General features: G+C 34.9%; 25 protein-coding genes across 31 annotated transcripts; 12 read left to right on the top strand and 13 right to left on the bottom strand.

Moving 5' to 3' along the window:
* Positions 1-32,526: 32,526 nt before the first annotated feature.
* On the bottom strand, positions 32,527-43,088 carry LOC149421633 (C-type mannose receptor 2-like). The gene is made up of 5 exons (XM_089634956.1): positions 42,981-43,088; positions 38,195-38,434; positions 36,310-36,498; positions 34,776-35,030; positions 32,527-32,997 (listed from the first exon to the last, which is right to left on the bottom strand). The coding sequence occupies exons 1-5, from the start codon at positions 43,042-43,044 to the stop codon at positions 32,840-32,842; spliced, it is 906 nt and encodes a 301-aa protein (XP_089491082.1). The 5' UTR covers positions 43,045-43,088; the 3' UTR covers positions 32,527-32,839.
* Positions 43,089-46,087: 2,999 nt separating this feature from the next.
* On the bottom strand, positions 46,088-61,428 carry LOC149421632 (macrophage mannose receptor 1-like). Its single transcript, XM_089634955.1, has 5 exons — positions 61,354-61,428; positions 58,698-58,937; positions 54,582-54,776; positions 53,728-53,988; positions 46,088-46,367 (listed from the first exon to the last, which is right to left on the bottom strand). The coding sequence occupies exons 1-5, from the start codon at positions 61,409-61,411 to the stop codon at positions 46,186-46,188; spliced, it is 936 nt and encodes a 311-aa protein (XP_089491081.1). The 5' UTR covers positions 61,412-61,428; the 3' UTR covers positions 46,088-46,185.
* A 3,724-nt stretch (positions 61,429-65,152) lies between these two features.
* On the bottom strand, positions 65,153-81,286 carry LOC149421631 (uncharacterized). Its single transcript, XM_089634304.1, has 6 exons — positions 81,159-81,286; positions 79,565-79,906; positions 78,009-78,131; positions 75,854-76,033; positions 72,396-72,579; positions 65,153-65,573 (listed from the first exon to the last, which is right to left on the bottom strand). The coding sequence occupies exons 1-6, from the start codon at positions 81,205-81,207 to the stop codon at positions 65,153-65,155; spliced, it is 1,299 nt and encodes a 432-aa protein (XP_089490430.1). The 5' UTR covers positions 81,208-81,286.
* Positions 81,287-91,298: 10,012 nt separating this feature from the next.
* On the bottom strand, positions 91,299-268,252 carry LOC149421630 (uncharacterized). Its single transcript, XM_089634952.1, has 8 exons — positions 267,914-268,252; positions 265,603-265,797; positions 262,479-263,067; positions 261,159-261,206; positions 180,848-180,990; positions 148,354-148,570; positions 127,232-127,337; positions 91,299-98,634 (listed from the first exon to the last, which is right to left on the bottom strand). Exons 1-8 carry the CDS (start codon positions 268,112-268,114, stop codon positions 98,556-98,558), a joined length of 1,578 nt encoding a protein of 525 aa, XP_089491078.1. The 5' UTR covers positions 268,115-268,252; the 3' UTR covers positions 91,299-98,555.
* A 281-nt stretch (positions 268,253-268,533) lies between these two features.
* Positions 268,534-269,315, top strand: LOC149421629 (SOSS complex subunit C homolog). The gene is made up of 3 exons (XM_089634465.1): positions 268,534-268,743; positions 268,878-269,041; positions 269,157-269,315. Exons 1-3 carry the CDS (start codon positions 268,713-268,715, stop codon positions 269,313-269,315), a joined length of 354 nt encoding a protein of 117 aa, XP_089490591.1. The 5' UTR covers positions 268,534-268,712.
* Positions 269,316-269,418: 103 nt separating this feature from the next.
* Mettl5 (Methyltransferase like 5) lies at positions 269,419-272,455 on the top strand. Its single transcript, XM_089634464.1, has 4 exons — positions 269,419-269,553; positions 270,321-270,535; positions 271,424-271,564; positions 272,236-272,455. The coding sequence occupies exons 1-4, from the start codon at positions 269,419-269,421 to the stop codon at positions 272,390-272,392; spliced, it is 648 nt and encodes a 215-aa protein (XP_089490590.1). The 3' UTR covers positions 272,393-272,455.
* Positions 272,413-280,718, bottom strand: Aldh7A1 (aldehyde dehydrogenase 7 family member A1). Its single transcript, XM_089634463.1, has 8 exons — positions 280,232-280,718; positions 279,943-280,159; positions 278,742-278,959; positions 278,454-278,669; positions 277,859-278,038; positions 275,251-275,433; positions 273,742-273,948; positions 272,413-272,683 (listed from the first exon to the last, which is right to left on the bottom strand). The coding sequence occupies exons 1-8, from the start codon at positions 280,418-280,420 to the stop codon at positions 272,471-272,473; spliced, it is 1,623 nt and encodes a 540-aa protein (XP_089490589.1). The 5' UTR covers positions 280,421-280,718; the 3' UTR covers positions 272,413-272,470.
* Positions 280,719-293,405: 12,687 nt separating this feature from the next.
* LOC149421626 (uncharacterized) lies at positions 293,406-309,403 on the top strand. 2 transcript variants are annotated; one of them, XM_089634951.1, is made up of 12 exons: positions 293,406-293,679; positions 294,891-295,070; positions 295,158-295,307; positions 298,210-298,431; positions 300,687-300,779; positions 301,229-301,298; positions 301,444-301,917; positions 301,994-302,496; positions 302,615-302,827; positions 304,277-304,527; positions 304,965-305,252; positions 308,509-309,403. In XM_089634951.1, exons 2-12 carry the CDS (start codon positions 294,946-294,948, stop codon positions 308,868-308,870), a joined length of 2,751 nt encoding a protein of 916 aa, XP_089491077.1. In that variant the 5' UTR covers positions 293,406-293,679; positions 294,891-294,945; the 3' UTR covers positions 308,871-309,403. The 2 variants fall into 2 exon arrangements, with proteins under 2 accessions (XP_089491077.1, XP_089491076.1); XM_089634950.1 differs by having other exon boundaries at positions 293,406-293,902.
* A 5,217-nt stretch (positions 309,404-314,620) lies between these two features.
* LOC149421625 (synaptic plasticity regulator PANTS) lies at positions 314,621-316,228 on the top strand. The gene is made up of 3 exons (XM_089634462.1): positions 314,621-314,768; positions 315,162-315,326; positions 315,878-316,228. The coding sequence occupies exons 1-3, from the start codon at positions 314,715-314,717 to the stop codon at positions 316,100-316,102; spliced, it is 444 nt and encodes a 147-aa protein (XP_089490588.1). The 5' UTR covers positions 314,621-314,714; the 3' UTR covers positions 316,103-316,228.
* A 3,132-nt stretch (positions 316,229-319,360) lies between these two features.
* On the top strand, positions 319,361-624,174 carry LOC149421624 (uncharacterized). Of its 3 annotated transcripts, none has more exons than XM_089634946.1 (15): positions 319,361-319,464; positions 319,865-320,322; positions 343,041-343,147; positions 383,571-383,773; positions 389,585-389,773; positions 390,924-391,055; positions 391,494-391,587; positions 474,756-474,920; positions 605,336-605,492; positions 607,378-607,760; positions 616,047-616,192; positions 618,019-618,288; positions 618,372-621,223; positions 621,818-621,965; positions 622,651-624,174. In XM_089634946.1, exons 2-15 carry the CDS (start codon positions 320,105-320,107, stop codon positions 622,972-622,974), a joined length of 5,388 nt encoding a protein of 1,795 aa, XP_089491072.1. In that variant the 5' UTR covers positions 319,361-319,464; positions 319,865-320,104; the 3' UTR covers positions 622,975-624,174. The 3 variants fall into 3 exon arrangements, with proteins under 3 accessions (XP_089491072.1, XP_089491073.1, XP_089491074.1); XM_089634947.1 differs by having other exon boundaries at positions 319,391-319,661; XM_089634948.1 differs by having other exon boundaries at positions 319,403-319,420.
* Positions 624,175-624,318: 144 nt separating this feature from the next.
* St4 (Sulfotransferase 4) lies at positions 624,319-648,788 on the bottom strand. Its single transcript, XM_089634949.1, has 9 exons — positions 648,619-648,788; positions 635,099-635,233; positions 634,776-634,875; positions 629,313-629,421; positions 627,978-628,067; positions 627,766-627,892; positions 627,059-627,153; positions 624,891-625,074; positions 624,319-624,631 (listed from the first exon to the last, which is right to left on the bottom strand). The coding sequence occupies exons 1-9, from the start codon at positions 648,719-648,721 to the stop codon at positions 624,522-624,524; spliced, it is 1,053 nt and encodes a 350-aa protein (XP_089491075.1). The 5' UTR covers positions 648,722-648,788; the 3' UTR covers positions 624,319-624,521.
* Positions 648,789-652,357: 3,569 nt separating this feature from the next.
* On the bottom strand, positions 652,358-667,294 carry LOC149421622 (E3 ubiquitin-protein ligase RNF10). The gene is made up of 10 exons (XM_089634945.1): positions 666,934-667,294; positions 666,677-666,854; positions 665,758-665,964; positions 664,171-664,261; positions 660,405-660,589; positions 658,370-658,586; positions 657,576-658,119; positions 656,972-657,223; positions 655,851-656,119; positions 652,358-655,322 (listed from the first exon to the last, which is right to left on the bottom strand). Exons 1-10 carry the CDS (start codon positions 667,007-667,009, stop codon positions 655,053-655,055), a joined length of 2,289 nt encoding a protein of 762 aa, XP_089491071.1. The 5' UTR covers positions 667,010-667,294; the 3' UTR covers positions 652,358-655,052.
* Positions 667,295-670,626: 3,332 nt separating this feature from the next.
* Positions 670,627-671,644, top strand: LOC149421621 (uncharacterized). The gene has a single exon (XM_089634461.1). The coding sequence runs from the start codon at positions 670,722-670,724 to the stop codon at positions 671,445-671,447; it is 726 nt and encodes a 241-aa protein (XP_089490587.1). The 5' UTR covers positions 670,627-670,721; the 3' UTR covers positions 671,448-671,644.
* Positions 671,645-681,817: 10,173 nt separating this feature from the next.
* LOC149421620 (uncharacterized) lies at positions 681,818-684,687 on the bottom strand. Its single transcript, XM_089634460.1, has 2 exons — positions 684,051-684,687; positions 681,818-681,940 (listed from the first exon to the last, which is right to left on the bottom strand). Exons 1-2 carry the CDS (start codon positions 684,425-684,427, stop codon positions 681,874-681,876), a joined length of 444 nt encoding a protein of 147 aa, XP_089490586.1. The 5' UTR covers positions 684,428-684,687; the 3' UTR covers positions 681,818-681,873.
* A 66,327-nt stretch (positions 684,688-751,014) lies between these two features.
* On the bottom strand, positions 751,015-777,454 carry LOC149421619 (uncharacterized). 2 transcript variants are annotated; one of them, XM_089634944.1, is made up of 7 exons: positions 777,192-777,454; positions 772,385-772,707; positions 771,704-771,909; positions 768,951-769,034; positions 764,436-764,622; positions 761,495-761,714; positions 751,015-751,117 (listed from the first exon to the last, which is right to left on the bottom strand). In XM_089634944.1, exons 1-6 carry the CDS (start codon positions 777,308-777,310, stop codon positions 761,512-761,514), a joined length of 1,122 nt encoding a protein of 373 aa, XP_089491070.1. In that variant the 5' UTR covers positions 777,311-777,454; the 3' UTR covers positions 751,015-751,117; positions 761,495-761,511. The 2 variants fall into 2 exon arrangements, with proteins under 2 accessions (XP_089491070.1, XP_089491069.1); XM_089634943.1 differs by lacking the exon at positions 751,015-751,117 and having other exon boundaries at positions 754,580-761,714.
* Positions 777,455-783,434: 5,980 nt separating this feature from the next.
* On the top strand, positions 783,435-807,070 carry LOC149421618 (ATP-dependent DNA/RNA helicase DHX36-like). The gene is made up of 11 exons (XM_089634942.1): positions 783,435-783,973; positions 785,837-786,211; positions 790,996-791,165; positions 792,130-792,292; positions 792,589-793,180; positions 798,243-798,411; positions 799,048-799,457; positions 800,161-800,685; positions 801,602-801,773; positions 804,476-805,113; positions 805,310-807,070. Exons 1-10 carry the CDS (start codon positions 783,716-783,718, stop codon positions 804,546-804,548), a joined length of 2,907 nt encoding a protein of 968 aa, XP_089491068.1. The 5' UTR covers positions 783,435-783,715; the 3' UTR covers positions 804,549-805,113; positions 805,310-807,070.
* Positions 807,071-807,696: 626 nt separating this feature from the next.
* Positions 807,697-817,511, bottom strand: LOC149421617 (glutathione S-transferase LANCL1-like). The gene is made up of 7 exons (XM_089634458.1): positions 817,248-817,511; positions 816,988-817,170; positions 816,771-816,910; positions 815,604-815,745; positions 811,121-811,435; positions 808,783-808,929; positions 807,697-808,159 (listed from the first exon to the last, which is right to left on the bottom strand). Exons 1-7 carry the CDS (start codon positions 817,455-817,457, stop codon positions 807,977-807,979), a joined length of 1,320 nt encoding a protein of 439 aa, XP_089490584.1. The 5' UTR covers positions 817,458-817,511; the 3' UTR covers positions 807,697-807,976.
* A 3,227-nt stretch (positions 817,512-820,738) lies between these two features.
* On the bottom strand, positions 820,739-824,942 carry LOC149421616 (putative ATP-dependent RNA helicase DDX43). The gene has a single exon (XM_089634457.1). The coding sequence runs from the start codon at positions 824,346-824,348 to the stop codon at positions 822,336-822,338; it is 2,013 nt and encodes a 670-aa protein (XP_089490583.1). The 5' UTR covers positions 824,349-824,942; the 3' UTR covers positions 820,739-822,335.
* A 658-nt stretch (positions 824,943-825,600) lies between these two features.
* Positions 825,601-828,839, top strand: LOC149421615 (leucine-rich repeats and immunoglobulin-like domains protein 3). Its single transcript, XM_089634937.1, has one exon. The coding sequence runs from the start codon at positions 826,029-826,031 to the stop codon at positions 828,837-828,839; it is 2,811 nt and encodes a 936-aa protein (XP_089491063.1). The 5' UTR covers positions 825,601-826,028.
* A 211-nt stretch (positions 828,840-829,050) lies between these two features.
* Positions 829,051-830,306, top strand: LOC149421614 (peflin-like). The gene is made up of 3 exons (XM_089634940.1): positions 829,051-829,215; positions 829,316-829,459; positions 830,075-830,306. The coding sequence occupies exons 1-3, from the start codon at positions 829,068-829,070 to the stop codon at positions 830,299-830,301; spliced, it is 519 nt and encodes a 172-aa protein (XP_089491066.1). The 5' UTR covers positions 829,051-829,067; the 3' UTR covers positions 830,302-830,306.
* A 2,956-nt stretch (positions 830,307-833,262) lies between these two features.
* Positions 833,263-835,062, bottom strand: LOC149421613 (bifunctional peptidase and arginyl-hydroxylase JMJD5-like). Of its 2 annotated transcripts, none has more exons than XM_089634939.1 (4): positions 835,021-835,062; positions 834,405-834,565; positions 833,620-834,274; positions 833,263-833,523 (listed from the first exon to the last, which is right to left on the bottom strand). In XM_089634939.1, the coding sequence occupies exons 1-4, from the start codon at positions 835,054-835,056 to the stop codon at positions 833,266-833,268; spliced, it is 1,110 nt and encodes a 369-aa protein (XP_089491065.1). In that variant the 5' UTR covers positions 835,057-835,062; the 3' UTR covers positions 833,263-833,265. The 2 variants fall into 2 exon arrangements, with proteins under 2 accessions (XP_089491065.1, XP_089491064.1); XM_089634938.1 differs by lacking the exon at positions 835,021-835,062 and adding an exon at positions 834,642-835,014.
* A 1,308-nt stretch (positions 835,063-836,370) lies between these two features.
* LOC149421612 (zinc finger CCHC domain-containing protein 8 homolog) lies at positions 836,371-863,600 on the top strand. Its single transcript, XM_089634456.1, has 7 exons — positions 836,371-837,139; positions 837,306-837,478; positions 845,023-845,227; positions 845,955-846,086; positions 852,324-852,519; positions 861,102-861,331; positions 862,578-863,600. Exons 1-7 carry the CDS (start codon positions 836,531-836,533, stop codon positions 863,094-863,096), a joined length of 2,064 nt encoding a protein of 687 aa, XP_089490582.1. The 5' UTR covers positions 836,371-836,530; the 3' UTR covers positions 863,097-863,600.
* A 5,498-nt stretch (positions 863,601-869,098) lies between these two features.
* Positions 869,099-885,706, bottom strand: LOC149421611 (small integral membrane protein 14). The gene is made up of 3 exons (XM_089634455.1): positions 885,533-885,706; positions 875,782-876,072; positions 869,099-871,723 (listed from the first exon to the last, which is right to left on the bottom strand). The coding sequence occupies exons 2-3, from the start codon at positions 876,046-876,048 to the stop codon at positions 871,676-871,678; spliced, it is 315 nt and encodes a 104-aa protein (XP_089490581.1). The 5' UTR covers positions 876,049-876,072; positions 885,533-885,706; the 3' UTR covers positions 869,099-871,675.
* Positions 885,707-896,251: 10,545 nt separating this feature from the next.
* DAT (Sodium-dependent dopamine transporter) lies at positions 896,252-947,613 on the top strand. 2 transcript variants are annotated; one of them, XM_089634935.1, is made up of 11 exons: positions 896,252-896,309; positions 903,785-903,965; positions 926,287-926,421; positions 938,076-938,230; positions 939,349-939,533; positions 940,200-940,473; positions 941,287-941,390; positions 941,655-941,892; positions 943,295-943,523; positions 944,887-945,155; positions 945,713-947,613. In XM_089634935.1, the coding sequence occupies exons 2-11, from the start codon at positions 903,818-903,820 to the stop codon at positions 945,890-945,892; spliced, it is 1,917 nt and encodes a 638-aa protein (XP_089491061.1). In that variant the 5' UTR covers positions 896,252-896,309; positions 903,785-903,817; the 3' UTR covers positions 945,893-947,613. The 2 variants fall into 2 exon arrangements, with proteins under 2 accessions (XP_089491061.1, XP_089491062.1); XM_089634936.1 differs by having other exon boundaries at positions 896,270-896,309; positions 903,750-903,965.
* A 3,700-nt stretch (positions 947,614-951,313) lies between these two features.
* On the top strand, positions 951,314-956,423 carry LOC149421609 (ankyrin repeat and MYND domain-containing protein 2). The gene is made up of 2 exons (XM_089634454.1): positions 951,314-951,515; positions 952,247-956,423. The coding sequence occupies exons 1-2, from the start codon at positions 951,336-951,338 to the stop codon at positions 953,252-953,254; spliced, it is 1,188 nt and encodes a 395-aa protein (XP_089490580.1). The 5' UTR covers positions 951,314-951,335; the 3' UTR covers positions 953,255-956,423.
* The last annotated feature ends 925 nt before the right edge of the window (positions 956,424-957,348 follow it).

Here is a 957,348-nt window from a genome sequence, read left to right as displayed (position 1 = left end):
ACTACATACTTTCGAACCATCTGCAGTAATCTCATTCTTCTTTTTGAACGTTTATAACGGAACCTTAAGGCGAAGCTTAATGCTAAATCACTATTTTGATTAATCTTTATAACGAATTGGTGTACATTATGAATACCAAAAAATATGTTTTAGATAATTTGAAGGTTATACTATCGCTTCGCTTGAGTAGAATACAAATAAATAACTCAATAAAAAATATAAATATAAACTACTAAAAAAACAATTTTTCAATAGCGATAGTATGAACGCGTAAAGGAAACAATTAAAAAAATACAGTATTATATTTCAGATTGTCTGTGACAGTTTCATTTGATTGACTTTTTTGCTTTCTTGTAAAATTATTTACAAAATAAATAAAAACCACTTTTTTGCTTCAAATCGAACGTTTCTAGACTACATTTGTCAAGCGATTTTAATGCCTATTACCTACAATATAAGGTAAACCACGAATATACATATTTTTGGCGTATAGCTTCCTCTTAAAGCGGTGAATGGTGTAATAAGTTTAGTGTCACATCGTCACATGACGTCACATATCGTCGATCTCCCTTTACGATAACGTCCCGCGCAGCTCCGATGACGTCATATCCCGTTCAGAGCGATAAGACAATAAGTTAACCATTAAATATGTTTAAAAGATTCTTTAATAAACTTATAAATAATCATAAGATACTTATATATGTACAATAAATCGTAATCGATGTTCGTTCGTTCATATTCGTAATGAAAAATTTGCGGTTTAATAGTAGTTTAAAATCACAACCATCAAATCTACACGAACCTCGGGCTGGAATGACAATAACTAAGTGATTTTGTGCTGATTCACACCCATTTTAAAAGTTTAAAAACATTAATCTTTCAATTCCCATACGAACGTACCAACCTTAATTTTTTTACAATAGTTGTAAAAGTTGTTGGTTTTTAAGTTAGAGCAGGTTCACATTAGGTCGGACCGATACATTTATCTGGCCGATAAATGTGTTGGACGTATATTAGCGTTTGCATTTAAAAAGCACCGTTCACATTAGTGGGATCCCATAAAACTGTCGGCGACGACACATTTACCGGACGCTTTGTCACGATTTATTGGGTCGGATAGTCGGGAGCCAACTCACAACTGGCATCGTGACAGCCGGCCAACAATAAAAGTATCGGCCCAATATAGTGAGAACTGCCGGAGCCGACAACCGACCAACGATAAAAGTGTCGGTCCGACCTAATGTGAACTAGTCGGTCCGACCTAATGTGAACTAGTCGGTGATCATTGTAAAAAAAATAATTAGAATTACTCGTCCCTTATTAGTAAACGAAATCTTTTTTCGGGTTAATCTATTTCGTGAGTACATATTTCTATTTTCAAACAAAGTGTAGGTATATTGAATTATTAGTTATTTTTTTTATTTATTTTTTTTAATTTAATATTTGTATGTTTTTTACAATAAATATTCAAAATTATTAATTATTATTAATATTCAAAATTACATTTTCAAAATTTAGACAAGCGAAAAGGTAGTAACTTTCTTATAATATCCAATATCAGTATCGAGTAGGTAGTTTTCGTTAACACCTGTCAAAATATCCCCCAATCTTTAGTTTAAATTTAAGTCATTTAAAGTGTAAAAAAAAAAACTTTAATAGTGAATAATCAAAGTTTAATGCATAAAAGAGTGAATTTCAAATAAACAATAATATAAACTCAAAAACTTTACTCAACAAACCTAACCTTTAAAACCTAATTTGTCAACACCATTGTTTCAGTTTAAAATAGTGCAAAAACAAAAAAACAAAAACAAAAAAAAACAACAGTAGAAATGAACTAAACAGTGTTTCCCTGATAAATTCAACATAAATAAAATAAAATAACAATTATAAAGTTTATCTAACTACCTAAAACTGATCAAGAACATTATCTAGTGTCAAATAGTGTTTCATATATTAAATAGACGCAAAAAGTGATTCTCAAGGCAAATCCATGTGATCTTAAATTATAATCTGATACATTCAACTACAATATAAAAAATCGACACTTAAAAAAAAAAAATCATAAATCATTCGTTATAATTTAAATAATTATTTATAATTTGTCGTACTACGCCATCTATCGACAAATGGACCAAGCGAAACCAGTCATCTACCGAGCAATATCTTTCAAAAACTAGAAGTAAACCAATAGATGTCACTACAGTGTTAATTTAATAAAAATATAATTATGGAGGAATTAATAGAAAACATAAGAATCGATATTAATAAAATAACAACTGTAAAAGACTCGAAATTAAAACAAAGTTTGGAAAACAATATTAAAAAGCTGGAAGAAGCAATAAAATGTGAACAATTAAAACTACAAAATAAAATAATTCAATTGCAAGACAAATTAATTGAACGTAACGATCTACTGGTAGAAAAAATCGAAAAAATTATAGATAAAAATACTAAAGAACCATCCTATGCCCAGATGACCAAAGAAAAAAAACATTGGACAAACGAACCTAATTATGCCATTCTTATATCGGCAGAAGACAAAAAAAACTTCGGAAGAAATTGAAAAATGCATTTCTGAATCCATATCAGCCTCAAAATTAGGGATTGGAATAAACAGCTTAAAAAAAACAACAAAAAATCGGATTTTTTTTTTTTTTTTTTTTATAGTGAATACCTCACAAGAGTCCCAACTGCTCCCGTCTGGAGCCAGTGAGACTATGGCATCCCCAATTGGGGGATGTTGTGAGGCTGAAGGTAAGTGGGGATGGGAAAGAGGAAGGTGGGGAAGTACCTGGCTATTCAGATCTAGTCACTAAACACGGCTAAAGCCATTTGGAGCAACGTTTCAATTCTGAATGGTGGTCTTACACCAGGGCGATACTGGTAGTATCTTCCACTCTGGAACGTGCCGCAAATATACTATATATTATTTTAATTAATTAATTGTGAAATAACACAAATTAATCAAATAAAATTTATTTGCGCACGCCGGGTTCGAACCCGCGACCTTCGGAATGGCAGTCCAATGCGTTACCACTGGACTATGCCGGCCGTCATAGTCCAGTGGTAATTTTGATTACTTGTCCGAAGAAAACGGACGCCGAAACATTAAGAGACGAAATTAATAAAACTGAATTTGGCATAATCGCCAAAAATATTGAAAAAAAGAAACCATGCATGATAATTAAAGGCGTGAGTGCTGAATACAACGAAGAATGCGAAGAAAATTTCATGAATGACATTATTAGTCAAAATCAAGATATCAAAAATTTGAATCAAATTAAGGTGATGAAATTTAAAAAAAACAAGAAGAGTGACAAACTGTGTAATGTTATTATCGAAACAAGTGCCCAAATTCGTAAAGAACTAATTGAGAAACAGCGAATAAATATAGGCTTCATAAGAGCCCATATCGAGGACTGCAACCCACTGATGCATTGTTACCATTGTCTTGGTTTTGGACACACCTCTATCAAATGCCTTAACAAAATAAATAAACCAAGATGCATGTATTGCAGCGAAGAACATACATTCAAGGATTGCGTGAAAAAGGACAAAACCCCAAAGTGTTTCAACTGTACCAAAACAAATACGATATACAAAACAAATGTAACTACGGACCATAAAGCAAATGATGTTAAATGTACCTACCGAAAAAGAATGATGAATATGGAAATTCAAAAAATTGAATACCAGTAATAAGAAAAAAAAAAAAATAACATCAATTAATACATTCGACAAAATGGATGACTTTATTAACATACAACTGGAAAACAACTTCAAAATCAGTGAATTCAAGAGTCATAGTGCAAAAGAGTGTAACGATATCATCACAGACAAATTCCTTGGTATAGAAATAATCCACCTTAATATACGTAGCCTTCAAAAAAACATTGAAGAATTTATTCTCAATATAAATAATCTTCAAGTAAAGCCGGGAGTCATTGTGTTAACGGAAACGTTCACAAATAGTGACTCACCACATTACAATCTACACGAATATACTTACATACAAACAAACACAAATATTAATAAAAATAGTGGAATAGTGGTATGGGTACATAACAAATTTAACATTGTAACATTTTTGGAACACAATATGGACTCAACAAACTGCATAGAAATTCAACTTAGCAACAACAAAACGAATTATTCTTTAATAGCAATATACAGAACCCATGAATCTAATGCTAACGTATTTATTGAACAAATACGGCATATAATATCAAAATTCAAAAATAAGAAATGCATAATAACGGGAGATTTCAATATCAACATTAACAAAAATAATGATAGTAAAATTAAACATGAATACTTAAATTGTATGACTGAAAATAATTTTAAATCGTGTACTAATGAAAACACGCGTGAAATTCAAGGTCAAAAACCATCCTGTCTAGATCATTTCTGGACAAATATTAACTTAAAGGATCTTCATAAAATTAAAACCATTGTATGGAAAAATAACATTACAGACCATCATACATGTATATTTTTGTACGAAGATGGAAAAGTAATTCACACAAAAAACATGTCAATAAAAAAATCATATACCAAATTAAACATAGAGAAATTAATTGAAAATTTGAAAACGGAAAATTGGAAACAAGTAATCGACTGTCAAGAGGTTGAATCATGCTCAAATAACTTTGAAAACATTTTAGCGACACATATAGAAAATTCTAAAACGGAAATTCCAAATCGAAATTTAGCTAAAAATAAATTCTTGAAACCGTGGATCACACAGGGATTATTAAATTCAATTAGAGAAAAAAGTAAACTTTACAAAAAAACAGTTAATTTCCCAAATGACAAAGAACTGGATTGCAAATACAAAAAATACAAAAATAAGCTGACACGCATAATTAAAATCAGTAAAGATGAGTATTATAAACATAAAATAATAAACTCCGAAAATAACCCAAAAATAATCTGGAAAACAATTAATTGTGCAATAGAAAATGATAAAAAAATAAACCAATCAATGAAATTGAAGATGAAAATAAAGTAAAAATAAACGCTAGTGTAAATCCAAAAAGATGGGCAAATGTATTCAACTCCTTCTTCGCAAAAGTTGGGCAAAACCTCGCCAAAAAAATTAACGTGACAAAAGGATCAACTACAAAACCAATTATTGAAGATATACAAAATATAAACTCATTGTCCCGATTTAAAATGATAAGTGAAGTAGATATTTTAAAAATAATTGAAAATATGAACGGAGGTTCGTCGCCAGGATATGATAATATAACGATCCAAATTCTAAAATCTATTAAAAACTATGTGATTAAACCATTAACTCACCTGATAAATCTGAGCCTTAAAAAAGGAATATTTCCATCAAATTATAAGAAAACAATTATCTCACCTATATTTAAAAGTGGAAACACCCTTAATGTTACCAACTATCGACCAATTTCTCTTATCTCTAATATTGGAAAAATATTCGAAAAAATTGTTAAATCTCAACTCATGGAATTTATTGAAAACAACAAAATACTTCACAATAACCAATATGGATTCCGAAAAGCGCGCAGCACACAAGATGCAATTGCAAACGTTACTTCACGCATATACGAAAACCTAGATAAGAGTAAAAAATGTTTAGGCATTTTCATAGACCTAAGAAAAGCATTTGACAGCATATCTCACTTAAAACTTATGAAAAAATTAGATAATCTGAACATTAAGGAGAATGTTGCAAATTGGATAAAAAGCTACTTAAAGAATCGACCACAGTACGTCAAAATAAACAATATATACAGCGATGAAGAGACATCTGAATATGGAATCCCACAAGGAACGGTACTGGGTCCATTACTATTTATCTTATATGTAAACGGGATATTCTCACAGTCAATTCTAGGTAGTATAACCTCATACGCGGACGATACAGTACTCATTGAAAGTGATAATACATGGGAAGGAGTAAAACAAAAAGCAACAGAAGACATAAATCTACTCAAATACTGGTTTGACATAAACCTACTATCCCTAAATAGCGAAAAAACCCATGTATTGCCATTCGCAATAAAATCAAACGATATTCCACAAAATTTTGACATAATTATACACGACAACTTTGAAGAACATAATACAAATCACTGTACAATAAATTGTGCCACACTAAAAATTACAAATAAAATTAAATACTTAGGAATAATAATGGACAAAAACCTTAACTGGAAAGATCAAATTAACCTTACCATTAACAAAATAAGGAAATTAATTTATATTTTTCTGAAACTGCGTAACTTTCTATCATTGGAAAATTTAACTTCAGTCTACTACGCATTAGTACAATCGAATCTCCAATACAGTGTAACCAGTTGGGGATCCGCATACAAAACTAATCTCCTACCTATTGAAATTATACAACGTCTGATTGTTAAAATAATATTGAAAAAACCGAGAGATTATCCAACTCAACTTTTATTTGAAGAATTTAAAGTACCAAAATTTAACGATCTTATCCGAAAAAACATAATAATTCAAATAATAAAAGAAAAACAAAATCACAATTTTTCAACTGAAAGATGTACTCGTCAAAAACATATATTTCCAATACATAAATGTAACACCTCATTTGCACAACATCATTACACATTTCTAGGCAAAAAATACTTTAATAACCTACCTGATAATATCAGAAAAATCGAAGACGACAAAACCCTACTCAAAGCGATCAAAGATCATTTCAATGTAAAAAATCAAAATAACGAAATTCGCCAATTAAATAATGTAACGTCATAAATCGTTAAATTGTACATTGTTGATATACACTTATAATTTTAATATTCTTAACTCCTTAAATTATTAATAAGGATACTTATATAAATAATGTTCATCTCGTTACTCAGCATCTCTTTTAAACACAAGCGTCTGCTTCCATAAAGGAGAAACATCAAAAAATTCAAAAAAAATTGTGAAAACTAATTTTTATATATCATTATTGTTAATATATATTACACTTACCTTTTTTATTAAATAAAAAAAAAAATATATACAATTTATACATATTATACAGTGTTATAAAGGTAAATAATAATTGCTTTTCCTCACCATAAAGAGACGAGGCTCTTGTGTTTGGTGAGTGAATCCCAGCTCAATTATATGGAATCATGTAAGTAAGTAAATAATATATTTGCAAAACCAAAGGGATAAGTAAGAAATAGGCAAGATTTATCAATAATACAGTTTCATGATTTGAAGGAAATAATAATAAGAGTAAGATATGAACTTTTATAGTAGTTTTAGGTAATTTTTTAATTTCATTTTAAATTCCTGAATATCTTCAATATTTTTTAGATATAATGGAAGGATGTTAAAATATGTTATACCTAGATAGAGATAGGTATTTTGTGTGTGCTTTGTATTGAGTTTTGGGATTTTGATAGTTTTTTGATATCTTGCTGATGAATTGAATTGTAAGTTATTTAACTGTATTTCTTTATAAATTTGTAGAATTGAATATTTTTTATATATATTGTCTATTGTGGGTACATTGAATATTGAAAAGAGAATCTCGGTAGAAAATTTGGATGGTTTTTTCAATATTACTTTAATTATCAATCTTTGAACTATTTTAAGTGGATTTAATATATTGTTATAAGTTCCTCCCCAGCCAATAATACCATATTGTAATATAGATTGTACAATTGCATAGTACACTCTTTTTAGGTTTTCTAGTCTAAGAATATTTCTAAGTCTTATAAATATATAAATACATTTTCTAATTCTTTTGACAAGTTCACAAATTTGTTTTTTCCATTTAAAATGTTGATCTATATATATACCAAGATATTTAATTTCAGAAGTTAGACTAAGTAGAACATTCTTGATTGCAATTAGTTCTGTTACATTTAAGTTGATGTATTATAATTTTTATTTCTGGTATTAATTTAAATTTGTTGATAGAGAATGGGATACATTTTGTTTTTTCAGTATTTAATGAGAGGAGGTTTTTATCGAACCAATTTTTCAGTATATTAATATCAGTATTTGCTAAGTTATTAACATTATTCCAATCAGTACCTTCAATTATTATGACAGTGTCATCAGCATAAGATATTATTTTTTCCATTTAATCTTTGATTGAATATGTCATTTACATAAATGATAAACAGTAACGGTCCCAGCACTGTGCCTTGAGGTATGCCGAAGTGACTTGTTTTTTGTTGACTAAGTACATCGTTGATTTTTACGACTTGAGGGCGTTTGAAAAGGTAGCTTTTTATCCATTCTATAGCTGTACCACTTAATCCAATATTTCTTAATTTACTTATAAGTTTGTCGTGTGATATGCTATCAAAAGCTTTTTTTAGATCTATGAAAATTCTAATGCATTTTAATGATTTATCTAATGAATTATGAACAAGACTAGTTAATTTTGCAATTGCATCCTGAGTGCTTCTACCTTCCATAAAACCGAACTGATTTTCATTAATTAATTTATTACATTTTACAAATTGGTTTATCCTTTTTTTAACTATCTTTTCAAAAATTTTTGCTATGTTCGAGATTACTGATATGGGTCGGTAATTGCTAACTTCTTCTGGGTTACCAGATTTAAATATTGGAGTAATATTATATTAATATTAATATTATTGTAGGTATTATTTATATCTCACTCCTTCTATCTAGGGAAGATTAACGGTACATCGCCGACCAGTTCTTTCTCGCAGAAGAACATCGCCTTGATGTCACATCCGATGTCGTTGAGTGTTCCATCTCGGAACATACTGCCGCAGTGCTCTTCCAATTGTCGGGCTGGTAAATGGACCAAGCGTCGTAACCCGCTTCTTCAAGAGTTTCTCCTGTAAAACAACAAACAATGAATACCTAAATTAAATAAAGCACTTAGTGCTAAAGAATACAATTCTAAAGTTAGTATGTAGAAATGCTATATGTGCCATCGCCAATACCCTAAATAAAAACTCGTATGGTTTATTGGTAGAACATTTTTTATTTATGTTTCCATAAGGCCTTACATTTATGAAATATGTTTGCTAACAATTAGTATTTGAATTTAATTAATCTCAGTTCAACATTTTTTTGCACATGGTGCATTATTTAATTCAGGTATTTAATTATTATATTAACTATCGTGAACCAAATAAAATCAACACTAGACTCCATGTTATATTTAATGTTGTTGCTTCTCGCACTAATTTAATGTACAATTATTGTTTTCAGAGCTTGTATTATGTGGAAATTAAACTAAAAACAAAGGTCTATCGACATATTTAATTTTAATAACATTACTTCCTTTAAAATCAAATATGCAATATTTAATTCTTTATTATTGATTGTTATAACTAATATATACTTATAATATGTATTTATCTGTGTAAGTAAAAACCTATTGGGCGATTAAATAAATAAATAAATTATTAAGGTGATCTAATTTAAGGCTTATTAAAGCGAATTATGGGCAGGGTTACACAACTCGAGCAACCAAAAAATAGAAAGTCTTCATATCGAATCATCACCCATATTCAGGCATATACACCGATGTGACATATATAGATGCAGCTCGGTTTACAAATTTTTATGTCGTGTTTTTTTATCATGTGTCGTATTAATTATTGTTCATTCGGTCCGCCAATCGGAAATCAGAGAACACCCGTCACAAAATTTGGAGATGAAACCTAACAACCCTAACTTCATGTATTGTACAAACCTGTTGCCTCACCGTACGCAAAGCCATCGTCGAACTTGTGACAAAACTATGAACAGAAGAATCTTTTTAACGAGATTCTTTCTCGTGTGTACTGATAAGGGGTACTGTGGGCAAAGAGCTACAATTAGAGGCGCTACTAATACTACTAATATCTCGTTGAAACTTGTTCACTATGAGAGCGCGATAACCGTGCGCTTAGTCCGGATTCGATAGTTTTAGTTGGAGCGTTGGGAGAGTTGGAGGTAAAAAAGCGGAACCCATTTTGCTGATTCATGTCTCATCTAAACGTAATACATCAAAGACTGTGGGTGGATATTCCAGTTTATTTCAAACGAATTTGAACTACCATCGGTATTCATAAATGCATTCAAACGCGCGCTCATTATTATCCTGTACTGTTGTAACGTGAATACATTCGCACGTCACAATTTCACATAAAGACGCCTTTTGTTTGCTAGAAGGAAATTTAAAAAATTGTTAATAATTGTTAGTTTTTTGGAAAAGCTTCTGAATCGAATCGTTGCATAGGTGTATATTAACAATTTTAAAAAAAAAATTAATTAAAATCAAATTTAATAACATAATTATTAAGTTCTGCAAGTATTTTTTGGTTTTTGTTATTGTTACAGCTGTTTCGGCTTTCAAGGTCATTTTTAAACTGTGGTTTAGCCACGTTTAGACGACTTATTAATATGATTCTATTTCACTCCCTCCCAAATTTAAAATGATTTTTTTAAGATGTGTTCTACTTGCAGTATTTAATTAAAGCATCTGTAGTATTTCTAAGCAATCAAATTTTCAAACCAAAAACATCTGATTTTGCATTACTTGGTATTGGATCGCCTTAAACCAATTTACTGATAAAAATAATTGTGACAGTAGATTTCATATTCTGTGGGGGTATTTTGAAGTCTGTTATCCCCGTAAACAGACTTCAAAATACCCCCACAGAATATGAAATCTATTGTCACAATTATTTTTATCAGTAAATTGGTTTAACCGGTAATAGATCATTTTAAATTTGGGAAGATATTGAAATTTAATAACATTTTTACTCATTTTTTTAAATTATCATTAATGGATTTGAACTCAGATAGCCAATAATCTGGCTTTTGAGCATTTGGTTACTAGCTCCGATAGCCATAATAGTGGTTTTCCCAAGCGGTAATTTTGATGCTCTGTTTTCCCCATTTGCCGATAACATTCTGCGAATTTTATTTCACAGTGGTGTACATGAAGGATTAAATATTCCTTAAAATGTATTAATAGTCAAAATACCGATTAGCTTATACATTGTTCTTTAGAATTTTTGTCATTTTTGACCTACTTTGTATTTTTCTGTGTGCCGTTTTATTTTGTCAGTCTGTATCGGTACATTGTTCGCGTCAGAGCTCCTCCTACTGTGGTGACCATTATTCTATGAACGTTTCAGAACTAAAATAACAATTGAATATTTTTTTTATATATAGCCATAGATTAATTTAATGAATATTTCGAAGAAAGTAATGAAGACGATGTGTTTAGTAATATTAACGAACAATGTGAAATAATAAATCAAAGTGTAAATAATATTGAATCTTCCTTGAATAATGCTTTTTAAAACATTGAAGACTTTTTACCTGAATGTGATGATTTTTGAGTGTTGTGTTGTCTGATTAAATATTTCATTTCATGTTTTCGTATTTATTATTTAAAATTAACTTCTCCTTTCTTATCTCGATATGTAGAATCTTTTACATCAAATTCGCGTCTGTGTGTGTCACCTTTCCTGTCATCTTTTCTATGTATTATCTGTCTATGCTCCGTTTTGTCTATGTGTTTTTATGTCAAAACATCAGGTTTGGGTTAAAATGTGCAAATCATTGTGATATTCTCATATCATTACCTTTTACAAAATTCGCTTTCATTCGAGATCTAAAAGCCTTTGAGTTAACATTCGACACATTAAAGCCTCTGAGCTAACAACTAGAATCATTGCAAATTCATCTGAATTAAAACGCAATAAATCAATAAGTTAAAACATAAGTGTTTTAATAACAACCATATCTCACATCATCCATCATCTATCTCTGTGCCTATCAACTGCGCAAAGAAAGGAAGGACTTCGTGAACCGACGGCAGAAGTCCTGGAGACTATCGCAGGAGCGTACAATGATGACCTTTTGATATTTGATAATGTTGACTCTATTGTGAATAATTTTATGCTAAGCTGTAACGACTAAGATAGTGGAAGTGATATAGAAGTGCGACCAAGTAAAAGAAGTCGAGCTGCTTTTTCTGAAAGTGAATTTGATACAAACGGTGGTAACTCGAAAATTTTAAGTAATATTTTTCAACCAAAAATTTACGATTTTTCCATTGGTAGCAGACGCACTGATCCTAAAATTCCATCAAATTGTAATGAGCCGATAGATTTTTTCAAATTGTTCTTTACTTGTGAACTAATAAAATCCATTAGTCAGTAATACTAATAATTACGCAAATAATATTATTTAAAAATCCAAAATTTAAGTAAAAAATTAAAATGCTAAAATTAAAAATATCCCAAATGCAGTCAGATTCCTTTTATAGTAATTAAGGTAAATCAGAAGGATTTATTTAAAAATATTTCATATAATCCTTGTCCAGTGATTCCGAATAATTACCAAATTCTCTTTGGCTTTCTTGGAGAGATTTGGATGAAGGAGAATTAAGAGTTTTCTTGAGAGTCATATTAAATATGGGAGTGAGACCACATCCCAATCTTCAAGATTTTTTCACGACTGCATTTGTCGCTTACTCCCCATTTTTCAGAAGTGTTTTTAAATATTTTGGATACTACATCTCCATTCCAATGAATCAGAAAACAACGAAACACTGGAAAATAGCAACATATAGATAAATGTAGAGAATATAATATGATACCCGGTACAGAAATAGTGGTAGACGAATCTGTAGTCAAATTTTGAAGGCAAAATTTGTTCGTACAAACCAAATAAATGGGATATCAGGATATACTCGTACATTTTGGCGGATTCTGGATCTGGTTATATTTATTAATTTGTTTTAATCAATTATTTTTTCACCTTAAATTTTTGTAAAATTTGTGACAATAAACCTTCGTGCGTTGGAGTGTGTTATAAAAAATCTCATATCTTAAAAATTTATAAGTGATTAATTTTTATTCATTAAGATAAGTTATTGTTAAGCTATGATTTTTTTTGTTTTTCAAATGTGCGTAAAACTGTTTATACTTCTTGTTTAATTGATAAAGTGATAATAACATTTCATTTTGGACGCATACAATCACAGTTCACAGTACCTACCTCGCATGTATCGGTGTAACGGTGCGCACAACACGATGCAAATATACTACCGCATCAAATAAATTACATTGTGTACTCAAGCAGGGCTGTCACACACAACAACATGAATATTAACGATAACGCCCTCATATCTATTAATGAGGCAAATGAACTCATTGATGGCATCCATAATGCCATTACGGATCCATCTCTCAAAATTACTAAAGACCAAATGGCTAAACTTTTGACAAAATTATCTACCCTTTCAAGCAAAATGATTGACATTGGTACCAAGGTTGGAATAATTGAGGGTAAATTAATGACATATGAAACAATAGTCTCCCAACCACCGCAACAATCAACGGCGAACGACAAAAAAACGTACGCTAGCGTCATTGAAAAAGGAAAACCAAACTTGCCAAAGGATGAGCTGCATACAATTAAGATAATTTCGAATAATAATGAAAACACTGACCAAATAAAAATAAACATACAAAAACAAATTAGAATCGGGAAATTGGGAGTTGAAGTTTCTGGAATAAAAAAACAATTAATAACAATGTTATCATCACTTGCCAGAAAAAAGAAGACGCTGATAAAATTATGAAAAAAAATAAACAAAAAAGAAAACAACAGCATATCTGCATCAGAAATAAAAAAAAAAAAAACGTAAACCAAACGTTATCATCAAAGGAATGCATAAAGACTACAACATTCAAGATTTTAACGAAGATTTTATAGAACAAAATGAAGACATTTATCAACTTACCAAAGAAGACAGCAAACACATGCCCAAAATAATGGCAAAAATAAAAAACAAAAGAAGCGATCAACTATCCAACTACATCCTAGAAACAACCGGTCAAAAGAGAAAACTATTAATCGAAAAAGGAAGAATAAACCTGGGATTTATGCGGGTTAACGTAGAGGACTCCAACCCGTTGTCCCAATGCTACCTCTGCCTGTGGTTCGAACATACTGCCAACAAGTGCCGAAAGAAAACAGAAAAACCCAAATGTCTCCACTGCGCAGAAGAACACATTCTAGCGAACTGCCCAAATAAAAATCAAACACCAAAATGCTACAATTGTCTAGCCTTTAATAAAAAAAGAAATGGGAAAATAAATTCTAACCATCGAGCGAATGACAGCAAGTGCCACTACGTCAAGAAAATGACAGAATCTGCTTACCAGAAAATTGACTATAATTAAAATGCTATATTCTTTAAAAATAACAAGTAAGAAATTAATATCTCAACTATACTTTGTTTACAGCATATCAATTTCGACACCCTGTTTAATAGCGCCTGTTCAAATTTGCAGTATCTACTTAAGTACTAACAACTCACAGTCGAGTTACATTATTATTTCTAAGTATATGATTATTATTGTTCCGCCCAATTATGACGTTATTAATAGAAACGAGTTCTTAATTACTAACAAAATATACTTCCGAACATATTTAATTGCACACTCATCCATTTTACATAAGACATTTTTTCGACAAGTAGGATATAATACCATTAGTACAAACGAACTAGATAACACTTATAATATAGGAAAAAAATGTATAATACAGCTAATCAATACAACCTTCTTCCCAAAAATATGTCAAACTCATTCATCTGTAACACAATACTTCATGATGATTTCAGATGATTTCATAAATAATGAATTAGAAAAAAATATTAAAATTCAAGAATATGAATGCATATCCACTGATTCATGTAACAAAATTATTTCTAAAAACAACAATGATATAATTATTATGCACCTAAACATTCGTAGTGTTCAAAAAAATCTGGAAGAGCTAATTCTAAAAATAAATAATTTAATAAAAAAACCGGACTTCATAGTATTATCCGAAACATTTACAAATACTGAGTCACCTTCTTATTGCTTACCCGAATACAATTATATTTGTACCAAAATAGATATCAATAAAAATAGTGGAATAATAATATTTGCAAGTAATAAATTTAGTATTATTTAAATAATTGAACACCCAATACATTTAGTAAACTGCATCGAAATACATTTCAAACTCGGCAAATCAATGTACCATCTAATAGCTATCTACAGAACGCACGGCTCGGATATAATTACGTTTATTAATGACCTTAAATACATATTATCGAAATTTAAAAATAAGCCTTGCTTCATTGTAGGTGATTTTAACTTAAACATTAATGAAAAAATTGAAAATGGTTGTAAAAATGAATACATTAACTGTATGACTGAACAAAACTTCATATCTTGCATAAATAAAAACACAAGAGAAATAAAAGAACATACTCCATCCTGCTTAGATCATATCTGGACAAACGTAAATATTAAAGATCTTCACAAATTAAAATCTATTGTTTGGAAAACTAACATAACTGATCATCATTCATGCTTACTTATATAAAATAACAATATTAAACAAAAAAAACATAATATAATAACTAAAAAATCCACCATTAATATGACCATTCTCACTGAAAATCTAAAAAAGAGGATTGGAACAATAATAATAATAATAATAACATGGAATTTATATAGCGCAGTTTAGTGTCATTTCACTTCAAGTGCGCTTAACTACTCGTATAACAAACTTTTAAAAAAAGGTAATTCAGTATTAATGGTTCTTAAAATTATTCCTACAGTGTGCCTTACCCAATACAGATCTAATATTATAACACTAAATACAAAACAATGTTTTAAACAGTGATGACACCGAAACATGTTCGACTAACTTTGAAAATACCCTGTCGCAACACATTAAAAATTCAACAACTGAAACTACAACATACATAAAATCAAAATTAAGATGTTTAAAACCTTGGATTACCCAAGGACTTTATTTATTTATTTTTTTTTATTTATTTATTGTTTGTTTGTAAATATTACATAATACAATTAATGAACTTAAAATGTCCAACTAGGCGATTGCCCGTTTTAGGACATTCCAGTATGATAAAGTTTTTACATGTAATATATGGTACATTATAGTGTTGACTATTCTGTTGTTAAAAAAAAAAATACATATGTATATTCATATTCTAGAATACTTCCAGTTATATCACGACATATTTTACTATTATTTAGCTGACATAATAACTGAATTAACATAACATAAGCTGAATTAATAGATAAAAACAAGAAAATGAATTTGAAAATGAAACTGAATTGAAGAAATTCTGTTGGTAAGGTAATACAAATGTATATTCATTTTTTTTTTTTACTATTGTTTAGCTGATATATTAAACTAAAGAAATATTAATATATAAAACAAGGAAATGAAAAATAACAAAAAATAAAAAATGAAAGTAAAGAAGGAACTTTTCCTTTAAGGAAAAATATCACGAAGAATTGAACAATTTTCGAACTTTCTTTATGTAAAAATACAATTCCTGTAATGCTAATATAATACCAATATAAGTTAAAATGTAAAGAAGAATGTAAAGAAAAACAAAATTTACAATTTAATTACTGTTTTTTAGCATATTCTCGCATTCAACTCTCCCCAAGACCAGAAGCCAATTGTTTACCTGCATACGCAGAATATTAGTACTCTTTGCCTTCCATGCATCAGGTATGAGATTGAGCAGTTTAGGGCCTAAGTATGAGAATTGTCTCTGTGTTAAAGAAGAGGAAGTGGTGGGCGGAACTGTTGGGTTTTTTTTTGCATGTCTTGTATTATGACAGTGGTTTACGGAAGCTAAGTAGTGCCTCTGTTTTTGAGTATGTAAAATGATTTTCCTCATGTATAATTGTCTTACATCAAGAACACGAAACTCTGCGAACAATGAATCGCTGGGGTACCTGAAAGGTTTTTTCAGTATGACTCTTATAAGCGATTTCTGGGATTTAGCTAAGGGATCGAGTATGGTTTTGGCACAACCTCCCCAACCTAAGGAAGCATAGTCTAGTATGGAATTGCACATTGCAAAGTAAATTCGTTTCAAATCATTTAGACATAGAATATTTCTTATTGCTATAAACAGATGTGTAAGTTTCCTGACCTTTGTGGAAGTAAAGGCTATGTGTTTGTCCCATCTCAGAAATTTATCAATGATAATTCCTAGGTATCTTATATTGTCCACACATTCTAAGGTATTGCATTTACATGTAATAGTGTCGTAACAATGGTGTATTCTAATGTTAATAATTTCTTGTGGTTGACCCGCTTGAGTTGAACTGAAGCAGATGAATTTCGTTTTATCCGAGTTTAGAGTGAGGAGATTACTATCTAGCCACTGTTTAACTTTGTTTATGCCAAATTCAGCTTTAATGCAAGACTCATTCCAGGTTTTGCCTTCGAATAAAAGTACTGTATCGTCAGCAAATGTAATAATGTGGTCTGCAAATGAAGTATTACATAAGTCATTTATATAAACATTAAACAATATGGGACCTAGTGTACTTCCTTGCGGTACGCCATATTTAATATTGGCTGGATCACTTAGAGTACCGTTAATATCCACTCTTTGGCTCCTGTTTTCTAGGTAACTAACAAACCACTTGAAAATTTGACCCTGTATCCCAATTCGCTGTAGTTTATTCAGCAGAATTTTGTGCGAGATAGTGTCGAACGCTTTAGCTAGATCTAAAAAAAGTGCAATGCATTTACTACCTTTATCTAGATTGTTAGAGATGATTTTTGTCAAATTAGCGATGGCGTTTTCAGTGCTTAAACCTTTGCGAAAGCCGAATTGTCTACTAGAAAGGATGTTGTTATTTTCGAGATAAAGGATGAGACGGTTCTTTACAATTTTCTCCATAATTTTAGAGACAGAGTTGAGCAAGGAAACAGGCCGGTAATTATGTATCAGTGATTTGTCCCCACTTTTATGTAGTAAAATGACGATTGACTGTTTTAAATGGTTAGGGAATTTCCCTGAATTAAAGCTTAGATTCGCAATGAACGCAATCGGTATGGCTATGTATACTTTAATGATTTTTAGAAGATTTGATGAAATCTTATCGGGACCACATGCTTTTGATGATTTAAGGTCGTCAATTATCTTCATGACTTCGTAAGTTGAAGTTGTGATTGAGTCTATTTTGTGACCGATCCTAGGGATAGTTAAATTGGCGAGAGCGGTTTCTGATTTCTTACACTTATCGAGAATTTTTTTCGCAAGTGTGTCACCCACAGATGAAAAGTAACTATTTGCAAAGTTTGCCATATCTTTGGGGACTTCAGAGTTTGATGTGTTAATGTATAGCGATTTTATTTCAGAAGATTTATTGATTTTGGATTTGGTTATGTTGCGAAAGGTATCCCAAAAACGTTTTGGATTGCAGTTGTTTTCGTAAATGAGTTTTTTATAATAATTTTCTTTCGCCGATGTAATTAATTTCTTACACAAATTCCTATATTTTTTATAATAACATTGTAATACCAAATTCTCAGGATATATTTTTGCCTTTTCATGAAGATGTTTTCTTCTGTGAATCGATTTAACTAGCCCCAGGGTGATCCATGGTGTGAATTTAATTTGTTTATTAGATACGGTTATATTACTTGTGTGTTTTGATATATACTCGTGTAGTTTGATAATAAATTCTTTCATTGCTAAGTCAGTATCTGATTTATCTAGAACATTTAGCCAGTTTTCTGCGCTCAAGTCCTCAATTAACTTGTTGAAATTAGTTTTAGCAACGTATTTAATTTTCGAAGAAGTGGGAGGCTTGTTATTAAGACAAAGAGATGTTGTATAGTGGTCTGAAATAGTTGAGTGTATAACAAAAGTGTCAATAAAGTTAATATTTTTTACATTGATGTGATCAAGACAGGATTTACTCGAGCCCTGTTCACGAGTAAAGCTGTTAATAGTCTGTGTGAAACCATTTTCCGCGAGTAGACATAGATAATCGATTGATTGACGGTGGTAGTCAGGGATAGTGTTAATGTTTAAATCTCCCATTATAATTTGCTGTTCAAATTTTTTCGCATTGTTTAAAATTTCTTGCAATGAAGAAAGGAAGGGGTCAATATTGATGAAGGAAGGAGATCTGTAAATGGCAAATATGCATATGTTATTATTCAATACTATTTTCATACAGTTTGATTGTGCTAAAGTAATTTCCTCTACATGAGCTTTAATTCCGTCCTTGATGTAGATAACAATTCCACTGGATTTGTTGAGGTTGGTTGTGGTGTGATATTCAGAGTAATTGTGGATTGATTTTACGGTGTAGTATTTATTTAACCAGCATTCGGTTAATATTATAACATCGAAAGATGAATTAAATTGATCAAGAAAAATTGTAAAGTCATCTAGATTTGAAATGCTTCTAATATTCTGGTGTATGATTTTTAGACTATATGAGTCCCAGTTATAGTTGTTTAAATTCTCCAGATCTCGAATTATATTCATATTAATGCTAATTACAGAATCATTGTAATTATCCGAAGGTAACTGAAACATAATTATGATTAAATTTACTATGATGTGTGGTGGTGAACCCGTAGTTCTTTTGCGAAAAGTCTGCAAACAAAAAGTTAAAAACGAAAGTGTAAATTACTGTGTTGTTAATCGGTGTTTTATTAATGTATTGTATAGTAGAATGTGAGTTCTGATTATTCGAGTATGATGCGTATTTTACTTCGAGATGAAAGTTGAATCCACTAATTATATTAGATGTAAAAGATGTTATAAAAGATGATGGTGTTGGTATGTTTCGTATAGAGCAATCTAAGCAGTTGATGATTATGTAGATATCTGTCATGAAGGCTGCAAATACAAAAAATATGAAAACAATAAAATCAATAAAATGGCCAAATGCAAAGTATGTGCTGATTCTGTAGAGGAGTTGATGCGAAAAAAAATGCCAAAAAACAATAATTAAATACCATAACATGCGAAAAATGCAAAGAAGAACCAATACTAGGACATATTTATGTAAATTAAGATTTTTTCCAGATTTACATAGATTTGTTGGGAACATAATCTTACAAAGACTCTCGCTGCTTGTGATACGTACATATGAGTTTGATTGAAGCACAGAGAGAGGTAATAGAGAGAGTGCATTATTATGAGATAATGAGAGAACATTATATAACATGAATGATAATGTTGATACATAGTATTCCCACTTAAAATATATTTTAACTGTAAAGTGCATACTATAGTGTATAATGCTTCTGATTGTAATTGTTAGGTGTGATAAAGGACAATAATTAAATTTAGTAACATGTGAAAAATGCAAAAGTATGATTAAAAATGTGCGAATAAAATATGTAAATAAAACAGTAGTAAAGGTTTTTGAGAAATACAAAAACATTATTTTGACAGAGCTCGAGCATTTGTAGTTAATGTAAATTCTGTAAATACAAGTGAATATAATAAAAGTTAGCCAAAATAAAAAGATTATTGAAGAAAATAAGAGCATCATATAGTGAGTAAATAAGATATTACTACTCTGATTCCTACGAGAACATGAAGGAAGAATAATATTTACCCAGTAAACAGATATTTTAAAGAATACTAAAACAGCGTGGTTTTTGTTGCTTAGAGGAAGAGTATGGTTAGAATTTTTAATTGTAAGATTCGCAATTTTTATAATAATTTTGATGTTACTAGGGAAAGCTACTAATGAAAGTAAGAAAGAATTATTTTGATAAAAATTAGGTATTATGCTTAGGGTGTGTGAAAAGTATATAGCGGTAATATTCAAATAAAAACTTGTAGTGAAAGTATTATTTATGGAGATATATAATTTTTTTTTAGAGAGAGCTAACGAAACGTGAGATACAGTCAAAGGAGGTAAAGTATAATAAAAATAGTGAATGCTGATATAAACAATTTTCACACTGATAATGTTGCTACATGAAAGAACTCCTAAAAAGAGTAGGAATGCATTATTTTCAATTAAAACATTATTATTTATAAAGACAAAGAAATAACTCATGAGAAAACTTGCGATGAATATGATATTATCCGGATTATTTTTGTTTAGCAGTGCAGTAAATGTTGAGGTACTTTTTATCATCTGTCATAGTTGTTGGCGTTTTTCTCGATCAAGATCAGTGATGTTTTTAATCGTAATAATTTTGGATGTAACTTATAATATCCATTAGAAACAAAGAAAAACTTTACAAGACAACTTTAAAAAATCTCCAAGATGAAAATGCATATATTGTATATAAAAAATATAAAAATAAATTAACAACCTTTATTAAAAAAAGTAAAGAAGATTTTTTTTTTTTTTAAATAAAATATTATCTTCAGAAAATAACCAAAACAAATGTGGAAAACAGTTAATTTGGCTATTGACAATACAAAAAAAAACACAAAACGTAAAATATATTGAGCATGATAACAATATTATAGATGCCAATATGCAACCTAAACAATGTGCAAACATATTTAACTCTTTTTTTGCTAGTGTCGGAAAAAATCTTGCGAAAAATATCCAAAAATCTTTTATCCCGGAAAATCATAATAATGAAAACTTACAGGAACGTAATATACTCTCAACGTTTGAAACAACAACAGAATGTGAAATCATAAAAATAATAGATAATATGAAAGGAGGTTCGTCTCCCGGTTTTGATTCTATTACGGCACATATGTTAAAATCTATGAAACCTTATTTAATAAAACCAATCACTCATTTAATAAACTTAAGTTTGACAAAAGGAATATTTCCAACGAACTACAAAAATACAATAATCTCACCTATTTACAAATCTGGAGACCCACATCAAGTAACAAATTATCGACCAATCCGTTTAATTTCAAATATTGGAAAAATCTTTGAAAAAATAGTAAAAAAACAATTGGTCAATTTCCTAGATAATAATAAAATACTACACAAAAACCAGTTTGGATTTATAAAATCTCTCAGCACACAAGATGCTATTGCTAACGAAACTTCATACATTTACGAATCTTTAGATAAAGGCAAAATGTGCAGGTATATTTATTGATCTCAGAAAAGCTTTTGATAGCATATCCCATAAGATTCTACTGAAAAAATTGAATAATATAGGTATAAAAGACACTGCGATTAAATGGATTTCAAGCTACCTAAAAAATCGACCACAAGTCGTAAAAATAAATAATGTTAATAGCGATAAAGAACATTCTGACTTTGGAATCCCGCAAGGTACAGTGCTTGGACCAATTCTTTTCACCATATATGTTAACGACATTTTCTTTCAACCACTACATGGCCAAATTACTTCGTATGCCGACGATACAGTTCTAATAATAAGCGAAAAAACTTGGGAAAACGTAATATTTAAAGCCACTGAAGACATAAATACTCTTAAGAATTTCTTCGACATTAATTTACTATCACTAAATAGCGATAAAACATATGTAATTCCATTTGAATTATGACAATTCCAAAATACATAATAAAAATTACTGTCTCCAAAACTGCACAATACTAAAAAACACAAACACAATCAAATATTTAGGAGTAATTATCGATAAAAATTCGAATTGGAAGGAACAAATATGTCAATTTGTAAAAAAATCAGAAAACTGATATATGTATTTTTAAGAATCAGAAATTTTTTGTCTTTAAAAAACCTATATTTAATATATTATGCCTTAGTCCAATCAACTCTACAATACGGTATCATTAGTTTGGGATCCACTTACAAAACTAACCTTACTCCAATAGAAGTGGTACAAAGGTTAATAATTAAAATAATATTAATAAAACCTTCCGATTACCCAACGGATCGATTATTTGAAGAATTTCAAGTGCCTTCATTTAAAGATCTTTATACTAAAAATTCATTAATTCAAATCATAAAAGAAAAAGACAAGTATCAATTTCTAACTGAAAATCGTACTCGACTTAAATATATTTTTCCATGCCCAAAATTAAACACTTCCTTTGCACAAAATTATTACACTTACCGGGCAAGAATTTTTTTCAATCGACTACCTGAAGAAATTAGAAACATTAGTGATAACATCCAAATAATAAACACTGTGAAAAAATATTTTAAAGACAAACTTACAAAAAATAAAAATGTTTCCAATTGAATTAATCTTAAGAATAACTCATCTCAATTAGTTTCCTTAATTAACATTCCATTCTTCAAATAAGTTTAAAATCATTTTATTTTTAATTACCTACATACTGTAATAAAACAATGTACACTCCATTTCCAGCCACAAGCTAATGCTTCTATGGAAGAGGGGTCTTGAAATATTTGATCATATATTGTAACAAATAAACAAAAATGTACTTATATAATAAAAATAAAATAAATTTAAAAAATAAAAATAAATTATATTTCAAATGTTTCGAACAACAAAAGACACTACTTTTACTTATTTTGTAAAAGTAGTGTCTTTTGTTTTTCGAAACATTTAATTATATTTCAAATGTTTCGAACAACAAAAGACTCTACTTTTACAAAAGAAGTACCTTCAAATCTTTAAGAAATATATTCCTCATAATTTAAATGGTTTCGTAATTATCTTGATTTTAAATAATAGTATTTAGTGACTTTCTTAGAGTAATGTGTAATCGCGCTGCAATGGTCACCACATAGAAAAAACAGGTTGTCCAAAAAGAATGAGTAAAATAATATATTTTTTTATCTTTTAAGGAAATTGTGTTTATTTTTTTCAACCCCAGAGTAGACTACTAGTCATTAGAGAATCCAATAGGAATCGCAAAGTTTTAATTTCTAAAGAAGCTCTGTTTAATTATTATTAGGCGTGACAGCTGTTACGCCCTCCGAAGGCATCATCACGCTATGAAACAGCTGACACGTGCAATAATGTGCAGAACTAATTGTTATTAATCCTCTTAAAATAAAAAAATAATAAATTTCAGTTGTGGAAAACTGATTTGTGAAGTAAGGTAGCTGTAACTATATTTTATAACTGACCGATTTGTGAATTAAGGTAGCTGTAACTATATTTTACATGAATTTCGTTTTTTTATATGAGTACATTTTTCATTTTTTAGATTTTATATTAAATGTGATTTTTAATTTTACCATTTTTTCTTATAAGTAGGTACCTAATCAAAAAATTACAGAACATATTGTTTATCTTTATTAATTTTAGATGTGTAGGAGCATCCAATGATAAAGTACGTAAGTATAACTTCATATTACATTGGTCTTCATTATAAAATATTTGTTCGTTATATTTTAGATTGAATTGTGTCAAATTTCACGAGAATATGAAACAAACAAAATCATTCCACCACACGTTGTGCTACTTCTGAATATTTTACTCTTATGATGACAAGAATGTTGACTTTATGATGTTTTACTTTTTGAATGTTGAAATCAAATACATTTTATATTAACAAAGTTTCATTGTTAATATTGTCCAAGTATTATTTTACAAACAAAAATAAGATTTTTTATATTTTATTCTTTACTCTTGTATCTCCGGATCTTGATTGTCATATGGTTCTCTTTTTAACACTTTTTATACACCACCATTTGGTAAACTTGTTTTACCGCTGCTTGCAAAGGCTCTTTTAAAAACACTTGATTTAAACCTCTCTCTCTAACGTAAACAACTATTTACGTCGAGGGATTTGGTAAACATGCACAAAATAGGTTTTGGGCTATATTTTGGGTTATTTAAATAATTTAAGCGTATTTCCAAACATTCAAACATAATTAGATCGAGAAAGATGGAACTCTAATGCATCATTTACCATCTTCCATAACATAAATAGTTATTTTTTGTTTAATAATTAAGTACTGCCTCAAAAAATGTACTTGATAAATTAGACAAAATTCAATCTAAATCTTTGCGAATTATAACTGGAGCGATGCAATCGTCACCCATCAATGCCCTTCAAGTAGAATGTTCTGATCCTCCTCTTTATTTAAGGCGTCAACTATTTGCTGACAAATTTGTTCTTAAATGTTTAAATTCTAAATTTCATCAGGTTATCCCCAGCGTCTCGTTGTTCATTGACTCAACCCATTTATCTACAATCAGAGCTTCAACTAAACCTCTTCCTGACATCTGTAAAAAATTTAAGTCTCTCTCAGAGCTTCACATCATCCAAAATGATCTACTTCCCTTATACAAATTAAAATATAGTCACGTCACCCTATCCCCAACAATAATAGAAGGGATCGGAATCCTTAAAAGTCATTCCGATCTCCCGGCCCGAACTGTCAATAATATGTTCAATGACATTATTTCATCTAAATGGCCCAACTTTTCTCTTTTATTTACTGATGGATCCAAATCTCCCGACTCTCCTAACTGTGGTATAGGTATTAACGTTTACCACAATAATTCTAATGACAGAATATTTCATTCAATTTCAAATCAATTTTCAATATTTTCAGCCGAGTGCATTGCAATAATAGAATCCCTCAAATATATAATCAAAAATAATTTTGAACATTCCCTCGTTCTCTCTGACTCTCTCAGTTCCCTCCAAAAACTTAAATCCAGTCCTCTTCTTCATCCTGATGATCACTTTGTATGCCTTATTCGAGAGATGATAGCCTCCATTCAAAGCTCTGGTAAAACTGTAACTCTGATTTGGATTCCTGGACATGTTGGTATCAAGGGTAATGATATTGCGGATGCCTTGGCAAAACAAGGAGCGTCCAACCCTGTTGTTACCCTCGCAAACCACATTCCCCTATCTGACATTTTTTCCATCATCAAAGATAGATCCCGCAATGTTTGGTCGGAGTATTGGCACATTGCTAGTCAATCCAAGGGAGCCTGCTATGCCTCAATACAAAGGACTATTCCATCAAAACCGTGGTTTCAGCAATTCCCTCATTTTTCCAAAAAAGAAATTTCTTCACTCATTCGAATGAGGATCGGACATTGTTCCGTTCCTTCCCATCTTTTTAAAATTCACGTTGTTGACTCCCCAGATTGTACATTCTGTGGTCTAGAAGTGGGAACTTTAGATCACATATTTTTTGGTTGTCCCTCTCTAAACAAATATCCTCTCTTCTATCAAGCCTTATCTAAAATTGCCTCCCCTCCATTCAACATCTCATCTCTTCTAAGTCTGAACTCGACTCCAATTTTCATTATAATTTTGAAATTTGCCTATTTAAATAAAATTAATATTTAAATTCACCTTTCATTTCTCAATAATTTTAAATGATGGCCAAGAACACTCTTGAAGGGTTAAAGCCAGAAATAACAAGAAAAAAAAAATTAATTGTAATTAAGTTGAAACCAAGTGCTATTTATATATTTTTGCGTATTAAGCGTACAGCAGAATTCGACTAGTTAATACATCATTTGATGCAAATAAACGATATTTTTCAAAACCAATGGTTTTGTCGTCAGGATAATTAATTAATACAAGAATTATCAAAAAAGTACATACAGACAAAATATTACACAATGGCCGGTGATTAATTAGTTATTCTTATAAAAAAATATTTGCATAAACTAATAAAAATGATTATAAAATAATGATTGTATTTATATAGCAATTCTTATGACACAATTATTGAAATTATGAAACTAGATTAGTCACCGAATGAATTGCATACTATGTTGTAGTAGTATATATCGAATTCTGATGTACGGTGCTTTGTAAAATGAAGTGAGCTAATTTTAGCTATTCATTTTATTTTATTTTATTAGATACGATGGTCGTTTTACGTTGAAAATAACCAAATCATTTGATCATCACGTAATATAACCTTATGTTGTGTGTCCGAAGGATGTGGGGAGATAAGGAGATTCAAAACTGATCACTAAACACGGCTAATTTAAAATCATACAGCGTTTATATTAGTCTTTCACCAGGGCAATAAGTACTGAGATTATTCACCAATCCAGGACGTGCTGCAAATAGACAAGATATTATTTTCCCTTTCAACGGAAGCAATCTTCCGAACATGCCTTCTATTGATATGCTTGTTGTAACTCTAAGTAACCAGTAGGCTCAGTCAGTATTAGTACATATTTGAGGAATAATATTACGGTTATAAACCTAAAGTGGGAGGATTTTCAATATTCTGAAATTATTTGTAACTTGTTTTTAAATAAATAAAAAAAAAATTTCTCTGGGTATTCTTTTACATTATTTTAAAGATTTTAGAATAAATATTATCACAACAAAAACAAAAAAATTCTACAGTTATACCTAATCACTTATTGAATGGTTCATTGTAGGCACTGCGATCTGGATTTCTGTGACTAACAAACACGAAAACATAAATAGTTACTAATAATTTTTTTGTTTCACATTTCTATAATCTTAGTCTCAAGGGAAACCGGGTGTTACAAATTCAAATAATAAATGATCACTTCATTTTTTGGACATAGTTCTAAATTGCACAAACCAAGTTAAAACACTTTTTAGTTCAACCTGCAGTTTTAATCTCCTTTTTATCTTTCGACCATAGACCACACGTAAAGTAAATCCGGTTAGTGGTCACCGTGAAAAATTTAAAATTTCTAAAAGGAATACGTTTTTACTATCAAAAAAATACTAATTTCAGTAATAAAAAATATATGTAAATCTGGTTCAATGAACTCTGGAACTTGGAATTGCTTTGTGTAAGTAAGTGTTATTTTCAAAATTAAAACTAATCGTGTGAAGAATTCAGGCAAGCGATAAAGTACTTACCTATCATATAATATTTAAACAAAAAATAATTATCATTTTCAAAATTGGAACTGATTTGTCAAGAATTCAAACTAACCCGTTATTTTTCACGTGTGCAAGTTTATAATATCCAGAATGGTTAAATTTCCCAAAAATGGTATTATTTAATAGATTTTTTCATACTAACCAGCTTCACCCGAGATATCTGTTTCAGATATCGTAAATATCGTCAACGATGTGGCATTTTGTCATATGCTTGGTAGTTTTTATTTTTTTTAATGAAAGACAAACAATTCCGTGTTAAGAATAAGCTGATGAAATTTGAAAATCTCCTACAACCACCTCAATAAGCTGAAAATGTTGGTTGTGTTGTGATGGAGGACTTAGCCAGCCGAGGAATTGAACACACATTGTGGGACCCAAGCGCGATGCCACAGCCACTGAACGGTCATAAGTTACCTTAATGGATATTTTTATTCTCCATATCTCCTAATGAAAAAACATCCTTTTTCAATTTCAATGAATAAAACTACTTTTTCACCTGAAAGAAAGCAAAGCAAGTGTACAACATTTCATCAATCTCGGTTTAAAACTGTAGATTTGTATAAAAAATAATATTTATACGAAAACAGGCATTCTTCTTACATAAATATAAGATAGATATCTCTTTTTATATTACCTAATATTTCCAGACCGTCTAGGTCTAAGGTCAGATAAAATAATTTCGCGGACAGCCGGTTTGTGACCACTTTCAATTATCATTCTATCATCTAGTCATTCCTTCTTGTGAACAGTTTCTTCACCGTCGACAAATTCACATGAAATAATTATTGTTCTATCATTTAGTCATCTGCCTACCTTCCTGTGAAAAGTTTCTTCATCGACAAGAAATTTACATTAAATAATTATTGTTCTATCATCTAGTCATACGTTCTGCCTACCTTCCTGTGAACATTTTCTTCACCGTCGAGAAATTTACATTAAATAATTATTGTTCTATCATCTAGTCATACGTTCTGCCTACCTTCCTGTGAACATTTTCTTCACCGTCGAGAAATTTACATTAAATAATTATTGTTCTATCATGTAGTTATTGGTTCTGCGTACCTTCCTATGAACAGTTTCTTCACAGTCGAGAAATTTACATCAAATAATTATTGTTCTATCATCTAGTAATTGGTTCTGCCTACCTTCCTATGAACAATTTCTTCACCGTCGATAAATTTTAACAATCTTTTATTATTTCCTGTAGTGTTTTCTGTGGGTCGCGGCATAGTGTAGGTTCCAAGAACGTCTACAAGTCTGGAGAAGGCCGTCTGTTGAACACTTCCGTTGCCAACCGGGGTATCCCAATTCTCTAATAATTCTTTCGTCGATGTATAATTTGAAATAAATTTCTTGTAGTTTAAGTTTTTTTTTATTCCTACAAAACTTATAAACTCACAATTTACCATTTAAACAAACTGAAGTATTATATTAAAATATAAAGATATTTTGAATATGGATATTCTTTGCCGGAAATAATACTCCTTGCTCGCTGGAACCATACCCAAAGGTAACGCGGTTGAATTATGCTCCATATCACTTGCGCATTAGTTTGCTTATTTGCCATCTCACTTGCGAGTGCTATTACGGAAACTACTTGAGTGGTTAAAGAGATTACGTGCCGCAGGCTGACAAAGAACAAAGGTTATATCAGGTGCCAAAGAACCGAGTAATGTAAGTCAATATAATTCTTGGAAGAAACGTAACCCATGCCGTCGCGGACGAACAATAATATTAACTATATATAATTACATAACGAAAACGCTTAAAATGTCAAAGCCATAAGAATAATTTTCAGTAAAATGAATGTATTAATGAAAAAAGTTTCATCAAAATTACAAAATGCGGGGGTCCTAGAGTCACCCCCATGGCACCCAAAGTTTTGTTTTGCATCTTGGAATGCGAAGGTTAATAGTCAACTTATTTGTGACATCACCATACAGACGAGGATACATATGGAGGACTGTAGACCCAATTGGACTGTAGACACTATTTTCTGAAATGCTTGCCATAAGGATTTAGGTAGGTGTATGATTTGAAGAGATGATTGACTATGATTGAAAATAAATAAAATAAAGTGCTGCCAATAATTCCTTTTGAATAACACAATCTGTCAGTGATCTGCCATTTAAAATTGATACGTACTGAACGTAAATTAATAAATAGTTTTTTTTTGTATTGGACATTCATAGTACATTTTACTGCGAGTTAAATGGTTCTAAATTAAATTATACATACCCAGTCAAAAGACCTATTACGTAAGTCCTTAAAATGTCTTGTTAATTTGTAGGTGTGAGTAGTGATAACAAAGAATACTAAATAGGAAGAAGAGGTGTGGAGAATTTTATTTATAAATCATTAAGTACACGAAGCTCACGAATTGTAATTGAATATTAATAAAAGTTTTTGAAAGTTAATTGCAAATAGTTTTTAAATGATTTAAAAAATTTAATATATCAGTTCTATACATTAGAAAAGAATCATGAAAAACATCCAGGTCTTGCAATTTTTCGTAGTGGGTATATGTTGTGAATAAATTAAATTAAATTAGAGCATTTAGGCAACAAAAAAAAAACTATTTTAAAATATTTTTTTATGGAAAAAAATAAAGCTAAACTAACTTAACCTAACCAAGCCTTTACTAACCTAACATAACCTATACTACCCTATAATAACCTAATCTAGCTAATATTTACCTAACCTAACCTAACCCAACCCTTAAAAACATGCTTATATACCTTTATTTTTTTCTACAGTTTTCCAGAAACGTAATTTGCATAGAGTAAAGGTAATAATGTCACTTCTAGCCACTCGTATAGTATTAGGAATACCAACAAGAGACAATGTCATCAACAGTTTATTTTAAATGGCTGTCATCATATGTATAGGTCTTATACAAACCTAGTATTCATTCAACTATTAGTAGATATTTCTTTTAATTATGTATTGTTTAACTGCACTTATATTAACAACTGTATCACTTGCAACAATATTTTTGTTTACACATTACTTGTTCTGTAATCACTCTATTGTAAAAGCCATGTCATGGCGTTTAAATATATAATTAAATAAATAACGAAAGCGAATGTTCATTTTACGTAATTTAAAATTAGAATGTTAAAAATTAAAAAATTTCCGAATACAGATAGGATACAATACAATACAATACAAATTTCCGAATACAATATAATCCTTTTATAGTAATTAAGGTGAATCAAAAGGTTTTTTTTAAAATCGTACTGTGCGGGACCATCGATGACGAATAATTATAGTTTTTTTTTAAATAAATAAATGTTCATCAGGACAACGGCATTCCTAATTTGACAGAAAGACTTCTGCGGTATAAAAATACATGTGGTTTTCCTCGTGTTTTCACCGCAAGAAGTATTTTTTGTACAGCGTTGATATTTTTAATATTCCTACTTCACCATACGATCATTGGTATATATGTTGAAGAATACGTTATTTACAGCTAAATTGAGCACTCTTATAGTCACAAGTGCATATTTTAGCAAATTAGTTTTTAAAAAAACATCAGGCTACTCTGATGAATTCCTCGATTACAATGTTAAAATCACAAAAAAATTGATGACTTTTAAAATAGGGATAGTTTGTGAAATTTTCGAATAAAAATTTCGCCTGATAATCACTAAAACAATTCAACATTCTTTTGCGAAACAAAAATATTACCATTCTTAATTACATGATATTTGCAAAAAGTCACTAAGTGCAGTTTAAATTATGTTTACCCATTAATGAGTCACTCCCCTGAGCAGGTCAAGATGTGTTCGCGCGTGTTTTATTATCATAAGTGGCTTTAAGTTGTGGCATCACTAAAGAACTAACTAAGTTTAAATTTTCATTTGAAAATCTTTAACACTTTCCGAAATAAAAAATATTTTTAGGTCCAAAAATCACTTTTGTGGACCACAATATATTGATTTTTTCTGAAAAATTTAAAGTTTTTCAAAGGAAACTTTAAACTTAGTTAGTTATTTAGTAATTCCACAACTGAAAGCCACTTACGATAGTAATATAGTAAATATTTAACATGCAAACACGCGCGAACACGTTCGGGAAAATGACCCTAATATGAATATCAACAAATAAGAAATTTCCAAATCAGTTGAAATTATGAATAAAAGTGCATTTGATCAGATGTACTTTGTTAATAATGTGACATTAGATACTCGTATAACTGATTAGGTAGCTGAAGCTTTAAAGTCAATTATCTCAGATCAACGTTTTGTCACTTAAGTTTACACTTTAAATGATTATTAATCTGCTCCTTCATAAACGGCACTAATTTAATTATTTTACTCATACCCGCCTCCCAAATTGAATAAGCATGTTTGTCTGTATACAAACTCAATTCTTTCAAGAAAGTCATACAAATACAGCATTGAATTGAATCACCGATAGTATATGGTATATATTTGCCTTCCATGAAAGAATTGAGTTTGTACACTGACAAAAATTTAACAAAAATATAGTGAGGGCGCAAACAAATAATTCATAGTTATATAACTTGAATGCATAATTTTCAAAATTTGTTTTTTCCTAAAATAATTAAATTAGCGCCAACTATGAAAGAACAGATTATGAATTATAAACCGACGATATCATGGTTGCACCCCGCTCCAGAGTGCTAAATGTAGGAAATATAAACTATAGAATATAGAAAACAGATTTTTTATATGTAGGGAAACGCCAATTGAAATGCTTTAGCTGTATTTAGTTTTCAGATCTGAAAAAATAGAAATAACTTCCTAACATTCCTCTTTACTGTCTTCACCCTTCATATTTTCGTCAGCCTTGCAGAGTTCTACTGATTCTTTGGCAGATGGGAGACATTGTGGTAATCAATTAAAGTAAGTATATTAAAAGACAAAAATTTTATGTTCATTGAGCGACAAAAGTCCAGTGATTCTTTGGAAGATGGGAGACATTGTGGTAATCAATTAAAATAAGCATATTAAATTAAAAAATATTTATGTTTATTGAGTGACAAAAAATGCGCGATCGGTATGTAGGTAGAAATAAAGGAGGGGCGTCGCTATTCGTAGATGCGATTTTCATTAGTGAGGGTAAACGATGTAGGCCCCATCCGCTATTCATATACATTTGTGCGTACGGTTTCATACTGATAATGGATAGAAGCTCATCGTCCTTGTTACTATCATCTATTTATGGGACGGATATAATTGGATCGAATATATGTCCCATCAGCCAATGATCTGTGGATAAGCAAGTCACTAGATTAAATATATGTTCTTCTTCTGTAGAATTCAGGCAGGTGTGATATCTTCCTTCTCGCAGAAGAACATGGCCTTCAGATCGCAGTTCACATCGTCCAGTCTACCGTTCCACAAAATGCTTCCGCAGTGGTCCTTGCCCAAACCGTCCGGTTGATTGGCTCCCCACTCGTTCCAACCGGCATTTTGACCTGAAAGAAGTAAAAAACCCAAATAATTTTTTTAGTATTGACTTTTTGACGATCATTCTACATAAGATTTTATAGTTTTTTCGCATGAACAACTGAACCTTCATTTTTAGATTTATTCTATTGTGTATTGTTAAATCATTTCGCTTGCATTGTGATGTAAACAAAAAAATCCTCTAGCCCGTAGCGTAAAAAACTAATATGAACTGGAATGACAACAGGGCAGGTTAAAAAAAATAAAGAATGTTAAACACCACTCAAACAATGGACACAATTTTAACAATAACTAAAAATCACACACTAAAATATTACTATTTTTCGGAAACAGTAAAAACCTTACGTTAGAGAGCCCTGGCGGATGAAATTAGAACTTTTTTACGGTCTGGAATTTTTAAAGCTCGCAACGTCATTGGATCAACCACAATAGAGATTAAAATGTTCATTTTACTATAAAAAATATTGAAAGTCTATTATTAAAATATTTTTTGTTGTGTTTTAGATCATAAATGGACAAATATATTTTGTTTTATTATCTTATTAAGTGTGTTATCTTACTAAGGACCCAAATTAAATTAACAATCAAATTTCGGAGCTTCTATTTTTGATAGTGGTATTGAATTCATTTTTTTTATTTTTTATTATTGATACATTATTTTACAGTATTTCATATTTTAATTCAGTAATGTTGGCCTCACTGGGTTGTTTACCCGTGCTGAGGCTTTTTTTTTTTTTTTTTGATTTTAAAATTTTAAAATTCATTTTCTTCATTGTTCGTTTTAAAATCCCTGCGGAGTGGCTGGCTACATTTGCAGCCCAGCGAAATTATGACTACCTTGAGGTGCACTGCGGTGTTACGTTAAGAGGAAGCTAAAAGCCAAAAATGTGTATATTCTTGGTACACCTTATATTGTAGGTAATAGGCATTAAAATCGCTTGACTAACGGAGTCAAGAAACGTTCGATTTCAAGCACAAAACTGTTTTTTATTTATTTTGTAAATAGTTTTATAAGAAAGCAAAAAAGTAAAGTGAAATTGTCACAGATAATCTTAGCTATAATACTGTATTTTTTAAAAGTTGATTCCTTTAGGCCTTCGCAAATTTCTATTGAAAAAACATTTTATTTAGTAGTTTACATTTATATTTTTAACTGAGTAATTTATTATTTTATTTGTATTCTACTCAAGGGAAGCGATAGGAAAACCTTTAATTTATCTAAAGCATATTTTTGGCATTCATAATGTACACCAATTCGTTATAAAGATTAATCAAAATAGTGATTTGGCATTAAGCTTCGCCTTAAGTTTTATGTTTTGTTCATTGTTCATTGTAAAACTGACGAAACACCCAATCAAAATTGCGTACAATCATGGATTATTACACTCCGTCAATAAATGACACTCTGTCAGTTGTCATCAAACAATTAAAAGACTGATTAAAAAATTATTGATTACGATCAGACAATGTTTGGATATCTCTTCGGCTCTTCTCTTGAGCGATTACTCACCTCTGTGGGTTTCGTGGAAACCTTCGACGACCAAATCGCTCAAGTCCACCAGGACATTGGGTGACTGAGTACGATTAATAAATACGATCAGACAATGTTTGGATATCTCTTCGGCTCTTCTCTTGAGCGATTACTCACCTCTGTGGGTTTCGTGGAAACCTTCGACGACCAAATCGCTCAAGTCCACCAGGACATTGGGTGACTGAGTACGATTAATAAATACGATCAGACAATGTTTGGATATCTCTTCGGCTCTTCTCTTGAGCGATTACTCACCTCTGTGGGTTTCGTGGAAACCTTCGACGACCAAATCGCTCAAGTCCACCAGGACATTGGGTGACTGAGTACGATTAATAAATTTCATCTTCTCTTGTTTTTTAAGGAGTTTTTCTAAATAGGCTGATTCGGTGTCAGAGTCGACGATGGCCAATATCGCTAATTCTTGTTTGCATATTTTGAAAGCGTCTGACCAATTTTGAGGCGTTTTGTGTAGCTTGTAGCAGTGTTTTGTAGCGGAACTGTATTCGTACTCTGAAATAAAAAAATTAAATGAAAATAACCAACATTCATGAACAACGTTATCTTTAACTTTTTTTAAGGCTATACCCATCAATATAATACATCATTGGAGAAGATGATAATACTAATAAATCTTTACGAAACCTGTAACGGAACAAGCCACATAAATTAAAAAAATAACGGTCACAAATAGGAATCGACCCCAGGATCGCTTGTCTTACAGGGACAGCCTCTTAATCGCTCGTCCATTGGGACCAAGTTATTCAAAAAATTAATAGGTATCCCATATAAATAAAAATCAGATGCCTAGTTGTGACCGTTATCTTTAATTTTATTTTCTGCGTCTTATTCTGTTTCATGTTTTGTATAGATTTATTAAAATAAGTAATTAATTAAGTTATGTTAAGTAATTTTGCAATTTTTTAAGAAAGTAAATAATACATTAGAAATAATATTTCCGATATTTACATTTTTATTTGTCTTACTCTGTTTCACGTTTCGTTTAGATATATTAGGTTGGGTTGTTTCACAGAATTAGAACAATTCATCAAATTTCAACGTTCATTTTCGGGTTCTGTGAAAGTCCTATTCAAGTTCTGTTATTATATCATTATAGGATAGATGCTTGGCAGTATAATAACAAAGCTGGAAAAAATCTTTCACAGAACTTGAAAATTAACTTTGAAATTTGAAGAATTGTTAAAATTTTCTTCTTCGATGTTTAAATATTTCCGATTTTATGTCCAGGTTAAATCTTCCCATAGGAAAAACTAAACCCTTCCACACACTTTTCCACAAATGCTCATCTAGTCAATCCACATTATGCAATTGCATTATATAAGCAAAATAAATTCAAAACAATACAAAAACAACACGTAATATATATATTTTAATATTCCAATAAAACGAATATTGTTTCGTATCTCAGAATTTCATCAAAAATAACCGTTTTTTTTCTAAAAGCATTTGACAAAATACAGACATAAAATTGAAAAAAATGATATAATTTCAGGTATGGAAATTCATATAGGTATATGTAAAACCAAACAATTAGTGGAAAATCGAAATGATCGACTCCAAGTTTGAAAAATATTTTCACAATTTCTACTTCGGAAGAGGTTTCACATTTTTTTCTGATGTTATAAAGTAAAATGTACTGTTCTACCAAAATAATAAAGAAGAAAGTTAAACCTCAGTTAAGTATGAAAATAATTCATTATAAATTACCACCATAAGAGACCATAGATTAGAGCTAAATGTTTAAGAAAATTAAGCAAGAAATTTCATTTACCTTTATCATAAGTTTGACATTGTGGATCTATAATTATCCCGTTATTTCGTTTTGAGCATATAAACTTGGTTTTCTTATTGCAATCTATGTCTCGGTAGAATCCATCCTTGCTCATTACAGCGCAAGAATTATCGTAGGGATTTGGTTCACCATCCTTCCAGTTAATGTAGAGGGAGTTGGATACAGAACCTAGAATGAAAATTAAATAATATATTACATAGCATGAATAAACTGCATAAATTCGATACACGTAGATCACCATATGAGTGGTTAAAAAGTTATTTGATCAACAAGAAGCTGCAAAATTATGGCATGTCATCATTCATTGCTAAGAGTGGTGAAAAAGCCTTTAAGAGGAGTGAATACGTATAAATAAATATCAACACCCCTTAATAGTTATAGCCAGACGGATGCCAAGAATTATTGTTTTTACAGTTACTTCCTGCGTAACAGATCATTGTGGAATGACTTCGGTTGACGGTTTTCTCCCTTTGAAATCGATTTATACAATTACAATACGAATTCCAAATTAAAACCTATGAAAGCTTCGATCTTAAGGATTTCGTTCATCACTTAGGTAGGTACTTTTATATACAGGTTTTCCAATAAGAGGTGTTATTTTGAATAGCCCGCTATTTCGGTAGATGTTACTTTTGAAGCTGTCATTTTTTGACACTTGACTAGTAAAAACTACGCCATTAATAAAAATGGAACGATACACGCTTCAACAACGCATTGAAATTATTAAAATTCACTTGAGTGAATCAAATGCAATTCATCTTGAGCGATGAGGCTCATTTCCACCTCTGTGGCTTCGTCAACAAGCAAAATTGTCGCATCTGGGGCTCGGAAAACCCAAGAGTTATTGTTGAATTTGTTAATTATAATACCCTTAGTTAGGTACTTTGATTTATTTTGTTTTTTTTTTTATAATACCCTTAGGTATGTACTTTTATATAATTTCTTAATTATAATACCCTTAAGTAGGTACTTTTATTTATTTTATTAATTATAATACCCTTAGGTAGGTACTTTTATATATTTTGTTAATTATAATACCCTTAGGTGGGTACTTTTATTCATTTTGTTTTTTATAATACCCTTAGGTATGTACTTTTATATATTTTGTTAATTATAATACCCTTAGGTAGGTACTTTTATATATTTTTTTTATTATAATACCCCCAGGTAGGTTTTTTTATATATTTTGTAAAATATAATACACTTAGGTGGATACTTTATTATATTTCGTTTAATATTATTCACTTCGGTAGGTTTTTATACATTTTATAAATATAAGCATTAATATTTCAACTAAAATTATATTTAAAAAAATTAAATACTAAAACAAGCTATAAAAAGCTAGTTTTGCACGATAAGGAAAATTTTATGAATTCATTAATATGAGCTATTTTTAAAGTGGGTTCTTTTTATAGAACAAGCTAATCTGTGCTTAATATATTTAAAAATATCAATTTAAGAACAACCGATAACTTCTTGCGACGGTATTAGACTTGTTTTATCTCGATTTAAATCAGCTCAGGAAGCATCAAATAATAAATATAAAATAATCAGGTTTTACGGAATTTACTATTTAACCATGAGTTATTTTTGGCAACCAATTTATAAAATTTTTTAGCCACCGAAAGAAAAAATTTTGGCCGTTTTGGTAATATAGTTATTGTTTTAACGTTGAACGGCTCAGAGGTTATAAGACTAAAATAAATTGAATGGTGAAGATCTACGTTGTTAATCTTTCTTTCGTGTTAAAAAAAAATGAATGCCAAAAATAAATAAATAAAAAAAACATAATGATGTGAAAAAAAAACTTTAAAAAATTGTAAATTTTTCAAAAAATAGTTGCCTTACGTCGTAGAATTCATACCATTAACAGTGTAGAATTCTCCAGCAGCAAATAAATCAGTCAGCCAAATCCATACTTCTTCAGTTTCCTGACTGAAGAGACCCTTCATCAGCACAGCTTCCTCCATGGTCCACGGCAGCGCCAGTTCGGCATTCTCCTGGGTACACGTTTCCTTAGCGTCATACCAGCTAACTTTTACTCGGTGTTCCTTATAGAAAGTATTTAAATTTGCATCATATTTGTAATCTTTCCTGAAAAATGCTGAAAAATTTCACAATAATTAATATTTGGTTCAATAATAGTTTTTTATGTGATTAATTCCAACTGCTCCCAATTCTACAGAGCCCTTCACTGGTGATTTGGACTATTTACACACCATACCCCAATTGGGGATGCCATAATCTTACAGGCTCCAGACGGTTGGGAGCAGTTGGGACTTTTGTGCGGTTTCACATAAAAGTACCTACGGAGTACGGCTATTTTAATAAATTTAAAATTAAAGTTGATCATGTTTGCACATTATTATTATAGTTTCAAGTAGGTTATAGTCTCAGTGTTTTTTCTAGGTTAATTGTTGTGCCTCCCCACTTTTCAACCCAACAAACCGCCACTGGTTTTGAAATATAAAAATGATGTATTTATAAATATTTTAATTTAATTAATAATTATAATACATGTGTATCATGATTCAACCGACTTTTAAAATACAATACCTATTATTTCTTGAACACACTCATACCATACACACCTCCCAAGAAATTAAAACAAAAAAGGTAATCGCAATTCATCGGACTAAATTTGATTAGTTGTTAAAAATGAAAAGGCACCTAAAAAGTGCAACGACTACCGTTGGTCGACTGATGACGAAGCGTTGACGAGCTGCTCGGCGCGTGGCACTACAGCTCTTCATTCATTCACCTACACATTACCGCAAGCGACTGAAATACGCGTCGCACTATTTCTAGCCTTATCGATAATTCGTTTTCCTTAAATATTTACCAATTAGATTTACCAATTTATCGTGAATTCTTGAACACTTTGGCGATACCAGTTCAAGGTTAAATTATGACGTAGGTAGCAAATATTCAAAAGCTGATTTTTAAGCATAATTATCCAAATTTTACGAGTCAATTTATGGTGATATTAAAAATAATGTCACTCCGTTTAGTATTTCTGAAATGGGTAATCATGATAAAATTTTGTTACTCACCACATATTTAAAGCCTTAGAAAGAGCAATAAATTAATACCGACCTGGCAACATAATGACATCTTTAACTTTCATATACCTACCTCAATTTATAATAATGCTTGTATTATGTAAAAACAAATATAAATGTAAATTTTAATGGAAAATAAATAAATAAAATATTTCTAGGAATAATATAACACACCAAAAGTTTGATCTTCGTCATAGAATTGGGAGTTAGTTATAATATAATATGAATTAAATCTACAACAACTTTACTTATGAACGTGGTGTAAATATTACGTGGCGCAGGTCAGACCAGTGAAATTCTTAACTTATTACCATGGGGTTTGTTTGGTTAAAACGGTGTTAAACATCGTCATAATAATCTAATCAGTAAAACGGTATGTGTTTACAGCACTATGACCCGGTATATCAGTCGATCCGATCGACACGCTCGCGGAAATTTTGTCCTGTTATACGGACCCTAAGACAACATTTGGTCATTTCTAGAAGATGAAAACAATATTGTGAATCAAGTCCAACAATTTTATTCAATCCTAAACACTTCAAAAGAACGTCATGTTCCAAAAGTTAATTTTATTGCATCCCTTTACCCTACATGGTTTTCAAAAGAATTAAAAGAATTGATTTATACTAAAAAACAAACTCACCGAATATACAAGCAATCTAGAAACGTCGATGATTATATAATGTTTACTAACATAAGAAAGCAGTGCAAAGAATTGTCTAAAAAATGTTATAATGATTATATTAGTTTAATAGAAATGGAGGTTCATGATAATGTTAAAAAATTGTGGAACTTTTCTAATGCTCAGCGTAAAAATGATGGTAGTTTACCAAATATTATGTATCTGAATAACAATTGTGCGGATAATACCGAAGGCATTGTCAATCTTTTTGCAGATTTATTCAAAAGTGTTTATGATGATAATATTACCGATAATGAAATCCCAAATGATATATCACTTGAAGAATCACTTAACCTAAACCATTGTTTTATTGAAATAAACGCTATAGAAAAGGCTATAAAAGCATTAGATACTAATAAATCCGCTGGACCGGATGGTTTCCCTCCAATATATTTAAAATCTTGTGTTCGCAGTTTGACTTATCCATTATTTTTACTATTTAATAAGTCTTTGTCGTCAGGGTGTTTTCCAAAACGGTGGAAAAAAAGCTATCTTACGCCTATTCATAAAAAGGGAGATAAAAGCGATGTATCGAACTACAGACCAATATGTATATTGTCCGCTATTCCCAAACTATTTGAATCGTTAGTCCTAGATGTAATATGTAAACAAATTAATAATATTATTGTACCCAACCAGCATGGCTTTATCACAGGTAAATCCACCCTAAGTAACTTGATCATATACGAAAATTACATAACTGATTCTCTTGCCTTGAAGCATCAAGTGGATTCAATATATACTGATTTTTCCAAAGCATTTGACAAAGTTAGGCGACATATCCTTGTACAAAAATTAAGTATGTTGGGTATCAAGGGTAATCTGTTAAGTTGGATTGAAAGTTATCTTAGTAAAAGAGAGCTATGTGTCAAAATAAAATCTGTGGAATCTTACATTTTCGAAGCCACAAGTGGGGTCCCTCAGGGGTCTCACCTGGGACCAATTCTTTTTTTGTTATTTATTAATGATATTGTTAGCATATTTAAAGATGTAGAAGTTCTTCTTTTCGCAGATGATTTGAAAATATATAAAACAATACGCAGTTTAGACGATTGTTATACTTTGCAACTTAATTTAAATAAACTATATCGTTGGTGCATCATCAACTCTCTGTTTCTTAATATTAAAAAATGTCAGGTCATTCGTTTTTGTAAAATACGAAATCATACAATTTATGAATATTCGCTTAATAATGTAAAATTGACAGCTGTCACTCAAATCAGGGACTTGGGTGTTATATTTGATGAACAGTTAACATTCAATCCGCATATAAATGAAATCACAAATAAAGCCCTAAAAATGCTTGGGTTTATATGTAGAACCGCATGTGACTTCAAGTCACTAGAATGTTTGAACACACTGTACACATCTTTAGTAAGAAGTCAAGTAGAGTATAATTCGCCTATTTGGTCCCCGTTTTATAAAGTACATTCCAACAATATTGAAAGGGTACAACACAAATTTTTAAGATTTATTAACTTTAAACTAAATATTCCAATCCAAAATATAAATTATATCCAACTCATGCATCAACTAAATTTGATTACGCTATCAGATAGGCGAACTATCTCCGACCTTGTTCTACTAAATAAAATTATTAATTATAGAATCGACAGCCCTGAAATTCTTGCCACAATAAAATTATTTGTACCTTCCAAAAATACGAGACAAAATTCCACCTTTTTCTGTAACAATTTCAAATCTAATTATCATGCGCACATATCGTTAAATCGAATACAAAATTTTGGTAATAAATTTGGTAATGTTGTTGATATATTTAGAGATTCCGTAGCAGTGCTCAAACGAAATCTACATAAACACTTTGCTGAAATGTATGACTTCTCCACTCCATAGTAAAAAACCCATTTTTTAGCTTCTGTTTTTTCACTCTTTTCTTTTATGACTTCTTTTATGACTTTTTAACTTTAATATATATGTTTTAACTTTACAAATTAATATTGTAATTTAAATAACAATTCGAATATGATTTTAAGTCCCTATAAATGCTGATTAATTTCAATCCATTTATTTTTCTAAGTAAGTAAAAAAAGAAAAAAAAAACTGTTCTCCATAATGGTATTCTGTATTATTTGTAAAACATTTATGTACTACAGATATAATAACTATTTTATTTATATATGTACGTAAACTTTTCAATGTCACATAGTTAATGTAATAACACTAATAACAATGTATGTAAAAGCCCAATGGGCGTTTAAATAAATAAATAAATAAATAAACATAGATATACTACTCACGTAGACAGTAGCTTGGTTTTACAAAGAAAAAAGAAACACGTTCCTCTATTAAAACGACCTACATAAGGACTATGCTCCGAGCGGCGAATGCTCCACATTCCAAGCAAGCCGAGCTTAAAATCAACTGATGTATCGGACCTATTCAAAACACAAAATTAACAAACATTTTATTATTATTCTAATTCAATATCCCGATTTGTAATGTCAGTTAGAATAAGATTATGATATTACAATATAGACGATGATTATCTTACAAAGTTGTGTGAATATGAAAGAAAGTACCGTGTAACAAGATAGAGTTGTGCGGCGGTACCTATATCTTTTCTTCCTACCCCTCTGGAGAAATTGATTCACGAACATAATTTACGCAATAAGTTTTTAAACTTTTTTTGTATTCAGATTTAAAAAACACACACACACACACGCAAACATTTATTAGAAAAATCAAGTATGGAATATTATTTAGCACAAACACCATACATTATTGTAAAATTGCGATCATGCATGTTACTAGCACAACTCACAGTTATACAGATCGTATACAAGTATACCATTTAAAATCAAGGACTTGAGCGAGGTTTTATATGAGGAAAACCATAAAAATCGTCGAAAAATGCTGTTTAAATATGTATAAATATGGTTAGATACCTAATTGTGCAGACACCGCGGCGGTACATATAAATAACACATTGATACTCAATTTCGGCAACATTTTTTAAATGATATTTCAAAAACGTGTTTATCGAGAAGAGGCTGTACTATTACTGACTTGAAGCTGCAAGTGTATGGAAAACACTCAGCCCAGGAAATGAAACTGGTTTTTATCATTCTTATTTCTGATCTTGGATTTTCCTTGTAATCTTTGAATCGGCACAACGTTCATTTTTTAAACTTTATTTTTTAAAATTTGAATTCAATGCGGTAAATATTGAATTTTTAATTATTTTTTTCGGGTTATGTGTTGATTTTTTTGGTGATGATTTTATACGGAATATAAAGCAATATTGGGGTGTTGATGAATATATACAGAATTAGAGGGTATCTAAAGCAATATTGGGGATAAATATATGGAATCAGTGGGAATGTAAAGCAATCTTGGGGAGTGGATGAATATAAGGAATCGGTTGGTATCTAAAACAGTGTTGGGGAGTGGATAAATATACGGAATCAATGGGTATCTTAAGAGGAAGCTACAAGCCAAAAATGTGTATATCTTTGTATATATTGTAGGTAATATGCATTAAAATCGCTTGACAAACGAGTCTAGAAACGTTCGATTTCAAGCACAAAACCCGTTTTTATTTATTTTGTAAATAATTTCATACGAAAGCAAATAAGTTAATCTAGTGAAACTGTGACAGATAATCTTAGCTATAATATTGTATTTTTTTAAAGTTGTTTCCTTTAAGCGTTCATACATTTCTATTGTTAAAATATATTTTTTAGTAGTTTACATTTATATTTTTTATTGAGTAATTTATATTTTTATTTGTATTCTACTCAAGCGGAACGATAGGAAAACCTTCAATTTATCTAAAACTTTGGTATTCATAGTGTACACCAATTCGTTATAAAGATTAATCAAAATAGTGATTTGGCATTAAGCTTCGCTTTAAGAAATATTGGGGAGTTGATGAATATATACAGAAACAGTGGGTACCTAAAAGTAATATCGGGGAAGTGGAAAAGAAAAAGGGCAAAGATAAGAAGTATAAAAGAGTGAGAGGTTGAGAGGTTTCGTTACTCAAAATTCAACATATAATTTTAATCGTTTAATGTATCTTTATTAATGTGATTTCCGCATAAAAGTCCCAACTGCTCCGTACTAACCGGAGCCAATGAAACTAATGTTTCACACAATGTTTTTTTTCTTCCTGTTTCCATACGGATCGTCTTTTCATCAGGATTCGTGATAAAAAATGGACGTTTTCCTTTATGTTGGTTCCGTTTTTCGCAAATTATTTATGTCGTCTGTCATTGTTTTACGTAACATTGTTTTTCGGACTCAATTTACTCGAAAGCTCAAATCAAAAAAGTTATACCGACTCCAAAACGTGATGCTGATTCAATATTTTTCCGGCTTGTGCGTTGCTATACCATGTATGTTCTCAAAAACTCAAAAATAAAATTAAAGCACTGGCCCAGCTTTAGGGCCCATGTAGTAAAATTGAATTGATCATAAAATGATTCTATGAAAAAATAACAAACCTACCTAACAGCCTTACTAATAAAAAATACTTCACAACCGTTAAACGGGGTTTTTCTCACGCATTGAATGCAGACTATAAAAGATTACATTCGAGTTGGTACTAATAAAAAAATCTCTAATTTTTTCTCACGCATTGAATGCAGACGGCCGGCATAGTCCAGTGGTAACGCATTGGACTGCCATTCCGAAGGTCGCGGGTTCGAACCCGACGTGCGCAAATAAATTTTATTTGATTAATTTGTGTTATTTCACAATTAATTAATTAAAATAATATATAGTATATTTGCGGCACGTTCCAGAGTGGAAGATACTACCAGTATCGCCCTGGTGTAAGACCACCATTCAGAATTGAAACGTTGCTCCAAATGGCTTTAGCCGTGTTTAGTGACTAGATCTGAATAGCCAGGTACTTCCCCACCTTCCTCTTTCCCTTCCCCACTTACCTTCAGCCTCACAACATCCCCCAATTGGGGATGCCATAGTCTCACTGGCTCCAGACGGGAGCAGTTGGGACTCTTGTGAGGTATTCACTATAAAAAAAAATTAAAAAAAGACTATAAAAGATTACATTCGAGTTGGTACTAATAAAAAATCTCTAATTTTTAAAATCCAACAATATCGTATTTTCCATTTAGCAATCATTTGTGATTATTTTACTGCCAGTGTCGAGGGTGACCGCTATTTATTTTTATTTGTGCAATATCTTCATAATCGTGTTTTTTATTCATAATAATGGTCAATTTACTAGTAAATTCGGATTTGTGTTATTTTTCGTCAGTTTTAGTCAAGTCGCAGATAATAGCAGATTGTAAAATGTACTTTCATTTTATTTCAAAAGGTGGGATTGAACGGTTATATCAATATTTAAATGGATTTTTTGGTCTATATTTCATAAAAACTAATGACTACTTACTCACAGTGATGTGTTTTTTATAAAATAAATGCCTAACACACGTGTTCGTAAACATGTACCGAAGAAAACGTTTTAAGATGTGTAAAAAAAGCTTCGTGTTTATCGCCCGTATTGCATGTTTTGCATTTCCAATTGGAGTATTTAATGGGGCTGGAGGGAGTGGGGAGAAGGAGATGAATAAGAGGAAGGTGATGAAGTTATTCAAATCTGGTCTCCAAGCACGGCCTAAATAGTTTCGATTCTGAAAGTATCCTTCACTTAATACGCTGAATGAAAAATAATGTGTTTTTAGAAACCATTAATCTGCCACCTATCCAAGCGGCGACTACTGCAATAATTTTGCAATTTTTATCAATGTTTATCGTGATTTTACGAACGTTCTTACTCGCTGTCGAGTTGTTAAGATGCACTCCGTGTTTTAATGATTTAACTGGAATAAATCAAAAACTAGTTGTTACTTGGTACATGATATTTCTTTATCAATTAAACCTTTAAATATATGTGTTTGAATGCTAATCAATTTGTAAAATCTTTAATAATCACATAACATTAAATATAATGCTTAAGTACGTCTAGAAATGATATCCTTCATAAAAACAACGTATTCTTCGAAATGTTTATTTATTTACTTATTGTCATAACGTAATTTTTTTACATTTATGGATCGAAGGTAATTATTAAAAATCGTAAACTCTGCCACAATTTGTTAATTTCTCTTGTGTTTCAATAACCTATGAGCCCATTTGATCAGGGGTCGTTAGACGGGCTAGCTTCTCACAGAAGAAAAGAGCGAGCGAGTCGCAGTTGGCCAGAGTGATGTTGCCATCTCGCTGCATGGCCACACAGTTCTCGTCTTTCTTGGCATCCTCGGGTTTGCCCTTCGTCCACTGGAAGAACTCCGGCAGGGGTGCTCCTGGAAGCAATAAACACATTTATCACAAAACTATTCTAAAACCATCACGCCGTGTGATAAAATAAAACATTGTACAAAACAGAACACATTGAAAAGGAGCGAAGAAAGCAATCTTTGTTTTATCCGATTTTTACCCCGCCACACAAGTGTGTCTTAGCACATATTCATAAATAGATAGTAGTAACCAGTGGAGGTATTGCAAGAAAACGTATCAACTGCCGCAGAGCTGATACCAAACTAGAATAGAAATAAAATAAAATAGAATACAGAAATAGAAACACCAAGGAGCTTACTTTTAAAACTAGGTTTGCTTCACATTTAGATTACTACTCTATGATATTATATTTGTCCAATGAAGGAAACCTAAATAAACAATAAATTATTCAAAACAAAGCTATTAGAGTATTATGCTCTGTGATGAACTTGCCCTGGGATAATTTTTTTTTATTATTGATTTATTATGGTGGGAAAGAAATTTTAAGTTGATCTCACGACATAGGGAATTACCAGATGTTGGACACCTGATTTTAAAACAAGTGCTTAGATTTATTATGGTACTAGAGAAAAAAAATAGGAACATGCACTGTATCATCAGAGACCTCCGGGGTGGTGCTAAAACTCTCAGATTTAGTCCAGTGCAGTAGTAATGGGTTTGCCAAGTGTAAGGGGCGGATAGAAAAAAAACCCTAACAAGATCAATAAGAAACAATTCAACTAGGTTGAGCAACGCTACTAAAGTGACTTATTAAGTAGGAAATACGCCGTTAAATATAGTTACGTAATTTTTCTAAGGATTTAGACGAATTATAATTATGAATAGCGAGGTAAATAACATTTTAACAGGACGAGTTTGGAATTTGCCTAAGTAAATTAAAATCTCGCAAGAAGATTTAAAAATAAAACTATTACATCATAATTATTTACTACATCCTAGAATTAGGTTGGTAATTTGAAAAGAGGCTAAAACCTGGTGGGCCGACACGCCACTGGACTGAGGGGAGTCGTGTTTCATTCTTTTGCAAAGAATTGGACAGTTTACTTGAGAAGTAACAATTTATTGGTTCTGAAACGATTTAAATTAATGTGACGGGTTCCAGAGCTTATAATCTATGTGTGGTTCTTTTAGTGCGTTTCTGTCCTTGAATACACGAAATTTCGAGAATTCAAAAAGACATAAATTAGATATCGCATATGGCGAAAGGCGGGGTTGGTTTGGGAAGGTAGTCTGGATTTGAAAGCGCGGGGAGACGGTCGGGAGAGTTTGCGTGAAAGGACGGGAGAAGGAAGTCGATAGCCAGCATCGGTCAGCGTTGTAGTATAGTCAAGTCGATTAAAAGCTAGGGGATGCGTCAACAAAGAATTTATGATTTATGACACGAACACGGCTAAAGTCATTTAGTGTAGAAAGAGTGGTTTTTCTAACAGCATGGGTGTTTTACTGCATGTGACTGTGTTTGGTTTTTTATAATTATTTGGATTGCACTGAGATGATTTGGTAAGTCCCATTATAATCTAATTATTAGCCCTCATTTCCTGTGGATTTCTTAGAGAAATAAATGCGTTCCAATGAATAAAATAATACAATCGTATTTTGAAGTAAGGGTATTTAACTTGAGTACTATAGGTAATTATGTTAAAATCTTGAACGGAAGAATTCGTCACAATAGTCCGGACCCGTTAGCAAAGGAGGCCATAAATCACCTATTGTGTTAGGGCCGCCTGGGCACTGGTTAGTTTTAACACTCTAGATTATCGAACAATGCGCATTATTTGGGTTATGAGTTAGACTAATTTTTGCAATTTAGAATGATTTAATAATTCTCCAGTAGTTATATTTAGCGTTAAAATTTATAAAATACAAACCATTGTATTTATGCGGTGTTTTTATAGTCCGGCGAACGGTTTTTAGTCGAAGCAATCAGATACCTATAGGCGGAGTGGTAACGAATGGAACGGTTAATTATATGCTTCAATGCCTGTTATTTGACAATGAGTTATCGTATCCTCCTTGGGAATTCAACTTATTCTTCACGGAATTCATAGAATATATTTAATTAAATATAATTTATTCAAACATCACTCTCACTTAGCCGTGTGCCGCGAGCGCACCATTATTTCCACTATTAGAGCCACGTGCGTATACCTACGTACCACTAATACCTACTTCCAAGTCCGTTTTACGAACTTTGTGAAGGCTACGGTGTATTCTTGTTATTACAGGGGTTTCTCTGTTAGCATATAATTTTCATTCATTTTTGAATCGGGATAACGCAGCGGATTGAAGCTAGCCGCCGAGAGAATGCATCTGTCTGGCATTCCTATTCTATCAAGTGAGATTTTCATTTTTCATAAGTTTGGCGGGGACGAAGTGTACGAATTTTCCGTAGGCTGTCCTATCTTATCAAAGCGACAAAAGCGAAGGGAATGAAATTTGTGATTGGCTTGCCTAATAAGGACTTTTGTGTTAGCAAAGTCGATAACCCTGGGTACCGAGATATCGTTTATTTCAGTAGAGCACCGCCGGCTTTTCCCCTGCTCAGGTGTGGTTGAGTTATTCCCGTAAAAGCATCGGTTTCTGTCGAAGGTGTTGGAGGACCAGCCTGAGATAGTTACCCTGAATAGACCCCTGTTTCGAGTATTTTCAGCTGGTGAGAGGACGCTTCCACGGAGTTCTAATCGAAGGGAACGAAGATTTCTAATGGGCTTTCCTACTTGAGTTAGCTTGGTAGACGAAGGAACAAAGCGGATAAGGGCTATGCTATTCTTGTCTGGCGTATGGGGAGGATTTTCTCGCTGACAGAACGAAGGGATCGTGACGAATATGAAGTTGTTTCGGCGATTTCTGACGTCTTTCCTGCCAAATTCAATAAATACTTACCCCACTATAGGAGGAGAAGTCATCCAGAATTAGGTTAGGAATTGACTCCGACTGAAAACGTTTGAGCTGACGGAGATCGGATGATTTCAGATTCACGACCTGATGATTCCAGTATCCCTGATCCTTAGCGCCGGAAGTCGAGGATATCATTTTCTACCATTCTTTGATATTTGAAGCGAACGGAGGGTAACAAACGATAGAGCGAATGACCATGACTTTGAAGTGGGGTAAAATCTCCCGTCTCGGAAACTTTCGTTATGTCGGATGGACGCCCTCATTCAAATTAAATATTGAAATGACTATTTTGAGTGTGAACGAAAGGCTTGAAGTATGTTCTGCATTGTACATATGATAAATATGTGTCATTACCTCTACTGGAACGAGAAGCTGTATAGACTGGAGCCATGAGCTATTTGGAGTAACGTGACTGCAGAAGCGAAGACGAACAAACTGAAGCTGAATTCATCATTATTCTTACGACCGTAAACCAGAGGGGTGTTCACGGGACTCCCGAACTCCTGACGTTGCTGATGCAAACCACTCCAGTATATGTTTATGTTTGAGGTTAGTAGAGTGGACTCCTAACTTTACGGCATACCGGCGAAGCTTAACTCATCATCGATTTGGGGGATGTTGACGCGACCTAAACCTCGCGCTACCCACGTGACCCAAATGGTTCCTGACACCAGGCTATCATGCCACCGGACCGGAGCAGCTCCTTATACCTAACGGTATAAGATGAATTTTCATCATTCATCATCATCACCAACATCATCAGTTACTATCAAGGACCCACATCCCACCTTCATCACCCTCTGGCAGGAGGCAAAACATGTCATTATTTCATCTGTCGCTGAGCGATATTCTATTAATTTCTGGAGGTGTTGGGATTGGACCATCAACTTGGCTGCTCTCGAGCTGGTCACGTTGATGGATGGGATTTGGACGGAGACCAATCGAAAGCAACACATGTTTTGTCTCTAGCTATTCCCGAAAATACCTACTCATAGAAATAACTCACAAAACTAACAATCCATAGTCAAATCATTAACTTAGAATTTTGTGCATCTTGAATTGAATTGTCTATAGCGAATTTCATGTACTTGTAATTAATTGTCTCATTATATTAGCACATTATCGACTGCAGCAACCGGAAACGTTTGGGCGAGCAAACAAGGTAGGAAAAGGTAGTTAAAATCAGGGTAGTCGGTCATTGTCTTATTTTCAAACCATACAGAATGTAACACGCCTCATCTAAAAAGAACCAAAGTTACCACAACCAATTAAAAGGATCCTTCAATGAATTAATCACTGTCGAAACAAAAAATGACACAACGTAACATATTAATTCGTTAAGATTGAAGGGTTAACGTACCGCGAGAAGTTGCAAATCAAACGTAACAAAATATTAATTCGTTAAGATCTTAGGGCAGACGTTAAAGACATTACAGCTCATATAGCAATACAATTAAAGGCGCTATTGCGTACAGACATCTTGTCGAAAAGAGTTCCACTATTAGAACGCAATGAGCGGCTCGGGTAGACGGGATTAGAGCGTCGAGAGCGTTGGAGGCATTGACTAATTACAAACAAACAAACAAAAAACGAACAAATAAAAAACATAAACAGAAAATAAATATGATAAACCAGAGACGATTGACTTAAAATATGTAGTGCCTTAGCCCGTTGTCCCACTGGGTCGGTATCGTTATATAATCGACATAAACCAAAGACACTACACAGAGTATAACTATAAATAAGTTCGCTACATGTAAGTTCTCAGCGTAACCACTGTGGGAATTTTCTGCTCAGTCTCCGGTTTATGTCGATTGCTAACCGATTGAATCGATATTGTCCCAGAGGGATGGCGGCTTTTGAGTAGGAAGATATCAGTTAAAGTGGTCGAAAGATTAAAATAATCAGTTGAGATGGTTTCATCATCCCGATAATTGTTTTAAAAATGATATTTAAATAATAGGAAAATATCTATTTTCATTAAGAATGTGAAAGAATTATTGTAATCAAAAATAGGTCAACTGCATTAATTTGGTTTATTAAATTAGCACATAATTTCAAAGCAAAAGTTCTATAGTAGTAAATTGTCACAGTCGAAATTAGTATTTTTAATTGTAAGAACACAGACTATCAAAAAATACTTATATATAATTTCTAAAATATTTTTAAACAAACTGTTATAACAATAAAATGACAATGACAGCTGTCGAATTTTTGTTTAGCTCTTGATTAATGTTTGTTTTTTTAACAAGTAAAGTCCCAAAAAAATTATAAAAATAAATAAATAGTGTTTTCAAACAAGTTTTAGTGCCAACATCATTAACTTTTATTTTTAACTTCCGTGTGCAGTGACTCTTACGTCTCGCCATAACCATTGATTCTTTTCAACCAGTATAGTGCCAAATTCTGCTGAATAACGCTTCCAAAATGAATACCAATGAAGCACTTTCTCTTTTAAATAAAGCCAAGTAAGAGATTACTGGCATCCATAGTTCCATTACCGATCCCTCTTTAAAAATCACTAAAGATCAAATGGCAAAAATACTGACCAAACTATCTAACCTCTCTGAAACCATGTAGGACCTAGGAGTAAATGTAGAAGTCTTGAGGGAAAAGTTACGACACTTGAAAGGATCATAGAAAAGAAAGTGTTACTCCAAGAAACAACGCCAATTTGTGACTTGCTTACCAAGAACGTAATTTTACTTAACGTCCCCGAGTATGGTTTCAACTCAATCATGGAGAATATCTTGGAAGAAAAAAAATCTTAGCTGTCGTTAGTGAAATAAATAGCGAGTTCAAACCTGAAGAAGCTAAAATTTACAGGTAGTAAAATTTAAAACAAGATCAGACCCATTAAAGTATAACTTGAAGAATTTTGGCAAAACTTAATCTTTTTAATAAAAATACTTTGCCAAATGGAATAAAAATGAAACCGGATAGGACCCTCTAACAAAGAGAACATTTAACTGACCTCTGGAAGGAAATGGAGGAGAGAAAATAAAATGGTGAAATTGATTTGCGAATCAAACATTTTCATGGTATTCCTAAAATTATCAAAAGCCATGCAAAAAACTGATTACCAAAAATAACATACGGATAAGATAAGACTCACTGGATATTATCGAAATGTTCGAGGAATCCGTACGAAATTGTAATAACTTAAAATTAATACACCTTCCTTCTCATATGACATTTTATTATTAATGGAAACAACATGGTTAAATGCGGATATTGGCTTGTCAGAATTAGGAATAAATCAATGTACTACCTATCGCCTTGATAGAAGTCCTAATTCAAGAAAAAGTCAAACGGAGGAGGTGTGATATTAAGTCTTGTGTCTAAAAATATCTCCTCCTGTAAATTACCGGTCAAGCACACAAGTGTTGAATACATTTTTGTAATGCTCAACATACCTTATGACAAAATCATTATCGGCTGTGTCTACATCCCACGTGCGTCGGATTTGCAAATATATAAAAACCACAAAAAGGAAATAGAAATGCTGAAATTTAAATATCCGAAAGCCAAATAAATAATTGCTGGTGATTATAATCTGCCGAACTGGACCAACCAAGATGACATCGGATCTGCCACAAACGAAATTGAATTACATTGCGCTAAATCCAGTGAAATTCTTGATATGTCCAATTGTCCATATTCCTGGGACCTACTCAATCAAACAATATTTTTAATTCTAACAATCGAATTTTAGATTTAGTGTTTTCAAGTGATTGTAGTTGAGGAATCTGATGAATTATGATTACCTCTCGGTAAACACCATCCACCATTAGATATTATCATAACAAATATGTCTGAAAGATCTCCAAATTAACGCCCCCTTCGTATAATTTCTCCAAAACTGAATACCATAATATTATAGAGTACCTTACCTCGGTAGATTGGTCATTTTTAGAAGAGGAAAATAGTTTAAACAATCAATCAGAACAGTTTTACTTAATTTTAAATACCTCGATAGAACGCTTTGTTCCCAGGGTCAACTGCACACCATCTAACTATCCCAAATGGTTTACAAGGGAATTAAAAAAATATATTAATCATAAAAAATGAATCTACAGAATATATAAACATACCAGAAATCCTAATGATTACATAACTTTTTCTAAATTACGAAAACAGTGTTAAGAATTATCAATAAGATGCTGTAGTGATTATTTTAGTTATTAGTGCTAGATATCATCGTAAAACCTATCAACAACATTATTGTTCCTACCCAACATGGCTTCATTAAAGGTCGCTCTACCTTAAGTAATTTAATGGTTTTATGAAAATTACCTATCTGAATCTCTGGGTACCCAAGCGGAAAGTATGTATAGTGATTTTAGTAAAGCTTTTAAGGAGGTTCGCCATCACATCCTGATATATTAACTCCGATTGTTGGGCATCAAAGGTAAATTATTGAGTTGGATTGTTAGCTATCTTAGTAATAGGGTTCTTTTATATTACCGTCTAAGGTCCTGTAGTCTCCAGGTTTGCTCGCGCGGTCGCTAAAAGCCAGCCAAAAGATGTCCTTGTTGAAATGGTTCTTCCTCAATGTGTTCTTGGGGATGATTTTCAAGTTGCCGGTGAGCAGATTGGTCACATCGGGGCTTCTGATGGCAACCAGCCTAGCCATTTCACTATTGCAAGTCCTCAAAGCGTTTGGCCAGGATCTGGGCTCTAAATGTAACTTGTAACAGTTCAGGGCTTCAGGTTGCAAGAAGTATTCTGAAAATAAATTATTGTGCTATAATCCGTCAAGGATTTCTTTAAAGTAATTGGTGGGCGCTGCGATTGCTTCAACATTTTTAATTGATGGAAATATCAAGACCGTCTGAAGGAGTATTAGTAGTATTCGGTAGTATTCGGCTGTCTCCGTAAACCGAACCAGCACAATCTATTGGAATGCACGAACATTCGAAGAAAATTTAAAACTTATTCGAATTTGGTTTTTTTTAAACACTTATCGAGAGTTTTTTGAAATCTACAAACAAATCAAAGAATCAAAATAAATTATTTTTTAAAACTTCAGTTTCCTTTTTTTAAATAAATACTTTAATAGAGTTAAGTTAAGTCGTTTTCCCAAATTTCCTCAAGTAAATCTGTCAGATTAAGAGATTAGAATAAAGGATGACTATGAAATTGCAAGCTAAATTATTTATTTTCGTTGAATTATTTATTTTTCCTTTAAATCTACATTCTTCAGTGGCAGAGCTTCCAGTTCGCGAGTTTTTAAAAACACACAGCCGAATTAAAATGTTTTGAGACATGTAAAAAAATTCTGTTACATAACGGTTTTCTTGAACAATTTTGCTACCCACCACTGTCGGTCGTAGCGCAGGCGGTTTCAGGTTTGACTTTGGCTAGCTCTTTGGTGCAGATAAACGTCAGCCGCTCATCGCACAACACATCGCTGTATGCCCCCATCTGGTCCATCTTTACGCAATCTGATTTTCCATCTTCATCATCGGGTTCACCTGCTTTCCAGTTTGTGTTTATATCGGTAGCCGGTACCCCTATGGAACAAAAATCGTATGTTTTTAAAATATTTAATAAAAATAAACTGAGAACTGTCCTTGTGATGGTTTGAACAATCACATAAATAAACGAAATGAATGTACTCCAAAAAATTTTTGTTTGGGCTAACAGATAAGATTTATTGACAGGCGGGCTTGAAGAAACACATTCCCACGGGAAGGGAGAGATCGGAGGGACAGTCTGTTCTTGAACGCGGATACGTCGACAGCTCCGAGAAATCAATACAAATCAGAAGTGTTGTGTGAAATTACAGTTGATTAGTGAATTCAAATGCTGTTAGAAAGCTTTGTTGTATATTGAATTAAAGTGAAATATTATTGAACCGGTGTTTGTGTAAAGTGAAAGTGGTTGGACTCAGTGAGAAAACAATTAATAATAATGACAATAATAACAATTGGATAATTTGTAGAGCGCCGTTTTGTGAAAAATCACCCCAGGGGCGCTAAGAGTTGGGCGATCGCGATTATAATATAAAATGTGTTAAATTAAACGTGATTTCGTAAATATGTAGTTCAAACTAAATTACTTGTCTTAAAAACATGAAAATAATAATAATAATGATTGCGTTTTAAAACAGAGTGAACGTATTTAAAGGCAGGAAGTTTTTTAATCGGGCTAGGGAGAAATTGATTTCGCGAGATGGCATTCTATCCACGGAGACCGAAAACCAGAGGATCAAACAAATCATAAACTCGGGTTCGAATCCTGACAGAGATTAGATTAGGGAGGTACAATTGTTTTTACAGAATTATTTAATTACCCTTTTATAGGCGTAGGGAGGGGACCAAACTTGAACAAGTTGCAAGGATTTCGCTAAAAGGAGGAAAGAAGCCGATAGGGAGGTGACCGAAAATTAAACTGATTTAGCTATGTAGTGTGTAACCAGGTAAGTTTCACACTAGGATTTGGAGGTGACTAACAGGGTGAGTTTTTTTATATTATTTATTAAATAACAGAAGTCCCTTTAAAGGACGGATACAGCATCCAAGTTTACAACCCCTGCAGCCCAAATAATGTTTCAGAAAGGGAATGTGTCAATCAGACTATCTATCAGCTGAAAAAGGGAGACGGGCCAATGACCCTTTCATATATAGGACAAGACGCAGGTACAGTCAGTCAAAGGGGAAGTTTTGCTAGCGTATGACCGCCCGAATAGAAAGCGATCGGATGCAACCAGACGGAACAAAATGAATACTTTTCTTCTGTTATTTGACTTTCTAATTTAATACCTTTCATCTATTGTTTGACTTTCTAAGTTACGAATTGGGATGCACAAAAACAAATCTAGAGTCAAAAGAGGGAGATGGTAATCTCCGAAATAAAACTACCAACCGAAGAACTTTTCTCAACAGGTACCTTTCGAGAGGTAGGCAGCCTCTTTAAATTAAATCCAAAAATCAAACCAACTATCCGTTTATACCTACCTGAGAGGATAGGTATTCAATAGAAGTTACCCATACCTAATACACGAGGATGCTAGTAACCTCATAAAATAATTACTAGAACCAAATATTAAAATACAGACAGTCCTCATCCTAAATTTGGCATTTCGAGTAGACCTTACATATATCTCACATGATAATTGGCTGAATGGGTAGGCACACAACCTATCGCTAAAAAGCAGGCTAAATGTCGACAAGATCGTCGTGTGTTATCTATGTTATTGACCTAGTAAGGGATGTAAATCCCCGACGACGAGGGAGTTACAACGTTTTCTAGAGGTGGCACGTAACTTAGGACCTTACGTGTCACATTTTCGCGACTAGATTCGTGACAAGGGATGTCATGGTTTTCCCCTTCTACACTCAGTAAAGTAGATTTTCCTGGAGGTGTATGAGGTTGGGGCAATTCTGAAATTGGTGATGAGACCTGGTTTTCTTTATTCTGGCGTGACGGTTGCCGATTTGGAACAAGGGGAGACCCGGCCGGTTGTGATATCCAGACACGCAGATATCGATCGCCTTGCTCAAATTATCATCCATCGGTTTTGTTTGGTAAAGAGGAGGAGCCAATCTTAACTTGAAAAAAATTCATTTCCTTTCCTCTCCTTCCCCTCCCAAAATATATACATGGATGGCGCCGACAACTAACACCATAAATTTATCGTATGTATATCACATATATAAAATCTAACACCTTATTATGTTCACATTACCCTACGATAGATAGAATCACGTAGCTAGTTGGGGGAGCAGGCGACTTAGAAGATAAGGTTTATGAAATGGCTTTAAAACACAGCGGTAATGGATTCAACTCACTCTATCTCAAAAGAACCGAGGGATACCACACATACATAGATAACTAGGTTTCTAAACCGAGAAACAAAAAACCAACACAACGTTCGGTGAAGCCTTTTTATACTGAACCGTCACGTGAAATGAGTACGTTCAAGGTCGTACGTCACGTAGACAAACTAGGATGTACACACTTGAAGGGGTGTGTAATAAGGAGAGGGACAAAGGCTTGAAAGACGGAAGGGAAGACATTCCTACCCCGGATATATACATAACCAAAGCCTTATGGAAAAGTTACCTATGGGACTTAAGGAAAATTTATCGTAGAAAGAAGAAAAGGAAAAGTTTGAAGTAGAAAGGGCATATCATTACATCCTTCAAGATACAATTTTTTTTTGAAAGTCAGTAGTTAGATAGTAACTTTTAAATGTGACGTTTACCAACCAATCGTAAATAAACAGTGTTTCGAATATGGGTTTCAATGGAAAACGCACATGTTTTTCTTAGATTTTCCGTTTTCCGATGTTGGTAAAACATAGTTTATAAGTTTCTCCGCAGATATGTCTCCCGGCCGCATTCACCAATCAAAGCAAACGACCACATAATCAAAATTGGCTAAAACACATCTGCGAAGTCACTGAACCATAATAATTGAAGTTCAGAGGTACATTTAAAGGTAAGCCATCTATTTCATGCATTTGCCTCCGACAATAATGGAACTCCGCTAATAATAAACAATTTTTTTTCATTTAAGCATTTCAGGAAGTAAAATTATAAAAAGTAATTAATATAACGGAGCCTTGGGTTGAGTGTTAAGATACACAAATACAGGGATTAGATGAAGTACCTACAAATAAGTCTTTAATTATGTCTATAAAGGCCCCATTTCACCACAAAAAGAGTGATAGAAAATGAAAATTTTACAACTTATCGATACTTGATATTTATCGAAGATTTTCTTCTCCTGTTAATTATTTTCTTCTTCATTGCTCATAGCAGTACTCACATTTTAAAACCTTTTAAAAAATATATATTTTGATACATTTTATATTTTTAGATATTTTAACATTTTATACTTGTAACTTTATACTTTTCTTTGAGTTGTTGTACTTTTACATTATATACTCGTTACTTTATACTTTTCTTCGAGTTGTTGTACTATTACATTTTATAGTTGTTACTTTATACTTTTCTTCGAGTTGTTGTACTATTACATTTTATTCTTTTCTTTCAGTTGTTGTAGTTTTTCATTTTATACTTGTTACTTTATACTTTTCTTTCAGTTGTTGTACTTTTACATTTTATACCTGTTACTTTATACTTTTCTTTGAGTTGTTGTACTTTTACTTTTATTTGAGTTGTTGTAATTTTACATTTTATACTTGTTACTTTATACCTTTCTTTGAGTTGTTGAACTTTTACATTTTATGCTTGTTACTTAATACTTTTGTTTGAGTTTTTGTACTTTCAATATTCTTACTTTTGTTGATGGTAACGTTATACCGTATAGATGGAAAAATAAAAAAAAAGATATCATTTACTGTTGTCACGCATCGTTGCTGATATTGCTACCATTTACGGGTATAAATTCCAATATTAAGTTCGGTGTCGCCACTGGTGTCTAGGCCAAATAGGGCCCTAAAATGCCCGACTATTAAAACTTACCATTTAAAGTGTAGAAGTCTCCCTCGATAAACTTGTCATGCAGACCCACCCAGATGGTCTCATAGGAACCCATCTTAGTCTTCAGGACCTCTGCCTGGGCCTCCGAGAGGGGCAGGGCTAGCTCGGACTGCTCCATTTTGCATGTCGCCACGGCATCTGACCATTTTAGGAGTACCCGGTGGATCTTGTAGAATATCTTGGTGTCTGCGTTAAACTCGTAATCTGACCTGAAGTTTACTCCTTGAGAAACATACAAAAAAATATATTACATTTTCAATGTCTTCCATATCATTTTTTTTATAATATACAATATAATTACTTAAATTTACATAATCAGAACATATTTCATGTTATAATTAAACATATTACCTTTACGAGAGTCTAACACTCGTGTAAAGGAAAAAAATTAAAATTTAAAACTTAACATACATATGTATATACAAGAAAAATAAATAAAAAATGTATAAAATGAGGAGATTTTTTAAAAATATATAAAGTGAAAAAATAATGACGAAGATGTGAAATATAAGAAAAATGTGAAAAAAAAATATTGAGGAAATAATGTCATTTTTTAAAACTTGTCATTTTTCGAGATTACATCACATCGGTAGCACGTCACATTACATCATTCGGCTCCACAATCATATAGCAGGATTCAATAGTAGATGTTGAATTCACGCATGATTTCTGTGCGACAGAACACCATGCAACCGAACGCATCTAGCGTTAAAATGCAGCAGGAATGGTAAGTAGATCGACCGTCATCTGCTCAACATCTGAGAGACAACTACCGAAGTGAAAGCCGCTGTAAAACGCTGTGAAAACTTCTAATCCTTGCAAGTGATGTCCACCGTATGTGAAATGATCAATTGTAATGTCATTTTTTTAAATGATTAATCAATCTATTTCCGTTGCCTAAAGACGTAAATATTGACGCCGCTGTGAAACGCTTCCAATACAACATATTGGAAAGTACCACGTACCTATAGATATTAATCCGCCAAGAGGTACCGCCGGTGAACATAATTATTTGCAGCAAGGAATCGCCGATTGTGTGTGCATTTAATTCATGTTATAAAGTGACTTGTCACTATCGAACATTATCAAGTAAGGGCTCGCCATTGTCATGAACATACCAGCATACAGCCGGATCATCAAACCACTAGTAAATGCATAAATCTTGCGTTGTATTGTAATCCGTTGGTTGGGATTTTTTTTTTTTTTTTTGGGGACCGCGATTTACAAGTTTCCCTTGAAAAGAGAGAGGATTGAACGCCTTTCTTTGTCCCAGTTACGGTGATGCCACCTTGAGCATCATAGCACAGAAGTGATAAGGAAATAAATTTTTTTTAGATTAAAATAAAAATGAATAGAAGCGTATTATATGTATTTGTGGGTGTATTTATACAATTATATGACAATATTCTGTTACGTTGTATCGGCTGGTTTATTGATTTTCAAGTACATCGTAATTGTGGAGCGTTTTCACAAAGTGAAATATCTACAATAGCTTTTTTCGTGAGACGGTTTAAAGTAAATAATCACTTGGGATCAATATTCTATAATAATCTTTAAATTCAAATTCGATTAACTGTTTGACATGATGAATAATAAGAAAACTCAATAATTTTTTGAAAGGTCATCTTTATTTAAAAAGAAGTCGAAAGTGCGAATTTTGACAAAAGAGAAACATAACATATTGAAAAAAAAAATCACGAAGTGAAATAAATACCCATGAATTTTAGTTCTACGATAAAATTATTGTTTTGATAAAAACCCACATTTATGTTTGTTTTATCTTTCAAAAAACCTAACCCGCCTAAATAATAATTTTAAATTATCTTAATTAAAAATATAATACGTTCCGTGGTGTCAATAATTAAAAAAAAATAATAAAAAACACCAATTTGAAAATACGAATCAATCCTACAATTACTATAAGTCAATATCAAGCAACATGTTTAATGAATTTAATTATTTCATGGCAATAGATTATACGATATTTCTTCAAATAATTATAAACTTCATAAACGACCTTGAGACGATCTGATTACCAGAAGTCGCAAATATATAAAAAAATCTATTCATCTTATTTTAAAAAGTGGTAGTGTAAATCCACAATAAATCGTTAAAAAAGTCAACCCGTGAACACAAGTTTTTTTTGTATTTTTATAAGATTTATAAATCTTATTTTTTTAAACTTTAATAATAAACATAAAATCGTTTGACTAAGGATTGAACCTTCCTATCCAGGAACTGGAGTCTACAACTTTACCAACCTCACCAAACGCCGATCGGGTAGGACCTATATTTATTTAATTTATTAACTGTTTTAATGTCATTCGATTTCAGAGAAACGTGTGCACGTGGTTGCTACAAATATGCCGAGTTTCAGTTCGATTAAATGTCGGGAAGGGGGTTAATTTCCGCTTCCAAGATGTACATTCATTAATAGAGAAAACAAAAGTGAAATTCAAATAGTTGTGTTTTAAAAGAACTCTCTTCAAGTAGGTATTTAATTATCGATGAAATATTTAATTCAGTTTGAACTATTTCTTTGAAGAAATACGGTTTTCACAGTTTCAATGTGTACACACTTGTTTGTATCCCTCGCACAGATGAGTTAAATATAAGCGCGTCATGTATATATAAATACCTGCTCCGGAGGATATCACCGCATAGGCACATAACACCGTCAACAATTTAAGAAACATGTCGACCACACTGGCAGGCAGCTAATGTCGTAATATCGTGATATTGCTGTTTTTTTAACGAGAAACTACCTGTTTTCAAACAGGTATGTAGGTAGGTACTGAAAGATTACTGATGTTGTATATTATTATTATATTATTTATAAACAGGTTTCTACCTTGAAGCAATCCTTTTTTCTAACAAGGTAATTGTCATAATCTACATATTTATAAAATAGTTATTTATTTTACATTAAATTTGGCTATCAATTAAAATGATCAATGAACACTTCGATTCAACGCGCTCCTTTGCTAAAGTAATATATACGACATTGAATATAGACACAACAGTATTATCATATTATACGCTTTGGAAAATCACACCATGAAAAGGGTTATTGCAGGTGGAAGTCTCTAGCGGACAAAACTCAATGGCATCTCCAATTGGTTATTGTTAAATAACTGTTATACTGTTATTTACAGACTTGGTGGGAACACAATAATAGAACGCGTGTTCCAATAATATAATTTATTAACAATTAAGTGCGGATTGTCTACGTCTTATCTCTGAGCTGTCGGTTTGGTAAAGAGAGCGAGCAGATGCATCCGTCATCTTTTATACCCCTATCAGTCATCTCGCTCTTACGCATTCAACAAGCAGGCGTACCACCAAAAACCTTTCTTACATCCTCCCCTACTAAAATTGAATGCCCCTATCTATATATATCATACCCTATTACTACATATTTCATTTACAATTTTATTTTATATATTTCATTTACTAAACAATTAACACAACATATTTTTTTTTATAAAATTAACTATCATATGCCGCGTTTCTTTCTGCTTCCCTTCTCTTGTCTCGTCGCCCGTCCACTCCTCCTCCTGGACTGCGAGGTCCTCATCTTGGCCGAAGTCTTCCCTGCCATGGGTTAGACCTGAAACATGGAGAAACAGTATTAGAGTCACTTCTATTACGTAACATACCTGAGAGATTAACTTCATCCGTCGACAGTTCCCTAGTGTCAGACGTACCGACTTCCGGCTTATCTCCCTCCTGCCATGAAACATGTAATTTCTTTATCTGGTCTAAATGTCTTTTCCACACCATATTAGACTTGTTAATTTTTATGATATATATTTTTCTACCTTTTTTTTCAACAATAACCCCAGGGACCCATAACCTATTACCCTGAGCTCTGAAATCTCTAGTCATCACTTTCTGACCTATATTCAAATCTGACTTATTTCTACCCTTATATTGTCTTTTCTGATTGACTTGACTCTGAATAACCTTTCTTATTACTTTTTGTTGACGAGTAGAACTTGAAGTATTCGTTGTTTCCTCAACCTTCCTAGGAATCAGAGAGTCAAATACTGTTCTAATTTTTCTTCCCATTAATAATACAGATGGTTCACACCCTGTTGTTGCATGAACGGTATTTCTATAGTCAGTTAAAAAGTTACCTAACTTTTCTTTATAATCTGAAGGAAATCTATTATTTTTACAAATTTTTTTAAGAAAATTTTTACAGGTTTTAACAGCATTCTCAGCTTGCCCATTGCTACTCGGGTGGTTAACTGGACTAGTAATATGTTTCATACCATTTTTCTTACGAAAATTTTCAAAATCCTCAGAACAAAAACACGTACCATTATCACTAACTAAAGTTGCTGGAAAACCAAATTGTGAAAATAATCTATGAAGTACTTCAACATTTTCTTTTGAAGACAGACTGTTCACTTCCAGACACTCGATCCACTTCGAAGAAGAGTCTATCACAATTAAAAAGTTTTTATTATGTAAGCTACCATGATCAATATGCACCCTGAACCATACTTCAGGTTCATAAGGCCATACTGCTAATGAACTCCTCAATTTATTTAAATCACTAGGCGCTGACGCGTTTAAAATGGCTTCTTTATTCCGCTGACACGGTTGAATTCCTTGCTCACTTATTTTATAACCTAAAAATTCAATAACTTTTAAATTGAATTCACACTTTTCACTATTCACCGTTAAATTACAACTTTTTAACCTATCTAAAACGAGACACACGTTTTTTTCTAAGTCGACTTCATCTTTTCCTATAACAATAATATCATCCAAGTAGAACGTCATGTTCCGTAATCCTGATAAACAATTTGCCATTGCTTTAGCAAAAACTGCTGGCGCTGGTGCTAACCCAAACACTAAACGTTTATATTGAAACAATCCCAAGTGGGTATTTATTGTTGTGAAACGTCTACACTCCTTTTTCAAAACAAACTGATTATATGCGGATTTTAAATCAATTTTAGCAAAAACCTTGCCTCCATTCACTTTGGTTAATAATTCCTCAATTCTAGGTAACGGATACTTGTCAATTAATAACTGATTATTCACTGTAGATTTATAATCACCACATAATCTAATGCTACCATCTTCCTTAATCACAGGTACGATTGGACTCGCGAAATCACTATACTGAACTTGTTCTATAATACCGTTAGAAAGTAAATTACTTAATTCTTTTTCAACTTTATCCTTCAAAGCAAACGGCATTATTCTGTGATTACGAAATATCGGTACAGCACAATCTTTTAAGGTTAAATTCACTTCGTACTTGTTAAACTTTCCTATTTTATCCGTAAAAACTTCTGGAAATTTTTTCACTAATCGCTCTTTTAATGTATTCTGTTTTACACAATTAACGATCCCCGTTATCCCCACGTTAAAGAGATTCATGAAATCACGTCCTAAAATCGAAAGTGACGAACTACGCACGACAATAATGTTTAGTCGGTGTTGTAGACCATTATACTCTAGTATCGGTGTGAAAGTACCTACCACACCAATGAGCGTATTGTCAAAACTCCGTAAGCTCACGTTTTCGTGCAATAACTCAATACTGCTGAATTTATTGAGATAACATTCTTCCGGAATTACGCTACAAGATGCTCCAGAATCTACCATGAATTTATTATTTATTCCGTCGAGTGAAACATCTATATAATATGGCTCAATACTTAGTACATCACCAACCATTCCATCCGATAACAAAATATTCACGTTTTTACGTGTTGTCACCTGTTTACACTGTTTTGCTAAATGACCTTTAGTACCACAAATTTTACATACATAATTTTTGAATCTACATTCTACCGCCGTGTGATTATTATAACCACAAACCGTACAATTACGCTTTGTAACATGATGAATCGGCGAACGAGCCCGATTACAGCTACTGCTTCGCTTGAAACTATATTCATCTCTCTTTTTCACATGCGTATTAGGTGAGACACGACCTCCGCCGACTGTTAAATTAGCTAAAACTCTGTTATCAGCTGATTGAGATTGGGTTGATGCTACAAGTTCAATACACTCTGCTACTTGCACACATTTTTCGAAAGTATATGATTCACTATCGAGAAATAATTTTTCTCTAATCTTACCGGGTTTACAACCTAATACAAAGAAATCTCTTAATTTCTCTGATAAACTATTCCCGAATTTGCAATTGCTAGAAAGAGATTTTAAACAAACAGCAAAATCGAGAACTGATTCGTCATTCCTTTGTTTAGCTGAATAGAACTGTGACCTTTCTTCAAAGAAACATTTTGTCGTACAACAATATTCATTGAGCTTAGATATTAAATCTTTTAAATCAACCTCTGTTACTTTTTTTGGAATACACAAATTTACCAGTAAAGAAAAACAATCATCTTGCAAAGCATTTAGGAAAATAGCTCTTCTTTTAACATCCGATGCGTACTTTTCATCATTCACAAGGAGGTACTGCTCGAGACGGACCTTGAAGTTCTCCCAGTTACCGTCACGCAAACTGAAGGACCCCAATCCTGACTCCATGCTTCCTCTACCCAGAAGGTACCCACAAGACAAGAAAAGAAAAACAGAAAAAAACTTCCCAAAGATTTCTCCGCTCTCCAATCTGCTCCTTGGACCCTCTCAGGAAACCGCTCCTTGACCCTTGTTGCTGGATGGCTCTTCCCAGACCGCTCTGAGACCTGGCAACACCGATCCTTGACCCTGGTGCTGCTGATGGCTGCCCCCAGACCACTCTTGTGGCCCGGACCCCTCCGATCCTTTGACCCTTGGAGATGCTGCCGCTTGACGCCCTGGACCCTTCCGTGCTTCCCCCTTCCGAGAAGCTGGCTGGCTCCAGTGGCTTCTTCTTCTTCTTCACTCCTTTCAGTGAAGAAAACAATATTTTCCCCGACCCAGACCCGAATAATATGTTGCAATCCGAACTTTTTCGATAATATCGCGTATTTCTTTGAGCGAAATCTCGCGCGTTGATTCTTTTAATCAATGTTTTACTGATTTCCGTAGGCTGCGCCACTGTTAAATAACTGTTATACTGTTATTTACAGACTTGGTGGGAACACAATAATAGAACGCGTGTTCCAATAATATAATTTATTAACAATTAAGTGCGGATTGTCTACGTCTTATCTCTGAGCTGTCGGTTTGGTAAAGAGAGCGAGCAGATGCATCCGTCATCTTTTATACCCCTATCAGTCATCTCGCTCTTACGCATTCAACAAGCAGGCGTACCACCAAAAACCTTTCTTACAGTTATGTTGTGAGGCTTAATTTATTGAGGAGGGGAAGGAGATGGTGTAAGAGGAATGAGTGGAGGTACCTGACTATTCAGATCTGGTCAGCAAACTCGAATGGTGGTCTTTCAGGACGCCGGATTCACGGATTCGAGACCCTTACCCTCGACCAAAATAGATTATAAATAATAAAGCAATGATAATAATGTGGATATTTTTAATGAATTTTGTCGAATGGAAATTTTAATTTTTTTTATTTATTTATTTTGTTTTTTTTTTATATTGCCTTGAATTTATATACCTGGGACTATACACTTAGGACGGGTTGTTTCGGTGAATTTGAACAATTCATAAAATTTCAACGTTCATTTTCGGGTTTTGTGAAAGACCTATTCAAGTTCTGACATTATATCATTATCACATCTAGTTGCTTGATAGAACTGAAATAACAACAGAACTTGAAAAAATCTTTCACAGAACTTGAAAATTAAATTTGAAGAATTGTTCAAATTCTCCGATAAAACCCGTACCTAATATTTTTTGCCACTGTGATCCTGCTGAGCAAATTCTTGAAATGGTTAAGCAGGTAGATTTATTTTTACAACGATGCTAATCAAACATTAAAAACGTTAAGACGGTACTGTAGAATCGTTTTTGTGACGCTTAAGTAAATTCACTACAAAGATTTAGACTGGCAGCGCCCATGTTGGAAATGAAAACACCCATGGCAATCAATTAAATACACGGCGATGGAAATTCTATCCACTGAACAATATATTTGGTACACCATATTATATTCCAAGTGTAAGATTAAAGGGCTTCGATTAACTAAAGTAATTATTTTACCTCCACACCCAAATTGAAATACATAAGACTCAGATTGTCGAAGATAGGTGCTTTTGTTCTTGCTACTTACTTGCTTAAAATTGCCATATGACCTTCTTTTCGCCATTCTACTTCCGACGACCTAGTTCATTTTTGCTTTAAGTAATTTTTTTCTCCTAGTCTCAAATTCGGCCAGCGTTTGTCAATCTAGAACTTTGTAGTCAACTTTAGAACTGAGAGCTCTTAGTCAAAAGCTGTCCCCGAATTCGGTCGTTTCAGTGATAAGCTTACCATTTGACTAACTTTAAAAATTATTATTCATTATTGTATTCCAAATTTAATTTTAATTTTATTTAGATACTTTTTTTGTGCGCCCGTGAAACTTTTACATTTTGCACATTGAACTTTTTTATAATTTCGTAAAGGTTATAAACATTACAAACAATGGTTGCAATAAATAGTTTCTAACATTGCAGTGGTTCACGATTGGATAAAATAACAACTGAAATAATATCTTGTCATGTAGAAGGAAGTGTGTCCTTCTGTTTTAGCTAATATCTCCAGCGCATACAGTATATCGTATAACTGAAAAGTATTAAAGGATTTCTTTCGATGGAAAGTTATTGATTTACATTTGTTAGTATTTCGAAATTGATGGTTAGTTACACACTAGCTAAACAATTTATTAAAATTTGATTGAACCTCTTGCAATCATTAAAATAGGTTATTTCTTTGTTAATGTTGAAATCATCATCAAAGAGTAAAAGTTGAACATTGTTGAAGCAGAATGTTATGTCGTAAATAAAGAGTAGGAAGAGTTCAGGACCTAAATGGCTACCTTGTGGTAGGCCGCTGGAGGTGCGAAATGCTTAACATTTTCTCGTTTACGCTTTCATAAATAGTTTTCTTTCACTTAGATGGTTAGCGAACCAAATTAGCCACTTGGCCTGGTTCCCTAAGGCCTTTAGTTTGCCAAGAAGTAGTTTCATATACACTTGATATTTTATTAATAAATGCACTGGACGTGTAATTTTGATGTAGGAGTACATTTTGTAGTTGTCGACCTACCTTTTACAAATCCATGTTGTTTTTCTTTTAAATATATAATACTAACTAAACTATAGCTTAGGTAAATCTGTCTGATTTGGTGAATACAGGACGATAGTTTGTAATATCGGTGTCATCACCTTCTTTTAAAACAGGAAGGTTTTATCCAATAAATGGTTTCCAGGGCGGCGGTAATGGTATCCTATCATCAGGCATATGTTCATTTTGAACATTTTTTAAAAATTCGTGAGCTAAAAGTTTTTTTTATTATTTAGTCCAACTGTGTAGCTACTAGGTTGCTAAGTAATATAATTTGAACGTAAATAGAATTTTTTTAATTTAAGAGCCAAAACAAGTTATTAGGGATTCGGAAAAATAAACTCCAAAGTTTCAAGCATAAGCGAATCTTTTTAAAAAATAATCATGCACTTTCTCATGGCATATATGTTTAAACGCATCTCGAAAAATTCCAGCTAGGTCGAAATTCCAATGCCAAAAGCGCATGATCGGTTTTTCGGCGGGATAAAAAACGGTTTTCCCATGGCATTTTTTTTAAATTAGTTTAAGAAGAAAACACAGACAGTTATTAACAAGAAAATATAAAATATTGAGTGGAAAATTCGCCTGCATCCTAAATATTTTTCACAGATTAACAAAAGAGCATGATTTTTTATTTCCAAAAAGGTAAATAGATCTTTAAAAACGAAAAATGTATATACCTTTTTGGAAGTACAACTCTCAACAGATTTATTTATTTATTCAAAAAACAGTTGCTGACATAAAATACATACTCTACACATCTCACTAAGGCATTCCTGTATCAAGATATGCAGCTTTACAATTACATCATTTAAAAAAAATAGCTAACATTAAATTTAAACCCAAAAAAGAAAAGTTAATGACACGGTTGTTTCGAGACCGGTAGACAAAAATAAACAAAATTTTAGTAACAAATGTACGAAAAATAAAACAAAAATGTCATCAAAATAAGCATTGGGCAGTAAGTTTATAGTAAGTTGGCAACAATAATATTCTTCTGTTAAATAAAGTACAAGGTACCTGTGCTGGCTTATCAGACACAAGCATAGGGTAACCATACTAACAATTACAACATGGATAGTATGAATAATAAATTATAAGAAAAAAATAAAATAACTAAATAAAAATGGGTAAATAATAACCGATAGGTAAGTAAATAATATTAATAATAAAAATAAATACTAAATAAGTAAATAAATTAGATAGATAAAAATTAAAGTAAATAATAATACTATAATGAAGTAGATAGTAATAAGTGCATAGTAATAATAATAAGTAGATATTGTTATTTCGGCTACTGGCATTATACCTAGCTCTCGCATTAAAAATTTAGGCGTATTACATCTATCAAAAAATGCATATATAAAAATGCAAGAATCAGTCATTTTAAATACATGAAGGATAACGAAAGTTTTTTTAAATATTTATGTTGAGGGATCAGTAGGATTTATAGGCCCTGTTAGGAGTTCTACCGAGCCGAACCCTCTGATATGAAAATATCTGGAGTCGGTGAATTATTTTCCCATTTGATCTCTCGTGAGTTGACGTGTTGTTCTTGTATTGTTTTGTATTTATTTTGGTTATATAATGCACTTGCATAATGTTGATTGACTAGACGATCATTTGTGGAAAAATGTGTGGAAGGGTTTAGTTTTTCCTATGGGGAAGTTTTAACACGGACATAAAATCGTAAATATAAAAAATATTAATAAGTATAATATATGTAATAATAAAAAGTAAATAATAATAACAACAACAATGGTGACCGGATAAACCATCAAAATGATAATTCATCACATCTTTAAAAAGTTATATAAAGTCATGGAAAGTGATGGAACAAAAACTTTTTTAACTGGGTTAAGTAGGTTAGGTTAGGTGAGGTTAAGTTAGCTTAAAAAAAAATTTCCATCGTTTTTAAAGACTTTATATCACTTTTTAAAAGTGTGTTGAATAGTCACTGTTTGAGTTAACATTGAACCAACTAACTAACTAACTAAGCATCACGCCGTTTCTGCGTGTTTCTGCTTTACTAACCATCATGTCTCCCTCGGGCGTCCCCGACTTCTGCTACCATTCGCATTTGCATCATATATCCTCCTTACACTCCTATCTTCGCTCATTCGCTCTACGTGCCCAAACCATCTAAGCGTTCCTTTCTTAATCTTACTCATTACGCTTACATCAGCCTTGCATTCTTCGCGGATCTCCACATTTCTTACACAATCATACACGGTTTTACTACACATACGCCTCAGGGATCTCATTTCTACTGCATTATGTGTACTTTCATCCTTCCTCTGCCAGTTCCATTCCTCACTGCCATACATCAGGGTAGGTACCAGCACTCCATTGTGTTCTGCTAGCTTCGCTTCTTTGGACCATTTTCCTTCCCATCACTCGTAAACATACTTCCCAAATATATAAATTCATCCACCTGCTCCAAGTATTCGTCATTTATAACTATATTTCACACTGTTTTCGTACTCTGTCTTTAAAACACTATGACTTTAGACTTACTTACATTCATCATTGAATCATTCTTCATACATACTTCGTTCATCCTAGACACGAGATACTGTAGATCTTTCTTATTGTTAGCAATCAGAACCAAAATGTAGCCTAATTAATTAAGTATACCACAGTATAGTATAATGAATTAGATATACCATGGTGTAGTCTAATGAATTAGATGTACCGCAGTGAAGTCTAATGAATTAAATTTACCACAGTGAAGTCTAATTTATGATCTAATTCATGTTTATTATATCTAATTATGTAATCTCATATATATCACAGTGCTGTCTAATGGATTAGATATATCATAGCGTAGTCTGATAAATTATTATATCATTTTACCTATCGAAAACATACATCGGTTGAAGCTGATACGATTATTTAACCTATCGAAAACATATATCGTTTGAAGCAGATACGATAAAAAAAACATTTGGAAAAATGCTCTATACTGTATACGGTAGTTTACCCCCAGGGTACAGTAATCTATAAATCAAATTATTCATTAAAAGTTATAGCATTATTAGCAGGTTAGTTAATTTTAGATATGACAGAAGGATGATTCATTTACATTTACACTATCGTCTGCGGTCACTAGTGCGGCTTTTATCGACGAAAAGGAATATTGAATTTATTTTTTTAATGAAATCACGATGACAATGACGATCACAACTTTGTTTGAGATATTTAAAATTACAATATATTCACATTAAAATAATAATTCCATTATTGATCATTTTATCATCATGTGTTTATTTGAATCTAATTTATTTAACATTTTTATTTTGTGTATTCTTTCAGAGATATCATGTAAATTATTTATTTATTTATTTTTGGAATAACGTAATGAGTAAAACCTCAAATTATAATATTTAATTATTGTAGACAATATTAGCGATACTTAAACGAAAATCAAAAAAATATACGGTCGCATCTAGGACTTCTTGAACCCTGCACAACCGCTCGTTGCCTATTTTAGCCTCAAACATATGTACGTAAAGTTGCACATCTGTCACAGGAATTGCCTGGTGATATGAGCGGCTAATGATTTTATTGTAATATACAGGGTTTTCCAATAAGACTTTTCGATATTCAATCGTATGAAATTCAATCGTAAAAGTTATGATATTCAATCGTAAAAGATCAATGGTTTCGTTGCTTGTGTGGCACGTAGCGCCGTCTTGTTGAAAGTAAACGTTGTCCAGATCAATACCATCCAATTCCGGCCATAAAAAATATTAATCATCTCTCGATAGCGATATCCATTCACCGTAACTGTTGCTCCAGCCTCATTTTCGAGAAAGTAATGTCCAATGACTCCGCCGGACCATAAACCGCACCAAACAGTCACACGTTGAGGATAGAGGCTTTTCAACAATAACACTTGGGTTTTCCGAGCCCCAGATGCAACAATTTTGCTTGTTGACGAAGCCACCGAGGTGGAAATGGACCTCATCACTCAAGATGATTTGCATTTGATTCACTCAAGTGAATTTTAATGCATTGTTGAAGCGTGTATCGTTCCATTTTTTATTAATGGCGTAGTTTTTACTTGTCAAATGTCAAAAAATGACAGCTCAAAAGTAACATCTACCGAAATAGCGGGCTATTCAAAATAACACCTCTTATTGGAAAACCGTGTACTATTGAAATAATGTTGTTACTGTAATATACCCTGAAACAGAAACATCAGAAAAAGATATGGTCATCGGTGTTGGTAGTTCTTATTCGAAGTATGATACAGTTAAATATAACCGAAGGAGATAGGGTCCCATTAGCTCAGTTGGTAGAGCGGTGTCCCGGCAAGGCAAGAGTCCTGAGTTCGAGTCCTAGATTTGACCGTATCTTTTTCTGATTTTTCTGTTTTAGATTTTCGTTTAGGAATCGCTAATATTGTCTTCAATAATTAAATATTACGATTTGAGGTTTTACTCCCTAATTTATTACAAAAAATATTTATTTTTTTATAAATAAATAATAGCAATTTCCCTACAAACCCAATAACGTCTCTATTGCAACTTACTATCGTTCGTCTACATTTAAGTTGAGGGCTTTCAAACTCTTTTCACAGAAAAACATGGCCATCGTTCCACAATTGTTGACCTCGAACCTTCCATCTCTGAGCAGACTACCGCATTGTCTATTTCCTGTACCTCCGCTAGGTCGTCGTGCCCACCTGATGTAATCCTCATCGATTAGTGCCTCACCTGTAAATGATAATAAGACAAGGTTAGCAATAATCTTTATACTATTGCCAACAGCACGAGTCAATTACAATTTACGCAATAACATAAAGTAAAGGCTCAGACAGTTTTACAAAACACCAGACATACAATTTATGCATGACTACATTTCTATATAGAAGCAAGTCCAAAGAGTGGAGATAGATATTCATATTCTAAAGTGTTTCATGAAATTTTGAAACATAATGATAGTCAAAAAAACAATTTGATAATCAAATAAATGACTTCACGGAAGAAGCCATTGCTTGTCCTTCTGGAATCAAGATCCAAGTGAAATGTTATAAATTATAAAAGAAAATTTTGACAAAATCTAGGTGACAGTATTGAAAACTGTTTTATATTTAAGTAAATAATTAACACATTAATACTATTAATAAGATGTCATTGACATAATTCTGCCTTGTACCTTAAACAGTCTCTAGAACTCTTGTGTGGTTGCTGAAACCGAGCAAAATATATCATTGTTATAAATCTACTATTTACCTTGAACGGTCTTTAGAACCCCCATGTGGTCGCTGAAACCGAGCAAAAGATGTCACTGTTATCATTTTGCCCCTTACCTTGAACAATCTCCAGAACCCCTATGTGGTCGCCAAACCTAAAAGATGTAAACTAACTAGACAACCATTAACCTTTTCCCGCAGGGGTAGCAGAGAGGACGGACCGCCAAAGAAATCGGTCTCGGCACACACTCCTTGCCTCATTCACATTCATACACACTCTCTTATTTTCTGACTCTTGACTTGGCCTGATTCACTTCATCGCTCCCCGACTTCTTCTACCTTTTACATTTGCGTCATTTATTCTCCTTACATTCCATTCTTCGTTCATTCTTTCCACATGCCCAAACTCTTACTCCTTAAGCTTACATCAGCCTTGCATTCTTTGCGGATCTCCACATTTCTCACACAATCATACACGGTTTTACAACACATACGCCAGCATTTCTACAGCAAGTCTAATTTCATCCTTCCTATACCAGTTCCATTCCTCACTGCCATACATCAGGGTAGGTACCAGCACTCCATTGTGTTTTGCTAGCTTCGCTTCTTCGAACGATTTTCCTTCCCATCACTCGTAAACATACTTCCCAAATACATGAATTCATCCACCTGCTCCAAGTATTCATCATTCATAACTATATTTCACACTGTTTTCGTACTCTGTCTTTCAAACACCATTACTTTAGACTTACTTACATTCATCATTAAATCAATCTTCATACATACTTCGTTCATCCTAGACACGAGATACTGTAGATCTTTCATATTGTTAGCAATCAGAACCGCACCATCAGCATACAACAGGCAACATACTTGCAGATTGCTCAAATTTGCGCTCAACCCCACCACTTTCAATTCTTGCATACAATTTTCCATGTATAGATTAACTAACCACGGTGACATTACGCTTAACACCTTTTGCTATCTCGAACCACCTTTCACCTAATACTGCAATACATTCAACGTTTCCTTCATACAGAGATGCAATTGCCTGTATGAGATTCGTTTTCACTCCATACTTGGACACCACCTTCCAAGCTCTGTTTTTTTGCCAGAAACTTCTCAGTGAGTATACGCAATGAGAAGATTTGTCCACGTACCCCCTTCCAGTTATAAAATCGCCTTGCAAATCCTAAATTTTATCCTTTGTTTCCATTCTTACTAATAATAATAATAATAATAATTGGATAATTTGTAGAGCGCCGTTTTTGTGAAAAATCACCTCAAGGGCGCTGTACAATTTATTTCCTAGGATCTACATTTGTTATTTAGAAATGATACCAAAACATACTTACCTGGCAAGTCACTTCCAACAAACACACTTATATTAAAAAGTTTATGCTTATAAAAGATAGAACTGCACGCAGAGGACACTATATCAAAAAACACTGGTCGTCGCATGATCTTAAGTCTGCTTTAGTTTTTATTTTAATTTAAATGTATTTTAACTGTCTTAAAAGCCTACAAATTGTTAGTTGTTATCATTTTTATTTATTTATTTTTAATTATTATTTTTATTTATTTTATTTTATTTTTAGTATTTTTTACATTTTGTTAATTTAAATTTAAATTGCCGTCAACTGTGAAAGTGAAGGTTTCTGAAATTATGGATACGACTGTCTGAAAAGGTGCGTTTTAAGTTTAGACCTAAATTCTGTCGAGTCTGCGATCATTCTCAAATCATGTGGCAGTCCATTCCAGGCTTTAGGTCCTGACACGGCAAAAGCACGCTCACCGAACTTAGTATCTGGTGTGCGCTTTGGTTCCTTCAACCTTCCGATAGCTGATGACGTTGCTGACCTAAGGGTTGACTGTCGGGAGTTGGAATCTTCTGGAATACACAATTCTTATAAATAAGCCGGAGCCATTCCGTTAAGTGACTTAAATACCATCCAGCATACCTTGAACTGGATTCTTTCAGGACATTTGAGCCAGTGCAGATTTTTGAGATGCTCTGAAATGTGGGAGTATTTAGATACTCCGGTGATAAGCCTTGCCGCGGCGTTGAGAACGGATTGTAATTTGTTGATTTGACATTTAGGGAGACTTGCATATATTCCGTTGCAATAATCTAGACGTGAAACAACATAGGAATTGACTAGCAATTTAGTCGCCTCTGTTGGCAGGTTTCTCCGCACTGCTTTAATTTGCCTTAATTGAAAGAACCCCGTGCTTACAGTTCTGTTCACCTGAGTTTTAAGGGAAAAATTAGCATCCAGATTGACACCCAGTAATTTGATGCACGTTTTTGGAGTGATGTCACTTCCGGAAATGGTTATTGGGGAGTTACCCTTTCAATCAAGATTCTACCATACAGCTTGCCAACAGAACTTAGCAAGCTAACAGCCCTATGATTCCCACATTCCATACGTGACCTTTACCTTTGTATGACAACATGATCACAGCTAAACCGATCCAAAATATGTCACTGTTACAATTATTTTCCTTACCTTGAATGGTATCCAGAACCCCTATGCGGTCGCTAAACTGAGTCAAACGATATCATTGTTATAATTATGCCCTCCACCTTGAACCGTGAGTCCCGAGCCAAAAGATCTCATTGTTATAATTCTACCCCTTACCTTAAACGGTATCCAGAACCCCTGTCGGGTCGAAAACAGAACCAAGAGATGTCCTCATTATAATTCTTCCCCTTACCGTGAGCGGTCTCCAGAATCCTTAAGTGGTCGCTAAACCGAACCAAAAGATCTCATTGTTATAATTCTTCCCCTTACCTTGAACGGTCTCTAGAACCCCTGTGTGGTCGCTGAAACCGAGCCAAAAGATGTCGTTATTATAATTCTGCCCGTTAATACTCCCAGGATAATATTCCATAGTTTCGACATACAGTTTCATCTCGTCGAGACTATCTACCATGGCCAGAGACGCTTTCTCTTCTATGCATGTTTTAGACGCTTCGGCCCAGTTTTTGTAACCAGTGTGTATTTTGAAACAACTTAGTGCTTTCGGTTTGAGAAAATATCCTGAAATTAATAACGTGTATTTAAAAACATGTTTTTAATTTTTTATCAGTATACCAACATAGAGAGTGTTAAAGGTGTACTTGACTTGAATGTTGTTGTTATTTCTGGGTCCGGTGAATTTTTTTATGTTTTTAACTTAAGGCCCCGTAGAAAGCGTTCAAGGTAAGATGGTGTGAAAGGGAGATATGCAGGGAGTGCGATAATATTAAAAAAAACGATAATAATTAAGCGAAAATGGTGAACATATTTAATAAAACTCGATACATTTGAAATAGAGTAAAAATCTCTCGAGAAATGATTTATTTGCTTTTAAAGGTACACTGTGCATTTGTTCATGTCTATAACATATTAAATAATTTTTCGGAGCTTACTTTGCGATTGTTTTATTATATCTAGGGAATTTCATATAATTAACGTTTCGTCATAACAAATATAAAGATTATCTTCAAAATTAAAAAATATTTTTTTTGTTACTTAAAAACTTAAAGAGTTAACGAGAAACTTGATATAAATCGGTAGAAATTAGGTATGCGGGGGCTTAGAATGGGCAGTTAGGGGCAGGGTGGAAATGATGGGTTGGGCGGTTTCTCGGTGGAGTGACCAGCGACAACATTTGGAATAATTTTTGGTCGATGTTTGGTTTTGGAAAAGAATGAATTAAAAAAACATCAAATAAGTGCCAGGATTCCCAAATTTTACTTACGTTTTTTTCTCGAAAATTTGGATAAAATTATTTAATAATGTCAGGAACCAATGGTTTTAAGTCTAGTACGTCCCTTAACATACTTTTTTGCTTAGATATTGTGTCTTAGTAAGTCTACTAATTTAAATGATTAAGTTGTATAAGTAGGTAAGTAGGTATTTATTAAAATTCGTTCCAAAGATGATCCTTATGTTCGTATATATCGAATATCCTTACTAGTACCTTTATAAATTAATAATTACAAATATGAGCTTGAGGGGAACGGCTGCGCGACCATCTTACAAAACTTAAATTTTGATTTGAGGCCAAAATACTTATCCAACAAAACTGGAACTTATTATTTTTTTGCAAAAATATCGCAAATATCCAGTACGGATTCGTGCAATTTTCTATAAACGTTTTAAATTATAACATACTTGTATAGGCCAATAAATAATAACGTTTTTTTTTATTTTTCGTTTACTCTAATAATATGATGAAATATAAAATAAAGTTGATTAGAAAAACATTTTGATGGGTGTAAATTTTAATTAAAAACCATTGATTAAATTGGAATACAAGTTTGTTGGATGTAAATTCAATTTTAAACCCAAAAAACCGTTTTTACAGTTTTGTTTTATTTACCATTACATTATCTCCCTCTTGAAAAAAGCTTACCTCTTTATAGAGGCAAGTTTTTTTTAATAATTACAAATAAAAAAAATTAAACAACTCTCACAAAATTCCAAAGTTGTCTCTAAAATCACCCAAAATTGAATTTTTTAATGGCTCACATTTCAATATGTAAAACACAAATAAATCCGTACTAAAAATTTGATAAAGCCGTTCCTCTTAAGGATAGAACTATTTTAACGATTTAATAAGACGAAGAGAAGATATGCAAAAATAGTATTTTAAGTAAGGATTGTATTAGTAACCAAGATTGCATTAGTAATTAAGATTGAATTTGTAACTAAGATTGTATTAGAAATTAGATTTATTAGTAATTAGAGTAATTAGATTTATTAGATGTATTAGTAATAAGATTTGACTAGTAATTGTATTAGAAATGTGTGCAAAAAATCGTTTTAAAGTAAATGTATAATAATTTAATAAAATTATAAAAGACTAAACGTTTTTTATTACTTAGGTAAGGTCCACAGTTTGGATTGTATTGAAAGGTTGAACGTCTTACTGAACAAATAAATTTTAATTTCATGTCACATGAAGAGTTTTCATAATATTTGTTTTTATTCATAGTTCCGCATTTCTTATCATTTCTTCCAAATTCAGGTGCTGATGTCTGGACCACTCTTATGAACAAATTACTTATGTTTGCTCGCGTTGCTGGAAAAAAGGAAAAATTTGCTTTTTTATTACTGATATGAAACAATTTAAATGAAAATAGCAATTTCAAGCAAAATTCCGAAAGTAGGACGAAAAGTAAATATTAGGCCAGTCAAAGCAGACTTTTACTTTACAAAACAAGTTCTATTTTCATGCAAATTATTGTGATATAAAGAGAATAAAATGACTTTTTATCACTCTAAAAATTGTTCTGATTTTTCATTGTTCTGATTTATCCGGTTACCAATTTTTTTTGTTTTACATGAGACCATAACACAGGCATGGGCAACCTTTCCTAGATCTGGAGCTAAATTATCATTCTGTCTCCGAGTGAAGGGCCGGATAAAATTATTTAACATAATACAGTAATAAATTAAATTAAATAAAATACGTTGCTACTTCTTATATTTTTTTATTTATTCAATGAACGACATAATATTAATATTATTTACTGATTACAAAATTTTGTGTGAAGATTGACCTTCTACTTGAATTAAAGAGAATATCAAAATTGGCGTTGGTATTGCTTAAGGATAATCGCATAGAATTTTCGAAATTTTCATCTGATATCCTCGTTCGAATTTTCGATTTAGTGTTTCGTCCTCTAAAAAAACTGTTCACACGTATATGTGCTGCCAAAAAGACAAATGATTTTTCTTGCAAAATGCGCGTAAATTTTCATATTTTTCTTCCACCAAATATAATTTATAAAAATCCGTCGAAGCAAAGTTGTTAAATTATGATTTTAGCACTAAATTCCCCTGAAGCTCAATAAGTTCCATCTGTTAGATAATTTGCTTACACATTAGTTACATCAAAATCCATCGGACGAGCAAATCTAGCGAATGTGAAGTATTTGTTTTGGAAGTATGGAACTATCAATTTATTTCTCTATTACTTCGCCGAAATGAATCAAGGCCGAACAAAATAGCTCAGCGGGGCGGATCCGGCCCGCGGGCCGGCGATTGCCCATATATGCCATAACATATACGTCAATGTCAGTGTCAGTGTGACAAACGGAAACTTCAATTATTATAAAAAATCAGAACTAAGATTGTACTCGTACAAGTACTGTAGCATACTGGCTCGGCATAGCATGCCAAGGTACGAAGCTACTAAATAATGTTTACATATTTACTGTTGACATATAACAGCAGCCTTGAAGGATTCAAGGGGCATGTAAAAGCCATACATTACCCATATTAATATGTATTTTATGTTTCTTCTGTTTTCATAACATGGAGTTTATGTTACAAGTGTATTGTAAATGGACACAGTCTGTTATGCATAAAAAAAAACTTTTTGATCTTTGGAATGAATTATTTCCTGATACTGTCGGCTTTGTTTAATAATTCCTTAAATGTGTATTAGGTGAAATGTGTATGTGATTAAGAACAAGTCATTAATAAATATTAAGAATATTGAGTTCTTACCGTCCAGAGCTTGCAAATTTCCATTGCCCACAGGATCATGCAAACCAAGCCAAATTTTATCTGTCGTTCGGGCGAACTGCGTTTTCAAGGCCTGAACCTCAATTCTGGACTTCGGCAGGGCGAGCTCTGCGCCCTCTGCCTGGCACTTGTCAACTGCGTCCAGCCATGTCGCTGCTACACTATGCTCCTTATAAAACATGGACGTACTCTCTAAATATTTGTAACCCTCCTTAAAAGACAGGGACTTTTCAGACTTCTCCATAAAACGCACGCTATTATCCTCATATACAATACTATCATTAAATACAATTGCATCGTCTTCGTGTGTTAAAAGTTGTTGATCTGAAAAAAGGAGTGGGCAAATACATCGTGACAAATAATTGCTTGTTGGAAAAGTACACGTATTTATGGCATCAATAGGTTCTACGGGTAAATTTTAGATTTTTTATTGTATTTTAAATGAATGCCAATGATTTGACTGATTGTTTAAACGCCACTTTATTAAAAGCAATCGAAAACTTATCTATACGTTATTTTTACAAACTATGGATAGGTACCGTCGAAAGTATGTGAAAGACTTAGGACGGGTTTTTTCAACGATTTGAACAATTCTTCAGATTTGAATATAATTTTTATGTTTTGTAAAAGATTTTTTCAATTTCTTTTATTATTTCAGTTCTGTCAAGTAACTAGCCTATAATGATTTAATAACAGAACTTAAATAGGACTTAACAGAACCCGAAAATGAACGTTGATTTTTTTTCAAATTCAGTGAAACAACCAATAAAGTATATTTTTATGACTTTGCTCACTTTATTAAAACGTTATTTTAATATTTTCGTTAATAAATTATCGATTTCAAAAACAATCTGAAATCGCACATTCCGAAATAGTTTGAACTGGCCAATAATTACAGCGCATCTAAATTCGCAATATTTTAAATTCGTTATAGACAATTTAATCAACATACAAATAAAATTAAAATGCCATCATTATCGTTATTTTTTTCTACAGTAAAAAGATTCAATGAAAATACCGTATCATCAAATATCAAAAACTCGATATGAATTAAGAAGGCGAGGTTATCACGATGCGTAAAAATTTTAGGTCAATTTATTGAAAATTCATCATAATGACAATTAAACACATCTTTAAAAAGTGATATACAGTCATTAAAAGTGATGAAACAAAAAGTAGGTTAAATAGTCACATATGTAACTTAGTTTTTGTTTTATCACTTTTCATGACTTTATATCATTTTTTGTTGGTACCCGGTCACCAGAACAAAGAACTGCTAGATTTATTTTGAGCACCTATATGTAATTTTGTAAACGTATATTGCTCTCTGAATTCCCGGGGCTGTGGAGCATATATTTATTTTACAGTTACTTATTTCATTAAATAGAAACACTTAAGTAGGAATCGGATATAATATAACATGGTGCACAATTAAAACTATATTATAGTCATTATTTTCAATATTGAGATAAAAGACAAAAAATATTAAAATAAATTCACAGTGCATTAGAAAATTTCCGAAGCAAAAATTATAGTAAAAATATTTCGTAAAATGATTGATAAAAATAATATGTACCCCCAAAAGAAAGTAACACTAAAAACCACACCCTTTGTAAAAAGGTCATAATTTCACACACGAGAACAAACTGAGTCTATAATATACGTATTATCTCTATAGGTTTTACCTGACAACTAATAAACTGGTTTCTCACTACGCGGCATTTTGAGGCCGAGTGGACTGCATAAATTATGTTTGAGTTTTATCTGTCATTTCGCTTCGGTTGGTAGGTGTCTCTACAGTAGGGAAAAAAATACTGTTTACAAAAAAAACATCGAGAGCGCGCAACCATTCATACCAAAATATGGGCTGCTTTTCCATGTGATATCTATTAGGCGTAGTGGTGGTCGTAGCTTAATAATCGTGTCGTAGCAGAATAAAACGCCCTCTGCACGTAATCTCGATGGGTAAACGTGCGCAATTTTTACATTAGGATTATTGTATTAAAAAGCTAAAAGTATTTCATTCCAGTTTTATATTTGCTAATTTGATTGATTGTTGAGGTATCTCAAACAAACACAAAAATCTTCGAAAGTAATACAAAAAATACGATTCATACGTCAAAAAGTTATATTAAAAAGTTAATATGCATGTCGTTTGCGTACATTGGACCCATAGGCTGGGTAAGCACACCCATACCTACCGTAGTGGAGGGGTTCGCACACTGCTTTCGAACTTCTCTTACGTGCACAATAACCTATCCGGATGCGTTCTTACCAGTGGAATATTTTATTGTAAGAATTTAACATAAGATGAGATAGACATATATTTAGTGGAAAGGGTACGCACCCACAAAACTGCGTACGCTTACCCCCGCACACTTACCCCATCACACTAAAATTAAATTAACTTTTAAAAAATATGAATTTGTCCTCACGAAACTAACATTATTTACTAAAAATTCTCACGGACCCCACCGTTCTCACAAATTTTTTTACAAAATAGAACCCATCGGTAACAGAGGCGAAAAAAATATTAAAACCATAGTAAAAAAGTAATATATCTACTTTTATTTTCTGTGTTCACATGATCGGATTCAAAGCGACCGCATCACAAAACTGAGGAATTAGCGCCGGTGGATCATGTACTAATTTTGCCGCATACACTTTCCCATCAAGTACGGTTACCCTAAATTACTTTATAGTGAATAAACCACAAGCCAGAAATAATGAATTCTGCTATATGAAGAAACGAAAATTATTATATACGGTATCCGGAAACTCGTAGTACAAGCGAAAACTATCACATTTGAAGTCGATGTATAATTACGAAGATTTAACAGTTTTACGCTTGCAGTTTTCGCTTTCACGAATTTCTGGACACCGTGTAGAGAAAACACATTTTTGTTTTATTATTGCTGCCTTAAATATCAATCTCGTCTCAGGTACATATCATTCAACCACTAAAAAAATGTAAAGGTACGTACACATTACACATTTCCTCCAAGGTACAAAACGTATTCCTCCGCGTTAAATAAGGATAAAATGTATCTTGTGGATAATATATATATAATTTACTTAATGCATTTTCGAGCCGTGTTTTAAAAAAAAAAAAAAAAAAATTTTTTTTATAGTGAATACCTCACAAGAGTCCCAACTGCTCCCGTCTGGAGCCAGTGAGACTATGGCATCTCCAATCGGGGGATGTTGCGAGGCTGAAGGTAAGTGGGGAAGGGAAAGAGGAAGGTGGGGAAGTACCTGGCTATTCAGATCTAGTCACTAAACACGGCTAAAGCCATTTGGAGCAACGTTTCAATTCTGAATGGTGGTCTTACACCAGGGCGATACTGGTAGTATCTTCCACTCTGGAACGTGCCGCAAATATACTATATATTATTTTAATTAATTATTTTAATTAATTAATTGTGAAATAACACAAATTAATCAAATAAAATTTATTTGCGCACGCCGGGTTCGAGCCCGCGACCTTCGGAATGGCAGTCCAATGCGTTACCACTGGACTAAGCCGGCTGTCTGTTTTATAGATGCCACAAATGTTTTATAGAAAATAATTTATCTGAAAAAATCACTTCGTAAATTAAAAGTTGTATTTATAATACAGATTTCAAGAAACTTGCAAATAAAGTTATTACATTTTCATTGTAGGTAATAGTCACGCCATTAGCACACCACACTTCTCATTTACACATACTCGTATATACAAAACCGCTGTACTTGGGTATAATATTGTTGTAATTTCCTTAACCTTGGTTAGTTTCATTGACACGGTTTCAAGTTGGATGTCTGTTAATAAACTCAAACTTAATTCGACGAAGACGGAATTTATTTGGATAGCTTCTCCTGGAAGACAAGCCCTCATCGACTCCAGTCCAATCCGTATTCAGAATACAAATATAATCCCTTCTACGGAAATAAAATTTCTAGGTTTCACTTTAGACAATTGTCTTTCTCTTGAATCGCACATTTCAAAAACTGTAAGTGCTGGCTTTTTCCATCTAAGGCTGATAAAATCAATTAGGAGATGCCTTCCCTCTGATGGAGCAAAATCACTCATAAATTCGTTCGTTGTCTCGCGTATGGACTATTGTAATAGTGCATATGCTGGCCTACCTAAAAAACAATTCAACAGAATCCAGTCCGTTTTCAATGCTGCGGCGAGAATGATTTTTGGTGAATCTAAGCATTGTCGTATAACCCCACTTCTAAGGGATCGTCTTCATTAGCTTCGATGCCCTGAAAGAATAGAGTTCAAGATCTGCTTAATGACCTTCAAAGCATTGCAGGGAATGGCGCCAGCCTATATATCGGAATTATGTGTCCGACAAAACCTAAGCGATAGACAGCTTACTCTGAGGTCAGCAGATCTAGATGTTACCAATCGTTCAATCGAACTTTCTCGGTCAAATCGAGCTGTTTACTATGATCGCTCTTTTCGTGTAGCTGGCCCACTCATTTGGAATAAACTTCCCCCAGCCCTTACCAATATACAAAATTTGGCTGAATTTAAACGGGTTTTAAAAACAAAATTATTCAAAAAATCATATCATTTATATTCTCATGAATCTAAGCTTCTTTTAAATATACTATAATAAGCCAGGTTTTGAAGTTTCCGGTAATTGTTTGGTTTCGGTTTCCTCCTTATAACCGTTTATTCTTTATTTCATATTATGTCAAGGCTGCCCAACCTTTTTAACAGTTGGGCCAAATTGACGATTTTGAATCACTGGCGGGCCACTGAATACCTGACGGTTCCTATTTCCATGGGGGGGGGGGGTTGTTAGAGAACTTCTATAAAACATAATTCCCCACAAAAAAAATTCAAAATGAGTGCTCCCCACAAAATATTTGAAATCCATGGAGGGGGGGGGTTGTTACGGAACTTCGCTGAGAAAAAAAATTGAATGTGATTCCCCAACAACAATTTTTCGAATTCCATGAGGGGGGGGGGTGGCTACAAGATTCCATTTCGGACGCAAAAAATATTATATCGAAACCCGGTGTATTTTTGTTTAAAAAGTAAGTTCAACAGGTTGGATTTTTTCGTCGCTGATTCTCGTTCTGAGTAGCCTAAATAGCGATAAATCGCCTTCGTTGGCAACACTGGTGACCGCGCGCAAGCTGCAATATTTGTTTTACCGCGGGCCCGCGACACTTTTTCAAATTGGCGGGTTTTTTGAAAATGGTTCACGCGGGCCACTTATAATTCGTTCGCGGGCCACATTATGGCCCGCGGGCCTGGGGTTGGGCAGCCTTGTATTATGTTATTAATTATTATTATTATTTTTTTTTTTTAAAGGATCACAATAGTAAATTTTATTTTTAAGTTTATTATAGTTAAGCGCACTTATAGTGAAACAAACTTGGCTTGCGTGCCAATACATAATCCTCTATTCGCGAACAAAGGCTGGGAAAATCAACTGGATGAAGAAGAGAATAGTGCTCCGAAATACGCGGTGAGTCCTTCCACTAACCGTTGCTACATATTTTCTCCTTGGTGCAGTATTCATACACAAACGTTCATAATTAACGGTCCTTCGATTACACATTAAGTAATAATGATACATTTTGGCAGAATATAAATCTTCCCACAGGGTTGTGCAGGTATTTTTTTTTTAAATATATATATTTTTTAATATTTTTATTCTAGATAAAAGAAAATTACACTTCTCACTTATTTGACTAGAAATAACATATATATTACACACCGATATTATTCACTTTCATTGTTTTGTTGATTGAGCATAAAACTGACAATTTTTTTTTTTTAAATGTACCTATACTTTTTTCATTTTTAATTTCGTCTGGGAGGCAATTATATATGTTGCTCCCCTCGTGACCAATGGATTGCTAGCCATAATGAGTATGTATGGTGTTTAAATGTTTTTTATCGTGTTGCCGTGTAAAGTGTGTGTGTACTTGGGACGTTTTAATGAGTTCTGTATTAGTATGTATGAGTTTATTATTTATTTTGTAAATAAGGAGACATGTATTATATTCATATAATTTTCTTAATTTTAATAGTTTTGTTTCCATATATAATTTTTTTGTTGATGTTCTAGGTTTGAAATGAAATAGCTTTTTGATTACTTTGTTTTGTGTTACCTGTAGTTCATTTATATATGTTTCACATGTATTTCCCAGATTTCAATCAAGTAGTTTAAATGTGAGTGTGCGAGGCTATAATATAGACCTTTTTTAATTTTATTTGGTAACAAATATGATATCCGACTGAATACGCTAATTAAGGGGGTGATTTTATCTTTAATATCTTGAATATGCTGTTTAAAAGTTAGGTGTTTATCAATGCACAGCCCAAGATATTTCTCCTGTATCAGGATTTGCAGGTTGTTATATTCAATTTTTAAGGGTATATGAGGAGGAATTATTTTACGAGTTTAGCTTAAAATCATGTATCCTGTTTTTTTAACATTCATTGTTAGGATATTTGATTGGAGCCAACTGTTAATTTTGTCTAAGTCACTCTGTGACTAAGATTATTATTATTGATCAAATGTAAGCATGGTTAAATATAACCAAACCTAAAAATATGTTTTAGGTACTACATCAAAAAAGTATTTTTAATTTAGTGATACATATTAAATGTAAGCGTTTCAATTTTTATTTATTTTTTATATATTCAATAATATTGTTAACATAAAACAATATGTAATTTAATAAAACATAATTTTTTTGGATATAAAAAAAAAAATTAAAAATTAAAATGGAGTTCTACAAATTAAACTTAATAAAAATAAATAAAGTAAACGTTTCAGTTCACTTTAAGGGGGTGACAGATTACGCTAAAAGTTCAAAGCGTTTTATAAAGCTCCCTATCGCTCGCCATACAATCCAATCAATGGAGTTACCTAAAAAGATGATGTGTTATGAGTGTGGACGTGGCGACGATATACGCCGTGATCTGCTAGCCAGGCGATATCTGAAAATAATGCGAAAGGAGAGGGGATCAGAACAATTTACGGAGCGCCGTAATTACGCGGCTGACGTATGTCAAAGTGACAGATCCCATACAAATAAATGATAGTTCCCCAATTGATCTGACCCCTCTCCTCAGGAAGATTATAGCGTAGTGTATCACCCAAGCATATAATACGATATACGCATATGCCACGCCCAAATTATGCGCGCGTTTAGTAGCGTAATGTATCTAAGGCTTTAACGTCAACTAACAAAAGTGCATTTTTCGTGTTAACTTAAAAACTAAATAAAAGAAAACAACCACCGTGACAGCCAACACCTCTGACATTATCCGAGAGTTTGATAATATTATAAAAGTTCTACCTTTGCGTTGTAATAAAGGCCTGTTTTTAAGAAATTTATACTATAACACTACCTATAGGCACACTACACTTTTTCATATTGAAGCTAACAATACTAATGCAGCAAACGACTTAGTAATTACTCGCGCAATCACAACTTACACCCACTACAAAAAATTACTACATTTAGACATCTTTCTTGACTCCTTTATAACATACAAAATTAAGTTATTAAATTTCTTAGCGTGACATATTTCAAAAATATTTTCACTTTATTTTTCAGAACTTCTATGTATTAACAGTCAATTACAACTCGTGCGCATATTATAATTCTTGATTTCAATTTATTTTTTTCTCTCCACACACTTCCTTCCTTTTATAACAATCTCAGGCGAAATTACGTAATGATATTTTATGGACATACGTAATAGGTACTACAACTATGTAATAACGAAAAATATCCTTAACTGTATCTGATTGTACTGTGTATGTCTTAATAAATAAATAAACACTGTATAAAGTCTATTGAATAATAATTATAAAATAACGAAAAACCCTTAAATACCTACAGGTTTCACGTGTTCCTTTGCATTCCAGTCTCTATTCATATTGAAGTTCTCATTTCTGAGCACAAACTGCCTCCTGTTTTATATTATGTTTTAGTTTTAATATTCTTCTTTTGTCCTGTCCGGCTGTTATTGTTATTCTAAGTTTTGTCATCACTTTGTATAAACAGTGTATTTAGTGTTATAATATTAGATCTGTATTGGGTAAGGCACACTGTAGGAATAGTTTTAAGAACCACTAATACTGAATTACCATTTTTTAAGTTTGTTATACGTGTCGTAAAGCGCACTTGAAGTGAAATGACACTAAACTGCGCTATATAAATGCCATGTTATTATTATTATTCACATTATTTAACAATTTTTTTATTGATTAATATATTGTACGGAAGTTTCATAACCCTACATGGTACGATTGTATCTACCTCCTCAGCAAGGAGAACTCCTGTCCCGGTACGCCGGGGAATGCGCTCTGTTTATCGGCGTTTAGGAACACTTTCACAAGAGGATGGGAAGAAGGATTTAGTTAAGCTGGCATATAGCACATACAGCCACCACGACCACGTAAATAAAGTAGTATAGTTGGATAAACAGGCATTAAAGGAGTAAGCGATGTGGTAAATGCCTTATTGGTAATTCCTACCAAACAATTATAAAAAGTGCGCTGATCCTATTTCGTCCTTTAATTCCACATCTTATTTATCAATCATCCTACCTGTAATTTCTCGTTCTCTTCCGATTCTTTGTTTTTCGTTTCGTTCCTAGTAGGTAGGTGCCTAGCTCTATCAATATCTCTAAATAGTATAAAATAAAGTCGCTATCCACGTCTGTCTGTTTGTGCGCTTAGTTCTTCTAAACTACGCAACGGATTTAGATACGGTTTTCTCTATAATTTGGAGAATTTTGTCCGGAAGGCTTATGTATATAATACATGCATTTTATATAAATAGACCGTAGAAAAAAGACGATTTTTTGTAATCAAGTCGAAAAATATTTTCGGGCGCTTACATTGCTAACTCTGTCTAAACTTTATAAGATACATCAAAATAATGTACTACGGAATTGTCAACTTCATGACAGTTTCTAAACTTTACCCCGAACAATTTATAAGTCCCCGAGCAACGCCGGGTTGAAGTCAACTAGTATTAGGTATATAGTTGTGATATGCTGTCTATTGCGTAGGTGCCTGCCTACTGACCAATGCTTTTTTTTTACGTAAATCTAGGTCTATCTTTTTGTGGATTCTCGAAAAATAGTTTCAACAGCTGAACCTATTACAGTTTGCTGTCATCTTTCGCTTTATCATGATTGTGTCCAAGTTATTAAGTTTTCAAAACATTTTCTAACTACTATCAGAACATGCTTTAAAAAATCCAATACACAATGTAGGTAATCTCGAAGTCGTTCCGTTTTCGAGTACCTACCTAATAAGTAAGCAGTGAAAAGGATCGCGAAAGGCAGAAGATTTAAATTTATTCATTGTTCGGGTTAAAATTACGGGGGTCATACGTCACGATTAAAATCGGTAGGAACTCACCGAGATGTATAATTTTGCTCGAAACAACCATAAGATAGATGGCGCTTTGTACTCGATGAAAGGTTCTTGTTGTGTTGGCATTCTTGATCTGGGAAACTGGGGATTTATTCATTTCATGTCAGCAGAAACGCTTTTTGTTATTTATGTTTTAATTAAATTAATTAATTATGCTTATAATAAGGAATTAAGATTATTCTGGTCATTTTGTAATAGAAGGCAATTAGGTACACGAAAATGTTTCTTACTGAAAATGTGTAAAACATCCCCTTCTAGTTTGCTGATCTTTCTGCTGACGTTCTCGGCTCTATTATTTGGATGTAATTTTTCATTAAAAATATTGTGGAAAAATTATTTTGTAAGTTGGGCCAACATGAATTGGTGTATACAGCATGCAATTATCTTGCCACAAATCCAAGTTTAGAGCGACGAGCAATCCTGTATTTTTTATGTTAAGCACAAGAGTCCCAACTGCTCTAAACCGTCTGGAGTCAGTGAGACTATAGCATCACCGATTGGGGTATGTTGTGAGACTGAATATTGTGGGGAGGGGAAGGGGATAGGGAAGAGGATGGTGGGTAAGTACCTGGCTATTCAGATCTGGTCACAAAACACGGCTAAATCCATTTCAAGCAACGTTTCAATTCTGAATGGTGGTCTCACACCAGGTCGATACTTACAGTATTTTCTACTCTGGAACGTACAAAAATATGAAAAGTACTTAGTGAAAAACATAGATACGTTTCGAGCCATTTGCGGTTGCTCCGTTCCTTTCCCATAAGTTTAGGTTCAGTTCGGCAGTTCGGTTAATGATCACTTGACAACTTGGTTAGAGGAATCCTGTAATTTCCGATAAAACCCAACTGTGTTTCTTCTACTTACATGGCTTACAGTTAGTTTACTAGCCACCCTATAGTAAGCAGTGAAAAGCTAATAGTTTGGCGATATAGCTAGCAGCAGCATTGTGGTTACAACTTCAACTCCGTTTATTAAAACCTAGAAAAATATTAACTATAAACAAAATATAACTTTTATACAAATCTTATTAAAAAGGACTTTTTTCAAATCTTTAGATTTTTATTTCAATTTGAGAGGCGGGTTTGTGTACCGCCGCCCGGGAGCCATTTATTGGAAAACCCACACCTCTGCCATTGGTCACTCTAAGGCTGGCCGCATACATACGTTTTCCGTATTCGATTTACGAATTCGTTTTCCGTATTCGGAATTCCGTGAGACTAGCGCAAACGTTCGTTTTTCTTCATTCGGAATGTATAAACGTCAGAACCAGTGTTGCCAACAAGGGCGATATGTCGCCATTTAGGCTACTCAGAGCGAGAATCGGTGCCGAAAAAATCCAAAAGGCGACTGGTCGCCAATTAAGCTACTTCAAAAACATCAATTTTAAACATGTCCCGAAATTGAATTTTTTTTATTTTCTGGGGACAAATTTTATTTTTTTGAAATTCTCTGGCCACCCCCCCCCCACGAAATTTTTTTTATTTTCACGTAAAAACATCAATTTTAAACATGTCCCACCTAACAGCAAATTCGGCTACTTTACGCTACCTTATGTATGAGAAACGGCGATATTAGGTCAAGATCCGTTGGCAACACTGAATTACGAATGGAAATTTCCGTACGTTTGCGTCGGCACAAACAAACTGTATGCAATAGCTGCGTTCCACATGACGTCATTAGGTTTTTTCCATTCGTTTTCTCCGAACGCGCCGGCTGGCATTCGGAACGTGCGTAAGGAATTTGTTCCGTTCGGAACTAAAACGAACGTGTGCGGCAGTTAATGTATTTTCTACTGATTCCGTGCATTCGGATGTCCGAATACGGAAAACGAATTCGGAAATCGAATACGAAAAACGTATGTATGCGGCCAGCCTAAATGGCAAGCTACGGCCGGTGATTTATTAAAAGTGCCCGAGTTAACCATCTGCGTGGCGTGCCAGATCAAGAAAGGCTGGTTAGGGGAGACCCTTTGACCTCTCCAACTAGTATGTCGACCCATCGCCTTGCGCCGCAGTGTGAGAGATATATTCATATGTCCGTCACTCGATTCCTACCCAACCCTCATACACTTTACCTTCGCCGAACTTCCTCACCTTCCTTTCCTTAAAAGAGATCCTTCACCCAAAGTTGAAAGACATTTACAGTGAGTATTGACATTACGATAATTTGAATCTTAAAATACTATGATCACTTTAAAATTAAAAAATAACACAATGAAATATAAAAAAGTCAAATATTTCCATACATAATTATTAAATGTGCTGTATTATATATCTAAATAAAATAAAGCAATTAAAAACAGAATAAATTTATTAATTAAAACCCAATACAATAAAACTTCGATACCGCTATAGATAGATTACAAAACTAGCACTCAAAACGATAACAATGCTTTTAAAATTAAAAAAATAATATGTAACATAGTAATATAACCTGGGGAAATGGGTACACAGGATCATTGCACATCATCCAAGCTGAATAAAACAAACAAAAAATGTAGGATCGTAAAATTTAAAACAACATAACATAATTATTTCTAATTTTGAAATCTTTAATTCATGGTGGAATTCCATTTTAATGTGACTTTTTTATGAATTATTCTTTAATCAATAGGATCCGCCTTTATAACTTTATTCAGTAGGAGAAATTTATAAAGGTGTTGTAATCCATAAAAACGTAATTTTAACATAGCATAATATAACCATTATTAAGTATCAATTTAATAATTTGAAACTTACAATGTAACAAAGTTCCAATGTTGCAATAAGGCAAGGGTTGAGGTGAAGAGATCTCCTAATAATATTACTTGCATTTGACGACCATAGGAAAAGCAAGAAAATCATATTATTTCAGGAGCAAATTCACAGTCAACGGGACTAGTTATTTTCCTCGCCCGTGCAGCCAACTTGTGGTTTCAATTTGCTTCACAAAACGGCACCATCGCGAGACGTTTCTGACAGAGCCGCGAAATCGGACAGAGCCACGATATCTGACAGTCACGATATCGGACAGAGCCACGAAATCAGACAGGGCCACGATATCTGACAGTCACGATATCAGACAGAGCCACGAAATCAGACAGGGCCACGATATCTGACAGTCACGATATCGGACAGAGCCACGAAATCAGACAGGGCCACGATATCTGACAGTCACGATATCGGACAGAGCCACGAAATCAGACAGGGCCACGATATCTGATGGAGTTACGATATATGATACTCTCTGAGAGTTGAGTGATATAAAGTTTATATAACTGGATGACATTATTATGGTAATAAATAACAATAATTATTAACATCATAAAAGAATGGTGACTAGCCCCTTCTGTTGGACTGTGAAAACACCCATCTCTGTAGGTTGAAGCAGCGAAGCAGACAAAATAATCATAACAAATTAATTAAAATATTATAATATAGGTCAACGTGTTCATAGGAAAATATTAACATCTTTTTAATTTAACAAAACCCTCAATAAATCACCATTTAAATGTTACCTCTCCGAAGTATTCTTCGATACACTAAATCCTAGTTTTTTTATTGATACATATAATATATATTTATAAATATACATTTGATTTTCAAAATCTAACTTATCTATCTAAAAACTTGAGTTCAAAAATGGATATTTTGACAGTCTTCTAACTCAAAAATTAAAGGAAATATGACATCCAAAATTCGATTCAATATTTTCACAGACAATCCCATGTCAGTCTAATATCACTCGATTAGCAAAATAGGCTAATTTATTTGGCACAAGAGATTTGAAGAAGTGAAGCCTCTAAAAAGCAAAGAACGTAAACTACTTACGTGAACGTGACTCACTATTGAAAATATCCTTAACAAACTATTGCACAAGTCAGCAGATAAAATACAAACTATTGCACAAGTCAGCAGATAAATTACTCAGGTGGCTTTTCATTTATCTAAATTCAGCAAAAGTAATATTGGCGAAATAAGCATATAAATTAATTAAGTATTGCTTAGAATTCTGCATTGCTCTATTTTTTTTGACACTTCATATTTTGATACGACTTACTTCATCAGAACACAAATCTTACCCAAATTATTACAGATGAAAAATTGTTATTGCCAATGTAATTCGTTACCATACTTTTTTTCGACAATATTCGAATACAGAATGTGTAATAAGTACATAATATTGGGATCTGAACAAGGGTCTGAAAATGAATAAATATATTATTAGTTGAACAAACGTTTTAAAAGATGTGTAACCTCCATTTGTATGGTAATCATGTTTATAATTACCTTCAAACCATAATAGTACGATGTATTTGGTTTAATACACCTTATTTAATTTTGACACTCGTTTATCTTAGACTAAGTAAAAGAATCCTTACTGTGAAGGGTAACAATACGATATGATTTTTAACACCAAAAGGTTTGGTTCTTCAAATGAAATCAAAAGCTAAAAGATACAAACAAAAACGGGTTCTTATTTGGACGGCCTTTATTCGTTGGCGATATTTTCAAAATAACAAGGTTTTAACTAAAAAAAGCATTGTTCGGAATAACAATAAATTATTATTGAAATATTTTTTATTCCGTTTGGATAACAAACAAATAATAATATATCTAATGAGCTGTTTGATAAAATAATCATTATTTCTAGAAGAAATACGAAAACAATCAAATCAAAAGGAAAATATTATGAATAATTAATATCAACAGCCATTATTAAAGGGGGAAGTTATACATAACCTTGAGATAAAGGTTGAAATTCTGACTAGAATCTATTATTTACTGCTTTCAATGGCCGTCTCGGAGCTTTAGGAACAATTATTAGGGGATGCTGAATACCAAAATACAATAAAACGTTTGGTACTCGTAGCCTTGACAAAAATTTCAAGGAATAATACCAAATGTTATTACAAAAGTCGTAGCACAAATCGATATAGACGAAACGTCTTTCTTGCATTTTTATCAGTTTTTTAAAAAGTTTGACAAATTATGGTATAACGATTATCTGTCATATACTTTACGCATTTAAATAAAAATTTGCAGTTTCTATTTCTTTGTGCGAAGGGGAAAAGGGGATGATTCAACAATTATTTCTCCTTACCGTGTTTTTCCACTTTGTCCTTTGTTTTAAAGAAAGCTCATATTATTTTATATCAACTCTTTTTATCATTTCTCATTTAATTAATCCAATCTTTATCGACCCATCCCCTTATTCTCTTCACACGAACACAAGTGTTAAATACATATACATATAATATTATAATTGGCACAATAACATCTTTTTTCGAGTATAAACTGGTTGATAATAATTATTAGTAAGTTATGCTGCAACAGTAAACGAAGTTTTTAAAACTTACAATTTAATAAAAAGTTCAGGTAACAATTAACATTATTAATGGACGTTGTACCTAGGGAAGACGGGGTAAATACGTGATATTCATGTAAACTAATTTAATTAATTAATAAAGTATTGCTTCCATTTCTTTTGAGTTAATCAAATATTAATAACAGACATTAAAATGCAAGATTTGGCACCATGCTCCTCACTTCTCACTCCCCACCTCTACACAGGTTCTGTCTCGTACGGTTAACAATTGAGTTATGGTTCTTACCCTGGTTGAGATTATTTTGGTCTGAAAAGAACTATTGCCTAGACCTAGACCAAAAACAGAACAGGTTATAGCAGATATAAAACTTTCATAGATCCTAAAAACTGCATTTTATAAACATGTGGCGGGTTGAGGATTTATTCCACCAATGATTAATTTAAGGACAAGTGCTCTATTTTATGTATTCGACTCTTTTATAAAATTAATAACGCCCCTAATATCAGTATTAATTGCTATTATTCATAATAATACAATAAATATAATATGTTTATGATTATTAAAATGGTAAATATAATATGCTAAATGTTTATTTCTTGACTAGTGTGGATTAGGCAAAAATATTACACATTTAACCAATGACAAATAAACGTTTTCGTAGTGTTACGAAAATCAGTCAACAAATAAATTAATATAATGGAAGACCCCAAGGCAAGAAGTTGTTAACTTACATTTTCGTAAAAAATGAGTTAGAATGCTCTCTAAACTAATTCGCATACGCTCTTTCCAATGAACACCATGCCAGAGCTTAAAAACGGCAAGAACATGCTTAAATCAATGTGATGAACATGTTAACTACGTGTTTCTGTGACATTAAGTTGATAAAATCAGGGCAAGAACTTGTTAACTACTAAGTTAGCAAGTTCTTGCCGTAATTCTGTAATTAACAACTTCTTCCCATCTACATTGGTTTAGATTTCTATGGTTAACATGTTATTCACTCACTTTAACGTTTACTTTGGTGGTTTTAAAAAGTTTTGCAGTGCATGTTTTTTATTTAAAAATCATCGAAAATGAGTTCCAGAGGTGAAAAAATGGTAAAGATGTGTCAAAAATTGATCAGGGAATCAGGTAAGCTGTATAAAACATTATTGTTCATCTTAATTTATCCTTAAAGTAGTTTGAAAATGGGTGAATCATTTTTGTTTTGGTGGTTTTCTGTTTCAGGAAGTGTTCAAGAGTCCACTAATTTAGTACAACCTGAGAAGCATTTAGAAATACCTCAAAATAATGTAATTTTAATGGATGGTAAATGCAAAAAAAATGTTTTACTCTGTGACTCTGAATATTCTTTTATGTTTTCTTATGTTTTAAATTCCTTCATTAATGCTTTACAATATTTCGTTTCAGAAAGTGTTCAAGACTCTTTGACTGGTGTTGAGTTTGGGATATTATTAGGAATATCTCAATATGATGTCATTTTAATGGTAGGTATACTTAAACATACTTTATTGTGACGGCCGGCATAGTCCAGTGGTAACGCATTGGACTGCCATTCCGAAGGTCGCGGGTTCGAACCCGGCGTGCGCAAATAAATTTTATTTGATTAATTTGTGTTATTTCACAATTAATTAATTAAAATAATATATAGTATATTTGCGGCACGTTCCAGAGTGGAAGATACTACCAGTATCGCCCTGGTGTAAGACCACCATTCAGAATTGAAACGTTGCTCCAAATGGCTTTAGCCGTGTTTAGTGACTAGATCTGAATAGCCAGGTACTTCCCCACCTTCCTCTTTCCATTCCCCACTTACCTTCAGCCTCACAACATCCCCCAATTGGGGATTCCATAGTCTCACTGGCTCCAAACGGGAGCAGTTGGGACTCTTGTGAGGTATTCACTATAAAGAACTAAATTGTTTTGAACATTGAACTAAAAATGATTATTTTATTGTACTTTGTATTTTCAGAAGATAATCAGAGTAGTCTAGAGTATATCGCTACTACCACTGGTACAGGAGATATAATTTTGGAATACGTACAACAAGATGAGATACTCAATACTTTAAATCAAACTGGTGAGTTTGATTTAAAGTATTGAGTAAATTGTACCTCGCATCCGATTTGTCAATCCCAAAACTGTATGAACTCTATAATATGTTTTGTGGAGAAAAAAAGTATGCCCCTGTTTCGTTGAATCGTTACACTAGAATCTTTACAGAGGATTTCAACTTGTCGTTTGGTGTGCCTAAGACAGACTTGTGGGACTTGCGTTAGCAAAAAATCTGACCAAATTCATGTAAATATGTACAAAGCTGCATTTGAAATGCAAAAACATGATAAGAAAAAGGCATCTGAATGCGATTAAACTTGTTTCATCACATTTGATTTGGAAAAGACGCTACCTCTCCCAAAGATATCCACAAAGTGGCTTTCTATTTAAAAAAAAACTGTGGCTCTATAATTTGGGAGTACATTGTGTGACAAAGGAGTTAAATAGGTCATATTTCCATGTTTGGAGTGAAAACGAAGGGGGCAGAAGGAGCGAGGAAATTGCCAGTTGTTTAATGGCCTTTGTCAACACCATGCAACTTCAGAGCAACAAGTCTCACCTTATTGCTTCTAGTGACACTTGTGCCGGTCAAATATAATTTATTATGTTCTGGCAATATTTAATTCTAGCAAAAAAATTCAAAATAACTGACCATAAATTTCCTGAGGTTGGTCACTCATATATGGACTCTGATAGAGATTTTGCATTGGTAGAAAAAAAATTAATAGATGCCAGTCCGTTCAATCAGTGGACCAATATGTAAATTTAATGATGTCGGCTAACACAAAAAATATACCCATCGTGACAATGATGGCTGATAAGTTTGTTAATATTAAAGAATTAGGGCAGCAATTGAACTTTATACACAATACAAAAAACACTATCGGAAAAAAGGTTAACTTTCAAAAAGGAATTCGCTGGATAAGAGTGGAGGAATTCGGGATTTATAAATATCGCGAATCACTCTCCGAAGAAGAGCCTTGGAAAGAAGTGGATCTTAAAAAAAAGGTGTGAAACATTATCTTTCCCGCCAATGCTGTCATCAAAAGTGAGAGATAGCAAAGAAATCGATGCGGCCAAATGGAATGATATCCAAAAATTGTTGCCATACCTGGATTAGGTTTTTCGTGGATTTTTAAGTCTCAAAAAAAAATTGACACATGCTCTGCTACCTTTTCTTTTCAATAATAATTATTATTTAGTTACTTTATATTTAAAAAATGTATAATTTGTTTGATTAAATAAAACAACAAGAATTTAACATGTTCTTGCCTTTCAATTCTGTATCTTCCTCACCTATCCCTGAAGATGGCATGAACATGTTAACTACATTTTTTTGTAGAAAACATGTTTATTTTAACTTTTAGACTGCAAAACTACTTAATATTACTAGATGTAATGTAAATTTGGTTTGTTTACTACACCATGAAGGGTCAGTACATTGTATATGACATTCAAATAAAAAATTATAAGGCAAAACGCAAAAGTCCAAATATCTCAGAATGCCTTCAATGTAAGTTAACAACTTCTTGCCTTGGGGTCTTCAATGAATTTTTATTCTTATCAGGATTCCAAAACCATATTATTTAAAAGTTAATAATAAATTATTTATCATTTCAGTGTCACCAAAACAAAGCGAATTAAAAAAATAAGCATCACCAAATAAAGCGAAAAGCTGAAAAGGAAGGAAGTGACTTATGTACATGTTATATTAAGTCACTTAAATTAAACAAAGGGATTTTCAATTAAGCAATTACTTTGAGATAAAAATAGAGTACCTACGCTTTAACTTTTTTCTCGGTGCTGAGATTTGTAGGTATCTCATGATACTTCAGTAGTTGTAATACGCTACTAAAATAGTATTATAACGGTAAAAAAATTAAGTCAATCGATGATATCAAACGAGGCCTGCGTAAGAGACCTGTATTGCACAGTTTCACATAAAATCGACGAGGACTACAAAAAAACTTATAAATGACAACACTACGGAAGGAATAAAGGTTATGTTTCGTCACAGCATTTTTGCGATATACCATCACAATATGTACCTATATTTCTTAATAAAATTAACTATATTTTTAAACTTTTAAATATTCTACATGTACGGTAGAGTGTGTATTGCTTTCGTTACTAGGGTGGCTAGCGGGTTAGGGCCGGCCCGGACCGCGAGGTCGTGTTCAGCGCGTCCGGGCCCTCCTTAGGGCCGGCCTGCCGCCCCCGCCGCCGCGCCGCTCGCCGCGCTGCTCCCCGCTCCGCTCTGCTGTCCCGCGCTGTCACTGAGGAAAAAATAATTCTTATCAGACACAAACAACAACAACAAAAAAACAAAACATAAACTAAACGTGTAGAAAAACCATTACGGGAGGTAATAGGTGACATCACAAACCATTACCTCCTTAATTAACTCACTAATTAATTAGTCATTAACAACAACTGACGTAATATGTACCTACATATTATATCATCCAACTTATCAATTACATAAATTCTCTCAATGTACAGCTCATTTCATTGAGTCAAATCTAATTTAATTAAAAAACATTGGGTTTGCAAATAATTATTTATTAAATTTGATTCTCCAAGTGGTGTGGTGCCTACATAATACACTTCAAAAGAACAAATTTATCAATTCATACGGTAAAAACCGATCGGCCTCAGTATAGCAACGATTCATGTGCATTTCGCCAATTAAAAAAAAAACACGAGCCTAAGTACTTCTCTATCACAATGTACCAAAAAAAGGACATCTATCTTAGACCAAAAATATATACCAAACTCTCCCCCGAGGTAAGAAACTGCGAATTATCATCCTCCGGCAAAAAAATACCAAATGGCTCATTGACCTGGAAAACTGTCCGAGAAACTACTAAAAAACATTACTTAAAAATACCAATTGGCTTAGTGACTTGGAAAACTGACCGAGAAACTACTAAAAAATATAACTTAAAAAAACCAAATGGTTTAGTGACTTGGAAAACTGTCCGAGAAACTACTAAAAAACATTACTTAAAAATACCAATTGGCTTAGGACTTGGAAAACTGTCCTAGAAACTACTAAAAAACATAACTTAATAATACTAAATGGCTTAGTGACTTGGAAAACTGACCGAGAAACTATTAAATAACATTACTTAAAAATACCAATTGGCTTAGTGACTTGGAAAACTGTCCTGGAAACTACTAAAAAACATAACTTAAAAATACCAAATGGCTTAGTGACTTGGAAAACTGTCCTAGAAACTTCTAAAAAACATAACTTAAAAATACCAAATGGCTTAGTGACTTGGAAAACTAACCGAGAAACTACTAAAAAATATAACTTAAAAAAACCAAATGGTTTAGTGACTTGGAAAACTGTCCGAGAAAATACTAAAAAACATTACTTAAAAATACCAATTGGCTTAGTGACTTGGAAAACTGTCCTAGAAACTACTAAAAAACATAACTTAATAATACTAAATGGCTTAGTGACTTGGAAAACTGACCGAGTAACTACTAAGTAACATTACTTAAAAATACCAATTGGCTTAGTGACTTGGAAAACTGTCCTGGAAACTACTAAAAAACATAACTTAAAAATACCAAATGGCTTAGTGACTTGGAAAACTGTCCTAGAAACTACTAAAAAACATAACTTAAAAAAAACAAATGGTTTAGTGACTTGGAAAACTGTCCGAGAAACTACTAAAAAATATAACTTAAAAAAACCAAATGGTTTAGAGACTTGGAAAACTGTCCGAGAAACTGCTAAAAAACATTACTTAAAAATACCAATTGGCTTAGTGACTTGGAAAACTGACCGAGAAACTACTAAAAAATATAACTTTAAAAAAAACCAAATAGTTTAGTGACTTGGAAAACTGTCCGAGAAACTACTAAAAAACATTACTTAAAAATACCAAATGACTTAGTGACTTGGAAAACTGACCGAGAAACTACCAAAAAACATAACTTAAAAATACCAAATGGCTTAGTGACTTGGAAAACTGTCCTAGAAACTACTAAAAAACATAACTTAATAATACTAAATGGCTTAGTGACTTGGAAAACTGACCGAGAAACTACTAAATAACATTACTTAAAAATACCAATTGGCTTAGTGACTTGGAAAACTGTCCTGGAAACTACTAAAAAACATAACTTAAAAATACCAAATGGCTTAGTGACTTGGAAAACTGTCCTAGAAACTACTAAAAAACATTACTTAAAAATACTAAATGGCTTAGTGACTTGGAAAACTGTCCTAGAAACTACTAAAAAACATAACTTAAAAATACTAAATGGCTTAGTGACTTGGAACTGTCCGAGAAACTACTAAACATCATAACTTAAAAATATCAAATGGCTTAGTGACTTGGAAAACTGTCTATTACACGTAAAGCAGAAATATAAATTGTTTTTTGTTAATTTGAATGTGGCAGTTCGTAGACATTTTCATAGAGAATAAGAAAGAAAAAAAAGGGTATTTGTGAAAATGCTCCTCAATTATGTCTTGTCACAGCTTTTACAAGCACAGTACCTAGCGTGACCTTACGTCCCGTTTATTGATACCCTGTCCCGTTGTCCCGAAGGAAGACTTCGAGACGCAAAAATATCTCGACATCAAATTGAGAAAAAGTTAGGGATAAGTACAACGCCCTTGCAGTCATCGTGTTTGTAAGAGTATAACAACATTGAATAACTGAAAATCGTAGGGTGAAATATAACGTGCGTAAAATACACCTAACTGATCGTTTATTAAAAATAATTTTATCATGTCGATAAGTAAAAAAAAAGTTACAGTTAAGTTTCAAGTCTAGCTTTATGAAGATTAGCAAAAACATAACGAATTGTTTAAACCCGTATAACTCTCGAATTAAGCCAGGCTGTTAGGGTTCATCAAGAACAAAGCCCAAGAGAGCCCGAATACATTTTGAACGCTGACAAAAATGCCATAAATAATAAGTCGAAGTGGAATCAAATCCTGTCTCTACACTACACCGTGAAGGATGTATGTGACGGGTCTCTCGTATCTGATGCGGTGCAATTTGACGATTTATTGCCGGGACCAATTCCCATCGGGATATGGCGTGAAGCGAGACTATAATACCGTATAATATGATATATGTTCCACGTGCATCGGCGAGGCACAGAGCCACTAGGGCACATATGATGTTGTCACACAGGCACACAGCATACAGGGATACGGGTACACATGCAAGGGAGAAATCCGCCAAGTCTCGCGTCCCAGCTCCGGTGATATTTGGCGGTGAACGAAAGGCGCAATGCACAACGGACAATTAGTCAATTTTCTTGATAAAATACTGAACAAATTCTTATCATCTAATCTCGGGGAACTTTGTAGGTAAAAATATTTCAAATAGATATTTTTAAGACGATATTACTCGCCGGTCTTAAAAATTATGACAAACTTACTCATTAACCTGTTATATTATATGCTCACAAATAATTAAATAAATGGAAAACCCGGAGAGGACGAACAGCTCTCAAATAGAAATCCCGTATTTTAATTTTACCGAAGAGCTTCAAATTATGCGTAAATATAACCCCGAAACCAAGACGAGCTCAAAAACGATCATCGGTTTACGATTTGCATTTGTGAACTGACAGAGAATATTCTCTGCTTTCACGCAAAACCTCATAATATTATAAGATTTTAGACAATAGTAAGCAGGAAATGGACACTTCTTGCATACAATCATACGGACATCGGTCAGAACCACACCTTCGGCATCCGGCTTTTCGGTTCATAGACACAGTAGCAGTGACCTTTGAATATGTGAAAAAAACCTAAATATTCAATAAAAAAAAACTTTTTTTTAACAAACGGCCTCCGTGATCGAAAGGTAAGGCTCTCGACTAGCGACTTGAGGTCGCGGGTTCAAATCCCGGCGTGCGCAAATAAATTTTATTTAATTACATAATTTGTGTTATTTCACCATTAATCCATAAAAAGTTATTTATTTATTTAGAATTGACGGCATAAGTGCCATTTATATACAAAGTTTTTATTTTATTTTTTTACATATACATAGTACAGTATTAAATTTTGATGAGAAAAATTAAAGAATTAAATTTAGTTAAAACATAACAAATAAAATTATTAACATTAGAATACACCATTGTTACGACACTATTACATGTAAATGCAATACCTTAGAATGTGTGGACAATATAAGATACCTAGGAATTATCATTGATAAATTTCTGAGATGGGACAAACACATAGCCTTTACTTCCACAAAGGTCAGGAAACTTACACATCTGTTTATAGCAATAAGAAATATTCTATGTCTAAATGATTTGAAACGAATTTACTTTGCAATGTGCAATTCCATACTAGACTATGCTTCCTTAGGTTGGGGAGGTTGTGCTAAAACCATACTCGATCCCTTAGCTAAATCCCAGAAATCGCTTATAAGAGTCATACTGAAAAAACCTTTCAGGTACCCCAGCGATTCATTGTTCGCAGAGTTTCGTGTTCTTGATGTAAGACAATTATATATGAGGAAAATCATATTACATACTCAAAAACAGAGGCACTACTTAGCTTCCGTAAACCACTGTCATAATACAAGACATGCAAAAAAAAACCCAACAGTTCCGCCCACCACTTCCTCATCTTTAGCACAGAGACAATTCTCATACTTAGGCCCTAAACTGCTCAATCTCATACCTGATGCATGGAAGGCAAAGAGTACTAATATTCTGCGTATGCAGGTAAACAATTGGCTTCTGGTCTTATGGAGAGCTGAATGCGAGAATATGCTAAAAAACAGTAATTAAATTGTAAATTTTGTTTTCTTTACATTCTTCTTTACATTTTAACTTATATTGGTATTATATTAGCATTACAGGAACTGTATTTTTACATAAAGAAAGTTCGAAAATTGTTCAATTCTTCGTGATATTTTTCCTTAAAGGAAAAGTTCCTTCTTTACTTTCATTTTTTATTTTTTGTTATTTTTCATTTCCTTGTTTTATCTTTTAATATTTCTTTAGTTTATTATATTATCAGCTAAACAATAGTAAAAAAAAATAAAAAAATGTCGTGGTATGACTGAAAGTATACTAACTAACTAACTAACTAACTAACCATCACGCCGTTTCCCCGCAGGGGTAGGCAGAGAGGACGGACCGCCAAACAACTCGGTCTTGGCACACACTCCTTGCCTCATTCACATTCATACATCGTCTCATACATACTCTTCTATTGTTCTGACTCTTGACATGGCCCGACTCAAGTATCTGATTCACTTGGTCGTGCCATGTCTTCCTCGGGCGTCCCCGACTTCTGCTACCATTCACATTTGCATCGTATATTCTCCTTACACTCCTTTCTTCGCTCATTCGCTCTACATGCTACACGCTCTACATACTAGATTATGAATATACATTTGTATTACTTTACCAACAGAATTTCTTCAATTCAGTTTCATTTTCAAATTCATTTTCTTGTTTTTATCAATTAATATTTCTTTAGTTTATTATGTCAGCTAAACAATAGTAAAATATATCGTGATATAACTGAAAGTATTCTAGAATATGAATATACATATGTATTTTTTTTAACAACAGAATAGTCAACACTATAATTTACTATAATTTTACATGTAAAAACATTATCATATTGGAATGTCCTAAAACGGGCAATCGCCTAGTTGGACATTTTAAGTTCATTAACTGTATTATGTAATATTTACAAACAAACAAACAATAAATAAAATAAATAAATAAAAAAATAAAATTAAATTAAAGAAAGAAGCAATAACATAAGCCTGTTATGTAGTGACCTCATTAAAATAAGTGGCGTTAAAATGTGTTATTAGTGCAGCTTTATACTTTACAAGGGGAATATTAAAAGTATCTGCGATTTTAGCATAAAAGTTCCCAAGTGTGTGCAATCTATTTATAACTGAGTTATATCCTGAGAATGTGGTATAATTGTCACAATAATACATACTAGAGGACCTTGATCTAATGGTAGGAACATAAAATTGAATCAATCATTTTGTATAAAAATATAACATCAATTTTTTTTCTTTTATCACTTAATTTAAGCAATTTCAATGAATGTAATAAGAAATCATAATCTATTATTTCTAAAGGAATTCCAAGCCTAAAATTAATACACCTCAAAAATTTGCATTGGACTCTTTCAATGGTATTAATGTGATTATTAAAGACATGTGACCAAATTGTAGAGTTATATTCTAGAATACTTCTAACGAGAGATGTGAACAGAATTTTTAATGTGTTGATATTTTTAAAATCCGTGGAAATTCTAACTATAAAACCTAACATATTCATAGCCCTGTTAGCGATAGAAGTTATGTGAGAAACAAAGCAGAGTTTCTGATCAAACATTATGCCTAGGTCAAGTATTTCGATTACAGTTTCGCCCTAGTGAAATCACCATTCAGAATTGTGCAGTCGGGACTCTTGTACGGCGTTCACATTTAAAAAAATGAGACTCAATCAGAAATTAGACATCAGATTAATAATATGCTGGCTGTGAAAATCGATATTTTCGTCTGAAGACAGCAGGTGTGCTGAAACACTAACCATTATAATCAGGCTTTGCAGTTTTTTAAAGGTTCTTTGCTGAATTTAGGCGAAGAATGGGAACGCGCACAGCAATTTGGATGATAAAAATTGGAAAAGATATCATATTCCATTTCTATCACAAGACAAAAATTTTTGCAAGTGAAAATGCCTCAAGGTTTCAAAGAAATTTATATAGCGTGACTAAAGTAAATAGGTATTAAAAACAACATTTAAAAAAAATTTAACGTAAATCAAATTTAATAATATTATTTACAATAAATAAATAAAGTTCTACGAAAAGAAGAGTTCTGCAAATTAAACACAAAAACAATAAATAAAACAACTATGTGTCAATTACCAAAACCAGGAAAAATCAAATGAAAATGGTTTTATGTTAAAACACGTTCAAACTCTTTGGGATGAGCCCAAACCTTGTGTAACACCTTATTTAATTTGACTTTATTTTTTCAATCGCACAGTGCAGAATTTCCAGTGGCAATTCTGCCACAATAATCCTGTTTTGTTGTTTATACGGTGCAATTTTATGAACACTGCCGCAGGCTAAGCGCATTTCACAGTGAAAAAGTATAAGCTTCATAAACGCTTATTAAGGTTAAACTCGACGCTCGTTATAATCTATGTGTTCATATGTGGGGTTAATTAATTAATTTTATTAAAATAACATTTTGTAAGATATTGCTGTACAATATTCAGACAAATTATTTGTTTGCGTCCGTACATACGCAAAATTAATATAAATAAATAATTTTGTCCGTAAAAAACACAATTCTTTCATGAAAGGCATGCAAATACAATATTGAATTAGCATGAATTTCTCGAAAGAATTGAGTTTTTAAACGAACACAACTATTTATTCATATTCAAGTTGTTTGTGTACGGGGGCAAATTGTATGGCAATACCTTGCAAAAAGCATATTTTAATAAAATTAATTAATTAACGCCATCATATGTGGAGTTAATTTAAGTATTTTATCAAAATACACTTTTAACAAGTTATATCTGCTACCCCTGTCTGTTTCCTTTTTCGTTTTTTGTACTGTTTTGTATGTGATATTTATATCTTTAATTATTTTTATATTTTTATACGATTTAAACTTATAATTTTGATATCAAAATACCAATGAAAGATTGTACCTATTAACCCCTACCTATGTATTGTAAGTCCCTTTCATCCTACTATGAGTTTTGTAACTCATGGGGGTTAGTTACTCTAGCAAGAAGTAAAAATATATTTTTTAAATGCTTTACAATATTAAGACAATTTTTTTTTGTTTGCGCCCGTACATACGCAGTATGAATATTAATCATAGACTAAATACAACTAGACAAGCCGTAACCATTGAAAAATAACCTCAACAAAATTTTGGTTTTGTTCACGTGCACATTTATGAAAAGGCGCACGCATTGTGTCGCAATGCGAAATGGGCACTGTGCATTGCGTTTTACCTTTTGTTGGTCTAGAGTTAAGCTATTTTGCTTGTCAGCTATGCTGGGCAAATTCATTTTTTCAATCACAAAAATAACCCAGTTCCAAATATTTCAGATTGTACCTATAGCGGACTTTATTTTAGAAAATGTAATCAGCTATCTGAATAAAAAAATATAAGTAGGTACCTTACCGATAGATTGAAGGCAACGCATTAACAAATATCAGAAATTAATAGAATATCACTAACGAAAAGTAAATTTTCTGACGTCATCTTCCAAACTAGTCACAATCATGACGTCATGCAGTGTGTTATACGCTTTTAACGAATACATATAAACAATCGTACATGGCACGAGCTTGCCACATGATAATTATTGATGTGTTGGTTAAAATCACGCGTTTTTACTTGATGCGCGCAAAAAACTTTAGAAGTATTGGTTATTTTTTAGTCTTGTCAGGGATTCAGAGTTGTATTAAGAGGAACGGCTGCGGTGCCTGTTTCATACAAAATTTTAATTTGGATTTACGGCTAAAATACTAGAGTAAACTGTTTTTTTTTTTTTAGTTAAAAGACATGGTATATATAAAGTACGCTTATGGATCAGATTTTCGATTTTTGCCTTAAATTATAGAATATAGGCCCCAGAAGATGACGATTTTACATGATTTTACGAGGCATCTTTGGCAATTTTTTGTGACCAAATGGAAGATATTTTTTGAAAAAATCTCACATATCCCGTCTCAGGCATATAATGAACTATACAATAAAATTTGAATATTCACTGAAAAAAGTTTTATTTGCTTCAAAAGCCGAATTTGGTGGCCACAAATTCAACGTATATTTAACTAGCTTTTTTGTTATTGTCTCATTCGCACTTTCTTGAGTCGGGCTGGCTAGAGTAGGTGAAGCACGGGCCGGGGGGCAGGGGCCCCGGAGAGATCGCCTGCCTAACAAATACATGCATACATACCTACGTCAATCGTCCTTCATTTTTTATTATTATTGCAGCCCGCGCGGACATATAATTGACGAATTTGTTACTTTGTTTACGAATAATATTATTTTTAAACCCCACAGTTTTTAACCGAAGCATCCCCAAATAATTTATTTCATTCAACATGGGTAATTAATCATTATTTGAGCATTTTTAACAATGATAATTAGGTTATGAATTAGGGTACTTACGTTATTGATTTTTATAAAATGTTATTTGTGTTTTAGGTCGAAAATGGATACGTGGTAAGCCACCCAGTATGCACCGGAAAAAGAGGAAGTGCAATGTCAAAAAGACAGAAAGAACTCGGAACAGGTGAAAATTAAATGCAATATTGAAATCAATATTTATTATAAGTATTTATTTTTTACGGTAAAAATGTAATGTTTTTTTGTTGTTTTCAGTTCCGTAAATGATGTTAAAGATTGTCAGGCTAAATTTGCCAACAAGGATTTTTTCGATGCTAACATCGATGTGAATTGTGGGATCTTGAGCAAACGGTAAGCAAATAATTTTATTTTCACAAGAACAAACTCTCGAGAATATACACAATAACATCAAGATACCATCTTTTGGTTAGTAGTGAGAGTTTCATTTTATTGCCGTTCAGCTTTTAGTTTTGATGACAGTGTTTTTACACATTGGTACAATTCAATATTACACCGACGATCTTTAATTAAAAGTGATTAAATTTAAGAATAAAAACCGTCCTCCATTTTTGCCTATAATTGCTTGTACTATTTTGTCGAATTTGTAAGTATAATCACTTCACATATTGATCATACCTTGACAGTATAATATTATGCGGTCTTTTGTTTTCACGGTTTGATGCCTGATTTTTTTTCTTTTAGTACCGATGTGATTGAACCCGAAATATCGTCGCAGAAAATGTCAGACGTATCACCCGACATTATATAACATATAAGTAATGCCTTTAGTTAGAAAATTTGGAAAATTTTGTGGTTGACTGACAAATTTTATGAAATTAAATTTTTAATTAAATTTTATTTATGTAATTATTTATTTGCTTATTTATATTGGAGTCTGTTCTTACTATACAACTACTACCTGTCCGACTTTTTTTATTTTTCACCTTGTGCACATGTATTGTGTAGATTATAAAATAGGATTTTTTTCAGTATAAAAAATCTGGGACTAACTACCATAAATGTATTCCTCACTGCCTAGAATGGACGGAAATAATTATACCGATTCATTGAACATTTTTAATAAAATATGCTTGTTGCTATTATTCTTGCTGTTATTGTGCTGCTATTTTTATGGTTATTTTTATTTATAGTTGTATTACTTAATTTTGTTGTTCACATAATATTCTTCTTACACAACACTTAAAAATAATCTCGACCAAAATCCCAGTGATAAAGTCAGTGCGTGTTCGGAATTATATACACAGCGACACGACTTTATAACTTTCTTCCAGATAAAATAAAATAAAAAAATGTGATTCACAAAAAAATTTCAAAGGTAATGTAAAAATTAAAAAATAAAAGATTATGTCAACAGTAACGGTAAGGCCTTTACCGGTGCACTTACACAAATTTTAAGTAAGTGTATATTTCTATTCTCTACAATTATATTACTTACTGTTCATATATTATTTACTGCTGTTAATTCTATGTACTTATCTAATTTATAAACTTATACACCTATTATTACTATTATTATAATTTCGTCTGTGGCCACATGTACAATGCACGTGTACAATTTCCGTATCTCCTACAATAATACACGTATCTGCTAATTTAAATGAACTAAACAAAAGGGTGATTCCCCGTTTTGATGCAAATATATGCACTGACCGGTCAGTGGTTGAGTGGGCATAGCGCTTGGGTCTCACCCGAGCGTCGCGTGTTCGATTCCTCGGCTGGCTAAGTCCTCCATCACAACACAAGCAACATTTTCGGCTTTCTGTGGTGGTAGTAGGAGATTTTCAAACATTGTTGGGTTATTCGTAACCCGGGAATGTTTGTCTTTCTTTTTAAAAAAAAAAATATATATTCACGCACAAAAGAAAAAAAAGCATTTCTCTTTTACTGGCCTTCAATACGTGATATCGTCAGTGCCTAACGTGTACATGCGCATATACCAATACTATTAACCCTCTTCTTGGCAATGTATCCTATAGTATACATAGTTTTCATAATTTTTTCCCACTTAAACTGGTACATGGGTAAAACAGATTTTAATGAAATCTGCTTTAACATGTTCTCAACTTGATAATTAGTGCCACTAGAGCCATATATTGTTTAATTAAGAAGAACAGTGACAGTTCAAACTCATACCGCTGCAAGATGGCTGCCAACAGAAGACGCACAGCTAATTTGTCTGTAAGTTATCTTTATTTATTACTTGCATTATTAGATATTTAGTTATTTTAGGAATGAATTCGTGTTTATAAGGGTTCAGTGAATAATAAAAAATATATACTGAGTAACATATGTGACAAATCTTGTTTATATTGCATTCCAAAATGGTGTGTATCCTATGATATACACCGCCAAGTCTGCAGTGAATTACATTTGATTGAATATGTATCCCCTGAGATACAATGCCAAGTTATTAAGAGTTTATATTATCTTATGTACAATGTCAAGTATTTATTGTTTATTGTATTATGTAGTAAACCCCTTTGAAATATATATATTATGATTTTTTCATTTCTCCATAGCCTCGCGAAATTGAAGAAATGCTGACTATAATACCAATATCGGGAGCAGATTCTGATATTGAAAGTGACGAAGATGATGAACTACAAGATGATTCATCTGCAGTGCGCTCATCAAACTTTGTAATTCTTCATGATGCATTGGAGGAAGATAATGAACCAATGGCTCATGTTGCTGATGTTTCCGCAAACACCTCAAGCGCTGAACTACGGACACGTCAACATGTTAATCGTAAGAAAAAAATGAACTTTGATTGGAAAGAGAAAGATTTTATGTCAAAAGTAGACATATGTGACAATCATTTTACAACTCCAGAGAAGATAAAATCGCCCTTAGAGTACTTCAAAATGTTTTTTTCAGAAGAAGCATTCAATATGATAGTTTGTAACACCAATTTGTATTCCACACAATCATCAAGCAAATGCATTGATACTTCCTACAGTGAGATATGTGACTTTCTGGCCATTGAAATTTTAATGGGCCTAATAAAACTACCAGCATACACTGATTATTGGTCTGAAAAAATGCGAATTGAGCAAGTGGCAAGTATCATGCCACTCAAAAGATACCAGTCCGTCAGAAGATATCTTCATTTTGATAACAATGAGGATGTTGTGGGGATGTTTATTTTAAAATAAGACCTCTTTTTGAACTGGTAAAGCAGAATTGTTTAACAATTGAAAAAGAGATAAAAAATTCTGTCGACGAAATGATGATACCATACAAAGGAAGAAGAGCAGGTTCATATGACTTCTTGATATACGGTGGAAAGGCAACATTTCGTGGTTGTGAATTTTCAAACTACGAAGAAAATCTTGGAATGGGGGCCAAAGTCGTTCTGACTCTCAGTAAGTCTATTCCCAATGCGGCATGCTCTGTTATATATTTTGACATTTTTTTTCCTCTTTTGAACTTCTGCATCATCTTCGTCATGAGTACGGAATTTTAGGTCTGAGCACCATGCGGCGAAATCGATTACGAGGATGTAAACTTAAACCTGATAAACAACTCAAGAGACTTGGAAGAGGAGCTTTTCATCAAATGACGGATGAGAAGAAAAAATTGGCTGCAGTCACTTGGTTTGACAATCGTGCTGTCATTATTGGAAGTTCATTTGTAGACTCACACCCATTATCTACAATTCAAAGATATAGCAAACAGGACAAAAAAAAAATTGACGTCACCTGCCCCGAAATAATAAAGCAGTACAATGCCCATATGGGTGGTGTCGACTTAGCCGATATGCTGATAGCTTTGTACCGATGCACTTTTCGCACACATCGTTGATATATGGCGATATTTTCTCAATTACTCGATATATCTATCAACAACGCATGGCTACTTTACCGGCGTGAAGTGGCCCTACAAAAAGAAGGAAGCAAAAAAACAATATGTTTGAAGGATTTTCGTCAAAAAATTGCAAATGGTCTGCTTTACAAAAACAAAATACGTGGCCGTCCTATCGGAAACATCACAACGCCACCAAACAAAATAAAGAATCCGGTAAAAGCCAGGCCGGATGATGAAGTCCTGCTTGATAACTTAGGACATTTTCCGGAACATAAAGAAAAAGGAAGATGCCGACTATGCAATTCTGGACAAACGTCTGTATTTTGCATAAAATGTGGCCTAAGGCTTTGTTTTACTGATAAGAGAAATTGCTTCCTATCATATCACATATATAAATTGCCAGGTTGTTACAAATAATAGTTTTTATTAGCTTTTAAGGCATAATTTTTCATTTTCCATAGTAATTTTTTTTAAATTTTGATTTGTAACAACCTGGCAATGTATCCTATAGGATACAACTCCAAATAAACTATATAAAAAACAATAAAAATATTTTTCATTTGTTTTTGTGAATCTGAAGCCTAACAGACTTCAAATATGTAAAAAAATATTTTTTGTGATGCTTAATTCTATCGGTGCCAAGAAGAGGGTTAAAGAATAGTTCGGAAGCCCTTGTATGCTGTGTCTGCTAATGGAATGAACTAAACGAAAGGGACATTTCACCGACATCGTGCAAATATTCAAGCATTGAACTTAATTTCTTTTTTATTTAATCTCATATTATCTAACTTTTTTTGATCGCTTGCAACGTCAGCCGTACTAAAAGCCAGGTACTCCCTCTCCGTTCCCCGCTGCACGCTCCGTTAGAGAGGGACACAGGACAATAATTATTTTTGCGGGAGTCGAAATTTCGTCTGCGAAAACAACGCTCTTAAGTCCACAATTATTTGCGTGTTGAATTATATGAAAATTTGAATTAATCGTCGAGTAACTTATTTTGTGTTTACTTTATTGTTTATTTTGTTTATTGTGGTATTTTAAGTAGGTACATAGTTATCTATGTCCTAATACAATCCTTATATACATATACATATAATTATAGTAACACATTTAAAATGAATCAATCACATATTTCCTTAATTTAATTTTAAATGTTTTTAAGTTTTCTTCTGATTTTATTTCTTCTGGTAGCTCTCCAAATATATTCAACGCTCCGTACATCAATGACTTTTGACTACGTGTTTTTTTCCTGAAGGGGAGTCTCAATTCATTTCTTTTCCTCGTCTCATGTGTGTGTTTTTTCTGTAGTTTATCATTTTTTCTTAGGAATTCACTAGACGTGTGGCCATTGATTATCTTGTAGATTAAAATATGGTATTAAAGTAAATAATTTGTTTAAATGACAAGATATTTAACTCATTCAACATGTTCCTAATTTTTGTGTATCTATTTTTCTTCAATATGGTTCTCATTGCTCTATTTTGTAGAATTGTCATTTGTTTCATTAAACCGTCGTTGGATAAGAATAGGATGCTACTACAGTAATTTATGTGTGGTACAATAATTGCGTTGTAAACATTTTTACTGGAAACTGTGTCAAGGAATCTTCTTATTCTTCCCAACAGTGAGATTTTTTTGGCAATCTTTTTAATAATTTGTTTTGCATTTTGAGCAAAAGTTAATTTGGAGTTAATTATTACCCCCAAATATTTCATTTCAAATACGTCTTTCAATACTTCACCATCTATCAATATGTCTTTTTTGTTTGCGTTACTCGTTTTCCAATGTTTATGAATTTTTTTTTGTTTAAATTCAATTTAAGTTTATTTTTCTTCAGCCATATTGATATATTATGTAGGTCTTTATTTATATGGTTCATTATGAGTTCATAATCTTCTCCTGTTATATATATCAGTGCGTCGTCTGCAAATAATCTTATTTTACAATGTTTCAATACTTTTACCATATCATTAATGTACATTATAAAAATAATAGGTCCGAGAACCGACCCTTGTGGTACTCCCAATGTAATCTTTACTGGTTCGGATATTGTCTCACCCACTTTTTACTTTTATTCGTATAAAAACTCAATTATTTCAAGAGAGGCAAACATATACAATATTGGATTAAATGATTGATACAATGTTGTATTTGTATGCCTTTCTTGAAGGAACTGAGTTTTTATAAGGACAAAACTATTTATTCATCTTCATATTGCGTATGGACGGGCGCCAACATAAAAAATATATATATGTTTATATTTTATATACAGGGTGTATCGGCACTAACCCGACAAACTTTAACCAGCTATTCCTTAGCACATTTGGAGTAAAAAATGTTATGTACACTTTGCTGTCCGGTAACATTTTTTTTCTTTTAAAAACAAAAAATAAATAAAATTTCCACACTCCGCTACTGCCCACAGTATAGGGGTAAAATAATTGGCAACGCCGCGCTACTGTCATCTCTTTCACACATATTCTGTCTCAAGTCCCGTGTGGTTCCCGCCACCCCGTCTCGTATCAGTGGTCAGTGCTGTTTTGGGAGTTCGCATGTCATCAAGTTTCTAGTTTCGTTTTTGTTTTGTTATCTAAGTTTTTACTGTTGAAATATGCCCCTCAATTATCCACCTGCCGAGCAAGCAGATATTGTTTTTGTTTATGGATTTTGCAATGGAAATTCACGAGCAGCCGTAAGGGAGTATCGCATGAGGTTTCCTGGAAGACGCGTCCCACACCATGCTACCTTTGTCCAGGTTTGTACCCTATCAATTGTTTATTGAAACTATTTACATTCATTGATAATGCCAAAAAGCGCTTTTGAAATTTAAACTGGGAACATTAAAAACATAACAAGGGGCCACCAACTTTAAAAATGTAAATTGTACTTTAGGTGATTTGTGTTCAGTGGTCACTAAACGGCGTTTTAAAAAGTTAATTAATTTTAATCTCTAATAAATGCATCATTCACTGCAATTGAATTCACTCCCTTTCTCACCATGGGATTATTTAAATTACTTGAATTCAATTTCACCCCTGTGAATCCAAGATATCAACCGTACCTAGTTAAGAAAATTATAATTTAAAACACTTTGTTATACATTTTACTATAAAAAAATGAAATAAATGAAGAGAAAACGTAAGTTTTCTGATATGTGCCTAAAATAAGTGTTCTTTAAAAATAAAATGAGTGAAAAAGCCCGCGATTGTTTATTTGACATTATTACTGAGCTGAATAATAAAAGCAGTTGTTATTTGTTGTTTTGTTTCAGATGTATCAACAATTGCGTGACTGTGGCATCGGACGGATTGAAGGCGCCGGCGGAGGACACAACATCGTTCCTGTGGCAGTTGAGGAGAGAATCCTGAACTTAATTACCGAAGACCCCACGCTGTCCGTGCGTCGGGTCGCTCTGATGATAGGACACAGGGAACACATGGCGGTATGGAGAGTTCTGAAGAAGCACGGGCTCAAACCTTTTCACTATAGGCGCTGCCAAGGCCTCATGGAGAATGACCACTTTTCCAGAGTCGTGTACTGCAGAAGAATGCTGCATAATGTCATAAGAGATGCAGACTTCATGAAAAACATATTGTTTACCGACGAAGCACAGTTCACTAAAACAGGAGTGCTAAATGTGCACAACTTGCACCATTGGGCTGAACAAAACCCCAAGCTTGTTCGGGAGTCGTCGAGCCAGGACAGATTTTCCATCAACATGTGGGCAGGAATCCTGGGAAATCAAATACTCGGTCCAATCGAGTTGCCTCCCAGACTAAATGGACCGATGTATTTGGAGTTCTTACAAGTGCAACTGGGCGAGATTCTGGAAGATGTGAACCTCGAATTACTACGGAGAATGTGGTTCCAGCACGATGGAGCCCCACCACACTATTCGATTGCCGTGCGGAACTACTTGGATGTCGAGTTTCCTGGTCGTTGGATAGGCCGTGGAAGTCCGGCCATTGCTTGGCCACCAAGATCACCCGACCTGACCCCCCTGGATTACTACCTGTGGGGGGCTCTCAAGGAAAAAGTGTATGCTAAGCCAATAGCCTCAAGAGAGCAACTGCTCGAACGAGTGATGGAAGCCGCTGCAGAAATTAAAGCAAATCCTGCAAACTTAAATAATCAAAATATAACAAGACTACACGCTTGCATCGAAAATAATGGTAGTCACTTCGAACAAATGCTCCAATAAAAAAATTAACATAAACTACATGTCCGCATTTTCATTTATTATTTATTGGTAAAATTCTCACAATGTCATTCATTTACACATCAATATTACCTACATATCAATATTTAATAAAATCTGTAGAAGAGTATGCCCGTCGGCATTCAACAAGTTTTTCGACAAGTGTGTCGAAAAGCGTCTTCTCTCTTTCCTACACACTAAATATTAATGGTTAAAAATGAGACGACTGATGCTTGTAAGCGCGCCAATACGTAAAAACAACGAAACTCGAATAAGAATTGCCAGGTGGGTTTTTTAATCGCTTTAATCTGACTTTAAACAATAATTAAACACGTAAAAATTATTTAATATAATATTACAGTACAGTACTTTGAACCTTCGCAATAAATTTATTTGATTTTAAGTTTAGTTTGTAGAACTCCATTTCAATTTAGAGATTTTTTTTATTTTAACAGTCTTATTAAAAAATTTATAAAAACAGTGTGTTTATAAACAAGTTCTGCTAGTTGTAATTATTATTACGCGTGACAGCTGTTTCACCTTCTGACGGCATTATCAAACTTTGGTAAAGCCACTTACAGACGACGTAAGTGATAACTTTCTTTTTTTATTATTCTGGCTTTATTGATTTCCGAGTAAATTGTCGTAAATTATTATTTGCTAATCCCAATATTATTTGCTAATGCTAATAATTAAGTGAAATTTTAAACAATGCAATAATAGGATTATTGCATTGTTAATTTCACTTAATGTCGTTGGTATTTCCAACTGATGACTCAGGGGTTTATTTCCCTGAATAATTAAGTATTTTGGGGTCTAATTATTATGCATTTCATTACATCCGATAATTTAAACAATTTTTATGTTGAATTGGGGTAAGTTTTATGGCTAAGGGAAGGAGTGGAAGGTGAGGAAGTACCTGGATATTCAGATCTGGTCACCAAATACGGCTAGTCATTTCAAGCAACGTTTAAATTCTAAACCTGGATATTCAGATCTGGTCACCAAATACGGCTAGTCATTTCAAGCAACGTTTAAATTCTGAACCTGGATATTCAGATCTGGTCACCAAATACGGCTAGTCATTTCAAGTAACGTTTAAATTCTAAACCTGGATATTCAGATCTGGTCACCAAATACGGCTAGTCATTTCAAGCAACGTTTAAATTCTGAACCTGGATATTCAGATCTGGTCACCAAATACGGCTAGTCATTTCAAGCAACGTTTAAATTCTAAACCTGGATATTCAGATCTGGTCACCAAATACGGCTAGTCATTTCAAGCAACGTTTAAATTCTGAACCTGGATATTCAGATCTGGTCACCAAATACGGCTAGTCATTTCAAGCAACGTTTAAATTCTAAACCTGGATATTCAGATCTGGTCACCAAATACGGCTAGTCATTTCAAGCAACGTTTAAATTCTGAACCTGGATATTCAGATCTGGTCACCAAATACGGCTAGTCATTTCAAGCAACGTTTAAATTCTGAATTAATTAATCAATTACGAAAAAGCGTGGGGTTAAGAATATTTTTTTTAAATTATAGTTGTAATTTATTGTCGATTTTTTAAAAAAATTGCGATATTTTAAATAAAATTTAATAATTATTGTTTAAATAAATTAGCAATCTGGCAGCATTCATTTGCAGGTGGTCAATCCAATGCAGTCATGACGTTTGTGTGAGTGCTTTCCTTTGTCTCAGTGTGTTGCGCAGCAGTTTTATATGAACCGTTTTTTGATTCATCGGGATTGTTTTTAAAACTATACATTCTTTGTACCTTCAAATTAGTGGAAATAAACTTAAGTGTGTCAAGCTGCTCGTTATATTCCGGTAATTCTGGAAGGCTTTTAACATAAGCAATAATATTCATAAATCACATTCCGCGAAGTTGTAAATAACTAAATTTATTAAAAAATATACGTTGTAGGATAGCCTAGCAAGTAACATTTTGACAGAGCACTTACGGTGATTTAAAAAACAACGGCGCTGTTCAAATAATCCAATTATTATTATTGATAAGTACCTAAGTGAGGAAAATTGTTTTTAAAAGTGCTCAGAATTATTGGACTTCGATTATAAATTCAGGAAATCTACTAATTAGTTTCTTAGTTTCAAAATTAGACTATTTAATACGTGAAACGCGTAAGAGGTGAAACCAAAGCATTCCAGAGGTGAAACAATTTAGATACAAAAATAAAACTGATGTGTACAATACAAGAAGACAATCAGTGATTCGCATACGAAAAATGTGAATAATCATTATTGTTAAATAAAATATTTCTTTTCTGGTACTGGATTATGTAATACGGGCTTCGTTCGCAGCAACACGCGAGAGTTGCGATGTTGCTTTCAAATTTTGACAAAGGATAAAACAGTGGTGACATGTGGTGAAAATATGTTTAATTAATTTTTTATTAAAAAAAAACGTTACCGGACAGCAAAGTGCACATAACATTTTTTACTCCAAATGTGCTAAGGAATAGCTGGTTAAAGTTTGTCGGGTTAGTGCCGATACACCCTGTATATTTAAAATATATATATTTATTTTATTTTTTTATTAAGTAAATATAACATTTATATAAATTTAGGATAGTCCCACAAAGCTGTCATATGGCAGCTTGTCTGTAGGTTCTACCAATTAAACATTCATAATAATATGATGTACTTGAAAGTTTTTGTAGATAAATACATTTATAGTTTTGAGTAAACATTAGAATAGATCACATAGTAATATTAGATAATTTAAATTACATCTATAAAATTTATAAAATATCTCAATATACCTGCCTAATAACAAGATATGTATTATTATTATACGTCTTAATATTGCAAAGGATAACTTGTAAAAAGCATATTTTAATAAAATAATCTAATTAACGGCATTTATGAACGCGTATATTATAAACAATATAAACGACCGTCGCGTTTAACTATAACAGTTTGTTAAAAGTTCACCTGTTTTACAAATAAAATATATAATACATAACAGCAGGACCTTCAAGATATAGCAGGTAAGATAAAACTAACACACACTAATGTGCATATAGTTTCAATGTTTTTTATAAACAAAAAAATAGGAACAAAATCTAGGATATTTGCGGAACACTAAAATTTTTTTTTATCATTAAAGGTAATATAATAATATTTGACAAGATATATATTTCACCATTAAATTAAGATATAATATATCTCGACTCAACCTAGTGATAAATTAAGTATTTAACAAAACATTTCCTAAAAACATAAAGTTTCGCAATAATTTTTAATGAATTATTTGGCGGTTAAAAATAAGCCGACGTAGCGCAGTGGTTTCGTGCACCTGGCCGACAATCAGATAGTTCGGGTTCAATTCCCGTCGGCGGCATTTATTTTTTCTCGAAAGTATTTTTCAATTTATATTCGTTTTCAGGCTAATAATTTGTTAAAATGGTTTTATCAGAGACTCTTGATGTGGAAAAGCGATGTATTTGATTCAACGTAACAAAAACACTAAACTGAAATTGTCAGACGGTATTTATTACTTTATTAACGCCCTTTTACATGTAAATAGTAAAAATTATATATATAAATACAGTACATATTTATTATACATAACTAAAATGTCTCAGTAACAATCTTTTGTATTGTTAAGTGATAAATTAAAGATGTCCACTGACTCGGTATAATTATTTCGCTTTAAGTAATTTGGCATGTTCGGTATCCTAAGAACTATCAAGCACAAAAGCAAAAATTCAAAATATTACTTAACAATAACTTCACCGTTAATTTATATTGCAACAGGTTTCACAAGAATCCGTTAATCATAAAAAATGTAAATTTATACTTTTTAGAAAAAAATTAATTTCATAAAAATCGTATTTTGTCGACTCTTATTCTCATTGGGGTATTTCACCATTCTCTTGATAGTTTATGATGGCTTGGCCTATTTCAGCATATCGCTCGCCATGCGATATGCTGAAATAGGCCAAGCCACGAAAATATAGGGCGCTTAAAGCGTAGTCTGTCACAGACAACCAACAAATAATCGTAATAGGTAGAAAATTCGGCTAATTTACTCGATGATAAACTCGGACTTAATGAATAAATAAAGAGTAAATCGAAAATATACGTTATCCTATGAATAAGATATCAAATCGATAGTGTATTTACTTTGGTTAAATTAATAATATGTTGTATGCACTTTAAGGGAAGTCTTCAAAACATCGATAAATTTATAAGTTTCGGTAATAGAACCCTCCCGGCAAAGTTTGGATGAAAATAAAACAATTGAAAATCCACAAAACGTCGCTGGAACTGGAAAGGGACGGATAACATCCATATAATTGGGAAAGTTTGCTGGATTAAAGAATCCGCAGGTTCAATAAATTGTTCCAGTATCGCCCCAACGATAAGAGATGTCCAAATATTTCCAAGAAAAAAATAATTATTCCTTGATTGGGTCGAGCTACTAAGAAGAAAATTAGTTTAAAGGGATTTATTTCTAGAGGACGGGGAAAAATATCTTTCAGAAGTTTTACGACACCAGGATTTCACAAGCGAGTCAGTCGATTTCTGACAGAATTGCATTCCCGTCTAGTTGCTGGCCAAAAGGGAAGGGAAAATAAATCTCATAAAGAATCTCAAGATGTGAATAATTATGTATTCCATTGAATTAAGCAGAACGAGAGTAGAGTCCGTTTTCAGTCGCAATGTTCTGCAATTCATACTAGGAAGTGGCATAATTTATGTGAAAAGGAAAGACGGAATTAGAATATTCAAATAATACGTTAAACTTGAAACAAAAACACCGTTGGCTGAACGCTTGTCATGAAAAGTTAAAAATAGAAAGAATATACTGGCTAGTATAATAATAGTTCATTTCCAGAACTAATACCCCTACGCCATCTGTACTAATAAATAGATTTTGTATAATATTAGATTAAGAGCAAATGTCACGTGCGCAAATATCAGAAGTGGTTAGGGGATGGAATGAGGAGAACGTTGCTGACTAAATCGCGTCATATTAATATCAGCTTGTTATCAGGATTATTTACCAGTTATTGAATGGTATATTATGCGAAATATTGGAAGACGTAATAACAACACTTCTCAACAGGTTTAATAAAAAAAGCAGGACTGAACCTAAAATATGCAGAGTATACGGCTGAGTATATGTTCACCCTATATGTTATAATGATATTTCGTAAAGTCAAATTTCAAGTTTTAAGTTTTAGATATTAACATTCCAATGTTAATTTCAAAACTAACAATATTCAGTAAATTAATGGAAAAATTATTTACAAATATCTAAGTCCAAAACTCAATCATATCATCAGAGGCGGCTCTAGGGATTCAGTCGTGGTAGGTCATTTGAAAAAAATGTGTGACTAATCTTTATTTGATATTGTGAAAAATGCCCATATATTATTAACTATATCAATTTGTTATACAGTTTTAGAGTCGCGGACTCTAAATAAATATTATGTTAATATAATAAATTGGAAATAAATACACAATCCATGTACTTACGGCAAATTATTTTTAAGATATTAAGTTTTAATGTAGTTGTCCACAACATTAAAATAAATAAAATCAGTGTTTGATTCTATTTGACAATGATTTTTTACGTTTTTTGTTTTGTTTCATTCTAAATCGATAACAACATAAATAATTATTCTAATCCTTTCCCGAACTATGCAATTGAAAAACAACCATTGTTCCACACACTACAAGCGTGTAAAATGAAAAAACGACATTTGTTTATGTCACCATCTCTGTAAAACATATAATATTCACCGTGTTGTCTCCCCCACGGTCATGACCTAAGCGTCCCTAAACTTTCTTCGGAAGCTAATTTTTACTTCGACGAAAAATATAGTGCCATCTCGTTTATTCTATGGCGCGCGTAGGGACAGAAGATGCCAAATTGGACATTCTTTAAATTGACCCAGCGAATCGTGTGGACTTGTGAATGAAAGCTTCTATTAGAGACAACAGATGTCACTGCTAGTCACTCGCCGCCGCCGCTGTTTCGCGTTACATTTTAAATGTTTTGATGCACATAATTGATTATTATATTTATTATTGTTGTCTTATAATTTTGGGGGGTCAAACACCAATTGACCTAAGGGAAGAACCGCCACTGCATATCATAACAACAAAGCAACATGGTTTTACAAAAGGCAGAAATGTGGAAAGTAATCTTGTTCTTCTTACTCAATTCATCGTCTATCACATGGACAACCGCACTCAAGTAGATATCATACATACAGACTTTGCCAAAGCATTTGATAAAATTAACCAAAAATTATTACTAACAAAACTTTGGTCATTAGGTATACGTGGTAATTTATTTCGTTGGGTTACATCTTATGTATATAAGATGTAACCCAACAGATCACAGGCAGTAGCAATAAAGGGCTTTGAATCAGATTTCAACAAAATTTCCTCTGGGATTTCAACAGGGTTCTCATCTCGGACCATTAATAATAAATAATTGTTTTTCATTTTATATATTAATGATTTGATCAATGTTGTAAAATACCTAAAATAGAATTATTTGCGGATAATGATAAGCTATTCAAGCCAATAAAAAGTCTAAACGATTGTGTCAATTTACAACATGATTTAAACAAAATATCCACCTATTGCCAACAAAATCAACTATATCTAAATGTTTCAAAATGCCATCACATTGTCTTTTCGAGAAATAAAATATTATTTAATTATTGTTTAAGAGGAAGCTACAATCCAAAAATGTGTATATTCTTGGTTTACCTTATACTGTATGTAATAGGCATTAAAATCGCTTGACAAAACGGAGTCTAGAAACGTTCGATTTCAAGCAGAAAACTGGTTTTTATTTATTTTGTAAATAATTTTATAAGAAAGCAAAAAAGTTAATCAAGTGAAACGGTCACAGATAATCTTAGCTATAATACTGTATTTTTTAAAGGTTGTTTCCTTTATGAGTTCATACATTTCTATTGAAAAAAATATTTTTTTTTAGTAGTTTGCATTTACATTTTTTATTGAGTAATTTATTTTTATATTTGTATTCTACTCAAGTGAAGCTATAGGAAAACCTTCAATTTATCTAAAGCTAAAAAAAAATTGGTATTCATACTGTACACCAATTCGTTATAAAGATTAATTAAAATAGTGATTTGGCATTAAATTTCGCCTTAAACAACAACAACATTGCAACAATCTCAGATATTCGTGATCTTGGAATAACCCTTGATATTAAACAACGATATAACCTTCATATACATCAAATCCCAAATAAAGCTACTAAAATGTTTTTTTTTGTATTAGGCAATTCACCCTAATATTAAAATGTTAGGCTTCATCATAAGAAACACAAAACTTTTTAATAGCATCGATATCATTGAGCAACTCTATTTTGCCTACGTACGAAGTCATCTGGAGTTTGTTTGATTCATCAGTTGTTTGGTCTCCATTTTACAAAATCGAAGCAGTTCAATTCCTAAAATATCTTTGTTACAAGCCATTTGTAAGATTTAATTATTATGCAGAGGCAGCTTCATACTTTAAAATTGATTCACTGAGTGTACGGAGGCATCATAAGGATGCACTATTCCTGTATAAAGTAGTTAACAATAATATTCAATGTCCAAAATGAACCTGCGCGATGAACACGCTCTTCTGTCTTGTTCAGGGTGGATCAATGAAAAACGAACTCTAAGGACGGGTTGTTTCGGAGAATCTGAACAATTCATCAAATTTCAACGTTCATTTTCAAGTTCTGTGAAAGACTTTTTCAAGTTTTGTTTTTATTTCAGTTTTGTCAAGCAACTAGCCTAAAATGATATAAAAACAGAACTTGAATAAGTCTTTCACAGAACCCGAAAATGAACGTTGAAATTTGATGAATTGTTCAAATTCTCCGAAACAACTCGTCCTAAGCAGAATTCTTGCCTGAACAGACTATGCAATAATTACAATAGGGTATTATCCGAGGTGGATATTTTCAGTTGCGAATTTAACAAATACAAGAGGTCCATAAAAGAATATTTCTCTGATGGTTTATGAATAATGTTATGTCTATATTGTTTATATTTCTATTATGATTTGATTTATATCTACAACCTCTCTCCATGGCTATAAATGTATTGATAAATGTTTTGTTTTGTAATTTTTCTTTTTATATAATCTTTTGTTTTGTATAAATTTTTGAATTCATATTCCTTTCTTACAAATTTAATTTACATATTCCTTATTATGCTGTCTCAGTAGAGGTAAAATCACAAGGGGAAATTTATAATTGGTTTTATTTTGGCTATATAATACTTATGTACTAGTACAAACTGAAATAAATGCAAACTGTCGATTTCCCGAAAATTAATAAATAATAAATAATGAAAAATATGTAAAACTTAAAATCATTATATACCTACGAATACGAAGTAAAAAACTATTTTATTAAATAATAGGAATTTAAGCACTCACGAGGCCTAATGGTCTCAAAGGATCCAAGTTTGAAATAAATTAAAGGAGCCGGTTCAGCTCCTCTCACCATGTTCAAAAGTTATCGTAACGTAATTCTGTATTACAGCAAAATTTTATAAATATTGCGAAGTTTGCAAAGGATAACTCTTCGAGTAAGCACAGCGCACTCAGCGCGAGGCCGCGTTTCTTGGAGTTGCCAAATGTATCAAAGAACTTTCCCGATCAACATATAGACACTCTCGTACTTACCGAAAAATTTACTCACAAAGAACAAAGCTAAATCAAAATTCTGGCAAGAGGATTCCATAATTTAAGGTTAAAAGAAAATGGCCCTACACATTATTTTGTAGTCTTCAAACTCAAACAATACTACAAATTATTTATCTGTAAATTCTATACGGGTAGGTCGGAAAATGACAAAAATCCTAAAAACTGTAATCTTTTAAATACTATCAAATGCATACCAAAATGACTGAAAATATATGTGGATTGAAAACCAGTAATTTTCAAACGTTTTACCTTAAATTCTAGTATGAATTGCATAAAGAACTAAAAAGCTTACAGTTTAAGAACTTTTTACATTGGAAACCTTATACATTGAACTATATGATGGATGGGGATGGTCCGATGCTCTGTAGGGAACCCGCTTGCACAGCGCGGGTGTAAACTGTGCACCCTAAAGTTTAAGTTTAGACTTACGGAATTCAATACTTCGTTTGTGTAAAAGCACTATGAAACAATATAACTTACCCGTATAGAATATACAAATAATACATTCGTAGTATTTCTTACGTTAACAGACTACAAAGTGTGTATTTTTTAATGCTGACTTTTGAAGGCACACACGGAGAAAAATTAGTATTGGTGATTTATTAAAATTCTCCTCAAACTATTGGTAATTCGGTTATAAACGGGACTGTAGGTAGCTTCCTGATAATCTTTTAGTAAATTCGTAATAATATCGGAACACGTGTTCATGCACCTGCATTTGTCTTAATAATATATAAAGACGAAATGTCAGGATTTTATGAACACTTGTTCCGACATCGTGACAAAACATTGCTATTTTACTAAAAGTTTAACAATACCCTCCTAATAACCTATCGATTCATTCGTCAATGGCCTGCAATCCCTTTTTCAACCGGATTACGAATAATTTTTAATATAAGAATAATTTAATAAAACGGAGAGGTTCTTAAAAAAATGCATTTTTTTATCGGTAAGTTATTTCCGTATAGGTATCGTAACTCGCAACCGGTTGAGTCGAACATGGTACTCACAAGGAGGCATTTCTTGCGTACATCATGTTTGAAACTTATTTTTCGACTTCCCAAAATAAAATTTATAAACGGTAATTTAGAAATAATAAAATGAACACACCGTAAAGCTTTTCGAATATTCAAATTCGTTAATTGTATGTTCGCGTTGACCCTTTTTTTGTTAATAACAATAGGTTGCTGACTGATTAAGCCAGATAAAAGGCTGTTTCTCAGTGGCGTTCCGTAAAAGAGATCGCTGTCAAAAGCATACACAGACACACCAATACACACAACCCTATAATAATATAATACGCTAGGCCTGTACGAATACAGCGAACGGTGGCTTTAGTTTAGTTGTTACATATAGCTGTCAAAAAAGCGAAAAAATTGACTCTACGGGTAGTAGTAGTTGTTTGTTCCCACAACCGGAAAAATTAACCTGAGGAGTTAATAAAATAAAAAGGGTCTGAAATAAATGTATGTGCTAATATTGTAAATTACGGTGAGCCACGAAGTTAAAGCTTTTTAAAAATACGTAAAAATCAATGCGTCCATAATAAAAAGAAAGAAAATACCCATAAATAGTCCCGACACGGTGACAAGATTTATTCCTAAGAGACCATACACAACACAGCAGTGTCAAAAGCAGAAAGCAGTGCCCAAATGATATTAAAATTTACCGGACATTTTTCAGGATTAGATAATATGTACGAACCTACTATAACACGTTTATTTATCTGCTTCGATTTGCCTAATGTCCCGCACTAACAAAGTTAAGAGTTAATTACATAATTGGACAATAAAATAATTAATTAAATTATTTATTCCAATTGGGATCATCAATTCATCCATTTACACGCAACAGTCGGGAAATTTTATTACAGGTATAAAATGTAGAATTTAACGTTCACTGCGCGTTCAGAATACACGAAATTCGGCAAAAGGAAATTAAAAACTCAATATACGAGTACTTGTAGCTTATCATGTATTGTAAAACTAAAGAATAAATATTTGATTACTTAACCGATCGTAATTAAATCCGGAACTTAAAATTGTTACGCTAAATCTCCAAATGAGAATTTTTCCTCCCAAATACAGCTGATTTATGAGAAAAGATAAAATCCGAAGGTTAGGTTGTTATGACCAATATCTTTTTACCCTTTTAAAGAAGTTTCCTCGCAATTCGCTTTTGCATGGGAAAGGAAAGTTAATTGTAAGACGAATTCCAAACAAAACTCATTTATCTACAGATCCACACACTCTTTTAACTTAAATTATTACCATATTGACATATTTAACTCGACTTTACGCGACATAAAACAAAAACTCAATAATCAACAAAACCCAAACTAGAAGTTCAATTCCTATATATTCCCGTCCTTTGCCTCTTAATCCTTATCCTATATTTCCCCTTCCTCCCCCCCACCCTCCTTTATTTTAATATTTTTAATATTTTCTAACTAAACAAGAAATTAATTTAAGAGAACATCTCTATGCCATTGTACACCATTGTAACACCATTAACTATTCATCAGTGGAAAGTTCATAATTGGCATAATTAATAATATTATTGTATCATTATATAATTAAAGATTTGCTGTCAACTTTTCCAAATAAATAAATAAGGAGAAACTCGAATAGAAGAATCATTCACTTTTCACAAAGTCCCAAATTTATATTACTAACAAAGAAGCTGCCATAAATGCAACGAGTAAGGTGACTACCGTGAAAGATCTTTACGTTAAAATACATTGGTTAAGTTGACTCACGCCATTGTTCCTTGACAACTTAACGAAACTTATTTTTACATAATACACTCCAACGATATAAGTAAACTCAACATTTTAATCCTTACCAAAGTTTTCAAATTATTATGCAAGCAGTTATGTCCTTTTCAAAAAAAATATTCATACTTTCAACTCTACTTTTAACAAATTCCTAGCATAAGAAAATAAATTACAGACGTGTAAAAAGGAAAGAGAACAATTTACCTGACATTCTTCATCCTAAGTGCAGTGCAGTTTTCCTTGCACTTGTAGGCAAGCACCTGCTTGATGCGGCTCACCTCCACCAGAGGAAAGCGTCGGCTCACGTACGCTGCAACAACAATAAAATTAAAATTGCATTTCAGTAACTGTAAGAAAAGGGAAAATCTTGTAAGCTGAACCCTTTGCAAATAGCTTTATTTTTACTTTTTGACATTTTGAATGTGGAACTGCTGCATTGTTAAAACTTCAATTAAATGTCAATAAGCAGATCGAGGACAAAAACTGTTTTGGAAATAAAACATAGTTTGGCTATCAAACTGCAAACCTAAAAAATATAATGTAATTCCTACTTATATCCATAAATTAGATTCTATTTTTTCTCACTGACGTGACACTTCAATTGAACAATCAGGTGAACCAAATACGAATCAAATTTAAATAATAATTCAACGAATGAGTTTATGCTTAATGGGAGATTTCCTTTCTATTAAGAAGGTAGTTAGTCTAAGTATAAAATATAGCAAATTTCCAATTAAATTAATTTATAATGTGTAAAGCCGTAGAAATACTTAAGAGGTTGGGGATAGTTAGCGGGGAAAAAATAATATATATTTTTTTTTAAATTACAGTAGTTTAATTTATTTTGTCAAACCAATACATAATACGAGGTCATTATACTATTATGATTACATTATGTTTTAGCCATATTTGTCAAAATTTTAAAAATATGTATTTATTGTAGACCAAGTTATCGCTATACTTGTTGGACTATGTTTTCAAAGTTTGTTGTCACTGTAATTCAAAACTACTCGACGAATTTGAATGAAATTTATACAGTTTATTGAAAGCATTGAAAATTACCACTGCTTTTTCTTGAAAATCCGAGATTAGAGATCAGAGGTCGCCATTTTGTTTATTTTCATAAAAAGCTTGGATCAGGCACTGATTAATTATTAAACTAATGATTTTTTTGTTTGATTGATTTTAGATTAGTTAATATAATGACTTTGCAGTGAACACGTACATTTCACAATTACATGTTCACTGCAAAGCCAACTTTTGGGACGCACAGTGGGCTGAAAATCGGCTTTCATAGACATAGAGACTTGAATTTTCAAGGGTATTTTTTTTGGCTAGAAATGGATTCTGCTGATCATTACTATGCTATAAAATGTCGTACGAAGCAATTGCGTGTACAAATGAAGGAGTTATAATTTTTTAAAGAAAAATTTGTATGGCGCTGACATTAAAAATGAGGCTATCTCTGGAATCATAAGGTTGGCCGTTCTATCCTTACATACAGATAATACTACTATTTATTTGTATTTTTTTGACATACTTCATATTGTGGCGCATGGTGCGATTTTTTTTTTTAAAATCCTCAAAGTTGAAAAAACCCTTTTTAATGTTGATGATTCATTTTAATGCTTAAATGCTTTTGGGCTTGCAGTGTAAATAAAATATTGTAAACTAGACAAAGCATACTCATATGTAAAGCATTTAAGCATTAAAATGAATCTTCAACATAAAAAAGTTTTTTTTTCAACTTTGAGGATTTAAAAAAAAAAAACAAAAGTTTCGCCACAATACGAAGTATGTCAAAAAAATACAAATAAATAGTAGTATATTTGTGTGTAAGGATATAATGGTCAACTTTATGATTCCAGAGATAGCCTCATTTTTAATGTCAGTTCCATACAAATTTTTCTTAAAAAAATGATGACTCCTTCATTTGTACACGCAATTGCTTCATACAAATTTTTATAGCATAGTAATGATCAGCAGAATCCATTTCTAGCCAAAAAAAATACACTTGAAAATTCAAGTCACTATGTCTATAAAAGGCGATTTTCAGCTCACTGTGCACAGTTTTTTGGCTTGGAGTGTAAATAAAATATTGTAAACTAGACAAAGCATACTCATATGTAAAGCATTTAAGCATTAAAATGAATCATCAACAAAAAAAAGATTTTTTTTCCACTTTAGGATTTTAAAAAAAAAAATCGCACCTTGCGCCACAATATGAAGTATGTCAAAAAAATACAAATAAATAGTAGTATTATCTGTGTGTAAGGATAGAACGGCCAACCTTATGATTCCAGAGATAGCCTCATTTTTAATGTCAGCGCCATACAAATTTTTCTTAAAAAAAATTATAACTCCTTCATTTGTACACGCAATTGCTTCGTACGACATTTTATAGCATAGTAATGATCAGCAGAATCCATTTCTAGCCAAAAAAATACCCTTGAAGATTCAAGTTTCTATGTCTATGAGAGCCGATTTTCAGCCCACCGTGGGACGGGGTTCAACAAATATGGCGATAACTTGGTCTACAACAAATACATATATATATAAAATTAATTTCCCATTTGTGATAGTCTGATTACACCTATATTTTCTTATGTTCTTAATGGTATATAAACAATAGCACGTGAATACGGTAGGCATCACATTACGCTATACGCATCATGTCTTGGCTTTTTTTTTTTGCTGATTTCAAATGGTAAATTTTATAATGAACGGTCAGATAAATATAAAACATCGAATGCTAAATACTATCCGACTATAAACAAACAAGATAAAAGTATTTTAGAACAATAGAGAAGGTAATGAACATAGTTTACATTTCCAATTTGTGTGCACCTTAGTTTCAGAAGTGGGCGATAGGCAGGTGGCCACGACGCGACGCCCCGCTAGCAATCGGGCGAATCGAATTTGATACGAACAGTGCTAACAGTGGGTTCCAACTTAATTCATTTGCACAGTGAAAAGTTCTGTAGTATTAATTTTAGGGATTATAATTTTACTGTTGATAAAATATATTCATTAATAATGTAGTATTTTACTATTTTACAAAAGTCTTACGATTCAATTGATATAAGATAGGTACTTCGTATATCTCACTAAATACAAAGCAAATTAGGAATTTAATTATATTCTTTGACAAGCAATAATAAACCTACTTACTATAAAATAACATGTAACGCCAACAGACTCTTAGGTGGGTACCTATTAACCACATAAAACAATATTCATTTTTCTTGCTAGAATCTGCTGGAAAGCCAACGAAAAATGTGAAAGCTTCATAAAGAATGGCTCTTCGTCAAATTTATTGAAACTGACACCTCTTTTATTTTGAAAACCACAAATAATGATGTTTTATACAGCGAGAGCATGCTTGAATTGACACGCTTGTTTTTCTTCGCTAAACAAACCCTCCACTATGTAAATAATATTGTCGAAAACTTATTACGAACAGTAATAAATCTTATTGTAGTTTTTTCCCGAAATGAATTTTCCGCGTTCATTAGAAAGTAATATTTTCATTTGAATGCGAAATTGTTTACACACAAAGTAGGAAAACATTTACATAATATAATTTAAATATTCACCAGAATACCACAATGTGTTTACCTGAGCAATATGCATACTAAATGTAATTCCAAATTAACATAACCAATCGAGTTACTGACATTATTGAAAATTTGATATTTATTCACGCCCAATTCGCATTTCACCTCAATGGTATATTTTTGAAATAATAAAACAAACATGGTTAGTAATAAACGTATCCGGTACGTCAAGTACCGTGATGAATAGTGAGAATCATCCCCACGCCTTATATTAAACCCCTTTGTGTGTTGAAAGGCATGAGTGAATTCGAATTACGAACTTGCATTACGAAAGGCCTGTTTTTTACAGCTTCGTTATAAAGGGGCATCGTTGTGAGAAGTTTCACACTGATGTGAACCTGGGAGAATTTAGTCCGTAACCTCGGGAACAAGATACAAGCATCAACAGTGGCGGCTTTTGGCTTTTATCTGCTTAGCTTGAGAGGTAATGTTGAAAATATCTAATATTTGTAATAGTGAGATAAAAGATACGGTTTTTTCAACGGTATTTTCAAGTAGGAAAAAAGCGAGTCATTCAACGTGTCTCATCAGACTTTGAAATTCTTAACAAAAAAAACTTGGCAAAAATAAATACAATAAAAATTTATAGTTTAAGGTGACACAATACCCTGATAACGGGGATTTGCCCCGACGCTCACATTTTAATTATTTGTGATGTAAGTATTAGTAAAATCTTAAATGTTTCTAGAGGGATTCCCAGGGATGCAAGTTATTTATATATAAGATTAATAAAAATAGGACCTTACCATTAAATATCTTATGTAAAACGGTTTGCCAATTTTATAAAACGTTTTTCAACTATAAGATGAGCGGGAAGCACCAGATTTTATTTTTGTAAACGATGAATTAGTAACTTCCCGAGGAATCTCTGTAGAAAAATTAGCGATTTTATTAATGTATTCATAAGAATGAATTAAAATATAACACTCGGAAATATCAAACTTCTGTCCCGATAAAGAAAACTCGCCGTACGTTACTCCAACACTCTGAGGCGCGCGTAACTGTATTCGTGTGCAGGTCCCCAAGCACTTACAGCGTTATTCTTTAGTAACGGCCACAGCTTAAGCCGGAAAGGTCGTCTGACTCCCGGACGGTATGTCCAGTAATTTCTATTACGTATTTTTTTATTTAATCAAACGATTACTTTTAAAGTTATTAGTGAAATTTTCTGTTTTTTATAATTTGACCTCTTCCACAAGTGAGTAAAGGTTTTTTGTATGTTTCACCAATAAAAAAGAAAACATTATATTTTAGACATAATTTGAAGTGATTTGAGTGCACGGTGGTTAAGTTTCAGAAAAAATTTGGACATAGTAAAAAAAATATGAAAACAGTTTATTTTGTAGATTTTTTTAAAATTCTTAAGTTTCTTAATTTTAATAGTTAAATATTATTTTCAATTAAAAATTCCGCTGTTATGTGTGATTGTTATTTGTAATTGGGGCGCCTAAAAATGATTATATAGTAGAACTTTTTTTTCATGTAAAAAGTATTTCAAATATAATAATTATAAATAATGTACAATTTTTCTTTTTACATATAAATTATATTTATTTGGCTTTCAGTCACGCCAATTTTTGGGCACAGAAAAATTGGAAATGAATGTGAAGAATTCAGACATGCCATAAATACCTTTCTATACAATATATAATATTTTAACATAAAATTGCTTTAGTTTAAATTGCAAACAGATTTTTCAAGAATTCACAGGGTCTGCCCTAGTATAAGATATTACAAAAAGTAGCTGGTATAAAATTTACAATAAAGTTTTTAATAAAGTACCTAAAGTCATTCGAATATTAAAAAGGGTTATTCATCTTTTAAATTGTACAATCATGTAGATTGTTAAATTATTTATTGTAGATAGAATTGTAGAATTATCTCCCAAGTTACTGCATTTACTTTCGTTAAAATGATATTAAAAATTGGAGAAATATTTTATCCACTACAAAAGAAAAACAAAGCATTGGACGGTGAAGGTTTTTTATATCAAAATACTTATATAAAATTTTACCCATTAAATCCCACCTATTTATTGTAAATTCCTCTCGTCCTACAATGAGTTATGTAACTCATCGGGATTGCTCTAGTACGAAATAAAAAATAATTAAATCTAAAATCTGAGATGTAAAAAAACTGTAATGTACAAACTATTTTCTATGTAAAAGTTTTATTAGTAAAAATATATATATTTTTTTTTGTACTGTTTCTTTTTGTACCTGTTTATTTTTGTACCTATTAACTCCCACCTATGTATTGTAAGTTCCTCCCGTCCTACAATGAGTTTTTTAACTCATCGGGATTGTTTTATCAAGAAAAAAAATAATAACCAAAAAAGGATTTGTGATTTATGATTATTTGGGATGCCTTACATACTGCAGATGATTATATACTGTACGTAGATACCATGATTTTCAAAACACCATGCAAATTAGGCAATTCATTAACTGTTACATACTGCAGATGATTATATACTGTACGTAGATACCATGATTTTCAAAACACCATGCAAATTAGGCAATTCATTAACTGATGCCAACAATAATGAAAATTATTATTATCATTTTAAATTTATAAAACTTGTCCGTGTGAAATCAAACCATGTCACACTGTGCGACATTTTGACCAAGCCGGGGCGTAAACGAAATGTTTTGGGCTATAGCCGCGCCCACTAGAAACGCCCATAACAGATATTATTTTGACGTCTTGTTTCGTCTTAACAACAAAAACCAGAAGCTTAGACCGGCGGTGGCTGAGTTGGCATCGCGTCTATGTCCCACCCAGGCGTAGTGTGTTCTATTCCTCGGCTGGATAAGTCCTCCATCACGACACAAGCAACATTCTCCGCTAACTGTGATGATAGTAGGAGATTTTCAAATATTGTCAGGTTATTCATAAGAATAAAATAACATAAACAAACAAAAAAATTTAAGAGATTTTTTTGTTGATAAAACAAAAAAATTTAATCTCTTAAATTTTTTTAAACAAATCATTTGTAATACAATATGTCAAATGGTGAAGGTTATATTATTGCTTTACTATTCTATATTTATAATCTTCACAATATTTTTTATATAAACTATGTAAAATGGCAGACCGATTCGACCGTCGATTTAACAGGCCACGACAACCTGTCAAACGCTTTATATTTTGTTAACAATACAGTTAATAATTATTTTGTTAACTTGTAGCAGTCTTGCTTGTTGAAGTACCTACCGTAGCGGCAGACAGCATTCTCAAGTTGCCGTCTTGGTTTGCGAACTAGTCTGAAGAGCGCTGTGCAGCGTGGAGAATTTTGTTCCGTCAGTTGAGGCTGGATTCTCGTGTGACAAGGAACGGTGAAGAAGACTTGCCGACCTTGGCGGACTTAGAATATACGTAAGAGGCCCTCTAAATTGAGATTGATATTTTATACTTTAGTTTCTTAGGGATTACTCTGATAATATATAAATTTGTTCAGAATTATCTAATTTTGAGCTGGCGCCCATTTAATTCTTTATAGCATCATTTATCCATTCGTAATTTCAACTGTCATGACTTGCATTTTTCAACTATCGAGAATATCTATCTCGACACGCCTTGAGATTTAAACCTTTTATAATGGGTCTCTTGCTTTATTTATTAACTTCCTAGAGCAATGTGTTTAGTAACCGCATTTTATATAATAAATGTTATATTTGTTAATAGAGTTTTTATTACTGGTGCACGCATTTATTCTACCCACATGTAACATCGAGTCCCGGGAAGTAATTAATAATATTGGTAAGATATCTGCTACAAACTTTCTAATTCAAAGGCCTCATACACTATGTGTCGTATGATATCATGTTACTGCTGCCACTACCTAGTATGTACATATAAACTTTACATTTCTTTTTAACTAACTTACGTTTGTATGCCTTAGGAGTAGGCATATTCATATTTTTGTACAACAGGTTTATACCTACAAATAATTATTGTATGCATTTACTATTTACTTGCTGTTATAATATGTCAAATGGATATAGTTATATGTATTTTTACTGTTACTATTGTGAACTTACAATCTTCAGAATATTATTTTTTATGAAATATGTATGTAAAAGCACAATGGGCGTATAAATAAATAACAGAGACCATGAGGGAAATTAATTTCGTTAAAGCCTCCTAATAAATAAATTTAAAACAAAATTACATTAAACATTTAAAACATTAAACAATGTTTATTATATTTTTAATTCGTTTAGTATTATTTTATATTATTATATTTCAATAATATGATTATTCAATTTACAAAATAAATAAAAATAAATATTTATAAAACTCTGAAGATGAAGGTTCAGACTGAACCGAAACCAATTGGTTAATATATTCAACAAAGTGGCATTGAAACAAAATAACTTTATTTAATTTACAATACCGAACCATAAAGTGATTGCTTTCTAGTAATGTTTAAAAATTATTTTTATAAAAATATAACCGACCTCCACTGTCGGCACAAAAAATGCGTTATCGTTTGAAAGCGGCCACCTGGTAATATTATTTTTTCATCGCTAGTAATATTTCTTTTCATTTCTCTTACCAGATATGTGGGGTAATTGTGTAGCAAAAACAACAGATGAGTCCATCTCACAAAGACCATCGATCTTGGCGGCCACGCAATGCCGGTGAAACCAGAGGCTTCCAAACTGGAAACAAAGTTGGCCGGAAAACTGACAGATGACATAGTACCGCGGGGCTGCGAGGGCAAGGAAAGTGTGTTTGCTTATCGATTTATGACCTGCCTCTTTAGAGTACAGAACTCCTCTGGATGCAAAACAACGTTACTGTATAAAAAATTAAAACAATAATAGAAGAGACAAAATATTCTCTTCGAAGATTTAGGCAAGCCCAATAAAGAACATTGAAGTTTCAGAAATGTGGCTCTATTCGTATTTTTTATTTGATATTATAGAAACAAACAGTACATGAGTTACAGTGATGAAACAATATACAGGAATTAAATATTTCATGTTGGGTACCTACGATTTGTTTCCTTGAAATGTCTGGTAAATGGTATGTTTATTCCTTAATTACCAGGTGACGTGTGTAGTTTATAGGTGTGTGTGTATGCATGTGTGAGTGTGTGTATGTATTTGTATGCGCATTGAACTGTTTGTATTATTGACAAGATGCCACGTTTGAATTTGGGCAGTGAATCCGAAAAAATGTCAATATTTGAGTTTACACAAATATCATTTAGAGTATGAAGAGCTCAGTTAATTGGCGAATTAGATGCTGCATTTGTTTTGTAATGAAGTATGTGGAATACCACTACATGTCGTGTACATCTCAAAGTTGTGTTTAAATTAATACGGGACGGAAGTTCGATTCAGTTGATGTTATTGTTTGAAATTCAATGTATAAATGTTAAATCAGCTACTACTAGCCTTTTTACTGTAAAGTTTTAAATGTACATTCAAAGTTATTGTTGAATTTGGAGGTAAAATATTTTATAAATTTCTGTATTCGTACAAGAGATTGCTTGGTGACGGCAGACAACAAACGTTGAAAACTCAACAAGAAGAAAAGACATTTTAAAAGTATAAATACAAGAAATACGGTATAGCTAGGGCGCATATATTGCTATAGAGCAGAGGTTCCCAAACTTTTTTGCCCCGTAGACCACTTGCCAAATTATTTTTTTTTCCGTAGACCCTCTGCCTGCCGAATATAGAATTTTCCTAAAACTATTAACGTCCCATGTGATAATCATTTATTTTTTTAGTAAAAATATTCCCTTCCCTTGCCTGTCTTTACATTGTGAAGACAGGGGCACCCTTGTGAGGTATTACACCAAATGAAAATGAAGCAGGATAAACAACGGGGATTTCTTTCTGTAGCTAGCCCTACAGAACTGCCGGTTAAGTTCTTTGTCAGTGCTTATTCCGGTCAGTTTTTCTTTTCACATGGTATCCGATTCTTCAACGTTGCATTTCCATAATCAAAATGTCCGCAAACTTAGTTTTGAAGTCTGTGTGAAGTGCATTTAATTGTTGAACGTCATTATTACCCTGGACGTTTTTCAAAAACCATTGGGAACTAGGAAAATTTGCGGCTTTCAATGTGCAATTTTTTGCTTGAATATATTAATTCTGACAAGAAAAGGAACATAGACTCTATTTATATACCTCAATTAACAACTTTACGAAATATAGAAATACAAATACCAAATAAGTAATTTCTCAGTCAATTATATTTGTGTTAGGTCTATTGTGTCATTTACGGAACTCCTAAATGTTGACTTGAGGTAAATGGGGGTCCGCTCGTATGTACCCCCATTTGAATCTCGTGGACCCCCAAATTTTTTTCTCGCTGACATAGACCCCCAGCATGCCCATATCGACCCCTGGGGGTCCATATAGACCACTTTGGGAACCTCTGCTATAGAGAAATAAGTGTATATTAGATAGACAAATGAGAAATTGAAAAGGAGCAGGGAAATATCGAAGGTTGGGCATGGAAGATTGTCGTGGCCGTAAAACAAATGTCAATAAATGAGCTCTCTCGGTTGATTTAAGAGAAAATCGGCAGGATGTTAACATGATACGAAGAGTCAGCGCCCCCAAAAAACAGAAGAACGTAATTAAATAAATTTGCGTTTATATTAATTACAGCAAAAAAGAAAATACTTAGTCAAACACTTGAGAATACGATGCGACGTGGACGTGGGTTAGGAGTAAAGTGAAGCCAGATTATGGGAAGTCGTAACATGGAAAAGCTTCATCGAAGTATACGAACAAAGAAGTCCGCTACCTGTTTATTTGCTAATTTGAGGGTAGAACAATTTCAAATTAATAACCTTTACAATGTTTGTTTTTAATCCCCCCAGTAATATTCATGCCCAAAGTGGTGTAAAGAAATGATTTTATAAACAAAAAATAAAAAACATTCAAGAGACGCGTTCTTTATAGTTTTCAACCGCTTCGTGTTGGAACTTGATTCACTTGAGACGACGTCATTTTTCACATTATTCTACAGAAAGGGTAATTTAACTAACCCGAAAGTTTTAAACGCTAAATGATCTACGAGGATAATCTCTAAATATAAATTAGCATAAGTCTATGACCTTTGGTCGGACTTGAGAAGCGACTTATAAACTTATGTAGGTACCTACCTAGATTGGTGAGATTTGCATTTTACCCTAATACGCAAAGATATTTAAAATAAATGTTTTGACGTCGATGTTACAGAATGACTGCCACGTGGCAACGGACAGTTAATTCGTCTGCTTAAATTTTGGATAAAATTGACACATTCAAAGATAATTTTATGCAATTAAGTATTGCCTGTTGGACGTGATAAAGGAAAACAAGTATATTTTTAAGTATCTACTTAAATACCAAACATGAGTAGGGGAGATGGAAGAATTATGCTGATGAACCGTCATTCAGCAGTTTAGCAGTTTTAGGAACGGCTGCGCGCCCTTTTTTATAAAAAAACTTAAAATTGGATTTGAGGCAAAAATACTTGACCAAACGGAAAAATGTTTTGAATCAAAGAATATCGCATATATCTACTACGCGGTTCCATGATAATACAGTGACAATTCAACACACTTTTAAAAATTGATATAAAGTCATTAGAAACGAAGAAAAATTTTTTTTTAACCTAACCTAATCTAACCTAACCAAGTTAATAATTTCATCACTTTCCATGACTTTATATAACTTTTAAAAAGATGTGATGAATTATCATTGTGATTTGTATTTTAAATTATCTAAAATAGGCCATTGTTTAAATTATAAAATATAGTGCAACTGATAAAATGCACTTGCAATATATCTCTTTATTTCCATAAAGAATTGTACAAAAGAAATATTTTTACGAAAACAAAATCAAAAACTTACATTGTGTGAAAAAATAAATATCTTGCATTTTGTTACTATTTATTATTGAACTTGATTTACTTGTAACATTTTTTTATCACGCATCATGAAAGTAGTAAATAAGTTATATTTACTAAGTTGAGTTACGTTAGCAGGTAAAATGGAGAAAAGCCGATAAAGCTTCTGGTCTTTCCCGTTTCGTTCGGTTCTCCTACTGTGAACAGCGCAGGGCTACTGACGCGTAAAAAACGCCTGTAGATAAACCGGGGGTATTTTCTCGCGTCAAGTTTCACGTTCAAGTTTAACTGCCCGCGGGTAATTGGACATTCGGAGGCGAGGAGCGGACGCTAAGTGCTTTGGAAAAGTTACGCACGAAGTTACCTACGCTGGGACACCGGGAGAGTGATGCGAGATTGACACTGGATGAGCAGAGAATAAACTTTCATTTTTAAAACTAGTCTCAAGTAGTCCTACCGTTTGGCAAAACCTAGACCTCTGAAGTACAGGACTCCTTCGTGGGAAGGACTTAGAACAAAGAAATTTCATCAAATTTATATAACACAAATAATAAAATTAAAATTAAGCAATTAGCCTACTAAATTTTAATTTCATAATGTAGATGTTTCCATAAAGCCTCATTCATTTATACCATATACGCAGATATTATTTTCTTCAAGTTGTTATGAAGGCAAATACCTACTTATGTTTGGTGTAAGCTGTAAGCAATAGAAGTACGAAGATGATAGGTACTAACGTAATCATTAAAAAAAACTTGGTCAATCTCAATATTTTGTGAAGATTTTTATAATAGCACAAATAAGGCGAAAAAAGAAAGTTCGCATTTCAGGGAGATTCAACTTTATCAAAAAAGCCCGACACTAAAAACTAGAAATAAGTTCAAAAATAATAAAAAGGGATTAATTACTTAAAATCGATGCCGCTTTTAATTACGTGTAAGCACTTTTATCGTACATTAACGGACAATTAGACAGCCTTGACCTGGTGAGCATGGTAATTATCGCGCACACAACAAATAAAACACCAGACTCCATGCTCCATTTAATGTAGTTGGTCCTCGCACTCATTTCGTGTACAATTCTCGTTCTCGGAGATTGAATCGTGTGGGTAATGAAAGTTGTTCTGCCGACCGCACTTTAAAAACATTGCTTCCTTTAAAAAGCAAATATACTTGCAGTTATGCAATAATCCTCAACTGTATCAGTTTGTTATTACGAATTTAAGATTACTACAAGCATTATGTACTTATGTTCTTTATAAAAAAAATTATCTATGTATGTTAAAGCCCAGCAGGCATTTAAGAAAATAAAAATTGTATGATGAATTTGCTTGGTACAGTACGTTGATATATTTTTCATAACGTTTACGGTCCGAACGTATTTTTAGTTAAAATCGACAGCCATAATATATTCATACTAGTTGAAATTCCGTCAATAATGACGGGGGAAATATAAAATTTATTCACGTAACAAAGCTTGGCAAGCTCAAAAGGGAAATTGATTTTAAAATTTTGATGAAAGTTTTTCAAATAGATCTCGTCGAAATACTTTAAATATTTAGATGCCCTTCAACATCTTCATTCAAATTTCTTCGTAATATCTAACTCCCAACCTTAGAAAGTAATTAATTTTTCGTGCATTTTAGTGTGTGTTGGTATAATAAACGAACCAGTAAGATCAGATTTTTCTTCAAATATGGCGACAAAGAATATTTTTCGTCATGCGAATATTTAATTTTTTTAAAGAATATGGTTTATTATTTAATCATTATTACGGCATTCAGAGGCCATGCCAATATTTTAACAAAGAAACAACTAAAAAACAATACAATTTTATGGCTAAGATTATCTGTGACAGTTTCCTTTGATTAACTTCTTCTTTCTTTTAAAATTATCCATAAAATAAATAAAAAACCACTTTTGCGCTAAAATCGATTGTTTCTAGACTCCGTTCGCCAAGCGATTTTTATGCCTATCACCTATTACATTCGTGGTGATATAAGTAACACTATGAATATACACATTTTTGGCTTGTGTATTCCACAATAAGCAGTTAAACCCACCACGCCTTTGGGTGATGTTTTCAGTTTCAGTGCCGGCAACCCGGGCGTTTATTTAAGGTTGGTTCTGTACAGATGTTTTTTTTTTCATTACCCTCCTCACTAGACAAAGTCTGTTCTGAGGCTGGTAATTAACATTTTATATATAAACCAAATGTTTAGTAAAAAATAGTAAAATAAAAATAATAAGAAAAATAGTAGTAAAAAAATGAGTACTATAAAAATAGAAAAATAAGTGTAGTACTATGTGTTGAAAAATTATGTATAAAAATATGAAATGAGTATTTCGTATTATAATTAATTGTAAAATTTTGTAATTTTGTTAGAATTTGTGTGCAGTATGGTTTGTAAAATGCATTAGATGTTTAGAATATTTCTAATATCTGTTCTTTCTTTTACCATCAACCAGTTTACAAATCTTTTGAATACCCAATTCAAAATATTTGGTAAGACGTAAGTTTTAGTTTGGGTTAGGAACATGTTGAATATGTGAGGAGCCAGGTAAGATTGTGTGTAATTGCTCTCGTGTTTTGCGAGTGAGTTATGTGATGTGGTAATTTTTTGTGCAGTTTGTGTAGATGATCTTCTTTATGAACAGTTTATTTATGTCTAATAAGTTATTTTCAATCATTAGCTGTTCTGTCGAATGTTGATAAGGCTTTCTAAACATAATTCTAATTATTGATTTATGGTTAATTTTAAGGGATTTGAGATGAGTGTCTGCTGCTACTCCCCATACTGAAATACCATACATTAGAATACTTTGACAAAGTGCAAAGTATATATTTTTTAGCTGATTTAATGACATAATATTTCGTATTGTTTTGAAGATGTATGATAGTTTCCGGATTTTTTTTGTTATTAGGTTAATTTGGAGATCCCATTTTAGATTAAGGTATGATTGTTGGTATGCATTATGCATCTGGTCAGTTCAATGCGTCGGAATCTTTAGTTTTTAAGTGGAATTTACATAATGACACAAAGGTTTATCAGAAGCCTCTATGTTTAAAAACAATTGTAAATACAAAAAAATATATATTTATAAATCAACGATTTACTTTTCTGTGAACAGTCACGCTCTTCCGTATATATCACCTATTAGTTTTATGCTGCAAAATAAATCAATACATAAAAAACGCTGCTTAACTATTAAATGTTAGGGGAACCACATTAAGGGTAGAGGTCACGTGGCCACAAACTGGTTGCATATCAACCCACGTTCATTACACTTGGAAACTTTACAAAATAGTATTCCTATCCTAACACTTAAAACATTACGATAATGTTGATAGTGGTGTTTCAGAGTCCAGTAAAACACAAACTTACGATATTCACAGTTTACGACATTTACTACATTGTATGAAGATGTGTTTTAAGATAGGAAGATTAGGAATGTTTGAATATTTAACCGGGGGAACAAAATAAGTGTTCACAGATATCTCCCGCGATCTAAACGTGGCGAAACTTAATAGTAGACATTTAACCAAATTTATTTCAAAATCGTGAAAGTGAAAACCCAGCGCATGTTCGCTGTTCGCCGTTCGCGTAGTGAACTTTTTCTGAAGAAAATAATTTGAAAGGGCTTTGTACCTTTAGAGAGGAAATATTTGGGAGGCCTAACATCTAGCTTAAAGGTTGAACAAAGGTATCAAGCGATTTGAGGACGTACTGCGACCAGTGGCAGCTAGTGACATTTGGGTGTACTAGACTAGCTGATATTAAAAAATGGCATTAATGATGTTGTAGCCGAAAACTTTTTTTTTTTTCGAAATATTTCGTATTATGATTTTCAATTTGGCAGCGCGCTTGCACCAATTCCTGAAAATCTTCATTCAAAAACAGATTTTTCGGAAAAAATTAAACGTATTCGGCTTCAACTACATCAATAATGTTATTTTTATAGTGGCACTCTAGCACACCCAACGGTCAGGATCCGCACACCGATTTCAAAAAAAAAGAATTGAATGATATACGGTGTCCGGGGGTAAAGTGCACTAACTTCGGGAGGTGATTCTACATGATGGTAGAAGTAAAAAAGATAAATATTTTTTTTCGAAATTCCAACTTTTTTTAAATATTTTTCCATAGAAGAATATTTATTTTCCCTTACAAACAATTCAACTTTTTTACCTAAAAACTACCTTAAAATGTTGGAATTTCGAAAAAAGTTATTTGTCTTTTCTACTTGTAAAATCGTGTAGAATCACCCCTTGAAGTTAATGAACTTTACTTTTTACATCTAACTATTAGGTATGTAAAAGCACTCTTCTTACGGAAAGAATAATTTCAGCAAAGCGGTTTAGTTATAAAAAATAAAACATTCTTTTGGTTTTGATAAATTAAGAAAATTATTATTTTTCGGAATATTTTTTATTGAGTAAAAATATCAATATTTAAATATTAAGAAAATTGTTAAAATTCATCACACACCTCTGAAACCTTTCTATTTTCAATTAAAAATATATTGGATGCCCCTTTATTAAAGAATTGAAAAAAAAACGTTTTCTGAAAGCCCTTTAACGGGAGCAATGTACCTTTAGGACTTGGGACCACGACAAGGGAATAGGATGCTTTATTCTTGGGTTGGTAGATAAAATTACTGCAATAAATTTTCTTCTCGTCTTGACCCAGATCGGTTACTAAATAATGTATTTTGGTAAATGAAGATCATTGGAAGTTCTTTTTAAAACCAATTTAATTATTTTATGAACGCAAATGAGTAAGTCAATTACAAAATCAATGAAAAAAATCGCACTAACTGGAGTGTTTACATTTAGCCAAGCTCAAACAATGATAGCTTTAAAATAAAGTTCGATGAAAAATGTGGGTTTTCAAGCCTGAAAACTTCACGTATTACTTCATGCACATTCAAAATCGGCTTAAGGCGATGCACTACGTCGTGTAATATTTTAAATTGAGCCGCTATCAATAATAACCCTTACGTAGATGGCGATAAGGTTTAAATTCCCGCTTAACACCATCCGCCTGTTTTTATTTATGCAAGAAACAAACATGGCTAAAAAGTGCCTTTTATTTTATTTTGTGGATTTTCAGGCATAAATATTTAATTTTTTTTCGATCATTTTATAAATAACTTAATTTGCCACATTATACAATAAAACCATAACCGCAAATGGGTTCGTAAGTAGGAGATTTCGAACTTTAAAGCAGTTTTCATAGGCCTTATACATTATTTTTTTCTGGGCTTATAAAAAGACTTTCTAAAAAATACTCGATTATTTTAAAGGCCAAGATGTATTCTACTCGCAGTATTTAATTAAAGATTCTGAAACATTTCTAGGCGACCAAATTTTCAAACCAAAAACACACGATGTTGCATTACTAGGTTTAGCATCGCCTTAATATAGATACTTTTATGTTATTCCGACTCTCAACTATTTGTTTTATGTTTCAAATATTTGTTTTATGTTTCAAATATTTGTTTGATGTTTCAACTATTTGTTTGATGTTTCAACATTAAATTGAATGAAAACGTTTATAAGATTAAGAATTAAAGTTATTTTTTTCTACCAAAAATGTGGGAAAACCATACAGTTCGCAAAACCCTATAAAAAATGTAACAAATTAGAAACCCATTGTCGGGATAATGACACAAAATAAAGACGTGGAAATCAAAATATTAATGAGCTTATCTTATTTGCGACAGAAACTGCGCAAGAGACTTGTTTACTTCTTGTCTCAAAAAACTTGACAAGAAATCGTTAAATAATATAGTGGCAAAAATATTTTTCCTGGTCGTGACCTAAAAAAGAAGGATTGGCGTTCTAGTTCTAGAAAACTAAGGAAATGTTGATAGTAATTGAAGTATTTTTTAAGGATTAAATTAAGTGTATCTTCAGTCTCCCCAACACTCGCTTTATTGGATTTATATAGCAGATTAACATCGCCCTATCGAGCCGCCCCAAACGCTAACTTAATTGTGTGTATTTTGATCGTAAATTCCCAAAGATCCTCGTTATTTCTAAGCCTCGTGTTATAAATTAAGAAGTCGATGGCTGTACAAATACATTGATACACAAGTAAGGACGAGGGTCTTGAAACTTTGAGGATCTAAAAAAAACATTTCTTAACGATGTCAGTGTTTAAATTTCGTATCAAGGCCGCCGGGGAAAACAGCTTAAAAGAAAACAGCTTTTGTATTTTAAAAATTTACGTGTAAAACGTAACTACTCTGACCTCGCTATAATATTTGCTTGTTGAGCTCCGTTTTGTTTTATCTTCATCGTTTTACAAACTTATTTATCCAAAGATAATTTTCACCAGCAGCGCTACCAGGAAAACTTTACCGATTGTTTCAATAATAATAACAATGATATAAAACGCGATGGAACAAAATTTTCAAGCTTTTTATTAAAATCATCAAAACATAAAATTTCTGTCGATTAGACATTTTTTCAGAACTGCCGTCTTATAGGATTGATCGGTTGTACAGTGAAGTGGAAAATAACAAAAATTCTACAAAAATTATCAGTCTCTGTTGCCCTGGAGCTACCACCGCCCTTTTCGGAATCAATGCCTATTTGTAAATACCTTTTGGGAGGCGGATTTGGGTGCCGCCGCCATAGGTCAAACCACGTGGTTCATTACGTTTGTTGAATTAGCAGGGGTACCCGGGTTCATCGGGTGCGGTGTGTACATGATGCGCCTGCCCACCAGCTGCGTGGGGTGCCGGATCGGGAGAAGCTGGTTTTGGCAAAACCCTTTGACCTCTCCAACTGGTCTCTCCTGACCCATCAGAAAGGTTATATCATTCGTTCGTCACTCCTGGACACACTGATCCCTAGATTTCAACCCACCCCTCACACTCTTTTCCTTCCTAGAACTTCCTCTCTTTTTTCCTTTAAAAGACCCTCCACACAGCATCCCCAAATATGACATAGGAAAATTATTTTCCTCAGGGCCTCCCGTGTGGAATGTAAAAAAACCTATAAACTTGCAACAAAAAGATCACCAGCACAAGAATTTTCTCCAGGCTTTCAAGCAAAAGTATAAATCGACACCATTTACATCAGTAATGGTAGAATTTAAATAATTTCAACATAAATATGATCGTAACAAAAACGGAAACCCATTCAAGAAATAAACATTCCCAAAAAGACATGGCACATGGTGTTAACGTATTCAATGGATTAAATAAAAAAGGATACAAATTGGTCGTAATAGAAATACGTTTTGTTATACATTTCAGGCACCGCTTACATTTAATTGGAAATAAAAGAAACTTCCCTATACATGATTGTATTTGTACTCTTATAACTTATAACACAAGCTGTCGACATAATATGACATCTCAACCACGTTATAACGAATTGGAATATTTGCGCTCAGACAAAACAGCGCGCATATTACATTTTCCGCAGAGCTTTGCTAAGCGAAAAATTAATATCAATCCTATTTCTTATTTCACGGTAGAATGATACCCGAAATCTCATTGTATAACGTCTTTCACTTACTCAGAAATTACGGTTTCATATCACGCTTCTATCCTATCATCTTGGGCGGTTTCTTCAGCCATTCGCTCTTATACAATACGGAAAATCAGTCTTCCTTAATAAGTTCACAGGCTATAGAGATACATGAACACCGGATTTCACAAATAATATTACAACACATTCTGACGTTTTTTTAAATTATCAAAATACTGCTGGCAGAAACCATTAATATAATATAATACGAAGTAGATAACCATTTTCAATTCAATATAATATGAAATAGATAACCATTTTCAATTATTGTTCAATCTAAATATTATTTATGAAATGTCTTATACTATTCTATATTTATTCCGTGTCGAGCGTGCCTACGTTGTCGAGGGGTAAGGCTCTCTACTAACAATCCGGAGGTCGTGAATTCAAATTCCGGCGTGCGCATTATATTTTAAATAATATAAGGTATATTCGCGGCACGTTTCAGACTGGAAGATACTGGTGTATGAATTGAAACATTCTTGGCTTTAGCCGTGTTTGGTGACTATATCTGAATAGCCAAGTCTTCCCCGCCTTCCTTCTCTCCGTCTCCTTCCCCTCCCTACTACCTTCAGCCTCACAACATACCCGAATTGGGAATTCAAAAGTCTCACTAACTCCAGACGGTTTGGTAGGAGTTGAATAAATTGATAATACCCCAAAAATAAATCACTTTTTACTCCACAAACGAGGCCCTCGGGGAAAATAATTATCTCATGTCATCTTTGGGGATACTGTGAGGAGGATTTAAACAAAACAAAAAACAACATTAAAATAAAGATAAATTTACATCAAAAATAAAGATTAGAAATCAAAATCCAATTCTCACACCAAAATAAAAACATTAGAAGAGAATGGAAATCGGCATTTACAATGATCTATGTGCTTGTGCGTGCCGCTTGCCTTATACATTTTTTGTGTTGCGTGTATATGTTTTATTCTCTTATGTTATAGAATTTTGGAAATATTGCATCAATTCTTTGCTAAAAACTGTATTTAGAAGCTCGACAGTTATCATGATCTTATCATCGCTAGTTTATCCAAACTTTTATACGCAATTTTAAAAACATAAGGTAATAATACACAAGTGATATCGTTAAGAGTTATATTTTAACCCACAAACCTCACTATTGTACGCAACCCTTGTTTTTCGGATATAGAATCTTCTATTCGGAAACTGAAAAATACACATTCACTTGACTTTAAGATTTAATGTTCCTATTCACTAGGGCGAATCATACCTAGTATTACCGGTATACAATAGACGCCCAAAGTTTAAAACATGTCTCGACCATGAAGGATCTTGGAATCATGTTTGATAGTGGGCTGACATTTCATGCTCACGTTGAGACGGCTTGTAGCACTTCCCTGAGAATGCTGGGTTTTGTTCTACGCACTACAAGGAATTTTATAGATTTTTTTTTTTTTAAAGAAAGACAAACATTCCCGGGTCACGAATAACCCAACAATGTTTGAAAATCTCCTACTACCACCACAGAAAGCCGAAAATGTTGCTTGTGTTGTGATGGAGGACTTAGCCAGCCGAGGAATCGAACACGCGACGCTGGGTGAGACCCAAGCGCCATGCCCACTCAACCACTGACCGGTCAAGATCAAGGGATCAAGACACCCGGAATCAAGATACTCGGGCTTATAGTTTTATTTGATTCCTTAGTAAGGAGTAGACTTGAGAAGGGGTCGATAATTTGGAGTCCACACCAGGTAAAGTATTCTCTCATGTTGGAGAGAGTTCATAAGAAATTCTTCAGTTTTCTCTACGTGAGGGTATGACTACTACCAGTGACTCTATCCAATCGACTGTCTTTTGGGTATGCTCGGAATGAACCAGCTACGGGTCAGGAGGGATGTGCGCATTGCTACACATTTCTTCAGACTGATTCGTGGATGGTTTAAAAACTCGGTCATCATGGAGAACATGCATTTATAAGTTCCCGATGGTTATCTCCGTCACCGACAACATAGACTATTCTATCTCCCGGCCTGCAGGACTAACTTGCCAATGCTCATGCCGGTGGGGAGAACTATATTGTTGTTGAACAGAATAAATGAAGCTGCCTTTAAAAGGCAAGGTCCGTTTTTACTAGTATAGTTGATGTACCCACCGTCTGTATTTATGAAAGAATTTTCATATAAATTAAATTAACATTTTTGTAATGTATTCAAAATTAATAAATAAATTGAAGTGAATTTAGGAAAACAAAATAAGTTTTCAAATGAGGTTGATTTACGACCAACTCTAAACTTCTAGAGACCAGAGCAAGGGACCGTCCAATACTTACATATGATGGCCTGCACCTTGTGGCGGTCCAGGGGCGGCTTGGTGGGCCTCTCCTCCAGCCCGGCGCGGCTCCAGCGCTGGCCGGTGACGGAGCACGTGGCCAGCTCGCCCGGGCTGAACAGCAGCGCGGCCAGGCTGCGCGTCAGCTTGCGGTAGTCGGCCCACTTCACGGCGCGCACTTGCTCCTCGAGTAGTTCTATGCCCTCGCCCAGTTTAATCTGTACAAATAAAATCAATTGTAGCAACAAACCAATCTATCATTTTTAAGGTAACTCAAGCAACAGATAATGATATATCATAGCATAAAAATCAACCCGTAAAAAACAATATTTATTTAAAAATATACTTTTTTGGTTTGACTGAGGATTGATACATTGACAACGGCCAAATTCTAATAGGATTTATTACGTATATTAACTGCTGCAATTTGTATTTATTAAATATAATTTCAACGATTTTCAGGAAAAAAAAACGTGTGTGCCGCCTGTGTCCATAAGTTCCACCCAAACGCATTGTCATTGACAACGAGTCTATCTGCAGAGTTTCAGTTCGATCGGAGGACGGAAAGCGGCTTAATTTCCATATCTACGATTTCACTTCATTAATTAATTTATTCAATCAAGAAAACAAAATCAAAATTAAAACAGACGTACTAAAAAAAACAATAAATTGTGTTTCGTGTTCCAAAAGTCTGACTAAATCTGCTTAAATTTTAAATACCATTTTTCAAAATCGTGTTTACGGTGATCATTATGGTGAAATAAAAATAGGATGGTGATATACTATGTCAGGTAAGTGTAAAAGAGAAGCAGCTCTTTCTGACATCGAATGGGCTAGAACCAAAAGGTATTGTCGGTGGCGACATTAGTTTCCATTCAAATCTAAATGGGAGGCATGATAATACCATCGTGATTCGGGCACATATACCATCCATGTAGCCGGGAATAAAATTATTATTATGTAAATTTTAATGTAATTAAGACTAGTTTGAAACTTCAGTAGGCGGTTGATTGTTCGGAACATCAATTCTTTCAAGAGAGGCATACGAAACAATGTCGCATTGAATCACCGATACAGTATTGTATGTACACGCCTTTCTTAAATTGAGTTTTTATAACAACAAAACTATTCATATTCATATTACGTATGTATACGCGCAAATAAACAATTCATATTAATATTTTAAAGCATAACTTGGAAAACGTGTTTTTTCCTAAAATAATTAAATAAGCGCCGCCTATGAACGCGTAGATTATACCATATATGTTCCGTCTACGTTACAGTTTAAATAAGCAAGGCTCGTGGTGTTAGTACACAAGGATTATTAGTTTTGTGATGATCCAGAGTTCACGGTGCGCGTGCGGTCGGATCCCCGTGTGCCTCAACCCTTAGTTTCTAGCCCCCAGCGGCTCCATCATGAGGTTTTAGAATAAACAGGAATCGAATACCATCCATGATGGATATGAAGCTATCATACTCGTACATGAACCATGAGAAGTCTTTCAAATAGAAGAAATGATAAATTAGAACAAAAGACTGAAACATTCCGTTCAATAAAATTTCCGATAATCAACAACAATTAAGTTTAAAAAAAACGCAAAAATAGACTGAAAAGTTGAATTTATATTTTGTTAATAAACTGCAACGCCCAAATTCTAAATGTTATATTTACGAGTTAATGTATTATATGTACTAGTCGAAATATGTAGTTTTTTCGGATAATCAACAATAATTAAGATTGAAAAAAAACATTCAAGAATATTTTTCATATACCTACTACAAATGAAATAAGTGATATTGGTAATACAATATTGAAACACTAGCGCAGACCCGTAAATAATTTGACCTGATAATAATTTGAAAATCTACTACAACCACAGCAAGCGGAAATGTTGCTTGTGTCGTGATGGAGGGCTTAACCAGCCGATGAATTGAACTCACCACGCCTGGGCAGGACCCCGACGCGATGCCAACTCAGCCACTGAGCGGTTATTATATATAATAATAAATTAAAAATATAAACTGTTAAAATATAATATCACAAGCAAGATTTATCGGTTATCTGAAATCTTGACAGAATCAGTTACAATTTTGAAAATAACTTTTAAATTCAAAACAAATCCGCGTTCAGAACCAGAGTTACAACTACAGACAGACTAGATGGAAAGTAAGTAACAGACTTACCCAGTCCAATCAATAAGTTATTCGTAGCTCATCACGCAAAGTGAAATTGAAAAATTACAACGCAAAGTAAAAAAAGTGAGTGGCTTACATCAGCTTTTTATTAAACATAATAAATATCTTCGAAGAGAGTGGAGAAAAACCTTCACATCGTCACTGCGTATCGCGTATATGCGTAGCCTTGCATATCGGAACGTAATCCGGGCTAATTTTATTTCGAAGTAATAATAATTAAGTAAAAGGTCTCAAATAACATTCTACCGCTATTACTTGGGACGGAAAGAAAAAATAATTTGACAAGGCGATTGTTTTAAAAACTAGAAACCTATGAAATGTGTGTATATATACACGGTGTCCGGAAACTCGTAGTACAAGCGGGAAACTGGAGAATCTACACCACATGGGGAATCCAAATAAACATAAAGTTTTTTGATTTGAGCATTTTCACAAAAAAATATATATATATTTTTCGGCTATTTTAGGGTTAATTTTTTTTCTGGTGTTTAGGGTTGAACAACAGATGTTTTAACCCTGCAGAGCAGAAATATTTTATGATTACACCGGATTAAATGAAGGGTGATTTCAAAATAATGCTTCAAATCCGAGTTTCTTCATTTGTTTTACTTTCAAATAGTTTTAATTAGTTGGGTAGGTACTTTGATCTTCAGTAATAATTTATAATAATTTGATTAAAAAAAAATCAACTTCTAACTCGATTTACTCGATAACGAAAGCTCAAATCAAAAAAATATATACTACAAAATCGACTCCAAATGTGATGTAGATTCACCAGTTGCCCGCTTGTACTACGAGTTTCCGGACACCCTGTATAGGGGCAACCAACCTCAAAACACACTGGAACACTTTGGGCAACCAATTTTAAAATTCTTCGTTGAGTGGCCAAAATGGATTAAAATTATCGTTCGAGATATTATTCAAATAAAAATCTTGAATCCTTGTATCATTACACGAAAAAAATTGTCGTTAATTTTATTTCGACTTAAATCATGAACACCTTCAAAATCATGTTTAAATATAACAATACCAGGACTGAGCATTTTAAACACTCACTTGTACCTAGGTTACATGAAATTAGTAATAGATACGCAGAGGGGGCGGATCTATTTAACTACACGGAATGTAGGAATAAAAAGCTATACTATCATACATTTTCAACCAATAGTAATTTAACTAAGTCTAAGTTTTGCATGTTATAATTATGATAATAAGCCTCAGTCGAAAGTCACTAGATATTTGTTTGAGATGTAAGCCACTATAAGTCAGTATAAGTCTTAATCGTAAGTTACTAGTTTTTATTATGAATCTTAGTGGTAAGCCAGTAATATAACTCTTACTTTCATATCCTTCTAGAGTTTCTGTCTATTTTATACTTTTTGAGGACTTAAATAAATAAAATCTTGCTCAGGCTTCAACTTTCGTGTTACATATTTACGCCATCATCGACAATAGCAGGCAAACAATTAAATAAAGAGAAGTGAAAATATCAAATTATAGGAAGCGACAGATAATACGAGATTACCCAACAAGTATTCATTTTGTCCCTAGTAAGAATGCAAATCCGCTGAATTGTTTTGGACTGCAGCTTGAAGGGCAAAGATTGACCTGGTGATAAATAAACTCCAACAAGAAAATTAAGAAAAAAAGTTGGCTCTTTATAAAGAAAATGGATTTGCCGGATCATCAATATCAGTGGTGGGTGAAAACTTAGTATCCACATTAACGCAGGCTCAATTCGTAATTAGATTATGGGTATCCTACAGCAACAGCCTTTAAGAATCAAAAGGTTAGGCCCGGCCGCATGGGAATTTCTCCCTACATTCCCGAGCTCGTCTAACGAACTCACGAAAATTAATAAAGCTTAATTAAAGGCATTACATCCGACTCTTTACTTCGACCCGAATTCTCGGAACAAACTATGCGAAGTGACCCTAAATAATAATAATCTAACATATAGTTTTAATTTAATATACATATAAAACTATCCCATGCTGGAAAAAAAGATTTTTCGGTGAACATGGATGATAATTTTCCAAATTGCTTTTGATGTTAGTATTTAATAAATTTCCAAATTTTATTAGACATCGTTTGACAAAATACGACTGTAAGCAATTCGCCTAAATCTCAATGAGCTGATTCAAAAGTAGACAGCCTGGGGGTGTTTTAAACGAGTTTCTGAAAAAAGTTATAATTATTCAAAACAGGTGGGGAGAACAGATCATTTTGCAAAAAAATAAATTAAGCGACTAATGAGAAAAAAAACTTCTGAGGGTGCAGAAACATAAGGCGGCATGACATCTTATTACTTCCACTTCAGACCGAGGACGAGGTCGCAAAACCGGAGATCGCGAAATCAACATGAAAAAATGTGGATAAAATTTATTTTTTAAATATAAATCTGTTTATTTGAAGCATAGACATATGAATATTAGTAGACCTGCCCTAAGTGATTAAAAGCGTATTATCCCCACTCCCCATACCGGTTCCATTGGAGCCGGCTGTGCTCGCGTATGGCTTCAAGTGAAATTTGAAAACGTGACGTCATCATTCTCGTGCGAACTATGGTCGAGGCATCATCGGTTCATTTTACGAAATAACACGGCAAAATGTTGACTTGTACTATGAAAACTTGTAAAAATAGATGTGAAAAAGAGAATAAACCCAATTGTCGTATTACATTCCATATATAAGCATTATTTTACTTTATTTTAAGCATATTCACATCGTATAATATGAATCAGTTGTTACTATCACATCGAGAAACGTCTGGACGCGAAACACAAAGCTGGTTGGTTGCTGGGAAGTAAATTATGAACATTTATAAAAGTGTCTTAACTAAATACTTAAACGAAATATTCGACTCTGAAAATGAACCGAATTTTTTTGCCGAATTTGGACTTCGCAAATTTGTTCATAACGTGGCGAGTAATTTGCGCTCCCATGTAAAAATGTCTATTCATTCCAAAGCAGATTTTACTTTTAAGAAGTAAATGGTGATATTAAAATGCGAGATGCCTATTTACTGTCAGATTGATTTATTGACGAATCACAGTCAGCTTCACTCCCTTCGTTCTTCAACAGTTGATTTTACCCCTCGCCATTATCTTCTCGTCTATTAATTACTATGTCTGTGATTTGAAGCAATAACACTCCCAAACGATGACATTTTTAAACATTTCGACAGATTTTTCTGCTCGGAATAATTGCAAGTTAAGCATAACATTTTTTAAGTCGAAATTTCGTTTCCACTACGAGATAGTGAGCTATGAAATAGTAATTGTAATTTTTTTGTTTAATTTCAAATCTCTGGAAAAGATCGGATTTTTTTCTCATTTTTTTTTCCATATAAATACAATATTTTAGATTTTATTTAACAATGGTAAGTAAAGGGAACCCACTAAGGCTCTGCCAGCGTGTGGGTAATATTACAAAAAATACTAATAAAATCAGTTAGATCACAACATTATGCTAAAATGCACAAGAATTATATTAAGTCTTGTGCATTTTATATATATACCTATATATAAAATATATGAATTTATATTATTGTTGTGCTAAGCTCCACATAGGAGGCCCTGAGGAAAATAAATTTCTTCATGGCCTATGTCGTCTTTGGGAATGCTGTGTGGAGGGTATTTTTAAGGATAAATAAAGGAGAGAAAATCTGGGAAGGAAACAGGTATGAGGGGTGGGTAGGAATCCGGGTATCAGTGTGTCCAGAAGTGAATGACGTATGAATCTATTCCTCCCACTGCGGTCCAAGTCATATAGTCTCCATCAACCTGTGTTTCCCGATCCGGCCTGTGGGTTTATTTTAGATTTTCGAACATACCATATTATATAGATATTTGATTTGAAAAAGATAAGATAGAAACGTAGAAAGTACGTATTTGTTTATGGGCAGAATAGGTTCGGAAGGAAAATGAATGAATGAAGGCTAAAACTTTTGCCTGAGAATCGAGTGTTAAAAGGTGAATTCTGTGAACTGTATCAAATTAAACAATCTCCAGTCAACATTTAAGGAAGAACAAAGGATCCGATGGACCTCTTTGATAATTAACGGAATAAAATGAAAAGGCTCCGCTCCCCGTCACGTCTAATTAACATTGGCGAATCTGGGCGAACTCAATCCGTGAAAATTAAAGAGAAAACATCAAAAAGTCTTGATCCTGTATATAACATCTTTATTTCTTAATTAGTTTTTTGAGTATTCACAGTTTTTTTTAATTTGCGGGGTACTGATACTGAACAAACATAATGCAGTTAAGCTTATATATATGCGTTTTAGAGAGAACTAAGGGTTTCGAAACCAGGTATGAAAAGAAGAAATTTTCAATGAGAAGTGACTAATACAAGATTACTAAATAGAAAGTCTAATAGAAGATGCAATATTTGTAATGATAATGATAATAGATAATATATTTTTTAAGTCACAATTAACTAAACACGTATTAAATAAAATAATCAGTGATAACCAATTCTGCTTCAGAGAAAAATTAGGCACACCAGATGTAATCGCGAAAATAACTTCGACAATACCTAATTCTCTTCACTCGGGAAATAAATGTTAAATTATATTAATCGAATTACGAAAAGCTTTTGACAGTATATGCCACAGGAAACCCGTAAAAAAAAAAAGAACATATTTGAATACAAGGAACGGTAAAAGAATGGTTCGTAAGTTATCTATCTAAACGACACCAGCATGTAAAAATTAATAATGTGAGCGAACCCACACATTCTGAATTTGGAATCCCTCAAGGAACAGTTCTAGGTCCAATAAAAATTCCTAAAATTGGAAAAAATAAAATCCTTCGCCGACGACACAGCCTTGATCATACAAAAAAAAACTGGGAAGAAGCGTATCGAAGCGTGAATGTAGAAATAAACATGTTGAAACAATGATTGGATGACAATTATCTATCCTTAAACTCATTTACACTAACGGACAATGTATATAATAATATATTTAGATATATTTTTTTTATATTTTTTAGACATTTCTATATATATATTGTCCGTTAGTGTAAATGAGTTTAAGGATACATAATTGTCATGTATATATATATATATATATTGTAAATATATATATATATATATATATTTACAATATATATATTGTAATTTTGCAATAATTGGGGTATAGGCATCTGTTATTTCGTACATGTATGTTCATAACTTCAATGTTTATATGTATGGTAGTATTCCAGAAATTATTCCATGTATAAGACTCAAGAAGATACTCCCTCCCTAAACACGAGTTATTCTCAATTAGCGAAGTATTAATTAACATCAAGAAACATATATTTTTAGCCTTAATTTAAAAAAATAATTCTAATTTTTTTCGACCGGTCAGTGGTTGAGTGGGCATAGCGCTTGGGTCTCACCCGAGCGTCAGGTGTTCGATTCCTCGGCTGGCTAAGTCCTCCATCACAACACAAGCAACATTTTCGGCTTTCTGTGGTGGTAGTAGGAGATTTTCAAACATTGTTGGGTTATTCGTAACCCGGGAATGTTTGTCTTTCTTTAAAAAAAAAAAAATGTGAAAACATTTGAACAATACAATTTATTATGCGCTCATTTTTATTTATTTAAAAAAAAGATCGATGTAAGACGCGGTAAAAGAAGACGACGCATATCATGACATCGAAACTTACTTGACTGGTACAAGTGCACTTCGACTGAGTTGTTCCAGGCTATGAACATTTCCCAAACTCCGGTAGGAGAAGGCGATGGATAAAAAGTAGTTTCAAAACGAAGGAGATGATGTACTTTCTCGGGTCATCGAAAAACACCAAAGATACCCACACGGGCGGTGAATGCACCTTTAACCTTAACATAAAGATTAAACTATCGTCAAATAACAGCGTTTTTAACTAAACCAGTGATGTGCAAAGTACGGCCCGCGGGCCAAGTCCGGCCCGCCAGGCTAGTCAATCCGGCCCGCGACATTGTTTTGAATAACCCTACCACAATTTACCAATTGAACAAAATGTATTTTCTACGTAGATAGAATAGAATACTTAACGGTTTCCTTCTCATTGTGTTTTAAGTACGGTATTATTGCATCTAATATTAGTTTGCACACAACCTCTCGCTTTGCAGATCGGTAGCATGGCGAATGCATGGCGATGTGAAGTGCAATGCGTGTGTTGCTCGGCTAAGTTCGGGACGAATCGGGCGCTACCATTGACTGACCACCATTTAGCTTCACTACTGCGAATCAGCTCATCCCAGTTTTTACCAGATTATGATAAACTTTTAGAAGCTCAGCCACAGTTTCTTCTGTCACATACGCCTTCATACTCTTCTAAAGAATAATCAATTTTTGTTACTTTTTTACCATTTTAGCATATAATGTACTCAATATTATGCATGATGTAAAAATTAAAAAATAAAGTACTTATATCACTTATAAAAAATTATTTTATTAAATTTTTTTTCCGGCCCGCCTAGATATTTTTTTTATTTTATCTGGCCCTTTCCTTAAAAAGTTTGCCCATCTCTGAACTAAACGATTAAAAATCGTCCCACAATCGTGAATAAATAAATAAAATCGAAGAGAATAGTTCAAAGTTTACCTTAACAAGTAATTTGGTATAGAAAAATAAGGAACCAGCACTCCAGTATATGTATGTATGTTTATACACATGTTGTATTGCGTAGTTTAAAGCACGCCTGCCGTTTATTGAATCAAAGGGATTTTAGTTCACAACTCCGCTTCTAGAACAGCGTGTTAAAAGTAACAACCGACGAAACGTCGTGCATGTGCGCCTAAATAAACAGCGACTAAACCTTTTAGGATATTTACGTTTGGTTAGAAAGGTTTTTCCTCACCTCGAGAAAATGGCTTCCAAGGATGAATGGGATTAAAGCACAGCGCGCTCTTTTATCCGCCGAGAGAAAATTTGTAATAAAAAAATACTTACGCATTTCAATATTTATATGAAATAAAAGAGCAAATAAAAGAAACAGTCGTCTTAAAGGAGAGAAATGCGGTCGCTTGAAGGCTCCATCGCATGTTTTATAAATGGGGTCGCAAACGCTGAACCCAATATAAATGTAAATGTACTTGAAATTCAGTCATTTTACCGAAATTCTACTAAGATCCTGCTGGGGGTATGTTTTCTGGATTCCTTATTGGGAATTCAGCCAAACTCAGCCAACTTGGTTTATTTTACACAAAAGATTTAGTTCTTAAAATAAATGTCAACCATTCAATCTTGATAAAACATACAAAGGTGAATATTTGTATTTTTGTGGTAGAAATAAAATATTTACAATGGATTTAATCCAATTCATCAATCATGGACAAGTGTTCGTGATATGCGTACTCGATAGATATTATACATTCGCAATACCAATGTGAATGAGCGGACCCTTTCATGGGCCGTTACGGACAGCTTTTCCGTAATAGGCAAGGCTGTATTTTTTAAAAATAAATCTATACTGCATGTTATTAGGGAAACGAAATTAAACCAGCATCACGTAAGTATTCAATTTTGAAAATGAAACTTGAAATGAAAATGAAACGACGATACTTTTGATACCCTGACATATGAAGACAATAATGTTTTGTCGAAAAATAGGCGGTTCCAAAAAAATACTTATGGCCCTGCTGCTGAGAGGCCGGTTGTAAGATCCTCGTTCTGTTAGAGCAACATAAAGATTTTTAGAAAAGGTAACTAACTAACTAACTAACTAACCATCACGCCGTTTCCCCGCAGGGGTAGGCAGAGAGGACGGACCGCCAAACAACTCGGTCTTGGCACACACTCCTTGCCTCATTCACATTCATACATCGTCTCATACATACTCTGCTATTATTCTGACTCTTGACATGGCCCGACTCAAGTATCTGATTCACTTGGTCGTGCCATGTCTTCCTCGGGCGTCCCCGACTTCTGCTACCATTCACATTTGCATCGTATATTCTCCTTACACTCCTTTCTTCGCTCATTCGCTCTACGTGCCCAAACCATCTAAGCGTCCCTTTCTTGATCTTACTCATTACGCTTACATCAGCCTTGCAATCTTTGCGGATATCCACATTCTTCACACGATCATACATGGTTTTACCACACATACGCCTCAGGGATCTCATTTCAACAGCATTCAATCTACTTTCATCCTTTATTTGCCAGTTCCATGCCTCACTTCCATACATCAGGGTAGGTACCAGCACTCCATTGTGGACTGCTAACTTCGCTTCTTTGGACAATTTTTTGTTAGCGCCAACTGCGTTCAGTCCTCCATTAATGGAGTTACCTGCATTTACTCTTCTTTCAATATCTCTGTCAGCCTTCCCATCTCTCGTAAACATGCTTCCTAAATACACAAATTCATCCACCTGCTCCAAGTATTCCCCATTCACAGCTATATTGCACACTGTTTTCGTACTTTCTCTTTCAAACACCATTACTTTAGACTTACTTATATTCATCATTAACTCATTCTTCACGCATACTTCGTTCATCCTAGACACGAGAGACTGCAGATCATCCATACTATTAGCAATCAGCACCGCATCATCAGCATACAACAGGCAACATACTTTCAGATTACTCAAATTCGCGCCCAATCCCACCTCTTTCAATTCTTGCATACAATTATCCATGTATAGATTGAATAACCACGGTGACATTACGCAGCCTTGTTTAACACCTTTTGTGATATCAAACCACCCCGAAAAAACCACCGTTCACCCTAACACATGCAACGCTTCCCTCATATAGAGACGCAATTGCCCGAGTCATATTCGCATTCACTCCATACTTGGACAACACCTTCCACCTTCCATAAAGAAAAGGTAAGATTAGGAACTAAACACAGGAAAATAAACAAAAGGATTTTAAAATCATCTCAACTAAATTATTCATTGCGCAGTATCATTTCTATTATAAAATTGATTGAATGGAATAAAATGCACCCACCACCCCCAAATGACCCGTTTAACTAGAGGCGTCCAACAATCCCGCCGTTCTTCGAGCGCCGCACGATTTAAACGCAAATTTAAACATGAAGTTGTCACTCACGTGTAACCAATAGATACTCGCTTGTACGGGGACATATTCGAAACACAAGAACACTTCCAGGGAGCATATGCAAAACGCTCACATTATTTGCTACGTTCCTCCAAGACACCGTTCACCCGCTGAAAGCTCCGAACTCTCTCATTCTGTTACACGCATCGTTTACGAGAATGCGGGAGAGGTTGCAACGGAACTACAACCCGAAGCCTCTATCGTATCTTGTACCTTCGGTGAAGATTCGTATGAAGAATCTTCATACGACACAGTAGACACTTAGGGAAATATACATATGAAGGGGATCAGGGAGATCAGACATGCGATACGTAATCTCTGCGACAAATAATAGAATCTACTCGAAAGTATTAATTTTTATACTTTCGTTTTCACGCATTTTAGAGATAAATTCAACGTAAGAATTGAACTGCAGGCAAACTGCATGCAACGTTTTTTTATATATCATGAGCTTAGAGCATATCACCCGTCAAAAAAAAGATTGTACACAATTTTTTTCGTCAGATATTTTCGCTTAATCCAAATCTCGGAAAGTCAGAAGTATTTGAAATGATAATAGTTTGCGCATAGATCACTGAAGAGATAAACCGATAGAAATGTTGTTTGAACGTGTCCGGTGTACCCGAAGTAAAGACAAATTTTTCATATATGGAATAAAAAGTGTTTCTTTTATATCTTTTTTTTTACAAAAAAACAATTTCAGTGGCACTTCAGGGGATTATCATGGAAATAGATTCAATAGTTCATGGGAATAGATTGAATGTAATTTCTGGCCTAACTAAAACTCCTTCGTATTTACCTTGACATTTCCTTGTACTGAAGTGTTCATGTTCTATGAATAGATCCCGCAGCCTGAGCGTATGTTGAATATTATTTAATGAAACAATCAAGATGTTCCCAAGACTCAAACTCGGATTATGCAAATATAATCAAACCTGCTTGTTACACACGACACGATTCGGGCGAACGCAAAAATTCAATAATGCAAACTTTTACAAATGTATATTTTTTTGATATCCTACATTTAAAAAAAAATTATACAAATTTTATTCCGTCGTCGTTATGGGGGGTGTTCAAAACCCAACCCGCCTTAAATAAGTACATACATTCATTTATTTACATACCCACATTACCTACACGGAGAAAACTTACCGATAAAAAATATTGCCAATTTATTAAGAATACCTTCAAATTATTCGTTATCCGGTTCAAAACGGGATTGTAGGCCCATAACGAATGAAATAACAGGTTTTTAGATAAAAAAAAATAGTTAAATATCAATGATTTCAAAAAATCGAAGAACTTTTGGAGATTTAAAATTTTTAACAAACGAACATTTACATTTTTATTTGTATAGAAAATTTGACACAAACAGATGCATGAACACGTGTTCCGATATTAATACGAATTAACTAAAAGTTTATCAGAAAGCGGCCTGCAGTCCCGATTTTAACCGAATTGCCAACAATTTAAAGAGATTTTTAATAAATTAGCAATTCTCACATTTCTCCATGCATATTTTAGGCCCGTATGCTGCCCGCTGCGCTTCGCTAAACTGAAAGAATCCTGGAAAACTAATCTTCATCCAAAATACAGAACCTTAGTTTTTGTTGGGAAGTAAGAGCTTCTTAGATGCACGCACAGAGGGCAGTGCATAGAGCTTGCGTGAAAGTCCGCAAGATGGAGCCAGTGGCCAGTAGTCGCCAGGGCCAGTGGGAAGGCTCCCAGAGAAACTTACTGTTTCAAATTCCAATTAGTCAGCTTCTAGTTAGGTCGACTATCGAGTCACCATTATAATACGCGGAGTATTTAATAAATCTTTGAATAATCTAAAAGAACCAATTATTTAGAAACTCCTTCCAAGACGAGTTGGAGAACTGTTTGTACGAACACAACAGTTTTTAATAAATGTATGTTTCTACGTAATGTATCATTTATATATTTCGTTAGTTTCTGACTGATATTCTATAGTTGGCTACTATGGCAAAAAATATTGGTCGACGTAGATGTACGATTCCACATCTATATATATATAAAAATATTATATAAAAAATCAAATATATATATACTCGTATATATATTTGCAAGCTTTAAAATAAATAAAGATTAAATTTTATTTATTCATTTCTAGATTTGATAAGTCATGCGGGAAAGAGGTTAATAATATTAACACAAGAGGCCCTACTTCCCGGAGTCAGTGTTATTATGACATTTCAGTATGGGGTATGTTGCGAAGCGTAAGGAGGGTTAAAGTGCGTGGTTACTAAACGCCACGTTAAGTGATTTTTATATTCAAACACTTTTTTTTACGGAGCAGTTAGGACCCCAAGGGTCCTAACTGCTCCCAACCGTCTGGATACAGTGAGAGTATGGAATCCCCAATCGGGGTATGCTGTGAGGCTGAAGGTAGCGGTGAGGGAAAGAAGATGGGGGAGAGGAAGGTGGGGAAGTACCGGGCTATTCAGGTCTGGCCACCGCCAACACAGCCAAAACAATATTCTCTCACTAGAGAGATACAGATATATAATGTAATATAATATAATTATAATATCTGTTGCCACAATACCACTCTGTAGTAAATACACAGATTTGCACAAAAACTTATTGCTCGTATAAAACACACACATACATAGAATAACCGGATTAAGGAGCTGAATAGGTTTATTCAAGAGATTAAATTCAATGTTTTAGAGAGGATATCAACCAAAAAACAACATTATATTTTAGAGTAAATCGTCTACTCTGATCAATTAGAGAGATAAATTCAACGTTTAAAGCGGACGTCAACTAGAAAATAAGATTATACTTTAGTGTAAATCGCCTACTTTCATTTCGATTCTATTTCTACTTTCGTTGAGGATGTCAACCAGAAAACAACATAATATTTTAGAGTCAATCGTCTACTCTGATCAATTAGAGAGATAAATTCAACGTTTAAAGCGGACGTCAACTAGAAAATAAGATTATACTTTAGTGTAAATCGCCTACTTTCATTTCGATTCTATTTCTACTTTCGTTGAGGATGTCAACCAGAAAACAACATAATATTTTAGAGTCAATCGTCTACTCTGATCAATTAGAGAGATAAATTCAACGTTTAAAGAGGACGTCAACTAGAAAATAAGATTATACTTTAGTGTAAATCGCCTACTTTCATTTCGATTCTATTTCTACTTTCGTTGAGGATGTCAACCAGAAAACAACATAATATTTTAGAGTCAATCGTCTACTCTGATCAATTAGATAGATAAATTCAACGTTTAACTCTTTGAAGTACTGTGGTTTCAAAATTCGGCCACCTTGAAAATAAATAATTATGCTAAAACGGCCATCTATTGACAAGTTTTTTAAATGTCATGTGAGACATTGGTTATGTGTTTGACAATTGCCAGCGAATTGTGGTTTTTTGTGATCTCCGACTTTAAAGTGAAATATAACGGTATGTATTTCGAATTTTTGTCCATTTCTTATGAATTCTAGTGCCCTTGTATTTCATTTGTTGAATTATCAATAAGAAATGTCTATAAATATAGTATTTTTTTGTAAAATCGAAATTTTTTGGTGGTTTTGCTTTTCGACCACCGTACTTGAGGTCATTTTTTTAGGCTTACAACATGGTTATTCTGATTTTATAATTTTACAGATACACCATGCCGAAGAAAGGTCTTCGCCAAGAAGAAATCGCAGGAATACTTTTAGAAGAGATACCTTCTGATGATGACAGTTGTTATGGGTGCTCAGACAATGAGGAAGAGGATCTGCAGGAGGAGCATCTAGCAAATGTCACAGTTAGCGCCTCTTCGGACGATGATGATGATGAACTGCCTCTATCTTGTGTGAGGAATCAAATCCCGGCGTCTTCTTCATCTACCACACTCGATCACCCTATAGCAGGCACATCCAGCCCTTCTGGTTCACAATCACCATCTACTTTTGATGTTCATCTTTCGCGTACGCGTAACCGACCAGTATCGTCTTCTCCATCTGCCCAGTATAGTCCTAATATCTCAATGTCCGTTTTGTCATCCACCGCTGCTGTTCCAGGCACAACTGCATCTACACCTGTCATACCTGCGATTATAGTCGTGCCTAAATGGAGCCGTACGTTCAATACCGCCCTCCCTGGTGAATTCCGTGAAGAAACAGGACTACATAATGACTTTCTTACGATGGAAAATCCCACACCTTTGGAAATTTTTCTGAAATTTTGGACTCCTAGTTTGATTGAAAATATCTGCTTCCAGACCAATCTATACGCACAACAAGTCGGGAAAAATCACCAACCCACAACCGTTCAGGAAATTAAAAAATTCATTGCACTAAATTTAGTAATGGGAATTAAAAAATCCCCCAGTTATAGAGACTATTGGTCATCGTCCCCTGATTTACACGACCCCTATATTTCAAGATTATGACAGTCCATAGGTTTGGCTGGCTGTTGTCAAACCTTCATCTCAACGACAATTCATTGATGCCTGCTAGAGGTCAACTTAATTTCGATAAATTATATAAAATAAGGCCTTTGTTGAACTGCTTGTCAGACACCTTTTATCGAAATTACAAGCCATCACCTACTTTGGCAATTGACGAGAGCATGGTCAAATTCAAAGGCCGCAGCACATTGAAGCAATACATGCCCAAAAAACCCATTAAAAGAGGCTATAAGATCTGGATGATGTGTGCAGAAAATGGATACAACTTAAAATTTGAAATATACACAGGAAAAAATGGTGACTACGCTGAGTCTAACTTAGGGCCAAGAGTTGTCTTAAATTTTTGTCAATCTATTCAAGGTCGTAACTACACAGTTTACTTTGATAATTATTTTAATTGCTACCCCCTACAAAAGCAGCTGAAAGATATGAATATTCGCTCATGTGGAACTGTCCAATCAACCAGAAAATATTTGCCTAAGATGAAGGATGATAAAAACCTAAAAAGAGGTGAATATGACTGGTACGTGAGTGATACAGGAATTTCCATGATAAAATGGAGAGATAGAAGAGCTGTACACCTCCTTTCAAACTTTCACAACCCAAAGGATGCCATGCATGTCAACCATTGGCCTAAGCATTCGTTCTTAAAAGAATGGGTCAATAAGGTAATTACACCACGGCTACCAAATTTTAAACCTAGTTGACAGTACAATAGTTTTCATTTCTTTTACCAAAACGTTAGGGGACTGAAAACTAAATGTTCTCTATTTTATTCTAACGTTTTGGTAAACAATTACGATGTAATAGGGCTCACTGAGACTTGGCTGAACTCCAGTGTGTGCAACCAGGAGTTATTCGATGACAGCTTTCAAGTGTACAGAAAAGACAGAGATAGTGGTAGTGGCCACAGACAAGGCGGAGGCTGCCTTTTGGCTGTCAAAACTAAGTTTAAGGCCGAACACATGCCTGATCTGGAAGCTGACATCGAAGACTTGTGGATAAAAATTACAATCGATTTGTTTGTTACTTTTATATGTGTAATATATTTTCCACCGGCATCAACGCTGGAAACATATCAACTATTCTTCGACAAGTTTCACGAAAACGTGGATCTTCTCGGAGGAAGGAATATTATTGTTTTGGGAGATTTCAACATCCATTCAGCGCGTAGCGGCAAGGATGTTGAAAATGACCTCAAATTTTTATGCGAAGTGTTTGGGCTCACCCAGAATAATGGTATTCCCAATTCTGAGTTGAGGATGTTGGATCTCGTTTTGTGTAACATTGAATTAAATGTCATACATAGCGATTCTCCCCTCGTATATGAGGACAAATATCACCCCGCATTAGAGTTCCGGTATTCTTGTAAAAAGCCTCCGAAGACTACCAAATTACCTAAAACTACAGACGGCACTTTGCGGGGATGGATTTTTGGTAGGGGTGATTTTGTCAAACTTTATCAGATGATGAGCCAATTGGATTGGCATGAACTTTCTAAATTCGATACCGTTAATGAGACGCTACACCATTTTTATTCATGTATATATAATGTATTTGACGCTTGCTTCCCTAGGAAACCTCCCAACAGAGGTGGACGTAGATATCCGAAGTGGTTCACTAGAGATACCATCAGGAGCATTGAGAAAAAACATGCTCACCATAAAAAATGGAAAGCTACTGGTGACCAAAATGAGTATGAAATGTTCAGTAATCTCAGAGCAGTTGTTAGAAGAAATGTTCATATAGCATTCCGAACGTATGTCGACTCAATAGAGAGTGATATCAAGCATGATCCCAAGGCATTTTGGGACTACGTAAAATCACTGCGCAAGGATGGTGGTATAACAGACATCATGATGCATGGTGATCGGGAAGTTAGAGGAGCGGATGTAGCCAATGCATTTGCAACCCATTTCCAATCAGTGTACAGTAATGAGCCTCCATTACTAAATCCCATTTCTGCTTCCAAGTTGAATGTGAAGGGAGCCCAAAACATTGATATAAGTCATATAGACGAATCAGATGTTAAATCTTCAATTAATAACATGAAACATACACATTCACTTGGGCCAGACTTTCTTCCAGTATTTTTTTTAAAAGGATGTGTTGAATTTTTAAAAATGCCACTAAGTTTTATATTCAACCTATCTTTAGATACTGGTATATTTCCTGATTCCTGGAAAGTCTCAAAAATTTGTCCCATTTTCAAAAGTGGATCCAAGACATCTGTCGAAAATTTCAGGCCAGTGGCAATACTTTCCGCCCCGGCTAAGTTATTCGAATCGATAATTCATAAACATGTGCTGTTTCAAGTAGAGCCTTTCTTAATATCGGAACAGCATGGGTTTAGAAAAGGTCGATCAACAGATACTAACCTACTGGTACTCACAGATTATGTTTCCAAATCTTTAGATAAGGGCTACCAAGTAGATTGCTCATATAATGATTTCTCGAAGGCATTTGATACCGTAAACCATGACATATTATTAAATAAATTGTCAACTATAGGTTTTTCTTTACGGTTTCTCATATTCTTTGCAAGCTATTTTACTGGAAGAAAGCAATTTGTATCTCATGGAATATTCATGTCAAAATTATTCCTTGTACTCTCAGGCGTTCCACAGGGCTCTAATTTAGGACCGCTCCTCTTTCTAATTTTTATTAACGATATTACAGAAAATATTCTGCATTCCAGGTCACTTCTTTTTGCTGATGACCTAAAACTATTCTTGGAAATTAAAACTTTAGAAGACTGCATTCGACTCCAATCGGACATTAATAGAATTGTTGACTGGAGTAAACGGAATCGGATCGAATTCAATATTTCTAAATGTTTCATTCTTTCTTTCACAAGGGCACGTCATACTTGGTTTTACCGGTATACCATGAATGCCCGAAGTTTAAAACGTGTCTCCACTATGAAAGATCTTGGCATCATGTTTGATAGTAGGCTGACATTTCATGCTCATATCGAAATGACGTGTAGTGCTTCACTGAAAATGCTGGGCTTCGTCCTACGCACTGCGATGAATTTTAGAGACACCCGGGTTCTCCAAGTGCTATACATTGCGTTGGTTAGGAGTAGGCTTGAGAGTGGGTCGGTGGTTTGGAGCCCACATCAGGTGAAGTATTCCCTCATGTTGGAGAGAGTGCAGAAGAAATTTCTGAGATTCCTCTACCTGAGGGAGTATGGCTACTACCCGTGGCTCTATCCTACTGACTTTCTCTTGGGCATGCTCGGTATGAACCATCTACGGGTCAGAAGAGATGTGCATATTGTATCACACTTCTTCAAACTGATTCGTGGATGGTTAGTAAATCCGACTATCATGGAGAGTATTAGTCTCTATGTTCCTGATGGTTATCTCCGTCACCGACAGCATAGACTGTTTTATCTCCCGGCCTGCAGGACTAACTTGCCAATGGTCATGCCGGTGGGGAGAGCAGTCTTGCTGTTGAACAGAATTAATTCGGATATCGACATATTTAGCATCGGTGAAACTGCCTTTAAAAGGCAAGCTCTATTGATGCTGGTATAGTTTATACACCGCTAACTATTATGTAATACAATTTTACAAATATACTTAAAAACGAAATAAAATGTAATTTTGTAATGTTTTTAAAGGAATAAACAAATTGAATTGAATTGAATTGAATTGAAATTGAATTGAAAAACTGGTGATATCACAAGGGTGCCATGTCCGTTGGCTCTAAATAATTATAACAACTGCATGAATTATGTGGACAAGTTTGATCAAAAGAAGGCGGTTTACTCGATAAACAGAAAGTCTAAAAAATGGTGGCATCGTTTATTTTTCCACTTTTTAGATGCAACAATTGTAAATTCTTACATTGTTTACACAGAGCTCTGCAAGTTGGGTAAGGCTGACAAAGACAATCCATTGAGGCTCAAAGATTTCAGGAGGCAAGTTTACAGAGGACTTTTGGCTGAAGAGGAGCTGAAATGCACCAAAAAGCGTGGGTCCACATCGGAGGTGGTGGAAATTAAGAGACATAAGCCCTTACGTGGACCCTGAAATACGTCTGAAAAATAGCGCCCACCGGCCAGAACATACTACTTCACGTCGTTGTGCGAATTGTAGTACAAAAGACAGGCCCATACGTTCCAACTGGATATGTTGTGTTTGCAAAGTACCCCTTTGTGTAAAAAAAGATAAAAACTGTTTTGAAAATTTCCACAATTAGTCATATAAAATGGCTTTTTTTTATTTCTAATAAACTTTTGATTTGAACCTAATATTTTTTTCCCATGTGTACTGTGGTATAAAATTTTGACCACCTCATTCCTGAAAAGCCTTCAGTCCAATTTTTTTTTAAATATTTTTTCCTCGTTATTATAAGTTACATCAATTGATTAAAAAAAAAAAGGTAAAAAATAAGAAAAAAAAGTTCGTACCTCAAGGAGTTAAAGCGGACGTCAACTAGAAAATAAGATTATACTTTAGTGTAAATCGCCTACTTTCATTTCGATTCTATTTCTACTTTCGTTGAGGATGTCAACAAGAAAACAACATTATATTTGAGAGTCAATCGTCGACTCTGATCAATTAGACAGATTAATTCAACATTTTAGAGAGGATATCAACCAGAAAATAACATTATATTTTAGAGTAAATCGTCCGATCAATATGAATATAATAATGGTTCTATGATAAATCAACACATCAAAAATTCAACACACTTTTAAAAAGTGATATAAAGTCATTAGAAAAGATGATAAAAAATAATTTAAATCTAACCTAACCTACTTAACCCAGTTAATAAAGTTTTGTTTCATCACTTTCCATGACTTTATATAACTTTTTAAACATGTGATGAATTATCATTTTGATGGTTTATCCGGTCACCGAATATAATATGTATATTCTGCAAGTTTTAATATTATTTTAAAAGAATTCCAGGATGTGACATATCGGTGAGGATTTGTAATTGCTTTTGTAGTAATAATAAACACAGTGCCTCGTCAGATAAAGACTTCGTTGGGTTAATTTTATGCAATTAAGAACATTCGTTAATTTAATTACCTTTAATTACTTTTTAGATTACAAAATACATTTATTTTATATTTAAATATGTGCTGAGATAAGAGGGAAAATAATTGTAAAAATATCAATCACTTTAATTTTCGAAAATAGAAAGATTCAAATAAATGATGATAGCAAAAATATATATTTTTAAGAAGAGTGCATAATGCATGATTCATTTTTATTGTTTGTCATCATAAACACTCGCTGGCACACAAAAAAAACTTTAAAAAAGTTATGAAAATTGTGTTATGTGTGACATTAGGCAAATTATGGAAAACAATTTTTTTTTTTTTTAAATATATACATTTTAGCATTCATATTTTTTTTCTGCCACAAAATCCAGTGCGGTGATATTTTGAATCCGAATAAATTTGTAGACGATATAATACAGTATGTTTGTATGTAGTTCTATCATACGATGTATTTAAGGTCACAGCGCCCTTGATGTGATTTTGCACAAAAACGACGGTAAACAAATCATCCAAATATTACTTTTATTTATTATTAAGGTATATTGAGGAATTATTTCAGATTTCAAAACATTATTATTATTTCACCATACGTGTGTATTTTTAACGAAGCTCGCGTAACGAAACTAGGAAAATAACAACACAACATTTTTCCTGATATATTTTCAACTTACACGAGTTATTCATCAAACAACGGAGTCTCAGAGTTGAAAGCGACAGGGTAGAAAAACAGACTTTAGCAAATGGAAGGAATATAATATGTTTATACCTGCCCTCATTCAGGCGGTCGAGACGGTCGGTACTAATAGTTGTGGGAAGGCGAGAGGGGATGGAAAGGGTTGCTTCCAGGACAAGGGCTGGGAGGAGGTGACACGGCAAAAACAACTTTTCTCGCCCTCTGGACAATCGCTTCCCCGCGCCCCGGGGCGAACATACTCGTAAGCGCGGATCGCTCAATTCCAACCGGATATCAATGCGAAAACAAAAAGAATTCATCACCACAGCACCATTAAGTTTTTCTCTGGGCGCTGTACAATTTATTATGAATTACTTGGATTAGCTGGAAGAAATAGGATGTAACCTATAAGTTATATCTTTTGTACTCTTTTTGTGCAATAAGTATTTTTTTGAAAAAAAAATCCTAGGCTCTATATAATTTTATTATTTACAACAGATACAAAAAAACATATTTAACTGGCAGAATAATTCACACAAACACTTTTATTAGAAATTTTACGCTTGGAGAATATACGACTTTGTAAGGAGAGATTAGATTTTTATTAGAAGATTAGAGGAAAAGTATAGTTGATGTTTATATTAAAATACTGGAGAATTTAGGACTCTTTAGGACTGGAGAATTTTTATGAAATGATCTAAATTAAATTGATTAAATTTCTCAGAGCCAAATTTAATATTGAAAATTTGATTTGAAATTATAAAAACGATTATACAAAACCAATTTTTTTCTTTGGAATTTTCATGGACAGTACCTAACGAAATGCGTTCAAAGCTTCTAAAACCTAGCTCAAAACGCTGCACACTGCAGTGCAACTCAAGTTAGTGCTAATTTCACTGGACTGCAAATCTAGCCAGCCGTACAATAGGGGTTAAAAAGGTTACATATTCTTAGTTGTGTACATTTTTAGACATGTAGTTATTTACAATGTCGCGTACTGTGAAGGTGAAAGGTCTCTGACTTTATGGATAAGACTGTCTGAAAAGGTGAGTTGTAAGTAAAGGTATATATTTTGATACTAAAGGAAGTGTGTGGGGGAATAAGAAGGAAAGATTGGGAAGTACCCAGCTATTCAGACCGGGTCACTAAGCATAGTTTATGACATTAGAAGTAACGTTTCAATTTTTAATGCTTTGTCAGGATGATACTAAGATATTTAAACTTTTTTTTTCTTCAGTGTTTTTTTTTAGTTATTACAATTATTGGGTATGTTAATACCACATATTAACCACCTAATAGACACATGTCCGTGTTGTTGTGGTTGATTATCTACACAGTACATTAAAATAATAAATCAAGTATGAAATATAGAAGAAATTTAAATAAATATATAATTTAAAAGAAAATAAGGACTATATAGTTTAAAATAATATATATAGTATTCAATTTAAAAAAAAAATCTATATATATACCTATATATATTTTCAGTTTACGAAATCAATGTACTAATAAGGAAAAAAAAATAACTGTTGATATTTTATATGTGCGAGTTAGTGTGTAATTGAAATACATTAAAATAATTTGAAAGAATATATCAAAAGATTGAAATTTAATAGAATTTAAAAAGAATAAAAACATCAAAATATAGCATATAGCATCAAAAAGTGAGTATGTATTACTTGGTAAGCAAATGTAAAAATATGGTAAACTGTTGATAAGTATGTGCGTGTTACAGTGATATATGTGGATACATTATTTTTCAGCATTTTAAGTAAAGATTCTTGTCTGAACTCCGGCTAGAATAATACTAGAGTGAAAAAAGTACTGTCACAATATTGTTCTTAACAAACACTGAAGCAATCCTAAAGTACATGAAACGTATCAGTGGTGTCAAACCATTTTTAATAATTAATGGAAAAAATAATAAATCTTTCTGCTAATATTATTGAAATTAAATACGAAAACTTTTTGTGGTGGTATAGATTAATACGTTCCTTAAAGAAAACATTTAGTGGTGTTATATACTACATTAAAAGTTATTTTAATTCTAACTGTTGAGAAACATTTTTATTTGCCTTTGCTGGGTTTTAAACCTGTGACCTTAAGGTTCAGAGCCAAGAAGTTAAGTTCTATTTTAAGTTTTGTCACGTCACTTAAGACGCATGAATATTTATGCTTTTAAGTTTTAACATAATTGTCTGGCATTTAACACTTTGGGTCATTGCGATGACTCCTTTGACATTACCCACCATCGAAACACATTCTGGCGAAACGTTACACTCAATATAATAATATTTTTGTATCCTATAATATAACATTAATATACATACATACATTTATATACAGGGAGTGCGCTAACTTTGGGAGGTGATTCTACATTATGGTAGAAGTAAAAAAATAAATACTTTTTTTGGAAATTCCATCTTTTTTTCCCATTTTAAAATATTTTTCCATACAAGAATATTTATTTTCCCATACAAACAATTCAATTTTTTAATCTAAAAAACTAAATTAAAACGTTGGAATTTCGAAAAAAGTTACTTATCTTTTTTACTTATAAAATCGTTTATCGTGTAATTTAATTTATTTTTGATTAAAACAGTAGTCAATGGAGTAATATAATTTAAGTTAATATAATTCTCATTGATTTCTAGACTCCCTTGAGATGCTTATAGAGAATACCTCAGAGAGGATCAAGTATACGGACTCCATTGAAGCAGCAGTTAATCTGTCTTCCAAAAAGCTGGGCCTTCTGAACAGGGTTCAGATTCAATAGTGAACAGCTTTTGACCTTGTACTGTACAGATCTCAAGTACAAATTTGATAGTCACCCCTAAAACACTTGAATAACTCACTGTATCTGTGCAGAGGTTAGTCTGATAAACAATCCGTACTTAAGATTTTATCGATTGCAATCTCTAGTGAGCGAAACATTAGTTGCTGAATATGTTTAACGTGTATTAATTAATCCCGAATTGACGGCCGGCATAGTCCAGTGGTAACGCATTGGACTGCCATTCCGAAGGTCGCGGGTTCGAACCCGGCGTGCGCAAATAAATTTTATTTGATTAATTTGTGTTAACACAATTAATTAATTAAAATAATATATAGTATATCGCCCTGGTGTAAGACCACCATTCAGAATTGAAACGTTGCTCCAAATGGCTTTAGCCGTGTTTAGTGACTAGATCTGAATAGCCAGGTACTTCCCCACCTTCCTCTTTCCCTTCCCCACTTACCTTCAGCCTCACAACATCCCCCAATTGGGGATGCCATAGTCTCACTGGCTCCAGACGGTAGCAGTTGGGACTCTTGTGAGGTATTCACTATAAAAAATAAAAAAAATAAAAAAAAATACATAAACCATTCATAAGTTCCCAAGCAACGCCGGGTACACGTTAGCTAGTTTTTAATAAAAATATTTATTTTAATATTTGCTTTATCTTTCAAAGTACCTACTTACACCGAAAAAATAATTATAATAAATCTTAACTTAGGATAGGTTGTTTCGCAGCATTTGAACAATTCATAAAATTTCAACGTTCATTTTCGGGTTCTGTGAAAGTCCTATTCAAGTTATGTTATTATATCACTAAAGGCTAGTTGTTTGACAGAACTGAAATAATAACAGAACTCACACAGACAACTTGAAAATAAACATTTAAATTTGAAGAATTGTTGAAATTCTCTGAAACAACCCGTTCTAAATGTTGATAAATAGCATATGTAACACATAGGCAAAATTTTTGATAAGCAATCAGAAATAAAAAACAAATACTATGGGCCTACTAAGATACATTTAAATAAGTTAATAATGGCTCTTTTACGTTATATACCTACCTAGATTACCTAGTTAATCTTAAAGCGGGTAAATATATTATTTTTTAATCTGAATTTGCCGCTTCGTAGACATCTTTCTGCGTTCTCTTTGTGAAAACGCTTCTCAATTTCAAAGATAGAAATAACAAATAATGAATTATATCGACAATACTTAATTATGGGCATGAATCGGGAGGTGACCGGATAAATCATCAAAATAATAATTCATCACATTTTTAAAAAGTTATATAAAGTCATGGAAAGTGATGAAACAAAAACTTTATTAACTGGGTTAAGTAGGTTAAATTAGGTTAAAAAAAAATTTCATCGTTTTTAATGACTTTATATCACTTTTTAAAAGTGTGTTGAATAGTCACTGTGTTGAGTTAGCATGAAATCGGAAATAGGAATATCTGTGAATTGAAAGAAGTCATCCATGTTTTCCAAGAAACAAACATGAAACCCTAATTTCGGAACTTCAAGATTTACGCTTAGAGACGCTTATTGATGCGATTGACTTCAGTATAGCGGTAAGCAATTGAGTAAAATTAATAAGTCTGCGCAGTTTACATTTGCAGCCCACGATTATAATTATTTTACAGAATGGGGAAATAAGCCCTGTGAGTGTTTGTGGAGGAGCCCAGTGGGTGCTAAGTCAAGGGGGCTGAAGTTTATTACAGAAATTATTAACGCGGCCAATGGGAGTACCAGCATCATACCTACAAGTAATCTTAAATTGAAATGTGGGCTCCTTTTGTTTAAATTTAATTCAATCAAATCTAAGTTTAATACTAAATTATTCTGTGGGGAATCATAATATGGAACTTAGACAAAGTTAGCGTTCATAATTAATAATTTTTGTTGACGAAATTAATTGGTAGGAAAATTAAGTGCAAATTTAATATATAAGGAATACCTTTAAAATATATTTTGTTTTCAGGGAATAAATTTTCAAATAGAATCCGAGTCGGTCGATTCAGAAAACTATGTAAGTTATAGATTAAAAACAAACGAATCAAAACGTCCCTGGCGTCTTCATCCCTGTTCGTAGCACCATCGCCACATCCCTTTTCCCTTCCAACTCCCTTCACCCTTACAACATATCGATTTGGGGATTCCACAGACCCAATGGCTCCAGACAGTTGGGAGCAATTAGAACTCTTGTGCGGTATGGACATTAAAAACGCTAGAAATGTAATTAACTAAACGAATTCATGAAATATTATTAAATTCTTTTTGTTAATGAACCCCTGGGGTCTTTTGAGATTTTGTCGTCAAGTTACTTTGAAAGATCTGTCAGATTCATGATTAATTTAGAAATATTCCCGTTGGACACTAATTTTCGAGTAGATTCGCTGTGTTGAACGGATCCCAAAATAAATAACTCTTTTTGGAAGCAGAAGAAAGATTCTTTCAGCTTATAATATTACAAACGAGCATACGCAATTATTAGATATTATTAATAAATATTAAAATTTCAAAAATAGGGTTTTTTAAGATTATTTTGTTGCTCACATGGTGTTTTTTCCTGTAAACTATACAAATATCATTTTTTTGCAAAACTTTAAAACATATTTAATTTCATAAACGTATTATTAAGGTATGGTCACTTATTTTTCTTAACAAATAAATAATTCATTAAAAGTTCTCAAACTTTGACAAATCTTTCGCAAGTATTAAAGCAATGGCGGTCGATGACTTTTTGGATTACATTATAATAATTTGAAAATATAAAGCGGGGTGTTGCTGTTCTTTTTGAGAAAACATAATAGATCTCACAGTAGTAAAAGGGGAGATGGAACGAATTTTATCAGCTTGTGCCGTAAAACACACAAGAATACTCTACTAATGTCGGTGTTCTGTGTAAAAAGTACACAAAAAGACTAAAGGGAAAACGTTTTATGCGTGGGAGCGCCCATAATTATATGTGTGTGTGTGATTCCGGAATGCTTTCGGAATTCGGAAGTCCGTATATAATACAAAAGTTATTTAAGTTACTGATTGATTCGTTTTGCGGGTGCCGCGCGTTAATAAAGCGAGCACTAACGAGGCACACAGATTATATTATTTAAAATAGACAACTCATCGCTTGAGTGATTTATCATATGGAATGACGGGCGACCAATCGTCCGATCACCAATCCATCTTCATTCGGTCCCAGTCTGTCAAGGGGGCTCATCATAAATTCGATAACTCGAATCCACACACATGGCCTGTATACGGAAGCTGGTATAATCACTTCAGCTTTGGTCTGTTTAGCACCCCGTCAAGATCAAATAAATTGTCATCATTTATTTTTGTCGTCAAAATTCATCGTTTCAAAAGTATGGTCTTAAAGGTTCCGTGATTACTCAACACAATGACAATTTAACACACCCTAAAAAGGGATTTATAGTCAATAAAAGCGATGAAAATAAACTAACCCGTAGTACCTAAGTAACGTATTAAACCTTATATTTATTTCATCACATCACATTCATCGATGCTACACTTTTTCAACAAAAACATATGAAAAACTTAAGAGAAGAATTGGAAAACCGGAAGTCAATGGCGAAAATGATATTACCATACAAATTTAAACATGTATTTATGTATGTATGCAAATTCCGCAAAAAACTAATGCAAACTCAAGATAGACCAGAACGTTCGAGGACTACGCACTAAACTGAATTAACTACAATTTACTATATATGTGTACTAGTACGATATATATGTGCTGACGGAAACTTGGCTCGACTTGGAAATAAAATCTACAAAACTCGGACTCAACAACTACAAAATTGTTCGCTGCGATAGAAACTTTTTGAACAAATTGATACCACTGTCGAAAAGATAATCTATCATAATAATTATAATTTGTACCTACCACAACTGTCTGATATCGTAAACTACCGAAGCCACAGCGAAGATGTTTAAAATCTACTCTACAGATACCCCAACTCTAAAAATATTATTCTTGGGGATTACAACCTCCCTAACCTAAAACGGAATAAATAATTAAAAATAAATGGTTTCACTCAGGATTGAACCTTTCTACCCAGGAGCTAGAGTCCACAACTCTACCAACCTAGCCAAATGCCGATCGGGTGTGAACGGGTGTTAATTGCAGCAATGTCATTATTTCAGATTAATGCATATATGTCCGCGTGTGTGCACGTGATTGCCACCAAAGTTGATAGAACGCATTGTCATCGATAACGTGCCTATCTGCCGAGTTTTAGCTCGATCGGATGTCGGAAAGTGGGTTAATTTCCGCTTCTAAAAGTTGCATTCTATCATTACCGAAAACAAAAGTGAAATTCAAATAGATGTATTAAAAATACTTACACAGTGTTCATACCTAAGATGTCGCGGAACACTGTCACCGCCACGGTGTTTGATAAAAGCCAACGAGACGCTGCGAAAGTTCGATGTGGGTATGTAGTCCAGTCAAGATGTACATCCGTGCTTGCAAAAGGTCCAGTCATTCTGAATTTTTTATATGTTGTAAGGACCTAAACCAGTATTAAAAAAAAAATTTGCAACTTCGAAAGTGCTATGCGAGCGGCGGTGGACCTAAAAAACCAGGAAATTTTCGGATTTTTTTCAGTTTTTGCTCAATATCTCAGTAAAGGAAGGGTCTGACTGGTGTAGTCATAATAAATACTTTTAAAGTAGACTAAATTTGCTATAATTTGAGACCAAAGCAAGCTATATAAAGCCATTGGTTTTCAAGATACAGTTCTTCAAAATTAGGCAATTTTTTCCAAAAAGTGAAATTTTTTCGAAATGTTCACTTATTTTGTAAAATAATTTCTAAAATACGCAGCTCACGTCAAATATTGTATGAAATAAAGTTGTTGTAAATTTAATAAGCTTTTATTTGAGACTAGATTGATATCTGTAGACTAAACGGTTCTCTCAAAAATGGTAGATAACCAAAAACAGTCATAAGTGGGTTTTGGGTGAAATGCAAATAAACTGTTCTCGCGTCTTTTTATGGTTTTATTGTGCTGTGAAATAAATCCATTAATCATCGTGGGTTTATCCTAGGGTTATAATATAATTACGACTATTTCAAATTTCAAGTACCCATTAGTACCTATACCCATGGGTACCCATATGAATGGGCACGCATATTCACGAGCTGTTCGAGCCCACATTTTGGCAAACCTCACACTGGCCAGCATTGTTTTTTATGAGGTTGACATAATTCCTGAGGAGCGAGACGAGACTGAAAAATTGCTGCGAGACACTGAAAGGTCTCTCACTATATCAGCAGAAGAAATTGATACCTACCAAATACTAAAGGCAAAATTTAAAAGTGCCTTGGAGAAAATTAAAGCGAATGGTCCAACATCACAGTTGTGGGTCCAATACTTTTGTATGACCACTTTGATAAAACTATTCATCCAGGTAGAGCGTGCTGGTGATTGGAACCTTCATTTGTACACTGTCCAAAAGATGCTCCCTTTTTTCCACGCAGCTGGACATTTTTTGTATGCTAAGAGCGTGCACCTCTATCTTCAGGATATGATGGCTCTATAAGATCGGATGGATAAAAGTGAATACGACATGTTCACAAAAGGATCCTTCACCATTTGCCGGTCTGACAAGTTTTGTTCTGGGTTGTGGTCAGACCTAACAATTGAGCAGAAGCTGATGCGATCCACGAAAACCTACGGTGGGTTGACCCAAGGAAGAGGAATCTCCGAAAGTGTTCTGGCAAGGTGGACAACAGGAATGGTGTTTATGTTGAACATTTGTGAAGAACTGGAAAGTTTTTGCAGCTTATCATGTCATACTGGCGATCAGCATGTAGACATGAGACCTTCTCGAACCATCCGAGATAATAGTGATGTGGAAAAACTGGTTTGCTCTCCACCCTCCATTTCCCAAAACTGACAGTTTAATTTCTGTCAGTAGTGGTTTACTGGCAGGTCCTGAAATTAATTGCCACACAGCCCAGAGAGTTGGAACGGAAGGAGTAATGAAAATTGTGGGAAAAATGAACGAGAAGGTAGTAATAAAACGGAAAAATAAAGTTACCACGCTGGCATCGATCACCTCAACCGTTAAACTGCCGGACAAAAACAGAAGAGTGGCTGTGGATCCGCTCACTTTTCAGCGAGTGTGTATTGCAAAGAAATCTGAACAGGATTTACAGGATGACTTCAAGTATGAGTTGGCCCCGTTCCCGATGTCTCTGTTCAATGAACAAGGGATGCGCAAGGGCACAAAATCTACTCTGTACTCTGCCTTCACTCCTCTTTCCAGCCACACGCCGATAGATGCCAGCACTCACGTCATTTTGGATGTTGGCTACCTCTTGCACAAGATCGTGTGGCAGCGTAAAAGCACAGTTCGAGCACTTTTGGCGCGTTATACCACCTACGTCCGAAACCACTTTGGGAAGAACGTCTCCATCGTTTTTGACGGCTACCCCGAAGATGCTACCAAAAAAAACACCAAACAGCGGAACGACTCCGGCGCTACGCAGCTCATTCCAGCTACGAATTGACTTTCGATGAATCCACAGTAATTCAAATTGCTCAAGAGCATGTTTTGGGCAATGAAAACAATAAGAGACGCCTTATAACTCTTCTCTGTGACGCCTTTCAGAAGGAGGGAGTAGAATTGGCTGTTGCCGAAGAAGATGCTAATCGAGAGATCGTCATGATGGCGTTATCAAAAAGAGCAGATGCCGATCGGGTCGTCATAGTGGGAGAAGATGTCGACCTGCTCATTCTTCTCAATGGTTTAGGCGCTGAAGAGACAAACGTCTATCTTCAGAAGAGCACGAAGGGTGAAGCTGGTTGCTGTCACTACTCTACGACCTCCTACAACAACCAGGACTCCCGACAATTACCAGGAACGGTACTATTTACCCACGCGTTTGCCGGGTGCGATACCACCTCAGCACCGTTTGGCCAAGGAAAGACCAAAATCAGCACACTTCTGAGCAAGAGTGAACCACTTGCTGAGCAAGTGGAGGTCTTCCTTCGGCCAGACTCTACCCCACAAGCCGTGAATGAAGCAGGCATCAAGTGCTTCGTGGCTCTATATGGGGGTGACATCGCGAGGGATACTTTGGATTTCCTGAGATATAAGACGTTTGTCACTTCAACAAACATAAACCTCGCCTGTTTGCCACCGACGGAAGATGCTGCAGGCCACCATGCAGCAAGGTGCTATCTCCAAGTGCGGAAGTGGCGGGGAGTCAACTTGAATCCCACTGAATGGGGGTGGAAGCTGTCTTCTCAAGGACTCACCCCCATCCCCACCACGATGGATCCCGCACCTCCTGCCCTTTTGTGAAAAATTTCGTGTAAATGCAATAAATGATGCTCTGGGAGCTGCTCGTGTAGAAAGGCTGGGCTCCACTGCTCAGTCCTCTGTCAGTCATGCGGTGGCAAATTTTGCATTAACGTCCCGGATGTGGAGCTGAAATGCTCGGACGATGAAGATGACCCGGCTACAGACTGGGCGCCTCTCCCAGCTAAGATAAAAAGAAAGACATGATTTGGCAACCAAGACACAATACCTACATGATTTATATTAGTTTTATTTTTTGTGTACGTGTAATTTGTCCTTATAGTAGGTACCATGATGTTTGTACAAGCATTTTGGTATGTAGGTATATAATACAATGTTTGAAGATGACGTTAATCCCGATAGATGTAATATCTTTTCTTTTTTTCATCAAAAATCTGTTAACTGTTTGATAAATAAAACAATAAAAAGACGTGAGAACAGTTTATTTGCATTTCACCCAAAATCCACTTATGACTGTTTTTGGTTATCTGCCTTTTTTGAGAGAACCGTTAAGTCTACAGATATAAATCTAGTTTCAAATGAAAGCTAATTAAATTTACAACAACTTTATTTCCCATAATATTTGACGTGGAATGCGTATTTTAGAAGTTATTTTACAAAATAAGTGACCATTTCGAAAAAATTTCACTTTTTGGAAAAAATTGCCTATTTTTGAAGAACTGTATCTTAAAAACTAATGGCTGTGTATGGCTTGCTTTAGTTTCAAATTATAGGAAATTTAATTTACTTTAAAAGTGTTTATACTGACTACACCGGTCAGACCCTTCCTTTACTGAGATATTGAGCAAAAACTGGAAAAAATCCGAAAATTTCCTGGTTTTTAGGTCCACCGAGGCTCGCACAGCACTTTCGAAGTTGCAAATTTTTTTTTTTAATACTGGTTTAGATCCTAACAACATATAAAAAAATCAGAATGACTGGACCTTTTGCAAGCACAACCCCCTTTTCATGTTTAACTTGACTGGACTAATGGTATTTGTTTGACTTACCAGTCTGGGCGGCCCGGGGTCGTGCTTGGCGAGTAGGCGGCGCTGTTGATGGTGCAGCGTCGAGGGCAGGTCGAGCCAGGAACGCCGGCCTCCGCCCAGACCTGCCCCCGCGACGCGTCCGCCCGCCGAGACGCACACTCCACCTGAGGAAAGAGATGAACTGTTAGTTAAAGGTACAAATCACAATCATAGACGGATGAAACAATCAATAAGAATTCAATAAATCTGCCAAGCGATCTAAACCGACCCTTTAAGGTGTAATAATCCAAGTAGAGTGAACAATCCACAATAGTTAAACAAATCTGCGAAACAATCAAGGTAGGGCCCAGCGGAGAGATAGGAACTGTTAGTTAAAGGTTTGATAATTTATTTATTTTTTCTTGGAAAACCAAAACTCATAATATTTTATAATGTATACTGAAATATATATAATTATTAAACCTACAAAAGATTTTCACTGATGTATCTTAATTTAGTGAATATAAAAGAGTTACACTAGGCCCATGGGGATGGGAAGGTAAGAGGGAGGGAAAGGGGGTGGATCTAGTCTGTGTTGAGTAATATATATTGTGTGAATATAATTTATTCATTTTAGGTTTGAAAATGTGTTGCTGTGTTAAATAAGTCGAAATCACTGTATGACGTGTTAAATGTTGGAAGCGCGGAGAATGAATGAGTTTTTGACGAAAAAGAAACGCGCGCTATAGTTTCTCAATCTGCACAGACAGACTGAGTCATAGCAAAGCGTGGTGGGGTATAGCTTGTGGAATAGTTACAGAAAAGAACCTTTACACAACATGAACGTACTCTTGATGAAATTTGAATAATGTTTAATTAAAACATAAATATTGAAAGGAATGAATAGTAATAAATCCCAGATGAAAACGGTGATCATGAATGAATTACCATTATTGTTTGAAAGTTTCAATTCGAGTTGTTTAAGGTTAAACGCAACGCTCGTTGTATTCTAGGTGTTCACAGATGGCGTTAATTAATTAATTTTGTTTAAATACGCTTTTGCAAGGTTTTTTATCGATGATTCAATCCAATATTGTATTTGTATGCCTTTCTCGATAGAATTGAGTTTTTATATGGACAAAACTATTTATTCATATTCATATTGCGTATATGAGGGCGCAAACAAATAATTTGTCTTAATACTGTAAAGCAATACCTTGCAAAAGCGTATTTAAACAAAATTAATTAATTAACGCCATCTGTGAACACGTAGAATACAACGAGCGTTGCGTTTAACCTTTAAGATTGAAAAAAGAATCACTGCGCTTTGCTTAGAAAAGTTCATCGCGTTTATCTTGGCCAATATTTCACATCTGATAGGTACGATAAATTGTGTAAACGATCCTTGAAACGACTAGGTAACATCTAACCGATGGAGAATTACAAAGAAACGAAAAACTATTTGAAAGATTTTCAGCGCTTTCCAATAAATAGGGATAGGGGAGAAAAAAGTGAGAAAAAGCACATGATTCATGTCAAAATGTCTCCCCACAAAACTATTGTGGTGAAGAAGTCGGCAGTAGTGGTAACCGGAACAAAAAGAATCCGATAAAAAGAGAATACGATAAAAACCGATGATAAAACAGAACAGGGATATAACAGGTCAGTGGAAAAACATAACCATGAAAAATGAAACATCAACTTTATAATACGTACGTAACGTACGATATACAAAACAAATACATATATATAAGAACACTGAATAAGAATAACTTACAAAACATATATATATATTGGGTTGTGTAAGTTATTCTTCTTCAGTGTTCTTTTTCTTTCCTGTTCTGTTGTATCACTGTTCTATTTTATCAGTCTTCTGTTTTTATCAGTGTTCTTTTTTAATAAATTATTTTGTTTTATCATGGAACCGGTAGTAACAGTTTAGCAGCACAAAGCAAAGAATTTGGGTAGATGAAGGATCATAAACCGTCATTATTAGATTTTTTATAGAGCGCTGACCAAAGATATTAGAAGAACGAGATGTGCTATGAGCAGTTCATACTGTGTGGAATTGTTTTGCCCAGTGTCGCCGGTTTTGTTCACCAATACTACTGCACACCTTCGCTTACGCTAAGGTATCCGCACTAATACAGAGAACAGATTTCTGTGCGTACACATCCCGATAGTATTCAAAGTACCCTAATTAGGTAGTACTCCGCCTACGGTCCGGCGGCCAACATAGCATATCTCGTTCTTCTAATATCTTTGGCGCTGACGCACGTCCAAATGCTCGTTATTTTTAGGTAGATGTGAAAACTTGATTCAAGTACATCCCTTAGGTTGGATTCAGACAACCTAGATAATTCCGGTATAAAAGTCGATTTTATGTTGACAAATCAGATGGGTCGGCGATAACTTCCACACAAATAAACTCCCGTACACGAGACCATAAACAGAGTGTAAAAAGTGAAAATATTAAACATTTTATGTCGCTATAAAAGTACGCCATTTTACTTGCACAATACAACAGAAAAGAATTGGTTCTGAAGTGAGGCTGTTGGAGTTTATACGTCTTGTATCATAGAGTAGAGAACTTTTTGCGCCACATTTTATTAGCAGGTTTTTCCCACTCCACTGGGGAGACTTTTTTGAGTTAATGAAGAAGATACAAATGACTTACAGGTGTTTTGTTCATTTTGCTGAGTGTTATTAAAACATTGAACGTGTTACATAAATTTTAAAACCCAATTAATATTTTAATCAGTATTAGATTACATAAAAAATATTACAGCCTGTTTTACCACCCGTTTAGGATGCTTGAAGTACAAGGGGTGTGTGATATAAAATAATCCAGGGGTATTAAACATCAACCGATTTAAAAAAAATATTTGTTTTTCGATGCAATCCCTTTAAACGTCAATGCGTTTCTGACTTCGCAAACCGGTCAAACAAAATATACACATTTTGCTGTAGAAATGGGCCTCGATAGCGGCCTTCATGTCACTTTCATTATTTTTTTTTTTCGCATGACATGTTTTTTTTAGAACTTGAAAATAAATAATAATCAGACAGCGCCAAATCTAGACTGAGCAATTTGTTTCATCCCTGTCTCCCTCAAAGCACGCATCGCATCTTGCGCCGTGTGCCCACTATGGTCAAGTGCAGTGTCCTGAAGTAATTTCACACCGCGCCTCAACTTCTTCCTTCTATTCTGCTTGGTTTTCGGCAGATGAGCAATGAGTTTCGCGTAGCAGATCTCAGTTATCAAGTTCATAGTTATCAGTTAGATATTTTATTACTGAGCAGTACCAAATTTAGGCAGTTCATCAGATCATATCCTGTTTTATCTCCCGGCATGCAGTACTAACTTGCCAATAGTCATGCCGGTGGAGAGGGCAATCTAGCTGTATCAGAATCAATTCTGATATCGATATATTTAGCATCAACGAGGCTGCTTTTAAACAATCATAGTAGGTACCTTTAGAAGGGTTACTTTATTTTATACTACTTGTATTTCTGTGTTATATAATTTATATTCATGTTGTACATGCTGTTATTTAAAACGGAAATTTTGTAATGTTTTTAAAACAATAATAAACAAATTGAATAGAAATGGTGGGGCGCTCACCAGAGTGGGTCGAAAAAGGTAAAGATTTTCGTTTTGAAATGCTATATTGCGAAAAATTTGACTCCTATAATGAGAAAAAATATATGTTTCAGTCGCGGATCGTACTCGAAGTTTATAGAAATTTACGATTTTTTTTTTTAAATATATTTTTATATTATTCTACGATAGTCACACTATAGTTTGTCATGCTTATATTATGGTTCAATAAAGTTTTATTGCGAATGTTTTCGATTTTCATTGGGCAGTTATTCGCCCGTTTTGCAAGAACAAAACGACCCAGTGCTCGGAGTGTGTTTGCCACGAGGAGGTGACTGCACGACGCACGAGTCCACCTACACCCAATCCAGGAAACTGACACCCACCAATCGAACTATTACCTGAAAAAAAATGTCTCTCCCAGATCTTCAAATTATCCAAAATAATGTCTTCCCATAGACAAATTAAAATATGGTCACATAACCCTATCCTCAATAATTTTAGAAGGGATCGACATCATTTAATGTCATTCCAGTCTCTCGTCGTGTGACATTATTTAATCTGATTTTTTATGTATTTATTTTTTATAATATTCATTACATTTTATGCAAGGAAACTTTTGACTGTCCAACTAGGAAAGTTTCCCGTTTTAAGAAAGATTTAAGAATACAGGATTTAAGAATAGAGAAAATGAGTAAAATTGAAGATACATAAAAAGATACATGAAAAATACAGGGTGTCCGGTGGTAAAGTGCAGTAACTTCGGGAGGTGATTCTACGTGATCGTAGGAGTAAAAAAGATAGATAACTTTTTCTGAAATTCCAACTTTTAGATGTACTTTTAAGCTAATAACGAAAAATTTCTCCGACGTGCCTAGACGGCATTATTTTTTTCGTCGTTGCCAAATCTACATCCCGCGCCCCTTCCTGCACCCCCCGCTATTGTAATTCAGTAAGCAAACGTCTGTGCTTTGGATGTAATGTGTCACATAATTTGACGCGCGGAGTAAACAACTTTGAAAATTTAATTTATCTAGTGTTAAAAGTCTCATTTAAATAAAAACTTGTTAATTTAGTGTCTTTATTTAGTGTTTAAGTCTTACTAAAAAGTACATCTTTATTCGGTGCGTGTTTTCCTTAAACATCGAGTTTTATTTAGTTTAAGAGTAACCTAACTGTTAAAAATGTGTTTCTTTTGTGCGTAATTTTAATATTGAATTATTGTGACAATGCCTCGCTTTACCAACGAAGAACGGGCAGATATTGGGTGCGATGAAGGATAAAGTTTACGCCAAAGAAGTAAATAACGTCGAAGATCTCCGGTTACGTATTCACGAAGCCGCAGATGAAATACGCCACAATGTACGAATTATTAATAATATTACTGTACGTTTACATACTTGCCTACAAGCAGAAGGTGGACATTTTGAAAATATTTTAAATTAGTAAAAAGCGATGAAATTAGTTAAGTGTTCAATGAGTTATTAATATTTTTTATAATAAAAAGTGTAACGTGATTTTAGTGCAGTTGTCTTTTTGAATTTGGTAAAATATCAAAACATACGGCGAACTCTGTGTTGTTATTGTTTACAATTCACATGCGGTTTCCATGGATACGCGCCACTCACAATATTCAACGTTGCCACGTTCACACTTGCGAATTTATCGGGTAAGTTTGCACCTACACTATGGCTTTTTAGCAGGTATGTCTTTTTGTATGAAAAAGATAAAATTGGAATTTCGGAAAAAGTTATTTATCTTTTTTACTCCTACGATCATGTAGAATCCCCCCACGAAGTTACTGCACTTTACCCCCGGACACCCTGTATACATAAAGATACATAAAAGGCATTCGTGATTAATAATTATCAGATTACATTTTGTAGTAATATTTCGGAATCAGTCCTGCCTAGATCTAATAACCATATTGTTATTTTTGGACCGAAGGATGACAATGACAATGAACACAAAGGTCCAACTATTCTATTTTATTTACCGATGGCTACAAATCTCCAGCTCTCCTACCTGCGGTATAGGTATTAACGTTTATCACAATAATTCTAACGACAGAATATGTCGTTGAATTTCAAATCAACTTAGTATTTTCAGCCGAGTGCACTGTAATAATTGAATCTCTCGAGTATATAATCGAAAAAAACTTTAAATATTCTCTTGTTCTCTCTGAATCTCTCCGTCCTCTCCAGTCCTCTTTATTTATTTTGATGATCTATGTATGTATGTTTTATTCGAGTCCTGAGATACCCATACAGAGCTCTAGAAAAACCGTAACACTATTTGATTAATAAAATTAGGTGGTCATAAAATACGTGTTTTTTTTCGTTATCAGTAATTTTAGTTTAGTGTTTGGACGCAAAAACGTAATATGAACCATATACAAAACTTTTGTTAATACTTTAAAAATGATGTGTTTATTTCTAATTTTCTTTCAAAAACAGTTTTAAGTTTCCGGATAAGTTCAGAAATATTCGGTTTATTGAGGAGCGGAAAACACACGAAATCTCCGACTTTCTGACAGCATCTTTAAGAGATATAACGGTCAATACGGCAGGGGCCTGAAGGGTTACATTTGTTTGCGCATGCCGCGCCGCTCGGCCACGAATCTCTTCAAAAGACGAGTTACGTAAATTTAAAAAGAACTTTTATAGACAAATTTAATATTTTCATCCGCATCAGATATTGCTAAAAATTCTTTAATATTTTTCGTGCAACCCCGAAACATATCTACTGGAGGCGAAAATTTCTCGCGGTTGTTCGTGCGCGGGAACTTTAAAAGGGTGCACGATTTATCTTTAAAACGTCGGAAAAATCCTGTTTGCACGGAGAGATAAATTTACGATATAAGCCGCACAAGTTTTTACACAATCGCTGCATTCATAGAGTTTCATACAGTATATACTGCGCTTGCTGAAGCAAAAGTGCTAAAGAAAAAAGTAGATAATTCCTAAAGAATTGTACAATTTTACATGTTGTCAAATTATATTTATGTGTTTGTTTTTTGTAAATGCGCATTAATGTTCCGTAGTAAGCTTTCAAAAAGAAAAGAAGTTGATTTGAAAGGGAGATAAGTAAATACGAATGTTACAGGGAGCGCGCTAATATTAAAAAAAAACTTACTAACTAACCATCACGCTGTTTTCCCGGGTAGGCAGAGACGACGGCCGCCAAACAACTCGACCTTATATTTGAATAGTAATATTTTGAGTTTGTGTCTTAAATAAATGAATGTGCTAGTGACTTAAGTATGATTTATATTTATTTTTATAAATAAATAACAAATATAAATTATAACTACTAACAAATTATTCAAAAATGTAGATTGTAGACCTAGGTTGTGACATGTAACTTAATAACTCTCTACAACTAAACAAATAATTTCGTATAAATTATAAACAAGTATAAACTTATATTACTTACAACATACTTCAAACTGGAATCTTGTAGATAGAGTTAAATTAATTGATCTCATTAAATACTGAAATGTAAACATTGAACCAAAGATATGATTAAACAACGCGGGATAAATTGATTTTTCTTCTTCAAAATACCTAAAATAATAATGATTAAATTTGGCGCTAATGCTGATTATTAATATTGTGCGTTCTAATGTATTTTATAATTAATAAATATAGAGACGTATTACCAGGATACTAAATGTTTACCAAGTTACGCGTAGTTAATCCCACTCCATGGGAACACAATGAGTCTCTTGTGTATCACGAGGAATCTTCAACTTGTGGTTATCAGAGCTATGCGAAATACAACTTCAAAATTAAACGGCGGTATCGAGAAATTTCAATCTCATCTTTACGCTTGACTGTGTTCATATAATAATCACGGTAAGAAGACCAGAGGGGATGTGTAGTGTTTAAGAGTTGAACTACGGGGTTAGGGGAGGCAATAGAACAACTGAGTAATTGCTCAAGGGTATCGGTGAAATTGAACCTTAAACTTTCCGCAAGTTCCGATATCACCAATACGGGTTGCTTATTCAATACGTTGCCTGCAGAGGCATAGACATGCGGTACCATCCTATATTGGTAAATTTAATATTGTTTATCTTCAATACATCAAAACAATATCTCAACCAAGTGATGTATCACTGTCGGTATTAATCAAGGCCTCCAGGGGGATAAATTTCGACTTTTGTGTCGGTTTTTCACTGCCGAGGATCGTGACCCAACTCCGTGTTAAACCAAAACCTCCTAGATTACAAGGCCTGAACACTCATTCAAAGCAGACTCCTAACTTATTGATGTATATTTTGTAAAATCCCATACGTTACAAAAAATTTCGTTTCATTTTTTTTTCAAATTATTCTTATTTATTAAAACATCTTAAAATGTTTTAGTTAATTTAAAGAAATAAATAAAAATACATTTTTTTGAGGTTCCCATACAAGTTAGGAGGCTGATTTGATTCAGTGTGCCGGCCTTGTGATCTAGGAGGTTTTAATTTAAAAAAGGCTCCAACACTCCTCGCGGTTCTGCGCTGCACCGAGAGCTGCGGATACCGACATATATACGAGTATATACTTATACAGTAGCGTGTGTCGCTCTCCATAGAGAGAAAAAAAGTGCCTTATTTCAAAACGAGTGCGGTCTCAAAAGTTGCGTATGATCTGAAGCTATTCTAAATCGTAAAAATAAATTAAATTAATTTTCATTTTATTTTTTTTCTCGCTAAAACGGCTTGAAGATTGACAAAATGAGAAAACGTGATTTGGGAAAAAAATAAATAACGGATGCGTTTTTTTTTGATAAAATCATGATATTATACAATAACGTACACCAGTATTTTTGAATAAAGTAGAACAAATGAAAATTATGTTTCACGAAATTTAATGTAGACGTAGTATAGACAGTTATTAAGTAAAATCTTATATACCTAAATATTATAAGATTTGACTTAATAACTGTATAAAGACAGTTATTAAGTAAAATCTTATAATTCAATTCAATTCAATTCAATTCAATTCAATTTGTTTATTAATTTCAAAAACATTACAAAGTTTTTCATTTCAAAGCGTTTTTAAAATAATTTTTATAATAAGAATTAAAAGATCAATATTTACAGTGTGTATATTAACTATATCAGTGATAATAGAGCTTGCCTTTTAAAGGAAGCTTCATTGATGGCAAACATGTCGATATCCGAATTTATTCTGTTCAACAGCAAGATTGCTCTCCCCACAGGCATGACCATTGGCAAGTTAGTTCTGCAGGCCGGGAGATAAAATAGTCTATGTTGTCGGTGACGTAGATAACCATCGGGAACATAGAAATGAATGCTCTCCATGATGACCGAGTTTTCAAACCATCCACGAATCAGTCTAAAGAAATGTGTAGCAATGCGCACATCTCTCCTGACCCGTAGATAGTTCATTCCGAGCATACCCAAAAGAAAGTCAGTGGGATAGAGCCACGGGTAGTAGCCATACTCCCTCATGTAGAGAAATCTCAAGAATTTCTTCTGAACTCTCTCCAACATGAGAGAATACTTAACCTGGTGTGGACTCCAAATCACCGACCCACTTTCAAGTCTACTCCTTACTAAGGAATTAAATAAAACTATAAGCACCCGGTTATCTCTGAATTTCCTTGCAGTGCGTAGAACAAAGCCCAGAATTCTAAGTGAAGTGCTACATGCCGCCTCAATATGAGCATGAAATGTCAGTCTACTATCAAACATGATTCCAAGATCCTTCATTGTCGAGACACGTTTTAAACTTCGGGCGTCCATTGAATACCGGTAATACCAGGTATGACTCGCCCTAGTGAATGACAAAATTAAACATTTAGAAACATTAAACTCAATCCGATTTATTTTACTCCATTCAACAATTCTATTAATGTCTGACTGGAGTTGATTGCAGTCTTCTAAATTTAGTATTTCTAAGAAAAGTTTTAAGTCATCAGCAAAGAGAAGAAACCTAGAATGCAGAATTACTTCTGAAATATCGTTTATAAATATGGAAAAGAGGAGTGGGCCTAAATTACTGCCTTGGGGTACCCCCGATCGTACAAAGAAATGGTTAGATTGGAATAGTCCATGAGACACAAACTGTTTCCTGTCTGCAAGATAGCTAGCAAAAAAAGTAAGTAGTCTTATGGAGAATCCTATTGTAGCCAGTTTATTGAGTAAAATGTCGTGATTTACAGTATCGAAGGCCTTTGAAAAATCATTGTATGAACAATCTACTTGATGGCCTTTGTCTAATGATTTAGATACGTAATCCGTAAACACCAATAGGTTGGTTTCTGTCGATCGACCTTTTCTAAATCCATGCTGTTCAGAAATTAGAAACGGTTCAACTTGTGGTAGTGTGAATTTATGAAAAATCGATTCGAACAATTTAGCCGGTGCAGATAGTATTGCTACCGGTCTGTAATTTTCCACAGAAATCTTTATGCCGCTTTTATAAATCGGACAAATTTTTGATATTTTCCACAAATCAGGAAATACACCAGTTTCTAGGGAAAGGTTAAATAAGAAGCTTAGTGGCAGTTTTAAAAACTCGGCACAACCTTTTAAGAAAAATACCGGAAGAAAATCTGGACCAAGTGAATGTGTATTTTTCAGTTTCCGAATGGAAGATTCTATATCCGATTCATCAATTTGACCAATATCGATATTTTGGGCTCCCTTTACATTCGACTTTGCAGCGGTATTAATATTTAGAAATGGAGACTCATTACTATACACGGATTGGAAGTGTGTTGCAAATGCGTTAGCTACATCCACTCCTCGAACTTCCCGATCACGATGCATCATGGTGTCTTGAATACCACCATCTTTACGTAGTGATTTGACGTAGTCCCAGAACATCTTTGGATCATGTTTGATATCGTGTTCAATGGAATTTATATATGATTGGAAAGCAGTGTGAATGTTGCGCCTGACCACGGCTCTAAGCGCACTGAACTGATCATAGTCACATCGACAGCCAGAAGCCTTCCACTTCTTATGGAGAGCATGTTTCACTTTAATGCTTGCGATGGTATCTCGACAGAACCATTTCGGATATCGACGACCACCTCTACTGGGTGGTTTTCTGGGAAAACAGGCATCAAAAATACTATAAATACTAGCATAAAAATGGTGTACAGCCTCATTTACAGTGCAATAATTATAAATTTCTTGCCAATCTAATTGGCTTATCATATTATATAACTTATCAACATCACCCTGTTCAAAATTCCATCCACAAAAAGCAAACTTGTCATTTTTAGGAATTGTTGTAGCCTTGATGTTGTTTTTACATGAAAAAATAAATTCTAATGCGGGATGATGTTGATCTTCGGTTAAAAGAGGAGAAGTGCTATGAATAACATGTATGGCTGTATTGCAATAAATTAAATCTAACACTCTTGAATTTATATTTAGAACGTTATTGAATTGGGAGAGACCGAAAACGGCGCATAAAAAATTCAGGTCGTTTTCAATATCCTTGCTACCTCTTGATGAGTGTAGGTTGAAATCTCCTAGCATAATTACATTTTTTTCACCAATAATATCTACATTTTGATGTATTTTGTTGAAAAACAACTGATATGTGTCAAAGTTTGACGCAGGTGGAAAGTACACAATACATACATAAGTTACACACGAATTAAACGTAATTTTAACCCATAAGTCCTCGTTGACAGTTTCTAGAGCAGGTAAGTGCTCTGCCTTAATAAGGCCATTCTCGCTCTTCGCGGCTAATAGACAGCCTCCTCCCTGCCTACGACCACTACCACAATCTCTGTCTTTTCTAAATACTACGAAACTGTCATCGAAGAGCTCTGGGTTGAACACACTTGAGTTTAGCCACGTCTCAGTGAGTCCAATTACGTCATAATTGTTTGCCAAAACATTAGAAAAAAATGAAGCGCATTTACTTTTCATTCCTCGAACGTTTTGGTAAAAAAAATGTAAATTATTTGTATGTCAACTGGGTTTGAAACCAGGAAGCCGCGGGGTATTCACTTTATTTTCCCATTCTTTCAAATACGAATATTTGGGCCAATTTTCCGGTTTGAGTACCTCACTTTTAATAGAAATAGGAATGCCTATCTTAAATGAGGAGTATTCTCCTTTAGATTTTATTTTATTCACTTTAAATGAGGCGGTACTCACAATAGATTTTAAATATGCAGATAAATCACTACTCGAAGTATCAGGATGTAACGGGTACAGGTGGAAGTACGAATGGGTACTTTCATCCTTTAGATTTCCTCTTATAGTAGCGGGCCGTTTCTTGCGACCAACAACAGTCCAGGGTTGGTCACAATTAGCCAGAGATTCCGTCGAGAATGATGGCCCTGCCGAGGTCTGCATGCTCGAGGGCTGCGTCTCCTTAGTTGGTTCGTGGCCATCAGAAGTTCCAACAGGTGTTCCAACAGATGTTCCTGCCAAAGATGTAACTGTTTCAGTTTGCTGGCTGTCCTTTTGGCTGGCAGGAATCCTTGTCCTTTTCTCCTTACCCTTTGTGCCAATATGGAGTTCGGCCGAATTCGATCCCTTAACTTGCGAGCGGGTAACTCTGCCAGACGGTTTATTTATGGCAGGTGCGGCGGGTACATTTACAACTCGTTGATCAACAATAGTGGTTAATAGTAGGTCTCGCATGCCGGACGGGTCTGGCGTGGGGGACACGAGAGGTGCGAGGGGCAGGAGAGGCGCGGGCAGCGGCAGCGTAACGCGTGCATTGCTAGGCGGGAGTTCGTTGTTGGGCCGAGGGGGGCGCGGGGTTTCGGCGGTGGACGCACCTTCGGGTGCGGTGGGCGGACCCTTTGCGCAATCGTTCAATTTCGGAACTTCCGAAGACGAATCACTGACACTTTGTGCACTGTCATTGCAAACTGAGTTTGAAACACTTTTTTCAAGACTAATTATACGCCGTAATACGTCTTTAATGAGGACTGTCTGCTCGGTGATGATATTCATCAAATCACGGAGCGTTAGATCTGCCATTCTAGAATACTCTTACGTCTAAAATAGCTGGCAAAAATATTTTTAAATTCGCACGGAAAAAAACACGTCCGTACAGATCCGAATATTGTGTATTGACAATATTGATAATGTTTAGGTACAGAATGTAGCTTGACGCAAATATAATGTTTCGGAGCATTATAGCCAGCTATACAAGAAGATGCCTCTGTAGTCAACTACTACGCACAGCTCATGTGTGGCAAGGAAATTTAGGTAACGAGGAGAAAATGACGTGACTAACCGAATAATAATAAAAAGTGGTGTTATCGACTGGCACCCATAATCCCTTAATTTGACCCCTCCCGATTTCTTCCTAAGGGGGGAACTTTAAGGAAAAAAGGTGTAGGTACACCAATAAACCAACGATAACCTCGATGCTTAGGGACAATATTAGAAACAAAATTGCTGAAACGCGAGAAGTCTGCAAAAACAAGACTTCGCCTTTACGCCACGGCCAGAGATATTCTATACATAATATTAAGACCATATAATCTATCAATAAAATATAAATTATTTTTTATTTTATTTGGTTTTACGCCCAGCCGGACTTTTACGTCGATTTGAAAAACAGAAAATACCAAGCTACAGAAAATAATAAAAAAAAATTTAAAGCAAACTGATAAACTGAATATAAAACAATATTAGTAAAACATGTAACAGTAACATAAAAAATATAGAAACTAGAACAATACTACATATATAAAATCGTATTTCATTTAAAAGATATTAAAAAAGCATCGACCTGAAAACACACCCTGTACAATCTGTACATTCCAACATTTAAAAGAAAAAATAAAGCAGCAAAACCCCTCTAGATTAAGTAATCCATTGTATGTAATGTAATTGATTAGAACTTGCACCCAAGTGAGGAACAGAATGGCGTATTTGAAAATAGAAAGAGAAGTTAGTATAAATGTAATTGGTTAGAACTTGCACCAAAGTGAGGAACAGAATGGCGTATTTGAAAATGGAAAGAGAAGTTAGTATAAATGTAATTGGTTAGAACTTGCACCAAAGTGAGGAACAGAATGACGTATTTGAAAACGGAAAGAGAAGTTAGTATAAATGTAATTGGTAAGAACTTGCACCAAAGTGAGGAACAGAATGACGTATTTGAAAACGGAAAGAGAAGTTAGTATAAATGTAATTGGTTAGAACTTGCACCAAAGTAAGGAACAGAATGACGTATTTGAAAACGGAAAGAGAAGTTAGTATAAATGTAATTGGTTAGAACTTCCACCAAAGTGAGGAACAGAATGACGTATTTGAAAACGGAAAGAGAAGTTAGTATAAATGTGTTAGGCACTAAAAATCACTGCCTCAAAAAGAAGAAGTACCGTCACACAATGGAGCTTTTGTTAAAAATTATGCAAATATACCAAGAGGAGAATTATTTATTTATTTAGATGGAATTACACAAAGCTTAAGGAATCCTTATTAAATGCCTCAAAACTTTAAAAATAAAAATTAATTAGTGGAGCTCCGTTTATTTATTTTTTTGTTAATTTAATCTAAATCGAATTTCATAATATTATTATTAAGTTACATTTTTTTGTTTTTATTACTGTGACAGCTGTTTCGGTGTTCAGGGCCATTTTCAAACAGTGGTTAGGTCATAGTCGTGTCATTTCAACGTCTCAACGCTTGAAAATGGCCTTGAATGCTGAAATAGCAGTTACAATAATAATAAAAATAAATAATTTAATACTTTAACTATACAAGTTAAATAATGTTAAATTTCCTACGGATTTATTTTCAGTCCATGCACACTGTACATAACAATCCGTTACTATTTAAAACATCAATATGGTTCTCAAGCCGTTGAGGCAAATATTCAAGCGAGGTAGATAATATGCATATTATCGACATTTGAATTTACGTACTCAGAGCAAACAGAAGAGGCACGAACATCGACCAAATAAGACACAAACCAGTTAGAAAAGATTTATTTTTTTCATTATCATTGAATGGGAAAGAAACATGTACCGTCTACCACGGGATACGCGTGTTAAAGACATTTATTCACATACAAATACTTCCATTAGTAATACTCAATAATACAACATCAAGATTTACATTTGCGACAAATTCAAAATAAAATAATTCGATTGATAAATTGACTAATAAGGTGTCACAGGTTTTTAAACACCTGTACCATAAACGTAATAACTTTAAAACTCATTTTAAGTATGAACTTCACTAATGAAGAAATAACGTTAAAGAGATTGAGGATCACGACTTTGCAACATGTTTATGTTTGCGGAAGATAGAAGCATTCGAAATGTGGAAAACGTCTATACACATTATCAAAATACCCTCGACAAGTAGAGGAAAACGATGCTCTACGATACATGGCTTCGTAACTTGTGCGACCGGAGAAGTAGTACGAAAGAAGTTCGGCTGAGTTGTTCAAGACTACACAGTATGCAGGCTGAATTTTGCCTTGACGATAGCAATCTTAGAATAAAATCGTTTATATCAAATACTTATCCATATTCTCAAGGTAAAATGAATAATATAAGGACAAATTCACATTATTTTTATTTTTTACAGGAAATTAAATAAACATCAGTTCGATGCGAGGGTTTATTATAAATACCAAGTTATTTCAAGTGACAACATCTTCAAAGGGAAATAAGAGAAAACTTATACATTTAAAAGTAAAAAAGGGTACGATTTAGGAGTCCTATAGCAGTAAAATAATTATTTTTTAATAGAAACACGCGCCAAAAGTCAACTTACCGAAAAGACAGTCTTCTTTCTCTTTAAAAATAGTTATCGACTAAAATAAAAATCACTCCGCCAGCAATACGCAAATATTGAATTAAATCTTGCGCGGTATGATGGGGCTTCTACCTTATTAATTAATCTAATGGTAACCCCATACGGGGAAGCGGGCGGGGGATGGGAGACGCAAGGGCGTGGGCTGTGACGCAAAGCATCGCACTGAGCGACGTCATCCATCAGCCCTAAACACATGCCCCGGGCGGAAAGAACTGGAAGTGCCATGATCAATTCATCGAACGCCTAATGTAATCACCCGAGATACCCATCCTCACATCACTGGCAACACTCGACACTGAAACACCGCCATCCGACTCCACTAAACAAAAAGGTCGACACCACCTGTTAAGCGACACGTAAAGAAGACAATATGCCGATTTACTCTGTACCCAAAAATAGGTACGAGTATATTCATTATTCCACAGTGTTTGGAAGGATTGCTGTATTTAGGCAAGCACTGTTGAACAATAATCTCATTACACACAACAGTAAGTACTTACTGCCGTTTATACGGATGAATACGAGATCAATTCACGTGAAATTCTTACAATAGGGTTGTATTGTAGCATACAAATTGCAATACAATTATTGGAGCATGATCATTTCTAAAGAGGAAAGGTCATATTTGGGTTAACGATTCTTTTAAATTGAGATGACATTAACAGAGAAATCTGACAGAGTTAACTCTTTCAAATCAGTGTCAACAAAAATCATTGGTATTGTATTTCCCCTAAGAACAATAACAGGTTGCAATGTTTTTCCTGCCAGAAGACGAAAATCAAGAAAAAACATTTTTATACAATGTCCCGTCTTGCCCGGGCATTACGCATAGTTTTTCAAAATCAGATACAGACAGTGACCTTTCTCTTGTTTTGAAGGTCAAGTGTAAAAAATTTCATTAATCTCTGAATAAAATTGTAGATTTGTATAAAAACAAAGGCACAACGCGCCGCCATAGTCGCCCATCTTTATATATTAATATTATTATTCTCGATACACTGGTTCGATAAAAAAATCCAGACGACAAGCTGTAATAGGATTAAGATCCTAAGGCCAGTCGCCACTCAACGGCCAAAATAAACACCTTTCATACATTTTAAACGAAACAAAGCGTAACCTACTTATAGTTTGTAAATTCTTTCAACGCTAAAAAGTTATAATTTATGCCGAGAATTAAAGTCTGATTCTGGTCACGTCCTTAAAAACGACACGTTGTGCGGTTAAGTAATGCGATATTTTGGGTAGAACCGCTGAGGGAAATTTCCAAGACTTTCAGACGTGAAAACCAAATCCTAAAATATGATCTGAAGGTTAATAAGGCGTAGTGCATGTAATGCATCAAACCAGAAAGATCACGTGTCGGCGGTATAATATTACTATAAGAAAGATTACAGTATAAAAATACAGGGAGAAAAACTTAAATTAAAAACAGGATTGCAAACCCTTAAAGAATGAACAGATTTCCTGAAAAACCTTAGTAGTAGTAAAATATGAACGTATTCATAAAAATCCTTTTTTTAAACGGATTACCAATAATTTGAAGAGATTCTTAATAAATTGGCAATACTCGTTTTTCTCCGTGTAGTATTGACTCTTCTTCGTGTGGTGAAGAAATGTTGGTGGAATACAAAGAGGAATACTGAGTTTAATCCGGCAGTCGACATCAGGAGTCTCTTGATTCAGCACGAATATTGATTAATGTGTAGAAATATTAGCTATGTTTTTTTTTATCTCAGAGTGATGGCAAGAATTTTTCTATCAATACTTACCACTAACCACATTTTAGAAAAATTGACAAAAAAGTAAAAAATATTTATTTACTAATCCCGCAATTATGTTTGAGAGGAGAGGTTTCATCCTACTACCTAATGTTATTTTTTTATTAACACGGGTTTGATCAATTCAGAAAGCAGCAAATATTTCATTCTCGTTTGTTTGTTTATGAGATTAAAGCTCGGATTGATAGATTTTTTTATTTCCTTTAATGAAAATAAAAGTTTTCTCTGTGCGAGGGAGTCGACGTGTTTGTCTCCTTGTGTTTGACAATATTCATTAAAAGCTGTCTTGCTAATAATTGTAAATCTACCTACTCCTTTTTATATTTATATGACCGTATGCGACCATTATCGTCATTCAAAATAATTTTGGTTAGGCTTCACCATAATTTAATAACGCATATATGAAGCATGCAGATGCAGATCTTAAAAATGTATTTCATTTAATAAAAAGAATTACAATTTTTTTATATTTTAATAATTTGTATATTTTGTATCGCTCTATATGTAGCATATAAGCATAAATAATGTTTTTTTTTAAATTTTGCCTCTGGTGTAATTTACGGCCTCCGTGATCCGAGGGGTAAGGGATTTCATTCCCTTCCCCACTAAATTCAGCCTCACAACATACCCCAATTGGGGATTCCATAGTATCACTGGCTCCAATTTTTTTACGTGTTGTATTTTAGAAAGCAGTCGCCCAAATGCATACGTGGTTTGTCAGGACACGTGTCACAGTACTCACTGGTTTCCCCGTCTGCCACCTTTTACTGCCCTTTTCGAGCAGACCACACAGTACTGCTTGGGACTTTTTCTTAAAATATGGAGTTTCCCATTGAGCCTGGTCTCTGATGGAGTGAAAATATTTATTGCCCAGTAAAAAATATTCAAATAAAATGAATGTTTAGTTATTTGTTATGTATGAAAAACAGAGCAAAAAGCACAACCTATCGTAAGTGGGTACTGTATTCAACTGAATAAAATCATCTTATTTAATCACCTGTAAGAGGACTCATTTATTTTTTAAACAATAAAATGTATCTACATTGTTTATGTCGCCGCTGCGGCGCCATCGGAGTTGTTAGAAAGAGGTAATCTGTAAAAGATTCAGTTTCACGTATTTGAATGAAAATAAGGGATGAATCTGGGCGATTACCGCTGCCTAGTGATGGACTATATTATTAAATAAGGGATGAATCAGAGCGATTTCCGCTGGGCAGTGATGGACTATATTATTAAATAAGGGATGAATCAGAGCGATTTCCGCTGGGCAGTGATGGACTATGTTATTAAATAAGGGGTGAATCAGAGCGATTTCCGCTGGGCAGTGATGGACTATATTATTAAATAAGGGATGAATCAGAGCGATTTCCGCTGGGCAGTGATGGACTATGTTATTAAATAAGGGGTGAATCAGAGCGATTTCCGCTGGGCAGTGATGGACTATATTATTAAATAAGGGGTGAATCTGGTCGATTTCCGCTGCTCGGTGGGGGAGTGTATTATTCAATAAAGTCCACAATTATTCGAACAAACTGGTTGGAACTGAATTTTTCAGGATCAATAAAATAATATGAAAACTCACAAAGGTGTAAATAGAGTATGACTTCACATCAAATTTATACTTGTTTACCCGCCATTTATTTTTTATTTATTTATTTATCTATCAATATAAAGGTTTTTACAATCGTACAATGAGTTACATTATTATTATATGGTTTATAAGTAGGTTGTATTGTTTTTTTTTCTGATTTTAGTTTACTTTTTAAAACTGCAGTAATTTATCGCAAAATCGAAAAATATGTTTAATCGAGAAAGCCTAAAATTATTTGGTATGTATGATCCGGTGATTGAATAGTAAAAAAATAACAGACGTAAATATTCAAGAAACCTTGGCACATTATCGAGTTTAATAGCGAATTTTATAAATGACATAATTCAACAACCACAATAATGAAACACACATACATGCTCACGCACATGTATGTACGCGTACGCGTACATGCATGCATACACATATACACACATTTATATCTCCACATACACGCATATATGTATCCATATACACACATACACTATATGGAATGTGTGGGACTGCACTAACCTCCCCACATACCGGAATAAAGACTTTATTATTATTATTATTATATATATCTCCACATACACGCAAACATATATCCATATACCTACACACACATATACATAAATACCTCTGCCAGAGTACGAGCAATAGGCTACTAACACTATCACATTTACTCGTCAGAAATGTGATGGTTGATTTATGTCCCCAGAAAAACAAGGCATTTTTTTCCGAAAATTTCCCGGAATACGAGTACAACCACAATTTTTACATGCGATGGGAATTTTTTTGTTGTCTCCCTTATTTACGCCAGCCACAAAAACTTGGTTAATGCATTAGCTTAGTGAACAATAATTAACCGTCCCCACGACTTTAACACCAATAGGTACACTTTAACCTTGAGCTCAAAATTTATATACGAAACCCTTCCAATAAATCCTGTTCTTAGCGACAAACAGTAACATGCATACTTCCTTCGATCCCAATAGAACTATGCATTTAATTGATGTAAATAAATAAAGTAAAAAGATAAAATAAATTTAAAACAAACAAACAAAAACTCTATTCGTCATCATCAGTCAACGCACAAGACATAATCTGGAAGCTCGGACAAGATATGTCTTAACTTAAAAGTCGTTACATAAAGCTCAATCTAAATCTAACTTCTCTTTTGCAACTTGCAACGTCAATCGTCTGTTTAGTCTAAATCTCATATCAATTATTAACATAACTATAAAATATATTCGCTTGCAACCATAAAACACAAATTCTGTCCCGTTGGCGTCATGTATCTTTTATCAGGAGATTTTTCAATGTGAATGAGTGTTTCAGGCTGATAATTATTGCTTGTAAAATAATTGTTACACAAATGTTGTGTCTAAGAACACACAATGGTGATCGAATACGACAAAAATAAAACCTTTCTCATCTACCACCGAATTTCCCAAGCTTCGTGACCAACATTCGTGGTCCACCTACCCAAATGGCCTATTTACTCCCATGACAAATATCCATGCATTAGCCAAATTAAAACTTAAGAGGTAGAAAAATAGACCAAACTCCAGGAGAGAATATTCTTGATTTATCCAAGTCAATTAAGTGAATTTATCCCGATTTACTAATTATCGTTGAGAAGGGCACTCCGAGGAACACGGGTCTGCCAGTTCCTTGATATAAATCCACTCAGGTAGGTACTAGGAATTACAAGTAGGGGAGTGGTGTAATTTACGAAAAAATTATCCCGCAATAAACTTGAGATTGCAATGTCATGTTCACTGGAAAACAGAAAATTTATATTTTTAAGAAAATATTATATCATGTTCACTTGAAAATAAAATCCAAGTCGACTCAATATATACGAACTTTGTAAGAGCATTTGACGAAGTCAACCATAAAATCCTTCTCAATGAACTTTGCGAATTCGATATTCAACCTATCGAACAACTTCGTGACTGCAAGCGGTGTATCTCTCAAGGGTCACACAGATCTAGACCCGAATTCGATATTCAACCTATCGAACAACTTCGTGACTGCAAGCGGTGTATCTCTCAAGGGTCACACAGATCTAGACCCGAATTCGATATTCAACCTATCGAACAACTTCGTGACTGCAAGCGGTGTATCTCTCAAGGGTCACACAGATCTAGACCCGAATTCGATATTCAACCTATCGAACAACTTCGTGACTGCAAGCGGTGTATCTCTCAAGGGTCACACAGATCTAGACCCGAATTCGATATTCAACCTATCGAACAACTTCGTGACTGCAAGCGGTGTATCTCTCAAGGGTCACACAGATCTAGACCCGAATTCGATATTCAACCTATCGAACAACTTCGTGACTGCAAGCGGTGTATCTCTCAAGGGTCACACAGATCTAGACCCGAATTCGATATTCAACCTATCGAACAACTTCGCGACTGCAAGCGGTGTATCTCTCAAGGGTCACACAGATCTAGACCCGATATTTTTTTTATTTTTTATAATATCGTTATTGTGTTTACATATTTATTCATTATACGCCCATATGCGATTTTACAAACATAATAATTCAGTGGAAATTATATAGAACCCATTATGTAGTAACCCGTGCGGTTTTAGGAAAAAAACATTTTGCAAGTTATAATGTAAAATATTTAGATGAATTGTTTGTGTATGATTTCAATCCATATAGATTGAATCACCGGTACTATGTAGCATTTGTATGCCTTCCTTGAAAGAGTTGAGTTTTTATACGAAAAAAAAACTGTTTATGCATATTAAGTAATGGCGCAAACAAACAATTCATCTTAATATTTGAAAAAGAAACTTGCAAAGTGTTTTTTCCTAAAATAATTATATTAGCGTCATCTATGAACGCGTAGATATAACGTGTATTCCGTTTACCCTTAAACACATGTCGCAAGGTTTGATTAATATTAATATTTGATTACAACGTTGTAACTTGGGTTGTTTATATTATCTGGACCACAAACAACTATGAGAGTTTAATTTGTAAGAACAGAAGTCCTTGAACAGAATATCTCAGATTATCACTTTAGACTAGCTAGATAAATTATCGTTCGCTTAGAGAGACACTCAACAAACTACGAAACCATATTTTCAGTGAAACTATTATTTTAGGGCATTTTGGTGGCATTCCAACAAATCACGAACATCTTGAGGGTTTCATTTTTACTTTACATTTAGGTTTCAGTTTACTGTAATTAGTGACTTCTTGGAAAAATAATTTGCATAAAAAAAAAGAACTTTCACAGCACGCCCACGATTCCAAAAAAATATCTTCATATAAGTATATAATTAATTTCTTAATTTGCAAAACCACAAAATCACATAATTCATTATTTTAAAAATACAATGGGGAAGAATAACGTGGGCATGCTATTTTATGCAAATACTTTCTGAAAGAATTAAAATTATTAAAGCTTTCAGTTAAAAGACTTGTTTCCGACTTGACTTTTAGGTTTAAAATTATGAATGGAATTATAGACAGCCCTGATTTATTGAGACTAATCACCTTCAACAAACCAACTAGAACTACTTGATTATTTTTAATTGGAATAATAATATCTTTAATAACAAGTCAATTTATAAGTCTTTAATAACATATCTCAACAAATAATTACAATTAAGGTTAGCATAATACTTTTCTTCTGCATGGATTCTAAATAATTTTACTTTTGTTTACTGTTCCACTGAATTATTATGTTCATGTTTGTAAAAGCCCACATGGGCGTATTATATCTATTAATAAAAAATAAATAAAATTTTCAAAATCTTAAATCTCCGAAAGTTCTTCGACGATTGCCTTGAAATTTTGACAACGTAGCATTCGAATAAGCGTGTGTTTTTATATACCTATATTATACAGATGTCACCAGTGACAGTTGAAAGCGTGTTTTTTATCACCTGTGACAGTAAAACATGTTTTTTGTCAAACAAACACGTAAAAACAAGCTTTTTTAAAAACAGCGCCATCTGTTGGACGTAAAAGCAACACTCGCTATTGTTTATCTATCTACACAGATAGTGTCTCTATCTAGTCTTAGCCACAGTAACGCGTTGCGGGGTACAGCTAGTATATAAATGAATACGATTCGTGAATCATTTCGATCAGAAAAGGGATCACCCATGTCGCTATAACTAAATATCGTGTAAAACACAAATGTGCCGAATATGTGATGGTTAAATCTAAATCCCTAATTAGAGTACGGATGAACGATCGTACATGAGTCGGTTTACCTATGCGTAGGTAGATACTTACATGAAATAGCTCCCAATAGATTCGCAGAAGGCTGTAGAACGATCACAAATCAATTAGTCCCTTAATCCATGAGGGAGCAGGTAAGATAAGTCATTTCAGGTATAAGAGACACGAGGACCTACTATAACGATGTAGTACTTATATAACGAATAAATTAATATTAACGGAATAACAGATTTGTTGAGTATAGTTGAAAATTAAAATTATAGTCATGTCTGATTAAATAACATAACTAAATCAAATCAGGTAACAAAAACGTTTCAGTTATATCGATAGTAAATAAGATATGACTAACAAAAGATGGGTTGTTTCGGAGAATTTTAAGTTCTTTGAAGGTTTTATCCAAGTTCTGTTATTATTTCAAAAAACATCTGGCCAATAATGATATAATAATAAAACTTAAATAGACCTTCACAGAACTCGATGATCAACTTTGAAATTTGAAGAATTGTTCGAATTTCAATTACAAAATTTTCGTTAGGGTCGATAATATTATTTTCAAGATTAAATATTACATTTTGAAGTTTTCCTCTGATGAAATCTATATATGTACCACTAAAATCATGCTTAAAAACATCAAACCATTATTGAGAGGATTTTCTATCATACATGAAACACCGATTTAATACACGAGGAATATAATGCTCTTCTGTTGAATGATAAATTTTTGACGTAAACAAAATTTTGTCCTATGAAATTGACCGAAAATTGATCAAAAGTCCCAGGTACTAAATCAAGGACAATAATTAATCAGGTAAATTGGGCTACCGACTGTTTCGCTTCAACCACCAGATTTGCTTCCCAGGGATCAAAATACAGATACTAAGTTCATGGTTCGCACTCAACGCACATCAACTATTATAAGGCGCAAATGCTTGGGATTAACTACCTGATGAACTAAGCTGAGTAAGATAAAAGACTCGACTGAATTCATAGCCAAAGTAAAAACTTATATATTCTGAAAGTCACGCCCGTAAATATATAATTAAGTTAATACGACTTTTCAGAGCTAGCCTGTAAGTACCGTAATTTAATATTCACTGTGTTTAGAATTTTTAAATCTTGACAGTTTATCCCATAAATCTGAATTTTTCACATGCCGCGTAAACTATATGTCAATATCGATTTTGGTTCATTTTACAAAATTTCGTTTGACCCAAGTACGGTAATAAAGCATTTTTAATGTAATTGAAACAGAGTTTTACAGCTTTGCAAAGGAGCTTTTGAAGTGATATTTCATTAAAATAATAATTATTCCATCTCTGAAAGTAAAATTTGTTCCGTCCGTTTTTCACGATGAACACCATCGTGAAAAGTCAATCGATTAGTTTCTTGACATACAATTAAAGTAAAGACTAAAGCTAGTAACTAATGAGGATTTACTAGCTACTAGCTTTAGTCTTTACTTTAATTATGTCAAGTTTTTCACGATGAACACCATCGTGAAAAGTCAATCGATTAGTTTCTTGACATACAATTAAAGTAAAGACTAAAGCTAGTAACTAATGAGGATTTACTAGCTACTAGCTTTAGTCTTTACTTTAATTATGTCAAGTTTTTCACGATGAACACCATCGTGAAAAGTCAATCGATTAGTTTCTTGACATACAATTAAAGTAAAGACTAAAGCTAGTGGCTAGTAAATCCTCGTTAGTTACTAGCTTTAGTCTTTACTTTAATTATGTCAAGAGTTCACGATGAACACCATCGTGAAAAGTCAATCGATTAGTTTCTTGACATACAATTAAAGTAAAGACTAAAGCTAGTAACTAAAGATGATTTCAATAATCTAAAAACCAGAAACATATTAAGAATAGCTACTTTTGTAAGTTAATAGGATTATATACGATTATTTGCAAATGATTGGTTTAATTAATTCCTTGGAGATAAAATAAAAATGATTAATATTATTGTTAAGGGTACAAAACGTATTATAGAATCAATTACCTAGCTCAAAATAAAATTCCTGGTAAAAGAATGTTTTCTTACATAAAATAACGTAAATCACCGGCGGGTTTATATTCTGAGGATAAAATAATAAGAGCGATTATTTATACCTATAATAACAATTATTAAGAAGTAAATTAAATATCAAGACCAGTTATTGGGCGAGGGGGGGGGGGCCCAGTGGTCGCGACCCAGAGGCAGGTCCAGGAAGAGGTGGGTTGAAAGCGGATTGGAACTAAAGCATGGGAAAACTTCGAAAATAATGTTTAGAGAAAAAGGAGAACATTTATTTGTGGAAGACGCCAAATCCTACCCGGACTAATCAAATAACTACTAATTCGGATTCGCAAAAATAATTTAAAAAAAAAAGTTTTTCGAAAAATTGAACAAACAATAACTATTTTTATGTGAAACCCGCACAAGAGTCCCAATTGTTCACAACCGTCCGGAGTCAGTGATACTACAGCATCCCCAATTGGGGAAGTACGTTGCTATTCAGGTCTGGTCACCAAACATGGCCAAAGCCATTTCAAGCAACATTTTAATTCTGAATGATGGTCTTACACCAGGGCGATACTGAGAGTATCTGCCACTCTGGAGCGTGCCGCAAATATACAATATATTATTTTAAATGAATTGTGAAATAAAACAAATAAATCAAATATAATGTACTTGCGCACGCCGCGATTTGATCCCGCGACCTCCAGTTCGCTAGTCGAAAATCTCACCTCTCTCTATCATGGATGCCGCCATGCTGTAATTTCCCTAAAAAGACCCTTACTATAATTTCAAAATAAATCCTAAAAAGCGTTTTACGTCCTGTTAAAGCGAAAAAAATCACTGTCAACGTTTAGCTATTCAATTATTACGCTTCAATTAACCACCTTTTAACATCCCCTGGACACGAAAAAATTATGAAAAAAAACATCAATCAAAATTTAAACGACGGATGGTTCGAAGGAGATACTGTAAAAAAACTATACAGATAGGACCTTTTACGTCACATAAAGGAGCATTTTCGGTCTAGGTAGGGGTCTTACGACGTACCTAAGTTGTTAGGGTATATTTTTATTAATGGTGTTTTATTAGCTGGATGGAAGCGTTAATGAGTCACGCATAAGCTTTGATACTAAAATTTATTAACGTACCTACTGATTAACGACTTCGACAAGGAAAATCATTATGTAATTTCCAAGGCTACACAAAATGATCCAGCGAATGGAGCGAACAAATGACAGAATCTAATCCCGTCTGAATTCAATATAGCCATTACCGATGTAGGTACATTGTAACAAGTTTCACAATAACCGAGTTGATCCGAATCCCGGGGAGGTTATTCCCGCCCAGTCCGATAATATGCAACTCCATTGTTCCGGCATTGCACGGTGTGTATTCTAAAGCCCCGGGCGGGTAATTTATTCACATCACGACAAAGGAGATGTCGCATAACTGCCGCTGATTGACATTGGAAGGGGAGAGCCTGATAATGTAATTTATCGCAAACATATAACAGTTTAAACAACACTCAAGTCCAAAGCAATAAAATCCCAACCAAACACACTGGAACTAAATTCAGAAGAACATTAAAAAGAATTTCACTCGTGATTTTGAGATTCGCCCTGAGATGGCAAAAACAAATTGTATTGCAACATAATTTTGTTATGATTTCAAAGGAAATTTTGGTTTTGATTTACAAGATAAAATTAGAAACATACTTTTATGGACGCCAAGTCACAGCTGCTAGTTTACTTTATAATTATCTAGCTGAAGTACCCGGCGTTGCACGAGGTTGTGAATGATTTGGAGTAAAGTTTTGAGGTTGTGAATTCTAGGATAAACATCGACTTTTCTCTACTTTATACAAATATAATACAGGGTGTATCGGCACTAACCCGACAAACTTTAACCAGCTATTCCTTAGCACATTTGGAGTAAAAAATGTTATGTACACTTTGCTGTCCGGTAACATTTTTTTTCTTTTAAAAACAAAAAATAAATAAAATTTCCACACTCCGCTACTGCCCACAGTATAGGGGTAAAATAATTGGCAACGCCGCGCTACTGTCATCTCTTTCACACATATTCTGTCTCAAGTCCCGTGTGGTTCCCGCCACCCCGTCTCGTATCAGTGGTCAGTGCTGTTTTGGGAGTTCGCATGTCATCAAGTTTCTAGTTTCGTTTTTGTTTTGTTATCTAAGTTTTTACTGTTGAAATATGCCCCTCAATTATCCACCTGCCGAGCAAGCAGATATTGTTTTTGTTTATGGATTTTGCAATGGAAATTCACGAGCAGCCGTAAGGGAGTATCGCATGAGGTTTCCTGGAAGACGCGTCCCACACCATGCTACCTTTGTCCAGGTTTGTACCCTATCAATTGTTTATTGAAACTATTTACATTCATTGATAATGCCAAAAAGCGCTTTTGAAATTTAAACTGGGAACATTAAAAACATAACAAGGGGCCACCAACTTTAAAAATGTAAATTGTACTTTAGGTGATTTGTGTTCAGTGGTCACTAAACGGCGTTTTAAAAAGTTAATTAATTTTAATCTCTAATAAATGCATCATTCACTGCAATTGAATTCACTCCCTTTCTCACCATGGGATTATTTAAATTACTTGAATTCAATTTCACCCCTGTGAATCCAAGATATCAACCGTACCTAGTTAAGAAAATTATAATTTAAAACACTTTGTTATACATTTTACTATAAAAAAATGAAATAAATGAAGAGAAAACGTAAGTTTTCTGATATGTGCCTAAAATAAGTGTTCTTTAAAAATAAAATGAGTGAAAAAGCCCGCGATTGTTTATTTGACATTATTACTGAGCTGAATAATAAAAGCAGTTGTTATTTGTTGTTTTGTTTCAGATGTATCAACAATTGCGTGACTGTGGCATCGGACGGATTGAAGGCGCCGGCGGAGGACACAACATCGTTCCTGTGGCAGTTGAGGAGAGAATCCTGAACTTAATTACCGAAGACCCCACGCTGTCCGTGCGTCGGGTCGCTCTGATGATAGGACACAGGGAACACATGGCGGTATGGAGAGTTCTGAAGAAGCACGGGCTCAAACCTTTTCACTATAGGCGCTGCCAAGGCCTCATGGAGAATGACCACTTTTCCAGAGTCGTGTACTGCAGAAGAATGCTGCATAATGTCATAAGAGATGCAGACTTCATGAAAAACATATTGTTTACCGACGAAGCACAGTTCACTAAAACAGGAGTGCTAAATGTGCACAACTTGCACCATTGGGCTGAACAAAACCCCAAGCTTGTTCGGGAGTCGTCGAGCCAGGACAGATTTTCCATCAACATGTGGGCAGGAATCCTGGGAAATCAAATACTCGGTCCAATCGAGTTGCCTCCCAGACTAAATGGACCGATGTATTTGGAGTTCTTACAAGTGCAACTGGGCGAGATTCTGGAAGATGTGAACCTCGAATTACTACGGAGAATGTGGTTCCAGCACGATGGAGCCCCACCACACTATTCGATTGCCGTGCGGAACTACTTGGATGTCGAGTTTCCTGGTCGTTGGATAGGCCGTGGAAGTCCGGCCATTGCTTGGCCACCAAGATCACCCGACCTGACCCCCCTGGATTACTACCTGTGGGGGGCTCTCAAGGAAAAAGTGTATGCTAAGCCAATAGCCTCAAGAGAGCAACTGCTCGAACGAGTGATGGAAGCCGCTGCAGAAATTAAAGCAAATCCTGCAAACTTAAATAATCAAAATATAACAAGACTACACGCTTGCATCGAAAATAATGGTAGTCACTTCGAACAAATGCTCCAATAAAAAAATTAACATAAACTACATGTCCGCATTTTCATTTATTATTTATTGGTAAAATTCTCACAATGTCATTCATTTACACATCAATATTACCTACATATCAATATTTAATAAAATCTGTAGAAGAGTATGCCCGTCGGCATTCAACAAGTTTTTCGACAAGTGTGTCGAAAAGCGTCTTCTCTCTTTCCTACACACTAAATATTAATGGTTAAAAATGAGACGACTGATGCTTGTAAGCGCGCCAATACGTAAAAACAACGAAACTCGAATAAGAATTGCCAGGTGGGTTTTTTAATCGCTTTAATCTGACTTTAAACAATAATTAAACACGTAAAAATTATTTAATATAATATTACAGTACAGTACTTTGAACCTTCGCAATAAATTTATTTGATTTTAAGTTTAGTTTGTAGAACTCCATTTCAATTTAGAGATTTTTTTTATTTTAACAGTCTTATTAAAAAATTTATAAAAACAGTGTGTTTATAAACAAGTTCTGCTAGTTGTAATTATTATTACGCGTGACAGCTGTTTCACCTTCTGACGGCATTATCAAACTTTGGTAAAGCCACTTACAGACGACGTAAGTGATAACTTTCTTTTTTTATTATTCTGGCTTTATTGATTTCCGAGTAAATTGTCGTAAATTATTATTTGCTAATCCCAATATTATTTGCTAATGCTAATAATTAAGTGAAATTTTAAACAATGCAATAATAGGATTATTGCATTGTTAATTTCACTTAATGTCGTTGGTATTTCCAACTGATGACTCAGGGGTTTATTTCCCTGAATAATTAAGTATTTTGGGGTCTAATTATTATGCATTTCATTACATCCGATAATTTAAACAATTTTTATGTTGAATTGGGGTAAGTTTTATGGCTAAGGGAAGGAGTGGAAGGTGAGGAAGTACCTGGATATTCAGATCTGGTCACCAAATACGGCTAGTCATTTCAAGCAACGTTTAAATTCTAAACCTGGATATTCAGATCTGGTCACCAAATACGGCTAGTCATTTCAAGCAACGTTTAAATTCTGAACCTGGATATTCAGATCTGGTCACCAAATACGGCTAGTCATTTCAAGTAACGTTTAAATTCTAAACCTGGATATTCAGATCTGGTCACCAAATACGGCTAGTCATTTCAAGCAACGTTTAAATTCTGAACCTGGATATTCAGATCTGGTCACCAAATACGGCTAGTCATTTCAAGCAACGTTTAAATTCTAAACCTGGATATTCAGATCTGGTCACCAAATACGGCTAGTCATTTCAAGCAACGTTTAAATTCTGAACCTGGATATTCAGATCTGGTCACCAAATACGGCTAGTCATTTCAAGCAACGTTTAAATTCTAAACCTGGATATTCAGATCTGGTCACCAAATACGGCTAGTCATTTCAAGCAACGTTTAAATTCTGAACCTGGATATTCAGATCTGGTCACCAAATACGGCTAGTCATTTCAAGCAACGTTTAAATTCTGAATTAATTAATCAATTACGAAAAAGCGTGGGGTTAAGAATATTTTTTTTAAATTATAGTTGTAATTTATTGTCGATTTTTTAAAAAAATTGCGATATTTTAAATAAAATTTAATAATTATTGTTTAAATAAATTAGCAATCTGGCAGCATTCATTTGCAGGTGGTCAATCCAATGCAGTCATGACGTTTGTGTGAGTGCTTTCCTTTGTCTCAGTGTGTTGCGCAGCAGTTTTATATGAACCGTTTTTTGATTCATCGGGATTGTTTTTAAAACTATACATTCTTTGTACCTTCAAATTAGTGGAAATAAACTTAAGTGTGTCAAGCTGCTCGTTATATTCCGGTAATTCTGGAAGGCTTTTAACATAAGCAATAATATTCATAAATCACATTCCGCGAAGTTGTAAATAACTAAATTTATTAAAAAATATACGTTGTAGGATAGCCTAGCAAGTAACATTTTGACAGAGCACTTACGGTGATTTAAAAAACAACGGCGCTGTTCAAATAATCCAATTATTATTATTGATAAGTACCTAAGTGAGGAAAATTGTTTTTAAAAGTGCTCAGAATTATTGGACTTCGATTATAAATTCAGGAAATCTACTAATTAGTTTCTTAGTTTCAAAATTAGACTATTTAATACGTGAAACGCGTAAGAGGTGAAACCAAAGCATTCCAGAGGTGAAACAATTTAGATACAAAAATAAAACTGATGTGTACAATACAAGAAGACAATCAGTGATTCGCATACGAAAAATGTGAATAATCATTATTGTTAAATAAAATATTTCTTTTCTGGTACTGGATTATGTAATACGGGCTTCGTTCGCAGCAACACGCGAGAGTTGCGATGTTGCTTTCAAATTTTGACAAAGGATAAAACAGTGGTGACATGTGGTGAAAATATGTTTAATTAATTTTTTATTAAAAAAAAACGTTACCGGACAGCAAAGTGCACATAACATTTTTTACTCCAAATGTGCTAAGGAATAGCTGGTTAAAGTTTGTCGGGTTAGTGCCGATACACCCTGTATAAACATGTTAAATGTATAAGCCTTCCGGAAGAAATTCTCAAAATGATAGTTAAAACCTATCAAAATCCGTTGCATAGCTTAGAAGAACTAAGCGCACAAAAGACAAACGCGAATAGCGACTTTATACTATTTAGATTATTATGGGAAAGTTTACTGCCCATAGCGAAATTAAATACATAAAAAATAATAATAACTTATAAAAATGTTACCATTATATTATATTAGTTATTTCTTTCTGTGAGTACATTGCTTTGTGCGCCAACTGTTTTTTTTACGTAATCGACTTCGGAAGCTCTGGAAAATAAATTCGGAATCGGATGATAAAATCATAATTATCAAAGTCTTCACACTTTGTTTCACTTATTTACTTGGGACCGGATCGATTCATCCTGCAACAAATGTTATTTAGTGTAGTATTTGTTACTTCATTTAAAATCTAAATTAATCAGTCGAGAGCAATTCAACTGCGGAAGGATAAATCATTTAGATTTTAATTTTCTCATGTAAAATTTTGTCCTAATTGAAAACGCAATTTAATTCCGTATTCAAAAGCTCTTTAGAAATTTTTGCAATAATTCAATTTTTAAGTAAAAGAATCCGTCGAGATTTCATACTGAATTTTAAAAGTTTTTTTAAGAAAATTAAAACCTGTTTTGTACGTTCATTTCATTTAATAACATTTTATTGTACGGCTTTCTGCAATGCGCGTGGGCTTATTAACACGTAGCAATTTCTTCCAAAAAATATTACCTTTATACCTACTCTTTTTTTTCGTAGGTACGTTTTTTTTATGTACATACATGTATATTTTTTTAATAAAAGAAAGACAAGCATTCCCGGATTACGAATAACCTGACAATATTAAAAAAAATCTTCTACTAACACCACAGGAAGCGAAAAATGATGCTTGATTTGTGATGGAGGACTTGGAACCCGAGGAATTGAACACACTACGCCTGGGTGGGACCCAAACGCGATTCGGTAACCTAAAACGAAAGTATCGAATAATATGATATTCAGTGATAAAAGACAGTGATATTAAACAGTCACATGAATCAGAAAAGTAGTAAACAGAACGACGCGTGTTGAGAGTAGGTATTGGTAGAAATTGATTCAGAACCACTTGACTTTGTTCCGCGAGATTGCTACATTCTGATGCTTTACATTCACCAAATAATTGGCAACACGTTTTTTCATATTCAGCAGAAAGTGGATCTGTAGACTGTGAAGTCGAGATGGGGCTCAATGGGATCAGGGTGTGATACAATACAAAGCCGAAGGTTTTCCCCCACTCGGGGTCCGAGAAATTTCCTGAACAAAGTATTAAAAAATAATATCGAGAATAGAGAACGAATGTTCGTATTCATGTTTGACATACCAATTCACTTGAATAAACACAGATATACGATGTGTGTTAATAAAGTAAAGAGACCGATTTTTTTTACTTTTATCCAATTGAAATTATTAAATATACTAGCACATTTTTAATTATTAAAATGACAAAGTGGATTTGCGATTATTGAATAATAAATTATTATTAGTTTGAGTAAATGCCCCGAGAAGCCACAATACCACACAATACTGTTGGAACTCGGATACTGGAATCGCCTTGAGCTGTTCGGTTGCGACCTTTTAAATGATGTCAAATGTCCCAATATCGCGTTCTTTGGGGTGAATTTTCTATCTCGGGACAAGGAAAAAGACACAAGGACTCAAATCTATTGAAGAGGAGGGCTAAGTTGAGGAGACACAGGCTGTTATTACTTGCCAAAAACTTGTTAATTGAAATCGTTGTGTGGCGAGGCGAAAGGTTTTTTGGAAACATTTTCGCAAAAATTTTCCTAATCACCAATGTATTGGTCAAAATCCGATGAACGGTTGTGAGTCAAGTTCATACTCTTCCCGGTCGTTCTGAACGTCAACCTAAGCGACGATCAGAACGCACATGAAACCGGATTCTTTGGAAAATTTCGTCAGTCATTGCAGTTGAAAGTCTTTTGCTGCGAGGTTCTTCTTCAATCGAGTCTCGGCCATCTAAGAATGCAATAAACCACCTGAATACTTGGGCCCTTGACAAAATCCGATCAACGGTTGTGAGTCAAGTTCATACTATTCCCGGTCGTTCTGAACGTCAACCTAAGCGACGATCAGAACGCACATGAAACCGGATTCTTTGGAAAATTTCGTCAGTCATTGCAGTTGAAAGTCTTTTGCTGCGAGGTTCTTTTCAATCGAGTCTCGGCCATCTAAGAATGCAATAAACCACCTGAATACTTGGGCCCTTGACAAAATCCGATCAACGGTTGTGAGTCAAGTTCATACTCTTCCCGGTCGTTCTGAACGTCAACCTAAGCGACGATCAGAACGCACATGAAACCGGATTCTTTGGAAAATTTCGTCAGTCATTGCAGTTGAAAGTCTTTTGCTGCGAGGTTCTTTTCAATCGAGTCTCGGCCATCTAAGAATGCAATAAACCACCTGAATACTTGGGCCCTTGACAAAATCCGATCAACGGTTGTGAGTCAAGTTCATACTCTTCCCGGTCGTTCTGAACGTCAACCTAAGCGACGATCAGAACGCACATGAAACCGGATTCTTTGGAAAATTTCGTCAGTCATTGCAGTTGAAAGCCTTTTGCTGCGAGGTTCTTCTTCAATCGAGTGACAGATTAATGGTGCGATATTAAGTTTAGTTTAAGGCGTAGGCGTAGTGCGACGGAAACTTTTGCTAAACTTCTAGAGGCCAACGGAGGCAGTGTTTTGTCAAGGGCCCAAGTATTCAGGTGGTTTATTGCATTCTTAGAAGACCGAGACTCTTATGCTGCCAGTCTCATTCATTACATTATTTACACACCTCGTATGCCCTTCGCAAACAAAACTAGATAAAAATAAGGTTATTAGAAAAGTAATAGATAATGATGGCCGCTGAAAACAGGGGGTAGGTATTCATAAATATGGAGAACGAATAGTTACAGCTACCACGCTACTTCGTTTAAGCTTACCCTTTTATGTTTTTTTTTTATTGAGCAATTGTAAAAACGAAGAAAAAAATAATACCTCCGACATTCGAGTCCTTATAGGAAAAAAGTTGCGTTGCAGAGAGAAACAGCTGTGCAAAGTTCACAACGTCAGAGCCCACCGTTATAATTGTTTATATGGACAAAATTTCAGCTGTGTTAGATACATTTTAGATAATTTGTAATAAAAAGAATTCGTTAAAGTATTTAAAGGAAGCAGTCGTCTAATCTTTCGAGAAAAAATAATATTGTTCAGTTCAAATCATCCTTGTTTTTAATATAAAGCCATTTGATCATTTCGATCATCCTCAGCCCGTACGATATGGGGAGATATAAAAAAAGTAAAATTGAAATTATAACGAATATCGACAAAAACAGGGAAGCGAAGTGGAACGAAAGAAATCATAATATCCGGGAAATCCAACGAGGTGAACAAGTCGCCATGGCGCTTTTTGGAAATATGGGAGAGGGTTAAACACTTTTAAAAATAATAGATTTGGGCTTCAGCAGCAAGTGGCCAACTGATGACCTTGCTTAAAAACTTTGTGGGATATTAATATACCGTAGCAGATTCCAAAACGTTTAAGCTACAGAATAATGAACAAAAATACACCAAATATCACAAACTAAATTCAAGTATATTAAAAAAGAAGGGACACAGAAAAAAACTGTAAAATATCTTTATCGCAGAATCTTTACATTTTTGTGGAACTCCAATTAAAACAATATAATTTTTCATAGTGTGTAAAAGTGTAACATTTTTAATATTGGAATTGATGTAAGTAGATATGTGTTTTAGAATATAGAATAGGAGGTATGTGTTAAGATAATTATAAAAATAATGTTAAGTGATTCCACAATTTATCTGTAATCTATTTAACAAGAAATTTATTTTTATTCTATTTTGAAGTGTGTAATATTTTTTGATCTGTAGAAACAAAATATCTCAGATGTCATCTTGGCAAGTTACATCCTATGATTTATCACGGTTATCAACTTGGTAGATATTAGTAATTTGTAATCCAAGCATCTTTAGTAAGATGTAAAAATAATAAGACAGATCATTTTTTTATTTTCCTTTTATTTCATATTTCAACATGTTGTGTTTTTCTATCTCGACGTTGAAATTTGTATCAATCAGATAAATAATCTTAATAATAATAATCATAATATTTTTTGGGTGATTTGTTTAGAGCCGTTTTTGTGAAAAATCATCTCAAGGGTGCTGTATAAATATATAATTCATTTCAACAATGATCTATGTTATTACTAACTATCTATGGTTATAATATGCAGTACCATACTTACACCTGGTAAGTAAATATAATATTATGTTCTAAAAAGAAAGTCACAAGAGAAAATACACAATAAAACAAGTTTTCATTATTGTATGTCAAATGTGCGTCAACGTTATGTATTTGTATTTACGTGGTATTGCTTCCCAGATGGATTACATAAAGTAAATAAATAAATAACAAAGACAAATGAATTCGCTGGATAAACGTCAACACACTTACAGAAACAAACTGACGAAAATAACTTTTTCATTTCCTGAAAGTAGAGGGATTTGTCAAATATTCCCGTGGAACGAGAGGTTAATTAACCTCCGCGATCGTATAAGCACGCCCCCAGCGGCTCCGAGGCTGATAAATTGGGGTGAGAGTAAACAAGTACGGTTTGAAGCCAAGGGTTGTGGGTACAAAGGCATCTCATTCCTCTTACAGCGGACATCGGGCTGGACGCTAGAAGGATATTAATAATGCCTAGAGACTAGTGTTATAGTATGTTGTGCATCCGGGAATATCCCCCGAAATAAAAAATCCCTAAGGATGGAAATTATATTTTTTTATTATGAAAGTTATTCGAGTGAGGTTGTTTTTTTGATGAAAATGTATTATATTTAAAAAAATAATAACGACAGAAAAATTAGTTTTTCGATATAACCAAAAAATTAATTATGAGCTTTCGAAGTGAACTTGGGTAAAACGTATACAATCGTGTCTCGTGACATCACACGAGGCAAAATTCAGTACAATTCATAATTTGAATGGCAATACGGCGCCATTAATTGTACGTTCCTTGACATCACATGCTTATCGGCCGTCATCAAATATCAATCTATGGTACTATTCGGTATTTTCTGAAAAATTTCTAAGTTTAATAATTGAAGGCAATATTAGCTATTCCTAAACAAAAAATAAATGTGAAACAGAAAAAGATAAGGTCACATCAAGGACTCGAACCCAGGACCCTTGCCTTTCTGGGGCACCGCTCTACCAACTGAGCTAATGGGACTGTAACGGACGTAGTTGGCCACATTATTTTATTTCATAACAATATGTTTTACATTCATAAAATGTGCCTACCCCACGCCACTGGCAAAATCACCACTCCCCGCCACTGGTTATTTTGTTCCAATTTTCGGCCCAGGCGGCCTGAAAACTTTGACCCCGAACGGCATTGATACCGCATCGCGCGTCTACCATTGCCGAGCGGATCGATGTTCCATTTTTTCTATGTAAAATTTACTAGGAAAAATCAATTTTTAAATGTTGCAAATGTCTGTATTTTACTTGTACATCCCCTCGGCGGTAGTTAAATAAACACTATTTGCTATGTATTACCGCTGAGGAGATACTAAAAAAGCTGTTTTTCACATATATGTATAACCATTTTTGAACAATATTTTTTACCTTTTTTGCGTGTACAAAAATCCAGGAACGTCGTAGCATAGTGAATCTTATCTCTTTCTGAGCGCTATGTTACGGGGGACCTGGGAAAAATGCTAACTTAACAATATTTTACAAATATGATCGCTTTAAGATCATTTTTACACATTTATTTACAAACATTTCTTATTTTTTATCGTATCTTGACAAACAAAAAATCTAGTTGTCAAGATACACATTCTTATAACTATTATGCATTTAAACTATGTAATTGTTATTCATGTAAGCCTTCAAAATCTTTTCTAACTCGCAAATTCAAGCGACTACCTTCGACCATGCTGCCGGCAAAATGAATATGCAACATTTTGCCGGGGCATATAAACACATTACTGGCGCGGATAGAATCCCCCACCACTTTTCTACTCACAGCCCAATGTCGGGTGCGAGTCATGCTTATTGCATATAAGCAGCCACATAATAAAATAAAATTAGTTCATCTTTACCACCGAAACCAAGCGTTTTATTATCTACAAGTGACTCCTGCCCAACATCTGCCTCACCTCGCCAAGTCTTCTGCTCCAAAACCTTCTGGTGTTACCTCCTCAAGACAGGCCGGCCCTCCTCTGGAAAACCGCCAACGCCAGAAGCGAGCAGAGACGACAGCACACCCAGTGCCCAACATTCACCAAGCCTGGGTGCGGGAGGCAGATTTCATCATAAATTTCTACTATCATCATCATCGGCCGTAAAGGAGCATTTTCATCGGTTGAAGACACGGTTTGTAACCGGCGCCTAAATCTACAGTCTTGTGCGGACTCCCGTCCAGTACAGGGACCCTATCCTCTTCGCTCATATTTAACTGTATCATACTTCGAATAAGAGCTACCAACATTGTCTTATTTTTCTCAAGCACATTTTTTTTGGCAACTATCTTTATGTATGATCGCAAGATTCAACCCGAACTAAATGCAATCTAGACAGTGTCTTTGGTTTAACATATTTTATCTTTATTTTAATGTGCGACATGTACGGTTGAAAATTGGAAAAATTGAAAAAATTTACCCCAAAAATAAATTGCCGGGAATTTAGCCAAAGTCGGCCCTTATGTGGAACGAGCTATTAGAAACTGTTATGCCTCCTTCGTATATTCCGGACCTCTTCAAAATCCGCATTAATAAATCCCTTCCTACAACCCCTCCCTTAACCCGTCCCTAAACGCTGCCCAACCGGTGGCAATACAGCTCCCCCGTCTTTACGCTTGTGAGGTGTCATATAATTTTTAAAACTTATCTGTTAAATTTAAAAATTCACAATAGTTTAAAAAAACTGTTTTTTTGTGCATAATTTAAATTTGATAAATTGAAGTTACATACCTATTCTACGAATTAAGCCGTCGATGTACGAGTTTTACAGTTAATTTTGGTAATCCTGTATAATTATTATATTTTATTATTATTTTTTTGTATTTTAGACAAATTTCACCGTGTTTACGTGCTCCGCCAAACTAATGCCTACCTAATACACATACATATATTAAATAGTAATAACGTCATATAAACATACTGTAGAAAGAAAGAAAATTTTAATTTTACGTAATTGTAATTTTAAATACACTATGTTCCATCACCCCGATTGCAAATAGACTTTGATAATAATTAAGGTGAATCAAAGAGTTTTATCAAATAAATGTTCGTATTTAGCGTGGCCAGCGATCCCGAAACATTACCCTTTTAAAACATTGTTTTTTAATCTTTTTGGTATGAGTATTGAACCTACCTCCCCAGTGAATGGAGTCAACCGCTCTAACAACTGAGCCAAATCTCGATTGGGTAGGACCGACATTTATTTCTGTGTCAGGGTGTGTATGCCTGATTGCCACCAAATGTGCGAACGTACTGTCATCGACTACGAGTCCATCTGCAGAGTTTCAGCTCGACCGGATATCGTGAAGTGGGTTAATTTCCGCTTCCAAGATTTTTATTCATTCATTACCGAAAACAAAAGTGAAATTCAAATAGATGTATTTTAAAATACATTTACAGATGGATCATAATAAAATGTAAAGTAAGTAGGTACCTGCTCAATTAGTGAACAAATTAACAAAATATTTTAATTGGGGTTTGTTTTACTGTACCGAAATAAGTGGCTAAAATAAAGATATTTTTTCATGAACACCAACAGCGTTGACATAATAATTGGCAATATATTTTTTACTAAACACTGAATATCGACGTATTCTTAGTACTAAGACGTAGGCGTCTTAGGTAACTACTTTAAAATCCCCATTTTTGTGAAATTTCGTGAAACTCCGAAATTTCATGATAATGTTACTAAGATCGTTATAATTTTAAGCGCCTAAAATAATTTCGTAAATTTCACATATAATTTTAAGAAATACATATTAATAACTAATATATTGCATAAAAAACATCTAATCTTAAAAACAAGCAATTCAACAACAACAACAAAAACTGCAACAATAACCGTATCGATTACACCGATCATCGTCCCATCCCTACACGGAGAAAAATGAGTATTTTTAATTTATTAAAAATCTTTTCAATTTATTGAAAATCCGACTAAAAACGGGATTGCAGGCCGTTTCCTGATAAACTTTTAGAAAATTCCTAATATATCTGAACACGTGTTCATGCACGTGCATTTGTCTTAATAATGTATAAAGAAGAAACGCTATATTAATATTAGGATTTTCATGAACACTTGTGCCGACATTGAGATAATATTTTCGTATTTTACTAAAAGTTTATCAGGAAACCTGTTAATTCATTGGTTAAGGCCTGCAGTCAAATTTTTAACCGGATTACCAATAATTTGAAGAGATTCTTAATAAATTAGTAATACACATTTTTCTCCGTCTACTCTGAATAAACAGTTGATAATAATAAACGGGTGATAGACTAGATATACTATTATGGCGTATATTAAAAAACATGTATGTTAATACAAATATATTTAATGCAAACAAAGAAGTTCTTAATGCAATATTTTTCCTTCTAAACGGAGTTATGTAATGACGTCTCTCTTGGAAGTTTTTTCAACTGGCTTTCTGTTCTGGTACGCGCTCACACTTATCACGTGCACAAAATAATTTTGAGCTGCATTAACCGTGAACCGGGTGGCTGGCGAATGGAATTTCGGCAAGTGAGAGTATGTTATGGGTTATATATGGTAGAATAATGTAATGAGCATAGTAATCTTTCAGAAACAACGCCAGACACGCCTAGTCGCCCACATCAGACTTCTAGCCTTTGATCTGTTCAAGTATAATACTATTCTATTCCTACAAGCTGGCTGGCTGGCTGGAGGACTAGACCGGAGAAGTGATAGATCATCATCATTATTAAAATTCATATGAAGGAATTCATTAAAATTTTGTATTGGGTAGTTAAATATTCTGTTTCGCTTGGGACACCGATGATGCTATATACATTACTAATAAGTCGATGTTGCCCCTAACAAATCACCACCAAAACATTTTCTAAATGGATTCATGTCCTTTCTTTTAGTTTTCTTTTATCAATATGTATTATTTTTATTATCACTGTGTAAAATGTTCCAAATAAACAAATATTACAAACATCTCAACATCTAAAATTAATTAATTCATTGTGGATGTTTCCTTCATTGCAATTTAACTACAAATTTGTTTTTTTTTTTTAAATTCCTTTAAGTGCGCGTCTTTTAAACGCACTTTCTATTTATTATCTAATAAAATTTTCATTGATACATAGTAAAATTTAAAAAAAAAACACACTTTTCCGTGCAATTCCGTACAATTTAGCTTAGAAAGCTATAATAACACGAATATTAAATAACTACTTTAGAACACGGCGTACTATCTTTTCGGAAAGTACTACCAATTTGTGTACCTTCACCAAATGAATTTTATTATTAATATCCTTTCGCTTCTGAACCATCTTGGTGAGCAACATAAACTATTTCAGGGTACTCTATTTTCCAAAATTTATTTATCAGACTGAATCTTGATACGTTTCCCAAGTATGTTTCAGAGCGAATAATTTAAAACATTATTCGATTATTAAAATGTTCCCAATATGTCATTTACAGCATTCAGTCCCACTTAACTCGGGAAAATAACAATTCCTGATATTCTTGCCCGGAATGATAATAAGAGGTACAATACTAATAATGTTATCATAAAGGTAAATTGATTTCCGTGACCAAAAATCTTGATTTTGGGACCAGAGCGGGGATTGCCACCGGACATATTTGTGACACGCTGACAAATTTCGAAATATATAAATACTTAAGATAAACAAAAATTTCACCTGATTGTAAATGAATGGAATTTCATATTTGCTTGCAACATTGAACCGGTATTAAGAAATAAATGAATATGCTAGCTAATCATTTGGTCGATGTAGCTAATAGATAAAATAGTAATATTAGCATTACCGAAAAGTAAACATTTGAAGATTTTTTTGAAACCTGTGCGGTATTGCGAAACTATTACAAAAATGACATTATATACTACAAAAGCGTCATTATATACTGGGTGCAAACAAGCCAATTCACTCGGTCAACTAACTAGCGACCTGAACTTATTTGGAATAACAGTAGATGTCAATTTGCTTTCTGGTGACATTAATTAAAACCTTAATTAATTTATTACTATCGATTATCACGACGGGTTTATTTAAGTATAAAAAATATGATATTTCTCACAGTAAATACCTCGAAGTTGTGTTGATCATTGTATTTAATAAACACAATGTAAAGCAGGAATGTCACAAAATATATTTATTTTTCGGAAGACACGCTTGTTATCAATATTCGATATGCCATTGAAATTTTATATTTTCTTCGGTGTTTGATATTTTATACAATGCACCGATAGTTTCCCATTATTTATTTCGAAGTAAACCAAATAATGATATATTGATACCATTGTCAGTAATAGGACGTTATTGTGGGTTCTCGTTATCAATAAATGCAGGTTCTTGTGAATGGCCCTGGCCCTGGCCCACAGTGACTAGTGAATTGATATCATTGCATCGAGTGTGCAGGGGTATCCAATGGCAATTTACATTTCCATGGCTTCGGCGACGTCTATTTCCTGAAACTGGCAAATTGAATTAATCATGGTTGGCATATTCACAACGGCAACTAATTGGAATCTTAAAATAAATACAGTCTGGCAGAAAGTGTAGAAAAAACGGAGGGTGCTGCGATCTTTTCAACGGTTTTAAATACCAACACTGAGATGGTTCAAATGCAAAGGTATGTAGCTTTACAAAAAACACAGATTTAAGTGTATATTTTTCACATAGCACGGTATTCGGAAATCAGTGGTTAGGCATTGTAAAATTCTCAGTCAAATGGTCTGTTACTATACGGGCTACCTACAGTTTGACAAATCCTTTAGAAGGCGACACAACTGTCTAGCGTTAAAGTAAATATACTAAGGAGAACTTTAAATATAGAATTATATTATTTTTGCAATTAAAATGGTGTTCTACTAGGCTATTGAGCCCTTGAAGAACTGTATGGCGGTTTATTGACGCCATCCTTAGATACATTACATAATATCCATTTTCAGTTTTCGCATCATATTGCAGTTAGTTCAGAATTAACAACATTATTAACGTTTAGCTCTTATAATATTATGCTAGAAAGTATATCCAGAAAGACATGAAATCTAGAATTAATTGAGACTACCACCTATCTGCTGTACAGCCCTTCACCATTGATGTATTTATTAGTCTTTACCCTCCACGAATCCCAGCACCTTAAAATCTCTCTGACGAGGTCTAAAAGGTCCTTATAAATTATGATTAGCCAAACTTGAATTTGCCAATCTAAGAGTACTTTTCCTTAATAAAACCCATAAATTGAGTGTGGAAAATTACAAGAGCATTTTTTTATTATGCAAAATTACAAAAATATATTACCAACGAATTCTCGAATTTAAAAATATTATGAAGTAATCGATAGACGTTTTTCCAAAACTATTAGATAATAATGTTAATAAAAATGAGAAATTCATCACTATTAAATTGAACAAATTAGTATCTACATATTATTATATTAACTACAATAAAAAATCTATATTCTGACAATCTTCATCAATGTCATCATAAGTTCTATTCGAGTTTTCAGATTATTTTCAGTTCGCAAATTCTTTTCACTGTGATCTTTGAAATGTTTATTGACAGACAACGAAATTTTTATTCCATACTTGTCAATCGTTAAAATAAAATACTTCGAGTAAAGTTAAACCTGTATATAAACCTGTAACTGTAATTAAATAGACTTACCATTTGTGAATCAGTTTATTTGTAACATAAGGTACTGATTTCCGTCAAAGCTTTATATCTTCGGTCAAAAGTGCTTTCCAGTAATGTACTCGTAAATTACACAATCAAACAAAACGTCAAAAAATTTCCAGCATTTTTTTATACAATATGTCCGTCATTCGTGATATATGGGTTATATAAATCAAAAATGTCCCATTTGTCATATAAACACGAACACAAAAATGTCCTATTTGTCGTTTAAACACGAACACAAAAAGTGAATGCGTTCACTGCTAAGTAGAAAATGCTGACTACAATCTGATTTGTTCTTGCGATGTAGCTAAAACAACACAAGCTAAATCAGTGATCGGAGAAGCAATTCACACACAGCTATCATAGTATATACCCTCAAATAGTCATAGCTCATAATATTAACCAAGGAAATGTCAAAAGTGAAAAAGCAAGGATACATGGAACCAATAACAATATGAATTATTTACCCCCAAAAGGAAAGTTGTTCATACATCCGGGTAAAACGATTTTTAGAAATAAACAACAAAAACTTTTTTAATAACCCGATTTTCTGTCGTTTTAGAAAATGTATTAGTGATAAATCTGCTCTGTGATAAAAGGCAGATATAACTTTTAAGAACTTTTGATTGGAAATCAATTCGTTGGAAATAATACCATTGATAGACATACTAATATCATAACAAAATTTTACAAATAAAATTTACAATCAGGTATAGGATACCAAATGTTAGCTAATAACTATTTTCTAAAAATTTGTGAAATGCTTTTTTATAAGTTTTTTCGGTCCCATTAAAAATATATGTAACTATATTTACTATCAATGTTTCCCGGATTTTAGAAATTTTTGACAATTATTATAATTGACATGACTCGGACATGACAGAAAAATCTTTTTTCCATTACAAAAAGAGGAGGAATGGATGTCAGTAGCACATATTGTATTAAATGAGATCGGGAAAAGAAAAAAAATGTTTATCTTATGAAACAAAAGTGACGATGTGCAAACAACTTGGAATCCACTTCTATCTGAAAGATGTTACAATGTAGTATGTATTTAGTACTCAGGTAGCTTTGTCAACTACTGCCGAATTCTACTTGTCATGGCAGAAGAGGGCCATCCGTCCTACTTTCGACGAATAAACGAATCGATACAATTAATTCTTCAGTTGGTTCGAGAAAAAAATTATTCAAGAAAGGAACAGTCTGATTGTTGCTAGGATCGGACTTGCCTACAACAATGCCCTACAAAACCTTGTGACCAACTATTAAGCCAAATTTTACATGTTTAAAGCTCTGAATGTTTCAATTGGGAACTTAGCATTAGAATCACGATTTGCGGAACCCTTTTCAAAATTATCTCGGGTAAACGCCTTACGCTCTTCCAATACATATGAAGTTAGTGCTAAATTTCCCAATTATGCAAAGGTAGAGTAAGTTATAACATCCAGAATCTAACTAACATTACGTAGTTAATCCACGATAGTGGCGAAAATGTGAAATTTGTAACTCAATTCAAAAGGTGTATTTCCGTAGTCGACAATAAAGGAACTACTCGTACCTACTAATGTGTTGTTTAATATATAAAATAATTAACAATTTGACGAGCGGATTGATAATTATTTGGTTGACGACAAAATTTTTATTTTTATTTTTTATTGTTGATACATTATTTTACAATATTTTAATTCAGTAATGTTGGCCTCACTGGGTTGTTTACCCGTGCTGAGGCCCCCATTTTATAATATAAGAATTTATACATTTAAAAAAAGAAAAACAACATTAAAATAAAGATAAATTTAAACTAAAAATAAAGATTAAAAATTAAAATATAATTATCACACTAAAAGAAAAATATTAAAAGAGAATGTAAATCGGCATTTATAATGATTTATGTGTTTGTGCGTGTTGCGTGTTTTATATTTTTTTTTTGTGTTGCGTGTATATGTTTTATTATTTTATGTCATAGAATTTTGGTAATATTGTCTTTTTGTTCTTCAATCCATTTTTTTATTTTGTGTTTGAATTTATTTTTATTTTCCTCAATTTTTGTTTCAAGTGGAAGACTGTTGAATGCTTTAATGGCGTGGTATTTATGGTGTCTTTGTCCAAAGGTAGTGTTTACCGTCGGAGTTTTTTATGTTTTCTTTGTACGCTTGTCTGACCGGTCTATTAGTGATATTTTGTGTTTGTTGGGGTTTGTTTTTTTGGTCGAAAATGTAGTTTAGTAGTGTTTTAACATATAATTGGGGTATATCAAGTACGTCACAGCTTTTAAATATTTGGTCTGTGTCGGTTAGTTTATGTTTTTTGAGTATTACCTTTAATATCGTTTTCTGTGCGATTTCTATTTGAGTGATAGCTGCGTTTGTTGCTCATCCCCAAGCATTCCATATTCTATTATTGATTGGCATAGTGCAAAATATATTGTTTTCAATTGTTTTATTTTATGTATGTTTCTTATATTTAGGAAAATGTGTATTGTTCTGAGGAGCCTATTTGTGATTTGTTTGATATGATGTGTGCATCTAAGATTATGGTCAATTACGATTCCTAGATACTTTATTTGTTCTGTTTTTTCTAGAGGGGGGCAATCGCAGATGCTGGTGTTTATGGATTCGTGTATTTTTATGGTGTTTGTATTATTTTTTGGCTGTCCTGTATTATAAATATAGTGGTACTGAAGCGAGGATCTGTTTATAATTTTTAATTTCATGTTCGCTAAAAAATATTGTCTTGAAATTTAAATCCATCCCTGACTAAAGCTAAAACGATTTTGTTTGGAAACGGAATTCATTCCAGCGAAGAGTGGAAAAGTGTTTATCCTAATGAAATAATGTGCCAACGTCATATCTTGAGGAAAAGCTCCATAAAAATGGGAATGGTCCAGGTATTCGAGAATCCCCTAGAATTATATTTGGAATACAAAGGGGTCTTTTGGTTGAATCCGCGAGCATTGTTTATCCTAACAAAGGAGATGTTATAAATACAGGCAATATAATTACGTTACAATCATAATTATTACTATCATAAGGAAATAGTAAACGGGGGAAGGCGTAATTGCTTTCTTGTTATTAATTCTATCTCATTAATAACGTTGCGAAAAACGCGAACTGGTAACCGAATGCTAGAAGCTAAGACATTTCAGATTTCGCTTTACCAACAAATTTAAATATTGACGTAATTTAATTGAAAGCTCGGCTGTCAAAAATTTCAGACATTTTTTTTGGTAATCTGTCGAGTTTAGTAACTCCAATAAGCGAAGGCGTGATTTGAACACTCTCCCGGACACGCAAATGACACCAATCTCTTACGGGTGTTACTCAACTTTCATCTCTCCTCCGAGTTCACCGGGTGAGGTGTGTTCAGGATGCGCCTGCCCACCAGCTGCCTGGCGGGCCGGATCGGGAGAGACTGGTTTGGGGAGACCCTTAAAACCTCTCCAACTGACCTCTCTTGACCCATCGCCTTGCGCTGCAGCGGGAGAGATAGATCATTCGTCCTTCACTCCTGGACACACTTATTCCTACCCACCCCTCATAACTTTTCCTTCCAAAAACGTCCTACTCTTCGTTTCTTTAAAAAAACCCTCCACACAGCATCCCCAAATATAAAATAGGCCCTGCAGGAAAATATTTTCCTCGGGGCCTCCTTTGGGGTAATTTGAGTATCTCTAAACAGTAAAACAAAGTCGCTATTCGCGTCTGTCTGTTTTGTGCTTAGTTCTTCTAAACTACGCAACGGATTTTGATAGGGTTTTCACAATCAATTAGAGAATTTCTTCGGGAAGGTATACACATCCATATTATATTTATAGAAAGTAGAGAAAAGTCGATGTTTTGTAAGCAAGTCATAAAAAAAATTCGGGCGCATACATTGCCAACGCTGGCTAAACTTTATGAGATACGAGTACGTCAAAATAATGTACTACGGAATTTTATATCTTAAAAAGGCCTACAGAAAAATCCGATGGTAAATGTCTATCACCTAAGGATAAACCCAGCAACGCTGGATCTAGTATTACATAAAATAATACCCGGTTCATTAGAGTCGTTAAATTCCTTCATTTCAAACACAAGTCAGGAAGGAATTCCTCCAATGAACGATGGAGATTGATGTCATTCGGTGTTGTTTGATGGATGATGTTTAGAAAAATGGAAAGCTCAGACCGCACCGCGTTTAAACTTACATTAAGGGAGGTTTTCAAACAAAAATTCAAATAACAAATTTTACTCTCTGCATTCCCGTTCAACACGGGACGTAAAATATGCGGTTTGGGGTATTCATTTATTACTTTATCGTTCGGTTTATTTATTATAAAATAATTTACTTTTAAACCAGTGGTAGAATAGCATACCGATAGAAGTAGAACGGATGACGCAAAAAAAATGTATAAAAAAGACGAATCTGTATTGTGGCGATTTTATTAAATGTGCATAAAAAATGAAAATCAAAAAACAGCATGGTTTTATAATCCACGAAGCCTAGACTATGAAAACGTACGATGAATTAACATTCTAACTGCCTCGAAAGGCTGTTACACGGCAATAAATATAAAATTCATGCGGAAAAGTGGTTTTCCGTTGTGAGAAATACAACATACAAAACACCCTAAAAAAACCGACAGCCACAAAACGAATGTGTTCAGTCTTCCCAAAATTGCCACATACAAAACTAATATAAATGAGATAGCTAATGACTTCCCTGAAATGAACAAAAGTTTACGATATGAAAGTAACATAAAAAAAGCTCAACTTATCGTACAAATAATGTATATCTCAGGCATGTAATAGGACGTAACAGGGAAAAAATTATTAAAGCAACCAATCAGAAAATTTGGAACGTACGAGGGATCTTTCAGAGCGTATAATTAAAATCATACCCGCCGCCAACAATACACGGTATTCAGTGGTCAGATGGCTTGATGGTTTACACATCTGACTCACACACAAATAAAATATTTAGCGAAACAATTATTGCGTTCAGTCCATAAGTCAACAAACCGAAAAAAATCGGCTATTAAAAATTTAAAAAAAAACCTTGTTCCATCGGCGGGCACGCACACTAAGCGGGTCCGTGGATTACGTTTTAATCGCCCCTAGCGTATTTCAAATTATTTATAGTTAAATAAATTCGACAAAATCGTGTGTATTATTTTTTTAAATGAAACTGGGGTATCTTTTATTTACAGGGGATCTTTGTTTGCGAAAGACTTACAGAAGTAAACAAACATACATTTGTAACCCCTCGACTCCGGCTACATACTAGGCATTGTGTATTGTTGAGACCGAAACAAAGGCGAGGTCACGAAGGGCGAGCGAAACCAGTAAGTAGAATAATGAATGTACCTAGTTGTGGGTCAATACACACACCAACTCCAAGTCAAAATGGGGGAGCTCTACAAGAGGGCGAGCTTTAGGAGTAGCGAACAGATTTGCAAATAAAATAAACCGATTTAATTCACATAAGTAAAAAGGCATAAAATAATGAACTTCGTTCCGAAAACGAAAATACTCGGGTAAGATAGATACCATCATTCAGAAATAAAAGGCTGCTTGAAGAACCCTATTTTGATTGGGCGTACGGTTGGGTAGATTAGGTTGAGTCAGATTAGATTGAGTCAAAGGTAAATCAGAACCGGGTGCAGATGTGTCCGACCGGGCAAAGGGCGTAGCGTTCACTTGGGTAAAAGATGGCTTAGCTAGCTCGATAACTCGATTGCAAACTTGGTCGTCCTGACTGTCAAGTCGAGTTGAACTACCTGAGTCGTCTGTGTCAAGCACTTCCCGAAATTCGCCAATTAATGCGCCATTAATGGTGGCATAAACAAGACAATGTTATTAGTGTCATTACAAAGACAAATTACATAAGTTAATCGTCAAAAGACATAATCACCAAGCTGATAAATTGAGAATTCCAAATCCATGAATTTTGATATCCTACCTAATATATTAACATTTTGAATTTGATTGTTACAAACAAAGTTCGCAACGAGCACTTCACTTAATGATCATCTATTTAAACGTTAAAACTTTAACAACTAAATAAATATAGTTACAAACACTTGAATAGTTTCATATCCATATTCATTATTTCATATCCATTTCATAACAGGCCTGACGCGTAAAGAATTCGCACAGGTGAGTGGGCTTGATTAATACATAGACAATGCGTGAGATATTTCTGACTACCGAAATGTATTTGAATGAACGTGACGGAAATTTGGAAGCTTTGGGATTGACATTTTGACACATTTGCAAAGCATGAGGTGAAAATCTAAATGTATTTCCATTCACAGCATTGAATCATATTTCACATATTAAAACAAACATTTCTACCACGAGAACTCATGAATATACGAATTTCCCTCGTTCCCCCTCCCTATAAATAAAACATGCAAGCCCTTGAAAACAAGGATTTCCCCCGATGGCAGTGTGCCGTGGCAATTCCCGCTGCAAATGCACATTCAGGCTTTCGGTGTTTTGTATGCATTTTAACTGTTCGGAAAACCCATAAAAAAAACATAATACTCCACCGTAAAAGGCGGGAAACACAATTACGGTCGGGAAAATTTATTTGAACGAATGAGGAAAACGATGCATTAGACTGTGAAAATAGATAGACCCGCGATTTCCACGGGATGACTCAAATGACGCGGAAACAAAACTAAAAGTATTTGTATTTATACAATTTTTTATGCTAATGCAAAACGCGGTAAGATTTTGTCGCGTTAAAATATTAAAAAAAAACTGATATAAAAATAAAATGATTGATGATTACAGAGCCAGTGATATATTGAAACCCTTTAACAGTAATATTTCAAGAAACACCAATTCCGTCGTCGACGTTATTATAGAAATAGCATTGCGATTACAAAACTTATAACTTTGTTCCACTTGTTTATTTTAGACCAGATATGGTGTTTAAATTCTATTAAATACAACATCTGAGCTAGGGATGAAAAGCCTCGACTCGAAGACTCTCGGAGCCTGTTATTTTAAAAACTGCAAATAAATGTTTTGCTTTGTAAATGGAATAAAGTCAAATAAAATAACAAAACACTGTCGGTAATTCGACAGGGTAGACCGGTTGGTAACCCCATACAAAGCTGGGGAAAGCAATTATAGATGGAACAAGGTTATTACGTTTTTAGCAAAGCTTACATTACAGGAATTTCATAACAACGAATTAAATTGCATAGTTTTTTTTAAATGCACTTAAACGTTATGTATCAATCGTGTTTCATATCGCCGTCGTTCAGAGCTGTCGACGAGCATCAATCTCGATATCAACCATAACTTTACAGGTTCGTGTCGAAACGTTTTAAAACTCTTAATCAATTACCGAATCAAAAGCCGCAAATTAACCGAGTAATTTGGCAAAGAAAACTTAGCTCGAGTAGTTGAAGTTTGAACACTCCGCGGTTAAATTCCACGAGTGGATAGGTCGATTACCGCCCAACTTGCCCAACTAATAAATACGCCGAGAGGCGCCAACGGCCGAGCTAAGAGAATATTGCCGAATTTCTTTGATTCGAGGCATTCGTAGAGATTAGTGAGCACTTCGTGTATAAACTTTAACACAATTTCTATTATTGTCTATTATTATCTAATTATAGGGTCCGTTTAAGGAACGGAAAATAATACAAAATGCTATGTAACTTAAGATCTGCTAGATATATTTACTATCACGATTAATACCTTTGATCACGATTTGATCCGATTGTCAATAATGCGACAGTTTGACTAAGATGCCTTAGAAAGGCGTAACTAGGTAGAAAATATCTGTGGTATTTGAACAATATTATAATAAAGCGCACAAAAAAATATTTCGTGGTAAGTCATAATGTAATGTGTAACTATGATCACTTTGTGTTATGTATTACAAATAATCAATCACACTAGTAAAACTTATTATTTTCGATTTTCGAGAATACGAAATTTGAACCAGTATTTCTAATGAATGTTATCTTTGCAGAATGATAGTTTAACCAGATAAAAATATCGAAGACTGTGGTTAATTGTAACATTTAGGGGAGACTGTGGATTAACACAAGGCAATTGTAACATCGCCTTTAAAACGAGAACTCCTAGCAATAGCGGTATGAAAGTGATGGCAATATTTCGCGTCTTGTTCGACGACCCTAGCGACTGCTTCATCAATCTGCCCGTTCGGCTTCTAGAGGTGGAAAGAGAAATTTTCACAGATCTGTCATTATTTTTGGTACGCCAATATGTCGAATAAAGGGTAAATGGTGTTTAATTTTTTTTTCTTGTTCCCTGAAGCAATGTATAATACATGTATAATACAAACAAAAAAATAATAATTAATATTTGACAAGTTCTAGTATTTCACCTAAAAATGTAGACAATTTGTCTCGATGCCATCTAGTGAGAGTTAGCACTTACAATGCCTTTCTCATATAAAATAAAGTTGGTTGTTTTCAGGTGAAAAAATCTAACAAACAGTAATTGTTGAATGAAACACTAGTATATATTGAATTATTTCGCGGATAAGAGATAAGCCGCCATAGCTCAGTGGTCAGAGCTGTCGACCGGAAATCGAAGGGACACGGGTTCGAGTCCCGTTGGCGTCATGTATCTTTTATCATGAGATTTTTCAATGTGGATGAGTCTTTCAGGCGAATAATTATTGCTTGTAAAATAAGTAAAATAAATATAATACATGTAGTGTTATTGGGATTCATCTTCAATTTGAATTAGATTATGAATTTGAGAGGAGTAAATTAGAGTATGTTGTTAATTGTACCACACAAAATGTGGTAAAATGAATTTACCAAGAATTTTACAAAACTTGATTATTAAATAAAACTGTTTTTCCTGTGCTTTTAACACGTAACTTATCTATTGTCTGCATTCATTTTGCAATGCCCACTTACGTAAAGTGCTTCATGATTTTCTCATTTATATATGTAATAAAGTAAACTCAAAATATGTTTGTACAAGTTTTTTTTATTGTTCGTCGTTTTTTACACATTATTATGTTTATTTCGTGATGCAAAAATTTTTAATCAATAGTTTTTATCACTTACGGTTTGTTTTATTATTATTTAACGGGTTTACAATCATCCACATATTGTGGTACAACTGACCAGGTTAGTGTGGTTAATCGCAACAAAGGAGGTTGCTACATTTTTTTTATTTTATAACCCAATCTAAGCAATGACAAAAATTAATAATCGGCGGTTTGCAAAACATGTCCGAATAGATAAATGTTTTGCTTTGGTGATTATAACATACAAAAACTGATTATAACTACAAAAACTTTTTTTAATGGTACAATTGACCACAGTCTCCCCTACCTAGTTACTATTCTTACAATTTAATATTTTTCTAATTCTGAGAGTTGAGAATTTGGTTAACACGCTTATTAAGTAGCAGCGTATAATGAGGAAGTAAGAATGACAATGTTAAAAGTTTTTTATAGCAGAAAATAGCTGTTAAAACGAGCTGAAATTCTTGTTCTGCCTACGTTTTAACAGATTGTGAGTGCCAAACTTTTAAAGATAAAACCTTTTTTATCTTTAACTATGTAAAATTTTAATTAAATTATTTGAGAACATTAGCAGAAACCGTGTCGGAAAGTTTTAATGCTTAATAAAATGGTAACCAATGAATGGCAGTTTCCATTTCTTTAATTATGTTTTTTTAAATGCTTTTAACATTTCAGTTTCCAACTTACCAAGATAATTCCATCTTTAACAAGATATGAGCATCTCGAGCAGACGAGCGTAGGATTTCCATTAAAATGTGTACGTTCTGTGCGACCCACAACGGTTTGAACCAATCAAGTTATAACGGTGATAAAGTAATTCGACTTCAAAGTCCTTTAATGAGAGAGAGAGAGTACCTACCCTCCCTTTACACTCGCCTTCTTCTCAACTCAACACCTGCTACCTAATGTACCGAATACTTATATTCAAGATTCAATTTAAACGTAGATTTATTCTGCAAGGCAGCAATACGTTTTTTTTATATTTATTTTTCATTAAAGTTATATGATTACAATGAAGGCCCGTCAAACCGGCAGACAGCAGTTTGTTAACGGGTTCTTATTTTAATTTTATTTTATGTGAATACCGCACCAGAGTCCCAACTGCTCCTAACCGTATGGAGAGCCAGTGAGAATATGCAATGCCCAATTGGGGCATGTTGTGAGAGTAGTGGGGAAGGGAAGGAGATGGGTTTTAACCTTACTGTGGTCTTACTCCCCCACCTTCCAAGAGGAACCAAAGTACCTGGCTATACAGATCTGGTCACCAAACACGGATAAAGCCATTTCAAGCAACGTTTCAATTCTGAATGGTGGTCTTACGCCAGGGCTATACTGAGAGTATATTCCACTCTGGAACGTGTCGCAAGTATACTAAGTATTTTTAATGAATAAATTGTGAAATAACACAAATTCATCAAATAAACTTTGCACGTCGTAATATAATCCCGCGACCTTCGGATTGCTAGTCGAGAGCCTTACCCCTCGACCACGAGGCCGTCGAAACAATCAAAATTTAGGATCTATGCATATACCTACCTATTATTACATAACATTAGTATTATTAAATCATAGACATGAGATAAATGTATATATCTTCATCTAAAAAACTGTTCACAATTTTTTATTGAGTTTGGTAACATGTTGTAAATTTTAGGGACACTGTAGGTATTCTAAGGTTCTTAACTAACTAACCATCACGCCGTTTCCCCTCAGGGGTAGGCAGAGAGGACGGACCGCCAAACAACTCGGTCTTGGCACACACTCCTTGCTCTTAGACCGTATTTATTTAGATATCTGGGAATAACAAGTCCATGTTTGTAGTTGGTCTTGTATTATGAGCATGTTCCATTATTTTGTTATATTCAGATTGAGATGTGTACCGACTATTTTAAGCTACAATATACTCAGCATACGTAGCACAAACAGATAATAAATTTACAGAGTTGTATAACAATGATTTAGGTAAATCATTTTGTTGTTCATATTCAGTTTTCTTTAAGAAAAAATTGACTGTGGAATATTGTACATTTTGAACTAAATTAAGATTTGGTTAAAGAGAGTTATTAATTACGTCCTTTACAATAAAAGATTATAGGAATTTATTTGATTATAAAGTTTAAAATTTCACAAGGAAAGCTAAGCATTTAATGTTCATGCTAATTATATAGAATTGTTCTGTGCCCGTCTCACTGGAAAATTCCTCACTGGGAAATTCCTGTGTCGGGACCTATATGTTCCAAACCTGTCTCTATAAGAACATACACGGGCCATTTATTTATTAAATAATTATTTACTAGTAGTACATTTTACTTACAATACATTTTTTTCCTACTTCTCTTGATTCTATATGTATATCTACAATAACATAATGTACACTCCTCTTCCAACCACAAGCGAATGCTTCTCTGGAAGAGTAGTATTAAATATTGTCATTGTAAATTGTAAACCTTATTACTTACATGTACTTTTTCCTTTAATAAATAAAAAATAAATAAATAAATAAAATAAAATAATTATAATTATAATTATTTTCATACTTAATATTCATGCTAAGAACGACCATGGCTCAGTACTACTGCTACGTATTTAGATGTGAAATGGTATATAATATAATTATAATATATACAATATATTATTGTCCAAAAACAAAACTAAGGTAACAGAAACCTTGAAATATGAACAATTCAAAAATTAAATTTAATTTAATAAATTAGAAACGTTTCTGTTTTCCGAAACTAGTCTTCCGATTTCCGACAGAGAAGTGGAAAAACCTGCATAATTAACATAATGTAATCGAAAAACACCTATAAAAAAATTGAGATTACTTTGGACACACGGACACGCCCACGACACACTTCTGTCGGATTATCTCTTCGGTGTTCTCAGGTCTCAGACCCGTCTCCGATATCTATATAGTTTTCAGCCAAATTAATTGGGGCTCAAGTTGTGAAGCTACTCTTCGCCTTCGTGGAAAGTGAGATCGGATTAGAGCTCCTTTGTACCGGCCAGATAAGCCTCTTGGCTTCAAGTAATAGTCAGACATAGCGCTGCGGAAAATCTCCCACTTCGATACGATAGTGTAGAACAGAGGCCATCAAACATTATACTGCCGCCAACCACCCAGTTGATCGATCATTGACAAGAGGGGGTTAAATAATTTGTACCGTAGGCGAATTTTTTGCTTACATTGTCAGATGTTCTCCGAATACATTTGTCCACATTCGACGCATTGAATCTGTTCAACATCGGTTCTTAAGAGGGATTGCTAGAAGGCTAGGATTAGAAAAAGGCAAATACTCATATGATGAAATTGAACTAACTCTAAACCTCTCTCCTTTGGAAGTCAGTCGGGAAAAAATGACCTCATTTGCTTCTTCAAAATTATAAATTGTATTATTGATTCACCTACTCTACTGCAACTCATTCCTTTCAATATCCCCTCGCACAGACTCAGAAATAATGAACTGCTCTTCCTCAACCATCATTCGACAACAATTATTTTATAAGCAATAATTATTAGCCTGAAACACTCATCCACATTGAAAAATCTCCTGATAAAAGATACATGACGCCAACGGGACTTGAACCCGTGTCCTTTCGATTTCCGGTCGACAGCTCTGACCACTGAGCTACGGCGGCTTATCTCCTATACAGGTCTTATCGGTGGATGCGCCTGCTCTCCTACTGCTTGGCGGGCCGGATCGGGAGAAACGGATTATGGGAGACTCTAAGTAAATCCGGAAAGTAAATCCAAAAATACTAATAAGTAAATCCAAATAAACACGCTGATTTCATATTTTTCAAAATAATCTTTAGTAAACCATTTAAACGACTACCATCTTGAACCGAAAATGCAACGTATAAACAAATTTACAGACAGATGAAATTTCAAACGGTCGAGATAAAACAGGACTCACTACCCTCATTTAATAAGACAATCGCAGACTGAGAATATTCTAGTTCAATACAATTGTGCAGAAAAGAGGCCGCCAAATTTTGTATTTCCGCGACCCACCCAGTTGATCACGATTAGATGATGTTAAATGTGTAATTAAAATCGTTGGCGAATTTGTTTGTATTGTTACATCCATTCCGAAAGATTATAATCACAATCGAACAACAACAAACAATAGTACTGAAAAGGACTCCCAAACTCTGTGCTACCGCGACCATTTTACCGCGGAACCCATTTTTCTTGGAGTTGTGTTTTTGGTTGCCACGCTACATACATTTACTCTACATTTATATATAATATCTTTTATTACAAAAACCTACAAAATATTTGTTTTATTTAAAGCTTGTTTACTGAATCAAAAAAATTTTTTTTTTAGAACCGCCAGTGACACTATGGCATCCCCAGTGGGCGTATGTTTTGAAGTTAAAGAAGTGGGGTACGGGAAGAAGAAGGTGGGGAAGTACCTGGCTATTTAGATCTCATCAAAATCAAAAGCCACTTTAAGCAACGTTTCGATGGTCTTTCGCCAGGGCAATTCTGAAAGTATCTACCACTCTGGAAAGTGCCACAAATATTACAACATATTTTTATCATTTTAAATTAATAAATTGAAAAATTACACAAATTAATGAAATAAAAATTACTTGCAAGTATTAATAAATACTGTAAAACTGCAATCCGTTTCTCCTATCGCCAATCAGTTATGTTCCAAAATATGTTAAGATTAAATTTATTTAACTTTAACGTCAGGTTTTTTTTCATTTTTTTTACATTTGATAACCAGAATTATTATTTAAAAAGCACTTATTTTCAAAGAGTCGAAAATTTTTGTGAAAATGGAAAAAAATCCTAGGAATTTAAATTTATTTCCTTCTCAGTTTTAAGAGCATCTTTTAGTCTAAATATCGAGAATTTCAAAACAATATAATGAAAATTTTCGCGACTTATTTAAAACCGATTGGGAATCTCTCGTGTAGAACATCAAAGAATAGCTATACCTAAACAGACAGAACCTTCTTAAAAACTAATGTTTGCAAGAATCGGCAATCGTTTTCTCTCAGGGACAGAGCATCACTCAGGGGTACATTTAACTCTTCGTGTAATGTGAAATTCGGTCGAACACAGAACCTATATAACTTCGGTTTATAGAGATACGACAGTATTCGAAACTAACTACATATACATTGTATCGTTATGTCCAGCTGGCGATATGTTCATATTACTCCGAAGGGATTTTCAAACGATCTTCAATTCGAGTGGTATTGTAGATGCATAATGGCCACTTGGATATTGTATTGATTAAATTTAGATGTTGATTACTGATTGAGATTAATTACTTAATTGAGAGCTGTTTAATTGTGGGCTTAAAATTATGCATTATGTATTTTTTTAAGTTTATTTAGCTGCAAAATTTCAAGGAAAACTTCATACAATAAAGTTGAGTGAACTTTCATTATTTGCACTTGCATTCGTATTAAAATCATGAAAACTCGGCTGCTGCTTTGAATTTTAGATACAGGGTTTTTCAATAAGAGGTGTTATTTTGATATTCGATCGTAAAAGCTCAATGGTTTCGTTGCTTGTGTGGCACGTAGGGCCGTCTTGTTGAAAGTAAACGTTGTCCAGATCAATACCATCCAATTCCGGCCATAAAAAATCATTAATCATCTCTCGATAGCGCAATACATTCACCGCAACTGTTGCTCCAGCCTCATTTTCGAAAAAGTAAGGTCCAATGACTCCGCCGGACCATAAACCGCACCAAACAGTCACACGTTGAGGATAGAGAGGCTTTTCAACAATAACACTTGGGTTTTCCGAGCCCCAGATGCGACAATTTCTCTTGTTGACGAAGCCACCGAGGTGGAAATGGGCCTCATCACTCAAGATGATTTGCATTTGATTAACTGAAGTGAATTTTAATAATTTCAATGCGTTGTTGAAGCGTGTATCCATTCCATTTTTATGAATGGCGTAGTTTCTACTTGTCAAATGTCAAAAAATGACAGCTTCAAAAGTAACATCTACCGAAATAGCGGGCTATTCAAAATAACACCTCTTATTGGAAAACCCTGTAGATGTGTAGATGCTAAACAGTCATTTCTAATGTAAATTAAAAACTTGCGAAATTACCTTAATTGAATAAATATTTTAGCCACGGTGCACAAATTCCCAATTAAGAGTATAATAGATTAAATTAAATCCTACCACGGATCAATTTAATCATGTACGAACAAAATCTTATAGTCTCCCCTAAAAAAGGGTAAAATTAAATTAATAAAGGAGATATCGCATCGCCTTACCGTTGAAAATTTTGTGAAAACAATTGTTCAGAAAATGAGTTAAATAAGGTTTATTTTAATAGAGGTAGAAAAAATAATGAAGATAAATTACGAAATCGGTCTTTAGTTCTCTAATTGAAATAGTGGGATATATCTCTCGTCTCTGGAAAATATTCGCATCTTTTTTCAAAACCCAAGAGAATTCCTCGAAAATACACTAAAGTATTAAAGCGAGAACTGATACCAATAAAACCAACGTCTAACATCAAATGTTTCTCCATTTGTCAAGAATAATGGTCTGGCGTCTCGAGGTATCATTATTTTACGAGGCAGCTCCTGTCGGAAAGAATATTGACAAAATAAAACACTGTCATAAAGTTTAAACTGACGGATGACATTTTTCGATGCTCGAATCTCGAAAAATACGTACGTACGTTTGATGAGGCTACGTCAAGAAAAAATATCTAAAACGAAACTATGAAATAAGATGTGTGTATTTTTTTTTTGTTATTTGTTTTTGGGGTGTTATGCCGTGTTGCGCTAACTCCTTCTTTAGCCAACGTTTCGGACAGCATTGCAGTGTCCATCATCAGGGCAGATGTGTTATTTGAGGTTGTGTAAAAATGTGAGCTTATGTATGAGGTTGTGATACCGTGTTGCCAGCTCCAACCCTCTGAGCTAACATTAACGAATTATTTTTTATTTTTTATTTATTTAAAGTGGTTTTCTTCGTTTAGCTCTGGTGTAGCCGTCAATTACCGGATACCAAGAACTATTGAGCATAGCTCCATCGTCTCTATTAATGTTTACGGGATTTTTATGTATTTCAATGGCCTCCGTAATCAGCCGTGCTCTATAAGTTTTGGGTCTCCCCAGGATTTCAGGAACAAATCCAAAGTAATGCCCGGTGTCAATCAAATGCTCGGCAATTGCCGATTTGTCAGGGTGGCCGAGTTTACAGGCTCTGAAGTGTTCTGAAATCCTTTTGGAGATAGTCCGCTCTGTCTGGCCTACATAGACCTTGTCACATCCGGAACAGCTGAGTTTATATACTCCATCTGTTTCCAGAGGAAACTTAGTCTTTGCAGACCTCAGTAAGTCCTGTATCTTTGTTGTTGTTCCGAAGACAGTCTTGATATTTTCTTTTCTCAATAGCCTGGCAATTCTGTCTGTCACATTGTGCACATAAGGCAGGAAGGCACAGCCTTTCGACTCTTGTTCAATTCTGTCTTCGTTTGGTGCAGATTTGGCTCTTATGATTTGCCTTGTCTGACTTGCTGGGTAGCCGTTACGCTCCAGTGCATCGGTCAGCTTCGTAAGTTCCGCTCCGATTTTATGTTCTTCACATATTCTGGTCGCTCGGGTCACCAATGTATGGATAAGTCCTCTCTTCTGCGCTGGGTGGTGGTGCGAATCAGCGTGTAAGTACCGATTCGTATGGGTTGGTTTCCTATATACAGTATGCCCTAGGCTACCATCGCTTTTTCGCATCACCTCCACATCTAGAAAAGGCAGGATTTTATCTTCGTTTTCCAGTTCCATTGTGAATTTAATTTTGCTGTGGAGAGAATTACGATGGTCCAGGAATTCGTTTAGTTTCTCTGTTCCATGAGGCCAAATGGCGAAGACATCGTCGACGTAGCGCCACCATACTTTAGGGACAGCCGAAGCTGTGTCGAGTGCCACTTCTTCAAACTTCTCCATAAAAAAGTTGGCTAGTACTGGCGATAACGGACTGCCCATCGCAACTCCCTCCAATTGCTCAAATAGTTCACCCTGAAACGCAAAGTATCCCGTTTTGAGGCAGTGTTCAAAAAGTTTGCAAATGTCTTCCTCATATATCTCCCTGAGCATTGTCATAGAGTCTTCTAGAGGCACATTTGTGAAAAGTGACACGACGTCAAAGCTGACCAGAATATCTCCTTCCTCAGTCTTAACTTTCTTAAGCTTACTGATCAGATCTGTTGAATCCTTAATCCACGATTCGGTTTTTCCAGTTTGCATCTGCAGTAATCTCGAGAGGTATTGGGAAAGTTTGTATGTAGGAGCACCAATAGCGCTGACAATCGGTCTCATTGGGATTTCCTTTTTATGTATTTTTGGGAGACCGTACAGGGCAGGAGTTCTAGAGGCTTTTACAAAAAGCTTAGACCAATCCTCTTTCCTGATGCTAGAAGCTTTCACTAGTTCCCTTGTCTTTATGTCAATCTTGTTGGTGGGGTTGTTTTTAATCTTCTTATAGGTGCCTGAATCGCACAAGAGGTCTTCCATTTGATTATATTTGTGTGTATTTTACTTATTATTTGCGACGTAAAAATCGAAAATCCAACTCTTACTGGGCCAATAGCGGGTTAAGGCGTTTTGATTTTATTTGATCAACTTGACACTTGAAAGCGTATTGACAAGCATGAACCTTCTTTCAACAAAGTTGATCAAGTTTTTAATAAAAGTTCGTCAACTAAAATTGAAAGGTCTGAACCCGCTATAAGGAGAGAAATCCTCAAGAGAATTCAAGCCTAATCCTGGTAGGTATTTTTTTCATTTTACCGTACAATCTCTGCTTATAGTCTAATAAAAATCAAAGCCTTATTAATTTTTACGGTATTATTGAACTACCTACATATCATTTTATTAAATGGTTGATGGAACTGAATAAGCCAAAATATATTGTAATATTTTTCTCTTTTTTGTACATATATATTTTACATTAACTCCACACGCGGAAAATAATTTCTTTAAGGGCCAATGGCATCTTTGGGGATACTGTGTGCAGTTGTGGAGGGTATCAATGACACTAGTTCCTCGGAGCATCTTCAATTTAATTACCGGTAGAACAAGGACAGCATCAAAGTAATTAATTACTAAGAATGGGCAATCTACCTAGCTAGGAACTAATATCGACCTACAATTCATAATAACACTTGTACTTATTTTTAATATACTTATACAGTTATTGAAATATTTATTAACATGTCATTTTGCTATATACATGTATCTAATGCAATGTAATAAATAAATAAATAAAAAAGTCTAAACAGGAAGGAAAATGCAGTGCCTATGTCACCTTTGGAGAAAGATAGAAATAAATTAGATAATCTGGGTCTTGAAGAGACCAATGTTGTAGGAGGAAGGAAGCATAAAGGCGGGCATAGCGAAGCATAATTCCGCAGCCGAGCTGTTCAAGAGCGCAATGAGGGGTTGAATAAACGATTTACATTATAATACTGAAATTGTCAAACGTATATAAATATTGGGTACGCGGTTTGCTTACCTCCCGGCTGCGTATTTCCTTTTCCGTGTACTACCTTGAAACACGCACGGGTTCGTTAAGCTAATTCTCTTTCTAAACTCTAGTACTGCCTCCTATTGAACACGGAAACGGAAATACGCCATCTCCCGGCTACCTAGAACCTACCATTTAACTAGTGGTGGAACAAACACAAAGCATTTCCATCTGGCGTCTGTTTTCTAAAGAGTACAATCCTTCCGTTAAAATAACTAATGATTATAATACATATTATTTATATTATATTATATCAAACGCGCGCCACCTTCAAAATAATAGAACAATCTAAATAGTACCTACACAATAGGAATTACAAGCTCTCAGCATTTTAATTTATAGAAATTTTGTAGGTGTAAAAATTATGTGTAAATCTGGATAGTGTACGCCATTTCCCCGTAGCCACAGACAGGGGAGGCAGTTAAACCATCCATAATACATTGTAACAACTCGAACTATGCTAATTCGGCAAGTCGTAAAAAGAAATTGGAATATCAATTGAAATTCATTCCACGTCACGGAAACTATCAGTAATCCGAATTATTCTAAAAAAGTTTCAAATGAAACAAACTGGCAGTGTTTTACTGATTCTATTCCATTCTGAAGATAACATAAAACAAACCATAAATATTCTACATTACATTTTTTTTTAATTTCAAATAAGGAATTATACAGGTATTTCCACTATTTTTCTTACTCTCCAAAAAAAATACGAAAATGAAGTTATTTTTATGATGACGAATAACTTTTCTGCAACAATTTAAAATTTGTTATTTTCGATTTGCCGCCAAAACGACATGTTCGTTTTTATTAGTAAATTCGGGGGCGTTGATGTCACGCCAGGCAACGTTATTGACAGTCGTCTTACTAGCCAGGGGCGGTTCCTATGTCATAATGACGTTGTAGCCAGTTGGAACCGTTTCGAAATGTGCGGTTTATCAAATCAATAATTATAAATGAAAATATTGAAATTACACATTTTTAGTACAATGATCAGAATCAGAAAAATAAATGAATGTAACAAAAAAATACAGACAGATAAAATGCCAAATGTTCGAGTTTTAACAGTCGACAATATGTTCTGAATATTCACTTTTATCAGTGTCTATTTCACGACACGACTCAAGTAAGTACGGAAAAAGTAGCAGCAGAAGGTAGCGCATCCAACAAGTTTATTTACAAACTTTGATAGGTTTTCAAAACCTCGGAAATTTATTAAAAGCTGTGACATTAGAGGAACTAGTGCGGGACCAATGACGTATTTAAAAACATTTAAAATTAAATAGCTTAATAAACACAACTTCATTTTTTTTACTTAATGCCGGCCAGGTTCAACCACAGCACAACTTCTTCAGGGTCGTATACTCGACTAATATCTAAAAATTAACTTTTTATATCAATTTTCATTTGTTCAAAGAACAAAAAAATTCATGTCCATACAGCAAATAGTGTCTAGATATTATTTCAAGGCGGTAAAATTCAATTATATGTTCAAACGATGACTCGGAACTTTAATTCAAATAAATGTATAGGGGAATGTGGCGAATAACTTATCACAAAAAACCTCTGATATTAAAACAAAATTGAATCCAAACTAGTTCAGGTACTTTTACGCAAATATCATGTTCAGAATTAAATCGATTAATCAAATTGAGTACTAGACTGCCACAAGATTGACTTCCATTGGTCATGGTTTCACTTTTAAATTGAAGAATATTATCGGTAATTATTATATTATCAACTTCTTAACTATTGCTGACAAACTAACTTATTAGTTTACCGGTTGTTTGTACCCCTAATGAAAACATTAAAAAAAAAACATGAAAAAAGGAGTACGCTGAGCCATAAAAAATATATTTTGAAATAATACTGTTAATAGATTTTTAAAATATTTATGTTGAGGGATCAGTAGGATTTATAGGCCCTGTTAGAAGTTCTACCGAGCCGAACCCTCTGATATGAAAATATCTGGAGTCGGTGAATTATTTTCCCATTTGATCTCTGGTGAGTTGACGTGTTGTTCTTGTATTGTTTTGTATTTATTTTGCTTATATAATGCACTTACATAATGTTAATTGACTAGATGATCATTTGTGGAAAAGTGTGTGGAAGGGTTTAGTTTTTCCTATGGGGAAGATTTAACCCGGATAATAAAATCGGAAGTTAAAAAAAAATTATTATTATTGTTTTAATCAACTTTACACTGGGTGTATTTGAAATAATACTGTTAATAGATTTTTAAAATATTTATGTTGAGGGATCAGTAGGATTTATAGGCCCTGTTAGAAGTTCTACCGAGCCGAACCCTCTGATATGAAAATATCTGGAGTCGGTGAATTATTTTCCCATTTGATCTCTGGTGAGTTGACGTGTTGTTCTTGTATTGTTTTGTATTTATTTTGCTTATATAATGCACTTACATAATGTTAATTGACTAGATGATCATTTGTGGAAAAGTGTGTGGAAGGGTTTAGTTTTTCCTATGGGGAAGATTTAACCCGGATAATAAAATCGGAAGTTAAAAAAAAAATTATTATTATTGTTTTAATCAACTTTACACTGGGTGTAAAGTGGCAATAATAAATAATAATAATCCGAGCATTCCGTGTTAAAATAATTCTTGAAACGTAGCCAATAGCTTAATCCACACTCTGAGAAGTGTGGGATGTATGCGCTAGACAATTGCGAGCAATCAAGTAATATTTGAACATTAAGAAGAGACTTTATTACCGGGGGTTTGCTCAACGCTCCCATTGGAATTATTTCTGATGAAAGTATTACTAAAATCTGAAATGTTTGATATTTTGGTAATACCTTCATCAGAAATAATTTAAATAAACCCTACGAAAGATCGATTTTTTAGACCTGCTAGGGCAAACTCGATCGTAGGTCCATCCATTACGCCGGGCCGCGCGCTGAATATTGTTTTTACACGACTCCATCACTTATGTCGTTAAGATTCCCACTTCCTTTTAGGGATTTGATAGGGCAAATTCAACCGCAGGTCTGTACAATACACAAGGGCCGCGCATCGCATATTTTTGTGCACGGCTGCTTCACTTGCGTCGTTAAGATTCGGGCTTTATTTTAGGGTGTTGTGTCGTCTGATAGAAATGTCTGAATATAATATTGTAGTCACAAATGATTTCATACACATTATTTCTCTCTTTTGATGACTTAATTGTTTATTTGCTAGTTGGGAGTGTGTTGTGCATAATACTATCTGGACGCAGCTAATGAAAAACTGCATTTGAAAAAATTTGGATGTCTATGATTTGAAATGTTATTGTCGGTGCATAAAAGCGACAAGTGAAATTTCAACTGTAATGATTTACGATAGCGTAAAATGACATAGAAATTTTTTAAAGCGAAGAACGTGCCAAATACAGTAAAATAACAGTTTTGAAGTCAGTGTGTGATAAGATTTAATAGATCTTCTTGTTTTGAAGATCAAGTGTGCAAAATTTCATACATCTCGGAATAGAACTTTTGATTTGCATAAGAAACAAAGCCACACCAGGCCACTCTTCTTCACATACGTATATAGACAGATACATAGATGAAGTCCCCAGCGTTGCCCGGGTTTTACGCAGAATTTTTAGAAATCAGATGCAGACCGAAATTTTTCTCTAATTTTGAACGTGAAATGTTAAAAAAAATCATCGAGTTGCATCAAAGGTCTGCTTTAGGGGGTGGAAAAGGGGGATGGGGGTGGTTTTTCGAAATATTATATAGACAGTAACCTACCTCTTGGTTTGAAGGTCGTGTGTGGATATTTTCACTAACCTCGGAATAAAACTACAGATTTGTATAAAAATCAAATCCCCGCCGCCCGCCACAAACGGATAATCAACTTTGTGCATTAAAAGAAGATTAGATTGATGGGTACAACTTTTAAAATAAATGTAGGTTATTCTTTTACCTTCGAAAGTTGTTAAAAAAATATTCCTATAAAATCAAATTAAAAAAGATTAATCAAAAATAATAAAATATGAGACTAAAGGAAAATTGAGGGTAAACATTATTATATACTTAAGGGAATAGAACCATAATTAAATCACTTGACAAAAATATGTTAGAAAATATTTCATTCCCAGTCGAATGTTTTTTCGGTTATTATCGGTGAGAACTGACCGCTATATAAAACCCGGGCAATTATTGTGTCGGACTTAATGGCAAGTTTGCAAAAGGGAACAGAAAATTTAATCACAAACCAACTTAATACAGGGTTTTCCAATAAGAGGTGTTATTTTGATATTCAATCGTAAAAGATCAATGGTTTCGTTGCTTGTGTGGCACGTAGCGCCGTCTTGTTGAAAGTAAACATTGCCCAGATCAATACCATCCAATTCCGGCCATAAAAAATCATTAATCATCTCTCGATAGCGCAATCCATTCACCGTATCTGTTGCTCCAGCCTCATTTTCGAAAAAGTAAGGTCCAATGACTCCGCCGGACTATAAACCGCACCAAACAGTCGCACGTCGAGGATAGAGAGGCTTTTCAACAATAACTCTTGGGTTTTCCGAGCCCAGATGCGACAATTCGTCAACAAGCAAACTTGTTGACGAAGCCACCGAGGTGGAAATGGGCCTCATCACTCAAGATGATTTGCATTTGATTCACTCAAGTGAATTTTAATAATTTCAATGCGTTGTTGAAGCGTGTATCGTTCCATTTTTATTAATGGCGTAGTTTCTACTTGTCAAATGTCAAAAAATGACAGCTTCAAAAGTAACATCTACCGAAATAGCGGGCTATTCAAAATTACACCTCGTATTTGAAAACCCTGTATTTCCCAAAAAAAAAATTTCAATATGTATATTGTATATTGAAGATAAAAATATTTTAAATCTATGGCAATCTATCGTCAATCGCCACAATACAAAATAAATCATTTCTTTTACATCACTGCCAAATTTAAGAATATGGTTTATTTATGTTTTATGTTTTATCGACCGGTCAGTGGTTGAGTGGGCATAGCGCTTGGGTCTCACCCGAGCGTCGCGTGTTCGATTCCTCGGCTGGCTAAGTCCTCCATCACAACACAAGCAACATTTTCGGCTTTCTGTGGTGGTAGTAGGAGATTTTCAAACATTGTTGGGTTATTCGTAACCTGGGAATGTTTGTCTTTCTTTGAAAAAAAAAAAAATAATAATAATAATAATTCAATAAAAACGGATATATTATAAATATTCCAAAAATTGTAATTGGTTTATTTTATAAACATTATTTATTTAACCTTTTGCCGAGTTAAAATAAGCAGAACTCCAAAAGATTGAACACAAAAGTCCAAGCTGACAGAAATGTTTTAGAAATAAGAAAACAATGTCATGTATTCGTGGAACTGATTTAGATGATATATTATTGACTGAGCGCCGCGACTCGACCGTTTTGCATTTCATCTGTCTGTAAATTTGTTTGTACGTTCCGTTTCCATTTCAATTCCGTACACTAAAGATTATATTTTTAAATGTGAAATCTTCGTGTTCATTTGGACTTTTTTATTTTCAATATTATGGTACATACCTGCCTGAAGAAAGTTGTCATTGAGATGGTGACACTTCTTTTTTTTTTATTTATTACTTAATAAATGTTTACATGTTACATTTTTTGACATTTTTTTAACTACCATACTAGGCTAATGCCCGTGTTGTGGTAGGTATACATGAAATAATAATAAAAGTAACATAAAAGAACTAAAAAATACTATTTTATAGAAAAATAAGTATGCAAGTATGAATCATATATGAAATAATAATAAAAATAACTTAAAAGAACTAAAAAATATTATTTTATAGAAACATAAGTATGCAAGTATGAATCACACATGAAATAATAATAAAAATAACTTAAAAGAGCTAAAAACAACTTTGGAACAATTGTATAATTCCCCATTTGATTTTTAATGTTTCATAAAATATATCATGGTTTATAATTAACAAGGTATGCATTTAAGTACCTACTTACAAATCATATGATTTCAGAGGAAATTTTGGTTTCGATGTATTAACTAAGAGAAAATTAGCATCCTTTTTTGGACGCGAATTCAACTGTTCATAGAACTACAAGTTGCATACTGCACGTATCAAAACGTTGGAATACTTAAATACCAGGTAAGGTAAAAAGTTCCCAGAATGCAGCGAAGTACCTGCTCCAATAACACAACATAGGTTTACATTGTACAAACTGTAAACCTTGTTGAAAGCAGTTCAAGTTTAACTCGGGTATATTATGAGAAGATTACACCAGAGCCGTGTCACGAATGACTGGAGTTTAAATACCGTAGCTTTGTTACTCAGAACTTCCTTTGAGTTCAAAGAGCGTAATTATTTCGGAAACCAGCACTTTGGATGCAACTACATCGTTATTATTATTGGGAGGACAGGACTTATATACTTGAATAAGCTCTTTGTAGCAAACCAGTTGAAGAGCATATGCTTCATTCTATACAAAAGGAAATAATTATTTTACATCATAAAGGACGCAATGACAACAGACAATTTATGCATAATCGTTCTTACTTATAAAGATTCCCTAATACGCCGCTGCAACGCTGGTATAGCTATACGGTGAGAAGGGCTGTATACTGCTCGGGTTAAAATATTTACACATAATAATATTCATGCAAGATTCTTTAAGACTGGCACCACTTTGTTCCAATCCTAAAAAATACGGTCACTTTTGCATTTCGCATTTAGTTGCTAACTTCACATTTCTTCAGATGACATTTGCGACGCCATTGACCCGGTCTGCTTTGAATTGCTTCGAAGTTTGGCCAATTTGATTATGCGTTCTGTATTTATTTTGGTAAATCGATTTAAAATATTCCCCTGATAGTGCTGCCAATGAGTATTACTGCTTTTTTAACACTTTCACTGCGCGATCGATCGATATTTATCAAATTAACCAGATTTTTAACAAAGTCCGCGATACCATAGTAATACGTCCCTGATCCTCGGGGTCGAGCAGTTTAAAAATCTTTCATCCACTAATACTGCGGTATTATCTCCGGTATACGCAATACGATTATGTATAAGGTTTTCTACTAGCCTGTTTTTATCCCTCCGTATCATCTATTATGAGTAAGACGGATGAAGTAGATATACTTTTTTTGCGTTTGACATTGACCCATGTTTTTGAGATAATTGACTTGTCAACTGACAAGTTCTTCGTAAGGTAACATGGTTTTCTTGCATGATTAGTTGCATTAAAAAGTAAATTTCAAAATAAAGCCGTCCGGTTAGCCATGAGAGGACGGAGACCATAGATGATTATGGTTCCCCATAGACATTCGAATTGAAAGACCTGTCAATCAGGGAAATGGGAGCAAACCGAGTTCGCGGAGCGCGGGAGGAAACGTGACCGTCTCCCTTTCTGTGATTTGTCAATAAATTAATTGACAATATACGGCAACTCGCATTACAGTATCACTATTCAGTCCTCGAAAATAAAATTTGCTTAAGAGTTACTAGTCCTTTTTACAATTGCGCTCAAATTGCTGGCTGCGCAAAATTAACTACATATCCCAAATCGTTAAAAAAAAAGTACGGGCTTGTTTCCAAAATTTAATATTTTGTTACACTATTTAGTTAGATACTTTTACAATTGTGTTAAAATTTACCCGCATTTTTAGCGTCGGTTCGCCAGGCGATTCGTTTGTTTAAAATGAACATATAGATCCTGTGTGTAAAAGTCCCACAATGTTTTGCGCTGCAAGCCGTTGCTTTACTTTGGCGAACTTTACTTTTCGGCGCAGGTTCTGGTTATTTCAATGTGTGCTATTCGGCGGTCAATACACGAATGATGACGTAGTTTATTCAAAGAATTCTCGAACCCTCCTAATCCCAAAAATATGGTCATGTGATTTGCCTCCGGCTCGTCGATATAATACTCGATTTGGCTGTCTATAGGGTTTCGTAATTATATCGAATTTCCTGACATAAAAATCTTCTATTACGAGAATCGGAATGGCTGACATTGAAAGAAGGGTAAGTGCAGTAAACAGGAAATGGAGGTTTAATGGGGGTAACCCAAAACCAGTCAACTGAACCCGGTTGAACCTGGATGGCCCTAACACAAAATTGTCCAAAGAAGCGAAGCTGGCAGTCCACAATGGTGTGCCGACACCTACCCTGATGTATGACAGTAAGGCATGGAACTGGCAGAGGATGGATGAAAGTAGACTTAATGCTGTAGAGATGGGATCTCTGAGGCGTATGTGTGGTGAAACCACGTATGATCGTGTGAGAAATTCGCAAATAATGCGAGGCTGATGTAAGCGTAATGAGTAAAATTACGAAAAATAGTTTGGGCATGTAGAACAAATTAACGAATAAATCAGTGTAAGGAGAATACATGACACGATTGGTAGAAGTAATCGGTTACGCCCGAGGAAGACATGGCACGATCGAATGAACCAAATACTTGAGTCGGGCAATGTCAAGAGTCAGGATAACAGAAGGGGATGTGTGAGACGATGTATGGATGTGAATAAAGCAAGGAGTGTGTGGTAAGACAGAGTTGTTTAGAGGGTCCGTCCTCACTGCCCACACCTGACACAAACGGAATGATGGTTAGTTAGGTAAATCTATAGTCACGCACAATAATTCTTCTATGCGAGCATCCCCCCCACCTATGAAAACGCGTTCACGTGTCCGAATCAATTATAAAAATCCCGCAATTTAGTGAGTATTTTTTTTAATAAAAACGAAATTAATTTCTAAAATCAACAATCAAAAATGGTTCAATATTTTGAAAGAGCAGATCAAAAAGGTGATTAGTTTGTGTGACACAGACTGGATTCTGAATTCAAAACACCGCATCTCCATAAACTTTCCTTTGGCCCATCATGTGGCGGCATTTTTCCTAATGGACGATTAACTGGTCGCTTATCACGAGCCTACTCGCCTATAATGGAGTCATTACTTCCATACTTCGCATAATGGCTTCGAATTAAATAACACCAATAATCGCGCGCGCCCCGTACTCCCGGAATGGGTGTTGTCAAGATGGTGCAAAAGCCCTCAGTCGATTTCCTGTTCCCTGGCAGTAACTTTGTTTGTGAATAATAAAAACAATGGTTGGCATAATTATTCCGCGTTCTTGAGGAGTATAGCGGTCCATACTTTTTCATCGTGTTGTTTTATTATCTTCCTTTTTGTGTAACAAATAGAGATAATGATATCCTCACTGGGATCTCCCGTGCTGAGGATTACATTTATATATTATTAAAATGAATAATACCAAGTAATTATAAATTTATTATCTACATAGTGTGTTTTTCTTAAATAATTGTAAATATATTACATGGTGTTTCTTAGTACAGTTGAATGGTTTCGGTTTCAGTCAGCATTTAGTGTCAGTATATTTTCTATTTCTAATCTCCTTATGTTTTGTATCAACTATTTTATTTGAGATATAAATGTTATAATACTGTCGGAGTTTTGAATGAGAGTGGGATTTAATTTGAGCTTTTTTGCCCAAATGTTGAATGTTGTAGTTGCTTGTTGGATATGCTTATGACCCTGAGATCTAGTGTTTCTAATATAATGAAGGCCATTACGACAACTAAGACCGGTAAATCTCCGGGACATGATAGTCTAAGTATTGAAAACATAAGGTACGCAAGTAGATACATACCTAAACTACTAAACATACTGATCAACGCAATCCTTAAACATAACCATATATCGGGTGCAATGACGAAAACAATTATAACTCAAATCCTGAAATCGGGGCCCGACATGACCAACTCCAGCAATTACCGGCAAGTATGCTTAGCAACTATAACTGCAAGATTATTTGAAAGGGTAATTCTAAATGAAATAAACGATAAATTAATGTCTAAAGATAACCAGCATGGGCTTTAAATGTATCGAATCCACTAATATGGCAGTATACACTGCAAAGCAAATAATAGAATTTCATAAGAAACGAAAAACTACCGTATACGGGTGCTTCTTAGACCTAAGTAAAGCCTTCGACAGGATGTCATTAAACATTATGGGATAAATTGAAAGCTAGGAATATACCTACCATATATATATAAACACACTATTCCGTTGGCACTCCTAGCAGAAAAATGTTGCACGGTGGGCTAGTACATACTCCCAGCAGATATACTTGCGGCCAGGAGTAAGGAAGGAGGGTGTATGTCCCCCATCCTGTTTAATGTATTCATGGACGAGTTGTCAAGTCGCCTGGACATCAGAGCGAGCTGTCGTATTAACAATGTATGCATAAACCACATAAGCTACGCGGACGAAATGATTCTTCTAGCTCCGTCGATCAAGGGATTGAGATTACTGCTAAATATTTGTGAATAATATGGAAAACAGTAAAATATGATGTTCAATCCGAAGACGACGGAATTGATTGCGTTCCACCACGGAAAAAATCCAGATACAATTAACTAATTAATTAATTATACAGATGCTCCCGGTACACCTTAATGAGGAAAGAATAAATACATGTGCAAATGTAAAATACTTGGGGGACATTATTAATCAAGACCTATCAGACGATGGCGATATCGAACGACAAAGGAGAAGTCTAAGCATAGTGTTTAATATGATTGCTCGCAGATTTTTCAAATGCAGCAATACTGTTAAAAAAAACACCGTTCAATGCATTCTGTACCGGCCTGTATACTTGTGAGACATGGTGTCACTACCGAACTTGCTCGATGGAACGACTCCAAATCCAATATAACGACGCCTGTAGAATCATATTTGGATACAGAAGATAGAGAAGCGCATCGACAATGTTCATGGAATTAGGACTAAATAGATTTGCCGGCCTGATGAGACACCGGGTCACTGGAGCCAGGATGCGGCTAAGGTTCTCCGCCAACATGGTGGTGACCGCAGCGTACCAGCACCAAGCGCCACTCCTGAGTGAGCGCTGGGCCCAAGCGCACTCAAGACTACGCCATACATAGTTTTCCTTAGTTGCTAATTTATTTTTCTTTATCTATTTTTACATTTTCACATATCTATTGTACAATAAATGTGTATAGATGGGACGTGTGGGATTACACTAACCTCCCCACATCCTAGAATAAAAATTATTTTTATTTTTATTATAATATATGTGTTAGTTTTCATTTCTGTTTTGTATTTATGAATAAACGGAGTATTGTTTTGGAATAGAGTTATTGATTTGACACAATGAGTGTGGCATGCCGATATGTATAGGCTGGGCCATAGAAAACGGTTCCATACTAACTCAACACAATGAAAATTCAACACACCTTTAAAAAGTAATATAGTTATTAAAAGGGATGAAAAAAAACTAACCTGTAAACCTAACCTATTTAACCTAGTTTTTGTTTCATCACTTTTCATGACTTTGGATCACGTTTTAAAGGTGTGTTCAATTGTCATTTGGATGAGTAATCCAGTCAGTTTTTTTTTGTACTGGTAACCCCGAAATCTCGGAAGGGACATCCGTAAAACACAGATAAATTTATACACCTGTATCTTTATTTTCTTAAATAGCCGTTTGGTGTTTGATTATGACAACATGGATAGACAGATTCATCCATGAAATTATACGTAATATTTTAATGTGACCCTAAAACAAAATTAAAAAGCTTTCGGTAAGAAGATTGCCCCTTTAACCAGAGGTAATGGAGTAAAAATTCTATTGACACCTGAAAAAAAGTAAATCCAAACCAATTATACAAAAGATTGTACCTTTATTTCATCTTAATCATTACAAGAATACATTACATCATAATTATATTTATAAGTTTGGTATTACGCAGCCATTTGAGTATTTATATTGGCAAATAACGACTATAAACTAGTAGGAAATGTAAACATAGTATTTATGCGTATGATATCGTATTTATGATTTTCTAAACCAGAAAGTTAGTACTTGCATCTAAATAAGTACATTCCATGACAAATTTAAATTTTATATTGAATACTTCGGCGGAAGTATTTATGAAAATAAAGTTTATTGCACCATGGTATAATGTCTATTTTAATGCTAAATGCGAATCGATATACTGCTCAGAATCAACTGTACAATCAGATTTATGAAATAAGACTTAGGACGGGTTGTTTCGGAGAATTTGAATAATTCATCAAATTTCAACGTTCATTTACGGGTTCTATGAAAGACTTATTCAAGTTCTGTTTTTATATCATTGTAGGTTAGTTGCTTGACAAAACTGAAATAAAAAAAGAACTTGAAAAAATCTTTCACAGAACTTGAAAATGAACGTTGAAATTTGATGAATTGTTCAGATTCTCCGAAACAACCCGTCCTTAATCTTTATCAATTTTCTTACAATTCCACCATTTTCTTCACAACATTCACAATAAATTAAATAAAATAGGTAAGTTTTTTTACACACAGTATATCGGCCCAAAATATAGAATACTGTAAAAAAAATATAAAGAGATAAAATAATTAATAACAAAATATTTTCACCTCTCGGGTCCAGATAATATATTATATCACGTATCACTGGCAGATTAGAGATTTATTTTTAAATATTCCTGCTAAGCATTCAATATAATTTTTTTAACTTATATGTGGTAAACTTTTAAATGCAAAGAGAATTGGTGTTCTCTCTTTCTAAAACCGATTATATCATAATATGTCTGACCATAATAGAAAAAAAATATGTACCTATGTCGGTGACACATACAGCACAATATGACTCAACAGCTTTTGATGTTGGATGACAAATACAGCACTTCGTGGAAGTTGAATAAGAAAAACATTTAATAATAAACAATGCTAGCGCAGTATTAAGAATTTTTTTCCTAATTTTAAATCATTTTGGTTAAGAATCATTTGACAAAAAAATGTCTTCTAAGGTAAACATGTTATACGGCACAGGCATTTCATTTGTGGAGATCAATCAGAAACTAAATGCTATAAAAAATAGACAAAGATGTGCAATACTCATTGTTTTCTTGCAACAGAAATGATAAGACGGGTATTTAGAATGTAGCGTTTCGTTGCGTCATCGTAATAATTAAGGCTTCAATCATAATTACTTAAAGTGGGCAAATTAACTAGTCGTAAAATGTTAATGTAACATACGGAACGGTCAATGACTGTAATTTACTCTTGAATAAATAAAGAGAGATAGGATCACTTTTTTTAATTGCTTATTATTTTAGCTTAATGCAGGTAATCTAACATGTAAACATAATATCTTATGATTCATATAAATATTCAGTGTAAAAAGCAAACAAAAATAATATCTAAATTTTGATAGCAATACTATTTACCATGTGCCAAAAGGGATTTTTAATTAAATGAAGACCAATAAATGTTAATTTATTATGGATTAAAATAATTAACACTTTAAACTTGCTGAGATTGATTTTAACATTTTCAAAGTTAATTAAATCAGATTTGACATCTTCAACATGGCTCGGTTCTCATTGGTCTTGAATGCTGTGTGGTAATCTGTTCATAAAGGAAGGTCTCCTGCGCACAAAATGTTTTAATTTTTCTAAACACATTGTGTTTTTTTCAATCTGTTGTGGAAAACAAAAACATTGTGGCCATACACCAATGTTTCAAGGTTTTGTGAAGGTTTCGAAAAACAAACAAAAAATTTGCGCAGGAGATCCGCCTAAAGAATCAAACATTTATGTGTCAGCCATGACTGTTAAGGTACGATTCCAAGGTTAGCAGCAGACTGTAAACCTCAGCGGCAGACCGCAGACTTCAATAGAAGACATGTTAATAGTTATTATTATTATAACATTTAGTATTGAGTCAGCGGTTTGCCGCTGCAGTTTGCTGTCTGCCACCGACTTCGGAATCATACCTTTGAGTTAAATACTAAAACTGCTTGAATATTTTATTCATGTTTATAAAGTGGTATAAAATGCATTTTGAAAATAAAACTAAACTAAAATTTTTGAATTGTGTTAATTACTATTATGTACTGCATTGAAAGTTACATCTTTATTAATAAGTTCTATGTAGGCATTTGTAGTGAGTTCAATTAACTGAGATATTTAAGTATGTATTGTCTTGGATTAATAAAATTTAAATATTTATCAGTGTAATAATGTATATATAAAAAGAATCTATTTCATGTGTATTATAAAATAAATCCGGCATTTGATAAACATCTTTTGTCATAATAAGTAAAGCTATGAGGACAATAATATAAATATGGCACTGTTATTAAAAATATTTCACAAATACACAGGCATTTCAGAGGTAATGTGGTAAATGAATATACAGTAACACCCCCACTTACGCAACATATAACATACGTTAACATATAACTTACGTAACGTACAACTTAGGTAACGTACAACTTACGCAATGTACAACTTACGTAACGTACAATTTACGTAATGTACAACTTAAGTACCATACAACTTACGTAACGTACAAATTTTCAGATAGGCAAAAGGGAAATTTCGAAAATTAGAATAAAAATCTGAGTAGAGCTACATAAAATTTTTCACCCAATTATCTATTTCAAACATCCAATACTCAAGCGCGCTTGCTTTTATCTATTTTGTAAATATTAAAACTTGGTATGCGTGAATAATATTAACTCGTCAACTGCTACAAACCTCGTTCGGGGTTATTCAACTTGCGTAAAATGCAAGTAACTTAAAGGTTTACGGAATGCATTACTTACGTAACTAGGGGTTTTACTGTATCGTTGCTGCATTAATGTTACAAATTATTTAAGACTACATTCAATCAAGCACCATGTGTAGTATAAGTTTATTGTTTAATTAAATTATTTGCAATTATTAGAGTTTAAACAAGCTTACATAATTATTAGGCACTATTACGTAAATAAATACATATATGTACATGTCTATTATTATTGTGCAAATTGCAGCAAAAATATACAGTGTGACTAGAAAATTGTGTACATAAATAAAAATAATAATTAGTAGGATTTAAAAAAAATGGTTCATTGAGGTTATTTATCACGCCGTTGTCTTTGTGTTATATATTTAATGTGTTGCATAGATAAATTATTCCTTGTTGATTATAGTATTATAATCCTTATATTAATGAAACTAGAAACGCAAGGTACGGTTAAATATAAAAGTTGTGAAATAAAAAAATACCTCAAAGATCAGTGTGGTTATTTTTTTATAATCAACTATATTTTCATGTGATAATATTGGGTATTTTATTTTTGACATCCAATTTACACCAACAATGATTATCAAAATTAGTTCCAACACAAGGCATTAACAATAATTATTGGTAATCTTATAATTTGGTGTTCTCCGTATACATACATATACTACTCTATACTAAATCTATTCATATCACAAATAATTGCTACAAAATATTGTACTTTAAATGTGTAAAACAAAGAACATGTTGGCTTTATGCTATGTTTAAATAAGCTTTAGTTAATTTACATAATACGTGCCTATTTTATTAACAACTTTCACAGGTTTCATTGACTTTTTTTCATTAATATATTTCATTTTGCAATTCAGTGGAATGTTAATGATTAGATATATTCATATCCACATAATGTGTGGATAATTACCGCTTTAATTTTATGTGGTATTCAAGTTTTTTTATATAACCCTAAATAATTAGCAGTATGTATTAGTTTTATTAGATATATATTTACATAGGTACCTACGCATATGTGAAAAAATATTTTTGCATAGATAATATTACGACATCTCTAAATAATTATAATATGTAGTTCATAGGCCATGATGCTATTTTACTCGAATTTTGAATGAATTCTGCCAATAAACAAAGATAAATAAAATATTAAAAATTGTTTTTTTTACTAACTTAACATGTTCTGAAATAATTTCTAAAACTAGAAAAAAAAAAATTGTGCAAAATTCCATGCATTTTTTTTTTTCAATAAATATTACGAATAAAACAAATACTTTGGAGGACACAGCTCTATAAGAATTCAAAGCAATGTCACTAATATCAGTAATTATTATTTTATTAGCTGGAAATATAAGAAAAATGAATTTATAAATAATTAGTAATATTGCAACAGAACTTATTATTTAGTTGTCCTTGAAAGAAATAAATCACTAACATTCTCACTGTTTCTCTTTGGCCGTGTTAACAGGTATGCAGTAAAAATAATGAATTTATTTGAATTTCTTTTGAATGTGAGAAGTTTAATCAAGGCATGAACTTTGTCCATTGTTTCAAAACACCACAAAATATCAGTCCAATATGTCGATTTAATAATCAGTCACAAAAATATTATGTACCATTTGTCTTCTACATTCTGCAATTAATATTGGGACATTTTCCAATAACGTTACAACATAATACTATCATTTTATGAGTATCATCGATAATTCTCCAACTGCTGTATTTTAAATGCATCGAGACTAGTTTCACCATGTACATGTCTTACAAACTAAGGCCTACAAACTGCAGTAGCTAAATTATACAGCTTTCTTCATTTCAAATGTCACTGAGTATAACTTCTTCCATCTTTAAATCTTCTTCCAATTTGATCATATCGCCTTCCATTCTAATCATGTCTTCTTCTGCTGAGTCGCAAGACAACATGTCCCCATTGGCGATGTTAAAGTTGCTGTTTTTGCCATTAATGCACTTGAGAACACTATTGTTTTCGGAGGTGGTCCCATCGAGAGTCATAACCGGTAAGCGACACATTTTCTTGAGCGGAGGCAGTCCCGGGATTGTGGGGTTAGGTCTGGGGGTGTCAGGATTTGGGTTAGGGTTTGATTGGGGATGGAATTGGGGCGTGAATGAAGGGTTGGGTTGGGTTCTAGGAGTGTGCTGACTGAGAGTGTGACGGCGCAGGTAGAGGGGGGTCTTGAAGCAGCGTGCGCACTGCGGACAGGCCACGGGCTGCGAGCGATGGATGAGGCGCACGTGCTGGCGCAGGTTGGACAGGTTGGAGTAGCGGCGCCCGCACTCGGGGCAGCTCACGCGCTCCCTCCCTCGCCCCGCTGCTCCACACACACACACAACATACATACGTGCAAATCTCAATGTTCTCCGGAGCTCCCCACATTCAATTCTGACTATCTCAAAATCGATACACCCCAATTAAAATGAAGTTACATGGCATTTTTTGATAAAATCTATCATGGCTGACAAACAGCACTTAATTACAACACTAGTTTACTTTTCTATAGATACCATTGATTAAAAAAACATAGAGCCACAGCACTTCACTAGATCTGAACGCAGCTTTAAAAAATAAGCTGATTAATTTCAAACATGTTTAATTGATAAGTTTGTCTATCATTGTACCTTGTATTAAAATTAAAATAAATCTCTCACAATGAGTTCCCAATGCGAAAACAGAAAAATCGTATCGAGAAACTCCCACTTTTCCCTGTTCGTACTGTCTCTACATAATTTAGAGGTGTAACGATAATGAGATATTCAAAACATTATTCCAGGAGATTTAGATTTTTGCCAATAAGACTCTGCTCTTTAGTAAATTATGATTAATGATAATTATTCATTACAGTATATATACTCCTGTTTCTGTGTCATCACTCTCTTTGAGATGGATTCCCTGGGAGCATTTAGTTAGATGTTGAAATAGTTGATTGGCAAAAACTAAATAAAACAATTGGATTGCACTAGTAATGTTGGTGCGGGACTACTGTTACCTCTGATATCTCTTTTAGGGTCCTCAATTCCAAAATTTTAATTCAATTTGACTTGTTCGGCGCTAAGTGAATTTGAACAGACCCAAACAAAAAATATGAAGAGATAATAGCACTCCGGCAGCCAACAGGGCAAAATGTATTCAAAATATAATCTCTAGTATACAACAAAAATAATATAAGAAGCATATAAAATATTTGTAATATGAAAAATACAAAGTCGGTGCAGGTGTGATCCCAAGTCACAAGAAAAGCCAAAATATACAAATAGGGGCTTTAGAAAAATCAATTGCAAAAGCTTTGCGAAACATATTATTTTTTAATACAAATGAAGGCTTTTTAGAAATAGGCGAATGTAGCCAGAAGGATTTACACGGAGGTTTATTACCTGCGGAAGAAATGTCTCTCTTGAATTTACACAATATTTATATCTACTGTGACACAACTAGATTGATTATAGGAATAACATATTTGCCCTGCTGCACTGAGCCGCTCTGCACCAACCTGCCGCCAGCCATCGGCTCATCCTCCCAAAGCAAACACCAATATTGAACGCAACACTGATAACCCATATCAAATCAAAACCACCAACAGCTTTATAACTTTAAAACGTGTGTGTTAACGCGTAATCGCAAATTATTTTTAAAAAAATGCAAAATAAACACCGAGCAATTTAATAAATAAAATATCATAGTTTATATTCGTAAATAATACTTTTTTATTAAAACGACAACAAAAAAGCAACTTGTATATTTACATGTATGTATAATAATGATTAGATTACATAAAACGTAAAGGAACGATATTTGCAAATAATAAAAAAGATACAATAAGACAATATTATGTATGTATATAGAATTCTTGGATGAATTCGGTGTCACTAAGACATAATATTCTTTACGAATGTTTAATTTACTGTGAAAATGGGATTCAAAAACTTACCATCAATTTCGCCTTTAATGTCTTGACTAGTGCCAGCCCCAGCGTCACCTGAAAAAATGACATTTGTGAAATGTTTGCAAGACAATAATAATATTAACACGTAGATCAATTTTAGGAGATATTTCTCCCAGATGTCAAACACTCCTAGTATCTTTTTGGGAAATATTTCTCCCAGCCTGACATGGACTCTGATTTTGTATTATGGTGAGATATATGATTTAAGATAACCGAGCAACTCAAGATAGTAGCAATTCAACACACTTTCGAAAAGTTATATAAAGTCATGAAAAGTGATGAAAAAACAAGGTTGAATAGGTTACGTTAGGTTATGTTTATAGACCAGGTTTTTTTTTCACTTTTAATGACTTTACATCACAAATTATTATAAGTAATAATTAGTCGCCTGAAATATCCATACAAATTGAAAATATCTCCCGAGTAAAAATAAATTAAATAAATAAATTTGTTATCCTTTGTGCTATGCATAAAAACCTTGTCTTAGTTTATTAACATTCGTTTATCAAAAAATAATAACTTTTCATCACGTTTCAAAAGTGTGTTGAGTTGCCATTGTACTAAGTTGTCATGGAACCGTGATAACAGTTTTGGTAAAAAGAGAGAACATCACACTATGTATTTGCATTTAAAAGTTTACCATAGACGTTTCTGAAAAATTTGAAATCATTCTATGGAACAAGACCATTTGAAGAATGTGTAAAATTTTTCAATAAATATTTTCACATAAAACGAAAAAAAAAAAGTGGCAATAACTTTTATAATACCTTTCTCTATTAAATGTTTTTTTTTTGTTTCGTGTAAAGTGGTAATCAGTCTATACAATAAAAACCATCAGTAATACTTAAAAAACTTTATCCATGTTTGCATTAACCAAAATGTAATATTTTTAATTGCATATGCATATTGTAATATGTACTAAAATCTGAAAGAGTCTTTCACCACTTTTAAAAACAGCGAATTTATCCGAAATCGAATGTAATCCAAAAATATTTCCCGTACATTCCGCATTTTGAAGAAATATACGAGCTCTAGGGGTTAACTAGCTTTTTGCAGAACAAAGCCAAGAAAGTAATAATAATTCCAGAGCAATATATTACATTTGATGATGGACCAACATTCTATTTCAAAACATTATTTGAGATGACTAGCTGAAAAGGAAATCTGAATACCCAGGTACTATTCCCATTCCCCACTTCCATTGGCCTCACAACATCCCCCAGATAGAAATGCCATCGTTCACTGGCTCTCGGCAGTTATGAATCTTATTGGTTAATATTTTGAAATTCATATTTCTGTAGTTACCTTGTAGACTTAAGAATGGGTTGGCTAGATGTGCATTCTCCAATCCAAACATCAGTTCCGGGTTGAACGGTCGATCCTGCCTGGTGTCATCTTCACTGGTATAGTCAGGGGCTTCGAGCTTGGGCTCTATCATCTCATGCGGGAACTCCGCATGGAGACTGTTGAAGTTCACATTTCCCACAGCAAATGGATTTATCTTTCCCGAACTGAGAATGTCACTTTCGTTGAGCAGTGCAGAGTTGCTCTCAGAAAGATTGTAGGAGTAGTTTTCGTCATTTTGGTTGTTGGCTAGGATGTTTTCTTTTAATCTAAGAGCGTCATCCTTTAATTCACAGTTATTATTGCTAGATCCAGGTAGAGCGGCAGAATAGAATCCTTTATCAGGGATACCATTGTGCGACTGATTGGTATTGGTTGCTTCACATTCAGCTCTGGCATTCCTCCGGCTTTGGCTAAAGTGTTTCACAGTCTTTAAGTAAATATCATTGGATCCAGCGTTTTGGCTTGAGTCTTTGGCAGGCGAAGTCTGTTGACGCAATCTCCCACACAGCAAGCTTCTTAGCTGGGATGGATTGGACTTGCTTGTATTCTGGAATAGACAAGAATAGATTAACCATGATTCTTTTTAAGACAATTTTCATCTTAGTTTAAAATCATATTCATTTGAAGATATATTAACTTCTCAAGTGCCAAAATACCAGTACCCATCGGATAGAAAAAAATATTATAACCGTTGAGGGCCGACGTCTCCTATTGGTAATCTGAAAACAGTACATTTTTACGCTCGGCACACTAAACAGGTATTAGTTGGCGGGAGCTCGGCATTTCAAACTTTAATGATTAACCAACGTTTTACTAAAAATAAAAGTGCTTAAGTCTTAGGCGAAGATACACTGTGATAATTCAGCAGATGGGAATCTGAAATATATGGAGAGATTGTAATAACATTGGCGTTGTTGTCGTCTAACAAAATTAACATTGCTATTTTGTATCAGTTTCAAAAATCTCGTAAACACATTCGAAATACATATGTATTTAATATTATGTAAGTTATGTTCAATTATTTATTTTCTATACTCTGTTCGCTAAGAATATATTACAGAATATTTAAAAAATAAGATAGTAAAAGGCTTTGCAATAAGGGAACATTCAGCCCATTTTCTGTGTGTATAAAAGAGCTAGATACATGCAATCAGATTCCACCATCAATCTATTTATATGGGTTTGAATGGGACATTTGTGTTACGTAATTAATAGAAACTCAAGCACATAGATATTCCTACTCTAAAAATACTGGGTAACAATGAAATCCATTTTACATATTATCACCTTGGTTTTACAATTGGTTGCAACTCGGCAGTTGCGCCATGCGAAAGGCGTATTTGTTATATTTTAGTTTGAATATTAAGGAGAAGGTCGCTAAAAATCCAGACCCAAAAATTTTTTTTTTTCTGAAATATCAAAACGGAGAACCAATCTGATTGACAAAGACGAACGAACAGTTCAAGGTCCACATTGGGCTGTTGCGTCATTGATTGCAATGATAATGTTAATAAAATTAAATGAAAGTAATTATCTTTGTTTAAACCACAATTTTAATAAAAATTATCTTCATGTTTCAGAACCAAAGGTATACTTTGTATCCTTATGAAGGAAAAATATTTTCATTTAATGAAATAGGATGGGATTTGATGGGATGGTCCGATGCTCTGTAGGGAACCCCCTTGTACAGCGAGGGTGTAAACTGTGCACCCTAAAGTTTAAGTTTAGACTTACGGAATTCAATACTTTGTTTGTGTGAAAGCATTATGAAACAATACAATACAATACATGATGAAAATGGTACCACATTGTGATTTTATAATAAATTATTGAAGAATGTTAACAATTTACTTAGTTATTTTGTCAAAAATTTGAATTATTAGGCTGTTTGAGCTTCCTCCTTGGTCCAACGTTTTGGCCATCAATTATCATTAAATGTACATCATCAGGGCAGACATGTATTTATTAGTATAACAATAATAATGTGTCGCAGAGTGTTAACCAGTTGTACCTTAACATTCATTGGATGTTTGTAAATTTCAATCACCTTTGTAATTAGACAAATCCAATAAATTTTCCACCTTCCCAAATAAATGGTCAGTATTTAAAAAACATTCAGCCTGGTAGGTAAGTTTTTAGATTCTCACGGCCAAAAGCATTTTTGTTGTTTGTTTTTGGGGTGTTATGACATCTTCGGATCTACCGGATCTGCCCTGATGATGGACACTGCAACGCTGTCCGAAACGTCGGCTAAAGAAGGCGTTAGCGCAACACGGCATAACACCCCAAAAACAAACAACAAAAAATTCAGCCTGGTAGTTCTATTAGGTTCTCTGTTGTAACCTATATTTTTGTTATTGTATCCCCATCATATACGAAAAGAGAGAAAGGATAACAATACTATGGGTGGTCTGCCTTATACCGGCCGGCATAGTCCAGTGGTAACGCATTGGACTGCCATTCCGAAGGTCGCGGGTTCGAACCTGGCGTGCGCAAATAAATTTTATTTGATTAATTTGTGTTATTTCACAATTAATTAATTAAAATAATATATAGTATATTTGCGGCACGTTCCAGAGTGGAAGATACTACCAGTATCGCCCTGGTGTAAGACCACCATTCAGAATTGAAACGTTGCTCCAAATGGCTTTAGCCGTGTTTAGTGACTAGATCTGAATAGCCAGGTACTTCCCCACCTTCCTCTTTCCCTTCCCCATTTACCTTCAGCCTCACAACATCCCCCAATTGGGGATGCCATAGTCTCACTGGCTCCAGACGGGAGCAGTTGGGACTCTTGTGAGGTATTCACTAAAAAAAAAAAAAAAAAAAATACCGCCGAATGGATGACGAAGTCTGCATGCTCGTACATGTTATGATACTCTTTTCAGCTTTTGGTTTCCACATTGCGAGACCATCCAAAGCATTGGCTCAAGTAGGGAGCGCAACACAACTAAATACTATCCCCTGACGGCTTACACAGATATCTTATGTCATTCATGAAGTATCACTAAATCACATACACTGTATAAAAACATGCCACATGATGGGATAGATTGCGTTAAAACAGGCTAAATCAATTTACCTTAGTTTCAGTTTTAGTTTTGTCCGAAGAATCGGTGAGTCCCCTGATCTGCAGGGCTTCAGCGGTGCGGAGGAAGGAGGTGAGCTGTGCCTGGGAGATGTTCACCTCCCCGGCGTACATGAACTCTAACAGGGCAGTGATGTGAATCAGTTCGCAGTCCCGCATAAAAATGATGGGGTGCGGGCAAGGGTTGCTCTGAAACACGATTTATATCTCATTAGTACGAAACACTTACTGTATAAAAATATTATTTTAGATTAGGTATATGTAGTAATAGTTCAATATATACGAATTTATGGAGGATATTTGATAATCCTCCTATCTCAAGAAAACCATCAAGGGAGACTCCATTATGGCAGCAAAGGCACTGAGTATAGTATTTTTAGATTAACACAGGCTACCTGTTTAGTGGCGGAGAAGTGCTCTAATATAGTATATATAGCTTAATATACAGCTTAAAAACAGAGCACGCAATGTGGGTATGTTGATTCCGTTCTACAGGTTTTTAATCGAGCCTGCTCTAAGGAGCTAGCAGCATTGATCCCTGGTGCACATGCGTAAAACTCAACGGACACGAGTGGAACACTCGTTCACAGTTGATGTAGGATTCATGGGAATGCGTTGTTTCTTTGACTGGTTTTTGTGTAAGTTGGCCCTTATGTGGACTAGCTACTGACATCTGTTTTCCTCCTTCATATAATCCAGGCCCCTTCAAGACCCGCATTAATAAATCCCTTCCTACAGCCATTTTTATGGCTTCCTTGGTCGAGGGGTACAGCTCTCGACTAGCAATCGGAAGGTTGTGGGTTCAAATCCGGTGTGCGAAAGTAAATTTTATTTGATGAATTTGTGTTATTTCAAAATTCCTTAATTTCAAATAATATATAGCATACTTGCAGCACGTGCCAGAGTGGAAGATACTCTCAGTATCGCCCTGGTATCAGACCACCATTCAGAATTGAAACATTGCTAGAAATGGCTTTAGCCGTGTTTAGTGACCAGATCTGAATAGCCAGGTACTCCCCCACCTTCCTCATCTCCTCCCCCTCCCCACTACCTTCAGCCTCACAACATACCCCAATCGGGGATTCCTTTCTCTCACTGGGTCCAAACCATTGGGAGCAGTTGGGACTCGGATATTTGTGTGGTATTCACATAAAAAAGCCCCTACCTTAACTTTCCTCACAACGCTGCCCAACCGGGTGGAAACATAGTTCCCCGTCTTAACACTGTATGGACAAGGGCACTCTTGTAAGGTGTCACATAAAAAATAAATACATAAAAATAACATTCTTTTAAACTGCTTCTTCGTGTATCTTTATTACCAGCGAGACAAACAAATATATGAGATGCACTGGCGATCCATTATTTTATTTTGTTGCTAGCTTAATGTATACTATTATAACAATTTAAAAATACAGTAAAATCAAATATGCATTTATACTACATCTTAGTAGTATATTCCGCCTAGTTTCCATTTAGATTGCATAGAAAAACTGCAGATTTCACCATTTGCGCATTCGGAACGTCAAACTCAATGCCAATGCGGAAAAGATCATTGACCCCAACGGAGTTGCTCAGCAAGGAAAGTTGATGTTTGATGAAACTTTGATCCGTCGTATCAAACGTATTACGCTAATTATGGATATTATAACTTGGAAAGTACCGACAAAACCATAAGCTGAATACAGTAAAGTAGTAAATAAGCATCCAAAGTTACAATTTTAAATTAATCATACACATGCGGGACAGTAATCAATCTTCGTACAATTGAGTGTTTTCAATATGTTAGTTTTTACTTCCGCTTGGAATCTCACTAGAAATCTTTGAAATGATATGCTGCTAACATGTCTAAAAGTTTGGCCGAAGGGGTTTCTGAATGTTAATTGATTAAAGTTCTACATAATAATAATATGGATGTGGTGGCCCTACTATCTGTCAAGCTATAAGCACACTTTCTCCAAAACCACATCATTGGAAACAGTCCAAAGTTAAGACTTCTGTCAATAGTTTTTTGACATCTAATAATACTTTGAAATTCAAATGTACAAGAATTAAAATTTCCGGGGGGTAAGATCATAAATTGCTCACATGTAAATACATTTTGTTAGAAACTAAATGTAGGATAGATATTTAAATGACTAACCATGTGTGGAACCTGATGGTGATATATTTTCTAACAAAAAACGCATTGGTCACATAAAAAAGCCACCAACCACGGGTTTCAGAATGAAAATACTATTTAAAGGTTAAGAGATTATTCCAATAATATGTGAGAGAAATATGGATAGGTACGTGAGGGTATATTAACCTTGAAAAGCTCCTTGAAATAGGGGCTGCATGCTGACAAGACGACTTTGTGCGCCTCCAGCCTGTGTCCTTCGCAGGCGAGTGTGACGTCCACAAAATCCTCATCATCGCGAAGTGCCTCGAATTGGGAAGTAATATTCGCCTGAAAATTGTTCCATCGCAAGCAAAATTGTTGCTCGCCACCCAATTCCGGCCCTTCCATTCCTTACTAACATGCCTTAAAAACGATTTTCATGAATATTAATAAATCACAGTTTTTACGTATAATATTCGACCTTTTCAATACTTTTTTTCTATCGTCTGGCCAAAAGTGTAGAAAGAAAACAATCAATAAAATGTTTTACCAATTTAACGAAAATAAAAACGTATGTTTATTTTGTCACTTTTCCAGAGTATTTACGAGCGGCTAAAAGCACAACCAAGTAATTTTTAATTGATACGCCAAAACTACCTTTAATTTACCTGTGTTCTAACGTTTATGCGGCTATATTCGTGTAGCAAGAATGTAACTTTTCCCCAAAAATTATGTTCACTCTATCTTTGATAGTGATGTGGCTGGTGCTCTGCTAAACCGATACTTTTTGACTTTCACATTTTTTCCCATAAACAATAGGTATAAAGTAATAATATATAACCTCAAAACGTCAACATCATTCAAATTTGACATTTCTTCACTTTTGGAGCCTTCCTTATTTTTGTTGTTTTGTAGTGTTCTGAATTACAATTTTTGCGCAAGAATTAGGATATCATAAGTCTTTCGTCTTTATGATTCCTTTTTAAAACGTATTTTCACCTCTCCGATGGCGTTTCCACAACCTAATGCTCAAAGAGGCAAGTAATACAGTAATAAATTGAAACAGAAACCTTGTACCGTACCATAATACAATACAAATGCCTAGTTATACATTTTTTCGTAAACCTTATTGCAATTTCAATTCTAACGTTATCAATTCTTCTCGTTTTAGAACTCGCGAACCGGAAAATACTGGAAGAACTGCAGCTTAAAAAACAAATTTTGTTGAAGCAGGGCTCCACACCTTCCATTACTAGTTCTTCTGTTTCTTTATCATCTACTCCAGCGACTACACAACTTCCCGTTTCATCTATTCCAGCAATATCGAGTAGTATGGTATGTGAATCATTCTCTTGTATAAAATACATGCATTGTAGAGAATGCTCATCCAAATTCCATTTGCTAGTTTCTCCTGAGTAGCGACTTACCCGCTTGTTTCTTATTTTTTTAGATATTACCGCAAATGGCTGATGGGCATCTTATAAACACATCACAGAGAGCTGCCTTAAACAACGCCAACACCACGTCTTGTGGTTTCTTTGTACCCCAGGATTCTTCTTTTGGAAACCAAATCCTCCCAGTTCTTCCCCGATTCGACTCCAAATCCTAACTGTTAAGTGTATGGCCGGACATTACTGAAGACTATAATTTTATGACTTTTTCTAATTAATTTTGAGACACTCTTCCTATTTTCTTTAAAATATTAACTCAAAATGAGTGCTTGTATGAAGTTAAGAGTTCTTGAAGAGTGGCTGCAGGGATTAGACGAGTTTGAAAATCCTAAAGTGATCTTGGAACAATATGCAACACCGCCACACATCGCTAGCTGCATGATGCATACCATGCAGGTAAAGTAATATTTTTTCAGTCTGCATGATTCATCAATTTACCTCAATGTTCACCCTTCATTCACACTTGTTCACCCTTCTGTCATGCCAACAGTTGTTTATTTAAAAAAAAATTTAAGCCATAAATTCACCTGCAAGCTGTAAACGTAATCGTTGTTAACCGTTACAGACACGGTAACCATGCCTTAGTATGCACGCTAGGGCTGTTATACAGCCATTGGTTATTCGCCACGAATCGCTCGTGAACCCCTTTTTTGTAACGGTACTTAACATGTTACGGTTACAGCTTGCAGATGAGTATGTGGTTTAACACATACATTTTTTAATAACTTCTTGTTACTGCTTACCTATTTATTTTTATTTTGATAAAAACACTGAATCTTCCTGGCCATGTTTGTCTTCATCTCTACGGCAAACGCACATCATACTATCCTAAATAATTTTTAAAAAGGTGAAATTCGATGACTTAGATTAATGGTTAGTAAAGACCGTTATTTACAGATATTCTGTTCTTAATATGCCTCATTCTGAAAAATAAGTAAATATAATAATAAATAAAAACAACATTCTTGAAGGAGATTTCGATTTCTCTCACACAGACATAAAGTGCTATAAAAATGTACAACGGCAGAGTTCGAGATCCACACTAACGACAAAGATACACAACCCGACTATTATCAAGATTCGAATTGAATCGGTTAAATAGGCACTTGTTGATTTAACTGAGATACATTCCGCTTATTTATTAACTTTATTTTTTTCTGTAGACTCTTTACGAAGACATTGAAGGCATGTCGGTGTGTGACCTGGGAGCTGGCTGCGGCATGCTGAGTGCCGGCGCGGCCCTGCTGCAGGCGGAGCTAGTCGTCGGGTTTGAGATCGACCCCGACGCCCTGGATATCTACTCCAAGAACATGGAGGAACTGGAACTCTCCAACGTGAACGCTGTGCTGGTTAATATTTTAAATGGAGGACAGGATAGGTAAGATTAAAATTTTGTATGCAATGCTTGACTTGGCTTTAGCCATGTTTGGTGACCATTTCTGAATAGCCAGGTACTTCCCAAACCTTCCTCTACCCATCTCCCTTCTCTTCTCCACTCTCCCTTCAACCTCACAACATACCCCCATTTTGGGATGCTGTAGTCTGACTGGCTCCGGACAGTGGGGAGTGTTTAGCATTCTTGTGAGGTTTCACATTAAAAAGTAATTTAAAAAAAGAGCTGAAATGTCAATCTACACTAAACATTCAAATCTGCACTAAATTTCTTGTACATGACAAACTCAGAGTGTCAAGAGACATATCTGACTTACTTTACCAGTGATTCCTGACATTATTTGGGGTAAAAAATTTTAATGAAATTTTGGTCTCCAGTGACATTGCATTGCAAAACAAACAAAAAATAATTTTTTAACTTTTCGTCACTGGCCACTCAGCCGAGTAACCCGCCAACACCCCACCCCGACCCTAACTGTCCAATACCTTCTGATTTTTTATGTTATAAGTTGAAAAAAAATGAGACCAAAATGTCATCCATATTATTTTTTACCCCACGTAACCTCAGGAATCACTGGTTAAAGTAAGTCAAGTGCATCTCCGAACACCCTGTACAATTACATAATACATGGCGGATAGGTTGAGTAGTCCTAAGCGTTAGGTTCCCACACAGGGTTCAATCCTCATTGGCATTTATACATGAATCTCTTTACAACTTCGATCTAGCCGCTTAGTACTTTATTGTAACCTCTTTTCCGATTACATTCATCGTTTATGATGAAGTGAGAGAGTTTATATCAAAGCTATCAGTAGTATACAACAGTATGATTTTTATTTCATATTAACTTTGAGGAACTTGTATTACCATTTCCAGGTTAGACAAGAAATTTGATACCGTTGTGATGAATCCACCATTTGGAACCAAGAACAATAGCGGTATGGATATGGAATTCCTAAAAGTGGCTTCACAACTATCATCATCCGCAGTTTACTCCTTGCATAAAACTTCCACTAGGTGAGCATACACATCTTTTTAACTTTTTCTCTATGGAAATACATCTTTAGTTAGTAGTTTAACTCTTTCATTTTTATTCAGAAAACTAGTAGTTACCAGTGAAAAATCACAGGATGCATCAAATGCACATTTCAAATATAGAATAAAAATAATTGTCTTCCAACATATTATATCTATATCTTAACAAATAAATAAATAAATAAAAACATATATTAGGTAGGCACTTTATCGCGCTTGTCTGGATTTAAAAGATTCTTACTATATTTTGATAATTTTCTTAACATATTCCAATTCTGAAAATGTCGCTCTCTTACGAAAGTATTATGTACGTATGGACAAGGAAATTATACATATCATCAAAATACTAATTTCGGTTGTCTGTACTGTGTGTTACTCCTACATGAAATCTGGTTTGAACTCAAATTTGCTTTGAATTAAAGTGTAATTTCCAAAATTGGTACTGATTGTGTGAAGAATTCAGACATGCGATAACGTAGGTACCTACCTATAATGTAATATTTGAATGTAAAAGTATTTTAATTGACATTTTCAAGATTGAAACTGAGAATTCGAAGAATTCTGAAATGAGAAGTCGAAAATTCAGACTATCCTCTGATTTTTCACAGGTCTGCGTCAGTTCTTTAATAATTAATGTCTGTTTTTGTTACTAGGAAATTCATCATGAAAAGCAGTAGGGAACTGGGTCTCGAACCGAAAGTCGTAGCTGAACTCAAATACAATCTTCCGTCATCTTATAAATTTCATAAAAAATCATCTGTTGACATAGCGGTTGACTTTTGGAGATTCAAGGTACTCGACAAGGCTTGACTTTCACGCAAACAACTCTCATATTTTGTCATTTTTATTAATAAAAATATATGCATTAGTAAATGAGTGTTTATTTTGTTATTCGAATTTGATGCCCTGAGCCAGCGGGAGTTCCTTTGAATGGTTGATGGTGATGGTGGTTCGTCTCATGTACTGCTTCCAAGAGTCACTGCCAGATTCCCTCCCTCCTCCTGTGTGCTTCTCGCCGCCGAAAGCTCCACCGATCTCGGCTCCAGAAGTCGGAATGTTGACATTGACAATTCCGCAGTCTGATCCTTTGGGGCCGATCCACTGAGGAAATAAAATGCATTTAAGATGCAGGAAGAAAGATGCGCAAATAAATTTTATTTATTTGACAAATTACTCATTTAAAATGTATATTTGCGGCACATTCAAGAGTGGAAGATACTCTCAGTATCACCCTGGTGTAAGACCTAGACACCAAGTAAGGTGACTGGCGCCATTCAGAATTGAAAAATTGCTTGAAATGGCTTTGGCCGTGTTTGGTGACGAGATCTGAATAGTCAGCTACTTCCCCGCCTTTCTCTTCCCCATCTTCTTTCCCTCCCCGCTACCTTCAGCCTCACAACATACCCCGATTGGGGATGCCGTAGTCTCACTGGGTCCAGATGGTTGGGAGCAGTTGGGACTCTTGTGCAGTTTCACTTTTTTTTTAAAGTACCTGATCTATTCCATTGAATATAAAATGAGTTGTGGAACTGCAAAAGCCGCTTTTGAAATGATGGAAATCTGGTGATGGTATCGAAAAACTGTTTGGAACACTTTGATTATTAAAAGAATTAACATTTTATGCAAAATATCTGAACAATAAAACATTATTATATTGATATTTAGCAGAAAACATTATATTTACTTTCAATGTATTTGAAACACTTTTTGGGAATGTATCAAAATGAGCAGGAATAGAAATCCAAAGTTGAATCGACTTCAACTTTCGTTCTATAAATTGTCTGTATTCTCAAAAAATAGATTGTTAAGAACGTGCCATTAGCCAAGAGCACTGAAAATGACTTTCTTAAATAGCAATTAAAAGTTGCACTTTTTTACTATATTAAAATATGACCAAAATTTCAACCTTCTTTTTCTTAATATTTGCTAAATGTTATGAAACAAACAGCAAAGCATCTTATCTATTCTAAAGCTCCTAAGAAAGTGGAAATGACTTTATGAACTAAAAATAGTTGCATTTATCTAGAAATTTCAGACAGAAAACCTGTGCAAATTTCATGACATTTGATGTTTTTGTGTAGACACAAAGTTTTTTTTTTTTGCTTTATCGTTAAAATATTATATGTGTATGAATAGTTATATAATAATTTAATACTTACATGGAAAATATTGCCCAAGCTTTGAGTGAAGAGACTGGACGATAAACCCTGATCCACTTCATTGTTCCATGCAATGGCCGTGTCTATATCGGGGACTTCCAGGCAGTACACAATGGGGGCGAAGCATTCACTCATTATAACCTCAGCATCGTGCTTAAGTCCGCTAATAATAGTTGGCTCAACAAAGAAACCAGGTCTGTCAATAACCTGGAACAAGAACAACGTTTACATTCACCAAATTTTCAGATCTTAATATTACGTAGTCTTAATACACTAACAAGTTCGACAAGAAAGTCTAGTAGTAGTAAATGGTTATATTTGTGATTCAAGCATAAACTCGCATTTGAATGTTCTCAAATATGTTGCAAAATAAAAGTGTTGCCATATTAATGAAAAAAAAATCCATTTTATCTAATAAGGAACTTCAGTGAAAAATATTATGGCTTAAAAATATGTATTCATATAGATCAACAATCGTTGATTCTGAAAATTTAAGTTTATTATATATTATTATCCATGGAATTTATAAATTGTCATTTAAAGACCAATAAAACACCAGCACATTAAAATACACTGTTTGGTTACCCTGCTGATTATCATAGCCAGTCTACATAAATAATATATCTATGGTCTACAATATCCGCATCAGGGTTGCCAACTCATGGAGAATTTCACAAACTACAGGGAATTTCTAACATTTTTCAAGAACAGGGTTTATTTGGTTGGAAGAACCTTTTTGTGGGGAAAATGCGGGGATTCTGGGAATTTCTTGATAATCCAACCAATAATTATGTACTATATTTAGTTTTCTTTTCAAGCAAGCTTTCAAAAAGTTTATTTTCAAAGCCTGAACGAACGAGAAAATCAGAAATTGACTGGATAATAAAAAATAAATGCTATTTTCAATAGAATTTTGTTTCATTTTGGAGGAAAAGGAATTTTCGGGGAATTTAAACATCTCTTCATATATTGTGGGTATTTTAGAACATATGCATTGGCAACCCTGGTACATATTCACATTAGACCCGATTAAAATGTTGAAATGCAGGTTTTTAATTACCGATAAATTGTTTATCAGGTGCGGTCATGGGTTATTATGACACTTTGGTTCAATATAATAACATTAGTGACGAGATGCTAACATTTCACCTTGCTTTCTTCAATGTTAAAAGCAGTTAATCATAAAAATAAAATAAAACCTTTCTACTGCCATGCAAAATACAGCACCCTTAAAAAAAAAACACAAGCTTTTTGTAACTGATAAAACCGGTCACGTCCATAGATTTGGTGCGTTTTCAGGAGACCCGGATATTAAAACTTTTAAAATTATTTTAACTATTAAAACCAACTACAGCAATAAAATATTTATAAATATATATGTTGTTATTTAAGTCAGATTGATAAAAAAAAAATAAAAAAATGGACTGGAGTTCTGTATTTCTAGGCTTTTTTTTACGAATTGTATGCATTAATCTATGAAGTAAGTATAATATTTTGTTGATGTCTTACATGTCCACCAAATTCAATCTTTCCCCCTGCTGCCACTGCTTTCTTAATCGTGTTGACATATTGGTCGATAGCATTTTGGGAATGCAACGGTGCATACAAAGTCTCGGCATCGAGTGGATCTCCAATACGTTTCACAACTTGTGCATAAGACTTCTTCAGACGGTCGACCACTTGCTTGTAAACCTGTTTCAGACAAATACAATGAGCTAACATACAAAAATATAAGTAATGCATGTGAACTACATATCTATATACTCATTTAGTAATGAATTACCAATGAATAATTTGGGCTTTGAACACCTACCCATTTAATTTTAAATGTGTAAAAGTTGTTATATGTACTGTTGTCATCTTCTAAAAATAATGTAAGTGAAGTAATTTATAGAAATTTTTGTGACTTATAAGTATTACAGTGATTTATTTTTGGGATATTATGCCGTGTTGCACTACCTCCTTCTAGCTAATGTTTCGGACAGCATTACAGTGTCTGAATTATAGTCATTACACATCTGCCCTGATGATGGACACTGTAATGCTGTCCAAAACGTTTGCTAAAGAAGGGGTCGCCTAACATGACATAAAACCCCAAAAATAAATCACTATATTTTTTTGACAATTTCACAGGACAGGATAAAAATATCAAGACATACTGACAGATATAAATGTATCCATTACATTTCACTAATATGTATTACACCCTTCGGGCTTTTACATAAACCAATTATAAATTAATTACATTACACAGTGCAGTGGCCACCAAATGGCGGACCGCGGTCTGGATCCGGACTGCCGACCTATTTTGTGCGGACCTTGTGTTAACAGGTCTGCACAAAATAGATTCACAGATTTTAAGAAAATTGAGAATGTCATCGAAATCCTCAGTAACATTTGCTCACTGCATCCCAGTGATGAATGGAGCAATGAAACTGCAAATATTTTCGGGAGTAATAAAGCTGCTCTCCAGATTGAAATGATCGATTTCCAAGAAAATGCAGTTTTAAAACACCATAAGTTTCTTGTCAAGAGTTTTGGATAAAATTTGTTTGTGGTAATAAATACCCAGAATTAAAAGAAATAGTCTTGAAACTTCTCACTTTGTTTGGGTCAACATATATTTGTGAAGCAGCATTTTCCAAGATGAAGTTCATAAAAATAAATTCTGGAGCAGACTTTCCGATGAACATCTCCAAGATTTAATGACAATAGCCTGCACAAACTTTAGTCCAAACTTCAGACGGATAGTCCAAAGCAAAAAATTTCATTTTTCTCATTAAACTTATTTTTATTTGTTCATTGATATTGTATCTACCCATATTTAAATAGTACACTTTATTAGGGAGAGGTCGTTAGGCTTTTTCCCTTCTGGACCGCGACAGTCATGAATTTAAAAAAAACGGACCCCTAATGAAAGTAATTGGTGACCCCTGACATAGTGCATTCAAATTAATATAATTATAAAAGAAATAATAATATTTTTATTACCGGCTGCATGAATGAGATTTGCAATTCAATTTATGCATATTGGTAGTCTAGCAACAATAGAATAAGGCAGGAACAAAATGAATCAAAGTCATACACATAAGTACAACAAAAGGAAGAAGAGAGAAAAAAGTTAGCAATACCTGCCTGGATTAAATAGCAAGAATCAACATTAAAAGAAAAAGTAAGGTAAATGGTAAATATTTACATAAAAAAAGTAAGTTACAGATTATCTATAATAATGTTAGCGAAACAAAATGTTAGAAATGTATGATTTAAATTTTAGTATCGGATAAATGGAAATATCAACAGAATATCCCATTTTTTCTACCTTACAACTCCTGTGGTGATCTGTCTTTTTATTACTACTATCTGGATTTTTTTTTTTTTTTATTAAAACACAAATAACATTGTTTACATCACTTTATGTTATTTGTGTTTTAATAAAAAATAAATAATGCCATCACAAAGTGAAAAGCAGTTAGAAGAAGTTTTCTTCGAAAAATTACTATCTGGCTGTTATTTACTTTACCGTTTTTGTTTTATATTAAGTGCTAAATTATGATACGAACTAAACTTGTCAATTTGATTGGCCTAAAACAGGATCCATTCCTAGTTGGCTAGTCAAAGTTTCCGCATTTTTTATTGTATGATTTTTATGAGAAATAAATTTATTATTATTATAACTGAAACGGATTTCAAAGCCTATGTAGCCTTTTGACTGGGGAATGGATAACAAAGTTCTTTTTAGATGAATAAATAAAGAACAACTCAGGAAGTCTTGTGTTACAGTTTGGTACTCTGAATATTAATAGATTAAAGTAAGGTGCATCCATTAAGCCATACTTATTTTTATAGAAGTACCATATAACTCATGGGTGTTCTGTAAGATAAGTCGGTTAAATATGTTCAACTATTCAAACAATTGTGATGCTAGCTGGTCCTTACACAGAGACGAGGTTAGTAAAGAATGACTTCTGCCATAAACCCAACAGGGCGAAGATGTTGAGATGCAATGGGTTAAAACTTATACTTACACCAACGAATAAAGAGTTATATTAGTTACTGAACATAGAATGAGAATCTTATTTATTCTATGGTACTGAGGGAATTAGAGTTTTTTGCCAACCTTTGTGTGCAGGATAAGTCTTCTAGTTGTGGTGCACCTCTGTCCAGCTGTGCCGATGCAGGCAAATACTGTGGCATTGGCCACCATATCCAAATCTGCGTCGTCATTCACAATAATGGCATTGTTACCTCCCAGCTCCAGGAGATGCTTGCCAAATCTCTTCTGAACCTCAATTCCTACCTAAAAAACATATTCATACAATCTTTTTTAGATCACCATAAGGCAATGGTTGTATATTTTTAATTTAATTTTAATATTTAAACATTTGATTTGGTGCCGATGTATATATTGTTAAGAGGGTAAGCCTTTATTTATCTGAACACTTTCCGTATTTACCATAGAACCTCTAGAAAAAAAGCCTGCAATGTGTTCTCATTTGGTATCACAATACAATGCCTTCCGTTTAAATAATAACCTTCATCATTTTGTCCACAAATTTGAACGACTTCTTTTAGATAAACACTAGCTGCTGATAATTTTAATGCTTTTGGTACTCCGATCATTTTGTCAGGTGTCATTTTGGCAATGTGGTCATCCTGTGGATTTACTATTATTGAAATTAGCAAAGACCATAATGTAAATATTAGATCCTTACCTGATGTCCAACAGCAGTGCTGCCGGTGAATGAAAGCAGCTTAATCCGAGTGTCTTGTGACATGAGCTTGCCAACATCTGCTCCCCCGACACAGAGTGAAGCCACGGATCCAGGGACATTGCACTCTTCCAACACCTTGGAGACAATCTTGGTGACGGCAACGGCGGTGAGAGGCGTGCTTGGAGCGGGCTTCCATACCAAAGTGTCACCACAAACCTTAAACAATTTAATACCATAATACAGACACAATCTATTACCTTTTATTTATTCTATTGAATTTAAGCTTACCATAGCAATTGCGCTGTTCCACCCGTACACAGCCACAGGAAAATTGAATGCAGAAATAACTCCAACTACCCCCAAAGGATTCCATTTTTCCAAAAGGATATGACCGGGCCTCTCTGATGGCAAGATGGAGCCGGGTAGGGACCTTGAAAGACCGACGGCGTAGTCACAAATATCAATATATTCTTGAACCTCACCAATGCCTTCTGCCAAAATTTTACCTGAAAAATTCAGTGAAAAGTATGTGGAATAAGATCCTATGCCACAACATATGAGGAAAATCTTGGACAGCAATGCTCATCAAGTAAACAGAAGTAGGTACTTACCCAACCATAAAAGTATTTTTTATCAACTGATTTATATCACAAGATAACAGTTTCTATACAAAATTAAGTTTTTTGTTTTGCAAAAAAATTTAGTTTTAGCTTTTTTGTTATCTAATCTTTATTTACACTACTTGAAACTGTTGTTGAATTAAATAGATTCTTGCACTGTAATATAATTATATTACGTGGATGGGATATTATGCTGCCCTCTTTATCAGCTAAACTTTTCAATAAATAACAATATTGCTGTTTTGAAAGTTGCTAGCTTTCAAATGGAACATATTATAAGCAGCATGTATTGAAACATGATTTACTTATGTATAATTTTAAACAAAGTGTGTAAAAATTGTTAAATTTCACTGTTGTTGAAAAATGATATATCATAAAGTTAATGATTATACCTAGGTTATGTTAGAACATTTTTAATTAGCATGATATGCGTCATTCTATTGACATGAAAACTCCAATCAGCTGTTGTCCAAAGTTGCATTTGATTTGATTTTTTTGGTTTGGGCTCTAGGTTAGTGTACATTAGTATTGAAAAATAACTTTTTGAAAATTTCAAGTTCAATGGACCCATACGAACCACAAAAAATCATAAACTTTTGCCCTCTTGCGGGAAACCTGAATGTTTTTCAACTGTACCATTTTTTTTAAATATATGCAGATCCATATAGAGAACCTTTCATTGACTTGAATTTTGAAATCCAAAAAAAAGGTTTTTTTTCGATACCCCGTACTGTACAATAATACATAATGTGATATACTTAGGGCAAGCTCAAAAAAAGTTGTTTTTTTGGAGGTATTTGTCAATGAAAAATGTATTTATTTTGTTGTATAAATTATCACGCTAAGAAATTTAAAAACTAGATATTTACCCATTTCCAAAGACACCAATTTTCCAAGAGGGTCCAACTTTTCTCTTAGGGCATTTCCAATTTGCCTAACGATTTCTCCCCTACGCGGAGCAGGCAGCTCCACCCATTGCTGCCAAGCCTCCTCTGCTGCCTTCACGCAAGTATCATAGTCTTTGGTAGTCCCTTCAACCACCTCAGCTATTATTTTTCCATTAGCGGGACTAATTGAAGTTATGGGCTGAAATTATTAGAATGATTACAAAATTACACATTTACTAAAATCATAATAAAATATTGTTCAACTACTCACGCTTCCAGAGGCAGTCCATTTCCCATTGTACACTCCTAAGTTGGACCTTTCGATTCCCAGGTCTTTTAAAAATCCATACTTGGGATCGTCAATTAGAAATGACTGATTAGAGAATGCCTTTGCACTTTGTGACATTTTGAAAAATCTAAACTTAGAGAAAACTAGCCTATTCACTGCAGAAATTATCATTTCCACTGTGGTGTGTTAAATAAATAAATGTGTTATCAGTTCGTTACAAAATAGAGGAATGAGGGGCAAAATCAACCAAACCACTTTGACTGTTGCTTATTGTAATCTTATTTTGTATGTTTTTAATGTTTGTTCTCTATTCATGGTGTTCAAATAAAAAAATATTAAATGTTTGGTTTAATTTTCCAATTCTCTTATTATGATGTATATATGGTAGCACCAGATCTATCTTGTCTCATATGAGAAGTTATAACGGAAAAGGCTTTTCGGACTTATTTTTTCGAGAACTGTCTCCTAGTAGAGGAACGATCATTGAAAAACGCAGATTTCAAAGTAATCAGTTGTATTTCCACCATATTGCCGCTTTAAAAATAAAATGAAAGATAATATTTTATGAGTTTATTTATTATACTTTTATACTTGGTGGAATTATATATTATTAAAATAGAAAATAAAACATTTTTTAACTTATTTCCACTTGTTTATTTTACCAGTTACCGGTTTCGTCCTATTATGGACATCTTCAGGCTGGCAATTGAAATTCTTTTGTTACAGAATTTATACAAAATTGACATTGTGTACCTAATTTTGTATAAATTCTGTAACAAAAGAATTTCAATTGCCAGCCTGAAGATGTCCATAATAGGACGAAACCGGTAACTGGTAAAATAAACAAGTGGAAATAAGTTAAAAAATGTTTTATTTTCTATTTTAATAATATTTTAGTTAAATATTATAAATTTTGAGAACACTTTTGTTATTATGTAGTCATTGATAGTTCTGTTCTTTGGCTAAAGCAAATGCTTCAAGAAAACAAGTTTTTTCAATGTAATAAAGTTTTATTCATAAACACACTTTACAGTATTGTGCATTGAATGTAAAACAAACACCATTTGCCTCGAACTTATGGAGATAACGAGGGGACAGGCTGATAACTTTAGTGACATTTAATGATAAGACTGAGATAAAGTTTACAATACAACTAAGGACAATAAAACAAGATGATTACTTTGAATCTCTAAAGAAAATGGCTAGTACTTACAATAAAATACTAATAAATCTATAGTATATTTGGTCGTTTGCATTAAACATTTCGGATGGAATATTAAATAATAAAATCATAACATTCAAAAATACATACATAATTCTATGTCCAGGCGCACAGGAGCAACTTTAGTTGCGGCGACAGTATTTCAATATCTATATAAATTTTAAAAGTCTCCCCAGTGTCAAGTCGCTACATGTGCGCACCTCCATATTATTTCGTATTTGATTTTGATGCAGCAATGCAACTATTGCCCGGAACTAAAGTTGCTTGTGTACGCCTGGACTTATATTTTCAATACTTTTTACAAATTTATGCCGCCGTTATTAAAATAGTTGGTGGTGTAATTATGAGCATAGTTACCTTCCAAGCAGTTGACCGGGGTTCGATTCTCGGATGTGGCAATTTTTTTTAAATTCATGTTTATTTTTAATTTTTAATTTCATGATTTGCATGGGTCTGCGCTATTGTACAATAACAGGTAAGCATCTTTACCTAGTGCAGTGGTAAAGAAACTTTAATGCAGTATTTGACGATACATAACATAGATAATTAATTGAATATTTAAGTCTAATATCTCCCTACAGAACACAGAATTTTTATAAATGCATCACTTTCCCAACTAGACCTTTGCTTTCGAGTGAAAGTTAGATTTTTTGAGTGAAAATAAAACAATATAGGCAACATTGCACCGTTAATCTTCTCACTGTGTCTCAATCATATATGCTCTATGCATTACATACCCTGTCAGGCTGAATCACAAGTGATCATCAAACTCACTAAAAATAAGCCATTATCTAAAATCACCGCATTTTGGGATGGTTGAAATGACAAAGTTCCGCGTTGAAATGGTAAAACCATTTAGGTTATTTTGCACAGCTACTATGCACATAGAACTATCTGCATAAATATTTAGGTGAGTAATTAGAGAGGTTAATTAGGACATTAAGTGTAGTATCCTGTAGATTCACCTTAAAGGGGACTTGGGTTCAGGATTGTTATAATACGTAAGGCTGGTTGAATATTTACCGAGATCGTTTATTGCTTGCTAACTGTGAGACTACAGAATACCGAATGGAAATACAGACTACCGCCGAAGTGCTCCCCGCACCTCGCGGCCCGTAGGTAGGTACCGAGTACCACATTCTCCCCCACTTAAGAGGAGAACTCCTACCAGGTTTACATCTTACCTGAGCCTGTTTACAACATATTTATAGAGTTATCATATATAGCAAAATTATAATAAAGGTTGTTACACATTAGTTTTTTCTATGCCGCAGCCTTCCAGTCCAAGGAGACTGCCCCGGTGGTTCCTGAAACAGAGGAGAAGACCCATTAGCCCCTTTCCGAAAATAATGGAAAAGGTCTAGGTCTGATACTCTCATATCAGAGCCTAGATCGTCACTATATACTTTTTTACGCTCTTTGGGATTCCACCTTACACTCATTGGTGTCAGTTGATCCTCATGTCTTTTCCAGATTTGCCCTGAGTCTTTTATGAAAATTAAGTAGGTATTAAATCCAATTCTTTTTTTAATGATACCTACCACCCAACCTTTTTTTCCTCTATAATCCTTAGTCATCACCTTTTTCCCCACCACAAATATATTCATATTTCTTTTCTTAGATTTATAACTCTTTTTCTGATTTTCTCTACTAACTAATATTTTACTCTTTACTTTATCCGACATACACCTCTCCCCCCTCCTTTCCGCAATCACTGGAGAAATGAAATCAAACACGGACCTTAATCGTCGTCCTAACATAGCCACCGCTGGTTCTACACCAGTCGTGATATTTGGGGTATTCCTATAATCAATTAGGAATTTTGTTAACCTATCATCGACGTCTCTCGGTAACCCCCCATTATGTAAAATCTTTTTTAAAAAATTTTTACACGTTTTAACTCCGTTTTCAGCTAACCCATTACTCTGCGGATGATTCACAGGAGAAGTGATGTGCTGGATTTTTCTATCTTTACAAAAACGCTTAAATTCTTCTGAACAGAAAACAGACCCGTTATCCGATACAATAGTTTCTACAGTACCAAATTGAGCAAACATCCTCTTTAATTCCCTTAAAGTATTATCCGTATTAGCTTGTTTTAAATTAATGCATTCTATCCACTTGGTACTTGCATCTACTATAATTAAAAAATTTGTATTAGCCATCGGACCAAAAAAATCAATATGAATTCTTGTCCACGGCTTTTCCTCAATCGGCCAATGTTGTAAAGGAGTTTTTGGTGGATTCGCCTGATTTTCCAGACACTCTTTACATGATCTAACTAAATTTTCTATATCTTTTCCCATTTTTGGCCACCAGAAATACCCTCTTGCTAACCCTTTAGTTTTAGCTATACCTAAATGTGAACGATGTAACATATTTAACAAATCCCCTCTCATAGAATTTGGAATGATGGCTTTATGTCCCCAAAAAATACAATCTTCTACTAAAGACAACTCATCTCTAATTTTCCAAAAAGCCCATAACTCACTATCTTTTGGAATTTTCCTTGGCCAACCCTGCCTTAAATATTGTTTTACCAATGATAATACGTCATCTTTAATAGTGGTTTCTTTTAAATTATCAACATTTAATGGAACCTGAGAGTTATCACTAACATAAAATAACAACTCTTTTTCAATATCCTGAAAATTAATGGAACTCAGCTTCTCAATATATAAATCCTCCGATTTATTTGTCTCTTCTATTGGTAATCTTGATAAAAAATCTGAACAATTTTTTTCTGATGCTACGTATTCAATTTCATAGTTAAACCCCGCCAAAATTAAACTGTAACGTTGCAATCTATTAGCACTCAATACAGGAATGCCCTTCTTTTCTGACAAAATTCGTACTAACGCTTGATTGTCGCATTCTAATTTGAATTTCCTACCGTATAAATATACAAAGAATTTTTTTAATGCAAACACTATCGCTGTTGCTTCTAAATCTAAAATACTATATTTACTCTCTGTGTCTGTCAATTTCCTTGATGCAAACGCTATAGGTCTACTACTACCATTTGAATAAGTATGTAAAATTGTCGCACCCAATCCCTCTAAGGATGCATCCGTTACTAATTTTACTGGTATACGTGAATCAAAATGTACTAATACGCAATCCGAAGAAATTTCTTTTTTAAGTTCCAAAACTGCATTTTCACAGTCCTTTGACCAAATCCACTCTGAATCTTTTTTTAATAATTTATATAGAGGTCCTAACAAACTAGATATATTCGGAATAAAATTTCTATAATAGTTAACTAAACCTAAGAAACTTCTTAACTGGTTAATATTACATGGACTACTAGACTCCAATATTGCTTTAACTTTACTTTCTAATGGTCTAAAACCTTCCTTCGAAATAAAATACCCCAAGTATTCAATACTTGTTTTGAAAAATTCACACTTTTCTTCATTTACCGTGAGACCACAAAGTTTCAATCTATTCAAAACTGCTACTAAATTTTTATTATGTTCCGCAACTGATTTGCCCGTAATCAAAATATCATCATAAAATATAATTGTTCCGTTTAAACCTTGCAATGAATTAAACATAACCCGCATAAATATACCTGGTGCTGCATTCAAACCATACACCAGTCGAGTATATCTATATAAACCTATATGCGTAGCTATGGTAGTTATATCTCTACTACCTTCACTTAACTGTAATTGTGAATATGCCATTTTTAAATCTAATTTAGAAAACATTACCGCTCCACTGATTTGTGTCAATAAATCCGTTATTACGGGTACTGGAAATTTATTTACAACCAAACCTGGATTAACTGTTAATTTATAATCTCCACAGATCCTAACTGATCCATCTTTCTTAATTATTGGAACAATGGGAGATGCATATCTACTCGTTTCTACTGATTGTAATATTCCCTCTGAAACTAGTCTATTAATTTCATGTTCGACTTTATCTTTAATAGCTAAAGGTATTTGCCTTGCATTGCACATTTTTGACTGAAATCCCTCTATTAACTCCAGCTCAACACTATATTTATTAAATTTCCCTAATTTATTCGTTAATACGTCACCAAATTGTGTTTTCAACTTATCGACATCTAAATTGATTTCTTCATTAGCACCAAAATTATTTACTACCGTGCAATTATTCAAAAAACTAATGCTAATCCCAAATAATTCCATAAAATCCCTACCTAAAATTAAATCCGATCCATTTTCAATAACCACAAATTCAAAATTTTGTTGATTATTATTACATGAAACCAATAAATTTATTTTACCGCTCGCTTTTAGCGGCTTGTTATCGTAACTCGCTAAGTGTAAATTAAATTGCATTAAATTAACATGTTTAAAATATAATTTATAGATACGTTCGGGTATGGCACTAATTCCCGCTCCTGAATCTATCATTGCCTCGAATGAAATATCATTTATTTTCAATTTAATTACATACGGTTCAATCCTCTTATTAATACTTGATACAAAAATCTTTTTTTTAATGCACGAAATATTTCTACAAAATTTAGCAATGTGACCTTTTTGACCGCATTTAAAACACTTCGAAAATTTATTATTCACAACCTTGCACTCTGATTTAAAGTGCCCGAATTTATTACAATTAAAACACTTTTTCTGTTCCGAATCTAGATGCTTCAATTTCGGTTTAAAATTATTACTATCGCGCGATGAACTTCTACTATGCCTCGAATTTAAATAAACACTTCGATGTTTCGATACTGATGGATTATTTTTCGGACTTTTTGATCTTGAACGTGAACTAGCTACTTGATAACACACTTTTTCATCTTTAAAATTTGCTTCAGAAGCCTCTAAACACGCTGCGATTGAAATTAATTTCTCAAACGAATTTTTTTCGCCCTCAATGAATAACCGTTCTCTAATTTTAGGGTTTCTTACTTTACAAATGAATAAATCTTTTAAATTATCTTCAAATCTAGTACCGAATTTACAATTTATGGATAAACTTTTTAACCGTGCCGCAAATTCTTTTACACATTCTCCTGATTCATTAACTACATTATAAAATTTTGATCTTTCTTCAAACAACGAAGTAACATTTTCACAATAATTACCCAAAAATTCACACAAAATTTCTACTGTGACATCATTTATTTTTTTAGGAGTAACCAACTCAATCAATAATTTAAAAGTTTCCTCCTCCAAAGCGTTCAAGAATATAGCTCGTTTCTTTTCGGCAGAAATTTTCTCATCATATAATATGAAGTAATTCTCCAATCTTGCTTTGAACACCCCGAAACAATCTGACTTGTGACTGAATGTCTCTAATGGTTTGATTTGAGCCATGATTTTACAACAAAATTACAACAATATTATTAAAAAAAAAATTATCAATAAAAAACTTAAACTAATGACTTAACTCAAGTCTAATGATGATTGTAGCTCTGGTTCTGGTCATCTACTCCCTCCAGTTGCAGATCTTCCTTCTTAACCTCTGGTTCTGGTCATCTACTCCCTCCTGTTGCAGATCTTCCTTCTTAACCTCGGCTGTACTCCAAGATTAGCTCTCGACCGATAGTTCCCAAGGATCCGCTCTCAGCTGCTCCTTGCTCCAATACAGCTCCCAGCTGTGTTGCTGTTGTTCAGCCCCCGGCTTCTTATGGTTTGAAATATATATATATACAGCTCCCCGCTGAATATTTATCCTCTTCACGATAACTCCGCTCCCGCGTGATTATCTGGAACTATTTTTTTTTTGATTCTGGTTTCGTAATTCAGCTCCCCGCTGAATTATTTTCAATCTTATCTTACAAAGATTCAACGATCCTGTTCTATTAATGTAGCGAGACTCCCCGTCCGTCACATTTAAAAAAGCACCGCCATTACGTGAATACTCTCCGAATTTCTTGAATTTTAACAACACGTTTGCCGCGTAAATTCTTTTAAACTTCGCCACTGTTTTGATAATGACTTAGTATCCTCGTCGCCACTGTAGTATCCTGTAGATTCACCTTAAAGGGGACTTGGGTTCAGGATTGTTATAATACGTAAGGCTGGTTGAATATTTACCGAGATCGTTTATTGCTTGCTAACTGTGAGACTACAGAATACCGAATGGAAATACAGACTACCGCCGAAGTGCTCCCCGCACCTCGCGGCCCGTAGGTAGGTACCGAGTACCACATTAAGGACGGGTTGTTTCGGAGAATTTGAACAATTCTTCAAATTTCAAAGTTAATTTTCAGGTTCTGTGAAAGATTTTTTCAAGTTCTGTTTTTATTTCAGTTCTGTCAAGCAACTACCCTATGCTGATATAATAACAGAACTTGAATAGGACTTTCACAGAACCCGGAAATCAACATTGAAATTTGATGAATTGTTCAAATCCTCCGAAACAACCCGTCCTTAGAGTTTTCACAGATTAGCTTTATGTATGATAGCAGTCCAATAACTTAAAATCGTTAGGGATGGTCACAAAACTGGAAAAAAGAGGGACTTTACTGACAGTTCATTCATGACGCACATAACAAGATAATAATTCCTGTGAGATTTTATAAATCAGACATGATGATATATTAATTCAAATCATTATAATTTTGTGTGACCAGGTAGATAACAAACATTTTGCACTAAGATGCTCGACAGGGCTGGCTCTATGCGGGTGCAATTGGAGCAGTCCGCTCCGGGCGCCAAATTGCCAAAGGGCTACTAATACCTCACACCTAACAGTCCTAACTCATCGTCCTTGAGATTATTTTTCATAAAAATGGCGCAACACCAAAAGTTAATATCATCCAAGTATTATTGATTACAGTGAACGTCCACGGGTTCTGACAAGGGGCGCCAAAATTTTTACTTGCGCCAGGCGCCGTTTGGTTCAGGGCCGGCCCTGATACCAGATATTACAAATAAACACAGCCATTCTTGGCAACTGGCACAGAGAAGTTAATAATCCCATCTAAGCTTACTAATAATATATTATGATACATAACTTTATTTTTAAATAACATCACCTAAGATTCCCACTGGCCTCAGAGAGAAGACGTACTGAGATCTCAAAGAAATCATGAAGAAAATTCATGAAAATTTCTGAAAGATATAATCTATACACGGTGTCCGGAAACTTGCAGTACAAGCGGGAAACTGGTGAATCTACATCGCATAGAGAATCAAATAAACTTTTATTTTTTGATCTGAACATTAATCCACTTTTTAAAACCTTTTTTTCGGTGACTAAAGGACTAAGAAACTTTTCAAGCCAAGTATATGCTTAGACACATTTTAAAAGACATAAAACAGCTGATATTAACTCACTAGCGACCATTTTTTTTTTCGTTTCTTTAAACTCCATTTATACGAAAACGAAAGCATAAATATTAAAAAAAAGTCATCCAAAAATTGACTCCAAATGTGATGTAAATTCACCCATTTTCCGCATTCTACGAGTTTCCGGACACCGTGAATAATATTAGCTCGGTTCCAGAGTGGAAAATACTCTTGATTTATTCTGGTTGAACACACCATTCATATTTGGAACATTGCTTGCTCTAAATTTCGTAATCAGATCTAGTAGTTGGTAGTTGGGTGGCCCCAGCATTCCTCTTCACATATTTCGCTGGCTTCATGCAGTTCTTCTCCTTCTTTCGCATGGTGGGGGGTCAGAGTAGGTAGGAGTCGGGGAATGAATGGAGCGGGCATTCATTGACCACATGTTCGGTGGTCTGTTATATATATGTATTCATATATCGCCCACTCTTTCTACTAGCTCTATGCAGTAGGACTCATATGGTTGTCAGATAAAACTCAATAAGGCTAAGGATGCTAAGAGCATCCATTCTATTACGTTAATTTAATTGTGCACATGAAATCAGGCAAGCCTTTCTTTGCACCAAAATGGGATTTCAACTCCAATCTCCAACTATAAATATTATTAATGATCTTCCCGCTGTGCTACAGAAATTGTTAATTAGTATATAAACATACGGAAAGTCTTACATATTCAATTGTGCTGTTCCAGAAGGTAAGGAAGGATACAATTTAACAAAATAAATGTAAGTAATACACTCGAATTTCAATTTTCTATCATAATTTAATTTTTGGTATGCGTAAATTAAATATGTAATGATAAAAAATCATAATTAATTAAAATATTGCATTATTGTTAGTAAATTACTAAATACAACTAAAACTTAAATCTAGTCTGATTAAAAATTGCAAATGATCAATATTTGGTTTGAGAATTACATATCTTAGGTATATATTAGTAAACCCTTTGCACAGCACCCCAACGATGAAACAGGTCCTCAGAGAAACCAAAGGGTTCTAAGTGAAGTTAATATAAAGATAAAAGCCTACACTAGGAAGATAGATTATAGTGAAACCAGCATATAAGGCTCTAGCATAAGAAGTTTTCTTTTTACGGTTCCTTGAAGACTGAAATTAAAAATGGTTTTATTCATAACATTAGAAGTTTTTTTTCCGAATCTGTCAGAAAATAATATAAGAGAGTTTCACTGTATACCTTCTACATATTCACTGTGTACCTAGTAAAAACTTAGTAGATAGTTTTAATAAAAACAATAATATTTTTACAGTATAATTCATTTGGCATTTTCACAAGCATTTGATTCCTTTGAACAAGCAATCTGCCTAGTTAAGAACTAATATCAATCTGACAATACATAATAACACTTTATATTGAAAAAAATTTGCTTTGGATTAAAAAATTAGAATGATTTATAATATGTAACTACTTTCGTATACAGCCTGACATTCATGAGGGCTGGACTACACTGTAACTAGAAAAACTTATGATATTGCATGAATCATGTATTTCATCAAAATCTTGCTCAGAAATCATAATACATATTACTGATGTATGTTTTTGTGCAATCTGTTATTGCTTTATTCAGGTATAGCTAATTTGTAGCTAGATACCTACCATTCTCTTCATTCGTGCCACTGTTTCTCGGTTTGTATTATATTTTTTGTACTGTGTAAGTCTAAAAACAAGTGAAATAAATATCAAAGTCCAATTATTATAAAGTATTGTCAACGTTTTAGTCGTAGTTTGTGATTCTGATGTAGGTATTTGCTTTTGACTTACGGTAACTTCAGCAATTTTGTTTTTTGCATTATAAAATTAGAATAACAATATAAAACAGTTTTGAAGTAGCTACAAAAAGTGTAATTATGAAATACTAGCCAAGTTTACACATAAAAATTGATATGGGTATCAATAATAACAGTAAGGACGGATTGTTTCACAAAATTTGAAAAATTTATCAATGTTAGTATTCAAGTTCTGTGAAAGTCCTCTTCAAATCCGTTACTGTCCAAGTATGTGAAACAACCGGCCCATGATATAGTTTTCATCAGTTTGCATCCATAAGAAACATATCGTCTATGTAAGTTCAATACTTTCAGTCAAACAGCACAAGCCGCATTGATTGGGGCTTCGAAATTTTGAAATTGACCAATGCTTGCACCCTGTTAAAGTCAATACCACAAATGAACCATCCCCAGTACATAAGAAAGCAAGAGCGCGTATATCCCTAGATAGTTTTTGTCCCTCCTAAATATTTTTACAGATATTTTTCCATGGTATTGGATTTACACTGACGATATTTCTAAAACTATTATAATATAAATTGACTTTTCGGTGTTGAACCGTGTTACGCTTCCTCTTCCGTCTAGAGTCAGCACTTCTCATAGATTATGAGTTTCTAGAATGATTAAATATGATCATATTAATTTGGTGTGGTAAATTGTTGAAAATAAACCAAATAGTATTCTTTTTTAGCTCTGCGATGTAAAAAAAATTCTTTCTAAATACGTAAAAATTTTCGTCTTTTTAATTTCAAGTCATGATTATGATTACAATGTCATCTGAACTATTACTACTTTTTTTATCCTTAATTCGGACATAAATTTTCACTAAATGTTATACTATTTCACAAAATTATGCTTGCCCCATAATATATTATTAAACTGATATTTTTTTCCAAATGTACACTCCTCTTCCATCACAAGCAAATTCTTTTAATAGAAGAGCAGTATAAATCGTATGATACAAAATAACCCATTGTGAAACCTAATTACGTGCAAAAGTTTTATTAGTAAAAAAATGTTTAATAGATAATACACATTACACTCTCCAATCGCACGTGATCAGGTAATAATAACCTGCCCTGCCGCTTGGTAAAAAACCAGCCCTACCTATAACGGGATTACTTATCTTCCGAACCGACTCGACAGAGAGGGCTCGTTTTTTCTCGCATTTATGACAGAAGTTGGCTTTCTAATATTCTAGAAATATTTAAATTGAGCGCAATAATTAATACATGGCAAAGTTGCAAAGATCTTCAGAATCACTTTCAGATTTACTGCCTTGGCCTAGAGTGATAATTTGATCCGTAGTTTTATCAATAATCATCTCATTTAACTTATATTCTTCCTCGGATCGCTGACAATTCCTACAAACTCTATTCCATTCTCGATGAGATATCTGGCAAATGCTTTCATCTACCAATTCTTTAACATTGTGCATATTTAAAACGAGATTACTGTTGGTGATATGCCCCTTTATGGCTGGCCAGAACTTGTTTATTGGGTTGAGGTCTGCGTGGTTTGGCGGAAGGTGTAGAACGGTGAGCCCACAAAAATTAAGCAAATGGTCAATCGCAAGGTCCTTATGACCGGTTTTGTTCTCCAAAACGATCTCGTATATTTTCGGTTTTAAAATTTTCTTAGAAACAGTTATGCCTTTCAACTCCAACCAATTTATCATGAAATTCTTTTTAGCGTATTTTGTTGGTTCACGAAATAAAACTCTATCATGGTTCGTAACTTTGTGTATAACTATAACTGACCTGCGTTTTACAATGGGAATTAATGAATCAGTTAACCATCTCTCATAATGGTGTCGGTGATATTCACCAGATGGTCGGTTGGCCTTGTAGACCATCAGCGTTCTCCTTATAAAGCCTTTGGCTCCTGCGGCTACGATGATATTAAGATTCTGCCCACTGCACCAACTTTGTGGGGAGTTGTTGGTGGAGTGTAGATATTTTTCATCAGTGAATATAATCCGTGTCCCTTCAGCTCGATAAAAAGCCATCTTACGTAGATATGAAATTCTTTGGAAACAATTGCTGTGCTTTTCAACTAAAATTCTGCGGTTATTTTTTAGTTTACACCAGCGAAAACCCAGATTTCTTATAATGCGCCGGAGTGACTGATCATTGCCTTTAAACTGAATGGTATCTTCTAATTTTTCACGAATCTTTCTCACATTCAAATTTTCAGTGCCTATTTTGTGAAAATCATAAACTATGCATTGGCGGATTGCAGTTTTGTCAAAGTCACTTAAAGGAATTTTTTTATTGTATATCCACTTCCTTTTCTTAGAATAAGGGGGCTTTCTTACAGATGTCTTCAACCAATCTTTATAATCAGTCATAACACGCTTAACAGATTGAACAGACAAACCGACAGCTATCGCCACCTCTTGGGGAAGATTTCGCAAATCATGGGGGTTATTGTCAATTTGCTTTTTCAGGTAATTAGACACATTCATAACTACAGATTTTGTTTGACCACTCAGTGATCTCCCACTTCCCCGCCTAATACATGTAAACATAATTTTCAAATAAATCTGTTAACAAGACTGCCTAAAAAGTCGGTTTTGATTTGTAGGAACGGGTAAACCATTCGTGTTTCCGGGAGAATTCAACAATTTCAGATTGGATGTTCAGGCCACCAGAGGCTAACTGCAAAACGGTTCTCTACCACTCGTTCACATTGTTTTTGGAAAAACTGGCAGTGTCATTTCTTGAAAAAAGATAATTAAACACCACCGATATGTACACGACCGAAATAAACATAATACGGATTACATTTCGTAACGAAATGCGGTTATTTTCATTTTGTTATGACAAATGCATGACCATTGTCAAATGTGTCAAATACGCTGTCATGCGTTGTCAAAAGTCAATAGTTTGTCCATAGATTAATTTTATTACATAGATTTGCACAATTTTGTTGTTTTTAGTTTTGAATATAGCCATCTTTATAATTCGTGCCTCTTGCCTCTCGTATTTTCTTTTTTATGTCAGTTTGACAGCGCTTCGCTCGGTGTTTTCGGTGTTTTTGTTATTATTATTGCTCAATGATTTACAATATTTGTGAAATTACAATTACCAATACCGCAACATCCGTTTTTTCAGGCGGAAAATAATAATATTTTCAGAGTGAGTTTTAATTAAGGTTTTAATTCAAATTGTAAATGGCTTCCCTAGACCTAGGTGCATCCTCCGGTCAAATTTTGGATCCATCATCGCTTACAGTTCCAATATCGCATACTGGTGCACGAAAAGAAGGCTTTGCTACTTCAAATCAATCAGAAAAGCCCAAAAGGAAACCAAAAGATGAAAAGTTTGATGTATGGAAGAGGCGACGAATAAAATATAATAAGTAATAAAAGTTTCATGATTATTATTTGTTTGGGTCCTTGTATATTTCGACTCCCTGTCGTGAGACAGCTGACTCAACGAGATTGATTATGCACAAAATACTTTCTTAGTTTGGGTTAATTAAGTGATTTATGAATATTTAAATTGAAACGAAACTTTCGAAAATAGCAGCAAAGGGATCGTTTTATAATGTAAATTTTTAACTTTCAATAAAAATGGAATTGTAATGCATCTTTTACCATCTATTCCAACGTGAATCGTTGTTTCTTGTAGTAATTAAGTTGAAACGAAGTGTCATTTCCATAATCTGTGCCCTATTAAAGTGCAGCGGTTAGGGAGGTATTTACCTCAACGAGATTGATTGCTCATTAATGACAGTTTATCCAATTGTCTTATTGTTGAGACAAATCTAATGATTGCAACTAACAAATAAAAGCCAGCAGCCGCGGATGTAAACCTCAGTGGTTCTTTTTGAAAATAAAACAGGACACCACTTCCATTCCCTAAAATCATAAAATGTACTGCCATTAATTATTCCGACTATACCAAGGAAGCTCTTCAATAAGCTTGCAGAATGCCTAATTTGTTTGGGTTACATCTACAGTTAGGTGGCTGGATGTTGTGAAGGCCTTTGGATTTAAAGATTGCTAATGTTAAAGAAGCGTTATCATTATGACTCAAAAATTGATTCCTGAAAATTTGGCTAGCTAGAGTTCATAACATAATGCAGAGTGTTTGAATTGTGAAAGGGTTATTGACCCTTTTGTAAAATGGGGCTGCATTTGGTAAGGGAGACAGAGCAGGTGGATAACAGTTTGCAGTCCCATTTTCATGGCAGGGACCGGGACATACAATTTTTTTTTTCTGAGCAAAAGATCTGAATGTTGCAAATAATAATAATTTTTGAATTGTATGAATTTAAGCATTATTAGTTTCATAGTTGTAGTATTAATTAGTTCGATGGTGATATATTTTTGTTTACGTTTCAGTCTTCCTCTCAATGAACTTCCATCAAGCGCTCAGTGTGGCCACTGTGAGAAAGAAATGCTGTGTGATAAACTGAAGCCTGGCGATATTACTAACTTTCAAAAGCGGTTTATCGAAAACTCTTCAAAAGTCAAACAAGATATATTTATCTTGAGACATTGTGCTGTTTCAGCACCCAAAAGGTAAATTAGTGATTTTCTATTATTATTCATTTATTTTTGGTAACTTTTATTTTAGTCACAACCTATCGTATTCTCTTCAAATTTTAGGTGTCGGTCTAAAGATGGGATCCAGAAAAAATCTATGGTTGTTCACTACAATGTATCAACGGTACTGGGAAACCTAGTTCCTGTTTGTAGGAAAACTTTCACAAGTTTACTAGGCATCAAAAGCAGCCGTGTGCAGGGTGTTCTCAACAGGTAAGTGCCTAAACAAGTCTAGATTGAAGTGATTTATCAAACAATTTAACAATGCCTTCAGAGGCAAAGTATTTATTATTAACCTCGTCGCAATTATGGCCGAAACGGTGCCGCGAAACGAACAAATGCTCAGAAGAGTATGACTGAAACGGTGCGACCGCAGCTAAAATTCAAATGCTCTCATATTTAAGCATATATTATAGGCACAATAGAATTCCCTCAAAACTCCTATAACTTTGAAGTGGTCAAAAAAAGAAAACTCCTATAACTTTGAAGTGGTTGAAAAAAGAAAACTCCTATAACTTTGAAGTGGTCGAAGAGTTTACCTACCTGGGCTCCATCATAACGCAGGACAACGAAGACCCAGTAGAAGTAAGAAAGCGCATCACAGCCGCTAACAACACTTACTTTGCGTTGCTGCCAGTGTTCAAATCCCGAAACGTCCATAGGAAAACCAAAATAACCCTGTATAAAACAATTATTAGAACGGTCTTGGCCTATGGATGTGAGGCGGGAACACTGACAGCAAAGTCTGCGGAACGGCTGGACACCTTCGAAAGAAAGGTACTTCGAAGAATCTTAGGAGCGGTGCGAGCGGGAGAGGCATGGAGAATCCGCCACAATAAGGAGCTATATGACATCTACCAAGCTCCCAGACTCTATACTCATTTACGGCTCCAAAGACTAAGATGGGCCGGACATGTGCACCGAATGCCAAGCACACGTGTACCAAAGAAGGTTCTAACAGGACACCCGGGAGGCAAACGAAAGGCGGGCAGACCTAGGCTGAGATGGGAGGACGATGTCAGGAAAGATGCCAGAGGACTACTCATGTTGCAGATTGGAAGACGACGGCCGAGGACAGAGGGCGGTGGAGGCTCATGTTAAAGGAGGCCAAGGCTCGAAATGGGCTGTAGCGCCATTGAAGAAGAAGAAGAAGAATTCCCTAACTATCATAATGTCTTTATTACTACATCACTAGATGGCTGTAGGAGTGCCTTTTTGAATTTACAAAATACAACATTAGACGTGTGTTACGAAGGTACACTGTCATGAACACATGGAAATATTAAAGTAAAACAACAAACCAATAAGAAAGTGTGGATGTTTATGGAACCTATTATTTTGGTAGAGTATTTAGTATGATCTTTTTTAAAAATGTTTTATCATTTGCTTGCCATTCTTAAATCACATTCAGCGGTTAGACCGGTCAGTGGTTGAGTGGGCATAGCGCTTGGGTCTCACCCGAGCGTCACGTGTTCGATTCCTCGGCTGGCTAAGTCCTCCATCACAACACAAGCAACATTTTCGGCTTTCTGTGGTGGTAGTAGGAGATTTTCAAACATTGTTGGGTTATTCGTAACCTGGGAATGTTTGTCTTTCTTTTTAAAAAAAAAAAAAAAACATTAGATTTGAACGGCTGGCATTAGGTTTTTTCAGTTTGTGATCACGAATCATCTATAATCACGAATTATGGAAAAGGAACGAAGCAACCATAAGCGGCGTTTTGCGCCGTTTGCGGTTACTTGTCTCCTTTCCCATAATTCGTAGTCGCGTGTCGGTTTTGCAAATGTTTACATCGGGAGATCATATATACCTACCAGCACAGGTTTGGGATTGCCTTCATTAAACACGGTGTCTGGAAACTCGTGGTTCAATCTGGTGAATCTTCCTCACAATTGGAGTCGATTTTGTAATGTTTTTGAAATTAACTTCAAATTTGATTTAATTTTAAAAAAATTGGGTCGAAGAGGAATCGACAAAAATCAAGTGCTGTAAAGACATGGGAAATATTGCGCATGTGATCTCTGCACACGGCAGATAAGCTATGTAGCTTGTGGTAGCTTGTAGCCCAGTAAACTGTTGGTATTTCTGTTTTCGAATTTACCGCCTTTCAACTGAACGTCATTATCTTATCATCGTCAAAAACCAAGTGCTGTAAAGACATGGGAAATATTGCGCATGTGATCTCTGCACACGGCAGATAAGCTATGTAGCTTGTAGCCCAGTAAACTGTTGGTATTTCTGTTTTCAAATTTACCGTCTTTCAACTGAACGTCATTATCTTATCATCGTCAAAAACCAAGTGCTGTAAAGACATGGGAAATATTGCGCATGTGATCTCTGCACACGGCAGATAAGCTATGTAGCTTGTGGTAGCTTGTAGCCCCGTAAACTGTTGGTATTTCTGTTTTCGAATTTACCGCCTTTAAACTGAACGTCATTATCTTATCATCGACAAATTGAATCATGGGTACTATTGTAACAGGTAATTCAATATATTAATATAAATTGTAATTTGGCAAGAAAACGGCCGAAAGGCGCGTAAACATGCAAACAGTAACAGACAATTGTCAATCAAGTCAGTCACATTATTATTTTTAAATCATTTTTAACTAAAATAAATATTAAAAGTAAAAATGATAATTAGTAGTTAGTTATGTGATTCTGGCGGTGTCATGATAAATATTGAGCTCCCACTTAAACTCGGTACCTCTAGCTGTATACTGGAAGTACATTGCGTCGTTCTCTCTCGCCCACCGACCAATTTGTACTGTTTGCAGGCCCCAATACAAATATATGGATCGGTGGGCTCTCAGTATACAGAAACTCGGTTTTTGTCGATTCTTTACCGACCCATGAGACGACTGCCTAAAACTCATTATCAGTCTATTTGCTGTCAATGACTTTTTTATTCAATATATAATATTATTATTAGTTAATCTATGATATGTAATATATTTTAAAAAAATAAGAAAAATGAACAATAAAAACTCACTCACTTCAGTTTGCCAAAAGTGAGTTTAAAAATAATAAATTTTAAATGGCATTACAAAATTTACTTTGAAACCATAAATACTTTTTTTTAAATTTGGTTACTATTGTGAGACATTGTTTCTAGATATATTCAATCGAAGAAGATTCCAACTGAAAACCGTGGTGGTGATAGACATTCCAAGAAATTCCAGAAGAAACTGCAGTCAGTCTGCAATTTCCTGACTAACCTCTCCGGCGCTGCGGACAACTGCGCCCGATGTGGGGCTACCAAGAAAATACTGTCTGCAGAAGAAGACATGAGAAAACTTCTCTATAGTTACAATGTTAATGTGCCATTTGATCTGAGGTTTGTTCAAAATATACATTATTATGTATATTAGTTTAACATTTATTTATTCTTATACAGGGTGGGGCAAAAGTAATCACCCAATGTTCTTTTGCTGTAATTTTTTTTTTATGATAAACTTTGGTACTGCTTGTGAAATTTGTTTATTTAATCCATTAGAATTTATTTCATCAAGTCGAGAAAATGATATCGGCAAAGTGGCCGCCGCCAGAGTTGATGACCATACGGGCCCGTTTTATGGCATTTTCCATCACTCTTGCCAGAACTTCGGGCGACGGGTCCTCTCATTCCTGGCGAAAATCCTCCTTAAGGGCTTCAAGCTACTTACAAAATATTTTTGTGAAGTTTTCAATAAGTTGAAACCGAAGAAAAGATTTGCGCAAACCTCTGGTACGAGCGTCAAGTGGCGAGTGGCGAGCGCAGTTCGTTTGTTTATCTTGTATAACGCAAACAAGTCAAAACACGCGAGCAGTGTTCGGGTTATCGCTGTACGATACACGTGCCGTCCGCGAACACCGCTCGTTCAAAAGCATTAAGTGGTTAAACAATATTGTACTACCAGCTTAAGAATACGCATTAGCAATATGTTTTATCATTTCATATTCATTTTTTGTCACTTCTGGACTCCTAGAGCCGCCTCTGTGTGTAACATATTTTAACTTTTGACTTTGCTGGAGATCAAAAATGTGTGGTGTTGTTTAGTGACTTTTGTCTGAACAGTGACAATGTAGGCTTTTTTATGTCTGCTATTAAAACATTCTTTTCGGGAAATGAGAAAACTCGTCATACGCCTTTTTACAGTAAGACGCGGGAGACGAGTGTACTCGTTTTGTTGCGCAAAGCGGTAAGGAGCAGGAAACTTGTAAACAAGTAATTCTAAATGGGTGCGGGGTCATGTGTTTTCTATTGTCGGCGGTACCCGATCTATCTACCTGTCAATACAATGAGTTTGAAACACAACAAAAAATAACAAGTGTAAAAATGAACAGTCAGAACATTGCAATTATTTTATTACCTGATATACCTGATAATTTTAACAAAGGATTTTGTTTTTGCATATTCGTTTGTCTCGCCAGTAACTGCTTTATACCGCTTACGTACAGACGTCTTATATTCGTGTTTCTGAGTTCATTTTGCTTTTATTACACATTTTTGGATATATTAAATTTTCGTATTAAAGAAGAACTATTTTGTGTTGGTGAAAAATCTCAAGTTTTTTTGATCTGCCTCTTGTTTCTTGAGTGATATTGTTTTTGATAAATATTATTTTTGAATGTTATAGATAATTTAACTTTCCTAAAGATTATAATTTTACTTTCCCCGAAAATGAATCAAGATACATACGAGAGTGATGATGAATTGTTTGCTGACAATTTATCTAATTGTTCCTGCCAAAGTGACATAGAAAGTTTATCCGATTACGATCCTTGTGAAGAAGATGTTATTCCTCTTCCATCAACGTTTACCCGAAGAAGAATAAGTTCATCATCTAGTTCTGATTTAGACCATGGTGAAGAATGGTCATCAAGAGATACTCCACCACTTTTGGAGGAGTTTCTAGGGCAGCCAGGAATAAATACCGAAGACGTTCCTGACAGCGTGGTAGATGCCGTAAATTTGTTTATCGACGACAATTTGTTTGCGTTCCTTGTGGAGGAATCAAACCGTTATTAACCGTTAGTCAGAACCGGCAAAAATGAAAACATTTTACGTCGTCGCGTATGTTCCGCTCACAAACTACGCAGTGAAATGCGGTACATGTGCAAGTTTTACAATGTGCCCCTGAATAAAGGAAAGTGTTTCGAACGCTATCACACATTAAAGCACTATTAGGTTATAGTTTTTTTTATATGTATTGAAAATTTCTAAAAAATCTTGTAATTTTGTATGAATAAAGTTATTTCGATTGTGAAATACTGTTTTTTCTATGATTCCCAAGAAAGTAGAATGTTTTTGTTCATAAAAAAAGTAATTACACATACATTGCTAAGTAAATAAATAGAGACATCTTTTTAAAGTAAAACACTGAAAGTTTCATCTAAAAATATCAAATAGATCATAAGGTATGAATATTTTATGGAAAGTCTAATTTTGGCGCTAAAATTTAACAAAACACCCGCGCTACGCCGTGATTTGGCGGGATAATGCCCGACCATTTAGTGTCAAGTTTGATGTGCTTAACAATAATAGCTTTAGGCTTTTGTAATGTTGTCCTGTTTACTTATTTTAGGTTTAAAGTTGTTATATTTTTCCAGGGTTGTGGAATCTTACTTCCGGACTATATTCACAAAGCATTTCAACATATCGTTTGGTGTTTGCAAGGACAAGGATAAGGAGCATTGTTATAGGTAAATATTTTTATAAATTATACTAGCTGTACCCCGCCACGCATTGCTGTGGCTCAATCTGCGCAGATAGAAGAACAATAGCGCATTTTGCCTTTACGTCCAACAGAATGGCGCTGTTTTTCAAACAAGCTTGTTTTTACCTGTCACAGATGAATCTATATAATATAGGTATATAACAACACACACGTATTCGATATAATGCTGTGTCAAAATTTGAAAAACTTTCGTAGATTTAACATTCTGAGCAAACAAACATTTACATTTTTATTTATATAGATTTCTAGTCTGAGCATTTCGAGGATCGTTAGTTTCTTACTAATTCAATTAAAATTGAATGGTTTTATTGATCAACATACATATTGACTGCTTGTGGTCGAAAAATTCCTCAATGCATGTAACTAATAATTTCATTGAATAAAGAAACTTTAAAAAAAAAAAATGTATTTCAGATGTCCAGTGAAAAAGAAAATCAAATCAAAAAAAAAAAATGATCCAGACAAAGATGATATGGAACTAAAGGTTGGTGTTTTTTTTTTAAAACCACATAAGAAATTCTAGGGCTTAAGGTCAAACAATAATTATTATTAATATGCCTTTATGTATAATAATTATGGTTGTGGTTAAAAAGTGTGTATTAAAATAAAATAAATGAATTGGTTTTTAGATTTTAGAAATGTCATTTCCTCCCGGAGAGCGTTTCCTATTTGCCCCGGTCCCAGCGACAAGGGAACCACTCGGGGAAATGGAGTGGAAGTCAGGAGATGAATTAGAATTTGAAATTGCCAATCAGAAAGTGTACTACAAAAAGACTGTAACACAGCAGCAACAAGGAGTTACAGAAAATGAGAATGTAGTAGAAGAGGAATCTCATCAAAATCAGCATAATCATCAAGGACAGCAAAATCATCGGGAACAGCAAAATCATGAGGAACAGCAAAATCATCAAGAACCACAAAATCATCAGGAACCACAAAATCATCAGGAACAAAATCACCAAGGACAACAAAATCATCACGGACATCAAAATCACCAAGGACAACAAAATCATCAAGGACAACAAAATCATCTAGAACGGCAGCAATCTCATCAGGAACACCAGTCTCATCAACATCATCATACTGAACAACCTTTAGGCCAGGTATATTTTATTGAAGTTTTTTAATAAAATCTTCAATGTTTAACATTTTGTTTTCTTATTAATGTTTTAATTTCAGATGCCGATATTACACAATTTACTGATACGCCCATCCACCGAATTAGAGTTCCACATTTTAGACGGAAACCACGGTCACAATAATTCTCAGCAGATGTCTTCTCACGAAAGCCAATTGCACCAATTAACCGCACCGCAACACGGCAATCTGATCAATATACACCATCTGCAGCAACAAAACATGGAGAATATTCAAATTCAAGGACAGAACCATTACATTATGCATCCCTCCCATCACAATCTGATCCATCATCCCAACCAACAGCACAATGTCGTCTACTCCTCTGGGAGTAATCATCTGATTCAAAATAACGGCCACAATGGCGGCCAAAGTAATCTAGCCATGAATATCAATACTAGTATGAGCAAGGACAATACTGTCATTCATCTGGGCAATCATTATGTGAACCTTCAACCAGTCCAGAATCTAAACAACCATCAAAATATGCATCAGACACTTATAAATAATCCTGGATGTGCAAAGCCAGATTACCACTTTGTCAGGTGAATTAAACCATTATAATATTTGCCATGAAATCTTTAAGATTTTCATACATCATTAGATTGAATGAATATTCTATGAAATGCGAAATCAATTTTGTAATAATTTTTTTGTTTGCAGTTTATCAAATCAGCATTCCCAGACTAGTAATCAACACGAACATCAGGTTTTACAGGAACAACAAGAAGCGATAATTCCATTAAAAAACATCCAATCAAGTAATGAAAACTCGACTCCTCCTAAAAAGCCTCTATTTAAATGTTTACCGTGTCGACTAACATTTATTTCCAAGGGAACATATCACTTGCATAAAAAACGCCACGCTGACAGCAAGTAAGTACTTTTGTTATATTGTATTTATCATCATGGTGCTACATCCCAGGGTGGGAATTGACTTACTCTGTTCTCCTCCAGTTTTTCTCCAGTCCTGAGGTGTTCCCATTCTGCTCCGATTTTATTTCACCTCTTCCTCGGTCTGTCACTTTCACTGGTGCCCTGTCATCCGGCATTCTTTACACGTGCTGTACATTTGCAGACTTTTATTACACATTAAGTATATTTAACTACCGTCATATGGGCATGCGCCTATTATCATAGTCGAAAGAATAAAATTGAATTGTCACGTAAAATTTATATTAAATACAAAAAAAATATTATTTTTAACTTCTTGATCGCCGAAGCAATATTGTTGTTGTTTGCCAGCCGATTCTATTCTCGTAATAACTTACTTGTATTTGTAAATTGTACTCTCTTATGATGTCTTTATATATCTATAAAATAGTATATACAGGGTGTATCGGCACGTACCCGACAAACTTTAACCAGCTTTTCCTTAGCACATTTGGAGTAAAAAATGTTATGGGCACTTTGCTGTCCGGTAACATTTTTTTTCAATTACAAACAAAAAATTATAAAAAAATCCGCACTCCGTCACTGTCATTGACATTGTTTCTCGTGTTCAACAGCTGTTATTAGCAAGTGTGTCAAAAAGCGTCTTCGCTCTTTCATACACACTAAATAATAATAGTTAAAAATGAGACGAATGGTGCCATGCCATTTCGTTGTGATTGTAAAAGCGCGCCAATGTAGGTACGTACGTATATTATTCAACGAAACTCGAATAAAATATTGCCAGATGGGTTTTCAAACTGTGACAAAGGATAAAACAGTGGTGACATGTGGTGAAAATGTAATATTATGAATGAACCATATGAATGGTAAATTTTTTATTAAAAAAAATGTTACCGGACAGCAAAGTGCCCATAACATTTTTTACTCCAAATGTGCTAAGGAATAGCTGGTTAAAGTTTGTCGGGTACGTGCCGATACACCCTGTATTTAATTACCATATGTAGTTTCCCCAGAACAGCTAGTTATATTCAGAGAATTTTTTTAATAGTTTCCTGAATATGCTGGCAAACAAGAGGCCATTAGTAGATGTGTTGTATTATGTAAACAACCTTTTTAAAAAACAATAAGAAAAAGGAAATAAATATGTATTTAGATAAAAAATAATTAAAATAACCAAAAATATTCAAATTTCACGTGTGCAAAATTTCATCAATATTGGAATGAAACGGATTTGTATAAAAAAACAAATCCACCCATAGACACTTTTCTTTATGTGTATAATATATATACATATATGAAGATCGATAAAATATTTCAGACGACTTCTTACTACGCTTGGTCAAAAAAACATTGTTTGGTTATACTTATTTTTATAATAATATATTTTATTTATCTCAAAATTACAATAATTATTATTCTGTTATTTTCTAGGGACCTGAAATGCGAACAGTGTGGTAGAAATTTTGTGCGTACTGATTCATTCCAACAACACGTCCGAACCCACTTTGACTTCAAACCATTTAAATGTGAAGAATGTGGCATCTCTTTTTCCCACCAGATAAACTTGGACATTCACATGTCAAGACACCAATCCACCATATCAGAAAGTCTGGAGAAAGTTGCCAAGTGTGAGATGTGCCTGAAGGGATTCTCAACTCAGGCTGAACTTGATGCTCATTCAGGTGATTATTTTCTATCTACTAGAGCTTTTATATTTTGCAATGTATTTTTCTTAAGTTTATTGTCAAAATGCGTACTGCGCAGGAAATATTTTTGCATTACATTCAATTTCAAATAAATTACTTGTTTCGAAAGCAGAGAACTGACGCAGGCTGGGAGAAATATCTCCCAAAATAGCTCTAGGGGTTAAACCCTTTGGGGACCTATCTGCCTCATTCCATTTTCCCAGTCTTCTTAGTTTACCTTCCATATATAAATATATATGTAATATACATTATACTATATTGTGTCTCGTTTTCCACTTGTATTATGAGTTTCTAGACACTGAGTAGGTATAGGTTTTTAATTACTTGTCTATATAAGGACCTATGCAGTTGATTTTTAAATAATTTGTTATTATTCGTATTCAATAATTCTCCATTATCTTCTTCCATTTCAGATTTGCATATCACAACAAGACAACTGAAGGAGATGCCGGTCGATGCTTCTAAACAGTGTCAAGTCTGTCATGGGAAATTTGCCTCAAGACAAACCTTAGAAACCCATATGAAATCTCACAAATGTAACAATTACTCAGAGTTATCAAAATGCTCTGCTGAGCATATTGAGGACACATCATACAAATGTGGGTCTTGTGGTATGTGCTGTGAGTCTGCAACAGATCTGCAGCGTCACAAGAAAACGCATGAAATTGCTGAATCAATAGATTATCTCTGCAAACTGTGTGGTATGTTCGCTGTCTTAAATTTTTCAATACATATTACTAATATGTACAGCTTTTCTTAAGATGGGTTGTTTCACAGAATTTGAACAATTCATCAAATTTAAAAGTTAAAATTCAAGTTCTCTGAAGGTTCTATTCAAGTTTTGTTATTAATTCTTCATGGGCCGGTTGTTTCACGGTACTTGTATAATACACAACAGAATATGAATAAGACTCTCACAGAACTTTGATATTTACTTTGAAATTTGATGAATTGTTCCATTTATTCTATGTATTGTTATATTGCCTAGTACATAATTATTTATCATATTATAATAGTGCACTCTTCACTTGTCTTATGGTTACCATTTGACCTTTACATACCTGAAGGTAAAATCACATATCACCCGAAGGGGTTCACTAGGGTCCCCCATATACCGCAGAGCGATCGTGTCTCTTAACCCATTTCCTCCGAGCCCCCAGAATTTAGGATTGCAATCTTAGAAAGTCTTTCTTCCCGGCCGCAATAATTTATGCCTCTCAACAAAATGTTCATCCTTACGTAAATAGTAGAATGCATCGCCGTCTTAAGATTTATTTATATGTATTTCCTTAACCTTCCAGCGGGCGCGCTGTCGTAAAATTTACGACAAACGCGCCTTATCGCTTCCCCCACTCTTGCGACTTAGTTGTAAGCATCGAGCTTCGAGCTATGCTAGAGTCAAATCAAATGTCAAACATTTACCGCAAGATATAAATGCTTTTCTCAAAGTGAATTACGGTAGGGCAGTTGAACCGATAACAGAAGAAGAAAACAGAAGCTTTCCAAAATGCGGTGTTTGTCGGTTATGTGCACTGGATAAGAAAAGATCCTCAGCATCAATGAAGTGTTGCCGTTGCCAGTCCTTTACATGCAAGAACCATTCTTCAGTTGAGGTGGTTTGTAAAAATTGTAAGGATGAGAATATTGATTCTGACTAAATAGGTGGATACAATATTTTGTTTTGAAATATTAACATGTTTAGAGTGTTGCTTCGTTTTTTTTAAGAAAGTCAAATATATTTTTTTTAAGTACTGCCTATTATGATTTTTCATATCCTTAAAGAAATTCCCTAACGTTTGTATAAAGAAAACACCACTTACATGGAGAAAACTTGATGACGTAAAATTTACGACAAGCGCCCGCTCAAGGGAAATTTCTCAACGCGCCCGCTGGAAGGTTAAATAAATACAAAAAGTTACACCATTTAAATAATTTCAAAACAAAAATTAATTCAGTTGCTGCGGTTAGTTTCAGTCAAAATAACTTTGGATGGGATGGATTAATACACTTTTTGCATTTTTCAGTTACTATTTTTTCATACCTTCCGTTTTAAATGGACATCACCCATCTTTGCCCAGCAGTTATTCACAATGATATATAACACCCATAGTGGACTAGATCGCCAACCTGGCGGCCATTGCCGTAGGAATTTGAAGCCATCTTGAAAGAGTCAGATTACGGCGAGAATTCAAAATACATGCATTCTATCGTACATTAAGAACATATTTTTATGTAGTATATTATCAGTTATAATATACTACATGAATATACATTAAATAATATTAAATTAATACCAGTATCACATATTCGTGACTTGGGTGTAATATTCGATGAAAACTTGTCATTCATTGAACACATCAACTATATATCTAATAAGACTTTAAAGATGCTTGGCTTCCTTTGCAGAACTTTAAGTAATATTAACTTAATTTTAAGTCCATAGATTGTATGAGAACCCTCTATATTTCATTAGTCAGAAGTCAATTGGAGTATAATTCACCTATTTGGTCCCCTTTATATAAAGTTCACTCCAATAATATAGAAAGAGTTCAGCACAAATTTCTTAAGTACGTTAATTTTAAGCTCGGAATTCCTATTGATTACATTAATTATGTCAGTTTGATGAATCAATTGCATCTAATAACACTGTCTGACAGGAGAATTATTTCAGACCTGGTTGTGTTACACAGAGTCATTAACAACTTAATTGATAGTCCTGCCATCCTTGCCACTATTAAACTACATGTGCCGACTAGGAATACAAGACAAAATATAACATTTTTCTGTAATACATACTCGACCAACTATCAGACACACTCACTGACCAATAGGATGCATGATCTGGGCAACAAGTATGGGGGCGCTATTGATTTATTTATTGACTCCATATATAGAATTAAGCATAATCTACACCAACACTTTGTTGAATCCTACAAATTAGAGTAGCGTTGGTAAATTAGTTTTAATGTTTTGTCTTATATGTAGTGTTGTTGTAATTTCTTTTTTACTTTATGTTACTCTTACGTTTTACTAATATTGTTTCATATTTTTTAATATTTTCTTATTATACTTGCAATCACAATTTTACAAGTGTGTATTTTGTACCTTCTTTAAAATGGATTATATCTATTTACTGTCAATATCTCCTGTATAATACAGATATTCTCCTATGTACACTGCATCATGTATCACTTCTATGTAAAAGCCTTTTTAGGCGTATATATATATAAATAAATAAATATTTGTTTAAACATCTTTTTATGAAATGTATACTATATTTCTGATTAAATTCTAATTTTCTCTTCTTGTCGCGTCTGTTGGTGCAACCCCATGCTGCACACGCCACAACCATGGTTCAAACAATCCAAAATGTTTAATTAAACTTGATAAACTTGCAATCAATTCTCCATTGTACACAAGCAGGCAAATCACGCTGGCTGACCTTTACAAGATGGCGGATCGGCTCTTCAAATCACTACGGGCACTGCTATACGGGAGGTAGGGTGATCGGCGATCTAGTCTACTATGGGTGTTATATATCTATGGTTATTCATTAGGTCATGCAAAAGGGTAAAAGAGATAGTACAAAATCGAGCTTAACTCAAATACATATTATAGCCCTTTCCAGTGAAATGCACTTTTTACGTTCGCACTTGCGGCTTGTTTACGGTAAGGATTTATTTTGAAGTAATGGTGATCTGGAGGGGGGGGGGGGTTAAAATCATCGTAATTAGGTAGATATGATTTAAAAAATTAGTAATTAGTAATTTTTTTTATAAGGTATGTTATTTAAAAACAACTTAGATATCGCACAAAACTCACGTTTGTGGGATGCTAAAAAATATATTCAACATTATGGGGAGGTGCTTACCCAAATTATGAAATTATCTAGCACCCATGTGTGCAGGTACCTACTTATAATTATTTAAAATGTAATTGTTTTTTTTACTTTTTCAGATGCCAAATTCAAATCAGCGCACTTGCTGAAGCGCCACTTATTCAGTCACTCTAACGGGCGACCATACAAGTGCAAATTTTGCCCCCGCGCTTTTACCAGAGAGTTTTGCCTCAACAGACACCTGATTCAACACTCGGTGGCCAATCCATTACAATGCGTAATCTGTGGAAGACTGTTGCGTGATCTCAAAAGTCTTGATGAGCATTCTAAAACTCACAATGTAGAAAAAAAAAAGGAATTTGAAGAAAATTCCGTTCCCATATCTGGTAATTTTATCCTGTCTCCACAAAAGGATGAACCACAGTCTAGTGATGGCAATACCGAGGAGAGTAAATTCGAACCTCAAGATGTCACAAACTAGCATCGTTTATATGAGTAACAAGTAATAAAGCACAGTTATTTCACAGAAATTCAAATGTAACATTGTCATCAAATGGCAATTCGGCACTATTTTGGTTTGTTTTTACAGTTGATAGGTTCCCGTTAAATACCGATTCTAAGTCCGTTTCAGCTTTTGAACATATTGTGATCAGAAGAAGAGGACAACTATTATGTTGTTAAGCTTGTCAGCTTATTACAATTTGATAGAAAGCTGAAACGCACTTGGAATCGGCGTTTAATTGTGACTTTACATATGTCTAAAAAGCAAAATGTCGCTGAATGACCATTTGATGACAATGTTACATTTGAATTTCTGCAAAACAACTGGGCCTAAGTCATGCACTTAGATGCAAGCTGTACAGGAAAAGGAAGATTATAAGCGAATTATTCCAATATAAGTACTTTTTTATTTTTTTTCAATGCTTTGTAATTGTAGATATTAAATTATTTTAGTTTAGGTTTAGTCGTTATTTATTATTCTTGTACTATTTATTGAATTGTATCATGTATTCATGAAACTTCATTTGAAAAATATAACATATAATAATTATGTTATAAAATATAAAAGAAAATAAAAAAACAAACATTAATTTGTTATAATTTCTGACCATCTTCAACGTAATTTATAATTTATTTTAAAAAGGAACTCCAGTGAAAAATATTATGGCTAAAAATATAATATTCACATTAATTAAATTCATTTAAAAAAAAAAGAAAGACAAACATTCTCCGGTTACGAATAACCTGACAATATTTGGAAATCTCCTACTACCACCACAGTAAACAGAAAATGTTGCTCGTGTATACAAATCAAACAATGCTGATTCTGAACATATACGTTTTATTATGTGTAGGATTTATAAATTGTCTTTTAAGGCGATGCACCACGTCGTGTAATATTTTAAATGGAGCCGCTATCAATAACAACCCTTACGTAGATGGCGATAAGGTTTAAATTCCCGCTTTACCGCCTTATCCGCCTGTTTTGATTTATGCAAGAAAAAAAACATGGCCAAAAAGTGCCTTTTATTTTATTTTGTGGATGTTCAGGCATAAATATTTTTTTTTTTCAATCATTTTATAAATAACTTAATTTGCCACAGTCTACAATAAAATCATAACCGAAAATGGGTTCGTAAGTAGGAGATTTTGAACTTTAAAGCGCTTTTCATAGGCCTATACATTATTTTTTTCTGGGTTTATAAAAAGATTTATCTAAAAATACTCGATTATTTTAAAGGTCAAGATGTATTCTACTCGCAGTATTTAATTAAAGCATTTGAAACATTTCTAGGCGACCAAATTTTCAAACCAAAAACACATGATTTTGCATTACTACGTATGGCATCGCCTTAAAAACGAACCATGAAATACCACAACATTAAAATGCACTATTCGATTGGTACAACTGAATCTGTTGATGCTGACTTCACAAGTCATGGAACCCAGTCCACAAGTCAACACTTCATTGTGGTTTTGTATTAATATTGAGCCAATGAAATTCAGGTTTTGTTTTATTTAAAAAATTTCACAGTGTTGACGGAATTGAAACTTAAATTGAGCAAAAATGACGGAAATCGGTTACATTCGAATAATGTTCCCGTAGTTGATATGGACTAAAAACTAACTAACCATCACGCCCTTTCCCCGCAGGGGTAGGCAGAGAGGACGGACCGCCAAACAACTCGGTCTTGGCACACACTCCTTGCCTCATTCACATTCATACATCATCTCATACATACTCTTCTATTATTCTGACTCTTGACATGGCCCGACTCAAGTATCTGATTCACTTGGTCGTGCCATGTCTTCCTCGGGCGTCCCCGACTATATATGATATGTGATATGGAGTGATAATTTTATTCTTGTATAATTCTGACTATGTAAGAGCAGAGTTTTGTGGAATAAACACTTCTAACTAAGAACATGTTATTGCTATAAAAAACACATTTTTAGTTATGTACAATAAGTTTCAGACTGTCTATTACGATCATGTCATATTTTACAATAATATGGATTGGTTTCAGCATCAAGGGATACATATTAATACAGTTGTCATGATCTTGAGTTTATTTTTCACAAAAACGGCGCTAGATTTATTTATTCATTTGTAAGAAACAAACAGCTTTTACATAATATACAATGATAGATATAAATATACAAGTTAACTGAAGTCAAGCCACAGAAGTTTCTTATGCTATAAAGTTCATTGGAAATGAAGTTTTAATATCTTAAAATTAATTTGGTGTTAAAGGAAGGGGAGAGGAAGATGCTCCTGATACATTCCATACTCTCATATTAATAATCGATCGTACGCATTACTTCATATCGATATTTCTTTAGGTTATTACCAAAAATGTCAATGCTGTAAAATTTTGTTTTATATTGTGCACATATACGAGGAATTGGGGAATTTTTTCGAATGTTTGTTCTACACGAGGGTAGATAAAATAAATCAGATTGTCGAGTTGATCTAGACGGAATATAAAGTTCTGGTGAGTCCAGACCATTATTTAGGATTTTAAACAATAAGATTTAAAGGGAGAGGGAGTTAAAATTATGAAATATAATGGATTCAGTATAATTTGAGAAGTGTAAGTTTAGTTTATAATTTATGTGTTTAAATTTTTTTTTTAATTCTTTCGATATGGGCTTGGTATAAAGGAGTCCAGATCGGTGTACAGTGTTCCAGGTGCGGGCGAATATATGAGGTGTAAGGGGAATATAGAGTGTTTATGTTGTGGAAGGGTTTTGCTATGCGAATTATAAATCCCAGCATTTTATTGGCTTTGTTAATGATGTCATCAGTGTATTGGATAAAGTTTAATTTAACATCCAGTGTTACTCCAAGGTCCCTGATATATTTTACTTCATTGATGTGTGTGCCGTTTAGTGTGTATACAAAGGATATATTATTTTTATTACATGTAAATGTTAATTTATTGCATTTTGCGATGTTAATAAATTAGCCAAATATTATTTTTATTATTATTAAGATCGGTGTATTATATAATAGTACTAGTGGGCCCGGGCAGATGTTGTCCTGCCACAGACCGTCTTCTATGTAGGGAAGTTAAAATTTGTGGTTGTATTTATTTTTAGATTGAGAAATCTGAAAAAATATATATATATTTTTCATTGAAAAAATTTAAAAACGAAAAATAGTCTCAACCACAGCGCCATCTATTGGGTCCAAAACAATCCTATATTTCAAGCTGAAACTAACCATACAAATTCACAAAATTTCATTGAAATTGATTAGACGGTTTGAGAAATTAGCGTGTACCAACACAGTGACACATGATTTTTATATATTAAGATTATAAATTATGTTGTTTAGACATAATGCGTTGCATTTTTTCATAGTAATGCAGATTTTTGAACACTGATAAATTGTTTCTCAGATGCGGTTAAGGATGTATTTTTGCCCTTTGGTGGGATACAATAACAATAGTAATAATATGCTGACATTTTACCTAGTCATACCTAGTGTTCTTCAGTATTAAAAGCAGTTAAACTTAAGAATAAAAAACGTCTTGACACCGCCATACAAAAAACAGTGCCTGTTGAAATAAAAGATACTCTTTTTGAGACTGGTAACATCACACAGCCAACCACAGATTTGGTGAGAATTCGGAAGACCCGAAAAATTAAATCTCTGATTACTATATAAATATACTGGTACCTATTAAATTTAGAATGCATTTTTCTATGCTGATGACATTTTAATTTCTAAATACATCTGCTCCTGTGTGAATCATAAGTGTCAGCTACACTACTCGCTTCGACGAAGTCCTCGACGAAGTTAGCCGAAGTTCGAAGTGCGTGCCCACACACTCGTGCAACTTCGCGAGTAACGCTTCGAGTCCTTTGACTCGGGCGCATTTACCGACAACAATCGGAAGTCGGGCGAAGCGAAGCGAAGTTGCCCGAAGCGAAGTGAAGTTCGTGCCCACACTATCGTATTCGGTCAACTTCGATCAACTTCGCGAGTAGTGTAGCTGGGCTTTTAAATGATCATAAAAAATAAACAACCAATCACGTGTCAATGTTGCTATTCCTGATACTACACGTGGGGCTAGAAGAAACGTTAGTACCATTTTATTCATCCATATTAGGAAGGCACTATTTTGGCAGAACACGGGAAATTAAATTAGGGTACTAAGGCAACTTTTTAAAAATATATTTGTATGTTTAAAAACCTAACCTTACCTCTCCTTACCTGATCTAACATCTTCTTCAATGGCGCTATAGCCCATTTCGAGCCTTGGCCTCCTTTAACATGAGCCTCCACCGCCCTATGTCCTCGGCCGTCGTCTTCCAATCTGCAACATGGAGTAGTCCTCTGGCATCTTTCCTGACATCGTCCTCCCATCTCAGCCTAGGTCTGCCCGCCTTTCGTTTGCCTCCCGGGTGTCCTGTTAGAACCTTCTTTGGTACACGTGTGCTTGGCATTCGGTGCACATGTCCGGCCCATCTTAGTCTTTGGAGCCGTAAATGAGTAGAGAGTCTGGGAGCTTGGTAGATGTCATATAGCTCCTTATTATGGCGGATTCTCCATGCCTCTCCCTCTCGCACCGCTCCTAAGATTCTTCTTCTACCTGATCTAACATATACTAACCTAACCTAATCAATATTAACCTAACCTTTTTTTAAATATTTAAATTTATAGAACATCCCTAAATACCTATATTTTATTTTCAGAGTTCGGCCAAAATAGTACCTACCTAATAAGCATAGAGTAAATGGTAATAACGTCTCTTCTAGCCACTCGTATGGTATCATACCAACATAAGAAAATGTCATCAACAGAAATTATTTTGGCTGTCATCCCTTTTTTGTCGAATTTTCGTTTTACGTAAAAAATTAAATTGCTAAAATTTCACAAATGCAGACAGTTTCCTTTTATGGTAATTAAGGTAAATCAAAAGGTTTTATTTAAAAAAAAATTGTATTGCCAGCGACCCCGAATAACCAAACTTTTTTTCAATCTTTTTGTTTCATTCTTGTCATTGCTGTAAAAATTAAGGATTAGTAGTTGTATTCGTACAACCTTCGTGTAAACCAAAAAGGAATTGAAAAATAAAATTTAAAAAAAAGCTAACGTTAAAACGAAACTTACGCAATTGTCACATTAGGTATAGAAAAAAATCCAAAATATGGATCGTTCTAAAAGGTTGATTTTGAACTTTGACTGAATAAATATGTAATTATAATCCATCTTCTTGCATCTATCCCGACGTAAATCATTGTTTCTTGTAGTAATTAAGTTGAAACGAAGTGTTGTTCCCATTTGCCTATTAAAAGTACGGCGGTTGGGGAAATATTGGGAAATATTAACCTTCCATTTAAATACATAAAAAAACATTACATAACTCAGAAGTAGAGATTGACATTGCATTATATCGATTCAGTTCCGGGCAGTACTGGGGTACTTGCCTACAGTCGCAAACTGCATGGACTAGATTTGTACATCTAGCCTTTCGTTCCAAGTAGTGCTGTTGCCGATAAAAAATGTTACCTTTTTTATCGAAATATTTTTTATACTTAGAATTACGGAACACAACGTCTAGAAAAAAATATTTATCTTTTACAATCATACCATTTTTAGAAATCAACAAGAACACAACGAAATCTTTCATGTATTTTCGAATATTCGAAATACCTAATTATTTCGATACTCCCATCACAACTGTTTTGCTTAGATAAATCTACTAGTGCTCTTCCGGCTGTCAGTCTGTCTGTCAGTTTGAAACTATTATTTTAGATTTTTTTCTTCAGATTATTGCTTTATTGGTTGTAAATCATTCTAATTGGCTTTGAAATGAGCCAGGATATCGTGAAACCACCCGACGACTTTGAAAAAGACGAATGGCTGGTTTGTTCATTTAGAATATATCTTATTTTTGACTTACATAATTTAATGTAACCTTAAAGTTTTATGTTAAAGGGAGGTCTCGGATATTAATGGGTAGTGAATCGTTTTTTCTTGTGATGTGTAAATTCTTTTCGTACATTATTGCCAAACTCTCAAAACTTTAATTTTGTTACTGTATATGTCCATAACTTATTAAACCATTGGCTCATTCTGTTTGCCTTAACTCAATCTCGGGCTATTTCTTTCTACCCCTTTGATATGTACAGAGTCCATCATCACAACACCTCTGCCCTGATGATGGACACTAATGCTGTCCGAAATGTTGGCTTAAGAAGTGAGCGCAACACGCCATAATACCCCAAAAATAAATTACTAAAATATAATCATTTATAGATCCGCCCCTGTGAAGTATACAGAGATGAATACAAAGATTGCAGAAGCCTAAAGGCCAGGTTCAATCAGTACTTCATATTTGGAGAGTATCTAGAGTGCTCGCAATGGAAAACTGATCACGAAAACTGTCTTCAATGGGATAAGACAAAGGATGAACAAGCCAAAGTATGTATTGCATTCAACAATTATAAAGCTTCATAAACTAATCACCACAAATCAGAAAGTTGTTGCACCTGGATTGAAGAAATATTTATGATTTTAAATATATTGAAGATTTATAAGCATTATTAACCCTTTCTATGTGGACGTCACAGCAGTTGGGTTGTGAGCAGTCCTGCACCGTACGCGGATGTCAACAGTTGTCTTGCGAATACGTATCAATGAAAAAGTGCCACATCGGGGGTCATCTAGCATTGTAATTTCGCATATTTAAAGAATTAATGTAATTCGGCAAGATATCTAAAAAGTATTTCGACGAAATTTCATCACTGTGACTCTACAAAGTTTATTTAGGGGCCAGTTGTTTGAACAATTCATTAAATTTCAAAGTTAATTTTCAAATTCTGTGAACGTTCTATTTAAGTTCTGTTATTATTTCAGTAATGTGAAACTACTCACTAATAGCTATATAATAACAGAACTTGAAAATTAACTATGAAATTTGATGAATTGTTAAAATTTTGTGAATTGACAATTATTAAATGTTTTGTTTACAGAAGGATCTCATACTTAGTGAATACGAGAAGCGTAAGGCACGACTGGAGCCCCACTACAAGAACGACATTTGGAAGAAAAGAAAAGAGCCCCCTCGCGACTGGTCTAAGCCTTTACCAGAATGGATGGTGGAAAGGGATAGGAATTCTTATTTAGATGTAAAAGCCAGGCAATTGAGAGGAGAGGATATTTCTTATGTTGAAAGAAGTTCATGCTCTATTATGTAACAAATAATTATACTTTAGTATGTAGCGAGTCTAAGATTATATTATTAATTATTTAATTTTCTGCATAAAAATTGTTACCTTTATAGTCTTTTTTATGATTTACCATAAAATAGAGTTAAATAGTAAGAAATAAAGTCGCTATCCGCGTCTGTCTGTTTGTGTGCTTAGTTCTTCTAAACTATGCAACGAATTTTGATAGGGTTTTCACTATCATTTAGAGCTGAGAGACGGCCGGCATAGTCCAGTGGTAACGCATTGGAATGCCATTCCGAAGGTCGCGGGTTCGAACCCGGCGTGCGCAAATAAATTTTAATAAAATAAAATACTTTTTTGTTTTAAAACCACGATATTTATTAATTTAAGAACCGACCGGTTTCGCTTTACTTAAGCATCATCAGGGTACAAATTAATACTAGTATTAATTTGTACCCTGATGATGCTTAAGTAAAGCGAAACCGGTCGGTTCTTAAATTAATAAATATCGTGGTTTTAAAACAAAAAAGTATTTTATTTTATTAAATATGTCAAACCACAAAGTGATTGCTTTCTACAATAATAAATAAATTTTATTTGATTGATTTGTGTTATTTCACAATTAATTAATTAAAATAATATATAGTATATTTGCGGCACGTTCCAGAGTGGAAGATACTACCAGTATCGCCCTGGTGTAAGACCACCATTCAGAATTGAAACGTTGCTCCAAATTGCTTTAGCCGTGTTTAGTGACTAGATCTGAATAGCCAGGTACTTCCCCACCTTCCTCTTTCCCTTCCCCACTTACCTTCAGCCTCACAACATCCCCCAATTGGGGATGCCATAGTCTCACTGGCTCCAGACGGGAGCAGTTGGGACTCTTGTGAGGTATTCACTATAAAAAAAAAAAAAAAAAAGAGAATTTCTTCCGAAAGGTTTACATATATGACACATGCATAATATATTTATAGAAATAGAGAAAAGTCGATGTTTTATAATCAATATTTAAAAATATATTTTCAGGCACTACATTGCTAACGCTGGCTAAACCCCATGAGAGATATCAAAATAATGTAGTATGTAATTATATATCTTAAAAAGGTCTACAGAAGAGTCCGTGGTGTAATAAGTCTATCTCCTAAGGATAACTCCCAGTCGGGTACACGTCAGCTAGCATAATATAATCTGGCCTTTTTGGTAGAATTGAAAGTCAGAAAATCAGCCAGCTCTTCTATGTATGGATTATTATTATTATCACAGAACGCAGGGGAATAGATACACTTTTTTGTAGGATGGCGCCATCGATATATAATATTAATAGATCATACCTAATTGCAATCTAAAAATAACATCACCTAAGAGTAATTTCATAATACAACTCCCCATCAAATTCCGATGCCTCGCTTCTAAAGCCTAGATATAAATAAATTTTCCTACAGTATAAAACGAAGCATAAATTTATCGCTCAAACCCCATGATATAATTTGTTCATTTATCGGCCAATAATAATAATGTTCAAGTTCTGTAAAACAACTGGCCCTAAATGAAGTATTTCATCACTAAACAATTTTCTTTATACCACACATAAAATATTATTGAAATTCAATAATTGAACAACACAAAAACAAAATGTAAATCTATAAAAATTGTAACAAATAGGAGATGTGCATTGGGATGGTTGATAGGGGGGAAACCTCAGCTATGGCAATCTCAAAAGGTGTTACTAATAATTATGTGCCCCCCTCCCACCTTATGTCAGTTTTGCATTACTGCCCCACAATAATTGAGGGGTATACATAGAAGGAAAACCGCCAAAATCCACTAATTGCAAAATGTTTGACATTAAAAAACACCATTTGCACATTTCCCTGTTTTGGTGATATTTTTTGCAAGCTTTTATGCTACCCATTTTCAAATCAATTATTTTTAGATTTGTTTCTGCTCTAAAAACATATGTATTTTGAACAGTGGAGGTCTTGCAGTTCAACTCAACTTATTGGATTTTAGAACCTGAACATTTGTTAGAGTGGCGGTTTTGCACTTCGACCAGCACGGCGGCCATCTTGGATTTGCAAAGTACTTTTATGGTTTGTGATTGGTACATTACGAGAGTGGTGCTTGGTGGTGCTTTTCAACCTCACCAAAAATGAAAGAGAGGCGGTTTTGGATCAGACCAACCTTTTGAAAGTCGATTTTGAATGGCTTAGAGGCGTTTTTGCTTTTGTTTGAAGATTGTAGTGTAGAGATATATATTACCAATCAATCATTAGGTCAAAGTGTGGATAGTGGCGGTTTTGCTTTTATAACCCCCAATTGGAGTATGTGGCGAGGGATCTCAAACATAAATCAACTATCTAATCTCAAAGACGCGGGAAAATTCCGCAGACAAAAATAAATTTATGGCATCCGCAATGGGGTATGTGGTGAGGTTGAACTGAGTGAAAAATGAATTTACATTAAAAAAGAACGAAAAACGTGCCACACGCAATTTTTTTCTAGGTCCGTAGGTAACCAATAAATGCTTTGGAATTTTATCATTTGGATAGTCAGTTTCCAAACAAGGTGCAAAATCATTTAGCATTTTTTTAAAGGGAAAATTAATCGTGGAATCTTTTAGTTAAGTGAAAAAATGCATCTGATTCTAATCCAGGCGTCACAAGTTTGATCCTTTGCTAGTTCCATGTCAAGTCCTCCATCATTGCACAATCAACAGTTTTCACCTATAAAGACTGACGTTGAAGGAACAAAAATTTAGATACTAATTCTAGCAAATCAATCCTTAAATTTAAAATACAAAACTGTGGTTCAATATCACCATGTCAGGCCAGTATAAGAAAAATAGAGCGCTTGCTTAATTGACTGGGACCAAAAGTCATTGACCTTTTGTCAGTGACGACATTGGTTTCAATTCGAATCTACATGGAAGGCATCTCTATTATGTACTGTTTATTTAGTGAATGCAGATGAAAAAAAAATCGCACTTAAAGTGTAAAAACAAAATATTAAAGAACATCTTTAAAAAAGCTGGTAATTTTGGGCGGCTGACTCAAAACATTGAATTCGATGCAATATAAGACTTCACATGGTTTATTTAAATTTTCAAAATGGAAAATGTATAAGCAAAATATAAAAGTATTAACTTTGTAAGCTCCGTAGTCGACGCAATGCAGTAATAAATATAAAAAAATCTTTCATCGCTTCACCCGCTCCGTTGGCATTCTGGTTGTCAAATTACCAAAATAAAGTTTTAGGTTGCCTAAAATGTTTACGATTATTGTATCCTCTTCATGTCGTTCATGTCTCACTTCACAGTTATCCCTATAGGAGTGGTGCTCGATGTTTGTCAGTTTGTTGACAATAATTTGATTTAATCTAAGTTTTATTTGGTAAATTGACATTAATTATTAAGCCTGTGCAATAATACAGTTTTCTCATCCAATTTATATAATTCATCTAACGTTTCATGCTGGGGCAAGTTTTATAAAAAATTCAAATGCAGTTTGCTGTCAGTGATTGAATACATCCAGGATAATAAAAAAAAACTAAGTGGCGGAGTTGTTTCTAAATCATTTTCATCAACCAGGTTTTTTGATAATTCAAATGGGTTTATAATTGAAAGTTTTGATGGTTTAATTTAACGTAATCGCTTTATAAACAAAGTGTTTTCAAATCATTCCGAATTACACTATCCCCCTTTTAACATCAACGATAATATTTATGTTACAACGAAATTGTTCAAATGCTTTTACAGATTAAAAGAATTTCCATTATTCTTTTTTGTTTCAGAAACACTTTTGTAATATAACCTCTTTGAACTCGCTTCTTGATAAAACAAATTAAATAAGTGTAACCGGTGTAAATCAGTATTATAAATTAATATTGCTGATTCCGTCTTAGATAACGAAGTGCTCGTGTAATTTAAAAAATATTTTTGAATCAAGTAGTCATAACAAATGTGTTTTTAGTATTGAAGTGATTGAAATAAATATTACCCAAGTATAAACGTCTAATTAAATACGAGTAACCATGGCAAGTATGCAGGACTCAAAGGAGGAGTTAAAAAAGTGTGATTCCGTTGAGAAGGAAGATTACCTCGTGGAATATAGAAAGTTCTTTGAAAAGTTTGCTGATGTTAGCGGCTCTGGTGACCAACTGCCGGTCAAGGTTATCGGATGCCTGTCCGTGACGGAGAGCGAGATTCCTGGAGAGATTCTGAGTTATACCCTGCAGTACCTGGACGCCATGTAAGTGTAAACAAACTTCACCCACAACATGTCAATATTTACATTATATTCTAAATATAATACTGACCCTCTGGAATAAGTTTTGAAGAAGTTTTTACAAACTAAAATTGGTGGTAGGGACATGGAAAAAGGACAGGAATACAGTAACCTGGATGACCTTGAAAAAGTTGACTCTTGTGATAATTATTATTTTATTTACCAAATTGCATTAACAATAATAATGATTTGTTTAATTTTTGGTGAATAATGTTAATTCATAAATCTCATTCAAAGTCAAATTACAATAACGTTTTGAGTAAATAATATTGCTTTCTGATTCTTATCGTAATCATATCAGTATTTTAGTTCGTTGTGATGAAAACAAAGTGCTTGTATAAGAATGGACACCTACCTGCATTATTCCAGTCAGGAACCGTTTTTGTACGAATATATTTACCGACAAATACCATAAATAGCCAACAGTTATATCAATGATCTATTGTAAGTACAGAAAATATAATAGTAAATCATATTTCAACACTGATTTGGTTTTTATTAATATGACAAAATTAATTTTTGCACATATGTTATTAAATTAGTATGGGTGATCTTACGTCATAATATATATAAATAAGAAGTCGGTTTTATTCAGTGTCCTGGCCTGAGTAGAGGTGGTTTTGATTACACCATCTGTCTTCCCTTGAAGGAATATCGGAATATATGTATATATATATACATTATATAAATTATATTATATTTAAATATATATATATATATATATATATATATATATATATATATATATTTCCTCTGAGAATCTTCCGTTCTTATAAAAATACAAAATTGATTGACTCGTCATCGAAACATTGAATACAATCAATAGATTTTCTAATACTTAATTAAATCGATTACGCTAGGTTAGAATCTTGTAGGCAGATACCTAGTGTTATAAAGGGGTACCCAAACCGAAACCTTATAAACCTTATTTATTACATGTATTTGCCAGACGGTAAATAAATATGGTAAAGTCGCGTGTTAGCAAGTAGGTAAGTACTAAATAAGTATATAAAATTTCGTTATTTTTCCTCAAAGTTAACATCCTAAGTACCTACCTAGATAATATAACACCAGGGCCGGCCCTATGCGGGCGCAATTGGAGCATTTCGTTCTGGGCGCGGAATTGCCAAGACCCTGATAATATCTAACACCTAAAACATCGCCCTTGGGATTATTTTTCATAAAAAATGGCACTGAACAAAAATTAAATTATCCATATATCATCGATTACAGTGATCACCTACCTAGGCGTCTACTGGTTTTGACAAGGGACGCCACAATTTCACTCACGCAAGGCGCCGTTTGGCTCACGGCCGGCCCTGAATTATACAGTGTGGTTTTCCCTTTGTAATCATTTCCTAATGACATGTTTCGTTTTCTGAACCGTTTTGTAATATATCACCTAATGAGTGCATTAGTTTGATGAATTTTTGGGGTTGATGTTCATTGTTCACCCTCGCCACCCTATATGACTTGTAAACTGATCCCTAATCCCTGCAATGTCACGAAAAATTCTGACACCCTATTACATATCAGTTAACTTTTCTTAATCACGTGATAGTATTATGCTGTATAGTCCGCCAACTAAGTCTGGAAATTTGATAAAATGGAATAAAATTTTTCATGACTATGGCAATACCGAAACGCCAAATTTAGAACAAATTATATTAAATTCAAGCGTGAGGTTATGTTTGACTTGCGAATCTGTCAGACGATGCATAACTCATGAGTAGTTTATTTATGCATAACTCATTTTATCAACCTTTTCTCAGTTCAAATATTAAATTTTCTTAGAATGTCATCATTGACGACTGAATGTGATTTAGAACATCCTCTTACAGTAATTACCACTATTTTCCAAACATCGTTTGATTTTGATGTAAAAACTTTTTACTTGAAACGTAGTACTTTTAAAAAAATACATTATTTTTCCTTTCAACCATCTTGGTGTTGTCATTCAAACGATCGCAGCGCCCTCCTGTCTTGTCAGTTTTTTCTTCTATTTCTACATATTCTTTACTATTGCTGTAGTATAGAGATGGGCGAAGCGGCTCAGTTTAGGGAGCCGGTTCACTAGTTCCCGTTCACTTGAAAGATCCGCTTCAGTGAGCCGGTTCAATTGAGCGGGTCACCGGCAGTGTTGCCAGCGGATCTTGGCCTAATGTCGCCGTTTTTCAGTTGCAGTAATTCTGCCCACATATTCCCCACAAATATTCTGCGTGAGCGTGATTCCTCCTTTCATTATTCGAAATCCATGGGGGGGGGGGGGGGTTGTTACAGAATTTCTGTGAAACTTAATTCTCCACAAAAAAATTTACAATACATACTCCCCGCAAAATATTTATATTTAAAATCCGTGGGAGGGTAAAGTAGCTACGGAATTCCATTTCAAAAATTTCCTCACAAAAATCGAGTGAACCGGCTCACCGTCCTCAAACGAGTGAACCGGCTCATCGTTCGCGAACAAGTGAACCGGCTCACCATTCGCGAACGAGTGAACCGACTCATCGTTGGCGAACGAGTGAACCGACTCACACGAACGAGTGAGTCACTACTGATCCGCGAACGAGTGAGCGGCTAATTTGGGAACCGGATCTTACGGATCCGCAAAAAGATCCGGTTCACTGAGCCGACTCGTTCGCGAACGACTCACTTCTACTGTAGTAATTTTTGTAAGGAAACAACATTTACAAACGCGACTAAAAGGAAATAACGAACACTTACTATGAATTCCCTCCATTAAGTTTTCAAAAGTTCGCTTTCGTTAAGTAAACTCAGTACAATAATAATTATTATTCTCCCGCCTGGAACCCACATTACAACATTCGTACAAGCTATTGAAAAAATCTCTAAATAGTATAAAATAAAGTCACTATCCGCGTCTGTCTGTTTGTGTGCTCAGTTCTTATAAAATACGCAAGGAATTTGGTAGGGTTTTCACTATCATTTAGACAAATTATTCCGGAAGGTTTATATATAAAATACATGCATGTTATATTTATAGAAAGTAGAGAAAACTCGATGCTTATCAAATAATTCAAAACTTTACCCCAAATCATTGACAACGCCGAGCCACGTCGCTAGTACAACATAAATTCTATGTTTATATGTGTATTTTATACAAAACAATTTAGCATTAGTTTCAATTTTATTTCCCGATTTAGAAGCTGTAAATCTCTCGACAGTAAGATATACGCGAACATAGCGATTTATATTTATCGGTTTTAGTAGTGGAGCGTCGGCGTCGCGTCGCGTGTCTCCTCCAGCTGATGAGTCGGTGTGGCCGTCACGTGATCCACCGGCGCCGTCTCGTGAGGAGCGACGCCCATTCATTCAGGAATTTGCAGTGAAATTTGCTCGCACAACTCAACACGACAGATTAGAGCGTCATTGAAAGGTGTTTACTTTCTTCGACAACAACAACATGTTTACTACCATTTTCCATTATGTTGTAAAAAAAATGCTGCTGATCAATTCTTAGGAAAATGTACCTACTATAGATTATCGATATCATTAGATTTGTAAATTATAAAATACTAACAATATGTATACATATATAAATTCTACACGCTCGATGAGAAGACATGGCACGATGAAGAGAACCAAATACTCAAGCCGAGCCGTTTTAGGAGTATATGCCGATATAAGGGTGTGTAGCGGTCCATATATTTTGACTTCTGTACCAAGAGCCAAGTATCTTACTGTTCAGCCCTGGAAATTGTAATGCTTCGTACATGGTAACCTGTGCAAATAGGCAGTGCAAACCTTTCAGAATATTACAGTAATTCCATGTTCTATGGCACATGAATGTGTATGTAAATAAAAAACAAAATGTAAATAAAAAAACAAAATACTAATAATATCACTTTTCCCAAAAAAAAATCCACTAAATTGGAATTTTGCCGAAAAAAAACGCGAATATTTCAGGTCCCTACAAATAGTATTAGAATTATCTATATCTATAAGTTAGGCAGTTACTTCGTGAATTGAACGGTGAACTTGGTTACGCAATTCATGCTAACAAATGTGGCACATATATGCAATTAGCAAAGTTACCCAGTCTATTTCATATTAGGATCGTCGAGTACCTACGCGGCTCAATTACAACTGTATATTATTATAATGGCTTTAATTATGATCGTTATTCAGCAGGGGATATAGACAGCTCGTCGCAAGGCGTGGTTCGAATTAAACGTTTAGAATTAAACGTTTAGAATTAAAATTTATTTTGTATTTCAAACAATATGACAATTTCCACAGAGAAAGCTTTCGACGCACTGTTAGACCTCTCTTATACTGTTTGTCTGACAAACATTTCAACGTTTGTTTCAACGATTGGTTTGTTAATGCAAACCTACGTGTTTTATACCTAATCTTAATTGTCCACGGAATTTTAAATAACTTAATATGTACATTCAAATATATAGTTTGCTTCATCGTTATAAAATTTAGTCTCTGATCCGTGTGTGTATAATTTATGTTTGTAAATTATTAGCACGCACGATGATGTAGGATTAATAACTAAATTAATCCCGCCATAATCAATGACAACCTGTAAATTAATACGACATTTGCTAACATATTTTTATAATTGTTAGCGACAACATGTAAATCTTAAATTGAGATTTATCCTTCAAAAACCAATGATACAGAAGGTCTACTATGCGCTAGCCCAATCAATTCTCCAATACGGAATAATAGGCTGGGGAGGAGCATATAAAACTAACTTAGCCCCGCAGGAAGTAGTCCAAAGAAAATAATTCCAAAAAACCGTCAGATTACTCGACTCGTGAATTGTTCCAAGAATTAAGGACGGGTTGTTTCGGAGAATTTGAACAATTCATCAAATTTCAACGTTCATTTTCAAGTTCTGTTTTTTATTTCAGTTTTGTCAAGCAACTAGCCTACAATGATATAATAACAGAACTTGAATACAACTTTCACAGAACCCGAAAACGAACGTTGAAATTTGATGAATTGTTCAAATTCTCCGAAACAACCCGTCCTTAAAGTTCTAAAATTAAACAGAATCTATCAAAATAATCATAACTTCAAATCCACAAAGATAAACTAACAATAGAGTCATTGATCACCAGACCGAGAACCACGTGACAAATAATTATCCCTAAACTCAATACAACAACGGCACAACACCATTTCACATACTCAGCCATTCAATGTTCAAACTCCCTAACTCCCTAAAGAAATACAAGCAGAAAAAAATAATATTAAGAATAAATATAAAATTCACTTTATTTAGACTAATTTGGTTGTTATATTATTGTATAAAAAAATCAATATTTCTATATAAAATATTATCTAAATCAAAATCTATAAATCTAAATAAATTATTATCTAAATCAAAATCTATAAATCTATATAAAATATTATTGTATAAAAATCAGTGTTAAAATATTTATATACTAGGGAATTTCATAAAAAAAAATTCTGTAACTTGTTTTATTTATTTGTGCAATATTTAGCGTATATACATCTATTATATGTTTATAATTTTAATGTTAATGTGTATGGTAGTATTTCAAAAATGAATTTATGTAAAAACTTAAAACGACATTTTCGTTTTATATTATTTTATTTCTTTTCATATAACCTAATCGTTGATAAATAATTACTTATGATAACTTCTAATAATGTTAATCTTTTTTTGCATGAAAATATAAGAATTATATTTCAATAAATGGAATTATTATTATTCTATCTTACTGGAAGACAACAAATTGTTAGAATAAAATCCTCCCTGTCGGAAAAAATTAATGCAACAAGTGGAGTTCCACAGGGTTCACACCTTGGCCCAATCTTATTTATCTTGTTTATAAATGATCCTACAATTTTTTTAATGATGATAATATTAATAATAATCGATGATGATAACTTTTTGCTGATGACCTCAAAATTTATAGAACTATTCAAAATATTTACCATTGCAACATTCTTCAAGACAATATCAACAAATTATTAATTTGGTGTAATGAAAATAGACTTTACTTAAATATCTCCAAATGTCAAGTAGTTAGATTTCTAGAATAAAAAATCCATTCATTTTTGTTTACAACATTGATAAAAATGCTCTTGAGACATTAACACAAATCAAAAACTTTTATTTATTTATTTTTTTTATTTAATATTTTTGAAAAAAATATTTTTTTTACATAGATAAATACAGGATATTAACAAGATATAAAACAATAGAAATAAAATTATTATTTATTATTTGGGCATCACTTTTCAGTCAAATCTTTCATTTGTTAACCACATAACAGAAATCTCTAATAAGGGCTTAAAAATGTTGGGATTTATAACTAGGCCAACCAGAAACTTTAACAATATAAATTGTATTCATTTGTTATATTTTGCCTATGTAAGAAGTCAACTTGAGTACAATTCTCCTGTCTGGAACCCACATTTATAATATACATGTACAAGCTGTTGAAAGAATACAAAACAAATTCTTGCGTTTTATAAATTTTAAAATGGGTATTCCAGCAATTATGTTGAACTACAACACTTATATGAATATGCTTAAATTGTCAGACAGAAGAATTTTCACTGACTTGGTATTTCTATATGAAATTCTAAATGATTAGTTGATAGTCCAGTATTGCTAGAATCGATAAGCTTCCGGATTCCACAACGTAATACTAGAAGTCAGGATTTATTTCAGTGCAGAAATTCTGGGACTAACTACCATATATATTCCTCTTTGCCCAGAATACTAATTGAGGGAAACAATTATACCAAGTCAGTGGACATCTTCAATTTATCTTTAAACAAATATAAAATGTTGTTAATGAAGCAATTCATATGTACAATAAATAAGGAAAATTTTTTTATATTCGCATGTAAAAGCCCCGAAAAATGGCGTTAATTAATTAATAAATAAACAATTTTTTTAAAATTATTATCACGATTTTTATACAACCTGTAAATACGATATTTTTGACAAATTTTCCGACCAACACATATTTATAGTCCGAATAAAATTATGTAGTTACTTTTATTCCATATTATTCTGATAACAGGGTAATATAATATTTTCAAGTGTAATAGGGAAAGGAAAATAAAAGATTAATTGAAGGTTTATCAGCTTAGCGCTAAAACTGATACAATAAGAAAATACCTCGTTAATTTATCCAAAGCACTCGTATTTCATATAGCAGCTTTGTTTTTTAAGTGTTCTTTCCGTGTTTCTTTATTTATTAAAAAAAAAACCATTGCGCGGTGCGGTTGTACCATTCGTGCCTAACTTGTGTAGAACTAACGCCTCTCTACAAGAATTTTAACAAACTGAATCGCCCCGGTCTCTCACGCGAACGATTAATAGTCTAACTACAAGTCTAATACGAAGCGGAACAAACCCGAACAAAGCGAATCTCACTATTAGAGCATACAACTTGTGTAGAACATTATTTACGTCATGTTCCAGAGTTCGTATTGTGTTAATGTCCTACGCACGAGATATATCAAACACTGATATTTGATTATATCAGTTATGATACTCGTTGAGCCCTCTAATAGAGAGCAATCGAATGAATTGGGACCCTCTAATCTGGGTTTCAGGAACCCAATCAGTTATATGGTCCCGCCGCTGAGAGCTACGTTGCGGCATCTCTTTTTATTGCGATGTTTGTGAGAGGGAGATGTTACAACGGAGCTATCAGCGGTGCCTCTGCATTTTAGGTTCCGTCATTTGTTTATTCTAGGTACACGGAATCTTCAGAATTCAGTTGGTTAATTCATTAGTTGGTAATTCCTTCCATCAGAATTAGATAGTACATAATTGAATTGTTTAAAATTCACTCGAATGAAATAGTAATGTTAATATTCAGCAGATGAAAGCGGGATATTTTTTAGCATTGATTGTTTCGAAGGATCTGTCCTTGCTGAGGTGGGGGCGATTTTGAACACATTTTGAAGGGTGGGGAGGATTTTTCAACGGTCGTTTTCGATATATATGTCCATATATTTTTATTTTTTATTTATAAGTACATGTTACATGATTAATGATGTTTATAGTATGAATATATTGTTATTAATAGACAATATTACAGTGTAATAATAAAAAATTCGGTTGTTGGTCTGTCTGTGATTATAACTCTGGTTCAATGAACTCAAGTTTGATATATTGACAATAAAAATATTTTCAATTTTTTAAAATTTAAGTGTCATTTTCACAGTTGGAACTGATTATTTGAAGATTTCAGACGAGCGATAAAGTACCTACCTATAATATAATATTTTTTACCAGAAATTATTTTAATTCTATGTTTGAAATGTTCGAAAAATTTCTTTTGTTTAAATTTCCTAGGGTTAATCTTGACAAGTAAAGTCAGATTTCGTGAATTTTCAGTGGTCTCGCTATTTAGCTAATTTGCAATATTTATCAATCCTACAATATGAATATACCAAATTTTTTCACCGTTCTGCACTAGAACATACTATTATTAGTTAATATAAATCACGTTCACGGTTGACGTTGGCTTCATGAGAACGGGTCGTTTTTACGACTCGTTTTTGTGTAAGTCGGCTCGTATGTGGAACGAGCTACCGGCATTTGTTTTTCCTCCCTCCTATAATGGGAGCCTCTTCAAGGCCCGCATTAACAAATCCCTTCCTACAGCCCCTACCTTATTCCGCCTCACAACGCCGCCCAACCGGGTGGTGACATAGTTCCCCTGTCTGTACACTGCACAGGCAAGGACACTCTTGTGAGGTGTCACATAAAAAAAAAAATTATCTTCTCTAAATCTCTATTATACTAAAACAAAGTCGCTATCCGCGTCTGTCTGTGCTCTTAGTTCTTCTAAATTACGCAGCGGATTTTGATAGGGTTTTCACTATCATCATATAATTTCTTCCGGGAAATTTATATATATAATACCCGCATATTATATTTATATAAAGTAGAGAAAAGTCGATGTTTTGTAATCAAGTCGGAAAAATATTTTTTCGGACGCTTTCGTTGCTAACGCTGACTAATCCTTATGAGATACATCAAAATAATGTACTACGGAATTGTATATCTTAAAAAGGCTCTCAAAAAAGTCCACCACGGTATATGTCTATCTACTAAGGATAACCCCCTGCTGAATGCTGGACTATGTACAACTCCTACTCTAGGCAACTCGAATCAGCAGAAATGCGAATGCTTAGATGGACGGCAGGAGTATCATTAAAAGATAAAATTAAAAGCTCACGCATTCGTGGTAGCCTGGGTGTCACTGACATAAACAGTAAGCTAGAGGAACGACAGTTAAGATGGTATGGGCACATAAGACGGAGACCACCAGACCACACTGTGAAGCAGGCAATGTCTATAGAGCTTCAAAGACAGTCATCCAGAGGTAGACCAAAGAACTCCTGGATGACCCAATGCTCCAAAATCCTACAAAGAAACGGCCTAGATGAAAGCGACACTCAGAACCGAAGAAGCTATAACCTGAGAACGAGAAGAGCCGACCCCAACAGCCTACCTAGGCAATGAGTTGGGATAGTGCTAGGAAGAAGAAGAAGAAGACTAAGGATAACCCCCAGCCACGCCGGGTACACGTCAGTCAGTTTTTCTATAAGATAGTAAATCCGGTATTCGCGCAAAATCGAATTGATTTAAATTCCTCGTTTCAACATCCTAACGACAAGTTGGTGCATATAAAACAATAGTGATTAGATTATTAGCGATGACCAATGTATAGATGGATTACCACTAACGTAATTTAGAATAGCTGATGTTCTAGCCCCAATCTTTCTCTCGGAAAGATATCACCTTGTTTTAAACATAAGTATCATTTTAGTTTCCACTGCGGACAGTTTTTGAAGAACAGTGCAAGCAGCTTGTCACCAGAGCAAATAGCTCGTCAACTGAGCAAATACCTTGTCAAAAGGTTCAAAATTCGTATGCATATTTTCATGTACATACAATATATACTTCTGTATGTATGTCTGTCTCTGTAAACAAGCCAGATCATTTTATTGTGTTGCCTGCACTATTTGTCAAACAATAATTCAGTTCAAATTCTAAAGGACTTATTTTGGTACAATGCGGGCATTCTGTGTGCTATACGGTGTTGTACATACACGAAACTAAATATTTATAGAATAATTATGATGAAACTTCAGTAAACAATAATTAATATTCACACAATGAAATACAATTTTATTGACCTATTAGAATGCGATTAAAAGTCGGAACATGATAACGGAGAAATTATATTAGGTACACGACAGCCTCCGTGGTTGAGAGGTAAGGTCCTTGACTAGGAATCCGGAGGTCGCGGTTTCGAATTCTGGCTTGCGCAAGTAAATTTTATTGGATTAAAATGTTTTTATTTCATTTTTAATTTATCTAAAATAATATCCCGTTCAATCGCGGCACGTTACAGAGTATAGATAGTCTATAGTCTCAGTATCGTCCTATTGAAAACCATCATTCGTAATCGAAACGGTTTTAGCAGTGTTTGGTGACCAGATCTGAACAGACAGGTACTTCCGCGTCTTCTTCTACCCCATCTCCTTCCACTCCGCGTAACCTTTAATTTTACAACACACCCATTGGGGATGCCATAGTATCACTGGCTCCGGTTAGTTGGGACTTTAGTGCGGTATTCACGTTAAAAAAACATGATAAAATTACACAGCAATAATAATTAAATACACACATTAAAACCATGTTTCAACAATTTTTTAGTTATCTTAATTAAAATTGAATTATATTTTGAAAAACTAATACCGTTACCGTCTCGCATTTTCCTCCAATTTTCAATATCACATGTAATACGCGATTGGTTAGTATTTATTTAACAACATAAAAAAGGTGTTTTCTTCCAAATTTATTATTATTATTAAATAATTTGCAATTATTGTTGCTATCTAATTTATGTTAGTGTAATTTAATCATTTAACCAATATCGACGCATCCATCGGAAATTACCCGCACTATGTGCAAATCTGTATATTTTATAAGCAAGCAATTTAGCTCATTTTATGAGCAAGTTTCGTGATTCTTATTACCCTCGTATTATTAGTGACAGTAATAATAATAATATTTTGATGATTTGTGTAGCACCGTTTTTCTGCAAAATCACCTCAAGATATATTTACACATATACATATTTACACATATACGGCACAACACGTGCCATTAACATAATTGACATACTTATAATAGTACAACAACATGAAGAATAACAGTATAAATGTTAGTAAAATTTAAGAAAATAGGTAAAAAGTTATGTTATGTTATGTTATATGTTATTACTAACTATGGTTAAGTTACAGTAATATACTTTCCTGGTAGGTCACTTAAGATTAACACTTAATTAACATTAACTAATTGTTTATTAAAGAAATTTAAATATAGGATTTAGGACATAATTGGAAAATTGGATATAATTGGACTTTCTGTCAGGAATGGTATATTTAATTTAAGAGTATGGCAGCTTGAAAAGGTAAGTTTTTAGTTTAGACCTGAATTCTGTTGGACTTGTTATGTTTGTTATATATCTTAGTTCTGGGGGGAGTTTACTCCAAGCCTTCGGCCCAGAAGCTCCGAAAGCGCGATCACCAAACTTAGTATTTGACTTGCCCTTAGGTTCCATCAGTCTGCCTAGAGCTGATGATGTTGCTGATCTAAGAGTTGACTGCCTTAGACCAATGTTTTCCGGGACGCATAATTCAGAGACGTAGGGTGGGTCCATTTTATTGATGGATTTAAACACCATCCAGGACAATTTGTAGGTACTGGATTCTTTCACGACACTTGAGCCAGTGAAGATTATGAAGGTGCGAATATTTAGAAACCCCGGTTATGAGCCGTGCTGCTGCATTAAACACTCATTAAAGTTTGTCAATTTGATATTTTGGAAGGCTAGATTATATTATTATCTTATATTGTTTTCATTTTCAGTACTTTAATTTATTTTTGTTAAATTATAAATATTCATTGTTCGATTAAGTAGTTATAGGTTGGCATCTAGAATACATGTTTTTCTATATAACGATTCACTTCACAATAGATTAAATGAATCACTTAAGCTTACGTATTACGTGTTCTCGGCATACAAACAAAGGTGTGCTAATAATGAAACTAATGAAGAACAGTTAGCCAACAGATATCAGTCACGTGTAAAATAATGCAATTCAAGCGGAACAAATAATGGAATTCAATAAGTACTGTACAAAGTCCATTACTCTTTGACCAAATCTAATAATCAATATTTAGTTTTTAATATTCTCCTGACGAAGGAAGGGTTCTTCCGAAACCGGTAGAGTGAAAATAAAACTATAGTGGTCAAAAACTAATTTATGTATTTTTATTGTAAATTGTGATGAGCCACAAAGTGAATGCTTTTTACAATTACGTCATATTTAAATTATTTATAGGGTTCTGAAAAATTTGCGTTATATTTTTAGGAAAATCGGTGGTATTTTGCAACAGAAGTGATCTTTTTCGTATTTTGCTGCAAAAAGTCGCAGAATGCGTTTTTTTTTAAAATTTTATTATTTATAAAATGTTTTTTTTAATACATATAATCTAAAATAAATAATGGTGCGTGGTATTTTCGATGTGAAGTTAGCGGCATTTCATTTTATGACTATTCAAAATTGTCAAAACCATATGCAAAAAATGTTTTGAATATATTAATAATATTACTTTCTTATATATTTTAAAGTAAGAGAAAATTCGCGTTATTTTCCCGTAAATTGCGAATTACGCGTTATTCTCGTGAAAATGCGCGTTATCGCAAGAGCGAATTTTCCGACCCTTCCTTATTATTATTAATTATAAAAAATAAGAGTTTCAACAAGTTTTTCTTATTAATCTATTGAAAAATATGGAACAATCAATTCAGAGTGCTTTATTTTATTTTAAATCTGTAGTTTTTAGCTCCATAGCTCACAATCAATATAATTTTCCTAGCTAAAAATGATTATGTTGACCTAGAACGTACAGAATGAAAAGTTTGTACAAATTTCATCAGCTATATTGAATCACTTGCAATAAATTTCTGAAAACACTAAAACTTACGTGTGACTCCACTTACTGAGAATATTCGTATCATAAAGAAGTGTCTACTTATAATTCAATTATAATACAATTGATATAAATAACTGTCGCCTGCGATTGGTCACAGTTTGATAATGCTTTCAAGGGCGTAACAGCTGTCAGGTTTTCTATCACGCATACGATGATTGAACTTAATGATAGATGTATTACTAAATTGTTCGTGTATTTTAATTTCGTTGTTGTTTTCGTGAATTAATGGAAAATAACCCACTTCCCGACATCCGATTGAGCTGAAACTCGGCTGATATACTCGTTGTCGATGACAATTTGTTGGCAATCACGTACACACGAGATCATAAACGCGTTTCTCTGAAGTGTAGCATTTAAGAGATTGGTTGAGTTTTCGTCTTCAGTTCCTGGGTATTAAGGTTCGATCCTCAGTCAAACCAAAAAAAATTATCCCTAGTTTATCAAAGACATATTAAATTTTATGTATTGTAGTAAAAAAAAACTTTGGGTTGATTTTTTTGAAAGCTAAAAGAAAATTATTTATTAAAATCTTCAAACATTTTTTTGCTTTGCAGTGTTGAGTTAACATGGAGTTCTACAAATGAAACATAAAAAAAACATAGATAAAAATCTAAAACTTTTCATTGTCGATTCTCCCTTTTGTTTATAGTGATTTATTTCGGTTCCCCGCCACATCCGTAGACAGTGTGTCTATAAGAGTAAAGCAGGCGGCGGAAATGAACGACTACTATTATTTGATAAGGACATTATCTAAACAAACGCGTACCCATGCTACATAGTAATTCTTACTACGAACATACGAGTCGGTGTAATTATAGATTTTCAGGAATGCGTTTTTATGCTTTTCTAGAGCAACGTCCTGGAAAGCAACGGAAGAATGCAACACATCTGTCTGTACTTCATAGAAATTCTCTATTTGGTACGTCGAGAGTCGCCTTATGACGCAACTATGTGCTCACTGGATTCTTTGAACACGAACAACGCATTCTATGTGTATATTGCGTATCTTTATAATCTATTTGTAGGCATTATGTCTGTACGACAGTAAACTATCAGGCAGGACTACTCCTGTCCCGGTACGACTGGCCCACCAGGGTGTGGATTCTGTTATTTGGCGAATGGAAACACCTGCTCTGAGGTTAGAAAGGAAGTTTTAATAGGTGTATACACAGCATCCTATGGCCAATATAGTGTTAGGTATTATGGGGAATAATTTAGGATGAATGTGCTTGCCTGCGTTCTATTCCTTATTTTTGATATCCCAATTTGTTACGTTAATCTTATGTAGGTATACACGGTGTCCGGAAACTCGTAGTACAAGCGGGAAACTGGAGAATCTACACCACATGGGGAACCCAAAAAAACATAAAGTTTTTTGATTTGAGCATTTTCAAAAAAAAAAAAAAACCAAAAAAAAATATTTTTCGGCTATTTTAGGGTTAAAGTTTTTTCTGGTGTTTAGGGTTGAATAACAGATGTTTTAACCCTGCAGAGCAGAAATATTTTATGATTACACCGGGTTAAATGAAGGGTGATTTCAAAATAATGCTTCAAATCCGAGTTTCTTCATTTGTTTTACTTTCAAATAGTTTTAATTAGTTGGGTACTTTGATCTTCAGTAATAATTTATAAGAATTTGATTAAAAAAAAAAAAAAATCAACTTCAAACTCGATTTACTCGATAACGAAAGCTCAAATAATAAAAATATATACTACAAAATCGACTCCAAATGTGATGTAGATTCACCAGTTTCCTGCTTGTACTACGAGTTTCCGGACACCCTGTATATTTTTTGTGATAATTCCCAAAGATTCTTATTTTACTATATTTCCTTTAATTCGTCTAAAGTTATTTTCACGTGAATTTAGGTCTACTTGTGTTACAGCTTAACCTATTGAAGTTTTTTTTTATTGAGTAACTTTGGAGACTTGTAATAATATTAATAGGTTAATTTATATAGCGCCAGGCGCTTGAACTTGCGCTTGTATATGAATATATTGTACCGTAAATGCATAAATTATATTATACGTGCCAGCAAAAGCCAGAATTTTCTCTACGTGCGTTAAAGCACTTTGCGTGTATCGCGGCGATATGATATTTAATCACTTCAAAATAGATTTCCAAAAACAACAAAAATTACGCATGACTTCACTTTACTAAGTATGCTCGTTCTACAAATAAAGGTGTATTTGTTATATTAAAATTGATATAAACGTGCAACAGCCCACTATATCGAGCAAATTGCCCAAATTGTTAACTCAAATGCACCCTATTTGACCGATAATTTTTGCCCATTATTACACATTAATGCCTTCTCCAAATTATCTAATATCAATTAGTGTGCTTTTTCAAATTCAGTTATCAATATTTCACCCGTTAATGATGCCATAACCCGGTAATTATTATTGGATTATCGTCATTCGAACATCTTCAGTCTTAAAGTTTCCATGTAGGTACAAGGAACGGCAGCGCTTGCACATTAATTATGACATGAAAGAAACCGATTCTTTTTAACACTTTTAATTGTACTTTTGAAAATCTCGTAGCGCGGATATTGTGTATTAGCGGCTTCACACTGGTGACCAAATTCTTGTAAAAGCGAAATCTATCAAAGATTTGTCACAAATAGCAAATATCGGAAATTCTGCTCTGCTGCAATCGGTAAATACAGTTTTCTTTCGATCTCCGATATTTTTAATAGATACTACTAACTTTCTAGAACCCTTATTAGTTCCGTGAACAGTTAGTCCAAAAAAAGTGTATTTCTAATTTTATCTTATTTTTAATTCAAAACCAAAACTTCCTCCGAAATCATAAGATACCAGGTACCATACCATTGATTATTCTGATTTGACAGCTCGTAGTAGTAACCATGATCTTGCAAACTCTGGCGGGATAAAATGTAGTATCTAACACGAATCGTAACCGGAACCGGAACGTAACAAACAAATTTAAAGACAGATAAAACGCCAAATGGCCAAATGATAGGTAATCTGTGTCGATTATGTTATCTTGAATTGTCAGCACATTAGTCATCGCTTTCTTGAGGTTTTAAATTTCAGCCAATGTTATTCAAAACAAAGAGGCAAATAGTATTTGTTTTATTTACTATCTTATTTGTAAAACTATACCTGTAAGTTTCAGTGAGTGTAATGTGAACGTTATTTTACGTGCTCAACTGATAAGAATTGGTTTTTGTGTAATCTATCGAATCTGATCAGTGGCGGCCAGCTAATATGTGCTCCCGAGCGCCGAACAACCAACAAGATTTCCGACATGGCTAATCACAATACGAAACTCGGTTCGGTTATAATATCTCATTCAAAAGGTACCTACTTATTAAGCGCGCTTAACTTGCAGACCGACTTTGACTTGTGACTATGTTCGTAGCAGTTCGTTTTCGATTGCGATCCAAAATTTAACTGCTTTGTCGCATATTCTGTGGAACAGTCGAAAGCGTGGGTCCATACCATTACATACTATTCTTTGCAAATAATACCATATCAAGAACGGCGTTCGGAGTTTTACCACCACATCAGAAGGAACGGTTTATTCAGTAGAAAGTTAAACTAAAACGCGTATGTTTGATATTATTGTCGATATCGTTGTTTCAATTTACCATCTGCTATTTTTCAGCGAATGTTACGCTTCTTCGATACAAGCATACAGGATAAAACTTGTCATTAAGAGATGAGTGATGGTCAGATTACTTATTATCAGTTCAGTCAGTACTCGCCGTTGCCAGGCATTGTCTCTTGAATTTAAAACTTTTCTTACTCTGAGAAAGTTTTGAAGTTTAATTGCAGGTTTTATCGATCTTGTATATCAATTATTAATAAGGCATATCAATTGCATGTTATACTAATTTATGATTACTTTTGTGTTTGTTCAACGTATAAATTAAGAATGAGTTTGAATGTGGAATACATTAAGAATAATAGGTCGAGTTTTGAAAACAAAGTGATAATAAAAAATGCCGGTCCACCTAAAACCTGAACTGATAGTAAAATAAGAGTGCAAATCTGGATCGAAGAAGTTTACTCGATCATTTAACAAAACAATGTATAACAAAGCTTGTAGCTCTGTGCATGTGATCAATTGAATAGTTTATTTTGTTTTACGTGTTTAATTTACGATGTTGATTCAGTTTGGACAATCAGCGGTGTTACTGATGTAACTCACCTTTCTGAAAAAATCAAAAAACATAATTCTTATCATTTACATTTACAAAAAGTTTTGAGCTCAAAGGTTTTACGAAAAGTTGACATCAGAATGCAATTGGATTCAGGCTACCGTGCCTAAGGTAAACACCATAATGAGCTAGTTAATAAAAATCGATACAGGTCAAATTTCCCAGAACATGATTTCAATGTGACGCTTAAAACGTATGACTTCCTAAATAAAGTTCAGTACCTAAAAGGTAAACTCTGTGCAATTTACGCCCGCGACGATTTTTCAAAAGCTAACGGCGCTTTATCAATTTTACAACTTTTTTATAGTACTTGTTTATTAGAAGACTTTCCCGAGACTGTGAAATTACTAAAACTTTTGTGCACCATTCGTGACCTTTGGAATGACCTCAGTTGAAAGCTAAAGATGTTTCTCAACGTTAAAAAGAATAAAATCTTTTAACACGTTGAGCCAGGACAGACTGAACGCACTATCAGTGTTAAGCATTGATAGAGGTCTTTGCTAAACAAAATGAACAGAGAATAGAACTTCTTTATAAATAGGTATGTACCTTTATTTAATTTATTTTATGACTTAATGTTGTAATCCGGTGAACCCCCACATATTTTGACCACCGGCCGCCACTGAATCTGATAATAATGCATTTCTAGCGCATTCGGTGCAGCAAATGTGGCGTGACTTGGTTAGCACCTGCAAAAATTCAAACACTATGTAATTAATGTTTTGTAAGTAATTATGATATATTCCTTCCTGGTGGATTTGAAAACCTTCCTTGATAATCAAAATTCTACACGAACATTCAATAAATTAATTACTAGGTACTCGATAAATTATTCTGCGGTTTCTCTTTATAATCATTTTTGCATAGTGTTGTTGGATTACTAAAAAATAACGTTTACTCCTTCAAGACCCCGTTTACTCCTTCCTTTCCTCAACATTACCATCCAGACGACATTCCCAGAGATGACAAGATGACATGAGGTAAATTATGATGTGATTCCACTCGAGATTACTAATATTTTGTGCACTTTGTACTACTGCTAACTACTATCAGCATCTCGATATTAATTTGCGAAAGAAGCTTCAATAATCTTATCTGCAACATGGTTATTCGGCTTATTTGATGATCCTGAAATTAAGGATTTGACGATGGACCCAGTATTAAAATACAGATATGAATTGAGTTCTGGGACGTTCTCGTCTTCAGAAGGTTACGCATTAATCTAATTCCCATTTCAAGGGAAGTTAACAATGCACACCAATGTGTCAGTTAAAATGAATGTTTACTAAAACCATTTTTTTTAAATTTCTGAAGTAATTCACATTTACCGGTGTTGCCAGCGCAATATTTTTAAATACAAAATAGACCCATATTTCCATTAGTACGGTTAAAATTAGTGATTCAAATCGACTGTTTCCGACCGCACTCAGACAATTCAGAGTGTATTATTTACACTAAACTTTATCGATGGCAGCCTATTCTCTTCGTTTTAGACTTTCCTCGCATTTCTTGACGTTCTCATTTCATATTCGAAATCAGGCCATTTTCCAGGTATATAACTTCGTAATTCATTGCAATATCTCACTGTTTGCTTTGTTATTTACATTATGTTCTTAACTAACTAACTAACTAACTAACTAACTAACTAACCATCACGCCGTTTCCCCGCAGGGGTAGGCAGAGAGGACGGACCGCCAAACAACTCGGTCTTGGCACACACTCCTTGCCTCATTCACATTCATACATCGTCTCATACATACTCTTCTATTATTCTGACTCTTGACATGGCCCGACTCGAGTATCTGATTCACTTGATCGTGCCATGTCTTCCTCGGGCGTCCCCGACTTCTGCTACCATTCACATTTGCATCATATATCCTCCTTACACTCCTATCTTCGCTCATTCGCTCTACATGCCCAAACCATCTAAGCGTCCCTTTCTTAATCTTACTCATTACGCTTACATCAGCCTTGCACTCTTTGCGGATCTCCACATTCCTCACACGATCAAACATGGTTTTACCACACATACGCCTCAGGGATCTCATTTCAACAGCATTTAATCTACTTTCATCCTTTCTTTGCCAGTTATGTTCAAACATTATGTTCTTAACTTTTATATTCTATTATTTTCTGTTTTACACGCTCCTAAGAGCTCTTTATTACTTACACAATTCTCATTTTTTAACTTGAAATATACTCTACTTATCATATACCTACCCATGAACATTTACTGTGTACCTTATCTTTATCTTAAGAGGAAGCTACAAGCCAAAAATGTGTAAATTCTTGGTATACCTTATATTGTTGATAATAGGCATTAAGATCGCTTGACAAACGGAGTCTAGAAACGTTCGATTTCAAGCACAAAGCTGGTTTTTATTTATTTTGTAAATAATTTTATAAGAGAGCAAAGAAGTTAATCAAGTGAAACTGTCACAGATAATGTTAACTATAATACTGTATTTTTTAAAGTTGTTTCCTTTATGCGTTCATACGTTTCTATTGAAAAATATTTCTTCTAGTAGTTTACATTTATATTTTTTATTGAGTAATTTATTTATTTATTTGTATTCTACTTAAACGAAACGATAGGAAAACCTTCAATTTTCCTAAAACATATTTTTTTGGTATTCATAATGTACACAAATTCGTCATAAAGATTAATCAAAATAGTGATTTGCCATTAAGCTTCGCCAGTTAGTTACATATATATTTTTTATGCATAAAGTGTATGCATATTTTTTGTCATTGTATTACTATAATATTATTTTTTTAACTTTAACTGATGCCTTGATGGAAATAATTTCACTCAGGACCTATGTCATCTTTGGGAATGCTGTGTGGAGGGTCGTTTTAAGTAGGGTATGTTCTGGGAGTGAAAAGGTTATGAGGGTTGGGTAGGAATCTAGGAATCATTGTGTACAGGAGTGACGGACGTATGAAAATATCCCTACCGCTGCCGCGCGAGGTGATCGGTCAAGATGACCAGTTGGAGAGGTCAAAAAGTCTCCCCAAACCAGCCTCTCCCGATCTGGCAAGCTACGCAGCTTGTGGGCTAGCGCATCCTGAATACACGTCACCCGATGTACCCAGGCTCCCCTGCTAAATCACCAAACGTAGCGAATCACTTGGGGTGACCTTAGACAGATGTGTTGGTTTAAATGGTTCCCGGAACGGCGGTACCCTAACCTGCCTCCCAAATTGATATTGATTGTATTACTTAAACGGGATCTCATTTTGCTTTGTTATTTATACATTATGTTCTTAACTTCTTCCTTTGCTGTTTTACACGCTCCTCTTTATTACTTACACTTTACACGATTCTAATTTCATCTTATACTATAAGTTATCATAGTAAAGCCAAAAGACGTTATTTAAAAATGATATGAATTATAATCAGCTTGAATTTTTACTATGTTTATTTAAATCACCATGTTTTTAGAATGACTAACTTTCACATGTTACGAATAACCGAACAATATTTTAAACCCTCCATGTTGTGTTACTCATCCAATGGTGGAAAGCTAGCAGACCATCGATCCCTCGACGCCTGATTGAAAACCAGACACTAGGCAAGCAACCGAATTAATTACCATAAGATTTTAAATGTGTTTGAAAGAGTTGAAAATAATTCTCCTCTCAAATTCCTCTAAAGTTGAAAATGAACAAATTCGTAATCGAATGTAGCCTAACGAGCTAGTGTTGTGGCTTTCCTATAATCTCGAGCGAAACACTCTTGAACATTGAACTCATTTCTGGCATCCTTTAATCTTCAATATATTATACCAAATTGACCAAGGCGATCCACCTGTCAAATGGACTTGAGATTCCAGGAGTTGCCCGATCACCCTCCTGGTCACGGCACCATCACGCTTGTGCTGTCGTTTTCCTTGAATCTCGAGCGAAGCACCCTTCAACGTTGAGCTCAATGCCGATATCCTTTAATCTTTAATATATTATGCCTAAAAGACCATGACGATCAACCTATAGAATGATCTTGAGATTCTAGGAGTTGCCCGAAGGAAGAGGAGCTACATCCCCCGAACCATTAACGCGTCCTTAGGTTTTGGCTTTCGGATGCTCAAGCTGAGCACGTGAGCTGTAAATCTACTAAGGAGATATTTTACCGTGGTGTATCACGGTCATATATCAAGAGGATTTATGAAGAAAAAACTGTTTGTATTCCCTTTAGTTTATCCCGGGACTTCTGGGCTAAAAGCCAAGTATCTTGCCGGTCATAAATATGAACAGATAACTTTTCAAATGCTTAAAAACTGTTTCGCCTACGACCAAGCGTCATATTTATGAACGTTTTCTCCCTCTGATGGACCAAAGATAGAAATATCTTCCGGTCGCGGAAATGCAATCTTCGAGGCTTTGTATTAATATGACTTCAGTTTAGACTATCGTGCAGTACCACCCAACCTTTCTCCCACATAAATGAAAAAAATCTTAGTTATGTTTTTCCCAATATTAATGCGGATTTTATCTGTGTACTACAAAAAGCTTTTTTTAATAACAAGCGATACCAATATCAAACAAACATGATAACAACAGGCCTCTAGCGATATTCTTTTTTATCTCTACACGTTTTTACAAACAAAGTCATCTGAAAAATGCCAATTTGACCTTATTTCAGCAATTTCATCATGACACTCGAAGCAGCAGTCAATCTACTGCAAACAATACCATAGTCAATCAATCCATCCTCATTCTACCAATCAACAGCCAATCAATCATTGGGTTGAAGGCTTAACAAAATTATATGTTGTAGGATTAAACTCGTATAAGTTTTCGCTTGATGTCGAATGGAGTTCTGTTGTAATTGGAGAGAAATCCTGTATGGTTTAATGGTCGTGTCATTTGATATTAAGTTGCACGGTTACGGATTCGATTAAATATTCTATTTATTATTTTTTATTTGGTTTTAGGCCCAGCTTGGCTTTTACATAATATAATGAAATAATACATTATACTTTATTCTTTGAACATATATATATATATATATATATATATATATATTTCTTATCATATTTTATAAAAAGAAAATCTGTTTATTTGAAACTGGAACTCTCACGATGTCTTCTGGCATCATGAAATTTTGACCATTTTTTATGGCTATATTTTAAGCACACAACGTTATCTCCATCATGAGCTATGCAACGTTTATTTTCGTATTTTACTCTCGAAACGATATGTTCAGTTTTTTTAATTTTATTTTACGATTTTTTCTTTAATTTGTTCGCCTATGGTATCCCCTATTCCGAGATTCAAAAATATATTTAATATTATACGATAGATCTTTGAGGTTTAATGAACCTTTGACTTAACAGTTACACATATAGAAAAAGTAACGTGAAATGTCAGTGTTTTCTCTAAAATAGGTTTACTTCAAAAGATTCATGATGATTTAAATATATAATTTATTTTCGCAGAGAATGTCCTGCTGGCCTGGTAACCCCCATCTGCCGAGATGTTCTGGAAGACACTAGGAAAACTCTGGAGACTGACCCCAATGCCTTCGGGAAGAATTCTGGAAGTGGTAAGTTCAATAACCAATATTATACCTACATTTTATATGTAGATAATTTAAGGAATTCCATGATAAAAATTATGCACAGAATATGATAAATAAGGAACACGGTTAAACCGAACATGATAAAACCCAACACGATAAAACAGAACACGATAAAACAGGACTATAATAAAACGGCCCGGTCTTTGCACACACTCCTTGTTTCATTCACTCTCATACGCTTCTGTTGATTTGACTCTTGACATGTTCTCAACTTAACCCAACCCATGACTTAACGCAATCTAACCCAACATTATAATAAATAATATGTTAAGTGGATACTTTTTTTCTGGAAAATTGATTATTTGACCATTACCTACTTATTTACGAAAGTCTATAACTTTCAAAAAATAAAACCATTTTTTAATGTTCTGTTTTTATCGTGTTCTATTTAGCCTTAATCTGTTTTATTTGGTTACCATGAGGAATAATGCTACAAAAATATCTGCTCGGTTACATAAAAAAAAATCGAATGTCTTGTTTACCAGTTCATAAATCACATTATTTGGATAGTTAAGTACCAGTGTGGTCTAAATTATTAATTTTGTTTTAATTAAAATGCACGCTCACTATGCCCACGCCTATTTTTAAAATATTTTTTTTTATTAGTGGACTTCGCTATTGCTAATGTCTTTCTCCGACTTATTCCACCATTCACCACTATATACGACAATGTGACTTTAATTCTACTTTGTATCTCATTCCAGTGCAGAGATATTGCGTTAAGTATTCTTCGGGCGTCCCCGATTTCTTTCAAACCACTCTCTAAACACTCCTAGCACTAATAAGAACAAACTTTTAACTTTTAAGCGATATCAATCGGCTACTTTTCGAGTTTTTCGTAAGCTGAATTTGTATATGTTAAGATTTAGTTAGTTTGCACAAGATGTAAGTATAAAGCATAAATTGATTTTTTAAGTTTCGCAGTCCTCCTCACCAGGGAGGACTGTGACCGATTTTATTCGTGAATTCATTGGAAACAGCCGTCTTACCAGACATTGGCGTTTTATGTCATAATGACGTTGTAGCCAGTTGGAACCATTGAATTGAATGTTGGAACCGTTTCGGGACGTGCGGTTTTAGATCGTTTTTGAAATCATTGATTACGAATGTACATATTCAAATTACATATTTTAGTACGATAATCATAATAATAAAAATAAACTTTACATGTTCTATACATTTTTAACGATTTTAATTTATGATTTTTGAAAATACCCTATTGCAGTTAAAACAATAAGGCCCAGTTGTTTCGTAAAAATTCAAATGTAACATTGTTATCAGATGGCCATAGCACAATTTTTTGACGCAGTTGAACGCCGATTCTAGGTGCATTTCAGCTTTTTATACTATTGTAATAAACTCAACAACAGCCTCAAAAGGTAAAACGGACTTAGAATTGGCATTTAACGGGAACCTTTCATTTGGCCATTTGATGACTTTATCACACGTGAATTTCTGTCCAAATCTACCTAAATACTTTCATAAAATCATCATGTCTGCTGAAATTTGAATTTATGCAAATATGGAATGAATTGTTTTGGGCACCTCCATAAATCACAGTTAGATAGTGCGCAATAGCATTATTTGCATCTAATGATAATGGTATCTGTCCAAATAGAGCCCCATTCGCCTACTCGCTTGTGGGACTGCCGTCGTACAAACTCTGTAGGTAGATAGGTAGACACGATCACAAGATACTATTTATTAGATATTATGAAGGCTGGAAAAGTGCATCGAAGTGTTGTGTCAACTTCGAATAAATAATCGTAATTTCGAAACCAGTTCTAAAAACTTTTCATGGACAGTGAAAAACTATAAGATTTAATTTTATTTTTCCTAAATAACCCCTTTATAGTCTCCCAGATTCAAAATCATGAGATAAAAGATGGAAAAAACACAATATTTAATAAAATAATTTCGAAACTGTGGAACCTCTAATGTAGAGATCGTCATGCTAATCGTTTTCTTCCGTTTTTTTGTTGTATTTATTTGTCGCGTCAGTTTGACAGTGTTAGGATTTTTATATCATCAACCAATAAAAAAACGTCATTCAACGTTTAAGACCAAAATAAAATTACATAACAACGTAATATAAAAAGTTCAGCATGTGATGTGCATAAGGTGAACGGTTGCGCGGCCTTTTTCATACAAAACTAAAATTTGAATTTGAGGCCAAAATACTGATATTTTCCAATAGATACTATCCTATATAATACAGTAATTTTCAATTCTGTCTGTTTTAACTTATCTAACTAGTAACTAAAATTCTATGTAACTACTCAACGTTTTGTTTGATATCCGTTTCGAAGAGCTAATAGTTAACAGTATAAAATAAAGGATTCTCGAAGTTCTTGAAAACATTCGATACAAGTGTATTTACTTCAATGCACTCGAAACTGCGAGCACAGCTATACATCGTTTTCCTTCCTTTTTACACAATAACCTCTATTTTTATTCTCGAACTATGTGTAGCGGCTCTTTTGGGCAGCGATGCGGAGCTGCTACGGCTCTATGGGCATTTCGCGAAAGTCATATTTCATATTCACTAAACAGTGATGCCTCGATAATTTAAAAAAAATCAAAATCAATAAGTTTTATAAAATCAATCATTTAAACTATATTTCAACATTTTCGAAACAATTAACATTGATTGAAACAATAATGTATCGCATTCATCCTTTGGACCAGGCCAAATGACGACTTCAAAATTTCGCTTCCTAATTAAAACAACAACATTATTATTCCCTGATCAATAATAAGAGGACGCCAGATATTCGAATTTCCACTTTGATAAATTATTTTAGGTTCAAATAATATTAATTTATCGATTATTACGAGATATTTCAATTACTGAAATAATAGATCATTTCGAGTAGACTTCTCGATTATGCCCGTCACTATTGTCAAGTGCGCAAAAATGCACAGATAACGTGGAGAATGTAAATATTTTGCGTAAGACTGAAGCACTTGTTTTTTAAGATAACGATTGAGACCTCTGAAAATACTGTTACGTGGAACAATCTCGAAATTTGGACATTTTTATTGAGTAAAATACGGAGTAAAAACAAAATGTATATTAGGGGATCTTGAAAATATAGTATTGCTATTCTTTGAACATAAAACTTGTCTAATTTACTAAATTGTGCATATTGCAAAAGTACCAGAGTAAAATTGCTTTTCAAAGTTATAGTTCCTTAGCGCCTTTTAAAATAATGTCCTTTTCTTTCCCATGATATATTTTGCGGAATCTGCTTCGTTGATAGAGGTCTTACTGTATTCAGTAGTATATTCACAGAGCGTCGTCCATCTGTCTGTGATACATATATATGGCCCACATTACTTTGTATGTGTGCTGCGGATTTCAATGTTGTACTACCACCAACAATTCATTTTGATTTCTCTCGCAATCAAAATATTCCAAACACACGGGAATAACATGAATTTTACCTATCGGATGTCTGATAGTAATTAAATGGTTTCATATCCCTTCTAGGATGGCTGTATCAATTACACCATTTTGTTGGTCTAGTCTATTTTGTTGGTGTTTACGTCAGTATTTCTCAATCTTTTATGTTAATGCCATTCCCCATTTTGATGCCGCAAAAATTTCCGTTCTCATTCAAAAAGTTCTCTTCAAAAATATTTTGTTTTACAAAAACAAAGTTTAAAAAGAAATTTTAAAAACGAAATAAAATCGAAACTAGATGAAAAAATGCAAGATGAAAAAATATAACACTAGGAAAATTACAATACATTAGATAAGTTGGTAAGGAAAAAAGAGCTACGTAATTTGTATATATCTATCTGAAATAAAAAAAAAAACTTTAAAATATATAAAACTCGGACGCCATCAAATTGAGCCGCAAGCGAAAATCTTCTAGATTTGAGGTCGAATCACAAAGTGTTAGGGTTGCCATCATTTTTTCGGAAAATCCGGGTTGCACTATAAAAAAATATAAGTTTTTTGACAAAATAATTTATGATTTGCCCAAAACAGGAAAATTGCTCCGCTGTGAAGCGTGCGCCCCACGTCTAGAAACACTTGCTTTATGATATTTCCTGATTTACGTACGATAAGCAAACAAAAATGTTATGCTGTTATCAAAAACGGAAGAAAACGATTAGCTTGTTGGCCAACATTTATAAAGTGTCAGAATTTCAAAGTTTTATTTATTTTGTACACAATATGATATTATTTTCTACCCCTACGTTCCACGTTTGTGAATCTGGGAAAACTGTAAAAGGATTGCTTAGGAGAAGATAACGAAATCTGATAGTTATTGTGTCCGTGGTATTTTCTAACAACAATGTATCGTACCGCAAATCCCATTAAAGACCCAAACAATATTTTCTCCGCTGGAGAACTTACGCGACAAAACAAAACACGTTTTTCCCCTTTGTTTTCTTTAGTTGCGTCCTTTATTTCATAACAAAACAAGTCGGGTGTGTAGTAAAACAGACCAACCAAGTAAAAAACAGTATTGTTTCAGTGTTAATTTTCTGGAGACAATGCGAAGGAATCAACCCCTTTATGCCACGCAGCGTATTTTGGTGGATGGTAAGAGGGGTGTTTTTTTCATTTGTGGAAGTTAGTATTGCGTGCACGTAGTACGCGGAGGGAAATTCGGGGGTGACGGACGCCGTAGTATTGTGTATACCTACTTTAACTTGGATCAATAACCAACTGCGTTCCCTTGGAGCCTTAGTAGGGATCTTTCATTGAAATAGAACCCTCTGGATGAGCCCATTGTAACACAATCAACGTAACGTAAATAAAGTCGGAGCGCAAAAATATAACATATTGATTTTGTTTTGTTTATTTGTCTCGTACGTGTATGGCGCACGTATGCAGCAGAATAATCTGGTTACTAGGTACTGTTTGTTATAATCAATAATCATGTACATATTATTATTGCACATCGAACATCGGCTGAAAACAATTGTAAGTAGCTTGTCAACAATTGCAAGTAGCTTGCCACGGATTTAACGTAATATCAACAAATAATGTCATGCTTTCACATGTGATTTGTGTAACCCGTTGTTACGGAAATACGCATGTCATCAGTGGTGACCGGATAAATCATCAAAATGATAAGTCATCACATCTTTAAAAAGTTATATAAAGTCATGGAAAGTGATGAAACAAAAACATTGTTAACTAGGTTAAATAGGTTAGGTTAATTTTTTTTTCATCGTTTTTAATGACTTTATATCACTTTTTAAAGGTGTGTTGAATAGTCACTGTGATGAGTTAGCATGAAACCGTCATCAGTATAATCACTGGACATAATTAGCCGCCATCTTTCATATTTTAAAATATTTAGGAATTGTAGAAGACGAGAAAGATGGCAGTCAGTATTTTTTTTTCTAAAATTGGTGCTCTAAAAGCCTCTCTTGTAATATAAATATTAAGACCTTCCATCTTTACAAATTCCCAAGATGAATCTGGAAGCTAAAGTTTAGGTACGATAATTTGTCAGGCTTTGAGATTATGTGAGAAGATTGCGAAAATCAGAATTCTCGTTTGGTTCGCTTTTTGCGTAAGCCGTTACGTATTCCGCCGAATGAATTTGTCGGGAAATTACGTATAAATTGGCCCAATTTGTTTGAGGGTCGTTTTCACCAAAATTCCACAAAAACAAGGCTTAGGCTTAGATAACAACGTGTTTGTGTTAACAACCTTGACCGTAGGTATGAGATATCTATGTACTTAACGGTATTAACGTTTTATCGCTTTGTTTCGTTTGGATAAGGTATTTAGGGTTCGGTTTGAAGCTGATTGGTTAATTAGTAAAGTTTTTGTTACTTTTTATGTGTAGCAGGATTGACCACTGGCCAGTACTGATTTCTATTTCAACTTTAATGTTGGGATTTGCTGTGGTGGCTGTTTTTAAATTTGCACTTTGTAAACCAAGATTTTTTTTTTTTTTTTTTTTTTATTGGTTTTCAAGTTACAATCCCGTTAAACTTCAATAAAGCAGTTTGTCAACAGGATGTTAATGATCAATTACATACATACACACATAATATTATTACTATAACCATACAATTAACACAACTAAATTAATATAAACTATCTCTATTTAGTAACCATTGTTTCAGCATATATCTCAATCTATTTGTGGAATCGCAATTTTTTATATTAATGGGTAACATGTTAAGCATTTTTGGCACGTTAAATTCTAGGGTTCGCCGTCCGTATTTATTATTATATTTTGGAACAAGCATTCCGTCATTCTTTGTAAACCTTGTATTATATTCATGTTGCACTTTCCTTTTATAATCAGACTCAGATATATGTTGGATCAATATTTTGTACCATAATAAGGCCTGCACCGGTAATATTGTTAAATTTCGATACAACAATGAAATGTTTCGTCTCTGTGAAAAAATATGTTTTTGAGCTAATAACTTCACCATAGAATTTTGTACTGATTGCAGGTGGTTTAAATTAGTTTTACAAGAGTGACCCCAAGTAGTTAAACCATACCGTAAAGTTGATTCTGCGAGTGATAGGTAAATAATTTTTAAAATATTCACCGGAACGAAACATTTTAGTTTGTATATCCTACCCACTATCGCTCTCAGCCGCTTGCAAGTTTTGTTTATTTGTGAATCCCACTTGAAATGACAATCAACAGTCACCCCCAAATAAACGTATTCATTTACCAGTTCAATACTTTCACACATACATGGCTGTAGAATGTTTTGATGAATACATATAAAGTTATGTGAAATTATTTTAGGCATGATCTGAAATGAAGCATGTGGAGACCGTATGTGCATCAATTTAGTTTTCTTGGTATTAATGATTAGACCTGCGTCATGTGACCATTTTATCAGGGACGTAAAGTCATGTTGCATATATTTAATCGCAATGGATAATTGTTCATCAGATATGACAAGAGCAGTGTCGTCAGCATATACAAAGTGTCTTACATATTTAAATAATTTTTTCATTATTGATACAAATATAATATAAAGGGTTGGACCCAAAATCGACCCCTGCGGGACTCCAGCACAGATTTTTTTTCTCCCACTCATTTTTTCTAATATTTTTACACATATATGTCTATTAGATAAATAATTTTTAAACAAATTAAGTAGGTTACCTCTAATTCCAATTGCTTCTAAGATTTTTAATAATTTTTGTGGGTCAATTGTATCAAACGCTTTGGAGTTATCTATAAATAGTACTAAAACATGTCTTTTATGGTTTAATTCATTATTAATATAATTTGAAAAATCCTGTAATAAATGCTCTGTGCTTTTTTTCTTTTGAAAGCCATATTGTTTTTGGTCTATAATGTCAAATTTTTCTAGGTATTTATTTAATTTTAAGGAAATATATTTTTCAAAAATTTTTTCAAGTGCAGGCATTATACTGATAGGTCGATAGTTTCCTATTTCTGAGTGCTTTCCTCCTTTGTATATAGGTCTAATAATAGCACATTTAAGATCATTTGGCAATTCAGCTTCTATAATAAGTCTATTAACTAAGTGCGTTATAATAGGTCCTAAAATATCTATATGTCTTTTTATGTCGTACATTCTTATGTTGTCCATTCCCAAGGATTTTGAATTTTTCATTTTCTTAACAATATTTTTTATCTCAGTGAGAGTTGCCTTTGGTAAATACATACTGTGAGGTAATTCTATTTGATTAACATTGGATGCCTTAAAATCACATCTGTGTAACATTTGGCTTATACTATCTGAGAAATAATTTACATATTGGTTTGTTACATTTTCCACCGTCTGTTCCTTTAACACATATCGTGAGATGACTTCATCACAATTACTTTTAGTTTTTCTTCCCAACAATTTATTTATTTCATCCCATGTTTGCTTAGTATTATTGAAACTACGTTTGAATTTATCTTTAAAATAACAATTTTTTCTTTTAGTAATTAATTTGTTGACATTATTTCGCATGTACCTGTATTCATTTTCATAAGTTTTATTACAAGGAGAATTTTTCCATCTTCGAAACAATAAATCCCTTTTTTTTATTAACTCTAAAATATCTGTAGTTATCCATTTTTTGATCGCATGTGGTCTTTTGGTTGGTTTTTCAAAAAATGACACAGTGCTTTTTTCATATAAATTAATGAAATTATTTTTAATTTGATGATACAAAAAGGTACTTTCTTGTTCATTGAGTAAAGAATTCCAATGTATTTCTCGGATGTGATTATCAATATGTTTTTGGGACAAAATTGTTATCTTTTTCATGTTTTTTAATGGTTCTTTTTGCACATCATATTTAATATTAACGGCTGTCATATAGTGATCTGCTATGGAAATCTCGCATACACACGCTGATAGCGAGTCCATTTGTTTAAGCCCGTTACTGTACCTAACGTATATATGATCTATGCATGATTGTGTTATGCGCCCGCTAACAATTGCTTCACGCGTCACACCGTCTATGCATTTGATCAAATAATTGCTTGCAAGAATATTTTCATATGAGTTTACTACAGGATCATTAAAATTCATCAAGTTTATATTAGTGTCCCCAAAGAACAAAACATTGTCTCGAAGGCCTATGAAATCCGTCAGAATAGATTCAATTTCCCTGATAAAAGATAGTTTGTTAAGATTCGGTGGTCGATATATCGCTAATATACTCAAACTTTGTTTATTTGGAAGAGTAATTACACCAAAAACATTTTCAAAATAATTTGATTCTAGTGGTGATTGTTTAAATACCATACTGTTTCTTATATATAGCGATATGCCCCCACCTGATTTATTATTACGACAATAGTTGTAATTTGAATAGCCCGGAATCTCATACATATTAATTTGGTCAGCTTGTATATTTGTTTCGCTAATCATTAAAATATCTATACGCTCCCAACAATTTCTTAAATAAACATGCAAAACATCCCAATTCTTACATAATGATCTGATATTTACATGAATACAAATTAATTCCCCTACATCACTTTTTTTAATATTTATCCACTGTTGTAGATCGTTAGTTCTTAAAAAATCTACTTCATTATCTTCTTCTAGATAATTACTTAAAGCAATGTTTTATAAAATAATTAGTTCAAATTCTGTGCTATTAATATGATAATTTATTACAACCTCTCTGGTTACTATACCTAAGTATTTATTTGAGTAATGATTGAAAGGTAGGTTTACATATGTCATTTTTATATTTATTTCAATTTGAATGCAGTTTGTAAGAAATATTGGGTAATCTAAAATATTAACAATAATGAATTTCTTCAGAATGAGTACTGCAACACCTCTATTATTATTTTTGTTTATTGTCGTCTGAATATATTTAAAATAAGAGTGCTGCCGCTGATAAGCAATCGGCAGTGACTCATGATTTGTAAATGGCTTGTTTAACACTATGCCGTCAGGCTGAATATTTAAATTATTGATTTTAATTAAAATAGTTAATTTATTCTGCATTGTAATCAATTTTTTGTTTGGCAACTTTTAACATATAATTTCTAAACTTACATGCTATACTATTTGGTAGGTGATCCGTAGGGAAATTTTTTTGTTTCTTTTGATTAGAATCCCAGCAGTTGGCACATTTGGGGGGGCAGTCCAGAGATTTGCATTCCCGGTATTGGTGAGCTCCGGCGCAGTGCATACATCTTGGATCCTTTATTTTATCTAGGCATTTATGTGCAGTATGGCCAAATCTTAGACAATGGTAGCATTGCGTTAAAGGGTAGCAGTCTTCAACATATATCCTCAAGAATCCTAAGTTGACACGTTTTTTTCTTATAAGGTAATCTCTCATGTTTCCATTTGTTTCGACAATTATATTGTGGGACTTATTTCTTTTGTTGTCGGTGATAGCTTTCACCTGAAATATATCAGGATTTTGATCTGTCATTATTTTAATGTCATCATTTTGGAGACTTAAGTCTGTTAAAAATTCTTCTTTTGTGTAATTTGTTTGTATTCCTTTGAATATTACACACGGTTTTTTTCTTTGTATTTCTTCTGCCGTAATGTCTTTTTTTGATATTTTGTTTATTTCATTTTTCAGTTTGGTTGCATCTTCTTTTTTAGGGCAAGTTATAATTAATCTGTTGTTAGTTATTTTTTTCATGCTGTTTACTCCGATGCCCAGAGCAGATATTTTAATTTTATTTTGTATTGTTTCCTTAAGTTGGTCTTGATTTTGGTTCGTATTTAATGATGTTATTATAATTGGAAAGTTTTTTTCTTCAATCTCTTCTTGGTGATAGTTGGTTTTTACTGCTGACGCGTACGTTACTCTTTCATTTTTCGTTTTTAGCATTTCCTTCAGCATTGTATTTTTTTCTTTCAGTTTTGCTAGGTCTATCGCCATATGCGAAATATTTTCCATAATAGAGCTAATTTTTTTCGAGATTTCTATTTTTGTTTCTTTTGTGATTCTTGATTCATCGAATAATGCGGTCATTTCAGCAATTTCTTTCTTAGCTTTGGATATGTAGTCATGCGGATCAACTTCTTCCTCCATCGCAACGTTTTATTTATCCTGTTTTGTATTCGGGTCTCAACGTGTTAGTGCGACTAACGTACAGTTACACGCGTCCGTTGCCTGCCAGGTTGCAGACTGTACTCTGAGATGGAATACGTTTTGAACTAACTTATAATAATAATAATAGTTTATTCCAGAATGTATGCAGGGGTAGTGCAATGCTATACATTCCATATTTTAAAATAGCGGACAAATATGTATACACAGATAGGCGATGCGGAATAAAAGTTAAAAATGTGTGCAGGTAGCCGTTTATTGAGGATATTAGAACATCTTCCGTCTCCGAAGGGCCATCAGGGGTGACTCCATCCAGGCAACCATGGCTGTGATGATAGTGTTATTTGATTGGCGTAGTCTGCGCCATAAGCATCCCATGCGGTGGCGGAGAAACACTCTGAAAGAGTGCACTCATCCCTCCAGGAACATTTCCGTAGCGCTGCAGTATCTCGGTAGGCGGAGTAGTTGGCGAAAGTCACTAAAAGTAGCTATAGTCATTTCAAGCAAACTTTCTATCCTAAATCCCTGAATGGTGATTCAAGTATGTTATTAAAAAACTAAAACTTTATCCTGAGTTTTGAATTTCTTACATGTGATTTCAGGGCCCAGATACGAGGATTTTATCAATCTGCCACGGATATAATTAACATTTCGAACACTATTTTGTGATAATTTATATAATATACAAATTATAATTATTTTGTAGAATCGATAATTGGCACTGAAGATTCGTTATCTCTACTTCTTGGATCATCAATTGTGAGAACAAGTCATCAATACAAAATACACATTTCCATTACGCCTGACATTCAGTTATTCAATTAATGTTTGACATTCAATTCAGCGCATTGAAATAAATCACGACTTATTACAAGAAAGTGCTTATTTGGTGACACAACTCAAAAGGATTCTGCGGTTTCGAAGCTACATAAAGTGTGGTTTTTTTATCGGCTAACGCTACTATGCACTACTGTCTTTAATTAAAATGACACGATTTTCTTGCAGTTGGTTAAATATGTTAAAGTATGCCTTTATCACAGTTTTGATGTAATTGATTTGTATTGATTGTAAACATCTTCATAAGCTCTGCTGTACACGGATAAAAATGAGTAAGGCGTTTTTTTTAATAAAAATACTGGTAAAAATGTGTGTGCTTGACCATTTCCTAATAAAAAAATTAGTCATACGGAATATATCTGAACACGTGGTCACGTAGGTGGCCTTGTCCAAATACGAGTAAATATAATGGACGAGATGCGAAAATATGATTCTTTTTCATAACAACATATTCGTGCTTTACTGATAGTTTGTTATGAAATTTGTGAATTCATCCGTTATAGGGCTGTAGTCCCGTTTATAACAGGAAAAAGAATAATTTGACCAGATTTTTAATAAATTAACAATATTTCAGTATCAGTAAGTTTTCTCTGTATATTTTTCCTACCTAATACATAATAATATAAAGCATATTGCTAAGCAACTGTTTTCTATTAAATGGAATTATCGTATACACATGCGTTGTTACGCATTACTTTGAGTGTACAAATTTATTATTTACTCGTTATTTTTAAAACCGTTCATTATTTTGCGCGCGCCATGTTTAGTTGTGTTATTTGAAATAATTCTCTTTTCTAGCTGATTAATTGTAATTGTAATTAAATTGATTTTCGGACTTGGCTTTTAAACTGAATTCTCAAAAGGAGTTTTTTTAAGCGATTCAATTCTCGCCAAGCTGATATTGTATGAAATGCGAATTCCTAGCTACGCGTTAATTTAATACATACAACAGTGTAACATAATTTGTATGTGATTATTTCACCCGTAATCACGTAGGGTAAATTAGCTAACTCAAAATGACCTTCTTCCTAATAACAACTAAAATATACATATATTTCCGTTTCGTAATCTGATGCATATGTTAACTTAGTGATCCCGTAGATACGGGAATACATATAATAATTTGTTTGCCACATTAGCTCGAAAGATAAATTGAATGATGAATTCAAAAACATACGAAGCAGACTACTTTGTAATGCTTTTTATTAACAACATATTGGGCGTTGCAGGTGGTTATGTTTTTATTTGTTTTCATTTTAATTATTGATGTCGTCATATTTTTGGTTGGAAGGAGGACTTGTCCACCGAGATAATGGCCCCGTTATATGCTTTAGTAATTATTTCGCACAGGCTCGAGCGGATGGATGAAGTACTTCGTTTAGTCAATACAGTTGGTGGCTTAATTAGTTTGCATTCTGCTACTCTAGCTGCAGTATTCTCCTAACCACACAAAACACTTTACACAATGAACTTTCCACTATAATGAGTGACTAATGTGATGAATTTCATTACGGTAAATAATAATCATTATTCTTCAATAATTGCAAATTCCCTTTGTGGCGTCATTTTAAATCTATAAAAATAACAAACTTTGTTTACAGTACTTTTTAATAAAAATTATCAACATGTTCCAAAATCAATGGTTTCTGCAACGCATACATCTCAATCCACTCATGTTTGAAATTAAGATTTATTACTTGTTTACACTTTTTACATTATAACCTCATTGCAGATAGGAAATTGCCTTTGACTGAAATATAATTTAATATTATTAACTCTTAAACCCTACCTGGGGTACTGGAGTACCCCCCTGGTGTTTAAAATATCAACAATTTTAACAATATTGCACTGTTACAAAAATCGCTCTAGCTAATCTACTCTCGATAATTGGCGCGTAAGTACGTCAGGAAGCCGTCACCGCCCGGCAAGTGCATTCGCGTACACAGGTGTTCCGGGGTACCCCAGTACCCCGTGGTAGGAATACTGTTAGTTATTCCTTCCAGTTATACTTGAATTACTGAAGGTATTTTTCGACATCTCTCTGGTAAGTTTACACATTATTTATTATTTACTTTACTTTGTGATAATGGTTATGGAGTACAGTGTTGATAGGGAGGGCCTGTGCCCAATAACGAGACATTCATGGACTAATAATGTGTTATGAATGTAATGACAGTGTATGCAGTGTAATGAGGTGTCTGTATTGTTTTCAAATATGGCATCCCAGACTTGAAGTCTTGGGGGGGAGGGTTAAATTGCAGCTGCTTTGTTGGTATCTGATGACGAAGAGCTCAACCTAGGAGAAGATTCAGAAGATGAGCCCGACGGTGTTATCGAGGATTTCCGGGACCATTCTGAAGTCGCACCTCGTGAAGACGGTGATCAAGATAGTGTGGAAGGAGATGAAGAGTATTTAGTGCCTGAAAATGACTGGGCTGGTATAAATGAAGACGGTAGGCGCTTGGTTGATTCTCCATTAGTTATGTATGGAAAAGGTCATAATAATCGACAAAAGTGGACTGGTGTTAAGCCTTCTCGCTCAAGAATGCCTCGCCGCAATATTTTGTTGCACCCACCTGGTAACGTCTTAACAGAAACCTGACATGTGACAATTGGTTCACGTCTATACCCACAGCCAAGAAGTTACTGGAAAAAGTTATAACATTAGTTGGAACTGTAAAGAAGAATAAACGAGAAATTCCTCCTGTTTTCTTGGACACTAAAAATCGAGAGCAAATGCACATCAATGTTTGCCTACGACGGACCTCTCACATTTTTGTCGTATTGTCCTCTGAAGTCAAGAAGAAACTTGTAATCATGTTGTCCACCATGCATGACAGCCCTGACAAGGATAATGAAGTGTACCTTCCAGAAATAATACATTTCTATAGTAAAACCAAATGCGGGGTGGATGTGTTCGACCAACTTTGTAAGAAATACTCGATGTCCAGGAACATCGAAAGGTGGCCCATGTGTCTCTTCTACGGGTTGCTAAATGCCGTTATTGTCAACTCTTGGGTCTCATTCAAGCTGTTAACTAACATTGATGAAGAGAAAATAACCAAGCGGCGTGAATTTCTTAAGAGTTTGTCAATGGCACTCATAAAGCCTCATATGAGAGCAAAATTACAATAGCAAAGTTTACCCCGGGATATCAGAGAAACTATTCGTGCAGTCTTGAATATTCATAGTGAAGATCATAGGCCGGTCCCTAATAATCTCAAACCTGGTCGCTGCTGTTTTTGTCCGCGCACAAAGGACAGAAAATCTCGATCTGTCTGTAACACTTGTCGCCGCTATATTTGTGTTGACCATCAATACAAAATCTGTCCTTCATGTAACGACAAAAATGTCTATTAGTTTTTATTAATAAATTTTATTGTCTTTTCTTATTACTTTGCCATAATAAAAATAATATTTTAAAAAATATCAAAGACTTTTATTTTATTCATTTTGTTTGCGCGGGGTACTGCAGTACCCCGTGGTAGGAATAATTACATTCCCAGAGTGGTAGGGTTTAAGAGTTAAGGTCTTACTAAATCTATATATATATATATACCCCTCACATTATCGATAAAGTATATATGTCGATGTTATGTTAATACATTTAATAAAACCTTTTGAACTATTTTTATATTATCATTTTTAGACATATCATTTAGTCAATCAGACCACCTAACGAGAATGACTAATCGAGCGAACTAATGTGATGCTTACTTCTTTAGAATTTATTCACAAAATGTGTGGTTGTTTTTCATGTATTAATCACTAGCTTTTACCCGCGGCTTCGATCGCGTGGTACTAGGAAGAAATTACTGTACAAAGAATTTTCTCACGGGAATGAAATGTTCTTCCTGGATGAAAAGTTGCCCAAGTCACTTCCTAGAGTTCCTAGTCCTCAAGTATCCCTGTGTTCAAACATCGTCGACCGGTCGCTCCGTTGCGGCGTGAAAGAACCCTAAACAAACAAACAAACAAACACACTTTCGCATTTATAATATTAGTTAGGATAATAACCAACGCATATTGCAATGGAAATCGTAAAAATATTAATATAAATAAGTATCAGACTTACTACTCTGTGCGTAAAGGCATAACGATGGTAAATCTGCGTCTTCTTTCTCATAAACGACCCATGTAACAGAAAGAAGATTTACAAAGGAACTCTCAGTGGCAGGACCATACAATCGTACAATGATAAAAATCTCCCTCCTCGGGGCATTGGTAAGGTAATATGAATTCATACGTCAACTCAAGTGGGAAAGTCATTTGGGAAACGTAGGGTCGTGTCATACTGCAACATATTGGGATTTCCAATGCGTGTTCACTTACACTTCAACCCTCCGCCCCTATTCTATTTAGATGCTCTCCGAATTGGTAGGGGATGAATTCTGGAGCATAGAACGAGCAGCGGTATCTTTCTGGAAAAGTGATTTTCAATATGGCAGTTTTATACATTGCGATTTCGGCATTGTATTTTATTTTATATATTTTTATGGCAACGTTTTGTTGACCGTATCAGTATTTTGAGATACGTAGGTTTACATGTTACATGGCATTATGGAATGGAAAAGCCAACAACCCTTGTAATCCTAGAAGCAAACCTATTATTATGTTACTGATATCTTTGTGTGTTTCGGGGGCTTTTACATTAGTATCCATTGAAATTATGTTTGTTCTTAGTTGTTTACTTCCTTCATTAAAACCTCATTCACAAGGTAGTGAAATGTTCGACGTCGAGAACTTTTGCCTAAACTGTTTTTTGGTGCAAGCTCGTTGTCTCTAATCGGCTTGACATTTGCCGACATTATAATCATTTGTTTAGCGAGTGTCAACAATCAAATTCCGTTTTTTTTTCATTTTGTAGCTAATTTACGCTATTTCAATATTTAATAGTCACCACTTGGAAAAAAAACTCTCAGACTTAGTATGGAGACAATTGTATAGCGCTAAAAGACTCATTTTGTTAATGAGGCTTTACGTGCTGTGGGTAACTACCGGAATAATAATTAGCAGATCTGATATAAAATACAGGCTTGTTTGTTTACCTCTGTTCCGACATGAGATCGTGTATATTTTTATAATATCATATTATTACATTGTACAGTATGACGCGACGTCAAGAGGTTAATGCCCATTCATTGAAGTTTTTATACACTAGTCGTAGATGGAGACCGGAGATGTTGTCTTTCTTATGAAAATAGAATTTCATTCTTGTCATATAATCGTTCTGCACGTAGCAATCAATGATTAAAAAAAGTTTCACTGGATGAATAATCTATTGATATAGTATAAGTTGGCCTCTCAGAAGCTGGGCGTACTGTACAGGGCCCGCAGATACGTTAATAATACACAACTGCTGACCCTGTACAAATCGCAAGTGCGCCCTACTGTCGAATTTGGCAGCCATCTCTGGTCCGGAGCCCCTAAATACCTGAAAAAAACCCCAGACTCTGTGCAAAAACGGGCGGTCCGTTTGATAGATTCCCCAATCTTAACAAACGGACTGCAATCTTTAGAGCACAGGCGTCAGGTAGGTATGCTGTCCTTGTTCTATCGGTATTACAATGGAAGATGCTCTGAGGAACTAGCGTCATTGATCCCTTCGGCACCGGTGCGTAGTCGGGATGCACGCCAAACGCGTGCCCAACATTTGTACACAGTTGACACTTGTCACATGAGAACGGGTCGCTTCTACGATTCGTTCTTAAGTTCGACAGCTCGGCTGTGGATCGAACTGCCGGCCTCTGTGTTTCCTCCCTCCTACAACATGGGACTCTTCAAGACCCATGTTCACTCATTCCTCTCCACAAAAAGACCCTCCACACAGCATCCCCAAAGATGACATAGGCTCTGAGGGAAATTATTTTCTTCAGGGCCTCCTGTGTGGAGTTAATATTAAAAAAAAATATATATATATATATAATTTAATATTTTTGATGGAAAAGGCGATGCACTACGTAGTAATGCAAAATCATGTGTTTTTTGTTTGAAAATTTGGTCGCCTAGAAATGTTTCAGATGCTTTAATTAAATACCGCGAGTATAATACATCTTGTCCTTTGAAATAATCGAGTATTATTTACAAAGTCTTATTATAAGCCCAGAAAAAAAAATTTTTAAGGCCTATGAAAACTGTTTTAAAGTTCAAAATTTCCTACTTACGAACCCATTTTCGGTTATGGTTTTATTGTATAATGTGGCAAATTAAGTTATTTATAAAATGATCGGAAAATATTTATGCCTGAACATCCACAAAATAAAATAAAAGGCACTTTTTGGCCATGTTTTTTTCTTGCATAAATCAAAACAGCTGGATGATGTTAAGCCGGAATTTAAGCCTTATCGCCATCTACGTAAGGAGTGTTATTGATGGCGGCTCGATTCAAAATATTACACGACGTAGTTCAGCTCCTTAAGAGAATATAATAGTATGACGTGTTCCAAGAAACAATGCATGATCAAGTAAACCACACTGCAAAGATTCACAGTAAAGTAACAAAATCTTTTTTTAAATATGTATAAGCCTGTTTATATTCTTGGAGGTTTTTGATTTAATTGAATTTTCCTCATTTTAAAATCTCTTCATCGTTTTGCTACATTAAAGGGCTACCATATGTTTATTTTCGGAACCACATGATTTTTTTTAGAAATTCATACTTAATCTCTTGAAACGCCAGAAACCGCAAGCTAGGACTTTCCAATAATAATCTACAATCCGTAATACCTACTTATTGGTCTTATTTATTATGAATATAGCAATTTTTGTTTAAATAACATTAAATGATTATTTACTTCTATTTGCTGTACAGTTCAGTGGCATGCACTGTTAGGTCATAATACGCTTCCGTCATGTTATTCCATATTTATTTATAGACACATCTAAATAGAATAATTATTACTTGCCAAAAAGTACTTTTCTTTCCATTCATCGTTTTGCTCGTACGGTCGATGTAAGCCAAAAGACGTGCAACGTTTTCCCGAATTTCACACTTAACTTGCAAGTCGTGATAAACTTTTAATTATGTTTATTTTTTCATCTTTTATTTTCAAATCAGCCGGTTTTAACAGTCAACCTAATATGAAATGTTTAATTATTGTAGACAATATTAGCGAGTCTCAAATTAAAATTTTAAATAGAAAAATCAGAAAAAAATCGGTCATCTAGGAATGGAACCTAGATGCGAGCGAATCTTTTTTGATAGTTCTTTTTTTAGTTTTTCTTTGAGAGTCGCTAAAATTGTCCTCAATGATTAAATATTACAATTTTAAGTATTCATTTTCATTACGTTATTTCAAAAATAATACATAATGTTTTTATTTTATTTATTAATTTGGTTTTTAAATGTTGCTTTGTAATTTCTGAAAATTTAGACTGTTAATTAACCACCAAATTCTTCGAATCTGTATCGGGAATAATTGTGAGACAAGTACGTAAATAATTCTCCGACATTTTAAATTATATTTATGCCATTTTAATCAGAAATTTTCTTGACAAATTACTTAGTTCAGCTTCACTCCTGTATTGCTCCATGCTCGAAGTTCAAACGTAAATCGACCTTTTAAAAATTGTAAAATTCGCGATATCCCATAATATCGCTAATATAATTGGGAATTAAACATAGAGAAAGTTTGCTCCGCTACTCGAAATCTGCGCTTTTAACGGGAAGATGAATTGCACGCAATTTGTTTAAAGTAAAGTTTTAATTAGCAATTTAAATGTGGAGGTGAGTAACGCAAATTTATTGTCAGGCTAATGTCACAGAATATAAAGCGGCTTGTGTTGTCACTGTGTCACTGGCCACTGGAACTACCACTAGCGAAAACCAGATTTTATTAAGATCTAAAGAACAACAGTTTATTTGTGTATTTAAATAAAAACTGCACATTAATAACAGCAGCCGTAATTCTAGAGTACAGTTTGATGATGAACTAGCAGAACTCCCCGGCGTTGCTCGGGCTTTACACAGAGTTTTTCAAAATCAGACTTGTTTTGAAGGTCAAGTGTGCAAATTTTCAACCTCGGAATAAAACTATATACTTGCATAAAAATGAAATCCACGCCGCCCGCCTGCCCGCACGCCACGAACACACAATCAACATCATAAATTAGATATATTAGACTATATTTTGTTTAAAAAACAAACCTTTTTATTTCCTGTGAATTTATATTTCTTGGAGAGATTTTGAAAATAAGCTATATCTCTGATACAAAATCTTGGTTATTTTGTCATAAGCAAGTCACATGTCACAATTTTATTGCATTCAAAGATACGGGTGTTGTTAATACCACGGAAGCTTTCTTTTATTTAGAAACTGTTTCGGTGCTTACCTCAAATACTCAAATCAGCCCGTGAATATATACAGGGTGTATCGGCACTAACCCGACAAACTTTAACCAGCTATTCCTTAGCACATTTGGAGTAAAAAATGTTATGTGCACTTTGCTGTCCGGTAACGTTTTTTTTTAATAAAAAATTAATTAAACATATTTTCACCACATGTCACCACTGTTTTATCCTTTGTCAAAATTTGAAAGCAACATCGCAACTCTCGCGTGTTGCTGCGAACGAAGCCCGTATTACATAATCCAGTACCAGAAAAGAAATATTTTATTTAACAATAATGATTATTCACATTTTTCGTATGCGAATCACTGATTGTCTTCTTGTATTGTACACATCAGTTTTATTTTTGTATCTAAATTGTTTCACCTCTGGAATGCTTTGGTTTCACCTCTTACGCGTTTCACGTATTAAATAGTCTAATTTTGAAACTAAGAAACTAATTAGTAGATTTCCTGAATTTATAATCGAAGTCCAATAATTCTGAGCACTTTTAAAAACAATTTTCCTCACTTAGGTACTTATCAATAATAATAATTGGATTATTTGAACAGCGCCGTTGTTTTTTAAATCACCGTAAGTGCTCTGTCAAAATGTTACTTGCTAGGCTATCCTACAACGTATATTTTTTAATAAATTTAGTTATTTACAACTTCGCGGAATGTGATTTATGAATATTATTGCTTATGTTAAAAGCCTTCCAGAATTACCGGAATATAACGAGCAGCTTGACACACTTAAGTTTATTTCCACTAATTTGAAGGTACAAAGAATGTATAGTTTTAAAAACAATCCCGATGAATCAAAAAACGGTTCATATAAAACTGCTGCGCAACACACTGAGACAAAGGAAAGCACTCACACAAACGTCATGACTGCATTGGATTGACCACCTGCAAATGAATGCTGCCAGATTGCTAATTTATTTAAACAATAATTATTAAATTTTATTTAAAATATCGCAATTTTTTTAAAAAATCGACAATAAATTACAACTATAATTTAAAAAAAATATTCTTAACCCCACGCTTTTTCGTAATTGATTAATTAATTCAGAATTTAAACGTTGCTTGAAATGACTAGCCGTATTTGGTGACCAGATCTGAATATCCAGGTTCAGAATTTAAACGTTGCTTGAAATGACTAGCCGTATTTGGTGACCAGATCTGAATATCCAGGTTTAGAATTTAAACGTTGCTTGAAATGACTAGCCGTATTTGGTGACCAGATCTGAATATCCAGGTTCAGAATTTAAACGTTGCTTGAAATGACTAGCCGTATTTGGTGACCAGATCTGAATATCCAGGTTTAGAATTTAAACGTTGCTTGAAATGACTAGCCGTATTTGGTGACCAGATCTGAATATCCAGGTTCAGAATTTAAACGTTGCTTGAAATGACTAGCCGTATTTGGTGACCAGATCTGAATATCCAGGTTTAGAATTTAAACGTTACTTGAAATGACTAGCCGTATTTGGTGACCAGATCTGAATATCCAGGTTCAGAATTTAAACGTTGCTTGAAATGACTAGCCGTATTTGGTGACCAGATCTGAATATCCAGGTTTAGAATTTAAACGTTGCTTGAAATGACTAGCCGTATTTGGTGACCAGATCTGAATATCCAGGTACTTCCTCACCTTCCACTCCTTCCCTTAGCCATAAAACTTACCCCAATTCAACATAAAAATTGTTTAAATTATCGGATGTAATGAAATGCATAATAATTAGACCCCAAAATACTTAATTATTCAGGGAAATAAACCCCTGAGTCATCAGTTGGAAATACCAACGACATTAAGTGAAATTAACAATGCAATAATCCTATTATTGCATTGTTTAAAATTTCACTTAATTATTAGCATTAGCAAATAATATTGGGATTAGCAAATAATAATTTACGACAATTTACTCGGAAATCAATAAAGCCAGAATAATAAAAAAAGAAAGTTATCACTTACGTCGTCTGTAAGTGGCTTTACCAAAGTTTGATAATGCCGTCAGAAGGTGAAACAGCTGTCACGCGTAATAATAATTACAACTAGCAGAACTTGTTTATAAACACACTGTTTTTATAAATTTTTTAATAAGACTGTTAAAATAAAAAAAATCTCTAAATTGAAATGGAGTTCTACAAACTAAACTTAAAATCAAATAAATTTATTGCGAAGGTTCAAAGTACTGTACTGTAATATTATATTAAATAATTTTTACGTGTTTAATTATTGTTTAAAGTCAGATTAAAGCGATTAAAAAACCCACCTGGCAATTCTTATTCGAGTTTCGTTGTTTTTACGTATTGGCGCGCTTACAAGCATCAGTCGTCTCATTTTTAACCATTAATATTTAGTGTGTAGGAAAGAGAGAAGACGCTTTTCGACACACTTGTCGAAAAACTTGTTGAATGCCGACGGGCATACTCTTCTACAGATTTTATTAAATATTGATATGTAGGTAATATTGATGTGTAAATGAATGACATTGTGAGAATTTTACCAATAAATAATAAATGAAAATGCGGACATGTAGTTTATGTTAATTTTTTTATTGGAGCATTTGTTCGAAGTGACTACCATTATTTTCGATGCAAGCGTGTAGTCTTGTTATATTTTGATTATTTAAGTTTGCAGGATTTGCTTTAATTTCTGCAGCGGCTTCCATCACTCGTTCGAGCAGTTGCTCTCTTGAGGCTATTGGCTTAGCATACACTTTTTCCTTGAGAGCCCCCCACAGGTAGTAATCCAGGGGGGTCAGGTCGGGTGATCTTGGTGGCCAAGCAATGGCCGGACTTCCACGGCCTATCCAACGACCAGGAAACTCGACATCCAAGTAGTTCCGCACGGCAATCGAATAGTGTGGTGGGGCTCCATCGTGCTGGAACCACATTCTCCGTAGTAATTCGAGGTTCACATCTTCCAGAATCTCGCCCAGTTGCACTTGTAAGAACTCCAAATACATCGGTCCATTTAGTCTGGGAGGCAACTCGATTGGACCGAGTATTTGATTTCCCAGGATTCCTGCCCACATGTTGATGGAAAATCTGTCCTGGCTCGACGACTCCCGAACAAGCTTGGGGTTTTGTTCAGCCCAATGGTGCAAGTTGTGCACATTTAGCACTCCTGTTTTAGTGAACTGTGCTTCGTCGGTAAACAATATGTTTTTCATGAAGTCTGCATCTCTTATGACATTATGCAGCATTCTTCTGCAGTACACGACTCTGGAAAAGTGGTCATTCTCCATGAGGCCTTGGCAGCGCCTATAGTGAAAAGGTTTGAGCCCGTGCTTCTTCAGAACTCTCCATACCGCCATGTGTTCCCTGTGTCCTATCATCAGAGCGACCCGACGCACGGACAGCGTGGGGTCTTCGGTAATTAAGTTCAGGATTCTCTCCTCAACTGCCACAGGAACGATGTTGTGTCCTCCGCCGGCGCCTTCAATCCGTCCGATGCCACAGTCACGCAATTGTTGATACATCTGAAACAAAACAACAAATAACAACTGCTTTTATTATTCAGCTCAGTAATAATGTCAAATAAACAATCGCGGGCTTTTTCACTCATTTTATTTTTAAAGAACACTTATTTTAGGCACATATCAGAAAACTTACGTTTTCTCTTCATTTATTTCATTTTTTTATAGTAAAATGTATAACAAAGTGTTTTAAATTATAATTTTCTTAACTAGGTACGGTTGATATCTTGGATTCACAGGGGTGAAATTGAATTCAAGTAATTTAAATAATCCCATGGTGAGAAAGGGAGTGAATTCAATTGCAGTGAATGATGCATTTATTAGAGATTAAAATTAATTAACTTTTTAAAACGCCGTTTAGTGACCACTGAACACAAATCACCTAAAGTACAATTTACATTTTTAAAGTTGGTGGCCCCTTGTTATGTTTTTAATGTTCCCAGTTTAAATTTCAAAAGCGCTTTTTGGCATTATCAATGAATGTAAATAGTTTCAATAAACAATTGATAGGGTACAAACCTGGACAAAGGTAGCATGGTGTGGGACGCGTCTTCCAGGAAACCTCATGCGATACTCCCTTACGGCTGCTCGTGAATTTCCATTGCAAAATCCATAAACAAAAACAATATCTGCTTGCTCGGCAGGTGGATAATTGAGGGGCATATTTCAACAGTAAAAACTTAGATAACAAAACAAAAACGAAACTAGAAACTTGATGACATGCGAACTCCCAAAACAGCACTGACCACTGATACGAGACGGGGTGGCGGGAACCACACGGGACTTGAGACAGAATATGTGTGAAAGAGATGACAGTAGCGCGGCGTTGCCAATTATTTTACCCCTATACTGTGGGCAGTAGCGGAGTGTGGAAATTTTATTTATTTTTTGTTTTTAAAAGAAAAAAAATGTTACCGGACAGCAAAGTGTACATAACATTTTTTACTCCAAATGTGCTAAGGAATAGCTGGTTAAAGTTTGTCGGGTTAGTGCCGATACACCCTGTATAATACATCTATTTTAAAATTTCTTTTAAAACTAAAAAAAAATAGTTTAACAGAGTATTGAACCTTCCCACCCAGAAACTGGAGACGACAACTCTACAAACTTCGCCAAATGCCGATCGTCATTCGATTTCAGAGTAATGGATATATGTCCGCGTGTGTGTACTTGATTGCCGCCAAAAGTTGATGGAATGCATTGTCATCGGCAACATCTGCAGAGTTTCAGCTCGATCGAATGACGGGAATCTGGTTTATTTCCGCTCTTATTTGTATATTATTATATGTTTGTCTTATATTTAGTATTATTCTAGTCTCTATAATATTTTATGTTACTGTTACGTGTTTTACTAATATTATTTTATATTCGTTAACTTAATTTTTTTTGGTATAATTTCCGAGAGCTTACTTGATATATTCTGTTTTAAAATGCATGTAAAAGTCCGGCTGGGCGTAAAACCTAATAAACGAAACTCATTCACGAAAACAAAATCGAAATTCAAATAGATCTATTTAAAAATGAAGTAATACCATGTCAGAGAATTTGTTTGACTTTTCAATAGGTTTTTTTTACTGCAGTCAGCTTTGTAGTAAAATTGCACATGTTGGCTTAAAAAACCTGATTATGCCAAAAAAATCAAATAAACAACAGTGAAATAAAACGGTATCTTCGTTTTCAGGCGAATAAAATTCATTGTTGCCAGGCGCTTGAAAGTAATTCGCTCGGCTTAATATAATGCCATTAAATTTTTTCTAGTACATTACTTTAAAGTTCATGGCTGGTACCTACCTACATGCATGCAGTTTTAAGGCCGAGTGACTTTACCTCTCCCACACTGAGTTTGCTCCATAACTTTGTCTCTCGATATCAATGTCAAATACACTTTGTCCAACCCTTCAATATCCAGTTCAATGGAAGTATCAATGAATTGCAGCGGTTAATTGAGCTGCGAGTGTGGTCTCCTTGTTTCTCTTACTGAGAGGGCTGTGGGTTTCAAAATATGATCAATCTTACTGTCAATTAGGGCAATCAATGTCAATGAAAGTGAATTGTGACTCTAGCAGTTATGGTTGATATTCCCCATCCATTTCTGGTTATTGAGGTTTATTTGTGAAGCTTACAAACTTTTAAATCGATGGCGTTAGATTCTTTAGCTGATAATTCTAGTAATAAGTGGGTTTACTGAGACAACACGAAGTCTAAAAATCTCTTTATTGGTATTAGAACCACAGTATGTAAGTTCAAAGTCACTTTATTTAGAATTGGAAAGGCTTTTGTGTAATATAATAATTGTGAACGGTGAATACTTGAAGCAAGTTTGTCAGCTCAGGAAATGTGTCCGTAAGAGACAGAAAAGCTAGACAGAGAGACAGGAAGGACAAATGCAGGCAGTACAATTAAGGGAAAACAGAATGCATGTCACTTGTTTTCAAAGGAAGAGAGGCAGTCCACAACTAAGTTCTGTTTTGGCGGTGAGGCGTTAAATTGTCGGAGAAAGGACTAGACTGAAAGCAGTAGATATAAGATCCCTGAGGCCTATGGTTGTGTGGTAAAACACTTTTGATCTAATTATTACGAATAACGAGTTTCAGGCATAATGCAGGGCGATGCAAGCGGAACGAATGAGAGATGTTCGTCCATAACGCTTACAATCGTTATTATATAACGCCCAGGTGAATGGAAAAAATAAATCGGTGACTTCCCAGGATTACTTGAATTGAAGAAGGCACAGTCAAATGAATCTGTCAAGAGTCGGAAAAACAGATCATGATGTTATATGAAAAGATGTATGCTAGATTAATTGTGTGGTGTCTTAAATAGCTTGCATAATATTTTTTGTAAAATATACAATTTTTACTTAAATTTTTACCAACAACAAACGAAAATAAAATTTAACATTTCTTGTAAAGAATCCGCATGTCCCATTCCGTTGCCATATTTATTTAGTTTTTAACGCCCTTTTTAGGGGATTTTAAATAGTTTAAAAAATTATTTATTTATATTAAACGGTTTTTTATTCTTTAAACATCACTGAAGTGCCCCAGCAACAATTTCTTGTGTTTATATAGTGATAAATTGGAGAAGTCCACTGAAGAATCCACTTTGTTACTCTCCATTAGTAGAGTACATATTATTGTATTTAATCGGAGAATTTCTGCTCTGAAAAAAATCCCGACTTTTAGTATATAAAAAACGTTAAATTAACGTAACGGAATGTATAAAAATGATGAAAACATTTACATGTTTTTGCGTAAATGCCCTATGCCAGGACAGTTTCATATTGTGAGTTAGTCATACACGATGTTAATATAGTCTTATTAACGATTGTCTATTGATAAAATAAATCGTTAAAAATCATAAAGCCCATATCCCAGTAATTAATAACATACAAACTGATTTCGTAATAGTACGTTAACATGTAAAATTATTTAATTTATTGTTGATGCGAATTAGGCAGTCGTACTTTCTATCAACGCCCCCAGATTTAAGCGTGCAATTCAGCCCAAGTGTGGCTCAGGTAATAAAATGAATAAATAAATTACCAGCGAATTTTTGGCACAGAAACTTTATTACCCGACGAAATGTACTATTATTATTCTGTATATATTTATATAGCAACGTTTTCTCTCACTTTAAATCCCTAATGACTTGAATTCAGTGCGAATAATTCTGTTTACAGTGGAATTTAAAATTAGCAAACAGCGTGCGGTACTTCAGTCAGTTTTATCTATTAGTGGCGATGGTGTCAAGCGTTTGGTTTTGCAGGATTTATACATTCGAAAATTCTTTTCCTTTGAAACTTGTCATTATACAATATCCATTAATACTGTGGAAACTTCTTGTTACTTTGTAACTTACGATTATACAATACTCTTTAAAACTATGGAAACATTTTGTTACTTTAAAACTTACGATTATGCAATATTCATTAATACTATGGACACTTTTTATTACTTTAAATCTTACGATTATGCAATATTCATTAATACTATGGACACTTTTTCTTACTTTAAAACTTACGATTATACAATATTCATTAAAACTTTTTGTTACTTGAAAAATTTACGCTTATACAATATTCATTAATACTATGGACACTTCTTGTTACTTTGAAACATGTGATTACAGAATTTATTAAGGACGGCTGGTTTTACAGAATTTTAACACTTTATCAAATTTCGAAGTTAATTTTCAAGTTCTGTGAAAGTTCTGTTATTATTTCCGTTATGTGAAGTGTTAATTCAAGGTAAAATTAAATATCGATGGGAGGAAAAATTCTTATTAAAGAGAACTTGGTGCATTTCTAGTATAATCATTGTTTACACCTGCTTCCTCTAATCTAACTATGCATATAGCATATAACTATACATAGAGTGTCTGTGACGGGTGGCGTGGATTTGATTTGTATACAAATCTACAGTTTTATTCTGAGACTGATGAAATTATGCACACTTTACCTTGAAAACAAGAGAAATAAAGCCCGTACACTGCCGTGGACTTCAGGTAGTCTCTTATATAATGCCTAATATTACAATGACTCCAAAAGAAAAGGAAGAATTTTATATTCATTTTAATTGAAAAAGTCAATTATTTCAATCATGTACGAGTATATACATTTAACCAGGGATAAATAAACACAACACGGTTGGCGCTAACAAAAAATCCCCAAAGAAGCGAAGCTAGCTGTCGACAATGGAGTGCTGGTACCTACCCTGATGTATAGCACCGAGGCATGGAACTAGTAGAGGAAGGGATGAAAGCAGATTGAATGCTGTAGAAATGAGATCCCCGAGGCGTATGCGGTAAAACCGTGGACATCCGCTGAGAATGCAAGGCTGATGTAAGCGTAATGAGAAAGTTTAAGATAGGGACGCTTATATGGTTTGGGCATCTAGAGCGAATGAACGAAGAAAGGAGTGTAAGGAGAATATATGACGCGAATGTGAATGGTAGGAGGAAGACATGGAACGATCAAGTGAACCAAATACTCGAGTCGGGACATGTCAAGAGTCAGAATAATAGAAGAGTATGTACGAGACGATGTATAAATGTGGCAGGGAGTGTGTTTCAAGACCGAGTTGTTTGGCGGTCCGTCCTCTCCCCCTACTCCTGCGGAAAACGGCGTGATGGTTAGTTAGTCATGAATTTCAGAATTTATTCCAGATTTTACATATTTTTTCAAATTTACCAAAAATATACTTAGCTACGGGATTCGTTTTTCTCAATTTTCTTCCTTTACGACGCCTTGGCGTGCTCGGTACACGTGTAAAGGGCCCGAGGTGTAGGGAGTAGGGCAGACGCGCCACTGAGGCGAATCATAACACGCCCTGCGCATGCCCGCTGCCCCCACCCTCCCCTGCTAGTACTACGGCCATTCATATCCCAGCGGTGCCGTAAAACTGTACAATTAACCTGAGATCAATTGTCCCCCTCTTCCTCGCTCAACCTACTCGGCCTACGGAGGCACGGCCCAGGGGTCGGCAATCCTAAATCCTTAAAACATTTAAGTAGGTTTTATTCACTCAATCTCGGCAAAAAAAAACTCGAAAGGGACGGAGCGGGAGTGTAGTAGACCAGCTTGCATAACCTCGCCGTTCCTTGCTTCACCTCGCCTATACTTGATCCCGAATCAGTTTATGTACCTCCCTGACTTCAACAAGATTTCTCTATGTGAGGATGTAGGTATGGGAAAGTGGAGCTCTCGGGCTCTTCGACTTCAACAAGATTTCTCTACTTGAGGATGTAGGTATGGGAAAGTAAAGCTCTCGGGCTCTTCAACTTCAACAAGATTTCTCTATTTGAGGATGTAGGTATGGGAAAGTAAAGCTCTCGGGCTCTTCAACTTCAACAAGATTTCTCTATTTGAGGATGTAGGTATGGGAAAGTAAAGCTCTCGGGCTCTTCAACTTCAACAAGATTTCTCTATTTGAGGATGTAGGTATGGGAAAGTAAAGCTCTCGGGCTCTTCGACTTCAACAAGATTTCTCTACATATATTATTTACTCTACTATTTCTCAAGAGGAAGTAGGCATAGGAATAATTTGAGTTATTCTTAATAAAGTACGTAGTACTACCCGTGGCTCTTCTCTTCTATCCTACCGACTATCTTTTGGGTATGCTCGGTATGAACCATCTTTACCATTACTAGGTTATTAAGAACGTCTTCAAATTATTCGTTATCCGCTTGAAAACCGGATCGCAGACCTTTAACGAATGTATTGATAGGTATATAAAGTAAAACATAAATGTGTTAATGCGATGTCGGAACACGTGTTCATATAAATTCTATTACTTTTCTAGTATTTCGTCATTGTATATTATCAGGACATACGCAGGCGTATGAACACGCATTCAGATATTATGGATTTACTAATAATTTATTAGGAAACGGCCTGCAATATCGTTATTAATAGGATTTTAATAAATCAGTAATACTCATTTTCCTCCGAGCACATTGCTACACATTTCTTTAGACTGATTCGTGGATGGTTTGAAAACTCGGTCATCATGGAGAACATTCATTTCTATGTTCCTGATGGTTATCTCCTCACCTCCGTCACCGACAACAACATAGACTTTTCTATCTCCCAGCATTTAGGACTAACTTGCCAATGGTCACGTCGCGTCGGTGGAAAGATAAATCTTGCTGTTGAACAGAATCAACTCTAGTATACCCACTATTATTCTCCTTTCAAACGCACAAAAATTAACAATTTTGTAATGATTTAAAAAAATAAACTGAATTGAATTGAATCGAAAACAAGATCCGTGAGATTCAGTGGCAATATGAACAGGTAATAAAAAATTACATTTTATATAAATTAATATTTCAATACATATTATAAAAATAAGTGTACAATGTGCGTGCCGCTAAAACTCAGAAACGAGTCCCGGTACGATCAAGGGAGTTATATGGTTTTGTAGCCTTCTATACCCCTCTATCCATGAAGAAGGTTCCCGTTTTTACGTGCTTTTAAGATATAAGGGTTGGATGTTTCGCCCTCTGAAAATTTCTAGAACAGTCCAGAACTTTCGAGGGCATTTCAGAATATTCGGGAATAGTCTGGAACATCCTGGAATATCCCAGATCATAATGAACTAAAAACGAGATTACAGACCGTTTCCTAATAAACTTTTAGTAAATTTGTAATCGTGACAATACATTAGGATCTCTAAATAGTATACAACAGTCACTATCCGCGGCTGTCAGTTTATGCGCTTAGTTCTATATTTATATATACTTCCTATACCTATTTTAATTTATTCTATATTTCATACTTGATTTATTATTTTAACGTACTTTTTTTTTTTAAAAGAAAGACAAAAATTCCCGGGTTACGAATAACCTGACAATATTTTAAAATCTCCTACTACCGTCACAGTAAGCTGAAAATGTTGCTTGTGTTGTGATGGAGGACTTAGCCAGCCGAGAAACTGAACACACTACGCCTGGGTGGGACACAAACGCGATGTCAACTCGGCCACCGACCGGTCTGTGCTGTATATATAATCAACCACCACAAAACGGGCATGTGCCTAGCTTGGTTTTTTAACATACCCAATAATTGTAATAGCCAAAAAAAACACTGAATAAAGAAAAAAATATTGAACGGAGTTTGATGGGGTTTTCAATATCATTTAGAGAATTTCTTCCGGAAGGTTCATATATACAGGGTGTATCGGCACTTAACCGACAAACTTTAACCAGCTATTCCTTAGCACATTCGGAGTAAAAAATGTTATGGGCACTTTCCTGTCCGGTAACATTTTTTTTCAATTGAAAACAAAAAAATATAAAAAAATCCACACTCCGTCACTGTCATTGACATTGTTTCTCGTGTTCAACAGCTGTTATTAGCAAGTGTGTCAAAAAACGTCCTCGCTCTTTCATACACACTAAATAATAATAGTTAAAAATGAGACGAATGGTGCCATCCCATTTCGTTGTGATTGTAAAAGCGCGCCAATGTAGGTACGTTCGTACATTATTCAACGAAACTCGAATAAAATATGGCCAGATGGGTTTTCAAACATTGACAAATGATAAAACATTGGTGACATGTGGTGAAAATATGAATGATAATTTTTATATTAAAAAAAAATATGTTACCGGACAGCAAAATGCCCATAACATTTTTTACTCCAAATGTGCTAAGGAATAGCTGGTTAAAGTTTGTCGGGTACGTGCCGATACACCCTGTATAATACATGGATATTATATTTATTGAAAGATGAGAAAAATCGAATAACGCCGGGTACACTGTAAGTTATAAGATATTCATATACCTACATTCGAGATTATTATAAAATTCTTATAGCTTTCTATAACACAATCTCAATATTCCGCATTGATGTGCCTAGATCCTGGCTAGAAAATAGACAGGTGCCATCCACATTCTGTGTTGTGGTTTTATGTCCATTTTATGAGACCCATTCACACCTTGATACAATAGTAATTCGTTAGTTTATGACCACTTACTCCACAAGTTCTTCTTTGTGAGGTTGACGCTTCGAATGAAATCTTTAGTGTGGTGTTCACTCGATGCTCTCGTGTATTTTGACGTTGGGCGTGGGTGGTATTGTGTAAAACCAAATATCAGATGTCTAGTCAAACTCAGATTTATTGATCAGATTTCAAGTAGGTATCATGTTTTCGGAGTTGTTGTGGAACCTAAATCAACCGATTTTCAACTTTAAATGACTTTAGCCGCATTTAATGACTATACAGGGTGTATCGGCACTAACCCGACAAACTTTAACCAGCTATTCCTTAGCACATTTGGAGTAAAAATGTTATGGGCACTTTGCTGTCCGGTAGCATTTTTTTTTCAATTAAAAACAAAAAAATTTAAAATTTCCACACTACATCACTGTCATTGGCTTTGCTTTTCGTGTTCAACAGCTGTTATAAGCAAGTATGTCGAAAAGCGTCTTCGCTCTTTCGCACACACTAAATAATAATAGTTAAAAATGAGACGAATGGTGCCGTGCCATTTCGTTGTGATTGTAAAAGTGCGCCAATATAGGTACACACGTGCATTATTCAACGGAATTCGAATAAAATATTGCCAGATGGGTTTTCAAACTTTGACAAAGGATAAAACAGTGGTGACATGTGGTGAAAATATGAATAGTAAATTTTTTATTAAAAAAAACGTTACCGGACAGCAAAGTGCACATAAGATTTTTTACTCCAAATATGCTAAGGAATGGCTGGTTAAAGTTTGTCGGGTACGTGCCGATACACCCTGTATATTAATAGCCAATTACTTCCGAACCTCTTTTCGCATCCTTCACCTACCCCAATTAGGAATGCCATAATCATGTCCCGCTAAATCCGGACAATTGAGATGCTTGTTTTTTAAATATGAAACTGCACAATAGTCCCAACCTTCTGGAACCAGTGAAATTATGGCATCCCCAATTGGGGTATGTTGTGTGGCTGAAGATAGTGGGGAGGTGAAGGATATAGGGAAGATGAAGGTGGAGAAGTACCTAGCTATTCAGATCTGGTGCCAAAACATGGCCAATGCCATTTCAAGCAACGTTTCAATTTTAAATTGTGGTCTTACACCAGGGCGATACTGAGAGTATCTTCCACTCTGGAACGTACTATATATTATTTTTAATAGGTAATTTGTGAAATAACACAAATTAAAACTATTAAAATTTACTTGCGCACGCCAGGATTCGAACCCGCGACCTCCAGCTTGCTATTCCTTCGACCACGGACGCCGTCAAACCTTAACCTTAGGGGATTTTATATTTTATAGATTCTAGTCTAGCCGTACTAATAAACGCGAATTTAAATTGTACACTACTAATAAACAACCCAAATAACACAAATTAAATTAAGTATGGTAAAATTACGGTAAATACTTATAAAAAACCATTTATGTATGGTAAAACTAAGGTAAATACTGATATACAACCATTTGTGTATGGTAAAATTAAGGTAAATACTGATAAACAACCATTTATGTATGGTAAAATTAAGGTAAATACTGATAAACAACCATTTATGTATGGTAAAATTAAGGCTGTTTATCAGTTGTGTGAAATTGAAAAAAGTTTATCAGTACGGCTGTAGACATAACATAAATAGATTTTTCTTTTTGCATAATCCCTGGAAAATGAATTTTATAATATCTACAAGTCCCAGTGTTATTTTTGAATAATGGTCGAATCAAAACGCTGCAGTCATAATCAGATTTAAATCTAGTGTTGATGACCACACAATTGACTCACGAACTATTATTTGACATTTATACTAAGAGCATTCGTCATTCTCGAATCTCGCCCTCGATCCGTCTATCTGCATTTTAATCTCCAATCGGCAGATAAGGAAAAATCATTATGATAAAATCCGCGATCAATCTATTTATCTTATATCTAAGCATGGGAAGTATTCCCAACGTTTTTGATTGTTCTATTTTGTTCCTAAATTTGTAATGTGGCTTACTTTCGCAGCTTATTTGAATAAAATCTTACACAACACATTTCAAGCGGCTGTGACGTTGGTGAAATCAGGGATTATTAATAAGTAATAAAAATATATAAATATATAATGTAGGTTTACATCTTCTGTTCGAGATTTCACCAGTGTGTTCATCTCACCCACGCTTCAAAATCACAATTAAATAGATTACAATTATTACACAGCCCTGGGAGCCCCTACGTGGATGAGGGTCTCCCAAATCCACCGTGACTCCGAAGTCCCCCTCCTTAAAGACCACATTATAAGTCTCGCGGAATATTTTTATTCGGGCATTCCCACCCATACAAACCCTTCCATTAATTGTCTCGCCCAGTACGATGCAAATGCCAAAACCCAGTATAAAAAAACCAAAACAAATCTTTCGTAAATTACCCTAATTGCAGCCATGTTTTATTGCAAATTTTTTTTCATAAAAAACTAAAAATTGTCTTCCTACAACCAATTTAAACTCATGATGTAGAAAGGGGTCTTTTTGGCCCGGAGCTCTGTATGCCATTATTTCAAAAAGTCAAAAAGTGTTCATCTCTCGGCGGTGGAAGTCAAGTCAAAATTGTGTTAACAAATAAAAACCTGCCAAGTACCACCAATTAAATTTAATTCCTAACTTTTGTTGACGTTTTTTTCCGCCGAAATTCATATTTGGCAAAATCATCCTTCAGTTCAGACGTTTTTTTTAAATGGAGCAAAACTAACCAATTGCTCTAGAAAAGCGGATTTATAAATTGTTTTCCTTAAGGTTATTGACTCCTGGTTTTTCTAATACCTCCCCCTACTCCCCCTCTCTGTCTCCAACAGAACATAAATATTATTATTGTGATTCATTTTAGTTTTCTACGTAAAATGTGTATTTTTCCATGTTCCTCCGAGGCCATTAGCAATTTTACTAGGCAGTGGTGAGTCACTACTTTACGACCCTGGCGGATTGTAAACACAGAAAGCCGAACGCGAGTCGTTATCTCGCGCAAAGTCAACTCGGATAGGATTTATTGATTTTTCTGCTTTTTCATTGAATAATGTCCAACGTTTTCAAACATTTGCTTTTCTTCCGCGTTTGTTTTCTTCGATAATCGGGGCTCTGTGGCAGAGCGGCATACTCCTCAGTTCTGGATCGTCTTTGATCCCAGTATTATACCGAGAAAACTTACTGATATGAAATATTATTGACATATAAAAAACCAGCTGATGTGTACCCGTTTTCTCTATTTTCAATAAATATAATATCCATGTATTATATACCTTCCGAAAGAAGTTCTCTAAATGGTAGTGAATACCCTATCAAACTCCGTTGCTTAGTTTAGAAGAACGAAGCGCACAAACAGACAGACGCAGATAGTGATTTTGTTTAATAATATTTAGTGATCTGGTCAAAAAAACGGAACTAGAGGCCTGTAACGAACGAATTCACAAATTTCATAACAAAATCTCAGTAAAGCACTTATATGTTATGAGGAAGTCAGAACACGTGTTCTGAAAAATAATAATATTTTCGCATCTCGTCTATTATATTTATTCGGACAAAGCCACCTGCGTGAACACGTATTCAGATATTATCTGAATTACTAATATTTTATTAGGAAATGGTCATGTCATAGTATCTCGATAAAAACTCTTTTTTTTTCTCCGTGTACAACAAGTACATGGCATTGGCAAATATATATGTATTTACAATTTATGAGCCATATGGCGTCCTGTTTTGGATGTAGGCATCCTTCAAATGGCTGTAGTTTTGTCGATTTTTGAAGCCTTGTGGCAGAAAAAAAAACAAATTTCTTTTAGAAGAGGGACAAACATTCCCGAATTGCGAATAACCTGACAATATTATTATAAAAACACCTACTACTAGGTATTTCTTGGAATTGGTGTCACATGAGAAAATATATTTCTTTTTCGTACATCAAAGAATAGCTAAATGAAGTCATATTTAGATTTCACCGATGATCCTTGGTTTTTCAAATCTGCCTAACTTTAACCTCGTTTCGTAAAAGATGTAATCATCATCCGTATCTGCAGCATGGAGTCACGATGCCGAAAATTACAGCATATTCCACATCATTCATAAAAATATTATTTCATACCACAAATTCTCAGGTACAACCCGAGAGTGAATAATGTTTTCTTTATCACCAGATGAAACACTTTTCTCAGAATAGATCTGAGACATTTATTCTGTTTATTTTTTACACGCCAGCTAATAATTCTCCTGTGATATCCTCAACTCGACTTTAAAAAAACAGTTGTTTGCGAGATGAAAATACTTTTGGCAACATGGTAAAAGTTTATTGATTTATTTATTAGTAGGTACTGCAACAAATCAGCATGCAGTTTGTTAAGCCAGTTTAGACCAGTGATTCCCAAAGTGGGTGGCATCGCCTTGATGTGCCCTGGAAAGTTACAGGGGAGGTGATGATTTCAGGGACTGCAAAGATGGTGTTGGGTAAATTCCCGCTAATTTATTTTGGGGAAATATTCCAGAAACGGGTAATATTGTGGAAATTTTCATCAAAATGGTGAAATCTCCAGACTTCTTCTTTCGTATATTAATACCACGCAAGAGTCCCAACTGGTACTTGCTAACCGGATCCAGTCAGATTGTGGCATCCCCAATCGGAATAAATTGTGAGGCTGAAGAGTATAGAAAGGACCTTCCTCTGTTTTTGGGGCTGAAGGTGGTGGGGAGGGGAAGGAGTTATGAAAGAGGAAGGTAGGGAAGTACCTGGATATTCAGGTCTGGTCACCAAACACGACTTAAGCCATTTAAAACAACGTTTCGATTTTGAATGGAGGTTTTTTACCAGGGCGATTCAGAGAGTATCTATTCAATCCACTTCATGCATTGATTCAAAAATCATATATTTGAAACGTTCATTTTTTTACCTGCCTTATTTCCCAGGGGAATCTACAAAATACATTTTTTTTTCAAACTTGCATTATTGAAAAAGCGATGGAGTTTTGGATGGAGAGAGCGGCGATGAACCAAATAAGTTTGGGAATCTCTGGGCTAGACTATATCTGAAACATAGACGATGTTCCTTCACCTACGGTGTTTGAGGACGAACTTAGAAAGTTTGACCATGTGCTAGCATTTTGCTGCAAAAAGCATCATTCAATAATTTCGGTCACGTTTGCCTTTATGAAAATAATGATGACGAATATGACATGTTTTTTAGAGCTCAATTTATTCCCGGACTTAATTGCCTCCAATTGAAATATTCATATCTCTAGTTCAGTTGGGGTTAGCCTTACTAAGAAAGCCCTCGATGATTAGAACCGGTCTTGCAGGCGCATTGTGAGGTGGGAGTGGGCCGGGCGGAACATTGCTGAGGCACCGTATTTTTTTGGAATTGAACCTATAACCTCTCAACTCAAAATCAAATACCTAGACATTAAAAGAAGCGGCGGCACAGCTAGTGCCTCAGTGCCTTGTTTACACCTAATTGCGTGATACTAGTATAACGCAGAAATACAGTATTAGTTACTTCATATAATTTATTAATGTTTGATTGATTAACCACTGAAGAGATAAACTGATATAAGTATGTTATGGGCTTGTCTGGTGTGCCCGAAGCGAGGGAAATTTTCCTTATTCCACGTGAAAATGTGACCAAACCTTTTTAAAAACATTTTTCGAAATTCTTTCTCGAAGACGATCTATTTCATTAGATGTCTGGGCTTTGCAATCGAAAGGTTATTTGCAAAGGTATTAACTGTTCTGTGGTATTATCCCATACTGATATAATACCTCATGGGTCAACATGGAAAATGGCGAAGTTTTTGTAAAATTTTTATATTTTTAAAGGCGCCTTCTCAAAAGTTCTGTTTAATTTCTGCTCAAGACGCCACTTGACTCAGGGCATCAGCACCGTGTTAACAATGGTTGTATTATATTCTCTCAAATGTAAATAAAATGAATATCACAGTATGCATAATTGTAATTGTTATCTATTTTTTCTCTTTGGTTAACTTATCGCAGTGCACATGTGTGGGTTATATCAACGATAACGTTATTTGTTGCCAACGCAAGTATATATAATGTATAAGTTTTTGTTGTTATATTGATACGTATATATTTTTGAACCGAAACGCGAACGGAGTCACGAATTACGGGAAAGGAACGAAGCAATCGTAAACGGCGCGAAACACCGCTTGCAGTTGCTTCGATCCTTTCACATATGTTGAGGTTCAGCTCGGAAGTTCGGCTCGCGTATGTATACGTAGCATTACACTTTTGCTCTTTCGTTCATGTATATAATAATAATAAATAAATAATTAATTAATTAAATATAATCCGCCAAATATAGTGACACGGGACAACGGCAAATATGCCATTTTTCCTAGCTTCATTGCGGCAATACAAAATTGGGTTGAGTCCAGGAGATGTTGTCATTTGTGTATTTACACTAAAACAATGGATGACTCGCACAAATTTAATGCTTACTACAATCAGGCGATATTTTTTTTATCTTTAGTGCTACATATTATGAATAACGAGCAAAATTTCTAGGAAATCGATTAGTGTCGTTTTAAGATAATTAAGATAATGCATAATATTTATCTTCTAGACTCAAGCAGTTGAATGAAGTTGAATTAGCAACCAAAGAAGGCGTGTCCCATTTTTCATGTTAGTGTAGGATTTTTTATTTAATTTTTTTGAATAATATCATAACCCCTCGTTCATCCTCATCCTTCTGCATCCCGGATATTTTTTAATTTTTTTTTTACTTGTTTGTCAATAGTTCTGTAGTTCTAGAGCTATTTTTGTAAGGTCTATCTAAGAATCTACGACCGCCCCCTAAATGGTCGGTAAGGAATCAGTATAAACCGGGTGCTGTAAGAATGCGTGATCGGAGCGAGTGCGCTCCGTTCCATACATTTCAATTGTCGCCCGTACACGGCTCGGTGCGGCGCGCGAGCGGTGCTGCGTACTTCCAGGATAGTCAAGTGATGAAGCGATCCATGGTTTCAGTGGCTCCTATATATTATCGCATCACCCTTTTCATAAACTTTTTTTATTAAAAAATTCTTACGAATTAAAATTAAATAAATGCTTAAAACGTAAATATGCGATACCTGAAGTTTACTGGATAGAAATATACCGACTCTGTCGGTACAGTTGTGTACATGTGTGTACTGCGTACACAGTACACGTGTGTGTGAGTTCACGAAGCTACAAGCCAAAAATGTGTGTATTCTTGGTATACCTTATATTGTAGGTAATAGGTATTAAAATCGCTTGACAAACGGAATCTAGAAACGTTCGATTTCAAGCACAAAACTAGTTTTTATTTATTTTGTAAATAATTTTATAAGAAAACAAAAAAGTTAATCAAGTGAAACTGTCGCAGATAATCTAAGCCAATACTGTATTTTTAAATGTGTTTCCTTTATGCGTTCATCCATTTCCATTGAAAAAATATTTTTTTTTGTAGTTTAGATTACATTTTTTATTGATATGAATATGAATTCATCATTTTATTTGTATTCTACTCAAGGTAAACGATAGGAAAACCTTCAATTTATCTAAAGTATATTTTTTGGTATTCATAATGTACACCAATTCCTTATAAAGATTAATCAAAATAGTGATTTAGCATTAAGCTTCGCCTTAACCGCATTTCAGCTGCGCGTAGGCATTGTTGATTTCGTACCGACCCGTGGGGAGCCACCTAAGATGTCAACCAACATCACAAAATCTGGTGACCGGATAACAGAAACTGTATTAAATTAGTTACGTAGGTTAGGTTTACGCGTAAGTTTTATTTCTTCGCTTTTAATGACTTTGTGTCACTTTTTAAAGGTGTGTTGAATTGTCAATGTGTTGAGTTATCATGGAACCACAAATCCAAACCCGGCAGTCCCGTATTATACGAAACATTGTTAAAAATTATTGTATTTTAAGTTAGCGGAGTTGTAAACCAATCCTTTTTTTAAATTTAAATTATCCATCTAGTTTCACACCCTATTAACAAATGTCGTCTTATAGTCTTACTTCATTACTGACTTGTTGAATCTTTTTTTTCGATTATTAACCTTTTTTAAACGCAATATTAACCGTTTAACATGGTTGCCCGCTTTGAGAATTTTTATATTATATAAATATGTTATACATAAATATATATATCTCATATAATTAATATAAAAGTAATTTATTGTGGTACCAGTATTTATGGCACATTCGGGAGTGGTAGATACTCTCAGTAGCACCCTGGTAAAACACCACCATTCTGAATCTAAACGTTGTTTGTAATGGCTTTAGCCATGTTTGGTGAACAAATCTGAATACTCAGGAACTCAGCCTCACAACATACCTCAATTCAAAATTAGTCCAAATTTTAGTACCTAGGTAATAGGATATTTATTATTATAGTACTTTTAGAATGAATATATATTTTATTTAGTTACACATTTTATATTAAGTGTATACTTAATATAAAATGTGTAACTAAATAAAATATACAACAAAAACATTATTGGGGATCCCATAGTACCACCAGCTTCAAGCAGCTGGAACTCTTGGAATGTAAATTGTGTTTGATATACTAAACTTGGTAATTGCATAAAACAGAATGTGATAAAATATTACGTTATGTTAAGTTAATTTATTTAGATTAGGTTAATTTATGTTAGGTCAGGTTAATATAGGTTAGGTTTGTTTGTTCCTTTCTTAACTTTTCTTGAATGTTCTGTTTTGTCATTGAACCGCTAATCTTACCCGACAATTTGTCTTTCTTCCAGCATCGAGCATGTCCTTGATGCGCTCAGCCGTGGCCAGCGTGCACTGTGCACTGCGCGCCGGGCTGGACAACGAACGCGCGTGTCGTCTACCAGCGCCGGCCCTAGCCCCCGTAGCCGCCACTGCCGCAAGCCGCAACGGCCGGCGCTGCATGGAGGATCGACACGTCACCATCGACGACTTCGACAGGCTGTTCGGCGTGCAGGTTAGTACAGACTATTCTGTAGACATTGGGGGGTTTTCCGATATAATGGAGCTCCAGACCAGAGGTTGCTGCCAAATTCAACAGTGGAGCACACTTGCGATTTGAACAGAGTCAACATGGTATACTGATACAATCAAGTTGTGTACTAACTTGGTTGAATCAAACTGTCACATTTCATGACCACCGAAACAACGATCAGTGCTGTCTATCTGGGTGTCTAGCGCGGTCAAATCGATAACTTAACAATATTGGATCGATAGGCTTGACTTAGAACGATTATACGAGGGGGTACCCAAAAGAAACCGAACTGATGTTGCGGGGGCTCGGTTTTTGTAGAACCGGGTTCTGCCGGTAGGACCATGTACAGCCACCTTTCCTCAGTCAGAATGCCAAGCACTTTGCTGTAGAAGTCATCCTTTCGGCTGGTATTACTTTTTTGGGGACAGGGTCAATCCGCACCAAATCATCCAGGCCATGTCACCCACCATCTCAGATTTTGATGAAACTTTAAATTTTTAATCCTTCCATATAGATAAGAAAATATACCAAATTTTACCTTCCTACCTCAACTCGTTTTTTTTTTATGGGCAGTTGAAGTTTGGGCAAAATAAGCGTTTTTACATATTCCGAGCACTCCGGAAGAGCTTGTACCTTCAATGAAAAAAAATTGTATCTTTGTCATTTATATTGCAAATGCAATGAAAATTTTCAATATTATCAAGAAAACTATGCTGATTGCAGAAAAAAATAAATAAACCCTTTACATTTATCTACTTGACTTTAAAAAATTACCAAAAGTAATTTTTTAAGTAATTTTTGGGACGGAAAAGGTACTTTACAAAAAAGCAATATCTCGGGAAGGTACAGTGTTAATGAAGTAATTTTTTTTTTATTCATATCTACAAATAGCATAGAATCACATACAAAAATAAAATTCATGGCATTTTACTTGCTTCAATAAATAAAATCCATTTTAAACTTTTTTCAAACTTTTTGTAATTTTTTTTTATTCTTATCTACAATAAACATAGTACAACCTAAAAAAATAAAACTCCTGGTATTTTGTGTGCTTCACAGTGTAGAAACGTTTTTAAAATAAGAAATCTTTATCATACAGAATTGTTCTAGGTTTTTTTAAATCTAGATACAAAAATAAATAAAATCCATTTTAAACTTTTTTCAAACTTTTTGTGATTTTTTTTATATCTATTTTTAGTTTGTAATTGGGCAAGTTATAGTTTAGGTATATAGCTAGTAATATAGGTTGAATGAATGGACTAATATCAAAGAAACAGTCCTAGAGACAAGTCACTACATGGAAATGATGTATCTGCAACAAGAACAAGACAGAACATGAAAATTACTATCTGCCTCATCACTAAGTTTGCAGGTGAACCAAGTGAATTTGAAAAAAAGCTTATTCAACAAAGAAGTTTTGTATCTACAGACTTGGTTTTGGCTTGCTGAGAAAAGAAAGCTTATTCACTTGCAGGCAACAATTACAGCAGCGTTTTTCACAAGCTAAAACAATACCAGGCACTCGAGGTTTCCACTGCTTTGTTCCTCTGTCTGAAAATGAAGTTGGCACAAAAAGGATAAGTTCAGATTCAGATTATGCTTTGATTTTTAACTTCAGTGGGGAACGAAATCGCTCTGAGCAACTAAGTATGGTACAAATTTGTACAAACTCTTATGTAGCTTGCGTATATGACAACCATTGGTTTTTTGGACTTGTGGTTTCCAAAGATTAAGACGAGTGTGATGTATCAATCAAGTTTATGCATCCTTTTGGCCCAGCTCCATCCTTTTACTGGCCACATCAAAAAGAAGATATTTGTTTTGTTCCACTACAAAATATTTTTAATATCGTTGACCCTCCCACAACAAAAGGTTCAGGAAGAGCTTACTACTTTCTTGAAAAAGACGTTCATCATGCTGATCAAAAGTTCAACCATCTTATGGGTCAGATCAAGAATAAAAGTAAAAAATGAACTTGAACATTTATTTGTAAACAATATTATTGTAATGTACTTTCATTTAACCTAATCCTACATTGCCTGTTTTATTTTTATTGTATTTGTTTTTTAAAGAGTTAACTTTGTATTGAAAAGAGTTAAAAAGTTGATCTTGTTATAAAATATTGCTATGGTGTATGCATTCAGGGTAAGGAACAAGGTACATTATTTTGTTGGTGCCTTAAGCTTACATTGCAAGCTTACCAGCATGTTGTAAAGGACCGAATAAGTTTGACTTTTTTTATTTGCAAATACAGTATCTAGATTTTAAAAAACTTGGAACAATTCTGTATGATTAAGATTTCTCATTTTAAAAACGTTTCTACACTGTGAAGCACACAAAATACCAGGAGTTTTATTTTTTTAGGTTGTACTATGTTTATTGTAGATAAGAATAAAAAAAAAATTACAAAAAGTTTGAAAAAAGTTTAAAATGGATTTTATTTATTGAAGCAAGTAAAATGCCATGAATTTTATTTTTGTATGTGATTCTATGCTATTTGTAGATATGAATAAAAAAAAAATTACTTCATTAACACTGTACCTTCCCGAGATATTGCTTTTTTGTAAAGTACCTTTTCCGTCCCAAAAATTACTTAAAAAATTACTTTTGGTAATTTTTTAAAGTCAAGTAGATAAATGTAAAGGGTTTATTTATTTTTTTCTGCAATCAGCATAGTTTTCTTGATAATATTGAAAATTTTCATTGCATTTGCACTATAAATGACAAAGATACAATTTTTTTTCATTGAAGGTACAAGCTCTTCCGGAGTGCTCGGAATATGTAAAAACGCTTATTTTGCCCAAACTTCAACTGCCCATAAAAAAAAACGAGTTGAGGTAGGAAGGTAAAATTTGGTATATTTTCTTATCTATATGGAAGGATTAAAAATTTAAAGTTTCATCAAAATCTGAGATGGTGGGTGACAAATCCAAAATTTTCTGGATGATTTGGTGCGGATTGACCCGACAGTCATTTTGTTTGCTCGTCGTTTTTGCGATGGCTGATTTTCAGGAACAGCGCACGTCGGTGAAGTTTTGAAAACTGGCACAGAAACTATTGAAGTGTTAAAAACGGCCTACAAGGATGATGCTATGGAGAAAACTCAAATTTGAGAACCACAAATGTGATCACATGGGATCAAACATCTTGATGTATGATTTCACTTGATGAGGTTTTTTGGGCGAGATTTGAAGTCTCCCATCAGATTGATTGTTGCTTTGTTTCAGGGTCTTATCCATAGCACCATGATTCGTCACCTGTTCATGAAAATCAGCCATGTTAAAAAAAAAACGACGAGCACAGATAATAAATGTCGCCAAATAATTCACACCAGCCGAAAGGACAACCTCTCCAGCGCCTGACATACTGACTGGGGAAATTGTCGATTTCCCGAGCACGGTTTCCCTCAATAGGCGTATTGTTAGACAACGAAATAAATAAAAAAAATCGCCCTCGTGATATTCGGAACTACTTTCTGACTTCTGTTTCTCCAAGCTCGGAGGATTTCAATCGATCGCGTAAACGACGGCTTTCAATTCTACGAACTTCGTTAGTAAGCCTCCGCTCATTAATAAGCTAGTAATTTTGCATTGCGAACTTTCAAAAAGTTGTGTTTATTGATAATTTACCGAAGCTTAGTGACAGCCAAGATGACGCGCTTAATTAAGCGGCTTTTGTCTACCGGCTCTCGGAATATTTTATATCAATTGCTGATCTTTCTCAGACAAACCTCCTAAGCCGTCTAATAACCATAGATGTTGGATATAGTCAATATCATATTGATCTAGGGTTTCAATCGATCGACCTTCCTAGCGCGCCTGGTGCATAGACACCACAATGAAATAAAAAAGTGGGTGTGTCAAGCCTACGCAAGACAGAAGTGAAACTTCTAGTTTCAGCTGATGCTTGGCGTGGCGCAGTTCGCTGGTGTCTGAGAGAGAGGAAAGAAGAGAAGAGAGAGAACGTTCGTGAGCGGCTCCCCCACCTCAACAAGGTTTCACTTCAAAAATGCCACAGCCGAGAATCGAACCTCGCTTAACTGATTGAAAGCCAACCACGCTGAGCACCAACTGTAAGCAAAGCCGCATAAATTGATTATATTATGTAGGTTCTGAAAATATGAGAGCTTGTTATGTTTTATAATGTTACCTACATCACACCCAAAATATAATATATTTTTAAAAATAATGTACAATGTACAGAAATAGAATCCCACACAAGATCGCGTAGTGCGCTCTAGCGAACGGATATTTTATCAGAGGGAGATAGTTTTAATTTTTTTTTCTGTAAATTATTACATATTATCAAAATAAATAAATTAATTAAATAAATGTAATACAATTATCATAATATACGGATTAGATAATAATTTTAATCCAACACAATAACGCAAAGCGCGCTCTAGCGGAGTAATGTTTTATCACAGTGAGATAAGTGTTTTTATTATTTTGCAATATTATTTTCTTTTAAAAAATGTTCTGACCTACTAAAAAATAAGATATTGAATGAAAAAGGCGTTAAAAACAAAAAAATAATTTGCGATGGCCGAGAATCGAACTCGGATCAACTGCTTGGAAGTCAACTATGCTGACCATTACACCACCAACGCCAGTTGTCGAGATGAGCTAAGAAGCATTTATATGTTACTTCAAAACTTTGACTAGATCAAATGAACTTTAATCGGTGGTGGGGGTACCCGCATTTTCGTTTCGGTCATGAGTCGGTTTTACTCCGGTCCTAGAAATTGCATGACGCGCGTAAAGAAGTTTCACTTCAAAAAAGTGTCAACATGAACCTTGATATTTCAATTAGAATTGTTATGACTGTTGTGCTATATTCCTGACACCATTAAATTTATGCATGACATTTAAAGACATTAAATAATATTAAATCATCATTAGCCTAGGGGTTATCTGTTATCTTCTTAATAGGATGATTTGAACCACGGTATTCGTTCTTGAATAAAATAATGCTTACATCACATACCTTTTTTTAGCTGTGATACAATAACTATAATGCTTGCATAAAGTATATCATAAAAGTCTGCAATTTAATGCTACGAATTAATTATTATACCCTACATTAAGGCGAATCTTAATGCCAAATCACTATTTTGATTAATCTTTATAACGAATTACCAGTACCATCTATAAACCTATTAATAGTATGAAACCGCATGCAGAAACATAATAATAATAATATTTGGATGACTTGTGACTCTCAGGCAAAATCACGTAATGATATTTTATGGATATACGTAATAGGTACCGTCCAACTATGTAATAAAGGAAAATATTCTTATGTATCTTATTGTACTGTGTATGTCTTAATAAATAAATAAATAGCGCTGTTTTTGTGCAAAATCACCTCAAGGCGCTGTGTCACAATCTTACTAATATGTAAGTACTATATAAAACCTGTGATTCTACCATGGATAATAGAAACAATGGAGTTGGGCCATGTTCTATTAATAGTATGAAAGAAATAAAATATTATTCTCCCATACTGTTAATCTCATTTACGCACAGCTGCACCCCGCTTTTGTTTCCTGCTGCACACCGAAAGCATAACATTTATTTATTTATTCACGCCTTAAAGGCTTTTACGTGTATACATTGTTATAAGTTCAGGAGTACAATAATAAGTGTATAAGTACATAAAATAATAAATTGAGTATGATCGATATAAGCGGGTGCACTACAAGTTATCATAGAGAGTTCTGTTGTACAAAGGAGTTCAATAATTATATATAATAACAAGAGCACAAAATAAGTACTTAAGGTATTTTTCCAGGACGATCAACTGACCAGTTTCTACGCAGTCTACGATGGTCACTGTGGCCCCCTGGCTGCCTCGTACTCAGCGGCACACCTCCACCTCAACTTCGTGAACAGCCCCCATTACAAGACCAACCCTCAGGCCGCCATGAGAGAGGCATTCATCAAAACAGACGCAAGCTTCGTATCAAAGGAACCTAGCGGGGTAATTTATACTTTTTTCACTACATTATTGCACTTCGGTAATAGCGTCCAACAACTTGGTTGTTTGCATTCAATAGTATTATATTATTGTCATTTGATATCAATAGATACCATTCTATTTTTACCAATTTAATCATCAATTTAATAAGCTTCGAAACTGGAGAGAGCTGGCGCGGGACCGAGATGAGTGGAGGAAGACTCTTGAGGAGGCCAAGACCCACCAGGGGTTGTAGAGCCAAAAGTGATGATGATGATGAATCATCATAAATTCTTTCTTGGTTTAATCTTACCAGATATTAGATTTAATTGGCAGCTTATTAGTATACATCAATGTTACTTAATAGCTTTAAAATAAATTTTGTTAGGATTTCAAACACAAGGGTATACTTGAAAGAATTCATAATTTGCTCTTTCGTGGATGGCACTAATTTAATTATTTTAGAAAAAACACATTTTGCAAGTTATGCCTTAAAATATTAAGAAGAATTATTTATTAGCGACTGTACGTATGCGATATGAATCATGAAGGCCTCAGCACGGGCAAGCCACCCAGTGAGGCCTACATTACTGGAAAACTTAAAATGTTAAAAATATTGTACCAAATAAAAAAAAATAAAAAATAAATAAATAAAATAAATACTTTCCTATACAAACTCAATTCTTTCAAGAAAGGCATACAAACACTTTATTGGATTGAATCACCGATACAATATTGTATTTGAATGCTTTTCTTTTAAAGAATTGTGTTTTGTGTATGGACAAAAATATTTATTCATATTGCATATGCATATATAATATAATTCTTCTTAAAACATTTTTAGCGGATATTGATTTTTGCTCCTTCACAGGTACTAAACCCGGTATCTCTCAAAACACAATTCAAATCCATAGACCATTACACTGTGGATATTCTATGGAGAACACTGTCCTATTTAACTTTTTTATTACTAAAACTTATCAGTTGTTTTTTGGTTTATTTGCGTGGATTTATATGGATGGAAATTTTTATTCAAAATATAAGCTTATTATTAGTTAATCTGTGACAATAAATTTAAAAAAAAATAAGAAAAGAACTCACTACCCAAAATTCACTAGCCGAGAGGTTATTTAGCTTCTATTTTCTTATGCTGATTTTAATTTATTTTTTCCAGGGAACCACAGCAGCTGTGTGCTACTTAAAAGACAATAACCTTCTTGTCGGATGGGCTGGAGACAGTCAAGCACTACTGGTTGGAGATGGATCCCTGATACAGCTGGTCAGACCTCACAAACCTTCCCGACAGGTAATTTACTTGGTTTATTTAAGCACAGCGAAATATTCAAATATGTCAATTTGAAGTTGTTTTTATGCACTCTGTAGTCCATCTAGTGGAATATGTTAGAACTACAGTAAGCGGAGACTCAAACCGAAAACATAATTAATAGCAACAGCAATTCTTAGATGGCGTTAATGGTAGCTTTTTCCGGAGAATTGTCGTTTCTATTAATTACAATTTCAAAGTTCTCTGTATTACTAAAGAAAGCTACGGTTTTATTCGTTATTGTTAGTGTTTTTAGGAAATTTACGCCGTTAGTTTAACCTTAAATGACGTTATTCGCATTATATGTTGTGCAAAAAATAGATTTTTCATCAAGTTTTTGGCCACCTGCTCCTTTTCTTAGTTCTAACTGCAAGTGGTGCGCACATAAAATAAATATAATTTGGAAAATGTTCTTGTTAGGATGAGAACAACCGCATAGTCCAGCTGGGAGGGCAGGTCACCTTCGATGGCATCTGGAGGGTGAATGGAGTGCTGGCGGTTTCCCGTGCTATCGGTAAGTCTTTGAAAGAATTCTATCTTAATCCTGCACCTGCAGACTGCAGCCCAGAACAGTTCTTCAGCACTGAACTCGAACTAATCACATAGATTAAGTCATGAATATATTGTTTAAACAAAAAAATGATTTTCAATTTCACCCAGCTTATTGAAGGCCTCAGGCAAATCTTCAACATTTTTTCATACTTTCCTAGTTGAGCCATGTGGCCAATACTATGAAATAATAAATGTACATTAGTACATTTGAATGAACACTCAATTTCTACTGAGTGTTCATCTGCTGATTAACCCTTTCAAAAATAATTATTTTTAGTGAACTCCCTGAGATATTACCACAATTGTATGAAATAAGTTTTATAACATTTGCATTTTAAACATCTTTTATAGATGTAAAAAATTTATTTAGATTTTTTTATGTCAACTGCGCTGTATACATAGGTATGGTGAATGCAAATTATTATTAGTGTTTGGCCACTTTCCAACTTTACAAAAACCAAAAGCAAAGTGGAAAATTGCAGTGATGCCATTATGTATAGTAGTAGGTCATTCTTACGCATTGGAACATCTGATTTAATTACTACCTGATGATGTAGAACTAACCATTGCCGATGTCAAATTGGAATTTAAGAATGATACAACCGATAATTAATGCACATTGAAATACACAAAATCTAACACAAAGTGTTACTCGGTGTTAGATATTATTTATCAAGTTACCCAACTAATAATAAAAAAATTATTCATAAAATTTATATACATTCGGTTCCAAAAGAAATTTTTTTGCAAATATTTATACTGAGTAAAACAAAAAGACATCAGCATTGGGTTTTTTCCCAGATTACACTGATTTTTTTTTTAAATATTATCACCCAACACTTTTTATTTCCATTATTGTGCAATGATTTCTTAATTTATTCTCTAAAGGTGTTTAAGTTTATTCTGGCAGCAATTATTATTATCCGCATCTGTTTGTACGTAACTTCATTCCGCAGGAGACAATATGTAGGAAAAAGTAAAATAAAAACCTGTTTACTTTTTATATTTCTTCTGGTACCTTCAAAGTATTGGTCATTTTTTAAAATAAAGCAGAGACAGTTTACAGATAATTCCTGTGAGCACTCAGGCCATGGGCCCGTTGTGCTATCTTTCATTTCACCTCATTCCTTTAACAGTAACCCGGTACCTTTGATAAAGTTCACCAGGGTTGTCATTGGATATTTGGCTGTCTCAATGTGTTTTCTCTGTTATCTGAGCCTTGTTCCCATCAGGGCGAGATATCAGCACCATATGTGAATTGATGTCTCTTCATCGTCTTCACACCTACTGCGGTGGTGATCCTGTTAGTGGTCCTGCCAGTTCCCTCGGTGAGTTTCTGTCCATATTGAGTGGTTGCCTGGCTCGTCTGGGATCTGGTCCCTTTATGAGTACTTTGGATTGTCTCATTCCGAGTGAAATCTCCCTATCTTTTCAGTGTTGGTATTTGACCCACCTTTCAATCTGTATATAGGTGCTTCTGCCCCTTCCTTGTTTGTCCGCCAGCCCGTTCGTTACCCTCCATACCTTTATGTCCCGGTATGCAGATCAGGGTTATTTTTATTAATGGTAGCAAGTTCTTTAATAGTCCTGCATTCCATCACCAGTCTGGAGTCGCATCGGTTTCTTTCCAACGCCATAAGGGCTGCTTGGCAACCTGAACATGTTCTTATTCCTGTACCCGATAGTACATTCTGGTAGTTAATTGTTAAGGCGATGCCACACGTAGTAATTTAAAATCATGTGTTTTTGGTTTGAAAATTTGGTCGCCTAGAAATGTTTCAGATGCTTTAATTAAATACTGCGAGTAGAATACATCTTGGCCTTTGAAATAATTGAGTATTTTTTAGATAAGTCTTTTTATAAGCCCAGAAAAAAATAATGTATAGGCCTCTGAAAACTGCTTTAAAATTCGAAATCTCCTACTTACGAACTCATTTTCGGTTATTGTTTTATTGTATAATGTGGCAAATTAAGTTATTTATAAAATGTTTTATTTTTTTTAATATTTGTGCGTGAACATCCACAAAATAAAATAAAAGGCACTTTTTGGCGATGTTTTTTTCTTGCATAAATCAAAACAGGTGGATGGTGTTAAGCGGGAATTTAAGCCGTATCGCCATCTACGTAAGGTGTGTTATTGATCGCGGCTCGATTCAAAATATTACACGAGGTAGTGCATCGCCTTAATAATTGTTATGTATTTTGGGGAGGTTGACGTTGTGTTCAGTTGGCAAAAAAAAAAAACTAGTGAAATCATAGATTACTTGTGACAAATTTTATTCCTTGAATGTAAACTAAGGCGGATCTACTGTGTCCAATGTCTTAAATTTATATACACTCGTCCTTATAATTTCTGTAAAAATCCAAATCGTTCTAGCCAGAGACACAACATATGCGTGTACACAGTGCCTCACTGCAAAACTAGGCTAGCCCAAAGACACATTAACTTTTAACATTAAACACGTTAAAGCCCAAAATTGTTTAATTCCTTGCCGAGTTCCATCAAGATGTGCCAAAACTTAAACTCATATAAAATAAATGTCAAAAGCTGGGTAAAAAAGTATCTGAAAGTGAGAGAATTTTTTCTATAAATTATACTACGATTATGATACCTATATGTAGGTATATGATAATATATTACCATCTAAATTTAAAAAAAAAAAAACTTAACTTAATTTAACTTCTTTTAAACTGTTTTTTTATTAAATACGCAAAAATAACTATATGTACTGTATATATGTTTTTTCTTTATTCATATTTCTTTTTTCATTTAACCCCTCCGAAAATCGCCATGTAAGCACTTTAACTGTCTTTAACGAAATGACATTTTACGAAAACTTTTTGTTATTACCGCTTCACAATTAAAGCTCTATAAATGAAACATTTCTGAACGTAGCCGAATAGTAAAAACTGTTTTAGAAAAGTTACAAAATAAGCTTTCAAATTATTATATTACAAATAAATATTAGCATTTTTAAATATTAAAATTTAGAACGCAAACATTAAAAATAGGTTAAAAATGACTCACGTCATGTTTTTAGGTGAAAATGGTACTAAAATCACAGATTATGTGAACAAAAATATTTATTCTATTGTATATATGTGTAATAAACACTTTTATCACCTCATTTTTTTATCATTTCATATAAAAATATTTTATAAAAATTTAATATGTGAAGCGCGCGGCGCTACCGGCAGACATTTTGCGCGGGTAAAAATGTTGTGTCAATTATGCGACTGTCAGCAGATTCCTGTTTTGTATTTCCATAGACAACTTGGTAGTGATGTGTAGCTTGATCTATAATCGACCTTTTAGTTTTTGTTTGAGGGATGTAACTAAAATAATAACGGAGTAAGAACGATTTCTATGGAGAGACACGCGTTGACGTGTAAACACGCTTATTGTACTTGACTTCTATCGTTATTTTATCGTGTATATCTGCTTACGTTGCTGACCGGTTAAATAGATAATGTAACCACCACTGTTTTGAATACATACCTTATATTGCCCACGCACAGGCTTCGCCTTTGTGGGATTTTTTTGTTACTGCCTTATATTTTGTATAATTATATATGTACCTGTATGTATTAAAAAAATTGCAATAAAAAAAAATATATATATAAAAAAAAATCAAAATGTTAGGTTGCAGGATTCAATTTTTCAAAACTGTACGCTCAACTGTAAGATGCAAAAATTTGTAATGACAGTTTGGTAAAATTTTACATTGGGGAACACATTCAGCTTAGGCATAAAATTTATATGGCGCTACAGAAAAATTGTCCAAAGAAGCGCAGTTAGCAGTCCAAAATGGATTGCAGATACCAACCCTGCTGTATGGTAGTGAGGTTTGGAACTGACAGAGGTAGGATGAAAGTAGACCGAATGCTGTAAAAATGAGATCACTGAGGCGTATATGGGTTAAAACCATGTGTGACTGTTGAATGTGTAGATCCAGAAAGAATGCAAGGCCTATGTAAGAATAATGGATAAAATTAATAAAGGGGCGCTTAGATGGTTTACACATGTGGAGCGGATAAACAAAGAAAGGAGTGCCAGGCGAATATATGACCCGAAAGTGAATGACAGAAGAAGTGAATCAAGACCAAGTAAATCAAATACTTGAGTCTGGTCATGTCATTCATACAGAAGAGTATGTTTATATTATGAGACGACACGTGAAAGTTAATGAAGCAAGGAGAGTAGGCTGAGACAGAGTTGTGTGACAGTTTACCCCCTCTGCCTACCCTTCCAGGAATGGCGTCTTGTTTAGTTGATTACTGGGGTTTGGTGAAAAACACATTCAAATTTATAGAACTTTTTTTTTTCGACGCCAATTACTTATTGAAACAATTGGACCTATTTTAAATCTCCCCTTTCGAATGGTTCTCCAGATTTTGGAATGGATTTAGAAGCTACTTGCTAGTCACTTCTAAAGCCATTCTCATAGAGTATTGGGTAGGGTGGGGCGATTGTGTGGAATGGGTAATATTTATTTTACCTTGATTGCTCGGGGATCGGGAGCGTTATCCATTGCTAATGGATATTTTAATTTCCCTCAAGGTGTGCACGGGGAACGCTCTATGTAGGTCGGGCAGAATAATTGAATATTTTTTTCAAATTGAGCTTGCACCACCAAACTATTTGTTGTGCATAGTAATTTTAATAATTATCATTTTTTTTAATATTTTCGAGCAGAAATTCTTTCAGAAGTTCTTGGGGTACCTACATAATAGGTATGAGTGGGTAATAATTTGTAATAAGTATGTTTTTTTAATTTTATTTATGTAAAAGTTCTCAACTTTATAGGATCGATAGATCCTATGAATATTCATAAAACCATTCTGTGACTCTTATTTTACTTACTGGCATATTGGAATTTCAATGCTCCACAGCTCATAAAAACTGGAAATTTACATCAGTTAGTTAGTCCGTTGTCCCACGGGTCGGTAAGCAATCGTCATAAACCAAATGCTGTAGGACCCTAAGCAAAAAGTTCCACACTGAACTGCACTGCAGAGGGTACCTTACTATAACAAACTTAATTTTCTGCGCAGGGTCTTACAGCGCTTGGTTTAAGTCGATTGCTTACGGACCCGTGGGATGACGTAATAATTTAATAAAGATTGTGTAGACGTGTAAAGGTAAATCATTTTAATGCAATATATTCCGCGTTTCTAAGTAATAATAACAATGGACAAAAAAACAATACACACCACAAAGAATAAAAACAGAAAAGAAGTGAAAAATATTAAATACAATAATTTATGCAAGTAGTCAAATAAATATATTCTTGCTAGTGTAGTTTTTTTTACTGGATAAATCATCAAAATGCACATTTTACTACACATAAATCATTTTAAAGAAACCCTTTATTTTACCATTTGTGTAATGGTGTACCTACTCGATTTTTTTTTTAATATAATAATCATTTTGTTTTGTTAGGAAGCTGAAGAATGATACAAAAAACATAAAAGAGAATATTTTCGAATTGAATCGCCAGTGTAAATTTAACTGCAATTGATAAACGTAGCTACGCACCGAGTAACTTTGGGTATTTGCGGGGTAAGAGGAGCTGCAGGCAAGTCCGAAAAACTTTTTTGAAACTTTTTATACTATCGGTGCATTTAAATGTGCACTCTTTAAAATGATTTGCCTGTATTCATGCATATTGCTTAGGATTCCCGTGCATTCAATTTATTTTTACAATTTTTACGATTATATTTCCTATACATACGTTATCTACAATTTTATTATTTTCTGTACCCCGCCACGCGCTGCTGTTGGTCAGTCTGTCGCAGATAGAGAATCAATGGCGCGGTTTGCTTTTACGTCCAACTGATGGCGCTGTTTTTCAAAAAAGCATGTTTTTATCTGTCACAGGTGACATCTATATAATATAGGTATATAAAAACACACGCGTATTCTAATGCAACATTGCGTCAAAATTTCAAAACATTAGGAAATTTAAGATTTTGGACAAACAAGCATTTACATTTTTATTTATATGGATTAGATCTTGAACATTTAATTATTTTTATCACCCTACTCTACTGCGTATTCCTAATAATGCTTAGATATACACCTATTAACGTTTTTGCACTCAAATTAATATAAATAGCCTGCCTTTAAGTTTGCATCTTAATTAAGTACCTACGTACTATGTATTTACCTCTATTCATTACATTAATTTAATGTATTATTTTACGGCTGTTAATTTCGGCATGATGAATGAATTCCGGCTTTTCTATTTTAATTCGTATTAATTAAATCCGCGCCTCGGATGGCCTTTTTCCCGTCGCGAAAATACAATCGAGCGCGCCTTGCACGGGCGTAATAATAATTTACAAGTTCCACCACAAACAAAATGCGGTAGGTACTACGTCTACAAGCATAAAAGTTCAGTCTAGACGGTGCATAGCTAAAATAGGCTCGTCAGAAGAAGGTACCTACTTACCGCGGTTCGTTTACCCCAGTTTCCCCATAATATTAAATAGGTACCTACCCAATCCGTTTCTTTTCCATTCTCGCGGTGCGATTTTATATTTCGAATATTTTTTGTGGAATTATTTCCGCGCCAGAAGAGGCGACACATTGCAAATGGCGCGTGCAATCTTCAACAGCTGACTGATGCTGTCAACGCTCGTAAATAATAATAAATTATTTTTCATCTCTTTACCAGATTTTTGGGCCGCACTAATAATATTTCTGTCACCGTTTGCGTAATGATGCGCACTTATTTGACTAATTTGAAGTGCCATTTGGGAAATCGATCATAAAAATGTAAAGACTGCAGCATTTTTATCTGTAAATAAACATTCTAATACTTTTTACATGAATATACGCAATACCTTTGTTATGAGTATGAGCTTTAAATAAATATTGATCATCTTTGAATACTATTTTAATATCTGTGGTCTCACCGCTGAGAGTTCCATTGTGACCTCTCTTTTGTTACATGCGTCATTTATATGAGAAAGGTTATAACGGAACTATCAGCGGTACGCCTGTTTTTAAACTTTTTTATTCATTGACATATCTTTTCAGTAATTTATTCAGTATTTATTCAAATGCAACGTAATGGTCTTTAAAATGTGCATTATAATAGCTAATAAATACATTAATCAGTTTGTTGTTTTTACTGTTTTGTCATTTGATAGAATGCATCATTTGTTCCGTCCTACCACCGTGAAGCGTGCGACGCATGACCTAGAAGAATGTTAGCAAGGATCAAGCAATAGCAATTTGACTGCATTTTTTTTGTTTGGTTGAACTGTTTCTAATTTTTCCCTTTGGCATTTATAAATGTGAAGTCTCGTGTCTCGTCAGCTAGCCTGATCTCTGTGGGAAATTATACACTATTACTGCTAGAGAGACTAGAGATGAATCACAATAAATTGCAAATGCCAAGTAATAATATTGTTCGCATGCTTTTCAAGTGCCTGCAGTCTGAAGGAACGTCTCTGTGATCGATGTTATTCAATTCAATTGTCCGCTTGGAAAGTTTAACGAATTTTCATTTATGACGAATGAATCTTCGATTATCATCTTTAAAAGGGCAGACAAATTGCACTGCATACAAAATAGGTAGATACTTTTTTTTGTCAAATTCTATAATATCATTTTAGTGAAATATCTTGGTACTTAAGAGTATCTACTTTCAGTACCTACTCACAGTACCTTCTTACAGTATCTACTTACAGTACCTACTTTCAGTACCTACTCACAATACCTCTTTACAGTATCTACTTACAGTACCTACTTACAGTACCTACTTACAGTACCTACTTACAGTACCTACTTACAGTACTTTCTTACAATGCCTACTTTCAGTACCTGCTTACAGTATATACTTTCAGTATCTACTTACACTACCTACCTTCAGTACCTACTTATAGTACCTACCTGAGTTTTCAAATTTTCAAGAACAACAAAAAAATTGTTTTGTTTTCTAATTCCAGTTTTTCATGGCGTCAAGCTATTTTTTCTTTTATGGATGCATTGAGAAATGGAAATAATAATGTTTTACTGAAAAATCCGAATATCGCGAAATGTTAATGCACGTCACTGTTGCGTATACTACTGTATAGAATATGTACCTGTAGACTAGAGGTACCTTCGTAGAAGATGGGCAGATGAATTATTACATACTAATTAAGTAGGTATGTATAACTTCGTAAGCTAATCGTAATTAGGCGCATGATATTTTACCAAAAGTATTTTTATATTTAACCCTTCTTTGTCTATACCTCTTTTTCAATTCTTACGAATATGCATGCCGAATTCAAATATGTGCGCCTGGATATAAAAGAATTTATTTTTTTATAATCTGTTATTCGTAGGTAGGCGTCAATAAGCTGGTGGGTAGAGAATGCTAGAGCTTGACGTGATTTTTACATAAACGGCGCTCTACAAATTATCTAATTATTATTATGTTACATAATATATTATTATAAAACCCAAATTATTTTGTGCATGTGATCGTGATCTGCTTTATATCGAGCGGGAGTCGTAAATCTGTCCAGTGAATAGCAAAACCTCCTAGATCACAAGGCCGGGAAACTCATTAAAAGCAGCCAACTTGTATTGATTTAAAAAAAAATCGTTCCAATTTTCTTATTTATTGAAAATCTAAAAATATTTTACTAATTAAAAAAAAAACATTTTTCGAGGATCCCATACAAATTAGAATGCTGATTTGATTCAGTGTCCCGGCCTTGTGATCTAGAAGGTTTTGATATTAGTGGAGGATCATCACAAGGCTGTAGGAGAGTCCGATGACTCTGTCACTATCATTATGATGGTGATGATAGCTCCTTTGTAACCGTTCCATCTTTCTCATAAACGACGTATGAAACTGAAAGAGAGGTTTCATCGGAACTCTAAGCGGCAGCAACATACATATCAATGTTTATGGCAAATGGGTATCATACTTCCACGAAAGTAAATAAACCAATATGTATTTTAGGTCGCGGCTATGTCTTTCAAGCTGGAATATTCATGGAATTATATCGGAAAACGAATATATGCCTACAGTTGTTTGTAATATCAATAGCTTTCTGTTTGTGTCATTCTCTTTCGAAAGCTGCCGTTATGAAATTTGCACAGCTTTTTCAGTCTGTAATTTCCCGTACATCCCAGATATTTTAAGCTTAGAGCAGTAATTTACCGAGCTTTGAAAAAATAATTATTAACTTCCGAAAAATGAAAAGATTCTAGTGAACTTAAAAAGATAATTTTTCACAATCGTAATCGAGCACGCTGACCAAAAACGCAAAGCTATAAAATATTCTATAAAGTACAACATATCCACGGGGGACACCAGTTTATGTTTAAGCAATAATTCACAATTTAAAGTTTCCAGATGTCCATATACTTTATACCTGCCTAATATGACTTGGTTTATTCAAAAGGACCCAAGGCGTGAATACTCTTTTATACCGAATACAATACCGGATTCTGCGCGCCACCTACGCGAACACGTTTGCACATTAAATTTGAATGTATTTATGCGAATTGCCCTTGAACCCCTGCCCAGCATTGGAGTTGTCCTGAAGGATTCCCTGCGTATTATCATGTTAACCACATTTGAATCTCACTACATATGAAGTCCACTGCAAATGCAGTTCACTTTTTTTTATGTGACACCTCACAAGAGCTTTCTGTACAGTGTAAAGATAGGAGAACTATATCGCCCCCCGGTGGGGCAGCGTTTGGAAGCGGGTTAAGGTAGGGGCTGTATTAATGCGGTTCTTGAAGAAGGCCGAATTACAATATAAAGGAGGAAAAACAGATGACGGTGGCTCGTTCCATATACGAGCCGTCTTACACAAAAACGAGACTTACACAACGTCGAGTCAAAAAAGAAATTACCCGTTTTCATAAGGCCAACATTATCTATCAATGGGTGTTTCGTGTTCCGCTCATGTCCGCCGAGTTTCGGGCACGTGCACCGGTGCACATGGATCAATGCTGCTAACTCCTTTGAGCAGGCTGCAGAAGAGACTCAACATGCCTAAACTGCACATGAAGTTCCCTACATATGAAGTTCACTACATATGAAGTTCACTACATATGAAGTTCACTTTAGGTAAATTAAGGTAAGTTTGAATGCTTTGAATACGCGCCGGGTACAGCGCCGTGTTGCTGGGTGTATTTTGGTAGATACAAAACCATCACAGCAGTTAGCAACAGGACGATCCTGTTGGAATATCGCGTTACCGACGTCTACTGAGATGCATAAAATATTTGAAGGGAAATGCAGTACGTTTATGTGAGTAGTTAATTATGGCGTTATAAATAAAAAAATCTGTTGTTGTAGGATTTGGTTTTTATTTCTTACAGAATACGGTGTCAATGACATTATGGGAGTAGCATTATTTGGTAGGTATTTACTTAGTAAAATAAGATATGAAACCTAAGATTTATAGTAGGTACAAACCTTTTAAATTAGCATAACTTGTTCTGAAAGGAGAGCAAGATGGTACCCGCTTTGCTGTATAGAACACTTATTCGGAACCATTTTGCAAAGCTAAGGTTAGGTTAGGTTTGTTAATCGTTTCCTTCTATAACAACGATTATCTCTAATTTGCCACGTTTCTGTAAGTCGTGTTTTGGTCGAATTCATTACCGTACTTAATTCTTACGTAATTCGTACATTTCTGGACTGCATAATCTCAACTATAATTGTATTGGTGTATATATATATTATACAATAGTTATTATTCTTTTTTTTAAGTTAAATAAACCCCTAACATTAGAATATTATTTATCAATATTATATTATAGAAACATAGGCCATGAGGGTGTACACTGTAGGTACATTAAAAAAATACAATCTCCTTTCTGGTAGCCTGAAAACAGAGAATAGTGAGAATAATCAAAATGTACGTACATATTTACGAATAAAATTTTACTTAGGTAGTGAATAAAAATATTAAGGAATTTGAGAGTGTGAAATATGTATATTTCCTTTAACTTAACAAAAACTAAAAAAAAAAAACATTTATGTTGGTGTTTCCGTCACATTTGATCATCTATCAAATTCAACTGAGTTTAAAAGATCCCAGCCTTAGTTTTTTCAAAATTATTCTTGATAATATATATTATATTATTTCACAACAATAAATTCGTGTTCAATTCTGTTATGCAGAGAATACATAGACTGGGCAATGAACTGATAGATGTCGCTGATATTTTCGATTTAAATTTTAACACATTCAAGGCCAAATTAGTTCAGCACTTTTTAGTAAATGTAAATAACGAGTAAGCATAATTTATCATAAGTATTCACAATATCTTTTAAAAATGCATTACTCGTGTGTAAATTTTAAGGGTTCTTTAAAGTTAGCATTTTAATAAACTTGCAAGTATATTGTATTTTATGCTTTATTTTTATACCTTTTTTAATTGTGTTGTACTGTTGTTTTCAATTTAATCCATAATCTTTCTGTAAAAGCCCAATAGGGCGTTAATAAATAAATAAAATAATCTGTGAGCATGTAGGGAGTATATTACTCCCAGATGAGTAACCTCTATCTTCTATAATAATGACACACTGACGTTTTTATTTTATACAAAATTCAGGAGTTAGGAGTCTTGTGTGCAGAGCTTAAGAGGAAACTACAAGCCAAAAATGTGTATATTCTTGTTATGCCTTATAACGTCACGAATATAGGTAATAGGCATTAAAATCGCTTGGCAAACGGAGTCAATAAACGCTCGATTTCAAGCGCAAAAGTGGTTTTTAATTATTTTGTAAACAATTTTATAAGAACGCAAAAAAGTCAAAGGAAACTGTCACAGATAATCTAAGACTTAATATTGTATTTTTTTAAAGTTTTTTCATTTATGCGTTCATACATGTATATTGAATAAATACATTTTTCAGTAGTTTTCATTTAAATTTTTTATTGAGTAATTAAAATATTTATTTGTATTCTACTCGACAGAGACGATAGGAAAAGCTTTAATTTACCTAAAGCATATTTTTTGGTATTCAAAATACAAATTCGTTTAATTAGATCAGAGTTTCCCAAAGTGGTCTATGCTAGCGAGAAAAAAATTTGGGGGTCCACGATATTCAAATGGGAGTACATACGAGCGGACCACCATTTACCTCAAGTCAACATTTAGGAGTTCCGTAAATGACACAATAGACCTAACACAAATATAATAGACTAAGAAATTACTTATTTGATATTTGTATTTTTATATTTCGTAAAGTTGTTAATTGAGGTATATAAATAGAGTCTACGTTCCTTTTCTCGTCAGAATTAATATATTCAAGCAAAACATTGCACATTGGAAGCCGCGAATTTTCCTAGTTCCCCAACTTGTTTTTGAAAAACGTCCAGGGTAATAATGACGTTCAACATTTAAATGCATTTCACACAGACTTCAAAACTAAGTTTGAGGACATTTTGACTATTGAAATGGAACGTTGAAGAATCGGATATCATGTGACAAGAAGAACTGACCGAAATAAGCACTGACAAAGAACATAAGGGGCAGTTCTGTAGGGCCAGCTACAGAAAGAAATTCCTGTTACTTATCCTGCTTCATTTTCATTTGATGTAATACCTCACAAGGGCGCCCCTGTCTGCACAATGTAAAGACAGAAGAACTATACCGCCACCCGGTTGTTGGACAGGCAAGGGAACGGAATCTTTTACGAAAAAAATAAATGATTATCACATGGGACGTTAATAGTTTTAGGAAAATTCAATATTCGGCAGGCAGGGGAGCTACGGAAAAAAAAATTTTTGGCAAGTGGTCTACGGGGCAAAAAAGTTTGGGAACCTCTGAATTAGATTAATCGAAAATCACTATTTAGCATTAAGCTTCGCCTTAATCCATAAGTACAACAATATAAAAGTAATATTATTACTATTAATCTACGTTTCTACCAAAATAAATGTCTTTTTTTTTTTTTTTTTTTTTACAGTATTACCGCACAAGAGTCCCAACTGCTCCCGTCTGGAGCCAGTGAGACTATGGCATCCCCAATTGGGGTATGTTGTGAGGCTGAGGGTATTGGGGAGGGGAGGGAGATGGGGAAGAGGAAGGTGGGGAAGTACCTGGCTATTCAGATCTGGTCACCAAACACGGCTAAAGCCATTTCAAGCAACGTTTCAATTCTGAATGGTGGTCTTACACCAGGGCGATACTGAGAGTATCTTCCACTCTACCGGCAACTAGCGAAATTTTAAGATTTTTGTGGTGTTTTTTAAAGTTACTGCGCACTTTCTTACTTAATATTTCCTAAATAACATTTTCCTTTATAGGTCAAATTTGGGATTAAACGTACTTAACGTTTATCCACCACGTACTAAACACGTTTAGCTTAACCAACCAACTCCGGTAACCCTCGGAAAGTTTAGCGTGTCTCGATGTGTCCTCTACCTGAGGGAGTATGGCTACTACCCGTGGCTCTATCCTACTGACTTTCTCTTGGGCATGCTCGGTATGAACCATCTACGGGTCAGAAGAGATGTGCATATTGTATCACACTTCTTCAAACTGATTCGTGGATGGTTAGTAAATCCGACTATCATGGAGAGTATTAGTCTCTATGTTCCTGATGGTTATCTCCGTCACCGACAGCATAGACTGTTTTATCTCCCGGCCTGCAGGACTAACTTGCCAATGGTCATGCCGGTGGGGAGAGCAGTCTTGCTGTTGAACAGAATTAATTCGGATATCAACATATTTAGCATCGGTGAAGCTGCCTTTAAAAGGCAAGCTCTATTGATGCTGGTATAGTTTATACACCACTTATTATGTAATACCATTTTACAAATGTACTTAAAAACGAAATAAAATGTAATTTTGTAATGTTTTTAAAGGAATAAACTAATTGAATTGAATTGATGTTAATCCACGCTTCGCATTAATTAGGTAGATACTCTCAAAATATACACGTATTTAATTATTAACACGCGATTGAATTTTATTTTTAGGCTTCATGGACAAAACACTAGGATAACTCAGTGGGCCGGAAGTATGTTGGAAGTACTGTAGTATGTAATGTCATGTAATCCATACTTCTGCATTCGATTCCTGTTACGATTACAGACATTTTTTTAGTTATTAGTTATTATATGACGGCCTCCGTAGTCTAGGGGAAAGACTCTCGACTAGCAATCCGGAGGTCGCGGTATCAAATCCCGTCGTGCGCAAGTTCATTTTATTTTATTGATTCGTGTTGTTTCACAATTTAATCATTACTACTCTCATTATCGCCCTGGTGGAAGATCAACATTCAGAATTGAAACGTTGCTTGAAATGGATTTAACCGTGTTTGGTGACCAGATCTAAATAGCCAGGAATTTCCTCACCTTCATCTTTCCCTCCCCACTACCTTCAGCCTCACAACATACCGCATCATTTAATTATCATTGTCATTTCCTTCAAAAGATTTTTAATAATTTCTGTTAAAAAAATAAGAAGAAATCATAATTGTTTGTTCCATATTTGTCAATAAGTAGAAATAATGTTGAAAGTTGGTGAAACCCGATAGTAGGTAACTACTAGTCTAAATAAATCAATGCTCTTATAGAGCGTGTTTCTCCAATGCCACGCTGTGTAGGAAATGGCGACATTAGCCACTAATGATAAAAGGGTAAAGAGAGAAAGTAGATTCCCGGAATGGCAAATGGATAAATTTATCTCAGTCTGTTGTACGTCTACTTCGAGATATTTGATTTGATTATTTGAATAATGTCAAACCATTTCCTTTCGATACCAAACAACATTCTCAGATCAGAGAATCAACTTCACATTTAAAATAAGAAAACAGCGAAAGGTTTTCTATTCAAACATTTCTAAAGAATGGGCTCAAAGGGAATATGAATATCATTGTAGATTCCAGTCCAAACAGAATTTACTGCACAAATTCCGAATTCACTGAGTAAATACTATTTTGTTCGACATTTCTATTTGGCTTTCGTCCAAAGTGAGTTAATACTGGATATACAGGAGCATCATACCTTAAAACTAAATCTGGAATTCCCGCAGCATCTGCAAAGCAAACTTCCACCAAGAACAAGTAAACTTCTCTGCTAATTGCAAACAAACATACCAACCATCTTATCCGCAGTTCGATTACTTGGAATATTGCAATTATTTACTCGCGACTCATGCTGTAGGAACTTACTGAAAATTGTTTATCCTCGGCTTATTTTGCTTTCTATGTTCAATCGATCAGAAAACCAACCTAATGGGCATTGATTGCTTCGATTTACAGGAATAACGTGCTGCAAAATCCAGACATATTTTAAGCTTAGAATCACGATAAAAATTCAAGTCCATCCAAGTTTCCCGCAAAAGCTCATACATAAAGGAATGCTAAGAAGATGTCGTAATACTCAACAAATATTTAAGCCCTCGGCTTATTTTGTTGACTTACCGTGAGATATACTGATATTTATCAGATTTTATTTTTAAATCGATTGAGTTGCTTTAAAATATGACTTTAACTCTTCAGGCCTCTGTCCTATTCTGCCAGAAGGTCGGAGCATTTCCACTTTGCAACAAAATCGAAATAATTGGAATATTTTTGAACGTATCAGAAAACTGTTTCTAAAAGGTGATGAAATACACTTTCAAATTAAATTATTAGAAATAAACATATATTTTTGGAAATAATCAAATTTTGAAGTCGGAACCTTTGGTTTCATAAAGGTGCATATTTTAATTCTAATGTGGTTAACTTCAGGTGTCAGAGAAATATATAAGACAAGCAAGTGGATGAAGTAAAGTTGGGAAAACTCCAGGAAGATATGACAAGGTCAAATGAATCAAATACTTTAGTCCGAACATAGATTAAATACATAATAGTAGATGTTGCGTGAAAACGGTAAATGAATAAGCTAGTAGTGCGTGCCAAAACAGAGTTGTGTGGCGTTCCATCCTACGGAGAAACGGCGTGATGAGTAGTTAGGTTAGCAGACTTCATTTCGGCCATATGGCACATCGAGATCGCGTCGGGTATTAGAACTCCCTGTCACCACACAATATAGTCAGTCACCTTCACCAGAAGTAGTTGTGATTGATGATTCATTCGCCATATATTGCGTCAATGTAATTTATAAGGTATTGTATCGGATGGGATAGACCAGGGGTCGGCGGACTTTCTAGTAAGAAGAGACTAATATTAAGTAACAGAATCTCAAAATTTTCGTAGAGCCGAAATATACATTTTCTCTGTGGCGCTAATAATATTCGTACTATTAATCTATCTATCTTCTATATATAAAGAAGGGTGTTTGTTGTGGGCGGCGTGGCTTTGTTTTTACTACAAATCTAAAGTTTTATACCGAGAATGATGAAATTTTGCACACTTCAGAATAAGAGGAAGATCACTGTCTACATGAAATTTAGAAAAACCACCACCATCGCCTTTTCCCACCTACATCTGTTTTTGAAAAACCCTGCGTAAAGCCCGGGCAACGTCAGGGACTTCATATGGTACCAAATTAATTTCGTGAATAGAGTTGTACGTTAACGGCATCGAGCTATTATTTCCAATGGATAGTTATATTTTGATACAGCAAGAAAATAGAAAATATGCATTGCGATCGTGCCGTTTGAGTTTGTTAGGCGGCCGTGTAAAATGTCCGGTCGGTAACTAAGTTGACATCGCGTTTGGGTCCCACCCAAACATAGTGCGTTCAATTCCTCTGCTGGCTAAACTCTCCATCACAACGCAACATTTTCCGCTAAGTGTGGTAGTAGTAGGAGATTTTCAAATATTGTAACCAGGGAATGTGTCTATATTTAATAAAAATGAGGCTGCGGAGTGGAGGTGAGGCTGGATTTTAAGAGCCACAAATGCCTAAGAAAAGAGTAGCCGCGGTCTGCCGACCCCTGAGATAGGAGTACCCACTTGTACTGGGGAAACTAGCATCAGGATAAAGTTATTCTCAGTTGTAGAACCTGGTAGTCGCTTCAGTCGTGTGGGCGGTCTAACCACTGGCTAGGCCGCAGTCTGCCTGCTATGGGCTAGGCAGTCTATAGCCAGGCCTAGTGACAGGTGCTTCATCTGATGTATGCAGCCAGCGATGCGTTTAATATCTGCTTTCTAAATTGGGTATGAATTTTAATGCATTTGAATAAATGCAATCTCGGATCGTTTGAAATGAATACATGCCTTTTTAGGTGATATCAAACAATTCTATTCCTTTTAAATTTATGATTGGGCTGAAATCCTTGTGGAGGATATCAGTTATTATTACACAATACATATTTTTTTTGTACCTCACTAGTTTTAAGTTTACGGTAGTATTTAGTTATGCGTAGAGTGCCTATGGGGCCGGCCCCAAATGGCGCCCGGCGCTAGTAAAAACCTCAAGGGCATTGTGTTAGGTGTTAAGTATCATCAGCGCCTTGCCTCCATGGCGCCTTGGCAGGTCGGCGCCAAGAATTAAAATTTCTAGGGTTTCACTCCATATTGAAATGTTTCTAACGACCTTGCAGTGTCCATCTTGGAAAATTTTACAAAATGCCCGGCATTTTCATTGCAAGTTTTAGGAAAAATGCTGCATGATTATCATATACAGCCCAAGAAATGTGAGGAAAATCAATATTCTACCTGAAAGTAAAGTATCCGTCTTTTATAGTTTTTTACAACGACGTAAAACGTGCGACCTTAACTTACACCCTAACCGGAGAACTGTTTTTGAAACGAAGCTCACATTAATATTTGTTTGGAGGATTATAAATGGTCATGACACTTATTTATTTATCCCTGAGGGTCCTCTAAGAAATACAACTTCCTTTTACTATGGATCAACATAAATTATTATTATTATGCATTGATAGTGAATCAATATTTGAAGCGTGACTTCCGTTTTATTTTGTTATTATCCTCCGGCGATCGTGCCGTTTTTTTCACCCATGATGCTATGATATGAGCATGGAATTTCAGATGGTCAGTTGTAGTTTAGTTTTTAGGTGAGTTTGGTTAGGTTGGTCAGGATAGTTCGTTAGGTTGTTTAGATTAGGTGAAGTTAGATTGGTTAGATCATTATGATTACGCTATGTTAAAAATAAAACTATGCCTGAGGCATGTGCGTATTTTGTGTTATTTCTTACTTTTGGTGGAAGCAAGATTTACAGCAGGTTTCGTCTTTCACCTACCTCCAAGACTTTTTACTTCGTGGACCAAAGCCTCTCGATTCTCTACGACATTGCACAGTCTCATGTAAAGCCGATATGGTGACTTCCTTCATCTGATCCATTCATCAGGTTGGAATTATTAACATTACTTCCAAATAATTCTTATAAATTAGCTACTAAACTCCTTCGTCTTTCCTGATAGCCTACACAAATTAAACGGTACGTCTTTGAAGAATATATTCCCTGAATGACAATCCACAATGTCCACATGTTCCTAGGTGTCTCTAGTTTCGATGCCCGTTCATCTGCCGTGGCCGTATTCCCCGCACCCCCAGCTAAGTGCATAATTTATAACCATTTGTCGAGTTCACCGTCGCGTCGCCGGTGTTCACCTGTTCGCTCGTATCTACATGTTCAATTGATGAATTCATAAATCACAAACGGGCAGACGAAAGGGGATCACGAGGGGAAAGAGCATGGATTAAGTGTGACATAGCCCCGCAGGAAATTCAAATTTAAAATGCTTTTGAATAACCAATTTATAGTAGATTTTAGTACCCCTTCAGACCTTTTTACGAAGTAAGTTGTTATTATCGAAATCGTCCGACTACTAGTCTTGCATCTCATCCAACCACCACCTCTATACTTATGTGTTTGATTCTAACAGTGTTAATATATTATTTTAGCCCTGTTTCATGAACAAGTTGCATTTTTTAAAGCATGCCGCTGATAGCTCCGTTGTAACCTCTCCTTTTTTAAAATAACCCACATCCCGACATTCGATCTAGCTGAAACTCTGCAGATAGACTCGTTGTCGATGACAATGCATTCTATCAAATTTTGGCGGTACTCATGTACAAACACACATTTTTTCTGAAATTGGATTACATTGTGTTTAATATTTACGGCAGTTAATATAACAGATAAATGTCGGTACTATGAGGATTTGCATTAGGTGTTAGCGGTGTTGACTCCAGTTTATGGGGATGAAGATTCAATCCTCGGTGAAACAAAAAAAAGTAATAAAACATTTAAAAATTTTACAGCAGTTTAAGAGCCAGTCCCTGGGGAGGAAGATTTAATCCTCGGTCAAACCAATATATTTCTATTTTTAATTGTATCGGTTACTAAGTCGGCCTAAGAGATAGCGCAATATATTAGTAAAAAAACCTTGTTTTTACCGGTTATTTTTTTCTCATATAATTCCTACAATGCATGTAACCGAACAAGGTTACAAAGGAGTTCTAAGTGACAGGACCATTAGCACTAACCTACAGCAGAATTCTACGTTTACCTTGAACTTTAGTTGCCTCTCTTTTGGGTTCCCGACGGTTATTCTTTTTGCAGTTTTGTTTACAGGTGCTTTTGTATTTATGATTCAGCGATATTATTCCATTAATAATATTATAAAACCCGCTTTACTTTTATATTCCAGAAGTTTTGTGTAATCCACCTTGTGTTATTTTTATAAACAATCACTAGCAAGCAACAACCGGTGACCGGGTAAGTCATCAAAATGACAATTCAACACACGTCCAAAAAGTGATTAATTGACAAAAAATAGGTTACATAGTAAACTATTAAACGTAGTTTTTGTTTCATCAATTTTAATGACTCTATATCACGTTTTAAAAGTGTGTTGAATTATCATTTTGATGAAATATGTTGGAAGCGTTTTTGGTTTGAAAATTTGATCGCTTAGTAATATTTAATATTTTAGATGCCTCATTTAAATACAACTTGGCCTTTGAAATAAATGAGCATTTTTTTAAATTCTAGAAAAAATAAAGTATTGTGCCTATAAAGATCAAAATCTCCTACTTACGAACCCATTTTCCGTTATGGTTTTATTGTATACTAAGCCAATTAAATTCATAGGAAAATTTTAATATTTGTGTCTGAACTTAAAATAAAATAAATGCATTTTTTTCCCATAAATCAAAACAGGCGGCTGGTGTTAGGTAGGAATTTAAACCTTATCGCCATCTACATAAGGAGTGTTATTTTTATCGGCTCGATTCCAAAAGTTACACCACGTGGTGCATCGCCTTAGTATAGATCACTGGCTAAATCGCGTAGGGAGGTAGTAAATTATGACAATCAATTCTAGTTATTTATAGGTTTCTAAGTTACTGAACAAAAATCAGGATTCTGTGATTTAAGTCAGGGAACCCTTGGGGTCTTAGACTGTCTGTTATGCTGCGTATACATTTGCGAATCGAAACGCGAGCCGTGCCACGAATTATGGGAAAGGAATAAACCTGCTGTTGCTTCGTTCCTTTTCCATAATTCAAGGCTCGGCTCGCGTTTCGGTTCGCAAATGAATACGTAGCATTACATGGCACGATTTGTTGATAATTCATCTAAGATTTGGTTACCTGCAGTTGTGTTGAGTTCGTCTCCCGTCTCCTACGATGTGTGCACTTTGACTAGTCTGCATGCATTACACCTCCCCCCGGCCCCCGCTCTGTGGGAACACGTCCAATCACCAGGCGATTGTCTCCGGATAAACAATAGGCAATTTACCGCCCCCGCCCTCGGCCCCAGCCCGCCGCCCCAGCCCGCCGCCCTCGCTCGCCGCGCCGGGCGACGCACAAATTGCATCCCGGTGCATTGTAATCGATTTTTGGAATTGATACTGTCGCCAGCGCCGCCATTTTGTTTCCGGTACGCCGACGCTTTTGGCGGGAAAGCGCCGGACTGCCGCTGCGTCGGCGTCGGCTTGATTGGCAAATTGGATGACGAAGTGATGAGAGCGAAAGAGGCTTTTAATTAAGGGAACTCAATGATGCGTGCAGTGGTGGATTTTTGTCATATGGGATGATCCGATGCTCTGTAGGGAACTCGCTTGCACAGCGAGGGTGTAAACTGTGCACCCTAAAATTTAAGTTTAGACTTACGGAATTCGATACTTCGTTTGTGTGAAAGCATTATGAAACTGGTACGTTGATTTTTTGTATATTTCTTCTAATTCAATGGTATATACGCCGTGTTTCAGGCTCATAACGGGAAACTTTGGGGGTGATTGTTAATGAAAAACTTACCAAAAAATTTATAGGTTTCATTAGTGCCCAAATAAAAAAAATGAATTTCATATTTGTTGTGATTTGCAAAGCGTTCGTATAAACACACCTTTATAATTATTGTTTCTTCCCACTCGGTCAGCTGAGCAGATATTTAAGATTTGAAATGTGAGGGTGGCCATTTCGTTATCCGAAGACTTTTTATTACAATTGCTTAAGACAATTTTTATCACATTGTTTTTCATTAGGATTGCTTTGTTTAAAAAGCATTGTTAAGATTTTTTTAGATTACAAAATTTCGCTGTACGAACGTTTAACACGGTGTATGCTCAAACAGAAATCAACCAAAAATCATATTACTCATCATTTGCATCTTTCCTTCTCTTTCATAATTATAGCAAAAATCCTAAAGGGTACTTCTGATTTTTACTGTAATTGGGGGATTGGGGAATTTTAACCCCTCACACTGCAGCGATCTAACCACTTCATAGTAACGCAAGATTTTTAAACTTCTATTATAATTTCTCGTGGTGTCCTTTCCCATCGGAACTACACTCGCGACCTTTCAACTTCAATGATAAATTTTGTGTTTTTTTTACACGTTCTATTCTTTGTTAAATCGGGTTAATTACGAAATCTTCGGCATGTTATCTGTAACATGCTTTATTCGATTTACAGTTTATTTCCGTATTCAAAATGGGTCTCGTGTCATTCCATATATGTGCATCTTTATTAATATCCCGGTGTCTTCCGCGAGATGCCTATCGCTGGAGAGATGGATCGCTCTGTTATGGAATAAAACCCATCTCGTATCCGGCAGCGCGCGCTCGTGGGAACCCGTCTTATCCCACGAACTCATATCCCAGTCACTTGTTCGATACCACCAAATAAAAAAACACCGAACATTTTATTTGCTTTTTAATTCTTTACGCGTCATTGTAATGATCCTTTGAGTCGGTGGCGTGACCAGGAACTTTATGCGTGTGATTTTATCAAAAGGGTGGGAATTGAACGATATTACCATAAATCTGACATGAACGTGTGTTGTGAGTCGTGACCTTGTTCTATGTTGTTTTTTGGCCCTTATTATGCGCGGAATTCACACACGGATCTGTCCGCCAAGCAATTCGCCGATGGCAACGCACACGCGGACATTCGAGCGACGAGCATCTCATAGTGCAGTGATAGTATGTCTAGGGAAATTTCCCTAGATATAGCGAAAAAGCGTTTTAAGGAAAAGGAATCTTGAAAATTTTTAAATATTCTGGAAATTCTGGAAACTTCACCTTATACAAACTCATTCTGAAGTCAAGGGAAAAAAGTTGGGCATACTATCACTGAATAAAGTCATGCTCATCGACTGCGGATGAGGTCCTGTTCGGCGAGCTGATCCGTTGACGGACAGACGGACAGCGAACCGATGCATCGAGCCGATCTGTCCGTCGTAGGAATACACGGTCGGGTCTGTCCGCCAAACAGTTCTGCGTGTGAATTTTGCGCATTAGACTACCATTGTTTGTTTTCTTTTAATGTTAATAACGTCATGTTGGTTTGCTTTATTTAACTGTATGTATTTGTTTCCGTTATTTTTGTATGTTTCTTTCTTAAAGTATTCTGCTAATCCGTGGTTGAAATAGGAAGAATAAAACGTTAAAGTGTCACGAAATTAAATTCGACTCATAGAACATAGTGCGTTGTTGGATGAAAGGTAGTAATTTATTTCGTTCGCAATAATATTAAATTTGCAAATGTATAATCAAAATCATCTCAACCCTTGGAGAGAGTCCTTGCCGTCTTTAGGAATGGCTTCCACATACTGGTCACTGCCGTCTTCTAGTTCGTTATACCCAAGGATACGGTGTTCGCCTTCATACTGACCAGCCACCTTGTGTATGTTTCCCAACCTGCAGGATTAACTAGAGCTTTGTCGGCTATCTTGCATGTCCCGCCCGGCGGGCCAACCTAAGCCAAGCCCTTCATCATCGCACATGCAAAGTCTTTCTCTTATAATGATGTTGTTAGATGATTTTAGAATATTGTCAGGTTATTCGTAACCTGGGAATGTTTGTCTTTCTTTAAAACGTGCAAGATACTTTCAGTCTAAGAACTAAAAAAGTACTAAATGTTCGGACCTAGGATCCAAAAATGTATTGTTATAATTTTCTAATTGATTTGTAAATAGGTATAAATACCTACCTACTTAATTAATTAATTACAGAAACTTATGCGTACCATCTTTAAGGTAAGCTGATCAAGAGTACAATAATTTGTGTACATTACATAATATAATAGGCCAAGTACGAACAATATAAGCAGATACAATACTAGTTATCTTTTTAGAGTTATTGTACATTCAAGTATTATTTGTTCAATAAATAATCATAACAGTACAAGATAGGTACTTAAGGTACTATAAAAGTAATAGCGCAATTATATTTAATAATATTGTTGGTGTTAGTAAAATAAATATAAAATGTTTCATTTTAAGCAAGTTTTTTTTTAAATTTTTTTTCATTATTTAATAAATGTTTACATGTTACATTTTTTGACATTTTTTTTAACTACCATACTAGGCTAATGCCCGTGTTGTGGTAGTTATACATGAAATAATAATAAAAATAACATAAAAGAACTATAAAATATTATTTTATAGAAACATAAGTATGCAAGGATGAATCATACATGAAATAATAATAAAAATAACATAAAAGAACTAAAAAATACTATTTTATAGAAATCTCACGTATTTAGTTAGAAAACCTTTATAATGCCAGATTAGGTATTATACAGAACATAGCTTAACATTAGTACATGAATAAACAAAAACGGTTTGTTGTAAAGCAAATTTCTAATCAACGTACATTTCTTACGCCCGATTGGGTGTTATATAGAACATAGAAAAAGTTATAAGATAAAATGTGCATGTAAGAAAAAAATAATTTTGTGGATCAGTTACAAATATTCTAATATATTGTTTTTTTAGTTTGGTCACTGATTGGTGGCGGTAAACACCGATTGACTATAATTATTACCTGGTCTGTGTAGCTTCTAAATGGGCGAATTTTAAAATAATTATTAGCAGACTTTGGAACATTAAATAGAGCAGTCTGTCTCGTCTTACGCGTGGGTACACACAAAGTAATAAGGTTCGTTTAATCCATGGCGTCTAATCTGCCATTCGCTATTTTGAAAAGACAAACTGAATCAGTCATTGTGCGCTTTGATAAGTCGGTCAAGTTTTGTAATTACATTAAAACAGTGTAATTAAGATCTTCGACTGGAATTTTTAATTTATAATTAATATATCTTAGAAATTTATGCTGCACTCTCTCGGTTTTTAGTTGTTCTTATACAATGGAGCCCAGATTGTCGAATTATACTCTAGATTGCTTCTCACCAACCCAGTGAATAGAAATTTAAATGAATTAGTTAATTTAAAATCTTTTACCGTTCTCAAAATAAACCCCAAACATTTCATGGCCTTGTTTGTTGTTTCATTTATATGAAGAACAAAAGTTAATTTACCATCCAAAATAATACCAACGTCCTTAATTTGCTCGACTCTTTTTAAAAATAATGTTATTGATGGTGTATTGATGCAAGATAGGATTTTTGATACGGGCAAAAGTTGATTAATTAATTAAGAAAAAATAATATTTACTGAACCATTAACCGTTATGTGGTGACGCAAAATTTTCGCCGAGCGCAAGCTGATAATATTTCCGTAATAAATTACTTCTCTGCAAAATTATGTTTTTGTAAATTGTTATATCTTACCAGATGTGTTTATATATTTTTTTATAAAAGTGGAAAAATAAATGATTTTATTTCTATAATGAAAACTAAATGATTTAAATGAAAAATGATTTTTTATTTGTAAAAGAACTAAAATCTTTTGTTAGAAATCTTGACAGAAACAATTTTACTTTTTCCATTTTGACAGGTGACATTAATATAAATATTAATGATAACAATATAAATGTAAATTTTCAAAATGAGTATCTAAATTGTTTATCAAGCTCTGGATATATGTCATATATTAGCTCACCAACAAGAGTAACCTTAAGTAACTCTGCACGTTTAGACCACATATTTGTCAAGTCGCACAAGGCGGCCAATATTATTTCTTCAATTCTCGAAACTAATATCACAGATCATTACCCGACCTTTTATGGACACCATTTCAAAAATACACCTTTAAACCGAAATTCCGTAACTCTAGAAAAAGTAGACATTGATTATAAAACTCTAAACTCTTTACTTCAGTCAGAAAACTGGGAAAATGTAATATCAATAGAAAATCCACATTTAGCATTAGAGAATTTCTATAATACTCTTAGAGATTATATTCTAAAAATGAAAGTAAAATAGTTGTCACTAACAGAAAATATAAAAAAATTAAACCTTGGATTACAGTTAGATTAATTATATCAATTAAACAAAGGGATAAATTGTATAGAGAAATGTTAAAATATCAAAAGGATTGCCAAAATAATAATCTCAGAACAATGCCTTATCTGAAAACAAAATATCTAATGTACCGAAACTTACTAAATAGACTGATACGAAACTGCAAAAAGAAATACTATTGTGAACAAATTGAAAATGCTAAAAATAATACTAAAAAAACTTGGAATATTATAAATGAAATTGCCAACAAAAAAATGATGTCTTCAAATATTGTAAATGAGGTTAAAATAAATAATGAAATAATAACTAACAAATCAACCATTGCAGAATGTTTTAATAACTTCTTTACAAATATAGTAGACGAGGTACTTGAATCTTCCGGCATTAATGTTAATGATGATTATATGGAGACATCTCCTCAATTAGATTCTAATAACAATTCAATAAACTCTATAGAATATTTTTCTCCTATTACATTTAATGAAATTGAAAAATATATTGATAGCCTAAAACCATCCAACTCTAAGGGAAATGATGGACTATCATGTGATACATTAAAAAAATAAAACAACACGTCTTAACTCCATTACAACATATTTTTAATATATGCCCAAAGATGGTCATTTTCCAGAACAATTTAAAATCTCCACTATAATACCTATTCATAAATCTGGGGATACGCATAAATTAGACAATTACAGACCAATATCCCTTGTTTCAAACCTATCAAAAATATTCGAAAAATGCATTAAATTTAGAGTCATTTAACACTTAGAAAAATATAAAATTCTATCGAAAAACCAATACGGCTTTCGTAAAGATCTAAGCACTGAGGATGCCATATATGAATTGACAAAAAATATTTACACATCTATCGATAAAAAAAAAGAAATGTCTTGCCATATTCTTAGATTTAAGAAAAGCTTTCGACACCGTTAATCATAATTTACTCATTAAAAAAATAACTCGACTGGGCTTCAAAAAAGACACACTAAAACTACTATCAAACTATCTTAAAGACAGAACACAAAAAACAAAAATTGGGAATAATTATAGTTCAGAGACACAGATAAAAAACGGAGTTCCGCAGGGAACTGGGCTTGGCCCGATTTTATTCTTAATTTATATAAATGATTTATGTAATTTTGTAATCCCTGGTAAAATTGTTTCTTACGCCGATGACACGGCAATAATAGTGGATGGTAATAATTGGACAGAAACTTTTTCGAAAGCAACTGTATGTATTTCACTTGTTTCAAAATGGTTAAAATACAACAAACTTGTCTTAAAATACAGCAAAACATTTTATTTACCTTTTTATAAAAACATTAAAAAAAAACCAAAAGACAACCTTAAAATTAGAATCCATAATACAACTTGCAATCAAGAAATGTGCTTCCTGTGCAACGAACTCGCTAATGTCAAAAATATAAAATATTTAGGAGTATCAATAGATATTAATCTTAATTGGAAATCACATATTAATCAAACCACTTCTAAACTAAGATATCTTACCTACATATTTTATAGACTCAAGGAAATTTTAAACGCTGAAAAATTGAAAATGATCTACTTCTCCCTGGTGCAATCTGCAATCACTTATGGCATAATAGGATGGGGTGGTGCACCTGATACATTTATTAAGCCCCTACAAATAATTCAAAAACACATAATTAAAGTGATATATAACAAAAATAAAACATTCTCGACCGACCATACAAAGAATCTAAATTATTTAACATTCGTAAATTATTTATATTACAAACTATGAAATGTTTATTTAAAAACAAAAATAATTTCAAAATAAATGAAAACAGAATGAGCAAAAGAACAAATAATATATTTTTCACCTCCCAAACAAATACTAAATTAATGCAGACACATAGCAGTTTCATTGGTCCTCGTACATTTAACCTTCTACCACTACAAACTCAAATGATAAATAAAACAATAGAATATGTTAAGGAGGTAAAATTATGGCTAAATGACGCAGATATTGAAACGCTTTTTATATAAATTTATTGACCCTTTCTACAACTCACTTGCTGAAACTTTATAAACTATTGTACATAATGTTTTCTCTTTACTTTTATAATAACTATAAACAAACAAAAAAAACTTTTTCTACTTATATATATTATACTTGTACTTGAAATATAGTTATGGTTTTATATTACCCACACTCAGGCAGTTCCTTAGTGGGTTTTCATTTCTTGTGTATTCAATTTGGTAATATATATTATGTTATTATTTACTGTCTATTAATATGTGTAATATATGTAAAGAAATGAAAATAAATAAAGTAAAAAAAAAAAATCTATCATAAATAATTTACCCAGAATCCGTTATACATATACAAACAAATTATTTTTTTGATCACGCCCATCGGCTACTCCGGCATACGTCAGATTAAAATGGCCACCATCTTTAACCGGAACCGAAACGTTACAAACAAATTTACAGAAAGATGAAATGCAAAACGCTCCAGTAGTCCTAGTAAAAACAGAAGTTCGCTACGCTCATTCAATTATTATTGATAACAGCAATGGAAAAGGAACCATCTCTTGTTACCCTTAAATCTTACTGCTTAATCACCCAGAGGCTTTGTTTGTCCTACTCCCGCTAGTTTTCGGAATAATTTTCCTCCCCATAAGAGGAGCATTTGAGGCCAGGGGTCGTGAATCATATCCGCCCCATCAGTTTTATTGGTTATTGCGCCATTTGGGGTGCTTCGCTGCTCCCGCCCGCACCGCCCTCCTCTATACAGCCTCCAGCAGGGGTGGTTTCACTTGTGAAATTACAAAGATCATTATCAGATAATAAATACATTAAAGCAAAGGGCAACCTCATGCCAAGCGATGTTTGACATCTCTATTCATGTTCGTTTTGTAATGATTATTGGTGAAGTGCTGTCGTTTGAAATATTTTTTGAACTAAATGATGATTGAATTACTGATTTTTTTGTTTAATTATTGTCCAAAAAACTGTCTCTATGAAATTGGGTAATTATTTACCTACGACTAGCGTTTTTAATACCCATTTAAAAAAGAAACAATCATTTGATTCAACTTAATGCCAATAAACAACAACTTTTTGAATTTACGATTTTGAAAAAATTTTTTATTTAGTATTATTTACGTAAATAATAATTTACGAGAAAATTTTCCATTTTACACACCATTTTGACAGAACACCGATATGAATATCGCGCATAATTCGCGTTTTTTTTGTGTAGTGGCAGTGTAGAAAACATGAAAGACATAATCGGCATTATAGACAATTATTCGAGATCGCTGGCCACGCACCTCTTAATTATTAGGTGACCAAATTTGGTCCCAAACATATGAATTTAGTTTCTTAATAGTATTTAGAGGTTTACTACGATTTTTTTTAAAATAAAATTTTTGATTTTAAGTTAAGTTACTATAGGTTATTACAGGTTATGTTAGGTTAGGTCGGATTATTAAATGTTAGATTAGGATAGGTTAGGTTAGGTTAGATTGGATTACTATAGTTTAGATTGTGATAAGTTAGGTTAGGTTAGATTAGGATAGGTTAGGTTAGGTTGGATTATTATAGTTTAGGTTAGGTTGGGTTAGGTTTTGTTAGGTTAGGTTGGATTATTATAGTTTAGATTAGGATAGGTTAGGTTAGATTAGGTTGGGTTATTATAGGATAGGTTAGGTTAGGTTGGATTTTTATAGTTTAGGATAGGTTAGGTTGGGTTATTACAGGTTAGGTTAGGTTGGATTATTATAGGTTAGGTTAGGTTGGATTATTATAGATTAAGTTAGGTTAAGTTGGATTATTATAGGTTAGATTGGGTTATTATAGGTTAGGTTATTTACATATAAAAAATTATAAAAAAACCTTCCTTTTATAATTAAATAGATAATAGTTCCTTTAATACGTTAAATTTAATATAAATAAATTTTTATTGTATAAATAAATTAACACATCATTTTAAAAGTATGTTGTTCATTGTCTATGATATATGTTTTTTATTGTTAGGTTGGCAGTGCCCTACACTACGTAAAAACAAACTCGAACTATGCGAGAACTATCGGTGTTCTGTCAAAATGGTGTGTTGTAAGGCAAATTTTCTCGTTTATTAATATTTCCGTAAATAATATTAAATATCAATATTTTTCAAAATCGTAAATACAAAAAGTTGTTGTTTATTGTCATTAAGTTGAATCAAATGATTGATTTTTTAAATGCGTATTAAAAACGGTAGTCGTAGGTAAATATTTACCAAAAAATATTTTGAAAGAGATACTTACAAAGTTGGGTCATGTAGATGTGGTACTGACAGAAGTGGAAAGTGTTGTATTGTGGTGAACGAATATTATAACACGTTTGTATTTGATATGTTGTTTATTAAACCAGCCCAGCTGGCGATCTGTTGACAAGTGGTGACAGCTAGGGTTTGTGTAGCACAGACAATATATTAGGAAATGGCCATAGATAACATTATACTAATAACACCAACATCCCTCTTTTCCTAATAAAGAAAAACAAGTCAAGACAAGATGAACATTACAAATATAAATTTTTCTTTTCAAATAAACACAATTCATGACATAGTAATAAACCGTAAGTGAAATACAATTACCAAATTTAATTATAATCAGATGGATTATATCTATCAGGTTTATTAACAATTCTGCCCGAACGAGTTCGAATGCTTGCCTCATTGTTTGTCAGCTCATCAGAAGTTGTAGGACCTGGATAAAACGGGATGGAATGAAAATCATTGTCAAAACGTACACCTTTCTTCGATGAACTGTTTCCATTGAGCGGTGATGATGATTCCTGACGTGATCTGTCTAAATTTAAGTGTTTCCTATTCCTGCGATATCTTGAACCATCGGGAGTTTCAACAATATATGACCTTGGGCATCCTTTAACAATTTCTACTACAGTAGCTGGTGACCATGAACTTGACACATCTTTTTTAAAAACTACTTTATCGCCTATCTTCAACTCAGACAAGTTCCGAACCTTTTTGTCAAAATATTTTTTCATTTTGTTTTGACGACCCTTAAATTTATCTTCATATTCTTTAAATCGCACGACTTTTGGTCGAAGTTGACTGGATGTTACGGGTAAATTACATCTAAGTTGACGTGACATTAAGAGGCTTGCAGGGGATGGAAAATTATTTTTTGGACTATTTCTGTAATGTAACATAGCAAGATACGGATCAGTTTTGGATTCAAGGCATTTTCTTAAAATATTCTTTACTATTTTTACTGAACTCTCAGCTTGACCATTTGACTGAGGATAGTTTGGACTAGTGGTGATATGTTCAATATCCCACTCATATAAAAAGTTTTTAAAAATGGCTGATTGAAATGGTGGTCCATTATCACTAGCAAGCGTTAACGGTATCCCATGACGTGAAAATATAGATTTTAAGTGTGTGACTACAGTTTCCGCGTTATAATTGTGTAACATTGAATTTTCGATGTATTTTGAATAATAATCAGTAACAATGAGATAATTTGAGTTGTTGAAATGCATTAAATCTACACCTACCTTTTCCCATGGAAAATTAGTGATACCATGGGGCAAAAGAGGCTGTGACGGGTTATTAGGTTTAAATTTAGTACAAATCTGACATTGATCGACAATGTTTTTAATATCAGAGTTAATATTCGGCCAAAAAATCATATTTCTGACTAGACTTTTTGCTTTTGACATACCTAAGTGACCTCTATGTACATCTTTTAAAATTTCAGGACGTAAAATTGACGGTATAATTAAACTAGGTCCCTTAAATACCAGATCATTGACAACATGAATTTCTGCTTGAAAATTCCAGTATGGTTTAACGCAGGGTTCAATTACATTTTTATTTGACGGCCGACCGGTTTTATAATATTTCATTAAAGTTAATAAAGACTGATCTTGTTTCGTCGCCTCAGTGATTAATTTCAGTTTTTCTTCTGAAACTGCCAGACTTGACATCAGTAAATTGATATGTATGTCAATTTCTTTTTCCGCATCTGTTATTTCTGTATCAGGTAACGGCGCTCTAGATAACGTATCGGCAATATACATAAATTTACCAGGTAAATATTTGACGTCTAAATGGTAGCATTGTAGAGACATCATCATTCGTTGTAACCTTGCGGGAACTTCAGAAAGTGATTTCTTAAAAAGTGTGACTAGTGGTTTATGATCTGTTTCAACATTTACCACGTGGCCATAAATATACTGATGGAATTTTTGACAACCGAATAAAATTGCATATAATTCCTTCTCTATTTGTGCATAATTTTGCTGACTGGACGTTAGTGTTTTTGACGCATAAGCAATCGGTCTACTTTCCTGCAAAATAACTGCGCCCACTGCGCTCTGCGAAGAATCTACTGATAATTTTAACGGTTTTTTAATGTCAAAATTAATAAGTACTGGAGATGAACTTATAATTTTCTTTAAATTGACAAAGGACTGATCGTGATTGGCATCCCATTGCCAGCTGACGTCTTTCTTTAGCAAAGTCCTTAAAAGTTCTGTTTCTTTTGACAAATCTTTGATAAAAGATCCCAAGTAATTAATCATACCTAAAAACCGTTGTAAGTCTTTCTTACAAGTGGGAGTAGGTAATTCTCGAATAGCTCTAATCTTTGACTCATCTGGCCTGATCCCTTGACTGCTAAAGATATGACCTAGAAAAGTAACTTCCTGTAAGCCAAAGTGACATTTATTTAGATTGAATTTTAAATTTACTTCTCTGGCTCTTTTAAAAACATTTTCTAATCTCCTTTCATGAGATTCAAGATTCTCTCCCCATACTAAAATATCGTCAACGAAAACTATCACCCCTTCTAGATCAGCAAATATTTCCGTCATTATTCTAGAGAAGAATTCGGGAGCTGAATTAATTCCATACGGAAGTCTTAAAAATTGATACCTGCCGAAAGGTGTTTGGAAAGTGCATAAATCAGAACTTTCACTATCTAAGCGTATCATCCAAAAACCTGAAAATGCGTCTAGATTTGAAAAAAACTTCGCTCCTTTAATTTTAAACCTAATTTCGTCCATTGAAGGTGTTGGATAATGCGTTCTGCAAATAGCCCTATTTAAATTTCGTGGATCTAGACAAATGCGTAACTGTGAATTTTTTTTTTCTACGACAACTATGGAACTCACCCACGGTGTTGGTTTTGTAACCTTGACAATGACCTTCATTTCCACCATTCTATCTAATTCTTCTTTTAATTTATCGTGCAGCTTGAATGGAATCTTTCTTGGTGCATCGATTTTAGGATGAACATCAGATCGAACTGTTAGATGACATTCGTGAGGTAAGCATCCGAGACCCTGAAAAACATCGTTAAATTTCTTTATTAAATTGTTCGAATTATACATTGACAAATCATTGTTGGGAATATTTTCAGAATTATTCGTGTTAGAATACACACGTTTTATTATTCCCATTGCATTGCAAGTAGCTAGCCCTAATATAGTTTGACATGATTTCAACTTAGTGATGACAAAGGGAATGGACATATTTTTATCATTATTATAAAAACAATTTAACTTACAAATTCCTTTTGTAGGAATGTTAGTACCACCGAATGAATTTATTTTAAATGCTGTTTCTGTGATAATTTTTTCTGACAAACCAAGTTTATTAAAATTTGTAAAAGACATAACATTTACATTGGCACCGGTATCTATAAGACATGAAATTATAACATTATTTATTCTTAAATTAATGTGCCATGAATTCAATGTTGAATTAATATTGTTACAATTTAATGTATCAATTGTATAGTCGTGGTTGGGTATTTTACTTTGTGACAATGTATTAACATTAATTTTCCTACCTTTCAATTTCCTATTAAAACAAAATTTCGAATAATGCCCAATCTTGAGACAATTAAAGCATTTAGCTAATGATGCCGGGCAGTTTGTGCGGTGAATTTGTCCACATTTGGTACAGACTCCGCCCTGACTTCCGGATTGACCTCTGGATAGACTGCTCGGACTTCCCGATGGACTTCTGGAATGATTGCTCGGACTTCCGGATTAACTTCTGGAATGGCTTCTGGCTGATAGTGAAGATGAAGAAGGGCTTCGTAGAACTTGTTGTATAATATTCCCCTCAAGACTTCTTGTGTTTTCCCTCGATACAACAATCGCTCTTGACAAATTAATCGCTTTTTCCAAGTTTAACGACGTTTCTTGTAAAAGTCTTTCTTTCAAGTAGTAAAGATTTCGATTTAGGTTACATATGAATATGTCCTTTATTAAGGATGTTTGTAGATTGCCGAAATCACAAGTTTGACTTAGATTTTGTAGCGAAGCAATAAAATCTTCGACTGTTTCACTGTCGCCTTGCTTCCTCGTGAAGAATTTAAATCGTTCCACTGTCACATTTATTGTGGGTATGGAGTGTTTATCGTAAAGGAGTAAAATACCGTCGAGCGTACTTTTCTCAATTGTGAGGCCAAATGAGTTAAAAATTTCTACCCCTTTCGGGCCAATCGTGTGTAGAAGCCTGGCCACTTTTTGAATTTCCTTTTCTTCATTAAAATTATTAGCCATCATATAAATAAGGAATGATTGCTTAAATTTCTTCCACTCACCCGCCATATTTGGAACAATCGCCATCGGCACAATATGACTCGACATTTTATTTCTTTTGACAATTTGTTTTGGATACAAATTATTGACTCTTGATGTGACTTGACTTGACTTCACTCACAATATATTTATTAAGACACACCTGACACCATGTTGTATTGTGGTGAACGAATATTATAACACGTTTGTATTTGATATGTTGTTTATTAAACCAGCCCAGCTGGCGATCTGTTGACAAGTGGTGACAGCTAGGGTTTGTGTAGCACAGACAATATATTAGGAAATGGCCATAGATAACATTATACTAATAACACCAACAGAAAGGAGTGAAGAAAATACTATAACTCGCAAATTGATGAAAGAAGAAGTCGTCAATACCCAGTGGCGGCTCTTCTATGAGGGTCATTTGGTTAAGACCTCGCAAAAATATTTTACAATCGTATTAATATTTAAAAAAAAAAATAACAGACTTTCCGATTATTAATTTAGTTTTAATATTCGTGCAGATTCGTACGTTTTTTCGATTCGTTCCAGTGCCATCTGGCGTCCAAATGGAAGCTATTGTATACATACAAGTTATAGATACGTATTTATTTACCTATGTATTATGCGTATCTACTGATGTACATAATATTTCTGCATTAAGTCGTCGATAAAAAAAATGTACATGTCTACCAACTAACTAAGTAAAATATGGCGCAAAAGTAATCACCCTATCGAACGAGAATATAATTTTTTAAATTGGCGAAAAAAAACCATTTTTGCAGAATAATTCGTTATGAGCCGGCAAGATCACCTGATTTGACCGCTCCAGACTTAATTTTGTTTGGTTTTTTGAAGTCACGTGTCAAGAATATCAACAAGCCCCAGACTCTTGAAGCCATCAAAGAGAATATCCTGTAACTTATCGCCGGAAGTTGAATAATAATATTTGAATCATTTTTCTGCGCCGTTTCTGTACAAAATCACATCAAATTCTGGCAAAAGTGATGGAAAATGCCAAAAATTAAAACATAATACACAAGCAGAACCGAAGCTTTTCATTTATAAAAAGGTTACTTTTGCGCCACCTTGTATAATAGGTTTTTTCATAAAAGTTAAAAGCACCCATTGACAAACTAATAAAAAGTAGATTTTTGGGACTCTTCTCTTTTGTTATATTGTTTTCTCTTATAATGTTAGGGTTTTTAATTTTTTAAATACATAAATTATAATAATACTGAAATGTGGTTGAATCAAGGAGCGTGTGCCGAAACAAATGGTTAGTTAGCTAATTTGACGGTTTTGGTGATATGTGTCAATATTATTCGGGTTGGTGTAGAAATAGAATTCATAATTTATTGCACAATTAATTGACTTCACAGGCTCAAACTCTGTGTTTTTAATTTATGCTTCTATTGTCTTTTGATTTTATAGCAGTATCAAAGGTTTATGTCCTATTTTGCAATTCTGCATCGCCATCCTTATTCGTACATCTCTGGATGCATACTTATAGAGCAGGGGTGGGGAACTTTTTTCCGTCAGGGGTCATTTGTAGTATCACCCGCGGGCCGTAATTAGATTTTGGTGGCGGGGGAGAGTGGTTAGAGTCCTCCATATTTTATTACAACTTCATTTTACCAAGTAACGATTTTATATCACATCTCGAATAAAAAGTTGCGTGATCAAATGTAATTTTTTATTTATTTATTTATTGGACAATTTGTATAGCGTGGCTTTTGTGAGATATCACCTCAGGGGCGCTTGTTCACAAATGATTCTAATGTTAGAAATGTACAACTGCACTCGGAAAGTGAGAATGGTTTCGTTTCCCATGGGTTGCGTTACACTCATAATTTCTTATTACATATTGGATTTCTTTTTACTAAAATAATAAGAAATTAAAAAGTGATGATGAATCGCCTTTTTATTTGTGAATAAATTGTTTTCTAGTAACGTACACATTACATCTTTCTCTGGTTTTTCTAATAATGCCTTAAAAATGTATCTGAAACGCAGTGAAAGAAAACCTTTTTTCTGAAAGTATATTTTTATTCTCTTTTGTGGTCGCACTGAATGTGCTCACGGGCCGTACCAAAATAAAATCGTGGGCCGCTGGTTCCCCACCCCTGTTATAGAGATTCGTACGCAGCATCGTTAACGATCTCGTCATGTCGTTTCCTTCATGCCATTCTGTCTGCAGCTAAAATATTTATGTTTCAATACAGCTTTCTGATGAGGAGCAGCATTAAACCTGAGCCAGGCCATACCTTATACGAAGAGCTTTGTTACTCTAATTAAATGCTCAATTAGATAGAAGTGTAGATATGTTTTATACATTTAAATTGGAGTATTATTCACACTTTAATTTGAAATACTAAAACAACCGCCATTAAAAAAAATCTATTTTTCATAGAAAGAAAAACACCTTCTGGTTTGACATTCATAATATTGTGTGGGAAAAAACATTTACTTATTCACTTTAAAATCCACAAATTATTTAAAACATTCGCTTCTGCCTAAGCTTCTTCGGGGTTGCTATCGTAGCCACTTTTAAATTGTCAATATTGACACGATTAAATTTTTTATCAACATTATTGGTGATTCGTCGACTTTCTCAAGCACGCCCGCAATTGGTAAAGCTGAAAGCCGAAAAATCGGCTCGGTTTGGCGTGGCCTACCGCTCCCTAGCTATATGTATTTTTGTATGATGTGTGTGTTTTAGTATGCAGATTATGCATATGATTTGCCACCTAAGCAGCTTATTTCTTTTGGTTCTAATTTTGAACTCAGGTTTTTGCTCTACACATGTGAACTCCTATTGCCATTTGTGCAGAATTAATTCAATTACTTAATTAATTATTTATTTATCTTTGTATTAAAAATATAACAATGGTTTTGCTCCGCCTGTCCCACCTCGAGAATTCCCGTGTTGAGGATTAGTTTGTCAGTGCCGTCACACGATCATTACAGTAGTTTTTTATTTTATTTATTTTTATTTTTTATTTATTAAATTTTTTTTTTATACATACATGGTTACATAAAATATTGAAAAATGTATAAAAAATATTGAAATAAATGTACATAATTAAAAAAAAATCCCACGAAGGCGAAGCCTGAGTGTGGGTATTATAAGTATTTTTATCTTATTTCTATGGTTTAAGTGAAGATACAATATTAAATATAAATTTAAGTTATTTTAAAAGAGTTACTGTAGAGATACAATACAAGAAACTAAATCATGTAACATGTAAAAGTTTTAAAATAACACAAAAAATAAGGTAAATACTAGTTTTTGAAGACATCTTAAAAAGTGAATTAGCAGACAAAGCATTACAAACAATAAAATATATCCGCTGTTTTGTATGTATGTGAAATAATAAAAAATAATGTATACATTGATATAAATGTTACAGATAGCTTTGCTAAAACTTATAAGAAAAAAATATCTAAAAAAAATCTAAAAAATCTAAAAAAAATATCTATTTATATTGTCAACAATCATTTCAAACCATAGAAAAAGAAGAAAACTAAACATGTCTTCCATACGAATTTGAATGGAAACAAATGTTCCATTTAGCTCAATAGCCCAGCGCTCCGTCTAAATTATACTCGCCTGGCTTCGTAGATCTCCGTCCCATTTGAATTTCATTAACACCGTTTTGTTTGGAATTTTGAGCCTCAAAATCAATTAGGCAAAATATTTGAATCACGCGTACAAGGCACTTCTTGTGTTTGCTTGTTCTATGTTTCAAACCCTCGGCGTACCTAATGAAAATATCTTCTTTTTGTCACCCAGATTGACTTATTATTGCCTGGACGACCTCTGCGCCGATTCGACCTCTGAATTAAAACGGTATAATTAATAATAGTCGGTCGTGTCTGGTGTCGAGCACCGCCCAGGGGTGGCGTGTCCAATTAATTAATTAAAAAGTGAAATGGGCACTTTGCGGTAGAGAGGGGCACGCCCAACTGTCTGCGAGCCACTGGACACGGAATAGTGGCACTGTTTTTCTGTTTTTGCCCAATTAGAGACAGGTTTCTGATTTATTTCGTTTTTATTCTTCAATGATAGTCGCCGGAGAAAACTGTCAAGCTGGCCGTTCTCATTGTATGGCCTAGTTTTCAATAAAAATATTTATTTTAACAATTAATAAAATCTTTTGTTTAATTTTAATTCACTCGCAAATAAAATTTTATCATGGATATGTGATATAAACTGACAATAAAACCGTTCCTGTTGACACTGCCGGATGATACCCGAGTGTTTTCAATTAACATTTGCTAAGCGCATCCAAAATCAAACCCTTTATCCATTTGTTATCTCCAGGTTTTGAAGCCATGAGATGTATGTTATGGTCGTAAGAACACTTTCCATCAATCTTCCTTTGTATCATAAGTTACACAATCTTGTATTTATCGCTCCAGGTTTTGAAGCCATGAGTTGGTATGGTCGTAGGTACGCTTTCCATCAAACCTCATTTGTTTCACAAGTTGTGCAATTTTCTATTTATCTTTCCACGTTTTGAAGCCATGAGATGGTATGGTCTTAGGAACGCTTTCCATCAAACCTCATTTGTTTCACAAGTTGTGCAATTTTCTATTTATCTTTCCAGGTTTTGAAGCCATGAGATGGTATGGTCTTAGGAACGCTTTCCATCAAACCTCATTTGTTTCATAAGTTGCGTAATTTTCTATTTATCGTTCCAGGTTTCGAAGCCATGAGATGCTAGATCGTTTTTTCAAGAAAGGCGTACAAATATAATATTGGATTGAATCACCAATACAATATTGTATTTATATGACTTTCTTGAAAGAATAGAGTTTTTATACGGACAAAACACGAGTATTTATTAATATTCACAATCAAATACTTTGTTTTAATATTTTAAAGCATAACTTGCAAAAGTGTATTTTCATAAAACGCATCTACGAACGAATAGATTATAACGTTCTTTACGATTAAATTCTGGCTTTCAATCCCGGGATTTTTTTTCAGAACCGGGATTACGGTACTAGCATTTCTACATCCCCAGGACAGGATCCCGGGATCCCGTGCTGGCACCGGGAATTTAAATATTTAAAATATTACAAAGAAAGGCGTGGAAACGATTTTTTTATATATTGTGCGTAGATTAGGTAACAAATATATTTTTAACCAAATTCCAATAGTATAAAAGTAGAACAAAATACAAAAAAATACATCGTCTTCCTGCCTAAACAACCCCGGTGTAGTGATGTAGCAAGACTAAACACCGATTTGTTTCAGGCTTCACTAAAATTTTCTTCACTTCTTAGAAACAACATTACAAATATAACGTACCCCAAAATCTTTATGACCTGTATCTCAACTTCTCGACAATATTGTGCAAAAAAAGGTATGCTACCACTAAAAAAAATATTCCCACGGTTGAAACCAGTCCGTAAAACCAACAAAAATCCCACTATCCCGGGATTAAGACAAGCGCAGCACCGGGAATACGGTGCCGAAAAAGGTCCGGGATTCCCGGGATCCCGGTTCTGTAGATCCCGGGATTGAAAGCTCTAGTTTGAATCTATTAAATGCAACTTCGTGGATAATTTATAAAATAGTTTCCCTATTTGTCCGTGCTATTTTGAGGATGCACTTAGTGTCGTAGGTAATGAATAATTTTTATAATTTATCCAATTATTTTGCTCTAATATGACTACAAAAACGTTCTCGCCAAAGGGTGCTGAACACCCTAAAATATTATTCTGTTGCATTGTATATTGCCTCCCAGCCGTTCGTATTACCTCTCTCTTTATCGCGTGAAAATATCGCTCAATAGTGACAGCCCCCAACACGGTGTCGTGCAAGTGTCTAAATGATTTGATCGTGGGGATTGGGCAGCGGGCAGCGCGCAGCGGGCAGCCAGCGGTGAGCGGGCTTGCCACACGAGGACGGTGTCGGGCAATGCACAGTACCCACTGCACTACACTACCCATACCCAGAACACAGTTTACACGGTACACGTGCCCGGCACGACTCTTCATAGTTGCACACTCGCCCTGATCAGCACGACGTGACCGCATGTTAAATCTGCTGAAAATAATTGTGTGGAAATAATTGAAATACTTATTTACTTTAAATGCGCCTTTATTCCAAAGCCTCTTATTTTGAGTCCTTACTCTGTTCACTGATAATAATTATAGGTGCGTAAAGCCATTAGGGACGTGCTGTGTACGCTGTTACGTTTGCGTTGAAGTGTAAGCTTGTCACACAGTAAATCATTAAGGTAGACTACACATTACGCTATACGCATCATACGCATCTATTTCAGCATGTCTATCGCCATACACTTGCAATGGAAATGTATGGCGAGCGATATGCTGAAATAGGGCAAGCCACGATAACAATATACCTCTAAAGCAAATAAAGCGTGTGTATAGCGTGAACTGTCACATTCTAAAAAAAAAAAAACGAATCATTTTGGATTGTCTTCTTCCCAACTTTTAATTTTAATTTTTTCTATGCTTTAGAGGTATATTGTTACCCATGTTCTAATACAATCCTCGCTCATATATAAAAAAAAATTGTATAAATTAATCACATATTTTCGTAAATTAAAAAAAAATGTTTATATTTTCTCCTAATTTAATTTACTGTGGTAATTCACAAAATATTTTCACTCCTCCGTACATCAACGACTTTTTTTCTTCAGAATTTAAATTTTTCTGATAATGTTCCTGTGAAGGTTGTTTGATTAATTGTCTAGTTAATAAACCGAAAAGTGTACTGTACACTTCAACTCTTTCTGTGTCTAGTTCTACTGGATCTAGTCTTCTTTCACAATTTATTTAATTTCTTAATCAAGTCTTCCGGCCAGAAAAACGCTTCGATGATTTGTGACACATTTTTTTCTTTTACACTATTATTATTGAGACGTTTTCACAATCGAACGGAAATGCCAACGATAGAGAAATGTTTTCGGCTATTTATAAATGTCTTTATTGTCTTATTGGAATTCCAATGATTGTGTCATTTCCAAAATGTATCCGCCACTTGCAGTTGTCATTACTTTCAAGGACAAAGAGTTTCAGATTTTGGTTCAAATAAATTATATTCTTACTTGCAAAGGTAGATCCATACCTATGAATCTACGTTACGTCCAGGTGAAATTCTGTGCTGGATTCGCCAACACCCTACACCGATAAATGACAACTTTCCGTGGCTGAAAAAACAGTAGGTAGCAGAACAGCCCTCCCATACTCATGTTTATCTATGGATATATTCTTACTTCAAATATAAATAAGCTTCTTGTTTACTTTATATCAATGGACACGTTTTAGACGTTTTTGAACGTGTCAAACGTATGGGAAAATTTTATGGGTTATGTTCCACAAGTTACGTTAGTTTCTATATTTGTAAAGTTTTCACATACACGGTCCTTTATCAATGAAATACCATTTTCACCGCGATTTTTAGTAAGCCGTAAATATTACATAGTGCTTTCACACAAACGAAGTATTGATTTCCTTAAGTCTAAACGTAAAATCAAAAAAAAATTGGTAGGTACCTACATATTTCTACAAATAACCAACTTCCAAAAATCATTGTCATCGAATCAGAAAATATCTTGTGTAAAGCGTGCCGATTTTTAAAAGACGATTATAAATAATGCATTACATTAAAATCTGTGAAGACTAATGATCAATCATATTTATAACGTCAATGTGTCCAAAAGCGCCTTTTTAAACAATTTAGCATCTGAATTATTTTGCTATAAATTGATAAGGCAACTTTGAAAAGAGGCCAGTTGAGGTACTCACAAGGTCATTTCAATAATTAAGAAATTTTCGGCATGCCACATTTTGTCACGTTATTTAAAAAAATTGTAGGGGTGGCACGGACATGTTTAAAGCCTTCCACGTTTCACGTAAATTATTATTACGATTTACGGTGCTAACAATCATTTTACTTGTCCGGCTTGATGGTAAAAGTTGGATTCTTGTGTCGTGATGCTTCCAATTAAAAGCAACTAATAAAACAAACCACCTCCCTGTTTTATCTCCGTCGTAAAATTCTTGCCACTTTTTCGCAGTCATAAAAACACACAAATGGTGTTCAGAAATCACGCTAGTTGGTACCTACACTATAATTTCACTTTTTCGGCTCACTCACTAAAACGCAATGCCAACTCGCGCTCTCATGTCTGTGATAGATACCTAGCTGGTTATCTCGTGTTATTATTTTTTTTTAATATTACGTTTTTAATAATATTGTTTAACACGGTGGTGCGGTTTTCTGGCACCCTCCGTCACGTGAGCGGTTAATCTAGAGTATCAGATTGGGGAAAATACAATATTATAAAATTGTTTATTTGAAGAGGGGAAGGTTGGGGAATGCTTAACTATTCACTCTTCAGATATGGTCGATAAACGAAGTTATATCCAGGTAAGTTTTTAGATTCTCACGGCCAAAAGCATTTTTGTTGTTTGTTTTTGGGGTGTTATGCCGTGTTGCGCTAACTCCTTCTCTAGCCGACGTTTCGGACAGCGTTGCAGTGTCCATCATCAGGGCAGATCCGGTAGATCCGAAGATGTGTCTAGATGGATCTACCGGATCTGCCCTGATGATGGACACTGCAACGCTGTCCGAAACGTCGGCTAAAGAAGGAGTTAGCGCAACACGGCATAACACCCCAAAAACAAACAATAAAAAAGAAGTTAAATCCATTTCATTTTGAATGGTGGTCTCTCACCGAGGCCATGGGTACTAAGATTTTCTACCCCTCTAGAATGAAGTACAAAAACACTTTATTTTCTGCCTAGGCTTTACCCAGAGTTTTTAGAGATCAGTTGTAGATAATAATTTTCTTCTTACTTCGAACATCAGTATCAAATTCTCCTGGGGTGGGAAAAGGGGAAGTGGTGTTTTTTTAATGTTGTGTAGATTCTTTCTCTTGCTTTAAAAGTCAAGTGTGCAAAAGTTCATCAATGCCCGAATAAAACTGGATTTGTATAAAAGTCACTCTTCTTTATATTAGAAAAAATAACTTTTTGAAATAACGCCGTATCTCTAACCCGCACACCATGGGTCCAGAGCCAAAAAGCTTATCACTCAACCACTGAGGCCATTAAATATAAAGATAAACAATATAAAACTAGCCCTCCGAACACTCACTAACTGGCTGTTCGATTATTTCAGAAAATGCTGCCTTTCCTACGACTATTTAATTATTTCAGACAAAGCTACCTCGGCTTAGTTACATTGCCTATGAATGCACTTATACCTGCTGCCGGTGCACTCCGGGCGCGCCCAGAGCCTCCTAGCCGCTCCCACCTTCACATTTTCCTTCTCCACAAAGCCGTAAATTAATGGATTTATTATTACATTTCCGCCCATGTTTCCTCGTCTCGATAAACTGTATGTTTTTAGTATCGAGCGATGCCCGGGCACAGCGAAAAACCTCGCCAATCTCGCGTAGCTGAGGTTTATTCCTCTATGGAAACTTCAATTTATCACCTCTGATCACTCGACGTGTAATAATACAGTATTATGTTTTACTACTTGTTTATCATCAAATTGAAATCACTTAAACATGGAAGATTATACCCTTCATCTTCTTTTGACGTTTATCGTGGAACTTCCGTTTTCCTTCCTTATTACCTATTAGGCCAGTGCAATTAGCGCCAAAAAGGGGGTCGCGATCGAAGTAATTCCGGTAGTCCCAATTTTTTTATATGTTATATAAACTGATCTCCTGATGTAAAATCTGAGTTTCCGACCTTGGCGCACCTGTGCTCGCGCCGCCATTTTGAAAAAACTGGCCGAAATCGGGCCAAAATCTAGTTTTTCCCAAATATCTCATTTCCAATGCAAATTTCGGCTAAAATATTTTAACAAGTATAATAGAACATAAAATGACCTACAAGTTTTGTTAAAACAAATTTCTTCTATCTCTAATAGGTACCGAGGTAGAAAGTCGTAAAGGTGCGTATATTTTTGAAAAAACAAGTTTTTTGCGCGACTAGGTTTGGTTTTTTATAAATACCTCGTTTCCAGTGGAATTTCATGAAAATTTTATTGATACCAATTATGTAGAAAATAAAATTTTAAAAAAGGCTGTGCAGTTTTTATGTTTATATAGTTTTTTTTACCGATATAAAGAATAAACAAATCTAGGTAGGTACGCACAGAAAATCAATCACGGTTTATTATCACGTTATTAGATTTTTGTTTGCATTTTTAAATACTCGTACATACATCTATAAATTTACTAGAGGGCACTTCGGTATGGGGGGCTACCCCCCACCCTTCTACTCCTCCCCTCCGGTTCCCTTCACAGACAGTTCCATCCTTCGTTGGACTGCTGGATTCGTTTATCTGCATAAAATTTGTGAGGGTATCGAGCCATTCTTTGGGATTGAATCAGAAACGTCAGAGCAACATGTAGAGATGAGGCCTACAAGAATTAGGAGGGATGATCGAGACGTTCAAACTCTCATTGATTGGTTTGCTTGCCATGAACCATTTCCTAAAACAAACGGGATTATGTCTATTAGCAGAGGCACAATCGGGGATAGCAAAGTCACTTGTCACATGACTGAAAAGATGGGGAAATTAGCTATGTCTAAAGTTATCAACCAGAACTTTGGAAACCTACACTTAAAACGTAATGATGCGATAGATTCTCTTGCGGCGGTGACCAGCAGTGTCAAAAATCAGGGTGTGACTATGGCAATAGATCCATTAATGCTATTCAATATGAACTCTCTCCTGTACCATTGTCTCTTTTCTCAGAGGAAGGCATGCGCAAAGGAACGAAGTCTATATTTTATTCATCATTCAACCCTCTACCAAATAATACAGAACTGGGAAGCAGTAAAATACACGTAATTGATGGAGGATATTTACTGCACAAAGTGGTATGGGGTCGTGCTCAACCTTTTTCAGTAATTTTCCAGCAATATGTCAGGTATGTACAAAATCATTATGGATCCAATGCAGTAGTGGAATTCGATGGATACCCAGATTCTATGGAAAAGAAAAGCACTAAAGGGGTGGAAAGAGCACGGCGTGCCAGAGTTACAACTTCTGCTGAAGTTTTGTTTTTTGAAAGCATGCACCCACAAGTGCCACAGGAAAAGTTTCTGGGAAATGAGAAGAACATGTCTCGTTTTGTTTCACTACTCAGAACCTCATTTGCACGATCCCACATAACGACAGTACAAGCTGAAGAGGATGCTGACGTTCTCATAGTGAACACAGCAAATTCATTGTCATTTCAACATGATGTACTCATAATCGTTGGTCAGGATATTGATCTGCTGGTACTCCTCACAGCTCTCTCACCTCCCAACGTATATTACCAAAAAGTTGGAAAAAATAAATCACCTAACGCGTTGTACTCGAACAAATGTTTTAAACACCTTGAAATAGTTGAAAACATTTTATTCTTTCATGCCATAAGTGGTTGCGATACAACTGGAGCTCCGTTCGGTCAAGGCAAACACAAATTTTGTAATATTCTTCTCAAGAACCACTCAGTGAATGAACTTGTTCGTGTATTTCAAGACCCAAAAGCAAAGACAGAAACAATCACTTTGGCTGCCGAACAACTATTTGCACTTTTGTATGGCGGCAACGAGAAATCAAATTTGGAAAATTTAAGGTACATCATTTTTGTCAAAGGAGTAAAAAAGAACAAATTCAATTTAACCAGGCTACCACCCACCAAAGATGCAGTCCAGCAAGACGCTTCAAGAACATACTTGCAAGTGCAGACTTGGCTTGGTCACGATAAAGATCCGACTGAATGGGGGTGGAAAAAGGAAGCTGTTGGGTTACTTACTCCAGTAACATTGTTGAAGGAAGCTGCACCTCAGGCCTTGCTGAACTTCATATCATGTCAATGCAAAAAAGGTTGCGCTGGAAAGTGCACCTGCAGAAAGTCGGGTTTGAAATGTTCCTTACTCTGCATTCATTGCAATGGCAACTCCTGCGAGAATGCTGTAGAAGCCTTTGTTGATGACGATGACGAGGAATATGACGACCCAGTCGCCACAAATTTGGGTGATAAGACAGATGAAGAAGCTATTCAGGGCCAGAAGTAAGAAACTATAGTCAAGTGCTTGTATTTCTGCCTAAACTGATCTACCATTAATTTTATTTTTTGTTATGCTGACAACTTAACTAATAAAGAAAAGAATGTCAATAAATGTTAATTTTACGAAAATACCAATTTTTTATCTTTTTTATGTACCTTATCATCTTAATTGTATTAATAATCTTAAATGTATGTTGTGATTACGTTGATAGGCATGTCAGACTAAGCTGCGAGCACAAATGTAGTGGCTTGGCCAATTTTAGTGGTCTTCCCATTGGGAATGTATGGCGACCGTTATGCTGAAATAGTCTATTTACTATATTTATATCTAGGTCTGACACAGGCATGACGATTGTTGTCAACGTATATGTAGAACAATAATTGTCAAAGAAAAATAAAATCAAGGGATGCAAAGTTTAAAACACCTAACCTCTGTTTCAATTTTTGGCCTGGTTTTGGTGGATTAGAGTTTGGATACGTAATAGAGATAAAAAATATAAATTATATACCTATTTCTTTAATTAAATTTTATTTTCTACAAAACAATTATTAATAAAATTTTCACAAAATTGTACTGGAAACGAGGTATTTATAAAAAACCAAACTAAGTCGCGCAAAAAACTTGTTTTTTCAAAAATATACGCACCTTTACGACTTTCTACCTCAGTACCTATTAGAGATAGAAGAAATTTTTTATTGACAAAAGTTGTAGATTATTTTATGTTCTATTATACTTGTTAAAATACTTTAGCCGAAATTTGCATTGGGAATGAGATATTTGGGAAAAACTAGATTTTGGCCCGATTTCGGACAGTTTTTTCAAAATGGCGGCGCGAGCACAGGTGTGCCAAGGTCGGAAATTCAGATTTTACATCAGGAGATCAGTTCATATAATATATAAAAAAATTGGGACTACCGGAATTACTTCGATCGCGAATCGCTAATTGCACTGGCCTATATTGCAAATTTAAACGAATGCTGCTTTCATCAAAACATTGGTCCATGAATAAAATTTTCAATAAAATCCGTTACCCATTGATCTAAATTTTTCTTCTACTCTACACTATTTTACGATCCTCTGGATAGGTTATCCATAGGATAACGTGTATTTTAGATTCCAACTTTATTATTAGATACTCGTACCTATGAATAGTGGATATAATATTTATTTGTTTATTTATTAATACACGTTATCAAGAGAATGTTGAAATTCCCCCTAATTATTTCTACAAACTTTCAGGTTTAACAGTGAGTTTTCACTAGTTTTGCCCAAAAATGTTTTTTTTTTATCACAGTAAATTTAACATTTTGGAAGCAATTTAAAAATGAAATGTTTCATGTTAAGCTCCGTTTCTCACGATGGAAATAACGTTGCGCACTGAATATATTTGTAAAAGAAAGCTCTGCTATTTTCACGACCTCAAAACTTACCGTAAAATAGTTTTTGCTGCTTTGGAATACAGATTTTTAAACCTTATTTGATTTTTTTTTTCATTAGGCCTTACAATTCGACAAATCGACAAAATTCCACACCATCCTATTTCCAAGAAAAACAATAACTTCTGGGAATCATTATCTGCACCGCACGCAGATAATCTTTATGGTTAGATACCCAGCTAAATGAGTCATGGGATCATCGACAAATAAACATACCTCTATATTAATTTCTACAAGATACCCGACGACCATATGGCTTCAACAACAACTCATCCATATGTACCGGTATTGCGTCTTTTAGTTACGGGTTAAAGGCACGTATAACCAGACAGGTAACTGAATAATGACGATTATGCTATGTGAGTGAATTGACTCATCGATAGATACCACTTTCTCCAAAATGGCCGTTTCCTATACCTACTCTATTGCGTTTGCAATTAAATTGATAGAAAAAAATTTAACGGCTCCTTTCCCCAATAAAAAATAGCGTTAAGGCATTTAAATTACCCTTTTAATTAGACTTGCCTAAGAGCTGAAATCGATTTCATAAATATTTAACGAATCCGTATTTTATTTTATTTTAAATAGTACAAAGTTTTAATTATCCAAGACCCTCTAAAACGCATCAAAACTATGGTATGTCGGGTGTAACATATTAGACAAAGTAGATCTATATTATAGTTATTTAAAAAAAATGATTCCTGATTGTTTTAATTCCTTGAGTGCGAGATACATCGCTCTGGTGCAATACCCACCACTAATCAGAATCGCTAATTGGCTCTAGGCGGCTTTAGCCGTGTTTAGTGTCTAGATCTAAAGAACTAGATACTTCCAATCTTATTACGGATGTCTTAGTTGAAATTTGTATTATTTTATAATGTTGTAAAGAACTGTAGTCTTCTCAAGAAGTTTAAGCACGATTATTTGACAAAAACATATATCCCCATCTCATAAATGTAACACCTGATTTGCGCAACATCAATATACATATCTCGTAAATGTAACACCTGATTTGCGCAACATCAATATACATGTCTCGTAAATGTAACACCTGATTTGCGCAACATCAATATACATATCTCGTAAATGTAACACCTGATTTGCGCAACATCAATATACATATCTCGTAAATGTAACACCTGATTTGCGCAACATCAATATACATATCTCGTAAATGTAACTCCTGATTTGCGCAACATCAATATACATATCTCGTAAATGTAACACCTGATTTGCGCAACATCAATATACATATCTCGGAAAAAGCTCTCTAACAGCTAACCGGAAAATATCAGACAATTAAAAAAATAATATTTTAATGTTAAACCGCACCAGAGTCCCAACTGCTCCCAACCGTCTGGAGCCAGTGAGACTATGGCATCCCCAATTAGAGTATGTTGTGAGGCGGAAGGTAGCGGGGAAGAGGAATGAGATGGGTAATTATCTGGCTATTCAGATCTGATCACCAAACACAGCCAAAGCATTTCAAGCAACGTTTCAATTCGGAATGGTGGTTCTTACGCTAGGGCGATACTGAGAGTATCTTCCACTCTGTAGTAAATTTTGAAATAACACAAATTAATTGCACTTGCGTGCGCGCAAGTAAATTTTATTTGATAATTAAATATCAAAGATAAATTCAATGTTTTAAAAAAACCCACCGGATGGTCTTGACAAATTAGTAACATTTTTAAAATGGCAATCAAAATAATTTATAGATGTGTATAAATTGCCTGTCAGAATTCTTTAAATCGTCGGGAATGAATCAAGGGTGGATGTCAGTACCAGGGTACAGAGGTGTGTGACCTTCCACTCTCCTCTACTCCTGTGGAAAAATTAATTACGTAGGTATATTATGTACATAAAACTTTTGGCATTTTATTGCAGTTTCTTTATATGTATATTATTCCCAGAGAGAGGACATACGTGACGTCATCGTTCCAGTATCTTCTGTCTTTTGCGTTTCGATAAAATGACGTGTGAGAAGAAAGAGGATGGTCGTTTCTCTCTGATACCACTATAGCTGCAAGTACTGCGAATCGTACCAGCGCTATGTTCCGCAAGCAAGCTGAGTTCAAATTTCAAATACCATTTAGAAGCGTGACTTAGATGAAAACAGCAAGGTGCGGTACCTACCTATTCATTGTTTTAAAGAGCGAAGTAATAATAATTCCTCTTCCAATGGACACCAATTCCCACTAGCCAGTGTAATGCTATCAGGTGTCTGCACTCTATACAGTCTGTACTCCATACAGTATGTTTACTGTCTGTGCCCCACGACTTAAGTTATTGTTGCACTGTTAATGTATCCGAGTATCTTTCGTATCTTCCTTCGTTTTATGTTGCAGGGCTTGGGTTAGGAAATCGTGAAAGGCTCCAAGTTCTTGCAGTGGTTGATACTAAACATTGCTTAGTAATAGATAGTTTGCTAAAAGTTTTTTTGACTGGGTGCTAGAAACTGAAATTCTTTCTACATCCCTATTTAAAACGTTCGTTGAAACTTTTATAGCTATATTAGACTTACGATCTGTTGGACTAACCTTCTATTAGTCATCACGGTTCGGCCTCTTCTGAGTAAACGAATGTCGAGATGTTTAATGCAAATGAGCAATGTTGATGCTCTGAGGAACTAGCGTCATTGATCCCTTCGGCACCGGTGCGTAGTCGGGATACACGCCAAACGCGCGCCCAACATTTGTACACAGTTGACACTTGTCACATGAGAACGGGTCGCTTCTACGATTCGTTCTTAAGTTCAACAGCTCGGCTGTGGAACGAACTGCCGGCCTCTGTGTTTCCTCCCTCCTACAACATGGGACTCTTCAAGACCCATGTTCACTCCTTCCTCTCCACAAAAAGACCCTCCACACAGCATCCCCAAAGATGACATAGGCCCTGAGGGAAATTATTTTCTTCAGGGCCTCCTGTGTGGTGTAAATATAAAAAAAAAAAAAAAAAAAATGTTGAATTGTTGTTCGTGAATTTCTGTAAAACATGTACGTATATAATTATATTTAAATAATGAAGATAATATTAGCGATTTTTAAACAAAATTTGAAACAGAATAATATACGGTCACATCTGGGACATGAAATCAGGTGCTTCGCTTTGCCGAGGCACAGCTCTACCAGGACGGTAGAGCTGTGCTAATGGGTCCCTATTTCCTTCGGACTTATTTAACCCTATCATACTTTGAATAAGAATAACCAACATTATCTTCATTTTTCTCACCGCACATTTTTGTTGGCTGCTATCTTTATGTATGATCGCAAGATTCAAATCGAACTAAATTCAATCTAGATGGTGTCTTGGATAAATATTTAATATTTTTATTTTATTTTACTGTGTTCATGTCTCGGTTGTGACTGTATCTTTTGCAGATTATTATGTTTCAAATTTTCGTTTAAAAATGGTTAATATTATGTTCATTTATAAATATTAAAAATTTGGGGTTTTTATGTTGAAGATTGTCATTTCGTATTGAAAAAAAATTGTAGATTCGTCTGGTAGTATGAAAATAAGTGTTTGTTTCTTTAATTATCCCTAGACCCTCCACACAGCATCCCAAAACATGACATAGGCCCTGAGGGAAATTATTCTCCTCAGTGTCTCCTGTGTGGAGTTAATGGAAAAAAAATATATTTACGTACTTTTAAGGGGCTTTTACGAATTAGGTATAAAATTGTATAATTTTATATCTAATAAGATAAGCTTATCGATAGTAAGAAATCTATTTTTTTATCTAGAATCTACATTTACCTAACATTCTTTAAAAGATAAAGAAATATGTTTATACCGGTAAATCATAAAACGCATTTTATGTCGATGGCCGCATGTATTGCCTTTCATGAGAATTAATCGGCCTCTTTGATAACTCCTTCAATAAAATGATTATAATCGATTCAGAGTTGGACAAATATAACCTTATTTTGTGATTTTTTTCTTAACCCCTCGGGTAAATTTTTTGTACTTAATGGCACAAACTGAGATGAACTCATAAAAGTAGTTCTATCTCCTTTTGTATTACGGTGAGATTAATGATTTAAACAGTGTTGTAGAGAGAGAGAACGCCACGCTTTGTATTTGCATTTAAAAATATACCATAGACCTTCCGAAAAATTTGGAAGAATTCTACTACGCATTTGAAAAATCGATATATTTAATAAATATTTTTATATAAAACGAAAAAAATCACGTGACAGGAACTTTTACAATATCTTTGTGTGTTTTTTTATATCATGTAAAGTGTTAGTAATTACATTTTCCACCATAAAAACCATAGGTAAACGACTTTAAAATGTTCATCTATGTTTGCGTTCAAAGTTTCAATATTTTTAAATGCATATCTCGATTTTTAATACTAAAATCTGAAATCTGCTTTCATCCGGAAATCACAAAATACCCGAGGGTTAATGTAATCAATGCACAATATTATTTTGCTTTTCACTTTGTGCGCATGTCTTGAGCTCCATACTTCATGTCTTCTGAGGATAATTATTTAATTTTAACTACTAATATCAGCCAGTTTACGACCCATGATCCACCTTTACGAGCAAATAACGGTGATATTATACAGATTACAGGTTTACGTGCCGCCTTGCACTTCGATCCATATTGCTTTCAATCTTGGATGAATTATTGTTTGTGATTTAATGGGAAATGCTGCAACAGCGGTACCCAATAAATATGGTATGTTTACTAATAGAGTCGTATGGCTGTGTGAATAATGCAACGCTGTGAATTGTGCATTGCTGTACGGTGCAATATAACCATTGCACTTTGTCCGTGATGTTTTATAAACAACTTAATCATATTGTAAGCCTACTACTTTGCAGGTCGAGTTTTGCTAAATCATTCTTCACGTTGCGCTTACTGAAAACTTTTTCGTGAAGAAACTTTTAAGGCGATGCCATACGTAGTACCTAATGCAAAATCATGTGTTTTTGGTTTGAAAATTTGGTCGCCTAGAAATTTTTCAGATGCTTTAATTAAGTACTGCAAGTAGAATACATCTTGGCCTTTGAAATAATAGAGTGTTTTTTAGATAAGTCTTTTTATAAGCCCAGAAAAAAATAATGTATAAAGCCTATGAAAACTGCTTTAAAGTTCAAAACCTCCTACTAACGAACCCATTTTCGATTATGATTTTATTGTATAATGTGGCAAATTAAGTTATTTATAAAACGATCGGGAAAAAAATAAATATTTATGCCTGAACATCCACAAAATAAAATAAAAGGCACTTTTTGGCCATATTTTTTTCTTGCATAAATCAAAACAGGCGCATGGTGTTAAGCGGGAATTTAAACCTTATCGCCATCTACGTAAGGGTTGTTATTGATAGCGGCTCAATTTAAAATATTACACGACGTATTGCATCGCCTTAAGGTGGTTTTAATGTAAATATCGTAAACAACCTAAAGTGTTGTACAATGGCTGGCTTCGTGGTCCCATTGGATATTTTAGCTGTCCAGAATTTTCAATAAATTATCTCCGTCTGGAGGCTGGTGACAGTTGTACAAACAGTTGAAAACACGAATTCTACTTACTTCACTAAATCAATTATTTATAATGGTTTGTAAATGTTATGAAGCGGAAGTATGACCGTCTGATGTAGGAAAAACTCTCTAACAGTGAGTTCCGGCGTTGTGCTGCAGTTTTTACTATGTGGATGTTTTAGGTAAATTAAACTATTTTCTGCTTCCAACGGTATTTCCCAGATAGGCTGTGGAGCTTTGAAATATTCATCTACCCGTCAATAAGATATGACTCCACATTGGTTACATTCTTATTGTTTTCTAAATTAAATGTGGGAAATATACAATACAGTCATTAAACGCACTGTAATTTACATACGCAATACCTTATTCATCTGTTATGATGACCATTAAGTTTTCGCTTTTGTAGCTGCATAAATTATTGTGAAACATCATTTTTACAAGTTGAATGAACAATAGAATAATTACTAATGAATGACAAGTAAAACTATTGAAAAGATTTACGCTACGGGTACAAGGAACACTGTATGTATTCAAGTAGTCGTTGGTAATATTGTCTAGGTTTATTATGTATTGTATCCTAGATAATGCCTGTCTTTTGTAGATTACTGCTATTATGACGGCATAAACAATATTTTCTGCATATCTGCTAATCTCCCCAATCTGCCACACCGTTTATCTTTTTCATTGCATTGTGATGCACTGTGCAAACATGGCACTATCAACAAGCACACAGCGCACTTGCATGGCTGACTAATAGAGGGAAATTTGCAAACGAAACAATGGAGTGTGACAGATGGCGACTGTTGGCAAACGTCGGGTCCTGTTCCCGTACTTCATTCCGTTCTGTTGTTTGCGGGGTAGAGCGGGGAGGGCGGGTAGGGCGGGGAGGGAAAACCTCTCTGACTCACTGGAGCCTCAATCACAAAAGCCTTTTCTATTCAGTCAGACTTATCAGTTTGTCACATACCATACCATACATGTATCATCCTACTAGTATATTCACTCTATTTTTTGTGGTAACCCCACACGAGTTCTAACTGTCTGAAGTGGAGCGGAACTTATGAGGCTGGAGTAAGTGGAAGCAGAAGGAGATGGGGCACGGGAAGGTTTAGATGTACCCTACTTTTCAGATCCAAGCACGGCTAAAGCCACTTCTAGCAATGAGTGATGGTCTTTCGGCACAACACTGACATATTTACCACGCTAGTATATCGGTGTCCCATTTTAAAAGGATATTGACTCTTTTATTACCTTTACTCAGATTTTATTCTTAGTTTAATTCAAGCTCAAAATCATATTTTCACACAAGTCGCGAAAATTTGTGTATGAATTCACCCGTTGTGATAATGGTCCTCTGAGTAAACGCTATTTAATCATATGCGAAAATTAAGCATAAAAATATATATTACCAGCATATAAATTCAAACATATATTCCAACATTGAATAGTCGTTTTATCATCTGCTTTATGTACCGTGTGATCCTCTTTCAGCTCATATTATAACATTCATTACTCGACCCTTCGAGTTGTGAAGTTAATTGATTTGACAGCAGACATTACTACCATTATCGTTCTGTAGTTCCAGTACATACCATACCCTTCGCCGCCCACCGCCCCCAGCTGATCGTCCGTCGTCCGTCTGCCAGATTCGAAGATACACTGGTCTCCAGGAAGGAAACAAGCCACTCATTAGAAAGAAATTATTTATTTCTTCAATTTGATTTCAGTTCACAAAGATTTTAAACTACTTTTTTTAGATGGTTGTCTATGACCTTTCTGTATGGTTTCTTTGGTGAATCGTGCTGGATAACGTGTTACCAGGCTAGTTCCTTTATATTTTACCGACGGTATTTCAAAACGTCCTCTTCATAGGGTCGTGGTTTCTTGACTTTGAGATATTTCAGTTTTTTATCTTATGTTAAAATAAACCAGATAGCCTGGTAATCGCCATCATTATTAATCGAGTTATGTTTCTTTAAAAGTTCCAATTACCTGTCGAAAAGAAGACCACACACTTTATTCGTTGATTTCCAATTGGGAAAAATGTTTCGAAAAGATTTATTTATTAAAATTAAATGCTGTTTCCTAAAACTGTTTTTTTTTGGAGCGTCTGAATGTTACGCAACACTATATTTACGATGTTGCCATCTCTCTCGTTTTATTGGTAAGTACACCATTTGTTAATTTATCTTAGCTCTTTGTTTGTAAAGTTTTTCACTCTTAAGTGCCTTTAAATTTCGTTTAATCTCTCTAATCGTATGTTCGTGTTTTATCCCCATAAATTTAACTGGATAAACTCTCGTTGGCAATGTCGGTTGTATCACTTCCACTTGCATTGTCGAAACTTTACTTATTTACGAACGTTTTAATATGTGTAACACACCATCATAAATCACGAAATGTTAACTGTTGTTTATTAATATTACTGTAGTACAAATGAACGCACAAATTGAATCGGAAGTGTTTATGGTTAAAACTTCTGAATCACACAATTCACAACTACCGCCTTTGAGATGATTTTTCATAAAAACGGCGCTATACAAACCATAAAATTACTATTAAAAATGTATATGTGTTTTTTTATCTAGTTGATGCATTCATGCTTTTTGTATTGTGTTCTTATTTATTTACTAATAATGTCTCTTTCACACAACATAACTATTAGTCCATCTATTTTACTTTGTTGAGTATTTGGGGAAAACCGAAAGTTTTTCACTCAAGACATGACTTTGTAATTATTCAATAAAATACTTCACTGTCGCAATTTGTATAAACCTTTGCGCATAAAAACATATCTATAATACGGACATCCGAAATTAAAATAATCGGCTAAGTGTTTTATATTTATTGTTATCAAGTTTTAATCGGATAAGGTTTCAAATTATATATATATATATATATATATATATATATATATATATATATATATATATATATATATATATATATATATATATATATATATATATATGTGGGAAGCATAGAATGAGGACAGTTTTTCGAGCGCGCCCATACTTCGGGGACATTTGTATAGTTTGGGGACAGGCCCAAAGTATCTGTCCCCAAACTAACACTTTGCATTATATACGCAACGCATAGATTGAAGCCAATTTTAAAATTATGCAGAAGGCATGCTTTGAGCCATACATTACTAAAATATCCATAGATGCCACTATCGTATCGTTCTCAGATTTTTGAAATTTTCTATTGTGAATTTTCGAATTAGCAAAGGCTCGGTACCTATTTACCTAATTTATGTTTGTATTCTTTTTCGCTTGCTTTTGTCGGAGAATGTCGCATTTTTAAACCCGGTGTCCGCAAATATTTTTTTTTATTTAATTGTTGGTATTATTTTTTCTCAATAGATAATAATAAAATTAACATGCTTATAATATATGCTCGTACATAATATTATGATGGTGTATTAAAAACTGATTTTAAAATAATCTAATACAAATAATTACACATATTACGTTTGTGCAAACATTAAAAAAATACTTCAATAATTTTTAATCATATTACAGATACATGTATTTTCAAAATAAATTTATTTTCATACTTTGACAATGTGGGCTTCACCACCCGTACTGAAATTTATACTTTTTATTTTTATGTTTTTTTTCTAGTTACCTATTCAAAAGTATAAATGTACGTAAAATAATAATGAGAGGTACATACTTCATACTCTCATGTTACGTGAATAATGCAATAATAATATAACTATAAAAAAAGAATTCAGAAATCGCGGGTTCAAATTACGCCGTGCAATTTGCATAATTTCACAATATTTGTTTGTTTAAATAATACGTTAGTACCTATATGGTATATTTTTGGCAAGTTCAAGAATGGTAGATAGGTACTGTCAGTATCGCCATGTTACGTGAAAAATGCAATATTTTAAATAACTACAAAAGAGTTGTTAATTTTTTCGCCGTTGAGATTGAGATTACGATCCTTGACTACGAATTTGGAGGTCGCGGGTTCAAATTAGGGCGTGCGCAAGTAAATTTTATTTGATAAATTTCTATAATTTCACAATATTTATTAGTTTTAAATAATTCGTTCGTACCTATATGGTATATTTGCGGCAAGTTCAAGAATGGTAGATAAGTACTTTCAGTATCGCCATGTTACGTGAATGATGCAATATTTTAAATAACTACAAAATAGTTGTTCATTGTGTCGCCGTTGAGATTGAAATTACGATCCTTGACTACGAATTTGGAGGTCGCGGGTTCAAATTAGGGCGTGCGCAAGTAAATTTTATTTGATAAATTTCTATAATTTCACAATATTTATTAGTTTTAAATAATACGTTAGTACCTATACGGTATATTTGCGGCAAGTTCAAGAATGGTAGATGGGTACTTTCAGTATCGCCATGTTACGTGAAAAATGCAATATTTAAAATAACTACAAAATAGTTGTTAATTTTTTCGCCGTTGAGATTGAGATTACGATCCTTGACTACGAATTTGGAGGTCGCGGGTTCAAATTAGGGCGTGCGCAAGTAAATTTTATTTGATAAATTTCTATAATTTCACAATATTTATTAGTTTTAAATAATTCGTTCGTACCTATATGGTATATTTGCGGCAAGTTCAAGAATGGTAGATAGGTACTTTCAGTATCGCCATGTTACGTGAATGATGCAATATTTTAAATAACTACAAAATAGTTGTTCATTGTGTCGCCGTTGAGATTGAAATTACGATCCTTGACTACGAATTTGGAGGTCGCGGGTTCAAATTAGGGCGTGCGCAAGTAAATTTTATTTGATAAATTTCTATAATTTCACAATATTTATTAGTTTTAAATAATACGTTAGTACCTATACGGTATATTTGCGGCAAGTTCAAGAATGGTAGATGGGTACTTTCAGTATCGCCATGTTACGTGAAAAATGCAATATTTAAAATAACTACAAAATAGTTGTTAATTTTTTCGCCGTTGAGATTGAGATTACGATCCTTGACTACGAATTTGGAGGTCGCGGGTTCAAATTAGGGCGTGCGAAAGTAAATTTTATTTGATAAATTTCTATAATTTCACAATATTTATTAGTTTTAAATAATTCGTTCGTACCTATATGGTATATTTGCGGCAAGTTCAAGAATGGTAGATAGGTACTTTCAGTATCGCCATGTTACGTGAATGATGCAATATTTTAAATAACTACAAAATAGTTGTTCATTGTGTCGCCGTTGAGATTGAAATTACGATCCTTGACTACGAATTTGGAGGTCGCGGGTTCAAATTAGGGCGTGCGCAAGTAAATTTTATTTGATAAATTTCTATAATTTCACAATATTTATTTTGTTTAAATAATACGTTGGTACCTAAATGATATTTTTGCGGCAAGTTCAAGAATGGTAGATAGGTACTTTCAGTATCGCCATGTTACGTGAATAATGCAATATTTTAAATAAATACAAAATAGTTGTTCATTGTGTCGCCGTTGAGATTGAGATTACGATCCTTGGCTACGAATTCGGAGGTCGCGGGTTCAAATTACGGCGTGCGCAAGTAAATTTTATTTGATAAATTTGTATAATTTCACAATATTTATTTGTTTAAATAATACGTTAGTAACTATATGGTATATTTGCGGCAAGTTCAAGAATGGTAGATAGGTACTTTCAGTATCGCCATGTTACGTGAATAATGCAATATTTTAAATAACTACAAAATAGTTGTTCATTGTTTCGCCGTTGAGATTGAGATTACGATCCTTGGCTACGAATTCGGAGGTCGCGGGTTCAAATAACGGCGTGCGCAAGTAAATTTTATCTGATAAATTTGTATAATTTCACAATATTTATTTGTTTAAATAATACGTTAGTACCTTTATGGTATATTTGCGGCAAGTTCAAGAATGGTAGATAGGTACTTTCAGTATCGCCATGTTACGTGAATAATGCAATATTTTAAATAACTACAAAATAGTTGTTCATTGTTTCGCCGTTGAGATTGAGATTACGATCCTTGGCTACGAATTCGGAGGTCGCGGGTTCAAATTACGGCGTGCGCAAGTAAATTTTATTTGATAAATTTGTATAATTTCACAATACTTATTAGTTTTAAATAATTCGTTCGTACCTATGTGGTATATTTGCGGCAAGTTCAAGAATGGTAGATAGGTACTTTCAGTATCGCCATGTTACGTGAATAATGCAATATTTTAAAAACTAAAAAATAGTTGTTAATAGTATAGTGTTTGAGGTTGAGATTACGCTCCTTGGCTACGCATTTTGAGGTCGCGGATTCGAATTCCGGCGTGCGCAAGTAAATTTGATTTGAGCCTGAATTGTTGATGACTTAATGCGTTCATATGTGTTCATTCCGTGTCATGGGGAAGTATGGGAAAAGGACACGAGGTTTCCATGTCTAATGGTGGGCTCTGGCATTTTAAAATTTGTATGACCATTTTGCAACTAGAGGCGCGCGATTCGTTTCAACAGATGTGTGTATTTCATATAGTTTAGAATCAGGGTAAGGAAGGCGAGAGAAGGAGGGGAATATCGGAGTGGGGTAGGGTACGAATTATGGGGAGGGGGGAAAGCGGGGAAGGTGGAAGGGTAACGCGAAAAGGAGTGACGCGGAAGGGGAACGGAGCGGGAACGGGGGTTTATGGGAAAGAACACAAAAGTTTCTATATTTCATGGTGAGATCTAGCGTTTGTATAAGCATTTTACAACAGTGTGTGTATTGCATAATGTTTAGAGGCACACATGGAAGGCGGGAGCGGGGAAGGCGGGGAAAGTGTAAAAGGAATAATTTATATGGCAGTCATTGTACAATAATTTTATTTAAAAAAAAATTGTTAGGTTCCAAATTTTATTAATTAAAAAATTTTGTTAGGCACGAGCTTAATGTAGATGTGTAAATAATAATGATAGATACCTATTTCTAATAATAATTATGTGACGAGAATATTGTCAAAATTGTGCCGCACAAATTATAAATCCATTTATTATTATAATTATGTCCTCTGCGTGCAAACTATATCTAAATTTTACTAAAACACAATAGCGTCATTCTCAACCGACCTTCCAGATTAGTATGGTCCTGTTTATTATCTGCCTGTATAGAATGTAAATAAATACATAATAATTGTACATTTTAACGCAATATCACGTTCGTTGGTCAAATGAATTGTACATACATATTGTCTTGTATTAGTGATCGATCAACCGGTGGATGCAATCTGCTAGCCATAAGTTGCTATAATGGTTTGCTTAATCTGTAGTTAGTAGTAAGATAGATTATAGAAATACATTAGTGATATATTAAATAACATATTATAAATTTGTACAGAGCCCTTAAGGTGATTATGATTTTTCACAAAAACGGCGCTATACAAACCATCATTAGTATTATTATTATCCAAAGGTTTTTTTACGCCAATACCGCACAAGATGACGTCTCCGTGGTCTAGAGGTATCGCTTTTGACTAGATATCCGGAGGTCGCGGGTTCAAATCCCGGTGTGCGCAAGTAAATTTTATTTCACTAATTTGTGTTATTTCACAAATCATTGATTTAAAATAACATTTAGTATATTTGCGGCACGTTCCAGACTTGAAGATACTCTCAGTATAGCCCTGGTGAAAGACCACCATTCAGAATAGAATCGTTGCTTGAAATGGCTTTAGCCGTGTTTAGTGACCAAATCTGAATAGCCAGGTACTTTCCCACCTTCCTCTTCCACATCGCCTTCCTCTTCCCACCACCTACAGCCTCACAATATACCCCATTTTTTTTCAGAAAAATAATATCTTCCGCACATTTTTAATTGTATTCATAGTTTGTGAAACTTTCCAAATGGATTATTAAATAAATCCAACATGAACTTGACCTCTTTAAAATCGAAAAACTTTTAATTTCATTAATTTTGTGTAAATAAATTGATTACATTTTTAGAAAACTTATTGTTCATAGATATAATAATAATAATATTTGGCTAATTTATATAGCGCCGTTTTCGTGAGAAATCACCTCAAGGGCGCTGTACAAATCTAAACAAGACTTATATCTAGTGACTTACGACTAAGGCCTATAACTACTATCTTAATGACATATATACGACTATGTAATAGGGCTATGTAACTAGGTACCTAGGTAACTGGGCTAAATATTGGTAGGTTACAAGATGAATTTTAATTTAATTGAAAAACTTCATAGGTAGGTGGTTAATAAGAAGTGTAAAAATTAATTCATAGCAAAGTCTCAAACGATTTGCTATGAATTCACTCCGCGAACACGTGAACATGTTAACACGTATTACTGACGTGCTCCTGCCACCGCGCAGAAAAGAGACAGCTACCCAACAGTTTGTTCCATAATTTGATTGAACCCTTTCCACATATTCTCGACCGGATATATTCCAGACAGCTATCGGATTACATCGAAAAAATATATTGCTTTTAGGAAAGGGTTGTCACAACCAATGATAATTAAAATACATTTTTAATATTATTTTTAGTTAGTGGCCATATAAGATTATCGGTATTATCATTCTGTGAACCATCATTTCTATTTGTTGTATTTTAGGGAAATCAACAGGAATAAACCAGTTTTAAAATGAAAAATGTTATCCTTATCGAAACCGTAATAATTACTAGTGTTTAATTTTTTATCAAATCTTGTATTATAAAATTCTGAACAATGGCCGAGACTCGCCAGAGCTTACCAATTTAATAAAAATTCCAATTCCATCAAGATCAACCCGACAATCCAATTTATTCCATTTGCCCACATGTAGAACAAACATTAGAAAAAAAATCCCAATTCCCGGAATATGTACGCATTATAACAAAAACATTCACAGCATAGACATTTAAAAAAAAAATCTTCAGAAATGTCGAATAGAAGAAACGCGTACGATAAATTAATACGAAAGTATGAAATGTATCGGGAGCATCTTATATCCTTATCATATATTCCTCTCCTTTTTCTCTAACCAAACATTAATTTTAAGATATAATAAAACTCCATCTCCAAACCAATATTAGCATTAGAAACTTTTTTGGCTTGACTGCAATTCACTTGTGTGAATACACAAGTGGATTGCAGTCGTATTGTAGGTATTTATCTTTGTATTTATTATGTAAACTGTAAGCTGTTTGTTTCTTACAAATAAATACATATCAATTAGTTAATTACTTATCTAACTTATTTAAATATCGAATAAAATAGTTAATATTTATTCAGTTGTTAGATTTGAAGAGGTTTTAATTAAGACGTTTACACAGTAATTAACTAGGTTTGAACAGTCAGGATTCGATTGTATTCTCTTTACACTCTTTTTTCCATTAATCCGTGCAATATGCCTAATCCATATAAAGCGTCCACTTCTTTATCGTGTTCATTATAATAACTTTAGTCTTGCTTGGTGACCAGATATAAATACCTAGTCAGGAACCTTTACCGCTCCATTCCCTTCTCCTCGTACCTACAGTACCTAGTACAAGTAAATGTTCGTTTCGGGACACCGACTGGATTCTGATTTGGTAAGTACCTAGATAAACAAAATACACCAGAGATTTTTCCGAAAGGCGAAATAGCGAACCTAATTGTATTGTAAGAACTGTGGTAGGTATGCGGTCTATCTTCTTTGATCTTACGAATTCGAATCAATTTACAGAATGCAACATAATTACATTCCTACCTACTTTTTACATATCTTTTCATAAATTATCATAAAGTCCAAGTAAGTAGCGACCTAGGTAGGTACCTGCCTACCAAAGTCTAAAACATCAAGATTTGATTTAACTATCGATATCAAGCAAGAAACTAAATTGTTTGTTTTGTGTATCCCTTGCCGGAAACCCTTTAGGTCTTGTGGCGTGATACATTTTAGCTCTTATTGGTTAACACTATCGCGTAGGGATATATAATAGTGCTATTCTATGGGAGTTCGATTTATATGCACCACTTAAAAATTTTCAACACTCCTGATGGAGAAAATTAATAATGTTTGTGGTAAGGTTTGGTCGAGGGGTAAGGCTCTCAACTAGCAATTCGGAGTTGCGAGTAAATTTTATTCAATTAATTTGTCATATTTCACAATCAATTCATTTGTCTTATTTCATAATCAATTCATTTAAATAATCTGTTGTGCACTTGCGGCGCATCGCATAGTGAAAGAGGCATTCTGAGTAAAACCACCGCTCACAATTGAAAAGTTGCTTTAAATAGTTTTAGCTATATTTAGTAACAAGATCTGAATAGCCAGTTATTTTTTTTAAGTTTTCTTAAGAAACTGTTTTTCACCTTCCGTACAAATTAAATTGGTGTGGCATGGAGTTATCAAAATATTGATCGATGAAAAACATGAAAAAAAAACATTTTCTTCCTAGTTATAATATAATAAAGCATTGTATTGGGTTTTGGACATTTTGAAGTCTGTTTCTACATTAAAAAATATATTATGTTGCCCTACGAAAAGTTGCGGTTTCGGAATTCGGTTTTCTTATCGAAATATACGAACATTCTTATCATATCTCACTGCAAATTTTTTATATATTTTTTTTAAGTGTAACATTTCGATATTTATGATATTGTGATATTTCTACGAACCATAAAAAGTGTTTTAAGGGGCGCCCACATACTTGTCTCGGCTTGGCAAGCGTCCGCAAGCTCCAACATGTTTGGCTTGGCTTGAATAGGCTTGCGATAGCTTGCCGCCGATCAGGCCGGGGTCCGGTTGGTATTCTGTCCACAAGGCCCGGCAAGCGTTGGTAACTTGCGCCTTGTATATGGCAATTAACCCTGAGAAGAGTACAACTCCGAGCTGTTTATAGTAAATATCGAAAAAATGAATAACTGGAAAAACGATAATCATTTTTTTTAAATTATATCAAGCAGGGTCCTATGTATGGATTTATTAATTTAAAAACATATTTAATTAATTCAAGTAAATTAGTTAATTTTTATATGAAAAGGAACAAGTCACAGAAAAATAAATAAAGTAACGGTTGAAACTGGGTCTCTCGTATATCCGGGACGAATGCATTATACCACTCTTTTTGTGTGTGAATACCGCACAAGAGTCTCAACAGCTCCAAGCCATCTGGAGCCAGTGAGACTATGGCATCCCCAATTTGGGTATGTTGTGATGCTGGAGGTAGTGGAGGAGGGGAAGATAAGTAAATGGGGAAGAGGAAGGTAGGGAAGTACCTAGCTATTTAGATCTGATCACTAAACACGGCTACAGCCATTTCAAGCAACTTTTCTGCTAGCGAGAGCACTTATTTTTAAGTTGTTTCTGACGATTTCAAATTTCAAAATTAACAATATTATCTTCAACTATTTTTTCCCATAGTTTTGGCAGCAATCTTTTTACATTATTTTCAAATTTCTTCTCAAATTATCAATAAAATTAATTTGTCTTTTTTTTGGGCAATTTCTTCGTTTAGCTTTTAAATAGAAATAGGAAAAATGACAGCTGTCACAGCTGATGTAGTTGCCTCAACGTCCGCCAAGAGCGTAGATGCCGACGTTTGGCTTGCCTACGCTTACCTAGGCTTGCGTTGCCACAAGTGTCAAGTGGCAAGTGTCTGGGCGTAGCATTCACTTTTCGTCGGGACAGTTTTTTTTCGAGCTTGTTGCCGTGAATTCAAGGTAAAATACTTTATTATTTGAGGTGATTTTTAAATTACTAAGAAAGCGGTGTAAGTGGTGTAAACAAAGTGATTTGTTTTTATTTAATTTGTTATTATTATTAGAAGTGAGTGCATATAATAAAGGCTTCGCATTTATCGTTCTCGATGGTAGTCAACGCGCATGGACTTGGCACGCGTGAACCGAATGTTACCTACAGGCTGTTTCAAAGTTCGTTCGTCGCTCAACAATATTAAAATATTTAGGTACTACTATTTCGGATTTTCGTCGCTCAACAATATTAAAATATTTATGTACTACTATTTCGGATTTCTTTCGGAAACTGCTTCCTTGAACCCATTATTAGAACCATTTAGCGCCCATCTTTCACAAAAACGGCGCTCTACAAATTATCCAATTATTATTATTATTTTTATTTGCCTGTGATTAATGAGGATCGTTAATTAAGCTAGTGTGTGTCGGAGTAATCGATAAATACTGAAAGCATGCCTTCCGTTCGATGTTTCCTGCTTTAATTAAGACAGTTACTATTGGCAAACTGCGTTAATTGTATCATTTTGTGGAACAATAAAAGAAATCAGTTTTAATCGAATACTAAATGTTGTTTTATTAATTTAAAACCAGGAATATTTCTGTGTCATTTATGAAAATGAGATGTAGTATATGCAGTTCTACTATAAAAGGTAAACAAAGTGTTTTTATTTTATTTAATGGTGTTACTAAGGTTAGGTAAAGAGATACAACTCGGTAAAAAAAACTTAAGTATTTAGAAAATAAAATTGGTATAAATAGGTATTCATCAAAATTAAAAAGTAATAATGGGAATAGAGGTAAAATCTTTTTTGTTATTTGTTTTTGGGGTGTTACGCCGTTTTGAGCTAACTCATTCTTTAGCCAACGTTTCGGACAGCATTGCAGTGTCCATCATCAGGGCAGAACCAAGAATCAAGGGCAATAAATAACACATCTGCCCTGATGATGGACACTGCAATGCTGTCCGAAACGTTTGCTAAAGAAGGAGTTAGCGCAACACGGCATAACACCCCAAAAGCAAATAACAAAAATACTTTTGGCCGTGAAAATCTTAAATCATATTTGAGGTATAATCTGATTACTATAACATGACGGCCACTTTTTCTAAATATTGACGTAAATAAACTAACGTGAAGTTGACAACACGCCGAAAATGTTAAATGCTAATGAGTATTGCCACGCTAAAAAAATCGTCACCAATATAATTCGTCAAATCTTCTTGTAAAAAATTTACAATCCGGCAGAATCAGTCCCCTCCCCAGAATATTTATGAGTAGGGCCGTAGATATATTTATTTTCAAATATATTGACTTAATATTTAATATACGTAATAAGTATGCAAGGACATTTTAAGAAATAAAGGAAGTGAGAAATTAACTTTATATCTCCTAATGGAGAATAGGGAATTCTCGTGCATTTTGTAAATAATTTATTTCAATAAAGATAATTATTTTATTATGTGCCTTTTTTTTCTTTTTTTTAAAATGCATTTTCAATTTTTTGTAGTTGTTTTAAAAATTGCGTGCTATTTCGGCTCTGAAAACGGTCATGCGCCATCTTGACCGCTACGTCACAAGTGCTACGTCACACCTTTGCCGCCGCTGCCGCCATCGGTTTGCAGGATCTACTCGGGCCGGTCAACAGTGACGTCATCGTTCGCCCTTGAACGCTTGATCAATCACCGGGCGTTTTTAGCTGCATTGAAATATTTCGTTCGCGCCTGTTTTTAAAGTCATTATAACTTTAATAAATGATTTTTGAAAATTATAAAAACTATGTATTCTTGTGTCTGAAGTGTTTCTACATATGAATAATTTATAATAAGTGATTTTTTGGTGTGAAGAGAATTCCCTATTGTGATAAAAAATATTCATCTAAATGTTACAGATTTAAAATTTAATGTGTTTTTGTTGCTGTAGGTAAATGCTTATTTTTTTTCTGAATGTTTAGTCGAATTACACATTTTTTGTCGAAATCATAAAAATATATATTTTCAATTCATAAACGTTTCCACTTCTTTAGTAAATCCTTTTTTGGTTTGCGAAGGATTACCACGCACAAGTTTCATCATGAAAAAGATTTACGGCAAAAAAATTACTTTGCGAACTCCATATATTATACTTTTGCATCAAATATGCACTCACTCATTCAAGGCTTCGGCCAATAGTGTTATACGAAAAAACTCACACAATCACACACCAAGTTTTACTCCCCACACGATGCAATCTCTGAGAACAGGAATTGCGTAGAAAATTAGTGCGAGAAGCAACTACATTAAATGGAGCATGGGGTCTAGTATTGTATTTATTGGGTACGTACTAGGTCAGGGCTGCCTGACCAGATCTGAATAGCCAGGTACTTTCCTCTTCCCCATATCCTTCCCCTCCCCACTACCTTCAGCCGCAGAACATAACCCAATTGTGAACGCCATAGCCTCACTAGCTCCGGATGGCTGGAAGTTGAGACTCTTGTGCGGCATTCAAATATCAACTGAAAACAATACAAATAACTCCTCGATTAATATATTTTTTATGTGAATACATCACAAGAGTCCCGAGTGCTCCCAACCGCCTGGAGCCAGTGAGACTATGGCATCCCAAATAATTGGGGTATGTTTTTATATACATATATGTGACACCTCACAAGAGCGTCCCTGCCTGTGCAGTGTACCGACAGGGGAACTATGTCACCACCCGGTTGGGCGGCGTTGTGAGGCGGATTAAGGTAGGGGCTGTAGGAAGGGATTTATTAATGCGGGCCTTGAGGAGGCTCGGATTATAGGAGGGAGGAAAAACAGATGCCGGTAGCTCGAAATTGCTCGTTGATAAGCTAAAAGTATTGGAGAGAGGAAGGAGATGTGGAAGAGAAAGGTGGGGAAGTACCTGGTCACCAAACACGGCTAAAGTCATTTCAATCAAATTTTCAATTCTGAATGATGGTATTACACCAGGGCAATACTGAGAGTACCCTCCAATCTGGAACGTATCGCAAATATACCTTACATTATTTTTAAAGATAAATTGTGAAATAATACAATGTCATATCTGCTTTGTTTCTATTATCTATGGGTAAAACCATGTAGGTGCCTACCTAACACAAAAGTTAAAATGTGTAACGGAATAAGGAAGATAGGCCATTAATCGTTGTTAGTTTGTGTGTAGTGTCGCCAACATCATATAACCTAACAATGCCCTGCATCTACACTCCTACATAGTCACCAAACGTACAACCCGTGCAGTATGGTCTAAGCTCGATGACAGTTGGCAAGCTTCCATGCCATATCTGCTTTGTTTCTATTATCTATGGGTAAAGCCATGTAGGCACCTACCTAACACATAAGTTAAAATGTGTAACGGAACAGGGAAGATAGGCCATTAATCGTTGATAGTTTGCGTGTAGTGTCGCCAAAATCATATAACCTAACAATGCCCTGCATCTACACTCCTACATAGTCACCAAACGTACAACCCGTGCAGTATGGTCTAAGCTCGATGACAGTTGGCAAGCTTCCATGCCATATCTGCTTTGTTTCTATTATCTATGGGTAAAGCCATGTAGGCACCTACCTAACACATAAGTTAAAATGTGTAACGGAACAGGGAAGATAGGCCATTAATCGTTGATAGTTTGTGTGTAGTGTCGCCAAAATCATAAAACCTAACAATGCCCTGCATCTACACTCCTACATAGTCACCAAACGTACAACCCGTGCAGTATGGTCTAAGCTCGATGACAGTTGGCAAGCTTCCATGCCATATCTGCTTTGTTTCTATTATCTATGGGTAAAGCCATGTAGGCACCTACCTAACACATAAGTTAAAATGTGTAACGGAACAGGGAAGATAGGCCATTAATCGTTGATAGTTTGTGTGTAGTGTCGCCAAAATCATAAAACCTAACAATGCCCTGCATCTACACTCCTACATAGTCACCAAACGTACAACCCGTGCAGTATGGTCTAAGCTCGATGACAGTTGGCAAGCTTCCATGCCATATCTGCTTTGTTTCTATTATCTATGGGTAAAGCCATGTAGGCACCTACCTAACACATAAGTTAAAATGTGTAACGGAACAGGGAAGATAGGCCATTAATCGTTGATAGTTTGTGTGTAGTGTCGCCAAAATCATATAACCTAACAATGCCCTGCATCTACACTCCTACATAGTCACCAAACGTACAACCCGTGCAGTATGGTCTAAGCTCGATGACAGTTGGCACGCTTCCATGCCATATCCGCTTTGTTTCTATTATCTATGGGTAAAAGTTTGTTGGTACCTATAAAAAAGCTAAAATTAACAATAAGTATTAAAAATGTTTTTTTTCGATATGGATGAAATTTTTCACTCTTACCTTTCGAAAAACTCGACAAGAAAAAGTTTCATAATGGATTTGACTTGAAGACGAAACATTACTTTATCATAATGTACCAAATTCACAGCGCGTAAATATCTACATATTTGATATTATTATTTGTGCCATCTGGCGTAAAAAATATTAATAATTACACATTATTCCAATGGAAGTTTCCTACTTACCATAGGTCCAAAGTATGCTTTATGTACACGAAACACCTCTCTGTGAAAAGCATTATTTGAGACCACGACGGGAAATTATATATAACGCATACATTGAGGACTGTCTTCAAACTATCGTCTGTACAGAATAAAAATATGTCTTCAAAGTATGCTCTAGATGTATGTATCGATATATATTTTAAACGGTACATCATAGACGTATATAGCTGTGAGGGGGTAGTTTTAAAGGGTTGATTAAACAAAATGGCATTAAAAAAAAAGTGTATATAATGTGGCTCAAAGTATGCTTTATACAAATATATATATATATATATATATATATATATATATATATATATATACCATTAAACCCACACAGGAGGCCCGGAGGAAAATAACTTCGCTCAGGACCTATGTCATCTTTGGGGATGCGGTGTAGGGGGTATTTTAAGGAAAGGAAGTTCTGGAAAGGAAAAGGTATATAAGAAGGAAGAGGGGTTAATAGGAATCTAGGGTTCAGTGTGTCCAGGAGTGACAGACGTATGAATCCATCCCTCCCGTTCCGGTGCAAGACGTTGGGTCGAGAGACACCAGCTGGAGAGATGAAAGGGTCTCTCCAAACCCGCCTCTCACAATCCGGCCTCTCACAATCCGGCGCATCCGCCGCTAAGATCTGAACACATCCCATCCGATGAACCCAGGCACCCCTGCTAGATCACCTAACGTTGCAAACCACTTGGGGTGACCTATGGTTGAGATGTTAGTTATCCAATAAATGGTTCCCCGGGCGGCAGCACCCACCCACACGCGCCTCTAAAGTGAATATAAATTATAAGAAGGAAATACGTGTAATAATATAATTTATTTAATGCTAAATAAAAGAGATATTGAATACATTATTTTTAAAGGAAATCTCGATTGTTTAAAGAATCAATAATTTAGCGGTGAATATCTCCTCATCCCCATCTCTAGCTACCGAATTACCCACTTTACCCACGCTAAATATAGGTATTACCTACTTATAGGTTTGGGAAGCTCTATGTTATCGTTATCATCTTGACACAATATTACTCATATTATTTTTCTATCCATCATTCAACGTCTGTTATTTTTTCGATAATATTATCTAATAATAAGGAAGATTTCAGCTTTGCGTCCTCGTCCCGCCTTCGCTCTGAGCATCAACGATCACACAAAAGACTTAATTTCCTTTTCTATTTTCTGGTTCGTTATGTTTTCCTCCCTTTTCCGAATATCCCGCCCTCTCCCGGCTCCCTCGCCGACCCTCATCTCATCACCTATAGGGGTACACGCACTTATGGGGTTACTTTTATCTTTTGATTTTAAGTATTTATGTGGAGTATGTAACATCCTTATTTCCTACTGTATATCCTTTTTAATCATCATCTTGTTTGATTAACAGACCGGACTTGGCGCCGCACCCTGCGGTACGCCCGTCGCAACGTAATTTGCCCATTATGTTAGCGGTCTGGTCGGGTCGTGGGCAGGTCTGGTTCCGGAACGTCCAGAGTCCGCCCCCGGGCACGCCAATCCCATTACCGATTATTTCACCATAACAGCATGATAAAAGCTCGCATGGGATGAAAGCTGCTCTTGATAAATGACGAAGCGGCGAATCCGACCAACGTGTTATTAATGACTATTTCGCGGTTAACTAATTCACTGGATTATTAAATCTATTATTCATCTTGTTGTATGAAGTGCTGGAGATCTTGATTTATAATTATTATTTGATGGCTTATCTTTCAGCAACAATCACTGTTACTCTGCGTCCTGGATCAATAGGTTTAGTTACCGCGGGAGATTACCAACTCCAGTTCATTTCATTATCTCGTATTACATATTTTATACGTAGACTTAACGAACTCTGAGCTATCTCAGCTGGCACTGGGTCCAGAGGTCGCGGGTTAACGTTTCAGCGTGGTCAATTATTTTGCATAACATTTAAAAAAACTCTGTTACAATATCACTAATAAAATAAGAATTCGAACAAATAAAAGTACATAATCACCCTCAAATAAGTTTGAGTATTCCGGAGGTGAAACAGTTGCGAATTTGCATTTTGCGCAAACAGCTCTAACTAACTACCGAACAAGTTCTCTCCAGCTTTCTGTGTACGCAGTTTGCATGAATGAATTACCTGCTCCGTACAATTATCTTTGCATTAAGATAATCCCACTCAATCCAACAGTCAGATGCATTTGGCGACCGGAGGTGTGAAATCCACTTTCGATTAGTACGGAGGCGTCCTAGGAAATGTACTTAGCGCAATAATAGTCGCAGGTCATAAATCCTCCAAGTTTGCACTTAATGAGATACCTAATGTTGGACTTAGGGAATCGGCGACACGCACCTCCCCGCTACCGTAATGGAAATTTATTCTTGTTTGATCGTATCGACTGTGTTGGACCCGCACTTTACAGTTGTGTGTGGTTAATTAGGACTAATTGGCTTGTGTTTGAGATGTGCGATCAGTCAATAGCCATCCAATATAGTTTTTTTTACTCCATCGTGAATGTTTATGTGCGTGAGAAAAATGACACATTATAATACTCAACCACCTGAAATATATCCATCGTTGTTAATGGAAATTGGCGTAAATTTCATTACAATATCCAATTGCATATCGATCGATCGGGGTATCGATTCTCCAATGCAGGCCGCTCGAAATCAAGTATAATTACGTAGGCCAAACGTCAAAAGTCATTCTACTCAAACACCGAGTGGGTCGAACTACTCGTTGTTCGAGTGGAATGACTTCGTCGAATCGAGGCCCTGGATCTTTGTACCGAGTATTTAACCTCTATAAAAACGTTTTCTTCGAATCTATCTTTTTGTCGCTTTCGATATATTTATCCAATTTCACGCCAAAATATCTGTACTAAAATACGTTTACCTCTATAAATTTTCCAGCGGTTACTAATTTCTCACGTACAATCTCACCGCGGCCAGACATCCAATTCGCTGCGACGGAATAAACCTTGAGTCGGGGATCTCCTTACTTTAACCTTGCAGAGATACCCGAATTAAAGTGCCCGCCACATGTAACCTTACATAATCTTATGTAATGTCGCGCAAGCTGGAATTTTCCTAAAAAAAGTCGCCCCAATTTTCCGTCTAGATGCTCAGGTAATCTTGTTTTCCCTGAATCATAAAATACAGGTGTGGTAAGCAATGTTGTTTTTGATTGTGTTATTATTATTATCTTTCCTTAGAGTTAATCCGAATAAAATTTGTTTTGTCTTCTCAGAAAAACTTAGGAATAAATTGTATGTTTTTCGTAATAGGATATCTTGCAATTACGGAGTCAGTCGGAGTTTGACAGGTTAATTCAGTGCCTTCATACAATAATGTATTCAGTTATCTAACTGTGGTTTCAGCTTTCCTATTGAGCTTTTCGATAGATTTGTCCCCCGCCCGATTTTGTGTTGTAAGATCATGAAGGTTGTGCCATGCTGATTGCGAGCCAATTAATTCCACCCAGTCCACTTGTGCAGTGAAACCCTTTTACACAACTTCGCTTATATGGACAACCGAGTGTTATAAAACCAACAGGAAAAAACTGCTTTCTCGATTTATTGAACAAAACTGTTTACCTGTATGGAAACGCAAATTTATACGCCTATCGAACTGGAAAACGTACAGAATTCAATTTCAGATAGCACGTTGTTTTACGATCACTTAAATACGATTAATGAAGCAGACAGCGATATTGTATTCATGTTTTTTATGAATTTATGATTCGAAAGGTTTCGGCGTTTTGCATTAAAATTATTTATTTCAAATTTGTAATGTATACAATATTGTTTCGTCGGATAAAATGACAGTTAGTTCTTCTCTTATTTCATAGGTATTGCTGAAATATAAAAAGAGAAGTTCACATCAATAAGTACGTTCATATTATTATTATGACAGTTATGCATCCTACCTATATATGTTCCGTAAATATGTAGTGGTTTTGTTAAAAGTGGTACAGCTATTTTTAATTATAGCTGAATATTTCGCTTAGCCACGTTGATAACACCGAGATTGTAGGTACAATTGAGCCAAATGCTTACTTAGTGGTGGATCAGTGCGATCAGTGAAATCTGTAATTGCTTCTGATTTTGGTGTTTCTGTCAACCTGAAAGAGTATTGAAGGGAACCGGTAAAGATGAAAAATTGTCCACAAATAATACTGTGTAATTTCACATATATTTCGATCATGCCTTAGACCTTCTATTAGGTGCCTATTTTTAATTTAAATAGATTTTTTTATTTTGATACCACGTGAAGATATTGTCCCAGAGATTGAAAAAATCTAAAGTTTTTTTTTTTACTTAATTAATTCTTTATAGTACCTAGCGTGATACATTTGTAAATAATCAAGAAACAATGAGTTAATAGCACCAGCAAAACGTACGGACATTGATTTGTGAATCAATGCTTACTGGTAAATATTTTAAGAATACCCTTGCTTTTGTATTGGTGTACTGGATGGTTAAAAATATTTTAATTTAATAATAATGATATTTTCGTTGGGAAGCTGAAAAATAAAACTTATACAAATAACTTTGTTGTCGAATTGAATAGGGAGTCTAAATTTAAACGGAATTGATAAGCATCGCTTCGCACCCAGTATCTTTGAGAATTTTTCGCGTTAACTAGTTATAACGAAAAACTTTATTAAAACTCTCGATACCTTCGGTGTTCCAACGTAATTATTCTCTATAAAATGGTTTCCCTCTACGAAAAACCGGGTTTTCCAATAAGAGGTGTTATTTTGATATTCAATCGTAAAAGATCAATGGTTTCGTTGCTTGTGTGGCACGTAACGCCGTCTTGTTGAAAGTAAACGTTGTCCAGATCAATACCATCCAATTCTGGCAATAAAAAATCATTAATCATCTCTCGATAGCGCAATCCATTCACCGTAATTGTTGCTCCAGCCTCTTTTTCGAAAAAGTAAGGTCCAATGACTCTGCCGGACCATAAACCGCACCAAACAGTCACACGTTGAGGATAGAGAGGCTTTTAAACAATAACTCTTGGGTTTTCCGAGCCCCAGATGCGACAATTTTGCTTGTTGACGAAGCCACCGAGGTGGAAATGGGCCTCATCACTCAAGATGATTTGCATTTGATTCACTCAAGTGAATTTCAATAATTTCAATGCGTTGTTGAAGCGTGTATCGTTCCTTTTTTATTAATGGCGTAGGTTCTACTTGTCAATTGTCAAAAAATGACAGCTTCAAAAGTAACATCTACCGAAATAGCGGGCTATTCAAAATAACACCTCTTATTGGAAAACCCTGTATTATTGTAAACCAAATAATTAACAAACAAAAAAAATTGTTAAAATATTTTGTATATTTAGTTGTAGTTTATTAAAATAAGCTGTCACACCAAACCTGCAACATAAATTTATGTTCATCTTCTCTCTTAGTTGAATATTCATGTCCTTTCTTTAATTATTTGGGAATGCGATACGAAATCATTTATGGTACATTATTAGTATCAGATATTTACCTTCCCTCGCTGTTGATTTATTTATGGTCGGTTTAACGAGATAGCAGTTACGCTATGGCGGCTTCCGGATTGTAGAACAAAACTTCTGCTTGCGGTATATTACTATGCAAATAAAAACAAGGTGATTTCATACAATTGACACTAATTGCCGTATTATTATTTTCTTACGAATATTTTGTTTTTCGAGGCACGCTTTAGAAAACATGGTGACTTTAATAAAATATTATGTTAAATCAACATTCATTTTTTTGTTGCTAATTATGATCACAAATTCAAAGTTTGCCCAATTTATGAGGTTAATATTTTAGAATGAATTCATTTTTTAGGAAAGAATAACATTCCCGGGTTACAAATAAGTTTACCATATTTGAAAATATCCTACTACCATCACAGTAAGCGGAAAATGTTGCTTATGTCGTGGTGGAGGATTTAGTCTGCCGAGGAATTGTACTCACTATGCCTGGGTGGGAACCACACGCGCCGCCAACTTGGACATTGCCCTACAAAATTGTTTTCTAAATTCAAACGGGATGGAGATGTACAATTTCAGGCGAGTGTAAGTGAGACGGAACGCCAGGCGGTTGGAAAATGGAACATTTGTTACCATTCAAATTTGTATGGAAGGCACTTCTAGCGTTATACTCTTTATTCTATGGTTTTGGGTGTATTATATTTAACTCTATCTCCCCTTTCACGCCCGACGCTAATTAAAAAACGTGCTCGCGTTGTTTGCTCTCCGCTGACATTTGGAGTGCAGATAAATGCCTACAAAGGTTATCGATAGATTGGCCCGTGTTAGCTGGCAGGGGTCCCCTCCCCCTCCCTATCCACCCACCCCTCGAATCACCGGGTACCCTATTTTATATTTTTCCACGGCATTTTCCTGGATACCAGACGTGTATGTTCCGATCTAATAATTTATATATGCAGTATCTACTTACTCAGATATCAAATACTCTGCGGTACCTAACCGTTTGGGTTCTATATTATTTATTTTCCTAGTTTGGGTAGGTACTGATGCCCTGTGTATACCAATCTAAATATTTAAAAATAGGGATGTCTACTCAAATATCGAATATTATGCAGTACTTACCCGTGCGTGTGTATGGTATATATTTATTGCCTACTCAGGGTAGTTTCTGATATTTCGAGGTGTTGTGCATGTACATAGTTACCCTATGTTACTATTGTTAATGGATACCGGACGCGTATGTCCTGTTCTTATAATTTATAAATTGCGGTACTTACGTACCCGTGTAGGGCCTCTGGGCCTATAATATCTATTTAGTACACATACTGAAATATTTAACACGCTTAAAATGTTTTTTTTTCTTTTTTTTCTTTATTCATAAAATATATTTGAATACAGTTTTTTACATGCTTTTCGACTACCACACTAGACACATGTCCGTATTATTGTAGTCGAAATTTGTGTATAATTATATAAATGTAATACATGATTCATTTGTTAATATATTATTTTGTGAAATGCAATGTATTTGTAAAATAGGTAATACTTTAACTGAAAATAAGAAAGAGATTAAAATAAAGATAAATTAATTAATTATTTTAAAAAGAAATTTTAAACAGAATTTAAATGAAAAAAAGAATAATAAAGCAAATGAACTTAATTTAATGATGTCAGGCATTCTTTAGAATTGTTCCTTCCCTTCATAAATAACCAATTCTGAATATATAATATTAGGTAGATTGAATCTTGTAAAAATAAAGATAAAAATAAGGTAGGATACAAATAAAAATAATAGATAATGTTAGGGATAGTAGAAATAAAAATAAGAATAATCGCATCAGCGTAATATACAATATATTTGCAATGTACTTCCTAGGATAAGAGTTTTTTTCATGGTAATTTGCCCTACCTGCTCACTCCATGTAAACATGGGTAGGTACTTTTAAAATAATATAATATGCGTTTGGAATGTTTATGGTCGGACTTTTACTCGAAAAGTAACTCTGACTTTGAGATGAGACTTTTTCTGCGGTACTATCATTTATTTCGTCATCAAGACACTCGCATTTACTTATTTACGGGTACCCAAGTGTACGTTTTTATTTGTTTCTTGGGTAGGTACCGGTACACGAATTTTGTAAACACCGAACAGCTTTATTATATTATGCGGCGCGTCGCTAAATTACGACAGCCCCGTCTCGATTAAATGAAAATGCCTGTTATTAAAGGTCCCGGAGTAAGCACAAATTGAATATGTGTAATATAAATGCTACTACTGTATGCTGGGGTAGCACTGTCGCGATGCTCTTATAAAGGATTTAGCCTACCCGGAGAAAAGTGAGTACTGCTAATTTATTAGGAACTATTGGTAATCAAATTAAAAATGGGATTATAGACCTTTAACGGGTGAATTAACAGGTTTCCTGCGTAATTTTACATTATTACACGGAACAAACTTACTTCTGTAAAATATTGCTAATTTATTAAAAAAAACCTGGTCAAATTATTCGTATTCCTGTTAAAAATGGGACTGCAGGCATTAAACGAATGAATTGACAGGTCTTCTAACAAACTCTCGATTAAACACGAGTATGTTATTAGGATGTCGGAACACGTGTTCATAAAATTTCGTCGCTATATTTATCAGGAAAAGGACATCTACACGTGTTTCTATATATTCTGAATGAACTAATATTTTATAATGAAATGGACTTCAATTGCATTTTGAACAGAATTTCAATAAATCAGCTATTGTCGTTTTTCTGTCTATGATTTGTGATAAAAGGTAAAAATTAAAAAAAAAAGTTTAACAGCAGTAACCCTACTATTTTTCGAAAAACATACGAAGAAATTACGATAGTGAAGGTATTAATTTTTTATTTTTCTATTACGATTTAAAATAGACCCTTCTCGATTTTTGGCCAAAACATTTTATTCATGAATATGGCGGCGTTGACGTCATGCCGGGCAACGTTGTTGACAGCCGTCTTACCAGCCAGAGGCTTTTCTACGTCACAATGATGTTGTAACCAGTTGGAATCAATAATTATTATGAATGAAAATGTTAACATTACACTTTTTTAGTCACACTCCACACGTTTTTAGCGGTATTCATAGTTTGTAAAAATTCCCCGTTATTATTTTGAATGCTTTTTTATAAAAATGTTTTACGGTTCTTGCTTTTCTTGTTAATTACTAAGGTTACTCGCATTATTTCTATTAGTACTATTTTCGCACAATATCTGGTTATCTAGCACGATCGATCGATAAAGTTTTTATCGATAATATCTGACTGCAGATCGCCAACGAACAAACAACAGTTGACAACATCTAAGTGTTCTTAATTTATTCGACGTGAACTGTTTGTACCTTAGCGATCTGATGACGAAACGATATCGGCATTATTGATAAATCCTATCGATACTGATATCGATATAACCTGCTAGATACCCCGAAAGTGGGTAGTATCAGTCTAGTAACAAACCATTATTTAAACGAACATTCTCTTAGGAAATATTTTTAGAAAAATTGATTTAGTGTATCTACAACTTAATTTTCTCTAGTTACTGGTACAGCTTTGCTTTGCCTCAACATTCGGACAAAATATTGACAACATTAATTTTAAATTATCTAGGTACTTGTAAACATTAATGAATTAGAATTACCATCATGTCTGCTTCTAAATACTGTGTTATACTCGTATATGTGGATTGAATGAAAGCTCGAAGTGAAGTTGTTACACCATTACAGACACATTACTGAACCGAGCAGTGCAAGTAAATTGGTTTAATTAGAAGTTAGTGCGATCTCTCTATCCTTGTTAAAGTCTTGTTAAGAATTACTGCAGCACTGGCTTTGTGCTCTTCTCGTATTGTTCTCGTTGATATTTTTAATATCCTGAACATTATGTTGCAATGTTTTACTGAAAATAGTAGCAATTATGCTACCATTGTATGTATTAATCCTAATTATTACACAATAATTGCTATGTATTAATCCTAATTATTACACAATCTCTTTTATATTTGCTATCCATTTGAACGTGACGAGTTTTTTAGTTTAAATTAAAGGCGAAACGATCATCACCATTATTATTCGCATCCCCCTATTCCTAGTCTATACGTGAACCCATTGCTTCGATGAGGCGCAACATGAAAAGTATTGAAACAAAAAGCCTACAAAAACCAGTAATAATAATAATTGGATGACTTGTATAGCGCCGTTTTTGTGCAAAATCACCTCAAGGGCGCTGTACAAATTTATAATACATTTCTACAGTGATCTATGTTATTACTAACTATTTATGGAGATAATATACAGTACAATACTTACCTGGTAGGTCACTTGAGATTAACACTTAATTAACATTATCTAATTGTTTATAAGCGAAATTTAGATACAGGATTTAGGACATAATTGGAATATTGAATATAACTGGACTTTCTCTTAGGAATGGTAATTAAAGTAATTTAAGGGTATGTCAGCTTAAAAATGTAAGTTTTTAGTTTAGACCTGAATTTTGTTGGACATGGATCTTAGTTCCGGAAGCAGTTTATTCCAAGTCTTCGGCCCAAATACTCCGAAAGCGCGATCACCAAACTTAGTATTTGGCTTGCGCTTAGGTTATATCAGTCTGCCTACAGCTGATGATGTTGCTGATCTAAGAGTTGACTGCCCCAGACCAATGTTTTCCGGGACGCATAGTTCAGAGATGTAGAGTGGGGCCATTTCATTGATGGATTTAAACACCATCAAGCACAGTTTGTACTGGATTCTTTCAGTGCACTTGAGCCAGTGAAGGTTACGAAGGTAACTTATCAGGTAACGAAGGTTATGTACATTTCAAAATCCTTAAAAATATAGTTAACATAAAAATATTTCACCAATAAATGAAGATATAATATGTCTCGACGCCATCTAGTGAGAAATTTAGCACTAACAAAGCCTTTCCTACAAAAATAAAGTTGGTTGCTTACAGGTGGAAAAATATAATAAGCAGTAATTGTTGATTGAGGTACTAGTACATATTAAATTAGTTAGCGGGTTGGAAATAAGCCGACATAGCTCAGTGGTTTCAGAGCACCTGACCGAACATCAGAAGGCACGGGTTCAATTCCCGTTGGCGGCATTTATTTTTACTCGGGAGATATTTTCAATTTGTATTGATATTTCAGGCGACTAATTAATGCTTACAATTATTTAAGATACTTCAGGTTTAATGTTGAAGGACACATGGAAAATGTCCACATTAGCTGTGTTGGCGGCCTCGCGTAATATTTTACGGGACATATAATCCTATTTTAGCTATTGATAAGAAATCGTTCCGAATCTCGGTAAAGCTATCAAAGCTTAGTATGATACAATAGTATTTGATATGTGCCCCGCTTTCTTTCAATTTTGCTTTTTTTATTGGCGTTGAGCATAATAAATATTATTGTAATAAAATAGGTAATCTTTCTTTAACAGTAATTTTTTGCACCCTGGCTCAGTTTTGATGGGACAAATAGGCCCAGTTAATTCGAATAAACTGACGATAATTTTATTTTCCTCCTAAATTAAGTCCTTATGCTAAACTGTACATTATTTATTAAATATACGAGTAAGTAGGTACTTGGCGTCATACATTTTTAAATGCAGCCCGACGCTCATGATCGTGTTATCGATTAGGCGAGAGTTCTCATTTTTCGTGAAATTGGATAAGAGTTTATTTACATATTTGATAAAACTCCTTATTGAAGATTCGAGAAAACAAAATCCTTGAAAAAAACTCAATTCAATCAACTTTTCACACAATCAAAAAATTCTGTTTCCTTTTTCATTGAAAATATTTGAGATTCCTTTTCCTTGAAATTTATTTTTCCTGGTATGTTCATATTTTGAACAATCCGTTTCACATTCAATTTTAAAACTTACTTTGTTACAAAGGATTTTTCGAATTTGTAGGTTTGTACCTACATATTTAATATTTTCCAAGAAGTATTAGTCCACAACAGCGTGTGACTCAATTTGGGAGACAGGCACGAGTACCGCCTCCACGGGAACTATTTATTAGATGACCAACGCCTCTGCCATAGGTCACTCCAAGTGCTTCGCTACGTTTGGAGACTTAGCAGAGGTTCCCGGGATCAGGTTTATCGGGGTCTTGGCGATGGATACGTCTGGCCACCAACTGCGTGGCAGGCCGGATCGGGAGAGACTGGTTGAGGGAGAACTTATGAACTCTCCAGCAGGACTCTCAGAACATAGCCCTGCACCGCAGTGGGAGGGATGTATTCATACATCCATCACTCCTGAACACGCTGACCCCCAGATTCCTAACCAACCCTCATTCCTTTTTTCCTCCCAGAACTTCCTCTCCTTCCTTTCCTAAAAATATCCCCTACACAGTATCCCCAAAGATGACATAGGCCTTGAGAGGAAATATTTTCCCCGGGGCCTCCTTTTTGGATCTAATGTTAAAAATAATCTTCGTGACTGTCGTTGAGCTATAAAAAGAGTTTTTCATAGCTCAAATTATTTTTTTGTGCTCCTGTTGGAACGCAAAAACTGAAATTCAATAACCTTTTATTCATTAAATATAGAAAAGTACTGCCAAATACGACGTGTCGGAAATTTAAGAACTCCTTATCGATTAACTTCATAATTATTATTGAAATTGTTGATTTTGCACCCACTTCACTGTCTCCATTTAAGCGTGTTTAGCCAATAATGTTTGTAATATCCTCTTATCGCGCGTATGTTTGAGTACATGCAACTAATAAAGCCACTTATCGCTTTACCAAAAGTTTATCCATCAAAACTTCTTCGATAATTAAATTCCACCTGAAAACCATTTCCCTCCCTGACTTCTAACATAAAGTAATGTAAACAAGTTTTGATTGAAGGTTAACTTATCTACACATCAAATTGAACATTCTCACGAACCAGAACGCCTGGCACGCGTGGAATTTCATCGGAATCCTCAACTGTTTCCAATCCAAATAATGATACGTACTTGGAAATATCTGAGGTTGGCTCTCGTGGGTGCTCTATTCGCACTCAAAATACCAACTAACCATAGCCGTATTTTGCGTTGCCCACCCTTACATAATATATGCTACCCTTGTGAGGCTTTGATTCAGCATTCAGGAACCCGTGCATATTCCGCTCTGTAACTTTTGAAACGCAAATTATTACGAGTCTACGGATTAATCCACTTGTAAATTCGAATGCTGGCGGCCTACCACCACATAGGTACTTGTATACGAATATTCAAATTTCTGTTTTTGAGGAAATGCTCAGCTCTTCAATTTAAACGAGTTTTTTGCAAGTCTGTGTTATTTTGAAAAGAATTCTTTTATTTAAATTTTTACCTTAGCAATTTCGGATGAATCGAATAAAATGAAGCTTTTAAAAATGCACGTTTCTTTAAATTCAAAAGTAAATTGTATTTTTATTACCATTATTACTCAAATCTGTCAGTTATGTCGTCAGAAAATGACGTACTTCGTACTTATACTCAGTTCAGTATAATATGCTACATTCGTTATTCGAGTGGCAGATGATCCAAAAAACTGCCATGACCTCTTGACTTTGGTTCACATGCCCAATGCGTGCCCAACATCCGTACGGTAGTCGTTTGTCATATGAGAACGGGTCATTTTCACGACTAGTTCTTAACCTCAACAATATGGCTGTGAAATTATTTGCTGCCTTTTGTGTTTCCTCCTCTACAACGTCGGTCTCTTTCGATACCCTGGTACACTTCTACCTTTTCATAAAAAATACTAAGCACACAGCATCTCCAAAGAAAAAATAAACAGATTTTATGGCCTCCTGTGTTGAGTTAATATTAAAAAAATAATCTACAATACTATCGCACAACACATGTATTTTCGATATCCCACTTTCACATTTGATTTCAATAAAAAAGAATCTCAATATGTTTTGCTTTTTTCCGAATGTTACAAAAAAATATTGAATCTTTTTCTCTTTTCCATTTACGAGTTTGTGAAAAGTTTTTCTCTTTTGTAAAATATTTTCTGAAGGAGAAAACTCATCTTCGCCCGCCTCGGCTGAACAATTCATCCCTTCTGTGGGGAGAGAAATCATTAACGCGACTTTTTTTGTTTTTCCTCTTCCCCCTGTCTCTTATTTACCAGTTGTTTGTGTTGTTCCACCCTTACTTAGGTTCTAACACGTTTTACAACTGTGGGTTTTTAATCGGGGGAAAATGTAATCATGAGGTTTACAACTGACGTGGTTACTGTTCGTTTCACACAAATATTCTTGTTAAATCACATGTTTTTTTGTCTTTTGTTAATTTTTTTTTCTCAACAGGAAACCTCAAAATGAAGCCTTACATCAGCAGCGAGCCAGAATTCGCCTCTGTCCAGCTCAGCGGATTTGAAGAGTTCATAGTTCTGGCCTGCGACGGTCTGTGGGATTTCGTGTCTGAAGATGAGGTGGCGCTGGAGGTCTACAAGGCCATTGAGAAGCATCCAGGTTAGTTACTGATCTTTTTTATTGTTTATGTCAACCGTTTTCATGATTATTACTATTGAAAAATGACATGATTCGTTTAAATTTAACCATCAAATTAGCGGGTGATGGTGGTTTTTATTGTTGTTCTTAAATTCAATGGTCTATTTTGAAATCATCTATCGATCAACGTCATCAATAAGTCGGATTCGAGAAATCAATCAGATTTCGGTCTGCGGAATTAGTTGTACAATTAGTCGGATATTATGCCGTGTTGCGCTACCTCCTTGTTTAGCAAACATTTTTACACATCTGCCCTGATGATGGACACGTAATGCTGTCCGAAATGTTGGCTGAAGAAGGAGGTAGTGCAACACGGCATAATATCCCAAAAATAAATCACTATAATACTTTTGACTGTGAAAACCTGAAATCATGTGTAGTTGTTGTCAGTTCACTTATTTATTTATTTATTATTATTAAGACGACATAAGACTGTAATAACGGAGGTTTGCTCGTCGTTTTATCTAAAACGGTTGAAAATTTTATAAAACGTTTTTCAACTATATTAATTATCAATTAGCACCAGATTTTATTTTTCTAGTCGATGAATTATTAACTTTTCGAGGGATCCCTCTAGAAACATTTGAGATTTTAGTATTACGTTCATCGGCAATGATCAAAATAAATCCCACGGAAAGTTTGATTTTCTAGGCCTGCTAGGGCAAAGTCGACCGTAGGTACGTCTATTACACCGGACCGCGCTCCGAAATTGTTTTTACACGACTTGATCACTTATGTCGTTAAGATTTTTACATTATTTTAGAGATTTGATAGAGCAAATTCTACCGCAAGTCTGTCCAATACACCACGACCGCGCGTCGCATATTTTTGTGCACAGCTACTTCACTTACGTCTCTCGTTTTAATGTTGACTCGATGAGAAGAAAGAAGCTCAATTAAAAATCATTAGCTTCTATTTGAATCATGAAGTAGGTGATAATTTACTCAGAAGTAATAGATATTAGCTATCTTTAAGATCTAAACGAAATTAGAGTTACTATATTTTCTTATTGTCATACGTTTTAAAGCGGGTCGACATTGCGAATATTGTTTTGATCACAATACCAGTGTCCTGATACTGTTCAGAAATATTTATTTTCGGGAATCGTTGATTTAACATTACTTCTCGTACAATAAATAAAGCAAGAAAGCTCCAGTCGACATTGTGGAAATCCGAATGTTGAATTGAATTCTTGTCGCCAGCAGCTATCAAGATGTCAACCGATCCAACCCTTCTCCTGGAATGGATTGGGCCCTTACAATACGGGGCATGGAAAATGTGTACCTGTCAGGGCGAGTCACTTTCCGCATTATAGCACATTTTATTAGATTTATTTTGCATACCCGCACTCACAGTACGCTTCAGCGGAAAGGTCTCCATTCCAAATATACTTGAATATATTATTTGAACGAAATGACTTTGAACACTCTTTTTCGGCTAGTCAAAATGATGATAAGATAACAAGAGGATTTCTTTACCCGTCATTTTGTGAAGCAAGGATGCAAACCCTTTTTGCTCTTTCCGCATCCATGCAAACCCATTTATTTCCGAATTTGTGTTTTCGTATCACAATAAAATGGTCATATTACATTTCCTGACAAAAAGCAATAGCTACTTCCTCCCACGCATTGGGTACCTACCAACCTTATGTTTTTCACGCTCCCCCTTGTACCTGAATACTGCCACGTGCAATGTAATGTGCTTGTCTGTGAATATAGGTACCTCTGTACGGTAGGTATGTTCATGTATGAACCGGGATCTCCGTGTGGACTATGGACATGCACATCGTGCGCATTACCGAACACCCACCACGTGCGATGTTGACAAACATCTCTCCCCCGCGAATTCGCCTGGATCTTCCAGTCGATCGCGCTCATCCTGCCCCATACACACCTACCGCTGAACTTTGCAATCTCTCTTTCTGCTTCATACTACGTTTTTGAGAAAGAGGGGGAGGTTGCAACGGGGCTATCAGCGGTACGCCTTTATGTGGGTACGGATACGTGCGGCCAAGTTCCTCTCCCGTCATTCGAGCCTCATCTCGCTGTGTTTCGCAATCCCTCCCGCCTGCATCTCCTCTCGCCGCCGCAATCCCCGACTGTTCCTGCTCAAACACCGCGGAGCGATTATATCGACTGCGGAATATGCTGCAGCCGCGTGCCACGTCCGTACTCTTAGAAAATATAACAGAAGGACCGGCGGAACGTTTCTACGGAAACTGTCATGTTTTGGGGTAAATTTTGTTATAAATCTGAGGCTTTGTAACTATCAGACACTTTGAACCAAGACTTGTGAAAACTGCAGGTAACCAGTTATTACTAGTGGTTAAACTGTTAGTTTATTATTAATGATACGTGTAACACTTATTTTAATATTAATTTATTCGAACATATTCCTTCCTTTCTTGAGGTATGCACAAATTTACAGCCTCTTCGTCAAACAATATTTAGGGAAAAAAAGTCAGCATGTGAATTTTAATAAAGTAATAACAATTCACATATATATTCACCTTCACTCTCTACATAATTTGAAATGATGACGATATATTTGAAGGGTGAAAGCCAGAAAAAAGTTGAAAAATATTTCATTAAATCGATGTGCGAAAACGTATTCAGAATAGGCTTGTTTCCGCATTGGAAAAACTACAAATTTAGTGCCGCTATCTTAGAATTATTGCCCTGCTTGTATGTTCTGCATCCTGTTACTACTTACAAACAGTTTTTTCATCTCCGTACGCCACGTCTGCTCCGTAGAGGCGGCCTTTGTGCCAATGCACCGGGAAGCAATTTTATTCTTGATATTCGCAGTTCTAGGCGGAATAACGCTCTGGGCTCGTTCCAGCATAGTGTGGGATAGCGATGTGTAGGTTCAGCCGGATTGAGTCCTTGAGCCCGAGTCCTTTGCGGGAAGCGGGTCCTACTCCCACTCCTTTTCGTAATCAACCACTCCCAGAGAACTCGGTCTGGGACTCGGACCCGAATGCCTCCAATCAACGACTCCCAGAGAACCCGGACCCGAGAATGCCTCTAAGGACTTGGACTCGGACCCGAATGCCTCTAATCAACAACTCCCAGAAAACTCGGACTCGGGGTCTCGAACCCGAATGCCTCCCTCCACCACCGGCCTCGCGAGTCCTGCAGTGAGTGGTAAGTTCTGGTGGTGAAGACATCTTCTGTTTACCTGCTTTACAGTAAGTGGATGTTTTGTTTATTGTTTAATATCTAGTACTTATTGGAGTTATTTGGGGTTATGAGTTGCTTTTCTAAACCGATGAGCTAATTAGTTAAATAATAATATCGACTGACATGTACTAATAAATCAATAATAGCAATAAATTATTTGAGTGATGTAAAAAAAAATAAGTTAAGTAATATTTAATTTAATTAGGTGTATAAAAATTAGGCTGTGACTGGGGTTTTCACTTTAAAAAAAATTGATTCTTACCCTCCTAGTATTGTCGATAGTTTTATCAATCAATTCTGTTTCAGCAATCAATTCTGCCATTCGATACAAGTAACAGCATTCCTCAAAATATTAGTATTGAAACAATAAGAAATGATTATTGCGGCTTATAGCCAATGAATTCACCTAGATTTTACCATTTTTCCAATATTTTTAGACTCACTAAGTACTCTAGGATGTACCTAGAGGTGCTACTAAGATATTGCAATACTTGCAAAAATTTGACGAAAAGCGCTCCAGTGGATGTTTTTATTTATCTTCTAAAAAACACAAGCCACTAAAAAGCATCTTGCCTATTATTTATAATATCCATAACACTTCATTGTAAATATTGTATTTTTTGTTGTCACTGTTAATAAAATAACTACAACGGAAAAGAATACAAAAGGAAAAATATACAAATCAAGTATATAATATACACAAATCCTACAATAATATATTGAACAAAGTGTGTATGTATTGTAAAAGTAAAAAAAAATGGACTGGAATAAATAGATATTAAAACATGTTGTTAATTGTTAAAATTTTAATAGTTCAATGCTGTACCTAACTACTTCCTGACTTTGTTTTTAAAACATCTCGCCTTTACTGAGTTTCATTTGATAGAAGCTTCGACCAAGTACCTTTATCTATATCGATGGACAGAGATTATGAAAACGACAAATTCTCAACGACAACCGAAATTTATGTTACTACATTTGATTTATTACTGCTTACGCGTGTGCTAAAATTATCATCTGGAACTTGGAACCTAATACTACATCCGTTACGGCCTCGCATTAGCCGTAGCCCAATCAGCTGGAACACGACAAGACACGAATGGATTTCGTTGAACTTCGCCAAAATGTAAACTGCACAACTCGCGACTCGGGTGCGATGGGTGACGGGATTGACTCCGTGTTCTCGTGTGGGTCCGAGTTCTTGTGCGGGTCCTTGTCCTGCTACGGGTCCGAGTTCTTTCGCGGGTTCTATCCGAGTCCGAGTGCCGAGTCCTTGGCCGGACCCGTGCGTCCCGGTAGTCGCCTAGTACCCAGTCCGCACCCAAGAACTCGGACCCGGGACCCACTCCAAGAACTCGAGTTCTTTTAAAAGGAAGCAGTCCTCGGATGCCTCCGGAAAAATGCAGAACTCACCCACCTCTAGTGTGGGACGCTCGCCTACGAGCGTGCTCGCTGCTCAGCCACCTCACTCGGGGGGTGGAATGGTTGTGGAAGGTACTTTCGGTATACCTGGAGAGAGAACGCTATTATATTAGTATATCATCCTATGACAGAAGATACTGTTAGTGTGGATCTGGTGAGATACTAACTTACTGAATTGAAACGTTGCTAAAATCACTAAATAGTACCTACCCGGACATAAACAGCCAAGTACCTGCCTACATACTTTCCAACCTTCTCCAACACCATTTTCCTTCCATCTCACAATATAAATTCCAAGAATTCTACTTGCAGCGTTACTTTAATTATAACCAACTAAAAATCACGGGATGTATTAGGTTGATAAAAGTAATTTATTTCATTTAAAAAAATCTACTGTTAACTAACTAACTAACTAACCCGAAGGGGTAGGCAGAGAGGACGGAACAACTCGGTCTTGGTACACACTCCTTGCCTCATTCACATTCGTACATCGTCTCATACATAATCTTCTATTATTCTGACTCTTGACATGGCCCGACTCGAGTATCTGATTCACTTGATCGTGCCGTGTCTTCCTCGGGCGTCCCGGACTTCTGCTACCATTCGCATTTGCATCATATATCCTCCTTACACTCCTTTCTTCCCTCATTCGCTCTACATGCCCAAACCATCTAAGCGTCCCTTTCTTAATCTTTCTCATTACGCTTATATCAGCCTTGCACACTTTGCGGACCTCCACATTCCTCACACGATCATACATGGTTTTACCACACATTCGCCTCAGGGATCTCAGTTCAACAGCATTTAATCTACTTTCATCTTTTCTTTGCCAGTTCTATGCCTCACTTCCATACATCAGGGTAGGTAACAGCACTCCATTGTGGACTTAAAAAAAAATCTACTGTTAACCTTAAATAAAATATGTATTACGGTATTTAACCGTATTGTATATATATATTTTTAATTAAAAAGAAAGACAACCATTCCCGGGTTACAATAAACCTAACAATATTTGAAAATCTTCTACTACCATCACAGTAAGCCGAAAATGTTGTTGGTCCCGTTAACTATAGAAGAATGGTCACTGTCGCTTTTGAATGCTCCGATGACTTGGATACGAACTCTGTAAGAGAATACCGGTTCCGAAAATATTCGTAATGTATCCATTCTGTCACCTGTGTTTTGCAATCATAATTTTATTTTCACTGTACCACAGGAAATTAATGATAAATAGAAATTTGATGTAATTTAGTTCAAATTGGCTTGAATTCATAATTTTAAAAGAATTAATGACTTTGTTTAGTGACAGAAGAAGGAATTTTATTTTTTAATCGAATCTATTCGAATATTGCCAATGTTTGCCAGGCTCGTCATGATTTTTTATTCTTATTGTATCGTGTTTTTCACATTGTTTTATTTCTCGTCTAATTTACATTTTGTTAATATCTTTATTATTTGAGAATTATTAAGCTTTTTAGATTGCTTAGATTTGATCTCATTTTATTAATGCAATTATTTTGATCGCTCGTATCGACAGAACTAACCCCGCCACGATGGTAAAAGTTCCCCTCAGTTTGACTCAAATGAAGATGTATGTAAAAGTGCTCTCTTTAAATATTTATTCCACCAAATGGAATGCCATTTTCTTTTTCGTTTCCCCCAAAGCGTTTACCAATAACTCACGTGTAATGTTTATGTTTAAACCATTCATATTTTATGTTATTTTGCTAATATAAAATATGTACGTATTTACATGATTAAAACTTTAGCAAGGTCTACCGTTAATTTAATTACCAATAATTGATATTTAAATCACTTATATTTCATGTCATTGTGGTACGATAAGATATATACGTATTTGTGATTTAAACTTTGCAAGGCCAACAGTTAGTCTAATTACCAGAAATTTGTGTGTAATGTTTACATTCAAATTACTTATATTTATTATAAAATAAGTTTAGGCTTAGACTTAGGAAATCAATACTAGATTTGTGTTAAAGCACTATGAAACAATACATTATTATATGATTTTAACTTTAGAAAAGCCTACACTTAGTTTAATACACCTTTAGAGGTCGTGGACTTAGTTTGATAAAACCTTTAGATAGTATGCCCAAGATAAGATAGTTGTTTTCTTAGCCATCAAAAGATACTTCCGATCATATAAAGAAAATAATGCTATTATTAATTCTATGCTGCGTAGCTTAGCACTGAACTCGTACCGTAACGGCCGTTGTTCCCAACTTCTCGAACGATCAAGCTCCGATCAGCCAAGTAATTTGTTCAGTGACGTTCGATTCGCCTGTTTCCAAACGTCTTAACCGTTGATTAACTTAAGTGGCCCCTCCCACTTTCACAAACAAAAAAATTACATCGAAGTAAAAACTTTCAATTTAAAATGAATATTGACGAATTAATTATTGTGTTTATTATGAATGCATATAATTTTCTTTAAATAATGTCCTACATAAACCAATATTGTATATTTTTTTAAACCGACGTATGTAATATGTTAAAAATAAAGTATTTGTTTATTTATTGTTTTTGTGTTTAATTCGTAGAACTCCATTTAATTTTTTTTTATAAATTTAATTTAGATTAAATTTGATAATATTATTATTAAGTTCTGCAAGTGTTTTAGTTTTTTTATTATTGTGACAGCTGTTTCGGCTTACAAGGCCATTTTCAAACTGTGGTTAGTCCACATTGAGACGACGTATTTATACTATTTCAAATGTAAATTTTGAAGGTGCATACATTGATTTATTACTGGTTAAACCGATGCCATGATCTAAACCAATGTTGGTGGTTAAACCAATCTATGTTTTCCCCTCAGTAAATGGTAATGAGTTCTTAATTATTTACTAATGACTTTATTGCTATGAATTATTTGGGTGCATTATACTGCTTGGGTTTTGTGAAAATACTGAGAAGTGGTGAGTAAATTATTTTCCGTACTTTATTAATTAGTGTTAAATTTGGGTCATTCGTTCGTTTATTGATTTCTAATAATGAAAGTATTTGCTTGACTTTAATGCCACTGTGTCTTAGCGTCGCGATTTTTTTTCAATCTGTCGAGACTTTTTTTGATAACTAGTCATTTTCTGAAGCAGACTTAATCCAGTAGTTTGTCTTCCTTAAATTGATTGATCGCTCAGTCATCACCTTTCCGTTGGAAATAGCGTAGTTGTGCGTTTGAGCTGTGTTGAGCCAAAATTTCAGCTCAACTCTTGATCATTAGGGTTGGGAACAACAGCCGTAAGGGAAAGTTGTTTCAATTCTTTAACTTTCACAGTTAATATTCATTTAAGTTCTGTGAGAATTCTATTAAAATTATGTTATCATGCCGACATAGGCCAGTTATTTGAATGAAATTAAATAACATCAGATCTTGTATAGAATTCTCATAGTACTTAAATATTAACTTGATGAATTGTTAAATACTTGTGCTTCCCATGCAAATACTAAATCAATTTAGCTCGGTATACACTCAGCCAATCTGTCGTCAAATTCAAAAATAGATGGCTTTTCATGTAATAATTGGTTTTATTTACGACGACCACCTTCTTTATTTAAACAATTACGGTAAAATAACAGTGTAACGTTACGCACGATTGACGGCCAGTCTCCCCATTTTTTCAGGTAATTACTTGATATTCTTATTTTATTTGACGAAAGTGTGTACAACTATATTTAACCGTTGAAGTTAATTCTTTACTTGTGATAAATTTATATTTTTTGGGTTTGTAATATTTTTTATTCGTCTCTTACCTAGATGGGCGTCAGTATGGGAATGTGTCCAGGCTGTGTCTATTTCCGTGATGTTGTGATTATTTCCGATTGGCCATATCCATTAGCTAAGAGGACTTGGTGTGCTACGTAATAACCCCCAGGGCTTGGATATTGAGCCAATGGAACTCTATTTTTATTCTGATGAAATCCACCTGTGCGTCACGTGCCGAGTAGCTGAAAAATCCACGTGAATATTATATTTTCATCTTAGGAAGATGTTTACTTGTGCATAATAGCACTAGCTTTTATGGCCGCTTTACCAAAAAAAACTGAGCCATCGCTGATATTAAACATTCGCTCAAACGCAGTCTCGGTGTCACCAACGCGGCTCAGCGCACTTTTCGGGATATTTTATAAAATACTTTTTAAGTTTCAAGTTATAATTTTATTTATTTAATAGAAGTGTGACAGATAAGTTGATATGTTTTGTAATCATTCCAGCATGTAAATAGATTTGATTATTTTCTTAATAATACTTCTTAATTGTAGATATTATTAATTTTTTGTTACAAGTTCAACTTTTTTACTTTGACTGTTGGTTATTTTGAATTATCTATATAAAAATTATCATTGATTTACTTCAATTCTATGAAGGTTCTATAAAAGTTCTGTTATTATATGATTATTGGCCTGTTGTATCACTAAACTGAAATAATGACAGAACTTGAATAGAACCTTCACAGAACTTGAAGATCGACTTTTAAATTTGATGAATTGTTCAAATTCTGTGAAACAACCCATCCTAAGTTTCCAATGACCCTCGTTTCACCATCAAATACCAAAATGTGCCATCAGGAGCAAGCGAACACTCTGTCAATCATCCCTCCCTTCAATTATTCTCTATGATCCTCCCTTTAATAATGTTAACCCAACGTTTTTGTCCGCCTTTTCGTCAAGTTTTCTTTACAATTTGTCGTCTTCTTTCATCCCCGGGAGTTTAATTAAGACACGGAGTACGGCCTCCCTAGTAAATATGTCCTGCAGTGTTCACTATATCTAGCTAGGATCTAGATAGTGCAGTCTGGGATTATTCTCCCCCGAAGCGAGGCTCTCCGCTTTCTCCGTTTATTGCGGAGGCTCTCAATCTTATTTGGATGGCCCTTTTCGAATTAATAAATAAGAGATATTTGTCTTCAGTGGCAGTATCTCCCTCCTCAGATGAAATGAACTGCCCGCTTCTAATGGGAAGAAGCCGCGGAGAAATTTGAGTAACCAAAGCTGGACGCTAGAAAAGCTCACGAAAATGAATAAAATACATGTTAAAACTTGGATTATCATTATTTATTATGATCATAAAAGTTTATAAGCCTGCCTTCCTGACGAAGAAAAAAAACTAAAGAGAGGTTAGACCGCCATACAACGCTTTCTCGGCACACACTCGTTGCTTCGTTCACTTTCATGTATAGCCTCTTCTGTTATTCTGACTCTTGACGTGACCGGTCTCAAGTATTTGTTTCGCTTGATCGTGCCATGTCTTCCTCGGATAATATTTTATTATAGGAATGCCATAGTGGTAAATACTCTCAGAATCGCACTGGTGAAAGATCTTTCAGAATCGACTCCGTGAAAGATCTTTCAGAATCGACGCCTTGTTTTAAATGGCTTTAGCCATGTTTAGTGTCTACATCTAAATATTATAAACCTTCTCCTTCCCTTCCCATTCAATTCAGCCTCACAACATACCCCAATTCGGGACGCCACGGTCACACTTGTTACTCGTGTTCGGTATTCAAATTAAAGTAGCATTTGTAACGTTGGAAAATAGAGCAAATGTTACTACGTTATGTGTTTATGTTGTATTTTTTACGATAGTTATACAGTTTTTATCTGTACAGACAAGTGTGAAATGTTTTTTTAATTGAAGAATGGAGTTTTTGGAGTTGTTTGGAGTTTTTTTAGAATGGAGTTTTTCTGCACGTTATTAATGCCTTGGCCGCCTGGGTTTTTCGAGCGTCCCCGGGGGTTGATTTCGCACACTTGAGAACCGTTGGCTTATTGGATCCAACGTGAACATGCCGGCGCCGGATAGTGGGGGTTAGGAGGGCGGGGGGGGGGGGGTTGCCCTGTGCAAAGTCTGGAGTGGAAATTCTCCTGCAAATGCATAAGGAGCATCCACTCATTTTTTCAAACGTTTTAATTTTATGCATACGGTTCGAGTAACACGTGTGTGTGTTTAATTCGTCATACTATAAGGCAGGTATTATATTGGATTTTTATTTATTATTGTTTTGGTATTTTATACACTGTTATGTTAATATATTGGAATATCTTCTCAAAGCTTCGCCTGCTTTTTTTAAACCATTTTGATTTTTTTACTGAACCAGTACGCAAACAAACTATAGGTTCGAGAAAGTATAATTGCAAACTAAAAAATGTTGTGTTGACTCCGAATTTCTTGACATATAAATTTCCTCCTGTTAGAGCTCACTTTTTTGCAGTATTGATTTATCAACGGCAATTCTGGACCATTCTCTAACATTGTTTGGCAACTTAATAAAAAGAGTGAGAGTTTATAACGTAGTTATCAGTAATAAGCTTTTATAGCATATTAAATGTTCAAATTTAAGCCAGGTATATCAGTAATGGTAAATAGGCTTATCTTGCCAGGGCATGATTTGACTAACACAAATATCTCTCAAGCCGAACTTGAAATGTAAATGATATAGCTACCCTCAATAAATCAGTCTATGTACGTATTATGTGAATCAACGAACCTTTCTCAAATTCTAAACCACACACATTAGTTAGCGGTTGATTTATTTCGGGTTTCACATATATTTCATCATTATAATCTCTCTCAACATACAAATTTCTCCCTGATATTGAAATATAATATAGAGTTATTTTATTTCTATAATATGTGATCCTTCAAATTGTTCCCCCCTGCCGGTCTGGGACAACCCGGGTCACCTTTCCGTAAATAATATGTCATTGTCTGACCGGGCCTCAGCACTAATGGACCCAGACTGGATGGAACTACAAACACGTCATTAGTATTCTGGGTAAAATTCAAATCGGCCCGGTTATTCTTTTATCAACGTAGTCAAATTTTATTGCCATACGTATTGGTGGAAATTCTTGTACAAGTATAGTGCGATAATTCGTTACCGTATATGCGGTTACGTTTACCGTAGAAATTTGCCTCTTCTCTATCGGATACATGATTTGGTTGGTATCATTCTTCTGTTGTCCCATTCTCTTCACTTTAGTTCACACTGATTCTGGTATATTCTTTACTCTGTGTTCTAATCATTGGCTTAAGTATCTTAGCTTATCATACGAAATAATCTACATTTTTTACTGTAGCGTCGGTAATGCATTTTTAGGGATCTATGCTATAATATTGTTTTATATTCTAGTTTATCTAACTAAATAATATTTAACATATTTAGTTTAACACTTTTGCGTGCTTAAAAACTTTTCTTTAATTTTCGATAGCTCTTTGTATATTCTGTTCCTATAATTTATGCAAAAGTCCAGCAGATGTAACAATAATAATTATATTCGGATGATTTTCATAGCGCCGTTTTTGTGCAAAATCACCTCAAGGGCGCTTTACAAATATAAAATACATTTCTACAAAAATCTATGTTATCACTAACTATATATGGAGATAATACAGTACCATACTAACCTGGTAGGTCACTTATGATTAACACTTAATTAACATTAACTAATTGTTTATTAGCAAAATTTAGATACAGGATTTAGGACAGAATTGGAAAATTGGATATAATTAGACTTTCTCTCAGGAATGGAATATTTAATTAAAGGGTACGACGGCTTAGTAAGTAAAACCAAATAAAATAAATTAAAAAATCGTTACAATTTTTTTCCGTAGGTATATAATTTTTAAAATATTGTTTTATGAATGTCATCAGCTTTTCAAACGTTCACAAAGTTTTAAAGTGCCTATATCAGGATGTGTTTTTCTCCCATTTGAATTTCCATCCCATCGTGCTCAAGATTCATATTTATAGCGACGAAAGCAGGCATAATTTGTATTCGCTCCATTGATAATGGCATCGCTACAATATTATAAATCTGTCGCAATTAATTCCCACCCCGTCTCAGTCGTAATGGCGAATGAGCTGCGGGGAAATGTAATCTGCGAAATAGCTCGTTACGATGGCGATGGTTGACACTGAGCAAACACAATGCTCACAAGTGCCGGGAAATATTATAATGGGACTCGTTACGGATAGGGTCGTATTTCCTATGGGGAATCCCGGAGACCGAGTGGCTTTGTTTCAATGTGAGGGAAACTACAGAATAGCCACCAAATTTCCTTGCGCCGGTGAAATTGGAGCACATCTTATTTTGTTTGTTTCCCTCGATACTCTACCTAATACCAATATTGTATATTGGTGTAGGATCTTATCTAATGTCCTTTGATTTGGAAAAGATGGAAGAGATATTAGATTATTATGTTGTCATGTTTCCTCGTTTTATACCGAAGACTTATCGATTTCTCCAACCCCTCACTGAGTTACGTTTAATCAGGAATTAATTGTAACAGTTATTTAATTCCCAAATTAATTCTGTATTTATTAGATATCATTATATAACTCACAAACTTTCTTTACTCCGCCCGATATTTCAACACGTTTTTTTTCTGATTGATCATTAAGTTAAAAATAGTTTCTTTGACTGTACTTGTAATTCCTGTTATTTCTTTCAATAATAATAATTCTCCGTTCCAAAGTTTTTTGACAATCAGATTTCTACTTTATAGTTTAGACGCAATAAAATTCTGAACATAAATTTTTTCTATTTGATATAAAAGCCAATTTGTCTGTATGAGTATACGCATTGTCTGCGTTTCACGGTGACCTTAGCATTTCTCTTTCCATCCTTCTACTGAGTGAGTTATTTATAATTATATATTTTACTATTTTGGGGAGTGCAATGAGACATTTCAAAATCTCTACACTAATAAATGTGCAAAATGTGCAAACGAATCTCGCCAATGAAATGAATCACTATTTAAAAAAATCATTCAATCAGTATCTATAAAACATTAGATTTACGACACTGTTTTGCTGTACATTGTTTTATGGTGTAATGTGAGATGAAGCGGTTCTTTTGCGTCACCCAACGGGTCAGAGAAAAGGACTTCATTCTCCTCTGTGCCTTAAAGTCCTGTGATCCCGATGCAAGTTTGCATGCCACTTATCAAAGAGGGTATCACACAGGGACACGCTCTAACCGCAGAAAGTATAATATAATGCACTTTAGCGGGACCCCACAATCGTATAGTTGACTTGCACTATAAAAACCGCTGGTAGGAGATCACACGCAGTGCATAACATAGATTATCACCCGGTTCACTTGAGATAACTATAACAGAACAACCTAGCAAAGTCGTTACAGAGCAAAAGATATTTTACAACTGACTGCGATGGCAACACCCCAAGTACGGATTCGAACATTTGTCAAATCATAGCTCTATTACTGGTGCATAACATTTCAAACCCATCGGGAACCAATGGAGTAGACCATCACGAAACATTGATTTACATTTATTTATTAATTATACTCCACTGTATTAGATTTTTTTTCTTAATATTATAAGTATATAATTGGACGTATGAAAATTTATTTCTGTTAACTTAAAAGTTGTAGCTACCCTAACTTATTTTATGTGCTTGTTAAGACAAAACTTTTAATTTATTGGGTCCACAATCTTGGCGCACTTGATGTAATGTTATCACTAAATGGCGCTACACAAGTTAACTATTGCGTAAATATTTTTTTAATGCTTTTTATTCACGTATGTATGTATGTATAATATTATAATTATCACATAATCGTATAAATTATGTGATGCTTTCACTGGTAAGAAAATTTTCCTGTGATTTTTATGTGCCTGCATAACTGCTTTCTTTAAAAAATATGTATTTCTGATAGGTGATTTTGCACACTTTAATTGCCGCATAGTGAAATCATTTCAGCACGTTGTGGGTAAATAACCCCGTGAAATTTATTCTTTATATTTCGTTTGCAGTTGAACACACGTGTTTAAAATGTTATATAAAATAAGAATTGTGTTGAATAACGGAATAGTTAGGTATGTTTGCCAAATTAAAACATCAAAAAAGCAAAGAATTTGATTGGGTAAACATGAACTAAAAAATCAATACGTGTATATAGATGAAGCTCTTAGACGCTGAACTCTTGCATTATGATATTTACACAGATTTTTCTGTCTGCAGGTTTTAAACTCCGCTATTTTTAGCTCCTAACCTCATAACCATCATGAGTTTTGTAGCTTTGATATATATCTAACTATGCTGTCTAAAAGTGAGACTTATTAGTGCTTTTTAAATGTTCAATGTGTGATGTGTGAATGTGATGCGGTGCAGACCGCCAAACATGTGGTCAACGAATGCCCGCTCCATTCATTCCCCGGCGGGATTGATGAGGTCCACATGGCGACGCCTGAGGCCCTAGACTGGCTCGCAGACCTAGATGTCCTCCTCTGACCCCCCCACCATACGAAAAAATAAGAAGAATGTTCAATGAGAAAAAATAGAATGAAAGGCGAATAAACTATTAATAACTATCATTTAACGCGATCAAGGTAGAATCAAATATTTTTGTAACAAGTAAATCTTTTTTATAAAATTTTCCCTAATTAGGTTATCTGTTGATTCGGCCCCGGTTCAAGGGTCCGACTATGACAAGGGCTGCACCCCTCGAATTGGAAGATGAATCTTATTTTATGAAGACAAATATTATATTATCAGGGGTGCAGCAGTCAAGTGATGTTACCGCGCGGGGAAGAGACACTATAATAATCGTCAGAGGCCGGCCCTAAAAACAGGGTGGGTTCGAAGGCGGGACCGTATGATGTAATGTACAGAATTATGTTTTAATCTTGTATTATTTATTGTTACATAACATTATGTTGTAACATTAAGTTTTATATGAGATGGAGGTAATTGTGTCATTTTTTGCGTATATTTCATTATAAACCTTGGCCGGTTCAAAGACTCTTAACCGAGTTGTTTCTTCCTAAAACCGAAGTTAAGACAAATTAATATTTAACCGAATATTATTATATACGAATATTTTAGCTCGTTAAAAATAATAATTTTGAACCAAGTATCGAATGGAGTTTCTAAAAAATCTGAGGCTTTTGTCTAATATTATTTTTACTTGTCTTTGACTTTAGGTTGAATCAATTAAGCCTAAGGCGGATCCCCTATGAGCCGGTAAAGAGTTGACATAACTCGAGTGCTGTAAGAAAGCCCCTGAACAGAAAATTAAATTTTGCTAAAGTAAGGTAACGGTTTTCACCGCAGTCCATCGTAGGACTTTTCTGCGCAGGGCTCCGTGGCACTCGGTTTATATCGATTCCTTGGCGGCCCATGATGGAGATGCCTAAGTGAAATTTGATATTTTACGGTTAACAGCGAATCAACCAGTGAAACATATGTTATGATGCAGATTTTATGAACATTAAGATTTCAAGAAAAATATTAATGCAAGGAAAAATACGTTTTAAATTAAAATCAATTAAATTCGACTATCTCTATGTTATGGACACCATGTAATTGAAATAGGTACGTAATGAAGTAGTGACTTTTATCTTATAAGCAAAAAAATAATACGCAAATATATTTAAGAATTTTGCGTTGTAAACACAAAGCTCTAAAACACACACATAAAGAAATACTACCATATTATTGTGCAGCTTTAATGGTGTTGAATGCAATAATATTACCTTACTTCCTACATTAAAACATATAATATATCATATATATTACGTTTTATCATTCGTCCATCAACTGTAGAATCTATTATTGATTACGCCAACTCTGAATATTCTAGTGCATTGAACTCGGGTCCACTTTTCCGACCACATGCTTGCTTGACTCGTAGGCACTAGTAGGTACCCACAATTGTATTTATTTCTCCTTTTTGCGTTCATTTCGCTTTGAAATAATTAATGTTTTCCCTCGGATCTCAGTGAAGCGTTATCAACATGCAAATTATTATTTTAACAGGAATTTATTTTTTTCGTTTTCATAATTTCGTTTATGATAAATATGTGAATTGCCGCGTTAAAATATTCATCAGTCGTATTTTAACAAAATATTTTCGTATTTGCATTGTTTTCACATTTAATAAATCATCTAATATTAATTTCAATAACACTCCCGTACGGCCAGTGTTCTCACTAACATCGCGTTAGATGTAATTTTGCCAAGATTGCTTCTGTCGACTTGTATGCCTATTATTTAAAAATGTATGTATTTAAATAAGCAATAAACACACAACAATCAATTACGCACCGAAACGGCATAATATAATATGGTTCTAACAACTTTCAATGTTGGTTAAACTACAATGATATGTCAGAAAAAGTTCGTGCTTTTGTACGTCACATTCGTTTTCGTCAACCATCGATGAAATAATACTTTGCTGAAGTTGCGAATATAATTTTTCAGAAGCATTTTTATCAATCAATGCAAATTTTCCTTTACAAATAATGAAATTAATCTACTAAATCATTTTTCAGATGTGTTATTTTTCTACGTGGTCTTCCGAATAAGACTAGTATCTTCATCTCGCAACCCCCGACTGCCACGTGTACCGTTTTGTCCCCGACTTCCCTTCGGTGTCGAGACGTTTCCCTCTCTGGCGCAAGGGTTGCACCCTCCCCTAACCGCCCCAACTCGCCCGGGCTGTTTCGGGGCCAGCTGAGTCAGTTATCTTCAGCAAATCGATATGTTAATTTTATTTCGACGGGACTGTGACGATCCTTGTCTGAAGTATCTATTTATGTGGGTTCCTCATTTCTCAATCAGCCGCGCCCCACAACGTTTGGTGGTCTTTCTTGCATTAGGGACGTATGTCGAGAAATAATATTGTCACCGAATCTACGCTCTTTTATGGTAAAAAAGTTTCGTAATATCAGAAACATAATGTTAAATAGCGCGGAATGATTTTAAAACAACAAGCCCCAACTTCCGTTTTCTAATATCGATTCGAAGATCTGGGTAATCGTATCATTTTACAGTCTGAATATCTCGCGGAGTTTTGCGTATAACAGTGTTTACATATTTTCCGACAAGTATTTACTTAACAATAGCCAACTTTGAATGACATTTTTTCATTCTCTATTAATTCAATAATTTGAATGGTGGTTTAATCAAATAATCTCATTTATGCTTAAACATTGAAATTAACATTTTTGCGTTATTTTGTAAAAATTAGGAGTGTTCAGTACATTGTAGTAGTTATTTATGAGTAATTAATAATATCGTAGGTGCATATATTTTGAGATGTAGTAGGTACATTGCAGTGAGATAATTAAAACTCATTATACTACATGTTTTTTAAAAATATATATAAATTTAGGTAGCTAAAACGTATCTGAAATAATGTAAATGGTAATAAAGACATTATAATATAATTATTATTATGTATATATTTGGAGAAGAATTTGTCACTTGGAAATGAATGAGATTTTGGTTAATAAATATTACGTGATTAAAATTAATAATAATAATATTTTTTTATTATTTTCCTTTTTGTAACAAGTAGAGATAATGATGTCCTCACTGGGATCTCCCGTGCTGAGGATATCATTTAGTAGGTAATTATAACTATATTTCGTAGTGTTTTTTTGTGAAATATTATGAATGTTGTTTTTAGAGCAGTTGAGTGGTTTCTTCTTTAATTTCTTCAATGTTGACTGTTTACAGTAAAAGGTAAAGATTACTTATGTTGATTTAATGAATTTGATAGGTGGTGTCCCAAATCAGTTTGATAGCAAACGCATATGGGGGAGCATGGAGCAAATGCAAACAGCTAAATGAACCGTTTAGTATTATTGAGTGAACTAATTAAATCGACCCATCCTTACGCCATTGTATAGTAGGACATAAAATGTAATACATGTGCATATATATATTTTTTTACTAAATTCACGAAAACTTTTACAGTGGATAATTTTTTTTGTTTTTTTTTCACCCATATTATCGTGACTTAGCTTGGTTCTTGTCTGCACTTTATAAATTAAATTTGCAATGATAACGGAAAAATAACGTCATATATTGTAAATCTGATCTTATCGACATGACACTCATGTGGGATTAAAGAACAGAGGTGATTTTTAGAAATTTCATGTGTTTCCTGTTGTTTTGAAAGTCAAGTGTGTAAAGTTTCATCAATCTCATTTGATAAAAATAAAATTTGCATAGTAATCAAATCCACACCGCTCGCCCAATACACTTTTTTATATAAATAAGATTGTATGCTGTCCATTAATTCCAAGTATATTTCATGAAAGTAAGTGTGTAGATTTATTAAGAACAATGTTTACGATACTTTTACTCTATCATTTAATTTTATTTGCAATAGTCTACTTCTCATCGTAGAAACATGATTTATTTTCCATCTTGGAAGATGCTTTGAATATTTTTTGCATACTATCTACTGCACATCTGTACCGATTTAAACTAGATCGTATTAATTATAGTTAAATGATTTATCTTGTTTGATAGAAAAAAAAGAGTTTTCTATTGTTAAATATTCAAAAATCATATATACGTATATTTATTTTTTGTGCAAGAATTTATAGAGCTATTTCGTGTTGTTAACGACACGTTTGTAGCTCGTATGATAATCTATTTTAATTCTAATTCAATCTCAATGATTATGTTAACACTTCTTAATAATCCCAACACTTTCTTATTTTTAATTAGCCAATTTAGATCGCGTAAAGATTATAATTTAGTTTGACAAATTTGTTTAACATTTTCCTTATTTTCCTAATATTACAAGGATGGTAACATCAATTTAATTAATAATAATTAAGGCGAAATCACTATTTTGATTAATCTTTATAACGAATTGGTGCACATTATGAATACTAAAAAATATGCATTAGATAAATTGAAGGTTTTCCTATCGTTTCGCTTGAGTAGAATACATATAAAAATAGAAAATGATTCAATAAAAAATATAAATGTACTCTACTAAAAAAAAATTTTTTCAATGGAAAATTTAAGAAAAAGAAAAAACTTTTTAAAATACAGTATTTATTATAGCTAAGATTATCTGTGACAGTTTCACTTAATTAACTTTTTTGCTTTCTTATAAAATTATTTACAAAATAAATAAAAACCCGTTTTGTGCTTGAAATTGAACGTTTCTAGACTCCGTTTGTCAAGCGATTTTAATGCCTATTACCTACAATATAAGGTATACCAAGAATATACACATTTTTGGCTTGTAGCTTCCTCTTAAGAAAAATCTCTTTTGTGATGTGTTAAGATAAAGCGCTATTGCTAAATAAATTTATAACAGACGTTAATAATACATTACAATAAATTTTGAATGTTAATATTAAAGAGGGGCGCATAATTAGTTATTTTTATTACTTCATTTTAAAACGCACTTTCTAGGCGTATGTTTCCTACTGATTGCATTCAGAATAATCAGTTTCATACAATAACCTTTATTGTCTTTAATTAAATTCTTCATTCGTATAAAAAAGTAAGGAATTATTTTATTTATAGTGAATATTACCGATTATTATTAGACCTATTCGATTCACTCGTACGCGTGTGGTTTGGGCACGAGTTCCAATTTCCAATGACTTCTGCTATTTAGCAAATCTTTTTTTTTCTTTTACCAGCGATAATAAATATTACCGCAGTATATAACGGTTTAGGTAGCTGGCTCAAAGATCTGTTATTTGCACGTGAACTGGAATTTAATTTTACCCTCTAAACATCTATGGAATAGAATCAACAATTGGTCCATAAAAAGTAAGCTTTATTCACAGAATCGGATTATAAGTACACCTACTTCTAGAATACTGGAATATTTTCTCACGTTGGTATATACCATAAATTAAGTCGTAAAAAATTGCTTATCAGAGTTTAACGTCTCTATTATTTATAAAAAAAGTATTTCTGAAGGAAAAAAAAACAAGTTAAGCCCGTGGAACATTTCTAAATGGAACCAATTGATTTTAAATCAATTAGTACAAAAAGTTCTAGCATTTTTTTTTATATGATAATAATGATTCCATGATAACTCAACACAATGACAATTCAACACACTTTTAAAAAGTGATATAATGTCATTAGAAACCATGAAATTTTTTTATTTGTAACCTAATCTAACCTACTAACCCAGTTAATAAAGTTTTTGTTTCATCACTTTCCATGACTTTATATAACTTTTTAAAGATTTGATGAATTATCATTGTGATGATTAAACCGGTCACGGACAATAATAATAATTGAATAATTTGTATAGCGCCGTTTTAGTGAATAGCACTTTAAGCGCGCATGTCTGAAATGTGACTCAATTCATACTTAAAGCCCTATTGTATAGAAAGTAAAGTTTTTTAATGCGTATTGTTTATTCACTTGTTCTCTTAATATTATGTATTTAGGAAATATGTTTACAAGAGGCTGTCAGAAATATTGAAAGAAGGAAAATGCAGTTAACGCGGTTGGCTCTAGCAAAAAATTCTCTGAAGAAGCGAAGCTAGCATTCTACAATGGAGTGTTGGTACCTACCCTGACGTATGGCGGTGAGGCATGAAACTGGCAGAGGGAGGATGAAAGTAGACTGAATGCTGTATAAATGAGATCCCTGAGGCGTATTTGTAGTAAAACCATGTATGATCGTGAGAGAAATGTGGAGATCCGCAAAGAATGTTAGGCTGATATAAGCGTATTGAGTAAGATTGAGAAAGGGACGCTTAGATGGTTTGGGCATGTAGAGCGAATAAACGAAGAAACGATTGTAGGAAGAATATATGACGAAAATGTGAATTGTAGCAGAAGTCGGGGACGCCCGAGGAAGACATGGCACGATTAAGTGAATCAGATACTCGAGTCGGGCCATGTCAATAGCAATAATTAAAGAGTATGTATGAATGTGGCACGGAGTGTGTGCCAAGACCGATTAGTTAGTTAATCTCTTAGTATTGAATTTCAGTATTTTTTACCGTCAAAAAAAATTACGATATTGATGGCGTTTTTACTGTGTGTTTTTGAATTGCCGCCCAAACGGCCTGTTGGCGTTATTGACATCACGACGACCAACATCGGCGACAGCCGTCTTACCAGTCAATCACGTTATTTATTTATTGGACAATTTGTATAGCGCCGCTTTCGTGAGATATCACTTCAGAGGCGCTTGCAACATCGTGATGACGTTGCATTCAGTTTGAACGGTGATCAGAATTAGAAAAATTAACTTTAAATCTTCCATATATTTTTAACGGTATCCATTTGTGAAAATACCCGATTGTTCACTTATTTTTAAGATCTATTCAAGTAATTAAGACATTGAAAGGTGTAGTGTTATTTTAATATGGTTTCTGCTTTCTGCCACTGTGCTGTAAAAGCTCTGTTTAAATTAGTATAGAAAAGCGTTTTAAGTTTTGCTTTGGCTGTAATTTAAATATAAGCTTAATTGAAAAGCTCGAGTCAGATAGTATAGTCAGTAGAAGTGAAACATTATAATTTTCACGGGAAGTGAAATGAGTTATAACTGGATGTATATCATTATTCATTATTGATTTCTACTGGCGCTTCGTGCCAAGATTGGCCGCCTTCGAGAGATACTCGTTCCTACTCGCTGAGGAGATAAACTGATGGCGGTGTGTTATGGGCGTGTCCGTGTGCCCGAACTAGTTGTTCCTTAATTTCGATGAAATTGATCAAACATTCACAAATGTATAAATTCTTCCATTTAAATGTATTCATTGATAATCAATTTCACTGCTCTGTCGAGGGCCCAGGAGTCGAAATGCCTTACATAAAATAAATAATAAATAGCTCCGGAAATATTCAACCTTTAAATCTTCAATCTTTTACCATACTTTCAAAATACAAATAATTCTGCAATTATTTCAATCATAAAACTTAAATATTTATTTTTCGGAATAACTTTATTGAGTAAAACCTCAAATTGTAATATTTAAATATTGAAGACTAAAGTTATTCCGAAAAATAAATATTCATTCTAGACTTGCAGAAAAGTCAACAGATGTCGCACATTAAAAATAAAAAATAAGATAGGTTTATCTAAAAAGACGCTGTCTGGATTGCATTTAGTTCGGGTTGAATCTTGCGATCATACATAAAGATAGTTGCCAATAAAAATGTGCGGTGAAAAAATGAAGACAATCTTAGTCGTTCTTATTCGAAGTATGATACAGTTTAAAGTGACCGAGGGGAATAGGGTCCCATTAGCTCAGTTGGTAGAGCACTGTCACGGAAAGACGAGGGTCCTGGGTTCGAGTCCCAGATGTGACCGTTTCCTTTTCTGATTTTTCTGTTTCAGATTTTCGTTTAGAAATCACTAATATTGTCTTCAATATTTAAATAAAACTCAAACTTTCTATATTTCAAACACTCTAACTACTTAAAAACCCTCCAGACATTTCTCACATTGGTGATCATTGGCTACTCACGCATAAGTCGGCCAAGTCTGATGCGTTGAACAGACTTGTTGAACCCTTTCGTGTGAATATTGCGAATTTTGGAAACATAAACTGTGAGCCTCTAGTTAAGTTTAGACTTTTGAAGTATTCTTTGTATAATTAATGATGATTTGTGTGCAAGCACATTAAATTTGACATATTTGATTGACTAGGCACGATGTCCCTTAAATGCCCAGACAAAAAAACTGTAGTCATAAACTGGTTTTGAAAACAAAAAATAATAATTTCAGAAAAGGCTTCATACAATATGATGTCCGTTCAGTTGCTGAGTAGGCATCGCTTTTGGGTCCCAGGCGTCGTACTTTCAATTCCTCGACTGGCTAAGTCCTCCATCACGACACAAGCATCGTTTTCCGCTTCTGGCGGTAGTAGAAAATTTAAAAATATTGCCAGGTTATTCGTAAACCGAGAATTTTTGTCTTCAAAAAATAATCATAAATACATTTATGAATTCTGGGTAGTTTTTGTTCAGTGCTCGTAGTGCTAGTTCTGCAACAGTTGCTTGCTCATCACGCTTATTTTTTGCTCCAATCAAAAAGATATGGGCATGAATTAGCATGTAAATGGCATGAGGCTTCGCGGCCTATATTTACGTTGTCTCTTCGCAGAATTACGAGCGTGATTTGTACGCAGGGCGGGTGACTGGACGTGCATTATTGTATTATCATGCCCACTGTAGACGGTGTATACTGTATGACCAATAAATAAACTACTCATATGAACGAACCGTGTAATACCGTTTTGATGGTGTTACAGTTAAAGCTTTCAGGACGTGCTTTGGTCCTTCATGCGATGGAGTGCTTTTATTTTTGACTCACCTTTGCAGAACTTCTTTTTAGTCTTCTCTTTAGTTCTCTTAGCGTTTAGTGCTTTTGTTTTATCTTCTCTTTTGGTTACTGTGATTTATTTAAGTCTTCTATTTTTCTTACAGTGATTTATTTTAGACTTACCTTTTCTAGCAGTGCTTATTTAATTTTCTTCTTCGCTTTTGCTTACAGTGCTTTATTTAAGTCTTATATTTTGCAAAATGTTTTTTGTTGTAAACCACTTTATTTTATTATATACGTCGACCGGTTTCGGCTGTTCCCAACCTTCTTCAGGACAATAAATATATAAAGTTAAAAAACTTTTCCATTTTGTATAATGTCAAGCCACAAAGTGTTTGCTTTCTTCGATAATCTTATATTTTTATTACAGTGCTTTATTTTAGACTTCCCTTTTCTAACAGTGCTTATTTAATTTTCTTCTTCGCTTTTGCTTACAGTGCTTTATTTAAGTCTTATATTTTGGTTACAGTGCATTGTTTTAGACTTCACTTATGCATACAGGTTGTTTATTTTTGTCTTCTTTTGATGACATTTTGTTTTAATTTGGTTAAATACTATGTGCGTACTTTCAACAAAAACTCAATATTTTTGGTTAGATTAAGCAGATATAATCTGTTTGTCTTAAGCAGCAAGAATTGTCAAACCGTGAGCTCTGATGTCGTGAAATTTACAGCGCTTTTCATGTTTGAAATTTTCGGCATGTGCAAATCATTTTCTGTTCGCATTGTCAGTTCCGTCATGTGCTGTGCAGCTTTGAAACACGGTTCGACTGTAAAAAAATGTATAACAAAATTGAATTTCTCGAATTTCTGGGCGAAACTTCTTCCAGCTCAATTCAAATTCATTTCAATCATAATCTATAAATTTTTGGTATTCAAAACTGTTCGAAAATTATGATAATACGACGGATTGTCTGTCCATGTGTATATGATTTTATTTCATGGATTTCTCTCAACGTTTAATAATATTTATCCCCTAATCGTGGGTGAGGCTTACACCTGCTCAAGTTATTCCCTAAAAGCAGTCATACGTATTTGGAATAATAGTCCGCATCGCTCCCGAAATGTGTTATAATATAGTTTATTCATCCCACCCCATTACTGATCCACTTTGCATTGTCCCAATAAAACCCGCTGAAAAGATGTGACCACATCTTCGGATCTACCGGATCTGCCCTGATGATGGACACTGCAACGCTGTCCGAAACGTCGGCTAAATAAGGAGTTAGCGCAACACGGCATAACACCCCAAAAACAAACAACAAAAATGCTTTTGGCCGTGAGAATCTAAAAACTTACCATACTTAAATGTTGTTGGGCCAGATCCACAGTTAATTGTTTGTTTTCAATTGTACTATGGTTGATCCTTTGGTACATTTCCAAACATCCTTTTGGCAACTCTTTCTGCCAAAGTTCGTTATTAAGTTCATTCAAATGCTCGAATATATCAGCTATGTATGCAAGTTTGGCTATCCAGTAATTATCATCGAGGTGCTGATATAGTTTGGGCATATTTTGATTTAAAAGAAACTCACACACCTCTTGACGAAGATCAAACAATCTAGCCAAAACTTTGCCTCGGGATAGCCAACGAATTTCAGTATAAAACAATAAGGATTTATATTCGGCTCCAATTTCTGGACAGAGTATTCCAAAGATTCGCGAGTTTAGGGCTCTTGATTTAGGGCGGCTTGCACCATAAGTTAAATTTGATTTAAATATAATTTTAAACACATTATTTGATTTAAGCCGACTTGGCGTCTTGCACCACAAAATTTAATTCGTTAAATGCGTTTAAAGAACTGTCAAAGTTAAATACCCAAAAGCGGCTGTTTAACTGAGTTAAACGTGTTTAGCCCTACTCGTAAAGCAGTACTGTCAAAAATATTTAGGTTATCTCTTCGATTTCTGATTGTGTTTAAAATCTATCTCATTTTAATTTGTATTCACAATGAACATTTGGGATATGTATTCTGACGATCATGAAGAAATTATGTTATTGAAATTATAAATAACTTAAATAAATTATAATATAGTCAGAAAAGTAAACAAGAGAACAAATTTATTTGAAACACTCAGTGCCAAGAAGTTTCAAAGAATATTTCGTCTCAGTAAAGAAATGACATCATTATTAGTGCAAGAAATTGAACCTTAGTTAAAATTCAACACCAATAAAACATCAGCGAGGTGCTCGTCACTTGGAGCTAACACTCCTTATCGAGGAGTACTTTGCAAGGTTGTAAACTTCTAATCATACCTACAGCATTCTTATAATACTTTAAAACAATATAATATGTAAAAGAAATAAAAAAAAAAACAAAATTACTCGGATAATTGTTTTATTTTTAATTCCAACAACAGAAGCTCTTTTTGTATTATTTCATCATTATGTCTATTTGCTTTAACTTTTTCTTCATAAAATAAATGAACACACTATTAAACCACACACACAATCACAAAATATTTTGACACTTCAAGTAAAATGAAACATCGTAGCTGTTTTATTTACGCGTAAATGGCGGTAAACACGCGGTAACTGTTTTACCGACGCGTTAAACGCGTTTAACTAAAATTGCCACCGAACTGTGTGGTGCAGGACGCAACTAAACGCATTTAAGTTAAATGTATTTAGGGTCTTAAATACGTTTAGTTAAATACAATTTAAGATAAAATTTGCGATAGTTGGTGCAAGTCGCCCTTAATTATGTTTACGATTTTAATGCATTCATTCATCGTGTTCAAAAGTTTCTCCGGTAAATTTTTGACCATCGATGCTTCTCGATGTATGCAGCAGTGTGTAAATTGTAACGTTGAATTTTTTTGTTTTACACAAGAGACAAAACCCTTTATACTACCCGTCATTGCCGCAGTGCCATCCGTGCAAACAGCAATGCAATTGCTCCATTTACTATTGTATATTTTGAAGAAATCACCGGTTACTTGAAAAAATTCTTCACCGGTAGTTCGCTCTGGAATCTCCTTACAAAATAAATAATGTTCTTTAATAAAGTCCTCGTCAACGAAAAGTACAATAGCTATCAACTATGCGTTATTTTTAATATCGGTTGTTTCGTTGATCTGAAGCGCAAATTTTTCAGCCAATAACAGTTTTCTAATCAGTGTTTCTAATATATTGTGAATACGTCTTTTAACAGTATTTGCAGACAATGAAAAATAGACAATATTATGAAAAAAATTTGGCATTGTGTATTAAATACATAATGAAATATTGTAAAATGTCAAATACATTGAATTTGACCGCGGCACACCTGTATCCGGCTCACGGCACACCAGTGTGCCACGGCACACCGGTTGCGGAGCACTGATGTAAAGCAGTTATTGGCAAAGGCTACCGGTGATAGCTCCATTGGAATCTTTCTTTCTAGTACAAGCGTCGTTAAGAGGTTGCAACAGATTATCACCGGTTTGCCTTTACATGATTGGCTTGGTTAACTTCTGTTAATGTTTCAGTTCTATCAAATTTGAAGAATTGTTCAAATTCTTCGAAACAACCCGTTCTTATAATGATAGTTCCGATAATTCCACTATTAGGACTACCGCCAATATAAGTTGTCGTATCGGTTTGGCAAGAGTTAAATTTATGTTTTTATACGGACTTTGTAATGTGATATTAAAATTTAAAATAAGACAATAACTTTGTTTTTATACTATTTCCACCACCGTGGCTTCGACCGGACAGTTTTTTAAATGTAAGTACCGCAAAAGAGTCCGAACTGCTCTTAACCATCTGGACACAGTGAGACTATGGCAACCTCTATTCGGGAGTGTTGTGAGGCTGAAGGTAGTAGGGAGGGGAAGGAGGATGGGAAGAGGAAGGTGGCTAGTAGTATTTTGCACCGATATCCCCAACATCTACTGAGAAGTTAAGCATGTCGAGCTCTATACTGCTCCTAGGAGAGCAGACGGTAAGACGAGGTATTCGAACCCAACAATGGAATCATTCATTTAATCGAGTGACATTCGGATCGACGCCCTCCGATCATTCCAGACCGGGGGACTTGGATTATAGAGATTAGGTAGGGAATAGGGATTCCGACCACACAATGCAGCCGTGGGATATTTTACTGTTTCTGAAGACAATTATTGTCTTTCAATTAAATCTGTACAAAATTCCAACGTCAATGACATATTTTAATGATATTAACCCTTAATTAAATATCGTGGCTTGTTCACTTTTCTTTATTTCCGTATCAGAATACTTACATTTTGGTATCTTCATACTACATTGTGTTGACCACTACTATCAGAACTGATTTTTAATAGAATTAGATTTAGGACGGGTTGTTTCACAGAATTTGAACAATTCGTCAAATTTCAAAGTTGCTTTTCAAGTTCTATCGTGGTTTCAGTTTTGTGAAGTAACTAACCAACAATGATATGATAATAGAACTTGAATAAAACCTTCACAGAACTTGCAAATCAACTTTGAAATTTGATGAATTGTTCAAATTCCATGAAACAATCCATCCCAAGTATATTAGAAATGTACAATTTTTTTCCTATGTAATATGCATAATCTCAAAATAATAGTATAAAGGATACATCATACATCATTATGTTTCTAATTTGATTTTAGATTCTCGATCTTCTTTTTTTATGTCGACGATGTTCAGCTCTCAGCGTCATTACAATACAATTTTTTTTACGCAAATATACACAAAATAACCGATGTTTTAATGGATTCGGACCATTTGTTGGTATATTAAAATATATAAATATATATATATATATATATTATTTTGTGGTACATTAACTAGATTACTTAATTTTAACAGTGCGTATTTGCAACCTCTTTCTTTATTTAATATTTTGCACAGATAAGTTGATGTGCCACACACAAAATGAAAAAAAAACATAGAAGGAACCTCACTTATAATATGCCAAAGTTGTTTGTTTCATATTTGTAAAACCCCCTCTTTGGCGAAACCTGGAAGTAAAGTTATTCTTATGGAAGTACACATACCCTTATAATATTGCGCACTCCCTCCGTTTAATTAATTACACTTCGCTACATGATTAACGAACTAAGCAGGTAAAAAATTGGATATAAATAACTTTACTGTATAAACGATATCCCGGCAACTACTACTGTTGCATTGCCCCACTTACACATTTACAATCTGCATATTTAACCTTATTTGAATAAATTCATTTCGCTTTGCGGTTCCCACGGATAATTATCTCGAAAATCAAAAATAACTCACGACGAATTATCGACTTGTTTTTGATTTTCCTTTCTTAAATTCCTCTCCGACAAGCTCTGAATTATTCTGTTTAATAAAACAATGCGACCATCCAGCTCGACAAGCCTAACTTTGCAATCGTCACTAGGTATTGCGGATACCAGTACAGTCTCTGAACTTAGACCTTATTCAGGCCAATTATTATATTACATTGAGTAAATTTATCAATTGCATACTATCTGAAAAATTTAAAAAAAGAATTAAAAAAAATTAACATTTCAAAAATACATTCTCAACATAAATTAAACGGCAACACGTCCTAATACTTTTTATTTTCCTATTTAATACGTCCATGGGGCTTATATATGTTGGGTACATGAAATGGTTACATTTTTTTATACAAGGGTTGGTAATAGACTATGGTATAATACAATAATGACTTACATTACACTTGATGGTTTACAATTTGAATTGAAAGCATTTTTTATAGGTTTTCAAAGTACCTACACAAATGCCAAAAACTTGTGAACAATCTATGGGTTCAAGCTTCAGGTGTCCCATTTGTATCGCTATGTATAAAAATAAACAGATTGGAGAAAGACAACAATTCAGGATCAAAACGTTGTTGCTCGAAATGGCTTTAGCCTTATTTGGTGACCAGATCTGAATGCCCAGGTACTTACCAACCCTCCTCGTCCCCATTCCCTTCAGTCTCACAACATTCGGGATGTCATAGACCCACTGGCTTCGGACAGTTAGGAGTAGTTGTCACTCTTGTGTGCTATTCACATTCGAAAATATTTAAATAAATAAAGATGTTATGAAAATCAAATAACAAAATAAACATGGCGTATTTCGAGCCTTTTTGGCCGCCTGCAAAGATAGATGTGTCAAGCAGTAAGAACTGAGCAACCCAGTTGGCCTCCAAAGCGCGACGCTCTGATGAAATTTTGGAATAAATCGTACCACCGTGCAATTATTCTACTGGGGCCTAATAATAAAATTCATGAGCTCATAAATAAATTTGAGAGACCGCATTATAATTTAATTCCCGTAATTAATTAATAGGTGGCCGGCCTTAATTCGCTGGTTTATTTCCGTTTTTGCGCTTCGACCTGGACTTCGGAAACTGTTTTTACTTGGACGGTTTTTCATTAGAAAGTCTACTTTCCACGCGGTTTGTAATAATTGAATTAAACCTAACTACCCGGATTTGCCCTAGCTTCGGATCCCATTTTCTTCTTTTTGATCAATTTATAAATATAGAACAAACTACACGATAAATATGACATCTGTTCTAATTTTTTGTTTGTTAAATAAATATTTCAAAGTTCATGATGTTGAAAATGTCTTTAGTAACTAAAAACATTTGCGTTGACTTCAGACAGAAAAAGCCCTGCAAAATTCATGATGCCACAGCTCACTGTGCAAGAGCTTTTGCTTGTCGAACACTCGTTTCTTCATCTTTATAGTTAAGCCTAGTTTTGCTATCAGCGCCCAAGGAATTATATTTCTCTTGGTAGATTTGAACGCGCTCATTGAAGAATTGAAAATATTGAACACACAATATAGTGGCGTTTTGTGTTGTTTTGCCACAGTTTAATAAGTATTTCAAAGTTTCATAACATACGGTAGAATTGACCTAGAAATTGTGGACAGGTAACAGTGTAATTTTCACAAATCTCAGTTTTTTCTGAGGACATACACACAGATTTTCTGATCGACGAGTACGATCTGCATTCAACGGCGTATTTTCATTTATTCAACTGTGTTAACAGTTACAAGTGCCTGCTCGTACTGCAACGAGGTGGCACGTAAATCCGAACCAAATGCTGCGCAAATTATTAATCGCTTTTACGTGATTGCATGTCTAAATATTGGTATTTTTTTTCTTAAAAAACCGCTGATGAATACGAATGCACCGTGCCACGCCTTGGAGTAACAGGGACCAGATATGTATGCATTCTCGGTGCAGAGAGAAGTTGACGTTTGCGTGATGTGCTTAATTGAGTAATTATCAGTTTACAGGGTCCCATCATAGATCTACGATTTTTACCTAATGTGTATAGTTTGTATTTGATCAATCACCAAATTAACAGTTCATCTTGTAGCAAATCCATGCTTGTTGCTAATCCATTTCTCAGAAAAAATGGTACCTGATCTAAAAATCTTTGTCGTCGAATCAAATTCTAGCAGCAAAATGTGAGCACCAGTTCTGACGTCAGTGGCTCCAATATAATTATTGTACGTAGTACCTACCTACCAGTGGCGGTCCGTAACTTTTCAGTAAGAAGATTTTCAGGATTCTTTCAGGAAAGCGCAAAAAATTTACGCTAAAAAAAATTCAGCTACTATAGCATTAATATCGTATTTTTCAATCTTACCACTCTAGCTCACTCAGTATAAGTAAATTTTAGTGTTTGTTCTTAAATGTCTTGTGAAATGGTGCCACTAAATAATTTTGCTATTATTGTAGAAAATAAATATTTAAGGCTCAGAATATGTTTATTCTTATTGAATAAAATAAATATTTAAGGCTCAGAATATGCTTATTCTTATTGAAGAAAATAAATATTTGGGGCTCAGAATATGTTTATTCTCATTGAAGGAAATAAATATTTGGGGCTCAGAATATTTATTATATTATTTAATAGAGCGATTAAGTGGCCGACGAATGAAATGATCGTGAACATTCTGCTTGAATGATCGTGAACATTGAGCCAAACATACCTGGGTGCTCATTTAATTTTTTTTTTAATTTTTTTTTTTTTTTAATAAATGTTTACATGTTACATTTTTTGACATTTTTTTAACTACCATACTAGGCTAATGCCCGTGTTGTGGTAGTTATACATGAAATAATAATAAAGATAACATAAAAGAACTAAAAAAATATTATTTTATAGAAATATAAGTATGCAAGTATGAACCATACATAATCATACAGTTCTACCTTAATTATTACATTATTACTATTTTCTCGAATTATAAGTTTATCACCTTTTTTATAAATAATGGAATGATCCTACTTAACGTCGTGTACGTTAAAATAAATACATTTGATTTAAACGTTTAACTTTTTTGCTATCGTTCGGTTGATTCGTTCACAAACGGCGCATATTAAATTATTAAAAGGAGAATTTAGATTATTTTCTCGCAATTATGTAGCAGACACCGGCGCACTCCGTCTGTAATAGTGTAATTTCATTGTGCAAAAAGTGCTTTCGTTGGTCGCCGTCAATAATAGTTCTCTCCGCTATTGTTGCAATGGCGGAATGCATTCCACTAAAAGAGAAATTCCCGCCTCGTCCGCTGGCTGCTTGTTATATTCAAATTAGGTGATTGTATCTCTGTTTCTGCATCGCATCGATTGGACACTTATTTAGTTAAATTTGCCTTGTATTTTTCAAACAACTCAATCACCCGATAATAAGCATGAAATCAAAGCACCGTCGCCCGTTTTTCTTTTCACGCTATGATTAAGTATTCCAATGGGCATTATATATATATATATTGAACAATATCATATTATTAAAAATAGCAATAATATTCTTTACTTCGCTTTAATAAATTTAGGGAGTATTTCACCATCCTCCTGATAGCTTATCTGTAGGATAACGTATATTTTTTATTTGACAAATCTAGAATGAATATTATTTTTTTTGTAGTTGAATAACTTATTGGGTTAATCCTCGAATTGTAACATTGTGATCATTGAAGATAGTATTTACAACTCTCAAACGAATATGTGATTTATTTAGAAAGTCCGAGCTTACTATTCGGTATTTCAACCTATGAATACTGGTTATACATTGGATAAGTTAGTCGAGTTTTCTACCTATTACGAATATTTATTTGTTAATTTATTAATGTAAGTTATCCTATGGATAGGCTGTCAAGAGGATAGTGAAACACCTAATTAACCTTCTTTATTTGTATCAAATGGAATAGTGGTGTAGTCCCTACAGCATAGATTAGTTAATTTGTGTTTCCCATATACATAATATTTATTTATTTCTAATTTCACGCTCGGCTGGGCTTTTACATGTTATTTTTTTTTATTTTTTACGAAGAACATCTAAATAAACACAACAAAATCAAAACAGCAAAATTAAAGCAAAATCAAAAAACAAAATCAAAAAGAAAATAAAACACAACCTCTAAAACAAAAACAATGTCAAAAACGAAATAAATTGGAAACTAGACACTCAACCATGAAAGATGGAACAATATAATACTAGGAAAATTACAAAATATTGGTAAGATAAACAGAGCTACGTAGTTTCTATAGTTAAATTACGTTAAATTTGATGAATATTGCATCATAAGTTGGATACAATTTTTTGTCTTTATATAGTTTTATTAAATTAATTATTTTTTTTTTAAATTATTATTTTTTTTTAAATTGTTTAACTGTGGATATGCAAAATAAAGTTGGTTGATATCTGATAAAAATTATAAAAGAATTGTCTTTTTTCTCTTTTATGTTTGTGAATATATTGTATAAAATACAAATATATTTGTAAAAGTCTGTTTAATGAAAGTAAAAATATAAAATTATAGACTTGTTGAGCTCTTTATTCAAATTCTACGATAATTTAACTACAAAGTGACAAGCATGGCAAGTATTTATTGTACGTACTGATATTTATTATATGTACTTATATTATGTTTTTGCATTATGTAAAATTTCGACTTATATTATGTCTGTGAAAGCCTGCGGGCGTTCAGTAATAAATAAATCATCAAGTAAGTAATAAATAATCTCACTACAGAACAATACCCTCGAAACACTTTTATAAAAGAAAAGGGTTAATAATATATTTTTATTATCCCATTAAATTATCAACTTTCGTTGAACAGAAGCTTTCATTTGGTTTTTCCGGGCACAGTCTGGGTTCAAAACGTAACACTTTTGTCTTTAATTTTATTTTCGTAAAGCAAAGCTTCAATAATGTAATTTCTAGTATTATAATAATTATATTCTAATTTCGGTTGACGGTGCATGCGTACGTGATGTGAAATATTCCTGCGTAATGCATAAAATTATTCAATTAGTTTAATGTGACTTTCGACCGGTTGGTGGCTGAATTGACATCGCGTTTGGGTCCCACCCAGGCGTAGTGTGTTCAATTCCTCGACTGGCTAAATCCTCCATCACAAAACAAGCAACATTTTCCGCTTACTGTGGTGGTAATAGGAGATTTTAAAATATTGTAGGTTATTCGTAACCCGGGAATGTTTGTCTTTCTTAAAACATATGTACTTTTAATTTTCAAAATTTGAACTCATAGTGGTTTAATCATATCAGACAAGCGAGAAAGTAGGTGTAAAATTATTTTATTTTAATAATTAATAATATCTAATAATTTTGTATTTAAAATAATATTTCTTTTGTTTTCTTTTTTAAGTTTACTAACGTTAAAGTGATTTATTTTTAGGGTATTGTGTCGTTTTGCGCTTCTTCCTTCTTTAGCCAACTTTCAGACAGCATTAGAGTGTCCATTATTAGGGCAAATGTCCATCAACAGGGCACATCTATAATGCTGTCCGAAACGTTGGCTAAAATAGGCGGAAGCGCAACTCGGCATAATACCCCAAAAATAAATAACTATAATACTTTTGGCTGTGAAAATCTCAATCATAGCTTTACTAACGTTTTGCTTTCCAAATGTAAATTTCTGTTCGCCTCTAATATTTTTTTTTGGTGGGCAATATCCCGAGGCAAATATTTTATAACCACTTTCAGCTTCACAAATCCTACAATCGTAATAATATCCCGTGATTTTTAACGGGTGTGCGCTAGTAAATTATATTCCCGTTGTGACAACGCCCATCATTACCATCGGCCCTACCTGCTCCGATACGTGCCAGGTGTGTCCCAACGCGTGGGACAAATTAGTTCCACGGGATTTATAATCATTATTTGTGGATTAATGTTTTTATCGTTTATTTTGTGTTTTTTTTAGATTTCGTTTTCTGTTACCAACCATTTAGAGGGGTTATTTCAACGTTTTAAAAAGGAGATGCATCATTGGTATCAAGGTGTTATGGGTTATGGTTATCAAAAACATATTGTGCTAATGAGCTTTTTGTTGTAAGATGTAGCGTAATTAATGTCAATGTATTTTATTATAGTTTCCCCACATTCAAACAGTGTTAATCGTACTTCTAAGTTAAAAAATAAATTGTTATTTGCAATCAGAGAAACGTATTCAAAAGCCTTTTTAAAATAACTATGAATGTGGTTTTCTATTTTTAAACTCGTGGTATTATTTGTTTTTTGCTTTTATCACAATGAATTATTTTCTTATGAATTGTCATTAGTCATTAGGGAACCATCAACGCAAATCGAAACATTTTTTTATATGATCAGATTCAATGAAATTTTAAAACTCGTGGTTACATCGAGGTTACGTTCAGTTTTGATCAATTATCTTTTGTGAGTTTTAGGTTTAAGTTGTAAAATACCACTGTTCTAATTAGTATAATTATGTCTATGTAATTTGGATAAATATATGCTGTAGGATCATCACGTTTCAAAAATAATAATGATATCATGTGCGTGCACAATTCGTTAGTCAAATGGTTTGTGTTAGTCATAGTTTCCCAACGGCGATCCCTCCCAGAGTGGCGAATGTAAACCAGACAGAGGGACCCGCCTCTCGCCAGTGACGCGCCAGCCCCTCCCTCGCCTCCGTGGGCCCGATACCCGGGGCGCAGAGCCGCGCGGAGTTCACGAATCATCCCACTCGAGATGTTACATTATTCCCGCCAACGTCCGTTCTCCGTGCTCCTAGTACCTAGTACCCGCTGGATGCGTTGGAGCACTCCTCCCTCCTGCCTACTCCCTCGTCCTCTGCTAGCCTGGTGCCCGCTGGCTGAGGACGGGCTGCGGCGAGGCGACCACGGCCGCCCGCGCCTCCCACACTCGCTTTACTCTACCCTCTGTCGCTCTACGCGTTGCATTTTATGCGCTCCTGGCAGCTCGACTCCGGCAGAAGTGATAGCTTGTCCTTCTTGAGTCATTAAGTTTGCGAGTCTTCGACGACGAATGTCACAATGAACAATGTCACTTGGCTTGGTTCACTTTATACAAAATACGTGATTCTTTTGGAGTCTTCAGTAATAGGTACAAAGAATTGTTAGAAATTTAGTAGGTACGTACGTATCTACTATACTAAATTTTTGCAGTTTTACTTTGTTTTATCTTAACCGTAAAACTGCAACCCGTTGTTAATAGAATCTTGATAGATTCGTTATGCAATCGAATGAAAATTAGATGAGAGTATTGAAAAAAATTGCATTCCTTACTAAAAACGTCATTGTAAATTACATATTACCATTACGTTGTTACTCTTCCGGGATCGGTGTATTAAACTCGCATTATTTCTTTAACCCTTAAATGCATGATTTATTAATTTTTCTGGAAAAAATATATTTTGTAGATATTTACATGCATATGCAAGGAAATATAAAGAATTAACTTTTTTTGTAATTTTTTAATGATATTTGATAAAAAAAATTGTTGCAGATTTACAACACCATGTATTCAATAAAAAATAATATGAACAATTTACGTATAAAAAAAATAAAAACCTAAAAAAAAATTCTCAAAACTAATAAGTTTACCGGAAAAATACGAGTTATTACATTTAAGTATTGTATTATTGTATCTACTTACCTAAGAAAATCAAAATAATAACAGCAAAACCAAACTGTAATTCTAACCTCCAACCAATTTTCGAGAATCTTTACTTTGTTAAAGAAAAAGTGACATTTGACATTCGCGAAAGAAACAAAAGGTGATGTCACTCGATAAAATATATTACCGTGAACTTGATAATTCTAAAACGGCATGCATTACGTATACACCAAAGAGTTAAAGGTGGTTTGAACGGTATGTTGCAGTTTTGCAACAGTATGCATTTAAGGGTTAAATTACATAATTTGGCAAGAATCTTGTTCTTTACTTTTTTCATTGCGAAGATTCTACAGCCCGGTCTACATGTGCAATTTCGCATAATATTTTTTTGTGTGTTGCCATTACGTTGTTATTATTCAGGGGTCCGCATTTTAACCTCTTATTATTTAACGTATTACTCTAAATGGCATAATCTGCAGCAATCTTCTGTTGTTTCTTTTTTCAATGCGAAGATTCCACAAGCCGCAGCCAGGTTTATATGTGCTATTTCGCATATCATTTACTTAGGAATAGTAGCACTGGTCGGGAGGCGTCTTTTTAATCAAGCATCCGGCCGTTACAGCTTCCAACATTGTTTAGCGTGAACGTATGTAAATTGTTTCCTCCCTCCCAGGGCTTACGGTCATTTACACCATCACCACTTTTTATAATAGTATTTCTGGTCTGTTCCTTTATTCGACATAAAAAAGGTACCCATCATTCTTCCGGAATTCATTCATTCAGAGCTTTCATATTAAGCAACTTTTATGTTATTTTTAATCCGAAATGCCGTTCATTCTGAATTAAAAATTTAGAAATGCATGTTACTCGGTTTGGTCAACAAATTATGGAAATATATAAAACAACAATATGATTTCTTTCTTACTTGTTGACAAATGATATTTCCAAGCCCCGTAGCTCATGGTGGAATTTATTTAGCGAGCTGAAAATAAGCTCCACGGAGAAAACGTACCGATATGAAATATTGTTTAGTTTTTGAAAATTTTCGTTTACCTGGTAAAAACAAGACTTGGGGCCTATAACGTAAAAAATGAAAAGTTTCATAAAGAATTATCAGTAAAGCACGAATACGTTATAAGGAATTCAGAACACGTGTTCTTAAAAATTGTAATATTTTCGCATCTCGTCCATTATATTTATTCGGACAAGGCCACCTGCGTGAGCTCGTGTTCAGATATATTCTGATTTAACAATATTTACTAGGAAATGGTCATGCAGTAACATTTTAAACTAAAAAGAGAATGTTGACTAAAAAAGCCTTACTCATTTTTCTCAGTATGCGTTGACACTCAGACTCCAGACAGAAAAAGCTGTGCAAATTTCATAACGCCAGACCTCTCATTTGAGGTTGGAGAGTTTTTTTTTAATTATTTCAGATCAAAAGTTAATCTTGTTGCGGTCGTTGATCTCCACAAAATCTTTAATTTCCTTACACCTTTGAACTTTTAACATGTTCCTCGTTATTTGTTGACGATTGTTGTTGGGTTATTATTATCGATACCGTCATGGCAGTTTTTTAGTAAACATTGAACGATTATTGCAAGAATTAGTACAAAAATATAATCACATAGAAATTTGAACTCCAGGTGTTAAATCAACGTGCACGCAAACTTTATATCGTGCACTGAATTTCCTTATCCTTCCCTCGAAATGTAAAAATTAAAGCTCCGTTTGATAGTATTTTCTCATTTTAAGTTATAATGACGTTGTAGCCAGTTGGAACCGTTTCGAAATGTGCGGTTGTAGACCGTTTTTAAAATCAATATGAATGAAAATATTAAAATACAATATAATGGTCAGAATCAGAAAAATAAACTTTAAATCTTCCACATATTTTTAACGGTTTTCATATTTTTTGAAAATATCTCATTGTACCACTTGAGTAAAGGGTTTATGAACAGAACTCTGTCTAAATTATCGAACTTCGAGATGATATCTCCCAATAAAAATACTTTCTTGCTGCATCGTGTGATTGCGAATCTCACGAACGGCCACCAAAACTTGTTGATTTGTGAAGACTATCTCTCTTAAAGATCTACATCAAATCAAATAATGCAATGTTGTTTCCATCGTATCTAGAACAGTGCCGGTGAGAACTGAGAACTAAGAACGTAACTATTCCGAGGCTTCGATAGCATCTCCCTGTTGCTTTTTCATTTCCATACAACAATGCTGGGTCTTGCGATACACTCTCTAGGGTAGAGGTTTCTCCATTGTGTTCTGGAGATAGAGATGCAAAATGAAGCGGGTCTGACGTCTTATGAGCGTTGCTTGTGTTCCTTGAGCCGCGCTGAGCCACTCGGCTGTGACTGCAGAGTGTAGAGGCGGACAATGAGAATACAGTCTGCCGTTCGTTCGCATGATTGATGTATTGACCAGATATTACTAGATGCAGCCCGTGGAATGAAATGCTGCAAGCGTCATCTCTTGTATTATGTTTGATACTTAGCACTATGCACCTCGCATCGTTACAATACACGATAAAGAAGTTTGGACATTTAGATCACGTGAAAAATAATTTTAGGAGAATGTTTGGGCGCGGTGGATAGAGAAAAAAAGTCCAAATACAATCGAGTCGGATTAATAGATTTAAATTAAGCAAGGGGTCCTTAACAATTTTAAAAAAAAATTACTTACGTACAAAATATAAAACAAAGGTAAGTAAAGGGAACCCACCAAGGCCCGGCCTGTGAGCGGGTAATATAAGAAAAAAAATACGAATGATATAAGAATTGAAATATAATTATTAAATTAAATCAAATACTATAATACAACATCAAGCAAGTTATTTTCAATATTTTAAAGTTATTGTAATATTGTTGTGAAGAAGTGAGAGTTTTTTTAAATACAATAACAAGTAAGCATATAATGTAAATTTCAAAATTCTGGTAATACCATAGACATATGAATATTAGTAGACCTGCCCTAAGTGATTAAAAGCGTATTATCCCCACTCCCCATACCGGTTCCATTGGAGCCGGCTGTGCTCGCGTATGGCCTCAAGTGAAATTTGAAAACGTGACGTCATCATTCTTGTGCGAACTATGGTCGAGGCATCATCGGTTCATTTTACGAAATAACACGGCAAAATGTTGACTTGTACTATGAAAACTTGTAAAAATAGATGTGAAAAAGAGAATAAACCCAATTGTCGTATTACATTCCATATATAAGCATTATTTTTCTTTATTTTAAGCATATTCACATCGTATAATATGAATCAGTTGTTACTATCACATCGAGAAACGTCTGGACGCGAAACACAAAGCTGGTTGGTTGCTGGGAAGTAAATTATGAACATTTATAAAAGTGTCTTAACTAAATACTTAAACGAAATATTTGACTCTGAAAATACAACCGAATTTTTTTGCCGAATTTGGACTTCGCAAATTTGTTCATAACGTGGCGAGTAATTTGCGCTCCCATGTAAAAATGTCTATTCATTCAAAAGCAGGTTTTACTTTTAAGAAGTAAATGGTGATATTATAATGCGAGATGCCTATTTACTGTCAGATTGATTTATTGACGAATCACAGTCAGCCTTACTCCCTTCGTTCTTCAACAGTTGATTTTACCCCTCGCCATTATCTTCTCGTCTATTAATTCCTATGTCTGTGGGTAATACTGTGTTGAAAATGATAAATGAAAGTTAGCAAAGTAAAATATGGGAATAGTGTTTCAACATCTGAATCATTTAGCCATAATTTTAATTCATTTAAATAGTACAATATTTTATTATTCATCTGTATTTGTTTTGATTGAAGATTAAATGTACAAGGTAACACTGCTATGTGTTTTTTTAAATAAAATTAATTCAAATTAGATTGCTCACAAGGAAAAAGTCAAGCAAAAAAGTCAAATCAAGCATCTCTGATGTATCGGGCAGATGGAAAATATGATGAATTTTAAAAAGGAATTAAGAAAGTACATCTAGATCAAATATTGATGTTTGGCTTTTGATATAATATATTTAAATTAAAAATATGTAAAGGCTGATACTTTTTTTCTAAATTAATTTTGTTTTTAAATATTAATGGTTTGCAGTATAAATAATTTACGAATATCAAATATTTTAGATTCTTTGTTTAATGAGTCTGTCCAGAATTTTATATTTCTCTAATATATAACTTTAGTAATATGCTTTTGAGTTATGTTTAAAGGTATTAAATGCATCAAACGCAAATGATTGAAGATTGGCCAAGACATTTTCATTTTGTTAATATTGGGTACTTCATTAAGTCTATAAATTATGTACGTAACATGTCTTAATTTAGAGATGGTTTTATTTATTTACCATTTCCAATCTAGATTTGTATCAATGGTATACCTAAATATGTAATATTTTCAACTTGAGTTCGTTGCGCGCGCATTGTACATGTTATTTGATTGCAGTTTATATGGCGTTCCATGCTCGTTGTTGTTAACTAAGTTAAAATAGGTCAATTATCAAAATGAAAACAGTGAAAATGAACTGGAAATACCTTTTTTGATTTAATGGTATTATTCCTAGAAAAGCATTAACTAGGTACGTAATTCGCTTATTCTTGGAATAAAAAGTGGAACTGCAGTATTTTTACTTATTTATTTTGTGGTCATTTAGATCTTTTCGCAAGAAATTGAAACACTCGGAACCCATTTGTAAAAATCATTTTGTGGCATTTTCACAAAGAGCTGCCGATACTTTTTTCGCCGAAATAGGTACTTGCGCTTTATATGTATTACGATTTGTATTTTTTGTCCGCAAAATTCTCGAATAATTCGTTGGCTAATCGATGGCGAACAATTCCAGTTGCGGCCAGTGACATCGTACCTCAAATTTATTTAACCAAGTTGGCAATGAAAATATTCATCCTGAGCCCAGTGGAGTGTGTCGGGCTCCCCTCCAGGCCGCCCGAGCCCGCCCTCGCCGGCCCCTTCTTGCCCGACCCCCGCGCACTCCGAGCCCGCTGCCCGCCGCCCGCCCCAGCGCCGCGAGAAAACTTCCCGCAGTGGAAAACAATCAAACGCGCCACCGTCAGTGTCTATCGTGTCTCGCACTAGTGAAGTTGCCGCTCGAACACGCGAATAAAAATATACACTTCTCTGCTGATTACATTTGTTTAATCGAAAATCATCCCCGAAATCATTGGGCCGGACCGACCCGTACCGTTCCGTCACGAGCGCTAGCTACCCCGACCGGCCGGCGAGCTAGAGTGGTGTTTGTTGTTACTGTTCTGACTGTTCAGAGGTGTGGGAAGTAACCAGTGGTGCTTCAGCGAGCTGCTCCAAGAGGTATTTGGTTAATCTGTGTGCAAGCGGCCGCGGCAGGACTCGCGTGCATCTCTTTAGGTGAGTCAGTTGGCACTTTAAGCTTGATGGTTGATTAGCCGGCGTTAGGTGTTTAGTGTATGCCGGCGGTGAAGAATGGCTTCCGAGTCACGTCAACTTTCTGACGCAGGACAATGAACTTCCCGATTGTGCTGTATTTTTTGTAGAAATTTGTTAAAAACTTTCACTGAAAATCATAAACTTTCAACTCAGATAAGAGCCCTTCAAAAACTAAATTATGAAATGAGGACGGTAGCGATAGTAAAAAGTCCATTTGCGCGAAGTTGACTAAATTTCTAAATAAACGGCGAATCCGGCTGAGTGAGCATGTGTTATAACTCTAATTGTTTTACTGAGCGTTTCCCGGGCATCTGCTGTTTCTGCTGCCCGCGTGGCGCTTCTTCCGATGGACTGTTTATTATTTCAAGTAATGGCTCCAGCGGCCGTGGGAAGTTTGTTTTAAAAACGTCCATCTTCATCCAGGATGTTATGCTTTGAAAACTTCGTTGGTTAAATTCGTTACATCCAAACCTTACTCATAGATTCCTTTTGGTCACCCTCGTCTGCCATTTTAGAATTAAAGATTTAGTGTTTATTTCGCACGAGTAGTTATATTATTTGATGCCCTCAGGCTTTAGCTGATAGCCATCACAAGTGCGTGTGTAGAATGAATAATTAGAACACGGTATTATTTTTCATACAAGTAAAGGGTTCACGATTCTTTGTGAATAATATTAACCGCTTATGTTTTCTCGATAGGGTAGACGTCAGTAGCGGGCTATTACTGATTTTTTTTTCCAAACATAGAAAAGTTTTTTTTTATGATTCATAAACCTGAAAAGTATTCTCCTTTACGTTCAAATTTGAATTCAAAAAATGGTATGAAAGTTATACCGTTTTGAGAATTACCAAAGTCGCCTGAAACCTGGCACTTAGGTTTTTTTGGTCAATATTCTCATGCGCCATGTTTCCCTTGCCGCTCCGCCGTCTTGGATACACGCTTCGGCAACTTCGCTTCTTTTTATTTCATTTTGGCGACGTCAACTTTTTTGGTTTCGGGCCGGGTCAGGGCCGGCTGATTCGCGCCTTCGCCTTCCGCCGATTGCCCCATTTTGTCGGTGAAAATCCCACTACAGACAGACAGAGAACATGTCTTGTTGTCGGCGCCTCTCCTCTGCTCTCGATCCACGACTCTGCCACGAGTGTCGTAATGATAATTAGCCAGGCGTCTCGGCGGGGAAACGGTAGTGTGCATAGAAAGCGGCCGTCGAACCGCCTGGCTGCACTGTACGCTGGGGAAGGGTCGCGAGCTGGACGCGACGTGGCCACTCGCCAACCATTCCACCACCACACTACACCCCACATGGCCACGATAGTCAGCTCTGTTCTGCACTGGCTCGCAATGCTCCCTGAAATACCCCAATTAACACTTCTTCCAATAACATGTAGTACTCCTTAGTTGACTGTTGAAATCATCGAATCCAGTCGCTGTTCTTTCACGTTCCATGTGTTTTTTACCAAATCTACATTATTTTTATATATATGGATCTTTTTTTCTCTAGCCGACAGATGCCCGATTAAATTTTTTGTGCTTTTTTCAAACACTTTATAAAACTTTAAATCTCTTAGCACGCTAGAGTTTATCTCCTGATCTCCCGGAGTTGGACGTTCCTGTGCGATACGTTGATTGATCTAATGAATGTTCAATTACTCCGCACAGTTTATCCGATGAACCGAGACGTTTTCTATTACACGATTGTTATTATCTCAAAGTGGTTATTTTGAACATTACTCGTTTCTTAACCTCGAAGTAATTATTGTTAATTTGTTTGTGTTCGTAGCTTGGAATTCTCGCCCATTGTTTGTTCTCTGGCTTATTGCCTTTAGTTACCCTATCCGAATTCCCTGCGTTATTTGATCGACTTTGGGAAATTACCACTTTGGGTGTAACTGTGGGCCAACTTGCCACGTGGCGTACAAATAGGAGAATAATATAATAATTTACCAACCCAGGATTTTCGACTTGAATGATAATGTTATTCAGACTGTACCAGAGGGGTGCGAGAAATCGATCATAATGATGTCAGTTTTCTTGCTGCGTTTGCTACATAAAAAGAGTCTTCTTGCTTCTTGGACATTAGTCTTACGATTGTTGCCGACCTTTTGACTGTTAATTGCTCACGTATCTCCGGTTCAGAGCATTCACTAAGCACAGTCGTGATAAACGAACAATTCCAATTTCACGCGCATGATTGTTGATTCCTCGAATAAAAATATTTTCAAAACATTTCTTCTCGTTTTCAAATAAACATTGTAGTTTGAGTTTAGTGGCCATACATTATTATGGCGACTATCGTTAAACCATTAGGAACTTTAATATTATAGGGAGGGTTGAATGTTATATGGGAGTCGGGTGACTCAGAGGTTCACTGGTGCATGAACTCGTCCGGCTTTTCCACCCTAACTTTTATTAAACTACCGAATTTTACCCCCAATATACTGCACCTAATATATCATTTCCTATCACTGAATTTTCTAACCAAACCACCCCACTCTTTTTAGTTTTACAGCGGGAATTTACATGTGTTCCCAAATAATGGGCTAGATTTTTGTTTGAATTATCTAAAACACCAACCGTGATTCATCGCAAAATTTCATTAGATAGACTTCTCAAATTGTTAATAAGTTGAGATGTGACAAGGAATTCGTTAATTTCTCATAATTTTTCGTTCCGAAAATACAATAAAATTTTCAGCATCGTCTATGCGTACTGTATTTACCACACTTACTGTATTATCAATAAAAATTGCATTGAAAGTGTCAAAAATGTATCCAAAGAATCTGTCTAAACCAAACATGTTTAGAGTTTATCATTCTCTGATATAGAAGTTAATCGTTTTCGTTTAATCTGCCATCTCCTCCCAAGAGGTTCTATTGCGCATATCATATAACGCAGCAACATGCGCATAATGTGGGCCTTACCTCTTCGCCGGTAGTCATATTTCATCACTTCATCACGTATTTCCTTTGGGATCTTGTTCCACTCGCCGGATATAATTTGCCAATCAAGGCATGCTGCTGGAAACAGCCGGCAAAAAAGTCCGCTGCGCAAATTCTTAATTCAATGGTTCCTTCCAATATTCTAAGAATAAATTGAGTGGATTTTTTAGTACTTTATACCTCTTGTTATTTGAGATATTCCAGCCAAATCTCATACCAATGATTTGTAAAAAATGAATTAATATTGCGTTGCAAAATTTTATAAACCATGTTTACCGAATCTAACTCAGACACCCTTCAATGATTCAGAGATGGCGCATAAAATTTGTGAATTTTTGTTATAAATCTCAGTAATTTTTGTTTTTGCCACTCTTTATTTCTGCGGGTTCAAATATGTTTTCTTTACATATAAAAAGGCGATCAATTTCTATTTTTGTATCTCGATTTTCATTCGATTTTAACTACACCATTAATGATATTTCATCGATCTATTAATGGCACATTTCTTCGTCAATGTTTATTTGGCTGCTAAGTTATAATATTTATAAGGCTTCTTAATACGCAAAATCATTTCCAACTATGGATTGAAATTTATAATATCTGGTCATTCGAATTGTGTTTCGATTAATGATCAAACTTCTGGAGATTATGGTTACATTATTACTATAATTTGAAATTTCTGAAATTCCATTCCTGAAATTATTAATAGCCGTAATTTCTTTTGTGCGATCTGCTCTCGTGTCACTTGGGTACATATATTTAATGCGCGGATGTTGAATTGATCGCCATGAATATCAATGATTTCCCATCCTTCATATATCATGGCACGACAAGTAAAACATCGGATAAATGAAATGCCATGTTGGTAAATGGATTTTCTGTTCTCCTGAGTCGGAGAAGACTCCGAATATCTCAATATCTGTGGAGCCGCTGCAACAAAACAATGCAGCTTCTTTCAATGCAGCCGCTTTCTCTCGCTCTGGAAACCCGGCTATCATAATACAAATTCAGCCCACGTTCAGAAAATCTGATTTCATTTCAGAATACAGCTATTTTTCACGAGATGAATCAGCAAAGATAAATCTTGAAAATCGTCGGCTTAAAATTGTGAACATTGCGATTTATTTATCGAGGTGAACGCAATAACTATTGTTTATATTCCGCGACATATTTCATATAGAGGCTTACCTTCCACCGTTCATCGTTTCTATAGAGAACAGTATTCTTCTTATAGTAAATATTCTACGCTTTGCAAATAAGTTTATATTTATAGTTTAAGTTTATATGTTTTAATTTTCCATAAAGACCCAATTACTTTCGACAAAATGTTTGGTTTTTACTAAGAATAATAATTGTAAAATACACATGAACCTATAACAAGTCATGTTTTCGCGGAATCTAACAACGCCTTTCAAGAAAGCCTTATCACTATTCATATTTGAAATGCAAATACTGACAGTTGCAATGTAGTTATGAACACCTTTTTTCAATAACGTATGTTCTCGTGCGATCAATGATCGATATAACTTCAGTGTATTCGAGAGCTTTGATTTTTTTAGATCTCTTCGTGCAGAGTATTTTAGTGAAATTTTGTTCGTTTAGCGTGTGTAATTTTTACCCGTGCGCTTAGCTATTTCGGGGTTTTTGTAAATATTTGGTGACGCCACTCGTGCTGAGTCAGCTACCGAGGCGTGCCTGCTGCTGCTTGCTTCTGAGTCGTGTCTTATTTTATTGAAGTTAAAATGTGTTCTGCATTGCGTCAGCACCGCAAACAGGCCTCACTTCTCATTTATCTCTTCTCTGTTTCTTTTTAGTTCCTTCAAAAATTGCAAGTGTACACATGTATCTTTCTATCACCATGAGTGTTCTAATTTGATTTAACCCGTAGTCTCTTTAGTCACTACGTATTTTATTCTACCACTACAAATGCGCATCCTTTTTTTAATTTGTATGTTTTCCTTGTAACTCGTTTGGTTTTCATCATTGTATTTTACACCATATTATTCTCAAAGTTTTTTTCCAAGAATAAACTTCCCAAATTCAAAGAATTGAACAGACGTCCAATGCCTGGTGTTAAACATGGTCATGCATCGAAAACTGGTTAAAGTACATAAGCGAGTTCACAAAACCACCATTGTTAACGATCAGACTGCTTCTGCTTTATTTTACAGGCCCGGTCCTCGTAAAGCGCATCATTTTGTGTAATGCATTTTTGACAATCCAAATTTGATATTATTTAAAGCCGAGATAATCTTTATGTAATTAACATGGTTCTTTTGAAGTTGTTGACGAAATCATGCCTTATAAGGCAGATAATAAATCACTGCAGATGTCACTTGAAAACTTATTATATAGATTTTTTTCCTTTATTGTTGGTATATGCTTCTTGTACGCCGTCTGCTCTGCAGTACCGTTTTGTCGTAAACCAACAATGTAATTGTTAAGCTGTGTGAGTCACATTTATAAAAGTGGGTCATTTGAACCTCTAGAATTTATTGGTTGTTTCAGAACATTAAATTTATGTCATTGACCGATCTGCGAAGCTTTTGTTTATTATTTGCATCAGTTGCTCGATTCTATCACTTCATTAAAATCTAACTCAAATATATCCAAAATTGGTTGATTCATCATTTTACCATTTCTCACTTTCTTTCTTTTTCCTACTTTCCATTAGACAAATTTTTAATCACCGCTGTTTTGTATGATTGTATTATTTTATACAAAACGCTTTGTTTCTGTTAACAGTGTACCTTTTAGCTTTAATTAATCGGTATTATTCTAGCTGCATTAAAACCCCTGAACGGCGTGACGATCAATTAGCGAAAGCCGGAGGAAATTTTACACTGTTGCTCCAGTTGGTCAATTATTCTCTCTTGTCACAACGATAGGAGCACGGACTCTGCTCGCCTCTGTCATCAATGGAGTATTGTTAGTATGTAGATTAAACAGCGCCCATTACCAATTATGATGCTAATTATCACGCCGCTCACACTGTTGTACTTTTATACGCTGGACGTGCTCTAAGCTCGAGAATTGTGTCCCATGTACAGATGACAATTAGCACGAATGCCATGCGTCAATGTGCCTTAGTCGGGTCAAACCGCTCCCTCAAATATAATTTGATCATTTGCCACACTCGCATGCAGCGTGAGTTATGGACTCAGCTTTTTTAATTTTTGTTTATTACGTCTTTGAAAAGTTGATGTCATTAAATTAGTCATGAAGGTGCATTACAGTTATTGTGCATAGTAGATAGGTCAACATGGATCTTTTTTTCACTCGTCAATTTCACATATCATAGAACATTTTATTGCTATAATTATGTCGACCAACATATTCTTATTGATTTGTGTGGTTTCTCGTGTTATTTATTTACTCATATCACTTATCATTCCTTTAAATTAGGTTTTAGAAAACACGACTCGTTACTGTTCAATTTAGACATTAAAAAATAAAATTGTTCTTAAATCTTATTTCTGATATTATGTCGTTTTGCCTCTTTGGTTTTGTCATTATGGCTTTTAGATTTGTAATCATTTATGTCTTCTAGGAGATCGTTATGCTTGTCTCCCATCCTTGAAATAATTCCGGAGCCCCTTTGGCTGATGAAGTCATTGAGCATTTTTCAATCCGACAGTGCATGAAAGCGCTCACTCCACTCTCGTCCAGGGCCAGAACTGTACCGTATCAAGTCCACCGTTATAATTTTAATATTTTCTCGTGTGCAATTTTATATTACCTTCCACTACTTTTAAGCGATCTTATCGCACGCACGGCTATTAATTTCACATGGAAATTGCTGTTTTTCGTTTTGCCGGTTGAATGAAGCTCGAAATAAAACAAGTTATTGGTAGAACTCATTTCGCACTTTGCTGAAAAAAGAAAAATGTGTTTTTTGTTCCCAAGTGGATGGTTAGGGCTATTACCAGTATTATAACAGTCAGTCACGTTTATCAGCCTTTATGAGCCTTCCCTCCATTATAATTGTTTAAAAATCAACCCGTTTCCAAGTTTTTTGTATGCTATAATACATACTTCTGTTTCTTTTAATAAAAACATTAAATATATATATATATATATATATATATATATATATATATATATATATATATATATATATATATATATATATATATATATATATATATATATATATATATATATATATATTATTTGACTGAGGATTGAACCTTCCTCCCCAGGGATTGGCTCTAACGGCTGCGAACTTGTGTGCTCTGAAATGTCTTTTTAAACTTTTGTTTTTGTTTGACTAAGGATTGAACATTCCTTACAGGGACTGGAGTCAACCTACGCTAGCAACTGATTCAAATCCCAATTGGGTAGTACCGACATTTATTTCGTATATTAATAACTGCTTTAGTTTCATTTCAGAGAAATGCGTATATGTCCGCGTGTGTATGCGTGATTGCCCACAGAATGCATTGTCATCTATCCCAAGATTCCACTTCATCCATACATTCATTCTAGAAACGAAAGTGATATTGAAACAGATGTATTTAAAAAAACTGTTACTATTCTGAACTCGCATAATTTACCATTCTGAAGCGACATCGTCATCAGCATATTTACTAGGGAATGTATTATGGTATAGCAACAGACTACTAGCAGGTAAATACCTATTTGTGAATTGTGAATGCTACTTTTCAGACCTTGAGGGGTAAATATTGGATGTGAATCACTCGCTCCTATTTGAAAAGTTAACCTTCATTTTCTGCAATTAACTTCTAACCACGATCAAAAATCCTTTGGCTTAGATGTGAATAACTTAATAACTTCAGAATTTATAGATTTCAACATAGTTAATATGTCGCACAGTAGGTACATTTTAGTCATTACATGATATCATCATAATAAATAAAGAATAAAATTAAGTGTTGCTGTTGACAGTGCGTTATTAATTTATTCTACCAACATCTTTTGCAGTTGCTATATAAACCCATGCGTCACCGAGGAGTGTTTTGGGATTCAAATCAAACAAACTATTTTTGCATATCTTCGCGCTCATTGCAGATGCGACACATCAAGTTAAAAATAAATCAAAGATCCTGTGTTATCCCCAAAGCTGTGAATCTGGTGGTATTTCTGGTCATTTGCTCATTGCATCCGGAATGTGTTCCTATGCTCACATACTTTTTTACAGATGCAATCCAGATTTGTATGACTTTCACACTCGATTTCAGTGCATCAACATGTTGTTTACATTATTAATCCTCTTAGGTACTGTATGGTTTTATTTAATTGTTTTCTTAGTCTGCTTTATGGAACGGATCACCTGATTAGAAATAATAATGTGACCCCATCTTTTAAAAATTCTTATTTTTTAATAAAAAAAATCATTAAGTTGTTTTAACACATTTTTTATGAATCCTTGCAAAATGCATTTATTTCCTCGATATCCATTACAATCCTTCTCCCTTTCTACCGGAACACAACCTCTCTTATTGTTCTTCAATGCTGCAGGTGTCAGAGAGTTTGCATCAAAAGCCACATTCGGAAATTCGATCAAAAAATTGGTGAAAATGTATCCCCGTCCGCTCCACTTTCCTTCACGTCCCATGAAGCACGGAATTGCTCGGCTACCAGCCAAACCCCTCGAGAACATTCAAGTGTGCGGTTTTCATCTCGTTTTAGAAATTCTTCAATATTTCCGCGGAGGCACTTTTATTTTTATGGCACACATTGTCTGGCCGAATTCCAAGCCGTTGTCAATACTTCAATGAAGGCCAATTATTCTCGTTGCGCGCCATTAACGGTGCAATTGTTTTTGTTTTTCCCCGCTGCTGAGTCACTTTAATATCTGCACGGTGTTGCGAGATCCATTGGGAGCCACTTCAATCTTCTTCCAGCTCCTTCGGACCATGGAGAATTCGTAATATCTTCCAGCTAAGTTTTACCATGATTGATTTTGCTGTCAAATCTCGAACCAAAATAATTATGCACGATAACGTGATGCAATGATTGCTATTCCGTTGCTTCGTAACCGCAGGATATTAGAACTTTTGGGGTTATCGTAATCGCCGATTATCTGTTCGATTAATGACGCAGTTAACAAATTCATAGTTCCAGTATTCCTATTTTGTATTCCCCACTGTCAGCATTTTAAAATAGGGCATCTAAGGTAGTTTTGCCGGTGAATCTCCTCGTAACATAAGCTCCGTTGCATTTATGGCCACTGCAAACTTTGGATCACTTTGTTTCTATCATTCCTTATTATATCATGTTAATACATGTGTTTTAAAATTATGGTAAGATAGTTTGTCCATTTCAAAGACTTCAAGTAACTAATCTCAATTTGTGCCACCACGACGACCACACCGACACATTTTGCATTCAAGCTTTAGATTTTAAATATCAACAGATACAAGAAGTATTCACAAAAAATCTAGTTCTGTGGAACTCGGTAGCTGCAACCTGCAACCGTAAAACAATGTACATTTTTTGCCGTCTTGTATTCGTGTCAATGCCGATCATAAAGTTGCCCTCACGTAATAATCGCTCATCGGCGCTATAAGAACTGAAGTGAAATAGCTATTTGAAAGGTGGTAATAATAGCAGTTTCCTGTCGGGCAGGGCGTGACATGATCTCACCTGACTATTATTATGCAGTGCGCGAGTCAGCGGTAAGCAGCAAGCAAGTCACTTGACTCAGACCGCTTCCTATGCCCGGGCTGGAGTTCTGCTGCCGGTACTTGTATGGCTTTGCTTTGCCCAAATGGACTCTGGACGATGCGCGATGTCCGGTGGTAGGCTTGGATCATTATCGCTATTCGTATCAACGATTAACAGCTGACGTTTATACAACCCGTACAAATAGATACAGTGTTGTTTTCGACCAATTTAATGCTCCTCTTCCGGAAGCCTGCGAAATCAACCAACCATATTTAATTTTACTAAAAGGGGTAAGTTTATCAGTTTTTTCGAGGTTTTTACTTTGGGTTATCATTTTAATAATCAATCATGAAACGAAACACGAATCGAGCCATGAAATAGGCTTATAGTGAATTTCTACAAGAAACCATTATTGTAATGATGTGTACGTGGACGCCCGCGCCGGTGCTGCAGCCCCAGATACACTTATTTCTACGATGGCATAATTTACGTCGTGTTCAGCCAGCTGAAAGTTGATGAAATATTATTTTTAATTGAATAATTAAAACTGTGTTCATTTTCGTTTTTAGGCGACCGTAATTAACAGCGAGATAACGGAAAATAGTCGGGAATCACAGTCTCACAGGTGATTTAGGAATTTTACCACACTAAAGTGATTAGTGATTATATTGTGAGCGGCTTTTCCCACCGAGAAACCGACCGTGTACCTACCTACTTACTTATCATTAGGAGGTGGTATTCTGAGCGCTTTTTATGCAATCTTCAGCACGCTAACTCTATAACAGACACGCAAATATATGCACATCTTCTAAAACTTTACGTTTTATGATATTGCACTTTGCAAATCAATGAAACACTATTTTATATAGAAATCCACCGAGACATTAATTGAAGATGGAGGTATTTTACGATGCGCAGAGCAGATTGATGTATTTTTTAAATCTAATATACTGAACTCAATGGAAAGCAATTGAACCTTGACATCGAATCGCCAGACATTGTTGTCTGACTCACTGAATTATAATTCTGTATTCCTGGCTGTTGGATGTTGCATTCTCTTCCTATAAGCGGTATGATTGTGTGATTACCATCTTGATTGTGTATCAAAGTAATTTATTTCTGTATTCTACGCGGTAAGTCGTTCATCATGACAATCAAGATGCTCAAGCCTTTTTTAAAATGCCGGCATGATGACAATTACAGTTGCCACTAATGTAATGAACTATTTGCTTCCCCGCGAGGTGAAGATTAGAAACGGTCGTGTTAAGCGAGCCACCAAGGGTGAGCACGAGTGAACAGAAGCCTGCAAATGCTTCTTACTAATTTTTCAAAATAGGGTTTAATCTCTCACGCATAAGACTCATTTTGGCGTGCGTCTAGCCTTCACAAAAGCTTCTTAGATTTGGACCAAGGCTTGGAATCTTTTCTTAAATTACTCGCGTGATTGATGTCCGTGAAATTTCGTAATTGATCTATAGGAAAGCTGTAACAAGTTATATGCAACGATGTCCTACAAAAGATAACCATCCAGATTAAATATGCCTTTGCCGCTGTACACGAAGATGCCGAGATGGTCACTGATCCAAACATTAATCCGGCGTCTGGCCTTTCCAATTACCTGTGTGTGTGTATCTATGTAGGTAGATGTAACGTATGTCTCGGCTGACTGACGCGAGCCACCTCGCATTTTCTCAAATTTCTTTCTTTAATAATCTAATCTACATGAATTTCAATTTCGGAAGCCATCCATTATCGTCCAATCATGTTCATTAGCATATTTGACTCAACTTTAATAGAGGGTGTTTAACTAATAGCTTTTCCAAGTGAGTAATCATAAATGTCTTTATTAGTATCACGAACTGTACTGCTTACAATTTACAATAATTGCATCTTCTTCTTATACAAAGGAGAGTCGGTTTCTGGCGATTGGGCGAAGTGGATTTGATTTGTATACAAATCTACAGTTTTATTCCGAGGTTGACGAAGTTTTGCACACTTGACCTTCAAAACAAGATGAAGGTCATCGTGAAACTCTGCGTGAAGCCCAGACAACGCCGGGGAATTCAGTCAGATGCATTATAATTTTGCAGTTTCCTCACAGGAAAAGGAATTGTTACCACAGGCCAAGTTACACCATTGTTTCGTACCTGAGTTATGCTATTAATAAATAATGTTAATATTTTTTACAAGTTAATTTTGTTTACCTCCAATCATTAATCAATGTTCATTTACACCCGAACCAAACTGATTGGTGGTTCCTTGTTTTTTTTGCTATTTTTTTCTTATTTGAGAAGTGATTAGCTTGTTCGCTATTTCGAGTCGTAAATCAAAATCACAAAGGAGCTGGATGTTAAAATTTCGCATTGTTTCAATTTATGTACGAAATTTCACCTTCCATAAGATTCATTAATTGCATCCACGGCAATCTCCACAAATCACCATTCTTCATTAATAATGGTTTCCCATCGAGAGTGGACTATTGTTAAGTTTTTTTCTATGTAATGAGGGAAGCCGTAAAATGCATTTTAAAATTTCGAAATTGGAACGCTGTCGCTGGCAGTTGCGCGCGCAGGTCGCGTGACCTCCCCTCCATACTCTCCCACCTCAAGTACCTACCAAGGTATGAAAGTATGACTCACCGTGAAAACTGCCTTTTGAAATCCTACGGTACCTACTGTTTACGGTACATGTACAGGTACAGAGTACTGTGCATAAAACAAACCGTTGTTGCGTAGATTACCTCCGCCAAAGTTGAATCAAAGGTGATTATTTCAATTAGTTTTTTTTTCTGCACGCTTGATTTTTGACCTTTAACATTACGATCCATATTATATTTATTCCTTATTTAACAGGTCAAATCACGTTAGTAAAGATATTTTTTTAAGCTGAATGGCATTCAATTGTAATATTATTCTTTAAAACTTTATATATATTTTTTATACTATTTTATTTTAAACTAAATTGATTTTATCTTTCACGTTGCCACTGGTGCTATCTTGAATGGTATGTTTGTTGTGTTAAGTTGAATAAAATTATGAAGATTTTTACTCCTCTTTTTATATGGAGAACTATTTTTGTAAATCATGCTAAATAGTGAAAATGGAGTTTAAAAATCAAGGAATCAGGGCATTATGTGTGTAAAAAGCAAGCACACGGAGAAAACAACAATGTGATTTCTTTCTTACTAGTTAACAAATTATATTGCCAAGCCCCGTAGCTCATGATAGGATTAATGTAGCGAGCTGAAAATAAGCTGCACGCAGAAAACGTACTGATACGAAATATTGATTAAAAATCTGATAAAAAATTTGATTTTTCTTTTTAAAACGGGACTTAAGTACCTATAACGTATGAATTGAAAAAATTCATAACGAATTATCAGTAAAGCACGAATATGTTCTAAGGAAGTTGGAACACGTGTTCTTAGAAATTGTAATATTTTCGCATCTCGTCCATTATATTTATTAGGACAAGGCCACCTGCTTGAACACGTGTTCATATATATTCTGAATGACTAATATTTTACTAGGTAATGGTCGTGCAATGACATTTTAACAGTATCTTGATAAAAAAGGCGTATTCATTAAGAATCTATATCTATAAGAACAAATTATTGAAAATGAATAAATGATTAATTTGAAAAACTACTTTAATTTACAAAAACAAATGTTTTCCCAAGTACCTACCATACTATTATATCAGTTTTCGACGTTTTGCTAATATTTAGGCATGCTGCTTTTTCTATTTCAACTCACATTAAATATAATTGCTCCCATTGAGCAAACTTCCCTCTTATTGTACAGTTTCCACCCTGCACGGTCAGATTATGCTGGTCCGTTGATTTCGTTTGTTTTACTCTTCTAAGTGAGGCCTGCCAGGAGATTGTATCAAGCAGCGTCCAATACTCGTACTGAGAGGGCCCGATGCCTACCGACGGGGTATCGGTTATACCCTGCAATCTGCACTCATACTGTAGTTGTAGTGTTGCAAACTTTTTAGTAGATATTTGGGTTTAAGGCCCCGTAGTAAGCGTTCAAAAATGGTTTGAAAGGGAGATATATAAATACGAATGTTAGAGGGAGCGCGCTAATATTAAAAACGATAACAATTAAGCGAAAATATTGAAAATGAACAAAAATCTCGACAAATGCTTTAGTTGCATTTAAAGATACACTGTGAATATTTTCATGCCTATAACATATTAAATAACAGAACAAAACGTGTTTTTAATAATTTTCGGAGTTTACTTTGCGATTTTTTCTATAAGGGAATTTCATAAAATTAACGTTTCGGCATTTCGGCAAATGTACATATATTAATTTAAAAAAAAACTTTTTTGCAACAAAAAATTTAAAGAGTTAAAGAGAAACTTGTTATAAGTCGGTAAAATATGGGAATGAAGGAGCTTAAAGTGTCGAATATGGATCCAAAGTCGACCAGTTTATCCAGCTACGAGTAGAATGTTTTCTTATTGTGTACGATTTGTCTGAAACATTTGATGGAATTAAACTGAAACACAGTTATTGATATTTCAAGTATTTTTTTAATATTTGACTTTGAATGGTGGTCGACTTCTTAACCAACATTTTGGCTTACGCCGAAAACTTTTTGACAAATACACAGAGAAAACTTACCGATGTAATAATATAACCAGTAAAGCCATGCAAATGTTAGGATTTGTCTTACGGATTTCAAAGGATTTTAAAAATTTAAAAACTGTCAAATTACTTTACACTTCACTTGTTAGAAGCCAACTAGAATTTAACACCACCATTTGGAGTCCTTACTACAGTGTACATGAGAATTCCCTTGAGCGCGTCCAACATAAATTTTTACGTTATATTAATTTTAAATTGGGAATACTCATCGAAAACATTAATTACCCCTCTCTGTTACATTTATTGGGACTCGATACATTAAAAGAAAGAAGAATTTGTTTTGACCTATTTTATTTATTTAAAATCGTTACCAACCTGTTGAACTCCCCTGAACTTCTTTCGCTAATATGTTTCCGTGTACCTAGTCGATCAGTTCGTTTCAAATTACCCTATCACTGCAACAATACAGGATCTAACGCTGAACTCAATTCCATAATGAATCGCCTACATGTACTTGGTAATAAATATGTTTTGGATGAATCTATAAACATTGCTAGTTTATCCTCATACAAACACCACTTAATTAAAACTGTATGTCAGCGCTTCTCTGATTGAATATAACCAAATACAGTTTTAAAGTATTAGTTTATCCGGGATTTATTGTAAATTAATTGTTTATATATTTATATATACACATTGTTGCATTGTATTTATAATAACCATTTCTATTGTTCTCTTTTATGTATTTTGTATTTATATTTTTTTTATCTATGTATATTCTGTATTTATAATAAGTAAAAAAATGTTATTCTTTTGTAAAAGCCGCTATAATCGGCGTTAATAAATAATAAATAAATAAATAAATAATTTATTTAGAATCTTTTCAAATTTTATGTAACCCGGTCAAAACGGGATTGCAGGCTTTTAATGAATCAATTGACATGTTTCCTTATAAACTTTCAGTAAAACACTATTACGATGTCGGAACACGTGTTCATAAATATTCTAATATTTTCGCATTTCGTCAATGTATATTATCAGGACAAACGCAGGTGCATGTGCTAAAGGTTTATTATGAAATGGCCTGCAATCCCGCTTTTAACAGGATTTTAATAAATGGACAGTAATATTTGTAAGTATGACTCAAAACTAATATTAGTTTTTAACAACTCTATATTTTAATCTTGACTAAGATACATTTATATGTATTTTCTGCAGTAGGTACGTATGAATATTAATGTATATATAGAGATGTGAAACAAGTTATTTATTTGTAATAAACTATGTAATTCCACAACGATTTAAGAGCTCCTAATATTTATTTATTTATTTATATATACGCCTAAAAAGGCTTTTACGTAGAAGTGATGCAGTGTACATAGGAGAATATGTATTATACAGGAGATATTGACAGTAAATATATGTAATCCATTTTAAATAAGGTACAAAATACACACTTGTAAAATTGTGATAATAAGTATAATGAGAAAATATTAAAAAAATATGAAGCAATAAAACGTAAGAGTAACATAAAGTAAAAAAGAAATTACAACAACACTACATACAAGACAAATCATTAAAACTAATTTACCAACGCTACTCTAATTTGTAGGATTCAACAAAGTGTTGGTGTAGATTATGCTTAATTCTATATATGGAGTCAATAAATAAATCAATAACACCCCCATACTTGTTGCCCAGATACATGCATCCTATTGGTCAGTGAGTGTGTCTGATAGATAGTAGTTGGTCGAGTATATATTACAGAAGAATGTTATATTTTGTCTTTTATTCCTAGTCGGCACATATAGTTTAATAGTGGCAAGGATGGCAGGACTATCAATTAAGTTGTTAATGACTCTGTGTAACACAACCAGGTCTGAAATAATTCTCCTGTCAGACAGTGTTATTAGATGCAATTGATTCATCAAACTGACATAATTAATGTCATCAATAGGAATTCCGAGCTTAAAATTTACGTACTTAAGAAATTTGTGCTGAACTCTTTCTATATTATTGGAGTGAACTTTATATAAAGGGGACCAAATAGGTGAATTATACTCCAATTGACTTCTGACTAATGAAATATAGAGGGTTCTCATACAATCTATGGACTTAAAATCAGTTAAAGTTCTGCAAAGGAAGCCAAGCATCTTTAAAGATTTATTAGTTATATAGTTGATGTGTTCAATGAATGACAAGTTTTCATCGAATATTACACCCAAGTCACGAATATGTGATACTGGTATTAATTTAATATTATTTAATGTATATTCATGTAATATATTATAACGAGTTTAACGTCCTATAAACGTGCTTTTTAGCGTTACACCATGTGAACTTACAGGGATTACTATATGAAATACTAGTGTATAGTTGCAGGTCACGTGTAGCTGTAGCCTGCAGTTCCAGTGTGCTCTCGGCCCGAAACAGTGCCCCCCGTAACAATACTCGGTTGTTGGTAAAGGTAATATCGTCCTGCCGGGAATGTCCCCTCATACATTATTCAGGGGAGCTTTGTTTTATCGCCAACTATCGAGGGCAGCCACGGAAACGCTTTTCAAAGGTGCACCAGCGGTGCACAACCCACAATTTAGCACGTCAACATTGGAAAGAATAAGGTCACAAGTTCATTTTGGCATACAGGCTTGGTACGCCATCCGATAGTTAATAATATTAAACTCTATTTTCTTGCTCAAATATATATTTTTAAAATTTATTATATGGTTACAATTGCTATTGGCGCAACAATGGAATGGAAATGACATTATTTGTAAAGATATTCACATTAAAGCCCGCATGTGAATATTATATAAGCCTATCTCCTGCGACACTGTTTGCAAAAACAATGGACCAAATATTTACGCAAGCATGCAAAATGGTAGCGTGGCTGTTTTTTAACACATTTTTGTATGCAGCGCAGTGTTTGTGCAAACGGTGTCGCAAGAGATACGGCTTCATGAAGCAATATTAACTCGAGCCTCAAACCCAGAGACTTTCGGGTATGAGCCGATGGTCATTGGCCCCAAATCCCGAGACTGTCTCGGGTCTTAAGTTAACGAGTATTACCTACACCTATGTTATTTGTTAATCTACACCTATATAGGCTAACAAATAATATTTGTACACCTAAATCAGTAGTTTGATGTTTGATTTAATCATGGGCTAATGGGTTAAACACTTGTACCATTTGCGGCCCTATCAGTTATACTGTTAAAAAGGTTGCGTTTCTCTTTACTATATAGTTTTTATTCATAACGTGAAGGCGCATAATGGACGCAGCATACGTATTTAGTGTTGTGTTTGGTGGTTTATTGCTTGGTTACGAATTCTTGATCCTGTTATAGGGTTCCTTACTCTTAATACGCGCACTTCTGCCGCTGAGAACTCCTTTGTAACCTCTCTTTCAGACACACGAGAAAGAGGGAGACTTTACAACGGAGCTATCATAGTGGCACAGCTTTTTATAAAATTTCCAAATCTGGAAAAAAACTGGACGCCATTAGGCTCGTGAAAAGAAAATGATTGAACTTTGTACTAAAGGCATACCGCTAGTAGGTCCGTGGGAAACTATTCCTTCATATTATTGGTATCACTCCGTTCTTCTTTGCTTGCTTGCGTATGATGAATTCAAAGTCTCTAGGAAGTCTTGCTTAGTATATTTTTTATTGATTATATCCAGTGATGAATATAGCGGGGAACAGCGTGATAATGTACAGTTGTATTCATTTATACGGTTTGAATCATCACTTAAAATTAAATTATAATCAATAAAATAAAATACCTTTTTGTTTTAAAACCACGATATTTATTAATTTAAGAACCGACCGGTTTCGCTTTACTTAAGCATCATCAGGGTACAAATTAATACTAAACAAGAAGTACATAATGTGTGTATATATATAACAAAATATAGAGGGAGACAACATGATACAAATATAAGCAACACAAAGACGGTCATAAAATACATTAACATAAGTGCACAAGTAATGGAAAAACCGCTAGATAATTATGTAGACTAATGGGTTATATCAATAAATCGGGAGAAACAAAGCATCAACTGGCATGGTGGTAAAGAGGTAAGGAGAACTGGGATTTTTTTATGGGTTTATTGGAAACAGACCTAATATTGGACTACTTGATATGTCTAATTGATTATTAAGTATCTGACTTTTGGTTTTTACAGCTTTTTTAATTTTTAGAGCCTCTAAGTTGTTTAGTCTGTTACCATGCCCGTTTTTATGTAAGATGTTAGCACCGGTGCTATGACAGAATGTATGATCTTTATCGATCAAATGATTTGCGAATTCGGAAAACCCGTTATTATTGAGGCAACGAAGATGCTCCTTTATCCTAATATTAACATTACGTGATGTCTTACCGATATAGAAAGTCTTTGTGTTGCTTATATTTGTATCATGTTGTCTCCCTCTATATTTTGTTATATATATACACACATTATGTACTTCTTGTTTAGTATTAATTTGTACCCTGATGATGCTTAAGTAAAGCGAAACCGGTCGGTTCTTAAATTAATAAATATCGTGGTTTTAAAACAATAAAGTATTTTATTTTATTAAATATGTCAAACCACAAAGTGATTGCTTTCTACAATAAATTATAATCATTGTTGGGAGTTTTGTATAAATCTGTTCGTGGATTTAGTAGTAATTATTATTTTTACTGTTACAATCAATTTTGTTACAGGCATACCTCTTTGAAGCCTCTATATCTTTCTTATAAACAAAGTATGTAACAGAATGAGAGATTACAACTTAATACCCCATAGTAAGCGTTCAAAGATGGTATGAAAGGGAGACATGTAAATACTAATTTTAAATATTAAAAAAAAACGATAATAATTAAGCGAAAATGGTGAAAATATTTTATAAAACACGATTCCTTTAAAATAGAGCAGAAACCCAGCGACAAATGCTTTAGATGCATTTAAAGATACACTGAGAATTTTTTCATGCCTACAACATATTATATATTAAAAAAATTATAATTTTCGGAGCTTACTTCGCGATTTTCATATAATTAACGTTTCGGCATAACAAATGTATAGATATATCTGCAAAAAAAACTTTTTTTGGAACTTAAAAACATAGAGATGTCGGGAAACTTGTTATAAATCTGTAGGAATTGGAAATGGGCGGGCTTAAAACGAATCCCCAGTGGCAGGACCATTATACTGATGTTTTGTTTGGGTCAAAGAAAGGTTGCCATATCCATGGCAACGAATACACCTTTTTATCAAAGCATAATATTTCGTATCAATTATCAATGAACGAACTAGGGGCAACTCCCCTGACGACACTTCGGATATATAAATGTTTAAGTCCGTGGTAAGGTATTCTAATACTTATGTGTATTACAAATGTGTGGGCGTCTTTTTGTAGGTATATGTGTTATTTATTTTACATCGGGATTTTTTTTTTAATCTTAAACAGTGAAATGGACTTAATTCTAAATCAAAATAGTTATTCGTTCTTTGAGCTATGCAAATTTTAATGCCAGAATACCATTGTACCTAAGTTTGTTCTTGTGATTCACGACTATTTCAGTAAAAATTGAAAACACGTACGTATTTTCTTTGTATTTGAAAAAAACAAACCTACAGGACGAAATGTAAATTATCAAAAGTAAAATTAACATTGCCAACAAGTAAGGCGTTTGGGGTTTAAGATTGGCGGTATTTGTGTAGTTGAACTGAGTTCCTATTCCTTGAGTCACCATTTCGAACAGTCTTACTGTTTCCATCGTGGGGGAAGATACCTCACAATGAAATGGAAGACTCGAAAAAATTGACACACGAAGAAATCCGAAAGATAATCCGACTCCACATCACATAAAATAACCTTCTATTTTTTTATTTAATATTTTTTTATGATTTGAGATGATTTTCACGGCCAAAAATATCTAATGATTTCATTTTTGGGTATTGTGCCGTTTTGAGCTACCTCCTTATTTGGCCAACGCACAAGCATTACAGTGTCCATTATCATCACACATCTGCCCTGATGCACTGTATTGCTGTCAGAAAGGTTGGCTAAAGAAGGAGATAACGCAACACGGCACAATACCCTCAAAATAAAGCACTTTAGACTGTTTTTTGTTTGTTTTTATTATATTAAATCCATAACCTTGACTATTTTTTTTTAAATAAATTTGTCAATTTTGTAATTTCGATATTCATTAAGTATATTCATACTTAATGTAACATAATAACAATTTTATAATTTCGATGAATATACTTAATGTAACTTAATAACAATTTTGAAATTTCGATGAATATACTTAATGTAACATAATAACAATTTTGTAATTTCGATGAATAACCTTCCATGGCATGACTGAAAAAATTTAAGGGCTCTATCCTGAGTCGATTGCGTGTGATTGCCGGATTGGAGTCAGTACAATAAACGCCGCTAACTCCGAATTTAATATTTTTACGGTGCTAAAGTCACATTTCACCTACTATAGCATTAACTTATTAAGATTAGATCCCAAAAGCGCGCCTATTAAATATATTCTCCGCTGTGTACTGCCTTCTTCGTGTGTAATATTCTCTAGTTCACACTCCTGGCCCCACTGGGAAATGTTTCTCGGTATAATTGCACGTATAAATATTAATCCCCCGACTCTGGATGGCTACGATGCGAAAGTAAACTGATCAGTAAATAGTTAGGGTTGGCCAGGACAATCGATATTCCCGGCCGCCGACATCTTTATTACACACAATACACTCGCCTTGCACACCCCTCGCAAAAGCTAACGAGTTATAAATTATCAGTGTGGCGTGCAGTGCTATTTCTTCCACGTTTTCACGATTTTCTAGAACATTGTATTTAATATCTCTTCGTTGCATAAAATATAGATATATTATATATTGCCCTAAACTGACAAAAAAGTGGTTAATAAATGAACAAAACGTTTATCTATCCTAAACATTATATTTGGTATTAATATTTAAACTTAAGCTAATGTGTATTATGTTATAACATCAAATGGTAGAACCTACAGACAAGCTGATTGTCACAGCTTTGTGGGACTACCCATATCTTATATTGTATTAAATGTAATTATATTAAATTTAATAAAAAAATAAAAATATCCTGAGCAAAACACATGCACAGTAAAACAAGGAAAAACATGATGATCAAAATTCTTATAGTAGGTGCATACATATGTGGGTGACCGGATAACTCATCAAAATGATAATTCATCACATTTTTAAAAAGTTTTATAAAGTCATGGAAAGTGATGAAACAAAAAAGTGGGTGTGTCAAGCCTACGCAAGACAGAAGTGAAACTTCTAGTTTCAGCTGATGCTTGGCGTGGCGCAGTTCGCTGGTGTCTGAGAGAGAGGAAAGAAGAGAAGAGAGAGAACGTTCGTGAGCGGCTCCCCCACCTCAACAAGGTTTCACTTCAAAAATGCCACAGCCGAGAATCGAACCTCGCTTAACTGATTGAAAGCCAACCACGCTGAGCACCAACTGTAAGCAAAGCCGCATAAATTGATTATATTATGTAGGTTCTGAAAATATGAGAGCTTGTTATGTTTTATAATGTTACCTACATCACACCCAAAATATAATATATTTTTAAAAATAATGTACAATGTACAGAAATAGAATCCCACACAAGATCGCGTAGTGCGCTCTAGCGAACGGATATTTTATCAGAGGGAGATAGTTTTAATTTTTTTTTCTGTAAATTATTACATATTATCAAAATAAATAAATTAATTAAATAAATGTAATACAATTATCATAATATACGGATTAGATAATAATTTTAATCCAACACAATAACGCAAAGCGCGCTCTAGCGGAGTAATGTTTTATCACAGTGAGATAAGTGTTTTTATTATTTTGCAATATTATTTTCTTTTAAAAAATGTTCTGACCTACTAAAAAATAAGATATTGAATGAAAAAGGCGTTAAAAACAAAAAAATAATGTGCGATGGCCGAGAATCGAACTCGGATCAACTGCTTGGAAGGCAACTATGCTGACCATTACACCACCAACGCCAGTTGTCGGGATGAGCTAAGAAGCATTTATATGTTACTTCAAAACTTTGACTAGATCAAATGAACTTTAATCGGTGGTGGGGGTACCCGCATTTTCGTTTCGGTCATGAGTCGGTTTTACTCCGGTCCTCGAAATTGCATGACGCGCGTAAAGAAGTTTCACTTCAAAAAAATTATTAGCTGGGTTAAGTAGGTTATGTTAGGTTAAAAAAAAATTATCGTTTCTAATGACTTAATATCTCTTTTTAAAAGTGTGTTGAATTGTCACTGTGTTGAGTTATCGTGGAACCATTTGTGGCATATACTCGTACATATTTCTCATTTAATCAGCTCTAAATAGTATAAAATAAAGACTATCCGCGTCTGTCTGTTTGTGCGCTTAGTTCTTCTAAACTGCGCAATGGATATCGATAGGGTTTTCACTATCATTTAGAGAATTTCTTTCGGAAGGTTTGTATATAATATATGCATATTAAATTTATAGAAAGTAGAGAAAAGTTTTGTAATCAAGTCGTAAAAAAACATTTTCGGGCGCTTACATTACTAACGCTGGCGATGAGATAAATCAAAATAATGTTCTACCGAAATGTGTATCTTAAAAAGGCCTACAGAAAAGTCTGCAATAGTTTATTTCTATCTCCTAAGGATAACCCTCAGCAAAGCCGGGTACACTTTAGCTAGTTGAAAATAATATTAGCAACTCTCAAGAAAAATCGAATAAGACACCGACAATAACTAGTAATTCTGCGAACTGTAAGACTTCGAGTAATGTTGATTACTTCGACTTGACGTTCCGAAGGCTCATGCTCTCTGGCGGAATATAAAGGAACACACACATAAATTTACAGACAGACGAAATACAAGTGGTCAGGTTGAAACAGAACTTCGCTACGCTCGGTCAATGTCGCAACTGGAACTCGAAAAGGTTATGATCTGAGCTCGAGAATATACTTACTATTATTGTCGTCTTTATTACTGTGCCATTATTCACATTTCCTATTACTGTTCTTATAAATCTGTTAAGAATAGGAATACACCCGGAATACACTTTGGAATAGTACGCATGTTTATAATCCTGTATTGTTTTTAATGATAAATAAATAAAGTATTAAATAAATAATATTAAAAAGTTATGACTGTTGTCATTTTTATTTTCGTTGTCTTAGTCTATTTACATATATTTTATCGGGAGTTTTTAATATTATTTTCAATTATTAAGCATTAGAATGAGGTAACTTTGATTTTTGTTTCTTTTTCACGAAATTAACTTCTATAAAACTTGATGCGTGTGGATGTGTTTAGGAAGTGATAAAATCATTTTTGCAAGATAATTTAGTTTGCGTCTTGGAAAGCTTTCTGTATATCTTGTTTTAAATTTTGAATGTTTTGGTGGACTTTATATTTGGAATTTCTGAGGTGGCCGTACGCAAGTCCGTACTATCATATACATATATAGTTTTAGAGAAGACAATGATTTTAAAATGAATAATGCTTAAACAAACAGTGTAGATGAATTTGTTTATTTAATTTACGACTTTAAACCCGGTCGGTAATGGAATAAATGCCGATAGTAACCATTTCCTTGGAGGCTGCAATAAGTGCAGTGGTTAATGCAGATGTCGCCCAAGTACCTACTAGGTACCTACCGTCATTCAATTCCTTCACGAGTGAGCGGGCTTCACGACCCGGTGGGTTCTTTTGTTACCTGCTCGCTTACAAGTTACAAGTTATGTGCCATGACCTTGGCTAGGAAGTTTGAGCTCATTGAATACAGTGTTCTCTGAATTGAAAATTCTCGTACACTACGTTATGACTTATTTCGTGTTGATATAATTTAGTTTGGGCTCTTTATCAAAACATTTTTTTATTTAAGTAGGTATTTGATTAGGTTTTATTGATTAACTCCAAGTATTATGAACATTAAATTTTCGAAGAAATTTTCTTCTGAAAGCTTATCACTTTGTGATGACATTATTTATTATATTGAAACACAAATAATTTTGTTTACATCACTTTACTACATATATAACCTCTACATGTTTCATGAACAATGTTCACCTCATCAGGAGTAAGTATATAAGTGAGTATAGGAGTAAGTACCTCCTGATGAGGTGAACTTTGTTCATGAAACATGTAGAGGTTATATACTTATATAGTTATATAGGAGATACATCTACACAGTTCAAACCAATTGAAAGCCTAGCTCGTGAATAATATTGTTTTATCAGTTGGTGTTTCATTAATTTCTTCTTCGGTTAATACGTCTAATCTGCGTATCGGTATTTTTTATTACGTCTGCCGAAATGGAATAAAGGCAACATACATCTCATTGATGCTTATAACATTAATAATAATTTAAACATAGATCATTTTCTATAATACGCCTGTAAGATGATTGTCTAATTAGAACATCGATATAGAATACACTAGAATCTATCAATAGAAGAAATTTTGCCCAAGGAACAAATTTATTTTAAAACGTTAAAGTTTTTCCATCGTTGTTACTTATTTAAATGTTGTTGCTGTTGCTGGTGACATCATTTAATTGTGGCGTTATTACACTAATTGTTACATCAGTTTAGTTTAGTATACAGAAGAGCAAATGTAAGATAAGTCATTAAAGAATCATCACTAAATTTCACTTTCATAACTTTATATAGATAATGTCATGTCATGTTTTAAATCACATTGCAACGGGTATCAAAATGGTTCCTTTACAAAATAGAACACTTGTTAGAAAATTGATATAAAGTGAAAAAAGTTCCTTAAAAATCTGGTTCACTTGGTTTTTTATGACTTATTATTATCACTTTTTTTAAATGTTCTAATTTTTCCGGTTACCGAAAAGCGTACGAATTACCTAAGATCCAAAACGATCCATCAATAATTTGTGTCATATCGCCAAAGAATTTTAATTTTTATTGGGGTAAGTACTAAGTATTTTATTTTTTTAAAACGCGGCTCATTTTTATTTTGTGTCCAGTCTTGTGAATTTTATCTCAGTGTACCAGATTGATGTTTACGTAGCTATAGTTGCCTCTTTGGCCTACCGACCATTGGCCACGGTTTTCCATCTAACACTTAACTTATTATGAACGCGCACCATCGCACACTTCATGCTCTTGTAATAATTCCTACGTGTGTAATTTTTCAAGACGCCTCGTATTATTTAATCGTGCGAATAGGCTTTTCTTGAAACAGTAATTAATTTGATTAATAATACGAAAAAACTACTTGGTCTGGTACTCTTACCTACATCATTTTTAAAAGGCTTTGTTACAATCTTGAGGTGGATGAAAAAATCGTAATTATTTGATTAAGTATTATTTATTGTAACATTGTTGAACATAATTTTATACTTTTAAGATTCAATGATCGAGCCAATGTAATTACGCAGTTAAAAACATTTCTTATTATTATTATATTAATTAGTTTTAAAAGTTTCTGATGTGAACAGATAAGTGTTTATAATATGTGCCCTGTCGATGGCATGGTTGTGCGAAACCGGTGTAAAGTGATCGAACCAATTCCCAAGTTAGAGTGTTGAATTTAATAAAAATAGCTTCTTTTGAATATAAAAGAGAGTATTAGAAAATTTACTTTTAGTAACTCTTCAAGTTTAAGTACCTATATTATAATACCCCTTGCCGTTTTTCCTCTCATGAAAACTTTATAACAATTGCTTTATTTCCTAACCGCAAAACTGTAAGATTAACTGAAGCTTTCGAATTCTTAACCGCGGAGTTAACCACCACCGCGGAGTAAACCACCGCCGCGGTTAAGCTATGATTTATGGTCTATGGGACTTCCAGTCAATGTTTGAAGCTGTCTTCCAGGCCTTTAACCCTTTCACACCCGCATTATTGTTTCCACACATATAAAATATGTAATGCTTGATAATACCTCAGAAAATTATTTGAAAATTTTTGGCATTTAATTTTTTTTTTTTTTTTAGAAATTTTTCTATGTTAATTTGGATTAACATTGGGCGTCAGAGGGTATTTTTTACATAGTAACGTAAAATAAACATAACACAAAAGTAATACAAATAACTGTTTCATATCAAAAATGCACATTGACAATGTAGTGATAATCACTAAGGTACAAATAAATAACATTCTAACTAAAATTCATTCATAAATAAAGAAATAATCTAGGATAATAAATCTTTAAAAATTCGCCATACTAGTCGAAAACATGTCTCTCACTACCAGTGTTAATTTGAATGAACATTGAGATTCATTTACAATATTCTGGGAAATGACTGTGATCAGTGAATTGAACTGATGTTATTATTATAGAACACACATTTATGAGTGAAAATATTTGTAATTCGAGTAGAAAATATTGATATCTCACCTTAAATTAAGTAATCAATGACGGCAGAAATTCGATGAAACTTACAATCAGCAGATGTCAAAATATTGATCGTTGTTGTGGCGGAAATAAGGATTTCAACGGAGCGGAAAAAATAGACGCCACAGAAAAGACTACAAACTATAAGAAAACGAAAACATTACTTTTCTAAATCGCTACAGTTACGGTAAAAAAATTCACAAAGTTCATGTTAATTTGAATTAACACTGGGGCTGAAAGGGTTAAGATAAAGTTTGGTGAATTGTTTGAGAGGCCTAACAATAGGAGCGCATTTTCTTGCAGACTTTCGTATTATTATTCTGAAACTCGTTAATTATTTATTATTACTAGGTCGCTTTACTTTCTCTAGCTTAGGCTTTGAGCGATCTAGATCTGGCCCAGCCAAATAATGCAAATACATTTATTTAAAATAGAACTTCAAAACTCGAGATAAATGATATAGATTCTTTAAAATTGTGGATTTCTGTCCTGTGCGTCCTGCGTGAAATCTGGTTCCATTAATTCAAATTTACTTATATATAATAATATATATTTTTTTAAATGGGAATTAAGTGGATACGTACCTCTTATATAATATTTTATCCGATTATTATTTTAATTTTAAAATTTGGAATTAAAATATTCCGTTATTTTTCACGGGTCAGCGATAGTATATAATATTGCAAATACGACATGATAATATTTTTTTTCTATCAAAATGTTATGTAACTTGGGCGAAGCCGGTTTGCATATATGATATATTGTAATCTCTCTTTCTCTTTTAAAAATAGTTTTTACCAAAAAAGTTACTGGGTACCCAACATTTTTTTTATTTTTTTAATCCTGAATTTAAAACGAAATGTCTGGCCGACATGTAATTTTTCACGTGATTTTGAGTTTCTGGTAAAATATTGCTAAATCAGAAAAATCCACTAAGCATGTTTTGCAAGCCATCGCATTAGCATGATGGATCTTGTATATTTGTTTCTTGCATCATTCCGAGATGATGTACGTGTTCGTGTACAGTATGGGCCAGCTCAGTCTTCTCACTAGAAAGAGTAAGTAGTCCGAAGTGTTGCCAGTCTGTTTCTCCGCAGTCCGCTGGAGTGGTCGTGCTCCGCTTCCCTTCTGGTGCCCGGGTACTGTATTACTGTGCAATACATTCTCGTTTTCATTACGGACATTCCTCCTCTATTCACACCGCTTTTCGAGTACAATGGGTTTTCGAATCTGACTTGTAATCCGCACAATACAATGCCCAATTCCATTTCCAATGTGACTAGACTATTTTGATTTGATCTTTTAAGAGGAACGGCCGCACGGCCTTTTTCATACTAAACTTAAATTTGGATTAGAGGCCAAAATACCCAAAACTGTAGTACTAAAAAATGTAATAAAGAATAAAAAAAAATGTAATATGTTGAATAATTATCCTAATGTTTTTATTTTTTCTTATATTTTTTTTCGGAAAGTCTAACATGCTCCTGTCAATCACATTAGTTCTGGTTAGCTTAGAACGTTTCCAAGCAAATGAAACTCCGTTGGATGTCATTCAGAAATGTCAGTATGTTGTCTGACACAATTGGCACTGAAACACAGTATAAAAATACCTAAAATTATAATTGGTCATGTTGTAAATAATATGACCACTTAGTAATTTAACCCTTTCACTTATTACGTAGGTATACAATTACAAAACGCCAATCAATCAACCAATTCAATCTTTCTCATCATATTTACTGAGAAAATGTTATGGAACTCAGAATGAAATTTCTCTTTTTTTTGTTTTGGCTGCGATATTTTTTTTATTTTATTTCTATTTTTTATTAAAGGTAAGATTATGTTTTTACAAAACAAGGTTTTTATGCAAACCCCAAAGGGTAAAAAAATATTATAAGCAATAATTATTAGCCTGTCACACAAATATAATATGAAAAATTAATGCTGCCGTCAGGAAATTGAGCCCGCACCTTCTGATTGCCAGTCAGGTGCACGAAACCAATCTGCTACGTCGGCTTATTTTTTACCGCAAATAATTCAATAAATTCTGATATTTCATTCAACAATTATTTCTATTTGTTTTTTTTCACCTGAAAACAACCAACTTTATGTTTGTGGGAAAGGTTTCGTTAAATACTTATTTTCTCACTAGGTGGCGTCGAGATATATTATATCTTCATTTAATGGTGAAATATTTTTTTTATTAAAGGTAATATTATGTTTTTATATTACAAGGTTTTTATGCAAGGCACAAAGTATTATAAGCAATAATCTTACCAGCAATCAGAAGGTGTGGGTTCAATTCCCGTCGGCAGCATTTATTTTTTTACTGAAGATTTTATCAATTTATATTTGTGTTTCAGGCTAATAATTATTGCTTATAATAATTTGTTTATTTTATTTATTAATTTTAACGCTCTGATGGGCTTTTACACGATATATATTTCACATGATTTACTGCATAATACAGTGACAACGGAAGGTTTTTTTTATTTTTAAAACAACGAAATAAATAACCAAAAACTTAAAAAAATATATGATTTGACTCGTAGTCATCGTTGTCTAATATCAAATAATTATTTATTTTTGTTATTTGTGTAGCTGAACAATGATTGCCATTTCCGTCCCAAATATTTGCTTCATGTTTTAGTAACCGTTTTTTGCACTTAACATTAATGATAATTTTATTTCTGTAATTATGTTCTCAGGTGTGAAAATATTGATTGAATTATGCGCAGTTGGTGTTGTGTTTTGGTGACTAAATGCAATGTAAAGATCGCGGTTAGCCCAGAAATGTAGAATTATTTCTCCACGAATAGTCTCCCGTCTTTGTCTCAAACTGATATATTTTTTGAGATAAAAAAAGATGACTTTAACAATTTGTTGAAGGTCACCAAACACAGCTATTGCAATTTCAAGCTACGCCAACGTTTCGAATATGAAGGGTGGTCTTTCACCGGGGAGAATATGAAAGTATTTACCACCATATATTATCTTTGGTATGCCTTAAAAGATTATCACAATAATCGATATCAATAGCAAATTAAATTAAACTTATGGTTAATACTTAATTCTGACTTCTTCAAGTTTAGATGTGGGTTAACTTGAGAAGGCTTCATCCGAAACGTGTTGATATATTGAAGTGAAACTTCTTTAGGCGCGTAATGGATTTTCGGGGACGGAGTAAAACCGAGTCAGGATCGACACGAAAATGCGGGTACCCCCACCACCGCTCACCGTTCACTGTCCCTCTCTCACCATATGCGCTTGTTGAGGTGGGGGAGCCGCTCACGAACGTTCTCTCTCTTCTCTTCTTTCCTCTCTCTCAGACACCAGCGAACTGCGCCACGCCAAGCATCAGCTGCTTGGTTAGTATACTGCGTCGTGAGTGTAATACGAGTGAAATACGTAATTGATTGTGGTTCATACGGTTTGGTACAGAATTTCAGTGTTAAAAATGAGTAGTGACGAGATAGAGGTGATGAACACATCAGTGGCACAAGAGGAAATATCCTATCAAATCCATGCTTCGTCGTTGAATTATTTAACCTCTAATTTTCAAACTAACCTAAGAGAGAAAATAGAGATGATGAAATGAAAATAGAGAGAGAGGAATACTAGAAGTTTCACTTCTGTCTTGCGTAGGCTTGACACACCCACTTTTTTTTCTATAAATTTAGTGGTTATTTCCATTAAATTGATAAAGATAATAAAATGACATTCCCAAAGTTACGCCCGCCAAGATAAATATACTAAGTAATGAAACATAAAAACATAACGTACTTATTTTATTTTTCATTCCAATGTCAAAGTCACCCCTCAAGGGCGAAGAAAATGATTAGTCACTTTTTTATGTTAAAAGCTCATAATTTAGGGCATTTAGGCTAAAAGTTGGCCGTTTTCCAACACCACCGCGAGAACTATTCGCCTCATAAAACATTTTATACGCTTCCAGTGTTGGCAACTAAAAATGCTCTTATTCGATTTGAAGCACAAAGCATTAGTGTAAAAGTAAAATTTTATATAATTTGTCTCACTAGTCTTACTACCCGGCTTCTACTGAGTTTCAACACTTATTTTTTAACAGTTAAAAATTGGAGAGCAAACAATGTGTATCGTCTGGTCTTATTTTTGGATAGTCGGTATTTTATTTTGTAAAGTTCCATAGCTCACGATATAAATTACTTCTAGATCTGTAATGTTGATGGGTTAACCTAAAAAATTACGGAAAGAATTGTGGACAACCAATTTCTCCACACCAGAGGTCACCGTTGCAGAGTTTTTGCTGTATCAGATATACACAACATTTACATGATATTTACGTAGAAAATCGATAGAAAACTTCCTTCTTTAGCCAACGTGTCGGACAGTATTAAAGTGTCCATCATCAGGGCAGATGTGTCATACATTAAAATAAATCACTGTAAATCAGAAATGTGTTTGACAAATGCTGCAATCAATGCTGTTCTGTTAGTGGCCAGTAATTTAATGGATCATCTCATGTGGAACGGGATTATTCCGTCAATTAGCTGACCTTTCGAAGCGATCATCTGACCAATCTTCACACACGTTTCACCGTACAGTTTGCTCAATCATTCTTAATTAGCCATATCACAACAAGTTGCCATTTAACACAAAACACCGTATCGCCATTGTGTCCGTCCGTCCATTTGTAATTTTTTGGTTAAAGCCTCGGTCACACTTCCTTCCCTTCCTCTTACATCACGGATTTCGTAATGCAATGATTCAATGCAGTTTATCAGACGATCTCTGTTTCACAAAAGCGCGATTTATTTTTTCTTGCTATGGTGGTATTACGTCGTTTTGCTTGTTTACTCACATTAATATTTTTGGCACACGAACAGCGTTACATGATTTTTGCTTTATTACCTCTTATTGGAGACTTATATTATTACTTGTGTCTCAACGTACGTGTTGCAATCTTCGCGTATGATCCGAAAAAAGCCTCCTTTAGTCCTCCACAACACGTGTTAACTCCTAACATAAAGGACATTTAAATCATGTGCTATTCTGTAAATTAACTTTTATGCATAAGATGAATAAATAAATAAAATATGACCTACTCTTAGGCCCTGAGGGACACCTCGGGTTCTTCTGTGGTTTGAGTTATGCATGTCGACATTCTATTGCGTTCTATTATCACCTCTCCCATTCAAACAACATGTTAAGTAATTATCACTTCATTGTCCATTGTCTTTTGCTGGGCTACTCGTCCAGTTCATGAATTGTTAATTTATATTCAAATGCCTTTTCCTTACAGTGATTTTTTAATCATTTTATTTGTTTACATTTTTACTAACGGTTTTAATATCCAGCAATCGTTTATTTCTTTGGATAAAGTTCTATTATATTATTACATTTCCTTGTTCTCGGTGAATGAAATGAATTGCAGTCCGTTATGTTTGAAAGCGACGTACTGAGAAAAAGAATTCTCTCACGGTTAGTTAGTGCGAGAAAATAGTTTAAAATGTCGAGAGATTGCCGAATGTGGTATTATTTTTGGCAAACTGCAAAGCGTTTCAAAGTCGTTGAATGGAAAATTACTTTGCAATTCTTTTGTTCATTGAGATTTTTGGAAAGTTGTTAGTCATTTTCGTCTTATTGTCGAATAATACTTTCTAGGCACAATTTGATGTTTTTTGTTCTCAAATTGACGAGACGTCTTAAAAAACCTTTATATTTACTACATTTAAAAATGTCAATTATTTAATATTTAAAAAAAATTGCCCTACTTTCGATCTTATTTCTAGTAAGTAATTGCTCGATTTATTTCTTTAATTTTTTTACTTCTAAAAAATGGACGGATTTTACCAGAAAAAATATTATTTGTTTATCAACTCACATTTTTTTACAAGTGCATTTAGATGGGCACAAGGCATGTAGGTTTTTTCATAATTAAGCCCCTGAGTTTTATTAGCTGCACAAACTATTGTGTAAACTAACGTCATGCCATTAAAACTGGTGTTTGATTTTGTCTGTACACAAATAAAAAGTTCTTCTGATGAAGGCTCAGACTTCTATATCAGTTCAGTTTTAGGTTTTATTTACTCCAGTTCTCAATGGTGTTGATATTATTGCTTTGGCCTTTATACCCATTTGTGTGAATCTAAATGACTCAACACCAGTTTAAAAAGAAGTTTACAAAGCCCCGGGCCAGCAAAAGAGTTCTCGTTTTATTTATTTACATTAAAACTATTCATAGCTGGGATCAGATACCGCGTATGTAGTTACACCATGGAGTGTATACATACATATCAATCACTCTATACATTAGCAGTCAGGTGAGCTGGAGGTAATTCGCCGTGAGTCACTATTCAGTATATATATATATTATTCACTATGGACCACGTGTGAATGAATCATTCCAGTCCGCTCTGTGGTCATTGTGTTAAAAAAAAGGGATATTTTAACGGTAATTGGCACCTGCCTCCGTGCTAGGTACAGATCGCTCTGCCTCACTGTAATTATTATAGCATTACGCAATAGACTGCACTTATAGACTGTTGGCTCTTTTGTTTTGGTTTTGAACTCGTCTTATTGCATTACTCTCGTTATTTTTTGTGGGTTGCTTAACAAATTGCGGAAACTCTTTCGCATTTCTTGAATTAGTTGACGTATGCACCTATGTTTCTTTCTAGCAGGAACCGTTGGTTTATTTGATACTTTTATTATTAAATTTATATTATTCATATTGAATTACAAGCAATGATTTGGCCGTGTTTCGATGACCACTATTAGGTCATAATAATGGCTGTAAATCCGCAATCATTCTATAAAGTATAAAACCCGCATGCTCCTGAGGACGTCATTAGTTCATGATGTATGTCGGGTTAAAGCCGTCCTTGCCATACGATTGTGTAAAATTGCTTCTCACAGTCAATAAACCCATAGTGTTGCAATTATTGCTTTCATTAATTCATATTTTGATAAACATTCTCTCTCATTTCACCCACTTTCTACATTTTATTTGATTGAGTGCAATGTACGCGGCCGTTCTATGGCTCTACGCTTTCGATTACTCTAATTATTTGACTTTTAAAATCATAATAATTCACAACCAAAAGCATTTATACAGTAATATTAGTAATGCAATTTTTTATCGTATATTAAAGTTTTATAATATATAGGTGTAGTTTCATTCAATTATGGATTATCATCGTTCGTATTTTTTAATATGACTAGTGTTGACTAACTTTCCAAATAAAGTGAAACTGTTGCACATTGAAAACCAATAAAATAATGAAATTTAATTCCTAGACTGGGAAATTTTGAAGGGGCGTATGATTTGAAGAACGGGCGCGTCGTTTTTACGGCGAAGCTTAGTGCTAAATCACTATTTTGATTAATCTTTATAACGAATTGGTGTACATTATGAATACAAAAAAATATGCTTTAGATAAATTTAAGGTTTTCCTATCGTTTACCTTAAGTAGAATATAAATAAAAAAATAAATTACTCAATAAAAAATATTAATGTAAACTACATTTTTTTTCAATAGAAATGTATGAACGCGTAAAAGAAAGCAACTTCTAAAAAATACAGTATCATTGCTAAGATTATCTGTGACAGTTTCCCTCGAGTAACTTTTTTGCTTTCCTATAAAATTATTTTCAAAATAAAGAAAAACCACTTTTGTGCTTGAAATCGAACTAGACTGTCAAGCGATTTTAATGCGTATTACCTACATTCATGACAATATAAGGCATACCGAGAATATACACATTTTTGGCTTGTAGCTTCCTCTTAATACGAATATGCTTTTGCAATTAGTTCAAAACTCCGCGTAAAAATATGGTTTATATTATGACTTCCATTTGCGGATTTTCTAAAGATCGACAATTTTTAAAATATGGCATAGCTCGAATATAACATTAACCAATTGTTAATTCCTTTTGAATCACTCTCTACTCACAATACCGTGTCTAATCAAATCAAAAAATGTGTTGTATTAAATTAACTAAAACATTTTAAGATGTTTTAATAAATAATAATATTTTTTTTTAAATCCCATTCAACTTAGGAGGCTGCTTTGAATGAGTGTCCCGGCCTTGTGATCTAGGAGGTTTTGATCTATCAGCCACGTGTCGACTACTCATAACACGGTGTCTATCAACCACGTATCGACTACTCACAACATGGTGTCTATCAGTCACGTGTCGCCTTTTGATTAGAATTTTACTGTACGAATGACATTATTTTCTTGTGTTCAATTCATTGCAATACATTTGTGTAAGGATCATCGAACCATCCTTAACTAACAAGATCCAATCAGAAACAGAAAATATTGGTTGAGAAAGTATCATTTGATTTTATCATCAATGTTGAAAATGATTTCATGAAGTTCGATTACTTAATTATTGCAATTTCGTCAGCGCGATTTAATGAAGTTAATCGATCTGCAATCTGGCCAATACTTAGAGAAAAATCATTATACCTATACTATGTCTGGAAATTAGTGGTACCTACATGGTAGTGAATCTACACCACACAAATAAACCAAAAAACTTATTTTTCGGCAACTAAAGGGTTAAAAAAAACTTTTGAAGCCGGACACCGAGAAAACTTCTTGATAAAAATATTGTTTATTTATTAAGAATCTCTTCAAATTATTCGTATTCCTGTTAAAAACGGGATTGTAGGCCATTAACGAATGAATTGATATCCTAATAAAGTTTAAGTAAAATACCAATGTCACAAAAGTATCAATGTCCGAACACGTGTTCATAAAAATCAAAACATTTTTGCATTCGTCATGATATAATATTAAGGACGGGTTGTTTCGGAGAATTTGAACAATTCATCAAATTTCAATGTTGATTTTCAAGTTCTGTGAAGGATTTTTTCAAGTTCTGTTTTTATTTCAGTTTTTTCAAGCAACTAGTCTATAATGATATAATATCAGAACTTGAATAGGACTTTCACAGATCCCGAAAATGAACGTTGAAATGTGATGAATTGTTCAAATTTTCCGAAACTACCCGTCCTAAGAAAAACCCAGATGGATGAACACGTGTTCCGATATTATGATGAATTTATTTTAACACTTTATTAGGAAGCGGCTTGCAGTCCCGCTTTTAATTTTTTTTATAGGAATAAAGAAAAAATATATATTTACTATTTATTTTCTTTTTTTATCATAAAAACCGTTGTCTCGATGGTCCTTGGAAAACCCTTAACTTTTGACGGATAGGTGAACAAAATGTAATATAATTTGCAAGTGCCATTACAGCGAATATCGGAGTCCAGTAGCATTGTAAATTCTTTGAAATGTATTTGAATTATGTGTAGCGATCGATGAAACAAAATGGCATCATTAAGGACGGAATTTGAACAATTCACCAAATTTCAATGTACTGTGAAGGTTCTATACCATTTCTGTTATTATATAATTATTATCCGGTTGTTTCACAAAACTGAAATAATAACAGAAATTGAAAATAAATTTTGAAATTTTATGTATTTTTCAAAATCTATTCCCAATTTTACCCCTACTTATTGTTTAGCTGAATGTAATTAATGAACTTTAAACTATCCAATAAAAAGTGGAGTGTCCACTAGTTTATTACCTGTGGATCAAAGCAATAATTTGGCATAATGTTATGCAGTTTGCCTATTACAAGGAGCCGCCCTGTAAATTGGGAAGTGTGTTTGTACAAAAGTTCAAAACAATATTGTTTTGTCAGTCCGTGTACAAAAATATAACAATCGATATCGACAACAATAATAAATGTTTGTTATTATCTCAATAATTTGACTTAGCTACCAATATCGTTTGTAGAATATGCAAAGTGTGACAATTACCATAAATACATAATGTTCCAGACAGTTTGTTGTTATCAGCCGTTCTGAAGGTCACCCGCTGCTAAATCGTTTAATTTTATTTTTTACGCTTTATCAATATCACGCTCATCGCTAATAATACCACTCATTTTCTTGGTGCATCTCTACGGCAGTTTTGACGCGGTTTTTATGATTTTCGCCAATCAAACCGAGTCACCGCTAAGCAAAAAAAATTAATCAGATCACATTTATGTTGTTACTAAATGCCTAGAAATGAATATCAGTTATAAACTACCGTCAATTGAATTGAGTAATCCTTCGATTAGTCTTCCACTAACGGTAAATATTTGTTTATCTTAGCATTTACTGGTGACACTTAAGGCTCCGTAATAAGCATTCAGTAAGAAGAAGAAGATGGTTTTCATACCTATAACGTGTTAAAAAAAAAAACATAACCAATTGTGTTTTTTATAATTTTCGGAGCATAGTTTGCGATTTTTTCTGTCAATGGAATTTCATTTAATTACTTTTTCAACTCGGCAAATGTACAGAGATTATTAATTATTATTAATTAAGAGAGATTAAAAATTAACATATATTTTTTTAGAGCATAAAAACTTAAATTATTTAATGGAAATATGTTACAAATCGGTAGAAATTCGGAACGCGGGATCTTTTCATTATCCATTAAAAAATATGAGTGGAATTCTACCGCTCATTGCTACATTCCTTCCTGACTGCCAGTTCCATTTCCCACAGCGAACTTCTCTTTCTTTCTCTCGCGAGAATCTGTAAGTAGACAATATGCCATGTCTTCTAGTGACTTCGGAAACCCATTAAGATTGGAAAGGTCATCCATTGTGTTCTGTTTTATGAGACATCTTAATTACTGTGGTATATTTTGTAAGAAAGATTGTCTGTATTAGCGTTAAATTTGTGTTATTTCTCCTGGACTGATACAAGACGTCTAAATTGAAACAATTTGCTAAAGCGGTGATAGCGAACATCACACGGGAGTTTGCACAATAGTTAATTGAATAAACATGTTCTGCAAGGGGCATTGCTAGAAGAGAGCCCGTACTGTCAATTATAGGCATAATGCTCGCTCAATTGTTAAACATTAGTACAGAGATCACAATGTCCATTCCTGACAACATGTCTTTGCGATTTGCTTTATTCTGTTCGCATCGCATTAGTTGATCCATTGCAGAGGTTCTCTACCAACTTCCCCGGTAGAATCTATTCATGGCCAGGTGATAATATGTCCTCAAAAGACATTTGGGATCTTAACTACTCTGATACGATTACCGATAATACCGATGGTACCCACTTAAACTAATTTGAGGAATAAGGACGTGCCTTCACCGTTATGCTACAACCGCTCCGTAGGTAGGAGCTGTGTAGCCCGGTGAATTGTCGACTTTAAATGAGATAATAAGGTGCTATGTGGTATTACGCAATTGATCATGGTGCATAATAAGGAAATGCAAATGTCCTTCCGGCCATTGTGGCGCCGGGTCTCCCGCTTTTCAACAACTTCCGTTCCTCTTTTTCTTGCGGGCATTCAACAACACTTCAATCAAATCAAAGTATATATTTTATTTATAGCGTTGAGGCCGTTTGTTTATATTTCTGCGACCTCAACGCCGTTGTGATTTCTTCGATAGTATTCGAAATTGATTATGGTTGATTGCGCTTGCTTTAAAAGATTTTTTTTTGATTGTGTGTAAATTACTTATGGATATATTTTCTGGGGATTTTTTTTTATGTATACCAAAAACTGATCTTTAATATTATTTCTGACACAGTGCCAAGGTTGGTTAAAAAACCAGAAATATTTTGAAAATTATTTTTTGTCACTTGCTTGCGATGTTTTGTTTAAAATAAAGTGTAGTTGTCAATTTTATTTTATTTTCTCCGATTTTTTTGATTTTTTCTTACAAAGTAAATTTATTAATACGATGTTTCTCTTTTTTTCAGGTAAGCATCATCCTCTATTTGTCACACTACATGGGTAAGTTAGCGACAGTTTCACACAGTATTATTATTACTTAGGTTTACGTCCACAAGTTCATGCTGCATCACTAACCCTTGGGCTGTCTACCATTTTCCCTTGACACTAATAAGTTCACCAGGATTCACCTCAACCTCAACAGGTGGGCAATGTCTAAGTAGTCTTCCCATAAAGACGGGACGTTTACGTTTTGTCTATGTCTTAAATCTTATTTGGTCGATGGAGTGTTCTAATGACAATTTTACTATCTTCCTCTGTGAGTTCATATTATATCCAAATTGTTAGGTCCGTCTATGACTAATTTGACTCATCTTTTCCGGATGCTTTCTCTTGTATCTTCCAGTCTTGAGATTTGACACATTTTTCAACATGATCTATCCTTCAACTTATTGTACTTTACAGTGATTACTGATTACTGTTTAGTTTATCGCCTCTAATAAGACGTTGCTTCTCTATTTTGAAATTTCGTAGAACGGTTCCGTCAACTGCCATTTACTAATGTTGTTGTCATAAGGTTTGACCGTTGAGTTAATATAATTCGAAATAAATTGCCGCTCCCGAGACAAATTATCTCGATGAATAATTCTATTGAGGGTGACGACATTTGTTTTCAAGACTAATTTTTTCAGAATATTTATTCAAGACTACGTTAGATTGGCAATATTTTACAACGGAAATACTTACCATTAATCACGCTTGTGCTATCGTCGAGACATGCGTTTATTCTGTATTGACATGCAATTCTTGAATGTACAGATAACTGCTTAGTAGGCTAGAATGTATTTCTATTTGACCATTGGATTCTTACGTTTTCTTTCGAATGCTTAATGGCTTTTTGTACTTAGGTTATTACTTGTTAAATTTACTACTTAATTAAAAACTCTAAATTATTCGTATTCCTGAAAACACGAATGTTTTATGGCGATGAAGGAACGAAGCAGCAGGAAATGCGGTTGCTTTGTTCCTTTCCCATAATTAGAGGCTCGGCTCGCGTTTTGGTTCGCAAATATCGCATTTCGTCATTGTGTACTATCAGGACAAACGAAGGTGCATGAATACGTTTTCCGATATTTTATGAATGTACTAAAAGTTTATTAGAAAATGGCATGCCATCCAGTTTTTAACAAGATTATGTTACTATTTTTACTAATTTTTTTCGTATGCCTTCTATTGACTATAAATGCACACTATCTTTTAGATTGTAGGTAGGTACTTATTATAAAGACAACCGAACCCGGACTCCATTTATATTTACCAGACCTATTTTTTATAGTGATAGACGTGAAGCTAACTATTTTTTTTTTGTGTGTAGGTACCTGGACATACGTACTACAAGGACATTTAACAATATTATATTATGTCCACTATTATCAGTGAGAGTGAATGTGTTGTCATTTTTTTCTGACAACTTGTCATTACATTTGAAGGTATCAGGAAAAAAGCTTGAGGTCTAGCCAAAACCGCAGATACCTACCTACAAGATAATATTGCTTCTTGTGGTTTGGTTCCAAGCGATAAAATTCGTAAAAAAACTTTGAAGTTGCTTCGTATAATATCCTACTTCGGTCTGAATACTGTCTTCAACTCCGATGATTTCATACTCAGTGAGTATTGAAGTACTTTGATTTGACAAGCTGTTTAAATAATTTGATTTCGTATGCGTAGATAGTTTAGGCTCAACCACGTCCTTAAGCCAAATGACGCCTCAGTCATTTTGATTTTTTTAAGTAATTTAAAAAGTCAAGGTATCTTCGCTATTTTCAATGTGAAACGGATTTTAAAATTTTATTTGTGGGCGCTTTTTGTGTATAATCGCGCGCTAAGGTAAAGCGAGCAAGATTATTCGTAGGCAAATGCCTTGACAAATATATCGCATACAGCAAAGCGGCCTGCTGCCTGCTCCAATAATTATTGCGTCTGTATAATAAACGAAGCCTGAGTACTGAGTAGGTGTACCAATTACCACGCTATGGGTAGTAATCTATTTCTAATTGAAGGTTGTATCTGTGAATGGATTCTTAATTTAGATCATATCTCTTATTTGCATCCGATCAATCTCAGTTTGAATCATAATCATGATTGCCTTATCATAAAATATACATCCTAAAAATAAATGTTATTTTACATTAAATAGAGCACCACTAGTCCCACACAACTAATCAAATATGTGTAGACTGACTCATTCTTGTTTACAAACATTGTATTGCATTTTGATTAATATATTCCTCAATTGATCAACTTTTAGATCACATCTGATGATAAACTCTTTATCAAATAGACGTAGGCAGGCGGTCATTATTAGAATGGGTTATTATTATTTATTAATTTAATAATTACTATCATGCTGTGAATTTAAGATTTTATTTTTTTGTGATAACTTGCCTGCTATTGGTGACTAATAAATTGGTTTCGTAAGAAAGTAAAAATAAATATATTTATATCTTAGAGACTTCGGGTATTATCCCTGGTTATATCCATGAGATTTTCTTTCTGGGTATTATTGGTATTGCGGTCACACCGATAGAAGGTATTATTGGGAGTGCGGTCTCACCGATAGCAGGTATTATTGGGATTGCGGTTCACCGATAGAAGGTATTATTGGTATTGCGGTCTCACCGACAGAAGGTATTATTGGTATTGCGGTCTCACCGATAGAAGGAATACTGCTTTGCTGATACCAGCACATAATCTTCTGAACTGCCATTTCTGTAGTCCTGAAATAATACAACAAAAAAGGAGTTTTATGCTCCCGACAATTTCACAAGATCGCTCAGGCACAGAGATTTTGTTGTTCCGAAATGTAGAACTAACCTACCATTTGTAATGTCACTCGGAAAAATGATTATACTATTAGATAATTTGTCCCCTGATGTAAAATTAAATGAAAATATTTGTGATAAAACTCAATATCAATAGAGTTTTATTAGCGAATTTCATAATTAAGTAAATCAATTGCCAGTTAGTGTTAGATTACATGGAATTTCACTTACCAAATAGAATCTATTCTCACTTGTTATTTATGTCCACACAGCTGGACAGAGTCTATGAAACTATAGTTCCCCCCACTGGGGAATGAATGGCGTCAAACGGTACAATTCGGGAGGGGAAAGGGATTGTAAGTTGGAAGTGCCTGAGATTTGGTCACTCAATGGCCTGGATCTGGATAAAAGAGAAGGAGAATGGTAAGAGGAAGGTTGGGAAGTTAGTTAATAATGATCAGTTATTGTTTAGAATTTCAGCTCTTAGTTATGGATATTTTACTGAAAAGCTCAGTCAAATTGCTTTAAAATTAAAAATTCCGAAGAACTTAACGATTCTTCGCTCCTATCTTTGCCTTTGCCCTTTTAAAATACCAAAGCAATCAATATCGAGACTCAAAACTTTTTTTCGAAGAAATCTAATCACCACTTAGTAACTCAGACGCCATTACGTCGGAAAACTCATCACGAAACTTATTTTTCATTTTGACGTTCTCATTTTGCGACGATAAATTATTGTTCTCGAATTATAATCAACTCGAGTTACTCCAGAGGCGTTTCGCCATTCCTCCTAGAGGGAAATCCGCTCAGTTAATATTTGATGCATTAAGGTTGGGTTGTTTCAAACTCTCGTCACCTTTGATGAACATCATACCGACCATTGACACCATTTTGATTTTTTTAACATTTTAACGGACCCCGTTAAACGCCGAACCAACTGTAATTAGCTGATAAACAACATGAAAGCTGATCACAATTGGTTAAATAAACCTAAAAGGCACCGATAATGTAAAACAAACCATAATAGCGGTAATCTACAATTTGATATTCATCAAATGTGACAAGAGTTTGAAATAACCCAACATGGTACTAGCGTACTTGTAGGAAAGTTAATATCGTGTCATTAGAAATGTGTTTGTGCAATTGCGCATTGCAAAACTATATTAACAACAATCCTGAGTTTATGGTATGCGGTATGCCAGTCATACATACCACAACAGAGTGGATAGTGGCTACTGTGGCTAGTGAATCATGAGTCATGAGCTGATGATGTAAGTCTAATGTCGGTACCACTTCATCACTTCCAGGGGTCAGGCACTGACCGGGCTCACGTGTAGCTCACCTCGTTGCAGCAATGTGATGTCTGGACTATTTTCCCTAGATCTGAGTGAAAAAAATACTAGAAACGTTTTTTTTAATAATCTTCGGGAATTTTTACCTTGGTTAGTTAGTGAGAGCGTCAAATACAATTTTAAAGAATTGATGGAAAATATAGAATAAAAATGCCATACTTTGTGTGTTTTCCAATTTTAATGCATTATTTGTTTAAAAAAAACTGTTTCGGTTCTTGATGGTCGCCCAGTAGTAGGTACTCATTGCTCATTGGATGAGCGGCGATCATCGTGGCAATTGCCTCTGTGTACCATCGCCTAGGGCTACCGCAAGAATAACGGGTTTTATCTTTATGTGAGGCTATTTACCAAAATAGTGATGGTGATCGCTTACCCGCCTTTTGCTTTTTTCTTCAAGTGTGTAATTTAATGACGGTAGAAATCTTAGCCTAACTAAATACTGTGCTGCCAAACTGCCAGATAATATGTCAGTTAGATCAAAACCTCCTAGTTAACAAGGCCGGGATACTGTATCAATTCAGCCTTCTTACTTGTATGGGAACCTCAAAAAAAATTTATATAACTAAAACATTTTTAAATATTTTAATAAATATGAATAAAAAAATTAAAACCAACATTTTTGCAGAATCTCATAAAAATTAGTTGGCTGCTTTGAATGAGTCTCCCGGCTTTGTGATCTAGGAGGTTTTAGTTAGATACCACTTTTCTTGGGAAATACAGATTTGCAGCATTTACTAGTATGGTCTGCAAGTCTTCAGTTACCTTAGTAAGCAGATTTTTATTGTCTGGCATAATGCTTGTAAACTTTCAAATATAAGGTAATTTTCCAAGTATGTATTAATCAGAGATGTGCAAAATGGGTACACAAAACCATTTGAAATGCAAAATGGAAATGGGTCAAAACTTTTCCATTTGAAAATGCAAAATGCAAAATGGTTTTTAGAAAAGCATTTCAAATGCAAAATGCAAAATACCTATTTTCAAAATGCATTAAAAATGCAAAATGGTTTCTCAGGTCAAACAATTAAAATAATTATAGAATTTTTTAACAATTTTGTCATTTAATAATGGACATCAATGTAGAACAAACATATTACATGATGGTAAATCCAAAAACACCACGACTACAGATTATGAAACCACAAAAAATTTGCACGGGACTAATGTGGCCAACGTAAAAACATAGAAACTGCTATCTAACATTTAATATTACAGCGTCGGCCATGTTCAGTATTTGAATCAGTATTTTTGTAATGGTATTACTCAATTGCCAGGGCTCCTACCAGGGAGCAACTTGACAAATGTAAATTATCTCTCATAGCGAGGTTGAGGACTGACTGATATTTGGGGCTTATGAAAAAAAGATGAGTGGAGAAAGTAGGAAGAATGTTGCAAAAAAGCATTTAAAATGGAAAATGCATTGAGAAAAGCATTTAAAATGCAAAATGCAAAATGGTTTTTAAAAAAGCATTTAAAATGCAAAATGGAAAATACCCATTTTGCATTTTGCATTTCCATTTGAAATGGATTTATTTGAAATAAAGCACATCTCTGGTATTAATAAAGAAAGTCTTGAAAAAAGCCTCTTGTTACTTCAATGTTGGTAACCCTTTGTATCCCTTTTTAGCTATTGGTGTTGCCTGTTGCCTACGAGTAAAAGCAATTACAAGAAACACGATGCCCGCCAATCTGTTGAGCTTCTTGATGCCATTTCATCTCGATGAGATATTTTGATTTGGTACGGATTCCACAGCAAAATTACCTCGAATCTCGATATAGACTAACCATTAATACGGCTATAAATTCAGTTGTTCATACCTGCAGGCGAAGACTGTTTTACTGCCTATTACTATCAAATATAAACACCAATATAAGTGCATACTCCACTTGCCTTCGTGTTGACTACATGAAAAGATTTATTGTATTCCAATTCAACTGTATGAAGGTAATGTAATATTTTATTATAGTATGACTTCCCGTCCTTTCATTATCCGGAAGTAAATACGATGCAAAGAAAAGCAGGCCATTCAGCGAATTCACAAAAGCTAACCTTGTATTGAATGGTGGATGAAGCCTTACATGACAGTGTCCAGTTTCAATTAATGTTTTGCTTATTTACAATCACAAACAACTGTTTTTATATCTGGTTACTTGATGGCTGATTTTTGACAGTCATAGGCGAGACACAGCCTTAAAAAAAGATAACCTAAAACGTTTTTCTTTATAGATTATCGTATTTTTTGCTTTTATATGCTTACTCGTCTATTTTTAACAGCGTCGCTCGGTTGTTTAAACATTCGATGTGACATAATTTATTCTAATTTTATGATTAAGATTGTATAATGTTGACTAAAAAAATATTCCCAAAAAAACTTATTTGGAAAACTGTTTAGTCCACACGGCGAGAAATGAGTGTTGCTAATTTATTCAGAATCTTCAAATTATTGGTAATCCGGTTAAAAACGGGATTGGAGGCCGTTTCCTGATAAACTTTTAGTAAAATACCAATGTATTGTCACGGTGTCGGAACACGTGTTCTTAAAAATTCTAACATTTTCGCATTTCGTCATAATATAAATTATCAAGACAAACGCAGGTGCATGAACACGTATTCCAATATTATTACGAATTTACTAAAAGTTTATCGGGAAACGGCCCGCAATCCCGTTTTTAACCGGATAACGAATAATTTGAAGAGATTCTTCATAAATTAGCACTATTTTTTATCGGTAATTTTTTTTCGTGCCGCCACCAAAGTTAGATTTTTTTATTATGTCTTTCATAAAAAAAGTACTGTTTCAGAGTGTCTAGCCATTATAGTCCTGGATAGTCCATAAATTCCAACTAACTGCTGCCTCTCTAGCGATGGTAGCTAATATACCTACAATTAGGATTTAATGGGTCTTCATAATGAAGCTATTAGCCTGACTAGGTGTTTTCTCTAGACAATGGTTCGTGAAGTATTTATGCTTGTAATTTTAAATGCTAGAAATTATCCTAATTTTTAAAATACCTTTAAAACTGAAACATCTACTTACTTTTATCGCTGATAATTGTTGATATTTTGGGTACGAAAGACTGAATTCAAACAATCACTTTATATTATAGGTGTTCCAAGTACCTTTACATTGGGAGTAAACAAAAACTCGTGGCGTTTTTTTTACTGCCGTTGGGGGCCTCATAGTAATTAGTACCACGAAGTTATCTATCTATCCGGCTTGATGGACCAATGTCCACACGTTACGTTAAAAGGAAGCTACAAGCCAAAAATGTGTAAATCTTGGTATACCTTATATTGTAGGTAATAGGCATTAAAATCGCTTGACAAACGGAGTCTAGAAACGTTCGATTTCAAGCCAAAAACTGGTTTTTATTTATTTTGTAAATAATTTTATAAGAAAGCAAAAAAGTTAATCAAGTGAAACTGTCAGAGATAATCTTAGCTATTATACTGTTTTTTTTTTTAATTGTTTCCTTTACGCGTTCATACATTTCTATTGAAAAAAAAAATTTTAGTAGTTTACATTTATATTTTTATTGAGTAATTTATTTAATTATTTGTATTCTACTCAAGCGAAGCGATAGTATAACCTTCAATTTATCTAAAGCTTATTTTTTGGTATTCATAATGTACACCAATTCGTTATAAAGATTAATCATAATAGTGGTTTAGCATTAAGCTTCACCTTAAGTTTATTTATGTTATGTTTATGTTGTATAATCATTTGTTTATTTATATTCTGTCATTTGCTGTATTTTTTATTTAAAAAAATGTTAACTGTGCATGGCCAAGATCACCCTTGACGGGTGAAAGCCAAAATAAATAATAATAAATTAAAAAGAGGCGTTGTTAGCTTTTTCACACATAAAAACAGAGCAAGTATGCTTTTGTTTTTAGATTTATTTCGATTTTTAGAATTAAGAATATTATTGTATTTTCCTCCAGACACTTTAGCGTCTAGCAAGTATCCAGAGTCTAGACTCAACCCCGTCTCAAAATAAACGCAGTATAATTTAATGTGTTATTATACTCGAAGCTTACACATTGCATACGTAATGTAAGTATGTTTTATTTATTATCGGGTCATCGAAGCATTCATTTCAATATAGAAATAAATGAGTCATGATCCAACATGGTATTGGTAAGTGAAATAATTTAAATCAGCTTATGTACCGGAAAACTGTCCATGAGTATCTCCCCTTTATTATAATGTTGCTTCGGTACAGAATACTAATCTGATATCGCCATCTGATCAAGATAAAACTAAGCACTTAACTTTCGACTGTTGCCGCTAGATGTCGAATGTATTATAAATTTATAACGTAACGGAACTCGTTTCATGAATTCAACAATCTTTTGTGGCTTTATAACATAAAATCATGAAGCTATTGTTTGAAACCACAAATTAATGTTATTGAAATACTTTTCCTCAACCGGTTTCTCTCATAACATAAACTTAGCGGATAACGCCCCAAAGAACCTTCGCGTGCTCTAGTTGCTAAAAGTAGAAAGATTGTTTGTTGTGGTTTTAAAGAAAATTGTTCATAATATAGTAATAATGTGTTCATACTAATATATTTTTCATTTGTATCCTCATTTCGTTCTTCTACTTTAATAAATAATAATCAGTTCTTAGTAGTGCTTACCTAGGTAAATGGTACGTACGCACAATGGTAAGGTTCTTACTTACCTAATTATTGGTTATGGACAGCACTTCGTATATTTTTTTATGTAAATTTTGAACAGTTGTTTTTTGCCAAGATTGCCTCCCAGTATTTCTATCGTGTTAAGTATCGTGTTGATTTCATTAGATACCTTTGTTAACATCGACTTATTTAAGATTATTAATATTTTTATTGCTTTCCATACCGTGCATCTTCCGGTATACGCACTTAGAAATGCAATAATTCTTGGAAAAGATCTATAAAACAATAATCAACACATCAAATAATGCTTTGCATATCGGGTCCGGCTCGAAGGACCATTAAACACATGAAAAAATCTCAGTTTAGAATATTTGGTCCGGCTTGTAGGACCATGAAAGTAAGCTTGACATATCTTATCCGGCTTGATGGACCAATGTTCACATAAAATATGGCGGATATATCTGAAAGAGCTCGAAGAACCAATATCTACACAAAAAATGTGCTTGGCATATCAGGACTCGAAGGACCAAAATCTCTAAAAACTATTTGAATTTTCTTTTGTTCCCCGTACTATTATTGAATTCTTTACTTAGTTCGATTGTCCCACTGTAATGACCTGACCGAACGGTGCAATTGAAATGCAATTGGCTTTCAATACCAATTAAAAGATTTCAGGTATTTTGAAATTCAGTGCACGATATAAAATTAGCATGTACAAGGATCTGATAAAGTTTGGCCACCCGGAAAGAGTTTACTTGGCTGTTTTAATTTGTGGAATTTATCCTTCGTGCGGCTATCGTCTAATTTCAGATGTAAAAACTGGCATCTGAGGAGGTTTCTGTGATAGCCAAACATCAGCCGTAAATAAATAATGAAGATCAAACGCGTAAAGAAATTTAAAATCTCGTAGAGGTCAACGACCGTCGAGGTACTTATCTTGAAAGCAGCGATCTGTTCATCCGAATCTCCAAAAATGACGAACTGTGAGTTCTGTTCTGGCGTCCTGAAATTTTTCTCTTGTTTTGCACCAACTGCCAAAAAAATAAATGTATTATTTTATGTGTTCCATATTTTCCATTTGTAAAATAAAAGAGTGCTGAAATTCGGGCGAAGTCTGTAATTTATGTAAAAGCATTATCGTTTTAAATAGTGAAAATGTGTCGACATTCGGCTCTAGAATAACTTTTTGACAACGTCTAACTCCAAGTGTACAAAGCATTTCGCAATGTTGAGCATAATTTGTAGACAATAATAAATTGGTAGTCATTTAGTCAGCCTCGGCGGGGGGTCTTGGTGAATTATTTGCATTTTTCATTGAATTTTCTTGTATTTTTTTCATGCTTGAATGCACCCTTTCGTTCGATTCTTCGATATGCATTAATTAAAAATCACTTTCACATTTCAGTCAGTACATTGTACTTAGGTACGAAAAGCTGTAAAACACTAGCGTTTGATATTTACGAATCAGATATAGTTTAGTGCAGTGATTCCCAAAGTGTGCGATATTGCCCTTCTCTAGGCGCTTCGATGATTTGGGGGGAGTGACCTCTTCTAGGGGACTACAGGAGTATATATAAAAATGTAGATATATACACGGAGGATCCTTTCGGACCAATTCACTATTTCGAAAATAAATTCACTCGATACAAAAAATCAGGAAAACAAAAAAAAAACATTTGGTACCCAAAAATAAAGAAGGATTAAATAACAAAAAGGCAATATTATAAAAAATTTAAAACGTAAAAGAATAAAACAAATATAGGTAATACACAATACTCACATCATTTTATACATACGTACCTCATAATCTAGAAGGTTTTGAAATTTTCAATTAATGTTTTAGAATATTTAAATATTGTATCTAATAAAAAAGAAATACGAAAATACCTAGATTTATTAATTTTTCCCCATCCAAAGCGAATAAACATTAGCGATTTTCGTTTTTCAATTGCTGGTATACACTGTCTGTGCGCTATTTTCTTATTGGATTTTAGCTACTAGTTTAACTGCTAGCCATTATTATATTTTGCAATGTTATCATTGTGCTCAATCTTTGACCAAAAATTTTTAATGTTAGTTGTGAAGGTATTTTTGAACGTTTAACCTTTATGTAATTTTTTGATGAAATATTATATATTTAGTAAACAGTGTACAATTTGTCATTTTATGTGAAACACACCATCTGAGATCTAATATGCTTTTTTTTATTTGGTATCTACAATATTTTTTACATTTCAATGTTTTCCAGTAATGTTAAATTAGATTAAATTAATTTTTTTAATTAAATTAGCAATAAGTTCTAAAGTATTGAAAAAAAAAGTATTGTTATCAAACATCAAATATATTCATCCACTGCCAGTTTTAACTCTCGTATGAAAGGGTTTAAATTAGGTACGGTTCCAATAAAGTTTTGCAATATTTTCAGTGTTATTGGTATCCAACGCTGAAGAAAATTTTCATTGAAAAGTGGCCGGTGAGCCAAGTACCTTAGTTTGGGAAACTCCGGTTTAGTGCAAAAAGGCAATGGCGTTTTACAAAGCGGTGTTTATCCACATTCCACATTCCAATCATTGTGTTGAGTGTCAAACCGGCATTATTTGTCACGGCTGAAATTTTCTTAAATGCTATTCTCCTTGCGTCATCGCCATTTTAATGTCTGAGTATTTATCCACGTACCTTCGCATTATCGATTTAATTTATTGACTTTAGTAATACTTTCCAGGTATGTATCCTAATAAATCTCATATTTATCTGAAGTGCCCTGGCTTCGTTGTTACAGCTTTGCCGCCTGGAACTTCTTTTCCATTTCCCGCATAAGCTATGGATCTTTTAAATATTTAAACCGTCGAAAATAAGACGCCATATATATATTTTTTAAAGATGACTAATTAAATAAACTAATTTTTAAAAGACAAGTTTTTTTTATGCATGGCACAAAGGACAACAAATTATTATAAGCAATAATTACTCGATTAGCTTAGTGGTTCAGAGCACTTGACTGGCAATCAGAAGGTGCGGGTTCAATTCCCGTCGGCGGCATTTATTTTTACTCTGGAGATATTTTAAATTTGTATGGATATGTCAGGCGAGTAATTATTGCTAATAATGATTTGTTATCCTTTGTGCCGCAATATTTAACATTGTTCAATGGAAAAAAGATTTTAGTGAAACGATGTTGGAACTCGGGCAAAGAGCTAATAGTAAATTTACAAATGTTAGATAGTAATCTATCAGTTCTTGTTCTGATTCCGTGTTCCACCTGTTGCAAACGTGATTCATTATTTTATTTATTTCCGACAAATTCCTTTAACGTGAATGACTTTAACATAATTTATGTATGAAACCAGCGTTCGTCTAGTTTTATTGTATTTTTACTGTATTTTTATAGAGATCTTTGAACTCAAGAATGCGATGAGGTTAGACTTCTTTGCCAGAAGACTTTAACACTGTATTCGCCTTTGTGTCTATTTTGAAAAACAAACATAAAACATGATGATTCTAGGGCTCGGAATTAATGACTTTTGAAACATGGTGGCATCTAGATTGCATATCAATGGCATCAAACAGAGAAGTAACTCCATGAACGCAATCCGCTTCCGTCCAATATAATATCTGAAACAATCTGCGGTCCCTCTTGTATTAGTTCAGTGATTAGTTTTCTGATCTCCTGGCTTATGGGTTGACGACTGGGGCGGACTGCTGCCAAACTAGCTAACTAACCAACTAACCGCTAACTAGGATTGTGCTCAGGGCCGCAGCTAGGGATAAAACCTATGAACAATGATCATACATATTTGAAAACTCCGAATTTTAATTTTTACGAATGGTCCTGGTATCTTATATGCTTCCATCAGTGAGACAGTTGTCGCAAATGTTCAAGATCAGACATTTTTTAGACGTCAAAGACACCTGAGGAAGAAATGATAGTCATAATCAAGTTACCAAAACGCTTGTGCAAATTATGCACGAATCTGTCCCAAAATGTCTTCAAACCACCTTAGCGTGAATTTTTTTCGGATCTCCTTAATCGTAATTGTAATTAAGTTTACCAAACATACGACTCAAGGATCTCATAAACGTTTTAAATCGTTTTAAAGACTACAATACCCGGAGAAAAATGAGTATTGCCAATTTATTAAGAATCTCTTCAAAGAATTGGTAATCCGTTTAAAAACGGGATTGCAGGCCTTTAACGAATGATAATGAATGGTTTCCTGATAAAATTTCAAGTTCACATTTTTTCCAGGTATTGTTGTCTTTAAAACTAAAAGTGTTTTTTTAAAACCACGCATATATATATATATTGTAAGCAAATGCGCATACCGCTAATAATAATGTCCATTATGTCCATTGTTACCTCTCTCTCTACCTCATAAACGACATGGAACCACGGTAATAGGAATTGAAGTTACAACGCAGCTCCAGTAGACATTTTTCTGAAATTGGAAATTGAAATGAATCAGTCATGACGTCCACCTAATCAAGTGGGCAGCACATGCAGAAAGCAAATTTAATAAGCCTCCCCTTGTTTAGGCCGCCCATGTACGCCAAACAACTTGCACATCAATCTGCGGCGCCCCTTAGTGCGTAACGTTGCGTGCACTAGAAATAGACGGTCATATAAATATAAACAAACTCTCCTTATGTGTTATGTGCTCCGTGCACATTGACAGCGGAGTGCGTTACGTCATCGGCTCGTGGGGGCTCTCAGATTATAAATAGCCGCACTCTCATTTTATCATCTACCGATCTTCTCGGCATTCAATAAATTACTATCCATCAACAACAAAAGTTCAGTACATTAAATACTTGATTAAGGCGATGCCATACGTAGTAATGCAAAATCATGTGTTTTTGGTTTGAAAATTTGGTCGCCTAGAAATGTTTCAGATGCTTTAATTAAATACTGCGAGTAGAATACATCTTGGCCTTTGAAATTATCCAGTATTTTTTAGATAAGTCATTTTATAAGCCCAGAAAAAAATAATGTAAAGTCCTATGAAAACTGCTTTAAAGTTCATAATCTCCTACTTACGAACCCATTTTCGGTTATGATTTTATTGTATATTGTGGCAAATTAAGTTATTTATAAAATGACCGAAAAAAATTTTTTATGCCTGAACATCCACAAAATAAAATAAAAGGCACTTTTTGGCCATGTTTTTTTCGGTTCCATGATAACTCAACACAGTGACAATTCAACACACTTTCAAAATGTGATATAACGTCATTAGAAACGATGAAAACAATAATTTTTAACCTAGCCTAACCTACATAACCCAGTTAATAACGTTTTTGTTTCATCACTTTCCATGACTTTTATAACTTTTTAAAGATGTGATGAATTAACATTGTGACGATTTATCCAGTTACAGTTTTTTTCTTGCATAAATCAAAACAGGCGGATGGTGTTAAGCGGGAATTTAAACCTTATCGCCATCTACGTAAGGGTTGTTATTGATAGCGGCTCAATTTAAAATATTACACGACGTAGTGCATCGCCTTAAAGATTTTACCTGTAAGGCAAAAGATCCTGGGTTTAATTCCTAGTTGTGACCGTTATCTTTTTTTTCTGTTTAGTTTAGATTAATTCTTCTTCTTCAATGACATAAGTTAAATTAAATAAATGCTTCATTATTTTTTTTATTCAAATACGAGCCGAATGTTTTCGCCGTGATTCACCGATAAACATGCACTAATATTTTGCTCAATAAAATCGATTTACTTTATAGGCGTTGTGTGGGTGTGCGATTGTAAATTATGGAACTGTGAAATTACGCCTGAATTTTCCACTCAGAAATTTTAATTAATTTCAGTCTGTTTGCTAGTGCAACCATATTTTGGTTCCATGATATTTCATCAAAATGAGAATTCAACACACCTTTAAAAAGTGATATAGAGTTATTAAAAGTGATGAAACAAAAACTAGGTTTAATAATTACCTATTAATAGGCGTGTTGAATTGTCATTTTGATGAGATACCCGGTCACCCCATATTTTATATTTATATATTTTATTTACACCTTAAGGGCTTTTACATGTATACATTGTTATAGGTAAGTTGTTCAGGAGTACAATAATAATTGCAAAGTACGTAACATAATACACTGAGCATGAACAACCTCTAATCCACAGACATAGGAATTAATAGACGAGAAGATAATGGCTAGGGGTAAAATCAACTGTTGAAGAACGAAGGGAGTAAGGCTGACTGTGATTCGTCAATAAATCAATCTGACAGTAAATAGGCATCTCGCATTATAATATCACCATTTACTTCTTAAAAGTAAAACCTGCTTTTGAATGAATAGACATTTTTACATGGGAGCGCAAATTACTCGCCACGTTATGAACAAATTTGCGAAGTCCAAATTCGGCAAAAAAATTCGGTTCTATTTTCAGGGTCGAATATTTCGTTTAAGTATTTAGTTAAGACACTTTTATAAATGTTCATAATTTACTTCCCAGCAACCAACCAGCTTTGTGTTTCGCGTCCAGACGTTTTTCGATGTGATAGTATATGTTTCTAAAACTGATCTATATTATACGATGTGAATATGCTTAAAATAAAGTAAAATAATGCTTATATATGGAATGTAATACGACAATTGGGTTTATTCTCTTTTTCACATCTATTTTTACAAGTTTTCATAGTACAAGTCAACATTTTGCCGTGTTATTTCGTAAAATGAACCGATGATGCCTCGACCATAGTTCGCACAAGAATGATGACGTCACGTTTTCAAATTTCACTTGAGGCCATACGCGAGCACAGCCGGCTCCAATGGAACCGGTATGGGGAGTGGGGATAATACGCTTTTAATCACTTAGGGCAGGTCTACTAATATTCATATGTCTATGCTCTAATCTCTTAATTGTATAAAACAAAGTCGCTATCTGAGCGCTAGGTTCTTGTAAACTACGCAACGGATTTGGATAGGGTTTTTACTATCGTTTAGAAAATTTCTTCCGGAAGGTTTATACATATACTACATGCATATTGTATTCATAGAAAGTAGAGAAAAGTCGATGTTTTGTAATCAAGTCGTAAAAAAAATATTTTCGGACGTTTACATTGTTAACGCTGGCTAAAAACCGAGAGAAATGAGATACATCAAAATAATGTACTACGGAATTATATATCTTATAAAGGCCTACAGAAAAGTGCGCCATGATATATGTCTATCTGCTAAGCATAAATCCCTAGCAACGCCGAGTATACGTCAGCCAGTATAGAGTGGTGACAGGGTATGTCATCAAAATGACAATTCAACACACCCACAAAAAGTGATATAAAGTAATGAAAAGTGATGAAACAAAAACTAAGTTAAATAGGTTACAAAGGTAACTATTAAACCTAGTTTTTGTTTCATCACTTTTAATTAAAAGTAATTACTCTATATTCACTTTTTAAAGGTGTGTTGAATTTTAGTTTGGTGAAATATCATAGTACCTACTTACAAAGTATTAACTGTGAAAACATGTATTTATCGGTTCCATGATAACTCAACACAGTGACAATTCAACACACTTCTAAAAAGTGATATAAAGTCATTAGAAACGATGAAAAAATTTTTTACCTAACCTACTTAACCCAGTTAATAAAGTTTTTGTTTCATCACTTTCCATGACTTTATATTACTTTTTAAAGATGTGATTGAATTATCATTGTGATGATTTATCCGGTCACCGTATTTATCATCAACGCCAGGACATCATCCAGTCAGTCAGCAAAGCGCAAGTTTTATTATTTGTCCGTGTGTATTCAATACAATTTATTGTATAATGCCCCATCACTACGCCTTGAGTGGTTTTCTTTTGCCATAAATGCTTTCAAAAGTTTTATCTTTTCGTTGCTCCCTCCTCCTCCTTCCTTCCCGTTACCTACTGCAAAATCAATATTGGAATTCCCTTGCACTCTTATTTGCCTTCTCACCCTGCTCTGATCTAATTCCAACAATGGTAATCTGAATATTTAACGATGTTGGCATTCTGATTGAATTAAAAAGTTTTCTTATTCGTAATTTTTTTCATCGATATTAATAATAAATAATATCAGTACATTGTCTGATGCCTTTATTGAAAGTGGAAATTATTAGTTAATTTTCTTGCCACTGGGCTGAGGTTGGATGTCGCTTTTCACTTGAGGTTTGAAGTTGCCGTTCATTTATTAACGCTTCAAACGCTAATGGCGTGCAGGTACGCATGTATTTAAAACCCCGCAATGTATATGAACCCCGCAATGCTTCGCTATTGTTAATGTCTTTCTCTCCGACTGCATCCACTATTCACTGCTGTATACCACAATGTTATTGTTAAAAACCTCCATTACCTCGACTTAATTCGGTTCTGCATCTCATTCCGGTACAGAGATATTGCGATATTTAACCATTCCTCGGGTGTAACCGACTTCTCCTGCCATTAAACCACTCTCTAAACACTCCCAGCAGTAATAACAACAAACCTTGAAATTTTCAGCGATATCGATCAACTACTTTTCGAGTTTTGCGAGGCCAAGACAGAGTTGTTTAGCGGTCCGTCCTCTCTGACTACCCCTTAGTTAGTTAAGGCGATGCCCTACGTCGTGTAATATTTTAAATTGAGCCGCTATCAATAACAACCCTTACGTAGATGGCGAATAAGGTTTAAATTCCCGCTTAACACCATCCGCCTGTTTTGATTTATGCAAGATAAAAACATGGCCAAAAAGTGCCATTTATTTTATTTTGTGGATGTTCAGGCATAAATATTTAAATTTTAATTTTATAAATAACTTAATTTGCCACATTATACAATAAAATCATAACCGAAAATGGGTTATGATTTTATTGTATAACTTTAAAGCGGTTTTCATAGTCCTTTACATTATTTTTTTCTGGGCTTATAAAAAGACTTATCTAAAAAATACTCGATTATTTCAAAGGCTAAGATGTATTCTACTCGCAGTATTTAATTAAAGCATCTGAAACATTTCTAGGCGACCAAATTTTCAAACCAAAAACACATGATTTTGCATTACTACGTATGGCATCGCCTTAAGATTAAAAGCCGAGGTATCTATAATATGGAATATAATCGTTTTATCATTATTATATAACATAATTTTAATTGTTCTTCTTTTATGTAAAACTAGCTTATGTGTAACCCGACGTTGCTCGAGTTTTCTCTACTTTCTATAAATATAATATAATAATATTTGGCTAATTTATATAGCGCCGTTTTCGTGAAAACATCGCCTCAAGGGCGCTGTGTATATGCAGGTATTATATCATAAACAAGTTCTGCTGTGTAATTATTATCACGCGTGACAGCTGTTTCGCCCTCTGAAGCCATTATCAAACTGTTGTGAAGCCACTTACAGCCGATTTATTTATATTATTACTATATAGTTACTTATAATATTTATATTATTTCTATATGTATAGTTACTTATAATAATATTAATATATCGTCTGCACCTAAAGCCAGGAATACACATGCCTGTAGCTGGCACACTTGCATGCAAGCTCCTTGCACATTCCAGCTACTATCATGTGTATACGCTAACTTGCATGCCTGTACCTGCCTTGCAAGTAGATTGCACAACATTTGATTTACTGGCATGCAAGTTGAGGGAGGGGACGAGGGGGGCTATGAAACCGGCATGTGTGAACGTCGCGACAGGTACGGGCATGCCAGTAGCTTTTCTATTAAATTAGCCACACATTGTACCGCCAATTGCAATACGATGATATACTTCGAATGTTTTCCATTGCCAAAAAGCTTGAGACTACTCAGTCTCAGAGTGATTTGAGACACGTACTGTCTAGTGACTGGCATGTGTATACGTCTTGCAAATACAGGCATGCAAGGACGCAACTTGCATGCAAGTTTAACTTGCATGTGTATTCTCATTGCGCCAGTAACTTGTACATGCCATTTACATGCATGCAAGCTACTGTTCCATTTTACAGGCATGTGTATCGCCGCCTTAAGTGACTTCACCACAGTTTGATATTGCTTTCCGGCGGTGTAACAGCTGTCACGCGTAATAATAATTACACAGCAGAACTTGTTTATGGATAAACTTTTTTTTGTAAATTTAATAATAATAATATTTCGTGTATAAAATAATCCCCAAAAATAATTAAAATGGAGTTATTCAAATTAAACTTGACAACAATAAAGAAATAAAATTACAAACTTTATTTAATTCTAATGCCCGGTCACACCTTAAAATAAATACAAATTAGGTAGGTAGGTACACCAAATCCGTGTCGCGGCATATTTTATGTGGTCTGCTTTTTTTATTCCCTTTGCATTTTACAACAGTTCACAGATTCGGATCGGTGACAACACGTGTTCCCGGTCCACAATCCACAATGCTGGGAGTTGTTCTCTGTGATCTTAGTTGCGTAGCATACTGATATTAACTCCTTTGTAACCGCTCCCTCTTTCTCATAAACCACTCATGTAACAGAAAGAGAGGTTACGACGGAACACAGGAACGACAGGAACAGTGTCCCCAAAACTGCCCCTTATTTCGTGTGGAAGCAAATCACGCGTGGCACAACAGGCGACTTAACGACTGTATTGTTTCACTGAGCACTTAAACGTTTTCAAGAAGCATTTTAATGTTTTGATTTGATGTCATTCCAAAACCGAAGTGACTTCATTGTATTGTTCTATTTTTAGCCCATCAATTAACCAAGTATTTCTGTCGGTACTTTCTTGTATTGTAATAAGAATACCTAAATATCAAAACGATAAATTTTATCGCATTCTTTGAGTATCAGATTTTTATCGTAAAAGATCAGACTTTGGCCACTTTCATTGAAAAATAATAACAGGAAATATACCATGAACCTTTCGACCAGGTTTGAATAAAGTTATCTTAAATTTATCAAAACGGAATTCAATTTATCAAGCTGCACCTTAACATATCTACCAATATATTTTAATAATAATAATATTTGGATGATTTCAAAATCAAAATCACCTCAAGGGCGCTATACAAGTATATAATACATTTCTACAAATGTACATTTGTTATTATTCTTATTTATTTATATTTTATGCAGGTAGATAATATACAGTACCATACTTACCTTACTTTGCGTTTGTACTCGTATTTTTCGTTCGTCACGTCCGGTCTTTAGTTATGTAGTTATTTTTTAATGTTTATATCCGACTAGTAAAATATATAGTATGTATTGTAATAGCATGCCTGCAACAGTGACTCGGTAATCACTTGTACAGATGTTTTTGCATCATGGTTTTATTGTATTTACTTAACTACGTCACTTACATTCCAGCTGCTGAGATCTTGCATACCTACAGTAAAAACAGGAAATTAAAATGAGTGCTTACCTACCACAAATATTTCAATTCAACGTTGTATACCTACATACGAACTTTACACGTTACCACGGACTCTTCTTGAAGATTTAAGCCGTGTTTAGATGCGAAGTTAAACGCTTGCCGCCGAGAGTTTTTCTCTGTTCGACACTTTTACGGCGATCTATTTGAATTTCACTTTTGTTTTCGTGATTGAATGAATGCAAATCTTCGAAGTGGAAATTAACCCACTTCCCGACATCCGATCGAGCTGAAACTCGGTAGATAGACTCGTTTACAATGACAATTCTATCACTTTTGGTGGAAATCATGTTCACACACGATGACATATACGCATTTCTCTGAAGTCGATAAAAGAGAATCCTCATAAAAACCATTTTCTTTTTTAAGGTTTAAAAGACAGTTTAAAATAGATGTATTGTTGTAAAAAACACATGATTTTTCTCACTAACAATTTCGTTGTGACCAATCCGACTGAGCGAACTGTTCATTTTTAGCAGTACACATCATAAATATCATAAATTAGCCTACGATTGTTGAAGATATCCGCGTAGTGTTTTGCAATTCAAAATCATTTATTTACAAATGTGCGAATGAGTAAACAATATCGGTTTTTGCATTCCAGGAAGTAAAAAAAAATATATTTATATGTTGTTCCTCGACTATTTTTATGCGAAAGTTTATGACTAAAAAATCGAATGTGTAATCCTTTGCATTTGAGTAATTTATCCTGATGCTATTTTTCTGTTATATATAATTTTTTTAGTTTTGAATTGTGAATTTTACCTAAGTTTATTCTGGGTGACCTCTTAGAGAGTTTTATTGTGATAATAGGGTCAAACTCCCTGTCAACACCACCGATATATATTTTTTAGTTCATATTCAGGAGGGATGGGGTCTTCTTATTTCGCTCCATTCAAATGTATTTATTAGACCACCATGCAACACCATTACAGAAGCCACAATGTTTATTATTATTAGTCATCAGACTTGAGAATAGGACTTCATAAAGCGTTCCACTCAGACGTAATCCTGCTATACTTGACAAGAATCATTATCTGAAATTGGTCGCTTACATTTCCAGCTCGCTCCAGCTTCCAGCCATATCGTCGCGTCTGTTGTCTGCCGCAGGCCGCAGTATATATGTCATCGACTCCTCTCATCTTCCCCTGTCCTGCCTCTCTCGTCTGGAGCACTTCGGTGCCTTGTTTGCTGAACAAACAACAGTCGAGGGATCCGATTCCACCGCTTCCCCTTTTGGAAGATATCGCTGAAGCAATTTACACGTCATTCAGGCTTTATTAGGCGCTAACAACCAAATTGCTGCCGCGGTATCGAAGGTCTGTCTCCGCTCACTTCGAGCGTGAAATTGAACCTTTTTATCGAGATTATTTTTCTACTTGAATAAACACAGGACCCGGTAAAGGGGTGATGTTTGCTCTCGGTGGCGAGTAGCGACTGCACATTCTTACGGTTTAGTCTGCCGCAGTTTTGTAATTGCTTTATCTCCAAGGTGGAATTTTTATGTAAATTATTGAATGTCCCTGATCTTTTCCGATTCAAATCCAAAGGATTCAGCGTTCAAAAAACACATTTCTCGTTAAATATTTGATGCTCGAGATTTTTAAAATTCAATTTTATGTTGGATGATGCGTTTTATGGAATCATTTCTTGGCATTTGGTTGAATGATGTCACCAAGCGTGTGGTTTTGATGAATATTATCTTCCTCGTAGTGTTTGCGGTACCTACTCCATTTTTAAGAGTTCTGAGAAAGATGGAGCATGACGGTGTACCAAATTTAGGTTAGTGGAGGTGCCCCTTCCACTTCTAACATTAAACCTCACAATGCTTTTTAGTTAATTGATGTTATATTTGTTTATAAATTTTGGCACAGAACATGAATATTTTAGCTTACACATTCGTGTTGAAATGTTTTTGTTTATTTTCAATATCAATATATTATGTCTTATCAACCGTGTATCGTTTGCGCAAATCGAAAAGCTATTAGATTACCTCTACCATCCAATCCAGTCGATCGATAACTTTCTCGTTGCCAATAGGTTAGTAATCTCTGTGGCATTTCCAATATCCTTTCCTAGCTACAGTCTGTGGTCTGTGAATGAAGGGGATATCTTGAGCTCCGTAGATAACCGCGGATAACCGTAATGTTACAACACAATGTACCCCTTTATACACTAACTGACTAAATAGAAACAGTTAGTAACCAACTCATATTTCGTAGACTACATTATCGCGTGATATACAGAGTACTTCCACGGTAAAGTTAGATAATATCGAATCATAGAGATAAATATCTTTAAAATATTTCGATACTATAAAACATTTTAGACCATTTTCGCTTTTAAATTCTTTAACATTCTTTATAACCGTCTGTAATTTGTAACATGACAAACTGACTGGGATTTGGCCTTCTCTATCGTGTAGCCATTCTTTTCCAATCTCTAGTCCTTCATGCCTTTTTGTCCTGCGCCAATCTTCTTCCACGCATTCAGTCCACCTCTTCCTTTGTCTGCCTATAGGTGGCTTCCACTGGTGTCCCAAGCCATTCATCTCCAATCTCCAGTCTTCGGTCCTTTCTATCCTTCTCCCCCTACATTCAGTTCACCTCTTCCTTAGTCTGCCTCTGGGTGATTTCCACTGGATTTTCTGGCTATTCTTCTCCAATCTCCTGTCCTCAGACCTTTCTATCCTGCTCCAATCTTCTTCCATGTATTTAGTCCACTTCTTTCTTAGTCTACCTGTAAATGGCTCTCACTAGGGTCCCAGGCTATTCTTTTCCATTCTCCAGGCTCAGACCTCCCTATCAAGCTTCAATATTCTTCCACGCAGTGAGTACACTTCTCATTCTGCCAATAGTTGACTTCCATTGCGGCACCTGCTAATATTTTTCGCTGTCCTGTCATCTGGCATTCTTTCCACCTCAGCAGCTCGTCGTAGTATTTGGGTTATGCAGAATATTACGGTGACCTCATGTTTAACTAGATTCTCGAGCTCATGGTAGTTACGTAATTTTTACAATAGTAATGAATATGTCACTACTATCCTATGTGTGTTTATAAATGTATCCATTTATTTATTTCGAAAAGAATACGTAAATATAATATATTTCTTTGCTTCTGGGAGTAGACCGATCTGTTTTAGAGACATGCCTCTCCTAGTTCGTAATCGTATATTGACTCTGTATAGATTCACGTCTTCCATAAGTGTTTGCCTGCAAATATTTATTTGGATGAAATTTATCTGCAAGACAAAATTGCCTTCGCTATAAAGTTTTATAAGCGATCGCGCTTATACTCTTAGTTCTAAGTGACGCTGCTGTGTTTGTTTGAAGTGTGAAGTTGCTGTATGTAGCTGTAACGTAAATTTCGATACAGAGAGCCTTTTACCTTTGTTGCTTACTTGGTGCGCTTAGGTGAAAAACTTGCTTTATGGAGAAAACACGAGACACATTTATAAAACAAGAATCTGCAATTTAATAAATAATATCACAATAAATTTTCATAATAATATGTACTTGGTGTATAAATTCTTTGTGTTTTCTAACATATAATATGATGTGATAGATACTAACTCCGTGGTAAAGCTCTAAGCTCTTTGGCCGTGTCCCTAGAGGTCGCGGGTTCAAAGTCCGGGCGTGGGCAAAAATGCATGTTTTAAGTTTGTGTGGGGTTTTTGTCATGTGTATTGCACGTACTTTCAACCTTCTCTTTCCTCTCCCTTCCTTTAGTTCTCTTGTGCGTTATCGCGTAAAATAAAATATTAAAATAATACTATTTTTACAACACTACTCTAATTATGAAACAATGCCTTGTAAAATGCGCTTGTTTTTGTGTTCTGGATTATGTAGATTATTTATCAAAGCGTAATCGACTATCTAGCAAGCGGAAGCCATACGAGGTTCAAATAAAACACATCAAACAGCGAGCAGTTGACGCCAATCGGCTGAAGCAAGCTAGGACCACTTCCGCCGAAAAGAAGCCAGATCAAGTGCAGGGGAACCAGAAAGTTAAATAAATAAAAACACACGCTCCAAAGTAATTGCAAATTCAAGAGTTGCAAATTGATACAAACGTTATGAAAAAATGATCTCACAATAGAAGTGTAACATACAAACATTGTACATTGATCTAACAAACTAACATTCAAATTATTATACATTGATCTCACAAAAGTATTCCCAATTCCAACAATTCCTTCGCAATTAACTTCTTCCAGTCTCTCAGGACTTCTTCAAAAGCTCATCATTCGTAAACTAAAAGCTTTTCAAACGACGAGAATAAATCTGAAAACTGTTTTACGGTAACCTAATAACTAATATTGAATATTATTCCATCGTCCCACAGTCCTCTTCGCCAAAATAATGTATGCATAGCTCGAAAATCTAATTTTCTTGAAAGCTCTTTACGGTAACGTTTGCCGGTTTTGCTTTTATAAATTCGTGTAAATAGAAAATGTTATCCCTTAGGCAACTTACATTTATTTATTTATTGTTTATTTTGCGTTAGAATTTCTAACCTCACTAGGACAAGCCTGTGTTGATGTCAAAGTATTTTTTCTTTGTGTTTTCTTTTGTTTTTCATTATATTTAAGTTTTCTTTTTTTTTTACAGTAAGTTTTTTTGGTAAAGTCAATATAGGTTTATTTATATCTGTAAAATGAAGAATTGTAAGTTGCTTTTAAAGAATTTGAGATTGTTTGTATTTTATTTGTTACTGTAAATTATGAGATTTGTGGATTTTGCATTAATTTATTCCCAGTAACAAACATGCATAATACCAAGAATGCAATTTACTGGCATCGTTATCTGGACTTTTGTTGAAAATGAGTTTCTAGATAAGAATGCGATAATTTCCTAAATACACAAAATGTTGCTATTCCTACTCCACAATCTCTCCGTTATCAAGTTTTAAGGAAAATAATAGAAACCCATTCAAACATTTTTTTATGATATCTTTGTTATCGACGACAAAATAATATATATTGTCAATACTATTACTTTTGGAGTTGTTACTTAAAATTTACTATCTGTATTGTATTTTGTGCACCAAAAACGTTTTTGTCAGGTACAAAAAGATAGGAGGATTACAAACATAACGCTCCACATAAAAAAAAGTAATGATAAAAAAGAGTTATTATTATTTTTTATCTCTTTTATTTTGATTTGGATTAAAATTCTTCTGATTGCGGTGCATTTCAACTAAAAACGGATTATAAATATTTTATTAGTTTTAATTAATTTATGTAAATTGATTTCTCAGATTAATTTAACGCTAGTTTGACCCATGTACCGAAATATTAGAAAATGAACTTCGGTTTTGATTAATTTAAATTTCGAAAATCAATCAAATAATTTATATCGGTTTTCATACACACGTTTCAAACCAATTTAAGTTTGGTTTGTAACTTAATATGCATCGCTTTTTTAGCTTAGGAGGAACTTCGACACGGAAATAAACATATTTTAAATCTGAATTATAGAAGAGAGGAATATTCTTTTTCCGATGGAGGGTGCTCTCCCTCTCTCTCTCTCTCTCTCTCATTAACAAAAAATGTTGAGTGACTGAAGCTATAACTATAAAGTTCTGATTTAAGGTTCTCATAAATAAATAACCCTAGGGTTCTTTAGCTCTGACAACGGTCTCTTGTATCGCCTTAACCTACTGAATTCCAAGCTAATTTCCTATATGTAACATTTTGGAGACAGTCATCTTATTTGAGATAATAATGTTATTTATGGGTTCTTATTCAAAGAGAGAATTCAACTTACTGTTACAATGTTAATTTTTTCAAAAATACTAGCTACCTCACCGCCAGAATTATTATACGGTGTGGGCTAGTGTGATTGTTGAGCAAATAATCGTGATATTTTCAGCAATATGCCATCTACCTCGAATAAAAATATGAACGTAACTAACTAACTAACTTTTATTGTGATGACGGAGCCGAATAACGAAGAGAGGACGAACTAACCAAGCACACACCTTTTATAGCACTACAAGCAGTCGTTATCACTTGCACGCATCTACCTATCATTCACACTACATTCCGATATTTAACGCATAAATGGATTCATCTTTAAATAATTCAACTAAATTTAAAAAAATAAATCGGTATGTTTTAAATATTCATTAAGCTCAAATATTGAATAATTAATTATTTTTGCTCGATTGTAAATAAAAGAAGAAAGATTTAAAACTCTGATATTCGGTTACATTCCATTGTATAGATGCCTCTGTATTTACTTACATAAAAAATATATATTAATAAAAATGTCCAGTTAGTATTTGTGTCCCTGCACGCCCTGGCACCTGATGGTTAGACTACGCTGGCGTGCTTGCACGTCATTGGCGTTTGATGAGTTAAAAGGTTCTCACCTTTAGATTACAGTTACTAAACCTATAGAGTTTCACAAGTTAGTATGAGTAGTAGACATAAAATTATCAGTGTACTTGTAGTTCATGTTTCTTTTCTTATATTTAAAATAAATATAGACCTGTCTGTTGCCGAGTTGGCATCGCGTTTGGGTCCAACCCGGGCGTAGTGCATTCAATTCCTCGGCTGAATAAGTCCTCCATTACAAAACAAGCAACATTTTCCGCTTATTGTGGTGGTAGTGGGTAATTTTTAAATATTGTCAGGTTATTCGTAACCCGGGAATCTTTGTCTTTACATATTTAAAAAAAAAAACATAAATGTATATATAATTCTGCAAAACTCTGTTTAATGCTTGGGTCGCGGAACCCGAAATTTGCATGTTTATTTTTAATTCATTGCACATAAATAATTTTAATAAAAAATGAAACAAGGTCAAAAGCGTACCATTGTACCTCGTCCCTCGTCCCAACATACATCCAAAGATTTACCACTAATGCGTACAATACATGTGAAGTTTACCATTCGGAATTATCATTATTCTTGATAAGCACTTGAAGCCAATTGTTATTAGCGAGATGGAGGCGCCTACCATCAAAACAATTGAAGTGTCGCTTAAAATATTATGTCTGAATACCTCATTGTCACCCACAAGTCAATGGTGAGCACTAAACACTCTAGGCTCCCCCGCGCTGCCTTGCTGAAGCTATAAGCTATTTGCGGCAGTTATTTATTACAATAATATTATGAATATCAGTCGTATAATTTATTGGCTGGTTTAAAAGTTTACAAATGAATTTCTCATAAAAATACAACATTAAACATACTTGGAGGACATAAAAACTTCGTATTTATTACATGTTATGAGTTATGAGAAAACTGGCAATCTAATAAAAAAAAGTCAGCCACCAGAGACATTTTACTACTTGCCTCCAATTTTAAAATTACCTACTTGTATTTTGCTTCGCCTGAGTTTCATTCAACACCCCTTTTCATAAAATTGAAGAACTTGCTGTTTGTTACCCGCGGCTTCGCTCGCGTTGGATTGTAGATATTTCCAAGCTATTGATGGAAATGACGTTGCAATGAAAAAGATTTTGCAGATATTTTCTGCCTTGTTAGCGATTATCTAGTGCAGAGGTTCCCAAAGTGGTCTATATAGACCCCCAGGGGTCGATATCGGCTGGCTGGGGGTCTATGTCAGCGAGAAAAAAATTTGGGGGTCCGCGAGATTCAAATGGGGGTAGATACGAGCGGACCCCCATTTACCTTAAGTCAACATTTAGGAGTTCCGTAAATGACACAAATAACACAGTTTGCGTAAAACTAATAATAGACTGAGAAATTAATTATTTGATATTTGTATTTTTATATTTCGTTAAGTTGTTTATTGAGGTATATAAATAAAATTATACGTTCCTTTTCTTGTCAGTATTAATATATTCAAGCAAAACATTGCAAATCGGAAGCCGCGAATTTTCCTAGATTCCCAACTTGTTTTTGAAAAACGTCCAGGGTAATAATGACCTTCAAAATTTAAATATACTTCACAAAGACTTCAAAACTAAATAGACATTTTGACTGTGGAAGTGGAATTTTGAAGAATCGGATATCCTATGGCAAGAAGAATTGATCGGAATAAGCCCTAACAAAGAACTTAAGGCGCAGTTCTGTAGGGCCAGCTACAGAAAGAAATTCCCGTTGGTTATCCTGCTCCATTTTCATTTGGTGTAATACCTCACAAAGGCGCCCCTATCTCCACAACGTAAAGACAGCGAACTATACCCGCCACCCGGTTGTTGGACAGGCAAGGTAAGGGAATCTTCTTACGAAAAAGAGAAATGATTATCACATGGGACTTTAATAGTTTTAGGAAAATTCAACATTCGGCATGCAGGGGGTCTACGGAAAAAAATATATTTGGCAAATGGTCTACGGGGCAAAAAAGTTTGGGAACCTCTGATCTAGTGTTTTGTTTGTGAAAACTTTTTCGACATTTTAGTGAGTAGGTACTTTTTCGACATTTTAGTGAAAACTTTTTTGACATTTTGGTGAAAACTTTTTCTACATTTTAGTGAGTACGTACTTTTTCGACATTTTAGTGAAAACTTTTTCAACTTTTTAGTGAAAACTTTTTCGACATTTTAGTGAAAACTTTTTCGACAATGCTTCATGATAGTTTATGTGTTAAACACGAAACAAAGACAATTTTTTTTCGTAATTCTTATGTGGTGAATTATTTTTAATAATTATTCTAATTACTATATCATTGCACGAATTTTACAGATTACTAGTCCCAGCGAGAGATCGTACGTGACGTAATCGCAATTTCAAAGCTTGGTGATACTCTCATTGTATTGGTGTTATTAATATTACACTTTGGGGTGTGGTTCGGCTTTGTTTGCTTTTATATTCATTACCAAGTCAACATGGCTGACATGCTTAAATCCAATTTAATTAGCATGCCTGGAAATATTCATTCCGATTTCGTGACATCAAAAGGTGTATTTTAACTAGACAAAAAGTTGTTTTTACTTTCTCTTGTAACTATTAAAAAAGGGCAATTTGTGTTGTTTGTCCTTCTTGAATCCCAGCAGTGCTCGTTTTTTTCATTTAGAAATGTTCAGGTTAAGTTAGGTTTGGTGTATTATGTACATTGTTTTTGTAACCGCTATTATCATTTTTGTTTTCTTGTTGATAAAGAAATACCTAGTGCCTATAACATGTATTGTTTAGAAAATGATTTCGGTTAACATTAGGAATATAGAAGCAGCAATCTCCACCAAACCCAAAAATACTATTTGTAAATGCACTTTGTCGACTTTTGTTCATAAAAAATTAATGATTTGCGAGATTATTATTTTGAATGGTTCCTATTTAAAAATAACCTAAAGTTATCAGTTTTTTCCTACCTTTTGTCTTTGTTTGTTATTTGAATACCGGAGCTATTGATACTATGGCATCCTCAATTGGTGTATGTTGTGAGGCTGAAGGGCTGGAGGAGAAGGAGAAGGGAAGGAGGGAGGTGGATAAGCACCTGACTATTCAGATCTTATCACCAAACACAGCTAAAGCCACTTCAAGCAACGTTTCGATTCTGAATGGTAGTCTTTCGTAAGGGCGATACTGAGAGTATCTACCACTCTGGAACGTGTCGCAAGAATACTGAATATTATTTAATATGCATTAAATGTGAAGTAACACTTCGACCTCCCAACCCTTGACCACGGAGGCCGTCATTATCAGCCAACTCTGTCGATCATCCTCCTCGCTCCTCGCACCATTGTGTCCACAGTAACGAGGCTTAAAATAAATACATCCACCCCGCGACTGAGATGCAAAATGCATTTCTTTATTTGTAAAGCGATGGAGGAGGTTAAAATGTTTCCCGCTGAGATGGGATTAGCATTTGTTCAGATTCGTGTCTTTTTCAGCTTCGCTTCGGTGCCAGAATATCTCCCTAGGGAATTTCAAAAGAATCACTCAAATTCAATCAGTATTTTCAACACAAAACGTGGTTCAACTTATTAGTTTAATCGAGATTGTTTATGATTAAAGTATTTAAGAGTTACTGCCTATATTAATTAATCTATAATGTTTTACAGCCACTAGGTACACTTACCTCTACAATTGCCCCTACGGCAACAAACTAGACTATAACTCATAATTTAACCACTAAGTGCCAATGGATAAACAAATCACGTTCTTGAATTGCGTATAATTCTTTGATCTGTACCACTTATATCTGTTCCTTCCTAATAAAGATTGATTTCATTCTCAAACTGACGTTTATGCGAATACAGATGCTTATTTTTTCATTTAATGTTTCTTACATCTGGTCTTTCGAATGTAGACTGCAATAAATTTAATCCCGAACGAAGCAGCGAGTCGCCAAGCGCCTTACTCTGAGCTTTGCTCGTTATTATCTTGTACGGCGTCTGAGAAATCTGTTCTAGAATCATCTCCAGCGAGAATATTACAAGTGGGGGACAATTTTCGAGTGCATTTGATGCTGTTTCTATTTCCATTCCGTCTGCCACAGTTCTCCAGCGTTGCCCGACTTAGCTCGCTCGTTTTGGGTTATTTCTCCGTGGAAACGGCACCGGCTTTTTTTTCTCTCTGACTGCATGCTCCGGTCGCTCTGAAGCCACCGCGAGCAACAAAGATTTTCAGATTATTACGGACAATAAAATGAAAATATAATGGGACTGACGAATCACAGATCTCTAGTGTATCTTGTGGATGGCGAACCATAAAATTGCTCGCGAATTTAACGCAATTAAAACAGATTCATTTTTTTTCTTATGAAGAAACTAGCTAGCTCTTCGCATTAAACGGTAGGTACTTTATTGCTCTGGATCTGGTTCTGTGAAACCAGTTCTTTACTGTGATTTTTCTTGAGTTATGTTTCCTGCAGTCAAATACAAACCATTATAAATAATATTATCCAGAAGATTCAACATCTCTCAAAAGTTATTTCGTTCATTGTTTTCCGTAGCTTCCGTTACAATACGTTACATGCATTGAGTTTGGCTATTTTCGCAGAATTTATCGTGCTATAAATTTTTATCATTTCCAGCTCTAAAAATACAAACAGTACCTATACAATTCGCATAAGTAACCTATTTTCTGATAACGATATCAAACACACAGAATGTATCGATCGACGTAAATTGGAATACCAGTAGGTATTTATTTATTTTAAACAACAATTATCAGCCTGAAACACCCATATAAATTAAAAAATCTTCCGAGAAAAAATAAATGACGCCCGCGGATTTGTGCTTTGCATAAACACCTTGTCTTGTAAACATATGTTTATCTTAAAAAAATAATTAGAATATCTATTTATTTATCATGATTTTTCATTTTAAATGTTTCGGCTTTCCGAGGAAGACATGGCACGATCAAGTGAATCAGATACTCGAGTCGGGCCATGTCAAGAGTCAGAATAATAGAAGAGTATGTATGAGACGATGTATGAATGTGAATGAGGCAAGAAGTGTGTGCCAAGACCGAGTTGTTTGGCGGTCCGTCCTCTCTGCCTACCCCTGCGAGGAAACGGCGTGATGGTTAGTTATTTAGTTAGTTAATTAGTTGGCTTTCATTTTACACACGAGTAGAGTTATAATAGTGCGTACTCTTAAATGGATTATTATTAATTTGAAGTTCTGATACCAACCCTGATGTACGGCAGTGATGCATGGAACTGATAGAGGAAGGACAAACGTAGATTGAATGCAGTAGAAATGAATCCTCAGGCATATACCTACATATGTGTGGTAATGGTAAAATCATGTACGACCGTATTAGCGAACGTTGACATCCAATAATAATGCAGGGCGATCTAAGCGTAATTAAACCAATACACATCTAATCGGGAACGGCGTACATCGAGAACACGTGTTCTTTTCCTAGTAAATATAATGACAGACACATGACACATCAGTATTTTTATAAACACGTGCTCCGCCGTCCTCATAACATATTAAGAACTCTGTTGATTCATTCGTTATAGGCCTGCAGTCCCGTTTTTAACAGTAAAACTAATAATTAAACCAGATTTTTAATAAATGAACAGTATTTTTTATCAGTAAGATTCTCCGTGTGCATGCCGATGAACGAATGCTGACGGGTACCCGGAGTTTTTCGAGGTTAGGAATGGTTTGGAACACAGTTTTCAGGTTGTCAATTATAGTGACCTGAAAACTGGGTGTAGTTTTAAGGTGTAAATAATAAGTACTTGTTTCACTTCATCGCCGTGTCTTATTTGGGATTCCTTGGCTTAAATTCTCCTTAAACCCCTTGCTTCGTTCATCACAAACGCCACATTTTACCACACGTAAGTATTTGATTCACTGCCATGTCTTCCTGGGGCATCCCAAACTGTTTCTACCATTCTACACTGTAATTAAAACTACATTCTGTCTATAGACTTTAATTGGACTCCGTATCTTATTCCAGTGCCGAGACATACATTGTTATAAACAAACATCGAGAAACAAAATACATATGATAACAAGTAATAATAGATATGATAACATAATGCAAGTGGGGTTCCCCAAGGATCTCACCTCGGACCAATTCTGTTTTTATTATTTATAAATGACATTGTTAGTGTATTTAAAGATGTACAAGTTCTGCTCTTCGCTGATGATTTGAAAATATTTAGAATGATACGTAGTATAGAGGATTGCCATATTTTACAATCTAATTTGGATAAATTGTATCATTGATGTGTGATCAACTAATTATTTCTTAATATTCAAAAGTGCTTCGTTTTCGTAAAATCCAAAGTCATATTACTTATGAATACTCTTTAAATAATGTACTATTGACATCAGTCGCTCATCAGGGACTTAGGTGTTATATTTGATGAAAAGTTAACATTCACCCTGCATGTAAATGATATAACAAAGAGAGCTATAAAAATGCTTGGTTTCATATGCAGAACGGCGAGTGATTTCAAGTCACTTGAATGTTTGAAAACATTGTACACTTCTTTAGAAGCCAGGTAGAGTATAATTCGCCTATTTGGTCCCTATTGTATAAAACGCATTCTGACAATATTGAAAGGGTACAGCAGAAATTTCCAAGATTTATTAACTTTAAACTGAATATTCCAATTCAAAATATTATGTTCTTTTGATGAAACAACTTAACTTAATAACGCTATTAGATAGGCGGATCATCTCTGACCTTGTACTTTTAAATAAAATTATTAATAATTCCATTGACAACCCTGAAATTCTCGCCAAAATAAAATTTTACGTACCGACTAGAAATACGAGGCAAAGTGCTACATTTTTCTGTGACAATTTTAAAACCAACTATGAAGCTCATACACCTATAAATAGACTACATCATTTTGGCAATAAATTTGGGAATATTGTAGACATGTTTAAAGATTCCGTATTAGTTATAAAACGACATCTTTTTAATCATTTTACTGAGATGTATGAATTCACAACTCCGCAGTGAATACACTTTTGTTTTTATATTTATATGTTCCTTAATACATATTTAGCTTTCCGTAATCCACACTATTAATTTGAATTTACCTTAATTTAATCAAAAATCATAATTTATTGTAAACTATGTAACATAACTGTATTACTTGTTAACTACTTTTGTTAACGCCCATTAGGGCGTAAATAAATAAATAAATAAATAACGCGGAAGAAACAGGGAATTTGGCCATTTGAATAGTCAAAATATAAGAAACTATGTATGATTGAGGAGGAGTGTATGTAGTATGGTATTATTCTTTTCGTTCCATCCTCTCTTCTCACCCCTGCGGTAAAATAGCGTAGTGCTTGGTTAGTTTATTATTACTATTAAAATTTAATCTCGTTACCAGGCGCGCTGCAACTAAAGGAGGAACGTCGTGTCGGGTGAACGGTAGGAGGTATGAGAATATCGAGTATGTATGGTTTGGTATGGCGTGCGGGTGGACGTGCCATAGATCTACAACACACCTAGATGCCAGGCCTTACCATCCTACCTTTCCCAGATTATGTAGGTATGTATGTAGGTACTGCACCCAGACTATCACTCCCGCCTACCAGACATTCCCAAAGCGACACCGAACTCGCCGACACGACTCACATTATTCCTGTTCGATCCACTTTTCTATCATTTTTATTTATTGTGTCACGTTGCAAAGCATTATTTATTATTAATGACATTTTAGAGATTACCAACTCGACATAAGCAAGAAGTAGTTTTATAATTAGGTGGTTAATCCACAAAAAGACGTGTCTACTTACTGAGCGTAGCGAAATTCCGTTCTAATTCGAACGTTTTGCATTACCTCTGTTTGTAAATTTGTTTTTGCGTTACGTTTCCGTTTTCGAAAATCTGCTGCATCTACATTATTATTCAAGCAAACCTTACTTTGACTAGATGTCTAACTTTGACTACGGTTGAGTAACCGTTTTTTTTTAAATGAAATCGTCGTTTATATTTGGATGTTTTATTCACCTTTTTTAATATTATGATACCTTAAAGAATGTTTAAAAAAGAATTCACATTGATAGTGACGTTTCTTTGTACAAATGGTATAATTCCTTATTTGTATTTAAAAAAATGCAACATAAAATAAGGTTATAAATAATTGGGTAGGAATTTAAGTACCTACTTACAAATCTTATGATTTTGGCTTTATGTGTATGGATTTCAGAGATGTTTTTATTTATTAAATAAGAGAAAATGAGAAATATGGTTTTTTGGATGCGAAGTCTAAACTATTCACAGAAATACTGGTTATATTTGTTAGACCGAGCCGCTTTCACCCTGCTAAAGACATCTAGACCAAAAAAATGTGAACGAAAATTTAGCTGTCTGGAGATGCCCATAGTGGGGTGAAAGTAGTCCGCTCTAAAATTTATCAAATTCTTAGTAATATGACAGTTTTATTGTTCTGGTTAGGTTCAGCATCATCAAAAATACTTATTTCGGTTTTCTGTCCCACCTGCGTAACTCCGGTTCAATGAACTCAGATTTGCTATGAACTTAAGTCTCATTTTCAAAAATGGAACTGATTGTAAGAAGAATTCAGACAAGCGATAAAGTACCTTGGTATAATTTAATATTTTTAATCTATTTCATCCCTTCACAATTTAGGGCGGCTATCTTAGAAGGCCTTCCCTCCGGGCCGCCATAATTTAAGCTTCTCGACAAAATGTTTATTTTTACTTAAATAGTAATATGAATTGCCATTTAAAAAAAAAAAAGCAAAAACAAAATTTTATATTATTTTGACTACGTCAACAAATTCGGAACAAGTTCGCATAACATTTAATTTAGTTGTGGTTAGTTTCAGTCAAAATAACTTCGGATGGGATGGGTTAGCAGAAAATAATTTCAATATAAAGTCATTTTAAAAATTTGTCAAGAATTCTGACTATCCTGTGATTTTTCACGGGTCTTAGGACGGGTTGTTTCGGAGAATCTGAACAATTCATCAGATTTCAACGTTAATTTGCGAGTTCTGTGAAAGATATTTTCTAGTTCTGTTATTATTTCAGTTCTGTCAAGCAACTAGCCTATAATCATATAATATCAGAACTTGAATAGGACTTTCACAGAACTCGCAAATTAACGTTGAAATTTGATGAATTGTTCAAATTCTCCGACACAACCCGTCCTTAGTGACATTCTAACTCTGATATTATCCATGTACTAAAGCAATTTTTACATTGGCATAATGTTTATTTCAGAATTTGATAAAAATTCACTGGAGATTAAGTACGCTTCGATTTGTCCAAAAGTCAAATTAACCCACACTACGGTCTTGGGATATTTTCTGATCCGTATAACGACGTCTCCAAGACTCCGTTCCATTAACCTGTACTTACCTGTAGACTGCATGCGGCCGATTAACTGCGTCCACGTATCGGAGTAATGGACCTATAATCTGCCGGGAGATTGATTCAATCAGATGATGGCATTGTGCGGTGTGGACTGTCAGACCATTAACGAACAATGGAGCAGTCTCTGCCTGGTCTAGGAGACCGCCCACTTACTATCCACACTATTATACCCCTAGACTTCCAGACGGTATCTCAGACCAGCAGGGTTCGATGATCGGAGTCCTTAAGATTTATTTTTCCGTAATTTGCCTCTATGCATTTTATTATGGATATTCTTATAATATCTGCATTCCAGAGCATAATATCAATCTTGTTTACTATAAGAAGTTAATCGGAATCTAATTGGAATCATACTCGACTCATATCGACGGCTATGGACGTGATAAAATCAGATCTTATTTTCTTTACACGTTTAACATTACGTCACATATTTCATATTATATATTTTTTCATCAAAATTGTGCAACAGAATACAGATACAGATCGACACTACTTTGCAATCGGTGGCGTCGCACAATGGGCTGAAAATCGCCTTTCATAGACATAGAGACTTGAATTTTCATGGGTATTTTTTTTTGCTAGAAATGGATTCTGCTGATCATTACTATGCTATAAAATCGTATGAAGCAATTGCGTGTACAAATGAAGGAGTTATCATTTTTTTAAGAAAAATTTGTATGCCACTGACATTAAAAATGAGGCTCTGGAATCATAAGGTAGGCCATTATATCCTTACACACAGATATACTACTATTTATTTATATTTTTTGACATACTTCTTATTGTGGCGCAACTTGCGCTTTTTTTTAAATCCTCAAGTTGAAAAAAAAACTTTTTTTATTTTGATGATTCATTTTAATGCTTTACATATATGAGTATGCTTTGTCTAGTTTACAATATTTTATTTACACTGCAAGCCAAAACAGTTTAAGAAATCACAAAAGTTAGTTTTTTTATTTATTGTTTTTGTGCTTAATTCGTACAACTCCATTTATTTAAAAAAAAATTAATTAAATATAGAGCAGCAGAATCCATTTCTAGCCAAAAAAAATACCCTTGAAAATTCAATCTCTATGTCTATGAAAGGCGATTTTTAGCCCACTGTGCGTCGCCCCTAAATGCGGAGGATACCATTAATAAGCTACTAGACTTAGGCTTTATATGGACCATAACTGAATACTTATTAATTTTATTTTAGAGTTAAATAATAATTATAATGAAGAAGAAAAAATGGCTGTCACGGGACGCCTAATAGATGTGAAATATCGGAATTGATTTTTATCGAAGGAACTAAAAAAAACAAGTCCTTATATTTTTGACAATTAAACCATTTTTGAGTATACAGGGTGTCCGGGGGTAAAGTGCGCTAACTTCGGGAGATGATTCTACGTGATATGGTAAAAGTTAAAAAGTTAAATAACTTTTTTCGAAATTCCAATAACCATAAGCACGGCTACATACAGCTAGGAATTTGCAAAGGTCACATTCTGATATACGAGACCTTTCACCTATTAGTCCTGTTATAATAAAAAAAGTAAATCAGAATGTGAATTTTTGAAAATTCCTCGTCCTAGCAGCCTTTTTGCTTATAACATCAGAATTTTTCGCGCTAAGAGTATGGATAAATGGTTTCGTGTTTCATTTTTCATAAGTTCTCCAACTTGTGTGGCTTAAAAGAAAAAAAAACCCAGTTGAAAAGATTTAGATATCCAAATAATATGTTGTATTTCGTTCCTCTTTTGCCCGACTTAAGTCGAATTGTAAATTTAATTATTCAAGTCATGGTTTCAAAAGTTTAGTTCCATATTTGAGAAATGAAGCGCATGAGTATTTTTTTACTTATACTCAATTCCTCGAATAATAATGGCTGAATAGAATCTTTGATTTCATTTTTAAATTCCAGTCAGAGCTGCAGATCTCATGGAAATGAGTCTGGTTGGCTGTTGGTTGCAGTGGCAGTGGGTCTGTATTGTACCCACGTGAGCAGTGGGAGGTGGGCACTGGCCGCGTGGTTACAGTTATTGCCCGCCGACTGCAAAGTGCGGCATTCTGTTCCCGGCCCGCATACCGCCGCGTACAATCCAACCATCACAATACATAACAATAATTCTTTCAGATAATGTACAAATCGCCTTCCGTGATCTTGTGCACGAATCTTTCGGTGTTACATTCAAATTTTTGAGAAAGGATAACAAAATATCTGTACACCAGTTCAACCAGTAATAAGTCCGAAAACCGACCTCTTTAGTTATTAGTTATTACATTAGTCATTTGATTTATCACGCTGAGATCTGTATTTATTCAAAAAGTAATGTTACCTACATCATTTACGGTGACCGGATAAATCATCAAAATGATAATTCATCACATCTTTAAAAAGTTATATAAAGTCATGGAAAGTGATGAAATAAAAACTTTATTAACTGGGTTAAGTAGGTTAGGTTTAAATGTTTTTTTTCATCGTTTCTAGTGACTTTATATCACTTTTTAAAAGTGTGTTGAATAGTCACTGTGTTGAGTTATCATGGAACCATCATATACATTTTGTATTCAATGTGAAACCGCACAAGAGTCCCAACTGCTCCCCACAGTCTGGAGCCAGTGAGACTATGGCATCCCCAATTGAGTTATGTTTTGAGGCTGTATTTATTCGGGAGGGGGAGGAGATTGGAAAGAAGAAGGTGGGGAAGTACCTGGCTATTCAGATCTGATCACCAAACACGGCCGAAACCATTTCAAGCAACGTTACAATTCTGAATGGTGGTTTGAATCGTTCTGTTTTATTTATTACTTTGTAAATTTGCAATGTTGCATCATACATTTCGTTTTCCGACTTAAAATTATTTAAACATTCTGATATTTCTTATATGTATACGGCTTAAATAGAATTGTTATAATACATTAATATTAATTTTTGTACCATGCAAATCGGTGGTGCATGTTTTTTTATAAGTTCTACCTCATCCTACAATGCCATTTTGTATTATATTGTATCAAATTACGTAATTTTAACTAAATCTTTATTTAGAATAATATGTCTTAGACGCAATATATATTTCCATAATAAATATACCCGTTCAATGCGGAAACAAGTTGGAAAACATATTCTTTTCGAGTTATTACCGTCATTGAATTTCTAGCTGAGATCATTTCTTAAAAGTAATTATTGAATACTGGCCGATATTGCAGAAATTTATAAATAGAATTATAACTTTTCAATACATTTATGCTCGTTCATAAGGGAACAAGTCACTTGTTCGTCACGTAGGTATATGTTTTTATGAATGAAACTGAAATTTTGTTTTTTACACCTATTGTCTTTTATGCTTTAAAGTGTGAATATTATCTCATTATCACGACTTATCTCTTGAAGTGGTCTATCGATATAATGCAACCTAATCATAAGAAATGCTTAGATCAACATGGTCGTAATTTGTATGAATATTATATGTCTTCAAATAGCTCACTCTTTTCCGATGTTGACAACAACAGCTTTATAGTTATTGTCATATTGACCAACCATTCAGAATCGAAACGTTGCTGCTAGAAATTACTTTACTTATATATGTGTTTTTAGTGTCAGATCTGAATGGATACTTTCTGACCTTCCGCCACCCCATTTTCTTCCACTCCCCGCTCCCTTTAGCTTTGCAACATTATCCTAATTGGCACTTTCGTAGTCCCACTGGTTCCAGCCAGTTAGAACTTTTATGCGGTAACACATAACACAACAACTGCAAGAAAATGGGCTCAAACGGACCTTTACTCCATCATATTGTTATCCACTGCCGAGACAAGTAGTTCTCTATTATTTAATTTGCATGTAATGAACAGGAAAGTAGTTAAACAGTGTATGTTCATTTTAACTACCGTAGTTCACTCGAGGAGAAACAAAAGGTTTTCAAAACAGTATTGTCTTGTATTTACTTAGTTTCCGGTAATACAAGTAGAAGACATAATCGATTTAGAGTAATATATTTGTTACTATGCTAAAAGAGCTGTCAAAAATACGAGCATGTGAAAGAATTTAAGTAGATTGTACCCATTGTCATGATGAGTCAGGGTTTAGCGTGTCACATAGGACGATATGGTAATCCACCAACACTTGTGCGAGTACAATGCCACTCCTGTAATATAATCGGGTTAAACCTCCCCTACTGCTCACTCCGCCCCTCTGGCCAACCTTACAATATACAATCGCCTACCCCTAATATTGTTGCCTGTCATCGTTAGTGTTCGTTTAACGGGGTGGATGGTTTCGTCATCGATAGAAGGTGGTAAGGCCAGGAAACTACCTACTTACTCTTGTTGTACTTCGTCTACTTCCAGTATTTTTAACAGTTTTCTAATGTTGTCTTCCTTACGTATTTATCACAATTTGTTGAATTGTTTTCGGCGTCATTAGAACACGACAAAGACATTCTGCCGTTTGTACTCTGTCTACTCCCTTGCCTTCTTTTCCAGTTTTCTTATATTGTCTTCGTTACTTATTATTTGGCATAGTAGGTTTCACCATCAATATAATAGAGCGTGTTTCTGGCCATCAAACTGTCACTACAGTTATACTTCGTATACTCCCAACCATTTTTTCCTATTTCCTTATAATATTGTTTTCTAACTCCCAATTTTAGCAAAATTCGCCAACTAACGCTCTTGTAACACTTCTTCTATTTCCATCCTTATTTTCTTTTTTACCTTTTTCATTTTGTTTCCTTTACGCCTTTAGAATAATTTCTTACTTTTCTTTCGACATCAATAGAACGTAACAAAACTAGGCTGCCACTCTCGTTATACTTCGTCTACTCCCCGTCTTGTTTCCAGTTTCCTTATCTAGTCTTCCCTGGGTATTTAGCATAATTCTTAGTGCATCTAACTCGTTGGACACGGTTGGTCAGGCTGCCTGCATTTGCATTAGGATTTAAATAACTGTAAACCGGCTGATAATTGCGATATTAAAGCAGCATGAGCTCTCCCCGATGGTATCGATATGCAAATGGAGTGACACGTGGCTCGCGTGAACCGCGGGTCAACGGGAATCTCGCGGATCAGTCATGACCACGCCTTATCTCCCGCTTCAACCTGCATCCCACATTCCTACATTGCTGCACTGCTTTAGTTGGACCGTTCTGCTTCTCGCTTACTTTTCGTTTCCGGCAGATATCTTATTAATAGTTGTCAGGCAGAGTCGACTTCGTGCAGTTTGCAAGTGTTTGTCAAATAGTTTTCGCCTTCTAACAAGTAGAAAGAGATTTTATTAGAATATATTCTTGCAACTAAAGTATTTGGTTTTTCATATTGTGATGGGAGCATTTGTTATTCACTTCGCGTCGTTTATTATTTTTATTCAGTTTCTCATAACATTATTTATTTTTTTATTTTAATTCTCTCGATTGAAAGCAGCAAGTGTCTAGAACCGGTGTTTAAATATTTATATTAATCATTGTATTGTGCGTATTATAAAAATATGCAGGTTCCAGCTCCGTTTATGAGTTATGGAGTCGGCATGCCAGAAAGCTCATGACACGCACTCATTCATTTGAAAGGAATTCAAATACATATTGGATTGTCAATCCTCGCCGTCCTGGAGACTATAGTCTGTTCCCTTTTCATATATATCTGCCATTCCCCGCCTGGCGATGCATGTACCACATATTATACAAAAGCGAACGGACTATAGCAGCTTGTGTATATATTTAGTAGAGTGTGTGCAGTGTGAAGATCTTGGCTAACCGGGAGAGGTGGTGGAGGTACAGGTACTACCTACTATTATAGCGTAATGATAATAATATTATAATAGAACTACAGTCAGTTGTTAGTATTCAGTCTAGCAGGGTTGCCCTAACGGTCGATCAAGAGAGGTTTCAAAATCGAACGCGGTATTTTTTTCACATCTTTCAAAAATATTTTTTAAAAGCCTGTAAAAAGAAATAAAAATAATCGACAATTAATAACAAATTTTATATTTATGTTTAACGCTTTTAATCAGCAATCGAGTAATCCCGATGAGTTCTAAAACTCAGTTTGGGACGATAGGAATTTACAGTAGATATAATTGGAAAGTATTAGATATAATTTTTCATAGATATTTTGATATCAAAAATATATGTTTCACTAATACAGCACAAAAATAGAAAGAGGTTAAGTATTACAAACAACAAGAGAAAACAAACACATAAAACAAGATTAGGACTTACATGAATCTTGAAAACCATGTATTTAATTTCATGCCATTATACTCCATTGTAACTTATAGTTTAAATAAATAAATATAAATCTCATCTAACATTAACTTTGATAATATGCCTATAAAGTACAAACTCCGCGTATGTCAACTGGTAAAAAATGCAAATCTGAGATTGCATTAAAAGATATTTTATTTACCGTTATTAATCACAAGAGACAAAATGCGTGGTTAACTTACACTTTAAACATATTATTTGACCATGAGCAAAAAAATATTTCCACCTTGGCCGCTTGCAAAGTTAAGTTTGTCAAGCTGTAGTGAGTAGATACTTATATTAATTTGAAAGTCTGAGTACGAGTATTAATATATGAGTGTGGGCAGTGTGGGCAGTGTGGGCACCCCTGTTATATAAAGAGGAGGATGGGATGGATGCATCGGAGCGCATAATCACCGTCCCCGAGCCGGGGTCCTTGGCCCTCACCGGAATATTCCTTGAGGTCGGCAAATATACTATACAGCCCTATTCTGCTACAATCCATAATCCCACGAGATAAAACCGACTTAATTGAAGATTACGGAGGCTAGAAAACACCTGCTTCTACTACTTGCTATTCAGAAGAATTCAGTAAACGAAAAGGTAGAAAATAGATCAAAGGTTGTGTTGTATTTCTTACGAGGAAACAATCGTGATATAACAGTCGTGACCGACCAAATCAAATAACAAGATATACTAAATCCTTCTAAAATTGTGGACTATTACCAAGGGCCAGTTGAACGATTACAGAATTCGAACAATTCATCAAATTTCAAAGTTAATATTCTAGTTCAGCGATTTTTCATTGAGTGCCATTTTGTTTTACGTTTTACAGATCTTTAATATTAACTTTGAATTTTTCAGATTCTCTGTACTTGTGCACTGTGCGAATTTAAAATTTACCTTAGAAACTAATTTAAATCCAATATATTCCTGTCTTGAATTCTTGGCTTGAAGATTGTAGAATATCCCTCACTCAGGTAAAATGACACAACCGTGATCAATATTTAGATTGCTTTCGTTTTGTAGAACCACGTTTCATGATCAATCCGCTTTTGTGAGATTGTATTTTGGTAATATCTCCTGTATCTATTCAAAATATTAATATTCTGATCTGTTCAGAAATTCCAAAAAGAAAGATTCCACATTTTATGTCTGTCCTCTCAAACTACTTGATTCGCACACATACCATAAACGCAATACCAACATACTTAAAAATGTATTATCATTATTATCTTTTTTATTGATTTGATTTTATAAAATGTAATGTTGTGCCAGGAAAAGTCAGTAAGAATATCGTGAAGTATCACATTTAAACCAAAATGAATGATATCGGCCTAAACCAGTTTATAAAAGTTACAGGAATCTCTCAACTGCGCATACTTACCAAAGAATGGTGTAGTTATAAGTTATAGTAATTGGCATATCGAAATTACAAAATTGTTATTATGTTACATTAAGTATATTCATCGAAATTACAAAATTGTTATTACCTTACATTAAGTATATTCATCGAAATTACAAAATTGTTATTATGTTACATTAAGTATGAATATACTTGACAAATTTATTTTTAATAAAATAGTCGGTATAAAAATCCCCGGAACAAATTCTTAACGCACCATTGAACTAAGAATCTTTGTTTTTAGTTTTTGCTTTCGTTTTTATAATAATATTGTATTTTTAATGCTCTCGTTCATATGGCTTTTTCAATAAAATTTTTGCTTATGGTTATGATAGTTTTACTTGTTCTGTCTTCATTATCTGTGTTTGATATAGTTTTAATTCCGGTTCGTTCAAGAATGCAACATTATAGTTAGAAGTCTTTTTCTTAACAATATTTAATCTTGTCTTATTTTTTACAGTTAATTTAATGAACTCAACTCTTAATAGTAATACTTTGAATATAGTGCGGCTTATTTCCGTCGCGGAGCACAGCTGGAGCTCTGATATCATTTTGCAAATTTAAAAATGTTTAGAAACACAAAGCAGAAAAACTATGCAAATTTCATGATTTTGCTGCTTCAGACTTGACACCATTAAACTCTCTTTAAATATTTCTAAAACTTCGGAAATATTTTAATAATCGTTTAAGTAATTTGTATTCTACCAGAGTTGTGTAACGTCATACAATATCAATAGTTTTTTCTGTATCTCCCGGAATTAGCAAGTAACACTTTTTTTCTGTTTTCATTGAATGTTTTTTGTCATTCTGCCACAATTTTGACACTATTGCATAAACACATTACCTACTCGTTTTTTACACCAATACGCAACTGTCTCTTGTCCCGGTGACTTGTTATTATTTTGAGCTATTTTTTGCGATGCGTGTTCGACCGCTTCTTACCAGCTTTCTTGGAGAATTTACACCGCGACCTTGTCTACCTAATACATGTTATATTATATAGGCTTGCCGCTGATAGTTCCAATATAACTTCTCCCTCTATCTCATGAACGACGCGTGTAATATAAATAGTCCATATTATATGCGCTAGTGCGTGGTATGATGTAAATGGACTCTGGTAATAATATAAAACCGGGTAGTACGCCTTCGCTTAAAATGTAGTAGGCAGTACTACAACATACCTGATATTTATTATTTAGTTAATGCAAGGCCGCATTAATGATTCGTTTGATTTATGGACAGTGTTCTAATCTGTTCAAGATTGCTCCCCACGACAATCTTTTTGGCTCTTGAATGATCTTTTGAAATTGAGAGTCTCTTCGTCTCAATTGGCTAATCCAATTTTAGTGTAAATGATTTATGAGCCGGCGCCGCAGAGTAAGGAAAATCCCCGGAGGAGCAAATCTGTATGATTAGGGCAAATGGAATGGGACAATAAGAGGGGGACGAGGGATGGGACCTGAAGCACACCAGTGCTGGTGGAAACTTACACCCAAAACCAAACCCAAACAAACGCCACTTTTGGTGAATGTTTCGGCAATAATCCGTACCTATTACCTACCTAACTTCACACGTTAATTAAATTAATGGCTGTGTTATAATATATCCTTACTTTTTTATTTTCTTTATTACTTGATTATTATTATGTATATAATATTGTACTAGGTTTATTTTTCTTATAATGTATTATGAACTAAGCTTGTCGATTTGATTGCCCTAAAACGGACATCAGTATAATAATGACTCTATTTAAATATTAAAAAAAATTATTAATGATAATAACTTTGATGATAGCTTGGGTAATAACAGAACTATAGGACTTTCACAGAACTTGAATATTATTTTTGAAATTTGGTGAATTATTCAAATTCTGTGAAACAACCAAATTTTACTTTATAAAGTCATTTAACATTTTTTTCTTTTTGCTCTTCGAATGGAGCAAAATGCCATGGCAAATTTGTCATTTGCAGTGTACCTATATGTGTATAACGACATAAATTGGGATAACTTGACACGAGCCGCGTGAAATGGGACGCAGGATTCGCTTTAGTTCATTTTGATCTATGACCAAAATGATGCATTTTTTAATCAACGAATCACCGCGCATTATCGTCCCTGCGGAGTTTTCTCAAAACAGTTGTTTGTCATTTTGTTTTCCGTTAAAATCTATCTTTATTCGAATGCATACTTAATCAATAATCATTTTCACAGTGGATATATGCTCTTTTGTTTTTGTGCTTTTAATTATTACTATCTTTAATATAATCATTTATTTTATCTGATACTTCATTCATATTTAATCCACCGGGAAAATCGTAACGGCAACGATCCGAGTAACGTTTATCATATTACAGTTAATTAGATTTAATCTTACCGTTTATTGTGAATTAATGGCACTATTCGTATCCGTCCAATAATTTAATCAAACATTCTCAAAACGGTCTGCTCTCATTTTTCATTTCACCGGCCGTTCTATCTTTAGACATTAATGCTTTCTCGTGAATACAATTATCCAATTTAAGCTTTTTCGAGCCACTTAACTTTTAAAAATATTTTTTTTTTGTTATTCTACTTCAATATCATGATTATAGAGTCCTGTTCCTGTGTCCTGTTTCCTGGCAGAAGAGGTTGTAATTTGTAAGGCTCATCTGTGTTTTTGACTTCTAGACCGTCGACGCTAAGCTGTTATTTCATATTAATGTCAAAAACTTACAATTATGTATCTTATAAATTTTAAAATATTGTAGTAAGATGAAGCGTGATGAGTGCAAGCGTTATAAAATGGAGGGAAGAATGATACATGGCTTGCAACACTCGCAATGATTATTTATTAAAGGTTTGACAGTTCTAAAGACAATACATAATAAAATTATAATTAATCAGAAAATTAAATAATACGACTCATTGTAAATTAAGCGTAATACAGGTATTTAAATTGAGCAAAGATTCGAACAGTACAAAATAAATACAAATAATTTATTAATGCTACACGGGACTCTTATAACGGGGGTTAACTTTTAATTGTAATTTTAGAGCGATCTCCACGGATGTAGGTTTTGACTTTTTGAATAAATGGCATACAGAGCTCCGGGCCAATAAGGCCCCTTTCTCTTTCAACATGAGTTTAGAATTGGTTGTACCGTATTTATATTTAAGATTAATAAAAACAGTACCTTACCATTAAAATATTTTAAGTTAAACGGTTTGATACTATAAAATTAGCGGTAAGCATCAGTAATATAATACATAATATACATTAGTAACTTCACGAGGGATTCCTCTACAAACATCTGAGATTTTAGTAATACGTTCATCAGTTCGTATAAAAAAAGTAAAGATTAATTTTCTAGGCCTGCTAGGGCAAATTCGACCGTAGGGCCGTCCATTACACCGGGCCGCGCGTCGCATATTTTTGTGCATGGCTTCTTCACTTGCGTCGTTAAGATTTCGTCTTTTTTTAGGGTATTGTCTCGTCTTTACTGAAATCGAACCATTATTGTCATCCCTTTTTTCATTAGCTCGGTAATCTCAGTCTACGACAGACCCTGTCTCTCCTCTCACAACCTCTTCCTTTGTTTTCTCCATGTATGCCTGAGGCGATCAACTAGACGTCCTGCCTCTAGATTTCCCGATGGAGGTTGTAAGTCGGACTCTTATTGTGTCTCCCGCCACCCTCAAGGTTCTTGTTTCAGCATTGATATTCTCTAAAAATCATTACAGAAAGATAAACTTTCCGTTGTAACGTTTCAGACCCCGACACTCCACCTTTAGGGTATTTTTATATTATCCTCGTAGTCCAAGCTATTTCCTCCAAATATAAAAATGATTAAAGTGAGATAATAATGCGTGCTGGGCGTTCCGCATTATAATAAAAGACTCAATACACGACACGGCTATTTATCTTCGGCCAAACCTGATTTCGGATATTGGTCGTAAATGCCGTAAATGCCAGGCTGTGCAAAAGACCACGCTCTTTTTCAATTGGGTGTTGTTAAACTTTAAAAAATAAATAATAACAGTATTTTTAGTTACTTCACTTAATTTGAGTTTTGCCTCGAAATGTTAAGTGTAATGTATTATCTGAACCATCGTAACTTGATATTGGTCCAATTTGCAAACTTAAAGTGATTCTACCATCTTTCCTATCATATCATAAGTACAGAAGTTTTAGAAAGGTCAACATTATTATTTGTCAAGAGATTGTATATTCTCCGGAGTTTGAGAACGTGATATTTAAAATACTGAATATACCACCAACATTAATACATTGGCTTAGCCGAGATTTGGATTAAAAGATATGTACAGTGCTTGGACCAATTCTTTTCACCATATATGTTAACGACATTTTTTTTCAACCACTACATGGCCAAATTACTTCGTATGCCGACGACACAGTTCTAATAATAAGCGAAAAAACTTGGGAAAACGTAATACTTAAAGCCACTCAAGACATAAATACTCGAATTTCTTCGACATTAATTTACTATCACTAAATAGCGATAAAACATATGTAATTCCATTTGCAATACACACAAAAGACATCCCTAAAAATTTTAACATTATCATTCATGACAATTCCAAAATACATAATAAAAATTACTGTCTCCAAAACTGCACAATACTAAAAAACACAAACACAATCAAATATCTAGGAGTAATTATCAATAAAAATTTGAATTGGAAGGAACAAATATGTCAAATTGTAAAAAAATCAGAAAACTGATATATGTATTTTTAAGAATCAGAAATTTTTTGTCTTTAAAAAACCTATATTTAATATATTATGCCTTGGTCCGATCAACTCTACAATATGGTATCATTAGTTGGGGATCCACATACAAAACTAACCTTACTCCAATAGAAGTGATACAAAGGTTAATAATTAAAATAATATTACGAAAACCTTCCGATTACCCAACGGATCGATTATTCGAAGAATTTCAAGTGCCTTCATTTAAAGATCTTTATACTAAAAATGCATTAATTCAAATCATAAAAGAAAAAGACAAGTATCAATTTCTAACTGAAAACCGTACTCGACTTAAATATATTTTTCCATGCCCAAAATTAAACACTTCCTTTGCACAAAATTATTACACTTACCGAGCAAGAATTTTCTTCAATCGACTACCTGAAGAAATGAGAAACATTAATGATAACATCCAAATAATAAACACTGTGAAAAAATATTTTAAAGACAAACTTACAAAAAATAAAAATGTTTCCAATTGAATTAATCTTAAGAATAACTCACTTCAAATAAGTTTAAAATAATTTTATTTTTAATTACTTATTGTAATAAAACAATGTACACTCCTCTTCCAGCCACAAGCTAATGCTTCTATGGAAGAGGAGTCTTTAAATATTTGATCATATATTGTAACAAATAAACAAAAATGTACTTATATAATAAATAAATATAATTAAAAAAAAAAAAAAATATATATATATATAAAGCGTCTGATGTCGTGGTGAAATGACATTGCAAACTAAAAAAGTTGATTTTATACCTCACCGTTCGAGGGTTTTTGCTTGCAGACAAACAGATTTCAGCTAAGGGAGATCCAATTTGTAAAATTCGAACGAAATCACGCACTCCTTATGCAGATGGTGACACGGTTGAAATTCCCGCTCTACACAGGCCGCCTGTTTTGGTATTATGCAAAAAAAACATGGCCAAAATGCAAGTTTTATTTTATTTTGTGAATTTCAGACAAAAAAAAATGTTTTCTGATCATGATCTAAAAGTAAAGAACTTAATTTGGCCCAATACAATTAAATCAAATACGAAAAGGGGTTTGTAAGTACGAGATTATACACTTAGAAGCATTTTTTATAGGCCTGGTAATTTATTTTTTTCTAGGCTTATAAAAAGACTTGGATGAAGTGAATCTTTGGATGAAGTAAAGACCTCATCTGAGTCAATTTTATCAAGTTCTTTTCGGTTTCACTGAAATTACTACTCTTTCGTTGATAGCACTCGGCACCCGACTAATTTAAATTTGAACCGTGACTCACGCCAGTAATTCAACCGCCAGCATAATATTGTTATGTACCTACTCGAAATAATTTATTCATATGTAAATATCGTCTTAGCAGAAGAGGTGGTAACAATATTTTCGTGCCATTCATGTTTTTAAGATTCCCATACAACGTTGCCGTTTTAAAGATTTGCTTTTTATCCACCCCGGTTTAGCAAAAGATGTCCATAATTTTATGAAGATTTTTTTACATTATTCAAAGGTCAACTGTTTTATGTATATGTTCTTTTAATTTGTATTTTATACATTTCTCTGACAGTAAAATGATCATAGCATCAATACGTAGGTAGGTACACATATTCAATGATAATTGCATGTAAGTGCGCAACAGGCAGGGTATTATTCGCATCAGTGATAGGTTGCTGATGGTGATAGCATATCTTCATATTATTTTATAAATAACTATACAACGAAAACGTTTAACTGAAAATGACAAGTTGTTTTGAATGGACGATTGGTTTCAATGAATGCTTGTTTTGTTGTTGCAGATGACATCAAGAAGGTAGCTGAGCATCTGGTGCACACAGCAAAGGTCAAGGATTCATTTGATAACATCTCGGTGGTAGTGATCTTCCTACAGGACCCGCACAAACTCGCGCAGAAGGCGACGTGGCTGCTCAAAAAGTTTGCTACGATGGACGCCAGGTAAACCAACAATTTATTCTCACATCCTGTAGGAGTGAATGTGATAATCATCTTATATCTTTACATGGGTGTCATAAATAGATGCAGATGTGAACATTCTTACTCCATTCTCCTTGGTTTTAACACGGCATCTCAAGATACTTCTATAGTCTAAGAAGATTCTTTTTGAGATTTGTTAGTTTTTATTCACCCGCTGCAAAGATTTTATCAACCTCTCTGTCACATTTTCAGTGCAACTTGACAATGTCTATGTTTGTAAGTTATTTAGTAGATTTTGTTTTAGTGCATGTAGTAAGGTTGGAGTTGTATGAATCGTGTTGGATAACGCAGGTTTGTCTGTCGTTGTGTGCTGGACAGTAAATAATAATATCCTGTTAGATTAAATGCCATACGCTTCGATAACCGGCGCTTAATCCACATTATATCATTTAACAATCTCCTCAATCAACTGCGTCATTATAATTGACAACGTAAATATTGCAATCAGAATAAAATCAATAAGGTTAATATATTCCACTGGATGAAGAAATCATTCAATGCAAATGTAACATGAAATTACTTATTTGCGTAGTTTCTCGTTTGCTAAAATATCATTATAGCTGTCATGCCTCTTTCATCCGACTAGCGTTGCATAAACCGCAGGCAATTGAAATAATATCTACCAGAACAAGGTTGGAGTATGAAATTTTCTATACTTTACTTCAATATCGAGTTTCCTTCTGGAATAAGGCAATGGCGGTCGGCCAAAAGTAGTTTCGGATAAAGAGCACTTTCGAAGCCAAAAGTATGTGCTCGGCAGTCAAAGTTCGATTTTTCGATTGTTCTACTTTTATTTTAACTGGTTCAATACAAGATAACCGGCAATGCATCCCAAAATAATAAATTCTCGACCGGCATCTGGATCTATATCATGACTCCTCCTACACAACACCAAAAGGTCTTGTGAGAACTGAAACAAATCGATCACCTCGCACAATCATAATAAAATCTCCGCAGTTCAAATATGGCTCGCTGTGTTCACCGGTAACGATTCGACCTTGGTTCTCATAACCTCTAGTTCTTAATTAAATATACGCAACGACCACACGAGTCCCGGCACTATAATATCGAACATAACATTCGCCCACAAAATTGCACAGGGTTCCAAATCTAGTGTTCATTCTTGAAAAGGTCCTTCAAACTCTATTCTTGTCAAACAACATTTATGTAGACAATCTAACTGAGATTTGCAGATGTTTTGCGTGCCGAATGGTCGAAAGAGCTTGAAGACTCGACTAGAACAGGTACTGCCAGTATCCGTCTGTTTTTACTTGCACGGAATACTGCCTTTCTTTGACATTATTATTTTTTTCTTAGCTTTTCAAAAATGCCCGTTATGATTGTCGGAATGTGATAATAATAATGACTGTCTGCATGTTTGCTCCAGAATATAACTTGCTTACCGTCTTTCTAATTACTAATTTCTTGTCATCATCGCCACAATGTTCATGGATGAGTGTAATTACCATTACTATTACATCTTGATTCTGGTAAGATAATCAAATTTTGTATAATTCTGTAACTTTTCAATTTCGGATTATTTTACCTGTCGGTGTTGCTTTGTGGATTCATTATTGGGTACTTATGCTAATTATTATGATGTCATTTAAATTATCTGTGGACAATAATAAGTATCGCCAAGTCATAATATTTTGTAACTATTATTAGATAAATGAAGGATGCTTATTACACTAGGTATGGAGAGAGCTTCACAATAATGGATGTTAGAAGAATGCGGAACCATCGACGTTATTGCTATTGCTTCTCTCCCCGAACACGTTGTTCAAATTCCACGACTCCAAATTGACCGCTTTACTCTTTACTGATCAGACCTTGAAACTTTCAGTTTCGATAACACGGGCGGCGCCCAGACGAACCGGTTCCACGTGAACCCCAACAGCCAGGACGCGCCATTCTCCAAGGACGGGCTCCTCTTCGAACTGGACGGCTTCAAGAAGCAGAACGGCTCCGAACCAGAAGATCCCTTCTTCGCGGAGGATCGCCCCACCAACGGGAAGAGATCCTCCGATCACTTCGAAGAAGAGGAAGACATGGACGACGAAGACGATGAAGACCTGGGACCAGAGACGGATGTGGACGCAGCCGACGAGGTGCTGATGTCCCCCAGCCTGGCGGCGGCCAGAGCCCTGCTGCTGGCTGGGGCCGACGAGGAACAGGACACCAGACAGGAGACTCCCACGCCGCTCGCTGAAGCTGAAGGTCAAACAGGTGAGCCTGTCTTACTTTAATGACTCTTATTACCGAGTTGATATTTCATGCATTGTTGTCGGTCTCACGCATTTACACGCGATTCTTCACATTGTCCTCGTATCATAGTTCTTTCCACATTACACCTGATCCTGGTCATACCTTTCTTCAAGAAAGAGGTGAAAGTAGTGACAACGGAACACCCACATACGTGAAATCTAAAACTAAATTCTGGTTTCACGTATAGGTTAGGTAAATTTTTTTTTCTTGGTCTAAGGTTTAAGTTTTCTCGTCTTTTATCAGCAAGTCCTTTCCATCGGCGCTTACATTATGAAGAATTTACAAAAATGACCTAGGTATTGATTTCCTGCGCGTGCACCGCTGCTGTAGAATGCACGTACACAATTTCAGGACGCCAGAGCAGGATGGCTGGGAGAGAATCTGGGCCGTCCGGTCACTAGCCTAGCTTCTAGACGCAGCCACATATAGGCCAGTGCAATTAGCGCCAAAAAGGGGGTCGCGATCGAAGTAATTCCGGTAGTCCCAATTTTTTTATATGTTATATAAACTGATCCCCTGATGTAAAATCTGATTTTCCGACCTTGGCGCACCTGTGCTCGCGCCGCCATTTTGAAAAAACTGGCCAAAATCGGGCCAAAATCTAGTTTTTCCCAAATATCTCATTTCCAATGCAAATTTCGGCTAAAGTATCTTCACAAGTATAATAGAACATAAAATAACCTACAACTTTTGTTAAAAAAATTTCTTCTATCTCTAATAGGTACCGAGGTAGAAAGTCGTAAAGGTGCGTATATTTTTGAAAAAACAAGTTTTTTGCGCGACTAAGTTTGGTTTTTTATAAATACCTCGTTTCCAGTGGAATTTCATGAAAATTTTATTGATACCAATTATGTAGAACATAAAATTTCAAAAAAGCTGTGCCGTTTTTATGTTTATATAGTTTTTTACCGATATAAAGAATAAACAAATCTAGGTAGGTACGCACAGAAAATCTATCACGGTTTATTATCACGTTATTAGATTTTTTTTTGCATTTTTAAATACAAACATCTATAAATTTACTAGAGGGTACTTCGGTATGGGGGGGCTACCCCCCACCCTTCTACTCCTCCCCTCCGGTTCCCTTCAGTTGCCGCATGTCACGTCTTGAGCCTGGAGCGGAGCTTGACAGCGTCAGTGTCACAGCAGCGTTCAGTTCGAAATGATTCAGTGCAATCGAGTATGAAAGATTTACAAAAGAGGGCTACTTTACGATCCGACGGTCTCATAAATTTTGGTCAGGGATTTGGTCTGACATGACCATCGAACAAACTCTGATGAGATCGATGAAAACATCTGGAGGTTTGACCCAAGGACGGGGAATCACAGACAGTTCCATCCTTCGTTGGACTGCTGGATTCGTTTATCTGCATAACATTTGTGAGGGTATCGAGTCATTTTGTGGGATTGAATCAGGAACGTCAGAGCAACATGTAGAGATGAGGCCTGCAAGAATTAAGAGGGATGATCGAGACGTTCAAACTCTCATTGATTGGTTTGCTTGCCATGAACCATTTCCTAAAACAAACGTGATTATGTCTATTAGCAGTGGCACAATCGGGGATAGCAAAGTCACTTGTCACATGGCTGAAAAGATGGGGAAATTAGCTATGTCTAAAGTTATCAACAAGAACTTTGGAAACCTACACTTAAAACGTAATGATGCAATAGTTTCTCTTGCGGCGGTGACCAGCAGTGTCAAAAATCAGGGTGTGACTATGTCAATAGATCCATTAATGCTATTCCATCGTATGTGTATTGCCAAAAAGTCTGAAAGTGAACTTAAATAATATTTTCAATATGAACTCTCTCCTGTACCATTGTCTCTTTTCTCAGAAGAAGGCATGCGCAAAAGAACGAAGTCTATATTTTATTCATCATTAAACCCTCTACCAAATAATACAGAACTGGGAAGCAGTAAAATACAGGTAATTGATGGAGGATATTTACTGCACAAAGTTGTATGGGGCTCGTGCTCAACCTTTTTCAGTAATTTTCCAGCAATATGTCAGATATGTACAAAATCACTATGGATCCAATGCAGTAGTGGTATTCGATGGATACCCAGATTCTATGGAAAAGAAAAGCACTAAAGGGGTGGAAAGAGCACGGCGTGCCAGAGTTACAACTTCTGCTGAAGTTTTGTTTTTTGAAAGCATGCACCCACAAGTGCCACAGGAAAAGTTTCTGGGAAATGAGAAGAACAAGTCTCGTTTTATTTCCCTACTCAGAACCTCATTTGCACGATCCCACATAACGACAGTACAAGCTGAAGAGGATGCTGACGTTCTCATAGTGAACACAGCAAATTCGTTGTCATCTCAACATGATGTAGTCATAATCGGATATTGATCTGCTGGTACTCCTCACAGCTCTCTCACCTCTCAACGTATATTACCAAAAAGTTCTAACGCGTTGTACTCGAAAAAATGTTTTAAACACATTGAAATAGTTGAAAACATTTTATTACTTCATGCCATAAGTGGTTGCGATACAACTGGAGCTCCGTTCGGTCAAGGCAAACACAAATTTTGTAATATTCTTCTCAAGAACCACTCAGTGAATGAACTTGTTCGTGTATTTCAAGACCCAAAAGCAAAGACAGAAACAATCACTTTGGCTGCCGAACAACTATTTGCACTTTTGTATGGCGGCAACGAGAAATCATATTTGGAAAATTTAAGGTACATCATTTTCGTCAAAGGAGTAAAAAAGAACAAATTCAATTTATCCAGGCTACCACCCACCAAAGATGCAGTCCAACAAAACGCTTCAAGAACATACTTGCAAGTGCAGACTTGGCTTGATCACGATAAAGATCCGACTGAATGGGGGTGGAAAAAGGATGCTGTTGGGTTACTTACTCCAGTAACAATGTTGAAGGAAGCTGCACCTCAGGCCTTGCTGAACTTCATATCATGTCAATGTAAAAAAGGTTGCGCTGGAAAGTGTACCTGCAGAAAGTCGGGTTTGAAATGTTCCCTACTCTGCATTCATTGCAATGGCAACTCCTGCGCGAATGCTGTAGAAGCCTTCGTTGATGACGATGACAGGAATATGATGACCCAGTCGCCACAAATTTGGGTGATAAGACAGATGAAGAAGCTATTCAGGGCCAGAAGTAAGAAACTATAGTCAAGGGCTCGTACTTCTGTCTAAACTGATCTACCATTAATTTTATTTTTTGTTATGCTGACAACTTAACTAATAAAGAAAAGAATGTCAATAAATGTTAATTTTACGAAAATACCATTTTTTTATCTTTTTTATGTACCTTATCATCTTAATTGTATGTTGTGATTACGTTGATAGGCATGTCAGACCAAGCTGCGAGCACAAATGTAGTGGCTTGGCCTATTTTAGTGGTCTTCCCATTGGGAATGTATGGCGACCGATATGCTGAAATAGTCTATCTACTATATTTATAGCTAGGTCTGACACAGGCATGACGATTGTTGTCAACGTATATGTTCTTAAAACAATAATTGTTAAAGAAAAATAAAATCAAGGAATGCCAAGTTTAAAACACCTAACCTCAGTTTCAATTTTTGGCCTGGTTTTGGTGGATTAGAGTTTGGATACGTAATAGAGATAAAAAATATAAATTATATACCTATTTCTTTAACGAAATTTTATTTTCTACAAAATTATTATAAATAAATTTTTCACAAAATTGTACTGGAAACGAGGTATTTATAAAAAACCAAACCTAGTCGCGCAAAAAACTTGTTTTTTCAAAAATATACTCATCTTTACGACTTTCTACCTCGGTACCTATTAGAGATAGAAGAAATTTTTATTAACAAAAGTTGTAGGTTATTTTATGTTATATTATACTTGTTAAGATACTTTAGCCAAAATTGGCATTGGAAATGAGATATTTGGGAAAAACTAGATTTTGGCCCGATTTCGGCCAGTTTTTTCAAAATGGCGGCGCGAGCACAGGTGCGCCAAGGTCGGAAAATCAGATTTTACATCAGGGGATCAGTTTATATAACATATAAAAAAATTGGGACTACCGGAATTACTTCGATCGCGAATCGCTAATTGCACTGGCCTAATAGCCATCCTAGCCTATATTGCCGACGAATCAATAACTAGGTCTAGGTAGGCACTCCTTACATGAAGAACAATCCACCCGAAAATTGCGCAATTTTTAAAATGTGCATAGCGTAGATACGTAACTACTATTTAGGTACATACAGCCTCGATGTTTAAAGTTGAGTTAGGGAGAAACGGATGCGTAAGTAATTAGGTGCCTTTATTGCACAATTTTTACATTCGTCATTAAACAAAACAATAAACAATGTTATCGAGGCCTTTGATACAGTAACATTATTATTTATACGTACTAGGTACTGCTGGTTTATGTTTACCAATTATTATTGAATGTTGCTTTAGCTTTCAGGTGCCTCTATTGGATTTCCTATATAAAATTAATATTACATTTCGTACCATAAATTAGAATCTTGTACAGGTGATATAATCAAATATTTCTATAATTTATATAGCATTTCCCCTGTACAAAAGAAGGCAATAGCGCCAAACAGCGATGTAAATGACTGTTCTGGCGGTAGGTACTAGTTGGGTGTACTAGCTGGCTGGCGACTGGTGCGCGCGCCGGCCGCCACAGACAGCTGCGTTGCCGGCGGCCGCCTCAGTCGCTCGACGGAAGCTTCTGTGTTGTGTCATGTGTTGTGTTTTCATGCGTTCTCATCTGTGTACTCATTAAGCCGGCAGTGAAATTCTACCGTTTTAAGTTATTTAAATTTAGTGATTTTACTACATTAATCCTTCTAAAGTGACCATATTCAAAATCCCAGTTTCTGCATCCAAAATAATGGTTCGTAACTCCGTCTATATTTCATCTCCGTCTATGTACGCTGGTGTGAAGTTATTTTAGGGTTTATTATGCACCGCTCCAAAAATAGACTTATTTCCAATGAATGGCAAAGCATGAGGTATGCTTTATTTTACCGGCGGTCCTCTTTTGTCACTTTTACCGGAGTGCATCGCCATTTTATCGGGGCGCTATAGCACATTGAAAAAGTAAAGTTGCCGAAATATTTTGCAACTTGTCTAGACGGGTCCGCACGACATGGCGTTACCGCCTGCTTATTTACTTCGAAATGCACACAAGTTGCGCAAAGTAAAGTACTCTCGTATGTTTGTATATCAGCTATTTAAATTATTACTGATTTATTGCAACAAAAACTTTCTTTTATCAAAAGTTCACAGCTTTCGAGAACTTTTTGTCAGCTGTCAAATGCGTGCGAACGAACCCCTCCTTCAACCGCTCGAGTTGCACTTTTTTTCACTGCCTAATCTAAATGCGCAATTGATTCATTTTTCACAGTTTATAAGCATTTTCCGTGTACCGAACACTCTCCGTTACATTCTATTGTTTTATATAAATATATAACACCTGTTGGCATTATAATCATGTTCGCTACGAATAAATAAGTTACGCGAGTTTTGCATTTATGTGTTTTATGGCTGTATGGTGTGTTAAAGTAGAATGGTAAATGTTACAGTTAAGATAAAGATCTGATATAACAACGCGCAAGAAGTGTGCAATGTGTCAAAAAGGCGTGTCCTCTCCCGTTCTTGCTCCCCTTGTGAAAGATAAATCACCCCGACTGCAGATGGGGAAAACCAAAACCTATGATTAATCCAATAAACTTCAGGAACATTCTCATTCCGGTTTTGTACTTCTATTAACAATTGAATAGTGTTATTCTAAGCACGTAATTGTTTTAAATGGACCCCTTCTAGGTGTGGAGAATTCATAAAGGTATAATGTAATGGCACACCTTTTTCGTACGCTGAACTCGTAAGAATTCACCGGAAATCTTCGTGAAAGTCGACTTGCTGCATTCTGAATATTGAAATAATATCCAATCCTAGCTTGTTTTTAATTTATCTTCAGTAAATTGTGTCTTATCAATCACTTTGATGATAATTTAGTAAATACAGATTGTATGTGAAATGTCACTCATAAATAATTATGGCTGATTTTTTTACTGATTAGCCCATTATTTGTAAATAATATATGCCCTACAATTTTTATTCAGTAGAAATAATTTCGTTGAAAACTTCGTAATCAGACATTAAATCACCATTATTCTGACCAAGTACACACTTAATTGATAAGCTCTCACTATCAGAGCTCTATTTTTAAAGAATTTCTCATAATTTTATTAGATCATCACAATTATTAGATGTTTAAATTTAATGTTTATTTTTCTTATTTAACATATTTTTACTATAATTATTACTCTTTTATCACATATATTTGTTATCTGAGGCAGCAGAAACTCTTAAATAAGTCATAAGTGGAGACAGTTTGTTCTGTGTAGAATGACTAGGTCAAGACAATTGTATTCAGCTTGCAAGCACATTTCCACTATGAGCTGTGGAGCTTTGAAATAGCAATTTAACTCTCAAAAACAAGACTCCGTATGATTTCGTTTGATTCTGAATGTTACACTCCATGGTGGATTGTCTTAACCTGCTGCTGATGTGAATTCATGAAATTTTACTGCTGACCTTATGTCTGGGAGACTCCATTCTTATTTTCTTTCAAATCATACAAGATTATAAACTAACAAGAATAAGATAACAATACAATATATTTATTTTTTTCTGCAAGACTTGACAAACACAAGAATATTTTTACATGGTTTACTAAAGTAATCATAGCTACTTTCTTTTCGATTCATTACAATAATAAACTAACATTTATAAGCATCTAATAATGCATTTATCATTTAAAAATACTAAAAAACACAATGTGTGAATCTGACTAATTTTAGTAGAAATCCACCGTGCAATAAAATGAAAATTTAACTGCTGACCTTAGGTCTGGTGCACTCCATTGTTATTTTATCTTATATCATACAAGATAATCAACTAATATTATATATTGTCACTGCCAGCAGGTTCCAAACCTAACACCTCTTCTTCTTTTCCGTTCTCCGGATGATTTCGGCCCCAAAAACTGCAAAATTTTTTCCTTAATATCTCAAACACTGACGTGGAGTCTATACAATACTATTAGTATAACATTACAACTGATCTGAAGTCTGTCTGTCACCACACAATAGAAAAACATATCTGCAGATGTGGAGATATGTTTTTGTCAGACTGTTCTATGATACGACACTAGTACTGACCTTAGGTCTGTGATACTCTGTCATCCCTCAGCCGGACACGCTATTGACACCACCGCTGTTCAATCGCTCAACGGATACTGAATTATATACAGTCGAAAGCTAGGAAGGTACTGAAAGAGACAGCAACATCTGTCGAAACAGTGCATTGTTACAACGGTTATTGTACGCGTGGAATATGAGACTCAGTAGAGCAGTAGTCAACTGTAGAAGGTTAATACAAATTATAGATTACTTTAAAAAGGTGTTGAAACTTGGATGAAGCTTGCTAAAACTACATAGAGATATTAGGTGTAACTAACACCGATTTACAATGATTATGCACATAATTATAAAACAAGTTTCGGATTAAGTTATCTTTACAAATAAATACTATCATTGATGCTTATCAAACATTCATTGAAAAATTGGAAAGCAGTAGGAAATTTACTTTTGTTTGGCATTAATTTTTCTTTATCGTTGACTCAACATTATTTGTTTTTCACAACGTGCACAGCTAGGATTTGTATTAACTTCTCGAAAAAGTTATCTGTTAAAAGAACACAGAGATAAATAACATATACAGAGGATTTAGCATCGATATGTGAGAATATTGTGAGGCAAATAGAATGACAGGAAGAGATGTGATAGTGGAAAGTCAGGTGATCCCGGCCATTTCAAAAAGATGTTTCAATTCTGAATGGAAGACTTGAGGGTGATAATTAAATGTATTAATTTAGAGCACTAAGGTTGACCTGTTAAGGCATACCAAATGACGTAAGTTACACTAGGCAGCTTCGGAAATGGTAAGGCTCTGTGTCGTCCATTGCCAACTTTGCAATGGATTAATCAATGTCTTTTTATTGTAAATTGATATTTAGTACGATAACCGGAAGAACATGATTTTTGCATACATTTTAATATTTCTGTAATTAACATTAATCATACCCTCAACCTCGGGAAGAAGTAATGCGCTAATAAACACACTATTGGATGTTGTCAAATGTATAGAAAATATAATCATTTGTATAGTTTTGCATTTAAGTACATTTGTTGAATTGTTGTTTGTTACTAACAGCTGTGTTTCCATTTCCAGTTTTTGATGCAGCGCTGGTGGACAATGTAGGTGAGAGTGGCGGTGAGGACTCTGAAGACGAAGACGAGTGGAACTACTTCAAGGGGGACAAGAAGGACGACGCCAGCCCTCAGCTTCCCGCTGCAGACACGGAGCCTCTTCAACAGGTATGGTCCATACCCCAATCAATTGATCCCTGCCAATCAATAAACCAATCCCTTTCAAGCAATCATCCAATACCTGTAGAAACATCCATTCCTGCAGGGTTTATACCCAATAATGTTTACATAGTAGGTTCAATATCCTTTCCAAGCAATCAACCAACACCTATAGAACCATCCATTCCTGCAGGGTTTATACCCGATAGTATTTACATAGTAGGTTCAATATCCTTTTCAAGCAATCAACCAATACCTGTAGAACCATCCATTCTTGTAGGGTTTATACCCAATAATGTTCACATAGATGGTTTAATATCCCAATCAATCTATCAACCAACCAATCCCTTTAGAACCAACCATTCCTGTTAGGTACAACATACCGAGCAATAATGTTTATACTACAGTTGGCTCGCTGCCAAAAGTCCTCGGGCACAAAACTATATCACCAAAAATGGCATACCTCGCTTGTGGTACTGTGAGAATGAATATACGTACATATGTATTATAAAAAACATCCATTCCCGCAGGGTTTATACCCAATAGTGTTAACATAGTAGGTTCAATATCCTTTTCAAGCAATCGACCAATACCTGTAGAACCATCCATTCTTGCAGGGTTTATACCCAATAATGTTCACATAGATGGTTCAATATCCCAATCAATCTATCAACCAACCAATCCCTTTAGAATCAACCATTCCTGCTATACATACCCAGCAATAATGTTTATATTATAGTTGGCTCGCTGCCAAAAGTACTCGGGCACAAAACTATATCACCAAAAATGGCATACCTCGCTTGTGGCACTGTGAGAATGAATATATGTACATTTGTATTATAAAAAACATTTGTGAGAAGCTTTTGATAGAATGACCCAATTTTAAAATAACTTCAGTGCTTTATAAAATACCAATTGCACAGTGTAGTGGTTGGAATATTTTTTTGAGTATTATGTCAGCGCCCTTGACGTGATTTTTCACAAAAACGGCGCTCTACAAATTATCCAATTATTATTATTTATTATTATTATTATTGTTATTACCTAATTTGTTTTTTACTCAACATTTTGACTATGGCTTTTTTAATGTCGAAAGTTAAAAATGATTTTTCATTAAATTAAAAATGCGGGTTAAAAAGATTTACGAAAAAGTTATTTGGTGACTTCACAACACGTCGAATTAACTTTTAAAATATATCAATAAAATGATTTGTAAGTGATGATGTTATTACTGTAACTTGTCTATTTGTTAAGACTTGACATTAAAAGTTGCACATTCTAAATTTACTAGTGAAGTAATTTACACATTGGTAACAATATTATAATTTCAATTTGGGAGGCGGGTTTGGATACCGTCGTCCTGGTCACCCTGAGTGGTTGCCTATGTTTGGTGATTTAGCGGGGGTGCTCGGTTTCATCGGGTGGGGTGTGTTCAGGACGCGCCCGCCCACCGGGTGCTTGGCGTGCGGGATCGGGAGAGGCTGGTTTAAGGAGACCCTTTGACCTCTCCAACTGGTCTCTGGTGAAATTACTTTCCTCACGGCCTCCTAAGAAATTTACTTAAAATTAACCACTGGATGTGTCATCTTTGCGACTCAAGATATCCAATTTCTACATTGATCAATAAATCGTGATAATTTAATTTACTTACTAAATTATTAACAGAAGTTTCTGTGTGAAGTACTATGCGGAATGAAGGTCATAAATTCATTAATTTTTATATTTTACTGAATTTTTGGCATGATAAAAAAATGATTTGAATATATTAACATTTCTGTGAATTGCTCAAATACTAGCAAGTAATGTTATGTGTGTGTATGTATGTTGTCGTTTAGAACTTGCTGTGTGACCTGGAGGACGCCATGAACTCCCCGCTGAACCCCGAGGCGCCGCCCTTCGTGCCCGTGAGCCCCACCCGCGCCGAGCCCAGCGCCCTACCCCCGCACCTGCTGGCCGAGGAGGTGGTGGCGCAGTCACCGCAGAAGCCCGTGCCCATGGATGACATCAGTGTGCCCGAGCCCGGAGACTTTGACAACGAGGTCTCAACGCGCCTGCACGACCTTGGCAATGCTGATGAATACCTCAATGGACATTCCCACATTAGTGTAAGACATAAATGTTGTTATTTAACAGTTATTATTGGTTGCTTTTGATTGTTTTGCTGATTTTTATTATTTTCTCTTTGCAGACATTCATGTCCTCTCAGGAGAACCTGAAAGAAACCCTTCATGGAAATGAAAAGCAGCAGAGTGGATTAGACTTTGGCGACAATGATACGATCGATCACGTGAATTCTACAAAGGAGGTTGTTAACCTGGCCGAATTCGATAGGGTACAAAAAGATACCACCGACTTCTGCGATATCCAGGTGGCCTTCACTCCCCATACCAACCAGGCCTTCGAGGATGAAGGAATAGATGAAGAATTATACGAAAGACTGAAAAATAAGGAACGGGATCCCATGAGCATGTCCTTCTACCAGGAGAAAGATGAAGACACCAGCGAAGTGCAGCACAATCCCTTTGATCTGAATGCTGTACAAACACTGCCCAACGATAGTGATGAGGACTTCAGTAATGACCAGCCTCTGCCTGATAACTCTGTTCAAGCCATGATGTGCGGAATCAACCCATTCATGGACAAGCAAGAAGATCAATCCGATGTGACTTCTCATGAAATTCACGCTGCTATTTCAGACCTCGACAATGCAGTTACAAACGAACCCGATTCTATTGATATTGATTTCCACAAGGAAGCCAGTCCTCTGATTTCCGAAAAGGCCGATGCAGAAGCGGAAGATGTGCACGAGCCAAACAGCGATATCAGCCAATTGAGCGAACCCAGCGAACAAGAGGAAGAACACAAAGACTTATTGTGTCCTGATGAGGTTGAGACAGCAGTCAGTCAAGATTCAGCATTTTCTGCAGAGGTTTCCTCTCCCATCGAGGCTGAGGGAGACCTGTGTCATATTTCCAAGCATTCAGCTTTGTCTCCAGAACCATTTGAGGCATCTGAAGAATATTTGGCCAAGTCCCCTGAGCCGGTTGCTCTCTCTCCTGAGCCAGCTACCCTCTCTCCTGAGCCGCTTGCCCTCTCTCCTGAGCCAGTCCTCTCTCCTGAACTGGTTGCCCTATCTCCTGAGCCGACTGTCCTCTCTCCTGAGCCAGTTGCGCTCTCTCCTGAGCCAGCACTCTGTCCCGAGCCAGTCCTCTCTCCTGAGCCAGTGGCCCTCTCTCCTGAGCCAGCCATCTCTCCCGAGCCAGTGGCTCTCTCTCCAGAGCCAGCACTCTGTCCCGAGCCAGTCCTCTCTCCTGAGCCGATAGCCCTCTCTCCCGAACCATCTGCCCTTTCTCCCGAGCCTGTTGCTCAATTCTCTGTACCCATTTCACAATCTCCAGAGCCAAGAATGGAATCCCCAGAACCTAGAGTTCTTTCTCCAGAGCTTCGTGCTCAGTCTCCTGAGCCTGAAGTTGAATTTAGCTGTGAGCCCCCTCAGAGCCAAACCCCAGAACCCACAGAAATCCTTTCTGAACTTTTGGAACATTCCTCAGAAGTTTTGGCACTTTCTCCTGAGCCTGTTGCCCAGTCACCCATTCCTCCAGTGCTGTCACCTGAACCCGTCCTCAGCCCTGCTGCCTTGTCTCCTGAACCTCAGGAGAGTCGGGAAGTATCTGAAGCATACCACCTGCCCGTATCACACTCACCACCGGAACACAAAGAGTACCGAGCATATTCCCCTGAACCAGAATCCCAGGAATATGAAACGGAAGAACGTGAAAATTTGTTTGTGTGCAATTTTGCAAATGATGCTGTTTCTAATGTTTTTGATGCCCCTGAAAAAAATGATGACACCCTTCTTAACTTCCAGGCTCCCGTGGAACAAGTATGCGAATTTGTTGAGTCTAGCGTAGTGGAGAATGTTAAGAATCTCAATGAGTTCACAGCTGATGAAGTCTGCAAACCTTTAATCGAGGCTGAAGAACAAGTGCAACAGTTGCTCCCAGTATCTGAAGACTTTATTCCCACAGCTGAGTTGACCCAAAATGTTAGCTTCAATGACTCAAATGTCGTTGACTACAGTTTTGAGGCTGCTGAAAAAGAGGCAAACCAATTTATTGATCATGGTCACTTTGTGGATGAAGTGGAAGTGGAGAAATCGACCTATGCTAATGAATCTACCACAAATGTCACATCTGAAAAATCTTTCAATGATGTGTTTACTGGCCCAACTGATGATATGATCAACGACATTGTTTCTGCCCCATCAGATCACTTCATCCATGAAGAAGTCTCTCACGATTTGCTCAATGGACTTGAATCTGGTCCCATTGAAGCCGTAATTGACGATATCATCTCTGTACCAACTGAGCACTTAACAAATGGAGATATCAAATCACCCTCAGAGGAGGTTTCAGCTCCTTCAGAAGACAGTGTGATTACTCCCCTAGCTATTTCTGCCGCCGTAGTCACTGCCGTAGCCGCCACAGCAGCTGCTGTAGTCGCTTCAGAAGACAAAAAATTACCTCCCAAAGCCAAACCTACCACAGTCAAGAAAGCACCAACCGCAAACAAAACTGCCGTATCTCCAACTAAACCTACAGCTCCCAAGGCTACAACTCTATCTGCTGCCAAAAAACCTTTGTCCCTGAGTGCAAAACCTACCAGCGCTCCCATCAAGTCTACCCTGGCTCCTAAACTTACAGCTGCCAAGCCGAAGACAGCCCTGTCCGCCACTTCCCCCACAGCTAAACCACCAGTATCCAAGACTCTGTCAGCTCCCAGGCCCAAGTTGCCAGCGGCTGCACCCAAACCAGCCCCAGTGGCTGAGAAGAAACCCTTGACTAACGGGGAAGTGAAGAGAGAGCCCATCAGGAGGCCCGTGCCCGGAGCCGCCCCCGTCAGGGCGACCCCTGCTCCCAAGCCCCTGGCCGCCCCTAAAGCCGCCGCCCCCAGACTGTCAGCTGCACGCCCCGCTACCACTCCTCGCCCGGCCCCCGCTGCTGCTGCGCCTGCTAAACCCAGACCCACTCCTATTACCAGGTAATTGTTCTTTCTGTTTAGATGTAAAAACATTGCAGTCATGCAGACATACTGAATAACAATGGATAGGAAAAGGGTTTTTAATTTCATTAACCGTTAGAGTGCCAAAAAAATTCATACAGTTGCTTGCAAAATGCCACCAAAAAAACATTATTTTTTATGAAACTATATATTTTTTTACAACCCCATAAATTCTTTGAATTTTCAAGGATTTCGATGATTTTTTCGGTGTTTTATTAAAGAATATTGGTTTAGAATCACGCGGAGGAGGATCCCGAAGTCCAGGCGTTTCGAAAAAAATGAGAATTTTACGTACCGACGTACGCGCGAATCAGAACACGACTGACGCAATCGAAGGAAATCGACGATCGGCAATCTTCGTTAAAACACGAATCGACGATTGGCATTCAAACGGTTAAATGCGACTTTAGTTAATAAACTTCTGCCATTTGTATTTGCACATTTTTCCCCTGTGGTCATTAGGAAGAGAAAGAGTATGGCATCTTGCTTTCATATTTAGATGTTCCTTGTTATTAATTAATCATTCCCATGCATGCAATCTGGAGGCTTATGGATGTATTTCTTTGTTTGCAGGGCCCCGATTAGCAAGGTCAGCGTGGGAGCCGCTCGTCCCACCCCAGCCGCCGACAAGTTGGCCAAGGAGACCACCAACAAGCAGCTCTCCGCTCGTCCCACGCCCGCTCCTCGCACCGCTATCTCCTCCACCAGGACAGACATCAAGGTAAACAACCAACCTTTATGTTCACTTTTCACCATCCATAACTATTAAAAAGGAAGGAAGTACGTCAGTTAACTAGTTCGACCCATCCAACTACTAGCCGAGGATCTTACCCACATGGCTATTGACCATCTCAAAATGATTGATTTTGAGCTCTTATTTAATGATTTAGATCATTTTTATTATTATTTATAAAGTTCAGCTAGTTAGCAGCTACTGGATCTTTGTACAAGTCTCTAAATCAGTGACACATAACTCGCAGCATGTGTGCGGCCCCGAAATTTCTCTGAGTTTGTTTGATTTAGTCAATTCCAAAGATATCTTGTCATTTACATACAATAAAACCCATTCATTAGAAATTTTCCTGCGATGCCCAACATCTTAAAATCGAATCCCAAAGCCAAGGTGTAAGCTGCCGTGCTCAGGCCGAATGACACTGGAGAACAGTGTCACGAACGGTGCCTCCGAGATGCAAGGTCACATCTCGGAGTTTTAGGACTTTATTCCAGCACTCAGGGCTCTGCTGGGATAAATCTTTTATGTCCCTAGGTACTCATGGGACCAAAAATGAACCATTCAAACAAAGCTCAGCTTTGATAAATAAAAAGGAAACCGAAAAGTGCAATTGATCCTTTAGAATTTGTATGTAGGTACTGGATTTAATAATGTGATGTTTTGTGATTTGTAGAGCACATCCAAACCCATAACGAAAACGACAACGACCACATCAGTAACGAAGACAAACATCTCTCCCATCAAGAGGCCTGCCAGCGCCACCACCAAGACCACCCTCACCAAGACCACCACCAGCGCCACAAAGACGGCGGTGAAGAGTGTGACCAAGGTGACAGAGAAGCTCAACGGCTCGCTGGAGAAGTCCATTAAGGAGATGAAGCAGGACTTTAATGACCTCAACGGGAGCCCGCTCATCACGGATCTTCCCCTGAAGGATAGCTCTCCACAGCAAGTGGACAACTCCTTGCTTCCCATTATCGATGCCGCCGCAGACTGAACCGTAATATGACCAAATAGTATTTTCACCTTGGAGAGTTGGCGAGAGAAAAAATCAAATATCCGGTTTATGTTATATATGTATTGTTTCTTGATTTGTTATAGTTTTAAGAATGTTGTATCCTTTAGAATGGTATAACATTTGAGTAAAGGATTAGTTGTACCACATCTGAATGACATTTTAATATTTGACTATACAATGATACGCCACAATGTGTATGTTTGTGTGCGAGTGCTTCTGGGAATGTAACAAAAGTCTGAATCGGCGGGATGGAAAGAGTTGTGATTTAGTTATCTTTTATTTGAATATGGCTGTTTCCTTGATTTTACATTTTACATGTTGTACGATGGTCCAAGCATCAGAAGTAACGCAGGACTTAGGTTAGATGTAAACTATAATTGAACTGAATGTTTGCCAGTTGCGAGTTAGTGCACTATAGGAACTGTGGAACGTGTGGTTTTGTATCTTTATGTGAATGGTATTGTTAAAATTCCTCGGCTTAACGGCTTATTATTAAATATACAAATATTTTTAACGAAATGTCTAATTCTTATTTAGGAAGAACATAATTCACTACTTATGCGCCTTAATAATTGTTTAAGTTGCGGTTGTTTTTTTTTTATTAGAGTTAAAAATATGAAATGAAAATATAAAATTTTATCCTATTTAGTTTTACTTTTAAGTTTTAATCGCTGGTCGCCCCGAGCCCCATGCCGGGAAGACGTCGCTTGGTTCGTAATAATTTTAGAATTAAAATTCATACGCTGCCTCTAATAACTACATTTAAGGGGTAATGGACACTTTCTCATATATTCACAGTATGTACTTTCTATTCTCTCGTACACACACTACACTACTACACTGCAAATTGGTAACTGTATGTGTAAATAGATAAGTTGACCATTTTACCAACTCTGCCTAAAGTATAGTTTGTTGAGGTGCTATCGTGCTATATGAAGCTGAGCCCACAGCGGAGTTATTATTGCATACGATTACGTGTATCCTGTTATAATAAATACATATTACGGTGCACTCTGAATAATTAGTCAAAATATTTACTCTAAACTTTTCAACTTACGGATATTGAACAAAATAAACGTTTTTTATAATGTGTCTACTATTATTGCTAGCAATTATTTCAGCTGTCCTAATTTATTACTTTTTGTATTATTATTATTTAATAAAAAAACATGAAAAACATTTTGACTTTTTTATTACCAAAAACATCACATTTAATAAAGACACTAAAACATAAATACAGTAAAAAACACTACAACAATCTTAAGTAATAACACACACACACACACACACTCAACATAAATGGGGTCCCCAAAATGGAAGCTGTCAGCCACTGTTTTTTGTCTTATTATCAAAGCAGTTAATTATTCAATATTGTTAAAATATTTCACTGTGAAATATTATAGACAGCAGAATTTTAAATGCTGCTGTGTTTTAAATTTGAGATTATACACATTTTGTAAGTAGTATACATATTTGGAACTGCATGGAATGTCTAAATAATTAACTTTACTTAAAAATAAAAGTTTTTATATTGATGGGAATTTGATGTCAGTTTGTTTGAGATTTTCCGCTATCCACCTGTCTGCTTGATCACTCAACTCTTTAGTGAACTCCTCGGTCCATCCTCCATTTTTACCTTTAAATAAATATGTCAAACTATTAGTGGTTTTTATTTGATATCACAATAGTTCTGCCCAGAACTAATGGAACTACGGCAACCCCAATCCCCATCGGTAAATTGTTTAAAAGGTGTAGCAGAAGAAATGATACAGGTTTGTAAGTATCTGGCTACTCAGATCTGGTCACTAACTCAGGAGGTCATCATTTTGCCACAGAGACCAAAATTATAGAATTAACATTATAATATTATTAATAATATGATTTCATCGCTGTACCTTTCCTGATAAAGGCTTGCTCTCCTGTTTTGAGGATACCCAGATCTTTCAGCACATCGAAGTTGACGGAAGGATTTTTTCTGAAGTTCTCTATGCTCAAGTGGTCCATCAGCTTCGCTACTTGTTCATCGTTGTATGACTTATTGAAGAATTTCCCCACCTTATTGATGGTTGAGGTCATGTTCTGTGAATTAGGAAAATACATATATTCATTCTCAAATAACTTCTAATACGGCGATTCTCAACCTAGGTATGCAGTGGATGTTAATTTTTATTTAATTTTAGCATTTTTTACCAGGAGTACAATATGATGAGTAGGTAATATTTTTCCTTAATAATTGAGTCGTGTAATTTCTATACCCGCTATATCAACTTTCATTGATTTGGAGAAAACCGCAAAAAACTGTCACATCTCTAGTGTACATAAATAAATGCATTACAATTTTTTATATAATAAATTGGAGTAATAAAATTTCGAAAAGCATTTATTTTTCTATGTATGTCTAGCAATAATTAAGTAATTTCGATAAATAAAATGGATATAGCGGATTTTGATACTCACTTCGTGATTTTGAAAGTCAACTGAGCCGACATGGCGGGTTTAGAAACTCACGCGTAGATCATTTTGACACACGAGCGTGGCGTCAGAGCGGCGGCCATATTGTATTTTGGCAAAATAACTGCTTGTGATTCGTTGAATCCGATATAGCGGGTTTTGATAGTAACTTTCTGTATGATATAGCGGATTTGGTTTCTCACTCGCAGTTTTAACATGGTTTTTGGTAGTGATAAGGAGGGTTTTGAAACTCAATTTTAGGCTCCTCTTGTTGCTCGCAAAAATGTGAACAAGATGTCATACTCAGATCATTTTGTCAAAAAATCGGATATAGCGGGTATAGAAATTATAGGATTCAATTCACCTTTCACTTGGTGTAAATAAGTACAAAATATATGGTTACCAGATGATTCATCAAAATGACAATTCAACACACCTTTAAAATTTCATGAAAAACATTAAAACAAAAACTCGGTTAGGCGGTGCACTCCGTCATGTAATATTTTAAATCGAGCCGCTATCAATAACACCCATTACGTAGATGGCGATAAGGTTTAAATTCCCGTTTAACACCATCCGCCTGTTTTGATTTGTGCAAAAAAAAAAACATGGCCAAAAAGAGCCTTTTATATTATTTTGTGGATGTTCAGGCATAAACATATAATTTTTTTCCGATCATTTTATAAATAACTTAATTTGCCACATTATACAATAAAATCATAACCGAAAATGGGTTCGTAAGTAGGAGATTTTGAACTTTAAAGCAGTTTTCATAGGCCTTATACATTATTTTTTTCTGGGCTTATAAAAAGATTTCTAAAAAATACTCGATTACTTCAAAGGCCAAAATTTATTCTACTCGCAGTATTTAATTAAAGCATCTGAAACATTTCTAGGCGACCAAGTTTTCAAACCAAAAACACATGATTTTGCATTACTACGTAGTGCATCGCCTTAAATAGGTTAGGTCTTCAAGGTTTACATTACAGATTTCATCCATTTTTAAAGGTGTTTTTTTTTAAATTTTCCTTTTTTCAGTGTTTTTTTGGTTTTTACAATTACTAAGACCACCAAGCTAGGCACATGCCCGTGTTGCGGTGGTCGAAATGTCGTTTTGATGAGTTATCATGGAACCAAAATATATTTAACCAGCAGTCTGAAGTAATAATATGTTTAATATTTTAAAAAATCACTACTAGAAATCGTTACAAAATACACCAGAAGCACATATTGCTGAAGTAGTTATTTCTTTTAAAATTATTTCTTTCAATCTAGTAGCTAAATTGGTACAAAATATACCAGGAGCACAAACTTTTTATAGAGGTATGAAAATTAAAAAAAAAATATTAATGTGGTGCCAAGCACCCCTCAATAAATGAATATTTATGAATTCATTCCTCCAGGAAGCACAAGAACTTGAAGAGGAAAAACAATATTTACGCCTGGTATCTCACTCGTGCAATACTCGCGGCTCTGGAGTTATGTTAATTGTAGAATCAGGTGTCCGATGTATCCGGTGTAGGTACTTACTGATATAATTAAGAGATACAACTAATCGTATATCCATACAATGTTAATGGAAATTTTGCAAAGAATTTGAAAATGTACATACCTTATTCATTTCCTCGTAAAACATAAACAGCACATTTGGGTGTTCTTTGAAATTCCACCCCTCTTTTATGTGAGACCAGTAAGGTGTCCATGGATCTGAAATACCAAGTTGGGAGACTTTAATCGGAAAGTAATAACTATAATACTGACCAAGGGAACAACAAAGAATGAATCGGCGATGAGCTGAATTGTTTTGTCTATTACTATGTATATTCAAAACATAAAATATGTACCTTTTATTTTACGAGAATTAATTTCGAGTCAAATTGAGCACAACTCAACAGTGTGGGTAACAAGTTATGCTATTCATTAACTCATGATTGAAATAATTCAAAATAAATTCCTTCAGAATGGGAATCACAAGGAAATGTGTAAATCATGATTATCAACTGTCAACCATAGACATAAGAAAACAATCAATATTAAAATGATCGGAACATAGATTAATTAATGACTTAACTTATAAATTAGTATTTCAAAACAATGCATCTGTAATAGATTCGTTTAGGAACACTAATTTATAATATTAGCGCAAATGGCGCGAAACGCCGCTTGCGGTTGCTTGGTTCCTTTCCGATAATTCGTGGTACGGCTCACGGGTTTTCTCCTGTTTATATGCAGCATAAGCCACAAATGCGTGGTACAAGAGAGAACAGATCACTCGCCTCGGCGTGTGTCGATCTTAGTAACAAGTACGGATATACTTACGGAGGTTATTCTGGAAATAATTCCAATACTTAGGAAAGTCTCCCAGGTATCCCTGCGTCCTGATCAGTCTGTTGAGGTGGTAGAATGATACGGCGACATCTTTGGGGTTCCTCGCCACATAAACTACCTATAAAAAATGTTCTTTTATAAGCCATTGTTTACCTCTTCTTTTTGAGTCTCCATGTTATCTTGCTACTGCTGTAATAATTTACCTTGCATCCTGAAGTAAGCACTGTTGGTGGTAATAATGAGAATGGAAGATGTGTTTTTATAAACCTCGGTGACTCTGCTTTATCCAAAAGCTGAAAGAATAAATAATCAATTACAAGAAATAGTATCTAGGTAGGTACCTATATTTTAAAATGACGTAAAATTTATAGCTTATTTCGTCGATCTCAAACGATCAAAATTAATTTCTTTCCGGGAGAGACATAACACCAGTACCCGTCGTTTTGGAGAAATAGTTTGTGAATAATAAATAATAAATAGGTTTGATACTTTTACACAGTTCATTTGCATGGATTCTGTACCTACATATTTGTTTCTAATGTCCTTCTAGCAGATTCCATGAAAAATGGTTTTGACTGTATTAAGAAGTCTTTGTCGTGTCTCTATTTACCCAACTTTGGGGTGAATATTGACGAGGGGGTTGATTTATAGACGAGAAAGGGGTGATTAGAGACAAAAGGTCAGTGAATAGGGAATTTCTATTCACTCATATACTGTATACTACATACATAAGCATCGTCAATCGCTTGATTCATAATTTTTTTTTTTGTACTTCTTGCAAAAATATACCACTCACCCTCTTGCCTCGAGGACATAAATAAACCACTTACTAAACCTTTCACCACGAGGATCTGGCTGCCAGGTAGTGATGGTATGCCCAAAATTTTTATTTCTCTGAATTTCTAGAACTAGATTTCAGAAAGGATTTGTGTTTAGTATTGCTCGGTCTGTACTGGATTCCCCACAATATTTTTTCGAATACATGAGGGGGGGCGGGGGAGAGAATTTTTCTCAGAATAATAACTCCCCGCAAGTTTTTTCAAAATGGAATTCTGAAGGATGATTCCCAACAATATTATTTTTTCGTGTCCTCTGATATCGTCCATCGTATTTCGGATGGAAGTTTCGGAAAAAAAAATTGACGTTCTCTGAATATATGAAAAATTCCCTTTAATATTCGAAATTTGCCCAATTTCGTCGACAAAATCAAATATTCCCCAATTTTTGTGCTTTTATCCCTTCCCTAAAAATAAATGAAGTGATGTCACTGCTGCCAGGACTATTGGTCAGTGTTACCATATGTAAATATAAATATTGCAATAAACTAAAAATAAATTACTGATAGTAGAATAGCCGACTTATATTCAGTTTCTACTACTTTGAAAATAAGGTATGGAATACGTATCTAATCCCCCTGCAGTCTCTATTTCCCAAACTTCGGTAATGAATTCATGGATAAAGAAAACAAATACTGTTTTTCCGTGCATAGTTATAATAATAACCTAAAAAAAACTATAAATAATTTATGTAATCTTCACCTCCCACACCGGGCTGCTGACTGCTTCCACCAAGGCTTGCTTAGCTGGATCGTGTGCATTGTCAGCTAAGAACTCCTTTTTGGTTTCTTCATGCACGAAAATACTGAACCTGTAATAAAAATAATTTATATTTTCGTAGAAAGCAATCACTTTGTGGTTTAACATTTTAATGAAATAAAAACAATATTTTTTGTTTAAAACCACGAATTTTTATTAATTTTTAAGACCGACCGGTTTCGCTACACTCGAGCATCGTCAGGGTACAAAATTAAACTAATTAATAACTCAAAATGTGTCATTATATATACATACGCGAGTCCACATAATATTAATAATAATAATCTTCCTTTCCAATGGCGCCGTATTCTATTCATCAATAATTTTTCTTCCTGCAGTATAGTTAACCTTCCTTCTGAAGTCAAACCGGCGTTTTATACCAACAACTCACCGAACCATAGAGAATCAGACACTTCCGAGCTCTTCAAACATTTGAGCGATACTATTGATGATCTCTTGCCCCGCTACCCTTCGGCCGAGTTTGTTGTTCTGGGGGACTTCAATGTTCATAACGAACCATGGTTGAAGTTCTCAGGCCCAACGGACTCGGCTGGCCGACAGGCGGAATCCTTTGCCATTTGCTACGGATTAGAGCAATTAGTTCAGGAGCCTACAAGGGTTCCTGATGTCCAGACTCACCGCTCCAATCTGTTAAACCTATTCTTAACTACTGTGCCACACGGTTATAAGATTGACGTCACAGCGCCTCTGGGATCATCTGACCACTGCCTAGTGACGACATCAATCCCCGTTAGCCTCAGACCAACCAATGAGAGACTGAGGAGAAAAGTGTGGCACTATAGGTCAGCAGACTGGTTCGGTATGCGGGCCCATTTCAACGCTTTTCCGTGGTCAGCTGTTTGTTTTCGGACTTCGGACCCTTCAAGATGTGCCCAGGAGATTGGTGAAGACATCAAATCGGCGATGGATGGCTTCATACAATCGACTACTAAAGAAACTTGTGTGGGCTCAAAGCCGTGGTTCAGTCGACAATGCTCCGAAGCAGTTCGACGAAAAAACGCGGCTTACCGAGCCTACAACACATCTCGAACGCCCGAAAGCAGATCAGCATACAACAAATCGGCAAAGGAATGCAAGAGAATCATTAATAGGTCAAAATTCGAACACGACCTGCAGATCAGCAAAAAGCTGGCTGCCTGCCCGCATGGCAGCAGAGTATTCTGGTCGCTTGCGGGCTCAATAGGTCGAAATTTTTGCAAACCCAGTTTGCCACCTCTTACCAGACCTGACGGCTCACTAGCAAACACCGCCACCGAAAAGGCTAACCTATTAGGGAAAATGTTTGCGGAAAACTCGACCCTCGACGACGGGGGTGCTGTTCCGCCGTCGGTTCCTCACTGCGGCTTCTATATGAAAAAGCTGAGGATCCGGCATCGGGATGTACTCCACGTCATACGGGGGCTCGATTTTAACAAAGCTAGTGGACCTGATGGAATACCTGCCCTGGTATTGCAGAGGTGTGCTGCGGAAATAGTTCCAGTTTTGACAAAGCTCTTCAAAATGTCCCTGAAGTGTGGCACTGTGCCCTCTGGTTGGAAAAAAGCGGTAATTCACCCTATTCCCAAGAAAGGTGACCGCTCCAACCCGGCCAACTACCGCCCCATAGCGATCACATCAGTTCTGTCCAAAGTGATGGAACGTGTGATCAACGACAAACTGCTCACATACCTCGAGAAGAACAAAATTATCAACGACCGTCAATACGGATTCCGGCGGAACCGCTCGTGCGGTGATCTTCTCGCGTATGTGACGCATGTTTGGGGGCGGTGCCTGGAACGTCACGGTGAGACCCAAACGGTCGCACTAGACATATCCAAGGCCTTTGACCGGGTCTGGCACCGAGGACTTGTCAACAAATTGCATTCTTACGGACTTCCCGCATCCCTGTGTACGTGGATTGCTGACTTTTTAAGGGATAGGTCGATTCAGGCGGTTGCTGACGGTTTCACCTCTTCCTCGCACTCCAATGCTGGCGTCCCACAGGGATCGGTTCTGTCTCCGACTTTGTTTTTGTTGCACATCAATGACCTTTTGACATGTGCACCGATTCATTGTTACGCGGATGACAGTACAGTTCATGATAGCTTTTTGTTCGATAAGCCCCCAAAGGGCACACAAACTCCAACGGCTCGGAGGGCTTTGAAGCAGAGAATGGACGGTTATCTCGAGAGTATTTCCTCCTGGGGTAAAAATAATCTCGTCGAATTTAATGTTTCAAAGACCCAATCCTGTCTGATTACGTCTAAAAGGGATCCAAATGATAATCTAGTCTCCTTCAACGGAAGCAATCTTCCGAACAGGCCTTCCATTGATATGCTTGGTTTAACTATAAGTGACCAGCTCAGGTACGGGGGCTCCATCGAAGCCAGAGTAAAGTTGGCCTCTCAGAAGCTGGGCGTACTGTACAGGGCCCGCAGATACTTTAATAGTACACAACTGCTCACCCTGTACAAATCGCAAGTGCGCCCTACTGTCGAATTTGGCAGCCATCTCTGGTCCTGGAGCCCCAAAATACCTGAAAAAAACCCTTGACTCTGTGCAGAAACGGGCGGTCCGTTTGATAGATTCCCCAATCTTAACAAACGGACTGCAATCTTTAGAACACAGGCGTCAGGTAGGTATGCTGTCCTTGTTCTATCGGTATTACAATGGAAGATGCTCTGAGGAACTAGCGTCATTGATCCCTTCGGCACCGGTGCGTAGTCGGGATACACGCCAAACGCGCGCCCAACATTTGTACACAGTTGACACTTGTCACATGAGAACGGGTCGCTTCTACGATTCGTTCTTAAGTTCAACAGCTCGGCTGTGGAACGAACTGCCGGCCTCTGTGTTTCCTCCCTCCTACAACATGGGACTCTTCAAGACCCATGTTCACTCCTTCCTCTCCACAAAAAGACCCTCCACACAGCATCCCCAAAGATGACATAGGCCCTGAGGGAAATTATTTTCTTCAGGGCCTCCTGTGTGGAGTAAATATTAAAAAAAAAAAAAAAAACAATTTACGTAAATTTTTAGTCAATTCTGAAGATAAAGATGAAACACTTAGTCATGCAGGAATTTATAAATTAAATTGTAACAATTGTCCAGCGTTTTATATCGGGAAGACAACGCGCAATGTCAACATTAGGATTAAAGAACATCTTAGATGCCTAAATAGCAATGGCTTTTCAGAGTTTGCCAATCATCTTATTGAAAAAGATCATACCTTCAATAAAAGCACCGGTGCTAAGATTCTCCATAGAAAAGACCATAGTAACAAATTGAATAACCTAGAAGCACTAGAAATTAAGAAAGCCATTAAAACCAAAAGTTTAATTCTGAATAATCAATTAGATTTGTCAAAAAGCCCAATACTGGGAATATTCCCTGTAAACTGTAAAATTCCCAGTATCCCTTAATCACCTTACAATTATTAATGCCTATTCTCTATTATTATAATATTTATATACACTAATTGTTTTCTTTTAATATATTGTTGTTTCATTTTGGTTTTACTTTCTATCTCCCTCTGTATGTATATATAATGACACATTTTGTATTATTGATTAGTTTAATTTTGTACCCTGACGATGCTCGAGTGTAGCGAAACCGGTCGGTCTTAAAAATTAATAAAAATTCGTGGTTTTAAACAAAAAATATTGTTTTTATTTCATTAAAAATAATTTATCTCACCAACAGGACTTTATTAGGATGAGGGGGTCATTAATTCAACAATAAAGCAATAAATTATTTTCTATAACTCTTAATAATAAAGCCACTGAAAGAATCATAAAATAAGCAATATTATTCGTAAAAAAACAAATATTTGATTGACGAGTAGTGTAATGGGTACATAACATGTTTAAATGTGTTTTTATCAGTCATACTCATTATCTACTGAACTGTTTATGAGTATATGTAAAAGCCTTTAACGGGTTGTTTAAAGTATAATTTCAAAGTAGGTATTTATAATTTTCGTGTCTAAATTTTATAAATAAATAAATAAATATTTCATATGATGGCAACTGACAACACATAAAACAACCGTAGCATGGTGCAATACTACAATAGTACAATGTTACCAATTTGCAATTTTGCATATCCGACATGTTGGGACAGTTGATCTTTCCCGTGAAATAAAAACTAAATTTACGTGTAACCATTTTATTATGAACACAATAGAATTAAAATTATATTATTTATCCATTGCTGTCGCAAACTTAAAATTGAAATTAAACTGATGCACTCAGCACTGAATGGTGAAGCATTGAATAGAGAATTACGGTATTTTCTTTAGTCATTGGGTGGTGCAATTTTTTTTGAAATACGAATTTAGTTAGGACTTTAACAGATGAAATATTTTAAAACTTTCATGTTTTCAATGTTCCAAAACTTCATTAAAAATGTTTTATTTGAACTATTACTACGACGCCCTGGGGAAAATCAATTTCCCTCGAGGGCTATGTCATCTTTGGGAAAGCTGTGTGGAGGGTTTTTTTTAGGAAAGGAAGGGGTGAAAGTTCTGGGAAGGAAAAGGTATGAGCGGTAGGTAGTAATCGGGGGGTCAGTGTGTCCAGGTGTCACCCGGGCATCCCTGCTAAGTCGCCAAACGTAGAGAACCACTTGGGGTGACCTATGGCAGAGTTGTTGGTTAGCCAATAAATGGTTCCCGGGGCGGCGGTACCCACACCCGCCTCCCAAATTGAATCTGAATAGGGACTCCACTGCCCAACGTAAATAGGTAGGAACTCAATCAGCGCAATAAGCCAAAATTTAATTATTTTTCTCAGTTTGAATACATCTTTTGGACAGAGAAATTTCAATTTCATTCTACAAAACTATGTAAAAATGCTCAACCAAATCAAATAAAAAATAACGGATATTAAAATATTTAAAAATGAAAAACATGGCTGAGAGAATAGCGAGATAATGAACTTGCAAACTTTATGAAGACAACTAGAAACTAAATACAAACAAAAACTACAGGCTGTCTCAGAACAGGAAACCCTCGAATTCGAATTTTATTATTTATTAATTTATTATGCTTTAAACCTACAATTTTTTTGTTATTCTACTTTATACCTAAACATTTATTGTTATTATGCTTTATACCAACAATTTTTTTGGTTATTAAGCTTTATACCTATAATTTATTTTGTTTCTATGCTTTATACCTACATTTTTTTGTTATTATGCTTTATACCTACAAATTTATTGTTATTATGCATTACACCAACAAATTTTTGTTATTATGCTTTACACTTACAAATTTTGCCATAGAAACTAAAAAAAATCTTTTAATATGGAAACTAAATAACTTCTGATTAACATGACTGAAAAAACATTATTTATTCATTGCACTTATTTATTCTTATTATTTATATTTAATTTTTAGTAACTCACTCAAAAAATGGGAACCGTTGATTTAGTGAAGTTTCCGCAGCGGCTGCATAATCCAAGTCATTTGCTATCAGCCATACTAGCTCCTGGGTCCATGTCGTTCCTGGAAATATCAGTCATTCATTTATTGTATTTTATTGAAATAACATTTTTCATTTAAACATTGAAAAAAAAGTTGGACCCGAATATACCGCTTGCAACCACCTTACCTCTTATTCTATTTGAAATTACTTGTATTTTTAATCTTGTCGATCACAACACTTGCTTTTCGGATGACTGCAAGTAATTTTTTCTCATAATTTTATTATTATTATTGTTATGTGTACCTGATCTTGGATATGTCACCACCCAAACATCATCAGGTCTGACGGTGAAATTGTAGAAGTATTTGGATGCTTCCACGTATTTACTGGGCAGAAACCACTTTTCTTCGCCGACTTGAACGAATCCTGTTTTTTCTCCTGAAATGTAAAATAATTTGCTACTAAAATATAAAGATTTACAAGCCTTTTATCTAGATTTACACATTTATTTCTGTGCTGCCGGTATAGAGAGGAACTATGTGCCTAACAAACGAAAGAAGTATTTTTTTGCACAGAAAACCACAATATCCACAGATATACAGTAACACATAACCATAAATAAACAACTCACTACATCGATATCTTCGGGCTTTTTGTATGAAACAAATTGGTCCTAAAAAACTATAGAAATGCCAATATATAAACAGCACAATTCTCATTCGGAGCCTACTTATTATATTATTGTTGTGTATAAAGCTTCGGGCTTTTAGACACAGATGGCAGTGCTCTTAGTTTTAGCCTCCGACGACAGAGGGCGTCTCAGCTTCAGGTTAGGTTTCATTTGGAATCCCTCTGGAGATCGAATCTAGCTAGTTCCGATAAAGGTTGACCAACGCGGTTATATTGTACACGCGATATTCTTAATAAACCAGTTAATAACAAGTAACCTATTTATTACTGAAAGAGGTATCTTCCATCCAAGGAGTGTTGGAAGTCTGTGGCAAGAAGTCCACGGCTGACTACCCTGAAGGGTAGAACATCACAGCTGGCGCAGTCGAAGGATAACTGGAGAATTTTTTTTTGTTGTCACACGGCAGCAAAATTTTGTCAACCGGGAACGTGAGGGCTAAGTCACGGGGTGACTTCCAATTGTGTTTTCCTTCGTGGAGAAGGGAGACAAGATTGGTTATCCAGGGCCGTGGAGGCCTAGGATCGACGATTTCTGTTCTAGGAATTAAGAGGCAATTTACCAGAGGACCATTTTAACAAAGGAAAATAATCCATTGCCAAGGCGAGCGGTGGAGCTAATTTGGAACAATAAAACATTGCCAGGACGTGCGGTGTTTGCAGCATCTATCTATTGCCAAGGCGAGCGGTGGATAATAACAACTTTTGAAGGAATTTCTGGAAGATTGGCGGCGGAGAGAAGAGTTCCTGAGTTAAGTAGTTGTTTTTTTTTGTTGGAGGTTATTGTTCCGGGTTTTGTTTTTTTTCTTGTGTGTTTTTATTGTGGTCTGTGCTTCGTGTAGATATGGAATCGGGAAGAATTCCGAGTTTTAATCATCTCGAGGGAGATTGGTTCGTGTTTAAGCTTCGTCTAGAACAGTTTTTCGTTATAAATGATGAGATTAACGCGGATAAAAAAAGGGCGTTTCTGTTAAATCTTTTGGAGCCGGATACACTCTCTTTGTTGATAAATTTGTGTTTTCCACTTAGTGTTACGGACGTATCGTTTGATAAATTATGGGCACTTCTTGAAAAACATTGTAGTAAAAAGCGTTCAGTATTCAAAGAACGCGAAGTATTTTTTTCAGCAAGACAAGAGGCGGGCGAATCCATTAAAGATTTTGGGGTTAGATTACGGTCTTTGTCAACTTATTGTGAGTTTGAAGCTAGGTTGGAGAAAAATTTAGTAGATATGTTTGCCATTGGATTATTACCGGGTCGCATTAAAGACAAGATTTACTTGGAAGGGCTGAAATTGTCACTTAGCGAACTAGAGGAAATAGCTAATAGTATGTCAGTTTTAGACGTTCCAAATAATTCAGTTAAATCAGAGGTTAACATCATCAGTAAGAATACTAGCAGTAGGCATTTTTCTAAGGGCAATAAACAAAAGTTTGCCGCGAGTTCATCTGTAAACAAACCGACGTATACAGTACCATCGGGTGCGAAAACCCAGTGCCGAATTTGCAAGAAAACGGGTCATTGTACTAATTCATGCAAATTTCGCAATGCGAGATGCTACAAATGCAATGAAGTAGGTCATCTGCAAAAATATTGTGTGAATAATAACTTTTCAAATAGTGTAAATCCAATTGTTGAGGATTTTTGTTGTAATAATCATATGATAGCTTCAATAAAACCGTTCACAGCAGACATTATAATTAACGACAAGCATTTTAGAGCGATGGTCGATTCGGGATCTTCGTTAAGTGTAATGCAGGAAGAAATCTTTAAGCGTCATTTTGGTTCATTAAAATTATTGGCGGATAACCGTATCATTACTGGGTACGCAGGGAATCCTTTGAAAGTTATTGGCAAAGTTATTTTTGAGGTGAAGTTCAAAAATAAAAACAATAATGTTACATTTATAATTGTTGCGGGAGGTTCAGATCTAATTGTAGGTAGAGATTTCATGGATATTTTTGGGTTAGAAATCGCTTCAGTACAAAATACAATTAATTCGGTGGACCCTGAAGAGGAATATAAGGATAATTTTATTCGTGAATTTCCGGATGTTTTTACTGAAAAGCTGGGTAAATTTAATAAATTTAAGGTGTCTTTTAAGGTTAATAAAGATGCGAGTCCAATTTTTTTTAATGCAAGGCCGGTTCCCTTTTCAATTAAAGAAAAAATTGAGGCGGAATTAAAGTCTATGGTAAAAGACGGGATAATATCACCGGTAACGAGTAGCAATTTTGCATCACCGATAGTACCTGTCGTAAAGAAGAACGGTAACATTAGGGTTTGCGCTGACTTCAAAAGAAGTCTTAATCTGATTACGAATTTGGAAAAATATCCATTACCCAAGATAGAAGAGGTTATTCATAAGATAAGTTCAGGTAAATTATTTGCGAAACTGGATCTAAAACAAGCATACTGTCAGTTAGAATAATTGGAGGAACATTGTAAAAGATTTACATGCATTAATACGCATTTGGGATTATTCCAGTTTAATAGGCTGGTCTTCGGTTTTAAATCAGCACCGGCAATTTTTGCGAGAACTATAGCAAGTTGTTTGCAAGATTTAAAAGGCGTGGCATTTTATTTAGATGACATTATAATTTCAGGGATCAATGAGCGGGATCTCGAGAATAATATTCGCGCGGTGTGTAATCGCTTAAGAGAATGTGGTTTATGCGTCAATACGGAGAAATGTGAATTTTTTGTTAAAACAATTGATTTTTTAGGATACGTAATTTCGGAAAAGGGTATTCAACCTCAAAGTGACAAATTAGAAGCTATTAAAAAAGCACCGTATCCAGCAGATGTTCAACAATTAAAAAGTTTATTAGGATTTTTTAATTTTTATAGGAATTTCATTCCGAATATGTCTTCAATCTGCGAACCGTTACATAATCTCTTAAAGAAAAATACGAGGTTTGAGTTCGATCAGAGGTGTTCAGACGCTGTGGACAAGATTAAATGCCTAATGAGTAGTAATAGGATACTAACGAATTACTTTCCTAATTTACCTATTAAGCTATATATTGATGCAAGTAGCTCGGGGCTCGGAGCTTCCTTGTTCCATAGTTTCGCGGATGGATCGTTGAGACCAATTGAATTTGCGTCTAGAAGTTTAACAGGTGCGGAAAAAAAATACAGCATCCTAGATTTGGAAGCTTTGGCTATTGTTTTTGGGTTAAACAAGTTTTTTCGCTATTTATATGGAAGAGAATTTACATTATGTGTAGACAATATGCCACTAATGAGGATTTTAGGAGAAAATAAACATATACCGGTGTTAGCAGCTAATCGGTTGCAACGTTATGGGATCATCTTGGCAGGGTTCTCATACAAAATTGAGTACGTCAAATCAGCTAATAATCATGCGGATTATTTATCGCGTTTGCCGTTGGAAAACTCAGAGGAAAAATCGGTAGACGATCTAGGTTCCGATTTCATAGGCTATATAGAAAAGTGTGAACACTTAGATGTAAAGCGTATAGTCGCAGCGACAGGTTCAGACCCAGAAATTCAAGGAATTTTAGGGCATCTTCGTAGAGGGTGGCCCAAGTGGGTAAATCGCGATAGTTTTTTATGGAAATTCTGGATGAAAAGGAATGAATTATCTATTGAAAATGATTGTTTGTTTTGGCAACATAGAATTATAATTCCAAGTTCGCTTCAGAATATAGTTTTAGATTTGTTACACAGATCGCATTTGGGCATTGTAAAAATGAAGGGATTAGCCAAAGGTTATTTTTGGTGGCCGTCAATGAACAAGGACTTAGAGAAAATCGTTCAAAGTTGCAAAGATTGTGCAGCAGTTAGGCCTTTACCACCTAAGAGTCATTTATCAGTCTGGCCTAATTCAGGATCAGCATGGAAGAGGCTGCATCTGGATTATTGTGGGCCAATTTCGGGGAAAATGTTTTTAGTTATTTGCGACGCTTTCTCAAAATGGGTAGATTGCGTGGAAATACCGAAAGCAGACTCAAGTCATACGATTAATGAGTTGAAGAGAATTTTTTCAAATTTTGGGTACCCGGACTGTATTGTAACTGATAATGGAACCGTTTTTACTAGTCAGGAGTTCAAAGATTTCTTAGAGTATAATAATATTGAGTTTTTAACAACGCCAGTGCGTCATCCCCAAAGCAATGGACAGGCAGAAAACTCGGTAAAAACAGTGAAGAATTTTTTAAAGAAAATTCTTGTTAATAACGTTTTTAAGTCAAATTATAAAGATAGATTATATGAATTTTTAAGTGATTATAGAAATATTCCACATTCCACAACTGGAATTGAACCCTCAGTGCTAATGTTTGGTAGGAGATTAAAATCAACCTTTAGTAGCCTTTTACCTAAAAGTTTTGAAGGAAACGTAGCAACCTCGACAGAGAATTTAGCGAATTTCGGTGGGGTTGTTTGTAGAAGTTTTCAGATAGGTCAGAAGTGTTTAGCGAGAGACTTCAGACAAGTGAATAAATGTTCTTGGGCAAAAGGAATTGTTGAAAAAAGACTGGGAAAAAAACTGTATATTATTAAAATTGTGGGGACACAGATGTCGTGGAAAAGGCATATTGATCAACTGAGAGGATGTCCGCAGCATAGAGAGGAAGAGGCAGAGAGTGAACCTTTCGCGTCTGATATGACGAAATGCTGGGCAGATGAGGTTGACACGTCACTCCTTTTGAGAGATTTTAACCGGAGTTCTCTTGATTTCAGGTCTCCAGGGAGAAACAGAAGCCCACCACAAAATGAACTAGCACCATGGGCGGGACGACTTCGTCCCAGACGTCTTTGAAATGACCTCCAGGGAAAGAATCAGCTACTTATAGAGTCAACATCTTTTTGGAGTAGAGTCAGTGCTTAATGAATTATTTAATTTTGTGTGTAATGATATATTTTCAAATATTTAGTTCTTGATTTTAATAATATTGATTTTAGTGACATCTGTTAGCGATTGTATAGATTCGTGATTTTAAAAATAATACTGTAACAATGAAATATCGTAGACAGGTTTCTAGTTAACAGGGGGAAGATGTTGTGTATAAAGCTTCGGGCTTTTAGACACAGATGGCAGTGCTCTTAGTTTTAGCCTCCGACGACAGAGGGCGTCTCAGCTTCAGGTTAGGTTTCATTTGGAATCCCTCTGGAGATCGAATCTAGCTAGTTCCGATAAAGGTTGACCAACGCGGTTATATTGTACACGCGATATTCTTAATAAACCAGTTAATAACAAGTACCTAACCTATTTATTACTGAAAGAGGTATCTTCCATCCAAGGAGTGTTGGAAGTCTGTGGCAAGAAGTCCACGGCTGACTACCCTGAAGGGTAGAACATCACAATTATACACCAATGAAAAACTTTGAAAGTTTATTCCATAGATTTTCAGAGTTTTTCATTAGTGGATTTACTTAGACAATCATATGACGTCACAATATTTCGGTTCCAATTTTCTATCGAAGTTATACCTCCTGGACCTAACTATCTTTGCAGTTAGGGGTCCCCACCGTAGATATTTTGCATACCAAAAAATTATTGAATTTTAAAAAATAATTCGTTCTTTAGTTCCTTCTCAATCCGCTGTGTGATTTGTAGATAACAAACTCATAGATAAGTACATCAAAAATATATTTTTCTGTCAGTATTAAAATTATTTTTTTAATTGAATATTCATGAATGAGACTCATTAAAAGAAAAAGTTTTGCACTATGGCTGATGTAAACAATATAATACTAGGTAATTATGCATATTCATATTGCTGAGCGATAATGTAAAATTAAAAATATGTTCAAAATCAAATGACGTAAGTTTGATCGGTACCTACCTAACACCCAACTGTCGAATGTCGAAACGGTCGCTTTTTACTTCTTTAAACATAAATTGAATGCGAAATAATTTAGCAATTCGTCGTATTATGTAGCAATGCCGAGTGAAAGTGATAATCATATTCTACTAACAACAACGGTTTATGTAAGCAAAATATTCGCACGAGGATTTTTATTAGTGGAAGTGGACATCATGTTTTAATTATTTTAAAAATAGCGCGATTATTATTCATTTGAAAATAATTTTATACAACATAGGTAACAACATAGCAAACTACAAAACATATTATTACCTACATAGATCAACTCACAATACATTGGTGTGATTTGGTTTTTCACATTATATTTCAGTGCCCGTAAACGAATAATGGGGCTGATAGATTACGCTGTACGGATCATGGCTTGGCCTATTTCAACATATCGCTCGCGATACATTCACATTTGCTGTGTATGGCGATCGATATGCTGAAATAGGGTAAGCCATGATGCGTATAGCGTAATGTGTCGCCTACTTAACTGATTTCCACTGTGTTATAAAAGTTGTATGGCCAGTACCTACAGGACAGACATCGAAGAGGGTAGATCGAGTCTTAAAACATATTGATGTGGAACTTTTAATAATTGATACCAAAAACCGAATTTGAATTCGATTCAGAAGTAAGATTCATTGCATGTTGAAATGATAATAATATTTTTTTAAGTACCTACCTACTACCTAGATTAATAGTTATAGATGGAACGCGGCGGTAGGTACGACGTTACAGCACCCATTTTAGAAGTTTTTTTCCATTGGTTTGATTTATACCTACCTCCTACCCACACCTTAAAATAGTAGAGAATTTCATTGATGTGCAATGATTGTGCATTTAATTTCTCAAGTTTATTTGTAGATTTTTGGGGTTGAACTACTGAAATTTGAATGATCTGTTCACACCTAAGGTAGGTACCTACCCGATGGGCGATAGGTATCAATTAGTTTTTATTCAGTTTTCATTTTGAACTGTGGTTATTCGGCATCTCAGCATTAGGTATAGGTCTCGCAAGTTAAGTTGGCTTCATCACAGTACTCACACAGATGCAAAACTTACATACAGCGTGTTTCGATTTAAGATTGAAAAAAAAAACAATTGATGATTATTTCACAATTGAGAACTCTAAGCCAAAGCGTGTTGAAGTCGGTCACATAAAACTTATTTTGTTTTACGACATCGTTATTGAAATATTGAAGTTTATCATTTTTTTTTCTAAACTAATGTGATAATTTTCAGGATTGAATTCAAATGGGTAGGTATTCTTAAAAAAGACAATGGTATTGCTAACAATTCTTAGTCATTTATGTAAGAATGCTGTACATAACAAACTTCCATCGATAATGACCCTAATTCACGGAAATTACGGCAATTGGAATTTATACCTAATTGTTTTTCGGGGAATAATTATTATTCTGACCAGAAATATTTATTTTACAAAGCATGTTTAATATTAATTTGATATATTTCCTAGAAGTATGATGACGGTTGTGTTTCTGCTTCCTTTGCCACTCCAGTTACGATACGTCGAATACTAGTCTGCGATACTCCAGTTGCCTTAGACGTCAAATCATATAAGTCAGTCATGCTTAAAAATTGACCACCGTTTTTTATATTATGCATAAAATAATTAAACACGCGGAATAAAATTTCACGACTTTGTCCATTCAGTGATTTGCCACGTCCCGTTTTGTAACAGGACTCCATGATGTCGTAATAAATATTCACTTGCACACTTTAAAAACACTCTGTAAATCTACTAATTCGAATTAAAAATGATGAAAACTATTTATTATTTCAAATTCAAAAATTGGTAATTTTTTCACTTGCGATATGTAGGTGCACGTATGTTTAAATCAAATTACGAACTGAATGAATAGGACACCCCGTAAGTATACCCCGTAACGGTATTGTTAAAACTTGCCTCTCTTCTAACTAGTTACAATAAGTGAGCGTAAGCAAGACAGAGAGCCTTATCGCGTTAGTGGGCGGCGCTTGACGTTCACACAGATAGACCAATACATCAATTCTAAGCATTTTTATTGCTTCCTTCTTTCGTTGCGTTACCTATACGACGTTCCAGCACCCATTTTGTAATGAAACGCGGCGGTAGGTACGACGTTCAAGCACCCATTTTGCAATGGAACGCGGCGGTAGGTACGACGTTCCAGCACCCATTTTGTAATGAAACGCGGCGGTAGGTACGACGTTCCAGCATCCATTTTGTAATGAAACGCGGCGGTAGGTACGACGTTCCAGCACCCATTTTGTAATGAAACGCGGCGGTAGGTACGACGTTCCAGCATCCATTTTGTAATGAAACGCGGCGGTAGGTACGACGTTCCAGCATCCATTTTGTAATGAAACGCGGCGGTAGGTACGACGTTCCAGCACCCATTTTGTAATGAAACGCGGCGGTAGGTACGACGTTCCAGCACCCATTTTGTAATGAAACGCGGCGGTAGGTACGACGTTCCAGCACCCATTTTGTAATGAAACGCGGCGGTAGGTACGACGTTCCAGCACCCATTTTGTAATGAAACGCGGCGGTAGGTACGACGTTCCAGCACCCATTTCCTAATGAAACGCGGCGGTAGGTACGACGTTCCAGCACCCATTTTGTAATGAAACGCGGCGGTAGGTACGACGTTCCAGCATCCATTTTGTAATGAAACGCGGCGGTAGGTACGACGTTCCAGCATCCATTTTGTAATGAAACGCGGCGGTAGGTACGACGTTCCAGCACCCATTTTGTAATGAAACGCGGCGGTAGGTACGACGTTCCAGCACCCATTTTGTAATGAAACGCGGCGGTAGGTACGACGTTCCAGCACCCATTTTGTAATGAAACGCGGCGGTAGGTACGACGTTCCAGCACCCATTTTGTAATGAAACGCGGCGGTAGGTACGACGTTCCAGCACCCATTTCCTAATGAAACGCGGCGGTAGGTACGACATAACAGCACCCATTTTAGAAGTTTATTAAAATAGATAAATTAAATAATAGTCTCTAATGAGTATAAAACAAAGTCGCTATCCGCGTCTGTCTGTTTGTGCGCTTAGTTCTTCCAAACTACACGACGGATTATAATGGGGTTTTCACTTTCATTTAGAGAATTTCTTAGAAGGTTTATACATGCATATCATATTTATAGAAATTATAGAAAAGTCGAACAACGCCGGTTACACGTCAGCAGAGATGTGCAAAATGGGTACCCAAAACCATTTGAAATGCAAAATGGAAATGGGTCAAAACTTTTCCATTTGAAAATGCAAAATGGTTTTTAGAAAAGCATTTCAAATGCAAAATGCAAAATACCTATTTTCAAAATGCATTGAAAATGCAAAATGGTTTCTCAGGTCAAACAATCAAAATAATTATAGAATTTTTAAACAATTTTGTAATTTAATAATGGACATCAATGTAGAACAAACATATTATATGATGGTAAATCCAAAAACACCACCACTACGGATTATGAAACCACAAAAAAATTGCGCGGGACTAATGTTGCCAACGAAAAAACATAGAAACTGCTATCTAACATTTAATATTACAGCGTCATGGCCCCATGTTCAATATTCAAATCAGTATTTTTTGTAATGGTATCACTCAATTGCCAGGGCTCCTACCAGGGAGCAACTTGAGAAATGGAAATTATCTCTCGTAGCGAGGTTGGGGGCCGACTGATATTTGGGGCTTATGAAAAAAAGATGAGTGGAGATAGTAGGAAGAATGTTGCAAAAAAGCATTTAAAATGGAAAATGCATTGAGAAAAGCATTTAAAATGCAAAATGCAAAATGCAAAATGGTTTTTAGAAAAGCATTTAAAATGCAAAATGGAAAATACCAATTTTGCATTTTTGCATTTCCATTTGAAATGGATTTATTTGAAATAAAGCACATCTCTGCACGTCAGCTAGTTAAATAATAAATTAAATAAACTAGCAGGTATCCATCTAAATGACTCCACGATAAACGCTCCAAAAAGTGATTACTGATAACGCTGAAAACGTTCATGCTTTGTAAATTTGCTATAATTTGGCATGTGGGCTTATCAAATGCAACAAAAACTTAATAATGCTGAGATGCCAAGTAACCACAGGTCAAAATTAAAACTGAATAAGAACTACTTGACACCTATCGCCCATCGGGTAGGTACCTACCTTAGGTGCGTACAGATCATTCACATTTCAGTAGTTCAACCCCAAAAGTGGAAATCAGTTAGGCAGGCTACACATTACGCTATACGCATCATGGCTTACCCTATTTCAGCATATCGATCGCCTTACACTACAAATGAGAATGTATCGCGAGCGATATGCTGAAATAGGCCAAGCCATGATGCGTACAGCGTAATCTATCAGCCCTATTATTCGTTTGCGGGCACTGAAATATAATGTGAAAAACCAAATCACATCAATGTATTGTGAGTTGATCTATGTAGGTAATAATATTTTTTGTAGTTGGCTATGTTACCTATGTTGATTTAAAATTTACATTTTGTACCATTAAGTACAGATATTAGTATCTACACAAAGCACAAAGGCTGGCAGAAACCCACATGATTATGGAGTATTTATTTATTAATATGTCTGCGTGTATGTAAAACCCACACTCAACGTTGAAGGTCGTACATAAATAAGGAAATTTTAATTTTAATTTACAATTGTGTCTTAACAGACGAGTAAAACACGGTCAAAACTGCACTGACGACAAACCGTCATTCGAGATTTTAACGTAACTCAACATAATATTCCCAAGGGGGTCCCAGAAAGGAGTTGGTAATTGAAATTGAGGTTTCGGCGCACACTCAACATGACGAATTACTTATTATGGAAGCCAACCCAATTCCCAATAAGGCAATTGAGTGGTAGAGTTCTTTAATCATCTAATTGCAAATATTTACTTAAACAACTGGTTTTCTTGTAGTATTTTAATAAATAATAGAGTAGGTAGGTACCTACTAGAAAATCTCTTGAAGTGATCTGAATTATAAATCTTCACTCCAATGTCACAATGATTTGATTATTAATTTACCTAGGTACCTAATAGATAAAAAATTTCATGATCAGAACATAATTTAATGGAAATGAAAATTGATATGTAGGTACCTTTAACTTAATAAGATTAACTTATTGACGCTTATAAACCTCATTGAAATAATTAAATAACGGAAGAAGCTACTCTCAATGAAAATATGAAAGAAGATAAAGTTATTAGGTACCTACTTAATTAAAAATGGAAGCATGAGATTGATAAAAATGTCGGAATGTAATGAGTTGGCAATAGTTCAACGGTTCGAGTCCCTGTCGCGACTGTTACCTTTTATTTGGCGCATCTTTGTCTCTTTCATATTTTCATTGAGAGTTGTTGATTCTATCTTCTTTGGTGTTTAATAATAATAATAATAACATGGCATTTATATGGCGCCTTAGATGGAACAAACCAGAACTCACAGCTTTTGAAATTTGCGATTCAAGAGAAAGGCTATTGTCCATAGTGAAACCCAGAAATTTTATTTCTGCAGAAGGGATTATATCTGTATCCTGAATACGGATTGGACTGAAGTCAAGGAGAACTTGCCTTCCAGGGGAAGCTATCCACATAAATTCTGTCTTTGTCGGATTTAGTTTAAGTTTATTGACAGACATCCAACTTGAGATTGTGTTATGAGGCTAACCACCTCGTTTTTAAGGACGTCTTTTTCGTTTTTAAGTCTTGTAAAACTATTTACCTTACACCCACCAGGGTGAAATTTAGAATAAATCATTATTATTAATTTTAATTGGAAACTAATAAATTTCTCACGAGAAACCAATACCTCGATTTAGCAGCCGTATAAAATGTTCTTCAAATAGTTCTGTGAATTACATTTTCGTGTTCAATTTTCAAAAAGATAGAATTAACACTAAAATATCAACCATTAAAAAACATTTTTGTTTCCAAAACTGGCACAGGTTTGGTACGTTATGTATTTTTATGCCGACGAATATATTTTGTATAACGGTTTAAAATGTGCCATTCTCGATTTGCCGCCAAAACGACATGTTCGTTTTTATTCGTAAATTCAGCGGCGTTGCTTCTTGCTTCACACCGGGCGACGTTGATGACAACCTTCTTACCAGACATTGGCGTTTTCTACGTCATAAAGACGTTGTAGCCATTTGGAGCCTTTTAGGAATGTGCGGTTTTATCGCTTTTCAAATAAATAGTTATGAATGAAAATTTTAAATTTACACATTTTTAGTACGATGATCAGAATGAGAAAAATGAACTAATCTTCGATACATTTTTAAAGGTTTAATAGTATGTGAAAATATCCCATTGGTGATTTTTGATCGATATTTATGTATAAATTAAATATGATTGATGGAACATGGATTTTAACGCCGCACTAAAGGATGTCTGTGGAATGTTATTTAATTGAAAATTTTACGTGATTACTTTGATTAAGGCCCCGTAGTAAGCGTTCAAAATGGCTTGAAAGGGAGATTTGTAAATACGAATGTTAGAGAGAGCGCGCCAATATTAAAAAAAAAGATAATAATTAAGGGAAAATGGTGAACATATTTAATGAAACACGACTCGTTTGAAATGGAGCAAAAATCTCTCGACAAATGCTTTATTTGCATTTAAAGATACACTGCGCATTTTTTCATGTCCATAACGTATTAAATTATTAAAAACGTGTTTTTAATTATTTTTGGAGCTTACTTTACGATTTTTTTCCATCGAGAGAATTTCATATAGTTAACATTTCGGCATATTATCTTCAAAAATAACATTTTTTTTTTGGAACTTAAAAACTTAATTTATATGAGAAAAATATGATTTAAGATTTTCACGGCCAAAAGTATTTTTCTAATATGTTTTTGGGGTGTTATGCCGTGTTGCGCTAACTCCTTTAGCCAACGTTTCGGACAACGTTACAGTGTAAAAACAAATAAATAAAAAAGTTATCGAGAAACTTTTTATAAATCGGTAGAAATTGGGTTTGCATTTTAAAGCCAAGCTATGCCAAAGGTGTTTTTTCCCTAAAGTAATGAAATTAGTCTAATGAAATAGATATAAAAGAGCAGATTATGAATTCTTTTAAGTATATAATGTAAGGGTCTAAAATTGATGAGAGTAAGCAAAACACTAAAACCTTTTATTTTAGATTTACAGGGACAATGAATAATTATTAAGAGTTCGACGCTCTCCTGAGAAATCACAAAAGCACACATTTTTGACCCAAAACCACAAAAATATATTCTTTCTTTTATCTTATGACGTATTTGTTTACATACCGGTAAAATCCTTCAGAAGTTGATCGTTTATTTTCTTATCAACGAATTTAATTTCGTAGGGAAAATCATTATTATTGAACACAGCTTCATCGCTGGACCCCATGGTAGGATTGATAGCCACAATAAAATAATTATCACGAGAAACACTGAAAGTAAACTGGCACAGGATCTTCTTCAAACCTGCTGTACGAGGTGTTACGAAGTATTGTCAAATGTTCGTTGTACGTTATGTCACGCACCTGGGCCACGGGGCGACTGAGGACAGAGTGCCGAGCGGTTCGCGCCAGTCAAGTGGCCTCAGGAAAAGAAATCAGAGTCAAGAGTGAAAGTGACCGAGGAATTTGGAAATTATTTGGGATCTCCGGTGTTTGTTTCCGAAGTCAGTCCGCTGTCTGTTAGGGTGACCTGCATCGTATGAGATTATGACAACCTGCTATTAGAGAATAACTGTTACATCGTGTGATGTAAGTTTATTTAATTCAGTTGGGGCAACTACAAAGTTTGGAGAAGTTTTTTCAGACTTAATTATCACATTACAGGCATTGTGTGAGTGTATGTATTTGTATATGAGTGTGAATAAGTAGTTTATTTAATTCATTTGGGGCAACTACAAAGTCTCGTGAATAATACGATACAAATAATACACCCATATTTGTATAGGTGTGTTATTTTGTTAGTATATTTGTATAGAAATTGAAAAAAAAATCAGTCACTTTGTTTGAAATAGGTACCTACTTACATTATTTGTCGCCTACCGATTTCAATGAGGAAAGTGAAGTTTCCATTCGTCAATTGATTTTAAAATTGTTTTTCTAAGATCTTACTATGATTTTTAAAAAGGAACATCAAGTTATGAAATATTCATATGTGTCGCTTTGTCGGTAGCTGGTACCTGGTACCCGTACCTACATCCTATAATATCTTCATTTAGACTTTTAGATGATGATAATTATTCACAATAAACCCAAAGAAACCATTTAATCCAGAACCAAAATTCAAAATATCACTATTTGAAGAACAAAACAAAGATTTCGGGAGCATGAGGTACTATTAGTAGGTATATACCATGCTCCCGAAATCTTTGTTTTGTTCTTCAAATGAGGTACTATTAGTAGGTATATACGATGTATTATTATTGAGGTACTATTAGTAGGTATATACGATGTATTATTATTATTAATGTTCAAATATGTACATTTCAAAATTTCACAGAAAAGCTGAAAATCACATTTTTCTTGAAACTTTGTAACTGACCCTAGTACTTCAGATAATGTCGATAATAATAATGGATTATTAATTATACAGACATATTTTCCCGCCCGTGGACGACTAGAACATGAAGAAAGGAGGAGAATTCCATTCATGGACAAATAATATGGGGCAAATGGGCCGCAAATGATTTTGAAGATTTGAGCATTACGTGGTTAAATATTATTAAACATGGAGGTAGTTACATTAAGACGAAGAAATTACATTCTTGGGTTCAATGTCGTGGTGCCCCTAACAAAATATTCATTTTTAGATAATATGAAGTGTTTTGCGAATTTCGTAAAACAACCTCACAAAAGTAATTCCATTCCAATTTTGGTGAATATTAATAGGTAATTAATTCTTGCGTCGCGAAAATATTACGCCGACATAAATAAAGCGTTACGTCACAATTCACAATGCGAATCCAATTCCAAACTTTTAAATCATTAGTAATATTATGCTGGCGATTTCAGTGTTAGAACAACTTTCTTAATTGAAATCAATAGTAAACGTGTTATTTTTAAAGCAAAAACAAACGCGTCATTTCGGTCGAACGTCGCAGGAGACACCGACGCGTAGATGACCGTGTTGGAGACATCAACGCATCGCACACAATATATATAGCGTGTTCCTAAAGTTTTATCTCAATGAAAGGGGAGTATAATTTTACTAATTGTAGATTTTAGTTGCTTTCGGCAACTAACCAGCCTAGCCTCCCAAATAATGATCATCGACTAATATGGCAGCTACGGCGCTTGTTTCAAAACATTTATTTGTACATATTTATTGAATTGCAAATAGATTTTTTTTTTATAAACATATTTTTCACGCGGTAGGTGCTTGCACATTAGTTGCTAACCGACCAGAACCAGGGGACTATGGCAGCCCGAATTAGGAGAGACTGTAGGGAGTGGGGAGGGAAAGGAGATGAGGAATCGGGGGCAGGGGAAGTACCTGTCTATTCAACTCCAGGTACCAATCAAGCCGTTTGAAGCAACTTTTCCATTTTGAATGGTGTTCTTTCACCAGGACGATGCGGTGAGTATCTACCACTCTGAGAACAGGTTGAGACTGAAGGAAGTGGAGAATCCTACTGTTAAATATCCTACTATTCATATCTGGTGACTAAATTTAGCTAAAGCCATTTAAAGCAAAGGTGATCCTGAATGGTGGTTTCCCATCATAGGGAAACTTCTTCCACTGTTCAATTGTAATCTATATTTAATTTTTAACTTTAGTATATACTTGCTCCTGATGATGTGAACATTGTTAATGAAACATGTAGAGGTTATATATATATATATATATAAAGTGGTGTAAACAAAGTTATTTTGTGTATTATTCTAATAAATAATGACATCACAAAATGATAAGCTTTCAGAAAAAAAAAATTTGAATGAAAAAGTCCGCGCAGACTAAGGACGGGTTGTTTAAGTTAATTTTCAAGTTCTGTGAAAGTCCTATTGAAGTTCTGTTATTATATCAACATGGGCCAGTATCTTCACAGAACTGAAATAATGATAGAACTTCAATAGAACATTCACAGACCTTGAAAATTAACTGTGAAATTTGATGAATTGTTCCAATTCTCTGAAACAACCCGTCCTTATTAAACTCACAATGGCTTGTCCACATTCTGGAACACAACATTTAGTAGAGTAGTTAGTGGTAACTAAAACGCTTAGTAGAATTCGTACGTATTGACAGAGGGCTTTAGTTATAAGTAATTAGTATGTAGCAGTTTAGTTGACTGGAATAAGATTTATTCTATTTAATAGCCCCGCCGACACGCGCACCCTTTAGTGCAGGTGAGGAATACTGTCCACGTAGGGACGCGCATCCTGGACATCAACTTGCTAATTGCAAGTTTGGACAGTGCTTTAGTTACAACTAGACTCCACTAAATACTGGCACCGTGTGGACAAGCCATAAGGGACTGGCAATACCTGATAGTATTTCCCGGATAATAGTGCGCAGTCTTGGATAGACACAAGTGCCCCTTACTCCCACAGTTAAAATGCTAGTCGCCAACTATATCCGTCCCATTGGTCAAATGGACTACAACCCACTCCAAGCTACTAAATAACCGAGGCAAAAGCATCGTATTCGAATTTTGTGTATGTATTCTTTCATTTCAGCTTTAATCTGTATTCATGAACTCTTTAAATGCGTGACATTTCAATGCTAGGTGCCCCTGAATGCGGCACTTTTTCATTGATGCGTATTTGCCAGACAACTGTTGTGGCATCCGCATTCTGGGCACGGCCGCTCGCAACCCAAATGCAGTAAATTCCTCAAGATTATATAACAGGTTAAAAAAACCTCTCAAATAGGCTCACCACACCTTGGGGCAGGTGAAACGGGGGTACAAACTCTAAAACTGTCCACCCAGGGGAGCTCCTTGCCTCAAAACAACGGGCCACAAATCCACCGCTGTATTTGAATCCTAATTACTGAAAAGTCTGGATTGATAATAAGTAAATGTAAATAAAATAAGCAAAACCATTTATTTATTTAACATCATCTGTTATTACAACAATCTTTCAAAGCCAAACTGTATTTAACAAAAAAAAACTTTATCTTAACACAAAAAGAAATTATCTCTACAGAGGTAACACAAGTAATACCTTAACAATATGAAATTATTGTTAATAATAATTATAATAAATGTAATTTGTAATAATTGTATGAATAATTATTGTTACATATAAAACACTACTATAGTATGAAAAAAAAAACATTATACCAAAAAGTTCAAAAAAAATTTGCTGTATGTGCCTTACATATTGTATTTGGCCAGCAGGAAGATAAAAATTTAAGAATAAAAGAAATTAAACAACTTTGTCTAAAAAATTTTAAAATTTTGTAGACTGCTTTCAATAATGTTATAACCAGTGGCGGCTCGTGACTTTTGGGTGTACTAGAGTGGTAATATTATAAAAAATGGCATTTCTGATGTTTTTATAGCTGAAAACGATTTTTTATTTTTTTTTGAAAATCGATTTTTTGTATGAAGATTTTCAGGAAATTTCAGTATAGCCGTGCGCCGCACGGAATTCCTGAAAATCTTCATACAAAAAATCAATTTTTCTAAAAAAAAAAAAAAAATTAATTCAGCTACAACATCAATTAAGCCATTTTTTGTAATATTAGCACTCTAGTAACCCAAAAGTCACGAGCCGCCACTGGTTATAACTCCCATTCCTTGTCAAAATAGGAACTCAATCAATCGACTTACATAATATTGAAAAAATGAAAAATTAAGCAAAAATATGTTTCGGTGTTGAATCAATGGTTCAGTTCAGATGCTTCACCAACAAACAGACAGAAATGCAGTAGAAGGAATATGGCTATAAGTTACTGAAACAAAATACATAGTAAGAATTATAGCACTTTAATAAAACAGCGCATCGTCGGCCGAGTACTTAAACTAGAGTTAATCTTTTAATGGTTGACAAAAATTGAGGATGCTGCGATCGATGGTTTAAAAGGTTTTAAATAGCAACATCAAGATGGCTCATAGGAAAATGATTGTAAGGTAAAAAAGTACAATGAAGTGCATATTTTTTACTCTAACCAAACGGTGTTCAGAAGTTAGTGTTACTTTCCCAAAGGAGATGATTCTGTATCATATTTCAAGACATTTTTATGTTTAAGGCGATGCACCATGTCGTCTGACATTTCAGCTGCTAACAAAAGAACTTCTTACGTGTATGGCAACAAGGTTTAAATTTCCGCTTAACACCAACTGCCCGTTTTAATTTATGGAAAAACAAACATCACCAAAATTTGTTAAGTTCAGGCACAAATATTTTAATGTTGTGCGATCATTTTCTAAAGCACTTAATTTATCACATTATACAATAAAACCATAACAGAAAAAGGGTTCAGAAGTAGTAGATTTTGAGTTTTAAAGCAGTTTTTGTAGGTCAGATACTTTCTGGGCTTATAAAGACTTAATGTCTGTGTGACAAAGATGTGTTTTACTCGCAGTATTTAATTAACAGGTTCACTGCCAGCCTTGGACAGTGAAGGCTTGGAAAACTCCGATGTGTAAACTTTGAAAGCTGTCACTCATGTTCAACACCCTATAACTTTAAAGTAGGTGTAGGTAGTCAAAAACCGCAAGCGGACTACAATTTTTCAACAATCAGCATAAAACCAATATGTCGAGACAGTTGCCAGATTTCACTGAGCATTGAAAATTATTTTGGCGCGCACGCCAATTGGCGAGTGCAGAGTTTCTCAAAACATTCAAACTCTGCCAAAAGGCGGAGTTGGCAGTAACCTGTAAGCATGTAATATATTTCTAAGCAATCAAATTTTCAATCCAAAAACACATAATTTTGCATTACTTCGCCTTAAACTTTTTTATTATGTAATAGCTTTGAAAGGAATTATGTGGAAAGTATATTTTTTTGTACTTCTGAAATTTATTTATTGAAATAGCCATTTATTAGATGTTAAAACAAAATAAAACAAAATCTAATTTACAAATCAAATTTATGAATTAAAAAATCGAGTTATGCTTCTTTCCCTTTGGATATTGATGTTTGTTTAAAACGAACTGTCAAATTCGAATGTGAATATATTTGAATGTGAAGAACAAATTCCAAAGTGTTGCCATAGTATGTAAGGAAATTTTTTAATAGTTACCTACCATTTGAATAAATTCCTACAATAGCCAAGCTGTAAATGTTCTTATTTCCACTTTACAGGTTACTGTATCTATGGAAGGAAATGTTATAATTTAATCGATTTACCATTGTTAATGATTTAGACAAAAGTAAGGATGCAGATAGATAAAATGAACACCAAACTATCCAACAAGTTTATTTACCACAAATCTACTGATAGAACAAGCACTCAGCCGACAACACAAATAAGCAGATAATGGCAAATAAATGCATCTCCTGAAGCGTACTTGCAGAAAAGGCTCAATTGCTTTAGCCAAGATATCTGTGTTGAAATAATGAAATAATATGTGAGCCATAGATGCCAGATTTTTACACATACCAATTGTGGTTCAAAGGAAGGTTTTTAAAAAAAAGTGGAGATAAAATGTTGCGGCTTCAAACCATTAATATACGAATTGTGTAACCATGAACTTCACGGCATTAAAAGTGAGATTAGGTTAAATTTTACACAAAAGTAAGTGCATATTCAATTCCCAATCAATCAGATTAAGTGTGATGCTGAATGCCCGTGCTGAACAGCACCTTGGCCTTCTGCTTCTTCTTGTTCTTGCCCTGGTTTGGGGGGCCCGGGCGGTGGCACTGCGGGGCGATGAGCAGGGCGGCCTCTATGGCCTCGCTGAGGCTGACGTGGTAGGCCGGAGCTGCCAGGGCCTCGCCCTCGCTGCACTCAGAGTCGTAGCGGACCCGGCTGGCGGGGACGGAGGGCTGCGCAGAGGGGGCGGGGCGCGTCTTCCAGGTTCCGGAGGCGGAGGCCATCTGGGAATGAAGAGTCCGTATGAGACCATGTGTGAATGTGAAAGAAGCAAGTAGTGTGTGGAGGTCTAACCTCTCTTAGGGAAATGGCATAATGGATAGTTAGTTAGTGAATGAAGCAGCAAAACTCTGAAATCATCAAATTTGCACAACTTTTCGGTACGCAACTCCTCCTGCGCAGTCCTCGCAACATCATTTATTATAAAAATCAACAATAAAAATACTTTTACGTGAAAAGTAATGGCGTCCCTAGCTTTCAACTTTCTTCCTGTATGATTTTTACAAAATTTCACACTGCATTTCATCGTTTATACGTAACAAACACACCAGTTTAAAAAGGAACAGTTTGTTTACGCCAAGTGATGAAATCCTACCGACCTGGTAAACCATGCCCAATGAGTTTGTTTGTTTGATGTGTTGTGCCCAGTTGCCCTAGTGCATCACCTCTCCCTTCTTTCCTCCATGGTTGTGACTAAATAATAAAAATGGTGCCACAATATAAGTTAGCTGCGTTTGAAGAAGAATGTGTACCTTTGCAAAGCTCAGGCTGCTGGAGTGATCGCTGACAGAAGAGGAGGTGGTGGGGCAGTCGTCCTCGTCCAGAGACTGCTGGGAAGGCTGTGGGAATTGGTGGTGGTCCTCGGGCTGGTAGGCCGGGAAGTGCTGCTCCGAGTGTATGGAGAGGCGCAGGCCAGGTCCCCGTCCCAGCAGCGCCTGCTCCTGCAGAGAGATGACGCGCTCGCGGCGCCGCTCTTCGCGTACCTTGCGGGCCATCTGTCGCTTACGCTCTTCTAGGTCACCTGAACCATAACAATTTTAACATAAAGATTTGCTACAGATATCTAAACACGCATATAATTTATAGTTTTCCAAAGGAATTAAATGTTCCACAAAACTACTGTGTAAAAAATACAGTAGATACATAATAATATATTTTATAATATGTAAAGTATAGGAGAGGGGGAGATTGGTTCTATTGCATTAAAATCACTCAGAATCACAGGTCATGTAAATAAAATACAACACTGTTGTTGTGTCCCCCGCATGGGGGTGTGAAAAACCTAGGATTCTAACAAGAACGGATATTACATTACGTTAGGATTTGTTGACCGTGTTATTTCAAATTTCCGCCAATACAGAATCGACTACAAACTATCTTAACCAATATTTAAAAACTGTTCTTGGGAGAAAATTATCCATCAGTAAATACAGCAAAAATCTGACTGCACAAAAAACTCTCGAATGTTGAGCTCTGGCATAGTGATATATACACTTTTTCAATTAGGAATTTCTAGATCAACACAACTACTTTCAACTCGCAAAATCATTTCCATTGTGAGCTATAGAGCTTCTAAATATGCAATTAATGTTATACTTTTTGATATGACAACCATTAACATAAATACCCTTTCTAAGACAAATTGAATGAAACTGCATTTAAATATAAAAAATTCCAGTAAATTACAGTAAAAAATAAATAAATTATGTACCAGTTTTCTAATTGGGTCACACCAACTAAACACTGCATTACCCTAAAGCAAAAATGAATAGTTGTCTGAAATATTTGGTCTATGAAAACTGCAGATCGCCATGCAGTAACTTCGCGAAGCTGTCAATACGGACTGCTTGCGGCAGGCTATAATTTGACTGACCTCGGAATGAGAACAGAGCATCCATGTGCACGTACGGCGGCTGCAGGTCCATTTGCACCATGTCGTAGGGGCAGTGAGTGGGCAGGTGGCGCAGGAAGGGCAGGCGGCGGCGTGACTCCTCGCCCACGGAGCCGGACACCCGGCGCAGCACGGTAGCCTTCAGTTCGCGGGGGCCCGCGCTCAGGCAGCCCCAGGACGCCTCCAGGATGCGAACCTCGAGACCTTCTAGGAATACTGCTTGCCCGTCAGATGCTGAAATTAAAAAAATATTAGAAAAAAGAATAATAATATGACAGTTTACAATCAGAGGAAGAAAGTGAACCACCATGAAGATGCGTCTATTTAATAACCCTAATACCCCGCAGGAGTGGAGACTTTTCCCGGGGGCAACCGAGATTCTCTTAGGTTGTAGCACCAATAATATATACATGCAAGTACAATCAGATGACATATTATTTTGAATTTAATATAAACAAATTGTTGTATTGAAAGAGTGGCGTGGTGGGATTAGTTGATAGTGAAAAGTCCCATATTAATAACAATTCGCTTTGAAACTTGTGACCATAAACTGAATCCGTGTGCACTAGTTTAATTAGGAAATTACCTTGATAGAAGTAGAAGTATTTAGATTTGGTCCCGATCGCTTTCTGTTTGTGTTTTGGCAGGAGTGGGAGCACGTCAGATAATCCAGCGTTATCACTTGTGTTATTTGCACCAGCAACAGCCGAGGCTTCATCAGCAACAGAAATTTCATCGGGAGCAGAGGTTTCATCAAGTGAAGTTCCGATTTCAACCTTGCTTCCACCAGGAGAAAAGCAGAATGCAGGAGCATCGGGGTTCAAACCCTGAGTATTGTCAGCAACGGGTTCAGGCGTATCCAAAGGCTTGCTAATCACCATTTCTTCCATCATATCAATGAAGGAAAGGCCACCCGAAGCATTGTCACTATTAGGATCAAACTGATGACCCGCTTTAGGTGGGTCATTGGAACTTTCTGGCTCAAGGTAACATTGGGCAGAGAGAAGGTTGCTCTCTCTGTTCTGTAACTGGTTCAGAGCGTCCTGAATGAAACAGTATTCAGGATTGTCAGATTCTACTGATAGTTGGTTGGATAATTCCGCTCGCTCACGGTTTATTATGTCCATTACCTGTAAAAATCAAGGTACTCATTAAAAAAATACATATGTACCTACTATAACCTTCATTTTTTTACCAATGTTTGTATAAAAATTACCACGTGTGGCATTCTTTTTGACAGCCTTTGATGAATGCATTGCGAGATCTCTAATGATTGGAGATGTATTTTCTTGATTCAAATTTTTTTCTTCTAAATTGATTGAAATTTGTAATTTGTTGAAAATGTAAAAAAGATTATAACATTAGAAAGCACAATAATACCTCTTGGGGGTTTGCCGTGAGGAGCTTGGAGAACAAGGTGGAACGTTTGTTCTCCGACACGGACAGTAGGGTCTCCAGGGCCCCATCGTACTCAAGGGGCCCGTGGGGCTCCAGGGGGGGCGCCGGCTCCACCAGGGTGCTCCCCTGGGCGCGCCTCATCAGCCTCATGGTCATCTCGCCACCAATAGGAATGGTCTCCTGCCAAACACCCTGGACACTGAAGAAAATAATGTGAAGTCAGTGATAGTCAAAATGAACTTGTCGCAAGTATTCATAATGCTGGTCCCCTAACTACAATCTGGTGATAATTTAAAAGTTCTTCAATAGTTGGCCATCTATCACGTGACAGGAATGACAATATGTTGTCTCGTCATTTTTTGTCATTCACACAAGAGTCCCAAATGCCCAGAGCCAGTGTGATTATGATATATTGTGAGGCTGAAGAAAATGGGGAGAGGAAGTAGGTGGGGAGGAGATATGTTGGTAAGTACCTAGATATCCAAATGTGGTCACTAATACAGAAAATTTCCCCTTTTGGCCTCCTAAATAGATAACTTCATAAATAAGATTTTTTTACATTAACCTCACACAGAAGGCCCTGACGAAAATAATTTCCCTCAGGACCTTAGTATCCAGAAATTGTGTTGACAAAATTATTTGCATGGTATATCAGTGAATCAACCTCGTTATAACAGTCAACAATTATATGAAGATAAGCCTGAACTAAAATATTGTTTTTTATTTGCTCATTATAGCCGTGAACTCGCTGTTGCCGTGATCGTTATAACCAAGTTCGACTGTATATTTATATGATTTTTTTTTTTTTGAAGGGGCCATTCAAGTATTATGTAAGCAGATTTATTACAATTATTTACCCCCTCTTGCCCCTTGTCACCAAAAGTAAGCAAAGCTCTTACCCCCCCCCTCCCATGCTTACGTAAAAATGGGTACCTATATGCATTTTTCTGTTAATGTATTCTGTTTTTGTATTGATTCATAAGCAGCACTTATAAAATAGACTTAGGATAGAGGACTTTAATGCACATAATATTCATTTAAACAAACTAAGCGAGTACCTAAACGTATTAATTATTTGTGGGAATCCCCGAATATGTATTCGGTTTTCAAACATAGACAATGTGTGGGTTGCCAATGTGTAAAAAAAAAAATAACTACTGCTGAGCAGTGCTGACATAATCACTATCTCGACCCCCCCACCCCCCCATGTCATCAAAAATAAGCAAAGCAAAGACCCCCTGCCCCCCTATAGTGCTTACATAATACTTGAACGGCCCCTAACCCCACATGGGAGGCCCTGAGGAAGATAATTTCCCTTAGGGCCTTTGTCAGCTTTGAGTGACGGACGTATGATCTATCCTTCTCGCTATGGCGCAAGGCGACAGGTCAAGAGAGATCAGTTGGAGAGGTTAAAGGGTTACCCAAACCAACCCTCCCGATCCCGTATACCATGCAGCCTGTGGGCAGGAGCATCCTGAACACATTTCACCCGATAAACCCCGGCTAAATCACCAAGCATAGCGAACCCCTTGGGGTGACCTATGGCAGAGGTGTCGGTTATCCAATAGCAGGTTCCCGGGGTGGCGGTACCCAAACCCGCTTCCCAAATGGAAGATCAGATAAGATATCTAACCCTGCGCAGGCAGTAAATTACCTCCTCAGATGTCTCTTATCGATAAACCCCTGCTAAATCACCAAGCATAGCGAACCCCTTGGGGTGACCTATGGCAGAGGTGTCGGTTATCCAATAGCAGGTTCCCGGGGTGGCGGTACACAAACCCGCTTCCCAGATGGAAGATCAGATAAGATATCTAACCCTGCGCAGGCAGTAAATTACCTCCTCAGATGTCTCTTATCGATAAACCCCTGCTAAATCACCAAGCATAGCGAACCACTTGGGGTGACCTATGGCAGAGGTGTCGGTTATCCAATAAATGGTTCCCGGGGCGGTACCCAAACCCGCTTCCCAAATCGAAGATCAGATAAGATATCTAACCCTGCGCAGGCAGTAAATTACCTCCTCAGATGTCTCTTATCGATGGGCTGGAAGCAGATGGGGCAGGGCCTCTGGGAATCCTCGGACAGGGCGAAGTAGTGCAACAGGCAGGGCCAGCAGTAGGCGTGGCCGCAGCGGGTCATGCGCCCAGCCACCGCCTCGCCCAGGCAGATGGGACACAGCAAAGGCTCCGACACACGCACATTCTGTAAACAGACACACGGGTTAGTGGGAGAAGGAGGCTGATATGGTAATGTGGCTGAGAGCTTCATTGTAACCCTTCCCTTTTTCTATTTCTTCAAGAGCCCTCTGGAGTCCTGCTTTTAACATAGACCTCATCAAATTTTTCCAGGTTTACTGATCCTGGGCAGCTGCTTTGATTTGTAAGATTCCCTCTTTTAACACATAAAGAGAGGTTACAACGAAGCTGCGTTGAAGACTGAGAGCTCCGTTTTAGCCTCTCCCTCTTTCTCAAAGATGACGCACGTTAAAGAAAGAGAGTTGCGAGAGCTCCAGTGTGTAAGACAGAAAGGTTACAATGGAGCTTTCAACAGTATGCCTAGTAGGTTCCATGATATTTCATCAAAATGAAAATTCAACACACCTTTAAAAAGTGATACATATAGTCATAAAAAGCGATGAAACAAAAACTATGTTTAATAGTTACCTAGTTTTTGTTTCATCACTTTTTATGACTTTTTGTAGGTGTGTTGAATTGTCATTTTGATACCCGGTCACCTGTCTAGTAATTACCTACGTAAGCAAAGAATTCCACAAATGTCAATTGGTTCTTGCTTTAATTTGACCAGGGTTGTAATACTAGACACATTTCATTTTGAAAGTGCTGATTGGATTGCTGTTGTACAAAAATACATCTGAAGACCCCAAGGCAAGAAGTTGTTAACTTACATTGAAGGCATTCTGAGATATTTAGACTTTTGCGTTTTGCCTTATAATTTTTTATTTGAATGTCATATACAATGTACTAATCCTTCATGGTGTAGTAAACAAACCAAATTTACATTACATCTAGTAATATTAAGTAGTTTTGCAGTCTAAAAGTTAAAATAAACATGTTTTCTACAAAAAAATGTAGTTAACATGTTCATGCCATCTTCAGGGATAGGTGAGGAAGATACAGAATTGAAAGGCAAGAACATGTTAAATTCTTGTTGTTTTATTTAACCAAACAAATTAAACATTTTTTTGATATAAAGTGACTAAATAATAATTATTATTGAAAAGAAAAGGTAGCAGAGCATGTGTCAATTTTTTTTTGAGATTTAAAAAATCCACGAAAAACCTCATCCAGGTATGGTAACAATTTTTGGATATCATTCCATTTGGCCGCATCGATTTCTTTGTTATCTCTCACTTTTGATGACAGCATTGGCGGGGAAGATAATGTTTCACACCTTTTTTTTAAGATCCACTTCTTTCCAAGGCTCTTCTTCGGAGAGTGATTAGCGATATTTATAAATCCCGAATTCCTCCACTCTTATCCAGCGAATTCCTTTTTAAAAAGTTAACCTTTTTTCCGATAGTGTTTTTTGTATTGCGTATAAAGTTCAATTGCTGCTCTAATTCTTTAATATTAACAAACTTATCAGCCATCATTGTCACGATGGGTATATTTTTTGTGTTAGCCGACATCATTAAATTTACATATTGGTCCACTGATTGAATGGACTGGCATCTATAATTTTTTTTTCTACCAATGCAAAATCTCTATCAGAGTCAATATATGAGTGACCAACCTCAGGAAATTTATGGTCAATTATTTAGAATTTTTTTGCTAGAATTAAATATTGCCAGAACATAATCAAATACGTATTTTTGTTTTGACCGGCACAAGAGTCACTCCAAGCAATAAGGTGAGACTTGTTGCTCTGAAATTGCATGGTGTTGACAAAGGCCACTAAACAACTGGCAATTTCCTCGCTCCCTCTGCCCCCTTCGTTTTCACTCCAAACATGTAAATATGCCCTATTTAACTCCTTTGTCACACAATGTACTCCCAAATTATAGAGCCACAGTTTTCTTAAATAGAAAGCCACGTCTGTGGATATATTTGGGAGAGGTAGCGTCTTTTCCAAATCAAATGTGATGAAACAAGTTTCATCACATTCAGATGCCTTTTTCTTATCATTTTTTTGCATTTCAAATGCAGCTTTATATATATTTACATGAATTTGGTCAGATTTTTTGCTATCGCAAGTCCCACAAGTGTCTGTCTTAGGCACACCAAACGACAAGTTGAAATCCTCTGTAAAGATCCTAGTGTGACGATTCAACAAAACAGGGGCATACTCTTTTTCTCCACAAAACATATTATAGAGCTCATACAGTTTTGGGATTGACAAATCGGATGCGAGGTACAATTTACTCAATACTTTAAATCAAACTCACCAGTTTGATTTAAAGTATTAAGTATCTCATCTTGTACGTATTCCAAAATTATATCTCCTGTACCAGTGGTAGTAGCGATATACTCTAGACTACTCTGATTATCTTCTGAAAATACAAAGTACAATAAAATAATCATTTTTAGTTCAATGTTCAAAAGAATTTAGTGTCACAACAAAGTATTTTTAAGTTTACCTACCATTAACATGACATCATGTTGAGATATTCCTAATAATATCCCAAACTCAACACCAGTCAAAGAGTCTTGAACACTTTCTGAAACGAAATATTGTAAAGCATTAATGAAGGAATTCAAAACATAAGAAAACATAAAAGAATATTCAGAGTCAAAGAGTAAAACATTTTTTTTTGCATTTACCATCCATTAAAATTACATTATTTTGAGGTATTTCTAAATGCTTCTCAGGTTGTACTAAATTAGTGGACTCTCGAACACTTCCTGAAACAAATTAATAAGCATTACAAAAAAAAATTGTTGACTTTTAGACAGAAAAACACCAAAACAAAAATGATTCACCCATTTTCAAACTACTTAGGATAAATTAAGATGAACGATAATGTTTTATACAGCTTACCTGATTCCCTGATCAATTTTTGACACATCTTCACCATTTTTTCACCTCTGGAACTCATTTTCGATGATTTTTAAATAAAAAACACGCACTGCAAAACTTTTTAAAACCACCAAGGTAAACGTTAAAGTGAGTGAATAACATGTTAACCATAAAAATCTAAACCAATGTAGATGGGAAGAAGTTGTTAATTACAGAATTACGGCAAGAACTTGCTAACTTAGTAGTTAACAAGTTCTTGCCCTGATTTTATCAACTTAATGTCACAGAAACACGTAGTTAACATGTTCATCACATTGATTTAAGCATGTTCTTGCCGTTTTTAAGCTCTGGCATGGTGTTCATTGGAAAGAGCGTATGCGAATTAGTTTAGAGAGCATTCTAACTCATTTTTTACGAAAATGTAAGTTAACAACTTCTTGCCTTGGGGTCTTCATCTGTATTTTGGGTGCACTCTAAGTAAATACTTTAAAAACAGTTTGCAATGTAGGGGGAAAATAATTGGGTCCCATTGCAACACTGAAAAGTATTACATATTTAGACTTTTGTTACATAAGACATATTTACAAAATTTCCACATTAAGTGGATACATTTATGCATAAACTATTAAACATTTTTAGCCAAGTTTGAAAATTAAAAGATAAATTTTAAATAGCTGCAGAGCTATTGCAATGGACATTAATATGAATATCAACCCAATCTCAACAACATCCACGATCCAACTTCTTACGGCATTATGCAAACAAAGCTATGAATTATATTTGAAGACTACACAAAAAATACTCACAATCTGTTCCACCAAATCCCAGTTCACGGGAATGTCAGGGTCAACCAAGTGAGCCACATAGTTTCCATCAGCTTTCACAACGAACTGACAACTGGAACAATAACCGCAAATTAATAAACAAATCCATAATCTTATTTCTTCGAAGTTATCAACTTAGCTTAATCTTATGCATTTGTAATCACCATTTACCATCTATATATGAACTATTAGGAACGGCGTGTCGTAAATTTTTTTAGGACGAATGCGGTCCACCTATGAGTAATTTCATAATAACACAATTCCCTATTTAATTCCGCTTCCTCGCTTTTAAAGACTAGTTCTTTTAATATTTGATTCACTCCACAATAACCCAGACCACAAAGTTAACGCCAAATCGATTGATGTAATTGTTAATTTACTTCACAAAATGCTTCTTGTTGTTTTAAGTTGAAACTTAAGAACTCAATTTGATGTAACAACTCTGTTTCCACGCTGTAAGCAAAGCATTTTTCCGTATATTTACCATAATATTTCAATGAATGTGTATTACCAGTTCTGACTTTCCCAATTATACCTATCCCAGTGACAATCACACTTATTTAAAGAGAAATAAGTCATGTTTATAGATAATTCACATTCCAAACTTAAAATAACACTAATGCAAAATGATCACTTTATAAACTGAGAAGTCTTGACTTTTCCCTCTATTTTTATGGCATTTGGTTATGGAGCTGGATAATACAACTGACATAACAGAGTAGCATTCTCACAAACTAATATTTTTGTTGCAGTTATATTATTGTCTATGAACAACTGCCAATCACTAATGTACACTTTATTTGTAAAGCCAAATTTTATGAAGCTAACCTATCTATAAACATTTAAACACAAGGTTCTATAAAACAGACAATAGACATCATTTGTCACACAGAAACTATCAAACTTTATAAGTAGAGAAGATTTTTCAAAAACTAACCTACATTTGATTTTGTCACAGTAGACCTGGCCTTTGAATGATACTTATAAATTATTTCCACGTTGCTACCAATCTATCTTGTTATAAATGTTTACTTACCGCACTTAATATGTGTGATTTTAGGTTAGGTTTATAAAACTGATATTGTTTCCACATGTAAAACCATGCCTATACTCATATATTCTTAAATGAGTATAATATTTACCTAACCGCAGCACTCAAAATAGGCACATGTTATGGAAATTACACTTCATTTCAACTTAATTACTACAAGAAACAACTATTTACATTGGGAAATATAGTAAGACACAATAATAATCCATTTTTATTCAAACTTCAAAATAAATCATTATATTTAAAAAGTAAATAAGATAAATGAATGCTACGGTCTTTCCAGTGTTAATTAACCCAAATTAAAAACCTAATAACCTATTTGTTGCAATTGTTGAAAAGAAGTTTAATTTGCATAATTTGTGCCTGAAAGCGCGGCAGTTTGGTTAATAATTACCGTGTAAAAGCCTAAAATGGCATAAATAAAATGACAAGTATTTTGCAGTAACTAATATTTGATAATACACTGTGACATTTGTGTGTTGGTGGGTAGTGTCCATCAGCCGAGTGTTTCTTCTTACTTGGATTGCAGGAAGAGCTCCTTGCTGTGCTTGTGGGTGTTGGTGTAGACCAGGCCGTGGGGACGCCGGGCCCCCGCGCCTCCGGGGCCCCGCTGCGCGCCCCCTGCTTCGCGGGAGGTATACTGGAAGTTCAGCAAATGGTTCAAGTTTTGCTTTTTGCTGCCAGGCAGAAATACTGATCCCACTTCTGCATTGTCATCCTCTACCCTGGAAATAAAAAAATAAGTCAAAAACCAAAAATAGGATGATAATATGTATATATTTTAAATACATATTTATATTCATCAGAATGAAATTTGATAAAGTTGTCGAAATCCTCCTCACGCTTAAAACGCAAAAAATGTAAAATAGCATCTGATTTTAACTTAATTACTGCTAGAAACAACTGTTTATGTTAGGGGAGATGGTAAACTTTTTCGAAATAAAAGTTAAGTTTAAAGGTTAGGAAATATGCATAAATTATTAAAAATAACCAAACTAAAAACCTATTTCGTGCATGTTTTACATCTCCCCCAACTTAAATAGTTATTTCCAGTAGTACAAATTGAAATCAAATATTATTAAAAAATAATTCTGTGTTTGGCGGAATTCTGCAACTTTACCTGAAATTTAATGTCTGCCAGTCCCTCTCTGATTCGAAACAAATAATGACTTGTAAGGTAAATAGGTCAAGAATTTTGTTCATCATATTCAAGTTAAATTAATACATTTTTGAATTCATTTCCATTGTTTTGTGAAATATGGAACAATTTATTGCACATTATTGAAAGTTTACGATGGTAGGTTTGACAATAACTAATAACAAACGAAAAGCCAAGGTCAAACATTGATAAGTAGCGAATGACCTTTGCACGTATTGTGCAATAGTAATATGAAATAACGTATGTAACAATAGCTTGAATCCAGGAAGGAAGCTTACCTGGCGTCCGACTTTCCACCCAAAAGACCTCCGTTATATGCGCCCCTTGGTTTGGGGCGCTTGTCAAAACATTTCTTCTGCGGCGCAGGTTTGCGACTGGCATCGTTTCTGGAGGGCCCATTGCTGGGAGATTCGCGCTTCTTGTTCGAACGAGGCCAAGGTTTGCTAACTGAGGCATCTGTAACAAGGAAATATTCTAAAATATTTGCGCAATCGTCTTTACCAAATCATGTTACACGTAATCATGACATTCTTACCTTGTGACTTTTTGGTATCAACATTCTGAGTCTTCGTCTGCGACTGAGACGAACGACTGTTCCAATTCTTTTCCATTATAATTATTATTAACTTTCGACCCACCAACCCTGGAGAAAACTCCTCCGCACGGAGATACCGAAATCACCTTCAGACCCCTCATTTTAGCAAGCCATGTTTATAAAATGTCAAAATGAAAAATAAATCAGCTTCCTGATTATTTCAAATTGTTACAGTTTATAAAATTTAGGTAAGGGAATTAAACGCGAAGGCTTTGGGGAGCAGGAAACTCCCTGTCGTCGATAACGACGAATTTCCAGAACGAACCACCTGAATCTTATCGCCCCAACTATGGCGACTGAAAACTGAAACATATTTTGACAGCGTGCCTTTGTGAACACACTCTGTTCTTTGTTCCGGGAGCTGGCACTTCCGTCAAGAGGTGTTCGATTATGACATACAAATTTTCTACGTGAGTACCACCTACTACCGACTAATATTTTTTTTAATGGTGCTGAAAAAATAATATATTACTGTAAAATCTGTAGTCCCTAGCCGTACCTGAGGTTATTAGATTAGTGCGGGCATAATTTTTTTATGTTATAATTTTTTTCTCCCAGGTTTTATATTGTACGAGTGTTTCGTACTCTTGCTGGAGGGCGCCATCTAACGGTAAAAAGTTTAAATCTAAACCGCGGGAAAGTAAGATAACTACAGATTTTATAAGCTTTTCTCTTCGGCGAGTTTGTGCCGTTTGTGGGTCATCTTCGCAAGGGAGAACATTGGACATCGAAAAGCACAGTTGTAGACAAAAGTAGGCAAAAAACGAATAGAGATTTTAAACTTTGTTATTACGCTTGTAAATACTTATAGAAGTAATGAAAGCTGCAATGACCATTGATACTCAATATAAATAAGGAAACTATTATCAATTTGATAGACTTTATCCTAATAAAAGGTAATCCAAAATAAACTAACGAAATTAAGAAAGTTGTAGGCAAAAATTAAATAAAACTCATAATAAGAAGTACATAATAAAAGTGGAATTACTCATGAATAATGATGAGTAATTCTACTTTTTCGGTTTACCACTAAATAGGTTGGAAAGAACATTTTATGGGCAACTATTACTTTGTAGGATTGTAGGTATGATATTTTCATAGAAATGTAGGTAAGTATCCAATAAATATTATAAGTCACCTCACACTTTTTAGAGCACAAATCTCAAAGAGGAAACTATTTCTTGAAAAACCAGATCGGTTTTATTATCCCGTTACGAGTCGTTCACTTCTCTGCAGTTTGCAGCCAACGGGAGCGAAGGTTTTATTTTCACATTAACCGGTTTTTAATGTGATCATTATTTTCAACATACTATTCTAGATCCTATGTTGTGGGTATTAACACCATAAATTAAGTCGCTAATGAAACTAGTACAGTGGTGAATCCTTGTCAATAATAAGCACGTGACAACCCGGTGGCACAGCGGTAAAATCCCTGTAACTGGTCCCAAATGTCATGTGATTCAATACACAATAATTTATTTCTAAACATGAAGTAGGTAATACGAATAATAATAAATTAAAGTGTGAATATCTAGTTCAATGTCCAAATCTCTTAACATCCAGTGATCCAGAAATCTAGACACCTTCCAGAAATCGGATAAATGATACTGAATGATACATAATAATAATTTCAAATTTATATAGGTACCTATCTATTCAGGCAAAGAAATTCTCTTTTTTGAACTCTTGGCAGGCCAATATGCCAAACAAAACGTCTGTAACCAAGTGAGTCTTCCGACGACCCCATGCATTTTATGTCTTATGGGCTTAAAAACTATATAAATCCCAATTATTAATGATAGCTTATGTATTTGCGCAGAAATACTTAAAATACTAAAATGATATTTATTTATTTATTTATTTACACATATACGGCACAACACGTGCCATTAACATAATTGACATACTATAATAGTACAACAACATGAAGAATAACAGTATAAATGTTAGTAAAATTTAAGAAAATAGGTAAAAAGTAAGGTAATAAGCAGTGTATAAAAACTATAATGTATAAAAGTAAATTGTAAAGTGAATAGTTTAAAATATAAAGTATTAAAGTACAAACCATAATTTATTAGGAAAAAGTAAAAATAAAAATAAAAATTTAAAGATTGAAATAAAACAATAAAATGTACCAATAAGATACCTATCTCAAGGTACCGACAATGATTTAAATATAAAAAGTAATAAATCCTGGATTATGTTAACCGATATGATAAATTTTACAAGTACTTATGATTTCAAGTGCATTAATAGTTTTAGAAGTACTGGTAGGCATATTATGTTTACATGATGTATTTACGTGGTACTAGCAAACAAATTTAGTTTAACGCATCTTTTGTATGAAGACAGATTACCGGCAGCGTGATCAATATTAGCATATTCATTGCCTAAAATATGCAAGCGATTTATGGTTGAGTTTTGTTCTGCGTTCGTCATAGTATTGTCACAGTGGAAAGGTGTTTTGAGTCGAGTCGGTCTACTAGGTACATGGTAATTTATTAATGAGACCAATTCAGATATGTCAAGTATTTAAACTAATATAAGGAGGATAGTAATTTTGGGTACTACCTACTCCCCCACTGGATAGTTAAAGACAAACATTTCTGAGTTACGAATAGCCTGATAATATTTGAAAAACTCCTATTACCATTATTATAAGCGGAAGATGCTTGTGCAATGATGGCGGACTTAGCTAGCTGAGGAATTGAAGACGCATTTGTAAACTCAACCACTAAAGTAGGTAGGCACCTACCCTACTTCTGATGGTGCTAGTAAAGTGCTAATGCAGCGATTTTGCAAATAACATTGTTGTATAACCCCCCCCCTAACTTACGAAACCGCACAAGAGTCCCAACCGTCTATGGCATCCCCAATTAGAGTATGCTGTGATGCTGAAGGTAGTGTGGAGGAGAAGGACAAGGGGAAGAGGAAGGTAAGTACCTGGCTATTCAGATCTGGTCACCAAACACGGCCAAAGCCATTTCAAGCAAATTCTGAATGGTGGTCTTACACCAGGGCGATACTCAGAGTATCTTCCACTCTGGAACGTGCCGCAAATATCATTTATATTAGTTTTAATTAGAAAATTGTGAGACACGACAATTAATTAATAAAATAAAATTTACTTGCGCAAGCCGGGATTTGAACCCGCGACCTCTGGCTTGCTATTCGAGAGCCTTACCTCTCGACCACTGAGGTCGTCTTACCTACCCTTAAGTAATGTAATGGTAATAAACTAATGAATGCGTAGTGGGTAGGTAGGTAATTGATATTTACTGGCAAACCGAATAAATCTTAGCTGTTCGCAGTTATAGGTTCAATGGCTTAGCGATATTATTTTTAAAATACTTACCTACTTAAGAGCAATTATATTTCTACGATTAGATTGTTGACGGAATAGAGTAATGCATGTTTACTTCCACTGACCCGTATTAGACAGGATACACCGGCGCTACGCCGAACGGTACCCATATCGTAATAAATATGTAGGTACCTATAATATGGCATCTGTCCAAGTACGCAGTAGGTGTACCCCATACATCGACAATCGTACAATATAGCAAATAGTTGGTGCGAGAGGAGTAGAATCATAAATATCAACTGGGCTTAGTCGAGTGCGTTTTCACAAACATTCTCAATAAGATCTCGAACCTATCTCTCGGTACCCATCAGTCGCTCGCTGAGTCTCGCCTGACGCGCACCTGAGCGTCCCACAGTATCCCAACATGAACTACATCTACCTATTCCCGTTATTCGTCTGTACCGCCGTGTGTGTACCCGTTACATATGACCAGAGGCAGGATGGGGAAGTCAACGTCATAGCGGACCTTCAAAATTTTGTCATCATAGCGCTCGTGCCAAAAATCGGCGGGAACAGCGGTTCCATCCTCGAGGCATTGTCGAGTTTATCAAACCGCAAAGAGCAGAAGAACTTCGGCGGCGGAAAAGATGACCAGGATCCCGAACTGGAACCGGAGTTTGCCGAGGTCCGGGACGCTCCTCATGCTAGAATCGACGAAGCCTTCGTGAAGCAAAAGCCTTACCAAGTAGATATCAGCAAAAACAAGCCCAGCCAAAAGAAACCGGACAGCCCCGAATTGAGAAGTACAGTGCAACGAAGACATTCATCCCCACTCAAATCTGAGCCAGCTATGGAGAGTCCTGTTCCGAACGTTTTACCCGTGAAGAATAACCAGTACGTCGTTGCCGCTAACAGAAAAAGCAGAACACTGGAAGATGTGGTCGACATAAGCGCCGAAGTGTCAGGAAGTGAAGAGCCATCCTTTATAGAAGATAACGACACCGACGAAGAGGCAGTTCCCGTGGAGCTGTTGCGCAAGGACGCGAGGGCCTCGGGCAAGGATTCCGGCCTGCTTCTGCTGGGGGCCTCGGAACAGTGCGGCCCCGACCAGTACAGAGATTCCCAGGGCATCTGCCAATTATTGTTCTAATCATTGACGTGACGCATTTTCTATGCTATGTATTATACGATAAGTTATTTATTATTTATATCTCGTTGACATTTGCTCTATTGACCGCGAGTGAACAATTTTTTATTATGTTTTATAATAAACTAAACTCGATGCGCAGTAGCGTATTAATAAATGATCGTGTACTTATTTTCTCCATACAATGTGTGTGACAATTATAATTCTATTGTTATTGAATAAATGTCAATAATTAAATTTAAATGACTAACTTACATTCAACTATGCACCGTAAGCAGGTAAGTACAGGGGTGAATAATGATGAAATTAGCTGAAGCTTAATCATGCTGCATTTTTAGTTATGGAGACTTGTAAATTGTAAACACATTTATTAGTCAGCACAACACGCAATAACTGGGTCAACAGTCAGCACTGGTCAGCACTGCCAGCAATCAACAAAAGATAAAAAAATATTATTTAATACCTACTCAGACTTTTATACAAGATACCTCAACATTCAACACAGTATAAATTTCTCTTAACAAGCAACAAAACAGAACGCACTCCATGGAAATATTATTTAAGTGCGTACTTATGTAGGTACTTAAAATAATAAATTCATGTTTCAGTTACATACTTAGTAGCTATCACATTTATTTATTTTTGCTATGATAGGTAGGTACCACAGAAAAGATTAAAACTTACCGAAATCAGTAAAACTACGGATTGTGAATTAATTTTAGGCTAAACGAACTCGGGGAGGTAGGTTGGGAAGTATCTGGCTATTCAGAACTTATCACTAAACATAATCAAATCATCGATTCGATTCTGAGTGATTATTTGTCACGGGGTGATACTGGGAGTAGGTGTTTCCATAGTGGAAATTGGTACAAATTTTAAAATGTGTAGTCCAATTAATTTAATTTAAATGCATGTGTAAGATAACCAATAATATTTTTACATGTAAATAGGGAAAAGTATATAAGAATATTATTTTGTGTATACACAATGCTCAATGTCAAATAAAAGTGTAAAATGATTTTTTTATACTAGTTTAGATAAATCATAATTAATATTAAATAATTTAAAAAAAAAGTACTTAAAGAGTATAGTGAATGAAATATGTACAAATTTTCTTTTTTTTATAGGAAAACAGACTTCAATTTCTTACCAAAAGTACCATATGTATCAAAAAATATGTCGGAATCCTTCAGGTTTTGGTTTTTATAATACAATTCGCACCTTAATAAAAATTAAGTACAGAAAAAAAAATAATGAAAGGATTTTTCGTGAGAAAATCACCTCACCAACTAAACTATTTTCATAAACTGCATTATGTAAAAGACGCGAAAAAAAAATCATTCCACTTGTAGCAGGAAAAAAACATTATTTGACACTTGCTAAAAAAGTAATTAAAAGTAATAACCTATATAAGAAAATAAAATGGCTATTTTCAAATATTTGTTTTTCCACTTTTCACATTTATTCGAAAACTTTTCCACTGTTTTATATTTATTCAATTTCTATGGAATTTTCATTTATGAAGTCGAATTACAAGTTTGAAATAATACGCTGTATTATTTCAAACTTAAAACATCTGTGAGAGTATTGTGTACGGGTGAATCAGGTTGCAATACCTGTACCTTTTTAATATATTTTATGTAAGTATCGCTGAAGGTTGTGGGAAGTAGAAAAAGATGAGGAAATAAGGTAGTGGAAGTACCTGACAATTAAGAACATATATATAATATATTTGTGACTTTAAAATCAAATAAATGACATTATTTTGGTTATGACATTGCTGTAGGTATATAACTAAGCACAGCTTACTATTTTTTGTCGCAGGATTTTTATTAAGTTTTTATTTTGTATTATTATTAAGTGTAAAGTGTAATCAAAGGAGACACTTCTAAATGTGGTTTGTTTGAAGGGATAGCAAAGTTACGGTTGGAAAAGCTGTGGTGAAGAGGTTAGACGTTGGTGGAAATGTCTACATTTGGAGATATAAACTAAACAAGACAAGAAGTTACTAAAAAATCGTTGATTTATTATAAATTGTCATAAAAAAGAAATGTGAACATGCCACAATGTTCTACATTTCATTCTACGTATTACATGTTTTACTAATTCAAGTAATATCATTAATCATCATCAATCGTTCTACATTCATTTCACGTGACCCCTATCGATTTGTACTGTGAAAGAATTTATTATTTTGTTTGCTGAAAAGCTGACTCGTCATTTTTTAAAGGTTATTTTTTTTAAAATTAACTAACCATCATGCCGTTTCTAAGGGGTAGGCAGATATGATAGACCGCCACACAATTCTCACAACCCACAACACTCCTTGCGTCATTCACATTCATACATACTATTTTTGTCATAATGACTCTTGAAAATGATCGACTCAAGAATTTAATTCGTTTGATCGTTTCTTATGTTCCTCGGGCGTCCCGATTTTTTATACCATTACTTCCTACCCTACCCTACTTGCGTTAAGTTGCTTTACAACGTACTTATTCGAAGCCATCTCGACTATGCCTGCCCACTTTATAGTACTGCTTCAAAAAAGTACTAAATACATTAGACAAAATTCAATCTAAATCTTTGCGAATGATAACTGGAGAGATGCAATCGTCACCCATCAATTCCCTTCAAGTAGAATGATCTGATCCTCCTCTTTATTTAAGGCGTTAACTATTTGCTGACAAATTTGTTCTTAAATGTTTAAATTCTAAATCTCATCAGGTTATCCCTGGAGTCTCGTCGTTGTCCATTGACTTATCCCATTCATCTACAATCAGAGCTTCAACTAAACCTCTTCCTGCCATCTGTAAAAAAAATAGTCTCTCTCAGAGCTTCAAATCATCCAAAATGATCTACTTCCCGTATACAAATTGAAATATAGTCACGTCACCCTATCCCCAACAATTTTAGAAGGGACCGTAATCCTTAAAAGTCATTCCAATCTCCCGGCCCGAACTGTCAATAATATGTTCAATGACATTATTTCATCTAAATGGCCCAACTCTTCTCTTTTATTTACTGATGGAAACAAATCTCCCGACTCTCCTAACTGTGGTATAGGTATTAACGTTTACCACAATAATTCTAATGACAGAATATTTCATTCAATTTCAAATCAACTTTCAATATTTTCAGCCGAGTGCATTGCAATAATAGAATCTCTCAAATATATAATCAAAAATAATTTTGAACATTCCCTCGTTCTATCTGACTCTCTCAGTTCCCTCCAAAAACTTAAATCCAGTCCTCTTCTTCATCCCGATGATCACTTTGTATGCCTTATTCAAGTGATGATAGCCTCCATTCAAAGCTCTGGTAAAACTGTAACTCTGATTTGGATTCCTGGACATGTTGGCATCATGGGTAATGTTATTGCGGATGCCTTGGCAAAACAAGGACCGTCCAAACCAGTTGTTACCCTCGTAAACCACATTCCTCTATCTGACATTTTTTCCATCATCAAATGCAATGTTTGGGCAGAGTACTGGCACATTGCTGGTCAATCTAAGGGAGCCTACTATGCCTCGATACAAAGGACTATCCCATCAAAATCGTGGTTTCAACAACTCCCCCATTTTTCAAAAAAAAAAAAATTTCTTCCCTTATTCGAATGAGGATCGGACATTGTTCCGTTCCTTCCCACATTTTTAAAACTCACGTCCTTGACTACCCAGATTGTACATTCTGTGGTCTAGAAGTGGGAACTTTAGATCACATATTTTTTGGTTGTCCCTCTCTAAACAAATATCCTCTCTTCTATCAAGCCTTATCTAAAACTGCCTCCCCTCCATTCAACATCTCATCTCTTCTATGTCTGAACTCGACTCCATTTTTCATTATAATTTTGAGATTTGCCTATTTAAATAAAATTAATATTTAAATTCACCTTTCATTTTTCCATAACTTTAAATGGTGGCCAAGAAAACCCGTGAAGGGTGAAAGCCCGAAATAATGGTAAAAAAACTTCCGCAAACATTTTCAATTAAAATTTACTTAGCATTATACTCATTTTGATTTTTATTTGAATATATTTGAACGTTTAATAGTGAAAGGGGTTTTAAACATCTGTATGATTAATAACATTGAAATGCATTATAAGTGAACATCGTCTTCATAGTAAAATTATAATCACTGCAACTCACACAATGCGCTGCTACGCAACATGCGAAACGTACGCTAATAAACAACCTTTTTAAATAATTCAGTTTAAAACGATTTTTTGTTCTATGATTTTTAGTTTATTCTGCTGCCAGCCGCTAGTATAACGATTAACAAATTCATGAATTAGTATCTTAATTCGAAATATTTTTAATGGAGAGTAGAGCTACCATTTCTAATTTAAAAAAATATATATTTTTAACATCTAGTCATAAAAAAATTATGTACGGTGAAATACCGAAAGGATTGAATTTTGATCATTTCTTCGAGTTGGAAATACCCTCGACAGAAAGCAATACTTTAAGTAATTTGAACATTTTTGACAATATACATTAGTTATACAGGGCCGGCTCTGAGACAACGCGGTGACTGGCGCAAAAAAAAATTTTCAAACCAGTAGACGCCTAGATAGGTGATCTCTGTAATCAACAAAAAATCAGTTCCTAACAACATAAACTATGTGACTTATGTGTTAATTCCCACCTTCATAAATTGCAAAATATATTATGTGAATGTGAACATTCTCAATATAGACCAGTAAAGGCCCCGTTGTAAGCGTTCAAAGATGGTTTGAAAAATAAATATGTAAATACGAATGTTAGAGGGAGCGCGCTAATATTAAAAACAATAATATTTGCACACGAAACCAACATTATTTATAATGCAAGAAAAACAGCACTGTCGTAAAACACGGGGAGGGCCCAAAAAACATTCCCCCGCCTTTTTGAATGGTGAGCTTCTGAAAACAGTAGAAACCACAAAATATCTAGGACATGTCATCAAAAATAAGCTAACGGATGATGAAGATATTGACAGGCAGAGGCGTGTACTGAGTATAAAATGTAACATGCCCAGAGTGGAAGATACTACCAGTATCGCCCTGGTGTAAGACCACCATTCAGAATTGAAACGTTGCTCCAAATGGCTTTAGCCGTGTTTAGTGACTAGATCTGAATAGCCAGGTACTTCCCCACCTTCCTCTTTCCCTTCCCCACTTACCTTCAGCCTCACAACATCCCCCAATTGGGGATGTCATAGTCTCACTGGCTCCAGACGGGAGCAGTTGGGACTCTTGTGAGGTATTCACTATAAAAAAAAAAAAGTAGAAGATTTCGGCTCTGTAGTCCACGAGTGAAAAGGACGCTCTTCATAGCCTTTTGCACCACCCTGTACACATGCTAGCTCTGGGCTAATTAAAAAAAGAACAATGGAAAGGCTTGGGATGCAATATAACAATGCATGCAATGCATGTAACATGCCCAGTAGAAGATTTCGGCTTGTAGTCCACGAGTGAAAAGGACGCTCTTCATAGCGTTTTGCACCACCCTGTACACATGCTAGCTCTGGGCTAATTAAAAAAAAGAACAATGGAAAGGCTTGGGGTGCAATATAACAATGCTTACCGATTGATGTTCGGACTCCCCAGGCACTGCAGTGCCTCCTCAATGTTCACCGAAGGGCGAGTTCCGGGATTTACAGCTCTACAGGATTGCAGGACTGAGGGGAAGGATAAACCATTCCAGAAATATTCTTATCATAGTCTGACTTCAGGATCGAGCATTGAAGACCATTGGAGAAAGATACTTGCTCCCACAATCTTAGATCCGATGGATTCCCGTGCTTCTCTGCATTAACCTCATTTTTAATTTTAATTTTTAATCTATTTTCTTTATGTTCCTATTATGTAAATATTGTCTGTACTTATACCCTCTATGGGATGTGTGGGATTGCACTCACCTCCTCACATCCTGGAATTTATTATAATTATTATTACTAAGCGAAAATGGTGAATTGTTTAATAAAACACGACTCGTTTGAAATAGAGCCAAATTCTCTAAAAAATGCTTTAGTTGCATTTAAAAATACACTATGATTTTTTATGCCTATAACCATTGATGTATTATACTAGTCAATGCCTATAACATATTAATAACAGAACTAAATGTGTTCTTAATAATTTTAGGAGCTTACTTTGCGATTGTGTTCTATCGAGGGAATTTCATATAATTAACTTTTCGGCATAAAAATGTTCAGATATTTTCTTCAAAAATAACTTTTTTTTAACTGAACCTTTTTACAACTTTTTGTAACATTCGTATTTACATATCTCTCTTTCAAACCATCTTTGAACCCTCACTACGGGGCTTTAAGAGTGATTGTATACCTGACAAAATCAACTATTTTCGACACACACGAACTCTGTTGTTCATTTCCAAAACAATATTTTTTTCTAACTAGAATTTATTTTAAAAACGTTTGCCTGAAAACAGTAAGATGGCGGTAATGTAAATCTTCGTTATAAAAGTTATGAATTTCAGTTACCAGATGGCACTATTTTTTTAGTATTATTTATTTAATTAGAATATAAACGAATATATACAAGGTAACATTTAATTTAATTGTATGTATTTTAATATTTTTACAGAAAGCCTGACATTTCTTTTTTTTATGCTTCCGATTTTGTTGTCCGGGTTAAATCTTCCCTATAGGAAAAACTAAACCCTTCCACTCACTTTTCCACAAATGATCAGCTAGTCAATCAACACTATGTAAGTGCATTATATATGTAAAATAAATACAAAATAATACAAGAACAACACGTCAACTCACAAAAGATCAAATGGGAAAATAATTCACCGACTCCAGATATTTTCATATCAGAGGGTTCGGCTCGGTAGAACTTCTAACAGGGCCTATAAATCCCACTGATCCCTCAACATAAATATTTAAAAAATCTTTTGTTATCCTACATGTATTCAAAATGACCGACTTTTGCATCTTTATATATAATTTTTTTGAAAGATCTAATACGCCTAAATTTTTAATTAGAGAGCTAGGTATAATGCCAGTAGCCGAAATAACGAATGGTAATATTTTTATCGTCTGAGAATGCCAAATTCTTTTTATTTCATTTCCTAAATCTGTGGATTTTCTTATTTTTTCGCTAACAGATTTTTGAATATTACAGGAATTTGGTATAGCGACATCAATGATATAAGTTAATTTTTTTAATTTTTTCATGTAAAACTATATCGGGTCTATTATGACTAATCGCTTATATTATTATTATTTCTTCATGTATCTTTAGTCCTGATTTTCCATATTATGACATGTATGATGATGTATGTGCCAATTTCTTAATTATGTATATCTCTATTAAAAACATTTTGGCATTTGGTTTTACATAGTTTTATGCACAATAATTAACACATTAAATTCAATAGATAACAATGAATTAAATGAAATAATATAAATAAATAATTTTTGAAGTACTTAAAATTTTAAATACCAAAATACTTTTAACAAAATAAAATTTTATTGATTCTTTGGTCCAGAATAAATATCTAGGTTCAGATATAAATGCTAATACTTCTTTATTTGCGTACACCGGGTTCGAACCCGCGACCTTCGGAATGGGAGTCCAAAGCCTCAACACTGGACTACGCCGGCCGTCAGATGCACGCATTGTAAAAAATATACCTACATCTGGTCAAAAAACAGAGTACCTGTGTTCGTTCTACCTCGGTCAACAATAACCGTTATAAATAACATTATTGTTTTCTAAGGCCCACAGAAACGCCATCGGGCCAAAAATTCGCTTCTATTCAACAGTCCTTGGTGAAGCAAAACGCCAGATTTGGCAACATTCAGTTCATTTACAACGATGCCACTTAGAACTAAAAAGCGCCTTGCGCGGGTGGACATTTTTGTAAGTTGTTTTACAGTGGACGGTAAATTGATATCCCGACTTAAAAATGTCAGGTTATTTGTGTTTGGTCTTTTCATTCATGTTTTTTTAGAATAATTTACAAAAACAATAATAAATATCGAGATATGGCCCGACTCAACAGGATGACGACCTCCGTGACGTCGCGGGTTACAATCTTGGCGTGCACGAGTACCAACCTACATTTTATTTTAATAATTTGTGTTATTTCACAATGTACATAAGTATTATATTTGCGGCATTTTCCAGAGCGTTAGATACTGTCAGTATCGCCCCGATGAAAGACCACAAATCATTATTTAAATTTAGACCGCAGAACGGGTATTATTTATTGAATAAGTGAATCTACCTGGCTATTCAGATTTGGTCACCAAACACGGCTAAAGCCATTTCAAGCAACGTTTCAATTCTGAATGGTGGTCTTACACCAGGCGATACTGAGAGTATCTTTCACTATGGAACGTACCGCGCATATACCATACGTATATTAATTCATTAATTGTGAATAACACAAATTAACCAAATAAAATTTACTTGCCCACTCCGATATTCGATCACGCAAACTTTGAGGCGAGAGTTTTACAGTATAGTGTACAGCAGTGCTCCGCAACCTTTTCTCACCTACGACACACCAAATTTCCTCCTAGAATTCCGCGGCACACCAAAAGCTAAAATATATAGATATTAAATTGATACACAAATTTTACAATAATTTCTTGTTTTTTATTTGAAAAGTATACATACATACATATAAATATAACATTTTTATTTTTACACAATCTTCATAATTATTACAAAATAATAATAAATTAATGAGCGATTAATTGTTAAATTAGCCTGCGCTTGTTTCAATGAACACAAAAGTTTTATATTCGGCTCGATTTTTGACAGCGCAACCCGAAGTTCTTGGAAGCATGACCGCTTTTCATTTTTAATTAATACAAGCGTTGAAAAACTTTGCTCACATAAATATGTCGTTGAAAATGGAAGTAGTGTTAAGAATGCTTTGACGGAAATGTGAGGATATTAGAATTAGAAGAATAGGTTAGAATTTTTAACCTCACTAGGACAAGCCTGTGTTGAGGTAAATAATTTTACAAAATAATAAAAAAAAATAGCACAATGATTATACATATATATTACGAGAACAATATTATTACATTAACGTTTTTACGAATTGGGTACCTACATGGTAACTATTAATCTAATTCCAGCCAGTTCGTCACAGTATAATATAGTAAACATGTAGGGTGAAAAAACCATTCAATGTCAAATCCCGAGGCCCACATGATGCCATATTTAGGACACATGACTCGATTAATAATGTATCGAATTTTCTATAGGGCCAAAATGATACACGTTGAGGATTTCACATTTTTGTGTTAGTAGAAAATATTGTAATGACGGCGGACTGCAGTGTTTTGCCTGGGTAGGAATCTGACGTATCTTTCCAATCGGGTACTAGCCGATTAAGCTGATATGTTTTAAAATTTTCCGTTCTAAACAATACTAAAATATTTCCGTTTAAGAAAATACTAAATATTTTTCGTCTAAATATTGTTGGGATACTGATTTTCCGAAAAACAAAAATCGAAAGCGTTTATTGATTTGCGCTACGACCAAGAATTATTTTTTGAAATCACTTTTTGCGAGTATTTGTGGATGTAATAGTTCATATTCCACTCCTCCGCCCACACCATAGAGAAAATTTTGCGTGAGGCGCTTTTTCCGTGTCTTTGTGAATATAACAATTCAAACACCTCATATTTATCCCAAGGAGATACCATGTAAAAAAGTTCGCCTGTGACGCTTTTCCGTGTATTTGTGAGAGTATATTAAGGTAGGCGTCACATTACATTATACGCATCATGGCTTAGCCTATTTCAGCATATCTCCCGCCATTGGGAATACCCTACCAATGTGAATGTATGGCGAGCGATATGCTTAAATAGGCCAAGCCACGAATATATAACGCGCTTACAGCGTGGTCTGTTACAGGCTTAAGTTACAAGCAGTTGCGGATAATATATAGTGAATTGTGACACGACACCACCCGCCCCCCATCCCCCGCCAGCTAATATTCGGTGCGCCCGCGAAAAGGTTCCGCACTCCTGGTCTAAGAATGCCTAAGAATGAAGCTGTACGCTGATGACCTAAAAATAAGCTATAGGATGTCTGATGCCTAAAAATGAGAGACAAGTGAAGTTTCTAAGTTAAAAAATTTTGAGTGACAAAATAACATAATGCAAGAAGAAAGAACTTTCGTCAAGTAAATTCTCGTCAAAAAATACACAAAACTATCGTTTAATACTACCACATGCTTACAGTTTTGAAATTTTTCTGTTAAGTTCTTGACGCTTATAAAACTTTAAGATATGGGTAAAATAAGTAGGTAAAAAGTAGGCTAAAAAATCCAATTTATTTTTAATATAAATTATGGTATAGGTAGGTACAAAGTATTATAAATATTATTATTACGTTTATGAAATAAATTATGATAATGACGATATGGAGATGTTGGGCAAGGTCCTAGGGTCCTCAAATAACCGTAGGACGAATTCGTTTCAAAATTGGCCGAATGAAGCTGAACAGTCTCTGCCGTAACCTGAAAAGAACAAGTAATTAATTTTTAGTATTTCTAAAACAAAGATCACTTTTGTCACAAAGTAATTTATTATATTAATATTTCATCACAATGATAATAAGAATAAGTAGCAGAGAGGGCGGACCGTCAAACAACTCGGTCTTGGCATGCATTCCTTGCTTCATTCACATTCATACATCATCGCATAGGTACCCTTCTGTTATTTTGATTCTTGACAAATATGGCCCGACTAAAGTAGTTCAATCGTGACTTGATCGTGCTGTGTCTTCCTTAATAATTAAAATATATAATTTTAATAATAATTAAAAGATATACCATGAACAAAAGACTCTTTCTTTGTCGTATTTGAAAATATAATGTTTTTAAAAAAATTGGAAAAATTATAGACAAATATAAAAAAAACACATACAAAATTCAAAGGGTTATGAGTAATTACTTCTGTTGAAATCGTCCAATGGTGTTTTTATTGTTTTTTATTATGGCTGACTTTAGATCAACGAATAATCCTCGCAGAAATTATCCTAAATTTCTGTATTAAACAGCAAAAACCCTCTAACGATGAGGTCAGGAATCGTGCAATTTGCACAAGTTAAATAATTTATACGCAACAAATGTACATTCAGGTCGCAATATCATTTCTACTATGAGCTCATAAGATTCAAATTGTGCTCATCGATACATTATTATAAAGGTAAATGCCATATTATATGTGTTTTCCGTTTTAATGTTAAATTTCTTAAATAATGAGAGAAAATAATCGTGTTGAAGAAAAGTTGAAACTGAAAAGGATTTAATGAAATTAGTACAAAATACAGAACTTTCGTTTTTTCTTATTATTAATTTGTAGCTCTTACGGGTTCGGACACATTTTCTACGGTGCCGCGGTGACCGGATACATCGTCAAAATGATAATTCATCACATCTTTAAAAATTTATATGTCAAGTGATGAAACAAAAAAATTATTAACGGGGTTATGTAGGTTAGGTTAGGTTTAAATTTTTTTTCATCGTTTCTAAGGACTCTATATCACTTTTTAAAGGTGTGTTGAATTGTCACTGTGTTGAGTTATCATGGAACCATTTTCTACATATTATACCTTTATCTCTTTTTCCGCTTTTCATTTCTTTACTATAAAGATTTAGTTGAATAATTTGTGTCAAAACAATGAAAGTACACACCTAATAATTTAAATATGATTTAAGATTTTCACGGCCAAAAGTATTTTTGTTATTTGTTTTTGGGGTATTATGCCGTGTTGCGCTAACTCCTTCTTTAGCCAACGTTTCGGACAGCATTGCAGTGTCCATCATCCAGACATCTGCCCTGATGATGGACACTGCAATGCTGTCCGAAACGTTGGCTAAAGAAGGAGTTAGCGCAACACGGCATAATACCCCAAAAACAAATAACAAAAAAAAAAAAAAAAAAAAACCTAATAATTTGTTTAAATAGATCAATTATTATTATGTAAAGGTGATACGTATATTGCTTATTGTATTGTATATCTATATAAATAAAAATGTAAGCGTTAGTTTGTTCAAAAGCTTAAATCTCCGAGTTCGTCTCCGATTTCTTTGAAATTTTTATTTCTTGCATTCGAATACGCATGTTTTTTTTTATATATCTATATTATATAGATTTCACCTGTGAGAGGTAAAAAACATTTTTTTACACAGCGCCATCTGTTGGGTGTAAAAGCAACACGCGCTATTGTTTCTCTATCTGCACAGACAGACTTAGCCACAGCAAGGCGTGGCGGGGTACAGCTAGTCAGTAAATAAACAACAAAACTGGGTAATGTTTTTCTGAGTTTTCGTGCGATTCGACGCACAGAGAGGATTCAGAGTTATTTATCTACGTGTACATGTATTCAAACGCGTGCAGGTAATGTTATAATGCAGGCCATTTGCATATTGTTGTTACAAATAACATTCATTCATAAAATACCAAATCATTAGTACACAAGGCGATATTACGAAGAATGCAGAAAAACGAGGTTGCGTAAAATAATAGGGAAAACCAGTGAACAATTTCAAAAGCGCCGCAAAATAAACAAAGTCATTTCCTTGATTAGTTTTACTCCCACCCATGTTATATGAAATAATTTACCTGGCAGAATGTTCGAGATCTTGCTTCTTTTCGGGATTAGCAGCTGCTGCAGCTGGCGACTTGTTGCCAGTCACACTGAGGAGAGCCGGGGCGGGCTTCTTGGTCCCCTTCAGCGGGGATGGCTGGGCGAAGAATCCGTCGTCGGTAATGTTGGACAGCGAGATCAGCTCTTCCAAATCCAACCCTTGCGCAGCCTCCAACAGGTCTTCGGCCGGAGCAATCATCACAAATACGCCGTCGACGTTTATCCTATAGTTTTCTGTTCCATTTTGTCTCTGATCGTAAATCCTCTCTGGTTCCACATCTTTCAGAGCGGCCGCATCGGAACCAGAAATGGAAATCGCTGCCCAAACAAACAACAAAATTAATCGCTTCATGTTTAAAGAAGTTTGATTTATTTCCTCCGCGTGTTTGGAAAACGTCAGAGATAAACTAGGAATGTTTGACGAACGATTATGCGTGGCCGCTCGCTGTGCGAATGTCAATAACACTGAGAACTCTTAAATCGAACCTCTGGTTATCAGATGAAATATTCAGTCCGTACGGTAACCGGATTGGCAGGGAACGCTGAAGGAGTTCTCTCGTTAAACGTACCTATCCCATATTTTTGTGACTAGATACGGGCGAATGGCGAACGGTGAACGGTACCCAGCAACAGAGAAGCAGTCACTGGGGCTGGGCAGTGTCAATGCCAGTGGGCCGGGTGCCGGGTAGTGCCAGTGGGTCAGAAGGTAGAGTGCAACATAACTGTACCGTTTCTGCTGCTTCCGCTGCTGGGGTCCAGATCTCCGAGTACACTGTAAACTAAATCAAATCAAGCTTGTGGCTTGAAGATGCGATTTACAAGATATAACCAGTTTATAAATCGGCGCGGATGTCACCATTCACCATTTTTAATAGCTGGCTACAATCCTTAAGTAGATCGTAGATCTTGACCGCCTGATATTTAAGGTTCCCGTCTAGTTGCGCCGTTAACTGCATTAGATTTACTTGTATATTTTGTAATATGTTATTATAATTACGTAGTTGTGATCTCTAATGTCAAAGTCAGTGGATCAATTGATGCTAATCTCTCTAGCACGAAACCATTAGCCGTAGCACAAACATTCGCAGCCGGTAGTTTAGAAGTAGGTCAATGACAGGTTATTTTGCGCAATTATTAATAAGTAATTAACCTGACGAACCTTCCAACGCAGGGAGCAGGGCCGACCCAGCAATTTCCCAAACGGTGCCTTAGCTGGTAAAAACCTCAGCCAGCGGGGTGCCTTAACAGGGGCGTATAATGTAAGGGTGAGTCAACCCCCCCCCCCTCTACCTTAAGTATTTCCTAGTAAAAATACGCAATGATAAATATAGAACCTATTCTTAGATCGTAGTTTATATTCCTGGAAAATGCGATAATAGTATTTGCAGCTATCTCTTTTTAGCAATGTGTGAATAGTACGTTGCGGCGAGCAGAGGTCCCAAAAATTAAAAAAAAATCTATTGTTTTTAATTTATTTTCTTTGCTCGGTAACCGGACACCCCCTCACCATGTGAATGCTGTAGCCACCCCACTGCCCTTAGATATTTTTACATTAAATTCCGAGTAGGTACCATAAACAAAAGTAACATACGATTTTTTAAAATTTTGAATGCAACTATGCTATAGCTAGGGAAATTTCTAAGTGGAAACTAATTTTTTTTTTCATCATGGAAGAAAGCATTTACTTTGTGGTTTGTCATAATTACAATATAAACACCATACATATTGTTAGAAACCACTTTATTTTATTATAGCTCTAATAGTTTCGGAAGGGACCTTCCTTCGGCAAAAAAATTGATGTGTTTATATTGTAAATTAAATAAAACGATTATCTCCGAAGTTATTGCTTTTTAAAAATTAATTTTAATTTTCTAAATGTACTAATAATATTTAGTTTTTCAATAAATGCAAAATAACTTTGTGGCGTCATTTTAATTATATGAAAATAAAATACTTATACACCACTATTTAATCATAGGGATCCACATGTTTCGAAACCTATGGTTTCTTCGTCAGGATAACCACAATATAATGAAAATTAACACATTAAAAAAAAAACATTTATTGACAAGTACCTATAAACAAGATAGGTACTTGTCTATACATGTCTTTTTTTATATGATTAATTAGTTATTATAATTAAAAAAATATCTCTAAATAGTATAAAACAATGTCACTATCCGCTTCTGTCTGTTTGTGTGCTTAGTTCTTCTAAACTATGCAACGGATTTTGACAGGATTTTCGAATTTCTTCCAGAAGGTTTACTTACATAACGTCGCATTAATTCGTAGACTGCGTAACTCCAAATTTTTCTAAAATACGTTTTTAATGCCATCTGGTGTTAAAATTAGACCCGCATCGACTAGTAAAACTCGAAAATTTAAAAAAAAATTAACCTTTTAGATAAACACAAATTAGAAAACTGCGTAAAATTATGGTGCCATTTTTACTCGCGAATACTTCGTAACTCCTTAATTCAGTATTGGCCGGTGAGCCGTGCACGCTTGTTGTGTTTTTGACTGAGGAAATTTATTTACGGTGTAATAGTTTTACCGTGAAATTAACTGAGATAAGTTGATTAATCAATTTTGAACATTTTATAACCTTAATTTTAATTGTGAAGTCACGAATAGTGTTTTGTATCTGTAGTCTAAACTGACGTCTTCTGCACCGTGTGACGCTCTGCCGTAGCTCTCTTGTTTTATGTGCCTCTGCGGTTTCGTAAATACCTAATAGGTCCTTGTTCTGTGATTATCTCTTCTTCAAGGTCACCATCTCTTTGCAAGTGGATCTCCTCCTGATGCATATCCGGATCCGGTTCTTCACTGTCCTCTTCAAACAAACCCAAAATATTTACGGTGGAACGTGCGGCAATTCCATCTCGTCTCTCCTCAGACACAGTCCGTTCTCTGTCAGGCATCTTCCGCGGGTCAAGCACATGTCTTGGTATGCCATCTACTTCGATGTTGTTGACTGAAGTAAGTCCTGTCACCCTTCCATGCACGATGTGCATCTCCCATCTACTGGTTTAACCGCAAGAAGATCGCCCACTTAGAGCTCAGTCAATACTTCCTCTTCTATATTCACTTGCGCAGAAGGGTGTCTCCACGAGTGTGAAGTGTGAACTATACTAGACAGCGCAATACCTCGATCATCCTGACTTTTTGCAGCCAAAGATTGTTTCGAAACACTGCCTGCAGGGGATCGCTTCCACTTCTGGCTGCAGTTCTCTTTATTGTTTGATGATGTCGTTCAACTATACCGTTTCCAGCTGGTCGGTATGCCGCGCAAAATCTTTGATGAACATTCCATCTCTTACACTTATCTGTAACACTGTAGGAACAAAATGCAGTACCATTGTCCATGAGAACTACTCTTTCCCGAAACACTTCTTCCAAATGTCTGATAATCGAAGCTGCATTATCTGACTCGATTTCCCGCCACACGGCAAATCTACTTGGACCGCAATCGATAAATGTGAGTAAACATTTCCTACCGAAATGAGTAACATCAACTGCCAAGCGACTCCAGGTTGTCACAACATTAAGATTACCCGCTTCATGGGATGATGGTGGAGGGTCAATTGTCCTGCATTGTACGCAGGAACGCACGCATCTATCGACGTCCTTTCTTCTCGCCTCGGGATCGACCAGCCGGGCAAGATGAAGCGTTCACTTTACTCCAAAGTGATGCTGAGCATGAAGAGTTTCTACGCTTAAAGCACATGTTTGCTCACTAGTTCCACTTTCAAGTCTCTCCCACCTATCTTCACACTCTGAGGAGTCTCTTTCACAACGTTTCCTGTCATGGCTACTCTTTGCCCGGGTCTTGCAAACCCTAGTAAGTACATCAGTTTTATTTCTACAGGACAACAAGGGTGATCGACAATGTCAGATCAAATTCTTCTACAATCTTCTTCATCAACTCCAAGCGTCACTTAACGATCATCTCTGACACGACTACTCCCGGTCAGTGTAGATCTCACCCAGCACAAAACCGTCGCCGAATCTGTAATGATCTCCAGAGTTTGAAGATTTCACTTGAGAGTCAGATTTAATCCCTTAAGGAAGGAAAAGTACCAGCATTTACAAGACTTAAAACAGACATTAGAAAAGGATTACCACTCCTTTAACGATAACCTTCCGCATCATTAAAATGCATCTAAATAGACTGCCTCGACATACACATACATTGTTGTGTTTTATTTTGTAAATGTAAAATTCCTATCTCCCAAATTTTCCGCTAGGTTGTTCATAAAATTGTTCGCAGAAAAGTATGTATCTTTTGTAAAATGCGTATCTCCATTCTCGGTTTTTACGTAAACTTCGTAACTCCGATTTGAAATAGAAAGCCTTAACTTACCAAAGTTTAATGATTGAAAATAAATTTCCAAATATATTATATGTTCGAAACATAAATAAAAAGAATAAGCCGTCTTTCATTTTTTTTCACTACGAGGTTTTTTGTGCCTCCTGTAAAATTTTACATTTGGGAGTTACGCATTCTACGAATTAATGCGACGATAAATAATACATGCATGTTATATTTATATAAAGTAGAGAAAAGTCAATGTTTTGTAATCAAGTCGTAAATATAATATTTTCGACTATGTTATTCTTATTATGGAATTGTATATCTTAAAAAGGTCTACAGAAAACTACAAGACGGTATATATCTCCTAAGGATAAATCCCAGCAACGCCAGGTATCCATCAGCTACTGAAAAATAAATTAAATTATCTTAAAATAGTTATTATTTTTGCTCATGCAAAAACTTATAAACTATCGCATTTACGAGTATGTATACACCAAAAACTTGTATAAATTAACATCACAGAATCAAGGAATTACTAAGATGTCTAAATAACAAAAAATAAAAATTATTATCAATGTGAAAATAAATTTAAGAGATGGCAATTAAAAAAATATTTGGTTATTAATAATATTATTATCGACTATTAACACCTTTTCCAATTACTAAAATTTCAAAGTTATCTGATTGTAAACCCATTATCTGTATATAAAATTTTAAGCCCTTTAATTACATCAAAAGAATGATTTGTTTCCAAAAAGCTAATTTACACAAAGTGTATACATGAATGTTTATAAAAAAAGGTTCAGAAGTATTTGACAACAATTTTTCTTGTTTTCTTCAAAGTTGCATTTTTACGCATAAGCCACACACCAGTCTCCTTGACCGAAACTAGTGGTTCTAATGCACCCCAATACCGGTACAGCCCAACTTATGTAAACGGTTGACATTTGTCACATGAGAATGGGTCGCTTCTAGAACTCGTTCTTGAGTTCAACGGCTGTGGAACGATTTGCCAGCCTTTGTGTTTCCTCTCTCCTACTCCTTCCTTTTCTCAAAAAGGCCCCTCCACAACGCATCCCCAGAGATGCCGTAGGCCCTGAGGGAGAGTATTTTTCGCAGGACCTCCTGTGTGGGTTTAATGTGCAAAAAAAAGGAAAGAGGTGTGCATATATATTATGTAGATATAAATGAAACAAAAAGTTGATGATTCATTCATGTACTTTATTAATCGGTTATCATAACCAAAAAGCAATATTGTTATACAAATATTTACATATCTTTAATATCAAACAAAATATCACTTAAAACATAAAATTGTTTGTACTAAAAATATCTTTAGTGCTAATTTGACGGCCTCCATAGTCGAGGGGCCCTCGACTAGAAAGCTAGAGGTCACGGGTTCAAATCCTGGCGTGCGCTAGTAAATTTTATTTCATTAATTTGTTTTATTTTAAAAATTACTCATTTACATTTGCGGCACATTCCAGTGTGGAAGATACTCTCGGTATCGCCCCGGTGTAAGACCACCATTCAGAATTGAAACGTTGATTGAAATGGCTTTAGCAGTGTTTGGTGACCAGATCTGAATAGCCTTTCCGCTTCACAACATACCCCAATTGGGGATGCCATTGTCTCACTGGCTCCAGACGGTGAGACTCTTGTGTGTTTTCGAATAAAAACAAAAAAAAAATTAAAAAGAATTTATCAAATATTTGAAAACTTAGAAAGTATAAACCTCTATTTATTTTTAAAAATTAAACACAGGTACACAGGTTGGTTGTCTGGATGTGAGATTTTCCTGCAAAATGAACTCAAATTTCCTTTAAAATTTTCAAAATTGGAACATTGTGAGTTGTGTGAATTCAGACAATACATATTATCAGAAAATTGTTGTACCTTTTATTTAATTAATAATTCTAAATTTGAAATGTTTAAATTTTTGATATATAATTTTTCACATTTACTAATGGTATTCATTTCAAATATCAGATGTATTTTATAATTTGTCAACAACAAAATTTTATTGTATTACAAAGAAAATCGGCAATATTTGTATTTGAAAGGCAATGTGATTGTTAGGCAAATGTTTTATAAATATTTTCAGTTTCACAAATCTTACCATGATTATAATATCCTGTAATTTTTCACGGGCCTGCGCTAGTAATTTAATAAAACAAACTAAATTACGCTTTTTGTTTTACATACTAATACTAACATCTGAAAAAGATTTTTAACATAGTAAACAGCTACAAAACACCAGGAGTAATATTTGTAAAAACCAATTAACAGAGATTCACTATGAAATGTTAATTTTTCTTTGTTGATGAAAGTTTTCAAAAGAATTTAAAAAAAATCATACATAATAATAGAAACACGAAATAATAAAATAAATACTGAAATCGAGTATTAATCATTAAAATTCAACCAATATGAATAATTTGTGCTCACAAAAGTAGTTTTACCTACCATAAAGTTACTAATGTATTATCACGTACACCTGCATTCTTGTCGCAAAAACAAGGACTTACCTTTAATTGATACATGGTGTTTGAGAAAGATTAAACTTATTTTTTTAAATTTAAAAAAAATATGCCTTACCCCCTATGTAGGTATGTCTATGTAATATGCCTAGTAGGTATGTCATAATAATATATTATAGACCTTTTGATTAAGCTTAATTTAACATTAAAGTACACTTAAAATAATTCATCATCTGCTCTTTCATAGATGGCGCTAATTTAATTATTTTAGAAAAAACACTTTTAGCAAGTTATGCTTTATATATGCAATATGAATAGTACATACATAGTTTTGTCCGTATAAAAACTCAACTATTTCAAGGCACATAAAATGTAATATTGGATTGAATCACCGCTATATTATATTTAAAAATGTAATCACATATTTTTCTCTAAAAGTGTAGCCCAGTTGCTGCTATAAAAAAACAGGGGCCTAATTATCATATGAAATTACATACTATAAATTTTCAATAAACTTTAATAGAGATTATAACAGTAATTTTTAAATATTTCTTTTAGTGCATAAGACAAATTTAGTTTGACTTTAGGTATAATTTATTTAAAATATAACAGAAACAATTTTATTTAATTTATTACAAAACATTGATATAATCCTTTTATTACTTCAGTCGTTATTTAAAGATAAGATATATAACTAAAGCAATAAATATATTAAAACTTAAGTATATTTAAAATTAATAGCAAATACAAAACATTTTATTGTAATAATACTTATGGTAATGGTAATATAAAAAAAAAAGTAGACACAGCGTGATGGTAAATTAGGATGAAATGCCTTTAGAAAATTATCCTGCTACCTGAATATGCAAAAGAAGAAAAAGCTTGAAACACTTGACAGCAACCGGAATCGCAGATAATATCAAAACGGTATAGTGCTATCCCCTATGATATCAATATACACAAATTAGGTGCAAACAAATACAGGCACATTTTAAAATTTTGAGAAAGAAATAAAACAAACATACCACGGAGAGAAAGAAATTAAAAAAAAAAAAATAAATGTAGTTAACAAGAAAAAGTTAAAAGTTCATTAACAAAAAATCCCAAATAGACAAGGGCATACACGGTATAGTTAAGGCAACTTAGATTGGACATGAAATGGATTAGAGCCACAAAACAACCCATTTATAGTATTTTGTAAATTGCCAATAGACCTAGCACACACAGATTAAGGTAGTCAAAGATGAGACAAGTCGCATAAGGTCAACGGCAATCCATCACAGCATATCTATCTCCAAAATACATTGGTGCAAAACTGTTTTATGGAGAACACGAATAAATAAATATAATGTCACCGCGAAAGTCATCCCACAATGCCATTCGACGGCGGTAATAAACCTGCATCAGTTGGATTAGTATAGAATGTTTTCAATGTAAGGGAATAGTCCTACAAGGAAAATAATCTCAATTGCCTTCCTTTTAGATAAAATCATGGCCTATCTCAGTCGTTGCTTAAGACACTCAATTAAACCGCTGTTTGCAACCGGCATTACAAGAACGCGTAATTTCACTGATTGCAACAGTTTTGTCGAAAGTTTTTTGTTCATCGGAAGTCTTATTAAAGGTATGTAAGATGAAATTAAGTAATTATCTATTGCAAATATTGTTTTGTACACTTGGTAGACGTTAGTATTAATCATTCTTGATATAAGCGTTGATAAACTTCATAATGTTTCGTTCCACAGTATGGGAAAAAGTGAGATATGCACTGATTCGAAATCTTTTGATTTGTACGTTTTATTTAATCAAATGAAATTACTTTACTGCTAATTTTCCACAGATTTCCCAGTTATGTATGTTCCTCTTTTATTCCAGCAACAAAGTGTTCGACTCTGCGTTAAATGTTTGGTGGTTCACAGAGCACCAAATCAAAAACATAATGCATTTTACCTACTTACGATCACACAAATTTAAAAGAGGTCAATAATATTTAATTACATAATATCAAAACAGCAATAAGATAATATTTCTATAAACAATAAACCAAATACACTAAAGGTATTTTTTAATACCCTGGGGATTAAGAAATCGACCGTGAGGTGCATTGGAAGGAAAAATCAGAATCTGCTATGATTCCCATGTCATCCTCAATAAATCAGAACAGACAAAGAAACGGAAGAAGAAAATTCTAAAAAAATTAATAATATATCATGTAATATATTATTTGAATTATTGTTAGGAAAATATAAGTCCTATGAGTCGCAGAACTTTTGAAAATATATTTAAAAAGACAAAAATTGTATTTTTAAGACAAAAATTGTATTTTTATGGCAAAAAAAAGTACACTGTGACACCTGTTGTGGTCACGACGTTGGCAATGAGGTTTGGAAAAGACACACAAAATCATAAATTATGTCATACCTGGTTGTGTTACACAGAGTCATTAACAACCTAATTGACAGTCCTGCCATCGATGTCACTATTAAATTCCATGTGCCGACTAGGAATACAAGACAAAATATAACATTCTTCTGCAATACATACACAACCAACTATCAGACACACTCACTGACCAATAGGATGCATGATCTGGGCAACAAGTATGGGGTAATGTTGATATATTTATTGACTCCATTTATAGAATTAAGCGTAATCTATACCAGCACTTTGTTGAATCCTACAAATTAGAGTAGTGATGGTTTTGTAGTTTAAGTGATTTGTCTTATATGTAGTATTGTTCTAGTTTATATAATATTTTATGTTACAGGTTTTACTAATGTTATTTTATATTACCCGCCTCAGGACAGCAATGTTCTAGTGAGGCGGGTTACTTACTTATTTGTATATGATAATGTTATTTCAATAAACGCCCGGGTTGCCGGCAATTTAAAAAAAATAATTGCAAAATGTAGTAAATATGCGATTTGTTCCTAACTATGAAGTGAATATGGTGTTCTCTAAGGAACAAGAAAAAAATTTCAAAAATTATTTCAATAAATGTGCCTCGTTATTTTACGGTCTTTCGACTAAAGACTGCCGCAATGTTGCATTTGAAATGGCGAAGCTCAACAAGGTTAAAATTCCGACTTCTTGGATGTTAATAAAATGACTGGCATTGAATGGTTGGGAAGTTTTCGCCAAAGACATCCTGATCTTACTCTCAGAAAACCAGAAGCTTGCAGTCTCGCCAGGGCATCATCTTTTAATAAAGAGACTGTGAAAGTGTTTTTCAAGAATTTGGAAAAAGTTTGGAAAATTTGGAGGAGACAGGAACTACCACAGTACAGAAAACTCAGAAGGTTATTGGACCAAGAGGCCACAAAAATTTAGGGAAAGTCACCAGCGGAGAAAGGGGTACTTTATGTTCAACCTGTTGTATTATAGGTGCCGGTGGTCAGACCACCACTAATTATTTAGGGAAAGTCACCAGCGGAGAAAGGGGTACTTTATGTTCAACCTGTTGTATTATAGGTGCCGGTGGTCAGGCATTACCACCACTAATTATTTTTCCACGGACAAAAGTAAACCCCAGAATGACGGCTAGGACTCCACCTGGCACACTAGCTTTAGCAGCACCATCGGGTTGGATGAATTCTGAACTCTTTGTCAGCATGATGAAAATTTTTGTGGAATACAGTCACAGCTCTCCAGAAACTCCTAGCATTCTAATCCTTGACAACCATGAGTCTCACATTAGTATTGAGGTGCTTGACTTGGCAAACAAATCTGGTGTAACTATCCTTACTCTCCATCCTCATACATCAGCAAGATTACAACTTTCTTGGTTAATGCATCAGCCGGGTTGTCCAATTACCATCTATGATATTGGAGAAATAATTGGAACAGCTTTCACAAAGTCAATGATGATATCAAACATAACCCAAGCATTTAAAAAAACTGGAATACACCCATTTGATAAAGATATTTTTACGGATGATGATTTCCTACCCAGTACTCTAACGGATCGCCCGAACCCTTAAGCTCTGGCTTCAGATAACCCTACAAATCAGTCACAGGATACTGGGATAGGTCAGAGAGGACAATCAATTAGAGGGGCATCCTGTGAGCCTACTAAGCGACAGGTGGGTGGTGACGTCTGTGTAAGCCATTGAATATTGGAACTTTGGACTAATGTAATAAATATACAGAATCCAAACAATGTGTTCCTAGGGACAAATTGGAATAGGTCAGAGAGGCAACATCAACTAGCAGGGGCATCCTGTGAGCCTTCTGAGCGATAGGTGGGTGGTGACAACTGCATACGCCATTGAATGTTGGAACTTTGGATTAATATAATAAAAATACAGAATCCAGACAATGTGTTCCTAGGGATGAATTGGAATCGGTCAGAAAGGCAACATCAACTGGCAGGGGCATCCTGTGGGCATAACCAGTTGAGCGATCGGTGGATGGTGACGTCTGCATATGACATTGAATGTTGGAACTTTGGACTGATGTAATAAACATGCAGAATCCAGAGTACACAATATTCAGATCTGTACGGACGTGTTTTTTTCCGTGCGAATTTAAAAATATTTTTGCCAGCCATTTTGGACGTAAGAGTGTTCTAGAATGGCAGATTTAACGCTCCGTGATTTAATGAATATCATCACCGAGCAGACAGTCCTCATTAAAGACGTATTACGGCATATAATCAGTCTTGAAAAAAGTGTTTCAAACTCAGTTTGCTATGACAGTGCACAAAGTGTCAGTGACTCGTCTTCGGAAATTCCGAAATTGAACGATTGCGCAAAGGGTCCGCCCACCGCACCCGAAGGTGCGTCCACCGCCCAAACCTCGGGCCCCTTCGGCCCAACAATGAACCCCCTCCTAGCAATGCACGCGTTACGCTGCCGCTGCTCGCGCCTCTCCTGCCTCTCGCAACTCTCGTGTCCCCCGCGCCCGGCCCGTCCGGCATGCGAGACCTACTTTTATCCACTATTGTTGATGAAAATAAACAAGTTGTAAATGTACCCGCCGCACCTGCCATAAATAAACCGTCCGGCAGAGTTACCCGCTCGCAAGTTAAGGGATCGAATTCTGCCGAACTCCATATTGGCACAAAGAGTAAGGAGAAAAGGACAAGGATTCGTGCCAGCCAAAGGACAGCCAGCAACCTGAAACAGTTACATCTTTGGCTGGAACCTCTGTTGGAACTTCTGATGGCCATGAACCAACTAAGAAGACGCAGCCCTCGAGCATGCAGACCTCGGCAGGGCCATCATGCTCAACGGAATCTCTGGCTAATTGTGACCAACCCTGGACTGTTGTTGGTCGCAAGAAACGGCCTACTACTATAAGAGGAAACTTAAAGGATCAAAGTACCCATTCGTACTTCCACCTGTACCCGTTACATCCTGATACTTCGAGTAGTGATCTATCTGCATATTTACAATCTATTGTGAGTACCGCCTCATTTAAAGTGAATAAAATAAAATCTAAAGGAGAATACGCCTCATTTAAGATAGGCATTCCTATTTCCATTAAAAGTGAGGTGCTCAAACCGGAAAATTGACCCAAATATTCCTATTTGAAAGAATGGGAAAATAAAGTGAATACCCCGCGGCTTCCTGGTTTCAAACCCAGTTGACATACAAATAATTTACATTATTTTTACCAAAACGTTCGAGGAATGAAGAGTAAATGCACTTTATTTTTTTCTAATGTTTTGGCAAACAATTATGACGTAATTGGATTCACTGAGACGTGGCTAAACTCAAGTGTGTTCAACCCAGAGCTATTCGATGACAGTTTCATAGTATTTAGAAAAGACACACGAAGAAGGTGATCGTAATAATTCTACTGATTTTGTTACAGACAAAAACACCAGAAAACGGAAGGGCGAGAATAGCAAATAAATTTTAAAAGTTAAGGTCTAAATAAGGTAGAATAAGCAAAGGAAACATAGAAATAAAAATTTACTCCTAAGGAAATAATATAGTGTAAGAGAAGGGGTAACATACATAGTGAAGTGCGGGCTTCGTAAAAGTTAAGTGAAATCTCTGTGAAGACAAGACATCTATGCACCGGCAAAATGGTTGGAACATGGCGGCGAGAGAGAGAGCAAGAGGAAATTCAGGTGGCGGCCGTAGTGGAGAATGACACCACCGAGGTTCCGTCGGCTAATATCGGGCAGATAACGGCGATCATTCAGGCAGCCTTGGCACCACTTGTCAATAAGGTGCAAGAATTAGAAAAACAGCTAGAAAAACCGGCAGCAACAACAGTGGCCGAGGCCGATAGTGTGCAAGGAAATGTACTACAAGTAGTGGAAATGTTGCGTCAACGGGAGAGACCCTCATTTTCTGGAGGAAGCCAGGATCCAATTAGCTTCTTAGAGGAATTGAAGGAATACATCAGAAAAGTAAAAAGCGCAGATCCACTCAATGTAGTTAGAGAGAAGCGAAACGCTGGATGAAGCTATATTGTAAGCGTTGGCAAACTATGCAAGACTTCGAAAAGGACTTCCTGGCTAATTACTGGAGTGATGTGAAGAAGAACACGGTGCGTCGCCGACTCGCAGAGGGCTACTATGATGCTACGAAGGGAACTACAATGCTTGCACATTTTTCTACATACTGGGACCTAGCTAAGGCGCTAAATATTACAGAAACATCGATGGGGGTGGTGAACGAAATAATGAGACATTTCCCCAAGGAAACTCAATCACTTTGGTTTTCGGGCGAACCCGGAGATGAGATAGCGGCCGCAGAATTACTAAGAAAATTGGATGGCATGGTATTTTCACCTGAGGAACGCCAATCAAGGAAACGAGATGCAGAAGGGCAAAAGAAAGGTGACAAATATCGAGAACGGAATCGGGCGATAAAACAACGAATTCATGCTATTGAGAGTGTAAGCAAAAGTACAAACTGCAGCAAGTGTGAGGAAACGGCGACGGTAACAAGGGGAGATTCAGCATCAACTATAAACAGGAAGGAGATTTTTTTCATAGGGAGCTCGGAAAACTACAGCGGGTCGGTTCAGAGGTTCTAATGGATTCGGCTCAGATAGACAGCGGAAGGACGTCGATGCCCAAACACAACACTGCGCTGAAAATTATGCTGAAATGGAATTGGGATGCAACAAAAGGATTGGGAAAACACCAACAAGGGACAAAAAACCCAATAAGAGCGTAGGGGAGTGAATGGAGACGCCAGGATGGGACGGAAGAAAGATGGTCGAGTGGATATATGAATATGGAAGCGTGTCAATTTACAAGAACAGGTGAGTGCTGGATGGAATCAGATTGGATTTAATGAGTTGGAGGTAGACAGGGGATTTAAAAGTTTTAACAATATTTTTGAAGATGGAGATTACGGGGAACTAGAACAGGGTAGTGCTTTAACGAGGTTGCCAGAGGCCAGAGCATATATAGCCGACACGGAGGTACACTGTTTAATTGATACGGGCAGTCAAATTACATGTGTATCACAAGAGTTTTACGAACAATATCTTAAGGACACAGATAGTTATCTTGTTATGCCGGTTGCGGCGATTCAGATTAAAGGTGCAGTAGGGCATAAAAGCCAAAAGATTTCTAGGCTTGTTTTAATACCGTTACGTTTTAAAGAAATAATTATAAACACACCATGCCTAATTATACCAAAACTTATCATGACAATCATTTTGGGGATAAATTGGTTAGATGAATATGCAGCCGAATTCAAATGGGGGGAAAGTAGAAAGTTGAAAATAATAACGGGGAGCGGGCAAAAGGACATTGAACTAACGGATTCAACAGTTACACGGGTGAGACCGATAGAGGGGACTAGTGTCGAAACTTCAAATTACACGAGTCAGATTATCAATACGATTGAAGGTGAGATGGGGGTAGATGAGACAATGCGCTTGCAGAATAGGATAGGTGCCTTCGTGTCTGCACTAAGCTTAGATGAAGAGGGGAAAGGACGATTATCAACAGTTTTAGATAAACATCGAAAAGTATTTATTGAAAGGCCCGGCTTAACTAGAATGTATACCCACGAGATAAGAATGATGGACGAGTCGCCCTTCGTGAAGCGATCATATCCGGTGCCCTTCGCGTATAGAGGTAAGGTAGATGAAAAGATCGCCCAGTTAGAGTCTTTAGGCATTATCAGTCGTGAGACAACACAGTTTTCTAGTCCTCTGACGTTTACACTGAAAGGACGGGAGCGTTAGAATCTTATTAGATTATATTATACATATTATAACACCGTACGGCGTACAAATGGACCCAGAAAAAATAGCGCCAATAAAAAACTTCCCAGTGCCGAAGAAAGTAAAACAAGTCAGAGCTTTTCTCGGCCTTTGTAACTACATATTATCGTAGATTTGCAAGTAAGTACGGAGAGACAACGATGGTATTATGCGATCTGCTACAGAAGAACCGAGCGTGGCGGTGGGGTGAGCTCGAACAGCGCGCGTTTGAATAAGTAAAATCTTCATTTTTAGAGTCTGTCATATTACAACACCATGACCCCAACAGCACATATTATTTACAAACAGACAGTTCAGGTTTTGCAATCGGAGGGGAACTATACCAACTAGACGGAGATGGGAATCATCATGTTATAGGTTTCATAAGTAGAGCATTACGGGGACCGGAGCTTAAATGGACTACATCAGAACAAAAATTGTGGGCCGTGATCTATGGGTTACATAAATTTGAAACTTATTTAAGGGGGGTACAGTTAGTGATTAGAACAGATCATCAGGCGTTAACGTTCCTTAAGAATTGGAAGATGTATAGTGGGCAAATAACAAGATGGATTCTCTTTTTAAATCAGTTTAATTATAGGGTAGAGTACGTCGTAGGGAGAGAAAATATTGGCCCAGACATCCTATCACGTTATTCGTATGACGCAACAAACGTGCAGGAGGAGAAAGTCGCCTGCCCCGAAATAGCAGCATTTACGGTGAGGGGAAAGCAGCAGATTCGTAAATATTTGGAAAAGATTGATGAATTACAAGGTCAAGATGAGTTTTTGGGGGAAATATTGGGGTATTTAAATCAGAGTAATTTTGGGCCACTAACAAAGAGAGCTAGCAGATATCTAAAGAATTATAAGAAAATAGGCAAAATTTTATATTATACGACAGGACAAAATAGAAGTGTTAGCCGTGCCTCGCGAATTAACTGAAGAACTAATTAAGTTGGTACATTTAGAGATTGGACATGGGGGTTTTTTTAAAACAGGTGCAGCTATGGGAGATAGGTATTTCTGGCCAAGAATGAACAAAGAGATAAAACAAATAATACGGGGTTGTCATTTATGTCAGTTAGCAAAACTGGAAATTCGACCGACTGTAGGGCCAAGCAAATCCATACTGACTCGAGGAGTGGGGCAGATAGTTATGGCAGACTTATACGGACCGTTACCCAGAGGAACGGGAGGGGTAAGGTTCATATTTGTAATTCAGGATTCCTTTAGTAGATACATTAGACTTTACAAATTAAAGACAGCTAATACCAAGACCGTTTTAAACTGCGTGGAAGACTTTATTTATTTATTTATTTAATATCAACGGTATAAATATACCATAAACAATGATAACATGTCACAGTTAAAATCGTAGAAATATTTTCAAAAAGAATTACAAATATATGTGGCATTTGATTGTGAAATGACATTAGAGAGTAAGTAAGTAAGTAAACAAGAGATACAAGTACATAAGTTTCTATAGTGCAAATAAGGTAGAATTAGATTAAATTAATATTGATTGAAAAGATTTGATAGCATAGCCCTCTTGTACCTACCTTGCGTGCAGTTAAATAGATCTGCCACATCTGCGTATCTATTATTAACTTCATGCAACCTAGGTACAAGCGAGTTTTTAATAAACTAATTAAAATAACTGCCTTACTGACGGACAATGGATCACAATTTACGTCAAGGAGCTATGAGAACAGGTTGACCGGATTAGGGATACGTATTTTACATACTTCAGTGCGGAATCCTGGACCAAATATCACAGAAAGAGTTAATAAAGAATTAGGGAGAATTTTCCGTATATATTGTCATGAAAAACATACTAGATGGGTGACCTACCTTAGAGATATTGAACAAACATATAATAATTCCATACATTGCTCGACAGGATTTTCACCAAATGAGATAGCTTTCGGAAAATCACCAACTTAAGAGTCTAGACAGATATACACTGGGATGTGGGCAACCAGCGAAGACGATAGATGAAGTCAGATTGATAGCTCAGAAAAATTTAGAGAAAAGTGCCGCCAACCGACAGAAGTACTGTAATCTTAACAAGATGCTAGTAACTTATGAAGTAGGGACCATGGTGAAGCTAAAAAGGGTTACGCAATCGAGCCTGTTGAAAAAACAGATCAAGAAATTCGCGCTATTGTACGAGGGTCCGTATGTCATCGCCACCGTTCCATTTAGCAACACTTATACCCTGATCGATCCAGAAACGCGTGAGGTAAAAGGGGATTATAGCGCCATCCACCTGGCAAAATATTACACGAATACAAGGGGACAACGACCAAGTTTAGCTTTGATGGAAGTTGGATAGTTGATCATGAAATGAATGAATATTCGCGAGCCTAACCGATAATTTAATTGCTGGGGGAAATCACGAATAAGTACATGTTTTAAGTTTACGATAAGGGAAAATAAATAAATGTTTTAAATGATAATAATATTGAGATAGTGTAGCGACGGGCGAATCGTCTATCATGACCGTTGGGTGCGTTAAATAGTTATTTTAATTAGGAAATTTAGCAGCAGATATGTTCAGGATAGCGTAGGTAAGTTTGGATTGATTAATTTGCAGTTGTTTAGAATATAAAGAGACTTCAATGTGTGATTGAGAAAGAAGAGATATTTGACAGCTTATTATAATATGTGTTATTTAGGGAAAAATTTATCTGACAATATTAAATAATACATACATGCTATTTAGGAAAGGGGTTGTTTGATAGTTATATGATACTGGATATTTAAGGAAAAGTAGGGAATTATCTGACAACATTAGGTGATACATGTTATCTAGGGAGAAGGTTATTTGGCAATTTTATATGATTCATGTTAATGATAATGGAAATTAATTGATAAAATTACATGACACTTGTTAGTGATAAGGATATTTGAAAAAAAAGGGGTGGGTTTACCAAACTAAATTATGTTACAATTTAAATGAATTACTACGATTATGTACCAGGGTTAGTTAGTTCGAGATTATAAAATAAGGAATGAAACTCTATGAAAACAATGTATAGATAAAGAAAACTAGTAAGGAAACATATAGAATAAGAAAGTTTCGTTATAATAAGTTTAAGTAAGGATCCTAATAAAAGAAAAATGTATGATCACATGTACACCAACTGAATGACGGCTTGGTTGAGGGCTGTGCAAACAAAAAAAAAAAAATATACAAAGAAAAAAATATATATTACAAGAAAAAAAAGGGTATATATATGTATACGTGTTAGTACATCGAAATTGCACACCAATGGACCACCCGCCTTTAATATGGTCAAATTAGAACCGCGAGATTGCAAGCAATCTTTGATTTGAACCATTGTAAGGGAGATCTCGGTTCAACCAGGTTGGAGATCACCAAACACACGCGAGTCGAGGGGCGTGTTCTAAGGCGGTGTCTAGTAATTTATCAATTCGAAATAATGAAAATATTATTACGCAATACGGTAAATATGATGTTCTTAGCCGGAAAAAAAAATTATATATTTTTATTATTTATAAAGACTTAGCATTTATCAAAATTAAACAGAAATATGAGCTTTTTATGGCCGTCCTTTCGTATTGTTCACAAAATATTTTTAAATTTTGAATATCCTCAAAAAATACCTTGAAGGTTTTTCTTTAAGACTTCGTTCAGAAATTAAAAAAAAAAAAAAAAAGAATAAGGTTGTGATATAATTATTTCCTAGGCACTATCTTTAATGTTTTTGTAAATGCGGTTTACTAAACTTTGGTTAAATTAATTCTAAAAAAAAAAACGAGGAATAGTTTCTATTATTTTTGTCCACTTTTTAAAATTATTTTCACATTTTTAAATTACCATTTGTTTAAGGACGGGTTGTTTCGGAGAATTTGAACAATTCATCAAATTTCAACATTCATTTTCGGGTTCTGTGAATGTCCTATTCAAGTTCTGTTACTATATCATTGTAGGCTAGTTGCTTGACAAAACTGAAATAAAAACAGAACTTGAAAAAATCTTTCACAGAGCTTGAAAATGAACGTTGAAATTTGATGAATTGTTCAAATTCTCCGAAACAACCCGTCCTAAGAGTTTCGAGGTTATTAAAATAATAAATTATGTTGCCGTAAAGTGGCGACATTAATTCAGCTACTACGGCAGAAATTAGAACTGAAGGCTTATTTTTAAATATGTCAACAGATGGCGTTAATCACGGAACGACACTTGGAATTTTCAACAAAATCTTGCGTGTCATCAGTCAGCGAAGATAATACCTACTTGTATATACGAAGAAGTTTGCCAGTAAGTTTTTGTAAATTGACAAACGGTCTGGCTGTGCACGTGTTTATACATGTGTTAGTTTTCGACGTGGACATGCGCACACACACTTCGCGTAAATATATTGTTTATGACGGTTGACGCTGCATGTTTTCAAGTTACGACTGGCTTATTAGATCCATGCCGCCAAATAACTCTCGGCACACACTCCTTGCTTCATTCACATTCATACGGTTATGACGGTTGACGCTGCATGTTTTCAAGTTACGACTGGCTTATTAGATCCATGCCGCCAAATAACTCTCGGCACACACTCCTTGCTTCATTATGACGGTTGACGCTGCATGTTTTCAAGTTATGACATAAATATGTTTTGTCATTGATTTTGAGGACAGGCATCAGAGATGTTCATCGAGTTAGGTTGATACGATTCGTCTTCACAATTTGTATTGTATAAGTAAAATAATATTATATTTATTGTGAGGTGTGCTTAGCTGATTTTTATTTGGTACATGCTATATACCCAAAAGTTATTTAGTGCACCGCCTTTACATTCTCTACAATGACGAAGCGGAAATTGACTGGGAAACATTCGAAGAGGAACAAATGTTTGCAAGCAGCAAGGTATGTTCATAATGTTTATTTCAAATTTAATGTACTTTACATACGATTTTTATATATTTTTTTATATAGATCATATAGTTTAGAAGATATTTAACATAATTCATCTAGGCTTTGATCATTTTTCGCATTTCAAAAAACCGCGTTTATAATACAGTCGAACCTCTCTATAATTCAAAGTTATCACGAGTTCCCTACGAAATCTCTTTATATTTCGAACTAAATCCATACATTTTTGTACACTTGGTAATTCAAACGAAAAAATCATTGCTACATAACAAAATGACGCGTTAATTCGAACTCATCGGCGTTCAACATTCGACAATTCAAAGTTGCAGAGAGAAAGAGGCGGAAAGATTGTTACACACACGTTAGTACAAATACAATTTTGCGACAATTTCAAACGTGTATTGTTTTTGTTATGATTAGTTTGTGACACACACTCTAACGAATTGGTTTGTGTTATCATTCAGTTACTGTTACTCTTTCGTTGTGTATACAGATTAAAATTTTCTGTTAGTCATGAGCCCTAGAAATTATAAATGTTTGACGATTACTGAAAAGAAGAAGTTAATCGAAAAAGTAGAGGAAGGTGAGAAGAAAAGTGATGTTGCAAAAGAATTTAAGATTCCTCTGAGTACTCTCTCAACCATAATAAAGCACAAGGAGAAAATTAATGCTGCTCAAACTGCTGGAGTACGAAAAAGAACTACTAAAGGTGAATTTCCTCATCTGGAAGAAAGCCTGGTCATTTGGCTAAGACAGTGTAGAGGACAAAAAGTGTCTATTAGCGGAAACTTGTTGAAGGAAAAAGCAAAAGAGTTTGCGTCTATTCTAAGCATCAAAAACTTTGTGGCAAGTGAAGGGTGACAAATTTCAAAAAGAGAAATGGAGTTGTGTTTAAAAAAGTTTGTGGGGAAAGTGGAAGTGTTGATGATGCAGTTTGCTTAGATTGGCACGGTAAATTGAAGACCTTGATTGAAAACTATCATGCCCGAGACATTTTAATACTGATGAAACTGGCCTATTTTTCAAATGTTTACCGGACAAGACGCTTACTTTTAAAGATGAAAACTGTCATGGGGGAAAACATAGTAAAGAAAGGTTGACAGTTTTACTTGCAGTAAATATGAACGGATCGGAAAAACTTAAACCCTTAGTGATAGGAAAAGCAATGAAACCGCGATGTTTCAAAGGAGTGAAGTGGTTTCCTACTGATTATCGTGCTAACAAAAAAGCTTGGATGACGACAGAACTTTTTAACAATTGGCTTTTAACAGTTAATGGGGACATGAAACGCCAAAAGCGGAAAATTTTACTATTTTTAGACAATTGCACTGTCCACAACAGTCCTCATACATTGTCCAACGTGGAACTCTACTTCTTTCCGCAAAATACAACTTCCAAATTGCAACCATTGGACCAAGGGATCATCCATAATTTTAAGACGTTCTATCGCAAAGAAATTGTTAAGCTCGTTTTAGAATCTCTCGACAAGCAGCTAACTGCAAATATCACGGTTCTGACAGCTATTTTACTGATTGACAAGGCATGGAGAGCTGTAACACCCCTAACGATTCTCAACTGCTTCAAAAAATCAGGTTTCTTAAAAGAAGATCAGGAAAATCTTCCAATACTTATGGATGATGAAGAACCAGCAATAGAACCATTAATTGACATCAGCGATGTGAGTTTTCTTGACTTTGTTCAAGTGGATGAAGATGTTGCTGTCTCAGGTTCACTAACCGATGGCGAAATTTTATCTGCGACAGATACTAATGAAAAAAGTAACGATGAAGATGAGGACGATACATCAGAACCTTTGGCAGAAGTGTCAGTTAAGGAAGCAAGATCCTCATTCGATACCTTACAAACCTTCTGTCTACAAAACGAAAGTGATGAAAAAGCATTTCAGGCACTTTTTCTCTTAAAAAAAATTATTGAGAAGTCTGAGCAGCAGCAATGTGCTTTGAAGCAAACCAGTATAACAGAGTTCTTTCTTCCGAAAGATTAATTAATTCACATTATGATTACATGTATGTACCTATAAACTTTTGTCATTGTTATAGAATAGGAGTTAATAAATAATAATTGATCAACACTTAAGAATTCGAAGTTTTATTTATTTACTCTCACAAATTTCGAACCATTTGATATTTCAAACACTCAATAATTCGTAATATTTTAAGAGTCCCTCGAGTTTCGAATTATCGAGAGTCGACTGTAGTTGTATGGCGGGAATCGTCATACCTATATAGCCCACCTTGTGCTCAAATTGTACAAATTTTAAACTACTTTTTATATGGCTAAAACGAAATCAAGTGCCTACATTTTGCTATGACAGTTGATCCCCCGACAGTAGTTGCCCCCCAGTATTATAATTGTTATAAAATTACATTTTTTTGATCATTATTTACCAATTTCAAACCTAAAATCGACTTCAATATTACCTTTAATAATAAGTTGTTATCGATACCAAACGAATTTATTTATAGTGTCAATTTTTTTGTGCACTTAATAATAATAATAATATTTGGACGATTTATATAGCGCCGTTTTTGTGAAAAATCACGCTGTTATATTCTCAGCATAGAGACAACTAGTTTTATCCTTGATGCATTTAAGTAGTTAGGTATAGGTACAGCGTTTCAACACTGATTACAACATTGGATAACATTTGTAATCCGAAATAGAGTTTTTGACCATTTTTTAAATAAATTTAGTTATAGTTATATTTTTCATGTATCTATCTTTATGTTTTTTTATGTACTTACTATTTTTTTCAGGGATAATGCGAAGAAGCGACGAATTGAAGTAGTAAACAATACTGATGATATGAATGTGGGTATCTCAGCAGTTGAAATGAATTTTCATATTGGTTCACCGAAGACGTGCGAAATTGGACCTCAGTGGAAAGTTGGTTTGTCAAAAACGTATTCGAAAACATCAAAACTGGCAGGTCGTCAATCATCAAGAAACGAGGCAAGCACCTCTATGGTAAATAATTACTCATTTTTATAACGCTTTATAATCATGCACATTCCACATAAAACAATAATTAACATTTATCATGTTTTAGGCTAGCTTTAAACTTGTAAGTTTTTTCGTAAATTTACGACTTCTAGCCAATGGGCATATTGCATTTTGAAAATCCAATATGCCCATTGGCTAAATCTAAGCTAGCCTTACAGCTAGTTGACGGAAACATTACTCCTGACGGCAACATTGCTGCTGAAAACCTACCACCACTAATCATTGAGAAGAGTGCTGAAAATATACGCGGTCACATTCCTTGCGGTAGACGGATTGTCGACATCAATTTCTTTTATCGTCAAATGGAGGAAATATGTTTGCACCCGATGACATGTACAGGAGGAAAGTTCGTTCTGGTGAAAGAAACGCGGGATGGGCTTCTGTCAACATTCAGATATAAATGTATGTTCTGTGAAAAGGTATCAATTGTATACTCTGAACCTCCGAAATCGACTAGGAACACCTCTATTGTTTGGGGGGCTTTAAACATTGGTGTAGGACATTCGCAAGCAGAGGAGCTTTTGTGCACAGTGGATATTCCCTTCATGTGCCCTGCAACATTTTGAAGACACGAGAGGATGGTTGCCATGTCATGGAAGACGCATTTAGCTGACCAAATGTCATCCAACATACGACAAGAGGCGCAGCTAGCTCGTGAAAATGGGGACTTTGATGAAGGACATCCATTTATAACTGTAATTGTTGACGGAGGTTGGTCCAAGAGGAGTTACGGACACAGTTTCTCTGCTAAATCGGGAGTGGCTTGTATTATTGGGAGACGAACGGGGAAGCTTCTGTATCTCGGTATTAAAAATAAGTACTGCCACAAATGTGCGATAGGAAGTGAAAATAGGCGCCCACACCAGCGATGTGATGTCTAGGGAAATTTCCCTAGATCTAGGGGAGAAAAATATTCTTTAGGGAAAAGGGAAATCAGCACAAAATCTAGGGAAATTTAGAACTCGGGCAAAATTTTTTTTTTACATATGACAATACTACTGGTATTGCTAGTCGCAAATTTTTTTTTAAAGAAATTCCCATTCCATGAATCAATATTGTAGATTTACTTACAAGAAATGTTTTTAACACTGACAACTCAAAATGTATCTAAAAGGATGAATGGGGAATCCTTTAAAAAAAAATATTGGTTTCAGGTTACGTTTTTATCCATGTTTATTTATTAAAGGAATTTTCTCGAAGTTTCTGTTGCTTTGAAAGGTGATTAGGTGATCGCGCTTGATTTTTATATTGAAAAGTGATTTTTATTCGGAATTTCATTTCTAATTCAGTGGTAAGTGACGTACATACTTTGATATTATTATTTTACTAAGAAAAAAGTGTTTTATTTGGAAAAGTACAATATTATAAGCCTACATATTATTACTAAGTATCGATGTATATCTTTCCAATTAATAAACATATAACAGGATTAGTGTTACACAATCAGCAAACTACAGGATTAGTGTAATAGCATTAGGAATAAGTTATAAGTTCAATGTTCAGCTACCAAGTTCCTTAAGCTACTTACTGATGTATTCGGTGTTTAACACAACTTATACTATTATGTGTTTGGTAAAGTGCATCCTGAATATAATATAATATTTATTACAGGCCACGATGGATATTCCTTCAACGTCCGGCACGAGGAGGAACCTTTCGGATGCAGAAGAAGCTCCTTCAGCCAAGAAGCCTAAAAAAATATATGCCCAAAAATACCAAGAAAAATGGGAATGTGAGGAGAATTTCAAAGGCTGGCTGAAAAGAAGTAAGAAGGGGCCAAAATTTTTTTTTTGCCATGCCTGTAGTAAAGATTTTGTATGTGGCAAATCTGAAATCCAAAAACATGCCCAGGGAACAAAACATATTACTAATATCAGAGCTGCCGCTTCCCAACACACGCTGTTATCAATGCCTAGGGTGCAACAACTGACGACAGAAGCCGCAAAAATAAAAGAAGCTGAGATAAGGTATGGTACATCTTTACACTACTGATTTTAAAATGTACTTATAATTTATTTTACAATATGATAAGGTTTAATCTATAGTATATTATTATGAAATAAATCTTCCCAATTCTTATTACATATTTCTAAATTTATTGTATCTACTATATTGTTAATTATTTATTTATAATTTCAGGTTGGCCGCCTTTGCTGTAGAACACAACATTCCATTTAAAGCCATGGACCATCTGAGCAAGTTAGGCCAAGCTCTCTATCCGGACTCTGAAATTGCCAAAAAGGTGACTTGTGGCAGAAAGAAATGCACAGCAATCGTCAACAACGTCACGGGGAGTGTTGGGTTTGAAAATGTTTGTAAGTTGTTAAGGGACAATAAATTTTCATTAATTGTCGACGAATCCGCTGATATTAGCAGCATTAAACATTTAGCCTTAATAAGTAGAGTTTTTGATAATAGTATAAACCAAATAGTAGATGTATTTTTGAACTTAGTTCCTGTGCCTTCTGCAACTGCTGATAGTATGTATAATGAAATTAAAGATTTTTTTTTGTAAAAATAATATCCCATATGCTGCTAATATGGTGGGCTTTGCTGCAGATGGTGCCAATGTGATGATGGGTTCGAGGCATTCGCTTTCTGCTCTTTTAAAAAATGATATACCAGGTCTTTTTGTTATGAAATGTGTGTGTCACTCTTTTCACTTGTGTGCTAGCAATGCATGTGAAAAGATTCCATCAGGCGTGGAAGATTTAGCAAGGGACGTATATTCCTATTTAAAAAACAGTTATAAGCGACAGTCTGAGTTAGTCGAGTTTCAGGATTTTTTGTCGCTCAAACCACACAAACTTCTTCACCCATCTCAAACCAGGTGGTTATCCCTGATCGCAGTGGTGAAAAGGCTGCTAGAGCAATACGAAGCACTCGTTTTATACTTTACCCATGCTCATCTTCAGGAAAAAATTCCAGCAGCCGCTTCTATCTTAGACAAACTCAGAGATCCCATAGTCAAAATGTATTTGTATTTTTTAGAATTTGCATTACCTTTTTTTAATGATCTCAATTTAGAGATGCAGTCCGAAAAAATTAAAATCCATCTCCTATATAGCTGCGTAGAATCAACTCTAAAAACTCTTTTAGGTTGTTATATACAACCGAATTATTTAAACCGGACCCAGCTAGTAGATGTTGAACATAACAATCCGCGATATTTTCTTACATTAGAACATGTGTACTTGGGTGGTGTGCTAACTGGAAAAATAGCAAACGGGCTAATTGAATTTATTTATTGTTATTAAGTTTAATTTGTAGAACTCCATTTTATTTTTTTATTTTTTATATATACAATAATATTATTATTGGGTTTATAAAAACAGTTTATTTTTAAACAAGTTCTGCTGTGTAATTATTATTACGCGTGACAGCTGTTTCGCCCTCTGAAGGCATTATCAAACTGTTGAACTAATTGAAGTTGATTCTGAAAGTCTAGATAATTTAAGAAAGCGATGTTTAGAATTTTACATTGAAGGCGTTAGCCAAATTTTAAAAAGATTTAATTTTAAAGACAAAACAGTTCAAATCTTAAAACATTTAAAAGAAATAGATCCGGTTAATGTCAAGGCACAACATTGCAGGTCGATCGCTCCTATGGCAATGTTATTTCCAAATCTGGTAGGAGAGAGAGATTTAAATGACCTTGACAGAGAGTGGAGAGAGTTGCAATGTTTTGATTTTGACCCATCGCCTGACGATTCGATACTACAATTTTGGTTGAGAATTACTCAAACCAAATTGGGCGATGATACCCTCAAATTTCCTAGACTTTCAAAATTTATTTTAACAATCCTGTGTTTGCCGCACTCAAGTGCAACAGTAGAGAGATTATTTTCAATAATTAATCTAAATAAAACGAAAATCAGAAACCGTTTGTCAACCAAAACATTATCCGGAATATTGCATTCCAAAACATTAATTTCCTCAACAAATTCCTGCTTAGATTTCAAAATAGGGAAAACATTGGTTGACAAATTGGATAATAGTATTTATGATTAACTAAACTTCTGGGTTTTGTTCGGCATGTAACAGTACAGATTTTTGCCCGCTTTATGTCCTCGTCATTTCACTTCTGTATCATTCATTCCAAGTGCCAAACTTCAATCTGTACTAATAATTTAAAGCGCCCTTGAGGTTATATTTCACTGAAACGGCGCTATACAAATCATCCAAAAATTATTACTTTTAATAACACTGTCAATCCAAATCTTCTTGTTCCTTGCTAAAATCTAAATTAAAATCTTCGGCGGATAACCAGAAGCCATAATCACAGAAGCCAATTACAATGAATATAGCCTATCGATGCCTTAATCTGCAAAACAGACATACATTTGTAGATGGTATTTCAGAAAAACAGCGTTATACAAATTATATAACCATATGTTATATACATTACAATTATATACAAATTATGTAACCATATGCAAATAGGGTGGTGGATGCTTGGAACAAACTCCCACAATATGTCATCGATGCAACTAATACAAACCAATTCAAAGCTCTATTGGATTCACATTTGGAAAGAAGATAGGATTAACTTAGTGAAAAAATTAAAACTACTCATTTACTGTCAAACTATTGTGAAATTAGATATGAGCACATTTTTTATTGGAATTGTAATCTTCTACTTCCCGGTAAAACGTATACAATTTCAGATGAAGGCATCGCTAGGTTATATATTGCTAGTATTTGACCTTAACAATTTACTATGTTTTTTCCAAATTATTGCCTATTCCGCCACGCTGGTATCGTTAACAAAAGCAGTATTTCGTTTCAATTTAAACTGTAATAAATAATAACTAAAGTAGGCAAGTAATGCATTTAAAATAATTAGCTATTTAGTGTGTCGGAATTGTAAATAATTACCTCTTCTTAGTATCCAATTGTAAATAATTATTTAATCTTATAACCTCTCCTCTATACCATGTACCTGTCTGACTGAAATGTATTTCCTGTAATCTTGTATGATTGAAATAATTTTAGCAACATCATAGATCTCATGACATATAGTGCCACATACCAAAATTGAAGAGAAATACTTCTTATTAATAAATAAATGTAATTATGCATACAATCATAAATTGGTTTGACACACGAGATCTGTCAGCTGTCAGATTGGTTAGCCGGTGTTGCCATTGAGAAACAACAATTAAAAATTGCCAACAGCAAAATAAAAAATTTCCATGTAAGATAACTAACGACTTAAATGTGATATTTGAAAATAAAAGAAGTACCATATTCAAAGACCTTTATTTCAATGACTACCCCCCCCCCTGAAAAGAGAGATTAGAAGGCTAAAAAGTGCTGCACGTGGTGCTATAATTCAAGCTAACGGCAATTTGGACCAGCTGAGAAATGATCTCAAAAATGGTCCTGACCATGTTTTTGGAAGTCACTCAAAATGTCGTGCTCAATACTGCAAGCACATTGGTAGTAATGACATCAACCATGTACCCTTTTTAGAGAAATCTCATTTGATGTCAGATCTACGAATCCAAGTGGATGCTGTTGTCCGTAAAGCGGATAGACTGACAGAAAATGTAACTACGAACTTAGCCGAGAATTTCATGTCACTTGTCAGTAAGTTCGTAGGTGGCAAAAGAATAGATTTTTCTAAAGGTGGAAGTTATGAGGGTCGATGTTACGGTGCAGGCTTGAGTCACACCTTCAGTGAGTGTCTTGAGTCAGGACCAGCTCACATTACTGACTTGCACAAGACGATCACAGGAATGTCACCTGGCCAAAGGACCAAGCGCGTGGTAGCGTTGCGACTCAAACGTCGTTGTTTGGCGAGACGCTTATTCACCAACTCGTATAAAGCCAGGAAATCACTAGTCCATAAAGGACCGGACTGTGAATATGGACCCGAAGCAGCTGAACTTGACCTTTCCTCTGAGGAATTAAACGAAAAGATGATTTGTATCATGGATATGCTGACGCATCAAATTTCCACTGAAGCGGATACCATCAAACTGCAAGAACTAACAATCGGTCAAGCAGATAATCCTCTCTGGAGGGAAGCGAGGCATAAACGACTTACAGCTTCGAAGTTTGGCGTTATTTACAAACTAAGAGATTCTACACCTCGGCACAATACTGTCAAGAATTTACTTCTTAGGAGAGATTTATGGCAGAATCAACGAAAAGACTGCGATAGACTTATACGAGGAAAAACACAAGGTAAAAGTAATGCCATATGGTCTTTTTGTCAGAAAGGAATGGCCGTACTTGGGGGCAAGTCCAGATGGATTGGTTGGAGAAAATGGTTTAGTGGAAGTAAAATGCCTACCCTCAATTGGAAATAAACCCATTTTTGACGCTGCTTTGGAAGAAAATATATTTGTCACTGTGCAGAATGGAATACTTGTATTGAAGAAATCGCATAATTATTCATTTCAAGTTCAAGGTCAATTGTTCATTACAAGAAAACACTTCTGTGACCTTATAATTTATTCTGAAAGTGGAATAGAAGTTATAAGAATATATCCTGAAAAAGATTTTGAACTGAAAGTATTACCACGTCTCATAAAGTTTTTCAACGAATCACTATTGCCAGAGTTAGCAGATAGCCGAATTCAACGCGGTATGAAGATTAGAGAACCTGAACATGTTATTAATGCTCTAAAAGTCAAGGTGTTAAAAGCCAATGAATCTTTGTGATCAGATGTAGTTGTACAGTGGAGTTATTATATTTGTTCACACGCTAAGCTTGTCTAACTGGAGTATTTATGTTAATTTATATTTGTTGAAATTTGATTTTTTAGTATTTTTTTATGTATATACGTCAAGTAATTGGTCCTTGTCAATCCTTTTATGTTTTTTGTATTATTTTAAAAATAGTTTATGGTATGTTTTCAACCGATAGCTGAGTTCGTTGCTCCTCCCCGAACTATGATATTATGTATTTTATTTTCAAATTATTTTATTTTCGAATTCAACGTGGTATGAAGATTAGAGAAACTGAACATGTTATTAATGCTCTAAAAGTCAAGGTGTTAAAAGCCAACGAATCTTTGTGATCAGATGTAGTTATACAATTGAGCGTGTTATTATTATATTTTTTTACACCTACACAGACTATTATACTGTTTCTAATGCTTTAAATGCAATTGCTAAAGTATTTTTCCTACTTAATTTAAAAATTTTATTTTTAACACAACTCTACTTTATACATATGGTTTTTACTGGGTACTCCATCTCAATAATACATCTTTATTTTATATATTTAAAAAGAACTTTCACACCAAAGATTGTTCAATTTTATTCGTATATTTATATTTTTAATATCTAGATTATTTTATGTATTCTTTTGTAATTTTATTAAGCCCTGATCTGTATACAAAATATATGTAATGTTACTGCTACCCGGATCAGAACAGATATTGTCTAGTGATTCGGGTATCGCACATGATAAAAAAAAAACAATAAAATTCTAATATAAATTAATAAAAATAAAAAAAAATAAAAAAATGGAGTTATTATATTTGTGCAAACGCTAAGCTTGTCTAACTGGAGTATTTATGTTAGTTTATATTTGTTGAAATTTGATTTTTTTGGTATTTTTTTGTATATACGTCAAGCAATTGTTCTATGTTTTTTGTATTATTTTAAAAATAGTTTATGGTATGTTTTCAATACGACCGATAGCTAAGTTCGTTGCTCCTCCCGGAACTATGATATTATGAATTTTATTTTCAAATTATTTTGTTTTCGAATTCAATGTGTAAAACATATTATTATTGGTCACTTCGTTTATATCGATACGAACATTTATACGATATCGAAAAGTTTGTATACCCCTGCAAGTCAAACGTCTTCAGCTGCGTTATTTCGCATGGACACTGCCGAACTTCCCTTCCCGCTCCCGCCCACCTCTCCGTGCTTGAGTCTTGAACACGAATCTCAGCATTTCTTTCCTTTCATCAAAAACTTATTTTTTTGTTATTTACATTGTAATATTTGATATTTGATTTTAATATTTGGTAAAAAATATATTTTTTATTTTTTTTAATAACACAACAAAAAATAACTTTTATTTTTTTTTACTTGTGTCATGACATTGTTTTTAATAAAGCATTACATATTATTTACTTAGGACGGGTTGTTTCGGAGAATTTGAACAATTCATCAAATTTCAACGTTCATTTTCCAGTTCTGTGAAAGATTTTTTCAAGTTCTGTTTTAATTTCAGTTTTGTCAAGCAACTAGCCTATAATGATATAATAACAGAATTTGAACAGGACTTCCACAGAACCCGGAAATGAACGTTGAAATTTGATGAATTGATCAAATTCTCCGAAACAACCAGTCCTTTGGCACCGTTGTTTTCTTCTATGATCCTTATTAAAAAAGCTTACAAAAAGCATGTTTTTTTGTTATCCTTCAAAACATGCATTTTTTACTTTTGAATAGTTTTCAAGCACGTTTTTTTATTACGGTCAGAGCGCATTGATGTACCTACCTATTGTATTTTGTATGTCAGCGCTGAGCCTTCTGCAGTGGGAAAGTGTTTTAAAAAATCAAATATTGACATACAATATAAGTCAGTTATAATTAGTGACATCTTACGAATTTCAACAGAACTGTCTTTAAATGGCTAGTAAAACCTAGTTCCTCCGCTGGGGGGCATTGTTGTAGTTTCGTTCTGAACAAGGTACCTATTATACTTGGCGTTAAGGAATAACTAGTAGTTTTATCAAGATAAGATCAATTTAAATTCAAAAAAAATCTTTTAAAACAAACAAGGTTCAAGTTCGAGAATGTACACGATCTGGGGGGGCAAAAGGAAGGGAAGTTTTGAGGTTATAAGATAGGGTAAAACTAAGAATAAGGTACAGAGGTCAGAGGTGTTCAACAGTTCACCGAGGCGGTTTAAAATGGATAGATAGAAGAATAAAACGTCAAGGGACGAATATTTTGAGGAGGGAGAGATATGGCGAACTCTAAATTGGTTATATTGCATTAACTTTATAGCTATAGCTTCCGAACGACTAGAACATCAAACGGCGTATATTGTGAGGAGGGAGAATTAATCTTCCTATTGTTTTGTCCCAACTTCGGTATCTAACGAAAAAAAAAAAAAAAAAATTAAATGAGAAAATGGAAAAGCGCTATCCACAGTTAGTTGCGACAAGAGGAGGGAACTGTGATGAAATACTTTCCCCAAAAGAAAATGTATTGAAGAAAAGCTAAGCCTCAATTACGTAGAAATCATTACACTAGAGACACCTATGGAGGGATTGAATTGACGTGGAGAAAACTGTATGTAGGAACTGACGTAACTTAGGTCATCTACATACAGAGGGCGCACACGTTTTACGGGTACTTCCCCATGGGAGGCCTCATCCTAATTTTAAAAACGTCTTAAGTCTAGAGGGATGTGACTATCCAGATTTATGATTAAAATTAACCAATCATGGAGGGCTTTTGACAGGACAAAGGAGTAAGCCACATTATTTATGACATGGGAATGTTGGCATCGACTTGAAGGGTCAATGTAAGATAATCTAAATAAGTTCATATGGAAGACTTCATTGATCGAGAACTTGCGGTGCAAGGAACGAGAAGAGGTTGACAAAAATGACAAAAAAAGGATTGATTGTAATTTAAAATCGAATAAAGCATCATAGACTGTTATCTAGGGAGAGCAAGAGACTAATTAATAAGTTAAATTGACGCGTGAGAGTAAAATAGACTCAGGAGAATCTGAAAAAACTATGTTGGGTGGTGAAAACAAAACAAAGTGATTTATTTGGAGTTTGGGATGATGTGGGGAAACTACACTTACAAATCAATAAGAACCACGCACAATCGATATGGAAATTTGAGAAGTTCGTACTAGACTATTAAGGAGCCGAAGGTTGTGGTTCGGTGACTGTGAATACAATGGCTTGATTCATAAATATATGTACTTACATTGAAATAAATAATACAAGACCCACGGTCGTTATGAAGGCGATTAAGTTGGAATAGGGCAATTAAAATTACACAGCATCTATATGGCTGTTTATAATAAACCAAATACATTAAAATGACAGGCAGACACATTAGCTAGGATTGATGACTAAAGTACACAAATTTTATGATAATGGTTCCATATTAATAAAAAAATTAATGACTATTTTTGAGAGAACAAGATGCAGTACAGTTAACACCCCAATAATTAATTACTATGCGTCACTTAGATACCCACAAGCTGGTATCTGTGATAATCGATGAGAACTCGAGGTTACATGATGAAGTAAAAAACCTATTCTCAATTGTGGTAGAATTAAGCCTGGAGACTACGAATTTAAGAGACACGCTCGCTAATAGCATGGAAAACTACATGAGGTTACGTGACATTGTTGTTGAAACGAAGAAAGAAACCGCAAGCTCACTGATCAAATTTAAAGATGACATGATAAATATCTTAGGATCTGTGAAACCTATCTCGCATGCTCCTACAGGTTCTATCAAAACCCAAGCTTCATCAATCCATGATCTAGAATCAGATGAGTCATCTGATGATGATCTACCAACCCCCCGAAGCAGTGTAACAGCTCCGAGCTCCATTATCCAAGTATGGACCCAGATCTTGACACCTGAGCCTTATAAGCTTGACAAAATTAAGTTTGTGAAGATACTTTTCTCTTTGGTATCTAGAGGAGAAACATGGGCACAAGTTTGCTCCCAATACTCTATCAAATGTACTTCTGTGGGAGAAGCTCTGGCCAAGAAAATCAACATGGATCCTAATAATGCAGAGCATATCAAGCAGCTTTACCGGTCCTTGGGGCAGCATCAAGATGTGAAGGTGCATCAAGCTTTGTTATCTAGTAAGTCTGCTCCAGGATCCTCCAGTGGATCTAAACAATCTACTCTGGACTTTACAGTGCCGAACCAGTGAAAAGGGCAAAAATAATGTTCATTTCAGGTCTAATGACATGAAGGTGGATAAAGAATTGAAATGCTTAGAAGTACTGCCTTGTACGCTTAACCTGAGGTAGATGTGGGGGGGCCTATGAACAATGCTGAATGTTGAATTATACCACATAATAGGGCAGATAAGAATTACAGGACTCCTAGAAGGGAACAGGTATTAGCATAGTCTCGTATAACATACACATGCGGCTGAAGGTAGAATTGCAGCAGAGATCGGGGAAGGGAAATGTAGACCGCCTCAATAAATGAGGAAGTAATAACAAACTGTTCGTATTTTGTGCGATAGCAAACTGAGGGACTATACCAGAACTAAAGGGGGGGTGATGGTATAAGATATAAGATTGGAGAATAGAAAAGGCGTGTCGAGGATTGCCCAAAGTGTGAAAAGGAGGAGACCAGACATCGATTTAAAGGGATGGAGGTGTGAAAGATCGCTGAAAAGATTGATTTCATAAAGCCAATTTGGAGAATTGGGTCTAACGATGTTTGAATATACGAAGCGAAAATCGAATGAAAAACTGGACAATTCGAGTGACACACTGGGTCCGGGCCTGAACACAGCATTAGAAGAGTTCAGAGGGCAGGGTGGTTCCCTGGTCCACCTTTTAAAAGGTCTTATATTGTGTAGACGATTTTGAGGAGGATGGACTATGAAATTTCGAGTTGACATGGTTTATAGTCCTGTAACGGAAGGATTCCCCGACTCGATATTACCGGAGGAAATGAGAAAAAAGGACAGTCAGTCTTCGACGAGCAGCCGGCGGGCGCAAATAATCAAGTAAACGGTGTCGCGACAAATCTTGGTGAAGATACTTATATTTTCTAAGTGATTATAGAAGAGTGAAAGTTTTATTAGAGTAACTAGAATCCGGACATAGAAAAATCGCGGTCCTTGTGTTTAATTAATTAAAAATAATCGAAGTGAAAGACCGCTATAAAACAAAGTGATTGAAATATTTCACATTTTAATAAAAAATAGGTTTTTAATTAGCTAACATTCAGTTAAATTGAGTTAGATAATTAGTGAATTAAAAGTGAGAGCCCGATAACATATAAGTGACTTTAATTAATTCTAGTCCCAATAGGATTTAAAATAAACTAACCTTCGGTGCTAATAATATTTAAGTTTAAATTCAAGTGATAAAAAATTAATGCAATCATAAAATTCGGTGACCATAAGATCTACCGTTGGCTTCGTAAAATTTAAAATAAACGGACATTCGGGCTATTTGGAAAGGATCAATACTAAATTAATAAGGAGTTGTCCTAATAAATCTAAAGATAGGATGATTATTAGTTAAAGTTTTATCAGCGCTAGGAAAGATGCTAATGCGATACATATTTAAATTAATAAATGAAACATGCTTAGAATTAAATACTAAACATATTAATTAAATGTGTGCTGGGTAAGGTATTAAGTGTCTAGATTTTCAGTTCCAGTGGAAACCGTTTTAACAAGGTAGTAGTTTCGTTTTCCCTACCAGGACTGTTAACGAAACCGGTTTCAGGTGAGTCATAATTTTGTATAAATATTTCAGCCAACGAGGGGAGGGCGCTTGTGCCTGTGTTCCTGACTTATATCGTCTTTTTCCCCATAATTACAGGAATATGTAATAAAATATAAATACCCTAGGTACTAATTTCGTATCTATATGGGATCACTAGTGAATATAAAGTACCTTTATATAAACTTTTGATAGTAGCAAAGTCGTTACTACGCGTATCACAAGGGTGTGAGAAATTTTAAACCTATTTACGTGCTTTACGAGGAGCTCCTTCAAGTCATAACAAATTTCGAGCCAATGTTCATATGGAAGTTATTTCGCGAGCCTTACTCGTTTATTTACCTCTATCAAAATGTTGGTTTTCCGTAACTAACACAACAACATATATATATATGTACATATGTACATTCGTGCCGCAAGAAGCGTAAAACGGGAAAATACCTGGTTGCACAATCACAACTAAACCCTAGTTTAGGTATGAATTTATCTAACTACCGAATCTCAAACTAATCGACCCTAGGTTTTCCTTTAGATAAGAGTAATACAAATCTAGAAGTATGTGGACACATCTACCCATTTCAGTTCAGAAAAATTTACTCAAGGCACCTATTCGGTTAATTATGGTTCAATTAAGGAGCCGCATATACTATTTATGTGATCATATTCAAAGTGGCCAAATCTAAGTGTCATAATAATTTCGTACGTATGAGTACAAACTATTTCCACACAATGTCTAACAACTCAGTCAAATTCAACCAGAAGAGGAGGTGGTGGTCACTCCTTATAAAGTCCATCAACGAAACAAGAAATGTGGTTGTCAGACCGCGATACCAAAACTGTCAAAAAAACAAACAAACAAATATATTACTTAGTATATTGTATTTATTCGTATTTCCTATTAGTATAGATCATAGTCAGAGTGGAAGATACTACCAGTATCGCCCTGGTGTAAGACCACCATTCAGAATTGAAACGTTGCTCCAAATGGCTTTAGCCGTGTTTAGTGACTAGATCTGAATAGCCAGGTACTTCCCCACCTTCCTCTTTCCCTTCCCCACTTACCTTAAGCCTCACAACATCCCTCAATTGGGGATGCCATAGTCTCACTGGCTCCAGACGGGAGCAGTTGGGACTCTTGTGAGGTATTCACTATAAAAAAAAAAAAAAAAAAAAAAGTATTTATGTATAGAGATATCGGACTCAGGACTCACAACCCTGAGATTTGAAATTCTCGGTTCCCAATGTTTCATAAGAGAAAATGTTACATTGTGAATTATAAAAACCCACTTTAAGTTTACATATATATCTTTGAATGTATTATCCACTGGGTGATGTGAACCCGCCTACAGTTGGAGTTTTAGGCCTAAGATGGTCATGTCACATCTCTTCTTGGAGTGGTGGCGAGCCTAGGAAACTTGTCATTACAAAAGACCGTGAGTATATGATTGTTCAGAAGACGAAACCGGTTCGCTTCAGTAGTCGTAGATCCGGAGGTGATGGAATTTGGAGTGTACTGGACCCTGGGGAGGTTCGATCGTAGCATTAGAGGGTTGCGGATCTGGGATAAATGGGAAAGCCTAGCAAGTACCGATCCCTAGAGGCACCTGACTACGGTGTGAAGATCTTATTCGACCTTGGATCACCCGGTTACATTGCAGGAGGAGGTGCAAATTTTGCAGCAATATGCTTTCCAAGTTCGTCTTCGTACACTATCACTAACAATACTAACAAAAATTAAATTTACATGTATGTACCCCACAGGTCGTCGTAGGACTGGAGAGAATTTGGAGAACATATGATTTATGACTAATATTGTACTAACCAGTGGCGGCCGGTGGTCAAAATATGTGGGGGTTCACCGGATTACAACATTAAGTCATAAAATAAATTAAATAAAGGTAGATAGATACCTATTTATAAAGAAGTTCTATTCTCTGCTCCTTTTGTTTAGCGAAGACCTCTATCAATGCAACACTGATAGTTCGTTCAGTCTGTCCTGGCTCAACGTGTTTAAAAAAGATTTTATTCTTTTTAACGTTGAGAAACATCTTTAGCTTTCAACTGAGGTCATTCCAAAGGTCATGAATGGTGCACAAAAGTTTTAGTAATTTCACAGTCTCGGGAAAGTCTTCTAATAAACAAGTAGATACTATAAAAAAGTTGGAAAATTGATAAAGCGCCGTTAGCTTTTGAAAAATCGTCGCGGGCGTAAATTGCACAGAGTTTACCTTTTACTGATCTTTATTTAGGAAGTCATAAGTCATAAGCGTCACATTTAAATCATGTTCTGGGAAATTTGACCTGTATCGATTTTTATTAAATAGCTCATTATGGTGTTTAACTTAGGCACGGTAGCCTGAATCCAATTGCATTCTGATGTCAACTTTTCCTAAAACCTTTAAGCTCAAAACTTTTTGTAAATGTAAATGACAAGAATTATGTTTTTTGATTTTTTCAGAAAGGTGAGTTACATCAGTAACACCGCTGATTGTCCAAACTGAATCAACATCGTAAATTAAACACGGAAAACAAAATAAACTATTGAATTGATCACATGCACAGAGCTACAAAGCTTTGTTATACAATGTTTTGTTAAATGATCGAGTAAACTTCTTCAATCCAGATTTTCACTCTTGTTTTATTATCAGTTCAGGTTTTGGGTGGAACGGCATTTTTTATTATCACTTTGTTTTCAAAACTCGACCTATTGTTCTTAATGTATTCCACATTCAAACTCATTCTTAATTTATACTTTGAACAAACACAAAAGTAATCATAAATTAGTATAACCTGCAATTGATATGCCTTATTAATAATTGATATACAAGAACGATATAACCTGCAATTAAACATCAAAACTTTCGCAGAGTAAGAAAAGTTTTAAATTCAACAGATAATGCCCGTACCCGGCAACGGCGAGTACTGACTAAACTGATAATGAGTAATCTGACCATCACTCATCTCTTAATGACAAGTTTTATCATGTATGCTTGTATAGAAGAAGCGGAACATTCGCTGAAAAATAGCAGATGGTAAATTGAAACCACGATATCGACAATAATATAAAACATACGCGTTTTAGTTTAACTTTCTACTGAATAAACCGTTCCTTCTGATGTGGTGGTAAAACCCCGAACGCCGTCCTTGATATGGTATTATTTGCAAAGAATAGTATGAACTGGTATGTACCCACGCTTTCGACTGTTCCACAGAATATGCGACAAAGCAGTTAAATTTTGGATCGCAATCGAAAACGAACTGCTACGAACATAGGCACAAGTCAAAGTCGGTCTGCAACTTAAGCGCGCCTAATAAGTAGGTACCTTTTGAATGAGATATTATAAACGAACCGAGTTTCGTATTGTGATTAGCCATGTCGGAAATCTTGTTGGTTGTTCGGCGCTCGGGAGCACATATTAGCTGGCCGCCACTGGTACTAACCTATATTCGATTGATTTAACTATATATGTATGCTATGGCATTAACTTTAATGTTATGTACCTTCCACAGGATGTATGGTTGCTAAAGGAACTAGCGTTAGGGGATAGGGATTCTTGGGAAGACTTTAGTTAGGTTAAATGATACCGATGTTCGCAATATCTCGACGTGAACCATCTCCTTGCCTCAATCACTAGACTGAAAAGAGCCAAGGTTACCACAAAAACATGATAGTTAAGTTATAAAGCACTGAAACAAAAATACACACAACATAGTGGAGAAATTTAATTATGCAAAAATAATGACCACATGAGAGATTACTTTAAAAGGCGTAACTATGTGATCTTAGATAGGAGTCTCTGCTTAAACAAGGGAGTGTCTCAAATAAGGGTGTTTAATTTACATCCTGAATAATGATGGAAAGTGACGAGGGAGGAATGGTTTCATACGAGAGCATATGTGGACCGGGTAGGTGGTATTTCCACTCCCCAGCCAAGCTCACGTTCGAAGCCTTCTAAAACCTCAAAAGAAGAAAAAAGAACTATAGACCAAAAAGAGGAAACATTACAACTTTTCACTAGAAACTGGTGTATTTTCTGATTTGTGGAAAATATCAAAAATTTGTCCGATTTATACAAGCGGCATAAAGATTTCTGTGGAAAATTTCAGACCAGTGGCAATACTATCTGCACCGGCTAAATTGTTCGAATCGATTCTTCATAAATTCACACTACCACAAGTTGAACCGTTTCTAATTTCTGAACAGCATGGATTTAGAAAAGGTCGATCGACAGAAACCAACCTATTGGTGTTTACGGATTTCGTATCTAAATCATTAGACAAAGGCCATCAAGTAGATTGTTCATACAATGATTTTTCAAAGGCCTTCGATACTGTAAATCACAACGTTTTACTCAATAAACTGGCTACAATAAGATTCTCCATAAGACTACTCACTTTTTTTGCTAGCTATCGTGCAGACAGGAAACAGTTTGTGTCTCACGGACTATTCCAATCTAAACATTTCTTTGTACGTACGTACATTTGTTTTGTACGTTTGTACGTTTATACGTACTTTGTATGTTTGTTTTAATAGTTTTAATAGTGGTGATAATGAAAAGGACAATGGTGTACTTCTTCCCCAACGTAAGGGAAGGAAACGAGGGTGTAGAGCCGGGAGGAAGGTAAAATTAGTGAAAAATCTGCGGTTAGCACAAACCAGGAATTTGCGTCCACCTAAGTCTCTGAATGTTGCGGCTTGGAATGCGAGATCCATTGCTAATAAACACGATGATATTGTGGATCTGATAAGGGGCAAAGATATTCATATTTTGGCGCTATCGGAGACTTGGCATGAGAATGCAGACTCATACTCCATCAAAACACTTCAGTCAAGCGGTTTCTCGGTGTATGAAGCTGCAAGACCGATCAAAACGGACACAAGCAACGTTAATTTTACAAATCACGGGGGGTTGCAATTGTAGCGCAAAATGGTATTCGCTTAGACAGTATAGGAATACGTCAGGTGTATACCACTTTTGAGTTTGTCGGCTGCAAGGCTTCTGCTAATGGTGCATCCCTCGTCATAATTTCCATCTATCGTCCCGGGTCATGCACACCGACTGCAATTTTCTTCAATGAATTTAGATCTCTCCTGGAGTGCACCTCCAATTACAATTGCGACGTTGTTATTCTGGGAGATATAAATATTCACTCGGAAAAGAAAGCCAATCCCATGACTAAAAAATTTAATAAAATTCTGCGTGACTTTGGCTGCGACCAGTGGGTTAACTCACCTACTCATGATGCAGGAGGCACACTTGACGCAATAATTTCCCGGGTCGCTTTTCCTCCGAAAATCGTAGATGTTACAGACATTGGACTATCGGATCATCGTCTCGTCACATCCGTGTTTGCCTTCGATCCTCCAAAACTGGAGTTTAAATCTATTATCTCCAGAAATTGGAGAGAATTCGACTTCGAGACATTTTGCATCGAATTAAAAACCTCGCCTCTCTGTGATAAGGAAAAGTATTGCGAAATGCAGGTAGAAGAGTTAGTTACTCTCTATAATTCAACGCTACTGGCATTAATTGATAAAAATGCTCCTTTCACAGAAAAGATCTGCCGCATTAGAAATTGCAGTAAATGGTTCGATGCAGAATGTCTTCAAAGGAAAAGGGAAATGCGTAAATTGGAGAGGGCTTACAGACGAAACCCAACTCTCAGCAATCGGCAGCCTTGGATTGCAAAGCAAAAAGTGTATAAGGAAGAAGTGACAAAGAAAAAATCAAACTTTTGGTGTGACCAAATTGAGTCAGAAAAGGACCCTCAAAAGCTCTGGCAAAATATAAAAACTTTGTCTGGAGAGAGCAACATCAAGGTTGATTCCTCCCTTGAAGCAAACAGCCTCGCAACACACTTCAGAAATAAGGTTGAAAACATTCGGGCTCTCAGTGTAGTAGGATCGCCTTCTGTCGCAGCACCAAGTCCGCTCTCTGGTGACTTCACTACTTTCGCAGCTGTAACGGAAGAAGATGTCACGCGTGCTGTGATGTCTTGTCCTAATAAACAATGCACACAAGACCCCATACCTACCTGGCTCTTAAAGAAATGTCTTCCGGATATAACGCCTATAATTACCGCAATTATTCAGAAGTCACTAGTAAATTCATTTGTACTGGGAACACTTAAAAAATCAATTATAACTCCGATTCTAAAAAAACAAAATCTTGATACAGATAATTACAGGCCAATATCTAACCTACCATTTCTGTCAAAACTGCTTGAGAAAATCGTTGCCAAACAATTGGTGGGGTACTTGAACTCGGCCGGTCTATTTGCCAAAAATCAATCTGCTTATCGACAGTTTCATTCAACGGAAACTGTCTTTTTGCGGGTAATTTCAGATTTGATCATCGGGATGGAAGCAGGTAAGTTGGGTTTGGTATCTGTTCTTGATATGAGTGCGGCATTTGACACTGTAGATCATAGTATTTTATTAAATGTGCTTGAAACCGAATTTGGCATTCGAGGTGATGTACTCCAATGGATGTCATCGTACCTATCTGGACGAGTAGCTTCAGTAACTTTCAATAAATATACATCACCTGAAACTCCCATCGAATTTGGAGTTCCCCAGGGTTCTGTACTGGGTCCCATTCTCTTCATTCTATATACTAATCGTCTCGAACGACTCATTCACTCAGCTGGCTTTGAATCACAAGGCTACGCGGATGATCGTTTGATTTTCAAGTTTTGCTCCCCGGATGAAAAAGACGTCCTTAAAAACGAGGTGGTTAGTTTCATTGACACGGTTTCAAGTTGGATGTCTGTTAATAAACTCAAACTTAATCCGACAAAGACGAAATTTATTTGGATAGCTTCTCCTGGAAGACAAGCCCTCATCGACTCCAATCCAATCCGTATTCAGAATACAAATATAATCCCTTCTACGGAAATAAAATTTCTAGGTTTCACTTTAGACAATAAGGAAGTTGAGTCCATTTTTTTTATTTTTTTTTATCAATGTTCGCATTCAAACTTAAATACTGGTATTTTTTTTTTTTTTTTTAAGTTTGTTTTCATAATTAAATTAATTCTCAAAGTTTAAATTTTATTAAGCCCGCCAAAACGAGCGGAATCCGAGCGGTAAGAGGCGGGGTGTGGTGTGACGTCATTCGAACTGTGAAAACCACGTCGCTTAAGCATTTTGTATGGAAAAATTTTTAATTCTTCAACAAGGAATTCCAGTATTTTTTTTACCAATGTTAACCGTCTATTAGAATTGATGTTATTAAAAAAAAAGAAAATTGATTAAGATTTCATAGTTAAATTAATATTTTAAGTTAGAATATTTGCTTTTCCCGCCCGGTACGGTACTTGTACGGTATTGCCGTCGCTACTTGTTGACGTTCCCCGCGCGAATTCAGGACCACCGCGCAGAAAAGTAAAGACCAAAAGTAAAATAACGGTTTACAGCCCAGTTCACTGTGAGACTTTTCTGGGCGGCCGGCGGCCTGAAGTGTATCACATGCTATGTGACATGTATAATAATAAAAACTTCTAAGTTATGCAATAAACAACATATTATTATAAAGCACTATACGAATATGTATCTTTAGAAATCCATTTCATATAATAATAACAACAAATACGTACATATATTTGACAAACCCTAATAAACCTTTGGCCTATACACCTCTCTCATCTAAACTGACCATCTCTCATGTAATAGAAAGAGATGCACCATAGGTGATCCGTTGTACGTACAAGTCACGACACATGTGACGTCAGAATTCTTTCGACCAATCGTGGAGCGTATACAGTCTATTGCTATTGAATGCTTTTTCAAGAACGTTTAACTAATTCTAAGAATAATAATATAGAAATATATTTATATATTTAGAATCGATATTTTTTGATCTACATGAACATATTTTTTATAAGACAAAATATTTTTCACTCAACTTCCTTATTGTCTTTCTCTTGAATCGCAAATTTCAAAAACTGTAAGTGCTGGCTTTTTCCATCTAAGGCAGATAAAATCAATTAGGAGATGCCTTCCTTCTGATGGAGCAAAATCACTCATAAATTCGTTCGTTGTCTCGCGTATGGACTATTGTAATAGTGCATATGCTGGCCTACCTAAAAAACAATTCAACAAAATCCAGTCCGTTTTCCATGCTGCGGCGAGAATGATTTTTGGTGAATCTAAGCATTGTCGTATAACCCCGCTTCTAAGGGATCGTCTTCATTGGCTTCGATGCCCTGAAAGAATAGAGTTCAAGATCTGCTTAATGACCTTCAAAGCATTGCAGGGAATGGCGCCAGCCTATATATCGGAATTATGTGTCCGACAAAACCTAAGCGATAGACAGCTTACTCTGAGGTCAGCAGATCTAGATGTTACCAATCGTTTAATCGAACTTTCTCAGTCAAATCGAGCTGTTTACTATGATCGCTCTTTTCGTGTAGCTGGCCCACTCATTTGGAATAAACTTCCCCCAGCCCTTACCAATATACAAAATTTGGCTGAATTTAAACGGGTTTTAAAAACAAAATTATTCAAAAAATCATATTTAATAATATAAAAATCATTTATATTCTCATGAATCTAAGCTTCTTTTCAATATACTATAATAAGCCAGGTTTTGAAGTTTCCGGAAATTGTTTGGTTTCGGTTTCCTCCTTATTGTACTTTTATGTTTAATGTCCACCTATTATATAATATTTTAAAGCTTTCCTGTTTTATATAATATTTTAATTTTAAAGTTCTTATTTTTCGTGCACTGTTATTGTCTTTTATTGTTGTCCTCTACTAAAATAGCACTGTTATTGTTAAATTTTATTCTCTGCTTTTGTGTAAACCATTTATTCTTTATTTCATATTATGTTATTAATTTTTTTTTAAAGGTACACGATAGGAAATTTTATTTTTAAGTTTATTATAGTTAAGCGCACTTGAAGTGAAACAATACAAAACTGCGCTATATAAATACTATGTTATTATTATTATTATTATTACGATCGGGGGTACCCCAAGGCAGTAATTTAGGCCCACTCCTCTTTTCCATATTTATAAACGATATTTCAGAAGTAATTCTGCATTTTAGGTTTCTTCTCTTTGCTGATGACTTAAAACTTTTCTTAGAAATACTAACTTTAGAAGACTGCAATCAACTCCAGTCAGACATTGATAGAATTGTTGAATGGAGCAAAATAAATCGGATTGAGTTTAATGTTTCTAAATGTTTCATTTTGTCATTCACTAGGGCGAGTCATACCTGGTATTACCGGTATACAATGGACGCCCGAAGTTTAAAACGTGTCTCGACAATGAAGGATCTTAGAATCATGTTTGATAGTAGGCTGACATTTCATGCTCATATTGAGGCGGCATGTAGGTAGCACTTCACTTAGAATTCTGGACTTTGTTCTACGCACTGCCAGGAATTTTAGAGATAATCGGGTGCTTATAGTTTTATTTAATTCCTTAGTAAGGAGTAGACTTGAAAGTGGGTCGGTGATTTGGAGTCCACACCAGGTAAAGTATTCTCTCATGTTGGAGAGAGTTCAGAAGAAATTCTTGAGATTTCTCTACATGAGGGAGTATGGCTACTACCCGTGGCTCGATCCCACTGACTTTCTTTTGGGTATGCTCGGAATGAACTATCTACGGGTCAGGAGAGATGTGCGCATTGCTACACATTTCTTTAGACTGATTCGTGGATGGTTTGAAAACTCGGTCATCATGGAGAGCATTCATTTCTATGTTCCCGATGGTTATCTACGTCACCGACAACATAGACTATTTTATCTCCCGGCCTACAGAACTAACTTGCCAATGGTCATGCCTGTAGGGAGAGAAAATCTTGCTGTTGAACAGAATCGATTCGGATATCGACATTTTTTGCATCAATGAAGCTTCCTTTAAAAGGCAAGCTCTATTATCACTGGTATGTTTGATATACACACTGTTAATATTAATCTAAGAATTCTTATTATAAAAATATTTTAAAAACGCATTAAAATTAACAATTTTGTAATATGTTTTTGAAATGAATAAATAAAATTGAATTGAATTGAATCCAAACAACGTTTTCCTAGGGACGAATTGGAATAGGTCAGAGAGGACAATCAACTAGCAGGGGCATCCTGTGAGCCTACTGAGCGACAGGTGGGTGGTGACGTCTGCATACGTCATTGAATATTGGAACTTTGGACTGGTATAATAAACATACAGAATCCAAACAATGTGTTCCTAGGGACGAATTGGAATTGGTCAAAGAGGCAACATCAACTGGCAGGGGCATCCTGTAAGCTTACTGAGCGACAGGTGGGTGGTGACGTCTGCATACGCCATTGAATATTGGAACTTTGGACTAGTATAATAAACATACAGAATCCAAACAATGTGTTCCTAGGGACGAATTGGTCAGAGAGGCAACATCAACTGGCAGGGGCATCCTGTAAGCTTACTGAGCGACAGGTGGGTGGTGACGTCTGCATACGTCATTGAATATTGGAACTTTGGACTGGTATAATAAACATACAGAATCCAAACAATGTGTTCCTAGGGACGAATTGGAATTGGTCAAAGAGGCAACATCAACTGGCAGGGGCATCCTGTAAGCTTACTGAGCGACAGGTGAGTGGTGACGTCTGCATACGTCATTGAATATTGGAACTTTGGACTGGTATAATAAACATACACAATCCAAACAATGTGTTCCTAGGGACGAATTGGAATTGGTCAGAGAGGCAACATCAATTGGCAGGGGCATCCTGTAAGCTTACTGAGCGACAGGTGGGTGGTGACGTCTGCATACGCCATTAAATATTGGAACTTTGGACTGGTATAATAAACATACAGAATCCAAACAATGTGTTCCTAGGGACGAATTGGAATTGGTCAGAGAGGCAACATCAACTGGCAGGGGCATCCTGTAAGCTTACTGAGCGACAGGTGGGTGGTGAGGTCTGCATACGCCATTAAATATTGGAACTTTGGACTGGTATAATAAACATACACAATCCAAACAATGTGTTCCTAGGGACGAATTGGAATTGGTCAGAGAGGCAACATCAACTGGCAGGGGCATCCTGTAAGCTTACTGAGCGACAGGTGGGTGGTGAGGTCTGCATACGCCATTAAATATTGGATCTTTGGACTGGTATAATAAACATACACAATCCAAACAATGTGTTCCTAGGGACGAATTGGAATTGGTCAGAGAGGCAACATCAACTGGCAGGGGCATCCTGTAAGCTTACTGAGCGACAGGTGGGTGGTGACGTCTGCATACGCCATTGAATATTGGAACTTTGGACTGGTATAATAAACATACAGAATCCAAACAATGTGTTCCTAGGGACGAATTGGAATTGGTCAGAGAGGCAACATCAACTGGCAGGGGCATCCTGTAAGCTTACTGAGCGACAGGTGGGTGGTGACGTCTGCATACGCCATTAAATATTGGAACTTTGGACTGGTATAATAAACATACAGAATCCAAACAATGTGTTCCTAGGGACGAATTGGAATTGGTCAGAGAGGCAACATCAACTGGCAGGGGCATCCTGTAAGCTTACTGAGCGACAGGTGGGTGGTGAGGTCTGCATACGCCATTAAATATTGGAACTTTGGACTGGTATAATAAACATACACAATCCAAACAATGTGTTCCTAGGGACGAATTGGAATTGGTCAGAGAGGCAACATCAACTGGCAGGGGCATCCTGTAAGCTTACTGAGCGACAGGTGGGTGGTGGCGTCTGCATACGCCATTAAATATTGGAACTTTGGACTGGTATAATAAACATACACAATCCAAACAATGTGTTCCTAGGGACGAATTGGAATTGGTCAGAGAGGCAACATCAACTGGCAGGGGCATCCTGTAAGCTTACTGAGCGACAGGTGGGTGGTGAGGTCTGCATACGCCATTAAATATTGGAACTTTGGACTGGTATAATAAACATACAGAATCCAAACAATGTGTTCCTAGGGACGAATTGGAATTGGTCAGAGAGGCAACATCAATTGGCAGGGGCATCCTGTAAGCTTACTGAGCGACAGGTGGGTGGTGACGTCTGCATACGTCATTGAATATTGGAACTTTGGACTGGTATAATAAACATACACAATCCAAACAATGTGTTCCTAGGGACAAATTGGAATTGGTCAGAGAGGCAACATCAACTGGCAGGGGCATCCTGTAAGCGTACTGAGCGACAGGTGGGTGGTGAGGTCTGCATACGCCATTAAATATTGGAACTTTGGACTGGTATAATAAACATACAGAATCCAAACAATGTGTTCCTAGGGACGAATTGGAAAAGGTCAGAGAGGCAACATCAACTAGCAGTGGCATCCTGTAAGCCTACTGAGCGACAGGTGGGTGGTGACAACTGCATACGCCATTGAATATTGGAACTTTGGACTTCAGTATTGTCACACAGTTTGACCCGGAGTGACGTGCACCTTGTGCACGGCTGCTCAAGTTTAACACATTATGGATGAGCTAAAGTTAATTGAAAATATAAAAAGTGATCTAAAAGTTCAGTTCTCTTCTAACGCTCGTAACGGGAGCCCGTGTCACGGTACTGTCTTTGCACACGCGCGACACCGTAACACTCTCATGACGATAGACGAATTACTAACCAAGCTGAAAAATGAAGTTAAAAAAATAAATAAAAACAGTCAATGACTCGAAAACAAAAATCAACATCGAAAAAATTATTATTGATCGATAATGAAGTTAATGTTAAAATCTAAAATTTTAACATTACAACAACAAATAATTCAACTTCAAAACAAAATAATTGAAAAAAACAACCGACTGGTGGGAAATATTGAAAAAAATTATGAAAAACGCAACAACACCATCCTATGCCCAGGTATTAACGACAACCAAAGTTATTCCTCAAGGGGAAGAGAGATTCTCGATCATCGTATTATCAACCAAATATTAGTTGATCTTCAAAAAGCTTTTGACAGCAATCTCATGTCAAATTAATACAAGAATCAAAAGTTGTGGGATTTAAAGATAGAGCACTAAATTGGCTAAAAAGTTACCTTCACAAAAGAATACAACTTCTAAAAATAAATCACACATCAAGTCTTCCACTCACAAGTGATTTTGGGATACCGCAAGTTACTGTATTGGGTCCATTACTTTTTATCATGTATGTAAACGATATTTTTAAACAAAACCTCAGTGGAAACGTTATTTCTTATGCGGACGACACGATAATCATAGTCAAAGGTAATGACTGGAAAATTGTAAAGGAAATGCAAACAATGACATTCAAATCCTAAAAAACTGGTTCGATACAAACCTACTTACAATCAATCCAAAAAAAACTGTTTATATTCCTTTCTCAATAAATAAATTCAGAACTCACCCTAACATTGACATAATTATACATAACAACAAATGTAACAAAGTTGTCTGTAATAACTCATGTATCATATTAAACCATACAACTGAAATAAAGTACCTCGGTGTAATTGTAGATCAACATATGAAATGGAACAGACACATATGTGAACTTGTTAAGCGCATAAGGAAATGTATCTATATATTTATTAGATTAAGAAATACTCTCAAGTTAAATACTCTAAAAAAAGTCTATTATGCACTAGTCCAATCATTAATTCAGTATGGAATCATTGGATGGGGAGGTGCAATATGAAAAAAGTCCTGTAAAGGTGGTACAAAAACTAATTATTAAAGTAATTTTGAAAAAACAACCAACATTTCCTTCAGCAACATTGTTCAATATTTTTAAAGTACCAAAAATTGAAGACCTTTATAAAAAAGATTCAATATTACAAATTTTCAAAGAAAATTTAGTAATAAATTATTAACTTAACTCATCATTAAAGCATAAGCATAACATCCAAATTCCTCTATTTTCAACACAACGCACAATAATTATTTTTACAAAGGCAAAGGCGAAAAAAACAATGCATCGTTTGGGAAAAAAAATAATACTGAACATATAAATAATAAGTGCAAATAGCGAAAAATGCCTTTACCGAAAAAGAATGTCCATCATAGCACAACAGAGAATCGACTATGAATAAGTCATTGATGATTTTATAAAAGAGGAAATTGACAAATGAACTGAAGTTTCACAGTATATTTGCGATGTATCAATACAATGTATGACTTATTATGACTTATTAAATGACTTATTAAATAAAGTCCCAACTGCATTCGTTGTTCGACATCAAAACATTCGAAGTTTACAAAAAAACCTGGAAGATTTGTACTAACATCAAACCTTCTTGGAATATTACCGGACATCATTATGTTAAAAGAGGCGCATTTAAATATAAATAATGCTGACGCCAGGTACGATATACCTAACTATACATATCACTCGTCTACAACTCATATTAACAAATGCAGTGGTATTGCGGTGTTTATACTGAATATACACAACAATGTTACAGTTACCGAAATTACTATGCAATTAGCGAACTGCTTAAAACTGCATGTAAAAGTGAACAAAATTATTCACCATGTTATTGCTATCTATCGCACGCATGGATCTGATCAACATCATTTTATAATAGAAATGGAACAATTATTGCTAACTCTAAAGGATACTTGCAATATGGTCATTGGCGATATCAATATAAATATTGATGACGGTATATGTAGTAAAGCGAAAGAAGACTATATAAATGTAATGACATCACTAAATTACAAATCATATATAAATAATGCTACACGAAATGTGATCAGACAAACACCTTCCTGCATCGATCACATATGGTGCAACTCAAATAACATTGAAAAAACCATGTCGATATTATGGAAAACCAATATTACTGATCACTACACTTGTATATTCGTAAACAATATTAAATAGAAATATCTAATCAAATTGATGAAACAAAATATGAAAAAAAATATTTGAATTTGGAAATTTTAGGAGCAAATCATAAAATAAAAAACTGGTCCTCAGTATTTGAATCGGAAAATTCAGATACATGTTCAGAAAATTTCGAATCAGTTTTTCAAAATCATATAAAGTTATCTACAATAGTAACAGTTTATAAACCAAAATCTAAACATAGATTAACATAAATTAAGCCATGGATAACAAAAGGATTAGTAATATCAATAAGAAACAACGAAAGATATTATCACAACTCCAAAAAATTCCCAAATGACCAAAAAATAGTTAATTCTTACAAGAAATACCCAAATAAACTTACACTCTTAATTACAAACTGGAGGACTGCTTTTTGAATGCGCTTGCTCTGCGAACTGTATTGTTTTCAAAATATTGGAAAGTCCGCTGTAATGGATACGGGATAAGTTAACATTTTCATATTCTGAAGTTCCGTGTGCCTTTGACAAGTTGGATCATTGGATAATTTAAAGAATATGCATTCATGAACAGGTCGAAAAAATCAATGGTGGCTTTAGTTACGAAATCCAGAGCCTTTTATCACGTTTATCTGCAATCCGTAATGGCGTGAGATCGTAGATATCATATCACCCATGGAATAGTGTGTTTTATAAGCCGGATTTAGTAGCACGAATTTTCCAGCTGAAGGTTGATTGTGGTCGGTGTAGTTTTGTGCAATTCTAAATCAAAAAGTTTTGCCATTTTCCCAAAGTAAATATTAACATTCTTATTTAAAATGCTATCTTTTTGTTGTACCAAGTTAAAAATGAACATAATGTTATATCAAGTTTCGTAAAAAACTTAATTTCTTCCTAATTGCTTTAAATTGTGAAAAGATTTATTAATTTGTGATAAAGAAGACACATCCTTCGAACAAAACCGAAAGTTGTCAAAACACAAATGAATTTATCTACATTTGGTTACAGATTTTAAAAAACGGTACTGGAAATATGGTGGGCATTGTCAAAGTGTCCCTTCAGAAATGATGACATCAAAAATTTCACCGCTTTGACTTGACGGTGAATTTACAAGCCTCGACGTTCTGAACAAAGGGGATTGGCGATTACACAGCACAGAGTTTTGTCAGTTTCTCAAGGTAAATATTATCATGTTCATTTCAAGTTAAAAATCAACATAATATAATACATGTCTAATGGAATTACTAAACCTAAGCGATTTAACTTTGAGACGCACAGTGAGTGACTTAGTTTGCCTTCTCAATACATATATCAAATGGCTGCCTGGACGCCCTCGATTTAACGAGCTTAATTAATTTGCGTATACCTACCCGCGATACCCATTTAAATGCTCTATATTTTGTTACCAAATCTGCCAATAATTACTTCGTAAACTCCCCAATTCAAAGGCTTCATACACTTGCAAACAAATATAGTTCAATCGATGTCTATCGTTTCCAATCGGTTTCCAAATTTAAAACCAATGTATTAGAACTGTTATAATAAAACTATAAACATCTAGCTATTGAACCTCTTATCGAATTATTTCCTCAAGATTGACACAATTATAGGTGTAGTCTTCTTGCAATTACTACAACTGCATTATTTTTTACATGTAATTACTGTAATCATTTAGTAACAATGTTATTTTTATTTATTTATCAATTTACGAACTGGCTGGCTTATGGAGCCCGCTAGTTCGTGAAAAGATAATTAAATGAATAAATAAATATATACACTAGCTTTTATGTGTCGCATACATATTATGTTAATACAACTACTACCTAGTATTACTAAACTTAACATTTTTATAAACAATTTTCATCTTTATACCTTAGAAGTAGGCGTATTCTTATTTTCTTACAACAGGCCTACCTTATACCTACAAACTATCATGTTTCCATTTGCTTTTTGCTTGCTTTTATATATCAAATGGTGAAGGTTATATTATTGCTTTTACTATTCTATACTTATAATCTTCACAAATTTTTTTTTATATAAACTATTTAAAATATGTATGTAAAATGGCAGACTGAACGCCCTCGATTTAACAAGCCATGATAACAAGTCAAACGCTCTATATTTTGTTAACAATACATATTCTTATTTTTGTTCAAGAGGTTTATACCTACAAATAATTGTTGTATGCATTTACTATTTACTTGATGCTATAATATGTCAAATGGATATGGTTAAATGTATTATTACTGTTACTATTGTGAACTTACAATCTTCAGAATATTTTTCTTAAGAACTATGTATGTAAAAGCACAATGGGCGTATAAATAAATAAATTTGCGTCGTAACATTAATAAATGAATAATAAAAAGCCTAACTTTCATCACACGTCGTTTGCAGGATGTTGAAACGTCTCTACGGGGCGGTACGTTGAACTGGAACTTCAGAAATATCCTCTCTACACTTTTCCAAAGAAGAAATGTTTAAAGTTTGTACAATTATTTGTTTGTTTTTGTGGTCCCATATAAATTCATTAAAAATGAACATATATGAGACCACTAATATTATAGTTTTAGGGTCATCATTTATTTGCATATGTCATGTTATGATTTTGAAAATTTAAAATGTAATACAATATTTTTAGTTATTTATTTCATAAAGCCCTTTGTTAGTATAGACTTGGCGATACATCTCGCATTTCTGGAAATAAGCGACACCCTTCTGATCAAAGTTTCTTCTTTCATTGCAGATGGCCTACCCGAACCTAACCGAACAATGAATACAGATATTGGCCGTGCAGATCGTGAGAAGTGATTGATTCGATTCTTCAAGCTCTTTGGATACGTCCGTTGAAGATTCACCTTCAATCCATTAGTCAACGGAAGTCCTCGAGGTGTAAATGAGGCCGGAGTTGATTAAGTTAAACAAAACATTGTTTACAGGGAAATTTTAGATTAGGTTTTTGTCGCTTTATCTTAAATTTAATCTATTGATTTCTTCACGGGGTAAAATACATACAGCGTGACTTGAACTCGGCATTCGATGATAACGCAAACCTAAATTTGTCAAAACCTGTCACTATTTAGGGAATCTATTGATTTTTATCATCAGGAAAATTTAGTTTCAGATTACATAGATTCCCAAATGCATTATTTTTATATTTTGTTTAAACTTTAAAAAATAAAACAAGTTAATCTCAAAGTCAAAAGTTGGTTTACATATTACTGAAAAAATGGCCCGACTAACCTATTAACTTAAAATATTAAATATCTTTGACCACTATTTAAAACGAAATATAGATAGAAAAGTAAACATCTATGATATATAAATAATGAACTATCTCATACATACTTTGACCGAGTATATCTTATCTAGATGGAAGCAAAAATATTGGTTTATAAAAACATTTGTCTTAAACAAAGTGCATATCTCACAGTCAAAAGATCGCAAGAAGCATTGGTTTTTATCTTTTTTTGGTCTGCGTTCAACAAATTTGTCTTTGCGGCAACGGAATCACTGGCTTTATGTTAAAAATTCAGACAGTTGAAAATATTTCAGGTATGAGATATAACATGTTAATCAGTTATATAAATACTTAAAAATAAATTTAGGTTTCCAATTCAGCTTGCTTATGGAACGACGATGAATAATTAAAACAATTCAAATGATTAATCAGATTGGTGTTTATTTACCAGAACCAAAAATCCAAAAACTAAAAAATGAACAGTAGAACAATGTAATTTACCCCCCATACACACAAGCCCTGCTTATTTATGGGGGTACATCAAATACTTATATTATATTATGTAATTAATAACTGTATTATATTGTGTAATGTAATTCGTGTATCTTTTTTTAATAATAAATAAAAAAAGTTTTAAACAGTGATGATACCGAAACGTGTTCAAACAACTATTGTCTCATCATATTATAAACTCGACTACAGAAACTACAATACACATAAAATCAAAACATAGATGTTTAAGGCCTTGGATAACCCAGGGACTTATAAACTCAAACTTTACAAAAAAACATTAAAAATCCTCAAAATCAAGACGCATACATTTTTTTCAAAAAATTTAAAAATAAATTAACCTGTAATGATACTTTTTTTAATACAACCTGTATTAAAAAAAGGGTAATTACTCGGGATCGCTGGCCACGGCTAATACAAAATGTTTTTTAATAAAACCTTTGTATTTACCTCAATTACTATAAAAGGATTGCATTTGGGAAATTTTTAATTTTAGTTAAAATTATTACTTATCGGCGGGACCTGGCAGGACGTGCGAAAAATATTATTATGGCGTATAATTGTTATCCTTTTGGTATTTGGGTTTTTTGGAAGTTATTAGAAAGGAGAAGGTTTTATTAAAATGGTTGAGAAGTGACAACGTAATCCGGCGGGAAAAAATGTGGAAATGTTTGTAGTTTTTTTTGCCAACCTTTTGTATAGATGTCGAAAAACTGAAATAGTGAGTGCTGGTCACAGACATAAAATCAGGTGTAATCTTTCTGTTTCGGCTAGAAAAGTTACCCTTTTTGCTAAATCAAACCTTTCTCTAGAAAAAAGTCTTGCCAACCTTTTGTATAGATGTCGAAAACTGAAATAGTGAGTGCTGGTCACAGACGTAAAATCAGGTGTAATTTTTCTGTTTCGGCTAGAAAAGTTACCCTTTTTGCTAAATCAAACCTTTCTCTAGAAAAAAGCCTTGCCAACCTTTTGTATAGATGTCGAAAAACTGAAATAGTGAGTGCTGGTCACAGACGTAAAATCAGGTGTAATTTTTCTGTTTCGGCTAGAAAAGTTACCCTTTTTGCTAAATCAAACCTTTCTCTAGAAAAAAGCCTTGCCAACCTTTTGTATAGATGTCGAAAAACTGAAATAGTGAGTGCTGGTCACAGACGTAAAATCAGGTGTAATTTTTCTGTTTCGGCTAGAAAAGTTACCCTTTTTGCTAAATCAAACCTTTCTCTAGAAAAAATATGCACATTTCTATTATTTTGGGCAATCTTGCGGCCACCGAGAACAACCTTAATAATGGAAGAACTTGATGAGTAGTGGAGACCGTCATAAATTGGTTTTCGTTTTGCAGTGATACAAAATGAAACATGAAACAAAAGAAAGCACAATGAAGGATGAAAAATTGATGGAAAGGGAGTGTTCGGGGGTTTTGACTGAGAATCGAAAAAAATGTTTGTCTGTGCTTTGGAAGATCGTTCGAAGGAAGTTCTTCTAAAAGTAATTAAAAAATACATATTGCCAGGAACCATAATTATATCAGACTGTTGGAAAACCTACAACTGCCTCGAAAACGAAGTCTTCGTTCATTTAAATGTCAATCATAGTATATCTTTTGTAGATCAGGAGACAGGAGCTCACACTCCAAAGATTGAGCGTTGTTGGAGGGATGTGAGAGGAAATGTGCCGAGATTTGGAAGGCGTGAGGCACATTACAAAGGATACCTTTGTGAATTTCTTTGGAAGAGATCCCTTCCCAAAAATAAGGATAGAATCCACTCCTTTTTCAAAATGGCCAGCGACTTATGATGAAAACCAACATGATGCTAGCGCTACAATACAACTCTTGATTAAATCTGATTAATATCTCAATTATTAAAATCTTGATTAAACCTCTTAACCCGAAAAGCAAGTAATCGAAAATTTACAGAATCAAAAAATATTATCAAATTTTGAAACAACAGAATGTGAAATCTTAAAAATAATAGAAAACATGAAAGTAGGTTCATCTCCCGGATTCGAGTATATTACAAGCACATCTTTTCGTTGAAACTTTATTTAAAAACTTTATTTGAGTTTTTTCACTCTTTAACTTAATGAGTGATTCCTTGCTCCAGGAACTGAAGAGAATTATTCTCAAACAAAGTAAAACTATTAATGAGTTATTAAACCGTGTAAAGTGCATTGAATCTGCAAGTGTCAAATAATTGCAACGAAAAAAATCTAGTACTACCAACACCTTCGGCTACTGCCTGCTGCTGGACTGATGTTACGGCCCCCCCAGTCCTGGATTTGTCAATAGGCCTTATAGGCCGCGGCCTAGGGGCGGCAGAGTTCAGGGGGCGGCACTCGTTCGCTTTGGTAAGCCGTGTATGCGATTATAAACAAAAAAAGTCCCTGTGGATAGACAGAGTTTTATAACTATTAGACGATAAATATCATTTTTTAAAGGCGCTAATTCCTAGTACTTTAGTTAGATAGTTACTTATATTTATGCTACTGCCCGGGCGGCAAGGGTAAAGGGTGGCGGCGGATCGGGGGCGGGTGATGTAACAGTCACCCCCGCTACCCGCCCATACTAACAAATATACCGTATCAAGCGCGCGCCGGGCCGGCCGGCAGTGCAAAGCGGCAGTTTCGTGTGTATACTTGTGTCAATTTCGGAAACATCGCACTTGTCGCAACTCGCAACGTTTTCTTCGATTTGATATCCTACCAGAACGTAACGAGTCCGAATACATTTCACTTTTTGTACATTGTTTGTTGGCGAATTTTAAGTTAAGTGGAAGTGCGTTCTTGATTACGCTCCAGTTTCTGTTCACAGGGGTGTGAAAGATGAGTATGTTAACACAATAATAAATAATACTATTACATATTCTGGTTCTGCTGGGCTAGATAGATAACGCTAACTAAATGATTTCGGCTCGCTAACAAAAACAAAGATTACCCAAGTTTCAAAAACACTAAAATTCAGAGTGTCTATGACCTTTATTACAGCGTCATCTAGTACAGAACCTTTAAAAGTCGGCGTTTTACATATATTTTTTTCTTTTAACAGATTTTTCAAAATACTTCATATTCATATAATGACGAAAAATAAGTGATGGAAGGAAGCGACTGAGTGGTGCTGAGTACAGAAAGATATCAAAATTAAAAAAAGATCGGTGATAATGCCTCGAACATGTCAGGAATTTATAATGGTTTACAAGCCAAAATTCAAGAACAAGCACCACTTGCCATGTTCGTCCCTTGTGCAGCTCATTCATTAAATTTGGTGGGAACCTCGGCCGCTGAGTCTTGTACAGAAGCCTGTCACTTCTTCATGTTGCTGGAAGAGGTATATACTTTCTTTGTGAAGTCAACCGATCGTTGGAAAAAATTGGCTAATGAAATAGGAAAACGAAAGACGCTGAAGAGAGTAAACCTCACACGTTGGTCAGCAAGAGCAGATGCCTGTCAAAGTGTAAGAGATTCCTGGGATGTAGTACTTACGGTTTTAAAAATGATTGAACATGACGCTACACAGAAACCCATCCCACGAATTGAAGCAAAGGGAATTCGCCTTAAATTGGAAAAACTGGAAACGGCATTTATGATTGTATTTTGGAATGCTATTTTGGACAAATTAAATAAAGTGAGTGCTCAGATTCAGAACTCATCTGTTGATGTACTGACGGTATCTGATCTTTATGGATCTCTTCTCGAATTTACAATAGCAGAGCGAGAAAACTTTGATTTTTTCGAAAAAAGTGCAATTGAAATGAGCGCACTTAAGCAATATCAGGGCGACATTAAGAGTAAGAGGAACCCTAAGAGAAAAAACTTCATAGACGAAGCATCAAATGAGGAAATTGAAACAACCTCCAGAGACTCTTTCAGAGTCAACACCTTTTTGGTAATTCTGGACAGACTGAGAGCTGAATTAGAGAGAAGACATGGTGCATATATAATCTTTCATTTTTAACAAGAATGAGTGAACTTTCAACACAAAGAGTCTCAGAAAAAGCTCAGTCTCTTGTGCAATATTACTGTAATGATTTAGAAGACGATTTAGTTCAGGAATGTGTACACTTTTGTAGTCACATTTCCTCTAATAAAACGGCAGAGAAACCTGAATCGACATCATTACTGAATCTTTTTAAGTTTTTGAGGAAACAATCTCTGTGTAATGTTTATCCAAACTTGGATATAGCTCTCCGCATCTTTGCACCCCGGCCACAAATTGTTCTGGAGAAAGGAGTTTTTCCTATTTAAAACGTGTGAAAAATTACCAAAGGTCTTCACTGTCGCAAGAAAAACTTAACTCTTTGGCTCTTCTGAGCATTGAAGCAGACTTAATGAATACTATAAGCTATGAAGATATTATAGATGATTTTGTCAATAAAAAAACCCAAAAAAAATTGTAATTCTTGTTATTAAATTTTACTAATTAAATTAAATTGTACTAATTCGTTTGTTTTTTTATTTTTGAATACCTACTTCCTACATTTGAATATTTATTTTGAAATTTGTGTGTCACCTAATGGCAGCCTAAAAGTGAGTGATTATGTTTTTATTTATTTATTTATTTTTTTTTTTTTTTTATGATGGATATTACTGGTGGCAATTTCCAAGAAGGGGGTAGGGGGCGGCGCAAACGAAGTGGCCTATACTTGTGAAAAGTACAAATACGGCCATGGGCCCCCCGCACCACTCCCGCTAACACGTCTGCTGAAACTGTCACCAAAGAGCGAATGCGGACTATAGCAACAGGTGGCAACAAGTGCATAAATCAAAAATAAATAACTTCTTACCGCTACCAGTCAACAGATGGCAAAACATACAAATTTTAAAAATTTGTCACGAAAATAATTCCTGTCTAAAATAATTATTTTCCTGACTTTACCTGGCCAGTGTAAAGTCTGCTGAGTGACAACAGGAGTTTTTGCTTATCCCTTACGAATCGAAAGCTATCTGCCACTGGAGATGATGAAATACCTATTTAATTATCACGCGGATGCGCCCCGAAACTAAGTCGTTCACGCAAATGCCTTATTTGTGGGCCCCCTCGATGGAAAAGGCCTCGACGTGTCCCATCTACCAGTACGTTGGCAGCTACCCTCGCCTTATGGAGCTAGCTGGCCTTCGAAGGAATAAGCTCTGCGGGATGCTGTAGTTGGGTGCTATGGTTGGATTCAGGATCTTGACGTACGAGAGATCCTGCTCTGCCCATCCGAGTTGTTCCACATACTTTCTACGTAGTTTCTTAGATTAGCTCAATTTTACGTCGGGTCCACAGGTATGATGATTGTTTGTTATTTATTTTGCAAATGCTGACTCTAATTCATAATTTTTTTGGTCAATTATATATAACATTATATGATTGCTCCTAGCAAACTCTTTTATTTCAGAACAAAAATAGAACCTTTTTCCCAATGACCGCACAATCTTTGCATTGTCCCACTTTAACCTGAGAGGATCTCAATAGCCCCGGCAATAGTTCATACATAAAATGTAATACTCCGTGCCTAATAGGTTATATTTACATGTTATATATTGAATGATAATCGGGAAACATGGAGAAAGACAATAAAACTCCTAAAATAAAAAATCCTGACCCGTTTACAAAATCATGCATGACCCCAAGATCTCCAAACCAGCGCGAGGAGGGAATGTCTTATGATTCTGACAATAATAGCGAGGATGAAGAAAAAGTATCAATGCTAGAGGCATATAAGGTAAATAATGCCCTGACAAACGCCAGAATAATAATACATTCTATAAAGGCAACGATCACAGAAGGTAAAGGAAAAATAATAATAAGCCAAAAATCAATGAAGGTATGGACTCATTATTCGACATGATAGCCCATTTGGTGGCCGAAAACAAAGAAATGAAAGGTGAACTAAAAATATTGCGGCCGATATCAAATAATTTTACAAAAAATTATACAGGAAAATAATTCATTGTTTATAAACAAACACTAAAAACGAAGAAATAAAAAAAAACATAAAAAAAAAAATTCTTCCTGAAACTTATTGTTGAAAAACACGAGCCCGTTGTAATAATCAAACCAAAAAATAAAGAGCAAGAAAATAACGAAACTAAAAATGAAATAAAAGTTAATATTGATCCAGGGACCCAATTTTCATTTCAGTAGACAACTGCTCGCATGCGATAATTATCTACGTTGTCTATGGTTTTTCTACCATCGAGTAATTATCTACTAATTTTCGATAGTAAGCGTATTTTGGAATTTCTAATAGATAATTATCTATTACAAAGCAGTAGATAATTGGACTATTGGTTTTAGTAGTAGTTCAACTGTCAAAAAGTGTTACTTGTACGGTTTGCGTGTGTCGTATTTTTGTTAATTATTATAAAAATGGTGAGTTTTGAAGATTTGACGCACATACAAGCGATCGAAGACATGGAACAGGCTGAATATTTAACTGAAAGGCCACCAAGAAATTTTTTTTTAAGAAATGATGCATTTAGTCTGAGTAATGAACTGTTCATAAAAAATTTTCGACTATCTAAACAATTGGAGCTCAAATTAATTGATCTATTGTCGCCTTTGATGAAAGAACCGTATAAAATCAAGTCTGTAGATGTTAAAACGATTAATGATCCCCGTTATATGCAAACAAATCATTTTTTGTACTCAATCAGTGATATGATAATAAAACATTGTTTTTTTTTCAGATTTTGATTGCGTTGAATTTTTTTGGCCCAGGATCTTACCAACATCCTGTTGGGTCAAATTTAAATATGGTAGTATCGCAATCTACTGTATCAAAATCTATTTGTGAAGTGGTGAATGCTTTAAATCATCCTACCATTTTTGACAAATGGGTGCGATTCCCATCTACATTAGCTGAGTTAGAAGCAAATAGGAATGTGTAAGTTATTATTTGAACCGTATTGAAATTTTAAAGAGCTGTACATTTTTTTCAAAGTATGTATATAGTTTGAACATTATTATTTGAGATTTTATAATGAACATGGATATCCCGGAGTTGTAGGATGTGTGGATTGTAAACATGTGGCAATAGTTCCACCTTCAAACATATCCTCTGATGAACGATCATATGTGAATAGGAAACAATAACATTCCATTAATGTACAGTTGGTAAGTAATTGAGTTTTCCTTAAGGTGAAACAGATGTGACAATTCCCATACAATCTATTTTTCAGCCACATTTGAAAACTACAGATAATATTTTATTTATTTTAGTACCGAAAAATAATACTCGTAATGAGTTTATCGCGAACGAAAATTTCACTGTTCTATCACTTATAATAACCAAGTAATTAAATTAACAAAAGTAATTATTTTATGCGGGCACCGCCAGCCGAAATGCCCGAATCCGTGTTAGAAGGAGACAAACATATGTTTCATAGCGAGCCATATGTTTCACGTGCACGCTATTAGCCCATTCCTACGGTGTTAAAGTGGTCAGTAAATTTGTAGTAAAAATGTCAATTTGCGCGGCTTGATTTGTTATTCTGATAGAATGTTCGTTTTGCTTTTTTACGAATGTTCCAGTATTACTCGTCGCAAGGAACATTTGCGGTTTTGGCACGCAGTAAAAAAGGCAAAATTAACTGTATAATAATTATAGTGAGAGCGGTTGTAATTATTTAGAACTTTCTTAAATCTGTAACTATCACTAGCTAGACGCCCGCCAATTCACATTCTCTCATTCATTCATTCAACAGTCATTGTCTGCCGCGGTTTGAAGTGACTTTTTTCGATTTTGTACAGCATTGTTATTCCATAAAAATGAGGCGTGCCCTTTATAAGAATCATCAGTATTCCGGGAAAAGAGTGAATCCAAGACTAAGTGCGAACGGGATGAAACGTCAGCACGGCGAATCGGAATACAGGTAAGTATTATGAAATTATTTCAAAATATTTTATTATTTTTTAAATATTTTCTCGGTACCTACCTAACTAACTAACCATCACGCTTGTTATTTTATGACCCATGTCGCTCGTTTGGTATAGGGTGATTCATATTTAATGTTGCTCAAAAATTATACTCCTTTAATGCCTTTATATTATATCTTTTAGTTCCCACAAACACTGGCGCGGAAATAAAGAAAACAAGTGTTCGAATGACGAGACCCCTAAAATTAATTTTTGTGGAGAAATCCCATCCTCGAACATCACGTCTGGGGAACGTGGAGTGAAAACGTATAAAAGCTGTTCAAAACTGTTGCGTGTTGAAGCTACATTTCCATCTACGAGTATATCCGACCAGCCAAATACCACAATCGAAACAGCGGCCACGATAGATGTAAACTGGCCTGCTCTGGACCCCGATTTAGAAAACCATAATCTTATTAAAGAGGTGATGGCGTACAGTGATGATAATGAACATTCAATAAAAGGCAATAGAATTGTGGACATTCAGCACGTCCTGAAGTGGGCGTTCGCTATGTCACAGCATTACTTGAAATGCACGTTCTCCAAAATTGGATTGGTGAAAGAATTGCGTACTGGGTTTCATTCTATTTTTTTTTTTCATTGTAATATGTGTGACACCACATGGAAGCAAACCTCAGAACCCGAACCGGAAAAACTTATCAATAAGTCTTTTGTGTGGGGTACGCTTACAAGTGGCAGCTATTACACCCAAGCTGCTCAAATTCTTAGTGCCATGGATGTCCCAGTAATGTCCGGGTACACATTTAGTAAAATAGAGAGAAATTTGGGCAAATTATGGGAGGGGCATCTCGCAGAACAAATGCGTGAAGCTGGCAAAATGGAGAAGGAAATTGCTATTAAAAAAGGAAATTTCAATGCAGACGGGATACCATCCATCACAGTGTACGTTGATGGAGGCTGGTCCAAAAGGTTGTATGGCCATAACTATAATGCTGCATCCGGAATGGTGAGCATTACATTTTTCTGTAATTTCGATACATAATATTACCTATCAACCTATCACTACTTATTTACTTGCGTGAAATGATTGCTTTTAACTTTTTACAGGCGTGTATCATCGGGAAGGAGACAAAAAAGTGCCTTTACTTAGGTATAAGAAATAAATACTGTTCCATGTGTCATTACTATGACAAAAAAAATATCACTCCAAAAGAGCACGACTGTTACCGTAACTACTCGGGGGCTTCTACCGCAATGGAAACCGACATAGTTGTCGAAGGCTTCCGGGCGGCGCAGTCAAGAATTGCATGGTGTGCAATATTTGTCATATATTGGGGATGGTGATTCCTCTGTATATGCAAATCTGCGTAAAAATGTATCTTACGACGATAAAATAAAAAAAATTATTACGGTATATTATGTGTTCGTACGGGCGGGTAGCGGGGGTGACTGTTACATCACCCACCCCCGATCCACCGCCACCCTTTACCCTTGCCGCCCGGGCAGTAGCATAAATATAAGTAACTATCTAACTAAAGTACTAAGAATTAGCGCCTCTAAAAAATAATATTTATCGTCTAATAGTTATAAAACTCTGTCTATCCACAGGGACTTTTTTTGTTTATAATCGCATACACGGCTTACCAAAGCGAGCGAGTGCCGCCCCCTGAACTCTACCGCCCCTAGGCCGCGGCCTATAAGGCCTATTGATAAATCCAGGACTGCTTCTCTGTGAGAAAGATGATGAATTAATTGGACAAAGTAGACCAATTCAAGCTATCGGACAAAATATTAAAACAAACATTGAAAGAAAAAGGATCTTACAAAAAAAAGAAATATGGACAGAATATGTGAAAAGAATAAAAAATAAATAAATAAGTAAATAAAAAATCTTTTACTATCGTCGTTCCCGCCAGGCATCGTGAGTTCAATTCCACAGCTGGCTAATTCCTCCATCACGACCCAGGCAACGCTTTCCGCTTACTGTGATGGCAGTTTTACAACTAGTTTATGGACACCGTGTATAAGATATTTGTACAAAAAGTTTTTTTTTTTCAATCACCTTTCTGCCCTATAAAGGATTTACTATTATTAACATGACATGTTTGTCATTTGTGAAAATAAAATATACCCATTTACAAAATACAAAAAGTTTTTTAATGTGAAAAGGCGACTTCATATGCACACTGTAGGCATCGTCTTTGTGGACACTCATATATTACGACGCACGTGGCGAGCTGATTTCAAAACAATGCCTATATTATTTATATGCGAGATGATGTTACGAGAGCCCTTTCTGACTTGTGCATATGACAAATTTGTTTCTCCGTCTGGCAATTCTAACCACTTCGTTGGTTTGATGAATGCGCCCCATAGAAATGTAAGAAAAAGTGTAACCTTTTGACTTATTCGCGAAATATTTGTGAGCAAGCAACCGCGCGAATACATGGTTACTATGTAGGTATATACCTACATCGCTTGGTATGATTATGTCCATTTAGCAAAAGCGGCCTTTAAAAAAAAGGTCCAGTTAACGCCAGCTCCCGGCACACATACCGTTGTTCCTAGCCGGCTCCTTTTATAAATTATTTAATCTTCCCAGGCATTGATTTAGTTTAGTGAATTGAACAAACCTCTATCTCGTGTCTCTTTCATACTCATGCGAAACATCGTAAATTTTTTGAAATGGAGTCTTTTTCGCAAATGGTTTTGGTTGGGTAAATAAAAATTTCCTGTACCAACGCGCGCGGAGCTGCGTGAAATGTCTTTTGTACGTATTTTTTGCAATGAAATTGTGTATTTTTCAGCCGTTTTCTACGATTATGTAATTAAAGGTACCATAAAAAATTTATACAGATTAATATTACTTATATACGTTCGCAAACCAATAATTCATCTCAATATTATAAAGCATAACGTGTTAAAAGTGTTTTATTAGACGATATTGAAAATAACACCATCTATCGGCGTAAAGTTTCGAAAAATGTTTTGAGATGGCCCTTAATTGCTAGAAACATAATTATTAGTGATATATCAAATGAATATAATAAATCTCACACCATCGAAAATGTACTTTTTTTAGATATGTGATGCACGGCTCAAAATCATACATGTTAATGCACTGTTTCCTGGAAGCACACATGACTCGTTCATTTGGAGGAATTCTAGCATTGAACCTTTATTAGAGATGTTATATAGAAGAGGCCACCAGGGATTCTATGAGGTAATATTTTATCTAATCATCTGTCATCATTTACTTGAAAATAGAACAAAGTTAAGGTCTTCAAAACAAGTTATATTTCCCCAGCATTCATCATTAGATATGTACCTATACGTCTAATGAGTTTCTGATATATGTATGTTCCACTGTTATATTAAAATAAAGAGCATTGATAATTTTTCACCTATGAATGTATATGTATTTTTACAACAATATCATTATTCATATTCCTATTTTTAGGTGACTCTGGATACTATTTGCGGCCATGGATATTGACCCCAATTGCAAATGTGCAACCTCACTCAGTCGAAGATCGCCATAATACTGTGTTTAGAAAAGTACGTTCAGTGATCGAAAGGTGCAACGGTATGTTCAAAATGAGGTTCAGGTGCTTGTTAAAGCATAGGTGCCTGCATTATAAGCCTGAAAAGGCATCTCAAATAATTAATGCATGTGTCGTCTTGCACAATATGTGCATTGATAATAATGAACCAGTATTAGTTCATGATGAGCACATCGATTCTTCGCCTCTAAGTAAACGTGGGGCTGAACTTCCCACTTATCAACTGGGTATCCTCCATCATCAGTTCCGTCAACTTCTTTTTTTGCATTACTGACAAATATCCAATTCGAATAGACATTACGAAGAAAGAATAGTCCAAAAACACAGCCAAAGGTCAAATTATAACAAAAATAAAAGTCCAGAAACACAGCCGAAGATCAAATAGTAACAGAAAGTCCAAGAGTAAAGCAAAAGTCAGTAATATTTTGAAAAACACGCAAGAGGAAACAACTACTTCTTCAACGAACAACAAAGTGAATTTAAAATTGACAGTCGTAAACAGATGTATATAGAAAAATGTATCAAATCTGTGGAGTTAAATACACGGGTTACCATATAAAAAAATAAAATTGGTACATTTTTATGTTGGTATTAATATCGGTTGTTTTACATTATCTACGACGGTCGAAAATACGCATAATTTATTGTGCGCGATCCTCGCATGCGAGCAATTGTCTACTGAAATGAAAATTGGGTCCCAGTAAACCTTGGAATTACTGGAATGAGAAATTTTAAGGAGGGAGGGATTAAAGTGGAGTTTAAAAATGCCAACGACGCACTGTGTTTCGTTTCATATAGCTAGACGGAAAAAACTCACTTTGGAATTCTGGAAAAATGACGTCATGGGGGTATTAACAGGGTCAATCCGCACCAAATCATCCAGGCCATGTCACCCACCATCTCAGATTTTGATGAAACTTTAAATTTTTAATCCTTCCATATAGATAAGAAAATATACCAAATTTTACCTTCCTACCTCAACTCGTTTTTTTTTATGGGCAGTTGAAGTTTGGGCAAAATAAGCGTTTTTACATATTCCGAGCACTCCGGAAGAGCTTGTACCTTCAATGAAAAAAAATTGTATCTTTGTCATTTATAGTGCAAATGCAATGAAAATTTTCAATATTATCAAGAAAACTATGCTGATTGCAGAAAAAAATAAATAAACCCTTTACATTTATCTACTTGACTTTAAAAAATTACCAAAAGTAATTTTTTAAGTAATTTTTGGGACGGAAAAGGTACTTTACAAAAAAGCAATATCTCGGGAAGGTACAGTGTTAATGAAGTAAATTTTTTTTTTATTCATATCTACAAATAGCATAGAATCACATACAAAAATAAAATTCATGGCATTTTACTTGCTTCAATAAATAAAATCCATTTTAAACTTTTTTCAAACTTTTTGTAATTTTTTTTTATTCTTATCTACAATAAACATAGTACAACCTAAAAAAATAAAACTCCTGGTATTTTGTGTGCTTCACAGTGTAGAAACGTTTTTAAAATAAGAAATCTTTATCATACAGAATTGTTCTAGGTTTTTTTAAATCTAGATACAAAAATAAATAAAATCCATTTTAAACTTTTTTCAAACTTTTTGTGATTTTTTTTATATCTATTTTTAGTTTGTAATTGGGCAAGTTATAGTTTAGGTATATAGCTAGTAATATAGGTTGAATGAATGGACTAATATCAAAGAAACAGTCCTAGAGACAAGTCACTACATGGAAATGATGTATCTGCAACAAGAACAAGACAGAACATGAAAATTACTATCTGCCTCATCACTAAGTTTGCAGGATACTACATGCTTTGTTTCCTCTGACATGCTTAGTTCTGAGTCAGCTTCAAAGCAGTGATCATCTATATAAATACAGTAGTTGTTTCATGTTATGGTGTACGTTGTTAAAATGTCTCTAATCGAAACAAGTTTAGTTAAATGTAGTGTGGGACAACATAATGGTACTGAATGTCACAAAAAAAGTTATACTAAGTCAGAGAAATTAACGAGTGTGGATTTGTTAAGTGAATTTGAAAAAAAGCTTATTCAACAAAGAAGTTTTGTATCTACAGACTTGGTTTTCAACATTTGTGAGCACCACAGAATATTTAACTTAAATAAATATGAAACATTTCAAAAAGCTTGTTTTGACCCGTTCCAAAGCCACAAAAGGAAAATTACAAAAACTTTAAGAACAGTATCCTTGGAATTTTCAGAGAACATTAATACCATTCTAAAAGTAACTAATAAAGCAATCCCTGGACAAAAAATTTGTAATGCATGCAGAGCAAAAATTAGTAAGAGCCAAAACCTTAACAATGAAATTGAAGAGCTTAACACTTTTCAAGAAGACATAAGTGAAGTTGAAAATGTTTTAAACAAAGAAATTTTTTTACAAGAAATCAACACTTCTTTAACTGACATTGGAGAATCTCCATTTAAACTACATGCAATACCATCCCACAGTAAGTCTAGTTACGCTAAACGGAAGTTAGATTCTGCTTGTTCAACCTTAAAGAAAAAAGTAAGTAAAGTTTTAGAAAAAGAATTTTCCCCAGTAAAATGTGATGCAAAAATACCAAGATGTATTCAAGAAAAAGCTAATGACATGGACAGGCTTGTTGAGTTGGTTAAAAAAAAATTGGAAACACAAGTTACACGCCGTGAGAGAATTCAGCTTCTAACTCTCGCTCCAACTTCGTGGAGTAGAAAAAAGGTTGCTGAAGAATTCAGTGTTGGTGAATACTCAGTTCGTAAAGCACGAGAGCTACTAAATGAAAATGGTATCATTGCTTTACCTGATCCAAAAAAAGGAAAACCATTAGACCAAGGAACAGTTACTTTGGTTAAAAATTTCTACCAAAACGATGAATTTTCTCGTGTTATGCCAGGGAAAAAAGATAAAGTTAGCATAACCAAAAATGTTTATGAACAACAAAAGACTATTGCTTTGTAACCTGAATGAACTTTATGCTACCTTCAAGTTTGAATACCCTGCTTCAAAAATTGGGATTTCGAAATTTTGTTGGTTGCGTCCCAAATGGTGTGTGCCAGTAGGTTCTCCAGGCTCTCATTCTGTCTGCGTTTGTGCAATTCATCAAAATGTAGTGTTGCTTCTTAATGCTTGTGACAGTGAAGAAACGTACAATGATTTAATGGACTACTTAGTGTGCTCAAAGAACAATAGAGACTGTATGCTTCGACATTGCGATAAGTGTTCAACATCTAGTGAAAATCTTAAGAAACATTTGTTAGAAAAATTTGAAGAATGGGACCAAGAAGATGAAATTACATACAGTGCATGGGTAACTACTGATAGAACACAGCAGGTTTCAGTTACAGTTCCCTTTCATGAATATGTAGAACATCTTGTGAAGAGTCTTGTAAAACTTCTTCCTCATTCTTTTATAACAAAGTCTCAATCAAAATATCTCAAATAGTCCCTAAAAGCACAGCTTCAGATAAATGAAGCTGTTGTGTTATTAGACTTCAGTGAAAATTTCTCCTATGTTATCCAGAATGAAGTCCAGGGTTACCACTGGACGCAAGACAGTTGTTCACTCCACCCAGTGGTAATTTACACTTGTGAAGAGCCTGGCAAAGATCTCACAGTGTCAAGCTTGTGTGTAATTTCAGATGACTTGGAACATGATGTAAGTTTCGTTTACGAAACTCAAAAAATTGTTGCTCAATTTTTAAATCAAAAATTTCCCCAAATTCAAAGTGTTCATTATTTTACTGATGGTTGCGCAGCGCAATATAAAAACTGCAAAAACTTTTTAAATCTGTGTCACCATCAAAAAGACTTCAACTTGAAAGCATGTTGGTCGTTTTTTGCTACGAGTCATGGGAAATCTCCCTGTGATGGAATAGGTGGAACAGTAAAACGTCTTCTAACTAGAGAAAGTTTGCAACTTGGCCCTGGCAACACTATCACAACTGTAGACAAAACTTTTAAGTTTTGTCAGTCGAGAGTAGAAAATATATATTTTTACTTGCTGAGAAAAGAAAGCTTATTCACTTGCAGGCAACAATTACAGCAGCGTTTTTCACAAGCTAAAACAATACCAGGCACTCGAGGTTTCCACTGCTTTGTTCCTCTGTCTGAAAATGAAGTTGGCACAAAAAGGATAAGTTCAGATTCAGATTATGCTTTGATTTTTAACTTCAGTGGGGAACGAAATCGCTCTGAGCAACTAAGTATGGTACAAATTTGTACAAACTCTTATGTAGCTTGCGTATATGACAACCATTGGTTTTTTGGACTTGTGGTTTCCAAAGATGAAGACGAGTGTGATGTATCAATCAAGTTTATGCATCCTTTTGGCCCAGCTCCATCCTTTTACTGGCCACATCAAAAAGAAGATATTTGTTTTGTTCCACTACAAAATATTTTTAATATCGTTGACCCTCCCACAACAAAAGGTTCAGGAAGAGCTTACTACTTTCTTGAAAAAGACGTTCATCATGCTGATCAAAAGTTCAACCATCTTATGGGTCAGATCAAGAATAAAAGTAAAAAATGAACTTGAACATTTATTTGTAAACAATATTATTGTAATGTACTTTCATTTAACCTAATCCTACATTGCCTGTTTTATTTTTATTGTATTTGTTTTTTAAAGAGTTAACTTTGTATTGAAAAGAGTTAAAAAGTTGATCTTGTTATAAATATTGCTATGGTGTATGCATTCAGGGTAAGGAACAAGGTACATTATTTTGTTGGTGCCTTAAGCTTACATTGCAAGCTTACCAGCATGTTGTAAAGGACCGAATAAGTTTGACTTTTTTTATTTGCAAATACAGTATCTAGATTTTAAAAAACTTGGAACAATTCTGTATGATTAAGATTTCTCATTTTAAAAACGTTTCTACACTGTGAAGCACACAAAATACCAGGAGTTTTATTTTTTTAGGTTGTACTATGTTTATTGTAGATAAGAATAAAAAAAAAATTACAAAAAGTTTGAAAAAAGTTTAAAATGGATTTTATTTATTGAAGCAAGTAAAATGCCATGAATTTTATTTTTGTATGTGATTCTATGCTATTTGTAGATATGAATAAAAAAAAAAATTACTTCATTAACACTGTACCTTCCCGAGATATTGCTTTTTTGTAAAGTACCTTTTCCGTCCCAAAAATTACTTAAAAAATTACTTTTGGTAATTTTTTAAAGTCAAGTAGATAAATGTAAAGGGTTTATTTATTTTTTTCTGCAATCAGCATAGTTTTCTTGATAATATTGAAAATTTTCATTGCATTTGCACTATAAATGACAAAGATACAATTTTTTTTCATTGAAGGTACAAGCTCTTCCGGAGTGCTCGGAATATGTAAAAACGCTTATTTTGCCCAAACTTCAACTGCCCATAAAAAAAAAACGAGTTGAGGTAGGAAGGTAAAATTTGGTATATTTTCTTATCTATATGGAAGGATTAAAAATTTAAAGTTTCATCAAAATCTGAGATGGTGGGTGACAAATCCAAAATTTTCTGGATGATTTGGTGCGGATTGACCCAACAGGTAGTTAGTGTGACAAATGATTTTGTAATTGGGGTAATTAATGCACGGGTTGACTCACACCAGAGCCCCAAAGTTAGGTAAATTAATTAATGAATTATCAGTTGCTTTTATTCGCATCTTGTCGCGCGAGCTGAAAGGTTGTTTATGTGTTTAAAGTATTTTGTTTTGGTTCTAAAAAAAATGGAAGCTACTTTGGAAGGTATGTAGTATGTTATAATTGTAAAATTTTAATATAAAACATTACAGTTTTTTTTTTAAATAATGTTTAACTTGTGTATTTTTTTGTCGTTTAAAAATATTTAATTTCTAACTTCTCGAGAATTTATTTCGGATAAAGTATCAATAAGGTTCCGTGATTTTTTTTTTTTAGATTGAACAATTAATTTTCTATTCAAATCAGTTTCGATATTTTTGCTCATTAATGCTCACCAATCATATTTTGTCATTTCACAGGCACCACATACCAGATTTCCAGGCAGGAATTGTTCGAGACAAGGAGAAGTTTACCCAAGAAAGAAAGGTTTCAGGGAATATATAATCATATTTTAAGTAAATTTGAAACGTCAAAATCTCAGTGCAAGCAGTGAAAAAAATTTGAAAAGCCAAGTACAGTTAATGTCTTTGAATATAACCAAAAAGTGGATCGCAGCCTCTCGGATTCTTGAAAGATTTGTTGTTAAATTTGGTGAGTGGCTTCAAGGCAGTGAAAACGTTTTTGTAATTGAAGATTTACGTGAAAATTCTCAATTGGACAGAAATCAGCCATCTACATCCACTGGAAGGCCCGCAAAGGATTTTGAGGCGTGCAGTGATCGAAGTAAAAGAATGAAAGTGTGTAACTTAGTGAATACGAGGACATCTGTCGAACTTTCGTTTGCCGCACAGATGTCGGTTCGTGCAACTGGAAAACGTACCGTTGCCGATCTCCTAAAGGAAATCTCGGAAGCTTCTTCTGATGAAGTGGCAAAAATATGGAGGGATCGTCGACAATTAAAGGAACAGCGCACATTAACCATCGAAGAAGAGCTAAGTGTTTATGTAGATTGCAAACTAACTTCGCATTCATACAAAGTCATGCGTAGAAACGCCATAAAAGCCGGCCATTACCTATATCTGTCATTTTATAGCTTGAGGAAAGCAAAAGAAGCATGTGAGGAATTCATCACAATTAGCGAAACTCGTGCAGAAATTCAATTACAGGCGATATTGAATCACACTGTGGAACGTTTGCTTAGTATTCAATCGCAAGTTATAAAAGAAAGAGTTCCTTCGGGTTCTACTGTAACCCTAATTTGCAAGTGGGCTGGGGATGGAAGCTCAGGACATAGTACTTATAAACAGAAATTTCGCACGGAATTGTTATGTCGTTCGTTCTCATTCAATTGAGATTGAATGATGACCCGAATTTAGTAATTTGGCAAAATCCAAGCCCTTCTTCGACTACTCATTGCCGTCCTATTAAATTTATTTTTGCTAAAGAGACCGACACTCTCACAAAATCTGAAATGGACAAGAAGAAGTAGACAAGTTGATAAATTTTAGAATTAATATTAAAGGTGTGAACGGGTGTTCAGTTCGTGTCCGTCGAGTTTCGCGCACGTGCACCGGTGCATCAGGAATCAATGCTGCTAGCTCCTTGGAGCAGGCTCCATTGAAATACCTGTAATAGATTTGAATGTAAAATTTAAAATGTTATTAACTATGGTAGATGGCAAAATTTGCAATGTAATGACTGGAAACAAGTCGACTATGTCGTGTTATATTTGTGGTGCCAAACCCAGTGAAATGAATACTACGGTTATCAATAGAGTTCCACGACAAGAATTTTATTCCTTTGGCTTATCCTCACCCCGCCGGCCCTGCCGGCCCTCACCCTGCCGGACCTGCCGCCCCACGCGCTGCCAGCCCTGCCGACACCCACTTTGCCGGCCCTGACAGCGCACCGTCCTCCGATGCGGAGGAGGACTCAACCACCACAGAGGACACGTTGTATCTATTAGACAAGATGGAGTGCTCATCACGACTCTGTTAAACCACTGAAGAATAATTTTGAGAAGCTTGTATCAACACTCGAAGATATGTGTGATCCCAACACCAGTAAAGAAAACGTTGAGACAAGGGAAGCAGCATCAACACTCATACCAGCTTTGTGTGACTTCAGTTTTCTATGCTATCTTTCCTTTAGGTGTGAAGTACTTGAAGAAGTTAATCAGACGCAAAAGTATATTCAAACATCTGGGCTATCATTTGAAAAGTGTGTAATAAAGATTAAGGCCCTTAAAATTTTTCTTCAAAGTCAACGCAATCAAATACTGGAAAAGGCTATTTGCTACGCAACAAAAATATGTGGGGACTTTGACATTCCGATTGAAGGAAAAAGAGGAAGGAGGAGATTTCGTAAACGTATGCCCGGAGAAATGGCCCGAGATGCTGATCTTACATTACCATACGAGCTGCAGAGAGCAATGTTAGAATGTCACGATAGATTTTACAAAGAACTAGACCATCGTTACAGGGCAATGGATTTTATTCTGGTTACATTTAGTGTTGTTCAGACAAAAACGTTGGTAACATCACCAGAAGGAGATCTTCGTGGAATGGTGTTATGAAATATTATTTCATAAACTCAAGTAGGCTCAGGTAGGCTTATTTCGATAGGGTAATAAATTAATTATGATTCTTGACAGGCAACACAGAGATGAGGGGTTGGTAGAAAGGGGGGCCGTTTCCGCACTCTTGTTATAGATCCGGCGGGACCCCGGTTCGATAACGACTGTCGCAGACTTTATTAATTTAAAAACCGGATTACGGAATGTAATTACAGTCAATCGTGAATCGATAGATTTTTACCCTGATGGGTTTGTTATTTTAAATATCCAACATGATATTGGAGTTATCGAGAAAGTGCGTGATTCACATTTTAAAGCCATAACGGCGACATTTTGATCAGCATGTCGGTAGATCGAAATCGACAATTAATCGGAGCCATCTCTGGGTTGACCGTGGTCGCGGATATAAATCCATCATCCTGGGCCTTGTACAGGCATGTTATTAATATTCTGGGCCGAGCCTTAGTTAATCTCGCCGAGCAAATATTTGGGCGGATGTCGATTGGTGCCTAACACACGAGAGGGCCAGCGCGCAGCAGCAGAATATTCCGAAGGAGGGATGAGAGGCAGCCGACTTGCATCGGATCGCGCGGATGCATTCCTCACCGTCATGGATTTCCCATCTTCAAGAATACCTAGCCAAGTTTAGATAGTCAGAGTAGCTCATAACACGGTCGATCTCGGGTGAGTGTCTTAATTAAAATATTGGTATGATCAGACATTTAAATATATAATCAGTGTGCAATTTAAACAATTAAACTGTTTTATTTAACCATCACATCACCCTGAGACACAATAGCATGACAGCGGTGCCCACCGCCCGAGAGGTAAGTTTCATGATCCGAAAGGAGCTGGCGACGCGTCGGACAGACATAGCATGATAGGAATATCATACTTTGGCGCTCTATTCATTAGAAAAGTTTGTCCGACGTGTCATTAACTCTAAACCCGCATAATAATAGTTCCAAATTTATTAAAAATTTACGATGAATTTTCAGCAGAGGATATCGTGTTGGAGATATTACGATTGAGGCGCCAAGTAGAAGGCGCCAAGTAGAAGCCGCCAACATTTCTGCCCACGAAGCAGTTCAATGGACTGCATTGGAGCTCCTCAGATTCATTGTAAAATGGGGCTATTCTGAGTCAGTTCCAAGTTTAGCGCTGTGTCTAAGATTTTTTTTGACAATCCATGTTTCGGTGGCTTCATGTGAAAGAAGCTTTTCAAAGTTAAAATTAATAAAATCTTATTTAAGATCCACAATGAGCCAAGCGCGACTAACCAATCTTTCGATTTTATCAATTGAAAGAGACAGGAAAATAAATTTTGATAATGTCGTCGAATATTTCAGTAAAATAAAGTCTCGTAAGCATGTTTAGTAATCGGTGTTTTATTTTAAGTAGGGGTGCTCAATACAAAAACGCCCCGGGTGCCAATCTACCTTACGCCGTCACTGAAAAGACCCTAATAGAAAAAGGAGTCGGGTTAATGCCTTAAATCGGAGTAATGAGTGGTTGCCAATCAACACAACTGCGTTTGCTCCTATCACTTTTGGCAAGATTGTTTTTATACAACTCTCAAAGGATTTATAAAATTGCAGTCATGCGTTACCTTCACTTTCAATTGACCAGGTAATTAATATTTTATTGAAATAACGCTTTCAAAGTTTTCGGAAATGAGTTAGTTATAGCTAAAGAGTTAATATAATTTTTTTTTCAGACAGCAACTGAAGTAATTCCGGCAGCCCATAAGAGACCACATGAGTCACACGATAAAATGGAAGATACTCCTCGTAAAAAGAAAATTAGATTAGAAGCGAGGTAGTGGAAAATGCTCATCATAGAACGCAGGAAAGAACTGAAAAATTTGAAAGCGTAACGTAGGCGATATTTAAAAAACATTGCAACTTTGGAGGCAATTTTAAAGAGTTTACAAGGTGAATGAAAATCAATTTACGGACTTAGAGTCAATTACTGTCAACAGTAAAGAGCTTTACAATCGGTAGCTCCAGAGTAAAGGAAAACCGACAAAAATAAAATACTCGCCAGCCAGATTGTTTGCTCTCACTCTACATTTATATTCACCAAAAGCTTACGATTACGTACGAAAAAGTTTTAATGCATGTTTGCCACACGCCAAGACCCTTTGGAAGTGGTACCAGAGTATTGATGGCCAGGCAGGATTCACAGCGGAAGCATTTCGTGCTTTGAAGATGAAAGCTGAAGCTTTGAGTAAAAAAATAATTTGCGGACTTGTGATCGACGAAATGGCGATAAGGACAAAGGTAGAATTTGATGGCTCTGATTACCACGGATTTGTTGACATGGGCACTAAGTTAGAAGGTGATTGTCTAACAAGGGCGAAAGAAGCTTTTGTATTAATGGTTGTAGCAATCAATGATAATTGGAAGCTGTCGGTTGGTTTTGTTTTGGTAAACGGAATTTCAAAACAGTGTCGATAACGTTTGACGGGTGTCCAGGGAACATTTCTACGGCCAAAATCCTAGGCTGTTCGTTTGATCCCACAAATTTAAAAACTAACTTCAAACATCCTTCTACTGAGGAAGATGGTTATGGTTATGTGTACATGGTTAAGTTGGTTCTAAATGCTTCAATCCAAAAAAGTGATAATTGACGAAAATAAGAAGGAAGCCAAATGGAATCATTTGGAAAGCTTGAATCAAATCCAAAATGAAAAAATCCTACATTTTGCTAATAAATTAAGCCCTTCTTAAAAATCTTAGATACACATAAATTTTCAAAATCAAAAAATGAAGGTTAAATTGGCAACACAGTTGTTCAGTGAGAGCTTTGTGATTCCTTAATTTTGTGCCAAAGTTATATGAATTTGCCCGAATTTAGAAATGTTAATGGAACTGTTCGAGATAAACAGCATATTGTAATGTTGACAAATACGCATGCCAACAATATGATTGAAACAAAAAAAATTACTATAAAAATTGACAGGAGCTACAGGAGAATCGGACTACAGAATGAATGTGGAAAGTGTTGACAATGTAGACTGAATTCTAGAATTAGGAGCATTTAAGACTACTAAAGATCTCAAAAATCAATGTTTTTCATGTACCATTCTGTAAAATCCATAGAAACAACATTTGAAGAATTCAAAGAGAAGCTTGTTGAACCCAGATGGTTGAAAAATATCACACTCCACGGGCATCATCATCAGGGGGTAGGCGAGGCAATGACAATCCGATCAGGCTTTCCGAAAGACAGCAAAGCACGTCTTTGTTTTGTGTACAAACAAAAGGAATGATTCAACCTCACATCATCCATTCTAGTATGTATCCAAAATTTCATAACCCATAGATACTGAGAAAACGGCTTTTAAAGTCCGAACCCAAGTCTCTCTCTTGTGCTAATGAGAATGTTGATTTTTCCCCAAATGGCTTTTTATTGAGATTTTATAATTGATTCAGCTTTAGACCGTATATTCTAGAATGTTTCTTAAATTTCATTCCATTCTGCGCCATAGATCCTGAGAAAACGGCGTTTAAAGTTCAAACACAACCACAAAGAGAAGAAACCAAATACATGTGTTATTGCTCTCTGTGTACATTAATTAATTGAATATTTATTTTATAGTTTAAAGTTTTCTCCCTTTATGTCTCAATAGCAGTGCTAAGTGAAAATAACTGTGTTATATAATTTTTTTACTGTTTTGTTCATGTGTCAATGATTCCTGAAACACAAAACCGGATATTTTTGTGATGAAAGCTGAAAATGATGAGTAAAATTTTTATAATTAATTTTTGGGCCATAAAGTGTACATTTGATCAGAAAATTATTTTTGTAAACTCAGTCCCCAGAGCACGGCCAGCATAACGTAACTTACTCTCACAAAGGTTCAAATACAAGACGAATAGCAAAAATAAACCCACCATCACGCTGTGTCTTAAAATATGAATTTCATCAACAATAGGTTAAATTTAACAAATCAACTGGCGGCATAAGATGATACAACCTCAAAATTGCGAGTTTTCACTTCTTCTTTTTGTAACTTTTCTTGGGGACGATGCTGTGGTCATACTCTGCGATGAGTTGGATCAGGCATTGGAAGGTGTCGAGGGTCTCCACCTCGCGCCGCCAAGCACAGCATGTGAGGTACGACTGCACCTTGTTTCTCGGCAAGTCCTGTGCCGCTTCACACAGAATGGCAGCAGACTTCCAGATGTCGCACATTACTATTAGGAAGATAATTCATTAACAAAAGTTATACATTTTCTGAAAAAATCATGGCAAAACACAAATGTTTGATTTTCAAACATTCTCGGGCTGTGAATAACTGAACAATATTTGAAAATCTCCTACTACCATCACAGTAAGCAGAAAATATTGATTGTGTCATGGTGGAGGAGATAGCCAGCCGAGGAATTGAACTCACGATGCCTGGGTGGGAACCAGCCACTGACCGTTAAAGGTTTGACGGGTTGCTTGTCAAAACGAGGCCAGACTACGTTTGCTGACTGCTGACTGCAGACTGCGCACAGCTACGTTTCACACATGGCTTTAGCTTCATTCATTATGAGCTGCCACACATAGCGGTCCACGGGCACGCTACGCACGGCTGCGTGGGTATGTGACATCATAGGCCTTCTTCCGGAAGGTTTATATTTACACTACATGCATATTATATTTATAGAAAGTAGAGAAGAAGTGACGAAGTGAAAGATGATTTTTGGACTGGTGAGAATAATGACTGATAATAATAATAGTGACTGTAATGAGACTAAAAAATATGAATGAAAGGATTATGATAGCAGGTGATTTGAATGGGTGGGAATTAGACATGTTGGATTTGATTCGGTCTTAGGTATGTTTGGGGATAAAAGAACGAATGACAACGGGAACAGAATACTTGAAGTATGTTTAGAGTGGAACCTGTTTGTGTCCAATACTTTCTTCTATCATAAAGGTATCCACCAATGTGCGTGGGAAAGAGGAAATGAGAGGTCAATTATTGATTTTGTAGTAATTGACTCTAGGTTGAGAGCCGTTACCGAGGACACAAGAAGATTGAATGCTGTTGAAATGAGATCCCTGAGGTGTATGTGCGGTAAAACCATGTATGATTGTGTGAGGAATGTGGAGATCCGCAAAGAGTGCAAGGCTGATGTAAGCGTAATGAGTAAGATTAAGAAAGGGACGCTTAGATGGTTTGGGCATGTAGAGCGAATGAGTGAAGAGAGGAGTGTAAGCAGGATATATGATGCAAATGGTAGCAGAAGTCGGAGATGCCCGAGGAAGACATAGCACGATCAAGTGAATCAGATACTCGAGTCGGGCCATGTCAAGAGTCAGAATAATAGAAGAGTGTGCATGAGACGATGTATACTCTCTGCCTACCCCTGGGGGGGGAAATAGCGTGATAGTTAGTTACTAAGAAAAAAATTGAGCAACACCGGGTACACGTTAGCTAGTTATTATAGTAAGAAATAAAAAATCCATACAAATATTTGCTTGTAGGTATATAAACACTGCACGCATTTTCAAATTCAGCTAGTCTCTATTATTTGTTATTGTCAAGTGTAAAAAGTAATAATTTCAATCTAAGTGTGCCTGGGCTACTTTTAAAAAATAAACTTGACAAAATAGCTTGGAAACATATACAGTAGAACCTCGTTAATTCGAAATCCAACGGACATCAAAAATCAAATTTCGAATTAACGAATTCCCACGTAATTCGAAATTTTATGAAAAAAAAAAAAAAAAAAAATACGCCGAAAATCGATTTTCTCGGCCGCCTCTTCAAATCCGGGTGGTATTTTAGTTGTAAATTCTTATTAATACCAATTATTTCTTTATTTTCGCGGTCGATTACCGTAGCGGCCGGCCCTGTAAATTCAGATATTCGTAATAAATTCGTAAAAATGCTATATATTTACGCGTAAATCGAGATTTTGCTGCCGATTTCGGTCGCGCCCTACCCTTTAAATTGAGATATTCGTAAAAATACAATATATTTCCGCGTAAATCGAGATTTCGCCGTAATTTTCCGTCGCGGCCGGCCCTTTATTTCAAATATCTGAATTTGAATTCGTAAAAATATGATATATTTCCGCGTAAAACGAGAATTCGCGACCGTATTCCGTCGCGGCCGGCTCTTCAAATTCAGATATTCGAAATAAATTCGTAAAAATATGATATATTTCCGCGTAAATCGAATTTTGTCGGCAGTTTTTCGTCGCGGCCGGCCTTTTAAGTTCAGATATTTGAAGTAAATTCGTAAAAATATGTCATATTTCGGCATGGATCGAAATTTTTCAGCCGATTTCCGTCACGCCGTATTTTTTCAACGCGGATATTTGAAGTAAAGTTAGTAAAAATACGATATATTTACGCGTAAATCGAAATTACCCGGCCGAGTTTCGTCGCGGCCGACCCTTTAAATGCAGATATTTGGCGTAAACTCATAAAACTACGACGTAAAATGTATTTTCTCGGCCCTTTAAACTCGGATATTCGAAATAAATTTGAAAAAATACGACATTCCAGTGTAAATCGATTCAGATTTACAAAATAATAATAATAATTAGGACGATGTATAACCACGTAAAAATACATTTTTCGGCGTTTTACCGCCACGGCTGACTTTTAGATTCAGATTTACGAAATATTATGATTTATTTTCGCAAAAATCAAATTTTTTCGAATTACACGAACAAATTTTCGTGTGCGGACAAAAATAAATTTCGAATTACGAATTAACGAATTTCGAATTAAAAAAAATTTTGTATGAAAAAATTTTTCAGCGGAAATTTTTTTTGCGAAATTTCGAATTACGCGTTTTTTCGAATTATCGGGGTTCGAATTAACGGGGTTCTACTGTACTGGGTATGAAATTTAGTAAGCGAAAGCATTTAGTTTTTCATAAGTTTATCATCATTATGATATAATGCACTTACTAAAGGAGTGCATTCCACTGTTGGTTTGGGAGCTCAGATCACTGAAGCCCTTCACTCCAACAAATAGTTGACTGGCTTGGAGACTCTCCAACAGGGCGTTGTAGTGAACACCCCCGCCTATTGCACAATATCCACCCGGTAACACCAGCTTCTCTAGTACACCTAACACTTCATCACATAAGGAGATCTGAAAAAGAAGCAAAAATTACATAATGAGAGCTTGGCCAGCAAAATTCGGAAAAGAGCCGGTTTCTCAATACAATAGGAAACAGTTCCAAATGATCCAGTCTTCTAATTTTTTTTTTTTTATGAAAATGTATTATACAGTCGATTCTGTTTAATTGGTACAACGGTTTATTGGGACAGCCGATCAATTGGGACAGAAACCAACGAACAGAAACTAATACTAATTAACTTCAACAGTATCTGGGAGACCATTCCGTTTAATTAGGTCAAATTCCGATCTGAAGTCGATGCAAAACGTGTGCTAGTAAATGAATTTTAGATAAGGGCAGGCGTGCAACGCGGATGAAGGGAAGGGGATGCACTGTGCTACGGGAGTTCCATTAGGCAGTAATTCGGTAGACTTCGACTGTCCGCCGACATTCGTCTACGTAAAGTTGTTCAGTTCGCATTATACTGCTGGGCACGTAATAAGTAATTTTTTGGGTCACTGCTATTAAAAATCATTTTATTTTATTTGCTTTTACGCAAAGTCGGGCTATTACATGGATTTTAAGAACATAATATACCTAGTGAGCTATTGAGTATTATACACAAAGTTTTATAGCATGAAGTAACGTCATGAACAAACAATGGACATATTATAATACTTGTCCATTGTTTGTTAATGATTTTATATATTTTCATAGTACATACCTATATACATAATTAAGTACATAATTATTTTTCTGTAATAAATTTTTATTTATATTTTGTATTACTTCGCTTATTTAAGACTTTTGGGACAAAATGTGCCTAATGTGTCCCATTCAAGTGTAATTGACATTATTTAAAGAGTTATTAATGACAGTAAAATGACGAAGTTATGAGCTTTCAAAGTGATTTGAGTAAAACATATGCCATGGTGAATTCACACGAGACACGATTCAGTACAATTCATAATTCGAATGGCGGTGCTGCAGAACCGCCGCGCACGTACCGTGATTTCACAAGCTTTTCGACCAGCTACAAATATGAACATTTTGAAGGGTTATATCTACGGGCATTTTCCAAAAATTTGAAAGTTATGTCCTCAGCATGATCTAATTAAAATGACACCTTTGTAAAAAATTTAATTTCGGTTTAGGAGACGATCTCATTCACTGACCTACTTGAGTACATATATAATTAAAATGCTATAAAAATGCAGTAAAAACATTTTTATAAATCTGAAAAAAATCAAACTGAAAGACTTGTTACTACGCAGTTACCCACCATTTCAAAATATATGTACTACATAATACAACAAATTATGTGAAGGGAATTTATAAATTTCGGAGGAATTCATAAAATTGTTTGCATGTCAAGCGTGTTTGAATTATAGATAATTGAGATATCTACAAAATGTATCCAAATGATAATCCAAGGGAGGAAAAGTGGACACATTATAAAGGAAGCAGCTACAATCAGAAGAAGAGACCAGTGCATTACAGATAGACATTTTCGTGAAGCTAAATTTAACTAAATTTACCAACAAAACAATTATGTGTCATGTTTATTAAATTAAAGAAAAATGGTAGAACCTGCAGACAAGTTGCCTTGTGGCAGCTTCGCGAGACAATTTTTTTTTCAAATTCTAGTAATATCAATGTATTTTAGTAATTTAAAAAAAAAAACATATTTATAGAATTACAACATTATCTGGCCATAGTCAGAAGAGGAATTAACGAGGAATAAAGGAACCAAAAGAGGAGCGGACTAATTAATGACAATTTTATTTTGCACTGGTAGCCCCAATACCTGCAGTATTTATATTCTATCTCTTCATTCATTTAATTCCCAAAAAAAAAAATCATAAATAGTTGAACTTCGTGTGGTCAATATAAACGTAAATTTTTTGATTTTTAATAGAAATTAATTAATGTGATGAAATCACACCTCCCTTCATCTAAATAATAATCAGTATTTTTTATGTATAATATGTACCTCAATGGTTAAAAGAACTGATTGAATGTTTGAAAGTAAGCGAAACATGTAATAAAGGAACAAAAAATAACATATTATATCCTAATCGAGATCTACCTCTAAAAGTACATAGGTACGTACCATGAAAACAATAATAGTGTTATCAACATGTTCATGAATCACAATAAGGTTTGACTATGTAAGGAAATTGACGGCTTGTCTCAAAGGACACCCCGGAACTACCGAACAGATTTGCGGCGAACATTGAGGAATAAATTGGTAACTTTTTACTAGTATCTCGTGACTTGACTGAATCGCGATCTTCATTGAAATAGACTGGGATATGGAATTGTATGGGACCTTGACGTCAGAACTGAAAAAGACAAATGATTCTATTCCCTGATTAAGAAACTGGGACCAAGCTGAGCTCTTGAGCAGATAGACTCAATACCGACAGACGAGTGACGTGGGACCAGGACGGATCTACAGGACTACTCGTCACAACTGAAAGAGACGTGTTGCTTGGACTGGCTAACTCGCGGCGCGGTGGTTGGGAATAACAGTGACCCGGGTTTTTATATAACTTCACGGGGCGCCGCCCAGGTGCATATTATCCAGAATAATATTTAAATACCTACCAAACATTATAAAAATTTAAATCATTTACAGTACTATCATCATTCTTACCTTAATATAACATTATACATTGAAAAAACAAAACTTTTAGAAACCATAATTTATTCACAGATATATAAGCAAACAAAACACGCACTCACCGAAAATCAGCACGGATTTCGTCCCACACTGTCACCTTCAACGAATCTTATGAATCTCATTACCTATATTAATAATTCATTTGAAAATTTTGTACCTGTTGATGTGATTTATACAGACTTCGAGAAAGCATTTGATAAAGTCGACCATGATATTTTATTAAAAAAATTAAGTGACATCGGATTCTCTCAGAATTTCCTCGCTTTTGTGGCTAGCTACTTACGCAATCGTCGTCAGTATGTCAGTTACGGACACCATATCTCTCACGAATACAAAACTAACTCCGGGATTCCCCAGGGATCGAATCTAGGACCCCTTCTCTTTCTCTTATTCATCAATGTCATTGGCAACACTATAAACCACTCAAAATATCTCCTTTTTGCTGACGATATAAAACTTTTCAAAGCAATCAAAAGTTACATCGATTCCATTCTTCTGCAGAACGATCTTGATTCTCTTGTCAAATGGTCGGAACTGAACAACTTACCCTTCAGTATTCAGAAATGCAGTGTCGTTACATTTACAAGGTCCAAAGATACATTCCTGTTCCCCTACCACATTAATAAACATGAATTAACACGTAAAAATGAGATTCGAGACCTTGGCGTAATTTTTGAAGCAAATCTCTCTTTCAAATCCCATATATCTGATATTGTCTCCCGTGCCAACAAAATGCTTGGATTTGTTCTTCGTAATTCAAGATCATTTACCAACGGAATCGCAATCCGAAGAACGTATGAAGCACTTGTTCGCAGTATCTTGGAATATAGCTCCATTATTTGGGCCCCTTCTGAGCAAAACCATATTCTCGAAATAGAAAAAGTAGAAAAGAGATTCATGCGTTACCTATATATGAGGGAATATATGTACTACCCTTTCCTGTATCCATCCTTATTCTTAGCAGGAATGCTCGATCTTAATACATTAGAAGCCCGCCGAAAAATATTTTTAGGAAAACATTTTTTTAAGATAATCTCTGGAACTATACATAATCCACCTATTTTGAAAGAGATTAACTTATATGTCCCAGACAAGTATACTCGTGGAAGGTCCCATACCCTTTTTTATGCTCCAAAAGCGAGGACTTCTGCCTATCAGAACGCCCCAGTCAACAGAGCGACTGAACTGCTCAACGAGTCTGCATTGACCATCGACATTTTTAACGTAACCTACAGGCAGTTTAACAATTATCTTTTGACGTATGTCACAAAGTAGTGAAACTGACCTTTTTATGTGTTTTGCTATACTTTTTGTCTAATTTATAATCTTCTCCATAATGTATTGGTGAATAACCGTTTTACGGAGAACATGAAAAATAAATAAATAAATAAATAAATAATTTAAATACATATATTTTACTATGGCACCGTTAAAAATCGTAGGATGCAAGGCCAAGGGGAAGGAATAAAGAATCAATTCTGTTTGAAATTGAGAATCGGATCGAGTGTGTCACAAGATAGATTTTATTAATTTCATTCATTCATTCAATTTTTCCCACTTCTATTGCAATGTGGAAATACACACAAATTCTCCGATCTGCTGACAGAGTCTTTAAGTAATGGTTAATATACCAGAGGCCTGAGGGTTAAGAAGAATATTTCAGAGTTAACTTACTTTTTTCAACTTGGTATTGTTATTTTCAGTCTGGACGAGAATGTGCCCTGTGACTGCGTGGAGCCAATATCTCACAGGAACTTGCTGTAATATTAAAAAATGTATGTTATATTATCAACTCTAGGGTGCTTTACAAAATAACTTAAAAGTATGGTTAAATTACCATAAATATACCAAATCGAGTATGTATTAACGAATTAACGAAAGTGGTGTGTATTTAGAGTAACCTGAAGTTGTGAACAGTTAACAAATTGATTTATCCACACTCAAGTGTAAATGTTTGATTATTTCCATCATTTGGATAAAATTTAAATAATATTTAATTTCAATTTTCTCACAGAAGATAATACTAATAAATCTAAATGAAATAGAACAGGACACAAAAAAAGAACAGTCACAATTAGAAATCGAACCCAGGATCTCTTGTCTTACCAGGACAGGTATCTTAAACCACTTGGGACCTATTTATTAAATCTAAACGAACCATGAAACAGAACAGGACACAAAACAAAGAACAGTCACAATTAGAAATCGAAGCCAGGATCTCTTGTCTTACCAGGACAGGTATCTTAAACCACTTGGGACCTATTTATTAAATCTAAACGAAACATGAAACAGAACAGGACACAAAACAAAGAACAGTCACAATTAGAAATCGAAGCCAGGATCTCTTGTCTTACCAGGACAGGTATCTTAAACCACTTGGGACCTATTTATTAAATCTAAACGAAACATGAAACAGAACAGGACACAAAACAAAGAACAGTCACAATTAGAAATCGAACCCAGGATCTCTTGTCTTACCAGGACAGGTATCTTAAACCACTTGGGACCTATTTATTAAATCTAAACGAACCATGAAACAGAACAGGACACAAAACAAAGAACAGTCACAATTAGAAATCGAAGCCAGGATCTCTTGTCTTACCAGGACAGGTATCTTAAACCACTTGGGACCTATTTATTAAATCTAAACGAAACATGAAACAGAACAGGACACAAAACAAAGAACAGTCACAATTAGAAATCGAAGCCAGGATCTCTTGTCTTACCAGGACAGGTATCTTAAACCACTTGGGACCTATTTATTAAATCTAAACGAAACATGAAACAGAACAGGACACAAAACAAAGAACAGTCACAATTAGAAATCGAACCCAGGATCTCTTGTCTTACCAGGACAGGTATCTTAAACCACTTGGGACCTATTTATTAAATCTAAACGAAACATGAAACAGAACAGGACACAAAACAAAGAACAGTCACAATTAGAAATCGAAGCCAGGATCTCTTGTCTTACCAGGACAGGTATCTTAAACCACTTGGGACCTATTTATTAAATCTAAACGAAACATGAAACAGAACAGGACACAAAACAAAGAACAGTCACAATTAGAAATCGAACCCAGGATCTCTTGTCTTACCAGGACAGGTATCTTAAACCACTTGGGACCTATTTATTAAATCTAAACGAAACATGAAACAGAACAGGACACAAAACAAAGAACAGTCACAATTAGAAATCGAACCCAGGATCTCTTGTCTTACCAGGACAGGTATCTTAAACCACTTGGGACCTATTTATTAAATCTAAACGAAACATGAAACAGAACAGGACACAAAACAAAGAACAGTCACAATTAGAAATCGAAGCCAGGATCTCTTGTCTTACCAGGACAGGTATCTTAAACCACTTGGGACCTATTTATTAAATCTAAACGAAACATGAAACAGAACAGGACACAAAACAAAGAACAGTCACAATTAGAAATCGAACCCAGGATCTCTTGTCTTACCAGGACAGGTATCTTAAACCACTTGGGACCTATTTATTAAATCTAAACGAAACATGAAACAGAACAGGACACAAAACAAAGAACAGTCACAATTAGAAATCGAACCCAGGATCTCTTGTCTTACCAGGACAGGTATCTTAAACCACTTGGGACCTATTTATTAAGCGTCATATTTTTCCATCTCATATTTTTAATTCAGAATTAACAATATCATCTTGCAACTAATTTTTTCCATATTTTTGACATCTATCATTTTAAATTTATATCTTTCAGTCTACATAAAATAGTGATTCACTAATATATTACAGAGATTACAAATTTAGAACATGTGATGACATTTCTGTCCAACAATTTCACCCACAAGCCTTCACCTATTGTTTCCATGGAGTCCAACCTTTCTGCATACAAGTAGAGTAATATATTACATACATATTAAGCACGCTTTCCACTGCAGGCAGAGCGGACTCTGTACGGACTCGCAAACATAAACTGCATACACATGCTTCCATTCAAAACGAGGTTAGCAGAGCGGACTGATTGACTGGTCTAATAGTAGTAGCAAATGAACAGGCATCTTGTTTGAATTAATACATTTAGATTTTATTTAACCCGTGGAATGCCAATGGGTCTCCGGAGAACATTCTAATATGATTCTTATTAGAATAATTTGCAATTCGATTTTGACTTTAATGCTTCGAAAAATGTATGAAAACAAAATCAGCATTGTTTGGACTGTTAAAACGTCAGGTTCCACTAATATTTTTCTGTTTTATGCTCCGGCCTTCAACAGGTTAATTTGCTCTTTTTACGAATGCTTATTTCTCTGAAATTTCGAATTAGTGATAAAAATTTGAGCAAATTAAAAAATACCCACCATGTAATGTATGCATTACAATTCAACATGTTTGCTGGCCATCTTGGCATTTACATGGTATAATAATAATAGGCAAAACCCACCTTAGTATCGGCGATACAGAGTATTTTGGTATGCGGCTTCGGGCTGGAGTCACTCTTAGAAGTGTCAGAATGCAGAGATCCGATGCTGTCAGGGTACAGTTCCACCAGCACCACAGACCCGGGCCCACCGAGCTTCCCAGGACTGTGGCTGCTGACCACCCGCTCTATCTTCTCATATATGTAATTAACTAATTGTTTTTTTATACCTAGAATATTAAAAACAAACTTGACATCAAACAACAACATTAATTTTTCAATCAAATTAAAATCAAACAGTGAAAAAACTAATTACATGGATAATCTAATTACAATAAAAAATATTATTGTCCTAATTTCAGTAAATAAATATACCACTCTAAAGAAAAAATGTTACAAGGAAGACAGAAAATATATATTTTTAGGTATATATAATACTAGCACAGATTTGGAATTTGATAAACATACCTCGCTTCATTTTTGGTTCCCGTGGGAAAGGCTATGATAGTAATGAGAATTATTGGTTAGTATTAGTATAGATTCAAACATTCAATTACAATTTATTATAAGGCATACAGTGTGAAAATAGATGTTAGTAAGAATTATGTTGTAGAAGACATCACAAAATATAATAATACTACTATTATTATATGAAGTTAATTATTAAAGAAAATGATAAATTAACACAAAATGAAGAATACTAACCTAATGCAACAGCAACATTTGCAAAATCTATATCTTGGCACCATGCAAGGATCACTTTGAAACAAATGCCCAAGCTACAAAACAGATTTTTAAAGAAGGAATTTTCTCTAATCGGTAGCTTTTGTTTGCAAGAATTACATTGCCATTGGAATTTATCCACAACTCTTGTCGGCGTCCAAGTGGTTAATCCACAGCCGGGAAGATCATTGGAGCATTTGACTGATGGTGGAATAAGGTTGGTTTCCTTCATCCATTCTAGCAGCTCAGGTACCTGGCCGGACTTGAGCAGGGGGCTTACCACGCGGTGAAAGAACCCATGATATCTGGAATTTAAAATTCAAATATAAAGCACAAATCAACTGTAAAAGAGCAGGTTAGTTTTAGTGTTATTGTTGGTAAAGCCTCTGAAATTTTGCAATGTAGTTCTCTTAGAACTGTCAGAATTCAAATTTTTTAATCTTTAAACACGTTTTACATTGCTCTACAAGTAAATATTTTTAGCCGTTTAACTCAAGGCTAGACAGAAAGGATAGACCGCAACACAACTTTGTCTTGGCACACACTCCTTGCTTCACATACATATGTCTTCTGTTATTCTGATACTTGACCGGACTCAAGTATTTGATTGACTTAATCGTGCAGTTTCTTTCTCGCGCACACCTACTTCTACTATTCACATCCGCGGCATATATCTTAGCCGTTTCTCACAAATATGTCAATGTGATATTATTTTTGAAAAGAATATTTGCAAAGGTTAACGACATTCCAATTTGGAAGGCCGCCGCCCCAGGAACCATTTATTGGATAACAAACACTTCTGTCATATGTTACTGCCAAGTGGTTAACTACGTTTGGTGACTTAGCAGGGGTGCCCGGGTCGGATGTAGGTTACCGGATGTAGGTAAAATAAATAAAGAAAATATTTCTCTTACAATCCATTAAAATATATGAAAGAAAACCAAGACGCACAACTCATGCCCGTAGGAGGCGCAAGTGTAGCATGTTGCATCAGAATGCATGAGAAATGTCGTATCATTATTTCTCAAATATACCGCACACATACTGTTAAAATAAGTTGTTATTGTATGGAATAAATGTAAGACACACAGTGCCCACATACACAACGTAACCAACGCATTAAGACAAGATATTTTTTGACTCTCGTCAACCTTTTTTTTTCCGCGGCATGGCAATACGTACGACGTACACCAAATAAGCGTCGCGTCGTAGGAACATTTCATCGAATACGTTGCGTATGTGGTCCCAGCGTGAGCGTGTCTTATGTACAGTGATGGTAATTTTTATTTCCCTAAATTTCAGAATGGATTTGTATGGGGTATTCTCCATTTGCTAAGTATTGAATTCCCACAATATTTTTTCCATGGAGGGGTGGGGTTTGCTAGAGAATTTCAGAGAAGAATAATACCCACAATATTTTATTGAAGAATTATTCAGTACAATATTTTTCAAGTCCATGGTGGAGGGGGTAGCTGGGGATTTTCGAGAGGAATAATTCCCCACAATATTTTCGTGTATACATTTCGAACAAAAATTTCCGGAAAAAAAATTGGGTAAAATTCGGTTTATGGGAGTCACTCGAATAACCGAAATTGAACTTGATTTAGACTAATTTAGGGCTGGGGAATCCGAATCTGTAAGAATTAGGTGGGGGTCAGCACTATTAACTGAGTTATAGGGTTTTGAAATTTCGTACGCGATACATAGAAACCATGGTTTATTTATCAATTATAACATAAGAAAATCAAATTAGTGACGATTTATTAGTCTCACATTTCAGAAGTGCCAACCAAAAAATAAAAAAGTATTGCCATATAATAATAATATTTTTTTACAAAATAGGTTAGGTTTTTAGTTTGGGTTAGAGTAGGCAGAAGAACATGGGAAAAAGGTATTAGAATTAAATCACAAACCAGTCTATACAAACCTAGCGTAGCCCACAAACTATTTGAAAACTGGGATGTAACTCTAAAGGGGACGCGAGCAGGCGTTATTAAAGGGGCAATTTTTTGTAACAGGAAATAACATGGAAAAAAGGTATTAGAATCAAATCACAAACCAGTCTATACAAACCTAGCGTAGCCCACAAACTACTTGAAAACTGGGATATAACTCTAAAGGGGACGCGAGTGGGCGTTATTAAAGGGTCATTTTTTTGCTATAGAAAATCACAGTTAGGTTAGGTTATATATATATAAATTTAATATTTACAAGATTTTAAATAATAAACTACAAATCTGGCAAATGATATTTAATTTTCTGAATTTTCCATGCATTGATATTATTATTATATGGCAACACTTTTTATTTTTTGGTTGGCACTTCTGAAATGTGAGACTAATAAATAGTCACTAATTTGATTTTCTTATGTCATAATTGATAAATAAAACATGGTTCCTATGTAGGGTTGCCATCTCTAAAATTTGGTAACCAGGACAAGAGGCGTGAAAACCCCGGATTTTAGAGCCCATAACCCGGACATGTCAACAGGTTTTTTGAAACACAGTCAGTGTAATAAAAATAGTTTAAAATGTCATAAATCACCTTTTTATTTATTTTCAGACCTTAAAATTGAATTTTACATCTTTTATCATCATTTTAAATGTACCTAACAAAACAGAATCTTATTACAGTTTGTTATACATTGTTTTCATAATCAGTTAGAATTTTTTCATTCTTAAAATAAAACAAAAATTATTATTATACTCTGTTATGAAAACTAAACCTTATTAAAATATTGAACTATTTAAATTCAATTAAATTTTTAAACAAAAATCTTAAAAATACTGAGACCATTTTAGTATTCAGTCTTACAATTTTTGAGGTAACTCTTTTAACTGAATAATAATTATCTTCTTTAAATTTGTATCAGCAGCCATTTACACTACAAAATACCTCTTAACATTATATGAACTAAATTCAGTCTTCTTAAATCTTAAGCAGCAAAACTGACCCTTTTTAAAGTTTAGACTTACTGGAATGTATTCTACGTTTCTTTTACGTAATAAAAACAATCACTTTACAATTACAAAACAATTTACTTTTCAGTTTTTTTTGTATTTATCACTCTTTCCGATAGCTTTTAGAATATCTTCCCTTTTTATAATGAATTTGTAAAAATCAATGCAGCTGCATTCTTGAAAATTGAATTTAATTTTAATTACTGACGAGATTGTTTCTACGTTTAATAAATGTCTTTCTTTTGTCCATTGTTGTGAAATTAGTGAGAATTTTCTCTTCATGTTGGCATTATGAGCCGGAATGCAAAAAAATACTGTGCAATTTTCAGCAAATCCGAATATAAATTCGCATTTGGTGTTTTAAAAAATTGTACCCAAAGTTGATTTGAATTTAAAAGCTTATCTTGTTCAGTTAGGTTTTGACTAAAAGCCTTTAAATTCACCCACTCGTCAAATAATTTTGCGTCGTCAATATCTGTTTTTGTCTTTTAAATAAAGAACAGTGTCTTCAATAAGAGTCCATTCTGTGTTGTTATTAATTTTTGGCAAAAAAATCCAGTCAAATTTCTCAAATTGTTTTAACGGTTGCATCCATTCTTCAATGTACGTTTTGATTTCCTTGTAGAAGTCATGCGATCATTTTATAAACTCTTGTTTCGTGTTTTCATCTTTATTTATAATACTCTAAACATTCAACGGCACGAAACTTTATTTAATTCGGTTATCTGAACTTTTTGTTATGGATGCAAGTATGCTTCTGGTTTCAAGGACTGAATTATCACTTTTCTCTAATTTCTGTATTTTTGAGTGAACGGTGTGCATAATTGAGTGTATGAGAAATAAGTATGCCTCCGAGAGAGGATTTTCAAAAAACTGTTTCATTAAAACAGGTAGCCTTTCTATGCTTTCAAAATAATCTTTTAATGGACGGTAGAGCTTCAGGAGTCGCTCGACAGCTGGAAACAGGCTTAGCCAACGCGTCTTGGAATGATACAGAAGCTGTTTATATTTGACCTCAGCTGTTTCACAGAATTCTTTAAGAGCTTCGGTTCGTACTGTATAAGTGGCAAAAAAATTATAAATTTTTAAGATGATGGATTCCACGTCTACTGGCAGTAAATCACATCCGTGGTGCACTGCGTTGTTAATGACATGGGCAGAGTATCCCACACCAACCATGTTTGGTTAAGATTTTCTTTCAGCTTGTGGAAAACATTGTTGGTTCCATTTCGTTCTATTTCACCGAAGTTTGTATTGCAATTATCTCCAGCAAAAGCAATACATTTATTCAAGAGGTCATGCGGGCCGGCCCAAGACTTTGAACCCGGACTACAAATGAAACCCCGCCCGGACGCTCCCCGGACGCCTTCTAAGCTAGGACAAATCCGGGGAAACCCGGACGGATGGCAACCCTATTCCTATGTATCGCGTACGAAATTTCAAAACCCTATAACTCAGTTAATAGTGCCGACCCCCACCTAATTCTTACAGATTCGGATTCCCCAGCCCTAAATTAGTCTAAATCAAGTTCAATTTCGGTTATTCGAGTGACTCCCATAAACCGAATTTTTTCAAAAAATTTAAATATTTCGAAATTTTCACAGAATATATAAAATAACCCTAAAATATTAAAATTTCCCTAGATTTTTGTGCTTTTTCCATAAAAAATATTTTTCTCCTCTAGATCTAAGAAAATTTCCCTAACATCATCGTGAGTGGTATATCTATGATCACATCAATGCTTACGTAATACATCTTTCTAAGGTCTTTATGAATATGAAGTAAAACACAAAAGGGAACAAGTAAATGAAAACTTAAAAACAACAAACTTTAAAAGCTCATCCATCAAGGACGACTCTCGTTCAACTTCCGAAGCATCGTAAAATTCGTAGCAGTCACTTTCAATGGTTGTGGAATCAGCTTCCATTATTGCGGAGCTCGCTTTCATTATTCGAGAAAAACTGAATAAATACGGCAGTTACGGCACTTCATACCGACTAACGACATCAATAATTAATAATAATATTATTATTTACATCTTCGAACAATCAGCGAACAAACAACGCGCCCATAGATATGCATAGATATACCCATAAATGCCCAATGCCCATAAATAAAAACACTCACATAAACCACGCTAGCCACGTGTATTTTTCTAATTCTATGGTTTTATCCATGGTGATGCCATATTCCAAAAATAAAAATAACGTGAAATGTTTCAGGAAAAAAAAGTTTTACCTTGTTTTGAAGAATAAAAAACCTTTTCTTCAAATGTTGCAAATTCACTTTATGGCACCATTTTATTAATTAAGTAATTAAAAACACTTTTTGATTTTTTTTAAATCAACATGTTTCGAGAACGATGTTCTCTTCATCAGGACATAAATTGTGCTAAAACTAATTATAAAGTATAGAAAAAAGGCGTGAAAATGGATGGTTAGATGAGTTGTGTATAATTATATCAGGTTAGGTTAGGTAACATACGCTGATATAATTATACAAAAAAATGTTTTTAATTATTTCATTAATAAAAAACCTATTTGTAAGAATAAATTTCAAGAGGAGCGTAAGAGCGGATTATATGATAAATTATTAAAAAAAAAACACTTATTTCTTAATGTGACATTTCAGAAGAGCATCCCTAACTGTACGGCGTAAAGGTAGGGAAGCTATGTCACCACCCGGTTGGGCAGCATTGTGAGGCGGGTTAAGATAGAGGCTGTAGGGAGGGATTTAAATGCGGGTGTCGAAGAGGCCCGGATTATATGAAGGAGGAAAAACTTTTGCCTAATAACTCAGCTTTAGAGTTAGACAGTCGGCCATCGGGCTTGGTCAGAGGTGGAAAAGTGATTCTGTAGAAATTTCTCCCAATTGAACCAACAAGCTAGTAGGGAGCTCGAGAATAAAGAAACTGGACAAAGCAAATGAAGGGTATATTCTTCCGACTGCGGTCAAAGGCAATGGGACAGGAGAGTCCAGCTGTGGAGGATACTGGGCTCACCTTACGAGATGAACAACTGTTTCTACTACGGAGAAGCAAAATAATGCATTTTAATTAATATTTGTCAGATTTATTGTGTTAACTTTGAAAATATTTTTATTTTATTTAATTTAAAAATATTTTTATTGACAGGTCATTTAATCTAGGATGAGGGGAAATTCTATGGATCTAAAATGACCTGAGCAGAGCATTTTGTATGAATGGCATTGAAGCCAATCAAGGATGAGTGGAAATTGTATGAATCTAAAAAGGCCTGGACAGAGCAATTTGTATGAATGGCATTGAAGCCAATCTAGGACGATAGGAAATTGCCTGGCAGCCATCTTATACGACAAATTTTTGAATGATTTGAATCAAAAGTGATGTATATTAAACGATTATTATTGTACTTGTGTGTTGTTAATGCAGTTATAAAGGCTTATGATTTTTTTTTAATTAGGAAGGTTTTGACATTTTTTATACATCTTTCTCCTCACCCTACGGCTTCAAATTGTTCTAGGATGAGGGGAAATTGTGTGGATCTAAAATGACCTGAATAGAGCATTTTCTATGAATGGCATTGAAGCCAATCTATGATAAGGAGAAATTGCCTGGCAGTCATCTTATATTTATTTATTTATTAATCTTAAGTTAGCTCACATCTTCGTGTGTGCTAATAGTTTTATAAACGTATAAACATGTACATTGTTTGGCAAACATAATCTTTCTTTAAATATTTCAATAAAGTCACAAAAAAGGAAACATTAATAATTGAGATAGACATATTTTCTTAATTCATTTTTGAACTTATTTATCAAAATAGAAAAACTACAAAACGATAATGAGAGAAGTAAGTATGTGAATTGTGCAGAGATGAGATTGAATGAGAAAAAAATGGATGGTCTAAGCATAGACGAAACATGGAACCACATAAAAGTGAGTCTTTGTGAATCTGCTAGAGAGGTGTGCGGAATAAGTACGCAAGGTAGAAAGAAAGGTGATGCATGGTGGGATGATGATATTAAAGCACTGGTCTCAGAGAAGAAGAAAGCATGGTTATGTCTGATTGCGGCTGGCAGTGCTTCCAGCGAAGAGAAGGATCGAGCGAAAGAAGTATATAAGGAATGTAAGAAAAAAGTAAGAGTTGGAGTGAAAGAACGAAAGAAACGCCTAGAAGAGGAAGAAGGAATGAAAATGACAAACCATTTCCAAGAAAACATTAAGCTGTTTTGGAAGGAAGTCAAAAGGTCCCGGTGTGGCCCTGAAACCGGAAGCATGAAAGTAATAAAATCGAAAGATGGAAAAATGTTGACGAATGAGGAAAAAATAAAAGAGAGATGGATGAAGTATTTCGAGGAAGTCTTTGAAAGCGAAGTGAGTGACAGTGATTCTAGCGGCGAATCAGATACGAACGATGATGGACTGAATGTTACCGAAATTAGCATGGATGAGATAGAAAGATCAATTAAGTGTATGAAGAATGGTAAGGCTGTCGGTTTCGACAATATTGCTGCTGAATATTTTAAAGGAGGTAGCCGTATAATTCTCACATGGTTGTGCAATCTTTTTAACCAATGTTTAAAAGAAGGTTACACGCCTTTAGATTGGAGAAGGGCAGTGATCATGCCATTATACAAAGGTAAAGGGTCACGTATGGAATGTGGGAATCATAGGGCTATTAGCCTGCTAAGTTCAGTTGGCAAGCTGTATGGTAGAATTTTGATTGAAAGGGTAAGAAAGGAAACAAAGGATAAAATATGGGATGTGCAAGGTGCTTTTATGAGTGGAAGGGGGTGCATGGACCAGATCTTCTCATTGCGTATGCTCACCGAGAAGTTTCTGGCAAAAAACCAGAAACTTTTCTGTGCCTTTGTAGATCTACAAAAAGCATACGACCGAGTCGACAGGAAAAAGCTATGGAAGGTGTTGTCCAAGTATGGAGTGAATGCGAATCTGACGCAGGCAATTGCGTCTCTATATGAGGGAAGCGTTGCATGTGTTAGGGTGAACGGTGGTTTTACGGGGTGGTTTGATATCACAAAAGGTGTTAAACAAGGCTGCGTAATGTCACCGTGGTTATTCAATCTATACATGGATAATTGTATGCAAGAATTGAAAAATGTGGGATTGGGCGCGAATTTGAGTAATCTGAAAGTATGTTGCCTGTTGTATGCTGATGATGCGGTGCTGATTGCTAATAGTATGGATGATCTGCAGTCTCTCGTGTCTAGGATGAACGAAGTATGCGTGAAGAATGAGTTAATGATGAATGTAAGTAAGTCTAAAGTAATGGTGTTTGAAAGAGAAAGTACGAAAACAGTGTGCAATATAGTTGTGAATGAGGAATACTTGGAGCAGGTGGATGAATTTGTGTATTTAGGAAGCATGTTTACGAGAGATGGGAAGGCTGACAGAGATATTGAAAGAAGAGTAAATGCAGGTAACTCCATTAATGGAGGACTGAACGCAGTTGGCGCTAACAAAAAATTGTCCAAAGAAGCGAAGTTAGCAGTCCACAATGGAGTGCTGGTACCTACCCTGATGTATGGAAGTGAGGCATGGAACTGGCAAAGAAAGGATGAAAGTAGATTGAATGCTGTTGAAATGAGATCCCTGAGGCGTATGTGTGGTAAAACTATGTATGATCGTGTGAGGAATGTGGATATCCGCAAAGAGTGCAAGGCTGATGTAAGCGTAATGAGTAAGATCAAGAAAGGGACGCTTAGATGGTTTGGGCATGTAGAGCGAATGAGCGAAGAAAGGAGTGTAAGGAGAATATACGATGCAAATGTGAATGGTAGCAGAAGTCGGGGACGACCGAGGAAGACATGGCACGACCAAGTGAATCAGATACTTGAGTCCGGCCATGTCAAGAGTCAGAACAATAGAAGAGTATGTATGAGACGATGTATGAATGTGAATGAGGCAAAGAGTGTGTGCCAAGACCGAGTTGTTTGGCGGTCCGTCCGTTAGTTAGTTAACTTATTAATATTTTCTATCACAGCAATTTCCTTCGGGATTTTGTTATAGAGTTGAACGGCCTGGTACATCAGAGATTTTTGGGTGCTTGTTTTTATTCTTGTTGGCAATCTAATTTGCTTAGAATTTCTCGTCCCGTGTCCGTGTATCTCGTTATTGTAATTTATTTTTCTTTTCAGTTCCTTAGACATCATCCCTAATTTAATTTTATGTATAAAAATAAGTACATTCAAATACACAGTTTGCTTCACCGTCAAAATATTCAGCTCCTTTAACATGTCTCTTATCCGTGTGTATATGTTGCGCTTAAGTATTATTCGCATTGCTTTATTTTGCAGTATTTGCATTTTTTTCATTTTCTCTTTATTGCAGAGAAAAAGAATACTTGAACAGTAATTAAAGTGTGGTGATATAATTGTATTGTATATTATCTGGCATGTTTCTTTATTTACTTTGTTTCTGATTCTACCAAGAAATGATATTTTTTTGCAATTTTTTTAATTGTATAGTCTGCATTTTTTGAGAAGTTCAATTTTGAGTCTATAATAACACCTAGATATTTAATTTCTTCCACTTTTTTTATGATTTCTCCATTTATAGAAACCTTTGGTTCCTCATGCGTATTTGTTCTGCCTATATGCATGTATTTTGTCATATTTACATTTAGTTTTAATTTATTTAGTTTGAGCCATTTTGACAATGTTTCTAAGTCACTATTTATCTTTTTGATTGCTTTCTCATAATTATCTTCTGCAATATAAATTAGTGCGTCGTCTGCAAACAGTCTTATTTTGCAATGTTTTAATATTTTTACCATATCATTTATGTAGAGTATAAACAATATCGGACCCAATACAGATCCTTGCGGTACACCCAGATTATTTTCAATCGAATTTGATATATTGTTTCTTATCTTTGTTGTTTGTTGTCTGATATGACCAATTTTGGAATGATTTGAATGAAAAGTGGTGCATATTAAACTTAAATTATATTTATAATTGTGTGTTGTTAATGCAGTTATAACAACTTATGATTTTAAAAAAATTAAGTAGGTGTTGTCATTTTTCATACATCTTTCTCCTTACCCCGCGGCTTCAAGTTGTTCTCGAATAGCTCCGTCCAGGGCTTTTTGGGTTTATGGGAAATTGCCTGGCAGCCATTTTATATGACAAGCTTTTTAAATGATTTGTACGTAAAGTGGTATGCATTGAATTATTTTAATTTTATTTTTGTATCGTTAATGAAATCATAACAGCTTGTATCTTTTCAGGGTATTTGATGAGACAGGGAATAGGATATGTCATTAAAATATTTAAGCAGGTTTTAACAATTTTCGTACATCTACTCCCTCACCCCACGGCTTCAAATTGTTCTCGAATGGCTCCGTCCTGTTCCTTTGGGAACCCAAATGGGCCTTTTGGGTTCATGTCTACCTTTGGGGTGCGAAGCCATTACCTAAGCGCCTTTGGGGTGGGAAGCCATTAAAAAAAATAAAAATAAACTAGATCTATTTTTTTTTTATTCTTTATTTTGGCTTTCACCCATTAAGAGTGATCTTGGCCATACATTACAACATTTTTCTTATTAATAAATACAACAAATTACAGGATAAAATTGACATGATTGACAAAACAACATTGATTAAACAACATAACATAACATAACATAAATATAATATAACATAACATAAGCATAACATAACATAAACATAACATACTTAACATAAACGGTACAGAGCTGGTAACAGTAGATTATCACAAAATTATAAAAATAGGAAATTGTGTACAATATAAGTGGGCGCTTTTAGTTATTAAACCAAAGATTTTTCTAAAATTAGTAGCGTTTATTAAAAATAGAATATGAAATTGGCAATCTTATAAACAAACACAGCATATGGGAGTAAACAAATGTGATTATAAAACATAAAGATAAACATAACACACACATACTATGAACATAACATAAACATATCATAACATAACATGCACATAACATGAAAATGTTTTGCGTTTTACCGTGAGTGGAGTGGTTTATTTATGGTGAGTGGTATGTCTATGGTATTGCCGGACATTTCAAAAAGTGACGAAGGAGAGCAAAGGAGAGTGGTGATTGGTTTATTTATGGGAGAGTGGTTAACAGAGTAGAGATAGTTGATTTATGGTTTACAGTGGTTTATTTATGTGACGAAGTGACAATGCAATGACAGAAGGTGACAGAATTTGAGCGGTTTGTTTATGACGGAAGTGTTATTGTGCTTTGAAAGTATCGAAACCAGTGCACTAAACAGTGCGTGTTGTGTGCTGCGTTTATAAATTGTTTTTTCTTCTTCTTTAAATTTCCCTCTCAAGTTTCCAGTTCATTTATAATATTGTTTAAAGACATAATTGCGTAAATATGTCTTTCAATGATTTTGGTGTACATGATCGTCGACGAGGAGGTGGTTACCCTGGTTTCCGCAACTGGGGAGAGTCAGGAAGAAGTAACAGGGCATTAGGCCGCGGTTGGAGAGAGGGGGGACCTGGGGAAAGAGGAGGCCGCATAGGCTTTGGACGGGGCTTCAAGCGAGGGGGGCGCCCATGGCATCTACGAGGAAGGGAAATCGGATTATACTTCAGAGATCTCGGTAGAAGAATGAACAATTCTTTTAAAATGGTAATATTTACTGTGATATTGTGACCAATGCTACTACTGATATGATTACATTATTTAGCTCCGAGAGACTCCTGTTTTCTGTGAGGAGCTTGATAATAATTTAGAATACCTTAGCTTAACCATAATATTAGGATATTCGGTATAGTGTCAGCTTATAATGTGGATTCTAGCACATGGATGGTATCGTGGACAGCACTGATTTACCAAAATTAATTTTATTCCAAAAATACCTACCCTAAAAAACACGGCTGTTTATTTTTATTACTTACCTGATAGAGGTAGAAGATAAATTTGTCTTTATCTAGGTACAAAAAGGCTATCATATTGCACAGTGATGAGCAACACACGGCCCGACAGAGGCGGGTCCAGAAATGGAAGTTCAATAAAGAAAAATTAATATGAAGTGTTAATACACATTGCTAATGCGTAATGAAAATTATAAAAACGCCAATGAATGTAATTAATTTACCAGTACCCACCTATTCTAAAGCCGGTAGTACAATATTGTTTAATTTAAGATTATTTATCTGCACATGTAACTAATTAATGTTTGTTTTTTCTTTTAAAGATCTTTTCGTATTAAAAGTTTTAATTTTAATTTCTATTAACTCCAAACTCAGTCAGTTGTTTATCAGTAGACATAAAAGTAAACAAAAAAAGCTAAAGTACCTATACATTCATTTTATTGCACCCGCAAATGTACTGATAAAAGTGATAACTTGTTTATAACCACTTTATTTTTCTCTCTTGTAACATAAACTTATTGTCACTTTATTTGAATACGTTTGTCGTGATTCAATGAATTGTTTGCGATTTCTTTCCATATGATATCCACATAATTTGACATTTTAAATTATTCCACGCAAATTACGTCAACAATGGATAAACATAATTTCAAGTTCAACATGGCTGTCATTTATAACACAAAATACTTAGAACTGACATTTTTTCACATCTCCCTCTAATACCTTAATAATCTTAGGTCGTAGATATCTCTATCTCACCGCGGTCACGTCAGAAAATCCCTTGAAAATAAATTTTGTATGATACTAAGCATACGTCAGACATGATAGTGTTTACCTCCTTTGCCTGTATAGCAAAGAGAAAGAAAGGAGATATCTTCTCATTTGGACGCTAGGTGGCACTGGAACTCGCTATTACAGTACGAATATTAAAAATAAATTAATAATCGGGTAGTTTGTTAAATTCTTTACTTTTACGGTAATAGCGAGTTCCGGTGCCATCTGGCGTCCAAATGAGAAGCTGCTGTACGTATTTAATTTAATTTCAAGGGATTTTCGGACATTACATGCGGTGAGATAGAAATACTATTGCAGCATACTTTGGGAGGTTTTTGACAAAACGACCTTTGTAGACGGCGGCCCACATGCCCATTTTGTATGGCCCGCGAGACTTTTCGTACATCCCTATGGCAAAATAAAATATTAAAAAAATTGTGGTAAAAAATATTAAACTGTTTCTGTTCTGTTTTGTAAAAATTTCTAGTAAATTTTATATGTTTTTAATTTGAATATAATGATAAAATCGATAGAATTTATTATTTAACAAATTTTTTTCATTTGCGGTGTTTTTTTTGCATTATTAAAAAATTACAGTTTTAGAAAATAAATAGGTAATATGCAAACGTTAACCACGTCAAGCTTTATGTACCCTACCCCTTGCAGCCCGTGAATAAATTGTAAATGGATAACTTGGCCTTCCGATTAAAAGGTTGCTCATCACTGATATTGCATTATTATCAGCTGTTACTTCTTATTCTTAAATTATTTTTAAATAACATATTACTTAATGGTGCCCATTATACTAAAAAATTAAACAAATAGCTTTTACACTTGTTCACAGCCACTACTGGAGCTGCCTGCGAAAAGCCAGTCAACCATCCAGCGATGGCTCGACGCGGTGGAGGGCGAAGAAAAGGTAGCGGACGCAACTGAGAATGTGTTCCGAGATGAATACCTCGACATCACAACTGTTCCCTTTTCCGCCAAGCTCACCCAGTGTCTGGTGGCCAACTTGAACACTGCATTTCCCCAACAACTGAATGAAGACCTCCACACAGAACACTTGAATAAGAAAAGTAATAGAGATTATGCAAAGATGTTGGAATTCAGAAAAAAACTACCAGCTTATTTGAAGCGTGACGATATTCTGAAAACTATCCGAGAAAATCAAGTGGTTGTTGTCAGTGGCGATACTGGCTGCGGCAAAACTACCCAGGTTTGAAGATGAACTTCTTCCTTATATTTTTTATTATATGTATGTGTCATTTTCCAGGCTGGGAGGTTATATTATTATCGTTACTAGCTCCCTCAGTGAGTTTCTGTCATATGTTTTTATTGGATCATTGTACGAGACAGTTATGTGATCATACAGATACTGTAGCGATAGGGGGGTTGGACACAGCTTGTCACGAAATCAGCCTCGGGGAATGTGGCGACAAAGTGGAAAGTAGCTTAGTCAAAGTACAGAGAAGAATTGATTTCTAAATCTGACTTGACACTTGAATCTACTACTTAGGAAAAAACTGAATTTAAACTGGAAGGGAACTGATTTTACTACTGAATAAAACACTTTTTAAATATTTCACTTGGAGACTTGATTTTGTTTTCAGAAGAGTTGATTCCTTTTCAGAGGTAGTTGTTGAACTGACTTGACATCGAATCTGGCCCTACTTTTATAGGACAAACTCGAGTTGGGTCTTCCCTGTTGGGAACCTCCTCTTTAATGGTAGTGAATTTAGTTATGTATTTTTCCTCTCGGCTGTTAGCTTGTCGAGGGAAAGGCAACGTTGTGGGGCCATACCTCTAAATATGCCAGTTCAACTTACCTAAACCATCACCCTAAATCTCGTTTATTTATTTTACAATAAAATATACAGTTTTACATATTGGCTTTGGTGCTTGACATTTTTGGATTGAACATTTTTTCAAAGTGCGGAAAATACAGTTAGGTGTAAGTTTTCAGGTTATTATTTTAGCGTATAGTCATTTTTTTGTGTTGATATTTATTTCTTCGTCAATAAGTATGACCAGTTTCCCGTAATCTCGTCCGACTTTATCAGAAATGGTTATTTAGAACTCTTAATTATGCGATTTATTTCCACTTTGCTGTGATTGGCTGTAGCTTTCGGCCATTTAAATTCCTAATTCCATCCGGTGAACAGTGGACAACGTAAATACTGCGGTAGTTCTTTGGCGGTGGTCATTTCTTCGTCTGGTGGCTCCGGGTGAAGAGATAGATGTTTCTTTCGATTTGTTTCAGGTTCTGTTACTATATCAGATTGTAATTCACTTTATAAATGACATGTGGCATATTATTTGATAAATTTAACTGAATTAAAGATATTTTATGTGTCGGCAATACGGTAAAATCTGAAGATTTTGGAGTCTTTCTGTTTGGCATATTTCCGGGCGTGTGTCGGCGACACGGTATCTGAAGATTTCGGAGTCAGAGTGTGCTTTCAATTTTACGTAAATATGAATTTTATTGAAAATACTGGCATGGTTTTGGACACGTATGATACAGATCATGTTTCACAAATTGATAACCACCACATTGCTTCTGGCCCCAATAATATTCCTGCTATTGTTCTCAAAAAGTGTGCAGCTACTCTCAGCCATCCATAACATATGATATAATATATGGTTATGCAACATTCTTTTTCAAAAGGGAAACTCCATAGATATTGGAAAAGAGCTATAATTACACCCATCTATAAAAACATTTTGACAAAACACAAACCAGCAAAATACAGACCTGTAAGTTTGACTAGTATTATTCGCAGGTGAACTGTCTGTCAGAGGACGTTCAAAAACTACATATCAGGAAGAAAGTCAGTGGGACTGCAAGGAGGAAATGGAAAAAGGAGAAGCTAAAGTTTACAGATGGGTCCAAGATGGATGAGGGAATAGGGGCCAGGGTCTGTTTACAGTGTTCCAAGAGGGAACTTAGTATACCACTAGGAACACATTTCACTATATTTCAAGCTGAGATGGAGGCCGTCTTAGCTTGTGCACAGGAGAACATAGGTATGTACTCTGTTAGCCAGGCAGCCCTAATGGCACTGAAAAGTAACCGATGCAACTCCAGACTGGTGATGGAATGCAAAACCATTCTTGAAGAACTTGCTATCATCAATAAAATAACCCTGATCTGGGTACCAAGACATAAAGGAATTGAGGGCAATGAGCGGGCTGATGGACTAGCAAGGAAAGGGGCGTAAGCACCACTTGCGGGATCCAAGCCGGCCGTAGAAGTAGCAGCTTGCCACACTAAAATACATATTGAAAGGTGGGTCAAATCCCGGCACTGGGAGGAATGGGAAAAGGCTCTATCCGAAGTACTCATAAACGGATCAGACCCAAGGCGAACCAGACAACTACTCAAATGGACAGAAACTCACTGAGGGAACTGGTAGGACTACTAACAGGACACTGCCATCTCAGGAGGCACATGCAGTGGTTGGGAGTGGAAAACACCAACAGATGCAGGAAATGTGAAGAGGATGAAGAGACTCCAATTCACCTTTGGTGCCAATGTCCCGCTCTGTTGGGAACAAGGCTCAGATACCTGGGAAGACACATTGTAGAACCAGAAGTCATAGCCACATATCCAATGACAACCTTGGTGAACTTCATTAATGGGAACGGATTACTGTTTTGTTTGGAATAAGGTAAAATGCGTGATAGCACAATGGGCCTATGGCCTAAGTGCTCACGGGAACTACATGAAAACCGTCTCCGCTCTATAAAAAAAATCGCAAAACTATGTAAAGAATAATAGTGAACGAGATAAGCTTGTGCTTGATCAAACTTGACATAATCTTAAACAAACAACACGGATTTGCAACGAAAAGATCCACAATTACCAATCTTCTTCTTAGCATGGATTACTGGGCAAACAAGTGGGACAGACGGATTTTTACTGACATGACTTTGAGAAAACCTTTGATACTATTCCAACCAATAGACTTCTCAAATGAATCACATTCTTCCTCACCGAGAGAAAATTACAAGTTCGAATTGGCAACCAACTGTCAACAGGGCGAAATGTGACCAGTGGTAACCCTCAAGGATCAGTTCTGGGTCCAGAGTTCTGTTTATTTTGTACATCACAGATCTGCATACAAAGATAAAATCAGACTACAGCTTTTTTTGTTTTTATCTTTTAAATTTCCTAAATTCTTTACCAGCCCACACATAAATGACTTAAATGAAATATATCAATGGGCAAACGATTGGCTTCTAAAACTCAATGTTGAAAAATGCACTATACCCACTACATATTGGAGAAACTAACCCTAAGCTTGCATACAAACTTAATAGAACACCTCTAAAACTAGTGACTTTTCAACTAGACCTAGGAGTTACCATATCGCAAGACTTGAAATGGGAACCGAGTATCGCTGGGATTGTTAAAAGAGCAAATTCAATAACATATTTAATCAGAAAAGCCTTTCTTGACTTGACACCGAACATGATGTTAAAAATATACAAAAAAGGTGCGTCCTCTCCTGGTTGCACATTTGCTTTCCAAATATGGAGTCCATATTTTGCGATGTATATACATAGAACTAATAGAGATTGAGACTTTTCAAAATTTTATCTAGACATTATAGTTGCCGTGGCATCCAAGAAATCTTCACCACCAACAAAAATATAAATATCTGTGAAAATTTTACAAAACACCTTTTCTATCCAATCCTAAGAAACACTTCCCTTCGAGTAGTTGATGCATGGAACAAACTTCCACAACGTGTCATCGACGCTACTATTATAAACCAATTTAAAGCTCGATTGAATTCTTATTTGGAGAGAAGAAAGGATTAACTTATTTAAAACAGCTCAATTATGGTTCAAACCCAGTGGCGGTTCGTGGTCTTTTTAACAGGGGGTTCAGAAATTCAAGAGAAGATAAACATATCTAATTAAAATTTACTTACTGTTGTCCTTCGTCAAATAGTCGAATACGGCAGCAGTCACACAACTTAAATAAAGTTAGTGGGAGGGGTACCTAGATATTATTGTTTTTAAATCACTTTACACTAGACACAAATATTAGATAATGAGAAAAGTTTTATAGGAATTAAATTGTTTAATGTTTTTATAGCACTCAATGTATGTTGCTAATTATTATTGTTTTTTCGAGAAGAATAATTTCGTAGAATATATAATAGATATTTAAAACATTAAAAAAAAAACAAATAAAGGTGGCACGAAATAAATTTACTAAGTCTACTTCAATAGGTAGTAGATTTGCAAATGCCATAAGCAAACGGTTGGAGAAATGCAGAAACAAGAAAACAAAAATATGTACAAAAATGACTACAAAGTTAAATACCATAATATAACATAAAAAATAACACTTGCTTCCCTATGGTTCAAAGTTCAAACGTCGACCGCGAAGTTCTCGGGTTTCTTCGGTTACATTCGTCAATGTTCGGAGGTCACGTGATAACATAACGCGTGTTCGGCGCACACAATTTGTCTTACTTTTGCAAAGAAAGACCAAATTTTGTATATGTCACCGTCATAGGGTATGTACCGGCTAAAATTCTTTTGTATGAAGAGTTTGGCGCGGATTACAACTCGCACAAAGTTGGAATATGTATCGTATTTTTCGGTGGCGCGGGTTTTGAAGGCGAAATTTTAATAGCGTGCTATCTATAATGTGCTTATATTATTATAAAACAAGTTTGTTTTATTTTCTCATCTTTTTAATGGGGGTTCGCCGCACAAACGCACTTTAGAGAAAACCGCCACTGTTCAAACCTATCGTGAGATCAGATATGAGTGATACAAGAAACCATTATTAGTGTGAAACTGTGCACACATTAGTGTTGCCAACATCAACCCAAAGAGTACCCTGCCTTTGTTTCCTACACACCAAATGCCTAACTTTGATAGTCTGTGCAGTTTGGTTGTAGCTTGGCGACACCCGGCACTTGTCCATGACATATATCCCTTTATTTTTATTGACTATGCGGACTGTGTCTTTGGCAGGTGGGTCAGATGATCCTGGAGGAGGCGTGCGCCGGGGGCCGCGGGGCCAGCGTGAGGGTATTGCTGACGCAGCCGCGTCGCCTTGCCGCCACCAGCGTGGCAGCTCGTATGGCACACGAGCGGGGTGAGGAGCTAGGCCTCAGCGTGGGCTATACCATCCGCCTGGACAGGTGAACATGTCTAAACAGGTTCATTTTTCTACAAACAGTGGAGAAAAGTTGCAAAACCTTGCCATTGATTTTAACAGCTCTATGTCAAAACAGAATAAACATCACACTTAACATAACCCATTATTATATCATTTTCTGTTTTAATCCAGTTAACAATTTTAATGATCTCATATTTGGAACATTTATTTTTGGATGCACAATTTTTTTTTTCAGTCATTAACAATAACAATTTGTATCTATGTATTATTATAACAATATACTATTTTAATGCAGGGGTGGTCAGTGAACTTCTGAGGCAGGCAACTTTGTAAATGGCCGAAGGGAAGAAGGCCAAAGGCTTCGTCCCCTATGACACAAGGTCACCAACATGGATAAACAGTCAGATTTAAAGAAAGGGTGAGGTCAAAGGCTCCGCCCCCTACTACACAAGGCCACAAACATGTATCTAAACAATCAGATTTAAGGGAAGGGTGAGGTCAAAGGATCCGCCCCCTACTACACAAGGCCACAAACATGTATCTAAACAATCAGATTTAAGGGAAGGGTGAGGTCAAAGGCTCCGCCCCCTACTACACAAGGCCACAAACATGTATCTAAACAATCAGATTTAAGGGAAGGGTGAGGTCAAAGGATCCGCCCCCTACTACACAAGGCCACAAACATGTATCTAAACAATCAGATTTAAGGGAAGGGTGAGGTCAAAGGCTCCGCCCCCTACTACACAAGGCCACAAACATGTATCTAAACAATCAGATTTAAGGGAAGGGTGAGGTCAAAGGCTCCGCCCCCTACTACACAAGGCCACAAACATGTATCTAAACAATCAGATTTAAGGAAAGGGTGAGGTCAAAGGCTCCCCCCCCTACGACACAAGGCCACCAAATCTAAACAACTAGATTTAAATGCATAATATTTTGATTGTTTACGATTTTAAATATGTTTTTTAAAAGAGTGTTGGTTGCAGCGTGCAGCCTCGAGAGCGCGGTTGCCTGGAGGTGGTGACGGCCGGTGTGGTGCTGCAGCGCTTGCAGGGGGACCCGGCGCTGCTGTCTGTCTCCCACCTGCTGCTGGACGAAGTGCACGAGAGGGACACCACCGTCGACATCCTGCTTGGAGTTGTTAAACAGGTTTGTGTCTATCCGGCTCCCTTTTTATCCGAGTCGCCATCTATCCTGCTGTACACAGGAAAAGTCAATGTTCTGGGGCAACCTTCTAAGAAAAGAGAATCTGTGAAGGGGTATTACAGTTTTGCAATTACTAATCTTAGGGTATTACAGTTATGGACTGCAGTTAATGTTTACCCAGATTACACCACCAGTCATTTAACAGAAGAGAAGAAATTGTTTGACGCATTAAAAAAAAAATGGTTTGGTGCAATAATAACTTTGTTACATAATTAATTTATATTGTGTGTTAATTCCAGATACTTGCCCAGCGAAAAGATTTGAAGTTGATCCTCATGAGCGCAACAATGGAAGCGGAACGTTTCAGTCAATACTTTGGTGGATGTCCTCTGCTGCACATTCCTGGCTTCATGTTCCCTGTTAAAGAGTTCTATTTGGAGGATGTTTTGGAAATGACAAAGTTCGAGGACTGGCCCCCGTTGCGTACGGCAGGGCGCGAGGGCGGGAAGGGTCCGTGGATGAAGCGCCGAATGAATATGCGGAGAGCATGTGAAAAGGAAGAGCGAACACGAGCACACGAGGAATGGATCTGCCCATTCATACAGAAGCTGCACGATGAAGGCAACTACTCTGAGGAAACTCTCGCCAGTCTACTGAAGCCGGAGAGTGAGGAACTGTGTGAGGGTTTGGTGGCGGCGCTGATAATTAACCTGTGTCACATGCGGCCCCCCGGGGCTATTCTGGTGTTCCTCCCGGGCTTGGCTAATATCACCCGCCTCTGCCGCCTACTGGAGGAGCAGGCCAGCCTACTTCCTAGACACCTGGTTCTGCCGCTGCACTCCCTCCTTAACTCCAAGGACCAGAATGTCATCTTCCAAAAGCCTCCTGAAGGTCTGTTTTCCTATTTTGTTTTTCTTGAATCATTCATTCATTAGGTTATAATAATGAGAAACTGCAGTACATTTTTTTAAAATCAGAAATGACCTTCTAACTTAAATACCTGTATATATTGTTGCGTTTAGGGCCCCAACGAGTGGAACACAACTTTACTCCTTTGACTAGCTCAAGGTCGGTAGGTGAGTGAGCACTCCAGAAACCACAGGGTCGGGCCGTTTAAGACTTACTTCTCTGAGACACCTTTGGTGAGATAGGCCGCTGGATATCCTCTGTTGTCAAATGTAACAGTGGGTGATGGAAATGGTTTTAATGGTACAACTAGGACATGGCATACATAGGCGGGACACACAGTTATAATCGTACAAGGCACGGCACATGATATCTAACTAACAGATACATTATAATCTCTCTCTCTGGTTTGCAAACGTTACGTTAGGTTGATTATGACAGGCACACACGAGGGTAATTAATTACAGCGGATTCACATGACTACAGGTTCTGAGTATCACCTCAACTCGCATGGTCAGACCTGACCCGCGGAAAATACTGTCCTATGGTGTGTTATAACTTCCATCAAACTGAGAACATCTCCATTCTATTTGGAATAGAGTTCGGCACGGCGAAAGCCACGCGGTCCAAAAGGGCGCAAGACAAGCACAACACGCGTGCGGTCTCTTTATAGTTGTTATATTTCCTTTTGTATTATGGTGAGATATATGATTTAGCAGTGTTAGAAATAAATAACACCAAGCTATGTATTTACATCTAAAAACATACCATACACATGCAGATACTTATAATTTAGAAAAGTCTTCGATCGTAAAACTTTACATGTTTGCGAAATATTTTCCAAAGTGTGTGAATTTTTTATTAATTATTTTTATATGAAACCTAAAAATGTGACAATAACCTTTGTAATACGTCTGTGTAATTAAATATGTTTTCAGTTTCATATAAAGTGGTATTTCTACAGTTTACAAAAAAAAACAATAGGAAAGCGGCAACAATTGTAAAAAAATTCCTCTTTCTCTGAATATACATATACTGCTCATACTTAACAGTACTCACTTTTTATATAAATAATATTTTTTGTTCATTTTATACTTTTAGATATTTTTATTATTTTAACATTTTATACTTGTTACTTTATACTTTCCTTTGAGTTTTTGTACTTTTACATTTTATACTTTTCTGTGAGTTGTTGTACATTTACATTTTATACTTTTCTTCTAGTTGTTGTACTATTACATTTTATACTTTTCTTTCAGTTGTTGTACTTTTACATTTTATACTTTTTACTTTATACTTTTCTTTGAGTTGTTGTACTTTTAGATTTTATACTTGTTACTTTATACCTTTCTTTGAGTTGTTCAACTTTTACATTTTATGCTTGTTACTTAATACTTTTGTTTGAGTTTTTGTACTTTCACTATTCTTTCTTTTATTGATGGCAACGTTATGTCGTATATATGAAAAAAAAAAAAAAAAAAATTATACTTCTAGTTACATTTTTCCGTTTGTAATATTCAAATCTGAAAGATTCTTTCATCTGAAACCAGTAATTCATGTTGGTATACATTCATAAACAGTGAATCAATTAGAGAGATTTTAAAGCCCGCCTAGATCTGCGGTGTGACTCTAGAAACAGCTGATGCAGTGATGCCAACCAAGCAGGGCGTTTTGAAGACATAGTATTGTAGTCATTTTTAAATAACGATTATTAATTCTATGTATGATTAATTATATATTATGTAATAAAACTTATTATTCAGAATCGGTTTGTTGACCTATATTTGTAAAAAGCATTAATTTTGTGGCTCGTCATAATTTACAATAAAAACACATAAATTTGTTATTTACCTCTTAAATTTTATTTACACTCTACTGGTTTCGGAAGAACCCTTCCTTCATCAGGAGTTTAAATTTTTAATTTTAATATTCTCCTGATGAAGGAAGGATTCTTCCGAAACTAAGTGGTCAGTAACGAATTTATGTGTTTTTATTGTAAATTTTGACGAGCTACAAAATTAATGTTTTTCACAATTACATATACTTTTTACATGTGTTTTTATTGTAAATATTTTTCACTAGCATTCTCCATTATGTGATTCTTTTAAGTGCACATTTTGTGAAACCACCAAAAGTATTTCCCTCTATAAAATAGTTTTTATGTCATAATGTAGCACTTTGAGGTAAACAATAAACCAAGGGCTTATATCGTCGCATTAATTCGTAGACTGCGTAACTCCAAATTTTTCGAAAATACGTTTTTAATGCCATCTGGTGTTAAAATTAGACCCGCATCGACTAGTAAAACTCGAAAATTTAAAAAAAAATTAACCTTTTAGATAAACACAAATTAGAAAACTGCGTAAAATTATGGTGCCATTTTTACTCGCGAATACTTCGTAACTCCTTAATTCAGTATTGGCAGGTGAGCTGTGCACGCTTGTTGTGTTTTTGACTGAGGAAATTTATTTACGGTGTAATAGTTTTACCGTGAAATTAACTGAGATAAGTTGATTAATCAATTTTGAACATTTTATAACCTTAATTTTAATTGTGAAGTCACGAATAGTGTTTTGTATCTGTAGTCTAAACTGACGTCTTCTGCACCGTGTGACGCTCTGCCGTAGCTCTCTTGTTTTATGTGCCTCTGCGGTTTCGTAAATACCTAATAGGTCCTTGTTCTGTGATTATCTCTTCTTCAAGGTCACCATCTCTTTGCAAGTGGATCTCCTCCTGATGCATATCCGGATCCGGTTCTTCACTGTCCTCTTCAAACAAACCCAAAATATTTACGGTGGAACGTGCGGCAATTCCATCTCGTCTCTCCTCAGACACAGTCCGTTCTCTGTCAGGCATCTTCCGCGGGTCAAGCACATGTCTTGGTATGCCATCTACTTCGATGTTGTTGACTGAAGTAAGTCCTGTCACCCTTCCATGCACGATGTGCATCTCCCATCTACTGGTTTAACCGCAAGAAGATCGCCCACTTAGAGCTCAGTCAATACTTCCTCTTCTATATTCACTTGCGCAGAAGGGTGTCTCCACGAGTGTGAAGTGTGAACTATACTAGACAGCGCAATACCTCGATCATCCTGACTTTTTGCAGCCAAAGATTGTACCGAAACACTGCCTGCAGGGGATCGCTTCCACTTCTGGCTGCAGTTCTCTTTATTGTTTGATGATGTCGTTCAACTATACCGTTTCCAGCTGGTCGGTATGCCGCGCAAAATCTTTGACGAACATTCCATCTCTTACACTTATCTGTAACACTGTAGGAACAAAATGCAGTACCATTGTCCATGAGAACTACTTTGGGCGGGCCTCTTTCCCGAAACACTTCTTCCAAATGTCTGATAATCGAAGCTGCATTATCTGACTCGATTTCCCGCCACACGGCAAATCTACTTGGACCGCAATCGATAAATGTGAGTAAACATTTCCTACCGAAATGAGTAACATCAACTGCCAAGCGACTCCAGGTTGTCACAACATTAAGATTACCCGCTTCATGGGATGATGGTGGAGGGTCAATTGTCCTGCATTGTACGCAGGAACGCACGCATCTATCGACGTCCTTTCTTCTCGCCTCGGGATCGACCAGCCGGGCAAGATGAAGCGTTTACTTTACTCCAAAGTGATGCTGAGCATGAAGAGTTTCTACGCTTAAAGCACATGTTTACTCACCAGTTCCACTTTCAAGTCTCTCCCACCTATCTTCACACTCTGAGGAGTCTCTTTCACAACGTTTCCTGTCATGGCTACTCTTTGCCCGGGTCTTGCGAACCCTAGTAAGTACATCAGTTTTATTTCTACAGGACAACAAGGGTGATCGACAATGTCAGATCAAATTCTTCTACAATCTCCTTCATCAACTCCAAGCGTCACTTAACGATCATCTCTGACACGACTACTCCCAGTCAGTGTAGATCTCACCCAGCACAAAACCGTCGCCGAATCTGTAATGATCTCCAGAGTTTGAAGATTTCACTTGAGAGTCAGATTTAATCCCTTAAGGATGGAAAAGTACCAGCATTTACAAGACTTAAAACAGACATTAGAAAAGGATTACCACTCCTTTAACGATAACCTTCCGCATCATTAAAATCATTAAAATGCATCTAAATAGACTGCCTCGACATACACATACATTGTTGTGTTTTATTTTGTAAATGTAAAATTCCTATCTCCCAAATTTTCCGCTAGGTTGTTCATAAAACTGTTCGCAGAAAAGTATGTATCTTTTGTAAAATGCGTATCTCCATTCTCAGTTTTTACGTAAACTTCGTAACTCCGATTTGAAATAGAAAGCCTTAACTTACAAAAGTTTAATGATTGAAAATAAATTTCCAAATATATTATATGTTCGAAACATAAATAAAAAGAATAAGCCGTCTTTCATTTTTTTTCACTACGAGGTTTTTTGTGCCTCCTGTAAAATTTTACATTTGGGAGTTACGCATTCTACGAATTAATGCGACGATATAAGTTGGGGGTTTAGGTGGTTCAACCCCCCCCCCCCCAACGGCCTCAGTGCAGGAAAAAGAGAATAGTATTCGTAGTTTACATTCCTGGAAAATACAACAATATTAGTTGCACCATCTCTTTTATCAATGTGATGTAAATAATCAGCGGTGGTAAGTAATACAACATTTGGGCAAAAATGCTTCCTATTCTATGGTACTAAACTATACAACAAAATCCAACTCTCATTCGAAACTCACAACAATATCATGACATTTAAATCTCAAATAAAAAGCCGGATACAAAACGTAGGAAGATCAGAAACAGAAAATATACTCCCACCAAACACTGAAACAGAAACCACTCAACTGCACTAAAAAACACCATGTAATATATTTATTATTATTTCAGAAAAAACATGACATAATATATTTATTATTATTTCAGAAAAAACACGAAATAATATATTTATCCTCCCCCTCCCCCCATGCGAACGCTCTAACTATGCCATCAAAAAACGATGAGGAAATAAATAAAGACCTGTAATTAAATATTCAACAAGCCTTTTTTTTACTCTTTTTTTTAGGAGTACGAAAAATCATCGTATCCACCAACATTGCGGAAACATCTATCACAATCGATGATGTGGTGTATGTAATTGACTGCGGCCGGATGAAAATAGGAGATTATGATGTAGAGTCAGATGTCAAAACCTTACAGGCCGAATGGGTGTCGAAGGCTAACGCACAACAAAGGTAACTTTCTGTGTCCTAATAATGTAGTCAGCTGTCAGATCTGATTTTCAAAGGTTGCCTAACAGAGAAAAGTTGACATATATCCTAATGAAAGTCTGAAATGGTATTTTGGGGAATAGGTAAGGTGAGACGAATTAAAGAGGTTGTGAGGTCACATTGAGCAGTTGGTGGATGTAGTCGACGGTGAATTCCCCGGGCCGAAGATTGACAAAGATGAATAGGATTGACTGACTTAGGTACCTCGACGGCGCGGCCTTATATAGAGCAAATGCATTCGAGAATAATCCGGCGATCGCGAGTAGATAAATCGGCAGGTTTGCTATTATTCTAGCATTGTACATTCTCCGTCTTACATATATCAATGTTTGCATATATATGAATGTTCCAGAACCTTCGTGTAGCTACCGCTGCAGTATCTTTAAAGGCTATGTAGGTTCCTTAAGTCTTTTTGAGGGCCTAAAGTCAAAAAACATTATCTACATAAATATGTAACTCAATAACAATAATCATCACTGACAGTTGTCGATGCTTGTTTCTTTCCTAAAAATTAAATAAAAATGTCAAGAAGAAGTCCATATTTGAATGCAAAGAAATATCGATGCTCATTTATTTGACTTCTGATTTTTAATATTACAGACGAGGCCGGGCCGGTCGAGTGAGCGCAGGCGAGTGCTACCGACTGTATTCCAAGTGGCGTGCGGAGATTCTCTCCGAGCGCCCCGCACCAGAATTACTTCGTGCCCCCGTGCATGAGCCCCTGCTGGCTGCCCTACTCCTGCGCCTGCGCCCCGCACCCGAATTCTTGGCCTCGCTGCTTGACTCCCCTCACCCAGCGGCCGTGGATACTGCTGTGACACTGCTCAAGCGCATGGGCATCCTCGATGTGATGGAGCGCCTGACTCCGCTGGGCGTGCACGTGGCGCGCCTGCCTGTGGCTCCCGGCGCGGCTCGAATGCTGCTGTTGGCCGCCATGTTTTCCGCAATGTCTCCCGTCTCCTCCATGGCAGCTGTAGTTGCTTTCAAAGATCCCTTCGTTCTAGCCATTGGTACGTTCACACAAGAGGTTCTTACTTAATAGCCTTAGAAAGGGGTCTGCGTTAACACAAGAGGCTCTTACTTAATAGCCTTAGAAAAATTATTCTTGTAGGATCCAGTGCACCAGGACAGGAATATTCTGATTTGAACAGCCCAGATATCAAGAATAAAATGTTGAAGCATTATATTCCAATGTCAACTCACATCAGCATTGCATCCTTTTTTGGATCTCCACATTTTTAATAGGGAGCACACATGAACATATATATATTTTTTTACAGTAAATCCCGAGGAAAATAATTTCCCTCAGAGCCTATGTCATCTTTGGGGGTGCTCTCTGGGGGTTCTTTTTAGGGAAAGGAAGGAGAGAAAGTTCTGGGAAGAAAAAAGGTATGAGGGGTGGGTAGGAATCTAGGGATCAGTGTCCAGGAGTGGCAGACAAATGAATATATCCCTCCCAAGGCGAAAGATCGAGAGACCAGTTGGAGAGGACAAAGGGTCTCCCCAAACCAGCCTCTCCCGATCTGGCATGCCACGCAGTTGGTGGGCAGGTACATCCTGAACACCTCACCCAATGAACACTGGCGCCTCTGGTAAATAACCAAAGAGGTGATGGTTATCCAATCAATGGCTCCCGGGGCGGCGGTACCCAAAATCCGCCCCCGAAATTGCATGTAATGAATGATACTAATAGTAAGTGATTGTTCTCGTTAGGAAAAGAAAAAGAGGTGGAAGAAGCACGACGCCGGCTGGCAGGCGACTCGGGCTCCGACCAGTTGGCCGCTGCAGAGGCGCAGCGCCGCTGGGCAGAGCTGCCGAGCCACGCTGCCGATAGATTCTGTCAACAAAACTTCCTTTCCTCCAACACCTTGCGCCTGCTGGGAGACATGCGCCAGCAGTTTGCACAGCTTCTCTACAAGGCCAAGTTTCTCGCCTCGCCTGACCCCGACTGTCCGCAAGCCAACCACCACCAGCACAAGACGGCTCTGCTCAAGGCTCTCGTTGTAGCTGGACTTTATCCCAATGTGGCCATATACAAGGGCAAACACACCAAGCTGGGTACACTTGAGGACGGACGGGTCGTGCTGCATCCCAGCTCTGTTAACAAGTACGCCAAACGCCCGGCACAGAAATTGGTCTACCGTCTAAAGCAGCGCTCTACAGACCTCTTCCTCCACGATACCTCTCCGGCGCACGCCATTCCGCTTTTATTCTTTGCAGAAACCTTTCTAATTACAGGTGATTATTAGATTTATTATAAAAAACTGATTTGTGTGTTTTTATTGTAAATTATGACGAGCCACAAAGTCAATGCTTTTTACAAATACAATTATTAGGTTGTTTATTTTACGATTCACTTTAAATTCCTACAAAGTAACAGTGGATGAAAATTAACATCCTTAGTATCATTGTATAACTGTTAAGTCATTAAATAAAATTATCAGAGTTTTAAATGCTGAAACATGTAATTTTTGGATTAAATATTATTTTCTAATAGCAGGATTTTCTTAATCATATCATGTAAAAACCTTTACCCCAGCCGTGTTTCTCCAATCTATATAAATATATATATCCATACGTAAATGTTCGTTTGTCCATAATCTTAAATCTGCCAAAGTTCTCCAATCGGTGGAGAATATGAAATTTTTGACAAGTTTTTTAAATTTTAGACAAATTTTTAACAAGTTCAAACAACAATTCGGATACGTATGTGTTTTTATATAGCTACATTTTATTTGGTTTTACGCCGAGCCGGTTATTATATAACTCGTGATAGGCAAAAACATGTATTTTTTAAAACAGCGCCATCAGTTGGACGTAAAAGCAACATGCGCTATTGTTTCTCTATCTGCACAGACAGACTGAACCAGAGCAATGCTTCGCGGTTACAGTTAGTGCATAATATTATTATTAACATTGTTTTAAATTTTGTATACCAGACACATGCACCTTTATTTATTACAAGCGGGGTGGTTTAATCTGCAATACTAACTACACACTGTAAAACTTTTTTTAAAGGTTTTTGAATGGACGAGAATTCTTATTAGGAATAAATTAGGTCGTTAACATTCACAATAACATGCATATTTATTACTTTTATTCTTCACCATGCTTTGATTCTCTAATACCTGTGCCTCAATATGATACTATTTAGATGGAGAACTGGGCATGAGCGTGGTGCAGAGCGGGGACCACTCCTGGAGGATGAAGCGGGGGACTGCGGAGCTGCTGAGGCGCATGCGGGGGGCCCTTCAGCGTTTGCTGCAACTGCACCTGGAAAACCCACATCCCATACAGTGGGACAAGCCAGAAGGAAACCTCCTCAAGTTAGTAATGCAGCAGTGGCGTGTGCACTAGTGCTGGGTCCATCTATCATTTTACACCACCCACCGGAGAAGTGATTGGAGATAGATTGATGCGCGGCCGTCTTGTTAATGTTTGAAATCGGTGGTAGCTATGGGTCACGACTCATTTCATTGAGCGACCGTACCAGCTCAATAGTTTCGTACGGCTCAAAGAGTCCACTCATATTGTTAAGAGCATATTGTTCTCGCCCGATACGGCTCTCAACTCCCAGCATGAGCGTATGAATGATTGTACGACTTTTGGTAATGGTACGCCGCCTCATATCAAGAGAAAAATAAGATGCTAGGTAGTTAGTAGATATAGGCACCCAAGTCCAGATGTCGGATTGTCAGAAGCCATTCACGTCTCCGAGTATGTAATAACAATTAATACTTGGATAATTTTAATGGCATTATTTTTCTAAAATATCTCCTGATAAAAAAGAGTAACCGTTAACTCAATTTGAGTTATAATATGGTTCATCAAAAAGAGCTAGCTCAATTGTGCGGCTCGTTCATGAACGACTCATGGCTAACTGTATATGCATATGAGGCTGGGTACACTTGTCAACGTTTCAGTCTCGGCGAGTGTGGTGAAAGCTTGAAGTCAAGTTTGGAGTCAAGCTCAGAAACGAATTTATTTCCAAATCTGAGCTGACGAAAAGAATTTATTACTGGCAAAAACTAAATTTAGTACTGAGTAAAACACTTGAAAATATTTCTTGGAGACTTGGTGATGGTTCTTCAGTAGAGAGGATTCCCTTTCAGAGGTAGTTGTTGAACTGACTTTGTATGGAATTCGGTTCTCTATTTATAGAACAAATTCAAATCGGGCCCTCTCGGAGGAGATTTTCCTCTTTAGTGAGGAGTAAATTGGTTAGGTATTTTTCCTCTCCGTAGTTAGTTTGCTGAGAGGAAAGTAATATTTTGATGTGATACCTTTAACCAAGTCAGTTCAATTTACCACAACCATCACCGTTTATTTATTTTATAATAAAATATACAGATTCTCATATTGGGTTTGAAGTTAGATATCTTTGGTTTGAACATTTCCCAAAGAGTAACAAATATATTTAGATGTGATTTTTCATGTTATTATGTTAGCATATAATCATTTCTTGATGTTGATATTTATTCCGTGGTTATATTTTCGATCATTTTCCCGTAAATTGAGTCTGATGTTATCACAAATAGTCACTTTTGAATTTGTAATCATTGTTTGATTAAAATCTCAATGGAATATGCTGTGCTGTGATTGGTTGGAGGCGGCGGCCATCATGGAATTCCCTCTGGTGAGTAGTGGAGGGGGATCAACGTAAATACTAAGTCGGTTCCTTAGCGGTGGTCATTTCGTTGACTGGTGGCTCCGAGTGAGGTGGTGGATGGTTATTTTCAGATGTGTTTCAGGTTCTGCTGCTATATCACTATGTAATTCTCTTGATTAATCACATATAGCATATCATTTGATAGAGTTATTATGATGTAAAGATTTTTAATTGTGTCGGCGACACGGTATCAAGCGGTTTCGGGGTTTGAGTGTTTTTGCAGTTTTTACGTAAATATGAATTTCATTGAAAAATGCTGGATATTCTGAATACGTATGATTCACTAACGGTAGACTATAGATGTATAAATTGTGTAAACTAGGTGACTCGAGACGAAAAAGAGTTTTTTCTGTATAAAATAACAAATTTGGAATTTAATGAATATGTTCAAATTTTTTAACATTCGGATTACCTTCCCGTCGGGAAACGGTTCTAATAGAAACTGGAAAAAGAAGCGGTTCCATATCTCTTTCCAGAACTGGAACTGCGATGACAGCCTGTTTCAGATTTCAGGTATCTACCATCTGTATTTCTCTGTCGCGAGAATGAAACATACAAAATTTATTTATACATCTATTGTCGCTCGCCACGCCCATCGTGGGTGCTGATTGAGCTGGCAGCTCATTGATCAAATTATTGAAAAAGTAATTCGATCGATCATTGATGGATTGTGATCGGGTTAAAATGATTGGGTACTTCACAATCGACCCAGGACTATCGTGCACAGAATTTTTAATCAAGGAGGCAGTGAGAAAAACAGCGAATTAATTGATATTAAAAAAATTTACAACGGACATGATAAGTTTTCGATAACAATGGTAAAGCAGTTGATTGCTGCTTTATCCGATGTTGGTTGTTTTTACCGTAACCATATCAAATATCCAAATAACCGCTTCATTTATGTGTATTGCAAGCCTATTACTGGATATATATAAAACTTCCTTATTTTTTCGACTGCGCAATTGTGTGAAAGAAAGTCAACATAATTTAATAATCATTTTATAATATAATAAATGTATTAATTAATACAGTTGCCAACAGTCGGCACTGATTGCTACATTTGTAATTTGGCACACACAAAGCACATTTTTCCACATCCAAAAATCCTACGTCGCAAGTAAAAAAAGCCCAAGTGCCAGTTACGCTATTTAATGACAGGAGTGGTATGTTAGATTCAAGAATCTGAAGCCTGAATGGAGTCCATACTACAGTGCAAGATGTGGGAGAATGTCAAAATCAAACGATTTGATTTACAACAGATTGTTTAAATTATACAGTACTAATATGAAGATGTTGAAGAGACGAATGGGAGAGACAAAGCGACTTTGCTTTTTGTAATAATAACTTGTGTGTTTTCAGAGCCATCATTGAACTGATAACCGCGGAAGATGATCCGAGATACGAAAGCGATGACGAGGAAGAAATGGCTTAACATTATGTTTAAAAACTTTCGAAGCAAACATTACATTGATTCAAGAATTCTCATAGTTATATTTTATAAAATATTGTGACACTCGGTATCTTATTATCCAGGAGAATCTCAAATAATAGTCTGTAAATCTGTATACAAGTGTTTATTGATGATTCAAACAGAAGTTGACGTAACTAGCAGTTCGGTATATGTTTACTTCCTCGATGGATAGGCGGAAGAAGTGTTGCCATTGCAACCGGAAACCCTTCCTCGTCTTATATTTCTGCTAGGCTGATAATTGCGCCCTACTGCTGGCCATGTTTGAATGAGCAGGCGTTACACTATTGTCTAAGATCTCCACGGATACAATAAAATGATTTGATTTCCGACAGCAAGAGCAGGGTGTTTAATATTAACTGCAGTGGTTTTATTATTTAATCAACTAGCTAGTCTCAGAAATTTACTTACATCATGTATAACTAGCTATCATACACAAGCTACACAATACATATAATGCCCGACATCGCAGCACGAATATTTTCATTTTAGAAGAAATTGTAGGTAATAAAATGTTAAAACCCCTCAGGCTTTTTTTTTTTTTTTTTGTTATTTGTTTTTGGGGTATTATGCCGTGTTGCGCTAACTCCTTCTTTAGCCAGAATTAGCTGTTAGCGCAGCTGAGTGTGTTAGCGTTAGCTGAGTTAGCGCAACACGGCATAATACCCCAAAAACAAATAACAAAAATACTTTTGGCCGTGAAAATCTTAAATCATACCCCTCAGGCTTATTCTATCAGAAGGTTAAGGATAAGTTATTTCAGAAAATTTGAACAAGTCATCAAATTTAGACGTTGATTTTCAAATTCTGTGAAGGTTCTATCCAAGTTCTGTTATTATATCATTATTGGCCAGTTATTTCCAAAACTGAAATATCTCCTGAACCTTCATAGAACAAGAAAATCAACTTTGAAATTTGATGAATTGTTAATTCTCTGAAACTACCCATAAGAGTATTTACACTTTGCAAAAAAATCTAATGTATTCGAAAACTAAAAACTGTTTTTGAAAGGTGATGAAATACGCTTGAAATTTTTATTACTAATATAATTTATCAATATTAAAATTTTTAATACAAACATAAAAAAGTTTAAAAAAAATTCTAACCAAAATTACCTATAATGACAAAACAAATGTATTGTAAACTTGTTAATGTCACTTCACTGTTTTGTCATTTCATATAAAAATAATTAATAAAGAATTCACAAAGTTTCATATGTTTTTCTCAAATTGCGTTCGGAAACTTTGGTTTCATAGAGGTGCTTATTTTAATTTTTCTGTGGTCAACTTCTAGATTTGAATATAAAGCGTGCTGTTTTCTCTTTCCAACACCGTTTAGATCATATTTTTTACCACAAGAGTAAGGGAGACACAACTATATCTAAGAGACCTATATGAGCTGTTCCCAAAAGCGAGCAAATTAGCCTGAGGGGTTAAATTTAGTTTAATTGATTATTTTTGTGATATTTCATAAGAATGCTGCATTAGTATAGAAACATTCATACATATTATAAATTATTTTTGTAATACAAATCTTAAATGTTCCAGAGTCTCCAAGAAATATAAATAATATGTTTCACATGTGCAGATTCATTCATTCTAGTGAATCAATTCAATTATTCGATATACCGCATACAGATTTTTTTGTTATGCTGTCTGTACTCGTTGTTTTTTTTTTCGAGTATCAAACTATGCGTCTGACCCATAGGGCTATGAATCAGATTTCTTAACATTCTGAAGTGAGGAAATAGATGTGCATTACTTTTCGTAACTGCTCTCATAATAACAGAGTTTAAGAATAACATAGGAAGCAGAGGGATGATGCCTTACAAAAAATGTCTTAACAGTATTATTCATGTACATAATAAAACTTTTACCACATTAACACAATTTCTTTTTATTGGCTACTTTTTCTATGCTTTCACATTGTGACGAGAGAGAATCACATTCAATGCTCAACAATGCTGACAGAGAAGTCATACACACTCACATTGTGACGAGAGAGAATCACATTCTATGCTCAACAATGCTGACAGAGAAGTCATACACACTCACGGGCCATTCAATGTAACAATTCCAAATTATAGAACGAAGCTAGCTCCAAATATGAAATAGCTTGTACCGGACGGTGTGTACCACTCCCGGCGGCCGCCATTTCATAATGGTCGAAGCACCGAGCGGGAGCGTGGTTTTAGAACTTACGTGGGGCTTCGATACCTCGAGTCCCGCTCGCCCCCGCGTCGCTTCCCCTCACCGCAAGCACCCGGCCGGCCCAGGCGACCGCCCGGGACCAATCAACGCGCCCCTAAGCAACGCTGTACGGGGCAATATTTTGAATTGACGATTTATTGAAATGTTTAGACTAAGTTTGAGAGAGTTCGGCCGTTGATATTACGAAATAAAAGACATTGATAAAACGGCCAGACTCTCCTTAGCATAATTAGTTAATAAAAATTAGTATTAATTTAGAATTAAGAAAATTATATAAGATTTCCCCTGAATAAGTTGGGCCGGGGACCCCCACACTGAATGAATGTATGTACAAGTGATTGATAAATAAAAATGCTAGAGAGGAGTGGTTAGGATCGATTAAAAGAGCATAAAGAGTAGCTAATTAAATCTTAGCGGACCATCAACAACCCGCGAATGAAGGCAGCGCGTCGACCCCGCCCTCCCCAAAGTCGGGAGAGGGGGATTGCGCAATAAATACGGCGCGCCAGCCTTCAGCTCTCTCTCTCTCTCTCTGCCTTGGACCACCACCAGCTACTCTACTCCAGCTCTTCCTGACTGGATCTCAACTTGGATCTTCTTTGACTTGGCTTCCCCCTGGATTCCTGCCTCTGCCTGCCTCCTCCCGCACCGAGGATAAAGCAGATTCCGGCCCCAAACTGAGCAAGGATAAAAGTAGATTCCTTTACCGACCCGAGCAAGGGTAAAGCAGATTTGTACCCGGACCTAGCGGCTAGCTACGGACTGACCAGCCCCCTATCATACAGTCCGTGTAAAAGACCTAGCTGGTCGATTACATAACTGATTAGTGATAACACACTAAAGTTGATGTATAATTATATTTTATTTCTAAAAAGCCAAACCATAAAAAACATACAACTGTAAATTATTATACTGTTTTTTGTTTATTTGCAACAAAAACTTCGTAAACATAATAGGTAGGTTAAACTAGAAAGATGAATATAATTAACAGATATTATTTTTTACATTCTTTTTGTTTTGAATAAGAAGTGTCTAGAAGTTAGTTTTTTTGAAAGTAAGTAGATAATATGTATGTTTTTTTTATTTTACCAGATAATTTGTGTTTTTTTTTTATTTATTTTCAAAGTGGTTGTCGATCTAGACACTAATCAGAAGCAAGTAAAGAGTTTGCAGACTGCCATTCTAGACGCTGTAAGCGGGAAACTTGGCCGTCTGATGGTGCAGCATGTCGTTGAGAAAGTAAAGACGCCCCGCCAGGCCCTCGAACAGCGAGGCCGGGCGGTCGGGGGCGTGCTGCTCCGTGCCTTCCCGCTCATCCATGCACCACTCTGCAAACCGAGCGGCGCGGTACAACCACTGCGGGTCCTATAAAACAGATACCAACAGAATTAGATTTTTTAAACATTATTGTTCCAACTGCTCACAACCGCCTAGGACCAATGGCATCCCCAGTTGGAGTTTGTTGTGAGGCTGAAGGTAGTGTGAATGGGAAGAGGGAGGTGGGGAAGTACCTGGCTATTCAGATCTGGTCACCAAACATGGCTTTTTAAAATTATTTTTTCAGAATTTGAAATGGCTTAAACTATGTTTAGTGACCAGATATGTTCCAGGTACTTCCCAAACATCCTCTTCCCCATCTCCTTCCCCCTCTTCGGTCTCACAACATTCCCCCATTGCCGTAGACCCACTGGCTCTGGGCAGTTAAGACTATGGTGCGATATTGCAATGCTAAAAGCGCGATGTGAAGATGGTATCAGTTGTAGTATATGCAGTCAAATAATTAATGGAGCATTTCACCAGAACCACTACGAATATCGATTTCATATAAATAGATTTTAGAGGCCATTGTCTCTTCATATTATGATATTTTCATTTTTAAAAACCAACTTGTCTATACAGCCATAATATTTTTGTATTGAACCCGCAACCTCCCATTTTAACAACAAGCGAACATGCGTCACAACATAAGGGGAACTAGTACTACCTACCCTAGTGGCCTGATACAAGTGTAAGAAGGTGTAGGCATTGCCTGCCACGCCGTGGCAGATGCTGTAGCCTTTGGTGCACAGCCCACGCTCCCATACCACACGGCCGCATTGCAACGCTCCCTGCAAGTGGCGCTCCTCTCCGTACACCTGCACAATGCACACATAGAACTTTTCAACATCCACAATGTTCAGCACCAGTCCACAATTATTATATATGAGCACTTTGTTTTATGCATGGAATAAACTTCCACAACATGTCATCGATGCTACTAATATAAACAAAATTAAAGCTCAATTTGATTCTAAAATTTAAAATAAAGGTGGAAACACATTATTAAAACCCGACGCGACCCGATGAAACGCGAAGCGTGTTGAGTCGAATCAAATGTATTGTTTTCTTATGACTAGAATCACACTATGAACATCCGACGCGACGCCATGTCGGATGTTCATAGTGTGATTCTGGTCATAAGAAAACAATACATTTGATTCGACTCAACACGCATCGCATTTCATCGGGTCGCGTCGGATGTTCATAGTGTGTTTCCACCTTTACTCAATTATCGTTAAACTTATTGTGAAATCAGATACAAGTGCGTCAGCAGAATGATGCCTGGTCATTAAATAATAATTATTGAAAATGACAATCAAGTGAAAATCAAAGAAAAAAAGGTATACCATTGCAAAACAGAGTAGAATCACTTTATCCGTAATAATAATATTAATATTATAATAGTAATATTATTCATAATCTCGGGTCAAAGTTAGCCAAAGTAATAAATACGGTCCAACTGACTTGTTAACCCCCTATCCTAACCTAACCTAACCTATCATAACCTATCCTATCCTAACCTATAATAACCTAACCTATCATAACTCAACCTAAGCTATAATAACCCAACTTAATTTAAATTTACTTTATAAATTAAAGGCAAATTGAAATATAATTTTCACTTGTTTTATTACTTTATCCAAGTCTTTGAAGATATTATATAAAATTGCTAGTTAATGTGATTAATTCTATGTCAATTATCACTTTGTCTAAATTGGGTAGACATCTAACAACAATAAAAACTATATACATGCATTAAAGGTAAAGCCTAAGGAGATAACATAATACTGAAACTATAAAAATATATAATGCAGTTATAAATTGCTTGTTATTGAATACAAACTGACCGGTCAGTGGCTGACTTGGTATCGTGTTTGGGTCCCACCCAGGCGTAGTGTGTTCAATTCCTCGGCTGGCTAAGTCCTCCATCACAACACAAGTAGCATTTTTCGCTTATTGTGATGGTAGTAGGAGATTTTCAAATATTGTCTGGGTTAGTCGTAACCCGGGAATGTTTGTCCGAGTTCCTCGGCCGCCCCTTCAAATTCGGGTAGTATCATTGGAGTAAATTCGTAACAATACGAATTATTCCCGTGTAAATCGAATTTTCGCAACTGATTACCACCTCGGTCGGCCCTTTAAATTCAGTCATTTAAAGTAAAATCGTAATAATACCACACATTTCCGCATAAATCTAATTTTCGCAGCCAATTACTGTCGTGGTGGGAGTGGTAAAAGATGCATTAAAGTTCCATTTTTTATCAATCAAAGTTAAGTTTGAAGGTTGAACATGATTGATATTTGTTTTACAGGATAATCCCCAAGCTGTAATACCTACTTACTACATACATATTATACAGCCCTGACGAAGCTACGGTTGTAGCGAAACCTGGCCAGCATTAACTATAAAAATAAAAGTGGTGTCTACTAAGGTATTGTTTTATTTTAAATAATAATTAAGTTTATGTAGAAACACATCACTTAAGCCCTGTCGTTTCGGCAAGAGTAAATTAGGACAATTTAGGTACCACCGCTACGGTAACCATTCTTTGGATAACCAACACCTCTGCCATAGGTCACCCCAAGTGGTTCGCTATCTTTAGTGACTTGGCAGGGGTACCCGGGTGCATGAGGTGAGGTTTGTCAAGGTCTTGGTGGTGGATGTTTCCGCCCACAAACAGCATGGTAGGCCGGATCAGTAGAGGCTGGTTGAGGGAGGCTCTTCGACCTCACCAGCTGGACTCTCTCCATCCATGTGCCTTGCACCGCAGTGCGAGGGATGGATTCATCCTTCACTCCTGTTCACACTGACCCTTAGATTCCTATCCACCCCTCATACCATTTTCCTTCCCAGAACTTCCTTTCCTTTCAAAAAAACACCCTCCACGAGGGTTCTCCTGAGGGAAATTATTTTTCTAAGGGCCTCCTGAGTAGAGTAAATGTAAAAAATAAATAAACGATAGAATGATTTTAAAAAGACATCAAAAAGTGGGTGTTGAGTAATACCTGGTGCGCGAGAAGCAATGGCTGCACAAGTCCTGGCGCCCCGTGGCACCACTGCACCAAGCGGTCTCCATTCGAACCCAGTGACGACTGCAGATTGCCCCCGGGGAACCGCTGGGCCAATAGCCAGTCCAGGGTGCCCATCAGCTCTGGGGGGGAGGGGTCCCCGGCCTGCAGCAGCAGGTGAAGAATGCCTGCCGTGCCGTGGGCAGCCCCGAGGTAGGCTGAGTCGTGCCAGCGGTACAGAAGAGGGCAGTCCTTTGCTACGCCCTCTCTCAAAGCACGGGTCCGACCAGATTCCAGAATTAACTGTACCACCTTAGCAAAACAATAAAGCGCCCTTTAGGTTATTCCAATACATAATTATTGAGAATATGTCAGAGATTGAGATGTATATAAAAATATAGATTTGGGACTATTGATATAGATCTATTGTTAAAATTATGTAATTCTACTAAAAGCTACTTATATTTTGTGATTGATAAGTTGAATATGTCAACAACATCTTTATAATCATTGCTCAAATTCTGTATTCGGCGATGGGACTATACAATTGTGATGCAGAGTGGTCACAATAATATGGTAGGTACGTATTGCCCTGATGTTGGTTTGCAAGGTATATGGAAAGAAATCAAGTAAATTCTGTATTCGGCGATGGGACTATACAATTGTGATGCGGAGTGGTCACAATAATATGGTAGGTACGTATTGCTCTGATGTTGGTTTGCAAGGTATATGGAAAGAAATCAAGTAAATTCTGTATTCGGCGATGGGACTATACAATTGTGATGCGGAGTGGTCACAATAATATGGTAGGTACGTATTGCCCTGATGTTGGTTTGCAAGGTATATGGAAAGAAATCAAGTAAAATAGTTCAGAGCTGTCAATTATTGAATTTATATTAAAAAAAGTTAAGGTTAAACGCGATGTTCGTTATAATCAACGTGTGCATGGATGGCGTTAATTTAATTATTTTATCAAAATACGCTTTTTGCAAGTTATGGTTTACAATATTAAGACAATTTTTTTATTTGCGTCTGTACATACGCAATATGAATATGAAAAATTGATTTGCTATAAAAACTCAATTCTTTCAACAGAGGCATACAAATAAAATATTCGATTGAATCACCGATACTACATTGTATTTGTATGCCTTTCTCGAATGAGTTGAGTTTTTATTCGAACAAAACTATTTATTCATATATTGCGTATGTACAGGTGCAAAAAAAATCATCAAGCACAACTTGCAAAAAGCATATTTTAATAAAATAATTAAATTAACGCCATCTATGAACATGTAGATTATAACGAAGATCGTGTTTAATCTTAAGTCATTAACTATTCTACGTTACTAACTATGGTAGTTTCCCAATTTTTTTTACTGTTAATTTATATCTATTTACTGTTTTATTTGGGGAGGGAGATATTTCATGTATTGATAAGTATTTACACTATTCTTCTCTAAATAGTATAAAACAAGGTCGCTTTCCGCGTATGACTGTTAGTGCGCTTAGTTCTTCTAAACTAAGCAACGGATTTTGATAGGGTTTTCATTATCTTTTAGAGAATTTCTTCGGGAAGGTTTATATATAAATACATGCATATTATAATTATAGAAAGTAGAGAAAAGTCAATGTTTTGTAATCAAGTCAATTCTACCAAGAAAGGCATACAAAAACAATATTTTATTGATGATTCAATCTATTATTGTATTTGTACGCCTTTCTTGAACAAACTGAGTTTTCTGCATACAAAATTATTTATTCATATTCCGTATGGACATGCGCAAACAAATAATTCATCTTAATATTTTGAAGCATAATTTGCAAAAAGTGTTTTTTTTTCATAAAATAATTAAATTAGCGCCATCTATGAACGCATAGATTATAAGGTATGTTCCGTTTACCGTAAAATCAAAATTCTCATCATTCACCGTCAATTAGACTGGGCGTCATTGATGTAAACATTGACAATTTATATTGACTTGACTGGACTTTTTTCAGGGTGGCAAATGAACAATTTTATTTTATTGATACATGATTTAGAGAGTACATGTGGTTTTTTGTGATATTTCACACTCCATGCTAGGAATGACCCTGTGGTGGGTGAATTTTACAGTTTGCGGACTTAGAATCTATACATTACTATAATATAAAAAAGAAAAATGATGTATAGCTAGTTTGGGTTGAAAGAAGAGGATGGAGAAGTTAGAGAATTATAAAAAGAAGAAAAATTTGAGAAATTATTAGTAAATAGATCACACTAATTAATTATGTACATACTATACTGCTAAGTTAGGGAATAAGGATATATTATGTTTTGTCTGAAAGTGATTAGGTGATTGGCTTTTTGTTAATTAATAATAATAACAATAGTAAAGTTACATTCGATATTTTGAAATAAAAAAAAATAAATAAATCAGACAAATAATAAGAAAAATAAATTAGACAAAATAAAAATATATGGATAGGTACCTAAAATAAAAACAGTGGAGACAAAAAAAGGTAGCCAAAGAAAAAAATGCAGAAAAGAAGTGAAAATTGTTAAACACAAAAATGTATACAAGCAGCCGTTTATGGAGGATATTTGACCATCTCCAGAGGTCCATCAGGGGGGACTCCATCCAGGCAACCATGGCAGTGATGATTGTGTTATATGATTGGCGTAGTCTGTGCCATTAGCTTTCCATGTGGTGGCGGAGAAGCGCTCTGAAAGAGTGCACCCGTCCCTCTAGGAACATTTCCGTAGAGCTGCAGTATCTCGGTAGGCGGAATATATGGCGATAAGCATTATTGTAAGCGACTTTTAGTATATGCCATTGGGATGCAGTGTAATCGAGTTTCTTTAATGCGCTAAGTGACGGTGCTACAAGAACCATATCATCTGCGTAATTAATATTATTTACACATACTCCTAGAACATGGCAACCTACTTTTTAGTTATTAAGTCTTTGAATTAGTTCATCAGTGTATATATTGAAGAGCGGTGGAGACGCGCTTCCTTCTTGCCTTACACCACTTTTCAAATAAAATGGGTTGGAAAACTCGCCAGACCATTTCACCACATTTTTTTGATGCATGTGCCAAGTTTATGTATACATATCTTCAGAAACTGCGATTTTTCTAAGTTTTTCCCAGAGTTTATTGTGACAAAAATGATCAGAGGCTTTACTTAGATCTAGAAAGTAGGTATAGATTGGCGTTTTCCTTAGTTTATAATAGCTGATGGTTTATTTTAAGTAATATATTGCCATAGATGTTGACAGTGCAGATTTAAATCCAAACTGGTTATCCTCTGTCTCTAGATGGTCTGTTACGACCGTCGATAAAATATTTTCAAATAATCTCACCACGGCGGTCGAGAGTGAAATTGGTCGGTAGTTATTGATCACGGATGGATCAAGTTTTGTTGATTTAACTATGGGAATAATTACCCTCTTAATAATGTACCTATGATGAATCGCTTGTCCAGCATACTTAATGTGCTCAAAAACTATTGAGTCATGTCCTGTGGTTTTTCCTGATGCCATTTCTCTTACAGCTCTTTCTACCATATGAGGATAGTGGTAATATTACCTTCGGTTTAACTAAAATTTACATTTAGAGATTTTTCTTCTGCTTCTTCACCTGCCATAGAGAGGAAGTTACAAAATTCATTAGCGATATTTTCCTTTCCTCTTACTCCATTGACAGAGGAGGAGTTTTCATATTAGTTTTCAGTTCTGAAGAGATTTTTTGCCAGAATTTATAGAAATCTTTATTTATTATTTGAGGTGGCAATACTATTCACCAATAACTTATCTTTGTTGACATTTTTTCAGAGCTACGTTTGTTTCTGTTGGTAGAACCCATGTTTCCTGGAGCAGTATTATGTCATTAGTATTGCATAAATCTTTTATAAAGTGTTTGGTCCATCGAATCGACCTACAGTTCTGAGATACGATCCGTAGATAATTTTTATTTGTATGTGGATCCATTTTTAGAAGTTTTATTTTTTCTGTTCAGCGTGGAGATTGTTTTTTAAAAAATAAAGTTTCAGACTATGATACCTGGTGGCCAAATTTTCTCGTTAATAATTTCGCTGTTTTTTCCAATTTTAAAAGTGTATATTGTGGGAGATCAATAAGCCATTTATTTCATCGGGAGTTGATTCCAGATCGAATCGGGAGGCAATTATATACCTCTGTTTTGGAAGAACTTTTAATCCGGAGCTCTCGTTTTTTTCTTCTATTAAAATATGCGAGTTTTTTTCATTTTTTATAGGTAATTTCTTTCCAATCATTCGTAGTTTTTGATGTGTGATAAATAGGGCTTGTCTTCAGATATGTTTTATCTGTTGGAAGGCATTATTTGCTGTCATCGGATTGGTGGGCTTGGTTGAATTAAAATTGTTTGCGAAGTTATCGGTACATGGCATCGTTTATTATATTAATTAATTAAAAAATTATTCAATTAATGAAACGAAATATGAATTAAACAATACCGTGGTAATGTTCTTGGGTGAGATGATCTGCTGGCCTGTCTCCCGGTTGACGAAGAGCAGAGCAAATAGATATCCTGAGCGGCCGTACAGCAACTCATCCGGTGTGGAGGGATTCACGGCCAGCTGCATGAGGGCCTCCAACCTGATGAAGAGTATGTAGATGAACCCAAATAATACATTTCTTCTAGCCGGGTACGTCAACGATGGCAACTTTATTCTAATTTAAGGAAAGCGGTATTGGTAGGTAATAAACAAACCGCGAATGCTCTTTATGCTCCTTTTATACTAACTTTCACAGTTTTGCATTACTTAATGATTGACTGCTGAGCGATGATGGATGGAGGATGTCCAGTTAAAACTGTAGTTAACTAATTGCTGATTGTTATTGGAAAAGGCAAAATGAATATTAACCCTTTCCTTACGGTGCTAGATAATCCCTTAAGCTCCGGTGCTTTGTACTTGGTACACATTTAGGATTTAGTCATTTTTATGTTTGATAAAAATTAATATATTTTTTTAAAAGACAACATTCCCGGGTTACGAATAACCTGACAATATTTGAAAAACTCCTATTACCACCACAGTAAGCGGAAAATGTTGCTCGTGTTGTGATGGAGGACATAGCCAGCCGAGGAATTGAACACACCACGCCTGTGTGGGACCCAAACGTGATGTCAACTCAGCCACTGAAGTTTTAGATTTATTACTTATGTAAATCATTTTATTTGTGTTACATAATATGGACACACGGACATAAGTAAAATAATATGTATTAGCGCTTAAAACAAGAAGAAAACATTGGCCATGCATGATGCGTTCATAAGTCGATAAACTGCCAGCTACAACTGACAATTGCTCCGACTTTCTGACACAACTTTAAGAAATATAACAGTCAATTTTCCAGAGGCCTGAAGGGTTAATTCATTTTATCCAATACATAAATGTATTGCTGAGGAATGCTTAAAATATGAACTTTGTGCTTAGTATATTTACAGAGATGTTGAAATAATTATAGAGGTTTCAAATCAGTACAGTGCCGGCAAGGAATGATTAAGGCACACGATCAAAAATTTCAATAAATCTTCCAATTTAAATACTACAAATTGAATGCCTACACATAAAAAGAAAATAAAATTGAAATATCTTCCGAGCCACCCCCTGTCCCACCTGCGTAGGTAATCTGTGTGTGGCAGCCCCAGGTGATAAGTCAGGACGGTACCCAGCGCTAAGGGGCCCGCGGCCCCACACAGGAAGCTCGGGGCCTTATCACTCTTCCCTTTTCCTCCCTCCACGTAGCTTAAGGCCTCCTGCAATTAATACTCCATTACTACTTGTCACTTTAACCGATATTGGACCCATCTGCTTTAAGCCACAGTCAGTTTACCCGCAATGCATCATCCCTAGATGGATCTTGGCTGTATTTGGCTCGCTGGTATAAGAGAAGAGCGATGCCAGCTGAGCCGGTGTAAACACATCCACTAGAAAATATTTCCCGCTTTTCTTTCAGAAGATCCCCAGTTTTATTATTGATGTATGACTGTATTACGTTTCTAAAATCTGCGGAGATCTGTAACATAATAATTATTATCAACAGACTAATATTTCTTTTGATATTATATTCGTTCAAATAAACACAAACATTACATCGTTCAAATCTCTATTTAAATATGCCTTGGATATTGCGGTACCAAATTCTTCCATATGGTTTTCGAAATGTTTAGCCATTGTAATATCTGTACTTTTATTTAATGCCAAAATGATCTGTCCGTGTACGACAGAAAAAAATATATTTGTGCTTAAAATAACGCACACAAATATGCCGGCACAAACAAATCTGTGGAGAGGAAACGTCATAACAAACAATAAACAACAAACAAAAACAAGACAATATTATTTTTTTAATATAAGGCTAGAATATAAATTAATGCGAAATTTGTTAGGAGCCTACTCGGCGAATGATTTTCTAGTCACTCGTTAAAAATTGACACTACGATCGGCATGACTGACGTTCTGTGGTTTTGCGCAAATAAATTGATAACACAAAACTTGTGATTTTATTCCTTATAAACTTTATTATTGTTTATTATGGTCCAATCTCAGTCTAGTTTACATCAATTCTTTTAACCTTTTATTGAAATTAAAATTGTGTGGAAGTGTTTATCCATATTATACATACACATTTACACGTTAACGAAGAAAATCGAGGATGTCCAACGTAAGTATCTGCTTAATATTTAATTTTATGACTAAAGCTTATTCATCTAAAAATATGCTTTAATAGAAAATCATGCGAGCATCTAAAAATTACTATTTCTTTTTCATATTATAAAATAAGTTAATTTTACGGAAAACGTGTCGTGAAGGAAGCTGTCACTGGCAACAACCGTCAAATAATTTGTTTTCATCGACTTTCTCTGCTAATGATATTGAGAACTTCTATCGTTATCGTTCTAATCTCTGGAACTATTATTTTAATTGCATTGACTTTCGAACTATAACATATAATAAATGTTTTCTAGGAATGTTATCATTAAATTTTCTATGAATAATCGTACACAGCCTAATGACTTAATGAGTCAACACCAGATAGATAGTCATGTCATTCTAAATTTGAAACTATTCTTCGAACTGTTTTTATCACAGTTCCATGGTATGAATATTGACGAAAGAATGATTACTAGGAATACATAGTTCAATCGAGATGCTCAAATGCCTGAAATTGCCCATGTCAACTGTCGGTACGTCTATGAGAAGACCTTTGGTGAATGTACCAAAAGTGGTTTGAGTCCCGTTATCCTCTTGCCATGCAATGAAAATGTGTGATGGTTTGCTAGTTATTTTTATTTTATTATTTTCTGAAGGAACTAACTTAAAAGCAAGTTTATGTGCCCTACTGTCCAAGAAGGCAAAGGTGTTGAGTAAAAATTTGTTCTAACTTGATCAATACCGGTGAGATCTTTGCCCCTTAAGTCAATGGGGCCGGGCTTGTCCTTGAATAGAGTTGGTCTTTCGATAGTTTTACTCGCATATTAATAGCTTCCGTGATTGGGATACAAAATGTCACTGGGCATTGAAAATAAATTGTAAGCCTATCTTTTCTTGAGGTTTCTTCAAATTTGTTGTAGATTGTCAGTATTAATAAAATATAATAAAACCATTTTTTTTTAAACCTTATTCCACTTTTATTTCTTTCCGACTGGGCCGGTTTTGGAGAGTCACGTACATCTTGAGATTGGTACATCTTTGTTTAAAAAATACCATAGGTTAAGCAAAGATGGACATGATTGTCCGAAACCGGTCCAGTCAGAAAAAAAAGAATATTTTATTAATACGATGGAGTTCTTGCAAGTATTAGCAGTTGAAAAAATAGATATTCTAAAGGTTGGCAGCATCTTCGCAATGTCTTCGAGGCAGGGCCACATTTATGCCTCGGCAGCTGCCTATATAAACACCATAACATATTTTCCACAAACTCGTGGAAATAATCCATATTAATCAAATTTTAATAATTTCTGTATATTTACCAACAACTTTTCCTTGGTCAGAAATGAAGCATACACACCTTGAATTCACAATCCCAGAATCTATTCATCAGAAGTTTAACACGCTTTTATAATAAAACTAGCTGTACCCCGCCACACATTGCTGTGGCTCAGTCTGTCTGTGCAGATAGATAAACAATAGCGCGTGTTGCTTTTACGTCCAACAGATGATGCTGTTTTAAAAAAAAAGCTTGTGTTTCCAACAGATGGAGCTGTTTTTCGCCAACAGTATGTTTTTACTTGTCATAGGTGACATCTATATAATGTAGATATATAAAAACACATGCGTATTCGAATGCAACATTGTGTCAAAATTTCAAAACAATCGATGAATAACTTTCGGAGATTTAAGATTTTGAACAAACAAACATTTACATTTTTATTTATATAGATGAGAAAAAAAATATTTGTCCAAATGTTGATTCTCATTGTTGAATGTGCCATATCGAATAACCAATTATATGAATTATTATAGGAATTATATGAAAGGAATATGTGGCAAACTGTCCTATTGTTTTTAACTTATGTTGTATAGATCACAAGCATAATATATAATATATTTTTACATATTGGTGCTGCTATTTTTATACAGGGAGTCCGGGGGTAAAGTGCACTAACTTTGGGAGGTGATTCTACATTACGGTAGAAGTAAAAAAGATAAATAACCCTTTTCTAATTCAAAAAGTTTCTTTTCCCATACAAACAATTAAACTTTTTTACCTAAAAATGTTTGAATTTTGAAAAAAGTTATTTATCTTTTCTACTTCTAAAATCATGTAGAATCACTCAGTGTACTTTACCCCCGGACACCCTGTATATGGTTGTATGCATAATTTTTTTGAAATAATATCTTGCTTACATAATACTTGCAACTAGCTGGTAAAAATTCCCAAAAACAATATTTGTCCTAATCTGATTGTAACATCTAGTGACTTTGGTGATTGAGTAAGTCATTCAATTGTTTTGTTTTCGTGAAAGCTCCTAAATAAGTATGGTGCGTGGGTGTTATGATTTTTTATCACATTTCTATGATTTAAGACTACATACCTTTAGATAATTTAAAATACATTTTAATAATTTACTATGTTAACTTACGATAATCTATAGAATTATGTAGTTAGAAGCAGCATCACGTTCATTGCTCAAATGCATTATACATATAGTTTTGTATTAGCAATCGACGAACCGGTGGGTGCACTCTGTTAGCCATATAAGTTGACAATAGTTTGCGTAGTGTATAGTTAGTAATAAGATACATCATTATAGAAATATATTATACAGGGTGTTAAGGGAGGTACTTGACTTACTTTAACCAGTGATTCCTGACATTATTTGGAGTAAAAAATATAAATGAAATTTTGGTGTCCAGTGACTTTATTTTAAAATTTAGATTTTTTTTCAAAAACACTTTAAAAAAGATTCTTCCACATTTTGACACTGGTCACGTCTAGTAAACGCCCAGCTCCTAGGTGTCTAATTCCTACTGATTGTCATTGTTTTTGTAGAAAGAAAAAACATCAAAAGTCACTGTAGACCGAAATTTCATTTACATTTTTTGCTCCAAATAATGTCAGGAATCACTGGTTAAAGTAAGTCGAGTATGTTCCTTAACACTCTGTATATTTGTGCAGCGCCCTTGAGGTGATTTTTCACAAAACGGCGCTATACAAATCTTATTATCATTATTGTACTTACAGCCCAATAAATCTTATCTTCAACACAACCACAATAACTGCAAAAAGAAAATAAAGCTGATTTCGAGTTAATTTTATTTATTATTAAAAAAATACTTTCATATTTTTGGTAACATTTTCACAAAAACAGTAACTGTATTATATATTATGAAGTTCAAGTTCATAAATATTTATAAACAAAGTGATAAACATTAAAAGGGTTTTCAATCATAGATTATGTAGAGATTTCTATCCTTAGAGTCAATATGGGCAACCAAGATAAAGTAACATTTTAGCATACATAACATTACGTACCAACAAATTTGTGAGTAGCTGTTTCATTATTATGGGAAACATAATATAAGCTATATTATTATGTATTAATGTTAATAATAATTTATTCCTCAGTAATTATAAATCAACTGAACATACAAAGGTCATGCAATAAACAAAATTGTATGTATTATTCTCATTTGTAGAAAAAGGCTAAGCCCAATCTAAATGAAATGATTCAATGAAGGCAAAATTATTTATTTAGCCCATACCTAAATCAATTTATTTAAACCATTTTAGATTTTTACAACTAAAAATATAAAACTTGATCACACAATAATTATCACAGGAATGTTAAAAATATATAACAACCTTTGCTATGAATTATATAAAACAAAAATATGGGTAAAAAATACAGTAAACCGCATGGATTATCTTTCATGACAGACATCCTTCTCTTCACACGATACAGACGAGACATAATCCACACGGATCATGCTGATTATCTTTCATGACATGGACTCCTTCCGATCATACGATACAGTTAAAATGTAAACCTCGTGGATCATCCTTCATGACGTGGACATCCTACTTATCACATGATACAGCTAAAACGTAATCCACGTGGATCATCTTTTATGACGTGGACATCCTTCCTCTCACACGGTACAGCCAAGACATAATCCACATGGATCATGTGGATTATCTTTCATAACATGGACATCCTTCCTACCAAACGATGCGACTAAGACCAAAAAATATATTTATATTTTTGGTAAAGTTGCCGAATTCCGCCTCACGCGTGCAATTTCTTAAAAAATAACACTTGATTTCAATTTAATAACTACTATTTAAGTCGGGGGAGATGTAAAACATACCCAAAAAGGCTTGTAGGTTGTTAGTTATTTTAATAATTTATGCATATTTCATAACCTTCAAACATAACTTTGAGAAAAATGGAACTTTAATCCGTCTTTTACTATCCCCGCGACATAGATAGTTGTTTCTTGTAGTAATTAAGTAGAAACCAAGTGCTATTTTTAAAATTCCTTGCATATTAACGTGAGATGGAATTCGGCAATTTTATCATATTTTTATTCAAAATGGTCGCCAAAAGTTGCTGCCATGATTTCTATAAAACTCTCTTAGAACACTTAAGTTGAAAATGGTTTTGTAATTTGAATACAAAGCTCAGTTGGAGGAACATGCTTTTGTTTACTGCAGAAAAATTAGTTGAGGACATATTAATAATACTTGGTTTCCCTGCGATTACCTCCTCCCCCCCTTCCACCGCCACCCCTCCCACCGCCTCCCCTACCGCCACGACCTCTCTGCTCCGGGTTCTCCAGCATTTTCCTCTTGTACCTCTCGGCCATGCTGACGAGCTGGTCTGGCACTTCCTGGCCGGCTTCCCTTAGGATATCGATCAGTCCCTCGGCCTTGGCCCAATCGTAGCGGCTTATGTAGGTGATGGCTGTCCCTGTTCGACCAGCACGCCCGGTCCTTCCTACTCGGTGCACAAACTCCTCGAGATTGTGGGGAAAATCGAAGTTTATTATGTGGGTAATATTGTCTATATCCAATCCTCGACTGGCAATATCTGTAGCTATCAGAATATTGACAGTACCAGCTCTCATGTCTTCCAATGCTTGTTCTCGCTCAGATTGTTCCAAGCCTCCGTATATGCTTTGGTAATAGAAACCCATTAGAGCTATATCGGCAGAGATCTGTATAGCCGTGGCTCTGCGGCCACAAAATACTATCACTTTATCGTCAGGGGCCATTTGTTTAAAGAAGTCTACCAATATGCCAAACTTCTCGGCCATGTCATCATTCACAAATACTATCTCCTGGGTAACGGTGTGCACGGCTGCCAGGTCGAGGGTCCCCACCACCACCTGCACCGGGTTCTTCATGTAGCTCCTTCCCAGCCGCTGCACACCCTCAGGCCATGTGGCAGAAGTCATCACGGTCTGCCTGGTAGGTCGGATTTTCAGCAGAGAGACTTTAATCTGTGGTCCAAAACCCATATCCAGCATTCTATCTGCTTCATCCAAAACCAAGTACGTAATAGCCTCTACGTTCAAATGTCCGGCTTTCACCAAATCATTTAGTCTTCCTGGAGTGGCAATGACTATCTGCACTCCTCTGGCTACAACATCAATCTGGTCACGCCTGCTGGCGCCCCCATAGATACAGACAGCTTTGTAGCCTTTGTACTGGTACTTGTTGACCTCCCTCTCAATCTGAATAGCCAATTCGCGGGTAGGGGCGAGGACCAGGACATTAGGTCCCTCGCGCTCCTCTACCGGTGTGGGCTGGTTATCAATGTGAATAAGAGCAGGTAACAGGAAGGCCAAGGTTTTACCTGTACCAGTCTGAGCAATACCTATGAGGTCTTCACCACTCAAGAGAACGGGCCAGGCTTGTCCTTGAATAGGAGTGGGTTTTAGAAAGTTTTGTTTACGAATTTCTTCCATGATCTCGGGATATCCTGCAAAAGCCTGAGCGAATTCATGAACAGGGTTAGGAATTTTTGGTAAGATAGCAGATTGTGAATCTTCATCAACAATGCGTTCAACTGTAATATTGTAGTTAACTTCACGCCATTTAGCTACATCAGAGCTCGACATTCCAGCAATCTCAGGATCTTCTTGGTAGAAATCTTTGAGAATAGGAGGCAGCGTTGCCCAATGTGCCTCCTGCGATTTGACACTATCCAAGTACAGTTTATTCCAATCAATAGGGGCTTCTTCAGGTTCTTGGTAGTTATCTTTTCTCAGGTAATGTGGGGTGTACTTCTCGGAATCCGCACAGTTAACAAAAGCAGCCTGTTGTTGTGGCCTGTCTCCTACCAATTTTTCGATAAGTTCTCTAGCTTTTGCTTGGCCTTCTGGGCTGCCGATCAGGGTTAAGGTGGTAACATCAGGATTATCGAATGACTTCTCTATTTTAATCTTAACTTGGCTTTCTGCTTCTAGCTCCTTTATTTTGCTTCCTCCCCGGCCGATTATTCGACCCACTAGACTTGAATTCACTTCCATCTTTTCTGCACGTTCGGAATCGCCATTGTCTGTCCTTCCGCGCCAATCAGACTTGACAAATGTTTGCTTCTTAATAAACTGTTGGTTTCCATACGATTGCTGCCGTCTGTTGTCACCATAGCGGTCATTTCTGTATGTGCTGTTAGAAGCTGCTGGAAGCGGAGCAGCGTTGCTGTAACCATCGTCGTCGCTATTCCAGCCATCATCTGCCATCTTCTTGTAAACCGGCTTGTCAATAATTAATATTATCTAGCGCTAATAATTACCCTCAGACGCAAGTTATAACAGCCAGATGCGCGTTAATTTAACACTGATTCTCAATATCGCAAAAACAAAAACACAAGAACTCTCGACCGAACCGGCAGACCATAAATTGACCACTCTGCGGCAGACCAAAGTGAAGGAAAGAAATGCTTCCTTTCAGATGTTTAGTTTGTAATTTGTAAAGCCCGTCCATAGATAATTGTATGGCCGTCTTTTTTCTGTCTATGTTAGTGATGGGCAGGATCGAAATATTTAGATTATATACTTAATAGAAACGTCAAAAGAATCGAGTTAATTAATCGATTTAATCGCTAGGAGTTCAGCGGGAGCAGTTGTTCTCTAGGTATAGTTTTTTTAGGTTTTTCACAAAAACGGCGCCATAAAAATTAATTTATTTAAAGTCAAAATGCCATTTTTTAAGTCCCAACCTAAAAAATAATGAATTGTGCATATACTAATAGCTTCTTCGGTTGCAAGATAATATCATAATGAAACAGATATCTAACTTATACCTAACATTACCATTAAATTACATTGCGTAATCCAAAATGCATATAAAATCGCATTAGGTAGCACGTAACACAATGCAGCCGAGGGGAAGAATATCTCATTTGTCAAGCAATCCGAATCCGAGATATTTTTGACGTATCTCGGATTTGGGAATTGATTTGATATCGATGAATTATGACCAATGACGTGACGGCTGTGGTTTCGAATGATTTTTAACAGAATCAATTCCTTATTCGATGACTTTTTAAAACGATTGTCTCATAATTTTTATAAAGTTGACATATTCAACACCAACTTGGCAAGTTTTGTGGATCATTTAAAACATTTATTTCTACAATACTCCTAAACACATCATGTAAACCTACAAATAGCTGTAATTTTCTGTTTTTGTTTCTTGTGTTTGTATGACTTGTTGCATGGCTTTTATCAAATGTAATTTTATTATTATTTTTTATGTTTCAAAGTATCTGTCAAATTAAAATTATACTACCAACCATGTAAAAGCCCTCTGGGCGTTAAATAAATAATAAATAAATATTTTGGTGATGCGTTTGGCGAAGATATTATTATTTATGACTTTCCTGAAGTAAATATTTATCTAGAGTTTTTTGTGTACCTATTGTTTTGTCGGTAAATATTATATTTTTTTTATTGGTGTGTCGTACCTTTTATTTTTTTTAAATACATGTTATAATAACATTCAATGTTTTTTGGGATTCTTAAATTATATTTTTATCATTTATCATTCGTGATTTTGTGATTACTAGACTATCTCGGATTTTACCTTTAGGTAAACAAACAACTAAACTTGTAAACCTACTTGTAGTTCCTACTTCAGTCAGACATAAGACAGTTTACATTTTTCATTGTGCATTTCATGTTGGCAGGTTGGTATTTCGGAACCCAGCTATTGTCAAAATAAAATGGCCGTCCGCTGATTCTGTGGGTTGTTTTGCACCTGAAAATAAAATATTGGTTTCATAGCGTAATTCAGCATTGATACTTCGTATTCCAAGATATTTGAAAAAAGGATGGCAGAAAATTAATAATGGGCTGTGAAAATGATTGCACAGTTACTTCTACGAAGTACAGTGAACATACGTGCTAACAAGTGTTAAAATGGGTTACCATTGTCTATTGTGGTTTTTGACGCTACCGCTCTGGAACATTAATCTTGTGTTTGGATTAAATGATTGTCCGCAAGAATGTTCGTGTTTATCTACTCTCGTGTCGTGTTCCCAAGGAAACATCTCTGGGCTCTTCGATCAATTACCTTCCTGGGTGGAAACCTTAGACCTCGGCTCGAATAAACTGAAAGATGATTTTATCTGCAATTTGTCTCACCTTGAAAACCTATCAGATCTTAAACTCAGTAAGAATTCGTTTACGTCAATACCAAATGTAGGTATTCTGAAGACTTTGCGCAAACTGAGCTTGTCTCATAATGAGATTCGAAGTGTTAGCACGGTCTCCCTTGCGGCATTACCCGCCTTGGAGGACTTGAACCTGAACAATAATAATATCGAGAAGCTCACTCCATTCGTCTTCCCCAAGAACAGTTCCCTTCGGACGCTTCACTTGACCAATAACCGAATCGAGATCATTCAAAGTGGCGCTTTCGATAATTTGACAAACCTCCTCAAGCTGAAAATCAACAAGAATCGCCTTTCCTCTTTACCCAAACATTTATTTCAAAATCAGAAAGGGCTCAATGTTTTGGAACTCAACGAAAATCAGTTTCAAAAAATGGAGCAACTAATTTTCCAGGGCTTAGAAAACTTGGACACACTGAGGATCCGAGGTAATAAGATAGGCCACTTGAGTGATGCTGTGTTTTTTGGCCTGAAATCCATAAAATCTCTACAGTTGGATCGCAATTCTATCTCTGTCATTGCCAAGGGTTGGATGTATGGGCTGGCCACCATGACCTACTTCTCTCTCTCCTCAAACATGCTGGTGGACATGGAGCAAGGCTGCTGGGAGTTCAACGGGTTGCTAGAGGAACTTGATCTGTCCAAAAACCACCTAGAAGGCATCAAGGGTCATTCTCTCCAACACCTCTCCAGCCTGAGACGCTTGAAATTAGACAATAATAAAATTTCCACTATTGCAGAAAATGCCTTCAGTCATACTCCAAACCTGGAAGTATTAGAGTTATCCCATAATCAGATATCGTGGACCGTTGAGGATATGAATGGACCTTTTCAGCGATTAGTCAATCTACACAAGTTCTCACTGGCTAACAACCACATCAAGTCCATCAGTAATAAAGCCTTTCTTGGTCTGACCATGCTCACCTCGTTAGACCTGAATGAAAACAACATAACGTCATTACAAGATCACGCCTTCGATCCTTTGCAGAACCTCAAGGATCTACACATGAATACGAGCAGCTTGTTGTGTGATTGTAATCTGCAATGGTTAACTCTTTGGGTGCGACGTCTCCCACTGCCTAACTCTGTCAAAGCAGTCTGTGCATATCCCACATGGCTGAGGAATAAGCCCCTCCTTCACTTGAACCGAGAGAACTTCACCTGCAATGATTCTCCCAAGCCTAAGATCTTGGAACATCCTAAAACGCAGTTGGCTATCAAGGGAGGCACTTCCCACCTACACTGCAAGGCTGTGTCCACTAGCAACGTTCGTATGGTATTCTTGTGGAAGCGAAACAATGTAAATATTACCAACCCAATTGTTAGGGAGGAGTTGGTTTCTGATGAAAACACTCTGAAGGCCCATTCAGAATTGTTTATTCCAAATATCACTAATTCTGATTCTGGTAAATACCAATGCGTTGTATCCAATAGTTTTGACACGACGTATTCGCACAAGGCTCGAATAACCATTGTTATACTTCCCAAGTTTATAAAAAGACCCAGCAATATCACAGTGAAAGCGGGAGAGACTGCCAAGTTGGAGTGTGCGGCCAGCGGGGAGCCCGCCCCGCAGATTGCCTGGCAAAAGGACGGAGGGAATAACTTCCCGGCTGCCAGAGAGAGGAGAATGCATGTTATGCCTAAAGACTATGCATTCTTCATCATCAACTCTAACATATCAGATATGGGCGTGTACAGCTGCACGGCACAGAATCCCGCAGGAGCTATCATTTCGAACGCCACTTTAACTGTACTGGAAGCCCCGTCCTTTGTCAACGCTATGGTCAATAAAGAAGTATCTGCCGGCAAGTCTGTAGTCTTGGAGTGCATGATCTCTGGATCACCCAAACCTTTACTCACCTGGTTGAAAGACGGCTCGGCTATTGCTAGAACTGAACGACATTTCTTCACTGCTGAAGATCAGCTTTTGATTATAGTCGGGGCTGTACCAAGTGATGAAGGATTATACGAATGTGAAATAACCAATTCCCTGGGAACGATGAAGGACTCCACAAAACTAAGAGTTTTACCTCCAGTAACATCCGTGGTGAATGAAGAAGACATGAAAGGCATAATAATTATAACGGTTGTTTGCTGTGCGGTTGGAACTTCCATAGTCTGGGTTGTTGTTATTTATCACACAAGAAAGCGTATGAATACCCCGATTCCTCAATTCACTACGGACTCATTACAGCTGGCCCCTTTATCCACGGAAGCAGACCGTCCTGGAACCCACATATTTACCGACAATATATCAGAAAGATCTTCTTGCAAAGACAGCGGAACTGGAGACTCCGCTAAAAGAAGCAGTCTAGAAGCTCTCCCCGGGGAAGAGTATCCTAGTATTGTGGAGATTAACGGAGTCCCCGTGTATTCGGAGGCGGTTAGAGTGCCCCCAGACGAGGGTCACCGTCTGCTATCCGCCATGGACGGACACGGAGGAGCCCTGTACTATTACCAGGGTGATCCCGATTGTATAGTGAATTTCACCACATCGGGGCAGGGGAACGATTCTCACAGAGAAGATTCCAACAGAACATTTCCCTATTCATAGTGATAGGACCTTATTTGCAATCGCGAGTGTTTTCTAATTGTGCCCCATGACCTTCCTATTGCATAAGTGACACTTGCCGGTCTGTGGGCTGTTTAAGACTGATTTAGCTCATAAGTTTTTGTATAAAGAGCTTATACATAATGTGTAAATATTGTACATTTAATAATAATAATAAATGATGTAGTTCCTAATTGTTTTGTACGGCTTGTGAAGCAGCCAGGATATAATATGGGAGGTGTGGCTCCGGAGATCATGCAGTGGTTCTCTGCCGTGGACAGAGATCGCTCCGGACACATCTCCGCCCAGGAGCTGCAGGGAGCTTTGGTCAACGCCCAAGGGAAGCACTTCTCGGATACCGCCTGCCGTCTCATGATAGGTAACTATTCTGGCATCCAAACACTTACTGAAAATCCCATTAACATTGTACTTGGCAGACTAGGCTAAATACTGGTAATTCACCTGTAATCGCTTTATAGGGATGTTTGATGGAGACCGCTCCGGCACCATCAACGTGGAAGAGTTCTCCAAGCTGTATGCCTATATCAACCAGTGGCTGGGAGTATTCCACACCTATGATCGAGACCAATCAGGCCACATAGAGGAACCTGAGTTATCGCAAGGTATGATATGATCCAAAATTTTGCAAGGTATGATCCAAATTTTATAGTTGTAATTTAGCTATTTCATGCAGCTATTATTACTGTCACAATTTTGTTTTTGTGGTGTTTCAAAATTCTCATACCAAAAATATTCAACTTTTAACTAGATTTGTCTCGGATTAGCGATATCCAGATCAGTAGTGGTTGATCGTCACTAAAATGAGTTGTGTGCTAAAAATCTGTCTGTCTTCATCACCAGACACCTGGTAAAGCATACTAGCAATTTTGAAGCTTCTACCTGCTGGAATTATCCTCGAGCCCACTGAAAGTGGCACCATCTCTATTCGGCATAAATAAATGTATTGGGGCTTGGGGTGTTTCCGCCTTACTGAAGAGTTCCGATGAGCGCTGCTCATATTTCAGAGAAGTTTTAGCACAATGGTCTTCATTCACGCTCTGTACAACTCTGTACTGTAAACCAGACTAATGTTTAAACTTGAAATCTAGGATCCAGACTAATGTTTAAAATAGAATTGCAATGACTTACACCAACTGAGATATATCGGCTTGAAGCACTGAAAAGAGGAGGAAGGGTAACTGAAAGCATTAGGCTGATTGGATATTTTGTTTGTTCAGCCCTGAGCCAGATGGGATTCCGCTTCTCACCGGACTTCATCAAGGTGCTGGTGAACAAGAGCGATGTGGTGAACAAGAAGGAGGTGTCGGTGGACCAGTTCATTGTGCTGTGCGTGCAGATCCAGCGCTTCACTGAGGCCTTCCGCTCCCGCGACTCCCAGCAGCAGGGCATCATCAGTATTGGCTTCGAAGACTTCTTAAATGTCGCCCTCAGCTGCTCTATCTAAGGCAGCTCAATTGTTACAGCATTTGGTATTATCCATTGACCATTCTTACATTATCATTCTCAAAATGCTATTTGCATATAAAAACACTTTTGATTTTATCTACTTTACTGGTGATGCAATATACCGGGTACATAAAGAAATACGGTAGTGTCTTTTGTCTTTAGCCTACACCCTGCTAATCGTATAGTGTGATGCACACCTCCGGCGCCATATGCATATTATATTCATGCTGTCATTGTAAACGAAAATGTATTGCTTACAAATAGTGTGAGTGCACAATTGGGGATTGGGGGTTTTAAATCAGCCCCTCATTTGAGCCTGCTCAGGTGAACTCACATGCCACAAATAGCGGGCTCAAGTTTGAGGGTCTTCATTTGGTTTTCCTATGACTCAAGGTTTCTTTATTAGTAATATGGAGAATATCTATTAGTAACGTGCCTTTGCAGCAATGTTGCAGATCCGTGGTAGTATTACTATAGGACCCTGCCGTGTTTGTTACTTCTCATTTTTATTAAGGTATTCTCATTGGCAAATTGCAAATATCAATAGTACACTGGCCTTTTTAGATTTATCAGAGTGCTTGACCTTCTAACTTCTAATATGTATTCTCAATCCCCGGCGTTGCCCGGTCTTTATCCTGCTAAAGGGGATGGGATGGTTTTTCGAAATTTCATGTAGACAGTTATCTTTTCTTGTTTTGAAGGTCAAGCGTGCAAAATTCCACCAATCTTGGGATAAAACTGTAGATTTGCATAAAATCAACAGACACTCTTCTTTACATGGTATCCGAAAATTTGTAGTACAAGCGGGAAACTGATGAATCTACATTACATAGAGAACTAAATAAACATAATTTTTTTCAATCTGAGCATGTTGAATTTTTAAGTTTCCATTTTTTTCGGTGGGTTAAAACAATTTTTGGAGTCGGTTCTACGATTCAACGCATTTTAAAATAAGTTAAACAGCTGATATTAACCCTCTAGCGACATATTTGTTTCAAATTTGACCTAAAAAATCGTACTTGGAGTACATTTTCTCAAAAATGAAAACTCGCATCAAAAAAGTTACCACAAAATCGACTCCAAATGCGATGTACATTCACTGGTTTCCCCGCTTGTACTATTGAGTTTCCGGACACCATGTATATAGAGAGGAGAAACATTAAATATTATTTTATTCACAAAACAGTATTATAATTTTCATTATCAGTTGATATTTTGTAAATATGTATGTATGATTATCTACTTTTAAAAATACTCATTGATTAGTTATCAAGTTATCACACTTCAAATGATAACGCCAGTTTTACAAAATATTTACCTTTATAGTTTTATAATTATTATTTTGTTATCTGTTATAAAGATTTATAATTTCTAAAGATTTTTATGTATCACTTGTGATAAAGTATATTAACAATCTTTTATAGTTATATACTTGATTTATCAATACAATCATCTTTCGAATTTGTCTCTTAGTTAACTAAACTTTTAACATTGGATCATAAGGAATTAATTATTGAATAAGAAAATTAATACTTGCATTATCCCGTTTTACCTGTGAATATCTGCAGGTCGGTGGCTGAGTTGACATCGCGTTTGGGTCCCACCCAGGCGTCGTGTGTTCAATTCCTCAACTGGCTAAGTCCTCCATCACAACACAAGCAACATTTTCCAGTTACTGTTGTGTTAGTAGGAGGCTTTTAAATATTTTCAGGTTATTCATAACCTGGGATGTTTGTCTTTCTTTAAAAAAAAACTTTTAACCACTATATAATCTGAAAATAATGTAATGCCGTAACCTAATTTTATATGTTTCTCCAAAATAACTTGATTTTTACTTGTAAAAATTTAATAAAATTGATACAAAAACATGAATAATTAAATTAGTCTATTTTAATCTTTGTTCCTTTGATTTGTGAATATTTCTCAGGCACTGGTTGTTAGCTTGCAATTTCTTTTATCATTGGCAATTAAACACCCTTTTCCATATTGCGCATGATCACTTTACTATGTGACTTTCGAAATTAAATGTTCACAGAAGACACGTTATTCTCCAATCCCAATGGGAAGAGAATCTAGAATGACCAGAAAATGCCAATTGAACAATGAACTCTGTATGTAGTAAACTATCTTGTATGAAAGGGTTAGGTCATTACCTTTATTTAAAATTAACTCATCGGTGTGCAGGTGGTCCATCCAGAACCCTTTTCTTTAAATTTTACATATGTCGTCTTCCGTGGTTTCGGCAAAATGAATTATTCATTTTATTAACACGAATAGTATTTATTTTTATGAAAGCTTTACTTATTGTAGGACACAACTCACATTTCTTTCCTTAATATATAATGTAGACTAATATAAAAATATCTATGCTATTATGGTCACTATTCCCACCCGGTGTGGTCCTGGATATATGGATAGTATAAATATTGATGTACTATTTATTATGTAATGGAAATTGTACAAAGTATTGAATGTTTTGAATTGTAATGGTGATTCTTATAATGTTACTTGTGTGTGATTGTTTGGTTGACTAGTGACTGTATTTGTTGAATGTCTGTAACTGTAAGATGCTGACTGTAACTGTGTTGTAAAAACATTAGAATATGTATTTGCATTTTGATTTGACTAAATCCTAAGTTAATATTAATTATTAATCTGCAGCTACCGAGATGCAATGCCTTAAACAATGATGTACCGTGGTTACCACCACTCAACAAGCTATAATACCACTTTGTCAATACATTATTCCAGTATAATAAAAGTTTTATTGGTCTGTTAAGCTTGCCTTTCCACAAATAACTGAAAAATCAATAAAACGTGTTTCACACCTTTACATTATTTTTCATAATAAAAATACAAGTGAGTAAATAAAGTATTTTATTTTAAGAAACCCAAATCCTAGATTAATCAATCTGATGTTTGAGTAACGTTTTGATGGTTAGTTAGGAACAATTACAATGCTTTATTTCCACCAAAAACTAACTGAAAAACTTATAGACAGAGATTTCACATAGTGCCACCAATTAGGAGGAATGTATAACATTTCCCCAGGCTTTAAAATGCACGAATACGGAGTGGCATTCTTAAATTCAGGAAACAGTTCCAAGTCTGGCTGCGTGGGGTCAACCTGGGCCGTGTTCCGGAGCAAGTTATCAGGGTGGCAATACAAGTAGGGGCTGTCCTCGGGACTAAATAAGATAATCAACTTCTTTCCCACTACCTGTGGATAAAACAAACAAACACCGACCAATGATTATGATGAATTTCACTGAGATATATTGATTTGACAGCATGATGATTATTTATTTCATATTACCTGGGCCAACAAATTGTGTTTGGGGTCAAAATGTAGTGGCGATATTGTTCCACAAGGACCGAACCAAGCATTTACATCAGTCTCTTCCTCAGCTAAAGAGTCATCTTCGCGCAAGCAGCAATATTCAGGCTCTTTAATATCAGCGGCTAATTCAGATATTTGATTGAAGAGTTGATGCTGAGCCAAGTAACCGATGGTCGGTTGCTTGCTGAGAATTTGTGTTTGGATAAAATCCTTAACAGTCATCAGTTTTTGCGTCCAATCTTTGTCAGTGTACTTGGTACCGAGTTCAACGGGGACTGTTCTGTGGCCAGCTTTATTTAATATATAGTTCATATCCGGCCACAACTTCATGGCTGGCCAATGAGTTATACAATCAAGTAAAACTATGGGTGTTTTGCTAGCAAAATATCGCCAGTTAAATGTTTCCATTGACGGACAAATATCTTTCTTTAAGGTGATGCCAAAATTAAACTGATGCGAGCCGTTCCCATCTTTGGAATTTGAAGAAATGGAAGTCATATCTTCCCAGTCAGCTTCTGAAGCGCAGCAGACCGACGCCAGAGTGTGGGTGCTATGTTTATTGAGAACATCTGTGTGCTTCTCATTTACCTTGGATGACGAACAATCGGCTATATTATCTGAACCGTTTTTCCTAGAAAAATATTTAATTACTATTAAAAATAGGTACCTATTCTTTAGTTATGCAAGTGTGCATTGTCCTCAGGAAAATTGAAATCTCTACAATATAGTAATATAGCCTACTCAATATGAATAAACCTTACTGTAATTTCCACAAAGATAGCAAATTAGCACATTGATGAAGTAAGTCCCCTTGCACTTGTGCTAATGGCGCCCCAAATAGTAGTCCATTATCAATTATTTGAAATGCTCCGTTGATAACATTATCCAAGGAGCTGTCATTGTTTTCTAGAAAGGCAAGTACCTGAAATGGATAAAAAGGTTATAAAGCAGGCAAGCTACAAAATATTAGCAGTTGCTTTGGAAAGAATTGGATATACCTTAAAGAAACATAAGACAGTTATGCTACGACGATCATTCAAAGGCACATTTTTCCAATGTCCCATATTCAATCGCTCATGCATTCTATCAAGGGAACTTTGTATCAAAAATACTAATTTTGGAGGGATACTACAGGAAGATTTAAAATGTTGACAACATGACTTGATGACAAAAAGAACCGCGGGTTCCACTCCAAATAAGTGTTTTGTTTTAATAGATGGAATTATTAATATAATTTTTTTTGTTACATCTGTCATTTTAAAAACAGGAAGACACGTGATAATAGTTTAAAAAATAATAATAATATCGAAGCATTGAATAAAACCACTTTTTAAATAACCTATAATAAATGTTTAGTAAATACTAAAAAAATAATACAAATATGCGAGAAACGTCAAAAAAGAAAATATCCATGGAATTCATGGGCATAAATCAACTATCATAATCAACTATCTTCATGGGAAAGGTAAAAACTAGTGATGCGCATGATCGAAATATTTTAATCGAAACATCAAAAGAATCGAATGATTATTTATTTATTAATTTTCGGGAAATCGACAGTTACATTTAATCAGTTTGTACATAAGACATAAGTATTATAAAGCCAAAATAAACCAATTATGGATTTCCTCCTTGTGACTTTACCTCTACTGAGACAGCATAATATGGAATTAATAATGTACAATCAGTTGAACATTCATTAGTTAATTTATCAGCTAATAAAAGTTTTTTCGAACAAAGGTGTAATTTTCCATACTTTTATCAGAATCTAAAAATTTCTCAGTAAGAGTAATTCTGTGGTATAAAAATTTATTTCAGCATATGAAAAGCCCTATATACATAAATTAGACTGAATCACATTGACAATACTCGTTTTACGTCAAATGAAAGACTAATCGTACCTAAGCATTAAAAAAAATATGGACAAAGAACGTTGGACTAAACCACCTACTGTCACCTACAGAAATGAAAAAATATTATGTTAAAAACTTGACTCGCTGAAAGACCTAGTACTATTATCTCTATTTTTTAGTATTATATATGTGTTTTTTTTTCTTAAAGAAAGACAAACATTCCCGGGTTACGAATAACCTGACAACATTTGAAAATCTCCTACTACCACCACAGTAAGCGGAAAATGTTGCTTGTGTTGTGATGGAGGACTTAGCCAGCCGAGGAATTGAACACACTACGCCTGGGTGGGACCCAAGAGCGATGTCAACTCAGCCACCTTTTCACATATATATAATATTTATGTATACCGGCAATGATTTATTTTTTACTAGCAACATTAATATTATTATTATTTGTTGCATGTTCCCGCTGACAAGCTATTTGCAGTAGCTTAGCCGGATTGGTTTATTTATGGCTTAGCCGGTATGCCCTGTTCTGACAGAGCGATTTTAACTGAACGAATTTTATTGAACGACAAAAATTGAACAAGATGTCGTTCAGACGTTTCGATTTAACTCGAACCGATTTTGTCAATCAAGATGGCGTCAAGTGAAGTTTAAGTTCATGTAATTATCATTATGTACATGAATTTACAAAAGCGTTATTAGGTCCATGGCTAAAGTTCGTAATAAACGTATCATACATTTTCTACCAACCAGTCCGTGAGTAGTCACATGGCTAGTAAGAACTAAGAACCATAGACAATAAAAATAGTTCTTATCCTTTCACGTTGGCATCGCCGGAGAAACGTCACTTTCAACTTTGAGAGTGGTTTATTTATGGTAATGTTAATTTTCAACCTGCTTGCGTTCCTTGCGTCCACTTGCGTTTTTACGAGGTTGTGGCTGTGAGTGGTGTATCTATGTTGTGGCTTATGACTAGTTGTTATTAGATAGTTAAGATTTATAATTTATTGTCCTCCAATTAATCTAAAATGCCGAAATCTAGAAGAAAAGGGGTTAACGACATGATTTTTGAGTTGGAAAATGGTGAAATCGAATCAAGTTCCTCGAGTGACGAAGCTTCGCCAAATGTTGATGCTGCAACTGGAGATTCTACTTTTGATATTACACCGATGATCGACAGTGAGCCGAGTCAATCTAGTGAACCTTTCTCTTTACCCGTTTATAATGACGATGCAGAAGTTTGTGACAGTCCTTCAGCCACATCTTTCGCAGGATGTGAGAACAGCAATGCTCGCTCTGTGAATCCTGTACTTTCGCCTGAAATCGCCTTACTTTCACCTGAAATCTCCTTACTTTCGCCTGAAAACACTGATGAAGATGAAACCCCACTATTTACCATACGCTTTCGGAATAAACTTACCGCCAAAAAGTTTAAACCCTTGCTAAAAGAAGCGTTATTAGACCTATTTACAACTAATATGGAAAGGGATGATGAATCGGACGAGGAATTAAACTTTTGGACAGTCGATTCAACTGTTAAAGATGATACCCTGGATGATTCAAATCTATTTGTTATGGACACCAATCCTTCAAACGTACCAATCTATGCTGACATGGACGTGCCAGCTTATAGCAAGGTAATTATTATAAAATTTTAAAATAAAAACAGTTTCATGACCACTGACTACAAGATGATCATTAAGAACATATTTAAATAGAAAAAAGCAGACCACGGCGATGTCAAATTAAAATTTATGTCTGCTCTTTTTGAATAATGAATAATATTTTTTTATATTGTTTTAGAACTTTGAAATTCTGGATAGTAAAGACCCTCCGGAAAAGAAACCGGCGAAACGAATGTCTCTGCGAGCCCAGGAATGCTTTAACTGTGACGGGAAACACACGCTTCGAGATTGCACTCTTCCGAGAAACTTCAATAGGATTAACGAAAAGCGGAAAGCCATGACTAGGCCAGGGTGAGTCAATTGAACGAGTCAACTCGGATATTTATCATAAAAATGATGGGTAAACTTTTAGAATGGCTGGCCACGCTCAATATATACAGGGTGTATCGGCACTAACCCGACAAACTTTAACCAGCTATTCCTTAGCACATTTGGAGTAAAAAATGTTATGTACACTTTGCTGTCCGGTAACATTTTTTTTCTTTTAAAAACAAAAAATAAATAAAATTTCCACACTCCGCTACTGCCCACAGTATAGGGGTAAAATAATTGGCAACGCCGCGCTACTGTCATCTCTTTCACACATATTCTGTCTCAAGTCCCGTGTGGTTCCCGCCACCCCGTCTCGTATCAGTGGTCAGTGCTGTTTTGGGAGTTCGCATGTCATCAAGTTTCTAGTTTCGTTTTTGTTTTGTTATCTAAGTTTTTACTGTTGAAATATGCCCCTCAATTATCCACCTGCCGAGCAAGCAGATATTGTTTTTGTTTATGGATTTTGCAATGGAAATTCACGAGCAGCCGTAAGGGAGTATCGCATGAGGTTTCCTGGAAGACGCGTCCCACACCATGCTACCTTTGTCCAGGTTTGTACCCTATCAATTGTTTATTGAAACTATTTACATTCATTGATAATGCCAAAAAGCGCTTTTGAAATTTAAACTGGGAACATTAAAAACATAACAAGGGGCCACCAACTTTAAAAATGTAAATTGTACTTTAGGTGATTTGTGTTCAGTGGTCACTAAACGGCGTTTTAAAAAGTTAATTAATTTTAATCTCTAATAAATGCATCATTCACTGCAATTGAATTCACTCCCTTTCTCACCATGGGATTATTTAAATTACTTGAATTCAATTTCACCCCTGTGAATCCAAGATATCAACCGTACCTAGTTAAGAAAATTATAATTTAAAACACTTTGTTATACATTTTACTATAAAAAAATGAAATAAATGAAGAGAAAACGTAAGTTTTCTGATATGTGCCTAAAATAAGTGTTCTTTAAAAATAAAATGAGTGAAAAAGCCCGCGATTGTTTATTTGACATTATTACTGAGCTGAATAATAAAAGCAGTTGTTATTTGTTGTTTTGTTTCAGATGTATCAACAATTGCGTGACTGTGGCATCGGACGGATTGAAGGCGCCGGCGGAGGACACAACATCGTTCCTGTGGCAGTTGAGGAGAGAATCCTGAACTTAATTACCGAAGACCCCACGCTGTCCGTGCGTCGGGTCGCTCTGATGATAGGACACAGGGAACACATGGCGGTATGGAGAGTTCTGAAGAAGCACGGGCTCAAACCTTTTCACTATAGGCGCTGCCAAGGCCTCATGGAGAATGACCACTTTTCCAGAGTCGTGTACTGCAGAAGAATGCTGCATAATGTCATAAGAGATGCAGACTTCATGAAAAACATATTGTTTACCGACGAAGCACAGTTCACTAAAACAGGAGTGCTAAATGTGCACAACTTGCACCATTGGGCTGAACAAAACCCCAAGCTTGTTCGGGAGTCGTCGAGCCAGGACAGATTTTCCATCAACATGTGGGCAGGAATCCTGGGAAATCAAATACTCGGTCCAATCGAGTTGCCTCCCAGACTAAATGGACCGATGTATTTGGAGTTCTTACAAGTGCAACTGGGCGAGATTCTGGAAGATGTGAACCTCGAATTACTACGGAGAATGTGGTTCCAGCACGATGGAGCCCCACCACACTATTCGATTGCCGTGCGGAACTACTTGGATGTCGAGTTTCCTGGTCGTTGGATAGGCCGTGGAAGTCCGGCCATTGCTTGGCCACCAAGATCACCCGACCTGACCCCCCTGGATTACTACCTGTGGGGGGCTCTCAAGGAAAAAGTGTATGCTAAGCCAATAGCCTCAAGAGAGCAACTGCTCGAACGAGTGATGGAAGCCGCTGCAGAAATTAAAGCAAATCCTGCAAACTTAAATAATCAAAATATAACAAGACTACACGCTTGCATCGAAAATAATGGTAGTCACTTCGAACAAATGCTCCAATAAAAAAATTAACATAAACTACATGTCCGCATTTTCATTTATTATTTATTGGTAAAATTCTCACAATGTCATTCATTTACACATCAATATTACCTACATATCAATATTTAATAAAATCTGTAGAAGAGTATGCCCGTCGGCATTCAACAAGTTTTTCGACAAGTGTGTCGAAAAGCGTCTTCTCTCTTTCCTACACACTAAATATTAATGGTTAAAAATGAGACGACTGATGCTTGTAAGCGCGCCAATACGTAAAAACAACGAAACTCGAATAAGAATTGCCAGGTGGGTTTTTTAATCGCTTTAATCTGACTTTAAACAATAATTAAACACGTAAAAATTATTTAATATAATATTACAGTACAGTACTTTGAACCTTCGCAATAAATTTATTTGATTTTAAGTTTAGTTTGTAGAACTCCATTTCAATTTAGAGATTTTTTTTATTTTAACAGTCTTATTAAAAAATTTATAAAAACAGTGTGTTTATAAACAAGTTCTGCTAGTTGTAATTATTATTACGCGTGACAGCTGTTTCACCTTCTGACGGCATTATCAAACTTTGGTAAAGCCACTTACAGACGACGTAAGTGATAACTTTCTTTTTTTATTATTCTGGCTTTATTGATTTCCGAGTAAATTGTCGTAAATTATTATTTGCTAATCCCAATATTATTTGCTAATGCTAATAATTAAGTGAAATTTTAAACAATGCAATAATAGGATTATTGCATTGTTAATTTCACTTAATGTCGTTGGTATTTCCAACTGATGACTCAGGGGTTTATTTCCCTGAATAATTAAGTATTTTGGGGTCTAATTATTATGCATTTCATTACATCCGATAATTTAAACAATTTTTATGTTGAATTGGGGTAAGTTTTATGGCTAAGGGAAGGAGTGGAAGGTGAGGAAGTACCTGGATATTCAGATCTGGTCACCAAATACGGCTAGTCATTTCAAGCAACGTTTAAATTCTAAACCTGGATATTCAGATCTGGTCACCAAATACGGCTAGTCATTTCAAGCAACGTTTAAATTCTGAACCTGGATATTCAGATCTGGTCACCAAATACGGCTAGTCATTTCAAGTAACGTTTAAATTCTAAACCTGGATATTCAGATCTGGTCACCAAATACGGCTAGTCATTTCAAGCAACGTTTAAATTCTGAACCTGGATATTCAGATCTGGTCACCAAATACGGCTAGTCATTTCAAGCAACGTTTAAATTCTAAACCTGGATATTCAGATCTGGTCACCAAATACGGCTAGTCATTTCAAGCAACGTTTAAATTCTGAACCTGGATATTCAGATCTGGTCACCAAATACGGCTAGTCATTTCAAGCAACGTTTAAATTCTAAACCTGGATATTCAGATCTGGTCACCAAATACGGCTAGTCATTTCAAGCAACGTTTAAATTCTGAACCTGGATATTCAGATCTGGTCACCAAATACGGCTAGTCATTTCAAGCAACGTTTAAATTCTGAATTAATTAATCAATTACGAAAAAGCGTGGGGTTAAGAATATTTTTTTTAAATTATAGTTGTAATTTATTGTCGATTTTTTAAAAAAATTGCGATATTTTAAATAAAATTTAATAATTATTGTTTAAATAAATTAGCAATCTGGCAGCATTCATTTGCAGGTGGTCAATCCAATGCAGTCATGACGTTTGTGTGAGTGCTTTCCTTTGTCTCAGTGTGTTGCGCAGCAGTTTTATATGAACCGTTTTTTGATTCATCGGGATTGTTTTTAAAACTATACATTCTTTGTACCTTCAAATTAGTGGAAATAAACTTAAGTGTGTCAAGCTGCTCGTTATATTCCGGTAATTCTGGAAGGCTTTTAACATAAGCAATAATATTCATAAATCACATTCCGCGAAGTTGTAAATAACTAAATTTATTAAAAAATATACGTTGTAGGATAGCCTAGCAAGTAACATTTTGACAGAGCACTTACGGTGATTTAAAAAACAACGGCGCTGTTCAAATAATCCAATTATTATTATTGATAAGTACCTAAGTGAGGAAAATTGTTTTTAAAAGTGCTCAGAATTATTGGACTTCGATTATAAATTCAGGAAATCTACTAATTAGTTTCTTAGTTTCAAAATTAGACTATTTAATACGTGAAACGCGTAAGAGGTGAAACCAAAGCATTCCAGAGGTGAAACAATTTAGATACAAAAATAAAACTGATGTGTACAATACAAGAAGACAATCAGTGATTCGCATACGAAAAATGTGAATAATCATTATTGTTAAATAAAATATTTCTTTTCTGGTACTGGATTATGTAATACGGGCTTCGTTCGCAGCAACACGCGAGAGTTGCGATGTTGCTTTCAAATTTTGACAAAGGATAAAACAGTGGTGACATGTGGTGAAAATATGTTTAATTAATTTTTTATTAAAAAAAAACGTTACCGGACAGCAAAGTGCACATAACATTTTTTACTCCAAATGTGCTAAGGAATAGCTGGTTAAAGTTTGTCGGGTTAGTGCCGATACACCCTGTATATATATATAAATGTGAAACAAAAAAAAAAAACATGGCCGAACTGTCAAAACAAATGAAATTTTTATGCAAAAAAAATTGAACTTTAATGCTGTAATTTCCATTCCCCCGGATGTAAATAGTTGGCTTTTATAGTAATTATGTTGAATCAAAGTGTTATTTAAAAAAATAAGCGTGGCCAGCGATCCTAAACAATTGTCATATGCTGAAGCTCTCTGTTTTAGCGATCCCCGTCACACACTTTTGCACACTAGTAACATCATGTAATATGGTGAGGTCATTGACCTTGTTTATCTATTTACGATGTTTTCAATTAAGACGTTAGGTTGAAATGATTGGGGAAGGGACGGGGTAGACGAAGGTTGTGAAGTACCTGGCTATTCAGATATGGTTACCAAACATGGTTAAAGCTATTTCAAACGATTCTGAACTACTACTAGTATAAAATGCCACTCTGGTACATGCCACAAATACGGCTGTTCAAATATAAAACACTGCAAAAGCCATTTTATAAAAATGTCTAAATTTTTTATAAAATGGCTTTTGTTGTATTTTTGGACACACAGTGAATCTACGCACCTTTTAGAATGAAATCAGGTGCGGTCCCTTCACACATGCTTTTGATGCTTCGCATCCCTTTGCGCTCTAGAGAAAAAAAATATGAATAATAAGTATTATTTATTTTCAAGTTTTTTTTTTAAGTGTTAGTACCGCACAAGAGTCCCGATTGTCTGGAACCAGTGTGACTATGGTATCCCCAGTTGCGGTATGTTGTAAGGCTGAAGGTAGTGGGGAAAGAAAGGAGATGGGAAGAACTTGGCTATTATTAATTTATTCCGAATTAAAAGCTTTTGACTTATTTTTTCTAGCTGTAAATAGCACTACTGCAATTTAATGACATAATATTATATTGCTAACCCATCAGCATACTAATTTTTATTTGTTACATCTGTGCATACTGCAGATGGATTTCTACTGTGCATTGATTACTGCTTTTTACTGAATGCTTACTGATTCTATTTGCACTTCAAACGAAACACTTTTCCTACTTTTATATAGATTTCATAAAAATTGTGATTTTATTATAATCTACCCAAGGTGAGTTTTAGCGCCTCGATGTCCCGCTGCGAAAGAAATGCAGCCGCCCAATCTTGTTGGCGGGTATGCCGATGGGTAGTGGACTTTTTGTCCGTAATTAAATGCTTTATATGGATGTCAACAACATCCAACATATAAAAAACTACTTTAATACAGAAATACTGCAGAATAGTTATAATACCTCCAACTTCTGACATTTCCCAAACATTCTGATTGCAATATGCTACACTAGTGCCTTCTAGCAGTGCAAATTGTGCAGCTTCGTTTTAAATTAGTGGCCTCTAGTGGCCAGAGTTGCCAAGTAATTACTGCCAATATTTTACTGGGGTTGTATTCTAGGCAGTGGCGGCTCGTGACTTTTGGGTTACTAGAGTTATAATTACAAAAATGGCTTAATTGATAGTGTTGCAGCTGAAAACGATTTTAAATTTATTTTTTGTATGAAAATTTTCAGGAATTCCGTGCGGCGCACGGCTATACTGAAATTTCCTGAAAATCTTCATACAAAAAATCGTTTTTTGAAAAAAAAAAAAAATCGTTTTCAGCTATAACAACATCAGAAATGCCATTTTTTATAATATTAACACTCTAGTACACCCAAAAGTCACGAGCCGCCACTGATTCTAGGGTATTTGGTATAATATAATTCACCGAATAGCGTACATGTTATGAATCGAGTGGATTATTTTTAGTGCGATTAGGAATATGTTTGTGTTGCACATTTTTGACAGTTGGTTTGAATAATTGATGATTATTGAAACAATGGGAGCTTTTAAAAGTGTCACAGTAACGGCACGGCAACAGCAATGGCAACGGTGTTTCAATTCTTTAATATAAGAGAGATGTATGATAATGATTGCATTTTACCTTTGAAGGAAGCAGATATACTTACATTGTTTGTCTCACTATTATTAAGTGTGTAAGAATGAGCTGCAGCCTTATTGTGATAAATAATGTACTTTTATGCTTTATTTGTGCCGTTGCCGTAGGAATTTTAAAGGCGCCCTTTGAATATTCCTCGATAACCTATTCAATGAATTTAATTTTAAATCTGTAATTGAAATTGCAGAGCATAAAGGATTTATAAAGCTAATTTGTTGTACTGTGTTTGTCAGTAATTGCATCTTGTTTGTGGGCTATTCTATAGATTTGTATATTTGATAGTGGGAATATACTTACTGTCCAGCATCCCTTCTAAAAAGAGTCACCGAATGTGAATACTATACATGAATTAAATCCATCACGACACATGCAACATTTCAGCATTGTGTGATGGTACTAGAAGATTTTCAAATATTGTCAGGTTATTCATACACCTGGAATATTTGTCTTTCTTTAAAAAATTATGTAGGTATATCAATTTGCTTATGCCGTCATTTGAACCCACAACATCGTAGATTCATAGTCGAGGAGCTTAACCGCTCGACAACAGATAGGCAGCGGAGTTTGTGATATTATGGTGGTCTCCTAATTTTTTACTTTGAAGAAAATGTATTCCATGTATACTAAAGAGTTAATAACAACAGTAAAATTAGTTTTCCTATATCTACAAAAAGAAGAATGAAGTTAAAATGATAAACATTGGTAAAATGTTTGCAATTGTCACACGCAGTGCAATTAATAATTCGAATGACAGTACCTACTGCCGCGCATGTACCGGGATTTCACATGCTTTTTGGCTGGCTGTAAATATCATCGTTTTGACGGTTTACATCTCAAGTACTACATATTGGTTATATTAAAAATATTCAAAAAGTTTTGTCCTCCGCATGCTCTAATTAATATGATACATTTGTAAATAACATGAAATTTCACTTAGGAAACAACCTCATTGAAAAAAATAAACACTAAAAATTGCTGTTAAATAAATTCAGCTTGCTAACCGGTTTGTTTGTAACTTGTAGGAGGTACCACACGGAGGACCTGTCGGGAGCCAAGGAGATAGACTTTGTGGCGGGCAGGATCTCGGGGGCCCTTCGGCGCGCCTTGGGGCTCCAGAGGCACCAGCTGCCTCAGCATATCTACCGCATGAGGCAGCTGGGGTACCCCCCGGGCTGGCTGCACAATGCCAAGATCACACATTCCGGCATTGCCATGTTCGATTCAGAGGTCAGTTTTAAACATAGGGAGATATGGCATGTCACTGTCACCGAATGACCAAACTGCACGGACTGTAACTTGTAGGAGGTACCACACGGAGGACCTGTCGGGAGCCAAGGGTGGCGGGCAGGATCTCGGGGGCCCTTCGGCGCGCCTTGGGGCTCCAGAGACTGTAAAAGTGGTGGAGCCCATAAAAGTCATGCTTTTGGTGTGCAGGTAGAAACGAAGGTGGGGCGCCGCTTTACCTTAATGCGATTTACAATAGTATGAGTGAACAATGTTTGCACAATTTTGTGCGTGTGATTTCATATTAATAATGGTTCATGGCCTATCTCCCTCGTTATTATTATCTATGATTTTAAACCTATTAGGCACGCCACAGACTGATAAAAAAAATAAATATGTGTATATAATGTAATAAATTTCCAATTAAAATAATTTTTTTCCATGAATTTGGTAAGGAACTTGTTCATTGTTCATTCATTCAGGTGATCACAGCAATCAGCAAAATTTGATTAATAAAATGGCTTTTTCAAATGCACACCACCTGTCACGGGCTAATTTATCTAGGGTTGGGGTTTAAAAACCAAGCTCTGCTTTCAAACTTATCATTTGTGACTGTTTCTGGGGAATTTGTTAATTTACACTGTTGACCGTCTTCACACAATAAAAATTACATTTGTGCTATGCCCAACTTATAAGCCTCTTTTCAAACCATTGTTTTTAATTAACCCAGGGAAAAGCCGTTGCAGATCCGGAAGATGAAGATGGTGAAATAGGAACTGAAGGGTCGAAAGATAAATACGATGTAAAGAAAATACTGGATTTTCCTGGATTTAACATCCCCGCTAGTTCCAAGTACACAGAAGTAAGTGGATTTTTAATTCATAAACAAAAATATGCATGTGTAAAGTGACACTGTGTATACAATATCGGCAATCATCTTACTAGTGTTGAGTCACTCATACAAAAGATGCACTATCAATGTCCCATACAAAAGGTAAAATGTCCCGCCACCTCACAAAATATATTTGTCGCAATTGTTTTTCTTTACATTACTACAAATGTTTTGTTTCTATACAAATTTGCTACTATAAAGCATAAAGCATAGCATTTAGAGCATAAGCTCGGCAATCAGAAGTCAATCAAGAAATCAAGAGTCGTGAGGTGGTTGTGTTGTATTGGCACTACATTTCGTGTTTTAGACCCACTCTACATTGAAGTGCATTTAAACATTAATATATTATAAGATTTACCCAAATTTGTGAAAAAAAAATCATTCATAACAAATATTTAAACTGTTAAAAATGCGTAATTCGATTTTTGCGAATATATCGTATCATATTATAATTTTGTAATACTGAATCTGGCAGACAGCCGTGGCGGTAAAACGCCGTAAAATGTCTTTACGTGGTTATACATCGTCCTAATTCATATTATTATTTTGAAAATCTTAATCGATTTACACAGTAGTCTCGTATTTTTTCAAATTTATTCCGAATATCTGAGTTTGAAAAGCTGGCCATGACTGTAATCACCCACGAAAATTCGATTTACGCGCAAAAATTTCATATTTTTATGAATTTTCATATCTGAATTTAAAGGGTGGGTGCTGCGACGGAAATCGGCCGCGAAATTTCGATTTAGCTGTAAATATATCATATTTTTAGGAATTTATTTTGAATATCTCAATTGAAAGGGCCAGCCGCGACCGAAATCGGCCCCGGAATTTCGATTTACAAGTAAACATATTGTATTTATAAGAATTTATTTCGAATATCTGAATTGAAAAGGTTGGCTACCATGGAAATTAGCCCCGAAATTTCGATTTATATGAAAATGTATCGTAGTTTAGCGAATTTATATTGAATATCTGAATTTAAAGAACCGTCCGCGATGAAGATTGGCAGCAAAAATTCGATTTACATGGGATTAAGACGTGATTGATAGGGTGGCCGAGGAAATTGATTTTCCAGTATTTTATACATATATTAATACTCAGTTTCTTTGTTTTTTTTCGGGGGCATTTATGCGAAAAGCGACCGCTCTCCCCCTCAAGTCGATACGACTCGAGGTTCGTTTTCGCTTGCAGAGCGTTTCGGAAAAAAGTTGCCTTTCATTTGTTTCGGGCTTCAGGCGAAAAGCGACCGAGACGCCTCTCTGTCGGCACAGAACCCGGGGTTCAATTCGGCGTGGAAAAACAGAAAAAACGAGTCAGTGGAAAATAGCAGTAACTCGACCGGATTCGTTCGTGGCAAGATGTCGACAAAAATTTGAGGAACTTCTGGCGGCGGAAACTGGAAGCGCTCGCGGCGCGCCATACTGAGGCGCCTCAGTGCGCTCTCCCGCCGCCAGGACGGCCCCACTCTGACAAAAAGTTGATTTGCGGCCGTTGAATTGTCAGAGCTTCCTGATTGGGAATCGACGTTTCCCGGCGAGAAATCACGAGTGTTGCCAAACGCGCGGTTTCGAAACGGCCAAATTTTGGTGCATTTTCGCAATGTTTCGTTTTCATCGATCGCCACCGATCTGTAAAACTTTTTCTCCTTCACCGTTTATATTTTTATTCAATTTCGAACGCACCCCGAACGCGAAATGATTCAATTTTTTTTTCGTGCGCCTCTCTCGCCCGTCCTACATATGGCGCTCGGTTCAAAATGTCTCACAATAACAGGCTAAAGTTTGACATTAGCTATTTTAACAAAAAATGCCAACAGTCGGGCTTTTGGCCAATCAGAAATAATAGCCAATCATAGACTAGCACCGAAGTGATGTGCTTTTATTTTAGGGATGTGAATTCAAAGAAACGATAAAATCTGTGTAGGTTCTTACTTTGGCCGTTTATTTTTTTTAAATCGATAATGCTTTTGAACGAAATAAAATAAAGTTTGGTAAAAATAATTTGACACGGGTACCGTCGCCCCGTAGTGAAAAACTACATCAATAGCGTCTCGCAAATTTATAATTTGTACCAGGAGCGCAGAAGTTGGGTAAGGTTAGCCTGGGAGCCATTCATATTAAAACCTAATTGCGTTATGTAAATATTTTTTCGGTAATTTTTTTAAAAAATTAAATTAAGTTTGAAATGACACCTTTTTTCCTCCATAATGATAATTCTTATAAAGCCATTTCTGCCAAAAATTACCTCGAGGACGCTGTAATCTACCAGGATCACAGAAGTTTGGCAAAGTTATTTACTATTAAAAACGGATTATTTAATTGTTTTTTTTTATATACTTTTACCAATAAAAGTTTTTACATTTTGCGTGTTTATAGAGCAATGTTTTTTTCCAAAATAAAACTCGCTGGGACTTTTGAAGAATGTCAGTGACAAAAACCGTACATACGATATGGGTATCAAATTACGCGTCTCGACCTACACAACCCGAACGGCTCGGTGAAAAAATGATCAGTAAGCTCCTTGGCTCTTTTTTTTCTCAAAATATTCAATTATTTTTAAACACACATATATTTTAATACATTTGTGGTCACACATTCATTGCTTCATTCACATGCAAACATACTTATAACATTTTAAATTTTGCGTGTTTTTGAGGTTAGGTTAGGTTAGAACATGGGAAAAGGTATTAGAATTAAATCACAAACCAGTCTATACAAACCTAGCGTAGCCCACAAACTACTTGTAAACTGGGATATAACTCTAAAGGGGACGCGAGCAGGCGTTATTAAAGGGGCAATTTTTTGTTACAGAAAATAACATAAAAAATAGTTATTAGAATCAAATCACAAACCAGTCTATACAAACCTAGCGTAGCCCACAAACTTCTTGAAAACTGGGATATAACTCTAAAAGGGACGCGAGCAGGCGTTATTAAAGGGGCAATTTTTTGTTACAGAAAATAACATAAAAAATAGGTATTAGAATTAAATCACAAACCAGTCTATACAAACCTAGCGTAGCCCACAAACTTCTTGAAAACTGGGATATAACTCTAAAGGGGACGCGAGCAGGCGTTATTAAAGGGGCAATTTTTTGTTACAGAAAATAACATGGAAAATAGGTATTAGAATTAAATCACATACCAGTCTATACAAACCTAGCGTAGCCCACAAACTTCTTAAAAACTGGGATATAACTCTAAAGGGGACGCGAGCAGGCGTTATTAAAGGAGCAAATTTTTTGTTACAGAAAATAACATAAAAAATAGGTATTAGAATTAAATCACAAACCAGTCTATACAAACCTAGCGTAGCCCACAAACTTCTTGAAAACTGGGATATAACTCTAAAGGGGACGCGAGCAGGCGTTATTAAAGGGGCAATTTTTTGTTACAGAAAATAACATGGAAAATAGGTATTAGAATTAAATCACATACCAGTCTATACAAACCTAGCGTAGCCCACAAACTTCTTAAAAACTGGGATATAACTCTAAAGGCGACGCGAGCAGGCGTTATTAAAGGAGCAAATTTTTTGTTACAGAAAATAACATAAAAAATAGGTATTAGAATTAAATCACAAACCAGTCTATACAAACCTAGCGTAGCCCACAAACTTCTTGAAAACTGGGATATAACTCTAAAGGGGACGCGAGCAGGCGTTATTATAGGGGCAATTTTTTGTTACAGAAAATAACATGGAAAATAGGTATTAGAATTAAATCACATACCAGTCTATACAAACCTAGCGTAGCCCACAAACTTCTTAAAAACTGGGATATAACTCTAAAGGGGACGCGAGCAGGCGTTATTAAAGGGGCAATTTTTTGTTACAGAAAATAACATGGAAAATAGGTATTAGAATTAAATCACATACCAGTCTATACAAACCTAGCGTAGCCCACATACTATTTGAAAACTGGGATATAACTCTAAAGGGGACGCGAGCAGGCGTTATTAAAGGGGCATTTTTTTCCTATAGAAAATCACAGTTAGATTAGGTCAGGTTATACAGGGTGTATCGGCACTAACCCGACAAACTTTAACCAGCTATTCCTTAGCACATTTGGAGTAAAAAATGTTATGGGCACTTTGCTGTCCGGTAGCATTTTTTTTTCAATTAAAAACAAAAAAATTTAAAATTTCCACACTACATCACTGTCATTGGCATTGCGTTTCGTGTTAAACAGCTGTTATAAGCAAGTGTGTCAAAAAGCGTCTTCGCTCTTTCGCACACACTAAATAATAATAGTTAAAAATGAGACGAATGGTGCCGTGCTATTTCATTGTGACTGTAAACGTGCGCCAATATAGGTACACACGTGCATTATTCAACGGAATTCGAATAAAATATTTGCCAGATGGGTTTTCAAACTTTATCAAAGGATAAAACAGTGGTGACATGTGGTGAAAATATGAATAATAATTTTTTTATTAAAAAAAAACGTTACCGGACAGCAAAGTGCACATAAGATTTTTTACTCCAAATATGCTAAGGAATAGCTGGTTAAAGTTTGTCGGGTACGTGCCGATACACCCTGTATATATTAATTTAATATTTACAGATTTTATTTTCTTTGACTGAATTAGTTCGTAGGTAGGTAATAAAGCTAAATCCATTTATTTGAAAGTGAAATATTGCGTTTTACCGTGAAGCGGAATTCGTAACTTTTACCACATTTTGTTATTTATAAGTTTTAAAATTTTACGTGTTAATTGAGCAATGCTTTTTCCAAAATAAAACTCCCTGTGACATTTCAAGAGTGTCGCTGACAAAAACCGTACATACGATATGGGTATCAAATTACGCGTATCGACCTACACACTCCGAACGGCTCGGTGAAAAAATGATCGGTAAGCTCCTTGGCACCTTTTTTTCTCCAAATACACATTTCTTTTTTAAAATTTTGCAGTCCCACACCCTCGCCTCATCTACATTCAAATACTACACCACGCACCACATTTTTACCCATTAGTTGCCTGCAACGGTCAAAAAGCTAGTATTCTTAAAATTTTGAATTATGTGGGAATTCATTCATTCGAATTTTGATTTTGATGTCCCATGGATTTCGAATTTACGGGGTTTTACTGTAGTAGCATACTTGCCTAAATTGAAATTCCAAAATTGTGCCCTATTAAGGGTTAAAGATATGAATTAATTCTTTCTGCAAGCAATAGATGTTCATTGATGGAAGTTCAAAACTTAGCCTTTTGTGGTAGGTGGAAAGTATCTTCGCCTCTGTATTAGTGATGGGTCATGACTCATTTTATTAAGAGCAGGAGCCACAATACCAGCTCAATATTCTCATATAGCTCATAGAGTCAAATCAATTGAAAGGGAGCCGTGAGCTCAGAGAGTATGAGCAATGTGAATACTGTGTTTGCACAATTCAACTCGCCCGATACGACTCTCCGATACGGCTCCCAGCTCTCAGCGAATGAATGATCGTACGACTCTTGGTACCGGTAAGCCGCCTCGTAACACAAGATAAATAAGCTATTAGGTAGTTCGAAGGTGTAGTTACTTATGTCCTAGTCCAGATGTCGGACTGTCAGATGCCGTTGACATCTCTGAAATATGTATTAACAATTAATACTTGGATAATTTTAATGGCGCTATTTTCATATATAACATCTCCTGAAAAAAAAGGGTAACCGTTCAATTGAGCCGTGGTACAGTTTAGTCAATTGTGCGGCTCGCTCATGAACGACTTATCGCTACTCTGTATTCTCACTCACTTACCCTTATTCACCTTACTCGTATATTATGAGATTTACTATATAAACATAATTTTGCTGTTCACCAGATTTTTTTATGCACGGAGCCATTGTAGTAAAATTACATTTTTTTGCATACTTCTAATTTTATCTCGCGATGCTTGAGCATAATGTTAACCTTCGGCATACCAAGATGCAAAACAAAACGTTTTTATCAGCGAAATAATGTTAACCTTCGGCGTGCTAAGATGCAAAACAAAACATTTTAACCAGCGAATAACTGAGATACCCCACATATTTTATCATTATAAGGCTATATTTACAGGTTTTCCAATAACATAAAAAACTAAAATAATTAATTAATTAACCATTTAAATTTTATCAATTTTAGAGATTGTGGTTTTAACTGCAACCAACTACCAACTATGCTTTTGGCAATGGGATTTGTTTCCTGTATGTTGAATACTGAGTATCTTGTCTCATTCCAGGAGTGCGACCTTTACAACTGTCCGCCCATGTCGGAGAATGACAGCAAGACTGCAATGCTGGTGCGTCTGGCGCCGCGCAGGGCGGAGGCCTACCGCCGCAAGAAGCTGGTGGCCCCGCCTCCACCCCCGCAGGATAAACATCCCGAGGACATCAACGTCCACACTGACATGGACATTGATGAGGAAGGCAACCATGGTATGAGGAATTTTACATGGAGAAAACTTAAAATATATATGTTTTAAACGACCGGTCGGTGGCTGAGTTGACATCGCATTTGGGTCCCACCCAGGCGTAGTGTGTTCAATTCTTCGGCTGGCTAAGTCCTCCATCACAACACAAGCAACATTTTCCGCTTACTGTGGTGGTAGTAGGAGATTTTAAAATACTGTCAGGTTATTCGTAACCCGGGAATGTTTGTTCCTTTAAAAAAAATGCCCTGATAGGCTTTTTCATACTATATAGTACATCTTTTTTTGAGAAATTACAATGAAATTCTTTTATAATAAAAGTGCGCAAGAGTTAACAAAATACGTAACGTAATAATAGATAATCTGCAATGTCCAATGAAACGACCATAAAAAATTGTTAACCATAATTTATAAACTAGAAAGAAACAATTGGCACAGTTGGTAGTTCACTTATGTAAAATGGTAATGTCTGTCCAGTCGTTCATTTAGGTATGTTTTGATTAAATTCAGGAGTTTACCATAATCCAATTTAGAGTACATATTACAATTTTAACAAAAAGGTTCATTTTTAATGGTTTATTTTTCATCTATTTTCTAATGTTGGTATATTTAAAATATTAATTAACTTAAAGTAATTTATGTACTCTAAAGGTTAAGTTTAAAAGTGTAGAAATTTTGTTTTTATTATAGGTATTTTTAAAATACAAGAATTCCAACTGCCCGGAGCAAGTGGGACTATAACATATATATTATAGTCCCACTTGCTCCGGGCACCTGGTATATATATATATATACCAGGCGCGGTCCGTCTATACATGCTGTGGATGCTCCGCATCCCTTGCATTTTAGAGTAAAAAGATTTGGACTTCTAGCCGTAAACAGTAATACTGCAATTTAAAGATTTTAATAGTTCTACAGCGACCTTAATGTGATTTTTTTACAAAAACGGCGCTGTAAAAAATCATACAAATATTATTATTATAAGACATTGTGCATATTATCGTCCCGTTTCTGTGTAGTACGCACAAAAAACGACACAATACAAACAGCGCGGACGAGTCTAAATACACATGTCTATGGTCTCTTATGAGTTCGTCTGACGTTTTGTCAAATGTTCGCGCAAATTTATAAAAAAAAACAAGTAAAATTCAAAATTGAACGCATGTACCGGAGTGCTGATGCGACCAAACACAATTTCGCTTTATTTTACGCAGTGTAAATCGTATACTTTAAATGATATTGTGTCAAAAAGTGATGTTTTTGTTTTTGTGATTTGAGGTTAGGTATCAATTAGGTACCAAGCAAATAGCTGACGCATCTCTTTATAGACTTTTATTTCTTATTGTAATTCAATATTAATAAGCCATGTAAATTCAATAACCACTCGACCGAAAGAGTGAACGGAACTAAATATGGAGGAATTAATAGAAAACATAAGAATCGATATTAATAAAATAACAACTGTAAAAGACTCGAAAATAAAACAAAGTTTGGAAAACAATATTAAAAAGGTGGAAGAAGCAATAAAATGTGAACAATTAAAACTACAAAATAAAATAATTCAATTGCAAGACCAAATAATTATTATTAATGAAAACTACAGTCAAAAATTAGAAAAAATAATCACAACAAATCAAAACTTAGAAAAATATCAAAATCTCGAAAATAAAACAACTACGAGAAGTTACGCTAACATCACAAGTGGAAAATACACGACACCTAAAATTCCAGTATTCCCCGTTATAATAAAAACTAAAAACGAAAATGAAGACATAAAAGAAACAATCATGAAGAATGTAAAAATATCTAAACTAGGAATCGGAGTAAGTAGCATCAGAAAGACATCAAAAAATGAATTAATAATCAATTTACAAAAAGCAGATGATATGGCCAACATCAAAAATGAAATCACAAAATTAAAACTTGAAGGAATACAAATTGAAAGCATTGATAAAAAAAGACCGTGCATGATCTTTAAAGGAATCAACGAAAAATACACACATGAAGAATTTATATCGGATCTAATTCTGCAAAATGAAGATATAAAAATAATATATGAAAAGGATCCAAATAAAATAAAATATAAAGGAACCATACCAATTAAAAAATTTCTACAAAAAAATATCATCCTCGAAACCAGTGGAGATTTGAGAAATCTGCTAATTACGAAAAAAAAAGTTAACCTTGGTTTTTACCAAATAAAAGTTGAAGATTGCAACCCTCTAATGCAGTGTTACCATTGCCAAAAATATGGGCACACAGCAGTGCGTTGTCTTCAACTTCCCAACAAACCAAAATGCCTTCATTGTGCGGGTGAGCACAACATTAAAGACTGCAACAGTAAAAACGAAACACCAAAATGCATAAATTGCACAGAACTTAATTTAAAATTCAAAACCACAAATACAACAGACCACAAATCAAATAGCGAAAAATGTAAACACAGGATGAAAATGCTTGCCTTCGCTCAAGAAAAAATTGATTACAATTAAAAATGGCCGATTTTATAATAAAACAAATTGACGAAAAATACAAAATAACCGAAGAAATATGTCAAAATATTACGGAAGTCAATAAATGGTGTATTACAAACAATAACCCATTCTTAATATTACATATGAACATCCGAAGCATAGCAAAAAACCTAGATGAATTCTTGATAAATATTAATGATCTGCATACATCACCCACCTGCATAGTGTTAACGGAAACGCCACCTTAAAAAGTATTCCGAACAGTTGAACTGAATCGTACCAAATATAAACAAATATAACAACACCCCCATACACACAAGCCCTGCTTATTTATGGGGGTACATCGAATACTTATATTATGTAATTAATAACCTACTATATTGTGTCATTATATTATGTAATTGTTATATTATGTAATTCGTGTATCTTTTTTTTACTAATAAAAAAAACTAAAAAAAAAAAAATAAAAAAAAAAGGTGTGGAAGCGATCTGTAAACCGTATCCAAGAATGCTAGAACGTACGTTCTTTCCACGCTTGCACACTGAGACCTGCAAGCCAATATCTTCGTCAACTTTATACAATATTAATGACAGCATCCAACGTACAAAAACCGTCTTTAGTGCTCATATGTATAATGCACAGAATCAAATACTCTACTACTAATCCACTGGATTGTATGCGCGTGCTGCTTTGACAGTTTGCTTTGAGCTCGAATACTGAAGTCGAATTCTTATTGAATATTATTAACCTGCGATTTACTTTTTAATCATAATTTAAATAAATAAAAATGAGTACCCAAAATAAGTTGGATACTTCGCCAACGTGTTCTAAATGATAATATTCTTCTACGGGAAAATAAGCATTTGAATTTAAAAAAAGACAGAGTGGCTGACACGGCGCCACCTATAATATTATTCCATTTGCGCCGCGTCATTCACCCGTGACCGACACATAACATAACACAAAACTCTATAAATTCACTTCATTTTCTTCAAAGTAAATTTTGAAATACGTACTTGTATCTATTCTATTATATAAAACCTAAAAATGCAAAAACATTTTTTTTACACTAAAAAACAAAACCATATCGGCGGTCAACATTGTTAAACTATAGAAATCCCAATTATTCAGTCAATTATGTATTTGCGCAGAAATACGTAAAATACTAAAATGATATGTCAAATATTTAAACTAATATAAGGAGGATAGTAATTTTGGGTACTAACTACTCCCCCACTTAGCTGTGGGATAGTTAAAAAAAAAAACAAAAATATGGATGAGAGAATCTTGCTATCATAAGTATGTTACAGTTAAATATGACCGAAGAAGGACCCGAGACCCTTGCCCCGTCAAGGCAAGAGACCTGGGTTCAAGTCCTAGATGTGACCGTATCTTTTGCTGATTTTTCTGTTTCAATTTCGTTTAAGGATCGCTAATATTGTCTCCTATAATTATATATTACAATTTGGGGTTTTACTCATAAGTTATTCCGAAGATAAATATTCATCCTAGACTTGCAGAAAAGTCAATAGATGTCGCACATTTAAATAAAAATAGGATATATTTATCCAAGACACTGTCTAGATAGCATTTAGTTTGAGTTGAATCTTGCGATAATACGTAAATATAACAGCCAATAAAAATGCACGGTGAGAAAATGAAGATAATGTCGGTAGTTCTCATTCGAAGTATGATACACTTAAATATGACCGAAGGAGATCGGGTCCCATTAGCTCAGTTGGTAGAGCGGTGCCCCAGCAAGGCGAGGGTCTAAGTCCTAGATGTGACCGTCTTCCTTATCTCTTCCGATCTTTTTATGATTTTTCTTTTTAAAATTTTCACTAAAGAATCATCTACAAACTTTGTCATAGAAACTAATTAAAAAAATGTAAACTTGATTAATTAATTAATTCATTGTGAAATAACACAGGTAAATAAATGAATTGCGGACGCCAATTCGTGGATTCGTAGCCGAGTACGCACGGCCACGGATGTCACCATCTTTGTTATAGTAGGGAGTTCGCTTCATCACTTGTCATTTACTAAGATTTATCAACAGAACTATAAAAATGTTAGTAATAAGTCTTAAAAATGTTTGATATTATTTTGATTATGTATGCTATTGAGTGGCTAAAATTGCAATCGTTCGTAAATTGATTGGTTGAAATATCAAAAATGAATATGTATTTAGTTTCCAACTCTTTTAACCCTTAGCACTCGAGTGCCGCCATAGGGGCGGCATGCATGGTTTTCCATATTTCTAAAGTGCCGCTGCTATGGCGGAAAGAAAAAAAATTCTATAAATATTAATTTATATTATTGAAAAATATTGTAAAAATCCTTTAAAATTCTTTGATCTTTTTAGTTATCACAGACTTCAGTTATTTATTGAAATATTATTTTTATAGTTTAAAAATTAATTTGGTAGGCGGGAATGGGTACCGCCGCCCTGGGAACCATTTATTGGATGACCAACACCTCTGCCACAGGTCACCCCAAGTGGTTCGCTATGTTTGGTGACTTAGCAGGGGTGCCCGGGTTCATGGGTTAAGGTTTGCCCAGGTCTTGGTGGCGGGTGTGTCGGCCCACCTTCTGCGTGGCGGGCCGGTTGGGAGATGCTGGTTGAGGGAGACCCTTTACAACCGGTTACCGCTGTCCGGGCCGCTCGATAGTACAGGGGCCCGACCCTCAGGCTCACAACTAAGGGTGGACTGCCCCATCAGCGAGTGAAAAAACCCCGCCACTGCTGTTGTGCCGGTTCGTGACCGGAGGGGACCCAGCAGCAGCGTTTGGGGCGCATTGGATGCCCTCTCCAGCCGGACTCTCCCAGCCTATCGCCTAGCACCGCAGTGGGTGGGCTGGAACCAAACGCTTATCACTCCTGGACAGCCTGAACCCCAGATTCCTACCCACCCCTCATACCTTTCCTTTCCAGACCTTCCTTTCACCTCATAAAAAAAAAATAATTAAAAAAAAAAAAAAAAACTTAAAATCATAAACATAACACAAAACAAATTTAACATCGTTACAGCGGCGAATAGCAGGCGTCCCCGGTGCGGGCCAAAACTGTTGGTAAATTTTGCCAACATTCGCGGCCTGCACACAAATTTAAATTCCGTTCATCACCATCTTTTGTCTCAACGTCCCAACCTTCTTTTCCTATCCGAAACTCAGATAGCCGAGCCGCCAGACTCCTCCTATCTGGACTGCCCGGGCTTTACCCTTGCAAGCAAGTTCCGACTCAAAGGAGGAGTCTGCCTCTATAGTCGAGCTGACGTCAACTGTGTACGACTATTGAGTCTGGAAAACTCCAGATTCGACGTAATGTGGGTGCGCGTCAATCTTGCCAGTACGGCAAGATTCTACGCATGTCTATACCGCTCACCGAACCATAGCAAATCAGACATTTCCGAGCTCTTCAAACATTTGAGAGACACTATTGATGATCTCTTGCCCAGCTACCCCTTCGGCCGAGTTTATTGTTCTGGGGGACTTCAATGTTTATAACGAACCATGGTTGAAGTTCTCAGGCCCAACGGACTCGGCTGGCCGACAGGCGGAATCCTTTGCCATTTGCTACGGATTAGAGCAACTGGTTCAGGAGCCTACAAGGGTTCCTGATGTCCAGACTCACCGCTCCAATCTGTTAGATCTATTCTTAACTACTGTGCCACACGGTTATAAGATTGACGTCACAACGCCTCTGGGATCATCCGACCACTGCCTAGTGACGAAATCAATCCCCGTTAGCCTCATGGCACTATAGGTCAGCAGATTGGTTCGATATGCGGGCCCATTTCAACGCTTTTCGGTGGTCAGCTGTTTGTTCGGACCCTTCAAGATGTGCCCAGGAGATTGGTGAAGTCATAAAATCGGCGATGGATGGCTTCATACAATCGACTACTAAAGAAACTGGTGTGGGTTCAAAGCCGTGGTTCAGTCGACAATGCTCCGAAGCAGTTCGACGAAAAAACGCGGCTTACCGAGCCTACAACACATCTCGAATGCCCGAAAGCAGATCAGCATACAACAAATCGGCAAAGGAATGCAAGAGAATGGTCAAAATTCGAACACGACCTGCAGATCAGCAAAAAGCTGGCTGCCTGCCCGCAAGGCAGCAGAGCATTCTGGTCGCTTGCGGGCTCGATAGGTCGGAATTTTTGCAAACCCAGTTTGCCACCTCTTACCAGACATGACGGCTCACTAGCAAACACCGCCACCGAAAAGGCTAACCTATTAGGGAAAATGTTTGCGGAAAACTCGACCCTCGATGACGGAGGTGCTGTTCTGCCGTCGGTTCCTCACTGCGGCTTCTATATGAAAAAGCTGAGGATCGGGCATCGGGATGTACTCCACGTTATACGGGGGCTCGATGTTAACAAAGCTAGTGGACCTGATGGAATACCTGCCATGGTATTGCAGAGGTGTGCTGCGGAAATAGTTCCAGTTTTGACAAAGCTCTTCAAAATGTCCCTGAAGTGTGGCACTGTGCCCTCTGGTTGGAAAAAAGCGGTCATTCACCCTATTCCCAAGAAAGGTGACCGCTCCAACCCGGCCAACTACCGCCCCATAGCGATCACATCAGTTCTGTCCAAAGTGATGGAACGTGTGATCAACGACAAACTGCTCACATACCTCGAGAAGAACAAAATTATCAACGACCTCAATACGGATTCCGGCGGAACCGCTCGTGCGGTGATCTTCTCGCGTATGTGTCGCATGTTTGGGGGCGGTGCCTGGAACGTCACGGTGAGACCCAAACGGTCGCACTAGACATATCCAAGGCCTTTGACCGGGTCTGGCACCGAGGACTTGTCAACAAATTGCCTTCTTACGACTTCCCGCATCCCTGTGTACGTGGATTGCTGACTTTTTAAGGGATAGGTCGATTCAGGCGATTGCTGACGGTTTCACCTCTTCCTCGCACTCTATAAATGCTGGCGTCCCACAGGGATCGGTTCTGTCTCCGACTTTGTTTTTGTTGCACATCAATGACCTTTTGACATGTGCACCGATTCATTGTTACGCGGATGACAGTACAGTTCATGATAGCTTTTTGTTTGACAAGCCCCCAAAGGGCACACAAGCTCCAACGGCTCGGAGGGCTTTGAAGCAGAGAATGGACGGTTATCTCGAGAGTATTTCCTCCTGGGGTAAAAATAATCTCGTCGAATTTAATGTTTCAAAGACCCAATCCTGTCTGATTACGTCTAAAAGGGATCCAAATTATAATCTAGTCTCCTTCAACGGAAGCAATCTTCCGAACAGGCCTTCCATTGATATGCTTGGTGTAACTATAAGTGACCAGCTCAGGTACGGGGGCTCCATCGAAGCCAGAGTAAAGTTGGCCTCTCAGAAGCTGGGCGAACTGTACAGGGCCCGTAAATACTTTAATAGTACACAACTGCTGACCCTGTACAAATCGCAAGTGCGCCCTACTGTCAAATTTGGCAGCCATCTCTGGTTCGGAGCCCCAAAATACCTGAAAAAAACCCTTGACTCTGTGCAAAAACGGGCGGTCCGTTTGATAGATTCCCCAATCTTAACAAACGGACTGAAATCTTTAGAGCACAGGCGTCAGGTAGGTATGCTGTCCTTGTTCTATCGGTATTACAATGGAAGATGCTCTGAGGAACTAGCGTCATTGATCCCTTCGGCACCGGTGCGTAGTCAGGATACACGCCAAACGCGCGCCCAACATTTGTACACGGTTGACATTTGTCACATGAGAACGGGTCGCTTCTACGATTCGTTCTTAAGTTCAACAGCTCGGCTGTGGAACGAACTGCCGGCCTCTGTGTTCCCTCCCTCCTACAACATGGGACTCTTCAAGACCCATGTTCACTCCTTCCTCTCCACAAAAAGACCCTCCACACAGCATCCCCAAAGATGACATAGGCCCTGAGGGAAATTATTTTCTTCAGGGCCTCCTGTGTGGAGTTAATATTAAAAAAAAAAAAAAAATAATTATAAATCTTAAGTACCACAATTAATTTTGCTACCTAATTTAATTTTACGCTTTGCATTCTACCTGACTTGGTGTAACTTGTTCGTCAATATAGTTTTTTTTGCTACAATGTCAATGCGTTGATTGAGTTGTTTTTTATCTTCTAGATCGACTAGGCCTGTCCACCAGCCTGCTGCTCCTGCCTCCCCCGCCGCCCCCGCCCGGCGAACCCCCTGCGCCCCCGCTGCCCCCGCAGGCCTCCCCACCCCCCTTACCCTCGCAGCCCCCGCCCCCTCCTCCGGACATTCCCCCGCCGCCCCCAGACATCCCTGCTCCCCCTCCGGGATCTCCATCTCCAACTCTGCCAGAGGGAGCACCACCCACCCCCGATATACAGGTTTGTAAATACAATAATAATACATTAGATGACTTCGATTTGACACACTTCATTTAGCAGTTGGTGGCGTCTCTATTGTAGATTTTATAGATACAAAAAAATATTAAACTAAAAATAGTTTGAAATGATTTGAGATTAAGAGGATTAACACAGGCAACACTGTATCACTGCACCACAATCTACATTTGCCCTCATGATGGACACAGCAAGGTTGTCTGAAATGTTTGCTAAAGGAGGAAGTGCAACACGGTGTAATATCACAAAAATCAATAACGATAATTAAAAATAGTTTGTTAAAGCATATCAAGCTCTATTTCTCTTTTTGTGCCGACCCTAAATTTTCACCGTACGCCGTCTTATTCTATGTTTGTCACTTGTTTTTTGCAAAATTATGTTTTTGTGAATTGTACCGCCTTACCAGATGATGTGTTTATAAAAATAGGATATGTTCTACCTGTATTATTCTATTGTAGTTTCCCCAGAATAGCAAGTTATATTCAGAGAAATGTTTTTTTTAACGTTGAACGTTGGCGTTCAGGAGGTTAATAAGTTATTTTAAAGATAATGAATTGTGATGGTACTGTCTTAATAATAATTCTTATTTAATGCGCAGGCAACATTCTGCTGATGCGCTAATAATAATAATGGCAACACTTCTTCTGGATTTCAATTATTTTGATCTTGTATTTTATTGAGTCTGAAAACACTATTACGTACAGTGGTTCCACTAAAAGGTTGACCGCAGTAGAGTCAAGAATATTACAGTTGTAATTTTGTCCTCACCAAGAGATTGGCCGCAGTGAAAGCAGGAATTAAAGGTGTTACTTTGGATCCCCAAGAGATTGGTGGCGGTGGAAACAGAAACTAAAGGTGTTATTGTGAACTCGCCAAGAGATTGGTCACGGTGGAATTAGAAACCACACGCAGCTATTAACATATATGTAATATTTCAATATTATTTAGTACAAAATTATTTGCAGTTCCAGATTTTGCCACTGTTAATCTTACGGTGGCAGGAGTATAATAAATTAGCAGCATCATTGGGTTAAATTTAGAATAAAATTAAATAGAATTTTAATAGGACTGTTGCGGGGGTACTTAATATCTGTTGTGACGAATATCGGCGAGGAAATATAGTTATTATGTGTTCCTCGAATATGTAGATTTCGGAGTTACATAGTTGTAGTAATTACCCCGCGCTATTTAAGTAAATGTTTTTTCATTTTGTATAAAATAATGTTTTTAGGAAGAAGAATTAACCCTGGATGACCTTGAGACTCGCAAGATGCAACTCCTTGCCGCCCTCGGTGAGAACACTTCCATCTGTGTGGATGGAGCACCTTCAACTCCCAAGCCAGAGTCAGCTGAAGACTTGAACCAAACACCAGCAACTCCCGTGAGGGGTGCTAGCGGCCGTGAAGGAACCATCAGCGCCACCACTACTCCTAATTTAACCTCCACACCAAGAGTATCTTCCACTCCCGTTCAATCTTCAACCCCTGGCCACCCCAGCAGTACGAACATCAGTGTTGTCAGTTCCCCCGTGACCCCCCGGTTGGGAGGAGTGCGACAGAGCACCCTGGGGACCCCCATCATGGCTAGCGGCATCAGTAAACTCCCCGCCGATATCAATTTCGCAAAAGATATTTGCGATGTCATCAACTTTGAAAACCTGCCAGACTCCACTGGAAAGTACATTCAGATGAGCGCCCTCATCAAGAAGGTGAGATCGGCAGTTTCCAAAATTCAAGAAGACAATAATTAACTTTTCGTTTTTATCCCAAGTAAAAACTCCTACAAATATTTTTAAATTACAGGTGCTATAAATTTGTGGTGTAGTGCTTGAAATGATTTTTGTATAAGAAATAAATTCATCAGTCACAATAATTACCGTCATAGTTAAAAAAATTGAACTAAACAGTAACCTTTCCCTGAACACTCACACCACCCGAGCAGAGATTGTATGTATTCCCCGAGCAACTGCCCAGACTGCCTGACTGGTCGCTACGCCACTGTCAAACGTGTATTACATATTGTTATGCAAGATGTTAGTGCAATCTAAAATATTGAGGTATTTTAATATGAAAATACCACACATTCTGATTATACTTGTGAAAATGAACATAATACAAAATTATGTATGTATGAACCTTTATAAATTATTTTCTATTAATCTGATTTTGAATTCTGATTATTATACTTGTGAAAATTAACAAAATGAGAAATTATGTATGTATGACACTTCAATAAATATTTTATATTAATCTGATTTTGAATTTGTTGATTAATAATAAATAATAAGCCCCTAACTTTTTTCATAGAATAACCTTAAAACTATGTTACAGTAGGCCAAAAATAAAATAAGTTTAACATGACTGTATCTGACAGCGGGTAGCTATTCTTAAAATGTTATTGAAATAACTAGTAGCTCTATGAACAGTAGATCTCGTGTCCAAAAAAGTATGTTTCCAATTTTCTTATTTAAGGTGAAACAGATGTGACAATTCCCATACAATCTATTTTTCAGCCACATTTGAAAACTACAGATAATATTTTATTTATTTTAGTACCGAAAAATAATACTCGTAATGAGTTTATCGCGAACGAAAATTTCACTGTTCTATCACTTATAATAACCAAGTAATTAAATTAACAAAAGTAATTATTTTATGCGGGCACCGCCAGCCGAAATGCCCGAATCCGTGTTAGAAGGAGACAAACATATGTGCGAGCCATATGTTTCACGTGCACGCTATTAGCCCATTCCTACGGTGTTAAAGTGGTCAGTAAATTTGTAGTAAAAATGTCAATTTGCGCGGCTTGATTTGTTATTCTGATAGAATGTTCGTTTTGCTTTTTTACGAATGTTCCAGTATTACTCGTCGCAAGGAACATTTGCGGTTTTGGCACGCAGTAAAAAAGGCAAAATTAACTGTATAATAATTATAGTGAGAGCGGTTGTAATTATTTAGAACTTTCTTAAATCTGTAACTATCACTAGCTAGACGCCCGCCAATTCACATTCTCTCATTCATTCATTCTACAGTCATTGTCTGCCGCGGTTTGAAGTGACTTTTTTCGATTTTGTACAGCATTGTTATTCCATAAAAATGAGGCGTGCCCTTTATAAGAATCATCAGTATTCCGGGAAAAGAGTGAATCCAAGACTAAGTGCGAACGGGATGAAACGTCAGCACGGCGAATCGGAATACAGGTAAGTATTATGAAATTATTTCAAAATATTTTATTATTTTTTAAATATTTTCTCGGTACCTACCTAACTAACTAACCATCACGCTTGTTATTTTATGACCCATGTCGCTCGTTTGGTATAGGGTGATTCATATTTAATGTTGCTCAAAAATTATACTCCTTTAATGCCTTTATATTATATCTTTTAGTTCCCACAAACACTGGCGCGGAAATAAAGAAAACAAGTGTTCGAATGACGAGACCCAGGAGGATAAATCCAGGACTGCTTCTCTGTGAGAAAGATGATGAATTAATTGGACAAAGTAGACCAATTCAAGCTATCGGACAAAATATTAAAACAAACAATGAAAGAAAAAGGATCTTACAAAAAAAAGAAATATGGACAGAATATGTGAAAAGAATAAAAAATAAATAAATAAGTAAATAAGAAATCTTTTACTATCGTCGTTCCCGCCAGGCATCGTGAGTTCAATTCCACAGCTGGATAATTCCTCCATCACGACCCAGGCAACGCTTTCCGCTTACTGTGATGGCAGTTTTACAACTAGTTTATGGACACCGTGTATAAGATATTTGTACAAAAAGTTTTTTTTTTCAATCACCTTTCTGCCTTATAAAGGATTTACTATTATTAACATGACATGTTTGTCATTTGTGAAAATAAAATATACCCATTTACAAAATACAAAAAGTTTTTTAATGTGAAAAGGCGACTTCATATGCACACTGTAGGCATCGTCTTTGTGGACACTCATATATTACGACGCACGTGGCGAGCTGATTTCAAAACAATGCCTATATTATTTATATGCGAGATGATGTTATGATGTTACGAGCAGTGGCGGCCGGTGGTCAAAATATGTGGAGGTTCACTGGATTAAAACATTAAGTCATAAAATAAATTAAATAAAGGTAGATACCTATAACATCGTAAATTAAACACGGAAAACAAAATAAACTATTGAATTGATCACATGCACAGAGCTACGAAGCTTTGTTATACAATGTTTTGTTAAATGATCGAGTAAACTTCTTCGATCCAGATTTTCACTCTTGTTTTATTATCAGTTCAGGTTTTAGGTGGAACGGCATTTTTTTATTATCACTTTGTTTTCAAAACTCGACCTATTGTTTTTAATGTATTCCACATTCAAACTCATTCTTAATTTATACTTTGAACAAACACAAAAGTAATCATAAATTAGTACAACCTGCAATTGATATGCCTTATTAATAATTGATATACAAGATCGATATAACCTGCAATTAAATATCAAAACTTTCGCAGAGTAAGAAAAGTTTTAAATTCAACAGATAATGCCCGTACCCGGCAACGGCGAGTACTGACTAAACTGATAATGAGTAATCTGACCATCACTCATCTCTTAATGACAAGTTTTATCATGTATGCTTGTATCGAAGAAGCGGAACATTCGCTGAAAAATAGCAGATGGTAAATTGAAACCACGATATCGACAATAATATAAAACATACGCGTTTTAGTTTAACTTTCCACTGAATAAACCGTTCCTTCTGATGTGGTGGTAAAACCCCGAACGCCGTCCATGATAAGGTATTATTTGCAAATAATAGTATCCACGCTTTCGACTGTTCCACAGAATATGCGACAAAGCAGTTAAATTTTGGATCGCAATCGAAAACGAACTGCTACGAACATAGGCACAAGTCAAAGTCGGTCTGCAAGTTAAGCGCGCCTAATAAGTAGGTACCTTTTGAATGAGATATTATAAACGAACCGAGTTTCGTATTGTGATTAGCCATGTCGGAAATCTTGTTGGTTGTTCGGCGCTCGGGAGCACATATTAGCTGGCCGCCACTGGTTACGAGAGCCCTTTCTGACTTGTGCATATGACAAATTTGTTTCTCCGTCTGGCAATTCTAACCACTTCGTTGGTTTGATGAATGCGCCCCATAGAAATTTAAGAAAAAGTGTAACCTTTTGACTTATTCGCGAAATATTTGTGAGCAAGCAACCGAGCGAATACATGGTTACTATGTAGGTATATACCTACATCGCTTGGTATGATTATGTCCATTTAGCAAAAGCGGCCTTTAAAAAAAAGGTCCAGTTAACGCCAGCTCCCGGCACACATACCGTTGTTCCTAGCCGGCTCCTTTTATAAATTATTTAATCTTCCCAGGCATTGATTTAGTTTAGTGAATTGAACAAACCTCTATCTCGTGTCTCTTTCATACTCATGCGAAACATCGTAAATTTTTTGAAATGGAGTCTTTTTCGCAAATGGTTTTGGTTGGGTAAATAAAAATTTCCTGTACCAACGCGCGCGGAGCTGCGTGAAATGTCTTTTGTACGTATTTTTTGCAATGAAATTGTGTATTTTTCAGCCGTTTTCTACGATTATGTAATTATAGGTACCATAAAAAATGTATACAGATTAATATTACTTATATACGTTCGCAAACCAATAATTCATCTCAATATTATAAAGCATAACGTGTTAAAAGTGTTTTATTAGACGATATTGAAAATAACACCATCTACCGGCGTAAAGTTTCGAAAAATGTTTTGAGATGGCCCTTAATAAATCAAAACCAAAATTTACTGTGAAATCATAAAATTTGTAAGTAGGTACATACTCAAATACCTACCTACTTTTTATTTTAATTAATTTTTCTGGATTTAACCCTTCAAGGGTGTTCTAGGCCGAGATTCATAGAAAATATATACTTAACAAGGTTCGCTCATGCAGGAAGTTTTCAGAAAAAAAGGCATTGGGCTGCTCGTAAGCTCTTGACGTAGCCCGAAGTCCGAAACGAACAATGTCTCTTACTTTTCACTATACAATATTATTTTTTGGTAAATCTAAGTTAATTTCCTCGCACTTATGTTTGTACTATCGATGAGTCGTTCATGAACGAGCCGCACAATTCGTCTAGCTCTTTTTGATGAGCCGTATTCATATGACTCCCGGTAAACCGTACCACGGCTCAATTGAACGGCGACTATTGGCTTATCGGGAGTTATTTTAGAAAAATAGCACCAATAGTTAGAAGATAGAAGAGTTGGGGCATTCAGATGAAATAATGCCATTGAATATATTATTGAATGTATAGTATATGATGTGTTGTGTGGTTGAACAACGAGACTTTAGGGATAACCTGAGTCTCGTTGTTCATTTAGATTTTAAACATTTAAGAACAATTTTGACAGCAAATAGTTGACGTCTTATACAAGGTGTCCGGGGGTAAAGCACACTAAATCCTGGAGGTGATTCTACATGAAAATACAAGAACAAAAGGTACACATATATAAAAGGTATACATATACGAATCAATTACTTTGTGGTTAGGCTTACACTTTGTATTGTTAGCTGCATATTTAAATATTGGCGCCACCGCAATTTGGTTCGCTCTGTTGGCCGACATGGAAACTACTTCAGTTGCCGTGTGTAAAGAAGGTTGGTAAAGAAGGGATTGACTGGACCTGCTGGACACTCGAGAAGAGGCAGCCCCCGCCCCAACGACCAACGCAATCCAACGGCTGGGATTTTGAACTGCGCAATGCGCAATATAACCTTACTGAATATTGGATATTATTGTTGTCATAGACCGTGAAGACAATTTTATATTTATGCACAAAATAAATATTCTTCTATGGAAAAACATTTTTGTATGGAAAACAAACAAATGAATTTCGAAAAAAGTTATTAATTTTTTTACTTCTATTCCCGGTCATCCTGAATAAATAGGGGCATCAGAAAATTCTACTTCGGAGGGCGACGATTGCATCGCTCCAGTTTGAAATTTTTCAATTTTTTTTTTTTCTTTTTTTTCATTTACAACGATTTAGATTGAATTTTATCTAATTTACTAAGTCATTTTTTGATGCACTACTGAAAAGTGGGCAGGGATAGTCGATTTGGCTTTGAATAAGTGCATTGTAAAGCAACTTAATGCAAGTAGGGTGAGCATCCCACCGACCCCACCAAATGCCAGTTAATAATCTGATGATATTAAAACTTTTGCACATTTAGTAACTATGAATATGTGAAGACCGTTTAATCCCGTCCTCTCACAGGTCGGTAAGCAATCGACATAAACCGAGTGCTGTAAGACCCTGTGCATATAATGAAGTTTGTTGCAGTAATTTAACGATCTGCAGTGCAGTTAGTGGAATTTCTTTGTGCAGGGTCTTACAGCATTTGTTTTATATCAATTTCTTGAGATTTTGAACTTTAAAGCAGTTTTCATAGGCCTTATACATTATTTTTTTCTGGGCTTATAAAAAGACTTATCTAAAAAATACTCTATTATTTCAAAGGCCAAGATGTATTCTACTCGCAGTATTTAATTAAAGCATCTGAAACATTTCTAGGTGACCAAATTTTCAAACCAAAAACACATGATTTTGCATTACTACGTATGGCATCGCCTTAAAGTGATTCATGTGTAAAGGGTATCCATGGCTTCAGTAAAATATTTGACAGCGGGTGGGATGTTTTTGGATGCTAAGAAGAAAGCTATGTCATCTGCAAACTGAAAGGTTTGTAAAATAAAATGCAAATCTTGTAACCAATGTGATTTATTCAAATTATTAGAAAAAAAGACACTAATTATTTACATAAATGATAATTATATATAATTATGCATAATATCAATCTCAATCTAGTTGGATAAAGTGACCCTGGGCAAGGTAATACATATCCAACCCATAAATAACAGTATTAACTTCAGCCAAGAATATAGCTAAGGATTACTCAATTCCATTTGATCCATTCAACTTTAGGTTTCTATTCTATAGAAAAGCCTGTTTTCACTGATCTAGTTCACAGATTCTATGAAATAGATCAGTGTTATCCTGTCGTTCAATTAGGAATCAGGCACTATTATACTTAAATTTATCATGCATTTGCTTAGCACGTTAGCGGTCACTCAGTTTGATGTTGAAATAGGCTCTTAGCGTTTTATACACCAATTCCAGAAGTTAATAGTGTTAGGACCGGCTCTGGAGTGGTGTTATACACAATGTTATGGATAAAAACAACCTCAGTCTTCAGCAAGTTGATATTTCATAAACAGTAAAACAGCCTTTTGAGAACAATGTTTTAGATGACCTCATCAATATTCAATTGATTCATGCTTTGAAAGAGGTTTTTCCCACAGTTACTCAATTCATATTGTGTTATCGTTATATATAACCTTCCAGATTTACATGATATAATATTTTTAACAAAGGAAAAAGTTTATTGCAATTTGCAAGCCTTTGAAAAGCAAATATAAATACACATATAATAATCACAAAAATGATTGGAAAAATGCAGTAAATTTAGTTTTACAATAAAGTAGTTTGTAACATATTTTATGTTATTAGTTTAATGATGATAAACTTCTTTTTGTGCACTATGACAGAAACTAGATAAGGTGCTTAATTAGATTACCCAAAACCTTTTCAAATATTTATAACACAGCACGGGTGTATTAAGTTATTATATAAATATATCTTAAAAATTGCTCTAATTGTATTATTATATAGAAATATCCATAGAATAAAGAAGAACATAAGAAATGTGGTGTGTTTCGTGATCCAAAAGTCTGTTCATTCTTTGCTTAAATTTCAAGTACAGAAATTCGTTTCAACATCATTATGAAATTTTCATTTCGATCGAATGTAACCAGTGTAATGGTTTGTATTCATTTGCGAACCGAAACGAAAACTTAGCCACCAATTACCGGAAAGGAACGAAGCAACTAAAAGCGGCGTTTTGCGCCATTTGCGGTTGCTTCGTTCCTTTCCCATAAGTTGAGGTTCAGCTCGGCAGTTCGGCTCGCGTATGTATCCGGGCCCTAAGAGAGACAAAGCTTACTAAGTCAGGCAGAGAACCAAAAGGTACTAGGTCAGTGGCGACACCGGTTTCCATACAAATTTACATGGAAGGCATTTCTAGTGTGTATTTATCTATTCAGTGGAAATTACTAAAAAAATATTCAATAAAATTTCTTTTAAAGAATCCCATCAAGTAGGTTTACAAAAGACATATTATGCTTTTTTTACAAATAATATCAAGCAGCAAGTTTCACATGCTTTTGTAATCGTAAAGGACAAACAATAATATAGCTCTATCTAAATCACAAGCATACTAAAGTGTGGTTAGAACTACACTGCCTTACAGTTGCTGTGAGGTTAGAACCACATATTATACAATTGTAGCGTAGTTAAGCCGGGTCTCCTGCACACAAAATGTTTTCAAAACATTGAAACATTGGGGCATGAACATACGCATTTGTGTAAGCATACATAAAATTTTTGCTTGCTTACAACATTACAGTCGTAGTTCGTCCATGATTTATTAATTAAATACTATAAATTCGACTACTTTCAAAATATTTTTTTTTTGATTAATTTAAATTCTTTAAACAAGGAACAACCATCAATGCCGAACCAGTAAAAACTTGTTAAAGACAGCTATGAATCATCAATGATTGAATATTTCCTTTGTACTGATAATAAAAATAATAGTCATCATTTCCATAAAAAAAAAAAATATATATATATAAACAAGCGTCCATTTTAGAAAAATAACCTTCCCTCATGAATAGACTGTTTCGATTCTCCAAGGTATTGATAATAAGTAAGATTGATAATGATAACTTTTGAATTTTTTTTTGGACAAATATATATTTTGGGGGAGGGGGAGACGGAGACCGGAGAGTTGAAATCACAATAATAAAATTGGCAAGTTCTTCCATAGTCCAGAGGCATCACAGAATAGGTTGGCAGATTTAATAAAAGATTTATTTTGATGAAAATATTCTTAGCACTGGTTTATTTTTCACAAAACAAGAGTTGGAATTTATTTACTTTTAAAGCATCTGCCTGACTTTGATCAACTTTAAACAAATTTAAGCTAAGATTCTTAGAAAACATTAAAAGATTTGCGCACAAAATATTACTCACAAGTACTGCTTCATTGAAAATATGACCACATAAGAAAAGTATACAGATATTTTTGAACAGAAAACAATGTATTATAATATTTATTAATGTAAATTGAACTTTGTCTCGATAAAATTAATAATCTGTGTACAACGGCCGTAATGGTTGAAAGTCATAAACTAGCATTGGATGGAAGAAGAAGTGGGCCGATATCTCTAGTTGGTGGCAGGAGGGGGTGGGGGAGGCGGATGTCCACTCGGCCCCTGTAATAAATAATAATAATAATGATTTATTGTCTTTTTTTACATATAGAGATAATGATATCCTCACTGGGATCTCCCGTGCTGAGGATGTCATTTACATATTATAATTTAATTATAAGAAATTAATATTACAACAAAGTAACATATGAATTTAATTATAAACATATATCATGTAGTATAATTTTTTTTTTTTAAATAATTTTAAAATAAGTAAGATAGTGTTTTTTTTTTGTATAGTTCAGTTTAGTAGATTCGGTTTTAGTCTGTGTTTGATATCAGTATATTTTCTATTTCAGATCTCACTATATTAAGTATCCAGCTTTTTATTTGAGATTTAAATGTTATAATGTTGAGGTTTTTGAGTGAGAGTGGTATTTTATTGTAGAGTTTAATACTATGATATAAGAAGCTTTTTTGCCCAAAAGTTGTATTAGTAGTTATTTGTTGGATAAGTTTTTGACCATGAGATCTACTGTTTCTATTGTGCGTGTTTGTTGTTATTTCTTGGGTAATAATATATATATATATATATATAAAATACATTTCTATAAGTAGGTATACATACAATATCTGGCATATCATCATTGCGATTGCAATACCGGCAAGCGCAATGAGGCAAGAGTGAGTTCCACCAAATTTTACACAGGAAGCAAAAACATCACAGTTTTGTATTCCTTGATTTTTTTAGAAATTTTTGTTTTGCGGATATATTATATGAGGGAGTATATCTACTCTACCTATCATCTTTATTCTTGACTGGGATGCTATTGATAATGTTTTTGGGAAAACAATTTTACAAGCTAGCTATCCGAAAGTATTAGCATAATAACCAGACATCTTAGTATTTTAGCTGGCGAGACTACGATGCTTGTGACTGTTCCCATGGAATATAATGCAAAAAGGCATTAAAAATGTTGGACTATGTTCTCAGGACAGGTGAGGCCAGTGAGAGAGACTTTTGACCTTTCCAGAACTATCGCCTTGTATCGTAGTAGGAGGTATGGATTCATACGCCCGTCATTCCTGGACACACTGACCCCCAGATTTCTACCCACCCCTCATACCCTTTTCCTTTCCAGAACTATCGCCTTGTACCATAGTGGGAGGTTTGGATTCATACGCCCGTCATTCCTGGACACACTGACCCCCAGATTTCTACCCACCCCTCATACCCTTTTCCTTTCCAGAACTATCGCCTTGTACCGTAGTGGGAGGTTTGGATTCATACGCCCGTCATTCCTGGACACACTGACCCCCAGATTTCTACCCACCTCTCATACCCTTTTCCTTTCCAGAACTATCGCCTTGTACCGTAGTGGGAGGTTTGGATTCATACGCCCGTCATTCCTGGACACACTGACCCCCAGATTTCTACCCACCCCTCATACCCTTTTCCTTTCCAGAACTATCGCCTTGTACCGTAGTGGGAGGTTTGGATTCATACGCCCGTCATTCCTGGACACACTGACCCCCAGATTTCTACCCACCCCTCATACCCTTTTCCTTCCCAGAACTTAGTCTCCTTAAAAAAACCCTTCACGTAAAAAGTATATTCCTCCATGCATCAGAAGTCAGGTTGAATATTACGTACATAATTTAGTCTTAAGTGTATTGGAGTCAAATTCAATCATCTGGGCCGCACACGAAATAACATACATTTTGTGCGTTGAAAGAGTCCACAAGCAATTTTTAAGATTGTTATTTTTGCGTCTTTTCTGATATTACTCCTGGCTATATTCATCTATTTATATCTTGAGCGTGACCAATTACCACTTCTTACAGACACTTACAGAGGTATTGTTCTGATAATATATCTTTATCTTTTACTAAATGGATCAAACAAAGAGATTCCAGCTAATTTTTTTTTTCTTTGTTCCAGAGTTTCTTTCTCGATGACCTCCTTTACTGTAGAGCCAGCTGCACCAATTTGTTCATGGACTCACCCGTGGGGAGAGCCACATACTTCCTAAATGCAGTTGGTCAAAAGATAAATACATTTTTTATGTCCTATAATCAGAGATGTGCTTTATTTCAAATAAATCCATTTCAAATGGAAATGCAAAATGGGTATTTTCCATTTTGCATTTTAAATGCTTTTCTCAATGCATTTTCCATTTTAAATGCTTTTTTGCAACATTCTTCCTACTATCTCCACTCATCTTTTTTTCATAAGCCCCAAATATCAGTCGGTCCTCAAGCTCGCTATGAGAGATAATTTACATTTGTCAAGTTGCTCCCTGGTAGGAGCCCTGGCAATCGAGTGATACCATTACAAAAAATACTGATTCAAATACTGAACATGGGGCATGACGCTGTAATATTAAATGTTAGATAGCAGTTTCTATGTTTTTACGTTGGCTACATTAGTCCCGCACAAATTTTTTGTGGTTTCATAATCTGTAGTCGTGGTGTTTTTGGATTTACCATCATGTAATATGTTTGTTCTACATTGATGTCCATTATTAAATGACAAAATTGTTTAAAAATTCTATAATTATTTTAATTGTTTGAACTGAGACACCATTTTGCATTTTCAGTGCATTTTGAAAATAAGTATTTTGCATTTTGCATTTGAAATGCTTTTCTAAAAACCATTTTGCATTTTGCATTTTCAAATGGATAAGTTTTGACCCATTTCCATTTTGCATTTCAAATGGTTTTGGGTACCCATTTTGCACATCTCTGCCTATAATGCACTTGCAAGGTTTTTTGCATTGCAAATACATCGTTTAAACGGTACAATTACAACGATTTATACCCTAAATCTGTAATTTTATAAAAAAAATTGTAAAAGTTAAAATGAATGAATAAATAAAATTCATTGATATGGTCACCATTTTAATATAATACTTACTCCAAACTCGTCAATGTTTTTTTAAATGTATACGTACCATCAGAAGTGACAAATTATGATTTTTTTTTACTGATAACAGTGACATTAATTAGCAGCAGTGAATTATTTCGGACTGTTACATATTTTCATAATTTATAGTTATGATTATTAAGTAAAATGTACATACATACCTACAACATATTTTTTGTTATATTTTTTTGATGTTCCTTTCATTGCATTTTACATTCTTGCATTCGTTTTTACTTCTTTTCTAAACTATACAAAATGTAATTATTTTATGTAAATTAATACACGAGGGAGCACTTTTTATTCTGGATTCTAATTTCTAACACGCAAGCTGTCCGGAAGTATTAATAGACTATGCGTACTTAAATAGATCACCTCTGGCCGACTAGGAATAATGCTTGCGCACTGTACATAATGCTCTATTAATCACTTAATCCATAAAAATTCTGCAATTACTGCAGCTGTGAAGGTCAAGCCATTATTGAAAGATTAAAATGTGACTAAAATAACTTTTACACCCAGGCGTAAGCACAGAATATTATTTTGTGTAACACTACGGGAATTATATATTATGTACCTGTGATTCCCTGTTTAGCAAATGCTCTTTCCCTTTTCCAAAGAACAGAGAAATCAGAAAAAGATTAGGTCACATCTAGGAAGATGCGACTGAATCTTTTCCAAAGAACAGAGAAATCAGATAAAGATTAGGTCACATCTAGGAAGATGCGACTGAATCTTTTCCAAAGAACAGAGAAATCAGAAAAAGATTAGGTCACATCTAGGAAGATGCGACTGAATCTTTTTCCGATTTTTCTGCTTCAAATTTTCGTTTGGAAGTCGAAATATTGCCTACAATGATTAAACATTACAATTTGAGGTCATACTCATTAAGTTATTCTGAAAATAAAAAATATATTAATTATTGTTTCAGGGCTAAATTCACATATTGACAAATCAATTTCTCATACCTGATGTTTACACTTTTAAATTTTTAGTTTTTCTACGTGTACCATCTATCAATAAATTTACAAACCCCCAGCCAACCACATCACGTCCATGAAACCCTTTTGGACCCGAAGTCGAAACTGTGCTTCTACCACGACACTCCCCTGAAGAGTCATAGTTAACTCAGTGGCAGACTTTGGATGTGAAAAACAAACACCTTGTTATACCATCTATAATTTGTTTTCATTTTTACCTGACTATCAAAAGGTTTTTCATCCAGAGCACTAGTCTCCGTGCGCCGGGGCCTGAAGGCAAACAGCATCATGCCCAGGAACATGATGATGCTCATGAGGATGAAGTTGTCGGCCGTTTGAGTGGGGGCCCCGAGCCCCGGCAGCTCCTCCAGACACTCGGAGTTGGTGCAGTAGGCCTGGCCCTGACGGAGCAGCGACAGCAAGCGGCGCATGGCCAGCTCGTGGTTCCAGATGCATTCGCACGGATCCAACCCCTCGTCTGACATGATGGAAGCTACTAATTACTCCTCCTGACAAAAAGGAAAATTATAACACTATTACTTTTTCTTCTAACACAGCAAACTTATTTTGTTTGTCAATAATAATCACTTATAAGTTTTAAGTAAACCCCGTGGTTTAATCCAAGAGATTATTATTACTTTTTGTGCAAGATTAGCCTGGGGTCGACAAGAAACTTCCAATAAATATAAAAATATTTTCGTAACAGCCAACACGTAGACCAGTGATGCACAACCGGCGGCCCACTTGGCTAAATAAAAATCAACAGCATTATTTTACTAGTAGTAGTCATTCATTAGTAAATAAATATTGTAAATCCCATCCTGATGTGAAGCGCCATAATGATGACTTTGGGTACACTATTTTCAAAAAGAAAATATAATCAACATGTAAAAAATTAAGTTTTTTTTTTACCACAATACAATACAATACAATACAATACAATACATACATTTATTTTAAAATGTCTTTTAAAACTTTTTTTTTCTGGTTTGAGTGAAGATTGAACCTTCATACCCAGGGAACTGAACTCAACTGCGTTAACAATTTCGCCAAACGCAGATCGGGTAGAACAGATAATTATTTCGTATTTGTAATGTCATCCGATTTAAAAAAAAAAAATGTGTATGTCCACGTGTGTACGTGATTGGCACCAAAAGTTGGTAGAATGCATTGTCACAGACAACGAGCCTATCTGCCAAGTTTCTGCTTGATCGGATGTCGGTAAATGGTTTAACTTCCGCTTCCAAGATTTGCATTATTTGATTCCCGAAAATAAAAGTGAAATTCAAATGGATGTATTTAAAAAGATATTTTATTTTCCTACTAGTTAGTTCATACTTGTGTCGACTTCAGGGCAAAAATTAAAATAATAAATTAAAAACTTTTTTCAAAGGGCTTAATCAAAATAATTGACTGGAGATCTTTCTTTTCCTGTTTTGGTCAAAACGTTTAAGTTACAATTCAGTTTCAGTGCTTGGTTCAATTTTGGTTATAACTACAACACTGTAGTCTGTTCTGTTCAGATTGAAACACAACACAATAGTCTGATCTGTTCAGATTGAAACACAACACAATAGTCTGATCTGTTCAGATTGAAACTCAACACAATAGTCTGATCTGTTCAGATTGAAACTCAACAGAGTAGTCTTTTCTGTTCAGATTGAAACTCAACACAATAGTCTGTTCTGTTGAGGTTTAAATTCAACACAATACTCTGTTCTGCTCAGATTGAAACTCAACACAATAGTTTGTTCTGTTCAGATTGAAAATCAACACAATAGTCTGTTCTGTTCAGATTGAATCTCAACACAATAGTATTTTCAGATGTAAATTCAACAAAATAGTCTGTTCTGTTCAGATTGAAACTCAACACAATAGTATGTTCTGTTCAAATTGAAACTCAACACAATAGTATGTTCTGTTCAGATTGAAACTCAACACAATAGTCAGAGGCGGATTAACTGTTGAGAGCGCCCTAGGCAAGCACCTCATCGGCGCCCCTCTAGCGACCACATATTATAAATTTTAACAAGTACCTAATTTGTAGCCGAATTTGTAGTTAGGTGGGTTTTACGTGAAAATAAAAATTTCGTGGGAGGGGGGGGGTGGCTAGAGAATTTCAAGAAAATAAAATTTGTCCCGAAAAAAAAAATTCATGGGGGGGGGGGGGGGTGGCTAGAGAATTGTTTCTGTTGTCTCGTTCTGAGTAGCCTAAATGGCGATATATCGCCCTCGTTGGCAACACTGTTAGTGACATACTACCACTATTTTGAACTTCTTCGGTGTTCAAATTGACCAAATTGCTTAAAAACGAAAATTTGGTATAAAAATTGCTGTACGCTTCTCGTCTCTTTTGAAGTTCAACGACAAGTCTGTCTATAATTACTAAATATACTGTCACTCTAAATGTTTCCCGACCAGATAATGAAAAAGTAATATCTTCGGCAGATTCATCTGCTGTGAGTTTTCTCTTCCGTATCCTCTTGATGTCCTTTTCATATTCTCTGACTAATACGAATTCTAAGGCTTGCTCATCATATTTATTAAAATTTTCCCTTTCTGAAGAAATTATTAGAATCAGACTGTCATACATTTGAATAACTGTACAAATATCAATATCAACGGACTGTAATTTTTTATTGGTTTTATTCATGTGAACTAAAATAAAACCCCAAAACACGATCATGAAAGCAGTTTCTAGTCGTTCTAATTTCAATCTTATGCCTTTAGCTTCACATACAACAGAACGTTTTTGCTCTGTATTGCTCTCGATAGCAATTAAAGCATTGCAAATTTCTGGAAATGACTCTTTCAAACTTTTGCAAGCATCTGCTCGAGCTGACCAGCGTGTGTCAGATGGATTTTTGACAGTAGTTTTATTTTTTTTATCATTACCTAGGATTATTTGTGCTTGTAGAGTTTGCCATCTTTGAGTTGAAGCTGTAAAAAATGTGTAGATTTCTTGAAGGAGACCAAAGAACCAACAAGCTTCTTGAGCGCATTCAGCGGCACATTCACCCACTAGGTTAAGCGAATGTGCAGAGCAGGGTATATATTCTGCTAGGGGACATAGTTCTTTTATTTTGGCCTGTAATCCATTGTAAATGCCTGACAAATTTGCGGCATTATCATACGACTGGCCTCTACAGTCTAATATATTAATTTCAATCATGTCCAATGTTTTAATAATAGCATTTGCTATGTCTTGTGATTTGTGACCGACATTTGCGATAAACTTAAGAAAACGTTCAACGGGCGTACCGTCGGTTTGAATGTATCGGATCACGAAAGTTAATTGGTCAATGTGGGAAATATCTGGTGTTGAATCCAATATTATTGAATAATATTTTGATATCTTGATTTCATGTTTTATTTGTGTTAATATTTTGTTTGCCATCAATTCAATAAATTCGTCACACATTGTAGAACTTAAGTAATTGGTATATCCCTTTCCCTTGCCGCCATATTGAGCAATATGTTTACTTAAAAACGGATCAAACTCCGCTATGAGTTCCAGCGTCATTAAGTAATTTCCGTTATGAAGAGAGCCAAGTTTTTCGTCATGTCCTCTAAAAGGTAAACCACGCGATGCTAAAGATTTTACAGTGGCAACCACTCGTTTTAAAACTTCACGCCAATAAGTCATCTCTTCTAGAAATTGAGTGGCGAGCTCATGATCGACACGACCGTCAATGTTAGATCTACGTTGCAAGCTCAAAATACATGTTTTATGTTCACATGAGTTTTCGTGGCTTTCTAATCTATTCGATGCGTTCTTCCAATCATTAAAACCAACATCTTGTTTTCCAAAACTAGTTCCACCACCGAATAATAAACAAGGTCCACAATAAACTTTACCTGTGCTTGGAGAGTAAATAAGCCATTTCCTTGGAAGTTTTTCTCTATTTAACAACTTTCTTTCAAACATTGTTTTTGTTAAAAAACGTGAGATTTTATCTTCATATATTCTCTTACTCAATGAAAAATCTGCATTTTGATTTTGATTAAATCCATTAATTGCAATGTATTCTTGTGTTTCGTTATTGATATCCCACTTGACTGGGTCACATCCCACGATAAACAGTCTATTTTGCGACTGCCTCACAACTTCTACGGCTGACGGAGTAGGCAGCATGGACAAATCGTGTTGTTTAGAACTAGTAGGAATTTCACATTGAATAGACTCGGTAGAAGACGCACTGTGAATTGCGTTAGAAAATTCCGAATCATCACTTTTTAATTTAGAAAAAAATGTCTCAGTATGTTTCGTATGCTTTATAATATTTTGATTTTTTTCTTCTTTTTCCTTAGCCTTCCTTTTATAAGCTGCACCACTAGGTTTCTTCTTCAATTCACTCATTATTTGGGTAATGAACTAAAACGCAATGTACTAATTAATTCACACAAATACCGCTGCGAGTACGTAATCAATAGAAGCGCGCGTAACCGGCGACATCCAAGCTGAAAGTGATGAGTGTGACTGTCACCCCGTCATCCGTTCGGAAGTCCGGTGCCGGCCGCTTAGCCCCTGCCCCCGCTGCGCCCTTTGCCCTGCAATCTAGCAACGCCCGCGAACGAATCCACGAGCGAGCGGTCTTCTATTAAAAAATCATGCGATGGAGGCATGGAGGAATAATCAAGAAGGCGAGTATGCTTTGGAAGCTCTGCATCTCTACAGAAGTAAATAATCTTTTATATTGTGTAAGCAGGTGCATACTAACTTACAAAATTAAGTTTATATATATATTTTTTTTTAATTCTAGGGGCGCCTGCCGGCGCCCCTTTGTAACTGGCGCCCCTAGGCACGTGCCTACTTTGCCTTAGGGTTAATCCGCCACTGACAATAGTATGTTCTGTTCAAATTGAAACTCCACACAATAGTTTGTTCTGTTCTGATTGAAACTTGACGCAATATTAGTTTAGGTTTCTGCCGAAAATAATTAAGGTTATTCGGTCGGTTAAACCCATTGGCCACAGTCGTATAAAAGTTAATGCCAATAAAAACAGCATATACAATTTTTTTTTTAATCAAGAGTAAATGTTAAGTACATTGATTTCAGATAACTGTAAAGTATTGACATATTTCATGGAACCAGTATAAACCAGTGGCGGTTTGTGGGGTTTCAAAATAGGGGAGATACAAACATATATTCATTAGTATTACGTATTATTGTTAGCGGAAGATCAAATCATTGCAATGATATTTCATGGCATCAAAATAATTGATGATCATAACATTATATACCTAATATCAATAATATTTCTTTCTTTAACACGGTCTTGCATTTTAACTTTTCAAATAATCACCACTGCAAAAGTATAACCAACAAACTAATAATGTGCATAAAAATATTAAATACAAACAAGTTAATTACCAACATCTTGCACGTATCGAACACGGTCTTGCATTTTAACTTTTCAAATATTCACCACTGCAAAAATATATATATATATATTTTTTTTATATATTAACTCCACACAGGAGGCCCTGAAGAAAATAATTTCCCTCAGGGCCTATGTCATCTTTGGGGATGCTGTGTGGAGGGTCTTTTTGTGGAGAGGAAGGAGTGAACATGGGTCTTGAAGAGTCCCATGTTGTAGGAGGGAGGGAACACAGAGGCCGGCAGTTCGTTCCACAGCCGAGCTGTTGTACTTAAGAACGAATCGTAGAAGCGACCCATTCTCATGTGACAAATGTCAACTGTGTACAAATGTTGGGCGCGCGTTTGGCGTGTATCCCGACTACGCACCGGTGCCGAAGGGATCAATGACGCTAGTTCCTCAGAGCATCTTCCATTGTAATACCGATAGAACAAGGACAGCATACCTACCTGACGCCTGTGCTCTAAAGATTGCAGTCCGTTTGTTAAGATTGGGGAATCTATCAAACGGACCGCCCGTTTCTGCGAGGAAGAGGTGAAACCGTCAGCAACCGCCTGAATCGACCTATCCCTTAAAAAGTCAGCAATCCACGTACACAGGGATGCGGGAAGTCCGTAAGAAGGCAATTTGTTGACAAGTCTTCGGTGCCAGACCCGGTCAAAGGCCTTGGATATGTCTAGTGCGACCGTTTGGGTCTCACCGTGACGTTCCAGGCACCGCCCCCAAACATGCGACACATACGCGAGAAGATCACTGCACGAGCGGTTCCGCCGGAATCCGTATTGACGGTCGTTGATAATTTTGTTCTTCTCGAGGTATGTGAGCAGTTTGTCGTTGATCACACGTTCCATCACTTTGGACAGAACTGATGTGATCGCTATGGGGCGGTAGTTGGCCGGGTTGGAGCGGTCACCTTTCTTGGGAATAGGGTGAATTACCGCTTTTTTCCAACCAGAGGGCACAGTGCCACACTTCAGGGACATTTTGAAGAGCTTTGTCAAAACTGGAACTATTTCCGCAGCACACCTCTGCAATACCATGGCAGGTATTCCATCAGGTTCACTAGCTTTGTTAACATCGAGCCCCCGTATAACGTGGAGTACATCCCGATGCCCGATCCTCAGCTTTTTCATATAGAAGCCGCAGTGAGGAACCGACGGCGGAACAGCACCTCCGTTGTCGAGGGTCGAGTTTTCCGCAAACATTTTCCCTAATAGGTTAGCCTTTTCGGTGGCGGTGTTTGCTAGTGAGCCGTCAGGTCTGGTAAGAGGAATATAACCTAAATCAAACTAATAATGTGCATCAAACTACTAAATACGAACAAGTTAATTACCAACGTACAACTATAATAATAATGTGAATTAAAGTATTAAATACGAACAAGTTAATTATCAACAACAAACTATAATAATAATGTGAATTAAACTATTAAATACGAACAAGTTAATTATCAACATTTTTTTATTTATTATTGAATTTTTTTTTATATACATACATGGATAGTTACATAAAATATTGAAAAATGTATAAAAAATATTGTACTAAATGTACATAATTAAAAAAAAAATCCCACGAAGGCGAAGCCTGAGTGTGGGTATTATAAGTATTTTTATCTTATTTCAATAAATTACGAACAAGTTAACTACTCACGCAAAATATAATAATACTTACCTAATATGCATTAAACTATTAAACATTTAAGCTCTAATTAATAAACATGTTTTAAATTTTAAACACTGATAAACAACCATTTACCATACATGGTTGTTTATCAGTTGTGTTAAATTTAAAACACGTTTACAAGTTAATTACTCTACACTCAAAAAAAGATCAACCGTTAACTGAAAATAATTCGCTATACATTAAAAATAGCCATACCTACATCGTCCGAACTGCCGCATATCACAAAACCAATCGTAAATGATCGGTGTTACTTCGGAACTGTTTGTTATTTGAGGTGCACCTCCAGCTAGACAACACATGACCATATCGGATGCCGTTCATTTCAATCACATGTCAATTCCCCACCCCCCTCCTACATAATATCAGCAGCTTTCTGAGGCGGGCCCTAAGCCTGTCTCCTGATGTAATATTGTACCTACTGGCGCTACTGCTAAACAAGAGTGTTTGGTAGCTAGTAGCTTGGCACACGGGAATCTGCATGAGGCGCACTGATAGATAATATATTACTACGATGAGTTACATATTATAAAGACAACTAGTCCTAGTGAAATTCGAAAAAATAAATGGGTAATATTTAAATTGTAGTAACTTAAGCTCCTTTTTATTATATTTTGGAAGTATTTTTCTCCTTCATCCACTATTTTTTAAGGGGAAGCACAGTCTCACCTGCCTCAATATACAAATCACCACTGGTATAAACATAAACAAAACAAACCAAATATTATATACATATTTCAGATTAAAATTTATGGAACGATTGGAGATTGGTGCTTTAATGGTATACTCCCTGCCTCAAGATAATGAACAGATAAAAAAAAATTAAGTTTCATGAATATGGCGATGTAGAAAATACTAAAATATAATTACAATAAAAATGGGATTAGGTACAAGGCTGCCTGTTTGGTTGTCATTATCAAATAGTTTTCTATTTTATCATATAATTTAAAAAATTATTTAATTTGTGAAATTCCATAATTATTTTTATTCTTATGTACATTTGGGAAAAAACAATTCAGTGTTTCGAATAAAACTTATACCTAATCTAGATAGGAAATGCAGCATTATAAAGAGTACAATGAAATAACAAATTGGTATGAAGTTTTAGGAAAGTAACGCTAGTCGTAATAAACTTGTTAAAAAATACATCAATAATGGCTGGGAAAATAAGAAAAATTTATACAAATTCTTCAAACTGATTTCGCAAAGATACTCCTCACCTTTTTTAATACGTATTAACTATTTGTGTGCCGCCACTAAACTTACCAGATATAGTGTTTATCTTAATATACAAAAATCTCATGTCACTGTGTCGTACACGCTAATCTTTGAAACCGCCCTAAAGATTTCAATCAAATTTTGTGAATGTTTTGGTTGCGCTGTTGTCGAGTCCTAAAATTTTATAACAATTTTTTTTTTTTGATTTCTCATCCAAAAATACATACAATCACAAATTTTAACTTCCCTACATAGAATGCGGTCTATGGCAGGACAACGTCTATATTTATAAAAATAATAATCTACCATAAGTAATTTCTCCACAATAGCTAGTTATATTCAGAGAAATTATTTTTGAAAAATCCGGATGAAGTTGGCACCCAAGAGGTTAATAGTACAACTTTTTATTCAAGACCAAAAGTTTCGTTCATAGAGTTGGCACTTTTCATCTTTGTAATTCATCAATTTATCAAGTCTTTTGGGGCATTTCATAAAAGAGAAAATGAAGATTGGTTGCCAGCTATATTTAGACTACTACAAAAAAATTAATTAACAAAAGGTCACAATTTGAATCCAACTTCCTGCCATAGACATAATTTGATGTGGATACATAAATTTATTTATCAACTTTTATAAACCGTAATGAATAGAGATATAATTTGAGATTTTAATAATAGTATGAATCGAGTTAAAAATTAAAAACAAATGGAATACTTTTTCATACGCAACATATGGCAACACATCATTTTGCAAGTTTTTATTTGAAATTCTAAATGTGTATGCTTACTTTTGCAGGACAAGGAAAATAATACCTACTTGTTTGATGAGCATTAAATCAAAGTTTAAATCTGCAAATCTTTTATCAAGTGCGAGCTTGTGGTATATCAAGTGCGAGCTTGTGGTATACCAACTACGAGCGGTCTTTTTAAGAAAAATAATGTGGGTACGTAGATTTTGAATAATTAGGTATACTGTTTCTCCGTGGCCTTGATATTATCAATCTTCAGATGATGTTGAACTTAATGGCACCATTTGAGGTATTGCGGAGTGTAACTGATAACATTTCCTTATCAGTATTACCACGGTACATAGAATATATATAAGCATTACCGAATGCATTTCAGCTTATTCTTGATTTAAACTAATGATTTGTGTTCTCATATACCAAGTATTAGATTATAGCATGATGAAATACCTATATACTAGTAGGCCATGAAGAATGCAAAACTTGTCGAAATTATTTTTGCTTATCTAATTATTCTTCTATGAACTAAGTCACACAATACTAGTTACCTTGTATTAAAATTATTTCTATTAATAATCGGAACCGCCCTTTTCTAAATTTTGCAATGCCATATGCGATAAATGTTCAAATAATTCCATGATTAAAAAACCACTGAATAGCAATAAATGAGACCATCTTGCGTACTTGCCTTTTAAAGTATTTTATGTAAAGAATGCAATATAACCTTTTTACCGTTTAATATACTGGACTATTGCGGTCTCGCATGAGTACGTGGTAAGAAATGAATAATTGCCATTACAGCAGTTATGATTAGTGCAAGCGTCATAATAACTAGGATAATAATAAGAAACACGGAAATGTCAAACAGATATGAAAACAAAATCAGGTGTTTTATATTTTCCAAAACATTACCAATTAATCTACACTGAAAAAGACGTACGAACCTTCAAAAACTCGAGTCCAGTTGCTTTAATTTCTTGCACTTTATTATTTAACCAGAGGAAATTTTTAGAAAAATAAAAATACTATGACATCAACAAAGCACCCATAAGTTGACAAATAATATTATTTTGCAGTTGTGGAACTGATCGACCCGAAGCTGACAGCGAGTGCTTGTTTGTTCCTCATTGGCTGAAGATCGTCCAGTCGTGTTTTCTCTCCATTGCAGTACGGAAACGCGGCAATTCAATTCCAGTGTTTGCGTTACATAAAATATTATTATACATACATCATTATAAAATTGTGTTTTTTCAGATACTTGATAAGAAGGTACCTACCTAGTTTCATAATGCTTATTTTAACCTTTTTATAATCCATTTTGTCCTATGTCTAGCTACCCCTTTTAGGATGTCCTCGGCCAAAATTGACGGTTTCAAAAGATGGAGAAAGGGAAGGCAATAATGTTAGAAAATTGGAGTCGAGTTCAGACTTAAAAGTGTTGGAAACTGACATAAGATAGTTCATGGAAAGATATATACATTGTTTACACAGCCAAAGGAGGTTGCTGTATAAACTTAAAATTTCTCATCGAATTTCGAAATATTTCCAAGGTATTTTAAATGTGTTATATATTTCAGCAGTCCAGAATTCCTGCTTCTAGGGGCCCCTAGCAACCAAAATACCCAAATTCCTGTGTCAAGACGTGCAGCTTTACAATTATAGTAAATAAAAAATACATATGAACTTAACACAAAATTAAAAATATAAACTTACAAAATGATTACCTACAGAAATAAACATTATAGTTTTTTCGATTAAAACTACAGTTGGGCAGTACATTTATAGTTGGCAACAATAATATTCTAATATTTTATGATAAACTAAATATATGTTACAAAGTACCCGTGGTGGCTTATTAGCGATAATCAAAGGGTGACCATACTGAGGGATAACTTGAAAAATTATTAACAAAAAAAAAATTATAAGTAAATAAAAATGGGTAAATAATAGTAAGAAAATAATAATAAGTGAATTGAGTAAATAATCATAAGTTCATTAAGTAGATAATATTAAGTAAATAATAATAAGATAATCAAAATAAGATTAAGGCGAAACATTACGCTATACGAATAATGGCTTGGCCTATTTCAGCATATCGCTCGCCATACACTAGCAATGGTAATGTATGGCGAGCGATATGCTGTAATAGACCAGGCCACTAAAATATAGCGCGCTTATAGCGTGGTCTGTCACAGGTTTAATGAATAAAGTACATAATAGTAAAGAAATAATGATAATATCGAATATAGGTTTTCCACGCTGATTTATGACTTAAGCGACAACATCCAAACTTCCAAAATCACCACCCTTAGATAAAATTCATATTTTTTACCATTTTTTTTGGAAAATTTTAAACTTCTTACATGTATATTTTTGTTAATATTTTAGTATATTATACAGCAACTGCGCTTTATATGAAAAAGTACTTTGTCCAAACTTGTTACACCACCTTGAGATTTTCAAAAAATTTGTTTTTTTCGGTTAGATATATAGTTTATACCAGAATATTTCAAACGTTTAACTCTTATATCTATTATCTTTGGTTTAACCATTTAAAATATGAAATTATTTCCGAAGTTATAGCATTTAGAAGTGAGCGCGACAGAGTCGGCCCAAAACACAAAAGTCTAAAGAGGCCAGGAAATTGAAAAGAGCTGCTCAAAAGGCGTCCAACTTTTTTTTACTTTTTGATATAGTGGCATACGAGCTCCGAGCCAAAAAGGCCCATTTCTCTTTCATCGTGAGTTTAAACTGTGGTTGTTGGAAAATAAGATTTGGTTTTTGTGAAACTTTGTTGCAATGGTACATGGTTGCAGTTAGGGGGGTAATTTACGTAGGATTTGTTTCGGTTTTTTTAAATTTAGTTTGGGCATTTACGTCGTAGGTACTGCGCGAGACAATTGATCGACGTGTTTTTATGGGTTGTAATGCCTGAATAAAAAGATTCCGCGAGACTTATGATGTCGTCTTTAAAGAGAGGGACTTCAGAGTCACGGTGGAGCTGGGAAAACCTCATCCACTTGGGGGCTCCCAGGACTGTGCGAATGGCTTTATTTTGGAACGTTTGTAGTCCATTTAATTGGGTTTTTGAATCGTGCGCCCAGATTGGGCTTGCGTAGGTTAATTTTGGTCTTATCGTGGATTTGTATATAAAAAGTTTATTTCTTGTTTCTTTTGCATATCATGGGGTAAAGGGCTGCAAGGGTTTTATTGGCTGAGCTTAATGTTTCAGTGATATGCTTTACCCAGGTTAATTTACTGTCAAGGGTAATTCCGAGGTATTTTATGTTTTTTGCCAACGGACATTTTCACCGAATAGGCAGGTGGGTATTGAGTGGTCTTTTAGGGCGTCTACGGGAGAAAACACAATATAGGCGCTTTTGGGGAGATTTATACTAATTCGCCATTTTTTGAAAAATGTTTATAGTTCTGAGGCGTGGGCTTGGACGTGTCGTGCTGTTATTTCGGTTGCAGGTTATTTCGCTTACTGAATTCGACATGACTTGGTATACAAGATATCTCAAGATGTACTAGACTGATTTTGTTGAAATTTACAACACATATTCTTAATAATACTACATAAGATGCCACTCTCACAAGTTATGAATTTTTTAAACTTAAAATTTCGATACAAATCAGATTTTTATGACAGCTGACATTTCTATTAAAAAATCCCTCGACATAATCTTTCTAAACATTAAATTTAATTTTTTATTTTTCAGACGAAAAAAAAAAATAATATGATTTTCAAAAGAGGGTCTCACTTGATGACTCATTTCTCCGTTATTTGAAAATATTTTTTATTAATTATTATTTAAATTTATTCATAAAACTATTATGTATATGTGTAAAATAAAAACTATTTTGTAAATTTAATAGCTGCGTCAAAATTTTATTTTATTTTTATACCTATTTTTCCGAGCGCCTACTTGTTGTGATCTTTGGCAGTAACAATGGTGTTGAAAAATTCACAGAAAGTCTTTATTATTTTCACAGTATCTATTTATATACATATGATAACAATTGGATAATTTCCATGGCGCAGTTTTTGTGTAAAAATTACCTCTAGGGCGAAATCTATAGTGGAGTGGCAGAGTTTGAACTAAGTTGATTTTTTCGACTTTGAAAATCCCACAATGAAGAACATTCATTCAGATCAAACATAATTAAAGGAAATGAAAAGTTACAAAAAAATCTTCAAATAAATGTAATAATTTATAAAATAATTAATAATTACTTTCCCGAAAACTCCATCTGTAGGTAAAGAGTGCCAAGTTATTATTATAATTTATATGTTTGCGTTTTATATTTATGACATATTATTTGGGGATGCTGTGTGGAGGGAAGCTGGGTTGTGTTCAATATAATTAGGTACATCGGTTTTAGGTTTGGTTAATCGCTGGGTTGTCTTTTATTTGATTTATTTTATGGGTGAGCCAAAATTGTTCGTACATTAGGATGAACTATTTTTTGTCAAGATCTGTTCCTCAGAAGTCATAATCTTACGCAAGTTTATAAGCTAGTTTTAAAGCTTCGGATTCAATAGTACCTTTGGCTCTTTACCGTGAAGGTACCAGATAAGGTAATTCGTTCGACAAAGGCATACAAATACAATATTGTACCGATGATTCAATCCAATATTGTATTTGTATGCCTTTCTTGAAATAATTGAGTTTTTTCACGGACAAAACTGTTTATTCATATTCATATTGCGATTGTACGGGCGCAAACAAATAATGTATAGCAATACCAGGCAAAACGCGTTTTTTAATAAAATACATTAATGAACAAAAAAAAAATATAAAACACGCAACACGCACAAACACATATATCATTATAAATGCCGATTTACATTCTCTTTTGATATTTTTCTTTTAGTGTTATAATTATATTTTAATTTTTAATCTTTATTTTTTATTTTAAATTTATCTTTATTTTAATGTTGTTTTTCTTTTATTTTCTTTTAAATGTATAAATTCTTAAATTATAAAATGGGGGCCTCAGCACGGGTAAACAACCCAGTGAGGCCAACATTTTAAATTGAAATATGAAATATTGTAAAAAAAAATGTATCAACAATAAAAAAAAAAAAAAAAAAAAAAAAACGCCATCTATGAACACGTAGAATATAACGAGCGTCGCGTTTAACCTAAGAGCAACGGCTGCACGGGCTTTTTCATACAAAACTTACATTTAGATTGGATGCCAAAACACCGAACAAAAGTTATAGCAAATATCTAGTACGGATATGTGCAACTTTATTAATTTTTGTTTTAAATAATTAAATAAAGGCTAATAAAAAAACAATTTTTCTTGATTTTAGAGGCAATTTGTTAATTGTTAATTTGGTACGTTAATAATATTTATAACAAAAATCTCTTTTATATGACGAAATAAATAATAATAATAATAATAATAATGATTTATTGTCTTCTTTTCTTAGTAACATATAGAAATAATGATATCCTCACTGGGATCTCCCGTGCTGAGGATTTCATTTACATATTATAAGAAATTAATAAGGGATTAAAAAAATCATTTTAATGGTACTAAATTTACATTACAAACGACCAATTTACGTTGGACCACAAATTTTTCCTACATAAATTAAAATTTCTACCGAAAATGGCCATTTTTACCATGTTTCTTTTTCATATTTCTTTATATACTTGTTAGATAAGTTTTTTAGTAACTAAAATTAATTCCCAAAAGGTCAAAGTTATCTCTAAAATCATTAGAAATTGAATTTTTGAAAAGGTTTCATATCGTAATTTAAAACATAAACAAATAAAAAAGCACATATAAAATAATATTATTCACTATTTATTGGATATTTTCGCCTCAAATCCAAATTCAGTATTTTCTTTAGAAAAAGCGCGCAACACTCTTAAGAAATACAAGAAGTAAAAGAGATTTTCAAGGTTCATTGACTTTATAGGGGTACCTACTAAGAAGTTAGTTAGATGAACATATACAATACAAGACTATATTTTATTACTTTATACATTCTTGAATCAACATTAATTTTGCTTTATTGGTTCTCGATTGTATATGTATAATATACAATGTACAAAATATTTTTAAATATTATAAAAAAACTGTTATATATGGTAAATATTATGGGCACTTATCCTGGTTTATCTTATTTGTCAAAGGTTTACAAAAATAAGGAAAACCGATAAATAAACGAAATTTTGCGAATGTAGATAACTTGTTTTTTTAGCAGTGGTGATAACAACGCAGATATTCATAAAACATTAAATATTAATATCACAAAACAATTAATAAGTAGATGCAATCATTTCTATCACGAGGTCACTAATATTAATAAGTAGATCCAATCATTTCTATCACGAGGTCACTAATATTAATAAGTATATGCAATCATTTCTATCACGAGGTCACTAATATTAATAAGTACATGCAATCATTTCTATCACGAGGTCACTAATATTAATAAGTATATGCAATCATTTCTATCACGAGGACACTCATATTAAGATTGATTCCTAAGTAAGTAAGTAGATACATTTTATAATTTAAATAAATAAATCCACAATTTTGTGAGTAAATCAAGTTAACAATCTGTCTGAATACAATTACAAGTATGAATTTGACTCCAATCTTCCATAATGTTATCGACTACCATAATACGGACATGTGTCTAGTGTGGTAGTCGAAAAGCATGTAAAAAACCTGTATCCAAATATATTTTTATGAATAAAGAAAAAAAAATGAAATTAACCAATTAAATTTATAAATTGTTTTTTTTGTATAAAAAAATAATGTGTACATTTACCTCCATAATTTGAAATGATGGCCTAGAACACTATTGCAGGGCGAAAGCCAGAAACATTAGTTTATTTAAAAAAAAACACCATATTGTTATCAAATACAACAACACACGCATGTTCCTAGCTTCGTGGTCTAAACGTTCTTAATGACTGTAATAAACAATGCACTGAATAAAGAAAAATAAAAAAGTGATGTCGAAAACAACCCAATTAAGTATGTTTTTGTTCCGTTATGAATGCGTATTGTATTAAGTATTGGATTGCATTGACAACATAGTATTCGTTTGCTCTTCTTCAAAGTCTACAAACGACGCAAAATAGTAAAGTAATGAACTCTAAGCTATGGCCGCAAATTTATTTGTTTTTTTCGGATTTTAACTACGATAGTTCTTATCTATTGATGATACATATAAAGCCCTGTGTCAATGAGTGATTTAGGCATAATTTTTTGAGATATAAAAAAAAAAATACCAGATTTACCCATTCTTTATTGTTCTATTCTCCGTATTATTTTATGTTGCATGTTTTACTAATTTAATTTTATATTCAGTTTATCAGTCTACTGTTATCACATGATGTTTTTGTAAAGTTTTAGATATCGCACTATATATATTCTGTTTTCATGTGTCCATGTAAAAGCCCGGATGAGCGTAAAACCAAATAAAATAAAATAAAATCCAATTTATAAATGAATACATAAAAAATAATGAAAACGGTTCTATGACCAGTCAAGTCAAGACAATGACAAATCAACAATTTTGAACAGTCATAAAGCCATTAAAATTGATGAAAAAACTTTCTAGCTTAGCGTAATCTACTTAACCTATTTTTTTCATCACTTTTCAAAAACTTGTTGAATCGTCACTGTCCTGAGTTGTCTGGTTACCGTTTCGAGCATACACTCTAAGGTGGCTCCTGAAAAACTGATGTAGGCAATCTTAAGTACACTAAAAGTGCGTGGACGTATTGCAAAACAGTCTTCAATATTTAAATATTACAATTTGAGGTTTTACTCAATAAAGTTATTCCGAAAAATAAATAAATTTATTTTACATGCTCATGGTTATTGCAGCACTTTTGGTTGTCGTAGTAAATAATCTTGGTTATTGTAGCACTCTTAAAAAGTCTAGGTTATTGAAGTTCTCTTTGATATAGTAACACCCTTAGGTCATGGTAGTCATCTTTGATATAATAACACCCCATTATTTTCGTATACATTCACATACTCATTGATATTGTAGAACTTTGGCTATCGTAGCACTCTTGGTAATCGTAGCACTATGTGGCTACCATCCTGGTTTTCTTGGTTTTTCATCCTGGTTTAGCATGTAGGTAGTACTTACCAATGGTAGGAACTCGTCTCTCGTAGCTCTCAAATTTCTTGTTCAATGTAGCACTCATGAACCGATAAAATCACCGTAAGTTAAAAAGTAATACCTACCTACCTATGTAAATATCTATGCTTACGTACTACATACCTGTACCAATTATACACAAAAGGTGAACAAAATAAAAACTCGATGAATTAGGTACTAGGTACCTAAACTAAAAGTTATGTGGTAAAATTTTTTAATATTGTTTTTGAATAATAATGATTTATTTTTATTAAAAAATAATTTAATATTAACATTATTTTTTACGGGTATAAATGGACAACTGATTAAAACCATGGCGCCCCATTGTCGGCATCATAACTTCACCTACTTGACCTCTGGTTTTTTATTGCCGATTCTTCATTTTTGAAAAAAATATTCCCTCGGTCAGAATTTAACTACTAAATTATTTTACAAGATGAGATTTTGAAATTATGACGCCGACAAGGAGACCCCATGGTTTTCATCAGTAGTCGATAAATTTTCTTCTTATAGTGAAATCAACAGTTTCATTATTTTTTCACCAAATCACCTTGATAATAATTTTTAAATTTACTCGTATTTCAACGCGCGTAGGGGTATGTGTGAGCCCTTAATTTTTAAAGATAAAAAAATATTTATACTTCTGTTAAGAAAGTTAAGACCAAAAATTTTTTTTATATTAACTTCGGACATGCCATTTCATCTTTGGGGATGCTGTATGGAGGAGCTTTTTAACTATTTAATATATTAGTTTATTATAATGGTACTTATAGACCTATCTAAATTCCATCATTAACAGGCTTCTATTATACAAAGAATATAGCATAAAAGCTCAGAAGATATAAGAAAAGTGAGTACCTACCTAAAACAATAAATAAATTCCTTGAGATTATTAAGCGGACCACTCAGCGGCAGCTTAACCTCGCTAACACGTAGATAGCTAAGTTTAAGATTTTTCTCCGCTATCGCAATTTCACAATCCGTTGGAAGTGGAAAGCTTTCTGAAGGCATTATATAAGATCCCTAGTTACTGTAATGTACCTTCTATATTCCAAAGAGCCTAGGAGCTAAAGTACTCTGGAATCTGGAAGTGGAATTGCTATGAAACAGTTACGGACTGCAAGTTGCGGAACAGTTTATTTATTTATTTTAATATCAACGGTATAAAATATACCATATACAGTAAATTATAAACAGTGACATCGTAAAATACAATAAATAGAAACTCTAGATGGATATAAAAAGTTAGAGATACAAGTACATGCAAAACTTATTGGTAGACTAGGTTAGATTAGTATTGATTGAAATATATGTTAGTATCGATACATGATATAATATATTACAATAGCTAAAATGTATGCATTTATTTTCAGGTTTTGGTTGAAAGTAGGTAAGTGCCAATCAAGCTGTTAGTTCACCTTATTGACCAAAGTTTCCCCAGTTGCCCCAGGCAGTTCATTTTATATACATATTTATTTGACTTTTTACATAAGTATGAAACTTATTAAACTTACTTACATTTTATTGGTCATGATTCAAAAGATATGAAATTAAAGCCTGAAAGTTGCTGAACAGTTGCGGAATAATGCAAGTGTATGGGTATTTCTTCTTTCTGTCCCATCCTTTCTAAAGATATGAAGTCAGTAAAAAATTAAATGAAACCTTATTTTTCATCGTCTTTAGTTACCCTCTTTTATCGGGGGTTGGCTATCATCAGGAGCCAGAAAGAAGTCAGCGGAACTACACTTGTACCAGTCATGAGGCGTCGAAGACATAAAGTATCCTTCCATCAATCTTCCTCTTGATTATCAGTTTATTATTTATAACTGTTTATCTTATATTTGTCACTATTGATGATTTACTAAGTTTCAGTTCTTCATTTTATAATACGTAAAAGGACGCAAATTTTGGCAAGTCGACGGAGAACTTCATTTGATGTCGCAAGTCGCAAGAGTGTTTCGATGGTGCCCTTTAGTAGAAAGATATATTAAAAAAAATTAACTAACAACATACATAATTAAACATCATTTCCCACAAGGATAGACACACAGACAGGGGGGAACATAACAAAACTGTTTCTTGGCCTTCAGTTCTTTAGATACTAGAACTAGATCATTCCATGTTGTCCTGGAATAACTACGACTTTTCTTAAGGATTTATAGACACATTCCCATAAAGAATCTTTCCTGAGACCTTTTCTCAGACTCCTTTCTGATTTTACTGAATTTTCAGGCCGAATATTTGACCCCAATATAGGTGCCTACCATACTACCTGGAAAAAATCTACTGATTTGCCTTTTAATATTTTTCTTATATTGCAATCTCTAAAGATTTTTCTCCAATCGTCGGTATACTGATAAAACCCGCTAAAAATGCAGGAATGACGTTTTTAATCTGTTTGAAAGTTGTTCACATTTTAAATTTTCAATTCTGAAAAACGATGTTGAAAAATGTATAGTTTTAATTATTTTCATAAATCATTTCTACTTATCCAAAAAAACTTTATGAAAAGGTAAGATTTTAACTACTTTTATCAGTACATAATGTAAGTCAGTACCTTGAATTTAATGCTAAGGATTTCATTTGTATACAAATTAGTTTATTAAACCCTTATTCTCGTTGTTTTATCGAGTATTACAAATAAAATGTGGAATAAAACACAAAATTACGTTTTTACTTTTAATGTAAATCTTATAAAGTGATAACATTATTTTAATATTATTAGGTAATATTAATTAAGGCAAGATGAAATGTTGTTGTGTTTCATTGTCCTCATCCTCACATTCATCATTGGCAGGCTTAGGAATTTTGATCCTTTACGGAGTCTATTGTACGTGATTCTTCAGCAATAACTCCCTTTTGACATAGTTTAAATATGACATTTTTCTTAACCTGACTTATCGCCAGTGGTTCATCCTAGAGTTGTTTCAAGTTTCAGAAAATAATAATATGGGAAATGTTTCTTAGTTGTGGGCAAGGGAAATTAAGACAAGATCTTTTAATTAATTTATAACTTAAGATAAGATCTTGTAATTAATTGATAAATTGAGAGAAGATCTTGTAGTTAAGAGTTAAGCTTTTAAGTTTTTTGCAATATTTATGAGATGAAATGTGTCAGAAATGCCATAATTAAAAAAAAAGTTTTTGTCAATTTTTTTCTTTCGTATACCCGAATAGTTTTTATTTGTAACCATTTAACTAGGTTACCTTGGTCGTGTTTTGTTCTATTTATTATAACCTTATCAGCGAGGTCATTCAGGTTAATGATTATTATATTATGTTTAAAAATGACACGCACCCAATCCAGCGTATTTGATACCATCAGGCATACTGACAGACCCACTTAAGCCAAAGATAAAATCCGTGCTATCATAAAATGTTTGATATTCGTTGGGCGGGTCCTTGTGAGGGGCGTGTCCCGCCCCCGCCCAGCCAACCAGGGCGCGGGCGAGTCCCGCCCCCGGGCCTCAAGTCGGCCGTGGCAAGGTTCTCACGGCTCACTGTGCTCGCGGGCTCCAAGCCTGCAGCAAGACTTCAGAGGACATGCGGAGACGTCGCTCCCGCTATCAAAGGTTAGTCCCTTCAATCATATTCATTATTATTTGAAAACTTTCATTCGTTCTAAAATAAATATATTTCTTCTCGAGACATTAAGAAATTTCTAACCCATAATTGCCACAAAATTAACCTTTTAAAATTTTATTAAGTAATTAAACTTTTAGTGTTTACTTTTGAAAAAAGTCATAAGGAAATTTTCTAAGTAACCCCAAACTTATGGCTTAGCGCACACATGTGTTTAGTGCAATTTTAAAATTGAATTTATAAGAATACTCTAGGTTAACTATAAGATGTAAAGAAAATATTTTTTTGTGAATATCCGCTTTTAATCTAAATTTCCCATGAAATATCTATTTACAAAGTAATCTTGATAAATGCTTTTCAAAAACACAAATGTTTTTTCTTAACACACGTGTACGCTAGGCCATCGATTTGTTCGTAAAAACCTGGAAACTCACACAGTTATGTAAGGAAATGCTTCTTTATGCTGTTATAGCGTATTTAATTTGATAAATATAGCTATACCCCTTGAAGTGAATTTTTACGAAAACAGCGCTATATAGGTAAATTAGCCAAATTTTATTATAAATTCAATAACCTTAAACTTAGAAAGCACACACATTATGCACCGATTGCATTTTTTTCTTTCAATGCTTCGCGATTGTATCGAAAACGTGTGAAAAAAGCAAATCATTTATCATTATTAGTGTTTATGTTATAATTGAATTTTGAATTGTAAAATAAATAAATAAAATAAAACCAACTTGAGAGAAGATTTCTTGTTCGTAAAAATGTTATTTTTGTATTTCGGTAGGGCGACAGCAACAGGTTATCACAGATGATTACAAAATAATGTTTCTGAACCCACTGCTTAGGTTACAAAAATGATAATAAAAGCAATATATATATGACATACCTAAATAAGTCAGATTTTTGTAATCATATTTAATTTTCAATTAATTTTTAATCTACAATATATCTTATAATTTGAAATTATTATAAACTCTACCCTATTAACCCAATTCACTTGGCATTTTTGAGTAGGTATACCGATTTTTTCTGTATGTACCTATGTTATTTAAACAACTATGAAATCCTTATTAAAACATGTCGACTCCGGTGGGTCAAAACAAAATACAAGCAGCGTCCAAATTGCACTGTGCTTTTTATATAAGTACATGTATATGATAATTCACTTGAACCTTGTCCGATTATATTTATTTTTACTTCGAATTCTGGGAAAATGTTTAATACAATATTAGACTAAAGGAAATTATCGAAATATGCATGGCGTATTATTTGTTTTTGCAAACACTGGATAATTTTAGCGGGAATTCAATTAGTATTTCATTCCACAGAAAACAGTTGTTAGAAATAAAACCTAATTCTAATATACAGTAATATGCAACACGAAAAATTTTAGTTGCTAGAAATGAACCTAATTTGAATACAATGCTAAATAAACTTACTGATAGTACCAATTGTATGAACAAATAAATGCGTACATTTTTTTACGATCCGAGTTTTGTAAGACCCATATAAAAACAATTGTTAAAAACATAGAATAATTATTTTTTAATTATTGTGTAACCTCCCCTTTTCTCTCTGGACGACCCTCAAATGCCTCCTTCAAAATTATATGTATTGATATTAATGTAAAACTTTAAAACATTCGAGTTAATTTTGATATTTTTGCCGTGGTGTAGAAGATTGTTCTGAAAAATTATTTTGTTGCTTGTGGGGATAAGTGAAAAGTTGAACATTTTTGCGTCTTAATAAGCCAAAGAAAACTTAACTTAAACATAACTATTTTAATATTTTTATGTTTTTGTGAAAAAATAATGGGATAATAGACGGTTTTTATTTTCCCGAAATCAACCCTAAACTAAGAATATTCCTCAGAGGCATATTTGCACAATTTAAGACTACATCTTTGATTTTTTATAAGGTCTCTCTTGTTTTGCCTGACATCGTATCCATTACATTTGATCGAAAAGAAAATTTCACAATGATAGCATCAGGCATTGCATGTTCATGTTCTTTTTATTCGGTGTTCGGTGCTTTGCTTTCGATTATTGTTGGAGCAAGTACGTGAGATTTTATCTTCGTACCCTTTTAGCCCTCAGGCCTCTGTCATATTGACAGTTATATTTCTTAAGATGCATTCAGTCTGAGAATTTTTGTGTATTACCCCTTCTCAATTAAATCAAAATTAATGGGATATTTCTTAACGTATCCGAAAATTAAAAACTGTTTTTGAAAGATGATAAAATACGTTTTTGGGGTGTTATGCCGTGTTGCGCTAACTCCTTCTTTAGCCGACGTTTCGGACAGCGTTGCAGTGTCCATCATCAGGGCAGATCCGGTAGATCCGAAGATGCTTAAATGCAAAAATGCTTTTGGCCGTGAAAATCTAAAAACTTACATGATAAAATACGCTTTAAAATTATATTATTAGGAATAAATATATAATATTTGATATTAAAATTTTAAAATCAAACATAAATGGTTTTAAAATGACCCACCTTACGTTTTTTTGTCTAAACACTGAACTAAAACTAATCATGACAAAAAATGAATATTTTATTATACAGTTTTTTTATTATTTATTTTTATTTATTGTTTTGGTGTTTAATTCGTAGAATTCCATTTAATTTTTTAAATAAATTTAAAATAAATCAAATTTAATAATGTTATAATAATTATTAAGATCTGCAAGTATTTCTGTTATTTAGATGTTATTTCAGATGTATTTTTTAAATTATCGCCACCTCACCTTTTTGTCCTTAAAATATAATTTTAAAAAAAATCACATAGTTTCATTTCTCAAATTGCAGTCGGAATCTATGTACATTTTAATTATTCTGTGGTTAATTTTTATATATGAATAAAAGAATATTAGTGTTTTTTCTTTTTAACACCGTTTAGTTCATATTTCTATCTATGACGGGTATGAGACCATAATGTGGGCTGTTGCGAAAAGCGAACAAATTGACTCTACGGGCAAAAGCTGTTTGTTCCCAAAACCGAACAAATAACCCGAGGAGTTAACGTCTAGAACAATTATTATAGATTATTAAAAAATCTTTTCGTTTCGAAGATCCGGGGTAAAAATAAAATGGTACCTACGCAATGTATTCTAACCTTAAAATCTTGCCAATTAAGTATTGCAAAAATGTATAAAATATTTAAGATGATTGTTTATTTATTTACTCATCATTTGTTCTTATTAAAGAGCTATCCCTTCACCTTTACGTCGCGAGCAATTATTGAATTAGATTAATAGACGTCAATTTACAGCGTTTCGAGATACGGCGGTTCCGCGGTAAGTGCCCTTCATTGTTAGTGCGTGTTTTGTCGGTACGGGCCAGCATTATAAACCTAGTACCTACCCAGTTCCTACCTCTTCCTCGGTTAAAGGCCCGCAAGCAGAATTATTGGCAATTCTTTGAAACATTTTACATCCCTTAATTTATCTATATAGTTAATCATTCCTCTATGGCTTAAAAGTGTATCGTAGTATTTGTTTAAGTACGCATTTTTACTTTTGTGACTGAAGGTATCCGGGTACCTAATCGATTTTCAATTGATATCACAAGGAGAAAAATGAGCATTGCTAATTTACTAAGAATCTCTTCAAATTATTGGTAATCCTAAAACTCAAACGGATTGGAATATTTCTTGAGCTTTGAGATGAGATTTGAGACCAGTGCTCGGAATAAATAGAAACTCTATGTTATAGAAAAGACTTGTGAACATTCGTGGATAAAAAAAATGCTTTTGCTATAATTATTTTTGTACATTAAAAATGGAGTTTTTAATGATGTTTTAAACTTTGGTATAGGAACGAGGTTATTCTTCACCGAACTGAATTTTCTCAATGAACCTGGTAAACTGAATTAAAAATCGTAGCAAATTTAAAAGAAAACGTTTTACAATTTTGTGTAATTCTGTAACCTCATTGGTCCCAGCGCTTAAGGAATATGTGGAAAATACAAATTTCAAAATATAGGAACATAACGTAATGCAAATAATGCGTAATAATAATCATCACGTTATTAGCTTCATCCAGAAACTCCACATAATGGAACATTGGATGGAAATGACTATATCATTATTATAGCCACAAACGATTTCGTACACTTTATGTTGCCTTTTGACTGGTTAATTATTTATTTGCTAGTTGGGAACTACTATTGACAAAGCTATTGGTGTAGTAGGTTATCGACGATCGTCCTCTTACTTCTCTCACACGTCTTGTATCAAAACGACAAAGACAGAAGACACTAGAAAGATTACGTCAAGTACGACCTCTCGCTGGGACTAGTACACAAGTACCAATTCGTCTCTGCCCCTTATCTCCATCGGGCGAGCGGAGTGAGCGCGGGCGGGCTGTCGGCGGATGGCCTAATATACCCTCTCTTTGGGAATTATTCGTCTGAATATGATTTAACGCAGAATTAGCGGTCGGTCCCCAAAGACGTTGCTAATGTCAAATGACTGATTCAAAACTAAAACAGAAATAATTACTGTAATTCAAGAGATTTTAATATTATTGTATACGTTGAGAATCATTAATGATTGCTGTCATTTTAGATGTCCATCATTTATGTTATTGTATACCAAGTCGAAAATTAGATTTAGATTTTGCGTTGCGAATCCATCTTCGCGTATATTTTGGAGCGATATAGGCACTAATAGCGTTGGAGTTCAAATCCCGGCGAGGACAAATCAAATATTTTATAATGTATATCGGAATTAATTAGAATATAAATGTGTATAATATAGAAGGATCATTCCCATTTTTTATCTCACTCCTTTACTCTCCTTCCTTTCGCCAATTTCTTCATGCTCAACACTCCCTCAAAAACGTGTCTGCTAATGTTCCACTCGAACTCGAACAGCCAGACTGCTAACCGATCGTTTTACCTATTGAAGAGAAAAAAGATTTCGAAAGATACTAATGCTGGATCTTGGACGAACCCAATACATAAAACTAGTTGATTGAGCGTAGCGAAGTCCTATTAAAGCGATGCACTACGTCGTGTAATATTTTAAATTGAGCCGCTATCAATAACAACCCTTACGTAGATGGCGATAAGGTTTAAATTCCCGCTTAACACCATCCGCCTGTTTTGATTTATGCAAGAAAAACACATGGCCAAAAAGTGCCTTTTATTTTATTTTGTGCATGTTCAGGCATAAATATATTTTTTTTCGATCATTTTATAAATAACTTAATTTGCCACATTATACAATAAAATCATAACCGAAAATGTGTTCGTAAGTAGGAGATTTTGAACTTTCAAGCAGTTTTCATAGGCCTTATACATTATTTTTTTCTGGGCTTATAAAAAGATTTATCTAAAAAATACTCGATTATTTCAAACGCAAAGATGTACTCTACTCGCAGTATTTAATTAAAGCATCTGAAACATTTCTAGGCGACCAATTTTTTTTAACCAAAAACACATGATTTTGCATTACTGCGTATGGCATCGCCTTAAGATTGTTTTTTTCAAATGTGAAATCCATCCATTTTTCCAATATTATATTACCTACCTTGTTGAAGAAAGATTCATCGTTATTTAATTTTTTTTAAAGTTTTATTAAATATAAGGTTTGTAATTAAGTATATAGGTATTGAATTATCGCAATCCATCGGCACTCATTAAAAATAATTAGCTAATAATAACGCACCCTGAACAGTGTACATGCGTAGTACTTTAATTCGATCCTTCCCGGGAATGGGAAGCGGGAATGAGAATTCCATTATTCCCGCCCAATTATCTGACCGACCAGTGGCGCACAGGGCCCACTAGTGGCACTTCAAGTCAATCAACCCTGATGGCCCTCTGTCTGGTATTGTGGGCATAGATGGTCGGCATGCATCCCACCGTTATCCCTCGTGACCTCCTGTTACCGATGCGCAAAATAATACGAGAGGTTTCTCTATTTTTAGTTCATTATCTCAGCGTACTTATGTCAAGCAGCACGAGCATATACAGGGTTTTCCAATAAGAGGTGTTATTTTAATGGTTTCGTTGCTTGTGTGGCACGTAGTGCCGTCTTGTTGAAAGTAAACGTTGTTCAGATCAATAACATCTGATTCCGGCCATACAAATCATTAATTATCTCTCGATAGCGCAATCCATTCACCGTAACTGTTGCTCCAGCCTCATTTTCAAAAAAGTAAGGTCCAATGACTCTGTCGGACCATTAACCGCACCAAACAGTCACACGTTGAGAATAGAGAGGCTTTTCAACAATAACTCTTGGGTTTTCCGAGCCCCAGATGTGACAATTTTGCTTGTTGACGAAGCCACCGAGGTGGAAATAGGCCTCATCACTCAAGATGATTTGCATTTGATTCACTCAAGTGAATTTTAATAATTTCAATGCGTTGTTGAAGCGTGTATCATTCCATTTTTATTAATGGCGTAGTTTCTACTTGTCAAATAACAAAAAATGACAACTTCAAAAGTAACATCTACCGAAATAGCGGGCTATTCAAAATAACACCTCTTATTGGAAAACCCACTGACACTGTCCGGTAGTTTCTCGATCGAATTTTAACTTTTTTTAAATTTCAAAGCATTGAGTTAACTGAGAAAATGTGAATAGAACCATGTGTGAAACTTGCATAACTCTAAAGGGTTTGGCTGGTTTAGGATTCAGCAGAATGAATTTCAAGTTTATTGTTCTGACAAGTGTTTTCCTCTGATTGTTAAAATCGATAAAATGAAGATTAAATTACGTATTTGTAAAAAGCATTAACTTTGTGGCTCGTCATAATTTACAATAAAAAACACATTCATTTGTAATTCACCACATTAATATAATTTTACTTTAATGAAAGTGGTCAATAACAAATTTACGTGTTTTTATCGTAGAAGATTAAATTATTTGGTACCCATTCAATCTTCCGATAATATTCTAGGCGTGTTTTGCTAATTACAATTTTAAACGTACCAATAAAGAAATATAGTTATTAATTATTAATCTTTATTATTTCTTTAAATATTTGAGTAATAAATGATTTTTTTAAATAACCAAATATAATAAGCATATTTAGTTGTTTAGCAGCATGCCAAAATAATAACTTTACCATTGGACAGTAAAAAGTGTTACTGAAAGTTAGTTGGATATGACATTTGATTCGTACATCTAACTTCATCTCTCATCAGAGATTTTTTTTAACAATCTGTAAACATAATCAACGAAACTGATGAATGTAAGTTTTGCAAAAATAAAATAACTTTACATACTTACCTAATTATTACAGGTTAGAAAATAAAACTTTGTAAGATACTCGTTTTTAAAGAAAACCCTGAGCTGTCTGAAAGTATATGCGCAAATTTTCCCATTTTCATTCCACTGCACTGTGACAAACAATTATTTAATATTTAATACGAATGATATGTTAATAGATCTGTTCTTTTGTTCTGCTGTAGTAATTAGTTGGTGTTTGTTGGTGTTGGTATTGCAGCATCGGTGCGTGTCCGTAGCGAAGTCGGGCGGCATGGCGCGCGAAAAGTCCGCCGTGCCGGCCCCTGCCGAGCGGGAAACCTGGGGCAAGAAGGTGGACTTCCTGCTCTCGGTCATCGGGTTCGCAGTGGACCTGGCTAACGTGTGGCGCTTCCCGTACCTGTGCTACAAGAATGGAGGGGGTGAGTGTCACACTTCTTGTAGCGTTACAGTTAGACATGGCGCGTGAGAAGTCCGCCTCGCCGACTTGGGGCAAGAAGGTGGACTTCCTGCTCTCGGTCATAGGGTTCGCGGTGGACCTGGCTAATGTGGCTCTTGCCGTACCTGTGCTACTATAATGGAGAGGGTAAGGGTCACACTTCTTTGTTAAGATCTTGGATACTTCGATATTGTTGTTAACGGATGCGGCAAGTATGAAGTAGGTCTATATACCTACATCATACCTTATGATACGGGAAGCATGTATTATATTTAATGAAACATTAATAATTTAACTGAATGGAATATAAAAGAGGTACGCACTTTAATTGAATACTTTAAATGCTACGACTTATTAGCTTTTGTGTGTTCGATAACTACATTATATCTGTGTACCTAAGTAGATACTTAAAATGTACATATTTTTGGGTTGAAAAATATATCTTTATACAAAAATATTATACTGAGTTGAATATATCTTGTGCCGAGTTTATAAAAAAATAACTGCATCATTAAAATGAAATATTTAGAAAAACTCAAAATTAATCATTCTAATCGATTATGGATAGCAATACAGTCAATACGTAAAATAAACCCGAAATTCCATTATTTGACATAACGAATAGCCCCTTGACCGACTTGTGACCCGATTGGCACTTATTGCCCTGGGTTCCTCGTGATTTAGCGACCGCCCCCGGAGTGCGGACGTGGCGTCAGAGGCGGGAAATTAACCAAAGAGACGGACGGAGATGTATTGGGGAAAACTACCACTTCTCCCCTCTACCGCAACGTCCGCACTCCCGCCGCCATTTAATATTGAATTACGAATACGTATCTCAAATAAAAATAATCAATAGTTAGATTAGCTGAGAAATAATTCAATTTAAATTATAATTTGGGAGGTGGGTTAGGGTACCGCCGCCCCGGGATCCATTTATTGGATCTCTGCCATAGGTCAACCCAAGTGGTCCGTTAGCTTTGGTGATTTAGCAGGGGTGCCCGGTCTCATCGGATGAGGGGTGTTCACCAGCTTCATGGCGTGCCAGATCTGAAGAGGCTGGTTTGGGGAGACTTGGATCTCTGGAACTGGTCTCTCCTTGGAGAGACCCTTTCATTCCTACCCAATCCTCATACCTTTTCCTTCCTAGAACTTCCTCTCCTTCCTTTCCTTAAAAAAAACCCTCCACACAGCATCCCAAAATATGACGTAGGCCCTGACGGAAATTAATTTTTTCAGGGTTTCCTGTGTGGGGTTAATGTAAAAAAGACCAGTTGAAGTCCCGGCGGTGCCCGGGCTTTAGACAGAGTTTTTGAAATAAGATCTAGACGGTAATTTTTCTCTTCCATATAATATTAAACGTCAAGTGTGCATAATTTCATCAAGAAGATTAAAAATTCTGCTTTTAGGGGTGGGAAAAGGGGATGGGATGGTTTTTTGAAATCTCTAGACAGTGTCCGTTTTCCTGCTTTGAAGGTCAAACGTGCAAATAGTGTAAATTTCCCCTTTCAAATTGATGCTTTTCTTTACATCATCAAAAACAATAAACATATTTATTACTGCCTATTTCACTCAGTGTACAATCTCTGCCATATAAAATATCTAATTATTTCTATAATAGAATAAATTCCTCGTTCGAGTATTCTAAGCAAGTACTACCGTGTCTGTTCATGTATGCACGAACATCCACTACGCACGTGTAAAACTTGTTTAACTTGATTTTCTCTTCCGAAATTTTCACTTCACTTCCCGCCCAATCTTGTTTCCTGGGCTAAAATGTAATGTGGTTTGATAATAATAGCCCTATCTTCCAGGGCTTCGATAATGAGCCCATCCATAAAGTCGTTAAAATCTTATTAATTTGTCATATTATTATGAATTAAGAACAAATTTATAATAATAGGACTGTACATTTAGAAGGAATTGATAAACGCCGCTACGCAGCTGGCGGGTTTATTTTTGTTTTTCTTTGGGTATTCGCGGAGTAGTAATAGAAAACTGCGATCGAATGATAATAGTTCGAATTTTTGAAACTTTAGATCATATCGATGTTCATAAATACATTCAAAATGTCATTTTTAAAACGATTTGCGTATACTTCCTTTAGAAATGATATTTCAATGTTTGAATGTGATTTTTTAAACTGGACTGACAGGTAAATTGGCGGGAAACAACTTTCGTGGAAAAACAGATGGGAAACAGAAGGCCGAGTATGTTTTGGAAATAATGTTAAAATATCCCAAATAAATAACACTGTGCCGTGCATTTCATGAAACTACACAACACCGTTTCTAGAGTTTTTGTTACTTCATGCAGAGAGATTTCTGGAACATAATTAAGATTGCAGAAAAACTGTGTATTTCAAATGTTTAACAAGACGTTAATATTTGGGCCTATCACGCTTAATGTTCTCCTCCCTAGTTAACATGATATGGGAAGTGGAGGGTGGAGTTGGTATGGGATGGTCTAGGGGTGTAGGGGGTACAATAGAGACGGGAGTAGAAACGGAAGTCAGGGGTGGTTTAGAATTGCTGAGAGGAAATGAGCTGCCGCGGGCGAAACTTGCGATGGACATTTGAAGGAGATTCCAGAATATTCCAGAATTATCGGGAAGGACAGCGGACATTTCAAATTACGACGACATGTTTGTGATCATATGTTTATTGTGACTCGTCTCAGAAAGTTTTGTAGTCTCGTATTTTAGATTAATATAAAATAATATTTTTTTACGCAATGATTATTTAGAATTTAAAGTTATACCTATGTTTTATTTCCCATCACGTTTTTTAATCAAACATTATTTTGAAATTAAACATTTTTCGAAGCAAGTGCGAGAGAGATGAAAAAAATCATCTTTTTTTAGTGAGTTTAATAAAATGAACAGGTTTATCATTATGGCTTAATAATTATTTTTTTATTGCCAAGCTTCGTCCGATTTATTGAACAATTGGAAGAATTGATAGGAAATTACGCGACATCCTTTATGATATTTTGTCAGTTAATTGGTTATTATTCTGTAATAAGTTGCGTATGGTATAAAATATGTTACGACCTGTAAATATTTTCGTTGACCTAGAAATACAAGAATTCAGAAGACACGGGTAATAGTTAAATAGTGAAACACAACACAAGGTTAACAATAACGAAAAAGGTTGTTGGATGTTGTCACATCTCTCTGTATTTTCAATCGGGAAGCTGTAACGATATTACCCACTCCCCCTATCCTCACCCACCCCGAGTCACTCGGCAGAACAACGGCAATTACCTCTCACAGGCTGAATATAATTACTGCGTCAACTAACTAAAATAGAAATTTCCGATAGCTATGCCGTAATTGAGTTCCGCCACGTTTAGTGAGCTATCATGGCACATTCCTCCTCTTTACCCTTTAAGGCCCCCCTGCATCGCACCGGGTAGCTACTGGGTGTCTCCCACCTGTCCCCCCTTAGTGCCCATTAGAGGGGGTACTTACTCGGCTGAGTTCCGCAGATCGCAATGCTGCAATGATGCATTAATACTTATTTAGTGTCTACCTACTCACTCACCTATTGGAAACTAGGATTTAGGTTGGTAGTCGACGAGAGTCATGTCAACACGTAGGAACATTTTGGTGGTGAAAAAGTTGATAATATCTAAGATGACAACGTTTACCCAAGTTTGAAAGTATCACTTTTACAATATTTTTTTGAAATGCCTTATTTCCACAATTTCAAATTTATACACAATTGTTTGACAATTTGGATAGAAAATATTGATGTAAAAACAATGAATGTTGCCGTGTAATGTTTTCAGGATATAAGATTTAGGTATTTTCAATTATACCTCAGCAATAAATTACTCTATCTTGATTAATGTTTGGGTTATTATGCCGTGTTGAGTTTCCTTCTTCTTTATAACCCCACTTCTACGATTATAACTCCAATCCTGAAATCGGGACAGCCTGACATGACTAACTCCAGCAATTACCGGCCAATATCTTTAGCAACTATAACTGCAAGATTATTTGAAAGGGTAATATTAAATGAGATACATGATAAACTAATGTCTAAAGATAACCAGATGGGATTTAAATGTAGATTATCCACTAATATGGCAATATATACTGCAAAGCAAATAATAGAATTCTACAAGAAACGAAAAACTACCGTATACGGGTGCTTCTTAGACCTAAGTAAAGCCTTCGACAGGGTCTGTCATAAAACATTATGGGACAAATTGAAAGCTAGGAATATACCTACCTTATTTATAAACATCCTATCCCGATGGCACTCCCAGCAGGAAAATGTTGTACGGTGGGCAAGTACATACTCCCAGCCGATATATTTGCGGTCAGGAGTAAGGCAAGGAGGGTGTATGTCCCCCATTCTATTTAATGTATATATGGACGAGTTATCAAGTCGCCTGGATATCAGAGCGGGCTGTCGTGTTAACAGTATATGTATGAATCATATAAGCTACGCGGACGACATGATCCTCCTAGCTCCGTCGATCAAGGGATTAAGATTGCTCCTAAACATTTGTGAAGAATATGGAAAACAGCATAATATGATGTACAACCCAAAGAAGACGGAATTGATTGCGTTCCACCACGGAAAAAGTCAAGATACAAGTAAGATGCTCCCCGTATACCTTAACGAGGCAAAAATAAATACATGTTCGAACGTGAAATACTTGGGGCACATTATTAATCAAGACCTATCGGACGATAGCGATATCGAACGACAAAGGAGAAGCCTAAGCATAGTGTCTAACATGATTGCCCGCAGATTTTTCAAATGCAGCAATACCGTTAAAAAAATACTGTTCAACGCATTCTGTACTGGCCTGTATACGTGTGAGACATGGTGTAACTACCGAACTTGCTCGATGGAACGACTCCGTATTCAATATAATGACGCCTGTAGAATCATATTTGGATACCGAAGATACAGCAGCGCATCGACAATGTTCACGGAACTAGGACTGAATGGATTTGCCGGCCTGATGAGACACCGGGTCACTGGAGCCAGGATGCGGCTAATGGCCTCCGCCAACACGTTGGTGACCGCAGCCTACCAGCACCAAGCGCCACTCCTGAGTGAGCGCTGGGCCCAAGCGCACTCAAGACCACACCCTGCATAGTTTTCCTTATTTGATAATTTATTATATCTACTGTACAAAAAAAAAAATGTATATCTATATGGGACGTGTGGGATTGCACTAACCTCCCCACATCCTGGAATAAAATATTATTATTATTATTATTATTTAGCCAACGTTTCGGAGAGCTTTACAATCAGGGCAGATGTGTGGATTGTGGTGAAGTGTGTTTATGTAGAAGTGATACTGTGTTGCGAGCAATAATCCTCTTAGGGGCCATATTTCAATATAGTAATTAATGTGGTTTTCTGCGTTTAATTTTGATTTAACCGTTAAATTAATATCAACAAATCGGCAAAGGAATGCAAGAGAATCATTAATAGGTCAAAATTCGAACACGACCTGCAGACCAGCAAAAAGCTGGCTGCCTGCCCGCATGGCAGCAGAGCATTCTGGTCGCTTGCGGGCTCAATAGGTCGAAATTTTTGCAAACCCAGTTTGCCACCTCTTACCAGACCTGACGGCTCACTAGCAAACACCGCCACCGAAAAGGCTAACTTATTAGGGAAAATGTTTGCGGAAAACTCGACCCTCGACGACGGGGGTGCTGTTCCGCCGTCGGTTCCTCACTGCGGCTTCTATATGAAAAAGCTGAGGATCCGGCATCGGGATGTACTCCACGTCATACGGGGGCTCGATGTTAACAAAGCTAGTGGACCTGATGGAATACCTGCCCTGGTATTGCAGAGGTGTGCTGCGGAAATAGTTCCGGTTTTGACAAAGCTCTTCAAAATGTCCCTGAAGTGTGGCACTGTGCCCTCTGGTTGGAAAAAAGCGGTAATTCACCCTATTCCCAAGAAAGGTGACCGCTCCAACCCGGCCAACTACCGCCCCATAGCGATCACATCAGTTCTGTCCAAAGTGATGGAACGTGTGATCAACGACAAACTGCTCACATACCTCGAGAAGAACAAAATTATCAACGACCGTCAATACGGATTCCGGCGGAACCGCTCGTGCGGTGATCTTCTCGCGTATGTGACGCATGTTTGGGGGCGGTGCCTGGAACGTCACGGTGAGACCCAAACGGTCGCACTAGACATATCCAAGGCCTTTGACCGGGTCTGGCACCGAGGACTTGTCAACAAATTGCATTCTTACGGACTTCCCGCATCCCTGTGTACGTGGATTGCTAACTTTTTAAGGGATAGGTCGATTCAGGCGGTTGCTGACGGTTTCACCTCTTTCTCGCACTCCATAAATGCTGACGTCCCACAGGGATCGGTTCTGTCTCCGACTTTGTTTTTGTTGCACATCAATGACCTTTTGACATGTGCACCGATTCATTGTTACGCGGATGACAGTACAGTTCATGATAGCTTTTTGTTTGATAAGCCCCCAAAGGGCACACAAACTCCAACAGCTCGGAGGGCTTTGAAGCAGAGAATGGACGGTTATCTCGAGAGTATTTCCTCCTGGGGTAAAAATAATCTCGTCGAATTTAATGTTTCAAAGACCCAATCCTGTCTGATTACGTCTAAAAGGGATCCAAATGATAATCTAGTCTCCTTCAACGGAAGCAATCTTCCGAACAGGCCTTCCATTGATATGCTTGGTGTAACTATAAGTGACCAGCTCAGGTACGGGGGCTCCATCGAAGCCAGAGTAAAGTTGGCCTCTCAGAAGCTGGGCGTACTGTACAGGGCCCGCAGATACTTTAATAGTACACAACTGCTCACCCTGTACAAATCGCAAGTGCGCCCTACGGTCGAATTTGGCAGCCATCTCTGGTCTGGAGCCCCTAAATACCTGAAAAAAACCCTTGACTCTGTGCAGAAACGGGCGGTCCGTTTGATAGATTCCCCAATCTTAACAAACGGACTGCAATCTTTAGAGCACAGGCGTCAGGTAGGTATGCTGTCCTTGTTCTATCGGTATTACAATGGAAGATGCTCTGAGGAACTAGCGTCATTGATCCCTTCGGCACCGGTGCGTAGTCGGGATACACGCCAAACGCGCGCCCAACATTTGTACACAGTTGACACTTGTCACATGAGAACGGGTCGCTTCTACGATTCGTTCTTAAGTTCAACAGCTCGGCTGTGGAACGAACTGCCGGCCTCTGTGTTTCCTCCCTCCTACAACATGGGACTCTTCAAGACCCATGTTCACTCCTTCCTCTCCACAAAAAGACCCTCCACACAGCATCCCCAAAGATGACATAGGCCCTGAGGGAAATTATTTTCTTCAGGGCCTCCTGTGTGGAGTAAATATTAAAAAAAAATAATAATTTAAATTATCAGATACCAGAACTAGCTCAACCCGTCAAAATTAATAACGATAATACTTTTGGCCGTGAAAATATCAAATTGTAATGTGTGAAAAAAAACCCTGTTTAGTGACTTTAAATTAATATTACTTTACATGGCTAATTACTTCACATCCTTGCGGGACTCCTCTTCCTCTCTTCCGCCAGACAATACTCTTCAAATGTTGTTATAGTCCCACTGGATCATGGTAGTAGGCCTCTTGTTATTCATATAACAAGAGGCCTACTACTTCACATCCTTGCGGGACTCCTCTTCCTCTCTTCCGCCAGACAATACTCTTCAAATGTTGTTATAGTCCCACTGGATCATGGTAGTAGGCCTCTTGTTATTCACATAACAAGATACCTACTACTTCACATCCTCGCGGGACTCCTCTTCCTCTCTTCCGCCAGACAATACTCTTCAAATGTTGTTATAGTCTCACTGGATCATGGTAGTAGGCCTATTGTTATTCACATAAACCAAATGTTAAATCTGGGAAATTAAGGATCCTTAGTAAGCGCGATACGTGGGTACTTACATAGTGATTTACAACCAACACAGTGGTCGGCTTTGTTTCCGTCGGAAACTTAGGACGACAAATTTTGAGTGACAAAGTATGCCGAGCGCTGTGGTAGACACATGAAACCCCCCCCCAGGGACGGGCATAGGGTGCTTATTCGCAAGCAGATCTGATGAGTATTAATAAATAAATAAATAAATAAATAAATAATTGTTTATTCCAGAATGTGGGGAGGTTAGTGCAATCCCACACAATCCATAAAATATAACTACAATGTTATATACAGAGATACAATTAAGTACAAATAATTTAAAATGTAAGTTTGATAGAGGTAAATAAAATATAAGAAAAAGTAAAAGGAACTATATAGAATGGAGAGTGTTAACATAAAACATTTAAATATCTTGTAAGCTTATCATCGGAGCGATAATTATGGGGGCCAATATTTTTCTCCAATGTTTTTCGATGCTCGATCCTGAGGTCTGGCGGGATTCGATGATGAGGATGTTTCTGGAGTTATTGATCCTTCCCCTCGTTCCGGCTACCCTGGATCTCATTAGGGCAGCAAAGCCGGGAACTCTTCTCTCCATGAACATCGAGGAGGCACTGCAGTGCCTTGGAAGTCCGAACATTATGCGGTAGGCATTATTGTATTGAATCCGAAGCCTTTCCATGGTTCGCTTTTTGAAATTGGCCCACAGCTCGCAAGTATACAAGGTAGTGCAGAAAGATGAGAATAGCGTCCTTTTCACCTGCGGGCTGCAGAGTCGAAATCTTCGACTGAGCATGTTACTTTTTATGCTCAGTGCTCGCCTCTGCCTATCAATGTCGTCGTCATCCGTTAAGTTGTTGGTGATGATATGCCCTAAATATTTCGTTGTTTCTACTATTATGAGAGGTTCTCCATTTAAAAACGCTGGGGGAATCTTTTTTGGTCCTTCTCTGTATTTGACGACCAGCAGTGCTGTTTTTTTCGCGTTATATAACATGTTTGTTTCGAGTGCGTATTCTTCGCAGATCTTCAAGAGAATTCTTAGTCCCCTTATTGACGGTGCCATCAGCACCATATCGTCTGCGTAGCTCACGTTGTTGATGCATTCTCCTCCAATATGGCAGCCTACCCCAGCGTTATTTAACCTGTGAGTTAATTCATCCATATATATGTTGAACAGTACTGGGGACAAACAACCTCCTTGTCTGACCCCACTCTTTAAGAAAAAGGGTTCTGAGAAACCATCTTTCCATTTAACGAAGTTTTCTTGTTGACGGTGCCATGTGTCGAGAATTCGTACTACTTTCCATGGTAGACCTCTTTCTTTTAGTTTGGTCCACAATAATGGATGGTAGACTCTGTCGAAGGCCTTACTAAGGTCCAGAAAGCATGCGTAAGTTGTTGTTTTTCTCTTCCTGTAGTATTCCAATGTCCGTTTTACGCAGAATATGGCTGAGTCCGTGGAGCATCCTGTTTTAAAACCCATCTGATTGTCTTTCGTTTTCAATTGGAGTCCGACTTGATCTAAGAGAACTCGTTCAAATATTCTGGCGGTGGCGGTGGCGATGGATATCGGTCTGTAATTTTCCTGTAAAGTTATGTCTGTCAGTTTAGATTTTACTATCGGTATTATGATTGTCTTTGTCATGTCTTTGGGTAGGTAACCACTCTTTATGATATCGGTGAACAATGTTGCCAGTAGTTTCAGAATCGCTACCCCTGCATGTTTGACGTGTTCGGTACTTAAGCCGTCATGTCCTGCTGATGTTCCGGATTTCATGTTTTTAATGGCGGTTTTCACCATGTTTGCAGTGACTATAGGGTCAATGTCATCATAGGCATTCAAATGCGTTTCGTTTGAGGAGATGGTCGGCGTGGTAGTCGCGAAATGTTTTTTGAAAATATTGGCGATTACTTCAGGATTCGTTTCTCCGTTTATGTTGCACGAGACTTTGGAACGCATGTTCAACATTTTATTAGATTTATTCCAAAATGATTTGAAGTCCCGATTGTCTAAGTCCGCTGCTATTTTATCCATCTGGAGTTGTGTCGAATTCCTTTGGCATTGTTTTAGAGCTGTTTTGAAAGCGGCACGCTTTGTCCTTCTATCCTCCGCTATGGGACCATTGTGCGGTCTGCCATTATCAATCCAGGTGAGCATTGCTTGTCTTGATTTTTCGTATTTGTCTGCAACAAATTCATTCCACCCACAGACTTGCTTATATTTTGGTGTAGTAGTATTTCTAAATATATATGAAAGTCAATTTCTTAAATAGGACCAATAACCTCTATTTCATTCATAAGTGGTTTTTACAGAAAAGATATTATATAAAACTTACCCCCCATCACAGACCGTATACCAAAACCCTATCTAACTAGCTATGCTGTGGATGGATGGAGACGCCTTCCTTCAAGGGTCCGCGACTGCTTCAGCGCGGGCGACCAGCCCGCCAGCTCCGTCTCTCGTTCAGTCCCAGCCCAGGGACTATCAGTTCCTCTGCAATGGCCTCCGGTTACCATCCGTCCGAGTATTCGCGAAGACCGCAAGGCGTGTGTGGTAAGGCGGGAAATAGGCGATTCCGCTCTCAAATATGATACTCATCCGATAAATTGTCAATTACTGCCTGCTCCTGTCAGGTATTACGCGCGAAGCAAGCGAGGATTGCCGCCCTTTTTGAGGATTACTCTCGAAACGGAATCTCGCACCCCGGTGTCCATTGACCGCGTTTCACTGTCCCGGGTTCAGATTTAAATCGCGCATTAATCGTATTTACTCGCGATGTTGCACATGAACGCAATAATCCGCGTTTCAGGATCGGATGATCCTTTGATCAAATTATTCGAGCATTTGCTCCGCTCGACTTTTAAAATTCACAATCGTTATCAATTTGGCACTTTTGACATTCCCCACAGAGTCCGAGCCCAACTGGGCCCTGTGGGTAAGTGCCAAAACCCGCAAGAATAATTCCTTTCCTCCTATGTTGCGCTCATATGTGGCCGTCAAAAAAACCTATAGACAATAATTGAAGTGATAATCAGTACCTGATTACAATTGTTATGTTTAAATTAACTATTTTCATAACAAGCGTTCAAAGAGTATAAGAAGATGGGTTGAAAGGGTGATATGTATAGAAATGTTAGAGGATTTGCGCTAATATCAAAAAACTATTTGAATTAATAGGCGTAAGCGAAAATATTTTATAAAGCATGAACTACTTAAATTAAAGCATATATCTCTCAACAAATGTCTACAGTAACATTTAAAGCAATATTATGGATTTTTAAAATAATAATGATAACCTGACAGCATATAGCGCAGTTTTGTGTTATTTCACTTTAAGTTCGCCCTATAACACGTTAAATAACGGAACCAAATGTGTTTTTTTTAATTTAGAGGCATAATTTGTTATTTTTTTCTGTTGAGGGAATTTCATATATTTATTTTTTCTGCTGATACAGATTATATTTCAAAATAATACACATTTAAAAAAATTAAAGTGTAAAATTTAAATCGGTAGAAATCCGGAATGCGAGGTCTTAATTAATTGATTAAGAGTCCATTATTGTTATATTGAAAAAAATATTCTTTTCTGTTTTTCAAATCTCGCATTTTCTTATTTACATTTTAGTTATTATTTTATTAGTTTTACGATTTTATTATTTGAGGTTAAATTCCCTCACAAAACACAACACTCTAGTCTCTTTATGATGTGGAACATCTATTATGGCTGTTTACTTTAAAGCTGATGTTAACGTGTAATAATTATTGTTTATTTTTTGTTTTGTTTTAATTCGTTATTCGTCATATTGTTTTGATAAAAAAATAATTAAAACAAAAACAGCACATATAATAATGAAGTAATCAACAACGCTAATCAAAAGACCCCAAAACATTAGAAAAATGTTCCCACTAAAGCAAATTTCATGTTACACTCAAGGGGCATAATGAATTACTGTTTTATATTGAATACTGTAGTTACCACTTCACTTATTCACCCTTCCACTGGGGCCGAGGGTTGCGAGCGGGCACCGGTCGTGATTGATTCGCACCCCCGAGACCCTCGAGCGCCTTCCCACGAGTTGACATTGTTTTTCGCTCGACATGTCAAAACTGGGCCTGTCGCTCTAGCCCTGGACACATCTGTTGGGCACTCACTGTCAACTCCTGAGTATGATGGAGTCCGGCACACTCGGTCAGTCGACATGTTTACGTATTCTCGCTTTATTGATCTGCAGTTCAACATCTCTGGAACCCGATAATCGCTTATATATTGAATTTATGTATGGATTATTAAGGCAAGCAGGCAAACAATATAAGATTCTAATTGTATTATGTTGCTACGTGATTTCCAGTAGCGATTTTCCACTTATATGAATTACAGCTATATACAATTTCCATATGCTATTGTAAGTGTATGTCACAGGTTTTGTGACGCAAATCGCATCGTGATTACACTGTATTTATTTATTCACACTCACGTCTAACAAAGACTTGTTTGCACATATACGGCATGAGGATGTGCTAATTATATTATTAATCTAAAGATTGTAAACTATTATTATAAACATTGTAACATAATTTGAAATATTATAGTTTATTATAAAATCATATTATATTAAGCAAAACATTGCGTTCAAACCAAGTTCGTTTGGAATAAATCACTGTTTGAAGAAAACATTTGAAACAATCTTGATAATGAAATAAGTATGTATAATGTATTTGTAGAACACGGTAGATTTAAAGGTAGCTGCGTTAACTTAGAGCTTAGAGCAGTCACCCAAGGAAAGACAAACATTCCCAGGTTAAGAATTACTGAAAATATTTGATTTCTTCCTGCTACCATTATAAGCGGAACATGTTGCTTGTACAATGATGGAGGACTACGCTGGCAGAATATTTGATCCACGAGGCCTCGGTGCGAACCTGATTTTGAACTACTTTTCCACTAACTGGTCGTTCGTGTAATTTGATATTTGAAAGTGTTAAATATTCAAAATTTTGATATAAAATTGCGGCTTTATATGAAATGATGAGAGATTCAAATTACTTCTCAATAATTTTATTGATCGTATATATGGCAAAATGCATAGGAAACAGGGCGGTTTAATTGAGTGGAGAAAGTTGGACAAATTGGTTGGTTGCGCAAAGTGTCCTTCCCACACATCCTTGGAATGAAAGCCTCTGCTAACTTATAATGAAATTCCCCTTTGAAGGGGAGCGCCTGATGGAAGAATAGGTCAGGAAGTGGCTGCCACAATTAGCCCCAATTAGCCCCCCGGCCCCCGTTTTCTTGAACCCTGACTCTTGACTCTTGATGTTGGGGAACAATCAAACGTTTCAACAAATAATTAAAATGCATTTTTTGTATAGGAAATTCGTTAGTGTAATAATTATTACTGAAAATGCATGGTTATTATTTAACCTCACATAATTCATAACGAGCCAACACTAAAAACATGATTAACTCGCATCTAAATAATATTTTTGCCAATACAATTTTGTCGCGTGGGATAGTATAAAAATAAAACAAACTCACGTGCAGTTGTAAAGGTTTCTCTGGCCCTACTCGATAAATATGATTTAAAAAAATAAGGTGATTTAGAAAATTAAAGTAGGTACCTACCTAGAAAATTTAACAATATACGTAAATACTGGAGGTGCCACGCACTGAAATCTTAGATTTGAATCGATTAGAAGGAGCCACACACCTTGTTACCAATGCTTTATGTAATAAACATAATTCATCAATCAGTTTGTTAGTGGATGCTAAATTGTAGAACCGCGTACTATGAATTTGTATTTTTTTAATCTATTTCATTAAGTTCTGCTTGATTCGCAAGACGTCACAGCCATTACGTTGTTCGAATGCATTATTAAGTTGGGCTCGGTAACATACTCGGTGCAATAATAATGAAATCAATTAATCGTTAAAGAAGAAGATAACATTAATAAATCAAAACGAAACATGAAACAAAACACATAAAATAAAAAAAGTAACGGTCGCAACTGGGAATCTCTGTCTGAGGAAGCTACAAGTCAAAAATGGGTATATTCTTGGTACACCTTATATTGTAGATAATAGGTATTAAAATCGCTTGACAAACGGAGACTAGAAACGTTCGATTTCAAGCACAAAACTGGTTTTTATTTATTTTGTAAATAATTTTAAAAGAAAGCAAAAAAGTTAATCAAGTGAAACTGTCACAGAAAATGTTAGTTATAATTATTGTATTTTTAAAAAGTTTATATTTTTAATTGAGTAATTTATTATTTTATTTGTATTCCACTAAAACAAAACGATAGGAAAACCTTCAATTTATCTAATGCATATTTATTGGTATTTATAATGTACACCAATTCGTTATAAAGATTAATCAAAATAGTGATTTAGCCTTAAGCTTCGCCTTAACACCTTTTACCTTTAATTTTAATTTGAGTGGCGGTTTTGGGTACCGCCGCCCCTGGAACCATTTATTGGATAACCAACACCTCTGCCGTATGTCACCCCGAGTGGTTCGCTACGTTTGGTGACTTAGCAGGGGTGCCCGGGTTTATTGAGTGAGAAGTGTTCAGGATGCGCCTACCACCAGCTGCTTGGCATGCCAGATCAGGAGAGGCTGGTTTGGGGAGTCCCTTTGACCCATTTCTCGCGACCCATCGCATTGCGCCGCAGCGAGATGGGTATATTAATTCATCCGACACTGCTTGACAAACTGATCCCTAGATTCCTACCCACCCCTCATACCCTTTTCCTTCCTAGAACTTCATCTCCTTCCTTTCCCTAAAAAGAGCCCCAACACAGCATCCCCAAAGATGACATAGGTCCTGAAGGAAATTCTTTTCATCGCGGCCTTCTGTGTGGGGTTAATGTTAAAGAAAAACCACTCGGCCGTAATATACAGGGTTTTCCAATAAGAGGTTTAATTTTGATATTCAATTGTAAATGATCAATGGTTTCGTTGCTTGTGTGGCACGTAGTGCCGTTTTGTTGAAAGTAAACGTTGTCCAGATCAATACCATCCAATTCCGGCCATAAAAAATCATTAATCATCTCTCGATAGAGCAATCCATTCACCGTAACTGTTGCTCCAGCCTCATTTTCAAAAAAGTAATGTCCAATGACACCGCCGGACCATAAACCGCACCAAACAGTCACACGTTGAGGATAGAGAGGCTTTTCAACTATAACTCTTGGGTTTTCCGAGTCCCAGATGCGACAATTTTGCTTGTTGACGAAGCCACCGAGGTGGAAATGGGCCTCATCACTCAAGATGATTTGCATTTGATTCACTCAAGTGAATTTTAATAATTTCAATGCGTTGTTGAAGCGTGTATCGTTCCATTTTTATTAATGACGTAGTTTCTACTTGTCAATTGTCAAAAAATGACAGCTTCAAAAGTAACATCTACCGAAATAGTTGGCTATTCAAAAATAACACCTCTTATTGGAAAACCCTGTATAATTATTTTACGTGTGAGGTATGAGATCGACAAAAAGTCACGTAAAATAATCAGGTCTCAATGGCAAGGGAGTTGTTATCCCGTTTAGACAGAGATCATGGATTCGATTCCCACTTGCGACGTTTCCTTTTTATTTGCTGTGGATTCAGATTTAATTATATTATTTTCTTATTCAATGAATAAATGGGTATAATCTTCAAAAGTTATACAAATAAATTAAATGAAAGAAGTCAATAAATTAAGTATATCAAAAAGCATTAAAAAGCTTGCAAGGTCGCGCTACCTGTAAACAAAATAACCAGAATATATCCTTTCATGCCTACATGTGTGAATTAAAGTATGCTTGAGCTACCGCATGTTTCCTGTCTTTTGATTAATTAGCCGTGACCTCTAACAGATGCCCGTCCTTGCTTCCCGTGGGACTGCTTACTCCACTTAATTAAAGGATTGACTCCAAATAATAGCACTCATTAATCATAGTCTCTTGTGTGAATGTTGGTAGTTGACAGGTCATGGGTTAATGTGTCTTATATTTTAATTATTGTATTTGATTTTCGCTGGGGTTTTCCAGAATTTTTCCTTGAACTGATTTGTATAAAATATTTTTTTCTTGTAAGGTATTGTCCAAAAGGAAGGAGAAAGTAAATGTTGACTTGATTATGTGTGATAAATAGGCACTATAGGCAGGGGGTTCGATATAGTGTGACGTGCTGCTTATGTTCATGGACTAATCGAGGGATTAAAGTCAAATAAAGTTATCTACAAACACGTATGGATAATTCTATTTATATTAGAAAGTTTTTTTTTGTAGATAACGTCGTTTGAGTATTATTTTTTATTTTTTTATGGATAATTTTGTGGTTCTTTGACTTTAATGGCTAATAATATATTATAATTTTCCTTTTAATTAATAATAGTTTTTTAAATATATGAAATAATTCATTTATCTGATTATTATTAGATATTACATAACATGCATAACTCGCAAAGAAATAGAACCTGCTTATTAAAAAATGATTTATTTTTTCGGTTATGGTGATATTGTATAATACAGTATAATGTGTAAAATTAAGTTCTTTAGAAAATGAGAATAAAACATTTCAATTAGTGTGCCTGAAAACAAAACAGGCGGTTAAATAGGAATTTAAACCTTATCGATATCTGCATAAAGAGTATTATGAATCAAAATTACCATCTCAAAATTTAGTAAACCAACTCCTGAGAATGAACCGTAAAATTCCACAGAACTACGCCTTGTGTCATGTCGGCCATATACAGCGTAGGCTAATCAAGTTATGCTGTTATACAATGTATACGATCCGCTGAAATTCTACTAGAATTTAATTATACTTCAACTTCAAAATTGAAACTTCATTTCAAGAACCCCTTTTCAATTAAAAACTGCACGATGTTCAGTTTTTTTCTAAATTATTAATTTAATCGTGTTATATTTTCCTCATCTACCGTGGCTTTTTCAAATAATAACAAAATCGTTTTTGATCTATCCTGATAGTGTAATTGTAGGATCCGAATTGGAATTGACGGCCTCCGTAGTCGTGGGGTAAGGCTCTCGTCTAGCAATCCGGAGGTCGCGGGTTAAATTTCCAGTAAACGCACAGACATAGGAATTAATAGACGAGAAGATAATGGCGAGGGGTAAAATCAACTGTTGAAGAACGAAGGGGGTGAAGCTGACTGTGATTCGTCAGTAAATCAATCTGACAGTAAATAGGCATCTCGCATTATAATATCACCACTTACTTCTTAAAAGTAAAATCTGCTTTTGAATGAATAGACATTTTTACATGGGAGCGCAAATTACTCGCCACGTTATGAACAAATTTGCGAAGTCCAAATTCGGCAAAAAAATTCGGTTCTGTTTTCAGAGTCGAATATTTCGTTTACGTATTTAGTTAAGACACTTTTATAAATGTTCATAATTTACTTCCCAGCAACCAACCAGTTTTGTGTTTCGCGTCCAGACGTTTTTCGATGTGATAGTATATTATGTTTCTACAACTGATCCATATTATACGATGTGAATATGCTTAAAATAAAGTAAAATAATGCTTATATATGGAATGTAATACGACAATTGGGTTTATTCTCTTTTTCACATCTATTTTTACAAGTTTTCATAGCACAAGTCAACATTTTGCCGTGTTATTTCGTAAAATGAACCGATGATGCCTCGACCATAGTTCGCACAAGAATGATGACGTCACGTTTTCAAATTTCACTTGAGGATATACGCGAGCACAGCCGGCTCCAATGGAACCGGTATGGGGAGTGGGGATAATACGCTTTTAATCACTTAGGGCAGGTCTACTAATATTCATATGTCTATGAGTAAACGTAAGTAAACTTTGTTTGATTTGCGGTAAGTTTCAGAGCGGAAGGTATTCTCAGTATCTCCCTGGTGTAAGACCACCATTCAGAATTGAAAAATTGCTTTAAATGGCTATGGACTTATTTACAAGTGTATGATGCCATAGTCTCCCTGGCTCCAAATGGATGAGAGCAGTTGGGACTCTTCTGCGGTATTCACATCTCAAACATTGAACATAAAAATCACGAAAAAAATATACTGGTTCGTTCAGTACAATGAATGAATGGCAAATTATCGAAACTAACATATTAAGGAATCAGTAGGAAGAAAATTAAATGAGAAGGAGAGTGGAGTAGAGGAAGGTTAAGTTATCTGTGTAGCTTCCTAAATGCTTTATAAACATATCTATAACCTTAAGGCGATACCATACGTAGTAATGCAAAATCATGTGTTTTTGGTTTGAAAATTTGGTCGCCTAGAAATGTTTCAGATGCTTTAATTAAATACTGCTAGTAGAATACATCTTGGCCTTTGAAATAATCGAGTATTTTTTAGACAAGTCTTTTTATAAGCCCAGAAAAAAATAATGTATAAGGCCTATGAAAACTGCTTTAAAGTCAAAATCTCCTACTTACGAACCCATTTTCGGTTATGATTTTATTGTATAATGTGGCAAATTAAGTTATTTATAAAATGATAAAAAAAATTAAATATTTATGCCTGAATGCCAAAATAAAATAAAAGGCACTTTTTGTCCATGTTTTTTTCTTGCATAAATCAAAACAGGTGTTAAGCGGGAATTTAAACCTTATCGCCATCTACGTAAGGGTTGTTATTGATAGCGGCTCAATTTAAAATATTACAGGACGTAGTGCATCGCATTAATTATATTCAGAATATCTTTCTCTCATGGGGGTGATACTGAAAGAATCTTTAAATCTGGAACGAAGTACAAAAAAGCGATTTCAAATTTTACTATTATTTCCCGTTGTGTTACAGTGTAGTTGTGTACATAGTCACTAGTGTAGCGACGTCCTGATTTAACTTGACCATTTGGCATTTCATCTGTTTGTAAATTTGTTTGTAACGTTGCGTTTCCGGTTTCAAAATGAGGACTTATTAATTAAGTATGTAGATATTTTAGTACCTACTTACAAATCTTATGATTTCAGAGGAAATTTTGGTTTTGATTTTAAATAAAATAAAATAAGAAACATGATTCACAGAACTACTAGTATTTAATTTATGCATAATATCAAAATAGTTCAATTAAATTAATTATAATACGAAAATCGTCAGATTTTAAACCCACGGCCTCTGGGCCACGTAGATCGTCCGATTAGAAATGAATCATTGCAAAACCCCATCAAATGTGCCTATTTAAAAATTCCCTGTGGACAGTTTCCGAGTCGATCGTATTATTAAAATGTCTTTACTTCTTCTCCAATAATGAAAAACTGGATTAACTTCCCTGGAGACCAGTTGTCCTCCTCTATAATAACGAATACCTCCCTTCTTACAGCGGCGACGAGGTGCTCTGTGCCGCCTATCGGCTTAGGACTTCGATTGCTCTGAGATTGCAGTAATTATTTTTGAAGCGATAGTAATTTATAATTAAGAACATCAGTAATGACTGAACGTAGCGAAGTCCTGTTTTTACTCAACCATTTGCCGTTTTATCTATCTTTAAATTTGTTTGTTGCGTTTCGGTTCCGGTTCAAGATGGTGGCCATGTTGGATACCATATTTTTTATACCGCCAAAGTTCGTTTGATAGTGGTGCCTTCTACGGGCTGTCAAATCAGAAGAAAGTTTGAAAAAAGAATTGCCGCTGAGATGGTGACATTTCTGTCAACCGTATAATTCCTTATTTTAAATAAAAAAGAAACGTAAAATATTTATGGTTTAATATTAAATATGTAGATATTTAAGTACCTACTTCCAATTCTCACAATTTTAGAGTAAATTTAGAATTTTATTTGAGAAAATTCGAAAAGATACTTTTTTGGAGGCGAGGTCTATACCCAGAACTATTAGAGGCGTAGATTTTTTTATGACATTAGTTTTCAATCCAAACGGTAGGTAGGTACTCGGATTAAAAAATGAGGGACAATTCATTGGGGAAAAACAGTTTTACTATTTTATATAGTAATTACATTTTACATGTTTTCATTAACCAGTGCAGTTTCCACATACATCCTTTAGAAACTCAGGCATTTGTAATATTAAATTCATAAGGAAGATACATGTTGTCTTCCTCATGTTGAGGAGTTCAATCTTTCATGCACAAAAAAAATATTTAGAGTTAATTATTTAATATCAATATGAATTGAACTTTGATCTGGGAGAATAATTCACACATAATATTTTTACGTCCAAGTTTCCTTCTTTATACACTTTATTATTATTAGTGAAGTGAACTAGATTTTTCATTTTTAATTCATTCTTTATTTCACATATGTACAGTGGGGTGTCCAAAGACAAAAGGAAGAATTTTTTTCATGAATTGAAATACGCATACCCTCTTATTTTATTCCATTTGATCCCAATAACTCATATAATAAATATTATTTTGATTAAACACCGGCAACCCATGCCGACTTGATGCCAAACATATGGTACAAAAATTTGTACAGAGTTAATATGGAAGGATTTTAAACTTTAATTTTTGTCGGATAAATAAAATTTCTCTTCAAAGTTTGTTTTTTACAGTCAGGATAAATCTTCCGGTGTTCCTGAACGCATCGTAACAAAAAAAAAATTTGTTCCTCTTCGAACGTGATTAAGCCATGAAAATCTTGCATTAACTTAACAGTTCTTTCAGCTGTATCATTCACTACCCTCAGTGACGACACCTTATTTCTGGCTTCTTGATACGAAGCATTATTTGACCACATCGTAGGGCATTCGTTAAGAAAACTGGCATCTATTTTCAGACGATCAAACAAAGACTTGCTTTTGACTGAATTATTATTATTATCCGATAACTATTTATTATTATTGACGACTATTGTACAATCGTCAATAATAATAAATAGTTATCGGAAAATTTTTATAGCGCCATTTTTGTGAAAAATCCCATACGAATATAACTTACAAAAATACGATCATCCGTTTTGCATCTAAATTCAAAATGTAATTTGATGCAGTATTTTTAATTTAGTCATTGCATGGCCTGCATGCATTGCATGTATTTGGAACTAGTCAAATTATACATTACTGAAAAGCCTCAGAGGCTTTTTTGTATTTATTTAGTGATAAATTGAAGATGCCACTCCATAAGTATTCTGGGCAATGGAATACACATGGCAGTTAGTCCCAGAATTTGTGCACTGAAATAAAACCCGAATTTTATTATTAGGTGGTGGAATCCGAAAGTTCATCAATAAAAGCAATTCTCGACTATCAAATTCATCATGTAGTGAAAGTCCTTCAGTCAGTTTTGTAGTTTAACAAAAGTGCTTGCATATACATTTTAATATTTAGGAAACATAAATTTTTTTTTCACATTCTTTCAATGGCTTTTACATGAATATTGTAATGTTGGTTCCAGACGGGAGAATTGTACTCATGTTGCATTCTAACAATGACAAAATATAACAGTTTAATACACTTAATATTGTTGAAATTTCTAGTTGACCTAGTTATCAATCTCAACATTTGTAAGCCCTTATTAGAGATTTTAGTTATGTGGTTTACAAATGAAAGATTTGATTGGACAGTGAAGTCCAATTTGTGTGAAAATCTGAAGAGCATTGTAATCAATGTTGTAATTAAAGATCGCTGGATTTTTTTATTCGAGAAATTTGATTTTATTTGACATTTTGAGATATGTAAATATAATCTGCTTTCATTGCACCAAATTTACAATCTTTTTGAATATTACGATGATAAATATTTAGAATAATTCTTTTTAACAAAAAGTTAAAAAGGTCATTAATAAACTATATAAACAAGATTGGACCAAGATGTGAGCCCTGTGGGACTCCATTTGTTGCATATTTACTAACACGAAGGATTTTATTTCAACAATTTATTGTCTATCAATTGCTCTTAAAGGTAATTAAGTAAGTAGGTATGTACTTCATTATTAAGTAGATTACTTCATTATTAAGTAGATAAGTACTTCATTAATATAAATGTAATTAAGTTAAGTTAAACCAGTGACTATCTAATATAATGTAACGTCTAAAAACATTCTAAATTTATTTATGTAATTCAACAATAAAAAGACATAGCATTTCGAATCTCACAAATTTCCCTTCCTGATCATGTACAACCCTGTGACAGGAATTGTGTTAAAAGTTTTTCAGGAAACTTGGTGGTGAAGTGTCGAAGAAATCTTTTGAAGGTAAGGAATAAATTTACATAATGTGCTTTATTGTGATAGCTTACTTGTTTATTTGGGATCTACATAGACTACTACATTTCAGGCATTTTCTAGGTTGTTATTGTAGGTGGTCGGAGGTGAAAACTACCTGAAAATCTTATCTGAAACGTGATGTGTTCTTCAGGGGGCCATCACCTCTTGGTGCCGCATCTGTCCACTAATTACAATAGCCTCGTGTCTTTCACCTTACCATCTTGTCTAACAAATGATGTTGTGTTCCTCAGGCGCCTTCCTCGTCCCCTACTGCGTCATGCTGGTGGTGGGGGGCATACCGTTATTCTACATGGAGCTCGCCCTGGGACAGTTCCACCGTAAGGGGGCCATCACCTCCTGGGGCCGCATCTGTCCACTCTTCAAAGGTAGGAAAACAAACACATCTTTATTTATGAACATTGTCTTTATATGTAATAAAATCCTCATCACAGGGAATTCCAATGCGGATATAATTATCTTTACTTGTTACAAAATACATGTATTAATTTGGTTATAATTTAACAGTTTTTAGACCTCTAGTAAAAATAAATTGTATTTGTAAGTGAGAAACGGGAAAAATAAATTCAGTAATAAAAAGGATCATTAACCATAATACAGGAAATAGGATGAGAAAATATGAATGGCGTAATAGAAGGAAAGTAGCACAAATATAGTAAAATATCACAAAAAACTCTCTAAATACATTCTGAACTCGGCTAGATAACGGCATATATTTCAAAGCAGTGCTTGGTAGGTGCATGGACAGTTTCGGAATTATATTAAAAGTAAGATTATCCCATCACGTCCAAGTAATAATAATAATACGATAATTTGCACACCGCCTTTTTTTTAAATCACCTTAAGGTTTGGATGGTTTAAAAGGGAGATATGTAAATACGAATGTTAGAGGGAGCGCGAATATCAAAAAACGATAATGGTTAAGCGAAAATGCTGAAAATATTTAATAAAACACGACTCGTTTGAAATAGAGCAAAAATCTCTCGACAAATGTTTTAGTTGCATTTAAAGATACCATGCCTGTAACATATTAAATAATAGAACAAAACGTGTTTTTAATAATTTAACATACTTTGCGATTTTTTTTTGTATCGATGGATTTTCATATAATCAACGTTTCGGTATAACATTATTAAAATATCTTCTAAAAGAATATCTTTTTTTTTGGAAATTAAAAACTTAAAGAGTTAACGAGAAACTTGTTATAAATCGGTAGAAATTGGGTGAGCGGGACTAAAGGGCGCTGTAAAATGTATTGTAATTTCCAAGGCTATCCAATTTTATTATTTACATACAGATAGGTACACTCCAGATAAACACACTTATTTAAAAACAAAAGTTACGATTGGAGAAGATATGAACTTGCACACAAACGACACTACATTAAAAACGCTAAACATTACAAGATTTTAAATTTGCTATATTACCCTACATTACTATTGGTATTACATTTATTAGAAGATTAGTGGCAAAAGAAGAGACGATATTTACTTTAAAATAACATTAAAAAGCTTACAAATTCTTAGTTGTTTAAAACTTTTTACACATTTAGTTATTGAAGCATTTATTTATTATCATTGTGGACTTGTGAAGCTGAAGGTAAAAGGTTTCTGGCATTTTGTGTATGACTCTCTAAAAACGTGACTCTAAAATCCGTCGAGTCTGTGATCATTCTTAAATCTAGTATCTACAAATTTCCCAATACTTTTTGTATTTTCTAGATATCGAATGAGAACGAAGATAAAATTTTAAATAAACGCCATAATCTCAATATCTGGATTTCTATCTCTTCAGATAGAATAGAAAAGAAATGCGTGTGAACTTTATGAACATACATCATTGCAGTTTTGGAAACGCTGTCGCTGTAACTCGACTACTCGCCAAATAGAATTTTGGTGATGACGAACTCGCACGAGTCCTGCGGACGGAAGGAAGCAATTAAAAGTTAATAGATTAATTATTTTGGTTCGCTGATTGTCGACAATGGACTTTATGAACAGTTAAACTTGATTATCTACAGATTATTTAATGATTTTGTGGGGTGTCATGTCATCATCAACATTTCCACTTCAGGATTTTAGGAAAAAAATATTTTGTATGAAAATGAATTATTTTTAGTAAATTAAAATTAAATGTATCGTCAAATATGATTTAAGATTTTCACGGCCAAAAGTATTTTTGTTATTTGTTTTTGGGGTTTTATGCCGTTTTGCGCTAACTCCTTCTTTAGCCAACGTTTCGGACAACGTTGGACATTGATGGACGATGGACACTGTAACGTTGTCCGAAACGTTGGTTAAAAAGAAGGAGTGAACGCAACATGGCATAAAACCCCAAAAACAAATAACATAAATGTATCGATTTCAAAATAATGTAGGGCAAGTAAGTGACTTTTATTTTAGATCGAAGCTAAACGTTTTTGAAAAAAAAAACTTGTGAATCAGATGTGAATATAAATTCAACCTAAACTTATAAATATTTGATTTGCTCTGAAGAACCTAACCTAATAATAATAGTAATAAAACTGATAAACTAGACAGAGCATATTTAAAAGAAATCTTCTCGAGAACCCACCCAAGATGATGGTTTTCGTGGTGTTAGTAGTTAGTAGTACCTACTTAGTTCCAGTGTTGTATGCTTATTTATTTTCTTAATAACGTGATGCAAATAAAAGTTAATAATCTTTCATTGATTAGTTATGTTCAGCACTTTAATTTGACTACACCTTTTATTGTAAAACGTAAAAGAAAATAACCGCTAAATGTAACTGTTGAATACTTAGGTACTACTGTATTTTACGTTCATTTCCTTTTGCAGTTGTCATTTAGTATTTCAATTTCTCCCTTGAAACTCTGCCATAAAAAATAAAATAAAGTAGGCCTTCAACCTTCCCGACCCTTCAACATTAAACCAGATTTACCGCACAAAGAACTAGAGGTATGTGGGCACTTGAGAAAACTACCCGAGTTTCCGTAGCTTTATTTGATAACGCTGTTTAAAGAATAGACCACTTTAACAAGGTGGCGTGAAATGGGACATAAAACTGAGCCAGAAAGCTTACGAAGCTTAGAAACCACCTGTGGAGTGTTCATATGATTGCCAGGAAGCCCGGAAAGGAAGAAAATGCTTTCCGGCAGATATTTTCACGGCTTTTTTATATTTGTAACAGATTGTTATTATTAATAATTCACTTTCTAGCCACGTACGAATTTCATTTGGACCTTTGGCGAAATTGACCGATACGTATGGTATTTTATTTGTGGGTTTGGGTTTTAAATACAATATGTGCTTACATAATTATGTAAAAGGTTTACTTCTCTGGCGTGCACTGCATAAAAGTACCAACTGTGTTATGATTAGTGACTTTTAAATCTTTAACTTCCGAGATTTATCACAGATCCATCTACTCGTGTATAATTGGAAATTCAAGAAGTTTTGCGTAGATGAATGCCATTTAATTAAACTTTTCATATCATAAAAACACACATGAGACAAGGAAATAAAAAGTAATACTCCCCTCAAGGACAAAAAACAGACTAAAAAGTCCTTGATGTACGGAGCATTTAAGATATTTTTTGAATTATCAAAAAAGTAAAATCAGATGAAAATATAAACCAATTTAAATTTATAATATTGCTTAAATATGTGATTGATTCATACTAAAAATTGTTTTAAAAATAAAATATGTAAGTACAAAGATTTTATTAGGATATAGGTAACTATGTAAATACTTAAAAACCACAATAAACATATAAAATATATACATTTATTGGAATTCACATTTTATTTATTTATTCACGCCATGAAGGCTTTTACATGTATATAATATTTAGGGAAAGCTGATCAAGAGTACAATAATGTGTGTGTATAGGTCGAGTACGGACAATATAAGCAGGTACAATACTGGATATCGTTGAGAGTTGTTGTAAATTCAAGTAATAACTGTTCAGTAAATAAATATAATAATAAGAGTACAAAATATGTATGCAGATATAATAAGAGATTGGGGTATACTACGAATATACTGTCATGCAAATATTACACTGACTTATTAGTGTACTTATATCGTCAGTTACTGTTTATTGAAAGAAAGATTTCACAAATGGCTTCCACTTTTCTCGATCCTTTGCCTATTTTATTGTAATTATTATCTTACTTATCGTTTATTTTTATTTACTACTTCGTATATTTAATACTACATTTTTCTTAGTTTCTCTTTGGAACCATTGATTGGCGATGTTTGTTCAATCAGCAGTGGTATGTCGATCAAATAACTTGTTTAGGTAATTAATTCAAAATAATAAACTTAAAACCATCATTTTAAATAAAAAAATATCTACTTGTTTCTGAACCTAAGGTTCCTAAATCAGGAATGGACAAAATAAAACAGTACACGATAGGAGAAGGTAAATAAAACTTACTTAAACATTTAAATTGTGATAAAATAATTGTTGTATTTATACAACAAAAACTTTTTGTAAATTATAATATAATAATAATCAAAAAACAGAATCAAGGCACAACCAAGAAGCCTAAACAAATTTTTAAATTAATTATGATTAAAAGTATAAAACAAAGGTAACCGTGTGTGGGCAATATAACAAAAAAATACTAATAAAATACAACTCGGCGATTGTCGGCATATTATGGCAAATTAGCAAGAACCTTTTAAGGCGATGCCGATGCCATGCGTAGCAATGCATATTCATGTTTTTTTGGTTTGAAAATTTGAGCACTTAGAAATGTTTTAGATGATTTAATTAAATACTGCAAGTAGAACACATTGGCCTATGAGATGATCCAGTATTTTTAAGATAAGTCTTTTAATAAGCCTAGAAAAAAATAATGTATCAGGCCTATAAAAACTGCTTTAAAGTTCAAAATCTCCTACTTTCGAACGCATTTTCGGTTACGGTTTTATTGTATAATGTGGAAAATTAAGTTCCTTACAAAATGATCGTAAAAAAATTAAATATTTGTGCCTGAACGTCCGCAAAATAAAATAAAAGCCACTTTTTGGCGATGTTTTTTTCTTGTATTTATCAAAAAAGACGGATGGTGTTGAACGGGAATTTAAACTTTATCGCCATTTACGTAAGGGGTGTTATTGTTAGCGGTTTGATTAAAAATGTTACACGACGTATGGTTGTCATAATGTGACAAATTTATAGAACCTACAAATATGGGGTAAACGGTGGATTCATTGGCTTTAAACCGTAGTAAGCAGTTTTTATATGTTTATATATTAATATTGATTAAATTATATGGTATATATATATATTTAATTTATAAGATTAATTTATATAAACAACCAGTCGCTTAGTGGTTATATTCTAAATTTAATTAAAATAATGAAATACAACATCAAGGAAGATATGATGTAATTTTTGAAGCTACGATATAATAATCTATTGCTGTAAAGAAGTGAAACATACAATTGCTTTATTTTTTTTGAAATACTTTCAATAACAAGTAAATACATTCAATTGGTATACGTTTAGCTTTGCTACGAAATAAACAGCCGGCCTGCTATAAAACTATTTCTCAGATATAAAAGGGATCTGATAAAGTGTTTCATAAAGACATTTACGCGTATGTTCACGGTTCATTTATTCAAAACCTATATCCTGCTAAAGGACCCGCGCGGGTATTACAAGGGTACGTAGTAAGGGGGGGGGTCTAGAAAAGTGTCGGAGCTAAATCATTCCCGGCTAGCTCTTTTAAAGAATCGTAGAAATATATTTCCCATTGTGAGCGAAGCACTTACCCGGCACTTAGCGGCCGAGACTTTCTGTCATAATGCAATAGTTCCGACCTTCTCCACACCCCCTCTTCCCCGGTAGGTACCTTTCATCCCCACCCCTACGGGTAGGTACCTTTTACCTCCCTTTAAATTCAAGCTTTACATACCCCAGAACTTTAGGGGGGTGAGTGGGGGTGTATCTAGGGTAGATTTGGAAAAATGACGACTTCTGGCGGAAAATTAATTGAAAGCCTAGACTCGAATCTCTTCATATTATTTATGGCTGCAAAATTGATGTAAAATTTTATTTCACGGCTCTCCTTGTTCGATACATTTTTCGGCGGGTTCCAAATTAAATCAAGAATGCGAATCAAAGAGCTTTGAGAAGGAACTCGAAAGCAGATTCTTTAATTTTATTTCAATGAACGTAATTGAATTACTTACATATATTTTTAGTGTAACTTCGTAGTAATTCAACTTTTCTCGTACAATATAATAGTTAAATTATTTGGTAGCTATGGGTGAGCAAAATATAAAATTAACAGTGTTTTATATGGTGACCGGATAAATCATCGAAATGATAATTCATCACATCTTTAAAAAGTTATATAAAGTGAAAGAAAAGCGAAAGTGATGGAAAGTGAAAAGTGAATGTAAAGTGAAATGGAAATATAAATATAAAATATATATAAATATCGTCATGGAAAGTGATGAAACAAAACTTTATTAACTGGGTTTAGTAGGTTTAAATTTTTTTCATCCATTCTAATGACTTTATATCACTTTTTAAAGGTGTGTTGAATTGTCACTATGTTGAGTTATCATAGATTCATTCCAGTTATCGTGGAACCGTTTTGTATAGCTACCCGCTTATTTGTATTTAAAACTCGTTAGTTTTAAAAAATGGTTGATAATTGTAAATTTAAAAGCTCAACAGCACATGATGGAAATATCGCGACTTGGAACAGTTGCGCTGACCTAAAAATTGTTGAAAACAATCTGTGCAAATTTCATGAAGCTAGTGCTCTTTTTTTTTACTTCAGAATAAAGATTAATTTAGATGCATTTTTTCCAACGAATATCACTACTAAATTTTTTTTTAATATTTCGCAATACGTCTTATTTAATATAGCCAACTTAACGGGAGTAGTAAATGCCATGTAGTGCCTCTAGAGTTGGTTGGCTGCGGGGCCAAGGACCATAAAGCACAAAGCACGTGACTTATTCAGAGATTTCTGGAATCGCCGTCACTTCCGTTTTCCTTCCCTCCGCCGCTTTTCACGACTTTGACTTTACCGCCATTTTCGTCCTCAGCTCTTTGAAAAGCGTCGCTAGAAAATGAATCAAATTATTTCACCAAAAAGTGAAAAGTTCTTAGGGCCCTCCAATCATACTTATCAAGTACGAGTATATGGAACATTATTTATAGAATATTCAAGATCAAACAAATATTTTATAGTTCTACATAAAATGTACGTAGGTCGTAGATACCACTAACTCGCTATTGAGAAAACAATATATTTCAGGTCACAATCAAAGCAATGACTAACGAATTTTCTTTCTGCTGTGATCGTTATCATTTTTTTCTTGATCTTCGTTCTACATTTTTAAAGTTATTTTTCTTTGTAAAAAAACTATTTTACGTGTCGTTTCTAGTGTTAACCTCAATCACTAACAGAGTTCCGACGTGCGACCTTAACCGCTTCTGTGCCAAGAGCGAGATATCTCGCATTCTTGGCCGTGCCCAGCAGGCCAGCCATAGAAAAATAGCGAGTTTTCTCGCTCTTCTTTGAGCCTATGTATTATACATATGTCCCTTTTTTTTAAAAATATGTTTATCTATGTGAAGGGAAGCAAAAACGTCGAATATTGAATAAATTTGGTAAGTCATTTAAATATCCTTTCAAGGTGTAATGTTTTTAATTTATAAAAATAAGATTTAAAAATGATTTATTTTGATTAAAAATTCACGGCCTGCTGTGAACAGCTACACTTCTACCTACTGGCATTTAAAAGGTTAATGTAGGTGACACATTAAGCTGTACGCATCACAGTTTGGCCTATTTCAGCATATAGCTCGCTATACACTACCGATGGGAACGTATGCTGAAATAAGCCAAGCCACGAAAATCAGATCTCATCACTAAAAACGTACAGAAACCATTTCCAGAAAAACCATTTCCACAACGAATTATTAACGGTTATCTTTAGGCTGGCAATACACGGCTACTACTTAAGGCGAAGCACTACGAAGTGATGCAAAATCAGTTTGAAAATTTGATGGCTTAGAAATATTTTAGGCGTTTTATTTAAATGCTGCGAGTAGAACACTTCTTGACCTTTGAAATAATCGATCATTTTCTTGTTTTTATCCTTTTATAAGCCCTTAAAAAATAAGAGTGTCAGGCCTGTATAAATTGTTTTAAAGTTCAAAATCTCCTACTTAAGAACCGTTTTTCGTGAATGGTTTTATTGTGTAATTTGGCAAAATAGGTTCTTTAGGAAATGATAGTAAAACATTTAAATATTTGCCCCTGAACTTCGTAAACTAAAATAAAACACTTTTTCTTGCATAAATCAAAACAGGTGGCCGGTGTAGCGGAAATTTAAACCTTATAGTCATCTACGTAAGAAATATTTTAGTTAGGAGTCAAAATCGACTGCTTGTAATAGTCCGTGTAGTTCTTTCCGCAACTAAAGTGCTAAAGATTATTACACTGTTAAAAGAAAAAGTGTCAATTTAAAAAGAAACCCTTAGCGCCGTATTTAATATCTACAACGAGGAGAAATTGTCAAGTCTCCGTTTTCGGTACTAGTTTTACCCGTCTGCGTTTCATCTAGTCCCGTTGTTAAATCGCGTAAGAACATACCCTCCGTAACGTGATTTATAGTAATCCCCAAATCTAGTGGATATTATGTCTGGGGTGGAAAACCCCTCCCTGGGGGAGTCCGTTAGATAAAGGCGGGTAGGAATGGTAGGATATTCATTCCCATCTCTGGTGGGATTGCTGCGAGAAGAGACGAGTAGGTACCCAGTATAATGGGGTCACTGAGTACAGATTCGGTCTCAAATCTGGGAATACATAATGCAGAAAGGATAATAAAATAAATAAGCCGGGACGTGTACGAAGGGCACTAGAACATTTCGATTTTTTTTTTATTAACAAAAAAATATATATATACTTATATATAATCATTTACCTGAGTCTATCCGCAGATCGTGCGGTCAGTCAGTAGGTAGTAGTAGTAACTACACATGATTCGACGTCAGTGTTGCAAGTACCCAACCAAATCTTCTGTCTTATTTAAACTGGATCAACGTAAAAAAAACTTGCTTGAACAAAAATTCTTGCTTGAAAAGACATAATATAAAGATAAATAATTACAATAACTTGACATCAAATACCTCAAATCGTGTAACTCAAATTTCTAACGTATATTGGTAACATGAAGAAATAAATAAATATCCTTGGACATCTTGCGAGCTGAATAAACGTCAATAAAATAGTGTTTTCCTTATGCGACGTATAAACAGGATTGAATTTTCGTGAGCTGACCCTATTCATTGCCGCGAAATTCGCCGGCCGTTCCTAGCCGCAAAATTTCCGCGAGCCCAGCCACGAATTACGGGAAAGGAACGAAGCAACCGCAAACGGCTCGAAACGCCCAACATAATTTGCGGCTCGACTCGCGGCAATTTTGTACTGTTTTACATGTCATGAGTAACTTTTCTCTAATTTATATCATTTTTGCTATCTGTTTTACACCCTGTCTTCTAATTTTAATATAATATAATGGTTTTTGTCTTGGTTTCACAATATAATTCTGTCATATCACAAAGAGGATATCTATAATTGGTTTTATTTTTGGTATGACGTAAAAATTATAAAATGAAACTGCTGATTAAACCCATACATCCATATTAAGAAAAAATATCAAACTGGGGTCCCACTTGGCTACCTCATCTATCCTAGGAACATGCGACTTCAACTTAGTCTATGAAATAGACCGTAGAATAGATAGATAACCCAGCATAACCAAAAAGTTCTGATAAAGTCAAAAAGTGTGATGGAGGTTTTAGCCAGCCAAGGAATCGAACACACTACGTCTGGGTAGGACCCAAACGCGATGCCAACTCAGCCACTGACCTTTCAATTTGTTTATGTTTTCTTCTAATTTTATTTCTTCTGGTAATTCGCCAAATATCTTGGTCTTAATTCTTAATCTTGGTCCGTACATCAACGACTTTTGTCTCTGGGTTTTTTTTCTGAAGGGTGGTCTTATTTCCAGAGATGTGCAAAATGGTTTTTAGAAAAGCATTTCAAATGCAAAATGCAAAATACCTATTTTCAAAATGCAAAATGGTTTTTCAGGTTTAAAATAATTAAATTACAGGACAGTGAGACAATCAGACAATATAAAATGTTGTTTTCTAGTGCACACCCATTATTTGACCATAGATTGTCACAGAAAACTCCAAGCAGGCGCACTAGAAAACCCACAGATAATATAATACAACTTTGAGAAAACCAATATATATTCTATATTATGTAGGTATTATGTAGCCTTAGCCATTATTAGATTTTAGAAGTACGAGCTTCTCAAAAACATCATCACTCATCTTTCTTCTATGAGGTCTCATGATTATACCTCCATTTGAAAAGAGACATTCAACTGGTGCTGAACTCGGAAGACAAGTGATTTGATGATTTGATTGACAAGACATTGCATTTGATGAACATGTGCTTAACAGTAAGGTAGTCATGAAACATTTCAAAATCGGTTCTTTTGTCTTGAAGGTATTGCAAGGATTCTAAATCCGGAGTTCCTGCTGTTGCTGCGGAAGAATCAGATGAATCTTCATTATCTTCGAAAAAATAAGATTCATCTTGTACAAGACTATTAGTTCCACTTTGTGGAATTTACATAACATTTTTGGTACTTTCTTTTAATTTCCTTATTTGAAGTAAAAACACTGAACGGACTCTGTCCTTCTGTTCTTTAGGTGTTCACTTCATTTTAAAAAATGGATGCGACACTGTAGCGCAAATTGTACTTGTAGTAGCGACTATGCTTCCTTTTAAAACCTGTCAACAAGTTGAGTAAGTGGCGGAAACATTTCCATTCTCAATGCTGCCAATGAAGGTAACATCTTTGAAGCAAATACTTCATATTTGTAGTAATGTATTGATATCTCTCACATCCCTGAAAGAAAAAATATATTTGGTAAAAATGCAGTTCGTACATATATTTATATAATGAAATAAGATAAGCAATGCCATACAAATTATCCATCAAAATCCATCTTCACTTGTATATTCTTAAACTACTGAATATACTAACATAGCATTCTACAATTCTAGCATAATATATTGGTTTTCTTTAGGAAGCGTGCATAGGTAGATAGTTCGATATGAGATATAATAGTATTAATTACAGTACTTACATGATTTTAAATCCAAAAACACCACGACCACAGATTATGAATCCATTGAAAACACCAAAAAGTTGCGCGGGACTAATGTTGGCAACGTAAAAAAATAGAAACTGTTATCTAAAATTTAATATTACAGCGTCATGGCCCCGTATTCACTATTTGAATATGTATTTTTTTAATGGTATTACTTAATTGCCAGGGCTCCTACCAGGTAGCAACTTGACAGACGTAAATTATCTCTCATAGCGAGGTTGAGGACCGACTAATATACTGGGCCTATGATGAAAAGATTAATGGAGATAACAGGAAGAATGTTGCAAAAAAGCATTTAAAATGGAAAATGCATTGAGAAAAGCATTAATGCAAAATGGAAAATACCCATTTTGCATTTTGCATTTCCATTTGAAATGGATTTATTTGAAATAAAGCACATCTCTGCTTATTTCATATATTTTCTTCGTTTCTTTCGTGTTTGTGCTGCAGCTTTTCAATTTTTCTAAGAATTTCAATTGATGTATGGCCATTAATTATTTTTGTAGATTGAAAATAAAGTATTGAAGTAAATAATTTGTTTAAATGACAAGATATTTAACTACTTCAGCATTTCTTTGATTTTCGTATATTTATTTTTATTCAGTATAATTCTCATGTATAAACTTATCTTTTAAAATATCATATTACAGGTATCTACCTACTTCATCGCGAGTCTGAATCATTCACACAATTTGTTCCAATTTTGAAAATGACACTTAAATTTAACCGAAATGAGTGTTTTTAAAAGTAAGTGTGGATATCAACAGGTGTTCAGAAAAGGTAAAAAATAATAGGATTATCGTTTCCAGGGATCGGGTACGCTGTGGTCCTGATCGCGTTCTACGTGGACTTCTACTACAACGTAATCATCGCCTGGTCACTTCGCTTCTTCTTCGCCTCCTTCACCTACATGCTCCCCTGGACCTCGTGTGACAATGAATGGAATACGCCCCTGTGTAAACCGGTTAGACATTTTGTTTTTGAGGCCTTTATATTTTATCTTCATCCAACAAATCGAATTTGTAAGAAAGGCTTTGCAAAATACACGTTACTACCAATGTGGTATATAGGTAGAGTCAGCTTTAGGGTTCGACGTATGGGCCACGCATATCGGATCATGTTAAAAACTCGTGGAACATTTAGGTTGCCGGTCACCTTTGACACGCTCGTTGAGTTCGTTCGCGGTCGGAATGATTACTTCACACGCGGGAATAATATTTCACACTTTTATTGCAAGGAATGCAGATATATATATTATTGCAAGGAATATATCATTGTGTTATTTATATACATATATATAACACGATGATTACTACTTTATTCCGTTTTAATTAAAAAATATAAACATTAGTTTAACGCTAAAACACATTCTTTTTTATTTATTTTAGCGACTATATAAAACATTGTTCATACAAAATATAATTGTGAATTTAACTATAGTAATGATATTTCACAATCTACCTCACTAAGGTATTCTGTGCTGAGGTGGACTAAAGTTATTTAACTGTCATTTTCGATGTCATTTTGATTTGGTCTGGTGTGATGGATACGTGGTCTAGTATGGGATTCCGTGTTTTATTTAAAGTTTCAATAATATATATTTTTTCATATATTTTTAGAACATTTGGTATGTCAAAACTATTGAAATTAAAATAGATTTAAATATCCGTACACAATTTTCAAAGTGGGATCACAAGACACGGTAAACCAGGCTTAATTAATCTATAAAGCTTTCCACATAAATATGTTATGTAATTTTAGTCTTCTAAAACAAGAAAATATTTATAAATGGTCAAATATGTGAGCAGTACTAAATAAATTAATAAAATAAAATAAATATTTGACCATTTTTGTTGTTTGTTTTTGGGGTGTTATGCCGTGTTGCGCTAACTCCTTCTTTAGCCGACGTTTCGGATCACATCTTCGGATCTACCGGATCTGCCCTGATGATGGACACTGCAACGCTGTCCGAAACGTCGGCTAAAGAAGGAGTTAGCGCAACACGACATAACACCCCAAAAACAAACAACAAAAATGCTTTTGGCCGTGAGAATCTAAAAACTTACCCAAATATTTGACCAGTTTGAGCTGATGACCCAAAACGACACTCGCCAGAGCAACAGTTCGTGGACCGCGGACCCTAACAGCACGGCCCTGCCTTTCAGCACCACTGCGGGCTTCAATACCACGGACAACATCACCACCACCTCGCTGGCTCCTCCGACCCCGGACCCGAGGTTTACCTCGGCTGCCTCGGAGTACTTTAAGTTAGTCATTATTAGTTTATTTTAACTACCTAAGTACCCACCTATTCTATTTCTATATAGCCTGCGATAGTATATTTTCCTACCTGCCTATAAGATATATTCCGAAATGAGGTGATTGGAGGAAATCTACATATTATTCGTCCAAGGTAGGTTCTTAATCGCTTTTCTGTATTCGAAAAGAATTTTTTTTAATTTTCCCACATCAGTTCCAATTTCGAAAAGTTCATGAAAATACGCACTGACGGAAAATATGTTATATATAGGTACCGCGATATTGTAATTCCAAATTTGAAAGACAATTAAAATAATATTCTGTCAAAATATATTGTACATGGTTTTAAGGGACGTACTTGACTTTTTTTTATTTTTTAATCTTTATATTGGCTTTCACCCATTAAGAGTGATCTTAAAAATACTCCAAATAATGAGAGGAACCACTTGTTAAAGTAAGTACGTTCGATCATCAAGTATATTATAGGTGTGTACTTTATCGCTTCTTTGAATTTGTTCAAACAAATATTCCCAATTTTTAAAATAACACATAAATTCAAAGCAAATCCAAGTTGTAGAGTTCGTTGAACCGGAGTTACAGACACACATCAGAAATGAATATTTTTGATGTTGCTATGAATTAGCAGTAAGTAGGCACATTTTGAATTCCAACAGCCGCGCAGTCCTGGAGCTGCACAAGAGCGCTGGAATCCACGACCTGGGCGTGGTGAAGTGGGATTTGGCACTGTGCCTCCTGGCTGTCTACCTGATCTGCTACTTCTCCCTGTGGAAGGGCATCAGCACGTCGGGCAAGGTGGTCTGGTTTACGGCGCTGTTCCCCTACGCCGTGCTGCTTTGCCTGCTGGTACGCGGTATCACGCTGCCCGGCTCCGCGGAGGGCATTCGCTACTATCTCAGCCCCAACTTTGAGGTTATCACACAAGCGGAGGTAAATTTTATTATGCCTGTTACATCCGAATTATACAGCATCAAATAATGAACTTACTTATAAATGGACAGTAAACAATAATTTTACGAAGATGATTTTTTATGGAATTGGGTGAAAGTGAATGTAGGATACACACAGGGAATGGGAGAAAATGGATAACCAAATCACTTACCACGGTAGCATCTGCGAAGCAAACACAATAATTCAGAGCTTTTATTTTTTCCCGCTCAAAACAAAAGAACTCGATTTGTCACATTCTTCTGTTCAATTTTTCAAACTAATTAGAGATATTTAGGAAAGGTAGGTACTGTCGATAAATGGCATCCCGGTAAGAACCAAATATATTTTCAATTCGAAATACAACAACGTCAATTTTATCTTCAACAAAACTATAATTCAAGTAGATACCTCTAATAGTTTTTACTGGATTTAGTTCTTCTTAAATGCAATCTCGACTTGATTTGGTAGTAGCATCAGTTGGCCAGAGTGATTCTTTTTAAGTCTTCCTCTCTGAATGTTCACATTTCTGGTCACCAGAATCGTCTTCTTCTTCTTCTGTCTCTCATTTAAAGATTGGACGGCTGTTTTCACTCTGGAAACAGCCGCCCGAAATTAAAAAAAAAATAAAAACTGTTTTTTTAATAATTGTACAATTGACAAAGGGTCGTCAGGATATCAGCAGGGACGTGTTATTCGTGTATCAGCCTACCAGCCCATCATTGTTCATATAATTTAAATTGAGTGATGAATTAGAAACAATTTTCATCAATCATTTGGTAATCACTGTATTCTAAAACATGCTTTATCTACAAGGTGTGGGTGGATGCAGCAACGCAGGTGTTCTTCTCATTGGGTCCAGGTTTTGGAGTATTGCTGGCTTACGCGTCCTACAACAAATATCACAACAACGTCTATCAGTGAGTCAATGTTACACAAGAAAGATCCTTCTTATCCTCCACATATATCATAATAGTCCAACAAGTCTCTTACCATAAAAATATGTATTTTTTTAACTACCCATTTTCTTCATTTTGGTTTCGTGTGTTTGAATATAATAACATATTATATATTAATTTATATAAGCCATGACAACACTTTCATTAGAATGAACTATTTCAACGAAAGGACTGCTTGACATACTAGTTCATTGAACTGTTTTATATGTTTATCTATCCATCTAGGGATGCCCTGCTGACGAGTTTCATCAACTGTGCCACCAGCTTTGTGGCCGGCTTCGTGATCTTCTCCGTGCTGGGTTACATGGCGCACGCGTCGGGCCGCACGATTCAGGACGTGGCGACGGAGGGGCCGGGGCTCGTGTTCGTGGTGTACCCGGCCGCCATCGCCACGATGCCGGGCAGTGTCTTCTGGGCGCTCATGTTCTTCATGATGCTACTCACGCTGGGACTGGACAGTTCAGTAAGTACTACGTACGAGAGAGATCAAGTACCTGTCCCAAACAGCTTCGGCAAAGCTGAGCAGTAAAAGAAGGGTTATCCACCTTCTTTAAGCCGACACAATACACTAATAGCGACAACAGCGTTTTCTCAATATATGTTCTATTTTTACGTTTATCATAAATTTTCCACTACTATTGGGATATAAACTTTTTCCCACTTTTTAAAAACTATTTCATGACAAAACCACGAAAAATACCCCGATAAAGTAACATATTCAAAGAAAGGCGCGATGAAGCAAACAATAAACTGTTGAGCTACGGCCACACAGGCAGGTGCACGCTACACACAATAGGTGCACACGACACATGTTCGAACACGTGTACCGGCAGCGTGATAATGTATTCGAAATGTAATAAAAGTTTATCAGGAAACATGTTAATTCATTCGTTAAAGGCTTCCAATCAAGTTTTTAACCGGATTACCAATAATTTGAAGAGATTTTTAATAAATTAGCAATACTCATTGTTCTCCTTGTAGGGACAGTTATTAAAGGAGAGCCTTTGCGGATCTACCAAACAAATTATGTACAGCGTATCAAAAAAATCAATACTAAGCCATATATTTCCCGATTCACCTCAAATAACTTTAAATCGTAATTTCGAAATTCTTTGTAGAGATATTGAAACTCTTCAAGCTTCTAGATGAAATAAAAATTTGCTTGGGTGCAAAAAGTTCGTATTTCAGGCTCGAAATTTTAAAATTAAATTCTCTGTGAGAAGTGGCTTTCTGGTTAATATTGAGAGTGACATCGTTATGAATGATCGTTTCTTAATGTCAACCTATTTTGTATTTAAGCACGTAGCGTACAATGTGGCTCTAGTAGATAAGTGTAGCACCTAGAATCACTTTTTAAATTGTTTCCAGTACCAAATGTCAAAGACATATTTAAGCAAGCTTCCATTATAAAAATGTGCCAAGAAAAAAATAACAAAGAATACCAAGAATTTTACAAACTAATGAGAAATGGAAATCAATTTATTACACTTAATTTTAAAACAACACAAATGTAAAACCATTATATTTACCAAGCCATAAAAACTACAATAATCTCCCTTCTGAACTGCGCTGTATTGTCAACCAATCAGAAAAAATACACGAAATAAAAAATTTAAAAAAAACTTAAATTAAACATTAAATTGAAAAATCTATATTCCATACATAAATATTATTACAACATAAAGCCTATGTCAGAATCGTGGCTCCCTTATTAGACAAAAGAACTCATCTTTTCTGAAAAGGTAGGTATACAAAACCAACGATGATCTAAAATGTAATGTTGTTAAATATTTATGTATCTATATTCTTTATATTACAATAAAAAAATCAATGTATTCTATAACCCATTGACTTCAATATTTCAGTTCGGTGGGTCCGAGGCCATAATAACCGCCTTGAGTGACGAGTTCCCCATCATCGGGCGGAACCGCGAGATATTCGTGGCCGGTCTTTTCTCGCTCTACTTCCTGGTGGGCCTGGCCAGCTGCTCTCAGGGTGGCTTCTACTTCTTCCAGCTTCTGGACCGCTATGCCGCCGGCTACTCCATCTTGATCGCTGTCTTCTTCGAAGCCATTGTCATCTCCTGGATTTATGGTGAGTTGCCTTCCGTTAACTGTTTAACCGTTTCTTTGAGTAAAATACCAAAGCACAGGAGACCCATTGTAAAACAACAATTGAGTTCGAATTGTACTTGGCGTGAATGTGCAGTTTGTTCATAAGCGTCCAGTAAACAAGTTACCTATCCATTCCGGGGCACATCGATGCTGCAAGCTGCAAGACGCGACGCCGATTGCTGAACGGCTGAAAATGCAAACACCCTTCTATGTAGATATTATCAACTCTCCACACATACCAAAAAGAAAATATATGTTAATGATCGTGTTCGATGCTCAAAGCCGGTATTCGATTCACATTCTTACCTTTTTTTGCATTATCTTCACACAGGAGGCCCTGGGGAAAATAATAATAACTCAGGACCTTTCATCTTCATTTTCGTGAGGTTGCAGAAAAATACAACAGTATTTATGGATGTTGAAAATAAACTTTTTTCTATTAATTAAAAATTTTTGTATGGAGATTTTTCAATTTGAGGAGGCATATCTTCAAAATATAAATAAAAAAGGTATATTTTCAGCTACATCATAATATCATATTTTCAATCTTACCTAGCTCGGGAAGTTCTGGGAAGGAAAAGACTATGAGGGTGTGAATCTGGAGATCAGTGTGTCCAGGAGTGATCCATCCCTCCCATTAAGGTACAAGGTCAAAGGGTCATTCTCAACCAGTTTCTCCCGATCCGGCCGGCATAGTCCAGTGGTAACGCATTGGACTGCCATTCCGAAGGTCGCGGGTTCGAACCCGGCGTGCGCAAATAAATTTTATTTGATTAATTTGTGTTATTTCACAATTAATTAATTCAAATTAATTAAAATAATAAATAGTATATTTGCGGCACGTTCCAGAGTGGAAGATACTACCAGTATCGCCCTGGTGTAAGACCACCATTCAGAATTGAAACGTTGCTCCAAATGGCTTTAGCCGTGTTTAGTGACTAGATCTGAATAGCCAGGTACTTCCCCACCTTCCTCTTTCCCTTCCCCACTTACCTTCAGCCTCACAACATCCCCCAATTGGGGATGCCATAGTCTCACTGGCTCCAGACGGGAGCAGTTGGGACTCTTGTGAGGTATTCACTATAAAAAAAATAAAAAAATAAAAAACTACATGGTGGGCATAAGCATCCACCGCCAAGATCTGGGCAAACCCCACCCCATGAACCAAATCAACAAACGTAGCGAGCCACTTGGGATAACCTATGACAGACATGCCGGCTATTCAACGAATCGTTCTCAATGGATAAAATGCCCATTTTCAAAACAATGTAAGCTTGGTTAAAGGGCACTTTTTTAGGTTATTTATATAACGAATCCATACTGATACAGTTTTCATCGCACAGGAACCCAAAGGTTCTGCGACGATATCCGTGACATGATCGGCTTCGCGCCGGGCGTGTACTGGCGCGTGTGCTGGAAGTTCATGGCGCCCCTGTTCCTGATGTTCATCACCGTGTACGGCCTGGTGGGCTACACGCCGCTGAGCTACGAGGACTACGTGTACCCGGGCTGGGCCAACGTGCTGGGCTGGTGCATCGCGGGCACCAGTGTGGCCATGATACCGGCCGTGGCCATCATAAAGATACTCCAGACGCCGGGGACTTTCTTGCAGGTTAGAACATTCATTCATCTTTTTATTTCATGTAGGTGTAACTACCTAGTATCTTTTGAAGAAACGAAACAATGTCTCGGCCTCACGTAAATATAGATACACGAGATTACTTAATATCAGTGAGATAACAATAACAAAAATGGAAAATAATGCATTTTAATAGCCATTTTGTTCAAAATATGGATAATATTACTATTTTATTCAAGCCATGTTTTTATATGGTGAGTAGGCTACGTTTTAAAATTATTTTTTATTAAATATTTTTCTTTATTGTTCTTATGTTCATAGTTTGGGAGAAGATAGGAGAAGACAAAAACTATTATTATTTTCCATTGGTTATTGAAATAGTCGTTTTTCATTGTTAATAACTGAAACAAATTGTTTTTAAAATGAAATTATGAATGTATTCACCGCCGTATTTTGTATTTTTTACTGCTCTTACTTCACCTTTCTAAGTTGTTCTGGTGTTTTTTTAAAAGAGAGAGGATTCGAAAACAGTGATATTTTCGACTCTATAAATCGCTTTACTTATTTTTTGGTTATTTTATCTGTTCCAGAGGATTAAAATCTTGACCACACCCTGGTGCGACACGCAGGCAGCCTTCCTAAATGGGGTGGCGGTGGAAGGGGTGGCTATGATCCAAGGTGTCGAAGGAGGCTCGGTTGCATCTGAAGGAGTCCAGAGGGTGGCGGCCCCAGGGGCGGAGGAGAGGTCCCCAGAGCCCGAGGATGTCTGAGGCCCCGCGCGCCTCACATTCGACCTTTACTATGTTTAATTTTGATCAGTGTGAAAGAGCGGGTAGGAGCTTCATTTAATTTTGGAAGGCTGGTCAGTGAGGATGGACAGGTAGGAACTACATTTACTTTTGGAAGGCTTATCGGTGTGAATGGATGGGTTCTGTGTAGGAACTATATTTAATTTTGGAAGGCTCAGCGTGAATGGGTGGGTATAGTAACTATGTTTTACTTTGGGAGGCTTATCAGTGCGAATGAGCGGGTAAGAACTATGTTTAATTTTGCAAGTTTGATCAATGTGCAGTGTGAATGGACGGGTAATAACCGTAGATGTCGATATCGTGGGTGATCACTGCCAAGGAGATTTAGAAACATATCAACATTTAGTAATGAGGCTAACGTAAAGGCCAAGACGGAGGGAGATACCAGGAGACCATATCAATGATATGGTGGTGTCCCCCCGCGGTATGTGGCATCTTGGTGACTGTTGGGAACGAGGCGCTCAGAGCAAGGGTGGTCACCCTCCTCCCCAGATCCCCCGGTGGGAGGGTGGCAAGCATTGCTGCAGCTGGGAGCTTCGTTCTCTGAGGATATTCAGCTTTATTTACACTATTTCATTGATGTTTAACAATATTTCAAAAATGAATGTTATCAAGTTATTGTAGAGATAACACAAATAAACAGCGTAAAGTGTATGTTAGTCATCTATATTCTTATCAAAATAAATGTTTTCTTAGTGTACCTACTTATTTAATATGTGTCTATGTTAATCTCTAAGTAATAAAGATGTTTTAGAGGTAGATACATTTATTCTTACATGCAATAGAAAAATGTGAGCTTTCGTATTAATGTTAAAAAATAACGATATTTTAATATACCTGTATGATGTAGGAAAACTAATGCGTAGTAATGGGTTTCTAAATAACGGAATGTAAAAATGGTATAAAATAGTGTTGTTTATTTAAGTTTTTAATAGTAAAGATATTCCGTGCATGGATATTGTATAAAAATGTAGAAAAAAAAACAAAAAAATATTTTAATGTAGTAGAGAAAATTAACCAGAAATATTTTATCAAAATAAATATATATATAGTAACATATTATATACGGAGCGCGTGAAAGCCTCCTTGGAAATGCTGTATAGATAATAGTAAAATTATGATGTTAACGTAATTTCGAAAAGAAATATAAATTTAGCGAATGAACCATAATACATATTATATAAATAATATTTAGATCCTATAAACAATATACCAACACATTGATGACTTGTAGTAAATTTCAAACGTATTTTGATGTTATATTTATTAATACTTAAGTATTAAATATATTTTTAACGTTTTATGTTTACGTCGTAATATCGCAAAGGGCAATGCGTTATTACGAAATTAATTTTTTTTATTCTGTTGAAAGCTCTCCAAATATTTTAAATATAATAATTTAACTAAAAATACAGTGGCAGCCATCACTGTATTTTTTAATTTTATTTTTTTCACAGTATTTGTAATTATGTTGCAATTAGCTTACGAATTTAAGATGGATGTTATATCAATGTATTATTTTAAGTAAAAAGCTTCTCTGTACTAAGTGTATCGATGTGATATTTATATAAATTAGTGTTGTTACAAATAAAGCTTTAGGCATGGAGAGGGTGAGGAGTATAAATCAATTTTCATTACAGCCATTGTGAAGATTGGTTTTATTTTTCATCTAATATAAGAAAATAAACAATATAAAAACTACACAGTATTTTATTGAATCTCTTCTGACTCTGACTACATGATACATGTGTGAATTATTAAACGAAATGTATATTATAATCGACGCGTTCATAGACGGCGTGATTTTAATTATTTCATGAAAATACACTTTGCGCAAGTTACGAGTATGCTCTAAAATATTAAATCAAATTATTTTTTTGCGCCCAAACATACGCATTATAAATATGAATAAATAGTTATGTGCGTATAAAAACTCAATTCTTTAAAAAAAGAATAGAGTTTTATACAGAAAAACAATTTTTTTTTAAATTTAACAATTTTTTTTATATAAGATAATGTGTCCTTACTGGGGTACCCCGTTCTAATTTATTCGTATTCGTATTCATATTGCGTTAGTACGGGCACAAACAACACTACATCATTTTTTCGAAGAAAACTTCTACTGACCACTTTGTGATTATTTATTTTATTCATAAGACAAAAACTTAGTTTAAATTACTTAATTTATGTACACAATCTACACGTTTCTTTAGGAGGAAATTTATTTAGTTAAAAATTAAGTATCAATCACATATGAAGAAGGATGGCAAACATGTGCAAAACGACCAATCCCGAATAAATATACATAAACACCCTTAATTTTATTTTGCTTCATTTATTCCACGTCTTTGCTTTGGGTGATACCCGGCAAGAAGACACAAAGGTGAATATAATATGATGCCACGTAATATTATATATTATATGCACAAAATATGTACGGCCCCGCGAAAAACCACGAAAGAATTCCGACCTGTAAGATAATGATTAAAATCTTATTTTTCGTTAGGTATGTACCTACCAACGTATCGACTCCTGGATGGCGAGGTAATACCAAAATACTAATCGTTTGTCTTTTCAAATGGGTAGGTACATAACTACTTTCAAATCAATAACAATAATATTTACAAAACTGGAAGGACTCCGATGTAGCCCTTTTTTACATTAACACCAGAAATAAATAATTTCCCCCATGGCCCATGTCATCTTTGGGGATGCTGTGCTAAAGGAGGGAGGAAACATAGAGACCGGCAAATCGTTCCACATCCGAGCTGTTGAACTCAAGAACCAGCCGTAGAAGCGACTCGTTCTCATGTGACAAATGTCAACAGTGTACACATGTGTTTCCCGGCCATGCACCGGTGCCGAAGGGATCGATGACGCTAGTTCCTCGGAGCATCTTCCAACGCAATATCGGTAGAACAAGGACAGCATACCTACCTGACGCCTGTGCTCTATTACAACCATGGTTCGTTATGAACATTGAAGTCTCCCAGAACTACACTAGTAGCGGGGCAAGAGATCATCAATATTTTTGCTCAAATGTTAGAATAGCTATCTGATTCTTCTGAGAGGTTCTTGCCGTACTGGCAAGACTGGCGCGCACTCACATTACGTCAAATCTGGAATTTCCCAGATTCAACAGTCACACACAGTTGACGTCAGCTCGGCTATAGAGACATACACCTTCTTTGGGTCTGAACTTGCCCACGAGGGTGAAGCCCGGACAGTTCAGATACGAGGCGTCTAGAGGCTCGGCTATCTGAGTTTCAGAAAGGAAAAGAAGGTTGGGACATTGATGGCATCCAACCTCCAAACAGAATCCTCTTCAGCCTGGAGAGGAACGGAATGTTGGGGTTCATAATCTTATATGACTGGACGGTGTGGAGAGGAACACCGCATCTTTTGACTCAAAATGAACTGGATGGAAATAGCAGGAATGGTAGAATTTCTTCAATGGTTGTGACACCAATAATGAGATCTTTCCTATACTATTTGGTTAACCTTTGTATTTGATTGGTAAATGATATTATAGAAATACGTAGTGGAACTTTTTTTGGTTTGATGCCAACTTAATACATTATACGAAATGTTATAAATGATGTCAATTTTAAAACGAAACCGAAAATATTTATGTTTAATTAATTATTTTGCTACCGAGTGTCAATGTTAATTCTAACGTACATTTCATGTTTCAAACGGGAAGGAGTTATCCTAAATATTAATGTCAAGAAAACGAAAGGGAGATTTCAATAAAATCATTAAGAAACATGAGCTAGTCAGTCTGGTTGGTTAATTCTAAAGCAATGGAAATGGAAGCACTTGCAAAAATGTTGATAGGTTCCTTCTAGGTATGAAAACCTTCAACCATAAAAAAATTATCAATTCAACCGCGTTTCAATATCTTTTCGGCTACAGTTGAGTGAGTAATCGTTCACCGCTATTTTCTGTTCAGGGCCGCCGCACAATGGCTGAAGTTTGAGTGCTGGCGCGACGTTGCTCCCTGATCGGCATTTTCCCCAAATGATTTTTTTACTGATGATTTCTCAATTAACCACTGACACTAAAATTATCACTAAAAATACACCGAGAATCTAATTAATCTGTAATGGGGCGCAGAACACAGATGTACAAGGCGCGCATGAACAGTGTGGTTCTTAGATGTGTTTGAAGGCGTTCGGAATCAAGTTGTTTATGTACTTCATTTTATTTTGCATTTCAAATTTATTTTAGAAATAATGAAAAACATTTTTAAATACTCGTGCTTTGTTCGATTAGGGTTAAAAACTTACATTTTTAATAATTACACGTGTTGTCTTGGTTCAAAGTCAACATTTTTTCCAATTTTTTTTCTTTAATAATAATTTCTATAAAAAAAAGTTTCAACTCAAATAACATTCTGTATCTACGTACAATTTAATGTTTTAATTTTTTAACTACAATTAATCTATTTATTTTGTATTTTTATTATCTGTATATAATATACATATATTTTTTTTAATAACTATTATAATCACAATACCTAGCGTACAGATAAAAAAATATTTCAAAGCATTAACAAAAATAAAGTAAATGAATTTCAAAAGTATCAATAATTTAAATTATCAAAAGTATAAATAATCTTTACAAATCATAAAACTATTGTAACCTTTTTATTTAAATTATTGAACTCTAAATTCGATTGTTGTGAACTCCTGCATTTAATAAATCTACACATACCTACACGAACAACTAGGCAAATATCAACATTTTACATACATACATCTCATTCCAACTATAGTTTTCACTCTCCAATACAACGTTTACACAGTCTTGGTAACAAATACTTAAACAATGTAAATGTATTTGACAATAATTTGAACTTTGCAAACTTTAAACGGAGTATGTGCGAACTATTTTTACCTAATTTGTAAACTATTTTTATACTTTCTTATTATCATTATGGTTGATTTGGAAGATTTTGACCGATTTTCTATTTTTCGTCTCACTTATTTGTACTCTATCCATACCTATACTTTTTAAACTCTTACATTTTATGTACTATATTTTGTCAACTCTGATATTTTTTTATGTAACCTGTATTTTGCTAACACTGATTTTTTTAAATGTAATCTGTATAACTAAAAAAATAAAGACGTACATTATTATAGGTAAAAGCCGTATGGGCGTTTAAATAAAATAAAAAAAAATAAATGTTGAACGCCGAGAGCGGTGTCGCACCAAATCATCAAAATACCCCACTGTGCGCCGTGCCGTACGCATTTTCGGGGTATATCTTAATTTTTATTTCTGCCTGGCTAGATAATTCCACACTGGTTCGTGTTGTCTATCGTCGTACTTCCTCTGTAGTCTTTTTGTCTATGCCAAATGTCATTGTACAAAAATGGCTACCGAAGCGGGCGTCAAAATGCCCGGGCTTGAAGGAAAAATATTTGAAGCTATATCTAACTCCAATGTTGCTGAGTTGAAATCACTTATTTTTCAATTCAAAAAGAAAGTGGATTTTTATGATGAGAATGGCATGACACCATTGCAATATGCCGCTTATAAAGGAAGTAAAGAAATGGTACAAATGCTGCTGGATCAGGTAATATTCACAATAGTTATAATATCAATCAGTTGTGCTATTTATTTGACTACGCGGTCGCGATTTATGTTAAATTGTGTTTTTAGTATGTGGGTATTTTTATAACTATCATTTGACGTTTCCAAGGTAATTCAGCTTCCCGTTATGTTGCCTTGGTTGACGGTACGCATAAGTGAGGTTAATTCCAAATCACAATGCTATAGACACAACTATTATTGAGCTGGCGAAGACTGAAAACCTTTATTGCGTCTCCATTATTTTTTAAATAGATTCAATCCGTTTCATTTTATAAATACGTACTTAAAAAAATAGGACTTTGTGTAAGTCCTTATTCATACCCAATGTAGTGTTATATACAGAAGGCCGTAATAATCTTATTTGGTAACCACTGAATTAGGCATGCACCAAATATTGAACGATTTTCAATTAAATATAATAATAAAAATTCACATAATTCTCTTGGGTATGATTATTGATTATTTAGAAATAAAATTATATATGCTTTTACCCATTTCCGTTTTTATACTTTTGTATTTTTTTCTTTACCTGTTCTCAAAATCCTTTGACTGTGCAATCTGGGATCATGTGTCGTTGAAATGAGGATATTGCGTGAGGAGTTGATGCAGGATAAAGAAAGGAATTTGTCACCTGGATGGGCATTGATGCTCTCAATGAAGGATGATTTGTCTTGATTAGAGTAAGTGCAGTATTAAGTTTATTGTTATTTCCAGGGAGCAGATGTAAACTCGGGACAACATGAATACAACTACACAGCACTGCACTTCGGGGGGCTGTCAGGGAATGCAGAGGTTTGCCAGCTGCTCATGATAGCTGGAGCCAAAGCCGTGGCCACCAATTCCGTGGGGAGAACTCCGTCTCAAATGGCCGCCTTCGTCGGTAACCATCACATTGTCGCAACCATCAACAGTTTTATTCCTAAAAGTGATATCGATTACTTTACAAAAGTTCAGGGTCTGCAAACGGAACCGTTGTTTCCTCCAATGCTGAGTGATCAGTTACATAAATTTGTTATGGAAATAAATGTGAACCCTATTAGAGTGGCTCTCAACCTGCAGAGGTCCCTCGGACTGTCGGAAAATATGGACAAGGTTAAGAAAGTCCTGGAAGCCATGTGCAACAGGGAGATGAAGCGAGCCAACGAAACCAACGAAGTCATGGCTTTTAAGTTCCATTACATCGCTTACTTAGTGGGGGAGATCAACAAATTGCGCGAGAGACACATTGCCTTCAAAGAGCAGAGAAAGGAAGAAGGTTCTGAAGATAAAAAAGTCGATTTTGTAGAACTGTTTTCAAGAAAACTTTTGAAACCCGGCAAAGACGGCGTTAGTTTAGACTACCAGGACAGTTTCTTGAAAGAAGCCGTTAGGGAATTCCCATTTAGAGAATGCACTATATTCCATCAAATGATATCAGCCTTTACAAGCAAGGACCCTCCTAGCTCTCTGCTGGTGATCTCTTCAGCTATTAACGGACAGCGCGGCTTTGCCAGCTCTGTGCCGTGCTGTAATACATGCGGGGAAGAGAAGCCGGCCAAGAAGTGCTCCAAGTGCAAGGCGGTGCAGTACTGCGACCGGGAGTGTCAGCGCCTGCACTGGTTCATTCACAAGAAGGCGTGCACCCGCCTGGCCAGCACCCCTGTCACTACGCAGGCTCCCGTGCGCGTCACTGTTGACACGGGAGATCTTAGTCAACACTTTCAAGACTTAATCGCGGGATAGTACTGGCTTTCCTCATTGATGTTCTTCACTCGGTACAAAGACATCTCCCCCCACGAGGATATTTTATAACCCACAAATACACTTGTGTACAAATAAATGAACTATGACTTGTTGAATAATTGTATTTCTCAGAAGGTTGGCCTACATACCTCGGAACATTATTTTTACCATTTATTTTTCCACGCTTTTCAGACACATTTCAGTAATATGCTGGTTTTTAAACGGTTCATCCATTCCATTATATTCTATGAGAATTCATTTTATTTATATATTATATTATCCGAATCTATTTTATTAAAACAGAATTTTTCCTATTGAGAATATAAAGTTTTATAAATAATGTATAAGTTACATCATGTCAAGCAATATTGCTCACCGAATCAAGCAGCAAGCACATAGGGTGTAGAATAGTGGAAAATATACATTTTAATATTGTTAAAAGAGTGTTAGATTTTTTCAAAAATATATTAATAAAATCACCGACATTACTTTAAGCTTAAACGTAACCTACATTATAATCTACGCGTTCATAGATGGCATTAATTATTTTATTAAAATACACTTTTTGCAAGTTATGCATTAACATATTAAGATAAATTATTTGTTTGCACCCGTACTAACGCAATATGAATAGTTGTAAAAAAACTCAATACTTTTAAGAAAAGCTTACAAATACAATACTGTATCTATGTTTCAATCCAATATTGTGTTGGTATAGCCTTTCTTGAAAGAATTAAGTTTTTATACAGACAAAACTATTTTTTTTCATTTTGCGTTTGTACGGGATGCAACAAAAAATTGTCTTAATATTTTAAAGTATAACTTACAAAAAGTGCATTTTAATGAAATAATTAAATTAACAACATCTACGAACGAGTATGTTACATTTACCCATCCTCTGAAAAGAGTTACGCTAACACAATTCTTCATTAAAATGGGTTAATAATAGATCTTTAGTAAACTGTGTTCTATATTTTATTGAAAAATAGTGATGAATTATCTATTTTAGGGGATATTTCACCATCGTCTTGAAAAATATACATTACAATAAATACCCATTTACAGTAGGTAGAAAACTCTGCTAACTTATCCAAAATATATATGTATATATAGCCAGTATTCGTAGGTTCGGGTACCAAATAGTAAACTTGGACTTTACGGTGGAATCGAAAATAACACATTATCCTGTAGATGCTTATCAAGAAAATGGTGAAATATCCCCTAGTTACTTTTTGCCTTTTGTTATGTTTTTGACCTAATGTTGTTTTTTGTGTTTCTTGTTAGAATGATAGATTCAGCAGAAGAATAAATCAATTGCACGGTCAAAAACATCTAATGGGAATAAATATTGAGTTAGTATAATTCTATTCGGAGCCGTTGATTTGTGTCTCACCTGCAATGGAAGCTAGAATTAGATACCATAAACTAAAATTAATTCAACAATCTTATGTTTATAAAGTAATAATCATCATCAAAATTGTTGTGCCATATTCCTATGTACATGCTTTAAAGGATTAGGATTATTTGTTTGTATTCACTCAATCTGAAAGTTACAGAAAATGAAAAAATATTTCCACCTTATTTCCCCGTTTAGAAAATATAGACTCTGGTTATAAACATAAAATAATCATTCGTTTATGGTGTCAATCTATGTTAAATTTTAGTAGGATTCAAGAAAAAATTAACAAGTTATTGCTGAAAATTAGTATAAATAATGTAATTTTATTACTTTTGAATGTGTGAGTTAACCCCAATCTAATTTTTTATTAACCCACTGGCGTACGTGTTGGCATGTTGGGACGCATGCCGATATTTAGCATTAACTTACAGCATGTCATGTCGCCCGGCTCAGAAAAAAAACTACATATATTCATAAATGGTTGAATTCCTTGTCAAAGAAAATGTAAATTAATTATTTTCAAGCACTTATTTTGATTTCAGCTGTTTTTCTTTTAAAAAAATCCAAAGTTTTTGTTTTAACAAACTGAATTATTAGAATCAAAATGGTCTCATGGGCTTTTTTGTATCGCAATGTTTTTAATGACATTGTTTTTTTATATATCAAGGTGTGTGGTAATACATCGGCACTTTGATGCTTATGGCACAATCTAGGTGCACCTTGGTGTTCAATAATAAAATAAATTTCGATGTATTTACATTTAAATGGTCTATTATAATATCACCTAATCAGTCTTTCATAGCGCCAATACTTTTCTTAATTATTTTCACATTTAGTGGTGACCGTAATATTCCAATCATGTTTTTTTTTTTTACAATTCTCCATTTCTAAGTAACAAGTATAATTATTATTATGCACAATAATGTTATGTTGACCAAAGATTTAATGCAAGTCTTCATTACAGATAAAATATTTTTGTAAGCATACATCACATGTCATTACTGCCAAATAGTAATAATTATATGACATTAATTTTTATTAATAGATTTTTAATGCAACAAATGATTCTTTTCAGCGTGAATTCTATGAAATAATTGGATATAAATTCGCATTCTAGTTCAAACATAAGACATGCTGACCAAATAAAATATTGTCCGTGCAAACTAACCTTGTGATTATGTTAAATGATGCTACGCATAATATCTGTCTTATGGTTATTATCATTGCAAACTGATATCTACCAAGCTTGGTATGTAATTATTTTTAGGAAACATCGAATATACATAATATTAATGTTTTATTAGTATCTTAAGTATTTTTGTAACTATTCTATTGTTTTGTTTGTTATTTTTAATTGCATAATAATAAGAAGTCACCCTGCGTAGAGTACTAAATACTTAACTGAAATTATTACAAGTATTATTTTTTTGCAAATAATACATTTGACCATTTAGGGTAATTTATGAAAAAAAAGTACTTTAAAATTTGCTTTTCTAAAGTAAAAAATATCCCGGTGGGGTACTGTGCGTAGGGTGCGCCGTTGTGATACATAACTGAAGACGCGCCTTGTGTATTTTACACAGATGCATTTAATTTTGTAACACAACACATTTTCATCACCGTATTTGTATAATAACTGATTATATATAGATGATACAATTTATATGTATATGTATGGTTTTGATTGAAAATTTAAATCGATTTGCAATAATGTATTTGTTGTTTTTGAACCAAATTATTATCAATAAATAATTCTGTTTGATTTGCAAAGCTGTATTTTTTTATTCAGAACGCTGTTGCTGAACCCGTCTCTCGTGTCTAGGATGGTGACCGGGTATCTCATCAAAATGACAGTTCAACACACCTACAAAAAGTGATATAAAGTCATGAAAAGTGATAAACACAAAATAGGAGGTAACTATTTAACCTAGTTTTTGTTTCATCACGTTTAATGACTATATCACTTTTTAAAGGTGTGTTTAATTGTCATTTTGATGAAATATCATGAAACCGTCTAGGACGAACCTAGTATGTATGAAGAATTTGTAAGTAAATCTAAAGTCAAGGTGTTTGAAAGAGAGAGTACGAAAACAGTGTGCAATATAGTTGTGAATGAGGAATACTTGGAGCAGGTGGATGAGTCTGTGTATTTAGGAAGTATTTTTTTTTTTTTTTTTTTTTATATTTACTCCACACAGGAGGCCCTGAAGAAAATAATTTCCCTCAGGGCCTATGTCATCTTTGGGGATGCTGTGTGGAGGGTCTTTTTGTGGAGAGGAAGGAGTGAACATGGGTCTTGAAGAGTCCCATGTTGTAGGAGGGAGGAAACACAGAGGCCGGCAGTTCGTTCCACAGCCGAGCTGTTGAACTTAAGAACGAATCGTAGAAGCGACCCGTTCTCATGTGACAAGTGTCAACTGTGTACAAATGTTGGGCGCGCGTTTGGCGTGTATCCCGACTACGCACCGGTGCCGAAGGGATCAATGACGCTAGTTCCTCAGAGCATCTTCCATTGTAATACCGATAGAACAAGGACAGCATACCTACCTGACGCCTGTGCTATAAAGATTTCAGTCCGTTTGTTAAGATTGGGGAATCTATCAAACGGACCGCCCGTTTTTGCACAGAGTCAAGGGTTTTTTTCAGGTATTTTGGGGCTCCGAACCAGAGATGGCTGCCAAATTTGACAGTAGGG

Source organism: Hesperophylax consimilis, chromosome 8, assembly GCF_061612785.1.
Source record: "Hesperophylax consimilis isolate HC1 chromosome 8, BYU_Hcon_1.0, whole genome shotgun sequence".
In the NCBI taxonomy this organism is placed as follows: Eukaryota; Metazoa; Arthropoda; class Insecta; order Trichoptera; family Limnephilidae; genus Hesperophylax; species Hesperophylax consimilis.
Note: the sequence above shows the minus strand (reverse complement) of the source record. Positions and strands in the feature narration are given on the sequence as shown.

Excerpts from the sequence above, each read along its gene's own strand:
- LOC149421633 (XM_089634956.1), bottom strand. The coding sequence starts at position 43,044 with ATGTTGCCGAAATTGAGTATCAATGTGTTATTTATATGTACCGCCGCG. Across the intron at positions 38,435-42,980 it reads CGCGGTGTCTGCACAATTAG|CATTTTTCAGGAAAGATTAC; the intron begins GTATCTAACCAT and ends GAAATTTTTCAG. Across the intron at positions 36,499-38,194 it reads AGAATTCTACACTGTTAATG|GTTCTGTATCCAACTCCCTC; the intron begins GTATGAATTCTA and ends TTTTCATTCTAG.
- LOC149421632 (XM_089634955.1), bottom strand. The coding sequence starts at position 61,411 with ATGTTTCTTAAATTGTTGACGGTGTTATGTGCCTATGCGGTGATATCC. Across the intron at positions 54,777-58,697 it reads AGACTTCTACACTTTAAATG|GGGTACCGGCTACCGATATA; the intron begins GTAAGTTTTAAT and ends TTTGTTCCATAG. Across the intron at positions 53,989-54,581 it reads CTGCGCTACGACCGACAGTG|AATACTTCTTGCAACCTGAA; the intron begins GTGGGTAGCAAA and ends ATTTATTTTCAG.
- LOC149421631 (XM_089634304.1), bottom strand. The coding sequence starts at position 81,207 with ATGACCTTTTTACAAAGGGTGTGGTTTTTAGTGTTACTTTCTTTTGGG. Across the intron at positions 78,132-79,564 it reads AAATTTGCAAGCTCTGGACG|CAACGCGAGCAAACATAAGT; the intron begins GTAAGAACTCAA and ends CCTTTTTTCCAG. Across the intron at positions 65,574-72,395 it reads TTAAATGTAGACGAACGATA|TGAAGAAGAAGAAGAAGCCA; the intron begins GTAAGTTGCAAT and ends CACTGAAAGGAG.
- LOC149421630 (XM_089634952.1), bottom strand. The coding sequence starts at position 268,114 with ATGGAAGGGCCGGAATTGGGTGGCGAGCAACAATTTTGCTTGCGATGG. Across the intron at positions 261,207-262,478 it reads CCCATTCTTAAGTCTACAAG|GTGACGCTGGGGCTGGCACT; the intron begins GTAACTACAGAA and ends TCATTTTTTCAG. Across the intron at positions 127,338-148,353 it reads CAAGGTGCAGGCCATCATAT|CGTACGTGAGCCGACGCTTT; the intron begins GTAAGTATTGGA and ends TTGTTGTTGCAG.
- LOC149421629 (XM_089634465.1), top strand. The coding sequence starts at position 268,713 with ATGGCGTTTCCACAACCTAATGCTCAAAGAG. Across the intron at positions 268,744-268,877 it reads ACAACCTAATGCTCAAAGAG|AACTCGCGAACCGGAAAATA; the intron begins GCAAGTAATACA and ends TTCTCGTTTTAG. Across the intron at positions 269,042-269,156 it reads CAGCAATATCGAGTAGTATG|ATATTACCGCAAATGGCTGA; the intron begins GTATGTGAATCA and ends TTATTTTTTTAG.
- Mettl5 (XM_089634464.1), top strand. The coding sequence starts at position 269,419 with ATGAGTGCTTGTATGAAGTTAAGAGTTCTTGAAGAGTGGCTGCAGGGA. Across the intron at positions 269,554-270,320 it reads GCATGATGCATACCATGCAG|ACTCTTTACGAAGACATTGA; the intron begins GTAAAGTAATAT and ends TTTTTTCTGTAG. Across the intron at positions 271,565-272,235 it reads TTGCATAAAACTTCCACTAG|GAAATTCATCATGAAAAGCA; the intron begins GTGAGCATACAC and ends TTTTGTTACTAG.
- Aldh7A1 (XM_089634463.1), bottom strand. The coding sequence starts at position 280,420 with ATGATAATTTCTGCAGTGAATAGGCTAGTTTTCTCTAAGTTTAGATTT. Across the intron at positions 278,960-279,942 it reads ATTGGTGTCTTTGGAAATGG|GTAAAATTTTGGCAGAAGGC; the intron begins GTAAATATCTAG and ends TGAATTTTTCAG. Across the intron at positions 278,039-278,453 it reads GCACTGCTGTTGGACATCAG|GTAGGAATTGAGGTTCAGAA; the intron begins GTAAGGATCTAA and ends TATGTTTTTTAG.
- LOC149421626 (XM_089634950.1), top strand. The coding sequence starts at position 293,715 with ATGGCTTCCCTAGACCTAGGTGCATCCTCCGGTCAAATTTTGGATCCA. Across the intron at positions 301,918-301,993 it reads CTGAACAACCTTTAGGCCAG|ATGCCGATATTACACAATTT; the intron begins GTATATTTTATT and ends TTTTAATTTCAG. Across the intron at positions 305,253-308,508 it reads TTATCTCTGCAAACTGTGTG|ATGCCAAATTCAAATCAGCG; the intron begins GTATGTTCGCTG and ends TTACTTTTTCAG.
- LOC149421625 (XM_089634462.1), top strand. The coding sequence starts at position 314,715 with ATGAGCCAGGATATCGTGAAACCACCCGACGACTTTGAAAAAGACGAA. Across the intron at positions 314,769-315,161 it reads TTGAAAAAGACGAATGGCTG|ATCCGCCCCTGTGAAGTATA; the intron begins GTTTGTTCATTT and ends AATCATTTATAG. Across the intron at positions 315,327-315,877 it reads CAAAGGATGAACAAGCCAAA|AAGGATCTCATACTTAGTGA; the intron begins GTATGTATTGCA and ends TTTTGTTTACAG.
- LOC149421624 (XM_089634946.1), top strand. The coding sequence starts at position 320,105 with ATGGCAAGTATGCAGGACTCAAAGGAGGAGTTAAAAAAGTGTGATTCC. Across the intron at positions 618,289-618,371 it reads ATGGACATTCCCACATTAGT|ACATTCATGTCCTCTCAGGA; the intron begins GTAAGACATAAA and ends TTCTCTTTGCAG. Across the intron at positions 621,966-622,650 it reads CCACCAGGACAGACATCAAG|AGCACATCCAAACCCATAAC; the intron begins GTAAACAACCAA and ends TGTGATTTGTAG.
- St4 (XM_089634949.1), bottom strand. The coding sequence starts at position 648,721 with ATGGGGTCCAGCGATGAAGCTGTGTTCAATAATAATGATTTTCCCTAC. Across the intron at positions 634,876-635,098 it reads GGTGACATATCCAAGATCAG|GAACGACATGGACCCAGGAG; the intron begins GTACACATAACA and ends TGATATTTCCAG. Across the intron at positions 628,068-629,312 it reads TCAGCAGCCCGGTGTGGGAG|CTTTTGGATAAAGCAGAGTC; the intron begins GTGAAGATTACA and ends TTATTCTTTCAG.
- LOC149421622 (XM_089634945.1), bottom strand. The coding sequence starts at position 667,009 with ATGGAAAAGAATTGGAACAGTCGTTCGTCTCAGTCGCAGACGAAGACT. Across the intron at positions 666,855-666,933 it reads TGATACCAAAAAGTCACAAG|ATGCCTCAGTTAGCAAACCT; the intron begins GTAAGAATGTCA and ends TCCTTGTTACAG. Across the intron at positions 665,965-666,676 it reads GGTGGAAAGTCGGACGCCAG|GGTAGAGGATGACAATGCAG; the intron begins GTAAGCTTCCTT and ends TTTTATTTCCAG.
- LOC149421621 (XM_089634461.1), top strand. The coding sequence starts at position 670,722 with ATGAACTACATCTACCTATTCCCGTTATTCGTCTGTACCGCCGTGTGT.
- LOC149421620 (XM_089634460.1), bottom strand. The coding sequence starts at position 684,427 with ATGAAGCGATTAATTTTGTTGTTTGTTTGGGCAGCGATTTCCATTTCT. Across the intron at positions 681,941-684,050 it reads GATCTCGAACATTCTGCCAG|GTTACGGCAGAGACTGTTCA; the intron begins GTAAATTATTTC and ends TGTTCTTTTCAG.
- LOC149421619 (XM_089634944.1), bottom strand. The coding sequence starts at position 777,310 with ATGAAAGCGAGCTCCGCAATAATGGAAGCTGATTCCACAACCATTGAA. Across the intron at positions 772,708-777,191 it reads TTGATGGATGAGCTTTTAAA|ATATCATGGGTTCTTTCACC; the intron begins GTTTGTTGTTTT and ends TTTAAATTCCAG. Across the intron at positions 771,910-772,384 it reads AAATGTTGCTGTTGCATTAG|GTATAAAAAAACAATTAGTT; the intron begins GTTAGTATTCTT and ends TTAATATTCTAG.
- LOC149421618 (XM_089634942.1), top strand. The coding sequence starts at position 783,716 with ATGTCTTTCAATGATTTTGGTGTACATGATCGTCGACGAGGAGGTGGT. Across the intron at positions 792,293-792,588 it reads TGCTTGGAGTTGTTAAACAG|ATACTTGCCCAGCGAAAAGA; the intron begins GTTTGTGTCTAT and ends TGTTAATTCCAG. Across the intron at positions 799,458-800,160 it reads TCCCTTCGTTCTAGCCATTG|GAAAAGAAAAAGAGGTGGAA; the intron begins GTACGTTCACAC and ends TGTTCTCGTTAG.
- LOC149421617 (XM_089634458.1), bottom strand. The coding sequence starts at position 817,457 with ATGACGTTTCCTCTCCACAGATTTGTTTGTGCCGGCATATTTGTGTGC. Across the intron at positions 817,171-817,247 it reads TAAATAGAGATTTGAACGAT|ATCTCCGCAGATTTTAGAAA; the intron begins GTAATGTTTGTG and ends ATTATGTTACAG. Across the intron at positions 815,746-816,770 it reads CACACAGATTACCTACGCAG|GTTGGAGGCCCTCATGCAGC; the intron begins GTGGGACAGGGG and ends ACTCTTCATCAG.
- LOC149421616 (XM_089634457.1), bottom strand. The coding sequence starts at position 824,348 with ATGGCAGATGATGGCTGGAATAGCGACGACGATGGTTACAGCAACGCT.
- LOC149421615 (XM_089634937.1), top strand. The coding sequence starts at position 826,029 with ATGGGTTACCATTGTCTATTGTGGTTTTTGACGCTACCGCTCTGGAAC.
- LOC149421614 (XM_089634940.1), top strand. The coding sequence starts at position 829,068 with ATGGGAGGTGTGGCTCCGGAGATCATGCAGTGGTTCTCTGCCGTGGAC. Across the intron at positions 829,216-829,315 it reads CGCCTGCCGTCTCATGATAG|GGATGTTTGATGGAGACCGC; the intron begins GTAACTATTCTG and ends ATCGCTTTATAG. Across the intron at positions 829,460-830,074 it reads GGAACCTGAGTTATCGCAAG|CCCTGAGCCAGATGGGATTC; the intron begins GTATGATATGAT and ends TTGTTTGTTCAG.
- LOC149421613 (XM_089634938.1), bottom strand. The coding sequence starts at position 834,899 with ATGACAGATGTAACAAAAAAAATTATATTAATAATTCCATCTATTAAA. Across the intron at positions 834,566-834,641 it reads CTGTCTTATGTTTCTTTAAG|GTACTTGCCTTTCTAGAAAA; the intron begins GTATATCCAATT and ends TATCCATTTCAG. Across the intron at positions 833,524-833,619 it reads AACACAATTTGTTGGCCCAG|GTAGTGGGAAAGAAGTTGAT; the intron begins GTAATATGAAAT and ends TTTTATCCACAG.
- LOC149421612 (XM_089634456.1), top strand. The coding sequence starts at position 836,531 with ATGCCGAAATCTAGAAGAAAAGGGGTTAACGACATGATTTTTGAGTTG. Across the intron at positions 837,479-845,022 it reads AAAGCCATGACTAGGCCAGG|GAGGTACCACACGGAGGACC; the intron begins GTGAGTCAATTG and ends TGTAACTTGTAG. Across the intron at positions 861,332-862,577 it reads CACCCACCCCCGATATACAG|GAAGAAGAATTAACCCTGGA; the intron begins GTTTGTAAATAC and ends TAATGTTTTTAG.
- LOC149421611 (XM_089634455.1), bottom strand. The coding sequence starts at position 876,048 with ATGTCAGACGAGGGGTTGGATCCGTGCGAATGCATCTGGAACCACGAG. Across the intron at positions 871,724-875,781 it reads AAAAACCTTTTGATAGTCAG|GGGCCGAGTGGACATCCGCC; the intron begins GTAAAAATGAAA and ends TATTTATTACAG.
- DAT (XM_089634935.1), top strand. The coding sequence starts at position 903,818 with ATGGCGCGCGAAAAGTCCGCCGTGCCGGCCCCTGCCGAGCGGGAAACC. Across the intron at positions 926,422-938,075 it reads CATCTGTCCACTCTTCAAAG|GGATCGGGTACGCTGTGGTC; the intron begins GTAGGAAAACAA and ends TATCGTTTCCAG. Across the intron at positions 939,534-940,199 it reads GCTGCCTCGGAGTACTTTAA|CCGCGCAGTCCTGGAGCTGC; the intron begins GTTAGTCATTAT and ends GAATTCCAACAG.
- LOC149421609 (XM_089634454.1), top strand. The coding sequence starts at position 951,336 with ATGCCCGGGCTTGAAGGAAAAATATTTGAAGCTATATCTAACTCCAAT. Across the intron at positions 951,516-952,246 it reads TACAAATGCTGCTGGATCAG|GGAGCAGATGTAAACTCGGG; the intron begins GTAATATTCACA and ends TGTTATTTCCAG.